Raw genomic sequence first — 1,153,433 nt, 5'->3', positions numbered from 1 at the left:
ATTATTTTATGTTGAACTTCTGGCTGTTGTCATGATTATAGGAAACTTTCTTATCAGGGCTCACAAACTTGCAAATATTGCAGTGACTGCACTTGTTGAAACCCTTCACCGCTAAAAATGTGTTGGAAGTGTTAGTATGAATGTCGGGTAGCATGCTAGGTGCCAGAGCATCTTTCAGGTTCCTATTTTTACGGAAGATAATATCAGGTCTTGTGGGAAGAATGGTGGCTAAAATGGGGTCCATGCGTAAAATCTCCCAATGTTTGGAGATGGTAGACCTTATTCTATTCTCACAGGAATTATAATTGGTGATAAAAGGGATGCGTTCCTTCTGATTATCTCTGATTTTATGTTGTAGAAGGTCAGTTCTGTTGACCCCTTCTATTTTTGTCAGTGCTTCTGAAATGAGTTTGTCTGGATACCCTCTTTCCTGAAATCGTTGTGCATACATATGTAGTTGCTCCCTACATTGGGAGTCATTACTGCAGTTTCTTTTAATCCTATAGAATTGAGAGTATGGGATGTTCGATTTCCATTTTCTTACATGACCGCTCTTATAGGGGAGATAGCTATTGGTGTCAACTGTTTTGACAAAATTCTTCATTTCAACCCTATCAATAGTACCTGTGAGTACTAGGTCTAAATATTCAATGTTAGTAGTACTCCGATTGGCTGTGAATTTAGGATTATAATTATTAGTACCAATGTATGCAAGGAATGAATTGATGGATTCCTTGTCACCTTCCCAAACCATAAGGATATCATCTATATATCTCTTGTAGACTTTAATGCAATGGGAAAAGGAATTAGGCTTATATATATAGTCACATTCCCAGCTTCCCATGAATAGATTGGCGAAGCTGGGCGCAAAAATCGTGCCCATAGCTGTGCCACAGATCTGGTTTCTGAGAATTTAAAATAATTGTGGGTAAGGATAAATTCCATCAATTCGCACAGAAAATCCTTATGTTCTAAAGAAAGGTTAGGGTCCGGATCTAAAAATTCTCTACAAGCTTTGATACCCTTATCGCTCTCAATTGCTGTGTATAGTGATTGGACGTCAATGGTGAGCCAAGTATAGTTTGGGTTCCAACAGAAATCCTCAAAGAGGCTCAAAACGGTACTCGTGTCCTTAAGATAGGATTCGAGCTTGACAACGTATTTATTAAGAACAATTTTAACATATTCAGAGATATGAGATGTAAGGGAATCTATACCGGCCACTATAGGTCTACCAGGAGGTTTAGTCAATGTCTTATGGATTTTTGGTAGAAAGTAGAAAACAGGGATGATGGGGTTCAAAACTAGTGAGTATTGATATTCATCTTTGGTTAATACGTTATTGCGTAAACCTTTTAGAAGAGTGTTTCTTAGTTGAGATATAAATTCTATGGTGGGGTCAGTTTGTAGTTTAGTGTAGGAGGCTGCATCGTTCAATAACCTCTCCGCTTCTTGTATGTATGCTGATCTATCTAGTAAAACTACTCCGGTAGAGTCCGCTCACTGCGCATGCGCAAAATGGCCACCGTACATAGTATTTAAACAAGCCCTGAATATGGGCACTCGTTTTTCCTCCTGAAAAAGTCTGTCAAGACGAAACGCGTTGAGGCCCCATTACCTAGCTATATGCTTGTGTAGGTCACACTACCATCCTGGACATCTGTTGTGTATACTCTGATACTTCTGTGTGGAGATCGTTGGTAATACCTGTAAGCTCTCCAGGGATCCATACTGGTACAGGCTGACCTACTGCCTAATTACAGATAAGCTTATTATTATTTTGCAAAATGTGAGAGTGCATTTATTTGATTTCTGAATAAAAAATTTTGTACATAAATTACTACACTATATGGCTCCTCTATCTCTACTATTTCGGTTGATTGGAGACTGTTAGCGGTGATTGTATGGGGACGGCTGCCCGAGGCTAAGAACTACTGTATACTGCATTTGCTGTCTTGCCTGTTCCTGACACACCAGACGGAGCCGAGATTTCCTTTCGGAGACCCTGATACAGATAAGCTGGTTTTATATTACTTTCTGCCACGCTCCCACCTATTTGATTTGTTATCTGGTGAACTGTACTACTACACACATTTTCCACTTATCCCTGTCCTTCTGTTGACATATGATTGGAGAATTATAAGCTGTGTTACTTCTGTCTAGTAAGCTCCATATGGGTAGCAATTACATCTCAGATTGCGGCATCAGAAACTGACTCTCTGTACATCAGTGGCTGTTACGTTTGAACACTCTGCCTAGCATTTGGATTTGTGAACTGGTTTAATTGCACTATTGTTGGATACCAACCCAGAGACTTATATCACATCCTTATGCCAATTTATCCTGCACCCACCTTGTTCAGTATAATCTGTTAACATCACCATTGCGCCCTCCTTCTGTTGTACATATTGTATATATATATAAATTTATATTTATATATATATATATATATATATATATATATATATATATATATATATGAGATAGATTTCCAGGATTAAAAGAAATCCTGACACATATAAAATACAGTGTGATTGCCCACAGTGAAAATGTCGATAGTCACTGTCGACATTAAGACAGACCTGTTGGCTGTTTACTGTTAAACATAGAGCAGTTTCAGAAAAAGCAGCAGCAACAAAAAATGTGTGGTCCCCTCCTATAAACACTATTAATCTTAGTGCTGCCAGCCTACTGCTGTTTTCCATGAAACCGTGGGAATAAAGCGTGGGGTCACCCCGATTTCATTAAAACCAGCACTGGGCAAACCAGACGGGGTGGATGACACTATACAGGGTGAACACGTGGCAGCGGTCCTCCTGCACATAATGACAAACCAACCTTGGGTTGTTCACCATGGGGCTGGATTCTCTAGGGAGTGGGTTCTGCAAAAAAATAATGGGGGGGGGCCTCCCTTTAAGAAGAACCAGCCCCGTGTTGAAAGCTCTAGGGATCTTACTACACCCTTGGAGCTGTGAGTGTAGGGTAATGAAGTGAATGTAGTATATGAAAATGTTAAAAACACTATTTTAATTTGTGGAACTACAAGTCCCAGCTAGCCCGGGCTGCCATTACCAATCTGAGCATGCTGGGGCTTGTAGAACTACAAGCACCAGCATACCCATGACAGCCCCATTCTCTAGGGGATCCAATCCCATGCTGAACAGTCTGGGGTTGGTTCACCATTATGGCAGACCCCAACATGTCCTCTTCTATAGTGCCACCCACTTTGGCTGGTTGCCTAGTGCCGATTTTCATGAAATCAGGTGACCCCACACTTTTTTCCCCCCAACCTCACGTAAACCAGCAGTAGACTGGTAGCACTAGGATTAATAGTGTTTATAGGTGGGACCACATGCTTTTTTTAAAAAAAAAAAGTTCTATAAATAGTATACAGCCAGTGGGACCAGCTCGAATTGCTGGCAGTGTGACTTCAGCCTTTTCACTGTTGGCAATCACACTGTCGACATTTTATATGTGTCAGGATTTATTTCATGTAGGTATTTTGGCTGTCTGCATTTCTTGCCTATGAGTGTTTACAACATTAGTTATTTTCTACTTGCCAGTATTTTCAGTGTCGGCATTTTAGTGTCAGTAATCTTTGTGCTTGTATTATGTGCATAGTAAATATGATTGCCACCCAATAAAAGAATAGTGGGGGCAAAAAAAAGACCTATGGGTAAAAAAAGACCACTGAGTAGAAAAAAGAAATAAGAAGATTAGAAATGAAAGAACTGATAAAGAGGAGAGCTCTGGTGAAAGAGGGTATATAATAAAGGGAGAAAAGAAAGACATGGGGGAGAAATATGAGCTAGGAGAAAAAAGAGAAAAGGATAATATTGACCGATTCATCTAGTTTGTCAATATTTGCATCAACAATGTAAGTAAAAAAAGAAATAGATACTGAATAAAACAGTAAATAATTTAAATCAATTTGTATAATGCATATATAATAAGTAATACAACACACTGAATAATTAATAAAAACCACACTTACTAAACTAACAAATACTGGAAAATAACATGGTTATTGCTAAATTTATGTCAACAGCTATTTTTATATGAAGTAGTCAATATTTATTGGTTATTATATACATTCTGGCAATATTTTTATCTGTTCATAGCAATTTGTTTCTCTGTGAATAATAACATATGTTCATATGTTTTACTGTACATTTACAGCAATATATAATGAAAATGAGTTTTCTTGTAAAAAGATAATATTTTGCTTTTCAAGTTGCCTGAAAACAACATTTTAAAAAGTGCTCAGTTACAGTAAAAGTTCTTTATTCATACATATAGTGGGTTCCTGAGACCAGAATACATTTGCAAAAACAAAATCAATGCTCAGATAAAGGTTCTGTTTCATCTTAAACCAAATGTTTCAGTACTTTATCCCAAACCCAAGCAGCAATGGGGATGCCATCAAGGTAGGAATTGTGACTATTTGGAGCCACTATTTGTTTTTGTATCCCTCTAAGCTTATCATTTTGATTCCTATATATCCTGTTTTGCTAATCAGGGGATTGATGAAACTCGTTATGCCTATTTGCCACAAATTGGAAAAATATTACTCCAAAATAGAGATGGGAGGGCTCGAATCCCCGAGAACCGAACCCGCCCAAACCTCACCTATCTGAGTACCGAACCTGCTCGGCTCGGTACTCTGGCGCCAATTCAGAATCGAAATTGAGGCAAAACATTATTGTGATGTCGTCGGATCTTGGAGCTCGCTTCTCGCCTCCACAGCAATCCATCGCCATTTGACAGAGGGAGAGAGAAGGGTTAGGTCACAGGCAGCATTAGAGCAGGGAGAGAGAAATTATTCTAGCAATTATTCTAGCAATTATTCTTGCAATTCTTCTTGCAATTCTTCTAGCAATTCTTCTAGCAATTCTTCTTGTAATTGTTATAGAAGGAAGAGAGGAGGATAGAGGAGACATTTTTGCAAACATTACCAAGTGTTTGGGGTGTCATATTCCCTTCTCCAGAAACTATTTTCTGCCTGCAGAAATAGAAATATACCAGCAATATAAAGTTTGTATTTTGCACTACAAGTGTTTTGGGGTGTCCTCAGTGTGAACAAACAATTTTTCTGGTGCTGAAAGTATTATCTAGCAGCACTATATATTTCATATTTTGCATTACAAGTGCTTTGGGGTGTCCCATATCCCCCAGTGTGAACAAACAATTTTTCTGGTGCTGAAAGTATTATCTAGCAGCACTATATATTTCATATTTTGCACTAAAAGTGCTTGGGGTGTCCCATATTCTCCAGTGTGAACAAACAATTTTTCTGGTGCTGAAAGTATTATCTAGCAGCACTATATATTTAATATTTAGCACTACAAGTGTTTTGGTCTCATTAAAATGGATTCAAAGCAGTCCACAGAGGAGCAGGATCACCAATTCTGTTGGTAGTCTTCCCTGTACTTCATCTGGTAAAGCCTATGTAAAAGTACATAGTCTTTTTAAATCAGATAAAAAAACACACCTAAAAATTTTTTGGACCGTGTTGAAGCGAATAAGAACTTTAACTGATGAAAAGTTAAGTGTCGAAAAAAAAAATTGCTAACATGCCATTCTACACACGCAGCGGCAAAATCCACTTCTTATGTGTGGAATAATTTTTACACAAATCCTGACAACAGTTGTCTAGCCATTTGTAGCCTTTTTAAAACCTCACTCAGTAGAGGTAGGGACCTTAACCATCTAGTATCCTCATCCATGTTACATAATTTGAAGCGAGTTCATGGAAAGCTGTTGGGAAAATCAGAAACTTATGTTAAAAAAATAACAACAAGCAGTCCAGCATCATCTACCTCCGTTCTCTCATCTAGATCCCAACACCTGCAATCTACACCCCCAACACCTTCATCATAAATATTCCCAGAAGCGATGGGAGTTAGTCCTGCATCCAAGTTCCAAATACTAGATGACTCCTCCACTAACCATGATTCCTCTGAAGAATTATTGAGTGTTAGTCCGCTGCTGCTGCTGGTGGTGGATCTTCAACCCAGAAGAAGACTACTAGTAGTAGTAGTTTACAACAATTGATTGTTAAACAATAATTTGCTAGAGGAAGAAAGTAAGAAAGCTATCACCCAGTTGCAAAGCAGATCACAGACGCTATGGGGACTATGCTAGTATTAGATCTGTGTCCAATGTCCACAATTAATGCAGCTGGTTTTAGACAGTTACTTGAGGTCTTCTGTCCCTATTACCAAATTCCATCACAATACCATTTTACTAAAAAAGCTATTCCTCACCAATACCAGAAAGTTCAAAAAAATTTATTTATTGGGCTACAAAATGTCATTCTACCCACTGTACACTTAACCACAGATATGGGGACAAGCAGAACTGGACAAACTAAAGATTATATGACTGTGACAGCCCACTGGGTTGGTGATTCACCTTCACCAGCAGGAACAGCAGCAGCATGTACCCAAGTACATCACATTTTTTAGAAGTAGGCTACTCTGTGTATCAGCGGCTTCACTAAGAGGCATACAGCTGACAATCTGTTACAAAAAGTAAGGGATGTCATTGTAACATGGCTAATCCTGCTCCTGAGGATATGTGATTTCTGATAACAACACTAATATTGTTAGAGCATTTTACAACAGGGGGAAATTCCATCACATTTCCTGATTTGCTCACACAATCAACTTGGTGTTACAGAACTTTTAAAAAATGACAATGAAATGCAGGATATGCTGTTTGTGTCCTGAAAACTTTAGGGTCATTATCGGGGATCTGCAACAACATGTAGGAGAATGCCACAGCTGTGAGAATACTAGAATTTGAGGCAAATGTACTTTAGTCCAGCGAAATAGTCACCTGTGAAGAGAGTGCAGACATGGTTAGCTTGAGTCAAATGATTGCATTAATTATACTTTTTGAGAAGCAGCTAGAGAAATTGAAGGATGAAATAAAACTAAGCAAATCCGCTAACTATATTGTAATTGTAAATCTAGGACTTAATTCACTTCGCCATATTCCAAGAGCTATCAACATCTTTTAATGACGTCTCCTTCTTTAGTTTCTCTGGCAACTGCTTCTCGGAAAAAAATTAGTCTTCCCAAGACACCCAGTGGAGATGCAGAAGAGTCAGCACAACATTTTGTCATTTGGGCTGGTGTAAAAGAATTGTCCAAAAATCGTGGCAGCTCTGCCATAAAATGAACTACAAATTCCATGTGGAAGGCCATTCTCGGCAATTACATCAAAGAACACAGACTCCTGTGATGGTGGATTCCAGTGGGGATGAATTAGTATTGTTTGAGGAAGATGTACACAATGATGAGGGTGAATATAATGACAGTGCAGATTGCAGGTGCTGAAATCTAGCTAAGATAAGGCGCTACCTGATGCTTGTATGCTCGGTAATATTTTGGGTAGAATGACATCTTGGCAATTTTATGTTTTTCTACAGTAAATTTCATCTTTACTAGAGAGTTTTTTTTCCCTTTAAATAGGTACAAGCTTCTTATTTACATTTCTGTTTTCCGGACTTAAAACCACTATGCACTTGAACATAGGCTTTAGCGCATGAGGTACAGGGATTAGTATCATCATGGCTGAGACTGGAGAGTGACAACAACAATGTCACCCCTCCTGTTTCTGTATGAGCTATGGCACAGTAGAATGTCACTGGAGACTTTTAAGAACACTGACAGCCCTATTATTAGAATTTCTATGGCACAGTAAAATGTAACTGCAGATTTAGACCAAGCCAGCAGCCCTATAATTTCTATTTCAGCAATGACAATTAGCAATTTTGCAATGGAGCTCTCCTATTTGTGTGTAACCTATATAACACCATACAATTTGACTGCAAATTCAGAAGAAAAGACTGCCAGCCCTAGTATTTGTATTTCAGCAATGACTTTTAGCAATGGAGCACTCCTCTTTGTGTGTAACCTATATAACACCTTACAATTTGACTGCAAATTCAGAAGACACGCCTGCTAGCGCTAGTATTTGTATTTCAGCACTGACTCTTTGCAATGGAGCACTCCTCTTTGTGTGTTACCTATAAAACACAGCAGAATGTGACTGCAGAAATACACCAAACCTGCCAGCACTAGATTTTACATTTTTCAGCAATGATAATTAGCAATTGAGCAATGGAGCTCTCCTGAATGTCACTGTAGACTCTGTTTATCACTGCTACCCCCTCCTCTTTCAATTCTATCTATGTTGCTGCCCAACTGCTCTACACACTGTGCTACCCCTTCTGTGTCCCTCTTTCAAATGGCTCTAGATCGCAGTGGAGGGTGGTATTTATTTCAAAGCTCCCGAGATTCGAGATCCGATGGCGTAGTGATGACGTTTTGCCTCGTTTTTGATTCCGAAAAAGTGCAAAAGTGCCGAGCCGGCTGGGCTCGGTACTCGGATATGCTAAGTTTGTGTGTGTTCGGTTCTCGAGGAAACGAGCCTGAGCTTCTCTAATTTTTTACGTTTTTTTTTTTTCATACTTTCCTGCTTGCGCATGCTTCTCTGCACTCAGCAATGCCATTTTCCACTATGTACGCTATCCTGCTACATGCTCCCTTTACCATTGCCACAGTTTTAAACAGTCAGTTTTCATAAATATTTTTTTTATCTAGCTTTTACTCAGTACCTCTTGATAAATTTTACCAACCATTTAGGGGAAAGGGTTTCACACATTCATCGGTCATCTTGACCCATTGATCACAGTATACCATTGTATACTTACCTTTACTGTATGCCAATACATACAAAACTTCACTGTATACTTTACTTTACTGTATACTTAACCTTACTGTATAGTTTTAACTTTACTGTATACTTACCTTACAATGTCTACTCATAAACACAGACCCTATCGGGCTTAGTTTGACCTGTACGTCGGCCATATCAGCCATCTCACACATTTGTTCAGCACCCATATGGAAACTGAATTTTCCAACGCTTCGCAGTGCAAAACTCCTGTGTGAGTTTTGTAGTGGCCATGGACAAATTACACAAGCTGCGTCCACTCACTTCTTCTCCACTGCGTACCAATAAGCAATACACGAGGTCCCTAACGCAGGCACTTTCTACTGGACTGACAGAAATATCAACACTTCATAGCATAAAACAATATCCCGCCTATCCAGAGAGGTCCCTGTTGAGTACTATACCACTGGTAGCACTAAGTATTTACTAATACTAGCCTTGCCAGCGTAAACTTTGCGACCACTATTGGGATTGTAACGAAAAACACTTGTTCTAGTTTCACCGGCATCTCTTTATATTCTGTTTTCTTTCAAACAGAACGCCACAAAGGTCTCTTAATACCCTGTTTCTTTAAACAGAACAATTGTCCCTCAGGTTATCTTTATACCCTGTTTTTTTCAACAGTAACCTGGGTCCTCAAATTTATCTTCACAATCACACAATTCACATACATATACACCTTTTTTTTCTGTGCAGAAAAATACTTTCCCAAATGGTTGTAATAACTTTTCAGAGGTTTTAACAATTCATTTCACTATAAAATACAACAAGACTATCCATTAACACAATTGCTTAAACATGTGGCAACACAGGAACACATATGCGTATGCTAAGCAAACAAACCACGTTTAAATTGCAAAAATGACACGAAAAGAACAAACAGTTTTTCTTTCTTGTCCCTTGTATTTATTATAATAATTAGTATTCTACAACAATGGTAATGGATAATTAAAATATATATGATTTGAACTATTTAATATGAAGAAATAAATCTCTCTTTCTATGTACAATAAATGCATATATTACAATTTTTCTTTTCATATTTAGACATATTTGGAACCTAAAAATGTGTTTCCAAATCCGATAATCAGATCTTACCAATTAAAAATTCAATTAATCTACACTTGTTTGAATTGACCTGTAGCTTTCAATGTTTGGGAAGAAAAAGTGATACACTAACCAAGATGTTTTGGGGAATTCAGCTGAATACACTTTTTTGTTGTTGTATCTAATTAGCACTAGGTTTTGGTTAAATATAAGGGGGAAATTCAATTGACCGCAAGATATTTTTTTCCTCGCAGTGTTAAAAAAAAAATCCCACGCGGGTTTTTAGCTGCTATAGCGACCGTTTTTAGTTAACGCAACTTTAAAACTCGTCCAATACCATTGAAAAAGGTAACTCTAACCCCACGTGTTAATCATTGGTATCTGCGAATTTTTAGGGGAGTGAAGGGGATTGTTTAACCTGGTCATGTATAACACAAAAAAAGGATTGACATACATTTTCATACATTAGATTGCATCACACAACCATTCTATTTTGACAATATCTACATTACAGTACTTTCTTTAGCATATTTTCCCCCCACTATTTTTTACTATGAAATCATCTATACCATGTCAAAACACACTAGTACATACATATTTTTACCAAAAAATAAAAAAATACATAAATATATTTAATTAGTTTTATTTTTATTTTATTTTATTTTTTATGTTTTTTTTTTATTATTTTTTACAGCCAAATTAACTTTTTACATGTATGCATTACTGATAAACATAGCTTATCTTTTTTTATATTATTATTTGATTTAAAGTAGTTTTCTTAGTTTTCTTTTTTTTTAGCACACCCCAAAGAGGTGCGAGATAAAACAGCATATTGGCTTGTTTAACGCGCCGCATTAAAAAACAATTGAATAGGTTTTAACGCGGCCCTATACTTTCAATAGACCTTCTTCTGGAGCGTGAGAGGACCATTTCATGAAAAAAAAAGGAGTGTTAAAAATGGAACTGAATCGCGGGTAAAGTTAACCCGCTTGAAAATAGTAAAAAACAGCATTAAAATGACTTAACTCGGTGTTAAAAAATATCTTGCAGTCAATTGAATTCCCCCCTAAATGCTGAATTCCTTGGAATTGTAATGCTGAAAACTAGGATTGTTTTAATAAAAGAGAAAAAAGGGAATATTCACTAGGCACACAAGGACAGGGAGTCAACAATTAGATCATGGCAATGGAGACTGTATAGTAAAGGCTAAAGAAATAAATAATTCTTAGATCTTTGAATACCTAGATAGACAAGAGAACATGGGGTTTACTTAGCAAGGATCGTTTTTTTAAATTGATGATTTGTAAAGATTTTTCCTACATGATTTAAAACAGCAAGTTTATTAAATGCAAAACTCAACCAAACACCTTGGGCTTTGCATTTAATTAGCTTGCTGGTTAAGATCATAGAGGAAACATCACCAAAATCATCGATTTTAAAAAAAACAATCCTTGATAAATTAACCCTCATGTGGGGATTTTTCTCTTTCAAGTGATTTTCCTAATCTAACCTTAATCTTAGCCTTTATTTAACCCCTAATTTAAATATGCCCAAGTCGTTTGATCCCATAGCAAACATTAGTTATGGACCTAATCTAAGACAACCTCAGAAGAAGCCGAGAAGGTAAGGATTAGGGGCTGGTGACAGAATTGCAGAAGTGACTGGCTTTTGTTTCAATATCTTACCACACCGTTTTGTTATATTATCCTGCCAGTCAAAGCAATGAGCATTGGTGGAATACATGTTTTATATGCATATTCAGTGTTGGATTCATGGACCTCTGTAGCGATGTAGTGGAAAGGGGGACACTAATTTAGACTAGGGGCAAAAATGCTAACTTCAAGCCAGATGTCTAAACAAACCAATTGAGACACAAAGTACATTTCTATAACCTGACTATATAGTACAAAGCATGGTATTTACCGGTCAGGTCAATAAAAACCAGGAGAGGTAAAAAGCATATAAAACAGTGACCCTTCCCCTTTACCCCTTCCCACATGTGTGAAAAGTACAGTAAAATATTCAACCAATTCTGGAGTTCACCCTAATTTGTACTGTAGTCCCAAAATTGGTTGAGATTTTATATATATATATATATATATATATATATATATATATATAATATACTCTATATTCTATAGAGATTGTAATGTGTTTAAATAAACAATAACAAAAATATAAATAATAGATAAATTTGGAGGCGTCACTTTCCCTCCTACCAGAATGGGAAGTGCTGGTGTCCTGCCTTACCCGCAGCACTAAAATTTCTAGTTACGCCTCTGACTACAAGCAACAATTTTCAGCTGTTACATCCATAATCTGTATTTATCATCGCTCTAATACGACATACATAGTAGCCTTTTAAGTATTTAGCTCTCTACTTACTTTGTTTATTTGCCTTTATTCATTGCTACATGTTCTCTAACTCTAACTAAGCTCACAATGCTTACATATACATTTTTTACTGTTATTCAATGACATTATCGCTCAAGTTAGAACATCCTTTACACCAACTGCTTCACATCCCTTAATCCATATTGCAACTTCATTACTCCACTCTCCTCTAATTAACACTGATTACCTTTTTCCTATCTTCATTCCTTAACTTAACATATCAAACTGTCACCAGAAAATACAGAATGTACATCTTACTATCATCCTTTTATCTCTCTTTCCTTCTGCTTTTATTAACTGGTGATATATCACAAAATGCAGGTGCCCCCCCTCCCCCTTAGTCCCACCACATCCAACATTTCCATACATACCATTCTGATTCTGAACACTATAGAAATCCAGCAAACACATACACTGTATTCCCTAAATAGCAGAAACATGACTCTCAAAATCAGACAATGTCTCAACTGCAGGCTTTCACATGGTGGTCTCCAACTCACCCACACATCCAGGCCTTGAAGCAAAAAAGGAGGTATGTTTTGACTACCCCCTTCCCCTTACTGCATATCTACAATACAACCAACTGTCCCATAACCCATATTCCCATTGTTTGAAGTATATACTATCAAGATTTTCATCCCGTTCTTTCTGCTTGTTTTTGTGATTTAATGTCCCCTTGGGCAACACGAACAATTCCTTGAACATTTCTCTGTTTGGTTCTATCATTTCTTCTTATAACATCTCAACCATCAACATCAGTGATTTCAAACATCTCTTTTGATGTTCCACATTCATGTTGTGCCTCCAAACTACTCTCTTAAAGCTAGTGAAGGCACTAATGTCCTAAAAAATTAAATAAAGTCCAAATATAAAGTCTTTTTTTTTTGCTATATATATTTTTTGTATTTAAATTTTGGAATATTATACATCTTATTGAAGCTTAACAATAATATACTAAAATTATACACACGCAGAAATAATAACAGTGTCATTAAATTTAACACATAATATTGAAGCACTATGTAAATTAGAAAACAATAGGAGTCAAAAACTGTATGCAGTATAAGAATGAGGAAATTGTCATAATATATTTCATGTGAGTTGTCCTTGGATATCAAGAGTAGTCTTCTTCATAACATATACTTCGTTCAACAAAATATATATTTTTATATGAAATATATATATATATATATATATATATAAAAAGCCCCATGGCCAAATTATTTCACAATAAGTATTAAGACCTGCAATATCTGAATATCAAAACAATAGTGGCTAGGTGTCTGTCCAGTGCTTAGTCTCTAAGAGAAATCCATCTCCCATAGCTCCCCCATAACTAAAGGAGAAATTATTTATAAAATTAAGTCTCTTAATGTGAACCTGTCATTGCAAATCGAAAAAAATCCTTTTTCTGATTTTCCTTTGAAGTTACCTAGTTACAGGTGATGAAATTCTCCAAAAAAAGTGAAAAAAAATTCAATAAATAGAATTAATACATAAATATACATAAAACAAATACCGATACAACTGTGTGAATACTGCTTATAGGCCTAGGACATGGGATAATGAATGATGGCATTGGGAGTACTAGGACATGGGATCACGAACGATGGCATTGGGAGTACTGGCACCAGCAAATATGATAAGAAGAACCCATAATAAGAAGAACCCATAAAAGTGACATGAAGAGAACTAACTAGCTTTGTCAGAAGATTTATATTTACTCAGGAAAATATCAATCATGTGTTTCTATCCTATAACCAGATCAAACGCTTTTTCATGTATAAATGTAACCCACTAATAAACGAGCACAGTTCAGTATACATCTTTACATTGGCATGTCTGTGTCTTGATTACTGATCTTCTCGTTAACCAGCATCTTATGTCACTGATATCTGAAGGGACTTGATAAAGGAGAGGTAAAATTACCCTTACAGCGTCACTTCAAAGGAAAATCAGAAAAAAGATTTTTAGATTTGCAACAACAGTTTCACATTAAGAAACTTTATATTTTGACTTAAATTTTTCAGGAAGGAAGTGTATGTACTCTCTTCTTCTTCTCCTACTTTACTACCTGTCCACTAAACCCTATCCCCTCACAAATCAATGAGTTGCTTCTCCCCTGTTTACCCCAGCTTTAACTAACATTTTTAACCATTCTCTCTCCACTGGTTCTTTTCCATAATTTTTCAAACATGTGTTTATTACTCCTATTCTGAAAAAAAACAAATTGTTACACAAACTCTCAGATTACTGTCCCATCTCTCAACTCCCATGCCCTTGCAAGCTTCGTGAGATTCTTGCCTACATTTGCCTTCCATGCTTCCTCACACAACTTACTGGACTTTCTTTCCCAACACTCCGCAGAGATGCACTGACAGTTATTTGATCAATGTGAAACCTAATGACATTAATTGTTTCTAATTCTCCTGGACCTTTCTGTTACATTTGATACTGTTGCAAAATGTCTGTAATACACAAAGTCGGCATTCAATTATATGGCTAGGTTAGGACTTCCAGTGGACTTAACAGCATTCATCTTATCTATATGTTTTATCAAAATGGCAAAACGCATAGGTTTAAAAATTTGTCAGGTGACACAAAGAGAGCATTTATTATATCTCCATTTGCTAACCAGAACAGTACCCATGGTCCTAATCTATCCATATAACTTGATGCCAGCTTTGTGTATTACAGACTTTTGCAAAACCCAAGATCTATGTATACCCATGATTTTATACGTATGTATTTTTTAATTATTATTTCCTTGTATATATATTTTCATATGCTCTGATATACATTAAAAGTTTTATGATTTTTCATATGGTGATCCGTGAAATACCTTATTATATTTTTTTATCTTAGGTTTTTAGCGTTGTCCGGCAGTAATGTCTGACGTCAGTGCGCCCTCAAAGCACTTTTATTTAAAGAGGCAATGTCTGGACCTCGCAGGTTAACTGTTAAGAGAGGGGTCCTGACATTGCCGCATTAAAGAAAAATTCATTGAGGGCGCACTGACGTCAGACACTACTGCCGGACACCTGTGCATTCGGAAAAAGCTCCTGTCAGTGTTTTGCTAGGATCGGATATGTGGACAGTTGCTGATCAGGTAAGTCTGTGTATATTCTTGTCGTTTTCTTCTCAAATAGGTTTTCTTTGTAGGTGTCCTCAGCGTCGTATTTATCAGCATCGGCAAATAGACTACCATCGCATCTTGGAGGAAATGATTTGATTAAATGCAGATTCATCTAGTTGCTGAATAAAATTAGCCTGCATTTTAGAGTGATCAAAATTAGATTGCCAGCAGTAAGTTGTGCTGGCTGGATATATCCCTAAGATCTGCTGATGGGTACAATTAGTGAAGCTAGTATGAGATGGATTCTGCAAAAATGGAACAGGTCCACTGGCATTTTAGTTAAGGAGCTCAGGGGGAGGGGTAATTAAACACTCCATCATTGCAGTGGACCAAGTCATTTAGGCATGATGAGGTTTCACCTTCCATTTAAGGGGGGGATATTCCTGTTACCATTATGAGTAGTTTGCGGGGAAAAAAAAGCTTAATAGGGCTACTGGCTATGTTTTTAGGAGCTCCTGGTTATGGTAGCTAAACACCCCTTGACTACAGTAGATTATATATATATATATATATATATATATATATATATATATACCTTATTTTCCTAATGTTTACCAGCGTCTGTGTCTGTATTTCATGAATACAGTGATCAGTTTCATAAGTTTAATGTGCTGTATAGTGGAAAGAAGCATCAACATTATGCAGTTTAATTTTACATTTTTAAAACATGCATGATATTTAAGAAGTAATTTCACTTTTACTGCAAAACTTTGACTATCAGTACAATAATTTTCTTTCATTCTGAATTGTTTCAGAAAGTCGTCCTGTAAAATTGTTTGGTTTTTTGTCATTGACCAGAAATCCACTTGACTAAGTGCAGTCTCTAAATAACCTTGTCCTTTCAGTATAAGTAGAGAAAAATGTTGAAAATAGCTTTTATTTATGCTATTGCCTTCCAGCTGAAATGCAGCAACAAACCCTTGATGAGAATTGAGACAGTATTTTAGTGACACAGAGACTAATGTAGTAATGGGAATATGATACACAGTGAACCATAACTGCCTACAGCAAGACACATGCTATTGTGATACGTATCCGTAAAACCTCCTATTTACCTATAGCAGTAAAATCTGTCTATTTGTAATCCTCTGATTTGTAATATTCCATAAAAGTGTATTTTGTTGCCTTTAGTCTGTTCATTTTTAAAGATTCAGTATTGACAGTAAAACAGTATATCCAGGTAGACACATACCTCAGGCTAGATTTAGAGTAGGACTGGGATATACTCTGAAGGTCAGAATTTCACTGAAAATATTATAAGACTCACAGGAGTCACAAGTGCATATAGCAGAGACCAGAAAGGGACCATTATCACTATTCTTAGTCTCCCTATGCATTGCTTCTCATCTGCTTTTGTCCACTTTTTCTGTACTGGTACCCCTTTTTGTAGCCTCGATAAACTTTCTCTCTGTTGCAACAGATATTTGTGGTGTTTTCAAAATAAATATAATTTTCATAAAATGGTGCAAAAAGTGATTTCTTATTTTTTAACTATAATTGTTCATTTCAGATCAAGATTCTTTGCAGTAGACCTAAGCCTCAAAATAGTATAGCTGTTTGATATAGCTATTACTACTAATTTATCATCCTCTGATAACTTCCAACTTCCAAATAATCAAGCAATGATGCAATTGTATGCATGTAATTGTACTATACAAATCCAATAAGAAAAGGAAATGTAGATGGTGGATTGGTGACAGGGATGTCTATGCCATCTGCCAGCATATGCATAGGTGGAAGAAAGGTAACAAGCAAACTACATAACATAAGTTAAAATGCTTACTGTTGATGCCTCTTTTTCATTGTACTAAAAACCTATCACATGCTAAAACTTATCACTGTGAGGAAATTAGAGATGAGCGCACTCGGATTTATGAAATCCGAGCCCACCCGAACGTTGCCGATCCGAGTCGGATCCGAGACAGATCCGAGTATTGGCGCCAAATTCAAATCTGAAACTGAGGCTCTGACTCATAATCCCGTTGTCAGATCTCGCGATACTCGGATCCTATAAATTCCCCGCTAGTCGCCGCCATCTTCACTCGGGCATTGATCAGGGTAGAGGAAGGGTGTGTTAGGTGGTCCTCTGTCCTGCTATATCTCGCGCTGTTCAGTTTAGTTCTGTGCTGTGCTGTGCTCAGTCCAGTGGTGCTGTGTCCTGTGCTCTGTCCTTCTGAGGTCAGTGGTGCTGCTGGGTCCTGTGCTGTGTCCTGTTCAGTCCAGTGGTGCTGTGTCCTGTGCTCTGTGCTTCTAAGGGCATAGTTATTTCCCCAATATTCCCTGTGTTTAAAAAAATAAAAAAAAGTTATTTAAAAAAATACCAAAAACTAATTTAATTTTTTTTTAATTACCACAAAATTTGCACAACCAATCCTGCAGTATAAGCCCATTGGTACTGCAATATTACCAAGTTCACACATTCAGCAGTAAAAGTCCAGTGGTACTGCAATATTACAAAGTTCACACATTCTGCAGTATCAGTCCAGTGGTGCTGTGTCCTCTGCTCTGTCCTGCTGAGTTCAGTAGTGCTGCTGGGTCCTGTGCTGTGTCCTGTTCAGTCCAGTGGTGCTGTGTCCTGTGCTCTGTGCTTCTAAGGGCATAGTTATTTCCCCATTATTCCCAAGTTTTTAAAAAATAAAAAAAAAGTTATAAAAAAAATAAAAATAAAAAATTAAAAAACAAAATATAATTATAACCAAATTTGCAAAACCAATCCAGCAGTATAAGCCCATTGGTACTGCAATATTATCAAGTTCACACATTCAGCAGTAAAAGTCCAGTGGTACTGCAATATTACAAAGTTCACACATTCTGCAGTATCAGTCCAGTGGTGCTGTGTCCTGTGCTCTGTCCTGCTGAGTTCAGTAGTGCTGCTGGGTCCTGTGCTGTGTCCTGTTCAGTCCAGTGGTGCTGTGTCCTGTGCTCTGTGCTTCTAAGGGCATAGTTATTTCCCTATTGTTCCCAAGTTTTTAAAAAATAAAAAAAAAGTTATAAAAAAAATTAAAATAAATAAATAAATAAATAAATAAATAATTATAACCAAATTTGCAAAACCAATCCAGCAGTATAAGTCCATTGGTACTACAATATTACCAAGTTCACACATTCTGCAGTATCTTGTACTACATATAATGGAGACCAAAAATTTGGAGGATAAAGTAGGGAAAGATCAAGACCCACTTCCTCCTAATGCTGAAGCTGCTGCCACTAGTCATGACATAGACGATGAAATGCCATCAACGTCGTCTTCCAAGCCCGATGCCCAATCTCGTAGTACCGGGCATGTAAAATCCAAAAAGCCCAAGTTAAGAAAAAGTAGCAAAAAGAGAAACTTAAAATCATCTGAGGAGAAATGTAAAGTTGCCAATATGCCATTTACGACACGGAGTGGCAAGGAACGGCTTAGGCCCTGGCCCGTGTTCATGACTAGGGGTTCAGCTTCACCCACGGATCTTAGCCCTCCTCCTCCTCCCCCCCATACAAAAAATTGAAGAGAGATTTGCTGTCAGCAACAAAACAGCAAACAACTCTGCCTTCTAAAGAGAAATTATCACAAATCCCCAAGGCGAGTCCAAGGGTATTGGTGGTTGTCAAGCCTGACCTTCCCATCACTGTACGGGAAGAGGTGGCTCGGGAGGAGCCTATTGATGATGTAGCTGGCACTGTGGAGGAACTTGATGATGAGGATGGTGATGTGGTTATTGTAAATGAGGCACCAGGGGGGGAAACAGCTGATGTCCATGGGATGAAAAAGCCCATCGTCATGCCTGGTCAGAAGACCAAAAAATGCACCTCTTCGGTCTGGAGTTATTTTTATCCAAATCCAGACAACCAATGTATGGCCATATGTAGCTTTTGTAAAGCTCAAATAAGCAGGGGTAAGGATCTTGCCCACCTAGGAACATCCTCCCTTATACGTCACCTGAATAACCTTCATAGTTCAGTGGTTAGTTCAGGAACTGGGGCTAGGACCCTCATCCGGACAGGGACACCTAAACCCCGTGGTCCAGTTGGATACACACCAGCAACACCCTCCTCGTCAACTTCCTCCACAATCTCCATCAGATTCAGTCCTGCAGCCCAAGTCAGCAGCCAGACTGAGTCCTCTTCAATACGGGATTCATTCGAGGAATCCTGCAGCGGTACGCCTACTACTGCCACTGCTGCTGTTGCTGCTGTTAGTCGGTCATCTTCCCAGAGGGGAAGTCGTAAGACCGCTAAGTATTTTACAAAACAATTGACCGTCCAACAGTCATTTGCCATGACCACAAAATACGATAGTAGTCACCCTATTGCAAAGCAAATAACTGCGGCTGTAACTGCAATGTTGGTGTTAGACGTGCGCCCGGTGTCCGCCATCAGTGGAGTGGGATTTAGAGGGTTGATGGAGGTATTGTGTCCCCGGTACCAAATCCCGTCGAGATTCCACTTCACTAGGCAGGCGATACCAAAAATGTACAGAGAAGTACGATCAAGTGTCCTCAGTGCTCTAAAAAATGCGGTTGTACCCACTGTCCACTTAACCACGGACATGTGGACAAGTGGATCTGGGAAACGAAGGACTATATGACTGTGACAGCCCACTGGGTAGATGCATCCCCTTCCGCAGCAACAGCAACAGCTGCATCAGTAGCAGCATCTACAAAATGGCTGCTCGTGCAAAGGCAGGCAACATTGTGTATTACAAGCTTTAATAAGAGGCACAACGCTGACAACATATTAGAGAAACTGAGGGAAATTATCTCCCAGTGGCTTACCCCACTTAGACTCTCATGGAGATTTGTGGTGTCAGACAATGCCAGTAACATTGTGCGGGCATTAAATATGGGCAATTTCCAGCACATCCCATGTTTTGCCCACACCATTAATTTGGTGGTGCAGCATTACCTCAAGAGTGACAGGGGTGTGCAGGAGATGCTTGCGGTGGCGCGCAAAATTGCTGGACACTTTTGGCATTCAGCCAGTGCCTACCGCAGACTAGAGGCACATCAAAAAAGCATGAACCTGCCCTGCCATCACCTCAAACAAGAGGTTGTGACGCGCTGGAACTCCACCCTCTATATGCTGCAGAGGATGGAGGAGCAGCAAAAGGCCATTCAGGCCTACACAGCCACCTACGACATAGGCAAAGGAGTGGGGATGCGCCTCAGTCAAGCGCAGTGGAGACTGATTTCCGTGTTGTGCAAGGTTCTGCAGCCATTTGAACTTGCCACACGAGAAGTCAGTTCCGACACTGCCAGCTTGAGTCAGGTCATTCCCCTGATCAGGCTGTTGCAGAAGCAGCTGGAGAAAGTGAGGGAGGAGCTGGTAAGCCATTGCGATTACACCAAGCAAGTAGCTCTTGTGGATGTAGCCCTTCGTACGCTTTGCCAGGATCCGAGGGTGGTCACTCTTTTAAAGTCAGAGGAATACATTCTGGCCACCGTGCTCGATCCTCGGTTTAAAGCATATGTTGTGTCTCTGTTTCCGGCGGACACAAGTCTACAGCGGTGCAAAGACCTGCTGGTCAGGAGATTGTCCTCTGAAGAGGACCGTGACATGCCAACAGCTCCACCCTCATTTTCTTCCACATCTATGGCTGCGAGGAAAAAGCTCAGTTTTCCTAAAAGAGCCGCTGGCGGGGATGCTGATAACATCTGGTCCGGGCTGAAGGACCTGCCAACCATTGCAGACATGTCTACTCTCGCTGCATTGGATGCTGTCACAATAGAAAAAATTGTGGATGATTACTTTGCTGACACCATCCAAGTAGACATGTCAGACAGTCCATATTGTTACTGGCAGGAAAAAAGGCAGTTTGGAAGCCCCTGTACAAACTGGCTCTATTTTACCTGAGTTGTCCCCCCCTCCAGTGTGTACTCGGAAAGAGTTTTTAGTGCAGCGGGGAACCTGGTCAGTGAGCGGTGAAGGAGGTTGCTTCCTCATAACATTGAAAAAATTATGTTTATAAAAATGAATAATCAATTCCTCAATGAAGTACAGCACTGCCCTCCAGATAGTACAGAGGGACCTGTGGTTGTGGAGTCCAGCGGGGACGAATTGATAATGTGTGATGAGGAGGAAGTACACACTGTAGGGGGAGAGGAATCAGAGGTTGAGGATGAGGACGACATCTTGCCTCAGTAGAGCCTGTTTAGTCTGTACAGGGAGAGATGAATAGCTTTTTTGGTGTGGGGGCCCAAACAAACCAATCATTTCAGCCAAAGTTGTTTGGTAGGCCCTGTCGCTGAAATGATTGGTTTGTTAAAGTGTGCATGTCCTATTTCAACAACATAAGGGTGGGTGTGAGGGCCCAAGGACAATTCCATCTTGGAACCTTTTTTTTTGCATTATATGACCAATCAACAGTCGTTTGCAATGTTCAAAAAGTAAAACCAAATTTAAACAATTTCAAGAAATTAAACCAAAAGTAAAATGCCCTGTCCTAATTTAAAACAAGAGGTATTGACGTGCTCTAAAACTACTGTATTGTTGTTTATATTTTATAAACACTACACTTGAAAGCTTGAGCCTTTCAATGAAAAAGTAACTCTCCATTGCACGAATATTTGCAACAGGGACAATTTTAGGGTTAAGAAAGTCAACTAATAACACTTAGACGCTGTCTGTCTTTAAAAACACTACACTTGGAAGTTGGAGGAGGTATTGTGGCCCCGGCACCAAATTTACTACCGGGGCCACTCCACCATGCAGTCCATATTTAGGTGTATCAGATATTAAACAACAGTGACAGTTGATGCCCAATTTTTTAATTATATTGTTGGCGCTGTAAAAAATTGTGTTCCAGGCACACCACACTACGCAGTCCATACCCTTTTTTGGTGGAATTCTGACCCGTGGAGGGTTTTTTAATTATATTGTGGCTTCGGTACCAAATTGTGTACCGGGGCCACCACACTACGCAGTCAAGAAAGATAGATGTGTATCATAGATAAAGTACATTCAGTGTTGTGGGGCAAATTGATAAATATTCAAAATGCACTGACATTATCAAAAACAAGAGGTTTTCACACGCTGAAACTCCAACATGTATATGATGGAGAGGATGGAGGAGCAGCCGCATGTGCAGTGTAATGCAGACCTGTTGAAGGTTTTTTATATATTTTATTGTGGTGCCCAATGCCCACTACTCTACGCAGTCCAGATACTACTTTTGGGTGTAATTCAGACCTGTTGAAGGTTTTCTATATATTTTTTATTGTGGTGCCCAGTGCCCACTACTCTATGCAGTCCAGATACTATTTTTGGGTGTAATTCAGACCTGTTGAAGGTTTTCTATATATTTTTTATTGTGGTGCCCAGTGCCCACTACTCTATGCAGTCCAGATACTATTTTTGGGTATAATTCAGACCTGTTGAAGGTTTTCTATATATTTTTTATTGTGGTGCCCAGTGCCCACTACTCTACGCAGTCCAGATACTATTTTTGGGTGTAATTCAGACCTGTTGAAGGTTTTCTATATATTTTTTATTGTGGTGCCCAGTGCCCACTACTCTACGCAGTCCAGATACTATTTTTGGGTGTAATTCAGACCTGTTGAAGGTTTTCTATATATTATATTGTGGTGGCCAGTGCCCACTACTCTACGCAGTCCAGATACTATTTTTGGGTGTAATGCAGACCTGTTGAAGGTTTTCTATATATTATATTGTGGTGGCCAGTGGCCAGTCCTCTACGCAGTCCAGATACTATTTTTGGGTGTAATTCAGACCAGTTGATGGGTTTTTAATTATATTGTGGGGAACACTCCTCTACGCAGTCCAGAAAGATACCTCGTTGCAACGTTTTGTACTAAAAAAAAAAAAATATTGTGAGGTGTTAGGTGTTCAGAATAGCCTTTAAATTAGTGGAAATTATTGTTATTGAATGTTATTGATGTTAATAATAGCGTAGGAGTGAAAATAAGCCCAAAAACTTGATTTTTACACTTTTTAGTTTTTTTTCAAAAAAAATCCGAATCCAAAACCTTAAATCCGAACCAAAACCTTTCGGCAGGTGTTTTGCGAAACAAATCCGAACCCAAAACATTGAGAAAATCCGGATCCAAAACACAAAACACGAGACCTCAAAAGTCGCCGGTGCACATCCCTGAAGTAAATAAATAAAAACATGGACGCCAGTAAATGTTTTAGCAATAAAGGTCACAGTTTATTAAAATAAGACATAGTGGAGAAGGCAAATTGCGAGTCAGCTTCAAATAATAGCAGTAACCAAACAATATATGGTCAACAGGCACTAACCACTGGTCCCAGGATATAATCCTTTATGATTGTCCAGTGATAAATCTGGCATCAGAGTGACTACACTCCTTCTGGACTCACAATGATGTGCCCACACAAAGCAGGCCAAGGGATCCCTGACACAAAAGTACCAATAGCCACATTACTTTGAAGAGGGCAGTTATACCACTAGGTGACCGATCTGCATCCCCAACCTCCAATATATCTGCTCTATAAAGATCCACAACCCTCTTCCATAAGATAGTACACTTCTGTCCTGTATAAGTGACTCAGAACAGCTGTAATCAAAGGGTGGTTAATAATCAACCCACCAAGTGACCTAACCACATGACTCATAGACCTATTAACCTTTCTAAGTAGACTTCTCATAATGAAAGCAGGAATTTTGACCCTCCAAGAAAGCCTGGGGATGATGTCTGACCAGTACAGAATTACAGCTGGCCAAGTTGCCTTGATGGTTCTCAAATCCTCCTGAATGGAGATTAACAAGTCCAAAGACTATGCCTTACTCAAATCATTACTCCCTACATAAGGGGGACCAACCTTGCCTATCTCGGAAGACAACAAAGGAATGAGGGCTGACCATTCCAAACCCTTCCTACAGAGCCATTACACTGCCATCTCACTGCCACAGGATATGAAAAGGTGGCCCAGTTGTGAACCAATTGGTGCCTGGGTGCCCAGCACACATATCAGTGACCGGCCAGGCACATCCTGATCTTCTCCTTGCACGTGACTAGAAACAAAACAAAGCAATTCCACATCAGAGCTCAGCCACCACTGCAAACTGGCTTGAAAAATAAACTAAATGGAGTGGGGGAAGAGGGTGTGTGTGTGGTAACCCATATGAAGGTAAAAATTCTAGTAGATAGATTATCAGGTCTTGATCCATGGAAATAGAAAGAAAAACCTTAAAAGCCACAAGCAGCAAATCCCTGGGTTACCAAAGGAGGGAAGGATAGCCTGGGCATGAACCCATTATTTCTGCAGCTGTAAGTAGGTTATGTAGGCATCAGACTTCCATCTACCCAGGGATTTAATAGCTGCAATGAAATACCCTGCCTGGTCTGCAGCATTACTTACCCGAATGGGTGCCATAAAGGGCCGGGTCTAGACCCACGAACTCCAAAGATCGTTTGGATAACATATTGCACTGAAATTTAGTGAGGGAGGATCAGCTGACATGAATCACCCCAAGCTTACCCCATAGGGTCTAACTCCAGCAAATTGGGTACACAATGGCATTAGGCCATATAGGTCTAGAAGTCATCAGACTTCCATCACCCTAAGTACTTTAATACTGCGATGGAATACCTAATCAAAAAAGTGCCAGAGTTCTAAGCCAATATACTCAATGGTCTGCTTAAAAAATTGCTTCAAAATGAATAAAAGTTATGGGAGAAAATTCCACGTGTAACAAAATATATGACATCTCCCTGTAGGCTAAAAGCTACACACTTCGTACCTAAGGCGCCCAGACATATGGTCAGGTCTGTATTAGAATTGATGGAAACCCAACCCTGTTACCTAAAAGGTTTGTCTGAGACCTCTGATCTGAATTCAGACAGCAATCATCGCCATACTAGATCTATCTATGAATCCATTAGTTGTAATCGACCCCCAGCTTTAACATTTTATAGAAGTAATAGTATCCTTTCATTTAATTGTAACTGTAGATATAGTCTTAGGGAGATGCCTTCCAATGAGAACAGAATAGATTCACAAAAATAGAAGAGCAGACAAGTGCTGCAATGTGGTGCACAAACGCTAAAGAGCATGAATACGGTCATGTAAATTTACAATGAGGTAAACCCTAGCCATTCATCTCCAGTAACGTGAACCTATAGTAACCTAATGATTATAGCATTCTAGCAAAGTTATTTAAATTTGTAAAGTGCAGAGAGTCAAAATTTAACCTTGTCCCACTGTTACAGTGTTTGTCTAGAATGTTATAATATATATTCAAATTGAGGGTAGAGTAAGCAAAACCGAGATAAGCATGTCCCCAAATTAGAAAGCAGTGTGAGTCAAATAATGGATATAAGTTGCTTTGTAATCACTGATTAAAGATGTATTTATGCTCTGCAATGACGTATTTGTTGAGTAGCCATGAGTTCCTATATTTTTTGACACAAGTTTAAATAATGGACAAATTTGCATCACCTCAGACTGAGCCAACTGGGTATCATGAATTGTATAGCACTAACAGGAGAGCTATAGATTATGTCTACTCGCTAATAGATTGATTGATATTTCAGTCTGCTAATAATAAGACACAGAATATTTTCAGAGACATAGATTAGTTATTTCCCTTATGCAAAAAGTCCTTGAGTGGTGAGTAGTCACAGAAAACTAGCTATCCTTTCCAGCTGTGCTGCACACCAATAGTGAATAAAAGCTGTGTAATTCCATGAAACTATCCACAGTTAATGATACACCAAAAAGTACCCTGAATCAGCCGTATGATATGGGTACGAGATCCCCCAGTGATGCTAGATTTAAACTAATATCAACCAGTCATCAAGAACTTGTTAATCACCAGCAGGTCATAGTGAATACCTGCCACTTGCATTAACCATTACCTATATCTTCCCTTCCTGTGATCAAATGATGGTAAATGCATCTACCACCTAGTCTGGATATAGCCATATAAGGTAGGTGTCATCAATGAAGTATGTATAAAGAAATTGCATATTAATCGGCCATAAAATAAATAATGAAAAACGCAAATACTTCCACACAAGATAATTACAAAAGCAACCCTGTTAGTGTTGATTACGTGGAGGTACAGAGTTAGTTAGCGGTATTGAATGCAAAACACATATTTAGAGTGGAGAAGCACACCAAGCCCCACTGCATGGTAAATGTTGCTCCAACGCTAATAAGCATGGTCACTCCGTCTGGTTACAGCAAGGCCCACCAGATTTTCACATCAAACTCAGTGCTCAGCTGGGTCAGCCACTGAGCTCACCTAGAAAATGGTTGTCATACTAATTCACCCTCATGGAAAAAAAACGTTGCTTCTCAGGTGAATATAGCAAAGCAAGTTCTAGCCTACCTCGGGGTCAGTTTCTATGGAAGCCGCTGCAAAATACAAAAGTCCTGCCAGCCAAGTGGGGCACAACTTATAAGCCTCTACCCTGAAGACCATTGTCAAGAATGTAATAGCCTACTGAACCCTGTCTCCACCCTGGGTCTCCAACCATGCGGCTGTGTGCTTATAGAGGTTAGCTGTTATCCATCCAACACTGTTGAGCAGGTATTAGCCTCATTTGATTATGCTGACCCTGTTCAGTGTTTGAAGAGCCGGAACTATACCATCACGCCTGTCGTATTGTGAAGAAAAAATGCAGTGTATGCATCAAACTCAAAGAAGGCGCGTCATCCACCCCGTGTCCTTAGGGTTATTTTGCTCCCATATGTCGTTCCTCAGCTACTGTTCCATGCAATCCACTGTGAATATGTGGAAAGATGCCTGAAGAATCTACTTTGTCTCGTATCATCTGCACTATTGAAACGGAAAGCATGTTAGAACCCGGAAAGTGGTGCTCCTGTAGTCTGTGGAAGCCCAATGAAAGAGGCTAGGTCAGTGTAGCGGGTGCCAAAAAACTGAAGAGCAGGGTCCAGAATCCCAAGAAATATAGATAAGGAGGCAGGGGAGGGCTGGGTAAATGGGCTACTGTTAATGGTGAGAGGGGGTGGGGACAAGGGGGAGCTGAAGGGGAAGGACTGGGTGGGCTGAGGGGGGGTTTATGATGAGTGGCTTGGGGGGCTGTGAAGTGGGGTGTGCGAGGGCATAAACATGCATTTGAGTGTCGGTGGGGACAACTCCCCCTGCCCGGGTGCTTGGAACAGCTGGCCATGGGCATGAAGAAAGGGAGTATGGCTGAAGGGGGGAAGGAAATTGGCTATCCCACTCCCCCCGCTTTCTCCTTGATATTGATAATCTCAATAAATCGATTTTCAAAAAAATAATATAAAAATAAATAATAAAAAATTATATAAACTAAACTCCTGAGGGGAGGGTGCGCGAGCCCAGGTAATGGAGGACCTGGCCCCTCTCTGCCCAATGGCATGAAAAAGGAGGTGGATAGGGGCCTGTGCCACTGACATGATGGGCTAGCGAGTGGGATGAGGAGATGGGGATCCCACCACCGCAGCTCGAAACAGCCTGCCCACAGCCCTGAGAGCTGAGTAACATGCTGCTCACTCTGGGGCTCCAGGCTGGTGCCACACGAGGTGGGTGGCTGCTCATACTGATGGAGCAGGGAACCCATCCACATGCCGAAACAATGGGAGTCATGGCTGAGTCCCGGGTCCAGGTGGAAAAGGAGTACGGGACCTAGGGGGGTGTACTAGATTTTTCCTGGCTGCAAGGATGGATGGAAGTGGGCAGGGGCCACTAAAGGGAGGGTGGTTGGCAGTGAAGGGGCACTACAGAGGGGCTCATTGAGGTGGAGGGATATGGAAGGAGAAAGGGGATTGTAGTAGAGGGATGATGAGATAGGAACGGTGCAGAGCAGGGAGAAATAGATTAGAAGGAAAGAAGGGGACAGGGGAGGGACAATGGATCAATGGAAAGTTGAATGAGAGAGAAGGCAAAAAATAACAGTAGAAAAAGACCGGATGAACAGAATAAGAAGGAGAAAGTGTTGATTGAAGACAAATTTAAACAGTTAGACTAATACTGAGCTTTCCCTCTAAAGCTTCCCGGAATTTCCTGCAGCAAAAAAGAGGCCCAGAATTTATAGAGGAGCCGAGCACCCTCCCAATGTATACTATGGGCTGAAAGCTGCAGTGGAACTTAACCCCAACTACGTTCATCTTATGGCCTCTCGTCAAAATAGTTATAGGTATGTTCTATTTCCACATCTTGCAAATACGCATTCATAGTGAAGCAAGTATCTATAATGGAATTAATTACCTCTTTGTCTTACTAGCCCAGTGATAGGCCATGTTTTGGACATTCCTGATAGTTGATGAATTCACATATAATTGAAATATGCTCGGTCTATTAGAGGCCTTTCTCAATTGGAAATGTACATTTATTAACTGTAAGATTCTTCAAGTTTGCAAACTAAGGAAAATACATTTCAATCTATGCATATTGCAATTTTAGCTCTTTCCCTTAGGGTTCCACAAGCCATATATTTCAGACCTTGTTAATTGGTAGAAATTGTGAATAAATAACTCACTGCAGTCTCATTTTAAAAGTCAAACAAACAGCTAGGTAATTACTTTAAGACAGGGAGAAGTTATATACATCCTCTGGGCACCATTATGCAGTAACAATGTCTCAACATGCTAAAATGTTTTCTTTTGGATTCTTTATTGGTAGATCTGAACAGCAAGGGATGAAGCAAAGAATGGGTAGGTTAGAACCATAATTATACTGAGAAGTGGATAAGGGGGACAAGGAGTTTTCATTAAAAGGTGATGGAGCAATGGGACACAAGTGAGGCAGTGTGTTTCTCTGGGTCTTAGGGTTGCCACGATTTGCAGTGGCAAATGAGTGCAAGAGTGCAGACATGAAAATGTAGCCCAGAAGTGAAAGTCTCTAGGAGACATGCTGCCAAGTAAGTGCAAGTTAGACACCTATGTGATCATGGGTGCTTGCTCAGGGATCCTAGAGGCCTGAGAGAGGTATTTGCTGTGAGCATGAAGACACAAGTGAGGTGTCTGCAGTGGGGAGTAAAAGAGATAAAACACTCCCTGAAAGAAAGTTAGCTCCTCATGCACAAGGTGTACCTCATGGTGTGAACAAACAGGTGATTGCTAATACTATTGTGAAATGCTATATATGGAACTGTACTAAAACCAATCTGATTTGACTAAGAGGTTATTAAGATAAGATCGGCCATAGAAATGAAGAAAACAGTAGTTTTATCTGTAAAATGGGCATTGCAATTCAAAGATTTCTCCTGCTTTAACCTATTTAATATTTCTTAACTCAGATCTTATATCATCATCATTTATTTATATAGCACCACTAATTCCACAGCACTAAACAGAGAATGCACCCACTTCAGTCCCTGCCCCATTGGAGCTTACAGTCTAGGGTCAATTTGATAGCAGCCAATTAACCAACCAGTATGTTTTTGGATTGTGGGAGGAAACTGGAGTGCCTGGAGAAAACCCACATAAACACAGGGAGAACATACAAACTCCACACAAATAATACCATGGTCGGGAATCAAACTCATGACCCCAGTGCTGATGTGTTAACCACTAAGTCACCAGGCTGCCTATGTCAATATGGGGTTTGCAATGTTTCCAATTTATTAAGCTTTGAAAAACTTTTCTTTGTGCAGAAAGTTAACTCCATCTCATGGTGGTGTTACCTGTCATTTTCAATGGGATCCACCTGAAGCCTTCTGCCTTTGCTAGATCCCTCACCTGGAAGTTATTTGCACATGTTTACAGTACTTTCTCCATTCACCAGCAGTGCTAGGCAACCAGTAAATAGTAAAAGCAGTTCATGGAGTAGAGGGAAATATACTGGGTCTCCTAGAGCAGTCCTGGCATGGTAAATTGCAGTAGTGTTTAAATATGCATTGCTGCGATTGCATCAATGCACAGTGTATGAAATTAGTAAATAGACCCCTAAGTATGTGATGGAGAGGAGAAAGTTGACAGACTTTGATTAAATAAAGTTATCCTCTGTGGTCCAAGTAAATATTTAGAAGTGATGGTAAATGGATGGAATTTGATAGTTTTACAATAAAAGCAGTATAAGAAGTGGCAATATGGTATAGCACTGGTTATTTCTTTATATGTGCATCAAGTGAGATAGTGTGGAGTCCATTCATTTCAACTGGTAATTGTACACTGCTGTCCTTGCTGTATTTGCTCTACATGAACTTTATTGTTATTACAAGTGCTCTCTGTATTATCAGGTATTATTTCGTAGTTAATTGCTCCAGAAAATGACGAATAGTAGCAGACAAGCTGCAAATGTGTATAACAGCCTACTCCACTGTTGAACAAATATCTGTGTCTGCCAATATATAAATGTTGTGATTCACTCAAAAGGAAAATGATCCCAAGGTGGATGTAAATATCAGCAAAGAAATAAAATCAGTATTAAGCATGCTAGCGTGTTTTGTTACATATAGTAACTTCATCAGAGGGATTTGTCAAAGCATGTAACATCTGGACAGGCTCCAGAGTGATGGCCAAAAATCTTGCAAACTCTTCAACGTCTCAAACTCAAACACTTCTTTGCAGAAATGGTTACAATTATTTTAATGATAATAGTGAAGTTAGCATGAGAGACTGTTCATTTGAATATTGGAAGGAACAGTAGACTCTTTAGCGCATTTTGTACAGACTTACTATGGAGTATATAACAAGTCCAATCTCCAGTGTGTACTCTGAAATAGATTTTAAAACAGCCAGTAAGTGATTGCTTCAGGAGGCTAATTCCCAAAATTATAGAAAACAAAATGTTATTCTTCAAATTAAACTCAACATGTTTGAAGGATACTATTGGCAAAAATTTGAAAAAGGATCTGGAATGTTTGATTCCAGTGGGAATCAAACATTACAGATAACAGGGTAATGGTCTTGAATCAGGGCTGACAAAGATGAGGATGATGATAACTATAAAGATGAGAGAATTGAGGAAGTTGCCCACTTTCAGTCTGAACCCTAATCATTAGTCCAAGATCCATAATCTTCTTTATTGCTGATTGAAGGGCCAGACACACAAACACACATTATGTGTATTCACCATGCTAAATGATTGACACAGTTGAAATTCCTGAAAGATATCTCCATTGCTCTTGATTTGACTTGAAGCAGGAAATTAGTTCAAATCTTTTTACAAAGGCCCAGAAAATACATCATAGTTTTCAGGAGATTCTAAATAAAGGATTCCAGCAAGAAATTTCCATGGAGTCATATGCATTAATCCAATTTTAAGTTCGATAGGTTAAAGCAGGGGCGCACGCAGGATTCACCCCCCCCCCCAAAAAAACAAACGAGTGAGAGCTGCTGCGCATGCACCCGCGCATGTGCAGCAGCTCCGTATCGGCAGCGCTGTCCTATACAGCAGCCACGGCGCTGTCAAAGAAGCGTCCGCGGCGGTGCTGTATACAATACAGCACTGCCACGGACGCTTCTTTGACAGCGCCGCGGCTGCTGTATAGGATAGTGCCGCTATGGCGGCCACTTAGTTACCTCAGGGAGGGGGGTTTCTGGAGACTCAGAAACCCCCCCTGCGTGCGCCACTGTAAAGGTACAGCATATTCATTTGCTTCTTAAAGACAATGCTTTGGCATAGGCCGCTTTCTATATTGAAAACACAATGTGATCTTTCTATATTAAAACTACTAGTCCAATATTAGAAAACATTGATAACTTCCTCAAAGCAATGAGAAAAATTCTTGTTGAGCCAAATAGGAAAGATACTGCTAAAACGGACTTACTGAGACTACATTATGGGAGATGCTCAGTAGCAGAATATACTACAGAAAATGTGATTTTGACACCACATAGAATCCCAAGGCACAACTATTAGTTTATCGAAATGGACTGTCTGACATAAGCAAAAATGAATTGACCCAAGCAAATGTGCTCACTGAAATTTAACCTTTTATTCATCATTTAATTATTATTAATCATCAATTAATATAAAGAAGACAAGAGAAGAGGGCTTAAACATGGACTTAGTGCAGTTATGAGGAACCTAGAATCATAAATTACTCAGGGAACTCTAAGGTTAAGCCCATTAAGGAGCTAGAGCGGCGGTTCCCAAACGGTGCGCCGCGGCTCCCAGGGGTGCCGCGGCACTGTCACTGAGGTGCTGCGGGCCAGCCATAAAAAAAAGAAAGAGCACATAAACTTACCAACCTGCCGGGCACCGGGACCCAGCAGCCTCCTCTCTCCCGCAGCTGTCACTGAATATCGACGTCAGTGACAGCTGCGGGAGAGAGGAGGCTGCTGGGTCCCGGCGCCCGGCGGATTGGTAAGTTTATGTGCTCTTTCTTTTTTTTTATGGCTGGGAGAAGCGGAGGAGGACAGCGGGAGGCGGAGGAGGACAGCGGGCAGCGGAGGACAGAGGGCAGCAGAGGAGGACAGCGGGAAGCAGAGGAGGACAGCGGGCAGCAGAGGAGGATAGCGGGCAGCAGAGGGGGACAGCGGGCAGCAGACGAGGACAGCAGGAAGAAGAGGAGGACAGCGGGAAGCAGAGGAGGACAGCGGGAAGCAGAGGAGGACAGAGGGCAGCAGAGGAGGACAGTGGGAAGCAGAGGAGGACAGAGGACAGAGGGAAGCAGAGGAGGACATAGGGCAGCAGATGAGGACAGAGGGCAGCAGAGGAGGACAGCGGGAAGCAGAGGAGTACAGAGGACAGCGGGAAGCAGAGGAGGACGGAGGGAAGCAGAGGAGGATGGAGGGAAGCAGAGGAGAACGGAGGGCAGCAGAGGAGGACAGAGGGCAGCAGAGGAGGACAGAGGGCAGCAGAGAAGGACAGCGGGGCAGCAGAGGAGGACAGCAGGGAAGCAGAGGGGGACAGAGGACAGCGGGAAGCAGAGGAGGACATAGGGCAGCAGAGGAGGACAGAGGGCAGCAGAGGAGGACAGCGGGGCAGCAGAGGAGGACAGCAGGGAAGCAGAGGGGGGCAGTTGGCAGCAGAGGGGTGCAGCGGGCAGCAGAGTGACAGAGGGCAGCAGAGTGACAGAGGGCTGCAGAGGGGGGCAGCGTGACAGAGGGCGGCAGAGTGCCTGGGGGCAGAGTACCTGGATGCAGAGGAGGCAGTGTGACAGAGGGCAGAGGAGGGGGACAGAGGGCAGAGGAGGGGTACAGCGTGACAGAGGGCAGAGGAGGGGGACAGCGTGACAGAGGAGGGGGACAGCGTGACAGAGGGCAGTGAGAGGTGACAGAGGGCAGAGGGGGCAGCGTAAGAGGGAGCAGAGTGACTGGATGCAGAGGGGGAAGTGTGACAGAGGGCAGAGGAGGGGGACAGTGTGACAGAGGAGGGGGACAGAGGGCAGATGAGAGGTACAGCGTGACAGAGGGCAGAGGAGGAGGACAGCGTGACAGAGGGCAGAGGAGGAGGACAGCGTGACAGAGGGCAGTGAGAGGGGGCAGCATCAGAGGGGGCAGCGTTAGAGGGGGCAGAGTGACTGGATGCAGAGAGGGCAGTGTGTCTGGATGTAGAGGGGGCATTTTTGCATACAACTAAATAAGTATTTGTGTCCTGACCTAAATACTTATTACATTTTTTTGACCCAACTACTTCTAAAACAGGACTGCTCAGTAATTATTTTGGAGGGGTGCCTTGAAAAAATTTGGAGACTCTAAGGGTGCCGTGAACTGCAAAAGTTTGGGAACCACTGAGCTAGAGACTATATTAATCTATGAAGCTAGAAATACTTCACAAACTGAGTTTTAATGAAAGGAAGGAACAATGATATAAGGAGAACCTATCTATATTGTGTGGAAAACCTGTTTATTTTGTATTGAATTCTCTCAAAGACCTCAGAAGTCAGTGGCCACTTTGACAGAGGCTGACTTTTTTGATTAGGAATCCATAATTTCTGTTACACCTGTTTAAATGGAATTATCTCTAGTTTTTCTTCCCTATCAGCAACTGAGAATTTGATTCCAAAACAGTTCTTCAGACATGGTGGATTCTGGGGAGAATGGCAATTTTATGGACCTTATGTTTGCTCAGAATAATCAAATTAATTCAGAGAAAAGCTACATCAGAATGAATGGAAACTGTTGATGATTTACCTTTGAGTTCAGGTCTGTTTTCTCATAGAACTGATCCTCTGAATAACTTAACTTTTTGATAACCTCTTCTCCTCAGTTTCCTTTTATTCTGGGGATTCCTTGGCTGACAGAACAAACACATTGTCAGAATTCCTAGCATTAATACCACGGAGAGAAATGAGAATGAAATTAAGTAGTTTATTATGATCACAGAACACAGAGGTAAAACTGAGATGTGAGAAATGATAAGGCATTTAACTCAAGTCTATAGAAACAGTAAAACTGATCCTAGGATACCCAGGTAGCTGAGAGACCGAAATACTGGATACCGGGCACAACTGATTGACTGCAGGTACAGGTTAGTCAGAGTAACCAGGTTAGCTGGGAAGCTGGAGATTCTGGTTTTCCAAGTTTGGCAGGTGACTGCAGGTATAGGATGTCTGGATTGCCAGATAAAGCTGAGAAGCTGGAGACTTTGGTTTTCCAAGTTAGACAGTGGACTGCAGATTTTGGATGTCTGGATTTCAGCTAAAGCTGATAAACTAGAGTCTCTGGATTTCCAAGTTAGACAGTGGACTGCAGATATTCGATGTCTGGATAGCCAGACAAAGTTGAGAACCTGGAGACTCTAGTTTACCAAGTTAGTCAGTGGACTGCAGATATTTGATGTCTGGATTCCAGCTAAAGCTGAGAAGCTAGAGTCTCTGGTTTCTAAGTTAGACAGTAGACTGCAGATTTTGGATTTCTGGATTGCCAGACAAAGCTGAGAAGCTGGAGACTCTGGTTTCCCAAGTTAGACAGTGACTGCAGATATTGGATGTCTCAATTCCACCTAAAGCTGAGAAGCTGGAAACTCTGGTTTTCCAACGTAGACAGTGGACTGCAGATATTGAATATAGGCACCGGATGATCCACGGGAGAATCAGGAAAAAGGAGAGCAAGGCATCCCAGTGTTCATAAGCCAAGAGATCCACAATAATACCAGAGAGTAAGCAGGTGCAAGGTTAAACGAAGTTGGGGTCTGGGTCACACAAGGAGGTACAGAATGTAGGAACAAGCTGGAGTCAAATACCAGGGAAGAAGCCAGGATCACATGAGTTTACACAAATAGACCATCAGCAGTGACAATTGATGAACTGGCCCAGGCTGTTGGGAGAGGCAGTCTCTTAAAGGACAGAGACAGGAGTAATGAATGAAGGCTTAATCCCTTGCAGGCAGGATCAGATGAAGGCAGTGCAGTATCTAGAGGGGAAATACTAAATTGCAGCCTGAGGCAAATCGTGACACCCATCTATTAACTGGGAATCTAAAACCATTTCTTTCTAACAAGAGATTTGTGCTTCCAAGATCATATCCTAATCCTTACTAATGGAAATTAATGAAACTCATAGTCCCTGTGATAAGAAAAATGCAGAGAAAATACCATGTCATCGCCAGTATGATTGCCCACTGGATTTTTACCGGAGACTGCCATGCACTTCAGACCTACCTACCCATTAGCTAAAGTCCAAATAAAGGTGCTTAAGGAAAATGTAACAAAAGTTTTATTTGAGCTTCTACATTGCCAGCAGGTGCAAACATCTTCTTTGCGAAGAAAAAGGACAGTTCTGTGATCACCAAGAAGCAAATACCATGGGTTCACATAATTTGAAAAAGGCAACTCCCCTCTTGTAGTGTAAGGATTATTGTCTGATGATCACACATGGTCATCAGAAATTAACTTCTCAGGGGTCAAATAATGTATTTATTTCTTATTACATCATTTGAAAGAAGGGTCCACTGAGTCTGTGTGTGCAAGAACTGGGGAGGTACTTTTATTTTTAGTGCCCTTCCATTTTCCCTGGTGCTTCAAAAATTTCTGGAGTGTAGTGGTGGAGAAGAGATAGAGCTTAATAACATCATTAAACGCAAGCACAATGACTTCATCAAGCTCCACTTCTACCCTTGGCCCCAACTGGCAATAAATGCCGATGGGAGACTTGTACGTTTGTGTTTTACCCATTTGAACATCTGCAGTGCTAAAGACGATTGTTGCTGTGACGAGTCCCTATTCCTCCTTAAAACTGAAAGGGATAAATACTTTTTTTTCCACCGACTGCTCATGACTCAAATGACATGGTTGGGATCACAATATATTTGGTCCTCAGAAGCTAAGAAAGCCTTTTGCTTCCACCTTTATATATTCCAACAAAGAATTCCCTTTCATCGTTGAAGCAGACACTTCAGATTCTACTGTCAGGGCAGCATTGTTGCAAAGCATGGGGAAAAAACTGTTCTTGTACCTATTTGTTTTTGTCTCTCCCAAAATTAATGTGGGAAATCAACAACCATTAGTCATGGCTGTTTTAATAAATGGAAACATCTCCTTGAGGATGCTGTACACTAGATTATCATGCTGACAGGCAAGCAAAGTTTTGAGCTTTTCAGATATGCAAAGAGACTCTCACATCAACAAGCCAGATGCAGTTTATTTGTAAAATTTTTTGACTTTCTCATTTTTTACAAATGAATAGGAAGACTGATGCTCTGTCTAGAGAACATATAAATTATTCACCCAAGCTTGAGAAGAAGAAACATTCCTCTCAAACTCAAGCTGTTATTTGAAGAAAGGTTACTGAATAGATCCTTACTTTACAATTCCCCCATTGAACATGCATTTAAACTAGAGATGAGCGCACTCGGATTTCCTGAATCCGAGCCCACCCGAACGTTGCCGATCCGAGTCGGATCCGAAACAGATCCGGGTATTGGCGCCAAATGAAAACTTGAAACCGAGGCTCGGAGTCATAATCCCACTGTCGGATCTCGCGATACTCGGAACCTATAAATTCCCCGCTAGTCGCCGCCATCTTCACTCGGGCATTGATCAGGGTAGAGGGAGGGTGTGTTAGGTGGTCCTCTGTCCTGGTAGATCTCGTGCTGTGCTGTTTAGTTCTGTGCTGTGCTGTTTAGTTCTGTGCTGTGCTGTGCTGTGCTATGCTGTGTTCTGCAGTATCAGTCCAGTGGTGCTGTGTGCTGTGCTCTGTCAATTTTTAGTTCAGTAGTGCAGCTGGTTCCTGTGCTGTGTCCTGTTCAGTCCAGTGGTCCTGTGTCCTGTGCTCTGTGCTTCTAATGGCATAGTTCTTATTTCCCCAATATTCCCAAGTGTTTAAAAATTTTTAAAAAGTTATAAAAAAAAAATACAAAAAACTAATTAAAAAAGTTTTTAAGTACAACAAAATTTGCAAAACCAATCCTGCAGTATAAGCCCATTGGTACTGCAATATTACCAAGTTCACACATTCAGCATTAAAAGTCGAGTGGTACTGCAATATTACAAAGTTCACACATTCAGCAGTATCAGTCCAGTGGTGTTGTGTGCTGTGCTCTGTCAATTTTGAGTTCAGTGGTGCTGCTGGGTCCTGTGCTGTGTCCTGTTCAGTCCAGTGGTGCTGTGTCCTGTGCTCTGTGCGTCTAAGGGCATAGTTATTTCCCCATTATTCCCAAGTGTTTAAAAAATTAAAAAAAAGTTATAAAAATTAAAAAAAAAAGACAAAAAAATAATTACAACAAAATTTGCAAAACCAATCCTGCAGTATAAGCCCATTGGTACTGCAATATCACCAAGTTCACTGATTCGGCAGTATAAGTCCAGTGGTACTGCTATTACAAAGTTCACTGATTCAACAGTATAAGTCCAGTGGTACTGATATATTACAAAGTTCACTGATTCAGCAGTATAAGTCCAGTGGTACTGATATATTACAAAGTTCACTGATTCAGCAGTATAAGTCCAGTGGTACTGCTATTACAAAGTTCACTGATTCAGCAGTATAAGTCCAGTGGTACTGCTATTACAAAGTTCATTGATTCAGCAGTATAATTCCAGTGGTACTGCTATTACAAAGTTCACTGATTCAGCAGTGTATAAGTCCAGTGGTACTGCTATTACAAAGTTCACTGATTCAGCAGTGTATAAGTCCAGTGGTACTGCTATTACAAAGTTCACTGATTCAGCAGTATAAGTCCAGTGGTACTGCTATTACAAAGTTCACTGATTCAGCAGTATAAGTCCAGTGGTACTGCTATTACAAAGTTCACTGATTCAGCAGCATAAGTCCAGTGGTACTGCTATTACAAAGTTCACTGATTCAGCAGTGTATAAGTCCAGTGGTACTGCTATTACAAAGTTCACTGATTCAGCAGTATAAGTCCAGTGGTACTGCTATTACAAAGTTCACTGATTCAGCAGTATAAGTCCAGTGGTACTGCTATTACAAAGTTCACTGATTCAGCAGTGTATAAGTCCAGTGGTACTGCTATTACAAAGTTCACTGATTCAGCAGTATAAGTCCAGTGGTACTGCTATTACAAAGTTCACTGATTCAGCAGTATAAGTCCAGTGGTACTCTCCTGTGCCGCATATAATTTTTAAAGGCTTTGCCGAGTGTGTGTGGCTTAGGGGTACGCTCTCTTGTGCTACATATAATGGAAAACCAAAATTTGGAGTATAAAGTAGGGAAAGATCAAGACCCACTTCCTCCTAATGCTGAAGCTGCTGCCACTAGTCATGACAAAGACGATGAAATGCAATCAACGTCATCTGGCAAGCCCGATGCCAAATCTCCTAGTACAGGGCATGTAAAATGCAAAAAGCCCAAGTTCTCAAAAAATAGCAAAAAGAGAAACTTAAAATCATCTGAGGCGAAACGTAAAGTTGGCAATATGCCATTTACGACACGTAGTGGCAAGGAACGGCTTAGGCCCTGGCCGTGTTCATGACTAGTGGTCCAGCTTCACCCAAGGATCTAAGCCCTCCTCCTCCCCCCCTACAAAACATTTAAGACAGTTATTATGTCAGCAACAACAACATAACAGCAAAGAACTCTGCCTTCTAAACAGATGACATCACAAATCCCCAAGGTGAGTCCAAGGGTGTTGTTGGTTGTGAACCCTGACCTTCCCATCACTGTACGGGAAGAGGTGACTCCATCCAGCATTTGCAGCACGCGCTCTGCATATGCTGGAAGGAACACCCACAGTCCAGTTACAGATTTGGCTAATGAAGGTGTGAATGTTGTACACCGGAAGGAGGATATTGATGTAGCTGGCGCTGAGGAGGATGTTGATGATTATGATGCAGACAGATACCAAATTGCCTTTCTCAATTTCTATTTATATTCTAGATTATATAACGGCTGAATAGTTTTCTATTTTACTCCTAGTGGAGAGGGGATCTGATGCAGACAGATACCAAACTGCCTTTGTCCATTTCTTAGTATATTTGAATTTCTAGTTCTACAGTCTATGCAGGCTGCTTTATTTATATTCAACTACAAGTGTAGGCGGGTGGGGGGGCATAGATAGCCACCAAAGTAACGTGGTCCATTTAATTTCACTTTCTAGCTCCACAGTCTGTGCAGCCTGCTTTTTTTTATCTTCAAAGTATTTACAAGCCTTGCAATCTAAATTAACTAGAGGTAGTGATGTGGTAGAACTCCAAAAGGCAGTTTGGAAGCCCCTGTACAAACTGGCTCTATTTTAACTGAGTTGTCCCCCCTCCAGTGTGTACTCGGAAAGAGTTTTTAGTGCAGCGGGGAACCTGGTCAGTGAGCGGCGAAGGAGGTTGCTTCCTCACAATGTTGAAAAAATGATGTTTATAAAAATGAATAATCAATTCCTCAATGAAGTACAGCACTGCCCTCCAGATAGTACAGAGGGACCTGTGGTTGTGGAGTCCACCTGTGGTTGTGGAGTCCAGCGGGGACGAATTGATAATGTGTGAGGAGGAGGAAGTACACACTGTAGGGGGAGAGGAATCAGAGATGAGGATGAGGACGACATCTTTCCTCAGTAGAGCCTGTTTAGTTTGTAGTTGTACAGGGAGAGATGAATTGTTTTTTTGGTGTGGGGGCCCAAACAAACCAATCATTTCAGCCACAGTTGTTTGGTAGGCCCTGTCGCTGAAATGATTGGTTTGTTAAAGTGTGCATGTCCTATTTCAACAACATAAGGGTGGGTGGGAGGGCCCAAGGACAATTCCATCTTGCAACTATTTATTTGGCATTATGTGACCATTCAACAGTCGTTTGCCATGTTCAAAAGGTAAAAGAAAATGTCAACAAATTCAAAAAATTTAATCAAAAGTTAAATGCCCTGTCATTAATTTAAACAAGAGGGTTTGACGTGCTAGAATTAGTGTAGTGTTAATATGTTATAAACACTACACTTGGAACTTGGAGGAGGTATTGTGGCCCCGGTATCCAATTTAGTACCGGGGCCACCCCACTATGCAGTCCAGATACTTGTTTGGTGGAATTCTGACCAGTTGAGGGTGTAACTATTTATTATATTGTGGCCCTGGTATCAAAGTTAGTACCGGGGCCACCCCACTACGCAGTCCAGATACTTGTTTGGTGGAATTCTGACCAGTTGAGGGTGTAACTATTTATTATATTGTGGCCCCGGTATCAAAGTTAGTACCGGGCCACCCCACTACGCAGTCCAGATACTTGTTTGGTGGAATTCTGACCAGTTGAGGGTGTAACTATTTATTATATTGTGGCCCCGGTATCAAAGTTAGTACCGGGGCCACCCCACTACACAGTACAGAATTTTTTTGGGGGAAATTCACTCAATTATATTGTGGTGACCACTCCTCTACGCAGTCCAGGTACATTATTCGGTGCGATTCAGATCAGTTGATGGTTTTCTTATTATATTGTGGTGACCACTCCTCTACGCAGTCCAGATACATTTATTGGTGCGATTCATACCAGTTGATGGTTTTCTTATTATATATATTGTGGTGACTACTCCTCTACGCAGTCCAGGTACATTATTCGGTGCGATTCAGACCAGTTGATGGTTTTCTTATTATATTGTGGTGACCCACTCCTCTACGCAGTCCAGATACATTTATTGGTGCGAATGATACAAGTTCAGGGTTTTTAAATTATATTGTGGTGACCCACTCCTCTACGCAGTCCAGGTACATTTTTTGGTGCGATTAAGACCAGTTGATGGTTTTCTTATTAAATTGCGGTGACCCACTCCTCTACCCAGTCCAGATACATTTATTGGTGCGATTCATACAAGTTCAGGGTTTTTAATTTATATTGTGGTGAGTGACCACTCCTCTACGCAGTCCAGGTACATTTTTTGGTGCGATTCATACCAGTTGATGGTTTTCTTATTATATATATTGTGGTGACCACTCCTCTACGCAGTCCAGATACATTTATTGGTGTGTGCGAATCATACAAGTTCAGGGTTTTTAATTTATATTGTGATGACCACTCCTCTACGCAGTCCAGGTACATTATTCGGTGCGATTCATACCAGTTGATGGTTTTCTTATTATATTGTGGTGACCCACTCCTCTACGCAGTCCAGATACATTTATTGGTGCGTGCGAATCATACAAGTTCAGGGTTTTTAATTTATATTGTGGTGACCAGTCCTCTACGCAGTCCAGATACATTATTCGGTGCGATTCATACCAGTTGATGGTTTTCTTATTATATTGTGGTGACCACTCCTCTACGCAGTCCCGATACATTTATTGGTGCGAATTATACAAGTTCAGGGTTTTTAAATTATATTGTGGTGACCCACTCCTCTACGCAGTCCAGGTACATTTTTTGTGGCGATTAAGACCAGTTGATGGTTTTCTTATTATATTGTGGGGACCACTCCACTACGCAGTCCAGAAAGATACCTCGTTGCAACGTTTTGGACTAAAAACTATATTGTGAGGTGTTCAGAATACACTGTAAATTAGTGGAAATGCTTGTTATTGAATGTTATTGAGGTTAATAATAGCCTAGGAGTGAAAATAAGCCCAAAAACTTGATTTTTTAACTTTTTATGCTTTTTTCAAAAAAAATCCGAATCCAAAGCCTTAAATCTGAACCAAAACCTTTCGGCAGGTGTTTTGCGAAACAAATCCGAACCCAAAACATCGCGAAAATCCGAATCCAAAACACAAAACACGAGACACCAAAAGTCGCCGGTGCACATCCCTAATTTAAACTATTGAAATACCACATAAAATTATGAAGATCGTTTGTATGTGCTGATAGAGGAATGATTAAAAGTATTGAAAAGTGTTCACAACTGTCTTCCTCTTCTGCTTTTACTGCTAGACTGGAATCACTGCAAAATATCCTGGGGTTATTAAAGGAAAGATTATGCAATGACTAGGACACCTATACAGAAAAACTTCTGACAAGCACCACAAAGCGACATCAGTTTTTAAGACTGGTGCTGAAGTATGGCTCTCATCTCAAAATATGAAAGTGAGTTTGCCTACCCCTAAGTACATTATATGCCCTTTTAAAATTTTGGCACCTGTTATTGATAATGTGTGAGGAGGAGGAAGTACACACTGTAGTGGGAGAGGAATCAGAGGTTGAGGATGAGGACGACATCTTTCCTCAGTAGAGCCTGTTTAGTTTGTAGTTGTACAGGGAGAGATGAATTGTTTTTTTGGTGTGGGGGCCCAAACAAACCAATCATTTCAGCCACAGTTGTTTGGTAGGCCCTGTCGCTGAAATGATTGGTTTGTTAAAGTGTGCATGTCCTATTTCAACAACATAAGGGTGGGTGGGAGGGCCCAAGGACAATTCCATCTTGCAACTATTTATTTGGCATTATGTGACCATTCAACAGTCGTTTGCCATGTTCAAAAGGTAAAAGAAAATGTCAACAAATTCAAAAAATTTAATCAAAAGTTAAATGCCCTGTCATTATTTTAAACAAGAGGGTTTGACGTGCTAGAATTAATGTGTTAATATGTTATGAACACTACACTTGGAACTTGGAGGAGGTATTGTGGCCCCGATATCCAATTTGGATTGCCTTTAACTACATCATCATCACCTTTTATTTATATAGTGCCACCAATCTGTAGCACTGCACAGAGAATATTTGTCATTCACCTCAATCCCTGCCCCATTAAAGCTCACACACACCTAACACACACACACACACACACACACACACACACACACACACACACATTCTTTTTGTTTGCAGCCAATTAACCTACCTGTATCTTTTTTGGGGGGGAGTGTGGGAGGAAACCAGAGCACCCAGAGGAAATCCACACAAACACAGTTGAAGAGGACTTCATTTTTCCACGACGACGTGTTGATTGGCCGCAATTGTTTCAAGGATGTATTAGAAGCAGTCAATGCCACAGCAATGTAGGAAACATGCCAATCGACATTATACTATCGGTTAAATTGGTGTCGGCATTTGGGTAGTCGCTGAATTGTACCCATCCCCCCTTCACCACCATCCCAATTTTACCCCATTTTGGCCAAAGTCTGCAGTGAATTGTTTTAATGAAGGATTTATTAATTTTTCCATTGTTGTATTTGCTTTCTCCAAATCAATTCTAAAAATAATTAATCAGTCTATGTTGTTCTCCACTCCATCACGTAGCATAAATCGTCATCAATCATATCTCCATATCTACATGTATTCCTTGTCCTCTGTCTTCTTAATTTCTCAGAATGTGGACTTTCAATTGCATTGTCACGACATATGTTTTGGGCAACCAAATCTGCATCGATGAGTATTATACCTACTTATATATATATATATAGGTGCATGTCACCTTCGTCTATCATCATCATTTATTTACACAGCGATAGAAAATTACATAGTGCTTTACAATTTGGTATCTACTTGTCTAAATATCTAAAATGGTGTGTGACAAAGTGAGGAAGGGCTATATTCATAGAAGATATAAAGTCTCATGAGTTTTGCATCAATATTTTTGGTGATGATGCTTTGCCTCATTTTGAGATCCAAATTTTGCACAAAAAAACTGTGTCATGATTCTATTTCACTTGGATCCACAAATCTCAGATCTGTTGAATTTCTCCAAATTCGAACTGCTCATCTTTACTTTGTAGTAATATTTTATTTAAATATTTTTTATTTGATTTTTTTTAATTCTCCACAAAGGAGGTAATGATGTAACGATTAGGAGATAATGTGAAACAGACAACAGGAAATAGTTTGTGTGGCATAATTTTAAAAATAAGATAAAAAGCTGAGACACCCATTGACATATTGTTTGCCCAGTTCCAGCCCAGGCTTGTTTTTCAGTGGAACGTAGAACAAATAAGTTATAGGATACTTTATAATTATTAATCATTATTAGTAATATTAAAGTCTGCCTCTTAGATTAAAGTTTTAATTAGCTTTCATAATATATATCCATCTTTCTAGTTTAAGAAAATAACTTAACCGAAAATGGAAATAATGAAATAAAAATATTGAAGAGATAAAGATAAGCAGATAATGAAAAACAAGCATACTGGCTATATGTTTATTAATTTAAGTATATTAGTGATTGATACTTAGATTTTACATAATTAAGTTAACTATTACATCTTATTAAGAACCACAATTTAGCATGTTTAAAATTAGGCATATAATCATATAGAAAATGGTAGCCCCCATTAGCCTTCCAAAAAATGGCTGAATGTTGTCACATGAGAGTGGGGAATAAACTATGTATGACCATTATTTGAAAAAAGGGTAACCCCATGTAGTAGTCACATGAGGGTGGGGAATAAACTCTGCAAAATTTCACTTGAAAAATGGCAGCATCTGTAAAGTTACTAAGAAATGGGCAATGGGAGTATGTTGCAGTTATCACATGAGATCACGTAGAAGATCGAGTGGGAACTCATGAAAATATTACAGGGCACTATGGGTATGAAGGGGAATGTGGGATCTTTGGTGGAGATTAGCTTTTTGCCCATGTCGGAGGGAATCACAGTTAAAATGGCAGACAGTTTTTAATGTGTGGTGTCTTAGGGGGTTTTGATAATTATCTTAATAAACAGTATTTTAATGTGTTGCTGCAATTGTTTTTCTTTTCATGTAAAATATAAATATAAAATATATAACAAAATGTTTAGTTATTGCAGAATCATAAGTTTATTATCCTTTAGAACAATTAGAAGTTTATGCAGAAAAATAACCATGTCAAAGTGTCTTTCATCTCAAAGGATAGCTATCCTTAAATATTTTAAAGCAGCTTCAAACACTATGCAGCCGGCAGCAGTGACGAATTCCATGCTGGCCCAATTGTTTGGGTGGGACGTTCTGTGGGTGAGGCTGTAATCTGTAGTACTAGCCTAAATAACAAACATAGAGACATGTCCAGGTGTTTCAGAAAAATGGTCTGAGGGTGAGGAAGGAACATTAATTGCAGTACTGCAATGTATTGCAAAATAAATAACAATAATAGATCCCCAAGTAGTAATACAATATACAGTGAAATGATCCATAGTTTAACCTCAAAACAGTGCAGTGGTGATATGGCACAGGTAAGCAATAAGAAGTTGCACCCTGTTAATTCAATTGTTGCAGTGAATGTATTGAAAAGAGTGACTGTGATGCACAGTTCCAGTGCATGAAATGTATCAGATTAAACAGAGCCGTGGAGGATCTGACTCGTAAAGCTGCCAAGAGGAAATTGGTATATATGATAACTGTATTAACTCCTTTTGAAGAGTGTAGCTGTGATGGCCAGTTACCTTAATCCTAGTTACTCACCACAATTTTACCTTACCCTCTTCCCAAAGAAAGGGGGGCATTTCAATCTTGGCAATATACTACAGATAATTATTTTGATTAATGTATCTTTGTTTGGATGCAAAAGGAAGAGTTGTGGAAATAAATATTCCCATTAGCAGCCAATTTGTCATTGTTTGAGAATATCACTGTTTTATTGAAATGCTAATAAGATATGCAAGAACATATACTGCTGCTTACTTGTAGATTTTTGGGAAAGAGCAAAAAATAAAGCTATACATTTTCAAGGATACCTAACTTCTGCTTACATGATTTCTAATAATAATGGCAAGTTTCAAAGTAAAAGGAGATGCCTGGCAAGCCTGTCAGGAAATGTTGGGAGCACAGTCACAGTCTACAGAAGTCTGAGTGCATGCAATTTGACTATATATTGTTACGGTTCTGATGCCTTAGTCAGTATTTGCACAGGCTTACCTAGGGCGCGGAGTCTAACGGCCTTCCGGTCTTCACCAAGAACCACCGCAAGGTAGGGCGGACTTTGCTGCCGAAGAACCGCAGGTCGCGGCCCCCAAGTTAGCCTACTGACGTAAGGGAGAAGGCTCTAAGTGATGGGTAGTCAAACAGGCAATATGACAAAGTGATGTAAATACAGGCACTAACCGTGAATTCCAGGGTTTGGAGGTCTGGAGCAGTAACCGGTTAGATGAACGGAGTCGGTTGAGTGCGTAGCAGGAGATGGGTCCAGAGGAGTAGAGACACAGCCGGGTCGGTACACAGGAGGTATCAGGTATACGGTGCCAGAGGGGAATCCAGAAAGTAGTCGATAACAAAGCCGGGTCGGTAAACGGGATGGTCAGTCCAATTCTCGGTGCCAGGGAATAAGCCAAAAAATAGTCAGGTCACAGCCAGGTTGGTACACAGGAGTAGAAGGAAAATGGGAGTACACAAGGAGCAGGATCACAGGAGTCAGGTACACAGGAACAGGTAGCCAGGAACAGGAAACACGTTGCTCTGACACAGGCAGCGTGTCAGAGCAGAGTAGATATAGAGATTTGAATTCCCAGCCCAGGAGTCACATGACTAGATGCAAGGAGAACCCGGAAGTGCGGGGGTGCCATCGGGAGAAGCGCTGAACAGCAGAGCGGATACAGCTGCCAGACAACGCTGACAGCGCAGCGGAGCGGGGACAAGGTAAGTTCATAACATATATATGCTTTCCAAACCATGAACGACAGTGGCATGAGCTCAAGGTAGATTTCTAAAGGCTCTCTGGAGTTTCAAATGCTCTGGAAGCTATAGATTATACTTCTATAGCGCTAACAAGTCCTGTACTGACGGGAGAGGTATTTATCAATTACCACTACTACCACTCCCTGAATGTGCAGGTAGTCTCAGATACAAACATGCATGTTATGAGTGTTGTGACCGGATACCCTAGGTCAGGTCATGAATCCTATATCCTGTGTTAGTCAGCCCTGTATGCCAGGTCTGAAGGTATTGAAATTCCAGAGGGATGGTTACTGGCTATGTACAACTATCATTGTGATATGAATGTAAATTTCTGTTTATGTATAGCATGTATAAATTTCATATTCAGAATAGGAAATAAAATCTGCCCTTTGGGCCATTGCAGGTGATTAAGGATATGGGTGTTGTTCATGATTAGTAATACCTCTATTGAATGTGCAGACTACTGTACAACATATATATAATGAGTGCCACATAGACATGAGAGGTGTGATAGAACTAGAGATGTTCAGGCTCGGTTCCCCGAGAACCGAACACACCAAACTTAGCAGATCCGAGTACCGAGCCAAGCCGACTCGGTACTTTCACACGCCCTCGGAATTGAAAATGAGGCAAAACGTCATTGTTACGTCATCGGATCTCCACGGCAATCCAGCGCCATTTCACAGAGGGACACAGAAGGGGTAGCACAGTTCTTGGCAGTCTCTAGTGCAGTTTGGCAGCATCATAGATAGAAAAGAAAGAGGAGGGGTAGCAGTGTTCTTCAAAGTCTCCAGTGACATTCAGGAGAGCTCTATTGCTCCATTGCTAATTGCCATTGCTGAAATAGAATAATAGGTAAGGCAGGCTTTGTCTTCTAAATCTGCAGTCACATTGTACTGTGTTATATAGGTAATATACAAAGAGGAAAGCTCCATTGATCCATTGCTAATTGTCATTGCTGAAATACAAATAATCGGTCTGGCAGGCTTGGTCTTCTAAATCTGCAGTCACATTGTGCTGTGTTATATATGTAAAATACAAAAAGGAGAGCTCCATTGCTCCATTGCTATTTGTCATTGCTGAAATAGAAATACTAGGGCTGGCAGTGTTATTCTTAAGCTGCAGTCACATTGTACTGTGTTTTCAAAATGGATTTACAGCAGTACACAGAAGACCAGGAGCACCAAGCAGCTGCTGGCACCAGTCATGATGATAGTAATCCCTGTACGTCATCTGCTAAAGCCTATGTTAAAGTGCATAGTGTTTTTAAGTCAGGGAAACTAAAATGTAAAAACACACCTTTTACCTTGGTCAAGAAAAAAAGACCTGTAATCCAGGCAAAGTTATCTGCAGAAAAAAATAAAATTGCCAACATGCCATTCTACACTCGCAGTGGCAAGGAAAAAGTGAGGAGAGTCTATCCACGAGTGCTATGTGTAATCCTGACTTGATAGTGTACCCATAAAGAAGGCCTCTTTCAGCATTTCTGCAGATGTGTGCATGAACAGCCCAAATGTAGCCGGTGATACAGATATTGAGGATGCCACTTTGGAATTGAAACAGGATTAGGGGGATATTTGTGTAGCTGACGAGGGCGCTAATGAGGATGTTGATGAGGAGGACGTTGTTTGTGTAAGTCCTGCCTCAGTGGAAGCAGTTCTTGCACGTGATAAGTAGAAGGCCATTGTCTTGCCTGGACATATAATCAAAAAACCCACCTCTTATGTGTGGAATTACTTTTACCCAAATCCTGACAACAGTTGTATAGCCATTTGTAGCATTTGTAAAGCCACAGTAATGTAAGCATGGATGTCTAAATAGACGTGTATATGTATTACCTTCCACTTTGCTGCTGTTTCATCAGTATTGCACAAAGTGTTTTGTAATCTGCACTTTACGTCCAAGGTTCCTAGCTATATTGTAATTTTTGGGGAATTGGGGCTGATTTGAAGCTCAGTGATGAACTTACTTTTTGCTGTGAAATACAATGGCTCTTTTTAGTGCATTGTCTTGCACCCTGGATTGGTGTGGGTCTGATAAAAGCACACATGCTGGGAGGGGTCAGTGCTCGTCGCCATGTATCAGCTGTAGAATTACCACAGTTATCCAAGGAATGGGTGGAGCGATCAAATGAACCATAACTGATTTCCTGATCCAAGAACAATTCCATCTTGCACCACTTTTCTTTTCTGCACTGCTGTGTAGAAATATTTCCTAGATGTGCTATGAACTGCCGTGTGTTTGTGTCATTGCTCTGTCGCTTAGCATCCAGTCAGGTCGCTGCAGTCTTTGATTGAAAGTGTATGAAAATAATATTGTGACCTGTGAGGTGGTCAAAATTGACTGCAAATGACTTAAAAATAGTGTTATTGAGGTTAATAATAATGTTGGGGGAGAAAAAGCAGAAATATGTGATTTTAGCAAAAAAAAAAAAGGGATTTTAGGAAACAATTGGGATGCAAAACCAAAACATGCACGGGTGGTTTTGCCAAAACCCAAACCAAAACACGAAGTTAATCCAGATCCAAAACCAAAAACAAAACCAGAACACGGGGGTCAGTGAACATCTCTAGATAGAACATACCTTTGGGCTTTTGAAAACCAGGCTCCAGTGCCTTGCCAAATATTTTGGTGTTCTTCTTTATTCTCCAGCCAAGGTCTCTGATATTGTGTTGGTTTGCATAATCTTCCTTTACACAAATTTAGCCCTATGTTTATTGCAACAAACAGTGAAGACGTAGGAGGTCAAATAACATCTGGCAACATGCAAGCAACAGAGTTGGGGAGGCATACTAGGCAGGCACTGAATGAAAAGTACTTCTCAGGTAAGTACACAAACTTACACAAATATTTGAGTGCCCAAATTTGTCTGAATGTTCAATTGTGGCAAACTTAAAAGTGTCAACTGTTTCAATCAAATGTCTTTGTATGCAAAAAGAATGTAATGTGCTGGAAATGGGTATATGTATGTCCGTATTCAACAAGGAGCGGATGTGAAGATAGGTGTGGTGACGAATATGGTTGCAGGTGTGCTCTGCTTTACTATAAGGACACTGCAGGATGCGTCCAATACATATGAGGAATATAAACTCACAAAAGAGCGAACAGAAAAAAATCCTGTTTAATTAACGTCACCTATTAATAATATAGTCATTATTGCAAAACATTAAAAAGGGGTTTTTTTTATGTATATTTTTCCCATGAAAAATAATTATTTTGATGTAATTATTGTCTACTGTACATTAAAAACATTTTTACAATTGCTCCTGATTGCAAACACATGTTCTAGCATAAATACTCAGCCGACTAGTAATTGACACTTAGACTAGACCTGTAGCTGAAGCAAGAGATACGGCTAAAAACAGGTACCTTACCAATGCCCAGAACATAACTTGGATACTGCTGCAGGCACTCGAGCTTGGCATGCCTTTACTGTATACTGACTACGGCATACCCCTATTCTCCACCGCTGTCCCACCCTGAAATCATAAGCTGTTGTAAGGATTGTTTGAAGATGGATTAGAAGTTGCTGCATTCTGTGGCGTACGGTCCAGTTCTGGGTATGTCCAGAGTATTTATGCACATTATATGCCAAAAAATCACTAGTTACACTCATTAATGAATCAGGCCCTGTAAATCCATAATAACCTTGAATAATCAATACAATAGATGCAAATTAAACACATATGGGCAGGATTCATTAAGGAAAGTAAAGCAAAAAAATTAGTAACTTTACACCTTGGCAACTTTACATCTTTGGCTGGATTTGGCTGGGACTGATGAACAATTAGCTGCTGTGGTGTGGCGCTTGTTCTTGCGCAGATAGTGAAGAGGTGTTCAAAGTTATTAAGGGCTCTTCCTCCCTTTCTTCAGGTTCCTCCACTTCAGAGGACAGCTTGCATTGAAGCTTCTATAGAACAAAGCAAGGGTTGTCATAGTATGATGTCATAGAAACACGAACATATGTTGGTAAAAAGGAAAAAAATAGAAAAAATTAATAAACATTTTTTTCTAGGTAAACTCACCAGCAATCTCAGGACACTGGTCTTGTGTGCATGTCTGGAGTGATTGTTTGACGGATCTGTACATTCAGAAATAAAACAAGAACATAGGGGTCTTAAAATGCCTGATGATACATTTTGCATTTTGAGTCACCAATCTGCCAACAATTAATAGCGATGTGCAGCAGTTATATTCCATTTACCCCTAATTGCCGGCCACTTTCCTTTTATTTTTATGGTGGTGGAGAAACTGTGTGTTCTACCCTCTGTAACTTCTGGAAAGATCGCAAGTACCACATACTGGCATCTCTAACAGGCCTTTTTAGGACTTTCTCAGCTAATAAACATCACTGCTAAAGAAACCTGCCTTGATGCTTACTTACCTGCTGTAATTCCTGTGATCACAGATTAGACCAATCTAATCCATTATCCGACTGTTCTGAGGTTGGGATCCTGCATCCAGTAATAATGCTCTGTCCACTACCCTGCAGCTCTGGCCAGTGTGATAGGCCAAGGGGAATCATCCACAACAGCCCTGATCTGAAGGCAAGAGGTCAAAGGTACCAGCCCAGGTGTACCAGCAAGAGTTAAGCAGAAGGACGTGGTTCTAGGTGCCACTAAGGAGCCTAGTGGTGTCAGCAGCAAAAACCCCTCCTACTGTGGTCAGAGGTCGCATTTGGGATAAATAAAAGGTCATGGTGGCAAGGTAAGCCCGGCCGGTCCCCAGCAACATGACAGATGGGGTGGCATAGGAAGTCCATACTGTCACAGATTTCTGAATACCGGCTGAATGTTTTCACTACAGATATTGTGAGGCACAAGGGTTTGGAGATAATGTTTGGGCTACTAGCCAGGGACAAATCAGTATGCTTCTTTACTGCCCTATTCTGACATAATATTGTGTGACTGTTCCTTCCTGCCTGCAATTTATTATCTTGGTATAATCCAGGAGGTACCAAGGGTGACTGTGATTCAACATATCTACTGAAACAAACTATTGACAGCAGCTAAGTATTTCTTATATGTATTCTTTGTATTTTATCTTCTCTTTGTATTAGACTAACTCTTGTATTATATTACTCCTTTATATTATACTCTTTACATCAAATGAAATAAACACTTGTTATACAGCCTGAGTGTCACGTGTTATTAATCCTCTGTAGCCCGAACCTGCTAATTCTCCACTGGGAACAAATACCAACTTCTTAATTAAGCTATTAAAAATATAGAGAACCCCCTCCACACTACAGTAACAAATGTATAAAAACAAATGCAAGTTCAGTTAGATGGAACTTCAGATTAGGAAGCATATTTTTTGTATAAAATGTTATATAGTGTCATTTGCAAATGAGAACAAACAGTGTACTAAAACACAACTTATTATAATGGATTCACTTATAATAAGTAAGTTACAGACATGTGAGGAAGAAGTAAAGGAAGAATTAATTGCAGTGGCCTCTACTGACTTTAGCTAATCAACTTCCTTAATAGGGGTTAAGCTTTAGTAAGAATAAAAGTATTAAAAAACATTCCACCTTTGGATTTAAAGAAAGTGTTTCAGAATGATTGCATATTTGACCAAGAAATCTTGAAGCTGCAGATAACTGACCCAGAAGAGATAACTCTGTATTTCTTTTAATTTTTGCCATAGCATTTAAGTGAATTTGCACAAAAAGAACACATAAAGGGCACAGTATTTACAACTTCTCAATTAAATAGATTGAAGAAGTTAAGGAAAGTGCAGGATTGGGACTTAAGTCTTATGTTGTTGAATACTTTTAAGATCCAAAGGCATGATGATTTATTGGCAGAAGCAAATAGGTGCCAGAGGGCATAGTGCTTGGTGTATGATAAAAAAAAATGAGCATTTGAGTCACGAGGATAAGAAAGCAATGATGGATCAGTTTTGTTGAACATTTGGGAGGTTTGGACGTTTAACAACTAGGATAACTTTGTACATTTTAATAGAAATACATTGAATCACAACTTTATTAAAATGTATCTATAGAATTCCTAATTCTATTTCTAATTTCAGAATCATTTTGATTTTACCCTGTGAAAAATCTGTCTATATATACTCTAGTGATGTCTTGGAAATAAAACTTCAAGAATGCCTAACTTTGGATTATGTTATTTTCTAGCACACCTGGGCACAAGTCTAGGTTGCGGAGGTATCTCCTGAGAGTTGAGGATAGGCATCACTTCCAGTGTCCTTAAAAGCTTGCCACTTTTTCTACTCATAAAATGAATGATTGAACAAGGCAGAAATTTCAACTAGCACATTTTCTTTGCTTTAATAAACGTCCAAACATAAGGAAAATAAATAATACTGCTTCCAACAACAGGTAACTTTATATTTTTTCTCAAGAGATAATGAAATAACAGGTAGATTTTTTTATTTATTAAATGAGTGTATGCATGTAACAAAATGCAAATTCTTGAAACAAAGAATGGGCTTTACATTGTGATTATACACAAGATGAGAATTTATTGCTTCCAGCTTCAACTAAAATGTCACCTGTTTGGCTAGAATTATCCATCATCTGCCACTTACCAGGGGCTAACAATGGAGCTGACAACACTTGTGAGTTTATGAGTATGCATTAAATAGAGCACACATCAATAAGAAATGTGAGAAATTGCCAGTAATTCTACGTTCATAAGTATATTTTGGTTTTATATTATGTTCTTCAAAACATTATTTTTGAAATAAAAAACTATAACATAGAGCAGCGTAACATATACAGTAGTTTGTGAAATGTCATTTTATTTTTTTGGTTTTCTTAAATAAACAACTTTTTGTTAGTTGGAAGAAATATGTCAAATAAGAACCGATTGCAAGTGGAAAGCAAGATTTTCACTTTGCCTTCACTAAACTTTTGATTTTCTGAATTTCATGTGACTCATGTCCTGTATAAGAAGTGCATGGGTGAGGGATAGAGAATTTTATTGCTGCACTATTCATCCTCTGACAGCTGGAAGTGAGTGATTATTGGGTCATTTACTGACCAATCACTATGAATTTGCTTCTGTCAGTGTCTGAATAGCTGCTGTCATTGTTGGGATTATTTATTAAAAAGTGGCAATACAGTTTGTTTTCTATAGGTATTTATCCAAGCAATTTAAAACCTCCTATAGCTATAATTCACTAATAAAATACTCCTGTGGCAGTTGTGAGATACTCAGCTGCCTGGTGATACTTTAGAAGTGGTAAGAGTAGGGTCAAGTGTCTACAGATAGCTAGCTGGATCACACATGCATAGTGGAACTGAATGGAACTTGGACTTTTAGGGGGGTATTCAATTGTTGCTCTGGCCGCCGGAAGAACGAGCGCGTTAAAACTATTACCGTTTATACGGTTATTACTTGCTGAATTTCATGCTGCGAGATGAAATTCAGTGAGTAAACTACCATATTAACGGTTTTTACGCGCAAGTTTACCGTATAAACGGTAATAGTTTTAACGCGCTCATTTTTTTGTGGTCCGGAGCAACAATTGAATACCTCCCTTAGGTTCACTTGTAAAAAGATAAATAAAACTATACAAGAAATATAGAAAATAATATTTTAATATTATTCCCAGTTGAAAAAATACAGTAGCGAGTCCTTGTATTAAGCGTTACCATGAATAAGGAAAAAAAACCTGAGTAAAGCTAGTGAAAAGTTGCACCTCAGGAGCTGCCAGAGCAGTCTGCATCACTCCTCAATGCTGCAAAAATAAAAGACACAGACTCGATCTCCACAAATACACAATGGAAATAATAAACCATTAAAATAAAAATGAGAATCTGTGAAACAAAACAAAATGTTCTGTGTCTTCAGTGGTACACCTATGGGTAAATACCACCCGGAGTGTCAAAAGAGGGAGAAGGTTACTAATGATTGTGTGCAGAAAGTCCTATAGCTCCAATGGCTGTCTTGCAACTTTAAGGATGAATAAAAAAACAACAGATATAGGATGCAGTTGTTCGCCTTTAATGGCATGTAATCTGGAATGCGATGACAGTAGATGATTAGTGTCAAGGTTTCCTCAATTTTACCTGTTTTCTAACCAAATTGTTGCCTGGATACACAGTCACAAATGCCCAGCCTGTCTCAGATACAGCAATCTGAGCAGCTGGCATTGATTGGAGTCACCTTAGTCACTTATCAATGAATACACCTTTTCTGCCACCACAAAGGATTTACTATGGCATCCTGGCATTCACCAAAAGCACTTATTAATGTTTCACACTTAAATCATATACACATGTATCATGAGCCTTACTTGGTTTTGTTCACAAAGAATCACAGAGAATATGCTAGATTAAATGTATTTTAATCTGAAAAATATTTCCAAGGTTTAGTTACAAAGCAGTTAATAACAATACATACAAAATAAGTTGCGCAAACAAGTTTCAGAAACCCTCTTCCTCCCACTTCCTACTAGTTCCTTTAGTTTTGACCTCTCCCTCTAAACTGTAAGCTTTTAAGTGCAGGCCCCTCTCCTTTATATATATATATATATATATTGTAACAAAGGGAGGCATTTATCTGACAAGATGCAGAGAAAGCATACAAGCAGAATAAAACATTGGCGCAGTTATGCACCTAGATTGAGGATAAACCAGGTAAAGACTTATGTGTAGTTTAAAGTTTGGTTAACTTACATGATTTGAAAGCTCCATCCTCTCAGCAAACAGACAGGGTGTGTCTGTTAGTGCAAACAGAGCCAGTGATGGGAGTTTCCTCTTAAAGAGAAAGTACGTGTGTCACCTGCCCATCAAGCTAAGGCTGGGGGAGGAGTATCATATGTAAAAGCTTGATTGTGTCATTTGTTCACTGAGACCAACGCTGGGGAAGCTAGCTGGTCTTGAGAGAGCTGGTCTATGTCTAGCTAGTGTTTAGGGTCTCCATAATTGTAGTGAAAGTCATACGGTGTCAAATACATTTAACCATCCTGACAATAAAGCTGCATAAAAAGAAGAAGTTGTTTGCATGTGCTTCAGCAGTAGCAGACTCTTGCCACAATATATATATATATATATATATATATATATATATATATATATATATATGGAATATTTGTGGTTGATATATGTGAGCTGCAGTACAGTGTTTTGATAATAGAGTTAATGATAGGATTAGTAGTATGATTATAGGAGTTGTATATTAACAGCAGTGGTGTTTGTATAGTAAAATTGCTGTTTGTGCTGAAAATAGTTGGGTTAGTGCTTTTTCCATTGATTGAGTTAACAGGAAATATAGTGCTTGGAGCAAGAACATGGTTTGATTTCACTAAATGATTACTGATTTATCCCTTAAGGTCATAACAAAGCCTGAGGTACATGCAAATGTTTAGCAAACTGTGCAATGTACAATTAACAAAACCACAGTTGGGGGGGAGCGCGGTTAAAGACCAGAGGTGACAGTTTAGGAAATATTTGGAAAATATTCCCTTCACTATGTAATGTGACATAGAATTTGATAAATAAATGACTTTAAAATGTATTTAAATTGTAAAATTAGAATTTTAAGACTCACCAAAGTACAGTAGTCGCACCGCTAAGTATTGAAAATCTTGTCTATAAAATTAACATTTTCTCCCCATTACTAAACAGTTTAAAAAGATTTAAAGGTAACCATGAGGGATGAAAATCTATTTTATTCACCAGTAACAGGGAAAGGTTCATGAGATTAAAAAATGTGGATCTGCGATATAGGTAGTTTATACACTGATCTACAACCCAGCGAAGGTGTTAATACATAAAATTTGTAACACAGTTATGTTTTACATCTATCCGTAGTTTTATGTGTAAAATTGGTCCAAAAGTGGACCTTGGCATCATCAGCAGAATAAATTGGCAAATCTTCAAGCAGTTTATGCCCTGGGAAAAAAGCGTTGAAGGATTAAAAGTCAGATAGCATGGTTTGACACAATTGCATTATGTATACTTCTATATCTTTCTTTCTCTCTCAACAGATTATTAAGATCAGTATTCCTAGATTTCTCGTCCCCAATTTAGTTTGCTTCCCTACCAGGTGCTGATATCAGTAGGGCTCCAAATCTAGCAGACGTTAAATGACAGAATGACCTGAACCAGATGCCTAAAAATGATTATTTCTCAAAAGACCCCCAGCTTACTTTGTGAAGAGGATGACATCATGAACCCACACCAAAGAAGATATCAAAATAAAGGGCTTATGTATTATACTGTGAGGAGGTGTAGGCTGCTTTATCGTATAGTTTTCCCAGTTGTCAGTCAAAAGGGAAAAAGTTTTTTCATCTCAACATAGCAACGCAACAAAATAACCTGTTTAGAAAAATAGATGTTGCTCTTTCTCGTTTCTCTGATTTGGACAACTTGGTAAATTTGTACTTAAAAAAATTGGATGCATTAATTTAAAACTTCTAAAATGTATGAATGTTTTACCCTATTGATCCCATGTCATAACACTCACATATCTTGTATAAGATACACTGGTATCACAGAGAAGTGGACAGATAGCACTAGATAGCATTCCAACATGTAGTGTCCAATTTCCGACAACAGGGGAATTGTAAAGGAATCCTCCATTTTCCCTGTTTCTAACCAGACTATGGTATGGATACACAGCTTCTATATCCTCACAATTTATATATCAATGAAGGCTTCTGTGCAGGGGTCCAGCCTGCACAGTCAACTCAACAAAAACAAGAGCTTTTTTTTTCTGTCAGATCAATTTTCATATGTACAGACATCATATTTGTCCCCCCCCTCCAATACATACCCCACACTCCACCACATGGATAAGAATAGAGGACACACACACACACACACACACACACACACACACACACACACACCTCTCTCTCTCTCCCTCTCTCTTTCTCTCCCTCTCTCTCCCTCTCTCTCTCACTCTCTCTCAGAGTGCTGTTTGCAATTAGATGAAGTTGAAATGTGTATACTTGGAGATTGTCATGAGTCGGGGTCTTATTCCTGTTCACACCACTAGGCGGTACCGTATCACCGTACATCTCCCTCCAGGTCGAATGCAGCATTCTATCCTGGGACAAGTGGGACTTTTGTCTGCATTACTGGAGGCTGCCATCTTGGGTGAGACATTTGCTTAACATTCTGCTGAGTGTGTACACCTGACCTCATCCACCAATTGGCTTTCACTGCAGACTATAAGAGTCTCTTCCTACACTCAGCAAATTGCCAGTGCAACACTTTCCTAGTTCCTGGTTCCAGACCACCACAGTTGCTGTTGTTTGCTGCTTCACTCCACCTGCTATATACAGATCTCAACCCTCGATCCTTCGTGTGAATTCAGCTTTGTCCTGGTTGCTGCTTCAATCCTCCTGCTGTGTACAGATCTCCAACCTTTACCCTCTGAGTGAATTCAGCCTCATACTGCTGCTGTTTTATGGACTTCAATCATTTACTCTCTGAGTGAATTCAGCTTTATCTTGCTGACTTTTATGTGAAATGCAAACCATTAACCCTATGTGTGAATTCAACTTAATTCTGCCTGCTGAAATAAATGCTTTGATTATTTATTCCTCGTGTGGATTTACCTTCATTCTATTTGCTTGTGTACAGACTCCAGCTGTTATCTTTTGTGTGGATCCTCCTCTCATCAATCTATTCCTGTCTCTCCTACAGGCTATCTGGGATAGAAGGTTGTTGTTCTGAGTCATCCACCTTCTGGAGCCATTTCTGTGTCACGGGGTATCGATTTCCAGTTCCAGGCCTAACCCAGCTTCTGAGTTCTGAGTTGTCCAGGGCCAGTTCCAGGCATAGTCTGTTCAGGAGGTTGCCCCTCCTGTATATGCTCTGCCTGAGTTCTGAGTCTTCCCAGTCACAGTTGTGGTACTAAATTTGCCTGAGTCTTTGAGCTATTGGAGGTACTGAGTCTATGGTCGTGGGTTCAGGTCCCCCCATGTTCCCTCGTCCAGGTTCCAGTCCATCAGGTCCAGATTCCAGGCATTTATTTCAGTATGGAGTCCAGTCCAGCATTCCTTCTCCTAACATTCAGTATACGTGATTAGAGCAAGCTCTATGAGCAAAGCATTCATCTGGCCTCCCAATTCCCACTACACTCCTGCTACAGCTAGTCCCAAGGGTCCCAAGACGGATCCCAGAAACCCTATTGCCGTAACAGAAATGTTATATATGGATAAGGAAATTGATTATTGGGAATCATTGTAAATGGAAGCAAGACAGAAGTGATTGTTATGTGAGTAATAAAGAAGTTGATAAATTGTAATGCTAGGATATGGGATACATGCTGTGAATGTATATGGAAGACAGTGTTTCAAGGTCAATGTGTACTGTATTATAATGGAGATTTGGGCTGTGTTTCAATGAAGCCTTGTGCTATATTTTAATGGAGAGCTGTGCTGGGATAAATGGAGAATGCTGTGATATATGAGGATATATGGGATATACTTATTTATAAAGAACTACTGCTATAATAAAATCAAAAGGTACTTAAGCAAAGTATGAGTTTTGGGATGTGCACACTTAAGTAACCAGGTAATTGTAGGTTTTTTATTTTCACTCATTGCTCTTAAAAATGTTCTATTTTTTTCAATTGCATTTTATTGGTATGAAGGTCACATTAAAAGTGGAAAACGGTCTGAGATGATTTATCTTGATATTAGGCTTTATGTCAGAAAAAAAAAATGTTGTGTAAACTTTTTATATCCATAATGTGATATATGCTGAACTGTTCTATGTTCGGTGTGTAACATTATGTTATTGAAGATATGTTGTTACATTATTATTGCATACAATATATGTCTGAATGCAGATTACACTTATGACTTGACTGGTGGAATGGGGGTGGGAAGAGGTGTGTCACATGTCGGGCCCGCAGTCGGGTCCCTATATAATTACCCGCTCCATGCAGGGCTACCCTCTGGCGCTGAGCACCGTGATCTCCCGCTAGTGGCCGCTATCTTGGAATAGTGTCTGCGCATGTGCAGACCCAATGTCTTTTATAATATTGCTTTTCTGCTGTAATTGGCTCCCTTTCCTCCACAGGATATTTAAGGCACCTATACTGCAGCCAGGTGCCTGTTTTTTGTGTCCATTTCCTTGGATGTTTAAGGCGTGGCTCCTGGCGCTCCTCAGCATTACTTGTACTATTACCTGGCGGCTGTGTACCATCTTCTCCATAGACCATCACCTTCTGTGTACAGCTCGCCGTTCGACTGACTCCAGCTTGCTGTTTAGTGGTACTCTTTAGTCACTTGCCATCTTACTCTTCATTCTCCTAATGGGTCTCATCTAGTACTCTCTCAGAGGGCTGCAACCTACGAAGGCAGAGTCTGCAAAGTCCATATCTCCATGCGGGGGTCCTTGGTGACGACAACCGCGCCTTTGGGCAGAGTAGTGCTAAACTAGACAGATCTTTGTGACAAGGTGGATGACCGTGGGCAATATACAGTAACTGCACACCGATTGATTCAATTCCTATGTTTCTATAAAGAACACTTTTTATCTATGTCATTTGCACCAGCTACAGGGCAGGTGTAAATGCAGGCTGATAATGCTGACAGTCACAGCATCATCTTTGCATTAAATATTACATGTATTCATGCCACTAGATAGCAAAGAACATTTGAAAGCAAATAAGAGAGAATATAAAAATGTATTGTATGTACTGTATGCATTAAGAACATCCTGATTTATTTAATGAAAAAAAAATATTCTTTTAAAACATTTTTTTTAATAATGATTATAGTTGTTACAGTTGTTATGAGTTGTTAATTTTTAGAATTATTTTTATTGCATGTGTTCTGATGGGACTTTATATTGCACATATGTTTAGGCATTTCCTGCACTGTTCTGTCAACATACGTCAAGTAACGTATTTAGGCAGAGAGTTCTTACACCCAGATTCAAATTGAAAAGTATCTTGAGATCAGCTTGGATTTGAAAATGTTCAAAAATCTGCTTAAGTTCCGCACACATTTTTTTAAACACTAAAGGCCTCATTCATCAAGAAACGCAAAGAGAGTGTAATGTGCATTGTTTTAAAAATGCACATGCATTGGGTATACAACTAGGAGTGGATCTGAAATTACTACTCTTAAATATGGGTTTAGATCCTCTCTGCTCTAACAGAGAAGACCCTGCAGGATACGTCCAATACATCTGGAATATAAAGTCACAAATGAACGCACAGAAAAAAATATATTAAAGGAATGTCACCTGTTAATAATATAGAGCCTGATTCATTAAGGATCTTAACTTAAGAAACTTCTTATTTAAGTCTCCTGGACAAAACCATGTTACAATGCAAGGGGTGCAAATTAGTATTCTGTTTTGCACATAAGTTAAATACTGACTGTTTTTTCATGTAACACACAAATACTTGATAGCTTATTTGTACACTAAAATTTAAAGTTGATTTTTGTGTGCTACATGAAAAAACAGTCAGTATTTAACTTATGTGCAAAACAGAATACTAATCTCCCGTCTTGACTGCTGCAACCTTTAGCTATCTGCCATTATCGACAGCCATATATGCACACTTCAATCCATCCTAAATACTGCTGCAAGACTGAACTTCCTCCCTCACAGCTCCACATCTGTGGCACCATTTTTGCTGATCCCTAAATTGGCTTCCTGTGTCCTTCAGAATACTATTCAAATTGTTTACCCTTACCTGAAATGTTCTCAGCACCACCAACCCTTCATGCATCTCAAATGTCATATTAAAATACTCTCCCTCCTGCTCTCTTAGATCTACATCTGACCTGCGCCTTGTCTGGTTTCTGGTAATCACCTCTCACTCGAACCTACAAGACTTCTCCTGTGCTGCTCCCCACTTATGGAATTCCCCACCACACCCAATCAGGCTTTCCCACAGCCTTCAAGGCTTTAGACATTCTCTAATAACCCATCTGTGGTTTAAGGTTTACCTTATCCTTGATGAAACTATTCACACTAAGAAACCCTCACAGCTGTCCAAATCTCCACTCTAAGCCACATTAATTCCTCTTTTTTCAGTTGTGCCCTCTTCCACTTAGAATGTATACTCTCTAATGATCAGGGTCCTCCATACCATTTGTTTTCATGTCTGCATTTATTTTCTCTGCCTTGAATGTCCTTGTTCTATGTATTTCCTGTTGTTCCTACTGTATGACGCTGCGGAGCACTGTGGCGCCTTACAAATCTACAATAATAATAATATATTACAATTATGTTTTTAATGATATGGTAATTGCTGCTGATCTTTGTGACAAATACAGAGTTGAAACCTTTTTGCTCTGGCTTCTTATATTTTAGGAGGTTCATTCTGTCCAACTTTTGGACATCCTCAAACGCTTTCTGTATCTTGGTTTTATCGTACTTTATCTCTATGAATTTTTCTATTTTTTTTTCCTTGATATGTATATTCTTATGGGTTTCAGCTATTTCTTCTGATCCTCCTAAATTGCCCCTTTGGTATGTTTTGAATCCACTGTGAGTAGCAATTACTGTTAGCTGGTAAATAATTGATGCAGTTTTTACAAATGTTCTTGCCATTATGTCTCCTTCTTCTATATGCCTATTTCTAAGTCCAAAAACTGAACTTGATTGTATTTCCTGTGAATTTGAAATTTATTTCATTTCTGTTTATCCAGTAGAGAAAATTACCTAGTGATTCTTGGTTTTCATCCCAAATTATAAAAATGTCATCTATTAATCTGTGCCAACATATTAGCTGTTTTTGATAGACTTCATTGGACCAAATAGTGCCCTTTTCCCACTGTGACATAAAGAAATTTGCGTATCTTGGTGAGAATTGTGTTCAAATCGCAATTCCGTGTTCCAGGCGAAAGAACATCCCTTCCTGCCAAAAATCACTATGTGTTGTTAAAGCAATTATAAGGTTGGAAGATACCGGATATCTGAAGCTAATAACTAACAATATAATAAGTGTGTTTTTGCATATCTATTGAATTAGATACAATATGTAATAAGGCATTTGTATTAGAAATCAATATAAATGTATATGTATGACAGTGTATTAGAATTAAGGATGACACTGCATATGCTAGACGCTGACATTCACAGCTTAACCAGCAACTTGTTATCAAGATTGTATGGTCTAACTATTGTGCTGAGTTGTAATCCTATAGCAACCAGAGGGACTGTTTAAGTATGTGATCTGTTTGGACATTTCGTTATGCTAATACTTAAATAAAGCAAGTTGAGTTATTCTTTGAATTTGAAATGGAATCAACCAATGAAGATCAAGCACCAGGGTGTAACTGATGCATCTGGACTATGAGAATAGAAGTATTCTCCTTTAAAAGATGATATCTTGTGTTTTCTTAGAAACTATAATGTCTGTGTTACAATATCATGAATATGTAATTAGTTGTGTAACGTGTAACCCTTAAATATCAAGTGTGAAGAATGGAGTGAAGAGCTTTTGGACTGAAGCCAAAAGAGATGTATACTCTCATTTTGTTAGATGGATGCTTTACTTTCTGTTATTGTTTATCTTTTATTTTGAAGTTAAAATTCATTACTGCAGACTTCTTTTCTGAACATTTAGTTATTTCAGCCTTATTAGCATCAATATAAACTCGATGTTATCCATAAATTAATTTGTTCATTCTTAAGATCTGAGTATTTGTACAGCATCTGATAAGTATGACTGCATCCATTAACATGGTTAATCCATGTATTCAGATATTTAACGTCACATGTACATAATTCTTTCCATACATCTTATGAACATAGAATTTGAAATATGGTCCTTTCTGTAATAACAAAAAAACATATGACCTGTAAAACAAATTGGCATATTTGTCTTACTGAGAAATTAAGCTTCAAAATCTGCATTATTTATGTTTAATATGTCCAATTAATTCATAATATAACATCAGTCTATAAACTTCACACCCTATATTATGTAGAGAAATAATTAAAATCCACATAGAACATACCTGTGCTAATAAAGTACACCATAATTGTTTTTTAATTTTTCATGTACATTCTGTACTATGGCTCTATGTATAATCCTTTTTTTTTTTTTTAAAAAATGCAATATATGTTTATAAAAAGAAATATTTATTTATATTTCTAATCATTTTGTAAAGTTTATTGAATCCTATCTGCCTAACATATCATCAGAGGAAGCTCATTCTTATCAATAACAACTTCTGACTGCTTCAGGCTTCCATCTATACAGGAACATGCTTGCATTCTACCTGCCTTACACCTGCACATCCGCCCAGCTGTGTGTGAACATCCTCTACAGTCTTCACTCAAGCAAAGATTCATTAGGAGAAGCCTCTGAGAGCACATGGAGGAACTTAACATGGAAAGATCAGGGTAAGCCACATCAGTAGCCTGAAATCGATAATCATCTAAAAACATCTAAAAGAGTTATAACACTTTTTAATTCATCATTGCATTTACAGTGGTAATCATTTCAACAATTACGATAACACAATTTAAAACAGTAATGACGGGACCCCCCAGGGACACTGTTTATAGGGGTCCTGACATTGACGCTTTAAATTGAAAGGCATGAAGGGCGCACTGACGTCACATAGTGGTGCCGGAGACCTGGACAGTCGGAAGGAGGTGCTGTCATCCTTCTGCTGCTATCGGAGATCTCCACAGACGTTTTCCAGGTAACTCTGTCATTCTAGCTGTTGTTTTTTCATTCAATCTTTTTTTATTGTAGGTGTCTTCTGTGTCGGTGTCATCAGCATCGGCAACCCGTACCCCACTCGTATAACATGGCTAACAAGTTCAGAAGCTAAATCTTCATGGTATTTAATACCAGTACCTGTGATGAAAGAACATTGCTCATGGGAAAAATTAGTTACCTTGGATGAATTGGTCACTTTGATCCTTAATCAATGGTGGTATGTGTAGAAGGAACAAATATAGGACATTTGGTGTTTTTACCTGATTCAATTTATGTAGTAGTGAAGACCAGTGAACATCAGACAGGATGCAAGATATGGGTGATGCCAGTAGGGACAGAAAAGAAAAAGAAGATAGGAGAAAATGTAGCTCCAGGTCTAGGTGATGTATATTTAGTGTCATTTAAAGAAACAAATAATTTTGTCTATATATTTTCTCACATGTTGATTCCTGTTGCTAAATAATGGCCTGGTAATGGATTGTGTCTCCTCTTCTGGTGATCCTGTGGTTTAGGTCTTCACAGGGAAATGAGTAAGCCACATAAACATTTAGGAGATGACTGGCATTGTGCTCTTATAGACATGCTTTATCGGTTTGCCAAGCTAGGGAACTATTCAAATTGCTGGATTTGTATGCATTTGTCACTTTCAGATGGAACACTTTCGCATGAACTTTTATTGCAAGACACTGAACAATGGATAGTTTCTGCTAGTTTAACTGAAAAAAATGTTTGTATAATATAAAAGTGTTAAATCAATATGCTTTGGTATTAAATTATTTAATTGCAGCACAAAGAGACATGTGTCAAATTGTAGGTCATGGTTGCTGCAGTTATGAAACAGATTAAATCTCAATGGCCTGATTGGCTAAGTTGGTTAATTGGTATCCTGCATGGGGAGGTTGGTTTAGGATATTATTCACAGTTATTATTACTCACTGTATTACTGTTATTATTCACTGTTATTTGCAATCATTTTATTAACTCTGATTTATGCAATCTTTAATACTGTAATCAGTTGTTTTATAAAATGTTGTGAAAAAACAGTTGAGACTTTCCCTTTATGGGTAAATTACCAATAGCTTGTGTAAGTCAGAGAGTGGAATGTGATAAAAAGGTTTAACAGAAATGACTCAAATGAAAATCCCCCTGTTTTGTAGATAGCACATACAATGATCACTTTTATGCAGTACAAATGGATGAGTATGTGGGTAGCAAAGAACTGATTTTAACTAGTCTCAGAGGAGAAGGGAGGTTGGATTCAGAAGCTTAACAGGCAGCTAATATCCAAATAGCGGCAGTTCAGTTGGCACATCAGAAGATTGTGTTCAGCAAATCATCTTGAATTTAGTGAGTGCTATCAAGCAACAGTTCTCCTCAGATCAAGACATTTTTCAGCAATCAAATTGTATTCTGCAGCTAAGTGCATATTAATTTTATATGTATCATTTATAAAAAACATTTGTATTATCCTATTGACAATTATTGTCTGTCAATCATTGTAATTTCACACCAGAACATAAGAGTGCATGTCCATCCTGTGACAGTGTGTCTAAAAGAGTTGGATTTATCCCAACATAACCACTAGTAGATCAATTTGTTGCCATCAAAATACTCATAGCTTATTCTGAACTGCAAAATCACCTAAATAGTAAACTACAAATAACAATTTGGTGAAACACATTATAAACAGTATGAACATAGTAAAAACAGTCAAGCATGTTAATAGATATAAATATCATCTATGCTGGAATGTCTGATCAACATTTTGTAAAAGACCATATAAGAACAGATCGGAAAAACAAAAACTATGGTAAATTCCAAATGAGTATATATAAAATGTATCACTTAATCATGTTAAGGTAAAGGAATACAGAGATATGTAAACCCTCTCAATGCTGACAGGTGCAATGCACTGATTGTCTAGAGCAAGCATTCAAGTAACAGATTTCACTGCACATAATTATGTGCTGGAACAGAAGAGCATAGGAAAAGAGCTATACCAGTAATATGCAGGTGTATAAATACACATGTAAGTATATATGGTCGTAACATTTCAGAATTATGCAAACAAATAATATTCTGAAATATCCAGGCAAAAATATACTCTATACATAATTATGTGCAGGAAGGAATAGGAAAAAAGGGAAAGTGGCGAAAATGGCTCTAGCAGTAAGAGTTAGAAACTATACTATAACCACTACTATAATAAACATTAAAACAACAGGATAAAAACAAAAATACAGCTGCAATTAACTCCATGTAGGATCAAGGGAGATGTCTAATGTCTAAATTAGCATTGGAAAAGAAACTAAACAGGAGAATACTGTAATTATATTTCAAATATGCTACACAACTGAAACATTTTACACTGCAAAAATTGCCTTAAGAGATATTGCCGTTTGAAAATTTCTCCTACAAAGTCGCCGAACACAGTGGTAGTCATTTTTCTGATGACTACCATTCTGACAGGAGCGAGGTAGACTGGAGAATTCCGATGCCTATGATAGCGACATGCAATAAATGTGGACTTACCCAAAAAGTGACAGGAAACATTTGCGAGACCACTGAATGCCGGCAGTGTCATTGTGCACACAGCTAAGTTCCTGACAGTCAGTTTGCTGCTCTTAAAGGGGTGATGCAAGGACCCAGCAGCAGGATAAAGTAGAACTGTTACTATTAAAGGTAGAATAAAAAGCTTAGGAGTCTTTTTTAAAAACACTATTAACTTTAGCGCTACTGAACTTAATAGTGTTCATATATAGATGCAAGCCCCTGTACCTGGGAGGTCTATATCTTATTAATCCATTGGATCTGGCTCTATTTGGAGATTTGCGTATGAGGATTACAGATAAGCCTTATTCCATTTATTATATTGGAAAATACTTAATTCATGGTGTTTAGTAATACTACACTATGAGCACTCTCTGGCTCTATTTCTATTTCTAGATTGCTCCCTAGTATACATAAGCATTGGTTGCCAAGCGACTTAGACCTTATCATCTATTTTGTTTCAGATTTACTATTTATATATAGATAGGCTGCTGAATACATCCTAGGGTTATCAGAATTTATTATATTGCTGTTTATTTTTTGGTGTTTTATAGGCTTTTAAGCTTCTGTATTATGGAATTACCAGCGCTCTCGGCTGGTTGTGATCAGACTTACAACCCATATATATGTGTGGTATTTTCTTTTTTAAAATGTTCTTCTTGCCGTGGAATAATATATATATATATATATATGTATAACATAAGATTGCATCTATGTTTATATATTAGTAATTGGGTATTATATGTTCGGTGGATTGATCATGTGATGAGATCTGTACAGGCTATGAAAATGCTAGCCAATTTTTTTTCCATTTTATATATCTTCTGTTGACGTTATGATCTTTCAAGCAGATACACATTTTAGTTCTTTTTTATGTTTTATATTACATGAATGACAGCATAACATGCCAAGTGAACCTTTACAGCTTACAACATTTGTAGCATAAATCCCATGAGTTCAGAACATTAGCACACTGTATTCTGCCTCTTCAAAGTGAATTTCTGTGAGTGTATTTATGGACATGACTTGTAGACTTTGGACACCTCTTATTTAATACAAATAATTAAATTATTAACAAATAAAATTATTTATGACAATGAAGAAACTGATAAGACTAGATACATTTAACTTGAAAAAAATCAGCTCTTAATTAAATCTTCCAATCCCATATATGATTGTTTTACTAAAAGTGTTAAAGAACCAAAGTTTACGTGATAATTGCGCACGCTATCTTCTTATTCTATTTCTGGATACACTCATTACATTACCAAATGCATTTACAATTTCACACTTATGACACGCCCACTTTAGTCTTTTAAACCTAACTTACTGTATCACACAGATTTATATATATATATATCTATCTCCTGTGTCAATACATTATAAATTCATAACCACAACGCAGATATATATGTGTGAAATAGAATCTTAACTTGTACAATAATGCAATAATATAATTTCAATAACATAATCTTAAACACAATACATAGAATGATGACAATCTGTGTGTAAGTACAATATCTTAATAATTTCTTGCTAATTATGTATACGTGCCTGTGTGTGTGAATGTATCTCAGATTCATTACTAGTCACATGTTGACTGCATTATCTCCATCTTAATCCTAATTGCACTAAAGATCTATTTATCACTATTCCAGTGCACATACTCATAATGAAACTTCTTCTTACGATGCAAAGCCACCACCCAAAATGGCTGACCACACATCAGTCGTTTTTTACGAACACATGCTAGCAGAATGTGGCTCAAAGGCCTAATTTACTAACAATGCAATCTTCATAGCCACAGTAACAGATTATAACTTATTAGACTACACAACTAGTATTGTATGTTTATCTAGCTTTGTCCACTAATTTCCTTTTGCTCTCACAGTGAGGGGATATCTACAAACTTCCCAGCAACATTCCTTAATTTCAATTCAAAATATGTGCAACCGAATAAGCCTTTATATCTTCTCACACATTTGTTTAACTAGTAGCCATTACACACGAAAGGGGGAGAAGATGAGACCCAGCTAGACAGACGACACAATTATAGGCACAGTCAAATACAATGTATTTCAATATACAGTCATGGTCAAAAGTTGAGAATGACACAAGTATTGGTTTTCACAAAGTTCGCTGCTTCAGTGTTTTTAGACCTTTTTAGAGTTTGTCAGAATTTGTGGGTTTTTGTTTGTCCACATGCCTCTTGAGGATTGACCTCAAGTTCTCAATGGGATTAAGTTATGGGGAGCTTAAAGGCTATTGACCCATTGGACTGATCACAGCGCTCACCTTTCCTTCTCCGGACAAGTGTTTTTTCAGATGCCCCAAACAATCTGAAAGGGGATTCATCAGAGAAAAATACTTTACCCCAGTCCTCAGCAGTCCAATCCCTGTACCTTTTGCAGAATATCAGTCTGCCCCTGATGTTTTTCCTGAAGAGAAGTGACTTCTTTGCTTAAAATAATAATTTGTAAAATAATATTTGTGTCAGTCTCAAAACTTTTGGCCAAGACTGTAAACACTTTAACTTATCCTTAAACTAACTTATCTTATTTAACTTATATCTACCTAAATCACAAACTTACAAATGAACACTTCTTAAAAGCTATACCATATGGCCTGTGGCTCTTTTAGCTATTTATAACAAAAAAACTTTTTGTATTCTAAATATCACCTTGCTACCATATCCAGCATGGACAAGACTGATTTCAAAATCTTAAATTACATTACTTTTTAAGCACACTAACATTTACTACAATAACAATATCAAGCTCTATGAAAATATTAACATTCTATATTACAATAAAACACATTAAACACTATGTAAATATATTTAACCATTATCTATTCCCTCATGTTCAAAATGTTACCAATGCCCGAAAACAGGCTCATGTAGCAAAACCCTTGAGTCTGTTCTGTTTCCAAAAATGGAGAAATCCTGTGTGTCTGTCTGTGCAAGCAGTCTGATCCAAAAGGCAACTTTTGTCTTCAGAAGTTAATTACAAAACTTCTATGGGATGGGCTGATGTACCTGCCTGGAGGCCAATTGTTTTGATATGTAAATGTATTAAGCTGACAGTTCTCCTTAGACAAAAGACAGAAAGATATATAGATATATAGATATATATAGTTGGTCATATATAATCAATATATAATTGATATATATAATCGTCCCGTTGTTTAGCAGTGTTTTCGGCCGTTTGCATGCTATGCTAGGCTGTCCCATTGCCTAGCGGCAGGGATTTTTCCTGTCTGAATCGGCAGGCTGTTCGGTTCTCATCTGCCTATCCAGAACAGGTTTTCTCACATTCTAATCAGGAGTGCCCTGCTTCTAATTAAACCTACCTCTGACACCACTAGGGTGCCAGAGTATTAGGCTGTATTTGGCACAGACTCTGTTCTCTTGGTACTACTCAGCTTCCCTGACTACTCTTTGGCTACTGACTTTTTACTGCATCATCCTCCTGGTTACAACCTCGACCTGTCTGACTATCCACTGTTCAGCTATCTTGCTGGTGACTGTTTTGGAGAATTGCGACTTGCGCACCCTCTGCAACCAAGTCCATACCTCCTTGCGGGGGTCCCTGGTGAATACCAAGGGTGCGTTATACTCTGCGCCTCCCTGCTCAGTCATGTAAACACCAGCAGATCCATCACTGGACCAGCATCCATCACATTCCTGCTGTGACACCATGTAGGGGGAAAATAGGAAGGTGCATCTGCCCTAGCCACCAACAAAGCGGAGGAGTAAAGAAAATTTGAAAAATTCTGTTTGTCATGAATGCATGCACTTATGGGTCAACATTTAAGTTAGTGTAATCATGAGAAGGGGAGAAAAGCTTATAGTTTTAACAATTATTACATTTTTACATGTTTGTTATAATTTTAATGATAGCCTTTATAAGTGTTGTGGTAATGAAATGATCTGGTTTTAAAATCTAAAAATGAATTCTGTGTAAATTAAGAGTTCCCTGTGTGCAAGCATAGTAGAGGTTAATTTAACTATGGTGACATATCCCCTGGCCACTTGCCATACCCTAGCACCCTGCTTGGGCCAGTGCCCTGTCACGAATGTTAGAAAATTGCCATTATTTTGTATCTGGCTTGCAGTACCTCTGTACCACCAGAGGTACATAGGCTTTTGACCTCTGCCTATGACCTGACCACCACTGTTTTCTGCCTGGATTGACCTGTCTGTGACCTAACCACCCCAATTGCTGCCTAGATTAATCTTATTGCTTGTGACCCATCTGTGTTAGCTGTGATTCACCATACGGGTTTACAGCTCAATTTTGCTTCTGCACCTTCCCTTGCACTGTGTTGCTCTCCATCTCAATCTCTACACAGGCCACAACTGGCATTACATCCATCCTCAACTCTACACTGCCAAGCTTAGAAACATAGAAACATAGAATTTGACGGCAGACAAGAACCGCTTGGCTCATCTAGTCTTTTAGTCTTTCCGGGTTTTATGCTGTAGCACATGCACCATTTTAGTTGCCCTTCTTTGAAAAGTCTATAATGTATTTACATCCTTGTGACAATATGGCCTCCAGAATTGAATACAGTATTCTAGACAAGGCCATATCAGTGACCTATACAGTGTAATTTTTACTTCTTTCTGCTACTGGTTCTACTTCCTATGCGACCAAGCATCTGATTTGTTTTTCTCATTGCTTTGTTACATTGCTTACCTGCCTTTAAATCATCTGAAATATTGACTACTAGATCCCTTTCCTCCTCAGTAGTTTCCATTATATGCAATTCATACTACATTTAAGCTTTGTGTTTTTGAGACCCAAGTGCATGATTTTGCATTTTTTTGCTTTAAACTGTAGTTGCCATGCACTTGACCATTCCTCTAGTCTACATAGATCATCTCTCATTTATACACCTCCTGGGAGTATATTTACTAAACTATGGGCTTGAAAAAGTGAAGATGTTGCCTATAGCAACCAATCAGATTCTAGCTATCATTTATTTAGTGCATTCTAGAAAATGATAGCTAGAATCTGATTGGTTGCTATAGGCAATATATCCAATTTTTCAAGCCTGCAGTTTAGTTAATATACCCTCTGGTGTGTCTACCCTGTTGCATAGCTTTGTATTGCCTTGAAAAATGCATAAATTCCCTTCAATACCACTTCAATGTCACCAATAAAGATATTAAAAAGCACTGGTGCAAATACAGATTTCTGAGGAGCTCCACTAGTAACCATTCCCTCCAGTCAATGCACTCCATTTACTATAACTCTCTATTTTCTATTCTGCAACCAAGAACTTATTCATTCAACCATCTTAGACTCCAGTCCCAAGCTTTCCAGTTTATTTAACAGTCTACGATGTGGGACAGTATCAAAGCCTTACTAAAATCTAGATAAGCTACATCTATGCCACCTCCTAGGTCTATTACTTTAATCACTGTCAAGTAATTAACGCTGAGTTGGACAAACAGTCTGGGTCAAAGGACAAACAATAGAGAAGTGCACAAGCATGATCCAAAAGGATGGTCAGAGGAAAGCCAAAGATCATAACCAGAACAAGCAATGCAGTACCAGCGATTAACAAGAGAGGGTAGTCCAAGAATCAAGCCAAAGATCAGGAGCCAAACACAGGTAACTGGTGACAGACAACTGGAAAGCTGGAGCTGGTGTGAACCAATACACTGGCACCAGAATACTGACTGGCGGTGCCTTAAATAAAGGAAGAGGCCCTTGAAAGGAGGGGGATAGATTTGGCAATCAGCTGAAGCTGACAGGTGCAATAGGAAGCATTCCATTGCTTAGCAACAGGATGTGAGCATCATGGTGCAAGCGCGAGCAGCGTGGCCATCGGAATCAGGAAGTGCATCCTGGTGCTAGGCAACAGAATGTGAGAGAAGGCAGGCTTCCATCCCCTTCACCTAAGGGAATTGTGGGGACGGTGCCTGACAGTTTTCATTGAAAACGGAAACATTTTGAAGCATTGGGTCGTCATATTCCCACAAAGACGATGCCCAGGTGAAAGCTTGACCCAAGAAGGGAAATGTATGACACCTTTTTTATCTCAGAAGCAAAATTCTCTGGTGCCAGTTCAAACTGTATGGCACATTGATTAAGGACATCATGGCACTTCTCTGGATCACCATCATACTTCTCCGGAGATGGGATGTGTAATCCCCTAGCATGATTGGTACTGATGGAGAAACCAGTAAAGCATTCTGAAGAGAATCTATGTGGGACACAACACTCTGGATGCATTGTAAGAGCTGAGTCTTGCAGGTCCACTCTTTTTGCCAGGTGTAACAAAAGTTTGCTGGCGGAAGGTTCGTCCTGTCCTCTCATGGCCAGAGTATTCTATCACGTTATTAATGCTGAATTCACCACTGACTGGTATTGGCACTACCAAACAGGGAGGTGCGGAGTCTAACACACCTCCTATGTTCCCAAAGGACCCCCGAAAGGAAGTATGGACTTGGCTGCGTGAGGAGCCCAGGTCACGGTTCTCTGAGTTAGTTATCAGTGCGGTAGCATGGTGAACAGGAATGGTCGAACAGTCTGGGTCAAAGGTCAAACAATAGCGAAGTAAACAAGGATGATCCAAAAGCATGGTCAGAGGGAAGCCAAAGGTCAGAACCAGAAACAGCAATGCAGTACCAGGGATTAACAAGCAAGGATAGTCCAAAGATCAAGCCAAAGGTCAAAAGTCAAATACAGGTAACCGGATACAGACAACTGGAATGCAGGAGCTGGTGTGAAGCAGTACTCTAGCATCAGAACACTGACAGGAGGTTTCTTAAATAATAGGGAAGTGGCCTCTGATTTGAGGGGGATAGATTTGGTGATCAGCTGCAGCTGAACGCCAACAGCAGTGTGGCCTTCCAGAACCAGGAAGAGCGTCCCAGTGCTAGGCAACAGAACCCGAGCTGTGAGAGAAGGCAGGCATCTGTCCCAAGCACCTAGGGAAGTGTAGGGACAGCACCTGAGAGTCACCCGGTCCAGAAAGTCAATAATATTTGTTTGACATGATCTTCCCCCAGTAAATCTATACTGCTTGGCATCCTGTAAATTATTGGATTTGAGATATTCTACAGTATATTAAAGAGTGTTTCCATCATTTTCCCTACTACTGATGCAAAGTTTGCTGGCCAGTAGTTGCTTGTCTCTTCCTTACTTCCACTTTTGTGCAGTGGGACTACATTTGCTCTTTTCCAACCCTCTGGAATTATTTTGGTGGCTAGTGACTGGTTGAATAATTCTATTAATGGTGTTACCAGTACCCCTTTAAGCTCTTTTAGTATCCTTGGATATATCCCAACTGGCCCCATTGATTTATCCACTTTCAGTTTTGAGAGTTCTGTTAGTTCCTTCTCCTCTGTAAATGTAATTTTATCTACCTAATTTGTATTAATATACTTGCATCTAACTCGCTCCCAACTGACAGCAGAACCTTTAACTTTTTATTTCTGGATCAGAGAGGTTAAGGTGAAAAAAGGGAACTTGGCAATAATACATATGTTGCACATTGGTTAGACAATAACATTAGCATAGACAATTGCCTCAGCAGTTTGCTGGGTAACTAAATAGACACTTGAAATAACAGGTAAACAATCACTTGAATAAATAGCCTAATGATCAAACTAGAAAAATTCCTGAGCATAAGAGCAACGTGTAAATCTTGTTGCTGGTGCGCTTAATAGTTCTGCATCAAAAGTGTACCATACTCTTCCACACAGTGGTGATAAGGTTCCCCACAATATCCCAGTCTTTTACTTGAAATTAAGATTAAGTAGAAATAGTTGTTAATTACTGTAATAAATGGATGAAATTAAACAGTTTCTGTAAATAACTGATTTTTCCTTTATCAGCACAATAGTTGCACAGATTAATACACTTTATCTGTCGGCAAAAGTGTTATAGCATACCAGTCTGGTTATAGGTCAAATACCATTCCTGGGCTGGCTGGGATCTGTGGTTTCACAGAACTGAACTGTATCCAATAGGCACAAGGGACCTGATTCATTAAAGAAAGTACTAATTCTTCTTTACTTAAGTTTTCTCCTGGACAAAAACATTTACAATGCCAGGGGTGCAAATCATTTTTTTTATTTTGCTCATAAGTTAAATCCTGTCTGTTTTTTCATGTAGCACACAAATATCAACTTTAAATTTCAGTGTAGAAATAAGCTATCAAGTATGTGTGCACTACATGAAAAAAACACATAGTATTTAACTTATGTGCAAAATAGAAATTTAATTTGCACCCCTTGCATTGTAGCATGGTTTTGTCCAGGAGACTACTTACTCAATTTTTTACTTAGCTTTACTTAATGAATCAGGCCCAAGGTTACTGTAACAAAGCTACTGCTGGGGTAGGAAGCATATTATAAATGCTGGACTCCGTTTTAGTTGTGGGGAACAAGACATATACCGTGCAGGAACATTACTACTGTTTTGTGTTTAAATGGCACTCCAATGCAGGCTGAGTCTCATAACCCTACAAATCCAAATAAAGTTCTGACAGATAATTCAGTCTCTGCACCAAACAAAATGGCTTATCCTGGATGCTTCATTCACTGTCTCAAAATGGTGGTGATTGACAAACACAATTCCTTTAACTGATTGGCAGTCTTAATTAGTGTTCTGGAGCAATAATATCGCCCTGCTAGTGGGGTTGTTTCCATTGTAATGTACAGCAAAACCTTTCATTACTAGGTGCTTTTCTAGCCTGGATATCTGGCTGTGACTTGTAGTGTCATGCTGTTGCACAGGCTCTATCATACTGTGGTGACTGACTCTCTCAGTTCCTCTGATTAATAATATAAGTGTTCTAATATAGTTTGAGGATTTTCACTTAAAGCTGTACTCCATACTTGCCAACTCTCCCGGAAAGTTCGGGAGACTCCCGAAATTCGGGTCAGTCTCCCGGAGAGCTGGCATTTCTCCCGCATCCCGTAATTAACTTGCTAAAATTACGCCATTCACTGGGAATCGCAGCAATTTGGTCCCGCCACTGCGAAAAATCTGCATTTTACCCTCCCGCCCTCTAGCCCCGCCCCTCTCCAGGACCTAGCCTACTGGAAGTAGGCAAGTATGATGTACTCTTGTTCTCACTACTGTTATGTCTTATAGGATATAGTTTATAGACTCATTTCACACTGGACTGCTGATGTCTCTGTTGCTGCCTTGTCTTTTCAGGAACACTTGTCAGTATAGTCCAAGTAAACTTTTGCTTGTCTGTTTTTTTGCTTCAATTTTTTTCCTCATTATCTCAGCTTTTTCCACATTATCTCACACCACACTTCTTCTCATTTCCTCTCAGCAAAAAGTTCCTTGCTCACACACATGCAAAATATTGAAGGATTTCAGCTGTGATCTCAATCTCAGTTTCTCCTTGACTGACAGCTGCATGAACCAATGAGCAGCAGGAGCAGGGAAACTCCTGGGTACTAGCTTCCTGAGCTTGCACAGACCTTTTTAAAGGGAGCATACAAATATATCAACTCCTAGAGCAGTACACTTATATTTTCGGGTATGGTATGAATTAATGGCACTGGCAATGCCGACAGTGCTGACACTGTCATTGCCGATGACGCCACTACCACCGATATTTTCTTATATTTGCTTTCGCAATACTTGCTGCTTCTTTAACCCACTGGCAACCTTTCCATTCTGCTTTTCCTGACCCGTTTAAAACAAAGGTCAGTTGCTTTTAGCACTGCACTTTTTAATTTAAACACTTTGTTTTCTAAAGCATCTTTGCCTCTCATTGGAGTTCATGCTAGGAATAATAACAACAAATGGATTGTTATACTTAGTGTTGTGAGCCGCATTGTGTAAAAAAGTTGATATTAACTCAATGCTTTGCAAAAGAGATGCAATGGCATTTTGTACAACATATAAATGTTAGAAAAATATACCATTCTAATATATTGTAACATCCAGACAATTAAACAGTGTATACTTTCACTTATTTTTGTCATGGGTGGGAATGAGTCATTGGTTAGAAACATAGAATACAAAAAGAAAAGCTGTGATAAATGCTTAAGGTCCTACTCTAAAATGTATTGACCAGGGGCAGAACTATGCAGTGCAGGGCCCAATACAAAATTTGGTGTGGGACTGGCGATGCAGTCTGTCCTCCTGCGGCCCGCCTCTTCTCTTGGGACCTGAAAATGCACCTTAAAACCCTGTTTTAGCTTCACTTCTTTGCTGTCAAATAATAGTGGATGTGAGCCAGTGGTGGGCCTACCTCCATTACAGGGAGTATAATGTTTATGGCTCCTCCTCGCCTTTGGACCACATTGCCACTGCACCCTTGCAACAGCGGTAGTTCCAACAATGGTGTTGTAAAAGGGGAGTGGGGCCATCAGCCTAAACATATTTAAAAATACGTGGGTGAGTGATTATGTGTTTAGCCTATGGGCTTCTTTTTTTGGTTTACCAATAGGGCAGAGGAGGGGGGTGGTCTGGTTTTATATAGGTGAAAGTTCTCCACCATTTCCCTCTCTCTGCTTCCGGATTCCTCCCGCCCACCCGGCAATTATTGGTTTGTGTTATTTGGTTCTTTTAGGTGGGAGAGCAGTGCAGTCGGTAAGTTTGCATATGGTGCTTGGGTTATCTTGTCATAGGTCACTACTCCCCCTTTGTATTGTGCTGTCATCACGTGTGTTGGGTCCAGTGAATGGGACTCTGGGCCAGTATGTTTAAGGTTTTACTGGCGGTTAAACGGGGGGTGTAGTCTTGCCGTTGGACAGATATTTCGCGCCGGCCAATAGATAAGGTATGATCCTGGGTTGGTAGTACTATGGTCTGACCTTTCCACCGTTATTGGTTTTGTGTTTGCTGACTGCCCTGCTCTCGTCCACCTTTCAGCCCCTTTAGTTTAAAAAATTAGTCATTTAATAAATATATTTTATTCCAACATTAATCTGGTGACCGTGTCTTTATTGGTTTTAGGTTGGGTATTATGGTAAACACTAAGAACTTCCACACTGTGCATTTTATGTGTTTTATTTTCTTCATCTCAAGCACAGTCATCCAGTTTCATAGATTCATAGAAAGGAAAATAATACATACTTTACCTATACACAAATATTAACACAAGCAAACACTGTGTAAACATACAAACATTAGAAATGTATGAAAATGTATTTGGATAGCAAAGTAAAAAATTACCTATTATAAAGGTCAAAAACTGTTTACTAGTGAACGTGAGGAAAGCTAAATGGCAGTGTAAATTATTTTGGATCTTGCAGGGTTTTCAAGAGAAGACAAGTAAATGTTGACTTTAAAATAGAAAAAATTGTTGCTCAAAGCAGTGTTCACAATAAAATGGGATATAAATCTGCAAAGGACAGAAGAGAGGGAGGAAGTGATTGCAGCGAATAAGATAAAGTATGGAAAGAAATATAGCAGCTAAACGGCTTATATTTTTTTTTATCACTTGCCATGTGGAAACATGATGCAATGCTTTACAGAGTAGTTTAGAAATGTCCCACTATTGTCATTGCTATTTTCTTTCAACACTAGTCAGTACTATAGATATCAGAATGCGGGTAAAACAAGGCTGTAGCTATAGGCCTATCTACCTGCTGGCACCAATAATTGTGCTGCCTATAACATTATTTTCAAAGCAGAATTGTTTTAATATTTTACAAGTGGACCTATCTTCAGTGCACAGCGCAGCACCATAATGTGGCATACTACCAGCATTATTTTCAATATTCATAATACATTAGTTGAGCCTTACAGAGGACCTTCACAAAAATAATTTATACTAAGGTGATTTGAAAATATTTGTTAACCTTTCTGGTAGATAAATAAGCATATCTTAAATATATTTCACATCTGTAATCACATAATAGTACAAGTGTACCTTACAAATAGCATGCATTTGACAGCAACAGCTTTTTAAAGATTTTTTCTATATACATAAAAAAGTTTTAAAGTTATCCCCCAATCACCCACCCATCAGTGTTGTGCCTATTACATACTTTTAAAGTTGATCTGTGGGAGATCCAGGTGGAAGGTGGGTGTGCGGGAGTGAGGCTAGTCACATCGCTCCATTTTGGCCCCACCCCTTGTGACGCAATGATGCAAAAACGTCATTTTACCATTGGGGTGGCCAAAATGATGCAATTTCATGGGAATCACATCAAGGAGGCTTCAACTTTACCCACTTCAAAACTTCCCACTTCACTAGCAAGTCAACAGATGCGGGAGAATGTTCTGCTCTCCTGGGAATCTGGGAGAAAATAAGCAAAAGGAAAAAAAACTGGATCTAAAAGGTGCACTGTGTAGTATTATGTCTCTTATTTAAAATATGCATGTACCAAATAATTAGAATAAAACGTATCTTTTATTGAACAAGAATTAAAAATTTATTTAAAAAAAGCAGCGAAATGTAAAAGTGTGAAAGTGAAAACAAAGTGTCTTAAAACTTGCCATGCATGACTCTTATTCCATACTAATATGTAATTAATAAAACATCTTGGGCCTGATTCATTAAGGATCTTAACTTAAGAAACTTCTTATTTCAGTCTCCTGGACAAAACCATGTTACAATGCAAGGGGTGCAAATTAGTTTTCTGTTTTGAACATAAGTTAAATACTGACTGTGTTTTCATGTAGCACACAAATATCAACTTTAAATTTCAGTCTATAAATAAGCTATCAAGTATTTGTGTGCTACATAAAAAAACAGTCAGTATTTAACTTATGTGCAAAACAGAAAACTAATTTGCACCCCTTGCATTGTAACATGGTTTTGTCCAGGAGACTGAAATAAGAAGTTTCTTAAGTTAAGATCCTTAATGAATCAGGCCCCTTATCTTTAATAATCAACTCAGGAGAAGTCAACCCCCTAATAAGCATTGGTTTACATCAATATGTTGATATTTCAGTAACACTGTCTAATATCAGAAATTACTAGAGAAAGATCTTGTCTATATCTTTTACAATCTGTTTCTGATACTGATTAAGCAACCAATATAATATTTAATTTAAAGCTGTAATGTTTGGTTAAGTGTTTCAACACTTAACCTCGGAGTTTGACATTGCTGCTTTAAATTAAAAGGAATAGAAGTCGCACTGACGTTAAAGGCTCCTGACGGACACCTCAGTAGTCGGACTCACTTGCGGTGAGCATCCTGCGGCAATCGGACAGCTGCAACTTCGGTATACAGGTAAGTCTGCTTTTCTTGAAATCGTTTTTTTTACAAATTCGTCTTTTAATAGGAGGACTTCTCTGTGTTGTTATTGTGGTAATCATAAAAATGATTACCAGCGACCCTACCTATAGCTGATTCAAGGTGCTAATTCAAACTAAGTTAATATCTGATAAAGGATTAGCAGGGCCTGATTAAGGGTTCTGGCCGCCCTAGGCTAATATGGCCGCAGCGCCCCCCCCCCCCCTCCTCCGAATATATAGGTGTATAGGAACACCCCTGAATATGAATGTTCAGGTGTATTCTCCAGCATTCAAATTTAGACAGATTGTGCCATTGTCTCTTACCTGTTCTTGCTCTTCTCTCTTGCAACTTTGTTATCCTCTCGCTGGCTTCTGGAAAGTTGGCGTCCTGTTTTGAAAATGCAAAAATGTATTATAATGCAAACCCTGAATGATTAGGCCCTTTAGTTAAAACAAAACACTCCATTATGGCCAGCTAAAAGTACCCCATTGGACAGGCATATATAAGCAATATCTGAATATTTGTTGTCAATCAAATATAAACCTCTACCAGCCCCATCTCACTAATATTTAGTATTCTAGTGATTGCTGAGACCACCACATAATTATGAGATTCTGCCCCCCAAAGCTGCTGTATTTTTTAAATACCCCCTGCAGCCATTTTCCTTAACCACAACCCCCCCACAGCCATTTTCCTTAACCCCTGCTGCAGCCATTTTCTTTACCTCCCACCCTGCATCCATCCCCCTTGCAGCTATTTTCCTTACCTCCACTCTGCTAGCTAGCTATCCCCCCCGTCACATCAAAACTCCCCCAGTCACATATATCAGCCCCCCTCCTCTGCCCTCCTTCACACATATCAACATCTCTCCCTCCCTATAGATTTTCATGGCAGCCCCCCCTCCCACCCTATAGATTTGTATGACAGTCCTCCTCTCCCTCCCTATACATATGCATGACAGTCCCCCCTCTCCCTCCCTATAGATATGCAGGGTAGTCCCCCCTCTCCCTATAGATATGCAGGGTAGTTCCCCCCCCCTCTCTATAGATATGCAGGGTAGTTCCCCCCCTCCCTATAGATATGCAGGGTAGTTCCCCCCTCCCTATAGATATGCAGGGTAGTTCCCCCCCGCTTCCTATAGATATGCAGGGCAGTTACCCCTCCCTATAGATATGCAGGGCAGTTCCCCCCTCCCTATAGATATGCAGGGCAGTTCCCCCCCTCCTTATAGATATGCAGGGCAGTTCCCCCCCTCCCTATAGATATGCAGGGCAGTTCCCCCCCTCCTTATAGATATGCAGGGCAGTTCCCCCCCCCTCCCTATAGATATGCAGGGCAGTTCCCCCCCCTCCCTATAGATATGCAGGGCAGTTCCCCCCCCCTCCCTATAGATATGCAGGGCAGTTCCCCCCCCTCCCTATAGATATGCAGGGCAGTTCCCCCCCCTCCCTATAGATATGCAGGGCAGTTCCCCCCCTATAGATATGCAGGGCAGTTCCCCCCTCCCTATAGATATGCAGGGTAGTTCCCCCCCTCTCTATAGATATGCAGTGTAGTTCCCCCCCTCCCTATAGATATGCAGGGTAGTTCCCCCCCTCCCTATAGATATGCAGGGTAGTTCCCCCCCTTCCTATAGATATGCAGGGCAGTTACCCCTCCCTATAGATATGCAGGGCAGTTCCCCCCCCTCCTTATAGATATGCAGGGCAGTTCCCCCCTCCCTATAGATATGCAGGGCAGTTCCCCCCCTCCCTATAGATATGCAGGGCAGTTCCCCCCCTCCCTATAGATATGCAGGGCAGTTCCCCCCCCCCCTCCCTATAGATATGCAGGGCAGTTCCCCCCCCTCCCTATAGATATGCAGGGCAGTTCCCCCCCTATAGATATGCAGGGCAGTTCCCCCCCTCCCTATAGATATGCAGGGTAGTTCCCCCCCTCTCTATAGATATGCAGTGTAGTTCCCCCCCTCCCTATAGATATGCAGGGTAGTTCCCCCCCTCCCTATAGATATGCAGGGTAGTTCCCCCCCTTCCTATAGATATGCAGGGCAGTTACCCCTCCCTATAGATATGCAGGGCAGTTCACCCCCCCTATAGATATGCAGGGCAGTTCCCCCCCCTCCCTATAGATATGCAGGGCAGTTCCCCCCCCCTCCCTATAGATATGCAGGGCAGTTCCCCCCTCATCCCTATAGATATGCAGGGCAGTTCCCCCCCTCCCTATAGATATGCAGGGAAGTTCCCCCCCTCCCTATAGATATGCAGGGCAGTTCCCCCCCCCTCCCTATAGATATGCAGGGCAGTTCCCCCCCCTCCCTATAGATATGCAGGGCAGTTCCCCCCCCTCCCTATAGATATGCAGGGCAGTTCCCCCCTTAAATTACCTGTAGTTGTGCCAGCGTCGCTCCTCTCCTCAGATCAGCAGATAGGAAGTGAAGACGTCCTGCTTCCTGTCTGCTGCACAGCAACAGGCAGCCTGGCGATTGGCTGTGTGTTGCTAACCACTGACCACCTTTGCTTTTGATTGTCGAGCCCTCCACCCCCCCGCTGCGACCCCCCCTCCCCCACCCCGAAAAAAAAAATGTAAACAAAAAAAAAATTTAATTTTTTTTTCTTTTTTTTTAAAAATACCCACAGGGCAGCGCCCCCCGGGACCCAGCGCCCCAGGCTGCAGCCTGGTCAGCCTAGTGGTTGATCAGGCCCTGAGGATTAGTCATGCATAGCAAGAAACACCAAAGTGCCTTTTGCTGTTGAGCTTTATTAAGGCAAACTAACTGACATAAAAACAAGGCTTATAAAGTTTAAGGAACCAATCAGATTTTCAGATATCCTAATGTTGGATTGGATAAGAAGATTTTAGTTATTAACCCATTGTTGTCAGCAAAAAAAGCCTATGAATCGTTTTATATTTAATGCAATATATTGTGGCATACCAGTTCAGTATAGTATAAATTGATTCAGAAATTTTCAAAGGTTCTTGGGGAAATATGAATAATAGATATTCCGTTTAGGAACGAGAAATACGACATCTTGCATTGAATTACGCTCTGTAAGTAATCCATAAAGGTGTTATATATCAGGCTACTGTGTCAAATTACTTACTCCATGTACTCACATGTACTCAGCTTACTCCAACAACTGAATACATGTGTTCTCTGAGGGAACTGACCTTATCCAGTTTAAAGCAACCTATAAACATGTGCTACCTACAGTATTATAGAGTATTAATCTTATTTTATTCATAAGTAATGATCTGTCACACATCACACCAGCTAACCTCTCATTCTGGCTGCTCTAAACTGAGCATGTACACACCTGGTCTGTTCTAAACTTCCTACATTCATCTGATTGGCTAAGTACCTGTCAGCCTGTCTACTTATCTGCCTCCTTATCATGGTTGCCAGATCTTCAGGTCTAGTTACCTGTTGGGACGTCTCCTCCTCTGGCTCCTGATTATTGCTTCTACTTCGTTGTACTCTGGATTCAGCAATTACACTGCGGACTATTGCTCTCCTGTGTATATCTGTATCACCTCCGCAGTCACGTTGCTGCCGCTACTCTGCAGATCATTGTGCATCTCCTTGGATCCTGCTCCAGGGCTTCCAGCTCATCAGGACCTCAGCGCTTCATTACTCTGCCATCTATTGCTCTTTTGTGTACACCTGTATCACATCCGCAGTCAAGACATTGCTGCTACGCTGCAGATCATTGTGCATCTTCTTGAATCCTGCTATAGGGCTCCTAGCTCATCAGGACCCTGATGCATCAGCATCCTGCAGACTATTGCTCTCTTGTGTATACCTGTATCACCTCCACAGTCAAGACGCTACACTATAGATCGATGTGCATCTTCTCTAATCCTGCTCCAGGGCTTCTAGCTCATCAGGACCCCAGTGCATCAGCATCCTGTAGACTATTGCTCTCTTCTTTAATCCTGAACTTCCACTTACCTTTGGAACCGCCTCCAGCAATCTAACATATCCTTATTTCAACCAATATCTCCTGATCCTCCATCTAGTCTTGCTCATCACCCCCTAGAGGACCGCGACCTGCAGTTAGAGAGCTGGTAAGCACATATTCCCTTGCGGGAATCTCTGACTCTGATTCGTGATACAATCTCTAAATGTGATCGCTACTCTGTTATCACCGTATTTCTACTGGTGAAATGAGGAATGATATAAGACCAAACACCATACATTTCTAAGGAACTGAACCATAAATACCTGCAATGTAATTGTATCTTTGCATGAATGAACTTTAAGTTTTACTAATTAACTAATGTGAGATGAAACTGTATTAGTAACATAGTAACACAGTTGAGGTTGAAAAAAGACACCGCTGCGGAATTAGTACCGCTATATAAATAAATGATGATGATGATGTTCAACCTATTTTGGATCTCCTGCGATCCCTCACTTATATTTGAAATTGATCCAGAGTAAGCAACCATCAATCTGTTTCAATTGTGAAAATCCCCCCAGACCCAATATTGCAGTCCTATTTTTACCATATATCCACTACTATCCTTCATTTTAATTAACGGTTGTATCCCTGGATACACTTTTCCACAATAAATTTGTATAACCCTTTCTTAAACATATCTATTGAATCTGCCATCACAACCTTCCCTGGCAGTGAATTCCATATCTTGACTGCACTTACCGTAAAGAACCCCTTCCTTTGCTGGTTGTGAAATTCCCTCTGCTCTAACCTTAGGGGGTGACCACATGTCCTGTGTATATTCCTTGGGGTAAATAGTTCCCATGAAAGTTCTCTGTATTGACCCTTAATGTATTTATACTGTTGTTTTCCGGTGCAATTGCATTATTATACCTGTTATGACGTAGCGTACTAATGGCAATCGTACGGAAAACTATTACAGTTTATATTTGTTAATTTAGAACAACTTCATCCAATTATTTGACTTACACAGGCCACCCTTTGAGAATATACCTAACACTCTCACCCTATGAAGATTTTTTTTTTATTTTGCTGGATCTCAGTACTACACTTCATTCTCTGTAATGTATTTCCCTCTTAGTACCTTCATACTTTCTGTGAATATCAGTCAGGTTACCATAAAAGAGAGTCACAATTCTAGAAACCATTTTTTTTTCTACGGAACATATACCTTTGGAGCTTGGAGTTAACCTTTTGTATGCCCCTCACACACATGTATAACACATTATCTGGAAGGATACAAGGTACAATAAAATATGTTACATCAATACATAATATTCTAGTAAAGCTCCTCATGCCTAGCATGTCCACCTGTCCAAGGCATGTCTTAGTTTGTATGACATTTACACAATAAATTTGCACAAATAACACCATCTTATGTATGTTAAAATAATATAATTTATGATTTCCTTCAGCCTTTTTAGTTAAATGCATTCTAATAATATTGATGGGTTTTTTATGAACACTTGTGGAGCAGGCCAACTGTCTGTTCATTCTGTTCAGCCTCCCAATATTTAAGATTCTTTGTATGTGAATCGGTCTACCGAGTATTGGGAAACTTCAAACTAAGGGACCTAGTTGTATTATACCTTCCCTCTATTGGCCTCCCACCCTGTAATTTGAGTACCTCAGAAATATTTTGTGGAATGAGAGATAGTCCTACATAACTTGGTCTCTGAGGCACGTGAGAGCACATCCAGCATTCAGTTTGGTCTTACACCTTACCCATCAAAGAATGATAATCATTCTCATGGATGCCCGACCAAGTCCAAATTATTGCTGAACTGGCATTGCTGGATGCACCTCTCTTCAACTATGGGGACACAATACTTACAGACACATATTATTCAGACAATATCCCATCACACTGTCTCTAATCTCCAAGGTTAGCAGACCTTTACTTTATCACTGAATTGAATAATGTAATTGGCTGGACCGATTGTGTTAACAGTTTCTCCTTCATCTCCACATCCTCAGTATTCACTACCTGAACCAGTCTCCATCACCTCATCACCATTGAAATAATTGAATGTCCTGGAAATAAAATAAGGATGAGAGAAACACTGGAAAGGGATAAACAGAAAAATCGGTGCTCCATGATGGGCTAACAGTCTTTGCAAAGTCCTTGGCTCCGGTGTTATTAACTTTGATTTTAGGTCTCCTGGAACAGATTCACGAGTGTCACCTTCTCCGGGTTGTTGACTCCTCTGCAGTGGATGGAATGGGTCCAAGTGTCTCTTTCTGCTACTTCCAGAGATGTGGTGCTGGTCGAGGACACTTGTTATGGGTCTTCTCACCTGTCTGTTAAATAACTTGAGCGTAGGAAATTATAGTCCATAACATACTCTCCCAGTCCAACATCATGACAATTAGTGTATATCACATCAGGAGGCAGTGTTTTGAACATCGTTTGTTGCTGTCTCACTATTTGCTTCTCTTTATAATATTTTTAACAGTCTCTTCATTGTGAACTCATTTCGGGAGTCTACCATCAAGTAAGGTTGCTTGCCAAAAGTATTTCAAAAGGTGACAGGTTAAGAGGCAGTTTAGGAGTGGTTCTGATAGTGGGGAGGACTAGTGGTAAAAGCTTCTGGCCACTCCAATCTAGTTTCAACTAGCACTCTATTCAATTCATACTTGATAGTACCATTTACTCTGACTCATTTCCCACTGACTTGTGTCCTATAGAGAGTATGTAAATTACTATCAAATGCCCATAGGTTTTACACATGATCTGAAAAGATATCACCAGTAAAATATGTACCCCTATCACTTTTTTAACTCTAGGGATACAATATGCATACATGTTCCTGGGTATGAAACAACAATAATAAAAACATTTGAATGAACCTTTACCGGATTAGAGATTAAATCAGTGCACAAGTATATACTTGAGAATCCTGCAAGGTAGCAACTGGATGAAGTTGATTTGTTTTACCTGGAAAAATTCCATCTGTACAAGGGGTAGGGGATGACTCTATTGGAATTGTCTTTCCAACATTTTCCTCAGTTAAGTAAGACAGAACATTACCTTCCTACTAGCTTGAGAAGAAAAGTCTGGTGCACACCATTATGCACTTACCAGCTTGCGCATACTTTCTTTACCCAGATGAGTCCAGAGGACTCCTGACCACATCACTTCACCTTCCAGACTGCTTTTTCCTGTAGGGAACACAAATATTGCATTTTAATTAATTCTTGTATGTTTATCTTTCAAAAGACCAATATTTTGTCAGTTGTTAGAGATCAACCTGCTGCCCATTTGGCAGCTCGGTCAGCCCTGTTATTACCCACTAATATCAAGTCTTTTTATCACTGTCAAAAGTCCTTTTGTGTGTTGCGACTGTGTTACTGATGTCTTGTTAGTGTCATAAAGGTTGCTTAGTAACCATAGAGCCCCAGAGTCACACATTACCTTAAAATGTACTTAAAGTAAGTGTAAATGTTAACTCTACCAACTCCCATGCCTTTCTTAATCTCATGAGTTTGGCGGGCCAAGTGAGGCGGGCCATGGTTAAGCTTCTATAGTGGTTTCGTCATTTATTTAACAGTATACCCAGTGCATGTCCATCTGTCTATGAGAAATATAGAACATAAAACATACAAAACAATTCACATTTTCTAAGGGGTGTCACTTATGTCAGTTCTTTTCAGTAAAGGTCTGATTCCATGCAATCATGCATATCTGTGTACCTGCCAAATTCACCCGTAGCCAGAGTAACCTTTCCTTCCACCCTTTGTGCATCTGAAGGCACACTTTGTATACCATGCTTGCAAAACATATGTAATTTAAGCAGGACTTAGGAGGGCAGATGCCGCATGCAAAGTATAAAAACTTGAATCATGTCCAAGTACTACATCGGAATTTGCTGGTGCTATATAAATAAATGTTGATGATGATGTTGATGATGACCCCAGCAGCTTCAGTAAGTATGGAAATACAAATCTGCAGCTGCCCTTGTGGCCATGTCAGTGTAGTGCATACCCTTAAATCTGTCCATTATCAAAATGTCTTAGCCCCTTGGATGAGACAATATCTCAAGTATTGGACCTTTGTCTGGCGTGCTGTAATCTATCCTTTTTCAACCTCATGTCCTGTTATTAAGAAATGAAGGAACAAGTATTTAGTTTAACAAATCAGAACATAGCGATACTATTTTTCATAGTGAACCCATTATTTAGTTGGAAAGATCGAGAACAGTCATGCTGTTGTCCAGATACTGAGGTTGCCTATAAACCATTGGGACCGTGTTTTCTTATTTTGTACCTCTTTTTAAGATAAGAATGACATACTGACAGTCAGAAGTATTAGAACAGAAAAGAAAATCAGCAAAGAATAATAATAATGAACAATAATAATAAAATGATCTGCAGAAAAGCAGCTAAATAATCACTTGTACAAAACAGTATGGCCTTGAGCAAAAGGGTACATTTCCATGGAGCACTAAAACCTAATTTCATTAAAGCTGTAGCAAATAAATACAATCATGGCTGCTAGACTCCATTTTGTAATCCAGACTCCATTTGGTAAGCCAAAATGAATATTCAAATAATTTTACATCAGTCCCATATGAACTGTTAACAAACAGGAAAAGAGTAAACTCATCCTGTCACAAAGTAGTTTGCAATTTTATAGATATGCACTGAGCCTTTTCCCCACTGCGAAAACTTAACTTCTCTGGCTGGTCAGGAGTACTGAACACACAATTATGTCCTTTCACTTATATTGGTATGCATAATGTACCTTCCAGTTGCACTTTTATAGGAAAGTGTTTTTCTAGGCACAATTTGAATAAAGTAATAAAAAACCCTTAACCCTGCAAAAGTGTCACATGTTGAAAGACCATGCAGATAGAGGAGCTGGTTTTAGTGGAGCGCTGAATGCACACTAGGCGAACTTGCTTTGATGTAGGAGATTTTAAAATCAAGAATGGAGAGAGAGCACATTTACACAACAGCTAACAAGGGCTTAGAGAGTTTTTTCTACATGCCAAAGTATTTTATTTTTATATGCCTTGGAGGTGACCCCTTAGCTATGGAATTGACAAAGTACAAAGAAAGGAAAGACTCACATTTATAGAATGATGCGGTGAGAGACAAAATGGATTTATAAAATAGATATGTTAGTAGAACACTGTACACTGCTAGCATTATGAGCTACAATTCTACCTTGACATCCCTCGATAGCCCTCTCCACAATAGTATAATATAGGAATTTTGCTTTATATTTTTATGTCTACAAAACATAATTGCACATTTATTGATTACCAGATTTTATAACTGCAGCAAGCATTTCATGATATGAAAGGTATTATGTTATAAGCAAAAAAGTTTAAATAAAAAAATAAATATATAGATATACATACATATGTATTTATGTGTGGTTATTTGTGTTGTCATACATTTATTTATTTGTTTATCCTTTAATAACACAATGAACATAATTAGTTACATTTCAATCAATCTGAAAATGACCATTGACTAAAGTCATGTGATTATCCCAGAACAAAGAGAAGCATCTCCAGAAACATATTCAGCAGCAACTTGTGTGAGACATATTCTTAAGATCTCCTCTTCCCAATACTGTTCCCCACATGAACAAAGAGATGGTGTATGACAGTGCCTTTACCTGGCCAACCACTAGTAATCCATCAGCTGCTGTGAGTTGAATTTACAGTTATTCTGTAAACACAGAGTGGGTAAGAAGATGCATTATTTTTGTATCATTTTACAGATCAATTCCCTTCTAGCTGAACATATTGTTTGGTAAAGGCCTTAAAACTGTCTTCTTTTCAAAACATAATTCCTGCTTAGACCATCTCTCACTTTATAGAAGATTAGAGGGGTTAATATGTACAGTAATAATGGATGCAAATGTGTTCAAGCTTTTCCAACATAGAGTAATTTATGCAGTTCTTTCTCTTTGGCTGTTAACACATTGATATTAGTATTACAGCAGAACAATACAATATTCACACCGACTCTTGCCTCAGGCACAACAATTATTGTTGTGCAGTATGAAACATATGTTACATGTATTGTACATGAACAATGCATTACTGAACATGAATAAAGTTATTGTTTATCCATAAGAAGGAAATATATATATATTTTGTTTTATTATAAAATCCTGGTCAATCCTTTTGTTTGGGCAAACCAGGGGCAAATTGGCCATAGGCCTTCTAGGCCAGCATCGACATATAGAGGGTTTTCCCAGCAGTGAAGCGGCCCCCTCAGTGAATAGCTATGGTCTCTGTAATTGAGTTTGTCCTCCAAAGCTCCATTTTTTGTGGGGCGATATAATTCTGACTGTGGGGGAAAGTTCCACCTAGACAGACTGTCATCTGCTTGTTTAGAGTGGATTAGGTATGAGTGCACTGAAATGTAGAATCAAAATTGTTGTTTGACTGAGTTATATAAATGTGTTCAAGGATAGAGAGAGAACATTTACTTGGGCATTCCCTGCTTTGTGCAAGAGCTTCCCAGCTTCCCAGCAGAGCCCTTAAATTATCCACTACCTCTGAGGTCCCGGCAAATTGTTCCATTCCAACACTTTTAATTGAACACATTTTGCACTTCTGAGTTGGCTTTCTGCAGTAATGGCTCTCACTTACCAGGCAAACCACTATAAAACTGTCTACATTCTTCTTTAATAGTATAACGGTCAAGGGCTGTTTTGTGATTGGTAGGTTAATTGGCTGCAATAAAAAATAAAAAAATTGACCCTAGTCTCTCCCTCTCTGTCTGTCTGTGTGTGTGAGTGTGTGTCTATAGTAGGGAATTTAGACTGTGAGCTCCAATGGGGCAGGGACTGATGTGAATGAGTTCTCTGTACAGCGCTGCGGAATTAGTGGCGCTATATAAATAAATGATGATGATGATGATGATGATGATTGGCTCCTTTATCCTTTAATTGATTGCTTGATTAGTATGATTTTATGATGGGCATATTTTATTCTCAACATTTTACAGTGAAATAAATGATGATGTAATGAAAGATTACAATGATATTACTACATGCCCCCAGCCCCCACTTTTTGGGCAATTTGGTGTATTTCTATTAATTGTTAGTGATAAAGGAAACACTCCATCCATGGTTACATTTTCAAAGTATTACATTCATTTCATTGTTTTCCAATAAGCATTGTCTATGTGATTTGTGTGGTTCCAAAGCACAAGCAATTTATTTAGCAAAATCAAAAGTTTAGCAGTTCAATAAACAAGTATAATACAGCCGATAACAAATACATACATACATACGCTGTGTTCAGCTGCGCTCTCTGCTGGATCCAGTGAGACAGTCCTTCAGTCCAGAAGACTGTGGTCAGAGTGACTGTATAACTGGTTTCAGGGAGCTGTATATAAACACTTAGTGATACAGTAAAAACAATACAGTTGAGTTGGCTTGCTTCCATAGGTTCAGGCTTCAGGAGGGTCCAGTGCAATGCAGGTCATTGGCCAGTTCAAGCAACCCCCTCCAAGGGTGGGGGTCAACATTCCAAGGGTGGGGGTCTGCTCTCCAGATGATGCATACTTAGTTTTCCTGCCAAGAACTGGTTCAGACTGGTCTATTAGCATTACACTGACAATATCATTCTAATCATTTATTCCCTATCATCGATAACTAGCGCACGCAATGTGCGATTCTTTCGACAAATGAACCAGACAACTGCGGATAAATAGTGGATTAGAATGATACCAAACATGACATGCTTCCTGTGACCTGAACTTAAAATATCACTAAAGTGTACATATAACCTTATAATATATAACTATAAACCAAATAACATCTGCTCATAAACGACTGTTGATTGGAACCATTATAAATATGAAATATATATATATATGAATGTGAAAGTGCGAGTGTATGCATGCGTGCTTTATCGTGTGATTGCGCCATGACACGTAACACGTGCCGTATTGATCGCAATCGCATGGTAAAACAATATTAATAAATATACTTTCTTTCATCCATTTATACGACTTTGACAGCTCCACCCTTTCTGCCTCACAGCACTGGGGTCATGAGTTCGATTCCCGGCCATGGCCTTATCTGTGTGGAGTTTATATGTTCTCCCTGTGTTTGCGTGGGTTTCCTCCGGGTTCTCCGGTTTCCTCCCACACTCAAAAAACATACTGGTAGGTTAATTGGCTGCAATCAAAATTGACCCTAGTCTTTGTCTCCCTGTCTGTCTGTTTGTGAGTGTGTGTCCCTGTGTCATAGACCAAATAACATCTGCTCATAAACGACTGTGGATTGTAACTATTATAAATATGAAATGCCAAAAGATGCCCAGGGGCACCTGCCCCCCAGGCCGGTGCCATAGTGGACTACCTTGGGCTGGGACAGTGAACCACTTGCATTTTTATCCCTTTAAAAGTTCCTAATAGGCTGCTGAGTCAAGTCTCGCCCCCCCAGGCTAAAGTTTGCCAGCACTCCCCTGAAAATGCCCCATATAATAACATGTTACTATTGGGTTTCATTGTATTTTTTTGTAATTCAATATAATGCTTGTGAATTTTGAGTTATCCTAATTAAATAATACTATATAAAATGTGGTTGGTTGATAAAGAGTGCATAAATAACCTATTATTGGGACTAAGGGTGGTAACTAAATACTTGATAATCTGGATTTCAGTAGTTGGCCAGTAATTAACATATGAAAGCCTATAGCAAGCTTCCAGACTCCGCCCACAAGAGGTGTTTAGTAGACAAAGAAATTAGCCTGGACATGCTTTTGCATGCTGGATTTCGGACTGATAGGTAATGTAGCTCCTAGGTGAACAGGCCTACTTAGGCCCTGACTAGTATGGAGTGTGCATGGCATGAAAGGTGAGTGTGAGCATGTTATAATGTGTTGTTGAATGGAGGACATAAGAATGAATGATTATTTGTTGTAAGTGATATGAAAGATTAAGTGAGAATGAAAGTTTGGATTGATATGGACAGAGTTACATAAATGCATGCCTGGTTGGGATAAATGAAAGCATTTGTGTTTATACATAGTTAATGCTGTGCTGTGACTTGTGGAGTGCTGTACTATACATAGTCTGGATCCTGGTTGGGATAAATGAAAGCATTTGTGTTTGAATTGGGATCGATTGGTTAGGCTTTGGTAATGGAGACGTTTGTGCTATGTGTGAAATATCAGGTGTTAAAATTGGCCAGTGGACATTGTGCGTTTACTGCTGAATATAGAGCTATTTGTGGTGGATTGGCTAAATACTGCTTGTAATGAGTAATGGGTCTGTACTGAGTTCACATTGTTTAGTAACTGTAATTGTTTAGTAGGCCTTGTGGGCCTACAATCATGGCAAGGCAGCCATTTTGGATGGTGACTACATTGCATAGAAAGTGATGGATTAGGAAGTGATCAGATTGTGGTTTTGTGTTGGTTTAAGGAAGTGATCAGATTGTTAGATATGCATAGAAAGTGCAGGTTATGTTGGTTTATGCATAGAAAGTGTAGTAGTTTGAACTGGTTGAAACCATGTGCTTAAAAATGGCCGCTAGACTTTAAGTGAGGTATGTTTGTGGTCTGTATGGATTCTTCCCCTCCCCCGTCACTACACAATACATACAGACACACACACACACACACACACACACACATTTAGACAATAGTTAGTCAAAATACACACAATAACATATATATCTATATTACAGGCAATAAGTATGATATATATTGCACTAAATCTATATTGTGTGTACAATATTGTTACGCTGTTTATTGTTCTATAATATAATACAACACACTTTAAACAAATCCTATATCTTGTCGTGATTATTCTTGAAACTTGTCGATATAAAGAAATATAAAAATGATATTTCATGTGTTAATTCAGAAATACCTTTTGCGAGGAGTTGTTAACGGTATTAAATGGTCATACATATATTTGCCAGTATATTAAGGAGATTGTAACCCAAAAAGGAGAAAAGGAAAATACTTTTACAGAGGTCTTTACATTTTTTTAACCAACTTTTAAAATGTTTTTCTTTTTTCCACATCCAAATCTGGGCTTTCATCTGCACTGTACATGCGCACATCTGTCCTGGCAAATTGTTAAGTTAACCCTTTTAGCCCTGTACCAGCATTTCCAAGAAATTTTGTACAGCTGCCCTGTCAATAATTTTTTTAAACTGTGCAGATAAGTGACTTTGTACCACAGTGATCAGCATCAATAAAAATCCTACTTATAACCTGAGTATGGGGCCTATTAATAAATAAGCGCCATGATCTTTAAAATAGTTTACAGCATTACTGATAGCCACTCACCTGTCCCCAGACATGAAATGGCTGTCTGGTCCTTGCCAACTGTGGTGTGTGGAATAAGGACAGTGGGCTCCGGTGTTGCCCCTACTCTGCTCTGTTACACTCAAGTTCCATCACATAATGGGTAAGAAATCTTTCATGTGCCCCTTCCTTCTCACTGAACACTGACTGGTGACTGCATTCAGCTTCAAATACTTTACCTGAACAGTTGTTGATATCAGGATGGGGTGATTTTAATGCAGGGGAGATTTTGGGAAACTTAAAGTCCCTCAACTGTGCAACTTCTCAGATATGGGAATGTGTCACGAAATCTGGAGAATTTAGTGAGTTCAGTATACCTGCAGATGATAGATGCTCGAACTGGGTCTAACGGTAGGTGCTTTCACCATAATCCTAGGAGAGGGCATGGACTTAGACACACCTATTACCGCAGGTCGCGATTCTCAGAATGAGTGATGTAGGAATATAGGTGGAGCCAGATATAAAAGAAAATATGACAATAACAGGTAAAGTTCACTGAGGACAATAACAATGAGGAAGTGATTGATTTGTTGAGAAGAGCAGTCCAATGGTAACAGCATTGATGAAGAACCAGTAGAACCGTTAAGGTGGAAACTCAGAGTAACAGCAGAACCATGCTATAGCAACAGTTCAATAGAAACAAATGTGATGAAGATCAAGCTGATCCGTTTAGATGGTAACTCAGAGCAACAGCAGGTGAATTACTGATACAGTGGCAGTTCAATAGGAACAAATGTAATGAAGAACAAGCTGATATGTTTAGACGGTAACCCAGAGCGACCGCAGATGAGTTACTGGTACAGCAGCAGTTCAATAGACACAAATATGTTGAGGACCTAGATGATCCCTTTAAATGGTAACTCAGAACTACGGTAATAGAATAGCTGTAATGGTAACAGTTCAGTAGAAACAGAAATAATAAATGAGTTAGCTAATCCGTTTAAATGATAACTCAAGCAACCACAGTTGAATTGCAGCAACAGTTCAGGAGTCACAGCAATAATGAAAAACTTGGTTGATCCATTTAAGTGGTAACACAGGTAACAGCAATTGAATACTGACACAGCCACAGTTCAGTGAGACCGCAATAATCAAGACTTTAACTAATCCATTAAAAGAGTAACTCAGGTAAGAGTAGTTGATTTACTGATACAACAGTTCAGTTGAAACAGCAATATTGAAGACTTAGCTCATCCGTTTGGCTGGTAGTTCAGCACAGCAGGTGTAGGAGGTTCCTACTGAAGTTGGAGTTACAATAATGAAACGGAGAAGTCCAGATAAATGAAGCTGTAGAAGAGACACTGAATGTAGCGGTGGAGGCTCGATGAAACGAGAGTTCCAACAAAGACGCCAGAGATTAAACACAGCAGATCCTGAAGCGATGATGCACAGCAACCATGAGTAAGTCACACAAGGAGAGCCCAATCCAGACAAGAGTAAGTAACTTGAAGAACAGGATCCAGAGAGCAGGAGCTGGGAGGTTTAAATAATGCTCCAAAAGCATCAAGACCAATAGGAGCGAGTGAGCGGTATTGAGAGAACAATGATTGACACCTGAGTAAAGTTGAACCAGACTAAAAGCAAGACACTGGATCCAATACACCGTGGTCACCGTTTGTGAGACAGAGGTAACAATGCTGGTACTCCTCCACGGGGGCGGTGTGTGACAGAATGGAAGACTAAAGAAAACTGATATACATACAAAGGGGAAACATAGACAGGGGGCATTGTACAGGGTAAAGTAACAGTTTAATTATATTTGCAGCTAACTGATAGCTATCTGTGTACCAAATATGAAACAGAATATGTGCTTAGATTGTGGTATTAAATTAACCAAAAAGATGGTGGTAAACGTGTTTGTTTCTTTTGAAAAATACATTTGTATGATAGCATGCATGCATGTTTTGAATGAGACATTACTCAGCAATTTGCTCATTACAGCTCCCTAAGAAGATAGTTATTCTCCAGGTTTTCTCTACATACCATATCAAATTGTACTTTGTTTGAGATTGATGTCGTGACTCAGATCATAGATTGTGGCATTAATTGGGGGGTGAGTAGAGACACAGAGAAGACACTCAAATGTGAGGTGCTGGGGAGAAAAAGCATCTAAGCTACACCTAGACCCTTTTGAAAGAGGGAAGGAGAAGAAGTGCTCAGCTGTTGTTCACCCTAGTAAAAGTGTGGATGAGGTCCTAGCTCTGAAAACTAAGTGGTCACTTGCTGCCTTCTCTATGGCAATAGGCATGTCAATAGGCAGAGAGTTGTCTATGATACGGTAGAAGGTGGGCAGCATGGTAGCTTAGTGGTTAGCACTTCTGCCTAACAGCACTGGGGTAATGAGTTCGATTCCCGACCATGGCCTTATCTGTGTGAAGTTTGTATGTTCTCCCCGTGTTTGCGTGGGTTTCCTCCCACACTCCAAAAACTTACTGGTAGGCCAATTGACTGCTATTAAATTGCCCTTAGTCTCTCTCTGTCTGTGTGCGTATGTTAGGGGATTTAGATTGTAAGCTCCAATGGGGCAGAGACTGATATGAATGAGTTCTCTGTACAGTGCTGCAAAACTAGTGGTGCTATAAAAATAAACAGATGATGATGATGATGACGCTGGATCCCAACTCTGTCTGTTAGTAGACAGGGTCATGCTCCTCCTTCTCCTGGCAAATGCATCAATATCCTTTTGTTAATAGAAGGTGGAGATTTGAGCTTAGGAATGGGGGGCAGGGTTAACTGGAATCCCTCCTAAGTTAGTTTGCACTATAAGGTTTCTTACAGTGAAATGCAGAAGTATAGTTGTTACTATGTAGATTCAGAAATAAAATTTGTATGACCATTCATTTAAATAAGGTGCCAAACTGCAAGATTTTAAGAGCCATAAAAGATCTTCTGTATGATTTTTTTAAAGAGTACAGACAAAAAAAGTAGAGAAATATTCTCTGTAGTAACATAATTATTGCAAACATTTTGTATTAGCTCATGGGAAATCTAAATAGTTTTCTAGAATTAAATAGTTATTTCCCAACACTACATTAATTGTGCACATCAAAACTAACATTACCCAATAATTTTACATGAATCTGTGTATTTCATTAATTAATGAAGCTAATTTTCAATTAACTGTGACACAAGAAAGTCACAATTCCCAAATTGCCATAGATATGCATTGCTTGGCACCATTTCAAAAACAAACATGGTTACAGAGAAAATATGTAATTCCAATCACACTAAAGTGTACATTTTACTAAAAGAATAGTGCAGATGTGTAAAGTGCAGTATATAGACTTTCCAAGCATTACCAAACTCATTGACTGATCAAACTAAATGATAACATATGTCTCAAAGACCTCACATGTGGCCATTAATACTTCATGGAACCGTAAATTATTTTAGCAGATATTTATACTATTTGTGACTAAATGTTCTTTCCCCTTCATTATGACATCCATACACCACTGAGAAATGTACACACAACCTAAAAAAAGCAGTACAATTGTTAATTTTTGGCCACTGTGATTAGTAGGTGGGACAATACACCATTCTAGCACTTTAATGTAAAGATCAATTGTAAGAAGACCAATGTGAGATTGCTTTAAATCAGGAGGTTGATCACAAAAGGGACACATGCTCACAGTTTTTTTAATTTTCACTAGCCAACAGTGAATGGGGACTGTATTGTATGATAGCCACTAGTAATTTATATGTTTCCCCTGTATTCAACAGTGATAAAAAAAATGCATTGTCTACTAGCCTCCAGTGAATGCAGTTTTATTGTCCACAAGACACTGTACAATAGGTAGTATAATGTTCACTAGCCACTAGCAAATGGCATATATTATGCCCATTAACCACAAGAGAGTGGGGTATCTAATGAACACAAGACACTAATGAATTGGTTCTGTTTTGTCTGCAAACCACAGAAATATGGGAAGTATAAGGTGCACTAGCCACCAGAAAGGGGGCTGTATTATTCATTATCCTCTAGAAAATGGATATACAATACCTACTGCAATAAAAAGGGTGTGTCTACCTGTCAGTAGAGAATTTAGTCTATATTGTCCTCTAGGCATATTGATATATGTATTATTTAATAACCACTAGATAATGGACTCATTAATATATGCTTAGGTATGCTCAGGATTACATCCCCCAGCATGTGTGGTGGCAGGCGGATGCAGCTGCGTATGTACATCTTGTGACTCTAATGGGTGAGCACAAAAAAGAAAGAAGTGCGAAGGGCAGTAATAGAAAGTGAAAGGAACTGTAATGACAGGGGGATGAATATATATAAAAAGAGATACAGCTTTGAGATGGGGAGGAGAGGCTGAAGCAGGGCTGCTGACAGGGAGCTTCAGTACACTGGATTGGTTATCTTAGAAGCTGACAGAGGGACTGAGATTGAGACTCTTTGTCAGTAACTGCATTCAGTCAGAGACTTTATATACATCATGGAATGTAGGGAGACAGTTTGATGTACCCGTAGCAGCGCAGCGTGTGGGGAACCTTTACCCCTAATAGACGTTTTCTAGAAATTGTAATCATTCTGAGAATGGCAAGAGGCTCCATGGAATGGACCTTCAAGTGTCAAGCTAGAACCTGGCTCATGCGGGGAGACTCCAGCCTGGGAGAATTGTGTGAGGCGGACTTTAATCAAGTTGAGCTCAATTCCATCTTTTGTCCTTATCCTGTGGCTTGCTATACTCCAGTACAGAGAAGTACTGCTACTGCTTGCTATTGAGTACACATACTGATCTATATAGATACAGAGACTGAGTAACATATTCTGCCTGATTCATCTTCGAATGCAATGAGAACGCAGCTTTCTTTATAAAAACACATGGATCTCAATATATGTTTTCATTTTAATCTGGGTATACAGTACACTCTGTCTATACGTTACTTGCTCTATGTAGATAGACAGAACACAGTGCACGCTATGCACATTCATAATGTGCAACAAAAAGTTCCATCAGAACGCATACAAAAAATATTGCCCAAAAATTTAGAGCTCTTAATACTGTATTTCTTTTAAATGAAATACATAAATCAGGATGTTCTTAATGTGTGCTGTACATAAAATGCATTTTTATAGTTTATTTTACTTGCAAACACCATGTTCTGACACGTATACATGTAGTCAGCACTATCAGTCAGCACTTACACCTACCATGTAGTGGTGCAAATGATATGGTTAAAAAACACCTACTTGAGGTGCCCTGAACTTGAATCGGCCACAACTGTGTAGTCATGTCCTCGGCACTTCGGAACACCTTTACTGTACATTGTCTATATCCATCAACCCTTTCGCACTCCTATTCCACACTTCAAGTAAGTGTCAGCCCTGTTCAAACATGAATTGCATGCAATTGCATTCATTGGTACAAGTCCCATTTTGGCAAATGCATAGAGCTTATTCACGCAAAATTCAGCATGCAAATGGACTTGCGTCCAAAGATGAATTGGTGCCATTGTGTCTTAAATGGAATCTACCTGTCATTATCTCTAATCTGCTCCCTACCTATCTTATTTCAATATTATCTCGAGGTGTTGCAATAGACTTTGACAATAGTACCATTAATTCCAACCTGTAACAGATTCTGGATTCTTCTACTACTAATCTTAATTAGCGCTGGCTTACCTGAGGTGCGGAGTCTAACGATCTCCCCGGTGTTCACCAAGAACCGCCGCAAGGCGGGGTGGGCTTTGCTGCCAGGAGTCGCAGGTCGCGGTCCTCAGGTTCGCCCCAAGATGTAGTACAGCGGAGAGGAGCGGAGGTAGCGGAGTCAGACAAGCCGGTTTGGTACACAGGAATGGAGTCAGGCAGAATCAGAAGGCAACTCGGAGTCAACAGGCCAGGTTCGGTACACGGGTCACAAGAACAGAAGAATGGTCAGCAAGCCGGGTCGGTACACAGGGATAGGAGAGCCAGGGTAGTCAAGCAGGCAGAGATCAGCACACAGGAAAACACTGGAGACTGGAAGACACAGCAATCAACGAAGAGCAGGAGCCAGGAACAGGTAAGTGTTGATCTGACACTTAGCGAGTGTCAGAGTGAGGTTTTTATCCTGACAGGGATTCAAAATCCCTGCCTCTAGGTTGAGGTCATGTGACCGCCTCCGGGTGCGGTTACGTGGTCCTGGATGCGGAAGTGCGGCTTCTGGATGGAGCGGCGGGCATCAGGTAAGTCCGTTACACAACCCTCATCTACTGGAAGAGCCGGTATCGAGGGGGACCGATACATCCAAGTACAGTAAGCCGGGTTACCACTGCAAAGTGTACCTACGTTTAGATACTTTATTTTTAAATTGCAGTACTGCCTATTGAAGCCTATATTTAATATTGAAGACTATAATATTTTCTTGTGTATATTGTTTGATACTCCACATTGGACATCCTCTGTATATTACATTGTGCAGATATTATTTTATTTTCACTACTGGTTAATTTATTAATCCCACTCCTATCCCCATTCCCATTCCCATTCCCTTTAATAAACGCACCAAGGTGGGTTTGTTTAACGAGTCTGTGTGGGTGTGTTTATAGTGTCCCTTGTGCATGATACAAGTGGCCTCCCATTTTGTCCCCTGGTCGAAGAAACCAGTAGAGATGAGCTGTTCGGATTTGGTGAAATCCAACAAGATCCAAAGTTGGGGACTCGAGTGAAAACGTGTAATGGTTTTGCACACAAATTACAGATCTCAAAAAAAGGCAAAGCATCAGTTTTAGCTTTCTTTTGCCAAAACTCTTGTGAGTTTTGGATCAATATCTTCTGATATCTTCTAACGCCCTCCCTGAGTTTCTAAAGTGCCATTTTAGAACAGACAGCGTGTAGGAAGGAGGTTAGCTGCAGTACACTACTCTGAAAATAGTGTTCAGGGTGAAAGAGGGACATAGAAAGAAATAAAATCATGTCACTAATGTAAAGCAATTATGTAGAGATTAGTCAGCTAGAATAGTTTGCTGATTAATTGCTTTTAATTTCAATCTTTCAGAGAGTTTAGACAGACTTGTGGCTACTGGTTGTTGTTAATGCATATATATTAGTACTAGTCTGTAGACTGAGTTAGATATCATTTTGAACTAAGTAGTGCATTTAGTGGATGAAAACAGTGTGCTTTTGCTGTATATCTATTAGCAGCAAAATCTAAACAACAAAATAGATTTAATTTTTTTAAAATTTAAAATTTTTCTAGTGAAAAAAATCATATGTGAGGCAGTGACATCTGAAATAATTTTGGAAAAAAGTGGAAATTTGCGTGTGAAGTTCAGCAGCAGCTGTACACCCCATAATATGCTATATATTATGATCTTTTCTATTTTCAATACTTGTCACTTTTGAAAGGGTCATTCAATGACATCCATATTTAAAAAGGGTATTTGTGTTTGAGGTTTAGCAGCAGCAGCTGACCCCCAAAAAAAGCTATATATTCTAATCTTTTCTATTTTTCACTACTTATCAATTTTGAAAGGGACATTCAGTGACTTCCATATTTACAAAAAAAAAAGAGTATTTGCGTGTGAGGGTTTTTTCAGGGCATATTCAAAATTCAATTAATGCATGTAGAACATTCAGAGGCTGCAAGAAAAATGTCATCTGTCATGCCACCAACTGAAACAAGCCCATTAGTTAAATTAAACTATCAAAAAAATGTATTATATGGTGCAATAGATAAAAATGTTGAAACGCTTCACACACACTAAATTTGCCTTTCTTAAACAGTGTGTATAGCTGACATTGATGCAGATTTTGTTGCCAAAAAAATCTGTATTGACAAGACAATGCAATTGAAAGTTCACATTCTGAGTAATTAAAAGGACAAAATTTAGCACTGGCAAAGAATACATGTATAGATGGAGATATAATGGCTGATGATTTACACTGTATGATGGAGTTAGAGATCCATATAGACTGGATAATTATTTTTTTAAATGAATCGAAGAAAGCAAATGAACTAATGGCAGATTTATTTCATGAAGACTATCGTGGATAACTATGGTCAGTGGCATTAGTAGACATTTAAAAGATGATGAGAGGACACAATTTTATATGGTGCAAGTCAAGATGGCATTGTCCTTGGAGTGAGGTAGATTTTTGTCGTAATGCTGCCCTTCTGAATCAAACCAGGGGACTCATAAATATTTTTGGGGAGGGCTGAAGAATCAGTCCCCCCAGGGGAAGCTTTGTCCAACCACCCTAGGGTAAAGGGAACTGTCCGAGACTTGCAGCAGAGTGGTCCTCAAGAAGGGGTGAAGTTACTCTGATGCCACATTTTGCACCAACCAATGGTATATCATGAGCTGTAACGCTAGACGTGATGGCTTGAGTGTATCCATATAGACTGATTATTTAGTTTTGGAATGAATGGAAGAAAGCAAATGCAATGATGGCAAAATTACAAAAGCCTTCATTAAGACAGCACGCTGCAGACTAGGATAGGGCTGGCAAATTTTAGCCTGGGGGACAAGACTTGGCTCGGCATCCTATTAGAAACACTTTAAAGTAAAAAATGCAGGTGGCCCAGTGACCCAGCTCAAGGAAGTTCAATATGGATCAGGCCCAAGGGCAGATGCATCGTGCCCCCCAGCCCAGCCTGTCCCTGCTGCAGACTTTGGCCAATATTGGTGACAATTGGGACAGTTATGAAGGGATTATTAGAAAGTAGACTGGAAATTAATGTAAAAGAATATTAATACTATAAATAGTGATATAGGAGCAAAAACAGCTCAAATTGACATTATGTTACCTATTTTTCACAATTTTTAATTAAATCAAAATCCAAAACAAAACCAAAACCTTTGACGATTTTTTGGCCATATCTGTCCCAAAACCAAAACACAAACACATTTTAGAACCAAAAGCCCATCCAAAACTATAACACAGGGGTTCAGCGTTCATCTTTAAAAATAACATCCTCACAAAATCGCAAAGACTAGGGTGGAGGCACTGCACCATGACAGGTGAGAGATACACTCACATGCATGTCAGATATCCCCAAAACTCCCCTCAGAGCCAGAGGCACTTGTGCTCAGTTTCCTTCTAAAATGATATTGAAATGGTCTTATGATATCTGTATTGTCTGTTAGACTTATAATTGGGACTGTCTTTGCAATATGTGTATGTTAAATTTTATTTTATTTCATGTTCTCTCATTACTTATTCTAGTAGGATTACTGAAATGTAAACTGTTTATGATGGACATGATTTAAAATTTTTATTATAACAGAAATACATTTTCATACATTTAAGATTGGTATCCTAAAAGATATCATTAGCTCACAGTTGATAGTATTTGCTAATTAATTATGGTAGTTTAAATACACTCTCAATGGGGAGGTCTTACTCATTGCTGATTTGAACTCGTAATTCCTTTCACTTTTCCTCTGATGAAATCACTGAACGGTGTAGAAACGAATAAGGCATTATTGTTTCAATATTTAACTTGTGCATGCAACCACCTCGGTTACAGGATTTTTTCTGGGTTGCACCCACTTTGTGGAATTCCCTCCCTCGCACAGTAAGACTTTCCTCTAGTCTTCAAACCTTCAAGCGTTCACTGAAAACCCTCCTCTTCCGGCAAGGTTATGATATTCCCCAACCATCATCTTAATTTCCCTAGAATACCCTATTACCATCCTCTACACTGCTAACGCAAGAAAACAACCCTCTGACCAACACTGCAACACACACAGCACACAATACTCTTACCTTTGCAGTCTAGCTGGTCCATTGTGCAATATGATGTAGCACATGCTCTTGTGTTTCTAACTCCTATTGTCCCATAGATTGTAAGTTTCGAGCAGGGTTCTCTTACCTCTCTGTCTGTATGTATTACCCAGTATTGTCTTATCAATGTTTGTTCCCAATTGTAAAGTGCTACGGAATTTGCTGGCGCTATATAAATAAATGTTGATAATGATGATGATGATGATTCAGACACTTACCCATCAACTTGGCTACTTGCAGCGGCCCCTATATCGGATGAGCCTCATTTGGTGGTGATTAACGTGCTGCCTGTCTTCTGTTGTAGCTAATGGAACGGCTCTCAGTCTCCACGCATTTGAATGGAAGTGCTTTGACTATATGGTGTGAGGTTGTGACAGAAGCACTGAGAAAGTGGAAAATGACAGGTATATATGTCCCAGGATGTCTGCCTTTTATGCATTTAGACCCCAGGGAGACTGGTACTGTTTAGGAAAAGCTTCTTAAAGTTTGTTTTCAGCATTAGGAAAAGCTGGTAAGGGTCCCTGGGGCATAAATGGAGAGAGAAGGGTGGACTCCATTTACAGGCCCATTTCAAGTTTTCTAACCAGCTAGCATGGTGCTGGTAATCAGGAGTTGCAGCTGCAAGGTGCTGATAAAAAGCTGCATGGCAGCTCAATCACTCTCTCATTACCTGGGGAGGGATACAGATGCTTCCTGAGAAACACTGCAATGTAAGACCAGTAAGTGCTGTTATTTTGTGTGTGTGTGTGTGTGTGTGTGTCCCTGTTATTTTGTGTGTGAAGGTCCTTCACACACATGAGAGATGGTGTTCCTGTGTACTAGATAGAAGCCGGACATGCTAGGATTTTATTTTATGTTATGTTTATTTTTATGTTTATGAATGGATCAGATATATACCTTTTAAGGTACCGTCTCCCGGGGTTAGACTGCTGCACTCCACACTCTACAGCCAGATAAATCACACCAGACCAATGTCTTTGTTTAACTAGCCTGAGCTAAGCAGATAATGCTGCTCGGCCTCGCTGATTGTGTTAAAACACAAGCAGAGCGGCCTGACAGGATTGTCTGCCTGCCTCAGCCGATGGGAACATGAGTTATAGTGAGCTGCCGCTGTAAGCCCACAGCCGCTAGAAGGGGCGATTGTCCCAATCACCCTCCCCCTTCCCCGGGTCCACCACTGTCACAGAGTAAAAAGTAAAAAAAAGTAATTTCAATTGCAATACATTTTTAAAAGGGGTTTGCAATAAATACTATGAAAGCAAGCATATAGCAGTTCCGACATGACTGTCTCAGGCTCAGAATAATTACTAAAATGCACACTAGCAACACTTTATCAAACAGACATGTAATTATTCAGAAAAAGAAGTTGCTCAATTAATTCACAGCAGATGAAGGAGTGGGGTTATCCAGAAAGAAATGATACACATAACAAAATTCCCCAGCACAATGCTGTGAACCAGTAAAACAGCTGATATTTTATTTGTACTTAAAAAAAAAAATACATGGCAGTGCCAATGTAAGGAGCAATTACGTCTCCAATGTGATAGATATAGACACAATTTCAGTCTTTGTGCGGATAGTCGCACACTCTTTAATGTCCATTTTACACTAATCCATATCTGTCTTTTGCCAAGATCGCTAGTTCAGCATGTAAAAACTTTTACTTCACCCATTTTCAGGCAAATGAATGAAAGATAAAGCACCAGAGCAATGAAAGCTATTTACCTACACATTTATTAGCTGTGTCTCATCTGATCAGGTGTAGGGTGATCCGGGCGGCAGCAGGCAGTGACAGAGAAGCTAATGTGAATCTTCCATTATTGACTGCAAGAGTGTTACAGGAGCAGAACTAGAATAAGATGAATTGGGCCCACCCTAATTTGATAAAAACAAAACTTAAAAATGAGTTAAGGTAATCCAGGCCCCTCAAAGCCACAGGGCCCTAAGAGCAGCCTACATTGTCTAATGGATGATCCAGAAGTGCACAAGGTCTGAAATCAAATCATTTTTTCAGTTTGAAAATTAATAAGAGTAATGTTATGGTCCAAAGCATTTTGGACAATAAATTCTGACCTAGGGGTTATTTGCACCCAATGTGACAATAATAAATAATAATCAGTGCTAGGTTAAACTCATGTCATCTCATTGTTACAATTAAAATAAAAAGTATTCATTGTAAATAAAGTATTCATGTAAACTCGGTGGCCGAAGTGGGAGGTTCACGATGGTATGCCATTCCGTCACTTCTCCTACTGACTTCATTATAAAACTGTTAAATTCCATTCACTTACATTTCCCAAATCACCACTTCCAAATTTCCATTTACACTACTGTATATACTTATATGTAGGTGTGATTACATATTTCCATAAAATGGATTAAAAACTGAATTTTAAAAAATCATTGTGCATAATAAATGTAAAATATAAAATAAGAAATATTTTTATTATACATGGTATAATTTTATGAACTAGCCTCTAATAATGTAAAATAGGCCCTATATCAAAATCTGTGTTTAAACCTCTTGGTGATAGGGTTTGCTTCTTAGAATTCTATTTTTTCCTCTTTGTAGATTTGAAAATTAATCCATACCCTCCAGAGTTTTTAGCTTGTTTAATCTCCTACACAGGATAGATCCTCATTATGCCTTAATTGCAAGTGGCTTGATACATTATGGGTAATAACCCCTTTCTTGTGTTCCTCATGTATTTGGATATTGTCACTTTTAATTTTCTTACTACAAGGTCAATATATTATAGAGCATGCGGGCATTGCAGTAGACAAAGAACATCTCCTGTATTGCAAGTTATTGTATCTATAATTTTACAGTTTCTTTATTTACATTAGAGATAATCTTTTGTGGCTTTGTTTACTTTATTTTACTTGTTTCGCAAACATTTTCCATAAAAGAAACATGTCTCCTTAGTTTTTGTTTGTGGGGCACTGTAGAGGAAAAAATGCAGTGTTGCCGATTGCAAAAAATAATTTTGATAATTTAACAATAAATTCCATAATCTCTAGATAAAAATTATCTGTTGCTGGCTTTGTGCATTCAGTGAATTGGGAAAAAAGCAAACCTATTGAGATTCTCATATACACAGTTTTAGAAATAAAGATAAAAAATATTTCCAGCAAACGAAGGCTAAAGGATCTTATAGTGTAATCCCAACTGATTTTTATTCTTTAAGCCTTCTACAAGAAAATGATGTGGTTTGATGCTAATTAAAGAATTGACTTGGTCTCCATATGTAGTGAACCATGACACAGATTGAATGAAAGAGGCAATTATGAATTTCATACTGCAGTAAGAAATGAGGGTGTTGTTGGAACTTTTAATTGAGGAATTAGTTGCAATAAAATGATTTGACATTGTGCTACTTCATTTATAATGCATGTAGGATTAATTTGCCACCCGGAACAAGATCAGGAGGCCAAATCCTTAATATGACTTTATGCCCTGTCATTATCAAACTCAATTAATTGAAAAATAAAATGGGACATTTTGCTATTTTTGACAATCTACAGAGTTTTACTTTTACTGTTTAGTAAAAGTTGTTGTTTAAGACATCACACACAGTTAATTACATATTTAGAACTAAATAAAAAAAAAACTGTATGCCATAGAACAGATTTACAAATCCTTGTTAGCCCTATTAGTTCTGTTTTGTCATAACCAATCAGATTTTAACTGTTATTGCTCACTAAAGCTACACGTTCAATTCCTTAAAAAGTCAGTCCTACATCCCAAGTATTGACTAAATTAGCTTTCTGTGCCTGTTTCCATAAAGCACTTTTAATGAATATATGTAATAGGTTTTAATGTTGAAGTTATGGTCCCTCTAAGAAAGAGACATTAAAGCAAATATTTATTAAAGCTTTCCTCCCATCAGAACAATAGCAGTTTACATTGGCTACAGGTACATGAAAAATCCATTCACAAAGCATATTATAACTGTACTGAATGAACATGTTACAATTTTTTAAAATTTTAGCTAACATAAAGCAGTTATTAACTCATCGTTCGATTAAAATCATAGTAAAAGTCATGACATTCTGCACTATTTTTGTACGTTTGAATTTTGCAGAATGTATAGAGCTATGATGATGCCCATCAATTAAGTCTATTGTGTTTTGTGATTGGGGCAGTGCTGGGAGCATTTAATTCCTTGTGGGAAAATGTGTGAAATTTTCCACCCATAAGTGGAGAAATGCAAATATTTTGCATACAGTTTGAATATTTAGCCTATATTTAACATATTTAAGCAAAGTAAATTCCTCAAACCTTTACAAACCAAATCATATCGGTAGCTTCTGAAAGCTCCCAAGGGCTTAAAAGGAAACTTATAAAGATGTTGCAAAATCAGTTATTTAAAGATGTCTCTTTCCCGCAAACACATATTTTTTTTACATATATATTTATTATACAAACATATTTCTAAACTTGCTTAAACAAGCAACTCTACAATGATCTTATCTGGAAGATCAGTCAGACATACCATGCCAACCAACTCCAATATTACATATACTGTATATATTGTGACAAATATTTGCATAACAGTGCACCCAGTTTAAAGATATTTAGGTGGAGGACATATCTGTGATTTAGACTTACATGTTTTGTAGTGGTTTAGAGGGATCTATTTCAACACCTAACAGAAAGCTGACAGGGTGGGTGAGAGCAATCAGAGTACCTGATGAGAACTCTTTTAAACCTGTCATTTTAATTGTCCATGTGTGAATGATGCCAGATAGTGGCTGGTGTCTAGGTTGCTGGTCTCTGTTAATGTAGGATCAGGATCACAAAAAAATGTGTGGAACTTTATGTTGTCAACTACTTTCTTACAATAAAACAAAGTATAAAGCAAGAAGTTGTTTGTGTATGCATCAACAAAAGGGTACCGGTGCCACTATATGTGTATATATATATATATATATATATATATATATATACACACACATATCTTATATTAGTCTGTTTGTTTGTTTGTCTGTCCGGTTATGCATTTGAACACCCCTGCACCAATTGGGATGAAACCAGGTTTGAGGGTCCCAGACAGACCTCCCATTGTTGTACGTTGGGCAGAACTTTGACCCAGGGAGCCTGTTCTGAGCCTAACACTGGATGGATTTGGATGAAAACTTCACATAGTGGTTGCAAGTGCTCTGGGATGCCTAATGGAGTGGTTTGGGTCCCGGTCTGACCTCCCGTTGGTGTTCCCTGGGCAGAACTTTAACCCGGGCACCCTGTCATGGGCTGTCCACTGAATGAATTTGGATGACATCTTAGCTGATAATCATTTTTAAAATGTTGACAGTTACGTCTAATTTATTGATAACTTAACGACTTGAAGATTTAAACCTGGGCAGCGCTGGGTACTTCAGCTAGTATATATATGTATATATATATATATATATATATATATATATATATGTATATGTATATATATATATAAAATTTAAAACTGTTTCACTATTAACCATATCATAGAGCAGTGTGACTAATAAATATGTTTTTCTTAGAGTATTCCCTTTTATAATGGCATGCTTGGGGCAGCACGGTGGCGAAGTTGCTAGCACTTCTGTCTAACAGCGCTGGGGTCATGAGTTCAAATCCCAACCATGGCCTTATCTGTGTGGAGTTTGTATGTTCTCCATGCGTTTGCGTGGGTTTCTTCCGGGTGCTCCGGTTTCCTCCCACACTCCAAAAACATGCTGGTAGTTTAATTGGCTGCTATCAAAAATTTACCCTAGTCTGTGTGCGTGTGTATGTTAGGGAATTTAGACTGTAATCTCCAATGGGGCAGGGACTGATGTGAATGAGTTCTCTGTACAGCGCTGTGGAATCAGTGGCGCTATATAAATGAATGATGATGATGTTCTAATATACAGTATATGTATTAATTTTCTACATATGAACTGTGCCTTTGCTTTTTGCTTTTTTCTCATTATCTTTATATAATGGGGAGTGGATATTTGATTACAACACACAGGACCATGTGATATTGACTATTCATAACTTCAGCCTCATCCCACTTGTAAACTGACTTGGTTACAAGGAACCATATGAACGATTAGCAATATTGGCTCTTTGATTGAATTTTCATTTACAAGGACCACTGTGTTTTTTTGGACTACTATTAGAGCTTATTCTAGCACATCACCACCTGTTTGGGTTAAAAATTGCAAGTTTCATAATTTGTTTTTGTTTTTGCTTAAGTTTTATCTGTGCACTGATATTATTGTCTTGTGCTTGTTTTGATTTTAATACAATGATTCTGATTATTTGTATGAGTTTAATGCATTTATTTAATTTGCATATACAACTGCAATATTGATATCTATACTGTCACGCGCCCAGTTTTGGGCTTCCATAACCCCGGCGCACTTACCTGCTCCCAGCTGACCGCCGTGCTCCATCCTAGCCGCTCGCCATCTCTTTTCGCGCAGACCCGATCTCCTTATTTCTTCTGCAGTTTTCTCATTGGCTGCCTATGTTGGTTCCAAACTTTAAAAGACACTTCCTCCAACTGCTCAGTGCCTGTTCTTTTAGTTACCTTACCTTACATCTCCAGTAAATGCTCCACCATTCCAGTGGTAACCTGCTGTTCGCAGACTATTGCATTACCTGTGAACGCTCCACCATTCCAGTGGTTACCTCCTCTCTGTAGACTATTATATATCCTGTGAATGCTCCACCTTTCCAGTGGTAACCTGCTGTCCGCAGACTATTACATTTCTTGTGAACACGCCACCATTCAAGTGGTTACGTGCTGACTGCAGACTATTACATCTCCTGTGTATTATCCACCATTCCAGTGTTGAACCTCCTGTTCTCAGTCAGTTTCTTCTCAGTGACTTCTCCTATAGGTCTCACCTGTTACTCCCAGTAAGGGCTGCAACCTGCGGTGCAGACGCAGCTAAGACCAAACCACCTTGCGGTGGTCCCTGGGAACACCATCTGCCCATTAGATTCTGCGCCTTGTTGAAGGTAGTGCTAAATTGGGCAGATCAAGGACCCAAGCCTACAGAACCGTGACAGTAAGAACAGGCCATATAGGATCCTGCCAGGGAACCGTCAGCTAAAAATATGTTCCAAAACCTGCTTAACAGAGTGGAGCAACAAGATAATGTTCAACGCCAACTGCTACAGTGTTTTCAAACGTTAGCTACCCGAATTAACTCGTTGCAGACTGCTGCTCCTGCAGCTCCTCCCTCTGCACCTGCAGATGATCCTCCCATACCCGAAGTGTCTGCCACCTCTTCCTCTACTCTACGAATTCCTCCTCATCTAAATTAGATGGGGATCCCAAGGCATGTCGGGACTTCCTCAATCAATACTTCAATACAATTTGTGTTACAGCCGCAAAACTTCCCTACCCAAAGGTCCAAGGAGGCATATTTAATTTCTTTGCTTTCTGGTCAGGCTTTAGCTTGGGATTTTCCCCTTGGGAGCGTGATGATCCACTTCTCTCAGACAGCACGGCATCCATCGCTACATTCTGCAAAATGTCCTAAGAGCCCGGCCAGGTTACGTCCACAGCATCCATTATCCTCAGACTTCACCAAGGTTCCCGCTCAGTAGCTCAGAATGTCATTCATTTTCTGTACTTTATCATCGGACTTTATTTGGAATACCAACGCTCTTGTGGCTGCATTGTTGCACGGTCTCTCAGACAAAATAAAAGACGCCTTGGCCTCTCAGGAACTGCCAACCGCCTTGGACACTCTGATATCCTTATTTAATCGAGTAGATCTGCATTTTCGTGAGAGGGTCTCTGAAAGAGACAACTCTCATCGCCCCATGGTTAAATTAGCTCCACGCTAGTATCTTCCCATTCCAGAGGACAGGCTGATGCAAATAGGGCGGTCTCGTCTGACTTTAGAAGAATGCGACCGGAGGCTCACAAACAAACTATGCATATACTGTGCAGACCCTGGTCATATGCTTAACACAACATCATCATCATCATTTATTTATATAGCGCCAGCAAATTCTGTAGCGCTTTACAATTGGGAACAAACATTAATAAAACAATACTGGGTAATACATATAGACAGAGAGGTAAGAGAACCCTGCTCGCAAGCTTACAATTTATGGGATGTACCAAGATATTGGGAAATGCCAGGCCCTAACCTGCTCCGAAGAGGTCAGACTGGGTATCTCTAAATCCTCTGCTTCTATAGGAATTCTTAAAGTTTGTTCTTTTCCTGTCAATTTGTATGGCCCTTCTGGGCCTATTCACACTTTTGCCTTATTAGACTCTGGGACAGCTGGGAATTTTATCTCTCTTTCTTTAATTTCACAAGGTTCCTTACCTGTTGTTCCTCTGGAATCCCTTGTTTCCATTACCGCTATTGACGGATCCCGCATTACTAACGGAACCATATAATTTTGCATTAAGCCCATTACCCTTCAGGTTCAGAGCCTTACATCAGGAACACATATTTCCTTCCACGTTCTACCCTCCTCCACCAGTACTGTTATCCTGGGCCTTCCATGGCTCCAACGGCATTCCCCTCAAATAGATTGAACTGCTTCCCAATTTATGTGTTGGAGTCCTACTTGCTTTCAGAAGTGTCTTACTCGTGTCCAGCCCCTCGGCACCACCTCTACATCTTCAGTTTATAAGTCCACTAGACTTTCCAATTTTCATTCATCTTTCCTGGATGTATTTGATAAAACTTGATCTGAACATCTTCCTCCTCATCGACCAAGGGACTGTGATATTGTCCTTCAGCCAGGCAAGACTCCCCCTCAAGGGCGTGTATGTGCGCTATCTCTTCCTGAGACACAGGCTGTGTATGAGTATGTAACAGAAAATCTCCAATGTGGTTTCATCAGACCCTCCTCCTCTCTGGCCTGAGCGGGCTTCTTCTTCATCAAAAAGAAAAGACGGGACATTATAACCATGTATAGATTACCTAGATAGAACGCAGGCTTAATTCTATAACAGTCAAGAACCGATATCCCTTTCCGCTCATCACTGAGCTCTTCAACCGTATTAAAGGAGCTAAAGTTTTCTCTAAACTGGACGTTCGAAGGGCCTACAATAAAAACACATATGTATGGCCCAAATATATGGGACTCTCATTGTTTAGAGTTAGGACCACCCTATTAGCAAAAGCGCCGCGGAGTGGCGGGTGGCTTTAACATACATTTGCAAATGTGTGCAATTAAGACTTTTGCATTTTTATCTACAGTAGAAATGGCAGATCTGTTGCTGGCTATAGCAGTGTGCTGGGGGATCTCTCTGTGTGTTTGTTCCTTTCAGGATGACCCCACCCTTTCAAGCACCTGCTATAGCCTATAAATTGATTGAGCAATTTCCACTTCTTCATTTGTCATAAGGATAAACTAGGATTCCATACATTGAGAAATGTTGGAGAAATTGGCCACTATGTAGTTAAATACATTCAGGGCAAAATTGTAGTCCAAAACATGAAACAAATAACATGGACTCTGTGAATGAGCACATTACACACTTACCTACTAGCCACGAGTCATCACCTTGCTTCTCAGATAATATTTACCATATTCCTGATTACCGAATGATATAGGAGTCATGGGAAAATCAGCAATCAGGATACAGATGAGGAGTGAATAATCACATATAATCTATACATTGATGGAATAATAGCATTACAGGTTATGAAACATGGTTTGTATCAGTGGTGCAATGACTAAATTTGTAGCATCCACTGCCCCTATAACATGCAGAAAATGAGCTATTTTATAAAATTGTTTTATCCACACAGATGATTCTGCATTCAATGGCAAGTGAATAAACTGGCTGATGTAGAAATTGCTGCAGTACCCACTTCAGTATCCAACTAAAAGCAGTATCCCAAAAAGCACCATTATGTTTCCTTTATTGCTATTTGGTGGATATAGTTTTTAGAAATTCTCTAAATCCTATAGTAAGTGCTTGCTTACCACATGTTCTGACAAAGCCATGATGCTTGAGAACAGACATACCTGATATAGCCTGAACAGAAATAAATTCGACACACTCAGCTGTAGAGGGCAAACCTAAGTCTGCCAATGAGAAGTGTCTAGCTAATGCTGCTGATCATCATCATCATCATCATCATCAGTGCATATTTTGCACCAGTCCACCAGCAGGAGCAAGTGACATACCTCCTGACAGATAAATATGTGTCTTTGTCCAGGTCAGACTTGCATTTATATGTACATGCCATTCTTGTACTTGGCCTACGCTTGCATGCCCCTTCTTTGCTTCTCCACGTCTTTTTTAAAGCTAAGGAGTTGGAAGTGTAGGTTGCGCCTGAGTTTACATAGGGATTTGTGCCTATGCATTTTTGGTGCACATGTGCTGTACCAAAATATGTATTTTACAAAAGAAAATGCTTATGGCAAATTTAACTTGTTGTGGGGAACAAAGTACAGTTCTGAGTCTAGGATGACTGGCAGAGAGCTTGAAGGGAATGGTTTATTTTTGTGTTGTTCACAGATATAGAAACATGAGGTGGGCAGCTTCTGTTGACTTGTGGGAATATCATTAGCTCTGTTTTTGAAAGATTTAGATGTAAGATAGGGAGAAGACAACCAAGATGAAATGTCAGAAAGGCATTCAGTAATGTTGGCCAGCACAGATGGCGAGAGATTCAGCGAGGATTGATACATATAGTTACCATCTGCCCATAGGTGATACTGATATCTAAAAGAGTCTATCCATTTTTCAAGAGAAATGGTATAGTAGAGGGTCTAGCACCAAGCATTGTGGCACTCCATTTGATAGTGGAAGTAGAGGTGGAGGTAAATAAACAAATACTGAAGTAGTGGTTTTATATGCAGGAGAGCTGGAATATATCATTTGTATGAAAAGAGATTACTCAACAGTGTCAAATGCAACAGAGAAAATTAGATGTAAGTGTCACAAACCATGGCGGTAGAATCTTCTGTGCATACACTACAGTAAAGGGATACTTATATTTTTTTAATTAATCTCTATAGCAAACTGTTCAGGGGGTATAAGTCATATTTTGCTACAGTTGCTTCCAGGTTTGGACAGGTTAATATAGAGTTTCCTATCAAAGAGTGATGTCATCATAGTTGCTGGACATTCACCTATGTCTACAAGTATCTGGCAACTGCAAGCACAAGTTGCCAGATTATTGAGACCCTTGGATCAATGTCTAGTGGTTCCAGTTACCCTGCATTTGTGTACCATATTGCATCAGTTAGGTAACAAGTATTGCTGCCCTACCTCTATGTGTAAGTTGAAATTCTCAAAATTGAACCATACCTTTGGCAAACCTCTGGGATTTTTTACTAGATAATTATTGGTTAAGAACACTTTCAGGGTTGGGTGCATTTTCTTGCTTAGCACTCACTACTTCTATTGTGTTTTATTGGATACAGAATCTATGACTTGGAATATGGATTCATGCTGGAAAATAAAATGGTTTTTTTTTATGAAGAAAGGTAAATCATTATCTGGGCATGCTAAGATGGGAGCATGTGCAAGTGACATCGTCAGCCAATCTCAAACTTTTTGGACCTGTGCTGTCTAAACTATGTCATCAGTGTTTTTCAAATGTCACGCACATGTTTAGTTTTTTTCTTAATAGCAAGGCCAAACTAAATTGTGTCTCAAGGGTAAGGGGTATGCTAAAAAATGCATTGAATATATTGCTACAGCTATACAATAGACTTTCTTTTAAGCTGTACTAAGACATCAAGTGTACATCGCCGATAGTTTAGTGCTCCAAACTGACACATATACTATAGGGTGGTTTGAAGCTTAAATCTCAAACTGCCAGCAAAACCTCTAAAGTGCTGGTAGTTTAAATAAAATAGCCAGAAAAACTGCAATAATTAGAATATATAATAGAAAGTACCTCGGCGCTAAAACATAAAATGTATAGTGTGTTTATTGGTACACAGAAAAACGTGGTCTAGCCAGACCCATAAAACAAATGACATCAGAGAAAGTACATATGATCACATAGTGAACGGAGTCACAATAGTCGCCAAAGCAATAAATTGCATAAGTGTCAGTAATGTCAATGACCAGTGTAAACAGCCGGATAGTGCTGTAGGATTTCCAGTTCTGGAAGGAAATCCTCCCTTAGGTGCAGATAAATCCTATAATAGATGCAGGTGTAGTAAGCAGTTTGTGTTCCCACAATCAGTAGATAATGTCCGTTTTGGCAACCAGCTCAAACGGCTGGATTCACGTGTGTAAGGCCACTTGGACTTACTTTTGCGATGAAGCGATCAGCTCCTGATGTTTCCTGTTGATGCAGAGGAGTCCTCTCTGGTATGTAGTTGAACAGTGAAGTGCTGGTAGGCTGGATTCCTTCAGTGCGTGCATACGCAGAGCAATGCTGGCGTCCCAGCTGTTTGTTGTGGATGTACACTCAGACAGTGTAATGCAGTGCTGCAAATCCACGAAAGTGCTCAGTGTGGTATTTAGCAGGCAGGGATCTCAGTTCTGGTGTGAGACCAATAATTGCCAAAAGTTCGGCTGGTCACAGTGGTAATATGTACAATAATCCAACGCGTTTCCCCCGTACTGGGCGGGCTTCATCAGGGAATGTAGTAGTGTTAAAGTGGTGTTCTTTAAATAGTTGTTTGGCGCCAAGCTGATCCAATCAAATAAAAGGCTGTTTTAATTGATAGTGTCCGTAGGTAATCAATTGGACTGTAAACACATACTTGTAGTTTGTATATCAGTGTGCGCTTCCGTTGATTTGTCTCCTAGACAAAGCTCACACAGAAGGAATTCTCATTAAACAGGAATTTGAATACCTCCAATGCCCCTATCCAAAAATTCCAGTGATCTATTGTCTGCCCAAAATCCACAAAGATCTACAGAATCCCCCTGGCCGTCCGTTCTAGTCTCAGGCATCGGTTCCCTGACCACCAGGCTATCAGAATATGTTGACTGTTTTCTCCAGCCCCTAGTCAGCCAACAAGCAAGCTATCTCAAAGATACATCAGATGTACTAAACATTTTGGAAGGTTCTCTGTGGGACGATACATATACTCTCCTCACGTGTGATGTATCGTCCCTCTATACAGTCATTGATCATGATGCGGGATGTCGACACATACAACACATCCTACAAAATCAGTCTACTATCCCCCCTCTCCAGATTTGCTTCATTATGGAAGCTATCCAATTCACGTTAAATCACAATTATTTTTGGTTTGACGGGGTTTATTACCAACAAATAAGAGGCACAGCTATGGGCTGTAAATTCGCACCGAGCTATGCGAATTTATTTCTTGCCCACTGGGAAGATTCCCGCATATGGCAGAATAACCCATACACTCAGGACATTTTTATATGGCGTCGATACATCGACGACATATTCTGTATCTGGAAGGGAAATGACCAAGATCTTTATTTCCTACCTCAATGATAACACTCTAAACTTAAAATTTTTGGCCACCAAAAGCAAACATAATATAGTATTTCTAGATCTAGAAATCTATATAGAAAATGGACATCTTAAGACCAAAACTTATGTGAAAAAAGTAGACAGAAATACCTTCATTCCAGCCTCAAGTGGACATTACCCACCGTGGCTGAAAAACATTCCTAAAGGCCAATTTATGCGCCTTAGGCGTAACTGCTCGGACCAACATGTATACAGAACACAAGCCCAGACTCTAAAGGACAGGTTTCTAGATAGAAACTACAATAAAATCTCTGTCAACAAAGCATTGGAAGAGTCCGAAAAATTCGACAGGAAAACATTGCTCTGTCCTAAAGAGAAACCACCCAAAACTAATCCTATCTCTATCATTACGCAATACAACAGTCAATCTAAGAATCTAGAAAAAATCATTCGGAAACACTGGCCGATCCTTATGAAAGATGAAAAATTGGCACCCTTTCTCCTAGACCACCGCACCTTTGTATATAGGAAAGCACCTAATCTCAAAGACCAATTAGTATCCAGTTGCATACCAAAGGTGGATCCTCCTGCCAAGATCACGTGGCTAAAGGAAGACACTAAGGGTTTCTTCCACTGCCAAAGGTGTATAGCCTGCAGAACCTCGAAAAGTGGATCTACTAAACCAATTAATGCATTCCGTTCATCCACCACCAACAAAGAATACCAAATTAAGGAGAAACTCACATGTGACACGATGGGAGTTATATACTTACTTGAGTGTCCATGTGGACTACAATATATAGGCCGAACCATCCGGAGCCTAAAAATAAGGATATCTGAACACATCAGGAATATTACCAAACAGTTAGAAACCCACAGTGTTTCAGCCCATTTCGCCACCCACCATAACCATGATCCTACACAGTTGCAATATACTGGTATAAAAAAAGTTAAAAAATACTGGAGGGGAAGAGACTTTCTCAAAACAATATCCAAAGAGGAAGCTAGATGGATCTATGATCTCCGCACCCTCCATCCTAAAGGGCTAAACTTGGATTTTGATTTGGGCACCTTTATCTCTGATAAGTAATCAAAACCAGCCTTTCACCAGTACACACTCTGTAATATGTTGCAGGGCTTCACAGATTGGTATATACCAGTATACCTGTCCTGCATACCAAGATTGCAGTTACCACCTTTGTTTATTTGTCTTTAGAATACGACACGATGAAGGCTTCACTACTCTATATACATAGAAGCCCCCTTTTTCTTCCACTAGCACAACCTCTGTCTGCAATATAATTTATGATTTTGTATTTTATCTCTATGAATGAGCGGTCAGCAAGCTCTATATTTATCATCTGTCTTAACAAACATACTGTATGCCAATCAAGGTTATACATTTCCACCTATATAATGGAATTAATTAATTGTCCAGTACCTTATTCCTGTTAAGATACCATCTACTTTTCTCGAATATCCGAGAATACTGATGAGAATACTATCAACTCTTTTATCTCTAAAAAAATCACACAGCGTTATATATAGTTTGTTCCTGAAGACTAGAATGTATGAACAACTTCAGCAAATCAACGGAAGCGCACACTGATATACAAACTACAAGTATGTGTTTACAGTCCAATTGATTACCTACGGACACTATCAATTAAAACAGCCTTTTATTTGATTGGATCAGCTTGGCGCCAAACAACTATTTAAAGAACACCACTTTAACACTACTACATTCCCTGATGAAGCCCGCCCAGTACGGGGGAAACGCGTTGGATTATTGCACATATTACCACTGTGACCAGCCGAACTTTCGGCAATTATTGGTCTCACACCAGAACTGAGATCCCTGCCCGCTAAATACCACACTGAGCACTTTCGTGGATTTGCAGCACTGCATTACACTGTCTGAGTGTACATCCACAACAAACAGCTGGGACGCCAGCGATGCTCTGCGTATGCACGCACTGAAGGGATCCAGCCTACCAGCACTTCACTGTTCAACTACATACCGGAGAGGACTCCTCTGCATCAACAGGAAACATCAGGAGCTGATCGCTTCATCGCAAAAGTAAGTCCAAGTGGCCTTACACACGTGAATCCAGCCGTTTGAGCTGGTTGCCAAAACGGACATTATCTACTGATTGTGGGAACACAAACTGCTTACTACACCTGCATCTATTATAGGATTTATCTGCACCTAAGGGAGGATTTCCTTCCAGAACTGGAAATCCTACAGCACTATCCGGCTGTTTACACTGGTCATTGACATTACTGACACTTATGCCATTTATTGCTATGGCGACTATTGTGACTCCGTTCACTATGTGATCATATGTACTTTCTCTGATGTCATTTGTTTTATGGGTCTGGCTAGACCACGTTTTTCTGTGCACCAATAAACACACTATACATTTTATGTTTTAGCGCCGAGGTACTTTCTATTATATCCTATTTTGTCTAGGGATAGGGGTTCCCTATTTCCCTCTGGCTGCTCACATTCCACATCTGTGTTGCTCTATACTTTCTATCAATAATTAGAATATAGAAGTCATTTAAAAATGTGTATTGTGCCTTTAAAATTGCTTCAAATATAATGTAGAAGTCTTAAGAAAAATAATTAGTACCTGGCAATGTTCCAGGAAATATATGTAAAAGAATTAAGTCTAAACCAACTTGGCTAAATAAAAAGGTAAGGGAAGAAATGCAAAGGAAGAATTGTGCATTTAAATTGTTTAAGTCTGAAGGGTCTGAGGAATCCTTCCATATGTACAAGGAATGTAATAAAACATGCAAAAATTAAATAGGATTGGCTAAATTAGAAAATGAAAAACAAGTTGCAAAAGAAAGTAAGACAAACCCAAAAAAGTATTTTAAGTATATAAATGACAAAAGGATTAAAAAAGATAATATAGGACCCCTAAGAAGTGAGATGGGTGAATCAATAAATAATACTAAGGAAAAAGCAGAGGTATTAAACACGTCTTTTCTTCAGTATTTAGTAGAGTGGAATAAATGGTAGGAATAATACATAGAAACGAAAATGAAACCGAACATTACTTAATACTTGGCTGACGAAGGAAGAAGTCCAAGGCGACTGTAGAATATTAAGATAAATAAATCTTCAGGTCCAGATGGCATACACCCAAGGGTTCTTAGGGAGCTAAACTCAGAATTAGCTAGACCGCTATTCTTAATTTTCATAAATTCAATCTCATCAGGAATTGGCAAATAGCAGATGTGATTAATTTAGGGGAATCTATAATGGAAAAAGATTTGGGAGTGCTCCTAGACAGAAGACTAAGCAATAGTGCTCAATGTCAAGCAGCAGCTGCAAGGGCAAATAAAGTATTGACATGCATAAAAAGGGGCATAGATGCAAGGGAAGACAGTGTAATTTTGCCACTGTATAAATCATTGGTAAGGCCTCATCTTGAATATGGAGTACATTTCTGGGCACTACTCTATAAAAAAAATATTTTGAACTTAGAAAGAGTTTAGAGAAGGGCAACAAAATTGATAAAGGATATGGAGTCATTAAGTTATGAGGAACTGTTAGCCAGTTTAGGCATGTTTACAGTAGAAAAGAGGTGTACAAATACATTGAGGGTCAATACAGAGAACTTTCATGGGAACTTATTACCCCAAGGACTATACACAGAACACGTGGTCACCCCCTAAGTTTAGAGGAGAAGAAGTTTTACAACTAGCAAAGGAAGGGGTTCTTTACAGTAAGAGCAGTCAAGATATGGAATTTACTGCCAGGGAAGGTTGTGATGGCAGATTCAATAGATATGTTTAAGAAAGGGTTAGACAAAATTTTAGTGGAAAAGTCTATCCAGGGATACAACTGTTAATTAAAATGAAGCATAGTAGTGGATATAGGGGAAAAAATAGGACTGTAATATAATGTCTGGAGAGATTTTTCTCGATCTAAACAGATTGGTGGTTGCTTATTCTGCATCAATTTCAAATATAAGTGAGGGATCGCAGGAGATCCAAAATAAGTTGAACTTGATGGACTGGTGTCTTTTTTCAACCTCATCAACTATGTTACTTTGTATATGAAACATATTAAATAGTAGATAAGAAATGCGTTGGTAAGAAATAATTTATTGTAGATAACATTTTAATTGGTGATGTTTTGAAATTCACTTTCCAAGGCTAAAATCATGACATATTTATTGCCCCAATTATTTTAGACACATGATGCCAGGTGTTATATCTTTTTGCTTGCTAGAAAATGTTTCTGAGTGCTATAAGAATGTGTAATATTGATTGTAATAAACATAACTGTTTCTATACACACAAGAGATGGTGTTGTGTTCTCTCTGTTCTCTTATTTATCAATCGATCGATCAATGTATGCATAAAATAAGAATTCCTTTGATTGTGGGTAGCTCGGCTTTAATCCATGGATAGCATACGTTGGAATTGACATAATGAAAAAATTGCCAACATAAGTTAATTATAAACTGATTTTGACTCATTTATCAATAAATAATAATTGTCCCCATAATTTAGAAGTCAATGGGGCCTCCTCTTATGTTCTGAATGGCAAGATATCTTAAACAGAATGTAGTGTGAGCAAACTTGCCAAACCACGTCTATTTTATGGTGCTTTTCCCGGTGGTTTGGGAAGCAACAGCTTAATAAATATGATGGTTTGCTTTCTTATGATGTTAAAAATTGTTAAGGTGACGTGTAATATGATGCTTTTCAAAATGGCAGATTTTAGGCCAAGTGGTTTTGCATTTAGTAAATTTTGCGGTTTTTAATTTGCCTAAAAATCTGCGGTTTTTAATTTGCCTAAAAATCAGCCTAAACAGGTGGTTTTAACTTTACCTCTAGGTGGGGTAGCCTACAGATGTTCAGCCTGATGGGTGCGCTGATTAATTGCCATTAGATTTGCAACCAGTCTCTAAGTTATTTGGCAGCAATATGGGGAGTGACTGGAGAGTTTCTTTCTTCTGCCATTCCCTTTTTGCTCCATTCTTTCATTTTTTTCCTTCCTAACTGGGTTCAGCTTCAGCTGGGTACTGGTATTATATTATTACTATCCGTATGGAAATGCTGTTTTATTTTACCACAGTCATGCAAAAAAATTCCCAATCTTCCCTGGGACTTCTGAAAGAAAGAGAGTGAACTGCTAATATTTGATCATTTCTTTTGATCACTTGTATGCTGATTTTGTCTGGTTCTGAAAATTAACATCAATTCTGTTTTTGCTCCAAGCTTATTACTTCATATGGTAGATTTGGATGCACCTTTTATTAGCCAAAATATAATTTGCAACTTGACTCCATTTACTGGACTTGCTAATCTGGCCAAATTGGTGTTTGTTAAATTCTACTGAAAAGTTAGTTATTTTGTCATCAGTCTGGGGTGACTAACTACCTGTGACAGAGATAAAAGGCACACTAACAATACGAAGTGTTTCTCAACCTCTTAATACTTCCATTATATTCCTGAAAAATGGTTTAACATCTGTACCCAGAGAAAAGAGAGTAAGAAAGATGAATTATATAGTCCTTCTGCTCCCTATTTTACTTGCTTTTTAAATCCAGGAGTGGTAGTACAAGCAGCTGGAGATTCATACTGATTGACTCTATTTCCAGGAGCAGATGGAAAGTAAGGTGTTAATATTCTAGAGTCAATTACATTGTAAATGTGAGGTGGTTCCACAGAGGTGTATTTTGTGAATATTATATTTTCAGTTGTTAGAGTCTTTTGTTCTTGCCATACTAGGGGGCACTGTTTCCTCTTGTTTGCTTTTGAGTGCAAAAATAGCATACAATAGGATCTGGAGCTGACTGAGATTTAGAGGTATAACCTCCTTTCCTTTCCCCTGCCCTTCAAAGTGTTATAATCTGTTGTTTTTCACAGTTACTATTTCTTCACTGAAAGTAGAAAACAGGTATTTTTAAGGTGCAGCGGGTGTTGCTTTACCTTAGTAACAATAGTTGTCTCCTTCTTAGCCATCCCTAACAGGAATTTTTCAAGCTTTGGTGTTTTCTGCACAAAGGTACATATTAAAGTCTCCATCAGTTCAGTCGATATCCTTTCCATAGTGATATTGTCTGCATAACACCAAGCTTTCTTAAATACCATTTCTTAAATTATTTCCTTCATGAATCTTATACTGATCAATTATTCTAGGTACTACCCTTTGTATTCCTGTAAAACATGTAAAAAGTGTTTCTGCTTTGAATATGGCTGGGCATTTAATTTATCTTTTACCCACTGAGGACAAGGAAGCCACAAGCAAAAGAAAAATTTAGCATTTGCTGGCAATACCCCAAGTATAGTATTCAACTACTAAAAAAACACCCATAATTTGAAAATCACCTACCTTATTATCACAGGGGGATGAGGGATATTTAAAAAAAACTGTAATATCTTCATGAAAATGGTTCCTCAAGGGAGATAAGAAGTATTACCTAATTAAAAGCAGTAAACGATCAAGTTCAAATGAAGTTTATGTTGAAACCTTCAGGGATGATATTTCAATTTCCTGCTGCTACTCCAAACTGGGATCCATTGTGATCAGAATCCACCATCACACTGTGTCAGAGTATTTAAGTAGTATGAAGAGCACTGGAAAGAGCAGAAACCTCCAATAGATCAAATGCAGATTCAAAATTAAGTTAATTAAGGTATAAATTACATTTCCCCCCTGAAGTGAATTAAGGCTTAGTTTAATCACTGTTATTCATATAGAAGAATGTTACTCCTCTCGATATTGGAGAGGTACCGTAAATAAGGAAGAAGATTCCAAGAAATCAAATGCAAGCTGAAATTTATTGGATATATTTTGCTCTTGTAAACAGCATCTAGACAGTTCTGGTGGTTGAAGCAATTGAGGAACCTACTAGGCTGCAGAGGAACACTGCAGATAAGGAACACTCATGTAGAATTGTATGCAATTGTAAAGTGCTATGGAATTCGCTGGCGCTATATAAAGAAATATTGATGATGATGATGAGGATGATTTGCCCTCAATACATACAATAAAAAATGTCAGCAGCGAAAAGGGCTCACTTATGTGATTATGTGGAGTTTCACATATCTTATTTCAGCATAGTGTGAGTGAGCGTTAAAGTGTATCTTAATGCAGCCATGTAACTTAAGGAAGATGAAAGTCATTTTAATGTGTATTTTCTTTTTAAAGTAAATAAATAAATACTTTTTAAAGAAAGCATACCCCTTCCCCAAAAGTGAACAAAGCACCAGCAAAAATGCACATAATACATTTGTTTCTAAGATTCCCATTTGTGGGTAGTCTTTTCATATGGAATTGCAGGGAGGAAGGAACATTGTGACTTTTGAGGTCCTATTCTATTGTAGGAATTAATCTGTGTTTGTCATGCATAAGATTCTTTAAAACTGGGTCTATACTGAGTATATTCCAGTGTCTTCTTTTCAATAAAATGTGCATATTTTGGGTTGTTTCTTCCTAATCTTTAGAAGCTTTCTCTAGTATTACTGAGATTACATTAGTATTTTTTTTAATTTATTTTTTAAATCACGTTTTCAGCTAATAATTTGGAAAAATTCCCCATAACTGTTGTTTTAGGAGAAACAGATACATAATATGCTTTAAACTGTTCAAAGGGTGCACTTAAGTGCATGTCTAATTCTGACTGCACTTCTTAAGTTTGCATTTTTGTGATTCTATTACAGAGTAATTTTCTATAGCATCTGTAATCAGTCCCACTGATAAAGTCATGGTTAAAGATGCTTAAACATTTGCTTAAACATTTCAAACCATTTTGTAATTTGATCGAATTTCACAGGTTCAAAGGTCCCAAAAAAGTTTGTGGTACAATCCTAAATAGATCACAATTCAAACTGTAGGTTCACAAATTGAAGCATGTTTGTCATTTGCAGTTCACAGTTTGCATTTCATGTTCGTGGTTTGCACTGAAGGTTCGCGTTTCAAGATAAAATTAATGAATTAAAACTAGTTTTAACGTTTTTTCTTAAAAACAATATTTATAATTAATAAAGCAGTTTAACATATTTTTAAATCAAACCATGAAAACTATTGTGTTTGAAGTTTACTGTTCATGTTAGAGGTTTGCTTTCCACAAAAAAAAAACCACGCTGAAATATTTAAGATTTAACAGTAACATTTTTGAGCTAATTGGCACACAGACATGTGTAAACTGGCTTGCATATGGGTAAACCAGCTTAATCACAATCGGCATAGTTGAAGTGGCTTGAACATCGTTGAATCTGTTTGCTTGATTTTTAAAAATGGTTCTAAAATTCAGGAAATTTCATGGACTTTTCAAATTATTTTTCAAACCATTTGAGAAATTATACTTAACCAGTTTGAGTATCTCTAATGGTGGATGATTTAAAGTCCATGGTAACTACATATCTTATTATCCCCTACAAGTTAATCAAAATTAGTTATAGTATACAATCCCTGCAGTTTTTTGTGTCCCTTTCCAATATTTTTTTGTTTGCTTAACTGTATTCCTGAAACCATAATACATAATCATACTACACATTAATGATAGACAGGTACAATTGAGGTGGTCAGTACATTTATCTGCATTTTATTTACACATCAATCCAATTTCTGTGTATGCTTATTTACTGAAAAGTAAATTTTCAACATTTTGTGAATGAAAAATGTTTTTGTTTTCTGTAAATCCCACCTGATGTAATTTACAATTTGCACCCAGGGCACACCATTGAAAAACTACAAAAAAGTAAATCTTGAGGATCTTCCCAGTGTACATTAAGGTACACACCATTGAGACACCAGCATTAGGTAATCAGGGGCTGTATTCACTATAGCATAGGGACCCCATGCTTGGTCACTTGCTTGTACACAAAAAATAAATTAAAAAAGGGCAACTCGCCTTCCTCTGAAAATCCTCAACCAACTCTATGCTGACCAGTCTGGGGCTCTATTTACAATAGCTGTGGGGTGCAATGCTCTTTGTATTATAGTGAAAATCAGTCCAGGCAGGTCAATACTGGTATCTCAGTAGGGAGGAGGACCGCAAAAATGAGCTACCATCCTGGCACTAAAAATAGCCCAGGGACTGTTCAAGGATTTTGTGGAGAGGGTATGCTGCATGTTTTTTTTAACAATACAGTACAGCAATTATATTCCGAATGGTGTAGCTGACTAACAGATGCTGCCAATAATATATAATTAAATTAATTTAATGTTACATTATTGCAATCAGTAGCATCTGTAGTCTGAGCAGAGGTAACTGTCAGTCACTTGTTGTCATTCGATGTAGACTACAGTTCCGATGTAGACTACAGTTCCAATAGCTAACCAAGTAAGCCATGGTATGCAAGTAAAACTAAACAATGTTGGTGTTTAATATTAACATTATGCATAAGAAATCGCATTTAATGGGCAATTCAATGGTATGAGAATCGTCCAGAAAATTAGAAGTTGAAATTGAAGCCCTAAAACAGCATCTATTATACATGATATAACTATTTTTTGCGCTTGAGAACACACAGGTCTGTTGAACTGAACCAAATTTCTGAAACAAATAATTATCTGTGCAATAAATGTTATGTTCGTGACATTTTGCAATTTTATTTTCAAGGCTTTCACCACAGAAATATTGATGCTAAGAAAAGAATCAATGATAGGAAAAATCAGGTGGAAGTGTTTAGTTAAAATTATTTTGTGACCAATAGGTACAGATGCATTCCCATCCAAGGTAGTTACAGACAATCTAAAGGAACGTCTGATTCCCAAAAATCTAACATTAGGGTTTATATAGTCTATTCAGGTTGTATTGGAGAAGCAATATTTATGTTTTCAAAAACTTTTGTATATAAAATGGAGTGTCAGCAATGGCTCAACAGATATTCCACATGGCCTATTTATCACACCACAATTTATAGAGTTATATTGAAAAATAATCTGGAGAAGGACATCAAAAGATATTGTAATACTCAATGCAGGCATATCTAAAATTGTATTGCTAAGCTGGAGATCATAATGGTTAGTAAAAGGAAAATTCCACTATTTTGGTGTAAAGCAACATGGAGATTCCATTGGCGGAAGCTGCAGACTGGGAGCTTGGCTTCCCGTATAACACTTAAAAGCTGTATTAGGAACTATCATGGAGAACTTTCCCATATACCACTTTAAAATGGCTGCAGAGTAAGTGTGTGAGTAGAACGATCAGACCGAACGATCAGACACTGATTCTTGCTTCTGATCAGTCCTCTCGCTCATCCTTCCCTCATTGCAGCATCGCTCAGCCTCTGTTTTTGGTTGGGATATGAGGCATACCACAGAGCTTTGGGGAAAAAGACTGCATGTAGCAACCACGGTGGTGTCAATGAGGGGGAAGATAAGGAGAAGATGATGCAGCTTTAAAACTGCACTACCACCAAGTAAGAACATTTTAATAACATGGTGATCTTTGTTTCAGAAGGCCCAGGGGCTTTTTTTTGCAGTAATTTTTCTTGAGGTTCCATTGTTCTTCACATATCCTTGGCTGAAAGCTGGGGCTGTGTGCAGAGTGTGGGTGTTAGACAGACCAAGAAAAACATTGCAGGTTCTGCCGCTCACATCTTCATTCATGGCCTTTTTTATATAGTGAATGAAAGACAGGACCGGCAGGAGTTCCTGCTAGGTGAATCAACAAGTTCGTAAAATATACATTCTAGGTGGTACTGCAGCATTAAATTAAAACAGAAAAGACAGTTTGTACAACACTTAGTTTAAACAAAGTACAAAATTTAAAACAATGTATAAGCCATATTAGATAGACAGCAAATAAAATACTTTATTATTAAATATAGGTCCTCACTTTAAGCAGTAAGAACAAAAGAAATCTGACAAACCTAAGGATGTGCCTGTTAATGACTTATGGTAGGTTCCAGTTATTTTTCCTCTCAAAAGAATATTTATTTGGCCCATTTTGCACACTACAAATGCTAAACTAGCTGTGTTTGTTTACTTCAACTGCCTACTGAAAAGAGGTAGGTGAAACCTTCACATGAGCGTCTCAGTAGCAACAAAACTATTTTTTTTCCAAAGCATATCATATGTTAGCATGTGAGAATGCTTTAAAGTGTCTAACTGACCTTTTTTTTAAAAAAAATTTCAATATAAGACTTATGAAATATACCAAATTCTCATGTTGCATTATTTCAAATGTGTAGACATAGTTGCATACATTGATGAGAAGGGGGGGGGGGGGGGGTTTCACCTTGCGCTCAAGTACATTAGTGAATAATCTCTAGTATGATTCAGAAATTGCGAGTATTGGGTGGGTGATGCTAAGTGACCGTGAGTGATGCAACTGGGTGAATAGTTGTGGTATGGGGAAATGTATAGTATAGTATAGAATATGCAATATGAGGCCCAGGTGAACAGTATACAGTATTAGACAGTGTTAAACAGTATAACAGTGGTAATAATAATAATAAACAGTAGAGATCAGTATTGCATAGTTGAAACCATTGGTGAGTATCTGTTCAGTAATATCAATAATAAACATTAAAGATCAGTGATGGTGAGAAATTAAACCGTGCAGCAGGTCAGCAAACTCTTGTTAGGCAATGGATTGATGTGATGATTGATACTGATAATGTTAATATCAATACTGAAATGAGTGGAATGGTGCATATGACACCGTATGAGATGGATAAAGGCAAAGCCTAAATCTAACAATGGTTCCAATGTGGTTGTTGTACTCAGGGAGGCAGTTGTGTCGATAAATGACTCTCTTCCAGGTGTGGCAATCGAATGTAATTACCTTAAGATGGTAGTACATTTGCCTCAGGTACTACCATCAAGATGAGCGTCCTGGATGCCGTGTGAGGTCCCGACTTTGGTTAGTGGACCCTGTATTGTGATGTGGCCGGTCCGCGTGAGCCGCTTGCGACTGTATGGTCAGGCGGATCGGGTGTTCAGGCGGGCTGTGGATATGTCGAGGTTGGGCGCTTGACACTTCCCCGCTGGTTGTTCTGATGCGTGCTGAGAGCCGCGCATGCGCGGACTGCGAGCTCAAGGGAATGAGATGCTTAGATAGTGAAGTGCTGTTAGCGAGTTTATTGCAAAGAAAGATAAACGCACTTACATCTAGGTAAAGGTCATGCAGCAAAAATCAATAATGTGCAGGAGATGTTGGGTCTCTCTGACGTGTTTCGTTCATATATGGACTTTTTCAAGGAAAATATATGGACTTTTTCCTTGAAAACATTGTTAGATTTAGGCTTTGCCTTTATCCATCTCATACGGTGTCATATGCACCATTCCACTCATTTCAGTATTGATATTAACATTATCAGTATCAATCATCACATCAATCCATTGCCTAACAAGAGATTATTCACTAATGTACTTGAGTGCAAGGTGAAAACCCCCCCTTCTCATCAATTTATCAGGAGTGTGGTTAACTCCTCTTCACCCAGCTGCCTGTACATTTCTGTTGCCATAGTGCATCCAACCCTTCTTTATCTTATAGTTGCATACATTATTGTTTACATTTTAAAATGTTAAACTGTTGCCTATGTAATGCAGTTTACACAAAGTTACATATATTTTTTTAACACAAAAAATGAAAATTTGGGATATTTTTATGGACAATGCCTTGTTAGTTGGAAGTATGTTTTGTTTATAATGTGTAGACCACAAAGGGGACCACAAAATTTGTAATGCATAAGGAACTTTATTCACAATATTGCCATCTGGACTGGGGTTCCATAAGTGGAAAAGGCAGAGATTTGAGGGCCACGAGGAGGATGACGTTGCTCCTAGTCCTTCAGATTCCCAAGATTATTCGGCCTTCAAGGCACAGGTGATTTCAACCTTTTTGGTTGGCTTAAAATATAATTCTTACTAGACATGGGCGGGCTCGGTTCCCCGAGATCCAAACCCACCCAAACTTTGCCTATCCGATAGAAGGCTCGGTACTCTCCCGCCTGTTCGGAATCGAAATCGAGGCAAAACGTTATCGTGACGTCGTCGGATCTCGGGGCTCGGTTCTCGCGATACTTGAAATGCATAAATACCCGTCTCCACAGCAATCCATCGCCATTTGACAGAGGGAGAGAGCAGGGTTAGGTCACAGGCTGTATTAGAGCAGGGACAGAGCAATAATTGTACACCTTATTCTTTCTATTATTATTTAAATTGTATTCTAGTCAATTCTATTATTATTACCAATTCTATTAGCAATTGTTAGAGCAGGAAGAGAGGAGGCCTTTTTTTTTATATTTTGCACTACAAGTGCTTTGGGGTGTCCCATATTCCCCAGTGTGAAACAATAGTTTTTCTGGCTGCCAAAAGTCATATTTAGCAGCAGTATCTTTCTATACAATATTTTGCACTACAAGTGCTTTGGGGTGTACCATATTCCCCAATGTGAAACAATAATATTTTTGGCTGTAAAAAGTCATATCTAGCAGCAGTATCTATTGAATATTTTGCACTATAAGTGCTTTGAGATCATTAAAATGGCTTCAAAGCAGTCCGCATATGAGCTGGATCAGCAAGCAGGAGCTGGCACCAGTCCTGATGGTAGTGTTCCCAGTACGTCATCTGGTAAAGCCTATGAAAAAGTACATAGTCTTTTTAAATCAGGGAAAAAACGCACATCAAATAAAATTTACTGTGTTGAAGCAAAAAAGAAGTGTAACTGAGGAAAAGTTAACTGCCGATAAAAAAAAAAATGCCAACATGCCATTCTACACACGCAGTGGCAAAGAAAGAATGAGGCCTTCTCTTTTCTCTATTAGTGGCAGATCAAAAAATGTTACTGAGCCTTCTTCTTGTACGGTCACTCGTAACCAAGCAAGACCAAGTAATTTGGAGTCTAAAAGTGGTGGACAACTACTGTTACGCGTGAAAGCCGAGCTGCAAGAAAACAGTAAGGCATTAGAGGATAATGTATGCTCTGAATCAGAAATTACACCAATCCCTGTGGAGAGTCCATCCACCAGTGGTATGTCTAATCGTGAGCATTCTGATAATGTACCCATAAAGAAGGGCCCTTTCAGCAGTTCTGCTGATGTGTGCCTAGACAGCCCGGGTGTAGCCTGAGATACACAAATTGAGCATGCCACTTTGGAATTAGAAGAGGATGAGGGGGAGATTTGTATAGGCGACGAGGGCGCTAATGATGATGTTGATGAGGATGATGCAGACAGATTCCAAATTACCTTTCTTAATTTCTATTTATATTCTACAGTCTATAACGGCTGAATAGTTTTCCATTTTACTCCTAGTGGAGAGGGGGTCTGATGCAGACAGATACCAAACTGCCTTTGTCCATTTATTTTTATATTGTTCAGTCCATGCAGGCTGCTTTTTTTCTATTTAACTACAAGTGGAGGGGGGGGCATAGACAGACACCAAATTGCCTTTGTCCATTTCTATTTTTATTGTACAGTTTATGCAGGCTGCTTTTTTGCTATTTAACTACAAGTGTAGGGTGTAATATATACCCAAAGACGATGGCTGCATTGCCAATAGGCTAAGATGGAGAGGAAGACAATCAGATTTGTGTGCAGAATTAAGGATGGCCTACCAGGGAATAAACTTTATTTTTCATAATTTATTAGCTTTAGAATTACCTTACATATCCAAGAAACAGGTGGAGCACTAAATTAGGTTAAGTTAGGCAAAATTGCAAAACAAAACCAAACAAAACCAAAAACAAAACCAAAGCACGCAAAGGCGGTTTTGCAAAAACCAAAGCCAAAACCAAAACCCAAAGGTAATTCAGATCCAAAACCAAAACCAAAACACGGGGGTCAGTGAGCATCTCTAATTCTTACAGTAAATTAACAAGTAACCAAGGACACCATTTTTTTTTTATAATCTTGTATTAAGTGGAACAAACAGGCAAAAATAGTGACACACAAAAATAAACAAGAAAAGAAACCAAATTATTTGGACTTGGGCCCTCATTTGCCCCCTGGACCAATATCGGCTGTGCTGTTGGATCTTAGCTGCCTCTGGGTCACCTGAGCAGCAGATTTCACTGTGGCAGGAGGAACATCAGATTCCACTGGGGCAGGATGAGCATCAGATTCCACTGGGGCAGGATGAGCATCAGATTCCACTGGGGCAGGAGGAACATCAGATTCCACTGGGGTAAGATGAGCATCAGATTCCACTGGGGCAGGATGAGCATCAGATTCCACTGGGGTAAGGTGAGCATCTGATTCCACTGGGGCAGGATGAGCATTAGATTCCACTGGAGTAAGATGAGCATCAGATTCCACTGGGGCAGGATGAGCATCAGATTACACTGGGGCAGGATGCACATCCAATTACACTGTGATAGGATGAGCATCAGATTCCACTGGAGCAAGAAAAGAAACAAATTCCACTGGGGCAGGAGGAGCAGCAGATGCTAGTGGGACAAGAGGGGCAGCAGATTACAGTAGGGCAGGAGGGGCAACAGATGACAGTGGAGCAGGAAGCGCAGCACATGTCACTGGAGTAGGAGGCTAAACCGGTTGCTAATGGTAAGGAGGGTAAACTTATGGCTAATGGTAAGGAGAGTAAACTGGTGGTATAAGCGCAGAAAGGGCAGCAGGTGGCATATGGAAAAAAGAGTAAAAATGTTGAAGATTGAAAGAAAGGGCAAAAGGTGTCAGAGGGGATGAAGGGGCAAAAGGTGGCACAGGGGCAGGAGGTGTATTCTGAACATAAGAAATGATGTACCGTCCCATCTCTCAGCTCCCTTGCCCCTCCAAGCTTCTAGAGAGACTTGCCTACACTCGCCTCACACGCTTTCTTTCCGCAAACAACCTGTTGGATCCTCTTCAGTCTGGCTTTCGTTCTCAACACTCCACAGAGACTGCGCTGACCAAGGTTGTTAATGATCTGATCACTGCTAAGACTGAACGCCATTACTCTCTCCTAATTCTCCTTGATCTCTCGGCTGCATTTGACACCGTTGACCACTCTCTTCTCATACAAATGCTGCAATCCCTAGGTCTTCAAGACACAGTTCTATCCTGGTTCTCATCTTACCTCTCTAATCGCTCTTTCACTGTTAATTTCTCTGGAGCCACCTCTGCTCCGCTTCCCCTATCAGTTGGAGTACCACAAGGCTCGGTGCTAGGTCCTCTGCTGTTCTCTATCTATACCGCTTCTCTTGGAAATCTAATAAGTTCCTTTGGCTTTAAGTATCATCTCTATGCGGATGATACCCAAATCTATCTATCCTCTCCTGATATCTCGACATCTGTGTTGTCCCGTGTAACTGACTGTCTTTCTGCCATTTCATCTTGGATGTCCTCTCGTCAACTCAAACTTAATCTTTCTAAAACAGAGTTAATAATATTCCCACCCGCCAACAAGAGCATACCTGACATTTCTATCTCTGTTGATAACATGACCATAAATCCCACCCCACAAGCTCGCTGCCTAGGTGTAATCCTTGATTCACGCCTATCCTTTGTTCCCCACATTGACTCTATATCTAAATCATGTTACATACATCTAAAGAACATTTCCAGAATCCGCACATATCTCACACAAGACACTGCTAAAACCTTAATTCATGCACTAATCATCTCCCGCATTGACTATTGCAATTCCCTCCTTACTGGTCTTCCCAAAAACAGACTCAAACATGCTTCGGCAAGACTGATTTTCCTTGCAAATAGCTATTCCTCTGTTGAATCACTCTGTATGTCTCTACACTGGCTGCCTGTCTTCTACCGAATCCAATATAAAATACTTTTACTAACCTACAAGGCCATCAACAAAGCTGCACCAACATACATCTCCTCTCTTGTCTCAAAATATCTCCCAACTCGGCAACTCCGTTCTGCAAAAGATCTGCGTCTCTCATCCACCCTCATTACATCCTCCCATTCCCGGTTACAGGACTTTTTTCGGGCTGCACCCTCTCTATGGAACTCTCTCCCTCGCACAATAAGACTCTCCTCTGTTCTACAAACTTTCAAGCGTTCTCTGAAAACCTACCTATTCAGACAAGCTTATAATATTTCTCAACCACCATCTTAACCTCACTACCTTTAGCCTGTTACACAATTTCACACAAGACAACTACCCCCGGACCAACATTGTTGTGTGACAGGATCATTTAGCTTATGAGTCACCTTACCTTTGCAGTCTGGCTGGGCCAAGATGCAAAATGTATACTTAACCTCATGTGTCAATCTCCCATTGTCCCATAGATTGTAAGCTTGCGAGCAGGGCCTTCTCACCTCTTTGTCTGTTTTACCCAGTTTGTTTATTAGTTTATTACGTTTGTCCCCAATTGTAAAGCGCTACGGAATATGTTGGCGCTATATAAATAAATGATGATGATGATGATGATGATGTATTGGTCAATTGCTCTCATATGAAATGACTCATGTTTAGGGTAGTGTTTATTTGATCCATTTATGTCTTAATTTATTATTGCTCTGATACATTTTATCAATGAATTCATCCAACATTGAGCCTTGTCCACTAACCCCAACATCTTCTGCCCTATCATGGGTGTTGTCCCCTGTGGCCTCCTCTCCCACATCACTCTGATCCTCTTTATCTCCAGATAACATAATGGAAGAAAAAATAACATTATAAACATGTATGTTTGTGTCCATAACATCCAACTTTCAAGTCATATCAGTAGATTTTATTACATGTCGTCCTCATCATCTATATAGCGCCACCAATTCTGCAGCACTGTACAGAGAATTCATTCACATTAGTCCCTGTCTGATTGGAGCTTACAATCTAAATCCCCTAATTGACACACACAGAACATAAATGAGAATGGTGAAGTAATTGCATGCCTGTGCATTCCTCTGTCACTCAGGAGTGATAAGGTAGTAACACTAAAATGCCTTTGCTCGTCAATCACATAGAAGAGCAATACGTTTTTTTTATTTTACATCACGAGTCACTACCATATTTATCAAGGATTGTCTTGCCTACATACATTCAACCTTGACTACGGATATGAGTATGAATGATAATTGTGCATTATGCTCATTTTGCATTCCCTAATGAAGCAGTTGCCTGCCCTGGACGTCCCTGCCCTCAAATCACCCCTTCTTTATATCAGCAACTGTTCATGTACAGATTACATTTATTAAAGAAAATATAAAAAAATCCTAATTCGTTCCAAAATGGCTTATTCAAAGAAGAAAGCACCATTTTAATTATAGTTATCTGTTACAATAAACATTTCCCAAGTGTATACTTTTCGAGGTGTACTTTTTTCAGATTTTATTTGAATCAATATGCATTAAAACTTTTTACTTCACCATAGCTAACTAAAACCTAAAGTGAAACAAAATAAGATTTTGTTTCACAGAAATTGTGTATTAAAAACATTTTGCGGAAAAATCTGCAATTGTCTTTGTATCTTTTGTATTGCTAATTTTGGAAATCCGCTTAAGAAATCCCAGTTATTCAAAATGGTTACAAACAATGTGCCCAATACCAAACAATAATGTAGAACCATTTGCAGAGAAGGTAGACGAAAACAATTGTTTGGCCATTAGCCATTTAAGTAAATAGTGAGTGCAGCGAAAAAACATGAAATATCTTTTTTACTTGAAATGCTACAGTATGAGCTATTAATTGAAAATTTCTGCCAGCTCCTTGTCTTGGAAAATAGTTCCTTTCCACTATTGTCCTCAGAAGCATGTGTCCTCTGATAACTTCTGCTACTTCATAGGAAAATGACAACCTTAAGACAAGATCTAAATTGAGTTGTAATGGTAATAGCAGCACATTACAAATAAAAAGCCATTTGGAAAATAATATAAATTAGAAAAACTACTGTGTAATAATGGAATATACATTTCTGGAATTCTAAAAACTGCTGAATATCTCAGCCAGCATTAGAACCATTCACCAACCTGTTTTGGTTTTGGTTTTGGATCCTGATTTTTTTTTTCTAAAATCCCTATTTTTTTCCTAAAATCACATAATTTGGCTCTTTTTTTTATCCCTACATGATTGTTAACCTCAATAACATTAATTTCCAATCATTTCCAGACAATTTTTTTCAAGTGACAAGAATACTGCTACCGCTCCTGTTTCTGTGTGAGCAATGTCGCTGGATCTCCTGGTGAGGTAGGTACTTATGGAATCCAAAACCTGTGAGATCCGACAATGCAATGATGACGTTTTGCCTCGATTCAGATCCGAGGATGCGCGAAAGTAGCAAGCTGGCTCGTGAGCCTACTCGGATCCCCTAAGTTCGGGTTACACAAAACCGAGCCTGATCATCTCTACTTACAATGCAATGAGAAAAATGCAATCAATTATTTTTCAACAAAACGCTCACAAACCATTTTCCAGTAATACTCAGAGTTCCATTTTTCATTCATCTCTATGAACGTGGATTTGAAAATCAATCTCTCTATGTATCCATTGCAATGTATGAATGCATCTTTTTCCCTCTTTCTGTGACATCAGACTTTAATTCTGCTTCTAATTTGGATTATTACACTGCATCTTGGAAAGTTGAGTTCTGTTAATTATTTTAACTAGAAAATGGGGTGGGGTAGGTGTTTCCGCCGACGAGAATCCCGACACCACTGACATCGGCATTAAAAATTCTGAAAGATTGCTGCAAAAATGACTGTCAACATGTCTGACATGAGAATATAGCGTCTTGAAAGCTCGACTGTTAGATTTATGCTATTAAGGGGGCAATGCGATTAGAACCAACCAGTGGTTCTTCTGTATTCTGGATTTCTGCTGTTTCAGCAATGCAGCAATTAATCAATTCTACAGCAATGCTTAGTATTTGAGAAACTCTAACTATTGCATGGTCTTTATAACTCTAGCTCTCCCTATAATCAGAGATCAGAGTGTTGAAGTCGTATAATTGGATGAACGAAAGTATATTGGTTTAATATTGGTTTGCCGTGCGTATTGCGAAGCGTACGCCACGTGTTACGTGACGTGGTGCGTTCGCACGGTAAAATACGCACGCACACACTCGCATTACAACAGTTAGTTATTTATATAATTTCATATTGGTTCTGTTACACTGTAATTCAGGAGCAGATAGTATTCGGTTAATTATTAGTCTATATATATATATATATATATATATATATATATATATATATATATATGTTGATTATATGTACATTGTAGTGTTATTAAAGGTTTAGGTAATAGGAAAGGTGTCATGCCTGATATCATATTGAAGCCCTAATCATCAGCAGCTGTCCGGTGCAGTCGGCGAAGAGATCGCACATTGCATACTTTAGTTATTGATATTAGAGAGTAAACCTTTGTATGATACTGGCTATGAAAAGGAGCAGACCCCCTGGAGAGAAGACCCCCACCTTTGGATTCCTTAGATTGAATCAACCTATTACCTGTCTGGCCTGGACCCACCCAACGTCTGGACCTATAGAAACAATCTACGTCATCTCTATTGTTCACAATGAAACACTGACTGTATATATATATTAGTTGCATCTCACTGGGGCCTCAGTCAACTCTGACACAATATTCTATACAGAATATGGTCCATCGGGTCCGGTGGTTGCGCAGCGTGCGCAAGCGATTGCATTTGGTATGTACTTATCTTTTGGTATTGGCTGTGCTGTACTGTACTTTATCATAATATAATAATGTATTGAATTGTTGATTATTTATATCTGCTAAAATAAATTACTTTGTGCTTTGGACACACATTCAATTGATTGGGCAATGATTATTTTAAAACGATAGAATTACTTTAATAATATGGGGGCTCGTGAGTTAGGAATTACTGTCACGGGCACTAGGAGTCTTTACCCAGGGATCACCAGATGGTAGGCTTACCAGAGCAATGTAGATGGTAATAGAGTACTCTGGTAGCTGGGTGATCACGGAACATGAAATGATGGCCGATGAGATGCTCAGGAAAGTCTATGACTAGCAACACTGGTAATAATGAGGTAATAATACACAAGGAACTGTATGGACAAGGACACGTGGAGGTAGTCAGTGGTCTGCGATAGCAAGTTGTACCACTGCTATAGTGAGGAGGAATGTCCAACAGAAACAAGGAGGTGATGAGAGTCAGCGGTCTGCGGGTAGCAAGTTGCACCGCTGTCTGAGTGAAGGAATGGAATCCAAGTGGAGGTATCCAGGTAGTCAGTGGTCTGCGGTAGCAAGTTGTACCACTGCTATGTGAGAGGATGATGGAACAGGTGATACCGGAAACAGGGATCAGTGGTCTGACATCAGCAAGTTGTACCACTGAATATATATGTGAGGAGGTGCACAGGGGAAGACTGCAACACAGGATATACACAGGCACCTTATACACGATCCACAGTAATATGCACAATATAGATATATATATGGATATAAATGACTGAGCAGGTCTGCAATCTAGAAAGTCTCTTGAAGTAGTCCAGCACAATGATAACACAGTCAATGATGGCAATAGACTCAGCGGATAGCAGACTCCAGAGAGAACCAAACACAGTCCAGCAAGATATGCAATACACAGCACAGTCAATGAGAAGTATGCATACCGTGGTTCAGCAGTAGCAGTCAGATGGGATTGCAGCGGTACCTGAGCGGCTGGAGATCGACTGGATAGGAAGTCCCTGGATAGGTGAGGCAGCGGTCTAGCAGGTGCAGCGCACAGGTGAGTAGACCGACAGGGACACGAATCCACAGGAGTCAGCAACACGTGGGACTGGACTCATAGGGGACCCAAGCGAATGGAGATGATCCAGCAGAGGGTAGTAGATGAGATACCAATCCAATGCTGACAGGAGGGTAGAGACCAGTGGAACACGTGAAGGCGTGGAGAGTGGATCAGCAGGAGATGGACGATAGCGCTGACCACAGCGGCAGGACTCAGCGGCACACGGAGGTAACCAGTAGCAACCACAGGAACCAACAGCGATGGGAAACAGGAGTGCAGCGCAGGGCAGGAGCTGTAGATCACGAAGTGTAGCAGATGGTAATGAAAGCGGCAGTCTCGAGGAAGTCACAGCAAAGATGAGATGAGACTGTAGTGCACGGAGGCAGCGGATAGTAATCAGCTGGCAGTCACGATGTTGAACACAGGCGAGTTGCAAGCAGGAGACTGTAGTGCACGGAGGCAGCGGATAGTAGTCAGCTGGCAGTCACGATGATGAACACAGGCGAGTTGCAAGCAGGAGACTGTAGTGCACGGAGGCAGCGGATAGAAATCAGCAAACAGACTTGATGAGAAGCAGGTGAGTGAAGTAAAAGCTGGAGTGCACGGAGGCAGCGGATAGCAATGAGCAAACAGTCACATTGATATAAAATAACGTTGAAGTGGTTTAGAAGACTGTAGTGCACGGAGGCAGCGGATAGGAATCAGCAACAGTCATGATGATACAGTTGATGGTAGAAGTGGTATGGGAACCACAGTAGTAGAAGTGGTATAGAAGACTGTAGTGCACGGAGGCAGCGGATAGGAATCAGCAAACAGTCCTGATGATACAGTTGATGGTAGAAGTGGTATAGAAGACTGTAGTGCACGGAGGCAGCGGATAGGAATCAGCAAACAGTCCTGATGATACAGTTGATGGTAGAAGTGGTATGGGAACCACAGGAATAGAAGTGGCTTGGAAACCACAGGAATCAGCAGCGCTGAATACACGAGGAATACAGGAACACCTTCAGAGACTCATGAGGAATGAGACTCCAAGATCAGGCAACGTGGTGTTGACCACAGGTGCTTAATATAGGGAGGTTGCCTGATCTGCCAATTGAGTTAAAGGGGTATACACTGAAGTATAGAAAAGGGCTGCGCATGCGCAGACCCTCAGGATGGTGGACGACCATGGTTCCTAAATGTCCGGGAAGAGGCACTCACGGTCCGGTGAGTGACAGTACCCCCCCTTTTAAAGGTGGGCACAGAACGCCTGGAACCGGGCTTGTCCGGATTTTTGGAGTAAAACTTCTTCAAAAGGGCAGGAGCATTAAGATCTTCAGCTTTGATCCAAGAGCGCTCCTCAGGACCAAAGCCCTTCCAATGAACGAGGAAGTGGAGGACTCCTCGCGAAATTTTTGCATCTAGTACCTCAGTAATCTCAAAATCCTCCTCCTGATGAACTTGAACTGGCTGCGGAGCTGAGGGAGGAGTTGAAAAACGGTTGATAATAAGAGGTTTGAGCAAAGATACATGGAAGGCATTAGAAATCCGAAGACTCTTAGGAAGAAGGAGTTTCAAACATACTGGATTGATAACTTGAATGATCCTATATGGACCAATAAAACGAGGGGCGAATTTCATGGATGGAACCTTCAAACGAATATTTTTTGTGGATAACCAGACACGATCTCCAATTTTTAGTGGTGGAATAGCCCGCCTCTTCTTATCAGCGAAAGATTTATATTTGACAGATGTCTTCTTTAAACAGGTTCTGACCTGAGACCAGATATTTTTAAAGGTCTGACAAACAGTTTCCACCGCAGGAACTTGGGTGGGCGGGAGGGCAGGAAATTCCGGAAAAGACGGATGGTGACCGTAGACCACAAGAAATGGAGTTTTGGATGATGACTCATGGTACATGTTGTTATGGGCGAACTCAGCCCAAGGGAGTAACTCTACCCAGTTGTCTTGATTGGCTGATGAAAATATCCTTATAAAAGTCTCAAGATCTTGATTGACACGTTCGGTTTGTCCATTGGATTGCGGATGGTAAGAAGATGAGAGTGCTAATCGTATGCCCAAGGTTTTACAAAGGGCTCGCCAGAATCTGGACACGAATTGTACTCCTCTATCAGACACAATCTCAGATGGACATCCATGGATACGGAAGATCTCTTTAATGAAATGTTCAGCCAGGATAGACGAGGAAGGCAAACCAGACAGAGGGATGAAATGAGCCATCTTCGAAAATCTGTCCACTACCACCCAAATAGTGTTATGGTTCTTACTAGGTGGTAAGTCAGTAACGAAATCCATACTAATATGGGTCCATGGTTTGGACGGAATGGGTAGTGGTCGCAGCAACCCTGCTGGGGTTCTGCGGGAGGATTTGAATTGCGAACATAATTCACAGGAAGCAATGAACTCTTTGACGTCTCTCCTCATTGAAGGCCACCAGTAACTTCGAGAGAGGATCTCAAAAGTCTTGTGTTCACCGGCGTGTCCAGAAAAACGAGAGGCATGGAACCACGAAAGGATTTTCCTCCTTAGAGTAGGAGGCACGAGGGTCTTCCCAAATGGTAGCGTTTTGGTGGATGAAGCAGCCAGTGAGATACATTTGGGGTCAAGAATGGTATGGTTGGAAACCTCTTCTATATCAGAGGACGTAACAAAGGCTCTAGATAAGGCATCAGCTTTTTTGTTCTTGGCAGCTGGTTTGAAGGTAATTATTAATTCAAAACGGGAAAAGAAAAGAGACCATCTTGCTTGACGAGGGTTCAAGCATTGGGCAGACTGGAGATATGACAAGTTCTTATGATCCGTGAAGATCGTCACCGGATGGCGAGCTCCCTCCAACAAGTATCTCCATTCCTCTAATGCGGCTTTGATAGCCAGTAATTCCTTGTCTCCGATGGTATAATTCTTCTCTGCGGGTAGGAGACCCCGAGAATAGAAGGCACAAGGGTGGAATTTTTGCTGTTCCGAGCGTTGGGAGAGAATAGCTCCTAAGCCCACATTAGAGGCATCTACTTCTAGGAAGAAGGGGAGTGTCACATCAGGCTGACGAAGGATTGGAGCCGAAGAGAAGGACTCTTTTAATGTTTGAAAGGCTTGAATAGCCTCAGTTGACCATTGCTTAGGATTAGCCCCTTTTCGAGTCAGGGCCACAATAGGAGATGCAATGGAAGAAAAGTCTTGAATGAAGCGTCTATAGTAATTGGCAAAACCTAAAAAACGCTGGATCGCACGAAGAGTAGTTGGCTGGGGCCAATGTAGTACAGCATTTACTTTGTCAGGATCCATCTTCAGACCAACTCCGGAAACAATATACCCCAAGAATGGAATCTGGGGTAATTCGAATGAACATTTTTCTAATTTACAGAACAATGAATTTTTCCGTAGCCTGGAGAGGACTTCTGCCACATGTTGGTGGTGAGAAGGCAGGTCCTGTGAAAAAATCAATATGTCGTCCAGGTAGACGACGACACATACATATAATAAGTCCCGAAAAATCTCATTGATGAAGCCCTGAAAAACAGCGGGGGCATTACATAGCCCGAAAGGCATTACCAGATATTCGTAATGCCCGTCTCTGGTGTTAAACGCTGTCTTCCATTCGTCACCGGAACGGATTCTGATTAAATTGTAGGCACCACGAAGATCCAACTTAGTAAAAATACGGGCTCCCTTGATGCGGTCAAATAGCTCAGTGATCAACGGAATGGGATACCGATTCTTGATAGTAATGGCATTGAGTCCACGAAAATCTATACAAGGGCGTAATGATCCATCCTTCTTTTTGACAAAGAAGAACCCAGCTCCAGCGGGCGAGGTGGAAGGTCGAATGAACCCACGCTGGAGGTTCTCCCGTATATATTCAGATGTAGCTTGAGTTTCAGGTAACGAGAGTGGATAGACCCGGCCCCTGGGAGGAGTCTTGCCAGGAAGAAGATCAATCGGACAATCCCAAGAACGATGAGGAGGAAGACGTTCAGACTGAGCTTTATCAAAAACATCGGTAAATGAAGCATATTGAGGAGGGAGTCCCGGTGAAATAGCTGAGATGGAAGCTTGCTGTACCTTGAGAGGAATGACTTGGGAAAGGCAATGATGGTGACATTCAGACCCCCAAGACGTGACTTGAGGGGTGCGCCAGTCAATCTGGGGAGAGTGACACTGAAGCCATGGAAGGCCTAGGACAATCGGACTTGTCGTCACAGGAAGAATTAAAAACGATATCTCTTCATGATGCAGAGCACCAATCTGAAGGGTTACTGGAGACGTACTCTGGGTGATGAGACCGTTGATGAGACGTGATCCATCGATAGCCGTCACAGTAATGGGAGTTTTTAAGGTAATCACTGGTAGAGACCATTGATTTACTAACGATTTGGAAATAAAATTTCCTGCTGCTCCGGAATCAATCAATGCCTGTGACTCAAAGGTTTTGGTAGCAAAGGAAATAGTCACATCAAAAGCGCAGACTTTAGATTTCATAGACGATGGAGAGGACTCCAGGGACCCTAACTTCACCTCTCCAGAACTAGTTAGGGCCTGGCATTTCCCGATCTCTTAGGGCAGGAGCTGAGGACATGAGTGGAATCAGCACAATAGATACAGAGTCTATTCTTGACTCTTCGTCTCCTCTCCTCAGAAGATAACTTGGAACGTCCTATCTCCATGGGAATCACAGCAGGTGACACTGGACGAAATTGAGGGTTAGAGCGAAGAGGTGCTTTAGCAGAAGTCGTTCTCTCAGCCTCTCTTTCACGAAATCTCATATCAACACGATGGCATAGAGAGATCAAATCTTCAAGTGACGAAGGAAGCTCTTGAGTAGTCAGTGCATCTTTAATTTTATCGGAAAGCCCCTGCCAGAAGGCGGCAACTAGGGCTTCAGTGTTCCACTGAAGTTCAGAGGCTAAGATCCTAAATTGAATGACGTACTGGCCTACAGTATGGGATCCTTGTCGCAGACGGAGGATGCTGGAAGCAGCGGAGGTCACACGACCTGGTTCATCGAACACACTTCGAAATGTAGAAATGAATTTGGCACTATCTTGTAATATTGGATCGTTCCTCTCCCACAGAGGGGAGGCCCAAGCCAGGGCTTGTCCTGAAAACAAAGAGATAAGATAGGCCACTCTGGAACGATGGGTAGAAAAATTTTGAGGTTGGAGCTCAAAATGGACTGAACATTGGTTAAGGAAACCCCTACAAGTTTTGGGGTCTCCATCGTACTTTGACGGAGTAGGCAGGTGAAGCGTGGAAGCTGTAGACACCTGGGATGGCAATGGGGAAACGGAGGAAAGCACAGGAGCTTCAGTAGTAGCTGTCACAGTCTGTCCAGATGTTCCTTGGGAGGTTAATGACTGATAACACTGAAGTAACAGCTGTTGGCGGGCATCCTGTTGTTCCACACGGCTAACCAGATGTTGCAGCATCTCTTTGGCGGTAGGTTCCGCATCTGGGTCTGTCATGGCCTGATCTTACTGTCACGGGCACTAGGAGTCTTTACCCAGGGATCACCAGATGGTAGGCTTACCAGAGCAATGTAGATGGTAATAGAGTACTCTGGTAGCTGGGTGATCACGGAACATGAAATGATGGCCGATGAGATGCTCAGGAAAGTCTATGACTAGCAACACTGGTAATAATGAGGTAATAATACACAAGGAACTGTATGGACAAGGACACGTGGAGGTAGTCAGTGGTCTGCGATAGCAAGTTGTACCACTGCTATAGTGAGGAGGAATGTCCAACAGAAACAAGGAGGTGATGAGAGTCAGCGGTCTGCGGGTAGCAAGTTGCACCGCTGTCTGAGTGAAGGAATGGAATCCAAGTGGAGGTATCCAGGTAGTCAGTGGTCTGCGGTAGCAAGTTGTACCACTGCTATGTGAGAGGATGATGGAACAGGTGATACCGGAAACAGGGATCAGTGGTCTGACATCAGCAAGTTGTACCACTGAATATATATGTGAGGAGGTGCACAGGGGAAGACTGCAACACAGGATATACACAGGCACCTTATACACGATCCACAGTAATATGCACAATATAGATATATATATGGATATAAATGACTGAGCAGGTCTGCAATCTAGAAAGTCTCTTGAAGTAGTCCAGCACAATGATAACACAGTCAATGATGGCAATAGACTCAGCGGATAGCAGACTCCAGAGAGAACCAAACACAGTCCAGCAAGATATGCAATACACAGCACAGTCAATGAGAAGTATGCATACCGTGGTTCAGCAGTAGCAGTCAGATGGGATTGCAGCGGTACCTGAGCGGCTGGAGACCGACTGGATAGGAAGTCCCTGGATAGGTGAGGCAGCGGTCTAGCAGGTGCAGCGCACAGGTGAGTAGACCGACAGGGACACGAATCCACAGGAGTCAGCAACACGTGGGACTGGACTCATAGGGGACCCAAGCGAATGGAGATGATCCAGCAGAGGGTAGTAGATGAGATACCAATCCAATGCTGACAGGAGGGTAGAGACCAGTGGAACACGTGAAGGCGTGGAGAGTGGATCAGCAGGAGATGGACGATAGCACTGACCACAGCGGCAGGACTCAGCGGCACACGGAGGTAACCAGTAGCAACCACAGGAACCAACAGCGATGGGAAACAGGAGTGCAGCGCAGGGCAGGAGCTGTAGATCACGAAGTGTAGCAGATGGTAATGAAAGCGGCAGTCTCGAGGAAGTCACAGCAAAGATGAGATGAGACTGTAGTGCACGGAGGCAGCGGATAGTAATCAGCTGGCAGTCACGATGTTGAACACAGGCGAGTTGCAAGCAGGAGACTGTAGTGCACGGAGGCAGCGGATAGTAGTCAGCTGGCAGTCACGATGATGAACACAGGCGAGTTGCAAGCAGGAGACTGTAGTGCACGGAGGCAGCGGATAGAAATCAGCAAACAGACTTGATGAGAAGCAGGTGAGTGAAGTAAAAGCTGGAGTGCACGGAGGCAGCGGATAGCAATGAGCAAACAGTCACATTGATATAAAATAACGTTGAAGTGGTTTAGAAGACTGTAGTGCACGGAGGCAGCGGATAGGAATCAGCAACAGTCATGATGATACAGTTGATGGTAGAAGTGGTATGGGAACCACAGTAGTAGAAGTGGTATAGAAGACTGTAGTGCACGGAGGCAGCGGATAGGAATCAGCAAACAGTCCTGATGATACAGTTGATGGTAGAAGTGGTATAGAAGACTGTAGGGCACGGAGGCAGCGGATAGGAATCAGCAAACAGTCCTGATGATACAGTTGATGGTAGAAGTGGTATGGGAACCACAGGAATAGAAGTGGCTTGGAAACCACAGGAATCAGCAGCGCTGAATACACGAGGAATACAGGAACACCTTCAGAGACTCATGAGGAATGAGACTCCAAGATCAGGCAACGTGGTGTTGACCACAGGTGCTTAATATAGGGAGGTTGCCTGATCTGCCAATTGAGTTAAAGGGGTATACACTGAAGTATAGAAAAGGGCTGCGCATGCGCAGACCCTCAGGATGGTGGACGACCATGGTTCCTAAATGTCCGGGAAGAGGCACTCACGGTCCGGTGAGTGACAATTACGTTACCGGCAGGTATGCAACGCTTACGATATTCGGTTCCTCAACAAAGGGTGGATGGACGGACGCGTCGTATAAAGCAGGAAAGAACGTAATACGTCTAATACCTGTGGTTCACTGTGTGTTGCGAAACCGAATGTCCGTTGTTGCATAGACTGAAGGAACGCTAATTAGAATCTAGGGACAAGAAAGAAAAATGTTTCTTTTTATTGTCGTTTTATGTTTTAAAAGTGTATTGCATTGCTGTGCGTATGTGTAGTTCCTGCTGTGCGTACGCGAACTTCCGGTAGATTTGCCACGTGGTTGAACAATAGTTTTGATAGTTGTTATATGCATACTGTAAGCACTTGGTAAAGTCTCTGAAAAGATCGTGCCATTGTTTGGGAAAGTTATTTTCTGTACAGAAAACAAAGGTTATGTGTGTGTATGTGAATGAATATATAAAGGCAAAAATATACTGGTAACTATAGGCAACTATAGGTTTTTACACGTGTGCCTAATACTAATCACGATGTTCACAGATAACTAGTATCTCTGAGCAGTGCGGTTGGACCGCATGGCAGGGCCTTGATTAAGTATTGGGAGGGCAGTGTGGAACTGTTGAAAATTGATAGCGCTTTAGTTCAGGTGTGTCTGACGGGGCATTTTAAAAAAAGGTGACCTGACAACAAAGGTTCTGTTCTAGGGCTGAGCAGGATATAAAGAAACCTTTGTGTGAGTGGTGTTCTGTTCTAACAAAGAGCAGGTGATAAAGAGACACCACAGAGTATACTTGGCAGGTATACTCAAAGCGAAAGTAACAGGTTTTCGCGGCATTCCCAAATATTAATCGCAAAGCTTACCGATAGTTAGTATCCGTAGGCGGTGCGATTGGACCGCATGGTTGATTTAGTGCAGCCGTGATTGCGACTTGGGAGATGTGGGAGGAAATACGCTGCAACCACTGATATTCTTGATTGATATCGGGTGCTGACAGTGGTAAAGTACTCAAACTGGGAAGGGCATTGATATCTTTAAGGGGACGTGCCTGTTGAAAACGTCCAGGAATAAAAAAAATCTCTAGTAAGTTCTGTTTCAAAAGAGAACAGGTAAAAGTCTTTTTGTGTAGCGTTAAGAAATAGGTTGTTTTCACAATGGATATGAAGCAAACGATAGAGATAGTTCATGTTGTGCTGCCTAATGAATGGCCGGTTGGTTCGGCAAAATATGTTATGTATAATAAATACGGTGCGTATGCTACGGCATATTGCGACAAATGGGTCAAGATGACCCGGGAGTGTGTGAAACCTTTCCCAAACATAGGTACTCTTGACTCAGAGGTGTTAAATAATGTTAGAGATAAAGTGCGGTTGATTAAATCAACAAAAACGAGAATTGAACATGATGACTGTTTAAAATTGTGGCAAATGGAAGGTAACACGTGGCAGAGCAGCGAACGCACAGCTGAAGTGAGTGTAAGGAAAAACACGTGTTCAGCGGAAGTAAGCGTACCGGAAACAAGCATTCCGGAAGTGTGCGTTGCAAAGCGTGGCGAACTGAGCGCAAACACGCCCCCGATAAATTCGGTTGGGGCGGGAAGTACAGCCAATACCAAAAATGTAAAAATGGTAACTAGTAACTTGTATGGTGTTTTAAGTAACGTTAAAAGTAATGTTTCAGGACAAAGAAGAGGAACGGTCCCACCAGCAGGGGCAGCTGCTGAAAGTGGTGAGAATAATGAAAAGGTTAACACAGGGGGAGACATTCATTGTACTGCAACAGCAATTCCAGCAACTAGGTCAGAACAGAGTGATTTAGTAGGCTTATATCCTATCCGCAGAACAGCAGTTCCCAATGGGAAAGCGGACAGAGATGGTGTAGTTCCCATGAAACAGGTAGCAGTGTATTCTCCATGGACTAAGACGGAACTATTTACAATTATGTCTGATTTCCCTGATCCTAGAAAAGATTTGGCCAAGTGTCAGAAATTTATTAGACATTTAGGTAATGCACATGAACCTACTAATAAAGATTGGCGAGTGCTGTTTAGAGCTTGTCTTCCTCTCGATACTGATATACAGAAGTTCATTGAGGGTTGTAGCTTGGAGAAGGATAAACCCTTAACTGAGGATAACAATCAGCATAATATTAGACGTATAATCAAAGAGTTGGCCGTATATTTTCCAGTGACTGTGGAATGGGGCAAAATATACAACATCAAACAAAAAGGTAATGAGAATACAACTGATTATTTTTCAAGGGCGCTAGCGGGCATTATTAAGTACACAGGAATATGGGATATAATGGTAAATCCACATTACAGGGAGGTAACTGTTGCAGTACTAATGGCCGGCCTCCGGGAGGATCTAAGGACTTGGATACAAACCTCTTTTCCTAATTGGAGAGGTCTCACGGTAACTGATATTAGAGAGCATGCTATAGAACATGATAAAAATATATGTAAAAAGGAAAAAGCACAGAGTGATAGGTTAATGATGTTGAGTATCCAGGCATTAGAAAAACTACATCCACAACCTCAGAATTATAAAAACCACTATAAGGGACGAAAGAGACAGAAATCTTTGAAGTGTTTTAACTGTCTTAAAAAGGGACATTTGAGGAAAGGTTGCAAAGAAAATATTAGAGCCAAGGCTAAGAAAATGGGACACGAAGCAAAGAGACTTGGCCCACCTAAGGGGGAATCACATAGACACCCACAGAGACGGCGCACACAAGTCTCGGAGACTTCTCAACAGTTTCCTGTGCACCTCATAGCAGCCAATGCCTTGGGGGAGAAACATAGTCAACCCTGGAGGTTAGGTCAGACCTGTAGTCCTACAAACAGGTGGGGTTTAAACTGTGGTAAGTAGTAGTGTACAAGAAACTGATTTCTAAAAGGTAACCTTTGTTGATTTTGTTTGTTCATTTATGTTGTGAAATGTTTGTTTTCCTAAATTGCTAACCGACGGCAAAGAATAGAAATGTTTGTTTTGTTTGCTGTTTTAAGATAACTATCTTGTTTTTCTTTTCACAGATAGAGGGGACACAAAAGAAGTATAGACAAGTGTTTAAAAGGGGTGAGATAGAGAAATAGAAGAATTACTCTTGAAAGACTAATTAACAATAGACAATTGGAACACTCTTTTGTTTTAGGCTGCAGTGACTCATGATAATTTGTTTGGCTGAGAATCATTATCCAACAATGAAGTATGTACATACTTTGCTCCAAAATATCGTTTTATGTATTTCAGAGAAAATATGAGTCACTAAGAGTACATTTTTACATTTCTCTATTATAAGTTAGAAAAGTCCGTTGAAAAGGTATGTAGTCAATGAGATACCGAGTTCTTAATGAACAAATGACGGACGACACTGGATTGCACTGTTAAGAACCCCTAGTCAAGTATGGGGAGGGGTCATAGTTAGCAAATAGCTAAGGGGAACAGTGGAATGAATACAGCCATTTCCCCATAGAGTCAGAGTCCAATCCAGCTGTCATTTTGTTGTAAAAATCTCCCTTTCTACATGTATGTTTCTATTCAAACCTTTGTATTCCCATCATTCATTGCTTTCCTATTTCTCATTCTTTACACAAACGCTACTCTCTCTCTCTCTCTCCCTACCTCTCTCTCTCTCTCTACTTCTCTCTCTCTCTCCCGCTCCCTCTCCCTCTCTCTCTACCTCTCTCTCTCTCTCTCTCTCTCTCTCTACTTCTCTCTCTCTCTCCCGCTCCCTCTCCCTCTCTCTCTACCTCTCTCTCTCCCTCTCTCTCTCTCTCTCTCTCTCTCTCTGCTCTGGTAGAGATAAAATCAGACAGTCTCAACAATGGGGCTAAAACATATTTTATGTTTTTACATAAGACAAATTCAGAGATACACACACTAGATTGACATGAGTTACAGAAACAGTCAGGGGTTTTGTTTTCATGTGTATAGAAACTGCTGATTTTAAGTAGAAAGGTCCTGTTGTGGAAATACGATTCATGTGTTATAGATTGCATATCTGTTTTGTTTTTTTTGTTTTGGCTCGTGCCTCCTGTACAAAAATGTGCCTTTATATGGATGCACAAAGGGTGGGCAGGACAGGAGGACAGAAGAATGCTAGAGGTGAGGCATACAGATATGCATCTCTGTATAGAACATTGGAGTAGGATTTTTACCACAAGATACGACATAATGTGAAACCCTAGAAAATGTAGAATTTTCATGTTTTATAATTTTCACTGTTAGACAGGCATGTACTGGATACTGTTATATTTGAAGAAAGTGTTATAGAAAGAGACCTCTTTGCCTTTCCCACTTAGTCAAGTAGCTGAATAGGAGGTACTGAGAATGACATGTGAGTTGGCAGAGGGAAAATCGATTGATATACATTGGTCTTTAGCATTTTTCTAGTCTAGAGGGCGATGTTGAGGTGACTGAGAAATCGTTTTATAGCAATACCAGCACATGATTAGGACACTACATAGAGGACTTTATACAGTGACACAGTTACCAACTGAAGTAGCTGCTAGTAAGGTCCACACTTACACGCACAACCATACATGGCTGTCACACCAGGGAGAACATAGCTGTCAAATAGACAGCAGGGTTTTATGTGACAGCTAACAAATCTATGTTTTGTTTTGTTTTTCGTTGTATTGTTTTAGTTTTAAAAAGGTGAACACACACACACACACATGCACGCATACACATATTGGTTAATATAGGAAGATTTGTGTTACCTGAGGGATAAACTGTCTGGAAGGTGAAGAGATGTGGTGAGGAGTCTGGTGGACTCTGGAGAGATGGACAAGGTACACCAATAGAGCCATCCAATATCCCTCCTGCTGATGGGTTTTCCTCCAGGTAAAACAAATACACGTCATCCAATTACCACCATGCAGGATCCTCAAGTATACACAGGTGTACCAATGAAATATGTCTAGGTAGAGGTGTATTGAAATGTGTCTAATGTATTACTGTATCATACTCAAAGCTTTTGTTATTTAATGTGATAGTCCTAGAGTTATAATAGATGATAGGGGTATTCATGTTATTGATAATAGATGTATAATGTATGAGTAGTGGTAACAAATCACATACTTTCAGTTAGCCATAAACCAGTGTGAACATAAAGTAGTGGTACTCGGTAGAATGAATTGAATAGAATAAGAGTTGGAACTTGATTGAAGTGCCACTAGTCCTTTCCCGCTACCAAAAGATCACTCCTGGGCAGACTCCTAACCTGTCGGTTTTTGAAATGTTCTTGACCCCTCGTGAGATGAGATTGTAACTGGGAGGCTAGGTTAGACCTTGAGAGAAGGTAAATAGTGAGACAGTAATCAAAAACGTCCGAAACACTGTTTCCTGAAAGGTCACACTAACTGTCAGGATGTTGGATCGGGAGAGTAAGTTGTGGAGCAGAAATTTCTTAAGCTTAGGTTATTTGCCAGACAGGTACCAGGTGTAGGCTACCAGCCTCACGGCTTTAAGGGTAGCAGAGACACACTGGTGCCCATACCACCCACTGCAGAGGGGCCAACACTCAGAGAAGGGTCCAAGGTCACTCATGAGTCTGTACTGGAAGGCCTCGAATGCAGTTAGTAGCACCTGAGCCAAAGGCTAAGACTGTTGTCCAGCATGAAGTTGCAGTTTTTCCTCTTTTGTGTTCTCTCATTTCACTCTCTTCTCAGGACGGTTAATTCTTTTGATTATTGGCAGGTGACAGAGACTGGTTCGGGTAGTGATAAGGAGGTATTGGGGAGGAAGAAGTTAGTAGCATAATCAGTCCGGCCAATTACTCTATTCAATTCAGGGGTAAAGGAAAATTTGGAAACCTTGGAGCTTGGAGAAAGTGCGAGGGGCTATTGTCTGAGTAGCATTACGTCCGTAAGTACGGCAACCCCATAGTTAAAAAAGAGACACACCCAGCGATGCCAGTCCAGTAATATTCGGACTTGAGCAGGCATCCTTGAGAATGATTATCATTCTTGGGAGGGTAAGGTTTTAGACCAAACAAAGTGCTGGGCGTGCTCACGCGTGCCTCAGTGATTATATCAAGTAGGATAATTGGATGAACGAAAGTATATTGGTTTAATATTGGTTTGCCGTGCGTATTGCGAAGCGTACGCCACGTGTTACGTGACGTGGTGCGTTCGCACGGTAAAATACGCACGCACACACTCGCATTACAACAGTTAGTTATTTATATAATTTCATATTGGTTCTGTTACACTGTAATTCAGGAGCAGATAGTATTCGGTTAATTATTAGTCTATATATATATATATATATATATATATATATATATATATATATATATATATATGTTGATTATATGTACATTGTAGTGTTATTAAAGGTTTAGGTAATAGGAAAGGTGTCATGCCTGATATCATATTGAAGCCCTAATCATCAGCAGCTGTCCGGTGCAGTCGGCGAAGAGATCGCACATTGCATACTTTAGTTATTGATATTAGAGAGTAAACCTTTGTATGATACTGGCTATGAAAAGGAGCAGACCCCCTGGAGAGAAGACCCCCACCTTTGGATTCCTTAGATTGAATCAACCTATTACCTGTCTGGCCTGGACCCACCCAACGTCTGGACCTATAGAAACAATCTACGTCATCTCTATTGTTCACAATGAAACACTGACTGTATATATATATTAGTTGCATCTCACTGGGGCCTCAGTCAACTCTGACACAATATTCTATACAGAATATTGTCCATCGGGTCCGGTGGTTGCGCAGCGTGCGCAAGCGATTGCATTTGGTATGTACTTATCTTTTGGCATTGGCTGTGCTGTACTGTACTTTATCATAATATAATAATGTATTGAATTGTTGATTATTTATATCTGCTAAAATAAATTACTTTGTGCTTTGGACACACATTCAATTGATTGGGCAATGATTATTTTAAAACGATAGAATTACTTTAATAAGAGGCAGATACATTTTGAACCTATAATGTCACACGGTTGCAGTTCCAGTGATTCAGTCGTGAACCTGTTCCTGATAACCTGATAAACAGCTCCAGCCAAAGGACTCCCAACCATTGTCAATATTTGCATGTTTTCATGTGCCATGCAACATATAAAACACAGAGACACATCATAGTAAGATATATAATGATGCAAAGATAAGAGAATATTTGATAAAAAATACATTGAAGTACTTAAATATTTAGATATTGACATCAACTAAAAATTTTCATGTGTGTCTGATACAATAAATTGAGGCTATAATAAACTTGTCCCTTTAATATGCGCACTTTCAAAATATTTAAATTGGTGTTAGTACCATATTATGTGCAATATTTTTTTATCCTTTTCCTTCTTAATTCTGTGGGTGATTAATACCTGGACGGAAGGTATAGAGAGACGGTGGTGGAAGTCATGAAATAAAGAGAAAGTAGGGGGATGGAATTAAAGGTTATGGTGTTGGCGCTGTGTGGGAAAGTGAGGTAATGATTGGGCTAGTTGGGCGGATGTAGGCCCATATATTACATGGTTATACTACTGATTTAATATCGGGGCTGGTTGCAGGGAAGAAGACATAGGGCAGGAGTCATTAAGGGACTAATCTCTGGTTTTTGTGCGTAACATACGCAAAACTCATATGTGCCATGCTCACACGTGGGACCCTCTTTCGACGGTGGTAGGGGTTTGAAAGAGTGAATGGGGAGGTGATGGGGCGTGGTGATGTAGTCAATTCAGAATGAAGTCATTCCCGTGCAGGGATGTCCAAGCCAGGGACAGGTGCTAAGCATCCTGAAGAGATGAACTAGCTCTGGCAGGTAGGAGAGATGTCCAAGTGCCACAGCGGTCATAATCCAGAATTGAGCATGTAGCAGAGAAATCTTCGTCAATGAACGGAGAAGGTATAGAAACCTTGCCCAAGGGGATGTAGAGACCTCAAAGCCGCATTCCTCTTCTTTTTTTACCTCTCTTTTTATGGCTTTTAGAGAGCTGCTGGGAGTGGACTAAAGATAAAGACAACTTAATGGTTGGGGTAACTGAGGGTAAAGATGGATATGGATAGCAAGAAGAGTTATATTGGTTGTTCAAAAGATTGGGTACAGAGGTAAAATAGGATAAGCAGAATTATACAAATGCAAATGCACTGAATTGTCCTATGTCCCCATCAAAGGTAGGTGGTGGGGATTCAAAAACAGAAGAAGAGTCAGCAGTGTTGCCAAATTTAGATGATGGGGTAACAGGGGGGATTTGGATCGAGAACCGGAGTACCTGACTGGGATGGCAGGAAAGGAGTCCCCAACTGGGACGGCAATAGGCTTCACTAAATTGTCCTTAGATAGAGTAAGAAAATACGGCTCGTGCTGTGCACATGTCTTTGGGGGTTCAAGTATCGCACCTTTGGCCGAAGACGGCCCGGACTGGGCACGTGACTTGAAAGGAGGCCTGGACTGGGCACACAACTTGGAAGGAGACCCGAACTGGGCACACGACTTGGAAGGGACAGCACTGTGAGAAGCCTCAGATCAGATAGCACTGTGAGAAGCCTCAGAGCAGACAGCACTGTGAGAACCCTCAGAGCAGACAGCACTGTGAGAAGCCTCAGAGCAAACAGCACTGTGAGAAGCCTCAGAGCAGACAGCACTAATGGGAACTCGGGCTGAACCACATGGAATGGCAACTCGGGCTGAACCGCATGGAATTGCAACTCGGGCTTAACCACCTGCAAAGTTTCAGGAGCAGACTGGAGGGACAGGGCCCTCTTTGGAGTGGACTAGAGGGACAGGACCCTCTCTGGAGTGGATTGAGGGGACAGGGCCCCCTCTGGAGCAACCTGTAAGAGCAGGTCCCTTCTGGAGCTGGCAATGTCCCTGGATTGGAGGCAGAGGCTGGCACCTTGGAGCTGGAGTCAGAGGCTGGTACCTAGGAGCTGGAGTCAGAGGCTGGCACCTAGTTTAGAAAAACTTCTATAATATACAGGCGCCACCTCCTTTAGTTTCACCCTTAAGATGAAGAATAATAGTGCAGGCGTTGAAAGTCATGTGATTGTGTACGCCCAGCTTCTTTAAGTCATTTTTTTAAAGAATCGATATTCACATTATGTTGGAGTCCCAAGATTCACAGTCAAGATGTCCGGGTACTTGTTGTCATAGTAGTCATGTTCGGGAACATGGCTACCACCTCCTAGGGCCATTTAACTTACCAAAAAATGGAGGTGAATCCTTTTAGTCAAGCAAAATGGGCCAGCAGCCAAATGAGCAGAAAGCAATGGATAACATAAGAAAGCTGAATTAGTCCTTCTCCTTAGAAAAAGGGTGCCACCTAGGGCCATATAACTTACCACAAAATCCAAAGCAAAAATCCTATCCCCAACACCAAAACCTTTCTGCCATGCATAAATTGTCAGGGCAGAGTAATTAATAGTGTGAGATTTTTATAGCAGGAAACGTAGCGTTCTCCTGCGTGTAGCTGTGCAGGATGTTGACATATTTGTTGATGGAAAAATGAGAGCAGCTACGTTCTTGCATACCGAGTTGCGGGTGCTAACAGTAACACTTGACCATTGTTTTCAACCTGCATTTTGATATAAAACAAATGAACGGAAAGCAAATATTTATCGGGCTGTCTGCTTGCGTCTGCGGTTGCAATTGGGTAGCCATCGGTCTGACATGCAATTGCAGCACTGCTGGAGCAAACTGAGGAGAAGGCAGCCCGACCTCCTATCAGAATTAAGGGAGATAGCAGTGCGTAAGTGCACCTGAAATTACAGTATTGTCGGCATTGTTATAAGTCTTATAAAACACACACAGAAAACACACAAACAAATTTGCACACAAATTTGAAAATGACTCATGTGTACTTGTCCATTCCTACTGGCTCAAGTTTCCTAATTTCTTGATCTTACTTTGCAAGCTTTATTTGCTTTTTTTTAGTTGACAGTTAACATTTCATTTGCATGTAGTTATACATTTATGGGAATATAGTAATTAATAGTATTTGAACAAAAATATATATATATAGCAAAGTGTAACTGTGAGCCCACCTAAAAGTCATGGCACATAACATTCTTATTGTCACTAGCTTTGATGAAACTATTATTAATGCTCATAACTATGCTCCCATGTACATTTCTCAATTTTGCTACATTAAGCATTTTCATTATCCTCATCATCATCATCTTGCAGTTGAGCAGCCATCTGACTAACTATTCAATAAATGCTAACACAATGCATATTTGATTTGTGACAAAACAATACATCCTAAAACATATAACGGGTCATATTTCTCAACAGGACACCAACGCATGCCCCGCCACTAAGACTGTCATGAGGAAATCCCACTGAAAGAGGAGCTAGTCCAAGAGGAGGTGGCGGAGGTGGTCCAGGAGGAGACGGTGGAGGTGGTCAAGGTGGAGTCGGCTTCAGAAAATGAGTAGAAGGATGTGGCTCAGGAGTAGAAGGCAGCAGTGGCCCAGGAGGAGATTTTTCAAAGCTCCTCCTCTTGTTCTGGAGCACACCTGAACCATGTCAGCAGTCACAGATGCTGATGGAAGAAAGTAAGTACATGGTTATTGTAATGTTTGTAAGAGTTTTGACAATTTATTTTTATAGCAGAAATATGTTGATATGACAAACAGTTTTCCCGTCCCATGATCACACCAGAGGGCATCCTAAGCACCCCTAAAGTGGAACCTGCTCCCCCCTTTTATAGTCGTGTGTGCAGCTCGCTGGTATAGAAGTGGATGTCATGAAAATTGCAGCCTGAGGAATGAGACTCTGCTTGGCAACATTTGGAATGAAGAGGAAAAAAATGAGGCAAAGACACACAATTGTACTTTATACTTCTTATATACTACTATATATACTACATTATGTGCTCAGTATAATACAAAACTTTTGACCGTTATTTTTGTAACATACCATTTCTGCACTCTACGAAGCTTGCAAAATGCATATAAATACACCCATACACCTAGCATTTTACCATATAGGGGTGCAGTTTCTAAATTTTGATATTTATTTATTTGCAGCTGACGAGGAGTTGATGGGTTAGACAAGACCGCCGAGTCAATGTCTAATAAATTAAACTAAAAGACAAGAAACAAAATACAAAAATGATTAAAAAAAAGCAAAAAATGCAAAAAGAATAATAAAATACCTAAATTACTAAACAAGTTGCATTAAGTATTTTTTATTTATTTTATTTATTTATTATTATTGGTTTCTAATTAAATTTGTTTATTTTGTTAGAAAAATTTGTGTGTGTGTTTTGATTCATTTTAAAAATGGGTGTTCAGATTATTTAAAGTAAACCAGTGGGGTTTAAAAGAGAGCGGGCACGTCTCTAATATCATATCATAGGGGCAAACCTCATATTAATGCCAGGCTTAGTGGAAAAGTTTGCCAATTTTACAAACAAAAAGCACCTGTTCATGGGTGCAAGGGTAACAGGCATGCTGACACTTTAGGATTCACAGAGACCAGTGGTGCTATAGGTGGACAAAGTAGCGTAAAAAACAAGGGACCACATATTTTAATGTCCACTACAACCTGAAGTACACAACCAACACGAAAGTGTTTGGTAAATAACAAACGGGTAGTCAGTCATACACAAATGAAGGTTAGAAAGTTACAACACATTGTAATGTTTAATTCTAATGCATAGCATTCGCTGATGCAAGCAGAGCCGAAAACTTCCGTGTGAACGAACATTGTAATCACACATGGATGTACAGTGCACAGGAGTGACCACATGGTAGTTGCACTTGAAATCATTAGGCTGCTTATGTCTTATTGACTTCAGACATTTTCAGCTGTCAGATACATGCAATAACAAACCTCATTACTCGACATTCCAGGAAGTGAACAGTAACTATACCTTTTCCAAACACTGTCCCAGGATTGCAGAATCTGGTGAAATGGCAATAGAGATTAAGATACCAGAAACCACAGCAAGTTATTAAAGCTGGAGGAACAGGTAGGACCATCATTCCATCCCTCCATTCCACCCCTGCCTGCAGCTCTTACCCAGTTGAAGTGTCTTCTGGAGGAGGCATCAGTTTGCTACTGCTCCATGATGTGGGCAATCTGTGCAGAGCACCAGTGTTATCATCAGTTGGAGTCATTGGTGTTTAGTACAAAGTTCCTTTCTACATGGAACAAGTATAGGTGGGAGCTAGACACTGAACCAGGTAGGATCTTGATTCCAGGAGGGCTTGTGGCCCACATGACAAAGGGAGAATGGTGGGGAGCATATGTGACAAGGAGAGAGTTGAGAGGGCTTATGCTAAACATACACTCCCCACTCTCCCCTTGTCACATATGTTTCTCCTTTTCAAATATGGGGGAGGGCAAGCACTACACTGGCCCACTAAATTCATAAAACACTACTGTGGCTGTCAGCAATGTTTCCCAATCCCCTCCCTGGTTTTAAATGGTCTAATTACAAATTTACCTTGTTTGTGGTGTGTTCCAGGTTGAATGAGGTTCTTTCGGTTTCAAAGAGCTAATAACTCATGAATGCAAGATTTATTGTGATGGTTACCTTTTTTTTTTACGATAAACATAACATAAAAGAAAAATCAAATACCTAGTTTCCAATATGTTCAAGTAATAGTCAATTACCAGGACCCCTCTTTCACACGAAAGCTGGAAAAAAAATAGGCACCTTTCTCCATCAAGGTCCAGTCATGAGGCTTGGGTCTCTCTGGCTGCATTCCAGTTTTATACTCAGAGAACAAAGGGTTTAGAGAATCAACTTACATATAAGGGTATGAATATATTTTCAGACTTCCTATTGGTACATTACTGATAAGAAACAATATATTCTCGCTCATGTGCAGCAGCATCTGAGACAATGCCCTGGCATTATATGTGGAAATGTCTCAACCCAGCCTTTGATCAGATAAGCATTTTACAATGCACACAGAAAAGTATTAGTACAACAAAATGGAGCTCAGTGGCCATTTTGATAGGCCTGTCACATGGTGTCAGTTGAAATCTAGTGAATGTAATACTTTGCTGAATCATTCAGATGATCCATGTATGTAGAATATAGGGTTTTAAAATTGGCTTCTGTGCAGCAAAATGAAATATACAAGACTGTCAGGTATACCCTTCTTTGCCGGGTACCTGATTTAATATCTTATCAAATATTCAAACAGTTAAACAATATATATAATATTTGTTTAGAGCAATAAGGACAGCACTTATTAAATGTTAGATTTAATATACAAAAAGAACAATGATTACAGGTAATAAAAACAATTAAAAAATGACAAAATATACGGCAAACAGGTAAAAAAAATAAAAATAATATATAGTTCAGAGTATAAACATATTTACAAGTTGTATAATTTGCACCAAGGGAAATTGGCCTGGAAGATGGACAACTTATCAATGTTGATTGATTTCCCAAAAGACTGACAGTTTCTTGTAACTAATCCCTTCTTGTAAAACACACTTTTTCCACCCTTACCCTTTTAATGGGATGTGGTTTCCATGGGAGGCCTATGACATATTTTACAACCACAATTTTCATCTTCCATGATTAATCCCCAATGTTAAAATGTAACATATCTTTCCTGGGGGGGATGTCACACAGATCCAGTTTTATTTTTAATAAGTCCAATACAAATTAATCAATCTGCCAATACAAACTATGCATAGATTCAGTGGATTAGTTGAGCTAATACTGATTTTCTCTTATTCCAGAAGTGACAGACAGCTTTACTTGATGTGTGGGTTCCTCTTCATCGTACTATTTATGAATATGTGGTTGATTAACAATTATATTGATTGTTAGAGATATTTTGGAAATGGAATTATATTTGCCTATATAAAATATAGCAATCCATCATGCGGTCTCCTTGTGTAAGAACACTCCAGGGGGTCTTTGAAGCTGCTCGGTTTTTCCGTATAGGTGATGATATTAACTGGTATCTCTGGGGTTTGCAGAGTCACATTGAGTCAGGTCATTAATCCTGTGAAAACAGAGCTTTTCATTTGCCACCCCACTAGCTTACACATTATAAATTAATTAATTTGATATACAGTATTTACAATGCAGCCATTTATGATTATGCTTGTTCACAAAAGTTATGTTAATTGTTACAACTGCAATTCCCCCCTGTTCACTAGAAATACTATTTAACATTTTTTTTTATAAATTGAGATATTTGAGTTTTTCCTTGTGGACACTAGACTAGAAATACAGTATAGGAGCCTCTCCAGGTTAAATGACAGATAATAGAGATAATATATGTAGATATATGTAGATTGCAGTCATCTACATAAACCCACCTGACAGCAACCAACATAAAACATTTGTACAATTTCCCAGCTGGTTGGATAAGCCACAAAATGAGCTTTAATTGACCAATGGAATTTAAATTGGTCTTCCTGTTGCAGTAGTAGAATGGGCCATTGTTGAGGCACCCATAAATCCAACTATTTAAAAAACATTAATGTTATTTTCACAGATTTTGAGCAAACTGTAGAGAATATTACCAATCATTTTATCATGTGCAAGAGAAATCAACTTTTCTAGAAATAGATGTATAATGCTAAATACTTTAAAGGAAGTTACCCCTATGAAAGAGGCGATCTTTGTTTTACTCAGCAAAAATATATAATTTTTAATAAAACATAATTACTATTTCATTTAAATTTCATGTGAATATTTTGCAGAAGCAGTAAACAGTATCTATATTTAATTTAGTAGAGGCACATTTTCAATAAGCTCAAACTGATCCCATTTACTTTTGAAGTGAATGTGTTTTGCCATTTTGCATAGCTGGCATTTTATAAATTTTTTATTCTTTGAAATCAAGGGCTCCGAGGACTGGAAACTCTTCAATTAATCATTTCAGTGATAGAATAAATGTGTGTATGTGGGAAGAGATTCAGAACTGTGCATGGTCATAGGTATGTTATTCTGGGAAGTGATAACAATTTGGCAGAAACATTCCTATTAACTTCAGTACTTAAACACATACATTAATGAGCTAGAGTACAGTATATCTGAAAGCGTATGAAGTCACATATCATGCATAACTATGAAGTGTCTACACAGTATTTGGCACACAAGGAATGCTTGGGTGTACTGTATCACATCCATTAATTGTTTAATGCAAATGCCCTTACGTAGGAAAAGATCCAGTTATAAAAGCATATTTACCTGCAAATATTAAGCTTGACCTTTCTGAATCTGCCTCTAGCTCAAAGACAGAAGCATATGCGCCAAGCACATGTAAGGCATAACGAATGTGTATACTTATGCCCCACCATGCTTAACAGAGTTAATAGTAAACAATTAAGTCAGATTATCCTATTTGTATACAATATAATTATTTCCTGAAGTATCATATATACAAGTGAGAATATTGTCTAGAAAATGTTATTAATAAATAAGAATGTCACAGTTTCAGCACACAAGTGCAAATCGAATTAGATTAAATTAAATACAAACATATGTCGTCTTAAAAATCAAATGGAAAACTTCTTTTCTGTAGTAGTCTAAATTAAAATGGCAATTAACTAATGTAAATTGACTTTAATATAATATAGACACAATGCTTATGATTTAATCATTATCGGCTGGAGAGGTCAATATGAAAATCAACCAATCAGATGTAGCCAGATAGAGCTACTGGTAGTGATCTTCATTAATGACAATTGTTGCACAATCCCTCAAGCATTCCCAAGATATACAACTCCTAAAAGGCATATCTGCTGAAGAATCCATGCGAACATACCCTTACTCTACTTAGTTTATGCTAGCCTGCCTTTGCTTTCCTACCTCTTCATAAGCAACTCAATGATGCACAGAAATTTTTTGATGTGAATCCACCTAATTGAAGCCCACAGTGCGCAACCAAAGTCAAAGTTGACTGTGAATAAGTCATTCTTCATTCCAGTACCACTGTACAGCTATTTCCAATGTGCCTTTGTTGCCTCATCTGCCAGTCGATAGTTTAGGCTAGGTCTCAATCTTACAATTCCAGATTAATAGAGTTTGATTTATTCCACAAATGAATTTTAACAAATGGTCCAAAAGTCTTTCTAGTCTAGCATAAGTAACAGTCTGGAGACTGAATAGGAGTCCAGTGTCCAAAAGAAGGGCAGGCCAAAAAAATATTATATAATGAAGAATGGTCAACAGGAGCCGGTTTTGGTATAAAAGAAAGGCAAAAAGGCAAAGTGATCAGGCGGAGGCATAGTTGAGGACAATCTGAGGTCAGTAATAGACAACTGGGGGCAGAATGCAGCAACAGGGACAGGAACAGGAACTAGATTACTAGCAGGAGCACAATAATATGGCAAGGAAAACAGGAACAAGCCAGGCTTTTATAGAAAGTGAATGTGAGGCGCTAGAACATCAGGAGATTAGTGAAACTGAGCTAGAACACAAAGGCAAAGAGCTGCCCAGCAGCTAGAATAGCTCAGTCAACAGAGCAGCAGTGCACATAAGCAGAAGCCCTTGGTTTGAATTAGAGATGGTCACTGACCCCCGTGTTTTGGTTTTGGATTCGGTTTTGGATCTGGATTACCGTCGTGTTTTGGTTTTGGTTTTGGTTTTGCAAAACCGCCATTGCGTGTTTTGGTTTTGGTTTTGTTTGGTTTTGTTTTGCAATTTGTTATAAAAATTACATTTATTGGTGCTAAAATAACATAATTTAGGTATTATTTTGTAGCTACATTATTATTAACCTCAGTAACACTAATTTCCAGTCATTTTTTATTCAATTTTGAACACCTCCTATGTCACAATATGATTTTCATACACTTGAAAAGAAAAATTGCTGCAGTTCTTGCCAGTGATAACAAAAAGGCCATTGTCATGCCTGGGCATAAGACCAAAAATCCACCTCTTAAGTGTGGAATTATTTTTACACGAATCCTGGCAAGAGTTGTCTATCCATTTGTAACATTTTGAAAGCCACACTCAGTAGAGGTAGGGACCTTAACCATCTGGGATCCTCATCCATGTTTCGTCATTTTTCAGCGAGTTATTGGCAAACTGTTGGGAAAATCAGAAACTTTGGTTAAAAAAAAATTAACAACAAGCATTCCAGCATAATCTACCTCCCTTCTCTCATCTACATCCCAGCACCTGCAATCTTCCCCCCCAACAATTGGCAAGTAAACAATCCTCTGCAAGAGGAAGCAAGAATGAAACCTGTCACCCAGTCGCAAAGCGGATCACAGACGCCCTGGGTACTATGCTAGCGTTAGATCTGTGTCCAATGTCCACTATTAATACAGTTGGTTTAAGACATTTAATTGAGGTGTTATGTCCCTGTTAGCAAATGTCATCACTATACCATTTTACTAGAAAAGCTTATTCTCTCCTGTACCGGAAAGTTCCTAAAAATGTCATTATTGGGTGACAAAATGGTATTCTACCCACTGTACACTTAACCACAGATATGTGTACAAGCGGAACTGGGCAAACAAAAGATTATATGACTGTGAAAGCCCACTGGGTTGGTCTTTCGCCTTCCCCAGCATGGACAGCAGCAGCATGTACCCAGGTGCATCACATTTTTGAGAAGTAGGCTACTCTGTGTATCAGCAGCTTCACTAAGAGGCATACAGCTGACAAACTGTTCCAAAAACTAAGGGATGTCATTGAAAGATGGCTAATCCTGCTTGGAGTCTCCTGAGGATATGTCATTTCTGATTACGACCCCAATATTGGTCCAGCATTACAGCGGGGCTGAATTCCATCACATTTCCTGTTTTGCACACACTATCAACTTGGTGTTACAGAACTTTTGAAAAATGACATGCAGGAGATGCTGTTTGTGTCCATAAACATTTAGGGTCAATTTGTGGTTTCTGCAACAGCATGTAGGAGAATACAGCAGCTGCAAGAAGACTAGCATTTGAGGGGAATATACTTTAGTCCAGCGAAGTAGTTACCTGTGAAGAAAGTGCAGACACAGTTAGCTTGAGTCAAGTGATTGCCTTAATAATAGATTTTGAAAAGGTGCTACATAAAATTATAGTGTGCAATAAAACAAAGTAAATGTGCTAACTATATTTTAATTGTAGATGAAATACTTCATTTTCTTTGCAAGGATCCCAGACTTATCAACATCTTGTTGGGACGTCTTCTCCTTCAGTTTCTCTGGCAACTGCTTGTAATAAAAGAAATTGCTTTCCCAAGACACCCAGTGGTGATGCAGATGAGTCCGCTAAACATTTTGATATTTGCTGTGCTGTAAAAGAATTGCCCAAAAACCGTGACAGCTCTGCCCTAAAATCAACTAGTCATTCCCTTTGGAAGGCCATTATCAGCAATTACATCATACTACACAGACTTCTATGATATTGGGATATTGGGATGAATTAGTATTGTTGGAGGAAGATTATCACTAAACCCTGCCACCTCTCCAGTTTCGCAATGAGCTATGGTACAATAAAATGTAACTGCAGATTTAGACCAAGACTGTCAGCCCTATTATTTCTATTTCAGCAATTACAATTAGCAATGGAGCAATGGAGCTCTTCTCTTTGGGTGTTACCTATATAACGCAGCACAATTTGCCTGCAAATTCTACAGACAAGCCTGCTTGTCTTCCTCTCCATCAATGACTCTTAGCAATTGAGCACTCGTCTTTGGGTGTATATTACACCCAAACATTATTAGTGAAAATTATGAAAAATACAGTTTAATCCCTGATAGGCCCTCCACCATCCTTTGCATGTTAATAGTAGGATTGGTTGGAATTATGGTCAAGGTCACACATTTTTTTGACAAATCCTTCAAACCAGCCCAGATGTCAAACTGTTGTGGTCTGCCCCCTGCGTCATCCCTGCTTGTGTTTGGAAAGTGCATATTGGTGCCAGAACCTCACATGCCAGAACTGCTCCCACTGGTGCCACACTGCTGCAGGACTTACACAATCAACCGCATCCTCATCGTCGGATACCCAAATCTCCCCCACATCCTCTTCTAAAGACAAAGTGTCATCCTCACTTGGTGTATCACCGGCTACACTCGGGCTGTTCAGGCACACATCAGCAGAACTGCTGAAAGGGCCCTTCTTTATGGGTAGACTAACAGAATGGTCACGATTAGACATCCCACTGTTGGATGGACTCTCCACAGGGATTGTTGTCATTTGTGAATCAGAGCAAATATTCTCCTGTAATGCCTCACTGTTATCTTGCAGCTCGGCTTTGACGCGTAACAGTAGTTGTGCACCAATTGTAGGCTGGGTAACTTTTTGGGATCTGCCACTAATAGCCAAAGGTGAAGGCCTCATTCTCTCTTTGCCACTGCGTGTGTAGAATGGCATGCTTGCAATTTTTTTTTTATCGTCACTTAACTTTTGCTCAGTTACACTTCTTTTTCGCTTCAATACAGTAAAATTTTTTTGGGTTTTTGTTTTTTGCACTAATTTGAAAACACTCTGTTGTTTGACATCGCCTTGGCCAGATGACGTACTGGGAACACTAACATCAGGACTGGTGACAGAACCTGGTTGCTCATTTAGATCATATGTGGACTGCTTTGAATCCATTCTGAGCGCAAACCACTGGGGAGTGCTAAAAATTATTTAGTAGATTCTGCTGACAGTTATGACTTTTGACAGCCAGAAATATTAATGCACAATTAGGGAGGACACCCTAAAAACACTGAGGTGTGCTACAAATTATTGAGTAGATACTGCTGACAGATATGACTTTTGACAGCCAGAAATATTAATGCACAATTAGGGAGGACACCCCAAAAACACTGAGGAGTGCTAAAAATTATTGAGTAGATACTGCTGACAGATATGACTTTTGACAGCCAGAAATATTAATGCACAATTAGGGAGGACACCCCAAAAACACTGAGGAGTGCTAAAAATTATTGAGTAGATACTGCTGACAGATATGACTTTTGACAGCCAGAAATATTAATGCACAATTAGGGAGGACACCCCAAAAACACTGAGGAGTGCTAAAAATTATTGAGTAGATACTGCTGACAGATATGACTTTTGACAGCCAGAAATATTAATGCACAATTAGGGAGGACACCCCAAAAACACTGAGGAGTGCTAAAAATTATTGAGTAGATACTGCTGACAGATATGACTTTTGACAGCCAGAAATATTAATGCACAATTAGGGAGGACACCCCAAAAACACTGAGGTGTGCTACAAATTATTTAGTAGATACTGCTGACAGATATGACTTTTGACAGCCAGAAATATTAATGCACAATTAGGGAGGACACCCCAAAAACACTGAGGAGTGCTAAAAATTATTGAGTAGATACTGCTGACAGATATGACTTTTGACAGCCAGAAATATTAATGCACAATTAGGGAGGACACCCCAAAAACACTGAGGTGTGCTACAAATTATTGAGTAGATACTGCTGACAGATATGACTTTTGACAGCCAGAAATATTAATGCACAATTAGGGAGGACACCCCAAAAACACTGAGGAGTGCTAAAAATTATTGAGTAGATACTGCTGACAGATATGACTTTTGACAGCCAGAAATATTAATGCACAATTAGGGAGGACACCCCAAAAACACTGAGGTGTGCTACAAATTATTTAGTAGATACTGCTGACAGATATGACTTTTGACAGCCAGAAATATTAATGCACAATTAGGGAGGACACCCCAAAAACACTGAGGTGTGCTACAAATTATTTAGTAGATACTGCTGACAGATATGACTTTTGACAGCCAGAAATATTAATGCACAATTATGGGGGACACCCCAAAAGCGCTGGGGAGTGCCAAATATGAAGAAAAAATAATAAACCTCTATCCTCCTCTCTGCACTAGCGATTTTGGTTAGAGCAATTGCAAGAACAATATGGTATTCTCTGTCCCTGCTCTAATTAGCCTATGACTACACCCTGCTCTCTCCCTCTGTCAAATGGCGATGGATTGCTGTGGAGGCGTGTATTTATAAAGTTGAAGTATCGCGAGAACCGAGTCCCGAGATCCGACGACGTCACAATGACGTTCGGCCTCGATTTGGATTCGGAATGGGCGGGAGAGTACCGAGCTGCTCAGCTCGGTACTCGGATACCCAAAGTTCGGGTGGGTTCGGTTCTCGGAGAACCGGACCCGCCCATCTCTAGTTTGAATCCATGTTTAATTATTTACATGATTTATTTTCACACTTTCACAGCCGTAATGGAAGCAGTGCAAATTCTACATGTTACTCATGTTAAGTAAAAATAATGGAGTGTTTTTTTTACCAGTGAGGCATAGTTCAGACTACCAGTAAGAGGCCTGCTGGAGGCCACTTCAAATCTCAACGTCAGCTCCTTCTGATCTTAGACAAGTCTCCTTGTGTTTCAGATGCAAAAAAACTAGATTGTAAGAGAAAAACTGGGTCTGAAAATCTGGGTATACAGTGCTGCATTGAGTTGTATGTGCTGTAAAAAAATCTATCACTAAAATTATTATTTTGGACAAACCTTCTGAGATTTCTTCTAAAATTAAAATTAAAAATCTAAAAAAGTTAGTCTAATTCTATAAAAATGCTTTTACTATAGATATCTTATTATTATGAATTTAAAAAGGTAATAATACTCCAGTTTTATACCAGAGAGTTATATTTAAAACAGATTCTGTATATCACTGTGATCTCCATCAGACTCTAAAGCACACATTTATATTACTGTTGAGCTATTATAGAGAAATAACTACATTTGACAGCCGATGGGAATCAAGTTGACTGATCTCCCACTTCAGTGTATACAGAAGTATCCAGTAATCAGTCATGTTACCATGTTAATCTCACTTTCAAGCTCAGTATCCACATAGCATATGGTAAAGCAGCTGTTCTTGCTATTAATTATAGCTTAGGTCCTATTTTGGTTTTTAGACATTAAAAAGTATTTTCTGGGGCAACTGCACAAGATATTTTTAGGATACTTTGAACAAGTAAATGGAAAGAGTACATAAATAAAATATAATACCATCATAGTACAGAGTGTTTTAGCTTCTTACTTTTAAATAAAATAAAATACCAAGAATATTACATTCTATATGTGGAAAGGACTAAAAAAAAGGTCTAGGAATTAAGCGCTCTAAGAAAAGTAAATAAGCAGAAATTGTATCTTAGTAGTAAATTGCTCTTCCAAAAATAAAATAATAATAACAACAACAACAACAACAACAAAAACAATATAATGCTAGGGACTTATTTTCTAAAAATAAAAATTTTGCATTTGTCAAACATGAAATCCTTCCTCCCATTGTATAAAAAATAATCATCATCATCACCATTTATTTATATAGCGCCACTAATTCCGCAGCGCTGTACAGAGAACTCATTCACATCAGTCCCTGCCCCATTGAAGCTTACAGTCTAAATTTCCTAACACACACACTCAGACAGAGAGAGAGACACTAGGGTCAATTTGATTAACCTACTAGTATGTTTTTGGAGTATTCCTAGTTTGCTACTTGTTTTTTATGGTAACTGCAACTTAAAAACCTGTACTTAATGCCATAATGAGAGTAATTGTGCTCCTAAATATCTGCTCAGTTAGACATCCATGTTTTTGTTTTTGTTTTTCTACTTCAAATTTTCTAGTAAACATTTTTCGTCCACATTATTTCTACAGTGCAAAGCCACTATCTTTTCACACCAAAGTTATTATGTGTCACTAGTTATATATTCTGCTACTGGGAAGTTTGACTTTCATCATCATCATCATCATCATCATCTATTTATAAAGCGCCACTAATTCTGCAGCACTGTACAGAGAACTCACTCACATCAGTCTCTGCCCCATTGGAGTCTAAATTCCCTAACATAAACACACACACACAGACTAAGAGAGACTAAGGCAATTTAATAGCAGCCAATTAACCTACTAGTATGTTTTTGAGCACCTGGAGGAAACCCACACACACACGATGAGAACATGACCCAGATAGTGCCATGGTTGGGAATTATACATATGACCTCAGTGCTGTGAGGCAGAAGTGCTAACCACTAAGCCACTGTGATGCCCACAGGCCCTTTCTCTGAAAAGAGTACACTAGCTATTGGTCAAAAATGCTTCTTACACCAAAGTAATCTTTGAGTGAGTGCACCCGATTCACAGTGCCATTGGAACACCTCAATTAAATAATTAGAGATGGGTGGGCTCGATTCCCCGAGATCCGAACCCGCCAAACTTCGCCTATCTGAGTACCGAGCCGAGCAGGCTCTGTACTCTCCCGCCCATTCGGATTTGAAATCGAGGCAAAATGTCATTGTGATGTAGTCAGATCTCGGAGCTCTGTTCTCGCGATATTTGAAATGCATAAATACCCGCCTCCACAGCAATCCATCGCCATTTGACAGAGGGAGAGAGCAGGGTTAGGTCACAGGCTGTATTAGAGCAGAAACAGAGCAATTATTGTATACCTTATTCTTTCAATTATTATTAAAATTCTGCTAGCAATTCTATTAGCAATTGTTAGAGCAGGAAGAGAGGAGGATAGAGGAGGCATTTTTTTTTGAATATTTTGCACTACAAGTGCTTTGGGGTGTCTCATATTCCCCAGTGTGAAACAATAATTTTTCTGGCTGAAAAAAAGTCATATCTAGCAGCACCATTTATTGAATATTTTGCACTACAAGTGCTTTGGGGTGTCCCATATTCCCAGTTTGAAACAAAAAAATTTCTGGCTGCAAAAAACGCATATCTAGCAGCACTATCTATTGAATATTTTGCACTACAAGTGCTTTGGCCTCATTAAAATGGATTCAAATCAGTCCACATATGAGCAGGATGAGCAAGCAGGTGCTGGCACCAGTCCTGATGGTGGTGTTCCCAGTACGTCATCTGGTAAAGACTATGTAAAAGTACATAGTCTTTTTAAATCAGGGAAAAAAACACGCAAAAAAAAAAATTACCATGTTGAAGCGAAAAAGAAGTGTAACTGAGGAAAAGTTAACTGCCGATAAAAAAAAAATTGCCAACATGCCATTCTACACACGCAGTGCCAAAGAAAGAATATGGCCTTCGCCTTTCTCTATTAGTGGCAGATCAAGAAATGTTACTGAGCCTTCTTCTTGTACGTTCACTCGTGACCAAGCAAGACCAAGTAATTTGGAGTCTAAAAGTGGTGCACAATTACTGTTACGCATGAAAGCCGAGCTGCAAGAAAACAGTAAGGCATTAGAGGATTATGTATGCTCAGAATCAGAAATTACACCAATCCCTGTGGAGAGTCCATCCACCAGTGGTATGTGTAATTGTGAGCATTCTGTTAGTATACCCATAAAGAAGGGCCCTTTCACCAGTTCTGCTGATGTCTGCCTGAACAGCTTGAGTGTAGCCGGTGATACACCAATTGAGGATGCCACTTTGGAATTAGAAGAGGATGAGGGGGAGACTTGTGTAGGCAACGAGGGCGCTAATGAGGATGTTGATGAGGATGATGCAGACAGACACCAAATTGCCTTTCTCAATTTCTATTTATATTCTACAGTCTATAACGGCCGAATAGTTTTCTATTTTACTCCAAGTGGAGAGGGGGTCTGATGCAGACAGATACCAAACTGCCTTTGTCCATTTATTTTTATATTCTACAGTCTATGCAGGCTGCTTTTTTTCTATTTAACTACAAGTGGAGGGGGGGTAGGATCATAGACAGTCACCAAACTACCTTTGCCCATTTTGTTTTATATTGTACAGTCTATGCAGGCCATCTTCTATTCTATTTAAGTACAAGTGGAGGGGGGGGGGCTGATGCAGACTGAGACCAACCTGCCTTTGTCCATTTCTATTTCTATTCTACAGTCTATAATGGCTGAATAGTTTTCTATTTTACTACTAGTGGATAGGGGATCTGATGCAGGCAGAAACCAAACTGCCTTTGGCCATTTCTATTTAACGTACAGTCAATGCAGGCTGATTTTCTTCTATTTAACTACAAGTGGAGGGTGTAATATACACCCAAAGACGATGGCTACATTGCCAATAGTCAAAGATGGAGGGGGAAGACAACCAGGTTTGTCTATATAATTTGCAGGCAAGTGTTAGAATTAAGGATGGCCTACCAGGGATTAAACTGTTTTTGCATAATTTATTAGTTTTAGAATTACCTCACTTATCCAAGAAACTGGTAGAGCACTAAATTAGGTTATTTTAGACCAAAAAGATGGTATTTTTTTCAAAAATAGCAAAACAAAACCAACCAAAACCAAAACCAAAACCAAAACACGCAAGGGCGGTTTTGCCAAAACCAAAACCAAAACACAAAGGTAATCCAGATCCAAAACCAAAACCAAAACCAAAACACGGGGTGTCATTGACCATCTCTATAAATAATTAACATATTATCAGTTGGTGCACAGAATCTGCACAGTACAGGCATAATTTATTGGTAAATCTTCTCTCTCTCTCTCCTCATTAGAGACATAAGATCCACCCAATTGTATGGGTTCCTCTGGGGGAGTAGCCAGGGTTTGAAATTGGGGAGCTAGCCAGAGACTCTGGTCCATGTTGATATGATAGCATCACGCAGTTGCTGCCGATTTGTCAGCTGCACAGTCATGTTGCGAATTTCCCATTCCACAACATCCAAAAGGTGCTCTACTGATATTTGATTGATATTTGATGACTGTATAGACCATTGTCATGTTTGTGAAACCAGCTTGAGATAATGATTGCTTTATGATATGGTGTGATATACTGTGGAAGTAACCATTTGAAGATGGGTTGATTACAGACACAAAGGGTTGCACATGTTTAGTACCAAAACTTAGGTAGACTGTGACATTTAAACAATGCTCAATTGGTATTAAGTGGCCTAATGTGTGGCAAGAAAACATTCTCCACACCATACAGCCTGCACCATTGACCCAAGGCAGGATGGATCAATGGATTCATGTTGTTTATGCAAAATTCCAGCACTTTCATCTGCATGTCACAACAGAAATCACGATTGCTCAGACCAGGCAATGTTTTTCCCAATGTCTAATGTAAAGTTTTGGTAAGACTGGCCACTGTAACCTCAGTGTCCTGTTTTTTGGTGCCAGTAATGGGACCCAGTGTGGTATTCTGTTGGTGTAGCCCATCTACTTCAAGGTTCAACATGCTGTACATTCAGGAATACTTTTCTGCATACAATTGTTGTAATACATGGTTATTTGAGTAACTTTTGCCTTCCTGTCAGTTTATACCAGTCTGGCAATTTGCCACTGACAGCTCTCATTACAAAGGCATTTTCACCCACAGAACTGCTTGTTTTGCACACCATTCTCTGTAAACTCTAGAGACTGTTGGGCATGAAAAACCCAGGAGATAAACAGATTCTGAAATACTCAAACAACCCCATTTGGCACCAACAATCATTCCATGGTCAAAGTCTCTTAGATCAGACTTCTATACAAAATTCTTCTTCACACAATTGAGTTGCTTCCACATAATTGGTTATTGGATATTTACATTAACGAGTAGGTATACAGATATACCGAATAAAATGGGCACTGAGTGTATATCAAGCAAGTACTGCTAAAAATTTTTTAAAACCTTCTGAAGTAATAGAGGACATATGGAAATTATGGCAAATGCATCAAGTTAGAGATTTCTCAGCATTAGATAAAAATGCAAGTACACCCATATCACTCATTTTAGAAACTATTGCAAAATGTCCTTTAAGCAAATGTACACTCTAACCAGTCTATAATAAGGCAATCAAAGGCAGCTGTTTCAAGCAGCACATTTTGGGAGGGAGCGAAATGAAGAATTTTTTTTTTTTAAATTACAATTGGTAGCCTGTGTATGGGATAAGAATGTTGTATCAGCTGTTATCTTTCATACATTTCACTTCAAATACAATAGAGTGATTCCTGTACTATAAGAAATCTAAGTATACTTCACATGTGATCAGTGATTGCTCAACATAATAAACAAATGCACTTCTGAGTATCTAGCGCTCCACTAGGGCTTGCAGCCTCTTGTATGTAATTGAAAAACTACCATATATTCCCACAAAATAGCAAACAAGATAAAATAACATACATAAAGCACTTCCTTTCCTTGCACCTGATGATATTTTCACCACAGTTGACATGTACTTCTATTGAGGTGCATATCTAAATGTAAAACATAATGCCACATAGCGTGATACAGTTTCAAAAATACATTAAGGGTTTTGTGTGGGAAAGTTTGTGACCGTTATCACCCCCCAAAAGGGTTTCCACTTACAAGATATACGTGGAATCACCGCCCAACAATGAATACCCAGATGTATCTCCTTATCATCGAATCACTTCAGCCTGTCATGTACAGCCCCAGTTCATCCAGATAGTCCAATGAACTATTTCCCATTTAGTACTCCCGGACCGTACATAGAATTTGCATGAAAGAAAAAGGAAAACAGTCTAGTGCTTTAACTTTTATTTAAAAACAGTTTGCCAAATATAGTTTAGGTAACTGTACCAGAACTGAGGTGTAATCAAGCAGTGGATCTATGGGTGGTTAAGTCGAAGTGATTAGATGATGAGGAGATACATCTGGGTATTCATTGTTGGGCGGTGATTCCACGTATATCTTGTAAGTGGAAACCCTTTGGGGGGTTGATAACGGCGTTGTCAACAAGGTGCTGGAAGGGTTCCTCTTACAAAAAAGTCACGAACTTTCCCATACAAAACCCTCAATGTATTTTTGAAACTGTATCACGCTATGTGGCATTATGTTTTACATTTAGATATGCACCTCAATAGAAGTACATGTCAACTGTGGAGAAAATATCATCAGGTGCAAGGAAAGGAAGCGCTTTATGTATGTTATTTTATCTTGTTTGATCAACATAATAAATCCACCATTGTAGACTGAAATTGGTTCTATAATAAAAAAAAAATATTGTTGTTAATTAATTAAACTTATAAAAAGTTTAGCTGTTTTGCAATTAACATTTGGCACAGATTATTAATAAACATCAGTCTCTATAACTACTGTTCCTAAGAAGATGGTCTTGCAGTAAATGGTCGAATTGAAAATTTAGAAGTGGGGGTATAGAATATGTAATTAAATGGAATTTGTGTATATTAAACTGAAGGCAGCAGGAAAAATCGTGGTAGGGAAAACCACCATATGCTGCTAAATACCATGAGATTAATCCCTTAAAACAATTGTGCAACTTTGACTGTGAATTAACTGACATAAGTCCTTACAAAATTTCCATTTATTCCATTATTAGTGTTTAGCATTTCCTGCCCTAAATCACCTATTAAAAAAAAGTCTGTGTGTGCCAAGCATGCATTTTAAGTGAAACCTGTTTACATTTTCAGGGGAGGGCATAGGTGTATGGGTGCAAAAGACAAGGGAGGGCACAGGTGTGTGGTGTACCAGTCATGGTAGGTGCCTTCAGAGAAGTTTCACTTCAAACATATTCCTGGACCTGTCCCTAGAAATTAGGTACAGCTGGCAACCATGATGCCAAGAAACAGTGGGTTTTCTCATTGACAGAGGTGAATGTTCAAATATAGCATAGCAAGTAAACATTGCAGAATCTCTTACTTTGGCACAAAGTAATGTATTGGCTGAACTTCTGAGAAGTTACCATAGAACAACACATTATCAATTGTCTCTTTTCCTATTCATTTCTGTATAAATAAAATACCTGGATATTTTCAACATTACGAGACCCTATTAAATAATTTATTTTCTAAGAGAGCTTTGTAGCTCAGGCAATGTGCTATCACAGAGGAGGAACTAGTGAGATATGGGCCCCAGTGTATGGAGGTGGGGAGAAGGGAACCAGGGTCCCGACCCGCCTGCATCTGCCATGCAGCAGGCCGCATTATCTCCATGGGCTCAGGTGCACGGCACCTGTCGCATTAGTGGTAGTCCTGTCACTGTACTATCATATACTTAAATGCAGTGTGATTATAAATTATAACATTACACCATTTAATACATTTTTACAATGCTACTTTTCACATCCACACTCTCTTTATACATTTAAGATAGATGATTAGAAATATAAGTTTGTAATGTACTGATTGCCATGTTTATGCACCATCTTTCCCCAGCTGTACCTCATAATCATCGTTGCCTGATTTAAGATGAATTCCAAAACTAATATACCTATCAGATTAGCCTCCTTCGATTGCTGTCTGGATCTAAATAATTTGCTATTTAAGTTGTGCCTGCTCTAAAATTCTAGATTTGCAGCCGCCTTTTTTGAGTGACAGTCCTGACACCCAATAGCAGTCCTTTATATGGAAACCCTTTGTATGATTGGCTTTGGAGCTGGTTGTAGTTGACACTGTCTTTTGAACTTGGACTCTGGGATCCAGCTGTGGATAACTGAGCTCTGGCTTCCAATTATCAGGAACCAGTTCACAAGGTACAGGATATAATCGAATCACATTGGACGATAAGCATAACATAATATGTAATGCAGATCAGAGCATGCCAAACATCTCCAGAGCATCAAAGGGAACATCAATTTCACAACCATCACTTGGGCTAACACTGAGCAACAAACTCCTCTCCACACACAAACACTGTTAAACTCATGAGCTTTCCTCTGCCCCTTCAGCGCACAATGGTGATCTATGTCTGCACACTCACCTGCCTCATCCTACCACCCGGTAACTGACTTGAGCCTTTAGCTGCTATTGAAGCAGCAGTGTTTGTAAATCCTACGCTCAAATGCTCTGAAAGGAAAGCACCTGTTTGCAGAACTAGTGTGCAGCATAAAAGGAGAAGAAATGCCAGTATCTCATACTGCACATGCCACCCCACTTCGAGCTCTGCTTGTAGCTCAATGCATGTTACATCTCTTACCTGCTATTAAAGGATAGCAGAACATCTGCAGCTTGTGTAGCTAGACCCATCGGAAACTAGTTGATTGTATAGGGAAGGCTTGTAGATGTAACAAAATTTCACTCATGGTACAGAGTTTTAGCATGAGTGTTTCTGGAGCTTTGTATCATGTATCTTAGAGGATTTGATTTTGGACGTAGAAGTTGGTGAACAATGTATTTAAGTTGAATATCATTTCTTACTTCACATTTTATTGCAGTGGCACAAACATAAGCATAAACGTATGGCCCACAATTACAGTTTAATATGAGTATTTTGAGCTGTACATTTGTTAAATGATATGCAACTGAAAATACACTCCAAATATGCAGCTGCATCAGGATAATTTAGAATTAGAGTAAATACAGCTAGAAGGTGCAATCTTAATCTTGCACCTTGCAAAACCATGTTGCACTACAGGAAGAGCGGGAAACTTGAAGGGCCTGATTCATTAAGGAAAGTAAGTAAAAAAAAAAGGAGTACGTTTCTGCTGGACAAACCATCTTACAGTGCAAGGTGTGCAAATTAGTTTACTATTTTCCACATACGTTAAATACTTTCATGTAGCACACAAATATTTGACAGCTTTATTTTTACACTGAAATTTAAAGTTGATCTAAGACATGCCTTACACCAACTATAAATCTGCCATGACATATTAAATTTACCTCACCCTCCAGTGCAACATGGTTTTGCCAAGGTGCAAAGTTACTCATTTTTATTGCTTTACTTTCCTTAATGAATTAGACCCGAAATGTGCAGGTAGATTAATAGTTGAGAGGCACATGTCCTAGTTCAACGCTACATTGCAGTGTTAAAATAAAGCTGCCCAGTATTTTATGTACAACATGAAAAGCAAGCAGTATTTTTCTAGCATGCCATGGCAGACAGCGACTGCTTGGGCAGTCGCTGTCTGTCATGGCATGCTAGACAGCGACTGTTTGGGCATTCTGGCACTTGTAGATCTAGAATATGTAGTTCCACAAATGTACCTAATATTAGGAACAGCAGGTAACTGCTGTTTTCTTTTTGGCTGCTGCAGTGGTGTTCTCAACCTTGGTGTGATCACATGAACTCCACTCACCTGCAGATCATGTGATAGAGGGTAGAAGGAGGTGTGGCAACGTCATTACGTCACTATAGCCCCGCCCCTACTACAAAATAGAAAAATGTACGGTATTGAATAGCGGAGGGAGGAGCTTAATGACATGATTAAGCCCGGCCCCAGATATTCAATGCCCTGAATATTGCCATTTTACAAGGTCCGGGAGGTTTGCCTACTCTTCCGGGAGTCCAGGAGGACTCCCCGAAATTCGGGAGCCTCCCGTAAATTAGGAGTAAACCTAAAAGGCGTATTTGTACCCTAGACTGCATCTCTAGGGAGAGGGGTGTTACTCTAAAATGCACAAGCCTCTTACTTTTGCTGGTATGTCCATGATCATTCTCTACAGGCTTACAGTTGCATTCCAGATCCACCTCTACAGGCTACAAATACATCTCTGTGCGCAAACACTAACACTGTGTGTGCGAGCATAATGTTACATGCCACTCTAAATCAAGACTAACATCAAATCCTGTTATTGTGCAATTATGACTAATTATATGCAACAGCATACATACATATGAAATAATTTTGAATTCCGTTTGAGGAACTGGGTGAAGTCCGGCTGAGTTATGCACCAGTTATGCACCCAGATACAATAAGGAAACTTGATTATGTTAAATGAAAACTGGTGAGGAAGGTGCATTTAAAGGACATTCCATATTTTACACAGAGCATTTTTCTGTTCACAAAAGGACTACATTTTAAATATCCTCAGCTATGGTAGAATAATCAAGGCATCTGGCTATACTTTCAAAGGGACAACATTTGCAAATTCCAGGGGCTCTTTATATGGAAAAGTGCATTCATGTTCTTTTACTTTAATGATTAAGACATATGTGTGTCGTAACAGAGTGGTATTTTAGGAGAGAAATGGAACCATTTAAATTAATAAAGTGTATAGTCCTAAAGTGGTAGTAGCCACAACTTTGAAATTCTGATATTTTTATAGTTTTCATAATGCATATTTCCAATTGGACCTGCATTTCTGCAAAGTAGGTACACTCTTGTCTTCAGGCTGTAGTTACAGAAATCAGAAAGTGAGCATAAATACTGGGTAAGACTCAGCAGTAATTAGCAAGAAGCAAACCACCACTTGCTTACAGTTCTCTCTGCTCATCCCGGCCAGTAGACTTTCTCTCTCACTAGGGACTAGCTTTGAATGCCCACAACAGTAAATCCTCATTGGACTCACCAGTAAGTTCACTGGCACAGATCTCTTTTAAAACATGTCCCTCACTCTGGACACTCTCAGTAACTCTCTGTATACTCTGTTTCTTTGTGTCTCTCCAGCCCCCATCTTTGGCTGAACTCAGAATGGCTCTGTATCTCCTCTAACTCTACAACATATTCTCTTTCTTGCACCATTCTCCTCTAATATGGCCTCCCCTCATGGGTTTCCTCCCTGCTTTTTAGGTCCTCCCTTTTCGGAATTGGTGCAGGCTGGCACCTCGGCTCCTCTCCACCCTCCTCTTCAGTTCACCACTATTTCGAGCAGCCTAGACTGCTGGGAGATGTAGGTAGTGATGCAACCCCAGCACAGGCATTTTGGAGTAGCCACTCAGCAGCAACATTTTGGGGAAGCCTGCAACACACAAACAGAAATGTTTTGCAGCCGGCATTATATGCATCTTTGTAAATTATCTCAATTGTGTATTTTGAGGAAGCTATACATAAAGGTAAAAGGAAAGCTAATTATTGAATTTAACATCAGATGTTTGAAACTGGTATGAATCCTTTCTTTTCATATTTAGCCTCCTCCATATTTATTACTCATAGGTTAAATTACAATATACATTGTACTGTCATTCCATTTTTATAAATAGAGTCAAATTATTAAACAACTCCTACTCATAGTCTAAATGAATCACTAATGTGTTAAATTGCAGAAGGCAACATTAAACAGCTTGTTTACAGGCAAATATATTTAATTTGCAGGCCTATTTTGATGATATTCTTAGTAAATCATATGAACATAAGTCATTTTGACATGAAAAGATTATTTAATCAAATATTGCCTTTAGTAATATGCTTTTAATAGCAATAGTAATTGCTATTAATATACAATGAAATATCATCCATAAGTTCCAAAGGAAGAGTGTCCCCTAGTGGCCACATTATCATGTAAAATGGCACTACCTAACAATCAATTTCCAACTATACATTGATTTACTTACTGAGGAGCCATAAAAATCAAGTATTACATTTCAAGCAATCTGTCAGTACAATGACCTTTTTGTAAATTGTATTTAATCAACTTGTGCTACAAAACAGCAACCAAAGCATTGCAAAAGAAATATGTATGTAAGGTTAGGGTGGTAACCCTTTACTTAATAAGACTACAAATGTGCCATTTAAATTCTGTATTTGATATTTACAATTAGCTATTTTACTGTCATCGGTCCATATAAAATTTACACCATTTTTACATTTTTGCTATGAGCCTTGGGAGCCTTAGCCTTACACCTATAAAAACACAATGTCATGCAGGGGGAAACCATCCAATCATAAACCACTTAACACAACTTTTTATTTTAACAGTTAGTATGTTTAAACTTTATTTTCTTTTGGTATAGCCTGTAGTAACATGGCTGTGAATTTCATATCCATCAATGCCAAGGTTAGAGCACATAAATGCATATTCACTAGGGATGACATTAGATGAGGATGACCTTGATCTTAGTATAAGTAAGCCTGCTCTATTATAGAGGAACCTCCAGTGAGTATGCAACCAACTTAAATTTCTGTCACTGAGGCTGTGAAACGTGAGGAAAGTGTTTTCTGTAATTTACAGCAAAAAAATGCTACATCAACCAATGCTAAATCAACCAGTGTCAACCAATGTAGAATCAATGTCAGGGTAATGGAGAACAAAAGGCATAATTTTTTTTGTAGCCTCCAACCTCCCTTCATACAAATAATCAGAGTCCACAATAGGTGCTTGTACCCACCAGGGATTACAACTTGAGAATTTCACATATAAACTGCAGAGGGAAGTTGATTGTACAGAGCCACAGCTTGCTCAGGGTTAAAAACAACAACAATTGTGTGGAAAATTGTATCCAAGGTATTCATTTACTTAAACATTAGTTATTGTATTAATAACTATTCAGACATTAAAAAAATCTTCCACTAAAAAATCATTGAACGCTTACAGCCGATTTGACATTTACCTGTATACAGTGTTGACCTCTTTTACTGCTTTTAGTCTTGACACAACATGGGGAAATTTAGCCACTTGTTAATGTATAATATAAGGCTAAGCTTCTGAGATTGCCAACGTTCTCTTCAAATGTTACAGGAAATTTCCAAAAGCAATTTCATTCTCTGGCTTCTACTGAGCCTACATCTTAAGTGCAAAACTAAGCTTCCTGAGTTCTGTAAGGTTTTTAATATTCCTAACAACTATCTAAAAATAACACAAGGAAATAGAAATGCAAAGTCTATAATTATTGTATTTTTTTGGCAGGGGGGATGCGTCTATAGAACATTGTGTCTAATTTTTATGCTCTATTCTTCTTCTTTGTTAATATATTTTAAAATATTATGTTGTAGTTGTAAGTAGTTTATGAAAACCACTGCATTAATATTCTGTAGTACTACACTCATTTAACTTGAATTAGTTCTAGTTACCTGAAGCTATTTCTAGTAGCTTTCATTTCAGATTAAAGATGAGCTTTACAATAGTGTTGTATGCATATGATATGTTATTGTTTCTATCTGACATGTAATGCTCTTTACCAGCTCTCTTGTTTGTAGTAACTATATTTTGGTCATTCTCAGGACTTAGGGTTAACTGGGACAAATCCACATTTCCACCTGCAGTGGACTGATAAGTTCAAGTACTTGGGTATCTGGATCTCAAATGATATGTCCCGATATTTTGACTATAATATTCAGCCTCAAATTGACTGTATGAAAGATAGGATGCAGGCTTGGAAGAAGTTGCCACTCACCGTCACAGGGCATATCAATCTCATTAAAATGATTCTACAAACAAAATGTTTATATGTCCTGCAGCAATCGCCTGTTTATGTCCCTAAAGCTGTTTTTTTTTAAAAGATAGAGCATTATATAGTGCCCTTAGCATGGGTGGAGAAGAGTACTTATGTTGAGCTCACCACTCTATGCAGATCTAGAAGAATGGGTGGACTTGTCCTCTCAAGTTTCCACTTATAATATAATACCTCACAGTTGGCACATATTCGACAATGGGTGACATCCAGTTCTTACACTGACCTACATGATTACTTAATTGTTGAAGAAGTCTCCCCTTATGTACGGATTTATTTTCTTATGACGAATAGACACCCTAGGCCAGTGGTTCCCAAACTTTTGCAGTTCGCGCCACCCTTAGAGTCTCCATAATTTTTTCAAGGCATTCCTCCAAAATAATTATCGAGCAGTCCCGTTTTATAAGCAGTCAAAAAAACTTAATAAGTATTTAGGTCAGGACAGCGATACTTATTTAGTTGTATGCAAAAATAATACACATAAATCCAAGGGAAAATAATATTTTTATATATATTTTTTTCAATTATATTTCTGTCAAATAATAATTTACTCACAATGTGTCCCCTCTGCATCTCCACACACTCTGTGCCCCCTCTGCATCTCCACACACTCTGTGCCCCCTCTACATCACCACACACTCTGTGCCCCCTCTTCATCACCACACACTCTGTGCCCCCTCGGCATCACCACACACTCTGTGCCCCCTCTGTATCACCACACACTCTGTGCCCCTCCGCATCCACACACTCTGTGCCCATCTGCATCTGCACTCTGCCCCCTCTGCATCTGCGCTCTGCATCCTTTCAGCCCCCTCTGCATCCGCGCTCTGCCCCCTCTGCATACTTTGTGCCCCCTCTGCATCCGTGCTGTGCCCCCTCGCTCTGCCCCCTCTGCATCCTTTCTGCCCCCTTTGCATCTGCGCTGTGCCCCCTCGCTCTGCCCCCTCTGCATCCTTTCTGCCCCCTCTGCATCCGCACTGTGCCTCCTCGCTCTGCCCCCTCTGTATCCCGCTGTGGACAGGAAGAAAAAGAAAAAGAAAAAAAAGAAAAACCGGGACCCAGCATCCTCTCTCCTGCCGCTTCTCACTGAATATGTTGGGCGTGATGATGTCATGCCTGGCATTCAGTGAGAAGCGAGGAGGGAGGAGGTTGCTGGGTCCCGGGCACCACCGGATTGGTAAGTTTTTAGGTTTTTTTTGTTTTTCTTCTTCTTCCTGGCCACGGCACCCCTGTGAAAGCGCCGCGGTACCCCTGGGAGCCGCAGCGCACAGTTTGGGAACCTAGGCCCCAGGCAATGTTCTCCTTTGCTATCTCAGGCAATAAAAATATGGCACTTTTCATGCAGGCTCATTGATGTTTCCGGATATTCCGGAAACCCCACTTTAGTTCAATTACAACCTTTGTGAACTTATACATATAGATTGTGCAGGTGCCTGGCACTAGTTTGGGATCTACTATCTAGAACAACTATATGAGGGAGGTCCTCTTCAATCCTTTGATCATCTCAAAATGGCATTCCTAGGACTTACTTTTACAGATATCTACAAATTCAACATGCCCTTACTTTTCAATTTAGAGATTCTGCCCCACAACTTTTGAGTGATCCCTTCCAGCTCCTATTAATGGGCCATAGACCTCATTATCATATTTTCTTAATTTATTTGTACTGTGAAAGTCAAATAATTGGATGAAATAAACCAAATTAGTTAATATTTTTTTACTGTGTGATTTCGATTAGTACGCCACGTGTTATGACGCAATTGCACATATGAATAATACACACATTTACATTCACACTTACACTTGAAATAATATACATTTATTAAGGTTCCAACACACTTTTATTTATTAGTAAAATGTGTTAGAGATTATTTATACATAAATGATAATATATTAAAGGTTTCTAAGGCTCAGGATATAGGAAATGTATTATGTTTAGTGTCATTCTGATCTACATATTACCATGATGAATCCGCTACTATCGGCGAAGCAATCGCTTCTTCCAATCACTAGTTATGGAAGATAAAGAATTAATGCACAAAATGATATTGTGTTTGGAATGCAAATAGCTTGATGAAAACTAGATCAGGTCAGTTCTCTTAGGCAGAACATGTGCTCAGCTGTTGGAGTAAGCCGGCCACACCTTATCAGAGGAATCCTTTGAACTGACCTATGATTTGTATTATACTGGACTGATCTGAACCCTAAGCCAATGAAGACCTCTCTACGTGTTGTCTGTGTACATAGTGACATCATCAGTGTTTTTTTTGTAAACTGAAACGGCATATAAGCAAGCTTCTCTGGGCCATTTTTTCTCTATCTTCCTGACAACAGACAACATGACTGTATCTTACCCTGGGCCCAGGCGAAGCGCTAGCGAAAATGTAATGTATTCTGTGTTTTTATACTTTCTTGCTTTATTGTAATATCTTTTATTCGCTATAATGGCTTGCTGTAAATCCTGTTATATTTTGCAATCAAATATCTTCATGCATTGGAACTAAAATAATTGCATTGGAAATTGTTTATTGGTAAGCGAAAAAAATTAATTTAATAGTACCTACTAGATGCGCTGAATATTGATAGCCTCTCTAAACTGCAAACTGACTGAGAGACATACCTGGGAATACTGGATGATAGAATCTCAGTCTCAAATGATTATATACACTTGTACACATTTCATTAATTTAAAGAAGCCTGCCTTTTTCTCTTTCACTATTTTCTAGTTTGTTTTTTGGGAGTTGACCACTCTCTACAGATGCTGCTGCTGGCTTTATAAGATGGAGGTTCAGGGGAAGGTTTTAAATGGACCACCCTAAATGTAAATTTGTATCACTAGCTTAGAGACTCACTTAGGAGATGCCTTGACGCTGGCAGGTGAGCTTAATCCCAATATAGCTATAGTGTGCACAAAATTCTCCTTTATGTATATGCTGACACAGTGATTTTTATATTTTGTTCGTTTCTGAGCGCCGGACAACAGTTTTCTTATAATTATTGATCTACATGACATATTTTATACATGACATGAATCACATCATTTTACCTATTTTCCAGATCCAAAACCAAAATCAAAAACTAAAATAGTTCATCATTTTGTGGCAAAACCTGAAACAAAACTAGAGATGCTCACTGACCCCCGAGTTTTGGTTTTGGTCTTGGTTTTGGATCTGGATTACCGTCGTGTTTTGGTTTTGGTTTAGGTTTTGCCAAACCGTCATTGCGTGTTTTGGTTTGGGTTTTGTTTGGTTTTGTTTTGCTATTTTGTTCAAAAATCAATGTTTTTGGTCATAAAAGAACCAAATTTAGTGCTGCACCTGTTTCTTGGATAAGTAATGTAGTTGTAAAGCTAATAAATTATCAAAAAAAACAGTTTAATTCCTGGTAGGCCTTCATTAATTCTACACACAAACCAGATTGTCTTCCTCTCCATCTATGCATATTGGCAATGCAGCCATCGTCTTTGGATGTATATTACACCCTACACTTATAGTTAAATATGTAAGAAATGGACAAAGGCAGTTTGGTTTCTGTCTCTATATGCCCCCCTCCACTTGTAGAGAATACCAAAAAATTCAGCCGTTATAGACTGTACAATATTAATAGAAATGGACAAAGCCATTTTGGGGTCACTGTGCGTATGACTCCCTACCCTTAAGGAGAAATTGCCCAAACAGCAGCCTTTCAAGACGGTACATGATATGGAAATGCCCCAAGTCCCTTTCCTCTTTGGGGGTAGATGGCACCCTACACTTAAATAGAAAGTTTTAAAAAAATGTTATCGTCATCATCTTCAGCTTCATCCTCACCCTCATCAGTGTGTACGTCATCATCACAGACTATCAATTCATCGCCGCTTGAATCCGCCATTAGAGAACAGTCAGTGCTTGCATGTCTTGGATGGTGAAGGCCTTCCTCGTGGAAGATGTAGTTAATTTTTATAAACATCATTTTCTCCACATTTTTGGGAAGTAACCTTCTACGGCGATCACTGACTAAGTTCCCTGCTGTGCTGAACACTCGTTCAAGGTACACACTGGAGGGTGGGCAGCTTAAGTATTGCAAAGCAAGTTTGTACATGGGTTTCCAAATTGCCTGCTTTTCTTCCCAGTTAAGGAAAGGGACTGTCTGACATTTCCATATCAATTACCTCTTGAAAATAATCCTCCACCATCCTTTGCATGCTAATACTCATATTGGATGGAGTTATGGGCAAGGTCACACATTTTTTAGAAAAATCCTTCAAACCAGCCCAGATCTTAAACTGTTCTGGTCTGCCTTCTGCATCTTCCCTGCTGCTTTTTGGATAATTCAATTTTTTACGAGCAGCTGCTGCTTGAGAAACTGAAGGAGGACACGTCGTCAAGCCAAGGCCCAGTTCAGCGGACAACTTGCTGAGCAATAGCTCCTTGAAAAAGTTCACATCTCGTTCATTTTGAAGCAAACACTCAATGTAGGTCTTAAACTTAGGATCAAGCACAATGGCCAAAACGTACTGATCCGAGTTCAAGATCTTAATAACTCGAGGATCATTGTGAAGCAAATTAAGTACTTGATCGACAAGGTCAACATACTTTGCGGAATTGCTTGCTTTCATCTCCTCCTTCAGTTTCTCAAGCTGCTTTTCCAATAGTCTAATTAAAGGAATGATTTGGCTCAAACTAGCAAAATCTGCACTCACTTCACACGTCACAACTTCAAATGGTTTCAGCACCTTGCACAGCACTGAAAGGATTCCCCACTGTGCAAGAGTGAAATACATGCCCCCTCCTTTCCCAATGTCATGGCTTGTGCAATACGCTTGGATGGCTTTGCGCTGTTCCTCCATCCTCTGAAGCATGTACAGGGTTGAATTCCACCTAGTTACCACCTCTTGCTTAAGTTGGTGGCAGGGCACGTTAAACTGCTCTTGGAGCTGCTGCAATCTCCTACATGCTGTGGCAGAATGCCTGAAATGGCCTGAAATCTTACGGGCCATCGAAAGCATCTCCTGCACCTCACGGTTATTTCGTAGGAAGCTCTGCACCACCAAGTTGATGGTGTGAGCAAAACAGGGAATGTGCTGGAAATCACCCAGCTGTAACGCTCACACTATATTGTTGGCTTTATCAGAAATGACACATCCTGGGGAGAGTCCAAGTGGTATAAGCCATGTATCAATCACATCTCTTAGTTTGCGTAAGAAATTGTCAGCTGTATGCCTGTTAGTGAAGCCGGTGATACAAAGAGTGGCCTGCCTGTGACAAATGTTATGTAGTGGTGTACATGCTGCTGCTGTTCCTGCTGGTGAAGGTGAATGACCAACCCAGTGGGCTGTCACAGTCATATAGTCTTTGGTTTGCCCACTTCCACTTGTCCACATATCTGTGGTTAAGTGGACAGTGGGCAGAATGGCATTTTTCAGCGCAATCTCTACATTTATACACACTTTTTGGTATAGTTATGGAATAGCTTTACGGGAAAAATGGTGTCGCGATGGGATTCTGTAACGCGGACACAAAACCTCAATTAACTGTGAAAAACCAGCTGCGTTTATTGTGGTTATTGGACGCAGATCTAACACTAACATGGCAGCCATGGCGTCTGTGATTCGCTTGGTGACTGGGTGACTCCTGTCATATTTGCTTCCCCTAGCAAATGATTGTTTCACAGTTAATTGTTGAAATGTAGGACTGCTCTTTTTCTTGGCCTTCCTCTGGGCTGACGATTCACCCCCAGCAGCAGCAACAGCAGCAGCAGTGGGACTAACGCTTTCTTCAGAGGAATCAATTATAGTGCAGGAGTCATCCAGCCTTAATAAGTGGGATTCCGGGCTAACTCTGAGCGCTACTGAGGATATTGATGAGGATGGTGTGGTGGGTGTATTTTGTAGCCGTCGGGATGTCGGTGACCGGAGGGTCCTAGCTGATGATGGAGTACTTGTAATTTTTTGGGAAGAACTTTCAGCTTTTCCAAACACTTTGCCATGAACTCTCGTCAAATGGCGTAACATAGATGAGGTTCCAAGATGGTTAAGGTCCCTCCCTCGACTGACTGTGGCTTGACATACACTACAAATGGCATTACAATTGTTGTCTGGATTGGGGTAGAAATAATTCCACACATAAGAGGTGGATTTTTTTGTTTTATGGCTAGGCATGACAATGGCCTTTTTCTTGTCACGTGCCACAACTGCTACCACTGGTGCAGGACTTACACAAACAACCTCATCCTCATCAACATCCTTATTAGCGCCCTCATTGCCTACACAAATCTCCCCCTCATCCTCTTCTATTTCCAAAGTAGCATCCTCAATTTGTGTATCACCGGCTACACTCGGGCTGTTCAGGCACACATCAGCAGAACTGCTGAAAGGGCCCCTATTTATCGGTACACTAACAGAATGCTCACAATTAGACATCCCACTGTTGGATGGACACTCCATAGGGATTGGTGTAATTTCTGATTCAGAGCAAACATTATCCTCTAATGCCTTACTGTTATATTGCAGCTCGGCTTTGACGCATAACAGTAGTTGTGCACCACTTTTAGGCTCGGTAACATTTTTGGATCTGCCACTAATAGAGAAAGGCGAAGGCCTCACTCTCTCTTTGCCACTGCGTGTGTAGAATGACATGTTGGCAATTTATTTCTTATTGGCAGTTAACTTTTCCTCAGTTACACTTCTTTATCGCTTCAACACAGTAATTTTTTTTTTGGTGTGTGTTTTTTTGCCTGATTTCAAAAGACTGTGTAATTTGACATCGCCTTTCCCAGATGACGTACTGGGAACACTACCATCAGGACTGGTGACAGAACCTGGTTGCTGATTCTGCTCATATGTGGACTGCTTTGAATCCATTATAATGAGGCCAAAGCACTTGTAGTGCTACAAATTGTTTTAGATACTGCTGACAAATATGACTTTTGACAGCCAGAAAAATTAATGCAAAAGAATGGGGAACACCCCAAAAGCACTTGGAGTGCTAAATATTATTTTTTTAGACTGCTGACAAATATGACTTTTGACAGCCAGAATAATTAATGCAAAAGAATGGGGAACACCCCAAAAGCACTTGGAGTGCCAGAAATTGAACAAAAACCCTCCTCTATCCCCCTCTTACTGCTGTAACAACTGGTAATAAGATTAGAATGGTATTGAATAGAAACAATAATGTGTCCAATTACTGCTCTGTCCCTGCGCTGATATAGCCTGTGTGACCTAACCCTGCTTCCTCCCTCTGTCAAATGGCGATGGATTGCTGTGGAGGCTGGTATTCATGCTTTTCAAATCTCGCGAGAACCGAGCTCAGAAATACGAATACGTCACGATGACGTTTTGCCTAGATTTCGATTACGAACAGGCGGGAGAGTACCAAGCCTGCTCGGCTCGGTACTCGGATAGGCTAAATTCGGTAGGATTCGGATCTTGGGGAACCGAGCCCGCCCATCTCTAAACAAAACCAAAATTCTAAAACATTTTGAACTAAAACCACATCCAAAACCAAAACATGGAATCAGTACACATCTCTAGAAAATATGTATTCCCACTATTTAACACAAGGGACTAGATTTACTATCAGGCGTGATGCATGGTGGCTTGAAGCCGCCATGCATCGCGACGGTTTTCCGGCGGGTTTGCATTGCAAACAGCCGGATTTACTAATGGGAGCATTTCATCTTCAATTTGAAGCCGCCGGCGATGTCACGGCGGGATGTAATGCTCAAAGCCGGCGGCGGCTTTGAATAGAACATGGCGCATTTGCTTTAAATTACGGCGCTTTCGTGTGAAGGCGGTTTTTTTGAAAAATACACCTGTCTCATGGCCTGTTACTATTGGCTATTTTCAAAGCCACTTTTTTTTTGATAGGGTTTTGAGGAGTTTTGCGAGAGGAGTTTGGAGGATTGTGCTTTCTGATAGTTGGTGAGAGTTGGAGTTTGGTGGAGCGATATCTGATTGAAGTGTGAGTAGTCCTGTGGTATTTTTCTGTTTTGTACATTTTTTTTCTCATTTATTTTCTGTCTTGTATTTTTTGCATTTGACTTGTCCTTTGTCTGTGTTACTTGTGTGTGACTGTGTTGAGAGTGTGTCTGTAGTTAGTGTAGTTTGTCCTTTGTGTTTGTAAGTCTTTCTGTGTTTTGTGTGGTTCACATTTATTTGTGAACATGTCCAGAGAGAGGAGGGGAGCAGAGGCTGAGGAGAGGGAGATGGAGGTTGAGGGGGCAGAGGAGGGAGAGGAAGAGTTTGAGGAGACAGGACAGGGCAGGAAGACAAAATCAGGGAGAAATGTCAGATTCTCCCATGATGAAAATTGTGTGCTGGTGCACAATATCATTCCCTGCTATGAGGTTATCTTGGGGAACCTTGCAGCCCGGACTCAGCTAAGGCGGCGACACCAATTGTGGGCTAGAGTGTGCGATGCTGTTAATGCAGTGGGCCCACTAAAGAGGAAAGTGGCGCGCTGCCGCAATCGGTTTTCTGATATTAAAAGGAGGCTGAAAGAGAAGATGGCCCAGGAAAAGAGGGCAACCAGGCGCACGGGTGGTGGCCCCCCTCTTCGTGTTGAGTACACAACGTACGAGGAGGAGCTGCGCCAGCTAATGCCGGCAGAGATTGTCGAGGGGATAAACGTCCAAGACACGGATTCGCCCTCTTTTGGCCAAGTAGTTGGTGAGTTATTTGTTTTTTTTACCCTAACAGTATTTAAAATGTTTTTTTCTTTGTAAAAATGCTTTTTTCTTATTTGAAATGCTTTTTGCTTTTTAAAAGTGACTTTTTTGTTTTTCAAGTGTATTTTTTACTCTGTTAGTTAGTAAAGGTTTTGTTTTTTTTCAAAACCTGTTTTTTTATTTGCAAACACATTTTTGAAGTAAATTGTATATTTTGAAATTGTTTTTTTGCTGCAAATACATTGTATGCTTTTTCAAATACATCCAGATTCGCCAGGACCGCAGTACAGTCCCAGTCCGATACCTACACCTCCACCTTCAGTGAGAGATTCGGGCACAGACGAGCAAGCAGGTGCGTGATTTCTGTTTAGGAGAGAAATAATGGAGTTAATTGATTTTCTGTGCAAATGTTGCTGTCAATTTTTTTTTTTTTTTTTTTATGGTTTGCAATGAGAACTTAGGGCTTCATTTACTAAACTGAGATGTTGCCTATAGCAACCAATCATAATATACCTTTAACTTATGTATTGCATTCAACAAAATGACAGATACAATCTGATTGGTTGCTATAGGCAACATCTCCACTTTTGCAACCACGCAGTTTACTCAAAATACCCCAGCATGTACTACACAAAATAGTATTAGTTTACCCCAAAGCACGGTCTAGCAGAATTTTGACTAAATCCTCATATTTGTAGGTTAAAAATACTTTGCTGTTTTACCCCCCTCAGCCATACATAGTACAAATGATAATGTGTATTCAAAGGATAAAAAGTGCATCCTGAAGCAGGTAGCATAGGACAAGAAATCAGGAATGCAAACATTGTGAAACAATCTGTAGTTGCTAAAGATTATTCTTTCCTAGCCAGTGTTCAGAATGCAATATACAAACATATTATATCCTATATACTTACCGTCATTTTTCATACACAGGGCCCTCTTCATACCAGGCACCTCAGACGGAGTCCCTGCAAATGTCCCCTGAGCCAGATGAGCAAACGACAATCACACTGGAAACAGTGGATGCCCCTGTGTCTGGTTTCCAGGATGTTGCACCTGGCCCTGCTGAAGCCCCAGCACACCGGCAACCTGCACCGCAAAGTATGGACCCAGCCAGAGAAATGGCGCTGTCTATTGGCCCATTCCAGCAGCAGCAAACAATGTTCATGGAGAACCAAACTCGCCACATGTCCCAAATTGCGGGCCGTTTGAGGCGGTTACACCGCACAAATAGCCAGATACCTGCTGCAATCAACCGTCTGGCTAATGCATGGGAACAAACCAATGTGCAAATGGCCCAAATGACTGGGGCTGTGGAGGCATTACATTCATCCGTTCGCGAGGGGAATGCGAACGTGACCCGGCTGGCAGGCCAACTACAGCAGGAACTCATTGCCCGCTTGCCGACACCTTTTTCATCCGCCACCACCAGTACAGCTAGTACGCCAAGCAGATCGGCACAGAGTACTCCTCCAAGTAGAGGTGCTCGCACCAGGGGTGGGCGAGGGAGAGGAGATAGTGGCTTCCGAGGTAGTGAGGTGCCTGCAAAAAGGAGGCGCTAGTGTCTAAAATATATTTTGTTTTATGTTTTGTTATGCATGTGTATGCATTGTACATTTATTTCTAATGTGTTCTAATGCAATAAATGTAGTTATATTTCAATGCATCTGTCTTTCATTTTTGCAAAGTAATCAAGAGTATACTGCTTGTAAAAAGCAATGCACTAATTTCACTTACACATTGACATTTGACTGTAACTTTTCAGGGAGGTTCACATGCACCACATGAGGAGTACACACTATCCTCTGTTTTAAGGTTCCAATCTACTTATAAATTTAAGGTAAAAAATAAAATGCAATGACATCAAACACATTTTATAGCAATAAAACTTTTTCAAAATATGACCTTACAGGTAAAGTAGTTTGTAATGAGACGGACTCTAATCTGCCTCCCCCCTCTGCGCACTGCACATCACCAGATGGGACACGGACCCCTACTTGTTCACTGTCTACTGCAATAATCGGTGGGGTAAGTTGTTGTAAAGCTATGTATCAAACAGCCAGCCAGGATAATATCAGACACCTTTTCAGGTGCATACATAGCCACCCCATGTCACGAGCCGCGGCGGTACTCACAGCCGCCGCGGCTCGCTTCTCATGCGCCCCAGCGTCCCGGCCGTCACCTTGACGACCGGGACGTCATTTCCTCTTCCTGTCCGGCCGTTACCAGGGCAACGGCCAGACGCTAGTACACTAGCGCTGCGTCCCGGCGGTGCTGGTAGCCGGGCGCTTGCGCATAGCAGGCAGTCTGTGGGCTGATTAGGCTCATTAACAGGCATTAGCCTGCAACTGTGTAGGTCAGGGGCAAGCCCTGATTGGCCCTGCTGGATACTAGTAAATTAGCCTGCAGGAGTGTGTTCAACTGCTGATTGGTCTGTGTCTGTATTTAAGGCAATGAGGTCTGCTGCCTCATTGCCGGTTATAGCTTCTGTGCTCCAGTCTGCTGACCTGCTTGTTCCAGTTCCTGTATCCTGTTACCTACGTTTTGACTACCCGTGTTTGACCCTTGGCTTGTATTGGACTTCGCTTGTGTTTCCTGTGACCCTGATCCTTGGCTCGTTTACCCGTTCCGCTTCTCTGCCTGTGACCTCTGACCTCAGCTTGTTCATCGATACTGATACCTGCTGCCGGCCTTTTGACCTCTGCGTGGACCTGACTCTTCTTGCCTGGGTTCTCCCCAGCCGGTACACACTCCACGACCCTCTGTCAGTCTGCAGCCCAGTCTGTCCCCACCATCAGGGGCTCCAGTGAACACCTGACTGACAGAGTAGACTCCGGGTTGTGTTGTGCCGGCTGGAAGAGTTCCTAACACCCCACCAGATTATTCTCGGAACCTGAACCCGGCTTACAAGAGTACAAAGGTAACACACCTCTGCTAGTGGCTATGTGTGCCTCATTGAATTTGTGCTGTGCAGATGTCTGAGGATGCAGCAGAGGAGTCATCAGCCAGAAACCCATTTTTTCATTGGTAAATTTTGGATTGCTTTTACACTCTAATAACGGTTACCTATGTAATTACATATTGTGCATCCTGATTTTGCCCAAACACCAGTATTCATGAGGATTTGTTGCAATTGAAAAAAATAAACAAAATGTTGAAATCAGTAAATAGATTACATGGTGGGGAAAAATAAAAAAAATAAAAACACCCGTTCACTTAAATTACAAGACACTGTGGCCATTTCACATATATAATTCCAAAGGAGCAAACTTTGTACATGAAAATGGCCTTTTCCCTTCTGTTCTGAATGTCAAAATACCTGAAACAGCACATTGTTTGAGCAATCTCGCTGCTCAGAAGCAGCGCTTTCATTTTGGTCTTTTGAATGGCGGTTTTCCGGCGGCTTTATAAACCCCCTAATAGTAAATCCGGCTGTTTGTATGTTGAACATTGTTGAAACCGTCATGGCGCTTTATACAGAGGCGGGTTTGACAACATCATTTCTGGCCGTTTGGATGGCGGGTTTAGCCTTAGTAAATCCGGCAATGGCTAAACCGCCGCCAAACCCGCCGAAAGTCGGCGGGTTTATAAACACGCCTGTTAGTAAATCTAGCCCAAGAACTCAATTGAATTTAGAGATGGGGTTTGACTAGGGCACATCAGGACATTAATCTTTTTGGTGGTTAGTTACTCCACTGTGGCTTTAGCTGTGTGCTTTGCATCATTATCGTATTGGAAGATAAGATAAATCCTCTTCAAAGTCCAAGCACTCTTGTGTAGACTGCAGCAGGTAATAATAATTATTTCACTATTACACATCAGTTTCATTTCTATATACATATACACATGCATATATGATTACTTTGTGTGTGTGGGAGTATGTACTGTCCCAAAAAAAAGCCATGTAAGTTGCACTAAATCAACTTGGATAATTATCCATATTATCTAAAGTATATACAATAACAATCCTAGGACTGTGTATGCTATGTATTTCTATTTTTCTGAATGGCTGTCATTATAATTGGATGTATTATCTTACCTTAAATACTTGTATATAATAAAATATAATAGTTAAAAAATGAATGTAAACAAAGCTAGATATCCAAAGGTATTATAGCTTATGGCCGCCCTACTTTTTTGCGTTTTTTGAGAGGTACAGAACCTATTAAGAAGAGGTAGAAATAGATTATTCTTAAAGCAGAGATAAGGTTTCAATACATGACTGTTGGTAAACAGTCGCTCGTGATTGATTTGCGCTGGTTTAGTGGAGGAGACAGCAAATCACACTGTAGCTTGTCTGCTAATCATTCCCCATATGGTGAGACTTACCAGCAGAGACCCATTCTAGCAGCAGACCAGTGGATCTGATCATTGAAGAGCTCTACAGAGATCCTCGCAAGTATTTAGGTATTCACAGTGAATGTTCACTACTTAACATACATTTATGTACTACTTCAGGTTGAATGACATACGCTGATGAATTGCCACATTGCAGTTAATAAGACTGTGTTCAGTTTATTGGGACAGTTGTTCTGGAGTTAGCACTAACAGTCTAACTTTGGATTTACAAGCACCTTAGTGTAGATTTCATTTCATATTAACTGTTTAGGAGGTGGCCTCTTATCTCCATTAGCAGAAAGTTTGTTTTTATATGCAAGTTTATTTGGCTATATGTAACATTACAGATAATGGGCTTGATTCATCTTGTAATCCCAAGAGAGCGCATTTTGCGATTTTTAAAATTGAGCAGAAATTGCACTTCCGTACGCCGGTATTCAAGTACAAGTGGTTCTCAAGAAAAGCTTCCATTTGAAAATGGGTGTAAGCATGCTCTGGCTCTATGGTACTTGCCAAATGCAAACAGACAGAACACACTGCAGGATATGCACAATGTAAATGTGCATAAATATAAAAAAAAATTAACTACATTAGCAACTCTTAACACTATTATCATTAAAAATCTATCAATACTATCATCAATACTATAATCATTAGAAACCATCATTAATTATCATAAAACATTTTTTTGATTATTTTTAACTTTTTTTTTATTAAATACATATATCAGGATGTTCTGGAATGCATACACGTCCATCATCACTATCAGTCAGCACTTACATCTGCCCTGTAGCTGGTGCAAGTGATACAGCTAAAAATCACATACCTCAGAGATGCCCAATGCTTTAATTGGATGAACGTGTGTGTTCTCAACCTCGGCATGTCCTTACTATACATTGCCTACTTGCATACACCCAATCCCTCCGCGTTCTGCCTTTCAAATCGTAGGCAGTCGGTAGTGTATATTGCGTTCACAGGTGAATTGTATGCAATTGCAGAGCAATTTCACACAAGACGCGGCATACAACTAAAGTCCGAAGATGAATCTGGCCCAGTATGTCTATTATATATACCTTTTATTCTCCCATGCATTATTAAATCAGCCAGGAAATAGTGATTTGTAAGAGACCTTAGTATTTTTGTTAACAGATTAGTGCAGTTAGCACTGCATTGTCTTATTACCTTTTGTTGTTTACCATTATGAGAGCCTTGAGAAGTCAGTAAATCAGCACAGCACTGGTGGTCATCCTCAGGGACAGGTGCACTTAAGGAGCCATTCATTTGGTTTATAGGGTTTTTTGCCCTTTTTAATTAGGTTTATTCATCTTCATTTACTTCATATCAGAAGGGACAAAGATTTTAATCAAAAATTAAGTATGGAGAAAACATTTATTAAAAAATAATAGGGGCCATAATATTGTAATAATTATGGGGCAAGGTGCACTAACATTTATTTTATTATTAAGGGTAGAAAGATTACTTTTATTATTAATGGGAGTATTATGAGTGCTTTTATTATTAATAGGGGCACAATAATTACGTATATTATTAATGTGTGCAGTAAGAGTACTTTTATTATTAATGTGGGCGCTAAGATTTATTTTATTATTAATGGGGCACTCAGTTATTTTCTTAAAAATGGGGGCAAGATTTGTTGTGTACGATCTTGCAAGTCTGGACTGATGGACATGTGCATGATAGCCTTTCTGGTTTCACAAGAGAGTGCACTAGAGTTTGAGAACATGACCCTGGGACCCACTGCACCAGATTAGATTAGGATTGTAGGTTTGTATAACTTCCATGTATAAGAATCAGGATTGCAGTTTTAAAACACACACTTTGATGTGCAATTTGGCCTTAGGTAAATTACCAAGTTTACAAACTACACATCATCATCAGCTATTTTGTATAGCGCCACTAATTCCGCAGCGCTGTACAGAGAACTCACATCAGTCCCTGACAGTTTAAATTCCCTAACATACACACAGACCAGGAGAGACTAAGGTCAATTTAATAGCAGACAATTAACCTACGAGTATGTTTTTGGAGTGTGGGAGGAAACCAGAGCACCCAGAGAAAACCCACAGAAACACAGGGATAACATAAAAACTTGACACAGATAAGACCATGGTCAGGAATCAAACTTATGACCCCAGTGCTATGAGGCAGAAGTGCTAACCACTAAGCCATCGATCTACAAATTAGTAATTCTCGCCTTAAATATAATCTAATAAAGCAATAACATTCAGGTCATGCGGTAAATGTTCAATTTACTGCTAATAAACTCCAGGCTTATACTTATATAAGCACTGTCATTTTAAGGCACACTCTGGCTCCAGAATGTGTGCAGGTCCACATAAAAGTCCAGTCCAAGGAATATGAGCACTCTTTAAGCCCAGTTCAATGTACACATTTACCCATCAAGTCCAATGCACAGACACCCACTAGACCCAGTCCTCTCCATCCTTTTAATTTGTCAAACATGACGCCCATTACATCCGTTGTTTGAATTATTCATACACATGAATCATCATGTAGCGTTATCTGAATATAATTGGTTACTGCTTACTGAGGTTTATGCCAAGGGTAATGCAACCTTTGCAAATATTTCTAAAATGGGAATGCACATGAATAGAATTGCACTCTGTGTGCCTTTTATTTTGCAATATTTTGCACTTCTTGTCATAAGGGCACTGTAGCTCACTGAGACCCTAAGTTAAAACATGTGGTACTGACAGAGTCAGGAAAAAAATCTGGCCTGACATTGCATGTTACAAGACAAACCACAACATGTAACCTAAACAATATTTTGCCAAATTGTAGTTATTTTATGTATGTAGTCATATTTATGTATGTAGTCATATTCTAATTTCACCTAACAATGCAGGCTGAAAAATAGATTCAGACTTGATTATATGGGCGTGTTGAGAATATCACTTTGGCTAAATATGGATATTAGAGGAATATTATTTAATGGAGGAGGAGATAAATTCTGGGTAGGGTGTCTATAGATTCTTCTCTGTGACAAGTCCAACAAGAATACAGAATTTTATGAAGAAGGTATGACTGTAGGCCATACTTGCCTACTTTTAGTAGGCGACGAACGGGAGATGGGCGTGACTAATGAGCGTGAGGAGACGGGTGCCTCGAATCGCGTCATTTTGGCCCCGCCCCCACAAGTAAAATGACATTTTGTTGCGGGGGCTTGGCCAAAATGACGCGATTCACAGAGAATCACGTCATTTTGACAAGGAAGATCCGGGATGCGGGAGAAATGCCAGCTCTCGTGGGAGCCCACAAGACTGACCCGGACTTTCCGGAGAGTTGGCAAGTATGCTGTAGGCTGTAATGACATACAATACTTCCGGCTCTCTAGGATATACAAACTTTGCTTACAAGTGCAGCATATTATTATTTTTGTAAAAAAAAGTCAAAAATAATTTAATACTTTCACAGCAAAGATTATATCAAAAAAACACAATTATTATGTTTACCTTCAAGAGGTATATAACTAGAGATGGTATTAGCTGAGTATAATAATGTTATTATTCTGTTTTGAAATACGTTTTACAAAATGAACATATTTTTTCAATTTGAAAACCATATGTAGTCACTGAAGTTTTATATAATTAATTGATAACACACTCAGACAACAAAGAAACAGCTGTTTGCACAAAAGGAGCCTAGATTTAACATGATGTTTTATTGTCATAATAACTGTTTTGTAGGCAAGTGGATCTGCTTCAATGATATTAGTCACAGATTAATAATAACCGTCAAATGTTATTGCAATTTCAAGGGGAAAACTAATACCTAGAATCAAACAATAGTTTTGCCTGTAGCAAGTCGAGAGTTAAAATAAATGGATTTCTACATGAGATTACGTTAAAAGTTATTAGCCATGATTTACCAAATGATGACATTTTATAACAGAAATTTGCATAAAAAGCAGCTTAAAGTATAAACACTCAAAATCAGTTAAATACAAATGAATCAAATTAATATAAAATAAAATATGTAATCTAGCACCTCCTGCAGTGATGAGGACACACTCGATCACAGCATACCACTCAAACTGTAACTATGGAAGTGGGGCATGATCAAAGGTGAGGCTGATCAGCACACTAAGAGATAGTGCTCAATAACTCTCTCGCATAGTTCTATATAAGTAGTTTCAAGTCCCTTCCCACACCAAATAAGGCACAATTTCATCTTACTAAAAATAGCTCTCTTTCATCCTATCTCTTTATATTTTCTAATAAAATATTGTCCCACTCTGTATGTAATCTTTTTACTACTGCTAAACTACATGCTAAACTGCTACAAATTGAAAATGTAAAAAATTCACAGAAATAGAAAAGAAAAAGAAAAGCCAGTTTGTTTTCTTTTTATTGAATAAAAATAAAATTGACACACAATGTACAGCAGTCTGCGGGGAACATATAGGTATAAGGGGGACACACCACAATGTACAGCAATCTGTGGGGTGGGATATATATATATATATATATATATATATATATATATATATATATAAACAGTCTAGGGGCTAGAACACATAGATATAAGGAGGAAGCACCACAATGTACAGTCTGTTGTGAGAACATATACATATAAGTGGGGAGCACACGCCATAATGCACAGCAGCTTGGGGGATGAATATATAGTATTAAAGTAATTTCATTGTTTTCCAATAAGCATTGTCTATGTGATTTTTGTGGTTACAAAGCACAAGCAATTTATTTAGCAAAAGTAAAAGTATAACAGTTCTAATAAATAAGTACAGTACAGCCAATACTTGATACATGCATACATACGCTGCGCTCTGCTGGATCCAGCTACAGTCCTTCAGTCCTGAAGACTGTGGTGAGAGTGACTGCCTAGCTGATTCCAGGGAACAGTATATATACATTTAGTGTTACAGTAAATACAGTAAAAATAGGTTCCGGCTTCAGGAAAGTCCAGTGTAATGCAGTCCATAGGTCAGTTTAAACAACTCCCTCCAAGGGTGGGGGTCAGCTCTCCAAGGGTGGGGGTCAGCTCTCCAGATGATGAATACTAATGTTTCCACCAATAACTAGTTTAAACTGGTCTATTAGAATTAGACTGCCAATATCATTCTAATCATTTATTCCCTATCATCCATAACATTTGCACGCAATGTGTGATCCTTTCGACGAATGAACTGGACAACTGCGGATAAATAGGGGATTAGAATGGTACCAAACATGCTTCCCGTGACCAGAACTTTAAATATCACTAAAGTGTACATATAACCATATATTATATAACTATAAATCAAATAACATCTGCTCATAAACGACTGTGGAATGGAACCATTATAAATATGAAATGTATATATAAGTGTATATATTTAAGTGCGAGTGTATGTGTATGTGACTTATCGTGCAATTGTGCCATGACACGTGGTGTGCTGATCGCAATCACATGATAAAACAATGTTAATCAATATACTTTATTTCATCCAATTATACGACTTCGACAGCTCCACCCTTTGATATTACACAAAACTATCACCTTAAAGATTTTATTGCAGGATCTCAGTAGTACATTTCATTGTTCTGTAATGTGCGTCCCCCTTTACGTATGACCACACTGTCTGTAGCTCTCAGACAGGTTACCATAAAAGAGAGTCATATTCATAGAAACAATTTTTCTTTTACTATGGAACATATACCTCTGTAGCTTGGAGATACCCTTTTGTATGCCCTTCAAGGGTGTGATAGAACATGTATCAGCAATATAGAATATCCTACAACAGTCCTATATGCCTAACATGTTCATCTGTCCAAAGCATGTCTTTTAGCTTAGACAATATTTAAATAATGCATGTTCACTAATAACATCATCCTATGTCTATCAACAATGTCATTTAAAATTTCCTTCAGTCTGAGTTAGTATATACACTCTAATAATTTCAACAGTTCTTGTCATCAACACTTGTGGGGCGGGCTATTACTCAATACTCAAGTTTCTTTGTACGTGAAACAGTGATCGGCTTGCCAAATATTGGGAGACTCCAGACCAAGGGACCTAGCTGTCATACCTTTCCTCAAGTGACCTCCCAATCCATAATTTGGGTACCTCAGGAATATTTAGTGGAAAGAGAACTAGTCCTACTCGATATAATCTCTGAGGCACGTGAGAGCACACCCAGCACTGTTTGGTCTACAACCTTACCCACCCAAGAATGATAATCATTCTCAAGCATGCCTGCTCACGTCCGAATATTACCGGACTGGCATCGCTTGATGTACCTCTCTACAACTATAGGGTCAATGTACGTACGGGCGTAATACTCCTCAGATAATAGCCCCTCGCACTTTCTCAAAGCTCCAGGGTTCGCAAATGTTCCTTCTACCCCTGAATTGAATAGAGTAATTGGTTGGACTGATTGTGCTAACACCTTCTCCTTCATCCCCAACTCCTCAATATCACTACCTGAACCAACTTCTGTCACTTGTTTACAATTGAAAGAATTGACTGTCCTGAAAAGAGAATGAGATGAGAAAAACACAGAACAGGAAAAACTACTACTTCATGCTGGACAACTGTCTAAAAAAAGTCCTTGGCTCAGGTATTGTTAACTGCAATTGGGGTTTCCCAGAACAGATTCATGAGTGTAATTGGAACCTTCTCCGGGTATTGACTCCTCTGCAGTGGATGGAATGGGCACCAGTGTCTCTCTGCTACCCTTAAGGACGTGATGCTGGTCGTCAATATTTGGTACCTGTCTGTCAAACAACCTGAGCATAGGAAAATACAGTTCCACAACTTACTCTCCCAGTTCAACATCCTGACAGTTAGTATAACACCTCAGGAGACAGTGTTTTGAATGTTCTCGGCTGCTGTCTCACTTTTTGCTTTTCCTCTCAAAGTCTAGAACAGTCTCTCCATTACAAACTCATCACAAGTAAAGTCAAAAACATTTCAAAAGATAACAGGTTAAGAGGCAGCTTAGGAGTGATTTTGATAGTGGGGAAGACTAGTGGCTGAAGCTACCAGCCACTCCAATCAAGTTTCAACCCTCATTCCATTCAATTCGTTCTAGTTAGTACCGTTACTTTAATTCCCCATGGTTTGTGGCTAATCAAAAGTATGTAACTCACTATCACTGCTCATACATTATACAGTTATTACCAATAACATGAATACCCCTATCACCTTTTATAACTCAAGGGATACCACATTGAATAAAAAAAGCCCTGAGTATGACACAGCAATACATTAGAAACATTTCAATACACCTTTACCCAGATATATTTCATCGGTACACCAGTATATATTTGAGGATCCTGCGAGGTGGTAATTGTATGAAGTGGATTTGTTTTACCTGGAGAAAGTCCATCTGTAGGACTGGTATGGTATGGCTCTATTGGTATTGTCTTCCTGACAGTCTCTCTCAATCAAGACAGGACATTACCTTCCTACTAACTTGAGAAGAAATGTCTGATGCACACCCATATACTCTTACCAGCTTGCACCTACCTTCTGTACCCAGCTGAGCCAGACCATGTGCTGTCTCCGCTAGGCCTGGAAGATACACTTTGGGAGCTACTGGTCTACCTTGTCAATCTCTCCAGGGTCCAGAAGACTCCTAACCACCTCCCTTCACCTTCCAGACTATTTATTCTTCAGGTAACACAAGTCTCATATATTAACTAATTTGCGTGTGTGTGTGTGTGTGTGTGTGTGTGTGTGAACACAATTTAAAACAACACAAATAAAAACAAAACAAAACATAGATTTGTCTGCTGTCACGTAAAACTCTGCAGTCTATTTGACAGCTATGTTCGCCCTGGTGTGACAGTCATGTGTGTAAGTGTGGACTTAACTAACAGCTACTTCAGTTAGTAACTGTGCCACTGTCACAAGTCCTCCATGCAGGGTTTCCCAAACCAAGTCCTCAGGGCTCCCCAACAGTGCAGGTTTTCCATATCTCCTTGCTGAAGCACAGGTGTATTCATTACTGACTGACACATTGTAACAGATCCACAGGTGGTCCTAATTATGTCACATGTGATCCGGAAAACCTGCACTGTTGGGGAGCCCTGAGGACTGGGTTTGGGAAACCCTGCCTCCATGTAATGTCCTACTTATGTATTGCCATTGCTATAAAAAGGTCTTCAGTCGCCTTAACGTCGCCCCCTATACTAGAGAAATACTGAAGAACAATGTATATATTGATTTTCTCTCTGCCAACTCACATGCCATTTTCAATCACACACGTTTAGCTACTTGGCTAAGTGAGGAGGGCAAAGGAGTCCATTTCTATAACACTCGTCAATTATAACAATATCCAGTACATGTCTGTCTAACAGTTAAACAATATAAAACATGAAAATTTTAAATTTTCTAGGGTTTCACATTATATCAGGTCTTGTGGCAAAAATCATACTCCAATGTTCTACACAGAGATGCATATCTTTATGTCTAACCTCCAGCAATCTCCTGTCTCTACCCTTTGTGCATATATAGAGGAACACTTAGCACAGGAGTCAAAAAGGCAGATATGCAATCTATAAAACATGAATCCTATTTCCACAACAAAAACCTCTCTGCTTAAAATCAGCAGTTTCTATAAACATAAAAGCAAACCCCTAGCTACTTCCATGACTAGGTCAATGTAGTGTGTGTACCCCTGACTGTCTGATGTCACATGTCTACGTGTTTTTTGTATCTCTTTACAAGAAAAGAGTGAGATACTGACAAGGGATGTAAAGACTGTGGAATAGGAAAGCAAAGCATTAATAAGAACACAAGGATTTGAAAATAACCAGAAAAGCAAAAAAGGAGATTTTACAGTAAACATGACAGCTGGATTGGACACTATGGGAAAATGGCTCTACTTATTCCACTAATCCCCGTAGTTATTCACTAAACTTTGACCCCTCCCCATTCTTCTCAAGTTTAATGGGAGTTACATCACCCGTCCAATCCAGTGTCTTCCATCGTTAGCTTGTATGTAACTCGGTATCTCATGATCACACTAGCTATATACCTTGTGATAGACTTCCTGACTATAATAGAAAAGTGCAAAATTAACTCTTTGTGACACATACTCTGTGATTCCCATGTGTGACTGGAATACACAAAACAACATTAGAGCAGGGTATGTACATATTTAACTTTGAATAATGAATTTCCGCCAAATAAATTATCATGAGCCACTGCAATCTGAAACAAAGAGTGTTACAATGTTCCATTGTTAATTTATCTTTCAAGAGAACTTTTTTGTACTCCTCTATTAATCCCCTTAATTACTAAAGCTGGGTACACATTGAAGAATTGTTCAGACCGACGTGCTACCTCAAACGATTATACCTACGACTGAAGGTCCGATCAGTCTGATGATACATGCATACACACTGACACGATTTACCTTCAGATCTGTGCTCTTCATCTGGTCCTTTGTCTGGTCCGGAGAATGACATCACAATATTCATTCATTCACTACTGTCACATTGTCGCACTGATTAAAACCGCCTTGTTATAGCTATCAACATGTCCTAACGAATTTCGTTAGCTTCTGTGACTCTGAAACAAAATATTCTGTCTCAGAACAAACCAATGAATTATTCCTTCTACAGCACTCTACATTTATTCACTCTGACATTCAGTGCTAACATTGGCTGAAAACAGCCCGACTCTGTAAACTCTATGGAGATCGTCAGCGTGAGTGCATACGCACTACATGATCGTTAGGTGATTGATCGGAAAAAATTGAACGGTACGACCAACCAAATGAGGCAATAATCATCCATTTGGGCAGACTTTCGACCATCGTGTCACTACACACACTGACCCGACTTTCGAACGAGCGGTCGTATGTCGGCTGGTTCAGCCGATTATTGGACAAAAACCCTGTAGTGTGTACCCAGCTTAAGCATATATTTCTTCGTTTGTCTTTATCTACAGAAAAGAGGAACAAAATGCAATCAGTTTCAAATAACAACAAAAAAAAATAATGAATTCCTTATCATTGACCAGCGATCAGGAAAGTAAACACAAGACGACATAAAACAAAAAAACAATAATCAGACAGTATACTTTTAAGTCAATTTCTTTTTAAACATACACAATAATACTTACCACATATTAACATTTAGCCTGCCTGGTTGTAGGATTACAGGAATGACCTGACCTCTAGAGTTGGCTATAGTTCTCCCGCAAAGCATTTGCTGCTATGAGGTGTGCAGGCAACTGTTGAGAAACCTCTTAGATTTGTGTGCGCCTTCTCTGTGGGTATCTATGTGATTCTCCCTTAGGTGGCCCAAGTCTCTTTGCATCCTCCCTTGTCATTTCTGTACAATCCTTTGCTTGGTGTCGTATTTTAGTGCATCGAAAACACTTCCTCAGCTCATGTTTCCTTTCCTTATACCAGGTGTTATTATACTGTGGCTGTGTGTGCAGTCCCTCTAGCGCTTGGATACTTACCATCATTAACCTATCACTTTCTGTTTATTTATATTTCTATTGTCTGACTCCCTGAGAGCATGAGGCTTATAGTCTAAATTCCCTAACACACACACACAGGCAGACCCACAGACTAGGGTCAATTTGTTAGCAGCCAATTAACCTACCAGTATGTTTTTGGAGTCTGGGAGGAAACCGGAGCACCCATAGGAAACCCACGCAAACATACAAACTCCTCACAGATAAGGCCATAGTTGGGAATTGAACTCATGATTGCTACTGTTTCTAAACATAGACAGCTATGGATTACAAATATATGAATGTTATATTAGCATATAACTGTGCTTAAAGCTGACATTTTTGTTTTGGGTAAATCTGATTAACTTAAACCATAATACTGACTATTACTTATCTGTGGTCCAGAGTTCCTTCAGATGCAGTGTGCATTTCTTGCTGCTTCATCCACTTGCTTGTTTCAGGCAACAGGGTTGTCAGTGCCCCCTCTCCTGTAAATTTAACATTCAAGGGCATAGACAAAATGCTGGTCATTTATAGAAGGTCCCACTAGGAATAATTAAGGAGAGAGTTACTAGATCCATACAATGATCGATTGATTCACCAGATTGGGAAGCACTTTGGATTTCAGGCTAGAAATATTAAATATTATTAAATATTATAAATTAATATTTCAAATTCCATCAAAAACTGAATTTTTATTTTAGTTTGGAGTTATGATTTCAAGTATAAACATGTAGTCATAACATGTTTATGTATTCATGCTAGAACTGGTTCACAGATGGACATTGAAGTGTCAAACAAAGATCAGAGAGTCAGGACAGGTCAGGTCAGCAACAATCAGAACTAGAAGAAATACCGAAACAAAAGGCCAGAGAGAGGTCTGGAACGATCCGTGCCAGACATATAGAAATCAATCATTAAATGAAGGAAAAAGCTGGAGTAAAAGAAAATAGGCTAATACTTTGGCCCAGAAATGTGAACAGAGCAAGTTAAAAAGACTGAGTATTTTGAATTGGATGGGCTTGGTGATACCAGTGGTGACATGACTGCAATTTTAAATTGCTGGCAGAGCAGTACCCGTTACTATACAGAGCGGGGCAACAGCGAAAAAGCAGACAGGCACAAATGCCAACACCAGGAGTGGGGTGAAATACACAGAGAATGTTCTGTATCACAGGTCCCTATATGACATGATTGTGGGTTAGGGGCTAGTCTGGTCAAGTAGGTTATGGAGTTTTTTTCTCAGTCTCCAGTCTCTCTTTTACGCAAAACGCTATCGATGAAAGAAATGTTTCATCAGATTTTGAATTTCTACAAATATTTTTTCTGACCTGCAAATTGATATTTTAGCACTCAGTACTGATAAGGAATTTCTGATAGGGTAGCAAACTGGCATTATACCATCAAAAATATTAACAGTTATTTGGAAAGTCAGGGTGAATGGGACAAGATTAGAGCTGAGGGAAAAAGGAATAACGACAAGTGTCAGGTCTTTGAAGGCCTTTTTTCTATGCCTACATGACCAGTGTAAGATCTGTTACAATAGAAATGCATTATATGCATAGACAATCAGGGTATATTTTTTTTTAAAGATTGTGTCGGTATGCTATGTGTATTTAGGTAGTAATCAGTATCCCGATGATTGGGATACCGACACAGTCTATACCTACAAAAAAAACACGAACAGTCAAACCAAGACATAATTAAGGTTTATACTTACCTTGACACCGATGGAGGACATTACTGAAAGAACTGCTATGCGACTGCTGGAAAATCTGAAGATGCTGGATGCCTGCGCTTCATTGTGATGTCACCAAAAACATTGACATGTACATTTAAAGAGGTATGTTAACGTTAGGGTTAGGGGTTAAGAGTTAGGGTTAGGGTGAGGCTGTATGAAACTTCGCTGTCGACAGTGACGTCAAAATAAAATCGGCATCCAGCATCTTCAGATTGTGCAGCAGTCGCTTAGCACTTCCTTCTGCAAGGTCCTCTATCGGTGTTAAGGTAAGTGTATATTATAAGTATGTTGTGATTTCACTGTTCATGTTATTTTATTAGGCATAGTCAGTGTCAGTATCTCAAGCATCGGAATACCGTACCCAACCGTATTTATGTGGACAGTAAGGATGTGCTTTGTTGGTTTTTGATTAGATAAAATGTGCTTTGTGTCTCTCGTGTGTCTATTTTGCAAATATTCTGAAAATATTTCTGCCTAGAGCATTTGGAAAGAGGTCAGGTGTGTGCTTATGGTGGCTGCTGAAACAATCCTATTCACTTTTTTCAGACTTCAGTGTATGAATACAAAGTCTGTGTGGCTAATTTCAGCAAGGGCTTATGGTGGCTGCTGATACAACCCTATTCACTTTTTTCAGACTTCAGTGTATGAATATAAAGTCTGTGTGGCTAATTTCAGCAAGGGCAAAAGCCCCCTTGGAGGTAATTACCAGTATTCTCAAGGGAAGTTTATTAAAACCCCCTTTCTATAAATATCTGGCCCAATTCTACCCACTTCACTCTGTCTGGCCACCCATGGGTGCCTTCCCAGGCCAGGGGAGCCTACCCAGTACCTTCAAAGCTTCTTATTAGTCACTCAGGCAAATGCAGTTAGGAAATGACAACAGTACATTTACAAAAGCAATCACTAGAATATTATGTACACACAGTAAATAAATGCCAGGCAGGTTCACCACATCATATGTCTCTTACCCCACTAGCTTAAGGAGTTACAGTCATCTCACTGTCCAGACTTGACGACCCATGTATCTGACAATGTATTTCACTGGTAGAGCCAGCAGCCACCCTTCAGCTTCCAGACATCAATTCCCACATCTAGGGTCAAATTTACACAGTCTTTTCCCCTCCCTGGGCAAACCCCTGGGTCTCTCCTTGTTAAACATTGGTGAGTACTGGACTGGGGGTTTGAGAGGGGAGTGGAGATGATCTGTAATTCCACAGAAACTCCCCTGCCAAATTGTAGACCAATCGTCTAGAGTAGTCTTGTGAGAACAATGGATACTATTTAGCCGTCCCCCTCACCAGTATCTTGCAACCTGTTCCCTACACATAACCAACCTGACTTCACTTTAAAGACAATGAATAACAACCTCACTGCCACAACAACAATATACAATAAAAAATATACATATTTACAATGAGCTACAATGTCCCCTTATCCACATGTAATTGGACACTGCAGTTGATCTCTGTTGAGATGGAGAACAAAAGCAAGGGCTATAAAAGTAATTGCTGTAATTCACATTATGTGAGGAACGAGGGACAGGCTGGTTAAAGTGTTATCAAACTCTTTCGTCACAATCAGTCATTTGATAACTACAAGGGAATTGCCAATACTCTTTTCACTGCATTTCCCAATTAGTCGCTGTTTACAAGTGACAAAACAGTAATGTTGCAAAATTGTTCTGGTATGACACTTGCAGGAAGATCTTGAATTTCTTGTTAAGATCTCTTTAAGAACTTGAAAATCTGTATTTCCCCATTATGTTCTTTTAGCTTTTAACATTTGCTATAGTGTCATACCCATGATTATATTTAACAGCCTTTTATGTTTTATTTAGGGAACATCTTAGCTCTACTGTATGCAAAAATAAATGATGAGGAAAGTAGTGTAATTATTCTGAGCTCATAAACAATTTAAATGGACCGTGACTATAACTGGACTGCTTCTATGATCATTATGCACATAAGTCTCCATAGGGTTGAATAATGGAGGAAGAAAAGTAAAGGTTTAACTTGTATGCAAATGTTGTAATAGTGCTTTAACTTTATACACTACACATCACCAACACTTCCCAGTAGTTTTGTATTAATGAACAGTTACAGAACAGTAAAATGAGCCCTTAAATGACAAACAATAATGAGTATATGTAAACCGTAAACTTTTTTCTGTCTTTCTAAATTTAAATGAAGGAGATTTCCTTATGGACCCCGGCATGCTTTTGCTTCTCAGTGAATTTTAATTGGAAGCTGTAAAGCTCAACCCAAAATTCATTATTCCTTGGGATGAACTGATTATATACTCTCTTTAGTGCCTATATGCATATGGCTGCAATTAGAGGAGCACGGGATTGATATGTACTGTACTGCAGAAAAGGTAGCGTTTATTTGAAATAGAATGATTATACTAATTACTTAATGTTTCCTAAATATAATGTTATATATTTCTCTTATGTTTGTTAATGCTGGCTATACTTTATTGTCATGCAGTAATCTAAACCTTTCATTATTACATCATTTGTTTTGATGGCTACAAAATCCTATATTTATAAAAATATTATTTTAGGAGAAATAACATCTGTTAAATTAATTTTCTTTTGTTATTAGACAGTTAGCTCAGAATTATAATGACAATCCAAATCTAGCTTAGTTAAAAACATAATCATATGTTCATGTTATGGATTTATGTTAGCATAAATTCACAAAATATTGACAGGAGTTCAAATAATATGAAAAAATGAAAAAAATATGAAAACAAATGACAAGTGATGCAAGAATGTGAACAATGTTAACAAATACTGAGATCTATAGCCTTTCTTTCACTTGCAACCTGGTTATATATTATACTAGTGCTAAAGGGCGTAAGGGGTTATTCCTTAAGGGGCTATTCCTCTTTTTGAGAATTAATCTACTTTTTGTTATGTTTTGCCATCTCCTGCTCTGGTTCTTCTTTTTCCAAAACGTGGACTTAATAGTGCACCTAAAAACACACTTTTCTGCAGAAGTACAACTGGTAGTATACCATTAAAACTATAGGATGAAACTGTTCCACAACTTCAGAGATATTAAAAAAAATCAAGTCGCTTTGTGAGGAAATAAGGCTATGATCACTTATTTAAATGATCTTGCCACACAATATAAGCTCTTGTTTGTTCATGTACCTAACTCATATTTAAAAGTCAATTCTCCCAATTCAACCAAGTCCTCTGATCAGACAGTCTAAACTTTTGCACCCATCAAAGTCTCTATAGTGCTTGCCAAATATTCTCCATAAACTAGCTGCATTTAAGCAAAAGTAGAAATGGGATGTCACAGAGATCATTCTTACTCCAGCTTGCACATATCTACTTTCATAAATGAGCCTTCATTTGTACCATCTTTTTTTAAATATGTTGTTATTGAAACATGCAAAATAAAACAAACAAAAAAACTAAAAAGAAAAGAAATATGACAGAAATGTTTATTTGACGAGTCAGAATATTTTAACAAGAAAAATAGAAACCAAAATAAACAGTCATATACATTCCAAATCATCTATACAACAATTTTCAAAAATGGGATGCACCTTAAAGCTGTTTTCTTGTTTTGCTTTATGGTTTTTGTTTCCATTCAGTGTGTTTTATGTTGTATTTGTTTTCTTTTGTCAGTTTTCTAATATTTATATTCTATCTATGGTATAATAGGTAGTGAATGGAAGGGAAGAAGGGAACATTTGTATTAGTGGCTTGTCCATCAATGTTCTCATTTCATACTAACTTGCCATGTGGAAGCAGCTTTTAATTTGTGATTTAACTGTGTCAGAAAGTGTTTCAATAAAGCTTCCCCAAATTGCGAAAAATGGTCCTATTTTTTGTTCCTTATGGAAAACTTTGTCAAGCCAATCCATTTTCATAAAGTAGTATAATTTTTCTTTAAACATTGGCAGAGTCAGTTGAGCAGTTTGTATTAATTTTTGAAAAATACACTTCTTGGCCACTGCAGATATGATATGAAGAAATTTCTTACTACATATGGTTAATCTAACAGAGGTTTTGATGATGCCCAAAGTAGCCCACTTTGGAGACAGAAGTAAAAAATATAGTGGTTATTAACTTGTAGTCAGAATAATTTAAACATAGGACAATCCCATAAACAATGGTATAATGAGGCAGGTACGTTGGCGCATTTTGTGCAATGGACATTATTTGACATACCAATAGACTGACATTCGTATGGGGAAAAGTATCCACTATAAAAACTCTATATACCATTCACTATCAGTATTGGGAGTTAATATTTGAATTGATTGTGACAGGGCCTTCACAAGTGTGCTATGTAGTAGATGGAGAAAGTTCACTTGTTATTGGGTTATTCTGGGTTATCCTGGTTCTATTTGTTCTTGAAAAGAGAGGAATTTTTAGAATTTCATATAAAAGAGATATGTCCTTTGTGAAGTTATTTTTAATTTGGAGTATCCAATTGGTTTCTCCAATCCTTTGATCTAAAAGGATAATGTCTTACTGGTGTAGTGCTGTGCCTTGAGAATAGAATAAATAAGCTACATCAATGGCAATCAATGGATTAACTTTATGCATCATCAATGACAACACATCAATAGCAGTCGGTTTGTTACTACTTAAACCTGTCTCATACGCTAAGTTGGCATTTGCCGTGCTAAATGCATTCTCCTAAACATATGCTTCCTAAAACTGTAATTGGGACAACGGGTTGGAAATACTATGCTTCTATTTAATTTCTATGCTTCAGAAATGAAAGTTGGACATAACCAATAGGACTGTATGAATGAGCAAACTGAGTATGAATGGGAAATTCAATTATCATATAAACTTATACAAAAGGGTTCACCATTGCAGCTCTGTCAAAATCAAATAATTGCATGAAGTCATGCTAAATGAATAAATATTGATTGCAATAGTTTTCCTGTACGATTGCGATTAGTACGCAACAACGTACAAGTGTTAACTACGCAATCTCATATGAAAACGCAGAAAATGCACTTACATTCAACCCCTATATTTGTAAATAGTTCAGTTTTAATAAAGTTTCTAACTCACATTATTTTATTATTTATATAAAAGAACTTGGATATTTATTATACAATGATAAACCTACATTAAACATATTTATAGTTCAGGTCATAAGAAATGTATTGTGCTTGGTCTTATATTAATCCACATTTCATCAGCTGGAAATCAGTATCATCGGATAAGCAATTGTACATTGTGATCGCTAGTTATAATTAGTATAAGATTAATATTTATAAAATACTCTATTAGTGTGTTAGTTTAAATAAGATTTTTGGCGGTTCCCTGAGGCAAGACATGTACATAGCTGTTGGAGTGAGCATCATTTGAACTGACTTATGACCTGCATTGTATTGAACTATATTAAACCCTGAACCAATAAGGAATGATGTTAGTTTTATCTTTGTGTACATTGTGACATCATCACTGTTTTCTTTCAACCCATACTGTATAAAACCAAGCCACTAGCACAATAACAGTCTCTCTGACTACACTTCAGGATTGATGAGCTGTTACTGGATCCAGTGCGCACACGTATATATCAGTTATACTTGTTATATTTTGCTAATAAATTCTCTTTGTGCATTGGAACCACATTGATCAATGCGGACAATCTTTATTGATGACGATAGTTACAGACATTACTGCTTAATGATGGGACCTAAATTACTGTGATAAAAATACAGCTAGCTGGCTGAGAACTAGAGGGTTTGGGTCATCATGGTGGCTTAGTGGTTAGCAATTCGGCCTCACAGCACTTGGGTCATGAGTTCCATTCCCAACCATGGACTTAGCTGTGTGGAATTTGTAAGTTCTTCCCGTGATTGTGTGGGTATCCTCCGGGTACTCTGGTTTCCTCCCACACTCCAAAAAAATCACATTAGTAGGTCAATTGGCTGCAACTAAATTGACCGTAGTCTCTCTTGGTCTGTGTGTATGTGTGTGTGTGTGTGTGTGTGTGTGTGTTAGGGAATTTAGACTGTAAGCTCCAATGGGGCAGGGACTGATGTGATTGAGTACAATGCTGCAGAATTAGTGGCGCTATATAAATAGCTGATAATGATGACTATGCACTAATGAATGACATATGTATGGCTCAATGAGATATCAACAATTCCTTCAAGTTAAATACACTGTCTTAATAAGTATAATGAACTGAATAAAAGCAATATATAAACTTATAAAAGTATGCTCATCATCATAATCATAAATTTATATTATAAAATATACAAATGGCAAATTATCAGAAGTTTTTATGTATAGGGATTGTCCAATGAGATATAAGTGATCCCTCTAAGTTATATGCAGTGTTAAGGCAAATACAACATTGTAAAAGCCCTAAATATGCATTGATAGTTACCAATTGAGGTCATGATGTATCTTTTAATCCCCCTATAAGGATATGTATTCCTGAATTATTTATTATGGCAGATACCTTATCATCTGAAGAAATATACAGTTAAGAAAGAGAGAATGTGTCAGGCATCGTCCCTCTATTACCCCTCCAGAATGGTCGCCTGCTGCCACCCCCACTGCATCTGGTTGCACAGCAACCAGAAGGCGAATCTCCGGCCACTGGGACGGCTCGTCGCGCATGTGCATCCGTGTCCCGGTGACGGGTGACGTCACATGCCGCCGATTAGTGAACTCAGTCCTTCTGCTATTTAAAGAGCCCTACAGAGAATCACTTTTTACCTCTGCTCCAGCGCTTCCAGTGTATTGCTTCTCCAGTTATTGACCTGTGGCTCGTTCCTGACTATTCCTTTTGATTTTTCTCTTCTGTTGTCTCCGTGGTTTCTGACCTTGGCTTGCTACTGACATCTCTTCTGGTTTTCGATTTGGTAATACGTAGTCCACTTGGTTTGACCCGGATCACCTGACCATCCTTATCTACTTCTCTGGTAACTGTACTGGAGAACCGCAACCTGCGCGTCCCTCACAGCCAAGTCCATACCTCCTTACAGGGGTCCCTACTGAAGACCAGGGGCGCGTTAGACTCCGTGCCTCCAGTTTCAGTTGCGCAAATATTAGCAGGCAGTAGCACCCCCGAGTGTGACAGAATGCTAGCATATTCACCCCTTTCTGTCTGACTCTGAGTTCTGCCAATAACTTCCTGATTGTTTACTACCTTTTAACGTGAACTGTCCACTCCACAGGGCAAGTGCTAGATCAACAACTGCTACTACCCGAGATTACGTTTTGGCAACAACCGAGTACTGTGGAACAAATCTAGTTCCTCTGAAAGGGGGCTACTAAAGATGAACATCTCGCGAAGTGGTTCTAGTAGCTGTGAATCTCACGCAACTCTGCCCTTAACAACATTGGCACATAACTAATGAATACAGTTTTCCCTTATATTGAGTAAAAAAGAAGAAAAAGTCTTTTTTTAAATTTCATAAATACTGAGATAGTTTATTGAAAACAAAATGGAAGCTGATTTCTAATTAAGAAAAAAAGAACATATCTTTACAAAGGAGGTGGGATGGTTTTCCCATGTGCAGTGGATTTGATAGTTCAACAGATTGCCAAGAATTTCCTACCATTAATCAAATCCTTAACCAATGACATTCCTACTTTTTATACTTTATATGTAAAATTATGTTTTATATACAACCAGGAATGAAGTTTGAATCTATCACTTGACACCATGCTAATATGTTTGCCTTGAGACCACAGAGTAACAAATTGCATTGTGCCTTGATATGACTATTTGTGTGTTAACTTATAAAAGCCTACGGAGAGTTAAAGCTAGCCAGCATGCTATCATATTGACTTGTGAGCTCTGTGCATGCACAATAAAGAATCTTATTGAGACTTAATCTTTGTTCCTAAATTATTCTATAAAAATATACACACACAAACACAGACACATTTATACATTTCCTTTATTATGAATCATACACATAGATCCATAATCAAATAAAGTATACATATTTGGTATCCCAATAATCAATGTCGCTGAATAACATTTGAGTTATATAGTGCCGAATTAATTTCTACGTGAAGAATTATGGAAGTGTTTATTCTATTTTTTTCATGCTTTTATTTCAGATAATGTTTATACATAGAAATAAAAAATAATAACAAAAGAAGGTCCCATTTGTTCCAAAAATATAAAAATAAGCTTCCCTTTGGTGGAGAAAAAAATAAACAAGTATTTCCTGACAAAACTAATGCATCTCTAAGTAGTTAAAAAATGACCTGGTCTTCTGAGTGAGCACATTAGCTCAAGTACTGAAACGGTTCAACAAATATTATATATTTCATGTTAACACTAGTGAAATGTGGATACAACAACAAAATAATTCTATAGTGTTCCTATTAAAAGAAATGTTTCTGCTTTTTATTATTTTAACTAAAATATTTTATCTCTGAAATTCTGTAGATTTATAATACACATGGAGAAATGCTTTTTCAACAAAATATCCCTAGTTAATAATAGATACACGAAACAGGTTTGTCGTATTTTCTTCCCATGCTATTTGTCAAAAAAATGAAAGACCATTTGCCAGGAATTGGTTTTGAAAAGTTGGACTCCAAATGCTGACATGTTTGCATTTTAAAATAATGTTTGTATTTTCCAACCAAAATAGAACGGAGGAGAGGTGAGCATTGTTCGCCTGTTTTACAATACTTCCCATGACAACTTAATTAACTGCTTCATCCATACAAATATTTATTCATGGAGAAATATCTGACTTAAAGGTTGAGTTTGCATGTGCAGCATACAGAATTGACTAAACCATTTAATATGCCAAAGCAAGCTGTAGTGTCACATGCAAAACTCCATATGAACAACAAGGATTTTCTAAAACCAATCATACTGAAATAATGGCTACCTCAATGGAAGGCAGTTTAAGTTCCAATAAATTATTTGTTTTTAAGGGATTATATATCAAATTTTGACCTCATATATAGCTGATCATAAAGAAGACTTGTAGTATGGTGACTACAGTTAGTTTGTAATTCACATACTCTATATACAAATATAGATGTGTTTGTCGCTCCACAGCACAAATAAGTCACTTTACGTAAAAAAAAAAAAAAGCCTAATATTAAAGGTTAAAAACAATAACATTCCATCCATTAGACCGGTCATAAACAAAGCTAGTAAATTATTGGCTTAATATAAAATATGAATATGAATATGAATCGTAAAGAATAAAGAAGAATTATTTTACTAATGTTGCTATTTTAAAAAATAATTTGATATTGACGTGAACAAAACATTTTTCAGTATTGATCATTCAAAGAACTGATTGCTGAAATAAGTTACTTTATTTAAAAAATGCAGCACAGACTGACTGATTAAAGAAGAAAAATGTAAAAAAAAAGTGATTATATATATAATCACGTTTTTTTTTACATACATATATATGTTCTTTACACACACACACACTATTTATATATATATATATATATATATATATATATATATATTTATCTATTTTTTAGGGGCCCGGTACACTGCATTGCCCGGGGGCCCATAAAGTAGTTAAGGTGGCCCTGCTCTATTCTGGTGTTTTGTCTGCAATTTATACAAATGTTAGCATTTTTTGACCTTGTCTGCTTGCTTTTATGCATTGAGTTTCTTCCACATGAATGACCAATTAGATATTTGCATCAACTTGCAGGTTTACAGGTAAACCTAAGTGGACAGTGAATGTGATTGCAGAGGTTAAAGTTATTTAGTGGGCTGTATGATCAGTCACACAGCAATGTTGGTCAGAGGTTTTTCATCTTGTGTTAGCTTTGTAGAGGGTGGTTATATGGTAATCTAGTGAGATTAAGAGGGTAATTGAGGAATATTATAATCTTGTCTGAGGAGGTGGATTTTCAGAAAACGCTTGAAGGTTTGAAGGCTAGAGGAAAGTCTTATTGTGCAAGGGAGGAAATTCCACAAAGTGGGTGCACCGCGAAAAAAGTCCTGTAACCGCAAATGGGAGGAAGTGATGAGAATGGAAGAGAGATGCAGATCTTTTGCAAAACGGAAGTGATGAGTTGGGAGATATTTTGAGACAAGTAAGTTGTTGGTGCAATTTTGTTTATGTCCTTGTATGTTAGTAGAAGAATTTTATTTTGGATTCGTTGAAATACAGGTAACCAATGTAGAGCCTGACAGAGTGGTTCAGCAAAGGAAGGACAATTTGCAAGGAAAAATTAATCTAGCCGCTGCATCCAAAGTAGATTGTAGGGGGTTGAGTCTGATTTTGGGAAGACCAGTAAGGAGGGAATTGCAATAATTGATGCGGGAGATAATGAGTGCATGAATTAAAGTTTTTGCAGTGTCCTGTGTGAGATATATACATTTTTAAAAAAAAAATTTAGGTTTATGCTGCATGATGTAAATATAGAGTTGATGTCGGGAAGAAAGGATAGTTACGAGTTAAGGATTGCACCTAGGCAGCAAGCTTGCGGGGTGGGGTTTATGGTTGTGTTATCAAAGGAAATAGAAATGTCAGGCAAGGCGCTTTTGTTAGTGGGTGGGAATATTATTATTAATTCTGTTTTTAAAAGATTGAGTTTGAGTTGGCAAGAGGACATCCAAGATGAAATGGCAGAAAGATAGTCAGTAATGTGAGACACAGATGGTGAGAGTTCAGGAGAGGATAGATAAATTTGTGTATCATCTGCATTTAGATGATACTGAAATCCAAAGGAGCTTATTAGTTTTCCAAGAGATGCAGTGTAGATAAAGAATAGCAGAGGACCTAGGACTGAGCCTTGCGGTAGTCTGACTGATAAAGCAAGCGAAGCGGTGGTGGATCCAGAGAATTTAACACTAAAAGAGCAATTAGCTAGGTAGGATGACAACCAGGATAAGACAGTGTCACGAAGGGACTGTACCATTTATATGAGGAGAGAATGGTCAACAGTGTCAAACGCAGCAGAGAGATGCAGGAGAATTAGAAGAGAGTATGACCTTTAGTTTTAGCTGTGATCAAATCATTGACAATCTTGATCAAAGCAGTCTTTGTGGAGTGTTGAGAGCGAAAGCCTGACTGAAGTGGATCTAATAGGTTGTTTGCAGAAAGAAAGTGTGTGATCAATATAGATACAAAAATATACAGTGTTTTTATTTATATTTATATCTAGAATCAAGTTTAATTTTTTTATTTATTTTCTTCAGTTTTCAACGCCCTGTACTTTGTTCAATGTTAAAAACCAGAAAATAAGTATATTTCATGTATGTTTCTGTATACATATTATTGCCATCATGCCCCCTCATATACTTAATATTGCCATTATGCCCCCTCATATATTTAATATTGCCATCATGCCCCCTCATATATTTAATATTGCCATCATGCCCCCTCATATACTTAATATTGCCATCATGCCCCCTCATATACTTAATATTGCCATCATGCCCCCTCATATATTTAATATTGCCATCATGCCCCCTCATATATTTAATATTGCCATCATGCCCCCTCATATATTTAATATTGCCATCATGCCCCCTCATATATTTAATATTGCCATCATGCCCCCTCCCTTAATACCTGTTTCAAACTTCTCTGACATGGCCCCTCCGTTAGTTAACTTACCTTCTATTGTCCGATGTCGCGCTGCTGCCGCTGCTCCTCCTCTCTGCTCAGCCAGTGCTCCTCGCCGACTTCTTGCTGAAAATCACGCCGGGAGTGACGTCATCACGCCCAACGTCATTTTCAGTAGGAGAGGAGACTTCCGGGTCCCACCGGTCAGCTGACTTCTTTTTTTTTTTTTTTTTACATCTTTATTTTCGCTGTTATGCCGGCGAACAGAGGGGAATGGCAGGCGGAGGGGAGCGCCCCTCTGCCTTGCCTATCCCGTTCACCGTCGGCTCTGACAGGGCCCTCTAGGTACCGCTGGGCCCTAGGCAGTTGCCTAGGGTGCCTAGCGGGAAATCCGGCCCTGCGGCTTCCATTCTGATATCGGATAAACATCTAATAAACAACTACAGGATACGTGAGTACTCACGCTGCGGAGTTTTTAATATTGAATGAAAACTTTTCATTCACAATGACATACCTATTATAAGTGTCGCAATTTGACAATTTGAAGGGACTGTCTCATGTTTGTCAAGACGCTGGGAGCTATGTCCCCGCAAGTGTCTCTGGTACACATGGAAATTGATGTATGGTTTTAGGGAAGCAGCCTAATGCTTCGGAAGTGCTGTGCAGACTCCAAGTGGGACCAAGTCCTTTTTGCATGCAAGCTGTTGATTACCTTGGGAAGATTGTTGGGAGGTTTGCAGTGTGAATGTGTGATTTGCCTATATTTGTATTGAAGATTAAATTGAATGTATAGATCTTTTGGGAAGACTGCATTATTGGCTTAAAAAAATGTGTCTGTCTATAAATATCATCTACCATGTATACGATTATATATTTTATAGTTTTGGTATGTTTTATCATTATGTCTGACAGTCTGCAAAGATGTTACATGTCTGTAAACTCCTAAAAATGTGAAGTACAGGATAACAGAGGGCAGGGATTTGCCCCGGGGCATATAAGCACCCAGGTTGTGTTGAAAAGGGTAAAATTGAGCCCTGTAAGTGTTAATTTTACTGGATTTGTTTGTTATAGATTACTACCATTGTTATTTAAAAAGTATTAAAAAGTTAAAAAAATAAAAAAAAATTATAAAAAAAGTCTATAAAAATTTCTACTGCAATATATGAATAGGTTCACTGTTCCTGCAGTCAAGAAATATTAGTACTGCAATATATAAAAATACGTTCATTGTTGCTGCTGTACCAAAAAATAGGTACTGCAATTTCAAACTACGTTCACTGTTGCTGCTGTACCTAAAAACAATATTGTGAGGTGTGAGGTGTTCAGAATAGACTGGAAATTAGTGGAAATGATTGTTATTGAATGTTATTGAGGTTAATAATAGCATAGGAGTGGAAAAAACCCCCAAAAAACTGGATTTTAGCACTTTTTATGCTTTTCTAAAAATAAATCAGAACCCAAAACCCTAAATCAGAACCAAAACCTTTTGTCAGGTGTTTTGGCAAAACAAATCAGAACCCAAAACCTCAAGCTAATCAGAACCCAAAACCCAAAACCCAAAACACTAAAAGTGGCCGGTGCACACCCTTAGTGTGAACCAGATAGTGTTGCACTCTTTATATAAGGGAGGATGGGAGGAAGATGTAGGTGGCTGGAGGGAAGTGCAAGCTATGCCCTCCATAGTGCTGGCCATGCCCACAGACATCTGGCAACACCCACACATCACTGGCTACACCTCAGTTGGGACAGCACTTCTCACAACAGGCACTTTATACTTTTCAGCGCCAGGCCCATGTGACCCTTAATCTGGTCCTGCATACTACTCGGAATTTAAGATAATTTCAATGTTAAATTTAAAACTTTTTTCCTTTGCATACCAATACATCACATTTCTGGAGAAGGCAAAGCTAATTACAGGCAATGTAGACTTTGACAGCTAGAAAACAGGAATAAGAAGTTAATATAAAATATTAAGTTGGATCCCAAACACTATGTTTGTTCAATGTTAAGAACATGTAGAACATCATTCTAGAAAAAAACATAGTTGTCCAGATTACATAAACAAGAAACATTGTGGCTTGCACAGTTAAATATAATTTAATTTTCTGATAATGCATGGTTTTAATGAAAAAAATAACCTTCGTGTTTTATAAAAAATAACTGTGCCCTTCTCACAGTAATCTATTTTGTAAATTCATTGAGTTAGAAATGCTTTTTTAAATTTTTCTTGTTAATTTTTTTACAATGTTGTTTTGGGGACATGTTTGAGAATTGATGAAGTTAGCCCATCTCTGCGTTAAATTATTCTCTTTTTCAGCTCACTAGATATTGCAAAAGCAGCAATTGCCACAGAGCATATTATTATCTTATAACTAGGTGAATATATATTAGAGATGAATGGTTCAGTCCCAGAGAAATCTGATAAATCCGAACTTTGGGTACTGAGTCGAATCGAGTCGGTTTCTTGCACCAAATTTAGATCTAAAAACAAAGCAAAATGTAATTTTTCAGTAAAATGTTGTTTCATTCAAGTTTTGGATTGATATCTTCTATATATAGCTGTCATTTTGGGAGTGATAGCATCTGGGAAGGACATTTGCTGCAATTCTGTGCTCATGAAGTCGCTTGTAGAGGGTTGGACAGGATGTAAGAGGCAGTTTATATTGAAATATATGTGCTTTTACTGCACAAATATTAACAGTTTATTTACAGATGAGTCTGTTGATAAATTGGGTGCGAGAGAGTGAAAAGTAAACAATCAGTGACTACTAGTAGTAATAGTATATTATAATAGTAATATAATAGTATATTAGCAAACTAAATTGAGGTGGTCAAAAAAAATTCTTTCTTGCTTTTAAAATGAAAGTGTTAAAATCTGAAGGCAGTTGTGCAAGGGTCAGTATACGCTCTGAGGAAAGTGGTAGGTGTGGAGTTTGACTAGGGCGGTACACCTGTCAAACCGTAACGCAGGTGTCGTAAGGCGAGTTCAGGTAGGACAGAAACGTAATAAGACTTAATAATTAATAAGCTATATGCACATCTGATCCAATCAATGTCGTGAGCAAATAGTTAAAATGTATTGTATAGCCTCCTTTACTAAATACTAACACTGCAAAGTATCGATATAAGTAAGACAGAGCTCCAAAAAGCTATAATGTAGCACAACAGTGATGATAAAGTACTTGTCAGCATTGTAGGTAATTACTGAATAAATGGCTTTAATTCTAAATCGCAATGATCTCACCGCATGAACTGTGCCGTGCTCAGTAGGGCATTCCAGCTCGAGGAGTCAATCTACTCAGCTAGTGTGGCAGGAGTAGAATATTGCTCTCCGACTAAGATTTCATAACGCAGTAAACAGATCCAAATAGCAGAAATTCAATATTGCAGAGAAGGAGTCCTTTAGCATATATTGTTTGCACAGCAGTGAGGATCTATGTATAATCAGCACTTCCTTCTATATGTTGTCGCAAGCAAAGAGGATGGTGACTAGTTAGAAGCTAAATCCACCTATGGTGTAGTGGGAGGCTATTAAACATTTGCCTGTAATTAAAACCAACTGTAACTGCTTTTGTCCTGATAATGGATATTAATGGGGTGTTTTATCAATTTGCTAAGGAACATCACAAGGCACAAGGGAGGCGTATGTGGACACACCACAACCAGAGGCACCACAAGTTGCAACTGAGGTATATACAATCTTAGAAATCGTGTTTACATTCCCTACATTTGAGGAGTCTATGCGGGCTGCACCAATAAGTCCACCAACTTTCACACCCAACAAACCTCAACCTGCAACAGTACCGAATTTGGCCCAAATCCGTTCATCAGTTTAGCAGGATACAAGAAAATTTGGTGGCATTCCACCAGGACTCCCTGAGAGGTATTCATTGCCAATTATACAAAGGCTTCAGGTGTTTGCGCAATATGCAAGCCATCTAACAAAGGATGTCTTCCACCCTGGAATGAATCGATTCCAGCCTTATCCAATTGAACATCGGACTAAATAATCTAACTGGCGCTGTTCGCAAACTTTCTGGTAATTTAGTGTCTGTGCGTGAGGCCAATTCGTGGCATGGCTACCCGTGCCCTCATAATCAGTTGCCACTACCCCAAGCCCGTTATTGCCCGCTACTCCAATGCATAGTAGTTTCATGGTGGAAAATAAGCATCCACAAGCCAGCCAATTTACCAGTGCCTGCAGCCAAAAAGTAAAAATAAAGACGTTGTTTTTTCTTATACATCTATGGTAAACTGCTTTTTTTTCTTTCTGCAAAAGAGACAAGTGACATTGGTCAGATTGTGTTGTTTATGCTATTTGAAATGTCGTTACAAAATAAATTTCATAACACCAGTGCAAATAGCTACCAGAAAATTTGATTATGAGAAAATTGTCTTTTATGGTTCAGTTTGGTGTGAGTCATCAATATATGTTGTGAATAGGGATTCAGCTTTCCCATTCCAGGGATCCAGGTCTGAAAGAGATAATAAAGTCAAAATAATTTAACAATAAACTTGATCTGGCCTGCCGAGGTGACAGTTTCTTTAAAGACCAAACACACTCTAAATTCTGATAGTTTGTGAGCACAGTTTTTTTATTTGCAGCACATTTTAGCAAATGTCTCTATTCATAAAATATAGCCACATTTTCTAAAAGGTTTTTTCTCCCCAACATCATAATTCCATTCTGAGGCAGTCACTTGACCGGAGACAAAAGCACATGGGTGCAACAATTTGTTCTCACCTATTATCTGCAACAATATTGGCCAACTGCAGAATCTGAGACATCTGTCTCAAGGATAAAAGTAAACTTTGGGCTGGGATATATTAATATGGAATCTGTAGTAAACTTTGTCTTAAGCAACAATTAAGCCTTTTGTTAATTAAATGAGTCACAATCTTGGAGAAACCTTAAATGAAATGTCTATAAAAGTTGGCAAATTCTGTGAACCTCTGCACCTCCTTAACATATCTTGGAGTTGGCTAATCCATAGCCTGAACTTTGATAGTGTTAATTCTCAAACCTTAAGGTAAGATGACATAGTCCAGGAACAAAACCTGTGTTTGATGGAACAATTTTACGACTTAATGTATGTATGATGTTTGCATAGACGTTTTAGCACAATTCAAACTTGTTGTCGATGCTTTTCTTCAGAATTCGAAAACATTAGTATGTCATCAAGCCAGATGACAACAAAATTGCCAATTAATTCATAAAACTGTCATTCACAAAATATTGAAAATTTGCCGAAGCACTGCGCAATCCAAACAGCATCACTAAATATTCATGATGTCCATTTTTTATTTGAAAAACTGTTAGTCATTAATTGCCAGATTGTTTGCAGATTGTAAGCACCTCGTAAATCTAATTTAGTGAGAATTTTAGCTGAGCAAAATCTCTACAGCATTTGTGAGATAAGTGGAATGAACAATCATTTTTACTTCTCAAAAACAAATCGGTGCACTTGCTGGAGATAGAGAGGCACAAATGTTAAATTTTCGTCCATATATTTCTTGATAACCTACCATTCAGGTTCAGATAGTGTATTAGTGTGTCCAAACGGCATGACAGCCTCAGGTAACAGATCTACTGGATCGGTCATTTTTCAGTATTTTTCTAGTCTCAGGCATCAGTAAATTCTGTATATTGTGGAGGTAACTGTTCTAATTCTCAGGGAAGGAAATTATTGAACTAATTCACCTGTACTCAAGAGAATTCTGATTCAGCCCTGGGAGCACAAGTTTCTTGTTAAAATGAAATAATCTTTGATTTCCAGTTAATGAATGGATAATTTGCAGCCAACCAAGGAATTCCCAAAATAATAGGAAACTGAAGGAAAGAGATAAGGAAGAGGGTAAGTGCCTCATGACGATTCAGTTTGATTAATTCGTTTCAGGGTGTCAGTTTCAAGTGTAACTAAACTGGAGTTCAAAAGTGAACCACCTACGTTTTCCATTGATATAGGTCTGTCTGTGCCTGGAGAGGTGGGACAGGTAATGGAGAGCCCTTTAAATGTTGACCGAGTACAGTAAAGGTGTGATGATAAATCCCCGCTTTAGATAGACTTACCTCCAAAGAGGTACGGAGTCTAACGGTAGAGAGGTATTCACCTGGGATCCCCACAAGGGAATACGGACTTAGTTGCTCTCTAGCCTCAGGTCGCGGTCCTCTAAGGGGAAATTAGAGCAGGGTGAAATGGAACCGTAGAGTGGAGCAGGACTGATGGACGATAAATGCAGAGGTTCAGGTGAATGGCAGTGAAACGTTGAAGGCTTTAGAAAACGAATAGCTGAGAATAGGACTGACTATGAGACATGAGTTTCCTGCAACAAAACCGCAGGTCTTGATTGTGGAAAAGGTAACACAGGATACCAACTGAGAGGTGGTGAACTGCAGAGAACTGATGCACTGAGATTCCTGGAAACCGAATAGCTTGAGGATGGGACCGATGATGAGCCATGAGGTTCTTGCAATAATACCACAGGTCTAGATCGTGAAACAGGTAACACAGATAACCAATGTGCAGACGGGAGTCAGAGAAAACAGAGCTCTAACAGGTAAGACGACCTGAAGATCTGGCAACTTAGTAGAAAAGCAGGTGCTTTAAATAGATAGAGCTGAAAGGCAGTTAGCCAATCAAGAGAATGCAGGAAGTTTTGAAAAAACTAGGTGTGCGCATGCTAAGTTTAAGCAAGTGAATGCAGGGAGTGAGAACCAAGGGAAACAGGTAAGAACAGTGACCAAAATGCAGGTTAGCTGGTGCAATGTGTGACAGTATCCCCACCAAACTAGCTAGTGAACAGGGAGAGTAGCAGAAGTTGGTGATAGCGCAAGCAATTGTAGTAGTCAATTCTCCAAATCTGAAATGCAGGTATTTTACTTTGTTCTTTGTATTTCGGGTATTTGTGGATATCTTGGGCAGCTTGGGGCTATACATTAGCGCTCATTTCCGGATTTACTACTCTCTCTGTTTATAATTTCAAGCTTATGTCTTTCATTGCTCAAAGCGTAGGAAGCACACAGTAGCAAATGCACAACGGTCAGGTTCACAACAAGAAGATAAAAATAAGCAAAGATTCATCAGCAAATACCTTAGGTGGAAAAAGAAGTCTGGATGTAGACAAATTCAGACTGGGCTATTATGTCTTATAAAGGACATTTACTTTCTTATTGCCTTCTAGATGTAATTCACTTATTACCAAACCTGTTAACTCTGACTTAATCCCAGGTAGACAAGAACAGGCAACACCAGAAGACAATTTGTCATTCTTTCAAATGTACATTAGTCCAAAACATCAGCTTTAATATTATCGCTTGACACTAAAAAGCATTCATTTGTATTAACTGGTTGTTTATGGAATTTTCCCTGCACAAATGTGTGTTCAATGGTTCTTAACTGAATCACATCATTATGTTTAGCTCCATGTGCTTCAGTGGCTAAGGCATACTCCATTACGAACCCCATTACTATTTTTAATGTATTGAGACAAGATTGCCTTCTCTCGCTTCTGATCTTCTCAGTAGCCATTGCGCAATTAGCACAGTGTGTTAGATAAACATAAAAAGCATAAAACTTGCTTATTTGCACCTAATGTTATACTTACACTTACTCAACCAATATCATTTGTTCTTAGTCTACATGAGCTCTAAAAATAAAATATATAAAAAAATGTTCACAGCTGCTCACCCTGTTTCTAAAAATATCAGGTAGTGAGATTAAATTTTATTCATACCAATTCACATCAAGAGCCTTTGTATGCAAAAGGGCTCATGTAGAATTGAGGGGTTTTTTGTTTTTTTCATTACTTAATTGCCATTTCCATTTGAATTACTGCAGGAAAGAAGATTCTCATTTAATTTTTAAAGAGGAAGAAAACAGGTGTGGATATGTGTGTATTTAATTACATGTATATTTGGAAAATGCATTTGTTGATAACTGGCAAAACACTATTTTATCTTGTGTATATGACACTCAATTATATTATTATATTGTGTACAAATAGGGTAATATAAATTTACTAACACTGTCAACACTCATCTCCATGCAATCATGATAGTGTATAAGTATACACAAATGTGTGCTTAAATTATGCCTGGCGCAAATATTACTGGTTTTAAGTTTGTCACTTCTTGAGATACGTTCAACTCAACATACATAAGTAAGCTTTTTTTTTCTTTTTTGGTGTATGTTCTGAGAGCAAATGCATTAAAATCTAAATGAAGCCCTGAGAGTTAGCAGTAAACAGTAGAGGGTAGGCATCTGCTGGGAGGGTAATAAAGCAGAAGTAATTGTTAACTGATATTGTAGCTCCGGCTACATATTTATAATGATAGCCGGTCATAAGAATCTATGCCTTTATATTTATGCCGTTTAATATAAGCTATGATAAATTATTGATTGTACAGGGCACAGTTAGTTATTTGCTGAAGGAGCTCCACACCCTCTTAGTATTAACCCACATCTGTAAAAACTAGAATGGTCTGGTGGAAAAATGTACCCTTTCATTGCCATCCCTTGCCTGACAATAAGTGAAGGGAGTGCTCAAAATACAACCACAAATGTGGTCTGGTTTGTAGACCAACGTTTAAATCCCAGTCCTGTGCAGGTGATTTCAATATGTGCATGTCACTCCCCAATAAAGCAGTTATAGGACAAATAAAAGACACATAAGAAAGGAACAAATACCATTAGCTGATCTGTCTGGACCACACAGTGAAGATAATCTCACCACAGCCATCAGGGGATGAACATAAAAATAATTCTGAGTATATTACACAAACCAGAAGTGGAGGAGCTTTTATCCACAGTCCAATATCTATCTAATGTCTATAACATTTCAGTCATAAGCTGTTATTTCATAATTAACTGTTGAGTTTTGAGGTGAGTTTCTTTATTTCTATACAGCAAAGCTCTTGAGTAATGTTATAACAAGAACTTGTGCCTGCTATGGCTGCTGTTTACTGAAAAAGAGTCTTAACCAAAATATATTGCAGCACACAAACACTTCAGCAAGAATTTATTACAGTTAGCAATGTCATTATTGTATTCCAAGTTATGGTCAGATCACACTACCTTCTGGGAGAAGCTATATGCTATATGGGTAGGCTATGTTAGTAAATTAAGGGAAAATGGCAATTCTGGTGAGAGTGCCACAAGCATGGAAATTACAGGCTTAACTTGTTGTTCATACTATGAGTAGTCAGGTTCCTAATACTTGGAAGCAGCATATGGTCGCCAGTATTATTAGGACCAAATGTAGACAGCATTATTAGATTGAAAATAATATCCCTATCCCTAATCCAAACCCTATCCCTAACACTTTCCCTAATCCTAACCATAACCCTAACATTATGTCTAATTTTATCCCTAACCCTAACCATTTAATACTGTCTACATTTGAATTGTTGACCTAATAATACTAGTGACCATGTGAATCATCAATCTAATAATATTGTCGACCTAATGTTGGCTGTATAATATTTTTTAGGTAGGGTTCTACATTATACACCTAGCGGGTCCTTGCATTGCCCCCTTAATAGCCTCAGCCCTTACAAGTGACGTCAATCTGACTGTGGGGATGTCTGTTTCTCGGAATTCTGGTAAGTCACTATTTAAAAACGTCTAATTTTCTCATGTCAGCAATTACATCTGTCGCTTTTAAAATATCGTTCAAACTATTGTCGGTGTAATGACTATCACAGGTGCTATACACCCCCTATGTTAATGTAATATAATTCTTTTATTATCTTGATAAGCTTATCTCCTGACTGTATCTCACATGATATATTTCAAGTATATTATTATAGATACCCTTATTCAGTTTACTATTAATACCATCAGTTTCTTTGAAGGTGGCTCTATTCACATAAAAAACAATTCATTTAATTTACAGTTTCCTCTTACTATTAAGCAGTAATAACTTCTATCACGATTAGCTGCTCTTCTCAGCTACGTCCCATTGGTGGTGACCTAAGAAGCACTGTAAACAAGCTAAGATCAGTGATTTTCAGTAATGAGCAGAGTTTGTTAAGAAAAGCAACACTGTGAATTCCTTCATATTGAACTGTGATATATTTTGTCCATTTGCTGAAATTGAGCAGGAAGGTAAAAAAAATAAAAGTTAAACCAATGCAAAAAAACTAAGAAAAACAATAATATTCTCTCCCCTCAGCAGTAAAAAAGAAGGACATTTTGCTGACTATTCTTACGGCAGGGAACAATGTAACACTCCCTGCTCCCATGCAGGTCAGCACAGTGCTGAATGCATTAACAGAAAGAGTGGACCAATAAAACTTCCTTATAACCCTTACCAGCCAAGCATTGAAAATTCTGCAGCTCTTTTAGATCTCCCTAGGAGTTGGGCGTCTGGGTAATGAGCTAATAGGACCCCACAAGCAAATAAATACAGTCATGGCCAAAAGTTTTGAGAAGGACACAAATATTGGTTTTCACAAAGTTTGCTGTTTCAGTGTTTTTAGACTTTTTTGCCAGATGTTGCTATGGTATATTGAAGTAAAATTGCAAGCATTTCAAAAGTGTCAAAGACTTTTTTTGACAATTACATTAAGTTTATGGAAAGAGTCAATATTTGCAGTGTTGACCCTTCTTTTTGAAGACCTCTGTAATTCACCCTGGCATGCTGTCAATCAACTTCTGGGCCACATACTGACTGATGGCCACCCATTCTTGCCTAATCAATGCTTGGAGTTTGTCAGAATTTGTGGGTTTTTGTTCGTCCACCTCTCAAGTTCTCAATGGAGTTAAGGTCTGGGGAGTTTCCTGGCCATCGACCAAAAATTTGGATGTCTGGATCCCCAAGCCACTTAGTTATCATTTTTCCTTATGGCAAGGTGCTCCATCATGCTGGAAAAGGCATTGTTCATTATCAAACTGTCCTTATATAGTTGGGAGAAGTTGCTCTTGGAGGATGTTTTGGTACCATTCTTTAGTCATGGCAGTGTTCTTAGGCAAAATTGTGAGTGAGCCCACTTTCTTGGCTGAGTAGCAAACCCACACATGAATGGTCTCAGGATGCTTTACTGTTGGCGTGACAGAGGACTGATGGTAGCGCTCATATTTCATTATCCGGTCAAGCGTTTATCCAGGTGCCCCAAACAATCTGAAAGGGGATTCATCAGAAAAAATGACTTTACCCCAGTCCTCAGCAGTCCAAGCCCTGTACCTTTTGCAGAATATCAGTCTGTCCCTGATGTCTTTCCTGAAGAGAAGAAGCTTTTTTGCTGGCCTTCTTGACACCAGGCCATCCTGCAAAAGTCTTTGCCTCACTGTGCGTTAAGATGCACTCACACCTGCCTGCTGCCATTCCTGAGCAAGCTCTGCACTGGTGTTGCCCATATCCCACAGCTGAATCAACTTTATGAGATGGCCCTGGCTCTTGCTGGACGTTCTTGGGCGACCTGAAGCCTTCTTCACAAATATTGAACCTCACTCCTTGAAGTTCTTCATGATCTAATAAATGGTTGCTTTAGGTGCAATCTTACTAGCAGCAATATCCTTGCCTGTGATGCCCTTTTTGTGCAAAGCAATAATGACTGCACGTGTTTTCTTGCAGGTAACCATGGTTAACAAAGGAAGAACAATGATTTCAAGCACCACCATCCTTTTAAAGCTTCCAGTCTGTTATTCTAACTCAATCAGCATGACAGAGTGATCTCCAGCTTTGTCCTCGTCAACACTCTCACCTGTGTTACTGAGTGAATCACTGACCTGATGTCAGCTGGTCCTTTTGTGGCAGGGCTGAAATGAAGTGAAAATGTTGCTTTTGGGATAAAGTTCATTGTCATGGCAAAGAGGGTCTTTGAAATTAATTGCAATTCATCTGAACACTCTTCATGACATTCTAGAGAATATGCAAATTGCCAGCATAAAAACTGATGTAGCAGACTTTGTGAAAAATAATATTTGTGTCATTTTCAAAACTTTTGTTCATTACTGTATATGAGCAAGCACACAGCTCTTGCAGAAATATTTTAATTGATCAAAATACAGAGTTCCATTATTTTTAAAAAACAAACAATCCTTTGTTAAATAAAAAAAAATCTACCACATAATCCAGCACCAATTGTGCTCTTTCCAGTAATTGGAACCCTCACACTGACTCTTCGTTTTTGATCCAATGTGGTCCAAGTAGAGATTTAAAATGAAAAATCCTGTGTCGAAACAACCCCACAATCAATAACATTAGCCAGCATTAAATGATTAAAACTTGGAAGCTCATAGTCTCTCCAACCCAGGGCCGCCGAGAGGGGGGGGGGGGGGGGAGCGGGTACATTTTACATTTTAAAATTTTTGGTTTTTTTTATTCCATCTTGCGTTTTTTATTTTTATTTTTTATTTTTTCCGTGGGGGGGGAGGGGGAGGGGCAGTCTGGCAAGATCGTTGGTGGGGGAAGCTGTAGCATAAAAAACAACAACAAAATAAAATTAATACTCACGTGGTCGCGGCGCCGCGTCTCTCCTCTCTTCTCTGCATCATTCACACTGACTGTTGGGCGTGTTGTCATCAAGTGGGTGAGGAGCGCCGGACAAGACCAAGGCAGATGACAGAAGAGAAGAAAAGAAGGAAGCTGACAAAAGGTAAGGAAAGAAACAGAGAGGCAAGGTGAGGAAAACAGAAGGGGACAGTACTATAAAGAAGAGGGAGTAAAAAAACATGTGGAGAGAGTCTGAGATTAAAAAAAAAAAGGGGGAGAGAGGCTGAGATTAAAAAAAAGGGGGAGAGAGGCTGAGATTAGAAAAAAAAAGGGGAAGAGAGTCTTAGATTAAAAAAAAAAAGGGGGAGAGAGGCTGAGATTAAATAAAAAAGGGGGAGAGAGGGTGAGATTAAAAAAAAAAAGGGGGAGAGAGGCTGAGATTAAAAAAAAAGGGGGAGAGAGGCTGAGATTAAAAACAAAAAGGGGGAGAGAGGCTGAGATTAAAAAAAAAAAGGGGGAGAGAGGCTGAGATTTTAAAAAAAAGGGGGAGAGAAGCACTGATTAAAAAAAAAGGGGGAGAGAAGCACTGATTAAAAAAAAAGGGGGGAAGGCACAGAGTAAAAAAGAAGGGGGGAAAGCAGCATGGAGGGCGCAGTGTGAGCATAAGGGGGCACAGTGTAGTGATGAAGGGGCACAGTATTGTGTGTGTGATGGCACAAGGGGCTTGTTGCAATGTAATGTGTGTGAGGTAGGTGGTGGCTAATTAATTGGTGCTATTTTGTTTGTAGGGTGATGGTGAGGCAATTTAATAGTGGGGACTATTAATTTAAGATGGGGTGGTTTGGGGGCTATTGAATATGGGGGTGAATTTAGGGAGAATGAGGTCTATTTATTAAATGTGACTATGAGTTATTTAATGACAGTGATGATTGTGGGAAATAGGTATTGCTGTTTGCAGGAAGGGAATAGGTTTATTTATTAAATGTGAATACTATTATTTTAATGTTGGGGCTGGAGGAAGGCCTAATTATTAATCGTGGGTGCTATTGATTTAACGCCGGGGCTGGCTGTAATTTTCTAAATGTAGCCATTTTTTTCCCAAATAGGCCCTTCAACATTGCAGGATCCGGACAAGCCGCAACAAAAGAAACCAGCAGCCACAGGTGGTGAAAGTGAGAAGATCAGGTAGGAGAGAGCAGCACAGTGTGTGAAATGTTGTGATTCTAGTAGGGACAATACCAATATTTGGTGAGTGTTGTACCCAATGTAAGGTGCAGGCCAAGACTGAACTCTTTGTGTACACACTGCATTCTTTCTATACTACACTGTGGTGCTAGATGTCCTGAAAGTCAGGAGTGCTTGAACATATGTCACGCTCCAGCGAATTGAGAGCATGGCGCATTTGTCATGCCCCCAAATGCATGACCACACCCCCGATTATTATTTTTTTGCATTCTCGACTATAAGGGGGGGCCCATGAATTTGTTGTACCTGGGCCCTGAATTCCTCTTGCCAGCCCTGCTCCAACCAATCAGAAGCTAGAGGAATGATTTGACATACATTTGTGATTGGTTGGCCTGTCCAAAATTTCTCCTGTAATTCTTATTATTCTTAGACTTCAGCCATTTTATACCACAACTACACCACATAGCAAGTTCTTCCCACTATTGATAGATATTCTGAGCAAATTCTGGGCTGCAGTTCTTCATGATTTGGTACCTATTTGGAAGAAATAAAACCCATCTTCTTTGTTTTGTATGTCTGACTGTTTTGGACTTCCAATTTGGTTTCCTAATCAGGTATCTCCAATTTGCAAACAAAAATCTAAGACATTTTCCTCACACAAACCATGTGACTATGCTATTTACTTTGTTCACTGCACTACTCCTCCTCATGAGCAAGTATATTCTCTTTCTGTAGGGTCATCTGAATTAACACCAAATTACCATTGAGATTGTATGTCCATGGGACTCTATTGCAAGACCGCTATGTTATATGCTACATAACAATTTGTTAGAAGAGCTTTGAAGTTTAGAATGGTGACCCAATATATAGGAAAACTAGGATATCCTGCATACATACTAATGTGTGCTAACACTGGGTGGGTTGAACATTTGTTCAGTGCCTAACTTGGAAGCTCATTCAAATTGCACTATACTGCCTGAGAACTCTGGACCTATATGGACCTAAATTACAGGCAGGGATAAATTACACTGCACCTGTCACAAAAAATCAGCATTCTCCAGAGCCTCCAAAAAAGTCTAACAGCGGATATATAATAAGGGGTCTTATGTTTAGTCCAACTAGAGCTTGTTCCAACTTCAACAGAGCCCCGGTAACTTCTTGGTTCATTTGTACTTTCATTGAGACCATATTTATTTTATTTACATAGAGAGATGTATATATATATTATATATTCTTCATGTGACTTCCAAAATAAATGGAATATTATATTCTTACAGCCACTGGATAGATAGGCACTGTATTCACATTTTTACTGTGACATCTATATGGATCATTTAATCAGGTAGGGGTAGATCATGTTTATTCCCTGACGACTTTTAGTAGTGTTTATTGATTTTATTATTTTTTAAAATTATTGTGATCAGTTTAAATTATGTATACCTTCTGTTGACTATATGTTCTAAGGAGATAATAGATCAAATAGGGTTGCTCCCATTTGCAGTGATTTGCTGCTTTTTATTATTATTATTATTCTTTTTTTTATCAATACAATGATGTATCAATTGCACTCTTTGGTGAATTCTAAATGATCTTTCTTTCTGTGTCTGGAGTATTTCTATACATTTGAGAGAAGCTTTGTCTCTCTTGTACCAGCTACTTGATTGTCACATATTTAGCTCTAGTATTTCATGTGTTTGTCTTGTCTTGATATTCTCTTTCTATGCCTAAAACAGGCCTGCCAAATGACACCAAAGAAAATATAGAAAGTGGGTTTATTTGGAAGTCAACATTTCTTTCAGCAGGTGGGGTTTATTTTGTATAGAATTTTTGTTTTTTAGATCATGTATTGGCTACCCTGGTCTAAATACTTTTACTAATAAAAAGGTACCCACTTACATTGACTTCCAAGTTTGCAACAGTTCCGGCACTAGACCTGAGTGGTATATATAACCTCATTGAAGTAAATTATAGAGTCAAGGAGAAAACTTCCTTTAACGCCTGGATTAATCATAATGAGAAAATGGTAATTCCCCTCTTCTGTTGCAATACTCCAGTGGTATTTCAAAATGGTATGGAGAGTTCAGTTTCTTTCCAAACTCTGGAAAGCTTTGTGTAAGAAAAAAGACATTAAATTGAACTTCTCTTCTGAATATGATCTGTAGTATAACAAATTGAGTAAAGCAAATCCTAGAACAATATTGTCACGCCTGAAGATATTTTTGTACCCAGACTGGGTTGTGTCTCTAGAGCTGGACTGGTGACTACATAGACAAAGCTGGGTGGCCTGATAATGTCCCTCTGAATGTAGTTAATAAACTGGTGCAGATGGTGGTTACACTAGCAAGGGGGAGCAAACAGGAACTAAATTGCTGGACCGAACTGGAACCGGAATGCTATACCGGACTGTAAATGGATTGCTGTAACCGGAATGCTGTAAGAGAATTGCTGTAACCGGAATGAAACCGGAATGCTGTGACCTCACAGCCTCACAGCACTGGGGTCATGAGTTCGATTCCCGACCATGGCCTTATCTGTGTGGAGTTTGTATGTTCTCCCTGTGTTTGCGTGGGTTTCCTCCGGGTGCTCCGGTTTCCTCCCACACTCCAAAAACATACTGGTAGGGTAATTGGCTGCAATCAAAAAAAAATTGACCCTAGTCTCTCCCTCTCTGTCTGTCTGTCTCTGTGTGTGAGTCTGTGTCTATAGTAGGGAATTTAGACTGTAAGCTCCAATGGGGCAGGGACTGATGTGAATGAGTTCTCTGTACAGCGCTGCGGAATTAGTGGCGCTATATAAATAAATGATGATGATGATGATGATGTAACCGGAATGCTGTAAGAGGATTGCTGTAACCGGAATGCTGTAAGAGGATTGCTGTAACCGGAATGGAACCGGAATGCTGTGACCAGAATGCTGTAACCGGTATGCTAGAAGAGGATTGCTGTAACCAGAATGGAACCGGAATGCTGTGACCAGAATGCTGGATGGAACCAGAGTGCTGGAATCGGACCGGAGCCAGAATGCAGACTGTACTGTCAGAGCTAGGATAGTAGCAAGACTGTAGCAAGACTGTTGCAAGATAGTGAGAGTGCAGACTGCTGTGAGCTAGCTTGGTATCTTGAATACATCGTTGCATTGGCAACAGGTAAAGGCTCCAGGAAGTCCTATTATAGTTGTTGTTGATTCCTGATTGGAGACTGCAGTCAGCTGGGCAGAAGCAGCACTCTGAGTTGCTGAGATGGATCAGGTGACTATATCTAAGATAGCAGCTCCCATGAACTGGTTTGTGAGGGAATCTGAAATGGAGATTATTATCACCTGATTGGCTGAGAGGAATCATGTGACTGAATCCAAAATGGCCATGCCCATACTCTGATTCTGGAGGAATCTCTGGAGTGGAGACAGACTGGACAGCATCTTACAGAGAGGTCTGAAACCACCAGAGCCTGAGAACCAAAAGGACAACTTGGAAAGGCAACAAAGAGGTAAGTGACAGAACCTGAGAGTCTGGTGTTTGACAAATATATCTGGACCTATGATTGTGCACCAACACGACAGGTTATGACTAATTCTGGCTACCTGCTTAGGCAGAATTTATTCAAAATTATCATGCCATAATGATTAAGTTCTATTTAACAGGATTTTACTGAGCTTGAGATTTAAATGTAAGCAATTGGTCTCTTTGGAAGCCCAGGTAACTGATCTAAGGCAGACCATTGCAACACTGAGGAAGATTGCTAATCTGGAGCAGAGTTTACAGCTCACCTACCGTTGAGGCGTTAGCTAAGTTGGGTGAAGCAGAGACAGAGAAGGATGCACAGGTAGTCAGCTGGGTAACAGTTACAACGGGTAGCAGAGGGAGGAAGAGGTAGACAGTTCTGAACTGAGCAATCCCAGCAGATTTGCCAGATGGGATGAACATACTTTGGAAGGCAGTTCAGAATTGGTAGGGTTGGGTGAGACCGCTTCCACTAGCACATGTGGGAACGGTCTCCCCAGCATAGAGGGAACCAAAGTTACGCAGATTGAGGTTATAAGAGATTACATTTTTAGGAAGGCAGATAGGGCAATCTGTTACTGGGACTGTGCATAATCGTCAACAGATTGTTGTGAGGGACTGGGAATGACCCAGCACTTTTGGTGTATGTTGGCCCCAATTTCCAGGTTAGAGGAAGATGAGGTGTCCTAAAGAATGATTTCAGGGACCTATGTCGCAAACTTAAGGCAAGGACATGCAACTTAGTATTTTTGGAAATGTTACCTGTGCCAAGGAGGCAATGGGAGATTAGGGAGGTTAATGCGTGTCTAAGAGATTGGTGTAGAAAGGAGGGTTTTGGATTCTTAGAGCACTGGGCTGATTTTGTGGGTCAAATGCCATCTTTATTGTCGAGAGAAATTGCACCTGAATGTGGAGGGGGCTGCTAGCTAGAAGAGAATATGATTAGAAGGTTAGAGGATATTTTAAATTAGGCTTTGGGAGGGAGTGGCAAGCAAGTATTGATGGAATAGACATTGAAAGTAGCAAGGGGAAATTTAACAAGAGTCAAGGGGGTGGAGAGGGGCAAAAAGGAAGAGTAGCCAATAAAGAGAGGCCCTTGTTAAAGCCAATAGGAAAAACAGTCTTATCAAAGCAAAAAAGATTACTGAAAGGGGGCAATAGACTTGTGTGTAGAAGTATATTCTTGCAAATGCCAGAAGCCTGACAGGTAAAATGGGGAAAGTTAGAACTAGTCGCAATGAACGAGTAATATGGTATTATAGGTATTACTGAGACATGGTGGGATGATACACATGACTGGGCAGTCGACTTGGAAGGATATACTCTCTTCAGTACGATAAGGTAAATAAGAGGGGAGGAGTAATATATATTTATATTAAGCCAGTGTTGAAACCAAATATACAGGAAATTATTTATGAGAGTATTGGTGATAATATAGAAACATTGTAGGTGCAAATATACAGCGGAGGAAAATGTTCAAAAATGTTGCTGATAGGGATATGTTATAAACCCCCAGATATTAGTATGATTGAGGAAGCTCAACTTCTACAGAAAAATGAAATGGATGCAAAACTAGGTCAAGTTTTAATTATGGGGGACTTTAATTATCCAGCCATTCATTGGAGTACTGAGACTTGTGGTACAGCTAGGGGCAACAGGTTTCTGAGCATGCTAAAACACCATTACATGTTTCAAATAATAGAGGAACCAACTAGAAACTGGACTATACTGGACCTAGCAATAACAAATAATGTGAACATAATATCAAATAAACAAGTAAGGGAGTACTTGGGAAACAGTAATCATAACATGGTCACATTTGAAATTAATTTCTAGAAGTAATAGTATAAGGGATAAACTAGGACTTTTATCTTTAGAAATTTTAGTAGGATAAAGGAGTTTATAAAGGGCATAGACTGGGACGCAGTTTTTTTATAAAAAAAAAATACGGAAGAAAAGTGGTCTGTCTTTAAAGTGTTGTTGGAAACAAACACATATAAGTTAATTCTTGTGGGACACAAAAGTAAAAGAATCAAGTCTAAACCAATGTAGCTAAATAAAAAGGTAAGGGAAGAAATGAAAAGGAAGAAGCATGCATTTAAATTGTTTAAGTGTGAAGGAACTGAGGAGTCCTTCAGTATCTACAAGGCATGTAATAAAACATGCAAAAAGGAAATTAGATTGGCCAAATTAGAAAATGAAAAACAAGTTGAAAAAGAAAGTAAGACAAACCCTAAAACATTTTTTAAGCATATAAATGGCAAAAGGATTAAAAAAGACAATGTAGGACCCTTAAGAAGTGAGATGGGTGGATTGATTGATGGTAATAAGCACAAAAGCAGAGGTGTTAAATACTTTTCTTGTCTTCAGTATTTACTAGAGAGGAGCAACTGGTAGGAATAACACATAAAAATAGAAATGCAACTTTACTATTAGTTTACTATTAGTTAATACCGGCTTTTCAGACTCCTCATCCTCACCTACAAGGCCCTCTCCCACTCCACCGCCCCTTACATCTCCAACCGCATCTCCATTCATACTCCTTCCCATTCCCTGCAATTGGCCAATGACCGCCACCTCTCCTCCACCCTTATCACCTCATCCCACTCCAAAATCCAAGATTTCTCCTGCGCTCCATCCGACTGTCCCCTAATTTGTGCACCTTCAGAGTGCACTCAAAACTCATCTATTCCTCAGAGCCTACCAGCTATCCACCTAACCTTCTCTATATGCTTCATCTCCACCTCTCCCTCTTCCCCTGTCCCGTTACTCTTGCACTTAATCCCCTCCTCTGACTCCCTTTGTGTCTCCTGTCTGTTTGCCCTCCCTATAGGATGTAAGCTTTTACAAACAGGGCCCTCTTATTTCTTGTCTCTTTACCTATTCTTCTGCTCCAACTTCACTTTACTAGCTTTGTTTAGAGTTTTGAAGTCCTGGTATTATCCGTCTTATAATCTGTACTTTATTTGTTTATTGCTCTGTACTGTTTTCCCTGTATGTCCACTGCCTGTATTCAGTACGGCGCTGCGGAAATCTTGTGGCGGCCTAAAATAATAATAATAATTAGCCAAAATGGGAATGTCAATTAAGTAATGCAAATGAATGTGTCAGGCGCCGCCTGTAGATCGGGACGGAGGTCCCGCTGTCCTGCTAAGCAACCAGACGTGTCAGTTCCGCCCTGCTCAGCCACCCAGCTACAGCTCTGTAAGCGTTCCCGTTGCTAGGCAACAGGACGCTGCTCTCAGGAAGCGCTACGGCGCTAATATGATGACAGCGCTGCAGCGCTGAAACTGATTGGGCATCAGAAGTATTTAAGGCTCCCATGGTCCCACTTCCAGTGACAGAGTTTCAGGTCCTCCTGTCCTCCAGCATTTCTAGTGTACTCTTGTGTTTCCTGACCGTTGCCTGTCTCCTGCTCATTTGCCGTTTGCCTGTGACCCTTGTGACCCGGATTGCCTTGACTACTCTTTGGATCTCCCTTTTGTACCTTGCTGTCAGAACGTTACCGACCCGGCTAGACGCATCACCCCTTCGGTTTCTCCTCGTGTACCTGCATTACCCGCACCATTACTGAACCGGCCTGGCTGACTTTCCTCTCGTTCCTCGCTATCTGACTCGTGGAACGACCGCGACCTGCGTGTTCCCTGCAGCTGAGTCCATACCTCCAAATGGGGGTCCCTGGTGAATACCAGGGGCACGTTAGACTCTGCACCTTCCTCCGAGTAGTGCCAACGATAGCAGGTACGCTATACTAGTTGTGACAGTAAACTCTGGCCATGTCTACCGAAGGAACTGGTAAACCCTCAGCCCGGGACCTTCTCATTCATTTGGCTCAGCGTGTAGAACAGCAAGAAGCAGCCCAAGCACATCTTCTACAATGTGTTCAAGGTTCACGTTTTGATGATTTACAGGGCTCTCTGCCTGCTACTCCAGCCATTACCTCCTCCTCAGTGGCATCCTCTAGTGTGGTTACCATATCTACAGCAACCTCAGGCATGCGTATCCCCGCGCCTGAAAAATACGACGGAGATCCCAAAAAATGCAGGGGTTTCTAGAACCAGTGCTCCATCCAGTTCGAGTGCAATGCAGGAGCATTTCCTTCAGAGCGTACGAAGGTGGCATTCATGATCTCCCTCCTAAGCGGTCAAGAACTAGCATGGGCTTCGTCTTTGTGGGAGAATGGAGACCCTCTTCTTAATAACACCGCCTCCTTTATTGAAGCTTTCAGGAGAGTCTTCGATGACCCTGGGAGAGTAGCCTCTGCTGCCACCAGCTTGCTGAACCTGCGTCAAGGCAACTTATCTGTCGGGCAATATGCCATTCAGTTCCGGACCTTAGCGTCAGAGCTGAAATGGAACAACTAGGCGCTGGTCGCAACTTTTTGGCAAGGTCTAATCGACCGTATTAAAGACAAACTTGTTTCTCGGGATCTTCCCTCTGACCTTGATACCCTAATTGCGCTATGTATCAAAGTAGACCTACGTTATCAAGAACGCACCCAAGAACGTCCTGTCTCTAAGCGGGTTGTTCCTCGTCTGGCTCCTTAATTTCAAAACCCGGTTTTGCCTATGGACGAACCCATGCAAGTAGGACGTTCTCGCCTATCCCCAGAAGAAAGAGAGAGGCATTTCAGGCAACGTCTCTGCCTTGTGAGGTGGGTGGTAGAGACCCTCTTGGGAGGGCTTACCTTGGACGTCTGCGCTTGGTTTTGGTGTTTTGAGGGTTGGTGCTGCCGTGACGGTTGTTCCGGGTGTTCCAGTTCCGGTTGTTGTTGGTTGTTCTCTTGTTTTTTCCGTGGCGCAACCTGTGATGGAAATAAGATGGGGGGTGGGGGGGGGAAAGAGAGAACAGACGAGACAGTATACACGATATCAGCCGGAGCGGTGGCTCTGCTGGAGTGGGAAATGTTTATAGCTTTTTTTGCAGTTTTTGTTTTTGTTTAGAGCTATAAACGGTAGCAGGGATGCCGGTTTAGGAGTATACACAGTTGCTCCCTACTCTAACCACACCCCTGAGCTTCTTATGGCAGTCACCCTGAGCACCCCTAGAGGTCCCTTCTCCACAACGGCCTTTGTGGATTCCGGCTCCTCCGGGAACTTCATTTCTGCTACTCTAATTGCTGGGCTTCAAATTCCAACCCTCACCTTGCCTCAATCATTATCGTTAACGGCAGTGGATGGGAACCGTGTCAGCAGTGGCTCCATCTCCTCCATCACCTCACCCATTCGGTTAATGGTAGGAGCCCTCCATAGCGAGATGATTCAGTTGTTGGTGTTGCCAAGATCCATTATTCCCCTTATCATGGGGCTTCCGTGGCTACGAAGACACTCTCCGCAGATGGATTGGGATCGGGCTCAGGTTACCCGTTGGGGTACAGGATGTCATCATAGATGTCTATCTAGTGTTCTGCCTCCCGGTTCCCAAGTTATTGCTCAGTCCACTGTTACGGAATCAGGCCTTCCAGCAGCATACGCCGAGTTTCAAGATGTATTCAGTAAGACCGAGGCCGAGTTGTTACCTCCCCATCGGCCCTGGGACTGCTCCATTACCTTGCTTCCCAATCAACTTATACCCAAGGGGCGAACTTATCCTCTTTCTCGCCCAGAGACCTTGGCAATGTCTCAATATATCAAGGAGAAGCTGAAACGTGGGTTTATTCGCAAGTCTACCTCTCCTGCTGGGGCTGGATTCTTCATGTCAAGAAAAAAGATGGGTCTCTGCGCCCGTGCATTGACTATAGACCCCTGAATTGTATTACCATCAAGAATCGGTACCCGTTACCTCTTATCTCCAATCTATTTGACAGGATCAGCGGGGCTCAAGTGTTTGCTAAATTAGACCTACGAGGGGCCTACAACCTCATTCGTATAAAGAAGGGTGACGAGTGGAAGACCGCCTTCAATACAAGGGATGGTCATTTCGAATACCTGGTAATGCCCTTCGGCCTTTGCAATGCCCCTGCCATCTTCCAGACTTTCGTTAATGACATCTTTCAAGATCTCTTGTACACCTCCGTAGTTGTCTATTTAGACGACATTCTAGTGTTTTCAAAAGACATGAGTTCTCATCAAGAACAAGTAAAGGAGGTCTTACGAAGACTGTGCAAATACCATCTCTATTACAAATTGGAAAAATGTGTCTTTGAAGCTCTCCAAGTGTCTTTCCTTGGGCTTATTGTGTCCGTTTCTGGGTTACAGATGGATCCCACCAAGGCGTCGTCCATCTTGAATTGGCCTCAACCACTGGGCCTTAAAGGTATCCAAAGATTCATCGGATTTGCCAATTATTATCGGCAGTTCATCCAAGATTTCTCTTCCATTATTGCTCCAATCACAGCATTAACTAGGAGATCTGTCAATCCAAAGATATGGTCTCCAGAGGCTGTTTCTGCCTTTACTACTCTGAAAAAAGCCTTTTCCTCGGCCTCTGTTCTCTCCCAGCTGGATCAACAGTGACCCTTCTTTGTGGAAGTTAACCGCCTCTTCAATAGGAATTGGAGCCGTGTTATTCCAAAAGACACCTTCAGGTACCCATTCTCCATGCGGGTTCTTCTCCAGACGATTTCTTCCTAACGAGATTAATTATGGAATCGGAGACAAAGAGCTTCTCGCTATCAAAGCAGCATTATCGACCCTTCTAACATCGTTGCGATTACCAATACTGTTAAGGATGCTCCTCCCACAGGACGATCATTTGTGGAACCACAATTACGACTCAAGGTATTGCGATAGGCCCATTCGTCCTGTATCGTGGGTCACGCTGGCATAAAGAAGACCACATTCCTTCTCTGTCGTCGTTTCTGGTGGCCTACTATACGTGCTGATGTACAGGACTTTATTGCAGCATGTACCATTTGTGCCCAGGACAAAACTTACAGGAAGGTCCCTGCTGGTTTGCTCCAACCCTTGCCTACGCCTGATGCTCCCTGGGAGAGTATAGCCATGGATTTTATTACTGACCTTCCCTGCAGTTCAGGATTCAATACCATCTGGGTCGTCATTGATCGATTCTCTAAAATGGTGCACTTCATTCCTCTTTCAGGTCTACCTTCGGCCAGTCACTTAGCCGACACATTTATCAAAGAGATCTTCAGACTTCATGGTTGCCCAAAAGAAATCATCTCTGACAGAGGAGTTCAATTCATCTCCCGGTTCTGGAGGGCCTTCTGTAAAAAACTTGGTACGGAGTTAAAATTCTCATCGGGGTATCACCCCCAGACCAATGGTAAGACCGAGTGGATCAACCAGGATTTAGAGACTTTTCTTCGTTGCTTTACCGCTGATAATCAAAGCAGATGGTCACAATTCCTTCCCTGGGCAGAGTTCTCACACAATCACCATGTCCATGAATCTACCGGGTTTTCTCCATTCTTTATTGTGACCGGGATGCATCCTATTATTCCAGACCCGTTTCCAAATTCTTCCTCCTCAGTTCCGGCTGTGGACTCACTCTATCGAGAATTCTCTCTCATTTGGGCCACAACCAAAGCAGCTCTGCAAAAAGCATCACAGTACCATAAGACCTTTGCAGATCGCCACCAAAGAGCTACTCCTTTATTGAAGATAGGGGATCAAGTATGGTTTTCCACTAAAGATTTAAAACTCAAAGTACCATCTATGAAAATGGCTCCACGTTTTATTGGTCCCTACACCATCTCAGAAGTTATTAATCCTGTGTGTGTCAAGCTAAAGCTACCTGCTGCCTTACGATGTCATAATACCTTTCATGTGTCCCTACTCCGGCCATTGGTGCTTAACAGGTTCTTTGTACCTCCATCTCGAGCTCCTCCAGTTCAAACCTCCTCTGGAACAGAATTTGAGATCAGCCGAATCCTGGATGTTCATATCCGCTATGGTCGTCAACAGTTCCTTGTTCACTGGAAGGGATTCGGTCCCGAAGAGAGATCTTGGGTGGACAAACCAAACCTTCATGCTCCTCTGCTACTCAAAGGATTTCTCCAATCAAGGGGAGGAGGAGGAAGAGGAGGGGATACTGTCAGGCGCCGCCTGTAGATCGGGACGGAGGTCCCGCTGTCCTGCTCGGCGCGTCTGGTTGCACTTCCGCCCTGCCCGTTGCCTGTCTCCTGCTCATTTGCCGTTTGCCTGTGACCCTTGTGACCCGGATTGCCTTGACTACTCTTTGGATCTCCCTTTTGTACCTCGCTGTCAGAACGTTACCGACCTGGCTAGACGCATCACCCCTTCAGTTTCTCCTCGTGTACCTGCATTACCCGCACCATTACTGAACCGGCCTGGCTGACTTTCCTCTCGTTCCTCGCTATCTGACTCGTGGAAGGACTGCGACCTGCGTGTTCCCTGCAGCTGAGTCCATACCTCCTTGCGGGGGTCCCTGATGAATAAAAGGGGCACGTTAAACTCCGCACCTTCCTCCGAGTAGTGCCAACGATAGCAGGTACGCTATACTAGTCGTGACAGAATGGCTACGACATAGTATTATATAGTGGAGTACTATCAACTGTAGGGGTCCACATCCAGTCAGCCTATTAGAAGCAGCTAGATAATACTGCTGATAGTCATTATCATCATTGTGTATTGTTGCACCAGCCCTCCAGCACTTGCAAGAGATACAACTCCTAAAAGACATATCTGCGGATGAGTCCAGGCCTATGTGTGTTACAATCATGTGAACATAATCTTATTGTATTCCTTTGCTTACACATGCTTGCCAGATCCTGTTCCGGCTCTCTAAGTGTAAGGAGACACAAGTTAACATCATGTAGAAACTATATATATGTATATATATATATATATATATATATATATATATATATATATATATATATATTCATTTTTGGTGTGCATGGGCAATGCAAAAATGTGGTATTTAGAAATGAAGAGTTAAATATTACCTATGAAAATTCTGTTTTCCTTTTTTAGAGTTTTCATTTAAAGTGCATATTCTAATATATATTTTATTATATAGAATCTTCCCTTCATAAATCTTATGCATGCCCATGCTCTTATTTTAATCTGCTAAAAACTAATTTGTCTTCACAACACAGCAAAACTGATTAAAGACAGTGCTGTTTAATTATGGTACAGTAGGACTATAAAAATATAATTTGCTACAAAGCTTAACACATTCAATTATAAATTCACACTTTCCTTTACTAATCTTGGATTTTCTTCACTGTAAAAGTATGGAATAACAACTCCACATGTTAAATATTATTTTAAAGGTTTTCAATATTTTAGGTTCAACATTCAGAGACAGAAACAAATATGCAATTTTACAGCTGGTTTATTAGAACAGTTCAAGAATGTAAGAAATAAATTAGACTGAGTCAGGAACAGATCAATTTTACTTAACGTATCAGTACCTTACAGTACACATCATTTCACTTCTATTGCAATGTGAGAAACCATTTACAGTGTACTGCTGAGACCTGATGACCCAGCTATAAAGGGATAGGACTGGTGCAGAAAACCCAGATTCTGAATAAGGGTTCCATCCGTCCAAGGCTATTACACCGGTGGCCGCCCCCAACCACTAATGTTAATAGTAGAAAGTTTTACGAGGAAGACAATAGAAGTGGCAGTATGGCATATCACCATATACCAGCCCACTTCAACCACTGCATATTGTGACACGGAAACCCTTCTGGTGATACACACAGCAGACATCAGTCACAGACAGCTTCTTGCTTAAAATAAATGGTGCTTTATTGTTCACATCACAATAGCACAGCAAACCTTTCTCAGGGTGACACCAGGCAACCTAACTCTGACTAGCCTCAGTTTCTCTTTCTGGTTACCAGCCACTAGCTGGCATCGGTTGCATTGCACAGTATCATAAAACAGTTTTTTTATACTTGAGACTTCTCCCACATCCTGAGCATGATGGACAGGTGACAAACCCATCTTGCCTTTAAAAAGGTGTTCCATACAGGTGTTCTGAAATTCCTCTTCACTTTAAAAACATGCTGTTAGCTGTTGAAAAAACTCTTTTAATCTAGGTGTACTGCTATAAGTTTGTGTAACTGGTCTGCTGCCTTTACCAGCTGAATAGCCACTACCTTCACAGTTTGGTCTTTATGACTAATTTCCAAAAGATTATTTTGCAAACTCTTGGTTTCCCCATGTGTGCAGCGCACCTTAACTCTGGGCAGCTGCAAGACCTTGGCTCCAGTCAGGACAGAGCTGGAGACCAGTGTAAGTTTACTCCCGATGGTATATTTACTAAACTGCGAGTTTGAAAAGTGAAGATGTTGCCTATAGCAACCAATCAGATTCTAGTAGTAATTTTGTGAATGTACTAAGCAAATGATAACTAGACTCTGGTTGCTGTAGGCAGCATCTCCACTTTTTCAAACCCGCAGTTTAGTAAATTTACCCCCGAGAGTTCACGCCTGCATGGACAACCTTGCAATTTACCAGCACAGTCACTTGATTCAAAGTGGGTCCATTGGTTGTGGAACTCCGGGAACAGCACCTTCCAAAGACAGGTCCAGCTTGGGCAGTGAACATCTTACAAAACCACACAATGTTTTTTGTGATTTTGAAAGATATTTAAGGATTGATACATAACAATCCTATAAAGAAGTAGCAATTAGTGCTACCGAGTTGATTGATTTGTGGTTATAGTATTAATATCATTAATATAGATTTTTATTATATTCGATATCTTTGAATTGATTTCCCTATTGGGATTTTTATAGTCGTGTCCAATATTATCCTTACTTTTTGTTGGTATATAAAAGTTTGGGCATTGAACAGTCCATGGGTTTTTGGGGAATAGTGTACTTGGCTTTAAAATGTTCATGCTCATTGTACTTGAAACACCTCCAGTCATATACCCGTACAGCTAGACCTAAACTAACAGCAGTATTCTCTTTCAGGAATTGGACTTTGGATTTGCACAATTGGATGCTTTTATCCTTGGTGTTTACTAAGTCCCTCAAAGAGGATGCCAAGTCCACTGCTTGGTTACGTTCCTCTGCATACTTATGAGAAAGTGTTTCTTTCCATAGAGCAATCGTTCAAGCTTTTCATGCTGTACAGCTTGATGAAGTCTCTCTAACTTGCTCTCCACAAGGTCCTTTACAGACTCTCTTGATGTGTGCATCTGTTGCTGAACCATGACAAGCTTTTGTTTTCAAATAGTAATTTCTTGGTCATTCTCTGCTGCTATCTCTTTAAGAAATAGCAGCTTTTCTCCGTTCTTCATACAATCCATGCAATGCATGCAACTCATCTTTCAAAGATTCAAAACCCCAATTTCCTGCTCTCTCTGCTGCAATCTCTCTTCAGTTTCTTTACAAGACAGCGTGCAATCTCTGTTCAGTTACTTTACAAGACAGCGTGTTTTTCTCTAAAGGTTTTTTTCCAAGCAATCATACTCTTCCCTGTCCAGTTAGCACCAGGTTTGTGCAGAGAGCATGAGATTTTCCAATTTTTCCTGCTGGGACTGAATTTTAGACACACCTGTTTGTAAGCTTTGTTTTGACGTATTTTATTCATTCTCTTGCCCATCTTGGCTGAAGTAAAGAAAAATACTACTGACAACAACTACTCTTTGTTCTATTGCAGCCTTTAAACATAAAACTTGATCTTTACATATAAACAGCACTTTCCACAGGCAATTAGCAAAACACACAGGTGCTTTAACATCCCACACAGGTAAACAGCAACTTCTGTGCACAGAAGTGGACCACACCCAACTCAGTGACTAACCAAGGTGTGGCACTACAATGACCAGCAATATTTAAATCTTTTGCTTTCTTTGTCACACATGTGTTATACCTGTACACCTAAACCTAGCTACACTGTTATACTTCTGTGTAGCCTGGTCTGCAGCCTTTTCCTGCAGACTGTCAGCTAAATAGCTAATTCCTCTCTTAGAGGCTTGTGGAAAACCATTCCATTTGTTGTATATATTACAATTACTTGAATAAACAAACCCCAATCCTTCACTGCTGTTTTTCAGAGAAGCCTTGCATACTGTTCACTAAGCTACACAAAATAAACCAACAGGAAGAACAGCGCTGTGGGAATACTGTAGATAATTCACTAAATAAAAAATAAAAATAAAATAAAATATATATATATATATAAATATATATAATGTGACAGAGTCACTGGAAGGAGGCTAAATGGGAGAGGTATGTGTCCCAGGCCTCCTGCATTGTGTACTTTAAAACACCAGGGAGAATGTAGATGTGTGAGAAAAGCTTTCCCCAGAGTATTTCCATTTGGCAACAAACCATTGTAAGGGTCCCTGGTGATATGTATGGAGAGAGAGAAGGGTTGGCTCCATACTAAAGGCCCAGTCCGGGTCTTATGGTCTGCCAGTCTCAAAAGAGACTGATCAAGAGATGCACCTGGGAGGTGCCTGTGAAAAAGTAGCTAGAATAGGCAATCAGTGTCTCAGAGCAGGGGAGGAGGTGAGTTGCCTCCTGAGACACTCTTATATGGTGAGCAACAATATATTGACTGTGTGCTTGGACACAAGGTCCAAACACCTGAGAGAGTGTCTTGCTAAATGTGCTAGCTAGTAGCCAGGCGGCTAGGATTTGGTTTGTATTTTGTTTTTTTTACAAGCTGGTGAATAAACTGGGCGTGGCTGTTATCCTGAAACCTCTGGACTTGTGTGGTTTACTGCTGCTGTTCAGCAAGGAGATAGTACCTATTCCCCTGATTTTACTACTAGATATATATATATATATATATATATATATATATAAACCAGAAGCGCAACACATAGTGTAGGTGAAACTTAAAATATTACAATATCGTAAGTGAGTAAAATCCGCATACAGGAAGAAAATAAATGTGTGGCTTAACTCATGTGGATACTACTGGAGGCAGAGATCTTCTTCAAAACATTTCACAGTGAACCAATTATTCCACAGGAAGGTTATAACTCAAAAGAGAAGTACCGTAGTGTAGTATGCCCTTTATAGAGTGACAAACATCTTAGGCTTTCAGTATGAGGAATTTAATACAAGTTGAAAACAAAAAACAATAACGAGGCATACAATTGCCCGTACATTAGAAAGAAAAGTAAAATCTTATTTGGAAACCACAATAGTGCATCAAGGATGACAACAGGAAGCAGCTTTCAGACTTCAAAGCAGTGCTAAAGGCAGGCTAATGTAGACAGAAGTTCCAGGTAAGAAGTGGGTTCTCACCTTGCACTCAAGTACAATAGTGGATGGTGTCTAGTGTCAATCAAAGATTATGAGTATTGGGTGGATAATAAGTAACCGTGAATGATGCAACTGGGTGAATAGTTGCCGTATGGGGAAGTGTGTCATTTATGCAATATATAGCCTAGGTGAACAATACTGTACAGTGTTGAACAGTGTTAAGCAATATTATACAGTATATCAGTATAACAGCAATAAACAGTAGATAATGGTAATGAACAGTGGAAACCAATGTGAGAAACTGAACCGTGCAGGAGGTTATCAGGCTCTTGATTCGGCAATTAAATGATCGATAGAGATAATGTTTATACCATTAATGATATGGTGCATGTGACACCGTAGGGGATGAATGCAAGCAGAGTCTAATTATAATGATCGTTATATTGTTGTTGTATGACTCGGTGAAGGAGGTGTTGTCGATAAGTAGCTCTCTTGCAAGTGTGACAGTCGTGTGCAATTACCTTCAGATGGTAGTGTATATGCCTTAGAACTACCATCGAGATGGGTGCTCTGGATGTCGTGCAAGGTCCCGACTGTGGCCAGTGGATGCTGTGTTCTGTTGTGGTTGGTCCGTGTTGGCGCTTGCGATTGTAGGGTCAGGCAGATGGGATCCTTAGATGGGCTGCAGCTACGCCGAGGCTGGGCGCTAGACGATTCCCCGCTGGTCGTTCTGATGTGTGCTGTTAACCGCGTCCTACCTTTCATTCAGAGTCGAAGTGGGAGCTAAATGCAAAGCTGGGGTGGTAAAAGGAAGATAGAAGCAAAACCAAAATCCAACCCATTGGCAGGCATGGGGAGAGTAGGGGTCTACACAGGAATAGCAGGATCAGCACAGGAGAGCTGCTCTGCAGCTGGCACTTGCTTATCTTCTTCCTAGAGTCCTTACTGGAACCCCCTTTTTATAATCTATAGACAGTGGCTCCCACGCAGCAATAAAGTTTGCATATATAAGAAAAAATAATAATAGTTGAAAGATTGCGCCAAAATGCGGGGTTTACAGGTAAGGGCTCCTTTGACCCATTTCGTTGTTATGACTTTATCAAAGTCATTATTCCGTGGTCTGTTGCTCTGCTGACTGAGCTATTCTGGCATTGCCTTTACTTTGTGTTCTAGCTCAGTTTCCCTGATCTCCTGATGTTCCAGCATGTTCTAGCTACTACCTTTGGCTTCCTATAAAACCCTAGCCTGTTCCTGTCTTCCTTGCCAGATTATTGTGCTCTTGCCAGTAATCTAGTTCCTGTTCTTGTAGCTACACTCTGCCTCCAGTTATCTACTTCTTGTGTTCCGACCTCGGATTGTCCTCAACTGCGCCTCTGTCTGAATCTTTTGCCTTAATGCCTTAATGTATACTGAACCTAGTTACTGTTGACCATTCTTTTTTATATAATCCTCTTGGGGCCTGCCTTCCTTCTTGCCGCTGGACTCCTATTCAGTCTCCGAACCATTACACAAGCATTGCTGATAATTTGCTTTAAACTGAGATTTAGTCAAAGAGGACCCATGCCTCAACCAATGACAGCCAGGTGCCAGTCCCCTCTCAAAATAACCATCAACCAAACCAACCAGGAAAATCAAAACATCATCCCTATACAGCTAATGCGATCCAAGCACCCTTTCCTTAGCTGACCAGTTTTAGTTCTGTGGATTTTACAAACTAAATATTACCGTGAGCAAAAACTGTACAATTAGAAAACCTGGGAAACCCTAGCTCACCAACCCAGGAAAAATTGAAAACAGGCCATAGGAAAGACAATCGAAACAAAAACGTCTTAAACACATCAACCACAATCTTGGGAACAACAATAGGCCGCCTCCTGTTCTCTACCACTGAGGTGAGCCTGGCCCAGACTTTTCATGCTTTGTGGGCCAATAATATCTTAGTGATATCCTGTGCAAACTGCAACTGTAAAAAGAAAGATACCAGCAAGAGCAGACACCATAGAGGACTTAGACTTACCAGAAGAAGAAACAATACCAAATAATAACCAACAAGCTCTGTTCTCCGATCTTACCTTTGTTACAGAAAACAACCCAATCCAACCATGACTCCCTGTACTTCTACTTAGTTGGTGGGGCCACCATATGCCAAACCAGATCTATTATATTGACTTGATAATCTGTCAAACATTAGCAGGGTATGATACAAACCTATCATTATTCGTCGGTGCAACAGCTTGGAATTTTAGCCCTATCTCAAAGCAACAATGCATCAGTATAGTGTTATCAGCCCCATGGAAATGTCTAGTTTGAAAAACAATTGTCGCAAATTCTGTGTCAGGTGAAACCTTGGGGTCTCCTTGGCTGGACACTACCCACAAAGAGGCATGGAGTCTAATGGAGAGGGAAGTTGTAGCCATGTATCTCTGCAAGGGAATATGGACTTCGCAGCTCCCTGATTGCACATCACCACCCTCTAGTGGGCGACAAGCTAAAGCGTGTGGAAAGCCACAAAGCTAACACCAGCGGCATAGGACTATTAGGCAACAGTGGTATACAGCAGGAGAGAGGAGCGAGGATAACCAAGTACATGGTTTTGGAGGCTTGGATGGCACCGAGGTGCGGTAGTCTGCAGAGAAAAGCACTGTGGTCCTGAAGAGCTGGGAAGCTCTGCAGCAGGATCTGCAAGAGGTGCAATGGTCTGCAGGTATATGCTGAGATCCAGGTATAAGGAGGGAATCTACATAGGAGTGCAGGGAGCTGCAAAGAGATGTGGCACTGAGGTCCTGATGAGATGAGAAGCCCTGGAGCAGGATCTTGCCGAAGGCGTGATGTTCTGCAGGAGTACACTGAAGTACTAGCATAAGATGGAATGAAACAGGAGTACAAAACAGTGTAAAGGTCTGCAGGGGAATTGTTTCGCTGAGGTCCTGAAGAGCTGAGAAGTCCAGGAGCAGGATCTTGTAAGAGGAACGACGATCTGCAAGAGTACACTGAAGTACTAGCATCAGATGGGATGAAACTGGAGTACACAGAGGTGTAATGGTCTGCAGGTGAGTTGTTGCACTGTGGTCCTGAAGAGGTGAGAAGCCCTGGAGCAGGATCTTGCAAGAGACACGATGATCTGCAGGAGTACAATGACTAAAGCAAGTAAGCAAGGCGAAGGAGCATCCTAACAGGTAAGGACACCTGAAGATCTGGCACTTAGGAGCTGTAGGAGAAGGTTTATAAAGAGGAAACCTAGCAATCAACCAATGGATAAAGAGGATAAAAGTTATAAATTCCAGCTTCGAGCATGCGCAGAACCGCAAGATGGCACTCGCCAACGGGAGTGCATTGCTGCCACAGAGAGGAGAATGGTTAAAGATGGGACAGGTAGGAGTGGCAGGCCCCAACTACAAGGCTAGCTGGTTCGGTGCGTGACAACGATATTGAGACATAAGCATTTGAGCACCAGGTGGAAAATGGATCAAGGCCTGATTTTTTTCAGCGTTTTAAAATCGCGTCAAACTGCAGGTAATAACCCGCAATTTTAGTCCTCAAATTGCCAGATGTATTAAACTGTGATTTTTTACTCTGATCTTAAATATCGCTGGTCATCTCTGGGGATTTGCTGCAATGTCAAACACTCCTGTGCTTAGCAAACTTTCCTCTGTTGTCCTCATCTAGCTGCGTATTTAGTAAACACATCACTGTTACACTACCCTTGCCTATACAGCCGGAGGTCAAAAGTTTAAAATTAGATAAAAGTTAAAAATACAAGAAAAGCGTGGGGTTCCCCCGTCTGAGCACTATTAACCCTAGTGCTGCCAGCCTACTGCTGGTTACGTGAAAATCAGGAAATAATTTGCATGTGGTCCCCCGATTTTCACATAAACAGCGCTAGGCAAACCAGCCCATGGTAGGTGGCACTATAGCAGAGGGACACGCGGCAGGGGTCCCCCTGTCATAATGACAAGCTGGATTCCCTGGGGAGTGGGGTCTGCAGAAAAAAACAAGTGCTGAAAGCACTAGGGCTCTTCCTACACCCCTGGGCGGTGGGTGTAGGGTAATAATGGCGATAGTAATGTAAAAAAACAAACAGACACCATTTTGTTTTGTGGAACTACAAGTCCAAGCCAGCCTTGGCTGCCATAAACAGTGTGGGCATGCTGGTGATTGTATAACTACAAGCACCAGCATACACATGGCAGCCAGATCATGTTGGCACTTTGAGAACCACAAGTGCCCTCATGACCTGACACCCAGGGCTGTCTGAGACCTGTAGTTCCACAAAACCAAATGTTAAATAACCCTGTTTACAACCACACTCTTTGCTAACCATAATAAAACCCCAATAAAAGCAATAGACACCCTCATTCATACAACAAATATTTATTAAAAAAAAGAAAACCCCAAAATACTCACCAATCTGAATTCTTCTTTCGTCATCAGCATTTAATAAAAAAATTATGTCCAAATAAATTTGTAAGTCCAAAGTCCAGGCTTGAACCTGTAACAGTAATGTAACGCGCAAGTAATATAATATGAAGTACTTGCCTTACTCTAGATCAGCGCTGGCTGGCCGGTGGTGCGGAGTCTAATGAACCCCCTGGTGTTCACCAAGAACCGCCGCAAGGTGGGATGGGCTTTGCTGCGGAGGATCGCATGTCTCGGTCCACTGGTCTGCCTCTAGAGCTAAGGATGCGAGAGGAGCCGAAGGCATGACTGGAGCCAGGAACTGGATATAGACAACACCGTGGTCAGGATAGCCAGGTCGGTACACAGGAATGCCAGAATATGCGTGGTCAGGATAGCTGGGTCGGTACAGGAGCAGTAGAAGAAACAAAGTCAGGAAGACTGGCTCTGGTACACTGGAAGGAGAACCGAAGAAATACAACAGGTATGGAACACAGGAGAGACTCACTGAGAACACCTAGTCAGGAACAGAGGAAGTTGCTCTGACGCTGCCCAGGCGTCAGAGCAGGGTTTACATAGCGGCCAGTTTGAATTCTCCGCCCGCCGCAATCATATTACCAGCCGACAGCCGTGACCCGGAAGAGATAGGTGATGCGAGAATGGGGAAAAGGTGAGTGTAACAGAACCATGTCCCAAATATTTTGTAATTCCAAAGTCCAGCTTTAAATGTCCAAAATAAATTGTATTCCCAAAAGTCCAGCATGAAATGTCCAACAAAATTGCAATTACAAATGTCCAGCTTGAAAAGTCCAAAATGATTTGTAATTCCAAAGTCCCTGCTTGTAAGTATCTTCTGTTCTTCTTGGCCTAACAAAATGCTGATTCTTAACCAAACCAGCAGAAGTCTAACATGCTTTCTCCAAAAAAATAACAAAGCAAAATTTAATAGCCCAAGTAGAGACTGAATCTGTTTCATAGTGACCTGGCTAACCTCAGCAAATAAATGCAGTATACCCCACAATTTGGAACTCACCCAATCACTTTTTGGGCACCACCCCCACTGTGGAGCAAATCAAATTAGGTATTGGATGGGATGGGAAAGGACCACACTTTCTCCCAAAACTTACTTCCCAGGTCACCTTTCTTGCACTATTTGGGGCATCTCCAGGGCCAACTTTGAAGTAATAAAAACTGAGCAGCCTGACTATGGTAGTACAGGCACAACCATTTAAACAAATCAACCAAAAACACTGGGGGAAAAGTCATAGCTAGGGCGGCCATCTTACCTGGAACATTCAGCATCTAGTACAATCCCTCCTGGTGTGCCCCCTCCACACATGGAACAAGCATGCTTGAATTGAGAGGAAGAGCCCAGGTTGCAATGCCCACTGTTAAAGGCAAAGCACCTCCTCCCGACTTAAACGATGAGCCAGGCCTCCTCGACTGATTTCTCAGCCATCACATTTAAGACATCCTGTTTCATAAGACAGGACTCACCATACTGCCTCCACATAACGCCTTCAGAGTGCATGGACATGCCCTTGACCAAATAAATGTATTTGAGAATAGTCATATGCTCCTCAGACCTGGTTTCCAAACAGCATGCAGTAAAATATAACATCCCCACCAACCAGTTCACATAACTTCTAAATGCTTCATCTCCAATGCCATTCCTTACCAGTGTAAGACAATCTGTTCACATAACGCCCAGTGCAGGTCAGGGATGGGCTGGGGTGGGGGGCAGATGCCCGGCGCTAGACCCAAAACACTATTTTGGACCGGCCCTAATTTCACTTACTCGGTGGCTGGCCCCTTCTCTGGGACCAGCCACCTTCTCGTTGGCCAGCTGCCAAAAGCCCATCCTCCCTCCCACTAAAAGTTTTGGCCAGCTTCTGTTGTGACATGGGAAGCGCACCACGTGATAGGTGCCGTCCCATGTCAAAAGACTGCAGAGCAGAGCATGCAGCATGGATAAAACAAGGTGTGTATATGTGTATGTGTGCGTGTGTGTGTGTGTGTGTCCGCAGCAGCATCTTGTATGTATGGGTGTGTGTCAGCAGCATCTTGTATGTATGTGTGTGTGGCAGCAGCATCTTGCATGTGTGTGTGTGGCAGCATATTGTGTGTATGTGTGTGTGGCAGCAACATCTTGTATGTGTGTGTGTGTGTGTCAGCATATTGTATGCGTGTGTGTGGCAGCATATTGTATATATATGAGTATGGGGCCAGTATATTATGTGTGAGTGAGGGGCCAGTATATTGTGTGTGTGTGTGTGAGGGGCCAGTATATTGTGTGTGTGTGTGTGTCTGTGAGTGAGGGACCAGTATAGTGTGTGTGTGTGTGTGTGTGTGTGTGTGTGTGTGTGTGTGTGTGTGTGTGTGTGTGAGTGAGGGGCCAGTAAATGAATGCAGAGTGTGGGGGGGGCAGTAAATGAATGCTGTGTGTGTGGGGGGGGACACCAGTAAATGAATGCTGTGTGTGTGTGGAGGGCAGTTAATGAATTCTGTGTATGTGTGTGTGTGTGGGGGGGGGGGGGCTGCAAATGAATGTAGTGTCTATTTATTAAGTTTGATTATGTATTTTTAATGCCTGTGATTGTTGTGGGAAATGTTAATATATCTGTTAAATGTCAATGCTATTTAAATTATTGTTGAGGCTGTTTGGAGGGAGGGAAATAGGTTTATATATTAAATGTGTCTATCTAATGTCAGGGTTGGATGGAGAGACTATTATTTTAATGTGACTGGAGAGAGGCCTAATTATAAAATGTGAGTGCTATTGATTTAACACTGGGACTGGTTGGAGTTTTCTATATTTCATGTACCCACTTTTTTTCCAAATAGGGTCTCCAACATTCCAGGATCCAGGCCACCAGCAAATGAGCTAAAGTAACCAGCAGCCACAAGTGGTGACAGTGACAATACAAGTAGGAGAGAGCAGGACAGTCTGCCAACTGTCCTGAATCTGGTGGGACAATCCCGAATTTGGGTGACTGTTTCGCTTAGGACAGTTGGGAGGTATGTCCCGCTTCACTGTGTACTGCTTGTGAAGGTAGAACTATGTGCACCTAACAGTAGTGCACACAGTATTGTCTGTGTATTTGTCTAAAATTATAACCATCTACATCACAGGGGGTTACCCTGTCTAAAGTGCCCAGGCCCGCAAGAGCCTTAATCCAGCTCTGGGCCTGGGCATAAAAATATATATATGGATTAAGCAACACTAAAATAGCCTCTTTTTATATAGATACATATATATTGTACCAAAAACCATCCTTTAAGGATGGGCTGCTTCTTATGGGCCAGTGCTCTGTGCTTGCCCCCGGGCTAAAGTCTGCCAGCCCTCCCCTGGTACAGGTCTTGTCCCTTACTTCTCTCCATATGTCCTGCAGGACCATTGTATTAGCACAGCGCACAACCACTTCACCCATAAACAAAATCCCTCAGGACTGCTGTATTATGACAGCGCACCACATCGTGACTCCGATTAAATTGAGGGCCCAAACATTCACTTTCCCAGGGATTCCCTTTGCATTGCTATATCTTTTTTTATTTATTGGAATGTCCCTCAGGACCGCTGTATTATCAAAATGCACAATTCCTCACCCATGCGCGGGCCCAACTCCATACTCCCGGCATCAGAGCAGGGATTTAATTCACCTTTGCTTGTTTGTTTTATTTTTATTTTTTAATTGGCCCTCAGGACTGCTGTATTAGAACAGCACACAACAGGCCTGATTCATTAGCGGACTTATACTGTGCACAACTTGCACAACGTATTGTATGCAAATAAATGCAAGAAAGCTACTCACCGATTCATCAAGCAATGGATCGTCAAATACGTACCAAGATGAATTGGGTCGCAAGTTGTTTACGCAATGTAAAAAGCTAAGTAATATAGAGATGTGTTGAACCATGGATATCAAGCAGTGCAGTCAACACAGTCTACAAACTTGAAAGTACTCAATTAAATGTACGTATTCAGATAGGTCAAATAAGTTGAGTAGCCTAGTGTTGAGATAGACGCAGAATGTTTTTTTTAAATTCATTTTAAAAGATATATATCCTCCAGTGTATAGTTTTTTTTATTATTATTATTATTATTATTATTATTTATATATTTGTTTGTTGTTGTTACATTATATAGATTATTATTATTATTATTATTATTATTATTATTATTAATAAATCTTCAGAACACAATAATGCAAATAAAATCTAGTGTACAAAACTTTTTTTTTCTATTTGATATGTTTAATAATATCCAGTTTAAGCATAATTTATAATGTATGTAAAAAGAGTTTAGGGCAAATGATTTTGCATAATCTATTTGGGTTTCGGTTTGGATCACAATATCATGTAAGTGACCAATAATGTGTCTGTAAATCTTTTTTTTTTTTAACCTTAAAATCTGAGGTTTCAACTAGTGCCGGTATTGTGTTGTATGTTTCTTTGGAGCACTATATGTCCCAGCATCAGCTTGCATCCATGGAGTATTCTTATGCTTATAGTACTAGTAACACTTAATGGCAACCTTCCCATCCTGGGACCTGTAGTGCATCATGGACAAATGACTTTCATGTATTTCATGTACTTTCATCCCACCTTAAAAATAGATATTATACCATAAATAAAACATAAAACATAATACCATAATACCAAACATACCTTGCAAAAAACAATGTTTAAAGGGGGGAATATCCTAAAATTCATAATTTGTGGGGAGTTACAACAGACACAACCTTCTTAGCAAAAAAGAAAAGGTCATCACAACAACTTGGAAATATAAACAGTTACACAGACAAGCCACCCAAAAAATTAAATGCAATCAAGCATGTGAAAAACTATTGAACAGGCACATAACAGCATTTTAAAATAGAGAAGCATTATTAATGTGGCTCAAAAAATATTCCATAACGTTTAGACATAAAAAAGACATAAGACAGAGAAAACCTCTCAAGACCAAAAAGCATGAAAATAAATTATTTTGCTAACTATTATATATAATTGTTTACAACAACCACTTTAAACTCCTAACAACTGAAAATTTACACCAACCATGGTCTAGTAATAACATAACAACATTTTTAAAATAATGGCTTGTTGTGAGAGAAGTGTATGCAGGTGTATGCTTAATTCGCACTGCCGCTATTAGCTTTTGGACTTAGACATGACCCCGAGCTGGGGCAAGTGTTTTGCATGGTTGTACTTAAATCGTTTTGTAAAACAGAGTATTTTTCGTACGTATCCTGAGGTAAACGCCTACTTTGAGTAGTTCACAGAGGACACCGCCCATCACACGCTCCTTTTTACTTCGAAGAATGTAGAGTTTCGAAAGTGGTTTGTGCACTCTGTTACTTTGAGTACTTGTTTATTCGTATCTCACTATTTTGCTTACTTAAGTCCTGTTTCTGGACATGTGCAGTGAGGTTTTGTGTACAATACGCACAAAATTGGCAGATACAGCCCTTGATGAATCAGGCCCAGCATCTTCACCCAGATTAAATTGCGAGCCCCAGCAATCACTCCCGGCACCACAACCATTTTTATATAATTTTATTGTTTATATACTTTATAAATTTATATGGCTCTCAGGACCGCTGTACCAGCACACAACTTCTTCACCAACATGCCCAACCACTTACTCATGATACCAAAGTGCGGACCACCGAACTTTCCCTCCAGGAGACATACCAGCCTTTCTGTTGTGCCCCTCCATCTGGCAGGATCCTCACTTCCTGAAAAAGTCTACCTCATGGCTATCCTTCTCAACCCTGGACTACAAGAAAGGCGCCAAGACACCAAGGGTTGTGGTAAAAGGGGAGCCAGCACATCAAGGGCACTGGGGCAACAGAGGTCAAAACTGGATGATTGAGTCAAGTGGGTCAGGCATACACACCAAGACAAACCAGAGACACCAGGGGACTAATCGGCAGCCAGCGACACTCCATAGCCAGAAGGCAAGCTGAGCCAGTAACTGTCGAGGCAGCAGAACCAAAAGGAACAGAGTGAGGCCAACTGAGTGGACGCAAAACCCTTCTCAACAATAATGCACTTTCACCCATGGAGCACAATAGCTTTATATGAATGTCGCAATCAAGTGCTAGTCTTAAGGGCTGCCGAATGTGTCATACACATTTAACCCCAGCCTGCTATCACTGAAAAATAATGGAGGGGGTGGGGTTACTGTGGCACAATCTGGCGAACACTTTGCTTTACAGGGATCTCTGGATTCTGCCTCAATGGAAAGCAGTTATTTTGTAAAAAAAACATGCACACGCACTATCATAAACAAACATGATTATATATAATATAATTATAGACATCCATTTCTTGGTTTGCTTTACTTGCCTAACTTAATTTGATATAATTTATTAAATCAAATGTTTTTTGCTTAAAAAAATATTCATACATTACATAAATGACTTTGAAGAAGGAAGGTCAAAAGACAGTAAGTAATAACTAATATTGGTTACCTGTAATGAATAAACATATTCTCTATTGGAAAGCAAATCAATCAAAATGAATACTTAATTAGTAAACACATCAGCCTCTGCAAATGTGTGTTTCATGTTATAAGTTTATTATTTATAGAAATCATTAGCACAGAACACTTGATTCTTATGAGCTTGGGGTTGCTGAGTTTGAGATGCATTTTCTAAACTTAGTCTCTTGCTCTGCTAGCATTCATTTGTTAAAAATAAGGTTTATTTATTTCAGTTTTGGAGAATTACTGCAGCCACTGTGCCTTATACTCCAGTCAATCATCTTAGTGTTTGTTTGAATAAGGTGTTAATTGATCCACACCTTGAAAACGTATAGTCTTGGGAAAATTCTCATTAGAACTGTATGTCATAAATAATCTAATTAATCACTATGCTATCCATCATTGCAATTAATGAATATATTGTGTAATTGCTTGGATAATTAAAGAAATGTGTTGTGTCAAAACCAAAGGGTGCATAAATGGGAAACTACAGTCTACCAAAAACTCAGATAACATGAATTATCGTTCCTAATGGTACAACTACATTTAATTTCTAATTTTAAATTGAATATTGTTTTTCATAAGATATGGGTCTAGCATCTTGGAGACTACTTGGGGGTTAGGTCTTGTTCACAATAATATGCTTTAAATGCGATTTATGCGAGTATGCAATTTTTATTTCTATGTAACCCTAGAAAAGTGTGTTTACAAAAAATACATTAAGCCCAATGATACTATTGACATTCATGTCAAGGTTAATCACTGGCACAATAAAAATATACTGAAAATTACAGTTAAAAATAAATGTGTGTTATGTCATGAACAGTCGTTTACGGATATATTAAGCAAATATGTTACTATCTACATATATTTATAGATACTGTATGTGTATGCAGTCAAATCCTTTATTTTTACTTTTTTAATTATCAAGATAAATTCTTGTAAAATGCATGTCAATTAAAATGGAGTAACTGCCTAAAAACAGTCTACAGCATCCTCACCTTAACATAATAATTAATTAACAAGAAAACTGCAGCTACATGTACACATGATTATTATAACATGCTTAGCAGTTGATGTCATAACTATTACCACCTTACTCGCATTCTTAACACTGTAATATAAATAAAGGCCGAAAGACGTAACTTGTGCTAAATAAAGAGGAGTTTATTTAACCTGATGCGCACACCATATGATGAGGGTAGAACAATGTAAACAGATTGTTAAAGGCCCAAAGCCAATCTGGATGTTCAATTGCGGGTCACTTATCCTCTGGACATCAATAACCTGTTCACCACTTTTACCTGAGTACACATTTATCATTTGTCTTTAAATAGAGACAATTTATCCCAGGCATTCCAAAACCCGAAAACCCTTCTATGCTAACATAATGAAAACCACAAGCCTGCCACAAAGGACAGTACTTGCATCTAAACCTAAGCTTAATCTTTGAAGGGAAATGGGTTACTAATGCCTAAATACAAGTATTGTGTACCTCGCCAACCTTGTCCACTGACTGCATGGTATTCTCTTGAAAGAGCAAAGGATGTACTAGCCATAGAGCCATGACCAAATCCAGAGAGCTCCATCACCAAACAGCTCAACACTCCACTGGGCCTGCACTTAAAAAAAGAAAGGGAGAGCACCTCCCCCATCACAGGCAGGACCTAACCAAATGCCAACACCGGAGCCAGCAAATAGGGATGGGATGGAGGGTAAACAGCCAATTAGCCCCACTTGTAGAGAAAATATTAGGTAAAATCCTTTCTCACCCCTTGCTTCCAAAAGCAACAAGTGACCAAAGTCCTGTGTCACCTGAAGGAGAAAGAGCAGAAAAGGAAGAACAGAAATGTAGAATAGTAGAGAAGCTGCACATACACAAAATATATTGTCTTCCATCTTCTGAACTGGTGAATGCATTGCATTGCCGCAGTATTTACACCAATCATAAAGATTGATTGCCCAACAGCACATCATTGTCACGCGCCGACCTGCTGCTTCCTCTGGATGATCGCCTGTCTCTGCTCTCGGCACGTCTGGTTGCCAGGCTACCAGAAGTAAGACTTCCGGCCAGACTGCCGGTGCTTCCACGCATGCGCATCCCGTTGCCTAGCAATTCCTCTACTATCTTTGCCTCAGCCGCTTTCGCTTACGGCAGTTGATGGTAATCGTGTCAGCAATGGTTCCATCACCTTCGTTACAGTTCGGCTGATGGTAGGAGCTTTACACAGTGAGACTATCCAGTTTCTGGTGCTGCCTAAATCCATTAATCCACTCATCTTGGGTTTGCCATGGCTGCGGATGTATTCGCCTCAATTGGACTGGGATCGTGCTCAGGTTACGGCATGGGGTTCGGAGTGTTGTCATAGATGTATGTCCTGGGTATCTTCCCCCATGGTTCGGGTGGTCTGTCATTCCACGTTGGCAGACTCTACTCTTCCTTCTGTGTATGCGGCTTTTCAAGATGTCTTTAGCAAAACTGAAGCCGAAAGTCTGCCTCCACATCGATCCTGGGATTGTTCGATTGAATTAACCAATTAACTTTAACCAATTCCTAAGGGTCGGATTGACCTGTTGTCTCGACCTGATACGCTAGCAATGTCTCAATACATTGCAGAAAATTTGAAACGTGGGTTCATTCGCAAGTCTTCTTCTTCAGCTGGGGCAGGGTTCTTCTTTGTTAAGAAGAAGGACAGTTCTCTATGTCCATGTATTGATTACCATCCCCTTAGCCACATCATCATTAAGAATCGTTACCAGCTACCCTGTCACGGGCACTAGGAGTTTTACCCAGAATTCACCAGGTGGAATTTCACTTTACCAGAGGCGCGGAGTCTAACACAGTGGCTGGTCTTCTCCAGGAACTCCCGCAAGGGAGTATGGTTTTAGCGGCTGCCACTGTGCAGGTCGCGGCCCTCTGGGAAGTGTGGTGAATTATCTCTTCTTGGATTCATTGTTTCCGGAAAGGGGTAACGGATGGATCCAACTAAAGTATCTGCTATTTTGGAATGGCCCCAACCCCAGGGTCTCAAAACTATTCAAAGATTCATTGGGTTTTCGAACTACTACCGACAATTTAACCAAGACTTTTCTACCATCATTGCATCCATCACAGCATTAATCAAAAAATCAGCTAACCCCAGAGTTTGGCCTCCGGAGGCCATTGCAGCCTTTGCCACCTTAATAAAGGCTTTTTTCTCAGCACCAGTTTTTGCTCAACTGGATCAAGAACAACCATTCTTCTTAGTAGTTGATGCATCATCTGTGGGTATCAAAGCAGTTCAAAAATCTTCTTCTGACACTTACACTCCTTGTGGGTTTTTTTTAAGATGGTTTATTCCCAGTGAAAGTAAATAAGGAATTGGTGATAAGGAGCTCCTAGCCATCAAGGCCGCACTCGAGGAATGGCGTCATTTAATGGAAGACGCTTTTCATCCATTCATTGTGTTTACAGATCATAGAAATCTTGTGTTCATCTGGGAGACCCGCTGTCTCAACCCTCGTCAAGCCTGCTGGGCATCCTTTTTTGCACGGTCCTTACGTTTTGTCCGTGTGACAAAAACGGGTGGACTGATGCGTTATCACGGTCCTTTGACGTTTCGGATTGCTTAACCCCATTGGAACCTCAATTCATCATTGATCCCTCTAGTATTGTAGCTCTCACCAGAACTGAGACCTGTACTCCCCCCCCCCCGGTCGATCCTTTGCCCCGTCTACGACTCAAAATCTTACATTGGACGCACTCCTCACGCATCGCAGGTCATGCCGGAATTAAGAAGATGACCGCATTGCTTTGTCGCTGATTCTGGTGGCCCACTGTCCATTCAGACATTTGTGAATTTATTGCAGCCTGTACTGTCTGTGCCCAACACAAGTCTTCCAGAACATCACCTGCTGGCTTGCTTCACCCGCTACCTATTCAAAATTTTCCCTGGGAGAGTATTGCCATGGACTTTATTACAGACCTTCCCTCCAGTGTCGCATATAACACCATCTGAGTCGTCATCGACAGGTTTTCTAAAATGGCTCACTTTGTCCCACTGTGTGGGCTGCCTTCTGCCAGTCATCTAGCTGACATTTTTATCAAAGAGATTTTCAAGATTCATGGCTGTCCCGACCGAGGGGTCCAATTTACTTCTCTCTTCAGGAGAGCCTTTTGCAAAAACCTTGGTACAGATCTAAAATTCTCTTCAGGGTACCACCTCCAAACCAATGGTCAGACTGAACAGACAAATCAAGACCTGGAGACCTTACTTCCATGTTTTACTTCTGATAACCAGAATAAATGATCTCAAGTCCTTCTTTGGGCCGAATTCTCCCACAACCAGCATGTTCATGAATCCACAGGATTCTCTCCATTCTTCAATGTGTTCGGAACTTATCCTACCTTTCCGGATCATTTTGTATCTTCAACCTCCACGGTTCCCGCTGCTGACTTTCTCCTCTGGGAAATCTCACTTATTTGGTCTAAGACTAAAGCAGCTTTATGCAAAGCCACCCAATATCACAAAACCTTTGCAGATCGTCGCCGGAGACCTATGCCACTCCTTGCTGTGAGAGACCAAGTCTGGCTATCCACTAGAGATTTAAAACCTAAAGATCCATTCATGAAGCTAGCTCCACGATTTATTGGTCCTTACACTATCCTACAGGTTATTAACCCTGTTTGCTACAAACTAAAGTTACCTCCTTCTCTCAAATGCCACAAAGCTTTCCATGTTTCCATACTACGACCCTTAGCGCTCAACGAGTTGTTTCGGCCAACTTCTCTACCTAGACCCATACAGTCATCATCTGGTATTGAATATGAGATTAGTTAGATTTTGGACTCTCGTATGTTGCATGGCTGGCAACAGTTCCTTGTTCATTGGAAAGGGTTTGGTCCTGAAGAGAGATCCTGGGTAGACAAACAGGACTTAAATGCCCCTCGATTATTTACTTTCATAAGCAACGGGATGAGAGAAGAGTATACTGTCAGACACTGTCCCGCTGTTTCCTCAGGATGGTAGCCTGTCTCTGCTCTCGGTGTGTCTGCTTGCCAGGCAACCAGACGTAAGACTTCTGGACGGACCGCCGGTGCTTCCATGCATGCGCGTCCTGTTGCCCAATGGAACTCTAGTCTAACCTCCGGCGGCGGCCAATGACAGCGCCACCGCCTCTCTCCTCTTCCTTGACTGCCTGCACTATATAAGGCAGTTCCTGTCCCCCCCACCTGTGCCAGAGTATTAGGTCTTTTCCCTGCTCCAGCGTTCCAATGTTATTTGGCTTGTCTGACTACCTCTGATTTCCAGTGCCCTTACTACCTGGATTCTTTGACTTCTCTTTTGGATTTCCCTTATGCATTGTTGCTCCTGACTCTTACCGACCCGACATTGTTTGACCACTCTCCTGGATTTACCCTTGTACCTCGTTGCCAGACCAGCTCACTTGACCACTCTCTTTCTGTGCCTCGCTATACGACTCAGTGAAGGACCGCGACCTGTGTATCTTCTGCAGCGGAGCCCTTACCTCCTTGTGGGGGTTCTTGGTGAAAACCAGGGGCACGTTAGATTCTGCACCTTCTACTCAAGTTGTGCCAATGTTAGCAGGTACTCTACGCCTAAGTTGTGACAGCCATTCACACCCCTTAATCCTAGCGTCTGCTTAAAAGCAACTGTAAACAGGAATGCCATCAGGGGTCCCATTGCAATATGCATCAATCATGCTTCCTCTGTATGGGGGCGCATGACGGCAAACTCAGAAACAACTTGAAACCGGCAAACTGAGCCATCCCTGCAAGGAAACAAAGTGACCCACTACCCTTGTTTAGCAGAGAAGCCGCACATACATAAAAGCAATTCTCCTCCTTCTGTCCAACTGTTGGACTCATGGAGTTGCTGAGCCATCTACTACTGTGGACTTGGCCACCAAACCAAAAGAAATACGTGCCAAACAGCACAGGAACAAATACCCCTTAAGCCGAGTAGATGCCTAAAAAGCAACCGTAAATGGGAATGCCGCTGTATTGGGAAGTGCATGAGCAAAATAAGGGACAGCTTTAAACCAGGCAAACCTGGCCATAATTCCCAGGTAACAAAGTCACCCATCGCCCCTGGTCCAACTGATCATGCATGAACATGCCTACTGCACAGACTATGGGGAAGACGGCAATCAACAAACTTATAACATATAACATAGCAGAATGGAGCCAACCTGTAAAAGGCCATAAAGTAGCTCGCTCAGAAGGCGCCAACATAATAGTAAAAAAAGCATATGCAAATGCATCATGCAACCCACCGGCAAGTGTCCCTAGCAGGTCCCTTAAAATGGTGGCCTAATTGTCCTGCATCAATTAGGGAGGAGCGGGCACACAGTTGCCCAGCAGCCAGGTTGTATCATGAGGAAAATTCTGATCCACATCCACCAGCCCGGGAAGTCTATCAAAGAGGCTTACTGACCCGCAAGCTAAAATCAAAGTACAGGAACCAAACCAACCCACGCTCTCTTAGGAGTATGTTATGACAAATAATATAGAAAGTATGTACTACTGTCAATAAGGCACTCCATGAATTAGAAGTGTAGTACCCTACAGGGTTCAGGCAATGAATTCACTGGGAACCCAAAACTAAACTGCTTTCAAAACTTTCTAAACACAGAGCCAATTCCTAGAGACCCAATTCTCAAATAAAGGATATGAAAAAGACATCATCAAACAGGCACTAGATAAAACTAGTAAAATGGAGAGAGGTTCACTTGTAAGCTACCAGAAAAACCCAAAAAGCCACAAGGAACAGAACGATACCCTTATCCCCTACACAATACACAATAACACAATACAATTCAGCCCGTCAAGTTAGTAACATCATTGAGAAACACTGGCATACACTACTAAAAGACAACTTGCTGACAGAACTTATCACTAGCAAACCCAAAGTCATATTCAGGTAAGCACCAAATCTGAAAAGTAAACTGGTCTCTAGCCATTTACCAAAAAAAAGACAAAATAAATATTGACTTTCTGCTAGCAACAACACCAAAGACTACTACCATTGCACAAAATTCAACGCATGCAAAATCACCAAAAAGAAAGACACTAAACCTCTGATGGAATTTATCTCTCATTCCACCAAACAGAAGTTTGAAATCCATCACATGCAACACTGAATGCATAATCTACATGATCAGTTGCTCATGTGGCCTACAATAAGTAGGCAGAACATTTATAAAGTTGAAAATCCGCATAACACAGCATATAAGGAACATCAGGCTAGGTGTAAAAAAGCACACAGCCTATCAAATCACTTTAAACTTAGACACAACAAAGACCCCTCAGTCCTTCAATTTACAAGTATCCAGAGGGTCAAAAAACACTGTAGAGGAGAGGAATACAATAGAACTTTCAATGAAAGTAAAGCACAGTGGATATTCAATTAAAAGAAACTGACACCCTTTGGATTGAATATTGGTTTTAGATTCAGCTTTTTCCTCTAAATTTATAACTTTCCATAATGATAAGGCAGTTTCGAATTTATCAAACACAAACTCATAATATTCCTATACCCAGTCATTTTATCTGGAGGAGGGATTAGAAATCATATGGCAAAATACTCCAAAAATACCACTCTAGCCTATAAATATCAGTTTGATTTACAGGACACAAAGCATTTTTACTCCACCCCCTGTTTGGTACATAGTTCTTCTGAAATATGAGGAAATCTAATTTCATACTTCGCCTCCCATACCCATGAATACTCCGTACCCCCCCCCCCCCCCCCCCCATTCTGAAACTCGCTACATATGATCCTATGATCACACGCATTCTCACCACTAGGGGCGTACAGTATCATATATGGCTACCAATACACTCAATACTACCTATGCTATAAACATAATGATAAGAGTTCTATACATATGGGACCCTGATCAATGTGACCATCAGATTTAAACAACGCCGACCATATCCACCACTCACATGCCAGATCAACATCTATGATAGCCGCATCTACGTTAACACATGCACAGATTATCAACATATGTGGAGATTCTATGTATATATCTCTGGCTATCATCACTGTAAGAAAGAAACACCAATGCATTATTGTAAATTGTGGGTCACACCTAACCTGCCTGCCACTCACTCTCCTGACAGGAGAGTATCTATTAAATTGAAGTAGTCAGAGGCTCTCTGATATTTTTAAATAGAGTCAAGCTTATTAATCTGCGTGAACACGGACCGTCTGACTAAGCAAATCAGAATGGAGACAATATTACATTTGTCCATATGTTTTAAGCACTAATCTTGGCACCCTTACGCAGACGGGCGTTTAGCTTGGCATTTACACTGATTGGATAACTATTATTTATGTGTACCTCTACTCAAAGAAAGTGCCTCCTTAACCACAATTTGTTAAAATATGAGGCCGTCTCTGAGGTTTGGAGACACTAATTATCTTATCACTATTTTTCTCAATAAGCACAAAGCACAAATGTTCATTCCATGAAGCTTGAAAGATATAAACATTCTAATTTTTTGCAAAACGTAATTTAATTCAAGTTATAGCATATAATTACAATCATGTCTGCTAGACTCCATTTTGGAATCCAAACTGAAACTTCAAACAATTCTACATCAGGTGGTTCCAGTCCCTGAACTCAGGCACGCCAGCGCCAGTCGAGGGGGACTGAAAGGGGGGCAAATTGGGAGGAGCTATAAGTGGCTTCTTATTGTGCTACGAATGTCTGAAGCTTGTTCTTCCTGGTCCTGGTTTATCATTTGGGAGATCAATGATCCTGGTTTCAGTTTCTGACCAAATGTGGAATGCAGAAATATACTGGAATCAGTGCTGAAAAAACATCAAAATAAACAAGAGTAGTTGGAAATCCACATAACATTAATAATACAAATGAAAAGTATTTTAGAATTCTAAAACAAACTTTCATATACTTTCACTTGTGCTTCTTTTTTTTTGGATATAATTCCTATGTGCTTTTCATTGATTGCACAGAAGCAATTGGGAAAGTTACAGCGCTTCCAGAAATATTTATTAAATTTTGTAATGTTAGGCATTGATCTTGCATGTTTGCTGAATGGAAGCGCTGATGATAGATTTCCCCATCATAAATTTAACATGCATAGCAGCATAGAAATGCCCAACAGTCAGGAACCCGTCGATTTATGATATTTGTATTGCAATTTACAGTTTTGTACATGAAAATAAGTCAGTGAACAATGAAAGTCAACTTCAGGGGTAAACTAAACATCCAAATTAACAAAAGAGTATATCTCCACCAAGCAAAAGACAGCAATCAACCACAAAGATTATTTTTATAAAAGTGTTTATTTTTCTGAACCATATCTTTAATGGGTAAAAAAAGTAAGTTAGTGTAGACTAAAATGATCCATTATAGTTGTGCAAAGCAACAGCTTTAATGCACATTTCTATACAATTGGATATTTTAAAAATCATGGTGAAGAAGGGGCATATTAATGTGTGTGTGATGGCAGAGCGGGTTTGTGGCAATGAAATGTGTGTGTGGTAGGTGGTGGCTAACTAATGGATGCTATGTTGTTTGTAGGGTGATGGTGGGGCAATTTAATTTTATAGTGGGGACTATTAATTTAAGATGGGGTAGTTTAGGAGCTATTAATTGAACATGTCTACTGTGTTATATAGGTAACACACAAGGAGGAGAGCTCCATTGCTCCATTGCTAATTCTCATTGCTGAAATAAAAATAGTAGGGCTAGCAGGCTTGGCTTCTGAATTTGCAGTCAAATTGTACAGTGTTATATAGGTTACACACAAAGAGGAGTGCTCCATTGCTGAGAGTCATTGCAGAATAATACAAATACTAATGCTGGCAGGCTTTGTGTAATTATTCTGCAGTCACATTCTACTGTGTTATTTAAGTAACACACAAAGAGGAGAGTTACATTGCTAAGAGTCATTGCTGAAATAAAAAATACTAGGGCTGGCAGTCTTTTCTTGTGAATTTGCAGTCAAATTGTATGGTGTTATATAGGTTACACACAAAGAGAAGTTCTCCATTGCTAAGAGTCATTGCTGAAATAGAAATTATACGGCTGACTGGCTTGGTCTAAATCTGCAGTTACATTTTACTGTGCCATAGCTTACTCAGAAACAGGAGAGGTGGCAGGGTTCAGTGCTGACACAGAAATTGTAATAATAGGGCTGTCAGTGTCCTTAAAAGTCTCCAGTGACATTCTACTGTGCCATAGCCCATACAGAAACAGGAGGGGCGACATTGTTGTTGTCACTCTCCAGTCTCAGTCCTTATGATACGAATCCCTCTACCTCATGTGTTAAAGCCTATGTTCAAGTGCATAGGGGTTTTAAGTCAGGGAAACAAAAATGTAAATAAAATCTTTGTACCTTTTTAAAGAATAAAAACGTCTCTAATAAAGGTGAAAGTTTATTTTCACCTTTATTAGACACATAAAATTGCCAAGATGCCATTCTACCCAAAATATTACCAAGCATACCAGCATCAGGTAGCTCCCTTATCTTAGCTAGATTTCAGCACCTGCAATCTACACTGTCATCATATTCACCCTCATAATTGTGTACATCTTCCTCAAACAATACTAATTCATCCCCACTGGAATCCACCATCACAGAAATTTGTGTACTTTGATGTAATTGCTGATAATGGACTTCCTCATGGAATTTGTAGTTAATTTCATGGCAAAACTGTCGCGATTTTTGGGTAATTCTTTTAGACCATCCCAAATGTCAAAATGTTGTGCTAACTCATCTGCATCACCACTGGTTGTCTTGGGAAAGCTTAGCTTTTTCCTAGAAGCAGTTGGCAGAGAAACCGAAGGTGATGACGTCGTTGTGTCATGTACTACTTGAGCTGTCAGCCTCATTGTATCTCTTGTGACCTGGGACAATGGGAAATAAAGACATAGCTCTTAATTCTAGGATCAAACACAGTTGACAAAATGTACTGATCCGATTTCAAGATGTTGATAAATTTTGGATCCTGGCGAAGCAAGTCAACAAGTCTACAAGTCAAATATAATTAGCAGAATTGCTTTGTTTCATTTCCTCCTTCAATTTCTCTAGCTGCTTCTCAAAAAGTCTAATTTCGGGAATCACTTGACTCAAGCTAACCATGTCTGCACTAACTTCACAGGTGACTATTTCGCTGGACTAAAGTACATACCCCCTGAAATTCATTCTTCTTGCAGCTGCTGCATTCTCCTACATGCTGTTGCACAATCCCTAAAAATGACCCTAAATATTTTGGGACACAGACAGCATCTCTTGCATGTCATTGTCATTTTTTAAAAGTTCTGTACCACCAAGTTGATTGTGTGAGCAAAACAGGAAATGTGATGGAATTTCCTCCGCTGTAATGCTCTAACAATATTGGTGGCATTATCAGAAATCACATATCCTCAGGAGAGTCCAAGCAGGATGAGCCATGTTGCAATGACATCCCTTAGATTTTCAAACAGGTTGTCAGCAGAATTACCTCTGACCTGCGCCTTGTCTCGTCTCTGATAACCACCTCTCACTCCCACCTTCAAGACTTCTCCCCTGCTGCTCCCCTCTTATGGAATTCCCTACCACACTCAGTCAGACTTTCCCACAGCCTTCAAATCTTTAGATGGTCTTTGAAAACCCATCTCTTTTTTAGAGGTAACCTTATCCTGGATAACACTAATGCACCCTCACAACAGTCCCAATCTGCCACTCTGAGCCACACTTGCTCCTCTTGTTTTAGCTGTGCCCTCTTCCCTTTAGAATATAAGCCCTCTTATGAGCAGGGTCCTCTATACCCTCTGTTTTCATGTCTCCATTAATTTTGTCTGCCTTGTATGTGCTTGTTTTACGTATGTCTTGTTTTATGTATGTCCTTGTCTTTCCTTCTGTACGGCGCTGTGGAACACTGTGCTGCCTTACAAATCTACGATAATAATAATAATAATAATAATAATACTATGCCTCTTAGTGAAGCAGATGATACACAGAATAGCCTGCCTCAGAAAAATGTGACGTACTTGGGTACATGCTGCTGCTGTTCCTGCTGGTAAAGGTAAATCACCAACACAGTGGGCTGTCACAGTCATATAATCTTTAGTTTGCCCAGTTCCTCTTGTCCACATATCTGTGGTTAAGTGTACAGTGGGTAGAATGGCATTTTGTAGCCCAATAATTACATTTTTATGAACCTTCTGGTAGAGGTGAGAAATAGCATTTAAAGTAAATGGTGTTGTGGTGGAAATTGGTAATGGGGACACTAGTCCTTAAGTAATTGTCTAACAGCAGCTGCATTAATAGTGGGTATTGGACATAGATCGAATACTAGCTTAGTCGCCATGGTGTCTGTGATCTACTTTGGGACTGGGTGACAGTCTTCAATCTTGCTAAGGATTATTTAACAGTCAATTGTTGTAAACTACTAGTAGTCTTCTTCTTGGTCTGCTTCTGGGTTGTGATCCACCAACAGCAGCAGGAGCAGCATTAGTGAGCCTAACGCACAAGGATTCTACTGAGGAGTCCTGGATAGGGGAGGAGTCATCTTGCATTAGCACCTTGGATGCAGGACTAACTCCGATCAATTGTGAGGATATTGATGATGAAGGTGTTGGTGGTGTAGATTGCAGGTGCTGGGATCTAGATGGTAGAACGGAGGTAGCTGATGCTGGACTACTTATTTTTTTCGCATAGGTTTCTGATTTTCCCAACAGCTTTCCATAAAATCGCTTCAAATGGTGTAACATGGATGAGGATCCTAGATGGTTATGAGAGTGTGCTTATATAGCTGAGGTCATTAAACAAGCTATATAAGCACACTCTAATAACCACGATCATTTTCCCCTGAGGAAATTTGCCGAGCTAATGAAACGCGTTGGAGCACACCCCCTCTCTCTGACGTCATTCCGGAAGTGACGTGCATTCCATTGTGGAACGCACGCGGTCTATCTCCCGCTGCCCTACACTGAACTGCATCTGACAATCATCGCTGCAAGCGCGATTAGCGCTATGAGGTCATACGGGGATCCCCTCTCTTCGGCACATAGAACATACCTTAGGACGAACCTCTGGACTTCTCTCTCCCCTGTGGGATATCGGATAAGGTTGGTCAAAGACTGAGTTTTCGTTGGACCAATACATTTAATTTCTGATACTATTACCTTCATTGGGCTCAATCACGAAAGCCCCCACTGGCCGCCTATGGACTTTTATTGAACATTCATAAGGTTTCTGGGCTCATGTTTACATGTGTTAGCAGCACTTTTTTTTAATATATTGATATGCATGTATTTTTATGTTTCATTTTATATATTGTAATTGACACATTAAATGTATGCAATCCTTTTCATTTATCTGCTTTCCACTCAGACTTATATATCTGTGTTAGCTTGTTTTTCACTGATTATTCATATTAGCCCCCCCATGCTCTTTTTCATTGTTTATTTACCTACAGAGGACAATTGAGCGCTATCACTATACTACTTAGTTTGTCTACTAGGGAAGGGATATTCCTTTTAGTGAAGCTGCTCTTGTCCCATTAGAGTAGAGCGCTACCTGTTCTCTTTCCAATTTATGTATTATTCCCAGACATTATCACTGGAAAGAAGTGCTGCAATTTTTGTTTGAAAGTGTATGAAAATAATATTGTGACCTGTGAGGTGGTCAAAATTTACTGAAAATGACTTGAAATTAGTGTTATTGAGGTTAATAATAATATAGGAACAAAAAAAGAGCAAAAGTATGTGATTTTGGCATATTTTAGCAATTTTTCTAAAAAATACAGATACAAAACCAAAACCAAAGCACATGAGGGCGGCTTTTCCAAAACCAAAACCAAAACACAAAGCTAATCCAGATCCAAAATTAAAACCAAAACCACTTCACAGGGGTCAGTGAGCTTCTCTATTTATTATACATAAATGCTATTAATTTATTGCTGGGGCTGTCTGGATGGAGAGAAAGGGGTTTATTTATTAAATGGGAATACTATTACTTTAATGATGGGGCTGGAGGAAGGCCTAAGTAAATATTGTGGGTCTTATTGATTTAACGCTGGTTGGAATTTTCTAAATGTACTTATTTTTTTCCAAATAGGGTCCCCAATATTCCAGGATCCAGACAAGCTGCAACTAAAGAAACCAGCAGCCACAGGTGGTGACAAAAACAGGTAGGACAGTCTGTCAAATGTTCTGAGTCTAGTGGGACAATCCCGATTTTTGGTGACTGTTCTGCCCAATCTATGGGGCAGGTCAAGACTGTGGACTTTTTATATACACATTGCATTCTTTATATACTACGCTGTGGTGCTAGCTGTCCTTCGTGGGTTTACCACTCCCCATCTAGGTGTAAATGTATCATACCCCGGTTTTTTCATCTCGTGGGAGATCGGCGTCTTCGCAGCTAAAATTTAAAGGGGAGATGGCTTGTAAAGGCAGGTTTGCCTTTTCAAGCCATCGCCCCTTTAAATTTTAGCTGCGAAGACGCCGATCTCCCGCGAGATGAAAAAACCGGGGTATGATACATTTACCCCCTAGTGTCTGGTCTCGCCTCTTTGATGGTTGGCCACACCCCCTCTGGTGGGCCCCTAGCTTTGCAGTCCCCAGGTGAGCAGAGTAGTGAATTGAAGGTGACAAAGAGCTGACATGGGTTAGATGACTGGGTGTACATTAGAGATTTGAATTATGTTTGTTTGTCAATTGAAAGAGCAGTTCTGTAAGATTAAAGTATGAATTTATAGTGGAGGAAATCTTTATAGGAATGAGATTTCCTCCAGTGGTGCTCGCAGTGCAGGAGCACTTTGCAGGTAGCGGGTTTGTTTGATGTGCCATATTTGTGGTTTGTAGACTTTATGTAATAGCTGGAGCTAGATTGTCAAGGGCTAAAGTGAGTGTTTTCTTATAGAAAGAGACAGTCTGTTTAGGACAGGACAATGTAGTCATTGGAGAAAATAGTTGTTTAATGAAACCGAGAAGTGGATTGAGTTACGAGTACTTAGGAATGTGTGGATATGGATGCATGGGGTGTGGCATGAGTTAAGGTGAGGCTGAAGGAAAGATGGTTGTGGTTGGAGAGTGGGAGGGCTAAATTGAAGAAACTATAGATGGAACAGTAGGGGGAGAAGAGAAGATCAAGGGAGGGCTCATCTCAGTGGGTGGGAGATGAGTTCCATTGGGAGAGACCAAAGGAGGAAATAATTGAAAACTGTTTAGTGGCAGAAGAGTCAGTGGTATTATCAATGGAAATGTTGAAGTCGCCTAATATGAGAGCAGGCAAGTCACAAGATAGCAAATAAGTGAGCCAGGCCTTAAAGATGTTAAGGAATTGGGAAAATTGAACCTGGAACGTGTATTCTGCTTTTGCGCAAACAGCTCTCTGTTTTCCTACATTTATATTGTGAGTGATTTAAATACATTTGGTGGAATCACTGCTATGCCACTTTTGTTATACATCTAAGAAATTTAGTGGTGAACAGCAGCAATTTGAGACATTGCTGCATCCTCCTTGAGAATGGCAGCATATATTTATGAACAGTTCTCAAATTTATAGCAACAACCATCTTTCCTTCAGCCTCACCTTAACTCATGCGACACCCCCTGCATCGATATCCACATGTACAAAACGTAATTTGTCACCAAGTGGCTGGTCCAGGCATGGCATTCTTTGATACTTTCTGGTAATAAATCTATCTCTTGAATTATAACTTCTCAATTGTGGTCTCTGACTAAGTAAGGGACTGAAGCTTCATGGTCCCTGATCCGCAACTACAAATTTATCCAGCAGTGTAGTTATCAATAATTTAAAGCTCTTAATAATGGACAAATTCGTAAATGTACCTCTTTCCACCAAGGCACAGCATTCTAAGCCAGAGAGGAAAAGAGGCGACTCCATATCTGCCTCTATCGGGAATGCAAAAAATACAGATGCTTTTGACTTTGCTTCTATCCCTGGTATATCAGCTACCAACTCATCGGACTCTGTCTCAATTATTGTAGACATTGGATTTCCCCTTTCTTACAGTACTGTAGTGAAAGCAATCCGAGAGACGATGGAACTTTCAATGCAAGCCCAGGTGGCGAAATTTACAGAAGCTATAAAAGAGTTCACAGAACAGATCTCGACAACCGGTGAACAGGTTAAGATCAATGAACAAAGATTGGGGAGCACATCTAAGACATCTCATCTATGACACATCAAATCACTGCAAAGCACAAGGTACTGAAACTAATGTTAAAAAAAAAATGACGATTTAGAAAACAGTTAAAGACACAATAATTTACATTTAGTTGGCCTTCCTGAAGATGTTAAAGGTCCAGACTTAATTCAATTTCTTACAGTTGACCTACCAGGTATTCTTAATATTCATGATATGTTGGAACAGGGACTTTTTTTGGCCCTGCTGGGTTGTACCACCTTAATTGATCATTATATTGATACTATTCCCGGGGTGAAAGTGAAAAAGAAGCCATATCGTATCCTGAAGCGAGATGGCTGGCAATAAAGTGTGAAGTGCAGAAATAGTCGAGTTGGATGTGGTTGAAGAATCCACAAGTGAGTGGAATAGTCGTACCAAAATCCAGTGGGACCATAAAATTCTACAATGGCCTCTGAAATTTAACAGAGTCTACCCAATGCCCTGGATAAATGAGCTGGTACACAACTTAGCGTGCCATACATATTTGACTACCCTTGACCTCACCAAAGGATGTTGGCAGATCACTTTAACCCTTTTAGCCAAGCAAAATACTGCATTTTCCACCCTTGATGGCCTTTCTCAGTATACGGTACTTTCGTTTGGCTTACATGGCTCTCCTGCGACCTTCCAACATACCATGGAAATCTCTTGTGGTCTCATGCCCCTTATGTTTCAGCACATCTAGATGATATTGACATTGGTTTCCAGGGAGTCCCATCTTTCGAAAGTAGAGGCCACACTGCCATCTTTAAGGACTGTCAGGTTAACCGCTAATCCAGAAAAACGTGCAGTGTCTATGAGAAAGTTTAAGTACTTCAACTAGATAGTGGGACGGGGGCAGATGATTCTCTGAAAGAGTGGCCTTGATAAACCAGATGCTACTTTAGCAGCCTTTTTTAGCAGCCTTGGGATCAGTACTTTGTTTTTCACCAGTGCTGCAAGCTCCAGACTTTACCAAAAGTTAATTCTGCCGACAGATGCATCTATTGTTGGCTTGTGGGTTCTCCTGTCCCAAGTCAAAAAGGGGGTCGAATATCCTATACTTTATTGGAGTTATCAGTTGCTACCATGTGAGAAAATATATGCAACAGTGAAAAAAGATCGTTTGGCCAAAAAATGGACTAAAACAGGGTCCTTTTGGACATTTATTTGTTTGTTAACACAAAGGGCTAGATTTACTAAGCTGCGGATTTGAAAAAGTGGGGATGTTGCCTATAGCAACCAATCAGATTCTAGCTTTCATTTACTTAGTACCTTCTACAAAATGACAGCTAGAAACTGATTGGTTGCTATAGGCAACATCCCCACTTTTTCAAACCCGCAGCTTAGTAAATCTAGCCCAAAGTCTTGTTTTAATAATGTGTTTCTTCCCAATTGTAAAATGCTGCAATGCATGCTGGCACTATATGAATAAATGTTGATAATAATAATTAGAAAACTTTTTTTCACCCATAGGATATTTGATTATTTACTTTGTAAAGTACAAAATCTAATTATTTAAAAAAAAAAAAAAAAATTGGATACGATTGTTTGAGGCTTTGAATGAAGAAACAGAGACTGACAACTATCCTCTGTCTACACTGAGCAGCCAAGGAATGGCAGGTAACCCTCCAGCGACCCCTAATTAGAAATTTTCTCTGCATACCCACATGACATGATCACCAATATTTCCTTCCTACAGCTGCAATGAGGAGCTCTGCTAAACAATGTCAGGGGCAAAGTGTGAAAAGAAAATAATCAATTAGATTTTAAGCACTATGCTTGAAATTGACATAATGCAACTTATTTGGAAAGCCCAAAGTCCCAAGCAATTTAAGTAATAGTTACCATACTTGTATCTGCCCCACTGACAATTACATTAACAAGTCCCAATTCAGATCTATATTTCTAGATGCATTGAATTTATCAAAACAGCTACACTAAGCATACATCTAGACTAACCCTGTACCTGGAGCAAAATATACAGCAAAAAATCAAGTAAGTTTGAGATGCCCAAACTTGAATCATAGGCTGTTGTAAGTGTCCTTTCCGTACAAAGATGATTTGAACATTGGTGCATTTAGTTGCTTATGGTCCGGTTCTGGGCATGCATAGATTAATTTTGCGTACGATGCACACCAAAATGGCAGCTATGTTCCTTGATGAATCAGTACCTCTGTCTCTATCTATCTATTTATCTATCTATCTGTCTATCATGTACCATTGTAAATATCCACCTTATGTGTCATTATCACCTTTCTATTATCTTCAGTGTATCTGTCTCTCTCTTAGGGTCTATTTATGAGCTAACATAAATTGCTTACAGTAATTTTCATTTATTATCACAATGATAAGACATGAAATAATATGCCAATTTATTAAAATTTTGATAGGAGACTGTTCCACCGGCAATCTATAATAAAGTGATCACAATTGCTAGGCAGAATTTGTCATGGGGAGATCATAAATTGATCATAAATTGGGCAGCACAGTGGCTCAGTCGTTAGCACTTCTGCCTCACAGCGCTGGGGTCATGAGTTCAATTCCCGACCATGGCCTTATCTGTGTGGAGTTTGTATGTCCTCCCTGTGTTTGCGTGGGTTTCCTCCGGGTGCTCCGGTTTCCTCCCACACTCCAAAAAAAACATACTGGTAGGTTAATTGGCTGCTATCAAAATTTACTCTAGTTTGTCTGTCTGTCTGTCTGTCTGTGTGTGTGTGTGTGTGTGTGTGTTAGGGAATTTAGACTGTAAGCTCCAATGGTGCAGGGACTGATGTGAGTGAGTTCTCTGTACAGCGCTGCGGAATTAGTGGCGCTATATAAATAAATGGTGATGATGATGATGATGATGATAAAGCCTAACAGGGAAGGATCCCAAGATTCCTCTCTTGCAATGCCCATAGGTTATAACGGCTAACATTATCTTCAGATTGCGTTAGCTACCAGGATCAAGCTCCGAATTTTGGAGCTTGATAATTTGGGCAAAATCTCAGACACCTATGGGGACTGAATTTGTGATTTAAGAGGTTAGGACTGCAGCAGATATCGGAGAATGTTTGCAAGAAAATCCAATCCCTTCCCACCCCAACTGGTCACATGACTTGGCTCATCTGTCACTCAAAATCTCTTTTTCATCGCCACTTCCTTAATCTCCATCGTCTTACTGTTCTAAAACCTCTCGAAACACAACGTTTCTGCTAAACACCTTATCGCTGTGCTCAATCAGTCTTCCTTGAAGGGCAGTATTCATAACCTGCACTTTCACATCACTGCTTCTCCGTACTCGTGAAAATACAACATACAATTGTCCATGACCAAACAAAGGCTCTGGTAAATAAATACCCACACGGTCAAGAGTTTGAGCCCTCAACTGGTAAATTTAGCCTTTACTACCACTCCCACTGGGGGAAGGGGGGATGATGGAAGTTAACTGACTTCACTATTATAATTTTTTTGTCAAATAATGTCAGTATACCAAATTTCAGGTCAATTGGATGAGCCCTTTCTGAGAAAATAGTTTTTTTCCACACACACACACACACACACTAACACACTAACACACGCCGCTAGGCTTATATATATTAGATATGAATGCATATGTTCAATGTCATCTATATAGTACAAAAATATAAAAATATTAAATAATATTGATAACATGTCCATTTATTTAAAAGAAAAAATAAATCAAAACATACATGCACATTAAAACTATATACATAATATGCTTAATAGATTGAATTAATATGATACATAGATTAGGTGCAATAAACATATTTTAATACGCATCTCTTATACTAAAAACAAATACATACAAAGTCTGCGTAAATATACAAAGAATGTCTCCATACACAAGCATGTATGCAAATAAACTAACTTGAATTAAAAAGTCAAAATACAAGTATAAAAATCTAAAAAATAAATATAGCATTCACTTCAGCAAAACATTTATAGAATTGTAGAACACGTCCAAATGTTGTCCCATCTGTAGATGAGCCTCCCATTAACCAATTACTATTGCCATGTCAGACAAGCTGACAAAGGGGAAGATAATCTTTTATTTGATTTATTAGTTAGTATGGTAACTGGTATAAAACCCACAAACCCCAGCCAGAAGCTGACAAATGTTATTGAATTGAACAGCAGTAGCTATTAAACTAAATTATATGTACAAATAAAACCTGCTTAGCCAAATTGATACCTAAGTATAGACTAATATAATAGTTTAGATAAAGATAAAGGAAGTTATTTTACCATGAGTAATCACCTTTTACATATTTTATTACTATTGTGATTTAGTGATATTTCAAACAGTGGGTAAAATAAAATAGTTTTTGGATAGTGTTCTGGTCTTCTACAAATTAAACTGAAAACAATTCAACACACTTTGCATACTGAAATAGAAGAGACTCATTTTAATGACATAAGTACAGTTCCAATATTTCACATTCAATAAATGTGCATACATAACAAGCTTAGGAGCTGATTAAGTAAATAAGTAAAAGCTACAGAAATGGACTGAAAAATCCACACAATTTATATAAGAAATTACTGTTAAGAAATGATAGGCATTGTAATCTTTTGCTATTGAAAAATGCTGTGTTGTTCTTTTTGATAATTGTAGATAGATTTAAATAAATATATCTTTCTTAGGTTGCATATATTTTGATTGGAACTATGTTAATGTTGACATTGTAATTTGTTACCATAGTGATGGCTGTAATATTATAAATTTAGATACTCAAAAAGTCATTGCATCTGTCACCAGATGGGAATGAGAATTTACTATATAATATGATAAAGGTGATAGGTAAGTTGGCTTATGTCTAGCATTTAATGTAGTTTGTCATGTAAACTGAATCCATGCTGTATGTATATGTTTTGCAAATCAGTAATCAACTCTAGAATTAAATTGAATACAACGGTTATTCTCAAATATAAGCTGTAAAAATGTCCTACTTTGGCTTCCATTAAATTTTGTAACTGTGTGGCATATATTTGAGACAAATATAGTGCATGGTTCTAATCTTATTTGCTTAAGAAAACTGAATCTATTTATAGATGATATTAAGTTTACATACAGACAGAATTCTCTGTGGGAGCCAGGGCCGGATTAACCCGAAGTCTAACTGGGCTATAGCCCAGGGGCCTCGGGCATCCAGGGGGCCCTTCAAAGTCCTCAGCAGCATTATTGATCAGTCGGGGGGCGGGGGCGCCCCCAGCCCGATCAATGCTGCTGAGCACTGTCAGTGCAGTCATCCGTCCCCGGCGCCGCTCTGTAATCTGCTTACTGAGGAGATCTTGCGAGAGTTAGTGAACTCTCGCGAGATCTCCTCAGTAAGGAGCTTACAGCACGCCGCGGAAGGAGGCCTGCACTGACAGGTAAGTGCTTGGGGGGGCCTCACGGGGGACGGGGGACTGGGGACAGGGGGGCGGTGGGCAGCTCACATTGGGGGCCTCACAGGGGAATGGAGGCCCCCTTAGCCCAGGGGCCTCCATTCCCTTAATCCGGCCCTGGTGGGAGCACATAAAAAAATAATATATATATAACCACCTTGGACTTGGGTGACACTAGCAATTATTTCTACCTGCCCCTGCTCCCTGGTGCAGCTGTGGAACAGGACAAAGTAATAGTCTAGTGCCATCAGAGCATGGGTATTGTCTGCTGCAGTGGGAATATGAGTGATTCCTACCTGTGGCAAAAAGGTCAGTGGACCAGATAATGAACCCAATCAATTTGATAGAGACCATGAAGCATTTAATGTACTTCCAGTGGCCTTCTCAAGACCCCCTCCCCCAAGCCATTAGGAAGGGAGTATTTGTATACTCATCTGTGCAATAAAGTTTAAACAAAAACATAGCCCTATTTTAAGTAAAATAAAAAAATTAACACCTTAGTTCTGATCTTCCTCTTTACCAAAAAATACTTTATTATTTTTATTTTTATTCAGTGGTCTATTATTAATGAAGATGAGGGCTGTTGGCATTAATCATATATACATAGAAAAAGGGTAGATATGTAGTAAGGAACATTTTAATAAAACATTAATAGTAAGGCTCATTGCACTGTCACAGCCTACAGCTCTTGAAGACTGAGTAGGTTTGTTATGCCCCACACCTACTACATTATTGGAGAAGAAGGTTGCAAACCTTGGTCACTAGCTGTAAATTATGTAATGACAGTGGTGGACCATAGAATATTTAAGTTTTGTAAACAGGGGGTTTGATTGACTGATTTTCTGTACAAGCTCTTTCTAAGAGAAAGGGCCAGCATAAATGTTAATCAAGAGTTACAGATTAATTTAATGTGAGTCAATAGTTATAAACTGTAAGTGCAGTGCAAATATAACAAATAGTTGTCACTTATCAATCCTGCAGACTCAACAGACTCAAAGTCAGTTTGTTACAAACATTGGTGCACCTGTATATTCCTTGTATTAATCTTCCCTGCTTTAATACCTATTATTTCTTTTGCAGCCTGTAAAATTTATACTACTGCTCTGCTAATACTATTAAATATATGGGGCCTAATTCATCAAAGCACGTTCCTGCGATTTTGAGCATATTGTCACTCTGCGCATATCCAGAACCAGGAGATACGTCTGTGAACTCAGCCCTGTTCACTGCGTCTTCGTACGCAAAGGATACGTACAACAGCCTACAATTTTGGGGAGTGAACTGGGCGGAGGAAGGGGCATTTTGTCATATTCAATGAACAGTAGGGTCGGGCCAAACTCAAGCGCAGCATTCTTGTAAATGTGTTTCATTAGGGGGAAAAAATAACTTTTTTTTCTATCATTAATGCCTTTATTACTAACAGGTGACATTAATTCAATATATTTTCCTGTGCATTCTTTTGCTAATTTATAATCCACATAGGTATTGGATGTATCCTGCAGCGTGTTGGATATTAGAGCACAGCAGACCTGCCCCCGATTTCAACAGCACACATATCTGAAGATCCGTGCCTTGATGAATTCGGGAGTACACAAAGCCTAAATACCTGTGTATAATACTAAATGCGAGTTGTGCTCAGAATACATGCCCTAATGAATCAGGACCATTGATAGTATCCAGAAAGAATATTTATTACTTACAATTGATATCCTCTCTCTGCATACTGAAATCCTCTATCATGAAGGAATAAGCAATGTACATATAGTGTTTCCCTCTTCGTCAACTTTAATTTTACATTTTGCACAAATCTCCTACTATGAATTAGTTTAATTTCAATCATGCTGCATATGAGTTCTGTTTACAATTGTAAGATACTAGAAGTATAGAGTCGACATTTGCAACCTATGTGAGAATATATTTATGGAGAATATAGATAATATATTTTTTCAGTCAACGGAAACATGGTAGTCATATTTGGTTTACATAAACTCAAAGTAATGTTTCAATTAATTCTTTTAGTGTAACAGTTTTAGACATTTTAGAAGTGAAGCATGATTTTAATTTATCCACAGATGTTTATTTGAAACCTATTGATTACAACTGCTTTATAAGAGCAGACAGTTTTCACCCCAGATCACTGATCCATAATTTGCTTAAATATGCACTTGTGTAGGATTTCTGACAGGGATGATAAATTTCAAGTGCAAGCTAGGGCGTTTATTAATAAATTAATGCATTGGGGTTACAAATGATCTAATTTACAAAAATCCTTGAAACAGTTAGACAAGTTAAGCATTCTGATTTATTAAGTGGTAGCATTTTCAAAATAGGAACGCATCCCTTGCATATTTATATAGAATATATATTGTTAAAAAAGGTCAGATGTGGTAGTCAGAAATGTGTCTATACTCAAGAAAATCATGGCAAACATTTCACCAGTAATACTCAAATTGCATTCCATAGAGCTAAAATAGTAAGGATTTTGTTGTTAATGTCAATATTAAAGAAATACAAAAAAATAAAACTTTTTTGGTATCTAGTAGAAAAGGCGTTGTGTTGTCATTGTTGCAATTTTATTATTAAAGATCAGTTTATTTGACACCCCAGTATGAATATATTATGCCCTTGTTTTGATTTCCACATGTGTGACATTATTAATGTTGTACATTTTCCTAAAAGTCCTTGCAGTTTAAGCTATGTTCAAAGTGGTCAAAAAAACACTAATCACTGAATATGAAAGTAGAATTAAAAACTGTAATCCTGATTTTATTGATACCAGTAATAAGGCAGAAAGTTTTTTAGCAAGGCATTTATTTGGAGTCACAACATAGCGTAGCTCAATTACAAAAGCAAATCTTACAATCAGTGTCCTTTACATCTCATGGGAGAAATTTAAACAATTTGCTTTTATAATGCAATGCCAAATGGACTAATAAATTACTTTGTTTCTTCTGGGCCTGAATAAAAATCTAGATAATTATATTAGTTTATTTATATTCAAAAATAAATGTCCATGGTAAAAATCAACATCAGTGAATTAGTTACTGGTGCTACTGACCCTTTTAAATTTTAAAAGTAAAATCCTTAAAAATCTAAAGGGGTCAGTAGCACCAGCAACTAATTCACTGATGTTGATTTTTACCATGGATAAAAAATAAGGTAATGTGAAATAATTTTTGTTTTAAAACTTGTATCAAAACAATTGATTTAATTTTACCATAATCATTAACACCTAGATGAATCACGGCAACATTAAGGTATTGAAAATAACCCTTACATGATCCCCCCCCATATTCATTATACTACTTCATACATCTTTGCATTTCTGTCTTCCTTTTCCCCCTCAACCTGTCACTTTGACACCATTCCCTCCCAAGTCCTCTGTTTCTTCCATTATAATGCCTGTTCAGAGCTAGTTTACCTTTTCAACCTGTCCCTCTCTAATGGCACTTTCCCTTCTGTCTTCAAACATGTGCTAATCTCTCATATACTCAAGAAGCTATCTTTCTCTCTCTTCAATTATAATCCAGTCTCTTCTTCCCTTGGTTTCCAAAACACTTGAGTGGCTTATGTACAAATGCCTAACTTACCATTGGTCATCTCACTCCCACCTTGACCCTCTACAAATGGGGACATTTCTTTTACACTCTACAGAGACTACCTCACTAAATTCACCAATGATCTGTATACAGCTGAGTCACATTTTCGCTACTCACCTTCCTTGATCTTTCAGCTTTTTTATGTGGTTCACCCCAATCTATTCTGCACAAGCTTTACTCCCTTCACTTTAGTAGCATTGTTACATCCTGGTTCACATCCTACCATCCTGAATACTTATTCAGTGTCTCTAATTTTTGAGGATAATATCACATCTCTGAGTTGACATAACTTAGAAATAAGATATACCTACTATTTTTGATGTCTGCGGCACTGGACAAACCATTACTTATTGCAAAAAAAAAGCAATAGCGTAAAATAATATCAATTGAAAGCTATTGAAACTATTACTACTACTTACCTAACAGATAAGGTGACTAACTAGCAATCGCCAGTGCATTGCATAAACAATCAAAACCAAAGAGCCAGAGATAACCAAAGATAAACCATTTAAACCAAAGATAAATGCCATCTAATGCTCCAGGTAAAGTGCATTCTGTTCACAAGAAGGTCATAGACTTCATAGTGCATCCGCATTAGAATTCAGCATTAGAGATTCTGTTTGCAGTTGGTGGCAACAATGTTATTCCTCATATAATTTGTAGTTGATTTTGATGAGCACCAGTTTTTCAAGATTTTTCAGATGTAGTCTCCCACAACGATCACTCACAATGTCCCTGGCTATATTAAACACTCTTTCAGAGTACACACTGGAGGGTGGGAAGCTTAAATACACCATAGCTACTTCATACAAGGGACTTCAAATTGCAAATTCCAAATTCAAAGGGACTGTTTGAGATGTTACTTAATGTACATTATCATGAAATGAATCCTCTATCATTCTTCTAATACCAAATGTATCAGATTGAGACATGGTAGAGGTTTCAAAAATATATTTGGGCATTTATTTAAAGCCTGAGCAGATGTCATCTTAATAATCTTTCACATTGGTGCGCTATATTGACTCATCATTAGTGTGACTCTTTGAAAAGGTAAGTTATTTTCTGGCAGTAGCATTTTTAAGTTGAAGCAGGGATATGTCATGTGCGTCTTGAGCAAACAGCTTGCTCTCGAAAAGCTGTTTGCATCTCTTATGATTTGTGTCAGGTGGAAAGAAAGACATTATATGTGGCTTAAAGCTAGGATCAACTATGGTTTCCAAAATGTAGTGATCCAATTTCAAGATGCTGTAAACCTTTGGATCCTTTTGATGCAAATATAAAACTTGAGCTACAAGCCCATCATACTTAGCAGAATAACTTACTTTCATATATTCCTTCTGCTTCTCTAGCTGCTCTTACAGTAGTTTGACGAGGGGTATGACTTGACTCAGGCTGACAGTGTCTGAACACATTTCATTTGTTACAGTTTCAAATGGTTTGAGTAGCTTGCATAAAACAAAAAGGATTCTCCAGAGTGCTGGAGTAAGGTAGCATGCCCCTTCTTTACCTTTCTCATGGCTTGAAGCTTGTTGTTCCTCCAGACATTGAAGAATATAAAGTGTGGAATTTCACCTTATTGCTACCTCTTGATTCAGTTGGCCACATGCCAGATCATAATTTGTTTGCAAATGCTGCAATATTCTGCATGCGGTAGTTGAATGCTGAAAGTGCCCAGAAATTTTACAGGCCACAGACAGCATCTCTTGCACTAAACTCTAAATATTTAAGGAATGCTGAACCACTAAGTTCATTGTGTGTGTGCAAAACATGGTGCATGTTGAAATTCACCCAGTCGTAATGCACACACAATGTTCCTTCCATTATCGCCGATGAGGAAACCTGAGGAGAGTCTTAGCAGGGTAAGCCATTTTGTTATGCAATTCCTGAGTTTTCCTGCAAATTGACACTGGTATGTGTCTTAGTGAAGCCAGGAATACAGAGAGTAGCTTGCCTGTGAATTTCCTGGCATTGTGTGCTAGCACTAATATGCTGAAAGAATGAGGGTCTGTCATGGTCATGAAGTCTTTTGTTTGACCAGGTATCAATTGTTTACATATCTGTAGTTAAGTGGATAGTTGGTACAATGGCATTTTATGGGGACTGAATTACTTTGTTTATAACTTACAAGTGGAGCTGAGGAATTGCTGTTTGGAAGAAATAAAATTGAGATGGAATTTGGTAGCAGTGACCTCAACTAATCTACTAAAAACCAATGCATTAATGGCTGAAATGGGATACACATTCAGTGTTAACATAGCTGTGATGGCTTCTGCATGCTAGCTGTCATACTTGGCTCCTTTTACAAACAATTGTTTCACACAAGAGGTTTTGACGGTGAAGATTGCATGAGGTATCTATCCATTCTGCCGGTAGTTGATGCTGGACTGCTTGTTACTCTTCATGATTTTCCTGCATTTAATAAAGTGCTTGAAGGAACTGGCTGCAAATGACATAAAAGGGAAGAGGTGCATTGGTGATAAATGTCCCTATCTCTACTTATTTTGGTGCCACAAAGGCTACAGATGCCTTGACAAATGTTTGCTGAATTGAGATAAATGTATTTCCCCACTTATCATGGTCATGAGGTGGTACCACTGGACAAAATCAACATCATCCTCATTATCTTGTTCAAATCCAACATATTCATCATTGTTAGATCTACAATTATCCCCTTCATCATGTTGCACATTAACAACATCCAAAGTGGCACCCTCAATTTCTATGTCTAAATCATCATCATCATTAGTACTCATCCTCAAATTTTCAAATCATTGAGATTTTTGGAAGGTGGCTGCTCTATAATTACAGTGTGAGCATCTGAAGTTTCAGATTCTCACACTGTCATGGATGCTCTTAGACTATCCTTATGCTTCTGTGAACACACAATTTGTTCTTCAGTGTCAGTAGAGGTTGAAAACGTACCACCACTGCCAGTACCAGTGGGATGCTCCTGATCTATAGACTGATCCATGATTGACAAGAATAAAGCTACTTGAAGTTTGAGCTACTTGTAGCTGCCACCACTCCAGGTGAACACCCAAGGAAATAGGGAAAAGAGGGACTGTTACCTTGCAATTCAGATGCTGCTACACAATATCATTTAAATTAATACAATTAGTTTGCTTAAAAAAAATATTTTTGGGGGTTGTGCTGTCAAACACAGCCCCCTGCTGTTTTGGCTACTTGCTAGTACAGATATGATATTGCTCCTCACACAATTGCCTTTACAGTCAAATATTTGTATTTTAAAATCAAGAAATATTTAGTTTTTTGTCCATTCCTAATTAGTTTAGTGATATAATAATATGCTAGTATTACTACAAGTAGACACTGACTACCATTCGCGCTCTCTCACAACCACTTGAACACACAATTCCAACAGACTGTGATCTGTAAGTAAACTGGAAATATGTCTGCAGTAAAATCGCAGCTAGTACACCACATATTGATTGCCTTTTTCACCTTCTCCAACTAACTTTATTAGCACACTATTCCAGCAATGAAACTCCCCACTCCTATCAATTTTAAAATGGTAGCTGAGAGCAGAAGGGAAGGCTATATATAGAAGATCTCAATCCAAACCTTGCACGATCCAACAGGTTCCTAGAAAATATATTTTCAAATCTGAATTTGGTGGGAGAAATTGAGTCATGGCTTGGTTCGTCTTGATACTTCAAAGTTCAGTTCTGTCAGATTTCTCTGGATCTGAACTGCACATCTCTAATTTTATTACAATTTTTTTACACAAAATCGCTAATGCTACAATTATTGGAAATAACTCTAGAGTTATTATATTAATTGCAACAACATTTGTAATCCAATTAGCTAGCCAATAACCATAAGATCAACTACCATGAAAAGGCAACTTGTAAACAATAGACACAGCTGCATCCATGAAAGAAACATATATCCTCATTAGACAAAGGCTCATTCTACCAGAACATTTAAGCTATATACTTAAATATACTTAAGTTACTTATGAAAACCACGGCAAATGGTAACCATGGTAAATTTTAAAAAACTATTTGTATTTTTACTCCTGATAATGGACCGACTAATCTCCTATAGAAAACACAGTAAACGTGTCTAAAATTGATTTTATTTCTTTCAATTTTAACCATTTAACTGCAAATTTTATATTCAATAAATTCTGTATTTTTACCTTTTTCAACAAGTAAGCCAAAGAAATATCAATTTTAAATGCAATATCGTGAAACAAAGTCACAAAAGTTAGAACCATTAGGACTTACGAGTAAAAAAAATAATTTGAACAAACCATAAGCAAGTAAAGGTCAAAATAAAAGTGACCCATAAACTAAAATCTAACATTTTTTTGAAATCAAGATGCCAAGTTGAAAGTAAATATGGTGATTGCTTTATACATTAATGTTCATGGATTACAAATTTTAACCAAAGCTAAAACACGTAACCTAAACTCAATTCAAAAAACAAATGGAAACCAATCCTTTTCAAACACTTCTGGTGAAGGTACCCAGTTCTATTTTACTACAATTGCATCAATGGTTTTCCCAATTTGAATGTCACCATAGGTAGAGGATTCCAAGATATTTACCTCTATTTTATTGCTACCTGTCTGGACCAGGTTATGGCATGGTTTAATAAAAGTCTTGGCCCAAGATGGATAGATTTGGAATCCTCATATTGTAGGGTGTCATTCTTGGGCTCAGCATTGGGAATGCCAGCGTGTGATCGACCCAGCGCATTGAGATCTCCCCCTGTCACTTTCTTCACCTGTTGGATCTGGGCCTACTGTAAATTACATTTTGAGACCACCACTCCCCCCTAATACCTCTCTAGGATAATCCCGCTTTTTTACCCAGGACAATGTCTCTCTCGTTTTCAATCTTGGCCCACTAGAGGTATTGGGATTATTAGAGATGTACTTGAATCTGGTCACTGCATTCCACTGATGTCCCTGCAAGAAAAGCTTGATTTCCCACATATTTGTTAGCTTTTTCACATACCTTCAGGTGAGACATTATGTCGAATCCCTTTCAAAACCTGCTGGTGCGAGGGATCTGACTCCACTAGAATCTCTTTGTGTTCGAGACCCCCTTTCAAGAGGTATTATTTCTAACTTATATAACCTTCTTGTCACTCCCAAACAGACCAACACCCCAGCCCATGAACTTACATGAACTTAAGTGGGAGGCTCACTTGGTCAGACCACCAGAGGAGGACACATGGTTAACAAATGAAGAATGGATCTCAAGGAGCTCTATCTCCTCCCTATCAAAAGAAAACACGTATAAAATTTATTTTCGGTGGTATTTGGTCCCGACTAGGCTGAATACTATGTATGGAACCACATCTGACCTTTGCTGGTAGGGCTGTGGTGAACTGTAGTCCTTCTGGTGTTCCTGTCTAAAAATTGCTTTGTTCTGGGATGACATGGCTTCGTTACTCAGTGCGGTTACTCAGGTTAAGATCTCTAAATGCCCCTGCTCCTTTCTTCTGGGATCTTCATTAGAGCCTCTAGATAAGCACATGGAGAAGTTACCCATGCAAATCCTTAATGCAGCCCGATGCCTGGTAGGCAAAAATTGAAAAAACCTAGACCCACCCTCTAGAAAACAACTCCTAAATAAAATTTGGTTTTTGGAACCAATGGAGAAAATTTCAGCATATTTGAACAATAAATCCCATAAATTCTCCCAAATCTGGTGCAATTGGTTCATATATAATAGTTCTTCAAGGTCACATGCTTCTAGCGCTCATTCCCAGGATATTTCAACCTTCTTCCTATGACTGTTAATCAATATTGATTTCGGTCCCCTCACCACTGGTTTGTTGGTTGCCAGGAGTCCCGTCTTAGGTTTCAGTACTTCTTTCTCCCCACCCCCGCTCCCATCTTACTCCCCCCCTCCTCCTTATATAATAGTTTAAAAAAAAGACCACACACTCCTATATACCTGCTAGAAGTTTTGTCTAATTTTTTTGCACATTATAGGCCAGCTAAATATACGTGTTTCCTTAATTATTTCTGTGTATTGGTTTGGACTGCTGCACAGACCCTGCCAGATTTGTACAATGTTATTTTCCATGGCCTTTTCCGATTCTCAATTTATTTGGGTAAAATGTGTGTTGGTATTTTCTAAATAAAGTTTTTTTAAAAAAACAATTGGAAATAAAAATGATGAATTAACCTAAAACATTGTCATTAGGAACTGTAACTAAAGATGATAAAAATTAAAAATGATCATTTGAAAAAGAACCAATAGCCCTATCTAACACAAATTCCTTATTAATTTTCTCTTTTTGCTACTAACTCATTTTCCCTAACCAACTTTAAATTTACCACCCATTTACTATACAGTGAACAAATATAGGTTATTATAAAACTAAAATCAAAATCTTATTCAATTAACACTGTATTCTGCTTGTCTGGATATATTCACAGCCATGGTTGATTGGCATCAACTTTTACCAGGGTCACTAAGTTTGTAAATTCTTTAACAGTTGTAGATTGAAAAGCATAGCTTTGGCAGCAAAACCAACCAACCAACCATTACAAGACTCCCTGTAAAATTCAAACAATCATGTTCAGATTTAAAATTATGTGAGAATTTGCAAAGGCCTTCATTAACTGCCAAACAAATACCTCTTTTCATAAAATCCGATCCAGCAATTTGTGTCATAATCTAGTACCAGCTGTTGCCAACCTAACCAGAACTAAATCTCGGCATTATCATTAAACTCATAAATTCAAGTATTGCATCCTTAATTTATTGTCCTATAACTAGGCAATTTCTGTCTAACCAATTCATTACACTAAAACCAAGCTAACAACATTGTCAGGCGCCGTCCCCGCTATTCTTCCGCTCGGCGGGGACTGACGTCTGTGAGAGCCGTTCGGGGCTCCCTGTTGCCTAGCAAAAGGGATGCCGCGCCCCCAGCTCTGTCGGGCGCATGCGCCCATCTCCGTCCCGTTGTCCAGCAACGGGACGCTATTATTGGCACTCTGCATGCCTGAATCAGCCCTCCAATCCCTGCTATCCCTGCTCCTATTTAAACCTGGCTCTGGCGCCATTAGGGTGCCAGAGTAACAGGTTTTCTGCCTCTAGCTATCCTGCGTGTGTTTCCCAGTTGTGACCCGGCTTCCTTGACTATCCTTCTGTGTATCTGCTCTCCTGTTGTGACCCAGCTTGTCGACCATCCTGCTATCTGCGTGCCCCACTTTGTTCCTGCGACCTTGACTTGTTTGACTACCCTCCTGGATTCTCCTTTTGTACCTTGCATCCTGATTGGCTTGACCCGGACCATCTGACCCTTCTTTCACTACACCGGCAACTGGCTAATAGGACTGCGACCTGCGTGCCCTGTGCAGCGAATTCCAAACCTCCTTGTGGGGGTCCCTGGCGAATACCAGGGGTATGTTAGACTTCGCACCTACTAGCTCAGTAGTGCTAATACCGGTTAGTATTCTCTTCTATTCGGGCCTGACACACATATTCCACATAAGCTTCTAAAACAATAGCAAGTTGAGCAATGTTGAGGGATCTTTTTCACAAAGCACATGGGGGACCATTGTGACCAGTTTATAAAAGTTCTAGGGACCAGTCCATGCCATCTAGTCTGAAATCATTTAACTACTTATAACAGTGATAAAATACCCACATGGTCAGCATTGCAATTTTTTCCCTGCTCTACTGAGACACCAAATCTACCTTCATTGACTGAAACAGAAGTGTTATTAGCCACATTTTGAGAAAAATAAATAATTTTGAAAAGCCATAAATCTCTCTAAACCAATAATCAAGGGAAGTGGTAGATACCCAACAATGACAAAAGTGTAATTGCTTCGCTCAGCACAAATCTGAAATTTGAAAAGAAAACTAAAACTATAGAGTTATCTTTTGAAATTGCCTTTTAATTTTCTCTTTTATTTTACTTGCTTTTAATATTTATTCCATTAATAATTCCCATTTTAATTTACATTTTCTACTCATTGTTTCAGGCAAAGATAGTCTCAATGAAAATGTATCAATAGCAAAGTCATTTTCTTCAACGGACAGATCTAATGTTTTAAAGTATAATAATGCTTTAAATTCTTATTTTTTGTGATGGTAAAAATTAAATTTTCTAAACTATTATCTGTCATTTTACTGCGGGTGTCTATCAGTAATGCATCAATTACAATGACAGTCATTCAAGAATTGAAAAGGAAACCTTAGCCTAGTACAGTGTTTAAAAAATATTTAACTTTGTTTTTAAACATGAATATAAAACTGCATACATAGTAAAACATTAGAAACACAAATATTATTTGCAAATGAATATTACAATTGTGTGCGTTAAAGATGGAATTCCTTTACTCTACATGATAAATTCTTGTTATAGGGGTTGCCCACATTTGGTATGATACAAAAATAGATTTACTAATGAGCTTAGCTATGTATGGGGTATTATGTGTCTGTGCTACAAAAGCACATTGTTTACCACCTGGTAATACTAGAAAAATGTATGTTTATTCATTTGTAGCAGTGGAGTGCTGTAGTAGATCCTTTTAGTTTTGTAAACCAGCAACTTGGGTGGTGATACATTGAAGATATGCCATGTTGTTGCTGATGGGGAGGTTTTGGCGGCACAGGAATATAAATGCTAGCAGCAAGAGGATTAATTGTGAGTAATGGAATTAAGTTGTTTATAGTGGTAAGAGCTGCAGTGTAAATGTGGCATAGGATGGGACGAGAGGGGAGGAAAGTAGTGAAAGTTAGTGGAAGTTGTGAATGAAAGTATCTAGAGAGGAAAGTAGATGGAATGTGTGTCATGGTAACATAGCGTTAGGGTTTGTGGAAGGATAGAAATGATGGAGACCAAGGCTAAGGAGTTGTATAGGAATAGGGATTGGAGAAACATAGGGAGGGGAGTGAAGAAGGTCAAATATGAAGTTTGGATATAAGTGTGGAAAAAGCACTTATAGTGAACAGGTGTAAACTAATAGATAACTGGATATAAAAAAGTGTATACGCAAGATGTGCGTTGTAGTAAGTGGTAATAAGTGTGTATCTATAATTTGTAGGATGTTGATGTAAAGACAAGTTAGTTGTGTACATATAAGAAGATGAAATATAAAAAGGAATTTGTGATTTGAATACTGGTAAATGGATACCTGTGAAAAAAGCAGGATTGTGAATAAAGGTGAGAAACCAATAAAGAAGTGAAAATAGAGATCAATATAAATAAAATATAAAAAAAGGTAAAAATGGTGTCCAAACTGTATGGTGCTTGCAATTCCATACTGTCACGATCTGCTTCTTGCTGCTCTGCAGCATCTTCCATGAGGATGCTGCTTGCCTCCTGCAGCTCCTGTCTGCCAAGAACTATGTGGACTTTCCCATTATATGTATCCAGCCTGCAGTACCACTGTTCCACCAAAGGGACCACAGTTTATCCTTAGCTTCTACTGGTTCTCCTGTGTGTTATCCCTGAATGATTTCCTGATATTGACCTCTGTTTGTCCCTCCGTTTTGGCATCTCTTTCTGTGATCCCTAACCTGGCATTGCTGTGACTTCCCAGCTTCTTTCTCCCTGGTATTGTGGTGGACCGTCTGGCTTTAATCCCTGGCTTGTTTGACTCTACTGTGTTACTGTGTCTGCAGTGTATTGCTCCCATAGCAATTCAGCATCTACAGTCGGTAGCAGCTATCCAGCTATCTAGCTCCTGTGTCTGCAGTTGTTACACCTCTGTATCTGATCCAGTCTCCTGGCTGTCTGAATACCTGGACTTCCGAGTGCTCCGTCCTGTAGACCACTAAACTTTCTCTGCCTGCTGATCATCCGGTGCTTACTGCCTTCTGGTTAACCTGCATTACTAACACCCGTGACTCATCAGGTGCCTCCTGCCTCTTGAGTAACCTGCAGTCCTGACACCTGTGACTACTCCGGTGCCTTGTGTCTTCCGAGTAACCTGCAGTCCAAACACCCGTGATTCATCCGGTGTCTCATGCCTCCTGTGTAAACCAGTTATCCTGACACCTGTGGTTTATCCTGCTTCTCCAGCCTCTGAACTAGATCTGGTTATCTGGCTTCTCAGCACTGACTCTTTGAACTGTTCTACTATTGATCATTCTCTGTATCTGTGGCTGCCTGAGATATCCATGCTATACTACCATATCCTGCTGACTTGTACTTGTTTATTGCATCCTGACCTGTGTAACCTGTGTTATAAATATACCACGTTGTTCCACTTAAGCTCCCATAGTCGCTATCGTATAGGGAATCCTAACAAACACAGTCATGACCAAACATTTTGAAAATTACACATGTATTGGTTTTCAGACAGTTTGCTTCTTCAGTTTTTTTAGACCTTTTTGTCAGATGTTGCTATGGTATACTGAAGAAAAATTACAAGCATTTCAAAAGTGTCAAAGGTTTTTATTGACAATTACATTAAGTTTATGCAAAGAGTCAATAATTGCAGTGTTGACCCTACTTTTTGAAGACCTCTGCAATTTGCCCTGGCTTGCTGTCAATCAACTTCTGGATCACATACTGACTGATGGCCGACAATTCTTGCCTTATCAATGCTTGGAGTTTGTCAGAATTTGTGGGCTTTTGGTTTGTTCACCTGCCTTTTGAGGATTGACCACAAGTTCTCAATGGGATTAAGGTCAGGGGAGTTTCCTGGCCATGGACCCAAAATTTCATAATTTTGATACACAAGCCACTTAGTTATCACATTTGCCTTATGCCAAGATGCTCCATCATGCTGGAAAAAGCATTGCTCATCAATAAACTATTCTTGGATAATTGGGAGAAGTTGCTCTTGGAGGATGTTTTGGTACCATTTTTTATTCATGGCTGTGCTCTTAGGCAAAATTGTGAGTGAGCCCACTCCCTTGGCTGAGAAGTAACCCCACACATTCTTGGTCACAGGATGCTTTTCTGTTGGCATGACACAGGACTGATGGTAGAGCTCACCTTTCCATCTTCAGACAAGCATTTTTCCAGATGCCCCAAACAATCTGAAAGGGAATTCATCAGAGAAAATGACTTTACTCCTGTCCTCAGCAGTCCAGTCCCTGTACCTTTTACAGAGTCTGTCCCTGATGGTTTTCCTGGAGAGAAGTGGCTTCTTTGCTGGCCTTCTTGACACCTAGCTATCCTCCAAAAGCCTTCGCCTCACTGTGCAGATGTGTGCAGATGCACTCACACCTGCTTGTTGCCATTCCTGAGAAAGCTCTGCATTGGTGGGTACCGATCCTGCAGCTGAATAAACTTTAGGAGATGGTCCTGGTGCTTGCTGGACAGTCTTGGGCGCCCTGAAGCCTTCTTTACAACAATTGTACCTCTCTCCATGAAATTCTTGACGAGCCGATAAATGGTTGATTTAGGTGCAATCTTACTAGCAGCAATATCCGTGCGTGTGAAGCCTTTTTTTTGGACAAAGCAATGATGACTGCACATGTTTCCTTGCAGGTAACCATGGTAAACAGAGAACGAACAATGATTTCAAGCACCACCCTGCTTTTAAAGCTTCCAGTCTGTTATTCTAGCTCGATCAGCGCAACAGAGAGATCTCTAGCCTTACCCTCGTCAACATTCTCAATTGTGTTAATGAGAGAATCACTGACCTGGTCCTTTTCTGGTAGGGCTGAAATTCAGTTGAAATGTTATTTTTGGGATAAAGTTCATTGTCATGGCAAAGAGGGACTTTGGAATTAAATGCAATTCATCTGATCACTCTTCATGACATTCTGGAATATATGCAAATTGCCATCATAAAAACTGAGGCAGCAGACTTTGTGAAAAATAATATTTGTGTCATTCTCAAAACTTTTGGCCATGACTGTACGTGTTTTATCACCCATGTGTGACTTCTACAATGGTGTGTACCCAATCTTCAATGGTCTCTAAATTATCTAAATGACTAAACGGACCACATACACTTATGATCTTTAATGAGTTGTGCACCTATATCACCTCATAGTTCAGTGTATTACACTCCTTCAGTTCTGCTCTCCACCTCTAGTAAGAACATGGTGGACTGGTTATATTAAGTAGGGAGCATGTAAGAAGTGGTGGTTGTCCAAAAGCATTCAACTCCTTTAAAATAGCTTAAAATAATGGATCACATTTAAGAAGAGCACTGGATGTGCAGCAGAAAACTCCAAGATATTACATAATCAGGTCCAATAGCATCCTATGAGAAGCCATAAGGAGCAGCTGTTACAGGGCCTGGGAATCCTCTTGGCAACCCTGGCAGCAGCTGTTTATAACACCAGCAGGGGTTTATAACACCTGCTGTCAGGGCTTCTGGAGGGAGACTGGGCTCAGAAACCTATTAGGAAAATTTTGAAGGAAAAAAATGCAAGTAGCCCAGTGAACCAACCATGGTAGCCCATTATTGGACTGACCTAATGGGCAGATGTTCCCCTACCCACCAGCCCAGTCAGCCCCTGGGAACAAGCATAAAATACAATCAATTCAAATTACGGGTGCAAGTTGTGTACATGCGCCATGCTCATAAACAAATTTGATATTCTTAAAACTTGAAATAAGGATTCATATATTGTACAAGTTAACCCGTGCATGATACTCATGCATTCTAGTCAAATCAAGCTACTTAAGGTGTTAAAAAGGTTCTTGTCATCTTCATTGCCACACACACACGCTGCTAGGATTTTATATATTAGATAATGCTAAGAATTTAGTAGGTCAGTGTAGTATATAACTCTGCCCAGCAGGTGGCGCTGCAGCTTGAGCACTCTGTCACCCGGTAGTTTTTTCCACACATACACACACACACTAACACAGCATATGTGTTCATGAGGTAAAATTTCGTGAGGTAAAATTACCTCACGAAAATGAGTTTGAGCCCTCAACTCGTAAATTTAGCCTTTACTACCCCTCCCACGGGGGGAAGGGGGGATGATGGAAGTTAACTGACCTCACTATTATAATTTTTTTGTCAAATAATGTCAGTATACCAAATTTCAGGTCAATTGTTCGAGCCCTTTCTGAGAAAATAGTTTTTTTCACACACACACACACTAACACACGCCGCTAGGCTTTTATATATTAGATAAGGCTAAGAATTTAGTAGGTCAGTGTAGTATATAACTCCGCCCAGCAGGTGGCGCTGCAGCTTGAGCACTCTGTCACCCGGTAGTTTTTTCCACACACACACACACACACACACACACACACACTAACACACGCCACTAGGCTTTTATATATTAGGTTTCACACCAACCCTTACAACATGCAAGTCAGCACTGTTTGTTAGGTTTTTTTTGCACAAGTGTGCTTAATTCTTTGCCTAGAAAATTTCAAGGTATACACCCCCTTGGTGGCTTGTAAAATTCTCTGCAAATTGCACAGGGTGGAAATAGTAAGAATGTCACTGCCTTAATTTATCTTTTCATGTTTTTGTCCTAAAATATTGCCTGTTTTATCCTCATTTCTAATTTAAATTAATCATGGCAGTAAGATGTTGGAGACTGTAGTTATTAAATGTGTCACTTTGTGTGTTTGAATGCTTTAATTAACTTAGTAATTTTGCAATAGTGCAACTGGAAAGTCAAAAATGTGTCTCATTAAAAGTAATTTCAATAGAAATGATTGTTAAGCTTGTGCAATGTTTTCTGGTTGTTGTCTGGAACCTTAAATGTATTGTACAGTAAGATTTTAAAGTTCATGGCATCCTGGTTACATTATAACTGTCTTTAAACAATAATTTTCTCAATCACAACTATGGATGCCAAATGGATCATTACACTTGTACCAGTTCTGTGAAATCGTTATTGACTATTGTTACAGCACATACTATTAGTACACAGAATATATGTATATATATATATATATATATATATATATAGATAGATAGATAGATAGATAGATATATATATATATATATATATAGAGAGAGAGAGAGAGAGAGAGAGAGAGAAGATCAATCAATAATGACATTGTTGATATTATCTTCCATAATAGAGGTCATTTAAACAGCTTATAGCTGGTGTAATTAGTTTTGAATATCAATTGCTGTATATTTTTCCCGAGCATCAAGGTTAGCAAATAATTGGTATAGATGCAAAATAAGGGTCATTAGTGACCACAAAGCAATTTTTCAGTCCCATTTACAAGTCAAGATGTGCTTTGTTCTTTAATTTACTGTGCAGATGCTAAATAATTCTTAAATAAATGTCTTGAGGCATGCAGTGCAATGTGCTATAGGCTGGTGGTTATAGCTTTCTCATCTAATCCAGCACTGTAAATGTTATGTCACAACTAACAAAGGTAATATGACAGCCTAGTATATCATAATTTTAAAAAGATAGCTATTATTGCTAAACATTCTGAAACCTCAAATACGGTGCTTAGTAGTTGATTTCAGGGTAAATATGGTGAAATTTAGACATAAATGTAGTGTGCCCCCTAAACTCAGATGCAGGCTGAGTTGGGGGGCAGGGGGGCATCTGCGCCCCTGGGCCGATCCCATAGTGGGCTACTTAGGGCTGTGTCATCTGCATATTTTTCCTTCAAAATGTCCCTAATAGGCTGCTAAGTCGAGTCTTGCCCCGGGGCTAAAATTTGCCTGCCCGCTCCTGCCTGTACTTTCTTCCCAGGAAGTAATAAATTACAGGCTTAGTTTTGCTACCCATCCCTCAGGTCTGGTTAAATCTTGGTAGCTGAAGTTTCTAAAAGCTTCATAAAATTCCTTTGACATGAGCCCTGTGTTTTACTTGAGGGACAAATATACTAATAAAAACTGTTCATAGAAAAACAAGTACTGATATCTAGCATTAAGCTAGAAAAAACAACAGCTTCCACTGCTCTATGAGAGTCATCATATCTAGGTCAACCTTTTGAAGGACTATATACTGGAAACAACTATACTAAACTATTCATGCTTTATAATGTAGTTAAATGTATCCCCATTTTATGCAATTAGTGATTAAAAGAGAAAAACTGAACCTGCAATTATTTAATGTATCTAAGTTTTTGTCATGTGTTCATATTTTGTATTTAGGCTTCAAATTAGCCGGCTGATTTTCTCTCCTGGCAGCATGAGGAATTACAGGGCAATATTAGAGAGATAAGCACCACGACTGCACTAACACCTTCCTTCAAGATATCCACCAAGGGACTAGAAGGAATACCATCTTTCAAGGCCCTGATCTCACTATGATCCAGTGTCTATGATGCACCTCACTAAATCTTATTCTAGAACAGGGCACCTAATACAATTTTATAACTGACTCATAACTAAATAGGAAAACCGATACAGAAGTATTTTGAATCGGTAAGTTCCCATAAACCAACTATTAAATTATGCCTTTTACAATAACTATACTGTAGATATAGATGTAATACCCATAATCTCACTCAATATCAAGACATACATAATAACATTTGCAGGATAACCCCACCCTTTCAAGCACCTGTTATGGCCTATAAATTGATTTGAGCAGCTTCCACTTCTGTATTTGTCTGAGAGGCATGTTGGTGTCAGTAGCTGAGAGGGGGTACTGGCACTGAATTGCTGTTTGGAGGCTTCTGGGGTACCTCTTTGGTAAGTTGGCTCTCAATTTAAAAACACATATGTATGGCCCAAATATATGGGACTCTCATTGTTTAGAGTAGGACCATCCTATTAGCAAAAGCGCCTTGGCATGGCGGATGGCTTAAACATACATTTGCAAATGTGTGCAACAAAGACTTTTGCATTTTTATCTACAGTAAAAATGGCAGATCTGTTGCTGGCTATAGCAGTGTGCTGGGGAAAAAATGTTGTGTGTATGTTCCTTGCAGGATAACCCCACCCTTTCAAGCACCTGTTATGGCCTATAAATTGATTTGAGCATCTTCCACTTCTGTATACATAATAACATGTAATGTATCTTAAAATATAATGGCACATAGATTACACTATGTGAAACACAGTCTAATCTAATTGGCATATAACTTTGTCTTTAAATCAGTCTAAGTGCTACTATTTATTAATTTCTATGACCTTAAACTTGATTGCTCCTGGACATCTACTCTTCATTAACTTTCTCCTCTGTTTAGTGTTTCAGATGAGAAAACAAAGAGCAAGGTAGAGCTACAGAAAATGGGAAAGTAAATGATGGTCAGCTGAGTCAGCACATAACCCAACATGCACCTAATCAATCAGACTTTCCCAAAGCCTTCAAATCTTTAGATGCTCTTTGAAAACCCATCTGTTTTTTAGACGTGACCTTATCCTCGATAACACTATTTACACTAATGCACCCTTGCAACTATCCCAATCTCCACTCTGAGCCACACTCACTCCTCTTATTTCAACTGTGCCCTCTTCCCTTTAGAATGTAAGCTCTCTAATGAGCAGGGTCCCCCATACCCTTTGTATTCATGTCTCAATTCATTTTGTCTGCCTTGTCTGTTCTTGTTTTACATATGTCCTGTTTTATGTATGTCCTTGCCTTTCCTACTGTACGGCGCTGTGGCGCTTTACAAATCGACGATAATAATAATAAGCATTTCTGGGTCACTAGCTGCAGCCATTTTCCGCAGGGTTTTATATTTCTCTCTGAAGACATCATCTCATTATCTTCTTATGTGCAGTCAGCAGAGATACCAACCAGAACACAGTGAATATAGGGCAGAGCAGGATGTGAGTGACAAATGTTTTCTGTAAAGCTCTGCGGAATTGGTGTCGCTATATAAATAAATGATGATGATGATAATGATGAACATAGGTCTGTGTATATATTTTCTTATCTTATAGACTTGGTAAATGGTGCTCAGAGAGTGGTGCTTGGGTTTCACTGAGGAGTACCTTCTTTGCATCACAACTATTTTCCGTGTTATTAGATCAATTACAGCAATAAGCAAGCATAGCAATACATTGCTGTCTTATTTATTCTGGAACAACTATCATGTACATGTTCAATACTGTATTTCCAAATGTCTAGCATTGTAGTGTATGTACACTTTGCCCTGTGATAATTTATATGTATGTATTACATTAAGGGGCATTACATTTTAAAGTTTCTTGCTGGTGCTATTAAACAGCGTTTGCAGGTGTACTGAAAATTTTATCAGTCACCTGTATAAAATAAGTGTTGCTGGGGCTATAAATCATAATCAGGCCTATTATTGTGTTTTTCTGTCACATACTATTGTATCGGGAGCACTTCAATAAGTATTCATGATTAGGTGTAATATTCCAGACACGGTCTGTTTTGTTGCTTTGAGTGTGGAACAATGTCAAATTTGTTTTCACAAGGTTTGCTGCTTCAGTGTTTTTAGACCTTTTGGTCAGATGTTGCTATTGTATACTGAAGTAAAATTACAAGCATTTCATAAGTGTCAAAGGCTTTTATTGACAATTATGTTAAATTTATGCAAAGAGTCAATATTTGCAGTGTTGAACCTTCTTTTTGAAGACCTGTGCAATTTGCCCTGGCATGCTGTCAATCAACTTCTGGGCCACATATTGACTGATGGCCACCCATTCTTGCCTAATCTATGCTTGGAGTTTGTCAGAATTTGTGGGTTTTGTTTGTCCACCCGCCTCTTGAGGAGTTTCCTGGCCATGGACCTAAAATCTCATTGTTTTAATGCCTGAGCCACTTAGTTATTCCTTTTGCCTTATGGCAAGGTGCTCCATCATGCTGAAGAAGGCATTGTTCGTCACCATACTGTTCTTGGATGGTTGGGAGAAGTTACTCTTGGAGGATGTTTTGGTACCATTCTGTATTCATGGCTGTGTTTGTGGCAAAATTGTGAGTAAGCCCAAACTGTATGCTGTTTGAGCTATTTTGCCATTCAGAACATTAGAGGAAGCATCAATCATATATCAATTATTGAGGCAATGATTATTTTTGCTGTCCCTGCTTTTTTATGAGCTCAAGTGTGTATACTTGTCTGCTTATCTTAGAGTGCACACCCACTTTCCAGGTATTAAATTAATCATGACAGTGATGGGAAATTGGGGGTGTCTGCATTACATGTGCCATTATTCTGTGTTTGAAGGTTTGTATTACAATGCTCAAAGTGCACCTAGAAATGTACTTTCCACAGAATTGTAACTTAAAGATGCAAAATGCATCCTATTAAAAATATCACATTAAAAGCATAGGAAGGTATCACATCTTCAGCACCTCTGTGGGAAAAAAGGAAAGTCCATTTAAATACACCCTCTCCAACACTTTATCTAATTTAAAAGATCTCATCCAGCAAAACAAAATCTTGTTTTGCGTGTTGGTGCAAAGATAGGTGTAGCCAAAGTCAAGGGATATGTGCAGTGTGAAAGGAGTCAACAAACTTAATGCAACTTGTACATATAGTAAATGTAGATAGTAGATATATAGTAAATGCTGAGATTTTTTGGGAGTTTTATGGGCATGGTTGAAATTGTGAAAAACTATTTGTGTTGTTGCCACTTAGTAAACTCATTATCACAAATCTGCTCAATCCACACATGAGATAGAATATTACATATTACCCACACAGTGTCACTATTTATGCTAACCAATAAAGTTCTGTTCATGCACTGTTGTCAATTGAAGATGCAAAGCTTTAAGTAAAGCTGTGTACACATTACAGAATATTAGTGCAGTTACAATTTCTGTAACAATTTTACTAACGACTGAAAGCCCTGATGAGCATGCAGATTTCTGTTGTACAGACATATACGATTTACCTTCAGATTCAACCATTTGCTGAAAAGCTTGTGACTCTGCACACTTTATAGAGATCAGCCTACACAGCTGTTTGTGAGTGCAAACACACTTCCACATTTGCCCAACATCGTTCCATCATTGATCGTGAGTTTTAGGGAGTTTATAAAACAAAATCAAATGATACGGTGTGCTTTGGTACCATAAAACACGATCATGGGAGTGTACACACTAATGCTATATCTTATGAAACAGTCATTTATTGAGTGATCAGCACAAAAAATTGGATGAAAAACCTGTGGTGTGTTCCAAGCTTAACACGTACCACTAACTGGCATTAACTGGGTATACTGTATGTAAATGATTGAATGTATGCCATGTAGGGAAAAGTGAATTTAAAAGGTATAATGGCTAATGCCCTTTAGACTTCACCTTAGGCAGGTAGGTTAGTGTGACAGAGCTATCTCTTAACAGCAGCTGCTTAGCCAGGTGTCAGCCATGCATACTAAATGGGGTCTCACCTGGGAACAGATGCTAAGGAATGTGGTCTGTACATTTTATTGACAAGGAGTACTTTTAATAAATCAATCTGATTTATTTCTTGAATTTTTTAATTTTTTCTAACAAACTCAACTGCAAAACTGCATATTTGTGCTTTTCTCTGATGGTTGAATCTGCAGTACTGAAAACCTTTTAAAAGAACCTTGAAAGTTTGGAATTATTATGCTATACTGAAGCTGATCTGAGCAGTGTTTAATGATTTAACAACTTGTGTTTTTGCAATACGGTGTAACTGGTAACTTCTGTTGCAGTTGAAATTTTGACGTAACACAAGACAGGGATATTAAATTGTGGGCTATAATGAAAATGAAAAAATGGCAACAATTGGATGTGGCTTTTAAGAAGACTATGATCAGTAGATGAAACGCGTTGCCTAAATTGTTGACCAAGACACTCTGGGAAGGAACAGAAAATTAAGCCTTCTCTCTGCAAAACTGCCAGAACAATCACTTTTACATATGAAACCTTTGTAACCATCCTGTTGGTTTCTATCTGGACAGCATTTCGGTGCACTTCGCCAACTTGAATATTTTCTGAGACTAGAGAGCCAACACAGACAAACATATCGTGGACACTGTGAGTGTAAACAATTTACTGACTCCTGATTAGCTTGTTACTGTTTTGGATGCACATCCTTAGCCTTTAACTAGATCTTATTATTCATCTACACATTTATTTATATGTTCATGAGGTGAAATTGCTATATGAGAGAGTGACTGTATTCTATAAACATCATTATCGTTGAGAGAAAAACAGTAATATATATTCATGTTTAAATTTTTATTTTAGTAATTTGTGGTTACATCCTGACCACCACAATAATAAACTAGCTGTAATACTGCATATTTGTGTCTGTCTTTAATTATTGAATCTAAAGTACTGGAAACCAGTTAAAAGATCCTTGAACATTTGAGGGTAAATGTATCAAGCTGTGAGTTATAGCAACCAATCAGAATTTAATTTTCATTTATTTAGTACAGTGTATAAAATGAAAGCTAGAATACGATCGGTTTCTATAGGCAACATCTCCACTTTTCAAACCCGCCGGAAACTTGAGTTTGATACATTTACCCCCTGGAGTTATTATGCAATACTCTGTCAGTAGAAAGAATGCCCTTGATCCAAGAAATTTCTCCAATTAACCAGTGAAAACTTTTATACCCTGTAGTCGCTGTGATATTTTTCCACAAATTCTTGATCTTCCCCAGCGTGGGAAAATCACATAATACAGTAGTTAGAGCTTGCGCAATGAACGTAAGTTTATTGTGTACCGGACCTCCTACTAGGTAGGAGGTGTTAGCGTCGGGTCCACAGTGTTTTTATTTTTCTACAATCAAGATTAAAGAGTCGTGGGAATTACAAATATGGGGCCCTCCTGGTCGAAGCAAAGAAGACTTCTGTCAACAAGGGGCCCCTTCTGGGTGAAGTACAGAAGAGATTGCCCAAGCATAAACGTTTGGAAGTATAAATATTCTGGGACTGGGGCAAGCACAAAGCTTTTGGAGAAGAAAGAAGACATCTTTGGTGAGTATTTGGGGTGTTTTTGTTTTTATTAAATAGATGTGGTGTAAATGAGGGTGGTTAGTGTGTTTATTGTGGGTTTTTTATTTTAAATAAATCTGTGGGGTGTTTACTAGGGTGTTGTTGTTTATTTAACATTTTTTTTTGTGAAACTACAGGTTCCAGCAAGATGTCATGGCATGTTGGCACTTGTGGTTCTCCAAGTGCCAACATGCCCTGGCTGCCATGGGTATGCTGGTGCTTGTAGTTATACAAGCAGCAGCATGGCCACACTGTTTTTGGCAAACTGGCTGGCTGGGACTTGTAGTTCCACAAAAGAAAATGGCGTCTGTTTATTATTTTAACACTTTTGCGCCGTTATTACCTTACTACCCACAGCCCAGGGGTAGTAGGAAGAGCCCTAGCACTGGGCTGGTTCTTTCTAGGGGGGGGGACCCGCTCGTTTTTTTCGGCGGACCCCACTCCCTAGGGAATCCAGCGCAGCGCTAAACAGTCTAGGGTTGGTTAGTCATTATGGCAGGGGGACCCCTGCCGTGTGTCCCACTGCTATAGTGCCGCCAACCCTGGCTGGTTTGCCTAGTGCTGGTAAAGTGAAAATTGGGGGGACCCCACGCAAAATTTTCCCCCAATTTTCACGGGACCAGCACTAGTCAGGCAGCACTAGGGTTAAGCATGAATAGCGGGGGGACCTCACTTTTTTTTTTTTCAACTTTTATCTATTCTTTAACATTTTAACACTGCCAGGACAGTGTAACAGTGATGTGTTTGTACAACACGCTGCTATAAAGCAGCGTGTTGTATCTGGCACGTTTTGAAGCAAACTCTCCTGAGTTTGCTTACTCGCAGCTTCATACATTGGAGACTTGTATAGCTGCAGTGGCAAACAGTCGGGAGTTTGATCTCTGGCGATTTTGCAAATAGCGATTTTGACAGAAGCAGAACTCTGGCGATTTTGCATGAAATCGCGGCTTCATACATCTGCGAGTTTCAACTCTCCCGAGAAAATCGCTGGATTTGCAAAATCGCACTTTGATACATTTACCCCCTGGAGGAGATCCGGAGACAGAGCATTCCGAAGAGGGGGGTAAGTATGATTTTTTTTTTATCACAGAAACAGCAGTTTATCGAAACTGCTGTTTCTGTGATCTGTTTTTCATAAATTTGAGAAATAGTTCAATCCTTATCCATGCGATAAGGATTGATAACTATTTTTCATTTTTGCAGAAGATTGATAAATGTGCCCCTTAATCAGTCAAGTTCAGGTAAGTTAAATATATAGTCCCTAATATATATATATATATATATATATATATATATATATATATATATATATATATAGAGCACAAATAGGATGCTTCTCCTGCGCTGCTTAAAGATTAGGGACAGGGTTTTGGTATGCAGCCTTCTTCCCTAGGGATTACCTATAATCTTCCCACAAATTAACATAAACAATTATCAGTATGGGAGTCAGGCGCAAAAAATGGGGGAGGGGATTGGAAGGGAGTAGGTAACAGGTGTCACAAACACAAATCTAGCGGATCAAATCAAACCAAAACAAAACAAAACAAAAAATGCACTTGAATGCTGACAATCAAATTAATAAAGTTCCAAAATATGTGAATAGTCAATTCCACAAGAACCTGTCCGTAATAATTTTCTCCACCAGCATGAGTTTCTTCTCATAAACTCCCAACTCTCTCCAAATTAACTCATACAGGAAGGGGGAGACAGGAACATATGTGGGTGTCCCGAGTGTGGTATTAGAACAGTCTTTGATAAAAACAGAATAAATTGGACTTACATTGAGTAAGCATTTAACATGCACATCAAGGTTTCTTTCTCCTAAACAGATAGATGCCCGCTGCTCATGGTAGGACTCGCGGATGAAGCACAAACTCCGCGTCTCACACTTACCGGTCTTGTTGTCATGTTGTCATGAACACCAGCACCCGGGGCCACCCACGGACCGCCGCCCCTCACCCCCCCCCCCCCCCCCCCCCGCGCGCAAAAAAAAGAAGAAAAGTTTAACAAATAAAAAAGAAATGTGGGCAGTGAGGGCCCGGGACCCCTGGCGAGCCTGGGCCCGGTACAAGAGTACCCCCTATACCCCCCTGATGGCGGCCCTGGCAGCAGGCAGCACAATTCAGTGAGTGAGAAATAGGGACGGTGCGAAAATGTTTCTTTTAGTTGCAATTAATTTCTTGTTTCTATTTAGAGAAGTGTGTTGATTTGTCTTTTGATTTTTTTTCTTGTCTTAGCAAATTTAAAAATAAATAATCAAGTTTCCTTTTGGTTAGTCTTTCTATAGGTATTAGTAAAAAGTTCATTAGATTTTTTATAAATGAGCGTAATTATTAATAAGAATGACAAGGAGACTGGATAGATACTGCCCCAGTACCTGTCTGTGGTCTGTGGTCACTGCAGAGAATCAGATCAGGGACCTAGAATACCAGCATCAAGTACTAATACCACCAGTAGCATTTCTCACACAGAATATGGTGTTAGGCAACCTTGGGCTGCTTGGAGCATTCTCACAACCATGAAGAGACTCAGGTTCTGGTGTCAATATTGACATTCTAGACTTGTCTAGTCCAAGTTTGGAGGATGACAGTTTCAGTAGAGAGTGTTGTCACCTCCATGTGAGTCTCAGACAAAGTGAACACTTCACTTCTTTTTCTACTGATGGGAACACATTTTATCTGATATTACAAGCATTGCTTGTGGGAGGCGTAAATGTGTCAGGAGTCGCAAATCTTGCTTTTGTCTTGTAACAGATTTGGCAGCACAAGCTTGATTGGGGGTGTTAGCAACTGACATATGCCCTCTGCAGCCTCTGGGACGGCTAATACTACATGTGATGATGGCATCACTTGCATTGTAGCACCTATCAGAAGGGACGAAGCTTCTGACAAGGTCATCAGAGCCAAAGCTAGCCCAGTGCAACTGCCTATCTGGGCCGGACTGACCATCTGGCACTTCTGGAAAATGCCAGAAGGGACGAACGGATGGGCCGGCCTGACTCCTCCTGTCTTTGTGGTGACTGGTTCCTCCCCAGGAACCAGCAACCTCTGTTGCGCGCTCCTCAGCTCCTTCCCCCGTTATGCTCTGCACTGTTACACTGGTGAGTTTCCTGGTTTTTTTTTTACTGAAGGGGGGGTCGCGGGGGGTACCGCGATTTTAGCAGGGGGGGTGTCACGGGGGTGCCGCGATATTCGCCTGAGGGGGGGCTGCGGAGGGTGCCGCAATTTTTGTTTGGGGGGGGATCAGAAGTGTGAAAAAGCCAGGGGGTAGGGGGTGCTGGGACAGGGGATGAGAGAGCCAAAGGGGAAAGGGTGCTGTGAGAGGGGTGAGAGAGCCAGGGGTTTGGGGGTGCTGGGAGAGGGGTGAGAGAGCCAGGGGAAGGGGGTGCTGGGAGAGGGGGTGAGAGAGCCAAAAGGGATGGGGGTGCTGGGAGAGGGGGTGAGAGAGCCAAATGGGAAGGGGGTGAGAGAGCCAAAGGGGAAGGGGGTGCTGGGAGAGGGGGTGAGAGAGCCAAGGGGTAGGCGGTGCTGGGAAAGGGGGTGAGAGAGCCAAAGGGGAAGGGGTGCTGTGAGAGGGGTGAGAGAGCCAGGGGTTAAGGGTGTTGTGAGAGGGGTGAGAGAGCCAGGGGAAGGGGGTGCTGGGAGAGGGGGTGAGAGAGCCAAAGGGGATGGGGGTGCTGGGAGAGGGGGTGAGAGAGCCAAATGGGAAGGGGGTGAGAGAGCCAAAGGGGAAGGGGGTGCTGGGAGAGGGGGTGAGAGAGCCAAGGGGTAGGCGGTGCTGGGAAAGGGGGTGAGAGAGCCAAAGGGGAAGGGGGTGCTGGTTGAGGGGGTGAGAGAGCCAGGGTGGTGGGGATGCAGGAAGAGGGATGAGAGAGCCGGGGGGTAGAGGGTGCAGGAAGACGTGTGAGTGCCAGGGGGGTAGACGGTGCAGGTAGACATGTGAGAGAGGCAGGGGAGTAGGTGGTGCAGGAAGATGTGCGAGAGTCAGCGGAGAAGGTGGTGCAGGGGGTTAAGTGAGAGGGACAAAGGAGAAGATGGGGCAGGAGTATAGGTAAAAGAGAGTGTAAAGGGAGAGACATCTTAAGAATGGGAATGTCAGGGATGCAGCCATCATAAAACACAAGTAGTAATGAAGAATGGAAATGCACAGAGGGGACAAGTGTTAAAAAAAATAAAAAAATCAAGCCTTCATACTCCATTCACTTAAATTTTCCATACCCCCACTTCTAAATTTCTGCTTCGACCTCTGCCCTCTGTTCCTGCTCCCGACTGCCTGTGTGGGCTGACAGCTGCTGATCCCTCCTTGCCCAGCGCCCAGTAGGAGAACAGAAAACAGGATGCCATAATCAGGTAAGTTCATATATTTTCTCGTGTGCAATGTGTTTTTAACCATCCTTTCTTGAACTGGGGACACTACAGCGTATCTAATAATGTTTTGCTCATTATTTCGCAGTAATGTTTGTTGCATATTTATCTGTACAGAGATTTTTAATTAAGAGGAAAAAACATTGCTTGCCATAAATTTTATCAGTGATTGTGTCAATATATCTATTTTTGTTTGCATTGTAAATGATGTATTAAGCTGCTCTTGAGACTCACACTCAGTATCTGATATGCTGTACCAATTTTTATTTGTGAATGAGTTTTTGTCTAGGCACTACTAATGATTTGGAGGCATAATGTTATTTGGGGTCCCTATTGTGGCATAATATGATTAGGAGGCACTGTTGTGACATAATATGATTTGTGGGCACTACTGTATGGTATATGTTTTGGGGGCACTACTATGCCATAATATGATTTGTGGGCACTTCTGCATGACCAAATATGAATAGAGGGTAATACTATGTGGCATAATATGACCATGGGGCACTACGATGTGGCATAATATGAACTGGGCACACTACGGTGTGGCATCATATGAACTTCTGTCAAAGGCAAGTTTTTCATTGTTGAATATGATGGAAGCCCAAAGAAGTTTCTGTATCGGGGCCCAAAATTCCTCTTGTCGGCTCTGTCTGTGAGTCAAGGGGGTAGACGTCTCCAGGTAAATTATCTAAATGTTTCCTATCTAATCAAACTGATGGATCACATCCAATTATCTCTCACCCACCTCCTCTATCCCCCTTAATTTATATACTGTGTTATTTAAAATGAATAGAAAAGACACATATCCAGTTACTGTAGTAAAAGCAAATATTTTTCTCTGACATTTTGCTGTAGATGGAAATACTTTTAATGCAGCCGTGTGGGTTCAAATGATCATTCAATAGTTATGTTTTTTTTAGATATATGTTAGAGTTTTATTTCATGTGGAGTGATTCATGAAAATTCTGCCGTTACTATTTAATTGAGGGAAAAGGGTACCTGTTACCTATATGTGTGTAAGTATTCTGTTCTTTGTTGCTATTTTGTGGGAGATTTGAAAAAAGCAAAACATTGGTTTCCTACAGTGGCGCCTGTATAATTGGTGGTATTGTTGTAGTATGGGGTGGCGTGCTGGTGGCAATGTTATAGTGTGTTTGGGGCTTAGTATTGCTAATAAGTAGGAGTGGGTATTGCTATAATGTGGGAGGTGATGCCGGATGCTGTAATGTGGGGGGTGATGCTAGATGCTGTAATGTGGGGGGTCATGCTGGATGCTGTAATGTGGGGGGTCATGTTGGACGCTGTAATGTGGGGGGTGATGCCGATTGCTGTAATGTGGGGGTGATGCTGGTTGCTGTAATGTGGGTGGATATCGATGTAGCATGAGTGTGTGTGGGGGGTTATTTATTGCTGTAATTTGGGTACTAATAATGTATTGTCATGGTATTTATTGAGCCTGGAGCCCACAACACGTGGACCTGTGTGCTTTAAATGCCAGGGCTGATTTTTAGTCCCAGTCCGGCCCTGCTGCCTACACACACCAGTGCTGTAGGATCTCTTCCCAACACAAGGCAGCAGCGTACAAGTTAGCAGTTAGAGTCAGTTCCTATTTTTTATAATGACATGGCAGTTACAGGTCTGTGTAAGGAACTTTGCTGTGTATGTTACAAAAGTGTGTTTCTTTTGGTTAACAGGATCTTAACACACTGCTGCATTTTCAGGCAGAAAACATGTACATCGCTCTCCTTGAATAATTTCAACCTATGAAGTGTGAGTTCAAGCAGCGATGTACTCTGAATGAATCCATTCAGCCACATGCATATTTGGGTTCTGATGCAGGTAATCTGCAATAGTTTTGAGCACAAATTAGTGTATTTACAGACACTGCTTTGGTTGCCTTCCTCCTTGTTTTAACACTGACTGTCACTGATAAACTGTCAGCTTGATTTCAACAGTGGTTTCATACTATCAATGTGCCTGTTTTTCGGCTACCTTCCTAAATGGACCAGTGTATTGTGTTGTAAATCTGTGAGAGATATTATGCTATCAGTAACTGTTTAGTAGCTGTACCATATATTTAAAGTTAACCAGTCCCTTAACAGAATTTTTCCTGCTATACTCCTGCTGAAAAATGCCGGTGTCTTTTTTTTTTACCACTACTTGAGTAATTACACTGTTGTTAGGCATGATGCAGTGTCATCTCTATTGCCTCTGTCAGTCCCCATTACAGGGTCTGATGTAGGAGTGGATGGACCGTTTACATCAACTTTACATTATTTTGGGAGGTTTGTGTATGTGTTTTATGTAGTTTATTGTTTACAGCTTGGTTTTAGAGGTTAATTGATTAATGATTAATGTTATAAAGTTGATGCATTTCTTTGTGAATTTAAAACAATAAGCTAAAATAAAATTAATGGGTAAATGTATCAAACCTTCTAAAAGTGGAGATGATGCCTATAGCAACCAAACAGATTCTGGCTATCATTTATCTGGTACATTCTAGAAAATGATAGCTAGAGTCTGTTTGGTTGCTATGGGCTATGGGATACTTTTCCCCAATGGGAATGTACTTACTAGATGCAAATATATTGTGCACCTTTAATAAATATTTGTATTATTTCTGTATCTTAAACCAATAATTTTCTTCCTCCACCGATCACCTTCTTGTGGTTATACTTACAAACTGCAGACATATATCAAATGTTGTATCACAGAATCTGCTCATTCTTTCTTTGCAGGAATTCCTTGATTTATTCTTCCCATGTATATCAATTAGGTATGTAAAAAAAGGGAAATATTTCTAGAGTGATAAATGTTTTAAAACCGTATTTTAATATTTATCATGTACAAAACATATGAAACTTAAAAAACATACAATTGGTAGATCTCTGAAGATACAATTAGAGTAAACAACTCTAGTGGGAGGCAATAGACTAAAGTGTATGCTTGCAAATGCAAGAAGCCTGACAGGTAAAATGGGGGAGTTAGAACTAGTAGCAATGAATGAGCAGTATGATATTATAGGTATTACGGAGACCTGGTGGGATGATACACATGACTGGGCAGTCAACTTAGAAGGCTATTCTCTCTTCAGGAGGGATAGGGTAAATAAAAGGGGAGGAGGAGTATGTCTTTATATTAAGCCAGAATTAAAACCAAGTATTCAGGAAGTTATATACGAGAATATTGGTGATAATATAGAGGCATTGTGGGTGGAAATATCCAGCGGAGGAAAAAGTTTAGAGAAGTTTCTGATAGGGATATGCTATAAACCGCCAGATATTAGTACGATTGAGGAAGCCCAACTTCTACAGTAAATTGAAAAGGCTACACAACTAGGTCAAATTTTAATTATAGGGGATTTTAATTATCCGGACATTGATTGGAGTACTGAGACCTGCGGTACAGCTAGGGGAAATAGGTTTCTGAGCACGCTAAAAGACCATTACATGTCCCAATTAGTTGAGGAACCAACTAGGAACCGGACTATACTGGACCTAGTAATAACAAACAATGTAGACGTAATATCAAATATTTAAGTAAAGGAGCACTTGGGAAACAGTGATCACAATATGGTCTCATTTGAAATTAGTTTCCAGAAACATTAGTATAAGGGATCAACTAGGACTTTAAACTTTAAAAAGGCAAATTTTAATATGCTAAAGGAGTCTATAAAGAGCATAGACTGGGACAAAGCCTTTGAAGGAAAAAATACGGAAGAAATGTGGGCTGTCTTTAAAATGTTGTTGGAAACATACACGTATAAGTTCATTCCTATGGGAAATAAATGTAAAAGAATTAAGTCTAAACCAATGTGGCTAAATAAAAAGGTAAGGGAAGAAATGCAAAGGAAGAAGCGTGCATTTAAATTGTTTAAGTCTGAAGGGTCAGAGGAGTCCTTCCATAGGTACAAGGAATGTAATAAAACATGCAAAAAGGAAATTAGATTGGCTAAATTAGAAAATGAAAGGCACGTTGCAAAAGAAAGTAAGACAAACCCCAAAAAGTTTTTTTAAGTATATAAATGGCAAAAGGATTAAAAAAAATAATATAATATAGGACCCCTAAGAAGTGAGATGGGTGAATTGATAAATGATACTAAGGAAAAAGCAGAGATATTAAACACGTTCTTTTCTTCAGTATTTACCAGAGAGGAACAAATGGCAGGAGTAATACATAAAAATGGAAATGAAACCATGCCATTAATTAATACTTGGTTGTCAGAGGAAGAAGTCAAAAGGCGACTGAAGAATATTAAGATAAATAAAGCTCCAGGTCCAGATGGCATACACCCAAGGGTCCTTATGGAGTTAAACTCGGAAATAGCTAGACCGCTATTCTTAATTTTCAGAGATTCAATCTCATCAGGCTCAGTACCAAGGGATTGGCGAATAACAGATGTGGTGCCGTTGTTTAAAAAGGGGACGAGATCACAACCAGAGAATTATAGACCTGTAAGCCTGACATCAATAGTGGGGAAACTACTGGAAGGTATTTTAAGGGACAGTATTCAGGATTACTTGGTACGCAATAAAATTATTAGTGGGAATCAACATGGATTTGTGAGGGATAGGTCATGTCAAACTAATCTAATTAGTTTCTACGAGGAAGTTAGTGGGAACTTAGACCAGGGCAGGACAGTAGATGTGGTCTACTTAGATTTTGCAAAGGCCTTTGATACAGTGCCACACAAGAGGTTGGTTTACAAAATAAGGGAACTGGGTCTAGAAATCAAAATTTGTACTTGGATCGAAAACTGGTTAGAGAATAGGGAACAGAGAGTTGTGATAAATGGAACATTTTCTAATTGGTCAAAAGTGGAGTACCTCAAGGTTCCGTGCTGGGACCACTCCTTTTTAATATATTTATTAATGACCTTGGTGATGGTTTAGAGAGTAAAGTTTCTATTTTTGCAGATGACACTAAACTATGTAAGGTAATAAAATCAGAGCAAGATGTAGCTTCTCTACAGAGGGACTTAAATAAACTGGAGGATTGGGCGGCTAAATGGAATATGAGGTTTAACACAGATAAATGTAAGGTTATGCATTCAGGGATCAAAAACAAGAACGCAATCTATAAATTAAATGGAATTAATTTGGGAGAATCTATAATGGAAAAGGATTTGGGAGTGCTCGTAGACAGTAGACTTAGCAATAGTGCTCAATGTCAAGCAGCAGCTGCAAGGGCAAACAAAGTATTGGCATGCATAAAAAGGGGCATAGATGCAAGGGATGACAGTGTAATTTTGCCACTGTATAAATCGTTGGTAAGACCTCATCTTGAATATGCAGTACAGTTCTGGGCACCACTCTATAAAAAAAGATAATTTGGAACTAGAAAGTGTTCAGAGAAGGGCGACAAAATTGATAAAGGGTATGGAGTCATTAAGTTATGAGGAAAGGTTAGCCAGTTTAGGCATGTTTACTTTAGAAAAGAGGCGTCTAAGGGGAGATATGATTACTATGTACAAATACATTAGGGGTCAATACGGAGAGCTTTCATGGGAACTTTTTACCCCAAGGACCATACACAGGACACGTGGTCATCCCCTAAGGTTAGAGAAGAGGAAATTTCACAACCAGCAAAGGAAGCGGTTCTTTACAGTAAGGGCAGTCAAGATATGGAATTCATTGCCAGGGAAGGTTGTGATGGCAGATTCAATAGATATGTTTAAGAAAGGGTTAGACAAATTTTTAGCGGAAAGGTGTATCCAAGGATACGACCGTTAATTTAAAATAAAGGATAGTAGTGGATATAGAGTAAAAATTGGATTGCAATATTGCGTCTGGGGGGATTTTCAAAATTGAAACAGATGGGCGGTTGCCTACTCTGGATTAATTTCAAATATAAGTGCAGGATCGCAGGAGATCCAAAATAGGTTGAACTTGATGGACTGGTGTCTTTTTTCAACCTCATCAACTATGTTACTATGTTACTATGTAACTTCCTACCAGACGGAGGTATATAACATAAAAGCTCCTGGGAATGCTACAATGTCTTTTTCCACCAGATGCTAGTAGTTCAGGTGGAAGTATTCATCTGTACCAAATCTGAGAAAGGGTTCTATCACCTGCTTCTCCTTGTTCACTGCTTGCCTCGAACATTGAATTCTCTCCAGTTACCACTTGTCTACCACTTGGTGTTCCATCTCAGTTCACGTGCTACAGCAAGTCTCCATATATCTTCCCTACCTGGAATCAGTAATACATTCATACTACAATGAGTTCAATTCCTTGGGAAATATAAGTACCTGTGAGAATATTGCTGTCTACAGGAACGGCGGCTTACTATAGGTGAATACCTCTCCAGTCTCTGTTACTAAGAATGTAGAAAGTGTCAATGGGAGACATTGTACAGTGGTGAATGAATCAAAGGAGTCCACAGGAACAAGATCATTAATGAAGTCCTTGAATTCTATTTTGAACAGTTCAAAATAATAGGATAAGAAGTCCTGGAATTCAACATATTCTTCGAAAAAGGAATGACTCTTGAGGCATCACTGTAAAGGAAAGTTATATGAAAGCTCATATTCATCTTTTTGATGAACCACAAAATGGGGTACACATTATCTGCTCTCCTTATTGATGGCTCTGTATGTTTTCTGTTCCATTTATGAACTTTCAATATTGGACTATTCTCATTTCTATGGAATCATATATATGAAATTGATCTTAAAATGGTATGCTTAAAGAAATTAATCTTTGCAATCTGTCAATATATATAATGTAATGTCATACAAAATATATAACACCATCCATTATACAAATAATTTTATTGTGGTGAATGTAGTTTGTTTTGAACAAACACGCTGACTACATGTCTAGGTTAGGAACAGCAGCCATTTGACATGCTTACCTTTGAGTTCAGGTGCATAGCACACAAAAAATTGACAGGTGAGCACATGATATAAATTAATTTCCTTTAATACATTCCTAAAATCTATCTCTGTGGAACTATAAAGTACAGTCATGTCCAAAAGTTTTGAGAATGACACAAAGAATGTCACAAAGTCTTCTGCCTCAGATTTTATTATGGCAATTTGTATATTCTCCAGAATGTCATGGAGAGTGATCAGATGAATTGCATTTAATTTCAAAGTCCCTCTTTGCCATGACAATGAACTTTATCCCAAAACAACATTTCCACTTTTTTTTTAGCCCTGCCACAAAAGGACCAGCTGACATCAGGTCAGTGATTCTCTCGTTAACACAGATGAGAATGTTGATGAGGACAAGGCTGGAGATTACTCTGTCATGCTGATTAAGTTAGAATAACAGACTGGAAGCTTTAAAAGGAGGGTGGTGCTTGGAAGCACTTTTCTTCCTCTGTATACCATGATTACCTGCAAGGAAACACATGCAGTCATCATTGCTTTGCACAAAAGGGGCTTCACAGGCAAGAATATTGCTGCTAGTAAGATTTCACCTAAGTAAACCATTTATCGGATCCACAAGAACTTCAAGGAGAGAGGTTCAATAGTTGTGAAGAAGGCTTCAGGGCTCCCATGAACGTCCAGCAAGCACCAGGACCGTCTCCTAAAGTTTATTCAGCTGCAAGATTGGGGCACCACCAGTGCAGAGCTTGCTCAGGAATAGCATCAGGCAGGTGTGAGTGCATTTGCACGCACAGTGAGGCGAAGACTTTTGGAGGAGGGCCTGGTGTCAAGAAGGCCAGCAAAGAAGTCACTTCTCTCCAGGAAAAACATCAGTAACAGTCTTATATTCTGCAAAAGGTACAGGGTTTGGACTGCTGAGGACTGGGGTAAGGTCATTTTCTCTGATGAATACCCTTTCAGATTGTTTGGGGTATCCGGAAAAACGCTTGTCCTGAGAAGGAAAGGTGAGCGCTACCATCAATCCTGTGTCATGCCAACAGTAAAAGCATCCTGAGACCATTCATGTGTGGGGCTGCTTCTCAGCCAAAGGAGTAGGCTCACTCACAATTTTACCTAAGAACCCAGCCATGAAAAAAGAATGGTACCAAAATATGCTCCAAGAGCAACTTCTCCCAACCATCCAAGAACAGTTTGGTGATGAACAATGCCTTTTCCAGCATTATGGAGCACCTTGCCATAAGGCAAAATTGATAACTAAGTGGCTCGTGGATCAAAACATCAAAATGTTGGATCCATGGCCAGGAAAATCCCCAGACCTTAATCCCATTGAGAACTTGTGGTCAATCCTCAAGAGGCGGGTGGACAAACAAAAACCCACAAATTCTGACAAACTTCAAGTATTAATTAGGCAAGAATGGGCGACCATCAGTCAGTATGTGGAAAATTGAAGAGGTCTTCAAAAAGAAGGGTCAACACTGTAAATATTGACTCTTTGCATAAACTTAATACATTTGTCAATACAAGCCTTTGACACTTATGAAAAGCTTGTAACTTTACTTCAGTATACCATAGCAACATCTGCCAAATAGGTCTAAAAAAACTGAAGCAGCAATCTTTGTGAAAACCAATACTTGTGTCATTCTCAAAACTTTTGGCCATGACTGTACACTTATTGTTGGAATATTGGACTCAATAGGGCATCCACTTTAAAAAGGATGCTACAATTTCTCCTCTATCCTTATATGAAAAGAATACTGGAACACCATTGCAAATCCTAATTCTTTAATTTTTTTAATTTTTTTATTTAAGGTGCTATTTTGAGTATGGTGGCTCGTTTTAGTATTAGCAGGTTAGCATCTTGGTTTTTGAATACTTATTTCTTGTTCATTTGAAAAACTTCTCAAGAGAGGTTTGCCACTTTATGTGGGGTACTTTTCTAAAATAAACTGGATATGTTGACTTTGTAAGGACGCTGTAGAGAATACACTAATTGAGATGCCAATGTATTACGTGAATATTTGTATGCTTAAATTGCAAACTACAACAATGACAACTGAAGAACAAAATAGGAGAACAGAAATGTTGATGAAGATTAGAATAGTCAGAGGCCAGGTCATTGATAAGTAACAGTTCATGTCTCAACCGTAATCAATAAAGTATCATTCACAATGCTCCTTTGTCTCATTCGTTTCTGTTCTTACCCCAAAGTACCTTAAGTGCCCCCAATTAACCCAAATTATAAACAACAATTTAATTACAGGCAATACGTGACTTTAATTAAATTGCCATTTTAAATCTGGCCAGTAATATTATCAAAGATTTGCCAGAATCGCACTTTGATACATTTACCCCCTAAAGTTAAATATAGAAACAAACAGGACTAATCATTCCCTCTATGATTTTCTAAACCTCCACATGGCATCTACTTAATAGTTAACTGAAACATCTTTTACATTGCTTTCATAGCTTTCACACCCTTTAAATTCCAGCCAATACTATACGTTGCATTCTTCTGTCTGACTTGTCAATACCATGACTTTGTCCCCTGCAATCAGTGATGAATACTGCAGTTTAACTGCAAGTTTTGTTTTCCCATATGCTGTTAATATTTATAGTGATGTCCCTTAATTTTCAGAATTACACTTCACCCATATATATACTCTTCTACGTACCCTCTGTATTCCTCATCTTCTGTCATAACCTCATCCCAGGAATGCCTGCAAGATTTCTCCCACACAGCCCTTACTCTACCCTTACTCTAAGAAATTATCTAAGCTGATTTATCAAACTTTATTCAATCTTTATACTCTTTAAAGTTATTGAAGGCCCACTTCCTGAAAGAAATCATTTGTCTCCATTATTTTTATGCAAATTTTCCTTAAGACTAAACAACCCTCCATTCCAAACCTACTAGCATTTCCTCTATATCTGTCAATAAGTAAATCTGACTCTTTGGGGGGTATTCAATTGTTCCAAAGTTCGAGCGCAGAAAAAATATTACCGTTAATACGGTAATCTCTCGCTGGATTTCATCTCGCAGCTCCCTGAGCTACGAGCTGAAATCCAGCGAGTAAATTACCGTATTAACGGTTTTTCCATGCAGGATTACCGTAATAACGGTAATCCTGCGCGGTCCGCGGGATTTTCGGCAATCCTGTGGACAATTGAATATGCCCCTATGTAATGTGTTTTTAACATTAATTTACAGGTCTCAATGAAGGACTGGCACTTTATAAATACTGTAGATGATAATATTAATAATGATAATAATTATTACAATGACTTGGTTATAGCTCTTTAGCGACTTTTTGGTCTCAAACTTCTCTCTAAATTAAATTTTTAAATGTTTGAAGTAAAATCTCTAACACCATCTTAGACACAATTGATAAACTTCTCAGTATTACTAGAGCTGTTCACTGACCCCCGTGTTTTGGTTTTGGATCTGGATTAAGTTGGTGTTTTGGTTTTGGTTTCGGCAAAACCGCCCTTGTGTGTTTTCATTTTAGTTTTGGTTTTGGAACTGTATTTTTTATTTAAAAAATATGCAAAATCACATAATTGTGTTCTTTTTTTTTGTTCCTACATAATTAGCACTAATTTCCAGTCATTTCCAGTCAATTTTGACCACCTCACAGGTTGGATGCTCAGCGACAGAGCAATGACACAAACACATGGCGGTTCATAGCACATCTAGGAAACATTGCCACACAGCAGATACAGAAAAGAAAAGTGTTGCAAGATGGAATTGTCCTTGGGCCCTCCCATCCACCCTTATGTAAGATATCCCTGAAGAACTGCCAAACTTATGTAGACATAGGAATTGATATTACAACTGGAGTGGCATTAGATCTGCTTCAGAAAGACTGTGACACAGAACATGTGGGCAGCATGGAATTTGTCATTTTGGAATATGCTGCATTGACAGAGATTTAAACTAACATATAAATGCAGTTGAGGAGAAAGTACTTAAGTTAAAACATGACCCACCGGATGAGACCTGGGACATAAGAGAGCTTGTACACGAGAGATACACTGTGCTTCCGAAGAATAATACAGAGGAGGATGCAGGACAATAAATATGTTCAGTTTAAAGAACAGCTAAGAGTCCTGAGAAAAAAAATGGGTGTGTCACTGGCCCCTGCAGATGAAGCTTTGGAAGATGGAGATGAGGAGATCGCCGTCACCCAGAGCACTGAGAATTTCACTTGTCCCATAAAACAGTTGGAGTTGGTGAACCCAGTGAAAAACAAAGTACAAGAGAGAAGCAATTGAAAAGGTGATTGAAAACAAACTTCAGAAAGGAAATCCACCAGGTGTCCAATTGTCTGTGATCACTCTGACATATATTAACAATATATTGGATCTTGTTCCAGACAATGCTCTAAAAAGAGCCATTGACATTCACAGCAAAAAGTAAGGTCATAACTGAGCTTTGAATCAGCCCCAACCCCCAAAAAATTTAAATATAGCTAGGTACCTTTGACATAAAGTGCAGATTACAAACTCTTTGTGCAATATTGATGAAACACAAGCAAAGTGGAAGGTTTTTAGTAATACATATACACGTCTATTTAGATATCCATGATTACATTACTTCTGCAAGCAATGCTGTTCCTTGTTAATATAACTGTTGTCTTTATACCATAAATTTTTTTTATAATCCTCCACCATTCTTTAGATGTTGATTGTGGGATCAGGTGGAGTTACAGCAGCCATGTCACAAATTTTGCTCAATTCTTTTAAAGTAGACCAAACCATATGTCAAAATGTTGTGCTGAGTCATCAATGTGTGGCTTAGGAAATCTAAGTTTTGCAAAGCACAAAAGAGTTTATAGCACATGTAGGTAACATTGGCACGCAGCGGTAGCTGAAAGTAAATGTGGTGCAAGATGGAATTGTTGCTGGGCCCTCCCACCCACCTTTATAATGGATTTTAAAAAAGATATGCACACTTTAACAAACCAAGCACTTCAGCAAAAGGACTGCCACATTTGTGGCTGAAGTGCTTGGTTTGTTTGGGCCCCCACAAAACAAGCTAACAATGGGCTTAAGGCACTTAAGCTAACAGTGCTGTTGTTACGATTTTGATGCCTTAGTCAGTATTAGCACAGGCTTACCTAGCGCGCGGAGTCTAACGGCCTTCCGGTCTTCACCAAGAACCACCGCAAGGTAGTGTGGGCTTAGCTGCCGAAGAACCGCAGGTCGCGGCCCCCAGATTAGCCTACTGACGTAAGGGAGAAAGTTCTAAGTGATGGCAGGCAGACAAGAAAATAGACAATGCGGTGCAAGTACAGGCACTAACCGTTAATTCCAGGCGTAGTAGGTCTGGAACAGTAGCCGGTAGATGCACGGAGGCAATGGGTGCGTGGCAGGATCCAGAGAATAGTTGGTAACACAGCCGGGTCGGTACACAGAAGGTATCAGGTATACGGTGCCAGAGGGAGATCCAGAGAATAGTTGGTAACACAGCCGGGTCGGTACACAGAAGGTATCAGGTATACGGTGCCAGAGGGAGATCCAGAGAATAGTTGGTAACACAGCCGAGTCGGTACACAGAAGATAGTCCAGTTGCGTAGTGCCAGGGATAAGCCAAAGAATAGTCAGGTCACAGCCAGGTAGGTACACAGGAGTAGGAGGAATAGAGGGGTTAACAGGGAGCAGGTTCACAGGAGTCAGGACACAGGAACTGTAGCCAGGAACAGGAAACACATTGCTCTGACACAGGCAGCGTGTCAGAGCAGGGGAGATATAGGAGTTTGAATTCCCCGCCCAGGAGTCACATGATCAGCAGCAGAGAGAACCCGGAAGTGCGGCAGCGCTAACAGAAGAAGCGCTGAAGAGATGGACACCGCTGTCAGCTCCCGCTGACAGAGCAGCGGAACGGGAACAAGGTAAGTTCCTAACAGTACCCCCCCCTTCAGGGGTGGCCTCCGGACAACCTATAAGGCTTTAGAGGGAACTTGGTATGGAATTTCTTCAACAAACTCGGAGCATGAAGGTCTCGTGCAGGAATCCAAGAACGCTCTTCAGGACCGTAACCTTTCCAGTCAACCAGGAACTGCAAGGAACCTCTGGAAATCCGAGAATCTAGAATCTCCTTCACCTCAAATTCCTGATCTGGTGCAGAAATAGCAGCAGGAGGTCTTCTTGAAGAGAAGAATTTGTTAACAACAAGTGGTTTGAGAAGGGAAATGTGGAAGACATTGGGAATCCTCAAGGTAGGGGGTAATTTTAATCTAAAGGCCACCGGATTAATGACCTCAATGATCTTGAAGGGACCGATAAATCGGGGAGCGAATTTCCTAGAAGGAACCAACAAGCGAAGATTCTTTGTAGACAACCACACTTTGTCACCAGGAGTAAGTAGTGGAGACGGTCTTCTTCTTTTGTCAAATGCTTTTTTACTGATGTCAGAGGTGTGAAGTAATTTGCGTTTGATAAGATCCCACCTAGACGAGAAGTCCGATAGAAGGGAATCCACTGCAGGAACCCCAGAAGCGGTTAACTCTTTGAAGGGTGGAACTTTAGGATGAAATCCCTGAAGAGCAAAAAAGGGAGAAATGGAGGTAGAGTTGTGTGAATTATTATTGTGGGCGAATTCTGCCCAAGGTAATAAATCAACCCAATCAACCCAATCAACCCAATCATCATGTTTAGCTGAAATGAAACATCTGAGGAATTTCTCCAATTCTTGATTCGTCCTTTCCGTGAGACCATTACTTTGCGGATGATATGCAGAAGAGAAATTTAACTTAATTCCACAAAGACGAGAAAAGGCCCTCCAAAATCTTGCCACGAACTTAGTTCCTCGATCAGAAACGATAATATCTGGACAGCCATGTAGGCGGAAAATTTCTTTAATGAAGAGTTGAGCCAGAATAGGAGCAGAAGGGAGACCTTTTAATGCCACAAAATGAGCGGCTCGGGAAAGGCGATCGGTGACCACCCACACTACTGAGAACCCTCTGGAGGAGGGTCAATCTGTGATAAAATGCATGGAGAGATGACTCCAAGGTCGATCCGGAATTGGCAGAGGCTGCAGCAGACCGTATGGAGCTTGACGAGGAACTTTATTCTGAGAGCAAGTGGAACACGCCGTCACAAACTGTCGAACGTCCGAACGGATAGCCGGCCACCAATAACTACGGGAGATAAATTCCAAGGTCTTCTTTATACCGGCATGACCAGAAAAACGGGAGGCATGAGCCCATTTAAGGAGTTTAGTTTGGAGATGTGGAGGAACCAAAGTCTTCCCGTGAGGAATGATCACCTGAGTAGGAGTAGTAGCCAAAATACATTCTGGATCTAGAATAGACCTAACACTCTCTTCTTCGGTATCCATAGAATCAAAGGAACGAGAGAGAGCATCAGCCTTCTTGTTCTTGGACCCTGGTCTGAAGGTAATGATCATATTAAATCGTGAAATAAAGACCATCTGGCCTGACGGGGATTGAGGCAGGATGCAGTTTGTAGATAAAGCAGGTTCTTGTGATCCGTAAAAATAGTAACAGGAAATCTGGCTCCCTCCAAATGATGTCTCCAGGCCTCCAAGGCCAATTTGATAGCAAGTAGTTCTCTGTCTCCAATGCCGTAGTTTTTTTCGGTGGATGATAATTTACGAGAAAAGAAGCCACAGGGAGAAAACTTTCCAGTAGAATTCTTCTGAGACAAAATAGCTCCTACTCCAGTGGAGGATGCGTCAACTTCGAGAAAAAAGGGGAAGGAAGAATCTGGCTGTTGAAGAATAGGTGCCGATATGAAGGCTTCTTTAAGATACTTGAAGGCCTCTACCGCCTCTGGTGGCCAGGTCTTAGCGTTGGCAGATTTCTTGGTCAGGGAAGTGATGGGTGCAATAACAGACGAAAACCCTTTGATAAAGTGGCGGTAATAATTAGAGAACCCAATAAAACGCTGGATGGCCTTAAGTCCAACCGGTTGGGGCCAATCAGAAATCGCTTTAATTTCTCAGGGTCCATACGTAATCCGGAGCCAGAAACCACGTGACCAAGAAAAGGAAGATGCGTTTTTTCAAAGACACACTTGTCCACATTACAGTACAGATGATGTGACCGAAGGCGATGAAGAATCAAGGAGACATGATGGCGATGAGTAATAATATCAGGTGAAAAAATAAGAATATCGTCTAGGTAGATGACAACAAATTGATACAGGAAATCCTGAAAAACTTCGTTAATGAAATTTTGAAAAACCGCAGGAGCGTTACAAAGTCCAAATGGCATGACAAGATACTCAAAATGCCCATCGTGCGTATTGAATGCCGTCTTCCATTCATCCCCTTGTTTAATACGGATAAGGTTGTAGGCCCCTTTCAAATCCAGTTTAGAAAAAATTGAAGCTCCCTTGATCCTATCAAAGATTTCAGAGATTAATGGTAAGGGGTACCTATTCTTTTTCGTTATGGCGTTGAGGCCACGGTAGTCTATGCAAGGACGCAATCCGCCGTCCTTCTTTTTTACGAAAAAGAAACCTGCTCCTGCTGGTGACGAGGATTTCCGGATAAAACCCCTGTTTAAATTCTCCTTAATATATAGGGACATGGCCTCTGATTCGGGTAGAGATAATGGAAATACCCGTCCTCTAGGTGGTATCTTATCCGGCAACAATTCAATGGAGCAATCCCAAGGTCTATGAGGGGGTAACTTGGAAGCCTCCTTTTCACAAAAGACATCAGAAAACGAATGATATTGAGGAGGAATACCGGAGGGTGTTGGAAGACAGCCCATAGCGGGTCTATGAATCCTGGGAAGACATCGGGAATGACACTCTGAACCCCATGCAAGAACTTCCGATTTCTGCCAATCTAAAGTGGGGGAGTGAAGTCTGAGCCAAGGTAGGCCTAAGATCAACGGGTTGATAGCCTTTGGAATGACTAAGAAGGAGATTTCCTCAGTGTGTAAGGCTCCAATGCGTAGAGACATGTTGACAGTTCTGTTCTTAATGGATCCTCCAATGATACGACTACCATCTATAGCTGTAATGGCAATAGGTGGATCTAAGGGTTGCCTAGGCAATGATAACCGCTCTACAATGTCAGCTCGTAAAAAGTTCCCCGCTGCACCGGAGTCAATAAGTGCTGGAAGAGACAATTGTTTATCAGTATATTGCAGAATAACTTGGATAGAAAAACTAGAATCCATAGGAGAGAGAATGTTCATACCTAACTTAGTCTCTCCGTCATCAGTTAGGTCCGATCGTTTCCCGGGCGCTTCCCACATTGACTCAGGACATGACCGGGTTCCCCGCAATAAAGGCATAAACGATTCTTGAACCGCCTCTCTCTTTCCTCCTGGGATAAACGTGCTCTTCCCAACTGCATAGGCTCTTCCTCCGGTGTAATAGGACTCTGGAAGCGAGGAGCCAAACGGAAAGTAGATCGACGGGAACTCTCTCTCTCCTGAGTGCGTTCACGGAAACGTATATCAATCTGGTTACAGAGAGAGATCAAAGCATCCAGGGTAGTGGGTAACTCTCGGGCTGCTAGCTCGTCCTTAATACGATCGGACAAGCCTTGCCAAAATGTGGCCACTAAAGCTTCATTGTTCCAACGAAGGTCGGCCGCCATAGTGCGAAATTGAAGGGCATACTGACCCAGAGTAAGGGTACCCTGACGCAGACGGAGGAGTCCAGAAGCTGCACTGGAGACTCGTCCGGGTTCATCAAAGATGCGTCTGAAGGTTTCCAAGAAAGTGGCACAATTATGGAGAATGGGGTCGTCATGTTCCCAGAGAGGAGAAGCCCAGGCAAGCGCTTGACCAGACAATAAGGAAATAATATAAGCGACTTTAGTTTTCTGTGTGGGAAAGTTTCGGGGCAAAAGTTCGAATTGAATAGCACACTGGTTCAAGAAGCCTCGGCATTCCTTAGGATCCCCATTGAACTTGGGTGGGTTAGGTATGCGGAGTTGAGAGGTGGTGGGAGCAGATACAGCTGAACCGCTTGGAGCGGGGGCAGGCTGTGGGCCGGAGCAGGTGGAGGATTAGGAGCTGCCACCTGAGCTGCTTAGAGCGTATCCAACCTGTTAGACAGAGTCTGCAGAATCTGTAATAACTGTTCTTGATTTTTCCCCTGTTCCTCAACCTGAGCCGCTAAGATATCCAGTAGTACTCTCGCAGTGGGATTCCCTGTCGCTTCCATCAGTTAGATAAGGGGTCAGAGCAAACTGTTACGATTTTGATGCCTTAGTCAGTATTAGCACAGGCTTACCTAGCGCGCGGAGTCTAACGGCCTTCCGGTCTTCACCAAGAACCACCGCAAGGTAGTGTGGGCTTAGCTGCCGAAGAACCGCAGGTCGCGGCCCCCAGATTAGCCTACTGATGTAAGGGAGAAAGTTCTAAGTGATGGCAGGCAGACAAGAAAATAGACAATGCGGTGTAAGTACAGGCACTAACCGTTAATTCCAGGCGTAGTAGGTCTGGAACAGTAGCCGGTAGATGCACGGAGGCAATGGGTGCGTGGCAGGATCCAGAGAATAGTTGGTAACACAGCCGGGTCGGTACACAGAAGGTATCAGGTATACGGTGCCAGAGGGAGATCCAGAGAATAGTTGGTAACACAGCCGGGTCGGTACACAGAAGGTATCAGGTATACGGTGCCAGAGGGAGATCCAGAGAATAGTTGGTAACACAGCCGAGTCGGTACACAGAAGATAGTCCAGTTGCGTAGTGCCAGGGATAAGCCAAAGAATAGTCAGGTCACAGCCAGGTAGGTACACAGGAGTAGGAGTAATAGAGGGGTTAACAGGGAGCAGGTTCACAGGAGTCAGGACACAGGAACTGTAGCCAGGAACAGGAAACACATTGCTCTGACACAGGCAGCGTGTCTGAGCAGGGGAGATATAGGAGTTTGAATTCCCCGCCCAGGAGTCACATGATCAGCAGCAAAGAAAACCCGGAAGTGCGGCAGCGCTAACAGAAGAAGCGCTGAAGAGATGGACACCGCTGTCAGCTCCCGCTGACAGCGCAGCAGAACAGGAACAAGGTAAGTTCCTAACAGCTGTTAATGAACTCTACGGTGGCAAGATGTTGTTGTCATCATCCTCAGCCTCATCGTCACCCTCATCAGTGTATACATCCTCCTCACACAATGTTAATTCATCCCCACTGGAATCCAACATTACAGAAGTCTCTGTACTTTGATGAAATTGCCAGGAAAGGCCTTCCTCATGGAAATTGAATTTCATTTTGATGAACATCATCTTTTCCACATTAGGAAGTAGCCTTCTACACCGATCACTGACAAGGTTACCTGCTATGCTGAAAACTCTTTCTGAGTACACACTGGAGGGTGGGCAGCTTAGGTATTGCAAAGCAACTTTGTACATGGGTTTCCAAATTGCATCTTCTTCCTCCCAGTATGTAAAGGGACATGACATGTCTATTTCTATATGTCGTTAAAAATAATCCTCCCCTATCCTTTGGATGTTAATAGTAGAATCAGGTGGAGTTACGGCAGAGGTGTCACGGTTTTTGGTCAATTCTTTTAGACCAGACCAGATGTCAAAATGTTGTGCTGAGTCATCTGCATCATCCCTGGGTTTCTTGGGAAAGTTAAGTTTTTTTTCCAGCAGCAGTTACATGAGAAACTGAAGGAGGAGACGCTGTCATGCCACGTACCACTTGAGCTGTCAAATTGCTCACCAGGAGCTCCATTCATTTCTTAATCAGTTGGAAGCAAAGAGAAGACATAGTTTTTAAACCTAGAATCAAACACAGTCGCCAAAATGTAGTGATCCGATTTCAAGATTTACTCTTGGATGCTGGCAAATATAATAAAGTACTTGATCTACAAGTCCGACATACTTAGCATAATTGCTTTATTCCATCTCCTCCTTCAGTTTCTCAAGCTGCTTTTCAAAAAGTCTAATTAAGGGAATCACTTGGCTCAAGCTAGTAGTGTTTGACCTCACTTCACAGGTGACTACTTTGAATAGTTTCAGCACCTTGCACAACATGGAAAGTATTCTCGACTGCGCTGGACTAAAATACATTCCCCCTCCTTTCCCAATGCCTTGGCTTGTGGAGTAAGCGTGGTTGGCTTTTTGCTGTTCCTCCATCCTCAGAAACATATAAAGGGTGGAATTCTGCCTTGTTACCCTTCAGTTGCAGCAGGGCAAATTAAATTGTTCTTATTGCAGCTGCAATATCCTACATACCGTTGCAGAATGCCGGAAATGTCCCAAAATTTTACGGGCCACAGACAACATCTGCTGCACGTCCCTGTAATTTTTAAAAAAGCTCTACACCACCAAGTTGATTGTGTGACCAAAACAGGGAATGTGTTGGAATTCACCCAGCTGTAATGCTTTCACAATATTGGTGGCGTTATCAGAAATGTCCTATCCTGAGGAGAGTCCACGTGGGATAAGCCATGTAGCAATGACATTCCTTAATTTTTGTAACAGATTGTCAGCTGTATGCCTCTTAGTGAAGCCGGTGATACACAGAGTAGCCTGTCTCAGAAAAATCTGACGTAGTTGAGTACATGCTGCTGCTGTTCCTGCTTGTGAAGGTGAATCACCAACCCAGTGGACTGTCACAGTCATACAATCTTTAGTTTGCCCACTTCCGCTTGTCCACATACCTGTGGTTAAGTGTCCCATGGGTAGAATTGCATTTTGTAGCCCAATATTTACATTTTTACGAACCTTGAAGTAGAGGTGAGGAATAGTTTTTCTAGTTAAATAGTGTCGTAATGAAATTTGGTAATGGGGACACAAGGCCTAAATTAAATATCTAAAATCAGCTGCGTTAATAGTGGATATTGAACGCAGATCTAATACTAGCATAGTCGACGTCTGTGATCCGCTTTGCGACTGGGTGACAGCTTTCATACATGCTTCCTCTTACAAAGGATTGTTTAAAAGTCAATTGTTAAAAATTATTAGTAGTCTTCTTCTTGGTCTGCTTCTGGGATTAAGATCCACCCCCAGCAGCAGCAGCAGCAGCAGCACGCTAAAGAATTATTCTGAGGAATCCTGGATAGTGGAGGAGTCATCTAGCCTTAGCAACTTGGATGCAGGACTAACTCTGATCGCTAGGATCTAGGTGAGAGATGGGAGCTAGTTGATGGTGGACTGCCTGTTGTTATTTATTTAGCATAAGTTTTAGATTTTCCCAAAAGCTTCCCATGAACTCTCTTCAAATGGCATAACATGGATGAGGTTCCTAGATGGTTAAGGTCCCTACCTCTACTGACTGTGGCTTAACAAACGTTACAAATGACTAGACAACTTTTGTCAGGATTTGGGTAAAAATAATTCCACACATAAGAAGTGGATTTTTTGATCTTATCCCCAGGCATGACAATGATCTTCTTATCACTGGCAAGAACTGCTTCACACAAACAAAATCATCGTCATCAACATCCTCATTAGCCCTGTGTTCAGCTAAACAAATATCCTCTTCATCTTGTTGCATATCAAAAGTGGCTTCCTCAATTTGTGCATCACCGGCTACACTTGGGCTGCTCATCCACACATCTGCAGAAATGTTGAAAGGAGGCTTCTTTATGAGTACAGTATCAAAAAGGTCAGGCTTACACATAGCCCTCGTAGATAGACTCTTCTCAGGGATTTGTGTCATTTCTGAATCTGAACATACAGTTTCTTCTGCATTACAGTTTTTTTCCAGCTCGGCTTTTACACTTAAAAGTATTTGGGAACCACTTTTTGAGTCAGCATGACAAGGTCTTGCATTGTCATGACTGACCTTACAAGAAGATACCTCACTGACAGTTGCAGAACAAGCACTCATATAGAAAGGCCTGTTTCTTTTCTTGCCACTGCGTGTGTGTATAATGGTATGTTGGCATGTTTATGTTTTTCTGCAGTTAAGTTTGCCTTGAATACAGGTATTATTGTCTTTACCAAGGTAAAAGGTGCTTTTTACATTTTTGTTTCCCTGACTTAAACACTATGCATTTTAACACAGGCTTTTGCAGTTGATGTAGAGGGATTACTATGATCATGACTGGTGCCAGCAGCTGCTTGGTGCTCCTGGTCTTCTGTGGACTGATGTGAATCCATATCGATGGCACACAGCAATGTGACTGTAGAATAGTGCCATCCCTATTATTTCTCTTTTAGCACTGAACACTGCCAACTCTCCTGTATGTGGGCGAGCTATGGCACAGTAGAATGTGACTGGAGACTTTTAAAAACACTGCCAGCCCTATTATTTCTCTTTCAGCACTGACAATGAGCAATGGCTCGTACACTGTAGACTGGCAAGAACACTGCCACCTCTCCATTTTCTGTGTGCCCTATGGCACAGTACAATGTCACTGGAGACTTTTAAGAGCACTGCGAGCCCTATTAATTCTCTTTCAGCACTGAACATTGCCACCTCTTCTGTTTCTAGGTGAGCTATGGCACAGTAGAATGTGTGACTGGAGACTTTTAGGAACACTGACAGCCCTTTATTTCTTTTTCAGCACTGACAATGAGCAATGGCACATACACAGTAGACTGGCAAAACACTGCCACCTCTCCTGTTTCTGTTTGACCTATGGCACAGTAGAATTTGACTGGAGATTTTTAATATCACTGCCAGCCCTATTATTTCTCTTTTAGCACTGACAATGAGCAATGGCACATACACTGTAGACTGGTTAGAACACTGCCACCTCTCCTGTTTCTCTTTTACCTATTGCACAGTAGAATTTGACTGGAGACTTTTAAGAACACTGCCAGCCCTATTATTTCTTTTTCAGCACTAAACACTGCCTCCTCTCCTGTTTCTGGGCGAGCTATGGCACAGTAGAATGTGACTGGAGACTTTTAAGAATACTGCCACCTCTCCTGTTTCTCTTTTACCTATGGCACAGTAGAATTTGACTGGAGACTTTTAAGAACACTGCCAGCCCTCCTCTTTCTCTTTCATTAATCAGGCTGCTCAACTGCACTGGAGACTGCCAAGAACCCAACTAGCCCTTCTGTGTCTCTCTGTGAATTGATGTCGGATCTCCGTGTAGGATGATACTTATAAATCCAAAGCGTGCGAGATCCGATGATGCAACAATGACGTTTTGCCTTGTTTTCAGTTCCGAGGGCACGCAAATATACAGAGCCTGCTCAGGTTGGTACTCGGTACGGTTTTCCGAAAAACGAGCCCAAGCATCTCTAGTTATTACATGCAGAGCAATGTAATTGACTAATATTATAGATATAAACAAACATGTAGTAACTGCCTGCATTCCACTGTAATGATTACTATAATATATCATTTGAAAACTATGCGCTTTTATTATACTTTATTGCTCTTTAATATTAACTGCAATAACAATGACTGCCTACTAAAATTGGTCAAAATAATTTAATTGCATTGTCCTGTTGCAGATTTCAAATTACTAGTAATTGCCTGTATAGGACACTCACAAACACGAGGGCACCTGATAGTGTAGTATTTTCTTTAATGTTATCACCACCATGCGCAACCTACCTTTAATGAAACCGCCCCAGATAGGTGTAGAAATGCGTCAATGACAATATATGTGCAAATTCAATCAATAATTTACAGCTCAGCACAAATTATATTGTAGTAACATCCATTGAGAAACAACATGTTCTCAGGAGGTCCAGTCGAAGTCTACTCAGGGAGATTTCTCCGCATGAATATAAGGTACAGCGAACTTATTAACATCAATACTAAAGAGCACCTACCTTCCAATTGTTTTCAATTGTTACCTAGAAAGTATTAAATTGACTGCTACTTTATTTGTTTGTGGAGTACCTCTTTCTATTATTATATTATTTTAAGGAGCCAATTAATAGGAACTTTACACTTGGAAAATTTGGAGGACCTAGCATTATATGATTTGCATATGACTGGTACACTTAAAAGTCTGAAGGTCTCTAATGACCCAATCACCAATTGGTGTTTATGAGATTATTGAGCTTGCTAAGCTTTTTGGAGTTTCATTGTTTTATCTGCCACTTAGAGCGATTATCAATTTTATGTGTGATAAATTTTAATGCAACAAACAAATAATATAAACATACACCAGCGCTCAATCAGTTAATATAAAATATATAGAGGTGCATATTAAAATGTGTATATAATTTGTGATTATCTCAAATTTATCTTAATTTCACAATCTATTTTCATAAGAAAAAATCACTCCAAACACATGAAAAAGAAAGCATAGGGGGGCGTGACTTGACAGCCATACTGGCCGGACAGAGTTGCTCATAGCTCCTCACCTTTGCCATTGATGCCTTATCGCCCTCTTCACAGGTCCCAATTACAGTTTTTATCTGGGCTCTTCCTCCCCTTGCCATTGCGTTTCACTCAACTAGGCTTTATCAAGGCCTAGTTGAGTGAAACGCGCGTCAGCGTTACACGCGCTGTTTCTCTTCTGCTCCTAAATATAATTATATAGTTAGGGTTGCTGTAGGGCTGAGTAAGAGTGTTACCTGGATTGTTCTGTAGATTAGCCGTTATCATAGGCTTCTATCTACAGACTCATCAGCTGCTGTGGTATAGCTGCAGTGACTGCTGCGATTCCCGGCATAATATGCATCTCCCCATTTGTACTAAATAGTTGAAATGAGACATTAGACCTTTATTTTATATTATACCCTATGCTAACTAGGGATTTATACTACTAACAGGAACTTACCATTATGACTATTTGCGAATAGGACTATCTCAATCTAATAGAGGATTTCCTCTTAACATGTAACACCTGACTTTTAAAGGGATACCTGTCTCACATATAATCTAAGGGGATGGGATCTGGGGAGTAACCCCATACGATCTATACTGAGGGGAAACATATTACCTAGCCACGCTAATTAGAACGCATTATTGCTCTTTATTTCTAGTGTAATTCACAATCCTATAGAGAGTCACTCTTGAATTTATTAAATCTTCAATTAAAGAGATACATGCTCATATATTATCCAGATTCAGTGGACATGCAATTTCAAGAAATATGAAATATAATTCAGTAGAGAATCTTTGATAATTCTATATCACGTTCAGCACCCAATTCAGAAAATTGAGATATATTATTGGAGAAACAGCGCACTTTCGATAGTTTACCTATCGATTTTAACAGAGTTTATTCTTGGTTCATAATGTCATTTGCTTGTTTTTAATATTTCACTACTTCTATCCATACTCAAGTAATATTAATATTATTTTAATTTATACTAATAAAATTTGATCTAGTGTTATAACCTTGTTATCCTTTGAGTGCCCCTAAGACACATAGGGTTCTCTCCATTTGTTCTTTCTAGTTATTGAATATGTGTGGGTGCACCTATCTCCAGATGTGGAGCTAATATACTTTATATTTGAGATTGAGAAATAAGTTTTATCTTTGTTTGGAGTATACAGGATTATCCTGGTGTGATAGGGTGGTTTGCATTATGTAAGTGTGTAATGTATTACAAGCACCACTAATAGGTGGTCACCTCCACACACTGTTCATTGGTTTGCTATTACCTTTTCTTCAAAGATTTTATCATGGGTCCCCCAGTCCTGTCTAATTTTCTCCTCAAGTTTAGGACCACTCTCCATGCACCCTTTGATATTGTATGCTGTTTTATGCATAGTTTTTTTGCTATGTCTTTGAACCCTCTTTGGGTTCCTTTCACTCAGAGTTCTTGCCCATTTGGGCTCTTCCTTTCTTTTGCTTTCCCTTCTCTTTCTTGTGGCGCTTTCCCTCATATTGTCTTGCATCTTTACTTTGTGTCTCAAGAATGGACTGTTTACACCTTCTTTCACAGCCTTTAGCTCTGCTTTCAGGAGTGCCTTGTCTTTGAAATTCTTCTCCGTTTATGTCAACAGTCTCAACATCCCAGGTAAGCGTGCCGTGGTATTGGGAGCCTGCAGGAGAGAAAGAGCTGACATTGTTTTTCTACAAGAAACCCCTTTCACCAAAGCTCACTCCCAACTTCAGGGTAAGCAGTTTTCGCAGGCCTTCTTTGCCTCTACGGACTTGCAAGAAACGGTGTAGCTATTCCGATTCATAGCAAAATCACATTTTTGCACTCCAACATATATGCAGATCCAGATAGTCGCTTCTTAATTGTAGAGGGCACCCTTCACTCTGCTCCTGTCACCCTGGTCTCAGTCTATGCCCCGAACCAGAAACAAAAACCCTTATTTACTAAACTCTTTAGACATATTGAGCTGGCAGCACAAGGTCATGTGATCATCGTGGGGAATTTAATGTTGTTCTTGACCCTGCCTTTTATAAGTCCCCCCCTCCTCCTGGCAGAGAGCCTCTCCCCTGCAGAATCTATCTCACTTGACACTTTACTCACCTACCACTGCCTATATGACTCCTGCCACCTCTGTATCTCTGATTCCAGGGATTATATCCACTTTCAGTCCCTCACCAAATGTACTCGTGTATAAATTTATTACATATTTCCTATTCACTGACTCCTCACGTGACCCAAGCTAGTATAAGTTCCCTCTCATGGACTAATCACTAAAGGTGTTTCTCCTTCTTGATCTTTTTAAACAGCCACAATACTGAGGAAGATGGTGCCTCGATGACTCCCTACTGTACAATCAATCCACCGTCTTAAATATCAAATTATCCATCTCCAACTATTTTCTGGAGAACTCTACCCCAGTTGTTCTCTGGGAAGCCCATATGGCTAACATCTGGGGTCAGCTGATCAATGTGGCTCCATCTTCCAAGAGAAAGGCTGCATTAGAGCTATCATCACTCGAGCACCAAATTATCTTGCTCCTTGTACTCTATCAATCCCATTAGGACCCAACTTTACTCCCACAGATCGACTGGTTGAAAGGCCAGCTCAACACCTTTCTTTCCCGCAGGGCAGCTACCACTATGCAGAAGCTCCAACAACATTATTATGACAAAGTCAATAAAGCCGATTAAGTACTTGCCAGAAAACTTTGCAAAAAATTGGCCCTTAACCACATTGACAAAATACGACAATCTCCCGCGGGTGCTGTCCTTTCGGCAATAGCCCTTGAGTTTCAGGAATTCTATTCCTCCCTGTATAACCTCCCCGCTCCCTCCCCTCGCAAAGATCTCCCAGTACCCACTTTAGAGGATTACCTTAGCTCCACCCCCTCCCTCAAATTTTCCCCACACAGTTGGCTGAACTGTATTCGGAAATCTGAAAGCTTTGAAGGTTTTTTCTGCTCCTGGCCCATATGGTTTCTCCCCCCAATATTACAAAAATTTAGCAGAGACCTTGGCCCGTATCTGATGGAATTTTTCAATGAAGTGTTGGAGGGGGCATTCTTCGACTTAGCAACTATTAGAGCTAATATTATTGTCATTCCAAATCCAGGGAAAGACTGTTCTCTTTGCACTAGCTATAGGCGTATATCGCTACTCAAAATATATTTAAAGTTGTACACTAAAATCCTGCCCTCCAGTTTGAATCTGTTCCTCCCTTCCCTCATCCTGATCAGGTGTACTTTATCCCACTGTCAGACACCTGATACACTAGGAGGATCATTGCTATTCATAGCAATAAACTACCTTCCTTGCTTATGGCGCTCAATGCTGAAAAGACGTTTGACCGCATTTCTTGGTCTTTTATGGATGGGGTGTTCGAGAGGATGGGATTCTCTGGCAAGTTTTTGAATGGCATCTCAGCCCTGTATATCTCCCCATTAGCCACAATTTCAGCGAATGATCTGACCTTGGCTCCATTTTTAATCTTGAATGGCACACATCAGGGTGGCCCCCTCTTCCCACTAATTTTTGCTATCGTGATTGAACCCTGGCTGCCAGGATCCACGTTAATCATAAGGTTGCTGGTATCCCTGTGGGCCTTTCAGCTAACAAAATTGTGCTATATGCCGATGATGTCCTGATGTCTATTGTTCACACAACTACCTCCTTGTCCCCCCTCCTAGCTGAGTTAGACCTCTAGGACTATTTTTCCAGTTACAAGGTCAACTCAGACAAGACTGCGGTACTAGATTTCTATGTTCCTGTGTCGGACAAGTCCTTACTTGAGTGCTCTTTTCCATTCATTGGTGCCTCCGAAAAACCAAATACCTTGGAGTTTTCATTACTAATCACTACCGCCACATTTTTCAGGCAAATTTCCCCCACTTTGTAGCTCAAATAAGACTAGATCTCGCCACTTGGTTATGTCTTTATATTTAATGTATCGGTCGTATTAACGCAGTTAAGATCAATATCCTCCCCAGACTTCATTATCTTTTCCGGACCCTAGCTATTCATATCCTCCTGTGTTTTTAAGTTTCTCCAATAGCACATTTCCAAATTCATCTGGTCTGGAAAACGCCCCAGAGCCTGCCTTAAGGTCCTTCAGAGGTCTAAGCAGAGAGGATGGCTGAGTATCCATGACTTCCGACGCTATTATCTTTCCGTCCAGGCGCTCAGTGTGTCTTATGGTGTAGTTCAGAAACCCCTAGAGTTTGGACCCGTATTGAGGCTGGGGTCTGGGAATGCTATCACAGTCTACTCTCCTCAGGCTCCCAAGGGCTCGGTGCCCAAAAGGCACCCTGCTTCACCCTGTCATCTTGCATTCTTTATCAATTTGTGACACTTCCTCTCAGAAATATTGTCTCCTCACCCTACCAAAATGCTACCATTATTCAACTCCCCTGACTTCCCTCCAGGATCCACTCCCAATGTGTTCCAAAAGTGGCTCTTGCGGGGCGTCAGGTATCTTGTTGTTTCTATGGACCAGGAGTTTAACTGGGAAACCCCTTCTATAGGGAATGTCATTGTCTCTCAGTATTTTAGTAACAGGCTGAAACGAGCGGCACTTGGTTATTGTAGCTTGTGAAAAGTCAGGAAACAGCTGTAAACCTTGCAGAATGTCTGAGTCCTCTGCTTCTCTCGCTGCTCCAAAATCTGCTCCTTTACATGGAAGAAGTGAATGCGCATAATGGTATCTCTAGGCAGAGTATCTGATACATTCCTGGAATTAGGTAATCTATGTATTCGATCAATAAGTAAATCCTGAGTGGAAGCTGTTGGCAGGAGCTTCCGAAACAGCTCTGTGGTGTAAGACAGGAGCACTGAATTGGAAACTTGCTCCGGAATGCCCCGTATTTTAACGTTGTTCCGACGGGATCTATCCTCCGAATCAGACAGTTTATCTCTCCAACTAGACACCTCAGCTTTGAGTTGTTCATGCAAAGTTATCAGATCATTATGAGAGGTCGCCATCCTGTCCATATTGGTCTCCAGATGGCCCGTCCTATACCCAATCTCTACTACTTCCTTCCAAAGTGCGTTGATAGAGGAATGCATTTCAGCAAGTATGTCTGTTTTAAAGGTAGAGAATAGGTGTTGCGTCATTTGGAAGGTGGTCGGAGCATCTGGGTCAATTGAAGCTGAGGCATCACCAGGTGGTTGTGATAGCGGTGACGCCGTTCTGACTGGGGGTAATAAATCGCCATGCCTGTCAGCTTCTTTAGGGGAAAGAAAGGAGGCAGTCGGCTTCTGAGGTTTAAAGAAAGGTAATGGTTTGGCTGCATTAGCTGGTTTGTTCTTTTTAGGAGGCATGTTTACGTCAAGATTCCAGCAAAATGATAACAGCTCTCAGACAGTTATGCTCGGATAGCCCACTCTAGGAGAAGACAATGAAATATAATCAACGTATTGGTAGCATGTAGCGTAGAGCGACTTCACCTAGCGGAGGGGAGAAAGATGCATGCGGGTGGCAGCTGTAGTTACATTTTAGGTCATATGCATTATTGCATAATGGATGAACTTCTAGGCCAAGTATATGCCTTGCCTTAAGTAGCCTCTTGGTGCAGCGCAGACCAGCTACAAGGTGTTAAAATAGATAATTCAGGCTACAATGGGTACAAAATTTCTTAAAATATCGGTGGCCAGCAGGTGGCAGTGCACGTCAGGCCAGTGTATAATATTGCAGAGTTAAACTCAAGATTAAAGACTGCAGTAGCAGCTCAAGACCACCAGATGGCAGCGTTCCGTAACTTGTGAAGGGACAAAGAGCTGATCTACACAATCAGATTGTCCCGACCCAACATGTATTCAGTTACTCACTGCTGTGAACCAGGCCACGCTGCAGGGAGACAGTCAGCAGGGTCAGCAGACAGGCTGGTACCAGGACTACTGCAGGACTCAGCAAGCCTCCCAGACTACAGTGCAGAGCAGCAGCTGCGGGGGCACAGATTTCCAGGCCGATTCTTCCAGCACCAGTCCCGTCTAGAAGGCACATCACAGATGGAAGGAGCCCCTCCCAGCACTCATGGAGACGTCTTCGGAGCGCAGGTAAGTGTATGGGGCGCTCGAGGGACCGCTGGGCTGTGCAGGAAATGCCACTGTGATGGAGGTCTAGGTGGCAAGATAGGCCACAAGCTGCAGCCCACAAAGCCGTGTCTCCGGACGAGCTGCGGATGTCACATTCGACCCCAGACAGTTGGGGGGCCACCAATCCATCACTCAGTGCTGTCTTGGGGAGGTAATGAGCCTCGAATTTGTTCAAATAGAAGGCACTCGCAGGAGCCTTAAAAAACTGCGTCCTCGCACTATGGCATCCAAGCCACGCCCCCTGGTGTCAGATATCTTAACGACTTTACCTCCAATAGGACATTCCCTCCATTCTCTCATATTCAAACTCACTTTTATATCCCCTCAAAATATTTCTACCAATATTTACAGATACGGCACTACCATAGCTCTGCCAAAACACGATTCTCCTCCAGTTCGCTTACCTTTCAAACTGTGCCTATGTTACATCTCTAAGAAAGGTCTCATCTACACTTTTCTATGAACTGGCCCCATCCACCACAGGCCTCAGGTATCCCCGTGACCTTGGGGATATTCTGCTTGACGAAGAATGGTCTGAGATTCATGAAAACGCTGCCTCCATCTCAATCTGCGTCAAAATAAAGGAGAATGTTTATAAAGTGATGTTCCAATGGTACTATGTGCCCTTGTATCTTCATAAGATTTTCCTCGACTCCTCTGATCGCTGTTGGCATGGATGCTCCCAGGAGGGTACTTTTCTCCACATTTGGTGGACACTTATTTGTATTTGATCCCTGCATTACTACGCTGTTTGTAGCTGCTGTTTAACCCATATGCATCTCCTTGTTGGTTTTATTTCTTTCTATGACGTTGAAAAATAAAAAAAAAGGAAAAAGAAAGCATAAAAAGCAAAATGGTGTAGTACCCTTTGTCCTGAGCCTCCACCATGCACAACTATGAATGGATCACTATGGAAGATCTGTTTTAGAAATTGTGAATGGTATTACTGTGTGGTATATAGCTGTTTCAAAATATATATGTCAGGAATATCAATCAATAGTGGATGTGCTTGCATGGCAGTGCTTAAGTGCATTCCAGTCCATAGCAACTAGAATATGACATATCTAATTTTACCTGTATTGGTATTAAGGAATGTACTGTAGATGTGGGGTGGCCTAAACCAGAAGTGGAAGCACTTATACCAGTGCTTACATTCCACTTCATATTCCGTTTATATTTTATATATTACAATTAGGGGTGAGCGGGTTCGGATTTTTGAAATCCGAACACCCCCGAACAGTGCCGATCCGAGCCCGGATTCGAGCACTGTTCGGGGATTCCCGCCCCACGCAAAACTCAGAACGAGGCAAAACGTCATCATCCCGCCGTCGGATCTCGCGAGATCCGGATTCATATTATTCCCCGCTTCCCGCCTCCATCTTCACTCGGGCATTGGAGAGGGAAGAGGGAGGCTGTGTGGTGGTGTCCTCTGTCCTGCTCAGTCCAGTGGTGCTGTCCGGTGCTCTGTTCTGTTTGTGCCGCCCACTTGTGTCGCTTAGCTTAGTCATCCAGCTACCTTGGTGCAACCTTTTGGCCTAAAAACAATATTGTGAGGTGTGAGGTGTTCAGAATAGACTGTAAATGAGTGGAAATGAATGTTATTGAGGTTAATAATAGCGTAGGAGTGAAAAAAAATCTGGATTTTAGCAGTTTTTATGCTTTTTTAAAAAAAAAATCATAACCCAAAACCTTGAGGGGGTGTTTTGGCAAAACTCATTAGAACCCAAAACCTGAAGGTAATCAGAACCCAGAACCCAAAACCCAAAACGCAAAAAGTGACCGGTGCACATCCCTAATTACAATGTGAACATTGAGTATATGACATTAAACTTGCATTTGCCTGCACTACACAAATCAGATTTAAGGTCTCATAGGAAGCTTAGTAATGGCAATGGCATTCTGTTTTAAAGCAAGTTAATACATTGATATGAATAAGTGAAATAAAGAGAATTTTATTAGTAATCAGCATCTATAGGAAATCGCTAAATGTTTCTTTGTATAGGTGTCAAATTCACAATGGACTTGATGGCAGCTGCTTACCTATAGTTGGCGCAACTGAGCAAAGAGTTATGGAGTTAAACACGCCCCTGGTGTTCACCAGCGATCCCCGCAAGTAGCTATGGGCTTAGCTGCATTGAAGATGTAGGTTGTGGCCCTTAATGTCAGTCACTGGTGAAGCAGCAAATGAACAGAATAGCCAAAGGTCAAGCTGTATGGTGATAGTAGAGTCGAATCAGAATCCAAGAGGGTAGTCAGGAACAGCAAAATGTTAGAGCCAGGAAATCAATGGAGCCAAATCAGATACAAGTAGGAATAGTCAGAAATAACAAAGGAACTAAGTAATGCAGGAAAAAACCCTGGAGCATGACTATAGAGGCCCAATGCTCTGGCACTCCATAGGTGTCAGAGACTGCCTTATATAGACAGCAGTAGATAGAAATCAGAAGTACGCAAGCATAGAATCATGTTCTGTTGCCTACTAATGAGATATATTGTATACTGGCAAAAGGAAACCGGGAGAATCGCGTCCCATTTCCAGGAAACAGGCGGGCACGCCCGGCAACAAGAAGGTAACTGTCCCTGCATCGGAGATGAGAAGCAGGGACAGTGCTTGATAATAGGTTTGCTTAGCAGTGAAATGTTTGTTTCATTTTGATGATGTAATGAACAATTTACATAATTAATAAAGTGGGTATATAAGCAATCCCAGGGAGCTATATTGCAAGATTGAAGTCCCTCTGACGAAGCCTACAAAAATGAAATGCATTGGCTCATTTTGAGAAGGATTCTTAGGGGTAAATGTATCAAAGTGCGAGTTTGCCAGCGTGTTTAAATCGCGAAAAATCGTGGGTGTTTACCCGCGTGTTTTGAAAAAAAAACCTTGAAATGTATCAAGCGGCGATTTTGACACTGATTTTCAAAATCGCTGGTCATCTCTGGCGATTTTGGGCGATTTAAACACTCCCGAGATTAGCTAACTCTCCTGTGTTTGGCAAACTCTCCTGTGTTGTAACAGTGAGTTGTAAACACATAACTGTTACACTGACCTGTCCTACAGCTGCCGGAGTCAAAATGTTAAAGAATAGATCAAAGTGAAAAAAAAAAAGTGTGGGGTCCCCCTGCTATTCATGCTTAACCCTAGTGCTACCTGACTAGTGCTGGTCCCGTGAAAATCGGGGAAAAATTGTGCGTCCCCCCAATTTTCACTTTACCAGCACTAGGAAAACCAGCCAGGGTTGGTGGCACTATAGCAGTGGGACACACAGCAGGGGTCCCCCTGCCATAATGACTAACCAACCCTAGACTGTTCAGCGCTGGGCTGGATTCCCTAGGGAGTGGGGTCCGCCAAAAAAAACGAGCGGGCCCCCCCCCCCTAGAAAGAACCAGCCCAGTGCTGATAGCACTAGGGCTTCCTACTACTTCTGGGCTGTGGGTAGTAAGGTAATAACGGTGCAAAAGAGTTAAAATAATAAACGGACGCCATTTTGTTTTGTGGAACTACAAGTCCCAGCCAGCCAGGTTGCCAAAAACAGTGTGGCCATGCTGCTGCTTGTATAACTACAAGCACCAGCATACCCACGGCAGCCAGGGCATGTTGGCACTTGGAGAACCAACATGCCCTGACATCCCTGGCTTGCTGGCACCTGTAGTTCCACAAAAAAAAAAGGTTAAATAAACCACCGCACCCTAGTAAACACCACACACATTTATTAAAAATAAAAAACCCACAATAAACACACTAACCACCCTCATTTATACCACATCTATTTAATAAAAATAAAAACACCCCAAATACTCACCAAAGATGTCTTCTTTCATGTCCAAAAGGTCCGTGCTTGCCCCAGTCCCATAGTAATTATACCTTCCAATAGTTCTGCTTGCCCCCAGTCCCAGAATAATTATACCTTCCAAAAGTTTTGGCTTGGGCAATCTCTTCTGTACTTCGCCCAGAAGGGGCCCCTTGTTGATAGAAGTCTTCTTTGCTTCGGCCAGGAGGGCCCCATATTTGTACATCCCACGACTCTTTAATGTTGATTGCAGAAAAATAAAAAAACTCTGGACCCGACGCTAACACCTCCTACCTAGTAGGAGGTCCGGTACGAAATGAACTTACGTTCATTGCGCTAGCTCTAACTACTGTATTATGTGATTTTCCCACGCTAGTAATGTAGCTCATTGCGTATGTGCTACGCTACTTGCGTAAGCTGTAATACTGTAAATACAGCTGGCTAGTTTGCCTAGTGCTGGTAAAGTGAAAATCGGGGGACCCCACGCAAAATTTTTCCCCGATTTTCACGGGACCAGCACTAGTCAGGCAGCACTAGGGTTAAGCATGAATAGCGGGGGGACCTCACGTTTTTTTTTTCAACTTTTATCTGTTCTTTACCATTTTAACACTGGGCAGTGTAACAGTGATGTGTTTGTACAACACGCTGCTATCAAGCAGCTTGTTGTATCTGGCGTGTTTTGAAGCAAACTCTCCTGAGTTTGCTTACTCGCAGCTACGTACATTGGAGACTCATATAGCTGCAGTGGAAAACAGGCGGGAGTTTGATCTCTGGCGATTTTGCAAATAGCGATTTTGACAGAAGCAGAACTCTGGCGATTTTGCATGAAATCTCAGCTTCATACATCTGCGAGTTTCAACTCTCCCGAGAAAATCGCAGGATTTGCAAAATCGCACTTTGATACATTTACCCCTTAGTCTCACATAAGCTTTTTTACTATTGCTGTATGTGAAATTTTCAAAGCAAAGTATTTAAATATTAAATTATTTTATACTACTGGTGAATTTTATTTGTTCCCTGAAGTGCCGCCTTTGCTGATCCCATGAAGTGGTTTACGATAAGCCAGATTTACATACTTATTTTGGCATGCACAGTTTGTGTTGTGCGTGTTGTTTGCTCAGGACAAATGGTAATACAACATTGACTTTTTATGCTTTCTTTTTCAAGTGTCAGGAGTAATTTTTCCTTATATAGAGTCCTTATATAGAGGATGGATTGTCATTCTAAGAATGATGTGAGATCATCACAAATTATATACACATTTTGTCACTTATTGGTGGACTTTTAAGGACATTATAATAGAACAAACAAATCACCATAATATATATTTTTCTGTGTGTATTGTAGTAATTACCTGTATAATTTTATTTGGTGTTATTGTCACTCACAGAATAATAAAAACAAACAGCATAGAAAACATCTATCATTTTCTAAAATTAAAAAAGTGCATGTTTTTTTACCTCTGTGAAGTCTCTTTTGATATCATTATCAAATACTGTGATGCGTTTATACTGCATGCAGATGATGAGAGCTTAGCTTGTTGTCTGGTGACTTTGATGATTTTGCTATTTGTGGCTTTGTGAACATCAAAGGCAAGACAAGAAGGGACAAGGCAAACCACAAACAGAAGATGGTGGGAAAGCTATTTATATTTTCCAAGTAAATAGGAAGTGATGAACTCCAGAGACATTCATAATGAGAAAGCCTGGAACATGGTTTAAAATACAAATTCAGTATTAATATTATAGCCAGAATAAATGGAACATGCGGCATTGCAGAAGAGAATAATTTGCATTAAACAATGATGGATAGTCTCCAGTCATCTATCATAGCAAAACCCAAACAATAAAACATAAGCAATGTAATAGTATACCTTTAAGGCAAGTAAAATAAGAGTGCCAAATGAATTGTTATTAGATAAGAAAATATTTATTTGGCCTGATAAAAGGGGAAATCATCTTAGCTTTAAACAGGAAAGACAACTTTAAATCCATTAGTAATGCTTCTCTTCCTGGCATCCAAAAAGACGTAAAATCTAAAGAACAAACAAAAATAATTGACTATGTTTTTATGTCTGGCAAGAGAAAAATAAATTAAGCCTTGAATGTGACTGTGAATCAAAGACCTATATTAAAATGAACCTGGTATGAAATAGGAAAAGACTTTAGAAAAGGAAAAAGTTTATCAACTAAAAGTTTTATGCCTGAAAATGCTTACAGTTTTCTTTTTCTATGTATTGTTATATGTTGTAAACATTTAGTTAGTTAATCTATTTTAAAAAAATATATTTTAAAATTCCCGATATTTTCTACCTTTTTTGTTGAGTATCCCAAAATGGTATTTTAGAAAATAGAGGGGATTTGAAAACATAATTTGTAAAGTTTAAAACCTAACTAGATTTTTAAAACATATAAAAATGCATATAATGCTTGGTAATCCTCAGGTCTCTCTGGAATAAAATACATGGGACACAGTGGCTGTAAATGAAACATGATTGCGGATTGGAGGTGCACCTAGGTGTGTTCCAGAATGCTTTTCTCCCTGCTAAAGCATTTTAATTTTATTTTCTCTCTCCAGGCAAAGTTTAAACAGGAGAACACCTTTTTAGATGCATATTTACCAATGTAAAAAAAAATATATGATAGTGACACATTAAATAAAGCCCCAATGTCTCATAACTCTCATGATTTTTTTTTTAAATCAAATGTTTTTATTATGGGTGAATAGGGTCACTTAGCGCTCAAGTGCATGTGTGGGATGGGAGGGTATATCTTGTATAGAAGATGCAGGTTGAGGCTTAGAGAAGCCTGTTGCAGGGATGTCAGAACGGATAAGTTCTGATAAGTTCTAAGTTAGTTAGTAAGTAATGTGTGCTGCACTTATGTGTAGAGACCATAAAGTGTTGGTCATGTGGTTAAATGACAAAATGAACACGAGCAATAGGACAAAAACAGTACATAGGAGGGTGGAGCAGTGTAGTGTCACTGCCAATGGGCGGATCATCAATAGTCTGTGTGTGGGCAGAATATTAGCTGTAGCGTCTTTATGCAAGAAGAAATCACTGATGGATGTCAGGAGAGACTGTGATTGTGGATGTTTCTCTTGTTGTCCTCTGTGTATGTACAGCGATAATCTGCAATTACCTTGGTATGGTAGTTAAAGCACTTTAACTGGCACTAGCGAGGATGCTGTTGCTCCTAGATCAGGTCTCCATGTCCTTATGCGCACCTCTGTCTGCTGTTGGCGGGGGTGTAGTGAGGTGTGTCATTGGTCAAGCGCGATGCCTGGAGCGGCTGTAGATGTGCTATGGACTACTGTGTGGCTATCGTGAATCCCGATGACGTGGTAGTATTCCCCTGTGCGAGCGCTGTGCACTCCGTGTCTGTCTCTGTTGCCGGATGTGATGGAGCTGTGCACTCCTTGAAAAAGTCCGTTCCTGGACGAAACGCGTCGGAGATAGACACACCTTCTTATTCTGCCTTTACCTGTTATCATCCACTTTGTATCCAGCAGATTGTTGTAAGTGCGTTTATGGTATCTCTAATAAACTGCATTGCAATACTTCAGCATGTAGATTTATTCCTTTCTCCGAGCATCGGCTACCATGCATGCAGATCATCTGGATCATCTGGGATACAACAACATCCAGAAATTCGCTGATGGGATGACTGTTAGCAGTTCTGAGAGACTGACATGTGAGAGCTGTATAAAGGGTAAGCAAACTCGTTGCCCCTTTCCCAAGTCAGCAACTAGAGCTGAGCACCACTAGCTCTAGTGCATACTGATGCATGTGGTCCAACGGAGGTGTAATTGGGGAGTGGCTACAGATTCTTTCGGACACTTATTGATGACGCCACTAGGATGACACATGTCTACTTCATAAGAGCTAAGAGTGAAGTCGTAGAGAAAATTGCTGAATACAAGAGCCTTGTAGAGACTCAAACAGGTCTTAAACTAAAAGCCTTGAGATAAAACAATGGTGGAGAATACGACAATAGGACTTTATCTGAGTTCGTAAGAAAATATGGCATACAGGACGAACTGACAATTGCTTACAAGAACAGAACAGTGTGAGTGAACTAGCTAACGGAACAATTGTTTAGCGAGCATGGATTATGTTGAATGACACAGGTCTGGAGAAAAGTTTTTGGGCAGAAACAGTGTCCACTGCAGTCTACCTTAAAAACCGAGCGTCCACAGTAGCTGTGTAAGGTAAAATGTCACTGGAGGCGTGGTTCAGGAAAAAGCCAAGTGTCAATCATCTCCATGTATTCGGCTGTAAGGCTTATGCACATATATCTAAAGAAAAGCGATGAAAGTTAGATTCCAAGTCAGTGGAGTGTATCATGCCAACAGAGTAAAGGATACAGACTTTGGGATATTAACAACAAACGTCTTATTAAATCCAATGATGTGGTGTTTCACGAAATCACGCCACCTAGTGCGTTAGTGGAACAGCAACCACAAGAAAAGTTTGTGACACTGGATGTTCAGGCAGCAGAAAACGTGTCTGAGTCAGAAAATGTCATTGCAGATACTCAAGATGTTCTACGAGGAGTAACAAAGGCATTCCCCCTAGGAGACATAGCGAGGAGTTCACTAATCTAGCCTTTTTAATGTCAGAAGGTATAACCAACACGTTTTGCCTCATTTTCAGATCCAATTTTGATGCAAAGAATCGAGTCCTATTTTGTATCTACTCGGAACCCCAAATCTTGGTTCTTTCAGAATTCTCTGAATCCAAATCATTCACCTCTAATATGTATGTGTGTGTGTTGCAATACATGGGCTGCAAATGTATTTTATTTGCAAGCTGCCCACAATTAGATTTATTTTTACATTGTAGTTTAGACATGCCCCCTCCCAACACTGGATGTGTCTGCACATTTTAAATTTGTCCCCTCCCCCTGTATTGCACTTTGCTCCTAAGTTCCTTGACGCTCAAGTTCTTTGCTAAGTGCTCTTAAACTTGAACACTCACTGTTTTTATAGAAAGTATTTATAGTCGTTTAAACATACATTAACATCACTTGTGTATTATAATTTATATTTTGTAACAAGCCAAATCATACTTGCCAATCTACTATTTAAAAATTGTGTACTGAGTAAAAATGTGATTTGTTTTAATGAACAGAAAATGTACTGCAACATCTACTTGCAACATTAAGCTTCATAAAGTAGAGAAAATCCTTATGGGCATCACTAAGTGCAGCATTAACAAGACAGTGACAATGTAATGTCATGTATTTATGAATAATGAAGGTTTTCAAGGACATTTCTTTTTTAGCACCATGTTCTTTTTGCCCTGGAAGCAGCTTCTATGTATGAATGTACAGCTAAGTGAATCATCTTTAAAAATGACTTATAAAAGTTAGCAGGATGTCTGGGACACTGCAGGCAAACTGCAAAATTCCCCCACAAAAGAAAACGGAATTGTATTTCTCTATCTAGTGCATTAGGAAAATATAATTTGCTTTATATTGCATTCTACCAGGAGACCATGACAGTTCCCAGTAAGATAAATGTGTTATCACAATGTGTGTTGGCATGCATTCTATTTAGCAAATTCTTCTTTTCTCCAGTTCAGCATTTTTCCCAAGAGATGTGCAGTATTATTTGACTTATGTGATATTTCATTAGTGTTATAAACAAGGGCATTGCCCTGTCGATTGAGACTCTTCTACTCTGTTCTTTAAAAGATGGTCCAGACTTAGAACATTCATTTTCATTTTGTTTACCTACATCTGCAGCTCCATTACACTGTTTATATTTATTAAGGAGTTTGAAAAGTAAGATTTATGAATTGAATCTCTAGGACACCCTATATAAAAATATTTGTCACTTACACTGATAGATTAAAGCATAAGACTAAATAAAAATTCAACTCTATAAAGGTGATCTAAATATGAGAAAGGAAGGCTAAAAACAAAAGATATTTTACAAAACTAAGTAATACAAGTTAATAAAATAACAGTTTATAAAAAAAAACATGGTTAATGTATTCTGGAAACGTTTTCCAGTAATATTAATTAAGTACTACTGCATGTTAATTAAAGTATTATTAGTTTATCTAGATGATGCCACCTAAGCCTTCATTGACAGAATATTTTCTACACAGATTATTTATCTTTATATCATCCTTTTTCTATTTCATATTCAAATTGACATTTTGAATGAGCCAAAATATCTTACATTAACAAAACCCCAGTGGTAAAATTATTATAATACTATGAAATGCTTGCATAGTATTTCCACCCAAATAACTTTTGAACAAAGCATAGTTCTCACTAACATAGTTATCACTCAGCATTAATACACAATATCTAAAAATATATATTAAAAATGTTACATTTAAAATATTGTTTAAATACTTATTAAACATTAAAAAAATGTAAAAGCAGATAGCCACTGGCGCTGAAAGAAATCAAATACCTGATATTTCAAGCTCTAAAATCTGAGAACATGCATCTTTATATAGACAGCAATAGCAACAGTGACCACCAGGATTACCAGTGTACACAAAAATTAAAACACTTCCATTGAAATTTAGTTTGATATGCATTGGTTTATGCATTTGAAAGGAATACATATGTATCGTATACTGAATTACATTAGTTTTCCAAGCTCAGTTTTGGCTGACATAGAGATGCCAAAATGAACTCTGTCAAATGGACAGTACTGTGCTGTAAATTCTAAGAGTAGAGATGAGTGAAATGTATTGGCAATTTTCAAGCTGGCAAATTGGTTCTTGAAGGTCACATTGAAAGAAGTTTTAGAATTCAAAATAAAAAATGGATTTTAAACTGACATTTTAAACATCTTCCTTGTCCTCTAAACTATTGTTTTTTTCGAATTAGACTGTACATCCAGGTGGTCATTTTGGAGAATATTCAAATCATTTAAACTCTTAAGATATGCTTTTAATACTCTCCTAAATCACTTCTCCATTGAGTAGGTTTCTAAAAAATGCTCATAAATCTCTCTATATAGTTTGCTTCTTATCTTTTGCCTGATGGACAACTGTATCATCTTAAGTGTAGATTGTAATTCTCAGAGTAAACCCAAAATTTAAAAAAGAATAAAAATTTGTGTGTAGTAAGTACATTTATTACTTCTTCTTTAATGTGAATTTCCACTCACCTACTGTAAAGTGTAATACAACTTTTCCTAGTATTTTCTTCCTGTGGTCAATCCCAAGGTACAGAGTTTATTCTCAAATAATAAAAAAAATTGTAGTGTTCTCTAATATTAATAAATGTATAATACACTGAAGGGATACACTCAACTTCACGATGAAGAGAACTTTTGACATCCAATGCATCCAATATATACAGTGCATCCGGAAAGTATTCACAGCGCTCCACTTTTTCCACATTTTGTTATGTTACAGCGTTATTCCAAAATGGAACAAATTCTTTTTTTTCCCTCAAAATTCTACACACAATACCCCATAATGACAACGTGAAAAAAAAAATTTGCGATTTTTGCAAATTTATTAAAAATAAAAAACTAAGAAATCACAGGTCCATAGGTACTCACAGCCTTTGCCATGAAGCTCAAAATTGAGCTCAAATGCATCCTGTTTCCACTGATCCTCCTTGAAATGTTCCTACAGCTTGATTGGAGTCCACCTGTGGTAAATTCAGTTGATTGGACATTAGTTGCAAAGGCACACACCTGTCTATATAAGGTCCCACACTTGACAGTGCATGTCAGAGCACAAACCAAGCATGAAGTCAAAGGAATTGTCTGTAGACCTCCGAGACAGGATTGTCTCGAGGCACATATGTGGGGAAGGGTACAGAAAAATATCTGCTTCTTTGAAGATCCCAATGAGCACAGTGGCCTCCATCATTCGTAAATGGAAGAAGTTTGGAACCACCAGGACTCTTCCTAGAGCTGGCTGGCCATCTAAACTGAGCAATTGGGGGAGAAGAGCCCTAGTCAGGGAGGTGGCCAAGAACTGGGAGACTACTCAGGATAGAGGGAAAGATGAATGCAGCAATGCAGCAGAGACATCCTGGATGAAAACCTGCTCCGAGCGTTCTTGACCTCAGACTGGGGCAACGGTACATCTTTTAGCAGGACAACAACCCTAAGCACACAGCCAAGATATCAAAGGAGTGGCTTCAGGACAACTCTGTGAATGTCCTTGAGTGGCCCAGCCAGAGCCCAGACTAGAATCAGATTGAACATCTCTGGAGAGATCTGAAAATGGCTGTGCACCGATGCTTCCCATCCAACCTGATGGAGCTTGAGAGGTGCTGCAAAGAGGAATGGGCGAAACTGCCCAAAGATAGGTGTGCCAAGCTTGTGGCATCATATTCAAAAAGACTTGATGGTGAAATTGCTGCCAAAGGTGCATCAACAAAGTATGGAGTAAAGGCTGTGAATACTTATTTTCAAAAAAAATTCAAAAATCTCCAAAAAAAAATTTTTTACTTTGGAATTATGGGGTATTGTGTGTAGAATTTTGAGGGAAAAAAAGAATTTATTCCATTTTGGAACACGGCTGTAACATAACAAAATGTGGAAAAAGTGAAGCGGTGGGAATACTTTCTGGATGCACTGTAGTATGTACAAATTTTCTTTATGTTTTTTTAAAAGCACATAAAAATCCATGATGCAGTACTCACAATTTGTAAAATGTTAAAAAGGCATTTCCAGTAGCAAAAACCTTTTTAATTAAAATAAAATTGATTTGTGATGTTCATATGGCCCTGTTAATATTTCTGTTTAGGAATCTTCTCCAGAAAATGTGCTTCATCAGGAAAGTCAGAAAACAGAACTGCTAGGTTGAGGTCCTCTTTAAAAGAGGATAGATAGTCTAAAATCAGGCCATCATTAGACTGAGGTTTTCCATCTGATATTCCAGGTTACTAAAGTCAGTTTCTTTCCTGGCACTGATGCATCATTATTACACATTTATCCACCTCCAACATCACAACCACTACTCTGCTGGGCATATACTCATTGCCACTAGGACAGCTATAGCCCAACATTGGAAGTCTCTTCCCAAAATTATTTCCAGAATACACCGTAGCTATGAGATGGAAACCATTGGTTTCAAATATTCCACTCCTGTATCCTCTCCACTGATGAAGTGGCTGCAGTGGTTTAAATATTACTCTGAACATCGCTCTTACAGGACCCTTAGCAATTAATTCAGCCTCCTGAAATCTTATTGTTTTGATGTCTCTAAATGTGTCATTCTGAATTTTTGGAATGTTGATTACCTCTAAATATGCCTCCTCCCCTCCCTCCCCCCTCCCTTTCCCTCCTCTCCCGATCTATTTCTGGATTATGTTTTTTTTTCTTCTGTAGGGTGTCTTTTTATACGTTAACAATGTAAACGTGCACATGTCTGATATAATTGACTGTAACCACAATACATTGTTATGTTTGTTTTGCTTAATTTTATAAATGAAATAAAAATCTTTATAAGTTAAAAAAAAAGGGATGGATAACCAATGCCAAATTGCATTATGAAGCCCAATTGTCCAACAAACTCTGTAGCAACGGGGCATAACTGCCAAAGGAGACATCACGGATGTAGTTGCTTTACATTCTCTCACGTGATGCCAGGCATGCCTGCTGTTTCTGTGCCTCCCTTACAATTATAATAAATTACCTGATTTGGCCAGGTGTATCAATCCCTTTAAGCGTGTTTTATGTTTCTCACTGAAGCGCTTGAAGCCTTTAAAATCCTCTGCTTAAATTACACAAGTGTTCTATAAGTAAGACACCATAATAGACAGAAGGCTCTCACGTGAATAGGCTTTAGTGTGTGCAAATTAAAATTGGGTCCATCTTAGTCTTGGATATATATTGCATATACACCTAACTCCTGTAGATGCATGAATTTTTGCCCATTTTCAATCTGTTTTAAATGTACTCCTTATATAACTGTTATGCTTAATATTTTTTTCTTGATGATATTTGCTTCAAAGAGAAATTAACCTTGATAATATTTTTCTTTAATGCTAATGCTTTTTGAGTTTGCAACTATGGTGCTTTGCTGAATCACATTTCATAATTCAATGCACATGTAGTCCTTAAAATTACATTATGTTACTGGTAAATGGTACTTTGGGGAATATTCAATTAAACTTTTTGAATCATAACAAAACAATTGAAATATACTGGTAGTTGTAAAAAGAGATAATGACAATATTTAATGCATTTTCCTATGTAGACTAATATCTGTGTGCAGATAAAGCCGAATTAAATTAGAGGCATTTAAATGGGTAGTAACTGGAAAAGAGCTTGCAATATCTGTAGATGTTACTGTGTCTCATTAACATAATTTCCAATGTACTCTACTTTGATCCTTTAGGAATTTCACAATAATTTTAAGTAATAAAAATGTGAGGTGCTTATATTTAGCATATCAGTCACTTTATCATTTAGAAAAGACAAAACAATAAAATATACGTTTTAATTATGAGAATTTGATGTAAACGTATCTACAGCTTAAGGAAACAATTCTTTGAGTACAAAAGATCATTTTCTATTTTGAAGAAATTAATTAACTTTAAAGACCCTCTATTTATCCTATAAGGAATGGACCACTAGCTAATTTAAGAATAGGGATCATTTATCACTAACTGCTATGCTAAATAAATATAGTACATGAGGAGAGGTGAAAAATAGCACACAGGTAAAACAAGTGCTGTTATGCACAGCAATCAATCACCTAGGAGCCTTATATCATTACTTTGTGCTGTTTGGGAACACTGTACCTTCCAATATTTAACTATCTAACTCTCAGTGTCTCATATAGAGTCGGACATAAGTTCAACTCATAAGTGCAAAAAAATATTTTTTTCAGTGCCAAGGATACGTCTCAGTTTGTTCTCAAATACGTTTCTCCCCCTTCCACCTCTCTATGATTAGAGAGGCAGAACAAGGGAGATAGTTGGCAAGCCTAGGTAAGTAAGAGCGTTTTAATGTTCTTACATGCTATGCTGATGGGAAGTATTCACAGATACACCTCTAGGAGATTTTTTTTGTTCTTTGCGGCCACTTTCCCCTGGTGCAAGGTCCATACTGATGTGTCACAATCCGCCTGGCAGCTCCTACCTTTTGGACTTTATTATTTGTATTTGTTCTTTTTATGTGTTTGCAGCAGTACCTCTGATGTCCAGAGGTGCTGCTATTGAGCATTTCTTGTGCTTTAGGAGTTAAACTTTCTGTTCACTAATTATCCCATGCACCTGGGTGTGGTTTCATTTTCCTTATTTATACCTGTCACTCCCAGCACACATTGCTGGTTATTGTTGTCATATCCTGATGTCATATCCTGCTGTTGCACCCTGTGGATTCTTCCTCCTGCCTTGCTCCTCTGGTTACATGCTGCTTGGAATCTGTTCATACCTCCTGCTTCCCTGCATTAGCTGTGTACCTGCTGGTTTCTGAACATTCATATTACTTCCTGCATCAGCCTGCACATGGTATTTACTACTACTCTTGATTACCTGTTATTTATACTTTTCTGCAAATAAACAGAGTGTTTTCACCATATTCATGGCTCCTAGCTGTACTCCTGTATGTAACCGTGACATGATGGTTGCTGTCAGTACAGACATTGCTGTATTAAAAAATAATGAAATACATAATTTATAATTAAAAACAGTGTGCAGTCCCTTTCTCCAAAATATATTAATCAGCCCTAGTGCTGCCATCCTAGGCAGGTACTAGCAAAATCGGTGGACCAAAAAGGGTGGATCCCCACAAATTTACTAGGACCAGCACTAGGCTTTGCCAGCCAGGACTAGTGACACTATGACAAGGACACCTGCAGCGTGGGTCAGCACAGGCCTCAATTCCCTAGGTAGATTGGGCCCAAAAACAAATAAATGCACCGCTCCCGGTATAACCTGCCCCAAGCTGAAAAGCACTAGGGCTCTTTCCAGTCACTGTGGAGTAATAGTATAAAATAGATGAAAAAAACATTTTGTTACTGGTGTTCTATAGGTCTCAGCATGCCCAGTCTGCCATTAAGTGTTTGGGCATCCTGGTGTTTGCTGTTTTACAAGCACCAGCATAACCATGACTGTCAGGGCATTCTGGCGGTTGGGTAAACACAAGTCTGAAAACATGTACTTCTGCAACAGTTCAAATGTCACTTGGAACTGCTAACTACAATCAAATTTTCCCCTTAATTAATTAGTTTTACTACTAGTTTTACTACTACTCAATTGACCATTTGTATATGCTGTGGAAAAAGGGGGTAAATTACCACGGTCTGATAACCAGAACAGGACCCATTCCATAGGGAAAGGTACAGACAGGGTTAAGGATCCTGCTGTTACCTCAAGGAAGGATTTCACTCATGGCTGCATGACATGTGTGTGATTGCTGAAGTTTGCTTGCTGAGAATGAAAGCATTGTGGGATCTGGTGGGCGGGGCTTCCGATGCTGAATAGCAGCCGGACAATAGTTAGGCCTGGTGGGTTAGTGTCAGGAAGCCGTGCAACATTTATTTAATTGTGTTACAGTGTTGTTGTAATAAAATAAAACAGCAACTGGTTATGAAGACTAGAGTAAAGAGTCAGTCATTTGGTAATTCTTACAGTATTATATAACTCATGATGACAAATGCACATCAAATGTACTAGTTCAAATGTTACAATTGCACATTTTTGCTTTTTAATAACATTGGATTTTGTGCGCCAATTTATGTTTTCAATTTTTGTCTGGACTGATCTATTTGGCTTTTACTTCCATTTCCAAATACCAAGCCCTTCTTTGCTGTATAATATCCTGTTATTAGAATATTCACCATACTCTTGTTTTGTTATGTACCTATAATTTCTTACCCCTCCCCCACCTCTCCTCCCCCACTTAGTTATATATTTAGAAAAAACTATGAGGAAACACTATTGCTTGTTGTAAAAAAATAATTTATTGTCATTTGATCTGCAAATGTTTCCTCAATAAACATAGAGCTAAAAAAAAGATTGAGCAAAAGTAATTGTATGGAAAGCAATGGATTAGTTCCATTCTGTATGTAATATTTCAATCCACCAAGCAAAAATGTGTAATTATGCAATGAATGCAATTGGCTACAGCTTTCTATACTAATATGTGCATAGGTTCCTATAAACAAGAACAACAATGCCAACAATGCCACATGATGTAACAGCAGGTTTTGAGGCCTTTATAATTAGGTTTTCAGTTTACAGCAACTGATATAGGATCCTACTGCAACACTAAAATTGTGTTATTAAACATCATTATAGTAGCCAATCATGACAATGACACATGCTAGTCTACATAACATATTTTAGTGTACAAGATATAGAAAAACACAGATATTTTAAAATATTTATGTTTACATAAATGTGTTTTGTTAGCATCTCATGTAAAGAGATGAACATTTAATGTAATATTCCACAGGTCTAAAACAGCTTTTTTAGTGCTCCTGAGACTGAAAACAAAAAAATTCAGGCACATGCACACATTTTATGGCTCTCTTTCCATTTATTTGTTGTCTGTCCAAAGCAAGTATGGCATTCATTGGACCAACACATTATGTCCTGATCATGCAAAATGATACTGAATAGGTAGTGTTTAGCAATTAAAAGCATTTAACGCTAATTTAAATACTATGAAGGGAAATTAATGCCTGAAATAAGCTACCCAGAAAATAAATTAAACAAAATATATTGTTTCAGTAAAATAAAGCCACTGTCTGTCACTATTGCAGATTAATGATAAGTACATTTTGTTTATCCTTAGCTGCCAAGATGATTACCAATCCAAAGTTTCACAGCCTTAACAGTGACCTAATTATTGCTCTGCTATCAGAAATTTCCTATCTCTTCTGCAATTGCTATTCCACTATCACAATTGTCAAAACTGACTAAAATAAAATCTGTTGTCTATGTTTACATGCTTTCTTTTAATTTTTATGTTGGAATGCCGTTTCTTTAAAATGAATTAGTATGTTGGCGAATGGAAGGTTTTATTTTAGATTAATGTGGTAATTATAAATAGACAAAACCAAGGTTGACCAAGAGGAAATGAACACAATTTGACAACATGCATTGTTGAAGCAAATTCATTTGTAAATAGAATTAATATGAGAACAAAACTCTGCTCAACAGAGATTACAACATGTATTTATATTATACACATATATATATATATATATATATATATATATATATATATATAAATATATAAAACAAAAAGTGGAAAGACAAGCGGCACTCAGTGTAAAACCAGAAAGTCACGTGAACAAACGTGCTTAAATATTTGTAAATCACATACAGTAGGCTGCTTCGCTTAAAACATCAAATTGCAGATGTTGAACCTATGTGGGCAAAAAAGCAAAAAAAAAAGAAAAGCGCCAAACATAGTGTGATATCATAGATTGAGAATAATAGCCAATAATTCAAATTGGCCTCGTACCAAAAAATATATAATATATTGGCTTATCTGAAAGATATCCCACTGGAATCCCGATCTCCTTCTTGTGTAAATTACACCTTCTATTCGATAGATTCCATACTAGGACTCAAGAGAAAATAGCAAAAAACAGTGTAGTGCGTTCATGACAGGTAGGTACTACTCATAGAATATAATCTGATTTTAATCATAGCTGTATTCATAAAAGACAATAAAATGCCCATACATTGGGTATAAATAAAGCAGACTTATCTGTTAAGTAGAGCTTTGAAATGCCCTTTTAGAAGCCTCTCTGGCCGCAGATAACAAAAGCCTCCTTTTCACCACCGATTAGCAATCACAGAAACCAATGCTCCCTTGACGCGTTTCGTCTGCAACAGACTTTATCAAAAGGGTATATGTCACCAAACACACGATCCTTTCTTTTATAGTTCCTGTCTTCAATCATTAAGGAGTATCAATACCAAACCGGAAGTTTCAATCAGAAGTGCGGGCTGATTTTCCTCTATTGTATTTCCGCTCTCAAATATCCACTTCACTTCCTCTCGATAGAACACATCACTTCCGGTATTTTCCAGAATCAAATATTGAAAATAGCTAATGTCAATCCATTTTGACATATGTACCAGGACCTCATAGAACATAACCGCACCACAGTCTCCTTGAATGAGATAAAATGAAAAGGAACAGATACATTGTATATTCACATATGGGCAGTGGGACATTTGCACACTTTCGCCCATACTAAAGCAATCAGTTAAAGTCTGAAAAATCAAACTTTAACATATATATACATTAATATATATATATATATATATATATATATATATATATATATATATATATATATATATATATATATATATATATATATATCCATGCACAATGGGAATACTGTAAACTTAACTGGAAAATATATAGTTATTTTAGGTCAAGGATGAATCTGTGACTATGGGCCTGATTCATTAAGGAAAGGAAAGCAAAAAAATGAGTAACATTGAACTTTGGTAAAAACCATGTTGCAATGCAAAGGGTGCAAATGAGTTTATTATTTTTCACAAAAAGAAAAATACTGGCTGTTTTTTCATGTAGGACACAAATATTTGATAGCTTTATTTTTACACTGACATTGAAATTTGATCTAGGACATGTCCTACCCCAATTATAAATTAGTCCTCACATTTTAAATTTACCTCCCCCTCCAATACAACATGGTTTTGCCAAGGATCAAGTTTCATTTTTTTTGCTTTACTTTCCTTAATTACCGGTAATAAGGCTCTATTAGTGCACCTAAGTATGCAGAGAGATGGAAAAATCTGGAGAAATGCACTAAGTGTTAATGACATTGGAGCAACCTATTACCGCTTTTTTACCACACCTAGATTCTAATTGAAATACATCTTGAGATCTGCTTCGATTTAAATATTGTCATAACTATGCATAAGTTCCGTGCTCTTTTTTAAAATGCAACTTGCATGCAAGTTGGGTCCAATTGTGAACCAGGCCCAAAGTTTTCAATTAAGAGTCTTGTCAAAGCTGACCCAAAGCATGGAACACCCCTAAAAATATGTTATCGCTATCCCTATATCTAATTTCAATAATCTCTCTCCACAAATTGAAAACTAATTTTTGCATTGCTCCTGCTTAATTCTTCTGGTTTGGTTAGAGTAGAACTACAACCAAATTCCACCTGCAAAATATGCAAAAATTGAAAGCCAAATGTGAAATTAAGCAACTATGTTGCTAAACAGTTTTGAAAATGTCCATAATCTTTCTCTCTGCCTCAAACATTTTACCCCAATGGAGTAGAGTGCAGGCAGAACTGGGTGTTACAGGCATGAATATAAGACACGTAAGTGGAAGTAGAGTCAGTTCTCACATCATACAGCTTATATGCAGCAATAAAACTTCTGTCAATCTGCCCCTGCGGAATATTTTCATTTGCGCTGGGTACTGATGTTATTATTTGTTGTGCCCCCACACACATTATACCTGCAGTCGGTGTCACCGCTTATATCTTGTGCCTGCCAACACTAGAAGAATTTAGGACAATGGCTGTCACTCACTCAGATGGACTATGGCACACCTTTATTGAAGTGGACATTTTTAAGTGGCGGTATAGAAATTTAGAAGTGGTGGTAATTTCAAGCAAATTGAGTTTCATAATGGAACAGGCCATTTCTCAGTGTTGTGAAGTTCTGATAATAAACGTGGCCACCTACTCAGAAAAAAAATCAACTGTCAGCCTAGTACTAACAGAAATCAGAGTGACAGAAAACTTGGGATCCCCCAAGATTGCAAGAACCTGCACTAGCCTTTGCCATAGTGTCAAATCAGTCCTAGACCGGTCAGCACAGACCTGGAATCCCTATGGGGATCAGGTCTGCAAAATAAATCCTGTCTTACCCCCTAAGGTACAACCAGCACTAAGGCTGTTCTGTAATACATCTATTTAACAAACCTTTATATTACAACTCCTGCCCGCCCACTATCTCCCCCATTCTGCCTCTCTAAGTTTAGAGAGGTGCAAGGAAGACATAATCTCATTGTAACTTTGACTACTGTATGTGCACAGTTTGGAAAGCGCTTTTTACGCTTACAGCTGACTCTACATAAGGCCCTTAATTCACATATTGTGGAATACCTCTGACTCTACATGAGGCCCTTAATTCACATATTGTGGAATTTATAGTCTATGAATAGATCTGAGAGGATAACAGTCAATTCATTCTGCTGTTGCTCATCTCTAATACCAAGGAAGGTTATAATCCTGGCTTTGACTGTATATCAAATAGACTGTCAAACTGAATACATACATGGCTATTTGGTTTGCTAAGTGGATAAGAGAACAAAAAAAAACCCAACAAAATTGCAGTCATATCACCACATGTTTGGCTCTCAGCACAAATATGTGCTCTCAACACAAATAAAAATCCTAAGCCATTAGAAAAAAATGATCACATAGGTCCACACATAAATGTAGTTATTTGACCAGATTGTCAAAATATTAGATCCAAAGTGACGATTCACCTAAGTGATCAAAGTGGCTACAGATACTGTACTTTTTAAAGTGGGTCAAATAACATGATCTACCTATTTATGGTCAGCCTTAGATATATTTTGCAGGATGAAACTGGGCCACGAGAAGAGAGAGTGAAGACCAGAAGACCTTTTTGTTGTTATCAGCATAGAACTAGCATGATACCAGCAAACATATAGGTGCTACCTGCCAACACTTGCATGTAATAAGCCCCTGAATTGCCACTCTTCAATTCTACAAAATAGGAAAGTATTTTTTAGGAGAGAGATTGTTTTTGTTTAGTGCAGAGTCTGTGTGTACTGTGTAATAAAATTCTTGCAATTGATAATTTCTTATTTAGAAAGCCTTGTACCTGGGGATTTTTATCTAACTAATGGATGTTGGCTTTTAGCTTTCCCTGTTAGTTTTGTTTCATCACAGGGTTTATTTTCTGGGGAAAAAAACATCTCGGAAAAGAAAGAATTAACTACCAGCAGTGACTTTGTACTAGAGGACTGTTTTAAGAAACATTATTTAATCTTGAAATCAAAGCACATCTACAAAGATAATATAAGTTCAGCAAATCCAAAGTAAACTTATTAAATATTTCAATATATTTAACTGTAAGGGAAAAAACTTGAAATGATTTTTGCTGAGACCTACTTCTTTTTATGGTATTGTTTAATTTCTGGTTAAATTAATTTTTGATTTTCTATAAAACATACTTTACTCTGCTCAATGTAACCAAGGTGATGCGTTTAACTGTCTTATGTAGTGTATAACATATTTTGCATCCATAATTTGTGCATCATTAAGAAAACTAGAAAAACTGTGCCAAATATCCTTTTATTTTACAATGAATATAACTCTTTTTCAAAGATCGACATAATAATGTTCTTACTTTTTTAAACTACACAGTTGTGTGTCTTGTATAGAGAAAACTTGAGTTAAAGTAACACCTCAATAATACCTCAAACTCAAAAGTAATATTTTTTTTTATTGCATCCCAACTACCATAAATTTCATACCCATATCTTTCTGTTGTGTAGGGCTTTAATGTGTAGCCCTGTGGAGGAAACACTGTTAAACTATATTAAGAGGGAACAAATAAACAGTCTACAATTTCAAAGTGTGTGGTTGTCATTATACCAGTGAAGTAATTCATCACACAAGTCCTGTTGAAGTCAGAGCACTTGACCAAGCAAAGAGGAGCTCTCTGTTGGTATGGGGTAACAGTGTTTTCCCAGTAGGGCTTCTTTAAAATGATACAGTGCCAGAGTAGGTCATTTACAATTGGATCCTAACCAAATATAAATAAGTTTAAGTTTTAGTGGTCCTTTAATAACTAAGTTTAAGTAGAACAACATATCTGATGAAGAGCAGCTGTAAAATATGTAAAAGTTAATTTAGTATAGATTAGCAAAATGCAGCCTTCAAAAACAAAATATAGTAGCCACAAACTTCTGAAAAAAACATTGTTGCTTGTGAATTTGCATTGTTATGTTAGTGTCAACTATTATCCTATTTAAGACCCATTTTAAACAAGAATGGTTCACTGCTGTTTCTTTCAGTACGTTCACAAGAAGAAAGAATATGTGAACAAAGGGCTTCTCCCTTTTAGCCACTTGTGACAAAATGTCCTTATTTGTGGAAAAAACCCTGAAACTGAATTTTTGTTCATATACACCAGCGGTTTTTGCTATGTGTCAGAATCAAAAACACAGGTCGCAATGTAATTTATGGTGGGTTACCAAATCTTTTGTGTAATAGCAATTAATCTAAAACTACTAAGCTAATTATTAGTAAGAATATTTTCATAAGAACTTAATTGCCTCAGTTACAGACTTGTAAAAATGTAACCCTAAGTGTCTTTCATTTTACCAACCTCAGATTATATATAGAAGATTGTACTTATTCTCTCTCTCATACATTTTGAATAAATTGGTCAAGAAGGTGCAAAAGATGTTGAAACAATGGATCAAGACCGTCTCTTACGATTTGGAAAGATCAAGTCATTTTACTATGAGATATTTAATGTGGGCCTGATGTCCCAGAGGAATACAATTCCGTGCTGACCAGGGTTCCCCTGCTATAGTGGTACCACTCCTGGCTGGCAAATCTTTGCGCTGGCACTGGTAAATTTTGAGGCGTTTTTTAGGGAAAAATACTTTTTTTATTATTATTATTATTATTATTATTATTATTATTTTATATAGACATATATATCTATATATATATATATATCTATATATATATATATATATATATATATATATATATATATATATATATATATATATATATATATATATACTGGAATAGTGTTTGCTGGCAGGTATATTAATACCAGGTCTCTAACCAACATGTTTTAAAACCCCAGGGAGGCTTTTCATATTTGAGAAATGCTTCCCAGAGAGATGTTCAGCTTTAGGGAAAAGCTGGTAAGGGTCCCTGGGGTGTAAATGGAGAGAGAAGGGTACTCTCCATTTACAAGACCCAGTCCGGGCCTTCTGTTCTGCTGTCAGATTTATTAATGCTGACACATGTGAGCTGTGTATAAAAGGCTGCTAGGCAGTAGGTTCAGGTACTTGAGTTTAGGGACTGTAGATTCTTTGTAAGAGGAAGCTTGATCTTTGCTGTGAGAAAACCATATTGTTACTTCTTATGCTTTGTTTTAGTTTGTTAGTCAGGAGTATTTAGTTAGTGCTGGACAGGCAAAGTGTTTATTTTGAAGATTATTTTATTTTCTTGCTTAGTAAAACTGACTGAGACCAGTTGTATCCAAAACCTTTAATTGCATGATCTCTCAGCTGCTGCAAACTACCATCTACTCCAGGAAATGACACCTGTTCCCCTACCTCGGTATTGTGATACACACACAAACAACTTCTTGCTTTTTACTTTGCTTTATTTGTCAGGATGGCAAAGTAGCTCATAACATAAAGTTCCACACACTTTCTTGTGACCCTAATACTTAATTATACAGAAACCAAGTCCCTAGACACCAGCCAACTTGTGCAGCATCAGTCACACTTACAAAACGAGCATCTTAGGCTCAAATACTTTACATTCCTTCCACAGCCCTAGCTTGATGAACAGGTGGCTCTTCCACCTTGTCTTTAAAGAGGAGTACTCATCAGGTACTCCTGTTTGTTTAGCCTCACATCAGACACACCATGTAAGCTGCTGTTAGCTATGTAAAAAGGTAATCCCACTACTTCCAAATATGTAAATTAAATCACCCTCTATAGTATTATTTTGCCACACTTATGTCCTCCACCTGTGTAAATTGTATCTGCCTTGTCCTGCAGAATTTCAGCCAAATACCTAACTTCTCTCTTAAAGTTCATTGTCACAATACATGTATATATATATATATATATATATATATATATATATATATATATATATATATATATATATTACCATATATGACAACATCATTTTCAGTGCCCATTTACTGACACAACATTTTGGGAGCAGCGGATAAACTGACAAGTGTATATTTGTACTCCTAGGCTGTGGTTCCATACTTTGGTACTTTTGTGCAGGAGTTTCAATAAAGTCTACAGTTTAGTGTATTATGAGGCAGAAAAAGTGGAGACCAATCAAGATGCCACTTAATCTAAAGGCTCATTTTAGAAAGAATGTTCTGGTTGTTCAGGTAACCAAGCGTCTATACTATATTTTTTTTAAAGATTTTTCTATTTTCTGTATTTCACAGTGTAGAATAAACATGATGCAAATCATAGCTTAGGGAAAGGTTGATGTTTTGTTCCAAGCATGATACCATTTGCTATAATGTTCCCATACTGCTTCTGGGCTTTCAAGAAAGACAATTTCATCTTCAATTGGGCACAGTTATTGGTAAATGTGCTATGTTATACAATCTAGATCAACCATTCAAATTTCTATTCCCCATGTTCAGATAATGTTGATTACATCCAATTTTACTGCATCTTTAAATTACAGTTGCTGTTTGGGACATCTTAAGGACAATACAGTACAGAAGTGGAAGTTGCTCAATCAATTTATAGGTTCATAGCAGGTGCTTGAAAGGGTGTGGGTTATGCTGAAAAGACCAAATACAGAGAAAATCCCCCAGCACACTGCTATAGCCTCTCAGAGAGAATATTTTAGTTGTGATAGTAAAATGCAACAGATGAATAAAACAATGTTGCCTTGCCTTGTTGCCTCATTCACATAAATAAAACTGGAGCACCCCAATGCCAATGGATATTTGGATAAATGTGTGTCTGGTTAGGAATATAAAAAAGAAAGTATTCTTAAGCAGTCCTGAATTTAGTCCTGTTTTCAATGTTACCCTGTTCCCTGTGACCCATATAAATAGAAAGCCACATATTAATACAGTTTGCCTTCATAACCTGCTGGCTGTTTATTCGCAAAATTGTGCTGAAATTATATTGTCCACATATTTATAGACTTTGTAAAGAAAGGATACTGGTAGTTTTCCAGATAAACCCTTTATCCCTAAGAACTACTAAGTGTCAGAATAAACATCTAGTTGGGTATGATGTTATACTGTATATGAAAATGTCAATTTTCAGAACACAACCTATGTAAATTTACAGTGTTGCTTTTCAATTTGCTAGTTATTTACAGTAGAAAAAAATACACTTTCTATACAGATCTGCTTTTATTTGTTTTTGGTTTAATAAAGAAACATTTTTCTAACAATATTTGTCTTTATAAAAGCTCCCATATGTAATATTACATTACAGTGTTTTCACTAATTTACCCAGGCAACAGAAGTAAGAAAACCAACAGGGAAAACAGAGTTCCATTTTTTTGTCTTAAAATTGCAAGCCATATATTTAGAAAGAACAATCATTGTAAATGCTTATATTATTAATCTGAGAATTGTGAAATAGGAAATTGGCATTTCAAGCTTGTAAAGGCCCTCTCTTTAGTTCTGCTTGATCCTTCTAATTTACACTGTCGGATTTATAATTCTCTATTATGTCATTTGAATAGGAACGATTGGTAAATACTGAGAGCCCCTTGTTCAGCTCCTTTGAATCCATAGCAATTTTCCTTTTATCCATATTGAAATAAAGCTACAGTTGTCCCTGTGATCAGTGCTATGACACCCACTCCAGATACTTGATAAGGGCTTAACCACCTAAAGAAAAACTCCTAATATACACTCAGGATTGTGTGTTTAAAGTTTCAATGGTACAAAAAGCAAGTGTATTAGCATACACAGCAAGCCTTTTGCTCCAAGTACTTGCAATATACACTCATTACCCCCCCCCCTTCCTTTTTTCATTTGAATTTACCAGAAGCCCTTACCTTTACGCTATCTTTATTAAGTTATACCATTAATACAGAGTTTGGACCCCATTATATCCCCACAGGCTAATATTCTAATTACTCTGTCGCAGATTTGATTTTATGATATTCTGTGCTATATTATATGTATTACCATCAACAAAAAGTTCAGAGTAGAAAATCACCTAGAAAGTCCTGGCCCAATGTTAGATATCACATGTTTAATAGTAGAGTGTCAACCTATTGTAGAACTACAAGCTTCATCATGTACATGGCCACAAGTGTATACTTGCACTTGTAGTGCCACAAAAGTGCCCATTGTATGTGGTCCAAATAAAATAAAATAAAATTACCCCCAATATTTACCTCACATTACCATCTCTCTTCCTCCACCATAGCTCCAATAGGAAACAAATGGACCTCAAATGCACCGCAAAATGAAGCTAGCTCTGGTGAGCATGGCTTGAAGAAGCTGGTCAGCTAATCAGTAGAGGTTTCTTACACCACTCCAATCAATAATTGTTGCTCTGTGATTAGCTGAGCTAAGCTGTTGTTTAGAGATGATAGGAAGAAATAGAGAGAAATATGGGGAGAGATTTGATTTAGACCACAACAATCTCCATGCTCTACACATAGTGTATATTAGAACAATATATTTGATTGTATATGTGAGTTTTTTAGGGTCAGTGTGTGGAATAGCTGTAAGGTTTATATCTGAACTAAAAGCTTTTAAAAAAATATATATGTATGTATGTATTATATTTTTAATCACATCCATGGTGTATCTGTGGTTTGCTGCCATGTAATATTCCATGATATTCGGAAGGTTAACTCCTCCCAGGGTTGGTGGTTTTTGTAAGGCAAATAATGGAACTTTTGGGTTGTTTGTTAAACAAAATAATTTTTGGAAAGAAGCCTGAGTGAGGATATAATTTATTATATTTTATTATTATAATTGCCAACATTTGCATGGGATAAAGATGGCATGAAAAGCTTATTATTGTAATTAAGCAACATTTGCCTGAAAAATAACATTTTTAAATTATGTAGGGACTTTTATGATTAGTTGAGGAACGATGTTAGTATATGATTGTGTGTGATGGCTGGAGACTTTAAAGACCAGGCACCTGATACTGAGTTGGCCAGAAAATGAATGTAATTTATAGTATTTTTATTGTATATATTTCTAAATTCCTGTATAAGCCTTCAAATGCTGCCGTTGGCTGCAAGGATGTCAAGTTGTGACCGGCCCCACAAAGTCTATTGAGGTGTCCAAAAACTAACTTGTGTCAGGATATAGCTCACAGCAGGGACCCTTTGAAGCCTCTATAGGTGACACTGCTATCTTCTCACACTGGGATGTGCAGAGCCACCAATTACACTCACAACAGACTTTCTGACTTCACATTTTACACTTTAGTAGCTCAACTTATCAATGGATTCATTTGATATACCATAATTACACTGCAATTATGATTTAGGCCTTATTCACCATAATTATGTGAGGGGTTACCCTTATAAATAACTGTAAGCTCACTATGTTTACGACAATCATCATCATCCGCTATTTATTCATGACCCTGACCACCTGTGAATATTAGGCATATATCCATCTTTTCACTGATCTGCATCCATTCACAATTCAATGTACACACCCTTACTGTACTCACCCTATGTTAAAATGCTCTGTCCTATCTCTCTAGGCACAGAATCATGCAGATCTGTATAGGAGCAAATGCCATTATCCACTTTCTGGGCATGTGCAGAGCGATTTCATGCAAGATATTCTACACTGGTGCGGTACTCCCTGTGCATCATCCCTTAGATATTTTATTGAATTGGCTGCCTATTAAAAGAAGAATGTGCCTTTCCAGCCTTTTTATCTATTGGGGTAAGTGCTAGTGCTTCCCTATTCCAATTTACTAGTATTAACTGAATATCTAGAAATATATTGTATTAATACATGTATAATCCTTTAATTTGTTATCAAAACATTCTCTTTGAGTTGTATATACACTCAGTGGCCACTTTTTGGGTATACCTTTCTAGTACTAGGTAGGGTCATCTTTGCCCTCAGAACCACTTGAATTCTTTGTTTCTTGGATTCAACAAGCCACTGGAAACATTATCATCATCATTTATTTAGCGCCACTAATTCCGCAGCGCTGTACAGAGAACTCACTCACATCAGTCCCTGCCCCATTGGGGCTTACAGTCTAAATTCCCTAACACACACACAGACAGACAAAGACCGACAAACAGAAACACACACAAACTAAGGTCAATTTATTAGCAGCCAATTAACCTACTAGTATGTTTTTGGATTGTGGAAGGAAACCGGAGCACCCGGAGGAAACCCATACCCAACCCCTTCACTGGTCATAGGACATAACAGCTCATTTACTAGTCCATGGATGTGTGCTGGAGGATCTTTCTCTATTTCTTTTTTACTGGATAACCCCACCCTTTCAAGCACATGCTGTGAACCTATATATTGATCGAGCAACTTTCATTTCTGTATTGATGTTTGAGAGACATGGTTTGATATCAGTAGCTGATTGGGAGTGCTAGTCCTCTACTGCCATTTGGAAGCTCATGTGGTACCTCTTGGTAAGTTAGCTCTGAATTTAAAAACACATATATGTATCATCCAATGCAGAAATGCTGTGAAGTGGCAGGAGGCTTATCATGCATTTGCAAATGTATGTAACTGAAAATTCTATGCTTTTATGTACAAGTAGTATAGCAAGACTTTTACTAGTCCATAGCAGTGTGCTGAGGGATTTTTCTCTATTTGTTTCTTCCTGGATAACCCCACTCTTTCAAGCACCTGCTGTGAACCTATAAATTGATTAAACAACTTCCATTTCTGTAATATAGGGCCTGATGCAGAGTTTGATGCATGTGAGTTTGCCTATCGTATCTTGATTGAAATCACTCTACACATACCCAGAGAGAGACCGCACACATGTGAGCATATGTAGACGGGGAAAGGATGTGTGTTCTAACATAGACCGAATACAGTAAAGGCAAGTACTGCTCATGCAGGTCTGCAGAAACACACATATACACTTGCTAGGAGGCGTGTCCTTTCTACCTGCTATAGGGGAGGAGCAAATACTGGCTGATGATGATGACTTGTTGTAAACCAAGTGCATATGCTACTGATGGGGAGGAAAATACATCTCAAGATATGTACGGTTATGCATATAAGTGGAAATTAGCTATTTGTCTATGTTTTTATTTCAGAGTAATCTACTCTCATTATTGTGGCCAACTCTGCATCTGCTCCATATAGTTTATGCTGCTGTCAGGGCTGGCGCTAACCCTGGGGATGCCTTAGGCAGAGCTCCCGTCTGTGTTTTGCCTCCTTAGCAGGCACGAGGTGGGAGCGGCATCCACACCTCCTGGAACTGGAAGTGTGGCATTTACCTGTGACATCATAGTCAAGCACCACATGCCCAATGTTTTAGATACCCCTTAAACAATGACTCGTTATGCAACCAACTAAGTTCACCTAATGGTAGTGCCTTCCCTGTAGTATATTTTTTCTCTTTACTGGAGTATAATAAATAGTGTATACTTAATGTATCTCCTGGGAAACACAGTGAGGGCTGTGTTTTTAAACTGGGTGTCCAAAAACCAAATGAAATTGTTCACAGATGCAGAGCTGGAACCAAAGTCTGATAAAACAAGGTGCATAACTGCCTCTTGGTCGCCTATCTATGGCCTGTTAGAATACAGTAGATTTTGACAGGACATAGATAGGCATCCAATAGTCATGGTTTAGCTAATGTGTAATATGTAGAGATGGGCGGGCTCGGTTCCCCGAGATCCGAATGCATCCGAATTTCGCCTATCCGAGTACCGAGCCAAGGTCATTCGGAATCGAAATCGGGGCAAAACGTCATCGTGACCTATTCGTATTTCTGAGCTCGGTTCTCGCAAGATTTGAAAAGCATAAATACCCGCCTCCACGGCAATCCATCGCCATTTGACAGAGGGAGAGAGCAGGGTTAGGTCAGAGGCTATATTAGCGCAGGGACAGAGCAAAAATTGTACACATTATTGTTTCAATTCTATTCTATACAATTCTATTATTATTACTACCAATTCTGTTAGCAATTGTTAGAGCAACAAGACAGGAGGATAGAGGAGGCTTATTTTTCAATTTTTTGCACTACAAGTGCTTTGGGGTCTCCCATATTCCCCAGTGTTTCAGACTAATTTTTCTGGCTGTCAAAAGTGATATTTGTCAGCAGTATTTCTAAAATTTGTTTGCACTACAAGTGCTTTGGGGTCTCCCATATTCCCCAGTGTTTTAGACTAATTTTTCTGGCTGTCAAAAGTGATATTTGTCAGCAGTATTTTGTCAAAAGTGATATTTGTCAGCAGGATTTCTAAAATTAGTTTGCACTACAAGTGCTTTGGGTTCTCCCATATTCCCCAGTGTTTTACACTAATTTTTCTGGCTGTCAAAAGTGATATTTGTCAGCAGTATTTCTAAAATTTGTTTGCACTACAAGTGCTTTGGGGTCTCCCATATTCCCCAGTGTGAAACAATATTTTTTCTGGCTGTCAAAAGTGATATTTGTCAGCAGTATTTCTAAAAAATGTTTGCACTACAAGTGCTTTGGGGTGTCCCATATTCCCAAGTGTGAAACAATCATTTTTCTGGCTGTCGCACAAAGTCATATTTGTCAGCAGTATCTATCTAATACAATATTTTGCCCTACAAGTGCTTTGGGGTGTCCAATATTCCCCAGTGTTCTACACTAATTTTTCTGGCTGTCAAAAAAGTCATATTTGTCAGCAGTATCTATCTAATACAATACTTTCCACAACAAGTGCTTTGGGTTCATTAAAATGGATTCAAAGCAGTCCACATATGAGCAGAATCAGCAAGCAGGTGCTGGCACCAGTCCTGATGGTAATGTTCCCAGTACGTCATCTGGTAAAGCCTATGTAAAAGTACATAGTCTTTTGAAATAAGGGAAAAAAACACACATCAAAAAAAAATTTGCAGTGTTGAAGCGACAAAGAAGCGTAACTGAGGAAAAATTAACTGCCGATAAAAAAAAATTGCCATCATGCCATTCTACACACACAGTGGCAAAGAAAGAATGAGGCCTTCGCCTTTCTCTATTAGTGGCAGATCAAAAAATGTTACTGAGCCTTCTTCTTGTACGGTCACTTGTGACCAAGAAAGACCAAGTAATTTGGAGTCTAAAAGTGGTGCACAACTACTGTTACGAGTGAAAGGCGAGCTGCAAGAAAACAGTAAGGCATTAGAGGATAATGTATGCTCAGAAACAGAAATGACACCAATCCCTGTGGAGAGTTCATCCACCAGTGGTATGTGTAATTGTGAGCATTCTGTTAGTGTACCCATAAAGAAGGGTCCTTTCAGCAATTCTGCTGATGTGTGTCTTAACAGCCCGAGTGTAGCCGGTGATACACCAATTGAGGATGCCACTTTGGAATTAGAAGAGGATGAGGGGGAGATTTGTGTAGGCGACGAGGGCGCTAATGATGATGTTGATGAAGATGATGCAGACAGATATCAAATTGCCATTCTAAATTTCTATTTATATTCTAGACACTATAACGGCTGAATAGTTTTCTATTTTACCCCTAGTGGAGAGGGGATCTAATGCAGACAGATACCAAACTGCCTTTGTCCATTTCTTTTTATATTCTAATTCTACAGTCTATGCAGGCTGCTTTTTTTTCTATTCAACTACAAGTGGAGGGCGGGGGCGGGGGTCATAGACAGCCACCAAACTACCTTGGTCCATTTATTTTTTATATTGTTCAGTCTATGCAGGCTGCTTTTCTTCTATTCAACTACAAGTGGAGGGCAGGGGGGGGGGCTATAGAGACTGAAACCAGACTGCCTTTGTCAATTTCAATTTATATTGTACAGTCTATAACGGCTGAATTTTTTAGTATTTTCTACACCCAAAGACGATGGCTGCATTGCCAGTAGGCTAAGATGAAGAGTAAGACAATCAGGTTTGTGTGCACAATTAAGGACGGCCTACCAGGGATTAAACTGTTTTCTTCCTAATTTATTAGCTTTAGAATTACCTTACTTATCCAAGAAACAGGTGGAGCACTAAATTAGGTTATTTTATGCCCAAAAACATTGATTTTTAAAGAAAATTGCAAAACAAAACCCACCAAAGCCAAAACCAAAACCAAAACACGCAAGGGCGGTTTGGCAAATCCAAAACCATAACCAAAACATGACGGTAATCTAGATCCAAAGCCAAAACCAAAACCAAAACATGGGGGTCAGTGAGCATCTCTAGTAATATGATTGGTGCTATATAAGTAAACTGCAATAATAATAATAATAAAAAAATAATTACAATAATAGTAATGAAACAATGTGAAAGCTTAGAAATTAAAAACGTTTTATGAATACGTGTTTAAGTAACACAGTACATACCCTACCAACTTAAATAAAGAAAACTTTATTAAAATCATACCCATAAAAAAGTGAAGAAGCAATGTCCTTGATTCATCATAGCACAAGCAGAAACTGCTGTTCAGTTGTCCCAGATAAAAATGTTATTCGACCATGGTGCATTAAAAATAACATTAAATTAGCCCACACTTCATTGATAACACTAAATTGTAGTAATTGGGAATAAACACATTCAGTTCCTTTACAATTATTTTGAAAATTAGTAAATTTAATACATGAGAACATGAGAAATGGTCCATATAAGTTCCCGCCATTTCCCATGTAACTTATTGGAGGGAGGGCAAACTAATCAGATGTCACATTTGATAATAAAGTATTCTAAATGAGTATTTAGCAACACCTAGGAAACCATCATATTGTTTATGATTTTAGAGCTGGGAACATTCTGCTCAAAAACGTTGTGAGTATAAAAAATGTTTTATTGTTGTGTTAGAGATATTAGAGATATTAATAAATAGTCATTGTGTATCTGCAGTATTAAGAAATTATGTTGTCACTGGTTCCAGTTTACTTTCTAATAGAAGTATTGTAATGCAAGTTCCATGTTAAAATGAATAACAAGGAAAAAAAACAGAAGATGATGAAACAACCTAGATAAACTGAAGTCCTTAGATATGAAGCAGAAAGGCATATTGTTAAAAGTATATTCCACAACTATCCTATTTCAGTCATAAGCCACCCTGTTGTTTTAAGAAATGAAAAATGTTTATTTGTCAGTGTACATTAACACGAGGGGATAGGCTTTTCCTATTAAGTACTTAAAGGCAAATAAAATCAGAAAACACATAAAAAAGGAAAGGCAAACATATCCAGCATTGTCACCCCATGTAGGGTACAAAATTAGGAAAATAATTAAACTGAAAAATACATTTACAAATACTAACACATCTAAATTAATGCAAAAGTTTTAAAACAAGTTGGGTATGAGCATTTGATCCTCTAAATGTCTGAGCTGGCAGCCATGTTAATAGGGGTATGGTACGTATTTCCGACATTGTAAATGTCAGCATTGTAAATGGCGTCACTTGCATTGTGTAACAAGTGGACAATGTTGTCAGTGTAGTTGGCAGCATTCACAATGGCATCAGGTCCTGCGGCATTGATCTTTTAATTTGGGCAATGTGATTGGTGACATTATAAATGTGTCAAGCGCCATCTCTGCACTGACACTTGGTGCAGGAGATGGACGCCTTCACCTTCTCGTCAGCCGCGTGTCATTGCCTAGCACTTTATGGTATATAGAGCACCCTCTGACACATGTTGGGTGCCAAAATATTGGTTCACTCCTGCTCCAGCGCTTCCTGAACTTCTGATCCAGTGTTCTTCGGTTCCTGTTACTATTCTCCTGTATGTTGCTATAGTACGTTGCTGCTCGGCCGGTTTAACTATTTGGCTTGACCTGAATTCTCTCTGGAACCTTCCTGTGTACCACACCGCTCGGTTGGCTTTGATCTGGATTGCCTGACTACGCCTGTCTACTACTATCGCTACACCGGTGACTGTCTTGGAGAACTGCGACCTGCGTACCCTCTACAGCTAAGCCCAAACTCCCTTGCGGGGGTCCCTTGTGAATATCGGGGGTACGTTAGTCTCCACTCCTCCCTGTTCAATTGCACTAATACCGGTTAGCGGCCATCTCTGAAATTTCATAACATTATGTCGCCAATCACACTGATGACATCGTCCACTTGTCACACAATGCAAGTGTCTGCATTTACCCTGCTGCCATTTTCATGTCAGCAGGTTAAGTGCCGACATTTACAGTGTCGGAAAAATGTATGCCAGCGGTTAAAAGTAAGATGTTTGTATTAGGATATTAATGCTGTTGGTGTTTGCTTAACCATTGCATAGAGGGACTTTGTCTCTTGTCACCATACCAAGGGGTAAATGTATCATACCCCGGTTTCTTCAACTCGCGGGTGTTCGGCGTCTTCACAGCTTAAATTTAAAGTGGCACTGCCTTGTAAAGGGAAGTTTCCCTTTACAAGGCAGCGCCAATTTAAATTTAAGCTGCGAAGACGCCGAACTCCCGCGAGTTGAAGAAACCGGGGTATGATACATTTACCCCCAAGTCTTGGTTTTTAAGATGTGTCAGTTTAGGAATTATAAAGAAGTTTCCTCTGATAACAAACTTGGACAAATATATTTTTTATTTTATATATTGGGAAAACCAATACAAAAATACTTATGTGACGTGTTTCTCTATATTAGTACAGTACAAAAACCATTTTTTTTATTTGAAAAAGTCACCTTTCAGTGATGAAATGCGTCAGTTCATATGAAAAAGGATACATGCTATTAAAGACCAGCTAAGCCTTTTAACCAGATCAGAATTTAAAGTCTATAGACTTTATTCTATTTACAGCCGTCCACTAGAACAGAACTTTTAAGACGCACTGTTAAAATTCTCCTACCTCCCCTTAAAAGAACATTTACTTTTGAAAAGCTTACATAAGGTGAACACAAGTTGCATTGGATTCATCAAAGGACAGCAGATGGAGAGGTTGTATCTTTACAGTTTGACAATTGTCTGCCATATTAACAATATAATTTTTGAATATACCCCTTTTTTCCTCTGTAAATACTAAAGAGAGGACTGTGTATCTTTCAAACACTTTTGGGGAGATAGATGAGCTGGCCACTCACTCTTAAACCCCAATAAGCTCTAGTTTTACATAACCATAATATGTCAATATTGACATATTGTCAGTTTTCAGAGTTTATGATAAATCCTGGGATCTTAAATTCCCTGATTCCTTGTTTTGTGAATATTTCTGTTTTATATATATCTAATATATAAATGCTTAGTGGCGTCTGTCTGTGTGTGTGTGTGGAAAAAAAAAACCAAGTTGCAGCGCCACCTGCTGGGCAGAGTTATACACTGACCTACTAAATTCTTAGTGTGTGTGAGAAAAAAAATTCAAAAAGGGCTGAAATTTGGTAGGGCTCAAACTCATTTTCGTGAGGTAATTTTACCTCATGAACACACATGTGTAGAGGCGTGCGTTAGTGTGTGTGTGTGTGGAAAAAACTATTTTCTCAGAAAGGGCTCATCCAATTGACCTGAAATTTTGTATACTGACATTATTTGACAAAAAAATTAGAATAGTCAAGTAAGTTAACTTCCATCATCCCCCCTTCCCCCCGTGGGAGGGGTAGTAAAGGCTAAATTTACGAGTTGAGGGGTCAAACTCATTTTCGTGAGGTAATTTTACCTCATGAACACACATTAAAAAGGGCGCTTGCGTCGGGAAGTAACAATCTTCCCCTGAGGAGGCCTGGGCTAGGCCCAAATGCATGACAAGAACCTTTTTAAGACCTTAAGTATCTTGATTTGACTAGAATGCATGAGTATCATGCACGGGTTAACTTGTGTATATATATATATATATATATATATAATATCTTAATATTACAATATATTATATAGGTATTTGCATTTATTATATGTTATACTACCACATTAATGTTTAATTTACATTCGCCTTAATTGTGAATATAGGTTTTGCACTGACACGAAGTCCTGTCAGGTGAACATGCACATCACTAAGTAGTTAATGGAGGTAATGCATTTGTTTTCAGAATCATCACTTCATTGATACAGGTGTTGTAGCTGATTATATTGTTATTGAATGAGTTCATTTTCTTGTCTTTATTACTTCTTGTTTAAGAAATGACTGTAGTCCATCATCTGTGACAGTGTGACTGTGCTCTGCAAAGGTCTTTGGAAATTGCATGGCTTTAACTATATAATGTAATATTTGCTAAGCTCTGCTGCTAATAATTGCTTACCAGGAAAAAGGAGTTGCAATTTCTATGTAATTTTTGTACCAAATAAACTTATTCTTGTACTTGTATATAGAAGCATAGGATAAACCAGTGGCAGATTAAATCTACTATGGGCACTTTATAATAATCATAACCCACCATTGGGGTAAGAAGTACATGTTCAGGCATGCAATGTACACTATTGTTAAACATAAATTCTGAGAAAACAAGGCATTTATTTTACAATTCGGTTTGCGGTTGACATTTTATCAACATTATTGGTGTCAGAGGCCATTAACTATTACAAAAAATGCACACAACACAGAAAGGGTTTAAAGAGGCCAGACCTTTATTTAGACATAATATACAGCTGTTATTAAACCTTCAACCCTCTTCTCAAATTAACTTATATATACATGTGTAAAATCCAAATCCATAAATCCAAATCTGATATAGATGAGAAGGTTATTATGGTCCATTTACACTCATGAAGCCTATGTTGCCCAATGGCTCAGGTGTTGTTTTTATTGAAGCAATATCCAGCTGGTGATAATTGGTTGACCCATGGACTTTGGTTCAGGTAGTAACAAATGTTGATTTAGCACCTAACCAGTGGAGAGGACTGAACACAGTAGGAAGTAGTGAGCAACCAGACTGTAAATAGTACAACTCTGAGCCAGACAGGCAAGAGTTAATATGGAGTAGTCTGGCACTTGCCTGATGAAGTGCACAGCACACGGCAGCAGTAGTGAGCAACCAGACTGTAAATAGCAGAACTCTGAGCCAGACAGGAAGGGATCAGGAGTAGAGAATACAGCAAAATCCTTTAAACAAGCCAGGGGTCAGGGCATGTAGAATTGAGAGCAAATGCATGTAACAATGCCAAGAGTCAGAAGTTTATTCCTATAAACAATCCAGGTTAAACACTGATAGCAAAACAGGTCAGGATACAAGTCACTCAAGGTCAAGCAGGACCTATCACCAGCATTGGTATGCTGCCGGGAACAGGTTTAGAAAGGCAGCCGCACCAATCAGAATTGCAGGATAATTAGCTGCACGAGTGTGGTAGGTGATTGCACACCCGAGGCTGCCAGACTGAGAGCTGAATGAAGCTTGTAACTATTTACCTATTTACCTAGCAACCAGCGGAATCAGTGAAGTGCAGGATTGATCTTACACATAGTAGTAGCAGTAATTCCACAGATGATAGATCAAAGAAACAGGAAAGCTTCTGTTTCTTAACAAAATGTTAGCCAGATTGCCATGATCTCCACTGGGTATTATTAATACAGGCGGAAAGCCATCACACTCCCTTGGGCAGCACAATGGCTCAGTGGTTATCACTTCTGCCTCCGAACACTGGGTTCATGTGCTTGAACTCCCTGTGTGGAGTTTGTATGTTCTTCCTGTGTTTCCATGGGTTTCTGCTTGGTGCTCCGGTTTGCTCCCAAACTCCAAAAACATACTAGTAGGTTAATTGGCTGCTGACAAAATGAACCCTAGTGTGTGTGTGTGTGTGTGTGTGTGTGTGTGTGTGTGTGTGTTAGGGAATTTAGACTGCAAGCTCCAATGGGGCAGAGGCTGAAGTGAATGACAAATATTCTCTGTACAGTGCTGCAAAATTGGTGGTGCTATATAAATAAATGATGATGATGAAATCTTATTATCCTGTATTTGTACTAGGAGCTTGGCACCTCTACTAGTACAGGCCATTAAGATTTGAAATGCTCCAAGGAGAAGGAGTAGACCCTGGTACTCCTATTTGGGGTTATACTAAATTTGTAGAACTACAATCTCTCCCTTTGGTTGAGACATGGCAACTTTGCTGTGTGGTTAAGGGGCATTTGAACAGCTTACGGAGGACTTTAAGATCCCCAGGAATATAGCTACCTTCTTCACCTGCATACATTAGCTGCCAAATTTGAGAAAAGTGTTCCCTCCTTTAAAGCAGCCCCTTTGAAAACCTTGCTTTAGCCACTAGGCTACTCGAAACTGACCTTCTTTACATACTTTTATCTACTAAGTGAATTCGCCACAAATGCTCTAGCACAGTTACGAGAGAAATGGGAAGTAGATCTCAGAGTTTATCAGGATGAGGACTTTGTAGTTCCCACAGCCTTCCTGAAGTTTCAAGAAATTCAGATCTATATACTACATAGAGTATATCCCATGTAGACTGGCTAAACTTAAACCAGATCAGAACACTCATTGTCCCAAATGTAGAGATCCCTGTGGCTAGTTCTTGCACCTTTTGTGGCGATGTCCTAAAATTAAGCTTATTTAGACCAAAGTCATTACATGTATTAATAAAACTGGGGTTACAGTTCCGCTGTACTGTACTCTCCAGTCACTTCTCTATGTGACTTGAATTTGGAAGGCTTGGTAAATAGTGTGATGAGACAATATATTGTCAATGTGTATATGCTGACAAAGGTCTATATAGCTAGATAATGGATGGCTAATGCTGGCCCCATATCCGTGAATGGATTAACCTGGTCAATACTACAGTAGGATATGAACACTTTGTTTATACCCCTTGTATGTATGAAGTATGAAAACATTTGGGGACACTGTTTGGACTCAACTTTTACACTATCCTGTATGGCAAGACTTTCTCTGATAAACTAGTCCCATGGTCACCCGATTTTTTTTTTTATTTTTGGTTCCTGTCAAGAATTTTGTAAAAACCCTTTTGTGGTTTTCTGCACTTTTTGGTAAGTTGTTTTCTACAAAACATTTTCTAATTTTTTATCTTAGAGCTTGATTCCAAAACTTGTGCTTCTACTTAGAGAGTAGTGATCTCATATTTTCCCAAGAAATAGCACCACAAATACTACCATTCTCTACTTTCAACTACATTTTGTATTGCTTCTTCAATACAAGGATCTATATGAGTGGTTGCTCCAAAAGTCACATAGAGAAAATTTCTTGACTTTAAATTTGCAAATGTTCACGTAGAATTTTATCGTGACAATCATGTAGGTCAGCTACAAACCTAATATCAGCATGCCATAGCCTAATATCTCATCTTATTTTTTCCTAATTATCAGAATGAGGACTGTGAATACTCTTTATCATCCTCAACCCATTAAAATAGTTTGAAAGATAGAGTTGGTACACAAAATAGCCCCCCTTCCCTGTAAAGTACCATTTATTTTTTAACTCAGGGTGGTTACACATATTAAATGATAGCTGCTGATTTTTACAGCAATCATCTAGGAGACTGAAGAGGAGGGAATGTTCAATTACAGTTTGATAGAGGGTGTATTATAATGGTAAGAAGTTGCCAGAGTGTACATGTCTCTTTCTTGTACATCAAGTGGGAATCCATCTCCCATGTGGTTCCCTCTGGTACTTATGGTTAAGGAGTTTCATGTTGACCCTCTTCTTCTTGTCTTGTACCTGAATACATTGTATCCATATTGTAGGGTGATCATACATTTACACATACCATAATCATCTTTTCAGCAAAATTAATTAGCTCCTTTTCAGTGTTCATTGCCAAAAACATGGACCATATATTAACCATATTTTCCATCTAATACATGCAGAAGGCAGCTGTATGTGGTCCTCAAAGGTTCCTTTTGCTTCCTAGTATCCTCTAACTCTTTAACCTATGTTTATTCACAAACTACTTTTACAAGTTTTATATATTTGTACTTTTATCTACAGAAACATCAGCCTAGCAGCCTAACATCAGGCTTGCATATTTTAACAATAATATAAATCACACCCTAAAATTAAACCATTAATATTTACTAATTTATCATACATGCAGAAATAATGGGACCCCACTGAAAAATGTCTAAATAACTTGTTCAATAAAAACTGAAAATACTAATAAAAAATGTTAATTATTTCCTCATAGCAAAAATAATTATTATTATTTTAGTTCACCTACAGGCAATAAGTGCAATGTATAGGTCGTAATATTACTTTCACTTCTTTTATTCATGATAATGGTCAAAAGCAAATTATAACAAAATATACATGAATTTTGATTAGGAATGTGCTCTCAAGGCAAGAATATAAAAATAGAATAGTCTCATTAAAATGTATACAGATAAAAAATTGTCTGGCTAATTTCGCTTCTTTGACTTTTTAATAGTCATTGCTTAACTTGTTAATCTTTCATCTTTTCAAATATTGGAAATTACTATAATGTAAATTTAAGTTCAGTTTTATTTTTAAAGTCATCACAGTATAGTTTTTCATTTGCTTCCTTTCCTATACCATTACCTATATATACCACAAAATGTATATGTATGTAGCAAATGTAATGTAGCCTATGATACTCTTAAACCGTTTCATATACTTTTAATATAGGATATACTTTAATTATATCTTGCTAAAATGTACACATTTTGCATATTATTCAGGTTTGAATGTATCTTAAAATATGTGCGGCTCTGAACAATGTATTTTAATACGACAACGTAAGGTCCTTAGTATCTTTTGGATTGTATTCCTAGTCTTGAGCAGAACTATTTACCCACCAATGTGCCACTAAATGCTATCCATTTATAACAATTCTGGTGGTATTATCTGAAGTCCAATAACCGAGTAGACATCCAGCGAGTAGTCAGACGTTTGCCAGGTCAGTACACAGACGGGTACTCAGACGTCTTGCCGGGTCGGTACACAAGTGGGTAGTCAGACGTTTCGTTTACCAGGTCGGTACACAAGTTGATAGTCAGAGAAGCAAGGAAGTGTAGAAAGTAGCAAGAGAAAAGCAGGCAGAATACTCAAGCACATATTTGATCCAGAAAGTGCCTATTATACGCACAAACAGGAAAAAGGATCCAATATGGTTCCTCCTTGATGCCATTCTGGCTATCTTGGATAAAGGCAAATCTAAGGGCAAGTTTATGAATACAGAGACCTCTAGTGGTTGGAGGTGCAAATACCAGCATAATTCCTTACAGTATTCCCCTCTTTCAATACCATCCTCTGGACAGTACTTTGCTGGGTTTCTCTAGGTAACTTTGATGAAATTTACGCAACAATTGAGGTGCATGGACATTCTCTTCTGGTTCCCATGAATTGTCTTCTGGACCATATCCCTGACATTGTATAAAATTTTGAAGTTTATTTCTAAATATTCATGAATCTAGAATTTTGTCTGCTAAAAATTCTTCATGTTCATCAATTTGAAAAGGATTCGGAGGAGGCGAGGTGCGACAATGAAAAGGATTTGAAATTACTGGCTTCAGTAAAGAAACATGAAAGAGAGGATAAATCTTCATTGATCCTGGTAGTTCACGAAAGGCAGATGAAGTGACTTGTGCCAAAATCTTAGAGGGACCTATATATTTTGGTCCTAGTTTAGAAGTAGGCATGCTTACTTTTAGATTTCGTGTGGAAAGTCAAACATTGTCTCCAATGTTTAAAACTGGTGCAGCTTTACGATGCCTGTCTGCAAATCTTTTATAACTGTCTTGAGCATTTTGCAATGTCTCTCTTAATATTTCAAGATGATTTTGTAGCGACTCTAATATGTATGTAACAGCAGGAATGGAAGAATTCTGTCAAAAATTAGGTGGTAGGTTTGGATGATACCCCAAATTGGCATAAAAAGGACTTTGTCTTGTGGATGAGTGTTGTGAGTTGTTGTATGAAAACTTTGCCATAGGCAGAATATTAATCCAGTCATCTTGCTAATGGCAATTGTAGCACCGTAGGTATTGTTCCAGTGCCTGGTGGGTGCGTTCTGTCTGTCCATTGGATTGGGGAAGAAGGCAGATGATAATTTAATATCAATATTAAGAGCAAAGAGTAAATTGCACTCCTCGGTCGGAAGCTACATCATCAGGAACTCCATGTAGACTAAAAACTTCCCTGATTAGTAATTCTGCTGTTTCCTTTTCAGAAAGAAGTCCACGACAGGGCACAAAGTGAGCTTTGTAGCTACAAGTTCTTGATTTGGAACCATATGTATTTTGCCACGATGTTCATACTATGTATGTATGTATGTATGGGGGTGATGTTGTTCTATGGATATCCGTCATTTCGTCATAACCTCAGGAACCAATCTAAGTAGGAACTATATAGTAACATAATAACATAGTAACATAGTTGATGAGGTTCAAAAAAGACACCAGTCAATCAAGTTCAACCTATTTTGGATCTCCTGCGATCCCTCACTTATATTTGAAATTGAACCAGATTAAGTAACCGCCAATTTGTTTCACTCTGGAAAAATCCCTCCAGACCCAATATTGCAGTCCTATTTTTTCCCTATATCCACCTTATTTTAATTAACAGTCATATCCCTGAATAGACTTTTTCCACTAAAAATGTGTCTAACCCTTTCTTAAACATATCTATTGAATCTGTCATCACAACCTTCCCTGGCAGTGAATTCCATATCTTGACTGCCCTTACTGTAAAGAACCCCTTCCTTTGCTGATTGTGAAACTTCCTCTCCTCTAACCTTAGGAGGTGACCGAGTGTCCTGTGTATAGTCCTTGGGATAAAAAGTTCCAATGAAAGTTCTCTGTATTCGCCCTGCATTTGTACATAGTAATCATAACTCCCCTTAGACACTTCTTCTTTAAAGTAAACATGACTAAACTGGCTAAGCTTTCCTCATAACTTAAAGACTCCATACACTTTATCAATTTTGTTTCTCTTCTCTGAACCCTTTCTAGTTCCAAAATATCTTTTTTATAGAGTGGTGCCCAGATCTGTACTCCATATTCAAGATGAGGTCTTACCAACGATTTAAACACTTGCAAAATTATACTGTCTTCCTTTGCATCTATGCCTCTTTTTATGCATGCCAATACTTTATTTGCCCTTGCAGCTGCTGCATGACAATGAGCACTATTGCTAAGTCTTCTGTCTACGAGCACACCCTAAATCCTTTTCCATTATAGATTCCCCCAAATCCTATTTAATTTAGTGTTTGCGTGCTTGTTTTTGATCCCAAAATGCATAACCTTACATTTATCAGTGTTAAACCTCATATTTCATTTGTCCACCCAATTCTCCAGTTTATTTAAGTCTCTCTGTAAAGAAGCTACATCTTGCTGTGATTTTATTACCTTACAGAGTTTAGTGTCATCTTCAAAAAATGGAAATTTTACTCTGTAAACCATCACCAAGGTTCAATTAGTAAATATAGTATAAAGAAGTGGCCCCAGCACTGAACCTCGAGGTATTCCACTTAAAACTTTTGACCAATTAGAAAATGTTCCATTTATCAGAACTCTCCAGTTTTCAATCCAAGTACAAATGATGTTTCCTAGACCCAGTTCCCATACTTTGTAAACCAACTTCTTGTGTGGCACTGTATCAAAGGCCTTTGCGAAATCTAAGTAGACCACATCTACTGTACTGCCCTGGTCTAAGTTTCCGCCAACTTCTTTGTAGAAACTAATTAGATTAGTTTGACATGACCTATCTCTCACAAATCAATGCTGATTCCCACTAATAATCTTATTGCGCACCAAGAAATCCTGAATACTATCCCTTAATATACCTTCCAGTAGTTTCCCCACTATTGATGTCAGGCTTACAGGTCTATAATTCCATGGTTGTGATCTTCTCCCCTTTTTAAACAATGGCACCACATATACTATTGGTCAATCACTTGGTAGTGAGTCTGATGAGATTAAATCTATGAAAATTAAGAATAGTGGTCTAGCTATTTCTGAGTTTAGCTTCATAAGAACCCTTTGGTGTATGCCATCAAGACCTGAGCTTTATTTATCTTAATATTCTTCAGTCGCCTTTGGACTTCTTCCTTTGTCAGCCAAGTATTAATTAATGGTACAGTTTAATTTCTGCAAATATACATTATTCCTACCATTTGTTCCTCTCTAGTAAATACTAAAGAAAAGAATGTGTTTAATACCTCTGCTTTTTCCTTAGTATCAATTCACCTATCTCACTTCTTAGGGGTCCTATATTATCTTTTTTAATCATTTTGCCATTTATATGCATAAAAAAACTTTCTGGGGTTTGTCTTTCTTTTGCAACTTGTTTTTCATTTTCTAATTTAGCCAATCTAATTTCCTTTTTGCATGCTTTATTACTTTACTAAGGACTCCTCAGACCCTTCAGACATAAACAATTTAAATGCATGCTTCTTCCTTTGCATTTCTTCCCTTCCCTTTTTATTTAGCCAAATTGGTTTAGACTTAATTCTTTTACATTTATTTCCCATACATGTGTATATTTCCCATAAATGTGTATGTTTCCAACATTTTAAAAACAGACCACTTTTCTTCCATATTTTTTCCTTCAAAAACTTTATCCCAGTCTATGCACTTTATAGACTCCTTTAGCATATTAAAATTTGCCTTTCTAAAGTTTAAAGTCCTGGTTGATCCCTTATACCGTTGCTTCTGTAAACTAATTTCAAATGAGACCATATTATGATCACTGTTTCCCAAGTGTTCCCTTACTTGAATATTTGATATTACGTCTACATTATTTGTTATTACTAGGTCCAGTATAGTCCGGTTCTTAATTGGTTCCTTTACTAATTGGGACATATAATGGTCTTTTAGCTTGTTTAGAAATCTTTTTCCCCTAGTTGTACCGCAGGTCTTAGTATTCCAATCAATGTCCGGATATTTAACATCCCCCATAATTAAAACTTGACCTAGTTGTGTAGCCTTTTCAATTTGCTGTAGAATTTGGGCTTCCTCAATCATGCTAATACCTGACGGTTTATGTCATATACCTTTGGAACTCTGAGCTAACCATGTGTAAGCCCTTCTCCCACAAACATAATAAGATCATCTCGGAGGATAATACATGCAGTGCGATTAGCAATAATATTGCTTAAAGTATTGTCAATATTACCCATTCCTTGTGTCTCCATTTGTTCAAGGCTAGTATGACATTCTGACAGTAATTCAAAGGAACATTCCCAATTAATACCGTCTTACATTTGTTGACATGTCCTCATCTATGATGTCCTTCAGGATTTCTGATTATTGGTATTCTAATGAGTCTCCTATCAATACTGGTGTGATGAGCTATTGTCTGATCAGGTAGTTCAGCTTTCCAATTCTCCAGTTTCTTTATATGTGAAAAATTCAAACATAACAATGACCATTCTATAGAGTATTGGCAAAGCTTCAGACAAGGGGACCTAGTAGTATTATATCTCTCTTCTAGGGGTCTACCTTGCCGTAATTCAAGGACCTCAGAAATGTTTAGTGGAAATGGTACTAATCTTATATTATTTTGTCCCTGAGACACGTGAGAGCATACCCAGCATTCGGTTTGGTTTAAGGCATTACCCTCTAAGGAATGCTAATCATCTAAGGGATGCCCACCCAAATCCAAGTCACTATTTGACTGGTACCACTGAATGCACCTCTCTTCAACTAGGGAGTCACAGTACTTACAGATACAATATTCTTCAGACAATAGCCCCTCACACTGTCTCCGAGCTCCAGAGTCAGCAGACCTTTTCATTACCCCTGAATTAAATTTGGCAACAGGATGTACTGATTGTTCTGACAAATTATCTTCCATTTACACCTCATCAGTATCACTACTGTACCCAGTCTCTATCATCTAACCACCATCGCAAGACCAGAATGTCCTGGAAAGAATAAAAATAAGAAAATTCCTGGAAAAAGTAGAACAGGAAAACTGCAACTCCCTGCTGGGATAATTGTCTTTGCAACGTCCTTGGCTCGGGTGCTAATAACTGCAGTCTTTAGGTCTCCCGGAACAGATCTGATGTGTCAGTCTCGACTTTGTCTTGTACCTTCCCCGGATTGATGACTTTTCTGCAGTGGGTGGAATGGATCCAAGAGTCTCTTTCTGCTACTTTCAAAGATGTGGTGCTGGTCATTAACACTTGGTACAGGCCTTCTCAGTGTTTAAACAACCTGAGCATAAGAAATTGCAGATCATGACATATTCCCCAGGTTCAACATTGTGACAGTTAGTGTCTGGCATACCAGCTGATAGTAGTTAGAGTTTCTGTTGCTGCTGTCTTAGCTGCTTGCTCATCTTTATGAGGTATTGAACAGTCACTTCATTGTTGCATTTTAAATCATCCTGTGGACCTATGATCAAATGAGGTTGTCTGCCAAACAGGATCTCAAAGGGGGACAAATTAAAAGAAGGTCTGGGAGTGGTTCTGATGCTATAGAGGTCTAGTGGCATAGCTTCTGGCCAAGTCAATCCATTTTAAGCCATTACCTTATTCAATTTGTTCTTAATAGTACCATTTACCCTTTCTACCTTACCACTGGTTTGTGGTATGTAAGGAGTTTGAAGTTTGCTATCAATTCCCATGAGTTTACACATGATCTGAAAGATATCACTAGTAAAATGAATACCCCTATTGCTTTCTATAATTCTAGGGATACCATATCTGCATACAAATTCCAGAACAATTTTGTGTAAAAACAGTAGTATAAGTGGCAGCTGGAAATGCCACTACCCAGTTAGAAAATACATTGGTACATGCTAACACATACTTGAGATTCCTTCAAGGGGGTAATTGGATGAAATCAATGTGTGTTACCTGGAAAGGCCCGTCTATAGGAGGAATATGGGATGGTTTTGTTGACATTGTCTTTCTGACATTTTTCCTCAAACTAGTAAGACAAGACATTGTCTTCTTATCAACTTGAGAAGAAAATCCTGGTGCACACCAGTATGCTCTAATCAGCTTACACATACCTTCTTTACCCAGATGAGTTAGGCCATGTACTGCCTCAACGAGGCCTGGGATATATGCTCTGGGATCCACGGGCCTACCTTGTCCATGTCTCCAGAGTCCAGAGGACTCTTGATCACATTATTTCGCCTTCCAGACCGCCTTTTCCTGTAGGGAACACAAATCTTGCATTTCAATACATTTTTGTGTGTTTGTCGATTGGAAAATCATCATCTTGCTACTTGACATGTTTATACATAAAGCTGCTGCCCACTTGACAGATTTGTCAGCCTGATACCGGGTCTTCTTCATGTCATAATCACTTGATGACGGCTACCTCCTTTGGTAATTGTATCACTGTCAAAAGTTATTTTCTGGTGTGCCTGCCACTGTCATAAAGTTTCTTAGATGCCAGAGGACCCCAAAGTCATGCACCACCCCAAAATGTATACCTAGAGTCATTGTATATATTAGTTGATTTAACTTCTGCCAACTCAGACGCTCATTTCAATGCCATGAGTTCAGCCACTTAGGCTGAATGAGGTGGACCAAGAGGTTCAGTTTCTATAGCATCCTTGTCATCTACAACAGCAAAATGGTACATAGTTCTCTTGCGTCCGTTTGTCTATGACAACTCCCATCCATGTAAAATCTAAAATCTACATTTTCTAAGGGGGTGTCACATATGACAGGTCTCGCAGTAAAAGTCTGGTTCAGATATTCCATACAACCATGCGTATCAGTATACCAGCCAAATTCACTCTCAGCTAGAGTCTCCTCTTCTTCCACCCTTTGTGCGTCCCTAGGCACATATGTAGGTATGTAGCTGGATTCAAATTATTGCACCATTTAATGGTGATATTTGCAGGTTACATCAGAGCTAATTCCCATTTCGTAAACCTTACTGAGGAGACATGACTAGTGTGGACAGAATTTAACAGAGCAGACACGTGTATAGACAGCTGAATAATGTCCTAATAATACTCCCTCACTCTTACTTACCAAAAGAGCAGTTGCTGCTACACTTAAACACATAGGTAGAGATCTTGCCACAGTGTCCAATTGTGTAGTGTAGTATGCTACTTGTCTGCTAGCGTCACAATGTTTCTGTGTCAAAACACCTGCTGCACCACCATCAGCTTCCATACAATATAACTCAATATAACTGTTTCATAATCAGGTATTTCCAAAGCAGATGCTTTAGTCAGACTCTCTATAAGGTTAAAGAATGCCTACTCTAACTCCTCTGTGTATGTAACATGCTTAGGCTTTGAGGATGAGACTAACTCTGGCAAAGCCAGAAGAGAAAAACCTGGAATCCATGATCTACAATACCCATACATTCCTAAGAAGGTACAGATCTGCTGTTGTTTTGCGGCAATGTCATGTTTTGTGTAGCCTGAATTCTGTCCATTGTCTTAGCCTCTGGGTGAGAAAGTGTCCCAAGTATTTAACCTTTGTCTGACATAGCTGTAATATACCCTTTGCAACCTTGTGTCCTGCCTGTGAGATATGAACAACAACAGTTTAGTATCAAACACAGATGACATAAACGAATCAGAGCACAACAACAAATTGTCAACATATTGAATTAGAAGAGACCCATTGCTTGGTTGGAAGGATTGTAAACCGTCATGTAAGGACTGGGAGAAAGTACTGGGACTGTTAATAACCCCCTGGAGTCAGCTTGTCTATGTGTCTTGTACCCCCTTATAGGAGAAGGCAAAGAGATACTGACAGTCAGGATGAAGAGGAATAAAGAAGAAGACAGAACAAAGATCAATTACAGTAAAATGACTGGCAGATGGTGGAATCTGCATAAGGATGACAGCTGGATTGGGCATTACGGGAAATTGGCTCTCAACTACTTTATTAATTCCCCTTAAGTCTTGGACTAATCTGTAGCCACTCCCCCATTCTACTTTACTGGGAAAATTTGACTGTTAGGTGTGCTGGATGTACAAATTAAAATTTCTTGTTTCAACAGCCTTTCAATTACAGGATACACCCGTAATTCCACCTCCGGTTTAAATGGGTACTGTGGGATTTTTGGAGCTTGCCTGAAAATGTTTAGATGAACCATTACAGCGGCTATATTTGCCATCCTGTCCATCTTTGGTCCATAGGGAACCCGTCATTTCCTGAGATGGACTTTGTTCTAGGACAGCAGAATGCAACATTCACCTTTGTGAAGTGTCTAGCACGTCCTGCACTTCATGTGCGAACTTCCTTGGAATATCCAGAAATACTTCATCAGGGGAACAGTAAATAACACATCCCATTTTGCAAAAAATCCCTGCCCAGTAGGTTAGTACGAGCCGATGTAGCTAATAGAAATGAATGCTTGGTGTTTGTGTTATTAATCCGTGCAATTGCATCATTACATGTGGCGTACTAATCGCAATCGCATGGTAAACTAATATTAATTCGTTTAGCCAACTTCATCCAATTATTTGACTCCGACAGATCTAATTTGGTAAAAATCTTGGCTGAGAGAAGCGTCTCCATTAATTGTGAAATAAGTGGGAGCGGGTAACGGCTCTTGATTGTAACTTTTTTCAACGCACTATAATCAATACTTGGTCGTAACGAACCATCCTTCTCATTTACAAAATTTATAGGTGCACCTGCTGGAGATGTAGAGGGATGAATAAAACCCTTTGCTAAACTTTCATCTATATAATCCTTAAGGACGCTTAACTCAGTTTGGGCTAATGGATAAATGCACCCAAAAGGTATAGCAGACCAAGATAACAAGTCATCCGGGCAATCATAGGGTCTGTGAGGTGGTCATTTGTCAGCATTTTTCTTATTATAGACATCAGAAAAGTCTTTATATTGTGGAAGTCAGTGGTCCAATACATGAGGAGGAAAATTATGTATCTCGCTCACCTCTTCAACAGAGGGTTCAGGCTTAGTCTTGGGAGCATGAGTTTCTTGTGAAAATGAAAGGGTCTTTGATTCCCAGTTAATGAATGGATTATTTGCATGGGTTCAGACTCACATTAATTAGTGAATTTGACCTCAGAATTCCCATAAGAGTTTGAGTTGTGGGTTCACGATAACTGGGGTACGTCTAGGCTAAGGCCCTCCTTTCTTGTCATCTCTCAATCAATCGTGCATCAATGTGAATGCAATATTAGATAAAAAGTTCAAGTTCAGTTGGTGCCTCTGCTCAGGCTAATTCATCTTAAATGGTCTCAGAAAGTCCTTTACGGTAGACAGACAACTGCGCCTCAGAATTCCAAGTAATGTCAAGGACCCATCTTCGAAAATCTGCAGTATATTCTACAACTGAGCATCTCCCCTGATGTAATTTCAATAATATTTTTTCAGCAGTTCTTTTTTCGGTTCAGATAATTGAAGGTTTATTTCAGTACTTTGAGGAAGTCATCAAATTTCTCTATTATTGGACTAGAAGTCTCGATATAGGGAGAAGCCCATGCAAGGGCGGTGTCCTTAATTAGCAAAAACATACATTGGATCTTTGACTTATCAGACTGAAAATGGGCCATACAGTTGGAAATGCAAGTTATTAATAAACCTGAAAAACTTTTGAGTGTCCCCTCCAAACTGAACTGATGGGAGAGGAAGAGGAGCAGGGGATGGCGATGTTACAGGCACTTGCGGTGATCTGTTCTCCATCTCTGCAATATGGTTCTCATGTTGAGACATCCTAATTAGAAATTACTGGAAACCACTATGTGCGTCACAAGCCTTTTGTGAGACAACTTGAATTTCTTGCTTAACCTGTCATTCGATAGCTTAAAAACTGTCCTTCAGGATTTTCAGCTCCGTCTGGCATTTAATTAACACCGTGGTTAAACTTGCCATGTGCTGCTTAACAGGTATATAGTCAGCGGGATCCATTTCAAGGCTTGAGTATCCTGTAATGATATTGGTGGTACTATCTGAAGCCCAATGGCCGAGTAGATATCCAGCGAATGGGTCAGACTTTTGATGGCTCGTTACACAAGCAGGTAGTTAGACATTTTGCCAGGTAAGTACACAAGCAGGTAGTCAGATGTTTGCCGGCTCGGTACACAAGCAGGTAGTCACAAATGTAAGGAAGTGTAGCAACTAGCAGGAGCTGGGCATGCAGAATACTCAAGCACATGTCTTATCCAAAAAGTGCCTATTTTAGGCTCAAACAGGAAACATGATCCAAAATGGTTTCTCCTTGATACCATTCTGGCCATCTTGGATAAGGGCAAATCTATCATGTATAGCTGGGTGTTTGAAGAAACATTAGGACCTGATCCTATCTTACTGGTGTAGCGATCTTGACTAATAAAATACTACTGTAAAAATAATTATAACAATAACAGTATTAATAATAATAATAATAATAATAATAATAATAATAATAATAAAAATAATCTTATTAATGATAATAATAATAATAATAATAATAATAACTCAATGCTAAATTTGTCACTTTTATAAATTACTCCATACCAATAGTCTTGTATAGCATCAATGATGCAGTTTACTTATTGTTGGATACTAATATTACTAAACCAAGTGTCCTAGGAATTGCTCAATACACAAAAAATATTAGTTGCATACATTCACAAAACACTCATTTAGAAACAATTGGGTATACAAATATGAATGATATTTATTTTCTATATCAATTGAGCTCCACAGTTGCTTGGCAACAATGTGTAGCAGGAACCAGGTGCAAAGTGTTGTGATGTTTTCTTGTTCCAAAACACTGCTCCATTCTGTCTTTGTTCTTTCTATTTCAGTATCTTGGGAAATAAATCGGAAACACATTATTTATTCTTACACAGGTTTTACATGAAAAAATGAATTTGAAAGATGTGTCCATATGGTCAACTGAGCTATTTAGCTGGCTATGACTGACCTGTTTCAATGTCAACAATTTGTTTCAGCATGGTAAAATTTCTGACCAGATGGTCAAGAGTTTGTAAGAAGGTTTGCAGAGATTTTGATGCATTCATCTAATAATGGAAATATATTTTTAAGCTATTGTGAAGTACACAGTAGGATGATGGAGATTTATTTAAGAGAAAAAAGAAAAACACATGTCAAATTTCATCTAGGTCAAGTGTGCTCCATTAGTGTTAAAAGCCAGAGACTCCATAGTCAAAATATATATTAAAAATATCTAAGTCACAGCATTATGATGTCTTCCAAAAGGAACAGTCTTATAAACAGACTTACAAAATGGACAAGGGCTATTTTAATTGTAAGGCATTGGAGATAACATACTTAAAAGTATTCATTGTTCCAGTTACATGGATTTATACAGATCATTTTCTTGATGATTACCAGAAGATGAAATGACCATTTTAAGAATAGGCAAGAAAGTCCCATTGCTAACATGATTTACCCACGGAGTCACATAGAAAGCTCACAGAATGGTAACAAAACAGACAGAGTAAGAATTTGCAATCCTGACTCACGGATGGAAATGCAATTCCTTAGTATGTTGGCTTTTTTTTTTACCAGAGACATCTTTAGTAGCAACATTGCAGTTCTTATCTATAGTGTTCCCAGGAAAAACAATAATCAAAGACAGTTCCTGATTCTTAACACTGGCTTAAAATTGTACTTACTAATTCTTAGGACCTATAGCTGCCACTAAGCCCCCACCACACGCACATACAAGAATATTTCACTCTCTCATTTTCTTTCTCTGTCTCTTGAACACTTTATAGACTCTTAATAAGTGCCTCACCCACTATAATTCCTAATCTACAATGTTCCAAGCACAAAAATGTAATATAAAATACTATACATTTACTTGCTCTTAACACTCTGGCTGTTTTTTGCATTTTGATAGTATTTGTTGAGTTCATACAAATATCTTTACATGTATTAAAATGAAATAATAAAAAAAATACACAATCTAATCCCAAAGATGTTTCAGAAATGTGACTAGCAAAGCTTCCTTGTCTCTATTGTCTATAACATCATAACCTTCTGCTGTACATACCAGGGTCCAGAGCACTCCTTTGCTTTTTCCAGGCCGTGCTGTGGATTCCTCCACACAGTGATGCTGTTCACCAGCTTTGATCCTCGGTCGTGAAATCTATCCTCTCATTGGCTCCAGCCTTCATGCCCCCTTTGTGAATCCCACTATATAAACTAAAGCTGCTCAGGCTGCAAGAAAGCAGCAGTTTATAAAGTCTCTTGTCCTCTAACCTCACCTTTAGTATCAGTTTCTGTGTGTTCTTGGTATATCTTCAGTTCCAGTGTGCTTTTGGTAATTCTGTCTGTTCCAGTGCATTCCTTGTAATACCATCTGTTCCAGTCAGGGGCAGATCTAGAATTGTATTGTACGGGGGGAGCGATTTAGGGGGAGGGGATTTAGTTCCCGCCCCCTTTATGAATGTTAAGGTTGCCTGCGGCTGCACAACATGTACAGGTCCGTTCGGCAGAGACAGGCATGGAGAGTGTGCTGGCCGGCCGCTCTGAATGTGTTTTAAACACAATCAGAGCAGCCCCCCATGGATCGGCCACTGGTTCGAGTGTATTCTTCGTATCTGCAGACATCCACTGTTTTCCTTGGTATTCACAGTGGTCCGCTGTACAACTGATTTTAAAGGTCATCTGCTGTATTTCTGGTATCTACAGTCATGGCCAAAAGTTTTGAGAATACCACAAGTATTGGTTTTCACAAAGTTTGCTGCTTCAGTATTTTTAGACTGTTTTGTCAGATGTTGCTATGGTATACTGAAATAAAATTACAAGCATTCAAATTCATAAGTGTCAAGGGCATTTATTGTCAACTACATTAAGCTTATGCAAAGTCCAAACATTGATTTGGCAAGAATGAGCGGCCATCGGTCAGTATGTGACCCAGACGTTGTTTGACAGCATGCCTGGGCGCATTGCAGAGGTATTCACAAAAAAAAGGGTCAACACTGCAAATATTGACTCTTTGTATAAACTTAATGTAATTGTCATTGGCTGTATGATGTAGCTTAAAGACAACTAACATCTACTATCACAGCACAAGATTGGATAACAAGGCAGTCAAACACATAACCAACTAATGTGCATTTAGCTCTTTCGATTGAATGTCTTAAGTGCCCAAACAAATACTAACATTTGCATGCCGGAAACAGATTTAATTTTATGTAATGGCCAAAAAACAACGGTATAGTATGGGCTACAGCTTATCCCCTTAAATTTTCATTAACACTAAACATTCTACAATGGTGAGTTCATTTATTTATTTGGATGCCTCATTCAAACTGAATCAAAGATTTTACAGCAGATCATTATTGTGTTTAATTTTAACTGTAGGATAAGGCTTACACTAGCCAGTAATAGACACAAGTGTACCCAAGAGTATGTTTGACAACTTGGATGTGGAAGGTGTGCCTCTGAAATATCAGAAACATTTTCCACCATTGTGCAGAAAAAATCAAAATCCTTAGGCTTCTATAAAGTGAGATTGGTCATAGTCACATTTATTTACAAATTAGCTACACAGCTGTAGAATTTGTAGAAAAATAGAGGCACCATTCAATTCACTGAGACCACTGCCCCTATTGGTGGGGTTCATTGGTGTTTATATGAAATTATATAATGAAATATATATGAAAAAAGAGAGAAAACAGTTACTCTTATTAGTACACAGATTTTTCTACCCAGTAATTACACACATCTCATATGTAAGGAATCAAACTCAGCTTTACCTTCTTAACCACTGAAGCCTTTTCTCTGTTTGCTACACATACAATTGGGTATCTAATTAAGCAGAATCCCTTAGACAACTGCAATTGCTTAGAGAAGCCAAATGTTACCAAATTCTTTTTCTTCTCCTTTTTGTCCTTCAAGGACATTTTGTAAGTCATGTATCGAAATCCCTTTAAGTCATAAAGGTTTGAATATTAAAGCATATTTCTACATTACCATCTTTTGAATCTTTATTGGCAGCGATAACTCATATGGTCATTATTTTCATTTTCTATAGTAAATCAAAGTACATAATTTAAATTTACTTTGTTTGCATTAGCAAAATATTCAGTCATTTTATTATGCATATAAATTAGACAGCATTTGATAAACAGGACAAGCAAATAAAGGAAATCACTAACTCAAAAAAACAAGATAATATTAAATCTTTGTGTCCCTAAAGCTCCTATCTGAAAGACAGATACAATATTCCTTTCCAATTATGGCACATACTTTACAGGTCAGCTTAGGTATAAAACATAAATTACATTATCATTCTTGCTATTCTAATACGATCTAATATTCTACTAATCAATATAGAATGTCAGTAACCTAAGAGTAGTGTTAGTTGTAACCCACTTTTGATTGTTTATGCCTTTAAAATGCATCTAATCTACACTTCTCTTGCCACCCCACCCCTCTTCCCAGACAAAGCCTTGGACCATTTTTTTAAAGCTCAGATAAGTATTTCAGAAATCAAGATTTAAAAAAAAATTAGGGTAATCATTGGCCAGCATAATACCCAGGTAGCGAATCCAAGATGGCTGCTAGAAACGTGAAAGGTCTTTTGGAGGCCAGAGGCTATCCTATATGGGATGTTTATAGAAGAAGCCACAAACCTAGAGTAGTTTATCTTGACATTGGAGAGTTGCCCATAATTTTAATTTTATTCCTTATAATCGGAAGCATTGTAACTGGGCTAGTTATGATAGTGAGAAGATTGTCAGCGAATAATGACCTTATTGAGGCAAATAGCCCTAGAGTGAAAGGGTCCTCATAGAGAGCAGGGGAGAAAACACTGTGATTAAAGTACATTTTCATTTGTAGAGGCAACGTTCCTTAATGTTATTGGAGCTGTCTAGCAGATGTGTCTGAGTGAGGCCCTGGATATTGAGATGCTGTACATGGTCTATGTGGAGAAAAACCTCTATAGAGGCACATCATTGGCAGCAGCAGTGGGACTGGGAATAGGAGTGTCCCTATATATTGAGATGGTGGGCACTGAGTTAAGGACAACCCCTGGCTATTGGGATGTTAGATAAGGAGGATAAGTGACTCTGACTGTGAGGTAGATGGAAGAACCCCTGAAACATTGCCCAATGTATACCTGCATATGAGAGCCAGAGAGTTTTTATATGTCTGTGTGGAAGCACTGCACCCAGCAACACCGGGTATGCAACTGTGACATTGCCTGCACTTATTGTAACTAGGGATGTGCTGGAGCATTTGGTATTGCTGATATATACATATTAATGCAACCGTTAAGGCATCTGCTGTATGAGTATGGTGTTGATGTATTTTGATCTATTGCAACCACTTATGCTTTAAATGCTGGAGCAAGTAAAGGAACATAAATAAAGTTCTCCATTTATTAGAACTGAGATGACTTATAGCCCAACATCTCTTTATGATTTTGCGGTGAACCACTTAGCAACATTTGAAAGAACTTGTGTTAAACACCCGAGTATTGGGGGTGACCCTCTGGCTTTTATTTGCCTATAAATACTAATGAGCCGGGACTAAGGACCACCCATAGTAACTAGATCAGGACACCAAAGGATTCTTTTCTCAAAAATGGACAAATGGGTGGTAAAGGACTACTGAAGTATTTTTTTGTTGTTAATGTATTGTTATACACAGTAGTTTATTGTGTTTTTATGCTTATTTCTTCACATTGCAGTAATTTGCACTTTAGTGTTAGCAGTGGTGCAGAAGGGTGGGAATGACAGCTGAACAATGTGAGAGAAGTTGCAAGCAATTGCAATAACAAAGAATGGATACTGATACAGTGACGGTACCATATAGCACACAAATACTGGGCATATTTATTTCACTGTTATATAACGGATTTATTTTTGCGGAACATATGAATTTCCATACTGCACATGCATAGTAGAAAAAGGTTTCTATTGGATTTTTAAGGAGTAAACAACAGATATGAAGGTGTTTATATTTATTTACATTTTATGTTGAAAATGTTACTTTTACATTTATTAATAACAGTCAAAACCCTATTCTTTCTTGTCTATATGACACTTCATTAGATTATTATATTGCCTACAAATAGGGTAACGTGACCTTAGCATTTAATATTAACACTGTTAAGCAGCATATATGCTACTTATGTTCAGACTATTGTAATCTATGTACAAAATGTCAGTGGTGCATTTGTTAATTAAAACAGTGACTTCTATACAATCAAGTAATGTGCAAAACTCTAGTTTATGTTTTTTCTAATTATTTTGTCATTCATATTAAAAGTGATTGTTAAACCATTGTTTCAAACGATGTATTGAATAACACAGGAGGCATGTTATCACTTTTGAAAATTTGTTTCCTTAAAATTGTATTTTCCAACATTACAAAAACTGTGAAACTATAACACTGTAATGATATAAATAGGAAATGCATCAACATTCCTGCCATAATCCTTTTCTCTGAAATACTGCTAAGAAATTAGTTGAATACTGTGGAAATTTAACATGATGAGAATGAAGAAAATGTTAACATTATACATTTAAATAAAGTTATATATAGTTTGAGAATTTGGGACTGGTCAGCTTTAAGTTTATTTTTGTTCAGAAATATGCTTATTATAAGATTTGTTTTCAATATGTCTTTAAAGCTTTTGATTTGCTTATCACAATGGTTCCCAATAATGTTTTTGATGTTTCACACATACAGACAGGCAGTTATGTCCTGTGATCATTATCTTGTTATTACACTAAGTTTGAACTTTTATTCTTAATAAAAATCTTGATAAGAGTCCAATTAATTCAACTGTAAATCTTAATAAGTTATTTATGTTTTAATACACCACACTTCACATATGCCTCAACTGTTTTAGGACATGTCCTATACCAGCTCTAAATTATTTTGACACATACATACAAATGTGTCATAACACACTGTTTGGGAATCACTGGCATTGATTTTAGAACACTACTCTAAACTATGTTTCCATTTTGTGCTATTTGTGCTATTTATATTGTTCTTTATTTCAGGATTTATTTTCTAAATATACTCTCTGTTAGGTCATCTCAGTTACTTACAGAATGACAAATGTGAAGTTTTAGTTGTGAAAAGTGTAGGGGGGAAATCATACAGTGGGGAAATGTATGAAACCTGTCATGTGCATGTGAAGGTCATTATACTAATACAAGCTATTATTACCATTATTCCAGCTATTTTACTCATCAGTTATACAACACAATTGGATTTACCAAGGTTATTTCTACTCAGGAAAATGAATGTTTGATTTCTTTCCTTACTCTCAGTGGATTCTAATTAGAGCATTTGGTTTCTGACTTTCTACCTAATGGATGATGTATACCTTTGAAAGGTTTTCAACTACGGTCTTCGTTCACATTTAAAAGAAACTTATCTGAAATGGACAGAATGCCATAGACTAACTAATCATTATGACCTTTACTGTTTGGGCCATAAGATTTGACAGACTGTGTTACAGTTAGGCAACCGAAGACAATGTGCTAATGAGGCATAGCACACACAACAAAAGATTCTTGCAATGTCTGACATTTAATCGTTGGTTTGCAATAGAGAATGTTTGTTTTAAGCTCCTCATATATTCTTCCTAAGATTGTACTTTACATCATAAAGTGATTTTCACTACTGAATGGTTTTAGTTTATATGATATACTAAGCTTTCCATCCAGGGCCAAGTTTATGGAAAGGCCAAAAAGGCTATGGGCCTATGGGCAGGGATGTATGAAAGGGTTTTTTTGATGACTTTGTGCTTCAATTTTGTTTTATTAGTTTGCATACCAATATTAATTATTTACATAAAATTAATTCTTAATGGGATTTTCATCATTGGACAATACCCTTTCATTTTTACCTTTTAGCTTTAAGTGTTGAATATATGCTCATTTATTCCTATGTATATCTTTTTGTTTTAATATTTTTCTAATATGGTGGAGATAGTACAAAAATGTGGCCTGGGCTGAAAAGATATTGAGGTTGGGCCTGTTCCTATCTTTTTCAAACTTTCCATTTTACATATCACATGTTTGTACATAGTAGCATTTCAAACAGAGTTTGGGGACTTGTGGCTATTATCAGTGGGGAGTTTTTTTAAAACAAGGAGGACATTTTCTTGCCACTCTCTTTCAGAAGTTCAGTAGATTTTAGAAAGCATTTTTCTAAGGTTCTAGCTCTCTTAGCACATTAAGGTGAAATCCATCAGCCTCTTTGAGAACAGAAAATGCTTTATTATTTTAATAAAGCATGATTTTTATTTTGCTATCATTTTTAAATAATTTTTTCTTATTTACATTTTTAATTCTATTTTTTACTTTTTACTTTTTAAAAAACAAAAAATTGAAAGTGAAACTGGAAGTCCAGGTTCCCTGTCCCAATGTGCAGGATAGACCTGGCAAAGCTAAGACCTACATGTGCAGAGGTTACCAGACTGGCTGGCAAATTGGTCCTTTTGCCTTTGCCAGCCAGATTCGCCAGGGAGCAGAGCATCGTTCAGCTGTTGTCAAGACAATGTCATGAAAAACTGAAGCGGTATTAAGTCCAACCATTGCTTAATAGAAGGCACCTAAGTCAGGCCTCATAAGCACAAAAGCTATGGTTATTTGAAATGAAAACTGATATAAATGACTTAGTGAAGGATGCAGATGAGGAAAACCATCAGAAATTACCAAATATTTGACATTTTTACATTCATAAGTCTACAAATTGAACAAAAGTGAGCATAATAACTCAATGAAACAATTTCAAACAAATGGCAGTAACATGTGGAAAGTCAATCAATGAAACTGAGATCTTTCTTTATCAGTACAAACAGTGAATAAACAGCAATGTTCTTTCCTAGTATGAAGCAGACAACAATTTATTACTTATAGGCTTCTTCAAGATACCAAGCTAAACAAAAATTTGACGCTAGAATTCTGTAAAAGTTGCATTTTATGAAGGAGCTGATGATGATAAATGTTATAACTTTACAAGGTACCTAACAGGTAAAGAAAATCTAAGGGGCTATTTTAGAGATGGACGCATTTGCACTGTGAATAAAAATAGGAAAAACCACACATAACAAAAGCAAAATTACTAGCATCTAAGATAGGATTTAGAGTCCTGATTCATTAAGGATCCTAACTTGAGAAACATCTTATTTCAGTCTCCTGGACAAAACCATGTTACAATGCGAGGGGTGCAAATTAGTATTCTGTTTTGCACATAAGTTAAATACTGCCTGTTTTTTCATGTAGCACACAAATATCAACTTTAAATTTCAGTGTACAAATAAGCTATCCAGTATTTGTGTGCTACACTAAAAAAGTATTTAACTTATGTGCAAAATAGAATACTAATTTGCACCCCTTGCATTGTAACATGGAGTTTGTAAATGACTCGTTTGGCCAATCCGTAAAGGTAGTGGCTGCTATAGCACATAAGCTGCCATATCCACTTATCTTGGGGCAAAACTTCCCACTGTTTAACGGGGTCCTCTGTGAGCAAGTGTGCTTGGGCATGTCGGCAACTGAAGGAACTGTCAGAAGCCCGGATTAAAGGAATTGCCCAATAAGTCACTGTGTCTGGACTTTGACCGTTGGGAACTGCCAACCTGGAATGCTATCCTGGGGTTCACGGTAGGACTGTCACAAAAGTATCAGTGTTCATAGAAGTCGGGACAATCATCATCATTCGTTGGTGACGTTGCCCTGTCCTTCTTGTTGGTGGGTCTGACTGTTGGTGGTCTGATTATCCCATTCTGTTGCGTGAGTCAAACTTTGCATGTGACCAGAGAAATTACATGACTTTAAAGCATGTCTTTAATTTTGATAATAATGTTGTGGATATTGTGAGACCTGTCAACTTGGCAGACTGTATGCCATCATATATTGTCAAAAGTAAAATATTATTTCAAATTTCTGCTGTAAAAGGGAGAAAGGTAGAACAATTGATAGTTTCCAGGTTCATGTACCTCTAGTGTTAGAAACTCCACACATCCAGGTGGGTGATAAAACAAGGGAACAAGTTCTACGCAGGTTTTACTGGCCCAGAGTCTTTTTCTAAATGCCAGAAAACCTATCCCATTATCGCAGTATAGCTACAGTTAGAAAGGGCTCATAAGCATCTTTTTTGCAAAAATAAGGGGCTGTGAGTGGAAACAGAGGGAAGACAGACTTTTCTAGAACAGTGCCCTCAAGTGGCAAGCAATCAAAATCCCTGTTCATACACTGGTAGGCGAGATTGAGAGGACACTGGTGGAAATGGAAGAGGCCAAACATTTGAGATATAACGTTTGACAAGGTTTGGTCAAACCTCAGTTGAATAAAATGGAACATAGGCTGGAGTTTTGCAAAACAACTCACGTGCATTGTCACGGAAATCTATGCTACTTGCAAAGTATTGGTGAAGTTAGTAGGGTGTCTTTGTGTCTTTGTTTTGTAGGGTGTCTTTGTGTCTTTTCCATAGCTAACAGCAAAGCTGACAGGGTTTGTCTACAAAGATGAGTAATTACAGAACACCTGTAGTGAACTCCCTTTTAAAGGCAAGGGGGTAGTGTAACCCGTCCATCAAGCTAGGACTGTTGGAGGAGTGTCAAGTATATAAACCTCAATTTTTCTAATGTGGAGTGCGACTGATGCCAGACAGTGGCCCTTGACCAGACAGGAAAAGTATGTCTAGTCAGTGGTAGTTGCCCTGATGTCATCCTTGCAGAAGTGTATGCTGTTTTATTGTGATGGAACAATAAAAGTACTGCTTATACCACTTTTGTGTCAAAATATATTTACACACATATATATATATATATATATATATATATATATAGGTATATATATATATATATATATATATATATATATATATAGCACTTCGCTGTAAGTTATACTCTAAATCTAATCCTTTTTTATTTTAAACTGTTTTGCTTGTGTATGTTATGTCAATTTATTACTTTTATTACTTGTTTTTTTTTATAACTGAATGCCCTGTACTTTTGTATATAAAATCTAGAATCTAATATGTGGCGTTCTTGATACACTAACGAATCCATTAGCCTGTTAAGACGAATATAGCTCGACCAAGTTAAACCTTTGAATGCCGGTGTTTGATTTGTTGATATATTTGATTAACAAGCTTAGTGTGTGCTTGAACACTTGTGTAACAGTCTAGAGGTGTGAAGAGTTAACATTTTGCTTGCTGGTGGGAGCCTTGTAAGCCTGTGGTAGCTAGAAGTCTTGTGTGCCAGTGTGGGACAGGATATTGGGGTAATACTGCCCATATTCAATAGGTGGTGGCAAACCTGAAGTCTATAGGGGTGTAAGAGAGCTGTGTGGGGGCGATTCAGTAGGTCTATAACCTGTGTGATATGCAGAAAGAATGCAGGCTGGACCTCATACAGCAAACATACAGCAAACAGCCCAAAGTCACGGTCAAAGTCAAGTGTTCGTGACAGTATACACATATATATATATATATATATATATATATATATATACACATAAATATATATATATATATATATACATATATATATATATATATATATATATATATATATATATATACACATATACACTGAGGGTTTGTCTATATATATATGTTTGTATATTTGTATTTTTGAGTTGTATTTTTATAAAGAACCTCAACTCTTGAAGTTATATTTTTGATCAGGTTGACTATCACTCTTTAAAAAAAATGTATGCATTAAAATGAGTTGTTTATAGATATGATTGTGAGTGCTGCAGATTAAAACAGGATTATAAACTCTTTCTGACTATGCAGCAAGAATTTGTCACCTATACTAGATTGATGAAAAATTCCAATCACCAACTGACTAATTAATCAACCAGATAGTATTTAAGAACAAACCACAGGAAACCACTCAGTACCTCTGATGAAATCACCAACTGGTGTTGAAACGCGTCAGGTCACGTGACCAGCTGAACTGACTCACTCGTGAAGCGGATATCGAGTGGTGTGCTGCTAGTTACGATAGATCGGGGCATCTCTAATCTGCTATTATCTTGGATGTGTTCTATAACAAGTATACACGGATCGGGACCACCATTCCTCTTATGAAGAGGTCTGCTATTGGGACATCTGAGCTTCAATTGTCCGGTGGTCAAGTAATTGCCAAATTGAATAGGACCGATCTCGTGGATTCATCTCAACACAGTATCGTACTGCATGTTTGCTAATTACTGGATCAAGTTGTTACACCATCTCCATACATAGAGATTGATCCGTTTATTTCTAGGAGATCTACCATTGGGTTTGATCGATTAGAGATTATATTGATTCTACGTGTCTACTTAACACCGGATGAATTGCAACATAATTTCTATATATTGAATATTAACAGTATCAATCTTAGTGATTAATCACAGCTTGTTTGACTGACTAATAACATCGGCACATATAGACATCCTGTTGAATCGTATATGAATGAGTACCTTTGATTTAGCAGACACACCTGCTTCATAGACCTCATGAGGTTTGCGTTCGATTCTTTTCAGTTATAGTTTGAGCGTCCGAGACATTTTCGATTTAGAGTCTCTTGAGGATTTGTATATTGGCCATATACCATTCTTCTACTTCGTGTTAGACTATCACTGAGCGCCGACTCATTAGAGTTATTTGTTTTATCTTCGATATTGTTACCAGCTGGTCATTTAAGGTAAGGGTTAATGTGCCATTTGTTTTGTGCACATGCTAAATAAAATGTTATTTTAATCACTTATCCATGCCTCATGATATTGGTGAGGGATTGCCAGATCACACTCAGCGCTGTTTCACTATATCCTTTTGCATATATACATACATATATATATATATATATATATATATATATATATATATATATACATACATACATACATATATATATATATATATATACACATATATATATACAATATATATATATAATATATATTTTATATATATATATATATATATATATATATATATATATATATATATAAATATTCAGTAGTAAATTTAATGCTGCTCTTTATAAACACTTTTATAGTCACAATTTAGATTCCACAGAGGAAATAGTGCAAGGGGGGGCTGCAATATTAGCCAGAGTTTGACACAAAATAGATATGCAACAGAATAAGTAAAAATTAATTGAAATACTAATAAAAGTGAAATGGTAAATGAAAATGGCTTGAGTGTATTAGATGGTGAATAGTATTTTCTAATCCTCTGAATTGGTAATTATTTTTCTTCTTAACTTTTCAGCATTAGTGGTAGCTATATTACTTATTTTATATAATATATATTATATAGTGCTAAATTTTATATACATAATTCTGATCCAGTATTTCTATTAGTGGAACATCATTCTGAAGTAGTTTTTCTTTATATTGTTTATATTTTTTGGGTGAAAAACAGGGTAATTTTGCTATATGATCAGTACACCCCAAAAAACAAATAGAAATATTTAATTTAAAATCCAAAGTTTTTCCAGAGGAGAAGCAATCTTGTGAGGGACAGTATTAGTGACATCTTTATGAACGGGGAAGGCTGGGCTGGGGGACAGGGAGGCATTTGCTCCACGGGCCGGTCCTTTAGTGAGCTATCTTGGTCTGGGTCACTGGGCCACCTGCATTTTTTTTCCTTAAAAATGTTCCTAATTGGCTGCTGAGTTGAATCTTGCTCCCCGGGCTAAAATTTGCCAGGCCCCCCCCCCCCCCCTTTATAAAGCAGGTGAAAAACAGAGTCTGACTGTGAGCAGCACCCACCAAAAAGCACTTATTTATTTTAAAAATTTTTCTCTGTTCTAGTCAAAGTAACATTAAATGTGGTGAGGGACAGTCTCAGTGACCTATTTATTAGGTGTGCAAAAAATGTGTGTTGTGTAGCAGGACCCCCCAAAAAACAATATAGTTCTTTCTTCTAAAATCTAAGGTTTTTCTGCTTTTGTAGTCAAAGCAATTATGTCAGGAGCAGGCAGAGACATCTTTATTAAGTGGGCACAAAACAGGGTGTTGTGCTTGAGTGGGAGCAGCAAAGTGTTCTTTTCTTTGACTCTGAGCAGCACAACCCCCTCCCAAAAATATAGAAATGTGTTTATTAAGGAATAAGAAATAATTATTAAACTGTCACTTATTTTAGCCAGCCAGCTTGCTGCTGACTTTGGCCAAAATTGGTATAAATTACGGTAAATTAATGTTTAATGTGATAAATAATAAAATAGGAGCAATAACAGCTCAAAACCACATAATTTAACCTATTTTTCACAATTTTTTATTAAATCCAGATCCAAAACCAAAATCTTTCAGGATTTTTGGACAAAACCAGATACAAAACCAAAACACGGAGCCATTTTAGAATTGAAACTACATCCAAAACCAAAGCATGGGAGTCAGCGCACATCTCTAATTAATAAATATCTGTCTTCTCACAGATCTGTTTCAATTATGTGGCTGATATCTCATGATCTTTAACTGTTTTGGTCCCATGTGTTTGTTCTCAGTTTGAAGCATGCTCTGCTGACCCTACACGTATAACCATTTGAAAAACTTGATGTTGGACTTCTTTGTCTTTTTAAGATGAAGATTTATATAGGGAAGCATTATACAATAATTAGCTGTGCACTGAAACTTTGTTTTTATTTCTAAAATAACACAGATTATTTTTCTAAATATCCAATTTTTATTTTATTTTGTTGTATATTGTATTACTTTCCAATTTTTACAGCAATATGACTGGGGTTGATCTGACAGAGAGAAAATCTAGATTGATTTTACTGATACACAATGGCTATGTTGCACCTCACTTAGACCCTAGGCTGTTCCTTCTGCCACATATTCCACCACTGATGATTAATAAAGCAGTTACATTTTACTCTGAGCCATGTTTGGTAAGCAACTGCTTGCTTCGTATTTGTTAGATGTTATTTTAAAGAAATTGCTATTTTCAAAGCCATAAGCAATAGTTTGAATGATGCTGCTACAATATTCCAATTGCAATCACAGTGTTTAATTAGAAAATGGAATCTGTGTGTGCTGTTGTTACAGAATAGTTTCTGAAATTAGTTTATGCAGCTTTATGTGAAAATAGGAGTATTAAAAAACTTATTTTGTAAGCATAATTAATTCTACGTAAACTCAATGCAAAATATTTTCAAAGAACTGCAGTCAATGTTCCATAATCCATAATATTAAGGTTAGTTCTACTTTCATTAAATCTGTATTAAGATGTACAAGTATCTAAAATGCTTATTGCTATGCTGAAATATAATTTAACCTTACACTCCTCATTGTTAATAGCCCAAAGCCAGCAACCAGACATACAATTTGAAAGTGTACTGTAGCTAGCCCACTTTTACCAATGATAACAGTTACTGTAAGACTGAACATTACTTTTTACTTAATTGTTTCTCATTCTTAAAGTCCTTTTTTAGGGGGGGGGCAATGCCCCTTCCACTATATAGCTCTCTGCATGTGTCTTCCCATTTGCCTCCTTTCCCTTTTCACATCATGACTCAGGCCTGTCTTTACTATACTTGAGTAGACACTGCCTCCAACAATATTAGCACACTGATCTCCTGGGATACTTTGTGATGTTGTCAACAGTCTGATGATCATATTGGCTACAGATTGTTCTATTGCCACTCTCTATAAATCGGAGGACATCCAAGACCTGTAGGAGATGAAATTGGATGCAAGAAGGTGTTCAACTTCTTGTTAAATACACTATAAAACATTATTAACACAGACAGTATTAACTTTGCGTTGAGCTATAGCATTTATTTTTTGCATACCAAAGAGGACTTGGGGCACTTTTCTTTCTGTAAACAGGTTGCAGGAAGCAACATAAGTCACCACATGTGTAAATATAAACTGCAGCGTCCTATATTAAAAAAATTGAAGAGATCCCTCCTTTTATAAAGTCATTCTCATCAAGATCTGCTGTATCCTAAAGTATTACCCATAACTATACAAATTATGTTTTACCAATATTTACTATTACATATATTCAATAAAAAATTGCAAATTTCCACCAGTTTAGTTTGCAGGACAATCTGCCATATTGGGTGACCATTTATGAACAAAAAAGAATATAGGTGCTAGACTAGATTCCACTTTTGGACCACCCCCTTCATTACTTTAACCTTTTTCATTTTTTACTAAAATACTGCTCAGTCGAGTTTCATTTATTGGCAACATTTTCTTTTTGGGTATTTGTAGCAAGGAGACTGCAATGAAGAATCGATTTAACAGTTTTGAGGAAGATTATACAGCATTTATTTACTACGCTGTCTTGAGATTTACATCTCGTAAGTTTAAACCCAAAAGAGGACTGAACCCCATCACATGGTGTTATTTTTTTAAAGCTATACACACACCGGAGTAATTGGGCTATTTGAGATTATAATAGTTGTTTTTATATGTTGCGCTGTGATATGATTTTTGTTTTATTTTCATGTAGATATATCTTTGGAGAAAAGTGTTGGAATTTTACATTACAACCTCAGTTGCATTCAAGTCCTGGACCCTCAGTGTTTAAACAAACCAAGTTTTTACTATTTGAAGTGTCACCTTACTGGGACTGATTTGGTTGTGAACATTTTTCCTTTTTATCTATCTAGACTTTACATTGGGAAGCGCCAACTCAATTTCCATATTAGCTTTAAAAGATTATCTGGAGCACATTGTTATAGATTGTGTGCTGGTTAATAGAGGGCTGCTCCTAATTTGTCAGGGCAGGCATATCAACTTATTTTTTCTTTGAAATTTTATTCTAACTTTTCTTACATGAAATTTTGCTATAAATTCTAATACTCTCTTCCCAACCTTCGCAAACTAATTTAATAGGTGCAAAATGCTGGTTATTGGGCATAAAATTTATTTGCCAAAATGTTTTGCTTATCTCTAGTAGTCTAAAGCTATCAAACTAGATTACTGCCTTATTAAAAGAATAAAATAAGAAAAAATCATGTGTTCAATAACATTTTACCTAACATTAGTCGAGATTCATTCCACCTGCACATCCAGTTTTTGTTGCATACACATCCATGGCAGCCCTCTGTTTGGTGAATACTCCAGGCCTCCATACATCAATCTACAAGAATGTTACTAGTTTGGTTTCTTGCTTTATACAGCTTGTTGATATATTGTTAATTGTGCTGTTTCGAACTGATGGAATATAGATTCTCTTTTACTTAATTAATATGCTTTGTGAGATTGGAAATTGTATACAGGTGGAAATCATAAATGAAAAGACTGATTTCTGATTTACAGTACTTTCAAAGACAGAGTGAGTGTGTTTTTCTTCTGCTCGTTACTAACCTGATTTGCACAAGCCTGTTTCTTGTTCATGTGTTTTCACATTTCACATTCCAGTGTAAACTATGAGATATGGGGGTAAATTTATCAAGCTGGGGGTTTGAAAAAGTGGAGATGTTGCTTATAGCAACCAATCAGATTCAAGCTGTCATTTTGAAGAATGTACTAAATAAAAGTTAACTAGAATCGGATTGGTTGCTGTAGGCAACATCTCCACTATTTCAAACCTGCAGCTTGATAAATTTACCCCCCAGTGTTTGTCATAGAAATATGAGAAGTAGAGAGCATCTTCCATTTAACTGTACAAACTAAGCTAACTTATTGTCCTAATAGATCTGTTTTTGAAAATGATTCACTTAAATTATTTTTTCCATTCAATATGATGAAATGCAATGTTGTGGCCAAAAAGTGAAATTGTTTATATTTCTTCCTTTTTCCTGCTTTAAAATTTGCTTGTGTGTAACACAGTGCAGAATCCGCTTTGGTCGCCACAATTTGTGCAAGTTTGTCTAAACTCATCCAAAAGCACATAGATTTCTAAAGCGAGATAGTGTATGTAGAGAAGCAGAAGTTTGCACAGGCCAAGGGAAACAGTTGGGAGGAGTGAAGGTATTTTTTAAAAGTTCAAAGTAGGTGCAATGTTAGGCCTAGTTTTACGGTGCAGTGCGAAGACTAGATATCATTTTTCATGGTGAGGTAATTAAAATGAGAGAAAGGGATGGATAGGTCACACTTTTAGGGGGGTTCCTTGCTGTGCAGAATTGCACATAGTCTTTTTCACTCAGAAAAGACTTGGGGGTAATATATACTATGCGGCGGCTAAATAGAACCGCCGATTACAGGCACTTTGAAGTAATTTTTTTAAAAAAGCACTTTTATTAAAGACCAAAGTCCATAGGGTTCTACGGAACCACTGCATAGTAAATATACCCCCTGGTTTTCTCACCGGACCAGAGCTTTCAGTCTTTGGGGTTCACCCTAAACTTTTATTCGGAACCATTTAGTGTCGTCTTGTTGAACTTCGACAGAGAAGCAAAATTGAAGGTGCACTCTACCACACACCAGTGCCTGTGCATTCCACTGCCAAGAGGAAGTTTGGAACGCATTTGAATATAGCTTTAAATGTTAAATTTGCATTCTAAGCACCAGAACCGGAAGACGGTCGGCCGCCGCTACATACAGTGCTGACCACCAATGAAACCTGAAGCTTTCCCACAAAAAGTAACAAACTGCTCTTCTAAGACTATTAAAGCTATTTACATTTTACACATATTTTGCATTAGTATTCCACATACCTCCCAGTCCCACCCAGCCACTACACCCATCCAACATCAGCCTCCCAATATCACCCACAATGTAGACACTTTACTCTATTACACTAATATTATCATCTGCAAATAACCATCACTTCTCCTTCTCCATTCTTACTAATTGCTTTCCCTTATTTCCTTTTTATCCTATTTTCTCTAGCCTAATTAATCACCATATTTAATCAACTTCTCTACCTATATAATTATTTTAATTCTCTTCATAATTGAAGCAAATTCTATATTTATCTTTATAGTTTATATTATTACACATATTTATTTTCTCTGTGCACATTTTATATTGATTTTCTTTTTTTTATATCCCGAATACATCCTATATTTAGTTGATTATTTTGAAATTAATATTGATTTTTATTCCTATTTTACTTTTATTTTCAATTTATTTTTATTTTTATTTTAAGGAAAAAATTATATAATTTTTATTTGTATTTGTAGATCTATTTTTAATTTTAATTTATATTTATTGTACATGAACTAGAAAAATGGAGGGGGGCTTGTACTCTGATAACGGAGGGAGTGGAGTCATGTACTGTGATAAGAGATGGGGAGGCATGTACTGTGATAATGAGGGGGGCATGTATGGCAAAGAGTGAGGTGGGGGGCTGCCAGATTAATTAGTACTGGGCCCGACAGTTTCTCATCGCTTCTAAGCAAGAAAGATAATTGAAAATTTCTAAGAACACGTTTCGTTCATTATATTTCATGATAATAGCTGTGACCCCCAAAGTGGCATAAGTCTGACCAATTATGAAACTCATTGAATGGTTTCACTTACCTCTAGTCAGGGCAGTTCAATTCAGTCAAATAGAAATAACAGGAAGCAAGATTCACATTTCTGAAAAACTAAGTTACTACTGAGAATGGACTACATATACTTGGCAGTATATGGTTGAAAATGATCTTTGACAGTTTCCAATTTCTTCTTGTAATTAAATGTATTGTTTAATAGGAAAGAAAGGGTGTTCATAGCATACACCTGCTGCCAATAATGTTGCCGCTGGTTGTACCATTTTTAGCTTAGACAAAAAATTGCTAGCTTGCTATTTTATACAGTAAGTAGAAAGACTGAAATCGTTTTCACATGTCAAGTGTACTTCATACTTTACAAATAGATGTCAGGTGCTATGTACATGTGGAAAATGAGAACACTGAGCCCTTGGATTAGTCCAAAAATACCTGTTTTAAAGATGAAAAATGAACAGTATTTTTGCTGTCAAGCTTATAGCGTAATAGAAAACTGTCTTTAAAATATATGACCTTAATTTCTAAATGCATTCTATTCAGTCTTGCAGTCTGATGTTAGCAGTTTATGTTTGTCTCCTAGTGTTTTTTGTGCCCAAAAATAAATGCATGTTTTTTTACAGTTCCACTTCATTGCAATCTCATGCGGTAGTACTGAATTCCGATGCTGTAACTCCCAAACAGAGTTACAGAAACATCTTTACTGCGATTGTTTATGTCCCCTACAGACTATTAATCCCAAATGTTTAAAAAACTTACTTGGCGTAAATGCGATTCATTACATAGGTCGGCAGCACATAATGACGTCGCTCTGTACACCAACAGTTACATTAGTACAGTTAAGGGGGCAGTTATGCAATTGCTTAAGGCTACATTATGTAAGCCTTACTAATATACATTGCACAGATGGCGCCTCTTTTAACTGCCTCTTTAGCACTTAGTGAATTCAGGATAATTTAGTGGGCACAACCTTCTTTGAAGTTCCAGCTGAAGCTGAGAGCTACTTGGGTGTTACCTGATAAACTACGAATACAACACCCACTTCCCCCTGAGACTAGTTAAAACCAGTTCTTTGCTGGACATATACACATATCTTTGAAAAGAACATGCAAATGGAAAGACACAAGGATGCACGGTTGAGAGTTGAGACTTAAAGAGTTAATTAGTTCACTAAGGTAGGAGGTGTACAGTGTGAAGAGCAGATGGTAGATAAAAGAGCCATGGGTAGAGGGAGAGAAGTGGAGGAGGTGCTGGAGATAAAAACGAAAAGGAGAGTGTTCAGGTGGGGAGGGTGCACTGTGGTGTCAAAAGGGGGAGAGAGGTCCAGGAGGATGAGCAAGAAGTAGTGACCCTTAGAGAGAATATCATTGATGAGTTTGGTGTTGGCAGTCTCTGGGGAGTTAAGAGGTTGGAAGCCAAATTGGATTCAGTTGGGGCAGCAGTAAGAGGAAAGGAAGCCTGTTATTCATTTCTAGACAATCCACTACAGTAATTTGATGACTTATGGGAGCAGAGATATTGGGCAGTAGTTAGACAAGTCAAGGTGAAGAGTTTTTTAGGGATGGGTGATTCAAGGGCATGTCTAGAGAATGAGAAGAAAATGGCAGTAGGGAGATACAAGTTGAAGAGGTATTGGAAGAGAGAAAGAAAAGAAGGTGAGAGGAGATAGGGTCAAGAGAGTGGGTAAAACGGTTGTCCTGATAGAGCGATGGATCCTCGGACTCTGTAGGATGACTGAGCTCTCTCACAGGCGTGGAGTCTAACGAGTAGGTGCTTTTCACCAGGGACCCCGCAAGGGAGTATGGGCTTAGCGGCACCTATCCCGCAGGTCGCGGTCCTAAGAAAGAGTGAATGAAGCAGAGAGTTGAGAAGGGACCAAATGGAGGCAGGAGGCTGAGGGTGGCACATTACAGAGGACTAGCATAGAGAGAGGACAGTCACTGGGTAGCGGGTTAAATGCTGGGAGAGAACCGACTGACACGATACAGGTAACTCAGGTGATGGTAGAGGAGTTACTGGAACAGCGGGTTCAATGCTGGAGTAGAGCAGGCCGATAACACAATGAAAACAGGAGCCAGATCCTAGAGCACAGGAAGTGAGCAGAAGAACAGGCAATAGGCAGGTGTACCTGGGAGGTTTAAATAGCGAGCCGTGATCCTACGGCCAATGAGGGAAGAGAGGAGTCTCTAATAGGTGAAGTGCGGTACTGCACATGTGCAGAGCAACTGTCCACGATACATGCGAGCAACTGATGCCGGCATTATTGTTTATGAGAAGAGAAAACCGTACAGATGCCCGCAAGCGGGACCGAGGCGTGACAGTGGGCTGTGTAGGGGGGAGGTGTTGGTATGGTGAATGGGGCCTGGTAGGAGGAGATTTATTGATGGATGTTAACAATTATGGAGGTGAAATGTGTGGCAATGTCTAGGGATGTGAGAGGAGGGGGAATGAGGAGGGATTGCTGGCAAAGGAGGGAGATCAAGGAGGCAAAGAAGTGACATAGTTGGAAAACTGTGAGTAAATTAGAGACGTCAAGTAGGTTTTGTTTAGAGTGAGAGAGAGGGCAGAGTGGGAATGGAAGAAGTCAGGGAGGGAGCGAAGTTAATTCCAGCAGTGCTCAGTTTTGTACAGCACTTTTGCATGATGGATTTATCTGCCAGCAAGACAGCAAAATAGAAGGTATTTTTAGATTCCACCAGGAAGACAGCAGATGACCGCAATGTGAACATGGATTGGATAGATGAGACAAAGTGGACTTCATTGGAAGAGAAGGAGAGAGAGATGGCTCAGGGGGAATGACCCGGAATTTACAGTGGGGAGAGAGTAGAATTCCCATGCCCCCACCTTGTTGGCCTCCAATAAGAGAGAGCTGCAAGAGAACTGATGGGGAGAGTCTGCTTCCAGTGATGGCAAGTGTGAGGTTTGTTTGCATTAACATAGGTCATTGAGTGAGCTAGAAGCAGGGAGCAGAAAGGACAGTTCAGAAGTCAGAAGTGCAGGAAGGGAGGGGTGGCAGTGAGCAGGAAATAATTCTAGCAGGAGAGAGAATTTAATACTGAAGAGAAATGTGTAGTGGGAGTGGTTAGGAGAAGTAGAGAAGATAACAGGTGCATGGTGGTGTGATATGGGAGATGCAGAAAAACAAGGATTAGATGGAGTGTATTTAGAAAAAGTGGGGAGTAGCAGGTTATTCTGATATGGCATAGCAGTGCTGGAGGTACATTTGCTTGAGACCTATTAGTAATCTTTGAAATTTCAGAGTGTGAGTTAATCCCAGTCCAAGTCCTGTTCAAAATTGCTAGTGCTGGTAATAGTAATGTTGATTGCACAATTTTTGTCCCCCGACCCGATTTTGCTAGTACCACTAGGGTTAGTTAAGTTGATTAGGGGAAACATTTTTGTTTACACTTAGCTCCATTTTTTCTTTTTCCTGTAGTGCCATTTTATACCTACAGCTTAATGCTGACATTTTGACTGTCGACTTTACAAAGTGTAGACATTCTGACTCTCTAGCTTTTAACTGTGTCGACATTATGACTGTTGACCTTATGGTGTAGACATTGTGAATGTCAACATGTTAACTATCAACATAACAACTACATCCCACTCTGATATCACACTATAGGAAGCTATAGCAGGAAGCAAATGCAAAGAAGCTGGAAGCAAAATATTCCATATCCACTTCTGTTCCATACACCACCTCTAACAGCTTAGGAAAACAGGAATAGCCCGAGCCATTTTCTTTGGTGTAATGGTACATTTATGCTCTTTTTTGCACCTTCTTTCCATAAAGGCACCAGTCCTGCACTGATCAGCCTGGGGCTAGTGTTCACAATAGCAGGGGCACCTCAAGCTAGTGATCTCTTTGTGTAGTGAAAACTATCATCTGCCACTGAGCAGATTGAGGTTATGGGAGGTAACAGTGCCAATTCTTTATTTACTTACTTATTTTGGGAACTGTTTTGTATCAATAAAAATATAGGACAATGACTGTTTTGCAATTCATGAATTACTCCCAATGAGTTCTTATGTAAATCACTTCGGTATTTATTAGGAAAATCATTGCACAGGGAGAGGAATCATTAGCAGAAAGAAAGAAGTAATAATGCCACTGTATATGTCATTGGTACGGCCTCATCCAGAGTACTGTGTTCAGGATATTATTATTATTATTATTATTAATTTTTATTTATAGGGTGCCACAAGGTGCCCGTAGCGCCGTACAGGGACAAAAACGAATTACAATACAAGGTGAGACAGCACAGTACAGTAAACATAGAGCTCAGTAACTCAGTAAGCCCAATGCACAGCTCGAGAGGGTGGGAGGGTATCCGCAAATGACAGGGCCCAAAAGGAGGGCACAGAGGACAGGGAGACCCCCAGAGGGGGGAGAAGGGCCCTCGAGGAGGAGGGCAAAGTAGCTGGAGAGCAGAGTTAGAAGTGGTGGAAACAGGAGGAGATATGACCCTGCTCACAGGAGCGTACAATCTAAGGGGAGCGGTGGACAGACAGAGAAATGCAGGGGAGAGAGGGAGAGTAGGGGGACGTAGGCAGGGAAGGGGAAAGAAGGAGGAGAGGCAGAGGATAAGGTAGGTAGTTTAGTGGGAGGCTGGGAGGCTTTAAGAAAAAGGTGGGTTTTTAAAGCCCGTTTGAAGCTGGACAGGTTAGGGGAAGTCCTGATGGAGGGAGGGAGCTTGTTCCAGTTGAGGGCGGCAGCGCGGGCGAAGTCTTGGATACGCGCGTGGGAGGAGGTGATCAGGGGGGAAGATAGGCGACGGTCATTGGCAGATCGGAGAGGGCGGGATGGAACATGAATAGATATAGTGTGGAGATGTAGGGTGCAGTGGCGTTGGCGAGGGCCTTGTATGTAAGAGTGAGAAGCTTGAACAGAATTCTGTATGGGAAGGGGAGCCAGTGGAGGGATTGGTAGAAGGGGGAGACAGAAGAGGAGCGGTGAGAAAGGAAGATAAGCCTAGTGGCTGCGTTAAGTACAGATCAAAGGGGAGCGAGATGAGAGAGGGGGAGGCCAGTAAGGAGGAGGTTGCAGTAGTCCAAGCGGGAGATGATCAGAGAGTGAATAAGACATTTGGTGGCATCTTGGGAGAGGAAGGGCTGCATGCGAGCGATGTTACGCAGCTGGAAGTGGCAGGATTTAGCAAGAGAGAGAGGATGTGAGGGCCAAAGGAGAGAGAGGAGTCGAGGATGACACCAAGGCAGCGAAGTTGGGGGACAGGGGAGATAGAGGAGTTGTTGACAGTGATGGAGAGGTCGACAGGGGATGAGGTATGAGGGGGATGAAAAACTATGAGCTCGGTTTTGGTGAGGTTGAGTTTGAGGAATTGAGAGGACATCCAGGAGGAGATGGCAGAGAGGCAGGCGGACACCCCAGAGAGGAGGGTGGGAGAGAGATCCGAGAGGAGAGGTATAGTTGAGTGTCGTCAGCGTAAAGGTGGTAGTTGAAGCCGAAGGAGCTGATGAGTTCACCCAGGGAGGAGGTGTATAGAGAGAAGAGTAAGGGTCCCAGAACAGAGCCCTGGGGGACCCCGACTGGAAGAGTGGACGGGGGGGAGAGAGACCCTGTGGTGGTGACAGAGAAGGATCGGTCAGCAAGGTAAGAGGTGAACCAGGACAGGACAGGGCCGGAGAGGCCAAAAGACTGGAGGGTGTGGAGGAGGAGGGGGTGGTCAACGGTGTCGAAGGCTGCAGAGAGGTCAAGGAGGATGAGAAGGGAGAAGTGGCCCCTGGCTTTAGCAGAGAGGAGGTCATTGGTGACTTTAGCCAGGGCAGTTTCTGTGGAGTGAAGGGGACGGAAACCAGACTGGAGAGGATCAAGGAGGGAGTGTTCAGAAAGGTAGGAGGTGAGACGGCTGCAGAATTTTGGAGGTGAAGGGGAGAAGAGAAATGGGGCGATAGTTAGAGAGAGAAGTGGGGTCGAGATTAGGCTTCTTAAGAATGGGGGATACGAGAGCATGTTTGAAGGAGGAGGGGAAGATGCCGGTGGAGAGGGAGGGATTAAAGAGGTGAGCGAGTTGGGAGCAGGTGGTGGAAAGGTTGTGAAGAAGGTGGGAGGGGATGGGATCCAGGGGACAGGTAGTGGGGGGGGATGAAATGAGAGAGTGGACTTCCTCGCCCGTGGTGGGGCGGAAGGAGTGGAAGGGAAGGTGGTTAAGGGGGGGACGGAAGAGTGGGAGGGGTAGAAGAGAGAGTGGAGGAGGAGATTTCAAGTCGGATGGCCTCGATTTTAGAGGAAAAGAACTCGGAGGCAGTCAGGGAGGAGGGGGGGAGGGGGCCAGGAGAGCGCTGAAAGTGGGGAAGAGGCGGCGGGGGTTAGAGGACTGGGAAGAGATGAGGGATTTAAAGAAAGATTGTTTGGCGAGAGAGAAGGCGGAGCTGTAGGATGAAGGGATGAATTTAAAGTGGAGGAAGTCGGCCAGTGACGTTCAGCGGTCCGGGAGCATTTTTGGAGGAAGCGGGAAAATTTGGAGTGCCAGGGTTGGGGTTTAGAGCAGCGGGGGCGGACGGAGTGGGCAGGGGCGACTGCATCCAGAGCGGAGGTAAGGGTTTGATTGTAGAGGGAGACCGCTTGGTTGGGGCAGGCCTGGGAGGAAAGGGGAGAAAGGAGGTTATCGAGAGAGGAGGACAGAGAGGCAGGGTCGAGAGCGCCGAGGTTGCGTATGGACAGAGCAGGTTTGGGCAGGGGGAGGGTAGCAGGAGAAGAGGAGAGAGAGAAGGAGAGGCGGTGGTGGTCGGATGGAGGAAAGGGAGAGATGGAGAAGTCAGAGAGATTACATAGGTAGGAGAAGACAAGATCAAGAGAGTGACCAAGGCAGTGGGTAGAGGAGGAGGAGGTCCATTGAGTGAGACCAAGGGAGGAAGAGAGGGTGAGCAGTTTGCTGGAAGCAGGGTCGGTGGGGTTGTCAATGGGGAAGTTAAAGTCACAGAGAATGATCGAGGGGAGGTCGGAGGAGAGGTGGTGAGGAAGCCAGGCAGCAAAGTGGTCAAGGAAGAGGGAGGTGGGGCCAGGGGGGCGGTAGATGACAGTGATGCGGAGGTGGATGGGGTAGAAGAGGCGGATGGAGTGGGCTTCAAAGGAGGAGAAGGAGAGGGAGGGTTCAGGGGGAATGACACGAAAAGTACAGGTGGAGGAAAGGAGGAGGCCCACTCCACCGCCTGGGCGGGCACCAGGCCTGGCGGAGTGGGTGAAGGAGAGGCCACCATAGGAGAGGGCAGCGGGGGAGCCAGTGTCAGAGTCGGAGAGCCAAGTTTCAGTAATGGCAAAAAGGTTAAGGGAGTTGGATAGGAAGAGGTCGTGGATAGCAGTCAGCTTGTTGCAGACGGATCTGGCATTCCAGGGGGCACAGGAGAAAGGGGGGGATGGGGATGAGGTTAGCAAGATGAGCAGCACGCGGGGGAGGGCGGGAAGGAACGGGAGAGGTAGGGCGGGTGGAGAGTATGGGTATGGAGTGAGAGCGGGGAGGCATAGTAGGGAGAGAGAGTAACAGATCGGTGAGATAATGGGGACAGTGAAAACAGGGAAGAACAATGGCAGGAAGACAATGACAGGGTGGAAAACAATAAGGAGTTAGGGCGTGGAAGGCATGGAGCAACAGTGCAATGAGATAATAGGGACAATGAAAACCGATAAGAAAAATAACAGGTAAATAGTAATTACTGGTAAATATAGAGTCAGGAAAAACAAAATAATGGCATATAAAATAATAGAATAGTAACAGGTAAAAAGTAGTTGCAGGTAAATATAAAATCAGGAAAAATAAAGTGATTGCAGATAAAATAATAGCAGGTAAATATAATCACAGATAAAGATAGTCTCAGGTAAAATAGTAACAGATACCAGCCGAATCTACGGTACAGGCAGAGGTGTTGATCCAAGGGGATGAAGCAGGGTCACGGTGAGAAAGACGGTTCAGTGGAGCAGGACGAAGACGAGATCCAAGCTGAGGGGGAGAGGCAGAGACACAGTTCAAGGGAGCTGGGGGGGTGAGGCAGAGTCGCAGTTCCAGGGAGCTGAGGGGGTGAGGCAGAGTCACAGTTCCAGGGAGCTGAGGGGGTGAGGCAAAGTCCGGGGAGTTTCAGATCCAGGGAGAAGGATGAGGAGAGTTAGGGGGCTTCAGGTGAGGAGTAGGGCATCAGATGAGATGAGGGGGAGCAGAATCATGGAGGAAGCATCAGTGGGAGATAAGAGAGGAGCCACGGCAGGAGATTGGTGGACGCCAGGAGAGGAGAGCAGGCAGGATCGACATAGGTCAGGAGCACTGCGGTGAGCCGGGCGTAGGTTATGGGGATGAACGGCACTCGAGACCGGGGATTCCAACCGGAAGTAGGCCTCGCGGACATGCAGACCAGGCAGCGGGCTGAGGCTAGAGCAAGAGGTAGTGCAGTGGAGGCAGCAGGGTCGAAAAACCGGTGGAGGCAGGAGAACCAGGTCGGTAGGAGCAGAGGAGGCCACTGGGCTGGAGCCGGGGACACAAAGCAGAAGACACCACCGAGGAGAAGATCCGCGATGAGGAGATCCAGGAGGGAGCAGTGAAAGCAGCTGGGCCAGGGCCAGAGCTGGACGGTAAGCCAGGTAGGAGCAGCAGGCCGGAGCCGGGGGCTCGATTTGGAGGTACCGCGGCAGGCAGCCGTTCGGAGGATCGCCGACGGGGCTGGAACCAGGAGTGAGTGGAGGTAAGTGAGGCGGGTGGAGGAGGGAAGGATAACGGAGAGGCGCCGGGCTGCTCACGAGAATAAGGAGCTCGGTTTTAGACCCAAGTGGAGTGCTAGCGTGGCACGTCCATCTTCCTCCACAGCCGGAAGTGAGATAAATACATTAGAGACTGTACAAAGAAGGGCAACTAAAATGGTGCATGGCCTACAGCACAAAACTAAGACTAAAATATATTAATATGGATAGTTTAGAGCAGAGAAGGGAAAGGGGGGACATGATAGAAACTTTCATATATATGAAGGGTTTTAACAAGGTACAGGAGGGAAACATTCCTCAAAAGAAGAAGCGTATTAGAACACGAGGACATGGACTGACACTGGAGGGAAGGAGGTTCAGAGGAAATTTAAGGAAAAACTGCTTCACAGCAAGAGTATTGGATACACAGAGGGAGGGGGGGTGAGGCTGACACACAAACACACACAGAGGGAGGGGGGCAGAGGATGACAAACAGAGGGAGGGGGCAGAGGCTAAAACACACATGCAGAGGGAAGGGGGCAGAGGCTGACACACACACAGAGGGAGGGGGCAGAGGCTAACACTCACACAGAGGGAGGGGAACAGAGGCTTACACACACACAGAGGGAGTGGGGCAGAGAAGGAAAGGAGAGGAGACAAAAGTTGTCATACTCATGGGAATTTGTTGGAGGGTGAAGCTCCACCCACTTTATGACAAGCTCCGCCCCTCTGAAGTAAGTGAAATGGGAGGTATGCCAAAACTGCCTGGCTGTCACACACAGAGATGGGGAAGTGATTGAGTGGAGAGTGACTGTCCCAGAGGAGGAGAGTGAGCCTTAATAGAGCTTGGGCTCGCCGGCATTCTGCAGCCTACTGTCACAGAGCATAGGCAGAGAGGCAAGTAGCCCTGAGCAATGGCACTGCCCGCACCTGGTAGTTACTGCTCTGGGAAAATGTGTATTATAAAGCATAATGTATCTCAAATGTATTTTATTATGGAATCTAAAGGTCACCTCCGATATCTGTGATCTGTTTAAAAGCACTCAGTCTACAGACTTGTGTTCTGTGCAAATCTCCTTGGTGACTTTTAATGGCCATATAATTTACAGTATGGAGAGAATTGTCCTATATATAGGTTTAAATGTAAACCTATGTCAGTTAGTGAATGAGAGGGAAAACACTACATTGAATGTATTCCGTGATTCTGTTTTCAAACACATTATTGTATAGCAACGTGCCACTTTTATAACATGTATCTTTTATTTTTGGTTCATTTTTTCAGTACTGTTTGTTATTTATTTAAAGGGTGAAAATAATCATTTCATGGTTTCAATAGCATTAAACTAGGTCAAAATTCTTCACTTGCCTCCAATGGAAGCCTTCTTTAACCTGATATAAGTACTGTATAACTTTCTATAATGATCATTATAAAAATCAGTCTTGACTTGACAGTGCTTCAGGGGATAACATAACAAAGATTTGAATTTTCAAACATCCAGATACTTCTAAAGTGTCAGTGGATGAGATCTGCTCTAGGCTACTAAATAAAACTGCTTCATTACTTTCCATAGCGCCTTACAGTATGCCAAAGTGGAAAAAAATAGCTAAATATGAAATAGACAGATGGACCTTTAGAGAGAGTAAGGGTCATTTAGGAAAAAACACAAATGTTGCCCAGCAATGTAAATATGATTTATGGAGATTATGCTACAATTTTTGGGCACATGTTACATAGATTAGTAAGGCAAAATTGTAGTGTCTCCAGGGATGCACAAAGTGCATTTATCTTGAGAGAATTAGAGAGTTTTAAATGCGATATAGGTGCACTCTTGAGCCTCATCAAAGTATTTAACATGTTTTGACAGAGTGGTAGACATTCTTTTATCTCACTAAAGCACTTTTGATGGGTTTCATCTAGAGCCGCAATAAAGCAAAAGGATGCAGATCACTTTTATGGTAGTAATTGCAAAATGTGTAATGTACAAGGCAGTCAAATAGAAAGATTTGGTTTTAATGGAAACTGCACTACATGTCAATATTTCGTAAATGACCTTTAGTATTTGTAAACACTTAGACACAGCAAGAAAGAAGATAATATACAAACCCAAGAAGCCCTAACTCCCACATAATCATGTTCTCATAAATGCAAAACAGTTAAAAATTTGTGAAAGTAGTGGGAAATTACAGTGTACCAAAGTGTGCCATCACACAGAGCATGGGGTTCTTTCAGACGTCTACTGAAATGCTATATTAGTTCAGCTACTGGACCCACTGAGTTCAACTGTCATTGGCGTTGTCATGTCTATTCTTTCTTGGATGATCTCTATGGAATACATGGGAAACAACAACAGCGAATATGATGCCTAAGAAAAATCCCAGACACACAGTTACTGTGAGCTGGCATAGGAGTGCTCATGCAGAACAAGTATCAACCAGAAACTAGAGAGACGGAGAGGAGTTCTACTTCCTTGCCCCTGATAAATCAGCAAATCAAGGATGAGAAGTGGTTGAGGTGATGCTGCCATGGTCTTTACCTATTTTGGCACGATTCCGGATATTTAAACCCCAGGGTTTGCAGCACTTTATTGTAATTCAGAATATATAGAATACTTTGGAAGGATTTTTGCTCCCTCTTAATATCCCTATTGATAAGAACAATGGACTATGTGGAATGATAAGTATTAAATCTATTATTGCCAGCTCAATATTTATGCTGTTTCCGTACTCTGGAGAGTTCTGCTGGACACAGCCAACCTCTATATCTAATGGATTCATTATTTTTTACTTTATCCACAGGAGTCCTTTCCATCTTCAATATTTATGTGGAGAATTAAAACTGAGGGACTCTAAATTCTATTTTCCTTCCTTAAAATTCCTCCAAGCAGTGCTGGAACTACCATTGGTGAAGCAGGTGTGGTGCCCAAGGGACCATGGAGATAATGGGACCCACTGCATGGGGAACTAGTAAGCTGTGAGCCTCGGATACCTCCTCCCCACTATCCTGCATTGGGACTCACAGCTTGCTAGTTCCTCTTCTGCCTCCAAGAGAAATGCTGTTCAATTGAATCTTACTTATTTTATGCTATTACAAGTTTTAGTATTTTTTTATAATTATTACTGTGAGTTTTAGCATGATTCTGTGTCTAGTGATTATTTAAGTCTTGTGACCTTTTTATTATTGTATGAGCCGATATAGCCAATACAGTTTATTAATTGATTAATTCTTATTATATATTTGTGTAATAGTATTGAAGCTTTTAGATTTTTAATCATATCTGATTCCAATGCTCTTCCTATCTTCTTCTGTTGTATATCTACTTGGGTACAGATCCCATTTCTGGTGAGCTGCGGTCCAGACCAGCACTGTTTATTATATTGGTCTCTTAGCGCCCACATTTATGTTTGTTTATAAACCAGAATCTGTATGTGTTCACATTCCTACAGTGACTGGTTCATCTCTCATGTCTCCATCCTACACTGTCTTTCCTCATTCCAACAATACAACAGTACTGGTAATTACACAGAAATCCCAGTTACGAAGGGTGGCTGTAGCCAAACAGTAACCCAACACATTTTCCGCACCTTTGGCTACAATTGTTAATCAGCAACTATGTGTATCAATTGCTCACCATACCTCTTAGCTCATTATTATGTATTTGTACATGATCCCCTCAATGTACAGTGGTACGAAATATGTTGTCACTTTATAGGTAAAGTATAATATAAAAATAATAATAATAATAATAATAATACAGATACATAGAGCATACTTTGGCGTTACTGAATCCAATGATGGTGGAAATACTCGTAGTGACTGCAACTGGGTTTTATAATTTTTTATTATTGCTCTATTCTATTACTGTTGATGTGGAGAACAGAGAAGAAGTCAAGATCACGCCATTGATAGGTGCCTGAATTCAATTTTAATCCGCACCAAGTTAATAAACCCCTTTTATATTGATTTATTTTTTATATATAGTTTGATCTCTAAGGGGAGGTGCTCCTGTACTCATGTGTCAATATTATAACTATCAAAGAAGAGAGAAAGAGAAAATGGTACTGACGGAGCACTCTTTTAATCAGATAATTGAATATTGGTATAAATCTGTGATATAAAATCAACAATTTTTATTGGTATATATTAAAATAGTCGAAGCAAAATATTAAAAAGTGATATAATTTATTGTAAACCAAGTATTTAACTGTTAAAAGGTAGATACACTACCACGCTGGCTTGCTGTTTTAAGGTAATTAATTAGAGCTGATAGAGAACATTGTTATAACCTAACTTCTTTCTAGATGGCTATGAGATGTTAGATAGGGACCTAATAATGTGTCCCATTTCCTAAGTAGGAATGGTCATACTTTATATATAGTAAACCATGAAATACTCCAATAGTCTATCCTCATATATCTGCTATATCCCTCAGTAAGTTATTGCTGTTGTGCAATCTATATAGTGATCATTACTGATTATTGATTTTATAGCATATAGCATATAGCCAATAATAGCCTTCGATAATATCAAGATCTCATATATGATATGTAAGGCTCCAACTTACTGGTAGACCCTATAGCCTTAATAATATGGGATTGGGCTTCATGATGTTCACCTGTAAAGCGTAACCATAGCCTCAAGTTAATGCTACATATGCAGATAGATCACTGCTAATGGGTCTAATGGACTCCTATAGTAATCCGTTAGTGCATTAGTAATGTTATATTAGATAACATTCCCCCTCTGTAGGTTAATGTTATCTTGTTTATATAGTTATTCTTCTTGGTTGATAGGTAACTTAATATCAGTTAGCAGTACAGTAACCCTCGATATTATCAGAGGATTGCTGATAGAAAACAAGATCTTGTAGAGTCTGGGCAACAGGTTAATTTTATAGTGTTAACCTGTGCAACCTTAATTATAATCTTGCTTGTTGCTAATGGATAAGTCCTAAAATAGATCCAGAATGAATAGCTGTTTGATCGCTATTAGGTGAATTTCTATAATGACAACCCTAGAGCTACTACTTTCAAGGATAGAACATGGAATAGCGCATCTTCTAACATGTTTTAGAAGTTTCTCATCAGCCTATTATTGCATATTGTAAACCCCTAACATGCAGCTCAGCGTTACGCCGACGCGCATTTCGCTTATGAGCTTTAAGCTTTAGAAATTCACCTAATAGCGATCAAACAGCTATTCATTCTGGATCTATTTTAGGACTTATCCATTAGCAACAAGCAAGGTTATAATTAAGGTTGCACAGGTTAACACTATAAAATTAAACCTGTTGCCCAGACGCTACAAGATCTTGTTTTCTATCAGCAATCCTCTGATAATATCGAGGGTTACTGTACTGCTAACTGATATTAAGTTACCTATCAACCAAGAAGAATAACTATATAAACAAGATAACATTAACCTACAGAGGGGGAATGTTATCTAATATAACATTACTAATGCACTAACGGATTACTATAGGAGTCCATTAGACCCATTAGCAGTGATCTATCTGCATATGTAGCATTAACTTGAGGCTATGGTTACGCTTTACAGGTGAACATCATGAAGCCCAATCCCATATTATTAAGGCTATAGGGTCTACCAGTAAGTTGGAGCCTTACATATCATATATGAGATCTTGATATTATCGAAGGCTATTATTGGCTATATGCTATATGCTATAAAATCAATAATCAGTAATGATCACTATATAGATTGCACAACAGCAATAACTTACTGAGGGATATATTCACCCGATCGATATAGCAGATATATGAGGATAGACTATTGGAGTATTTCATGGTTTACTATATATAAAGTATGACCATTCCTACTTAGGAAATGGGACACATTATTAGGTCCCTATCTAACATCTCATAGCCATCTAGAAAGAAGTTAGGTTATAACAATGTTCTCTATCAGCCCTAATTAATTACCTTAAAACAGCAAGCCAGCGTGGTAGTGTATCTACCTTTTAACAGTTAAATACTTGGTTTACAATAAATTATATCACTTTTTAATATTTCGCTTCGACTATTTCAATATATACCAATAAAAATTGTTGATTTTATATCACAGATTTATACCAATATTCAATTATCTGATTAAAAGAGTGCTCCGTCAGTACCATTGATAGGTGCCTGTCAGATATTTGCCATCTGGAGTTGTTCTGCACATCATGCTGAGAAACAACCTCTCTCTGCTTTATCATACTGGTAGGAGAAAAGGCCTCACATTTTGTATCAGGGCCCAGGAAACTTTAACTATAAGCACTAACATATAACATATGGTAACGCATGAGTTGAAGTATAGCTGGTCTCTTTGCATATTTCACATTCCATTGGAACATACATAAATGTTTCCAAAAAAATTGCTATGTTAATATTTTTATACTGAGCAGACCAGTAAGGCTTTATTTTTATACTGGTTTGTACTTTTATGAAAAAGGGAGAAGACACTGTTGCGATGACTCAGTCTCATAAACTGCTACATTTGAAATAATAGCAACAGGTATAAAACATGATATATAAAATTTGGAAATATTATGTTATAGCTACCAAACTTCTCTCAGCAGCTAGAACGTTTAAACAGTTAATATGCAAATGTGGCCTTCTTTAAATACTTCAAATTCAGCCAAGGAACGAAATTTAAATATTCCTCACACAATGCTTCCACTTGTCTGACAAACATCAATACAGAATCCAGGACCCTCCTCTATCTGCGACTGGAATACATCCTGTCCCCATGTCAGGCCGTGGCCTCTTGAGGAGAACGAGAGCAGGGCACTAACCGGTATTGACGCTACTGAACTAACAGGTGCGGAGTCTAACGTACCCCTGGTATTCGCCAGGGACCCCCGCAAGGAGGTTTGGACTTCACTGCACAGGGTACGCAGGTTGCGGTCCTGCTAGCCAGCTGCTAGTGTAGTGTAGCGGAGTCAGACGGTCCGGGTCAAACCAAATCGGGAATGCAAGGTACCAGGGAAAATCCAGAGAATGGTCAAGCAAACCGAGGTCGCGGAGCAGAATGGGTCACACAGAATGAAGAGTAGTCAAACGAGCTGGGTTACAACAAGGAGACAGGAATGCAAAGAACACTGCAGGAGTATGTAAACCAGGAACACCAGGAAAGGACCTGTTACTCTGGCACCCTAATGGTGCCAGAGTCAGGTTTAAATAGCCAGGGACAGTACCTGATTGGAGGGCTTCCGGGGAGCAGAGTCTGAGGAGTAGTAGCGTCCTGTTGCCTAGCAACGGGATGGAGGCAGGGCACATGCGCCCGACGGCCAAGCAGGAAGCCGCAGCGGGACTGTTGCTAAGCAACAGATCGCTCGGCGGAAGTCGGGCGTCCCCTCCCGGCTGTCAGCGATCAGCGGGGACAGCGCCTGACACCCCATCTCTGGAATTGCCAACTTGTGTACCAAGCTCTAAGCTACTAAGGAGTCCCTCCCAAGGCCACCCCTTGCTTTATCCTTATGAGTGCTGCTTGCTTCCAGTCACTGCCTGTGTCCTAATACAGTTTGCAGCCTGTTACTTGAACTGCTGCTTGCAACTACTCCATCCAATCTCTCCTCATGATGACCCTAGGGCCTTCTTCACTCTACTGGGTTACACTGAGCCTCCCTCCTCCCGATGACTCTGCAGCTACCTGTCCTACACTGGCCTCCATCATCTAGGCCCTAGAGTCTAACAATGCCAACCACTGGGTGCCAGATGTCTGCTTGCTGACCGTTGCTACAGACATGATCATTGAGGAAGCCAGGCAGTGATGTTATTGTGAGTAGCAGTGTGCTAAGAGTGGGAGGTCAAGCTATAAGACCTGTGGGATCATCTTTAACTCAGTGATGACACATGGGATCTCTTACCTATTGCAGATGACTGAACCCTCTGGTCCTCTGCTTCATCTAAGCCCCTGCTTGTTCTAGGTCTTGCCACCATCTAGCTTTCTGTACTGCATCAACCTGACACCATCTAGACATCTGCTACATCTCGCCCTCAGCACCATAGAAAGCTCACCACCATATAGGCCTTGCCACCATCTGGGCCTCGCCACCTTACAGTTTTCTGTACTATCTCAACCTGATACTATCTTGGCCTCTGCTACAACTAGGTTCCTACACTATCTGGACTTTCCAGGACACAATAGCAACTAGGACCCTGTATTATCCTGACTCCATCATTTTGCAGACCTCTGGTCCAATGTGGACCCAACTAATCCTATTGTCCCTTTTATTCCTATTTTGCTCATAACCCCTTCCCCTTTACAATGTAAGATCTCACAGAGAGGGTCCTCTTTTCTTTGTCTCATATCTGTTCATTGTCCATCTTTCTTGCCTGTCCCTGTCTTGTCTTATGCTGAATTGTTTCTGTATTTCATGCAGTTTATTCTGTTATTTTACTCATGCATTTACTATTCTGATTAACTGTTTATGTTGTTATCTTACTGTTCTTGTGTATGACTTATTTGTACTTTTTGTTTGTACGTAGTTGCTGATCTTTTGTGGCACTTGTAAATAAAAGGTAATAAAAACACATATTGAACTGTGTAATTAAATATACGCAAATAAATAAAATTTAAGCAGCATACCTGCTCATGAATCCTTAAATAACCCCAGTCCTATATAGCCTAGAATGGTTTCCACCATAAAAGGAACATCATTAGCATTGGGTCACGCTACTATAGTTAAAACCAGTCACAGGCTGCTCACTACAGGACTAGTGCCTCTATGGGAGGTAGGCCATAAAAACAGTGTTTTACCTGCCCCCTTCACCGAAATGTGGTGGGCTTGAGACCTCTGGGCTCTGGAGGCCAGTGTAGTTAACAATATTTTAACATCTGCAATACAGGGAGCAGCTGTGCTCAGCAGCTTAGTTGTATCACAGAAACTTAAAGCACTTCTTATAATATGAGGATATTTTACCTATAAAATAATAATAATAATAATAATAATAATAATAATAATAATAATAACAATAACAATATTTAATAATCATAATAACATTTATATAGTTCTTTACACTGCTGCTATATATCTGTATGGCATTAGTCAATCTGTAGCCACCATTTATGATATTTCCCCTTAACTTTTACACTCTCATTGGAAAGATACTGTTGCATCTGATTGCAATTTAACCATAGGCTCTACATATAGAAATTGGTGACTATTTGGAACCGACACAATGTAATAAACTAAGGCATTCTCTTGAGTTACAGCAGAAGTTAAACTCTGCTTTGTTAGCAATGTTCTTTCCAGTGCTCCATCACTAATTCCTTATGCAACTGTGTCTCACAGCAAGGAATTCAAACTGCTTACAAGAATGCAATTCCTAGTTATCCATGCAGTTTAACAGTGGAAACTGAAATAGTCTCATCTGGCAATTAGCTTCATCTGCTGACATTACAATTCTTTACAGTACAGTAACTTCCAAAAATAGCAGGCCACTACTTGGTTTATCAGGAGGTGGGTATGATCAACCATCATACATCTTATAGCGCTCAGATATATAATATTTTTTTTATCAGCAGCTTTAGTTACTTTCTTGTCTAGTGGAACCAAAATGAATCTTCCAGCACAGGAGTCCCATGATGGTGATTTGGCATTATCAACTTTTCCATGTGTAAATCTTCCACAATTTTTGAAAATGCGCAACTCAACAAATTTTCCTAGAAATTAAATTCCTTAAGCAGATAATATAGTCGTAATTCTTTGCAACATTTGGCTTATTGCAGTTGACACCCAAAAGAAAGAAAGGACTGAAAGTTAAAGTCTGTGAAAACATAATTTCATAAGAGTGCTCCTGTTTACTGTTTTAAAATCGTTAGTGCCTAATCCATCCATATGTCCAGGACCCTATCTTTAACAGCAATATTTATCTTCCCCTAATTTAAACTTGTGAGGAACATATATTTACAAGACAAGTGAAATTGGTTCTTATAAGTGTTTTACTTATATGCCTAAGTGAGAAGGTGTCCCCCCAGGGCTGGTGAAGAGGGCGAAGAAAAAAAGAGAGGAAGCAAGAGGAGAAAAAGTGGAAAAGAAGACTCACCTGTTCTGGGATCCAATGACGGTAGGTCTAGATTTCTTTTACCCACAGGATTCGACGTGGGCAACAGCTGTCAGGTGAGCAAATCAGGACTCTCATCTGGCCGTTTGAATTTTTGGCATTGTGATGAGCTAATTAGGGCTTATTGCATCACCAAGTCATGCCCACACAAGGGCTATTTATTACCTGTCCGTGTGGTGGTTAGTTCAGTTCATCGGCAGTGTGAGAGGATATTGTAGGACTTCCAGAGACAAGAGGTGCAGATGACAAGGGAACTTACTACCAGACAGCCTGTGTCACGGCTAAGAGTGACCCTGCCTTCAACAAAATAAGGTGGATGGCGCAGTCAAAAGTTGAAGCCAGGGGACGATGAGATCAATATGGATGGAGGAAGAGCGATCAGAGAATTGTCAATGGATCTCCCACAGATACGGCCGGAGCAAGGAAAGGTCCTTGTGGAATATCTATCCCAGACTTGTTATTACACTCTATTCCCATTCTCCTCCATTAGGCACAAGGCCCTGAGCAGTATCCGGGCATTAGGCCTGAGCTGCCATAGTGTGCATAAGGCCCTGGAGCATTTGGATTGCATAGGGAACAAATAGTAATTCAGGCTTAACCTGTGCAGCTATTAATTCAGGTATTAGGCCCTTGACAAGAGATAGAATCAGGCTGTAATCCTGTGGCACTATTTACATTCAGGCTCCAGGGCTATGAGACAAATAATTCAGGTTTTAGGCCTGTGGAAACAAGTAATTCAGACTTTAAGTCTGTGGTGGCAAGTAATACAGAGTTAGCCTGTGACAGCCGAGACATCCAGGATTAGACTGTAGCAGCAGTGACAGCCAGGATTATTCTGTGGACTCATCACTCTGTGTGGTGCTGTTTGGCTGGGTTGGCTATTGGCTCTGAGAAACGACTGAACACCTCATAGTCAGTGGAGTGTTAACTTTCACACTAAACCCCTGGGAGTAAGACACAGTCTCATCTGGGTATAAGTGGGTTTAGTACCGATTTAAGTATTTTCCCTTTCAAGATCCAGAAGTCAGGCCTCCATTAAAGGTAGGCTTTTGGTATCTGTTATTCCGTCTGCATATCGTGATTTGTGTCTTTGAACTGTGGGATGTGAGCAAGGGTAGTGCACCACACCTAGTGGTAGTAGCATTATAGTTGCGCATCATCTGGTTACATAGGTAGTTGTCAGGATCAGGGCGCTGGTTTGTTGTTACTGTAGATACACTTTTGTGGAAGGCACATCTGCTAGGATATAGGTCTGTGGGGTGGTTGTGTGTTATGTTGTCCCTGTTCCTAGGTGTCTAATTTGCAGAGTTGCAGATGGCTACCAAGAGGAGGCGACTATCCCTCGTATTTCAATGTCAGAATAGCTTCAAATATTAAGAATAAGCTTAACTAGGAGTCAGAGGGGTAATAGTGAACTGCCAATCTATAATATTGGATATTACAACTTAATACATTAAGACCAGTGGTATTATATGAGGGTTATAGACATAGCCTTTTATTACATTAATATAGTGGTGGAACTGGGTTTTAATTTTAACTAATTTTATCCATTAATAGCTAGTTGTATTAACTAATATGATAAGTTATATATTTATAGTTTTTCCATTATCTTTTCAGCAAATCTGTTGCGCGTTGTATGTTGTTTTAATGCTTTATGAATTGTATACCTTCTTGCTATGAAGAAAAAAAGGGAAACGAGAATGCAATTTGCACATGGGTTGCGGTTTAAAAAAATCAAGGAGATTAGTTCTGTCTGAATTCAAATCCAAACAGATCTCAAGATACGTTTCGATTTGAATCTCAGTGTAAGTATGCTCAGTCTAAATGTTACTAGCCGTATGTTTACAGACAGAACAATTGTAGTATACGCACAAGCATATGTGCAATATAAGGTCATATTAGAACGTATACAAAAATAAATTTTTTAGAAAATAAATGACCAACTCTAAAGAGTACAATCAGTAAAAACCTGCATACTGTTAATTCCTCTTTTCATTGCGCACAAAACCTTTTACACATGTTAAGACTTATTACTGTAAGTGATAAATTAAAATATGGACACCATTGTAAATTTGGCAAATAAGGTCAAAGTTTAAATAAAATAAGAATGGTGGCAGAGAAAGTAAATTGCGAGTCATCTACAACTTAATAAGGATGAAATAACTGAATGTCCAGAAATGAAGTCTGAAATAATAAGATTTTTACTCACCGTAAAATCCATTTCTCTGACTCCATTGGGGGACACTGCGAGACATTGGGGTATAGTAGTGGCTCAGGAGTTCTTGTCACTTTAACGGTTAAATCTTTGGACTCCTCCCCTGCTATGCCCCTCCTCTCCAGAGAGATCCTCAGTTTTGACTAACCAAGGGGTAAATGTATGAACCTCCGGATTCTTCAACTCCGGCGAGTTCAGCGTCTTCAGCGCTTAAATTTAAAGCGGCGCTGCCTTGTAAAGGGAAACTTCCCTTTACAAGGCAGCGCCGCTTTAAATTTAAGCGCTGAAGACGCTGAACTCGCCGGAGTTGAAGAATCCGGAGGTTCATACATTTACCCCCAAGAGTGAACTTAAGGAGGTAACATAACCTAGACAGGTGTTAAATTATAAAGAACCATATTCAAAATTTCCACACACAGAACTATATACAGAGCAAGGGAGGATGCGCAGTGTCCCTGAATGGAGTCAGAAAAATGGATTTTACGGTGAGTAAAAATCTTATTTTCTCTTTCCTGCCATTGGGGAACACTGTGAGACATTGAGGATATACCAAAGCTTCCTCAAGGGTGGGAATGCTCTGGACCAGCTGCACGCATAATCCTGCGACCAAAGCTTGCATCAGCCGATGCAAAGCCTTGAAGTCTATAGAATTTAGTGAATGTGTTGGACGGAAGACCAAGTCGCCGCTCTACACAACTGTTCTGCCGACGCGCCGTGCCTAGCCGCCCAGGAGGCACCTACTGCCCTCGTAGAATGTGCCCTTAAAGACTGCGCTACGGCTAGAAAAGCTGAAACGTAAGCCTCACGAATCATGGACGTAATCCACCAAGCAATTGACTGCTTTGAAGCAGGCCAGCCTCTTTTATTGGCGTCATATAAAACGAAAAGATCTCTGGTCTTTCTGACCTGCGCTGTATGATCTACATAACTCTGTAGAGCTCGCACCACATCCAAGTACTGCATAGACCCTTCTGAAGAGTCTTTCTTTGCCTTAAAAGCAGGGACAACAATTTCCTGATTTAGGTGGAATCTAGAAACCACTTTAGGAACAAAAGATGGCTTGGTACGAAGGACTTCCCTGTCTGCATGACAAATAAGAAAAGGAGGGTTACAGCGAAGTTCCCCAAGCTCAGACACTCTCCGTGCTGAAGCTATAGCCAACAAAAATACCATCTTCCACGTAAGATACCGCAAGTCAATAGACTGTAAAGGTTCAAACGGAGGTTTAGAAAGAGCACGAAGAACCAAATTGAGGTCCCAGGGCTCGACAGGATGACAAAAAGGAGGTTGTATACGCAAAACTCCCTGCAAAAATGTCTCGATATCTGAATATTCAGTAATCTTTTTCTGAAAATAGACAGAAAGGGCGGATATTTGACCCTTGAGGGAACTAAGCCGCAAACCCTTCTGAACACCTTCCTGAAGAAAATCCAGGACACAGGAAATCTTAAATCTTGAAGAATGAAATCCCTTAGACTCACGCCACACAATATGCGTCTTCCACACTCTATAATAAATGGAAGATGACGCAGGCTTTCTGGCCATAATCATGGTGTTTATAACCTCTTGAGAGAAACCCTTAGCTTTAAGTATTAGGGTTTCAATAGCCAGGCTGTCAAAGCCAGCTGACCTAAACCTTGGTAAAGGAATGGACCCTGAACCAGAAGATCTGCCTGCATGGGAAGCCGGAATGGAGGAGCCCCTGCTAATAACAGCAGATCTGAGAACCACGCTCTGCGTGGCCAAAATGGAGCTATTAGAATAGCGGGAACTCTCTCCCTCTTCACCTTCTTTAGCACCCGCGCAATCATTGGAATGGGCGGGAAAATGTACACCATCCGGTACTGCCTAGGGGCCGACATGGCATCTACTATTTCTGCCGCTGGGTCTCGAGCTCTTGCGCCGTAGCGCGGCACCTGATGGTTCAGACTGGACGCCATCAGGTCTATCTCCGGACGGCCCCAATGCTCCACCAGTAGGGAGAATACCTGACTGCTTAGAGCCCATTCCCCGGGATAAAGGGTATGTCTGCTGAGGAAGTCTGCTTCCCAATTCTTCACCCCCGGAATGTGAATGGCTGAAATCTTGGGGACCTGATGTTCTGCCCACGCTAGTATGCTTCTGGCCTCTCGCATGGCAGCCGCGCTGCAAGTGCCCCCCTGATGATTTATGTATGCTACCGTGGTGGCGTTGTCGGACTGAATCTGAAGAGGTTTTCCACTTAGACATTCCTGGGCTCCTATCAGAGTATTGTACACTGCTCTAAGCTCTAGGATGATTATTGGAAGAAGTGATTCCTAAGGGGACCAGAGACCCTGAAGCCTCAGGGTTCCTGTTACTCCCTCCCACCCCAACAGACTGGTGTCTGTTGTGACTAGAGTCCAAGACCATATTTGTAAGGATTGGCCTCTCTCCAAGTTGGATCGGGACGTCCACCAGAAAAGAGATAGACTTGTGGGCGTGGACAGACAAATAGTCTGTTTGTCTAAATTCTCCTGAGACCCTGACCACTTTCTCAAGATCTCTACCTGAAGTGGATGGGAGTGAAACTGAGCAAAAGGAACTGCCTCAAATATCGAGACCATCGTCCCCAGAAGTTTCATGCAACTGAGAACCGAGACTCTCTTTTTCATTAGCATGGCTCTGGTCCTTTTCCACAAAGCTAAGACTTTTTCTGCTGGAAGATAAACTCTCAGAGACTGAGTATCGAAAAGCAGACCCCCAAGAAGCGCCAGGGGCGGATCTAGATAATTGGTGTACCGGGGGCGATTTAGGCCCCGTCCCCTTTCTGCCTTCTGAGGAAGCCGGCGGCTGCACATTATGTGCAGGTCCGTTCTGCAGTGACAGTGTGCTGCCCGAATGCTCTGATTGTGTTTAAAACACAATCAGAACAGCCGGTTGCTATAGGATTAAAACTCAGCACAATAGTTAGAACATACAATCTTGATAACAAGTTGTTGGTTAAGCTGTGAATGTCAGTTTCTTGCATACGCACTGTCATTCTTAATTATAATACACTTTGATACATATACATTCATATTGATTTCTAATACAAATGCCTTATTATATATTGTATCTAGCTGAATAGCTTTGCAAAAACACACTTATTATATTGTTAATTATTAGCTTCAGATATCAAATATCTTTCAACCTTATAATTGCTTTAACAAACTAATATCAAAAACCAAAACGTACTGTACATACAGTACACTTTTATGGTCTATCATACTTGCATATACATGTTCTGTGCTAGCTAATGGCATACTTTTCCAAAAAAAGACTATGCCATGCCAGTCATCACTGTCACTTGACACTTACACATGCCATGTAGCTGGTGCAAAATGATACAGCTGAAAAAAGTGTATGTAAGAGAAACACAGGACAAAAATTGGCCTCATGTACAACGGCACATCCTCGGCTCCCCCTTACTGTACATTGCCTACTTCCACCCGCCTCTTCACATTCCTGCTTTGACCTTCAAGGTGTAGGCAGTCGTAAATGTGTCATTTATGTTCTGACATTGATTGCACGCAATTTCGTTCATTGGCGTTAGGACTATTTCTGAGTATGCACAGAACTATTTCACACAAGATCTGGCCTAGTGTATTAACAACCAATGCTAAGTCGGAGGCTTCTCAAGATATGTCCAGTTCTGCATCAGTAGCATATGTGCCAGGTTTATGTCATGTGCACATGAAATACACATTCTCCCACCCAGGTCATAAGCACAAGAAACTTTTTTAACATTTGTTTTTAGAGGGAAAAACACATTAGCTATTAGGTATGTTTTACATTAAAAAATGTGCTCTCATGTATGAATGAAAGTAACAAAAAATAAGTCCTAAATACGCCCATAAAATCATACACTATATATATCCAGAGTAAATGATGATAATAAACGGAGAAATCACAGTTTTCTACTGAAAACTCATCACAGAATAAGTATCTAGTAGTGGTAGTCTCTGATAGCTGCAATGAAATAATGATCTCCAGGCAGAGTGATATAGAAAGATATTCTTCCTAGCCAGCAAACAAGTGTTCTTTATTCAAGCTGTGGTACTCACAAAGAGAATTCAAAGTAAGCTAAATGCCAGACTGCTGAGCTGCTTTGCCAAGGTACAGAGTCTGACTTCTTTGCATGCTGTGTGTCAAGGTTATGGAGTCTGAAGCCTTTGAATGCTGTTTGCTAAGGCTGTGGAGGCTGAAATCTATGTATGCCATTTGCTATGGTAGTATAATCTAAAGATTTGTATGTTGCTTGCCAGTTGGTGAGCCAGAGTTAAAGCAGAAACCGATAAACTGAAGAATTTCAGAGAGCAGGCTGTGCAGGAGTCCATAATAAACTCTATCACTGATAAAGAAGCATATAAAAGCTGGGGGTTTTAAACTCCAAAGGTCCAAACAGGGAAGAAGTACACCTTAAATCAATGAGACAGGTGTGCAATGATCCCTGGAAACTTTTTGAGGAATTCACTCTTTAGCCTATCAGCATGAAGGTCTTGTGAATGAACCCATTATCTTTCTTAGGGTCTATATCTTTTACAGTGAACAAGGTACTGAGAAAATCTTTGAACCTTTCTGGAATCCAGAAATATATTGACAGTAAATTTAGGAGTACTATCCACTAAGACAGGAGGTGTTGAATGAAGGATTCCTTGTAAAGATCCTTGAGAGATATATACTAATTTCATTGATATATATATATATATATATATATATATATATATATATATATAAATATATATCTCAATGAAATTAGTTGGGAATTTTTAAGGCCCTAGGTAGAGCTAACTTGACTGTAATGGTATTAATCTTCCCAATTTTGCCTAAGAGCACAGCCATGAATGGTACCAAAACATCCTCCAAGAACAACTTCTCCCAACGATCCAAGAACTGGTTGGTGATGAACAATGCTTTTTCCAGCATGATAGAGCACCTTGCCATAAGACAAAAGTGATAACTAAGTGGCTCGGGGATCAAAACATCAAAATTTTGGGTCAATGGCCAGAAAACTCCCCAGACCTTAATCTCATTGAGAAAGTGTGGTCAATTCTCAAGAGACGGGTGGACAAATAAAAACCCACAAATTCTGACAAATTCCAAGCATTGATTAGGCAAGAATGGGTGACCATAGTCAGTGTGTGGCCCTGAAGTTGATTGACTGCATGTCAGGGTGAATTGCAGAAGTCTTCAAAAAGAAGGGTCAACACTGCAAATATTGACTCTTTGTATAAACTTAATGTAATTGTCAATAAAAGCCTTTAACACTTATGAAATGCTTGTAATTTTACTTCAGTATACCATAGCAACATCTGACAAAAAGGTCTAAAAACTTTGTGAAAACCAATATTTGTGTCGTTCTCAAAACTTTTGGCCATGACTGTAGAGTGGATCCTGGTTGAATTGTCTCTTATATACATCTTCTGGTGCATGGAAGGGGTCCATAATAGAAGGTGCAGGCGTCCCAGATGAGTAAAGTTTGTTCTACTATGTATGTCTCAAGGGTCCTATGCTTCCATAGAGTCTTAAGAGGGTAGTTTCTAAGGCAAATAGTTTAAATGACCAAGCTGAAAATAAGGATTGTCAGTGACCTTAATTCCACAGTACCTCAAAGTAAGCAGAGATATAAGGTTCAGCTATGTGAACAGTGATAATACCAATTATTGTAATATATCCTGTGACATCTTAGAAATCCACCTACTAAATGGGACCTGGCTATACTTATACTGATTGACAAGAGAACACCAGATGCCAAGGACTAAACTTTCAAATGTTTATTATAACACATAAAAAGATAAACACAAGTAAAAACATAAATAACCAAAAATAATCACATCATCATGTGTGAGAAAAGAATGCCAAAAAAACAGTGTATTTCTAAGAATAATAAATTGCAACAAACAATTAACAATATTAAAATACTTAAAATCGTCTAGTAATGTTCTTATAAAACCCAAACATAAGTGCACAGGTTGTCCTAATAAATTGTGCTTATAAAAGGACATGTATAATGCACCAAATTGGATGGCAAAGGCATAGCCAGTACAGCTCACCAAATAATTCACCTGAATTATGGCCGATCATTGTAATAGGATAGATGAATATAAAGATGCGGCTCTGTGGCTCAGTTATAATCGTGAAAGGCAGAAGTCTCTGGCATGTGTTCCAGCATAGCTATTGCACAACTTCCAGTGTCTGGTTGCCTGGAGGTGCAGAAAAAGTGGTGGACCCAACGCATTTCATCTCCAAAAAAAGACTTTCTCAAGGGTGAGTTAGTGTGCATGGTGACTCTTAGAGTATGTGTATGTACTGCTGATTTCTGATTGGCTCATAAAAGAGACCAGCCTATTTACCTATCACATCGAGCGGACCAGTCCTAATTAAATCAATCACAATCTTTTGCTGTTTTTAATACTGAAAGGCATCACACCTTAAATATGTAGTTGGTTCCTTATAAACATTATTTAAACAGACCTAATTGAAATGCAATCAATTAATAACCATATATGAACATGTATTTTAAAAAGGGAATGTCAACATATATCATATCATACAATCGGTAAAGTTAAACAGTAAAGGTACATTCAAATATCACATTACTAGGTCTTGGTGAATAATGACATACCTATTCTGATGTATTAATGATGTCTCTGTCTATATAGTAATGGTGAATTCTGCTTAAATCTTAAGTTTATAAGGCATGAGAGCAATCATATAGTAGGCTAGCGAGATATTATTTTTGTATTGAGTATTCATATAATCTAGGTTAAATCTACATACTGCATATTGGTCCAGCCAGAGTGCAAAGGATAAAAAGTGATTTGTATGCTTTGTGATCCAGTCACAAAACAATGTTGATCTGGGATCAGAGGGTTGTTATCTTCTGGGAATTGTATAAAGGGTGGTAATAGGGCAGCCTAGTGAGGTTAAGAGGGTGATTGAGGAATATCTTAAGCCTTACCTGAAGAAGGGGATTTTCAGAGAACACTTGAAAGTTTGTAGACCAGATGAAAGTCTAATCGTGTGAGAGAGGAAATTCCACAGAGTGGGAGTGGCAGAACAGAGTTGCCAAGTTGGGAGATATTTTGAGACAAGTGAGGAGATGTATGTTGGTGCAGCTTTATTGATGGCCTGAAAGAATTTTATATTGGCTTCAGTAAAAAACAGGCAACCAATGTAGAGACTAACAGAAGGCCAAGACCACCATTATTAGTGTCGGAATATAACTTTTTGACGGACTCTAGGATGTTTGCCCGACCAAATAAAGTGAGAGATACTAGACGGCATATCTCTGAGACAGAAGGAGAGAACAAGCACAGGGAGTGTTTGAAAAAGATAGAGTAGTGTGGGCACAAATTCATCTTCACTGCAGCAACTTTTTCCATTCAGGATATAAACAGGGAGTTCCAGGAAGTCAGGTCTCGCTTTAAGGATGCAAATAAAGTAGAAAAATTGGCTGTAAATCGGGTGCTATATTGTTTGGTCAAGTAGATCCCCAAGTATTTCATTTATTGAGGTTGCCACTTAAAGTTGAACACTTTTTGGAGGCTTTTCTGAAGAGCAGGTGGACAGTAAAAGATATAGACTTCAGTTTTATCGGAATTAATCTTAAAATTAGATAGAAGACCATATTCCCAGATTTCAGCCATGAGGATGAGGAGGGATATGTGAGGGTTCATCAAGGTGAGTAGAACTTCATCTGCTTAGAGTTCGAGTTTGGCTGTTAAGCAGCCAGTGGGAACACCTGTGATATTTGGGTTGATGCGAATCTTGGCTGCCAATGGCTCCATTATCAAGGCAAAGGGGATAAGGGGTAGCCATGATGTGTACCAATGCGAATCTGGCGTGAGGGAGAAACACATCCATTTGCAAGAACTGAGGCAGATGGATTAAGATGGATTAAAATAGAGAGAAGCGATACCTTTAACGAAAGGGCCATGTTTACCTGTGCAACGAAGTACCTGTTGCATTAAGGGCCACAAGACTTTGTCAAAAGCCTTGCCGTCATCTAGGGCAACCACCTGAGCAAGGATATTTCAATAGTTAGCCGAATGTATTAAGTCGATGGCCCTCCTTGTATTGTCAACCACTTGGTGGTTGGGTATAAAGCCAACTTGTTCTGGATGAACCAATGGGTGTATACAATGAGCAAGTCTGTTGGCCAAAATTTTGGCAAACAATTTGAGATCTATATTTAAGAGGGCAATGGACCTGTAGCTCGCACATAAGGTAGGATCTCTACCCTCTTTAGGAATCACCACTATATTTGCTCTGGTGGTAGTCCCGTCAAATATTTTGCCTTGAAGGATTGAGTTGAATAGATCAATAAGCATAGGGGAAAGGGCTGGCAGTAGTATCTTATACTAAAGAGTCGTAAAACCATCTGGGCCAGGAGCTGAAGCTTTTCTAAGGGTCTTCACCGTCTGTTTGAGTTCATCCGTGAAGATCTCTGTGTTAAAGAGGTCTAATTAAGATTCAGAGAGGGTCAGGAGATGGCATTGTGAAAGACAGCGTTGAATTCTGCTTTGGAGGTCAATTGGATTGTATGTTGCGGATCTGTTAGATAGATTCATGTCAATACGTTAGTGGGAATTATGTGGGGGAGAGATGAAGGTATAAGCTCGTGCATGTGAGTATAATACTCTCCAGGAATCATGTAAGTCAAATGACTTAAGGAGAGAGGCATGTCTGCGTGACTCTCTGGGAGGAGGAAGGATTTGGAGAGCGGTCTAACTTCTCATCCAAAGTGGTGTTAAAGTGGCCGCTGAGTATGATCTGACCTGCAGCTATCTGATCTAGTTTATAAAAAACCTTTTCAAAAAAGTCACCCTGACCCATGTTTGGTACATAAAATGTGGGAAATGTGACAGACGTTTGCGAGAGTGTACCTGTAATAATTATATATCCCCCCCTGTTCATCTAGGAGCATGGAATCCAGGGTAAAGGGGTTAGTGGTGAATCAAAATGGCAGTTCCATTGGTTTTTCGGTCTGAGGTGGCATAATAGGCTTGTGTGTAGGATCAGTTTGTGAGCCCAGAGTGTGAACGGGTGAAATGAGTTTCTTGCAGAAAACTTATTTGCGCTTTTAGTCTCTTAAAATATTGCAGAGCTAGTGTGTGATTCTGAGGGACATTTAGCCCGTTAACATTCATGGATAGGAGTTTAAGGGTCATTGTGGAAATAAAACACGCGTGCAATAGCTACGTAGGGAGAGAACTCATTTCCCAAATACAAAAGGGAGGAGGGAAGCCAAGGGGGATGTTAGTAAGGGAAAGGAGCAGTTGGAGGGAGGAAGACAGGAGATGGGTATGCTAATCTCGAGTCCTTTGGAAGTTAAGAGACACATCCTGTGTGTCAATGTGTATAGTGGGGGTAGCAGTTGGCAGCAAGCCGGGCCAGGGCTAATATAAAAGAGGGCTCAGAAGAGAGGGATAGAGTTCCTGGGGGTAAACAACGTGAATAAAAATATTGAAAAATATAGGAGCGTTGTGTCGGAATGAGCCATCCGCAGTCTAGGAAGGAGACCAGAAAGAGACCAGGCTCCTCATAGAAGTGGGAGTCCACAGAAGGGTTGACCCGGCACAAACACAAAAGTAATCTATCAGTAACAAAAGCAACATCTCTTTTTAACCTAAGTTATAAGTTAGACATTAACAATCTTAAACTAAACAATTGGCGATAAAGAAACTGGGAAACCGACATAAAACATTAAAAAAGTAGAGGAAGGCCCAAGTCAAGCAAATGGAGAGGTGAGGCCTTGAGTATAGATGAAAGATAAACTCAAAAACATATCAGGCAAACAATCTATCAAACAAAAACAATTACAGTTTCATGAGTTAACATTCACCGGAGGAAGGTCTCTGTAGGTGATGAACATAGGACTGCAGCATCTGTAAAAGAGGGATAAAAGATAGAAAACAGCCAAGATATAGCAAAACATATAAGGCAATAAATCCAAGAGAGCATGACTGGGGCTTTGAAGAAGGAGTTAGGCCGTGGACCAATCAGGAGCTGGCGCCTGCCGTGCATGGGCAGGAGACAACAAAGCAGATTAGGAGGGTACCAGGGGGATACACAGCTTTGTCAGCATGAGGAGGCCTTCTTTAGGAGTTTTAAGTCTGTGTGAGATTATGTCATGAGTCACCAGGAGGTGAAAGGGGAAACCCCAACGATATCAGAAACGATGATTCCTAAGCCCCTTGGTAATATTGATCAAGTTGCAACATTTGTTCAACACAGATGGAGCTAGATCATGGAAAATTTGAAGATTGTGACCAAAGTAAGGAATAACCGGAGTGTTCCGGGTGCAACCAATAAACAGCTCCTTGGCTTTGTAGTAATTAAATCGGACCACCATATTTCTGGGGGGCTGATCAGCTGATAGTTTAAAACATAGAGCACGGTGTGCCCGGCCGAGCTGAAAGTCAGCCACAGGAGAGTCAGGGAGGTATTGGCGAAAGAGACCTTCTAAATATGCAGGGAGAAAATCCGCTTCATCAGACACTAGGATGTTCTTGAATCGAACATTGTTGAGGCGTGAACGATTCTCAATATCTTCAATGTGATCTTGCATTTCAGACATGGATTAGCGGATCTTGGCCAGCTCAGTTTAAACAGTATTTTGATAGGAGCAGACCTCATCCAATTTACATTCCAAAGAATCAGTTTGTGAACCTATGGCTGTAATTTTAGCTTTGAGGTTGTCCATGACTGCTCTCATCTCAGTTTGAATTGTGGTTTGGATGATCTTCATTAACTCCAGCGTGGTGCAAATGACCCCTGATGATTGGGGGACCTCCAGGTCTGAGTCAGGAGATGGGGAGGAGTTCTAAGAGGCGACCTCTGTAGAAGGCTTCTCTTTTCTCAAAAACATAGCAGGCTGAACTAGTTTCTTCTGCCTATGAGGCCTTTTGAAGACTGAGATACAAGAAAAGTTATCTTTAGAACAGATAGATTTTGTAGGTCAAAGTGTCGGGCCCCGGACTCTATTGAGCTTTAGGGGGAGCAACCCAACAGGTATTTTGGCTCTATGTCACAGTAGAGGAGGTGAGCAACAGTGTGGTAAGCCTTCAAAAGTGCAATAGAAACTCTATCTCAGATGAAGAGGCGGTTGAAAAAAAAATGGATAGCAGTACAATGTATGATTAACTTGGGATGTTATGAATACAACAGTTATCTCCTGTGTAGGGAAGAGCTGGTGAAAAAGAGATCAACCTGCAATAATATGAACTGCCCCCAGATGGTATCAAGTATAGTTTTGCTGCGACTGGTATGTAGTAAGAACATTTGGCCACAAGATGTTGCTGAAGAGCAATTAAATCTCGGGAAACTATAAGAGAAGTACAACTCAGCCTTAGCCTGTTCAAGTGATGTGTCTGTGCAGCGTCCGGGGAAGAACCTATCTCAAGCGGGGGATAGACTGCAGCGCTTCACTCAGACACTATGGGCTAATCTGCTACTTCTCACTTTTTTGTTTTAGATTTTTTTTTATTATTATTTTTGCTATTTGTTTGTTTTATTATTTTATTTATTTATTTTTTACAAACTGATGAAGTGCTGGCTGGGCGTAGGTGACAGGGACCTGTCAATTCAGGCAGTAGCTGAAGTCAGGTGAGTCTCCTATGTATCTCAGGAAGACAGCAGAGGAGCAAACAGGCGGGGCACCACCTTCAGCAGGGATCGATCAGCCAGTACACAAGCGCTCCAGATCACAGAGTAGATGCAGCTGAGAAATGTGATTTTGCTAAGCTGACGCCATCTTGTTGCCTTATAGCCATTTTGTACTCTTATAAAGACAGCTTAGATACAGCTAATTTGTAGGAGTTATTCATTGTTTGCAGGATACTATGCCCATGACCTATAAACACCCGAAATAATTGGACGGCCTGGTGGATTGACCGGATTCTTGTGTAGTATTTTGGGGAGAATATATATATATGGTGTTGTGTGGGAGTGTCCCCTTAGAAATTCACTTTCTTCTTTGTTGATCACACCTATATTTTCATATTTGCTCATAAGACCTTCAAATTTCTTCTTAATCATATTAATGGGGTCACTTCTTAGTTTTAAATATGTGGTTTTATCAGCCAACTGCCTAGTGATTTCATTATGATAATCAATTTGATTCAAACCACGACTCCTCCCCCCTTGTCAGCGAGTTTAATGACAAGATTGTGATCATCCCGAAGTTTCTTTAATGCCTGTCTTTCTTTGTATGATAGATTCGAATTAATTTTCTTTGTTTTATTTTCATGCATCTTCCTCAAATCATCGGTCAATCCACCAGGCCGTCCAATCATTTTGGGTGTTAGCAGTATAACAGCGAATTTATCATCTTTCATTGATCATTTTTTACACTATTGAATATAAGTATTCATTTATCTTTAATTTTATTTTGTTTTTATTAGTTATTGTGGAACTAATCAATGTTTGTACATAAATGAAAAAGACGCAAGACTTTATGAGCTATTATCTGTGCTCCTGCATTAGCCCTTCTGGATAATAGCAAGTCATTTACACTCTCCTCTGAGCAGAACCAAATGTTTAACCAATTTTAAGCTGAAGTAACTTCAGCACCAGCACTGACTTTGCCAGATTACGACAAGCCTTTTACCTTGTTTTGTCATGAAGTCAGTACACACGCACAAGGAGTATTGACACAGATACCAGATCACAAGCTAAGGTCACTTGCATACTACTCTGCACAATTAGACCCAGTCATACGAGCAGCACCTACATGTATTAAAGCAGTGGCTGCAGCGGCCATAGTGCTTGGAAAAAGTACAGATATTGTGCTAGGGCACCCAGTAACCCTAATGGTGCCACATGCGGTAACAGAAATTTTAAATGAAGCGCAAACAAAACACCTCTCAGAAGCCAGACTTACCAAATATGAAGTAGCACTGCTAACTCCCTGTAACATTACACTTAAGCGGTGCACAATGTTGAATCCTGCTGCCTTATTGCAGCAAGATTCAAAAGATGGGAGTACCAGCATATATCGGGGTTCCCCTAGGAATTTGGGGGAATCCCAGCTTGAACAGGAAGAAAAAAATGCAAACACAAAATTTTTCTGAATATTATTATGTGGAATCTTTGGTTTTATCTGACATTAAAGATACATCACTACCAGATGCCGACATCACTCTTTTTGTAAATGATTCACACTACTACATAGATGGTGTCCCTCATATGGGTGTGCTGTAACAACACACACAGAAATAGTGATTCAACAGACTCTATCAAGTCAAAACATCACAAGAAGCTGAACTGAAGACCCTGACACTTGCATGCATATATGCAAGAGGACAAAGAGTAAACATTTACACTGATTCAAGTTATGTGTTTGTAAGTGTGCATGATTATGGCCCTACATAGAAAAGTTGGGACTTTATGGGTTCAGCATGCAAAACAGCTGCCTCCAAACTGTCAGTGATGAAGGTGAAGGAACACACAGAGACACTACCCCCGAAGCTAAGGGAAATAGACTGGTAGACCAGGCCCACGAGAAGCCACCATAGTACCCAAACGGGAGACTATTTGCATGGTGACCCCCTGACCCCAAGCTTGACCATACCACACTCCAACTTATGCAGAGACAAGCAACAGAGAATGAGAAAAAGACTTGGGCGAAAAATGGAGCACTATAAGTGCAAGCAGAGTGGTGTAAAGGTCAGCATTTGTGTCTGTCAAAAGCACTTTATCCCATTATGGCCAATATAGCACACAGGAAAGTGCATCTGGGGAAAGATGTTTGTACTCACTAACAGGTTATGGATAGCACCAGGGTTTGTCCATGCAGCACAGACGTTAGTGGCAGCCTAATCTGTGCATAGAATAACCCGGATAAGTCTGTCCCAACTCCACGGAAAAGCACATCCCAGACACAGTATCCCTATAAGAGGATACAGATAGACTTTATACAACTTCCCAAATGCTCGGACTTTGAGAATGTGCTAGTCTGTGTCGACTTCTTTAGCCACTGGCTGAAAGCATGGCTGTATAGGAAAGCAAATGCTAAAGCAGTAGCCAAGATAATTACAAGTGATATGGGGTACTAGAGGTCATTGAAAGTGACAGAGGGAACACTTTACGAGGCAAGGATTCCAGGAACTGTTAAAAAACATGGGAATCATATCTGCCCTTCACACCCCTTACAGACCCCAAAGTTTGGGATGTGTGGAGAGCAGAAAATAATGTGATACTTCCGGCTGTGGAGGAGGATGGACGTGCCGCGCGAGCTCTCCCTGGGGTCTTACACCTGGCTCCTTAATCCCGCGACCGCCCGGCGCCTCTCCGTTGTCATTCCCTCCTCCACCCGCCTCACTTACCTCCACTCACTCCTACCTCCAGCCTGCTCCAGCCCGGTTGGCGATCCTCAGAACGGCTGCCTCCCGCGGTGCCTCCAAATCGAGCCCCCAGCTCCGGCCCGCTGCTCCCTCCTGGCTCACTGTCCGGCTCCAGCCCAGCTGCTTCCACCACTCCTTCCTGGATCTTGGGTTTTGCTGCCTTGCCTCTCGTCCTGACTCCCGGCCGCCGCCACCACTTCCACCCACTCTAGGCCGCGTCTTGGGCCTACCTCTCAGCTGCTTCCTGTTTCCTGCTATCTACGACCAAGCTCCGATCAAGCTTCCTGCCGCCTGCCCCTGGCTCCTGATGCATCTCTGGTGCCCGCAATCTCCTGCTAGCTTCCCTGCTGCTACCACCTCAGCCTCCTGTTACCGCCTGGCCTGCTCTCCTTGTCCAGACCCCGTGTGGCCTGCCTGTCGCTGACCGTCTTACACGCGCTCCTCCCTGACTTGGATCTCTCCTTTCTGCTTGGTGCACCCCTGACCCGTCCATTCACCCACCGCTGCTCCTGTGGACTGATCTCCGAACCGTTTTGCCTGGATCCTCCTGCTCCTGAACGCTGGTCTTTCACGAACTACTCCTGGACCCTCCTGCTCCTGAACGCTGGTCCCCTTGAACTGCTCCTGTGAATACCTGGAACTCTCCTGAACTCTGCCGGTACCTGCAGCCCTCACTGCCTTTTCTTGTGTTCCATTCCACTATACCATCTATCCATATATTTAATTTATCTATTTATTTTATTTATTTATTTATTTTATTTATAATCTATTTATCTTATTTATTCCACCTCTTATTTTATTTTATTGTTCCCCACTGCACACGGTCTTCATTGATCGTGACTTCATTCATTTCACCATACCACCATACTGTTTAATTTAATCTATTTATTTTATTTACTCCACCTTTATTGTATTGTTCCCCACTGTACATTGTCTACATTGCTTAGATCGTGATTTCATTCTCCTCCACTTTACATTGTTTTATTGCTTTGCCACTGCTCTCCCTTTACATTGTCTACATTGGTCACACTGCTTTGTCCCTGCCTCTAATTTGCTCTGTTCCACCTCGGCTCCCTACCACCACCCTCCCGGCTGTGCTCCTCCCTCCCACCTCCCCGGCCGTTCTCTTACTCTCCTACCTTTCATCATGCCGCCTCGCTTCTTTCCTATACCCATCCTCTCCCCCTGCCCCCACCAAGGGCCCAAATCTCTCAGTACCATCTCTCACCCCCCCCTCGCTCCGCTAACCCTGACAATCTGATCCATATTTCCCCTTCTCCATTTCTCCCTTTTTCGTGTGCCCTCTGGAACTCCAGGTCTGTCCGTAACAAACTGTCCTCCATTCATGACCTCTTCATCTCTAACTCTCTTAATCTTCTTGCCTTAACCGAAACCTGGCTCACTTCTTCTGACACTGCCTCCCCTGCCGCTCTCTCCTATGGTCCTATGGCGGCCTCTCTTTCACCCACTCCACCAGGCCAGACGACGTCCTATCCCCTAACTGCACCTTACGGGTCATACCCACTTTAACTTCCCTCTCCTTCTCCTCCTTTGAAATCCACTCCATTCGGCTCTTCTCCCCCATCCACCTCCGCATCTCCGTCATCTACCATCCCCCTGGCCCTACCTCTCTTTTTCTTGACAACTTCGCCGCCTGGCTCCCCCACTATCTTTCCTCTGACCTGCCCTCCATCATACTGGGTGACTTTAACATCCCTATTGACAACCGTTCTGACCCCGCCACCATCAAACTTCTCACTCTTTCCTCCTCCCTTGGCCTCACTCAGTGGACCTCCTCCCCCACCCACTGTCTTGGTCACTCCCTTGACCTCGTCTTCTCTCACCTCTCTGACCACCATCTCCTCTCCTTCACTCTATCCTCCACCCCTGCTCCCACCCCGCCTATAGCCACCCCCACCAGGCGCAACCTTGACGCCATCGACCGCATCTCCTTCTCTTCCTCTCTGGATACTCTCCTATCACCCCTTCTCTCTCTGGCCTGCCCTGAACAGGAGTCCTCTCTCTACAACCTATCTCTCGCTACTGCCCTGGACACCGTTGCCCCGGCCTCTTCTATCCACCGTCGTCGCCTTATTCCCCAACCATGGCACTCCAAAATCACCCGCTCCCTCCAAAAGTGCTCTCGCACAGCTGAACGCCTCTGGAGGAAATCTCGCTCCCTGGCTGACTTCCTTCACTTCAAATTCATCCTCTCCTATTTCTGCTCTGCCCTGTCCCTCGCTAAACAATCCTTCTTTAAGTCCCTTATCTCTTCTCAGTCCTCTAATCCCCGCCGCCTCTTTGCCACATTCAACTCACTCCTCTCCCCCCCTCCCACTGTCCCACCCTCCCTCTCTGCCTCTGACTTTGCCTCCTTTTTCTCTACCAAAATTGAAGCCATCAGACGGAACATCTCCTCCTCCCACTGCCCTCCCGCCCCCCTCACCACGTCACCTCCCGCCATTAACCAGCTGTGGTTATCCTTCATCCCCACTTCAGGTGAAGAAGTTCGCTCCCTTATTCTTTCCTCTTCACCCTCTACCTGTCCTCTGGATCCCATCCCCTCCCACCTCCTTCGCTCTCTCTCTCCGACTGCCTGCTCTTACCTCGCTCACCTCTTCAACCTATCACTCTCCTCTGGCGTTGTCCCATCCTCATTCAAACACGCTCTTATCTCCCCTATCCTCAAGAAACCCAATCTTGACCTCACCTCTCTTCCTAACTACCGCCCTATCTCTCTTCTCCCTTATGCCTCCAAATTACTTGAGCGGATTGTCTGCAGCCGCCTCACCAGACACCTCTCTGACAACTCCCTCCTTGACCCTCTCCAATCCGGCTACCGCCCCCTCCAGTCCACCGAAACAGCCCTGGCTAAAGTTACTAATGATCTCCTATCAGCCAAATCCAAGGGTCACTACTCCATACTCATCCTCCTCGACCTTTCCGCGGCCTTCGACACCGTGGACCACCCCCTCCTGCTGCATACTCTTCTCTCTCTCTGCCTCTCTGGCTCTGTTCATGCCTGGTTCACCTCATACCTTGCTAACCGCTCCTTCTCTGTATCCACGTCTGGTTCTTCCTCCACCCCCTCCCCTCTCCCTGTTGGAGTCCCTCAGGGCTCTGTTCTTGGCCCTTTACTCTTTTCGCTCTATACTTCCTCCCTTGTAGCTCTCATCTCTTCGTTCGGTCTTCAGTATCACCTATATGCTGACGATATTCAACTCTACTTCTCTTCTCCTGATCTTTCCTCCTCCCTCCTCTCTCGTGTAACTGACTGCCTCTCAGCCATCTCCTCCTGGATGTCTTCACGCTTTCTTAAAATTAACATCTCCAAAACTGAACTCATTGTCTTTACCCCACCCAGACGCCCTTCCCACTATGACCTCTCTATAACTGTTAACAACTCCACTATCTCCTCTGTCACCCAACTCCGCTGCCTAGGAGTCACTCTTGACTCCTCTCTCTCTTTTGCCCCCCACATTCAATCCCTTGCCCAAGCCTGTCGCTTCCAACTCCGTAACATTGCCCGCATCCATCCTTTCCTCTCTCAAGATGCCACCAAAACTGTCATTCATGCTCTCATCATCTCCCGCCTCGACTACTGCAATCTCCTTCTTACTGGCCTCCCCTGCTCCCACCTCGCCCCCCTCCGCTCTATACTTAATGCGGCTGCGAGACTCATCTTCCTCACACGCCGCTCCTCCTCTGCCTCCCCTCTCTGTCTTGCCTTACACTGGCTCCCCTTCCCCTACAGAATCCTTTTCAAACTCCTCACCACCACCTACAAGGCTCTCTCCCAGTCTACTGCCCCTTATATCTCTAACCTCCTCTCCATCCACACTCCCGCCCACTCCCTGCGCTCAGCCAATGATCGCCGCCTCTCCTCCACTCTGATTACTTCTTCCCACTCTAGAATACAAGATGTCTCCCGAGCTGCCCCCCTTCGCTGGAACGACCTCCCTCGCTCCATCTGTCTCTCACCCAATCTGTGCTCCTTCAAGCGGGCACTTAAAACTCACCTGTTCCTTAAGGCCTACCAACCATCCACTTAACCTCTCACCTCTTCTGTTTCTCACTGGCTCCTTTTTCTCTCCCCTTTGCTTCACTGGCTCCCTCTTGTGCCTGATTTTGTCTACCCTCCCTTAGGATGTAAGCTCGTATGAGCAGGGCCCCTCTCCCCTCCTGTCTCCAGACCTGTTCTTCCACTTCGTCTTTACAGTATTTGCCTGCCTGGAGTTTCTGAAGTTCTGGTACTTTGTGTTTTTGTTCTGTATTGTTTTACCCTGTATAGTCTACTGTTTGTACCATGTATGGCGCTGTGGATACCTTGTGGCGCCTAACAAATAAACGATAATAATAATAATAATGTGCAGAAATTAATGGCTGAAAAAGGACTGCCATGGATCTCATGTTTACCTATGGCCCTGCACTGAGTAAGAAACACTCCTAGGAAAGACACAGGTTTACCACCAAATGAGATTCTCTTTGGCACAGTACACAGAACAAGCTCTTATTTTCCATAGCAACTACAGCATGTACATGGTGATTTGTTGAACTATGTAGCTTTATTATAGAAACAACTAACTAAAATACATGGTCAAGTGATCTCTTCCATTCCATTCCTTAATTTTGATGCAGGTACCCATAAACTGCAGCGGACAGGGTGATTGTGAAAAAGCACGTCAGGAAGAGTCTTGAATCCAGATACGAGAGCCCTTTCCAGGTATTATTGATAACTCCCATAGCAGTGGAAGTACAGGAAAATGACACCTGAATACACGCATCCCACTCCAAGAACTTCAGACAAGTGGAGTCTGAGTAAAATGTATTTTACAAGTTATTTAAAGGTCCAAGGGACACCAGAGAGTGGTGTACATTGAAATTAGCAGGAGGAATATTGATTACACGTTATTATCTTTTGCTGTAGATGTGTACTAGTCTAGAAAGGAAAGCTAGGTCTGGAAGAACAAGACTCAGGCCAATAGTATAGTAGAGATCATTATACATAATGAGAAAAATCCAAATAAAGAAAAGAGCAACCCATGAATGTAGGCGTTTACACCCAATACAGAAATGTATTTGTGAGTATTGTGGCCCAACACATTATTACATTTACACAAGACAGTAGGTTAATATTGGACAGCTTAATAGAGGTAGTAGGGACCCTTTTTGCTGGTTTTGTCTTGAACTTCCGATTTTCTGGGTGGAATGCACAGGCGCCTGTGCGTTTCACTTCTGTGTGTGTCTCCGTGTGCCCCTCTTTCGCTCTGTTGCTTTCTTCTCTTGGAGGGGTGGACTCGGGTTGTGATCTTGGCATGGAGGCTATGCAGGGCTCTGTGGGTAGGTGTGTGAGGTTTTCTCCAGTATATACCAACACGTTTCATCCTTGGACTTCGTCAGGGGTATGGCTGTGGTGCTAGTTTACTTGCTTTATGTATCCTGGATTTTACTGTGTTGTCCAATCACCTTGAGGTATGGGAGTGTTGTGGGAGTGGATTTTGGGATAGGGGCGGGAATTGTGAGATGAGGGTGGGAGATTTATCTGTGATACTGTTCATATGAGAGGTTTTGGTTTATAATAAAGGGGGTACTGTTTTCTTTGTTGGATGATTGTTAATAATTATTATTAATTTTAATATGCTTATTGGATTTATACAGGGCTGTTTTGTGTGCACGTTATCGGCTGGGGATAGTGTGATTGGGTTAAAAATGATTTATATATATATATATATATATATATATATATATATATATATATATATCATACTTACCTACTTTCTTCAGCTCTCTTCCGGGAGCCAGCCAGTGGAGGGGGGCGTGAGGGGGCGGGGCGGTCAAAATCGCGTCATTTCGGCCCCGCCCCCTGTGACGTCATGACGCAAATTGCGTCATTTGACAGCGGGGGGCGGGGCTAAACGCCGCGATTCATCGGGAATCGCGGCGTTTGGGATCTAATTCTGCCCACTTCACTAGGAAGTGGGCACTTCCTAGTGAAGTGGGCAGAATTCGGGAGATTGCCACACTCGCCCGGGAGTCCGGGAGACTCTCGCAAAATGCGGGAGTCTCCCGGACATTCCGGGAGAGTTGGCAAGTATGATATATATATGTAACTGACGAGGATAGGAATACTAGTCTGTGTAGTCAAATAATTTTGATTATTTGGTGATCAAAATTAAGATTGCACTTCCCCACACCAATGTTATAAATTTGTTGAGCCTTCTAACCAGAGCCCTGGCAGTTGCCACATGCAACTGTCTCTTCTGGTTCTAATATGGGATCGCACAGCTCCAATTTTTAGCCTAGGCTGTGAGAAGAAGCCCCATGAAAAAAGACTACATGTAGCAGCCCACGGAAATCAACCAGTTAGTAAAATTTAGGTGACAGGTGATAGTGTAGCTTTTAAATAGTAATTAAATAAACTATTGCAAAATATTGCATTTCAAACTAGAAAAAATATTATATTTCAAATTAGAGAATGATAGAAACACAAAAGGTAATTTGCTAAATGCAAAATATGCGGATGAACATCAGATTTAGTTCTACACAAATGAGCTTATTAGTCAGAGCACATAGGTTCACACCCACATTTCACTTTTGAAAGATTGCATATCCACATGAAAAGGCACATGGTAGAAAGTGCAGAAATCTTACTTCAAAGTTCAAAGTTCTACCTTCTTCCAATTAATATTCACTAATTGAAGCTCTTATATTTTATTTGACTACATGTAAGTACCTGTAAAAACTGCAGTACTTTGGAAGGAGAAAAACGCTATGTGGCCATCCGCTAATCACAATTTTCCCCCAAATCCTCGTTGATTTTACTTTTCGCAGCTTTACCTTTACAATGAAATCAAATGTATCAGTGCTGCTTTCAATTTTTTCACATACTGGTAAATCCATCTGTACTACTGATTTTTTTAGACATTTACATAATACACCAAAGGCTTCATATACCAAAAAAGCCTGAAGTATGTCAAATATCAGACATGATGAGCAGGCAAATGATAAAAAGAAAGTCACTCACAATAATAAGAGAGACTGTAAAAGAAAGAGAATAGAGAAAATGTCATGCCAAGACTACAAAGAGATTTATCAGGAAGAATATGCTCATTATTTCAGTTACATATCTTAATGTATCTTTTTACAGCATTCCATAGTTAAAATATATCCTTACAACATTTAAAGACCAAGGAAAACCCTGCTATTTGATATTAACATATGGTACTGTGTCTATTTTCAAAGAACAAACCCTGATATTCCTATTTATTTTGAAAGACAAGGAAAATATAAGAGTTAATATATATGCTGTATATTGTAATAAGATTGTACTATTATCGTAGATGTGAAAGGTGCTCCATTGCACCATACAGTGGGGAAAACAGTACATACATAAAACAAAGACATACACGGTAGACAAAATAAATGCAGACATGAAAACATTAGAGAGCTTACATTCTAAGAGGAAGTGGGCACAGCTGAAACAAAAGGAACAAATGTGGCTCATAGTGGAGATTGGGACAGTTGTAAGGGTGCATTAGTATGAATAGTGTTATCAGGGATAAGGTCACCTTTACAAAAGAGATTTTCAAAGAACGTCTAAAGATTTGAAGTCTGATTGAGCATGCAAGGGAATTCCATAAGTGGGGAGGAGCACGGGAGAAGTCTTGTAGGTGCGAATGAGAAGTGGTAAGGCGCAAGTCAGATGTAGTTTTAAGAGGGCAAGAAGAAGAGTATTTTGATATGAGATTTAAGATGTAAACACGGGTAGTGTTGTTGAGGGCTTTGTATGTAAGAATGAGTACTTTGAATTTGATTCTGGAGGACACAGGAAGCCAGTGTAGAGATTTGCAAAGTGCTGCAGTAGATGTGGAGCGGTGAGAGAGGAAGATCAGTCTTGCAGCAACATTTAGGATGGATTGAAGTGTGCGTATATGGGTGTTAGGAATGCCAGATAGCAGGAGGTTGCAATAGTCAAGACAGAAGATGATGAGTGAATGGATAAGAATTGAGTAAGAAAAGGAAGTATTCTGGCAATGTTTTTAAGGTGGAGTCGACAGAACTGGAAGAGAGTCTGGATGTGAGGAATAAAGCATAGGGAATAAGAGTCAAGTGTGACACCAAGGCAGGGCCAAACTGGTCATCTGGCAATTCTGGCTTTTGCCAGAAGGGCCGATAGCTAGATGGGCTGGTCCAGCCATCCGCATACTATCCTGTCACTCTGATTGGTGGGCGCTTTTTCGATTTCCGTGGCAAGGAGGAGCAGTTTTAGAAGCACAGTTTCTTTTCTGGGCAGTGATGCAGACTAAATATCAGCAGCCAGCAGGTAACTTATTTAATAGTACTCTACTAATATTGCTGTTATCGGAATGTATTCACAAAGGGGGTGTCTGTGTGTTGGTGAAACACAATCATTATGGTGCACCTGTTTTTTAGTAGAGGATGTGATAATTGATATTTTTCAAGCAAATTGCACTATATGTGTTTTTTCTTTTTCATACACTTTCAATAGGAGTGAAGGAGATTGAAGTCTGATATAGCACCAAAAGAAGACTGTATAGATTACACGCAGACTCTGAAAAATACTTTATTTGTATTAATCTTCGAGATTTGTCATATTTTTTCACATTTTTTATTTTATATCCTTTTATGTTTCAACTGGGAAATCAATATTTTATATCTTACATTTTTTAGCTACATTTGTTTTTCGAGAATGGTGGCACTCGTTTTGGATATTTGGGCAGTATTCTTTGCTGACCACTGGAAGAGGTATATTTTCCTATTATTTGCTACCCTGTTTGTCTGTCTGCTTTAGACAATCGCCTCAACCTATTTTTATATTCCCATTAGGTATAATGCAAGCAAGGTGGATGACGTGCATTTAAGTGCTGTGTGTGGAGCGAATATCGTTTGTAAATTATAAACGGTTATCAATGTTAATATTTACTTCATCCTGTATAGAGCTGGAGGAAAATGTAACTGATTTCAGAGCAGCAAATCATTTTGGCAAAATTCAAGAGTCTTATGGTTTGAAAAAAAAATCACTTTGCAAATGTTATGCTAAGAAAGGGATTGAAATTAGAACATTTTAATAAAGTCAAAATAAAAATAATTAAAAGAATTATGTATAGACAACTTTTTATTTTAGCAACTCTCCACTCTTGAACAAATAATATAAGAATCGTGAACCTGTTCACAAACCATAAATCAGCGCCCCCTCTGGAGCAGACTGTAAGGGCAGCGCCCCCTCTGGAGCAGACTGTAAGGGCAGCGCCCCCACTGGAGCTGAAGACTTGGGAGTTGAGGCAGCAGCTGAAGACTCGGCAGTAGAGGCAGCGGACTCAGGACCGGACACAGCGCACACAGGACTGGACGCAGCGGCAGGAGACTAAGGACCGGACACAGTGGCAGGAGACTAAGGACCGGACACAGCGGCAGGAGACTCAGGAGCGGACACAGCGGCAGGAGACTCAGTGCTGGTGGTAGCTGGAAATGGCACCACAGGACAGGCGGCAACTGGATCTGGCACGGCAAGAAAGGCGGCAACTGGAACTGGCACCGCAGGACAGGCGGCAACCGGAACTGGCACCGCAGGACAGGCGGCAACTGGCAGTTTTTGGCCCTATCACAGGGAACGGATTAGGTTGAAGTAAAGAAACAGAAGGTGATGTGCAGAACAATCCATGGTCTGGAGAGGAGCACACTGAAGGCTGTTCCATAGGATGCTGTGGTCTGCAGAGTGGACAGTCTTGTAAGAAATGTTCGCCACTGGCACAGTAGAGGCATAGTTTACCAATCCTTCTGCGCCATCATTCCTCCTGGGTGAGATGGGGATGCAGGTAGCTTGGACGTTCAGAATCCCTAATGGTAGGGACCGCTGACACTACCATAGATGCAGCACCAATGTTGGAAAAAGTTCTGGGAGGAATCTCTGCTTTCCACATGCTTTCATTAGAGGAGTTTGTTGCTTTAGAATCAGAATTAGTGTTGAAAAAACTTAACACAGAAGCAGGAAGGTTTTTAAGCAGTTCTTGGAGTAAAGAAGATACCCGTATGATTTGATAACGGAGCTGAATAATGTCCATCTGCAGTATTTGGTATTTGTAGTTGTGGATTAAGTGACATGGTTTCAATAGCCAAACACAGAGTACAATACAAAAATACTATGAATCCCGGGACTAAGCAGAGGGTGTGTAATCAGCAGGCCTAGATTATATGGCAGTTCATCATGTTATGATTCCTAGTAAACTCAGGAAGCGGCCACGGAAGTATAATACAAATGTCTTTATTCCCGCAAAATATATAAGCAAAGATTCAGTTCAAGGAACATGCAGGTTTTCATAAACAGGTATAACTCCCAACATAAATAGGAACAGGTATGGCAGGAAGTGCACAGAAATAACAGGTTCCACACAATGCAAATATAGTTTGAATGCAGGGATGAGAATGGAAAGTTACCCAATTCCAGGATGCAAAAGTCTGTCCAGGGAAGCAAACAGAGTCCAGGCAAAGTACAGGGTCACAAGCAAACTTGCATAGTCCGGTAATCAGGCCGAGGTCTAGGGCAACGAGAGGTCAAGCAGTATCCAGTATTCCAGCAAGGATCAGGGTCATGAGCAGACAAGCATAAACTGTAAACAGGCCAAGGTCACAACGGGAGATCAAGTATCAGCAGAACCAAACTGGAACAGGGGGGACACAAGCAGCAGTCAGGTATTTGAAGCAGTGAGACAGGTGCAGTTGTAATTAGGCATAATACAAGGAGGTTAACTCCTTCAGGCATGTAGAAGAGTTCAGGAACAGAACAGCAGCACCTTTGGTGGTATGAGGTACTGCTGCTAGATACAAAGAACAGGAAGAGTCATAACAGTAAGTAGATAATTGATCACTTTTGTGAGAGCAGTTTCAGTGAATTGTTGGGGGCAGAAGCCTGATTGCAGAGAGTCGAGAATCGAATGAGAGGAGAGAAAGTGAGACAGGTGTTTGTACACTAATCGCTCAAGTAGTTTGGAGGCAAAGGGGGGAGAGAAATAGGGTGGTATTTGGGGAGAGAGAGGCTGGATTGAGAGATAGTATCTTTAGAATTGGTGAATTGAGTGCATGTTTAAAGGAGGGTGGAAATGTGCCAGTAGAGAGAGACAGGTTGAAGAGGTGAGATAGAGGTGGGCATGCAGTAGAGGAGAGGGAGCGGAGAAGTTGGGAGGGAATAGGGTCGAGGGGACAGGTTGTAAAGTGAGAGGATGAGAGGAGAAAGGACTTCATCTTCAGTTACTGGAGAGAATGAATTCAGGGTGGATTTGGGAGTGTAGGTAAAGGAGGGTGGAGTGAGTGTAATTTGGCATGAGGAAATATTGTCGAATGGTGCCGATTTTGTCTTTGAAATAGGTAGCAAAATCAGGGGCTGTGAGGGAGGGGAGGAGGTGCAGGTGGGCAGAGAAATGAGTTGAAGGTGGCAATATGTGATGTGGGTTAGAAGACTGGGTGGATATTAGTGATTTGAAGAATGTTTGTTTGCCAATTGAAAGGGCAATGCTGTAAGCTGAAAATATGAATTTATAGTGGAGGAAATCAGGATAGGAACGAGATTTCCTCCAGTGGCGCTCTGCAGTGTGGGATCACTTTTGTAGGTAGCGGGCCTGTTTTGTGTGCCATGTTTGAGGTTTTGATCGTCAGAGACTATATGTAGTAGCTGGAGCTGCACTGTCTAGGACTGAAGTGAATGTTTTGTTATAGAAAGAAACAGCCTGATCAGGACAGGACAATGCAGTCAATGGAGAAAATATTTGTTTTAGTGAAAATAAGAAGTGGATTGGGTTAAGAGTACCTAGGTTCTGTTGTGTACCTGTGGATTTGGGTACTGGGGGGACATGAGGCAAGGTGAGGCTGAAGGAAAGGAGGTTGTGGTCGGAGAGTAGGAAGGCTAAATTGGAGATACTAGAGATGGAGCAGTAGCGGGAGAAGATAAGGTTAAGGGAGTATCCATCACAGTGCGTGGGAGATGAGGTCCATTGGGAGAGACTAAAGGAGGTAAGTGAAAGAAGTTTAGTGGCAGAAGGGACAGTGGGATTATCAATGAAAATGTTGAAATTGCCTAGTATGAGAGTAGGCAGGGCAAAGGATCGGAAAAAGTGTGCTAGGTTGCAAAGTTGTCAAGGAATTTGGAAACTGGACCGGGGGGGCTACAAATGACAGCAACAAGAAGGAGAATAAATTAGACAGATATAGTGGAAATCAAATGAAGAGAAAGGGACGGAGGGTTCAGAGGGTATGGCTTGGATGGTGCAGCTTGGAGAAAGTAGAATGCCTACTCCACCACCTTGTCTGTTTCAGGGTCTGGGAGTGTGGCTGAGGAAGAATCCCCCATAGGAGAGAGCTGCAGGGGATGTAGTGTCAGAGGAGGTCAGCCAAGTTTCTGTAATGGCAAAGAGATTGAGGGATTTAGAAATTAATAGATCATGTATGGATGTAAGTTACAAACAGATCTGGCATCACATAGTGCACATGAGAAGGGAAGAGATGGTAGTGGAGATATGTGGATAAGGTTTGCAGAATTAGAAGAACGGGATGGACGGGAAGGTTTGTGGTGGAGCGAGGAGTGTGAGCATATAATGGGGATTGTATGGGGAATAGGGTTAGGTGAAATGTCACCAGCAGCCATGAGAAAGAGCACGGTGAGAAAGAGGACATGCGAGGAGGATTTGTGGTTTATATCTGTTTATGTAGGTTGGTGAGTGTGGTAGGTACAGACAACAGCATCCTTGAGAAAGTCTCTTTGCAGATGTAACGCATTGAATCAATAGAAATCAACATTGAACACATCCCCCTTGCCGGCTACTGTTTACTTCTACATTTGCGTTCCAGGTGAGTTGCAACAGCACCTAAGAATGCTGACATCAGGGATCATCAGCTCCGGACAAGAAGAAACGACTCTGCTTCATCGGCAGCATTAGAGGAAGACACCACAGGGAAAGCGTTAAGGTAAGACTGAGGTTTATACATTTAATTGCTCCCACAATTACATGCCTGCCAGCGAGTTTTTTCATCCAATCCATTTTATCAGAAAAGAGCTATAACCCACTGAGCAATCTGTGTCATCATTCCATTGTTTGTGCTGTTTCTCTATTTCCAGTGTATGGTTTGTCAAGGTACCATTTTGATTTTGATTTTTTCTGGGATTTATTTTATTTTATTTAATTCATTTCATTTTATTTCTTTTTGTTCATATAATATTCACATTATTACATGGTCCAATCTGATATCTTCACCCTCTATTGCATCCAATGTAACTCAGTGAAGTTGCTAATATCTGTGCTTCTTATTTATATCTGTACCATGCATTTCCAAGCGAACATCTTTTTGCAAAACATCCTGCACTTCTCAATGTGCAAAACTTTATGCAAATACCTTGCATTTTCCAAACTGCTCATCTTTCTGCAAGAATTCTGCATTCCTCAAGAGTGCTCATACCTCAGAAAGAACTTTGCATCATCTAGGGCTAATTCTGCAGTGCTCTGGGCTTTTGATAGTATCATCAGTATCATCAGCATTGTACCGGTGGTACAATGTAGAATGGTTTGTAAAAAAAACATTGTACCGCTGGTACACCCGACGCGTCCTTAAATTACCACCTTAATACCAGGAAGGAGAGTGTCGCTCTCTATAGTGATGTCATTTTGGCCAGACGGCCTGTTCATGCGCCGCATTTCTGTCAAGTCTCTTTTACAAGCTGTCGGGGGAAAACACTATTGGTAAGCCCTCCATCGGCCATCTCATGTAGGGCAAATTGCAGTCGGGGTATATGTAGTCGGTGAAGACTACCCCCGCACAGATGTAAGGAAGTGTAGCAAGTAGCAGGAGCTGAGCAAGCAGAATACTTAAGCACATGTCTGATCCAGGAAGAGCCTAATATAGGCCTAAACAGGAAACAGGATCCAAGATGGTTTCTCCTTGATGCCATTCTGGCCATCTTGGATAAGGGCATCTCTAAAGTCAAGTTACAAAAACATTGAGATTTTTAGTGGTCAGAGGTGCAAATATCAGAGTAACTCCTTACAGTATTCACCCCTTTCAATAACGTCCTCTGGGCGGTGCTTTGCTGGGTTTCTTTGGGAATCTTTAATGTAATGCATGCGACAATTGAGGTGCATGAACATTCTCTTCTGGTTCCCATGAATTGTCTTATGGACCATATCCCTGACATTGTATCAAATATTGAAGTTTATTTCTAAATATTTGTGAATCTAATATCTTCTCTACTAGAAATTCTTCAGGTTCATCAATTTGAACAGGATTCGGAGGAGGCAAGGTGCAACCAGGAGAAGGACAGGATGAACCTTCATAGATCCTGGGAGTTCAAGTTGAAAGGCAGATAAACTGACTTGTGCCAAAATCTTAAACGGACCTATATATTATGGTCCTAGTTTAGAAGTAGGCACGCTTACTTTTAGATTTCGTGTGGAAAGCCAAACATCATCTCCAATGTTTAAAAATGGTGCAGCTTTACGATGCCTGTCTGCAGTTCTCTTAAAACTGTCTTCAGCATGTTCTAATGTCTCTCTTAATACTTCAAGATTATTTTGTAGTGACTCTAATCTGGATGCAACAGCAGGAATTGAAGAATCCTGTGGAAAATTGGGTAGTAGGTTTGAATGATACCCCAAATTGGCATAAAAAGGACTTTGTCTTGTGGATGAGTGTTGTGAGTTGTTGTATGAAATCTCTGCCATAGGCAGAAGATTAATCCAGTCATCTTGCAGATGGCAAATGTAGCACTGTACGTATTGTTCCAGTGTCTGCTTGGTGCCTTCTGTCTGTCCATTGGATTGGGGATGGAAGGCAGTTTATTTAATATTAATATTAAGAGCACTACAAAACTGCTTCCAAAAACGTGAAGTAAATTGCACTCCTCGGTCGGAAACTACATCATCAGGAACTCCATGTAGATGAAAAACTTGCCTGATTAGTAATTCTGCTTCTTTTGTAGAAGGAAGTCCACAACAGGGCACAAAGTGAGCCATCTTTGTGAGTCGATCTACAACCACCAGAATTGAAGTCATACCCTTGGACAAGGGTAAATCCACAGTAAAATTTATGGATATTGAACCTCATGGACGAGAAAGGTTATAAAAGTCCAAGTGGAGCAGTGCATGGAGTCTTAAATTGGGCACAAGTAGTGCAGGATCATATAAATTTGTTAACATCCTTCTTATAATTTGGCCACCAAAAGTAACAAGATAATAATTCCTCAGTCTTACAACCTTGTGGCTTGCTAGTCTAGAGTTATAAACAAATTTAAGTACTTTTAATTGTGCTGCTGCTGGTACATACAAGTGGTGTTCATGCTTTCATATGTTAAGTGCAAATCTAAAGGAGGATTAAAAAGGATTGGATCCGTACTGTAACCCTCCTTGATATCAGACCACAGCTCCCCAGTTACAATAGCACCCAGGAAATTTGACTTAGAGAGGATGGTCTCTTCTGGTTCCACCTGTTTTGAGTCTTCCATGTATGCTCTGGATAGAGTATTATCTTTCCCATTCTGGGATCCAGGTATATAAGTGATAATAAAGTCGAAATGATTAAGGTATAAACTCCATCTGGCTTGTTGAGGAGAAAATCTCTTTGCAGATCGAACAAACTCTAGATTCCAGTGGTCAGTAAGCACGGCAATTAGATGTGCAGCACCTTCAAACAAATGTCTACATTCGTTAAATGCAGCAACATTGGCTAATAGTTCTTTATTCCCTATGTCATAATTCTTTTTTGAAGCAGTCATTTGAAGAGAGTAAAAAGCACATGGATGTAGTAACATCTTCTCTCCTATTTTCTGTGACAAAATTGCCCCTACTGCTGAATCTGAAGCATCTGCCTCAATGATAAAAGGAAGTTCTGGGTTGGGATATATTAATATGGGATCTGTCGTAAACTTTGTTTTAAGCAAAGAGTAAGCTCTTTCAGCTTCTGGAAACCAAAGCTTTCTTAGTTAGTTGAGTGATTGGTGTCACGATCTTGGAGAAGTCTTTAATGAAATATCTATAGCAATTGGCGAATCCTATGAAACTTTGTACCTCTTTAACATTTCTTGGGGCTGGCCATCTACTATAGCCTTGACTTTGCTAGGGTCCATTTCCAAAGCTTGAGGTGAGATGGCATAGCCTAAGAAATGAATATGTGTTTGGTGGAATTCACATGTTTCCAACTTGATGTAAAAATGGTGTCTGCGAAGACATTCTAGTACAGTTCGAACCTGTATAAGAATGCTCCTCTTGGGAATTTGAGAAAATTAGTATGCCATCGAGATAGATAACAACAAATTGGTCAATTAAATTTTTTAAAAACGTCTTCATGAAATGTTAGAATGTAGCAGGGGCATTGCAAAGTCCAAAGGGCATAACCAAATGTTCAAAATGGCCATATTTACTTCGAAAAGCAGTCTTCCATTCATCACCAGATCGTATGTGAATTAAATTATATGCTCCTCGTAGATATAATTTGGTGAAAATGTTTTCTGAGCGAATCCTCTCCAGTAATTTTGAAATAAGTAGGAGCAGGTAACAGTTCTTGATTGTCACTTTATTCAATGCTTTATGCTCTATAATCGATACATACTCGTAATGAATCATCCTTATTTTTCACAAAAACTATAGGTCCACCTGCTGGAGACGTGGAAGGACGAATAAAACCCTTTCCTAAAATTTCATATATATAATCCTTAAGGACCTTTAACTTCGGTTCGGCTAATGGATAAATGCGTCCAAAGAGTATGGCAACCCCAGGTAGCAAGTCAACCGGGCAATCATACTGCCTGTGAGGTGGTAATTTATCAGCATTCTTTTTATTGCAGACATCAGACAAGTCTTTATATTGCGGAGATAGCTGGTCCAATACATGAGGAGGGGAATTATTTAACTCGCTCACCTCTTCAACAGAGGTTTAAGGCTTAGTCTCGGGAGCATGAATTTCTTGTGAATATGAAAGAATCTTTGATTCCCAATTAATGGATGAATTATTTTCAGTCAATCAAGGAATTCCCAAAATAATAGGGAACTGGGGAGAAAAAATCAATAAGAAAGTCAAAGTCTCATGGTGATTTGGCTCAATTACAAGGTCCAGTCTCATGAATAACTGGACGGGAGGTCAAGGGTGAGCCCCTCACGGTCTCCATTAACACAGGTATCTGTTTTTCTCTGAACTCAATCTTGTTTCTCTTAGCAAACATAATGTCCATAAAATTGCCATTCGCACCAGAGTCCACTATTGCTCTACTGGAAATCCAATGTGCACCGATCTAAAATTAAATAGGAATTGAGAAATGCGAGTTATTATTCCCCTTATTCTTCTCAGTTGATGCTTAGGAGGAGAGACAAGGAATGATTGCATTTAAATGCTGAAAAATATCGGAATTCACAGACTCCTGATCTGAAGAGTCTGCGTCTGCTATGGCCTCAGAATTCCAAGTAGTCCCAAGGACCCATCTTCGAAAATCTGCAGTATATTCCAGAACTGAGCGTTCCCCTAATGTAATTACAATAATGTTTTTTCAGCTGTATCTTTTCGGTTCGGATCATCAAAGGTTTGTTTCATTACTTTGAGGAAGTCATCAAATTTCTCTAATATTGGACTAGAAGTCTCAATATAGGGAGAAGCCCATGAAAGGTCAGTGTCCTTAAATAGCAAAATCATACACCAGACCTTTGATTTATCAGACTGGAAATGGGACTCATATAGTTGGAAATGCAACTGGCATTGAGTGATAAATCCGTAAAACTTTTGTGGGTCTCTTCCAAACCAAGCTGGTGGAAGGGGGGAGAGCAGCAGGTGATGGCGATGTTACAGGCACTTGTGGTGACCTGTTCTCCAACTCTGCGATATGTTCTTCATGTTGAGAGAGTCTAATTAGAAATTCCTCGAAACCACTACGCGCGTCACGAGTCTTTTGTGGGACAGCTTGAATTTCTTGCTTAACTTGTGATTCGAGAGCCAAAAAACTGTCCTTCAGGAATTTCAGCTCGGTCTGGTATTCAATTAGCATGGTGATTAAACTTTCTGCTCGTCGTGTAATAGGTATATCTTCGGCGGGATCAATTTTAAGACTTGAGTATCCTGTAACGATACTGGTACCAATAGCCGAGTAGATATCCAGCAAGTAGTCAGACGTTTGCCGGTTCGGTACACAAGAGGGTAGTCAGACTTTTGCCGGGTCAGTAAACAAGCGGGTAGTCAGACGTTTGCTGGGTCGGTACACAAGCAGCTAGTCAAAGATGCAAGGAAGTATAGCAAGTAGCCTTGTCCTCATCAACATTCTCACCTGTGTTAACAAGAGAATCATTGACCTGATGTCAGCTGGTCCATTTGAGGCAGGGCTGAAATGCAGTGGAAATGTTGTTTTGGGGATAAAGTTCATTGTCATGGCAAAGAGGGACTTTGAAATTAATTGCAATTCATCTGATGACTCTTCATGACATTCTGGAATACATGCAAATTGCCATCATAAAAAGTGAGGCAGCAGACTTTGTGATAAATAATATTTGTGTCATTCTCAAAACTTTTGGCCATGAATGTATGTTAAGCTGACCAACTAACCCGAATGTCTTCCCTTTCTGGACGGTCCTTCTCTATATATAAACATGATCATTGCTATGCTTTTTATTTGGGTTGAGGCTTATCTACACACAACTTGCTAGGGGACTTGTCTTTAAAAACTGTGTACATGAAACCATTGCCTACCTTTTTTTCCCCTGCCATGGCACTACTAGACACTGGTTAAGCTGTTTGCTTTTATAATTATTTTTAAGCTAGGGCACTGAGCAGACACAGAGAAAGTGAGTTAATTCTGTGCTGCAGAACAGGCAGACATTGCACAGGCAGCAGATTAATTCTAACATTTGATTGTTTCAATAGATCCTGCTCAGCACTGCTTATTATAAAATTGTTTGTCTGCCATAGACAGTATAATGGGCAAGTGGAAAGAACCAATCAGTAATACATGTGCAATCGAAGTGGAGACTGTATAGAAGGTCATTCATCTTAATTTTCCCAACCTTTGCGCTATTTTGTAATCTGAAAATGCATAAAGTAATCGAAGAACATTGGTTGATTTTTAATAATTTACAGCACAGGTTAATGAATTTGAATAATTTCTACATTGCCCTTTTTGTGTCAGCAAGCAGTCATTTTATTATAATTAGTATACACAAATAAGCTTGTTAATATGCATAAAAATGCCCAGTGGAGAAGAGATTGTTTTCAATTAGCCAAATGTAATAATTACATGTGGTACTTGATCTGTTAATATTTATGAAAAAAATGGTTTTATTAATTGTATCAGGGCAGCTGTGCAGTACTGATTTTATACAATTCCAGGTCCAGCAGCCTGTTTACATTAATAGAGGTGTAGACACAGAGAAAAATCCCCCAGCACACGGCTATAGCCAGCAAAGGAGTTGTCATTTCTACTTGTACATAAAAATGGAAAAGTCTCAGTTGCACACATTTGCAAATGAATCTTTAAGCCATCCGCCACTCCACAGCGCTTTTGCTAATAGGTGGTCCTAACTCTAAACAGTGAAATTCCAATATATTTGGGCCATACATATATGTGTTTTTAAAAAGTGCAGTTGACAAAGGTCCCACAAAGTTTAATATTTATATCCCCTAGACAGCCTAAACAACTGTGCAAAAGAATATTCCAAACAGTGTACCAAATTCGGAGCCTCCGAAAGCATAGTATCCCCCTGCCATAATGGCGAGGAAGCCCTGATTAGGCTGCACTGGCCTGCATTTCCTAGTGTGATGTGCCACTAGGCCCACCTTCCCCCCTCCTACATAGGAGGATCCACCCATTATATGAAACTAATATATCCTTTAACTAAACAGTGTGTGTGTGGGATAACAATATTCCATGTAAGTAAAAGTTCACTGGACCACTGTAGGTCCCAGGATCGGCAGGTTTATCCAAAGTAGCACTAATATTACAAGGCCAAGAATAGTCAATGTCTGCATAGCCATGCTGGGACCTAGAAGATCCCTGAAGCAAAGTAATGCACAATTAAATGTGTCATTTTGAACCTTAGCAAAATCATGTCACAAAGTAAGGGATGAATATATGTGTCTGAAATTGTAAACCTAAGTAAATTACTGCCTACTTTTTGTGGTTGTGGGTAGGCCCATTGTAGTCATCATAAAGCACTGTTTTCCCACCTGCCATTTGCCCGATAGCAAATGTGTGTATGTATATTAGAGATGGGCGGGCTCGGTTTCCTGAGAACCGAACCCAACCGAACTTTGGGTATCCGAGTACCGAATCGGAATCCATATCGAGGCCAAACTTCATCGTGACGTCGTCGGATCTCGGGGCTCGGTTCTCGCAATACTTGAAGATCATAAATACACGCCTCCACAGCAATCCATCGCCATTTGACAGAGGGAGTAGTCACAGGCTGATTAGAGCAGGGACAGAGAATACAATATTCTGATTCTAATTGTGCTAACAAAAATCGCTAGAGAAGAGAGGAGGATAGAGGGGGTTTTTTTTTTCAATATGTGGCACTCAAAGTGCTTTTTGGGTGTTCCCTATTATTTTTCCTAAATATTTCTGGCTGTCTAAATTACTATCTGTCAGCAGTATCTACCAAATAATTTTTAGCACTTCCCAGTGCCGGGACCCAGCATCCTCCTCTCTCACGCAGCTTGACTGCGTGAGAGAGGAGGATGCTGGGTCCCGGCACCGCGCGGATTGGTGACTTTATGTTTTGTTTTGTTTTTTTCTGGTTTTCTAGCGGCACCCCTGAGACAGCGCACGCGGCGCACACTTTGCTAGCTTAGACTTCTCTTACCTGCCTCGTTATTGCTGGAAGCTTTACACCTGCTTCTGGCCTATATAAGACTGCCTGTCCCAAGCAACCTTTGCCAGATCATCAGGTCACTCAATCTGATGGGAAGCAATCCTTTGACTTCTGGTTATTCATTGCTGTTGTGTGTTCCTTGCTGCTGTATATTGGATTTCCTTCATCTCTGCATTCCTGTTCCACTACTCGTGGTAAATTCTATGATCTACACCTGTCATCCAATCGGCCTGCATTACTGACTATTGTTACCTGTTCCACAATCCGTGGTAAGCTGCTATTCATCGCTGCTGTGTGTTCCTTGCTGCTGTATATTGGATTTCCTTCATCTCTGCATACCTGTTCCACAATCTGTGGTAAGCTGCTGTTCATTGTTGCTGTGTGTTAATCGATGCTATATATTTGATTTCCTTCATTTCTGTGCACCAGGTCCACTTACCTGTGGTAATTGCTATGAGCAATGCCCGCTATCTACTCTGCCTGCGTCGCTGACTACTGCTGTTCTGTTCCACATCTCTGTGGTAAGCTGTGGCTCATCGTTGCTGTATATATCTGGACTTTGCTGATCTCCACGCACCAGTTCCACTTACCTGTGCTAACCGCTATGAGCAACGCCCGCTATCTACTCTGCTGCACCGCTGACTATTGCTGTTCCGTTCCACATCCCTGTGATAAGCTGAGGATCATCGTTGCTGCATACCTGGATTTCTCTACCTGTTCATCTTCAGTATACTTCACTGAACTTGTTTTATGTTCCACTCCCTAGTTGTACTTGTTGTGACTTTGATCATTATGTACACGGTCTGTACTATTGAACATTGCTGACAGTGATTACTCTTTGCATATCTTCATGGCCATCATTTGTATCTTAAACCGGTATTATCTGTGTTGCTAATAAACCACTTCATTCACTTACCCTTTCTCAGTGGTCCTACCTTGGGAACCCTGACAGTATGATCTGGCCATAAAACCGAGCCTACTGCTGCACACTTTCTTCCCTTGTGTAGAGGATTCCCAGGGTATTGGCTTGCTCCATATCCAACATTCTAAGACCATGACTACTATTTCCTCAGAAAATCACCTGTTCCAGATGCTTCAAGAGGATATTCTCCAACTACGTACTCAAATCTCGCAAGTATTCTCTTTGCTGAACAAAGTGCTTAAGCAACTTCCAGATTCCATCCCTAATACATCCTGCTCGAGTACCTGCTTTTGTCTTGAAAAAATTTTTCCAAGGGAAAAACTAGCTACTACTGTACACCCTTCTGTGTCTACATCTGGCTAGAAGGAGTGTGATTGTGATGCTAACAATCCTACCATAGATTCGCAGTTAATCGAGAATCCTGCAGCAAATTCCAGGTTCTCAGGTGCTCCACGCACCCACCTGACTGAGGAGGAGCGATGGCACAGGAGGACCAACAAGCTAAGTCTTTACTGTGCCAGTGATGTACATTTTTTACAGGACTGTCCACTCCACAGACCTAAACCATTTACAGTACCATCTTCTGCTTACTGAACTCCTCCTTCTGAATTTGTTGGCGCTCCACTTTCCGCTTCTTCATTGCAACCAGTTCTGCTCCCTGGAATGAGGCCAAATTCACCAGTCCACTCCAAGGTGCCATCCTCAGTCTCCAGCACCCAGCTGCTAGCTTCTGTCTCCAGTGCAGAGTCTCCAGTCACGGCCTCCAGTGCTGAATCTCTAGCTACTGTCTCCATTCCTAAAGCATTGTCTGCTTTCGTGGGGGGCCTGTTCCCCCAGTCCGTTACAGAGGGGGTGCTGCCCTTGCAGTCCATTCCAGAGGGGGCGCTGCCCTTACAGTCAGCTCCAGAGGGGACGCTGCCCTTACAGCCAGTTTCAGAGAGGGCGCTGTCCCTCCAGTCCAATCCTGAGTTGCCTGCCCAAGCGGTTCAGTCCGAGTTGCCAGTCCATGCAGTTTGGTCAGAGTTGCCAGTCCATGCGGTTCAGCCCGAGTTGCCAGTCCATGCGGTTCAGCCCGAGTTGCCAGTCCATGTGGCTGAGCCCGAGTTGCCAGTCCATGTGGTTCAGCCGGAGTTGCTACTCCATATGGTTACCACTTGGCGCTGTCTGCTCTGGGGCATCTCACAGTGCTGTCTGCTCTGAGGCATCTCACAGTGCTGTCTGCTCTGAGGCATCTCACAGTGCTGTCTGCTCTGAGGCATCTCACAGTGCTGTCTGCTCTGAGGCATCTCACAGTGCTTTCTGCTCTGAGGCATCTCAGTGCTGTCTGCTCTGAGGCATCTCACAGTGCTGTCTGCTCTGAGGCATCTCACAGTGCTGTCTGCTCTGAGGCATCTCACAGTGCTGTCTGCTCTGAGGCATCTCACAGTGCTGTCTGCTCTGAGGCTTCTCACAGTGTTGCTTCTTCCATGCCTGGTGCCCAGTCCAGGCCTCCTTGCAAGCCTTGTGCCCAGTCCGGGCCTCCTTGCAAGTCTGGTGCTCAGACTGGGCCTCCTGCCAAGGCTAGTGCCCATCCCGAGCCTCCTGCCAAGTCTGGTGCCCATCCTGAGCCTCCTGCCAAGTCTGGTGCCCATCCCGAGCCTCCTGCCAAGTCTGGTGCCCACCCCAAACCTCCTGCCAAGTCTGGTGCCCATCCCAAGCCCCCTGTCAAATCTTCTAATCAGTCCGGGCCTCCCTCCAAGCCTGGTGCCCAGTCTGGACGTCCCTCCAAGCCTGGTGCCCAGTCCGGGCGTCCCTCCAAGCCTGGTGCCCAGTCTGGGCATCACTCCAAGCCTGGTGCCCAGTCCGGGCCTCCTGCCAAGTCTTCTGCCCAATCCGGGCCTCCTACCAAGTCTTCTGCCCAATCCGGGCCTGCTGCCAAGTTATCCACCCAGTCCCGGTCGGGGTCGTCTTTTGCCAAGGGTGTCCTACCCGAGTCCCCAGGGACATATATTCAACCTGAGATGACCAAGACTTCCAACCATGTACCTTCAATGGGGATATTCAGCAATTTCATGTCTTATTAAATTTTGTATATCCTATTTTCACTCTGTATCCGACCTCCTCGTTACCCAACAAAAGCAAGTGCTTTACATGTTAGCCAACTGTACAGGGGAAGTTCTGGAATTGAAACCCAAGATCCCATCCTGTCTGATTTGCAGCTTTTTACTCATGCAGTGATCGAAGAATTTGCACCAGCACTTGCCAATTTCACTCCCAGTGCTTCATCTATGCCACGTTTTTTATCTTCAGCTACTCCAACTTTGAGATTCTCTTTTTCTTCGCTCCATAAAAAGTAAGGTAAAAAGAAGAGACGGTGACTTTGGGATCCCTGCATTCCTTGGACATGGTTTCTGTACCATCTCTGCCCATGGATGAGGATTTTCTTACTACATGCCCAATTCTGGACTATGTGACTTTTGTGACCATTCCTGGTAAATTGGGTGTCTGGAATCTACCCTTTAAGGAGGGAGTACTGTCACGACTTGCATCCTGCAGCTCCTGTCTGCAGGTACTTTGTTGGACCTTTTGCATATATTATATTCAGACACAGACAATTGGTTTGTTAGATATTAATTTGAAATGACCATATCCAGTTATCTGACTTCGACAGCTCTATGGGCCCAATTCATTAAAGAGGGCAAAGCCAGAAAAGGAGTACATTTTCCCCATGTGCAAAACCATGTTACAATGCAAGGGGTGCAAATTAGTGTATTATTTTGTACATTAGGAAAATATTGGCTGCTTTTTCATATAGCACAAAATACTTGCTTTATTTATTTTTACACTGATATTTAAAGTTGATTTAGGGCATGCCTTACCCCAACTATAAATCTGTCCCCTCATTTTAAATTTACCTCCCCTTGCAAAATGGTTTTGCCAAGGTGCAAAGTTACTCCTTTTTTTGCTTTACTTTTCTTTTTGAATCAAGCCCTTTATGTTGGATCTAATTCTAAGGGGCAGATTCAGATTACAGTTACTATAGTGATAGATGCACATTATTACCGTTACTACTGTAATTTCAACACTGATTTTTGCTAGCAGCTCTGCGAAAAAAATTGCTTTCAAATTACTAATAGCAATTGTTATTATAAGAATAATTAAGAATGTGTGTCTGCAGAAGAAGATTTGTATTGTAGTCCCAAGATTAGTACTTATTGTTACTAAGCAGAAAAAAATCAAGTGGGTAGTAGTAGCAGAATCTATAATAATTAGTGAAAGGAAGAAGAGCGCAAACAACAAGAATAAACACATATGTGTGCAAAAGATGAGGGGAGGAGTAGTCCTGGAAGAGCTATGCAGTTCAAGGCCAGATCTGTAGTTCGGGCAGGGACACAGTACTGATGATTAGCCATGTGTATGTAGCAGGTTACTTACATTTGCAGACACTGACCAGTCCTGGAAACTTGGTGGACACTTAAAATACGGATCAGTGACCTGGATGGGTCCCTAGTGGTTCTTCTCAGTATGTTCTAAAGTAGAAGTATTCACAAATACAGTAGAAGTATTCACAAATACTGGCACCTGGAACAGCGGAAACAGATCAGGATACAATTGCTATGATTTCAGACTCCCTCTGGCATTCTAAACTAGTCCTAGACTCCCTCTAGATCACTGGTCTGGACCTAGACTTCTTCCGCACCTCTGAACTGGACCTGGACTGGATGTGGACTCCAACTCTGACACACTCCACACTCATACTTCATGGATTGTACTAGGGAGAAACATACTAGAGTAAATGTCTGGGAATGGCAGATCCCTCTGTGATTCTGGCAGCGCTCTCTAGTACCCTGACAACTCTCCCTGTTAGATTGGCAGCTCTTTTTTTGGCAAGACTGGTGTATTTCTCTACAGTGTCGGACTGGGGCATGAAGGGCCCACCGGGGGACTGCAACGCTAGGGGCCCACCAGAGGGGGTGTGGCCAGCCATCATAGAAGCGAGAGCAGACACTAGAGGGGGAGTGGTCAGCCCACAAAGGACAGCTAGCACCATAGTGTTGTATATAAAGAATGTAGTGTGTATATAAAAAATACACAGTCTTGACCTGCCCCTTAGATTGGGCAGAACAGTCACCAAAAATCGGGATTGTCCCACTAGACCAGGCTTGGCTAACCTGTGGCACTCCAGGTGTTGTGAAACTACAAGCCCCAGCATGCTATGCCAATATATAGCAGCCTATTGCTGGAAGAGTATGCTGGGACTTGTAGTTTCACAACACCTGGAGTGCCACAGGTTAGCCAAGACTGCACTAGACAGACTGTCCTACCTGTTCTTGTCACTTCTACCACCTGTGGCTGCTGGTTTCTTTATTTGCGGCTTGTCTGGATCCAGGAATGTTGGCGGCCCTATTTGGAAAAAATAATGGGTACATTTAGAAAATTTCAACCAGCCCTGGCGTTAAATCAATAGGACCCACAATTAATACTTTTCCACCACCTACCACACAAACATTACTTTGCCACAAGCCCGCTGTGCCATCAGACACACACTAGTTCCCCTTAATCACCATGCAGTGCCTCCTTATGATCACACTGTGCCCACCATGCTGCTTTTGCTCCCCCCCATCTCCTGGCCCCCTTTCATCACCCTGTGCCATGCTGACCTGGCCCCCCTTCACACTCTGCCATGTTGCTTTTGCCCCTCTTCACACTGTGCATGCTGCTTTGGCACTCTGCCATGGTAGTTCACATGCTCTTATGCCTCATCTCTCATGGCCTTATTGCACCTCTCTCTCATGCCCTTATTGACCCTCATCTTACATGCCCTTATTGCCCCTCATCTTACATGCCCTTATTGCACCTCTCTCTCATGCCCTTATTGACCCTCATCTTACATGCCCTTACTGCCCCTCATCTTACATGCCTTAATTGCCCCTCATCTTACATGCCCTTATTGCACCTCTCTCATGCCCTTATTGACCCTATTCTTACATGCCCTTATTGCCCCTCATCTTACATGCACTTATTGACCCTTATCTTACATGCCCTTATTGCCCCTCTCTCATGCCCTTACAGCCCCTCATCTCTCATGTCCCTCTCCCCCAAAATGACAGGCTGCTCGCTGCTGCAACGCTGCGCGCTTTACTAACCTTATCATCAATGGCTCCTGCATTCTTCGTGTAGTTCCTCTGGGCGGCAGGACGTCTCCAACATGGGCGGGTCTTCTTCCAAGATGAGTCATGTGACTCATCTACCAATGACTGTCTGCATGGCGCATGTGCAGAGAGCCACAGTCGCGTCTGTGCTCTATGCACTGCAAAGACAGTGCAGTGCTGTCAGTGTCACCTGACCTGCCTGTCAACCGAAGAACGGACCCGGGCGGGGGCGTGGCTAACCAGCGTCGGGGCCTACCGGAGGATCACCCGGTTTCCCGGCAGGCCAGTCCGACGCTGTTTCTCTATAAGGCTGGCAGCTATTTCTAAAGGATTTAAAGCCTGCGCACCACCTTCAGTCTTACTGTAACAGTGTTGCCATCTCCAACAATGATACTACAGTATCCTCCTCCACAGTACTCATTCTCCCAGAGCCAGTTGGCTTGGCTACAAAGATTCCCTCCTTTCATCAGCTCCACTTAGTAAGGCTACAGTCCTGGCAATACCATATCTCATTTCTCCAGCCACACTTCCACACTTCTTCTTCTCTAATGCTAATATCCCTAACTTTGAGGATATATTGTACCAGACTTGGATATCTGATAGCTGTGAGCGTATTGGAGAATAAGAGATTCAGAGTCCAATTTTCAAAAGGACAGTGTATCATGCAAAATGGTAGAGGGACTGTGGTCGCCTCGGTAACCTGTCTCTAGCAATTATATGTCCTGGACAGGGAAACGTGTTGTGCAATGGCTGCCTCTCATGAGGAATCTTCCACGGAGCTATGGCATACAAAAGTTACTGGATGGCATGGTGACGGGAATAACTGTGAGAAATAATGAAATGCCAATGTGTGAAAGTTCCATAATAGGGAAACAGACATGCTGGCTATTCCCGAAAACAGCGAGTAGAGCTGAGCAGCAGTTGGCATTACTGTAGTTCATACAGATGTGTGCAGGCCAATAGAGGTGGAGTCATTCAATGGCTTCACATATTTTGTCAAGTACAAAAATTTGGCAGAAACTAAAACAGGTTTCAAGATAAAAGTCCTCAGATAATGGAGGAGAGTATAGAAACAAGGATGTAACAGCATTTTTAAAGAAGCATGTCATCAAGCATCAATTGACCATTGTCTAAACTCCTTAGCAAAATGGCATCAGTGTGAGGGCCAACAGGACAAATGTTGAGAGAGCGCAAACAATGCTCCATGATGCAGCTTTAAATAAACAATAATGGGCGGAGGCAGTAAATATCGCTCTTCACCTAAAGCATCGGGCTCCAATTGTGGCGGTGGAATTGTGCGGGAAAACAGCAGAAGAGGCCTGGTTTAAGGTAAAGCCAAATGTCAAACTTAAAGGTTCTTCGGATGAAAAACATTTGTGCATGAAGAGAATACAAACTTGATTCAAAGTCTCTTTCATGTATCATATAGTATTGTAATAAGAGCAAGGGCTATTGACTATGTGACATCGAGGGTAGAAAACTTATCAAAGCCTGAGACATAGTTTTTCTTGAAACAGAGTCTAAAGTCCAAACAATAAAATTGCAGGAAGCAAAAGACAGTCATGATTGGAGTGAGTGGAGATCTGCGATTGATAAAGAGCTGATGGCTTTAAAGGACAATACCACAAGGATTATTGTAGATGAATCAGTCAGTACACCTGTAGACACGAGTACAAAAATCAGTAAAGTTATGTGTCCAACTACTAAAGCAGAGATATATGAAATTAAAAGAATTCATGATCAAAGTGCTGTTGCGACATTAATGTATGCAGTTATTGGCAGACGCCTGGATATTATGCATACTATAAGACGTGTCAGCCAGTTTACAAAAGTTCCAGGGAAGCTACATTGGATTACTGTTAAGCGCAGACTGAGACAACTGAAAGGGACTGAACCAGCAAAATTAAGTTTCTCAGGGAATGAAAACGCATACTTAAGGCAATCTGTGTTGCTTACTGGGGATCCGATGAGGATGACACTTGGTCCTATAAAGGGTATATGTTTATGATGGCAGACACAGCTATCAGCTGGCCAAGCAGGAAACAGCCCACTTTAGCCTTAACTACCACTGAGACGGAATATATGGCCCTAGCAAAAGAGAGCTTATTAATTCAAAAGATCTTGCATGAGTTAGGATGAGTAAACTATAATGATATGGTCAAGATTGCTTGTCACAACAAGGTTGCAATCAAATCATACCAAAGCAATAAGCACCCTGGACGATCCTAGCAAAGAGCAATCCAACCCCATTTCATTGCAAGTGGATAAACTCTTGCAGACATTCTGACTAAGGGACTTGCATCACCTAGTCTAAGGGTCATATTTACTAAACTGCGGGTTTGAAAAAGTGGAGATGTTGTCTATAGCAACCAATCAGATTCTAACTGTCATTTTGTAGAATGTACAAAACAAATGATAACTAGAATCTGATTGGTTGCTATAGGCAACATCACCAGTTTTTGAAACCCGCAGTTTAGCAAATATACTCCAAAATGGTTTTTTTGCATAAATGTGTTCAGAATATGTTTAAAATGTCATTGCATGTCACAATGTGTATTTTAGTGTCCCAGCCAAAAGTAGCCAACTATGGGAACGTCCCGGGAGCAGTTGCCCCCTGACCCCCAGCCAAACCTGCCCCTGCATGTGTGGGTACTTTAATTGTTGCATACATAGATATTCAAATGACAAATATGAACGACAAATATTCTCTTTCAGCACTGCGGTATTGGTGGCATAGAAATAAATGATGACGATGATAGTCTGAATGTACTCAGAACTGTATAAAACAACTTCTCTTTCACTATACCCATGTTCAGCCTTACCCTCAATTAAGTCACTCCCATTATTTAGTATAGCCATGATAACAGTCTAAAATTTTGCAATGAGGTGCTGAAAGTACCACACTATGCCTTCCGGTCTCATTGTTATAGCCCTGAGACTTTTTTTAGGATTACACCACTGGAGGTATTTATTAAAAGAGATAATACACACTAATGTAATGCACCCTTAGGTATGCCTAGTCTTACTCGGACTAAAGTCCCTCCAGTCTTAGGTGTCACTGTCTGCAGCAGCAGCCGAAGTACCCATTTATTGGTTTGTTTTGGATTACATTTATATTTTGTTATATGGGGGGAATTCAATTATGAATAATGCGGAGCTAATTGTATTAGTGGTAATATGGTAATTTTAACATGGATTTTTGCTCGCGGCCCCGATCACTGCGATCAAAAATCAGTGTTAAAATTACCATACTAACGATAATACTGTACACTTTATCGTGATAATGATAATAGTGCACAGGCTGTGTTATGCCTAGATTAACGCAGCCAAATTGAATTGGCCCCTATATGTGCTATTACATTTTGTTTAAGAAAAACAGAAATTTACTAACCTTTATTGATACCTTTTCATGAGAGGATATTGTGAAGTGCAACATAAGGATTATTGTGCAATATCACATATGACAGGTCTGTTAGCACTTTAACTTGTTCTCTCACAAGTAGCAATATGTTGCGTTCAAGAGATAAGAGGTGAAGATAAAAACATTGGCAGTCAGATTACTTGAAAAGACGTTGTTTCCAAAACATGAACTGTCAGGTGGGACTTTCATAACCTTGTCTAATGCCCCCAGAGTTTTAAGTCAGCTAGCCAAGCAAACAATCCTTTCATATTTATTTCATGAGGGACTGAGTGCTCCAGTCAGTTTACAGACTTAAATCGACATTTCAACATTTAAATGAGAAGAAGATGAACTTAAAAGGGCCATCTGGGAAATTAAAGATTCACAATTTGTCTTAAATATCGTTATGGATCACAGATTTTAAATTGTGTAAGAAGACAAAATTTATGTAATTCAGCGATGTCTCTGAATCCTATTAAAAGATGAGTTGTTCTATATTTTTAAAGGAGTAATGATTTTTTTTAAGATACAAAAGGTTTATAAAAAGAAGCCTTGCCTATTGTGTAGATAAGACCTTTTGTGTGATTTATGTGACTGAAAAAAGGAATTTATTTTGGCTGACTTTCATTCATTGTATTATAGTAAGTTAAATTATGATGGAAATGCAAGATGTATTGAGGAGTTGAGGGAATTAAAAGTGTCTTGTAAAAGGGAATATGATCATTTAGACTTGACCTTGACATCCTAAAATGTCCGGTGCAAAGGTTTATATAAGGAATTAAAATGTGTACATTTATATTTTTACTTATGAAAGAATAGACCAGAATTTTGGCATTATGCACAGACTGATTTAGACTTAATATAGCACATGACATTGTGGCATGAAAAACACATGGCAAACTCCTATCCATCCTCTCTGATAGTCTCTAGGCCTCTTCCAACTGTCATCCAAAAGGTATCATTTAAATCTGTCTAACTTTTTAGAAAACTCTTTGACAAGTAGGCATAAGTTTGCAGATTAAAACAATGTTACAAATAATGAAGCAGAGCATAGTTATTGTAGTTCCAATGTACCAAGCCAAGGTCACCTTTCAAGAAGTTATTGCATGGTTGACAATATGATACTAAGAAAATTCATAACATACTGGTTAAAATCTGATAGGTAATTAGTTGCTGAGAAACATCACCTTTCATATAAGAAATTCAGCCCTGTGTTATATGAGGTTATAGTGTTAACTAATGTACAAACCACTTCTTAAAGAAAAAGCAGTAGAAATTAAAGCAATCTAACATATGCATTAAAGCAAAAATATAAAAGAGCATTTTCATTATTTTAACAAATAGCTAATGACTGTACCAGTTTTCTTTTTTTGTGAGCACATTGGAATAAATATTTTTTTTATTTAAGTGTAATATACAGGGAAACATAAGCAGTAATAAAAAAAACACTTTTTGAGATTTTGCCAAAGGCTATGCGCATGAAACAGGTCAGCCCAATTAACTTATCATGAAATAGAATTAATTGGGTTTTCTGTGTAGATATATAACAAATGTGTCCTTTAATAAAATTATTAATATTGGAAAGAAACACGTTTCAATTTATTTAGTTAGTTTTATTTTTTTATTATTTTTTATTTATTACATTTATTTGTTTTTTAACCAGGGAAGAAGGATTTCACAAGAGACTCCTCTTGGTCTCCCACCCTGTCAATAATTATACATCCAATGGAAAACTGGATTTTTGTTGTCACTATGTTGTCCGGTTTTAATATACTTTTTCAATGTTTCAGTGTGCCTCATTGCCTTACATTTATGTGGTTAAGTGAAGCCCTCCAACCCACCTTCATGAGTTTTTGGGGCATTCAGTCACCCAAGCTGACAATGAGCAATGAGCACAATCTCTGGCAGGGGAAGCTAAGAACTAACCTACTATAGAATATATTCAGGCATGCAACTTAATTCTCTTCACTCTCTCAGGGGAAGTATTCTATTGACATGGAACTCTCTTCCTCTTAGCTTAATATTTACCTAATGCTAGTGGTTACTTTAGGGCCATCTTAACAACATTATGGGCCCTAGGGCAAAGCAGTGCACCGGGGCCCCTAGATATAGATATAGATATAGATATATAGATGTATACAGGTACAGATATAGATATATAGAGATAGAGATAGATAGATGTACTTGCTCAGTGACCCTTGAAGGGTTTTTTTGCAGGTTTTTTTCTTTTGCAGGATTATTTATTCTCATTAAGAGCCGTGCCTATGGGGCCCCCTTGCCTGTGGGGCCCCCGGGCAGCTGCCCATCGTGCCCAATGGAAAAGATGGCCCTGGGTTACTTCACACTCACCACCAAATTTTTCTTGCAGGCAATATATCCCAGAACCTATATCCTGATGGAACTATATGTGGTTTCAGTACATTTTTGCTATTTTATCGGAATTTACTTTTATGGCTTTTGAATAATCAATTATCTCACTGCAATCATATAGAAGCTCTTGTATTGTAGCAAATAAATTCCTATACCTTAAAAAAGACTGTGCTCTGCAGCAAAGAAGGAAACCATTTATGTGCTATTCAGCATGAGAGGAGCAGGCAAATGCGCATTCTGTATAACTAAGCATAACATTGTGCATTAGTGATTGGGCACTGCTTACATTTTTGACATGCTGCATATAGGTTATCTGTCTACCTGGATTTGAGACCGGCATTTGGGATTTATCCATTTGCCAATTTTTATTTTCTTCTACTGAGAATATAATATATAAGACTATACTATATACAGTATGATCTATAAATGCTGTATTGGAAGATATTAATTTGATGAACATTTAAGAGACACTAGCAACTCTGTAGAACCCTGTTAGCTGTGTTCAGCCATTTATTGAAGATGCTAATTGTCCTCTACATGAAAGTACATTTGGATACAAGAAACCTGTTCAAGTTTCTCCTTTGAGAATTTTCTTGTGGTCAACATCTGTTTCCATGTATGCCTAGACTGTGCATCAGGACTGAGATTAGCTCAGCAAGCAGTTAACGCAAAACAATCTTGCCATTCAGGCAAAAAAAAAAAGGAAATCACTGCACCAGATATAAATTATTACAATTATAAAGACCTGCCTCCTCATAAATATATCAAGGTATATATAGCCTAGGACACAAAAACGAGTCCTAGGGGGTGAACCCAGCACATGGTTAGATAATTAGAAAGAACAAGAGAGGAGAAAATGTGTAACAATAGGGGCACTTCTAGGCGGTCAAATTTGACCGCCTAGGAGTGCTCCTGTTGTTACACATTCTCCAATCTTGCCATTCAACAGACAAGGATCAGTGCTATATAAATTCTTCTTTGAGATAAATAAATTTAGTCTTTCTAAAATTGATGGTATTAGTTGTCCCCTTACCTGTATATTAGATGTAATATTGGTTATTTTAGATAAAATTAACTCCAATACTCTCAAGTGAGCTTCTTCAGTCATATTTGCATAGCTAAAATCAAACATAATTATGATTATGGGGCATCATGATGGTAGAGTGCTTAGCATTGCTGTCTCAAAGCGCTGGGAGCATGGGTTACACTCCGACTAGGGCCCTATCTGTGTGGAGTTTGTATGTTCTCCTGTGTTTGCCTATGCTTCAGATGCCCCGATTTCCTCCCACAGTCCAAAAACATACTGCTAGCTTAATAGGATTCTGATAAAATGGACCCTAGTTTGGAATGACAACAATATCAATTCATTATACTCTTTCATATGGTTGGGTTAGGAATAGGGAATATCTGTGCACTTAAAGCCAAATGCCACTTGAGAAATGTGTGAAATTCTGCGTTCAAATATATAACAAGGAGACTATTCCATAAAATTGTTTAGAAGTTTTGCTCATCTGTGGCTGTACTATTATAATTTTTCAACAACAAATTGTATTGCTCTATGTATAAACAGAGGACAAACTTACTACCTGCAGTAAAGCAATATTGAAACTAAAGGAAAAGAAAACAAGTAGGTAACATTTCACACAAGCTGAATAAACAAAACGCAAGCTAACTGCAAAGCCAATTAGCTTGAATTATTTTGTTTAGTTTACCTGTTCCTACAAAAGTTACTTGGATTTAGTTCTAAGCATTCATCTTGAGCTTCCTCAGCATATTCCGAAATGTAATTTGAGTTTTTAAACACATTTTCTTGGCCTGTACTCTCAAAAAACAACACTCCTTTGTAACCCGCAAGCTAATCTTTCTGTTGCAGGTGCATGGCAGGGACAGGTGTAATATACCACTTGTCTGTTCACACAGAGTAATTGGATGGAGAAACAAATGCTACTGCCAGAGTAACAATATGAATATTATTTTGCCAATAGAATTACATAAGAATGTATCAATTACAATTTCAAAAGTTGATAAATGTAGTTACTTTAATATTTGTACAATCCCTCATATATCAAGTTCCCCTCGACACTCTACAACAAAATGGGGTAGAGAGGACTGAAATCAGCTGTTTTATGATAGATTTATATATAGCATAGGCTTACTCCAGCACTGAGCACAGGACAATATCATCTAGGCTATGGTAACATTATAAGGACATTCCATTACTGGGCATATCCCGAAGTTAGTGAACTTCTGTAAATTTCCAGCGATCAAGAGGTAACTATACTGTAGAAACATCCTACTTGTCTGAGGAGAGAGCTCTTATTACTGTACGGATTGAAGACATTGGGACCATTCAGATTCCAGCTGTCTATCACGCTGTCAAGTGGAGTTAGTAACTGTGAGGTGAGTGAGACACCACATGATGAGCATACTTACAACATACTTGATGACTTTTTTGGCATCTCTTCCAGGAGATTCCAGAGAGGAGGTCCAAGTGGTAAGTGTGGGGAGGTGGCAATGTTATTTGCGCCATCATGAAGTGGGAAGCAGTGTCATGATGATGCCATTTGCATCCATCCCACACGCTTTACTAGGGAAAGATGCCGGAGGATGTCCTAGTTTTCCGGGAGTTCAGGAGGATTCCCAAACTTTCATGAATCTCTCAGACGTTCCAGGAAAATTCTGGATGTTCTGGGGGAGTAGGCCAAGATTGAGCCTATAGCAAAACGCGTGTTGGCATTTTGCCACGCACGCTGTTATCCTGCTCAATAAAATAATAAATATGTAGCTCACTTTTTACAATTTTGCTAGGATACCATCCTTATTTCAGCGATATAATTCATCACCCATTTGTATGCATGCTTAAGGGAGTGCATGCCTCAGAGGTGCATGTATGTGTGATGTTTATGTGTGATGTGTATGTGTGCTATAGGGACATTTCTAGATTTCAGGACTGATAGGAAGGGTTTACATATCTGACCTAAAATACAGTTGGAGTTTGGAATACGATTATTTTATATGTGTTGAGTGACCTTAGCTACAGACCTTAATCTTATCCTATCATAATTTGATAAGGGATTCATTTGTACACCATCCCCATAAATTTATAAATTTGATGTATATTAGGAAATATGTATTGAATCACATGATATAGTAATTGCAAATACATCTGTGTTAAGTCAGTTTATAAAGACTTCATTTTCCCTGCTAAGACTGGCAAGCCTTATCACTCACTACTATATTACCAACAATAATATTATTTAAAATAAAGATAAACATAATAAACGGAGACCTTTTTGGATTTCAAAATCCTTTATTGTTTGCTGCAAAGAAAGATTATTATCTAAATAAAAAAATATATTTTGAATATCCAATTCTTTTATTGCTTGGTATAAAGGAAGGTCAGCTATTTTTTCATATATAAAGAGCAAAGGCATTATTAAGACAATCATATGATATATAATAATTAGAGATGGGCTGGCTCGGTTCCTCGAGAACCGAACCCACCCGAACTTTGGGTATCCGAGTACCGAGCCGTCCCGCCTGCTCGGAATCCAAATCGAGGCCGAACGTCATTGTGACGTCGTCGGATCTCGGGGCTCGGTTCTCGCGATAATTGAAGACTATAAATACACGCCTCCACAGCAATGCATCGCCATTTGACAGAGGGAGAGAGCAGGGTATAGTCACAGGCTGATTAGAGCAGGGACAGAGAATACAATATTCTGATTCCAAGTGTGCTAACAAAAATCGCTAGAGAAGAGAGGAGGAAAGAGGAGGTTTTGGGTTTTTTTCAATATTTGGCACTCAAAGTGCTTTATGGGTGTCCCCCATTATTTTGCCTAAATATTTCTGTCTGTCAAAATTACTATCTGTCAGCAGTATCTACAAAATAATTTTTAGCACTCCCCAGTGCTTTTGGGGTGTCCCCCATAATTGTGCATAAATATTTCTGGCTGTCAAAATTACTATCTGTCAGCAGTATCTACCAAATAATTTTTAGCACTCCCCTGTGCTTTTGGGGTGTCCCCCATAATTCTGCATAAATATTTCTGGCTGTCAGCAGTATCTACCAAATAATTTTTAGCACTCCCCAGTGCTTTTGGGGTGTCCCCCATAATTGTGCATTAATATTTCTGGCTGTCAAAATTACTATCTGTCAGCAGTATCTACCAAATAATTTTTAGCACTCCCCAGTGCTTTTGGGGTGTCCCCCATTATTTTGCCTAAATATTTCTGGCTGTCAAAATTACTATCTGTCAGCAGTATCTACCAAATAATTTTTAGCATTCCCCAGTGCTTTTGTGGTGTCCCCCATAATTGTGCATAAATATTTCTGGCTGTCAAAAGTCATATTTGTCAGCAGTATCTACCAAATAATTTTTAGCACTACAAGTGCTTTGGGCTCAGAATGGATTCAAAGCAGTCCACATATGATCAGAATGAGCAACCAGGGTTGTCACCAATCCTGATGGTAGTGTTCCCAGTACGTCATCTGGGCAAGGCGATGTCAAACTACACAGTGTTTCTAAATCAGTCCAAAAAACACACACCAAAAAAAAATTTACCGTGTTGAAGCGAAAAAGAAGTGTAACTAATCAAAATTTAAGTGCCGATAAAAAAAAAATTGCCAACATGCCATTCTACACACGCAGTGGCAAAGAGAGAATGAGGCCTTCACCTTTGTCTATTAGTGGCAGATCCCAAAAAGTTACCGAGCCTACAAGTGGTGCACAACTACTGTTACGCGTCAAAGCCGAGCTGCAAGATAACAGTAAGGCATTAGAGGATAATGTTTGCTCTGATTCACAAATGACACCAATCTCTGTGGAGAGTCCATCCAACAGTGGGATGTCTAATCGTGAGCATTCTGCTGATGTGTGCCTTAATAGCCCGAGTGTAGCCGGTGATACCCAAATTGAGGATGCCACTTTGGAATTAGAAGAGGATGAGGGGGAGATTTGTGTAGGCGACAAGGGCGCTAATGAGGATGTTGATGAGGATGAGGTTGTTTGTGTAAGTCCAGCACCAGTGGCAACAGTTCTGGCACGTGACAAAAAAAAGGCCATTGTCATGCCTGGGCATAAAATAAAAAAATCCACTTCTTATGTGTGGAATTATTTCTACCCAAATCCAGACAACAATTGTATAGCCATTTGTAGTGTATGCCAAGCCACAGTCAGTCGAGAGAGGGACCTTAACCATCTTGGAACCTCGTCTATGTTACACCATTTAACGAGAGTTCATGGCAAAGTGTTGGGAAAAGCTGAAAGTTCTTCCCAAAAAATTACAAGCACTCCATCATCAGCTAAGACCCTCCGGTCACAGACATCCAGACGGCTACAAAATACACCCACCACACCATCCTCATCAATATCCTCAGTAGCGCTCGGAGTTAGCCCGGCATCCCACTTATTAAGGCTGGATGACTTCTGCACTATTATTGATTCCTCTGAAGAAAGCGTTAGTCCAACTGCTGCTGCTGTTGCTGCTGCTGGGGGTGAATCATCATCCCAGAGGCAGGTCAAGAAAATGAGCAGTCCTACATTTCAGCAATTAACTGTGAAACAATCATTTGCGAGGGGAAGCAAATATGACAGCAGTCACCCAGTCCCCAAGTGAATCACAGACGCCATGGCTGCAATGTTAGTGTTAGATCTGCGTCCAATCTCCACAATAAACGCAGCTGGTTTTTCACAGTTAATTGAGGTTTTGTGTCCGCGTTACAGAATTCCATCGCGACACCATTTCTCCCGTAAAGCAATTGCACAACTATACCAAAAAGTGTGTAAAAATGTAGAGATTGCGCTAAAAAATGCCATTCTGCCCACTGTCTACTTAACCACAGATATGTGGACAAGTGGAAGTGGCCAAACCAAAGACTATATGACTGTGACAGCCCACTGGGTTCCTCATTCAAGTTCACCAGCAGGAACAGCAGCAGCATATACACCACTACGTAACATTTGTCACAGGCAGGCTACTCTTTGTATCACCGGCTTCACTAACAGGCATACAGCTGACAATTTGTTACACAAACTAAGAGATGTGATTGATACATGGCTTATACCACTTGCACTCTCCCCAGGATATGTCATTTCTGATAACGCCAACAATATAGTGCGAGCATTACAGCTGGGTGATTTCCAACACATTCCCTGTTTTGCTCACACCATCAACTTGGTGGTGCAGAGCTTCCTACGAAATAACTGTGAGGTGCAGCAGATGCTTTCGGTGGCCCGTAAAATTTCAGGCCATTTCAGGCATTCAGCCACAGCATGTAGGAGATAACAGCAGCTCCAAGAGCAGTTTAACTTGCCCTGCCACCAACTTAAGCAAGAGGTGGTAACTAGGTGGAATTCCACCCTGTACATGCTGCAGAGGATGGAGGAACAGCGCAAAGCCATCCAAGCATATTGCACAAGCCATGACATTGGGAAAGGAGGGGGATGTATTTCACTCTTGCACAGTGGGGAATCCTTTCAGTGCTGTGCAAGGTGCTGAAACCATTTGAAGTTGTGACGTGTGAGGTCAGTGCAGACTCTGCTAGTTTGAGCCAAGTCATTCTTTTAATTAGACTATTGGAAAAGCAGCTTGAGAAACTGAAGGAGAAGCTGAAAGCAAGCAATTCAGCAAAGTATGTTGGCCTTGTCGATCAAGTACTTAATTCGCTTCACAATGATCCTGGAGTTATTAAGATCTTGAACTCGGATCAGTACGGTTTGGCCACTGTGCTTGATCCAAGGTTTAAGACCTACATTGAGTCTTTACTTGTAATTGAGCGAGATTTGAACTTTTGCAAGCAGCTATTGCTCAGCAAGTTGGCCACTGAACTGGGCCTCGGCATGACGACGTGTCCTCCTTCACTTTCTCAAGCTGTTGCTACTCGTAAAAAATTAAATTTCCTAAAAAGAAGCAGGGAAGACGCAGGGGGCAGACCAGAACAATTTAACATCTGGGCTGGTTTGAAGGATTTTTCTAAAAAATGTGTCACTTTGGCCATAACTCCATCCAATACGAGTATAAACATGCAAAGGATGGTGGAGGATTATTTTCAAGAGGTAATTGATATGGAAATGTCAGACAGTCCCTTTCCTTACTGGGAGGAAAAGCAGGTTATTTGGAAACCCATGTACACACTTGCGTTGCAATACCTAAGCTGCCCACCCTCCAGTGTGTACTCTGAACGAGTATTCAGTACAGCCGGGAACTTAGTCAGTGATCGCCGTCTAAGGTTACTTACAAAAAATGTTGAGAAAATGATGTTTATAAAAATGAGCTACATCTTCCACGAGGAAGGCCTTCACCATCAAAGACATTCAAGCACTGACTGTTCTCTAATGGCCGATTCAAGCGGCGATGAATTGATAGTCTGTGATGATGACGTACACACTGATGAGGGTGAGGATGAAGCTGAAGATGATGATGATAACATCTTTTTAAAACTTTCTATGTAAGTGTAGGGTGCAATCTACCCCCAAAGAGGAAAGGGACTTGTGGCATTTCCATATCACGTACCGTCTTGAAAGGCTGCTGTTTGGGCAATTTCTCCTTAAGGGTAGGGTGCCATAGACAGAGTGACCCCAAACTGGCTTTGTCCATTTCTTTTAATATTGTACAGTCTATAACGGCTGAATTTTTTAGTATTTTCAACAAGTGGAGTGGGGCCTATAGAGACAGAAACCAAACTGGCTTTCTCCATTTCAATTAATATTGTACAGTCTCTAACGGCTGAATTTTTTAGTATTTTCAACAAGTGGAGGGGGGCCTATAGAGACAGAAACCAAACTGGCTTTCTCCATTTCAATTAATATTGTACAGTCTATAAGGGCTGAATTTGTTTGTATTTTCGACAAGTGGAGGGGGGCCTATAGAGACAGAAACCAAACTGGCTTTGTCCATTTCAATTAATATTGTACAGTCTATAAGGGCTGAATTTTTTGTTTTTTTCAACAAGTGGAGGGGGCCTATAGAGACAGAAAGCAAACTGCCTTTTTCTATTTCTTTACATATTTAGCTATAAGTGTAGGGTGTAATATACATCCAAAGTCGATGGCTGCATATCCAATATGCATAGATGGAGAGGAAGACAATCTGTTTTGTGTGTAGAATTAATGAAGGCCTACCAGGAATTAAACTGTTTTTTTGATAATTTATTAGCTTTACAATTAGATTACTTATCCATGAAACAGGTGGAGCACTAAATTTGGTTATTTTAGGCCCAAAAACATTGATTTTCCGACAAAATAGCAAAACAAAACCAAACAAAACCAAAACCAAAACACGCAATGGCGGTTTTGCAAAACCAAAACACGACGGTAATCCAGATCCAAAACCGAATACAAAATCAAAACACGGGGGTCAGCGACCATCTCTAATAATAATACAATAATAACAGCGACGTGGCTATCGCTGCCATTTTAACTATACATATTATTGTTCTAGTTTACTTCCATTCACCAATTTTTTATATTTTGCTAAAAGTCTTTATGAGATTATATATCTATTAATAGGCCCAGTAATTTATGGGCATAGGTTTTTCAGTACTCATATGTATTATTTTTAATGTATATCAATAAAGAATGACATTTTAAATTCAGTTATGGAAATTAAAGAGTGCCTCAGTAATACACGTTTTCTTCTTCTTTTTGCTTGTTACTGATGAGTGAGTTTCCCAATTGTAAAGCGCTACAGAATTTGCTGGCATTATATAAATAAATGTTGATAATGATGATGATGATGAGTGAGTGCACCCCCCTTAATTAAGTTTTGTTGCTATTACCATAAATATATTACATTTATTAAGGGTATTTGATTCACTCAGTGCGGTGGAATTTGTTTTTGGAATAGGCTTGAATGACTTAACATCTTACTACATATAAACTGGGAAGGGGCTACCTTGGCTTCCTGTAGGAACTTCACACAAGTATACCTTATTGTTTGCACACAAGAATCACCAGCTGCATCGGGCCCAAAAGTGTGTATACTTGAGACCAATTGCATGGGGAGGTTTTGCTGGAGAGGAATTAGCCGAGAATGTGTGCACAAAGAGGCACAAGAATCAAATTACTGAGGGGAGAGGAATAGTGTGGGTCATTTTTTTGTTTGATGGAAATCAGGTTCCGTTAGAGAGTAAGAGAACAACAAAGCATGCCGGGTGAGCAAGACTAAGGTCCTGATCTCGTATTCCTTTTGTTGTTGATAACAATTACAAACCCTATTTGAATGGTGTAATTTTACTGTGTAAACTCAAAAGTGTTACTCTTTTTTCACGCTTTCCATATCCATGACTCCTGTTCATGCTAACTCCTTTCCCATCACACTTTATTGCCATATCATCATCATCATCAACATTTATTTATATAGCTCCAGCAAATTCCGTAACGCTTTACAATTAGGAACAAACATTGATAAAACAATACTGGGTTATACATACAGAGAGGTAAGAGAACCCTGCTCGCAAGCTTACAATCTAGAGAACAATGGGAGTAAGAAACACAAGGGCATGTGCTACATCATATTGCACAATGGACCAGCAAGAACGCAAAGGTAAAAGTATTGAGTGGGCTGTGTGTGTTGCAGTGTTGGTCAGAGGGTTGTTGTCTTGCGTTAGCTGTGTAGAGGATGGTAATAGGGTAATCTAGGGAAATTAAGATGGTGGTTGAGGAATATCATAACCTTGTCTGAAGAGGTGGGTTTTCAGTGAACGCTTGAAGGTTTGAAGACTAGAGGAAAGTCTTACTGTGCGAGGGAGGGAATTCCACAACGTGGGTGCAGCCCGGAAAAAATCCTGTAACTGAGAATGGGAGGATGTGATGAGAGTGGAGGAGATCTTGTGCAGAACGGAGGTGTCGAGTTTCGAAATATTTCGAGACCAGTGAGGAAATGTATGTCGGTGCAATTTTGTTGATGGCCTTGTATGTTAGTAGAACATTTTTATATTGGATTCATTGAAATACAGGCAGCCAATGTAGAGACTGACAGAGTGGCTCAGCAGAGGAAAAACGGTTAGTAAGGAAAATCAATCTAGGCGCTGCATGCAAAATAGATTGTAGGGGTTCAAGTCTGACTTTGGGAAGACCAGTAAGGAGGGAATTGCAATAGTCAATGCGGGAGATGATGAGTGCATGAATTAATGTTTTTGCGGTGTCTTGTGTCAGATATGTGCGTATTCTGGAAATGTTCTTTAGGTGTATGTAACATGATTTAGATATAGAGTTGATGTGGGGAATACATGACAGTTGTGAATCAAGGATTACACCTAGGCAACGAGCTTGCGGGGTGGGATTTATGGTCATGTTATCAACAGAAATAGAAATGTCAGGCAGGAAGCTTCTGTTTTTGGGTGGGAATATTATTAATTCAGTTTTTGAAAGATTGAGTTTGAGTTGGCGAGAAGACATCCAAGATGAAATGGCAGAAAGACAGTCAGTAACGCGAGACAACACAGATGGTGAAAGATCAGGAGAGGATAGATAAATTTGTGTATCATCCGCATAGAGATGATACTGAAATCCAAAGGAGCTTTTAGTTTTCCAAGAGAAGTGGTGTAGATAGAGAATAGCAGAGAACTTAGGACTGAGCCTTGTGGTACTCCAACTGATAAAGGAAGTGGAGCAGAGGTGGATCCAGAGAAATTAACACTGAAAGAGCGATTAGATAGGTAGGATGAGAACCAGGATAGGACAGTGCCTTCAAGACCTAGGGACTGTAGCGTTAGTATGAGGAGAGAGTGGTCAACAGTGTCAAATGCAGCTGAGAGATCCAGGAGAATTAGAAGAGAGTAATGGTTATTATTTGTGATCAAATCATTGACAACCTTGGTCAGTGCATTCTCCGTGATATGTGTTGAGAGCGAAAGCCTGACTGAAGAGGATCCAACAGGTTGTTTGCTGTAAGAAAGTGTGTGAGGCGAGTGTAGGCAATTCTCTCGAGACGCTTGGAGTGGCATGGGAGCTGGGAGATGGGGCGGTAATTTACGAGAGAGTTAGGGTCAGAATTTTATTATTTTTTAAAATGGGAGTAATCACTGCTTGCTTGAATAGTGATGGAAAAATACCAGTAGAAAGAGAGAGATTACAGATTTTAGTTAGAGGGGGAATAATCATTGGTGTTTGCGAGTTTTTAAGGGAGTATAGGGGAGTGTTTAACGCGGTCATAGGTAACACAAAAAAAGGATTGGTATACATTTTCATATTTTAGATTGTATTACACAACCATTCTAGTTGATAATATCCACACATTATAGTACTTTCTTTACCATATTTTTTTACTTCACTATTATTTACTAGAGAATCATCTATACCATGTCAAAATACATTAGTACATACATATTTGTACCAAAAACATACATAAATTTAATTAGTGATTTTTTTTTTCTTTATGGTTTTTTTTTCCATTATTTTTTCACAAGAAAATCAACTTTTTATTGTTATGCATTACTGATAAACATAGTTTATATATTTTTTTTCAATAATACATGATTTCAAATAGTTTTCTTAGTTTTTTTATTTTTAGCACACCCCAAAGAGGTGCGCGATAAAACAGCATATTGGCCTGTTTAACGCACCGCAATAAAAAGCAAATGAATAGCTTTTAACGCGGCTGCCTCTCGCACACCCTATACTTTCAAAATACCTACAATCTACTGGAGCGCGAGAGGACCGTTTCATGAAAAAAAAACTGAGCTTTAAAAATGGAATTGAATCTCAGTTAAATTTAACCCGCTCGAAAATGATTAAAAACGCGTGTTAAAAAATATCTTGCGGTCAATTCAATTCCCCCCTTATGTCCTACATTTAGCAAACAATCCTCCTGGAGAAATTACTCAAGACATTTTAAGTCTGCGTCATTTTGTAACTCCTGAACAGAAAAATGCAAAAAAAATGAAACAGCACAAACCAGCCTAGTGAATAAGGTTATAAATGCCCATAAATGCCTATTAAATAAAGAACTTGTTAAAGTTTCGTAAGTTGACGAAGGTGGTGATTGTTTATTTCTGTACACTACAATCAGTTGTGATGCTATTCATACGGAACGGAATTATTATCATAACATTTAAACATGTTTCACATATTACCTATTTTTTTATATAAAAATATAAAGGGATAAAAAGGCTTTCCAAAATCCAAATTACATCAAGTTTGGTATCATTTTGTTCGTAATTGCATGAGAACTTTTAAAGTGTTCTTTATGTAGCATTCATACCATGCGAACGCTAGTTATAAATAATATCACTTTCATACACCAAATAGCCAGTTCACAGGGATCATAAAGGAACCAGTTTGTACTGGTCTAAAGGCTGGAATTTGAAGAAGGACACCTGGCAATCTCAAGGAACAATGACCAGAGGAATCATTCAATGACACATGGCACATCACAAAGATACACAGTTACAATATTAAGGTCCACATTCATAGGTCGAAGGCTCTTGACCTTTCAAGAAATCCATGGGGCATATTCAAATAGGATTCGCGCCTGCGATCAAGCGTGGCTGCGCATATAAAGTGTCATTATACCGCAACATCGAGGTACCATAATGACATTTTATACGCACAGCCGCGATGTTGCGGTACCGGGACCCATGCAGTCGCGCGTAATCGAGGGAGCGAATCCTAATTGAATATACCCCATGGAGTTCTTGGAAGGTGTCACTCACCGGACTGTGAGTGCTTCTTCCCGGACATTTAGGAACCGTGGCCGTCCTCCATCCTGAGGGACTGCGCATGCGCAGCCCTTTCTAAACCTTCAGTGTATGTTCCTTTAACTTAATTGGCAGATCAGGCAACACTCCCTATATTAAGCACCTGTGGTCAACACCACGTTGCCTGATCTTGGAGTCTCATTCCCCATGAGTCTCTGAAGGTGTTCCTGTGTTTCCTCGTTTATTCAGCCCAGCTGATTCCTGTGGTTTCCAAACCACTTCTACCTCTGTGGTTTCCAAACCACTTCTACTACTGTGGTTCCCATACCACAGCTACCCCTCTGTGTTTCATCGTGACTGTTAGCTGATTCCTATCCGCTGCCTCCGTGCACTACAGTCTTCAACCTGCAACCCGTCTGTGCTTCATCGTGACTGTTTGGCTGATTCCTATCCGCTGCCTCTGTGCGCTTCAGTCTTCAGTTCCTGTCAACTCTCCCGTGTTTCCTTGAGACTGCTGCCACTATTGCTACCCGCTACTCTCCGTGATCAACAGTTCCAGTTCAACTCTGCTCTCCCGTGTCCCATCGTTACTGCACCTGCTGGTTGCTATTGGCTACCTCCGTGTTTCCGCAGAGACCCGCTGCTGCTACTCCTCAGCGCTACTCATCCATCTACTGCTGATCCGCTCTCCACGCTTTCCTGTGTTCCCTGCTGGTCTACCGACCTGTGCGCTGCACCTACTAGACCACCGCTTCACCCATCCAGGGACTTTGCATCCTGCCGTTCAGGTATCTCTGCACTCCTGTCTGACTGCCTGCTTCTGAACCACGGTATGCATACTTCTCATTGACTGTGCTGTGTATTGCATACCTTGCTGGACTGTGTTGGTTCTCCTCTGGAGTTTGCTATCCGCTGAGTCTATTGCCATCATTGACTGTGTTATCTCGTGCTGGATTACTTCAAGAGACTTTCTATATTGGCAGTGCTGTTCAGTCATATATACATATATATTGTGCATATTACTGTGGATCAAAGTTAAGGTGCCCGTGTATATCTTGTGTTGCAGTCTCTCCCCGTGCACCTCCTCACATATATATTCAGTGGTACAACTTGCTAATGGCAGACCACTGACCCCTGTTTCCAGTTTCACCTGTTCCAGTATCCTCTCACATAGCAGTGGTACAACTTGCTAACGCAGACCACTGACTCCCCGGATACCTCCACTTGGATTCCATTCCTTCACTCTGACAGCGGTACAACTTGCTATCCGCAGACCGCTGACTCTCATCACCTCCTCGTTTCTGTTGGACATTCCTCCTCACTATAGCAGTGGTACAACTTGCTACCGCAGACCACTGACTACCTTCACGTGTCCTTTGTCCATACAGTTCCTCGTGTATTATTACCATCATATTGCCAGTGCTGCTAGTCATAGACTTTCCTGAGCATCTCATCATCTGCTATTTCCTGTTCCGTGATCACCCTGCTACCAGAGTACCATATTACCACCTATACTGCTCTGGTAGGCCTATCACCTGGTGATCCCTGGGTAAAGACTCCTAGTGCCCGTGACAGAAGGTCAAGACACTTCCACCTATGAATGTGGACCTTAATATTGTAACTGTGTACCTTTGTGATGTCACTGCTTTTTACAACTGTACAGTCTGTTTGCCTTGGTGGATGATATAGTGTATTTTCCTTAACTATTAGCTTTTGCAGGTTTAGTAATCGTAGAATACATGTAATGCAGGTGCTGCAGGTGTAGTAGTGTACATTTGCCAGTGGTAAAAAGAACGAGCTTAATTGAAAAAAATAAATTAGGTTGATTTGTTTTGTTCACAATCACTTATTTACAGGTTCCAACTTTTTATTTTCCAGCACAGAACTCTCCACCAATCAGGGAGTCACTCAAGGGCATTACAAAAATAATAACTTGGGAGCAACAGACTGAAATAAGGGCATATGGACTTATTTTGATTAAATATGCAGACTAATTAAAGATTAGATCAATGGGTGCTAATTCTACTGCGCGCACCCTGAAAAACCAGGGAGAAGTAGATCCAGTCATCACTTTTCAGTGATAAGGTAACCAGATCAGATACTTCTATCCTTCCTGAAAACCAGACTTGCAACAGGAACAAGAATACAAGGCCTCTAGCTGGTAGATGACCCTTTGTGATACTGGGATAGCACAAGCAACCTGGATTAAAGTGAGTTTTTTATTCATACTAGTGATAAGAGAGTCTGATATGTTGTTGCCAAATCTATTTAGTGCTACCCTTCTCTTGCAAAGCAAAAACTTTGTTAACTGCTGCATTTTGAAGTGGTGTAGCTCTAAAATAAGTGGGAAATTCAATTTGGCGCGTTACTCGGAAGAGTAATGTGGCCTGTGCACTAATACCATTACTACAGTAATAGTGTGCATTATTACCATTACTACAGTAATAGTGTGCATTATTACCATTACTACAGTAATTTCAATGCTGCCTTTTGCTCGCAGCTCTGAGAGCCGCAAGCAGAAATTCATGTTCTCATGAGTAACACAGTCAATTGAATTCCCCCCTTAAGAGTCTGTAACACAGAGGGCTTGCACTGAAATTAAATGGTGTACACTCCAAGGCCCTCATGGATTGTATGTCGAGACGTTAACCCAGCCCATGAGCCATGACAGAGTCTACTCCTGGCCACACATGACTCAGAAGTCAATATGGAACACCTCATATTGAGTTAGTTGTAATATATACTGTGGCTTATTATAGATAAAGTGGGAGATAGATATGAGAGAGAGTGATATGAGAGGAAGCGATATGAGAGGAAGCGATATGAGAAAGAGAGCAATATGACAGAGAGAGTGATATTAGAAAAAATATAAGAGAGACAAAAATAGAGAATCATAGGGGCAGATTCACTTGTTCACGATGTTCCTAAGAACATCGTGGACGCACATTTTTATCGACATTAAGGTAAAAAGTAACCCAGATGTTTGCTCGCACCTCTATAGGATGCAAGCAGCAATCAGCGTTACTTCAGAAAAAAATATCTACGCAAGGTATCTCACGGCCGTTGCGGAGGCACTTAACATGGATATTTGGGGATTTAAATCTACCCCATGAAAATTCTTTAGGGATAATTCATCAAAGATCTTCAATGTAAAATGTAGTTCCTAAAAGTCACAGAGTTCTTCATATATGAGAGGGAGTAAACACAGCTCTGTTTTAATCAGAAATAATCAGTCTAGTAAAATGACAGGCATAACAACCCATTACAATTCAAAGGCTGCATCTCTAGAACTCAAATATCAGTTAGTGTGAAATTTCTGCTAAATGTGACTGGAATTAAATAGTCATTCTGATCTGTCTGAAAACAAAAAAACGATTTAGTAACATATCATTTTAATTAGCTCATTAATTAATACATTACTGGTTCTGCCTAATAAAACTGTTTATGCAGCATTTTTAGAAAGTGGTGGAATTTAACATCTTCAAAAAATGTGTTTGCTAATCAGAAAGTGTTTTCTCTTTTTTACAATAAAATTAATCTCTGAAACGGCTTAGTAGCTAGAATTCTGCATGGAATCCTACTGAACTTTATTTTAATAATGAAACAAGTTAACTTGTTTATATCTGCAATCCTTGTAAAGTTTATGGTGTATTTTAAACACTTTATAATTTGCTTATTCTATTTGACGGGTTCATAGCACTGTAGTCCATTTAGTTCTTTACAATATATATATACATGTCACTTTAAGACAACATTGGGCCCAGGGCAATTATCCAATTAGATGGCCCCTATATCCTTTGCAAAAAAAAAATTACAGCTGTATCTCAAAAGAAGTGTGCGTATCAAGACACAATTAATTTTTTTTATGTTTCCACTGTTATAAATGAATTATACCAGCTGAGTTTTAGAGCTTCTACTAGGTTTAGCATTAGGGCCTAGGTATGAATTTGGCTTAAAGCATTACAGTGAAATTTCTTTTTAACTGATCAATGATCTGACAACTTTGATCTAGAAAACTGCCTTCTGCAAAACAAGAGGATCACTTGTCTTTGCAAGAGGGCTAAGATATTAGATCTTTTAGACCGTCTAGAGTTCCACCTTTAAGCTCCATTATAATAAATCTGATAGTAGGCCCCCGTCAGATGCCCTTTTTGCCCCTTTAATAAAATGGCCCTGCATATATAAACTATTTATTTACAATTCACATAGATACTCTACTCACTTAGTGATCATCATCAGCAAATAGCGCGGTAAAAGTCTTCCTGTTTTATAAGGATCATGTACAAAGTCAAAAGCCATGCTGTGCATTTGCCATTTTGTGACACTAAGCACCTATTTTTGTGCTTTTATGCTGGTCTGCATGGATTCATGACAGTTACGACATCACAATGTCCCTTCCAATTTTGCCTCCCTCCTCTTGCTCCCCATGGCCACAGAGCTTAAGGGCCCCAATTTGAACAACATCTGATCTGTGTTTTTAACAATGTAATTTTTAACATGCATATATACAGGATAAAAGTGGTAACCTTCTAAAACATGGGGCAGTCTGTAACCCTTGCAGTTCTATATTCCTGTCTGCCAAATTACGAAAACAAGATCATAATATAAACTATATAATTTTTGTTTCTTAAATGTGCCACATGCAATAAATACAGTCCCAATGTCCTCCATCTGTCATGGTTTATTTATAACATAAAAAAGCTAAAAAAAAAATAAATACATTTTAGGAGTAATATTTTGAATAGATTAAGCAGATGGTAGGCCGGCATGCTCATTCTTATATTGACCTTTTTATTGTTGCATTGTTGTTTTACTGTATTGTTCCTTTGTAAATATCCCTTTATGAGTATATGTTATATGAGTGCACAGAAGGAGAACAGTTGCAAGGAATCCTTTGCAATGTCATGTTTGTTGAGGACCACAGTGTACTTTGCATTTAGGAACATGTTAAACTGATGAAGCAAGTTTTTTAGATGAGGGGCCTAACTATCTATAGCAAATAACAAATTTTCAGGGTGGTTAATGTCATGTTTCTATTCAGCGCTGCGGAGGGCTGCACCCTTCTGTTCTGAGCAAGCAAGGGTGCTGGCACATATACAGTGGAGCCCTATTTTCAGTGCCATCACAGTGACTCTCCCTACACACGACCACTGAGCCTCATAGTTGTCGCATGGGCTGCCACAACTATTGTTGCTGTAGAGAAATGGAACATTCTGTTCATACCACTTATGTAAGAGTTTTGCTCAAAGAATTTACAGTGTTAAGCATTAAAGAATTGTCATATGCCTTATTCTGACTCTGTTTATATTTGTTTTGCAATGGTATATAAATTCAAATTTAACTTACTTAAATTTGTAACATTTTTCCCAAATCCAAAGATAGCCTACACTCTCAGCTATGAGGCATAGAGTGGGCAGAGCAATCAGGGTGGATGCTCTGGGCCATTCTGTTCAGACAATACACAAGCCACTGAATCCCATCTATTTTAATTTTTTTATTTTTTTTAACTGTTTGGCAGTGCTGGTTTGTTTCATATATATATATATATATATATATATATATATATATATATATATATATATATATATATATATATCACTAACTAACTATATCAGTCACTAATTTCACAAATCTGTTTTATGCAATATCCAGGGAGTTTGGAGGGGGGGGGTGGCTGGAGGAAGGTCGAGTGCTTCTAAACTGCAAGACACACCCCTGCATGCTACCACACCCTCTCTATGCACTAGTTACACCCAATTGGTGGCGTGCCAAAACTCAGTGACAGCACATACTGTTTGGTACCAAGATTGATGGTGAGGCCATGGCACTTTACTACACCACTGCAGTAAATTACAATGTCCTGAAGAGATTACAGATTGTGAGTAACAGAAAACTTTGTAGGGCTGAGCCAATTATATAATTATTTTGTTTTTACCATTTAATCAAATTTATATAGAGATTTTAAATCCACTTATCAGATAGTATATCAGCTTAGAAAAAGGATACAATATGAATGTTCCTTGCCATTTTTCAATTCAAGTCAGCCAGGACCTTGGGGGCTCCTTGGGATCTATTTATAAACGACACCCTCCGGAAAAATAAATTGCTCTCTATTCATAGAATAACCCTCTCATTGGCACTTGTCACATTTCATCCATATGTTAGAATGACTCTGCTAACACTGCAATATTGAAACTCCAAACATACTGTATTAAACTTTCCAAGACAGATGGAATAGGCATCTGATTAATCTCTGAATTTGAGCTTATGCTATTTATGTACTTAGTTTCTTAAAACCATGAAATTAAATGTTGGAGTTAATGTTCATTTAAAATTTAATTTAAAATTAGCTACCTAAATGTAATTTATAGCCTATTGTGTGGTTATATCTTTCCAGCTTGTGTAATTGCAGTGTTCACCTGAGATCTTTAGCAATGTGACTGAAATGGTCAGCAGAAAATTTGTTATGCTTATGATATGACTTAACTGGACTTGCAGTGCGGTAAGTGCGCAAATGGCAGGTACCAGATGACCTTTTGGTTACAATAATTTTCAGTCACCGTCTGCTTTTGGATTCAGTCAACATGCATGTGTACTTAGGCTTCTTTATTCACCAGAGTCACGTGTACACACAATGGGGACATAATCTTGATTTGAGTTTAAATATTTTGTTTAACTGGCGGTTGCTATTCTGATATGTCCATGCTGTGTGCTGAAGCTTGTCATCTTACTATTGAATTCAGACTATACTTCAGATTCTGATTTTGTACCTATTTATTATGATTTCATTTTAATAGAAATTTGATAAGAATGCCTGACTTCTGGCTACCCTCCGTTTCCTTTTAGGTAACATATGGGACAATATGCTGAAGTCATGGGGGCATCTGGTGTCAAATTTTAATAATTGTTTGAAGTCGTTCTAAGTTATTAAATATTGATTGTAATAGTTTTCCATGCAATTCCGATTAGTATGCCACGTACAGCACAGTTAAACTGAGCAAATACACTTACATTCACACATACACTTGTAAATAGTTCACTTCTAATAAAGTTCCAACTCAAATAATTTTATAAGTAAGACTTAAAGCTTATTTATACAAAGATAAATTTACATTAAAGGTATTTATGGTTCAGGTTCTAAGAAATGTATAGTGTTTGGTCTTATATTAGTCACCCATGGATAATAATGTACTGAGAGAAGGGCAGCTATGTTATGTAAAAAAATATACCTCGCTAGCTTCCCATGTGGTCCAGAAGGGGAATTGAAGGGTCATTTGTGACTATCAAATGGCAACCATATGCTTCACCATATACTCCTAAGAATAAGATACGTATCTTTGCTACTAGCAAGCCATTGTTACATTGTAACATACCCTTACCCTAGACCAGCACATGGAAATCTAGACATTTTATCCTGTAGGCTCACATACTCTAGCGGGCAGCAGCATGATTCATATTTCCTATACAGAGATAGAGTTTGTGAAAGCACTCATATAAATAGTTATGAGTTGTGAGGTGTCTCCTGCGTATCTGGACATTTGTCACGATTCGGTGACAGTTGGGAAATGTGTCCCTCTAGGTGATGAAGGTGCACGTAACATTGAAAGGGTGTTTTTAGAGGAGGTAATGGTGGTCTGGCAGCTTTTCTGAAAAACTGGGCACACCACCAATGTGATGTGGCCACCCCAGTGTACAGTGGTCATGCTCTCTTCTGGTACGTGCATAGTCTATTTTCAATGTTCCGATTCTTAAATCATAAATGTTAGGATGTATGTTATAACACAGTCAGATATCAACATTTCATTGTCATACAGGATCTTTATGAGACCTGAGCTGTGAGGAAGCAGACTATCTTTAAATACCCTAAGAAGTGGATGAAAATGTTAGAGCTGATAGTCACCCCTGCAGACCTGCACACCTATAGGCTGAGATAATAATCAAAACTGCACAAGGCGTGGAGTCAGCTATCTAATAATGACACTGCTGTTCAACTTTTAAAGAAAAATTTTAACAGAATAAAATAATGGCGACTGAAAAGTTTCATAGCATAGTATTTCTAGAATTATTCATATATTAAATCAAATATAGATATTAAGAAGTAATGTCTTATTATTTTTAAAGCACAAAGCAATCATATCTGCAAAATGGCTGCCTGAGAAAAGGAAGGTCAATTTTAATGCAATGTTAACAGCGTACTATCTGGAAAAAAAAGTGAAAGATAAACAATCAATTATCTATAATAAATCTCCAAACTAATATTTATCATAAATTCTGACAGTGTGTGGAAGCAACAATTCATAAGTCACATAATGTAAACAGACTAGAAATAAAAGCACAATTATCATACACTAATGGTCTATTACTGATAATGGAGGTATTTTAATGTAACCTATGTTGCTGCTATACTGGTATAGATTTTTTTAAAGTGAGGGATGAACAAAATAGAACATTTAATGATAGAATAATGTTACCTCAACAACCGTCACTATAAAAACCATATTGATAGTAACACAAATTGAAAATGTGCAAAACGTGACCAATAACAGTGCTCTGTAAAGAAATTATTCAAATAGAGAAATTGAAATGATGGCCTTGGCATGTAAACATAACAACTGGCCTCAGTGTCCAAGACATACTGTTTATCAACTGTGACAGAATGTAGCCTCCATAATCATTGATCAATGTCCCGTATTAGGGTTCATAAGATTTTGCAATACACAGTCTTTTCCCAAAATTGGGTACCTCTCTACTTTAGATTTTCACACAATCTTTTTTTAGGCTGCAATTTAAGTGCAAGGATCCCATTCTTCACTTTATGTCATAAGATCGTATTGGGGTTATAGTCTTCTGGGGTAGACGGCTGCATTTCAGACAGATCAGCCAAGGATACCACACCAGTCAATTGTTTTGGTTTAACTAGCCGCAGCTAGCTTTATTCACCAGGCATAAAAATAAACAAACAGAAACAAAAGTCCTAGCCTGTTTGGCTACTAACTTAAACACAGGACCTCCCTCTCTAAAGTGAGGAACCTAGTGTCCCACACACATAAATAACCAAACTTATAGATCACAAAATGCAGTATCTCTCAGGAGCCATCTGACCTCCTCCCCAGGTATTGAGAGAGTTAATAAACTGCTAAGAAGCCTTTTTTCAGCACCTCATCAGGTGCAACTTCTGATTACTAGCAACTTGCTAGCTTGTTGGAAAACTCAAAATGGGCCTTCTCTCTCCATTCATACCCCGGGGACCCTTGTATCGGCTAGTCTTACATCAAAACACACTCTCCCTGGGGTTTTTAAAACACAAATGACAGAAATTCAGGACTTACATACCTGCCATTCACCACTTTTCCAGTGCTTCTATCACATAACCCACATGGATGTAACTCAAGGATATCTTTGCACATCACTAGTTGTCACAAATTCGGAGTCAGGTGGTACCTCAAGTTCTGCTTGGCTAGGCACTTCCCACAAAGAGGTGCAGAGTCTAACGGAGAGGGAGGTTTTCGCCAGGGATCCAAGCAAGGGAATACGGACTTCCCAGCTCCCAGATTGAAGATCGTGGTCCTCTAGTGGGTGTCAAGCGAGACCGGGTGAAGCCCTGGAGCTAAGGCCAGAGATAAGGTAGAGTCGGCAGCAGTGATTTGGAACAGGAGAAAGGAGTGTGGACAACCAGGTAAGTAGTACAGGAGATCTGGGATGTACAGAGGTGCGGTGATCTGCAGAGAGGCGTAGCACTGTGGTCCTAAAGAGCTGAGAAACTCGGGAGCAGGATCGGAGAGAGGTGCAACGGTCTGCAGACATATGCTGGGATCTAGATAAGTGGTTAAGGCAGTGGTTCCCAAACTTTTGCAGTATGCAGCACCCTTAGAGTCTCCATAATTTTTTCAAGGCACCCCTCCAAAATAATTACCAAGCAGTCCCGTTTTATGAGTAGTCAAAAAAATTTAATAAGTATTTAGGTCAGGACAGAAATACTTATTTAGTTGTATGCAAAAATAATACACATAAATCCAAGGGAAATTAATACTTTTATATATTTCTTTCAATTATATTTCTGTCAAAGAATAATTTACAGCTAACTCACACTGTGCCCTCCTTCACCTCCACACACTATGTGCCCCCTACATCCACACACTCTGTGCCCCCTGCTTCCACACACTCTGTGCCTGCAGCATCCACACACTCTGTGCCCTTTGCATCCACACACTCTGTGCCCTCTGCATCCACACACTCTGTGCCTCTGCATCCACTCACTCTGCCCCCTCTGCATTCACTCACTCGGCCCTCTCTGCATCCACTCACTCTGCCCCTCTGCATCCTCACTCTGTCCCCTCTGCATTCTCGCTCTGCCCCCTCTTCATCCTCCTTCATTCTTTTGGCCCTCCATTGCTGTTTCCTATCACCATTCCCCTTCGTTTCTTTACTTACAGTACTTGACCTTCTTTGTTCTATTTCTTCTGTCGTTTCTTCTGTTTTCTTTCCAATTCGGCGGTGCCCGGGACCCAGCATCCTCTCTCCTGCCACTTGTCACTGAATGTCGGGCGTGATGACATCACACCCGACATTCAGTGAAAAGTGAGGCGGGAGGAGGATGCTGGGTCCCAGGCGCCGCCGGATTGGTAAGTTTTTTTTCTCTTCCTGGCCGCGGCACCCTTGGGAGCCATGGGGTTAAGGTGTGCACAGCAGTGCTGGGTTCTGCAAAGTGATGTAGTGCTGAGGTCCTGATGATCTGGGAAGCCCTGAAATAGGATATAGGAGCAGGAGCATCAGTTTGCAGGACAATACAGGGGTCCAGGTAACAGGGGAGAGGATTCAGAGGTACAGTGGGAGTATCGAGATCTGAAGAGCGGACTAGCTCTTAGGTCCTGATGAACTGAAAGCCCTGAAGCAGGATCTTGAAGTAGGCGCAATAGTCTGCAGGGCGGTACTGGAAACAGGTGCGAGGAGTCAGGAGTACATGGGAATATTGTGGTCCTCAGAGATTTGTAGCACTGAGCAGGAAGGCCAGGAGCAGGATCTTTGTAGGAGATGCAATAGTCTGGAAAGAGACACCACAGTAACAAAGGAAAACAAACAAGAGCCAGTGATAGCAATGTCCTTACAAGTAGGGAGACCTGAAGATCTGGCTCTTAGAAAAGATAGGAGGTGCTTTTTATAGTGGAAGTTAGCCAGCAGACACTTCTTAGCAGCTGACAAACGTGTAAAACAGCGAAGGCAACTGGAGGCCCTCTGAGCTTTCACGTGAGGCCTCCAGCCCCTTTCTACGTTGTCAGATTTATTTGTTATCCCTTGTAACTAGAGATTCTCACTGACTCCCGTGAACTGGTTTTGGCTTTGATTTTGGATCTGGATTAGCTTCGTGTTTTGGTTTTGGTAAAAACCGCCCTTGTGTGTTTTGGTTTTAGTTTTGGATGTGTATTTTTTTACAAAAATTCCTAAAATCTGCTAAAATCGCATAATTTTGCTCTTTTTTTATTCCTACATTATTATTAACCTCAATAACACTAATTTCATGTCATTTGCAGTCAATTTTGACCACTTCACAGGTCACAATATTATTTTCCTACACTTTCGGGCAAATACTGCAGCGACCTGGATGAATGGTAAGCAACAGAGCAATGACTCAAACACAAGCCACTTCCTAGCAAATCTAGGACACACTGGCACACAGCAGTGGCAGAGAAGAAAAGTGGGCAAGATTGAATTGTCCTTAGATCATGAAACCAGTTATGGTTCATCTGATCGCTCCACCTGTTTCTTGGATAATTGAGGTAATTCTACAGCTAATACATGGCAACGAGCGCTGACCCCCCGGAATGGCTGCTTTTATCAAACCCACACCAATCCAGGGTGCCAGACAATGCACTAAAAAGAGCCATTGTAATTCCCAGCAAAAAGCAAATTCATCACTGAACTTCGAATCAGCCCTAATTCCCACAAAATTGTAATCTAGTTAAGTACCTTTGATGTAAAGTGCAGATTACAAACATTTGATGAAACAGCAGCAAAGTGGAAGGTAATACATATACACATCTATTTAGACATCCATGGTTACATTACTGTGGCTTTACAAACGCTACAAATGGCTAGACAACTGTTGTCAGAATTTGGGTAAAACTAATTCCACACATAAGAGGTGGATTTGTGGTCTTATGTCCTAGCATGACAATGGCCTTCTTCTTATCACGTGCCAGAACTGCTTCCACCTGTGCAGGACTTACACAAACAACATCATCCTCATCAACATCCTCATTAGCGATTACACATAGCACTTGTGGATAGACTCTCCTCAGGAATTTGTGTCATTTCTGAATCTGAACATACATTTTACTCTAATGCCTTACTGTTTTCTTCCAGCTCTGCTTCTACACGTAAAAGTATATGGACACCACTTTTGGAGTCGGAATGACAAGGTCTTGCTTGGTCACGACTGACCTTACAAGAAGATGCCTCAGTGACAGTTGCAGAACTCGCACTCATAGAGAAAGGCGAAGGCCTCATTCTTTCCTTGCCACTGCGTGTGTAGAATGGCATGTTGGCATTTTTTTTTTCTGCAGATAACTTTGCCTGGATTACAGGTCTTTTTTTCTTGACCAAGGTAAAAGGTGTTTTTTTACATTTTTGTTTCCCTGACTTAAAAACACTATGTACTTTTACATAGGCTTTACGAGATGATGTAGAGGGAAAAGCCTGCCAGCCCTAGTATTTGTATTTCAGTAATGACAATTAGCAATGGAGCACTGGAGCTCTCCTCTTTGTGTGTATCGTATATAACACCGTACAATTTAAATGCAGATTTACACCAAGCCTGCCAGCACTAGTATTTGTATTTCAGCAATGACAATTAGCAATGGAGCAATGGAGTTCTCCTCTTTGTGTGTAACCTATATAACACCATACAATTTGACTGCAAAGTCAGAAGAAAGCCTGCCAGCACTAGTATTTGTATTTCAGGAGTGACAATTAGCAATGGAGAAATGGAGTTCTCCTCTTTGTGTGTAACCTATATAACACCATACAATTTGACTGCAAATTCAGAAGAAAAGACTGCCAGCCCTAGTATTTGTGACCTATATAACACCGTACAATTTGAATGCAAAGTCAGAAGAAAAGCCTGCCAGCCCTAGTATTTGTATTTCAGCAATGACAATTAGCAATGGAGCAATGGAGTTCTCCTCTTTGTGTGTTACCTATATAACACTGTACATTATGGGACTGCATATTTAGAAGACCAAGCCTGCCCTATTAATTCTATTTCAGCAATGACAATTAGCAATGGAGCTCTCCTCTTTGTGTATTACCTGTACAACACTGTACATTATGGGTCTGCAGATTTAGAAGACCAAGCCTGCCCTATTAATTCTATATCAGCAATGACAATTAGCAATGGTGCAATGAAGATCTCCTGAATGTCACTGTAGAATTTGAAGAACACTGCTACCCCCTCCTCTTTCTATTCTACCTATGTTGCTGCCCAACTGCTCTACAGACTGTGCTACCCCTTCTGTGTCCCTCTGTGAAATGACGCTGAGGGCTATACTTATAGAATCCAAAACTCATGAGATCCAATGACGTAACAATGATGTTTTGCTTCGTTTTCAATTCCGAAAAAGCGCGAAAGTACCGAGCCGGCTCGGTTCTCGGATCTGCTAAGTTCGGGTATGTTCAGTTCTTGTGGAACCGATCCTGAGCATCTCTATTTGTAACACATGTTTAAAATACCTGCACAAGTGTTATTACAGAGAGTTGTCTCTTTCTTTGATTAAATTTATTTTTTGAACTTATAACTGAGATTCCTTAATTCCTTAATGTGTGGCCCCTTTTGAAGGTTAGAGGGCCATCTATGTGGTCCCTGAAGTGTATCTGGTTGCCTATCACTGGTTTAAAAGAACAAATTAGGTCTATGAAAGGGATATTAAGCATAAGAAACAGATGAGTCAGTTAAGAGACAAAATAGGCTACTACAGATGTGAGGTGTCGATATATAAAGTGGGCAGTAAATAACATAAACTCCCAAGATGTAGAGGTGGGTCAGAGACCCACAGAAAATAAGTACCCATCTGAAATATGGACAAAGAGGAGGAAGACTTAGTCAATACTAAAACTTTTAAAGTGATTTATTTATCTAGTACTACATAGTATTGGCCACAAATTTCAGTACTTAAAAAGGAATTATATTCGGTTACAGAAGTGTATAGCATTGAGAAGTGACACCCCAGGACCAGTTCTTAAATTCTGCAAGGTGGACAGGGGAAGATGTGGTTGCGGACACATGGGTGAGTAAGAAGGAATGGACAGTAAGCGAGAGACAGCTGGAAGCCATGCCATGTTATCCAAGATCTGTAGGTGGGGAAAGGTAACGATTATCCATTGTCTTCCAGGACTAGCCTAGACTTAGGGGCAGGGACACAACAGGGGAGCCACTGTGGGAGGCCAGCTAATCTCCACTCCCACTCCACCCCCCTGGACCAGCACCCACCAATGTTTAAGAAGGAGAGACCCAGGGGTTTGCCTGGGGAGGGGAAAACTCAGTGGGAATTTGACCATAGAAATAAGGATCCACTCCAAAGGAGGGGTTATTCATTCTGAGGATTGATTCCTGGAAGGTATTGGATTGACTGGTGTTGAGTTTCTGTTCTCTACCAGTGACCATCATTGTCAATCCTCAGCTGAATACAGCTGTCCTGTCCCTGGGGAAGCAGGCTGCTGCTCCATCTTTGGTCCTGTCATCACCTCACTCCATCTGGGTATATTTGAATGCCCACAGGAGTGGAAAGACTGACACTCAGAGCCCCCCACACTGGTAGAGAGTTGGTCAAGTGACTGGGAGCAGCAAGATACCAAGACTCCTTGGACCTTCTGTTGACAGACTTTTTTGCCTGTCAACTGTTGCATGGCTAAGGTGGGTGGGGAAGCTTACTGGGACTCCTATAGACACTGGTGATTCACTGACCTATTGTTCAAAGTATGCAGTTTTATGGTCTGTTGTTTTACTGTAAGAAAGATAGTGCTGTATCTTTCATTGTCCGGGAGTCAGGTAACCTAGTGAACTTTGGCTCTAAAAACCTGGTATCCTCACAGTGCCCAATACCAATTTATTGCATGGGTCGTAAAAGCTCTCTTTAAGATTACATTAATACCATCAGTGATATCCAACAAACAGACCCCTCACATTCTGATATATTGCAAGACATCTCAACTGGGTGACTGAGCAGCTGGGATAAGTTTGAAAGAAGGGGAATAAGGACACAGGAAAATGTCATACTTTCTAAAATATCATACTTATTTGTTTGGTATGCAAAGTGAAGGGAAACTTATGATCTGTTGTGTGGAGGTAAATCATCTTTATAGGACATTCTGGTAAGAAGTTAGGCCAGTGTAAATAAAATCTGATTGAACAGAGATCATAAACAACTAATTTTCATTTACACAGACTTTCTAGTTCTGACATCACAGTAGAAGGGGGACTGAGGATACCCCAATCAAGTTTAAAATGTCTAAATCTAACATATTTGTTCTCTGTTAAGAAGTGTCCCTTTCATTCATGTTATCCTGATCATTTGTATGTTTACCATTTCTATTGTTTATCCCTATTTATTTTACAATAAACTATTGTATTATATCTTTGTATGTCATTTTGTTAATTGTTTTCATCTTAAGCACTGTAGATTTATTTTCCATAATAAATTACACTTAATAAGTTCATATCTCTATGTTCATACAAATTCACACGTCAGACTTAGCTTACTTTTAGAATTCTACACAGTTGAAACAGAGGAGATCATTTGGTTTATGTTAACTCTGATTAAAGTAATTTGTGACAAATTAGCTTAAAGGAGAACCAAAATCTTTCTGAGTAAGATTGTCTTCACAAAAAACCTTTGTGGTGACATAATTGATAAGGCAACATTAGTGTAAGGGAGAGTTTTATTAATTTTTAAACAGGCCAGGTGGTTGTTTTTTATTAACTCTTTGTCCAACATACGTCATGCAGGCTCAGGTGAATGCTGGATCGTGACAATGGCTTTAAAAAATGCAAAAATACAGACTTCTTATATAGAACATTATTCCGTAATAAATGTAAATGCCAATATGTGCAATATTTTGCTAAAATCGATCTGAGTATGACCAGATCTAGATCATACGCCAGTGAACGCAGCAACGTCCAATTCATCTTTCAGCTCAAAGTGTGCACGCCAATCTCGAGTTTGAGGAACCAGACCCCCTTTAAATACCCTAAATGGATGAAAATATTAGGGCTGATAGCCACACCTATACAGAGATGGAGTCAGTTGTGTCCCTATTACACTGTAATGTACAATCTGAAATTAGACAATAGCACAATTCTAGTTTGCCATGGCATCTCCTGAAAAGCAAAAATATACTGGGACCCCTAGGGTGGCAGAGTTACTACTCCAGGGATTACAATTTTATTAATTACCTATAGCCTCGCAGTCTAGGGGGTCAGGAGACTCTACAGTGCTTTTAATGCATGGTTCAAACATTTAACATGACAGACAATTTCAAAACAATTAACATTTAGTCTGAGTTGAAAGTTTCCAAGCAAAGAACATGTGTATTCTTCTTTATAACAGAGTTGGTTTCTAAAAACATACTTATAGATTTCTTATTTATCATAGCTTCCTGTTCTAGGCTTATGGGAAAGTAAAGACATTAAACATTTTTGACAACCCAGCCTTTGCACTGATGCCTGAATGTACTACAAAATCAAAAAATGAAGCATTATGCATGAGACACTAAATAATTAGAAAGAGGTCATGTTGCCCTCCTGAAATAACATTAAAAAAGACATCTCTTCACATTGTCTGAGCATATTATCACAGGCAATGGGTCAAAAAGTCAAACTGTGCAAAGCTATCTACACAAACTAAAAACTTTCCTTTTCTACAAAATAAGCACTGAGTGGAAACTTTTAAGTCCCAAGAGAGTATTAAAATGTAATAGAAACTTGAAAAAAAGAAGTATTATGGTGGAATTTAAGCTTGGTTATGTTCAATATAGTGTTCATTGAGTTACTCAGACATGTGACAAAAGTAACAGCTTATTATTGCTGCATTTAAGTTATGGTAAGGTTTTTTATTTCAAACTTTTATATTCATCAAGATGATTTTTGGGGTCCCACAGATTTTTGTCTGTGCTCTGTAACCTGTTGTTTGACTAAATATGATGTGAAGACAAGTTTCTGAAAGAAATGAATGCTCACTTCTACATTCATAACTGTTTTAGCTATAGTTTTGAAACTTAGAAATTTACAAATAGGTTTTAGGTAATTTAGATATAATTTACCAATCAAAAATTAAACTAAAGACAAAACTATCAAATAAATAGAAGAACAAAAAAAGCTTAAATTGAATTTTGACATATGCGAAATGTTGTACTGCCGGAGAACATACAACTTATATTAGGTTTAGTGTCATCGATTGCTGAATGCAAAATTACATGATTTCTCTGGAAATGTTCAGGACAGTGTCTTATGCTCTAAGCAGGGACGGATCTAGACTTTAAGTTTAGGGGGGGCGATTTTGCATAATCACGCCCCTCCTTTGCTCTGATTGGCTGGCCTGCATTAACCCCGCCTTCCACCCGTGATTGGCCATGCCCCCTCCCATTGTGGTCGCCGGCTGGGACCACTCTGATTGGCTGGCCCACATTTAGCCCCACCCCCCACTCGCACTTAGCCCCGCCCCTCCCATTTTAATCGGCGGCTGGGACCTAGCTTTTTGCTGCTGGGGGGGGCGAATGCGATTAAGTGAGAAAAAAAAGAAATTATGAACGTTATCTAGTCTATAAAAAAAGGAAAGAATGCAGTTTGTTTTGTGGAATAACCACTATGTAAACAAAATTAAATATTATTTTAAGACAAGAGAGATGTTATGAAATGCATACCATCTTCTACCCAAGAAGCTACTAAACCCCCTTGCTGAAAACGGTTGGTGCTCTCCCCAAAAACTGTGGGTTTTGGGGGCCAGCATAATTAACATGATTGCCAACTTCACACACATACATGAATTTCAAATAACTTTAATTTAATAAATAACTCCCCAAAACTTTCCTTCGTTACAAAATTAAATAGAAAATTACATTTCCTTTACACATTTTAAGCCATTATAAACCAAATTGTAAATTATTGTTTTCTTTTTCTTTGTTCTAGCTTGATCCGTTGCAGCCCAAGGGGTAAATTTCTCAAACTGCGGGTTTGAAAAAGTGGAGATGTTGTCTATAGCAACCAATCAGATTCTAGCTGTCATTTTGTAGAATGTACTAAATAAATGATAGCTAGAATCTGATTGGTTGCTATAGCTAACATCTCCACTTTTTCAAACCCACACCTTGCTAAAGTTACCTCCGAATGGATAAAGAAAACAAAATCACTAAAACCCCATAAAAAAAGTGACCAATCGGCTCATTGCAAATGCCAAAAGTGAAATAATCAAGCTGGGAGTTAATAGGACTACGCCTTCAGCACCAGCCAAATACAAGCGGCCAGCGTAAGAAAACACTTCTTATTGGTTGGTGGTGAAGGGGGAACGTATGAACTCCCAGATTTGATAATATTTGTTCTATTTGAACTTAGATGCATAAGAAAATTAAAAGCAAGATGATGAAACAAAAATAAGAACTTCCCCACCTCCTGATCCCTTCTAACCTTGCATTCTCACCTCTCTCTCTTCCTTAAACATGTTTTTATTTGTATTCTTTTTATGATTGTTTGCAATGTTTTCAATGCTATAAAACCTAATTACAAATTATTTGCTCAAAATAATAATAATAATAATAATAATAAGTTATTTTATATTTAATAAAGTTGTGAACTAGATTTTGCTGAAATATTTTATTCAATTGAAGTTTTTGAAAATTGTGTATGTGTATTTATTTGTTTTTAGTATAAATGGCTGGGGTCTTATAAAACCTTGCCCATTATACCAGAACCACTGGGGTGGCAGAGTTCACAACAACAGGGACTGGTCTCCCTGTTGTAATTGAAACCAGCCCAGACTGTCTAGCACTCTGGGGTAGCACAGTGTTCAATTTTTAGTTACTTATTTAATTTTATTACTATGACAATTATGTTTTATGTCTAATTACTGATTGTTATTTTCCCTTGAATCTTCATGTATGACGGTGTGCATATTTTATGTAACCTTTCAAAGTGTGATTTGCTAGATGACATGAGTCTGACTTATGCAAGTGTCAAGATTCTTTTGAAAGTAGCCAGGCTAGATAGTTAACCTCTTTGAAGCTTTTCAGAGTTTGGGTCAACAATCTGAACATCCAGAGGTGAAAACTCAGGCCCTGCAAATATTCCAGATCTCAGGACATCCATAACTCCCTTCGAAAGCCCTGTGTCATCTTGGGAATCAATCTGACCTAATTGAAAATATAATTCCTCAGTTGGATCTGAGAGCCATGTGAGAAAGGGTTAAAATCCCCTTTGTTACACAGTAATATGTTCATTTTCTCTGGGGAGACCTGACAAAGGTGAAAGTGTGCCATCCTTCTCCTACTCCTCACACGCCATATCTTAACTAGTAATTTAGTGATTCTGGTTTTATTTTCTATTTTATTTCTGAAACTTATTTATGCAACTTATTCTGTATGTCTTGTTATTAACTGTTTTGTAACTAAGCCTTGGAAACATTTTTCAGATTAAATACATTTAATTTAGCATATTCTACGTGATTCTTTGTGAACTTATGAAGCCAAGTAAGGCTCATGCTACATGTGTATGTTATTTAAGTGTGAAACATTAATGAGTGGTTTTGGTGAACGCAAGGGCGCCATCGTAAATCCTTCATGGTAACAGAAAAAAGTGTATTCATTGATAAGTGACTAAGTTGACTCCAGTCATGACCAGCTGTCCAGACTGCTGAATCTGAGACAGCCTGGGCATTCGTGACAATTACTTAGTGCTCTGCCAACCTCGATTTTTGTATTGCAGGTGGTGATTGTGGCTGCAAATACACTCCTCCTAATGGTAGGTGTGTTTATAGGTGCTCTATAAGCAATATTATAAAATGTTTCAAATACAAAAGTAACATATGTTGTAAAGACAGTCCTGATGTTGACCCATTCTCATGATTCATTTAGATTTATTTAAATAAAAAAGAATACTAACCAAAGTAATATTTTTGACGAATAATTGAAAAGAGATGGTATAAAAGCAGTATTAAGTTGAACTTTGATGTGAGGTTTACAACGCAAAATGTAAAGATTTTTATGCCTCTTTGTACATTTAGGCAACTGTGATGTGTACTTGGCAGATCATTGAGATTCAATGATGCAAAACAGAGGAGGGCTGGCAAATTTTAGCCCAGGGGGCAAGACTAAGCAGCCTATTTGGAACATTTTTAATTAAAAAAATGCAGGTGGCCCAGTGACCCAGCCCAAGGTAGCCCACTATGGAACCAGCCTGGAGGGCAGATGCCCCACTGCTCCCAGCCTAGCCTGCCTCTGATGAAAAACCACTGTGTTTTCTTGTCTCAGAAAACATGCTTCATTATTGTGTGTTTCCTAGATCCCGCCTGCCCTGTACTTTAGGTCCTATTATGCTTACATATTTGAACTATGCTGTTTGCCTTGACAATCTGTTGTTTTTCCCATGCATTTCTTTGGTTATTATCTATTCTGTTTTTCCTCTTAAGACTCCTGTTTCTTTCTAAATTGGATTGCATTTAATTCCTCCACTGCAATATTTTAAAAATATTTCCAATGCAAGAGCCTTGACAAAAATACTGAGGGGTAAAAATGTATGAATTTTGGAGAGATAATGCCTACCAGTTATCAGATGAGATTTTGACTCTCATAGGCTTTATTATTCTGGGACATCTACCATCTTAATCTTTCATGAGAAACTTTAAAAGATCTCTGGTAGACCTAATTGCTATATTGTTTATGTGATTAAGATTATCTTTCTTTACTGCTTTTTTTTTATAAACTCTTTATTTTGAAAAAAATATAAAAAGTATTAAACAATAGATTAGTCACAGAGCTACACCAAACATATGAAGGGTATTTAACAACAAAAAAAAAGATATCACATTAGGCAGGAAACCTTTGAGTGGGTAACTAAACAATAGTTATGACAAAACATTCATATTTTAGAAATTCTGTGACATAAAGACAAAAAGGGTGGGACAAAAAGAGGAAGGAAAACACAGAAGAGAGAAGGAGGACGACTGGGTGGTAGGTGCTCATATAGTCGTTGAATGAAACAAGAAGAATAATAATGATACTAATAATAATAATAATAATAATAAAAAAAGAATTCAAGGGGCGTGCAGGATACTACATGTGATTGGAATTGCCAGGCGTACCCAGTTCTGGGATGGGCATCAGACTAAAGTGAAGATTTACATGTCTTCTCCAGCAACTGGAGTAGGTGAAAAGGATGAAATCAGCTGATTCCTCCAACTCCAACCAGCTGAACCAAGTGGCCATAAAGACCATGTACGCAATAGCAATGTCAATAGCAGAGAATATAATATCGTCAATGCACATATAAAAGTCCACGTGGTTATGCCACTTCCTAATTGAAGGGGAGACCTGGACCTCCAATGTACTGGGACAACAGCTCTGGTTGTGTTATTCAAGTGATTTAAGAGTGACTTTATACAGAGAGAGTGGAATAGTGGTAAGGGAGAGCAACCATAAGCTCGGGTCCTTGGGAATCTCATGCACAACTATTATCTCTGAGAGCATAAACGCTTCATTCCAGATATTTGAAATATGGGTACACTCCTACCATATATGGAAGAGTGTTCCAAGAGCATTATTACATCTCCAACAGGTAGAGAGCAATTGTGGGTGGAATTTATGAAGAGAGGAAGGGCACAAATACCAACTAGTCAACAACATGTATTGCGTTTCGACCACTGAGACTTAATGAGCAGCAATGAGTAGCTTGATATATGTTGGTCCAGGAAAGTTGGGTTACATGCGCTGCTAAGTCCCTCTCTCAAGGACTTGCGAAGGAAGGTTCAGATCAAGATTACTCTTCCATCAGGATCTTGTAAATTTCAAAGAGTGCAAGGGAGGGATGGCTTTGGACAAACACATAACCTCAAAAAGAGATGAGTCTTTACCCAATGATCTAGTGGGAATGCGTAGATTGGAGGTTTTGCCTGAGTCTACTCCTCTAAACAAAGTATTGTAAAGGCCAGGAGGGAGACAGAGGAGATAGATAAGCTGAGATGTTCTCCTAAAAGCGAAGACATGTTCACACCACTAGAGTTGGACCAATGGTGGGGTGAGCTACTCTATTGATTTTGGAAAGCCAAGGAAGAGCGTTCAGTGGTGTTTGAACAGAATTATTCGCTATGTCTACCCACTGTTTGACACCGTACTGATTGGTTCACTCCAATGTTTTACTCAAGGATAGTGCCTGGTGGTAGCTCATAAACATTGGTAGTTGCACCCCCCTCCCCCAAAGTTGTGGACTAATTTATGGAGTTTGTCTAGAATTTGCTTGTGGATCATCAAGAATTGCAGAATATTTATACTTTAGGTAGTGTATTAATTTTTATAGTATTGATTCTGCCAAATCAGGATAATTTAGAAAGAGACCAGGACCCCAGTTCCTTCCTAATTTTAGATAACAGTGGTGAGTAATTTAGACGTAATATCTTGTTGTTATTTCTAGCAATGGAGACCACAAGATAGTGGATGAGGGAGGAATGCCATTTAAATGGAAAGGCGGTCTCAAGGCCAGCTATCGTTTGCTCCAAAAATTAGGAACATCAAATTAGGAAGAGTTGTGACCAGTTTGGTGACAATGGCTAGCAAGTGTAATGGATTACTGGATATACTACTAACCTTGATTAGCACTGGCTTACCTGAGGTGCGGAGTCTAACGATCTTCCCGGTATTCACCAAGAACCGCCGCAAGGCGGGATGGGCTTTGCTGCCAAGAGTCGCAGGTCACGGTCCTCAGGTTTGCCTCAAGATGTAGTACAGCGGAATAGGAGCAGGATGAGAATAGTCGGACAGGCCGGGTTGGTACACAGGTAGGCAATGCAGACAGATTTGGGAGACAATCTCGGAGTCAATCAAACCGGGTCGGTACATGGGTCACCAGAACAGATGCGAAGTCAGCTAGCCGGGTCGGTACACAGAGATGCCAGATAAACGTATAGAGGAAGGAGCGTCAGAGAATCCGGGTCAGGAGCACAGGCAATCAGGGAGGTCAGCAAGCCGGGTCAGTACACAGGGGCAACAGAATCCAGAAGGGTCAGAAAGCCGGGTCGGTACACAGGAGATCAATACACACAAGGAGCTGAAACCAGGAGGACACAGGAATCAGGAGCCAGGAACAGGTAAGTTGCCCTGACACTTCTAGAGTGTCAGAGTGCTGTTTAAATAGGAAGTCCAGATTTGAATTCCCCGCCCAGGTCTGGCGGTCATGTGACCGAAAAACCCGGAAGTGCGGCTTCCGGTTCCGACGGAGCGGCAGGGGAGCGAGGAAAGGTAAGTATCATTACAGTACCCCCTACCTTAAAGGTGGACTCCGGACACCTACACAGGTTTACCGGGAAATTTCTTATGAAAAGGTCTGAGTAGACGGGGGCATGAAGGTCAGCCGCTCTTACCCAGGAGCGTTCCTCAGGGCCATATCCTTTCCAGTCTACCAAGAACTGTACGGAACCTCTGAATTTACGAGAGTCTAGGATTTGTTTCACCTCATATTCACCCTGATTTTGAATAATAACAGGAGGAGGAACTCTGGAAGGAGTGGAAAATTTGTTATTAACCACTGGTTTCAGCAAGGAAACATGAAAAACATCTGGAATACGAAGAGAACGTGGTAATTTTAGTCTGAAGGCTACTGGATTGATGATCTCGGAAATGGAAAAAGGACCAATGAACCTGGGAGCAAACTTTTGCTGGGAACCTTTAAATGAATGTTCTGTGTAGACAGCCATACTTTGTCCCCGATGAAGAAATTAGGACCAACTCTTCTCCTTTTATCATAGGCCTGTTTAGAGCGAGTGATGGCCTTTCTAAGGCTTAATTTGGTTTGTTCCCAGATGTGGGAAAACTTGTGAAATAATATGTCCACTGCTGGAACCTCGGTAGAAGAAATCTGGGAAAAGGTGGGTAATCTGGGATGACAGCCATAGAGAACAAAAAAAGGAGAGTTGGAGATAGCCTCGTGGAAATGGTTATTATGGGCAAACTCAGCCCATGGAAGGAGATCCACCCAGTTGTATTGATTGGCAGAGATGAATATTCTCAAGAATTTCTCCAGCTCCTGGTTAGTTCTCTCTGTGAGGCCGTTAGACTGGGGATGATATGCAGAGGAAAAATCGAGTTTGATTCCAGACTTGTGACAAAAGGATCTCTAAAACTTGGATATAAACTGAGAACCACGGTGAGAGACAATGTGATGAGGACAACCGTGAAGACGGAATATCTCCTTAATAAAAATATCGGCCAAAGAGGAGGAAGAAGGAAGACCTTTCAGTGGAATGAAATGAGCGGTTTTGGAAAAACGGTCTGTGACCACTAGGATTACTGTACAAGACTTGGAGGAAGGTAGGTCCGTAATGAAATCCATGGAGATTTGTGACCACGGGTATTCAGGAACTGGCAGTGGAAGCAAATGACCATAAGGTCTCCTCCTAGGAGTTTTGTGTTGGGCACATAAGGAACAAGAAGACACAAACCTCCTTACATCCTCTTGTAAGGAAGGCCACCAGTAGTTACGAGATAGCAACGCCAAAGTCTTGCGAATGCCAGCATGACCCGAGAAGAGGGAATGATGAGCCCATCGTAACAGTTTGATGCGGAGAGGAGAAGAAATGAAGGTCTTGTCTGGGGGACAGCTTCTCTTGAGATGTGTTGCTGCCAAAATTCGGCTAGGGTCCAGAATAAATTTATTTTCTTCCAATGGTTCCGAGACAGCAGGATCAAATGAGCGGGAAAGAGCATCCGCCTTAATATTCTTAGATCCAGAACGGAAAGAGATGTTGAAATTGAATCGGGAGAAGAATAAGGACCATCTTTCCTGCCGAGGATTTAGACAGTGAGCAGTACGCAAATATAGCAAGTTCTTGTGATCGGTGTATATAGTAATGGGAAACTGAGCACCTTCTAGGAGATGTCTCCATTCAAAAAGAGCCAATTTAATGGCCAGGAGCTCCTTGTCCCCAATGCAGTAGTTCCTCTCAGCAGGTAGGAGGCGACGGGAAAAGAAACCACATGGACGTAGTTTACCCATAGAATCTCGTTGAGAGAGAACTGCTCCTGTACCTACGGAGGATGCGTCCACCTCCAGAATGAAAGGACGGGAACAGTCAGGTTGTTGGAGGATGGGAGCCGAGGAAAAGAAAGATTTTAAGGTAGCAAAGGCCTGAGTAGCTTCCACAGACCATACTTTGGCATTCGCAGACTTCCGGGTCAGGGCGGTGATAGGAGCCACAAGAGTAGAGTATCCTTTAATAAACTGGCGGTAATAATTGGAAAAGCCTAGGAACCGTTGTGTAGCCTTCAGACCAGAGGGTTGAGGCCAATCTAGAATGGCCTTTAACTTGGTGGGATCCATTTGCAATCCTGTGCCAGAAATGATGTAACCTAAGAAAGGAACCTGTCTTTGTTCAAAGGTACATTTTTCTAGTTTGCAGTATAAATGGTTTTCCCTGATCCGAGACAGGACCTCCAGGACATGTTTGCGATGCGATACCAAATCTTGGGAGAAGATGAGGATATCATCTAGGTAGATGACCACAAACTGATACAACAGGTCTTGAAAGAGTTCATTCATAAAACCTTGAAACACAGCAGGAGCATTGCACAACCCAAAGGGCATGACTAAATATTCAAAGTGACCGTCCCGGGTGTTGAAGGCAGTCTTCCACTCATCTCCCTCCTTAATACGCACCAGGTTATAGGCTCCTCTGAGGTCCAATTTCGAGAAGATGGTAGCCCCCTTAATCAGATCAAACAATTCAGAGATTAATGGTAAGGGGTACCGATTCTTTACGGTGATGGCATTTAGACCTCGGTAGTCGATACAGGGGCGGAGGCCCCCGTCTTTCTTTTTCCCCAAAAAGAATCCTGCCCCAGCAGGGGAAGGAGATTTTAGGATGAAGCCCTTTCTCAGAGTACCGTGGACTTAGTCCTCAATAGCCTTGGACTCAGGTACGGAGAGAGGGTACACTCGGCCTCGAGGTACTGGTTTACCAGGAATCAAGTTGATGCTATAATCCCAAATTCTATGTGGAGGGAGTTTCATAGCTTCTTGTTCACAAAAGACATCGGCAAAGATTTGATAGGGCTCAGGAAGAAGGGCCAAGGTTAATCTCTTGTGGCATTTGGAATCTCCTTGAGGAACCACCTTAGAAAGGCAATGAGAAAAACAATGTTGTCCCCAAGATAAGATATGACCAGATTGCCAGTCAATATTCAGGGAATGGAGACGAAGCCACGGTAGTCCAAGGATGACTGGATTGGTAGATTTGTGAATCACAAAGAAGGAGATACTCTCCTGGTGGAGTGCTCCAATATTAAGAAGAAGAGGAGTGGTGCGTACAAGGATGGATCCTTCAGGAATTCTTCCCCCATAGATGGCTAAAAGGGAGATAGGTTGCTCCAATGCTTGCGTGGGAATGGAGAATTGCCTTACCAAGGCGGCAGAAATGAAGTTCCCTGCAGCCCCGGAGTCTAGGAGGGCTGACCGAGAAAAGGTATGATGTCCTGACTGTAAGGATATAGGGATGGTGAGACAATCATTATTAAAATGGATTGAGGGAGACTGAGAAAGGAGGCCCAATGATACTGTTCCCGAACACGTCAGGCCTTGTCGTTTCCCGGACGTTTGGAACAAGAGTTCAGAAGGTGACCGCTCTCTCCACAATATAAACATAACTTATTACCTAATCTCCTCTCTCTCTCTTCGGCCGATAGGCGGGTCCTTCCCAATTGCATCGGTTCCTAAGGCAGAAGAACAGGTGTTTGGAAGTTAGGAGCTAAACGGATCATACTGCGTCGAGACTGTTCCTTCTCAGAATTACGCTCCTTGAAACGTAGGTCAATCTTAACGCAGAGGGAGATGAGATCATCCAAAGATGCAGGGAGTTCTTGAGACAACAGCCTGTCTTTGATCCGATCCGAAAGACCCTGTCAGAATGTAGCCACAAGAGCCTCATCGTTCCAACGGAGTTCTGAGGCCATGGTTCTGAAATGTACAGCATACTGACCCATGGACTGGTTCCCTTGGCGGAGACGCAACAACCCAGCAGCGGCATTGAAGACCCTTCCTGGCTCGTCAAAAACCTTTCTAAAAGTGGACAAGAAGGTGGAGAAATTATGCAGGATAGGATCATCCCGCTCCCATAACGGGGATGCCCACACCAAAGCTTGACCAGAGAGCAGCGATATCACATAGGCCGCTTTAGCCTTCTCAGAAGGGAAATTCCCTGGCAACAGTTCAAATTGAATGGAGCATTGGTTCAGGAATCCTCTGCAAAGTTTAGGGTCTCCATCAAATTTAGGCGGATTAGGTATCCGCAACTGGGAGGAAGAAGCTGCTGCCGCAAAAGGGGGGTCCAGAGCCGCAATCACTGGTGCAGGAGGTCCGGTGGCCACTAAGGTGTTCTGAACAACGTCCAGCCGAGTGGATAAACTCTGAAGGAATTTTAAAAGTTGCTCTTGGTTCGCCTCCTGTTTGTCCAATCTTCCCACTAAATGCTCCAGTAGATCTTTAGCCGCTGGATCCATGGTCAGAGCAAACTGTAACGGATTACTGGATACACTACTAACCTTGATTAGCGCTGGCTTACCTGAGGTGCGGAGTCTAACGATCTTCCCGGTATTCACCAAGAACCGCCACAAGGCGGGATGGGCTTTGCTGCCAGGAGTCGCAGGTCGCGGTCCTCAGGTTTGCCTCAAGATGTATTACAGCGGAATAGGAGCAGGATGAGAATAGTTGGACAGGCCGGGTTGGTACACAGGTAGGCAATGCAGATAGATTCGGGAGACAATCTCGGAGTCAATCAACCCGGGTCGGTACACGGGTCACCAGAACAGATGCGAAGTCAGCTAGCCGGGTCGGTAGACAGAGATGGCAGATAAACGTAAAGAGGAAGGAGCGTTAGACAATCCGGGTCAGGAGCACAGGCAATCAGGGAGGTCAGCAAGCCGGGTCGGTACACAGGGGCAACAGAATCCAGAAGGGTCAGAAAGCCGGGTCGGTACACAGGAGATCAATACACACAAGGAGCTGAAACCAGGAGGACACAGGAATCAGTAGCCAGGAACAGGTAAGTTGTTCTGACACTTCTAGAGTGTCAGATCGCTGTTTAAATAGGAAGTCCAGATTTGAATTCCCCGCCCAGGTCTGGCGGTCATGTGACCGCCGAACCCGGAAGTGCGGCGGAGCGGCGGGGGAGCGAAGAAAGGTAAGTATCATTACAGCAAGTCATCTGCAAACAGACCTAGATGATATTCCCCTGTTCCTACCTGGAGATGTTGGGATTACAGAGATTAGCCTTCGACAGGACCTCCACACAAATGACAAAAATTAACGTGTGATCCAGGTTCATGGAACCGAAGAGTGCTTGTAGCGTCAAGCTTTGGTGGTTGTCCCAGATGGATGTTTGGTGCAGGATAAAGGAGATAATGTAGCGGGTTAGAGGGTCATAAAGGGTTGTGCATATGTTTTAAAGTAATATTAAGGTTAAATAAAAAAATAACACACTAGAAGAACAGTTTTGTCTGTCTCCTTAATTCAGAGCTTTATGAAGGTGCACAGCTTTCCAAGGTTCTTCTGGAAATCAGTGCTGTTCAGACACAGGGGGACCCGCTACTGCATGTAGGCACCCAGTTGCCATGGGTTTGTGAAAGTGCTCAGCTGCCAGAGAGCCTGACATTAATCTATGCTGGCAAGCTACAGTAGTGCTCACTAGTTCATTTTGCCACCTAACTTTCAGTGATACACCTTTCAGGAGTCCATGGATTGCACAGCTTCTAAAGGTCCATAGTGGGACGCAAATGTCAGGGGTTATACAAGAAATCAACTATAGAGGACTAATTTGTGCATTTAATTGCACAAATGCCAGAGGTAAATGTGGACTCCCTGCTGCCAAAGAATCATGTAAGGTGCCCTTCTGCCATATGGCCATGTAAGTGTTCATGCAAGTACCCAACTGACAGAGGTCATGGTACAAATAAATGCTGATCAGTCCCATGAGGTCTCACTATTCCATGTTGTCACCCAGATTCAATAGGTCGGTGGTAGTACAGTCTTACAATTTTGTAGTTACTATATAAAACAGACCTCCAAGCTCTACTATATAATTCAGAATATATAAAGCAGATACCCAATATGGTGGATAGTACACAGCAGACCCCTAATCTGGTAGTCAGTCAGCTTATAAAGCAGATCTCATATCTAGTGGTGTTTGTATACATTCCTCTAATCTGGTGGCTAGTATATAGCAGACCTCCAAACTAGTGGGTAGCATATAGCAGACCTCTAACCTAGTGGTTAGTGTATAGCAGACATCTAATCTAGTGGCTTTGGCCCCTACTCAATGATGTACTTACCAGTCATCACTAACCCAAAGCACTGCTCTAACTGTCACTTATAGTGAGGGGAAAGAGCCAGAAGTATTATTTGCTAATATTAGGATGGGGAAGTAATTTGTACAATGGACTCCTGAAGCCAATAGTCATCCATTGCACAAAGGAGAGAGTAGACTGTCGCTCTCACTGTCTAATTGACATAGACATAGAACATATGCTGTTTCTAAATATACATATATATTCATATAGCACTGGAAAAGCACTAGGTAATACAAAGTCACTTACCTGTCCATCAACTAAAAACCATTGTAAGATCTGTGTGTAGAATATATATATATATATATATATGGTTGTCTCCAAATCTTCACCCTTTCTACATGTACTCACAAGATCTAGGAAGGTACTGCGCTCTATGAATGAAAATCCTTAATTTTCACGCTGGCTCCGGAATATAAGACACACTTCAAGTTGCAAGAAGATCAGCTCCCAGATTTATGTGCTCTTCATTCAAAATGATGGAGTTTTAGAATGCCAGACTATTCTTCCATTTTTCCCAACATTGATGTAAATAAAAATTAGGGAAAAGTAGACACAATATAGTATAACAAAAAAGCACAGTTGCAAAAAATGAAGGAAATGCGCTCACAAATTAGTACCAGTATTTCAAAGTGTAAACCTACAGACATAGAGCAGCTCTATGTATATACTCACAAGAAGTAATGAGCATGACACATGAAATTCATCAATGGACTCTTCAATAAGGTGTAAAAAATACTGTTCTTCCACAGACAACACAAATTGATCTCAAGTAAACTTCTACAAAGAGATTGCACTAAGTCTGGAATGGCAATCACTCTCTTCTCTCACAATGTATATTTACATGGAGAGTGAAGGAATAAAAAAACACATATGGCATACATGTATAAATAGTTGTCTAACAAGCTGGCCAGTACCCAGTCGGAACAATAGATATGCTCATATAGTTGTACACTGTCGGGGTACCAAGGCTTGGTGCCCTCATTATCGATCTCTGATAACCTGATTTCCTATGTGGTATTTTGCTGTTAACAGTAGAGTGAAGAATAAAACACAAACGAGGTGTTGCAGTTTCAAAATCAGCTCTGAGGGTCCATGCAAACTGATCCTTTATTTATACATAGTGACCAGCATTAACTGGTTAACAACAAGGACATATAAGGAAATCTCTTTAGCTCAGCAAATATACATATAAGCCCACATCCTCTGTTCAGCATTACATGCTTTTCCTGCCAGTTGCTTGCTTCAGTCTGGCATCTTGCTGCTGTCTTGTTCCATAGGAAGAATCTGTTTTTTTCCTTCAAAGCGTAGTCCTATATAGTTCTTTTTTTTTTAAGGCATTTACCATATATTTGTACATCTTAATAACTATCAATTATTTTATACTCTCACAACACTTAGTTGTAATCACCTACGACATAGCAATGAACAACAATATGCAAAGTAACCGAGTCGTTAAAAAAATTAAGGTTTGGCATTCAGAGTGCACAGTACCATCCTAGTGTCTGATATCCAGTGTCTCTTGCTTCCTCAGCTAAACCTGGAAATTCTGGTATCCTGTTCATGCAGTTCTCCAATTATGCCTGATAACCAATGTCTCCTGCTTCTTCAGCTAAACCTGGTAATCCTGGTACCCTGTTCCTGTTGTTTCTATGGACTTGTGCTAGCTGCTTTGCCATTGACTGCATCTAGTTTATACCTGTGTGACCTATGTTCAAAATAAAGACACTATTTCATTTACCCTACTCTCTGTGCTCTTCATACTAGGAACTCTAGTGAGTACATGCACAAAGGTTGAGTATTTGGAGACCTGCAAACTGATGTCAAAGTATGGCCGTTATCAGAAAATCAATAGTACCATCATTTGAGCTGTTCAAAAGATTCTACTTCTTGGTTTCTTTAAACTCTCTAATTTCTGTTAGACTTCTGGATTTACTTACATGTGATATCCACATTTTTACATTCTAGCAGTGACATGTCTGCTTTCCATATGATTTCTATCATTAAAATTTATGTGTCCAGAATTCTGCATTTAGATGCAGGACTCTGTATCTATATTTCACTTCACAGTGTGGCAAGCATAGCTGATGAAAGTTCACTGAGAGGCAATCAGGTGATTGCTGCCATCACAGAGGCAGGGTGTTGAATTCCTAAACAGTATTCAAACCTGCTCTGCCTGTCATTCACTGTCAGAGTATCAGCTTTACTGTTCTGAGCGAATGAGTGCGTGATCACAATGACTATTTGACTCCTGATTATTGACACTTGTTCCTGTTTTCGAGAGGCATATAACCTGGCTTTGTACTGCAGTGACAGACCTTTGGCCATCCCTGACTATTCCCCTGCCTACTGATTCTATTTTGTGTTACCTGCATCCAGCTGACCTTGGCCAGTCTGGCCATTATGCCTTCAGAGCTACTACCGGTAGTGCTCCACTCATCACGTTATTGGCCAGTTTGGTTACTACACAAAGTCAAGTGCATCCCTCAGGCTCTGGTGAATACCAGTAGTAATTTTAACTTTGCACTATCACACTCTGACTGTGTTATACCTAGTTGGTGTTGTCATGGCCATAACTAGGGCTCTCCGATAGGGGCGACCGCCCAGGGCGCAATGCTGAAAGGAGATGTAGTTTATAAATATTTAAGGCTCACTGGTTAAAATTGAGGGCTGGGGAGGTTGAATTTTTGCTTATCACCCCATGCGCTAAAACGTTAACTTACTGCTCTATTGTACTCACAGCCCATGTCCTGATGCTCTACTGAAAATACATGACAGAACAATTATCATCAAAGTCCTTAATTTCTTCTTTCTTAAATCAGTAGAAGACACAATGTATCAATTTCATTAAACTTGTTTGTCACCTCTTTTCCCCTTTCATTCATATTTTTGGTGCTTGAAACAATGGCAGCACAGTGGCTAAGTGGTTAGCAGTGGACCATGGCCTTTTCTGTGTGGAGTTTGCGTGGGTTTCCTCCTACACTCCAAAAACATACTAGCAGGTTCATTGGCTGCTATCAAAATTGACTCTAGTCTGTCTCTCTGTCTGTCTGTGTGTGTATGTTAGGGAATTTAGACTGCATGCTCCAATGGGGCAGGGACTGATGTGAGTGACTTCTCTGTACGGCACTGCAGAATCAGTGGCGCTATATGGTGATGATGATATAATGCATATACCAGTAATGTTCTGCATCTCTTCTATCAATCACTGGTGATTTTTTTTTTCAGTGTGCTGTCACTTTAGCAAGTGATTGACCATTACCCAGGCTTGTATTCTTTAGTAGGTATGTTATCTCTGTCTGTATTGAGGTGCTGTTTTATCAATGGATTTTTATCTAGTTAACATATGTTTAATTATTGATATTAGAACTAGAACATAGTGTTTTCACATTAGTTTTACACTACAATTTTATACTTAGGGGCATGATATATAGCACTTCCAACACAGAGTACTCTGAAAAAAAAATAAAAAAATTATAAATAATTAAAGACGTGCAGCATGCCCCATTCCCATTTCCTCAACCAGCCCCCTAGCTAGACGTCCAGGGCTTGTTTCCACTATAACTATTGTGAAAACCATCCAAAATTTGGTTAGAGCAGAGTAGGTGGCTTAATGGGGAGTGGGTCTCCAAAAAACAATGTGGGTCTGATTCATTAAGGAATGCAAATGATGATATGTGCTTTATTTTGCATTAAATTGCACTGTGCATGCCCAGATGCTAGAGAGTGCAAGAACATCCAATTAATCTTTGAATGCAAAAAACATTTCTGACAGAATAAGATTTCATGGGCGGAACAGGATGAGGAAGGCGTGTCTGCAAGTAGTCAATCTATTGTAAGGGCAGTCGGATCACTTACACCCGGTACAGTTCAAGTGTAAATGCCGAATTACAGTGATAATGGTCATGTATGCATGTTACAGCATGTGTTTGCAATAAAGAGCAACTGGAAATGCATTTTATGTATAGTAGACATTAACAACATCCTGATAAATGTATTTCATTGAAAAAAGAAAAACTTTTCTTTTTTTATGTTTTTTCATTAATGACTATGGGCTTGATTCATTAAGGAGAGTAAAGCAAAACAATTGAGTAACTTTGAACCTTGGTAAAACCATGGTGTTTTGGAGGGGGAGGTAAATTTAAGAGGACAGATTTATAATTGGGGTAGAGCATGTCCTAGATCAACTTGTAATGTCAGTGTAAAAATAAAGCTATCAAGTATTTGCATCCTACATGAAAACACAGACAGTATTTTCCTTATGTGCAAAATAATAAACTAATGTGCACCCCTTGCATTGTAGCATGGTTTTGTCCAGGAGAAAACTTACTCAATTTTTTACTTACTTTCTTTAATGAATCAGGCCCTATATTAGTAACAGGTGACAATGATTTAATACTTTTTTGTTTTTTATGTGCGTTCTGCTGGGACTTTACAATCCACATATTTATTGTACGTAACCTGCAGTGTATTGTGGCTGTCTACATATGGCAAGTGCCGTATGTGCAAAGCATACATAGACCCGTATTCCAAGAGAGACGTTTCTTCAGATCTCCTTCTAGTTTAAAAAAATGCACAATATAGTAATTTTGCGTGCCTTAATGAATCAGGTCCTGTGTGTCCCCCCTGAAAGGTGGGGCTAATAATCTCAGGCTGAAAAGCCCCGGGGCTCTTCCTGACACTCTTGGGATGTGAGAATTGGGGTGATTAACAATATTGAGAACCCTGAAGTAAACTACTTCCCAAAAGATTATTCACAAGTTTAAATATACAATAAAGTGTTTTCTTCTTCCTGGATTCAATGTAGTTCACATCCAGTACATTAAAAAAAAAAAAAAAGCATGCCACTCCCTGCAAAAGCAGTAACCAGCTATGTCAGACTAGGCCAGTCACATTATATATTGGAATAGCCACAAAAAAGCACACATGTAATTAAAAAAGTATTTAATTTATATAAAAATTCTACCTAAAGCCCTCATTTACTTTTATTGTACGCTCAAATCTTCTTTCTTCTTTTTGAAATATTCCATAGGAATGTGAAATAACCATAATTCTGTTTCTAGTCAAGAAGTGACAAAAATGAATTCAAGGGTCAATATGTCCTGAGCCAATCAACATAGCAATGGAGTGTGGGAAAACTGCTCTGATTGGCTGATTGCTTATTAATCCCTAGATGTCATTGAAGTTAATTAATTTAATTGTGCAAGCCCCACGATCTGCAAGTGCAAGTCACTTGAAGCTCTAATTATGGATGCATTTTTCTCATACTTGCCAACTCTTCCTTGTTGGCTTCAGGGAGATCCCAGGGAAGGTGGGTGTGTGGGGGGCGGGGCTTGATGAATCACTTCATTTTGGCACCGCCCCCTAAACGATTGTCACAATTTTGGCCAATTACAAGATGACGCAATATTTGCGCCATTAAGCCCAGGCACTTATCTATTGCGGGCGTTGAGAACCGTGAGGTTGCCCTGCTCTCCCGGGAGCCCAGGAGGTCTCTCAGAAATGCGGGAGTCTCCCAGACATTTCGGAGAGTAGGCAACTATGCGTTAAAGAAAAGCAGCTAATGAATCTCTAGAGACTGAAGTGTCTTTTTCATTTCTGTCTCCATTACTGAAGTCATGTTGTCTTACCTGTCAGTGTTTGATTAAATCTTGGTCTCCATGAAAATGGCCACCTCCATAGGCATCAATACATGGACATAGGACACAATTTCTGAACTGTGTTATCATGTCACAGATGGCGAAGCCAACTACGTCTAGTACTGGCTAAGCATCAGGGAGAATGCCAGACTCTTCAGGGAGTGAGGGAGATCACCCCTATTTCAGGGAGTCTCCCTGAATGTCAGTATGATTTTTCTGCACATGCACAGTATGACAAAGCACATTTTTATGAACAACTAAAAATCAGGCCCTTAGTGTACTGTTTATTGCTTTGCAGAACTAGCAATAGCTATGCTAATTTTAGTCTGTACATCATAAAGTATCATGTATGTTTATGCAGCTAAAACCAAAGCAAAGCTGTATTTGTTTACAGCAATTTTTAGAGTCTTTCTATATCTTAGGCTATGTTTTGGAAAGTAAACCTAATACATTCCAGCTCTTGCATGATTTCTGTGGGAAAGGATTGTCAGTTATAAATATATTATATCAAATAACTACCTAATGTACAGTATGTGCTGTATCATCCTGAACTGCTGCTGTATTTTGCTATATAAACCTGGATATACAGTATTAATTTTGTTGCCAAAAATACATATAGCGGTATTCATTGCTCTTTTGGACAACTCTTAACTAAATCGATCCCTGTCTCCTGTGCTCATCCCTTAACTAAAATCTGTAATATTTCTCTCTCTTTCTACTGGTATCTGTCCATCACTAAACCCAAAATATCTCTAAAATTACCATCCCATTTCTCAGCTACCATGCCGCTTCAAACTTCTTGAGAAATTGCCTACAATCGCCTCAGATGCTTTCTTTCCTCACACAACCTATTGGAGCCTCTTCAGTCAGACTTTCATTTCCAACACTCCACTGAGTCTGCTCTGAATAAGTATGTCAATTATTTGATTACTGCTATATTAAAGGCCATTACTCACTTCTAATTCTCCTAGATCTCTCTGCAGCAGTTGACACTGTTGACCACTCTCTTCTTAAAAAAACGCTACAATCACTAGGTCTTCAGGACACTGTCCTATCCTGTCTCATCTTACCTAATTAATCACTCTTTCAGTGTACATTTCTCTGGATCCACCACATCTCCTCTTCCTTTATCAGGTGGAGTACCACAGGGCTCAGTCCTAGGCGCTCTGCTCTTCTCTATATATACCAATTCTCTTGGCAAAACTAATAAGATCCTTTGGATTTCAGTATCATCTCTGTGTGGGTGATACCCAAATTTATCTATCCTCTCCGGCATCTGTGCTGTCCCATGTTTCTGACAGTCTTTTTGAAATTTCATCTTGGTTGTCCTTTTTCCAACTTAAACTCAATCTTTTACAATTAGAGCTAATAATATTCCTAAAAGCCAATAGAAATTACATTCCTTACATTTCTATTTCTATTGACAAGATGGCAATAAATCCTGCCACTCAAGCTCACTGCCTAGGTATGATCCTTCACTCAGAACTATCCTTTGACTCACATATCCAATCTAGGACAAAATTCTGTTAAATACATCTAAAAATATTTCTAGAATATGCACATGTCATTTAAAACACTGCTAAAACTTTAAATCAGGTGTGTCCAACCTTTTAGCTTCCCTGGGCCACATTGGAAGACGACGAGTTGGTTTGGGCCGCACATAAGATACACTAACAATAACGATAGCTGATCATCTAAAAAACCATAGAAAACATAGTTAACATATATATATGAGAAAAAAAGTGATATATATATATATATATATATATCACTTTTTTTTCAAATCCCCCTATACTTACCTTTCAATCGCCCTGTTCAAAAATCCTCTCTAGTTATTATACTATAATCACTTTTTGTATTGTTTCGATGCAATATCAATAAAGTGCATTTAAGCCAGGCATTGTATATCAGGGTGTCCTGACCAGGCCTGCGGTACCTGACATATACACCACTGTGACCCCAAATTGTGACCTGTTTTGATAATTACACCACTATGTTAGTTAAGGGATAACAACTTATAATGGGCCAAAGAGAATAATATATAATGCCCCATTAGTACTACAAGTAGAAGTATGTAGCAATTAGATAAGGTCCCTGATGCTCCAGGACCAGGTGACTTTTATTCACTGGTCAGCGTCAATTGAAATAATAAAAAAAATCCCCCTTAACTTACCTTTTAATCAGCTTATTCTCCTGTCCTCTTCTCTTCTTTTCTCCAATTCTGTACTGCTGATTGTTCTTCTCGCGTGGGTGACTCCTCTGTGCTGCGCTCCGCAATGGATATTGGGTGTGATGACATCACGCCCGGCATTCACTGCGAGCACTGCACAGAGGAGGAGACAAGGGAGGGAGCCGGAGTACCAGCTGACGTGACTGCAAGGTAAATATTTTCTTTTCTTTTCTTTGCAGGATTTTTTTTTTCCATTAACAGCGCTGCCCCCTTGCCACAACCAAAACTCCTTCTGGGCCACATTTACAGGCGTGCTGAAGTAAAATTACAAGCATTTCATAAGTGTCAAAGGTTTTTATTGACAATTACATTTAGTTTATGCAAAGAGTCAATATTTGCAGTGTTGACCCTTCTTTTTGAAGACCTCTGCAATTTGCCCTGGCATGCTGTCAATCAACTTCTGGGCCACATACTGACTGATGGCCACCCATTCTTGCCTAAGCAATGATTGAAGTTTGTCAGAAATTGTGGGTTTTTGATGGTCCACCCGCCTCTTGAGAATTGACCACAAGTTCGCAATGGGGTTAAGGTCTGGGGAGTTTCCTGGCCATGGACCCAAAATTTCGATGTTTTGATCTCCTAGCCACTTAGTTATTAATTTTGCCTTATGACAAAGTGCTCCATCATGTTGGAAAAGGAATTGCTCGTCATCAAACTGTTCTTGGATGGTTGGGAGGATGTTTTGGTACCATTCTTTATTCATGGCTATGTGTGTTCGCCTCACTGTGCGTGCAAATGCACTCACACCTACCTGCTGCCATTCCTGAGCAAGCTCTGCACTGGTGGTGCCCTGATCATGCAGCTGAATCAACTTTAGGAGACATTCCTGGCGCTTGCTGGACATTCTTGGGTGCCACAAAGCCTTCTCCACAACTATTGAACCTCTCTTCTTGAAGTTCTTGATGATCCAATAAATGGCTGATTTAGGTGCAATCTTACTAGCAGCAATATTCTTGCCTGTGAATTCTTTTTTGTGCAAAGCAATGATGATTGCACATGTTTCCTTCCAGGTAACCATGGTTAACAGAGGTAGAACAATGATTTCAAGCACCACCCTTCTTTTAAAGCTTCCAGTCTGTTATTCTAACTCAATCAGTATGACAGAGTGATCTCCAGACTTGTCCTCCTCAACACTATCACCTGTGTTAACAAGAGAATCACTGACCTGGTGTCAGCTGGTCCTTTTGTGGCAGGGCTGAAATGCAGTGGAAATGTTGTTATTGGGATAAAGTTCATTGTCATGGCAAAGAGGGATTTTGAAATTAATTGTAATTCATCTGATCACTCTTCATGACATTCTGGAGTATATGCAAATTGCCAGCATAAAAACTGAAGCACCAGAACTTGTGAAAATAATGTTTGTGTCATTCTCAAAACTTTTGGCCATGACTCTACATAAAATGCATATTTATAGTTTCTCTTGCTTTTTTAGGCATGCATATGTCAGTCATCACTATCATTCGGAACTTACACCTCCCCTGTAACTCTTACCTATTTGTCTGTTAATAGCCAGTCTTGTTTTATGATTGTGTTTATTTTAAATTGTAAAGCACTGTAAGGTATACTGGCACTATATAAATAAATGATGTTAATAATTATGTATATATTACTATAATGTGTGACGGAAGGAGGGTGTATGCTACTATAATGTGTGGGGGAGGGTGGGGTGTATGTTAATAAAATGTGTGAGCGAAGGAAGGGGGAGGCCTGTTAAAATAATGTGTGAGGGAGTGTGTGAGGGAATGTGGGAAGAAGGTAGGCGATTAATTTAATAGCAGACTGTAGTGGGAGGCTAATTATTTAATAGGTCCTATTTTATATATGGGTCGATGGTGCAGCTATTTAATTCATATTAATTGTAGGTGAGGTGACAGGACCTTTAATTTAATGCTTGGGGATATAAATTGAATGTGCTGGTGAGTTTGGGAAGGGGGGCTACGTATTAAATGTGAATATGGATTATTTAACACCGGTGGTTGTGGGAAATGACTATATATATTAAATGTAAATGCTATTAATTTTGTTGAAGTTTAATCATTGGATAAAGGTGGTAATCAATCATTTCTGTACACTGCAATCAGTTGCCATGCGATTAATCCACAACGTAATTAATATCGTAGCAACATTTAAATATGTTTAACTTATTTTCTATCTTTTAATATAAACTAAAAAGTGGTGAAAAGGCTAATTAATGTTTCCAATGTTTAAATTACATAGAGTTTGGTATCATTCTGCTCGTTTCCAGTATTATTTATGTAGCGTTCACACATTGCGAATGTTAGTTATAAAATAATATCACTTTTCATACACCAAATAGCAAGTCCAGAGATGCAATAAAAGAACCAGTTTATAGGGGTCAAAAAGTGAGAGCCTGAGAAAGGACATCTGGGGGTAAATACACTGGTATCTACCACTCCTATAGAAATGCCCTAGACACTGCAAAACAAACATACTTCCAATCTCTCATCTATGCTCAGGCTTCTAACCCCAAATGCCTTTTTAACACATTTACATCTTTTCTTAATCCTCCCGCCCCAAATCCTCCAACTACCATCCGTGCCCAGGATCTTGCTTCCTATTTCAAGGACAAAATAGATAAGATCAGACTTGACATTGTATCATCTCCCCCGACAAGCAATCAGCTCAATTCCTTTGTAGCACCCTCTCTCTTCATTTGATCCCACAAATGAAGAGGAACTTTCTACTCTCTTCTCATCTTCCTACTCTACCCCCTGTCCTCTTAATCCTATTCCCTCACAAATTAGTAGATCGCTGTCTCTTGTGCTCATTCCCCCTCTAACTAAACTCTGTAATCTATCTTTTTCTACTGGTATTTTTCCAACACTATTCAAGCATGCAGTGATTACTCCCATTTTAAAAAAACAAATTCTGACCCTAACTCTCTCGCAAATTACCGCCCCATCTCTCAGCTTCCATGCCCCTTCAAGCTTCTCGAGAGAATTGCCTACACTCACCTCACACACTTTCTTACAGCAAACAACCTATTGGATCCTCTTCAGTCAGGCTTTCGCTCTTAACACTCCACAGAGGCTGCGCTGACCAAGGTTGTCAATGATTTGATCACAGCAAAAAGTAAAAATCATTACTCTCTTCTAATTCTCCTGGATCTCTCTGCTGCATTTGACACTGTTGACCACACTCTCCTCATACAAATGCTACAATCCCTAGGTCTTGAAGGCACTTTCCTATCCTGGTTCTCATCCTACCTATCTAATCGCTCTTTCAGTTTTAATTTCTCTGGACCCACCTCTGCTCCGCTTCTTTTATCATTTGGAGTACCACAAAGCTCAGTTCTATGTCCTTTTCTATTCTATATCTATACCACTTCTCTTAGAAAACTAATAAGCTCCTTTGGATTTCAGTATTATCTCTATGCGGATGAAACACAAATCTATCTATCCTCTCCTGATCTTTCACCATCTGTGTTGTCTCGTGTTATTGACTGTCTTTCTGCCATTTCATCTTGGATATCTTCTCGCCAACTCAAACTCAATATTTCAAAAACTGAATTAATAATATTCCCACCCAAAAACAGAAGCTTCCTGCCTGACATTTCTATTTCTGTTGATAACATAACCATGAATCCCACCCCACAAGCTTGCTGCCTAGGTGTAATCCTTGACTTACAACTATCATTTATTCCCCACATCAACTTCATATCTAAATCATGTTACATACATCTAAAGGACATTTCCAGAATACGCACATATCTCACACAAGACACTGCAAAAACCTTAATTCATGCACTCATCATCTCCCACATCGACTATTGCAATTCCCTCCTTACTGGTCTTCCCAAAGTCAGACTTGAACCCCTACAATCTATTTTCTATGCAGCGGCTAGATTGATTTTCCTTGCTAACCGTTCTTCCTCTGCTGAGCCACTCTGTCACTTTCTACCTTGGTTCATGTATTTCAACAAATCCAATATAAAATTCTTCTACTAACATACAAGGCCGTCAACAAAATTGCACCGACATACATTTCCTCACTTGCCTCAAAATATTTCCCAACTCAACACCTCCATTCTGCACAACATCTGTGTCTCTCTTCCGCTCTCATCACATACTCCCATTGTCGGTTACAGGACTTTTTTCGGGCTGCACCCACTTTGTGGAATTCCCTCCCTCGCACAGTAAGACTTTCCTCTAGTCTCCAAACCATAAAGGGTTCTCTGAAAACCCACCTCTTCAGACAAGCTTATGATATTCCTCAACCACCATCTTAATCTCCCTAGGTTGCCCTATTATCACGCTCTACACAGCTAACACAAGACAACAACCCTCTGACCAATATTGGTACACACACAGCCCACTCATTACTTTTACCTTTGCATTCTAGCTGGTCCAGTGTGCAATATGATGTAGCACGTGCCCTTGTGTTTCAAACTCCCATTGCCCCATAGATTGTAAGCTTGCGAGCAGGGTTTTCTTACCTCTCTGTCTGTATGTATTACCCAGTACTGTTTTATCAATGTTTGTTCCCATTTGTAAAGCGCTATGGAATTTTCTGGCGCTATATAAATAAATGTTGATGATGATGATTATGATAAATGTATCAAGGTCCGATTTTGCTAATCCAGCGATTTTCTCAGGAGAGTTGAAACTCGCAGATGTATGAAACTGAGACTTCATGTAAAATCGCCAGAGTTATGCTTCTGTCAAAGTTTAAACTCCCGACTGTTTGCCACTCTGGCTATACAAGTCTCAAATGTATAAAGCTGCAATTAAGCAAACTCTTCTTGCTTAAAAACACTCCAGATACAACATGCTGCTTGCTAAAATTTGCATGGGGTCCACCCGATTTTTACGGAACCAGCACTAGGCAAACCTGCCGGGGTTGGTGGCACTATAGCAGGGGGACACGCGGCAGGGGTCCCCCTGCAATAATAACAAACCAACCCCAGGCTGTTCAGCGCTGGGCTGGATTCCCTAGGGAGTGGGGTCCGCCGGAAAAAATGAGCGGGCCCCCCTCTAGGGACACCCAGCCCAGTGCTGAAAGCACTAGGGCTCTTCCTACACCCCTGAGCGGTGGGTGTAGGGTAATAACCGACGATAAAAGTAGAAAACAATAAACGGCCGCAATTTTGATTTGTGGAACTACAGGGTAATTTTTATGGGTTTAGGGATCCAATTGTACACTATGTGTTATTGTTTTGCTGGGTATGCAGGCTGGGCTGAGCGGTTTTGATGTTTTCCATATGTGTACTTTCTTTTTCTTTGTTTATTAGCCGTACAACCTTTTGGTATGTTTCCGTATATACTCTCTATGGGGCTTCAGTGGTGCAGGTCGAATTTGCTAATATTCAGAGATTTTTCAAAATGTACCTTTATGCAAAACGTAATGTGTGTTCGCTATGTAGAAGATATGTTTCACTTTGATACTTACTATGCCATTATTGTCATTTTTCCCTCAGTTCTGAGTAAAGTGGGTCCTGGAAGTCCTTTTCTAGACTGGGTGACCTTTGCATTTCATCTCCTTCTCTGGTCCCCACTTTCCCCCCAAAGTCATTATGGCAGTAAATAATCCTGTGATGGGGGGATTCCTGCTCACCTGGAATGTTTCCTGCTCACCTGGGGCTTGAATGACAGGGTTAAGCGTAATCTGGTATTCTCCCAACTTAAAAAATAGGCACCAGATATTATCTGTTTGGTAGAAACACACTTGCATGGTGGCAAGGTATTGGCACTCAAAAGACCCTGGTTGGGATGGGACTGCCACTTGGTACATTCTCCAAACTCTAGGGGAGGCTCTCTCCTCATAAGAAATAACCTTCTCTTCACTTTAGAACAACTACAACTAGACCCTTATGGTAGATATGTCTTTATACAGGCAATAATTGAATCCTCTCCAATAATAATCCTTAATATATATATATATATATATACATTTACTATGACTTCCCTGTCCTTATCGTTTATAATATATATATTTTTTATATTCTTTGTTGCAATGGATGGGATGCGCACGGTTCACTTCCTACAATACACCACTTGATTGCCAAGTCATTCACTAGTTAATTTTATTATATATACAATTTCTATACAAATTGTTCTAAATATTCACAAGTGACAAAATTAAGCTTATGCCCAATGATTCAAGGGCATGCATATATTATTATCCTTCTTGCTCGTTCTCCCTGTCTACTCATTTTTAGATAGTAGCGATCTTGCACATAGCATGTTTTTATTTAGTAGTTGTCAGGATGTGTGTTCATCCTACGACATATAATATTCACTGCTCACTAGATGACATTCACTGTTTTAATTGTTCACAAGCAATAAAGTTGCGTTTACTCCTCGCGCATGCGCGTGGAGTGGCGGTCTCCGCGCATGTGCCAATATGGCGCGGCTCTCCTATAAGTAGCCATGATTTATGTAATGCATGTATCTTTGCTCCTGATGAAGTCTTGACATGTAACAATGGAAGCATACAAGCCAGAATTTGCACTCTCCCAGTTTGCATCATCTATCTGCATGCTATAACAATCTGGGAATTGCAGTTAACAACTGCTAGACAATAAAGTGTGTCCAAGACTGTAAAGTTTAAATATAATTTTACATGTGTATTATTTGGTTCATAAAATTTTCTTTATCCTCTTCCCCCCGTTTTCTGTGGATTCATCACCTCCCCCCTTTGTTTTCTGTAGCTCCCCTCCCATTCTTTTCTGTGGCTTCCCCCCCTTTGTTTCCTGTGGCTTCCCCCCCCCCTTTGTTTTCTGTAGCTTCTTCACTCCCCACCCCCCTCCGAGTTCTGTAGACTATTAGGAGATACAATACTCAGCCTTTAAAAATACTCCTTGCAACACTATAATCATCTATTAGGTATTCTAGCATGGAAGAGGGAATTATCAATTTCCCTAGCCCAAAATTATATATATAGAGTCATACACAGCAATTTTATATAATTCCTTTATTTCACATAATTCACATTATATTTCACTGTAATTTTAGACTGTTTTATTTGAACTAATAAAAGTTATGTTTTATTTCACCAGTAAATTGGTTTAAGGAATATGAATATATTTATGGACTACTTAGTGCACCCCAAATCAACTCAGCTCTTTCTCAGTTTTTTTTCCCCTCTCAGAAGAAAACCCAGATTTATATAAATGGAGAGCACTGGTAAATGATACTATGAATCATGAGAGGTATATGTATACTGAGAGGTGGACGAAGCACAAATATCACAAAATATGGTCTTCATGGTATGACTCAAGACAGGGGCTAAATATATCAGGGAATGACCGCAGTCATACTCCTTCATCCTAAATTTTTCCTTTGTTTCTCTCTCCCTTCCATGGCACCATCCAGCCTCAGAACCAAGACTCCTTGCTCTTGTTCAAACTCTGTTTCCACCTGTGTAGTGAGGACTATTGTAATATCCAATGTCTGCTTACCACGTGTAGCCATAGCCAGTGTCGGACTGGGGCATGTAGGGCCCACCAGGGGACTGCAAAGATAGGGGCCCTCCAGAGTGGTGTCACTTGCTGTCTGGACCCTGGAATGTTGGGGTCCTGTTTGGAAAAAGGGATAGGTACATTAAATATGGAAAGCCTAGCAACGATAGCACTCTAGCCCCCTTCCCCAACCAGTCTCAATATTAAATCAAAAGCTCCCATGTTTAATAATTAGGCAAACAGCCCTGACATTAAATTAATAGTATTCACATTTACTAAATAAACATATGCCTTCCCCAAGACATTAATAGTATTTACATTTAAGAAATACACATACTCCCTCAAAGCAGCCCAGATATTAAATAATTGGCATTTGCATGTAATAAATAAACCTATTACCCTCCTTAAAAAGCCTAAACACTAAATATTAAGTATGCTCACTGAACAAACAGACTCAGCTGCAAATTATCCCATAGCACCACCATCAACCCACCAATAACTTAATAAATCCTGCACACTATTTATTTAACAGCCCATGCCCCCACCTAAACTACATTGAAATCCACCCCCCTGCTCTCTCCACACTTACCTTCTTTCATTCCAGAGTTGCAGTGTCTTCGGTCTTCTTCTCATGCTGCTTGCACACGTGGGGCAAATCACATGTCCTGTGGTACTGGTCATCTTTTCTCCATTCTTTGTTCTCTCCAAAACAACCTCCCTCGCCTTTTCATAATTCCATCCCTGGTTCTCTAATTCAAGCCCATTCCCCTGTCCGCTTGATCTATTTATAGAACATACAAAATCTAAAGAAAAATAGAAAAATGGCACTTCTATTTCTCAATGCGTTACCTCCTGTTCATGACACACAGTAATGGTCTCAAATCGTATTATGCCACACAGTAGTGTCCCCCAATTCGTATTATGCCACACAGTAGTGTCTCCCAAATCGTATTATTCCACACAGTAGTGTCCCCCAATTCGTATTATGCCACACAGTAGTGTCCCCCAATTCGTATTATGCCACACAGTAGTGTCTCCCAAATCGTATTATGCCACACAGTAGTGTCTCCCAAATCGTATTATTCCACACAGTAGTACTCCTAAATCGTATTGTGCCACAGAGTAGTGCCCCCAAATCGTATTATGCCACACAGTACAGCCCCCAAATCGTATTATCATCATCATTTATTTATATAGTGCCAACATATTCCGTACCGCTTTACAATTGGGGACAAACATAGTAAACTAATAAACAAACTGGGTAAAACAGACAAAGAGGTGAGATGCCACATAAGTGCCCCCAAATTGTATTATGCTACACAGTAGTGACCACAAATCATATTATACAACACAATAGTGCCCCCAGCCTGTGACAATGAAAATCATGGGCCTCGTTTGTAAGGAAGAGGATATATAACAGTCAGTAACGGTTCTAAAAATTGTCTGAAAGTCAAAACTTGCAAGAAAAAGCCAAAACAATGCGGTAAACATTTTAAATGAACTTCCGAGTATTTTCACATTCTCAACATAACACTGGGTCTTACTAGCTAATGCTCATCCTCTACTAGAAAATATACAGAACAAAAAGGTAATAGTAATGCAACTGTTGCAAGGTCTCACCAGTAAAGTGTCCCTGCAAAAGCTTTTAAAATGTCACATGTTTTTTCACATATAAATATTTATTTCTGTTTGTAAAATGACAAGTTAGCGTTCTTTATTTCTGTACCCTTATTAAGGGTTATTTTTTAATAGTAATGACCATTTTTACACGGCAAAGGAAAAATGGTGAATGGAAATACCTATTAGGTGCATACATATTAGGTTCATATTTCAAGTGCAGAAAAACCACACTAAAAGATTGTAACCTCATGTTAGTAACCTGACAAGACAAGCATTAGGCTCTGTACTAAGCTGTAAAATGTATATAAGACTTTGTCACTGGGCAGACCGTCCAGTGGACTCTCTGTGGTAGCCTCAGGTGGGAGTCCTCAGGCAATCCCACTTAGTGCACACCGCCAGCAGTGAGGGAGAGAGGAGGAGGTGGGCAGGGCCAATGCAAGGTTGCTTGGCGCCAAAGGCAAAGTTTCATCCTACCGCCCCTCCTCCCCCCATACTCACTTCCCAGCCCCTAACACACTTGACATTTGTAAAATAATCATAACTCAACTCCTCCTGACTGGCTGGTAAGGCTGCAGTCCAGATGCTCTTATATCCAGATGTACTGATGTCTGATGCAGAATGCTGTCCAGACTTCACTGCTGCCCAGGAGCAAACGCAGGAGATCTAGAGGGGAGGCTCCAAAAATTAGATTTCAGAATAAAACAAAACAAAAGCTTGACATCACACACCTGTTACATACTGACATGCCCCACAGCCACCACTTTTCTCACACGTCTATCTGCCCACTAGCCATTCTCACATATGCCACCCCTTGCCCATCAGCTTTTGATGCACATGCTACCCGCATAACACCAGCTCTACTTACATACACCCCTGTCCACCAGCTTATCTCTCACATGCACCCCTGTCCTATGCACCCTAGCCAGCTTTGTTCATACAGGCCCTCTGCCCACCAGTTTTTCTTTAAAATTACCCCTGCCTACCTGGTTTCCAAACTGCTTTCCTCCATCATGCCCCCTTGCCAACCAGCTTTTTTCTCACATACCCTTTTGCCCACAAGCTTTTAATAAATACACAGCTTAATGATTGAGCCAACAATTTTTTTTTTTTTAGTATTTGCCCACTAGTTGGCTCTACTCTGTTGCTGTCTATTAGTATAATTAATTAATTTTACATCTACAGAATACAGTAACACATGAGAATAAATAAAGGTAATCTGAATAACATAGATAATCTAGATCTTTCTATATTTATTTGCATGTGTTAATGTATTCTGCAGATGTAAAATTAATTATACCAATAGACAGCAACAGACGAAAGCCAAACAACATAAATGGTTGCTTAATTTTGTAGTTCCTATAAATTAACAGGGGTCTGATTGTTAAAGTGTGAGCAGCCATTAAAATGGAGATAACAGCAGTCTTCTCAGTAAAATAGGCATCGCACAATTTATGAGGGGGTTTATGCCGGGAGAAATTAAAGATTTTCTCCATTTCTCCAGCCATATCAGTCCCCATTTTCTGTAGCCTCCTTTCTCACCCATCTCTCTTTTCTGTAGCCTCCTCATATGGCCCGTAATCTGGCCCTGCCTGGGGCCGGGCTAGATGCCAGGGCTCCCAACATTAGGCTTGGAGCCAATTATTGAACACTGCAGGGTTAAAATTATCACTGATCACTTCTAATCAGCAATTTTCAAAGCCACAAGTTGTATTGTAAACTACCCTTCTGGCAATCAGCAATGAGTGCAATAACAAGTCTAACCTGTTACATAAACAATGACACCTTAATTTTTTACCACTAACCCTCATAAATGTTACTATTCCATCTAGTAGCAGAGGCATATTTAAGGATTGAGACCCTCCCCTTCCAGTAAACTTATCAGAAATCATGCAGCCCCAAAGCAGTACAAGTCACATTAGCTGCTACTAGACTAGTACCCACAACTGAAGCACTTATTACATGTCCTTTATTTAAAATGTATTCAAATATCATTATGCTCTCAACTTTTAACAAGTTAAATGAAAATTAACTTCTACAGGAGAATGCTTGTTGTGTGCATTATCATACTTGACATGTAACAATGGAAGCATACAAGCCAGAATTTGCACTCTCCCAGTTTGCATCATCTATCTGCAAGATATAACAATCTGGGAATTGCAGTTAACAACTGCTAGACAATAAAGTGTGTCCAAGACTGTAAAGTTTAAATATAATTTTACATGTGTATTATTTGGTTCATAAAATTTTCTGTATCCTCTTCCCCCCGTTTTCTGTGGATTCTTCACCTCCCCCCTTTGTTTTCTGTAGCTCCCCTCCCATTCTTTTCTGTGGCTCCCCCCCCCTTTGTTTTCTGTGGCTTCTTCACTCCCCCCCTGACTTCTTAGCTTCTTAAAGCCCCCAGAGTTCTGTAGCTTCTTTACCCCCCCACAGTTTTCTGTAGCTTCTTCACCCTCCCCCCTGAGTTTACTTTAGCTTCTTTACCCCCCTTTGTTTTCTGTAGCCTCTTTACACCCCCTTTGTTTTCTGTAGCCTCTTTACACCCCCTTTGTTTTCTGTAGCTGCCCAACCCCCCCCCCCCCCCCCCCGAGTATTGTAGCTTCTTCACCCTCCTTTGTTTTGTGTAGCTGCATCTTCACACCCATTGTTTTCTTTAACTTCCTCACCCCCCCCTTTGTTTTCTGTAGCCGCTTCAACCCCCCCCCCTCCCGAGTTCCTTGAGCCCCATTTTCTATGTATTAATGTACTTACCTTTTTTTCTTTTTCTCTTCTTGTCCACTTCTCTGCTTCTTTCTTCTAACTTCTTTGGCTTCTTTGCCTGGCTACTCTCATTGACTTCATCGTGAGAGCACTGCCAGGAGCCATGAGCCGATCACATGACACATGTTAAAATGTGGTTCTGCCCAGTAGCAGCACCGCAATGCAAACCAGTGGGTCTGCAGGATAGCCAACTAGGTAGCGGGCGGACGCTGCACCCTGCGCGATTGCTCCGCCCACATTGAGTTTTCTGAGAAATTATTCATTTTTACTCTGCCTAAGGTGGGGATTAAAAAGGGGAGGGATGGGGCTGTTCCACTCCGCCGCACATGTACAAGGGTGGCTGGTTCCTGGGAAGGATACAGTCACCAGGTAGTGTCCATTCCGCACGCGGCCCCCATTTTCTTCATGCACCCCAGTAGTTCCTGAGTCGGGCGAGTCCTCTCGATTAGTATTCTGCTTTACCTGCAAAATAAACCCTATAGTTTGCTACATTTAGAGATCTTGTCCACAAAGGGTAGACAATACTTTAAGAGTTAAAAGTTCAGTCCCCTATAAAATTGAGATGCAGTTAACAAAAATCATTCTGATTACCTTTTAGGAGACACATCATTTTGTTAATTTTTCAAGCTGCTATTAATAGTTTACAGTTTTCTGTCAGGTGATTAACATAGAAACCAACATCACACAACATTTTCTTCATGCACCCCGGTAGTTCCTGAGTCGGGTGAGTCCTGTGGATAAAACTCTCTGGGCCAGCAGGGCTCCGCCTACAAATAAAAGGGGGTGAGGTCCTAAGGCACCGGGGCCCACCGGAGATTCTCCCGGTATCCCGGTGGCCCAGTCCGACGCTGGCCATAGCCGTGTAGGTTCTTATAGTGTCTGACTCTGCACTTTGTATTTCAGTAACTATCCACATATTCACCTAACTCACCTGATACGATAATGATTGCTTTGTATTAACCCCACTGTAACTACGGCTAATTTCTGCTTGTATTTTTCTTTTTTTTTGTTTATTCAGTCTTCTGTATCAATGTCAGTCTTGTATGTTTTTTAAAAAAGTCAATAACATTTTACTTGATTTAAAAAAAAAGCACGGGTGATATTGATTTAATGCTGCGGGTGGTTGAAGTTTTCTAAATTACGTGTATTCATTTTTTTCCAAATAGGGCCCCAACATTCCAGGCTTCGTACTGTACTGCTCGTGAAGGCAGAGCTGCATGCACCTAAGAGTAGTGCACATAGAATTGCCTGTGTATTTGTCTAAACTTTGTCAAAAATGATGAGCCTTAATCCAGCTCTGTCCTCACCAATCCTGGTTTAATAAGCAAAATGAAGCACACTTTGGTACACTTTTACAATATTTTGCTAGAAACACCTTCGCTCTGCCCAACTCCTCCTCATTTTGGTTGGGTGAGCAGGTAGCCTATAAATTTACAAGGTACTAGTGTTTCCTAGCAAAGTGATAGGTTGCATACTGGTTCAGCTCACATAATGGAAGCCTCCACTGTGTGTAGATTAAAGGTCCACTTTAAATATATTATTTTTGTCTTTCATTTTTGAGTCATAATAATCCATTGTCTATTATATTCTTTAATTGGGTTATTTTTTTATTATGTTTTTTTAATTAACAGTTCCTTTAATCTTCATCTTTTTCCATTACATACGTTTCGTATTTCATCATTTTTCTTTTAAAAATTGTTTCATTGTTTTTTTGTTTTTTTTTTTACCAAAGAGCACGTTAGAAATATCAATGCACCTCTGGGCCAGTGTATGCCATGAAACACTTATGAAACGGCTGTCATAAAAAGTAAGCCTTACTGTGTTCAACTCTCTGTTCATACGTATGGTCTCATAATAGTTTTATAGTTGTGCAGAAATAATTACTTTATTAAAATGTAATTTAATTTGCCCTCAAATCCCTAATCTCATTTGTTTGATGTCCTTTCCACGTTAGAAATTCATTAAGGGACAACACAGTTCGGTTCCTTAATCCAGTCATGTTAATATATGTATATTTTATGTGCCGCGTTGTGCTGAAAGATGGATCACAGTAATTAATAATGAATAAAATTGACATGAATGTCAACAAAAATATTAAAATATGTTAAAGACAAGAATGTTTTATGTTAGTTGTATTGTTCATGCATTTAGCAACCTTTTACAGTAACTAAGTGATATGAATCATTATGGTGTATTGGCGCTAGATGCTGTTCAGATTTTTCTGCTTTGTTTTGGCCTCCAGGTATAGAACTAAATCATAAAAATACACACAAAATGAACTGTCACTTGGCAACTCCTTTTCATGTTTACCATTCTTATTAGCCTGATGGATTACATGGAAGGCAGTAGCAACATTGTGGAGGAAAAGAAATGATAGCACTGTCTAATTTTTGTCTGTGGCTGTCACGCATTCATTTGTTCTACATTGTCTTCTATGAGAAAACTGATGGCGGCTATAATAATAGGCAGCTGTAATGGAAAAACTGCAGACACTTTAGTTTTTCTGTTGTGTGAAATGTAGTTGGAATGATATTGAACACATAGTTTTGGGAATATGATCCTATCTGCCTGCTTTGCTGTCAACATGTTCGGAAAAAAAAAAAAAATTGTAAAAAAAAAAAAGAAAAAGGTTTCTATAGAACACCAGGTGTTGTGACAATCAGTGTCTGTGCATACTAGATAAAGGGAAAGTAATCCCATAGTACACAAAGCTTGACATGCAAAATTTGTGTATGCCTGAGGTAAAGCTGAATGAAAAACTATTTATACATTTTTCAGTTTCATGCAAATTTTGCAGTTGTGTTCAGTAAGTAAAAGCAAAAACAAAGAAAAGGGTAGACTGCACAAATTATTTAGTCTGGCCTTCCTAATTACATTTTGCCTTATTATAGCTCGACACCTTTGACAATGGTACAGGATGCACTGGCCTAATTATGGCTCTTATTTGTATATTGAACAATAGGTTCTGTGAGAAAACGGGGGCCCACTGGACTGAGGAATATTTATTGATCACCCGTTTCTCACAGTTTATTGTACTTTTTAATCCTTGGCCCAGTATATACACCAGAGCATCAGGGTATTATTTGTAATGTTATTTCATGTTATCATGTACATTTTGCCCTTGCAATATTGTATGTTTTAGAAATATAAGGACTGTTGCCATATGTTGTTAAAATAGCAGGACAGCAGAAACCATTTTGCTTGTGTTAGCTAAGATAGTTGAGCTAGCTAAGGTAATTACCATTTGTCTCAAAAGTCCATTGTTATGAGGTATGACATAGATCTGGGGGTAAATATATCAAGCTACGATTTTGAAAGTCCAACGATTTTCTCGGGCGAGTTTATACTCGCTGATGTACTAAACTGTGATTTGATGTAAAATCACCAGAGATGAGTTTTTTAAAAAAAATCGGTGGTTTAAAAAAACTCAGCAAATCGCAGTCGCGATTTTTCCCCACTGTGACAGAATGGACCACCCTGTCTGCTGTTGCTGGAAACCGGCTGGGCCTACTTTGCCACCATTCCCTTTTGTCATCCCAAATGCACCCTCTTGCCGCAGTAGGAGGGGCTTACAAATGCTGCCACCACTGGAATCCTTATCGGCATCCAGGACCGGGTTTCTCCTGGGTAACTGATGCTGCTAAAGTACCCCTTGCTGGTGTACCTGGGCTGGTACTCCTAACCTCTTCTGATTGATCAGGGTTGCTGTGTATGGATCCCCCCTGGCCTATCACACTGGCCAGAGCTGCTGGGTAGCAGGCAGAGCGGTGTGTTATGCACGTTTTGTCGCTATCCAATAACGATTGTCGAATCTCGATTTGTGTTTCCAACGCACAAATATTTATTCTCAAAAAGTAGTTAATTCAAGTGAAATAATAATAAGTACAACCATTACTTATCGCAGGCGCTCTGGATCCAGTGAACAGTCATTCAGGTCTGAAGTCTGTGGTCAAGATGACTGAACACTAGTTGTAAAGCTTCTGCTTATATGCAAACAGAAATACAGTAAAACAATGCAGATGGTGTGACTTGCTTCTATTGGTCCAGGCTTCAGGAGGGTCCAGGGGGTTGCAGATCATAGGCTAGTTCAAACTAAAGAATCCAAAAGGTGGGGGTCATCTCTCCAGGGGATGTGCTCCTTTCTTCCCGCCACGACTCCAGTTTCAACTAGTCCATTAGCATTTTATAATCAGCATCATATGCAATGTGCGATCTCTTCGCCGAATGAACCGGACAGCTGCTGATGTAAAGAGGATCAATATGATACCAGACATGACACATTTCCTTTCACCTGTACCATATGTATTACTAATGTGCATATACCTTATAATATTACACATAAACACTACTATATTTCGACATAAATAACTATGTGTTGCGACTATAATTAATGTGTACTATTTACAAAGATGCGTATTGGTGCAAATGTGTGTAAATGTGTAAAAACCGCTATTGCCACGTGTTGTGGCTGCGTATGCCCTTCCACGCTGTAGCGTGCAATACGCATCTTTTCAGACAAAGACAACCAAATCTGCTCGTAATTAATTGAAATTACTTTATCCAATTTGCTGACTTCGACAGGTGGTATCAGATAAGCTGTGTCCAAACCTCAGCAACAGCCTGGAACAGATTAGATTGTGGGTCTAATCTGTAGGTCATAGGAATAGACAAGTTTCCAAGCACGTCTTAGAAGCAAGTGTTATTTGCTCACACTGGTTGAAGGTACCAGAAGCAGGTCAGATGAAGCAATAAAGAACAATTTTCAATATGAGACAGTGCTTTTTACACAGATTTGAACACAGCCTCACAGGCTGTATTTAGAATCAGGATGCAATTTGTTATGCAATGCAAAGCTAACAATATTTACACTTCTCTGTTATGTGCTAAAACTTGACGCTTGCATTATCTGAGATACAGTCACGCCAGACAGCCAGGTAGTGGCCCCTTGCTGGGTATACAGGCTAAACAGGTTTTTGTCACTTTACATAAAGACTTACTTAACATTTCCTGCTATCAGCAAACAGACTTCCTCTAGCAAAGATACAAACTCAAACAATGACACTTGCATACAAAATATATCCCAATATAACACAATAAGTGCATTTCAAATTATACATTGGTGCCTGCACCTCTGATTGAAATAAATTTCTACAATAAATTATTTCTACATGATAAAGCCATAAATAAGTTATTTATCAGTGATCCAGTCACACCCTGTCTATTGTGCGTGGCCCCACCAATTTTCATGCAACCAGCAAACTAGCCGGGGTTGGTGGCACTTTAGCAGGGGGACACGGGCAGGGGTCCCCCTGCCATAATGACAAACCAACCCCAGGCTATTCATTACTGGGCTGGATTTCCTAGGGAGTGGGGCATAGAGAAGAAACTTATTAACTTATAAATGTAAAGAAAAAAAAAACATAGTCTGTATAGTTCAAACTAAATAAGGCAATTTGCTATAAATGCAAATTTGTTTTTCATTTTTTTTCTTTGCTGGGGCCTCTAGAGACTTTGCCCGGCTTGTGGCTGCCTGCCTGCCAACCCTGATCCTACCACTGCTTCGCACAGGAGTATCAGCCAATGATGGGCTTTGGGTAGTGGTTTCAGTGTTGGCTATGGAATTTAATGGCAGTGGTAGCTGAGCCAATAATTGGCCACACATTGTGACAAAATGCCCGGACATCTCCCGCACATCCCATGTAAAATTATTTGTGTTCATCTGGATCAGGGTATTGTCAATTCTTACTAAGGATGTTGACATGCTTTGCTGTCGCTGAATCCCTCAAAGTGTTCTCGGTGGAAGGCCACCAAATTCTCTTGTACCCTGGTAAAGTTTTAAATTCAAGCTGCCAAATTTGGTGCAGCTGCAAGTTGATGTTGGTTAGGTGCTAAAGTTGGAGGATTTGGAGGCCTTGGTGCAGCATGCACAGATTCCACAACTTCTGGTACTGAACCAACTGGTTGTAAAAAGATGAATCCTTCACATTCCACGTCTGCTATGTGTAGGTCTTCTGCGGCCACATTGCCCTTCATGTCGCCTTATGATGTTCCTTTGAAAATAACATAAAAAACATTAATATCCATTATCTGGACAAAGGCAGTTACAGGTGCATTTCATTTCAGCAAAACTATTCATAGCATCCCCCCCCCCCCCCAAACACAACATGGGTGGATTTACCTACTAAGGAGTCATCATCCCCCTGGCTTGCTGCAACTGGTGCTGCTGCTGTTGGTGCAGTTGCTGTCTGCTGTTCGGTGGAGGCTGTGTATAGCAAATTGAGAATCCATTGATATTAATGCTTTTTTCTTGTGTAAAAACCATTACAAAAAACAAATAACATTTTAATATGACCAGACTTCTGTTTGTGAGCAGAAAACAAAGACATTTACATGCTGCTGAATTACTGTTTGAACATAAAGGAAAAACATTTGCACCATTATGTAGTGCTCACTAGCCATTGTTTGAGACATAGGTCTGTCAGTGTCCCACACATTAATGCCCATGAGGAGCTCTATTGGTATCAGCTGCTTAAACTCCTCCTCATAAGATAAGTAGTTCATCACCAGAGCAGGCCCACCTCCAGTCCCTGCTCTTCTCTCCTCTGCCATCTTTTCCTTGATTTGCCATTTAATGTCACTGATGCGTTTGCAGCAGTTTTCAATTGAACGCTAAATGGGGCCCACTGCATTCACCACATCAGAGAATTGGGACCAGAGCTGTTTTTTGGGGGCAAAAGTCGTCTTGGCAGCTAGACTGCCCAAACTTCTTTCATAAATGGGCAATATATTGTGCACTAGTTGTTATGGGCACCAGTGCGTCATAAACTTGTAGAACTAGCAGAAGAGGTCTTCACCTATAACAGCCACCTTTCCCATAGGTCATGCTCACAGGTACTCGGATACCCCCAGGTCTTATACTTGTGTAGTACAAGTTTATGGTTAGCAGCACGCAGGAGTGGGAGATAATACGCGGACTAGGGACAGGTCAGAGGTCTGCGGTCTGGAGCAGAGATGGTCATGTCTGACTGGCCTAACCGAACACAGGCGGATACAAACATCAGATACAAGCAGGGTCAGGGCCACAGGCAACGATGAAAATCCGGGTAACAGGCAGAAGGTCAGGGCAACAAGCGGTGGTTCAAAGTCCAGGTAAAAGGCAGAAGGTCAGGGCAACAAGTGATAATTCAAAGTCCAGGTAACAGGCAGAAGATCAGGGCAACTAGCGGGTATCAGGATCAAGGAAACAGGCAGAGGTCATACACAGAAGTCAATCCAAAGGTTTTTAACAAACACAGCACAGGAGCAGGTCAGCAAACTGGTAACAGAACACTATAACCGGCAGGGAGGCTAAGCCCTCTCTGCCATAAATACTGAAGGGAGCCAATCAGGGCTTAACCCTGAAACTATCCCCAGGACCTGCCAATTTAATTCTAGAGTAATTAATTAGCCCGCAGGCTGTTTCTTTTACTCAGCGCGCGCGTCCGTCTATCCGCGTTGCCGGGAAGCGGCACTGATTCAGAAAGCATCACGACCATCTCCTTGGCAACGGTCGGGATGAGGGGAACCAGAAATGACGTCCCGGCTGTTGCCGTAGCAGCCGGGACGCTGGAGGAGAAAGCGAGCCGCGGATCGTGACACTAGTGCACAATTCCCCTCAAAGCCAAAACGGGTATTACGGCGAGACTTGGCTTTGCCTGCAAAAAGGCCTGGTTCTTCTTCCTGCCCCTCCTGACCTCCTAGCTCCTCTCTCTCCTCCTCCCTAACCCCCTCACCTCTCCTTTCTCTTACCATTTGCTAAACACGTGCATGTTTCAATTCGCAGCAAATCGCGAGATTTGGGAAATCAGACAAAAAGTGCTACTTAATACATATAGCGACTTGGAGACTCAAATCGCTGGTTATCTCCTGATTTGCGGCGATTTTAAATCGCTGAAAAAAATCGGACCTTGATACATTTACCCCCTGGGCTTTTAGTAATTAAAACAATGTATGAGTGACTGTTAAAATAGCTAGCTTGCAGCCCAAGTTAGCTATAGAGGTCAACGTGTAATCTAGGAGGTAATTAGGTTAGTACTATCAGATTATGTGCAATGTGTCTCCATGGTACTATACTGGCTGACATAGCATTGGAAAATGTATTAATATGTATCAATATAAATGTTATTGTATCAAAATGTATCACAGGCTCAGTTGGTGTAACACTGCAGATACAATGTGTGAAATATCTTAATGTATTGTAACATTTTTTAAGTGCATCAAGCCAAATAGCTAATTCAGTCAAGTAATTTCATTGTATAAGCAAGGCAACAGAGTCAGTTTGTCTAACAGTTAAATAATTTAAGTGTTCACTGATAGACCCCTGCTGAAAGGGGTAGGATAGATTCATTCTATCTTGGAGGATCCTGGTGTATGTAACACATGCATAAAGCACTCTGGGCCAGGCATACTGGCTCACAGAGACCCTACTAAGGCAGGGTCTGTGTGAGCCAGTATCCCAAGGGGGTGATATAGAAACTGTCTAGCAAAATGGTAGCGGTAACACTGTGGGAGGATACTGAGATTGTTACTTTGGAGTGCTGACTGCAGGAGGCTACACACTACCATTTATCCTTCTACTTGTAAATGTTGTGCTGCCATAATAAAGCCTTATTTTGGATATATTCTCGAGTGTGTTGAATCCCAAGGAAGGTAACCACCACCCCAGCTAACGGTGGTTTCCTCACAGGTTATATTTTACTTCGACTTAAAATGCCACATAATCTTCCACCTTCAACTTCTGAATTGACAAATATTACAAAATGTAAAGCTGACGTTCCCTGCTCACAAACAGATATCAACATTGTAAAGACTTGTAAAGACATTTTTTAGGGTGAGGACACAACCAATTTGTAGCCACACTACATTTAGGTGACAGCGCCTGCTGCATTTATTCTGTACTTCTGGGATATCCAAAATGACTTCATTTTTAAGTGTAGCATGCATTGTAGAATGAAGAGTAGAGAACACAGACAAACTGCCTCAGTACTCAGAGGTAAGTATTGCACCCACTACAATTACCTCTCACAATATACAGCAACCAAATAAAGCAACCACCCCCTGAACTACATCTCACCCATCCAACAATGCAGTGTACAGTATTTTTGCCCACTATTACTCACAGACACTTTTCCTCACGCGGAGATAAAGCCCACACTTTCCACCATCAAATGTCACCAACTGTAATTCCCCTCACTCACCACCACTCACTGGCATCATACCTCACCTACTAAAATATCCCACACTCAACACCAATTCCTGGCACAATGAATCATTTACTGAATATTACCTTGATCCGAATGTAATCAGCATGTGTTGCTAGGGCCGATGTGACTCGAGTACAGGTGTGAGTGAGCAGATGGGATGCTGTCCAAGTGGAAGTGGAGAGCAGACTGCAGACCATCCCCCAGGACTGAGTTTGACTGCTCTGCTCCATGTGATAGGTTGCTTAGCCAGTCATTGAGCTGGGGGCGGGTCTGTATCGGACAGTACAATATAAAGTACAATATGGCTAATCCGGACTTGATCAGCCACTAGTAACTCTTAATAGCAAGTTATGGCCCTCATTAACTAGGATCAACACTCTAAGGGGGAAATTTTCCATGAAAAACATATCACCGTTAATACGATATTTTAACCCTTCCTATTTTCAAAAAGCCGACATTTAAATTATCGTATTAACGGTAACTATGCTCACTATTACTATCGGTATATAGTGCGCAGACCACGTTACTTTTTATAGTAACACGGTCAGTTGAATTCCACTGTATGAAGGAGCCAGTGCCCCACCATATCTAGTGCCCTGGGCATAATCAGATACTGTATAGCCCTAGTTACACCCCAGATGTCAGGTTTATTTACTGCAGGGCACCCCTTTTTAACTCAACCTCTAATGTTTTAACTCTTGTTAACATGACATAATTGAATGCATATGTCTCTTCCAACTTATTTTCCTAACTGTGAAAATCCGTGTTGAATTAATTAACGGGGGCTAATGACATATTTTAACATCCATTAACCAATTCAGTCCAGCTTATTGCAGTGTGACAGGTATGCCAACCAATGAAAATACCACACACAAACACATGAAAGATACCTATAACAGCTGCTTTGCCGGGGCCATTCCTCCTACAATAGCTCCCCTCTCTTCTAGTGAGATGTTGTGTGAAAGAGTTTTTTTAACTGACAATATTAAGAATAACTTGTAAGGTACTTGCAAACAAGTGATTAAAATGCCATACAAATGCATTGTATTCTCACAATACAAATTAAGGTTCTTTATTTTGTTATGCGCAGTAATTTAATTTGAAAAGTTTTCTGCAAGTTTATCTTGTGAAACAACACCAGTACAGGCTCACATAAGCAGCTTAAAGCTTTAGCTGACAATGACACATTACGTTCTTAAAATGATTGCAGTAAGAATAAAGGCAGGCATTCCAATATTGAAGATAAGGCTTTTTTCTCTAAACAAACCATCACAATTGACAAATTGAACCTTGTTAGCTTACTCAATTGAGAAACATTTAATATCTTCTGATAAGTTGCTCACATGGAAGTTAAATTTCAATGTGTTTCTGTTCGACACTATACATATTGGATAGTGTGCCTTTTTATTTGCAAATTTTCATACAGAAATCGCTAATGGTAAATTAATAAAGGAGAAGATTTGTAGGTTATGTTATGTACACATGTAAGATCAAATGACAATCTATTAAGATCTGCAATCATCACTACTTCCAGTATATAGTTTACAGCATATACTAACAATACTGTGTAGCTCATGGTATTTTATCTAAACCTCTGATCTAATGTATACTGATATCTGAATTTTATATTACATCATGTCTAATAAAATAAACAGAAATATTTTAATTTTGAATGCATCATTTTTAAATTCTGTTTTTTATATGACACACAAGCAAACTGAACATTGATATTAAAAAAAAGCTTTGTGCTAGTTGAAAAATCATTTTTGTCCAATCAAGCATCTTGACTGCATAGGTGATTCAGCTATAAACAGGAGAGCAAATGCTGAATCCAGAGTACAATGAGGTGGATGCAATAAACAGGAGCCAGAGAAGGAGACGTTCTAGCAGGTAAGGAGACCTGAAGTAACTTTAGTAAAGAAGCAGTTGCTTTAAATAAACAGGCTGACAGGTACTTAACCAATGAATGAAGGGAGTTTTGAAAAAGTCAGGTGTGCGCATTCTCAGTTCAGAGCTTTTCTCGGCAGTTAACTTGTCATCAGTTACACCTCTTTTTCTCTTCAACACAGTAAAAGGTTTTTTGGGGTGTGTTTTTTTCCCTGACTTAAAAAGACTATTTACTTTTACATAGGCTTAACCAGGTGACGTACAGGGAAGATTACCATCAGGACTGGTGCCAGCAGCTGCTTGCTGATCCTGCTCATATGTGGACTGCTGTGAATCCATTTTAATGAGACCCAAAGCACTTGCAGTGTAAATTCAGAAAGATATAGTGCTGGTATATAATAACTTCAACACCAGAAAATAGATTTTTTAGAACAGGGGAATATCTGACACCCCAAACAGTTTGTAATGTTTGCAAAAATGCCTCCTCTATACTCCTCTCTTCCTGCTCTAATAACTGCTCTCTTTCTGCTGTAATAAGTGCTGTAATAAGTGCTGCAATAACTGTTCTCTCCCTGCTCTAATCCTGCGACCTAACCCTTCTCTCTCCCTCTATCAAATGGCAATGGATTGCTGTGGAGGCAGATATTTATGCATATGAAACATCGCGAGAACCGAACTCCAAGATCCGACGACGTCACAATGACGTTTTGCCTCATTTTCAATTCCGGCTCGGTACTCGGATACCTGCAGTTCGGGCCCGCCCATCTCTACTAATTATGTCCTTCAATGAGACTTACTGCAGAACCGAGCCCGCCCATCTCTACTAATTATGTCCTTCAATGAGACTTACTTTGAATGCTAATACATATGGTGGCAATGTTGCCCACATATATACTTCAGTCACTCTGTGCCTTTCCCCCCCTTTCTTTATCACTCTGTGCCTTTCTCTCACCCCTTATCACTCTGTGCCTCTCTCCAACCCCTTCTTTATCACTCTGTATCTCACTACCACCCCTTCTTTATCACTCTGTGCCTCTCTCCCACCCTTTCTTTATCACGCTGTCCCTTTCTGCTTTCCTTCCCTTGCCTCTCTGCTCTTTTACTTACCTTCTATTAGCTTCTTTCATCTCTTCTGTACTTCTCTACTGTCTTCTCTCTTCTGTCTTCTTTCTTCTTGCTTGGTATGCGCTGCTCCTCACTTGGTACTCAGGCGTGACGTCATCAAGTCTGACTTGATGACGTCACTCCCGACATTCAGTGTCAACGGAGGAGAGAGGAAGGACTTCGGCGGCGCGATCACGTGAGTATGATTTATTTTTTTTCACACTATCCAGCTCCCCCCACCAACAAACGAGTAGGAGCTACACCCAGCATCCCGTAGCATGTCTGGGCCCGGGTAAATAGTACCCACCCCCCTCTCGGTGGCCCTGCTGGTGCTGGTGGTGTATGCTTCTGATATTAATATATTTGTCATGTGCAAAAACCCACAATAACAACATTTAAAAAAAAAAAAAACTCAGACTTCTGTTTGCAACGTGCAGAAAAATAAAACATTTACATGCTACAGGATTACTGTTTGAACATAAAGGATAAACCTTTGCACCATTATACAGTATTCACCAGCCTTATGCTGGGACATGTCGGTGTCCCGCACATTAATTTCCTCGAGGAGCTCAATTGGGATGAGCTACCTTAACTCCTTCTCATAATATGTGTAGCTCATCACCAGAGCAGGCCCACCACCAGTCCCTGCAGCTGATCTTCTCTCCTCTGCCATCTTCTCACTTTCCTTTTGATGTCACTTATTCTTTTGCTGCATTTTTCTATAAAACGCTTAATGGGGCCCACTGCATTCACCATGTCACATAATTGTGGCCACAGCTGCTTTTTTCTGGTCTTGACAGCTAGACTACCAAAAATGCACTAATACTAAATTGTGTATGAGGGCATCATTCTCAGCAAAACTAAATCACATATTGCTCCCAGACTTTTTTCAACAGAATGGCCTGCCTCTTCCATCTGCCCCTCCTCACCTCCTAGCTGCTCCTCCTAGCTCTTCTCTCTCCTCCCCACTGTCCATAGCCTCCTCACCACTCTTTCCACTCACCATTCTGACAGATAAACACACAGGGGAAAGACAAACCAAAAAACAAATAGACTGACAATGAAAACAACAAATATACCAAAACACCAAAACACACTCACCCCAAAAAAATATTAATAAACACACAAAAAATAAGACAAACAAGGGCAGCTAAACAAAATAAGACTGAATTCCCCAACCCAATTGGTACACACTACAGGGTTTTTGTCCAATAATCGGCTCAACCAGCCGACATATGACCGCTCGTTCGAAAGTCGGGCCAGTGTGTGTAGTGTCACGATGGTCGAAAGTCTGCCCACATGATTGTCTCCTCATTTGGTTGGTCGTACCGTTCAATATTTTCCTTCCAATCTCCTTTCCGTTGTGTAGTGTATATAGATTTCTGACAGATCCACGACAATCCCCCGATACTTCCTCGACCTTGGGGCATGTGTATGTAAATTTGTGATGCCTGTACCAGTCCCACACATCACAGACTTGTGTTTTGTATAGAAGTGTATTGCACCTGTTGCAGACCGTTACATTTGTGTAAAGCATGTGTGTTATTACCCTTTGCATCTATGTTGGGAACCTATTCATATTTACCCTTTATAAACTTATATCTTTATAAACTATTCAACTTATAAAGTCATATTAACCTTTTAGTTTTATTGCAGAATATGACAAGTGAAAAAAATAATATTACACTTTCAAGGTGGTTTGTGGCAGAACAGTTCCAAACAGCATACGAATTTCAACAAAATTTTTCTCAAGTTTTTTAATTTTCTTGATGTGGCTTGGGTTTCTATTGCCTTTGATTTCTTTACCTACGAAACAAGTAAATTAAAATGTTTACCATTCTTCTATATCTGTAATTCATATCAAACACCAGAAATACTCTCATTTGCTCACCTTGCACACTGCTCGAGATCAGTTTATGCAGTGGTCCCTGTGGTGCAATCGCAATAATAGCGGGCTTAACCTCCATATATTCTGGAAAACAGGTACCATTTTGGTTCATTATAATGGTACAGGTATGTGCCCAAAGCATTTAGTTGTCTATACATGTTCACTGAAATACCTTTGTGTATAACTTCTTTAATATCTTTATATTCAACATCAATTTTTTCTTGTTTGATAACAGGTGTTACATTAGTGGTATCAGTGGTATCTAAAATGGCCTTCTCACGGTTAATTCTTCGTTCTGACAAAACAAAAATCTATGTTACAAATTAGGCGTTTACATTGCTTCATGTACAATGAAATAAAGTCCTTCAAACTGGTATACTACACGTGGTACTCACCTTTTTTAATGTCGTAGTTGTACTGGTCCAGTACTTTTACCATCATTTCCACCTCTCTTGGGCTCATTGGCTTTGCTCTTTGCTCTTCTTGAGCATCTCCATCCCCCACCTTAACTTTTTCAACGTTTTCTGGCCCTTCCAGCAACGTCTCCGTCTCCATAGTTTCAACCCACACTGACACCTTCTCCTCACCCGCAACCGCCACTGACACCTTTTCCTCACTCACAACTGCCACTGACATTTTCTCCTCACTCGCCATCTTCTCACGCTCCTCGGCGCCAGACAGGCTCCTGTCATTTTATACACTCAGACATGGGCATTTGTTTCTGCTGTGGACCAATCAGCGATGATGCCCGCAGAGAATGGAACATTCCATTACATATGAAGGGATTTTATTATTAGGGAATAATTATTGCATTGTACTTTACAAGTTAAATGTTTTTTCTAAATTTTATGTATGGTAATAAACTTCTATTGTATAGGAATAAATAAAGAGACAGTGTTGCCTTCTCTTTTTATGCGGCTTTGGGTGTTAACTATAGTGAAAGCTCTGCCCATTTATGCTAATGTCTTTGGTATATCGTTACATGCCATGCAAATGTTGCTTCAGTCAGTGTATACGAAATTAAAATCATTGCTCTTGACAACATGGCTGTAAAAAGTCACTAACGGGTCGGTCGCTCTTCCCTTTATCAACTAAAACAAGACTAGTGTGTATGCAGTCCATGGACCGAGCGATCGGACCATCAATCGGATGTAAAATCGATCAGCATAAAATGTTGGTGGAAAATTCTGTAGTGTGTACCCAGCTTAACACAAACTAAACTCTATTTGTCACCTGCTCTCTCTAAGCTCTTGCAACCCCTATCAAATCAAAAAAGGATGTATCCTGCTTTTTATAATGTTAGTGAGGTCAAAATTGCGCTAGTTTTGCATGTAAAATTTGCAACCAATCAGAAAGGAGTATTGGTTTGAAAATGGTGATTTTCAGCTAAACACGGGTGAGTTTAAATCGTCGCAAATCGCAAAAGATTAACAGCGATTAGGCAGCTTGATTCATTAACCCCCCTGGTCTTTCACTTTCTTCTATCAAGCAGTATCTATATTCCAAACCTCCATTTAAGAGTGTTGTCAAGATCCTGTGTGAGATAAAGCGTTTTGATTACAGCTACAGTATCATGTCTATGGACTGTCAGTAATCTTTGATTCAAGTGGCATTATTGACTCTAACATCTCCCCTATATGTGCACTATAGGAGAACTGCTTCTCTGGAAGATCGAATTGGGTTGCATTATTTTACGAATTAGTGAGCCTACATTTCTAAATTCATAACTAATGCAAAGTAATGCGTTTTATTTAATATTATATTTATTGTTCTTTGTTTTTGTAATAAATTATGTTTTAATAAATTTGTTTATGGTGGTATCTATGTTAGAGAAAGGGTTCTTGCGCTTCTTTTGCTTTCCTCCCCTTTTAAACTTGATAATAGGTTTAATCTATTTATTTTAGTTAATATAAAATATAATGTTGTGAAGAAGGTAATCAATGTTTCCAACATTTTAATTACATCGAGTTTGGTTTCATTCTGTTCGCAATCGAGAATTTTTCCGGTAGCATTTATGAAGCGTTCGCACATTGCGAACTAGTTATAACTAATATTACTTTTCATACAACTAGCAACTCCAGAGATGTCATAAAAGAAGCAGTTTATACAGGTCCAAGGGTGAGTGCCTGAGGAAGGACAGCTGGCCACACATGGAAAGATGACCCCCACCCTAAGGAACAATGACCAGAAGAATCCACCAATGGGGCGTCAAGGTCTTTGGGGGGGGGCATAACCCACCCACCTATGAACGTGGGCCTTAATATTGTAACTGTGTATTGTTGTGATGTCACTTCTGTTTATAACTGTAAAGTATATAAATTGTTCTGGCTTTGGAAACCAGAGCGTTCTGATAGAAGCTTGTTGTTGGTGCCAACCGATCAGGCGTATGCTTGCGATACTTTGCCCTGCAATCTATTTTGCTCATAAAACTCTTGTGCTTTGTAACCACAGCGATCGCAGCGGAAAATATTTCATATGATACATATAGACATATCAGGAAGAACAAATAAGATGCACACTCCAGGCAGACAAAATTAAATAGTATTGCAGGGAATGTCAGACTCAGCCAGGTTAAATAGTGTCCTTGACCAGCATGTAGGATGACCAGCTATAGAGTTACTGAAAAATGACATGCTGGAAGTGGTCTCAAAATGAACAACATAGCAATTAGTTTGGTAAAAGGGAAAGAAAAGATAGAATCATTACAGCTTGACATTCTGCAGTCCTGATCAAAAGTAATCAGTCAGGTGCAACAGCAGCAACACCCACCACCCCGAAGCAAGTAGCTCCAAGTTCCACTGAGGGAGACTTGTTGTGGCAATGAATATTCTCCTACAGCTGGGTGCCTCACTGTGGTGTGTGTATATGACACTTACAGTTGGTCAGTGTCTGGTGGACATGTAGAATCACTAGGAGGGGTCAGTAATGATGGGTTATTGACAGTAAGAGGAACACAAAGCACAAATCTATAAACTCTCCAACAGGGGTCACAGTAATATAACCCAATCCTGTCACAGTTGTGATTTGTTAAAATTCCCTGTGTCTCAGCATGGTAGCTTGTGACAAGTCTTAGAATATCTGATTTGTAAGGTTCAGGATATTGTTTTATGGTTCCGGCTTTGACAATTTACACTTTGACATGAAAGAAATTTATGAGAGCAATGACATATCACGAATAGATAGAGCAATAAACTTAGTTTTAGGAAGTCTGTGTGCACTGTTTATTGTCAGGTCAGGGGTCTTCAGATCAGGGTTCAAAGCTTTGAAAGAATCTTGCAAGTTTCTAGTAGGCTGCTTTGTATTAATCTGTTCTGCGAATCCACAAATTATTGCTTTGTGAACCATCCTGTATGTCAGTTTTATTGTGAAGATGTTGTATTTCATCTTCCATGTTATTGCTTATATCCACTAAGATAAGGTATTGCTGATACTAATTTCTACTTTTTTGTTATGTATATGAGATGTTCTGTTTTAGTAAGAATATTTATAAATTATATCTGTAAAATGCCCCATAGCAAAAGAAAAGAATTAAGCATAGTTAGAAGATTGTTATCTGAGCTGTGTGGAGGCATGGGGTTCTACAAACTATAAAATGCCACTACTAGGTTTATTTTTGCTCATCTCCAGTCATTCCTATATTTGTCTTTGTCTGCTTTGACTGGCTTATGCTATAGTAGCATATGTACTTTTTAAGTTTGTTGGGGGCATTTACTCATACTTGCCTACTCTCCCAGAATTTCCAGGAGGCTCCTGAATATTGGGGAGTACTCTCGGACTCCCGGAAGAGTAGGCAAACATCCCGGATCCTGAAAAATTCCCCTGATATTCACGGCATTGAATATCAGGGGATGGGTTTAATCGCGTCATTAAACTCAGCCCCCCGCGATTCAATGCTGTGAATGTTGGCATTCTGTAGTGGGGGCAGAGCCCCCTCCTACCCCTGTCACATGACCTGTCCTCCCAAGACAGAGTCAGAAAGTCGGCATATATGCGTTTACTACACTTGCCGGTACCACCAACCAATTTTTAATGTAATCTCAAGAGCCATTAAAGAAATCAAACTCTTAGATAACGAATATCCATTAACAGCCATAATTTTGAAATGACACGATAGTTAAAAGGTAATGTCTAATCTTTTAGCAAGATTTAAATCTTAAAAGATAGAAGAAAAAAACAGACAAAACATAAACAAATAATTACATTTCCAATTAACAGATAAAGGTTTTTGCTTTATTTTATAAACAAGATGAACAAGTACTTGGTCCCCATCTCCTCAAAAACCCATCCAGGTGCTAAAGTTTACCTGTTCCTTGTGCCTTGTCCTGTCAGAGTGACATTTTTCTTCATTCTGCAAGCCAGTGATCATTGATGATCTCAGGTGGAATCTTGAAGATCTAAATTGTACTTTCTCAGTCCATGAAGTAATAGATTGTTTAGAAACAGTTGTTGGAGAAGCTGTGGGCTAAAGATAATCATTCCTGGCATTTTTACAAAGTCGCTGCTCAATTTTACTGGCCAAGTGTATACACAAAGACATGCATAGTGTTCTATAGCACCCAAATATCTTCTAATAACTGAAAAACATTAATGAAAAGTACAGCTGGAATTTAAGGGTTTACTCTAAATAACCAGGTCTGAGTATAAGCACGAAGCTGTATATTATACTCCCTGTCCGTTGGAATTTGTCAAAGTATAATTCTTATGGATCTTCTGTGTCCAAACACAGAAGAGCCACAAGAATCTAGACTCAAGTATTCACTAGAGAAAAGCAATTACAGGCAGTGTATGGAAGCTAAGTCTAGTCTTACTAAGTCTAGTCTTATGCAGGTGCACCAAGTCAGCATATTCAATGTGTTGCATGTTCATCTACGCATACTGTTATGTCTGGATGTGCAAACATATTGACATATGACATATTTTTTCACCAACAATTAAAGAGCTGTGTGCCATACAACCCTCTCACACTCAAACTTTACTGTAACTTAATGAAATTGTGGTGCAGTTAGACTCAAGTAGTGTGACTGACGTGTATATGGCATGTAACAGATGCTTAAATGTGCTCTGTGTTTAAGAATAACATGAATCATCTATGCATGCCATCATGACTTTTTATTATCAAAGTGTGTTACCGGATTAACAATGGGCCTGATGGAGCTGCAGCTCCAGGCCTCCCCACAGAAATAGGCCCAGACCAGCCAGCAGGAAAAGAAAATATTGTTTTTTTTGTGAGGGCACCTGGCGCAGGGAGGGGGTTCAGGGTGATGTGCGGGGTGGTGATATGGACTGCTGGTGGCTTCCCTGGTTGCCAGTGGGCGGTCCCGTCATTGGAGAGCAACAGACAGTCATTCGCGAGGCTGCCTGTTGCTGAGTGGGGTGGGGGCTGTGTCTACAGAGGCTGTGTGTGACTTATGCTCTATGACTAGTGCTGTACCAATTTTCACTCAGTCCCAGAGGTCAGCGCCGCTCAAAACAACAGGTAGGAACAATTTATTTTTATGAGATATATTACAACAGGGGAAATGTGACAACAGGGGATATGTGACAACAGGGGATATATGAAAACAGTCCCAACAAGGGATCTGTAAAAATATAATATGCATGTGTGAATGGCTCATAAGGATTCATTCCTTTTCTTGCAACAAAATTACCAACTTTTCAATGGAGATTATACCCTGTTGCCACGGACAGGTAACTGTTTGACTATTTGTATTTTGAAGTCTTAGGTGTATGAACACTTGAAGAAAGAATAGTTATATATAACAAGTTTTATACATTCCCATTTGGCCATTTGAGGTGTTAGAAGGTAGGAAAATGACCAACAGCTGATAATCACGTGTGTGGCAATCACAAGGGTTCTGTGTTGTCTTCTGTTGCTGTAGCACATCCACTTCAAGGTTGGATGTGCTGTGCATTCAGAGATGCTCTTCTGCATACCACCCATGGTAAATTGAGTTACTGTCGCATTTCTGTCAGATTGAACCAGGCTGGTCATTCTCTTCTGATGTCTCTCATTAACAAGGAGTTTCCACCCACAGAACTGACGCTCTGGTTTTGGGCATTGTTCTCTGTAAACTCTAGAGACTACTTTATGTAAAATCCCAAGAGTTTCTGAGGTACTGAAAAAACCCGTATGACACCAACATTCTACAGTAAAAGTCACTTAGATCACACTCAATTCTTTTCCATTCTGGTGCTTGCTCTGAACTACAATTGCAATTTTTGACCATGTCTGCTAGGGGAGGGCTGACAAATTTAGCTAGGGGGGAGAGGGGGTGGGGGGCAAGACTTGACTCAGCAGCCTATTAGGAACATTTTAAAGGAAAAATAATGCAGGTAGCCCAGTGACCCAGTCCAAGGTAGCCTACTATGGAACCAGCCCAAGGAGCAGATGCCCTCCTGCCCCCCAGCCCCTGATGTCTGCATGTTTTAATGCATTGAGTTTCTGCCGCATGATTGGCTGATTCGATATTTTCATTAACCAACAGGTGTTCAAGTATACCTAACAAAGTGGACAGTGAAAGTTTATATATCAGAATCAATATAGATACACACAATATACAGTGTATTTGTATATATTTATAGATTCAATTTTTAATATTTTTATTTTCTTCAGTTTTCAGCACCCTATACTTTGTTAAAAACCTGAAAATTAGCATTTTTATTGTGTTTCTGTTAAAGCACTTTATAAATAAAAATAATCAACCAATGTTTGTATTTTTGTCTTCAATGGTCAATAAAATAATATACCTTTACCTCTCAACTGTCCCGATTCCATCAGGATACTCTTGATTTTAGGGGACTATCCTGATCAGCCAGGAGCTTGTCCCGGCTTGAGGGACTACTGGGACATATTTCCATTCTACACTTTACATAGACGCTGGGTGAACCAGTTAGTGGTACACGCTTTGTATAAGGCCACGCCCACACATCACTGGCCACACCTCCAGCGGGATGGCACTTCAAACAATAGGCCCTTTATTATTTCCAGCCCCAGTCCAATGTGGCCCTTAATTTGGCCCTGTGTGTGAGATTAGTCCCACCAAGTTTTCTAATGACTATGCTACTTGAACAACTCAAGTGATGCTACAGAAAACACAGTCACAAAATCTGCAAAAGTTGCTCATATTGAGGAATAGGTGGCTGGGTATTCTCTAAAAGTAGAGTAACCAGACAGAGGAAACAAATTAGGGTTTAACTGGTGGCAAATGCACTACATATCACATACTATATATGATATACAAATACACAAAATAGTTATGCTGCAGATATCACAACTCTATGGCCAGCTTTAAATACATAAACACCAAAGACCATTCCATGGTAATAAGCCTTACATCACAGATCACTGAATATATAGGTTCATGGAAAGTAAAGGAAAAAGGAATACAAAGGCCAGAGTTTAGAATTTGGCACAGTAGACCTGTATTTAGGTAAGGTAGCACTTGGGAGGCATCCAGACGTCTCTTTTTTTATTATTAAAAAAAAGAAAATAACCAAAGGAAAGAGGAAATTCAATTGATATAAGTTTAACTTAGTTGGGGATTCATAGAGCTGTGTAGTAACAAAACTACACAATGTTCTATGTAATGGGCGGCGGTGCTAGTGTATTGGGGATTTAGGGGGTTAAAGGTATTTTGACCATTAGCTTTAATGATGTAAATCTAGCCCTAGGATAGAAAATGAAAAAATATCCACATACCCTATCTTTGTCTGCTGTCAAATCCAGTTCTTACTCTTCAGGGGCTGCTATGACAGATTTTAAAAAGTGTTTACTAAAATCTTAAAATATTATATTTGCAATGTAAATATAGGTTATGGGAGTGGTCAAACTGGGAATGGATATGGTAGTTCAGCTATGAGGGGAATTAAAGTAAACTTATTAGAGTATTAACAAATGGTCTTGATATTTCAAAACAAAAAAATATTGCATATAGACATTGGCAACTGAGGTCATCACATGAGACTTTGACATTCTTACTTAGGAAATATATTTTTCCTGGTTAGAAAGTATAGATATTTAGGCTAAGTTCATCTCTGACAAATAAAGAACTGGTAGTTGCTCAAATCAATTTATAGGCTATAACAGGTGCATGAAAGGGTGGGGTTATCCTAAAAGGAAAAAACACAGAGACTTTTGCATTTTTATCTACAGTAGAAATAGCAGATCTGTTGCTGGCTATAGCAGTGTGCTGGGGGAATTTGTCTAAGTTCATCTCTGGTAGAAAAGCCTGCCCAGCCATTATGTGCCAAAAGAAGCAAGAAATATTTTGGGTTAATGGATCCCAAATTTTTTAATAATAAATTGCCAATGGTACATGGAACTTGTACTGCTCCCTCAGCTGGGAGGCACAGGGATGTTTTCTTTACTAGTTTTTAGAAACACTGTTTAGTCCGCAGTTCCTTATCTATGAGCAATTTTTATTTCAGACAATATGGCTAGACCTGCCAGTAGATGTTTATTGAGACACCAGGAGGTGTTCCTTGAAGGGGAGATAATAGTTTAAAAATCAAAAATTTTAAAAATCAAAGATTGTATATCATAGTTTGACCACTCCTTAGTACCCGTCACTTCCTTGGCCTTCAGAGCACTGATCTCTCCATGTTCACCTGCTACCTTTCTGAACACTTCTTCAGTGTTTCTGCTACTAACAGATACTCCCCTCCACTCCTTCTATCCGATAGAGTCTCCCATTGCTCTGTTCTTGACTCTGTTTTCTTTCATTATGCCACTTCTCTCTGTGAACTGATATGCACTTTTGGCCTCCACTACCACCTCTATTTTGATGACACACATCTACTTCTCATCCCCTTTCTTAGCTTATGTGTCTAACTCACACTTTGCCCTCTCCACCTGGATGTCGCAAAGCTATCTTATATTCAATGTGTCTAGAACAGAGCTCATCATCTTTCTCCCTCCTAGTGCTACAGCCCTTCTTCCAGTCTCCTTCATGCTTGACAACATCACTAACTCTCCTGTTCCAAAGCTTGCTGCCTTAGCATCATCCTTGAATCTACCCTCAGCTTCACTCCACACATCCAGTTCCTTGTGCTGTCTTGTCACCTACCTCTTTTTAACATTGTCAGAATATGCCACTTTCTCGCTCAGGATGTTATGAAAACCTTTATCCATTCTTCATCTCTGTTAGGTTTACATCTGCTTTGCATTCTGCTTGTTACTCAGACCTGCTATCCAGTTCAGGTGTTTCTCCCTTTGAGTGCTGATTTGAAGGCTGCACTTTATAAGCTCTAACCTGTCCAGCACTCATTGCCAGTGATAGCATTACACACTAGCTTTCTGGTACCTGTATTTGTGCCCTGTATTATTCTGACCTTGCAACAAGCTCTGTATACAGCAGTCTCCTAGTTCCTAATACCTGGCTTTGCAATGTAATATCTCCTGTTTCCTGATAACTGGCTTTGCAATTTCTAATCTGCTGGTTACCGATATCTAGCTTTTCATCTGCACACTATTGATATAGCTCTACATTGTATTACTATGCACGGACTGTGGTAATTATGATTGCTCACTCTGCAGGGCATTCACAGTAAAGACTGTTATATACATGCATTGTCACAGATACAGCATTATATTTCTGCATTGACACAAAAATTGTTATATTCCTGCATTGCCATAAAGATTGTTGCATTCCTGCGTTGTGTCAGAGCCTGTTTGCACCTGTCTTCTTTTGATGGCCGCAATTGCCAATGTGCTTTGCTCAGTCTATCAGTGTATGCAGTAAATTGCCAGAAACTCCATATTGTTTTTACTACATCACCTCATACTGTGAATTCCTAACAATCTCCTGCCATGACTAATGCAATCTACTAATATGTGGCCTTTTCCTCATCCATTTTCCCCTCTACAATGGCAAAACTGATCTTCCTCTCTCACCACTCCACATCCACTGTGCAATTCTGCACTAACTCTCCATTTCTTCCAGAATTCAAACTTTTCATCCTCAAGTCCTCCCATTCATACATTTCTGAACTCATCATAAGATACACTACCGCTCGCTCTCTTAGATCTGCCTCTGACCTACGTCTCTCCTCCTCTCTTGTAACACCTTTCACTCCTGCCACCAAGACTTCTGCCATATTGCTCGCTCCACTTATGGAACTCCCTAACCCACCTGACAAGACACTCCACCAACCTTCAATCTTTGAAGCGCTCTCAAAAAAAACCCCACCTCTTCACTATTGCCTATCCAACTCTCACCTGTTACTAATTCCTCTGCATGTTCTAACAGCTCCTGTCCCATGACCACTCTGTGTTTCACTAGCTCCTCTTATCACAGCATTGCACTCTCACTCTAGATCATAAGCCTTCACTAGCAGGACCCTCTCTAACCTTTGACTCACATCTGTACCTGCTCCTTCAACCTTGTATATGTTCTTTTTTTAATTATATCTCTATTTTTTGATGATATTAGTATGTAACTCTGACTGTCCAGTGCTGCAGAGCTTTGTGGGGCCTTACAAATGAAGGAAGATGATGATGAACAAGGTCATGTATAAGAGAATAATAAAACTGGAATCAGATTAATGGAGGATAATATGTTGTCTATTCTAGAATGGTTGTAGGGAGATGAATAGAATGTATAGCCTCTGGCATGCACCTTTCACCAATCTTTCTGATTTTATGGTGGACATTATTTTGAAAGCTTGTTTCTTAGATTTAAGATGTATAGTCTGCTTGGTTAAATACCAAAGTATGAAGAGAAAACACATTCTGAGTCCAAGTCAAATATCACACTGCACAGTTTAATAATAAAATTATACTAAAATCTATAGGTGCATAAGAACAGGCATCATTGAATGTATAATACAATTAGACTTACTATGTAATAATACAAAAGCTGCAATAGTGAGAATACCCTCCAGTATGCAATACAGGTAACATTTGTACTATTATAATCTTATAAAACCTTTATTTGTTGAGTAATGTTGTGATTTGGTAGAATCTGGCACTTAAGCTATCATCTCTTCAACATACAATATGATTATTGGTACAAGTAATGCATAAGGTGTCGTGTTACTCATACTGAGTGATGATAATAAGAACACTGAATTGGTGTCCACTGTAAAATGACTTCACTTGAGGACTAGTTCTTTTATATGGCCACATAATGATTTCATGTGCACACAGAGTATTTTAATAATGTTAATATTAAAAATGGGATAAAGCACCCCCTAAAGAGAAATACAAGGATATTTGAAGCGGCGGAGTCACTACATGAGCATATAAAAGCACATGGACACAGAACATGGAACAACAAGTCTACTTCTAATATCCTTGTATCTTACTTTAATGGGTGCATATTATTCTTTGTATAAAATGATCATATACATGTTTTGTTATTTACCTCTGGATTTTGTATAGCATTAAAAGGATTTCAAAATAGAGGGCAGTAGTGGCAAGTTTGTTTTATGTTTACCGAACGTGCTTTTCCCATAGTGAGCAGTGTTTGTTGGGTAGAAGTGCACGAGAATGTTATCAGTTATTAATTTTGGCCATGATCACATACAATACATAGAAAATATTTTATTATGATGGATACAATGTATGCATGTGTCCTGTTTTATGTATTTGAGACATTTGTGCTGCAGTTTGTACTCCAACCTGAAGGATTGCTGCAGCTGACCTTCCTGCTATCCAGCAATGCAGCTGTTAATGCACACTGCTGCAAACACAGGGAAAACATACAAACTGCATACAGATAGGGGCCTAAATGCCATTAATGATTGTGCCAACGTGCTGCCCAGTACTATTCTCTACTTTGGGTATTCTCTCGCAGTCTGTGACTTTCCACTTTTCCACATTCCCCTCCTCAAATCACTATGCTGCCCCTGTAACATGCAGCCCTAACCTCAATAAAATAATGATATCAGTGGAAAAGCTGCTGTCTCTCACAAGATCAGCACGTCTCCTGAAATAATCTGTGCTACTCTGAACAGTCGTATGATTGGTTAAAGGATGTTTGATGCCCAACTGGTTGCACACAGAAGAAGTCAAAATCATTTTAAAATGTAATTTTTGCTATACATTATATTTATTCAAAAAAGTAAAATGAATTTCAATAATGATAAGACTTTCAGTTTTCAAAATGGGAAAAAGTCAAATAAACCTCCAGATTATGCACAGAAATATACATGGTGAGTGAAGAAGACAATTTCATGATAATGACTTCTGAGTTTACTTTGAGGATATAAGTCATTGTTTGCTACCAAGTCACCTTAGGTTTTAAAAGAATGCACTTGGAAAATGATTTTACGAAAGGCTCACTCCGGGTTATTTACATTCACAATCTCCTTTGAAGGTGAAGGAGGATTGTAGCTCGCTCTGACATTGAACAAGGGGAATTGTAGAAATGAAAAAAAACATGTTCAAATTTAATAGAAACATTTCTTTAATATATTTTCACTCCATTTCCATGTAACCAGAGACCAAAACTCAATGGAGAAACCATTCTTGAAAATGACTTTTTTCCCTCCAGGTTCTTACACAGCCAGATCACAATTGAGATTGATGTATCATGAATAAAATAATACCACCTTACTCTTTGCTCAGGGATTTAAGATATATTGAGGTAGGATACATTACCTTATTTGGAACATTTGACCGTCTTACAAAAGCAAGTGCCCTTCTTTTTTACCAAGCACACTTTGTGCTTTTCCCCTTCAAATGACTGAATCAGTCTTGTGTTAAAAAGGCAGTTTATTGGGTATACAACAGACTGGGTTTCAGCATGTTGCCACAGCAGGTGCTTTAGTGAATATCAGCACATATTATCACAAAGTGTTAAATAACAAACCAAACAACCATATATATATATATATATATATATATATATATATATATAAACACATATATATCTGGAGAAATGTTATATTTATTTGCAGTAACACAAAAAGTATGTGTACAATGTAATATTGAAAATGTTTATAAGGGACCAAATAAAAGAAAGAAAATACAGCCAAATGTTTAGCTCTGCAATTGAGAGATCTAAAAGTCCACTCCCTTCATATACCCGGATGACTGCTGCAGCGATCATGAAGTTATCTCTAGAGCTAGTGCTAATGGCAGATGGGACTGAGGTAGAAAGGTGAACATGGCTGCCACTTCTGGTAACTGTATATTTTTATTCTTTTTTTTTAGCTTCTATCCTATAAAATGTATTTGAACCATCTTATTGGCCAAGAAAAATACAGTTCACCACATCCGTCTTATAACAAACTAAAGCTTACACCCTCTCCCATCCCAACCTTTTTTTCTCAAAAATATAAACCTTTCTTTTGCACGGAATTAAAAAAATATTCTGATCTTATGATTGATTGTGCTAGAGGGAAAGCAGTTCTTCATATTTACTATGAGACCCACCAATAGTAAATTTACTGGTAGGCATATGGACTCAAGACCTTATTTATTTATAAGTGGGGCCTTTATCATATAAGCAAAATATGCTGCTGTCAACAATTTAAGATTGCGAACTATAGTATAAATATAAGTGAATTTCCTTCATGAAACTACTTTTTTTTTATTTTAACTCTGCAAGAAAACCCAACCTCCAAATAAAAAAAGAAGAATCCATTTTCTTCTAGAATAAAACTGTATTTACATAAAATGAAGGTGATTATTAACCCCAAAGTCATAGAGATTTGGCATAGTGCATTACCAGCTATTTTTATTTTTCAAAATGCAAAACCTTCCTTTTGTGGAGTGGAAATATAACTACTGTTCTTCCTTTATAGCTTATTGAATAGGAAAAATATTATTAGGGCAAATATGTTAAATAACATGTCCATCAATTAAAAGCATGAGCTCACGACGACATATTCTGTATGTGTAGAACTGACATCCTGGGTCATAATGGCACCTCTGTGGTCAAAATGGAGGGATGTTGGCAAAAATAGGCACTGGTTATAATAAGTCAACATATTAAAGTGTACTTTCACCACTTAAACATACTAATTTCTATTACATTACATCCCTGTCTTATACTGGAATTTTAAGAATAAACAAACTTCTTATTGGGAAACAGAACAGAGACCAATACAAGTGAAAGTAAAAGCGGTACTCTCCATTGATATCACAATGTTCTCCTTTTGACTCTGAGAATTACTATGCTGATACCTATATGCCTTAGTCATAAGGTGAGAGTGCAAAATTGGAGGATTCATCTATCAGGGTATAATGTGTGTTACCTAAATGGTGAATAATTAAAATATGTCAACAGTGTTCAAGCAAGGATATGCAGGAAAGCTGCCTAGTCACATGTCCACTATACTTAGGAATGTGAAAGAATTCAGTTGTAAAGTAATCTACTGTAACTGTAATGGAAAAGCCAAATGGACCCCAGCTATTACACTAGACTCACTACCTGCTAACAAAGTGGTTAAAACCTGGCCAGATGCAATTGCCCCTGTGTACATTAAACCCTGCTATCCTTTGAAAATCTAATATAGAGTTATTCCAGAGACCTATTGTAAATGTTACAATCAGGGGCGATGGGGGTACTCAGTGATACACTTATATACATCCACTCTGCTCTTCGGCACATGTGCCAGGTATATCACATGTGCATTGGAGACCCTACAGTCAAACTGAAATCCTGAACAGGCTTCCACTGCACATGCAGAAAGTAGATATATATTTTCCCCTTAAAATTGGTTATGGGACCCTGTAATTGATAGTTGTGTCCCTGGTTACAATAACATTTGTATTAAATCTATGAATTCCAATTAAATGATCAATTAAAAAGAAAATAGAGAATGACACTTTAATTGGAAGTCATCTTTTGGGGCAGACCACGATCAAGAAATAGTTCTACTATATTACAATCTACTTTACAAAAGGTTCCGAGTACTCATTTTCCACAGTTAAAAAAAACACTTTGAAAGACCTTAATAATAGACTTTGTTTAATGTTATATGTATTTACTGTATCCAACTATATGGATAAGTATAAGGTACAAGCAAAGATATTCCTTCTTGTTGTAGAATAAACTACTTTGTATATTATAACTCTGGTTACTGCTTTTCAGAATTTTTAGTGTATTTAATTGCAGCTGAACATAGATAATTGTCATGTAATAGTTCAATAGGTGATTATGGGCACAGGCATTTGTATGTAAGAACATACGACATACAAACAGACAGTTTTCTTGTACCCATGCGCACACGTTGGCTGTTATGTTTCACATTCCTAAAGGTGACCTGATGCAACTGAAGGTTGCAAGTTGAATAATGATCAGCCATGCTGCACATATCAAGTATGTGAGGCTTTCAGATGATTGTTTTAAGTACTGAGGTGAAGTGATCCCAAAACGGTGTTTTTGAAGTATTGTAAATCAAGTTAATTAAATTCGGAGATGACGCTTATCCCATTAGATGCTTAGAGAGCCTTTATGTTATTTAAAATGTAATCCTTTGCCGGCTCTTTTAACGCTAAACGGTTTAAAAGGTCTCGCATCACATACAGAGAGAAAACAATTTGCATACGATTACTGTCAGGGATGTCTCAACATGGCCTCCAAATGAATGTTGTAATGGCGATCCTAAGACTACTAGGAAAGTAGGAAGCAATTGTTGGCAATCAGTATAGTGTTGATTTATACGCCGAGCAATGGACATAACCATTCAGTAGTGTATGTGTTCAAGAAATATGCAGTGTAACAATTACACTCCAAAACATGGGAATGTTTACACTCTTATAAAAAAAAAGCATAGAAACACATCCCTTTGTCTTGTCCTAATAATGTTTATACTTATTTATACAAATGACACATGTATACCTAAATACCAAATACTCCACAGATCATTAATTTACAGTTGCATAGAAAGAGAAGAAAATAGAGAAGAGACAGTATGTAAAAACACATCTTCATCTTTGGGTATTCAGTGTCATATGCCTTCAGTACAACACGCAGAAAGCTTTCAACAATAGAATCTTTGATTGGCTGTGTTATGAAGGGACTTTGTGCCAAGGGCAGATGTTGTCACGGATGGTTCTTTCACATTGCCTGCGTAGATGAGAATGATAATAATCAATGATTATGATATAAACAGGCCAGACGGTATGCAATGAGTGCTGCCGAAAGCATTTTTTTGTCTTCCTCATCTGCTTTAATGAACACCGGAATTTATATAAATAACCCACACTGGCAAGCATTCATCTAGTTTTGTGAAAAGTTGGTGGCTTTTACACCATGCCAGCTGAAAGTTAGAAGGATAACCAGAGCCTGAAATTCCCAAGAAAATAACTGGAAAGTAATTACAATTAAAATATAAATAAATACAATTATTATATGCAGCAGGCAAGTCACGATTATCATGGTTCCCTTAAAACAACCCAAACCAATATATACACCTATTTGAAAGGCACTAGAGAAACAAAACAACCTACTAGTTGTGATGTAGCGACACATCACTCATACCTCTTAATCATGTAACAGATTAGTAGCCTCAGTACTAATTGACAATGAAGACTTAAACAATAAGAATACATGCTGAAATATTAATTTTCCAAGTTCCATAATGTCTATATTTGTACACATGGAGCATTCTTATTGTTTCAGTCTTAATTTAGCATTAGTGTATGGTAGTAAGGCTGTTATTCACTTACAGTATTTTTACCAGTGATTAAATCATATGGTATACCACCAGGAACTCTTCACGTAAGAGTATACTATAGGAAAATGTGAGGTCACCTATCTGCCAACTGAAGCCTGGTCAAAATTGGATTTTGCAACAGAAAATGATCTTATGTACACCAACAAATCTACAACTTGGAAGAAAAGAATCAAGGAATGGCCAAGGCAGAGTCCACACCTCAACCTCTTTGAAATACTATGGCAGGACCTTAGAATAACTGTGCATAAATGAATGCCCTCAAACATCAATGAACTGAAGCAGTGTTTTAGTGCCAACTTCTACAAGTTGGCTTACGTTGTGATGAATAAATGGTAACATATAAATAAGGAGATTGTAAAGTCTTGGATTGCTAATTATGGCAGGGGCGCACGCAGGGGGGTTTCTGGGTCTCCAGATGTATGATTTTTATTGATATAACTCTGGGTCTCCAGAAACCCCTCCCCTCCGCTAACGAACTGCCCCACATAGCGGAACTGTACTATACAGCAGCCATGGCGCTGTCAAAGAAGCGTCCGCTTTGGTGCTGTATTGTACAGTGCTGCCGAAACGGAACCCCCCTTAAAAATCCTGCGTGTGCCCCTGTATGGGACTGTTTATTTAATGACTATATGATTGTTAATTATGTCCTGATATGTACACAATTTTAAGTTACAGCTCTAAGCAGGAACAATTATTTTCAGTTGCCCCAGACAATATCCATTATGTAACCATGACACCACCTCCCCATCCTCAACCCTCTCATAATCTTTGCTATTTTTCAATTTCTATACTTTTTGTTAAAATGCTGTTATTCTTTACCAAAATGTGTACCGTGTGTACCTACTTTACTTTGTCTTTACCCCGATTGTATTTATCATTTTTGTACAATAAAATAAAAAGTAAAAAAAGAAGACTGTAATACTTCAGTATTATAAAACTCTGCTGACTCAATACCTGTTTAACATACAGAGTAAAATACTTTTTGTTTTACATAAGCTTTTTATTGTATAGTTGGTAAATTGGAAATTAATCTTACCTGCTGTCTTCCAGAAACGCTTGCTGTAAATATTAAAAGAAAAATCCATTAATGCTCGCAGATAAAATAAAACATTAAAGATCAAGCATGTTCTAAACAACCGGTTTTGTGGCTTTGAAAACGACAACAGAACAAAGGAAAGTCTGCAGTTTATTTCTTTGTGTGCAGATAAAACTAGTAGCATATAATTAATCAATTATAGACTTATTTCCTATACATGGGAGTCTTATAATGCTGCCTTTTTATTAATGCAAGTTAATTCAGATATCGAAAAATACCCTGTATATTATGTGTGATGGGGGTAAACTTGACATTTGCTCAGGACCAATCCCTAGTCTGAGCTTGAATTGAAAATCCTCTTAAGCCCATGTAGCTCTCTACAATGGAGCATAACCTTTCAGATGATTAAATGTGCATGGTGTGCAAGCAGGTCTTAGCACAGCATATAGGAGATAGGGAGTGGGATTTCAAATGAATAACAAAAAAAAGACCCATATATAAATACATCTAAGGGCCATTGCAAACAGCTAATTAATTGAAGATGCTCTAACCTTTATTTTAAATGACATAAAATATGTAAATACTAACATTAACATTATAAACAGACAGTAAAACTGACCATATCTATACAAGTCAATAAATTACATAAAGAAATGTAGCAAAATTCATATAAATATAATTAATGTACACACTTCTATTAGCATCTCTGTAACTGTTGTATGCCAAACCCTTTATAATCCATGAGTTCAAGACACACACAAAAGTCAAAGAATATATTTAGCTATGAACATGAAACTGTACCATTCGCTGCTTCATGGTGAAAAAAAACACCCATAACTTATATTATATTCTACTGACAAAGCATTCAGTTTGTGCGTGAGAGTGTGTCTAGGGAGTAAATTTATCAAACCTTCTAAAAAGGAAACTTGGTGCTCCCCATAGCAACCAATCAGATTCTAGCTATTATTTTCTAGAATATGCATATAAATGATAGCTAGAATCTGTTGGGTTGCTATGGGGAACACCTCCACTTTTCCTGTTTAGACGTTTTGATAAATCTATCCCTAGGACTTCAAAATGTTTACAACAGACTACACAACTTAAAGTACTTTTCCTTTCATAAAAGTACTTAACATTTAAATGTATCTATTTTAAATAAAATAAGCTGATTTATATTCAATGAAACAAATAAGTACATGGCTACTATCTAAAGTCTTTTAAGAGGGAGTCTGTTAGCCTGCACAACAATGAAAATCGGATACGAAAATATATTTTTTGGGCAATATATGTATTTAAAAGTAAAGACGCTTATTGGATAAACAATAGCCAATGTGCAAAGTGTCTCCATCTTATTCTCTTTATCCCAGTGACCCGTGTGGAATTCTGATAGGAGAATCCAATGAAAAAAGCTATATGTTCTATCAGAAAAGACAAAAAAAATAAGGACATTTCTTAAAAAAAAAAAAAAAAAAAAATGTTTATTTTTTATTTTTATTATTATTAAATATACACTCATTGGCTATACTTTGTCAGCTCAAAAGTTAGTACTTATTTTTTCTGTAAAGCAACATCTCATGAAATATATTATCTCATATAATTCAAGTATTTTATATGATTTTTTTAATAAAAGTAAAAATATACTGTATATTATTAATTCATCTGGTATTAGTCTTTTAAAATGTCATTGCATAAACTTGCCTTGTCATCTTAACTCTAGAGATATGATATTATCAAGCTTAATGTTTCATTGTCATGGCTGTCAGTTGTATATGGCTTCTTAAATTGAAGCTTAGGACTCTGTTTTTGTTCTTTATGGTTTGTTATCTTGTCAGAAAAATTGGGAAGGTGAAAAGATGGACATTATTTGCTGGAAATAATTCTGCATTGGTTAATTAACTCAATGAAAAATAAAAAAGGGAAGGTGATGACTGGAAAATATACAGTGCACAGGAGACCAAGAGGCAGATATTTTAAGAACATTCAAAGATATGAATAATTGGATCAGTGGGCAATTTGACCACACAAGTACAGTATATGCTTTGCTCAGACGCCGTTCTAAACTACCAGAATCATGGGCATAATACTTAATTGCTGGGGGAGTCCCAAACGGGGCTTCACAGAGCATGTGCCTGTGGGGGCCCCCAGTCACTGTCGGGCTCCACAGCAGCCACATGGACTGTTCCAGAGGTACCGGAGCAATACCAAAATGTAATGAAGATGTAAACTGTGATTGGGTATAAAGTGGCCACAGTAAATTGGCTAATTAATTTGAATGACTTTACAAAACTGACCAACTAAGACTGCACCCTGCGCAGCCAGAAATAGTCCACTTTCCTGCCCTTGTATAACATTTCTTTTAAACATATAATTTATTTTCAAAACTTGCAATTTAAGAAAACGAAGAACAATATAAAATAAAAGTAGTATATAGGAGTATACAAGAGCCACATGACTATTCTGTAAGATGAACTGTGTGGAGGTCATTTACAAAGAGTAAAAAACAGCAATTTGCACATGTATATCTCGATTTTTGCCAAGGCACATGGTTTTACAGAGCAAGATGATGCCATTTGCAGAGATGCAGAAGTTTGCATAGGCAGAGTGGTGACATTCCTTGTAAAGCATAGAATAGGCAAACCCGTGTGGTCGTTTTGCACAGCAGTGCCGAAATTACATTTCCTTTTACGGAGCAAGATTATTACACTGAGATAAAGGGGTTTCCACCTTTCTGCACACTTAAACGTACTTATAGTTTGCAGAGGCATCTCCTTAGAATAAGCGTGCACCCTGAACTGCGTCAGGGTGACAATTCAGAAGCACTGCTGCAGAACTAAGGCATTTTGCAAAGCGCATGAAATTTGTGGCATAAATGAACTCTTGGATGTGTAGGCATGACAAAAGAGTAAGACTAATGTAAGAAGGGTATAAGAAAAGAAGGGTTGGGGGATTCTAATTAGTGATTTTAGGTTGTTTCTATTATTGTGATACAGCATGTTCACATACATTATTCATTAATCTTTGTTAGTTAGCTATACATGATTGACAATCAGTCCAGATTGTAAATAATTTCTCAAAACACCATTATATTGTTAACTACAAATTTTGGAGCATGCAAGACAGCATTTTTGAAATCCTCCAAACAGAACACTGGGTTTACCTTTGAACAGGTTGAAGCCAAATAAGGAAACCAGTCCAGATTTTTTTGGCCAATCGACATAAAAGCCTCAAATGTCACTCCTCTGAATGTAAAATATCTTTCCACATAAGTAAAGTAATGTGATATAAGTGCAATATCTGTAACACTTACAGCTGCTGAGTGGAAATGTGCTGTTTATTTGTTCCATCACATCTGTCAGGTCTGTGCTGGTGTTATGAGGTGGGGACAACGCATCATCTGTGGATATAAAATTCAAAAAGCAACATATTAAAAATGAAATGTAAAAATTCTTTAAAATAGAAGCATATTAGAGTTGAAACAGTCTCCCACGTTAATACTGTGATATATGTTATGCATGAGTAACAAACAAGATTAGATTATCTCTAGCAGAGGCTTTATAATTGCTGCTTGGAGGAGAATTAAAATTATTCTTTCAGGCTCAGAAACAATATTTGGGTCTCAAGAGTGGTGGGCAAGAAGTGCCTGTGTAATCCACTGCATTACTCTATTTCATAGCTGAATAATCAGGTACATCTTTTTCAGATACTTTAAAACAGTGTTTGAAGTCAAATGGCAAATTATTGTTTACATCTATGCTATGGATGCTAAAAATATCGATTTTATGATGCAATATTTGAAATGTGTCACTTATCGCATTTACCATAATATACAAATCTTAAAACTTTTATTTTTTTATATATCTATAAAAATTAAAATGTTTATTCTATTAAACTGTGTTTGATGTGTAGTGTTTGGATTTGACTTACCTCGGAACCTCAATTTGCAGCAACTATGCCACTGTATACTTTAAAGTAACTTTACTCCCATGGCAGAATTACCAGAACCCAATAAGCAAAGCTGTTATCCATGAATAAACGAAATACTAAAACTGCTATGGATAGGACACTGGCAGCCTCCAGGAAACAATAAGAAAAAATATACTTAGGAAAACAAAAAAGCCAAAAACAATATATAAATATATAATAAACCCAAACATAATAGCCACTAGAAGACTTGAGTATACCATAAAACAAACCCATAGGGAAAATAAAATGGACATGGGCACTGTCAAAGGTATATAATGACACCAATACAGAGTTCAGGAACCTACTAAACAAATGACCCTTATGAGAGAGATAAATGTGCCCCTTTCCACTCACCATGCCTGAATACATTAGCAGTGTGAGGTGGTGTTATGCAGCATCTGTCTTAATATGTAAGCTCTATATAGAGAAACCATGGACCCCCTCATTTCTCTGGGTGTAAATAATACTATGTGACAAACACATTTATTTAGGAGATTTTAAGTGACAAAATAAGGTCCTTTACTGCAGTCATACATGGTATCCTGATTAGGGCAATTCCTTATAGTCTGAATAAGTTGCTCAAACTTGTGTTTAAAAGTGAAGTAAAACCCGTGAAGTAATAGGTATTTATTGCGGAGGATTTGCATGCAATTTTCACCAGGACTACCTACAGTTAGTAAGCTTGAAAAACACATGGGGCCATTAATTTCAACCTGTCATAAATTCTAATTATGTTGATCCAGTGGAGGGGGGGGGGTGGATAAACTGCCTGGATCATTCATCCCCATAATGTCCTTTACACCTGTATAGCTAATGGATACGTGACCAAGCTTTTAAAGGCGTATCTACACAATTCCAGCTAGAGAGAAGCAGTGTTCATAAGCACTTAGTATCGTCTGTGGTGACACAAAGAAATTAAGTGGGAATGAGAGCGATTAAGCTCAGAAAGCATTGCAAGCAGTGTCCTCAGAGCTTAATCACAACTTTGTCATAGTGTAAGAGCATTCCACCTTCAGGTCCCTTCAACCTGTCACCGCAGAAGAGATGGAGAGTGAGTTGTTAAAGCATTAGCGCTCCAAGATCCAGTGTACCACTGAAGGTTTTTATAAAAAACAATAAAATCAGCATGTAATACAATCTGCAGAAGTGATGACCTATTCTTTTTAGGGAAACTTTTCTCAGCTTTCAGTTGGGTGTGTGAAGTGTGGAGTGCTTGCATCATCTGACAAGGCCATAATAAGGATACTTGACACAGTATACTGTACATAACAGTGATAGGCAACCTGATACAGGGGCCGCATTGGTGGTCCTCTGACCTTCAATCTCAGTAATGCTTTAAAAAATACATTTTATCATAGAAAGAGATACCTATTTGTAATAACACACATATGAGCAGGCTCAGAGTCGTCTTAAAAGCATTATATGCCCCTGGGGAAAGCAGTGCACTGAGGCCTTACCTACACAACCACTCACCCACTTATGTACAATTAGTATGTGCACATTGTTTTTGTCAAGGTCGAGATATGTATTTGCAAGATTGCATGTACAAATAACAGCTAAATGTTTTAATAAAGAGGGTTTGAATGTTCTGAATAAATTTCCTGGCATAATATACTGAAGAGTTGTCAAGTCTATGGGGACCCTATGCTTGTGGGTCTCCCAGACAACTGCCCAGCGTGCCCATGCACTAAGATGCCTATGAGCAGGCTTTTTCAACAAGTGATAACAAAGAAATCTGACAATAAAGTAGGATGGATGAAGGAGGCTGCAGGTGAAGGTTCAGAGGGCTGTTGCCCATCACTGGTATATAAAGTTACATCTTCACTTACCTTTTTAAGAATGGGTGTTTCATGAAAAGACTTAAAAAAAAAGCTTGGCTGCAATTTTTAGACAGTCTATGTAAATTAGCAAATCTGTAAACGTTTTAGTTCCTCTGGCAACAGCTGCTGTTTATATGTGGAAATAAATTACTCCTGTAAACTTGCTTCTCACCTGTCTGCTGAAACTGTGAGCTGTAATAATGGTCAGCTGAATATCTGGGAGCTGGCGGCTGCGGCGAGACAGACACAGAAACTCCATTAACCCTGGATTCTGACTCAGGCTGAAAGGCAAATAAAACAAAACAGCGATAATGAACCAATCATCTTGGAATGTATACTAAAGACGACAATTAAATCATACAGACATGCCCTAGGCCCCTACAAACAGTCACATTAAAAACACCTAACAATGATGTCTGTTTACTTTTCTAAAATTCTTACAGCAGTTTGTAAATAGCAAAGTTTGACAATAAATATAATGGGTCACCATGACATCAATTAATCGTTTAGTATGCATTGTATATAGCTGCTTATTATAATACGATAAATGGCAGTATTTCAAAGTTACCAACATAATACAAAAACATGTAGGTGATAAAGATCATGTTCATGTTAAATAAAACCAGGGAGAAGTCAAACAGATGCCAAATATACCGTTGATGTCAAACATACCGCTTAAGAAACATAATATTTTAATAATAATTTGTTTAAAAAAAATGTTTTCTTTTGCTGTAAAGAATGTGCCACAATCAAAGTCTCATCCCTCCTAGAGTGAAAACCATGGAGAAGGGCATGATGTGCTGTATACTATGTCAAAGGTGTGTAATTGATAATTTATGCTTTCAATCCCAATGGTCTAGGGCAGCAGAAACACTACATACAACCCAGAGGCTGTACTGTATAATATGTCTGATTTGATAAGGATTTATTGTGTACCAAAAACAGAAATTATATACAAATGACATTAAAGTAGAAAAAGACATTTGTAACAAGGACCTTGAGACTTGATAAGGAAATAAGGGATCGTTAACTACTGAGCATCAACAGAAAAACATCATCATCATCTATTTATATAGCGCCACTAATTCCTCAGCGCTGTACAGAGAACTCACTCACATCAGTCCCTGCCCCATTGGGGCTTACAGTCTAAATTCCCTAACATACACACACAGACAGACTAGGGTCAATTTGTTAGCAGCCAATTAATCTACCAGTATGTTTTTGGAGTGTGGGAGGAAACCGGAGCACCCAGAGGAAACCCACGCAAACACAGGGAGAACATACAAACTCCTCACAGATAAGGCCATGGTCGGGAGTTGATCTCATGACCCCAATAAGTGGTCCATGTAAAGTAGCAAGTAGTGGAAAAATTAGACGACGCACACGAGAAAATTTATGAAAGCCTGTGAGATGGAAAAAAGGTGGTGATGCTGATAACAATCAATCAAATGTTTGCTTTCATTGGCTTAACTCAACTAGAAAAATCTGATTGATTGTTATAGGCAACACTGACCCTTTCTTCTGCACACGTTTTCATACATGTCACCAATTCACAGGAATCACTGAATGACAAGTCAGAAATAAAAATATATATTCTATACTACACCAGATATGAGCCCCATATGAATATACAGTTTCTGTACTGATGACTGATTGCAAATTCAACTGTTATATAGAAAAAAAAACCGCTCATACTTGTGAGGTGCTTTCTGTATATAAAAAATAAATCTAAAAGTGAACTACTGAACAAAATAACCTAAAAATCATAGTTATGTCGATAGATTTTTATAGGAAAGAGAATACCAAAAGGATGCAGATATTCTCTAGCTTGGTAAAGGAATTTGATTACACTAGAAAAAAAATTAACCAAGCAGAATACATTATTTGTGAGTCACTTATATGGAACAGTTTCTGATTTATTAATTCGGCAGTACTCTATTCAATTCTATAGGGTCAGAATACAATAGTAAGCGTGGTACCTGCTCCAGCAATTGGCGCAGACGCTGAAGTTGGGACTCCAGCTGCTTGTTATGATCCTCTAAAATCTGCATTCTGGCCTCCAGGCGCCCTTTGTGCTGTCTTAGCAGTTTTGCCTCGGCAATGAGTTCTGCATCCTCGGGTGTGTGCTGCAGGGATGCTAAAGAGTCAGGGGGAGAGGACGGAGGGCTCAGTCCTCTTCTCAAATGCTGTGCTTTCAGTTGTTCATATTCAATCTTTAAGTTCCTGATAAAAGTATACACACAATATAGTTTACAATAATTTATCTTTACTCATGGCTGTCTGGATTAAGGATTTCATGTATGACATGTATGACATATATATATATATATATATATATATATATATATATATATATATATATATATATATATTTTGTACTTTAACTCCTATTATTGTAGCATGAAAGTATGGTAAAATATAGGTGATTAATTTGACCGCCTCTAAAAATATAGTTATCCTTTCACATTGATTTACACCAAATATATTTTAAAAACACTAACCAATGCTATGAAAGTCACACTGACTCAAGACAGAAACATTGTCCTACAAAAGCACATGTTGCCCACCGCCTTACGTACACAATCCACCTCTCACAAACTTACTATGTAGAAAACCAAAATTAATGTATTAATATTGTTTCATTTAGTGGTACATTTCAGCCATCAGTTTTTCATTAGTTTGACAAGAGCCTTATGCCCCTACCCTGTGCTGTTGAGTACCACGTTCCTTTGTCCGAGTCGGTGGTTTCCCATTTGCCTCCATTCCCATGTCACAGGCAGCCATTCCCGCACTAATAATTACTGGACAATCACTGCCCCAACAAGATCAACACATTGATTTACTGAAATAATGTGAGCTGATGTTGTCATTCTGATGATTTGTTCACTCCCCACCCAATTCTAAACTGGGGTGCAAAAAGGATCAATAACCCTAAACATGTGCAACTAGATCATTGTTTTGTAGACTTAGATACAGAAATCTACACCCTAACACACACATTCTGTATTGTGCCTCAAGACATGCAAAATGTGCCTAATGCTAACAGTTTCCAACACAAATTCAATATTCTCACTAAACCACAATCCATTAGTACAATGTGATACTACTCACATTTCATTGGCATAGTTTATATGCACTAACACACATATATTAAAGTAAAACGGCTAGTGCATAAATCTTTTCTATGTATAGTGAGGTTGTGATACACACACTGGCTCATAAATGTCACATATAAACTCAAAGTCATCAATTATGAAAATAGTGTAATAAATTAGAATACTATTGCACCCTATGGATGAAAGCAATAATGACAACTGCATGCATGTTTGAAACAAATAATTCCTAAAGATAAAAATATGTTAATATATTAATTAGCTTACTTGCTCTTCAACTATAATTGATCCATAATGATCTATAGTTTAATGTACAAAGAAGTCTTCAATGGGTAAGCTTCACTACAGACAATAAGTGATGGAATCATTCTTTCTAAATTATTATTCCATTTCCCTATTTAGTTTATTTTTCCTGTGTATTTGTCTAATAAAAATATCCAGAAATGATTGTATACTAAAGTGCTTATTATAGGAGTGTATCTATATTTTTTAAGTTGTTACTAAGTCTGCTTGCAGAGTTCACCTTTCAGTAGACTCTTATTCTTATTGTCGCTCTCTCTTACATTTCTTTTATTGCATTCAAATTAGAGATGAGCGGGCTAGGATATCAGAAATCCAAGCCCACCCGAACGTTGCCGATCCGAGCCGGATCCGAGACAGATCAGGGTATTCCCGCCAATTGCAAAACTGAAACCGAGGCTCTGAGTCACAATCCCGCTGTCGGATCTCGCGATACTCGGATCCTATAAATTCCCCGCTAGCCGCCGCCATCTTCACTCGGGCATTGATCAGGGTAGAGGGAGGTTGTGTTAGGTGGTCCTCTGTCCTGCTATATCTCGTGCTGTGCTGTGCTGTGCTGTGCTGTGCTGGGGAAATAACAATGCCCTTAGAAGGACACAGCACAGCACGAAAATTTTTAAAAAAAGTTATAAAAAAAAAAAAAAAAAATAATTATAAAAAAAAGAAATGAAAAAAAAATATCCAAGAACAATCCTGCAGTATAAGTCCATTGGTACTGCAATATTACAAAGTTCACTGATTCTGCAGAATAGACTGGGAATTAGTGGAAATGATTGTTATTGAATGTTATTGAGGTTAATAATAGCGTAGGAGTGAAAATAAACCAAAAAACTTGATTTTAACACTTTTTATGTTTTTTTCAAAATAAATCCGAATCCAAAACCTTAAATCCGAACCAAAACCTTTCGTCAGGTGTTTTGCGAAACAAATCCGAACCCAAAACCTCAAGCAAATCCGAATCCAAAACACAAAACACGAGACACCAAAAGTGGCCGGTGCACATCCCTAATTCAAATGTCCTACCATCATTCTTATTCTTGTGTGATTATGTCACCAAAGTACAATATCATAGTGGGTAGGACCCAAAGGTAACACTGGGGATAGTTATGATGTTATTAGGCATAGCCAGGTTCCCAAGTACCGAACACATTAGAGAAAACAGGCATCTTCTATCACTGCCTGCTCAGAGAGAAAGCATAAAACTATGTCTGTCATATGCTGTACTAAGCTAAGCATAAGGAAGCACATATCTGAGGTTTGACTGTCTTTAAGGATGTACACCACTTTCTCCAAGCTTCACATTAGATTAATAAAATAAAGATCCAATTAAACCTTATGGATTGTCTTTATTTTCATAAATATGGATTTGTGTGCCCTGATTTTACATTAATTATTGATTACTGTAAGCTGTTTTCGGGTTTGTAAAATGATGTAATACTTATAAATTATAATTACAATATTGTGTGGAAGACTGTAGAAGCGTTACTAAACGGTCTATAATGCCTAGAAATTGCCCCATACCTTTGTTCTTCCTCTAGATCGGCAATAATCCGCTCCAGCTCTCCTCTTTCTTCTTTTTCCACTGATTTTAGGATTTGTGCTGGACTTTGTGGCTGACCCAAGGGTGATTCTCCTCCCAATGTGTGACAGTATTGCTGAATAAGGGCATGCTCGTCATCTCTGAAAGTTTAATACAACAAGTTACTAAAATGTCTACATACGTTGTAGATCATACAAATGAATGTTACTTTAAAGTACAAGGGGTCTATTTATCAAGACTCCTCCAATATGTACCCTCTCTATCGCTGCTTATCGCAGCTAATAACTTTATTTATTTTAGAAACAAACTTATTAGTTGCACATAAATAAAGTTACAGCTTAAAATTATTTTATTAAATTACTGTTAATAAATCATGGAATACTTTTACTGTAATACAGTTGCCTTCATTATATAATCCATATATTAATTTATTCTACTATGAGATCCTTTTGAATAATAGGCTTTCACATACTGTATATAACAATGATTACATTTTTAGCTGACTAGGGATCTAAACCAAAAAGTCTTGAGCTTGCACTGTGATCACGGTTTCATAGATAATAGGCATTCACTTCCTTAGTTTCATGTGCTCTGCTAATTGAATTAGTGTCTGAAGATGTGCTTTAATTGCACAATCAGACAAACAAGGCAAAGAGATAGTAGAGTTATTAGTAGCTGAAAATTCAATAAACAGCTACAGCAGCAACAAGAGATAGATTCAGACACAGAGATAGTGAGATCATTTCTCATGCCAGACTCTAGGTGCTATTTGTTGGGAGGATTGTGTAGCAGAGCTATTGAATCTAGGGAGATAGGATATAAATAGCAGCTATTAAACGAAAAGTGTTTCTGGCGAAGAATACAAAGCAATGGTTTCTTCATCTAAAAGCAAAACTCAAAGCATGCCTTCAGAAAATCAGGATCTTCTTCAACCATTAATTATACATGTCAAGGGTCTGTGCCACCAAAATGCCATTCAGTTGACTCGGACAGCCACCGCAAAATCCTGGGTCTATAATGCAGTGCAATGACTATAATTCAGCTGATTATGCAGAACCTTAAGATATTCATTCTATAAGTGCATTAAAATAATGGAAAAATGAAGGACAACTGACAACAGGAAATCCTAATATAAAACCTTTTCCTGGTTACAGTTGAATCACATGAAGCCTCTGACTTGTTGCCTTATAATTCATCGCACATGTACTAATATAAATAATATAGATATTATAACAACGTGTGCTGTGATGTCAGAACAATTATCCAATGTAAGGTCCTTCACAGTTGGATAATAGGGTACTTGTTGATACCAACCATATAATCGCCCTCTCAAAGGAGATGCACCACAGAAACGCTATTTTTATATCCCTTTTACTAGTTGGACAGCCGGTGAGCATCTCTCCTATCCTCCGAACTGTCACAGTATTACTGGCAATGGGATGGGATAGGCGATCACGCAATGTTTCACCCACTGAGGAGGTCACACAGAATGTTGGAACTCCAGCACATATCCTTACAGAAATGGTGACCGTTTTAGTGACGAAGGATGATGGTGATGGGTGAATATTATTAATGTTAATATTAAAAAAGTTAATGTTAAATAAAAATGAATATGGATGTGTTTCCCTGAGGTGATATTGTGTGTGTGTGGGTTTCAGTGAGTAACTTTGTACAAGTTTATATGTCAGTATGCTACTTTGCCACTTCTGAGGTTTTTTTGGATTTTTTTTCTTTAATAAATGTGTTTTTATAAGGAATAGAAATAACCGAAATCCCAGACATTTCTCGCGAATGTCTATTATACAGAGGTGCGAAGTTCCAGCCATACAATCTTTGTGTTGAACTTTTGCTTTAACATTCCACACTGTATTTATAAATTCGCATTTCAAGGAATTAACAGAGCTGAGACATCGACTCTTAATTCATTTTGCTGTGTGATATGGTTAGATGTGAAACCTTGAGATCAAATTCCGCATGGTGAGACATGCTGCATTTCACGACAAAATGAGGCAAGTATTTTGGAGACCAGTTTTGAAAATGATGCTTATATCTATTGAGGGATAATGAATCCCCTTCAGTAAATTATTACAAATATTAGAAGTCACCTGAGATTTCAGCACTCAGGTTATGATCATTGAAAGCCTCAGTAACTTCTAATATCCTTGTAACTTATAGTAAACATAAACACTGAGCTTGACAAGAAGCAGAAGTATAGTGCTTACTTGTGACGCTGTCACCTAACGTTATGCTAAAGATTCTGATGAATAGAGATTAAATTACAACAAAAAAACACACTGATTATTAACCTTCATTAGTTTGAAGAGCTACATTCAATTTCCAACATCAATTGGCCACTTATTAGCAAAAAAAAGATAAAAGAGGTTTATAATATACCCAGATGATTAATTTATAATTCATGAATATGTATGGAAAACAAAGATGAAGAGGGAAAAATACAGGCAATAGAAAATCCTAATGAGACACTCTCTGATACAAGACACTGCTAAAACGGGTAAACCACTTTTTATGTAGATACAATCAATACACAAAAACACAGCCTGTTTACGCGCTTATTATAATTGTTTTAGTGAACACAAATTGTGCCACATTACAAAGATTGTAAGCTATTCAGTGAGAGCACATTTATCGTGATATTTGTGTTTAATTCATTTACTGATACAATAAATGTCAGTAAACCATTGACACTACAGTTAAATTATCAACCCAATAATTCTGTCAACATTCGAATTGTCAACCTAATAATACTGTCGACATTTGATAATACTGTTGATATTTGAGCTGTCAACCTTATGTTGTCGACTTTCTGAATGTCGACCAAATGAATGTCTAACCTTCGATTGCATACCGTCACAACATAGTCTTAAGTATCTTCAGTGTAGATAAGTTTAACATATACTGTATATGTGCAAATTAAGTGATATAAACATATATATATATATATATATATATATATATATATATATATATTTATTATAAAAGGTAATTTGTACTGTAGTTTTAGTATTTTTAAAAGTACACTTTTGGTATTGTCTAAAGATGTTGTCCATTCGAGCTACAATACGATGGAAACTACTGTACAGATTGTTGGAATGATGAACTACTCACATGCTTCCAGTTGCAGAGCTGCTGTCGGTGAATAGAGAACCATTAGTTCTTTCCATTTGTGCCAGCCTAGAAAGAGAACAGAGACACTCATTAGCGATGTCATGTTAGATGACAAGAGAATTGTACACAGGTAATTTCTTTTTCAGGAGATCTTCTTTATTATTATTATGTTATTTTGTATTGAACGTACCATGAGCAGAAAAATGTAGATACACAATTTTCAAAGACAAAGCACTTAACAAGTGAGCTTATGGCTACTACAAAAATACTGTATCGCTGAAAGGACAAAAGAAATGAAGAAGAATAAAAACATCTACATTATAAATCAATAGGTTACCTGCTCCTAATCCTCCACTGGGCAGTTAGAGGGCCGCAAATGTGGCCCTTGAAATGTTGCTTATAATTGGCCTGTATCCTATGTTACTTTTGTCTTACATGATAATCAACCATAATCAATCATAAATTTATGAAAGGGATTGGTTATTTGATAACAAGAAAAAGAACATAAGGAGTATAAAATAGTATTAATTTCACCCAGAATTTAACCATTTGGGTGGAGTTATGTCATATAAATAAAAAAAAACTTCATTGTGGTTCCCACGATCCTGAGCATGAGAGCTCGTCTCCTCCTCCGGGTAATTATTTTAAATTTCTAGCAGCACTTTTTTAAACCTCTTGACAAAACTGGCAGGGGTTTAAAGCAAGAGGTGTTTGAATAGAAGATTTCCTGCTTGTGATTGTTACTTTCGTCACATTTGGGTAGCAGAAAATTAAACATAATTTTGTTCCTTTATTTACCACACTTATCTATACCTAAAACTACAATTTTAGATTTGGGCAAAGTTATTTTTCAATGCCTTTTTAAGCTCAGCCTTTAAGATCACTAACTACGAGTGTAATATACAGCACGCCTGGCCAACCTGTGGCTCTCCAGGTGTTGTAAAACTACAAGCCCAAGCATGCTTTGCCAGTAGATAACCAATATGATGTAGAGGCTTTCTGCTCTCACCCCTGTTCTGTGCAGACAAATTGATGTAAAAATGTTCCTGAGAAAAAAAGTTGCAATGTGGTGCTAGACGCATCGTGCTGGTCAATTCCACTTAGGTGCGTCACACATACGAACAGTATGTGAATTAGTGGGGCTAATACTTTGCAATGGGATAGATTTTCTCCACCATTATATGTTGCATTACTTCAGTTATGTCAGTTCAACAATTCTTTTGTACTATTTTATTATACATTTTTATTTTTGACATATATTTTGTAACTATTTTAACTATTTAACTATCTAACGAACATCCTCCTCCAACTAGCAAAACTACCGGAGACTCTGGAACTGGTCCCAAATTTATGTGAGCTGGGTGGTCTAAGCCTTAATTATTTTTGCATTCAGCCTAGGGATTTGTTCTTATGAACAGAAGCATGCAATAATTATCACATTTACTGAACGTAAATCATATCATTTTCACTTACACGAAAATATTAAAAAAAAACTTAAAGAAATCCAGAGCTGTTTACTTATAGGCAATAAAAGCAGATCTACACCTTTAATTTTATTTTTGCAGACTGAAAATTTCTGAGGTGCATCCAATTATGATTCAAGTGTTTCTGCTTTGAAGTAAACGTCTTCAAAACTTGTGCAGTGATAAAAGACAAACAAACTTTTTAATAAATATGTAAATAAGTGCTGGGTTGCAGCTTTGTGAAACACAGCAGGATTATTTGCTTCTGCACCCTTTTCGATTCACTTTTGCTCAAACTGAATAGGAGATGACAATGTTGTCAGAGAGACACAGATCATAAATGTGCAATCACGTTAAGATCAAAGCCTTGTTTCCTAACCAGTGAGCTATAAACCGGTAACTTGTACATTATCCACAATTTAAACCCTTAGCGACAAAGTTATGTGGGAGATGAATGCATTTCTTACTGTTAGGAGATACAGCGTCTTAGGATGGCTGGCAATGAGCCAGTAATAAAAGCAGCAGTGTTGACATTAACCTGCGGCAATGTGATAAACAAGCCAACAATCATATAAAAATAAAGTAATACATTTATGGGCATGCTCACCGAAGGTTGACAACTTTATTAAGATTCTGCATATTTACAATAGACATATTTGGGTTATATTTCATATGTAGTGTAGATTATAAGGAGATCAGTAGTTATCACAGATTTCTGTGACCAGATAAATGCACAATGCCACAGGCCTACAGGTCACAGACTTTGAGACAGGCGCAGAACACTACAGCTCCTGGCCCCATAAGAAAACTGGGGGGGGGAGCAGGGGCAACAGTACAGTCAGTTCTCCTGTAGTCATTCTGAGCATGGGCAGTGAAGCCCTGTCTTGTCTTCCCTGCATTTGTTCTCAGATGATAGTGGAGGGAGGCAGCGGCAGAACGAGCACTGCTGCGGCAAGTGCGGCTGGAACGGCCTCCCTCACCTTTGGGGCCCAGAGCTGCTGCATGCCATCTGAAAGAGGTAGTTCTGCCAATGCTTTGCAGAGAAGTTTGATATCCTTCAAATGTAAATAGCATAGTACATGATATTCCTTATCCAGGGTTTCTTAAACTTCTTTTATTAACATGTACCTTCACGTGATGGTACTGCCTAAACTGTGGTCAGTTTACCCCGTTATGTTATTCAAAGTACCCCCTAATCTAAGTAAATTTATACAAAGATCCCTCATTTAAATGAAAAAATCCCTTTTAATTAGTTTTCAAAATGTTTTATTATTTACGGTATCATTTGTGCGTCACAAACACGTCTGTATAATATGACTTGCGCACAGTTACTCACCTGCTGGCATACTGCTCTATCCTGGAATGTGTGTCATCATCAAATAGTTCCGGGGACTGCAAAGGACTAAAATGAATAAAAATAAAAGCTATGAAAAAAAAATCTGATTTTAAAGAAAGTTAAAACAGACTGCAGACAGTGACACATACAACTAAGTAAAAGAACTTGCAAGAGTGGGGGAGCTTGACACGGACATTATACTCACTCAAATTGGTCAGGCCACATGCTGATGAGTGTTATAGGGCTGTAAAAGAAGAACAAGGAGGAAACCAAGAGAGAAAAAAACTTTAATGCCATGTAAGCGACAGCAGAAAATCCAAAAAGCCCAAATGTTCTCTGCCCCAAGAGGTTTATAAAGATACTGAAAATGGAAGCTCCAGTGCAAGTTCCTGGCTGACTGCTAGTGCACGTAGAAGATTTTGCAACAGTAATGCAGTACATTTGTTAATTTCCTTGCAGTCTGAGGAAGTTCCACGTAGAATTACTGCTATAATAAATCTTTTTTTGTTAATAAATGTGCCAGGAATTGCAATGAGGTTCAATGGAGCTTGAAGCTAGGTCAGAAGAATCTTACTGTGCCAGGAGATAATTGCAGCATAGAACAATATAGAGAAAACCAGACTCCCAACCAAGGAATATGACCATAATTAAATATAGGTAAATAAAAACTGGTGAAGTAAGTTGGTGGCAATCACACAAAGGAACTTATTAAACCATTATTTTTTCTACTGTAAAATAAAAATTCTTAAAAACAGCTCTTACAATATAAAGATTATTTTATCTGATGGTAAATTCAGAAAAAATGTTCAAAGCAGAAATCATTAAACATAACAATGATTTTAAATGACTGCAGTTCTCTATACTTAGTAAGGATGAACAAAAATTATTCACAAGAAAGTAGGCATTATAATCTATAGCACTTTAAACTATAGCAAGCCTATTTTAAAAATGCTGTATAGTTTTACCATTATATTCTTGCCCCACACTTTATTATAGGTTTAACATTTTCTATCAATATGATCTAAATGAAGACACATTTGCTGTTCTTCAGGATAGTGTTTCCTAAATACTACCCAAGAGGCTAACACCATAGCAAGATGTCATCATATCCTTGTTTGAATGCATCTATACATTTCTACTAGACATATAAAGGCTGATTTCTGATTGGTTGTTGTGGATCAGTGCAATTTTGCAATCTTAAAAAATACAATTTTCGCAAAATAGCCCAAGTGACTAAACAACTAACTAAAATGGCTGAATTCTCTATTACCCAAAAGACAATAAGTAATTTAGGCCACAATGTTGAGACAAAATCATATGAATTTAGATTACAATTAGGTAAATTCTGGATAATAAATACTAGCACATTACATTGTATTATACTGCTACAGCTATTTAACTTAAAATGCTTAACTTATAAATGGGGCATAGAAATGTAGTGAAATTTATGTAGATGTTGGTTTTATGGAATTAATTGGATATTAGAGGTCCCTGTTTATCACAAGCAGTAAAGCTACTTAAAAAATATAAGCCTGAACATAGTGCTGTTAGCAGCCAACTTACGTTTCCATGTTATCTCCTTCAAGCACAGTTTGCACGGGTAGGTAGCCTAATCTGGGATGCTTGTCAAAATACTTCTTGGAACGGAATTTGTTTTTCAACACCTTGGTGAAATCTCGAACATCTTCGCCTGATGTTGTCTGAGAAAAAAAAATGGAATAAATACATTTAGATGAAACCGATTTAACATTTCGGTTTATTTGGCTTTATGCCATTTTCCATTGGGTCATGAGGGACCTTTTGGACTAGATAGCTCATAGAAACAGAGTAATTTAAATATTAAATGTTTGGCAGGAGTTGTCATCAAGTCTACCAGATTGACAGGGTTCTGCTAAATCTGCAAAATAATTAACACATAAGTTTGACTTCTGTACAACAAATTGAAAGGATAAAAGAGACAAGTTCTGGCACCAGCCTTATCCCATAAGGCATAAATAGAAACAGAAAATATATTAAGAGATTGCAAGAACAACACAAAGTAAAGTAACATATTTAGTACAAATAGATCACTTAAATATAACATTATTGCGCAAATACTAAAAATAATACTTCTTGAAACTGCAAGAAAATATATGTTTTATATGTGGTCCTGTGGAAAAAAAGGATTTTTATTTTTTATTTTTAAATCTAAAGTGTACTAAAAAGTTTTGGAAATGTGTGAATTGTTTTTAAGATATTGAGCTATTCGAAATCTGAGAAATCCCTACTGTACTAAATCTGTATTATCACTAGTTATAAATCCACTGTGAAACACAATTCATTAAAAGTAGAGATGTTCACTGACTCCCGTAGTTTGGTTTGGTTTTAATTTTGGATGTGCATTAACTTTGTGATTTGATTTTGTTTTTGGCAAAACTGCCCTTGCATGTTTTGGTTTTGGTCCTGCATTTTTTAGAAAAATTGCTAAAATATGCTAAAATCACATTTATTTATTTTTTAATTCCTACATTATTATTAACCTCAATAACACTAATTTCCAGTCATTTCCAGTCAATGTTGACCACCTCACAGGTCACAATTTTATTCTCATACACTTTCGGACAAAAGACTGCAGCGAACTGGTTGGATGCTAAGCGACAGAGCAATGACACAAACACACGGCAGTTCATAGCACATCTAGGAAACATTGTCATACAGCAGAGGCAGAAAAGTGATGCAAGATTGAATTGTCCTTGGGCCCTCCCCCCCCACTCTTAGGTAAGATATTGAAAAGGACATGTACGGTTTAACAAACCAAGCACTTCAGCGACAAGGAGTGCCACTTTTGTGGCTGAAGTACTTCGTTTGTTTCGGCCCCCACAAAACAAGCTAACAATGGGATTAAGGCAGCTAAGAAAACAGTGCTGTGAATGAACTCTACAGTGGCAAGATGTTGTTGTCATCATCCTCAACCTCATCAGTGTGCACATCATCCTCACACATTATTATTTTATCCCCGCTGGAATCCACCATTACAAAAGTGCCTGTAGTTTGATGTAATTGACGGTAAAGGTCTTCCTCGTGGAATGTTTAGTTTATTTTGATGAACATCATTTTTTCCACAAATAAACGCTCTAAGGCTGACCAGCAAGATGAGGAAAGCTCAATAAACCTCAAAGCCCTATTTTTTAGGACGTAGCCTCCTACGCCAATCACTGAGGTTTCCGGCTGTGCTGAAAACTCACTGGAGGGTGGGCAGGTTAGGTATTGCAAAGTAAGTTTGTACATGGGTCTCAAAATTGCATTTTTTTCCTCCAAGTATGTAAAGGGACTGTCTGGTGTATCTATTTCAATACTGTCGTTAAAAAAATCCTCCACCATCCTTTGAATTTTAATACTAGGATCAGGTGGAGTTACGGCAGAGGGGTCACGGTTTTTGGTCAATTCTTTTAGGCCAGACCAGATGTCAAAATGTTGTACTGAGTCATCTGCATCATCCCTGGGTCTCTTGGGAAAGCTAAGTTTTTTCTAAGTAGCATTTGCCTGAAAAACTGGAGGAGACATACCACTTGAGCTGTCATCTTGCTCACCAGGAGCTCATTGCATCTCTTGAGATCTAGGTCAGTTGAAAGCAAAGAGAAGACATAGCTCTTGAAGCTAGGATCAAGCACAGTCTCTAAAATGTAGTGATCCGATTTCAAGATTTTGATAACTCTTCGATCCTGGTGAAGCGAATAAAGTACTTGATCTACAAATCCAAAATACTTAGCGTAATTGCTTTGTTTCCTCTCCTCCTTCAATTTCTCAAGCTGCTTTTCCAAAAGTCTAATTAAGGGAATCACTTTGCTCAAGCTAGCAGTGTCTGAACTCGCTTCACAGATGACTACATTGAATCGTTTCAGCACCTTCCACAACATGGAAAGTATTCTACACTGCATTGGACTAAAATACATTTCCCCTCCTTTCCCAATGTCATGGCTTGTTGAGTAAGTGTGGATGGCTTTTCGCTGCTCCTCCATCCTCAGAAGCAAAAATTGGGTGGAATTCCACCTTGTTACCACCTCTTGCTTCAGTTGGTGGCAGGGCAAATTAAATTGTAGCTGCTGCAATCTCCTACATGCTGTTGCAGAATACCAGAAATGTCCCAAAATTTTAAAGGCCAGAGACAGCATCTCCTGCACGTCCCTGTCATTTTTCACAAAGCTCTGTACCACTAAGTTGATTGTGTGAGCAAAACAGTGAATGTGATGGAAATCACACAGCTGTAATGCTCTCACAATATTGGTGGCATTATCAGAAATGACATAGCCTTAGTTTTTGTAACAGATTGTCAGCTGTATGCCTCTTAGTGAAACCTGTGATACAAAGAGTAGCCTGCTTCAGAAAAATCTGACATAGTTGGGTACATTCTGCTGCTGTTCCTTGTGGTAAAGGCGAATCACCAACCCAGTGGGCTGTCACAGTCATATAATCTTTAGTTTGCCCAGTACTGCTTGTCCATATCTGTGGTTAAGTGTACAGTAGGTAGCTGTAGCCCAATAATTACATTTTTACAAAGATTCTGGTAGAGGTGAGGAATAGCTTTTCTAGTAAAATGGTGTCATGATGGAATTTGGTAACGGGGACATAAGAGCTCAATTAACTGTCTAAAACCAGCTGCATTAATAGGGGATATTGGACGCAGATCTAATACTAGCATAGTTGCCATGGCGTCTGTGATCCGCTTTGCGACTGGGTGACAGCTTTCATACTTGCTTCCTCTTGCAAAGGATTGTTTAACAGTCAATTGTTTTAAACTACTAGTAGTCTTCTTCTTGGTCTGCTTCTGGGATGAAGATCCACCCCAGCAGTAGCAGCAGCAGCATGGGCACTAACGCTAAAGAATTCTACTGAGGAATTCTGGATTGTGGAGGAGTCATCTAGCCCTAGCAACTTGGATGTAGGACTAACTCTGATCGTTAGTGAGGATATTGATGAGGATGTTGTTGCGGGTGTAGATTGCAGGTGCCGGGATCTAGGTGTGCGAAGGGAGCTTTGCTAATGGTGGACTGCTTGTTGTCATATTTTGAGAATAAGTTTCAGATTTTCCCAATTGCTTCCCATGAACTCTCTTCAAATGGCGTAACATGGATGAGGTTCCTAGATGGTTAAGGTCCCTACCTCTACTGACTGTGGCTTTACAAACGCTAAAAAAGGCTAGACAACTGTTGTCAGGATTTGGGTAAAAATAATTCCACACATAAGAGGTGGATTTTATGGTTTTATGCCCAGGAATGACAATGGCTTTCTTCTTATCACTGGCAAGAAATGTTTCCACTGGTGCAAGACTTACACAAACAACATCATCGTTATCAACACCCTCATTAAAGCAACAGAAATATCCTCTCTCATCCTGTTGCAATTCAAAAGTGGCATCCTCAGTCATGATAGTAATCCCTCTACGTCATCTGCTAAAGCCTATGTTAAAGTGCATAGTGGTTTTAAGTCAGGGAATTTTTTTTTAAAAAACAGGTTTTACCTTGGTAAAGAAAAAAAAACACCTGTAATCAAGGCAAAGTTAACTGCAGAAAAAAAAAAATTGCCAACATGCCATTCTACACACGCAGTGGCAAGAAAAGAATCATGCTTCCCCTTTCTGTATGAGTGCTAGTTCTGCAACTGTCGTTGAGGCATCTTCTTGTAAGGTCAGTTATGATGATTAAAGACTTTGTCATTCTGACTCAAAAAGTGGTGCCAAAATACTTTTAATTATAAAAGTCGAGCTGGAAGAAAACAGTAAGGCATTAGAAGAAACTGTATGTTCAGATTCAGAAATGACACAAATCCCTGAGGCGAGTCTATCCACGAGTGCTATGTGTAAGCCTGACCTTTCTGACACTGTACTCATATAGAAGACTCCTTTCAGCATTTCTGCTGATGTGTGGATGAGCAGCCGAAGTGCAACTGGTGATACACAAATTGAGGAACATACATCCTGTGTTATATATCATATGAATGCCCAATATGTAAAATAAATCTAAAAAATTTCAATTTCTCACAATGCCATATTTTTCATTTTTTTTAAATAAATCTCAAAAATTGTTTTTACTGTTGTTAATAAATCCCCAAAGTTTTATTTTGGGATCATGATGGGATCGTCTGCTACAAGAACTTTCAATTTGAGTGATTCGTGAAAATTGTATTAATTGAGACACTACACGTCTTAGGAAGTCAACAAAACAAGATTTTTTTTCTAGTTCACTTCATTAGAGGAATGCACAGTCCTCTGCAAGTGTGTGTGGGGACGAGATTCTACAGACAGCGCCTGCTCCCACTTCTGCGCAGGTGTGCAAACTTAAGTGGAAAGTAAAAATAAACCTATTTATTAGGATAGACTAATGGCATAATTTAAAGCGGCTTGCTTGAATGTTCATATGTTATTTTTTTCTTTACTGCATAATAGTGTCTTAAGCTCTCTCTTGCTTGCCTGGGAGAGATGACTGTATACAGAGCGCAATGCTGTCTCCCAGGTTTCCTTCAGTTCCCCCAGCATGAACTGTGACATACACTGGAAACTGAACTGGAAGCAAGCCAAGGACAGTCTGAAATGTCCACATAGAAAGTGAGTTTGATTGCCACTCCTGAACCGGATTCCTCTACTGTATGCAATCACAGTTACAATGCTGAGCAGTTGAAAACCTGCCCTGAATAGAGCAAAGTACATAAAGAGCGCATTCAATACAATTATTTTTTACAAACCCTATTTTTTTTGCTGACTAGATCAGCCGCAAAGCAATATGTAGTAACACCAAAAAAGTAACATCATAAAAAAAAGTAACAAAATAAGCATAAAAATACTAACATGCTAATGTTACACTGCAAACATATGTAACAGAAAATATAGCTAAATTGTGGAAAAAATACTTTTACTAGTTTTGAGATATGTGATTACAGTGTTGTGCAAACACTTTAATACTTAATAAGTTTGGTTAGTCCACATGAGGGCAACAATTACATTTTCTTAACCATTAGTAGTCTCTATATTTTACTATGCATATTCCCACTCAATAAATTGGTGTTTAATAATTCCTGACATACTGCTTCTCATGGTTATATGCACCTTCAGCGTGAATACAATATTAGTCAGCTAAATTGTACAGGTAACACATCAACTGTAATTAAAGCTACAGTAGATGATCCTCAGGGAAACAAGTTTAAAGCTTGGAAACAAGATGACAAAATGTGTGAATTTTAGAAAGGTTGAAAAGCTCCCTCTTGGCCCTAAGAACCCCTTATTAACGTTAGACAGGGGGAAAAAATCTGATTTTTTTTTTTAACTTAAAAATGTTTCCGCTTTAAAGTGCTAAATGAGTTTTACAAGCTGCTAAATGATTAAATATGTCATTTCCAGCCTCCTTTGCCTTAGAGCAATAATTATGCAAGTATATATTTCCAGCATCTTTCTGAGCAAAAATACAGTGCTGTGTGCTTCTGGGGCTGTTGGTAACTACACTGGTTCAAGGATTCGATTTCATACAATTAGAAAGACTTTGCAACTCTCAATACTACGACATCCAAGGAACACAGATCTGACTATGTCCATCATGTGCTACTTTAAGACGTGTAATTGTTTCAGTCATTGCTATTTTTGAGCCATCAAATGATTTGTATCTTGGGTATCAGAAGTGACCTAAACATGCATGACATACTGCTTACATTATGGTCAGTCTTTGCCATACTTGCCAACTCTCCCGGAATGTCCGGGAGACTCCCGCATTTTGCGAGAGTCTCACGGACTCACGGGAGAGTGTGGCAATCTCCCGCATCTGGAGAATTCTGTCCACTTCCTAGTGAAGTGGGTAGAATTAGGTCCTAAACGCCGCGATTCATTTGGCCCCGCCCCCCGCTGTCAAATGACGTGTTTGTGTCATTACATCATGGGGTTGGGTCCAAAATTAAGCACATTTTGGAGCCCCTCCCCCGTCACGCCCACCTCCTCTGCAGGCTCCCAGAATTGAAGATCATAAAGTTGGTAAGTATGGTCTTTGCAGATATGCTCTGTAAAGGAGAATCCAAGCATAAGAATGAGCGGGAAACACATTAAAGACAGAGTGATGATGCGTGTATAGCTCTATGGTACAGCAGGCAGGGGCAATCTACAACCAGGGACAGATAGTGGCCACCAAGATGTGCCCCTAGGCGAACAAACACAAAACACTGCCTCCCATATGAAACCAGTGTTCTACACGAGCAGACACATGTAATGAAAGTATGTGCTCAAGAAGAAAGAACAACGCCCTTTAAGGTATTGTTTATTTCTGAAAGTATCAATTGCATTAAGTAAAACTATTTCACAGCCTTAGAAAAGTGAAACCCTACCTACCTAATAAATCTTGTAGCATAATTAAAATGGATTGCTTAAACACATTTCCCGAGAGATATCAGCAATCGATGGTTGTGAGTGTATGGGTTATTATTTACATGAAACAACATTAACTAAAAGGTCTCACATGGTTTGCAGTGTAGCATAGTAAGTGGACATAAATTGGAAATACCTGGAAGAATGAAGGATGCCAAGCTTAATGAAAGCAAAACATACACATAGGTGCTAATCACACAAATAACGTTCCAACATGGTTAAGGGGCATTTATAAAAATGCTGGACAGGGTCAGTTGCTTATAATTAGGTCTACTCGTGCAGCCACGCTAGCCATAAGTGACTTTAAAAGAGGGGTGACTGTTGGGGTGAGTTTGGCAGGAGCATCAGTGACCAAGTAAGCTCAAGTTGCTCCTATTTTACAAACAACAGTGTCTAAGGTGATGTCAGTATGGAATTCCAAGGGAAAAACTTCATTATTATTATTATTGTAGATCTGTAAGGTGCCACAGTGCCCCACAGCACCGAACAGTAGGGAAAATAGTACATACATACAACAGAAACATACAAGGTAGACAAAATAATGGTCAGTCATGCAGACATGAAAACAAAGGGTATGAGCAGCAGTTGACTGATTTTCTTGTGGAACAATGGTGCTGAATCCCACAATTTCAGACATTGGTAGACTCAATGCCATGGCGGATGCAGGCCTGTCCTGGAGGCAACACCCTATGAAGTAACTTTATATTGGTGCTTCCATTTTTCTTGCCCCTACCTGACACAGCAAGACACTACAGGAAAGGAATTTGAGATAGTGGCATAGTTTTCACACTGTCAGCTTGTTCAAGTATGATACACACATATGCGACATGCAAATCAATTCCAAATCACTGCAGGGAATGAAAAGTTCTGATTTAAGTGCATAGAAGAAATAAGTAGTGTGATAACAAGACAAGTCAAGAAACACAAAAGACTCTGACTGATTATAGGCTGATGCATGCCATATGTAATCATTTATGAATCTACATGTACATTTTTTCCATTTACAAATTCAATAGACAAGCCATAATTCACCTACATAGAAGCATCATAGTAACAGTACTTACAGGTATGCAATACTCCACCATCGGGTGATGCAACTTATGACCTTTTGCAGTCCTTCCAGAGAAGAAACAGCTTTGACAAACATCATAGTTGAAATGTTTCAAACTCCGATACCTAAAATAATTAAAAAATATACATATAGAAATGTTGCTTAATAATACTGTACATTATTTTTATAAATTTTTCCACATGACCTCTGCAAATCAATATTGTAGCAAACAATACTTTCCTAATATAAGCTGTAGTTTCTACATATTTGCTTACTAAGGTCCCAATTCAACAAACAATAAATCAAGTGGCATCACATTAATATCCAAACCTCTCATAACTGCCATCATGTATTGGCTTAAAATTGTAAAGAAAGCACAAGTATAACAAAATAATACTAAGTTAATTGATATAGTACATGGAATGGGAAAACATTTTAAAGATAGGATAATGCACAATGTTCTGTAAATTCTAATGATATTAGAAGTCAAGATGGTAATTCGTGACCTGATAATGGCTCAGACTGAGCACTTTTATAAAGTTCATGGAAATCCAAGATTTACTTCAGTAATCCCTAATAATTTACAGTATGTGGCGCACTATTTTTTATTATGAACTCACCCATTATGAGCAATAACATCCAAACGTACCGTTTATACAGATATTATTTACAGGAGTTTATGCATATGATAGCATCAATTATGTATTATATCATTATAGTCATCAAGTTATACCTGTATTGGTGTTAACATAAATACTTAAGTGATAGCATCACTAAGCACTTTTTATAATACATATACAGTTTTAATGTATTTTTTTTTATTTATTTATTTTAAACACCAGTGGGTAACCAGCCTTAGACACTTTATCCTTTAATTTGGCATGTAAATTTAGTGTCAAATGTTGAGAGCAATGTTATTAACTTCGTCACATGAGCAGCAAGAGCTTGAGGAATGAGTGCCTAAAAGTTTAAGACGAAGGATGCAGTAGATTGTTAACACATATAAAATATCACATAATGTGCAGTAGATTTAATAAATATAGCTTGCTAAGTAACATTTTAGTACTTTTCCTTTTACACGGAAAACACATCTTCAATGTAATTTGATCAACCATCTTTATTGGCTTGCTGCTGAAAGGTCTAATTTTTAATACTGCAATCTATGGCCCAGGAGAATGCACAGAAATAAAATAATACGCATTTTCTATGTAACTCACTAAAAATCCAATTTGCAGCTTGTGTTTGTCTATGCATAGGATACTATTTTATGGAACGTACTAGAACTAGCTGTAATAAGCTTCTCTCTAAAGTATTTACTGTGAAAGAACAGAACGGGCATCTGCAAACAGTGAAGATCATCCTAGATGCAAACATTAGTTCCGATATTCAGCTGTAATAAGTTATAATAAGATAGGGTAGATTTACTAAACCTTCTAAAAAGGAAAAGTGGAAGTGTTGCCCATAGCAACCAATCAGATTATATCTATTATACCGTGTGGTGGCAAACAGCAGGGAACAGTACGTAGGGGACAGTCTGGTGCAATGTTTGGGGGCACCAGTAAGTACCATTTATGGAGGAATAGGGTAGTTCACTATTTGAGGGTTGGTGCCAAGTGTGGTATAATGTGTTGATTATAAACTGGTATAATGTGTTGCATATAATTTACTGGTATTTGAATTGTATTTTGACAGCTGCTGTGTATTATGCTGCTCAATATTAGGTATGCTATGTCACCTATCAGTCTGCACAGACACAGACATTTTGTTTTTGAATTGCTCACAGTTTTTTAATTAAAAATGTGCCCTGGTTCCTAACGTATGAAGTTATTTGTCTTACTGGACAGTCACAAAGGAACAGGCAGAACGCAGGGATTAATAAAGCCTAAATTACCATATGTAAATTTGCCATTTTGATTTTAGAACTATGCAAGCTTTCATGTGGGCCGTTTATAATTGTTAGCTCTAAAGTTGTTATATATCCAAATGGCTGATTATACTTGTCCATTTTAGATAGGGGCAGGCAGCATGTTTCAGGATGTCACCATGACTTGACTTCTGCTATCTGTCACAAGCTTGGTTAGACTGATAGCTACTTGCTAGTATTGACACAGCTAAACTTGGAGGCGTGGCGTCTAACACACCTCTGCTGTTAGCGAGGGACCCACGCAAGGCAGTATGGGTTTTGCTGCAAGAGACGTGCAAGTTGCAGTTCTCCAAGCCAGACATCAACGAGGTAACGGGTGAATAGGCGTAGTCGTACTGTCCAAGGGCAAGCCGTGCGGGATGCAACGTACAAGGGGTTAAACCAACAGGGCAGTCAGGAAGACAGGAGTAAGATACCAAGAGACAGATGCAGCACAAGGGAGAATCCAAGATCAGGGTCAAGAGTAGCCGGGTCAGAAGCCGGAAAGTCAGTCAGTAAGCAGGAATAGAACCTGGAGCGCTGGAGCATGAGGGGACCTGATAACTCTAGCACCCTATTGGTGTCAGAGCCTCCTATTAATAGAGGGAGCAGGAGGCTGATTAGCCAATTGATAATTAGGTGGTAAGAGGGTAGCTGACCGCCGATAATGAAGGTCAATAGCGTCCCATTGCCTAGCAATGAGATGCGGAAGTAACTGGGCATGCACCCGCTGGACGCCGGCCCGGACAGAGAGGAAGCGTCCCGTTGCTAGCCAAGAGTAGGGAAAGGAGAGGGAGAATACCTTTCTGTCGATTCCACTCACACTGTCAGCAGGGAGGAGCCACTTGGTAGCTAGGAGGTGAAGTGAGATCCTTATCACTGCTGCCCTTAGAAATATTCTAGTCTAGGTACTAATGTATCAATATTTAGTTAAAACTATATTGGTTTTGCAGAGGTCTTGTTGAATAAAAAGAAGGGTAGTCAAAAGTTACTGTTTAGTAAACTCAAGTATATTACCATTTGTAAAGATGATCTGGCAACTAGAGACACATTTAACTTTGTTAAACAAGCGGTTTCCAGTTATTGTTAGCAATATATATATATTCAGAGAACGAATGTTTATCATGTACGAAAATGAATGCCAATATATTCTTAAGATTATTTGTATGAAGTAAAACTGAAATCTTTTTCTTCCCTGTAATATGATCACCTTTGGAGATATGTAACTATTTCTACATAATAATTTGGATTAATTTGATTTGCCATCATGACTGTTTGAAGATGCCTGTAATCTTACAAAAATACCTTAACATAGCAGATTTAGTTTCACCTACCTGAACCCTACAATAGGACATTCTTTGCAGATATTACACTTGGCTTGATGCTTAGCGGTTTCAGCGGCTGCCACTCTGTGTAACACAGGCATCCACACCATGGACTGAGGCTCCAAACGCATCCATTCAATGAATTGTTTCACATTGATCTCTGGCTTATTTTGAGCCTATAGAGATAAAATTACATCACACTAAGTTACAGCATTCCAGATCTTAGGTAAAGTTCTACTCATCATCATCATCATCATCATCTATTTCTATAGCGCCATTAATTCGGCAGCGCTGTACAGAGAACGCATTCGCATTGTTCCCTGCCCCATTGAAGCTTACAATCTAAATTCCCTTATATACATGCACACACAGACAGACAGAGACAGAGAATAGGGTCAATTTTGATAGCAGCCAATTAAACTACTAATATGTTTTTGGATTGTGGGAGGAATCCGGAGCACCCGGAGGAAACCCACGCAAACACAGGGAGAACATACAAACTCCACACAGATAAGGCCATGCTCTCAAATTTATAGGCCTCGGTAAAACTGTCCTCTCCTGGTTTTCCTCTTACTTCACCAACTGCTCCTTTTCTGTCTCTACACATGACTCCCAAGTCCTCCCTTCTTCCCTCACCTGTCGAAGTTCACAAAGGTTCTGTTCTTGGCACCCTGGTCTTCTCTCTCTACACCTCCTCCTTTGGTGACCTCTTTCACTCCTTTGGCCCCCAGTACTATCTCTATAGATGATACCCAAATCTATCTTTCATCCCCTGACCTCTCCCCTTCCAGTACAACTCGTGTCTCCAGCTGTCTCTCTCCAATTTCATCTTGGATGTTCCAATGCTTTTTTAAACCCTCGCTTTCCAAGATCTCAATCAATCCCCCCTCCTACATCTTCAAGATCATTTCTACCTACACTCCATGCCATCCCCTCCATTCTGCCAATGACCGCCACCTCACTAATTCATTGATATGCCGAGCTGCTCTCCAGCTGTGGAACAATCTCCTATGCCGTATCAGGTTAGCCTCTAGTCTCAAAGGCTTCAAGCGTGACTTAAGACGCATTTCTTTATTGAGGCCTATCCTCCTTTGTCTTGGTTTTCACCCCCACTGCCCTAATCAATACCACGCTAGTTGTGTCTCCCCCTTTCCTTTAGAATGTAAGCTCTGAAGAGCATGGCCCTCATTTTGTTCTCATTCTAATACTCCATCACCCTCTATACCTCTTGGCCTGCTTCCCTAGCCCTGTTTTCTTAAGCTCAGAACTACTTCACACTGGACACTACCATCAATCTCACTCACTGCCATTTAAAATAATTTGATCTGCATTAATGGCTGTATATTTGTTTATTCATAATGTCTAGTCTTTGTATTTTGCTCTTCATGTAATGTGTTATGGATCACTGCTTTCTGTATGTCATGTACTGTGCTGCAGACCTTTTGTGGTACCTTAGAAATAAAAGATAATAATAATGATAATAATAAAAATAATAATAACAATAATAATAATTGTGAGGACATGGGGTGCTACTGGACTGAAGACTTTTTATTCATTACCCATTTCACACAGTTTAATGTACTTTTTAATCCTTGTCTAATCCAGTCTACGTATATACACCAGATCATTGGTGTATTATGTGTATTATTATTTCATGTAATTAGATACATTTTGTCCTTGCTATTACCTGCAATATTGAATGTATTATAAATAGAAAGAATATTGCCATATTGTCTGAAAATAACAGGACAGCAGAAGTTATTTTGCTTGTGTTAGTTAAGGTAATTACCATTTGTCTCAAATGTCCATTGTTGTGAGGTGTGGCTTAGATCTGAGGCAAACAACAGGAGGACACCTTTACAGGCACTTGCAACATGTAAGGGTGGATGGCAGAAAAGCCCAAGGACTTAGGGACTCTGGGGCAGCCATTACCCTGGTACGGCCCGAGTTGGTGGATTCCAGAAGAATTATCCTCAACAAGAACTTTAATGTTAGGATGGTGGATGGGCAGAGATTCCAACAGCCCAAGTCCAGTTGCATTTGGGCCATTGTAACAACTTGGTGGAAATTGGAGTTATGGCAGGAATGTCCAATGAGGTGATTTTGGGCAATAATTTAGGGCAAGACATTGCAAATTATTTTGTTGGAAAAGATGCCCATAGAAAGACGAGCCCCAGGCAGAGGAAGAACATCCACCTCTACAAGCCAGTGACAACCGGGTGTCAGCAAACTCTTTTCCAGTGGGAACATCTGGGGTATGTTAGACTTCTCACCTCCTAGTTCAGCAGCACTAATATCAGTTAGTGGTTTCTGAGCATCTTGAATCCTCTGCGCTCTCCAAAGCCTGACATTTACCAGGGGAACAGATGGCACCAGAATGCACTATGGGAAGAAGACAAGCTGGCGGAGGCATTGTGATTCTCTGGGCAATCTTCTGCTGGGAAACCATGGATCCTGGCATTCATGTGGATGTTACGTTGACACGTACCACCTACCTAAACATTGCTGCAGATCAAGCACACCCCTTCATGGCAATGGTATTCCCTTTCAGCAGGATAATGCGTCCTGCTACACTGCAGAAATTGTTCAGGAATGGTTTGATGAACATGACAAAGAGTTGAAGGTGTTGACTTTTTGGCCTCCAAATTTCGCAGATTTCAATCCGATCAAGCATCTGTGGGATATGCTGGAAAAACAAGTCCAATCCATGGAGGCCCCACCTCGCAATTTACAGGACTTAAAGGATCTGCTGCTAACGACTTGGTGTCAGATACCACAGGACGCCTTCAGAGGTCTTGTGTAGTCCATGTCTGTACGGGTCAGAGATATTTTGGCGGCATAAGGCAGGTAGTTTTAATGTTGTGTGGTATATGCATCTGGAGCAAGGATACAGCAGTTATTATTATCAACGTGTATCTGATCAATAATTGCATCCAGTGATGATCATTATCTTCAAATATTGAGAATGATGGGTTCCGTGTCTTTCACATCTTTAAAAACACATGCACCCCTATCCCCCCTAAATCAATACACAGCACCAGCATAAGACAACCTGGGCTTGTTCCCCCTAAAGTAGGACTATGACAGTTGGGTATATATTTTGTAAGCAGGTCAGACCCAAGGACCCTTGGAACCCATGATTAGTGGACAGTGAGACGCCAGCTACTTTACATCCAGTTTTGCTATCAGACATAACATGATTCTCTACAGCAGACCTGATTTTTGCTAGGCATTTACTCTCTATGGGGGTTATTTTGGCAGCATATTGTATGATTTGATGGTTCATTAACTGTTTTAATAAAAAAAAAGTTCTGTTCCTCAAAGTGAACAATTATTTCTGTGTTTAAATTAGCCCAAGTGAGACTCACTTTTTAGTGGAACCACCAATTTAATAATTTGGGGCACAGGAACAGGAAACACACCCATTTTTATTAGTGCTTAAAGCATAATGTAATGACCACAAATGTACTGGGACCTGCAGCCACCAATCAAACATTTAATTCCACTCGTCAAATTATCACTAACTGACCAAGCTTCATATATAGTGGTTATGTGTTAAACCACATGTGTGATAATTGTTATAACATCAGCCTCTCAATCTCCTGAGTTGATGACATCACAATATGCTAAGACATCACAGAGGCATCACATGCTCATCACTGGCTAATCTTTGTCAGATTGAGTTGTATCTGGTGTTGAGAGGAAGCAGTTTATAGTTATCAGAGATATTTTTACCGAAAGGTGAGAGATAGTAGTCGAATTTAACACCCTGAAGTACTTTTATCCAGCGGTGAAAAGTAGCAGATCATTGTTACACACCTGAGGTCAACATGTCACAAGTAGTGGTAAGTGATGTTATTTCTCTACTTAATATGTTCTACATAACGTTACCTCTGCTTTACAGGTTACGTATCTTGCTCCTTTCAATAACCTATTTATTCTATGCTCTGAGCAGTAGGTAATTTAAAAATGGGGTAGGTAAGGCAGGGAAGACACATTTTGTAGGTATTTGGGGTGACCATCATTTACACATTCTTGCACTGGTGTACACAGAGAGGTTTATGTTACGCTGATTACATATTGCGTTGCTGGCATATAATACGCATTTTTACTTACGCGCAAGAGCAAAAAGTATTAGTTGAGAAACGTGTGGTTTATGCGCATGCTCAGATGTAAGAAAGTGTATTGCACGCCAACAACGCGGTTTGTGTTAAACTCAACGTGAGCCCCATAAAGCATAAGAGCCATATATAATGCATGACCTGGTAAACTAAAGAAGGAATGTTGTGGATTTTATATGTTTTGGGTGGATTTTATAAATTTATTTTCAACTCTTTTATTTATTTATAAATAAAAGAGTTAAAAATACTGTCGGACAACTACCCTCACCTAATACTGGTTACTATGTGTCTATGTGTTAACCACATGTGTGATAACTGCACCATGTTATAACATCAGCCTCTCACTCTCCTGGGTTGATGACATCACAATATGCTAAGACATCACAGAGTCACCACATGCTCATCACTGGCTAATCTTTGTTAGATTGAGTTGTATCTGGTGTTGAGAGGAAGCAGTTTATAGTTGTCAGAGATATTTTTACCGAGAGGTGAGAGATAGTAGTCGAATTTAACACCCTGAAGTTGACATGTCACAAGTAGTGGTAAGTGATGTTATCTCTCCACTTAAGATGTTCTACATAACGCTACCTCCGCCTTACAGGTTACACATCTTGCTGCTCTAACCTATTTATTCTATGCTTTGATCAGTAGATAATTTACTCTTAGTACTTCTACCTTCTTATCCCGAGTGTTGACCCATTCATGACCAATTCTTACATTTTACTGATCTGCCAGTTTTATACATGTTTTATTCCTTAGTCTACACTAGTAACAGTTCTATCGGTTCAAAACAGATAGGGCTTTCTTTAGGTGGTATGAGAATACATTAGATTTGAAATATACACTGTTTTATTTCATGGGCCTTATATGGACAAATAATAAGAACAGTAAACTTTTTCCATGATTCTTCCCAAATTAACTTTCACCCAATTATTCACACTAAAATGTAGCTATCTAATTCTGCCAAGCATAGCAATACCAGTTAATAGCAATTTATACACAGGTCTGACATTGTGATAGGAACATGATACACTCACTGTTCTGCCAGGTGGGAGGAGTAGCATTAGTGTCTACATATAATAGTCTCCCTTAATATATATATATATATATATATATATAATACTTTCCCTAAATGAATAAGTATAAGGAATAAGTAATTGATTTGCTAAATTCCAGATGAATGTATTAAAGTGCAGCTTATCTCCTTTCCCATCAGAAACTCCCAAAAATCAGGCTACCGGAGGACTTGGTTGAGGAGGGGCAGCGCATCATGAAGCTTGCCCCACTGCACCACTACAAGCCTGGCCCTATTACACAGGACATGATTCCGGAACTCACGTAAGTGCCGTATGATAGTGGATATATAAAAAGTGCACATTTGTAAATAATTGGGGGTAGGGCCAGGACAGTGAAGTCAAATGATGGGGGCTGGGGTCAATGTAGGCATTTTTTGGGTGGAACCATTGTGTGTAACACTTATGCATTCTTGCTCTGGTTTATTACAATCATACAGAATGCAAAAGTGTCACAAAAAATGTATAACATGATCTCATCACTCTTGGAGAAGGGTTACAAAAGGAATTAGAAGCTTTTATATCTGTCTTCTGTTCACAATTATTTGTTTATTCTAAAGATGTATGTTTTTATGCTGGCTACGCTGCACACAGTGAGGGAAGAGTCTGATTATTATCTGTGTCTAATAGCAGCTTGCGTGCGCAGCGCTTTTACACTTTCATAAATGATCTCTTACTGTTTAAAGACCAGACCACAACCCACAAATAACACTTTTCGTGGGAGAGTAGGGATCCCTGGCATGCAGAAAGGGTGTGGCCTTGAAGAGTAGGGGTGTGGCCACAACCACATTAAAGTGGCATGGGCCCGAGACAGTTTTTATATTATGCAATTTTGGAAGGTATGGCTTTAGCATGAAGGGGAAAAATCACTGCTGAGCCTGTAACATTACACGTCCTGTGCTTGTTATTGCTGTACTCACTGCCTGTATAGCCATTTAAATTCTATGTATGACTGTGTATAACATAAAACCTATTTACCCCATATGCAGCTTGCCCCGGGAGAGAGAGATCGCCAAACTACTCCCATTTACAAATGAGGAAAAGTGGTTGGATTATATGAAAAGGTCAAAAAAGGCCATCGTGGTAAGAATCTATTCTCAAATGCTTGCAGAGAGACTTGTCACAGAGTCACCGTCATAATGAGGCAAAGAGAGATTATACTGTAACATTATATTGTACATTAAGGAACAAGTGGTCATTACACATTTCTCATAGATGTTTTAGTAAAGCAATAAGAGGAGTTAGGAAGGTCTTTAAGTTACTCCCAAAAGACAACATACAAATTAGCTACTCCTATTCAGGAAAACAGACTTCTGCACATGTAATTTACATAGACCCCTTTGAGTCATGCTTTACCCACTAGGTCTTAGAATGTGACACAGGCTTGTGCTGAGACAGAATTTCCACGTATAAGATATCGCTGTAGATTCATATGCTGAGCAGACAATCGTGTCCTGCACTGATGAGCTCTAACAATGGTGACATTCTTTTTATTTGATCTGAAAGATGCATCCCAGAAGTTTGTTCTCCTGCACAGGAGTCACTTGGTTATTACTTCACAGATTTCCCCTGTGTTTAAGTAACAGCTGCTACTTCTCTGCTTCACTAATCTATTCAGCCATCAAATATGCCCAAGCTGTACATTGCACTGCCCACAATACATGCAGCGACCTGACACACAGCTCTGCTGAACTGTCTGACAGTTTTCTTTTCTCTCATTAAAGACAAAAACACCCCTAACCCTCAACCCAGCCCCACAACTCATACAATCAAACTAAAAAGTTCTTTACACCACAGTAGAATTGGTAATAAAAATACTAACATTGGTATTTTCATTGTGAAGAACTACTACCCATGTACTAATAGGAATAATGCACCCACTACTGTAACATATACTTCTTCTCAGCGGAACCCTTCTGTGACTTCTTATTCCTTATATTTCACAGTAGGGGTGCAGAACCCCATATATTTATTATTATTTTATTTATAAAGTGTCAGCATGTACCACAGTGCAGAATAGTAGAGAGATGGAACATGCATTCATCACTAAACAGGGTAACATAAGCTGAGAGATAGAATGTAAGGGCTCTTCTCACAAGAGCTTACAGTATAAGAGAAAACAAGGAATTAATACAGAAGGTACAAGTGTTGAGTGTGTGTGTCCTGTGTGTGTGCTAAAAAGCACTACAGAATTTGCTGGCACTATATAAATAAATGTTGATGATGATGATGATGATGATGGATAGAGCCAGGATGTAATACTGGGAGTGCTCATGACTATTTAGTGAACTGGCTGTCCTATAAATATGTATTTTGGGGATGGCAGCAGAGAATATTCTAGATTAAGGGATATAGTACACATAATATGAATGGGACATTATGTGGCGCATGGTAGGGATGGGCAGAGAACGGTTTAGCTATGCGATATGGGAGTTCACCAAAGGGAAGTGTAAAGATTGTGAAGCTTGTGAAAAAAAAAGGGAGAGAATTCCAGAGGACAGGAGCAGCATCAGAGAAGTCTTGTAAGAGGGAATGGCCTGTGGTTACATGATATATTTCTCATATAAAGGTCTATTCTGCCATCCAGTAATTATCTTGAAGAGTAACCAAACATGCTTCAAAAGGACAGATGTATCTGGTAGTCCCAGTTGAGGGTTCTTTTCTCCAGCATGATGCATTTAGTAGTTGTGAGTTTAGAATACTATCATGTGTTTGTCTAAAGAACTGACACTACCTGTTGGTTGATGCCTCTTATATTCCAGGATGCTCTCCAAATAAAAAAAGACTATGAACAACTGGACAGAGCGTACATAATGAGGGAAAGAGACACAATGAAAATAGAAGTCAAACTTCAGGATATCAAAATGAAACAAAAACGTGAACAATTTGCCCAAGAGTATAAAAATTTCCAGGCAGATATTGGAAGGATTTTAAGGTATGGACAATAGGATCTTTTCTAAACCAGATGACAGCAGGTGTGACAGAGTATTGATGTTTGGGTGCAGGTCATCTAATTGTCCTGTCTTATTTTTCCATGCCAGGATCCAGCGAGAAAAAGGGGTAAAAGAACAAGCAGCTAAAATCCAGGCGGTAAAGAGAGAGAGTTACGCAAAACGCCAAGTGTTTCAACCGAAGTGGGATGAGCTACGGTGAGAGTAATGGAAAGAATAGGGCACAATTGAAGAATTATTTTTTAAATATTTAATATTATTATATTTATTTATATGGCGCAGTCTAAAATGATTACTCATTAATATGAGACAGATGTGACACAGCTTATTATTACCAGTGAAACATGGAAACTTTTCCATAAACTACAGAACAACATTGCCCCAGTGGTCAGATAGCCCAGAGAACAAGTCAGAAGTCTTGTTTAGCTCAAAGTTCCCTCAGTACATAAAACACTGTGATATATAACCAATCTTCCATCTTGTTCGGCCATGTCTAAGTCTATGTATTTGTTCTCTTGCAGGGTAACTGGACTTCCGGTCCAAATATGTCCCAAAATTAAATGAAAACCCAAGACGACCAAAAGACCCCAGTTCTGTATTAATAAATAACCTGTTCTAACTGTCATGTGTTTCTTTTCCTTTTACATCACCCATCTATTAGGTTATTGTTATTATCATTATGAATGTTTAGTTTTTATTAGGTAAACCATTTATTTAGGTAGAAAGCAGACAGGAGTCTCACATCTGGTTACCCTACATTATCCACACGGAGGTGATCAGACCTTTAAATCAGTTTAATGGATGAGTACATTATAGGAAATTGGCACTGACGGGAAGGAATCAGACAGGCAGGTATAAACATGAACCCTAAGTGGAGTCTAATAGTTACATGGAGAAATGCCTCTCTTATGAATATGTAACCTTATTTGGCACACGGTACACTGATATAAATGTACCAACTTCCCAAAGGGGAAGATACAAGAACACTAATGTTTAAAAATGGTTCTCGGGCAATCCGCAATATGTGAAAAGTGGAAGAAAAACAAGAATTTTGAAATAAATCCCTGTTTAAACAGGAAATCAATTTCAGAGAGTAATCAAAGCGCTGAGGGAGGGGTTACTGGAAGAAGAGAACAATGTTCTCTCTTGAAAAATATGTTTACACAATGTAGAAATGCATGAACCTAATTACATAAAGCAGTATTAGGAACTCAGGATGCAACTTTACCAACAAATAATCATTACACAAGAGATTCTTACCCTGTTTCTGATAGGACACAAATTAAACATGATCTCACATTAAATTTGTGTCTGCTATAATTTTTGGCCCCTTAATTACAACTATTCTCCTAAAATTAACCAATTATTATGTTTGTGGTTGGCCACAGAAACAGGTACGTGGCTGATGCCCATTCAGAGTAGAATGCCAGCCAACTATTCCCATTAGTTCTGCCACAATCACCACAACTTGACGCAGCAAGCCCTGTACATACCTATATAAATGGATGTCAATGCACAGAAATAGATGTATGATGTCCGTAAACACAGAGCTGTTCCCTACCGCATGTCGGAGAAGGAAATGGCCATCATATCACTACAGTTGTGTTTGGTAGTTGCAGCCATAAAACTGGCATTATGCACAGCAACAGTGAGCGGGTGACTGGACAGGTAAATCCCAATTTGTGCTCCTGATGAAAACATTTACGTCTCTATGAAGGCAAATACAAAACACCACTAATTATATTATTAAATGTATGAGTTGTGTTGTCTACTTGCCAGTACAATAGCTCACCAAAAAAGAAGGTATAACTAGTGCCAATATACAATATATCCCAGGTAGAGTTAGGATGTATTCATCATCATCATCAGTTATTTATATAGCGCCACTAATTCTGCAGCGCTGTACAGAGAACTCATTCACATCAGTCCCTGCCCCATTGGAGTTTACAGTCTAACATCCCTAACATAGACACACACACACAGAGAAAGACTATGGTCAATTTGATAGCAGCCAATTAACCTACTAGTATGTTTTTAGAGTGTGGGAGGAAACCGGAGGAAACCCACGCAAACACGGGGAGAACATACAAACTCCACACAGATAAGGCCATGGTCGGGAATCAAACTCATGACCCCAGTGCTGTGAGACAGAAGTGCTAACCACTAGGCCACCGTGCTACTATGTTATGACAGACTTGAAGCAACACAGCTACAAGTTTATTACGGTACAACGGCTTAAAAATTAAAGACATTTTGTCTATGTACTGTTATACTTAATTCCGTTCATCCAAAAAGGGGTGCGTTGTTTTTTTAAATTTTTCTGACATTCATGCAAAAAAAAATCTACTTATACCCTGGATCCTAATTGCACTGCAAAAGTTGCAGTAACTGTATAACATGATAAACACTATACATACATTGCAATACATAAAATATTAAAGACCAACGATGACGATGAGGTGAGTTTTCAGCCTTGTAGAGAAATGTCCATTTATTAGAAATAGTTTATATTATAGAACAAAAATGAATAGGTTTATAATACGGTAATCAAAGTTTAATACAAATCAGTTAAATAGTCATTTCCTGAGCTATTAATTACTATGCTGACATGGGTAGACAATATGAAATGTCCCCAACCACTAAAAATCACAGATTTAAAAGGTTTTAAATGTACTAATAGCATAATGTGATATATGTGTCTTGACTGACAAACACACTTTCTAAGCATCGAACAGAATTACAAGTTAAGTGATGTAGATTAAAAATGAAATAAAACCCTGAATCATGCTATGTATTTCATTAACAAAAATAACAGCGTCTCATTATATTGTTTTGACAGGTTGGCTCTTTTCTTTAGTGTATTGACTAATCCTGTCTAGGGAAATATTTAGTCACTGGCTAAAAACATATGAAACTGTCTATTGAGCAGACCATAACAAAACAATAAATATAATCAAAGCATGAAATACATTTTCATATAATAAATTGCAAATATGTGTTCAATTTAGTTGTTTACAAAACATCTTCTAAAGAATCTTGTAATGATAATGAATCAGCTATAACAATCAAAACAATATTGTGTGAGTTTAAAATCTTTGAAGAATATGGCCTTCAATTTAATGGACTCTATATCTTTATTCTAAATTTCATGTTATTCATCATTGAAGGTTTGAGTAAATATAGGATGGTGAATTCTATGTTAGTAACATTCAAAATAAGCATAAACAGTTATCTACATCCCTTGATTGAGCTAATTTACAGCAATATATATTACAAGTTAACCCGTGCATGATACTCATGCATTCTAGTCAAATCAAGCTACTTAAGGTGTTAAAAAGGTTCTTGTCATGCATTTGGGGCTAGGCCAGGCCTCCTCAGGGGAAGAGCGTTGCTTCCCGATGCAAGCGCCCTTTTTTAACGTGGTTTTGTCCACATGTCACCACCTCATCATTCTTCTCCATCACCTCATCCTTCATTTTCATCGCCACATCTATCCAGATGTCTATCCAGACACAGGGATCTCTCTCAGCGGTCCTGAGTATCACACTCCTCTCGCTCTGTCACCCCCGGCAACCACCAACCACTCCCCACTGTCACCCCCGGCAACCACCAACCACTCCCAACTGTCACTTCTCCTTCAAGAAATATATATATATATATATATATATATATATATATATATTTTAAATCTTTATAAACACTTTTAACAATTAACAAATTAAATTAACAAATTAAAAACATCTTAGTATACCAAACTTCAGCCCTTTCTGAGGTTTTTTTTCCACACACACTAAGAATTTAGTAGGTCAGTGTATAACTCCGCCCAGCAGGTGGCGCTGCAGCTTGGTTTTATTTTTTCCGCACACACACACACAGACAGACTAACACACGCCACTAGGCATTTATATTATAGATAAACTGTAGCTGCTAGTTGAGTGAAGGATCTCTTGCTGTCAATCAGATTTGTCAATAATGTCACATCACATGCACTTTTATGTATTCAGTTTGTTACTACCAGAGCAGAATGTGTTATGTGTATACAAAAAGAAACCTTGTAAGTGGGCAGAATGCTGTGAAATGTTAATTCACAATCTAAAGAGCTGCAGCTATAAAACAAACCAATTACAAACTAATGTACCAAAATTAAACGCGAGTGCATGAATTAAACATCAACTACACTTGATATTCTGCCAAAAGTGATGAAAGTGCAGGATGTTTGCGCATTTCTTCTGAAAACTAAATAGCCTAGGAGTTTTAATCTGGCATCTCAGGTAATAGCTATGATTGGCGTACACATTTACATTCTACCTTATTTTACCTTAACTAAGCTTGCAGTGTTGACACAGCATTAATATGGAGTGCAAGCTCTTATGAATCAAAATGAAAGGAGAGTTACACAGGTAAGAAGAAGGTGACCGCTGCCCCTCCTGTCAGCGGCCGTCCCTCAGTGTGTGGGCAACATGGGTAATATAGAAACGCTGAATAAGTGACATTAGAATAGGTTCACCTAGTGGAAATATTTTATATTGTGTTATAGGTATAGCTCCTATTTCTCTACATTAACTTCCTATAAACACATTTGAGATTAAACATTTTATTCCATGCACATCAAGTGACATTTTTACTTTAGAGTGATATAAAACACAAAGAGAAGCAACACAGTGGAAACTGAGAGCATGCATATTTTATAGTGAATACAGAGGAAAACTCCACAATACAGCACATTAGACCACAATGTGCTCTCAGACTGTTTTACATTTCTCCATTTGCAGATAAATTGTCTTTGCTGATAGTCGTCTGTCATAACATTGATATTCAATGCTTATATGTATGTGCAGCTGTGCACAAAGTGTGCAAAACAAATAGTTCTATCATGGCTCCTATAACAGCATTTCTGACTTGCATGCAAAATTTTCTCTCCTGCCAAAACAATTTACTGCTGCATATAGAGCTAGAAGCAAAGTGCATGGAAGGGAGCATGCTTTTATATAACTATATAACAAAAACAAGACTGCAAATGTATATAGTGTTTAAACAGTTTTCCACCCTCGGGTATCCTTAACTTGCTGTCTTTTATATGACCCCTGCAACTTTTACTAAATATATTGTACACTATGGGCTTCATTTAGAGTCGGACGCAATGTGCGTCTTAGACTTACATGAAAGAGTAGGAGTGGGAGTGTGCCGCAGCTTGGTAGGGTATTTCTAGTGGCATGCAACCCCAGTTGCATCCCACTTGTTATACTCTACCAAGCTGCAACCAGTTCCTGCAGCTAGCTAACAACTTGCGCCACCTGATCCTGTCGCACTTTTTCAGTTTTGTTTACCGTGTGTTCTGCCTGCGCCTTGGGTAGTTTTTGCAGCTGGATGCCCATAGTAGCTGAATTATTCACAGTCACACCTACATAACTCCGTGTTCCACTCTTTCCCTCGTACCGAGATGAAAGCTGTCGCAGTGTCCACTTGTGTCTGAAAAGCAGGCGGACTGCAAGGAGCTGTTGCTTACTGCGCATGCCCCATAAGTGGAAATGTGCAGGATGCGCCTGAAATGGACTTTGCGTCCGACTCTAAATGAGGACCTATGAGTATAATTAGTTGGGGACATTATAGATTTATGAAGCTAATATACCTTATTGCTATTTTTGGGTCATGAAGAACCCCCCCTCTTTGAGGCTACATTGGCATCTGTCACACTGGGTGCAGGTCATTTTGCCTTCCTTTGGATCAACATAAGGAGAGCTTACAAAAGGTTGTACTTGATGGACCTCTGCCTTTTTTCAACCTTATTATGTAACTATGCAATATTGCTTTGCACTCCTAGATTTCCTCCTCTGTGCTTTTCAGATATGTCCATTTATAATGAGACAGAATTATTTATTTTCACGATCCTGGGATACCACAGAAAGTTTCTCTATGAATTCAATTGTGTCCAATGTAAAGCACAGAAGAGTTGTATCATGTCACAGGGAAACGAAAACAAACAACTGCATTTGATAATATATATGTATGGCTGAAAAACACAGACTAAAGCTAGTTAGATAAATCAATTTACTTAGTAAAAGTGTCAGGAGGGTATGACGGCCACTAAACTAAAGATGCCGGAAGGTTAAAACAGTTGTTATTCAACAGCTGAATACAGAGCCATATATTAGGTTTTTTAAAGCTAGCAGTTTAGCATCTCTGAACATGAGAAAAATAACTCTAGTTGGTCATATAAGTCGCTCTTCATATCCAGGTGTATTACATCTTAACGGGACTCAGGATATAGTTTGCCTAGAAGCATTGATTATAAATCTAACTAATAAACTGGTGACTAATGCCCTTAGCAGGGTATTTCATATAAATTACACTGTCGCAACTCATTGTAAGGAACTATGTACCTGTAAATGTAGATCAAGGAATATTCTGAGTCATATCAACTGTGATCACTACAAAAGCAAATGACCTCTGGCATTATGCCTGGACAGTGTCACAAATAAACTGTTGTCTTTTATTACCATTACATGCTATATTAAGAGATATATTAATTCCTATATTATGCAAATATACATTGTCTGTCTATGGAGTACAAAAGGAAATATCAGAGATTCACAACTGTTTTTTGTTGTTATTTAGCTTAAAAAAAAATAATAATAAATACAAACACGATTCAAACTTTAACTCCTCCAAATAATTATCAACATGTTTAACCCGACTATTAAAAATTAAATCAAATAACAATTTGTATTTACAATTTGCATAGCCGAATACTATTATATTTATTTATTTTATATGTAATATACTCATTGATACTTTGAGATCAAATACAGAGAAATAACAAAATGTATCTGATGTAATTCTGATTACTAGATCATAAGTGTAAGTCTAGAGACATATGAAATACATATGCTGCATGGCTGCAGTGCATATACTTGCCATGTAATGAAATGGTAAGACAACTAATAGAATAAACAGGGTGAGCCTCAAAGATCACAACAGTTTTGATCATTTACAAATCAGCCAAAGACTTTATGCTAAGGTGCTTCCTTTCTATGAGAAGTAAGACATATTGTAATATAAATATTGTATGTAGTCTAGAGCCCTAAAGCCATACTAGCTGTAAATCAAAAATTCACCGTCTTCATAACTTATATCTAATTTCACTGATCTTGTTTCTGCACTGCTCTGCAAAACCAGACGCACCAATGCATCTACTCTGTACTTTGCAAGAAATGCCCCCACTCTGCCTATACATCCAATCAGTTTCTTCACAAATGTCATCATACTGGTCTGCAAATCCATGAGCTTTGGCATAAATTTAAGCCCACTAGCGGTGAGGAGCGGTGTAGGACAAAAGTTGATTTTGCACAGGGGATATTTTGTGCTTTGTATAAGGACAAAGACTACAATAATTTATAAGCCCTCATGGAACAAGGAGTTTCTGCAGAAAGTCCATTCACAGTTTGATAGAGAGATGACAGCTAAGTTTATAAGTTAACCTAACCAATAGGTTTTCTACGAAAGGAGATAAGAATCTCAGTGCAGTGTGCAAAGGACAAGCTGGAGCCTGGTAGGGTAGTATCCCAACATGTGAGTCAACATATTTAGCACACATGAGCTCTGAGAGCATATCAAGGGATGGCGTGAATTAAGCTTTTACGCTGCTAAATACATGTTACACACTATTGTGCACAGAGAAATATAATTAATTATGAAGTACATACACTTTATTTACTTACTTCCACGAGTAGTTTAATATTAAGCGCAGAGCAAAACTAGAGCTGTAATTTTAATACTAATGTAAAGTTAATTTAGTGAGCACATAAGTATACAGTAGTTAGAAAAGACCCCAAATATAAGCAAACAGTAAGAATTACTAGGATTACATGAGTAAGAGACATGAAATAGCTGGTTGCTAGCTAGTGCTACAAAATATCTAGCAAAATAATTTCACGACAAGGAAAAGTTCAATACCAACTGACTTAGACATTGGTAAACTACTAATTTTTAGCTGTCATCATACTCGTTATGAACAAAAGATGACAGATCTGATGAACAGAAACTTTACTTAGTTTCCTAAGAGATGATACCTTATAAAATAACCGCCATACATCTGTTTAAACAAGGACAGACCTAATTGTATTATTATGTGAAGACCTTCAAATGTGGGAGCCATGAGCAATGCAATTAGAAACTGATCCTGAAGATAAGTGGCACTTACTATACATGGGGGAAAAAATCCCAGGAAACCTGTCACATGTTATTTCCTACAGCAGACTAATGACTTCTACACAGTTACTGTTCCAGCTGTCCAAGATGAAACCTTAAAGGCAGGAATCTTACATGAGAATTTCCATACTTTAAAATAAGTAAAGCAACGGTACCTACCGGTTGTCTTAAAAAAGTGATAATTATTTAGGTATTATTCATCTTTAGGGAAGAAAATGAATTTTATCCATATAAACATACTGGATTCCTAATGAAGTGATTGTGAAATAGTTTCAGGGTAACATTGCTGGGTTTGCTACACTAAAATGTAAAAAGACTGAGCATTTTTTATGAGAGAGAGGAGGGAGAGAGAGAGAAGAGAGAGAGACAGAGAGAGATAGAGAGCGCTATCTATCTGTCATAGTTCATGCGAGGGTGTTAATTGGCTGGGGGACTTGGCAACAGTCAAGTGTATCCAACTGAAGAGGGCATCCCCAGTATAAGATTTGAGTCGATCATGTGACACTCACATCCAATCCTAGTATGCCCTCTCCAATCAGGTACTAAATGTTGGTAAACCATATGTTTTACATTTTAACCAGACTTGTTTCCCAGTTGTCACATGTTAAATATTGTCTATAGTATTTGTAATTAAACATAATTTCAAACAGCACCCAAGTTTTCACTCACGTTTAATAAAACATTACTTACATGCTGAAAGCAGCTGCGGACGCTTGGCTCAATGTTACTCCCACCAAAAGCTGCCACCTCCCCGAGCTGCCGTGGGATTTGGATAGCATCGTGTAATAGTAATCCTAGTTGTTTCTGGTCACATGTATCTGCTGCTCCAGAAACTTCCTTGAAAAGATCTGTGAACAAGTTGTTGGTACAGTTAGCTCAGAATATTTGACGCTGTTTGTAAAGACAATCAATCAAGAACATTTCTAAAGGCACTAAACAGACAACAAAATACTACAGAGGAGCAATGGTACAATACTAAAACTATGCAGGCTCTCTCTCAAATAAATGAATCACAAAGTACATTTGTTTCAGATCTTATTTTGATGATCATGTAACGCACGTTACATGAATATATGTACAATATCCTGCAAAATATATCCTTTTATCTGGTAACTAGTAATGTCATCACTTATATTTGGAGAGTGGTGAAACAGAATTAACTTTAATTGATATCCCGTGTGGGGTCTATACTTAAGAAACCAATAGCCAATCCGAGCAAAACCACTTTGGATACTTGTGGACAGGGCCCTGGACTGTTTTCTGCACTGCGAATCAAAGGGGCATGCCAAAATTATGTGTGCACACCTTTACTATACTTTTCATGCCCCCAATCCTCCTCTACAGGCATAGTAACTTATGAATGAACGTTACATGGAAAAAAAAAAAAATTCTGTGTATGTGCAGTAAAACAATGCAGAATTGTACGCCTCTAAATGAGGTTGTATGTGCTTTTCTTTGATAAATGCCTTTTTTTTAAATAAATTGACATTGTAGGTTTCTATCCTTTCCAAGGCCTGGGGAAATTGATTAACTTGTAATTTCAAGTAGGGCGAAAGGTACGTAGTTAAAGCAGAAAGCTTGGAGATGTAGCTTTAGCACTTTAAAGCTGACGATACATATTTCACCAGCTAATTTGATTATTTCAGACCTAACTGACCCAAACATTGTGAAATTTGTATGCCTAAAACATCTGGGTCTGCATCACAGAATAATAATCTGATTTGATTGGACGGATCTGAGAATCTAGTCAGCATCATCTTTTGGGTCTGTTGCAAAATGTTCATTCGGCCTGAACATCAGAAATGACCTTGCCTGTGCTATTTGGTCTGTCCGAACAGACCACAGATACATTTTAAGGAAGATTATGCCTAACGACTTGGATGGTATGGAAATATATAACACCTTCGATCAGAAAACGTGTACTGCTACTTGCCAGAAATCAGAGTTTTAGTAAATCTTTAGTCTACAATAGAGGTCTGCAATCTTGTCCTAATACTGTAGTATATATAACTCACAAGCACATATCACAAGCTTCCAATACCAAGTAATACAAAGGCTACTGAGCTTGTCTGGAGAGAGACTGTACATACAAATAGTTTGCATTTCACGGTTGTAGTTACAAGCCAAAAGTTGGATATTTTACACACGCCTCTCCGACTACTTTCTGTAGTCTGACAATGCCAGCTCTTTATTTGTCTGGGAAATGGTTGCCTGTACAGAAGATAGCATATATGTCCTTATATTTTCATGTATAGAGCAGAGGGGGCGCATAATAAACCTGCACGTGGAGATCAAGCTTGTGGTGCAGCTGCAGCTTTTCATTATTGACCTCTCAAAAGAACCTACAGAACCGCAGGTGCTAATGGACAAAAACACATTTCCCATAGGAAGTAACCTTTTCAGTAAACATACTTCTTGAATTTGGCAGTTGATGCAATTAAAAGTGCTTAAAAAAAACCTCATTGGACACACGGTAAAATAAAGAAGCATATGGTAAGAATTAACTGAAACAACATAAAGTGTAAGAAGACACATTAGCTGAACACAATACTGTCAGACATGGATCTATGAACAACATTTACCATTAACCCCTCCATTATTATACACTGAATATTGTAAATTGTCCACTTTAAATAGTGGGTGTATATACAAAATGTATATGTGCGTAATAGGTATATAACTACAGTGCTCCCTCTTTATACCGCTAGTTTAAGACACAGGCCTGAATTGGCATTACAGTAAGGATGGCATTATACATTATTAATATCCTTTATTTATATATAGCATCAACATATTAAGCAGTGTTCTTTAGAGTTTGTTTAATCATTCACACCAGTGGAGCTTACAGTCTCCAACACACAAATCAACGCCTGGGTCAATTATGTCCAAAGCTAATTAATCTATCCGTGAATTTTTGGAGTGTGGGAGGAAACTGGATCACCTGGAGGAAACCCTCGCAAACACCACACAGATGGTACCCTGGTTGGAACTGAGCCCATGGCCCCAGTGCCGTGAGAAGACAATGTCGTAAATAATTATATAAAAAGGCATTGATACATTGTAATTTACCTTTGTGTTAAGAATATAGCTGGTAGGAAGTTAGGGTGTAGTTATAAAGGCGCATTATAAAGAGGGAACACTGCAATTGATTTGTAAACCTATAATAATATGTACAGACATGTAGAATTCTTGAAGCCACAACTGATATGGTATCTTTTCTGTACTTATTTCAATAGCTGGCAATATGTGCATCTGAACATTGAGACACCGAGACTATTGAATCTGTCTTATACAGTCAATTCAGTCAACGATAGAATAATCATTAAAAGAGACATCACACATTTTAACACTTTAGGCTAGTTCCACACTAGTATTATTTATTGGGTGTGCAGGGACCATCGGAGCACGTAGCAACACAATCTCCTACCTGGTTCAGGTCACTCATGCACACCAGGAATAAGAAGACAGTGTGGACCTAGCTTTCAAAACCTGAATATCAATATTGTTTTCAATTAAATTCCTACTGTGCAGCTATCCTAAACATGTGCCAGGCAATGCCATTACAATTGCCATTAATTCTGCAAAACAATCCGAATCAACATGGCTGTGGCGGAGATTAAACTGGAACATAATTATTATAAACTTTTCAATAGCAAGTGATGGGGTGGAAAAAAAAAATAAAGTAAAGAGATTAATGTGTTTACTAGACTTCACTGTAATACAATATAATAGAGAATAAGGAAAGCCATAAACTGCAAAGGTAATGACAGCACAGATTTATCCCCTAGTTATTATCATGTCTGTGAGCTTTGAATTGCATGTGATTATATTGTGACAGACCAAAAAGCGGTTTTCCAAATCTCATTCATTTTAAATAGTTGGAACTGTGAAGGAGAGGACAAATCTATGTATAGAAAGTGTTACAAATCTGTCTGACTCAATGTAACTAAACCGTGTAACATAGCTTGCTGCTCTCCTGGCAGCACCTGAGTAACAACAGAGAAAAACTTTTAAATTAAATATTTATAAGTGCAACTAGATAAAAAGTTACACAAAAATATTTTAAAGTTTTATAAAAAGTAATCTAATAGAACATGGAAATAACGATCAGTGCTGCCAGGTAAATCATATTTAGGGGCTGATTTCATTCGGCCACATTATTCTAGGAATAATGCAGCGCTAATAGTATAACCGTTAATACATTCATTTTAACCTGGATTTTTGCTCTCGGCCCAAGGGCTGCAGGCAAAAATCAGCGTTAAAATGACCGTATTAATGGTAATACAGCGCACTATTTCCGTAGCAACGGTAATAGTGCGTAGACCACGTTATTCCTAGAATAACGCAATGGAATTGAATTGGCCCCTTAGAATCCAACAATTTTATGTTAGTGAATAAATACATAAAACATGTAAATGTAAATAGGAATATGTTTATTTTATGAAATTCAATGAAATTATTTGCAGGGGCCCCTTTATACCTGAACAAACATACATTGTGTTTAGGGGGGGTTCCTGTCTAAAGGAATAGTCATCTTGGATATTAGCTTCTTAAAATGTAATGCTGTTTTATGCTCTAACCAGTCTCCTCTTTCAAACATTTCTCAGACCCCAGATTTTGTCATCTTATCCCATTGGAGGACCAGAGAATGGCCTGGTTCCAGCTGTCCTATAGGGTTTAAGCACCCACCATCACCCTCCCCCTCAACTTCATTACAAGTTTAAAAGTCCAATCACAAACAGCTTTCCACTTTCTGTGCTGGGAATTTCTAGCATGTCAGTAGATTGCAGTACCAGCATGTAGGGTAGTAATTATTGTTGTAAGGTGCCACAGTGCTCTGGAGTTCCAGTCAATGGGGAAAACAGAGCATACATGAAACAGGGATATATAACGTAGACTAAATAAGATTAGATGTGAAAACATGGTAGTAAGGTCCCTGCTCATGACAGATTACAATCTAGTGGGAAGAGGTTAGAGCTAAGACAAGAGGAGCGAAGGTGGTAATTGGGACAGTAGCCAGAGTTCTCTAGTGTGAGTAGTAAAGATGGAAGTAGGGAAGGCTCTAGTTGGGATCAGGTCATTCTTGGGTAATGTAGCTTGACAAGAACCCAAGTATCTGCTTTATGTGGCATTGTAAACACAGTAACTTATTTTCTGTGTGTTGTCTCCATGAATCTACATCTTCTAATAATGCTCAATGTGTGCTCTGATTGCAAAATAAGGAACATAACTCAGATCACTCTGTATCATACTTAAGCCATGTAACTAAGTCCCTCAGAAATATTCCTGTACGCACTATGCTTGTATGTAGTATACTTTGTTAAAATATGTAAGTGGATATGTGTATTTTTCCAGTCTATCATTGACTACCTATAACTAACTCTGATTCATTGCCTTTAAAGAATTGCATTTAAATGATAAAGATTCATTCACACATTTTTGAGCTTTGTAAACTCAATTCCTAAAAGTCTAAACGCCTACAAACTAAACATCAAAATTGCGTTGTCCTTGGCATTACACTGTGGCACTCACAGTTTCCCTTGAAATACGATTTGGCTTGTGTGCAGCTATATATGGAAACACAATTATGTATAATGTTCAGAACACATACTATTGTTCATATGTCAATATATAAAGACTTATCTACAAAACCTGAAATCCATGATTGTTAAAATATATAAAATGAATCTATTATACTTACATCTGTATTTTTCTTCCAGCAGTCCCTTAGACAGTGAGATAAGACCAATCTTCAGAGACTGTACTCGGATCTTCCCTGTTCGACCCCTGCAAATCAACACAAGTTCAGTCAGCCTCCTCCGCCCGTCCATAAAACAATTCAATCTATTCCCATAAACAAGGAGAACATGTTTCTTGCTCATTGAGTGGTTATAAAGTACTGTTGAACAAGACAATAACAGTGGTGTATGAACGGCAAAATATCAATGTATGCAGTGCTTTTTAATATACACACATAAGTCTAATTGTACATCGACATAACATCCAAATACTGTTTTTGCTTTTTGAAAAAACCGCCACAAAAATTAACTGAACATTTTTGGGTTTGCAGGTCTGGGTAATCACACACATAGTAAAAATATTAGAGATGTCACTACAAAAAGTCCACCCCACACCAACCCCTTTTTTATTTATTTATTTTTTCTCCTAAACACTGCTTGGTTTAACATTATTTGTGTCTTAATTGACTCATGAGAGTGAGGGGAGAATGGCTCTGCCCTAAAAACATGTAGCACTTTTGTATGGTTGAATGTTTTATTAAATTGGTCAAAATGTGCTTACCAGGGGCGTTGCTAAATTTTTAAAAGCCAAGAGGCCTAGGCCCACAGCCATCTTTAATTAATACTGTTGAAAGATTTATGTGTGTAGGAGACAATTAGGATCTTGTTTACATGCTAGAATGGAGGGATTTTGAGGGAATTGTGTGTTTATGTGGATAAAGTAAATAATGTGCATATACATCCTGGGGTACTGAAAATTAGGAATTACACATAGGAAATCTTTCAGCCATTTTCAATAACACTTCCCATTTCTCAGCAAATTATCACTTCCCATTTCTCAGCAAATTATTCTCTCACATTGTGCCCTACATTATATTATACCTATGACCCCATATAATGTCCTCAACATCACTCCCACATTATACCACCACTGTGTCCTTCCTACTGTACCTCATATTATGTTACCACTGTACCTCATATATCCTAATTATGTCATTTGTGCTACCTCATTGTGCTCAACAATGAAGGTATAATGCCATTATTATGACATCAACATTATGCAATAACATTATACTTTTGAACTGTTAAATTATTCCATTGTTGTTTCCCCAGATTGTCTTCATTGTACCGCCAACATTATGCAATTGCTATGCACCCTCATTTTCCTCACTGTGCTCGCCACATTATGCTTACTCATTGTGTCTCCTCATTTCTACTCTTAATGTATCTAAAATTATATCCTCAGTATGCCATTACTTTGCACCTCAATATACTCTATACTTGTGCCTCAATATTAAGCCCTTTCTCCGTGACCACTGTAGTATAGCTATTTGGTGCCTTCAGAGTATGAAAATATCATGTTTTGAGCCACCAATATACCAGTGTCATTGCTGATCTGCCATTGCCCGATTTTAAAATAGCATCGACAGTTACCTGATAGTGGCAGCAGTTTACTGATTGGCCTCTGGGTAGAAATGAAGAGTGGTGCACCAGATAGTATTGCACAATCTAAGGGCACAATCACAACCAGGAGAATGCAGGCCAGCATAAGTCAACAGTCACACTGGAGCTTACAATCTAGACACACACACACAGACTATCGTCAGTTTAGTCAGAGGTAAATTAACCTGCCAGTATGTTTTTGGACTGTGGGAGGAAACCCAGAACATCCAGAGGAAACCCACGCAAGCATGGGGAAGATTGTACAAACCACAAACAGATAAGGCCCTTCTTGTAATCGAACTCAGGCCCTCAGCACAGTAAGGCTGCAATGCTAACCACTCTACCATTATTCTGCCCAGAAGCCTTTTTTTTCCTTCCTTAAACAGAAAGTTAAGTATACTTTAAGCAAGCAACTAATTTTTCTTAGCTTTCAAATCCTCATCTCCTTTTCAAAAGCTCTCTTTTTGCCAAACAAAAATGGTTGCCAGACAAAGATATAGTCAGCTTGATATACAGACACAGACTGACAGATCTCAACATATCATCTGATGACAGGAAAGGGGTGTCACAATGCAGACAGAGCTCAGCGAAGCATTTCAAGGCCTCTCTACTACAACATGTAGCCATGATACTTTAGAATAATAAATCATTAATACCAGCCTAAAGAAAAAAAACAAGGGAAAAAGATGAATTCTTCTTATAGTCTGCCAGAGTGATTTATATATAAAAAAAAAACACACTTCTGGTTTTCATGGGATTGGTGCTTTAAACTACTGCCTTTGTCTTTTCCATATTTTTTTATTAAATAAATAAGGCATATTCCTATTCACTATTCACTAAACAGCTTGGAATTTTGTAAAGAGCAAAGAACACTGAACGGTTACTTTTTTAAAAGTACTATACAAGTTTCCTGAAATGTGCTTATTAATGTAAAGTATGTTCATTTCAATCAGTTCTGATAAGAAAGCAAAGAAACTGGATATCAGAAGTGTGTTATCCCAGCATCTCTTTAATCAGTTGACATTTCAGGGCTGAATTATCCCCAGTGTATCTTTAAAACAGTGATTTATGCAACATAAAAAACACTATCACACACAGCATGCCAGCATACCACACAGTGAAAGGCAAGAGTGGGTAACATGGTATATCTTTTTGGATAATACAATTCATTAATTCTGCTGCTCTAAGGCTTTGCCTTGTTGCGATCATGCTGTTTTCAAGATTCTTTGAATTCATACAAGCAGAAAGATTTGACAATCAGCAACTGGCACTTAGACAAGGTACGTTTGGGTCCTCGGTGACGACAGCATCATGCTGACAAGACTGTGCTTGATACGTGCAAAGTAAGGTAATGGACTATGATTTTATCAATATGCAATCTTGATATCTCAAATTAAAACACTTGCTGAATATTAAGTAGTGCAAGCTTTATGAATTTCAGGAAATTAAATAACAAGTGGAAAATATGAGCAGGACTGATTTTAAATGCTCAATATAACCAAAGGGGAGAGGAAAAAGCGGACTGCATGTTGGATGCCAAAGACAGGTAATGCTCTAAAGGAAACTATAGAAACAAACAACCCTGGTTGCTCTATTAATACACAAAGGCAAAATGTGCTCGCATCAAGCTTAAAGTGATAATATCTTGTCTCTTTAACTTTTAATAAAATATATGAAATTCGGTCATTCTGTACAGAAATCTGCATATGTGCAATTATTAACAGCTTGACTGAGGTTAAATTACATAATATTCATTAGTTTCAACTAAGCAGTGTCCCTTATTGCTACAATAGTGGATTGTATTGCTGCTATGCAGCGCTAGAATTCAAAGGTCCAAATCTGATCTTGAGCACTACCTGCAGGAGAAATCAGAATGTTCTCCACCCAGTGCTCAGATATTTCTCCCAGGGTCCAAAGACAAACTGCTAGCTTACTCATACTTACCAACTCTCCCGAAATGTCCGGGAGACTGTTGAAATTCAGGTCGGTCTCCTGGAGCCTGTGTATTCTATCTATGATTAGGTCATCATCTGATGTTTGAGGCAGCATGACATTGTAAAGGCCTGTGGTGTGTGATTCCAAAGCTGAGATATCAGGGCCCTCCAAGTAGACTGAGATTGTTGTGGCGTGACCTGTGTTTAAGGTCTGTCAATTTCTCAGAGAGGTCACCTCTGCTTCTAACACATCATAAGTACTTATAAAATTCTTATATAAAGAGATTTATTCCACAATCACCCTACTCAATTATGTGCATATTAGTTAATTTATCACATTTTATGGCTGTTAACATGGTTTGCTTAGTATCGTGAGCAGACCGCTGGGGTCAGGAGGTTATTGCTGGGGTGATCCGGGATTTTATTCTGCCATATTGAAAGGTCCTGGTTCTTGTCAAGCGTATTCTGAAAAAGTGCACTGGCAGAACTGATTTGTCAGCTTTCTGCTTCTATGGACATGGTATATTGTGGTTTTAAGTCTGGAACTCTGAGTTTTTGCAGGGTTTTGGGGTTCTTTGTACTGTTTTAAGGATATCACAGAGCTCCAGGCTGTCAGCACTCAGAAAAGAAGTGCTGGTGACAAATCCTGGCATGCAACCCCGTGCAGTTTTTCTATGATTTACATATTGTTGTAAAAAAGTGAAGTTTTAGTTTAATGAGGAAAAATGACAGGTGTTAGTGACCCCGAAATGGTGCCTTAATGGTAGACTGTTCTCAGCAAAGTCTGTCCTATCCCTTTATCTCCAATGTTTTCGATAATAAAAGAGTACAAGGAAAAAAGTTTTCAGTAAACTGATCCTACGCATCGGGTATCCACTTCATCTCACACCATGCCTGAGATACATGGACCAGTGTTTTAAACAAAGGTTTATTTTCTCACTTAAGAAATATATGTGACCTTAGCTTCTGATTTAACCAGGCTCTTGCTGTGAACACAGCACAGGGCAACCATTAAAGAGAGGATTATGCTAGAGCCGCTGTATTCACAGCACCAGCCACTTCTTTGACAATCAGCAGGGGATACATTTGCTGGAGAAACATCTGGTTCACTTTTATAAGATTAAATTACAGAACCCTAGTTTTAGTTTTTCTTGTTTCCACCGTGTCTAACTTTTATAGGCAGACAAGCTTAAAAGAAAATTATAGCCAAGTTAAAAAATAGATTCCTGATATATTAAAGATTATTTTGCTTCCTTTTGCATTTCTTGGGCTTGAAAATGGTAGTGTTATTAACTGAATTTATAGACATTTTCATACTTGGCCATTAAAGCAGCACAAAGGTGCCATTCACCAGAACCACGGGGGCTGCTACGGCTGCCATTGTTCTCTGAGCTTCGTTATTTCTCTTACAGCCCTGGCCACAAACTGAGTCTGTATGACACAGAAGAGTGTGTGTGAGTGGGAGCACCAATCTGAGGCGGCAATCTTGGTGTAATCCAATTGGTCTTCCCACCTGCAGCCCACCCCTTGTCTGGTGACCAGAAATAACTCCAACGACTATCTGGAAATCCAAATAAATGAGACCTCAGAATATTTTCATAATAAAATAATTTTTGAGATAGGGGATAATTTATTTCTTACTGTAAATAAAGGTATTAGAAGTCCCTTAGGAATTTCCTACTCCCAGTTGATTACTGCCACAGGAACACAGTGTTTATCTTCCCCTTATGTCTGCATGTTGCAGGCAGTGTAAAAGCCAGGTCCTGTCACACTACCACAGATAGGCTCTATGAATGCTTATAGACAGTGTTCATAGAGACTATCCATGATCGTGTGACAGGATCGCAATGTTTATATAGTCTGCGACAAGCGGATGAACACTGGGTTCCAGTAGCAATTATATATTAATATAATAGTTCAGCAGCCATGTTTAAAAAGTTCTTAGATAGACATTGGCACATCCTTGTAAAATGTGAAGGCCTGCAAGACATCTTACCGAATAACCTGAAAATTATATACAGACAAACACTCAACCTCAAGCAAAAACTAGTGAATAACTATGTTGAAGACACAAAAATAACCAAAAGTACTTGGCTAGATGAACACAATGGGGGAAGGGGGGGTTAATTGTCATAGCTGATATGGATCTAAGGCTGCCTAGAGAAAATAACCAAAGGGTCAGAATGAAGTGGTCTCAAATGTAAATAAAAACAAATTTGAGATTAAAGAAAAAAACAGCTGTGAGACTTGGAATTGTGTATCTGTTAGAATGTCCTTGTGGCTTACATTATGTGGGCAGACCATGGAAATAATGAAAATTAGGCAAAATTGACATATGCTAAATATAGCTTAAGTATAGAAACACACTGGGCCTGGTTTATATTCAGACATACATACATTTGTGTGAAATAGCTCTGTGCCTGCTTAGAAACAGACTTACTCCAATGAACGCAATTGCAAGCAATTCGTGTCCGCACATAAATGACACTTACGACTTGAGGGGCAGAACGGGGGATGGAAGGGGCAGGCTAATGTAGGCAGTGTACAGTAAGGGCGCATTCGAGGGCGTTCCAACACAGATGCAGCTGATTTAAGTCCTAGGTTTCTCTAAGCATGCTTGGCTTCAGCCGTATCATTTGCAACAGCTACAGGGCAGGTATAAGTGCTGACTGATAGTGATGACTGACATGGCATAGTCTGTTTTAAAAACTACACGCATGCGTGTCACTAGCTAGTACAGAACATGTGTATGCAACGAAGACAGACAATAAAAATGCATTTTATGTACAATATGCAATGAAAGTATCTTGATTTGTTTTTAATGTAAAAAAAAACTATTTTAAAATCCATATTTATATGAATGTTATACTGTAACAAATAACAGAATATTTTTTTATGTATTCTCATGTGACCTTATATTACACATATGCTTGTGTGTATACTGCACTCTGCTCTGTTTCTTTATATAAGGCAAGTACCTTTTTGGCAGAGTGTACTTATATCCAGATTAAAATCAAAACGCATCTTGATATTCGCTTCAAATTAAATACAGTCAGAACTATGCTCAAGTTCCATGCTCTTTTTAAAACGTAATGTCCGAACTTGAATCAGGCCCATTGTGTGCTGGCACATTTTGATCAAGCTCACAATAGGGATGTCAAATGCCTCAGGTTTACAGGAATATATAACATAATAAAACATGGAGAGGAGGGGATTATGCCAAGAGAATTACACGAAAAGCATTTTTAATATGCAGACTCTCCATACATGCCATCAGATCTCCCCATTTACTCCATACAAGTCAATCAAACCTCCCCACATTCCACTACACTCTCTCTTCCTCCTTCCCTGATTGGATTGTCTGTGACACTGTGACCTCCCTGAATTGGTCAGACGAGGTCACAAGATGCGGCTGCTCTCAGTCAGTCGAGCAGCAGAATGTTTTCTAATCTGCCCCTGCTGGCAATTGGACAACTATACTTTGTTGATGCTCCCTGCCAGGAGCCACATTTCAAAGCTCAAAGAGCCACATATGGCTCTAGAGCCACAGGTTGGCCACCGCTGATCTATTGGGTATGATTTTATCTTTATGCTTTTGTATTTATAAAACTCTCTATTTTTAGACTTTCATTTAAGGCTTAAACAGTTCAGCTAAGGTGTTGATTTAAATTCTACATATTAACAGGGAACACTGAAGACTAAATTCCATCGTCGGAATATGCCCATCTCTACTTTAATATTAATATTAAGCGCAATGCAAAGCCTCTTTATTATGATGTGGGTGGTGGATTCTTCAGCAGAAGGAGAACCTGTGGAACAGTTCTAATGCTGTGCCAATGTACAAACTATGGTGGTGGCAGTAAGAAGGTAGAGGTCTCCCCATAGATTCTGGAAGGAGTTTGGTGGATGTCAGTTAAAGATTTAGAATCTATCATTCTTTCTGTAACTATCCATTTAAAACATTAAGGGGTATATTGACTAAACTGCGGGTTTGAAAAAGTGGGGATATTGCCTATAGCAACCAATCAGATTCTAGCTTTCATTTGTTTAGTACTTTCTACAAAATGACAGCTAGAATATGATTGGTTGCTATAGGCAACATCCCCACTTTTTCAAACCCGCAGCTTAGTAAATCTAGCCCTAAGTCTCTTAGCTGTAATAGTATTTGTACTGTCCCACATTATAACTTTGCACCAAATTTTGGAGTGTTTGTAACACCTTGTGTTACCATTCAAATCTATGGGTAATGCCACCAAGGCCGTAGTGAAAAGAGAAAAACAATTAAGACCAGACCATTCTATATCATTATTATACTAGTATGCTGGTAAATTATACTATAAATGTACATGAGAAGATTATTGGTCTATCGGATGTTTATTCAGCTGCATTTATCAATTATGATGAAATTGATAGCTCTTATTGCCTTTCAGGACTGTTAATGACAATTTTAAAGAAACTTTTTAGATTATGAACACTTAGTTGCCAAGCAATAACTCATGGCATTTCATAATTCTGTATAGTCAATGACCAGAGAGCACTGTACACTCTTTACCTTTCCAAAGCAATGAGTTGCTATTTTAACCGATTGTCAACTATTGCAGTGTTACAAAATCCACAATGTGACTGCTATCTTGACAGCACATCTGCTGTCATCTTGACTGCTATCTTGGACTATACTGCAGCCTGTCAACATGTTCACTTGGAGAAGGGGCTAATTAAATTGCGGGCTAACAGAATGAAATGAGCAGATGCTTTTCAAAGGCTGTTTCATTATTTGAAGTTGTCTACATAGTCAATAAGAAAGCTATAAACAAAGTTAATGTCAAATTGTAAGTATTCTTCACTATACAACGATGATGTAAACTAAGGACAAACAAAATTTGATAGCACAAGTTATAAGCTTTACAAAAAAAATTGGCAGGCACATAAAGATCAATCTCTATTCTGTCATTTTAGGTGCATTTGATTAGAGTCAGACCGCCATTCATTCTTCAAAACAGTTGAACAGAGATAAATAGGGTGGGGCTAGAATGACTTGTAGCATTCTGGGTTCAGAAGTGTATAAATAAATACTGCATAAATGTCACCCTTCTTCCTCTGTCCTCCTTACTATCCCATCCCTACTGAAACGGAGGGGTAAATTTATCAAGCTGAGAATTTCCAGCAGGTTTGAAAAGTAGAGATGTTGCCTATGGTAACCAGATTCTAGTTATCATTTATTTAGTACATTCTACAAAATGAAAGCTAGAATCTGACTGGTTGCTATGGGCAACATCTCCACTTTTCAAACCCACCAGAAACTCGCAGTTTGATAAATTTAGCCCTGGGGCGCCAATCGGCAGTGCTCAGTTTTCACCCTGCCTCACTGCACCTCAGACTTAATGAAGCTCTGTGAGGTGGACTATTAAACAAAAGGCCAGTCTGTCACTGTCCCAATCTCCAAGAGGAAGGCTTCTACAGTAACTACAGAGAGGTGGGTTGCCTGCATGATACCATATCTCCCAACTGTTCCTATTTTGGTGGGATGTCTCGATTTGCGTGTTGCAAAAGGGGTGGGGCTTAATTGGAAAGCGGGTGGGGTTTTGATCAAATGTGGCCATTTGGCGCAATGGACAGAGTTTGTGCGGACAGGGCTTATTTTGTCCAGCTATCGGGATTCTGAATGTTAGGAGCTATGTGATACAGACTGTTATCTGCCTGGCTGCCAGCACTGAAGAACAGCATTTGTGGTGACACCCAGCAATGCTCTTTAAGATGAGCGTTAATTTACCAGTTTTGCAAGAATGTCAGAAAGTGGCACCTGAGACAAGAGGGACACCTCATCCTATGCCTGATATAGCCCTGGGTGACCTGAAACCAAATCAGATGGCTCCTATAGCTAGAAACATAAACTGCGGCAGCGTACCACAACCATTCTAATTACATCCTGCTAGGTTTCAGTGGACTAAAACAATGCTGATAGCAATGCCGAAGGGGTAAAAAAATTAAACTGTAGCACACAAGTTACATACACAGACATTTCCAAGATGTATGTAAACATGGCATTTTATCTTTCAAAAGTGTTGTAATGTGGAAAGTGATTCCTGCATAATTACACACACTCCTACATGCATTTATAGTAATACAAAGGGCTTTTGAAAAATGAATGTATTCAGTCAGGGTAACAAAATGGGGCAACCCTACAGATAGGAAGCCCAGTCTCACAAGGAAAAATACTTTGAATTAGTCAATCAATCTGGGAAATTGATACTTTTGACATTTTGCTGGAATACATGTTTGAAGGGGACTACTTGCTTTTCCATATGAAGCCACTTATATTCTTAGGGTCCTCTTTGGAATTTATCACAGGTGTACACTCTAGGCTAACTTTGTTAACATGTAAACCATAGTAACCAACTTTTTACTCTTTCCCTTCTCCCTTCGAGAGACTCAGGAGGGGAGGTGATGAATGAGGAATGAGGGGGTGGGGCGTGGTGAATTATGATATTTTGGCCCAGTCCTCACAATGCAATGGCAGAGAAGCATAGGGCCTAAGTGATGCAATTTACCACTAATCGCATCATGGAGGCTCACATCCTACCCACTTCACTAGCAAGTGGGCAGGGTGAAGGAGAATGGCTTGCGCTTATGAGAGTCCAGGAGACCTACCCAGAAATCGGGAGTCTCCTAGACATTCCGGGAGAGTGGGCAAGTATGGTGTAAACACACCCTGCATAGCATAGATCAGCGTTTCCCAAACTCAGTCCTCAGGTACCCCTAGCAGTGCATGTTTTTCATGTATCTCCTTGCTGGAGCACAGTTGTATTTATTACTGACTGACACATAATTATACCACCTGTGGATTTGTTACAATGTGTCAGTCAGCAATGAATGCACCTGTGCTCCAGCGAGGAGATTTGGAAAACATGCACTGTTAGGGATACCTGAGGACTGAGTTTGGGAAACACTGGTATAGATGGTAATATGGTAATATACCAGTAACATTCTCTGTTCTATATGTACATTGTTGTCGTCATTTTAAGGTGATTTACAAGGATACTCTGCAGCTGGGTAGGCAATTTTTTGGTTTGATACAGTGGAGGACAATGCTTGATAACAGGCGTTAGAGCCAAATGCCCTGTGGCCTTAGGGTCACATACGGCACTCTGAACCTTCACCTATGGTCCACAGCTACTTCCTGCTTTATAGTCAGATTTGTTTGGTATAGCTTGTAACACTTGTTTAAAATGCTTGTAGATATGTTAGTATAGCCGGTGTCTCTTTCTGTTAATAAATATATTGTTTTAGCTTATTACTGAGATTAAGGGAAATGTGAACTCCTTTTGCAGCCTCCAAAGTGTTTCAGGTTGCCCATCACTGGTCTAGGAGAACATTGAAGCAGTACAATCACCATCAGGATACATTTACTGTAGTTCATGTTTTTGCAATATTATTGCTCTTTAAATATTATATTTCAATAAATGTCAAAGAAGATAAAAAAGTAAAAAATGCATCCAAAATGCATAATAAAATGAAAAATGTACTACACATTTGGTCCGTTTTGAAAAACAGGGACATTTTCAGGGACAAATTTTGAAAACCTGGGAAAGTTGGCAACTACGAATGTAACCACAATTACATTTTTACACAGACATCACCCTATGCTATAGCACTCTATTAAGCACATAATAATTGTCATCATGATTGCATAGAGAAGTCTGTCATGATTTTATACCAAGCAGCAGATATTGTAGTGATTGCTATCATTTATGACAATCAGACAGTGTAACTGTAAGAAAATCAATGAAGAAGTAACTTACGTGTCATATACATTAAGCAGCCAGTTCAGACACATGTCTGTGCAGAGGGGCACATTAACCAGTTCCTTGTTCTTTTCTTCAAGGACATTGTAAATGGTGGTGAGGACGGTAATGATTTCAGGGACAGATAGTAGTTGTTGGTTCTGACTGAGTTCATGTTCTTGGAAAATGTTGTGTGTGGTGCTCAGTTCCAGAAGGTCCACTAGAAAAAAAAACAGATCAGTTCAGCTTTCAGCTCTGATCTCCCCCGGTGTCATGCTCCTGCTTTCCTATGTTTTTATATTACGAGAAAAATAACAAGTTAAGAATATAAGTTACACTTAGGATGGCGATGATAAATACAGAGTTGGTGGACTAACTTTGAAAATTGTCATCAAATTGGCCAACCACCACGTAGCATGATAGCCTCATTCTGAAAGAACAATATATAAAGTAGTTGGAATGGAATTCATCAAAAATGCACATTGGGCTGGTCGATAATCTTCACTGGTGTATGAAGTGGTCCATTTGCTCACTTAAGGTGCCTGAACAGCCATATATGTTCAATTAGGCCACCTAACTGTGTGGCCAAATTATTGGTAAGTCTGAAAATTTGTTGCATGGCCAAGTAACCGGATCGCAACATGTGTGCATACAGGAATGTACCAGGCATGTTTTCTCAATATCTGCATGCTCTTGGTAAATAAATATAACATGTGTATATATATATATAGATAGATATATATATATAAAAATTTGGATGTCCGTGTTGGTCAATCACTGGGTGCATGGTGTAAAGTCCTTTATATATAAAAATGTAATACACTATTGCTGTTTTTCTATATCTTTCTTTGATATATGATTTTGGAACCCTGGATGACCTCCAGAGTGAAGGTGTGAGAACCAAAAATTGTCTGATATGCCTGATAACAAGAAACTATTTGGTATGCATACTTATTATTATTCTAACTCTTTCTAACTATAGGTTTTCTGCCAACACTACTACACTTTATATATATATATATATATATATATATATATATATACACACATATTTATACACATACATATATATATATATATATATATATATATATATATATACACACATACATATATACACACACATACTGTTCTCCCACAATATTAAAACCACCCACCTGAAAGTTTCCCTCATAGCTCTGACCCATTGAGGCATGGACTCCACAAAACCTCTGAAGGTGTCCTGTGGTATCTGGCACCAAGACGTTAGCAGCAGATCCTTTATGTCCTGTAAGTTGTGAGGTGAGGCTTCCATGGCTCTGCCTTATTTTTCCAGCACATCCTACTGATGCTCGATTAGATTGAGATCTGGGGAATTTGGAGGCCGAGTCAACCTTGAACTCTTTGGCATGTTCCTAAAACCATTCCTGAACAATTTTTGCAGTGTGGCAGGAAACATTATCCTGCTGAAAGAGACCATTGCCATCAGGGAATACCGTTACCATGAATGGGTGTAATTGGCCTGCAGCAATGCTTAGGTGGTATGTTTCAAAGTAACATCCTCATGAATGCCGAAACACAAGATTTCCCAGCAGAACATTGCCCAGAGCATCACACTGCTTCCGCTGGCTTGCATTCTTCCCATAGTGCATTCTGGTGCCATCTCTTCTCCGGGTTAAGGACACACGCACCCAGACATTCCCAAGATATAAAAGAAAACGTGATTCATCAGACCAGTCCACCTTCCACCTTCTTCCATTGCTCCATAGTCCAGTTCTGGCATTCACATGCCCATTGTAGGCACTTTTAGTGGTAGACAGGGGTCAAGCTGTGATGCACTGTGTGTTCTGACACCTATAATAGCCAGCATTAACTTTTTCAGCAATTTGTGCTACATTAGCTCTTTTGTGGGATTGGACCAGAAAGGCTATCCTTCGTTTCTCACTCAATGAGCCTTGATGCTGTCACCATTTCACCGGTTCTCATTCCTTGGACCACCTTTGATACGTACGAACCACTGCATACTGGGAACACCCTACAAGACCTGTCGTCTTGGAGATGCACTCACCCAGTTTTCTAGCCATCACAATTTGCTCGCATCCTTACACTTGTCCATTTGTCCTGATCCCAACACATCAACTTCAAGAACTGACTGTTCAAATGCTGCCTATTATATCCCACCCCCTTGACAAATACAATTGTAATGAGATAATTAAAATTATTCACTTCACATGTGAGTGGTTTTAATGTTGTGGCTGATCTATATATATATATATATATATATATATATATATATATATATATATATATATATATATATATGTATTTATTTTGCCTGAGATGTTCAAGCACAGACTTAACACATTTCCTTACTAAAAATGGATGGACAGGTTATTTTACTGATGTCAGGGGAAAAAAAAAATACATTTTAAGTTAACGTCATTCATAATGACAAGTTTCTTTAGGAATATTGAGATTTCTACTGGAAGAAGAAGCACTATTCTGGCACGCTGTCTCAGCAGTAGCGTGAATGTCTGGAACACGTTGTGTCTGTTCATCAACTAGGCGGTCTGACTTGGCTTGGTGTCAGCATTAAATTAAAATTACAAATGTCACTCTATTATGGTAATGGCATTTGACAGGTCTAGGAAAAGTCATAAATCACTATACTTCTACAATGAGAAGCCAGTGGTTGAGGAGAGCAAGAGCCTTGAGAAAGGTTTTAGCAGCAGTTGACACCAGGTCATTACTTTGAACACAGAAAAACACTTTCATAGCTAAAACTTAAGAAAGGTTACTGTCATCTGTGTCACAAATGCAGTATTTAAAATGAGATTGTTTAAAACAGCTATGACAAAAAATAAGTGACAACAGCTGCAGAGATTTTGAGGCACACAAACTTAAAATGAAACTAAAGTTGATGCTTTGATATCTTTGTAAAAGGATGGAGAGTTATACAGTCTTGCTGTACCTCGAATGTTGTACTCAGACAACCCCATAGCTATCACCTTCAATAATACGCTGCCATATTTCTAGTTTATTTAAAATGTGTCCACACTCCAGTCGCTGAAGCTCATTTACAAAGCACAAAACTACTGAGGCGCAGCGCAAAATACTCTTTTGTGTCGCCAGGTGTCCCAACTATAAGGCACCTTCATTTCCGCCATAGCGTGTGGCATTTGTAGAAGAGCACAAGTTTGCACCAGCTGATGCGAGGAGCTCACCGAGCTGAGGGCATCCTTTGCTATGAAGATATACACTTAAAAAATAGACAACCATCGCAAAGCTTTTCCCCTAATATATACATTTTTTCCTTACCATTACAGAACAGTACCAGCTACTTTTAAACATATCATAATGGCACCAAGGATTATAAAACTAATGTACTTAGTGTATGTATAGAATGCAGATTTACCACTTATAGAATACTACTTGTCATTTTCAGATATATGAAAAGGTAGCTCTTACATGACATGTCATGATTGTGGTGCTCTACATCCATAGAAAAGTGTTCTTAGGTACAGAGGCGGAACTAGCGCTCTGTGGACCCCGGGCAGGGAAGTGGGGAGGGGAAAACCAGGACCCACAGCTTGCCAGTTCCCTGTGCAGTGGCCCCCATTATCCCAATGGGCCTTGGTGCACAGCACCTGCTGCACCAATGGTAGTTCTGCACCTGCTTAGATACATTGAGCTTTACATATTCTATTCTCATTTACAGACTATAACCAGACTGCTTTCCTGCCCTGATTTAATAACAGTCAAATATATGTAATTTTAGTGATGTCAGACTTTAAAGGATTGGAAAACAGATTTGAAAAATAACAAAACAACAAAAGTGATTTAGCCTGTCTGTGTATTGAGAATTTCAGATATGTATACAGCAACATTCTCATTGATCTACCCCTGGTAATTCACTTTTTACCCAAATTCTTGGTCTCCACAATGAAGATTTTTTTCATTGCTACGGGAGGTAGAGTTATCTGCATGTGGATGAAATTAAATGCAATATAGAAGATCAAGGCATAACCGAATTAGATCTTGCTCAGACTTAATCTTACCATCACTGAGGTTAAAGCAGCAGCCCATGACATGAAGAGCTAATCAAAAACTGAATATAAGACAGGGTTTGAGAGCAGACTGTGCAAATCATTTGTGACCAGACTGAAAAAATAGATGAGATGAAACAGTAAAACATTAAATTTTGAAAAATAAGTGCTGTAAGATGTATGCCTTGGATCAGAAAGACACACATGAATGGTACAATTCATAGTAAATATTGTTACACTGTTTGTAAACAAGTGCTTATTATTAGACATTACAACTTGAAATGTTTTCAGTGTGGTTAATGTAAAATGCTTAGTTTGGTAAGACAAAAATATATACTGAGTGAATGTCAAAGCAGAAAAAGTAAATATGTGATATTTAATATGGTATGGTACAATCCTGGAATGTCTGGGAGAGTCCAGAATTTCAGGGAGTGCTCCCAGAATAGTAGGTCACCCTTAAGGATCCCGCTTCAATTTCTTCTGAAATAGGAGGGCCTTCATGATTCTATTTGATGCAAATTGCATCATCATGGTGTTTCTAACCTCTGTATGATGACGTGTCATCACTCCATCACACTTGTTCTTTGGAGATCCCAGAGGGAAGGTCAAAAAAGTAGGTAGTTAAGGGTACAGTAAATACTGTCCAGCATACATAATCCAGAATGTCTGAGATACTCAGCCATGAAAAAAACCCACTATCAGCTTCAGAGTTCAAACCACAATGAGCCAGACAGAAGTAGCTAGTGCTGGCAACCATCATCATCAGTGTGTACTTGCACCAGGCCTCAGGTACCTAAGTAAGTAAGGGTGTATCTGTGTCTCTGTGTGAGTCTGCCACAGTCATAATTCCACAAAAAATCACCATTACTTTATTAGGACTGCATTTGTTCGCCCATTTCATCCCTTATTCCACCTCTCCAATCGTACAGAGTCAAATGCATCCAAACCTGCATACGGACCTAAGGGTGCGCTTATTGGCCATGCGCAGTGAAAATTTACATATTTTATAGTATACAAACGATCATGTGCCCAACTCAGGGTGAGCTCCTTTAGAGATCAGGTTTATCGTTACTATTTAATACAGATATTTACTGCAAGTCCTGGCAGATTTAGGAAGTCACAGTTGAGGTAAAAACCACGTATGCATTACTTACTGCCTGTATTAATTTTGAAAGCAGTAACATCCGTTCACCTTCAATTAATTATAAGGAGTAACAATCAACTCCATGTCAACCAAACTATTTCTACAAAGCCTTGTGTAATATAATTTCCTAAAGGAAATAATAATTACTGATTGTGTAAACAACGTTCTAAAGTAGACCAACTCAAAATTAATATAATATTTATTTTTAGCACATCTGCTAACATTCATGTATACTGTTAACAGCTTGATTGGTTATTAAATGGACACAGTCGTCACAACTGTGTTACTGACTGTAAATGACAGCCTGTCACTATAACATTATTTCTTACATGAGCTCCTACAGAAAGGAAAAACCGTAATTCAGTGCCAGGACATGGTACTTTGACAACCAAGGGAAAAATTGTAAAAATGCATCCAGACTTTTTGACTCCATAGAATACTTTCTCACTACCTCTCTCCCTGTCTCTCCATCCTGATTTGTCTCCTTTCCCGTGAAACCTTTGTTGTAGTTTTGACTTAATTTTTAGCAAATTCAGAACCAGACTGAATCTCACAATCTCACTTTGATGCACACAAAATAATATAAAGTTTCTTCACCCATGGAGTCTGCAATGTATTGTATGGTTCATGATAAGCATGCACTTGAACCCAAACTGAGACAGGCTAGTAATTTGGAGGTTGCATCAAGTCTTGTTATGGCCATATTCCCTTAATTCCTGTCAGGTTCTGATTGGATGAGTATAGACTGCAATTCATCAGAACACGCAGTTAGCAACTATAGTGCTTTACCTAATGCAGCCCCATTAAGGATAGTACAGGAGCGACCTGTGTCCCAACGCGTTACTGTAACTTGCATCTTCCAGTATGTTGTGACATTTTGTGAGACACTATAACCCTGTTTTTTCTAGAGATGTTCACTGACCCCTGTGTTTTGTTTTTTTGGTTTTGGATCTGGATAATCTTCATGTTTTGGTTTTTGGAAAACTGCCCTCGTGTGTTTTGGTTTTGGATCCCTGTTTTTTTTCCTAAAATCCCTTTTTTTTTCTAAAATCACATAATTTGGCTCTTTTTTTGTTCCTATATTATTATTAACCTCATTAACATTAATTTCCAGTCATTTTCAGTAAATTTTTGTCAAGTGACAAGAACACTGCCATCCCTCCTGTTTCTGTATGAACAATGGCACTGGAGACTGGAGTGTGACAAGAACACTGCTACCCCTGTTTCTGTATGAGCAATGGCACTGGAGACTGGAGTGTGACAAGAACACTGCCACCCCTCCTGTTTCTATATGAGCAATGGCACTGGAGACTGGAGTGTGACAAGAACACTGCTACCCCTGTTTCTGTGTGAGTAATGGTGCTGATCTCCTGCGGAGAGAGGTACTTATGGAATGAAAAACCAGTGAGATCTGAAGACGCAACAATGACATTTTGCCGTGATTCAGATCCGAGGACGCACAAAAGTACCGAGCCGGCTCGCATCCCCTAAGTCCGGGTGGGTTTGGGTTTCAGAAAACCGAGCCCGAGCATCTCTAGTTTTTTCAAGTACATTGTGTTCATATTCGAATGCAAATGGTATCATCAATACCCATTGTGTGGTTCTCTTGGTAACACTGGGTTGGCTTTGTGTTTACCATTCATTAGCTCATTTTAACTGGATTGGATATAGGTAAGTAATTCTCTCTTGAGTTCCCTTAATGCTGGACTCGACGTTTTCAGTAGGAAGTCTTGTGTGCAACTGAGAAGTGATGGCTCCAAAGTTTATTTGTTTTGAGTTGAAATAACAGATGTGCAAACAGATGTTTAATAATAAAATTTGTATAATTTGTATATTTGTTCATATTTGTGCATGCAAGAATCACATGAATTCTGTTCTTTAATCATGTAGATCAATACATGAAATACCTATTTTGTAGACAAGCAGTTATGTATTGGTGTTTTAATCATCTGTTAGTAAGAATATATGTAAGCCCATGAGGTTTTCTTATGCCCTTGAGTATGTTTCCATCAAATCATTTTTTAAGTTCATGCTGTGATTTCCTATGCTTAAAATATCATTTTCAAATAGCTGTTGATTCTTTTCTAAAATGATTGCTTTCTATAAAATAAAATGAAACTGATCCTTTTGTAAATATCAGCAGACATCTCTGACAGATTAAGCTGAACTGCTAAGACGTGCCACAATAATTATGAAGTGCCAAACCGTTTAAATGAGAAATGAGTGCCTGTAGTGTAATTAGCTGCCAATTATAGTATTACTCGAGAAATCGGGATATATTTCTAAGCTTTCACATCATCCACTGACTACAGACTGCATCTAAAATGATTGTGAAATAGGAAGATCGCAAACAGCTTTGAGCAATCAACACAGGTCTCTCTATTTGCCCAGAAATAAAAACTTGACACTTGCTAAAGTTATTTACCTTTTGCCAAATGTTAATGCTGCTGAGAATTTTTCAGGTTCAACTTTGTTTACTCTATAATGATTTCAGTTTTAGATCCATCCTACTGTCACTATCCAGACTGTATATTCAGAGGATCATATTATTATTTTAGGCATGCTGAGGGAACACACATCTGTTTCCCTGCTACAATCTATGCCGTCTAAATACTTATATAACTCTAGAGATTGCACCAGAATGATGAAAGCTCGTTTAAGGTGTATATAACTACGGTGAGAGAATCTTTATGTTTTTTTCTTCATCTCCGATAAGTCTGTGTATTCAGTTTTGAAGTGTTCAAAATTAGAACATCATGTTCAGATTATCAGACTATTCATATGTGTATTGATTAATATTGGAGATGACGAGACAGTGATCTATTCACAAGAAGTACGTCAAAGACTGATTGTCAGGTAGTGGAAGGAGAACGGTCCATCGATGACAGGGAGCGGTGTTGCAACTGGTGCATAACTCACAACATTCCTGATTTAAAAATTGGGAAAAAATAAGCCCAACCCATACCATAACCCATCCACCCATGTCACACCAATTTTCCGTGCTTTTCTTGAAGCGACCAAATCATTTGAGCTCCAAAACTTGGGAAAGTCCAATTACTGTTGGGGAGGTCTAAGGTGCAAGAAGACTGTGATGTCACACAGCCCTTTGTAATAAAAAAAAAATGTATGCCACCAACTTGTTTTAGTAATAAATATGTTTATAATATGAGTTAAACATGTGTTTGTATTTACTGAAATTGCAATGAATGAAAAAAATGTTCCTGGACACTTTTCTATAATGTCTTTATTATTTTATTGCCAGACTGATTTTGTATAGCTTGGATTAATTAATAATACACTAGAAAGGATGGATTAAAATACCTCCCCCTGCTCTATATATAAAGGAAAGTAATTCCACTTTTTACAGTTTTTGTTGGCCAAGAGAAACAAATATTTTTTGGGGGGCAGTAGTCCATTTTTCATTTATTTCTCAGAACGGATACTAAAATTCAATTCATTGTTATTAACTTTGTTTGCTGCTGTTGGAAAAAAAATGTGTTTTCTTTTTCCTAAAATGGTAGATGTAATGCTTTCCACATCTGTTATCATTAATTAGAGTCTATCTAAATGGTACCTGGAATGGAAGTCTCTGCTCTTCAAAAGCCAGGACATACACTATGTGGACAAAAGTATTCGGATGCTTGACCATTACACCAACAGGGACTGTAATGACATTGTATTCAAATACATATACTTTAATATGGAGCTGGTCCCCCTTTTGCAGCGATAACAGCTTCCACTCTTCTTGGAAGGCTTTCCACAAAATGTTGTAGTGTTTCTGTGGGAATTTGGGCCCATTCATTCTGTAGAGCATTTATGAGGTTCGGCACTGATGTTGGATGAGAAGGCCTGGCTCACAATCTCCATTCCAGTTCATCCCATAGGTGTTCAATGGGGTTAAGGTCAGTGCTCTGTGCGGGTCAGTCAAGTTCTTCCACACCGAACTCATCAATCCATGTCTTTGTAGTCCTTGCTTTGTGTACTGGGGCACAGTCATGTTGGAAAAGAAAAGAGCCTTCCCCAAACTGTTGCCACAAAGTCCAAAATGACTTGTCATGCTGAAGCATTAAGAGTACCTTTCACTGGAGATAAGGGGCCTAGCCCAAACCCTGATAAACAGCCCCAAACCATTATCCCTCCTCCACCAAACTTCACAGTTGGCATAATGCAGTCAGGCAGGTAATGTTTTCCTGGAATTCGCCAAACCCACAATCGTCCATCTGACTGCTAAATAGAGAAGCGTGATTCATCACTCCACAGAACATGTTTCCACTGTTCCACAGTTCAGTGTCGGTGTGCTTTACACCACTCCACCTGACGCTTGGCATTGGTCTTAGTGATGTGAGGCCATGGAAACCCATTTCATTAAACTACAGCCGCATAGTTTTTGTGCTTACATTAATGCCAGAGGAAGTTCGGAACTCTTCAGCTATGGAATCAACAGAGCGTTGGCGACTTTCACACACCATGCACCTTAGCACTCCTTGAACCCGCTCTGTTATTTTACGTGGTTTTCCACTTCGTGGTTGACTTGCTGTTGTTCCTAAACGCTTCCACTTTCTAATAATATCACTTACAGTTGACCGTGGAATATCCAGCAGGGATGAAATTAACTAACAGTCTTATTGCAAAGGTGGCATCCTATCACAGTACCACGCTTGAAGTCACTGAGCTCTTCAGAGCAACCCATTTTGTATCACAAATGTTTGCAAATGGAGACTGCATGGCCAAGTGCTTGATTTTATACACCTCTGGCAACGGGTCTGATTGAAACACCTCAATTCAATAATTGACAGGTCTTCCCAAATACTTTTGTCCATTTAGTGTAAGTAGTCCTCTATACATGCCTGAAGTCGGCGGGTTAAAAATCACTAGCCCGAACAGCTATCTTTTTGTTTTCTCTTAATTTACAACTGTACTGGGCTATGCAGTCTGCTAGCTTACCTTGTGGTAAGTTTCCTGATATTTATTTCTTGGATAATCAACAGTACTGCAATGTCATCTAACTATAGGGTGAACAAGTTCACAGTAAAAAAAGAAGCAAAAGCTATATAAGCTAATGTATACATAGAACACAGTATGACCATACCAACATAAATCTACATAAAGATACAGTACAGGTAATAAAATGTACAGTTCATCAGATATATATTGGCAATACTTACAGCACAACGCTTTCTGAAGTCTCCTTATTTTCATAGCAGTGCGGTAAGCTGAAAACCTCACATTGTTCAAGTCACCTAGCGAAAAAGCAAAAGATAAGAAAAGAAAAATTCAGTGTAGCTCACTAATTTCACAATTTACATTATTTTATAGGATCTGTTATAGCATGCAAAATGTAACCCTCTAGTCTATCTTATCAAGGTCTGCTGTAACAACTGTTGTAATATGATCAAACACAGGAAGACAAAAGACCCTTTATTTAAAGTAGTGTTTCTAAACTATAGTCCTCATATACTCCCAACAGCTCCAGTTTTCAGGATTGCCGTAATTATGCACAGGTGACTTAGGGTTCTGTTTATCAAGACTCTGCTCAATTGATGATATTTTATCACTGCCCATCTCAGCCATAGAAAATCATTGCCTGCACAGTTTATCATTAAATTGTCGACAGGGCAGCTGCTCAATGTCTACAAATATGTCTGGGACATTGTAAATGTGTTAGTATAAATTGTGTAAATAAATATATAATATATATATACACATATATACATACACACACACATATCTATATATATATCTATATCTATATATATATATATATATATATATATATATATATATATATACATACACATATCTATATATCTATCTATCTATCTATATATATATATATATATATATATCTCCATACCAGCTTACATCTACATACAGAAACAGTACAGTTAATAGAATATATGGATATGATTAGAGTTCTAGTATAATCCAAGCTGCTTAGACCCTAGCCATACCCAATTCATAACGGTTACCCAACTGACCTTTGCTCTACTTATAGTCCAAAAAGAGGTTCTGCTTTCTCACCAGAATTATAATAATTCAGAGATACTTCTAACAAGCATAGTAGTATGTAAATGTAATGAAATGAATATAGGAAATGTAAAGAATGCATTTATATTGTGGTACAGTGGTTTTGTGAAGATGTAACATCATGGTATTGGCATATGGTTGTAAGTTGCTGCTTGTATAATGCTGGTCACTAATGATAATGACAAGTTACTAAGAATAGATTATGCAAATGTAAAAATCAACTTACCAAGTGAATTAAAGAGTTCAGTCATTTTTGGGTGGTCCCAGCAAGTAGTCTGTGTTTGATGGCTAAAATGAAAAAGTAATACAAAAACAAAAATAGTTAGTCAATTGTATAAATGATTGAATGTATATAATTCTTTACATATATGTGGACAAGATATTCTTGTATGTTAATCTTTTCTATATTTATTTATCATATTGTATATCACTGTATGGTATATTTGTAACCATAATGAAATTTACCACACTGAAGTTTAAAAAAAGGATTCATACAATGATTATTTTATGTGTATATTATTTTAAAAGAAAGTACATTTGACATATTACTAGCTTTCAGCAAACTGGCAGTGGGTTATTTTTTAAGTTCTGTGACTTTTAAGAGACTGATGCAAATTAAAGGGCCATTAAAGCTAATCTTAAGCTATTTTATATAAGCGAGCAACTAATAATATACACATACATATTAGTAAAACCCCAATAATACTGTATTTACAGTTGCTATGCAGCTAGAGGCAAAAGTTATTGTTTTGTGTTATCAGCCATTTTAGGCTAAGGGTAACTAAAAGAAGTTGACTGCAGGTTCTTCAATGGCATTGATGACAATCAAAGGTGGAGGTCATTTACAAAGTGCAAAATGTCTGATGCACTATGCAAAACTACCTTTCTTCCCGCCATGTATCTTGATTTGGACAAATGTGCCTAGAATTATACTACAATGCATAGGTGAACAGTGATGGCAGATTTGTGAAGAATTCCACACTGGCTCAGGGCAGGAGTAGAGTAGAATGAGGACAATTCAGAGTAGGCGCACTGGTACCCCCAGTGTTGCGGAGCAGTGTAAAGAAAAAAAATCCTTTTACTAGCAACACTGTTAAAATGAGATAAAGAGATGGCCCACAGATGTTACAGGTGGACTTTAAGTATTACTGAAAAAAATACTACTTTTATTTGTACATTTATATAAACAATATTTTTATAGACACATTTCACCAAGCTCTCCCGTCATGAAGCAAGGAATGTTTTAAACACTTCAATAATTTGGGCTGCGGACAAAAAAACAGTTACTAGACTCTAAGGACATAGATGGTTAAAATAAAATTAGGTTTTGAAAGAAATGGATTCTAAAATTAAAGACCAAGTTTGCAATGGGTAATGAAAGAAAATGATGTTGACATTAATTACTTTGTCTGATCTAGTGCAAGTAAATTATTAAACCTGTATCTATGTGAAGACACATTCGTTGTCTCTTTTAATCTAAATTACATGAATCCACCACATTACTGTCATTTTGACAAAAATCACAGTTACAGTATTGCCCATATATTATGTAAAACTCTCAATGTTTCTATCAATGCTTAGCTGGTATGGCTAAGCCATTTGCAGACCTACAGATAAAAACACTGAATACAGTGTTGGGTGGAATGAAATCAAATTTCCTCCTGGCCATGATTTTAATTCTCTCTTTAGCTGGGTACACACTATAGGTTTTTCACCCAAGTATTGTGCCACGATAAATGACCGCTAGGTCCATTATTGCATTAGTGTGTACGCTCCCACAATCATGTTTTATCGTACTAAAGTACATTGTATTGTTTGATTAGGTTTTATAAGGCTGGGTACACACTACAGAACATTTTTCCTGATGCAAAATTGTTAATGATTTTAACACAGATTGAAAGTCCCAATCAGCATGCAGATTCAAGTGTATACACTATACATGTTTTACAAGATTTAAATTCAGATGTGTTCCCTTCATCTTTTATAACCAACAGCTGAAAAGATTGTGACAATGTAAATTCTATAGAGATCTGCCTACACTGCTGGTTGTGAGTGCACACACTCTGCAGAATTTGCCCAACATCGTTCCATTGTTTATGGAGATTTTTAGTCTGTTTATAAATTCAAATCAAACAATACGATGTGCTTTGGTATGATAAAACATGATCATGGGAGTGTATTGTGTCGTTTATTGTGTGATTGGCACGATAATCGGGTGAGAAACCTGTAGTGTGTGCCCAGCTTAACCTCTGAAAATCTCTATAAATGTTGCAACAATGATGGGGCAAATTCTGAAGTGTGCATGTAGTCATGACCAGTAGTGAAGGCAGATCTCCATAGAGTTTACAGAGTCACGATCTTTTCAGCAGATGGTTATGACAGATGAAGAGCACAGATCTTGTAAAACGTGTATAGTGTGTACACATCATTTAGCATGCTGATCGGGACTTTCAGTCGTTGGTAAAATCGTTAATGATATTGCATCGGGAGAAATTTTCTATAGTGTGTACCCAGCCTTATTCTTTCACTATTCCAACACACTCATTTCTGCTTCCTCACCTCCAATGTAATCTCTTCCATATTCTCATTATCATTCTCAGTCTCCCTTTTGTCACCCTATTCTCTCTGCCCAAGGAGCCTTTATAATGGACAGCCACATGCTCTCAGTCTGCTTCATATAATGCAAACCTTAAACTTCCCAACTTTTACATAAGGTTCAAAACACAGCATTCAAATACAGAGATCTACTATAAATGTTAGAGAAAACTAAACTCTATACAATTTTAAATAGATTATTTATTTTAGCATTTTTATGTCTGAAAACTGCTCTGTGTGACAAGGATTGAGAGCAGCAGGACCAATCACAAGCCACAATCAAGAGATTGGGCTTGTGATTGGACCTCCTACTCAGGCCTCTAGACCTCCACTGCCACTGAAAAACAGAACCAATATGCTGGTTCTGTGCTGGTACTGGTGGGGGCACATCTCCCTTTTAAAGTTCCATGTGTATATGTGTTTTTTTACCCTTAGGTGGTACACAGCGGCATTTACCAATTTTGCTAAAGTATAATAAATGTCTACAGCCCCGATTGCAGATAATATATAATATGGAATATATTCCAATTGATAAATCTTTTTTTATATAATATGAATATAAGAAATATTTTATGTTTTATGCATGAAAAAGTAGATAGCTATTTCCAAGCAAAATACTGGGGCAAATAAACCAGGCAAAGCAAAAATCTATGGCTCTTTTGATGTACTGAAACTACTTAGAAATTCTATATATACTTCATTTTGCTGATACATACTGGTTTCTCTTTGATGTTTGTGAATGAATTCGTCTCCTAATGTTACTAAAGTATAAATCTCCTCTAACACTTTAAATTACTCTAAAAGGCACAGTCATTTTGGGAAAATGTTGCCCTGTTAATGCTATGAGAAATTCCATTCATGATTTTCACTTCCAACTTCAAACTTAAAATCCCCTTGAGGTATTACTGCAAAATGTCCATTAATAACTTGAAATGGTTTAATTCTAAAGTCTAGTCACTGAAACGACTCTTATGATATGTTCTGTGCATAGTTATTCAGATTCATGTAAAGTAGAAAAAAAAGACAAGTTACTCTTTTGACTAAAACAGGTATAAATGTTTGATGCATACCTTAATTAGGCACAAAGGGTCTTATTTACAATTTTGCTGCCTATACATACATGTAAAATGTGGGCCGCAAGCCACATCCTTACCTGGTTATTGAGTTGCATGTATCTTAAGATACGTATAAGGGAAAATTGTGTGTAAGAATGCAGCCTGGGACAATACCAGCCTGACAGAGCCTGGTGCTCTGCAGCTTTTGTGAAAAACAAAAAGCTTTCCTCCTCCCACATTAGTTGCAATCAAGCTGAACCAAACTATGAGCGCTGGTACTTGATTTTATTTGATTTAATTTGTTGTTTTGGGGGGGGGGGGGGGGGTGGCTGCACATTTGACACCCCCATATATAGATATATATATATTTTTTATTTTATCTATTTTTTAACTAGTAAAGACATGCTGGTGCTCATCATCAGTAGCACCTATCTTTACGCCAAGGGTCGAGTACCCACAACATATATGACTGTTACCAGATGTATCTGGAGGTTCAGACTACTCTAACTGGGGCAGATCTCCCCATGTGTACACGCTCTTAATGAGTTGCTCTTACTGTACGTGAGTTGCTCTCGTACATTCCTGATACACCTCAAAGAACTCTAAATTTCAAGTTGTTTTACTTAAGCCCAACTCTAAATACAGCTCAAAGGGAACAATCTGTAACATAACTGAAAACAAAAACAATTTTATAAACTAAGTAAATGTAAAATGGTTTCAGGGAATAATAAAGGCAGCATTGGATGTATTGTGGAGTCATTGGCATGTTATCTTCGCAGTCAATTAAGTGTGAAGAGATGGTACTTGTAGACACTAAGAAGTCGGCTGTGCGCTGAATTCAGCAAGCCAATGTGACGATTGGTGAGACTATTTTATGCGCATATAACTGCGAAAAGGAAGAGAAAATGGAGCTTTGCAAGCATGACATCTAAATGAATGATACACAGCCCTATTGTGCTCTCACACTACATAACTGCTTAATCACAATGAGGGTAAAAAGTGATTCACTGGGCAGCACAGTGGCCTAGTGACTAGCACTTCTGCCTCACAGCACTGGGGTCATGAGTTAAATTCCCGACCATGGCCTTATCTGTGTGGAGTTTGTATGTTCTCCCTGTGTTTGCGTGTGTTTCCTCTGGGTGCTCTGGTTTCCTCCCACACTCCAAAAACATACAGGTAGGTTAATTGGCTATCAAAATTGTCCCTAGTCTCTGTCTGTGTATGTTAGAGAATTTAGACTGTATTCTCCAATGGGGCAGGGACTGATGTTATTGAGTTCTCTGTACAGCGCTGTGGAATTAGTGGCGCTATATAAATAACTAATGATTCAACAACAGTAGTTGGTAATAAGTGACTGGTGCCATAAACAGGTAGGTTGAGCACACTGTAGCATGTTTTTAAGTATTAGCACTGTAAATCTTTGTTGTAATCATTTATGCTTGAGAACACAGTTATAGTAAAATGTATTCTGTATCTTTATGTATTTATATTATAATTTATTTTACTGCTAAATGTTAAAATCATGTCTTTCCTGGTTTGGTGTCTGTACAGAGGAAGTGCTGTTCTTGTACAAGCTCAGAGATTTGTGAACACATTAGTTATTTAAGAAAGTTCTTACTGTATTATGTGCAGTGGAGAACTTTCAGTTCCATTGTCTTTCACCATGCTCTAAATAAAAGCTTTGCTCGGAATGTCTGCATATATTAATACAAGAAGTATATCCATAGCGGACAAATGAGCGCGATAACAGCAGAATACTTCCTTGGTTATATTAAAGTGTAATTTATGAACATGACACGCATGAGAACCCCCTTGTAAATTTATTTTCTCTTGTGTGCACATGCTGAGCACATCATCCTTTATTGATGCGTTCAAGGCAGAAAAAAATATTTTCAATTATTAAATAATTTAAGTAAATATATTGTCTCTTAATATATATTCCAAAGGGGAAGTGTGTATAAATATATTAAATAAATTTACTAGTAGCAAGGTGCTCAGAAGAGATAGGGTTGAAATCTATAGAATAAAACGCAGAAAAAATTCAAAGGTCCAGATTTATTCTTGTGAAGATGCATTTTTAAAAAGACCAGCACTTATTGCCAGCAATATCTCTGTTATGCGACTGATATTGATGGAGACGGATGAGTAGAACATATTCACTCATCTATAAAGAAACTGTTTTCATTGCATTATCATTCTGGCAGGCTTTCAAACATGTTGCACTATAGCACAAGTTATCCTCTGTCAAACCCTTAACTGAAATCAATATGATCCTTTATTAAAGTTGCCAATTAACATAATTTATGGTAGGTTACAAAAGGGAGAGATTACATAACGGCTAGCCATTGCTGGGCAGCAGGTTGGATTTTCTAAATTCAATGAGAGAGCATCTTTTCACATAGCTCTGGAGTGACAGAGACAGATTCAGGAGAAAATGATCTGACTACTTAAAGTTCAAATATTAAGTTAAGACAATCATTGATGACTGTGATTGAGAACGTTGTAGCATATAAATGAGCAAATTTAAGACTAACGCACATAGCCTGAAGCCTGTTTCAGAGAAAAAAATCAATAGATGAAAGCAATAAGCCACGTTCTTATGAGGTCAGAGGAAAAATAATATAACAAACTAGAGTTATTTTAATATCTTTGTCATATTTCACTTCTTAAATTACATTTAAGGAGGATTACTAAAAAATAATTTAAAGGTTTAATTGGCATGGCACTGTGGGCAAAAGAATCGGTATTCCCAGAAAATTATTTCGTTTCAGATGTTGATAAATCTAAATGGGCAATGATCACATTGGCATTTGTGTGTGGTCATGTAACACTATAACATTCTGTATGTACTTTATATTGTGCTGTATGCAGCCAACACATTTTGGTAGTGTATTAGACTATCATACTGTCAGTCTTGTTCATGTACAAAATGTATTAAAAGTGCAGTTATGTTGCAATAAAAGAGCAATATGGTACTACAAAGTAATTAAAACGATTTCTATCTTTTCATCTATGATGTAACTGGACGGGAACATGTTTAATGTTTTCTAAAACTATAAGTAACATTTTACATAAAACAATAAAATGAAGTTTTTATTACTGATTGTTATAGGGGTCATATACAGTAAAACATGCATATTATGAATGTATCAACAACAGCACAAATATACTTTAGAAATGTGAATATATAGCCAGAAAAATATATATTTATATACAAAAATAATCATTGTCTCAGTTACTTAACAGAAAGAAAAAAGGCATTATCTCATTTGTGCTGCATTCGTAATCTAATCAGAAACAAAGATGCTGCATAAATGATGCAAGTTCTAATGAATTAAAAGTTGTTAGCAAAATTATTCAGTTCTCTCATTTCGCTATAAGAGTTAAGTTTGATTATTTGTTTGTTATTTTCATCAACTCGTCAAGATAAGCCATTAAGCAATATTCCATCTACAGCACAAATCAACATGCAATCTGTTAATTAGGTAATACATATTTATTAGTTTTGTTAGCTTGCAAATTGCAATCTTCACCAAGTTAAATACATTTGTGAGAGCTTATTAAGTCTTCATGTTAAGCAGCTCACACATGGTATATTTCAATGAGTGATTCAAAGATTTTTTTTTTACCCCCCCCACAAAAAACAATACACTTATGTGAGAATATACCAAAATTAATTTTCCACCATACAAATCTGCAATTCAGGTTTGTGGAGTTATTTTAGAATCAGGTTTTTACTCCTTTATGACATCAGGAAGCTCAGCAATACATTTGGCTTTTGAAGCTTCAAAATGTAAAGGTCAATTTTGATGTATTGACGAGTAAGATCAATGTTTTTTAACCATCATCATTTTTAATGTAATGTCAAAATTTCACCAAACATGTCAAAAGAAGTTCTAGCAGTAAATTATATTATATTTACTTTTAGTGTTGCCTAAATCAGTAGGGCAAAACAAAACTAAATTCTCAATAAAAATTTGGATTTCCCATTTAATCATAAGTCTTCTCACACTATAACACTCGTTGCAGGTATGTATCCAAATCAATTTACCACCAGCCTGGCTACAACTACATACCCTTTTCCAAAGTACCATAGATGCCAACTGACCCTAATTTCTAGTTTTTGTGTCCTTGGAACTGACCCTATTTTTCAATATACTACACAGTGTCTGCAGTGTTTACCATATATTTATATATTCTGAGCTTCCCAAGTAAATATTCAAGTAATTGAATATTTAAAATGCACAATATGCTCTGATCAAATTCAGTAAATTTAATGGGGATTGTAGTTATTCAAGCTCTATCGAGAATGCTGGCCACTACACGGTAATAACTACTGTGTTTTCTGAAGTCTGGGTTTATCTGAGTGTCATGCTTTCTGGCCATTCACAATAACAGAACAGACGGATAAACTACAGAAGGTCAAAAAGAGAGTCAGTGATAACGGACTTGAGTAAAAAAAAAACTTTAAGTCCAAATTGAAAATTATATAATAGACATGGGATTGTAGGCACCAACAATACATATTTAAAATGCACACTTAAGTAGACTAAAAGAAAAATAGATTGACAGCTAGTAATAAAAAATAAATTTAGAACATAATAATAGTAATCACCATCAATGTATACCTATCCCTATGTCAGTTAGTAGGATGCTTCCCAACTGTCCTGACTTAGGTAAGAAATTCCCGATTTAAAGGCTCTTTTCTGTCTTCCCCTCCACAGGCATCATTGTCCTGCTGGTCGAAAAAAATTGGGAGGTATGCTACTAACCAGCAGTGATTGGGTGCTGCGGGCACCTGTCACTGGTACATGCGGCAATGAATGGGTGTTTGTAAGGGACAGCTTAGTGCTTCGGAAGCGGTTTTCATGCCTGCATCACAACATGGCCACACCCCATTTCACAGTCTGTCCTAATTCTATATAGTAGGATATAAATACAGTATATATTGCAGGCATGATCCTCTAACACGTTGTTTAGGTCTGTATTTGAATGAAACATGTTGTCGACCAACAATGTGGAACGTAAATACACAACAATAATAAAAAAGAAAAGCTAGGTGTAAAGTGGAATTTACGAAAGCAAAAGGTGTATTAGAAGGACTTTTAAAAAAAACATATTGCTACACTGTTAAATATTTGTAAATTAACAGTATTTTTACTGACCCACAAACACTAACCCTAAAGGAGAAGCATTTCTAAAATTTAGACATAGCTGAATTCCTCAAAAATAATCTATTCTACTATTATATAATGTAACCCAACTAAAAAACTGAATAAAAGTTTGTTTATATACAGTATTCAGGATTTGAAAACTTAAGTAATTTATTGGGTATAAGAGCACCTCAACGCAAAGATAAGTTTTGTTACTCTTTCACGGGACTAGAACAAGGTATAAGAGGGGAGGCAGCTGTCTCCACTATTAATGTGGGTGTTCCACGCTGCTCCCCAACATCCACCGTCTGTTGAGAGTGCTGACTTTAGGAGAAATCTCCCAGTACTACCCACAACTACTTTATTTCAGTGTTGATAGCAGGGAGCAGGTTACAAATACAGTAGACCCCTCCACAAGGTAATAGTTTCAGCGGACGTGAGATGCAGTGCAGTCACTGGGACAGCACCAAATCATGACGTTACCTCATCTGTAAATGTGGCACCCTAGGAATTATCCTCTGCAATATCCAGGTGGGTAAGTTTGTGTGTTTGTTTGTTTTTTTCATTTGTTTTCCGCTTTGGTTTTTCTTTCTTGCTTTTTAATTTTGGGAAAATAGGCAAGTAATCTAATTATAGGCTGATACAACTAAAGTAATGAGGGCATAAGGTTACTACAGATAATGGCCTTTACAAGTAATGATGGTACAGGGCTAGTAAAGGTAATGGGGAGAGATGGCTATAAGTATGGGAACAAAGGGCTGGCACAGTCAAGGGGAGCATATGACTGGTACATTTAACATGCAGGGACACTGGGGTTACTGTGGTATGAGTGCATGGTGATGGTGGGAACTACAAGTAAGATGGTGGATGCATTTTGCCAACCTGGATATCAAGACACCTTGTCCAGCTCTTTTTTATGGCAATAATATATATTGCATTTCCACAGCGGCTTTCTACCTATCCATGTGCAGAGCTGCCAACATAAAAGGTCTCGACATAAAATACACAATCTTTTTATGAGGGAGCTCAACACATGTCGATTGGAAATAAAAAATGCAGGTCACAATATAGAAAACAATAGGACACAACCTGCGCTGCTATCAGTTATAGCACTATCCTTCATATACGGTTTTCTCATTTCCTTTTCCTATAGCCTGATTATAAATACAGTGAATACTGGTCAATGGGTGCAGGAAATTAGACTCTGTAATATGTTAGATGTGGGGAAAAAAAAATGCTGTACAAGGGCCTATACGATTTGCTTAACATGGGCTATATAAATACGCTGCAAAAAGAATTTTGGATACACATTATCAAATAAATATTTTGATAACCCAGGAATTCCCATGGAACTGAGGGAGTATCAGTTTGTTTATCCTGTTGGCATGTATTATCGGAATCTGGCATGGATTGATTGGAAACTATCATAGTTGGTAATTGTAATTTCAATCATAGTGTTTGAATTAAACGTACCACAATTTAAATGGCGTATTACTTCCACCTATTATATATTTAAAGCCTTAATGATTTTTAAAAAAGATGCTGTCAAAATGTATAAAATAATATTCTTGTGAATCCAAGAACACTAGAAAGTAGTTTTCTGATTAATAATTCAAAAGCAATGTATTCATGTATTTTATGAGTGGGATTCCTGGCTTCTTTACACAGGTTGTGCCGCACAGGCTAAACCAGTGATGGGCAAACTTTTTCAGGAGCGGGCCAAATAAAAAAGAAAAACTTTAGGCGGGCCAATATAATTTATGAAAAAACTCAAATATCGAAATATATAATACAAATTTTTATAAAACTAATGTGATGAATGAAGCTGTGACTGCATTTCTATAAGTTCCTCGTATCTATTTTTTTTATTTAAATATAAAACCAAATAATTATATTTTAATAATTTTATGCATATTTGAATGAAATTTTGTAAAATATTGGCGGGCCGGATAGAACCTCTAAGTGGGCCGGATCCGGCCCGCGGGCCGTAGTTTGCCCATCACTGGACTAAACTATACATTAAAAAGATGCTACTTTAAGTGTTGGTTCTTAGTTGGCAATAATTGGCAGTGTATCCAGCCTCACTTTTTACACTTATTGGACCTGATTCATTAAGGAAAGTAAAGCAAAAAAAAGAGTAACTTTTCACCTGGGCAAAACCATGTTGTATTGGAGGGGGTGGTAAATTTAAAATGTAAGGACAGATTTATAATTGGGGTAGAACAGTCTAGTCTAGTCCTAGATCAACTTTTAATTATCTGTGTACAAATAAAGCTATCAAGTATTTGCATCCTACATGTAAAAACAGCCACTATTTTCCTTATGTGCAAAATAATTCATTTGCACCCCATGCATTGCAGCTTGGTTTTGCAAAGGTTCAAAGTTACTCATTTTCTTGCTTTACTTTCCTTTAATAAATCAGGCCAAATAAGTGTAAAAAGGCAGTGAGGCTATATACAGTGCCAATTAATGTCAACTTAGAACCAACCCTTATAGTAGAGACACAATAGACTGTGTGTCTGGATACATGGCATCTTTTCAATGGATGCTGCTATCCATTCTTTTTCCAAAACACAAATGTTATTACATACAGTAAGTGAAGTAAACAGTGAGATGTAAGAAAAAAGAGCCACACGGAGCCACTGGATATGTTTTAGAGTGTGCGCATTGGAGGTGAAAGGGTTTAGGAAAGACAGAAACAATGGCAAGTTAACTGGAGTGTTATGAAAGAGAAAGGTTTATCTTGGTAGTAGATGAGAGCCCATTGTCAGGTTAATCTCTTCCCTCCCTCCCTCCCTAATTTATGCTTCTTTTTATTTGACATGAGTGGTCCTTACATAGCTTAATATGGAAATTCCACTGAACTAAACCAGAGAAGTAAAATAGAAAGATTGAGTGGGATATATCTACTGAGTCAAGCAGGGATTACTGATGGCAGTAACAAGGTTGAGTACCTGGTTTAGTGCTTGAGAAATGCAGCAAGTTGGAATTCCTCAATGTTATCTGGCAATTCTGCATACTACAGCATCACACCTCCCAGCTTTCAGTCTTCATGAATAGTGACAATATGCGAGAAGGAGGTGTGGTCACACTACGCAAGGTTTAAGCACATCATTTGGGGCATGCCACTCTATGAGGAAGCCCAGACCCATTTCTTTCTCCTAAAAACACCCCTTCAATACCGTGCCACTGATACACTTGGTATTGAAGGGGCATCTGGGGCATCTGCTAGCAGGGCATATCTCTCCCCTGTCCTGGATCGAGGACTTAAGTTCTGATCCACGGGATGCAAATAGGAACTGCACTACCTAAGTCGGGACAGTTGGAAGTTATGGGTCCTGGAGATTTCAAATGTCTATTTTAAATGGCTGTACATGTCACACTTGAAGAGAAGACAATTACATGAATTATGCATGGAGTTCACATCATATAGGCAAGTACAATAAGCAAAAAAAAATGTCCCTCATTTGACCTGTACCGCTCGGGATAGGTGAAACATTGCAGCCATGGATCTTTCTCTGAAGATGATTCTCATTCATCAATTATTTTAAGGCTAATTCCACCCAATGGTGAAAAAATAATAGTAGTATTAATTATGTTAAAAATAATATTTGACAATTGTAAGATACTTGCTGCAAAATACATTGGGAGAAATTCAGTACTAAACAACATGTTTCATCTCTTATTTCTATAATATTGTTCTCAGACAAACTAAAGTATGTTTTCAAAGAAAATGTTTAAGTATTGTAACAAGAATGTCCAGAGTCCTTTCCACAATACAAACATATTCATGTTTGTACAGAGTCCTCTGTACAAGCCATAGGTCTGTTGAAAAAAAAACAATGAAGACTTTGGAATTCTGAAATAAAATGTATTTTTTCCCTCTAAAGACGCAAGCTTCATCCAGTTAAATCAAAAGAACCTTCATAAATAACAAGTCTCTGTGCAATTCCTTTCAAGTGCTAGTTCAAAGTGTCATCTTGCTCTTTAATCAAGAACAAAAAATGTTTTCCCATTTGATAGTTGAAAAGTTGATTTGCTAAGAATATGTAAAATTCTGTAGCACCAAATAACATATGCTTTTATCCAATCCAATGCTTTCTCTCCTGCATTTTTTCAATTTTGGACTTTTATTACTTTGGACTTTTATTACTTTGTGTGTATGTATTTTATTGACCCCAAATGGCAGAAACTAAATCTCAAAAACAGATGATCAAATATTTAAGCAAACAAGACCTTAAGGTGTCTTTTTGAAAATCCCTGCATGCTTTGAACAAAAATCTTAGAAATGATTTAATATGCCAGGGGGAGATGATAACATTCAAAGCAGTGAGAGTATGACAAAAACTGGGATACATTTTTAGGGCTGAATAAGCACTTGTGAGAACTGCAAGCTTCAAACTGCATACCTAACACAAAGTACAAATATGAATGATTTTTACTGCAAAATACAGTATAATGTGTAAAGCAAACACTAGGGAGTAGATTTATCAAAACCTTGTAAAAAGGAAATGTGGAGGTGTTTCCCATAGCAACCAGATTCTAGTTATCATTGTCTAGAATGTGCTAGATGATTGATAGCTAGAATCTGATTGGTTACTATGGGAAACACTTCCACTTTTCCTTTTTAGAAAGTTTGATAAATCTACCCCTAGGTATTCATGTTCATCCTATGCAGCATTATGATGGCCCAGCATCCAGTACCAATAAAGGACAAACAAAAAAACGGCTATGTAAAAGCCAAAGAATGGTGGGACTATCATTACCTTCTGCATTACCAATACCTATAAAATATAGGTTAAGACTAGAGATCAGCGAAGTAGTGGAAACATTTCAAGTAAATTGAATTTCACCAGCACAGGCTATTTTATAAAGGTGCAACGATCTGATGATACAACTTATAGTTCCTCTTTTGCTTCACCAATCTGTGTACTGGGACTGTGTTTGTAAATTCCCATTTTGAGACATTTATAATTTGGAAAAGTGAATAACCCTCTCAGCATATTTATTCACGTGTCAGCCTTAAAAAAAAGGACTGCTTAGGGCATCGGCAGTGTTGAGTTTTTCAGGAATTGTGGGGGTCCCTTCGTGGGACCTCACAGTTCTGCTAGTTGGGGAAAAGTGGGCTCATCTGTAAACTATTTTAGATGGACATGTTTAGCTGTATGGAGGACATGGAGCATAACAAACTACACACAGAAGACTGAAGGAATAAGTGAACTACATACACTAACATAACATAATGCAGACTGACTCTTTGTTATGGGGTGCTTCTGCCAACATTAAACTTTCAGTGTTACTTAAAATGCTCAACGGCTGATATCTTTACTTCATTTAACCTATTTAACACTTATTTAACTATATTTGAATTATTGACACAACACCTTAGTGTGGCAAAATTAAAGGAGTTTATTGTGAAGAAACGGTGGTGGAGAACAGAGCAGTCAGTTCGACATCCGCCAGACCACCGGGATACCCCAGCATTAACTTTGAGAACTCTGCAGACGGAGGGACAACCAAAACACAACCCGGTCGCACATATCTACCTTAAATCGGACATTTGTCCCGGGCACTGCAGAACCCGCAACACTTCTGGGCTAACGGAACGCAACCACAAGCAGACCCACCTGGGCGGTACTTGGACAGAGACTATAGTCGACTCCATCGAAGAGAGTCATGTTAAGGGTGCTCACTACCATAATGTGCGCTCTAACCACAGGACGTCGACGGCACTGCGTTTTCCGGCAACTTCGTCATCCTTGATTTCCACCAGCAAAGCCAGACATACCAAGACTGGATTCATTACTATAGAACAGCTTACATCCCACGCAGGCACTAAGGTCATCCAACCAGGGAGGGTGGGTGGGCAACGTCGAGAACTCAAGAGGCAGCTTAACTCTCTGCCCATCTAATTTATGAACCATGTCTGGCCCTCCCCTGTGACATCAGATCGGCGTAATTCTTTTAGCTAAACTATTGACCCCAGAGTACTAACTACATTTAATGATCCATCCTTAGATTTTAATACCCTTCAAGCTTAATTCAGCCCTCAGTTCTTATTCTACTTGCAGTGAAGAACCAACTTGCACTACCAAGAGTACTTGGAATGCCAGTAATCTAATCATGTTGGAGAGCGTGTACAGATACTGTTTTCTGAAAAACGCTAATAGTCCAAAACATATACAGATAAAAGAACCAGAGTGTTTATATTTAAATAAATAATTCAGCTTAGTGATAGACAACCTTTGAAATATATTAGTAAATATATAACATATATGAAATATATTAGTGACAAATAATGGCTTTACTTGCTCTTAAAAATCTGTGTACGCTGAGTATCTTTTTTTTTAAATTATAAAATATGCACAGCACACATACATGTGGTCCACTTTAATTATTTCAAGATTATTAATCCTAAAAATACTAACAGCCCACTACTTTCCTGAATGCCTCCAGCTCATAATTAAAAGGCTTTCAATACTTTCTTCCACCACATAAAACAGCCCAATTTGAATGGAATGCATGGCTGCAATGCATGGTTAATATTGTACCTTTACTGAGTTTCCGGTAATGTAAATGCTGCATGGTAGCCTCAGCTTTTTATATTAGCTCATATTTTATATTTATGCCTAGTGCTGAGCTTCTGTTGTAGCTACCGGAACTGCCATTTCTCAGAGCCAAGCTGCCTGATTACCTTATCTACATCCGTATTCATTTTTCTTGCTATAGATCTCCAGGTTACAAAAGAACACTTATATTTAAAACATAAAATGTAGCCATAAAGGGGATGTTCACTTACAAATGTTATTTTGGGCTTTACATTGTCAAAATAAACAAAATAAACAATAAACTGAATACTGTAAAATAACTTCTGTATTTTTGGAATATCAGCCAGTTTTGCCCGTGTCTATTGTAGCCTCGTCTGAATGCATCTCTGTTGTTATGCTCTCGTAATCCAGTCAAAGGCTAATATTATGAGGATATTATGAGGACAGTGACAACATGACCTCTGCCTGACTTCATCAGTATTGGCAATCCCAGGAGAATGCTAGAACTCTCCCTCTCTATGATGCTAGCAGTAGCCAGAACTGGAGAAACGTGTAATTGAAGATTCCTGCGTAGTAAAAGTAGAACATGTAGCAGCAGAAATTCCCGCTGTATCTACAAAACAGTATGTATTGGACTGCAGCACCCACTTTGAAACAACAATATTTTATATAGCTAAAGTGCCAATTGTAAGATAACCTTTGGACAACACCTTCAACAAAAGAGAAGTCTGGATGTTTCCAATGAAAGTGAAGAATTTGCTTTGCTTTTTAAGCTCCACAATGCTTAGAAAATTATGGTGTGATCCTGTTTAATTCTATGCTTGTAATGTCATTCTATACACCTGCATGCTTGAATGATGGACAGATGAGCCCCCAAAACACTTTAGGATAGTACCGAGAAAGGTCTTACCTGCAACCCTTTATAGTTGGTATTATGTAAGTATGCACATACGTACTGGAACTGGAAGCCTGAACTTGGGCTTCCAGTTCCAGATTCACACAAAAAAAAAACCTTCAAAAAAAAGGAAAGAATGCTTTATTTTAACAATTTATTATTATTATTATTATTATTATTATTATTATTATTATCATCATAGTTTTGTAAGGCGCCACAGTGCTCTGCAGCACCGTACAGTAGGGAAAACAGGATATACATAAAACAAGGATATACATAAAACAAGGACATATAAGGCAGACAAAATAAATGCAGACATGAAAACAAAGGATAGAGGACTCTGCTCATTAGAGAGCATACATCCTAAATGGAAGAGGAGACAGCTAAAACAAAAGGAGTGTGTGTGGCTTAAAGGGGAGATTGGGACAACTGTGAAGGTGTATTAGTGTGAATAATATCATTAGGGATAAGGTAAGCTTTAAAAAAGAGATGCGTTTTTAGAGAATGTCTAAAGATTTGAAGGCTGTGGGAAAGTCTGATTGGGCATGGTAAGAAATTCCATAAATGGGGAGCAGCACAGGAGAAGTCTTGTAGACGCGAGTGAGAAGGGGTTACCAGAGAAGAGATAAGGCGCAGGTCAGAGGTAAATCTAAGTGGGTGAGTATTTTGATATGAGATTTGAGATGTATGAAGGGGTGGTGTTGTTGAGGGCTTTATAGGTAAGGGTGAGTAATTTGAATTAGATTCTGGAGGATACAAGCAGCCAGTGTAGGGATTTGGAAAGTGCTGCAGCAGATGTGAAGTGGTGAGAGAAGAAGATCAATCTTGCAGAAGCAAGATGAATTGAAGTGTGGATATATGGGTGTTGAGAATGCCAGATAGCAGAAAGTTGCAGTAGTCAAGACGGGGGATGATGAGAGAATTGATAAGAGTTTTGGTAGCATTTTGAGTAAGAAAAGGGTGTATTCTGGCAATGTTTTTAAGGTGGACTCGAAAGGACTGGGATAGAGTCTGGATGTGTAGAATTAAGCAGAGGGCAGAGTCAAGTGCGACACCAAGGCAGTGGTCTTGGGAGACTGAGGAAATTGTGGTGTCATTAAAAGTGAAGGAGATTTGAGGGGAGGTGGCAATTCTGTCAGGAGGGAAGATAATAAGCTCTGTTTTGGATATGTTGAGTTTTAGGTAGCATTGGGACATCCATGTGGAGATAGCTGAAAGACAGTTGGTTACACGAGAGAATCGAGAAGGGGAGAGGTCTGGGGAAGAGAAATAGATTTGGGTGTCATCAGTGTAGAGGTGGTACTGGAGGCCAAATGAGCAAATTAGTGTCCCAAGAGAAGAGGTGTACAATGAACAAAATAAAGGTCCAATAACAGAGACCTCAACAGATAGTGGGAGTGGAAAGGATGATATGGCAGAGGTAGAAACACTACAATAGGTAGGAAGTGAACCAGGAAAGAACTGTATCAAGAAGGCCAATGGAGTGAAGGGTGTGCAAGAGAAGAGGGTGATAAACAGTGTCAAAAGCAGCAGAGGGGTCCAGGAGAATGAGTAAGGAGAAATGACCCTTAGATCTCATGGTAAGTAGATCATCAATCACTTTTGTGTAATCAGTTTATGTGGATGGAAGTCTGATTGCAGAGGGTCAAGAATAGAGTGAGAGGAGAGAAAGTGAGACAGGCGTTTGTACACTAATCGTTTACGTAGTTTGGAGGTAAAGGGGAGGAGAGAAATAGGGTGGTAGTTGGAGAGAGAGGCTGGATCAAGTGATGGTCTCTTTAGAATTGCTGAGATGAGCGCATGTTTAAATGAGGATAGAAATGTGCCAGTGAAGAGAGACAGGTTGAAGAGGTGGGGTAAAGGGGGCATGCAGTGGAGAAGAGGGAGTGGAGAAGTTGGAAGGGAATAGGGTTAAGGGGACAGGTTGAAGGGTGAGATGATGAGATGAGTGTAGAGACTTTGTCTTCAGTTCCTGAAGAGAATGAATTCAGAGTGGATTGGGAAGTGTAGGTGCAGTTGGACAGAGTGGGTGGAGAGTGTGGAATTTGGCATGAGGAAATATTTTGTCGAATGGTGTCAATTTTTTTCTTTGAAGTAGGTGGCAAAATCATGGGCTGTGAGGGAGGAATGGGGAGGAGGTGCAAGTGGGCAGATAAATGAGTTAGAGGTGGCAAACAGGCGACGTGGGTTAGAAGACTAGGTAGATATTAGAGATTTGAAGAATGTTTGTTTGGCAATTGAAAGGACAGTGCTGTAAGATGAAAGGATGAATTTATAGTAGAGGAAATCAGAATAAAAACAATACATGGGGATAGTGATTGGAGGAATTGTATCACCGCTGTCTACGCTAAATAGGCTTTCTCAACGGGAAGCTTTATCGGACAGAACCGGCGATAACCGGTAAAAGCTATCATCCACATGGAGGGCTTCTTAAGTAGGGAGTTGCCGTAAATCGGGCAAAACTTAAGGCTTTTCCCTATCTGATAAATAGACTCCTTATTGTAGTTTATAGCAGGTTTCAACACACATGATAAGGCAAGTCACTACGTTTTCTTAAACTCTATGCTTTTTATGGTTCAGGAGAGTAGTTGGTTGACTTTAGGATTCACACCACGTATAAGATGCCAGCAAACAAATATGATTTTTCATCTACTATTACTATGACAGAAGATAGTGTCACTTCAGCAGCGAACCAGTTGTCATATATTGCCTTATCCAGTCTGACAGTTCCCTTCTGACAAAAAGTGGCTCACTTTATTAAATTAGCCCCTTGGTGACTTTGAATGTCGTAATAACTTCTGACGGTCAAAGTTAGTTTGAAACGTCTTTACAATCTTTATTAATTTTACCATTTTACCCATTCATTTGGGAACTGCTTTAATAACATTGAGTACATAACGGAATATTATATCCCGGGCAATATATCAGATTTGATTTGACTAATGAGATGAAAGCTTTAATTAATTGGTACTGTTTTTACCATGCTACAATAATATCTTTAACATTTTCTCAGTGTATATGTCACCCTACTGTGTACTTAATTTTCATACCACATTGAGTAAAATATTGACATCTATTTCAACATGTAAATATTTTCAGTGATTAAAGGGATTGGGCAGTGGAAAAAAATGTAATAAATGGCATTACTAACAACAGTACAAGGGTAAGGCCTTGTTTAATTTACTAGAGAAAACATGTTCCACATCCACACAATGATTAATTTAGAGTAGCTATTTATGGAGAAACGCTACTGCTTGTTAAACTCCAAAATTTATAGATGTCCACCCAAAGACACTTTTTACTATAAACCCCTTCCCAAGAGACAGAACCATGTTTTTTATAAGATAATCATCACACCAAACACCCCCACATTTCTCCAATGGCTACATTGCGGATCATACATGAAACACAATGGTATGAGTTTTAGTTAAAAAAAAGTATTATTTTGATTAAAAACCAAACTAGTAAATACAATGGGCCTGATTCATTCAGGAAAGTAAAACAAGAAAAATTAGTAACTTTGAAACTTGGCAAAACCATGTTGCATTGGAGGGGAAGGAAAATTAAAAATGTGATGGCAGATTTACAGTTGGGATAAGGTATGTCCGAGATCTACTTTAAATTTCAGTGTACAAATAAAGCTATCAAGTATTGCTACATAAAAAACAGACAGTATTTATCTTATGTGCAAAATAATAAACTAATTTGCACCCCTTGCACTGTAACATGGTTTTGTCCAGGAGAACATTTTATTTCCATACTTTCCTTAATGAATCAGGCCGCATATATGCAAACTCTCAGTCAATGTGTTTCTACATTGCTATTTCTTGTTATCAGCAATTTCAGGCTCTGAAAAGCTCTCTGAATTGTCTTTCTTTAGGCTGAAAAAAGTATTTCTTTAAGACTCATAGTATTACATGATATATTATATATTAATATATTATATTATGTATCTACTAGTACACTACAGGAAATTGGAAAATGTTGCTCAAATGATAAAAATGTCAGTAGAGTTGTCTTCCATAAAAGTTTATTGGAAAGAAATTATTATTACTGAGCACTAGAAAAGCTTATGCACCTCCCCTCTAACAATCTGTACGGGTCATTTCTATAATACATATCTTAGCTGAGATTCATATCAAATAATAACATTGCCTTTAACAAGGTCGCATGAAATTAATTGAGCAGTTTTCAGAAAGATAAAATATAGAAGATAACATTTATAGCAATAAAACAACTCTGCTGCGCTCTACTGTAATATTCTCATCTGTTCAGGTCAATTTATAGTGGATTGCATGGCATACCTATACAATAATTATAAGCATGACCTATGAGAGCTTTTATTCTGTTAACCCAGAGTTTATAAAGAGACCACCATATATGTTGGTCTTATTTTCTTTCTCAGTTCTGATTCAACTGGAGGTTTAAGATGCTTTCTGGCCAATTTATAAATTCCGCCCAGTGCTATATAATATTTACATTTATGTGCTGCATCGGACTAGACATTAGCTAAAAATCAACTGATGACCACCAAGCATGCTTCCTTTAGAAGCTTTTTTTAAGGGTCCTGTTTTTAATAATTTGCTATATACTTTTAGTCACTACTCTATTACAACTTGCCTATCTTTAGCCAGCCACCAAAGATTGAAAATGCTGTAGGAAGTAAATGCTAGCTACATTCTTATATAGAGTGTATCTAGCAAATTATTCAATATACAAAAAGGATGGGGGTTGCAAGTCAGCACCCTCGTCTACACACGAAATAAATTCTGGACTTGTTCCACACACCTCAGCAAAAAGTGAATCATTGTTACGCTCTATCTCTTCCTCTTCTGGATCCGAATGCTCTTTTGGAGTACTTGGGTGAGAGCAAAAAACACAGAAGTGAGAGAACAAAAAAAAGGCATGTTTTTTCCATGAAATGTTAAAAAGTGTGATTTCGAGATGCAACAACAAATGTATATTGCAGCAATTTTTGCATTTGTGTCAGTGCAGCAGTATAGATTTCACATCTATGCCAATAAAATAAATATACCTCTGTAAAAAAAAGGATGGGGGTATGGCTATGGACTAAGAGGCACACTGGAGTGACTCACCGCATCCCAGGCTAAACAAGTACTAATTGCAGCATTTCCATAGCTATAGCACATTACCTGCCTCCCAAATATCTGGGGACCCCCGGAGTGATGTATCCTTAATTTAAAACACCTTTACCAAGTCCAGGCAGGCATAATTTCTTTAAACGTTCGCCCTCCATACAACAAGCACAAGATAGTAGCGGTCCCCATAATTTAGATCAGGGGAATTCCACAAAGAATAAAAGTAATGGATCTCCAAACAAGTTTGTACTGATGTCCATAACAATACTGATACTACCCATTCAGACTGAACTGGGTAAAGCCACCAAGGAACTCAGACATTAAACAATTGCCCTGTGCATCAGAGTGTCTGTGCCTGAAACAGAAAGGCAAAGTAAAAGTGTAAAGTACATGTGGTCTCTGATATTAATGATGTATACTACTAGATGGATACCTTGCCTAGATGACAAGAATATGCCAATGAGTGTGTTCCATGACAGAGCTTCAGCTGCTGATGCAAAATGTATGGACTTTGGATGCATTATGACAGACTCTGATATTCAACCTTCAGATTTCTTCTATTCTGTCTTCAAATCACTCTTCTATCTCCAAAATCATACTCTCTCGTCACCATCTACCTTTCCTACATGATTTTAATGAGTTTAATTGATTTACATTTCTAAGATGTTTCAGGTTAAGTGTTCTACTCAATCTATATAAAATTGAGGAATCTGTATCTGTATTTCTATCTTTTTGCTCTTCTCCTATGAAATAAAAATATAAATTACCTGCAAATTTATACCCTATCAAAGTGAAAGTTTCCTTTAAATAAATGATTAGGAATGGAAATATATGTTCAATAAATGGCCAGCAACAATCCGCAATCATCTTTATTTTAAATGTTATTTAGTATTTATAGAAATAGATCTTTGTGCTACATAGATAATTTTTAAATCTGCAGTTCTTGTAGCTTGATTTCCTAGTTCCATATTCCAATATGGAATAAAATCTACCTACATAGACTTTCTCTCACAATCAGTTGCACGTCTACGTTAGAAAGATGTTAGATATATTACTTTTGTTTGCTTCCTATAAGCACCATTTAAGTCATTGTTGAATGTTGAAGAGCCTTGAAATATACCATAGACAAGACACATGCTTCTAGGTTACATGCACACACACTTTACTCTTACCTGTTCCCAGGATACAAGTTTGGACTCAAAGGCTTACTGCAATCTTCGCTGTAACATCTTATAGATTCAAAGAAACCACTTACTTTTCTACACAATATAAGGTGTAAACAACTAATCTACCTTCTTGTTATATTGAGTTCTAGACCACTGTGTTGTTACAGATATTCTACAATGCACATCATGGAAGAATTGCAATATTGCAGCCTAGCAACAATATTTATTTCCAATATGAGAACTAATCCTAGAAATAAAACAATTATTTAGCAACAATTACACTTTATCTAAACAATTTAAGCAATCTATATATATCTATACACATAAGATTAAAATTGAGGGACTTTTAAACATTGTTAAGCATAATGTTTACCTCAAGTCACATTTGGGTGCCAAATATTGCATATTTTACCAGCAGAATTTGGCTTTTCTTGTTCTGTGGGAAATTTTCTGAATTTCCTCTTTCATATTTGTTCTACTTGTTATGCCCCTTTGATTTTGTGTGCACAGGGCACTGTATAATAAAAAAAATACTGTGCGCAGAAACATGAGTTGTTCTTATAATTTAATTTTGAAAACACTAGGTAAACAGAAATATGTCAGCATCTAGGAACACCTTCTGATGATGGTGTTCATAATGTACATCTCTCTTCTCTATTAAAATAAACTAAAATAACCTCCTGGATAAGGTTTTAATATCTTGCTTTAGGATAAAAAAAGGAATTAGCCCAAATGTTCAGTCTGCCAGGTCTGGTCACCTGTATTACAGTTTGCTGTATCTTGCTTGTCAAGATAAATCCCTAAATATGCATTTTTTTTTCCATAAATGTAATGACGTTTAAAACAAAATGATATGGTACTTGTTTGTTTAATCAAACACAATAAAAACAGTAAAATATAATAAAGAATAAAACTTACTTTATATAGTAGGGCACTTTGTTCAGTGAAACAGATCGTTGCCATGGAAGCTGTACAGAAGCTGAGAGTGGGAAGGAAAAAAAACAAGGTGTACTAAATGTTAGTTGCAAAAAGAGGGCTATGGAGAACACACACAACAAAAAGTTAACTTGCTTTTCAGGGTTTTTTGTTTTTTTAATTATTCATAACAAGGCTTAGGGAATTGAGTAACATATGGCAAATTAGATACCTTACCCAACAAGTATTTCTTAGTAAAACTGAAATATTTATACCTGAGTATGTATTTTAAAACACAGAAGGCTTGGCTATATTCTTAGAGCAATGCTAACTTATTAATGTACAAGAATGATAGATATATTGTAAAAATAAGCTTGTAGAGGAAACTGTAATAAAATACTTCAATATTGTAATCATCATCATCAACATTTACTTACACAGCGCCAACACATTCCATAGTGCTCTACAATTGGGAACTTTTTTCAAGCTGCACCCACTCTGTGGAATTCCTTTCCTCGCACAATAAGACTTTCTTCTGGTCTACACACTTTCTAGCGTTCTCTGAAAACCCACCTCTTCAGGCAAGCTTATAGTATTTCTTAACCACCATCTTAACCTCACTGGGTTACCCTATTACTGCCCTTTACTCAATTCACACAAGACAACAACCCTCTGACCCCCTGATCAACATTGCTGTGTGACTGGATCATATAGCATACTAATTACTTTTTACCTTTGCAATCTGGCTTGACTGAAATGCAATATGTAGATTTAACCTCATATATCAACCACCGATTGTCCCTTAGATTGTAAGCTTGTGAGCAGGGCCTTTCACCTCTCTGTCTGTTTTACCCAGTATTGTTTATTACTGTGTTAATATGGGACCTATCAGGTCAGATGTGATCTGATTTGCCCTGTTCTTGAAGAACCAGACAGATGCAGAACCCTTCTTTTGGACAAACACTGCAATCAAGCTCCAGTTTCATGACTAAACACCTGTAACACTGCTCTACTACCTTATAAATAGTAAGGAAATGGCAGTATTGTGGTATCACAGAAAGAATAGTCAAGGATTACATGAAAATTGCACCCAAAACTGATGAAATATGCTGAGGAAAACCCAGTTCCAAATTATTACATACCAGTGGCAGAGTTGTGAGGCTAAATGGCAGTTCCTCCACGCCCTAAGGTCATTCACTGCTTTTCAGCTTTCCACAATTTATGATCAATCTGGCAACATGTTTATGGAGGATAACACACTGCCTGTCTGAAAAAACCTGCAGCAAACATAACAGGACTCCTCTAGCTCCTATAATATTTTTCAAACAGGCAGTTTGTTGTCCATCTACATCAATCATTCCCAAATCCAGTCCTCATGGACCCCTAACAGTACATGTTTTCCATATCTCTTTGCTGGAGCACAGATGTATTCATTAGTAACTGACACATTTTGAACGATCCACAGGTGGTACCTGGAAAACCTGCACTGTTAAGGTTCCCTGAGGACTGGAGTTGGGAAACAGTGACCAACATCAAACTGCCAGTGTGAGTGTGTGGAAGCAAGCTGGGCAAAGGTGTCTGCACATATGAGGTTGGGGAACCTGCCTGATGGCATTAAGTATTTTTTTGGAACAGGGTTGGTAATTTAGTACATTTGATCTTAGCTTCTCGTTATCGACTTTACATTTTAAACTTACTAGACAGAAAGTGTTGGGAGACAGGACCAAAATCCTGATGTGCTTCTTGAAGCTGTTTGAGACGTTCTTCAACTGCAGCCTACAAAACAGACAAATTAATTGAAGAGAGTGCAAGATATATGTTCTGTAAAATCACAAACTGTATTTAAATAGCATAGGCATTATTGCATGCAAACTGTTATACCCTGGCCAAGTAAATGAAAATAGTTACACAGCGATAGAAAAGATAATACCAGCCTGAAAAAGAATTCTGAGACATCAGAATAGTCACTGTAATGGCTATTTATTTGTAAACCAAAAACAATAAAGGCTTTTTAATGTATCTCTAGTGCCAATATTAACTCCTATTGTACAGTAGCTGTACTAGCAGTAGTGTGCCCATTCTGCTGCCTGGTCTGACAAGTGTAAAGGCTCCTTCTTATACTTTACACAAACAAACAAACAGTTGCATATGACTAATATACACTACATAAGACAAACATATTGCTAATTTAAATCATTATTATATAAAACCGTAAGATAGATTATCATCATCATAATCATTTATTTATATAGCACCACTAATTCTGCAGCACAGAACAGAAAAGTAGCGCTGTATAGACTTTGTAATCTAGGGCCTGATTCATTAAGGATCTTAACTTGAGAAACTTCTTATTTCAGTCTCCTGGACAAAACCATGTTACAAAGCAAGGGGTGCAAATAAGTATTCTGTTTTGCACATAAGTTAAATACTGACTGTTTTTTCATGTAGCACACAAATATCAACTTTAAATTTCAGTGTACAAATAAGCTATCAAGTATTTGTGTGCTACATGAAAAAACAGTCAGTATTTAATTTATGTGCAAAACAGAATACTTATTTGCACCCCTTGCATTGTAACATGGTTTTGTCCAGGAGACTGAAATAAGAAGTTGATCAAGTTAATATCCTTAATGAATCAGGCCCCTAGACTTTTGCTATATTTTCTGCCAGTTTTTGAATATTATGTTGTCTGCCTATCCAGTTGTTGCGAAAACAAGTTCCAGCAAAAACTGCCAAATGCTGACAGGGCATACTGGGTTTTGTAGTTCTAGAAAGACACAACTTTGCCTACCTCTCGTTTAAAGTACTGTTGTACCGTATATAAGCAATGTAAATTGTAATAGATAAATGATTATACTTATTATACAATTGCTAACAATGTAGAAATTACTTATTTAGACATCTGAAGCAAAAGAGAAAATGTATTATCTTTTGGTAAATGAATGACCTAGATTGTTCTGGGCCGAGGTAAAAAGCTGTCCTATTGTGTCTCATTATAAGATTATAGGTACATTGGGGTTTTATAGTACATTCTCTAAGTGTCCCGTCATCTGCAATACTTCATTAATTGCATTTGATTGCAATAAACTAGACATGCAATGTACCGCATCTGTATATAAGTTATTAAAATGTATCACTTGTGTTGGATTTTTATACAGCTATTTTTTGTGAAAGAGTTCTGATTTGACTTAATTGCCCCCCCCCCCCCCCCACAAACCCCTCCTTCATTTTGCAATGCCTCTGCTATTAAAACTAAAATCCTTGTCCAGTGCAGGGTCAGCATGTCTTTGGGGACACACCGTCCATCCTGTGAAAACTAGATTTGTTTTAATCAACATTTTGCATGGGTGGCAATAAAGCAGATTTCTCTTCTGCCAACTTTTGCAGCTCTCAATAACAGCAACATGATTTATGGCGTTACAACACTGCTTACAAATTGCATCCAATATATGTATCACAGAGGTGCCAGGGAGCACCAGATAAATACATAAAAATTACAAATGGAGGGTATCAAAGTAAAATAAAACCATGCCCAGTAGAATAATTTGCTTCTCGCTAGACTGACAGAAACAAATTAGCACACACAAGATCTGGATCTGCATTTCTGGATTTGCACAGCAAAATCGTAAAAAGACAATATAATGCAAACCTAATCAGTGAAGGGGCTTTTAGACATTTTAATACATGTCCCTAGTATTATTTTAATATACCAAGTTTACTAATAGAACCCACCTTAGATCATGTCTATCAGTTACAGGTCCAAATAAAATTAAAATGTATAACTTAAAATGTATAGCTGGTTATGGCACACAACCATCATCGCCCACATTGTATAGTTGTATGTAATTTCCTCCCCCTGCCGAAGCGTCATTCCTGCGCCATTACATCTACATAGTGATTTCTCGGACATCAGGATATTAATAATATTTCCTGACATCAGAGATCATGCTGTGATTGGGGGAAGCTCTTAGAAATGTAAAAAAAAATGTTTAGGCTCTTGAAGATATTTAACGGTACTGTAACCTGAAAAGAATACAGAATAGTAGGTATATTCTATTAGGGGCATGTTATATTAACATTGCTAAAAAGTTGCAGTTAACCCTTAGCTATGCACTTATTGCCTGTTGGAAGTGAGGGTTAGTAGAGGCAGCACATAGTTAATTTTTAGTTTTACGTGAATAACCCTTTAAATCTATTTTTGCACCATCAAGCTTTCAAGTGGCCACTGGGAAATTGCAAATAAGTGGTTCCGGGTATAGAAGATGTTTTTTCAAAATATTAACTAATTTTTAGCATTGACAGAAGAATATGATGGGTCCACCAGAGCCACAGACCAGCCAATGTTTGTTTTCTATTCGCTACTTGAATAAAAAAATCATTTTATATGTTACAGTAATAAAATACATGTATACTGAAGAAAAATCTTATTTAAAATAAATTGTTTGTGGTGAAATATCATGTGTTTATTCAGACGAAGTGTATCTTGGCCAATTGTATTTAGTGTTCACAGCTACTTAATAATCAGAATTAACTTCACACTTTGTTGTGAACAATTTTGAAGGACTCTGCTGATTAACAGGTCACTTATAGTTGGTTACAAAGCAGAAAACCTTCCATTCCTTAGACCTATTTCTAATACCATTTTGTTGTGTGCAATAATCTTAATTTAGATGGATAAAGAGACATCTATAATACACACAACATAGTAAGTGGGGTAAGGGTCTCCCACTGTAAAGTATATAGATATTAGAAATCACCAAGGAACTGTGTTACCATATAAAAGCACAAGGCCAAATGCTATTATACAGGTTGCAGAAATCAGAGATGACTTCTAATATTCATAACAATTTACATTTCAGGGCGCATGTTCACTTATAACACAAATTTTTTCATAAGAACCCACTGTTAATTGGCTGCTCTTAAATTGACCTTAGTCTCTCTCAGTCTGTGTGTGTATGTTAGGGAATTTATACTTAAGCTCCAATGGGGCAGGGACTGATGTGAATGAGTTCTCTGCACAGCGCTGCAGAATTAGTTGCGCTATATAAATAGCTGATGATGATGTTTATGCAGATATTATTTACAGGGGTTTATACATATGAAACACTGTAGGGGTGGAAGAATGGCTGATCACAGAACAAGTTGGATTTATAAACTTTGTTTAAACCAGAAGTGAATTTTAATATGTCATCTTCCTGCACCAGTTTAACAAGAGCCTCATATTACAACTACATTATCTAATTCTCGGTCTGTAACTTCCTGCTTGCCTCCATTCCCCTCCCCATATTATGATACAGGCTCTCACTTACAGCTCCCTTCCTTACTTACATAATAATATGTCCAATTATACTTACACTGTGTCAAAATACTCATCTCCTGAAATATTCTGTTCTGCTGTGCAAATTCAGGTGAACGGATTGCCCAGGGCCTGATCAACCACTAGGCTGACCAGGCTGCAGCCTGGGGCGCTGGGTCCCGGGGGGCGCGGCACTGTGGGTATTTTTTTTTTAAAAAAAAAAAAAATTTTTTTTTCTTCATTCATTTTTTTTCTATAGGGAGGGGGGGGGAACTGCCCTGCATATCTATAGGGAGGGGGGAGAACTGCCCTGCATATCTATAGGGAGGGGGGGGAACTGACCTGCATATCTATAGGGAGGGGGGGGGAACTGCCCTGCATATCTATAGGGAGGGGGGGAACTGCCCTGCATATCTATAGGGAGGGGGGGGAACTGCCCTTCATATCTATAGGGAGGGGGGGGAACTGCCCTGCATATCTATAGGGAGGGGGGAACTGCCCTGCATATCTATAGGGAGGGGGGGGACTGCCCTGCATATCTATAGGGAGGGGGGAACTGCCCTGCATATCTATAGGGAGGGGGGGAACTGCCCTGCACATCTATAGGGAGGGGGGGGGGGAACTGCCCTGCACATCTATAGGGAGGGGGGGGGGAACTGCCCTGCATATCTATAGGGAGGGGGGGGGGGAACTGCCCTGCATATCTATAGGGAGGGGGGGAGAACTGCCCTGCATATCTATAGGGAGGGGGGGAACTGCCCTGCATATCTATAGGGAGGGGGGAACTGCCCTGCATATCTATAGGGAGGGGGGGGAACTGCCCTGCATATCTATAGGGAGGGGGGGGGGGGGAACTGCCCTGCATATCTATAGGGAGGGGGGGGAACTGCCCTGCATATCTATAGGGAGGGGGGGAACTGCCCTGCATATCTATAGGGAGGGGGGGAACTGCCCTGCATATCTATAGGGAGGGGGGGGGACTGCCCTGCATATCTATAGGGAGGGGGGGAACTGCCCTGCATATCTATAAGGAGGGGGGGAACTGCCCTGCATATCTATAGGGAGGGGGGGGAACTGCCCTGCATATCTATAGGGAGGGGGGGAACTGCCCTGCATATCTATAAGGAGGGGGGGAACTGCCCTGCATATCTATAGGGATGGGGAGAACTGCCCTGCATATCTATAGGGAGGGGGAACTGCCCTGCATATCTATAGGAAGGGGGGGGAAACTACCCTGCATATCTATAGGGAGGGGGGGAACTACCCTGCATATCTATAGGAAGGGGGGGGAAACTACCCTGCATATCTATAGGGAGGGGGGGAACTACCCTGCATATCTATAGGGAGGAGGGGAACTACACTGCATATCTATAGAGAGGGGGGGGGGGGTAACTACCCTGCATATCTATAGGGAGGGGGGGGACTACCCTGCATATCTATAGGGAGGGAGAGGGGGACTGTCATACAAATCTATAGGGTGGGAGGGGGGGGCTGCCATGAAAATCTATAGGGAGGTAGAGAGGTTGATATGTATGAAGGAGGGCAGAGGAGGAGGGCTGATATATGTGACTGGGGGAGTTTTGATGTGACGGGGGGGGATAGCTAGCTAGCAGAGTGGAGGTAAGGAAAATAGCTGCAAGGGGGATGGATGCAGGGTGGGAGGTAAAGAAAATGGCTGCAGCAGAGGTTAAGGAAAATGGCTGTGGGGGGGGGGGGTTGTGGTTAAGGAAAATGGCTGCAGGGGGTATTTAAAAAATAGAGCAGCTTTGGGGGGCAGAATCTCATGATTGTGTGGTGGTCACATGGGTGGTCTCAGCAATCAATAGAATACTAAATATTAGTGAGATGGGGCTGGTAGAGGTTTGTATTTGATTGACAACAAATATTCAGATATTGCTTATATAGGCCTGTCCAATGGGATACTTTTAGCTGGCCATAATGGAGTGTTTTGTTTTAACTAAAGGGCCTAATCATTCAGGGTTTGCATTATAATACATTTTTGCATTTTCAAAAAAGGACGCCAACTTTCCAGAAGCCAGCGAGAGGATAACAAAGTTGCAAGAGAGAAGAGCAAGGACAGGTAAGAGACAATGGCACAATCTGTCTAAATTTGAATGCTGGAGAATACACCTGAACATTCATATTCAGGAGTGTTCCTATACACCTATATATTCGGAGGAGGGAGGGGAGGGGGGGGGGGGGGGGGGCGCTGCGGCCGTATTAGCCTAGGGCGGCCAGAACCCTTAATCAGGCCCTGGGATTGCCTATAGGTTGTCTAGCCTCACTCACTCCTAATCCGATCACACACAGACATGAATGAGAATGAATGCAATATGTGCTCTGACCCTAGTCAAACACATGTAAAATGTCATTGGGATGAGGCAAATATTGTAAATGTGGGCTTACTTATGTGTTTTAGTTTGTTTGAGCAGAAACAATGGTGCAGCTTTTTCCCTGACCTAATAATACACCTGTGGATATGTATGATCCTCATCAAATCATTCACAGTGATTCAGTGGTGAAAAGTGCATAATGTTACAACAGCAGCCACTTTACATCACATAATAAATGTATTATAAACATCCTAGCAGGATTACATAAAATTCCGAGCCCTGATTGAAGCGATATTTGTAAGCGTGATGATGTGCTGCTGTATTTCAAAGCACATTTATCATACACTTTTGGAATATTAAATGTGAAAATCTTTGGGCAGGCCTTATTCAAATCAGATGCAAATTATAATAAAAAAAATCAGGGCGGTATTAAAAATGATTTCAGTAGCTTAGCTGAAGAGGAACTACAAAGCATGTCGGATTCTACAAGATAAGACAGTTATACCTGTAGGAGCTTCCACCTGACGTTCAGGTCATCCAATTGGCGAGTCATTTTAGCAGATGGCTGAATATCTAAAGCCGAAAGCTGACTAGCCACATCATTCACTGTCTTCACTTTCAAGCTAATGGGCGCCATTTCCTCTCCCAACGCCTGTCACAAAACACAGCACAAAAAGAAGAGAAGAATATTTAAAACCACAGCATTGTAAAACTTTGACAGGGAATGTTGAGAGGTGATTGTAAATTGTACTGGGGTGTTTTTATTTGGAGAGGTGTGCAAGTATTTGCAAGAATTGTGGAATGCATAGTTCATATTCATCAAATTGTATTTAACTAGGTTATATAATGTAAAAGGTACATTTCATAACGAAATTCTAAGTGGATCTGTATTTTGGGATACGGGGATGAATGTATGATTGACATTTATTTTTTAAAATATTGTATATCCAGGGCTGGTAAGCTGTGATTAATGATGGAAAGTGGCATGGATAGTACATAGCACAGTTTGAAGTTCGGATTGGAAGCCGAATCAACTATTGGCATGCTGGGTGCCCTATATTGTAGGTGTTCTATTCCTTCTGCATGGGGAGATTTCAAAAGGGAAATATGAGATGATAACAGCTCATAAAATCACAACTGCAGATTAAAATAAGATGCTTATAACCATCATATTATGTTGATCTATAAGCAGCAAGCACAACCTAATTGAGGAAGTTTACATTTTTGCCTCTAGTGAGAACATTTCTCTTTCTTCCAAAATTAATTTCAGAATCCGCTTTAAAAAAACAAACAAAAACAGGCTTTAGAAACTTGATGTCTGATAGCTATGATGTTCATCTTTTAGATGTGAGCTAAGCCCCATACTTAACACAAGTCATAATCGTGGAGCAGCTCAGTGGGCAGCACTAGATAAAGAAGATGGCATTCTGGTAAAGAAAGAGCTAGCAAGACTATGTAGGAGATTTTACTAAATTTTGATTTTCCAACCTTTTTTAAAGTGACCAAAATCACTATACAATGTCCTAAAAAGAACGAAGCAGTAATTTTTAGTTATTTCATCATTTTTAAAAAGATTACTTTGCCAGCTAGTAAAACTCAATATGCAAGAGCTTTTCACATTTAATTCAATGGGCACATTCATTTCAATGGTATTTCCAGCTTGTGTAGAAATTTCACTTAAATTAAATATCGAATTGAAACAAATGGGAAGAGCTCTTGCATTTTGAGTTAAATTACTAGCCAAATGAGTTATTAAATACAAGTCTGACATTTGGACACCAAGCTGGAGATGTCAAATGTGTTTTTAAATTATCCTGCTTTTTTGTGCTTCCATGAACCTGTTATTCCACAACAGCATTATCTGGCTTTTTATAAAATTAATAGAGACTCAAAAGCGGTTACTTTATTTGCCAATACTGTGTGATTATGCTGAATATTGAAAACCCCCACTGCAATTTCATTAACAAAATAGTAGCAAACTTTCAATGTTGTGCAAAATCAAGGTGACAACAAGTGAATTAATCATTTAATTATTGACTTCCAAATATCTATTGGATGTGGGGTAAAAACAATTACAGCTGCTGGGGCTTTAAAATCAAAGGAACATGGTGTTTTAATGTAAGGGTTTTCCTTAACTAACCCATTTGGCTAGCAATGAAAAAAACTTCATTTACTTTCACATTCACTTCAATGAGTCCATTCATTTAATTGGGGATAGTAGAGCACCAATGGAAACACCACTGAAAAATAGGCATGTTCATTTCAATGCTGCTACTTGCATAAAAATTAATTTCATTGATTTAGCGGTTTATGATGATTTTGGTTTTTTAGAGAGTTTGAAAACTAAGTTTTCTAGTTAGATTTACCTTTTAATAGATCTGGTGATTAGAAAATTGACCTAATTACTATAAAAAATGTTGTTGACAAAGCTCTAACTGTAGACATACATCATGAACTAAAAACTACTCCTGTACCCTACTACCTGTTGTACATACTTTTAAAGCTCTAAATCGAAATACTTGCATAACAATCATAATATTAATAATAATGGGTTTTCTTTCAATTATAGGTTTATATATTTATAGTATTGAATAAAAAGCATCACTCATCATTTATTCTTTTTGTGTTTTTGTGTTTATGAAACCACTATTTATATATGTTATATTGCAGAATTTTTTTGACAACAACAATGTATCTTCATCTAGTACACTTTTTAAATTGTTCTATGACACATGCACAAACTGAAACACAATCATGACAGTTGTATTCTGTAAGACAAGTTTGTTTCGAACAAGAAATACATATGCCACATATATCATATTAAATTGATAAATATATTCAGATTTGAAACATTGTCTTAGGTCAGTTTATAGTATATGATCGATTCCCCACTACCTGTATAATATTCTCTCTCTTATAACATCAAAGCTACAATTTGACCCTTGCAGAAAACTCATTTCTCTGGATGGATAAGACAGCATCGTTGAGCTTGTCATAAGTCTATAAAATGCATTCGCTTTATACTGGTCCTTGGTGTAGCCTCATTCAAGTACAATAAATGCTATTTCAAGTTTTTTATTTTAAGTGATATTATGTGCCCTGGTTTTCTTAGGACAGGCCACATTTTTAAACTGCAGGTCATATGGATAGCCCGATATTTCATGACAAAATTATGGGCACCCTACCTTATGTAGTGTTACATGGCCCCGTTACATTCTAATTTCTGAGATGATTATTTGGCAATGAGAAGTATACTTCTCACAACATTTTATTACTTATAGCCACTAGATGGCCCCGTTGCATTTATGTCAATGGGTGTCATTTCATTTGACCTCTTCATAGCAGCCCCTCATGTATAACTACAAACACACAAAACAGTAACACTAAACACAATAAAGATAAAACAAAAATAAGAACTACCGTATATACTCGTGTATAAGCCGACTTTTTCAGCACATTTTTATGCTGAAAATGTTCCCCTCGGCTTACCTGTTCTCCGGTCCCTCAGCTCTTAACTTCCGCAGTGGAAGGCATGTGCGTTTCAGTGACAGGAAGTTTGGCATTTGGAACACAAACTTACGTTCCAAATGCCGAACTTCCTGTCAGTGGAACGCACATGCCTTCCACTGCGGAGGTAAGTAAAAGGCTCAAATCTCTCTCTCTCACTTAATAATGGGAAGCATTCTGGTTTAATAACCCCCTTAATTAGTTGCGGGGAAAAAAATGCATATGTTTCTATTGTAATCTTCTAGGGAAGCTATATATTTTCACTTCTTTTTCAGAAACACTCCTATAATTATGAATGTAGGTACATTGGTATCCTGTGGATATGTTCCTCATTAGACACAGGTAATAGCGTGCAAAGTGCATTTAACAGGAACAGGAATTATATGAACATTTATTTATTTATATAGCTGCAGCATATTCTGTAGCACAGATATTGCCGCATTGACACACAAACTCATGTGCATCCTATAAATATGGACGCATTTACACCAGTGGGCTGATGCGAGTATTTAATGATTTTTGGTACATTTGGTCCTGAGTTGGACTGTACTTTCAGGGAATATGTGCTTATCAATATGCACAGTTATGGTACCAGCTGTATATGTATTTATCTAATGCATAGAAGCCTCCCCCCAATATTTTTATTTTTGAAATTTACCAGTAGCTGCTGCATTTTTCACCCTGGGCTTATACTCGAGTCAATAAGTTTTTCCAGTTTTTTGTGGTAAAATTAGGTGCCTCGGCTTATACTCGAATATATACGGTAATCAAAAAGTACATTTTCCTGCAAGAACTGTAGATGTTCAGCCAAATCTAGTTTGTTGACTACTTCTGAGAATGAGAAGTGATTTCCTAACATTGCCTGGTTATTTCACACAATACTTTATAAAAGTGGTGTTACTCGTTCCTTTGCAAAAGGAGCCAAACTGCCAGCATGACCGCTGTTAACACTGTGCAATTCAAAGCATATATTCATGAAAATTCAAACTAACAGATACAGATAATTAATCCTCTTTAGTCTCAAAGCAATAAACAAAACATAACTAAAAAAATAATAGAATATACTGCTCATTATTTTGAGCACATTGTCTCGCATGGTAAACAGAATGCCGTACAGATGAAGTAATCTTCATTTAAGCGTGCATCTAACCTGGGTAATGAATTAGCACCAGTATAGTGATTATCACACCTTTCACATTGAAAAGAATGTTCTGTAACTTTGACTGCAGAGCACAAACTAATATCTACTGTACCTGTAGAATTACAGTATATTCCCTTTATAGATATCCCCCTAGCCAATGCAAATCAAATATGTGCCTATTACTTCAAGATGCTAATATATCACCTAATTTTAGAACCTATAAAACTGTGAGTCATTCAAACACCACGTAGGACTCTGCATAAAACATCTAAAACAAGACATGAAGTGAAATTATTATGATCGTTTGTGACTTTATTATATTGCAGCAGCTGGTTGGTGATTCATGTTTATAGATCGTTTTCTAGCAAAGCCTCAACTTAATTGAACATATAATTTTTGTTGAAATGTATAAAAGGTGATAAAAGTACAGCGTTATTTCACTCTAATTAATTGTTCATTCAAATTGTAATTGAATCCAATAATTGCTCAAGACACCGTCTGTTCTCATATCATGACAGCATGCACAGCTGACATCACTGGCCATCCAGTTTGGAGGTTATATGTCATGTCTTATACATAATGGGTCTGATTCATTAAGGAAAGGAAAGCAAAACAAATGTGTAACTTTGAACCATGGCAAAACCATGTTCTATTGGAGGGGGAGGTAATTTTAAAATGTGCGGACAGATTTATAGTTGGGGTAGGGCATGTCCTAGATCAACTTTAAATTTCAGTGTAAAAAAAAACCAATCGAGTATTTGTGCGCAACATGAAAACACAGCCAGCATTTAACTTATGTGCAAAATAATAAACTAATATGCACCCCTTGCATTGTAACATGGTTTTGTCCAGGAAAAAACTCACTCGCTCTTTGGCCAAATTTCCTTGGCCCAGGCCCAGCAGTGGCAAATTCTAATGGGGGCAGATGGGTCAACTGTCTGGGGCCAATGGCTTCAGCTCTTCTGCAAATAGGATGTGTACAGGACTGGCTTTTAGCAACACTGCATTTTAAGCCAAGGGAAGTGGGGGGGGGGGGGGGGGGGGGGGGCCTGAATTGCCTCTCAGCGAAATCCAGAGTAATGAAAAAAGAATAAAAGAATAATAATAGATTACACAGCTATGTTTGTGATGCGAGATTCTGTAATATAATATACTATATAGGTACTATTAAAATGTAAACATTGAGGCATCATTAAGGCAGTGTTCGCAGAAGAGAATGTCACACTGGCCCATGGGAGTAGTAAATATAGAGTATGCAACTAATGTGACTGGTTTTACATAGTGCATCCAGCTCAAAAGGAGACATTTTTGCACCAGATATAAACCAAGCGAACAAGTGTATATACTTACATCTAATGGTAACGTGGCTTGATAGTGTTAATGCTAAATTACCATTACTCTATTTGTACACAATATAGTAAAGTAATTAAGAGTCAATGGATTCATTGATCATTTTAGTTTTAATGTTCTCCTGGAGGATTGACCAATGTGGGCAGCAGAGTGGCTTAATGGTTAGCACTTCCAGCTCACAACAATGGGATCATGAGTTCAATTCCCGACCATGGCCTTATCTGTGTATTAAATTGACCCTAGTCTGTGTGTGTTTTAGGGTATTTAGACTGTAAGCGCTATTGGGGCAGGGACTGATGTGAGTGCATTCTCTGTACAGCACTGCGGAATTAGTGGTGCTATATAAGTAAATGATGATGAATGTGTGTTGTGTTAGGAATAGTTTTTGTATTCATGCCACTTTAGTGTGTCTAAGATATCAGTAATCCTTCTGTAATAGCAGTAGATTCCTTTAATTACCATCAGATGTGGTTTGAAATGACACCACTAAGATAATTACAACAAATCTGTGTCCGTAACATTGGGCCATTATGCAGTGTTTTTGCATTACCTGTTAAACGGGACATCTACACAAAATGTGACGCTGGAAGACATGGATAGGGTTAACTTATGCTCATATTGTTTATGGCTCTGTAAGTGTAATCTTTTATTTTTATTATTTTAAATAGATTTGACACACTTTATCTATTGGAACTTTTTTCGTTTTTTATTTCAGTGCTTTGCCTGCTCCATATTATGTTGTACACAAGAGAGATTATGGTTTTGACAGTTATTAACAAATATGAAAGTCACCTTTTTCATATAAAATCAAAATCAAATCAAATACAAACACCTCCACATCAGTAGTTTACCCCCTTTAAAAAATCAATTAGCAAATATCTTTTATGCAGCAGTTGCGATGGAAATGTCAATTATGTAATGTAAAAAACAGCCACAATTCGTTATAAAAAAATATAGTACTAGCGATTTAAGCTGGAGGGTTCAAAACCTGATCTGTTAACCAGAAGTGGCTATATAGTGCTGCTGATAGTCATCATCACTGTGTATAGTTGCACCAGCCCTCAAGATACGCCTTCTACAAGATGTATCCTGGAATGCATCCATGTTTAATTATGTCTCAATTAAGTCAAAATGTCCTTAATGTACTCAGTCTACACTTGCTTGCCCCCGTTCCGCCTCTCCAGGAATAACTGGACACAACCAAATGATCCGCAAATCTCTAAATATGGACATATACATAAGTATTTTTGTGCGCATGCATATATTAAAAATGACTATCTAAAGCCAAGATAGTGGCCGTTCAACTCTAAATGAACCCCTATATGTATATTATGAGTGTAGAAAATAGAAAAGGGCTTTGAGCAGAGTACTGTTATACAGATCACAAATCTTCAAGGTGACTTGACTTGATCATTTATAGACGGGTTATATTTTTCTTAATAAAGCAATAATTGTAACAGTGTTCCAACTGGCTACTAACCTGACAATGAATAAACTTACATATGTCTAGTAAATAGAAAGAGGATTATTTAATGGAAAATAACAAATATTAATCAGGGATTAGGAAAAGATATAATAGAGCATATTTGCCAAACTTTAAAAATAAAAACGGTGACAAATTTGACTTTCAAACACGCTACCAAACCCATGACTCTGATTCAGTCATACCCATAGTTTGGCATGGTCATGTCCCATTCCAATTTGCCAGACCCCTGTAAAAATCTGAAGCAAGGCGTTTCAGGGGGTTTGTGGCAGTTCTGTAGCAAGACACTAAAGAGAGAGACGTGTACATGTGTGACTGGTATGGCTGGAAGGCAGAATAGGCGGCAGCCTTGGACAGGACTCAGCTAGGGTTCTGCTGCTTTGAACACAAGAAAGCCTCAATGTATCAGCAGAACAACTGTGTCTTTAATGTGAAATCTATATCTGACCATCAGGAAAGAGGACCATGCTTGCTAAACTCTTTTATTGCCATTAGAAATCACAGGATAAAATGAACCATCAATGTAATTCCTTCAGTATTACTATACAGCAGACATGTGCACAGTTTTTAAAATTGCATTGCCAGACAAAACACCTTCTTCCACCAATATGTACATAAATGACTAATGTAACATGTAAATCCCCAAAAAAATTGAGTCCCAATGTTTGAAAGAGGAAAGTCCTCTTGTTTGTTTATTACCTGATTATTGTTTTTGATCAGTAGGTATAAAGTAAATCTATTATGAGCTCAAAAGTGCTCAGCACGGGGGTGAGAAATCCTCAGCGGATTTAAATAAACATTTTGGGCTGCCTCAGCCATGAAATGTTACAATTACGACACGGGCCAAAATGACGTTACTCACGCCGAACTGAGGTTCCTGTCCCGCCCCCTTTACTAGGAAGTCTGGGATAACTATCAGAAATTCGTAAAACTCTGAGACTTTCCAGTAGAGTAGGAAAGCATGGTCTACACACTCCAAAATTAGCGAGGAATGTTTTCACTCCACCCAACTCACCTTATTGGTTAGTGCCATCTTGGTCTGCAAACCAATATACTTAGGTGAAATCTAGGTGCACCAACAACAATCATTTTGTGCTTCATAGATGAGGACCAATGAGGAGAAATACATCATGAATTTGAGTCATTAAGGAGAGCAAGGCAAAAAAAGGAGTAAATTTGATCTTGGACAAAACCATGTAAGGTGTGAAAATTTGTTTATTATTTTGCATATAAAGAAAATATTGACTTTTTTGTCATGTAGCACACAAATACTCAATTTATTTTTACACTGGGAAGTTGATCTAGGACATGCTCTACCACAAATATAAAACTGACCCCACCTTTTAAATTTACCATCCCCTTCAATGCAACATGGTTTTGCCAAGGTGATTTTTTTGCTTTGCTCTCCTTAATGATTCAGACCCCATATAAACATCTCTACAGGTTATTCTTGTGTAATGGCAAAATGGCATAAATGCGTTAATGGCAAAAAGTGATGATATTATTCCCTAATATTGTAATCAATATAATAATGCTACAGTATTAATATGGGTAGGATTCAACAAAGGGTTAAAATATTGCCATTGAAAACACTTTACAAACACTCATTATCTATAATATAAATGCTTAGTGGCGTGTGTTAGTCTGTCTGTGTGTGGCAAAAATAAAAACAAGCTGCAGCGCCACCGGCTGGGCGGAGTTATACACTGACCTACTAAATTCTTAGTGTGTGTGGAAAAAAAAAATCAGAAAGGGCTGAAATTTGGTATACTAAGATGTTTTTAATTTGTTAATTTAATTTGTTAATTGTTAAAAGTGTTTATAAAGATTTTAAAAAAATATATATATTTCTTGAAGGAAAAGTGACAGTTGGGAGTGTTGCCGGGGGTGACAGTGGGGAGTGGTTGGTGGTTGCCGGGGGTTGGTGGTTGCCAGGGGTTGCCGGGGGTGACAGGACCGCTGAGAGAGATCCCCGTGTCTGGATAGACACCTGGATAGATGTGGCGATGAAAATAAAGGATGAGGTGATGGAGAAGAATGATGAGGTGGTGACATGTGGACAAAACCACGTTAAAAAACGGCGCTTACGTCGGGAAGTAACGCTCTTCCCCTGAGGAGGCCTGGGCTATGGCCCAAATGCATGACAAGAACCTTTTTAACACCTTAAGTAGCTTGATTTGACTAGAATGCATGAGTATCATGCACGGGTTAACTTGTACATAAATATGACCGTTTAGTAAATTTAGCTGAACAGGAGTCATGATAAAAGGATATATGAAGTAATATAATGTGGTAACTATTTAAATGGAAATTGCAATGCTTACATGTGTCTTCTCAATGTGTTCCTTCAGAGAATCGATTACTAAGTCTCCCACTGGCTTCCAGCCACTGCGCACTTTCTCTGCTGCCACCAATTCTACATCCACATCATCCATTGCACTTTTCAGGACCTTCAGTTTCTCCAAAGCCTTGTCCACCTGCTTCTGCCACCTACCAGCCTGAGAGTTCAGGCTTTCCCACTTCTCCTTTACTTCCACAGACTGCTTGCGCATGGTTCTTGCAATTTTCTGGGCTTTCTCTTCAGGAGTTAATTCTAACAAAAAAAAAAAAAATGTTATATTTTGTAAGATTATGTTTTCAAATCTTATCATCTCACAGTCCTGCGGAAGTATATTGTATCATTGGTACATGTCTGTACAGTATATGGACTAGTGGTACGAGAGTACAGCAAATTTTTGATCACGATAACACTGGAAACTAGGGACCACATTCGCGTGGAGTTTTGTCACTCTGCAGCCTGGAACTAAAAGTCCATACGGAGTTTCACTGCACAGGTACCTGCTCATGCTGAAAAGAACAAAGAGGGGACTTCTGGAGGATGGACTAGCATTGTCGTGCCTCCACAGATTTTGCTATATGCCCTTGCATTAGAGCCCTATGCCCTTGCTAGGGGTGACAAATTTTATTTAGTGTAGGATTCTAAAAAACAATTTAATGGACACCCAAACAAAAAAAGTATAAATATTTTGTTTACTAAACACATAGTAAATACTTTTTTTGCTGAATAGAACATTGGGAGACATGTAAGAGGTCAAACACCTTGTTAAAACACTGGAAGAAAGAACTGAAGAATTTAGATGCAAAAGCCATGACCCAAGCGTTTTCCTCACAAGAAATATAGTCTCGCTAACAGCTTCTCTATGTGACTGCAGAGTAAGCTAATGGATTATTTCAGATTCCTTACAGAGACAATTACAAGAAGTTGTGCTATACTCCATGCCAACCTTCATCAGAAAACTTTGTAGAAGACAACATCTGATCAAAAAAAAAAAAAAAGGAACAAAAAAAATACTCATCATTAAGTTAGCATTGTCAAGGCAACCTGTTATATCCTGGATGGGAGAGAAACGTTTAAATGCTCTTTCAAATTCTGTGACCCAGATGGTGACATATATTAATGGTGGAGTCCTGTTAGGACACAGTCAGAAATCCTTAAATTAATCTCCCTCTCTCTCCGACGCTGATTGTATTGCAGACTCTTCAACAGTTGCCGACAAGAATAGTGACAGCCTAGCTTGAAACAGCCATCTGCCTTGCCAATGAATAATATGTGCCATCTTTTATCTAGAAAGTGTGATGGGTAGGAAGAGCTAAACAGCAACTGTTTCATCTTAAAGCAGACGTGTAGGATATTTTAATCAAACAATAGCAGATGACAAAGTCCAATCAAAAGAGCATTTGCCCTGTTGGAAATTAAATGGCAAAAGAAGAAAATTAATTATATTTAAAAGACAAAAAGTTCCCTGGTGACCATTCGACCAGCGTAACTTTCACAAACTGGAAGGGAACCTATTGGGTTCCCTACCTCATGTGTTCAATATGGTTTAACAGCAGAATTGTTTAATGTGTTCCCCCCCACTATGTACCCCTTCAACCCTTCCCCCTTTTATTTTTATGTCCTTTCCCTAACCCCCATTCCTTTCTACTTTCTGTACCCCGTAATTTTTGAAAAATTAATAATAAAAATACTATTGAAGTTAAAAGACAAAAAGTTGCATGTTTAAGGCTGTGTGCACACAGCGCTTCAGAAAGATAGAGAATTAAATCTTAAAACTTAGAGACAAGGAGCAATTTTCAGGACATTCCTAAAACTTGCAACAGAGTTAACAGATTTGCTAGACAAAGTCAATAACTTAAGATAATTGAATAAACTGACCTGTTATCAAAATATGCTAAAGTAGACATCCACCTTTTACCTGTTAACATTCCACACTTAAAACAGCTATACATTGTATTGATTTGTGCTATCAGAATATACACCACCGGACACAGATAGCTGCAGCAGTTTGTACCATCTTCAACAGCCTGAACACTCAAAAGTTGACTTTAACACAACAGAAGACTATTGTGAGTGTGAAAGGTAAGGAAAATAGTTCCCATGTGGTGGTGGCTGTGATATATATGGATGATTAGAGAAGTAAGTGAAGTATTATCTGAACATTGCTCCTGCTAAATTACTGGTAATCAAATACAGGATAATACATTTCATTTTCCATTATTTTAAACAGAAAAATTTGGAGCTAGACAGACTATTTTAGACGACAAAAAAGCAAACACTACATGACAACTCACCTTAGCAATTATATATAGCACACAATACAGACAAGGCTTTATAATAAGGTAACATCATTTAGCTTATAATATTAATAGTAGCTGCATAATGTATAGAATATCTTTCTTTACACACATATGTACTAAAACACATAGAAATTTAAACAAATCAATTTAATTTATTGTCTTAAGTGTTGTTTACAATACTATGACACGTCAGTGTGGTTTTACGTTACAGCTTTAAGGAAATGTTAACTGTGGGTCATATAATGTACTATAGATAACAGTCCCTTGTGTCTGATTTATGAAAGGAGATTTGCAGCCTAGAGGGGATACAGATAGGTAATTTGAGAAAAAGAGAAGGTAGCTTAAAGTCTAAAATAAGGAATTACTTGAGTTGTAGAACATAAAGCACAGGCTGGATACCATTAAATATAGCTTAATTTCCTTATCACTGCTTCCCCATTTGATTTTACAAGCATTTTTAAAGCACATTATATAGTTATTCCTGCAAGAAATATCAGCCAATGAGTAGCCATTGCCCTTTATTTTATGACCTGCTGCTTTAATGAAGGAAATCTCAGCAGTTATTTTCTTGTCCTGTTCATGGAGAATACATCCTGTGATTTCCTTATAATTGGTTTGTTAGTAATCTACTTGTATGCTTTTTTGAACAAGGATTTAACATGCATTCATCTTTTATTTAGTGTAATCACTGCTAATCACATCACCTGCCTAGTACCGTGAATAAAATTCCTTAACATTCAGAAGGGAGGTTTTTTTTTGTCCCTCTTGAGTTCATTCATTTAAATGTTCAGTATTTATCCATCCTCCTTGCCCACTCTAGTTCATATTCTATAATTGGCTCATTTTTCATACGCCATCAATACGATTTGCGTATAGAATGTTCTTACCAACTCCTATTTCTTCTATGTCTACTTCTAAATTAATTATTTAGCTGCATGCCTTTGTAAAATAGAGGGAGTGAACACTGTTAAATTGGACCTGTCATATTAATACTGTAGAGGTAGATATTTTGAAGGGTGAACTTAATGAAAATGATCTAGCCCATTAATTTACTAGTATCTCATTACTAGTTTAACAGTATCTCATGAACAAAAGTAGGACCTTCATGCTGAGGTGTGTCTAGCTACTCTACACCTTCAGGCAGCAACTGAAAAGGTGGCAGGGCCAGATTAAGAGCCACATGGGCCTGGGGCTGAAAATCATAAAGGGTCTATTGTGAGACGCGTCCCATTGGTGTTTTGGCAAGCGATGTGTGAGTGTGGTCAGCTGTGTATAGGCGCAGCCAGCACCATGAAGGGCATAGCCTGCACTTCCCTCCAAATACCTACATCTCCCTTCCATCTTCCCTTATATAAAGAGTGCACCACTAACTGGTTCACACAGCATGTGTGAAGAGATGAAATACGTTCCCAGCTCTCGCATATCTTGGGACAAGCTCCTGGCTGATCAGGATAGTTCCCTAACATTAGGACTATCCTGATGGATTTGGGACAGTTAAGAGGTAAAAGGTATGTCATGGTATTGACCACTTAAGACACAATTACAAACAATTGTAACGCCCCCCTAGTGGCGTTTTAGTAAAACCGGCACCTCAGTGAATACAGGAGAGGTCATCTAGAGGGCAAGCTAGATGTTTATGAAAAGTTAAATAAACTGGTTACCATGGTGATAACCCAGCCCAGCCTGTGAGACTAAGGGAGAAGTAGGAGGGGCTGTGAGAAGGGGGGGGAGTGAGAGAGGAGACACAGGAGAGGAGAGATGTAGCTGGGGACCTGGGAGAGTGGGGTGGAAGCTCCAGAATCCCCCAGCATTGCCTGGAAGTCTGAGCGCGGTGACTGCACCAGGGCAAGGAATGTGTGCCCTGGATAAGGGGGAGAACTCCTTGTCACTATAGAGAACCCAAGAGAGAGGGGGACACTTCGCATGGAAGAGACCCTGGAGTAAGGGTTGCTACAAGAGTCATAGTAGCTGTATTGTCAGAGCCTGAGGCTGGGAGTACACAGAGTGAAGTGTCAGAGCCCACAGGAGACATCATCCCCGCAGAGGAGGGGTGAGCTGCAGTTGAGAGTTACACAGAGTGTCAGGACTGCATTGAGAAGAAGCTGCCTGTCTGTTAGCATCTATGTGAGTGCCCCTGCAGAGGAGGGTGATCTGCAAGACATGTGATGTATGTTATATAACATTAAGAACTGTGCAGGAGGAGTAATGAGATATAATTGCAACCATATTTGTGTTGCTCATTAAGAACTGTGCTGAAGAGAGTGAGGAGCTGTATATATATTTTTCTTTATTGCTGCCACCATTATGATTATCGTGCTGGAGGAAGAGGAGTGTAAATAAAGAGTTCAGTTTGTCATAGAGATGGTCTGGCGCCCAAACTTTTATTACACTTGTGTCACCACAAAGGGACATCACCTGTGTCCCACTAACGACAAAGAAACACCTGCATGTGCAGGGACCTCCTGGCCATTTACACCCATGCCCATCAGCTAGCCAGGGCTTGAGAAGGAGGTGCACTGTGTACCCTTTGCACCCCACAATACACACAGTGACAGGGGGTTGCATAATGAATGATTATTTTTATATAGAAAGTGCTTGAAACAGACATTATATATTTATGTATAATATATATATATATATATATATATATATATATATACACACATAGATATACATACATATATATATATATATATATATATATATATATACACACATATATATATACACATATACACACACCTACATATATATATATATATATATATATATATATATATAAATTACAAATGCACTGTCCACTTTATTAGGTATTACGGAACACCCGCTAGTTACTGCAAATATCAAATCAGCAAGTCATGTGGCAGAAACTCAATGCATAAAAGCATGCAGACATAGTCAAACATTGCAATTGTTGTTCAGACCAAACACCAGACTAGAGAGGAAATGTGATCTCATTTACTTTTACTGTGGAATTATTGTTGGTGCCAGACGGGTTGTTTCAGCACCTCAAAAACTGCTGATCTCTTGGGATTTTTACACACAACAGTCTCTAGAGTTTACTAATTCAGACCATACAAGTGGATGCCTCCACGGTGTGCAAGTTACAGGACCATTGTAAAAAGATTTCTATCACTAATTTATTGACCACATACTTCCCAACAATTATGATTTTGGATTCGGGACACAGTGTGCACCACCTCACTCAGGAGAAGGGAGGCCATGTCCTCGCCGCCTCCTAAAAACAGCCCTTCAGTGCCATGCGTATCTGCAGCTGGTTTGTTTGGCTTAGAAAGGACATTGTGTCTAATGGGACACAAGTCCTCATATGAGTGATGCAGACAGTGCCCTCAAATCAGGACTGCCCCATCTAAATATGTACTTTTGGGAGATATGGCACAATGTAAAAGACCTTTTACATTGACACAAGACCTTTTAATCAGCCAGCTATCTATAACTGTTAGTGTATGTATTTCAGTGAAACAATGGTCAAGCTCCCTTCTTTATGTAGGAGTCTGTGATCCCACACAATCCACAAAGTAGAGAGACAAATATTCTAGCATTCTGAGGTCTTCTAAATTCTGTGCGCTCTGCCATAATTTTCCTCATTCTAGAGCCACTTCTAGTGTATTAGGCACTCTAGATGAAGCATTCAGCCCACGGCCAATCACACCACGTCCGGAGCAATGGAGATATGCCACACATCCCCAGAGAGGAGAAAATAGTACAAACAATCTTTTACAGTGACAAGATCTATTATGTATAATCAAGATGGTAAGTCTGTACAAGTTAAAGCTGCTCCTGTATTAAATGCATTTGAATGCTACTACAAAAGTACATACTAAACAGAGCCATCAACAACCTATGACCTATATTAACATTAACTACAATAACCTGTTATGTGGCGATCTATTTACTATGACCCTTGGGAAATCAAAGAACAACAATACTGATAAACTGGTATTAAAATGCACAGACTGCTACTTTCACTTGTAGGTTTAAAAATCTCACAATAATATTACATCTGTTTTTCTTGTTGAGAAAGCAGAACAAAAGGGTATTCAGAAAGGGATAAAAAATAATTTTAAATTGCACATTTGGGAAAATTAGATGAGGTACTTCAACTGTATTATTTAATCCAGAACTATACTGCCTTATGCCAAGCAAAATCAATGACAAGCAACCATAAAAACAAGTACTGCAATCAAATAGCACTGTTTGAGTTGACATTCAAGTCCCTGTATTTAATCTCACATCAATACAATGAACAGAGCATTGTTTACCATTGTTTCCAGTCTGATGCCGGTTTCTCCATCAGCAGCAAGTCTGATAAACGTTGATCACATTTTGTTTATATTTAGTTAAATGTCCATGTTTGAATAATTGAACCAGTCAGCAGAGACAAACACATGAACTACAATGATCACATTGGTTTGCCAATAAAAATAAAGTTTCTAAACGTTTCACATTATGAACGGAAAACTAAACTCCCACAATTACATTTTCATATACTAAACATGATGGTAAAATACATGATCAGTTTTAGCCCCACTGTCCACTATGGCTTTGTAAAAATAATCTGATTAAGCATTAGGCTTTATTTTGGCATGGAGAAATCAGTAATAGATATGTGCACATTAGCTCAGCTTCATGCTCTATCTCCCACTATTTTTATTCTCAAAATACAAAGCATTGAATCTGTGTAAATTACACATCAAACACAAGTCTCTTCCAAGGATCTACTGAACTACAATCTTTATTCACCTGCTAAACCCACTGAGCTCAACTCTCACTTCATACTCACCTCTTACAGTTCTGCCCTATCACTTGCAAAACAATTCTTCTTTAAGGCTCTCATTTCCTCCCAATCCTCCAACCCCTGTTGCCTTTTTGACACGCTCAACTCCCTCCTCACTCCTCCCCCCACTTCAATCATTGCTCTCTGCTATCAACTTTGCCGCCCACTTCGCCTCCAAAATTGAGTCAATATGTCATGATTTCTCCTCCCATCAGTCCCTTCTTACCCCTTCCTGTCCCCCCTCCCTACCTACTTTGTCCTCCCTCCCACCCTCCTCTGTGGACGCTATCTCCATCTCCTCCTCCCCGCTTCCAAACCCATCCTCCTTCTCCCATCTCCACATGCACACATCCCCTCCCACCACCTCCACTCCCTCTCTCTTGAGGCCTAGTCCCACCTTGCCCACCTCCTCAACCTCTCTCTCTCTCTCTCCTCTGGAACCTTCCCCTCCTCCTTTAAACATGCTCTCACCTCCCTTATACTCAAAAAAAAAAAATCACTTGACCATACCTCTCTCTCTAATTATCGCTCTCCTTCCGTTTGCCTCCAAACTTTTCTACATCTGTCTCAACTCCTATCTATCTCCACACTCACTTCTTGACCCACTCTAATCCATTTATCGCTCCTTCCACTCCACCAAAACTCCCCTCACTAAGATCACAAATCACCTTCTTTCCACTAAACCTAAAAGGACACTACTCCCTTCTTATCTTTTTCGACCCCCTCTGCTGCCTTCCATATCGTTGACCACGACCTCCTTTTGTAAACTCTCAAATGTATAGGCCTCTGTAAAACTGACCTCTCCTGGTTTTCCTCTTACTTCACCAACTGCTCCTTTTCAATCTCTACACATGACTCCCAAGTCCTCCCTTCTTCCCTTACCTGTCGGAGTTCACAAAGATTCTGTTCTTGGCACCCTGGTCTTCTCTCTCTACACCTCCTTCTTTGGTGACCTCTTCCACTCCTTTCGCCTTCAGTACTATCTCTATGGATGACACCCAAATCTATCTTTCATCCCCTGATCTCTCCCCTTCCAGTACATCTCGTGTCTCCAGCTGTCTCTCTGCAATTCCATCTTGGATATTCCAATGCTTTCTTAAACTCAATATTTCCAAGACTGAACAAATAGTCTTCCTCACTGCCAGGGCTCCTTCCCCTCTCCCCTATCTCTTTCTGTTAATAATACTACCCTCCTTTCTGTACCTCAAGTCCGATGTCTTGAAATCAGCCACCAAAACTCTTTTTAACTCACTTATCTCTCAACTTCATTACTGCAAACTCCTTCTCTCTGGCCTACCTGACTCACACCTTATATGTCATATCATCAATGCTGCTGGCCACCTTATTTATCTCCCCCGCCACTCTATCTCTGCTGTCTGTCTCTGCCAGTCGCTATGCTGGCTTCCCTGTGGCTTACAAAATTCAATTTAAACTCCCCACCCTCGCTTTCAAAGCTCTCAATGAATCCCCCCCTAAATCTTCAAGATCATTTCTACCTACACTCCTTGCCATCACCTCCATTCTGCCAATGACCGCCACCTCACTAATTCATTGATATGCCTGAGCTGCTCTCCAGCTGTGGAACAATCTCATATGCCTTATCAGGTTAGCCTCTAGTCTTAAAGGCTTCAAGCATGCCCTTAAGACTCATTTCTTCATTCAAGCCTATCCTCCTTTGTCTTGGTTTTCACCCCCACTGCCCCAATCAATACCACGCTAGTTGTGTTTCCCCCTTTCCTTTAGAATGTAAGCTTTGAAGAGCATGGCCCTCCTTTTGTTCTCATTCTACTATTCCATCACCCTCTGTACCTCTTGGCCTGCTTCCCTAGCCCTGTTTTCCTAAACTCAGGACTACTTCACACTGGACACTACCATCACTCTAACTCACTGCCCCTTAAAATAATTTGATCTGCATTAATGGCTGTATATTTGTTTATTCATAATGTCTAGTCTTTGTATTTTGCTCTTCATGTAATGTGTTATGGATCACTGCTTTCTGTATGTCATGTACTGTGCTGCAGACCTTTTGTGGTGCCTTATAAATAAAATAATGATAATAATAATGATAATAATAACAATAATAATTGTGAGGACATGGGGTGCTACTGGACTGAGGACTTTTATTCATCACCCATTTCACACAGTTTAATGTGCTTTTAATCCTTGTCTAATCCAAGCATATACACCAGATCATTGGTGAATTATGTGTATTATTATTTCATGTTATTAGATACATTTTGCCCTTGCAATTACCTGCAATATTGCATGTATTAGAAATAGAAAGAATATTGCCATATTGTGTGAAAATAACTGGACAGGAGAAGTCATTTTGCTTGTGTTAGTTAAGGTAATTACCATTTGTCTCAAATGTCCATTGTTATGAGGTGTGGCTTAGATCTGAGGCAAACAACAGGAGGACATCTTTACAGGCACTTGCAACCTGTAAGGGTGGATGGCAGAAAAGCCCAAGGACTTAGGGACTCTGGGGCAGCCATCACTCTGGTACGGCCCGAGTTGGTGGATTCCAGAAGAATTATCCTCAACAAGAACTTTAAAGTTAGGATGGTGGATGGGCGATGGGCAGAGATGCCAACAGCCCAAGTCCAGTTGCATTTGGGCCAGATAGTTTTGCTATCAGATATAACATGATTCTCTACAGCAGACCTGATTTTTGCTAGGCATTTACCCTCTATGGGGGTTATTTTGGCAGCATATTATATGTTTTGATGGTTCATTAACTGTTTTAATATAAGAAAGTTCTGTTACTCAAAGTGAACAATTATTTCTGTGTTTAAATTAGCCCAAGTGAGACTCACTTTTAGTGGAACCACCAATTTAGTAATTTGGGGCACAGGAACAGGAAACACACCCATTTTTATTAGTGCTTAAAGCATAATGTAATAACCACAAATGTACTGGGCCCTGCAGCCACCAATCAAACATTTAATTCCACTCGTCAAATTATCACTAACTGACCAAGCTTCATATATTAGTGGTTGTTATGTGTTAAACCACATGTGTGATAATTGCCCATGTTATAACATCAGCCTCTCAATCTCCTGAGTTGATGACATCACAATATACTAAGACATCACAGAGTCACCACATGCTCATCACTGGCTAATCTTTATCAGATTAAGTTGTATCTGGTGTTGAGAGGAAGCAGTTTATAGTTGTCAGAGATATTTTTACCGAGAGGTGAGAGATAGTAGTCGAATTTAACACCCTAAAGTACTTTTATCCAGCGGAGAAAAGTAGCAGATCATTGTTACACACCTGAGGTCAACATGTCACAAGTAGTGGTAAGTGATATTATTTCTCTACTTTATATGTTCTACATAACGTTACCTCTGCCTTACAGGTTACGTATCTTGCTCCTTTCATTAACCTATTTATTCTATGCTCTGAGCAGTAGGTAAGTTAAAAATGGGGTAGGTAAGGCAGGGAAGACACATTTTGTAGGTATTTGGGGCGACCACCATTTACACATTCTTGCACTGGTGTACACAAAGAGGTTTAGGTTACGCTGATCACATATTGCGTTGTTGGCATATAATACGCATTTTTACTTCTGCGCAAGAGCACAAAGTATTAGTTGAGAAACGCGTGGTTTGTGCGCATGCTCAGATGTAAGAAAGTGTATTACACGCCAACAATGCGGTTTGTGTTAAACTCAACGTGAGCCCCATAAAGCATAAGAGCCATATATAATGCATGACCTGGTAAAGTTAAGAAGGGAATGTTGTGCGTTTTATATGTTTTGGGTGGTTTTTTTAAAATTATTTTTAACTGGTATTTATTTATAAATAAAAGAGTTAAAAATACTGTCGGACAACTACCCTCATCTAATACTGGTAATAACTGCTCCATGTTATAACATCAGCCTCTCAAACTCCTGGGTTGATGACATCACAATATGCTAAGACATCACAGAGTCATCACATGCTCATCACTGGCTAATCTTTATCAGATTAAGTTGTATCTGGTGTTGAGAGGAAGCAGTTTATAGTTGTCAGAGATATTTTTACCGAGAGGTGAGAGATAGTAGTCGAATTTAACAACCTGAAGTTGACATGTCACAAGTAGTGGTAAGTGATGTTATTTCTCCACTTAAGATGTTCTTCTACATAACGCTACCTCCGCCTTATAGGTTACGCATCTTGCTGCTTTATCCTATTTATTCTATGCTTTGATCAGTAGGTAATAAACTCTTAGTACTTCTACCTTCTTATCCCGAGTGTTGACCCATTCATGACCAATTCTTACATTTTACTGATCTGACAGTTTTATACATGTTTTATTCCTTAGTCTACACAAGTAACAGTTCTATCGGTTCAAAACAGATAGGGCTTTCTTTAGGTGGTATGAGAATACATTAAATTTGGAATATACACTGTTTTATTTCATGGGCCTTATATGGACAAATAATAAGAACAGTAAACTTTTTCCATGATTCCTCCCAAATTAACTTTCACCCAATTATTCACACTAAAATGTAGCTATCTAATTCTGCCAAGCATAGCAATACCAGTTAATAGTAATTTATACACAGGTCTGACATTGTGATAGGACCATGATACACTCACTGTTCTGCCAGGTGGGAGGAGTAGAATTAGTCTCTACATATAACAGTCTCCCTTAATATATATATCTATAATACTTTCCCTAAATGAATAAGTACAAGGAATAAGTAATTGATTTGCTAAATTCCAGATGAATGTATTAAAGTGCCGCTTATCTCCTTTCCCATCAGAAACTCCCAAAAATCGGGCTACCGATCTTGGTTGAGGAGGGGCAGCGCCTCATGAAGCTTGCCCCACTGCGCCACTACAAGCCTGGCCCTATTACACAGGACATGATTCCGGAACTCATGTAAGTGCCGTATGATAGTGGATACATAAAAAGTGCACATTTGTAAATAATTGGGGGTAGGGCCAGGACAGTGAAGTCAAATGATGGGGGCTGGGGTCAATGTAGGCATTTTTTGGGTGGAACCATTGTGTGTAACACTTATGCATTCTTGCTCTGGTTTATTACAATCATACAGAATGTTAAAGTGTCACAAAAAATGTATAACATGATCTCATCACTCTTGGAGACGGGTTACAAAAGGAATTAGAATCTTTTATATTTATATCTGTCTTCTGTTCACAATTATTTGTTTATTCTAAAGATGTATGTTTTTATGCTGGCTACGCTGCACACAGTGAGGGAGGAGTCTGATTAATATCTGTGTCTAATAGCAGCTTCCGTGCGCAGCGCTTTTACACTTTCATAAATGATCTCTTACTGTTTACTGACCAGACCACAACCCACAAATAACACTTCATGGGAGAGTAAGGATCCCTGGCATGCAGAAAGGGTGTGGCCTTGAAGAGTAGGGGTGTGGCCACAACCACATTAAAATGGCATGGGCCCGAGATAGTTTTTATATTATGCAATTTTGAAAGGTATGGCTTTAGCATGAAGGGGGAAAATCACTGCTGACCCTGTAACATTACACATCCTGTGCTTGTTATTGCTGTACTCACTGCCTGTATAGTCATTTAAATTATATGTATGACTGTGTATAACATAAAACCTATTTACCCCATATGCAGGGAGACAGAGATCGCCAAAATACCACCTTTCATAAATGAGGAAAAGTGGTTAGACTATATGAAAAGGGAAAAAAAGGCCATCATGGTAAGAATCTATTCTCAAATGTTTGCAGAGAGACTTGTCACAGAGTCACTGTCATAATAAGGCAAAGAGAGATTATACTGTAACATTATATTATACATTAAGGGACAAGTGGTCATTACACATTTCTAATAGATGTTTTAGTAAAGCAATAAGAAGAGTTAGGAAGGTCTTTAAGTTACTCCCAAAAGACAACATACAAATTAGCTACTCCTATTCAGGAAAACAGACTTCTGCACATGTAATTTACATGGACCCCTTTGAGTCATGCTTTACCCACTAGGTCTTAGAATGTGACACAGGCTTGTGCTGAGACAGAATTTCCACATATATAAGATATCGCTGTAGATTCATATGCTGAGCAGACAATCTTGTCCTGCACTGATGAGCTCTAACAATGGTGACATCTTTTTATTTGATCTGAAAGATGCATCCCAGAAGTTTGTTCTCCTGCACAGGAGTCACTTGGTTATTACTTCACAGATGTCCCCTGTGTTTAAGTAACAGCTGCTACTTCTCTGCTTCACTAATCTATTCAGCCATCAAATCTGCCCAAGCCGTACTTTGCACTGCCCACAATTCATGCAGCAACCTGACACACAGCTCTGCTGAACTGTCTGACAGTTTTCTTTTCTCTCCTTGAAGACAAAAACACCCCTAACCCTCAACCCAGCCCCACAACTCATACAATCAAACTAAAAAGTTATTTACACCAAAGTAGAAATAGTAATAAAAATACTAACATTGGTATTTTCATTGTGAAGAACTACTACCCATGTACTAATAGGAATAATGCACCCACTACTGTAACATATACTTCTCAGAGGAACCCCTCTGTGACTTCTTATTCCTTATATTTCACAGTAGGGGTGCAGAACCCCATATATTTATTATTATTTTATTTATAAAGTGTCAGCATGTTCCACAGCGCATAATAGTTGAGAGATGGAACATGCATTCATCACTAAACAGGGTAACAGAAGCTGAGAGATAGAATGTAAGGGCTCTTCTCACAAGAGCTTACAGTATAAGAGAAAACAAGGAATACAGAAGGTACACATGTGTGTGTTATGTGTGTGTGTATTGTGTGTGTGTATTGTGTGTTGTGTGTGAGTGTGTTGAAAAGCACTACAGAATTTGCTGGCACTATATAAATAAATGTTGATGATGATGATGAGGGATAGAGCCAGGATGTAATACTGGGAGTGCTCATGACTATTTAGTGAACTGACTGTCCTAGAAAAATGTATTTTGGGGGTGGCTGCAGAGAATATTCTAGATTAAGGGATATAGTACACATAAAATGAATGGGACATTATGTGGCGCATGGTAGGGATGGGCAGAGAACGGATCAGCTAGGCGATATGGGAGTTCCCCAAAGGGAAGTGTAAACATTTTGAAACTTGTGAAAAAAAGGGAGAGAATTCCAGAGGACAGGTGCAGCATCAGAGAAGTCTTGTAAGAGGGAATGGTCTGTGGTTACATTATATATTTCTCATATAAAGGTCTATTCTGCCATCCACTACATATCTTGAAGAGAAACCAAACATGCTTTAAAATGACAGATGTATCTGGTAGTCCCAGTAGAGGGTTCTTTTCTCCAGCATGATGCATTTAGTAGTTGTGAGTTTAGAAAACTATTATGTGTTTGTCTAAAGAACTGACACTACCTGTTGGTTGATGCCTCTTATATTCCAGGATGCTCTCCAAATAAAAAAAGACTATGAAAAAATGGAAATACTGTACATAATGAGGGAGAGAGATACGAAGAAAAAAGAAGCCAAACTTCAGGATATCAAAATGAAACAAAAACATGAACAATTTGCCCAAGAGTATAAAAATATCCGGGCAGATATTGGAAGGATTTTAAGGTAAGGACAATAGGATCTTTTCTAAACCAGATAACAGCAGGTGTGACAGAGTATTGATGTTTGGGTGCAGGTCATCTAATTGTTCTGTCTTATTTTTCCATGCCAGGGTCCAGCGAGAAAAAGGGGTAAAAGAACAAGCAGCTAAAATCCAGGCGGTAAAGACAGAGAGTTACGCGAAACGCCAAGTGTGGCAACCGAAGTGTGATGAGCTACGGTGAGAGTAATGGAAAGAATAGGGCACAATTGAAGAATTATTTTTTAAATGTTTAATATTATTATATTTATTTATATGGCGCAGTCTTAAATGATTACTCATTAATATAAGAGATAGACGTGACACAGCTTATTATTACCAGTGAAACATGGAAACTTTTCCATAAACTACAGAACAACATTGCCCCAGTGGTCAGATAGCCCAGAGAAAAAGTCAGAAGTCTTGTTTACCTTTACTAAGTATATACAATGAGCAAAGTTCCCTCAGTACATAAAACACTGTGATATATAACCAATCTTTCATCTTGTTCTGCCATGTCTAAGTCAAAGTATTTGTTCTCTTGCAGGGTGACTGGACTTCCGGTCCAAATATGTCCCAAAATTAAATGAAAACCCAAGACGACCAAAAGACCCCGGTTCTGTATTAATAAATAACCTGTTCTAACTGTCATGTGTTTCTTTTCCTTTTACATCACCCATCTATGAGGTTATTGTTATTATCATTATGAATGTTTAGTTTTTATTAGGTAATCCATTTATTTAGGTAGAAAGCAGACAAGAGTCTCACATCTGGTTACCCTACATTATCCACACAGAGGTGATCAGACCTTTAAATCAGTTTAGTGGATGAGTACATTATAGGAAATTGGTGCTGACGGGAAGGAATCAGACAGGCAGGGATAAACATGAACCCTAAGTGGAGTCTAATAGTTACATGGAGAAATGCCTCTCTTATGAATATGTAACCTTATTTGGCACACGGTACACTGATATAAATGTACCAAATTCCCAAAGGGGAAGATACAAGAACACTAATGTTTAAAAATGGTTCTCGGGCAATCCGCAATATGTGAAAAGTGGAAGAAAAACAAGAATTTTGAAATAAATCCCTGTTTAAACAGGAAATCAATTTCAGAGAGTAATCAAACCCTAAGTGGAGTCTAATAGTTACATGGAGAAATTAATTATTATTATTATTAATATTTATTTATAAGGCGCTACAAGGCATCCGCAGCGCCGTACAGAGACAAACAAAATCACAATACAATGGGAGACAGCACAGTACAGTAAACACAGCTACTCAGTACGCTCAATGCACAGCTAGAGAGGGCGGGGAAGGGGGAGGGAGGATCCGAAAATGACGGGGCCCAAGAAGGGGGGCGTGGAAGACAGGGAGACCCCCAGGGGGGAGGAGGGAGCGAAAGTGGATGTGGGGTGGAGGACCTTTGAGGAGGAGGGCTAAGTAGCTGGAGAGCAGAGTTAGAAGTGGTGGAAACAGGAGGAGAGATGGCCCTGCTCAGAGGAGCGTACAATCTAAGGGGAGGGGTGGACAGACAGAGAGACGCAGGGGAGAGAGGGAGAGTAGGGGGACAGAGGCAGAAGATAAGGTAGGAAGTTAAGTGGGAGACAGAAAGGCTTTAAGAAAAAGGTGGGTTTTTAGGGCCCGTTTGAAGCTGGATAGATTAGGGGAAGTTCTGATGGAGGGAGGGAGCTTGTTCCAGTGGAGGGGGGCAGCGCGGGCGAAGTCTTGGATACGCGCGTGGGAGGAGGTTATAAGGGGGGAAGAGAGGCGACGGTCAGAGGCAGAACGGAGAGGGCGGGATGGAGCATGAATAGAGAGGAGGGTGGAGATGTAGGGCGCAGTGGAGTTGGCGAGGGCCTTGTAGGTGAGTGTGAGGAGCTTAAAGAGGATTCTGAAGGGGAATGGGAGCCAGTGAAGGGCTAGGTAGAGGGGGGAGACAAAAGAGGAGCGGCGAGAGAGGAAAATAAGCCTAGCTGCAGCGTTAAGGACGGATCGAAGGGGATCGAGATGAGAGTGGGGGAGGCCAGTGAGGAGGAGGTTGCAGTAGTCCAGGCGGGAGATGATCAGAGAGTGGATAAGGCATTTGGTGGCATCTTGGGAGAGGAAGGGCCGGATGCGAGCGATGTTGCGCAGCTGGAAGCGGCAGGATTTAGCAAGAGAGAGGATGTGGGGGCCAAAGGAGAGAGAGGAGTCGAGGATGACACCAAGGCAGCGAAGTTGGGGGACAGGGGAGATAGAGGTGTTGTCGACAGTGATGGAGAGGTCAGAAGGGGATGGGGTATGAGAGGGAGGAAAAACTATGAGCTCAGTTTTGGCAAGGTTAAGTTTGAGGAATCGAGAGGACATCCAGGAGGAGATGGCAGAGAGGCAGGCGGACACCCTAGAGAGGAGGGAGGGAGAGAGATCAGGAGAGGAGAGGTATAGTTGAGTGTCGTCAGCGTAAAGGTAGTAGCTGAAGCCGAAGGAGCTGATGAGTTCACCCAGGGAGGAGGTGTATAGAGAGAAGAGTAAGGGTCCCAGAACAGAGCCCTGAGGGACCCCGACTGGAAGGGTGGATGGGGGGGAGAGAGACCCAGAGGTGGTGACAGAGAAGGAACGGTGAGTAAGGTAAGAGGTGAACCAGGACAGGACTGGGCCGGAGAGGCCGAAAGACTGGAGGGTGTGAAGGAGGAGGGGGTGGTCAACGGTGTCAAAGGCTGCAGAGAGGTCAAGGAGGATGAGAAGGGAGAAGTGGCCCCTGGCTTTTGCAGAGAGGACGTCATTGGTGACTTTAGCCAGGGCAGTTTCAGTGGAGTGGAGGGGGCGGAAACCAGACTGGAGAGGATCAAGGAGGGAGTATTCAGAAAGGTAGGAGGTGAGACGGCTGCAGACGAGCCTCTCAAGAATTTTGGAGGCAAATGGAAAAAGAGATATGGGGCGATAGTTCGAGAGAGAAGTGGAGTCGAGATTAGGTTTCTTAAGAATGGGGGATACGAGAGCATGTTTGAAGGAGGAGGGGAAGATGCCAGTGGAGAGGGAAAGATTAAAGAGGTGAGCGAGGTGGGAGCAGGTGGTGGGGGAAAGGGAGCGAAGAAGGTGGGAGGGGATGGGATCCAGGGGGCAGGTAGTGGGGGGGGATGATAAAATGAGAGAGTGGACTTCCTCGCCGGTGGTGGGACGGAAGGAGTGGAGGGGAAGGTGGTTGGGGGGGGAGGACAGAAGAGTGGGAGGGGTGGAAGAGAGAGTGGAGGAGGAGATTTCAAGTCGGATGGCCTCGATTTTAGAGGAGAAGAAGGAGGCGAAATCAGAGGCAGTCAGGGAGGAGGGGGTGGGGGGGAGGGGAGGGGGCCAGGAGAGTGCTAAAGGTGGCAAAGAGGCGGCGGGGGTTAGAGGACTGGGAAGAGATGAGGGATTTAAAGAAAGATTGTTTAGCGAGTGAGAGGGCAGAGCTGTAGGATGAAAGGATGAATTTAAAGTGGAGGAAGTCAGCCAGGGAGCGGGATTTTCTCCAGTGACGTTCGGCAGAACGGGAGCATTTTTGGAGGAAGCGGGTAAATTTGGAGTGCCAGGGTTGGGGTTTGGAGCAGCGGGGGTGGACGGAGTGGGCAGGGGCAACCGCGGCCAGAGCGGAGGTGAGGGTGTGATTGTAGAGGGAGACCGCCTGGTTGGGGCAGGCCTGGGAGGAAAGGGGAGAAAGGAGGGTATCGAGAGAGGAGGACAGAGAGGCAGGGTCAAGAGCATCGAGGTTGCGTATGGACAGAGTAGGTTTGGGCAGGGGGAGGGGAGCAGGAGAAGAGGAGAGAGAGAAGGAGAGGAGATGGTGGTCGGATAGAGGAAAGGGAGAGATGGAGAAGTCGGAGAGATTACATAGGTAGGAGAAGACAAGAAATGCCTCTCTTATGAATATGTAACCTTATTTGGCACACGGTACACTGATATAAATGTACCAACTTCCCAAAGGGGAACTATCACAAAAAGATACAAGAACACGAATGTTTAAAAATGGTTCTCGGGCAATCCGCAATATGTGAAAAGTGGAAGAAAAACAAGAATTTTGAAATAAATCCCTGTTCAAACAGGAAATCAATTTCAGAGAGTAATCAAAGCGCTGTGGGAGGGGTTACTGGAAGAAGAGAACAATGTTCTCTCTTGGAAAATATATTTACACAATGTAGCAATGCATGAACCTAATTACATAAAGCAATAATAGGAACTCAGGATGCAACTTTACCAACAAATAATCATTACACAAGAGATTCTTACCCTGTTTCTGATAGGACATAAATTAAACATGATCTCACATTAACGTTGTGTCTGCTATAATTTTTGGCCCCTTAATTACAACTATTCTCCTAAAATTTACCAATTATTATGTTTGTGGTTGGCCACAGAATCAGGTGCGTGGCGGATGCCCATTCAGAGTAGAATGCCAGCCAGCTATTTTCATTAGTTCTGCCACAATCACCACAACTTAGCACAGCAAGCCCTGTACATACCTATATAAATGGATGTCAACGCACAGAAATAGATGTATGCTGTCCGTAAACACAGAGCTGTTCCCTACCGCATGTCGGAGAAGGAAGTGGCCATTATATCACTACAGTTGTGTTTGGTAGTTGCAGCCATAAAACTGGCATTATGTACAACAACAGTGAGCGGGTGACTGGACAGGTAAATCCCAATTTGTGCCCCTGATGAAAACATTTACGTCTCTATGAAGGCAAATACAAAACATCACTAATTATATTATTAAATGTATGAGTTGTGTTGTCTACTTGCCAGTACAACAGCTCACCAAAAAAGAAGGTAAAACTAATGTCAATATACCCCAGGTAGAGTTAGAATGTATTCATCATCATCATCATCAGTTATTTATATAGTGCCACTAATTCCGTACAGAGAACTCATTCACATCAGTCCCTGCCCCATTGGAGCTTACAGTCTAACATCCCTAACATAGACACAGAGAGAGAGAGAGAAAGACTAGGGTCAATTTGATAGCAGCCAAGTAACCTACCAGTATGTTTTTGGAGTGTGGGAGGAAACCAGAGCACACAGAGTAAACCCACTCAAACACAGGGAGAACATACAAACTCCACACAGATAAGTCCATGATCGGGAATCAAACTCATGACCCCAGTGCTGTGAGGCAGAAGTGCTAACCACTAGGCCACTGTGCTGCATTGGTAATATTGAGATGTATTAATAATAATGGGATATATTGGTACTATTGGGATGTTTTAGTAACATTGGGATGTATTGGTAATATTAGGGTGTACTGGTACTATTGGAGTGTATTGGTAATTTTGGATGTTTTAGTAACATTGGGATGTATTGGTAATATTGGGGTTTACTGGTACTATTGGGTGTACTGGTACTATTGGGATGTTTTGGTAATATTAGAATGTATTGGTAATATTGGGGTGTACTGGTACAATCGGGATGTTTTGGTAATATTGAGGCGTATTGGTACTATTGGAGTTTATTGGTAATATTGGGATGTATTGGTGCTATTGGGATGTACTGGTAATATTGAGGTGTATTGGTACTATTGGGGTTTATTGGTAATATTGGGGTGTATTGGTACTATTGGTAATATTGAGGTGTATTAGTAATATTGAGGTGTATTAATGACACTGGATTTTCTCTAGAAGTAGAATGGAGAAGGAAGGTCCAATGGTATTGTACACAGACAACTGGACAATGTGTTATCTACTTCTAAAACATTTAACCACTAGTCAGCCCTGTGCTGCCCATGTAGTCCCGGGATGAATAACACAACGAGGTTACTTGGCCAAAGGTCTATAACTAACGGTCAGATCAACCTTTCTCTTGTTATGGCTGCACTTTAGCCAGCTGGTAAGTAGAAGTGGGATGTCTGCCAATCAGGACACTTATTGATTATATCTCATCCATCCCATCTGCAGATAATGACAATATACAAATGAGTGGTATTCTGGGCTATCCCCCAAACACCAAGTTACAGGATGAAAGTCCTATAGTACTCATTATATACTCTTCACTCTCCCTTATGCTGCTTGGCATCAAGAGATGTACGAGTCCATTTATTTAAAATTTTAAAACTCATTTCCTTCAAAACTTTATTACTTAAAAGAAATGTTATAGTCATTCACTATTCCCCTCATACAATATAATTTCCTACTTTTTGGTTAAATCTTTTTATAATGCACAACAAATGTAAACAATTTACAATAAAAGTATCATTACAACAATAGGAGTACAGTGTTTTCTTCTTTTTTTAACTTATTCTCCATATTACAAAAAAAATTGTGTAACACCAAAACACAGATAATAATAATCTGCAATGCAGGAGAAGGAATATTAAACATATCCACCAAATATAGAAGGCAAAAAACTCAAAACATCATGTTTAACTTTTGGAACCATTTAGATGCAAGCAGAATATAATAGAGTTAATGTTAATGTGAAGCCTGGACAGAGAAAGCACAGAGGGAGGAGGAGGTGGGTGCAAGGCAAACAGATAAATAGTATGAAGAAAAAAATGAGTTTAAGCTAGGATTAGGTCTATAATTTCCTAATTAGATACCAAGTGGTCGATTCAAATATTTTCAATGGTCGTTTATGTACGTTCTTGTAAGAATTCTCCATATAGCTCCAATTTGACATAGAAACATAGAATTTGATGGCAGATAAGAACCACTCTGTCTATTTTTAACATTTGGTAACCTCAAACCCTATTTGATCCCTAGTTCTTTGTAAGGATATCCTTATATCTATCTCAGGCATGTTTAAATTGATCTACTGTATTAGCCTCTACCACATCTGATGGGAGGCTATTCCACTTATCCACTACCCTTTTTGTTAAGACCTTTTTACTCAAATTTCCTCTGAACCTACTTCCCCCCAGTGTCTGTGCATGTCCTCGTGTTCTAATACTTTTCTTCCTTTGAAGAATGTTTCCTCCTGGACCTTGTTAAAACCCTTCATATATTTGAAAGTTTCTATCATGTCCCCACTTTCCCTTCTCTGCTCCAAACTATACATATTAAGATCTTTTAGTCTTTCTGGGTAAGTTTTGGGCTGTAGACCATGCACCACCTTAGTTGTCCTTCTTTGTACAGTCTCTAATGCAGTGGTTCCCAATTTTTTTCAGTTGGGGCACCCTTAGAGTCTCCATAATTTTTTTAAGGCACCCCTTCAAAATAATTACTGAGCAGTCCCATTTTATAAGTAGTTGAGTCAAAATAACGTATTAAGTACTTAGGTCAGGACAGAAATACTTAGTAAGTTGTTTGCAAAAATAATACACATAAATCCAAGGGAAAAGAATATTGTTAGATATTTTTTTCAATTATATTTCTGTCAAAGAAACTTTACAACTAATATTAAAAGAAATAATATCAAACAAAATAAAACAACATGTACAAATATCATCACTGTGTGCCCCGCCCTTCATCCACGCACTCTGACCGTCTTCACCCTCAATCTGCCCCCTCCTTCATTCTTTTGCCTCTCCGTTGCCATTTCCTATAACCATTTCCCCTCCCCTTTCTTTACTTACCATACTTGGCCTTCTTTCTTCTATTTCTTCTGTCTTCTTACCATCATCATCATCATCATCATCATTTATTTATATAGCGCCACTAATTCCGCAGCGCTGTACAGAGAACTCATTCACATCAGTCCCTGCCCCATTGGAGCTTACAGTCTAAATTCCCTAATATATACACACACTCACACAAAGACAGACAGAGAGGGAGACAGACAGAGACTAGGGTCAATTTTTGATTGCAGCCAATTAACCTACCAGTATGTTTTTGGAGTGTGGGAGGAAACCGGAGCACCCGGAGGAAACCCACGCAAACACAGGGAGAACATACAAACTCCACACAGATAAGGCCATGGTTGGGAATCGAACTCATGACCCCAGTGCTGTGAGGCAGATGTGCTAACCACTAGGCCACTGTGCTGCCCTATACCAATCCAGCGACGCCAGGGACCCATCATCCTCCTCTCTCCGGACGCTTCTCACTGAATATGTCAGACGTGATAATGCCACACCAGACATTCAGTGAGAAGCGAGGAGGGATAAGGATGCCGGGTCCCTGGTGCCTTCGGATTGCTAAATTTTGTTTTTTTCTTGCTTGCCGCGGCACCCTTGTGACAGTGCCGCTGCACCCCTGGGAGCCGCGGCGCACACTTTGGGAACCACTGAGCTAAGATAATTATCATTTGTCTCAAATGTCCATTGTAATGAGGTGTGGCTTAGATCTGGTTTGTAATCTGAACATTGTCTGAGTGACTCAACATAGCTTGCTGCCAGCCCACGTTAATTAGCTAGGTCAACAGGTAATCTGAGAGCTAATTCGGTTAGAACTTCTAGATGATATGCAATGTGCCTCCACAGTAATGTACAGGCTGAAATAGCATTGGGAAATTTATTAACATGTATCAATATAAATGTTATTGTATCAAAATGTTTCACAGACTCAGATTGTGTTATGCTGTAGATAAAACGTGTCAAATGTCTTATTGTTTCAAGCAAGCGTGAAGTGTCATTCTGAGATGTCGTATTGTAACCCTTTATTTAGTGTATCCAACCAAATAGCTAATTCAGTCAAGCCATTCCATTGTATAATCAAGGTAACAGAGACAATATATCAAACAGTTAAAGTGTCCACTGATACACTCCTGCTGCAAGGGGGAGCATTGAGACATTTGACACTACTTCCTATGCATACAGCCAAGAATATAAGAAGAGCAGAATGCCAAGAGAGCTATTTTAGCTTGGAGGATCGTGGTGTATACGACATCAGCAAAAAGGACTCTGGGCACGCATTGTAGTGCCGCTGGAGGAAACCCTACTAGGACAGGGTCTGTGTAAACCAGTATCCCAAGCTGGGCGATATGGTAACTGTCTAGCTAAACGGTAGTGGTAATATTGTGGAAGTATAAGACTCTTAAAGAGATTGAGATTATTACTTTGGAGTGCTGACTGCAAGAGGCTGCTGGAGGATACACGCTACCATTTACCCTGTATCTTGTGAACGTCTGGTGGTGTTGTGCTGCCGTAATAAAGCCTTATTTTGGATATACTCTGTTCTACCCGAATGAGTTGAATCCCACAGAGGATAACTGTCATCCCAGCTAAGGGTGGTGTCCTCATAATAATAATAAAAATAATATTAATAATTTCTGTTTCCATATCTGTTAACCTGCCCACGGAGCTCAACTGAGAGCAGCTGCACCTCACCTAATGTCCATACATTGCTGCTCATGATGCTATGTGACTCTGATGCAGCTTTCTTTCTTCCTTATTACAATTTGGACAGGTCCGACCTATACCATTCACTAATTCTACATTTACTTAATATCCCTGATACAATCTTATTGGAAACCGACTCAGGCTCCTACTGAGGGAGAGGAGTGAACAAAGAAAAAAAATTGGAGATGGAGGAGACAGGTTTTTTTATTAGATAGGAACTGCTTTTCAGCTTTATTAACATAGTTTCTTTTGGCTGAAGTTTAAAGAGACTAAAACATACAACGCTTTGACTACCAAATAATTGGACCTTTCTTTTGGGCTATACCAGTGGTTCCCAAACTTTCTCAGTTCGAGGCACCCTTAGGGTCCCCATAATTTTTTCAAGGCACCCCTAAGCAAAAATAATTACTGGGTAGTCCCTTTTTTTAAGTAGTTGGTTCAAAATGACGCAAGATGTATTTAGACCCCTTCACCATCACATTGTGCCCCTTCATCATATCACTGCACCCCTTCACCATATCACTCTGTATCTCTTCACCATCTCACACTCTGTGTCCTCCTCTTCGCCATCTCACACTCGATCCCCCTCTTCGCCATCTCACACTCTGTCCCCCTCTTCATCAGCTCTCGCTCTGTCCCCCCTTCAGCATCTCACTCTGTCCCCCCCTTCAGCATCTCTCTTTGCCCCCCTCTCCCCCTTCAGCATCTCTCTCTGTCCACCTCCTTCAGCGTCTCTCTGTCCCCCTCCTTCAGCGTCTCTCTGTCCACCTCTTTCAGCATCTCTCTGTCCCCCTCTTTCAGCATCTCTCTTTGCCCCCCTCCCCCCTTCATCATCTCTCTGTCCCCCTTCACTCTCTGTTCCTTTACTTACCTTCTTTCTTCATGTTCCGTTGTCTTCTGTCCTCTCTGCTGCTGCTCCTCACTGACACTGTCGGACGTGATGACGTCACGCCCGGCAGTCAGTGAGGATGAGGATCCGGCGCTGGATGGGTACGTTTTTGGTTTTTTTTTTTTCCTTTTATTTTTTGGAGGGCGATCGCGCCACCCCTGTGACAGTGCCGCGGCACCACAGGGAGCCACTGGGCTATACCACTATGGTCGGTTTGGTAGGCCCCCCAAATAAAAGCACAGGTAAATTCCCCCATCTGCCAGTGTGGGTCACGACTGGGTTAGCTGCTTATCCTTTCTCCTTGTACTACTAACTTCCAAACTCTCATTCCCTACACTTGTGACCTCAGTCTTTCTTTTTCTCTCCACCTTTTGTACCCCATCTTTAATTTTGTGTGGTGAGCATCTTACTCTCATAAACCTTGGCTACATATTACAACTGTGATTTAAATTAAAACATTTGTTAAAACCCAATGTTATTTGATCTACTTACTTATGTGTTTTGGCTATTGCTGTTTTACTGTGCTTAAGAAACAAATAAATTGAGTTTCTTAGTAAAAATCCATTGTACAGTGTGACTTTGCAGAGCAGATACTCAATGCAGGCTGTTTATCTATTTAATAGTCAAAAGGGGCAAGTCAATGCAACATTTGTTTTGTTTCTCTTTGCTTACCTAAACGTAAAGCTTAATCGAAGACTTAATTCATGCAGGCATTTTATGCCAGATGAATATTTGATGCATTCCATTGCGCCTCCTAGAACACAAAGCTGCTTTTTCTTAGTGCAAGAATGGCTTTTTATACAAATAATACACAACAACACACAATGGCTTAGAATAGTACAGGTGTGCATTTTGTACAGCCCTTTAAATGTCACTTCAATTAATCATGTACCTCACAACAACAAGAAAAATTGTGCCAAATTGGTACCTCACCCCTATCTGCTCAGGCCATACTCAGAATCCACCAACCAGTGCTGATTGTAGGCAAACTTGGCACCCACCTTGCGCCATGTGGTCACTCAGGGACTTAGATTATCCTGACTTTTTTCTATGTGTTTTAATGGGGGGGCAAATCCAGTATCCACTCCAGCATGCATCTTGCCTAAGGCCCCATGAGGTCTTAGTTCGGCTCTGATCCACTGAGCCCAACTGTCAGCAACCTGGACCATGTGTCTAAGCTACAGAGGATGCATACTCATTACCACAGCCAGAGGTTTGCAAAGGATCCTCTACCTCCTCCAATGTGTTGCACAACTTGAATATATTGTTCATCCCCACTCTCGGAATACCTATCGCAGCTAATCCACATCTCTCACATCACTCCACCAGGCATCTACGCAATTTACCTTCTTTCCTTTTCCTACTTTCTCCACAATTCTTAAATGCATAAGACTAATCTTCCTCTTGTGTCACTCCACATCTGCCACACCACTCTGCAAGTACCTATACTGGATTCCTCATGGCTCCAAAATTCAAATTACAGCTTCAGACATCTCAAATCTTATCTTAAAATTCTCCCTTTCATCCTATTAGATCAAACTGTGCCTTGTGTCTGCTAAACACCTCTCACTCACACCGACAAGCTACAAGGCATTTTATGGAATTCCCTACCACACCCGATCAGACTCTACCACAGCCTTTAAAACTTTAAACACTCTCTGCAAACCCAACTCTTTATTACAACTTACCTACTCACGCCTATACCACCCTCAAAACTGACCCAAACTCCACTCTCAGTCACATTTGCTCCTTGTTTCAACTGTTGACTTTACCCTCAACCAATTAGAAATGATTGAAACCTTGTGCCAAATTTCTGTAATTTTCATACACATCATGTCAATGCAATGAGGAGAGTGGAATATTTTCTTCTACTAAAAAAAAAAAAGAAAAAAGAAAAAGTACTTCTTAACCAGTCACATAGAACACTTTGATTATTTTACTCTGGTACTCTCTCTCCTTCAAAGCAAAAGCATATGAATAGTTTACTGTGCGCTTTCTCTTGTATTGAGGAGTGTGCAATGACAGCAGGAAGTACAGAAAAGAGTTAATATAACAAGACCCTGCAGTTGCTATAGATGTATCTCTTCTCTATATACTGGTACCTCGCGCTGTCACCGCACACTTCTCAGATTTCATTATGTGTAGCAGTGGCAGTAGTGACCGGACAAAAAAAAAGGAAGTGCTGGCAATGCACAATTATTAGCCAGGTCACAATAAAGTGAACCAGTTGAGACGTTATAAATAAAGTTGTGATAATTCCTCCAGCTTCCAGCTGCTTGTGGCAAGGTGCATGGTGGTGGAGCATTTAGCATGTTTGCACTGTGACTCTACTGGCTAAGCATACCCCTTTGACCTAGACACTGATGAATCTAAAATCCAGCATGGATATAAAAAAAATTACTTTCAAGGTAATGTCAGGTTATTGGAGCTAACTGCACAGTCCGATCTGGAGGCGCGCAGTCTAATGTGCCTCTGGTTTTCACCAGGGACCCTGCAAGGGAGTTTGGGATCAGCTGCAAGAGACATGCAGGATGTGGTTTTCCAGGAGAGAGATAGATGAAGGTAAATGGATAGTCAGGGAAGCCGTGGTCAAGCCGTGCGGACTGCGCAATACACAAGGAGCGCAAGACCATAAATGCCTGGAGACAGGTTAAACCTAATACTTTGGCACCCTAATATCTTCCTTAAATAGTGCTGAGGAGAGGGGAGTTTACAGGCGGCGGTGACGTCAGGGACTCAGTATAGTGTCCTGTTGCCTAGCAACGCACATGTGCAGAAGGACCTGCCAGCCGGGCTTTGTGTATCTGGTTGCCTAGAAACCAGACACGGCTTCCGGGAGCAGAGAAGGCGTCCGTCCCTGAGTAGATGGAAGGGCACAGGGATGGCACCTGACAAGTAAAAGGACCTATTAAATACTTTTGTGGGTTGGAGCCTTTCAGTGATTCTTAAAATCTTTTATGTGGTATTTATAGATTCCATGCACACATATATGTTCCTCTTTCCACATGTTACAAGATGTTCATGATTGGGGGTCTAAAGAACAGTCTTAAAGCCCCTTATGGAAATCATCACATGCTGCATTCCATCACACTTAAGCTCTATAAATGGTACACAAACTGCTTGGTTGACAATGGCTTACATGTTAGCATCTCTCCTGATCTGAATGACCTACCCAGAGAACCTGTACAAATTCTAAATGTTTATTAAAGGGATGTGTTTGCAAACATCAATTAAACGTGTTTTTTGTTTATAGTAAAGTGCACTCAAAACTTTATCAACTGAAATAAAATGTAAAAAAGGTGAGAGTAAAAATGGACAAATGTTCAAAAGCCAGACTGTATTCAGGTTTTGTTGGATTAAACAATCAATTAGTATACAATTGGTGAACAAGTTTAGGAAAGAAAAAACTATACCCATGTGAGGAGGTAAATGGTACCAGAAGCTAATGAACATATGGTTCATTACTTATTCATTATAAACAAAAGGTAATTGTACTTTAAAGCTCTAAATCACCACTGTTTTTCTGCATCTTAGGCTCTGTAAAGTAATTATCATTCACAACCGATAACAGATTGTGGTAGTAAAGGCAACATTATCCACTAAGCAATAATACATTACAGTAATAATAGGTCTTTTTTGAGCAGAATGCAGCCAGGTACAAATTTAAATAATGGAAGAATGTGTCATTTCCTGTGTAATTTTTTTTTTCATCTTAAATAAATGACTTGCTCACCTACTCCTTTGTGGTTTACCACACCTCAGGCTATGAGCTAAACATCTCATTTCCAATGTATTTTTCCCTGTAAGATACAGCCTAGACTTAGCTTCTAACAGAGCCCAGATACAGATCCTGCTGCGTAACTAAAAGATATTCCTGCCGGTAGCTACAGTAGTTGTCAGGTGAGGACTAAAAAGCCATGGATCATGAAGATAAAACAGGTAACTTAGTCCTGTCATTGTGTGAAATCAACAAAGTAAAAAATGTGGACAATTAATTTGAAATGCAATAGTCAAAAAAAAAAAAAATGTAACTGTTTCAACGGGACACATTTGAACTGATAGGACTGTTATAATGAAGCAGGTTTACTAACAACCTGCATGTTATTCAAAAATCATCTGACATTAAACATCTGAAATGGTAGTGACACAGCTAATCGATAAACATTCATTGTGCATAAGTTTGACAAAATAATTACTATATATGCAGATATAGGCCATGTAATAGAAATTATATATTCAATCAACTAAAAAAATAAGAAACATACACCACCCCAGATAGATACTTACTATTTCAGTTTTCTGCAAAATGTTATATTTTATCAGAGACACAAAACTGACATAAGAACAACGTTTCTGCAAAAAGTTATATAGAAATACAAGAAAAAGTGCCTAAACTCACAGAAGACTGAGATTCTTAGGGCTAGATTTACTAAGCTGCGGGTTTGAAAAAGTGGGGATGTTGCCTATAGCAACCAATCATATTCTAGCTTTCATTTATTTAGTACTTTCTACAAAATGACAGTTAGAATCTGATTGGTTGCTATAGGCAACATCCCCACTTTTTCAAACCCGCAGCTTTGTAAATCTAGCCCTTAGTTTGTTTGCACAGCAGTTTAAATTGGAAAATGTGTTATTACTAGCTATTAATACAAAACATATTAAAGAGTAACTAACACTAATATACCCAATGTTATAATTGAAAAGGCATTATGTGGCACTCAAACCTCTATACGTAAAAGTTCCAGTAAGGTACAGACTTTAAGCTTAGGTTTATGTCCCTATTAGGGGACTGTGTAAGCAACTGTGCAATACCATAACATGCTATAGACTATTTAGATAAATAAAGGCTTAAAGTTAATTTAATTTATGTATTCACTAAGGCTTGTATTTTAGGATGAGAAGCAGAATAAAGAATTGAAGCCATTTCTGATCTGGCCATTTACCCTACGTAAGAATTAGCAATTTTTTAAAATCACTTTTAGATGACCAGAATAGAATTTTTCTGTGAGTGAGCAGAGTTAGGCATCACACACACCATCAACGTGACCCAATTAAAAGTACTCAAATGTTGGGAGGTATGCCAATGTAGTGTTTAAAAAAAATGTGCCATTAATGGCATAAGTCCCATTCATGTCCTTATTGGTTTTGGTACTTGTCCCTTGGGACTTTAAGAATATATAATATTAGCCTTAAGGGTCAAACTTGGAAACTGGCAAACGATGAAGCATTGCAACTGTGATCTGATTCTGTGCCTGGGGCTTAGACATCTGGATACGCTCTCTGAAGACAAAAGCCCAGCTTCTATGTCATTTGCCACCTGCAAAATGTCACTAGATTAACAGTATGCACATCTGCTAATAGTGCCAGGATAATAGGATAACTGTTTTCATTGTAATAGCTAGGCTATACATCTGTAGAAGTCATTTCTATACCAATTCCATCAAAATGTGATATTCATGTGTTTTTTTTAAAAGATTACTGGAATCAATTGCACCATTGTGAGCAATGTTTCCAGCTCACTAGCACTTGGTTTCGACTTGAAATGCTGCTTAAGAAAAAGCAATCTTCCTTCCACTATACGGTTTCCCTGCACACTGCAAGTAAATTAGTTATGAATTGCTGTCCATAACCTGGCAGCGCTTAGCCATTTGTTTTCCTGGGCTTTAGGTTATTGAAGCTTATTTATACTACAATATTGATTATCTGTGAGAGTCATTCTTCACTGTCTTAAACTACTCATGGAACAATCTACATCCAGCAGGCTGAAGCAGCAGGGGGAATGTATTGTATGAAAACCGCTGAAAACTGAATTGAAATCAAATTGTTTTAGACATTTAAATACTAATTTAATTCAGTAGCACCAAGCATATAAATATTTCAATTCTACAAGAAAGTTATTTTACACAAATACATTTGTATGCATTTGTTGCATGCTACAATATAGTTTTTCTTTCAGAACAAAGATCTACTATAGATCATTGTATATATGATATGTTTCTGAATAATTTTATGTGAACTATTATAAATGGTCACATAAGAGTCATGATAATTTCAAGACACTGTATAATATTAGGTATACAAAACATTTATAATCTATTTTATAGGACAAACCTACATAGTTTTGCTGGTATTCTGCTGTCACAGCATGTCACTCCAGATGTCTGTACTATACTTAACCCTTTGCAAACTAGCTCCCCTGTCTACAGATTGTTGTACCCTGATGCCTACATCTGCTACACTGGACCCACTCCCATTTTCCATGGAAACTCCAACCTGAACTAGGATTATTCATTACCCACTAGTGTCACTGTGCTGCAACTACTAAATGTACCACAGATTGATACACTGCAACCCAGCTTTTGCAATGGGTACTTTTATCACTACATACCTCCCAACATACCTCCAATGGGGGTGTAGCCATGGCATGATGGGGGCCACACTCCACTGATGCACGCAGCGAACAGAACACCTCCCAACTTTCCCACTAACTGCGACAAATTTGCCCTGATTGGGATGGTGGGACAGAGTCCTTAAATCGGGATGGTTGGGTGGTCTGTTACTATAAGCTGCTATAAACACTTTACATGGCAACATAAAAACATTCATGGTTGTATTCTTATCAAAAAACACATTCACAGCTATTTAACTGACTAATTTAACATGACAAAGTAAAAGTGTATGCAAATTATATCCACAAAGAGAACAAAGTATAGTCATAAAATAAAGAGGTATTTGATATAAAATTATTAATTACTACTACTCTGGCGACGGCCTTCCCCATGCAAAGCAGTACTGCAGCATTCCCCCTAATCTACTATCGCCATTTTAGAATGGAGATATTCAATGCAAGAAAAATGCTTTATAATTCTAAGCAATCAATTTTATCAACTGTGAATAATAGTAAAATAACTTTTAAAAAAGAAAAACAAACTAATTTTTTTATATATATTGATTAGCATTTTATTTTAACAAGTGGAAGCCAGGACTTTCAGTTCCACTGCACATGCAAGATATTCACTTTTTAAACAGGCCCGTAAGTAACGTACCCGAGATATGTTTTAAACAATACTTGCCAATTCTCCCGGAATGTCCGGGAGACTCCCGAAATCCGGGTCGGTCTCCCGGACTCCTGGGAGAGCAGGCAAGTCTCCCACATCCCGCAATTTCCTGGCCAAAATAACGCATTTGCAGTGAAGCGCATAATTTTGGCCCCACCCCCGTTACAAATTGTAATTTCCGTTGCGGGGGCTGGGCCAAAATGACGCGATTGACCATGCCCCTCCCACCCTCTGGTCTAGCTCCTTTCCCTGGCTGCACTGCCTGAAAGTAGACAAGTATGTTTTAAACTAGTCTGTTTGCTATTAGTGCAGTTTAACGTTTGGAAACTCTTGGTTTAAGACCAGTCTTTAAGCAACTGTCATCACCAAGCAGCCTATGGTCTGATATGAAAAATCAGGCTTCAGAGTGGCACGTGGTTAGTTTGTGATTTTTAAAACATTTACTTTCCAGGCACACCATGTAGGCCCTGTAACCAGGGCCTTGATCTCTAAACCTTCTGCCCTCCAGTCAATCCACACAGTGGCTGGAGCAAAGCAAGCAAATGGTCACCAGAGAAAAAATGAAACATGGAAGTTCTTGATCCCATATTCTTCTACTCATGCCTCACAAAAAGTAAGAGAGAAAGCAAGGGTCATACATTCAGCAGGGGTTAGGGGACTTGCACATACAGCTCTGTCACAGGCAACATCATCTCAACATTCTATTCAGGCAGAAATGGAGTATACACACAGTAAGTGACATAATATATCCAGGGGGTAAACATGCATATGCATGATACAAACAAAAACAAAAATACACATACAAATTAAAACATTTAGGCCTAACTGTATCAATAACACATTTGCAAAATAAATGATGCTCTATCTCATTTTGATGTTGTCTATGGGAAGCTTTTAGCCAATGAGTTTACATCTTGAAGAACAGAGATAGTAATCATTTTACCTGAAAACTACAAAGTATTAATAAAAACCAGAGGGATGTATCAGAATGAAAACTAAACATGCATATAATATAAGCAGTGTGTTTACAATTAAATAAAGTTTAATTCTGTGCGATATTTTTATATGTAAACACACTATCATACTTTAATGCTGCTCTCTAATGCATGTTGGAAGTGGAAGTTCAAAAGTAACAAAATACCCACAAGTAAGCACTGGTATCCTAATGTTATGTGCAATTCTGAATGACATATTGCCTGAAAAAAATGTTAAACTAACTAATCCTAATGTCGTATTATCAAGATTTACAGGGTTGGGAAAGTCACAAGCATTTCCAATTGTAAATCCAAGAAAGTCACATTGCATTACCTTAGTACTCACTTCAAGCATTGATGGGTTTTAAAGTCTAAACGCAACCACTACACCATGGACTTGATTTGATATCCAATCTCAAGCAACTATTCTCCGAAAAGCAATATTGGCTCCAGAAGTCTGATATAGAGGTCACAATCTACGACCTTTCTAACTGGCACCTTGTTATAGAGGCTTTTTTCTTGTAAGACTACAGATAAAGCTGTGGTATATGGCATCAGCAGGCAGACTGAATTAAAATAGTACTCAGTATAGATCAGCACACACAATGTAAGATTTCCCTGGTGATTTTTATCCAGGGAAGCAGAATTCAAGCCAAGAAAAAAAATGTCTCTTTCTCCTTGAACTAAAAATAAATGATTCCCAATGAACAACGAAATCACTACGGTATAAGGAAAAAAACGCGTTAAAAGTAGTTTACAAGAATTCCTTTTTCCCCTATCAGTGCACCAGATCACCTGGTGAGGACTTTAAGATGATATGACCCATATTTTATGATTATTTTGGAATGCCAAATAAAGTGTGTATAACACAATTTAGAAACAAAACAAAACCTTTCCATTAATTGAAAAGAAGGCTGATTTATTTGCAATTTTATCAGAAAACATTTGCACAACTTAAATATACCTACAATAGAGGAACCACATGTTTTATGTTAATTTTCTAGTTAGTCTGTTCCAGCCACCACAAGAGAGACATTGAAATGTAAAGCATTGATACGCAGGATTTAATATTACTAATTTATAGAATATTTTATGAATGGTGTCTGAAAACCCTAGATGAGGAACTGGTAATTCTTTACAGATATCATATGGATAGTCATCCTGAAATATTCACCAAAGTATGATATATAGATATATATGTATTTATTAACATTTATTTATGCAGCGCCACTAATTCTGCAGAGCTGTACAGAGAACTCAATCACATCAGTCCCTGCCCCATTGGGGCTTACAGTCTAAATTCCCTAACACACTCACACACACAGACTAGGGTCACTTTGTTAGCAGCCAATTAACCTACCAGTATGTTTTTGGAGTGTGGGAGGAGACCGTAGCACCCAGAGGAAACCCACGCAAACACAGGGAGAACATACAAACTCCTCACAGATAAGGCCATGGTTGGAAATAGAACTCATAACCCCAGTGCTGTAAGGCAGAAGTGCCAACCACTTAGCCCCTGTTATGCCCCAAGTCCTGCCCCATACATATATATATATATATATATATATATATATATATATATCTATATATATCATTGTACTGTAGTAAGTACTTGTCAGGCAGTCAGTATTTCCAGGAATATATGCGATATGGATATATTTAAATATAGGTGTATATAAAAGGAAACAATTCTTAATTTCAGAATTGTATCCTGCATGTCATGTGACTATTCTGTTTTTTGCAGAACCATTGATTTAAAGAACAGATATTGATATTAATGCTGCACGGCAAAGAAGGGATCAATGTGCCGGTGATCTTTCAGAGAACGGCTGAGCATTACAGCATGCGAGAACCAGTACCTTACGTCAGTAAGCTTTAAGTACTTTGAGTTCTGAGAGATCAAATCAGATAATGTGTCTACAAGCTGTAAATCACAGTAAAGTGAAAGTATAATATTACAAAGGGTTCAGTACATCTGGCAATTGTCTACATTGACACTATATCATCAGGCTACTCACTTCACTCATAAACAAGCAACATTAACTATTTGTTGTCTAACCTGTCTTAGGAAGCAAATTCCGTCTTGGTTCTTCAGGGCCCTCAATAGGTTGCTCAGATATGAAAACTCTTGCTTGCTCTACGGTGTTCTGTATAGTCTGTTCTTTATCCTTCAATTCCCGTTTTAGGACCTAGAGTACAAAACAGAACATCATATTGGTAAATTAAATGCTAAATAGTATGTATTAAAATGTGTTACATTAGCAGCAATTGAAGGGCTTGTGCACCTTTGGTCCATCCACTATATATAGAAACCCGCAGATATTAATAAATAAATAAAGTACCACCCCAAAAAATGGGTACATGAATGAGGATACCCTAAATAGCATGGGTCCAAAGGTGGACACCCGCATTAAGATATTTATAATTTAATGTGAATCATGCATAAATACATTTTCCTCCTTAACTCACTTCATCAGAAGAGTTGTTGCATTATAACTGTGTTGCTATTAATGGTCATGAGTTCCTTAGGGGGTAATAAGATCATAAACTAAGCCATACCTGGGTCAATCGCATGCAGATGATGTATATTACCTGCGTGAAACACGCCAGAATTTATAACTGTACACATGTGCTAAACTCTCTGACTGACACACAGGATCATTAACCTCTACACCATCAAAAATAGTCACAAGAATTCCTTATTGATCTGTATGTCAAGCTGAATCTGCTGGTCATATGGTCAACAATGATACCCACAGCACAGAGCTGTTCATAAGAAAATGATGCAGACACTGTTTTCTTGTGCTAACCTCTGGGACGTGTACTTTAACTCTTGTCTGTCCCACACCACCACGTTTACAGCACTTCCCCACAGACTTAATGAAAATTAAAAGAAAAACAATTCTTAAAAACATGCAATCGGTTTTATTTTAAAATGTATGCATGAAGTAACTTGACATGAAAAACCGTGTTTGTATCATTTTTCATGTTACTGGGAGTTGTAAAAATAAACTGTACTTAAAAGCTTTTAAATGAAAATATAAATCACTTTTTGAATTTAGAAATTAAACATTTACCTAAAACATCGATATCTCTTTTTCCCTATGCTCACTAATATGCAGTAAGATAGTAATATAATTTACACTTATATCCAATCACATGCCAAATATTAAAAGTTCACCCTAAACTATCTAATTTATAACATTTTACTCTTTCAATTATAAATTCACACAAGGCAGTAATCAGGTCACTTTTACTTGTTAAAACCTTCAAACATTCACAAATGTATGTGAAAAAGGAACAGTAATCTCAAAGGTGTTAAGATGTTTGACAATAATTGTAACCTTCTTAATTTCTGCACTGCAAAACTATTGTGATTAATAGTGTCCTTCAGCAGCCATCACTAACAGACAGTCTTCTGTGCACTGTAAACAATGTTTTCCCACTACCAACAGTGAAGAGAATAGTATGGAGTCTGAGAGCTTAAATTCATCAAACATACAATTACAAAAAATATTCTGCATGTACAAACACACAAAGCACAAAGGTTGACAAGTGACGGTTAACCAGTTCAAGCATTTGCAGTTGGGGAGGTTCAACCAAAGTGCATCATGGAGGTGCAAATTAATCTCATTACAAGTATAGGATGAGGCCCGAAGAACGCCAGATCTAAACCTAAATCTAAAGTTCTTTTGCAGTGTGGATAAAGGTCATGTGACCCTTTGCACAGCAAGGAACATCTCTAAAAAATGCACCCTCTCAACCTCTTGTGCAAACTTCTACTCCTCCACAAACATCACTATCTTTCTCTGTAACACCATATACCACCCTGACATTTAAAGTGATTGGGACCAACTGGAATGCTCTATTGGAAGCAGACTCCCTCACAGTGATAGGTGATTGCAGTCATGTGAACGAAGCGGCCTGGCTGTCTGACAGCCAGCTAGAATGGAAGGAAGTTTAAAAGACAGCACAGCGTTCCGGCTGCTAGACCGGGACCAGGACAGTGTGACCTGTCCTGGCAACACAGCGGCTCACCAACAAATCGGCAGGGAAGGAAGCGTCCTGATGGTTGCTAAAGCTTCACACTCACAAACTAATCCTTCCTGCCCCTCCACTCTGCTGATCACCACCTCACAACCACAGTGACTATCTCTTCGCACTCCGATCTCCAGGACATTGCTCAGGTGGCTCTCCATCTGTGGAACAATCTCCTACTTCCTACCAGATTAGCCTCTACTCTCCAAGACTTCAAGGGTGCCACTAAAACACCATTTCTTTTCCAAAAAATTAGCACCCTGTAAATTCCCAATAACCAAAGACAACTAGGGACTCCCTGGTGGTGTGGGACAAAGTGTTAAATGCCAATTCTATGACTCTGGTCCCGACCAAAAATATCTCCTTAGCTGCAGTGGCTAAATTAATTCCCAATTTAAATCTCAACCTATGGGTATCAACCGGAATAACCTCATTCTCTGAATTACTAGACAATCAGAGTTTACGATCTTTTACACAAATAAAGGAAATATTTCACCTCCCTTCCCAGGAATTTTAAAATACCTGCAGCTCAGACACTGGTTTAATTCCCTTCCCAGACTAGGTCTACCTATTACAACACCACCGCCCTTGCTGTTCACTAAATTAACAAAAGGATATAATAGAGCCAGCATTACCTTCTGGTACCGCTATACCCTATACTCTACATCAGAAAATAAAACTAAAATACAATTGCAGTGGGAATCTGACCTTCAACTAGAGTTGGAAAGGGAAGATTGGGAAGCCATTTTCACAAACTCGTTCCGAATGTCCAAATGTATAAATCACACAGAAATGATAAAATTAATTAATAGATTGTATCTTACCCCAACTAGACTTCATAAAATGTGGCCTTCCCAGTCGAGACTTTGCTGGTGGCAATGTAATAAACCGGGGGATTTGATGCATGTATTCTGGAACTGTCCCCATATACAGTCGTTCTGGGTACAAATCTTGCAGTTAGCCAATAAGGTTACTAGACAAAATCTCTCTCCTACCCCGGAGGTCGCGTTACTGCAGCATTACCCCCCAGTTTCCATCACATGCTAAATATGTCTTTAGTCATATTCTGATTGCCGCAAGAGCCTCCTTAGCTCAAGGTTGGAAGTCACCACAGATACCCTTGATATCGAAAGTAGTGGCCAAGGTGCAATTCAGCTTTGAAATGGAGACAGTGGGGATGCCCTACTCCACTGCCCCCTCATCCCCGATAATGAAATGGTTCAGCTGGCATGTATATGTTATGGAAGGAGAAGGAGCGCGTCCAGATCAAATAGACTCTGATTTACTACCTGCATCTCCTACTCAGCGAAGTTCCCCAATGTTCCTATTAGTAGTTCCCTGGTGACCATTCAACCAGCGTAACTTTCACGAATTGACAGGGGACCTACTGGGTTCCCTCCCTCATGTGTTCAATATGGTTTAACAGCAGAATTGTTAAATGTGTCCCCCCCCCACTATGTACCCCTACAACTCTTCCCCTTTTTATTTTTGTGTCCTTTCCTTACCCCCCATCCCTTTCTACTTTCTGTACCCCATAATTTTTGAAAAATTAATAATAAAAATACTATTGAAGTTAAAACACCATTTCTTTATCCTCATCCTAACTCCTTTGCCACTCCTCCACTCTGTGCCACCCTTTTTGTGTCTTTCCCTTCCCTTTAAGATGGAAGATCTCTCGAGCAGGACCTTCTTTCCTTGCATGGCCCTCTTTACATCTCAGAATGCATCCCTAGCCCTTTTTCTTTTTCTTTCTGGAGTGCAAACCTAGTTCACGTTGGACATTACCATCACTCTCACTCACTGTCCCATAAATAACTTGATCTACATTACCAAGTTATCTATATATAACGTGTAGATGTCTACGTTTTGCATTCTTTTTATGTAATGTGTTATGGATTGGTGTTGTCTGTGTATTGTATACTGCTGTAAATTTCATGTATGGCACCGCAGACCTTTTGTGGTGCCTTATAAATAAATTATACTACTACTAATAATAATAAATAAAAAAGCTAAAATTTTGGAAGGGCTCAGTATCTTTTAAGGAAGTTTTTTGTGTGGATTTTAGAAACAGTAGGGCAGGATGAAATATCTTTAATTGTCACGGTAATTAGCATGTAAAAAATAAACACTAATAACCAGCATAGGCAAATCCCAGGAGCCAGGTGGCCAGAGTGCTTAAAAAACTACAGCTGGCACCCGAATTTTGGCAGTCATCTCTATTTATGTCAATGGAAGCACATCTTCTGCGACTTCTTAAATGATTCCGCTGGCTTCTAGATGTATGTACTTGGCCCGTGAAACTACATTATTTTGTCCACCCCTGCTAACATTGTTGTGTCAATTAAATATTAACTCAGAAATAAATATGTTATATACAAAGTATAGTGTTATATGTTCAAACCTGTGTAAATAATGGCTATATAAATTGTAATTGGAATGCCCACAGTATGAGAATAAATGAAGTGTCAAAAGGAGAAATTTATCATAATTAGCAAACAATATTTTAAAGAGCTACAGTAGAAAATACCAACGGTAGTAATAACTACATAATTAATATTGATTATAGCACTGTGCCATAATCAATTGAAATATATCCTAAGCAGTCTATAATAACAATGGGATTCTGCCATTGTATATACAAGTTCGGTACAATAAAAACTGACTTATAGTTGTGTATTGATTTTGATAATAGCTCTCTTATTCAGGTAGCATGTGTACCATTTGTTTTGTTTCATAGTTTTAGGACAATTAGCTAAACATAATACAACTTAAAGGGGCATATTCAATTCTTGGCGTTATAGCCAAAAATCTTGCGGCGTGCGCACTATTACCGTTATTACGGTAATAGTGCACGTAAATACCGTTATTACGGTAGTTTTCTCGCATCTCCCTGAGCTGAAATCCAGCTTACTATTACCATAATAACGAAAACGGCAAGAATTGAATATGCCCCTAAGACTCACAAATTTCAAAAGTGATTGGTTATTCCTAAAATGTGATATACTGAGCTTCAATGAGATCAAGTCTGAGAAATGAGGTGCAGAAGCCTTAAACCGATAAAGTTTAATGACGTACTTATGCAGAGATGGATGCAAGCGAATATTCCAAGCTGCTTCATGGGTCAACATACATATTTATCTGTATGTTGCTAAGTTTTTGGGATGTGGGTGAATGTAAGTGTAAAACTTAAAGGGGATGGATATCCCTGGACCATTTGCATTGGAAGGCTCAGCAGCAGTGGAGTAAACCTGTTTGAAGTGTAAACCCATCATGTAATGCTCATACCCTCTTATGGGATGCCTTTTCCATGCACCTTGTACTGCAGAGCCTTCAAGACGATATTGTTAAATAATGTGATTCAGCAATGGTATCTCTCACCTTTTAGAGAGTGCTACATTGTGTGTTTGTGTCTGGTCCACGTCTCACTTGTGCTCAGTGTAAGTAGTTAACCAGCTCTCAAATCTGACTCAGCCTGCTGTATGTCATGATATAAAACTGGTCTCTGCAAAGTGCAATGACTTGCTATTACCCACAACAGCCAAGCACATATTAGAATTAACTTGCAGTTTATGTAGCCAATTTAAAAAAAAATATATAACATCTGATTGGTTGCATGCATTCTATTCACTCTTTCATTAAAGAAGGTCAATTGTTTCTTTGCCTCTAGTGAGCAGCTCCCTAATCAGCTGTCATTTGTTTGCAGTTCATGATAGGAGAAAAAAGCAATCATTGATACATTTGTTTTTTATATATAACTGGATTAAAATTAAAGTTACACTCACTTAGCAATGTGGTACAGAACCATTAACATTTCAACGTTTATATACCTATAATTTTATTCTATTCAGCAGTCAACTGCAATAATATTGTTATATAGAAAAGCAAGCAAATTGCTGGTGTCTAAAAAACATTTAAATTATTTAAAAAGGACCACTTAGTAAATTTATTTAATTTAGATTTTTGCTTAAACATGCTCATTGGAAGTGTCCCACACATTGCTGTACAGGGCAATGTGTACTTAATTTTATCACTAATTTGCTGGTAGTTTGGTCTAAAGCCTAGGTAAACTGATCCTAGCTGTATAAGAGAATGGGAAAAAGATAGCATAAAGCTACTGCTCTTATATGCAATATCCACATGGACTTTTCTTAGGTGTTTCAGCTTTGTGTAGAAACCTACAGGAATGTGTAGGAACGATCATAAAATTGATGCAGTGAGCACAGTCAAAACATCCATATGGAGGCAGCCTCATAGTACATACTGCTGGGCGGTTCCTTACTTTAATAATTGTGTACTCAAATTCCACACACTAGCTGAAACCTATACGTCATAAACATTTATTATGAAATGGAACAAAGGCTATAAAAAAGCAAGCAACACAAAAGGCATAAACATAGTTTGCTGGTTTAAACTGTGGTTTGATACACTACATAGATTCTAGGTCAGTGATGAGAAATAGGTGGTCCTAGATCTGCATGTGAATCTCTGAACCTTCACCTGCTCCCCCCATCCCCCAAGGTACTTCCTACTTTGTTTGGTGTAGCTTGTAACACTTGTTTATATTACATTAAATCAGCAACCACACTCAGAATGTTTATGTTTCACATTAGTAAATGTATTCATTTATTTAAAATGAGATCTGATAAAGAGCAATATTGTACAAGGCTTCTCAGCCTGTCTGAAAGCAACATAGGATTGACTGTATTAATATTTATAATTCTACTAAAAATTATCTCTGCCAACTGCTATACAACACCAAAAGAAGATACAACACATTCTGAACTGCAGAGAGAAGATCCAAGTTCCCGCAAGAGAAAAAAAAAAATCATCCTATACAAGTAACTATGAATTGTATGTTACAGAGACAGGTCTCACTGCCAACTGCTTTGTATGATATATGTTAAAATCCTAGGCAGTAGTGGAAAAAGACTGAGGACAGTGCAAGATTAAAGTTTAAGATAAAGGGTTGGACTGTTTGTGACACTGAAGATCGGTGCAAATTCCTCACCGGCCCAACTACAAAAGTATATTAATACACATATATGAAAAAATAGTGCTGATGTCGTCCTTTCTGGGCCGATTGGTGTTGCCCCAGCTACACTGTAAAGCTGAAGATGGTTTAATTCTAATCAGTAAAAAAGGACTTTGTGAATTTCAAAAAAAACCAAAACAAAACGGTTCTAATGTTGTTTATAGTTTAATTATGTACTTTAGCTGGTTAAAGCCGGTCATTTTGGAAAAAGACATCACATAACTAAAAATCCGGAAAAGTTACCTTTATTTTCTGACAGTGGTAAGTAAACAAAAAAAATTTAGTAACTTTGGACCTTGGCAAAACCATGTTGTATTGGAGGGGGAGGTAAATGTAAATTGTGAGGACAGATTTATAATTGGGGCAGAGCATGTCCTAGATCAACTTTTAATGTCAGTGTAAAAATAAAGCTATCAAGTATTTGTGTCCTACATGAAAAACAGCCAGTATTTTCCTTATGTGAAAAACAATAAATTAATTTGCACCCTTCACAGTGCAACATAGTTTTGCCAAGGTTCTAATTTACTCATTTTCTTGCTCTTGCTTTAATTTCTTTAATGAATCAGGTCCAATATGTGGCCATTTTAAATAATGGCTGGACTTTACTGATAATGGTTGAAGTATGGGCTTTGGAAAAAAATATTGACATTGGAACACATAAATGATTGCTACATGTTTCCTAATGTCAATTGAGTAATTAAAATGAAAGCTCTGATGGTTACATTTGTATGTGTGGTGTTTTCTTTCAGTTTCTATTTTGCATTATTTACATTGCTGGCTATGGAATTCTGCTAACCATTTCATAATCGTCTGCCGGTCCTAAAGGATACCCATCCTTCTAAACAGAAAGGTTAATACATAGCACTAAGATATTTTATAAAGCTCTACTGATATCTAAACAAACTATTCTCTACAGCAGGGGTCGGCAACCCCGGGCACGTGTGCCGGGGGTGGCACGCAGCCCCCTGCATACTAAGCATGCCGTCCGTCCGGCTGTCATTTATTCCTCTCCTGACATTGAACTGCTGTGCAGTTCAGCTCTCTTCTCCGACAGTGAACTGCTGCGCATGCGCAGCAGTTCAGCTCATCTTGCAGACAATGAACTGCGCAGTTCCTTCCAAGCACCATTGCGGAACGGATTACACCTGGATGAGGTAAGTACACAATTATCTAATTTTTTTATTAATTTATTAGTGGCTTAAAATTATTTTTGAGGCACTTGTGAGGCATAACAGTCATTGGGGCATTTTTGTGTGGATGAATATTCATTGGAGGCATTTAATGTGTGGTTTAAAATTATTTGGAGACACTTTGTGACGCATAATATTCAATGGTGGCATTTTTGTGTGGCTTAATATTCATTGGGGGCATTTATGTGAGGCATAAAGTGTATTGGTGGAATTACTGTCTCATAAAATGAATTGGGGGCATTATTGTGGAATAAAATGAATTGGGGGCATTACTGTGGCATAAAATTAATTTTAAAAAAATTAAAATCAAGCCACATAAGCTTCTTTATTAGCACATTATTGTATAGTGTTTTGTTGCAAAACTTGTCAACTAAATGGCTGCAATATTCCAGTCATGATACTCATTTAGATTATGAAACCAGCAGTGAGCTGTCTTGTTAATGTTTCTGAATTGTATATTTGTCATGTTATCAGGAGACCAGTATATAACCTTCATATCAGTGCACTGTGTAATTTGGCTAATTATGGGAAACAAAACTATGGAATCTCGTTAAACGCTTTTTCTGTAATAAGTCTCAAACTATGTTGCAGAATACACAATAGGATCTTTGTTTTATTATTTGTGTAGAGTTCCTGTCATTTCCACTGAAGTGTATGGATTCCCGGGAACATATGTCACCCGCCCAACAGAGACCACAATTGACAGCTTTAACAGCTCGGCATCAGATAACTCTCATCTGCCTATGTGGAGGGTGCAGTGTTGATGTGACACAAGTAGTGCAAGCCACTTTTCAGCCTGTCGACTCCCCAACCTCCATAGGTACACTGCGGCTTCTGTCTATATTTGCCAACTGTTAGGAACAGCAGGTAACTGCTGTTTTCTTTTTGGCTACTGCAGTGTTGTTCTCAGCTTGGGTGTGATCACCTGAACTCCTCTCACCTGCAGCTCTATCTGACACATGCCCTGATTGGCTACTACTGGTTTAAATACCTGTCAGCTTCACTCTGCCTTTGCCTGTTACAGCGTTTACATGCTTGCTTCTCTGTGCATCTGTGTCTATAAATAGTCTGCCAGTTTTCCTGATTGATACCGTTGTGACCTCTGCCTGGATACTGACCTTGCTTGTTTGCTCATGACCCTAACCTCTGACTGGATTCTGAACTTGCTTGTTTGCTTGTGGCCCTGACCGCTGCCTGGATTGCCTTTTTGTCTGAGAGATCACCTCCCAGCTGCAGGATCGTGGTGCCAGCTATCCGCTCCATCAGACCCACTTGTGTCAGCAGTGTTTCACAGTTCAGTTTTACTGCTCTATCTTGCTCCAACATTTTTCCTCACACTATTCTGATCTCTAGCTCCATCTCTCACAGGCCACAGCAGGTACTACACCATCCTCTACTCCACACTGCCAATCTGTTATACTGGTGGAGGCTGGTACTGCATTCTGTTGCTACTCGTGTTCCTGCTTAATCTGGTCCAGGAATACCTCTGCTCAGCATCCCACTGTCAAGTCCTCTGTGATGTCTAGTAGAGGCGCCCGCAGGGGGGGTTTCTGGAGACCCATAAACCCCTCCCCTCCGCTAAAGAAGTGCCCCAACATAGCGGCACTGTACTATATAGCAGCCGCGGCGCTGTCAAAGAAGCGTTCGCGGCGGTGCTGTATTGTATACAGCAACGCCGTAGCAGCTCTCTCGCTTTGTTTTTTTTGGGTGGGGGGAAATCCCCCTTAAAAATCCTGCGTGCGTCCCTGCCTACCTACCGGAGTTGAGTTATCACTACTTGAGAATAAGTCCTGTGGACAACCGAGTACCGGCCAATTTATCTGGTTCTATGGGAAAGGGGGATGCTATAGGTGAAGCTCTCGTCAACAACATGATCTGATAAATCAACTCGTAGGCTGATTCGTGACATCAACCAATGCACTGAGGAAGAGCCCAGCTCAGATTCCCACTGCCCTGCGTCCTGTATTTGCCTTGTCAGGATCCCAAGCAAGTTGCAACCTCAAGGGGCATATAGCCACATCCAATTGCAAGCTACACTCACTCCACTCTGCCTGCATAAGTACCCAGGAGTGCTCCTGTTCTAAAACTTGAAATAAGTTCTGCTTTCCAAAGCTCTTGGACTGATGACTATGGATTCATTCAACAAATAGATCAAGCAGTTTGTGCGTTCTGTTGTGAAAGCATTGTGTGTCGCACATCAAGTGTCCAGAGACATTTCCAAACAAAACACAAGGTTAGGTATCCTAACCATGATGACCAAATGGAAGCCATCAGAAAAGCTGTTTCAGAATATAGAAAGCAAAGTAATGCTTTCAATCGATTGACTGTTACAAAAAAAACAAGCAACTGAAAGCAGTTACAAAACTGTACAGTGTATTGCAAAAAAGGGGAAGCTGTTTACTGATGGAGAGTATATTAAAGACGCATTTATCAAGGTCTCAGAAATATTATTCAGTGATTTGTCAAACAAAGGCACAATATTATCAAGAATAAAAAATATCCCTTCATCTGGAAGGACAAATGAAAGACGTATCACCGAAATGGCAGAAAACATTAAAATCAAACAAGAAACTGCACTTAATGTAACATCGGTGTTCAGTGTTGCTCTTGATGAGTGTGGATGTTAATGACATAGCTCGTTTAGCTATTGTTGCTCGGTACTGTGACAATGAAAATATCTATGAAGAACTGTGTAAACTGAAGCCACTTCAAGGCACTACTAAAGGTGAAGATATTGCATCTGCCTTTATAAACTTTTTTGAAGAAAAAGGAATCGACCTAAACTAAATATTCTGTGTTACAACTGATGGTGCTCCGGCTATGGTTGGAAAAGGATTTGTTAAGCTCCTTGAAGATCATATTGGACGATCAACAGTAAAATTTTACTGCATGATTCATCAAGAGAGTCTTTGTGCCAAAATGTCAAATTCTGAACTTAACAGTGTAATGGACACAGTTGTCAAAATTGTCAATTTCATCATTGCTCAATCTTCAATAACACATAGGTAATTTAAATTGCTGTTGGAAGAATTAGATAATGCTTACAAAGATATACCGCTTCACAGCAATGTTAGGAGGTTGAGTCGAGGAAAAGTCTTAAATAGATTTGTGAGCTGCTTTGAAGAGATTAAAACTTTTCTGATTGAGAAAGATCAGAATTTCCCTGAGCTGATGGACAGTGAATGGTTATGGAAGCTCATGTTTCTAACTGACATCACTTCTCAACTAAATATTCTGAATCTTCGTCTTCAAGGTGCAGGACAAACAGTTCCCAGTCTGTATGAGTGTTGGAAGACATTTACTGAAAAACTGAAGGTATTTTTACGTGACATTTATTCAGAGACCTATCGTTACTTCCCCAACGTCAAACAATTATCAACCCCTTTCTAATATGATGGTTAGTAAAATGCGGAACTATGTGGATGGTTTGATAAAGGAGTTTTTCTAAAGATGTGAAGATTTCCAAAAGTATGGACCTATGTTTTCATTTTTGGTAAAACCTGACGGATTTGAACATTTTTGACTGGATGGGTGTTGACGATTTCCAGATGCAGTTGACTAAATTCAAAAGTTCAGATTTATGGATGATTAAATTTAAAGATTTAAGAAAAAACCTTGAAGGGAACTGTGAAAATCGAGGTGCTGTTAACCTAAAATGCTGGGCTTCTCTCCCAGAACAATTTAGTTGCCCCAAGGAAATAGCTCTAGCAATCTTTTCTCACATGAAAAGTGTGTTGAATCCATACCGAATCTGATTGAAAATAGATCACTCGAAAGCCTGTGTACAACTAAAAGTAACAAATTATAATCCGGATATTGATAAACTTAGCAAGGAGCAGCAGGGTCAAGGATCCCATTAGAAGTGCTACCTTCAATATTCGTGATGATCATTATGTGAACTGGAAAGTGTTTGGTTTATTTGGTATTTAAAGTTATTTATGTAAGTGTGCATTGTTTACCAAATGTATAGTTGTATGTAATAACTACATAAGTTAATGTAGAGCTGGTGGACATGATGGCCCCGCACATGTGCACTAATGTCAGGGATTGATAAAACTTTGGCTAATGAAATTTACACCAAATGTCAACAACAAAACTTGCAATCCACACATGCAAAGAAATCAAACCATAGATGTCCATAAATTAAGTTGTGTGTAATAATGTGAAATGACACAGGGAAAAAGTATTGAACACGCTTCCTGAAATTTATTTAATACTTTGTACAAAAGCCTTTGTTGGTAATGAAAGCTTCAAGATGCCTCCTGTATGGAGAAACTAGTCGCATACATTGCTCAGGTGTGATCTTCAAATATTGAAGGTTTCGTGGGCTTCTCGGTACATGTTCCATCCATCCTTCCCTTCAATTATATGCAGTATGCCAGTACCCTGTGCAGAAAAACAGCCCCACACCATGATGTTCCCACCTCAAAACTTCCCTGTTGGTATGGTGTTTTTGGGGTGATGTGCAGTGCCATTTCTCCTCCAAACATGCTGTGCATTATAGCATCGAAAGAGTTCAATTTTGCTCTCATCTGACCACATTATATTCTCCCAGTATTTCACATTCTAGTCCAAATGTTGTGTAGCAAACTATAAACGAGCTTCAACATATTTTTTCTTCAGCAAAGTAGTCTTGCGTGGTGAGCGTGCATACAGGCCATGGCGGTTGAGTGCATTACTTATTGTTTTCTTTGAAACAATTGTAACTGCTAATTCCAGGTCTTTCTGACGCTCTCCACAAGTGGTCCTTGGTTCTTGGACAACTCTTCTGATAATTTTTTTCACTCTGTCAGAAATCTTGCGAGGTGCACCTGGTCGTGGCCAGTTTATAGTGAAATTATGTTATTTCCACTTCCGGATTATGGCCCCAACAGTGTTCACTGGAACATTCATCAGTTTAGAGATCCTTCTGTAACCAATTCCATCAGTATGTTTTGCAACAATAAGGTAGCGAAGGTCTTGAGAGAGCTCTTTGCTTTTACCCATCATGAGATGTTTCTTGTGTGACACCTTCATAATGAGACACCTTTTAATTGTCACGAACTCAGAGTATTTGCTTACTGGTTTTGGCACTACTCACCAAAGAGGCGCAGAGTCTAACGCGTCCCAGGTCTTCGCCAGGAACCCCCGCAAGGAAGTATGGTCTTAGCTGCGGGAGACACGCAGGTCGCGGTCCTCAGAGGGAGCAACCAGTGAAGCGATAGATGGAAGCGGTTAAGACCATACTTCCTTGCGGGGGTTCCTGGCGAAGACCTGGGACGCGTTAGACTCTGCGCCTCTTTGGTGAGTAGTGCCAAAACCAGGCAGGCCGGGTCAGAACCGAGAAATTAGGAGATTCCACAGGGAGAATCCAAATCCGTAGTCAGGGGCTAGCCGGGTCAGGTATCAGGAGAGCAGGAGAGAATGGTCAATCAAAGCCGAGGTCAATTCACAGGGAGCACAGAATAGGGGTAGGAACAAGCTGGGTAATACACAGGAGTCAAAGGAGGGAATACACAGGGATGCTGGAGCTAGGGTAAGACCTAATACTCTGGTACTCATTAGGTGCCAGAGTCTGAGCTTTATAGGAGGGAAAGGGGGCAGTACTACCTACGGCGGTGGTGACGCTGAACACCATCGCCGGATACTGTGGATCGCGTCCCATTGCTAAGCAACGGGACGCGCGGCTGCCGGGATCCGGAAGTGACGAGCGGTTGCCTAGCAACTGGCCATCTATGGGCAAAGACAAGCGTCCGTCGCTGTGCGGAGGACGCGACACAGGGACGGCGCGTGACATTAATAGGACATTAGTTGTAGCAGAACCAGCTGGCAGGTTTGCTTTCTAATTACTGATAGATTTCAGCTGGTGTCTTGTCTTTCCATGCCTTTTTGCACCTTACTGTCTTCAAGTATTCAATACTTTTTCCCTGTGTCATTTCACATTACACAAAACTTAATTTATGGATATCTATGGTTTGATTTCTTTGCATGTGTGTATTGCAAGGGTTGTTGTTGGAATTTGGTGTAAATTTCATTACAACTGCCCCATTAAATATATATTTACTGAGAAAATTGTTGATGTGTTCAATACTTATTTCACTCGCTGTATATTGTGAATATCTGCACTAAACAACAGAATTTTTCTGAGACAAGTGACATTTGTTACAGTGAAGTAAAGAGGAGAGTTGACTCACTGCAGGCCTGTGTAATAGGACGAGACAAGGAGGAAAGTGGGTACACGCCTAATTTCTTCAAATGATATTCCGCCGCGATAAAGACAGACTGCGTTTTATTGATAAATATGTATATATTGATGAATACTGTTAAATTAGTGTATATGTGTTGAGTTTAGAATGTACTATTGCTAGAGATCATTACAGTTACAGAATAATTGTAAGTAAGCATTTAAGGTAGAGTACCTCTTGGCTAGGATAAAAAAAGGTTAAGTTGTTGCACTGTATTTTTGTACATTCACTATAGTTCATCTGTTTTAAGAGATATTCTATTTATAAAGTCTAATTAGACATGAAAATCCTTTGAGAGCACGTGCCTAATCAATAAAAGTACCGGCGTGGCTTTCAAAGACCAAATTGCTGTCTCTTTCTGTGTGTGCCTGTGTTTTTGCTAGTAGGGGGCGGAGGGTTCCTTGGTCTCCCTCTGATTTTGCTTGTCAAGAAAACTACCTAACGAAGAGACTACTGTACTGAGACTAAGGTGGATGCACTGCCTTAACTGAGAAAAGAAGTAAAGGAAACACCACAGGTCACAATACACTTTACATAGACACCCAGCTGATCTACCAGGAAATCGAATATGTGTTATGTTTATTTGTTAGTATTAATATTATCATGCTATTAACATGAGCAAATAAGAAAAGTCAGTATATCTGACTGAAACGGTCATTGGTTTTCTGTCTCTGTAATCCTCTGTATGTATGGTTATATTTTTAAATAAACCTTTATATTTTTCAGCTTTCTTCAATATTTGTAAAGGTATTAGTCCCTGCTGGCACATCTGGGCTTGATTAGATTTTATCCAGCACACTGATAGAGAAAGGTTGCCAACCACTGCACTACAGAATGGCATTATATTTTAAGGAAAATTACTGGTCTATATCAAGTCATGACATGGCAATTAAACATCTATAATTCACATACCAGCCTGCAAAGTGGGTGGATGTGTGTCATAATGTCTGTTGCAAAGAGACCACAGACATTATTTAACTATTTTATTTTGTGTCATAATGACGCACATTGCCCACTCTCCACCCCTTACCTTGACCCACTACTATTAGAGATGCTCGGTTCTCGGGGAACCGAGCCCACCGGACCTTCGCGGATCTGAGTACCGAGCCGGCTCGGTACTTTTGCACGCCCTATGAAGGTAAAAGGAGACAAAACTTCATTGTTGCTTCGTCGGATCTCGCAAGTTTTGGATTCTATAAGTACCGCCCTCCATGGAGATCCAGCGTTATTTCACAGAGACACACAGAAGGGGTAGCAGGGTTGTTGGCAGTCTCCTGTGCAGTTGGGCAGTGTCATTAATGAAAGAGAAAGAGGAGGGGTGGAAGTGCTCTTGGCAGTCTCCAGTGACATTATACTGTGACATAGCTCACACAGAAACAGAAGAGGTGGCAGTTTTCAGTGCTGAAAGACAAATTATAGGGCTGACAGTGTTCTTCAAAGGCTCCAGTGACATTGTACTGTGCGATAGCTCACCCAGAAACAGGAGAGGTGGCAATGTTCAGTGCTGAAAGCAAAATTATAATAATATGGCTGGCAACATTTTTAAAAGTCTCCAGTGACATTCTACTGTGCCATAGCTCATACAGAAACAGGATGGGTGGAATTTTTCAGTACTGAAACCAAAATTGTAATAATAGGGCTGGCAGTGTTTTAAAAGTCTCCAGAGACATTCTACTGTGCCATAGCTCATACAGAAACAGGATGGGTGGCAGTGTCCTTGTCACTCTCCAGTCACATTGCTCTGTGCCATTGCTCATACAGAAACAGGAGGGGTGGCAGTATTCGTGTCACTCTCCACTCTTCAGTCACATTGTTCTTGTTACTCTTCAGTCTCAGTGCCCTTGGTCACACAGAAACAGGGGTAGCATAGTTCTTGTCACTCTCCAGTCTACAGTCATGATGATACTAATCCCTCTGCATCATGTGCTAAATCCTATGTTCAAGTGCATAGTGGTTTGAAGTCAGGGAAACAATAATGTAAAAAAAGCTTGTACCTTTTAAAGAAAAAAACACTTCTCTAATGAAGGTGAAAGTTTACTGTTGAAAAACATAAAATTTCCAACATGCCATTCTACCCAAAATATTAACAAGCATACCATCACTGACTGTTTTTTTCATGTATCACACAAATATCAACTTTAAATTTCAGTGTACAAATTGCCTAAGTTCCTTAATGAATCAGGCCCATAGCTCTTAACCTAGGATCATACACAGTTCCCAAAATGTAGTGATCTGATTTAAAGATGTTGATAACTCTCGGATCCTGGCGAAGCAGATAAAGTACTTGATCTACAAGTCCTACATAGTTATCGGAATTGCTTAGTTTCATCTCTTCCTTCAATTGCTCTAGCTGCTTTTCCAAAAGTTTAATTTAGGGGAATCACTTGCCTCAAGCTAACAGTGGGCCTGATTCATTAAGGATCTTAACTTGAGAAACTTTTTATTTCAGTCTCCTGGACAAAACCATGTTACAATGCAAGGGGTGCAAATTAGTTTTCTGTTTTGAACTTAAGTTAAATACTGACTGCTTTATCATGTAGCACACAATTACTTGATAGCTAATTTGTACACTGAAATTTAAAGTTGATATTTGTGTGCTACATGTAAAAACTTTAACTTATGTGCAAAACTGAATTCTAATTTGCACCCCTTGCATTGTGACATGGCTTTGTCTAGGAGACTTAAATAAGAAGTTTCTAAAGTTAAGATCCTTAATGAATCAGGCCCAGTGTCTGAACTCACTTCACAGATGACTACTTAGAGTAGTTTCAGCACTTTGCACAACACGGAAAGTATTTTCCACTGAGCTGGACTAAAGTACATTCCCCCTCAAATTCGATTCTTCATACAGCAGCTGCAATCTCTTATATGCTGTTGCAGAATACCAAAAATGACCTAACAGCATCTCCTGCATGTCACTGTTATTTTTGAAAAAGCTTGGTACTACCAAGTTGATTGTGTTAGCAAAACAAGGAATGTGATGGAATTCTCCCCGCTGTAATGCGGTCACATATTGTTGGCGTTATCACAAATGACATATCCTCAGGAGAGTCCAAGTGGGATAAGCCATATTGCAATGACATCCCTTAGTTTTTTAAACAGGCTGTCATCGATATGCCTCTTAGTGTAGTCGGTGATACACAAATGTAGGATATCACTTTGTATATGCAACAGGATGAGTGGGATATTTGTGTTGCTGACAACGGCGCTAATGAGGATGTTGATGAGGATGATGTTGTTTGTGAAAGTCCTGTACAAGTGGAAGCAGTTCTTGCCAGTGATAAGAAGAAGGCCATTGTCATGCCTGGGCATAAGACCAAAAAATCCACTTCTTATGTGTGCAATTATTTTTACCCAATCCTGACAACAGTTGTCAAGTCATTTGTAGTGTGTGTAAAGCCACACCGACAACACCTTCCTCATCAATATCCTCACTAGTGATCAGAGTTATTCCTGTAACCAAGTTGCTAAGGCTAGATGACTTCTGCCCTATCCAGGATTCCTCTGAAGAATTCTTGAGTGTTAGTCCCGTTACTGCTGCTGGTGGATCTTCATCCAGAAGTAGACCAAGGAGAAGACTACTAGTAGTTTACAATAATTGACTGTTAAACAATCCTTTGCAAGATGAAGCAAGTATGAAAGCTGTCACCCAGTTGCAAAGTGGATCACAGACGCCATGGCAACTATGCTAGTATTAGATCTGCATACAATATCCACAATTAATGCAGCTGGTTTTAGACAGCTAATTTAGGTCCTTTGTCCCCATTACCAAATTCCATCACACCACCATTTGACTAGAAAAACAATGCCTCACTTCTATCAGAAGGTTCCATAAAATTTAATTATTTGACTACAAAATGCCATTCTACCCACTGTACACTTAACCACAGATATGTGGACAAGAGGAACTGGGCAAACTAAAGATTATATGACTGACAGCATACTGGGTTGGTGATTTGCCTTCACAAGGAGGAACAGCCCCAGCATGTACCCAACTACGTCAGATTTTTTTGAGGCAGGCTACTCTGTGTATCACTGGCTTCACTAAGAGGCATACAGATGATAATCTGTTACAGAAACTAAGGGATGTCATTGATATATGGCTTATCCCACTTGGACTCTCCTCAGGATATGTAATTTCTGATAACGCCACCAATATTGTGACAGCTGGGTAAGTTCCATCACATTCCCTGTTTTGGTCACGCAATCAACTTGTTGATGGTACAGAGCTTTTTGAAAATGACAGGGACGTGCAGAAGTTGCTGTCTGTGGCCCGTAAAATTTTGGGACATTTCTGTCATTCTGAAACAGCATGTAGGAGATTGAAGCAGCTACAAGAACAATTTAATTTGCCCTGCCACCAACTGTAGCAAGATGTGGTAACAAGGTGGAATTCTACTCTTTATATACTTGTGAAGATGGAGGAACAGCGAAAAGCCATCCACGCTTACTCCACAAGCCATGACTTTGGAAAGGAGGCGGAATGTAGTTTAGTCCAGTGCAGTGGAGAATACTTTCTGTGTTGTGCAAGGTGCTGAAAAGATTCGAAGTAATCACCTGTTGAGCAAAGTGATTCCCTTAATTAGACTTTTGGAAAAGCACCTTAAAAAATTGAAGGAGGAGATGAAACAAAGAAATTACACTATGTCGCACTTGTAAATGAAGTACTTTAATCGCTTATCCAGGATCGAAGAGTTATCAAGTTCTGGAAATCGTATCACTACATTTTGGTGACTATGCTTGATCCTAGGTTTAAGAGCTATGTCTTCTCTTTATTTCCCACTGTCCGAGATCTCAAGAGATGCAATGAGCTCCTGGTGAGCAAGTTGACAGCTGAAGTGATACCTGACATGACGGCGTCCCCTACTTCAGTTTCTCAAGCTACTGCTGCTAGGAAAAAACTAAGCTTTTCTAAGAGACTCAAGGATTATGCAGATGATTCAGCAGAACATTTTGACATTTGGTCTGGTCTAAAAGAATTGCCCAGCTCTGTCATAAAATTAACTACAAAATCCATGAGGAAGGTCTTTACTGGCATTTAAATCAAAACACAGAGACTTCTGTAATGGTGGATTCCAGCCGTGATTAATTAGTATTGAGTGATGATGATGTACACACTGATGAGGGTGAGGATGATAACAATGTAGATTGCAGGTGCTGGGATCTAGCTGAGAGAAGGAAGATAGCTGATGCTGGAATGCTTATTAATATTTGGGTAAAGTGACATGTTGGTAGTTTTATGTTTTTCTACAGCAAAATTTCACTTTTATTAAAGATGTGTTTTTTTCATTAAAGAGGTAAAAGCTTTTTTTTACATTTTTGTTTTTGACATTTATGTTACAGAGACTTCTGTAATGGTGGTTTCCTGCTGGGTTGAATTAATATTGTGTTAGAATGAAGTTTGTTTTCCATCATCCCTCAATTGCTTCTCTCTCGTACGTGTGACCACATACTTTCTTTTTCACTGGGTTCACCATCTCCAACCCGCCGAGGCACCACGGATTGGTCTTCGTCTGATAAATACACGCATCCCGGGAGGTCAGCACTCGTCACCATGTATTAGCTGTAGAATTACTACAGTTATCCAAGTAACGGGTGAAGCGATCAAAGGAAACATAACTGATTTAATGAGCCATTCTCAGTTTCACTGTACCGGCCGTGTGCTCTGGGTGACGGCGATTTCCTCCTCTTCATCTTCCAAATCTTCGTCTGCAGGGGCCGGTGACACACCCATTTGTTTTCTCAGGTGTCTTAGTTGTTCTTTAAACTGGACATATTCATCATCCTGCTTCTGTTGGGCTTAAGGCAGCTAAACTATTGGTAGCTTATTTTGAGGGGGCCTGAACAAACCAAGCACTTCACCCACAAAAGTGGCACTCCTTGTCACTGGAGTGTTTGGTTTGTTAAACCGTACATGTCCTTTTCAATATCTTACATAAGGAAAATTCCATCTTGCACCACTTTTCTTTTCTTTGTGCCACTGCTGTGTGGCAATGTTTCCTAGATGTCCTGTGAGCTGCCATGTGTTTGTCTGAACGTGTATGAAAATAATATTGTGATCTGTGAGGTGGTCAAAATTGACTGGAAATTAGTGTTATTGAGGTTAATAATTACATAGCATATTTTAGCAATTTTCTTTCTTTTTTTTTTAAATACAGATCCAAACCCAAAACTAAAACCAAAACACGTGCGGATGCGGTTTTGCCAAAACCAAAACACAAAGTTAATCCAGATCCAAAACCAAAACACGGGGGTCATTAGGCATCTCTAACTACTATGGATCCTTTAAGTATTCTTAATTTGATTAAACCATAATTTGCCATTTTAAATACTCCTTCTCAATAAAAATTAATTTACAAAATCCAGGAGAAAAAAGAGGGATTTTGTTGTTGTGACTCAATATTGAAAAATAGGGACATTGCCAGGTACAAACATGTCCAGGGGCAAATCTGTAATACATGGAACAGCCTCTGGAATTTAGGGACAGCTGGCAACTTAGTGAACTGTTTCTGATCAGTGGAATAAAGCTGCATTATCCTAAATATTAGATCACCGCACAGTATCTCTGCAATGTAAACAACAGGTGCTAATTAATAAGTGCCACTATGCAGAAACCAAGTAAACATACCTGCATGTATGCAGAGAACAAAACTGTACCCAAGTAACATTTGTGAAAAAGGGACAATAAAATATAATCATGAAAATAGTAGTTTCAGGCTTTTTTGTAACCTTTCTAGACCACGTGAAAAACAGGGCAGAATTCCACTGAAACACTGTTTGAGTAGTTTAGAATCATTACTAGAGCAAAGAATAGCTGTTGTAAATTATATGCTGAAACATCCAGGTTACAAATTACAGAAGGGGAAACGTTGACTTGCCTCTCCCCACCTCCCATATTTTATTACCGTAGAGAAAACTGTGAGAAAAGCATACAGAACGGACAGGTGCAGAGAGAGACAGTGACACAGAGTATGATATAGTGCCTAATAGTCACATTATGTAAATTCCCTCTTGGCACACCTTATAATAATGTGTCAGTATGTAATTTGTTCTTCCAAGATGCCTAAGAGTAAATGACAAGCTGGGAATATAAGGAAGCAACAGTTCTGGAGCCACAACAACAACATTTTTACTGTAACATAGACCTAGCTGTCGCACAACGCAAATACTAAGTTTTGAAGCCAAGACTTAATGGCAATTATAGTTAGATCATTAATTATCAGAATGCCACACATACTGTTATATCATAGGAAATATAGATAGTCAAACATGCACATTGCCATTGCTTTTATTTATTTTTTTAAACATATTTTATTAGGGAATTTTTCAACATTACAACAGTATACAGATTAAGTTGCAATGATCAAACAGCAAATATAAAAAGATTAAGAAAATTGATGAGAAAAAGAACAATGAGAATAGAGACAAAGAAAAGGGGACAAATAGGGAAGAAAAGGGGGTATTAGCAAGAGGAGAGAGGAAGGGAAAGGATGGAAGTGGGAAGGTGAGGAAATGAGCGAGCTAGCATGGAAAAAAGGTGAGGCGGGAAGGAGTCTGGCCAGGCAACTTGGTGAACAGTAAGTACTCAGTATGTGGTATGTAACTGATATTAGGAGCGTCAGTCTCAGCACTAAGAGGGTCTTGGTTGGTCTATTCCATAAGAGGTAAGCCAAGGGTTCCAGATGCTACAAAATTTGTTGGCCTGGTCATTAATGACGCTTGTAATATGTTCACAGCGGTAAGTCTGCCATATTATATTAATCACACCAGGCAGCGTAGGGGGTTCAGGTTGATTCCAGCTCGCTGCTATTGTACATTTGGCAGCATTGAGAATATGGCACACAAGCACCATTGTATACTTGTCAGTATCAGGTACGGGTCTGTGTAGGAGAGAATAGGAAGAACAGGGGGGAAGTTGTAGTGAGGTGTCTCTATATATTAACCTGTGAACTCTCTGCCAGAAACTCATGACCTTGGGGCAGGACCACCAAATATGATAAAATGAGCCCTCATGCCCACAGGATCTCCAGCATAGACTAAAGGAAGCACATTGCCATTTACTATTACACTGGATAATGCTGGATAATGTAAGGAAAATGTCAACATTAGACAGGTACCCTCGGATAATTGGCATTGTATTCTGATGAACATTTTTACTTTGATAGCTACCTAAAATGTATCAAGTGTCATGGTTGGGTGGTGCTGTAAGTAGCTTTGTTAGACTAATGATGGTAACAATATGGGGATGCAAGCTAGTGTGTTTGATTTGAACTAATTAGAACGCATAAACAGGTGAGGACATTGGCTAGTCCTATAGGGTACAGCAAGTAGAGTCAGATGAGGACTGAAGACAACACGCTCATCGTCCAAATGCATTTTACTCAGTCCCGATCCTCATCTGAACTTTTTCGGATCAGTTGCTGATCTGGATCTACGGTGATTTTGTGCCCACGGATGCTGAGATTTGCAGCTGATTCGGTCCAAAATGTCCCGACTGTCAAGGACAAATTCAGAATGTATGGGCAGCTTAAAGATTAATGCTGGTAACACACTTACTGCAATATCACTGCCAACATTAGGCCTATGGTCTGAGTTTGCAGCATGTGTGGCACACAAACAAACATAATGCTTGCTAATAATCTGATTGAAATCGATTAGACTGCTATTGTGTACGTTGGTAAATGAGGTCTGAAGATGACCAATATGTGTGTGGTTGTCGCCGACCACATTAACAGGCTCCATCCATTCTGGATCTCATCCAATTTAACCAGCGCATTTGTCCAAACTATACAGTAGTTTTATCTCTCGATAGAAGTGCAGCCAGCTGAAGTGCAATATCTGTGCTGCCTTGCAACAGATCTTTGACTGTCCGAGGTGTGAATTACTTTGGATAATCAACTTAACTGCAGAAACAAATGGAAACCCCCACACACATTCTATGTCATTGGGTGTCGTTCACTAAACTCTGCCATTACAGTATTTCATATGACAATAGCACACTTACAGCATTGTAACTTTTGCATCTCAGTCTTCAAGATTAATTTTTAATGTTGCAGAATATAAAGGTTCTGCATCTGTTAACACATTGCACAGTGTCTTATCATATTTGTTATGATAAGAACCATCTCCCCTGCTGCAGCAGTTTATTCCTGATAACAGAAACAGATAAGATTTTCACTATTCGCCATGGCAACATTTCAAAAGCTGCAACAGCCTCAGTGCCAATCTAGTGTCAATGTGTATATGACTCATTTACACTCAATGCAGCAGTCTCAGTAGTGAGGGACAGAAAAAAAAAGTGCTTGAAGAGATTGAATAATTTTGAATAAATATCACAGACAATACCTTTCTAAACAGATAATTTCCTGCTGGTGTTTTATTTAGGAAGTGATTTAAAGTCAGCAAGCTCTGTGCATTTACATTAAACACACCACATTAACACCATATTTCTTTAGAATACATTTATTGTTCAATATTTTTTGTTCATATGCAGACAGAGGAGAAAGAAATGAAAATAATGTATTTAATTTCAAAGAATGGTGCCTAATATTATATGGGTAAAAATCTGAAAACTAATTTAAAAAATATCTCTATCCAAAAATACATTACACTTTATTAAACGTGTACATATTTTACACTGTTCAGATGTGTTTGCTATTTAGATATACAAAAGCTATGAACAGATAAGGAGAAGTTAGCTATATGGCTGTCTTTCTACAACAAGTTTATTAGATGCCACACAAAGAAGCCAATGAGGTACCGGCAAATCAAAAATGAGAATGAATGTCACCATTATGACAAGGACTTTTTTTTATTTAAAAGAGAGAAGATATTTCAGATTTCAATGAATCCTCTCATTAATTAAAAAAAGGCCCTGTCAGACTGGTGACATTTTTCATTCTTGAATTGACCAACTTTCCAAAAGAAAATTCCCTATTCTCCCAGAATTAGTGTGTCCAGTATGATGGGATACACAGAGAGACTATTCTGTCTCCTCCCGTACTGTACAGTACTGTTGCTAGTGCTTTGGACAAATAGAGACTACAGCACTAAGGGACCGCGCACTATTACCGTTATTACAGTAATAGCTGCACATTATTACAGTTACTAAGGTACTGTCAACGCTGATTTTTGTAGCTCTGTGAGCCGCGAGCAAAAAACTGCCCCTAAGACACATAGTTCTGTCCTGCAGTCTTTTTAATTACTTACATAGTTGTAAAAATATAATGCAGAACCCACCACAATCTTTGCTTCACCCAGGAAAAGGTCCTGAAAATAGCAAACCCAGTATGCTAATAGCTCACTAATCAAGACTCTGTCTATCAATTGCTCCCCCTCGCTCCCCAGTTCCCCCAGACTTTACTATTACTCTAGTGCACTGACAAAGGGACCGATTTAGAGTAAGGAGAAAATCCAGCTAAACGGTGCAGATTTGCATCTGGATAACCGGTGATACGATGCATGGGTGCAAATGCAATTTTTTCTATCATGCAGGGAAAATTCTGTCGGCGTTTGCATAAACATTGACCAGCTTAATTTAACATTGAAATTTAGAGTTGAACTACGATGTGGCCCCTTCCAACACGTCTCCACAGATCTTACATTTGCCGCCCTACAGTACAACATGGTTTTAACAACATACAGAATTGCACCCTGCAAATGGAATTACACCTAACTCTAAATGAAGCTGCTGCCTCTAGCAGGCGACTGGAGGGGCAACTTTATTTTATTCTGGAACAAACACGCTTTGGAAACATTTCTTCTACAGTGGGACAAAGAATTACATTCACAATGTGTTCCTCAATCAGCACACTTGTGATGTAGGTATAGGATGAGTGTACAATCTACTATCACATACTGAATATTACACAATTTTCTACATATGCTCCTTATAAATAATATAGACGTTGAGGAAAAACTGCTGGTTTTATAATAAAAATTGAGCTAAAAGAAGTTTGATTTCTAACATTCTCCCATTGGCCAAACATCTGTCTTATTTTGGGAAGTAATAGAGTATTTAAGTGCTATAATTTATAGCAAAGCGTGGCAGTAGATAAAGCGATCTTCTATTATCAGTAGTAGACTCATAACTCTGAATATGGAAAGAATTTGATATTAGATAATTAAAAAAAAGCTGTCACAGGCCAGAAAGTAAGCGAACATGTACATAATTAGTGAAAATGGAGCAAATCTGGAAAGCAAACTATGTTTGTAACCTAGAGAAAGTTCCTTTTGCTATTTTTTTTTCTAACTTCTAAAACCACACAAATAATTGGACAACAATAATGACCTTGTTTAATGCAGGTCTCAACTTTTCAAAAGTCTGCATGGTGTTATTACATTGCATCTTATATTCAGATTTCCTTGTTATATTGTCTTTTTCCCTTTACTGTACGCTCCCCTAATACTCTCAGTTTGTACAACATTTAAAGTCTGTGCTAGCATACTGCTATATAAATGATAAATGCAGCTGTCGGGAGCTCAGGAAACAGAAAAGCAAACTGCTTTGTATGATCTACATGAAAGCTCAAACTTACTTTATGGGACACACTCCCTATAAAATGATTTTTAAAAGACCAAACTGTCATCTATGAGGTAGTAATTATGTAAATGAAATAAGTCATTGTCATTTTTTGTATACAGCATTATAAATGGAGTTAAAATATTAAATATAGAACAGGAAGCATGGGGGTGGCGGAGAGTGCCCAAGACAAATGGAATTATCATATATTATATATACTGCTTTCATACACTGTGAATGGTTATCCAACAGTGTTATAAAATAAGATCCCAAGATGCTGCACTTTCTGAATTATCTACCAAGTCTAGCACCGCAGCTCACACTCGTTCATCATGCTATATGGTATACAACATTTTTCCTTTCTCCATGTTGTATGATACACTCTCTACTTTCTTCCACATTATGGAATAAGCAACCATGCTGCCATACCCATAGGCATGTCTAATTGATGCATAACATTTCTAAAAACAGGGTATTAGAGTTCCAACAGCATAGTGGGAACTATCTTTGTCCTGGTGATACCACTGACAGTCAAGATCAAACATGACAGTTGAGTGGGTCCGTGACTTTGCAACCACATGGCAAATCAACCTTATATGCCAACAGGGGTGCTGAGGGGGGGCAGGTACAAAGTACCAGGCCCCAGGCCTGTCTGATTGCCCTGGCCTGTCTGTGTAGTGAGTGGAGCCACCAACCTTGTGTGGAAATAGAAAATCTCAGAGTTTAGTGGGCAAAAACAAACAACTTAGTTAGGCCTTGGACTACCCGCCAAGTATCCGCAATGTCTAATAAAGTCTGGGTTACCTATAAATAACAGAAAAAAAGAAGGCTGAGACATGAGCTGCCTTTTGAATCTGGTGGCAGAACACTCTATCAATGAAAAGTGCAAAACTGGAATAATCAATTTATCAGTCAGGGCAATGGAGCAGTTGCAGCACTGTGCTACAGTGGTAAGCATTGCTACCTCACAGTGCTAAGTTGAGCTTGTAAGTTCTCCCTGTGTTTGCATTGGTTTCCTCCTAAAATCGGAAAATATAATGGTAGGCTAATTGGCTTTTGAAATAATGGACCCTAGTCTGTCTGCATGTGTGATAGGGAATTTAGATTTTAAGCTCCAATGTGGCAGGGAATGATGTAAATGACTACACATTCTCTGTAAAGCGCTGTGTCATATGTAACAATAATACATAATAAAACTCCACATGAGAGAGCTCATATACCATAGTTTAACAATAATAATCACAAAATCGGGACAAAAAAAATACACCTCTATGCTTACCAAACTCCTCTCACAAATGGGCAGATTTGGGTAAAACCTCACTCACTTTTATGTTCAGCTCTGTCCCTTTTGAAGGCCACAAAATCGGGACGGCCCTGCCAAATCAGGACAGTTGGGATGTATGTTTTGTTATTGTACCCAAAATGTAGGCCAATATTGGACATTCACAAGAGCCATTTATATTATCCTAGCACAATGGTAATAATGGAACTGGTTAGAGCCAGAGAGTCCCTCTAACCTTTTGTGGTAATACATAACTTTACATGGCATTCTAGGAAACCTGTCCTTTTCCTTCCAGGAAAAGCAACATACTTTTGATTCAAGTTGTTGCAGATCACCCCTATGAACTGTAAATCCTAAAATAATACACCAGTACTGCATACTTGCCAACTCTCCCTGAATGTCAGGGAGACTCCCTGAAATAGGGGTGATCTCCCTCACTCCCTGAAGAGTCTGGCATTCTCCCTGATGCTGAGCCAGTACAAGATGTGGTTGGCTTCGCCATCTGTGGCATGATGACACAGTTCAGAAATTGTGTCCTATGTCCATGTATTGATGCTTATGAAGGTGGCCATTTTCATGGAGACCAAGATTTAATCAAAGACTGACAGGTAAGACAACATGACTTCAGTAATGGAGACAGAAATGTAAAAGACACATCAATCTCTAGAGATTCATTAGCTGCTTTTCTTTAACGCATAGTTGCCTACTCTCCTGGAATGTCCGAGAGACTCCCGCATTACCCGGGAGACTCCCGCATTTCTGGGAGACCTCCCGGGTTACGAGAGCAGGGCAACCTCCGGGTTCCCGCCCCCACAATAGATAAGTTGGGGCAGGGCTTAATTATACAAATATCGTGTCATTTTAGCCCTGTCCCTTGCTGTAATTGATCCGAAATAATGCGCCTTGTCAAGCCGCGCCCCCACACACCCACTTTTCCCGGGATCTCACTAAAGCCAACGAGGAAAAGTTGGCAAGTATGCAGTACTGGCAGAAGGACCATTTTAACAAAGAATATCCTCCCTAAACAGAACACCAAACGCCACCCCGATTGCTCCATGTCAGACCATAGATAGTTAAAGAAGGAGAAGTATTGTATTATTATTGCAAGACACTTGCATTTCAATGTCTGTATTTTGAGTTGCACACATCTTAAAATGTACAATTTAAAATCCTGAATATAGATGCATATTTAGCACAAAGATGCTCCCATCTATTCAGAGTGTTTAATAAAAAGGAATTAAATCATTAAAGAAAAAACATGTGCCCTCACCTAGATAATCAGTGTGGCATCCCCCCTTTAAAGATGGTAATTAACTACAGGCTCAGACAGACTAGACCAGTCCCACTAAAACAGGTAAACCATCAGCATGGGGTCCCAATCTCATAGTAGAAACTAGTACTGAGGCTTTAGGTACACAGGTTGCTTTACTAGAATACAATCTGGACCACTACAGTGGCACCAATGCCACCTCATTGGTCACAGCTATTGTGGCATTACATGTCCCAGCCAGCACTGGTAGCCACTTACTCTGAATGCCATCTTTTATCACTTTTTAAAAATAAAAATCTACTTGCAAGACATAATACAGAAGGAATAAAAAATATTATACCCCGCAATTACTGTTCCTTTGGAGAACCACCATAAAATTACATTGTCCTCAATTGACTGGGCAGGTTAATAGCCACTCAGCTAATCACAAGCATTTTGCCATTGTCATGTCCTCTCGCCAGCTTGCTAAGCCAGCTATAGGTGAAACAAATGTCTGGCTTGTGTAAATACTACATGTCGGACTGGGCCACCGGGATACCGGGAGAATCTCCGGTGGGCCCCGGTGCCTTAGGACCTCACCACCTATTATTTGTAGGCGGAGCCCTGCTGGCCCAAAGAGTTTTATCCACAGGACTCACCCGACTCAGGAACTACCGGGGTGCATGAAGAAAATGTTGTGTGATGTTGTTTTCCATGTTAATCACCTGACAGAAAACTGTAAACTATTAATAGCAGCTTGAAAAATTGACAAAATGATGTGTCTCCTTAAAGGTAATCAAAATGATTTTTGTTAAATGCATCTCAATTTTATAGGGGACTGAACTTTTAACTCTTAAAGTATTGTCTACTCTTTGTGGACAAGATTTCTAAATGGAGCAAACTAGAGGGGAGCAATCGCGCAGGGTGCAGCGTCCGCCCACTACCTAGTTAGCTATCCTGCAGACCCGCTGGTTTGCATTGCGGTGCTGCCACTGGGCAGAACCGCATTTTAACATGTGTCATGTGATCAGCTCATAGCTCCTGGCAGTGCTCTCACGATGAAGTCAATGAGAGGAGCCAGCAAAGAAGCCAAAGAAGTTAGAAGAAAGAAGCAGAGAAGTGGACAAGAAGAGAAAAAGAAGAAAAGGTAAGTACATTAATACATTACATTAAATCCTATAATGGAAAAGGATTTGGGAGTGCTCGTAGACAGTAGACTTAGCAATAGTGCTCAATGTCAAGCAGCAGCTGCAAGGGCAAACAAAGTATTGGCATGCATAAAAAGGGGCATAGATGCAAGGGAAGACAGTGTAATTTTGCCACTGTATAAATCGTTGGTAAGACCTCATCTTGAATATGCAGTACAGTTCTGGGCACCACTCTATAAAAAAGATAATTTGGAACTAGAAAGGGTTCAGAGAAGGGCGACAAAATTGATAAAGGGTATGGAGTCATTAAGTTATGAGGAAAGGTTAGCCAGTTTAGGCATGTTTACTTTAGAAAAGAGGCGTCTAAGGGGAGATATGATTACTATGTACAAATACATTAGGGGTCAATACAGAGAGCTTTCATGGGAACTTTTTACCCCAAGGACCATACACAGGACACGTGGTCATCCCCTAAGGTTAGAGGAGAGGAAATTTCACAACCAGCAAAGGAAGGGGTTCTTTACAGTAAGGGCAGTCAAGATATGGAATTCATTGCCAGGGAAGGTTGTGATGGCAGATTCAATAGATATGTTTAAGAAGGGGTTAGACAAATTTTTAGCGGAAAGGTGTATCCAGGGATACGACCGTTAATTTAAAATAAAGGATAGTAGTGGATATAGGGTAAAAATTGGATTGCAATATTGAGTCTGGGGGGATTTTCAAAATTGAAACAGATTGGCGGCTGCTTACTCTGGATTAATTTCAAATATAAGTGCAGGATCGCAGGAGATCCAAAATAGGTTGAACTTGATGGACTGGTGTCTTTTTTCAACCTCATCAACTATGTTACTATGTTACATAGAAAATGGGGCTAAAGGAACTCGGGAGGGGGGCGGGGGTTGAAGTGGCTACAGAAAACAAAGGGGGGTGAGGAAGCTACAGTACTCAGTGGGAGGGGGGGGTTGAGCAGCTACAGAAAACAAAGGGGGTGTAAAGAGGCTAAAGTAAACTGAGGGGGGAGGGTGAAGAAGCTACAGAAAACTGTGGGGGGGGGGTGAAGAAGCTACAGAACTCTGGGGGCTTTATGAAGCTAAGAAGTCAGGGAGAGGGCTGAAGAAGCTACAGTACTCGGAGTGGGGGGGGAGTGAAGAAGCTACAGAAAACAAAGGAGGGGAAGCCACAGAAAATAATGGGAGGGGAGCTACAGAAAACAAAGGGGGGGGTGAAGAATCCACAGAAAACGGGGGGAAGAGGATACAGAAAATTTTATGAACCAAATAATACACATGTAAAATTATATTTAAACTTTACAGTCTTGGACACACTTTATTGTCTAGCAGTTGTTGAACTGCAATTCCCAGCTTGTTATAGCATGCAGATAGATGATGCAAACTGGGAGAGTGCAAATTCTGGCTTGTATGCTTCCATTGTTACATGTCAAGTATGATAATGCACACAACAAGCATTCTCCTGTAGAAGTTAATTTTCATTTAACTTGTTAAAAGTTGAGAGCATAATGATATTTGAATACATTTTAAATAAAGGACATGAAATAAGTGCTTCAGTTGTGGGTACTAGTCTAGTAGCAGCTAATGTGACATGTACTGATTTGGGGCTGCATGATTTCTGATAAGTTTACTGGAAGGGGAGGGTCTCAATCCTTAAATATGCCTCTGCTACTAGATGGAATAGTAACATTTATGAGGGTTAGTGGTAAAAAATTAAAGTGTCATTGTTTATGCAACAGATTAGACTTGTTATTGCACTCATTGCTGATTGCCAGAAAGGTAGTTTACAATACAACTTGGCTTTGAAAATTGCTGATTAGAAGTGATCAGTGATAATTTTAACCTCGCGGTGTTCAATAATTGGCTCCAAGCCTAATGTTGGGAGCCCTGGCATCTAGCCCGGCCCCAGGCAGGGCCAGATTACGGGCCATATGAGGAGGCTACAGAAAAGAGAGATGGGTGAGAAAGGAGGCTACAGAAAATGGGGACTGATATGGCTGGAGAAATGGAGAAAATCTTTAATTTCTCCCGGCATAAACCCCCTCATAAATTGTGCGATGGCTATTTTACTAAGAAGACTGCTGTTTTCTCCATTTTAATGGCTGCTCCCACTTTAACAAACAGACCCCTGTTTACTTATAGGAACTACAGAATTAAGCAACCATTTATGTTGTTTGGCTTTCGTCTGTTGCTGTCTTTTGGTATAATTAATTTTACATCTGCAGAATACATTAACACATGCAAATAAATATAGAAAGACCTAGATTATATATGTCTTTCAGATTACCTTTATTTATTCTCAAGTGTTACTGTATTCTGTAGATGTAAAATTAATTAATGATACTAATAGACAGCAACAGAGTAGAGCCAACTAGTGGGCAAATACTAAAAAAAAAATTGGTTGCTCAATCATTAAGCTGTGTATTTATTAAAAGCTTGTGGGCAAAAGGTTATGTGAGAAAAAAGCTGGTTGGCAAGGGGGCATGATGGAGGAAAGCAGTTTGGAAACCAGGTAGGCGGGGGTCATTTTAAAGAAAAACTGGTGGGCAGAGGGCCTGTATGAACAAAGCTGGCTAGGGTGCCTAGGACAGGGGTGCATGTGAGAGATAAGCTGGTGGACAGGGGTGTATGTAAGTAGAGCTGGTGTTATACGGGTAGCATGTGCAACAAAAGCAGATGGGCAAGGGGTGGTATATGTGAGAATGGCTAGTGGGCAGATAGACGTGTGAGAAAAGTGGTGGCTGTGGGGCATGTCAGTATGTAACAGGTGTGTGATGTCAAGCTTTTGTTTTGTTTTATTCTGAAATCTAATTTTTGGAGCCTCCCCTCTAGATCTCCTGCGTTTTCTCCTGGGCAGCAGTGAAGTCTGGACGGCATTCTACATCAGACATCAGTACATCTGGATATCAGAGCATCTGGACTGCAGCCTTACCAGCCAGTCAGGAGGAGCTGAGTTATGATTATTTTACAAATGTCAAGTGTGTTAGGGGCTGGGAAGTGAGTATTGGGGGGAGGAGGGGCGGTAGGATGAAACTTTGCCTTTGGCGCCAAGCAACCTTGCATTGGCCCTGCCCACCTCCTCCTCTCTCCCTCACTGCTGGCGGTGTGCACTAAGTGGGATTGCCTGAGGACTCCCACCTGAGGCTACCACAGAGAGTCCACTGGACGGTCTGCCCAGTGACAAAGTCTTATATACATTTTACAGCTTAGTACAGAGCCTAATGCTTGTCTTGTCAGTTTACTAACATGAGGTTACAATCTTTTAGTGTGGTTTTTCTGCACTTGAAATATGAACCTAATATGTATGCACCTAATAGGTATTTCCATTCACCATTTTTCCTTAGCAGTGTAAAAATGGTTATTACTATTAAAAAATAACCCTTAATAAGGGTACAGAAATAAAGAACGCTAACTTGCCATTTTACAAACAGAAATAAATATTTATATGTAAAAAAACATGTGACATTTTAAAACCTTTTGCAGGGACACTTTACTGGTGAGACCTTGCAACAGTTGCATTACTATTACCTTTTTGTTCTGTATATTTTCTAGTAGAGGATGAGCATTAGCTAGTAAGACCCAGTGTTATGTTGAGAATGTGAAAATACCCGGAAGTACATTTAAAATGTTTACTGCATTGTTTTGGGTTTTTCTTGCAAGTTTTGGCTTTCAGACAATTTTTAGAACCTTTACTGACTGTTATATATCCTCTTTTCTTACAAACGAGGCCCATGATTTTCATTGTCACAGGCTGGGGGCACTATTGTGTTGTATAATATGATTTGGGGGCATTACTGTGTGGCATAATAGGAACTGAGGCCATTACTGTGTGGTATAATACAATTTGAGAGCACTACTGTGTGGCATAATATGATTTGTGGGCACTACTGTGTGGCATAATACAATTTGGGGGCACTTATGTGGCATCTCACCTCTTTGTCTGTTTTACCCAGTTTGTTTATTAGTTTACTATGTTTGTCCCCAATTGTAAAGCGGTACGGAATATGTTGGCGCTATATAAATAAATGATGATGATAATACGATTTGGGTGCTGTACTGTGTGGCATAATACGATTTGGGGGCACTATTCTGTGGCACAATACGATTTAGGAGTACTACTGTGTGGAATAATATGATTTGGGAGACACTACTGTGTGGCATAATACGATTTGGGGGACACTACTGTGTGGCATAATACTATTTGAGACCATTACTGTGCGTCATGAACAGGAGGTAACGCATTGAGAAGTAGAAGTGCCATTTTTTTATTTTTATTTAGATTTTGTATGTTCTATAAATAGATCAAGAGGACAGGGGAATAGGCTTGAATTAGAGAACCAGGGATGGAATTATGAAAAGGCGAGGGAGGTTGTTTTGGAGAGAACAAATAATGGAGAAAAGATGACCAGTAAAGAGCTACAAAGCAGTTATAAAGCCCATCATCGTGCAAGTTAAAACTGAAGTCATCTATTGTTCACACCATAAAAATTAGGAAATGTATCATGATATATTCAGCCATCCTATTGCTTGTGGCCACAGATCATAATGATCTGTTCCTCCCCTGCTGACCTCATCACACATGAGGCATGTACCACAGGACATGTGATTTGCCCCACGTGTGCAAGCAGCATGAGAAGAAGACCGAAGACACTGCAACTCCGAAATGAAAGAAGGTAAGTGTGGAGAGAGCAGGGGGGTGGATTTCAATGTAGTTTAGGTGGGGGCATGGGCTGTTAAATAAATAGTGTGCAGGATATATTAAGTTATTGGTGGGTTGATGGTGGTGCTATGGGATAATTTGCAGCGGAGTCTGTTTGTTCAGTGAGCATACTTAATATTTAGTGTTTGGGCTTTTTAAGGAGGATAATAGGTTTATTTATTACATGCAAATGCCAATTATTTAATATCTGGGCTGCTTTGGGGAGTATGTGTATTTCTTAAATGTAAATACTATTAATGTTTTGGGGAAGGGATATGTTTATTTAGTAAATGTGAATACTATTAATTTAATGTCAGGGCTGTTTGCCTAATTATTAAACATGGGAGCTTTTGATTTAATATTGAGACTGGTTGGGGAAGGGGGCTAGAGTGCCATCGTTGCTAGGCTTTCCATATTTAATGTACCTATCCCTTTTTCCGAAACAGGACCTCAACATTCCAGGGTCCAGACAGCAAGTGACACCACTCTGGTGGGCCCCTATCTTTGCAGTCCCCTGGTGGGCCCTACATGCCCCAGTCCGACACTGGGTACTCATATTGTGATTCATGGTGCGTCCCTTTTTGGGAACAAGGTCCTCTTGTCAGGCTAATTTTTCAAGCCACTCGGCCACACCTCACTATTTACCTCTTAATTATGTTCTGTAGATGATCAGTACTAAACAATGGAGTCCTCTCTAATTATGCACAATGTTTGCAATTACATAGGTATGGTTTTCTAGATAAGGTTTTATTCCCCCATAATTTGTAGCCACATGTCTAATAGATGTTAAAACACCTCTCAAATGTATCCTTAACTTACTCCACATGAATCCTGCCACTTCCCTCCTCATAACCTTGTTTAGCAGAGTTCCTCACGGTGACTACAGGTGGAAGTCTAATCATGGAGGTTTATATGACATTATAAATGAGCAGCAGAAATAATTGACTTTTTTCCAGCCATATATCCCTTTGAAACTAACTATGTCTATGTACTATACCTATTTTGAGAATTGCAATAAATGTATACTGACACACTACATACATAAGCCTTATAGAGTAAACAAAAGTACATTTATATACACATAAATTGGTATTTATTCTGAGCTGGAAAAAAAAAATAGTTGCAGAAACAAACAAGATTTAAGATTTAAATACTTTGTTTACATTGTCCCAGAATGCTTGTCTTTCTCCGGACATGGTCTATTTTAGCTACTTTGTCACTTTGAATCAGAGTAATATAAAATGTGTCTCTTCATACATCGTACTGCCTATAAATACGTGACTGCTACCCTATAAAGCATTTATGGCCAGTGTGTATATTCACTACAGAGTTGACATTCTGCTTTATATATCCCCAAACAGCAGTTAATATCTAAAACAACACATATAGTTGTTGGATAATGGCAAAAGAACTCGGGGGGAAGAATTTTAAGACTAAAAATGAATGTGTTTAATACTACCAAGACCAGAAAAAGAAATCAGCGATCTAAAGGAAGATAAAACATTCAAATTAATTAGATTTTTTTTTACAATGATACATGAGAAACAAAACATAAGCTAATAATAAGTAGATTGCTTATTATAGTACACCGAGTACAGTGCTTCAACTGAGAAATGAACAAACTCTCTCCGCTAGGAGATAATCTAGGCAGGTTTCTAATTGGACAGTAGATCAAATCTAGTACAAAGTACGATTTAAACACTGCTGTTTGATTAGCTGGACATTATCCAGAATTTGTGGTCCAAGAAATGCTTAGTTTGAACATTATTGGTTTGTAATGCCATAGAAACATCCTAAAATATTGTGCACTAATAGCACTGCTAGGGATGATATTTTATATTATGGATGCCTCCAAGGATTCTGTATTAATGTGTATTAAGGAATGGAAACATGCAGGGAATAATTGTGTCTAGAATAGGTCATGCTGACATGATTTATTGTATGTTCATAGAAGAAGATAGTAAGCTAGAACAAACCAATTGGATTTTCAGGAGGGTCATGTAGGTTTGTAAACCCAGCAACAGGTTACAAAGACAACATAACTGTGTTTTCACCCCCCCATCAAAGTTTCTGTTCCTGTGTTTTTGAAACTCTGCATCACTTTGCTTTTTAAAAGAGCTAAGGCAATCTTCGTCACTCATTTCACTTTCATTAAAATTAAAAGTGTATAGCAGAACGGAGGCATGAACAAGGGCTAATGAGAGTGAAGATGTGAAGGTGGAGAGGGCTGTCATGCCTGTGCCTGTGGTCATCCTTGTCTCTTCTACTCGATTATCCTTAAGCGCCCATCCAAGGATGACTCATTTTCTTCAGCCTTTACCACGGGAATACGTCAAGATTAAAACCATACTACATTTTTCTTCCATGTTTTCTTTTTCAGTTTTTCTGCGCCCCTTCCCCTCTCCCCAAAAAAGGCTTACTCTCTAGGCTGCAGCCTATCACATAATCAAGCCCTGGTAGTGGTCATAAGAGAAAAAGGAAGAGTGGGAGGCATAAGTGACAAAGAGGTGGAGAATGGTATATGTGACATCGGGAGGATTAGTGGGGCCATATGTCACAAAAAGTGGTTTGGTTGGGGGAGATGTGACAGGAGGTGTGTAAGAGAAAGGTGCGTGAGTAGGTGTGTGATATGTACTTGAGACTTGTTTGTAGAGTAGGGGCCCATGAAGTATGCACAGTGCAGGGCCCTAAATTGTCTTGATCCATCACTGAACAAATACAAGAAGTTCAACCCTAACAAACAAAAGTTGCGTATATCAGTTTACCTATAAAACATTTGTGTTCTTTATGGGTTTTGTTGGATCTTCATTTAATGATCAGTTAAGAAAAAAACAACATAAATATGGTTTCTATGTAATAAAATATACACTTGAACTATGTATATTTTTCCCTTATTTTTTCCAAAATGACCCCCTTTCTGGTCCTCATATAAGCTCTGCAGAATATGTTGTGACAATGTTAGGACACATAGCTAAACCGCATAATACTACATGTCTGCAGAGAACTACAGTTCCGTAGTCTATTTGTCTTTACAAAATAAAAACTAAACTTCGGCTTTTTCTATTATGTTCTTTTTCCCTAAGTTTTAATTCATATTAAATGATATAATATAATTATTGATGCTTGCACACAGCAAATTTAAGTACATTAATGTATACAAAGTAACAAGGACCAGACACTCTGACTTAAAGCAGGATCTCTAGCAAGTCTCTTGGCATCATTATTTTACACCTAGCCAATCAAAAAATCCTACAGCAATGAGGCGTAATGTTTTACTAAATAACAGATGACTATAGCTCTAAAAATGGAAAGCATGTTTTTTCCTCCCAAAATATTTTATATACAGGGCATGGAACTTGGAAATCAAGCGAGTTACTAGAAGCTCAAAGATGATGTGGTTCTCTTGACAACTACCTCAATCTCTACGCGTAGTCAATTAAATGAAAGAAAGTCACTTGACAAAGACAATATCTACTATATCGATTCCAACATGCTGCATTTTCTCCATGTGAACTACACAGTGACATGTATTGTTCTGTGTGTGCCTGGGAAGTCTATTACATTCAGTTTTCATATCTGAAATGCATTCTTCAATTTCCTACACTCTGAAAATCAGACATATTCAACTACTTTAGAGAACTGTATGCAGTGATGACAGCTTTCTAAATAGAAACCTCTCTTTTTCCATAAAGAACTGCTGCTTGGCGTACGAGACTATCGATTAAACCAGGCCTGTCCAACCTGCGGCCCTCCAGATGTTGTGAAACTACAAGCCCCAGCATGCTTTGCCAGTAGACAACCTGTTGATAGCTGGAAGGGCATGCTGGGACTTGTAGTTTCACAACATCTGGAGGGCCGCAGGTTGGACAGGCCTGGATTAAACAGTCCATGCCATGACGGGTCCGAGCTGTTTTGGCGGCTTGAGGGGACCTACGTAATATTAGGCAGGTGGTTTTAATGTTGTGGCAATTTGTGCTACAGTATTTCTTCTATGCGATTGGACCAGATGATCAAGTCTTGGCTCCTCACACGTATCAATGAGATTTGGGCACACATGACCACTTTTGGTAGGTACTAACCAATGCATACAGGGAACACACCACAAGACCTGCTGTTTTGGAGATGCTCTGACCCAGTCGTCTAGTCATCAGTATTTGACCATTCTCAAAGTCGCTCAGATCCTTACACTTGCCCATTTTTCTTGCTTCCAACACATCAACTTCAAGAACTGGGTGGTCATTTGCTGTCTAACACATCCCACCCCTTTTACAGGTGCCACTGTACAAGACAATCAATGTTATTCACTAGACTTGTGTGTGGTTTTAATGTTGTGGCTGATTGGTGTATTTGTAACTAAAATAATTTTAAAAGAAATCAAAAACTTTATTCCTGCATAATCTAACACAGATTGGTAACTCATTTGCTAATGTAATAATAATAATAATAATAATAATAATAATTATGCAAAAGTCCTAGGCTGCTGTTATCACTTATGAAAGACAATTTGCCTTTATGATTTTGTGTAGGAGAACAACTGCAATAACTGATTGTTTCAATTACTAAAGCACTGAAGAGTATTTTATTTAAAACTGCTGTACACTTTACACATTCCACGTATATGACTTGATTAAGGCTATTTCAATAATAAATAAAAACAAGATGGGCTATGATAATATACAATACAGACAAACAGGTAGAGCCTCATTTTTAGTTAGAGCCCATTCAGCGAAAATCATCAAATCTGCATTTGGACAAACCCTGTTGTGATGCAAGTGGTATAAAAATAATTTTTTTGTAAGCAGGAGAAAATACTGACTGCTTTTGAAAAGTAGGCCACAGATACAGGCCAGCTTTATTTTTACACTGTGATTTAGAGTTGAGCTAAGATACGCCCCACACTGACTCAACTCTAAATCTGGCAGCTCATTTTATAAAAGTCTCCTTGCTTTGCAATATGGTATTCCTAATTCGAAAATAATTTATCACTTTCTCAGCATATTATATACAGCTAGCTAATAAATACATGATATATGTATATAATATATATACACACACTATATATATATATGTATATATCTACTATATAAATGCCTAGTGGCGTGTGTGTAAAAAAAAAAAAAAACAAGCTGCAGCGCCACCTGCTGGGCAGAGTTATACACTGACCTATATATTTCTTGAAGGAGAAGTGACAGTTGGGAGTAGTTGGTGGTTGCCGGGGGTGACAGTGGGGAGTTTTTAACACCTTAAGTAGCTTGATGAAGGATGTGGCGATGAAGATGAAGGATGAGGTGATGGAGAAAAATGATGAGGTTGTGACATGTGGACAAAACCACGTTAAAAAAGGGTGCTTGCGTCAGGGAAGCAACGCTCTCCCCTGAGGAGGCCTGGGCTAGGCCCAAATGCATGACAAGAACCTTTTTAACACCTTAAGTAGCTTGATTTGATTAGAATGCATGAGTATCATGCATGGGTTAACTTGTATATATATATATATACCGTATTTCCCCATGTATAAGACGCACCTTTTCCCCCCAAATTTTGGGTCTAAAAAAAGAGTGCGTCTTATACACTGCCAGCGCTACTTACCTGAATGAAGAAGATGATCCCTGGTGTGAGGGGATGAGAGAGGAGTCCCCGCTGAACAGATCTGCGCTTGCAGGAACTTCAGGCGCCTCCCACAGTCTCTGATGTCTCTGAGCTGTCAGTCACGTGACCGGCAGCTCCGCTGACCACCGATAATTGAGCCCAGATGACCCCTGTTGTGAGGGTATGAGAGAGGAGTCCCCGCTGAACAGATCTGCCAGTTTCAGGTAAAAAGACCATCAGGTCATTCAGGCGCCTCCCAGTCTCCGCTGACTGTCGATAATTTAGCCCAGCATGTAGTATGGTATGTACAGCGCTGTGCATCAGCACTGCCTTCCTGTAACTGAATGTGGGACTTTATTGTAAATTCTGCTCCTCTAGACCTGATGTGAGATCTCTCACTAAAATCACAACCAGACAAGCCTTCTGCTTCAGTAACTTATTACAATACATCTTTATTTAAATTTTGGGCCCCAAAATTGAGGTGCGTCTTATACATGGGTGCGTCCTATAAATGGGGAAATACGGTATATATATATATATTTATTCACGACAAGTCTTCCGGACATTGGAAATTGAGGATAGTTTTACCCACAGCTGAAACTGACTTACTGGGGTCTGGCGTCCAGGCAATAAAATGGGTTCCCTGAAAAACAAGCACTTACTGCTGTCCCTTTGACTTCTGCGTGCTGCCGCAGGCAACGTGTTGTCGAAAGAAAATATGCTATCTGTTGACAGGAGAGATTACAGTCCAGCAATGTCTGCCGCAATATCCTCGCCACTGCCATCCTAGTCTGAGCTCGTAGCACTTGTTTCACTTAAGATTTTGCACCGGAAACTGAACTATCAATTTTAGCAATTTTCTGTGGAATGGTCTTTTGATTGTAGCCTATTGAATAATAGGTTTTTGAACAGTAGAACTTAAACCCACTGATGTCAACCAATGACAAAACACTCTGGGCAAAAATCGAAATCCAAAGATTACTCCAAATAAAGCATTTATGTGTTCCAATTATGGTTGGGGGCCTTTTCTTAACTGTCCTTTTGCCCACATAGAAAAAAAAAAAAGGGATACAATCTTAAAGTAGTGATTTAAAGGCATAATATTCTAGTATAACACAGGGAACAATTTATCAAAGGGCGAGAAGACCTATTGACATCAAAAGTTGGTGTTTTCCTGGCAGTAGGTCTTTTTATGCTTTGCCTTATATACAAAGGGTTACCACCAGCAATAACCCCTCTGACTCCCCCGTGCAGAATATATTCATCAAGTACTAGTACTGCTATGATGCCTGTTCTGTTATTCCATCTCCGGAGAGACCACTGAAAAAAATTCTTATAATTTTTTTTCCATAGATCTATTTGAAATTAATTCAACCAATATCATTTTCTGGGAGAGATGGGCAGTAGATATAACCGATATAATATGTCTACCACTATATCTTTATAGAAATAAGCTTTATTTTCCGTTTCTTTTTAATATAAGCTTTTATTTATTGTAATGGCCATCAAACTAGAAGCCCAAATTGCCAGGCCCCTGCATTCTCATAGCAGATTGGGGATCTCCAGAATGATAAGTAATGCTTATCACTGTGGATAGCTTTCCCTGTGACATTATAATAATAATAATAAATTGTAATATAAAAGTGTAATAAAAAAAAAGCTTTAGAAATAGGTCCATTATAATGTACTATTTCTGTCAACCAAATACATATAGTACCTTGCAAAATTTATAAATAAGGCTCCAGTAACGACAGGGTACAAATATAGGCAAAACACACCATACTTTAAAGCGGGTGACGCAGAGTTGCCCAATCATGCACGCACAAATATGTATCAGCACACTTACATTTCCACGTCTACATTTTAAGTTACAAGCATCTTAAGAGATGTGCAACCTTAAATCAAGTGTATAGGTGCGCCCAGAGCATATAGTCAAAACCATCACCATCAACTCAAAAAACTGTACAAGTCTTGTGTAGGTGCTTAAAGTACTGACACAAGCACCTTTGCTGTTCTATGGGAGCCACATATTTACAAAGTACAAATGCCCTTGCGACTGGAAGTCCAATGTCAGCTTGAACCTATTTCTGTCAAGTAGTTGCTAAATATACCTGTGGATGTATATATTTGATGAATATAAACTATATAAATATACAGAAATCATTACCTAGCAGTAATACACAATGACCTTATGTCAAATACACAATGACCTTATGTCAAATATTCCATGGCCTGAAATACGCAAAACAAAATAAAAAAATAAATTAGGTTTAACAAACAAAGCTGCAGACAAAAGCTGTTGGAAAATATTTTGATTGAAATAAAAAATGTCTGTACCGAGCGCTATCTTATGAGCGGACTAATAATAATGCTCATGACGCATTTTTGTCAGCACAGATAACGCGCTGTTAATTAAAAATGTTTGACTAAAGCTCATTGAGGAGGACTATATGCTTACACAAAATTAATTTTCAACAACATGTCTAATAATAAAATATCCCTCCATCTTCCCACATAAAACAAGATGCATAGACCTCAGGCATTGGTGTTTAAGTTATGTACCATCAGGGAATTCACTCTAAAGACATAAAACAGCTTTATTGGAGAAGCGACATATAAAAACGTGGAACTGGTGTTTCAAGTTGTGTCTGGAAATGTTAAACACAAAGTATGAAAAGGAAAATCACTAAAACAATATATAAGAAAGCTACAGGGTGCCCACACAGCCACCACATTCCGATAAGAATTGAATTTGTAACTAGAGGTGCAGGGAATATTTTATTTTAATATATGCTATCATTGTAGTATAAATGTGTATACATATACACACACATTTTATTTATATATATATATATACACATACACACTGTGGTCATTTTACTGAAATACTGAGTAGGACCCACACCCCCCAATTTGCCACCAGAACAGCCTAAATTCTTTGTGGTATGGATCCAACAAGGTGCTGGAAACATTTGTTAGATATTATGTTCCATATTAACATGATAGCATTACGCAGTTGCTTAAAATTTGCCAGCTTCACGTTCATACTTCGACTTTCCCATTTCACTACATACCACAGGTGCTCTATTGGTTTAAGGTTAGTAATTGTGGAGGCCATTAGAGCACACGGAAATCATTGTCATGTTCTTGGCACTAGCTTGAGATGACATGTGCTTTGTGACATGGTGCTTTAACTTTCTTGAAGTAGTCATTAGAAGATGGGTAGACTGTGAACATAGACTGATGCACACGGTCAGCAACAATACTCAGGTAGGCTGTGGCATTTAAATAATTCTTAATTGGTATTTAGAGGCCTAATGTGTGCCAAGAAATCATTCTCCACACCTTTACACCACCACCACCACCACCATTGACACAAGGCAGGCTAGATCCATGGATTCATGTTCTTAACACCAAATTTCGATTCTACCATCTACATATCCCAGCAGAAATCAAGATTCAATAAAGAAGACAACATTTTTTAATTCTTCAACTAACCAGTTTTGGAGAGCCTATGCCCACTGTAGCCTCAGTTTCTTGTTCTTAGCTGACTGGAGTAGAACCCTGTGTGTTCTTCTGCTTCTGTAGCCCATTGACTTCAAGATTCAATGTGCTGTGCCTTCTAAGATGCTCTCCTACATACCACTGTTGTAACTTATGCTTATTTGATTTACTGTTTACTTCCTATCATTGTGAACCAGTCTGGCCTCTCTCATTAACAAGGCAATTTCACCCATAGAACTGATGATCACCCGGTTGTTTTTTGTTTTGCGCACAAGTCTCTGTAAACTCTAGAGATTGTGGTGAATGAAAATCCAATGAGATCAGCATTTTCTCAGACACTCAAACCACTGTCTGGCATGAACAATCATTGCATGGTGAAAGTCACTTAGATCCCATTTCAGTGTCTGAGCAACAACTAAATCTCATGACCATGTATGCATGCTTTAATGCATTGAATCGCTGCCACATGATTGGCTGCTTACTTTCATTAGCCAGCAGGTGTACAGGTGTAACTAAGAAGGTGGACAGTGAGTGCATACTAAAGGTAAACCACAATATTGCAGAGGGGGGGGGGGTGGGGCTCAGTGTCTCAAGAGGTTCACTGTAAGTCACATCAAATTTCAAACACCTACCTCTTTAGAACCACCCTTTTATTTAATAAAATATTTATTTCTCCTGAAATTCTGCTGTGTTTATACTTATTTATGTCTTATATGAATCATAAGAGTGTCGCAACGTTGGGATTGTTTTCATCACATGTAACACTTTTGTGTATTTGAATCTTTTCTTATGCTAGGCACAGTTCTACTTCGGCTTCTTGGCCGTAGAAGAACTGGTAGGTGCAAAACAAACCCATTAAAAGTATAGGGTGAAATCCTAAATCTACCTGTCCTGAGCTCAAACTGTAGTGTTTTTCTTGTGTGGAAATGGCTGGGCGCCCTTCTGAAAAACAATTAATGCCCCTAAATATGTGGGCACTCAATCCTTTTTCTAATCTTAATAATCTTGCTCTGTAAAATTAAATCTTGTTTCGCAAATTTCAGCGCATATCCTAACTCAGCAAAGTTTACCTTTCGATTCACTTAACAACTCCATTCAGATTATATAAAATTTTATCCCTCCTCAAATGTCACTATTTTGTCATTCTTTTTTGTCCTGGATAACCCATGCACTTCTATGCAATTCAAGGTGAACTTGTGCAAAGATGTGATGTTGCCATATAAGGTTTTGCACTACACCATGGTAGTTTTGCCTACCCCAAATGACCTCTTGCATATATGCAATATGCAAAATATAAAATAAAAACCCAACAGAGTTTACACCGGGTGCTTTATTACAGATTAGAGTTATTCCCCACTCATGTCTCTTTCATTCAATTTGATGATTTATAAACCGATGAACTTAGAAAGAACAAATAATCAGATATTAATAAAAGTAATAACTTGACTGTTCTGTACTTTTGCTTGGCGTTTGCATTTATTGTTTGCAGAATAGTGTACCACATAATGAGATTTGTAATGCCCATGACAAAAAGAGCAGAGCAGGTTTAATCAAACTTTAGTTCGTTCTCGGAATGAAACTTCACTAGCCTTCTTTAAATTGATGTTGTTTTCTCTTGCAGATCCTATAATTCTGCAAAAGTAAGACCTATAATTTGAATCCCAACAAACACTTTGTTAGAAAATCGATGTTAGCAGTACTTTACTAGATGCTGGGAGATTGCTCCAAATTAAAATAGCTGCGACCTTCACTAAGGGTAACAATGAAAATAACTAACAGACATTAAGGAAATTTGTACGATACTGTTGCATGTCAGTGCCTATTTAAAAACAAATTTGAGGAATATATAAATCTGAATATATGAAATGTTTTCCATATAGAGGTTAAACGCATCATGTATCATCACCAGAAGCACAAAAGGTTACTTAAAGCTGCACTACCACCTACTACAGTTTACTAACATTCTCCTTACCCTCGTAGGAGAGCCCTGGGGGCTGATCCATTCAGCTGTTTTTCCCAGGAAAAAAAAATCAACTTTTACTGCAGTCAATAAATCAATACTGTTGCTGACATATCACTTACAATGTTGCCACCAAGTGCTTCTTCTAGCAGAGTTGATCTTTAGCTAAGAATATTGACAACACATAAATATAGCTCAGCTAAAGACATTTCGTTTGTGAATTCACTTACTGTATGACAGCACAGTACTATTCTTTCTTGTACCTGTCTTTTTTTGAGCGTCTCACACTTGAACTGTTCACTGCGGGCCTCACTGTACTCCTATACAGTCACACAATACAGTTGATCAGCAATAAGAATTTTGGAAAGGAGGGTACTAATTACATTAACCATTTTACATTTCCTGATGGATGGGAAGGACTAATTCTAACATCACATTCAGGAACATGGAACGGTTGAGGACCAGTAAGTCAAAGTCAATAAACATCAAGGGGGGGTATTTATGTCTAAGTGGCACAGTTCCATGGAGAACTATTTTTTTTTTTTTTTTGTGATGTCACGTAACAGCTATTATGTAAAACCAGCAGCATCTATGCTACAACATCAGTTTTTGTTGGGGTATTAATGTTAGCTAGTGGCTTTTTATTAATTGTTGAAGCTGGTGGGGTCTATTAATGTAATGTGGAAACAGTTGGGTTATTGTTCTATTGTAGGGCCTGTTAATGCAATATGGGATCTCTATTAAATGTGGGGGCTATTAATGTTAAGTTTTATCGAGAAAGAGGGACCATTTATTAAATGTGGGCATTATAAATATTATAAATATAATCAGGGTTGGTTAGAGGGGAATAGGTCTATTTATTAATTTTGGTTACATGTACATGCCATTAAATGAATGTCAGGGCTATTTGGGAGGAATCAGGCCTATTTAATAAACACAAATGTTATTAACTTAATGTAAGGGATCTTTGTTGGGGGGGTATAATTATTAAATGTGGTTGCTATTGTTGTAGTGATGTCATTTGTTGTGGAGAAAAAGGCCTAGAGTGTTCACTTGCTGCTTGGATTTTTAGGAGGTAAATAGTCCCTATCCCTTTTCCAAACAGGGCCCCAACATTCCAAGATCTGGCCAAGCAACAACTGAGCTTAAGACACCAGCAGTAGCAAAAAGTCTAAAATAGAAGAACAAGTAGGCGACAGCAGTACAGTTTTCCAACTGTTCGATATTGATGGCTCAGTCCCAATTCTGGTATAGCACAATTCACAATGCTTTGCTCCTGAAGGGGGAGCCATATATACCTAAACAAACTACGCTACATCATGGGGGAGGAACTTGTAGTCAGATTAAGCAGACCAGAATTATACAAACAATTACCTTCCTGATGTTGTGCAACTACAAGCCTCAGCATGCCTGGGTGGAGGCAAGTCATGGGTGTTATGAATTTTTTGTGCTGTGAGTGACATTGGGTCTATGGATTTGATGAGGGTGGTGAGGGACTGAGTTCTACGAGTTCAATCCCATAGATTGTAAGATAGCGAGCAGGGTCCTCTTACCTCTCTGTCTGTATGTATTACCCAGTGTTGTTTTATTAATGTTTATTCCCAATTGTAAAGTGCTATGGAATTTGCTGGCGCTATATAAATAAATGTTGATGATGACAATAATGGACCATAAATGTGCTTACTGCTAGTTTTATATATATATATATATATATATATATATATATATATATATATATATATATATATATATATATATGTAAATGTGTCATAATTTTGAACATGAGGTGGAGACAAGAAATAATGTTGTGGGCAAGTATAAGGTAAGGACTATAAAAACAGAGGTCTTGTGGAAAGGTGCCTAGAAATGAAAGGGAAAGGCATTTTGGTATGGATGGATTGGGGGGTATACCACAAATACGTATCTTGCCTACAGCACCTTGGGTGTTAATCTGGCGCATTACATTAAATCCATATGTGGTGTGCTTATACTGTCCTGAAGCAACATGTAATCCTTTTGTTTGCATACTATCATTACTCTATTACTTGGGAAACAGGGTTGTACATTAATTACACAAACTGTCTATACCATTGATTAGGCCCCTTAAGCAAGTTCAAGAATATCCATCTTTCTGATGCTTGATGGAGTGAATGGATTCTTTGTATTAGCAAGAGGATACTGGAGGTTTGAAAATGGTTGAATACTGTGGTGTAACACTTGACTTTTGCTGCCAGGCTTCTACAAATCACAGAGAAAGTTTATATTGACAATCTGTAATCACTTGTCTGTTCTTGTCTAGCTCATTTTGTTTTATCTATCTATCATTGATTTTTAATTTGTGCCAATATGTACTATGTGACTGTAGAAATTCAACATTCTGCTGTCATAAGTATCCTTAAACAGACAGGCAGCACACAATGTGTAATTCTAAATTTACTATGTTATAATTATTCAATTGGGGGAATATTTAAATGAGACAATGGGTTGGATAAGGCAACATTCTGGGGACGTTTCCTATTTTACAGAGGGAAGTATTTTTCACTCAACAAAAAGACCTTGATTTTATGGGTACTCAGTAGGTCACGATAGTCAGGAGTCATCCTATACTTTCCATAGGACGCTCTCTCCACCTTCCAGCTCATTTCCAGGTGGGTTTTAAAAGTGGAGATGTTGTCTATAGCAACCAATCAGATTCTAGCTATCATTTTGTAGAATGTACTAACTAAAGGATAGCTAGAATCGGATTGGTTTTTCAAACCCGCCGGGAAACTCTCAGGTTGATACATTTACCCCCATGTCTTATTCACATACATATAATCTGACACATTTTGTATCTTTCAGTGATTATAAAGTGGTGGTACGTTGGACTTTGATGTCACGTTACTGCTGTTTAAACTCAGCACATTTTACACAATATCACCAAAAGTTGCAGATTGCTTTTACAGGGGTGCACCCAAGACCTTGACACGACCGTGCACCTCAGAATGTGCTAGCAGGACATAAAGAAGCATTGCAGTACCATAGATTTTATGGTTTGTAATTAATCCTTAATGCACTAAAAGAGGCACCAAAATATAGTACTCGCTAACATATTATATTGACGAGGGCTATACACTATTGAATACTACTGAGCTAAACTATACTCATGTAATAACAGGAGTGTTCATACTTGACAAATTATATCCTCTCTTTTCCATTCCTCTGCAGCAGACTGTCATTTTAAGGGGATAGTACTTCTCTAACTAAACAAGCTGTGAGTCACTCACACCTTGGCAGACTTGCTTTGCAGAAATATTGATTAATTCAAACACAGGGACAGGGACAATGATGTATCAGCTTTTTGACCTGTATCAGATGCCATCAAAAGATATGGGAGCAACTTCAGCTGTCTGTAATGGATATAATCTGCCGACCGGTCATAGGGGGCATGGGGCAAACGCAGGATTTATAGAGGGGGGTTTCCACACCACGCCGCCAGTAGGCATGATCAGCATGCATGGGAACGTGGCTATAATTTTAGACAGTGCTTGACTGCTCTCCAACTCTTTCTATCCCCATAATATACATGGGCAATGCTGTGTACACTACTGTTAGGTGCACACAGCTCTCCCTTTTCAAGCAGAGCCGTGTGAAGCGGGAGCAGGGTCCAGCCACCTCAATTATACAGTGCCCCAGGCTTGGAGGGGGGTTTCCAGGCACTAGAACCCCCCCCCCCCCTCGGTTTGCCTATGGGGGGGTGGCTGGAGGAGGAGTCGCGGTGGAGCAAAGGCAAACACATGGTAAGGATATTACTCATTACCATGTGGCCTGTTAAGTCGCTCCCTTTATGTGCCAAAATCCTCTATCACTTCTGGGTTGGCAGAGGTCAGCTTTGCTCCATTTTAACAGATCTGCATTTTATGCAGTACATGACCTATATAAATATAACATATGGCTCTGCTCCATAAAATGAGCACTATGGCTCTATGTATCTTAGTACAAAGAACCAATGTATTTTACCTCTATAGTTCATAAATTAACATTTTAATTTTGGGGTTTATTGGTCCTTTACACTAGCTATCTATATTTTTCTCTGTGGCTGTTCTCTGCATCATAGCTATCACAATAGCAGACTAAACATCAAACAATACTTTCAGGTCTACACACTGTACTAATGAAAACAGACAGAGCTTTCAAAATACAACTACAAACCATGTCCATAATGATGGTGTGTGGCGCAGGTTTTCATTCGTTTATAATGATAACCGCTTGACCCTGTTTATTTGTTGGAATACATATATTGGCATGTAATGAGAGTAATAGGAAAAACATAATATAATACAAAAAGATACACAAAACTTTGTTTCCCTTACCTTGCAGAAGTCGTATTGCTGTTGTACTGTGGGAACATCTCCTCCCACAGGCATCTGTTTCTTCAACTCCTCATCTCTAACATCTAACCAACAGATGAGCTCTTCCAGAGATTTTAGCAAGTGATTCCATTTATCGGCACTCACCTCCAAGTGCGTCCTACAGTGAAGCAAATTAAAAAGGTCAAGAGGTGTATAATTTCTTGCAGTGCGATTGATTATAACTTCCAACCTATGTTATGTGTCTAAAAAGAAAACTCACTTGAAAATGTCAAAATCATTACTGCAATCTGTTCAAGGACAACGGCCTTAAAAATGTTTCTTCAAAGAATTCTGAGTGTTGCCATTTTTGAGCAGCAATGGCAATTTATACAACACCCACACATTTATGATCATCCTGTAAACGACTAAAACTTAAGTGGGAGATCAAATCACCTTACTAGCATATGTAGATTACATAGTACATTTACCACATTCCTCCAAACTTGGGAGCAGTGACATTGAGTAGATTAGCACTGTTCTGTTTCCAAAGTGCAGTTTTACTGATTGACTGTATCCTTGTCAACTAAATGAAAGCCCACCACCTGCAGTTGGCTTTGTTTGTTTGCTCAATAAGACCAGCTACTGCCACTGTCTCTACATAACATGTCATATCTGTCACTGTTTTCATTGCCATTGCCTAATGTCCTCAGATACTGCTGGATCAATGATGCAAATGTTAAAGAAAATACACAACTTTCATACTGAAGACATTTTAATTAACATTTTAAACATAAGACATACTTTGAAGACATTTCATCTTTGTCATTCTACACCAAAACCAGGGCCACATGTATTGAATGAACACAGTGCATGTTTCTTGGCCAAATGCCATTAAAATCGAGGACATTCAGGAGAGTCTACATCGGATTTCTGAATGGGTTCAATGCAGTCAAGAAAGAGCATGGAAGGTCTGCCAGAGGACATTTGAATTGAGACCCCTGATTTATACAATATGTGTGTCTATTACTGTAAATTAAATGGGAACGGTGATTAAGTGTTAGTTGAATCCTTTTTTACCACTTTTTTATGTATTCCTGCATGAACAAAGAAATAAAGACGAATAAAGGAATAAAAATGAATAAAGGACACATAATACTGCAAAGATCCAGGTCAACTTTACTAAGCTCAGCTTTTTCACACATTTAAAACTGTTCTCAGCATTTTTCCTTTGAGATTGAAGGGTGCCAAAACATGAGGACTGTGAGGTTTTAAAAGCTTTGCACTTAATGTATAAAATAAATATACATTGATCTATTAAAATGTGCATAAGCTACTTGAAAAAAACATTTTCAATGCTTTTCAGTCTAGAAACACGCGTTTCAATTTTTATTGTGCAGCCTATTGAACCATTCCAATAATGAGACCTGTTAAAACACTGCCTTTCAAATCCACTGAGGCTAAAGAGTGGAGTATATGTCAAGTATATATTTATCAGTATTTAATTTGAATCGGGCAAGCAGTATAAGGACACATGACTTCCTATCCTGGACCATTACAGGCATCAGGGGACCGACTGAGAGAGCAATCACGCATTTGCATTTTAACTTATCTTACTTAACTTCAATCAAAACTAATACCAGAAACACAAATTTCAATATCAGCAGTAATATTAGGTCTCTAGCCCGATATCACAGCTTGTGTGGCCCCAAAACGACCACCATGCCTGATTATAAACCTATTGGTCTATTGGATCATTATAATGCACATTGGTAACTCCAGTCTGAAGTTAGCAGTTACTACGTGTGTGTGTGGTCATACCCCTATCCCACCAATTGGCCCCAATTTTGTCTGAAGTGATCCAGTCAATCAGCCCAAACACCAAACTGGACATTGGTCTGGTAGGTAGTCCAGAGGCAGGATCAGCCTGTGTGTCGATGCCTTACATTTTTTAACTGGCCACAACTTTTGGTAAAATTGGCTGACCATTTCAATGTGTATGTGGCCCCATGATAAAAATGTCAAACCAGTTGTATCAGACAGGATGGCCTGATTATCTGTATCAGACAGCATGGCCTGATTATCTGTATCAGACAGCATGTATATAACATCACTGGCTGACACAAATATAAAGGATGCAAATAGTGAGTCAGTTATACAACTAGTTTTCCATATGTCCAACCTCCTCTGTATCTCATTTATACAAAATAAATATATTTATCACATTAGTATGAAATAAGTACATGGAAATAAATCAGCATGTTTGGGATTATTTCTTTTTAATGCTGAAATCAATGATGTGCACAAGGAATGGAATGACTGAAGTTCTAGGCTAGGATCTCAGTGGATTTTGCACAAATCCGTGTCTGTGTATAGTTTGGCTAGTGTTATATTTTTGAGAAAATTGAACGTTTTATGCTTTTCAGTACAATGTTTACCAGTACCGTGCGAGGTTGTAACAGACCTGTATAGAAGTTATAAATATCAGGTTAAGATTAGGTCATAAGAACTGTGAAATCTGATTCAGATTAACTGTGTAAAAAAAAAAACCTAGTGAACATTATAGGACTAATCAAAGACTTAAGATTATTTACACAATAAGAGAACTTCTTACCTGATATTTGCTGACTTGGACTTTAAATCATTCCAGCGGTGATTCATATCATCAAGTCTATGCTGAAGTAATGCTGCTTCCTCTGAGGTCCCCAAAGCCTTTACCATCTTTTGCCTGTTCCCATCAATGCTCTTGAAGATGTCATTATGGGCATCTATCTCTGCTTGAATATCCTAAAACACAACCAATAGAGAATGAGGTTAATACTCCTACAATATAAACCAAATGGAAAATTATCACAGCCTTGAAGCACCACCTTATTTGTAACAGATAATTACCTATATAACAAATGGACTGGTGAAAAGATGTTCAATACTCTAATAGAATAAGAAGAATTAAATTTCAAACTAAAATAACCCCTAGATCTATGCATTGCCTTTCCTTTGTAATTGTTTGCAAAATGTAATATCCAAAAATAATATCTGAACATTTTTAGGAGCAGTACATTAGGGTTTACGTGCATGTTCTAATGTTTGTCAAGCAAAAACAGAAATGTGCTTTGGTCAGGGCTTCATTCAACTCAACAGAGTCCACCTCAATGCCCATGCTCTCTTGCATATAGAGGTGCATAACACATATCTGCACAGCACTTCTGGGGTTAAGTATATATATATATATATATATATATATATATATATATATATATATATATATATATATATATATATTACTTGTTTGAATTGAGATGTTGCTAGATTTGCTACATAGACATATTAAACAGCCAATAATCAGGTGTGTCCTTGGTAATTTGTTTCAACTTAATTACAAATAACCATCAGTTTAAAAATGTTTACTAATGTTTTTAAAAAAAATAACTCCCTAGGAGTTCAATAAAAACCTCTTTGTTCAGAGTCTACAGCGCCCCTTACAATACTCTACTGTATATAGTGCTCTGGTGCAATACACATCACACAACAAAACAGCAAACTGGGCAGACTTCTGCATGCAGATTCGTCCCAGTACAAGAGATTATATACACTATGTTCACTTTTCAAAAAGTATATAATGCAACCTAAAATAAAATAGCTTTACAAATCTCATTAAATGAGTAGACTCCAGAATAGTTATCTTTATCTTGAAAATGTGAATAAGAAAAACTAACATTGAACATTTGACTGAGTAAGGATGCTGATATGATATATTTTCAGTAGATATATAGTTGCAATTTCAATGTTCTGGGCATAAAAAAAGAGGTAATCTTATCTCCTCTTGTATTTCTTTCTTTTTTGTGTCAGCTGAAAAAACAGTACAGGCTTGGAAATATTCCCAACATTTTTAAATGCACAAAGTAACACCAGATATCTATATAAAAGAAACTAATCGTTAATTTCTAAGAAATCTACATGTTGTCACTGTGTGTTCTCAAATGATTTCTGTTGTTTAATATCAAATGTATTTATTGTGCAATTAAAGCTTAACTTAGAAACCCATTTTGAAAGCAACAAGTGACGCATGCTATTAAGTCAAACCTGGAAAATACATATGCTATTGTGACTGACTCTTACAAAGGATGTGTGTTGTTTTAAATGTATTATATTTGTCCCCCACAGTCAGAATGCTCTGCAGTAACTGCTCACTGACAGAGCCCTGTTTGATGAACCTTCAGTTGGGAACCAGGATGGTGGAACACACCACAACATCACTCTTCCTCAGATCTCCGTGGTAAAGTCCTTCTGGTGGAAAGCTCCGTGAAGGAACCTTTCTATTGAAACCTAAATGACATAGTCCTGTTAGTGAAAACCTGTGTGATGGAGCCCTGCTGGTGGAAAGCTCCATGATGTTCCTCCGAACATCGCAGCTGCGCATTTTATCTGGTACCTCAACATCGCAGATTTATCTTCGCACCCCTATGGGGGGATCCCCCTGCCCATTAGTGGTTCTGACTGACAAGTGAATAAAGCTATTTGCATCAATCAGTTTAAACCACATGATGGTGGGCATATGTCGCATCAACAGGTAGGGTGTATGCAGAAGACTATATACAATTGACTCACTTGAATATCAAAACTCTTCACAAAAAAAGTTCTAGTTAGGTAAACTCTGCTAGTGGTTTCCATCCAGAACAGACAAAGAAAAGTAGTTGGTCAATATTAGTAAGCAGGTACATTGATAATAATATATGTTCGAGGAACAAATGTTCCAAAACACATTAGAATATCTGCGAGAACCCTAAAAAACCACAACTGTTTACTAACAATATACTGTATGTCAGCATATAGTCACACAGTGCTGTGAGTCTACTATTTATCATAAACATTATACCAGTACATGATGTAACTGTGCACAATCTTATCAGGACTGACAGAACAGTGCACAGGGCTGCAAAGCTGAACAATGCTTTAGTCCTTAAAAATATAACATATATAAATCAGTGTTCATTTCCCAAGGGTTTTACAATGAAGGAATTAAACTTGGCAGTGCTGTTTAAAGGGAGGCTAGGACACCAAGAATCACAATAGCTAAAACTGAAAGGAAATTGGAATATATATATCCTCCTGAGGAAGTCTGTTATAGATGAAACACGTTGAGGTGTTGTGGTGAGCTGATATCCAGGTTACACAGGCTGTGTATATTATTGAGTGACTGTGCCTTGTACCATGCTTGGGATCAGCTGATATTCTGCTTGCTGTTTTGCTGACACTATTTCTGGATTTACTGATCTGCTGCTTTTATTTCAACCAAATGTGACTGCAATATCTGCATCTTTTTATGATAATAAATTATTGCTGGTTCATACTTCACTATATGGATTATTATTTCTCTATGCATATCGCCTGTGAAATCTATGAGGGGATTTGTGCTGGAGCCTGCTGCTGATATTCAGTTACCCATTTGTTCTTTTCTCTGGTACGTGTAATACCAATTAGTGTGTCACAAACACGGATTTTGTGTGCTTTAGCCACTGGTGTTTTTATTATGGTGATCAGTGAATTGCGACACTGGGTGCATAAGTAGTCTTTTTTGGCATACTACACTATTATCGATTTCCATATTTTGTATTTTTCTACATGCTGAGAGATCCAGACAGAAGATCCTGTGTACCTATCTGATAACTGTATGTTATGAGCTTTGATCAAGCCTTCATCTGGTACGCATAATATTCTATCAAATTGGCTACGTTATCTTATCTTACTACACTATGAGGTGCCCTACTCTTCTTTTGTTATATATATATCTATAATATAAATGTCTAGTGGCGCGTGTTAGTCTGTCTGTGTGTGTGTAAAATATAAAACCAAGCTGCAGCGCCACCTGCTGGGCGGAGTTATACACTGACCTACTAAATTCTTAGTGTGTGTGGAAAAAAAAATTCAGAAAGGGCTGAAATTTGGTATACTAAGATGTTTCTAATTTGTTAATTTCATTTAATTGTTAAAAGTGTTTATAAAGATTTTAAATATATATATATATATATATATATATATATATATATATATATATATTTCTTGAAGGAGAAGTGACAGTTGGGAGTGGTTGGTGGTTGCCGGGGGTGACAGTGGGGAGTGGTTGGTGGTTGCCGGGGGTGACAGTGGGGAGTGGTTGGTGGTTGAGGCCTGGGCTATGGCCCAAATGCATGACAAGAACCTTTTTAACACCTTAAGTAGCTTGATTTGACTAGAATGCATGAGTATCATGCACGGGTTAACTTGTGTGTATATATATATATATATATATATATATATATATATATATATAGCATAGTGTATTCATTAGCTGTATTGCAGATACTGCAATTCACAAAAAAGTGAAGGACATGTCTTCTTTTAGGAAGTAGGTTTGCACACATTTAGGTATTACTATGTTCTCCTGACATAGAAGAGGAGCAGGGTCCCTGCACTGTAAATAAAAAGTTGAAGGCCCAGTGTAAGAAACCGGAGGTAGATCTACAGCAGAAATGTCAGGGGTATCTGGGTAAGGTACTAGTACTAGTATTCAGCACCCCTACCTCCCAAAAAAAAAGTTGGTTTATTTTAAAACATTGAGCATACAACATCTTAAATAAGAAGGGTAATATTTGAATATATTGAATAAGTGCATTATTCAGTTTGCAGATTTGTTCTTTTAGCCACAAATCAATATTTATTCTGCAACTTATTTTACAGTCTGCAACACTTGACTTAAAATATCTCTACTCATACTGTTTTATAAATGTTGCCAATTGCACATGAGCAGCACGTTGAGGCACTCACGGTAAAGGTGGTGTCAGACTAGCACTCAGTAAGCTAGCGATTTTCCAGCTAGAAAAGTGCTATTGTTCATAGTACTTGAGTTTCTCTGTGCTGGCACACTGAAGAGAATAGGTAATGATCCTCTCGTCACACAGGAGCGATTAAACAGTTTAGACTCTGCAGACAACATAAGCTGAAGCACAGTGTTGTTTTATATATAAAAAGTCTAAATGTCCATGACATAAAACCGAAAGTTAAAAAGAGTTAAGAGTCAACTAAGAAGCATATTTTTAAAAATGTCATTAGACGTGAATAACTTATCTGTAATATTGATGTAGTAAAATCAGATCATTTGAAAAACAAAATGTAACTTTTCTGTCTCTTATGACAAGGCTGTGTACATATCTGTGCAGTATGACAGTTGACTTGCCAAAACTCCCACTTCTACCTTCCTATTGGTTGCTAGCTGTCTCTCATTCCAGGTACATATCCGGTGTGTTACTGCTTCCCTATGTGACTGTACATTGACTCTATCACTCACTCATAATTGCCCCCTCCCACCTCGTTATGCACCCTCTTACTATAAGGACCCTATCAGCCCCTGCAGCCAGCAGGTGAAATCAATCCTTGAACTTTTGTAAAAGGGATAAATCCAATGTAATGCTTTATGCTACAATAAATGTAAGAAACTTCAATGAAAGCCCTCACCACTTAACCCAAGAGAAGAATTCTTACATATTGTAGATAAACATCAAGAGAAGTGTGTGATAAGTGCACATAGCTAACTGATGAGAAAACTGAGCACATGTCAGAATTGTATGTTCGCATGAGTTACAAAACCAGAACTCCAGAAAGTATTCCTTAGTTGTGCTTACAGTAATCCACACATTCCAACATCAAAGCTCTTGCTGTTATTTTCACGCCGGGCATCACTTACAGAGGGAAGAATTGGAAGTTGTGCAGGTGTGCCTAGATTTCCACCAAAGTGCATAGATTTGCAGAGCAAGAGGCAACATTCAAGGAAAAGAAGAAGAATGTATCAGCTGGTGGGAGGGGTTAGGCAGAGTTAGGGCTTACCGTGATACCTTGATAAACATGCAATAGGTGGATCACTGTCACTAGATTTAAGCCACAATACAAAAATGAGATTTAATTTTTGTGGAAATAGGATATCAAATTATATTATCGAAAACAAATAAAGGGTTGAAAAGGAAGCATTTTTAGAGGTGCTCCTTGCTGTTCTTAAAAGGACCAATTTTTCCACAATATCTGAGCTGACAGAGACTGGGTCTCAGCTATAAATGTAAAGGTCTATTTATCAAAGTTGTGAAGATTTCTATCGATGCTCAGCTCTGGGGTTAGATTGGCTGCCTTTGACTTCCACTTCCAGATTCAATAAAAAAAAATGAAAAAAACAAAAAAACAAACAAACAAGAAACTTGTACATCCAATGTACATGATAAAGAGTCATCCCCATACTTTGCATAGGGAAGTGTCACCAGAGGCCCCCGAAGGATGCTATCGCCAGTGATCATCTTCACTGGCCAGGGGGCTTTAATAAATAGGGCTTTTCTCCCTTTAATAAATGGGATCATAGTGTTATAAACAGAAAAATATTGAAATGCTTTATATTTTCACAGCATGACTCTTATTAAGTTTGCACACCAGAGGGAACCTGCCAGTCTTAATCCTAGGAGTACTGTGTTTCAGAGATACAACTTCCAGAAAATAATTTCATTGTGTAGTAAAGAGAGTCATCCATAGAATAATCTCATTTCTCAGGCAGACAGCCCTGAGCCATTCATATGCCCCAGCCATGCGTGCAGACTTTGTGTGCAATGAATAATTTCTGGAAGTAAATAAACCCAAGAGAATAATTGCAAAATCCAGACATTCTATTATTAGTGTTATATAAAAAAATGGATAGTGAACAACATATCAAATATACAAAACATGTATGTAATTTATCAGGAGTGCCTGCTCCTAATTTTATAACCTCTAGATTATATTATGACACTCAAGATCAGTTTTAATGAGAGAGAGAGACAGAGAATTGTGAAATTCTTAATAATAACCTCAAAAGTAAACACCACAAAGTACTTTTGCATTTTATCATTGATCCAGTATTCCTATTGATCCTTTTGATCCAGAGCACTCTATACTCCACTCGATCCATGAGAGCACAGGGTCTCACAGTTCCACATTGGACTCCATTCTCCTTTTCCAGCTGAGCCTATTTGAAACTACAGTGTAATGTGGAACCTTTAGACATCAGAGACCCATGTGGATCTATAGCAGTGATGGGCAATCTTTTTCAGGAGCGGGCCAAATAAAAAAGAAAATCTTTAGGCGGGCCAATATAATTTATTAAAAAACTCAAATATCGAAATCTATAAATACAAATTTTTTGAATGGGACGGGAGGGTGTTATATAGCAGTGTTACCTCTATAAGTGCAGCGATCATACAGACACAGCACTTATTTCAGCAGGTTGTTGCAGATCCGTCTTTCTGGTGAGCCACTAACTGACAACACAGCAGTCAATCGAAATCCGCCTTAGTATATGGCCCAGCCCATCTCTTCTCACGTGACTTTCAGCCATTAGGGGGCGGGCAGGTGTTTGAGTGATTGACATACGAAGTGTCCTTTTAGGAAGGAGAATAAAGTGTAATGGAGGAAATAGCTGGGAAGGCATAAAAATGAAGGTTCTGACACACAGGGTCGGCCTTAATAATTTTATGCATATTTTGATGATTTTTTTTTAAATATTGGCGGGCCGGATAGAACCTCTAAGTGGGCCAGATCTGGCCCGCGGCCCGTAGTTTGCCCATCACTGGACGACTATAGCATGTAAAAAGGCACTTTTTGGGAAAAAAACACTTGACTACCTTTATACTGTACCTCAGTGTTGGCTACCCTGTGACACTCCAGGTGTTGTGAAACTACAAGTCCCAGCATACCCTTCCAACAATAAGCTGCTATATATTGACAAATCATGCTGGGACTTGTAGTTTCACAACTGGAGTGTCACAGGTTAGCCAACACTACTCTACCCAAAAATAAATTCTTAGATTTGGGTGGAGTTATCCTTCAAGGCATCCCTTGTGTTGTTTAGTTTTGGTGTTCAGGAGTCCATGATAAGAACAACATACTTGCATGGTTTCTGGCTCTGTCCTCCGGGAGGACAGCTCATGTGACATGAGTAGGAGGGGGAGTGGTGACGTCTTCGCGTTACCATAGCCCCACCCCCACTATAGAATGCCAAAATTCATGGCATTGAATAGCGGGGGTGGGGCTTAATTACGCGATTAAGCCCCGCACCATATATTCAATGCCATGAATATCTGCATTTTTTAGGATCTGGGAGGTTTGCCTACTCTTCCGGGAGTCCGGGAGGACTTCCCAAAATTAGTGAGCCTCCTGGAAATTCTGAGAGAGAAGGCAAGTATGCACTACACATGATCGTATACTAAAGGAAACCAAGCAGGAAACCACTGCTCTACAAAAAGAAAATGTTAGCTAATCTCTAATTCACCTGATTCTCCAGAGAATGTTCTGTAAGAAGATTACAGTAAATTGAAACTCATTTTTCAAGCAACCTTCAGTTGTGAGAACATAAAATTTGATAGCCGAAGTAGGATCCTTTCCATCTTTTATGTATCCTGCTCTGCTCTCCACAGATCGAGGACAGCGGAGCCAGTTCGGTGGTAGGAGTAAGTGGTACATGTGCAGTGCAGGGCTGGAGGGGCTTTGCGACAACTGTTCCGGCCTAAGCAGGGTGGCGCCACTTAACCCAGTGCCAGCCCTGCATAGACAGATCACAAGCTATGAAAGAAAATATCATTCTGGATTGTTTCAACAACTTCTAATTTCAGAATGTCCATCTATGAACTGACACAAAACATTACAGTTGACAATAGAGTACTCACACATAGACTGATCTAATTGTTCGGTCTGATGACTAAATATGTTTATAAATTTGGCCACACACATAATCATTGTACTTGGTATGCAAAATTAATTAAATGTTTTACACACACACGCGCACACACACACGCACACACACACACACACACAAACACACACACCAGAAAGACAAACTGTATAGGGCAGATTCATATGTGACCAGGCCAAAACCCAGTCTTGCTATTAGATGATGACTGTCATTAGCCGAGGAAACATTCAGCCTGATTGATATCTGATTTAATTGGTTGACCAGTGTGCCAACAGCTTCACTTTATTTTCAAAATAGGCTTAAACCAAATCTTCATTTAGTTTGGTTTATCTGAAATAACTTATACCAAAGAAGACAAACTGACACGCTAGATATACACAAGACATCCCATGTAAATGTCACAGATGTCGATAAAGAAAACATCCATCAGACCTCCCTTGTTTAATCACTTGAATTCAGAGATCTGAACTACTATACAAGAAATAACATCTTCCAAATCTAAAAATGTAGGCTTTGTCCACATAATTACCTTACACATAAACATCACTGTCATTCTAACAAAACAGATTTTTATTATACAATTTATGCAAATAGGCATGGGATATCCAAACGAGATTTTAATCGACCTTTATTGCAGTATAATGTTATTGGCTGTGGAATTTCTATTTTATAGGGAGATGAACACAACACTCATTTTATAGCATTCTGCCAGCACTATGGGGGTCAGCTAGCAATGACACTGATGGATTGTCAGTTTGTATGGCTAGCAGGATCCATCTACAATAAGACACAAGGATTTTGAGCTGATGATGCATCAACTGAGATGACATTTATAAGCTATCTATTCACTGCTGTGCCTCCTTTTTTAACATAACAAAATACACAATTCTACTAAGGGATAATAATTCCACACATTTGGCATATATGGGTAAAAGTTAAATAAAAGTGTCTGATTCTATATTGTGTATTTGTAAAGAACATCTTTGTCGCCCAATATATCAGAACCATACCCAGCACCGTACTTGTAATGTTAGCACCTGGGGCAAGAAAAAACTTGATGCCCCAAACCCTGGATTGTAACCAAAGTAATGTCAAATATTAATTCCCTGCCCCCCCTACCCCTTCATATTTGCGTCTTGAGTGGCTGCCCCTCTCCCACACCCCCTGTTATGGCCCTGCATTTACGTTGCGGAGTACAGAAAAGGATGCAGCACCTTATAGTGTACACAGTGACATTCAGGATTTGTGAAATCCGGATTTCTGTTATTTCAGTTTCTATGAACTTACAAACTGGATACAGGAGAATAATGTGATGCCAAAAAAGTGATATTTTCCCCTAAATTAAGCACAAATAATTATGTATGCTCTTATTTGCTATGGGGGCACAAATAGATCAGTAAGTTAATGGTCGCATATACTGTCAGTTTGTAGTCATTTTCAGATGCTGATCAAGGTCATCATCATTTTTGGCCTTAAGAACGAATCTACTGTTGGAATTGTAGTGTGATTTTAGACTCGCACAAGCTACCACAGATATCACTAACATAGAGTTGTTGACAATGCAGTTACCTATTTCTTGCAATACTGTGAAAACCGACAACTTATTGAATTTGAGGGAAAAAGAGAAAAGGTAGTATCACACATACAAACAAGCATAATAACACAAATTATAATTGCACCATTGCACAGATCAAAGCTGAGAACCTTCTATGAACATCTAGAAATGTTGCTGACCTTCGCAGAAAATAATATACTGTGACAATTATATTTTCTGATAACCAGCATATTACTTTAATTGAATTGATGCATTGCGTTTTTAATCATTTGCAACAGACTGAAATAAAACATTATCATCCAATAAAGTCACAATTCCATGTTTCACCAGAAACAACCACACACATAAAACTCATTGACACTACTCACTTTCAACCATCATTAAATTTTAAATTGTTATGTTTTATCTCCATCCGATTACTTGATTATATAATTACTACACTGCTCTGCTAATTATATACTTGTAATTGCTTCACACCAAAAATTATACAGTGGTATGCATACCGAATGTTTCTCAACGCAGAATACAATTTGCCAAAAACACATCCTGAGACAGTCACAGTCTGTAAAAATATGCATTAAACCAGAAAAAAAAACATGTTGGGCCTGAGTCATTAAGGAGAGTAAAGCATAAAAAAAGGAGTAACTTTGCCTACAATGCAACATGGTTTTGCCCAGATGCAGAGGTAAATTTAAAATATGGGGTCAGATTTATAGTTGGGATAGTGCATGTCCTAGATCAACTTTAAATTTCTGTGTAAAAATAAAGCTATCAGGTATTCGTGTGCTAGATGGAAAAACAGACAGTATTTAACTTATGTGCAAAATAATTAACTAATTTGCAACCTTTGCATCGTAACATGATTTTTTTCGGAGAACATTTACTCCTTTTTTTGCCTTACTTTCCTTAATGACTCAGGCCCATAGTATTTGAAGAGACTTGTTAACTGAAACAAATTAAGTAATAATGAAACATTTAAGATTAGGTTTTTGATTGAAAAGGAAGCCTATTTTCTATGACATCATATTTCCTCTGTACAAGTTTACTGAAGAACAGGGTAGGGAGTCACATGGAGCAAAGGTGTAATAATAGAATGGTGTGGTGGCTACAGGGGGACCGGAGTTAAGAGGAGTCTGGCAATGCTGTGGTACCCATGCCTTCGAGGCGGCGGCTCCCACAGAGTCTACTTCTCTGCTCTCAATGAGCCACCCACGCATCCTCAGAAGAGGCCATCGGGGGGGCGGCTCGGGATGTGGAACTTGGCCCCTAATCATATTTTGTTATGGGGCAGAGCGATGCACTGTTCCACCCCTGTATTGAGCCTAAACTGGCTAAATAAAGGGTACAATAACCTACAAAGCAAAGATTCATACAATTTCAAATCAAGTTTTGTCAGGGTATGAGCACTTCTACGCGCATATTTTAATTGTTGCAAATTTTAGTACTGGCTAACCATGCCATCTACATGCATTAACCCTTTAAGAGCAGTTTCTATTGAACTTACTATATTTGCACAAGTAATATTTATTTATTTATTTGTGACTGAGTAACTGAAAGCAGCGTATTCAATAAAGACTAATACAGAATTAACTTCAGCCTAGCAGGTTTCCAGAACAGTTTCTTGCTTGACTTTCTGGCTGATTCCATTTTTTTTAAAAAACAAAAACAAAAAACTTTAGGTTTATTAATATTACATTCAAATCAAGATTGATCCTCAGAAAAGGGACAGCTCAGGGCATTCAAAACCATAGCAGTAACCTTCTGCTAGTATGTCAATTACAAGGAGGTCTCTAATGTCCTGCCCATTAGTCCATCACATGCGGCAATAATGTTGGATTCTTCAAGTGAATTATCTCCAAAGAGACTTTCATTTTCAAGGGTGAGCATCTGGGTTCTTCATTACAGTCACAGTAAGAACACTTGAGATGCTCCTTGCAGAGTGCATAAGCGTGTCCAAAAACAAAAGGGAACGAGCAGATGTTTTGTAGGACATAAAAGAGAACTGGGCCAATTGTGCCTGAAGCAACCTATACTGGCAATATTGTACTAAGTGTGTTCAGAGACAAGAAGCTACAGTGAGAATCAAAGGAAAAAACTTCCATTCATCATGCTATGGCTGGCAGAACATCTAGCCTACCATTGTGTTAAACTTATTTATTGAAGCAGTTCTGATCTTTTCTCTATGCGGGTGGCAAGACTAATTCATTTCCCATCCACTGAGGTCCTCAAGGGACCACCATGTGCAATACTGCAACTTAATTCTGAAGTTTTGTTGTTGCAGTACATGCAATAGTATGAACCAAATGTGTCCTGCACTGCTACTTTATTTTGAGGGATTTACTCATTTTTTTGAGATTCGCAATACTTATATGTTTGGTGAATATGGAGGTAGACTACAACCCATAATATTGCTAATTTATAATTCTGTCACTTGTGTGCTTAGCGTTACAAGAACATCTAATACCCAAACTTCATTCCCTGCATCATCTGTGCCCCACAGCAAAAAATAGCATGGGCTGTACAATCCCTAGTAGTGGGGCTTTGTGGCAAACTTTTATTTTTTGTTTTTTACACTTTTCATATGGCAGGTCTGCTCTGGTGTTGAAAAGGTGCAGGGTGGATTCAAGCATGGATTGAAAAGTTTGCTAATAAATATGGCATCTTCTTTGCACTGCTGTGTCCCAGTTTTCATAAATATCCCCAATGTGGTTATAGAAGAATTCCACCAAAAACTAAAAAAAAATTGTGAGTTCACTAAGATAAAATAAAATACTAAGTTCAACTTTAGTGCAACGCTCACTCTGATAAAGCCAATTCCACAAAGGTTACAAAAAGACAGAGCTGAGCTCTTCTCAACTATTACTTATTGGTTGATTTAAACAGGTTGTCGATGACCTTCCTCTATGAACATCCCATTCATGTGAAAGAGAATCTCACAGAGGAGTGGCATCAACAACGCTGTATTATAAAGGCCCATATTATCGTGCAGAAGAGATGAGTACAATGCTAGATCACTGAAGTCTTTTGGAAACCTAAGAATAAGGCTAACACCACATATAAGTTGATCTTGGTATTCTGTCTTAAATTAGTTTATGGGTATGTTTGTATTATGAACAAAGTACTAAAATTCTTTACTCATCATGAAATGTTTACAGAATCATGTCTGATTCTATCATACAAGATAGAGCAAATCACTACAACCAAGAAATCTGTTGTACAAAAAAAAAAATCAAAAGTAAGCAATACATTCATACAAATATATTGCAACACTATTCAGAAAAATAAAATAAATCAGTCAAATGGAAGCCATCCATAAAACCTTAAAGCACCTTGCTAGTCCTAAAACTGGTTAGTCCTATAGACAGAGACAAGGGGCTCACCAGACTGACATGGCCACATCTTGTGTACAGCAAAACAAGTCACAAAACATTTCGTTAAATGTTAGTTCTGAGAATTTGCTAATTGTTCTGTTTTCAAATGGGAATAAAACCTTTTGGTCTTACTAATCACACATACAAATTTTGCACATTATTTAGCAATTGCCATTTCTTCATACATAATTCTCCCAATGTTACACTTTAGGAAATATCTATTTTCGGTATGGACCTCTACACATTAACGTTGCATAAACCTGTAATGCTATATACCATAAACATATAAGAACTGTTTTATAATGCTTTTACTGTATACATAATAAAGCCAAAAGGCGTGTTATACAGAGTCTTAAATTACGTTAGTCTCCTGTCAACATACAGACAAAAGGCTGAGGCACCTAACAGGGGAACATTTCAGAAACATGAACTAGCCTATAAGGCTAAAAGTAGCAATTAATGTGTGCAAGTCTGAATGTGCAAATCTACATATTTCATGGGAGCCAGTTAATGAATCGGCACCCTTAGAAACATTTTATATAGCACCTAAATATATTCAAGTATTTAATTTAGAATATTCATAAAACGGTCAGGCCACTCCAAAACATTTACAAATGATGCCGTCTGATAATAAAGAAAAATTACTAAATAATATAGAACATAAATCAAAAGTTTAGAAATAAAAGCATAAAAGCGGAAAACTGTATACTACTCTGCAGGCTTTCTGTGACAAGTGCCAAATTCACAAAGGATCAGACATGTTCTTGTAGCTACTACAGGAAAATATTGGATGAAAGTGATTTAGAATTAGAGAATTAGCCTTTGTCAATATGGTTTTAGTTCTGTCATAGAATTTTAAGTGCAACAATCTTAAAAAATTAGATTATAGCTAAACAACGTCTATATCAATTTTATATGGATAAGCAGTATCCTGTCCTGCATATGAATTTTCAGTGTTTTAACACTAGATGTTCTACAGACACATGAAATGCACAAAAGTTACAATAAACTGTAAGCTCTCCTGAATAGGGTTCTCCTCAGTAGTGTTTCATCTTCTACACTTAACGTAATTTAGTATTTTATTTATATTCCTTTTCCTACTGTAAAGCCCTATGCACCTTTGTGGTGGCCAATGAAATACAAATATAAACACATACACAGGCACATTATATATATTTGTATATAAATAGCAAGTCTTTATGTAGCATTTAAATCTACATACAGAAGCTAATATTGGAATGGCATTCACCAACAACCAATTAGAATAAATCTGCACTGCACAACTGATATGCAGATGTAATGAACCATTTGGGATTTTTGGCAATATTATGAAGCAAGATGATACCTGCTCAAATTTCATTAGCAACTCCTGTAAGCTGAAGTTCATGCCAATCATTGTCAGATACATCCCTCGTGGACTACATCTTCCTGGTAATGTTCCTTCAGCCAGTCTCCAAAGTCTTCAGTACAAAGCCTTTTTTTTGCAATCAAAACGTCAGATCCATGGACATGGTGGCTTTGTACTGTACTCCAGTCTTCATGTCATAACATAAGCCTTCTCCATTCCACCAAGCACATCCTTGGATTGAACGGCTCTGCGTATGTAAGCCAGGCCATGACGGCTTTCTTAGCCAGTCTCCATTATGTTGCTCTTATCCACTTTCTAAGACTTTCTCCTTTATTGCTCACCTCGATAATGACCTGCAGGCCTCCCGACTTTTGTCTCCACGGCCCCAAGCTCAAGGATTGGTCTCAATTACACAAATGCAAAAAAACAAATCTAAGTCCTGGATAAGGGCTTTGGGACTTTCGTAAGTACAAAAAATTGCATTAAGAACAAAACAAAGCATTCCACAAGTCCAGTTAAAAAGTGGTAACAAAAATATGCACATAGAGTGCATCAGTTAACTACATACAAATATTGTATTTGACCTATGTTGCCATAGTAATGACAATGCCAATTGCAGCCTCTCATCTTGTCTGCAAGGATGCTGAACTCCAAGTGGATTACAGCTCGCTATGAAGTGCTCAGGACTCCTTTTTCCAAATGTTACAACTTCATCTGTGAAGCTGTTCCAGATTACGTTAACATTCCCAGTCCTGACTGTATGAAAAGTAACCTTACTATTGCCAGCAGTTGTTTATTTTCTTTTTTTCTTTTCATTCAACATTCTCCCATTTCAACAACCCCCTTTAGCTAGTCCACAATTTAAAAACACTCCCACTTCCTGAGGCCTCAGTCTCTGCTTAACTTCTGTGCCTCAGGAGAAAAACGTAGTAGAAAGCTAAAATTGCATGCCCATACTCCCCTCCCTCCTGTCTCCCCTTAAAATGAAAACAGCACAGGGCATGGAGGAGAAAGGCTCCACTTTCAGGCTGCGTTTAACCCCTGTGCAGTCACAGATGTCAGTTATACTCTAGTCTTCCCTGGGAAACAAAGTACCAAGTGGACAGATTAATTCTCTAATTGGCAGGTGGGTCAGCAATGCAGAAGAATGTGAAATAGTTCAGTAAGGTTTAAAAAGTGCTAAATATAAAATCATTATATACAATGTACCTTCAGAATCACATCCATTTGATTTCTAAGTATAACACAACATTTGGTTAATTGTCATTATGTAAGCAACACCCAGTCCTTAATTTCAATGCAAACATGTTGATCTAGTTGTCTATATCATTATCATCATCATTTATTTATATAGTGCCAGCAAATTCCATATCGCTTTACAATTGGGAACAAACATTAATAAAACAATACTGGGTAATACATACAGACAGAGGTAAGAGAACCCTGCTCGCAAGCTTACAATCTATGGTTATCATGTCAGTAATTGCATGATATGGCACTATTCGTTATAGAATACATAAGCAGGACAAGACTTTGTACTAATGTTTCACTGGCAACATAAGTAGGTAGTTACATCACCTCCGCTAACTGTGGGTGGTCAGGTAAAGTAACGTGATGAACCTCACACCAACTGACTTCAAATGTAACTGCACTGACATCTATGGCAAGCAACATATAGCAGATGAGCTGCTGTGCACAAACAACTCACTTGTAACATCTTCTTCTCCTTCACTAAATCTTATTGTGAAGGTAATCTCCTTCACCCCCACTAAGGATCTGTAGTGCACAATGCGTATTTTCCCAGAGTTTATTATTCCAATACACACAAATTAACATATGAGTGCACATAATACTATAACTGTTTTACTTCATCTGGCACCCAAAAACAAACATATAGGTCACATGGACGTCCCAGCTTTTTATTTCACAATCAGAACACATTATAACAATATAAATGTCATACTACAGACCATTTAGTCATGTTGGTAGTACTAATCAAGCATTGCTACAGTCCTTATAAAGCAGTTGCATCTGTTTGCAGATAAAGCAGAAACCAATTTATATATGAAATAATATAATAGATACTGATATTTGAAGTCACTGAGAAGTTATATTAACAGATGAAAAGGATGACGCTGTAGTCCGGATGCTTTTATACCATTTACAGAAATCTGAGGTGACTTCTAATATCCGTAATAAGTTATTGCATTGGGATGCATTATTCCTAATAATATTAAAGTTTTCCAAATGAACACAGAAATGATGACATCGGAACTCACCAATTATAAATAATGGCAATAAAACACACATATTATTTGCACATTATACATATATTAGCACTAGTCTATTTACTATTGTGCCGCGGTGTCACTCATTATGCATTGGTGCAACTGCAGCGATACATAGAGTAGTAAAGCTGCTATTCACTATGCTGAGGGTTCTCAGCGAGCCCCGGTGTAGAGTTTCTCCTACACATAGGGGGGAATTTGGCCGCACAGTATTACCGTTACTAATGTAATAGTGTTCATTATTACCGTTACTACGGTAATCTCAATGCTGATTTTCCTCACAGCTCTGTGATCCGAGAGCAAAAATTTGCGTTAAAATTACCATAGTAACAAACTGAATTCCCCCATAATGTTTTAGATTTTTACTGACCGCCTAACTCTGCTGATGAATCTAATCTAAATTTGACCCGGCGGGGGATCATACGAACTTAATAAATTACTAACATTGCAATCCCCATAAGGTTCTATGGGGACTGCAACAACCCACGGGAAGTAGGTTACTGCAAAATAAATCTCTGCGTTAACACCTCGTGAATTGTGCAATGCCCATTCTCCAGGCTGATCGCAGTTTTGTAAATAGACCCCTAGTTGTGTATTATAATAATAATTTATACCTATCACACAAACTGTACATGAGGAGGATGGTGCATTTTCTCTGGCAATGTTCAATCCTATACTTCAGCTAAACATCTGTGCATCCAAACTGGCATCTAGCACATGAATCAGTCATTAAGATTTCCATATTTTTTTTTATTAAGTTTACAATTGTACAAAGAAATACAGTTTTTAATCAAGCTGATATCTGGTCATTACTTGGCTGGAATAAAAAAAGTGATCTATTCCTGCATATGGAGCTTTTCTATTTCACATTCATCTTACTCTCTCAGTGCACAAAGCATTCTGATCTCACACACAACATAAGCATTTCCTTATTGACAAAGACAACAGCAACCCACTCCAGCACTCCACATATGATGTATTGATATAACCATTATGTCTCTGCATAAATAAGAGGTAGCTACAGAAAAAATTGAAGCAAAAAGAAAAAAATCACAATAGTGCAACAGCCCAGTGCTGCAGAGGAGGCCTTACTGTAATACATTTTACTTTCACTAAATGTAGAGAATAAGCAGCCATAAAAATCACATTTCTTCCTGCCTCCACATACAGCAACCTGAACTCTCATTACATAACAAAGCCCTTCTGGCAATGACACAATTTGTTCCTCATGGAGAATAATTGCGATGTCTGAATATATCCGTTGAGGTAAATCTTTTAACAAGAAACAGGCTGTGCTATGTACACTGACCATTAATTTATATAGTTCACAGAGGGAAGTGTCAAAAAGAAATATTCTGAATTCCACAACTGCTGTGTATATTTTTAGTTCCTCCTTTCTGCACTTGAGATGGAGAAAAATACTTGATGCTGAGTTGTATGTACGCAGTTTCTGTAGTGTAAAATCCGCAAATTCGTACTGCACATGCCCACAAAACAAGCAGCACACAAAGGTGCAGAATTGCTTGTATCTAACATTTGTGCCTGTTTTCATCTGGAGAGTCAGGACTGGGGAGGGAAGGGACAGTCTCTTGTATGCCAAGTACAGTAAGGACGTTTTGTGTAATTGCAAACAAATGCAGACCTGCACAGAGACGCATATATGTCTGTCCGTAGCTGTACCAATTGCGGGTGTCCGAGGGCAGGAGCATAAACACGCTGATGATGATGATGCCAGTATCCTGCACTAGCTAGCCTGACTGGCATATTGCAAATTCACCTCTAAAGCTGATAGAAGCGGAGTGAGCCAAAGATTCCAGCCATAACCTTTTGAAGAGGGTGTATCCTAGTTTAACAATCACATTGTCACAATAGAACCATACAGTATTTGTTTGCTACATGCAAAAATTAGACAGTATTTTGCCTCTATGCAAAAAACTTGCACTTGCATAAGCACATGGTTCTCTTGGTACAAAATTGCACCTACTTGCTGGAACTTCTCCTAACTCAAACCAGACCCATTATAATTAGACTATATAGTAAAAAAAATGGGTCCATGAAACATTAAGATTTTAGTGCAGAATGCTATTGTTTTTTCCCTATTAAGGTTATTTGATTATTCATAACTTTTGAGAAATAAACTTTCCTTATTACCCCTAAATACCACTTATATAATATTAATAACCCTAAAAGTTTCACAACATCCCCATAGACAGATACTGTAAAATCCACATCCTTTTGTGGGAAGGAAAATGCTATATATCCCAATTACTTGTAAAAGAGGAAATGGTCCCTAAATGTGCCTTCTCTGCCCCTGGATCTCATTTAAATAATCACATGTGAATAGCTATGACATACTATAGTACATTTAGAATTACACATCATGTGCTGCCCATCTGTTTTAGGATATTCATGACAGCAGCATGATGAAATACCACAGTCACAAAGTACATATTGGCACAAATTAAAAATCAATGCAATAGATAAAGGGAAATGAGCTAGACCAGTACAGACAAGTGATTACAGATTGTCAATAGAAGCTTTCTCTGTGATTTGTAGGAGCCTGGAAGCTAAAGGTAAGTGTTACACCACAGTATTCAGCCATGTCTAAATCTCCAGTATCCTCTTGTTAATACAAAGAATCCCTTCACTCCTTGAACCATCAGAAAGATGGATATTCTTGAACTTGCTTAAGGGGCCTAATCAATGGTATAGACAGTTTGTGCAATTAATGCACGACTGACTGTTTCCCAAGTAATAGCTTGATGATGGTATGCAAACAAAAGGATTGCATCTTGCTTCAGGGCAGTATAAACACACTTCATATGAGATTTGGGTGGTTTCTCCTTTCTCTATGTGTCTCTCATGGTGCTCTATGTTATACAACTCTCACCATTTGCTAACATGGGACGAGGCTTCTAATATGTGTGGCCTACGAGCAAATATACCAAGAAAGGAACCTCTCTAATTGAATATAAACAATTTTCTGATACTTAAAATTTATCATGATACAGAGAAATTCTTAAGCTGGGCAGTATTGTAATAACCCATACCTGCATTGATTTGTAATGCTGAAAAATATTTATTCATAAAATCAAATATGTTTAGCTGTCAAAGATATGTATGAGATCCCATCAGTCCGGAATGAGATCCCATCGGTCCGGATAATACCATGAACCAAAAAACACACAAGTACTTTTGAATTTCCTTGTCTACAAGAAGCAATTCCACTGCTTATGTCAGCATGTTTTGTAGAAGTACAAAGTACCCAAAGCACTTGATCTGATTGTGCTTCAATTTAAAATTTAACCCAATTTATCTGGAGTTGCTTCTCTGTCCTGGCACATACTTCACATTACTTTATACTGTTGTCTTTAATTAGCAATGATGTATTTTCTCATACAACTCCCGAGATCCATCTAATCTCTACTGTTTTACTCTGCATACATGGCCGGTGCTGGGTTGTTTCGTGCACCGCCTGCCTGGCGAGCAGCTATGTGCCATCCACCGTGCATGCTCAGAAAGCAGAGCAGAAGAGTGAACCGCTGATGCCACAAAAAAACATTTCCGGCACATGTCAGTTGCCCATGCCCGCCTAATGGGCCAAAAATAGAACAATCTAATCCCTATTTTTACAGCTATCAACGATGCTTTCACCATACCATTGAACATAGTGCAAAAAACCCAATAACAAATGCATGGCTAAACACCAGGGTGTACAGATGCAGAACTAGCGAGTTGTAGGCCCAGGTGCAAAAATTTAGTTTGGTCCTTTTTGTAAATGGATGCCAGCGGCAGCAGCGGGTGCCATTATCAGCATGGGCACCAGTGGCATGCACTGGTAGTTTCACCTCAGAGTGTGTATGTTACCCTTATATCTGTAAAATGACAAACATAGATGAAAAGAAAGAGATACACTATATGGACCAAAGTATTTAGCCACACCTGTTAATTATTGAATTGAGGTGTTTCAATCAGACCCTTTGCAGGAGGTGTATAAAATCAAGCACCTAGCCATGCAGTCTACATTTTCAAACATTTATGATACAAAATGGGTCACTCAAAAGAGCTCAGTGACTTCAAGCGTGGTACTGTAATATGATGCCACCTTTCCAATAAGACGGTTTGTGAAATTTCATCCCTGCTTGATATTCCATGGTCAACTGCAAGTGACATTATTCAAAAGTGAAAGCGTTTAGGAACAACAGCAACTCAGCCATGAATCGATTGGCCACAGAGTGGGGTCAACGACTGCTAAGGCGATTGTTGCGTAAAAGTCGCCAATACTCTGCTGATTCCAAAGCTGAAGAGTTCCGAACTGTCACTGGCATTAATGTAAGCACAAAAACTGAGCAGTAGGAGCTTAATGGAATGGGTTTCCATTGCCGAGCAGCTGCATGCAAGCATCACATCACCAAGACCAATGCCAAGCGTTGGATGGAGTGGTATAAAGCACACAGACACTGGACTGTGGTGCACTAGAAACGTGTTCTATGGAGTAATGAATCACGCTTCTCTATTTGGCAGTCAGATGGGCAAGTCTGGGTTTGGCGGATGCTGGGAGAAAGCTACCTGTCTGACTGCATTATGCCAACTATAAAGTTTGGTGGAGGAAGAATAATGGTATGTGGCTGTTTTTTAGGGTTTGGGCTAGGCTCCTTATCTCCAGTGAAGGGCAATCTTAATGCTTTAGCATACCAAGTAGTTTTGGACAATGCTATGCTCCCAACTTTGTGGCAACAGTTTTGGGAAGGCCTTTTCTATTACACCATGACTGTGCTCGAGTACACAAAGCAAGGACTACAAAGACATGGTATGAGGAGTTCGGTGTGGAAGAATTTGACTGGCCCGCACAGAGCCCTGATTTCCACCCCATCATACACCTTTGGGATGAACTGGAACGGAGGTTGCAAGTCAGACCTTCTTGTAGAAAGCCTTAGAAGAATAGTGGAAGCTGTTAACGCTGCAACAGGGGGACCAACTTCATATTAAAGTATATGTATTTGAATACAATGTCATTACGGTCACTGTTGGTGTAATGGTCAAGTGTCTAAATACTTTTATCCATATAGTGTATGACTGTGGAGAGAAATCACAAAATGTGTATATGGTATGGTACATGTATCAAGCACACTTGGAGGAGAAAATTAATGGTTTCTCATTTCAGGAAAGATTGAAGGGATTATAGTGTTAGCTCTGTTCTCTTGTGAGAACAGGCATAAACTAACCAGATAGATTATAAAGGAGGTAAATGAAACACTGTATAAAGAGAAAATCAATATACAGTATAAAAGTGGTTTATGAACATGCTGAAACTGCAGTGCATTATTGTACAATGTCTCTTTATATTTTCTATTCCAGCCAAGAATATTTCTCATGTCTGTTTCTTGCTTTGAAAATATTTTTTTTTATAAATGACTGGAAGCAGCAATATATTTGTATTTATTAGACAGCAACATTAGCCACTTAGTGGTATATTTCTAAACAACTATGTATGCTGTGACAGACATCTAAATTCAGCGCAGAATTATAGCATGGCCATAAATCAATGGCAAGGAGGAAATATATTAATGATATTTTACTTGCTTTCTCTGTGTAAGAGTCATCTTGAAATCATCTTGAGCTGATCTAAGTTTAGGTATATTGGGCTGGTTCGCACTACAGTAGGGGGAAAACTAAGAGTATGGGATCACCCTGCTCTAGTGAAAATTAGCCCCAGGGTGGTCAGCGCAGGGTTGGTGTCTATGGACAGGACCTGATTAAGGGTTCAGGGCTCCCTAAGATAATACTCTTGTAGCACTTCCTCGCCTTCCACACCAGGCTATACGTGGTGGTTAAAAACAAACTAGTGATTAATTTAAAACGTGGCTTCCTTCACCTCCCCCCACCCCACCAATGAATATTTTTCAAAACTTATCTCCACTTGGCTTTTTAAAAGGGTCACTGCAATCTTTGTAATTTATTTTAATTTCATTAATAATAACAGCTGTGTAGCAGAATGGAGGCATGAACGAGCGCTACTGGGAGTGAAAATATGAAGGTGGCGGGGCCTGTCCCCATTCTTGTCTCTTCTACTCATTTACCCTCAAGAGCGCCTGCCCAAAGATGACATTGTCTTTAGTTTTTACCGTGGGAATACGTGAAGATTAAAATCTTACTACATCTTTCTTTCACGTTTTTTTTTTTTTTTTTACTTTGGATAACTATTCTGTTATATTTTCTCTTTAAAAGTTTTTATAAAATTTTGCAAAAGTTTTTAAGGGGTACAGAAATAAAAAAGGAGGGGGGAATGGGGAGGAGGGAAGGACAATAAACAAATGGGTAAAAGGGGAGGGGGGGGGTACATAGTGGGTAAGGAACACAACAATATATCGGCACCTTTTAACCAAAGAAGATACATCGAAAACCCTTTCAATGCGTTATATTGGGCACATGAATGTACTGGGTGGCCCAACCTAATGTCATCCAAGTAACCAAAGGCATATACTATACACAGCTTTAATTCCTGAGCTCTCCAGATCCGTCATACTCTATATATTTAAGGCCTTAGCTCTTGTACCTTGCTGTGGATCCCGTTTCGGTGCCCCCTCACCACCTGTCATATATACATGCCACGCTCGCCATTTAACCAAAGGGGAAGCAGTCGCTGTGGAATAAGGCACTCCAAGTGTTTCCATTTCAAAACTGAAATTGGTTTTAGAAATAACTTTTGCCATTGGAGGAGGAAGGGGCTGTTTCCACGCCTGGGCTATCGCCGCTCTAGCGGCTATGAAGATCTGACCCATCACATATCTATCCCACTTCGGGATTGAAGCTGGATAATGGTGTAATAGAACCAATTCAGGGGTCAAATGAACCGGGCAAGACCAGAACACATGGAGTATGTCTCCCTTCTCCGAGCAGTTACGCCAGCAAGATGGAGGGGTGGATGGCCATATTTTGTGTAGTTTTTCTGGGGTGGCATATAATCTGTTTACAAGTTTTACTAACATTTCTGTGTGGTTAAGGCATTTGGTCATTTTGAATGAGTTCAGAAAAATACGCTCCCAGTCTTTCTCCGAGAGATCCAATCTGAGATCTGCCTCCCACTGAAGCTGAACTTTGGACTTGGGAGGATCCGCCTGCGCCTGCAAAATATTATACCAACTCGTTATGCCTGCTTTGTTATTCCCCTTAGTCAATTTAGAGTAGTATAGTACTATGGGCGGGCCGATTAGTCTGTTCTTAAGTGGCTGGGTTGCAAGCCAGTGCCTGATCTGCAAGAACTTGTAGAAGTCCCCACTAGGCAAGTGGTAAAGATCACATAGGTGAGTAAATGATGAGAGTCTACCTTCTTCAAATAAGTGGCCCAGTGTCTTAATACCTCTAGCTGTCCACCCTGTCAGATTTAAGTCAGGGATCTGTTTAGCCACCGCTTGAATCTACACGATAGCTGTTGGGCGTACCACCCCCTCCGTATCTCTGCATAGTCGGTCCCATGTTACTAAAGCATCTCTAGTAGTGGCAGGCAAATTATTAGCCGGGGGCCTCCATTCTTTGGGCACCCATAGGAGATCTACTAGTGGAAAGTCAGGGTTGCGGGCGCGCTCCAGGTCCACCCAAGGTTTCTCGTCCTGTGGCAGGTACCAGTCTTTCACCTGGGACAACAGACAAGCTTCTTGGTAATTTCTCAAGTTTTAAAGGGCTAGACCCCCCTGGGGTTTCCACCGAGTCATGCGTTGCATTGCCATATTTCTGTTATATTTTAAAATAAATTTCAGTTTATACCTCAAAAATTCTGCTCCTGCCCCCCACCCCCCAAAAAATAGCCTCACCTGAGGACATGTCTATGTGGTTTGTGGGGGCACACATTCTGGCACTGCAGTCACCTAGCCTGGGCACCATGGCCTGTGGGTTCCCATAAGATTCTGCGCACTGAGTTAGCCAGAGCCAGTCACTAGTGGCATATGGGACATTCTGTAACACATTATACCTTATTCCTAAGAATTTTCAAAGCAGGTATAAAAACAGCCATCCAGAGCCTAGCATCATAGTAATCCATTATTGCTTTGTGATAGCTATTGATTCAGTAGCCAGCCAAAAGCACTGAAACTTGCTGTTTGTACTGTCTAAAGGCATGCACACATGTAGATGACATAATGTGGTGCACAGTTCCACATGTAGTTTCAATTTTTACTTTCTACTGTTTGACAAATGTACTGTTTATCCCCCATAAAGAACCAAAGCCCATATATAATGCCCCAGATATATGTCATGTCTCCTATATGTGTATACGTGTGACACAGCAAATCAGATCCCCCAGACATCGACACAGGACGCACACCAGGTGTGCCCCGTAACAGTGTCAGTTCCAGAGAGCAGTGGTGGAAGACCAAGGCATCTTAACAGCCTCCTACACACTGTCGGCCAAAGAATGGAGGATTAAAATGATGGTGTTTAGTTGAAGAGAATAAATCCTTTAGCCAGGGCACCGGGGACACTTTCATTGCTGTAGAAACATACTGTATACTTTTTGAAACACACTAGATTTGCTATGAATCTCTTACTATTATAGCTCTTTATTGGATGTTTTCTGTTTATCTTTGTAAGTTACTTCTAATTATCATTTTACATGATTTTGTTGCCTCCAACCCCTACTGGACGGTTCTGGCAGAATCACTGACGTTATGGCATGATTGTAGTTCCGTTTGTCTTTTTGTTGTTTACATATTCTGCCTTTATCAGATTTTATACCCCCCTCGATTTCACGATAAGTTCCCAGGACTATGTTTAACTTCAATCCAACTGAGCAGAATGCATCTTTCCTCAGTGGATGCATCTCTTTAGAAGAAACAATGTCAGTTAATCGGAGTTAGCCCCTCTTCTTCCACATGATGACGCCTTTAACTGGTTGCTCATAATCTTAAGGGGCTGAATCCACACAAAAAAGAAGAGTGGCCTTTCAGCACTAAATCAGACATAGGGTCCAGGTTATCCTATAAAAGGAGACTAATTTTTAGTTCGGGAATGCTCCTAGATTAGATGCTTAGATGCATGCTCCCAGATTAGATGATTTCCTTCATGTTTATTTTGCCATATATCATGTTTATATGTCCATACACGTTAGGAGGCTATGATTTGTTTCCATTGGGGTGTTGCCGTCCGGTTTAGTGGTGAATATGTGATCTCACAATGTGGTCGGAGTCAATAGCACTAGTCATCATCACCATTTATTTATATAGCGCCACTAATTCCGCAGCGCTGTACAGAGAACTCATTCACATCAGTCCCTGCCCCATTGGAGCTTACAGTCTAATTTCCCTAACACACACACTGAGAGAGACAGACAGACTATGGTCAATTTGATAGCAGCAAATTAACCTACCAGTATGTTTTTGGAATGTGGGAGGAAACCAGAGCACCCGGAGGAAACCCACAAAAACACTTGGACAACATACAAACTTCACACAGATAAAGCCATGGTCGGGAATTGAGCTCATGACCCCAGCGCTGTGAGGCAGAAGTGCTAGCCACTACGCCACTGTGCTGATGGTGTTTCTTTTTTTAGTAAGTCTTTGCTAAGATTTACGTAATGTCATTTTACCCTGTCACTGTACCTTGCCATTTTGCTAAATACAATATTGTGTAAAAGCAAAAAAGATCGCTTTCACCTTAAGAGTAGTCAATAATCATTATTCTACTAGAAAGTAAAAGTAGAATGAATTAACAAGTGTACATGTTTAAAATTGCTACTGCATAGAGCACTCTAAGGTTAACAGTTATATCTTTAGTTGTATCTTTAAGCAAATTTGAATGACACTAAAGAGTAGACTATAAAGGACAAACAAACTATAATCTTCATCACCTATTAATTACCCCAAATGTCATTTAAAAGAAAAAAATACAGAAATTGAAGTCTAAAGAGATAAATTCAACTTTAGCATACATTTTTGCCTCAATGTAAAGAGACCAGAAAGAGAACATTAATATTCATTAGCTGGAAGTAGTATTTGGCTCAAAGTGAAGTGCTTAGTGGTGACAGCTGACTGTGGATTATATTAACTCAATGAGTTGGAATATCTTCATTAAGATGTTAAACTATGTGAAACACTGTCTTCTACACCAATTAACTGACGTACATAAAATGGGAGGGGTCAATGAAACATGTCTTCTGCTTTACAGCCAATCTGCATCTGACCTCAAATTTTGAGTTTAATGATCTTTGATACTCCTGTTGTACTGTGGTCAAGTTTTCTGCTAACAAAGAGGCATTTACTGAATTGGAATACAATGGAATATAGAAAGAGAAAGTTCAATAGACGGAGATTTCTGGCTAAAACCAATCCTGCATTCATTCATGTCACGAGTATGAGCCTCAGCAAGATATTCTCAATCACGAATGAGACTCTGACTCTGACTCCTGGGTAATGAGTTACATAACGTTTCATTACAAGCATCAAATAAGGGTATGATAAATGCAGGACACTACGATTGATTTTCTCGTGCCATACCTTGGTAGAAGCAGCAACAGCAGTCATTTTATGAACAAAAACAAAAGATTATTTTATTTTACCAAACAAACAAATGACATAGCCTATGAATTAGGAGAGAAAGAGAGTTTTGACCTAAGAAGCACTCCAGGTGTGAAGTAAATAAACATTTAATACTAATATTTTAATGGTATGCGTTAAAAAGGTGTATGTCAGTATACAACTGATTAAAAAAGCGAAGTATTTAAAAGTAATAGTGTTGAAAAAAATAGAATTAAAAATAATGTAACCCTGTGGTGGAGCCAATCTTAAAAGTACTGATAATGGGGGAAGATCTGCCAAATAGAAATTCCTTCCACATGTATATACACAATAGATAAGGTGAGAAATAGCCAAGGAGAATGATTATAAGATCCTATAGTATGGTAACTATGTTGCATTCACCAAAACCCTATTCCTGTTGTGTTCATGTAGACTCTAGATGGCAGTAGAACGTGAACTTCCTCCCTATGATCTTGACTCACTGGAGAATGTCCCTCTGTTATTAATAAATCAGAATCCTAACCATAGTCAGAAGCTGAATCGCTGGATATTCCCAGATAGACAAAACATATATAACGTGGCTTTACTAATTCCCTAATGGCATAACTTCAGGGAGACCACTCTTATGTGCGGTTTATATTGTTACCTTACCAATAAACTGTACAGTGTAGTAACAAAGCGCCTTATTTTATGTTATAATAGTGCGCTTATAACCAAAAGAATTTATAACCAAAGGGATTCACCCTAATAGGAGACAGTGTAATACAGTGAAACCACTCATTCATACATCCTATATTACTGCCATGCCACAAGGCTGCACAGTGCAGCGACAAGGTACATTATTCAGTGTTGTTAATGTGGGTTTATAGGCAAAGGGATTCCCCTGGTAATAGGTTATAAAGTATAGTAATAGGTCGTTGTACTTAAATTTGGTATACACTTGTAGAGAGAAAGATATCTACTCTAAAGGTCAGTTATTCCTTACAACGATGAAGCGCCGTAATTGTGGTTACTATGCGCCTGTGAGCAAAAGGATTTACTTTAAAGGTAAGTATTACGGCTCAGCGGCGAGACACCGCACTGAGAATTATGTTATTTATTTTATTTCATAGACAGAGAGATTCCCCCTAGTAGTGAGTAGTTAGATAGAGAGGCACAGCGCCGCGATTGGCTCCGCCCACTTCCGGGTTTGACGTCACCTATTGTGGCCCGGCGTCACAATAGGTGACGTCAAACCCGGAAGTGGGCGGAGCCAATCGCGGCGCTGTGCCTCTCTATCTAACTACTCACTACTAGGGGGAATCTCTCTGTCTATGAAATAAAATAAATAACATAATTCTCAGTGCGGTGTCTCGCCGCTGAGCCGTAATACTTACCTTTAAAGTAAATCCTTTTGCTCACAGGCGCATAGTAACTACAATTACGGCGCTTCATCGTTGTAAGGAATAACTGACCTTTAGAGTAGATATCTTTCTCTCTACAAGTGTATACCAAATTTAAGTACAACGACCTATTACTATACTTTATAACCTATTACCAGGGGAATCCCTTTGCCTATAAACCCACATTAACAACACTGAATAATGTACCTTGTCGCTGCACTGTGCAGCCTTGTGGCATGGCAGTAATATAGGATGTATGAATGAGTGGTTTCACTGTATTACACTGTCTCCTATTAGGGTGAATCCCTTTGGTTATAAATTCTTTTGGTTATAAGCGCACTATTATAACATAAAATAAGGCGCTTTGTTACTACACTGTACAGTTTATTGGTAAGGTAACAATATAAACCGCACATAAGAGTGGTCTCCCTGAAGTTATGCCATTAGGGAATTAGTAAAGCCACGTTATATATGTTTTGTCTATCTGGGAATATCCAGCGATTCAGCTTCTGACTATGGTTAGGATTCTGATTTATTAATAACAGAGGGACATTCTCCAGTGAGTCAAGATCATAGGGAGGAAGTTCACGTTCTACTGCCATCTAGAGTCTACATGAACACAACAGGAATAGGGTTTTGGTGAATGCAACATAGTTACCATACTATAGGATCTTATAATCATTCTCCTTGGCTATTTCTCACCTTATCTATTGTGTATATACATGTGGAAGGAATTTCTATTTGGCAGATCTTCCCCCATTATCAGTACTTTTAAGATTGGCTCCACCACAGGGTTACATTATTTTTAATTCTATTTTTTTCAACACTATTACTTTTAAATACTTCGCTTTTTTAATCAGTTGTATACTGACATACACCTTTTTAACGCATACCATTAAAATATTAGTATTAAATGTTTATTTACTTCACACCTGGAGTGCTTCTTAGGTCAAAACTCTCTTTCTCTCCTAATTCATATGCTATATATATGACCTTAGCACCCCCTCACTAAGTTGAGTTATCCAAGCAGTGAGGTTGGTTGTTGTCTAGTGCGGAGCGGTTTTTCCCTTTCCCCACTTTCCCAGCTTTTCCCTTCGGGAATAAATGACATAGCCTACAAGGCAACATTTTGATCCTTAAATGGATAGTTGTCACTCACCGGACCGTGAGTGCCTCTTCCCGGACATTTAGGAACCGTGGCCGTCCACCATCCTGAGGGTCTGCGCATGCGCAGCCCTTTTCTATACTTCAGTGTATACCCCTTTAACTTAATTGGCAGATCAGGCAACCTCCCTATATTAAGCACCTGTGGTCACTACCACGTTGCCTGATCTTGGAGTCTCATTCCTCATGAGTCTCTGAAGGTGTTCCTGTATTACTTGTGTATTCAGTGCTGCTGATTCCTGTGGTTTCCAAACCACTTCTACTACTGTGGTTCCATACCACTTCTACCATCAACTTTATCATCATGACTGTTTGCTGATTCCTATCCGCTGCCTCCGTGCACTACAGTCTTCTACACCACTTCAACGTTATTTTATATCAATGTGACTGTTTGCTCATTGCTATCCGTTGCCTCCGTGCACTCCAGCTTTTACCTCACTCACCTGCTTCTCATCAAGTCTGTTTGCTGATTTCTATCCGCTGCCTCTGTGCACTACAGTCTCCTGCTTGCAACTCGCCTGTGTTCAACATCGTGACTGCCAGCTGACTACTATCCGCTGCCTCTGTGCACTACAGTCTCCTGCTTGCAACTCGCCTGTGTTTAACATCGTGACTGCCAGCTGACTACTATCCGCTGCCTCTGTGCACTACAGTCTCCTGCTTGCAACTCGCCTGTGTTCAACATCGTGACTGCCAGCTGATTACTATCCGCTGCCTCCGTGCACTACACTCTCATCTCATCTTTGCTGTGACTTCCTCGAGACTGCCGCTTTTCATTACCATCTGCTACACTTCGTGATCTACAGCTCCGGCCCTGCGCTGCACTCCTGTTTCCCATCGCTGTTGGTTCCTGTGGTTGCTACTGGTTACCTCCGTGTGCCGCTGAGTCCTGCCGCTGTGGTCAGCGCTATCGTCCATCTCCTGCTGATCCACTCTCCACGCCTTCACGTGTTCCACTGGCCTCTACCCTCTTGTCAGCATTGGATTTGTATCTCTTCTACTACCCTCTGCTGGATCATCTCCATTCTCCTGGGTTTCCTATGAGTCCAGTTCCACGTGTTGCTGACTCCTGTGGATTCGTGTCCCTGTCGGTCTACTCACCTGTGCGCTGCACCTGCTAGACCGCTGCTTCTCCTATCCAGGGACTTCCTATCCAGTCGGCCTCCAGCCGCTCAGGTACCGCTGCAATCCCATCTGACTGCTACTGCTGAACCACGGTATGCATACTTCTCATTGACTGTGCTGTGTATTGCATATCTTGCTGGACTGTGTTTGGTTCTCTCTGGAGTCTGCTATCCGCTGAGTCTATTGCCATCATTGACTGTGTTATCATTGTGCTGGACTACTTCAAGAGACTTTCTAGATTGCAGACCTGATCAGTCATTTACATATATATATACCTATATTGTGCATATTACTGTGGATCGTGTATAAGGTGCCTGTGTATATCCTGTGTTGCAGTCTTCCCCCGTGCACCTCCTCACATATATATGCAGTGGTACAACTTGCTGATGTCAGACCACTGATCCCTGTTTCCGGTATCACCTGTTCCATTATCCTCTCACAGAGCAGTGGTACAACTTGCTACCGCAGACCACTGACTACCTGGATACCTCCACTTGGATTCCATTCCTTCACTCAGACAGCGGTACAACTTGCTACCCGCAGACCGCTGACTCTCATCACCTCCTTGTTTCTGTTGGACATTCCACCTCACTATAGCAGTGGTACAACTTGCTATCGCAGACCACTGACTACCTTCACGTGTCCTTGTCCATACAGTTCCTTGTGTATCATTACCTCATTATTACCAGTGTTGCTAGTCATAGACTTTCCTGAGCATCTCATCGGCCATCATTTCATGTTCCGTGATCACCCAGCTACCAGAGTACCCTATTACCATCTACATTGCTCTGGTAAGCCTACCATCTGGTGATCCCTGGGTAAAGACTCCTAGTGCCCGTGACAGTAAGATCAGGCCATGACAGACCCAGATGTGGAACCTACCGCCAAAGAGATGCTGCAACATCTGGTTAGCCGTGTGGAGCAACAGGATGCCCGCCAACAGCTGTTACTTCAGTGTTATCAGTCATTAACCTCCCAAGGTACATCTGGACAGACTGTGACAGCTACTACTGAAGCTCCTGTGCTTTCCTCCGTTTCCCCATTGCCATCCCAGGTGTCTATAGCTTCCACGCTTCACCTGCCTACTCCGTCAAAGTACGATGGAGACCCCAAAACTTGTAGGGGTTTCCTTAACCAATGTTCAGTCCATTTTGAGCTCCAACCTCAAAATTTTTCTACCCATCGTTCCAGAGTGGCCTATCTTATCTCTTTGTTTTCAGGACAAGCCCTGGCTTGGGCCTCCCCTCTGTGGGAGAGGAACGATCCAATATTACAAGATAGTGCCAAATTCATTTCTACATTCCGAAGTGTGTTCGATGAACCAGGTCGTGTGACCTCCGCTGCTTCCAGCATCCTCCGTCTGCGACAAGGATCTCATACTGTAGGCCAGTACGTCATTCAATTTAGGATCTTAGCCTCTGAACTTCAGTGGAACACTGAAGCCCTAGTTGCCGCCTTCTGGCAGGGGCTTTCCGATAAAATTAAAGATGCACTGACTACCCAAGAGCTTCCTTCGTCACTTGAAGATTTGATCTCTCTATGCCATCGTGTTGATATGAGATTTCGTGAAAGAGAGGCTGAGAAAACGACTTCTGCTAAAGCACCTTTTCGCTCTAACCCTCAATTTCGTCCAGTGTCACCCGCTGTGATTCCCATGGAGATTGGACGTTCCAAGTTATCTTCTGAGGAGAGGAAACGAAGAGTCAAGAATAGACTCTGTATCTATTGTGCTGATTCCACTCATGTCCTCAGCTCCTGCCCTAAGAGATCGGGAAATGCCAGGCCCTAACTAGTTCTGGAGAGGTGAAGTTAGGGTCCCTGGAGTCCTCTCCATCGTCTATGAAATCTAAAGTCTGCGCTTTTGATGTGACTATTTCCTTTGCTACCAAGACCTTTGAGTCACAGGCATTGATTGATTCCGGAGCAGCAGGAAATTTTATTTCCAAATCGTTAGTTAATCAATGGTCTCTACCAATGATTACCTTAAAAACTCCCATTACTGTGACGGCTATCGATGGATCACGTCTCATCAACGGTCTCATCACCCAGAGTACGTCTCCAGTAACCCTTCAGATTGGTGCTCTGCATCATGAAGAGATATTGTTTTTAATTCTTCCTGTTACGACAAGTCCGATTGTCCTAGGCCTTCCATGGCTTCAGTGTCATTCTCCCCAGATTGACTGGCGCACCCCTCAAGTCACGTCTTGGGGGCCTGAATGTCACCATCATTGCCTTTCCCAAGTCATTCCTCTCAAGGTACAGCAAGCTTCCATTTCAGCTATTTCACCGGGACTCCCTCCTCAATATGCTTCATTTACCGATGTTTTTGATAAAGCTCAGTCTGAACGTCTTCCTCCTCATCGTTCTTGGGATTGTCCGATTGATCTTCTTCCTGGCAAGACTCCTCCCAGAGGCCGGGTCTATCCACTCTCGTTACCTGAAACTCAAGCTACATCTGAATATATACGGGAGAACCTCCAGCGTGGGTTCATTCGACCTTCCACCTCGCCCGCTGGAGCTGGGTTCTTCTTTGTCAAAAAGAAGGATGGATCATTACGCCCTTGTATAGATTTTCGTGGACTCAATGCCATTACTATCAAGAACCGGTATCCCATTCCGTTGATCACTGAGCTATTTGACCGCATTAAGGGAGCCCGTATTTTTACTAAGTTGGATCTTCGTGGTGCTTACAATTTAATCAGAATCCGTTCCGGTGACGAATGGAAGACGGCGTTTAACACCAGAGACGGGCATTACGAATATCTGGTAATGCCTTTCGGGCTATGTAATGCCCCCGCTGTTTTTCAGGGCTTCATCAATGAGATTTTTCGGGACTTATTATATGTATGTGTCGTCGTCTACCTGGACGACATATTGATTTTTTCACAGGACCTGCCTTCTCACCACCAACATGTGGCAGAAGTCCTCTCCAGGCTACGGAAAAATTCATTGTTCTGTAAATTAGAAAAATGTTCATTCGAATTACCCCAGATTCCATTCTTGGGGTATATTGTTTCCGGAGTTGGTCTGAAGATGGATCCTGACAAAGTAAATGCTGTACTACATTGGCCCCAGCCAACTACTCTTCGTGCCATCCAGCGTTTTTTAGGTTTTGCCAATTACTATAGACGCTTCATTCAAGACTTTTCTTCCATTGCATCTCCTATTGTGGCCCTGACTCGTAAAGGGGCTAATCCTAAGCAATGGTCTACTGAGGCTATTCAAGCCTTTCAAACATTAAAAGAGTCCTTCTCTTCGGCTCCAATCCTTCGTCAGCCTGATGTGACACTCCCTTTTTTCCTAGAAGTAGATGCCTCTAATGTGGGCTTAGGAGCTATTCTCTCCCAACGCTCGGAACAGCAAAAATTCCACCCTTGTGCCTTCTATTCTCGGGGTCTCCTACCCGCAGAGAAGAATTATACCATCGGAGACAAGGAATTACTGGCTATCAAAGCCGCATTAGAGGAATGGAGATACTTGTTGGAGGGAGCTCGCCATCCGGTGACGATCTTCACGGATCATAAGAACTTGTCATATCTCCAGTCTGCCCAATGCTTGAACCCTCGTCAAGCAAGATGGTCTCTTTTCTTTTCCCGTTTTGAATTAATAATTACCTTCAAACCAGCTGCCAAGAACAAAAAAGCTGATGCCTTATCTAGAGCCTTTGCTACGTCCTCTGATATAGAAGAGGTTTCCAACCATACCATTCTAGACCCCAAATGTATCTCACTGGCTGCTTCATCCACCAAAACGCTACCATTTGGGAAGACCCTCGTGCCTCCTACTCTAAGGAGGAAAATCCTTTCGTGGTTCCATGCCTCTCGTTTTTCTGGACACGCCGGTGAACACAAGACTTTTGAGATCCTCTCTCGAAGTTACTGGTGGCCTTCAATGAGGAGAGACGTCAAAGAGTTCATTGCTTCCTGTGAATTATGTTCGCAATTCAAATCCTCCCGCAGAACCCCAGCAGGGTTGCTGCGACCACTACCCATTCCGTCCAAACCATGGACCCATATTAGTATGGATTTCGTTACTGACTTACCACCTAGTAAGAACCATAACACTATTTGGGTCGTAGTGGACAGATTTTCGAAGATGGCTCATTTCATCCCTCTGTCTGGTTTGCCTTCCTCGTCTATCCTGGCTGAACATTTCATTAAAGAGATCTTCCGTATCCATGGATGTCCATCTGAGATTGTGTCTGATAGAGGAGTACAATTCGTGTCCAGATTCTGGCGAGCCCTTTGTAAAACCTTGGGCATACGATTAGCACTCTCATCTTCTTACCATCCACAATCCAATGGCCAAACCGAACGTGTCAATCAAGATCTTGAGACTTTTATAAGGATATTTTCATCAGCCAATCAAGACAACTGGGTAGAGTTACTCCCTTGGGCTGAGTTCGCCCATAACAACATGTACCATGAGTCATCATCCAAAACTCCATTCTTTGTGGTCTACGGTCACCATCCGTCTTTTCCGGAATTTCCTGCCCTCCCGCCCACCCAAGTTCCTGCGGTGGAGACTGTTTGTCAGACCTTTAAAAATATCTGGTCTCAGGTTAGAACCTGTTTGAAGAAGACATCTGTCAAATATAAATCTTTCGCTGATAAGAAGAGGCGGGCTATTCCACCACTAAAAATTGGAGATCGTGTCTGGTTATCCACAAAAAATATTCGTTTGAAGGTTCCATCCATGAAATTCGCCCCTCGTTTTATTGGTCCATATAGGATCATTCAAGTTATCAATCCAGTATGTGTTAAACTTCTTCTTCCTAAGAATCTTCGGATTTCCAATGCCTTCCATGTGTCCTTACTCAAACCTCTTATTATCAATCGTTTCTCGACTCCTCCCTCAGCACCGCAGCCAGTTCAAGTTCATCAGGAGGAGGATTTCGAGATTACTGAGGTATTGGATGCAAAAATTTCGCGAGGAGTCCTCCGTTTCCTCGTTCATTGGAAGGGCTTTGGTCCTGAGGAGCGCTCTTGGATCAAAGCTGAAGATCTTAATGCTCCTGCCCTTTTGAAGAGGTTTTACTCCAAAAATCCGGACAAGCCCGGTTCCAGGCGTTCTGTGCCCACCTTTAAAAGGGGGGGTACTGTCACTCACCGGACCGTGAGTGCCTCTTCCCGGACATTTAGGAACCGTGGCCGTCCACCATCCTGAGGGTCTGCGCATGCGCAGCCCTTTTCTATACTTCAGTGTATACCCCTTTAACTTAATTGGCAGATCAGGCAACCTCCCTATATTAAGCACCTGTGGTCACTACCACGTTGCCTGATCTTGGAGTCTCATTCCTCATGAGTCTCTGAAGGTGTTCCTGTATTACTTGTGTATTCAGTGCTGCTGATTCCTGTGGTTTCCAAACCACTTCTACTACTGTGGTTCCATACCACTTCTACCATCAACTTTATCATCATGACTGTTTGCTGATTCCTATCCGCTGCCTCCGTGCACTACAGTCTTCTACACCACTTCAACGTTATTTTATATCAATGTGACTGTTTGCTCATTGCTATCCGTTGCCTCCGTGCACTCCAGCTTTTACCTCACTCACCTGCTTCTCATCAAGTCTGTTTGCTGATTTCTATCCGCTGCCTCTGTGCACTACAGTCTCCTGCTTGCAACTCGCCTGTGTTCAACATCGTGACTGCCAGCTGACTACTATCCGCTGCCTCTGTGCACTACAGTCTCCTGCTTGCAACTCGCCTGTGTTTAACATCGTGACTGCCAGCTGACTACTATCCGCTGCCTCTGTGCACTACAGTCTCCTGCTTGCAACTCGCCTGTGTTCAACATCGTGACTGCCAGCTGATTACTATCCGCTGCCTCCGTGCACTACACTCTCATCTCATCTTTGCTGTGACTTCCTCGAGACTGCCGCTTTTCATTACCATCTGCTACACTTCGTGATCTACAGCTCCGGCCCTGCGCTGCACTCCTGTTTCCCATCGCTGTTGGTTCCTGTGGTTGCTACTGGTTACCTCCGTGTGCCGCTGAGTCCTGCCGCTGTGGTCAGCGCTATCGTCCATCTCCTGCTGATCCACTCTCCACGCCTTCACGTGTTCCACTGGCCTCTACCCTCTTGTCAGCATTGGATTTGTATCTCTTCTACTACCCTCTGCTGGATCATCTCCATTCTCCTGGGTTTCCTATGAGTCCAGTTCCACGTGTTGCTGACTCCTGTGGATTCGTGTCCCTGTCGGTCTACTCACCTGTGCGCTGCACCTGCTAGACCGCTGCTTCTCCTATCCAGGGACTTCCTATCCAGTCGGCCTCCAGCCGCTCAGGTACCGCTGCAATCCCATCTGACTGCTACTGCTGAACCACGGTATGCATACTTCTCATTGACTGTGCTGTGTATTGCATATCTTGCTGGACTGTGTTTGGTTCTCTCTGGAGTCTGCTATCCGCTGAGTCTATTGCCATCATTGACTGTGTTATCATTGTGCTGGACTACTTCAAGAGACTTTCTAGATTGCAGACCTGATCAGTCATTTACATATATATATACCTATATTGTGCATATTACTGTGGATCGTGTATAAGGTGCCTGTGTATATCCTGTGTTGCAGTCTTCCCCCGTGCACCTCCTCACATATATATGCAGTGGTACAACTTGCTGATGTCAGACCACTGATCCCTGTTTCCGGTATCACCTGTTCCATTATCCTCTCACAGAGCAGTGGTACAACTTGCTACCGCAGACCACTGACTACCTGGATACCTCCACTTGGATTCCATTCCTTCACTCAGACAGCGGTACAACTTGCTACCCGCAGACCGCTGACTCTCATCACCTCCTTGTTTCTGTTGGACATTCCACCTCACTATAGCAGTGGTACAACTTGCTATCGCAGACCACTGACTACCTTCACGTGTCCTTGTCCATACAGTTCCTTGTGTATCATTACCTCATTATTACCAGTGTTGCTAGTCATAGACTTTCCTGAGCATCTCATCGGCCATCATTTCATGTTCCGTGATCACCCAGCTACCAGAGTACCCTATTACCATCTACATTGCTCTGGTAAGCCTACCATCTGGTGATCCCTGGGTAAAGACTCCTAGTGCCCGTGACAATAGTGTCAAAAAGTGAATCGGACTGTTCTCCTGCTCTGTTTTAGGAGGATTTCAAGCCAGTGCTGTTTGGCTTTTTTGACAAATAGCATAAAACTACCAACAGTTGACTAATAAAAGCATTACTATGGGAACTTCCAGACAGAAAAGAGGAGCTTTCTGATGTTCTTACACCAGCCTTATCCTTCACAGCATAGTTTATATGTTTATTCTCAAGTATGAGGGTCATGATGCTTTTATATTACTTCTGCCCTTTTAACCACTTCCAAACACAAAAATCATTTTTAGCAAGTAATATAATCAGAGGCATAACTAAACAAATAGTGGTGAGTATTCTGGTAAGTCTAGATACATGTCATAATAAGTTGTGTAACTCAATATCGGCACAGTGTTCTCCCATGCAGTACTTTTATTTAAAAGAAGTACCACTACTACCCCAACTGCTGAAGAGTGATGTTGTTCAATAAAGCAAAATGGGATATGCCATTAGTACAAAGAGCTCACAATTGCAAAGGAGCAATTCATGTTATTGTTAAGGTTGAATCAAGTACTTTAATATTATTTTGATAAAACAATTCATTACATACATGGCACTGCAGAACTATGTAATACTAGTATTACTACTACTACTACTACTACTACTACTACTACTACTACTAATCTTACTTTAAATATAATAAAAACACAAAAAAAGACCAGGTTGCCAGTGAGGAGTGTTGTGTGAGATTTTCCGCAACTTCCTTGATCCTGCCAACCCGGTCTTTTGTCAGACAGGCAACATGTTGTACACTGCCACATGGAGCCAACGAGAACCAGCAAAGAGGGAGTGCATAACATGTTATTGGACCCGCTTAACCTCGTCAATGCCGGGTCTTAGGTAAGTAAGCTTTTGGGATGGAGTTTAACCTCCGATATTCCACCCAAACTGACTTTTCTGTTTTGGGCGGAATTATCCTTCAAGACAATTGGTACTTTAAAGCAAATTCATGGATTTTCCATAAAGGCGCACATTTCTGCCACACTTGTATCACCATTTTTCATATTTCATGGCAATATAAAATAATGTTTTCATAATAAGCTGTCTTTTATGTTCAACACACCAGTAAAATATAAAAGGCCTAATTTAATTGATACATTTGTTAATGTATGCAATATGAAGCAGTAAAACAGTACTTGTCAGTAAGTATCAGAGCTAATCTTTCCATTTGCATATTCGGAATCGTTACTCAACATTAAATATAGAATTAAACATCTGTGAAAATAATGAAGTTGTCCAAATACTCTATGAACTCACTACATATGATAATGTTCATTTACAGTGAGGAATTAGAAGTGGAAAAAAAACAATCATCACTAAGGCAGCAAAAATCTTAAGAAATTACTGTAGTCATTTTGCAATATCCGATTATAATATTTTAAATGTAATTGTGGTTTTTAATATAATTTTATATCACAGATGAATTCAAGACTAACTTTTATTAAAACAGTAGCACAATACGGAGACTTTTTAATCAAGTAAAGAGGACTTTTTTCCCCAAAGATTAGACTTTTCAGTAACTCAATATGTTACACAGTACTGCACGAGCATAATTGTATAACACGGCCCAATATGAATTTCCCATAGCATTTATAAGCTAGACCTATTGTGCATGAGACATGCATTACTGGACAAAGGACTATATAACACCTATAATAATGTCACAGTAATACCGCTTTCATACTGCCGCCCCGGCAATATCCCGGGTTTTTCAAGCCGGGTTTTTGTCGGGGCTCGGAGCGTCCCAGCTCAGAAACACCATTCATACTGCACCTCGGACCCGGGAATTTCCCGGTTTGACCCCATTTATACTGCACAAGTCTGTGCCCTGGTAATTTGTGGGAGTCATCACCAGAGCAGTTTTCATTGACTGAAAACATTTTTTTTTTGTAATAGTCTGCTCTTCTGCTGTTTTGTCCATAAAGATGTGTGAGTGTATCTTATAAGATATTTTAATTTTTATTGTTCCATTGTATCACTTGTAAACAATCAGACATTTCTTCAGTGTTTCCACCAATTCCGTTCTGTACTGCTCACCGCTCCGTACTTTACTTTAGTCACCTATGTAAAGTATGTGCGACCTTTCACTTTCGTTTGTTTCTTATAGTGTGGATGATAGAAGTAGTTGTTTCAGTCCATACTGTTGTTTTCCTCTCGAGTTTTTTTTTCCTGGTTTTATGTATGCAGTTAATGTAAATATTGTGAGCATTACAGGTCAGACAGCCAATTAGCTTGTTTTCTGTGCAACTCGGGTTGAAAAACCCGGGTTGCACCATTCATAGTGCAGGCAACCCGGGTCCGACCCGGAAATTACCCCTTGATAAATCCCGGGTTGAAGACCCGGGTTTTTAGACCCGGGATTTTTGACTTGTACCATTCATACTGCACCAAGACCCGGGTTGTTTGAGCTCGCCCCGGCAAAAACCCGGGATTTTGGTGCAGTATGAATGGGGTTTAAGAGACTTATTCCAACAGGGCACCGAATTAAAGTAGTAACCAAGCTGATACAATTATTAGTTATACTTTTCTTTTAAACACATGCATTGACTACATGATTTATAAGATATTAGCTGGGTATTTTGTGCACCCCCTTAAAAATAAATAAATAAATATCATTTTGGTTAAGATCTCTGGTGAGGAGGCACAATTTACAAGAATCTGTACTACCTATGTTAGTAGCTCCTGTTCTCATTAGCAATCCACAATTAGTGTGAATATCTGTCTTTTTAACTTGTTTTATAACGGTAATGATGTCTAAACAGTAGGATAGTAATTGAACATGGAGCCTAATGCTACAAGTCTAGGAAACTGGTTTCCTGCTGTTTGGTAATGGTCTTGCAGTCAATGCTTATTATTAAATTCACCTCTTCTATCCTGGATAAAATGCCATTCAATAAGCTGCAAAAGGTATTTCTGTGAATAAAGATTTACAAGAAGAAAGCTAAAATAATTATGTTTTTTGTTTTGTTATAGTTGTAGAACGCCACCTATCTTTAAGAAGAAAGTATCAATATTTATATCAATAATTTTTTAAGAAAGTATCAATATTTTAGTGAGCTGATTTTCCCAGGAATAAACATATAGAAAACCATATTAACAGGCATAACATTAGTTAATATGCTGAAATACAGCAATAACAGTCTCAAACATAATTATCATAGCTATAAAATATTTAAATAATAAATATAAAAGACTATTAGTGAATGATAATCTTAAATATTTAATTATGATATTAAGGAAGCAATAAAAGAATAAACAATAATGCTTAATAATGCTTAATTTGCTTTACATATTATTACTTTAAGTATATAAGATGTCGGCAGACATTGAAATATACATTTCTATTGGGCAGTTTTTTAATATGCTACATAAACTTCCACATTTGAAAAGGGAATCTCGTTTGAGAAGTTCATATTTATAAATACAGCATTTCACAATTCAGCATCCTTAAAGAAATACTTTGAAATAGTAAACTTCAAAAGCTATTTCAAATTAAAGGTCAGGCTGTAAAGGTCTAGAGGGTAATGCAGTAATATCAAAACAGTTGCGGCAATGCTTTCAAAATATTCAAAGAAACACTGATAAAGGCTTTAGCAGTTTGGGTATTTTAAATACTTTAAATGAAATCACAGCTCTGAATTACTCACTTTAATCTGTACACTGATGGTAAAAAAAAAATACATTCACAAGATCATATGGTACAAGGGCCTATTTTAGGATAATGTGGCCCAAAGCAGAGCTTAAGGTCGGGCCCCCATGTTCAGTCTTGCCAAATCAGTGTCACACAATGATCAGTGGCCATCACAAAGCAATTGTAAAAGATAAAAACAGTGACATGGGAAATTAACATTTGCTGAGGCTTTGCTTGGGAAATTTACATTTGCTGAGAACTCCAGCCAATCAGAGATCAGCAGGGAGGACAAACATTAGCATTCTGAAACCAATCACAGTGATATAAGTACTCCTAAGTATGGCTCCTTTGTGGACAGCTGAAGTGGTAGTGTGCATCACGGGTACATGCGGTGAGTACCATATGTGGTGGCATATTTGGCCACATGGAGGGCATATGAAGCATTACAGTAAAATATGGGGTTACGCATGAGCATGCATCATTACCATTTATTTATATAGCGCCACTAATTCCGCAGCGCTGTACAGAGAACTCATTCACAACAGTCTCTGCCCCATTGGGGCTTACAGTCTAAATTCCCTAACATACACACACACTAGGGTCAATTTGTTAGCAGCCAATTAACCTACCAGTATGTTTTCTTTTGGCGTGTGGGGGGAAACCGGAGCACCCGGAGGAAACCCACGCAAACACCACACAGATAAGGCCATGGTCGGGAATTGAACTCATGAACCCAGTGCTGTGAGGCCGAAGTGCTAACCACTTAGCCACCGTGCTGCCCATGCAGTGCTATATGTGTTTTTATATAATGTATAATATATATGTAACGCGTCAACTATTAGACATGTCCTGCTGGAACTGCTGTTTATTATTATCTTATATCTACAATTGGAGTCTTATACTTTTTTAACCGGTACTAGTACTGCCTCCATATGTGCGGATCTATTGTATTCTGCTAATACTGTTGGAGTCAGCTTTTATTAGCGCATGTGTTGATTTACTGAACTTTTCCCTACATTGTGGCAAGTGAAGGCAAGGAGACGTGCTGCTGTGCTTTTGGGTAGGGTTCTCGGACGGCTGTGTTCAAAGCACCCGGACATAGATACATACAGGGAGCTATAGTTACGATACTGCTGAGTACATCTGAGTGAGTGAAACAATTCACTTCCTTTTCAAGTCCTTTAACTGCTGCAGTTAGAGAATGTTGATTCCACATACAAATGTATGGAGAATCAAATCAATAGCAGTATTCCTCTTATTTCAAATGATTCAACCTATTGCCTCTTCTCAGGGATTATTTTGCAAGGATCATATTGTAAATACTATTATATGGACTGCTGTGTGACTATCAAGTTTATGTGGACAGATACATGATTTTGTCCGTTAGTTATCTCTTGTGACATTTAGTTACTCAGCTTAGGTCCCATCATCACCATTTATTTATATAGCGCCACTGATTCCGCAGCGCTTTACAGAGAACTCGCTCACATCCACCCCTGCCCCATTGGGGCTTACAGTCTAAATTCCCTAACACACACAAACACACAGACTACGGTCAATTTAATATCAGCCAATTAACCTACTAGTATGTTTTTGGCTCAGCATTTTATATTTCATATCGATTGGTTGTTATATTTGGTGTTTTGATTTATTTAACGATTTACATAGTATCATCTTTGTTTTGACTGATTTATATGTACACTGTCATGGTTTCTACTGATTTTTTACATTTAACACCAACATTTATATCATACTCCAGCGCTGCTTCTTGTTTGTTTTTAGGTGTATGAGCAGGGATTAGCAATTAACCCTAATTCTGCAGCTGCGTTGTATGTACTGAGTGTGCTACAGTCCAGCATGGGATTTTTCCCTCTTGATTATCTCAGCTGATGCCAGAAAGTGTGTCTTAGAGATGTGAATTCAGGATTACCCACCAACCTTATCCATTTTCAAAACCAAACTATTGTTTCTCTTCAGGACGGATTCGATTGAATCCTCCTTGCTCAAAGAAAAAAAAATTAAAAGCTTTTGTTCTGTTCCAGGAAAGTTTCATTGATTCAGTGCCTTGCTTAATTAAATCCCAAATATTACATGCTATGAAACAAGACTTTTGGTAGATGACCCACTGACTACTTTTACTGGAGACTCTTCATTATAGAAATAATATGTCTAGGCTGTACAGATTATTGGGTTAGTGGATTTGGAGTATTCCCTAGAGACTGCATCTGGGACATAACTACAAGTACCTCTTAAAAAATATTGTAGACAATTTTTTGTTTATGTGATTATATACTGACTTTTATTTACGCTTTTTTTATATTTTAAAATGTATGCTGATTGCCTATATTTATGCAATGTTGGTTGTAAACCCTCTCGATTTTGTACTATTGAATCGTATGTATTGTTTAATTCCTTTTTTCTTGGTTTGCTTCGATTAAAAAAATAAAAAAGAAGAAAATCCTACCTGTAATTTTTCTAGTACATTTTAGAAATATAAAACAATTGTTTGATTGGTTACTATGGGCTGCAGCACACTTTCTGCACATTGACCTGTGCACCAACTTCCTACAATGGTCTCCAACCATTCTGACATATTTGCTTGTCTCTTAATAGATTGTCATCCTCACAACAACAACGAGTGTCATCATTCATTAATCCCCCTGCAAATTATCAAAACAATTTCTGCAAAGCGTGGAGTATATAAGATTTGTGTGTACATATAGTCTATCAGCATATGTCTGGACATATAGGGCCTGATTCATTAAGGAATTAGGCAAGAAATTGAGTAAGTTTTCTGGACAAAACCATGTTGCAATACAATGGTGCAAATTAATTTATTATTTTGCACATAAGGAAAATACTGTCTGTTTTTTCATGTAGCACACAAATACTTGAAACTTATTTGTACACTGAAATTTAAAGTTGATATTTGTGTGCCACACGAAGAACCAAACACTATTTAACTTATGTGCAAAATGGAAAAACTAATTTGTACCCTTGCATTGTAATAATGTTTTTTTCAGAAAACTTAAGTAAGAAAACGTACTCAATTTCTTAGTTCCTTAATGAATCAGGCCCAGAGAGGACGGGTCTACAGTTGTCACTTTTCCAACCCACTTTCTGTCTGCTAAGCATTGTAATTGTGTCCTATCAAGTTCTTCCATAGGCCTGCTTTCAAATACAATCCTGGTCACTTCTGGTCTAACAAGAAGAGGCAACCATATGAAGCAAACAGATGTCCAAATTATCGTATTAAGTGTGGGGAAATTAAGACTGTAAGAAACCACAGCTATTAATTATGGGCCTTTTGAGAAACCACAAATAGTCTGCATTTTCGAGGCAGACAGTGTCTGTAATAAGACTTACAAGTAACAGTCACAAAGGAAACCTATTAATCTGTGCGTCTTTCAGCCGACACATCAGATGAGTTGTAATCTGAGAAAAAACAGCCTTATGTTAGGAAGTGACATGAAACCCTGGAATTGCTTTAAGTAAAAAGGAAATGAAACAATAGTGATCTGAAAGCAAGCTAAACAAATAGAGAGTACATTTTAAACATAGCAGATCATATAACGTAAGATACAGATACTACAGGCAGGCAGCCAGGATTTGAGTCAGCAGTGCTTATCTCAATTAAGCAAATAAATTGTAAAAATGGCACATTTCTCTTGTTTTCCTATGGTTTTTACTATTCCGGAGAATGATTTGAAAATATTTTACTCAGTGATGTTGGAGTGGGAATAACTCTAATTCCCCGTAAAAAGATAAAGATTGAGAATTGCATACTTTAATTTAATAACTAAATATGCTTCCAAAAATCCAACATTTTTATTCTGTTCTTGGAGGAAAAGGTGCATAATATAGTGATAGTCTCACAAACGCACTGGCTGTGATATTCTGGATCCTCACCTGATAGGACAGCTGTGCCCACTTACGTACATGAGCTAGTCTTGCTAAAGAGCTCAGGCTTAGGTGTTACATCTATGGGATACATTAATGGACAGTTAGGTCAGGCGTTATGAATTCATTTTCTGGACTACATCTAGACCAAGTGCACAATACATGAAATAATTTTATATTTGTACTGTAATAAATCAGGTTTTAACATTCTAATACTATTCTTTTGTGTAAGATAAATAGAAGAAAATTGAATTGAACTAAATTGATCCTCTCACAATTTAAGTATCACCTAAAAATCTAATTTCTTAAAAAAAAGCTACTTGTAATATTTTCAAGCATATTTGGAGACGATTTGGAAGTGTATGTGATTGTGTCTGCTTGCATGCATTTTAATACTGAGCCAGCTTGTATTTTAAACGTATTGGCAACACTGGACAATGGGAATAAAGCAAATTTCGTAAGATATTTTAATTCACAGCGCGTTACTGCAGTCAAATATTTTTCAATACGTAGAACCAGTAAATCAGCAGCCCCTTAGTTTGAATGTGCCAAGGTAAATTGAGGTTTATAGGCTAGGTCAGTGGTTCCCAAACTTTTTTCAAGGCACCTCTCCAAAATAATTACTGAGCAGTCCCGTTTTATAAGCAGTTGGGTCAAAAAAACGTAATAAGTATTTAGGTCAGGACAGAAATACTTATTTAGTTGTATGCAAAAATAATATACATAAATCCAAGGGAAAATAATATTTTTATATATTTTTTTTCAATTATATTTCTGTCAAAGAATAATTTACAGCTAACTCACACTGTGCCCCCTCTGCATCTCCACACACTCTGTGCCCCCTCTGCATCTCCACACTCTGTGCCCCCTTCTGCATCTCCCCTCACTCTGTGCCCCTTCTGCATCTCCCCTCACTCTGTGCCCCCTCTGCATCTCCACACACTCTGTGCCCCCTTCTGCATCTCCCCTCACTCTGTGCCCCCTTCTGCATCTCCCCTCACTCTGTGCCCCCTTCTGCATCTCCCCTCACTCTGTGCCCCCTCTGCATCTCCCCTCACTCTGTGCCCCCTCTGCAGGGGCCAGGAAATGAAAAATGCCTGACATTCAGTGAGAAGCGAGGAGGGAGGATTCTTCTCTTCCCGGCCGTGGCCCCCCTGTGACAGCGCTGCAGCTCCTTTTTGGGAACCGCCGAGCTAGGTTAAAAAAGCCATGTTGATAGTGCCATTAGAAAAGCAGAAGAACCACAAAAATTCATAAAGAACAAGTAAAGCTAATTTTTTTTTTATTTATATAAAAACCTACGTATTAGTGAGATCAATACTATACTTTAAATAACAGATTTGGTTATTCTCACTTCATTCTGTATGCAGCGTGGTGATGATTCTCTTTCTTGTAGCAACCCAGAGTTTGTGACTTTGGCTAGCAAGTCTCCAAAGTAAAAGAATTGCCCTGTACAGGTTACAGATTGGTGGATTTATAAAGAGAATTATATCCATATGTTGTGGCAAGCTAACAGACATGTTCTGCTCAGCAATGTTAGGCTTTTGTCCTGCATTCAATTTCCATAGCATAGTGTCCTATAAAATTATACCTTTATTTGTAATAGAGGGGGAGGATTTGATCAATAATACTATTCAACAGCCGCAGTACACATCAGTGTAAAACTTAACATTAATTTTATTCTATCTTGCTCCACGTGTCACAAATTCAGTATAATGGGTCAATATGTAGAAAGTTAGCAGCAAAAAAATATATGGATAGTCACCATATGGTTCTGGAAATGTAGAAAAGCTTCATGTATACTGACTAACACTGTAACCATCACCAAGACCTGTGCTTGAGCTTCAACAAAATGGCAGAAACGATCATACTTATATAGATTTCACAATGCGTCAGTGAAATAAACTCCACATAATATTTTCTATGACTGACCTTTGCTAGCCAGACAGGGTCAAACACATAAAAATACTCTGTCCTTTTACTTAATAGCTCTCAGTTCTGCTTAGATGACTTGGATGAAAAGTTCAGGGAAATGAAGCCAAGTGATAAAATGTGTGGTTTTTTTACCATTAACATTTGTTGCAATCAAAAAACTCCATTCTGCTGTATATTATTAGATTTAAACCTTCAGACATTTCTCCTATTAAGGATACAACCTAAAACTCTTTAAAATAGCTAATCAGTAAAGTGTCTATGCAACATTCAAATTGTTGCCTTACAACTCCAAGCATTCTATGTCACAGACATTGTTATTTTTTGTTCAAACTTACTGGTGGCTAGTGTTAAGGTAAAGTCAAAACTATGAGCTCTTACAGAAGGCCATACCCTTTTTATTAAGCCAGAAATGCGTTACAGCATATCATACTAAAATACTACATTTGTCCTTTAAACATGATTTTGCCCTGGGCACACTCAAATCCAATAAGGACCACATTTTGGAACAGCTGTTTAAGATCATTTGACTATATTTAATGTTAACTAGACATATGAAAACTATTCTCAACAAGAGTGATCTGGGTGAGCCAGGTGTTTGTAGAAGCCCTATCCTTCAGCTTTTCTTGGAGGAGCACCAAATATAAATAAATAGCAAAGAATCGTTTGGTTCCTCATGATCTACAGAACTCGTCAATAATTTGGGTTACAATCAGAGGCAGCCAGTGTGCTTGCACATTGACTATTCTGTGATATGCCATCTTTGACATAGATTTATATCCACTTGACAAGGGCTGTATTAGTATAACCAGTGGTCGAAGTGGAAATTTAGAAGTGGGAGTATGAACAATATAATAGGAATGTACAGGGGCTCACGCAGGGGGGGTTTCTGGTTCTCCAGAAACCCCTCCGCAAACGAACGGGCACTAAACATTGTCCTGTACTATACAGCAGCCGCGGCGCTGTCACAGAAGCGTCCGCGGCAGTGCTGTATTGTACTACAATACAGCAGTGCTGCGGACGCTTCTTTAACAGCGCCGCGGCTGCTGTACAGTACAGCATCGCCAAAATGGAGCTGTTGCGCATGCGCGGCCGCATGCGCAGCAGCTCGCTCTCTCTCTCACCATTTTTTTTTTTTGGGGGGGGGGGAAACCCCCCCTTAAAAATCCTGCATTTGCCCCTGATTTAAGTGAATGGAATTTGATAGTTTTACAATGAAGTGGCGGTATGGCATACCACCGTATATCAGCCAACGTCGATCACTTAGTATAACAGTTCTGAAGCTGTATAACGAGTTGGTCGTGTGGATGGGGCAGAGTGAATATCTGCACTGAGACCCACTACTGACTTGTTGCTCTAGTGGTCATGTCATAACAATCATGCTTTAGTCATTTAAGGACTCAAGTGGAATTAGACACAATTTCTGTCTAAAACACAGACGTAAATTGCACTGTGAAAAAAGGACACATTTTACACAGGTATGTTGAGCCGGATGCATTTAAACTGATCGTCATCACTATCAGTTTGTAGCTTACACCAGAGGTAGTGCACCCGCAAGTTTCCTGTCTCCTGATAGGAACAAAACAAATATGTATATTACACATTGGGCGATAATCTTTACAATGGTGGAAGAAACTATATAAATGGATAAATAACAGCATATTTGCGCACTAATACCTAGGTAAAACAAAACAAAACAGTGATATGGAACACAATACGTTTTACTGTCACTAATGTTTTGATATATTTAATTAGTTCCTTCTTCAATACATAGCTTTAGAGAAAATCTCATTTTAGTATCTAAACAAAAAGAAAAATAGACAATATGCCTTCAGGACTTTACGTACAATTTGATTATTTTTTTTTCTGTGTATGCATAAACCCTTCTTTAACATGCAGTCCCCTACCTGCTTGTTATACACAGTACTTTAATTTGACTTCTTATTAAATACATTTAATATACAGTTTATGTTGATAGCTAGAAGAAAAAAACCTAAAACTAATCTTATTCATGCTTTCCACTTAAAGTATCCCTCTGGGTTAATTTAGAAGTTTTGCCCTCACACTCAAGTGGTTATCAACAATGGTTATTGTGGGCATAATTACAATACTCCAGTGCATTGGGAATGAGTTTTCTAGTGAGCAATAACCCTGAAGGTGTCTGATATGCAGACATTTTAAATCAAGCTATCTTCATATGGCAATATAATTTACACTTGTGGCTTCGTTCTTCGAGTAATATAGTTGAAGTGTGAAAGGCATAATGAAAATTACTTTTTGCTCTTAATAGTCACAATGTAAAGAATGAGATGGTAAGGGTAGGAAAAATGTGGGCTGCTGAAATCTCAATGTGAGAATTAATGCAACGAAGCGAATAATTGAAAAAAAAAAAGAAGGATTCTCTAGGCTACTGTACATCCATTGCAATATTAATAAATACATAGAACCGAGGTGAAACATCTAAACAACGCATTGCTGGCAATCTAGGAAAGAGCAGCAACATGCCAGTAAAGACAAATAGCCACATAAATCACAATATGTACTGATGTATATTGCTATGGATGTATGTGAGAATAGTGACATTAAACTGAAATAAGACGACTTGTTAATCCTGTATAGCGGCTAGAGAGTATAAAATACTTCACATAAATTCTTATTCACTGTGGTCATGCTATAGAGTGCTAGTCTCCTAGCGACTTGTTTCCAAAATAATTCACACTCCCCCAAATAGTAAAGTCTACCCTGCCCATCAAAGCAGTAGTTCAACGACCTAAACAAGTAACGCTGTTTTGCAATACTTTCCAAGCGCAGCAATCTTGAGTAAAGAATAATCAGGGCTGTGTTGTGGGTATGTACTGCTAGAGCAAGGAGATACCCACCCATCGAAGTACTTTATTAATAAATCCCTAACTCAGCAGATGGCAATATGACACGGGTCCAAAACCTGGGACCCCTGCCATATGGAAAATACTTAAACTCACATTAGCTATCTACTGGCTGATTCTCCTGGCACAATAATTTGTAATTCCATTCTTTCAAGACATTTTCATGATGCTTTCAAGACATTGTGGCTTTTAAGGTGTCAAGAACATTGACTGTTAAAACACCACTCTACTGCCACAAGCTATAGACTAAATTATTATATTATTTAATGGACCCTGTTAACTTAAACCCAGCCTTTGATATGTAAGTTGGAGACCACTAATACAAATTATTAGATAATTGATTTTTGTTTTTGGGGAGATTTTACTCTCTTTGGTTGCAGCAAATGTTTTATACAGTAGGCATTCTGATTAACTTTATTATTTTGTAAGCAAAGAAACAAAACCACCCAACTGCCAAATTATCATGGCATCAAGCACATATGGCAATTACCAAGCAATAAAATTAACATTTTTTAAAAACTTACACAAAAAGAATAAGCCTACAAAAGAAGTATGGTTTTCAAAATGTGCTTGTCATTGTATGCACTCAATAAAAAGTCCCAGACCATTTGTTTAAGATCATTACACGGGGGTCAGTGAAGACAACAATATTCCGCTCAGTAGTCCTGTTTTGACAGAAAAGTCCCGGATGTCTGAAAAAAGGTCTGGCTTTGCCAAAAAGAAGGTGCGGCAGATTTGGTTTGTGGTTGGCAGATGACTGTTGCTTGGATCAGCGGCAGGACTTACTTTGCATGCAACAAGGAACAATTCATGCAAGCAACGTGCTGGGAGTCAATCCAACCATTGACAGAAATGAGCCATAATCATGTACAGGTTATATATATGAAGCAAAGTTTAAAACACTCTCTTTTCCATCATTTGGAATTTGCCTATCCTCACATGACTAGCGTAATCAATATGTGAAAAGCCTACAGCCAAATATAAGATCTAACTTACTACAATAAATTTTATTTTTAATGCTGGCAAGAACCCCAGACCTCAACAGTTTAGCTTAGATTCTGTGGTGTCATAAAAGAATTTGTGTAACTGCTTGTGTGATTATTAATTATATCCATATCTGCGGGATCTGTTCTCTGTAAAGAAACAGATGCTCTTAGAGGAAGATTATTTATCATGTTTCCCGCAGGATCAGTCATATTGATATATTTTTCCCCCATGCTAGTAACAAGAGACAGCCCTAAGCTAATATTCCTCAAAACAAATCTGTTTCATTTAAGGTTTTAACCAGTTCAATGCTAAGTAATATGAAATACTGCAGTCAGCAAGCCAGGTCAGCCCACTTACACACAACTTACTTCACTTTGGGGACTGATAATAAAAGTGTTGTTGGAGTAAGTCCAGCAAATGTTTAGTACTTAGGCGCAAGTGGACACATTACAGTCCCTTTCACTGTGGGGGAGGGAGAAAGTAATTCAAGTTATGGAAGATGTTAAAAACAGAAGAAATGATCATCACAAATACATGAATTATAAAGTATTGTATATGTTTAGAAGAGTAATTATTTACAAAATTACTTACTAAATTATTTACTAATTTACATGCAATACACTTTAAGCTTAGTGTTGTTAATTGTCTAGTGTCCAGAGTGGCGGAACAGTAGGAGGTAGCAACCACTAAAGGGCCAAGCTTCGACCCCTATACATTACATTGGCTCAGGGCAGACATGAACGGGACAGACAAAATACAAGGAACAGATGTCTAACAAAGACAGGCAGCACATGTGATATAGGGGATATGTGTGTGTTAAGAGTTATTGGTCATGGGAAAATGTGAGGAGGTCCTGGCTATGGGGACCAGAGATCTTTAGCTGTGCCTTGTCTTTGTAAGGAACATGTCTAGCTCCCGACCATTAGCTGCTAGTATATGTGCACATTTTTTATATGAAACGTCTCTTCAATAAGCGGAAATGTCACTAATCTAGGCAAGTGAAGGATTGGGAAGAGAGCATCAGCAGATATGAGCATACCTTTTTTGAATCAAGACATTGAGGTCTGGGGGTGCCCAGTGGTTCCAAAGCAGAGCTGCCTAAAATGATCCCTTGTAGAATGAGGTATTTAAACTAGTCTCTAAATCCTGTCAAAAAGCAATCCATCCAGAACCAGATATTACTGATGCCACATTCATAGTGGTATTACATATCAAGATTGCCATTAGAAATTTCATCGCTAAACATTGCAAGTTCAGAGAAATACCAGCCAGCCATTAAATCTATATGCAACATTATTTATGAGAATGCAAAATATGAAAGGCTGACAGTGGTCCATAATGTATCTTGAATCTTTTGGGTGTTTCTTGTAGGACATATAGTATAATTATGTTTTGTTGTCGTTTTACATGTTGTAAACATACATATTACATAAAATAGATGTTCCTGGAGTGATTTATTTGCAGTTCCTTCAGTGTGTGGCATGGTGTAGGTGCTTGTCACTTATGCACCTTACCTGTTGCACCGGTCGCTCTCAGGCTAGATAAGTCCTGTTCTGCCTTTATCAGGCTCTGAGGAGTATTAGGTGTAAAAACACATATGCAAGTATTGTAACCAGTTCAGTAGCTGAGATGAGACAAATACAGTGGTGCAGTAAAAATATAGATCTTAGAAGAATGGGAACCAGACCACATCTTGATGAATTCACACTTCTTAAATTAACCCTCCAGCATTTCATTTAGCTGCAGCCAGTAAATGCTGGTTCACAAGTTTACAATCAGAGCCTTGGTAGTTGTCTGCCTCTTGACCTTTGCCTCTCTTTGTTTAGGTGCATATTCATTGTATTCAGTTAACCTCTCTCATTACTTTTTTGGAAAGTCAAATCGGCAGTGATGGTCTTGGTGCACTATTAGGCTAGGTACACACTGAAGAATTTTTCGACCGATCTGTTATCTTAAACGATTGTACCTATGGCTGAAAAATGATTTCAGGGAGATTATGCAAAGGACACTCTTGAGCCGTAGAAAGTGTTGCCAGAGAGGGAGTGTCCTGCCCTGGACAAAGGGTGTGTTCTATTCCACCGAAGGGCGTGTATATTATTATTTATATAATTAATAATCATTCCAACAACCTCTGCCATCTAAGTACCTGCACATTGTCATTTTAATTCCCACATATTTATTTCCCCCTCTTCTCTTGCCAACTTTTGCACATAGATCCTCTACTTTTCTGCAATATTTTCCTTTTATCTCAGAGATGCACTGCATTCACATATTCCTCCTGAACACCCCACTGCAGAGACACCCCCCCTCTTGCACCCAGCACCCCCTCCTTTTGTAAAGACCACCATCTCTTTTACATATATCCCTGCCTCATATTGCACAGAGATCTCCCATTACTTAGCGTGTCATGCCTTGCTTGTCATCATGCATATGGGCATCCAGAGAACTTTCTCAATATATAACTCCAAATGTCCGGTTCCGTGATGGGCACTGGACTCTTCTGACATTTTACCATTGTGCAGTCAGCAATGATGGACATGCATAGACAGAACTCAAGGTCATCTGCACAAGTCAGGGAGCTTTGTCTACTCAGGGGGGGTCTCCCAAAATTCCGGAAGTGGGCAGAGGGTTAAGCAGCCTCTTGAGTTCTCGACGTTGCCCACCCACTTCTGGACATTCCGGAAAAGTAGCAAATATGAGTTAAACCCTTGATGCTCCCCAATAAGTCGTCTGACATGTCAGGAGGGTGGCATTATCAATTAAGCCAACCTCAGGGCCCTTGTATAATAGACAGTGGTCCAAAACAAGAAGGGGACATGCTCATGTTACACAGGAGTGTGGTCACATTGCATTGGGGGGATGCCATATGCCTTGGGGGGAGAGTCCATTGATTCAGAAGTGCTGACGCCCCAGGCACCATTCTCCTCCCCTAAAAACACCCTTTCAATACCTTGCCATCACTTTTCTATCAATTGAACTCAAATTGGAAGAAAAGTCTGCTTAAGCGAGGCAATCTTCAAATTGGGACTATCCCGCCTAAATTGGGAGAGATAGGAGGTATGTATATGTGACATGGGGTGGAATGGTGGGGAAACATATGTTACATGGGAGATTGGGCAGCCATAGGTGATGTACATCGTTATTGCTGAGACTGCTGGAGTGGACACTCCTAAGATTAAGTCCAGCCCATACAATCTAAAACAGCAATATTTTCAACTGTTTTCACTACTACATTGTTTACATAACATTTGTTTCATCATTTACACATCTATTACTGTTTATAAAATAATAGTAGCAATTATAAAATAATAGGTATTCGGTGCATAGTACTTATCCGTTAAATTTTTGGCACTCTACTTAGAACATGCCTAGTGTTGGTGTAGCTCCTCCTCTCCTGGCTACCTGCATGTTCAGTGACAGTGGTGTAGAATTCCACTGATTCTTTATATAGTAACATTTTTATGTGCACATGCAACATTTATTTCAAGGCCAATTGCTTTTTATGCTAAGCATAGTGTATTATATTCAGTAAACAAAAAATCTTGTTCTGCTTGCTATTCAATAAAAATAGTTGTTTTTTTTAATAAAACTGCAATGAATATAGAAATAAAAGGATATGCACAACATATTTTTCTTTCAGTGGACAAAGACTAGAAAATCAAATAAGCAACACCCTTAGACTTCTGATAGCGGTTCTGTAACAAAGCACCATTTATTATGACAATAAATGGTGATTTATCTGTAAAGGAACATAATGTGGCTTTAGGTTAATTTAGTTATGACTAAGAAGGCAGCTATTAAATCAACAATTGATGAAATTGTCGTTCTTATTCACACAACTAGATTTTGATTATTCTATTCTTGAAAACTAAATAATATTATTTAGCAATTATAGCAGAGTCAAAATGCCACACTATACAAATAGTAAAGAATAAAAATGTAGATAATACAACATGTTTTTGTGCAAGTCTGTTTAATTTATATGCCACAATTCATAGCAAACATATTTTCAATTCATTGTTACAGTTTTACATTATTGAAGGAACTCCTTTTACCTAAATCACCTTTATCAAGCAAGTTTCATAAGGCACTTGACTGGACTTTCATATTCCTCTGCCTTCTCTATTCAATACAAAAGTCCTTGGCAGATAGTCAACAGAACTCACAGACTACTCTTACATTCTCAAACACAGTTAAGCTGGCTAGACATTTAGGGCATGATTTATAGTTAAAGGTAAAATGTGTCTAAAACACATCTGCAAAAATGTGTCTGTACATTTATGTTTCAACTCAAATTGAACTGGGCCTATGGGCCGTGTAACGGTACTCCCTCCTAAAGGTGTATCTTAAAGATACCGTATATGTAAGCAAAGTGTGACGTATATATATCTAAGGAGAGTGGTTGATTTTTCATCTCCGCACTCTTACTGTTCTGAAGCTACACATGAACACTGCCGATATGACTCTAAGTGCAAGGGGCTGCAAGTATAATATATGCCCGACTCAAAATTTAGATGCAAGTTGTGCGCATGGGCAGGGTGACACATGTATATGTTCTCTGAAAACCTATATCTTTATTGGAGCTTACCATACTGCCACTTATACTACCCACACTAAGGCAACCTCATAAGTGTCCAAAACTCCACTCCGAGCCACACTTGTTCCTCTTGTTTCATCTGTGTTCTCTTACACTTAGAATGTAAGCTCTCCCTACCCTTTGTTTTTATGCCTGCATTTATTTTGTCTACCTTGTTTGTCCCGATTTATGCATGCCCAGTCCACTGCTCAACCGTCAGAACACTGTGATCACTTACAAGATAATAATAATAATAATAATAATAATTATAATAATAATAATGATAATAAATTACAATCTGGGTGACTAATCTTGTTTTTTTACCAACATATTTATCGTACACATCCATTGCATACAATTATCATATTAAACTAACATGAATAAAAATCTTATTTCCCTAAAATATGGAATGTAAGTAATAAAATGGACACTGCCCACAGTAAATTCTATATTATGTAGGCCTAATTACTCAGGGAACCTGCAATATTGTCTGAGATGCTGCAACATTTTTGCAAATATCCTAGCTGGACTATTTTGGTGTGTTACCACAGCTTTATGAACTACTGCATTATTTTATACAAGGCTGCCAAACTAGACTACCCACTAAAAAGTATTGAACAGACATAACTCTGAAGCCTCAAGGTAGCAGAGATTGACAGAGACTTTGACTAGGTCTGTCAGCCTGCCATCATTCCAATTAGATTATAAACTCCTTGCAGCAAAGTTTTTTTTTAATTTACTGTATTTCTTTTTTAGTTTATTTTTTTTGCTATCGTAGTTGTGCTTACATTGTCTACATTATTTTTAATAGAGCAAAAGGGTATTTTTTAAGTACAATGAAAAGTCCACAAATGTAGATATTTATTTTAATTGTTTATAAATAAAGATATAGATTACCTTAGAGTAAACCACAAAGTGCTGGCAAGCCAAAAATAAAAAATAGCTAAAAACTTGCATACAAGTTTCACAGTTGTGACCACTATATGTGAATGCAAGAATCATGCTGAATACCGTCCAGGAACCCCCAAGGTAATGTTATTGGTAAATGAGGGGAGACTAGTGATTTCATTAGTGAAGGTGGAAAACCTATTTAATTGTTAGTGTAATAAAATTCAAGTTGATTCAACATGAAGTGGAATACTCATTCACAAATATATATGTACAAGTTTGCAATCTATGAGAAAAATATGTTTTAAACTGAATGTAACATTACAATCTCTAAGTGACTGTTTCTTAATATGTTTACAGACATAAAGTCTGGCACAAATAGAAAGTAATGTTTTCTGTACAAGTCATACTCTTATATTTAATCATCATCATTTATTTATATAGCGCCACTAATTCTGCAGCACTTTACAGAGAACGCATTCACATCAGTCCCTGCCCCATTGGAGCTTACAGTCTAAATTTCCTAACATAGACACACAGACACACATACTAGGGTCAATTTTAATAGCAGCCAATTAACCTACCAGTAAGTTTTTGGAGGAAACCGGAGCACCCAGAGGAAACCCACACAAACACAGGGAGAACATACAAACTCCACACAAATAAGGTCATGGTCGGGAATCAAACTCATTACCCCAGTGCTGTGAGGCAGAAGTGTTAACCACTAGGCCACTGTGCAGCCCAATCATCAATTAGATTTATAGAGTACTTGTCATGCAGGGCTTAGATTTCACACATTATTGTCCAAATTAGGCTAAATACAATTGTGTTTAGTGGCATAGACGGCATATGGAATGCTCAGTGTGCCAATATGGGGAGCATAGTGTGGTTTAGAGACCACTACACATTGTGTAGTGGTTACTGCACTTTTGTACCTTGTTAATAAATTCATCCTTATCCTGTAAAAAGGTTCATTTAAAAGAATATTAAAAAAAACATACAGGTTTGTGATAAACGGTAAAGAGAACAATGTTTATTTACACATTATCTTTTTATATATATTTTAATTATCTATTTAGTGTGAAGACAACTTTAATTCTGACAAGACAAGCTCAACAATAGTGCACATTAGTTGCTATGGTACATTGGCACAAGCCCAGACATTTCAAAACTACAGAAAAGCAGGTTAATTTGTCCTTTGACATAGGCGAAATCAAGACTGTCACATAAGAAGATTGACAGGACAACAAACACTTTCAATCCCCCAAACATACTAAGATGGGATGCAAATAGAATTGTTTGCACCTTGACTTAATGCCAAGTGTATGATCTGCCAAAATATATTTTATAACAGAAAGTAAAACTGTGGATTTCATTAGACTAGTGCACATTGTAGAACTAAAACGTGAATGAATTAATGTGCCAAAATATTTATAACGTCTAGGTGTGCTTGACTTTTCATTGTTGAAACTCAGGTTACAAGAGGGCAGAGTTAATACAATCGTGAATAAAACAAGTCACATTCAGGTGGGAAGTCCTTTGTGAAGTCAGTAAAAGTTTATTACGATCAGATTTTCTCTGCCAAAGAGCGCTAAAAATCTATTCGTAATTGCTCCCTAAATTACAAATAGATCCATGGACTTGTATTACACTAGGGGGTATATTTACTAAACTGCGGGTTTGAAAAAGTGGGGATGTTGCCTAGAGCAACCATTCAGATTCTAGCTTTCATTTATTTAGTACTTTCTACAAAATGACAGCTAGAATCTGATTGGTTGCTATAGGCAACATCCCCACTTTTTCAAACCCGCCGTTTAGTAAATCTAGCCCCAGACCTCTTAGCTTTGGCAATAGAGGAAACCAATGTGTGACCCTTTAGAGTTTCTCTTACTTAAAAAATATCAACACTAAGGGGCAAGTTTTAAAAAAATGTTTAATTGTAGCTGTAGATAAAAATGTGTTTAAAACATACATTTTGTATTCCTAAACAATTTAAAATTGGGACAATTAACTGGACTGTGCTAATCATGTGAAAGTAAATGTTGAAAAAGCCTGTAAAGTGACCTGCATGTATGCTAGTAAAAGAAAACCTTATCTATGAATAAATCTATATTAGTCATTATATAGTAAAACATCTTAAAGTAAATGGATTTAGAAAGTTCCAAGTTATGTATGTAGGCCTTTGTATTAAGTGTGTATACCAAAGGAAGTAAGAAATCTGATGCTACCTATGTTCCCTTATGCATCTACTGCAAAGTTGGTCCCTGATAATAGGATATTTGAAAAGGGGAGTAAAGTAATAATTCATTAGCAAATACATTTTAGAGAAAGCAATTGTTTCCAATACCACAAAGTATATTTGATTATTTACTAGAAGCCAGAACAAATATATGTATTTGAGGTGATCAAACTATGAAACCCCAATCCATGTGATCTGATGCCATCACCACGTTCCTCTGTGACCCAAACCATGCCCCATTGTCCTCTATCTGAATTTATTGATTTAGTGGTCACAAATTACAGTATAAGTCCACTTTGCTTCTCATTTCTTTACAAGAAATTGTCGCTCTACCAGTTTATGTTGGCAATAAATTATAGACTAGAAAATAAGCAATATCAGTTCATGCATGCTTTGGCATTGAAATGCCTCTATAAAAATGCTCCATTAGGGGAAGTGTTAGGTAATATGCATCAGTATTAAGTAAATTCATTTCAGTTGTATAAATGAAACATGAAAGGGAATGAGTATGATCATTAATGAAACAAAACAATATAGAAACAATGTGGATACTGGCTGAAATAAGGATAAACGACAAAACAAAAAATTAATACAAAGGAAGTGGAAACGGATGATTAACTCCTTAGTATCTGCAAGTTTGACACTTAAATAACCAGTTTGAGGAAGAATATTGTTCTAATGGTCTTTCAGCTGAGATACTTAACTTGTCTATATGTACTGCCAATTATATATACCCATAAAATACAAAATGCCCAATTAGGTATACTTAACCCAAGTGCAAAATGACATATTACTGCAATCCATATCCAAATGCGTAAGACATTTTATTAATGACATTTCTACTTTTTTATGCAATACATAAAATTAAGAAATAGTGAGACTAACAAATAACATAGACACAGACAAAAACATCAAGAAATCCCACCCCCCCAACAATACTTTAGGTCAGTAAGGGAGGATAAAATGGTCGTGGCTCAGAAAGGAAGTATGAATATTGTGACACTACTAATCTCAATACTGCAACGTCATTGTACAACAGTGAAACATCTAAAACTGTTGACGTATCATATGTGTTTTCAGCTAAACTTCATATTAAATTAAGTTTACCATGAAAAGTGGCATCCACTGTTTGTTAAAAGCACATTACTGTACACAGTAGTTAAGTAGTAGTTAAATGTCCCTTTAAAACGGATTCATTCAATGATATTATATGTCAGGGAAATATATCAACTGGACTGATCTACTGGGACGTACAATAAATATTCGGTCCATTAAAGCAACTGTGCCATTACATGATACAGAATGTATTAATACAAGGGCCATTAATAATAATCAGCAATCACACAGGCAACTACAAGGGTTCTCTAATGAAGTCACATAGCTTATTAAGGCTCGCATGACCTCTTCACCTTTTCCAACTTCCAAACAGCAATGAAAAATGTTTTACCATTTCAGGCTATTGCTCCCTGTGCCTTAACTGGCTTCACAAATAAAATCCACTCCTAGTGCTAGCAAATCATCTTTCATTTCATATTTGTCAACAAATACTTCTTTATCTGGACAGGGAAAAGAGGTATGAAAGCCATATTTTATCAAAATTTTCACCGTAAGTAGAAATTAAGAAAACAGGTTTCCTTTCTGTTGGAAATCATTTCTACGTGGCTGTTTGGTAGCAATGCCTACTGTTGAAAAAGCAAAAAAAAAAAATATAATATTATATATATATATATATATATATATATATATATATATATATATATATATATACATACAAGTTAACCCGTGCATGATACTCATGCATTCTAGTCAAATCAAGCTACTTAAGGTGTTAAAAAGGTTCTTGTCATGCATTTGGGGCTAGCCCAGGCCTCCTCAGGAGAAGAGCGTTACTTCCCGACGTAAGCGCCCTTTTTTAACGTGGTTTTGTCCACATGTCACCACCTCATCATTTTTCTCCATCACCTCATCCTTCATCTTCATCGTCACATCCTTCATCAAGCTACTTAAGGTGTTAAAAACTCCCCACTGTCACCCCCGGCAACCACCAACAACTCCCAACTGTCACTTCTCCTTCAAGAAATATATAGGTCAGTGTATAACTCTGCCCAGCAGGTGGCGCTGCAGCTTTTTTTTTTTTTCACACACGCCACTAGGCATTTATATATATACAAGTTAACCCGTGCATGATACTCATGCATTCTAGTCAAATCAAGCTACTTAAGGTGTTAAAAAGGTTCTTGTCATGCATTTGGGCCTAGCCCAGGCCTCCTATGGGGAAGAGCTTTACTTCCCGACGCAAACGCCCTTTTTTAACGTGGTTTTGTCCACATGTCACCACCTCATCATTTTTCTCCATCACCTCATCCTTCATCTTCATCGCCACATCTATTCCAGATGTCTATCCAGACACAGGGATCTCTCTCAGCGGTCCTGAGTATCACACTCCTCTCGCTCTGTCACCCCCGGCAACCACTCCCAACTGTCACCCCCGGCAACCACCAACCACTCCCAACTGTCACTTCTCCTTCAAGAAATATATAGGTCAGTGTATAACTCTGCCCAGCAGGTGGCGCTGCAGCTTGTTTTTTTTTTTTTCACACACGCCACTAGGCATTTATATAGTAGAATATATATATATATATATATATATATATATATATATATATATATATACTACCTGTCAAGACACCATGATGACCCCAATGTGAGGTCAATGAAGCATTTGTGAAGGTAACAGATGTTTAACAGGTAATAAAGCAGAGTTTGTTTGCATTGTATTATGTGGTTGGCTGGTCATAACACTTCTGGTTCATCATACCACTAGATATATGAACATTGGCGGATCAAAAGGGGGGGGAAGGATCAAACACCTTCCCTAGCAGGTGCGGGTTGCCTGCAACAACACAATATATTGTTGTCCCTGTTGACTGAGAGGCCGACAGAGCTCCTACCCGGCCGCTCTGGTTGTGTTTTAAACATAATCAGAGCGTCTGGGTAGCATTCTCTGCCAATAGGGACAAGAATATATTGTGCAACTGATAGAGAAAAGGGGGTGTGGCGTAACATAAAAAGCTAGGTCGGCCCCTGCATAAGAATTCACAGCAAGATTGACCAAAAATATCTACATTCCGAGTGATTGTTCTAAAATGTTTTTCGGCGGAAAAAATATGAAACAATTTACTTACATAGAAAAATATTAAGATATCAGAGCAATGTTTCATATATCTATCATGTTAATACTAGGAGGCCTTTTACAGTGGTTTCTGATGGTCGTCATTCCCTTCCCCTTCCACTGTGTCACAGCCAGGGATGAACAAACGGAGCTCAGAGGAAACGGCTGCACAGAGCAGCCACCGGGCTCTGGGGAGGGGTTAATGATCTTCAGGTGGTAATGGAGCTTTAGGAGCAGACAATGTGGCAGCAGAGACATAAAGACAAATACACAGAGACATATTGTACTGCTCTTTTGGCAGAATGGAAGAATGAAATGAAGAATAGAGGGAAAACACTTACATAGCATATATTTTATATTAAATAATACTCTGGTTATTATTAGTAGATTGAGTGAAGAAACATGACATGAAAACATATCCACTTAATATGGACATTTTACTGCGCCTACAACACCTCTATACATTAAAAGTGCTTACAATGTACACTAAGGGGCGTATTCAATTGTTGCTCAGGCCATCGGGAAAACGAGCGCTCTAAAACTATTACCGTTAATACGGTAATTACTCGCTGAATTTCATCTCGCATGAAATTCAGCTAGTAAACTACCGTATTAACGGTTTTTACGCGCAATATTTCCGTATAAACGGTAATAGTTTTAACGCACTCGTTTTACCGGCGGCCGGAGGAACAATTGAATAAGCCCATAAGTATACATATAGTGAAGTATACATAAAGGGGCAGATTCGATTACAAGCGATTTCCCATCAGAACTTCGTGCAAGGGATTAATGTGAGTCATACTAGCAATTACGATACTGAAATCTTTGCTCGCTCATTTTTTTTTAACCCTGGACATCAGCGGGACAACGCTTGTAACTGAATCTGCCTTGTAGAGGTATGACATTTTTTGCCCTGATGTTATATACTATTTGTAGCAATAAATAAAGCAACTTGCATAAAACAGTTTATAAAGTCACACACCGGGCCCGATTCATTAAGGAAAGTAAAGCCAAAAAATGAGCAACTTTGCACCTTGGCAAAACCATGTTGCATTGGAGGGGCAGGCAAATTTAAAATGTGGGGACAAATTAATAGTTGGGGTAGGGCATGTCCTAGATCAACTTTAAATTTCAGTGTACAAATAAGGCTACCACATATTTTTGTGCTACATGAAAAAAACAGTATTTATCTTATGTGCAAAATAATAAACTAATTTGTACCCCTTGCATTGTAACATGGTTTTTCCAGGAGAAAACCTACTCATTTTTTTGCCTTACTTTCCTTAATGAATCAGGCCCATCATGTTTTAAAATGTGAGTAACACAGATGGTATAAATCAGTGTTTTTCCAGCATGTTATCAGATAAACATATTTGGAAGGAAACTAGCATTGTCATACAATGTGATAACAGCTAAAGGAAAGGAATGTTTCTGAATTGTGTTTTCACGTCATTTGTTGGTATAGGGTGTAGCATACAGTCAAGGGAAACTACAATTCCCAACAGGAAATGGGGAGTGAATTACATGTCACAGCGGGAGTGTGCAGAGCAAATGTTCCTGTGGATGGTGGTATTGGGACATTCCAGAATTATGAGATATAGCAAAGAAATTGGTTCTAATTTAATTTCTCTGGCTATAAAAATAATGAATAATAATAAACCAATGTCAAACTGGGTTGTAAAGGGCTCACTAATCATTTACCATGACCTCATCTGTGAGGAGTTTGTATGTTCTCCCCGTGTTTGCGTGGGTTTCCTCCGGGTGCTCCGGTTTCCTCCCACACTCCAAAAAACATACTGGTAGGTTAATTGGCTGCTAACTCGTTTTGACTAATTGACACTAGTCTGTCTGTCTGTCTTTGTGTGTGTGTGTTAGGGAATTTAGACTGTAAGCCCCAATGGGGCAGGGACTGATGTGAATGAGTTCTCTGTACAGCGCTGCGGAATTAGTGGCGCTATATAAAATAAATGGTGATGAAATGGTGATGATTTATTTTACATAGCCACTAGCATGAAACATGTTTCCTTTTCAAAGTACACAAAACCATACAGTATAATAATGACATGTCTGGGATGTCATAAATCTTTGTGTTAACTGACACACACTTACTGTTTGCTAATAAGCATTTTTCATGGGATTGCTGATTCAACATTCAAGTAACAAGGTTCACCTACTGAGAGCTGGGCAGGCTGTATAGAGTAGGCATGGAGAAAGCATACTAGCCATGCTCTCCATAAGCACGCATTTTGACATTTTAGGAACATAGTCCCAAATGCAGAAAACCTGTTTATTACTCGTTGCCCATCTTCCCATAAAAGGATGGAGCTCAGGAACCAGGTTCATCTACACTTCCTGTATTGTGCATATTTTCTCCCATGTACTGGTGGCTTTAACATAAAAAGTACAAAAGCATATGTATACATATATTTCTTTTTTCCACATTATTTAGTTAAGTAGTCCATGAAAAATGGACACATTGTTTCATACCGTCAAGTTTGCATTTCTATGTATGGCAGGAGCTATGGAAACAATTATCAGTAATACCTAAATGTTCCAATTATGTTAACTACACTAGAAAAAAACTGTGCCATATGTATGAGTAAGTAAAATAAGAATTCCTAAAAGAAGAGTTTGTCTTCTGAACAGATGTGAAGTCTTCTGTCACATACCATGGTCTGACTAGATTGCATTGTGATAGTTCTCAACTTACACTATTGGTCCTCATCGAGTACAGCGTAATGTCATTGATGAGATCTGACATTTTAATGGGCTAAAAGTATCTATGTCACATGCATAATTGATGTGAAACACTGCCACTTTAAATTAGATATATTTTTGGCTTTCCCAAACTATGCTGAACAATTTAAACTATTGTTCCATTTTTATTGCCTGTCTAAATGTGGCGTGCATGTATAAGGGCTCTTTATACAGTGGGATTAGCAGTTTATATCTGCATTGCAATATTAAACAAGCTATAGGTTAAACAGTTATTTAACATGTTTAATGCAGCCATATATTGTACATAACAGTTATGACAATGAGATCATTAAAAGACACTTACTGTAAGTCAATGTCATGCACATATTCTTGCACAGAACAGACTTGGGAATGGCTTAGTGACTAGATCACACTGACTGTGGGACTAGAAACTATTTATCAGCGATGATGGGCAGACCTGTACGCCTGACTTATGTTAAAAAAAAAGAGATTTTAGGTTTTGAGATGTTATAATGAGCTGCAAGGGGTTAAGCAGTAATTCAAGTAAGAAAAGTTAAATGAATTCAGGGAGTGGTCCAAAGTTTTAACTTTTGCAGACATGACCTTTTCAATCTCAGAACACACATACCCAAATATGTAGAAAAATATGCTGAGTCAACAGTTTTCTCTGTAATAAACCCCCAATGATTCAATCTGATGATTAATTATGAATAAAGCTTAACTGTATTAATGTTTTAAAAAATGCCAATATTTCTATTTTTACTCACATACATAGGCAGATGTGCATCATTTCTTTATATTTCTTTGCGGTGTATACATACATCATAGTACATAAAAACACATACACTGGAGTACACATGCTCTGTTTATTAATGACATTTGTTCTCAGCTTAATTAATTTGTTGCCTATTTTGAAGAAATTAGATAAAAATAAGAAGGAAACCTAAAGAAACCCCAAATAAAAATATATTTTATTTTATGCTGAAACAAGGTGCGACATATCAATGTGTGTTTTGTCTTAGCCGATAGTGTTATTAGTATTATTTTGAAATAAATTCAAATGAAGGGGTGTAACAGTACAGTAATAAGAGGGCTGCTTAAAAAGTTCATAATGACAGACAGATTAATCAGACTAGTGACAAATGTACTTGGTCTTTGACAAAATCCAAACAAATAACAAAATCAAACCACATATTTAATGGACCTATATGAATATAATAAATATAATGCTTTCCTCTTTTTTTGTAAGAAAAAAAACCTCAAAAACATCAGGTCCATTTTTCCAAGGCACATTATTAATGTCAGTTGTTTAGCTCCCACTGCATTCTTCTCAGTCAATAAGCTATTTTGTGCAAACCATGTTTCAACTACCACTTAACAAAATATGAATTGTGTCAGCTTTCCAGAAATAGTTCAGATGGATAATTGATTTCCTGCTTGCTGCTGATTGTCCTTCGGAGGCTTCCTAAGGTAATGCAGCAATAACCTTGCAAGCTGCCTTTAATAATCTCAAAGAATATTTTTCTTATATTTCTGCAATAGTATAAGTCTTCAGGATTTACGTGCAAACCCCTAAAAGGCATGGACTTCAAACCCATTGTATTGTTAACCTAATCCATTTTCTGTTTATTCCATATTAAAGGGTAATCCCACTTTCTCAAAAGCAATTTATAAATGACCCTCTGTTATCTGAAGAGTGTGGGGCCTTCCCTTGGAAACCTCTGGTGTGGATCCCTCAAGGCAACTAGCTTCCCGAATGGAGGACCTCATTTTGTAGAGCAGACTGCAGTGGTGCCTCCAGCAGTCTCTATACCACTCAGGGCACCAGTGTAATCACATTTCAAAGACCCATTATGGTCACTAATGGCACTGGGACAATATTGACAGCAATGAAGCAACAAAGAGGGATGAAATTATATTAGATGATTACATAAAATAAAGATTGTGTGTAGCGTCACAACGCTGTCGAGATCCAGGGAGATCTGGTGACTATATTATATGCCATTTTTCATTACAGAAGCACTTCACACCTGTAAGATTTCACCGTCCCAGGAGTTACTCTTTGTTATAAATTAGTACAGGGTGTTATTTACACAAAGTGTTTCTGTGCATTGCATGAAAAATGAAGAGACATACAAAGTTGGAAGCTCCTGATGGTTTATCCATCACAGGTTTAGAACTTATAAAATCTACAGTCCGGGGTGGTGATCGCTATAAGAAACTTTGCAAACAAGAGGTCTTTTGGATATATCTGCTTGATACACTATCTCCTGTGGGTCTAAATGAATCGTTAGAACTCAATGATATAGTTTAAATGGATTGATTATATCCATTCCTGTTATTTTATCATCTGGTTGCTGTTTATTGCCAACGGTTGTTTCTGGCTATGTATTACAGGTCTAGATTTTATTTAGAGTGTTATACACACTTGTTGTGTACGCACCAATATATCTAATTTGGGAGGCCGTTTGTGTACATCTGTGTGTGCATTCATATGCACACTTTTGTCCTCTCTTTCTCTTATTTTTCTCTGATAAATTTGATTCTGGATTCCTCTTCATTTTTTGATATATCAATGGTTAATATTAGAAGATATCAATGACTGTCAAAATATTGGAGTCCATATTATTTAATACATGCATATGTTTATTCTCTTTTTCAACAAGTATCTGTGTTATAATGATTACTGTTTGAGACCTATGCACTGCAGTTATAGGGTTAATTTAACAACATGTGATAATGATTTTTTAATTAAGTTGAACCACATATAAGATCGCTAAGATCTATGCTCATTAGATCTCTGATGAAGTTGCCTGGAGGCGATGAAACGCGTTACATGGATCATTTACCACTACATTGATTACCATACTGTCCAATATTTTATGCTGGTTATTATTCTTTGAATCATTGGACATTTTTGATTCACCGCTGCACACCTGCACATATTTGGCAAGATCATTGTATATGTGTTGCGCACCAGCAGTGCGCTAGGAAGACTTCCATCTGCTGTGTGTGTCCAGCCAGCTATTTCCTAAGAAACTAGTTCACTGGCACTTGTTTCCGGAGATTGCTAATCCATTGCACCAGGGACGTGAGCGCTTAAGTTTCTCCGTGGAGATATCCTTCTATGTTTTGATGTTTTTCCAGTATTCTGGTAAGGAATTGATACCATACTTCAGCACACCGATGGGCTCTCTCTCTGACTCTTATCCACCATTATCCCTGGCTTTATCAAGTTGTCATTTCAATATCACCGTTATTCTGGAATATTGTACTACACAAGCAGATCAGACTACCGTCATGATACATCTATACCGATATATATTTTTCATATATTTTTATACTCATACATTTGTTCCAGCTGTTGATTTCTATGCGCATTGTTAGGTTACATGTAGGTGCACCTACTATACCAATCATTGAGGTATCCAATATAGTGGTTTTATACTATTTGGAGCACATTATATGTGTGTATGTGATTACTGTGTTGATTACATTTAATAAATTCATTCTTTTTAAACCCTCTGCAGTGCATTACCTTTTTGAGTGAGTGTGGTGACCATTGCTACTTTTGATTTTATTAAAGTTGGAAGCTCTGGCTAAAATAGCATCAAATCAATGGTTCATGTTTAGATGAAAATGGACCAATTATACCCATGTCTCAAATTAATTTATACCACCCAATGCTCCAAAAGGAATAATCAGGACACTTAAAACGATGCCCTGATCCACCCAAGACACAATTTGATCCACTACAACCATTTCCTGGCCACACACTAGATTGGGTATAGCTCCACCCACAAATGTATACTTGTCGTGAACATAGAGAACTTACAGTTATAAGTGTTAACCCATTACATAATTGTGGGGAATAAGGCCTAAATCAAAACTGCAGTGTAATTATGGAATATCAAATTATTCCATTGATAAATTCAGCTACTAAAGTGTAAAATGTGAAGTCAGGTTGTCTGCTGTGTGTGTATTCAGTGGCTCTGCACATCCCAGTGTTAAAAGATAGCAGTGTCACCTGTGGCAGCATCAAAGGACCCTGTGGTGAGCTAGTAATTGGCCTAGAATGGAGTTTTGAAACCTAAATAGACTTTTAGGAACCACTCAGCATGGTGTCTGGCTCAAGGAGACCATGTGTTGACTTGGCTATATTTTATATAGACAAAAATAATTCAGTTTAAAATATGTCACTTAAAATCAATAGAAGTAGTGATCAACCACATATTCCTCAATAGCATGATGAAGGGCAGCTCATATGTCAAATTAAGAATTCTGCCACACTGAGAAGTTGAGGAAATGAGTGTAAGCACAACCGATAGCCAGTACCTAGGCCTGTTTGGTATCAATAGATGGGTAAATTCATAGGGTATCTATTAATAAAATTCAGTCTGTGTGACACTCCACAGAAAAGTTAGGTCACATAGTAGAATTGGGTAGTAAATCAGGCAACATGGAAATGGTGATTGTAAAAAAAGTGTCACAGACCACAACCCCGCAGGAGGTGGGGAAAAGGTAAAAGTGTCTTTAAAAAGTTGAGACCAGTTGCAACAAATTGTCAGTTTCTTGGGGATCAATCTAATTGAAGGACTATCCATCATTTCTGCCTACCCCCAGGCATACAGATTATTATACGCAAGTTATGATCTGTACTTTCAACCCATTTTTTTTATAACTGTTTGCAATTTTTTATTTTTATGCCAAATCTTTATCTAATTTTTTTATTATCTGTAAGCATTGAACCTTTTGTATATTAAATCTAACAATTTAATAGTTCTGTTCTTATTGCTCTAAACAAATCCATTGCCTGTTTAGGAGAGAGAGATTGCTTGATTGGGGTTAACTCTTTAGAAACCAGAGTGTGAAGGGTTAACTGTTTAGCTACCAGAGCACCGAGTGTGCGCAAATGGATAATTAAGTCATAGGTTTGCTACGGTCCTTTTACATAGCTGATGGCAGTTGGCGGAGAGGTGTGGAAGCGGGTGTCTGTGTTGGAAAAGGGACCAGCGAAATCTGTAGCCTTAGAGGAAAAGTCATGAGTGTGCAGAGGGCAGTTTGTGACAGAAAAAGTGGTTTAGGAGCAGTTTCCTGATAAAATAGAGATGATATATTGTATGACTGTTGGAATAGATGATAAGTTATTAAATCAGGGAGTAGCCAGAGGGGCTTATCCCTGACAATGCTCTAAAACTTTTTTGCAACAGAAAGCGAGCCTGTCTTGTAAAGAACAGAGCAGCTGGTGGATAAATGGATATGATGATCTATTGTCAGGACGTCCTCTAATCACTGGAGCAGGTTACAAGCATATTAATACCTTCAATGCACATCCTAAAACTATAAGCTCTATTTAAAAACATTAAATAAATTAAAGCACTATTGCAAGATTTGATACTAAAAATATAAAATATAAATAGTACAATGATTTTGCATAGCACAAGAAGATTGATTTCTTGTCTACTCTGACATATTTCAGCATTCAAATTCCTAAATCAGATTGGCTTTTCAGAAATCAATTTTTAGTGTTTAATAGCCAATAACTACACGTGTAACTTTTGTCTGAAAAATGGTACAGAACATAGTACTGGATTGGAATGAAAAATAAACTTGGTTAGTCTGGGCTTTCTCTGATATTTTATGGACTTAAGTAAGTGGTTTTCAAAGGAACAGCAGAAGGCCAATCTGAATTTTCTGCTCTTGTTACTGTTAGGTTACATACAGTGACATTCAAATTCTGTATTTAAGATTTGTTTCTAATGTAAGTTAAGTGTTTGGTAAATTGATTTTTATCTTCACATCTTTTTACAAACGAGACTGTGCATATGTGTTTTAATGTGTGTTTATTTGTTATGTGGGCTTGCTTTTTTTTTTTTTACTTTTTCTTGCTCCTTTTTAGTGTGTGGGACAGGAATCAACAATTTAAAAACTTACATTTATCTCAATGGGAATGCATTGTAAATGCAATGAAATGCAGTTAAGAAGTGTTTGCATATGTGGCTTCAACATAATGTCTTTTTTTGTCAATGATGCATGATTAGAACTCATAGATTGAACGCATTAATGCATCTAAAAGCATATAAAATGCATATAAGTGTTTTAACATGCAATAAAAAGCACATTGCAGATGCCAGTGCATGCAGCATAAGGGCAGGCCCGGCGCTCCCATTAGGCAACCTTAGGCAGTTGCGCCGGGACCTGCAGGGCGCCGCTGCCGCTGACTAGATTTGAAAATCTAGTCAGCGGAGGGAAGTGGGAGAGAGGTGCAGCGGCGGCGGGGACTAGGATGCAATTTGTGTGTCATCATGGCCCGCCCCCTGCTATAATAGGCTTACAAATGTGATGGCAATCTAGGGGACAAAGCCACAGTGATGCAAATCGCCGAGCCCCACCCCCACCTCCCCCAGATCTCCCTCATCACAACTTGCCGAAGATGGCAAGTATGCTATTATTACTGCAGCATTTAATAAACTTCCTAGCTTCTGGCTGTCCTGAAATTTGCGGATCACAATAAGGAAATATACTGTGGTAGGTATACACCAGCAAAGCTTTGGTAGGGGCCAGGATATGCCACTGTAGCCTGCTGGGCCCACCGCTTTGCCCTGAAAAGAGAAAGCATGCTATACCTATTATAATGTAGCATATCTCTCAGAGTGCATGGAGAGTATTAGTTAGCTCAGTTTGGATCCTAACCATAATTTATGTTTGAATAATAAAATATCTTAATTTATTTAAAACTGAGTGTAACAGAGACACAAAGTGCTCTAACAAAGGAGCAGTATCTCATTTTTTAATGATTGCCACATTCTGGTTGTGATGATTTATTCTTGCAAAAAGGCAGTTTGTTAATATGACACTCAGCAGAGCACAACGGAAAGTAATTGCATATCCATAGGTCTGCAGGAGAAGCTGTGAAACTCAGGGACATTTCTGAAACACCAGGCTCAGTCTCCATCAGTTTATACGCAGAAATGACCTTAACAGAACTTGAAGCAATATAAGTAGGTACAAGTGCCTGATCTATACATTTATACAGAACTTTAAGGAAACTGTAATATTACTACTGTGTGCTCTAGCCTAATAATACCTAATAATTATCTTATGGAAATTATTATTGGAGCTGCCACTCATGCACACAAGTAAGGGCCCTTTGCAGAATAAGTTATATTTAGATGTTTTACTAGATAATTATAGATACATAAAATAACCCGCTGGTTACAATACATCAGCCGGGCCCTCATATCTAGGTGAGATACATTGCACTATAGAACACTGTGCTATACCATATAAACATTAATAAAGGCATATCCAATAAAATCCCATACATTAATAAAACTTGATTATAAATAGATTGTATTTATAGTTTGATACAGCTAAGAGAACGCTATTCTTTATAAAACCAAAGAATAGGCAAGCATCGTTACTTGACGTTTTCACTGGGGTGTAAGCACCTATTTTATTATTTTTTAAATCTTTAAAGTGATAGATGTTGGAGTCTGTGGCAGGACATAAAATGGTCACAATGTGAAAAGAACTGAATGTTTGCTACCAGGAGTTGTACTACATTTTTTGTGGATTAAAATGACTCCTCTACATTTTAAGGTGTATATCTATATATCATTGAGTATGGTATTGTATGGGTAATTCAGTATAATGGTAAATTACAAGCTAATAAAAAATTGTTGCATTAAGGTTTAAAACCCATTTAGATGATTGGGTTAATTAATTCAAGGACTTAGATAGTGTTCATCCTTACTTCTTTATATTGCAGTATATATTTGCAGGCATGTTTGCTTCCTAAATAATGTAGCACGGCACACTCAAAACATGCCTTTATAGCAGAGTCATAGTTTTGTCAAATTTACTTTTTCAGGTTAAAATCAGGTTGCACACTATGGGCGTAATTAGGAGCTGGACGCATGGGGTCCAAAAAATATGCTCTAAAAAGTCGCACATAAAAATATAGTACTTATATATGCTGAGTTTGAGGCACTGCAACATGTGTACAGCTCTGCACCTGTAGCATAAGTGCCAGGTTTACGTAAGGCCTACTTACACCCTGATACACTCACCTCCAACCTGACCATAAGCAGAAGAAAGGTTTTTTAACATTTGTTTTGTTGACTAAAAATGCATACGCTATTAGGCTTCATTTGATTAACAAAGCATGTCTATAATAAATCAGGTACAATCTTCCTTCTGGTGTGTGAATGAAAATAGCAAAAATGTTTAAATATGCTTTCAAAATCATATAATATATGCATAACCAGTCAGGAAAACACTGATAAGCTTCAGAGGTGAAACTACAATCAGCCAATCATACGTGGCTATCCAGGGGCGGATCTAGATAAGTGCTCTACCCGGGGCGATTTTTTTGGGGGGGGATTTACGCCCCTCCCCCTTTCTGATTTCTAAGGCTGCCGGACAGTATGTGCAGGTCCGCTTGGCAGTGGCAGTGTGCTGCCCCGCTGCTCTGATTGTGTTTAAAACACAATCAGAGCAGCCGGGCAGCATACTGTCACTGCCGAACGGACCTGCACAGTGTGCAGCTGTCGGCAGCAAGCCCCTGCTAGGGGTGGCGATTGCACCGATCGCCCCCCCCCCCCCCCCCCCCCCGGATCCGCCACTGTGGCTATCTAGTACTGGCGAACATCACCATCAACAAGGTGCATTTGCACCAGCCTTCAGGCACTCACAAGTGGTACGCCTACTACAGATGTATCTGTCTCCGGAGCTGGTCAACCTCAGCTTGCAAATACGACTACCACACCCTTATTGTTCTCAGTCTGAGTTTGCACACCCCTTCCTTCTCCCGTTCCACCTCTCCAAGTGTATGAAAAGCAAGTACCAAATCCGCATACAGACGTAAGCGTACACTTTTTATTTAGTGAGCACACACAGTATGCATTTCTGTAATTTATGTACACAAACAGGCTAATATTAAAAATATATGGAAAAAAAACTGTGGCTACCCTAGCCAAGCAAATGAGCACAATAAACTGTGAAGCAGAAGACTAAAATTATATAAAAAGGATGTGCATAGAATTACAATAACAAACATTTCTCTGACTGTAATATGGAAGCCATAAAAAGGCAATTCAGCAGAGTATAAAGCTATTTCCCTAAATGCACAGTGATTAGCGATTTTTCATTTAGTCTTTACATGATAAAGAAGAATGATAAGGGAAAGTGAAAAACAGTCATGTAGCAGAAACAAGAAAATAGATGTTAGAGTAGGGATTAGAGAATATCTCACCACATGTCTCAGTGATACTTGCCAAGCAAACATCTGTTCCAACAGATTACAAGCAAATTTGAACCAAAATAAACTCTGTTACAATTTGCAGCTAATAATATAACATATTTACAGCTGAGATATCATACGCGTTTTACTCAGCTGTCTACAAGAAAACAAATTGCAGCTCACTTCCCCTACATACTATAGCTAGCTGGCTGTAAAGTAACAATTTCTAAATGAAATCCAAAAAAAGGGATCATGGTAAAAAATACTGGTAACTTTTCTATTTCTGGACATGACCCATTGTTTCTCTATCACAAAACATAGGGAAAAAACAGAAAAAAAAAAGAATGGAGCTCCATTGCGAATTGTCATTGCTTAAATACAAATAATGGGTCTGGTAGGCTTGGTGTTCTAAAACTGCAGTCACATTGTACTGTGTTATATAGGTAACATACAAAGAGGAGAGCTCCATTGCCAATTGACATTGCTGAAATACAAATAATAGGACTGGCAGTCTTGGTCTAAATATGCAGTTACTGTACTATAGCTCACTCAGAAACAAGAAAGGTGGCAGGGTCCCGTGCTGAAACAGAAACTGTAATAAAAGGGCTGTCAGTGTTCTTAAAAGTCTCCAGTTACATTCTACTGTGCCATAGCCCATACAGAAAGAGGAGGAGTGGCATTTTTCTTGTCACTCTCCAGTCTCAGTCATGATGATATTAATCCCTCTACCTCATGTGCCTATGTTCAAGTGCATAGTGGTTTTAAGTCAGGGAAACAAAATAGTAAATAAAAAGCTTGTACCTTTTTAAAGAAAAAAACACCATTCTAATAAAGGTGAAAGTTTACTGTAGAAAAACATAAAATTGCCAACATGCCATTCTACCCAAAATATTACCAAACATACCAGCATCATCTAGCTTCCTTCTCTCAGCTAGATCTCAGCATCTGCAATCTACACTGTCATCATATTCACCCTCATCAGTGTGTAAATCATCCTCAAACAATACTAATTCATCCCCGCTGGAATCCACCATCACAGAAGTATGTGTACTTTGATGTAATTGCCAGTAATGGACTTCCTCATGGAATTTGTAGTTCATTTTATGGAAGAGCTGTCACGATTTTTGGGCAATTCTTTTAGACCAGACCAAATGTCAAAATGTTGTGCAGACTCATCTGCATCACCACTGGGTGTCTTGGGAAAGCTTAGTTTTTTCCTAGCAGCAACTTCCAGAGAAACTAAAGGAGACGTCATTGTGTCATGTACCACTTGAGCTGTCAGCTTGCTCATTGCATCTCTTCAGATCTGGGTCAGTTGGAAAGAAAGAGAAGACATAGCTCTTAAACCTAGGATCAAGCACAGTTGTCAAAATGTAATGATCCGATTTCAAGATGTTGATAACTCTTGGATCCTGGAGAATTGAACAAAGTACTTCATCTACAAGTCCAACATAATTAGTGTAATTGCTTTGTTTCATTTCCTCCTTCAATTGCTCTTGCTGCTTTTCAAAAAGTATAATTAGGGGGATCACTTGCCTCAAGCTAACACTCTCTTCACATGTGACTACTTTGAGTGGTTTCAGCACCTCGCACAACACGGAAAATATTCTCCACTGCGCTGGACTAAAGTACATTCCCCCTAAATTATATTCTTCTTGCAGCTGCTGCATTCTCCTTTAGAAAAAAAATTGGAATACAAAACCAAAACACGCAAGGGCGGTTTTGCCAAAACCAAAGCCAAAACACGAAGTTAATCCAGATCCAAAACCAAAACCAGAACACGGGGGTTAGTGAACATCTCTAATATAAATTAGGTGACAGAGTGAGTCTTCTTTGAAAAAAAACAAAATATTTGTCATAGAAAAGAGAGATAGCTGTTATTATCTTTTATTTATATAGCAGTGACATTGAGGGGATCATGACATAAACAAATAATATACAATGACATGAATCCTTCCCTCCTGGCACATCCTGGAGGAGAGGTACAAGTGGCAGGTGTGGGAGGTCGTGGTGGCACAACTGTCATAATCGAGTAGCAGTGGCATGGCCATGATGACGTGATGTGCAACAAATTGTGTCATCAAGGCTCCTGCCCATTTGTTTAGGGAAGTGAGGGGGATGAGGGAAGGTGGCTTTGACCAGATGGGCTTACTTTGCCACCCAGTGTGATGGTTTGTTGTTCCTAAAGGGTCCTTATAAGGACATTACACACCAGTTAGATGTACTGGTGATAAATACAGGATGAAAAACAAGTTGAGATACACAATATAGCTATTTTTATACAGTTTCTGGGGGTAAACCAGCCCCCTGCCCATACCTGGCATCACCAGCGGTTTACAATAGGCTCAAATGTCAAACCGCTGGAAATGTGAGGAGTGTCAAACACCTAAACCATCAGCAGTCCAGTTAAAACCATAAGTGATTTAGTCATAAAAAAAAAAAGGCAGTGTTTTTTTAGACCTGTTTCTGATGCTGCTTGAGCTATCTTGCCACTGCCTTATGAATTTATGGGAGCAATCATTATTTATTGATTAAGGGGACATAATTAAATTATAATTAACTTATGGGACAAATGAAAAAATCTAATGACAAATTTAATTTGCCACATTAGTTAATTGTAAATTAATTCTGACCCCATTAATCAATAAACAATGATTATCCCCATAAGTCAGTGGTGCTCCTCTTGTGTTCTGCATGGATAGGTCATACAGCATGCAGTTTAAATAATCTCACCTATCACAACCACCTCTCTTTCCGGCTGTTTTTCTGGTGGTTTTCCCAGCTGTTTGTCAAACTGCTGCTTAATAAATCTGACTGTTTACATTCTTCAAGTTAAAACTTGTGAGGTGTTGTATAATGTAGTGCTATATTAAACTGTAATTTTCTGAAGGTTTTCTAGTGGTTTGGCCTTTAGTAAATCCAATAGAATATCTGGCTAAAGCAAACATTTTTAACAAATAGCACTTTAGCAAAATTAGCCATGAGGCTTCTAATACTGGAGTCTTACAAAAGTTATTTTCTGTGTGTTTTTGAAACATTTTATCCTATATTACTATAGCGTAAGATATGTGAAAGTCATGATCCATTCTCAATTGTTACAGCATAACCTTACAAAATGACACGTGAAGATATAGGATATCATCCACCTTCTATGCAGCTGCTCACTATAATTAAACACAGTCATTATCATATGATGAAACCTATAAACACAAAATACATACTTAGGTTCTCAGCGCACCAGTAAAATATGCATTTACAATACATTCAAAACATGGCAATATGCTCACTGTTCCAATATAACAATTTGAACATTTTCCTGACCGCCTGGTACCCCACAGTGTCTTAGTGGACTGGTCTGGGAGCCAAAATGTTTAAACTTCTGTACCTCAGTCAGCCTCCCAGCTTTGCTTTTTCATTAAATATTGTGTCTTCTGTTGTAGCAGCTGCACTTGTTCCCCAATACTGGACTAGGTTCGTTATTGTGCAGAAATGTGAACTATCCTATAAATAATGAGCCTCTGTGTTATCATTAGTCTGAGCATACTATTTTTGGCTTGGGGTGTACACGTCAATGTGGGTTGGTGTCCTTTGCAAGCCAGGGTTGTTCTTCAGTCCCAGTCCACCCCGTATGCTCTCCAAAGATATTTCATTCTTTCACCAAGAGATAAGCTTAATTTTCAAAACTATTCTGCAAAATATTCCCCTCATTCTGGGTGCAGCATTATATAGCTTTCTCCAGCGGAATTTAGCCGTACGTATTCTATGCAGAAGTTGTCTATCAGTTTTGTTCATCCCAGAATTTCCCCTATCATGTATGCTCAACCTGGAACTTCTCCATTAATTTTATTTTCCCTTATTATACTTCAACCACAACACAAAACAGAATGAGTTGACATGGGTCTCCAAGATTGTATCATCGTAACTTTGCAGCTCCGTGAAACGGACTGTTGTGCCACAAAACTTCACATATCTCCACTTTTATCTTTCATTTCAACTTGGATCATGGAATTAATTTTGCAAGCACAATATTCATTTTTAACATCAATGTCAGTTTTAGATTCCCAATGCTAATGCTTCCACATATCTGGCATTAAATAACTTATTAAAATACTCCCTGACTTATAAGAAACAGATAACGTATAATGTATGTGTGTGCAGTGTACAAGGAAATGTGTCTGAAGCTTTCCCAACGGGCATACACATAAGAGCATTGGCAGGACATTTGAAGGCTTTCCATAGGCCACCAAACCTATTTCTCATTAACTGGAACCTCACAACAGTGCTGGGATCACTTAGAAATGCTTACTCCTATCTTGTGCATAGATTTTTACAACATGCCTGGTCTAACCACATTTTATTACAAACATCTGATTAATCAGGGTCTGTTCTGATGTGAATAGATGCAGTACCAACCTTCAGTGGTTTTACTATTAGTAATGTATATTTCAGGCATTTCTAATGCAGTAAGTAATTGTACTTCCACATGCATATATACCATACTTGCCAACTCTCCCTGAATGTCAGGGAGACTCCCTGAAATAGGGGTGATCTCCCTCACTCCCTGAAGAGTCTGGCATTCTCCCTGATGCTGAGCCAGTACAAGACATGGTTGGCTTCACCATCTGTGGCATGATGACGCAGTTCAGAAATTGTGTCCTATGTCCATGTATTGATGCCTATGGAGGTGGCCATTTCCATGGAGACCAAGATTTAATCAAAGACTGACAGGTAAGACAATATGACTTCAGTAATGGAGACAGAAATGTAAAAGACACTTCAGTCTCTAGAGATTCATTAGCTGTTTTTCTTTAACGCATAGTTGCCCTGCTCTCCTGGAATGCTGGGAGACTCCCGCATTTCTGGGAGACCTCCCAAGCTCCCGGGAGAGCAGGGCAACCTCCTGGTTCTCGTCCCTGCAATAGATAAGTTGGGGGCTTAATAATGCAAATATTGTGTCATTAATGATGCAATTCGTCAAGCCCCACCCCCGCACGCCCACCTCCCCTGGGATCTCCCTGAAGCCAACGAGGAAAAGTTGGCAAGTATGATATATACAAAAAAGGGGCAAATATTCATACAAAATGCGATAAAGTTACAACAGTGTTCTTCAAATCAATAAAGATGCTTTTAGAAGTGTATTTATGCAAATGACTATCATTAACAACCACATTTTTCACTATACACCAGTATAGATAGGTGAAACTAGCAATCACAACATTGTGAAGGGGCCAACTCACACCACTGTGTCAGGAACAACTGCACTCCTCAGAGGTCCCCACTCAGCTGTTCTGAGCATGTACAGTGGAGCCCTGTGTGGTTTCCATATTTCATGCAGACCCCCTGGTGTATATTGTAAAGCACACCCCAAATAGCTATATTGCAAACAAGTATCCCCCACTCTCTCATATTATATATATATATATATGTATATATTTGGCTGTTTTACCTTTCCTGTTTACAAAACATTTATTCTACAATATCTCAACCTTTGCTTTGTGATGCATAAAATGTCACATTTAGCATCTTTATACTTTGCTGTTACAGTGTCAAAAATAAGCAGGTACCATACAGATAAACAGTAATATATGCATGCTGGAGACCTGCACATCTTTTATCGCAGCAGAGATTTCCTACGTCTGCCTGTTTTATTGCTCCCATAAACGCTGTACACTACAGGCATCAGGATTTGCCAAAGGCCTCTTTAAAACGCAACAGCACGCGGCATGGTAAACAAATTTGTCAGTGTCACCATCTCGTATGGATCTAGCACACTACTAATATATATTCTGCTACACTTTAAACAGGCTTTAATTCATTGTGTTGCCTATTGCATCTCGGAGTGACAACCGCAGGATTCATCAGAGGGAATAACCCAATAACAGGTACATAACATGATTTAGTCCCCACTTAATTCTGAAAATTGCTGGAGCCGTACTGATGTGATTCAGTGTTGTAGTGGCCTAATCGTAGGCTTAACAGATGACCTCAGCCGTAAGACAAATTAAAATAAATCCTGTCTCAAAAAGATGCCCTTGATAGGACTTAATGGTCAGAAAGACTTCTGAATGAGGTCTTAGATGTAAACAGCATTATTCAGTAATCGAGTCAGCTCCACTTCATTTTACATTGCATTAGGATTTTCCCTGACAACAAACTTGCTTTAAACTGCAAAATATTTGATCATTTAACAACTGGTGAATGTGAGGCGAGAAACATTAGTAAGCTTATTGGCTTAGGCACAATTGATTTTATTTCTCTTTGAATCCATCGAGACGTGGCAGAGGGTCCTCTCTACAATTCATTTAACTCCCTTCTACTGACTGGTTTGCTGCTAAAAAACTGTTTAAAATGTGTGAATAACACTCAGAAGAATTTTAAAGGGAAACAAAAACTGTATTCCTCAGGCTACCAATAAAACTTTAAGGGCTATATCTATGACTTCCCTCCCGCAAAAGATTCACGGGAAATTATCATCCATTATCGCTGCTTTTTTACAACAGCTTATTTATTAAACAGTCATGACCGGGCAGCGTATTCGATAAGAGACAGTGCTGGCAATGACTGTCTGGTAATGTAAACTCTGCTTAGTTAGAGTAGGGAGGGGAGGGGTGACCAGGCTGCCACAAAGGGATCAGAAGATCCATCTCCTACAATGTTCTCCTCATAGAATAGATTGGCTAATTAGCAATTGGGTACAAGTTCCGAAAAGTGAAGCTTTTTAGAGCTTGGTAAACAGGACCACACTGCAGTCCCCATTGAGGCTAATGGGGACTGTGTTATTCTGCAGCAGTAGGAGGGCCATGATGACGAGAAAGGTGCATCACTGACCCACCCACCCTACCTTTGTATTGCTTGTAGGGCAGGTCTGATAAAGGGGTTTAGGTTGACTACACACATGCAGATGCTGAGCCTGATTAAGGAAAGTACTCTTTTTTTACTTAAGTTTTCTCCTGGACAAAACCATATTACAATGCAATTGGTGCAAATTAGTTTATCATTTTGCACATAGGTTAAATACTGGCTGTTTTTTCATGTAGCACACAAATATAAACTTTGAATTTCACTGTACAAATAAGCTATCGAGTATTTGTGTGCTGCATGAAAAGACAGCCCATATTTTCCTTATGTGCAAAATAATAAGTTGCTCCCCGTGCATTGCAACATGGGTTTTTCCCAGAAAATTTAAGTAAGTAAACTTACTCAATTTCTTGCTTAACCGTCCTTAATGAATCAGGCTTGCTGTCATTAGGCCTGAATACAGAAAAATAGGAGCCATGTCCAATTACACATGATGGACTATGGCACAGTTGAAAGCCTGTTACTAGGCAGCTTGATCATGCCACTTACATCTAACCATGTCACATTCTATAGTAAAACTAATTTGTGGGCAGTGTGTGAATTAGTTTGGCATGATCCAGCTCCTTATGTTACCAAGTACCAGGCTGTGCCTTTAACCTAAGCTATGATACATCTGTAGCTGGCAAATTAATATTGACTGTGGCATAACAATCAGGGTAGCAGCTACCAGGGGTGTATTGCCCTAGAAACGATGGGGGGGGGGGGGGGAGGGGGCATCAAAATTTTGCTATGTGGCACTCAACTTTTAGTTACGCCGTAGAGTGGTGCCAAATCAAAATCTGAAAAGGCTTAACATTTCTGCTTAATGTGACCTGGTTTAAGAACAATATATGATTTGCGCAGGTTTACGTGTTAGATAAAACAATTATAGAATAATTTGCTAAAAACCACATTGTTCCATTGGAATCTCTGGGCAATGCTTCATTTTACCAAAGAGAAAATTAACAATTGGCATCCATGTTAATATATGCAAAATAAAAAATGTTTATTTATGCTCAATAACGAACACTGTATGTTGTACTCATCAAATCTATAAAATAAGATAGGAAAAGCATATACTTTCCTTTTAACTGTACCCGTCATCCACACAAAGTGGAGACAGTCATTTTGTAGGTGGATCCAACGTACAGCCAATCAATTAATTATGAAAAAGTGACATCAGTGAGGCATAAGGAAAGAGAGCTACATTCTCATGAACATTCGTCCACACAATGTCTGCCTCCTCTGTTTACAGTCAACAGGTACACTTTGGTAGCCATATCTGCATGCCTCCTAATTTAATATATTCGCTCAGTCACTATGGATAATATTTTGGGATAATAACAAAAATGCCAACAGTACTGCCATTACATTCAAATACATGTAGAACACATGTATAGAGACACCTCTGGAAGCATTCCGCAATGGTAACACATCTATTAAAATCCATTTATCTTGAGTCATTTGCAGACAACTAATTGTGTTGATTATCCTTCCGAATGTTGAAAGTTAAATACACTAGTTAATACATTCTTGGTTTAGAGAGATGAAAAAACACCTCTATAACCTTCACAAACCCTTGAAATATATTAGATTTCTCCTGCACCTCTGCGCGGTTTGTGATGCCTTCTCTCGCAACACATTTCTCAGACAGCATGAGTGCCCGACCAGCAACATGACTTCAAGGGAACAGCTGAACACTTAATTAAATCTATCAGGATTAGTTGCTGAAAGAAAACAAAAGTGGAGAGGAGTTGGAAAAGTAATTTAACTTAATATTTTCAATTCTGCATCTTTCACTCATGCAATCAGAGAGACTGGCATGTGGGCTCCCTGCTGGCTGGGCTCTGTTCAATTGCTGTCAAGGTCAGCTACCTTTTCTAATGCACCTTGATATTTTGCTTTACTCTTGACTCAAGTACAGATGGCTGGTACCTGACAGGTGCAGAATAAATTCCCATGTGCTCCCTTTCACTGATCCAATTCTAATCAAAGTCCTATTCAGCAATTGGGGAAATGATTTGTTTCCAAGTCAGATCTAAAGGCAATGTATCAATTTCTTTGCACATAACACCAGTCTCCGGTTAGGTCTACTATTGAGCCAACAACATTATTTAGCCTTTATTGTGCCATGATTTGGAGTAAGTGAGCTACCACTTCTTGTGAGTGTAGCGGGGTAACAACAGAGTCATTTTCTCCAACTCCTGAGATACTTGGAGAATGCGTACATGCAACTGTTAAAGAACGTGTAGTGTTGCTACACAGCTTTGGACACATCTAGATGAATTATACTTACAATTTAGTTGATGGTGAATATGTCATGAACGGTACAGTATAATCTCTATACATTTCATATTACCCCGCTAGCCTCAGGTGCTAATACTCTAAGGCTGGAGAGCGGAGACTGCGAAAACCACATCTATGAACAGATATCTCTATATTCCTATTGTCCAATTACAATGGTGCTCATATCTACAATGGTGCATCTTCCTCCAAAGCACCTAACCCGTTCAATGCAGCACAGCCAAGCTGCCCTGATCAGGCACCATCCTTGTATAACTCATAACACATCAAGGGGTAAATATATCAAGCAAGAGTTTTCTGGGGGTTTGAAAAGCCAATCAGATTCTAGCTATCATTTATTTAGTACACTCTACAAAATGATAGCTAGAATCTGATTGGTTGCTATAGGAAACATAACTGTGGCCTATAGCAACCAATTACTGTAAATACATACCAGCATTACTCTATGGACTGGAGCAAGTTCCTTATATTCCTTTCCCTCACTAGCCCTATGAATCCCAATGATGCAGAATTCAAGTAATAGGCAATTTTAATATATAAGCATTAATAAATATAGCTGGGCACAATGGCAGAGTACAATGATGATTCATGAAGCTACTGTCTGGGTTCAATGCACTTGCGGATTATCAGAAGTAACAACTCCCATGGGGCCAGAGGAATGGCAGCCATTTTGCCGACTGATTTTTCCTCATCCTCTGCTGTTAAAAATCATGCTTTTACTGGCGCTTTTTTTTTTTATGCTAATAAAAAGCATGTAAACGGGTATCGGTATGAAACTTATTGGTTTCAACGGCTTGTGATGAGAAACAGTAGAGCAGCAGCATCTATTGGACACTGTCTGCTCTATTTACTCACTTTTAATGCACGTGAAAGCAATGGGATGAAGGGGTCAATGGTGTGTTCTGGTACGGTTTCAAGGGGTTTTGCAATGCCATTGAGATCTGCAGATTCTATATGACAACCCACTGCCAAGGACCTTCCACTGCAGCTGTGGCAGTCCTTGGCAGTGGGTAGCTATACAGAAAACGGAAGCACAGGAGCAAGAGTGAGGGGTCTATGTTGTTGATAATGGTCAGGGCCGATGTTAGACTTAATCCACCAATGCTTTATCTATGCAGGTGACAATAGCAGTTGGCTAGTGATTGGGCAACCACTATAACAATTTTATTTCATCTTTGTTATCAAAATTGCTAAATCATGAACACTTAACTTGTAAAATTTGCAGTGTGTTTCTTGTCTCAGAGGAATTACAAAAATGTATCTGCACTTAGCGGTTTCATGTAATAATACTGCTTCTGTACTGCAGGATGTCACACACTGATTATTACAAGTAACCAGTTAAGAGAAATTTACATGCTCTGAATGGTTTTCTGCAATAAGAACTCCCAAAATGTGCTTGAAAGATTATTAAAGACCTGCAATTATTAAAATATTATAAATAACTGCATTAGTTACATTTATAACGAGTTGACAGTATCCGGTATTCCGATTTGGCATCTAGAAGCATAGGTAAACCGCACTATGTGAATTGGCAGAATGTGCAGTTGTGTACAGTAGATTTATATTCAAACACAATTTTGGACTAAGAGAATCATTAAAAATTCATCAGTTCAATAAAATGAGGGAGGTCGTTCTAGATTCCTAACACTGAACAAGGACATCCTATATCTGAGTGAATAGATTTCAGAATCAAAAGATGAAATGTAATGATGTGCCAGCAGAATAACAGTTATTGTGTATTTCAATAGAAGAATGAAACAGTGAGCAGCTGAAAGTAAGCATTCGATTAACTGACTGCTTGATCAGACGGAATGGAAAACTTTACTGATGGCATTGCAGTGTAACTGCAATTAATTCCCTGTTAATAAAGACTGCAGCCTCATTAACTAACCAAGACCTTGCATGCACTGCAAGATGGCAAGTCATCACGCTAATTACATGGTCCCTGGAACAGTCCGTACGGCATGTTGTCAACACCACCAGCAATTACAAATGCCAGTGTTTGAAAAATAATTAATATATATGCTGGACTGAAATGTTTTTGAACAGTAGTAAACAATTGTAACTATATATATATATATATATATATATATATATATATATATATATATATGTGTGTGTGTGTATGTGTGTTTTGTTTGTGCACTAGACTTAGTCCAGTGCAATAACACTTGGTGACAGATGGACCTAGAAGTAACCTGGGGTACATTCTTGAATATTGATTTATTTTTAATACAAAAGCTTTATTTAGGACTCGTTTATCAAAACAGTCATCTGTGATTATCCAGTGTGCCATATCTCACTGTGTTTACCAGATTATTATGTGTTATGCACTAGAAGCTGTCCTGAGATTGAAGACATCTAAGTGAAGTCACATGAGCAAGGTTATCTCAGATCAATAATGGTCATGATTTATCATCATCTGGAACCCCATGAAATCATTGCTGTTATAGCTTAAAAAAAAGAGTAATGTACCTGTGCATTGTCACTTGTGTGTCACATTACAATTTCACATGTAGCACTGAATTTATGTTATAGATTTAATATTGAGTGGGTCCTACAAATTAACTCGAATCACTTACCCCACAATTAGCTGTGGTACATAGAAATAATAATGTTATACAAATGGAAAGATATAGATAGGATAGGATAGGATAGATAAGATAGATAGTTACAAAATGTCCTGTAGGTTTCCATTTGACAAGTTACACACAGGGCTGCCAAGAAGAATTCAGGGCCCGGGTACAACAAATTCATGGGGCCCCCCTCATAGTGAAGTAAGCCCCAAAAAATTTTTGCGCCGCCATTAGGTGTATGGTCATATATTAAGGGGCGTGGCTAGCCAAACGGCGGTGCAAAAATTTTGGGAGGTGTGGTCATGCATTTGGGGGCGTGGCAAACGTGCCATTGGGGCGTGGCTAACATAAAAACCACTAGGCTCTCAATTCGCCGGAGCGTCACATATGTTCAAGCACTCCTGACTTTCAGGACATCTACCACCACAGGGTAGTATACAAACAATGCAGTGTGTACACAAACAGTTCAGTCTTAGCCTACACCTTACATTGGACACAACATTCACCAAAAATTGGTATTGTCCCTACTAGAATCACAACATTTCACACACTGTGCTGCTCTCTCCTACCTGTTCTTCTCACTTTCTCCACCTGTGGCTGCTGCTTTCTTTAGTTGTGGCTTGTCCGGATCCAGAAATGTTGTAGGACCTATTTTGAAAAAAAAATGGCTACATTTAGAAAATTACAGCCAGCCCCAGCGTTAAATCAATAGCACCCACGATTAATAATTAGGCCTTCCTCCAGCCCCAACATTAAAATAATACTATTCACATTTAATAAATAAACCTATTTCCCTTCCTGCAAACAGCCCCAGCAATACCTATTTCCCGCAACCATCACTGCCATTAAATAATTCAGAGTCACATTTAATAAATAGACCTCATTCTCCCTAAACTCACCCCAAGATTCAATAGCCCCCAAACCACCCCATCTTAAATTAATAGTCCCTACTATTAAATTGCCTCACCATCACCCTACAAACAAAATAGCGCCCATTAATTAGCTGCCACCTACCTCACACACACTACATTGCAACAAGCCCCCTGTGCCATTACACACACAATACTGTGCCCCTTCATCACAACTACACTGTACCCCCTTATGCTCACACTGCGACCTCCATGCTGCTTTTCCCTTCTTTTTTACTTTGTGCCTCTCTCCCACTTTTTTTCCTCCTCTGTTCCTCTCTCCCACTTTTTTTTATTCCTCTGTGGCTCTCTTCTTTTTTTCCTCCTCTGTTCCTCTCTCCCACTTTTTTTTTTATTCCCCTGTGGCTCTCTCCTTTTTTTCCTCCTCTGTTCCTCTCTCCCACTTTTTTTTTTATTCCCCTGTGGCTCTCTCCTTTTTTTCCTCCTCTGTTTCTCTCTCCCCAATTTTTTTTTATTCCTCTGTGGCTCTCTCCTTTTTTTCCTCCTCTGTTCCTCTCTCCCACTTTTTTTTTTATTCCCCTGTGGCTCTCTCCTTTTTTTCCTCCTCTGTTCCTCTCTCCCACTTTTTTTTTATTCCCCTGTGGCTCTCTCCTTTTTTTCCTCCTCTGTTCCTCTCTCCCACTTTTTTTTTTATTCCCCTGTGGCTCTCTCTTTTTTTTCCTCCTCTGTTCCTCTCTCCCACTTTTTTTTTTATTCCCCTGTGGCTCTCTCCTTTTTTTCCTCCTCTGTTCCTCTCTCCCACTTTTTTTTTTATTCCCCTGTGGCTCTCTCCTTTTTTTCCCTCCTCTGTTCCTCTCTCCCACTTTTTTTCCCCTCCTCTGTTCCTCTCTCCCCAATTTTTTTTTATTCCTCTGTGGCTCTCTCCTTTTTTTCCTCCTCTGTTTCTCTGTCCCCTTTCTGTATAGTACTGTACCTCTCTGTTTTCCTCCCCTTGCCTCTCCGTTTCTTTACTTACCTTTTGTCAACTTCTTTCTTTTCTTTTCTGCTCTTCTGTCTCCTCTTCTGTCTTCTTTCTTCCTGCTGGCTGCGGCGCTCCTCACTGACTGACAGGCGTGACTTGATGATGTCACGCCCGGCAGTCAGTGTGAATGGAGGAGAGGAGGGACACGGCGCCGCGCGATCACGTGAGTATTTTTTTTTTTTTTTTACATTTATTCTTCCTCCCAGCTCCCAAGAAACCCAAGACCCCCCCCCCCCCCCCCGCGGGAAAAAAAATTATTAAAAGTTAAAAAAAAAAGCGCAAGACAGGAAAAAAAAAAAAAAAAAATTAATTAGCAGCGAGGGCCCGGCCCGGGCCCCCTGGCATGGCCGGGCCCGGGTAAACTGTACCCGCTCCCCCCCCCTCTCGGCGGCCCTGGTTACACAACCCTAGTAATTATCACCAATAATTGTAGACACTGATTATACTGTCTCATTGTTTTTAAAGCATCAGGGAGCTACATTCAAAAAAGTACAGTGTTGCTGGAAACTGGCAGCAAGAAAGGAAGTAAATGCTAATTGAGGATGAATACTTTTATTCTGACGGCAAGTCATTTGAAGACAAAACTGACTTAATTACTTAAAATGAGTTATTAACTAACAGTGCAAAAGGTGTCTATATTCTTTGCAAATGTGCAGTGATCCCCATTTAAAAAAAGAGACATTAGCACTAGAAAACTCGATACTGTTCAGGGGATCAGGGGACACAGATATCTATGGATGGAAATACAGGAGAGAAAGCAGGGTCTAATTGGTTAGAAGATGCAACAATCCAATCAAACTCTGCTTTTAGCAACACACTTCCTGTCCTAGTAGTGAAGCCTCACTCCTGTTCTGCCTTTTATTTGGCTATGGAGGATTTTTCTTTCTGCATAAATCCACCCTTTCAAGTACCTGCTGTGAACCTACAAATTGATTGAGCAACTTCCATTTCTGTATTGTTGTATGAGAGGCAGGTCTGGTAACAGTACCTGGTGGGGAGTGCTGGTCCTCTATTGTTATTTGGACACTCGTGGGGTACCACTTGGTAAGTTAGCTCTCTAGGGATTGGCGAATTGGAGATGTGGTGCTGTTTAAAAAAATTTATGAGATCACAACCAGGGAATTATAGATCTGTAAGCCTGACATCAATAGTGGGGAATTTCTGGAAGGTAATTAAGGGTAGGTACTCAGGATTATGTGGTGGGCAATAAGATTATTAGTTGGAATCAGCATGGATTTGTAAGGGATAGGTCATGTCAAACTAATCTAATTAGTTTATACGGGGAAGTAAGTGGGAACTTAGACCAAGGTAGTACAGTAGATGTGGTCTACTTAGATTTTGCAAAGGCCTTTGATACAGTGCCACACAAGAGGTTGGTTTACAAAATAAGGGAACTGAGTCTAGGAAACAACATATATATTTGGGTCAAAAACTGGTTGGAGACTAGGGAACAGACGGTTGTGATAAATGGAACATTGTCTAATTGGACAAAAGTTTTTTAAGTGGAGTACCTGAAGATGCCGTGCTGGGGCCACTCCTTTTTAATTTATTTATTAATGACCTTAATGATGGTTTAGAGAAAAAAAGTTTCCATTTTTGCAGATGACAACAAACTCTGTAAGATAATAAAACTAGAGCAATACATAGTTTCTATGCAGAGGAACTTAAACAGGGGGACTGGGAGGCCAAATGGAAGATGACGTTTAACACAGATAAATGTAAGGTTATGCACTTAGCGATCAAAAACAAACATGTAATATATAAATTAAATGGGATACATTTAGGGGAATCTAAAATGGAAAAGGATTTGGGAGTGCTCGTAGACAGTAGACTTAGCAATAGTGCTCAATGTCAAGCAGCAGCTGCAAGAGCCAATAATGTATTGACATGCAAAGAAAGGGGCATAGATGCAAGGGCAGACAGTGTAATTTTGCCACTTTATAAATCATTGGTAAGATTCTTGAATACGGAGTACAGTTCTGGGCACCACTACATAAAAAATACATTTTGGAACTAGAAAGGGTTCAGAGAACGATGACAAAATTGATAAAGGATATGAAGTCACTAAGTTATGAGAAAATGTTAGCCAGTTTAGGCATGTTTACTTTAGAAAAAAGTCATCTAAGAGGGGACATGATTACTATGTACAAATACATTAAAAGTTAATAAAGATAATATTCATGTAAACTTTTTATGCCAAGGACAGTACATAGGACTCGTGGTCACCCCCTAAGATTAGACGAGAGAAAGTTTCACAACCAACAAAGGAAGGGTTTCTTTACAGTAAGGGCAGTCAAGATATGGAATTCACTGCCAAGCAAGGTCGTGAAGGCAGATTCAATTGATATGTCTAAGAAAGGGTTAGACAATTTTTTAGTTGAAAGGGGTATCCAGGGTTACGACCGTCAATTAAAATGAAGGACAGTAGTGGATCCAGGGAGAAACAGGACTGCAATATTGGGTCAGGAGGGATTTTTCCAGATTGAAATAAATTGAAGGTTGCTTTATCTGGATCAATTTCAAATATAAGAGAGGGATTGCAGTAGATCCAAAAAAGTTGAACTTCCATTTTTGTTTAAGTTTGCGCTGCCAGGCACCAATTCTCAGCTAACAGTGGAGGTCTATAGGAGGAAACACCACCCGACACTACGCTGTTGTAGAGGTTTTAATTTAATTGAATAATTTAGTGTGCATTATGAACAAAGCCCATTTGAAATATCATTGGAAAACCCTATATTCACATAACATCTGATAGCAGACAGAGATTTCACACCAGCAAAACTTTAAATACAGTTCCTGCATGAGATGATAATTATATATTCTACCTTGTTTTAAAATACTGAAGATTTTATCCACAGGGTCCATCCATGTTTACCAGTTGGCACAAATGACTGACTGCAGATAATTCTCACTTAAAAAGTCTATATGCATCAACCAACTGTTTCTCACTCAATTATTTCTAAATTGTCCTACCTAATGAAGTATTGATTTGTAAATGTCTGACACTTCACAAATGATTTTTTTCCACGTCACCAGGCCCTGGCACCCCCATCAAACTCACTCTTCTGGCTCCCCCTGTTGCAGGGAATCTCTGAGAAGCAGGAGTTAATCGGTGATCGTAGTCTTAGAATAGAAGTCTTATAGTCTAGGGAGAATAGTTTGCTTTCCCCCTAAAGGCAAATTACAAATGCAGATGCTGGATATGCAAATGATGACAAACCAGGTTACTCGGCGTGTATAAGTGGCTACATGGAAGCTCTTAGAAAGCTATATAGCACATTTTTAGCATTGAACATTATAACTGTGCTTTTGCCTGGCTCACATAATAAGCAATTTTATTGCAAACTGCAAAACTCAAATTTTAGTATGGCCTGTCTCTTCTTTTTCAGTGATTGTATAAACTATGGGAATACTGTTGTGTTAAACAATTCCAAAAAAATAATTTATGTAAAATAATTAGTAACCTAAAGCAGAATTGTGATAAGTACACAAAACACAGAGATGTTTTCCAGCTTCGGAAACCTCCCTTTAGAAAGACTGTTTGCCCCAGCAAAATGGCCTTGTAGATTTCATTGTTCTAATTTGTTTGTCACCAACACAATTAACATTTTTTTCTTATAGTTTCATTTTTTTTTTTTTTTTACAAACAAACGGATACATGTGGACAATATACTATTGATAGGGATTTGATTCTAATCTCAGGTCTAGGAATGGCGCAAATAAAGTCCCCCCTACCAAGACTAGAGTATTTTATTGTTTCCAAGACTGTTATGCAACATTATTCTAATCGAAACCCTACTGCTCTGCAAAATATTGCAGTGCTATATACCAGAGAAAACAACTATGCCGAATCACTTTACAGTCAATTTCTCTCAGAAATAAGACACAAACATTTCAATTTGTTTGTATTCATTGTTATTGTTATTTTGTTTCTTGTCTCCATGAGAGTCACGCTGTGAAATGATGCTGCATCTAACGAGATGAATCAATAGTGTGACAAAACTTCTCTGTATATGGCACTCACTGGGAAGAGCAGTATTTTGAAATAAAAATGTCTTACCGCCATTAACGCAAGGTATTCCACCACTCTGTTACTGTAATTGATATTCTAGATGGCATGTTTTTATATTTTAAGAAAACAAAATATACATAGTGGTGATAGTTATGATAGCTATGAATTAAATATTTTTGTCTCAAATATTGGCACATTTTCAAGGAATCCTTATCAGGGACATGCATTACACATCCTTTGTATTCTCGTTGTTGTAGAGAAACTAAAGTATTGTATATATTTTACTGTCTTATCACACTATATTCTGTTATTTATGGGTACAAAAACATTCCTGATATACATCTGATGGCTCTCCATTATATCTCAACCACTCAGATGGGAGCTGTGGTAGTCATTTTCACGATGTTCAGACATTGCCGCTTTTAAGGCAGCAACGGCTGGACCCCACACTTCTATAATGTTTTGTGGCGCCGGGTCCAGCCAATGCCGCCTTAAAAGCAGCAATCGCCCTTTCAGCAGTGGGAATGACGTGCTTACCAGTCGCCAACTTGTCTTCATTCGCAATTGGCACGTGACCTGTCACAAATGCTGCACGTCTATATTAAGGTATTTCGATGTATACTGATCATCGCAATCCTCGTTATTTTGATGTTGCTCACATTCTTGTCGGTCTGGTAGTCATCAGGTATGCGTACCCCATCCGATGGGAGATGTGTTTGGATGATGTGACTGTATATGCATGTGACTATGTATACTACCATCGTCTGACTGCAATAATGGAGTTCCAGCTGCATGTGCATATAGATTTGGCCATATATGTGTGTTAAATGTACAGCTGGATAAGGCAGCAGTGACAGCTTTCAATGAACTAGTGATTTTCAGTCATGTTTAACTATAACTGGACAACGGAAGTAGTGGTTCAATATAGAGAAGCATCTCAGTTTGCTATCCCCTAAACTTACATATAATGCATAATTATACTCTACAGCAGGGGTGTCCAACCTCTTAGCTTCCCTGGGCCACATTGGAAGACGACGAGTTGGTTTGGGCCGCACATAAGATACACTAACAAAAACGATAGCTGATCATCCAAAAAACCATAGAAAACATAGTTAACACATATATATATATATATATATATATATATATATATATATATATATATATGAGAAAAAAACTGATTTTATATATATATATATATATATATATATATATATATATATATATATATATATATATATATATATATATATATATATACACATATATATATATATATATCACTTTTTTTTCAAATCCCCTTATACTTACCTTTCAATCGCCCTTTTCAAAAAATCCTCTCTAGTTATTATACTATAATCACTTTTTGTATTGTTTCGATGCAATATCAATAAAGTTCATTTAAGCCAGGCATTGTATATCAGGGTGCCCTGACCAGGCCTGCGGTACCTGACATATACATCACTGTGACCCCAAATTGTCACCTATTTTGCTAATTACACCACTATGTTAGTTAAGGAATAACAACTTATAATGGGCCAAAGAGAATAATATATAATGCCCCTTTAGTAATACAAGTAGAAGTATTTAGCAGGGAGATAAGGTCCATGATGCTCCAGGACCAGGTGACTTTTAGTCACTGGTCAGCGTCCCCTGAAGTAATAAAAAAAATCCCCCTTAACTTACCTTTTAATCGGCTTGTTCTCCTGTCCTCTTCTCTTCTTTTCTCCATTTCTGTGCTGCTGATTGTTCTTCTCACGCGGGTGTCTCCTCTGTGCTGCGCTCCGCAATGGATGTTGGGCGTGATGACATCACGCCCGACATTCACTGCGAGCACCGCACGGAGGAGACAAGGGAGGGAGCCGGAGTACCTGCTGACGTGACCGCAAGGTAAGTATTTTCTTTTCTTTTTTTTTGCAGGATTTATTTTTCCATTAATAGTGCTGCCCCCTTGCCACAAGCAAAACGCCTTCTGGGCCACATTTACAGGCGTGCTGGGCTGCATGCGGCCCACGGGCCATGGGTTAGACAACCCTGCTCTACAGCAATGAACTCTTCATCAGACAGATAGGAGAAGAGAAACAATATGCATGCTGATGTATTTCTAAGTGCTAGCATGTAAGAACAGTCATGGCCTCTCAGTGCATGTTGGCATTTGTAGAGCCACAAGAGTTTCCACAATATTTTGACAGCATTATCCTGGTACCCAACAGCCATGGGTACCATTGATAATAACCCGCTGTGTATGGTTGGCTTTTAGAAAATGGGAGACGGGGGACATTTTATATTTTTACTTTATTTCAAGTGAATCCGGTGGGTACATTACACTTCACCAGGCACTCCTCATAGCACCGGATGTTGCATCTCCAGTTTTTCCATCAATTTGGGTTTAGAGGTTTGAAACCCAAAACAGATCGGATGTTGTTTCAGTTTTCAGCCTCCAAACCGCAGAATAGTAATTCTTACATATATTATCTGCTATAGCCGACAATACAAAATGCACCTAAAAATGTGAATAACTGTAACACGCAACAGCTTGTGTAGTTTTGTATGGTAAACCTAGGACCATTTAAAGGTTTTGTAATGTTGTGTTTCTGTCTTAACATAATACACGTAATTTCCCAAACTAGTTCACATTTCATATCCTAATCACAAAAGTATTCAAAATTCTGAGAGCTTGTCACACAGCTGAATGAGTATATTATTTTAAGCTTGATTATCACCATCTGGTGACCCTATGATGTGAACATTTGAAATGATCTTAAATTCACACTAGTGACATCTTTCTAGAGACAAGTGATGTAAATGCTTGAGTATAATCCCCTCTCAGTACCAGACACAGCTGCTATTTTTTTTTATTTATAAGTTTCATGAATTAGTAAGAATAGAAAATGGTCTTCTTTCAAGTGGTGAATGGCAGATTATAGTGATTTACTGCAAAAAAGCCACTGCTCTTGTATATATACATCAATATCAAAACGATGAAAGGCTGAGATGATCTGACAACTCATTTTAAAGACAATGGCCTGTTGATTATGCATTCAACAAAGAGGGTTTCAATACACTCAATTTGTTAGATCCCTATTAAAATTAAACAAAAAAAAAAAACCCTGAAAAATACTTTATTTCACAACAAACAACATCAAAAACAGCTATAAATAGCAGCAGCTGGAATAATGTGAGGTCTAGAGTGTCAGCAAAATAAAACACTTGAAATTATTCTCAGCTTAGTTATATAAAAATTATATAAGAAGCAGAGTTACATGGGCAATATGAAATAATAGGAGAATTATATACAGAACATCAGTGCTCATAAAATCAGGCCCAGGTTGTTTATATGAGGTAATCCTAAAATGTCATGTGCACAGCGGACGTTCCATTGTGCTGCATTAACTGTATGGTAAACACAGTATAACCAGCACTATGAATAGGTTGCTGTAAGGGGTGATTGATGCCCACAGCTTCCATGAGAAATTGTGTGGCCCAGTACAAATTAAACTGGCAGGGCCCCGCTTGTCTTTGACCAGCTCTATCCACCCTGGTTCCAACGGAGGCAGAGGTGTATGTCTGGGTATAGCAGTGCCACCTGTGGTAGTTTAGTGGTACTGGCTCGTGAGTATTACATGAGAGAGCTGAATAGCAGTGCAGCTGTAGAAGCACCTACACACACAGTAACATATTAAGCACAGGTGGGGAATGTAGGGAGGGGAGGGTTTGGGTTGAGTTTGGGACCAAGTACCAAAAACAACATCAACAGTTTGGACCTCAGGACTACTAGGACATTGATTTTATCACAAAAATGTGGGTAGCGTGAACATACACCGACACTCTCACTCACACACAGTGCAATTTTGGCTCGTCAGTGCAATTTCAGATGTTATTTTTTTTTCCTTTTAAAATTACATTTGTATTTCATGGACTGTGTTTTAATTTCCACTTTCCTTTTACAGCATTAGGACTTAAAGACCCAGTCTGAGTGAAACAGTGAGTGAGCCTGCTGGAGCTGCTGTACTTTATCTATGTTTCACTCCTCCCACTTGTTTTAGTTGCTGATGAACTAATCTTTGCCAGAGCTGTGATCTAAATGAGTTTGCTCACTTTGAAGATTAGTTCATTTTGAACTGATCATTCATGAACTACCCATCACTAGAGCCAATACATTACTGTTTATGACAGGGCTGGTACTGATAATTCCAGACCAGCAAGATAAGGGCACTCAGGTCTCACACCGCCCTGCTCAGAACAAGTGAGTAATTCAAAATTAAAAGAAAATGCTGGTCAGGTGGCAGGTCCTCTGGTCAGTCCAGGCATCGTACACTGGTACCTCCTGTTAACCCCGTCATGGCGGCTCTATTGATCCCTAGGATAAATTCACCCTCAGCATAGTTTAGTGAATGCCAGGCATAGCATTGATGCAGCATGTTCATGAAAGTTGATTGCAGGTCAGGTGGAGGGTAGCAATGGTACATGAAAAGTGCCCACTTTAAAAGCCCTATATAAGGTGTTATTTACATACAATAAATATAACAATGTTTAAATGGTTAATCAAATGTGAAAATCTGCACACTTTCAAATAAGCACAGATGATGAATTTATGATTACTGATCACCATGGCAGTAAAGGTCTATACATACAGGGTAAAACAGGGTGAAACAGGGTAACAAGACCAAAATGCAGTCTACCCTTGTCAATAAAACAATTATAATACAATTAAGTATTTTGGCAAAATGGGCTCAATTGTGAGAAAGACTGAAACTTAAGATATCCCCCTCCCTCTCACCCTTTCTAGCCCTATCCAGCTCTGTCCCCAACCTCCATCATGTTCCACTATTCTGATCACATGGATTTCTTAGCAGTTATTTGATCTGACACTATCTTTATTCAGTAGCACTGGTAATGTCTTATTGTGTAATTGCTTCTTCCATTAAGATAACTCATGGATGAGTGAGCATATGGAAAACTATAGTGATGTTTGAGTCACTGCAGCTATGGGCCTACCTGCACCACTGATCTCTATGACTTGTACCACTGAATGAGTAAAGCAGTGCTATACTTCAGAACATACCAACAATAGGTATGATGGATGACATCCTGGAAGCTTCTGTTGAGACTTAGGGCTAGGTTTACTAAGCTGCGGGTTTGAAAAAGTGGGGATGTTGCCTATAGCAACCAATCATATTCTAGCTTTCATTTATTTAGTACCTTCTACAAAATGACAGCTAGAATCTGATTGGTTGCTATAGGCAACATCCTCACTTTTTCAAACCCGCAGCTTAGTAAATCTAGCCCTTAGGGATGAAACATGTCATATAGGTGGTGGAAAAGAAGGATTAATTACATTCTACAAGTCTCCTGATTTTATTTTCTGCTAGTACCATTATGCCAGGAAACACTTTATTTCCAGAGAAGAGGTTAAATGTTACCTGTTGAGTTGACCAAAAAAATTTGTCTCACGTGACCTACACGAACATGGAAATCAGTAGGGGGCAAGACGGAATATGTTTGTTTTTTTTATTAACGTGCCATGTCAGCCCGCAAGTAGAAATAATGAGGCAATCAATTTTCAAGCAAAACTGTATAAAAGGCAGACAATTATTTGATAGATCAGCACAAATCCTTCTTCTCATCTACCTGTACATGACCTAGTGGAGATGTAGTGCTGGTAAGCACACTATACTTTAAGTACAGATGTATGTATGTTATCAAGCATCTAGGGTCTAATATCCACTTATTATAAATTATTCCGAAACAAATCTGTTGGTGACTCCACAAACTTACTTTCTCGTTGCATACCTAGGGGAGCACAGGTTTCTGTCAGACCTCCAAGAAAATTAGCAAAACATGTCCCATATCAGTGGCAGCTGTTAAGATCTTCAAGGAATGAACTGTCTTTATACTCTGAGCTACGAACCAGCTCTTAATGGCAGTGTTCAGAAAGTCTCATCTCATCTGGCTTCAGGTTAATAAAACCGTAACATTTAATTAATCGTTGCAGTCTTTTCTCTCTCCTACCCGGTATTAGGTACTAACTTGTTACAGTACACAGGAGGACCGCTCAGACTCAATGGCTACCAATTTTTTACTCTATTTACTTGACTGACTACATTAGCCTTTGTGCAGATATGCAGATATAGGTTATAAATAGTTCTAGTACATTATATTTGCATTCCAGGAAAAAAAAAATGCTTCCTGCCTTATTGGAAACGCTCTGATGAATCTGCACCTCATTTATTTAAAAATGATTTCGATTATCTGATTCTGAAAAATGAAGTCTAGTTATTAAAAATGTACCTTCATGTGTCAGCTCTTCATATCAGAAAATGCTTAGTTCAAGCAGTAGAATATATGGAATCACACTTACCTCTGCTATGGTATACACTTTAAAACTCTTATTTTATCACTTTAATTATATTCAGGTCAAACAACAAGAGAAAAAAATATCAGGCAATGAGCATGAATGAGCCATCAGCCATGATTACAAAAGTCATCAGCCAAAATTAATGGGAAAAGGAACAGTCTACACAACATACGGCTCAGTACTGGTTCAAACCCCAATAGTGGTTCTTTGAATCCTTCGACATGTCACTTTCCCGGACACCGAGCTCACACTTACAGCTTTTCAGATGAGACAGTGACTGAATAATTCTGTATAGAGAGCTGCAACATTATATGCACTTTATATGCAATTCTAAACATGGTTGACAACAGACATTTCGGCAAAGAAAGGTCACCCAGTCCTCTGGATTGGTACATGTCCTCTCTGTGACTTTAGTCATTGATGCTCTAGTCTAGTACATTATGATTCACAACTAATCTCACCAGCCCTTACTTTACTTCTGCACTACAAAGCAATACATGAGTTATGTACAGGACAGCCCAGGCTGTAAGTAATGACAGAGGGTGACTGACTAGATCATATGATGAACTGAATATAGATAGCTTCATATATATAAAATTTATTGTCTTCTAACCAAAACAGAGGATGTTTAAAAACCAGGTGCTGCTGTAAAAACAGAACACATGGATCTTCACTCTCACTTTTGAAAGGTTCATTTTTTAAGATGTTTACGAGCCATGAAATAAACATTTCCAACATGTACTACAACCAGGGCCGTGAAGAGAGATCATGGACCCCGGTCTATATTTCTGTCCCCTCATCCAACACTTTTTAGTGTATAAAAGTAGTGGGGACAAAGTGAAACTCGGGAGACCCCTCACTGGTGGGTGACACAGTTTATGCTGTCCAGCACTGCTTTTCCTTTTCCTGGACGCTCTGTAATGAGCCTAGCGACGGACAGACGCAAGGACCCACCACATGCGCCTGCAGGTCACATGTCACCTGTAATGGGAGGTGATGTCAGAATTCCCGGGCCCGCTGGGCTACCTCACCCCTCTTTACTACTACAGCCAAAATGCTAAACTTTAGGATCTGCAGGTTGAAAATTTCTGTATACACACCATTAGTTTTTTACGTATTGATTTTTTTTTAGTTAAGATTGGAAGAAAGTTCACACGTTTGTTAACAAAATGTATCCTAGTTTTCGATTTTTTTTTACAGTTAATAGAGTTTGCCCTTGAAAAATTAACACATCTCTGCACTTCAAAAGAAAAACAAAGAAACAGCAGCACTGACTAAAGTATTTACACTTTTAAATGTTAATGTCAACATTGATTTTTTTGTTGCTTGCTTACACTCTGCTTCTTAACTAGGCCATTACAAATTACTGCAGGGCTACAGTGAGATGGGGAAAGAGGTTATGAACCATCTTGCCCACTCAAAATGCTGAAAATAAAGGGACAAGTTGCCTTAAGAGTTTTGCACTCATTTGCATTCACCTGTACAAAATCTGAGCAATGAAGCAGGAGAATCAAGAGTCATGATAGACGGTGAGTGATATTTGTTATATTATCGTATAAAACGTGGAACGTTTCATTATATAAACTCTGTCTCTGCCTAATGGCGACATCTACTGGTGACATCTGCTACATTACAATGAACATTATACTCAGCTATGGTTTATCTACATTTAAAAACAAAAGCAAATGTGGCTTGCATAAAGTGCACCTGTTGTGTATACGCAGTGAAGGCCGTTTTGTGGGATCAAACAACTGTATTTATCAGAAAGTAGGCAATCAATTCAATAGGAACCAGTTTTGCCTCCCAACTCACTACACAGGTCTGTGATCCCGAAATAATGCACAACCCATTTGTATAAAATAAATGAAAATATTTTCTACCAGTAATTTCAAATAATCATTTATTTTTATTAAATTATTTTAAGCATTTATAAGAAATAAGATGTAAACTGATGAGACAGTCTTATGCTCCGATTCTGCCATATAAACCAGAAGCTATGTATAGTGCCCCCTTCGCCCACGTGATAAAAGGCAACCACCTTACATTATTTTACAGAGTTATTAGAACTAAGGTTGGGACACAGGAACAATCTCTATGGAATATCTGCAAAAAGCAAGAGTGAGTGGTTGAAATCCAGTTCAGTAACCATTGTAATAGTATAAATACAAGCAATAAGTAGCAGCTATATTTAAATTGGTTACAGGTAAAGTCAGTTGCATGCTTTTTGGACTGAACATATGTAGAGTCCTTAAACAGGAACATGTGTTTTGAGATTTACACCCTTAGTCAAGCAGAGACATGAGAAATACGAATCTGCAATGGTGAATACAGAGTGCATGTCATTTCATAATTGTTAATCGTATAATGGGTCCATTATATGGCTTTTCAGAAATGCCTTCAAATACAGCTAATAATCGGCCAAGGAAAGTTTATCATGGCAATAGAAAGTGTACATCAATTATTAAATCAAAATACAGGAATGTGAAGAACTCTACTAAATAATGTACACTTGGTCCCAGTCCAGAAGAATGTCACAATACGGCAGAGATTATGTATTAGACATGTGATAGTCATTAGGCAAGATCATTAGCAGCCTCTCTTCAGCCATCTCTAGATTTTACCAAGGGGCTGATTAAGGGGATTTAGTCAGCAGTAAACGTCTGTTTGTATCTCTACCATACAAAACATAGATTACTCAGGGCCCTTATAAGAGAACATGAGCCAATCTACTTTTCATTTAAAACTATAATAAAAAACCTGCATCAGACAATTGTGTAAAGGATCTTTGAAGACAGTGATGTTTTGTACAGTCACCACCTTGCATAGGGTTGTTGTGCAATTAAAATAATGTGACTACTGAGACTGTCTTTTTTTAGTACAATTTTTAGATAAGGTTTAACTACAAACTTGTATTTTATTAATCAGATTATTTTCAACAAGCACTCTTACCAACCTGCCGTTTGTGGCAATATAACTCCCCCTTCTCTTAATACATCATAGCTTGGCAGGCTGCTCTAAAGTGCTATTATTAAACAATGACATAACTTATACATTAAAAAAATGTTTTGTGAAAGAAGACTGTGTACAAATGTCTCTTACAGTACAACAATTCATTTATGACCATCTTCAACCAAACAATAAGCAGAAAAGACAAGGAATGATTTTATATACTAACGTAAGTTATGAAGCTATCAGTTCCAACATTCCTGAAGCCTGTGGTACCCAAATACAGTATTTATAAATGTTACAGTAAAAACATAGTACAAATGTAGTCATATTGTGTTACATGAAAACAGGACAGTGCCGCTATAGTTGCCAAACTAGTACTTGTAGTTCAACAACAAGTCACTAACTGTGATGGCAGCAGGCAGCACCTTTTACAGTGTATAGTGTTTTTCTTTTACAATTGCAAAGGGAGCAATGAGAAGTCACTCCTGACTGCAAATGTCAACTTCACAAACTAACCAGTTTGCAGCCCGAGGTGGCAATTAAAAAGGCACTGTTCCTCATACGAACCAACATAATCATTTTATTTCATTACATTATTTGTTCAAAGACATAAATAGAAAACGTATTCAGTGGAATTTAGACTGTAAGCTCCAATGGGGGCAGGGACTGATGTGAGTCAGGTCTCTGCACAGCGCTGCAGAATTAGTGGCGCTATATAAATAGTTGATGACGATGATGGGTTCTGCATTGTCCAAATGAGAGGTCTTTTCACATTTGGGAAAATTAGTTATTTACATAATGCCTAATGCACTATGAATGTTTACAAACAATCTGTGTCTATGCTTTCTCCGCATGGAAATCCAGAGGGCTCTGTATGCAAATGAGGGCATCCAAGACTCATCCAGTATTCCACTCTCCTCACTCCCAGACACTGGTTTCCTTCAGCTTCCCTGTCTCAGTAGCACTCACAAGGCAGGAGAACTGTGACGTATGGAGGAAGGTCCCAGGAGTTTAGAGGGGACTGCTCAAGATCCGTCCCATATTCCGCACTATACTAACTCCTGGGTGGTGCTCCCCTGTCTTGTGAGCACTCCTGAGGCAGAGAAGCTGAAGGAAGGCAGTGGCCGGGAGTAAGTGTAGTGCAGAATGCTGTCAGGTCTAAGGCATAGTCCCCACATTGTCATTTAGCGTAAGCCGTGTTATATGCTCTCTCCCAAACAAATGTGACAGGTCCTCTTTAAACAGCAAGAGCATTTACAGTGCAAAGACACATTTATAAAATGACATGGCACACAGAATAACCTGAATACATCATCTTGTTTATCTAAGCGATGTGCATAATGCTTGATGAAGTACTAATTTATTTTGAGTGACAACTTATATAAGAGGGTAATTTGTGCAAATAAACAAATGCAATCAAGAATCATAAGATTATAGTAGAAGGAATACCTCTAATTTCACGTTAAACACAATATATACCACATTATTTATAAACACAGATTTTGTAGAGCTCTACTAATGGAGCATTTACAGATAGTGGGTGGCACATAAAAACCAGCATTTATAATCTGAAATAAATGTCACAGAGGCTTTTATGAGAGCTTACAATCTAAAAATGAACTGTAAATCCTCTAGTAAGAAGATCATTGATATAGCATAGACTAGTGCTGCTGATGATATACGTTGAGAGCTAAAGATGTCCCAGTTCATTATGAGAGGGCTGGAATAAAGCAGCAGATGTGTAACTGTAAATGGTGCTATGGAGGGACTGAACAGTTCTAGTACATAGGAGATGTTGTTTATTTTGTATCAGAGGCAGGCTCTGGAGTACCCTCCATGCACTAAGCGAGGCAGCACAGTATACTGTAAGGACACACTGCTGACTGATACCCATCACCTTTCTGACATGTGTAAGGAAAAGTTTTATGTTCGAATAAAGAGTGATCCCTGCAGGATTTGAGAGGGATGATAATCAACAACCAAACACATCAGTATCTGACAGCACTGAGGAAAAACGCTCACACGTGAAACATTGACACGTAAAATACATCAATAATTCCATGTGCATCTTATCCTGGACCTACTAACTCACCACTCCTATCATTACCTCCTCCCACATCTCCTCCTGGAATTCATGACTACATCTCCCTTCCCCAATCCATTACCCTCACATCCTCCTCCTCCTCCTAACCATTCCAAGACTCTCCTCTGTACACAAGCAGATTTACTACAATCGGCAGTCTCAGCTATGGGCTCATAGTTGTCTCTTTAAAATACAATGTAAATTATAAAGGGCAAGGATCAAAAACCCCTTGTGGAGTGGTCATCTACCCTGTTTTATTTCTACTTGTACTCATGAAGTTGCAGAGATAATCCTTTATTACTGGAAAGTAATATTTTCTCATTACCACTACTACTAATAAATAATAATAATAATAACAACAATAATCAGAAGATGTAGAAAAAGAAAAAACAAAAATAGTACTATAGGGATTTAACCACCAAAAAGAAATATTACCCAAAAATACAACAGTGCCCCACAGAAACTATAATACAACAAATAAGGTCTACTCATGTAACTTGAGGTGATTTTATATATATATATATATATATATATATATATATATTATATATATATATATATTTAGTTCACATGCATCATATGCACTTGTATGAGTCTATGGTTCTATAGGAACGCAACTCTTCAATACAGCATTAATAATAACAAAGCCTATTCAGAATGATTGCAGTGTATATATAAACAGTGGTCGAGAATACCTTTCTCACACATTATTCACATATGTACGACAAGAGTTACAAGACTGCAGACATCCCAATAATAACTTAAAATAAGCAATATAAGAAACATGTATAACCTCAGTTCCCAAGTTGCTAAAATGCCTAAGATGATTGAGCACCAGTCAGTGAACAAATTTAAACTATTCATCAGAGCAGGACAGACATTGCCTGCCAGTAATGATAAGTACATGGGCAAGGAGAACCCCAAATGATACATTGCTGACAGCTCCTTCTTTTTCAATATACTAGTCATTATTTTGGATAGGATGAAATGTGTCTAGGTATGTTGAAATGTAATGTCATTATGCATACATGTAATTATGTTTACAGTGGCATTAATAGGGTTAACACATTTCATATAAGCACAGTGACAAAAATTACTTGTACTGTGTAAGTTTAGGTGACTTTTGGTGTCATTAAAAGCTGTTATCCCACCAGGCAGGGGTGTTCTTATGTCGCCCACCAACTTACCTTACACAGTTTCTGATACCGTGGAGAAGAGACTGCCATCCTTTGCAAGTGATGCAACAAAACAACAACTTTCTGCAGAGATGTTCTCACCACAGCCATCATTTTAAGTTTGCCACACTTCTGGAGGAACCTCAGAATTTGCATTATAAATGAAAAGCGGCAATCATTCCCTCATGGTCACTGGACAACCATTTGCCAGCTGTCTGAGCATGCTCGCTTCCAAATATATCTAAAAAAAAAATTGCTTTAAGGAGACCAAAGCCCACACTGCTTGGAAAGAGAGATGCGGATTGCATCTCCTAAGTTTGATTTCCTGAAATCAAATCCTTAAAACCCAGCTCCAGAAAGGCAGCAACAGCAAGCAGCTGAGGCAGGCTGCCTCATCGTACGCTTGCTTATCCTTGTGAAACCCATTCAAAAGGATGTGCCTTTAAGAACAGAAACATTAAGACTGCAATACGTTACGGAGTCCCCGTGTATAGATGATGGATATACAAGTGTAGTTAATTCCAAGCAGAAGCTTTGTACTGAAGGGCAGAGAGAATAAGAGAGGTGTGCACCCTTCTATTGAAAGATGTGCTTTCTCCCTCAGCTAGTCTCTGACTGAATGCAGCTCCACATGAGTGAATAGCAGGCTGGTATAAATCTTCAGAGGAGACCTGAGAGATAACTGCCCTAATTCCATCAGCCATACATTAAATGCTAATTAATTACACATAACCACAATACAGGATACATACAATGCAAAGCAGAGAGGGAGATGACAAAAAATATTAATTCAATGTATATATTCTAGCAAATAATATTTTCAATTAGTTTTTTTTCCAAGCACTGCTTTTAAATCGTTTACCCCCCCCCCCCCAAACCACTTTACTTGACTGATGTCTAGAAATGGGCTAAAGCGCATTTCATAAAGCAAATAAAGGTGTTTAAGATCATACTCATTGTAAGGTTGCACATAAAAAATCTGATGAACAGCGAACACTGTACTGGGGTAGGTGAGTTTAGGTAAATAGGGCAAGTGCTCTTTCTATGCAAAAAATGGTTGTGTATATGTTTCTCTCCATTAATCAGTGGGTCTGGTCTAGAGGAGCATTCTGATTATATGTAACCCACTCCTGCACTTGGCTATGAGAGATCTTTATTTTCTGCCAACTAATGCAAAAATCAGAAAATAACTGCCTTAGTCAAGAACACTACAAGAATGTAATTTTTGCATTTTGCTGCCATTGCAGCCACTCTCACAAATGTATGAAATAATACACATTGCAGTGAGAGTTAAAACATGATTTTACACAGTTTTGTTCAGAGAATCACCAGTTGCCCAGAGTCAACAGATGCATAGACACACTGACATTTTGACAGCCAGTGATGATTCTTCTAGGAGTGTATTGGGACTGGTAGAAAATGTGGTCAAATCCACTGTAGTAACTATACCATATAGGATCTGGCTGTCCAAAGCGAGCATTGAACGAATGGATCTGTCTGATATTGTCTCGCACATCTGTGGCCACAGAGAAGATAGAAACATCAGCTAGGGTCAATTTACTAAATGACACCTGTGTTTGGGCCCTTTTGGAAAGAGCAAACTGAAATTAACTTACAGCTCCCCAGAGCTGCGGATAGATAACAATGAGCCCAAAAAAAGGGCAGGGTCTTATTATCTATTGTACTTTCTTTTTTTCTCCTACTTGTTGAAACATAAAACTTGAATGTTAACAGTTGTGCATCTTAAATGAGAGATGTAATAGGTTTTTAAAGCAAATGAGATGGTAGAATGGTTAAAGTTCATGTGACTGCATCTAAAAACCATACGCAATAGGTACTTTCTTATACTTGCGGGAAAGTGTTTTTAAATTTGACAAGGGACACATCTGTGCTCAGAAATCTGAGCAGGTACACATTCCAACTTGGTGCAGTTCCTTAAGTATGCAAAGAAATAGTAAAACAGTATCTGTCGCAACAGATTTTTTTATACCAACCCAATACAGCGTTCTAAAATAATATATCGGCACCCCTGAATGACCTCGTCATTTCTGCATCCGGAATTTAGACAATCCAACACTTGCGCTCTCAGAGCAGGAGAGGCGGCTGAGCTGGTCTATTTCTCCCACATTGCTTTTTGACATCCCCCTGTCCCAAAAGAGAATGGCACACTCACCTGCCTCTGCATATTGACACCACCGTCTCCCGTAAAATAAATATAGGTGCATTTCAAAAACAAAAAAAAGAATTAATTAATTTAATTTATTAATCTATCTAGTGTGTCAATATTATAATCTGAGACCTGATGAGCTCCTTTAACCTGATCAATCGGTTCATCAAATGGCGAAAAGCCGCATTGAATGAGAAAGTTGGTGTTTTTGTCTGTGATGAGGCTTTATTTCCTCTCAGCTGCCCCAGCAATATTTTTTTTCTTACAAATTGCGGGTATAAGGGATGTTTTTATCACCATGACAAGCAGCAATAAACAATCGTCTTTAACGCAGCAGATTGACAAATGGGCCCCTTAGGGTGCAGAATACATTCTACTTTATAATTTGAATATATCTCAGTCTATTTTTGTTTTATGTTTGAATTCATTAATATGGTAAATGGTATCTGCCATACTGCTTGTGTTATTAAAAGGTGCCCCTACCACCTAAAGTGGTGGACATTTTTGTTGACTCTTAAAATGAATGGAGACCAATGAGAAGCAGCTATGTCTGCACATAGCTTTGGTTTTCAGACGAACCTCAGAATATGGGGAAAATTAATGTATGGAGCAGCAACAGGGGGCGGGGAAGGAATGGAGTTATAGTCCTCCACTCCATCCATAGGTGATAGTGCAGTGTGCAAAGTATAGGGATGAGACCCAATCTCCAAGACCTTTGATATGGCAGAGAATGCAAGGCTTTTGGTGAGGAGAATACATGGCCTCCCATGAGGAGAGAAGGGCCGTGCACTCTTCTGCAATGCAGGAAACACTCTTATAAACCCACCACACTATATTACAATAAACAATCCAGTCCTGCAAAATGAAATACCTTTTTTGGACTTCACACAAAAAGGAGCTGCCTAATCTCCTTGTAGCAAGGAAAGCTCAGCCCAACCACTCCCTTCTTTTGCACTCCCGCAAACACTACAAACTGGACCCACAATTCATTGGCCCCCTTGAAACTAAACACACAAAAGAGTGCAGAAAAAATGAATATGCACAGTGGATTTATATTTTGTGGTTTGTAAATAACCCTTAACATCCTTCCAAATTCAGATCATAGTGGGATAGTACACAATGCCCAGTAAAATGAGCCAATGAGATAAAGGATATATATATATATATATATATATATATATATATATATATATATATATATATATATATATATATATATATATATATATATATATATATTCCAGGGAGTAAGATTTACCCACACATCAGATTTGTTTTGAAATTTGGCCAGCTGTGGTCTGTGTTTTTTTTTAAGGATTGGTATAAAAGCTGGCATTCACTGTAGATTTTATGTGCTTTGGAAATCCGCACAGCCTTGGCAAATGAAATTACACGTCGGATAACATCTAAGGTGAACATTTTCATTTGATATATATTTAGAAATTGAAAAGAGCTTTTAGTCTTCTTCATAATGGAAAACATCAGTTTCTGAGAGCAATGTGTTAATCAAGAATTACTCAGAAAACAGCCACATAACGAAGCACTGCCAGGGAAAAGAAAATGGCAAATGCTCTCAAGTTAATAAGATTGGACAAGGCACAGCTAAGCCATCAGTACATTCAAAATTCGGCAATAGCGGTTCTGTGTAACTAAACATGACATTTGGAGCCAAAAGCCAGAGAACATCCGGGAATTACATAAATGTCTATGACAGCTTATGGTCAGAGTACAGAGGCTTGTATGTAAATCATAACACACCCAGTAAATTAATTTAGCTGCTGGTGCTATATTATGCCACTGTAGCTGACATAGGAGATTGAATGGAAAGGTTTGTGTTTAGATTTAGAATGGTAAACATACAAGTACTGGACAAAAAAATGGAAAATGTGTAAATGAGGGACACCAAGCATATTGAAAGCAAAGGTGTGGCTCCTGTGATAATTAAGCAAATAACATCCCTACATGGTCAGGGTCAAATATCAAAATGCTGGACTATGCTGGTAACCTATAATTATGGTTAGCATGACTGCAAGAGGAGACATCAGTGACTTACAAAAGTATTGTTGGGACATGTTTTATAGAGTGTTAGGTCAACTTCTTTAAGTTCTACAGGCAATCACGCTGAAGGTGATGCAAAACAAGAAGCAACTGTCCATTAACTGATGGCATATTCCAATCTGTAATGTGAGCATCCAGTGGTTTGACGAGCATAGCACTGATGTTATTCATATGCCATGGAATGCACCAGTCATCAGATCTGAACCCATTCGAGCGTACGGATATTATGCAACCATGCCTGAGACAGCACTTTCCACCATTATAAGATAGGAATCCATCAAGTGACTTTCTTGTGGAAAAATGTCATTCCTTCTACACAATTCCAGACCCTGGAAGACTCAATACCATGGAGCATACAGACCTCACTGGCTGCATGTGTTGGCCGAACTCTATACTAAGTGACTTTATTTTGGTGTTCCCAGTTAGTTGCCCACTACATGTAGCTCATGTAAAGTGCAAAGTAACATTTTGCATATCCTTTGAAATGTCTGAGATTTGACAAAATAATAGCCTTATAATCTCTATTTGTTAAGATCTATCAATGCAATTAGATGCAATTAGATAACTAACCTAGCTCATACAATAAAATAACTTGCCTCCTTACTAATTTAAATAAATTACAAATATTTTCTATTTATATAAACTTAATACAGAGGAAGTGTGCTGAATATGCATTTTAGCCACTCCGCACTGTCACCAAGGGTACATAGACCACGTCACTTGACCATGAGGCATTAGTTAATTAATGTCTATTTAATGTCAAGATTCATTAGCAAAGACCCAGTTTACTGTGCAGGTTTCAATCATTAGCTGTCACAGTGTGAACAGGTTTAGACAGATTCTATATACTAATCAACTGTGAAAAATGGACACTAGTTAACTTTAAAAAACTAATTTTTATAAAACTGCATACCATAAAATTATTACATTCCACTAATGAAAGAGAAACCATCAAGGATGAATGACATTCAATGGCTCTGACAAATTTATATTGTCTATTATAATGCTTATTTTCAGTTTTGCAAAATGCCAAGTGTTTCAGCTTACTAAAGTGAGTTAGTTATTAACCTTACATTTTCTACCTAGATATTTGCATCGTCATTTTCCAGGTGACTTTCAAAATCAAAGCAAATTTATTTTAATTTCTTATCATCAATCTGCATTAGTTTAATGGCTATAAGATACAGCCAAAATATATTGCAATAATAGCTTTACGTCTTATAGGATAAGCATGTGTCAGTGATACACATTGCTCCGGAGTGATTTTAGCCTATTCTTGCAAATAGATTTTACTCCAGGTTAGCCAGATGGCGCTCGCTCACCTCAGTATTTATATACTGATGCATATTCTCAATTGGATTGAGATTAGGGCTCTGACTGGACTACACATTTTTGTTCTTGAGTCACTCTGGTGTGAGTTTGGCCTTGTGTTTAGGATCATTCTCCTGCTTAAAGATGAACTTTCATCAAAGCGTCACCTGCAGCCCTTTCACATGGTGGTCTAAATTTCACCCACACCCCCAGACCTGGAGGCAGACAAGGAGGTGGGGTTGGACTACTTCTCTCCCCACAGTGCACGTTCACAGTTCTACCAAATGTCCCATTACTCACGTTCACATCTTTTGAAGTTCATACTGTTAGGATTTTTAACCCATTTTCTTTGCATGTTGCTGTCATCTATCACCCCCTGGACCACACCAACAATTTATTGAACACTTCTCTGCATGGTTCCCTCACTTCTTATCCTTTGACATCCCCACCATCTTTATGGGTGATTTCAACATCCCTATTGCTAATCCACGTTCCAATGCCGCTTACAAACTACTCTCTCTAACATCCTCACTTGACCTCTCCTACTCATTGGGATGGCCACTGTATTGATCTTGTTTTCTCTAGACTATGCTCAGTTTCTGATTTCCTTAACACTCTTTTGCCCCTCTCGGATCATCACCTTATTAGCTAATTGCTCACCCCCAGTTCTTTACCCTCCCCAGTGTCAAACCTCCTCACACCCGCAGGAATATTATTGATTTTCAACAGTTTCCCACCTCTATTAAACACTTTCTCTCCCCAATTTCTACATTCTCCACACCTGATAAGGCAGTACCTCATTTTCACCAAACCCTAGCAACTGCCCTTGATCAAGTTTCTCCAGCGACTCTGCATACACTGCGTAGACTTTGATGCCAACCGTGGCACACTAAAGTAACATGAACTCTACAAAAATGTTCTCGTAAAGCAGAACATCACTGGCGTAAATCTTGTACCGCTAATGATTTCATCACCTATACTGCTATCTACCACTCTTATCGAAATGCTCTGGACACTGCAAAACAAACTTACTTCCAATCTACAATCTATGCTAAGGCTTCTAACCTCAAAAGCCTTTTTAACACATTTAAATCTCTTCTAAGCCATCCCAAACCCATCAGTGTCCAAGATCTTGCTTCTTATTTCAAGGACAAAATAGATAAGCTCAGACTTTAAATGGCCTCATCTCACTCAACAAGCAGTCGGCTCAATTCTTTAGTAGCACCCTCTGACACTCTTCAATGATACCACAAATGAAGAGGAAGTTTTCACTCTCTTCTCATCTTCCTACTCTACCTCCTGCCCTCCTGATCCCATACCCTTACAAATTGGTAGGTCCTTGTCTCCTGTACTCATTCTACCTCTAGCTAAAATCTGTAATCTCTCTCTCTCTCTACTGGTATTTTTCCATCACTATTCAAGCATGCAGTGATTACCCCTATTTTGAAAAAACTAAATTCTGACCCAAACTCTCTCTCAAATTACCGCCCCATCTCTCAGCTCCCATGCCCCTCCAAGCTTCTCGAAAGAATAGTCTACACTCGCTTCACATACATTCATACAGCAAACAACCTACTGGATTCCCTTCAGTCAGGCTTTCACTCTCAACACTCCACAGAGACTGCGCTGACCAAGGTTGTCAATGATTTGATTACAGCAAAAACTGAACGCCACTACTCTCTTCTAATTCTCCTGGATCTCTCTGCTGCATTTGACACAGTTGATCACTCTCTCCTCATACAAATGCTAGAATCCATAGGTCTTGAAGGCACTGTCCTATCCTGGTTCTCATCCTACCTATCTAATCGTTCTAGCAGTGTTAATTTCTCTGGATCCACCTCTGCTCCACTTCTTTTAACAGTTGGAGTACCACAAGGCTCAGTCCTAGGTCCTCTGCTATTCTCTATCTACATCACTTCTCTTGGAAAACTAATAAGCTCCTTTGGATTTCAATATCATCTCTATGCGGATGATACACAAATCTATCTATCCTCTCTCCTGATCTCTCACCATCTGTGTTGTCTCGTGTTACTGACTGTCTTTCTGCCATTTCATCTTGGATGTCTTCCCGCCAACTCAAACTCAATCTTTCAAAAACTGAATTAAACATATTCCCACTAAAAAACAGAAGCTTCCTGCCTGACATTTCTATTAACAACATGACCATAAATCCCACCCGCAAGCTCGCTGCCTAGGTGTAATCCTTGACTCGCAACTATCCTTTGTCACTTCAACGACTCTATATCTAAATCATGTTACATACATCTAAAGAACATTTCCAGAATACGCACATATCTCACACAAGACACTGCAAAAACCTTAATTCATGCACTCATCTCCCACATCGACTATTGCAATTCCCTCTGGTCTTCCCAAAATCAGACTTGAACCCCTATAATCTAATTTGCACACAGCAGCTAGATTGATTTTCCTTGCAAACTGTTCTTCCATTGCTGAGCCACTCTGTCAGACTCTACATTGGTTGCCTGTTTTTCAATGAAGCCAATATAAAATTCTTCTTCTAACATACAAGACCGTCAACACCGACATTGCACCAACATACTTCTCCTCACTTGTCTCAAAATATTTTCCAACTCGACACTTCCGTTCTGCACAAGATCTACGTCTCTCTTCCACTCTCATCACATCCTCCCATTCCCGGTTACAGGACTTTTTTCAGGCTGCACCAACTTTGTGGAATTCCCTCCCTCGCACAATTAGACTGTCCTCTAGTCTTCAAACCTTCAAGTATTCTCTGAAAACCCACCTCTTCAGACAAGCTTATGATATTCCTCAACCAGCATCTTAATCTCCCTAGGTTACCCTATTATCACCCTCTACACAGCCAACACAGTGGGTGGCTGGCCCCTCCTCCCAGACCACCCACCTTCCTTACTGTGACTGGCTGTTGATATGAGGGAAGGGAGGGAGGTTATCTTAATAGTACATGGGTTAGAGGTAGGCTATTAATTTAATGGTGGAATTTAAAATTTAATGGGACCTTTTAATTCAATGCTGGGGTTGTTTGGGGCTATTAATTGAATGTGGGGCTGAGTTTGGGGAGGAGGACTATTAATTAAATGTGAATATTAATTATTTAATACCAGGGATGGTTGTGGGAAATGGTTATATTAAACGTAAAAGCTATTAAGTTATTGTTTGGAGGGAGGGAAATACGTTTCTTTTTTTAATGGGAATACTATTACTTTAATGTATGGTATTGGTAATAATGGTTGGAGCGATATAGGTCTATTATTAAATGTGGGTGCTATTTTGATTTAATGCCTGGGATGGTTGGAGTTTTCTACATTTCATGTACTCAGTTTCTTTTCCAAATAGGGCCCCCAACATTCCAGGATCCAGACAAGCAGCAGCCACAGGTAGTGAAAGTGACAAGAACAGGTAGGAGAAAGCAGGACAGTCTGCCAACTGTCCGGAACCTTGTAGAGCAGCCCTGAATTTGGGCGTCTGTCTCGCTTAGTCAGGATTTTATCCGACAACAAGGACAGTTGAGAGGTTTGTCCCGCTTCACACTGTTCTGCTCGTGATGGCAGAGCTGCGTGTACCTAACAGTAGTGCACACAGTTTTGCCTGTGTATTTGTCTAAAATGTATCTAAAATAACCCCCTGTCTTAAGTGCCCCAAGCCCCCCAGAGCCTTATTCCAGCTCTGGTGATTCCATTACATTACCTGCATTCTGCCATTGCACTGACAATGTCATTAACCGGAAGGTCCTTTGCACTTACTATATCACCAGAAAGGCCTTGGAATAGCTCTCCATTTCACTTATGTCACTGTCTGCCATCCCTTCCAGCACTATTATCAATTCAAACCACCACCAATCACTGACAAGGGCGCACGCAGGGGGGGTTTCTGAGTCTCCAGAAACCCCTCCCCTCCGCTATTGAAGTGCTCCACATATTGGCACTGTGCTATACAGCAGCCATGGTGCTGTCAAAGAAGCGTCCGGGGCGGTGCTGTATTGTATACAGCACCGCCGCGGACGCTTCTTTGACAGCGCCGCGGCTGCTGTATAGTACAGCGCTACCAAAACAGAGCTGCTGCGCATGCGTGTTTTTTTGGTTTATTTTTAATGCAATTTTTCAAACACACAGTACACATTATTATATATTAAACTGAGAAGTTTGGCTGGTAGTTTGAATCTCATGACATCAGGGGACGATGCAACAGTTCAGTGAGGTGCTCATATGCTGCTCTAATGTAAGGATGTGTTAGTAGGCAACTAAACAAGTTTGAGCACAGAGGCATAAACCTGTCGCAGATAATGCAAAAGGATTCATGTCTTTTTATAACACAGTACTAGCAGCTTTTCCCCCTGCATTGCTTTAGAAATGAGCCACTGTGTCTTAAGTCATCACATCTAGGTTTTCCTGAATGTTACTACAACCAAATTGTAGTAGTTCTAAACCCCGCCTACTTTTGTGTTGGCCCTACCTACCGTTGATTTGGTCCCGCCCACGAGGCCACTTCAATAATTTTTTCCAGGGCCATTTTAAGTTCCCAATCCGCCCCTTATGATGATGATGATGATGATAATGATGATGATGATGATGATGATGCATCAGTATTTTTACCAGACTGAAACAGTATTTTCATGTATTTTGCACCATCAATTCTTCCTTCTATTTTATCAATGCCTGCTGATGAAAAGCAGCCCATCTAGTTCTCATCTGACCACAAAATCATATCCCACACTGCAACTGGATGTTTTTCTGCAAACGCCAGACACAGTTCATTTTATTAATGCTTATTTTATGGAACCCTCCTATAGAGGCCAGAGTTATCCAGAGCTCTTGATATGGTTGAGTGGTGCACCTTTCCTCCAGCCTCAACCCCTGAACTCTGATGCTCCTTCAAAGTGATCGATGGCCTCTATGGCTTTTCTCACTAGTCTTCTTAGCACAGAGAGACTGATGGACTGCAATTCTAGTGGTCTCCCCCTCCTGATAACTGAACCAACATTGTCCACATGGACATCCAAACATTTGGATATTGTGTTGTGCCCTCTTCCTAATTTGTGCACGTGTATTACTTTAACTTCTTTGGGACGTTGTTTAGTCTTAATTTTCACAACTGTACTTCAGATTTAAAACCTCAATAATGATCTCTTAACCCTGGTGTTTTTATCTAGAAAAATGTGGTAGTTATTTTAATTATTTCCCTTGTGAAGGCCAATTATAAGGGGGTTGTGTCCTATTGTGGCAATTGTTCTTCACAACACAAGGATTAAATACTTAAATTAAACATATTTCATTTTTAAGTTTCTTAAAATGCTTTTTGTAAAACAAAAACAATGTTGCATTAAAAAAAAAATAATTTGGGGGCTTAAAATCTGTCCCGCCTGTAAATTACTAATACAACAACTGAAAAATTACTTGGAGCCGTGGCGGAACTACCATTGATGTGGCAGGAGCGGTGCACTGGGGCCCCTGGAGATAATGGGGCCCGCTGAATGGCAGATGCACATGATTGGGGATATGGGTTTGTACTCCCCATCTCCCTGCAACGAGGCCCACAGCTCACTAGTTCCGCCTCTGCTTGGAGCCACTTGTGGGACATTACAAAAGTTAATGGCTGTAATTCCAAATATCAATTAGTATGTATATATTGTTGACAGTGTTATAATATATAGTGAATAAACTTGTATTTTAAATTTTATGGTGCTGTAAACAGAATCTGTCATCTGAAAACATGATATGCTAATATGCATTTTAATATTCAACCAGTATAAAAAAAAAGTTTGGCTTTGTAGCTAAATTAATGTATTTTCATGTCATTCGCTGATTTATTTTGGGTCCCCTCCAAATTCCCCATGAGCAGTGTCATATAGATGATGCCATTGAAAATTGATTTAATTCTTGCACAACATTGAAAATACAGCTGTAATAGCTTAAATTGCGCACTGATATTGCATACTATGAACTGAGCAAGCTAGAGAACCTGATGGCTGCTGTGACCGTTAGGGACTTAAATATGCAATGCACCCATGTGTGCTGTGCTGCTCCAAGACATCATTTTCACAAGGTGAAAGAACCACATTTTTTCTATTATTATTATTATTGATAGCCATTGATCAATATTTTGGTCTGCCAGGTTTCTTCAGCACAACACAAATGTAATATTTTCTGACATATATTGATTCCTCTCCCTGAGGAAATCCACAGGAGAAATAATGAAAGAAAGACCTATTTTACAGAGCTGAACCTTGATCATGTATTTTGCAACTTTATAACCGGACTGTCAGGTTTTTTAAATTACATGATGGAGGGCTTGAATAATACCAATGGCACAAGAAGCATGTTACGGTTTCTGCAATCCCTGTGAGTGTACAGTATGTAGGTATGGTAATTTATACGACAGCGTTTGGAGACCTCATTCACAATTTCTTCATAACAACACCTGGCGGGGAGCAGTTTAGCTGGTCCCAGAAATGGAACCCTATTCCATGAATAAAATCTGACATCTATACACTGACAGTGGTATCTTCCAAGCTGTGCAATTTATTTGTAGAACACATAGATCCACAACCAGTGTCGGACTGGCCTGCCGGGGAGCCGGGGTATCCCCCGGGAGGCCCTGTTGCCTGATAACCCCGCCCTCTTTGTTGGTGAGGCAGAGCAGAGAATTACCGAGTTGCGGTCAGTCTACATATGAAACGGAGACTGTCAAACTAATCCCTGCCTACAGCCAGCACGTGAGAACACTTCCTGCTCCTGAGACAGAGAGAGGCAGAAATGCTTCACAGTGACACAGATCTCAGATTACTCCTTCTGCTGTAGTTGCAGGCGTCCTGTAGTCATAAAGTTGCCATCCTAACTGCAGTGTGAGTCCGTGTAATCAGTAAGTAATAAATCGTGCAAACTTCTCTAGAGCTCTCCACTGTGTGACCTCGGAGGGAGGGAGATAAATTAGAATGGCTTCATTGCAATATACGTCTTCAGTGCCTCTATAAAAGGATCCTATTGCAGCTGACCAATGAATGGATTCCTAATAAACTAGTAACCAAATTCACTGTTTATATCATGTTCCATGTTTATTTGTTTTCAATCAATTGTGGGACTCTATTCCCTATAGAAGCATATCTTAATCAGAATAAAACACATTCAGACAGTTAGGTCCTTATAGGATTGCATCTGCTATATGCTTTAATATTAATGTTTTGCTTTTGTCCTTTGTAGTGGCATTGGATTATTATTGAGTGTACATTTTGTGGGTAGATCATTTTTTAGAGTCCTGTTTTTATTTGCCAGTGTCTAGAGTGTAATTAGATTTATGTAATATTTTAAATGTGCATATATTTTTATGCTAATAATTTTGTGGTCTCCATAGTGCTTCATGGATATATTAATTTTTAGTCTATACCCTTATATTGTGGTTTTCATATGATGAATGGTTGATCTCTAGTACTGTAGTATAGCATTTGTTTTCTGTGTACACTATGAGGGGAGAGAACACTAACCACAAAGAATGGACAGCACACAAATAGCTGATGATGATTGATTGTATTCAATTCATCCCTCCCCTTTCCCTGTCTCCCCTGTTTCACACAGTGCCCTCCATGCTGCATTTGCTCCCCTTCACTTACTTTCCTATTGACTTCTTTCTTCTCTTCTGTCTTTTCCTTCGCGGCTCCTCACTGCAAATGTCCTCTTTTTCTTTATGGACCATACTAAGGTGCTATACGTTGTCCTCCATGGCCTGACCCCATCCCCTTTAATGACTGACCACAACCCCTCTTACAGTTGGCCACACCCCATTGTAGTGGGCCCCTACCGCTGCATTTCCCCCGGTGGGCCCTTCATGTCCCAGTCCGACACTGTCCACAACAGAAATATGATTGCAGCTTAGACTGTATGTGTATTAGAAAAACAGAAGAGCAAGAGTTGTTGGAAGTGTAGAAGAGAATAACATATCTAAAAACCTAAACTATTTCCTGCTCTGCCAAACCATAACACTAGCCTCCAGTAATTGGTATGAAAATAGACTGTTTCACAAACATTTAAGTGACAAAGACATAAGAAGATGACATGATACACACAGTGCCATGTAAATGGGCTGAACCTCACCCATATTCTTCTTTAAAAGGTTGAATAAACTCTTAAAGCATTAACAGCACTGTCTGACAGCCACTGAAGGGTTAACTGAAGAAAAGGTGGATGGGAATGTCAACGAAAAGCAACACTACCTCTAGCATAAAAAAAAAACATCACAGGGGTTTCAGTTCATACCCTTCAAGCATTTATATTATGTTCTGCTGCAGCAGTGAAGTAGACAACACACAAATATATACAACACTAAAGCACCCACTAACAGTGTTCCGAGTTTGGGGCTCAAAAGAAAAAAAAACGATCTTCCAAGGAAAAGTTCTGAGAGTAGGATTTTCCTTTGCTTTTAAACAAACAAACATGCTATATGCTATATATGACGGACAACATCACACAGTTTCCACAGCAACGGATGCTATTTATCATAATCGGTCTTACCTGTAGCTGCATTTTTAGCTGCCGCAATCGGCTGACATCCTGCTGAATATCCTCACGCTGAGATGCATCCATGAGAACATTCACAGTCGTCTCGGCTTCTTGTATCCACTTCATGAAGTTCTCATGATCTTTGACCAAGGTCTGGAAATTTTTTAGCTCCTTCTCCAATGTGCTCTGTCGGTCACCAACCCTAAAAGTGCAGAAACAAAAAGATGGGCTTTGATTTCTACATTAGACATAAAAATAATTAACTGGTATTTGTCATAATGACCAGAAAAGAGTTTCCACGGGTAAAAATAAAAGAGACTGATATATAACATTTTAATGAGTAGACAAGGAAGAGACAGATATGAATCTGTTTGCTTTGCATTACATCCAGTTCAATCACATACACAGCAGCTAAAATCAGTGCTACCAATATTAACACTTGTCTATGATTAATGTAGTTTGTGTCTTTTTATACAATGTGGATGATAAATCAGGTATATTTAGGAGAAATAAGTAATATAGCAATGCAAATGCAAAAAAAAAGCAGCCCACACTAAAACATTTACTATATAAAGGAGAGCATTTATCAAAGGCCTATTAACAATAATGAGGGTACTTCCTTTTTGTAAAGCTTACCATTATCGTGTACTGTTTGCACCCATTTGTTACTGTCCACAGTTTGATGGTGATCCTAGCAACCAATCAGACACTTGTATTTAATATCTAACTTTCATTAGGCAGATAAATGCTCATTGCTGATTGGTTGCGGTGGTTCAGTGCAAAATTTGCAATGAAATGTACTTTAATAAATTAACCCTTTTCATCATCATCAATACCATTTATTTATATAGCGCCACTAATTATGCAGCGCTGTACAGAGAACTCACTCACATCAGTCCCTGCCCCATTGGAGCTTACAGTCTAAATTCCTAACACACACACAGACAGACTAGGGTCAATTTAATAGCAGCCAATTAACTTACTAGTATGTTTTTGGAATGTGGGAGGAAAAGGGAGCACCTGGAGGAAACCCACGCAAACATGGGGAAAACATACAAACTCTACACAGATAAGGCCATGGTTGGGAATTGAACTCATTACCCCAGTGCTGTGAGGCAGAAGTGCTAACCACTTAGCCACCGTGCTTCCATTTTGTGTCTATAACATGGTAGAGCAAAAGCGCAACTGATAGGGAAAAACACCTCCCATCCCCTATTATTAGCCTTTATCTATGAAGTGCTGACATATTATGCAGTGGTGTACATTGAGGGGACCATGATACAAGCAAATTACACACACTGGCATGGAACAGAAAATAAAGAAGGACTGTAACCATGTTTTAAAATTAAATCAGTATATCTATTTTATTATGTGAAATGCCTTATTATAACTAAACAATAAGAATTGCTGCAAGGATATGTGTTTACTTCTACTATTAAATAATAAATAAGTTTATAAATAGAAAAAACTTGTTCATTAATAATATAGAAGAAGCAATTGATATTGGTTATACAAATAAGCATGACACATTTATTTCTATATAATGCAAGATTTATATTTTCCTTTATGTTAAGGTTTATGTTCCACTGAACTAATGAATGGCCTTTTCCCATTTTGAATACTTTAGCCTTTCAACAAAATTGATTCATAAAATAGAATTGTAGATTTGTCATCATTATTGAATCAAATCTCAAAGCCCACACACATAAACAGGCCATGTATTCCACCCCCAAAGTCCTTCACTTAACCTCTACCATTTCCACTACTTATCTGATGTCCTTTAATATACAGTATTGTAAAGGTTTTCAGTCTTGCAGGAGCCTACTGAGACAATACATTTCCAATGACAGATTCCATTAACTTGAAAACATGCCCCCTTCCATTTTAGACTATTGCCATCAAAACATTTCTATCACAAAACAAAGTTCAGTGGCATAAGGTTAGCAGCTGTATACGCAACAAATATTAGAAAAAAAATCTGAAAAGAGAACTAAAAGCTATGGAAAGAACACACATAAAAGAATGGAAAAAACATATTGTAGCGAGTCAAAAATGTCCATGAATATCATGCTGTATGATATGGCATCAGGGCGATTTCATTAAAAGGGAAAAAATAAGGTCCACAATTGTATGTACTAGTAATGGAACCTGGATAAACAGGACCTTAAATTCTTCTATCCTAGGAAGATAAGAGGCAGCACAATAATGAGGCTGTTTATTTTACTCTAAGGCACACTTGTATGAATTACACAATATGCACACGATAAAAGGGAAATAAAAATTGGAGGACTGAAATATCTAAATGGAAACAAGTAAAAGAGATCTTAATGAAATGGTAGTGATACAACACACTCAGACAGTCAAATATAGGATCCATGTGAACTGTCATGGTGGATGGATCACACTGTTTTGTCGTAGTATATAAAAATAAACAGAAAAGGCATAAACACTTCTGGATATGCAGTTAAGGGTGTTAATATTGAGTGAGGATAATTACAGTGAAAATGAATATTACCCTTGTCAGTCGTAACAAACTGTGTACATAACACTGCTTTATAATTAAGTCATATATAGTCACATATATATGAGTATGATAATACTAAACACTCAACGGTAGCACCGAATGACCAGATTGTAGGGTATTGCTTTAGATTCACAGTAATCTGGATTTAAGGGCAGCTATAAACCATGTGTTGCGCCCTATGTAACGAGTCATCATTTAGAACAGTGTTGGCAAACCCGTGAGACTCCAGGTGTTGTGAAACTACAAGTCCTAGCAAACCTTTCCAGCAATAAGCTGCTATATATATTAGCAAAGCATGCTGGGACTTGTAGTTTCACAACACCTGGAGTGTCACAGGTTAGCCAAAACTGATTTAGAAGGTTTTATGAGGTATGTTCATATTTAAACTGTTACAATTCAGCTCTTGCAGTAATGACTTACAGTAGTTCCAATAGACCGACCAAGTAATACCTGACCAGTTACATTTACCAGCTGTTAATAAGGAAGGCATGGAGGTTGTGACATCATGTGAGGTAATGCACATGCTACGTGACAGACCTAATAGCTTATTACATTATTTCTGACCTCCATGTGTTTTGCAGGGGGTATGAGCCAACTGAAGAGATATTTGCCCTGACCACACTAAAGTCTTAAAGCAGCTGTTTGGGGCGGTATGGTGTTTATGTGCTATAAGGGCTCTAATGACTAAGGATGGTTTTGCACAGTAGCACTTCAACACTGTTTTTCCTGGTAGAAAACTGCAGCTTTCATAAGAGCTCAACCGCTACTGTGGTGACAGGTTGAAGTAAAGGGGGACCTTTCATCTCTTGACGCACAAGAGTAATTCAGCAGCTCAAAAAAAATGTAAACCTTAATTGCTCTCATGTGAGGGGTGGAGCAATCCCCCTCCACTATAAGCGCAAAAGCGCAGCATTCACGCAATTCCTTTTGATACCACCATATTTTTGATTGAGAGTGCCCTTAATTCTAATAAGTCATCAGTATTAATTTGAAGAAGCACTTTCTTTCCTTAAATTTATGCTAAGTACATTATTTATGGCATCCATGAAATTATTTATTTTGTCTATACTACACAAAGGGATAATAAAAAATGTCATTAAAAGTAAATAATTTGCCACGGGCATGCTATTAATGAAACCCTGTTCAGGAAACCCACCCCTTTGTGCTGCCAATGCTTATAATCACCCCTTTTAATAACATTTCACGCTTTTGATCAGAGCTGCTGGTTCAATGGGAATTGACTTACATTGGCCCAAATGGAACTATTGAATCTCATTATCTGACGGATTTGAAGGATATTCATAGCTTTGACGAAAAGGCGAAGAAATTTTAAGTGTATATAAGATTTGTATGCAACTAAATTAGATGTACAATATAAGAGTTCACAAATATTGTCTATTACTGGCATTTGAGGACTGAGGGGCAGATTCAATTGTCCGCAATATCGCGGCCTTGTATTTTTATCGTTATTATGGTAAAAAATAATGCTCAATTGTGCTTGCACCTCTATGAGGCGCAAACAAAAATAAGTGTTACTTCTGTAAAAGAAAAAAGTCTGAGCTAGGTGTCTCGCGCCCATTCCGAAGGCAGCTCGCGAGAATTTTTTTTTACAGTTGAAATCCCACCCTGAGTGGCTCATTTAGAGGTGGAAGTTTTTTTGTGTGTGTGCATCAAATATGAGAAATTATCCTCCGTGACAATATGCATAATTTATATGCAATATAACCTCCATTATAATATCATTGGAAAAAGTGACAGAAACACATCACAGCTTCAAAATGTGTTCTTTATGTATATCAGAGGAATCAGGAACCGGGTGGTAAGCAAAGCAAATGTTAATCTTGTCATTTCCATGACAATGAAAACTGCCATATGGAAATCACCTTTTCTGTTTTCTCATGTCCGCTAGACAAGAATCTCCTTTGTTGACTGAAAGAGATCCCAGAGAAGTGGATACATATCATGAAAGGCGTGTGGGAAAAGTGTTGCTAGGAAACAGGTGAAGATAAAAAGGCCCACTATCTTCTTGGTAACCTGCAGCAAATCTGTGTTCCTTACAGGTACATGCTGATAACGACCAGTGCCTCTTTCTGAGTTTAGTGCTGTAATACTGTGCATTCATGACTTAAAAAGAATTCAGTGGGAATGTTAAAAAGTGACCTATGGAACATTTGGGGGTACAGTGTAACTATTCAGAGGTGGAACTAGCGAACTGTGGACCCCAGTGCTGGGAGGCGGAAATCAGTACATGGCACCAGCTGCACAATGGTAGTTCTGCCACTGTAACTATTCATCTGCAAATAAAAGTTTATTTAATTTGGATTTTTATATAAATTAGTAGTACTATAGAAACACAATTCCAAGGCAAATACAGGTACTGCAACAGGTGACAAACTTGCATGCCAAAACTAAATTCCATTATGTCATGTGTTTGGTGCCTATGTAATTCAGTGGTAATAGCTACAGCTCAATTAAGCTTGGTTTATTGGTTAACTTATGGTCAAGCATAGAAACTGGGTTAATCGTAGCTTTGTTAAGGAATAATAATAATAATAATAATAATAATAATAATAATACACAATTGATAATTGATTGACAACAATATTTATAAATGAGCAGCATTTTACTTAATTTTGTACAATTACAGTGTACAGTGGTTTTCTTCTCTGTGTATTCCAATATACAATCTGAGATAGCTGTATATCAACATTACATATATTTCTAGGGATGAGGATTCCTATAAAACGGAGGAATAGTATACAGTAAAATTTAATATGTGCCTGTAAATGTTACACAGAGCGCTTGAGAAATCAAAAGAAGACACAATCGAGTGTGTTTTGCAATATAAGATTACTTATGTTCTATAATCTGCTCTATATCGATGTAATATTAATATGTCAGTCAAATAACCAGAGAAACACTAAGTGATTGTATTACTCTCCAGCTATCTGAAAAGACATACAATATAATACATGTAATAGCGCAACAGAAACTCTTAACTGGATTTTGGCCTCTAAAGAATGATATTTATAGATATTTTCTATTAAGATTGGGGTTTTGCAGTTAGCTGAGAGAAAAAAACATTTGATCGATTAAAAAGAAAATGTAAAGATGCCAACTCACATTCAAGAATGGAAGAAATGCTTTTTATCTTAATGTATGAACACTTGTCATCTTATTAATCCTAATTAATTTGATTTACACTTGCAATTTTGGCTCAGTAAAAATATATTTTACTTTTCCTGATAATTGTACGAAAACTAAATGCATTTATGAGATACAGACATCTAGCTTCCTTTTACTTGCACTGAACATAATTTTTGTGCATTTAAGAAATACACGTCAGTGCATATCAGGGATTTTGTAAAAGTGATTAAATGCTGGATAAAAGGGACAAATATTTTTTCATATATATATATATATGCATATATATATATATATATATATTTATATATATGCATATATATATATATATATATATATATATATATATATTTATATATATGCATATATATATATATTTATATATATGCATATATATATATATATATATATATATATATATATATATATATATATATATATATATATATATATATATATATATACACACACACACATAGTGCAATGGAATAGGTTTTACACATTGATTACTGAATATCTTAGTACTTGTATGTTAATTTTAATTGAATTTATTAAATATATATCTACTATACCAGTGCTTCCATCTATATATATTTCTTTTGACGATTTAATTGGAAGCAGCAGTTATAGTTAGGTACACTATAATTTATGACAATGTTTTGAACTGCTTGATATCATATAGCGCCTTATTTAGTTTTTTTTATATTGAGTTAAGAAGTAATACATAAGACAATGGCTTCAATTAGTAGCTAACCAAGATATATACAAAAAACAGATATCAAATGATTTCATGTTATGGGAACTTAAAATGTGTTATTTGTGCTTATTAGCCCGTCGTTTGCGGATCCTCCCTCCCCCTTCCCCGCCCTCTCTAGCTGTGCATTGAGCTTACCGAGTTGCTGTGTTTACTGTACTGTGCTGTCTCCCATTGTATTGTAATTTTGTTTGTCTCTGTACGGCGCTGCGGATGCCTTGTGGCGCCTTATAAATAAATATTAATAATAATAATAATAATTACCAAAAACCTTTCAATACTCAATAAACATGTATTTTCAGTTTAGTGGTTCTTTAACCAAGTGAAATACTGTTTGAGAGATTGCTTTCCAGTCAAATGGAGTTTGAAGTTTGAACGTGTTCAGTAAAATAATAAGATTGATTATATACATCCATACATTAAAATAAGCAAATTATTCTAGCATGTTAAACGAAATTTTGAGTATAGAACTTAGAATCCCAGAAGAATTTCAAACATGTAAAAAGATTTGATTTCTCTTGAATGTACGACATTGTGTCAACCTAATTAGTCACAACAGTATTAAACAAATATTAGCTGTAATTTCAATTTACTTGGCTTAGCCAGAGTAGATTGCTTAACCTATGTGAATTTTTTCCATTGAAATGTATTCAGAGGAGCATCGCTGGGCTTTAACTAACCAAGATGCCCAACCCTGCAAGACAAATTGTAAAAGATTAGGAAAAATCTATCTTAAGAGTTGGCTCTATGATTGCTAAAGAACTAGAAAAGATCTTCAAATATCTTGGAGAGTTCTAAGTAAACACAAATTCTGAGCTAAACAAGTAGCTTTTATCCTCTTATCTAACGAAGATCCTATCTGCATGTAGTTTGTATGTTCTTCCTGTGTTTGCGTGGGTTTCCTCTGAGTGCCCCTGTTTCCTCCTACAGTCCAAAAACATACTGCTAAGTTGATTGGCTGTTGACTAAAAAAGGACCCTACTGTGCACGTGTATGTGTGTCTGTGTAGGTATTTAGACTGTAAACTCTAGGGTAGTGGCAGGGACTAATTCGAATTATATATATTTTCTGCCTAATATAGCGATGTCAAATAAATTATTAAGGAATACTAATTCATTCATCTTCCCACGCATTCACACATACATTATAGTTGAAAAATGAACATAGATAAAGAATGACAAACCTCTAGCACCCAAACCTTTCCCATAACAAATTAACGTTCAATGATACAGGGGTGACTGAAACCACGCCATTAAAGGATACTAGCAGCTCTTGTATATTTTCCCATTTAATATGAAAATGCCAGAATGGTTCATGCATCTAGTCAGTTCTGAAAGATGATGGAGTTGTCTTCTCACTTATTGACCTGTATTACCAGTTAGTCATCCATTATCCAACTGCTTAGAGAGTTAAGACATGTAGCTCTAACACTGTAATGTCATACCAGGTTACTAATGTAGCTCAAGTAGGTGAGGTGTTACTCCCAATGCAGCTCTAGAAACGTCATGTCGAGATCCCTTAAATGATAGAGGTTCACATTGGGTCTCTTATAAACCATCATGTTGCCCATCGCTGGCCCACTAAATACCGTTACACTGCAAAATATGTTTGCGTTCTCACCTCTTGTTCATGTTAACCCAATTCATGTATAAGTGATCGCTGGCCTCCTTCACTTTCCTGGTGTCATCAGAGCTGTAGTCACGAAGCAGTTTGTTTGAGAGGTCATTGAATGTGTCCATGACAATCTCACCCCTGTGTAGCTCTTGCACTATTGCCTGCGGAGAATAAACAGTACTGAAATAGGCGATACAGCTGTAAAATAAAATGCTCATAGTATAAGCCTGTAAATACGGACAATTCTTTACTACTATGAAAGAGAAAACTATTACAGTATAATATGTATTCGCTACTACCACTATACTGTCACATAATTCAATAGAACTGGTGTTCTACTTCTCAGTAAATAACGTGTTTTATTTTTGTTTGCAAAAAAACAAAAAAACAAACAAGTCTGCCAACTGTACCAAAATAAATAAGAAAGACACTATACAAATTTTGAAACGTTTTTCTCTGTTCGTCGGCTCGATTCTCAAAAACGGTTTCCCTGGCACAAACAATAACTCTGAGCTTCTCACCCTGTAAAAAAAATGCATAGCTTTCCACAAGGTGGAAGTGACTTGCATTCTAAAGTGGCCACTGGCGCCAAGGTCTATACTGCTTACATCAAATTCAAATTAATTCAAATGGAAATTGCACACTGACACTTTGTCTTGATTAATACATGCATTAGGAACACATATTTATTATTATCATTAATATTAGTTTGATTTTGGCAAGTGATTTACTCCAAACTTATTAATAGATTTTTCTCATGGTGGTAAATAACACTAATTCATAATTTAAAAGTTAAGAGCAGTCTGTAATAAAAATATTAAGAGTTTTATCTGTTAACCTTTTGAGATATGAAGTCATCATGTCTAGTCTAACTAAAAGAATAACATTGTAAATTTAGTTGTAAAAATACAGGGGATGGAAGACTTAATACCACAATATAAAATACTGTTTTACGTAAATCTCATATATGATGTGCTAACATCTGGACAGTAAGACCATACCTTTTCATGAATCTAAATATCTTGGTCAGTGCTAGATAAATGTTAATTCAATATAATGTTGTGAGGACTCCCTCTACAGTCCAAAGGCAACAACTGCATGTCCTTGTTTATCAAAGTTTATGCAATAAATGTTTTCACAGCAAAATAAATCATTGTTCTGCAAAACTGAAAATATTAAGGGGGGTATTAACTTAAGACGGCAGATCTTGGTTACGCGCGGCTGTGCACATAAAGTGCCAATATGGTACCGCAAGATCGCGGATTTCGCTTCGCAACTCTATGGGGTGTGAAGGGAAATCCCCAATGTTGCGGTAACGGGGAGTGTGCAGCCGCACATAACTGCGATCTGCCACCTTAATTTAATAACCCCCTAAGGATCTTAAATCAAAAAATTAGTTTACAAGTAACCACATGACCTGTGACAGTCCAGTGTACTGGAAACATAAAATAATGCATGCCACTACATGATTTGCTGAAATTTCCCAATGCTCTCTTTGGGAGGGAAGGCTCTCTTGGAACCTGTCTGTCCTTCCTTTGTGTCCCTCTATTATGTCTGATGCATAGACGGGTATGTAAGGCAAATGTGTCTTTGTAGATCTTAACTTCATAAAAACATTCAACTATAAGAAGGAGCATATACAGCAAGTATTTAACATTAATAAATAACAGAGGCTATGTATTGCTGAGATGAATATTAAACCTGAAATAACTGAAGCATTTCTACATTTTGCTCTCTTTATCCCCTGCAGCAGATTGCCATATTATGAAGGTGGCGCTTCTCTACCTAACCAGGCAGACAGTGACTGTCAGCCTTGGACACTTGTAGACTCATTTAGAGTTGGACGTATGTCAATTTTTGTGGCGTAAATATACGGCTTTCCGTACTGCGCATGCACTCCAAAGGGCAACAGTATCATGATTTGTGCGTATCTTAGACTTGTAGCAGCCTTCGCCTCGAGAGGGAAAATGGGGATGGGCAAACATAGATTGTGTACTGTAAGAGTGTGTAAGTGTACAGCTGATATACACCGGTCACAAAATACTGCTGTTTTTGGAATTGGACGTATCTTAAGATTGACTCAGCATACACAGATAAGTATGCGCTTTTTGAAAAGGAATTTTTACACTTTTAAATGCATCTATGTTATCCACAATTTGGGAATGTGTGAAATGCATGTAATGTTTACATAGTTAAAAAAAAAAGCAGAAACCAAAGCAGCATATTCCAAGGCAGGACTTGACAACACTTGTTATACAAAACAAGGACAGTTCCTGGCCAGCAATCCATATAAAAGTGTCCCAGGGGAAAGACCCTCTCTTCCAACCTACAAAAACATTGTAATTTTTACAATAATGTATAAGGTGATTTTCTTCGCAATTTGCATTAACATCAATAAGTGCTGTTTAATTGTTGGATTTTTGACATTGCTCCATAAAAGCCATCTAAGAGAAAGAAACATAGAGTGAAACACAGAATGCAGATCAAGATGGAGAAGGCAGTGTAGAGAGAAGACAACAAGAGACAAAGATGAAAACACAAATAGAAAAAGAAGAATTGTTGTAAACAGGAAAACAGTGGAACAGAAAAAAAAAGTGGGAGAAAAAAGTGGATGGGAAAATGAATGAAAAAACCCCAAAAGTATCTAGTTAGATTTTTCAAGTAGTCTTTAAATCTACATAGACCAATCCAATATCTTTTTTTATATTTTACCACTATAAGCCATCAGAGCAATGAGTATTCACCTTGTTCTCTGCCAGCTGTTTGACCAATGTGTCCTTGGATGTCTGAGTGAGCGTGTACAGGCGGAAGTCAGTCTGGTCCAGGACAGTCTGTATCTCCTTCCTTAATTCATCCCACTTCATGCTGTCCGACAGCATATCTTGTAGCTGCTTCTGGCGCAACTCAACGCCATGTAGTGTGCCGTCCCACTGATTCTTCAGCTTCTCCGCTGCGTCATAAAGAAAAATACACAATGATTGTAAGAATAGTTACATATACAGAAGGTTCAACAGCAATCTAAAATGAACAGCTCAGGGCACCCCAGGTAGTTATCACTGCAATTATACAGGTATAAATTACATGAGTATGACGATGGCTAAATTCGTTTGTGATGACTTGAGCAATATCTATATATATCTATATCTATATCTATATCTATATCTATATATAGGCCAGCACACAAAGAACCATTGTGCAAATAAGAAACCATTTTGCAAAACGGAAAGGGACATAATCTGAGTAACAATATCACTCTCACTATGTAGTAGCACAGCTTTTTACTGCTTGTGTCCTCAAAGAATGACTGATGCGCTTTTGGTCACAATATTTAGTATGACTGCAAAGTCCCATTCAGTGTTCTCGTTACACTGTAAGCATTGAGTGATTATAATTAAAATGTATTATTGCCAATTCCCACTGCCTTTGAAGTCTCAAATAGGGAAACTGCGAGAAAATTGAATTCTAATTTTGGATTTCCTGTAAGACGCTTACTATACACTGGTGCATGACAATAATTCATCATATACACTGCATGGAAAAAAGTGGTTTCTGTATCAAGAATGCATAGAAAGTTTAGATTGCTTTAGCTGTTATAAATATAATTAAATTCTGCAAAAGCCAGCGTGTAATAGTAATGCATTGAAACAGCATTTTTAATACTTTGAGGCAAATCATTTCAGCTCTTACAGAAAGCAAGCAATTGTTAATTATAACCTGCCCGTCAAGTTTGAAAACAAGCCAAATAAGTACAAATAATATCTTGTTAAAACTTGACCTCTCACAAAAATAAAGTCCATCTCAGGACTCTCTCTATAATCTGTCAAACCTAGATGACAGGATAAAGGAATGGAAAAAGAGACATTGAATTTGGTGCTCATAGGTCAGGAAAAAGAATTGTTCTCATCTTATAACAGAGCTAAGAGAATAATGAACTTCATTTTGTAGTTTTACAGCTAACAAGCTACCAAGATACATGCAATGCACAATACATAATTCCATTCTATTCAAACAATATATTACGATCACATGTCAGAAAGCTGCTTCATAAAATCAACCATGGGTAATGCATATCTGAGTCAGAATACAAGCCAACTAGTTACAGCACTCAGGACAGTAAGGAGGAAATAGAATTCTGTGCCATGTGCTGCTGATCATCCCCGGCTGCATGCATTTATGGGTACTACGGTACCCCAACATTGCAGATTTTCCTACACAACTTTCCAGGGGCCCCTCGGCACACTGCGCAATAATGAATTTCCCCTAGTGCTTACAAATCACTGTGTCGTTTCAAGATGTAATAGCAAAGCGATGTTCAGTCAGCAGGTTATCAAGTCAGATGCTGCTCTCCAAGGATAGTTCTGTAAACACCAATAATGTGTTCTGGGTGCTCTTAATGATAAAGGGTTTGCATAGCTACCCAGCCATATTACTAAAGTCAATTAATCAGCTACCCAACCCCTAGTTATCCAGTACCATGGCTTGTTTTAATAAGCACCACCTACACAGAATATCTGCGTAGTAATATGGAGATTTTATTGTAACACTCACACTGCCATCGTTATTAGTACACTAATAACCATGTGAGGATTATATGATGTTCAGCTGTAAAACAAGTGATTCACAAACAGGTAAGTACAGAGTGGCTATCATGGCTACCTTGGAGCTGATGCTGGGAGTGAAATAGCACAATTAGAAAGTCTGAACAATGAGGCAGAGGCAGTTATGCTAAGTTGTCACCCAGCTTTCGACGGACACAAACCAAGGGAAGCTAATCATTGGCAGAAATTTACAAAATTCAATATTCCTAGTCAGGACTGGCTTCTCTCTTGTCCGCTGCCCATTTTCTCCCCGTTTTAAGCTTGCTTTAGTTATCACCCTCTAGATCAGGGGTAGGCAACCAGACGTGGCACTTCGATCACTTCTTTCTGGCACTCCGGAGCTCTGCAGCTGTCTTACTAAAGCAGCCAAAGATAGCCGAAACACAACAGTTCCATTTTGATAATCTTCGGCTGTTTTAATGAAGCAGCTCCATGTTCCCTTGTGGAACGAATGGTGTGTGGATGTGCGTGCTGAGTCTCCAGAGAGTATGAGGCATAATATCACACACACACATATATACAACTGGCACTCCTGGGCTTGAAAATATTTTTTCTGGCACACTGATAGAAAACGGTTGCCAAGCCCTGCTCTAGGTCCTGGTCAGTGTAATACAGGAAAACATTGCACAAATACATCGTAATACACGTGGCATTAAAAATACATTGTACACATGGTACTTTGCCATTTGTCGATACAGTGCTCTGACCATACATTGGTCGGTCCTGCCTATTTTCCTGGATGGCAAGAGTCAAGACCACTGTCCAATCTGGGCACATAACTAGGTGGTCACACAGAATAAGATCCAGTCGTTCAGCACTCAGGCTCAAACTTGAGGACTTCATTGAGGTTTGCTAGTGTAGTCAGAAGATGATCAAACACAGGCTGACAATTTAGGTCATGTGAGAGACGGTAGTAATCATACAATCGGCTTTTGCCTTTGTCTTGCCTTGATTGTGCTCATGAACATCTGCAACTAAGAGATCTCACTAATAGGTGGTCACTATTGTTGCTGTGCTGATAATAAGTTTGTTATAGAAGTCAAAAATGCATTTGACCCTCTGGAACAAACATGTTTTAAACATCTCAAGATCTCCTAGGTGTGGCTTGTGAGCGTCCATTTGTGTTTAGCTCCTGTAGAGGTTAACTAACTTGCAACTGTGTATTCCCTGTTTGATTTATATTTTTGTTTTTCTTTTGTCTTTTTTTCACCTTTTGTGGTTACATGTTCCCTGCACAATGTTTATATTTTACTGAGGGAATCTGTGCAGACTGACATTTTCATGAAATATTAACATGTATACTGCTGCATCTACTTTAGGTTGTCAGGCTTATTTATACTAAAGTTAAACATTTAGATTTAGTGGAATGGGAAATCCATGACCTAATTTTTAGTTAGAGGTGCATTATTCTGTGCGCCTTACACTTTCTCACTCTCAGTCTGTGGCTTTCTACTTGCTTGAGTTCGCCTCTACACATCATGACACTGCCCCTGTCATTAGCAGCCCTGTCCTCATTATTATAATCACACTAGTGGACAAGTCTCTGCCTCCAGCATGTAAGCAAACATATTCCCTGACATACTATGTGCTGCTGTGGTCATTCAAATTAAATGCTTGGTGACACGTTGTGCCCAACTTAAAATGAAATCCAGAAGAGTTGGAGATGAAGATCTATTACTAAATGTTGCACCAACCTTTGTCAAACGCACCTTAAAATATAAAATAAAAGTGTTTTTGCCCCTGCATCATACTTTGCCAACTCTGAACACCTTCCTTAACCCCCCTATTAATGGCTTATTAAAAATGGTTTTTTTGTCCTCCACCAACATTATAACACAAATATGTTCATGAAGGGCACATTACCCCTTGAAAAACATATACACATAAGAAATGGTTACAGAAATCAGCCCTGGTAAGATGAGACTGGATGTTAATGTATGAGGGGTACTTCCTTTATGTCCATGTAAATCGGAAGCTTCTCCTAACTTATAGAATTAGATGACTATTGAATGTGTATAACTAGATTATTTTTGTATTGTGAACAAACTACAATGATTCTGTAACTGTCACACATTCCAATTTTTTCTACACTTTCTTATCGTGCAACAAAACAGTATAAAGTACACAAAACAATACAAATAAAACTGACTTCATTATAAGAGGAACTTAGCCCTTATAAAATGTCAGTAAACATGTTAGCATAATTTATAGTGTGCAAACAACAAGCCTATGCATGTACTCTCTCTAATTAAAATATATTTGGTTCAGAAACGGCAACAGAATGGAATATATGTTTTGTGAATGTTAGTATAGGAGATCATTGTTCCACATATAAATGTGATACGACCAACATAACAGCAGCTGTTAACATTTTCCAACTGAGTTCTAAATGTAAAGCTGCCCATAGATGTTGGCAATTGACACAGAGCTGGCACCGGTTCAAGCTCTGTACTCCACTTTAGGGCATGGGTTCACACAGTGCAAAGGTTGTCCAAAGAATGTGGTTAAGAAACATTGTGTATATTTATTGTTAACATTTATTTATATAGTGCCAGCATACTCCATAGTGTTATACAGTTGTGGACAAACAAGGCAATAAAAAAATAATAATACTGGGTTATTAACAGACAAACAATGGCCCTGGGAGGAACTAACCAGTACATTATTTACCACAATGACATCTGTCAAAACACATTTGCAAACTTTTCTCAAGTTAAACTTTATATAGGAACCCCATATAGGATACAAACACCAATTCACTTTGTGTCAAAGAATCACTGAGGTTTAGTGAAGGCTGGGATTATGACATTTGTAAAATAATACTATCCATTCTGTCACTATCCTACGATTCTTGAACGCTGTGTTTGTTTTTGCCAATTGGCAGTCTGATATGTCTGTGAATAAAGCTACTGCTCAGCAGTTGAAAGTATATATAAATGAAAGTGTATACAGGTAATTGTATAATGTACAGTTTACTCTATACTGCGGTAGAATACTTGTAGCTGTATTAAAAAAAAATGTCTTACAGAGAGCGCAATGTTATGTTATAGTAAATCATATCAACAGTATGAAAAATAATACAATGCATAAAAAAATAAATAAATCATTTTAGGAGTATAAAAACGGCTGCAAATATCCTATGTAAATAAATAACTAGGACTTGGCTCAATGGTAGCAGGCAATACTGTAGTAGGAAGTTTTATATGAACATATACACTGAGCTCCACATTGTTATGGATGTATACAAATATTACAGTAAAAATATGGAGACACATTCAAATATAATATAAAGCACACAAAATAAAAAACGTTTTTTTAGATATCAGATCAAGCCATCACTGATAACCATCATCCCACTACTACAGTCTCACACATTCAAGATGCAAACCTTTCCAATGCAAGGAAGGTAGTATGATTGGATCGCCAGGCCATTCTCTCTGACATACAATCTAATCTGCATGCTACAGTTTAAGGCATTGGGCCAGAAAGGGAGCCTCCAGAGATGGACAAATAAAGTTGGAGGAAAAAGCTGGAGCTGAGAGTGCCTCCTGCTTCAATTTGTTGGAATACTTGGAATAAGAAAGTATTACAACTTACATTTCTCTGTGATAACTGTTCTGACATCCAGGCTGGAAGTTTTGTTCTTAACATTCTGAGCCAATGTAAAGACAGATTCAAGCTGTGGATGCCGCTGCTCCATATCTTCTTTTGTTATCTGAAAAGAAACATAATCAATATCATAATTATAGCTGTAACATACTCTTGTGAGACCTGCATGTCAAGAGCACAGTGGATACTTTGGCTAGTGTAAGTCAGATGCATTGAACAGAGCCACTTGCAGGATGTCACCACAAGGTGGTGGGCGCTCATATATTTACACAGAATATAAAACTTGCTTTGGGATTTTGTCCCTATGTGTTTCTTGCAAGAATCTGAATGCAGTTTTCCCTGTCTAAGATTATCAGATAACGATAACACAGAAAGAGGAAGTTCACCTTCAGAAAAGTCTTATTGTACAAGTAAATTTGCTTATTTTATGACCCGAGTTACAACAAAATTGCTGTTATGCTACAATTGCATTCAATGCACAAACCTCATCTTATCGGTTGTTATATCTAAGGACCAGTTTGTCTGGGCAATAGGATTCTCTGATGGTGGAGCTCCCATTTAAGAGTTTAAAGCACCTTGGCACCAATGTTGAACCTTAGCAAACCCCTTTTGTGCTGCAGGGGATTAAATTTAAAATGTGATATGATGTATGTAAAATTGAGCAGTATTTTCCCTGCGTGCAAAAATAATTGCATTTTCTCCTTTTGCATTACAACATGGTTTAGTACAAATTTGCACCATTTGGTCTGGATTTGCTTCTAATAAATGGAGCCTCATATTTATCATCTGAAACTGAAGCACATATTTAAATATTGGTAGTAGCCTTCTCTTTGAGAAACCCAGACTTCACATCTCTGCAGTATAAATACCCATAAAATAAAGTTCCACACATTCAGCAACTGACTGCAGTTAGAGAAAGGACATCACCTCACGCCGAATTTACAATATAGATGCAAGTAAATGAAAGGGACAGATTTATATTGTTACTCTGCTTCTATCACTGAAAATGCAATTGCACATTCTCTGGCTTACACTGCTTTTTTAATAAGCTTAATGATGAGAATGAAGTGTTTATCAGAGATGTATAAAACAATTACATGCACACCGCACAGTTATATGAAGAGCAATCCATGATAATTATTATAATAATTGCTATCTGTGACTCCTTAGCTGCACACGCTGGGAAACAAATACTAGAATGTAACTTTAATCTCTCTGAAGCGGAGGGGATTAATAGTGTTCTAACAGTATATTATACAGAGAGAAAAGGCTGCTTGATTTCCAAAAACCCTCCAGTGTCTCCTTTATAGTACATGGCTCACATCATTACATAAAAAAACAACATGATGAATGATGACTATAAGATTACATTACATTTGGCTTATTATTTTGAAAGCGTGTAGACCAAGTAAGGGTCATTTTTGAAAGCATATTTACATCACTCACATTGACCAGCCAGTAAATGTGTAACATAGGAATTGTAAAGCTGGCCACACATCCTGTCATTTAGGTAGCCACACTGGATGAGAACAGGTCAATTAGCACATTGAGCCAAGTAGTTCAATCACTTCTTGACATATTGGATCCTGTGCACTTTGAAGATGACCACAGAGAGGCTAACAGTGGTCATCTTTTGCCCGCACTTAAAGGATGATCCCAACAATTTTGATTAGATTTATTCTGGGCAATGAGCTTATTTTGGGGCCAGATATGTGCAATATTGGAACATGCCTAATATTTACATTTGTTTGGCTAAAATAAGGAGTTGGGTTGAAAATTATAACCTTAATACCTCTAGTATTTTATGGAAAGATATTACAATTAAAGATGAGCAAATCTCTCAGAGCTCAGTTGTGCGGCTATTTGCAATACTGGGCAAGTAGTTCAAGTTTTAGAGAATCAATTCATGGATCTTTTAATACTGATTCAAAACAATTTTGTAAGTTTCTTTTTTAAGATTTTGTTTATGAAAAAAGGCAATTTTGTTTCAAAGCAACATTTTCTTTTTGAATTGTAACCAAGATGTTTTGTGAATGTTCCGGTAGTTTTAATTTGAAAGCCTACAATCTAGGGCAGTGATGGCTAACCTGTGACACTCCAGGTGTTTGTGAAACTACAAGTCCCAGCATGCTTTGCCAGCTACCAGCTAGTTATCTACTGGCAAAGCATGCTGGGGTTTGTAGTTTCACAACACCTGGAGTGTCACAGGTTAGCCATCACTGATCTAGGGTAAGACATTGATTCTACAGAACTACCATCTCTGTTCAGCTACTGTAGCCACTGAGCTCAACTGTCATTGTTGTTTCAATATACGCTCAGTTTCTCACTGAGCTCAGCTGTGATTGTTGTTGCCATCCCTGATTGGCTGCTGAACCCTCTAACCCCAACTGTTAGTATGTTGGACCTCGTTGTGTCAAAGCTATAAAAGCTGCCTACTCCAGTGGTTCCCAACTTTTTTCAGTTTGTGACAGCCTTAGACTCTCCATAATTTTTTCAAGGCACCCCTCGAATATAATTAACGAGCAGTCCCGTTTTATCAGTTGGGTCAAAATAACGTAATAAGTATTTAGGTCAGGACAGAAATACTTGGTAAGTTGTTCGCAAAAATAATACACATAAATGCAAGGGAAAAGAATATTTTTATATATTTTTTTCAATTATATTTCTATCAAAGAATAATTTACAGCTACTATTCAGAGGAATAAAATCAAACAAAATAAAACAACAAAATAAAACAACAGCATGTACAAACATCATCACACTGTGTCCCTTCATTCTCACTCTGCCCCACCTTCATTCTTTTGCCCCTCCATTGCTGTTTCCTATCACTATTTCCCCACTGTTTCTTTACTTACCATACTTGCCTTCTTTCTTCCATTTCTTCTGTCTTTTCATCTGTCTTCTTACCAATCCAGCGGTGCCCGGGACCCAGCATCCTCCTCTCTCCTACCGCTTCTCACTGAATATATCGGACGTGATGAAATTCACGGCCGACATTCAGTGAGAAGCGATGAAGGAGAAGGATGCTGGGTCCCGGGCGCCGGTAGATTGGTAAGGTTTTTGTCTTTATCCCGGCCACAGCACTCCTGTGACAGCGCCGTGGCACCACTGGGAGCCGCGTCGCACACTTTGGGAACTGCTGGCCTACTTTATTAAACCCAGCCAAGGAGGGGTAAAGTACTCTTCACCTCCTCCATTGACCTGCACAATTTGGACCAATGGTTCCTTCCCAGTTTCTCATTACGTACCCTAGCTAATCCACATCACACACCTATGCAATTTACACTATCTTCCCTATTCACATTAACTACACTTCTCTTCAAATTCCTCTTTTCTCTCCAGCATTATATTTGCCTCTCACATATTATTTCCCTTTCACTACTTCCCTCCTTACTAGTCTGCACCCAGGAACTGTTTTATTTGCTGCACCCACTGCTCTCACTGGCCTATATAAACAGAAACATACCTCACACCCACAGATCATCCTCACATGTTCTCTTCCTCACCGTGCTCCTTCTCATGGCTGCTAATGACATCTCACCTAACCCTGGGCCCCATGCAATCCCCTATGTCTAGTTTGTGCTCCTTATACTTCAATTCCTGACAACCATATCCACATATCTCTATTGCCTTCTCTTCCATTCACCTATGCACTCTGTTCAGATCTGTTTGCAACAAACTTTCATCTATCCAGGATCTATTAATTTCTAAATCCCTCAAACTGCTTAACATTATGGAAACCTGGCTCACTCCCACTGACACTACAACCCCTGTAGCTCTCTCCAATGGGGGACAGCAACAGCCGTAACAAACAAGGTGGTGAAGTAGGCATTCTACTTCCTCCAAGCTGCACCTTCGATTCATACCCTCTGAACATTCCATCTCTTTCTCTTTCTTTAAATTCCACACTATTCATTTATTATCTCCCCCCACCTTCATGATGCTGTATTTTATCACTCCCTGGGCCCACTATCCCAACTCTGACAACTCTGCTGCCTGGTTCACTTATTTCAAACCATTTGACCTGATTACTCTCATACTAGTTGAATTTCAACATTGCCATTGATAACCCCACTGTCTCAGCTGTTACTATCTTTGCTGCCTCTCTGTTGACATTGTCTTCTCCCACTGTTGCTCCATCTCTAGTTTCTCCAAATTAGCCTTCCCACTCTCCGACCACAACCACCTTTCCTTCACCCTCAGCTTACCTCATGCCCTCCCCCCAGCAGCCAAATCCACACAGATAAAGCGACACCTAAATACTCTCGACCCAATCCACTTCTCATTTTTACTAAAACAACTTCTTCCTGCTATGACTACACTGTCCTGCCCTGATCAACCTGACTCTTTCTACAACAGAACACTCACTGCAGCCCTAGACAATGCAGCTCCAACCACCACTTGTAGCCTAGGCGACTTTTGTACAACCGCCTATCTCATTTTCTCGCCTCTCACTATATTCTCAACTCTGCAATCAGACTTTCGCCCCCAACATTTCAGTGAAACTGCTCTCATGAAAGTGATCAAAGATCTACTCAAGCAAAGTCTGAGGGCCATTCCTCCTTACGAATCCTCCTGGATCTCTGCAGATTTTGACACTGTTAACCACCTTCTTTTCCTACAAACCCTTCACTCCATTGGCCTACAAATTATTTCTGGGTTCACTTCCTAACTATCAAACAATGTCTTTACCTTTGGAACTCCCTCACCTACACTATCACTAATTTTTGGGGTTTCAAAAAGCTCTAATTTTGGCCCTTTACTTTTGTCACTGTAGACCTCTTCTGTTTTGAAACTAACTTGCTCATTCTGCCACCATGACCACCAATTTTCTGACGACACCCAAATCTTTCACTCCTCCCTGGACCTGCTGACCTCATGTAAGCAACTGTCTCTCTGCTATCTCCACATGGATATCCTAACGCTAACTGAGGCTCATCAGGCCTGAGTCATTAAGGGGAGCAAGGCAAAAAAAAAACAGTAAATCTGATCCTGGACAAACCATGTTACAATGCAAGGGGAGCAAATTAGTTTATTGTTTTGCACATGAGGAAAATACTGGGGTCTTTTTGATGTACTTGATAGCTCTATTTTTACACTGAAATTTAAAGTTAATCTAGGACATGTCCTCACATTTTAAATTCACCTCCCCCTCGAATTGAACATGGTTTTGCCAAAGTGCAAAGTTTCTCCTTTTTTTGCTTTGCTCTCCTTAATGACTCAGGCCCATCATGTCCAAAGCAGAACTTATCTTCCCTCCTACCGCCCTTCAAATCTCCCTCACGCTCAGTCTTCCAAGTTCGCTACCGCGGTGTCACACTTGACTCTGCCCCTGCTTTATTACGCACATCCAGACTCTCACCCTGTCCTGTCGCCTTAATCTTAGAAATGGTGCCAGAATACGTTATTTTCTTACCCAAGATGCTCCAAAACTCTTATCCATTGTCTCACCAGCTCCCGCCTTGACTACTGCAACCCCCTGCAATCTGGCATTCCCCTCTCCCATCTATCCCCACTTCCATGCATGTTAGATGCCGCAGCAAGACTGGTTTTCCTTCCTCACTGCTCCACATCTGCCACACCCCTCTCATATCTCCCTGTGTCCTCCAGTATCCAATAAATGACTAACCCTTACCTACAAAGCCCTCAACAACACCACTACTTTATATATCTCAAATCTCATTTCAAAATACTCTCCCTTAGATCTACCTCTTCCCGCACCTTGCCTTGTCTCTGACTAACTCCTGCCTTCAAGACTTCTCCTGTGCTGATACTCACTTCAGGAATTTCCAACCTCGCACAACTAGGCTTTCCCACAGCCTTCAAATCTTTAGAGGTTCTCTAAAAACCCATCTTTTTCTTGCAGCCCACCCTACTCCTACTGTTACTTCTCACACGAATGCACCCTCACAACTGTCCCAATCTCTACTCTAAGCCACACTTGCACTTCGTTCAGCAGTGCCCTCTTTCAATTAGAATTTGAGCTCTCTCATGAGCAGTATTCTACCTACCCTTTGTTTTAATGTCTGTATTTATTTTGTCTAAATTATGTGTCCCTGTTTTGTGTATGTCCAGTTCTCCCTACTGTGCAACGCTGTGGAGTTCTGTGGCACCATAAAAATATATTTTTTTATATAGAAATACTGACACCAATCTTCAAATTCTTTAAGAGAGCTCATCACAATCTTTAAGAAAAATGTTTGCTTTAAAATTTGGTCTCACAGGATCAGGTGGCATGGACTTACCTTCATACGTGCAATAGTTGGGTTAATCTCTTCAGGGTCGCCAACAGTGACAATGTTGGACTTAAGCATCTGGTCAATAAGCAGCAGCCAGTGTGAGAGTTCAGTGACAGTCTTATCAAGATCGCTGGCAGGTGGCAAATCCTTAACAAGTTTGGCTCCTCCTGGGAACTCAGAAGACGACGACACCAGCACCATTTTTTGGACTGCAGGGTAAGCTGTGACAATAGACTCATTATTAGAAAAAAGAGGATTTATATACTCACATTAAATCCGTTTCTCTGATTCCGTCTGGGGGACACTGCTTACCATGGGTTGTGGAGGGGAGCACGGGGAGTTGGCACCTAGCTAGTTAAACTTTAGCACTGCTGACAGACCCCTCCCCTCTACAATCCCCCCGCCTCTTCCTCCTCAGTTAATTTAAAAAGCCCCAAGGAGATAGGTCAATCAAACAAGAGGATACAGAGGAAAGGCAGAAGGGAGGGATCGCAGTGTCCCCCAGACGGAATCAGAGAAACGGATTTAACGTGAGTATATTAATCCTCTTTTCTCTTTCATCCAGTCTGGGGGACACTGCTTACCATGGGGACGTTCTAAAGCAGCCCCCTAAGGATGGGACCGCTCTGAAATGTATCCGCGGAAGCGAATACATTAAACTGATAGAATTTGGTAAGTGTGTGGAGTGTGAAGACCAGGTGGCGGCTCTGCACAGCTGGTCAGCAGAAGCCCCATTTCTTGCTGCCCATGACGGCCCTACCGATCTGGTGGAATGGGCCGTAAGTCTCTCTGGCACAGGACGGTTAGCCCTTATGTAAGCCTGCTTAATGGTTGCCGTAATCCATCTTGCAATGGACTGTTTTGAGGCCAGCCCCTTTTGTTAGAATCATATAGGACAAATAGGGAATCGGTTCGTCTAATTTGAGATGTTCTTTTGACGTAAATCCGGAGAGCCCTAACCACATCTAACTTTTCCATAGACTGCAGATCAGACTGAGAAGTAGATGAGAAAAATGGAACTACAATTTCCTGGTTTAAATGGAAGGATGACACCACCTTTGGAATAAAGGAGGGAATCGTTCTCAAAACCGCTCTGTCTTCATAAAAAAACAGATATGGTTCCCGGCAAGACAGAGCTCCCAATTCCAACACCCTGCGTGCCAATGCAATTGCCAAAAGAAAAACAACCTTCCAGGTCAAACACCTAAAATCTGCCTCAAGTAAAGGCTCAAAGGGAGGCCTTTTAAGCATATCCAGTACCAGGTTAAGATCCCATGGTGCTGTAGGCGGAACATAGGGAGGCTGAATATGTAAGACCCCTTGAAGAAAAGTCCTGATGTCCGGCAAATTGGCTAATTTCATTTGAAAAAAGACTGAAAGTGCTGATACCTGAACTTTTAGGGAACCTAAACGAAGCCCTGCTTCTAGCCCATCCTGAAGAAAAGCCAATAAGCAAGGGAGACGAAAGGAGGATGTGTGACATGTTCTATTTTCACACCATCTGATATAAGCCTTCCAGATTCGATGATAGATACGAGCCGAAACTGGCTTTCGAGCCCGCATCATAGTGTTTACCACATTGGGGGAAAAACCTCTAGCCCTCCAGAGGCTGGCTTCAACAGCCATGCCGTTAAACTGAGCGGAGGTAAATTCTGGTGACAAAAAGGACCTTGTAGAAGAAGATCGTCTCGTGCCGGAAGACGATATCCTTGGCCCACCGCCATGGATATAATGTCTGCGTACCACACTCGACGTGGCCATGAGGGAGCTATTAGAATCACCGGCCGGCCACCTTGCCTCACTCGTCTGAGTACACTGAGAAGAATGGGAATTGGGGGAAATAGATAACCCAGCCTGAATTCCCATGACATGGACATCACGTCCACCGCTATTGCTAGGGGATCTCTTGCCCTTGCGCAAAACCTGTGAACCTTCCTGTTGTGTCTGGAGGCCATAAGATCTACATCCGGAAGACCCCACCTCTGAACTAGAGACTGGAATACTTCCGGGTGGAGGGACCACTCCCCTGGCATCATCGCATTGCGACTGAGGTAATCTGCCTCCCAATTTTTTATTCCTGGAATGAACACCGCCGATATAGCTGGAATGTACTGTTCTGCCCAAAGGAATATCTGAGCTGCAACGCGCATTGCAGCTGCACTCCTGGTTCCTCCTTGTCTGTTGACATATGCCACAGCTGTGGCAATGTCGGACTGAACTCTGACTGGGTGGCCCTGAAGGAGAGTCTGGGCCCCCCAAAGAGCTAAAAGAATTGCCTTCAACTCCAACGTGTTGATTGATAGGGCTAATTCCTGTACTGACCAGAGCCCCTGGAGCCTGAGGTGCAGGACTACCGCTCCCCAACCTCTCAGGCTGGCGCCTGTTGTGGCTATGATCCATGATCATGGAGCAAAGGACCTGCCCACCGCCATGTGATCCTGAATTAGCCACCACTGGAGCGATTCTTTCGCCCTTGGAGACAGTGAGATCCTCTGGAGATCCAAGCGTAGGTGGGATCCTGACCATTTCGTCAACAGATCCCACTGAAAACATTGAGAATGAGGTCGACCAAAGGGAATGGTCTCGAAGGAGGCCACCATCTTTCCCAGCAGCCGCATGCACAAGTGTATTGAGGGGCTGGGAGAGGACAAGACCTGAGTTGTTATACTCCGAATAAAACCGATCTTCTCGGCAGGCAGGAACACCTTTTGCTGGCTGGTGTCCATGATGAGCACTAGGAAAATAATGTGTTGACACGGAACCATCTGTGATTTCTTTAGATTTATCAGCCATCCATGGCCCTCGAGAGCCACCAGGGTGAGGGATAAGTGATGACGTAAGCAATCCTCTGAGGAGGATTTGATGAGCAGATCGTCCAAATAAGGCACGACCTGAACTCCTTATAAGTGAAGACACGCTGCCATCACTTACATGATCTTCGTGAAAACCCTCGGCGCTGTGGAGAGGCCAAAGAGGATGGCCCGAAACTGATAGTGGGAGGACCCCACTGTGAATCTTAGGAGAGACTGATGGTCGCTCCAAATGGGAATGTGGAGCTATGCGTCTTTTATGTCTATGGACGCCATAAACTGATCCTTCTCCAAGCCGTTTATCACCGACCTCAGGGATTCCATCCGAAATCTGTCTACCCGTAAGTGCACATTGAGGCTTTTTAGGTTTAAGATGGGTCGAAAAGAGCCGTCCGGCTTTTTGACCAGAAACAGATCTGAATAAAACCCTTGTCCCTTCTGGTAGTCTGGAACCCTGCAGATGGCTCTTTGCGAAAGAAGAGAGGCGACACAATCCTGTATTGCCTGTCTTCTTGTTGGATCTCGGGGTAGCGAGGTTATGAAGAAACTATGTGGTACCGGGCCAGCAGGTCTATCATGTACCCCCTTGATATAATGCCCCGAATCCAGGGATCTTGGGAGGACGCTGCCCACCGTTCCAGAAACAAAGACAGACGTCCCCCCACTGGCGCCCCCTCCTGCAGAATAGAGTGGTCGTCAGGACGCAGGCTTCTCCTGGGTCTTGGAGGCCTGGCGCCTAGCTGCAAACGAGGATCTTCCCCTGACAGAGGAGCCTCGGGCATTTGGATGTCTACCTCTAAAGGACTGTCCTCTAGGCAAGGAGGTCCCTCGAAAGGGCTGACGAAAGGAGCTGACTCGAGGATTCCGGCTCCTGTTAGAGAATATCGGCAAGGAAGTGCTTTTGCCCCCTGTTGCTTGTGAGATCACAGTATCCAATTCCGGGCCGAACAAACCTGCTGCTGAAAAGGGAATGGTTTCAACGGACCTTTTTGATTCCGCATCTCCTTCCCAGGATTTCAGCCATAACGTCCTTCTTGCTGAAATAGATGCAGCCTGAATAGAGGAGGACACAGACGCTGTGTTCTGGGCCGCCTCATAAAGGTACCCTGATGCCTCTTTCAAATACAAAACCAGGGGAAGTAAATCAGAGTCCTGTAAGGCCTCTGCCAGTTGGTCTGCCCATGCTTTCATAGCTCTAGCAACCCATTTGCTTCAGCAATCTGCTGAAGCAAATGTGGGTCTAAAGGAAGAACCCGCAGCCACAAATATAGATTCCAGCTGGGATTCCACTCTGCGATCATTGGCATACTGCAGAGTTGCCGAACCTGGGGCTGGTAGTAAAGTGTGTTTGGCCAAACGGGCTACTGGAATATCCACCTTGGGAATACTCTCCCAGCGAGCCACATCTTCCTCCTGCAACGGATATAGGGAAGAGAACCTTCTGGGAACAGAGAATATTTTCTCAGGCTGTTTCCAGGCTCCCTCTGCAATATCTCTGAGTTCTACAGAAGGGGGAAAACGGATAGCCTTCCTTTTGGCCTTCTTAAAGAGACTTCTGTCTCTAGGAGTGGGAGGTCCAACGCTTGTCTTACCGCTAAAACCAAATCATCAATAAATTGGCTTTTAGAGTTTTCTTCCTGCTCCAAAGGTTAAACCTGGTCAGGATCAGAATTAATTTCCCCCTCCTCTTCTGAAAACCCCTCAGAGTCTGAAAGGACCATAAGGGTATTAGCGGATCTAGTCCGCTTCCTTTTAGCAGGCGGGATGTTTGGGGATTCAAGTAACTGGTTTAGTTTATCTAAACCCTTTATAAATGCTGCGGACCATGCCGGTTCTGTGGGAACAGGGGCCTGGTCCGTAAGTAATGAGGAAGGTCCTGGTATAGACGTTCCAATAGAATCTGAGGTAGCGGGGAGGGCCACATTAGATAGTAATTGATTGGATTGTAAAACCATCTGTGCTAAAGAGGAAACCGACTGTGTCAGGGAGGCCACCCAGGCCGGTTCCTCCGTCAGTGGAGCTGAAATAAGCTGTGTTTGTACAGTGGGGATCCCTGCTTCGCAGACAGAGCAGAGCGCCAACGGGTCCTTCTGCCCACATGGTAATTTTACCTTACATTTTGAACATGTGAAATATTTTGCCATAGGCCCCTTTCCTTTATCTGACATTTTTATAAAGGAAGGCACACCAAATACACAGGCTTAAATTGTAAAATTTAGCTGAGTAATGAGAGAGAGAGAGAGTGAGAAAGTGTACAGAGAATAGTGGAAAACAAACAAGTAACCAACTAATCTGATATAAAAGTTGTACTTGCAATTTTAAAACACAATATACTATTTCTGGCAAGTAGGAGATCTACAATAATACCCCTACTAGCCCCTCTGTACACAGCAAATACAGTAAAAGTGTGTTTAAATAAGATCAGATACTTAGCCCATAGGCCAAACAGGGAAGAAGTCCAACATCAGTGTCCTGGTGCCTGCTCCCTCTGATCTGTGTCTTTTTTCCCGGGCTTCTCCTTGGCGCCAGAAGTCTGGGCAAGTCCACTTCTCTCTGGAGGGCAGGGGATCTCTATGTCTTAGCTCTGTTAATGCTGTTTTTTTACAGCTTTCTTGCCGGCTGCTGTTCCGTTTTTTCTATTAAAAGGAAAAACTATATGTGGCAGAGTTGTGGAGACCTCTTTCAAAATTGAGGTCTCCGCAGCGGTTACCCCGATGCCCCCTCCTATGTATGAGGGGCGGATCTTGGTATGGCCCCCTTCCTCGCTCCTCCGCGGATCCAAAATGGCCACCGGCATGTATATTCTCTGATAACCGGCGCTCTATGCCTGCAGTGGCAGCGCCGGTTATCGGGGAGGCTCCAGGAGTGACAGCGGTCCGGTGAGACCGCTTGTCACTCGCTATTCAGGCACTCATTCTTTCTCCCTGTCAGTGAGATCCTCAGGCTCTCATCTGACAAGGTAGTGCCTGCGCTGCTGTACTGGGGGTGTGTTCTCTATAATAGAACACACACCCATGTCTGCCACCTGTAAAAAAAAAAATGAAAAAAAGGAATAAATAAAATAAAATAAAATAAAAGCAGAAGCTAAAACACTGCCCAACTCCATGGGCACCTAAAAAAAACTGGGGAGGAAGAGGCGGGGGGATTGTAGAGGGGAGGGGTCTGTCAGCAGTGCTAAAGTTTAACTAGCTAGGTGCCAACTCCCCGTGCTCCCCTCCACAACCCATGGTAAGCAGTGTCCCCCATGGTAAGCAGTGTCCCCCAGACTGGATGAAAGAGAAATAACTTTAACACTTTGAAAATACAGTAAACTAATGGGGAACTAATAGTTTGTTATAAATTTTATACAAGAAAAATATACATCCTTCTGTAGACTATCAGAATAGGAAACTATAGAAGCACGTTACAATTAGACACTTTAGCCAATGAATTAATTGGAGACATGTAAATGTTATGTAACACTGGGACATCCATGTGACAGTTGGTCACACAAAATTGTACAGAAAGGCACAGATCAGATGAAGGAAGGATATATTTGGGTGTCATCGTTGCAGAGCTGGTACCAGAGACCAAATGAGCGAATTAGTTTATGAAGTGTACAGTGAGAAAAACATCAACAAATAGTGAGAGTGGAGGGAAGGATGTGCCAGAAGACACTCAAAGACAGATTGGACAGGTAGGAAGAGAACCAGGAAAAATTGTGTCACAAAGGACAATGAGGTGAAGAGTGTGCCAGACAAGAGGGTGATCAGTTTGTTCAAAGTGACAGAGAGGATCAATAAAGGAGTATGGAAAAGTTATCCTTAGCCTGATCTGTAAATAGATAGTTGGTCACTTTTGCGAGGGCAGGTTCAGTAGAATGTTAGGGGTGGAAGCCCAATTGAATGACAATGGTGGTAAAAGAAGACAAAATGAGATATCTGGTTATACACAAGACACACCAATAGTTTTCCGGGAAAGATTAGGAAAAAAATAGGGTTTAAGATGAGAAAGAGAAGGAGAGAATGTGAAACATGGTTTCTTTATGATTGGTGAAATGAGCGTCTGTTTAAAGGACAATGAGAATGATTAAGTGAAGAGAGACAGGTTGAAGATGTGAGCCAGAAGCGGGCAAGCACTGGGAAAATGGGGTGAAGAAGATGAAAGGGAATAGGTTTTAGCTGGCGGGTTGTGGGGTGCGGCAATGAGGTGAGTGCAGATACTATGTCTTTAGTTTCGGGAGGGGGGGGGGGGGAGATAGTGAACGCCCAAGAATTTACAAGCCGACCAATCTAATTTCCACTACTTTTTTTACATTACAATGGTATAAATTCCAATTATCTATTGCACACAAAAAGTGATTATTACTTGAACCTACTGAAAGAGATTAGATTGAAAAAATAAATAAAAATGTAAGTGTGTGGTCAACTTTGGTTGGTGGTCAACAATTTAAAGCACTGAGTGTCATCTACAAACAAAGATTATGGGGTCTATGAACTATATACACAAAAGGATATGAATTCCAATCACAAGTCACACTACTTACTCTCACTCTAATTACACAATCTTACAGGATGCAGAAGAGATAAGTAAGTCCCTTATATAAGTTACCTGGCATTTGATGCAGAAATAAAAAATTGTGTGTTTCATTTACAGTGGGGCAGTATGAAAACAAAAGCAATGCTTACTGGGTAATACGGTCTGGGCTGCAAAGGTGGGATAATATAAATCCTGTTCCAAGTCTTTCACTCTCTCCGGCACTTCTCTGGACACCTGGACCAGAAAAGAGAAACACAGTTAAATGAATATCTCACTGACGTGTCACAAGGCAGCTGTATGCGTATCTGTTTTCATTATGTACTTCATGAACACACTAATATGTACTTCACTATCAAAGACATTTAATCATCCAAACAGTCTGGAAATAGCTTCTGAGAATTACTATGAACCAATAAGAGAAGACATAATCATTTTGCTCTAATCACCTGTTCTTTTCAAAATAGGAAAATTATTATTTCACTTCAGTATAGTAAAATTATTTTTTAAATGATTATGTATTGAAGTGTATTTAGAGTTAGAAAGATAAATATATCTCCAGTTCAGTAAAATAATTTTACTGAGCAAAGGTATTAAAGTATGTAACATTTTCCTCAGCATTTAAACAATTTAAGACCAGATGAATAGATTCCATAAAGAGCTTTACGGTCACTGGCTAACACATACTGGGATAAATAATGAAAGGCTTTTATTTTACAACTAAAACACTAAGTGAAATGGGTGGCACTATGGACAAGGGAAATTTAGTTATTGTTATGTATTGGCCAAGCTACTATATTTCAATATTAGTGTTCTCATCACTGTGGAACCTTGTGTGTATGTGATGTGTATGAGCCACTGTGGTTCTCCTCCCCTGCTCATTTGTTCTGTAAGACTTCATGTTGACAATCCAACTGCCTATTGAGGTGGGTGTATATCAGAGCTGTCACTCATGTTCTCATTCACAGAGCAGGCGGCATGAAATAAATACTCACACAGTACCTTCCCCATCCCTTCATCAAAGGAAATTCCTCCATCAATAAACAGCAAGCTGTCTAGTGTTAACTACATGAGTTTTAGCAGCAATTTTAAAGCTAGTAAAAAACATGTAAACAAGTAAGTGTATAAACACTTGAGAAATGCTAGTAACAAGCACATGTCAAATGCATTTTCATTAGTGTTAAAAAACACACAACAACAATGGGTACTTGGCCTAAGCTTCCTTCAGGCTAAGGAAGGAGAGAGCATGCTTGTGACTGGTAGAGTGATTGCCCTTAATGTAAAGAAGAGGATGTTATGGTAAAACCAGACCATGATGATCCTGACTTTGTTAACAGTCAGAACATGAAAGAGGAAGTAAGCACATATTCTACATAGTTAGTGACATGCACTATACACACGGTGTATGAAAGGCACATTAAAAAACAACCATAATATATTTTATATATTATATTATGTTATATATTTTAATTTTATATGACTCAATCCCTATAAATAAATGTGCAATTTGGCTGCTTATCTACCTAGTGATAGCCAGACCCAGATCTTTCCAGAGCCTACCATTAGCTCTGATAAGCAGCAGGGAAAATTAGAAGTGACAGTTCCCCTTTTAACAGAAATACTTTTCTAATGTTGACATTAGTCAAGAAAAGTTGATTTATATCAATAGTAGCCTGCGAAAACGTAGATAAATAGATATATTAAGATTTGTATAGCAATGGCTCTAGAAAGACATGAACCTATGTCACACGTTTCTGATGAAACATAAACAATAATCCTGTGTGGTAGACAAGCAGACACAGCAGAATGTCTCAGCCAGCCATTGCAATGTTTGTATAGTTTGAATATCAAGTAAATAAAGATCTGTGGGGCCTCCTTGACTGCTGAAAAACTACATTTGTTGTACTACCCATTCCCATGAAAATGATTGTATAACATTATGCATATTGTTGATGATAAGTACATAAAACATATGCAGAGGCACAGAAGCCTGCTGATGTTATTTAAGAAGGAAAAAAATACTTTAAATGTCACTGTCAATGTGTGCAGTTATTACACCGGGTGGCACTGCAAACAGTGTTCCCGCTGTTCGCTTGTAGATCATTTTGAAATGATCATAAAGGGGTGGGGGTTTGACACTTACTCAGCGCCTACATGTACAAACACGCTGGTGAAATTATCTTAACAAATAGACTAAGAGCACAAATGATACAGCCCCCTGTTCTCATACCTGAGTCCAGTTCATATTTATGTTTTGCAGTCTGGCAGAAAGTTTGTCCCTGTCCTGTGTACCGAGGCTCTTCTGAGCCAGCATATCTGGTGCTTCACGGTTCAGCCACTCCACTCTCTCGCTTTGGATTTCCAGATCTTTAGATAAAGCCTGAAAGGGGCACGAGAGAACTTTAGTTTTACAGATTCAAATATACTTACAAGAGTGCAAAGCCAAAGACATTTATATGGATTATTCAAAAAAGATTCCATTACACATTTTCCTTCATTAAATCCGTTAAAAAAACTTACCTTTTCTGTCAATGTTTGCAATAATCGTATAAGGATGCACTACAAGTATTCTAGAGCAATAACAACTGCTGGCAGCAAAGGAATAGGCTTTAGCCAGTGCATCTGCCAACCTGCTCCTTAATTAACATTTAAAAAAACAAAACAACATTGCAAAGATTTCTGCCAAAGTACATGGACTTGTCGGGCAGGAGGATGGTGTTTGTATAGAGGCAAATAAATGTGCCGGACAATGGGAACTGGAAAAAGAAAATACTTTTACAGAGCAATATTATTGAAATGAGATAGAGGTGAAGAGAGTAGATTTTAGGGGGTATATTTACTAAACTGTGGGCTTCAAAAGGTGGAGATGTTACCTACAGCAACCAATCAGATTCTAGTTATAATTTATTAAGTACATTCTACAAAATGACAACTAGCATCTGATTGGTTGCTATAGGTAACATCTCCACTTTTTCAAACCCGCAGTTTAGTCAATATAACCCTAGACCAGTGTTGGCTAACCTGTGACACTCCAGGTGTGGTGAAACTACAAGTCCCAGCATGCATTGCCAATATATAGCCGCTTATTCCTGGAAGGGTATGTTGGGTCTTGTAGTTTCACAACACCTGGGGGTAAATGTATCAATATGCGGGTTCTTCAACACCCGCGTGTTCAGCCTCTTCCGCGATTAAATTTCAAGCGGCGCTGCATTGTAAAGGGTTAACTTCCCTTTACAATGCAGCGCCGCTTGAAATTTAATCGCAGAAGAGGCTGAACACGCGGGTGTTAAAGAACCCGCAGATTGATACATTTACCCCCTGGAGTGTCACAGGTTAACCAAAACTGCCCTAGGTGTCTATCTGGCTATCTGTGTGCTTACATGGAACACCACATATATACATTTACCCCCTGGAGTGTCACAGGTTAACCAAAACTGCCCTAGGTGTCTATCTGGCTATCTGTGTGCTTACATGGAACACCATATATATATATATATATATATATATATATATATATAGCTTTAAAGTACACCCAGGGCCGTCTTAACAGCATTATAGGCCCCCAGGCAAAGCAGTGCACTGAGGCCCTACCTACACAACCACTCACCCACTTATGTACCATTAGTACATGTACGTTGTTTTACCCAAGGTCAGGAAATATATTCGCAAGATCGCATGTACAGATAACAGCCGATACTGAGGTCATTAGTCCACCTAAACGTTTTAATAAAGAGGGTTTAAAGGTTCTGAATAACTCTCCCAGAATAATATACTGAAAAGGTGGCAAGCCTATGGGGCCCCTATGCTTGTGGGGCCCCCGGGGCTACTACCCAGCGTGCCCATGTGTTAAGAAGACTCTGAGTACATCTGTAAACTACACACAGTGGAGGCAGCCATTTTGTGGTCTGTATAAATATTCTTTTATGAGGTCCTAAGGATATCATTTTTATGAATATTGGCTTAGCTCACAAAATGGCTGCAGGAAAAAGGTGCACTTTGAAGTAAGTATATCTTTTTCCTAGCTATATTTAGTTGAACAATTCTGAAATATACAGCCTACTTAGCTCTGATATTAACTAGAGATAACAATATAAATTCTGAGCTATTCCATTTCCTACATATAATTATTCCAAAATTTTCCTTAATCCCTTATATTTCTGACATTTCATGGTTTTTCACCTTTTCTGTTTCTCTGCAAGCTGACCTCCATATCTATATATTTTTTGTCTTGCTATGTATTAAGCATGATAACAACTATGCAGCTCCCCGTAGCTCTGTAAAATGTATGTTTCATTATATTGACAAAGTTTGCTCCATGATCTGCCTCAAATATTTGATATATCCAAGTTATACTGAATGTAACAATACACAAACTGATACATCTTAGAGTACTTCCAGAGATTACCACATGTTGTTGTCTGCTCTTGTGCTCTGTGTCTGCTAATATAATATTGAATCTACATACAGCATAACCAACATTCTTATTTTGCTAGGTTACTGACTGTACCAGGTTCAGTTTATGTTGTCACTGTATTGGAATGTATTAAAAACCAGGACATGAGGGAATAATTAATACAGGAATATTGATTCTGAATTTGTTCCCAAACTCAAGAGAGGATTATCAGCACATGTTGATTCATTAAAAATCAACTTTTCATGTGAAAAAGAGACCATAAAAAAAGCTTCATTAATAGTAGCAGAATTGTGTAATGTGTTAATAAAAGTTTGTACATTATTGTAAATAAGGCAAATCTGTGCATTTAATATGGTACAAACACCACAAAGCGAGGAAACCTCTAGCAGCCAATCAGATATTAGCTTTGATCATCCTAGTTCAAGTTAGACTAAATAAGTAAATGTATAATTGACCCTTTGGAATAATGTACATTTGTGCTATGTAGCTAAACATGCCCTATGACCTTCAGTTGTAGCTTTGTACCAGATTTGTACTAAAGATATCATTATATAAGTTTTATAGTCTTCGTGGGCCTAATATACACAAGCAGGTTTTGCCTGACAATTTGACATATTTAACTATGTCGAATGACAATTGGAATGTGTGAGGGCCCCAAAATGATCAATCAAAATCAGACTGCAATTGACAAAGACATATCAGTCCTATTTTCTTTCTAACATGTAAGAAATAAATGGACATACTACCTTTAGTTCCTGCAGCTTCTCCTCATTATCCAGTGCATGATTCCCTCTCATCACATTTGTGGACTGCTCTAGCCAAATGACAAACTCGTCCATTTGTCTCTTGTAGTCACTTAACGCTGGGCTTTCTTCTTTTAACCTTTTAAAAGAAACCAAATAGTAAAACATTGCAACGAGAGGAAATACCAAACACCCACTGAACACTGGTTGATATTAGTTTGGATAAAGCATAAATGTTCTAACATAAATCAGCAAACTATACTATTCTTATTAGCAAAAGTAGGCCACAAACTTAATATTCTATGCTTTAGGTAAACACTTTACTATTATGTGCAGTAATAGGGCTGCCTATATGAGTTATAACTATGCTCATGCAGCCCAATATAATACAAAATTAGGTTAAATGTTAGAAGATCAGAGGTGGAATAGACCCCAAAAGCCTTGGAGGATACTTCCAGCCTGCGGGCCAACAATTGGACAAAACTCCTTTAAGTGATAAAGACATATTAGAGCAGTGAACTGTCATCTCCAACATGAAATACCTTTGCTGTCGCTCCATGATCTCTGATTTAACTGCACTCCAGTGATTGTTCAAACGTGCGAGTTTCTCCTGCAAGAACTCTCCCTCAGTGAAGGAGAGATGTTGTATGATGCCTTCCCCGCTCTGGTTGAGAATAGTAAAGTTGAGCTGGTGGCTGCCGATTCCTTCCTCAAGCTCCTGACAAAATGAAGCAGGAGAAGAATCAGAGAATGCTACCTGCCGAGGCCTATAGCTCTATGATCCATATGCTTTTTTCAACACAATGGCCAATAAATGCACAAGCGTAAAATAATCTTCTTTAGTGAAGCTCTGTTTGCATTGCTGTGCTCAGAAGTTTTTTGATCTACTTAAACTGTTAAAGAAAAATGACACCCATGAAATTAGGTTTTAAGTTGGTTTCATTTAAAATGTATAGCAGAATAAAAATGTCTAACAATAGTAGTATCACTAAAATAAGGTAACAGGGATGTTTTATTGTACTTATACAATTTATAAGTAATATCTTCATTTCTATATTACTCTGCATAGAGAATTGTATTTCTTTGCATATTTAGATTTATTTACATTTACTATATTTGTTGCTATGTTAAGGGGCAAGGGCACACAAAAATAATTGCCTAGTTAAAATCCTAATGTTAGTTACTATATTTTACTATAAAGACTGCTGATGCTTGGAAAAGGAAATCTGTATGAAATTGTCAGTTTAAAATTCAGAAACAAACTGTTGCTGTTATTAAAGATTGACACTTCCTAACAACATCTGCAAACATGGAAAACACCAGTATAGCCCACAGTTTATTTCCATGGTTACACATGTTGCTATGAATTGTCAATCCTTGAGCATTTATCTGTTAAACTGCATTGCATTAATAGGTAGTTTTAGGAGAAGCTATGTCATGCATTAGGATTTATTCTAGTTGCAGTATCCAGCATAATTATGTTTATAATCAGACAACATCGTTTTAAATGGAATGATCTTTTTAGCTAAAATTAACTATCCCCCATAGATATTACTTAAAATAGTGCTGTCATGCAGCCAAGTAGCCACTTAAGTAATTTCTAGGGATACAGAATTGGCTAATGAAGATAACTAGACACAATCGACCCATTTATTGTAAGAGCCATAAACCATATACAGATAAGGAAATTTTCATTATATTATTCACTTTAGGACATCTCCCCTCAACTCCTTGTATGGTATAAAGCCAATGACATTGCATCAACAGTTAATCCATGTGGCACATTTACAGGATGTCTTATACTTGCAGATACCTTCATTTTTCATCCGTTTTGTAAGCTGTATTTATCAAATATTGTGTTTTTAATGTCATTTTTGTTAAGTGATTTTTTCTATATTTTCTGAGCTGTGTTTTAGAGCCATTTTTACAACCAATAAACTGTAGTGTTATCCAGTGAGGTAAAACATGTATAAGATAATGACATTTTATATGAACTCAGATATAGTTTGCTACATTCTTGTTGTAACCATCTGCTTAAAAGCAAATGGAGTATGTTATAATAGTCATAACAACAGTTACGAAAGAGTAACCTGCTTAACCTGCTATACAAAACACAATGGAGGTCATTTAGGAACAGACTTTCCAGTGTTAACTTATTTTTGAAAAATGTATATGTTTTTCCTTAAATGAGTTTACACATCCTTTGTGCCTTTTATGCAATTGTTACCAAAAATATATTTTTCCGTAACTTGGGATTAGTAAAAAAAAAATAAAAAAAAATTAATGTCCAAATATGTAGGTATTTATATACTTCTGTACACAGACACACATTGCTCCGTTTTTGCCAAAAAATGAAAAAGGCGATTTTTTTTCCCCTGTATTTGGCACAATACATAGACCTCTTAGTTCTTATAATGTTACATTGTTATAACACCTCAAAACAAAGCTGCAAACTTCTCAACACAAATTAGAGATCAATTTACCCGCTGATGAGCTTGTGCTTTCTCCAAATCCAAACTGCCTCCTGGAATACGGGCCTGGGCCAACAAACCCTCAGCTTCAGTTATCCACTGCGTGAGGTTATTGAGGTCACAATGGAACTCCCGCCACTCTTCCAGTGCTCTGTCAAAACGGCTGAAACAAAATACAGTAGAATGTAGTAATCAACTCCAAGGGGACTATTCAGTACTGAGTGATGTGCCCCGGACTGCCTCTGAAATGGTCGTGAAGGCACTCCATAGTGATGTAACATCGCAGACTTTTCTTTGCACCTCATAGAGGTGCGTTGGAAAATCAGAGAAGTTAGGGTACTGCAGTACGTGGAGTCTGGGAGTAGCAGGGAAAACTATTACATAGTTGCACATTGTACAAATAGGGTAACTCACCAGGCAGAAGGTGTCAGTATGTCACATGGGAGCTTTGTGTACCTAGGTCTGTCAGCCTCAGGAACTCAGCAGTTATACTCTCCATTTGCCAACACATAATTGGCTGGGCAAACACACACACTAGACAGACAGTATTTGTAGAGAGCTTAGGTACTGTTGTGGCAACTCAGTGTTTACGCTGCCTATTATTAACAGGCAAAAAATGTGTGCAAACCTAAATCTAACATACATGGGCACACAAAGCTGTGTGACAGAAGTTTAAGGCCGATATGCACAATGGACTGTTTTTATTCCTATCTCCCTTCAGTTTATTAATCTCTATTCAGTAATGGATCGACCAGGCACTAGAGAGGTGGATGACAGAGCAGGGATGGATGAGAGTAGAACATATTTTACCCTGCACTGTCACCTGTCCTTCTAAGGGCTCATGGTCAGTGTGTTTCTCCATAAATTACCTAAAAGCAAGTGTCTGCCTCTGTTTCGTTCCCCTATATTTAAGTATTTAAGTAATAGTTTGATATACAGCAGTGCACTTGTTTAAAGCACAGGGGACAGATTATATTCTGACAAACACGATGAACATATTTATACAAACACTGCCCAAGAAAAGACATATATTGTGACCAATGTAGTGAAGATATCTCATCGACAGACACAAGTAACACTACCAGAGTGTGGTCAAATAATAACAATAAAAATGCTTTCCATTACAATAACTCATGACTGAAGAAATTCACATGTAGGACCCTTGTGGTAACTGTTATTTTATAAAATATGTACAAAACATGAATGCTGTACTTAAAATAAGTATTTTGTTTATCTAAATGCCAGATATTTGGAATGTATGGATACATATGACAAAAAATTCTTATGCTGGACATAAACTGCTATCAGCAATATTTATCTGTCATCATTTTTAATATACAAAATTAGAACATTTCCAGTATCAGCGGCGTGGCTGCAAGGTGGACGCCATTTTTGCTCTCAATCAATGGAACTTTTTAACAGACAACATATTTATTTTGTGAAAGCGATAACAACATGATGTCAATACATAAACAAACTTTGAATACAACTATAAATGTGCACCCCTGACTTTGCAGTCTTAACATCAACAGTTCAAGCAACGTTGTAAAAAAAAAAAATCACTATTTATTATTAAAAATGTAATTAAGTCAGTATTGAATTGGGGTATACCAACACATCCCCACATGATAAGGTTGAAAGCAATATATTTTATGTAGCACCTACATTGGAGTATAATAAATAACTTCCTATCCCATTCTTCTTGTATTAAATATGCCAAAGAGGCTTACTCATACTTGGGGCCCTCCGGAAAATCCTCTGGGAAATTTAACCACCAGTCCAACCCTTATTAAACTAAAATAAACAGTTCTGGATGGAGTTCACTAAGATAAAACACCAATTTTATTTACCTTTAGTGGTGATAAATGGGGCCTCCTGAAAGCTCTAAACTCTTTGACCCCTTGTCCTAAGGTAGATCTTTTTAACCTATTATCTCTGTTTGTGAAAGTCCTATTTGCATAATTAAGATGTTTTTGTTATAACAGGAAAGACGACTGAAGGGCAGTGCAGGACCACTCGAGCTATTGGCGGAGTAGTGTAACAATAGAGATAGCTGTGTTAGCAATCACTTTGAAGCCAAGCTGCTTGATTCTTTCATTTTGTTTGTGACCGGGTTAAGCACCAGAATGTCATATTTAGCAGTTATTATGGGTCTTGAATCCCAAACACTGTGTAGGATATCAATGCATAGCTTTTACTTATGGAGCCAGAACTATAAAGTCTACAATATCTACTTAATAGCACCACATTCAGATTCTGCATCAGGACAGGTGCTTAATGCTGGAATACTTTTGTCATAGTGAACACCACCCATGTTTATGGAGAACCATCAAAGACTAGTCTTACCTCTTACGATCGTCGTACAATCTGTTGATCCGATCCCATTCTGCATTCACCTGGGTGAGTGAGTCTCCTATTTGTATGGTCTCTGGTCCTGATGCTTCCAGGATCACATCCGGTTGTTTCTCATGAATAGCTGCAATTTGTTCCCCAAGTGTGTCCAATGCATCTTTTACCTTCTGGAAGAAAGAAGCCTGTATATCAGATTGACATACAAGTAGAATCACAAGAACACCAACAAGTAGAATACCAGTAAGAAAGATGCCTAGTGACATTGTTGAAAAAAAAAATGGACAAACCAAAAAGAAGATTTATGTACTTACGTTAAATCCGTTTCTCTGATTCCGTCTGGGGGACACTGCTTACCATGGGTTGTGGAGGGAGCTTGGGGAGTTGGCACCTAACTAGTTAACTTTAGTACTGCCGACAGACCCCTCCCCTCTACAATCCCCCTGCCCCCTCTTGTTCAGTTAATTAAAAAACCCAAGGAGGAAAAGGCCAATCAAACAAGAGCACACAGAAGAAAAGCAGGAGGGAGGGATCGCAGTGTCCCCCAGACGGAATCAGAGAAACGGATTTAACGTAAGTACATAAATCCTCTTTTCTCTTTCATCCAGTCTGGGGGACACTGCTTACCATGGGGACGTTCTAAAGCAGCCCCCTAAGGGTGGGACTACTCTGAAAATCCCGCTCGTAAAGCACTACGAGCGAAATTTGCATCTGCTGATGCAAATACATTAAACTGATAAAAAAAAATTAAAGGTGTGGACAGAGGACCAGGTGGCTGCCCTGCAAAGCTGGTCCGCAGAAACTCCATTTCACCACTCCCCCGGCATCATCTGGTTTCGACTTAGGTAGTCGGCCTCCAGATTTCTTATTCCTGGAATGTATACTGCAGATATTGCTGGAACGTGTTGTTCTGCCCAAACCAAAATTTGAGCTGCAATATTCATTGCAGCTGCACTCCTGGATCCTCCCTGCCTGTTGACATATGCCACGGCCGTGGCATTGTCTGACTAAACTCTGACAGGGTGGCCCTGGAGGAGGGACTGGGCCCCCCGAAGGGCCAGTAGAACAGTAGAATTGCCTTCAACTCCAGCACGTTTATGGATAGGGCCGAATCCTGAACCGACCAAAGTTCCTGGAGCCTGAGGTGCAGGATTACCACCCCCCAACCTTTTAGGCTGGCGTCCGTCGTGGCTATGATCCAAGACCATGGAGCGAAGGACCTGCCCACTGTCATGTGATCCTGAATCAGCCACCACTGAAGTGATTCTCTCCCCCCTGGAGATAGAGAGATCCTCTGGAGATCCAAACGTAGGTGGGATCCTGACCATTTCATCAACAGATCCCACTGAAAACATTGAGAATGGGCTCGACTAAAGGGGATGGTCTCGAAGGAGGCCACCATCTTTCCAGCAGCCGCATGCACAAGTGCATTGAGGGGCTGGGAGAAGACAAGACTTGAGTTGTTATACTCTGAATTCAACTGATCTTCTCGAAAGGCATGAACGCCTTTTGCTGGCTGGTGTCCATAATGAGCCCTAGGAAAACCATGCGTTGACACGGAACCATCTGGGATTTCCTTAAATTTATTAGCCATCCATGGCCCTCGAGAACCGCCAAGGTGAGGGATAAGTGATGACGTAAGCAATTCTCCGTGGAGGATTTGGTGAGCAGGTCGTCCAAATAGGGCACGACCTGAACTCCTTGAAGGTGAAGACATGCTGCCATAACTGACATGATCTTCGTGAAAACCCTCGGTGCTCTTGAGAGGCCGAAGGGGAGGGCCTGAAACTGATAGTGGAAGGATCCCACCTAGAATCTTAGGAGAGACTGATGGTGGATCCTAATGGGAATGTGGAGGTATGCATCTTTTATGTCTATGGACGCCATAAACTGATTCTTCTCTAAGCCGTTTATCACTGACCTTAGGGATTCCATCCGAAATTTGTCCACCGGTAAGTGCACATTGAGGCCCTTTAAGTTTAGGATGGGACGAAAGGAGCCGTCCGGCTTCTTGACTAGAAACAGGTTTGAATAAAACCCCTTTCCCTTCTGGTAATCTGGGACCCTGCAGATAACTCTTTGAGAAAGAAGAGAGGCGACACAATCCTGTATTGCCTGCCTTCTTGATGGATCTCGAGGGAGCGGGGTCATGAAGAAGCGATGTGGAACCGGGCCCAGCAGGTCTATCCTGTACCCCTCTGACATAATGCCCCGAATCCAAGGATCTTGGGAGGACGCTGCCCACTGTTCCTGAAACAAAGACAGACATTCCCCCACTGGCGCCCCCTCCAGGAGAACAGAGTGGTCGTCAGGACGCAGGCTTTTCCTGGGTCTTGGAGGCCTGGTGTCTAGCTGCAAACGAGGATCTCCCCCTGGCAGAGGAGCCTCGAGAATTGGGCTGTCTGCCTCTAAAGGACTGTCCTCTAGGCAAGGAGGACCCCTGAAAGGACTGACAAAAGGAGCTGACCCGAGGGTTTCGGCTCCTGCTAGGGAATACCGGCAAGGAAGTGCTTTTGCCCCCCGTTGCCTGGGAGATCAGGGTATCCAATTCCGGGCCGAACAAACCTGCTGCAGAAAAAGGAATGGTTTCCACTGACTTTTTTGATTCCGCATCTCCTTCCCAGTATTTCAGCCATAACGTTCTTCTTGCTGAAATAGATGCAGCCTGAATAGAAGAGGATACAGCCGCTGTGTTCTGGGCCGCCTCATAAAGGTACCCCGATGCCTCCTTCAAATGCAAAGCCAGGGGAAGTAAATCAGAGTCCAGCAAGGCCTCTGCCAGCTGGTCTGCCCATGCTTCCATGGCTCTAGCCTAAAGGAAGAACCCGCAGCCACAAATATAGATTTCAGCTGAGATTCCACACTGCGGTCATTGACATCCTGCAGAGATGCAGAACCTGGAGCTGGGAGTAAAGTGTGCTTGGCCAATCGGGCTATTGGAATATCCACTTTTGGAATACTCTCCCAGCGAACCACATCTTCCTCCTGCAATGGGTACAGGGAAGAGAACCTTTTGGGAACAGAGAACCTCTTATCAGGCTGTTTCCAGGCTCCTTCTGCAATATCCTTAAGTTCTACGGAAGGGGGAAAACGGATAGCCTTTCTTTTGGCCTTCTTAAAGAGACTTCTGTCTCTAGGAGTAGTATCCTCCGGTTCTGGGTGGTCCAACGCTTGTCTCACTGCTAAAACCAAATCATTAATAAATTGGCTTTTAGAGCTTTCTTCCTGTCCCAAAGGTTGAACCTGGTCAGGATCAGAATTATTTTCCCCCTCTTCCTCTGAAAACTCCTCAGAGTCTGAAAGGACCTTAAGGGTATTATCAGATCTAGGCCACTTTCTTTTAGCAGGCGGAATGTTTGGGGATTCAAGTAACTGGTTTAGTTTATCCAAACCCTTTATAAATGCTGCAGACCATGCTGGTTCTGTGGGAACAGGGGCTAGGTCTGTATGAGAAGAGGAAGGTCCTGGTATAGACGTTCCAATAGAACCTGTGGTAACAGAGATGCACAACTGAGTACTAGTATTATTAGCCACAGTAGATAGCAATTGATTTGATTAAAAAACCATTTGTGCTAAAGAGGAAACCGACTGTGTCAGGGAGGTCACCCAGGCCGGTTCCTCCGTCAGTGGGGCTGAAATATGCTGGGTTTGCGCAGGGGGGATCCCTGCCTCGCAGACAGAGCAGAGCGCCAATGGTCTTTCTGCCCACAAGGTAATTTTACATTACATTTAGAACATGTAAAATATTTTGCAATAGGGCCCTTTCCCTTATCTGACATTTCTTAATAAAGGAAGGCACACCAAACACACAGACTTAAATTGTTAAATTTAGCTGAGTAGAGAGAGAGATATAAATGTGTGGAGAGAAAAGTGTAAAACTACAAGTAATCAACTAATCTAGATATAAAAGTTGTACTTGTAATATTTTAAACACCAAATAATACTTAAGCAAGTAGGAGAACTATAAAATAACCCCTACTAGCCCACTAGTCCACAGCAATACAGAATATGTGTTTAAATAAGTAAAAAACTTAGCCTATAGGCCAAACAGGGGAGAAGTCCAACAGCAGTATCCTGGTGCCTGCTCCCTCAGATCTGTTCTCTCTTCCCGGGCTTCTCCTTGGCGCCAGAAGACTGGGATAAACCATCTCTCTCTCTCTGAAAGGAGGGGGAACTCTATTTCTTAGCTCCCCCCCCCCTTCAGTAGTGCTGCCTCTGCAGCGATTCTGTGGTCCATATAAAAAATAAAAAGGGTTAAGTGGCAGAGTAGTGGAGACCTCCAGGGGAGGTCTCCACAGTGTATAATACCTGATGCCCCCTCCTATGTATGAGGGGGGATCCAGGTATAGCCCCCTTCTCCTCTCCTCCATTTTCCAAGATGGCCACCGCCAATGCAATATCCGATAACCGGCGCTCTATGCCTGCAGTGGCAGCGCCGGTTATCGGGGAGGCTCCAGGAGTGACAGCGGTCCGTGAGACCGCTTGTCACTCCCAATTCAGGCACCTATTCTTCTTATCTTCCTGTCCCTGTCAGTGAGAGCCGCTGGCTCTCATCTGACAGGGTAGTGCCTGCGCTGTCCTGCTGTGAGTGTGTTCTCTATATTAGAACACACTCCAGCTCTGCCACCTATAAAAAAGAATAAATAAAAGAAATAAAAGTAATAAAATAACCTACAGTACTAAAACACTGCCCAACTCCATGGGCACCTAAAAAAACTGAACAAGAGGGGGCAGGGGGATTGTAGAGGGGAGGGGTCTGTTGGCAGTACTAAAGTTAACTAGTTAGGTGCCAACTCCCCAAGCTCCTTCCACAACCCATGGTAAGCAGTGTCCCCCAGACTGGATGAAAGAGAAAATACATTTACTAATGTACCTAGATTTAGATACGAGATATTGGTATAATTAAATCTTCCAATATCACAGTGGTAATTTTATGACAAAATGCAAATGTTCGATATTTTCCTTGTGAAGAAAATGTTGGGTTTTTTTTTAAAGAAAACTGACTTTTATAATGTGATTATTGCATGTTACTTATTCAGTTAACTAAGAATTTTATTTTCTTACAAACACAACATTAAAAACAAGCTCTATCAAAATGTAAAATCTTGTACTGGGTGGAGTTTGCTAAGTTATCATGAAATTGTGAACCTGTTCTGCCATAGCCACCGATGGTTCCCCTTTTCTGTATTCTGGTCCTTATGGCCTGATTCAAACACACAGCTTTGTTATCGTTGACCCTTCCCTGTATATTTCTCATCATGTTCAATTATTAATACACAGAAAAGGTCAACACTGCTGCCTGTTTAAATAAGGCAAGCAGTAGTAATATACAGATCCAGTCCCACCAGTCGGATCATTTCTGGCTCCACTGCAGCCTGTTAGTGTGATCAGAAGATGACCTTACACATGTGCCGCTAGGAGCTAGTGGCAGACATCTTCCAAACAAAACAAACATGCTGTGGATTTTCGTAGGTTTGAGGAGCAAGGGAGCTACATTAGAAGAGGAGTAGCAATTTGCAGATGCAGAAGGGAGGAGCTGGGAAGAGTGAAGGCATTCCTAGAGAAAAACAAGATTTCCATAATCATATAAGGAGGAGAGAGAGGGCTCATTATCAGGAGTGTTCCTTGCCATGCACGACCATTCACCTTCTGCAAAAGGATGAAATCTGCACCAGCTCAAAGCCTGTGGAAATGAGGTCTTGCCATACTGAATTAGACAAAATAGTTTGCATGCACAGTGCACTGTGCAAAATAAATAAATATATTTGATTAAAGACAAGAATGTTATTTTTTTAAATCCTCATACATTCCCAGTGCTATACAGCATGGGCTGATTTTCACTATAGCAGAGAGACCACGAGCATGGGGCCACTGTGCCATACTGTACCCACAGGGCTGGTGTCTCTATGAGGAGGTTGGGCAGGGGGGGGGGGGGGGGTCAGAAGCTAACAACCTCGCACTGAAAATCTCTGTGGCTCTTTCTCATACAAAATTAACAAACTTGGAATTCCCTGGGACTCCCCTTCATCTGCACCTAAGCACAAGAGGTTGGAATGGGAAAACAATTATGATTGGCTGGCTGGTGAAGGCGAGTCCCAGGGACATTCAGCTGTAGCCGTTTCGGTTCTATACAGTTTGTGAGTGAATCAATTTTTAAATGGAATTTTTCATGAGGGGGTTATTTCCCATTTGGGCTATAATGGATCAAGAAAGGAGAAAAGAAAAGTCCCCAGAACTGTGAGGTAACAATGCTAACCACCGTGTCACCGTGCTCTACAGTGGAGATTTTGGAAACTGTATAGAGAAAACTAAATAGAGCTAAAGGTTCCTTAAAAGCACACTACAAATTACAAAAACATTTAAATTTATTCTACCAGACCACATTTTTAAAAACTCTATGCCGAAGAAACTCCAACATTTTGTCATAAAAATAAACTATAAAATCAAAATTGACCCAATTAGGAATACAATGACACAAATTTACAAACATTTTTCTGTTGGTGTTAGAATTTTCTAAACACAGACCAAGGTCAAAATGTTTTTATTATAACTGCATTTAAAAACATAATGATTAAAATACAGAATTCACATGGTTGACAGGTAATTGAACCGTATTTTTCTAGTCAATTCTTGGCTGTTTCATTAGTACAGTGATGAATTCTCAATATGTGAGTGTGCTACGTATTTGCACACAAATGTGCATGAAATTGGTGGCTCTTTGTGGGTAAATTAGATACCAATAGGACTAGAAAGAAACAATTAGAGACAATTAGAGACGAGAAAGCAATTACTCAGTCAACTTAAGCACTTGCAGAAGTACTTTATCGGGACAAAACTAATTCTATGGAGCTGAAGGCACTCACAGTTCATATACTATGAACATTATTTTTACAGCAGGTAACATCATTTCCTCACAGATATTTGGTTCATTTTAATACATGACATGCAAGCAACGCTGTAACTAAGATACTGCCTCACATAAACATTACAGGCACCGTGAGTTATTGCAATATGCCTAATAGCATTATTAAATTTCCTTTATATGCAATAAGTAAAACATGCATAAATAATAATAGCGCCCTTAATATATTAGAATGCAGTGTTACCTTTAGCAAATCTTCCTGCTCAGAGAAATTCTCATACTCTCCTCCACTCAGCTCTGGTGCATTGATCAGGAGCTCAGTGTCGGCTATGGAAAGCAGCACTTTATTTATTTCCACTAAGTAATCTGAGGGAAGAAATGAAGGAGTGAATCCCGTTGAGGTGACACTCACATCCAGGTGAGGGTCTGTGTCATCCTAAAAAGAGATATAAGTTTCCATTTTAGTTGTACTTCTGAACAACGAGACAATACCTGAAAGAGTTATAAAATACAAATGGAGTTTGATGGATTTTTGTTCCTCTAATAAGCAGCGAGGACTTGCCTTAAGGCAAATATGGTTTGTAAGAAAGACATCAACACTGATTTAAGTTACCTTAAGCCAAAGTCTTTTGAGGATCTTCATTAAACTAAGATGTTAAATCTCTTGGTCACTTTAGTCTATATAACTCATAATATGGATCACATTAACCTTTGTAGATCTTGGTATATAAATTAGGTCCTCTAGTCAGTCTTCAATCTTTTGGGGAAACTGAATTCACATTTAATAATTTTCAAAAGATACACATGAAAATATAAACACATATCTCAGCTACTGCAAACGGTACATAAAAAAAAAAAAATCATTCTATTTGTGTCTTTTACGTGGATGCATTTGAGTTTCTGAGATCACATTAAATACATGCATTAAAAATAATTATGTATAGACAATGTAGTGATGTCATGTGGCATAGTGAAATTGTTACACTCCTTTTTTCATTAATTAGTAACATTGTTACATTTGTATTTTAACAAGTAACTTTAGCCTAATAATGTATATGGTAAGAAAATTATAAATCACCTGGATTGTACATCTATGTGACCATAGCACCCTGAGTGGCTTCTCTTATACTTATAATGAGTGTTACTTACAAAAACGTAATCATTCAATCAGGGTCGAATTAAGGTGTGTGGATCCCCAATACAACTAACTTGTGGGTGCCCCTGTGAATAAAATTGCCTGCAGCTAGATCAAGACATGTCAGAGACACCTAAGTAGGTCACAGTGGATGTCAGACAGAGGGTGGCTGATGATCTGACTGAAGCAGCTCTGAATCGTTCACTCAGCCATCTGCTCTGCCCTCAATACTTAAACAGTATAAATTTACATTCCTTAGAAAAGCTGCATATACAGTAGAAGGGTTCCATATTCTTTTATCCTTTAACAGGGTATTGTGGGTAGCAGAACCCGAGTGAGAGCAGCATTGGCATGGCTCTCCTAATACATTGGATGCCTAGCTGCAGCACCAGGTAGGGGAACTGGGTGTCAGTGGGAACAATTAGTAGGGCCCCTGGGCGACCACGCGATTGCCGCACCCATGATCCGGCCGTACATTCAATTCTCTACTGTCTAAAATATCAGTAATTGCAATCTATGTTAGTTGGCAAGATGGAGAAAATGAAACTGGACTTTAATATACAGAAGGGTTATCGGCAAAAATAAGGGAAAGGACGGGGAGGACTAGAGACATAGGGGTAAATGTATCAAGCTGAGAGTTTTCCGGCGGGTTTGAAAAGTGGAGATGTTGCCTATAGCAACCAATCAGATTCTAGCTCTCATTTTGTATAATGGGAGTATTTTTGGTAAGTTCTTACGTGGGTTTTCCTTAAGAGATACTCATTTTTTATATACTAAACCTCTAGCTAAAGTAAGGTGCAATTTAGATATCTCTGCCCCATTTGTTCTTCTAGTAAAGACGTCTCACTTTATCTCTTTGAACTGAACCCCTTTACTTGAAAATGCTGAAACTAAACTTGTGCCTTGGTTCTCAATATCCACGAATCTCGTTGCTAAAATAAAGATGCTTTAAGAGATTTACCTCCTAAAATGTGTGTATATTTTTCATGCTTGTATAATAATTAGGGATGAGCGCGCTCGGATTTCTGAAATCCGAGCCCACCCGAACGTTGCGGATCCGAGTCGGATCCGAGACAGATCCGGGTATTGGCGCCAAATTCAAAAGTGAAACTGAGGCTCTGACTCATAATCCCGTTGTCGGATCTCGCGATACTCGGATCCTATAAATTCCCCGCTAGTCGCCGCCATCTTCACTCGGGCATTGATCAGGGTAGAGGGAGGGTGTGTTAGGTGGTCCTCTGTGCTGTTTAGTTCTGTGCTGTTTAGTTCTGTGCTGTTTAGTGCTGTGCTGTGCTGTTTAGTGCTGTGCTGTGCTGTGCTGTGCTGTGTTCTGCAGTATCAGTCCAGTGGTGCTGTGTGCTGTGCTCTGTCCTTCTGAGGTCAGTGGTGCTGCTGGGTCCTGTGCTGTGTCCTGTTCAGTCCAGTGGTGCTGTGTCCTGTGCTCTGTGCTTCTAAGGGCATAGTTATTTCCCCAATATTCCCCTGTGTTTAAAAAAATAAAAAAAAGTTTTTTTTATAAAATACCAAAAACTACTTTAATATTTTTTAATTACCACAAAATTTTCACAACCAATCCTGCAGTATAAGCCCATTGGTACTGCAATATTACCAAGTTCACACATTCAGCAGTAAAAGTCCAGTGGTACTGCAATATTACAAAGTTTACACATTCTGCAGTATCAGTCCAGTGGTGCTGTGTCCTGTGCTCTGTCCTGCTGAGTTCCGTAGTGCTGCTGGGTCCTGTGCCGTGTCCTGTTCAGTCCAGTGGTGCTGTGTCCTGTGCTCTGTGCTTCTAAGGGCATAGTTATTTCCCCATTATTCCCAAGTTTGTAAAAAATAAAAAAAAAGTAAAAAAAAATAAAAAATTAAAAAAAAAAAAAAATATATAATAATTATAACCAAATTTGCAAAACCAATCCAGCATTATAAGTCCATTGGTACTGCAATATTACCAAGTTCACACATTCAGCAGTAAAAGTCCAGTGGTACTGCAATATTACAAAGTTTACACATTCTGCAGTATCAGTCCAGTGGTGCTGTGTCCTGTGCTCTGTCCTGCTGAGTTCCGTAGTGCTGCTGGGTCCTGTGCCGTGTCCTGTTCAGTCCAGTGGTGCTGTGTCCTGTGCTCTGTGCTTCTAAGGGCATAGTTATTTCCCCATTATTCCCAAGTTTGTAAAAAATAAAAAAAAAGTAAAAAAAAATAAAAAATTAAAAAAAAAAAAAAATATATAATAATTATAACCAAATTTGCAAAACCAATCCAGCATTATAAGTCTATTGGTACTGCAATATTACCAAGTTCACACATTCTGCAGTATCTTGTGCTACATATAATGGAGACCAAAAATTTGGAGGATAAAGTAGGGAAAGATCAAGACCCACTTCCTCCTAATGCTGAAGCTGCTGCCACTAGTCATGACATAGACGATGAAATGCCATCAACGTCGTCTTCCAAGCCCGATGCCCAATCTCGTAGTACCGGGCATGTAAAATCCAAAAAGCCCAAGTTAAGAAAAAGTAGCAAAAAGAGAAACTTAAAATCATCTGAGGAGAAACGTAAAGTTGCCAATATGCCATTTACGACACGGAGTGGCAAGGAACAGCTTAGGCCCTGGCCCGTGTTCATGACTAGTGGTTCAGCTTCACCCACGGATCTTAGCCCTCCTCCTCCTCCCCCCCCCTACAAAAAATTGAAGAGAGTTATGCTGTCAGCAACAAAACAGCAAACAACTCTGCCTTCTAAAGAGAAATTATCACAAATCCCCAAGGCGAGTCCAAGGGTGTTGGTGGTTGTCAAGCCTGACCTTCCCATCACTGTACGGGAAGAGGTGGCTCGGGAGGAGGTTATTGATGATGTAGCTGGCGCTGTGGAGGAACTTGATGATGAGGATGGTGATGTGGTTATTGTAAATGAGGCACCAGGGGGGGAAACAGCTGATGTCCATGGGATGAAAAAGCCCATCGTCATGCCTGGTCAGAAGACCAAAAAATGCACCTCTTCGGTCTGGAGTTATTTTTATCCAAATCCAGACAACCAATGTATGGCAATATGTAGCTTATGTAAAGCTCAAATAAGCAGGGGTAAGGATCTTGCCCACCTAGGAACATCCTCCCTTATACGTCACCTGAATAACCTTCATAGTTCAGTGGTTAGTTCAGGAACTGGGGCTAGGACCCTCATCGGTACAGGGACACCTAAATCCCGTGGTCCAGTTGGATACACACCAGCAACACCCTCCTCGTCAACTTCCTCCACAATCTCCATCAGATTCAGTCCTGCAGCCCAAGTCACCAGCCAGACTGAGTCCTCCTCAATACGGGATTCATCCGAGGAATCCTGCAGCGGTACGCCTACTACTGCCACTGCTGCTGTTGCTGCTGTTAGTCGGTCATCTTCCCAGAGGGGAAGTCGTAAGACCGCTAAGTCTTTCACCAAACAATTGACCGTCCAACAGTCGTTTGCCATGACCACCAAATACGATAGTAGTCACCCTATTGCAAAGCGTATAACTGCGGCTGTAACTGCAATGTTGGTGTTAGACGTGCGCCCGGTGTCCGCCATCAGTGGAGTGGGATTTAGAGGGTTGATGGAGGTATTGTGTCCCCGGTACCAAATCCCCTCGAGATTCCACTTCACTAGGCAGGCGATACCAAAAATGTACAGAGAAGTACGATCAAGTGTCCTCAGTGCTCTTAAAAATGCGGTTGTACCCACTGTCCACTTAACCACGGACATGTGGACAAGTGGTTCTGGGCAAACGAAGGACTATATGACTGTGACAGCCCACTGGGTAGATGCATCCCCTTCCGCAGCAACAGCAACAGCTGCATCAGTAGCAGCATCTACAAAATGGCTGCTCATGCAAAGGCAGGCAACATTGTGCATTACAGGCTTTAATAAGAGGCACAACGCTGCCAACATATTAGAGAAAATGAGGGAAATTATCTCCCAGTGGCTTACCCCACTTAGACTCTCATGGGGATTTGTGGTGTCAGACAATGCCAGTAACATTGTGCGGGCATTAAATATGGGCAATTTCCAGCACGTCCCATGTTTTGCCCACACCATTAATTTGGTGGTGCAGCATTACCTGAAGAGTGACAGGGGTGTGCAGGAGATGCTTGCGGTGGCGCGCAAAATTGCTGGACACTTTCGGCATTCAGCCAGTGCCTACCGAAGACTAGAGGCACATCAAAAAAGCTTGAACCTGCCCTGCCATCACCTCAAACAAGAGGTTGTGACGCGCTGGAACTCCACCCTCTATATGCTGCAGAGGATGGAGGAGCAGCAAAAGGCCATTCAGGCCTACACAGCCACCTACGACATAGGCAAAGGAGTGGGGATGCGCCTGAGTCAAGCGCAGTGGAGACTGATTTCCGTGTTGTGCAAGGTTCTGCAGCCATTTGAACTTGCCACACGAGAAGTCAGTTCCGACACTGCCAGCTTGAGTCAGGTCATTCCCCTGATCAGGCTGTTGCAGAAGCAGCTGGAGAAAGTGAGGGAGGAGCTGGTAAGCCATTGCGATTACAGCAAGCATGTAGCTCTTGTGGATGTAGCCGTTCGTACGCTTTGCCAGGATCCGAGGGTGGTCACTCTTTTAAAGTCAGAGGAATACATTCTGGCCACCGTGCTCGATCCTCGGTTTAAAGCGTATGTTGTGTCTCTGTTTCCGGCGGACACAAATCTACAGCGGTGCAAAGACCTGCTGGTCAGGAGATTGTCCTCTGAAGAGGACCGTGACATGCCAACAGCTCCACCCTCATTTTCTTCCACATCTATGGCTGCGAGGAAAAAGCTCAGTTTTCCCAAAAGAGGCACTGGCGGGGATGCTGATAACATCTGGTCCGGACTGAAGGACCTGCCAACCATTGCAGACATGTCTACTCTCGCTGCATTGGATGCTGTCACAATAGAAAAAATTGTGGATGATTACTTTGCTGACACCATCCAAGTAGACATGTCAGACAGTCCATATTGTTACTGGCAGGAAAAAAAGGCAGTTTGGAAGCCCCTGTACAAACTGGCTCTATTTTACCTGAGTTGTCCCCCCTCCAGTGTGTACTCGGAAAGAGTTTTTAGTGCAGCGGGGAACCTGGTCAGTGAGCGGCGAAGGAGGTTGCTTCCTCACAACGTTGAAAAAATGATGTTTATAAAAATGAATAATCAATTCCTCAATGAAGTACAGCACTGCCCTCCAGATACTACAGAGGGACCTGTGGTTGTGGAGTCCAGCGGGGACGAATTGATAATGTGTGATGAGGAGGAAGTACACACTGTAGGGGGAGAGGAATCAGAGGTTGAGGATGAGGACGACATCTTGCCTCAGTAGAGCCTGTTTAGTCTGTACAGGGAGAGATGAATAGCTTTTTTGGTGTGGGGGCCCAAACAAACCAATCATTTCAGTCAAAGTTGTTTGGTAGGCCCTGTCGCTGAAATGATTGGTTTGTTAAAGTGTGCATGTCCTATTTCAACAACAGACCTCTCAACTGCAGCTCATCCCTCCTCTGCGGGGATAATGTCTCCTGTGCTCTGACACGTCACTCTGTGTACTCTCAGCCTCAGGATCTGACACTACAGCTACCATGCCTCTTGTAGCAGCCCTCACTCCAGGGCCTCTTCCATGTGCAGTGTCCCCCTCTCTCTTGGGTTCACTATAGTGGCATGGAGTTCTCCCCTTCATCCAGGGCACACATTCCTTGCCCTGGCTCAGTCACCACGCTCAGACTTCCAGGCAATGCTGGGGGAGCCTGGGAGCTTCCACCCCAGGTCCCCAGCTACAACTCTCCTCTCCTGTGTCTTCTCTCTCTTTCTGACACTTTAAAGATCGTGCCTTTAAATGAAAAAGTCAGTCTTCATTGCACGACTATGTGCAAGTGCAACAGGGACATTTTTTTGGGTTTACAAAGTCAAACAATAACACTACGACCCTGTCTGTCTGGGGTCTGTCAATGACGAATTGTCTGGAGCATGTTTTGAGGAGGTATTGTGGCCCCGGTATCAAATTGGGTACCGGGGCCACCCCACTATGCAGTCCAGATACTTGTTTGGTGGAATTCCGACACGTGGAGGGTTTTTTAATTATATTGTGGCCTCGGTACCAAATTGTGTACCGGGGCCACCACACTACGCAGTCAAGATACTTGTTTGGTGGAATTCAGACCAGTTGAGGGTTTTATTATTATATTGTGTGGACCACTCTATCTATACCACACTACAACTCTATACCACTCTATTTCCTACTTTAATTCTATTTAATTCTATTTCCTACTTTAATTCTATTACTAATTAATTAACATAAAGAGGAACAAAAAAAACCAATTTTACCAAAAGTATAATATGACTTAGACTTACAAACACTACACTTGAAAGATCGTGCCTTTAAATGAAAAAGTAAGTCTTCATTGCACGACTATGTGCAACAGGGACAGTTTTTTTCTTTACAAAGTCAACTAATAACACTTGGACCCTGTCTGTCTTTAACATACTTAATGGGATCTCAATGACGAATTGTCTGTAGCATGTTTGGAGGAGGTATTGTGGCCCCGGTATCAAGTTGGGTACCGGGGCCACCCCACTACGCAGTCCAGATACTTGTTTGGTGGAATTCTGACACGTGGAGGGTGTATTTATTTTATTGTGGCCCCGGTATCAAGTTGGGTACCGGGGCCACCCCACTACGCAGTCCAGATACTTGTTTGGTGGAATTCTGACACGTGGAGGGTTTTTTAATTATATTGTGGCCTCGGTACCAAATTGTGTACCGGGGCCACCACACTACGCAGTCAAGATAGATAGATGCGTATCATAGATAAAGTACATTCAGTGGTGTGGGGCAAATTGAAAAATATTCAAAATGCACTGACATTATCAAAAACAAGAGGTTGTCACACGCTAAAACTCCAACATGTATATGATGGAGAGGATGGAGGAGCAGCCGTATGTGTAGTGTAATGCAGACCTGTTGAAGGTTTTTTATATATTTTATTGTGGTGCCCAGTGCCCACTCCTCTACGCAGTCCAGGTACATTTATTGGTGCGATTCATAAAAGTTCAGGGTTTTTAATATATTGTGGTGACCCACTCCTCTACGCAGTCCAGGTACATTTATTGGTGCGATTCATAAAAGTTCAGGGTTTTTAATATATTGTGGTGACCCACTCCTCTACGCAGTCCAGGTACATTTATTGGTGCGATTCATAAAAGTTCAGGGTTTTTAATATATTGTGGTGACCCACTCCTCTACGCAGTCCAGGTACATTTATTGGTGCGATTCATAAAAGTTCAGGGTTTTTAAGATATTGTGGTGACCCACTCCTCTACGCAGTCCAGGTACATTTATTGGTGCGATTCATAAAAGTTCAGGGTTTTTAATATATTGTGGTGACCCACTCCTCTACGCAGTCCAGGTACATTTATTGGTGCGATTCATAAAAGTTCAGGGTTTTTAATATATTGTGGTGACCCACTCCTCTACGCAGTCCAGGTACATTTATTGGTGCGATTCATAAAAGTTCAGGGTTTTTAAGATATTGTGGTGACCCACTCCTCTACGCAGTCCAGGTACATTTATTGGTGCGATTCATAAAAGTTCAGGGTTTTTAATATATTGTGGTGACCCACTCCTCTACGCAGTCCAGGTACATTTATTGGTGCGAATCAAACAAGTTGATGGTTTTCTTATTATATATATTGTGGTGACCCACTCCTCTACGCAGTCCAGGTACATTTATTGGTGCGATTCATAAAAGTTCAGGGTTTTTAATATATTGTGGTGACCCACTCCTCTACGCAGTCCAGGTACATTTATTGGTGCAATTCATAAAAGTTCAGGGTTTTTAATATATTGTGGTGACCCACTCCTCTACGCAGTCCAGGTACAATTATTGGTGCGAATCATAAAAGTTCAGGGTTTTTAAGATATTGTGGTGACCCACTCCTCTACGCAGTCCAGAAAGATACCTTTTTGCAACGTTTTGGACTAATAACTATATTGTGAGGTGTTCAGAATACACTGTAAATTAGTGGAAATGCTTGTTATTGAATGTTATTGAGGTTAATAATAGCCTAGGAGTGAAAATAAGCCCAAAAACTTGATTTTTAAACTTTTTATGTTTTTTTCAAAAAAAATCCGAATCCAATACCTTAAATCCGAACCGAGACCTTTCGTCAAGTGTTTTGCGAGACAAATCCGAACCTCAAAAATAACGAAAATCCGGATCCAAAACACAAAACACGAGACCTCAAAAGTCGCCGGTGCACATCCCTAATAATAATGTGCACGACTCATACTTTAAAACCCTGGAAAAACAAATTCTAACATTTCGTGTTCCTGGGTTTAACCTCAACTCTTTACATATATTAATTGATGGTACTAACCTTTTTACTTATAATGCTAAAAAAAAAAAAAATAATGTTTAGGATTTTACAATAAAGTCATGGCATTAAGGGCACACTTTACTTCTCTACATCTCTCAGCTAGAACAATAACATTTGGAGAACTTAATGTACATACCCAATCTGTCAAAGGTTCTCACAAATTCATATGCTCTCTCTACTTATCTAGCCTGTTTAAAAGCCATGTCAGGAAGTGGCAGATGACTGTGGGAGTTGACAAACCCCTTACTCTTGTGTGTCTTCAGCTTCAAATATGCATTTAAACAGTACAAGTTTATAAAATATGTTACACCATCACATCTCCATAAATGGGATTTCTGCGCAACAGCCTATATTTGTAGAATATGATCATGTGTACACATGTTCTGGACCTGCCTGAAAACTGTTTTCTTTTGCTAGGAATAATAGTTTTATGAGCTACTATCAGTATGGGGATTATCGATTCCTTCAAAATAACAAAATTATTCTCTTACCTTAATTTTATTTTATGCAAGTGCTCACCATCAGCATCTTTTTGGAAGGAATGCATCAATAATGGCCTCCCAAGTTATATATTATCATACTTTAGAGGTTGTCTGGACAGATTTAAGCCAGAGTGCAGACTCTATGGGGTATATTTCCTAAACAGCGGGTTTGAGAAAGTGGAGATGTAGCCTATAACAACCAATCAGATTCTAGCTGACATTTTTTAGAATGTACTAAATAAATGATAACTAGAATCTTATTGGTTGCTATAGGCAACATCTCCACTTTTTAAAACCCCGAGTTTAGTAAATATACCCCTATGGCTAAATTCTAAGCAAGGTTTTCTGGTCTGGTAACATTTGATAGCCCCGAGGTTTGATGTTTGTTGTATTTGGCTTTATGCTATTGACAGTTTTCACTGTTCACTTATATTTAACTAGTTGCTCCAGTATCTGAGGGGGAAGGGCAAATTAATGATAATGTAAGGGTTACATTATAATATTTGTTTGCTTTTATTGGTACAACAATGCAAATACAAACCCTTTAAAAAAAAACAAAGAAACAAACAGGTGTGTTGCCTATTTTTGAGTTTAGTACATAGTGATCTCCGCTTGAAAAACCTGTATTAATGCTTTAATGATAGAGACTGCAGTTTTAGCAACCCAGATATATACAGCAAGCATCATTCATGGTCCATCTTGTGATTAGACTACATTAATATATTGTTGATTAGATTTTGTATCAGATTAGGCTGGGAAACACACCACACAAATATGTAAAAGTGCCAAGAACACACGTCCTAAAGTGAGCATTCCTTTTTAACTTCTTTTAAATTACCTTTTTTACCTAGGTTCTAAAAGTAGAGACAATTTTACAGCAAAGATATAATATCAAGGGAAGGTGACCCACATTATACGTACCAGACTGTGATGTTGAGATCCAAGGTACATGGCGAATTGCTTCTCAATCTCCTCCCAGCGTTGGTTCAACTTGCCACTATCAACCTCTACTGGTGAACCCTGCTGGAAAACATTGGTCTTTTTCTGCAGAGCGATGAATTCCTCTTTATGTTCCTCCACTTCGTTAAGTAGCTCCTGAGAAGAGACATAAACAGTCTAATTAATATCCTAGGTTCTCAAGTAAAAAACAGACAAGCTTAGTTACCAAAGAGATAATAAATAGAGAGTCTGCAGTACTTTCATTGGAAAAACTGGAGATCAAGCAACAATAAGAAGACACTATGTCTTAAAATGACATAAAAAGTCCATATGGATTGGGGGTATGGTATGTCTCACATAATTATGAGGTAGAAAAATGCATGTGCCATGAGACTTGCCAAATCCAACGACATTATAATAGAAGCATTTCTTTGTATTAATTATGATAATCCAGTGTCATCAGTAAACTGAATTTTATGACAAAAATCCTGACTGTTCTGGGAAAAATCGGGACACACAGAAGCCATACGTAATTAGCCCATGTGTCTCTATGACAGCACAGCAAAAGAAATTCATCTACCAGTCATTACAGTCCAACCAACCTGAAGTTTCTTGTCATCCTCTGCCTCCTGGAAACCAGATAGAGGATGTTCTGTCTCATTCATCCAACTAAAGATACATTCTTCCTGCTGCTCATTCTGTGTACACACTGTAGAAAGTTTCAGCTCTTGATTTCTCCTTACAGATCGCAGTTCCTAAATAACACACACATATTGGTACAGGCAGTGAAATACACTTATAAAAATACATTTGATGTAAAACATTAAAATCATGGCAACAAAATAAGACATGCAGAGAACCGAAGGTAAGACAATTAATCTGAAGTAAGATAATGAAGAGACAATGCAGCCAAATTATAAACACCACTAAGAAGCAACAATGTTTAAGACAGCAACAGATTTTTAAAAAAAACATTGAAATGCGTATGATATGAAAGAGGGGTCTGCATTCATCTTCTGTAAAACGCCAACTACCATGATTGACCGACAGCTACTGCTCAGTTTGACATCATGGAAGTTGCAGTTCAACAAAAATAGTGAAGACACAAGGCCTAGAACCCCACTAACTAACTGTTTTCATAAGCTTAAAGTGAAAACATTTCCCTGTGGCATATGTGGGGACTATTGTTGTGGAAACGGCAGGTTATGACTTAGGACATTGGTTCCCAACCAATGTCCCTGGATACATTTATGTGCCATATACCATGATAGAGACAGCGTAATGTGTGTAAAGGGTTTATCCCAACCTTGACACTGTTGTATCTGGTCTGTAACAGCAGCAGTTCCAGGCGTAGTTTCTCTCTCTGGATATTGTCCATTGGCTGCTGCAGGAGCTGCTCTCCTCTCTGCAGAACGTCTTCAATATGAGCCTCATCAATCTTATTAAGGTAAATGAAAGTCATATGAATGATCTGAATGTTGTTTCTCATGTTACTTATTACTGGGAATATAAACTTGCAGAAGATGTGGTACAGCTGAGAGACAATTGTCCAGTATACACAAATCTTAACTAGATATCAGCAGTAACATGATACAATGAAGCTTTTGCCAACACTCAAATTCCCAGCTGCTAGCTAGAGAGGCGATGTGTCCATCTATTCATTACAGCACCACAAATTTTGTCCAATCGAAATAATGTATCTGTTTATAGACCAATATCATACAGCTCCCCAGGAGTTTAACTCAATTTAGTTTAGTCTTTTGGGACATTACAAGCATTAACAAAGAGATCCCTCAATCAAATATTTCAAAATGTTTTGCTTAGCATAATAATAGATGGCATTACTATATAAATAGACGTGTGAATTGTATGCTGGTTATTGGTCAAGTCATTGAATTCAGTATTCAGTGTATGCAATGAATAAGTATTAGAAGCCCAATCTGAACACTTCAGCAATTGTATTGCAAAGTGAGGCAAGAATCTAAAAGTTTGAAAAGACAACAAAAATAGCTGCAACTACTCTAAATAAATAAGGTCTAAACAAGGAACACAACTTTGATGTACCATCAGTGACTTCTAATATATTTCTTATTAATAACAAGACATAAACAGTTAACTCATACTAATATAAATAATTTATATAAGCTGTTGATCAGACCTTCAGTTGGTAACTTTGTATTATGTACAAAAAAAAATAGTGATTTCAAAGAACAGATATTTGCTCTATACATGTGTTATTACTTTGCTGTCATACATTGACCTGTCCCTGTCCTCTTACCCACCTTTTCTCCTTCTGCAGGAAACTGTAAATGCTTCTCCAGGACCTTCTGGATAATAAACAGTTCCGACTCAAAGCCTTCCACCTCTGCAGCACTGGGCTCAGTCTTAACAGGCTCTTCCGCTGAACTCTGTGCCAGAGGATCCTGACTAACATGCATCTGAACAGGACACACATTTAGACACAAGACCAGTATAAAGCAACTGCTCATTCATCTTAGCATACAGAACATTCCACGAGGGCACCGCCTAAGGCTGCCAATAAAATACATTTAATTTACTAGCCCTGATCAACCCTGCATGTTCTAAATCTAACACAAAGCCAGTAGCAAATTAGTATGTCACTTGTTTCACATTAGACAGCTACAGAAGACTGTACACAAGTAAGCTGAATTAAAGGTGTTAAAGTAAAAAAATAACTTTTTTACTGAAAACATATGTTGATACATTTCTGATTGTTGGTTAAAACGGGTACTTTTCACAGGCAGGAACATCAGTTTAAAGAAAAACTGGGACCTTCTGATGAATTAGGACAATGTTGCATCTTTCTATCTTAGTGTAAATAAGTGCTTGGGTCATGCACAGCAGCTAAACATCTAGGGCCTCATATAGAGAAGGACGTGTCTGTATTATTAGCATGACATTCACATTTCCATCGCATGGCAACCAAAATAAAATGTCCGTATGCAGATTTGGTTGTATTTTACACCTGCGACTCCTTATGACTTGAGAGGTGGAATAGGCGAGGCAAAGGGTGGGAGAGTGTAGACTGAGTACAGTAATAGTGTGTTCACATAACTGCAACTGAGGTAGATTTGTTTGCAGACACAGATACACCTGCCACAATGTGTATCTGTTTCAGGTGCTAGAGGGCTGGTGCAACAAAACACAACGATGACGATCAGTAGCACCAGCTAGCCGCTTCTGTTCAGATGCTCTCAGGAAAAGATGACAACTATAGGCTACTGACAACTTTACAACACACAAAGCGGTATATTTACTAAACTGCGGGTTTGAAAAAGGGGAGATGTTGCCTATAGTAACCAAACAGATTCTAGCTGTCATTTTGAAAAATGTACTAAATAAATGATAGCTAAAATCTGATTGGTTGCTATAGGCAACATCTCCATTTTTTCAAACCCGCAGGTTAGTAAATCTTGCCCAAAAGGTGATTAATAGCACTATATTAACAAATCATAACAGGGGCGCACGCAGGATTGTCAGGGGGGGGGGTTTCCCCCCCTGACCCAAAACACCCCCAAAAAACCCCAAAACACGCAAGAGAGCTGCTGCTGCATGCGCCCGCGCAGCAGCTTAGTTTCGGTAGCGAGCACTGTACTATACAGCAGCCGCGACACTGTCAAAGAAGCGTCCGCGGCGGTGCGGTATACAATACAGCAACGCCACGGACGCTTCTTTGACAGCGCCGCGGCTGCTGTATAGTACAGTGCCGCTATGGCTGGCACTTAGTTAGCGGAGGGGGGGGGGTTTCTGGAGACCCAGAAACCTCCCCTGTGTGCACCACTGCATAAGGTTAGCAAAATGTAAAAGATTTTTTTCCCTTTCTCCACCAGTACAAAATGCCCAATCGAAGAGGTTGGTTAAGAGGTGCAAGGTTAAACAAATAAGTGAAATCAATCACAGGTGATCCTTCCACCTGCAGATTTATATTCTCCAACCAGTTAAAAAAACTGAAGCTACTGCATTGTACACTAATATTACCTTTCTCAAACCTAAAGAAAATGCTGATTTTTTTTTCCTAACAAGTGTAAAGTTTCTGCACTTAGGACTGGGTCCAAGGTTAGTATCTCATTGTCCTGGAAATGTATAAGGTGGGTAGTACTATAAGAGACCGCATTAGAGTGGAGACTTGGGTAATATGATGAACATTGGCTTGTCCTTCGGTTTGAGCTACCTGGCCTAAAGCTCAATGTAAAATTAAACAAGAATCTTTGCACCAACCTAGTTTTTGAGATGCTGAAAGCAGCTGATTGGACACCTTGAGTCAGTCCTGCTCACTTTAAAAATACCCAGGCTCCGTTGCCTGGAGAATACTGCAAGAAGTTAGACTGAGTGTTGAGGACTGAGTATATTGGTACGACTTTATTTGTACTAGTTTAAAGTAGATAAATTAAAGTTGTAGATTATAGTTCTCCTTTCATAGATTTAGGTTTTCAGACACAGCTTCAAGTTATAATTAAATATTAGAAATATCTTTAGAATAGAGTTTCTTCAATGGCAAACAGCATTCAATAAGCATCCCCTTTGCCTGATACACTACCTCCTTTAAATATTTAGAGGTGGTGCTAACAAAAGAAATTTCTCTAGTTACTATCTCCAAGCTCTTTGCTGAGCCAGCGTTCTCGCAACTCCTCATGTCTAGGGTGGATAAACATTATCAAAATGAACACTATCCCAAAAGTTGTATATCTCTTACATTGATATCTGCCCAAAATCCCTTGTAGATTTACAGATTTTGTTAGGTTAGCAATAGGGAACAACTGAGGAACAGGCCTGGAGGACTCTGACAAATATTGTGCCATGGCTCTCTAAGATTTGTTGGTCATCTCACCCTATGATCGGCCCCATCATCCACTGCTAGGCTAAGGTAAAAAAAAAAAAATGCATTTCTTTGCAGCTGTTTCTCCTAACTTGCTTAATTCTGACATGTGCAAAATTGTGGCAAAGGGATCTGAAGGGATTAGTGGAGGAAAACTCAAATGGGCCAAAATCTTTCAGTGCATGTTAGCCAACTTTACTAGCCTCTTAGATCTGGAGGCGCAGTTCAAGGTATTCTCCAGGTGGTACAGATGTCCCAGACGGTTGTGCAAAATATATCTGAGTGTTTCTGGATCCTGTTGGAGGTGTGGTTCCACTTCAAATATAGTGCCCCAAGATCCCTCCAGTCAGGTGGAAACTCTGGTAGTTTGCAGCCAAGACCTTTGTGTCACACATACCATGTCCGCCACTGTCATATCACAGCTATCCGTGTCTCTCCTGGTCTCCTGTGGCAGTCTTGAGCACCATTTCATTTGTAAACAAAAACTCACTGTTTGTTCTGCTGCATGGGATCGACCATCTTGGTTCAGCCAGCCCAACCAGAGTTCAGCAGTTGTGATCACATGATCTGTGCAACCAATAGGTATTAGGAACACCCTATTTAAACCTGCTACGGATATCTGCTCATTGCAGAACAACACACTTTCTCTCCTGAGGATAGTTCTTGGCTCCAGTCTCCATCCAGATCTTTCCAGTACTGTACCTCAATACCCTTTATTACCAAGTGATCATCTTTCTACAAGTATCCTGCATTTTAAAAGTGCAAATCTTTCTGCAAATATTCTGCATTACCAAGTGATCATCTCTCTACAAATACCCTGCATTGTTAATTGATCATCTCTCTGCAAGTACCCTGCAATTCCAAACTGCTCATTTTCCTGCAAAAATTCTGCATTTATCAAGAGTGTTTACCCCAGCAAGAAATTTACATTATCTAGTGCGTATATTGCAGTGCTTGGGCATTTGCTGCTACCACCAGTTCTGTAGCTGCTGCTGGTTGAGTCTCTAGGGCTCATTTCCAACTCTGTGTATCTCTACAAGTGTTCCAGGCCCGTGACTGTCTCCCAGCTGTGAGCTCTCCATACCACAGTTCTGAGTTCCTGTCTCCATTTCCACCTCATTCCTTTTCCGTGTGTTACACATTATGAATTCCTAATAGTGGGTTCCAGGTTCATGTGCGTGGTTACAGGTGCCAGGGTTGAGTTATCATGAACAGTTCTAGAATGCTGCTTTGGCATATTCTAGTTCTGTACTCTGGCGCAGACTGCGGTTCTAGACTCCTATCCTGTTAGTGCTACTCAGTGCACTTCAGATGAGCAGAGGGTTTATCAAGGCCTCCAGTTTCTGCTACACTCCTGCTTCAGCAACACCCAAGAGCCCCAAATTGGATCAAGAAAGATAGACAACTGTGACACTTTGGAGGGGATATCCCAGGTGGTCTGGAATTCTGGCTTCTCAACCTGCCAAGTACTTTTATATCTAGATTCAAAAAATGTCACGATCTGCCTCTGGCTGCAGTTCAGTATCTCCTTTCTAGAGGCTGCAATGCCTTTGTCTGATCCAGCTAGCAAGGGGTTAAGCTTTCATCATTACTCCTGGATCCCAATCACCTGTGTCTTGCCTTTAGGAGACTGCCTTTCCAGCAATCTGAGCCAGTTCATCAAGTGTCTTTGCTATTGCTGCTCTTTTTGAGAAACTCCTGTGTTCTAATCCTGACTGACTCCCTGATCATCTCACCTGCCTGTTCTCCAGCTCACAAGCTTCTCAGCTCTGTCTGGCAATCGAGTAGTGGTGTTATCTGCCAATTCATATGCTACATTTCAGATTAACTGTATGTTCCTTGTTTAAATAAACCACTTCATTTTATTTACATTACTCTCAGTGGTGTTCATTCTAGGAATCCTGACAAAAAAATATTTGCTCAAACATCTAAACAACGATGTGACAGTGGTAATCCACTGAAAGTTCCCCTCTCTCCCAAGCATAAAAGAGTGGTTGACAAGGCTAGACTTTTGCATGCATATTAATGATATTTCACTGACAAGGGCAGATCGCCACACTGAGTACATTGTGACTTGGCTGCGGTGTCTTCAATTTAAGGAATTACATACATGTAAATCCCTGTTTGATGCAAACATCATACTATCCCTGTCTAGGGGACAAGCAGAATGCAACAAAGCTGGCAGGAGTTAGCATCTCCCTACTAGGGTGCATTATACCTTTTGGATTATGTAGTTGATGAATATTGTTATTATAGCAACGTTTTGTATATTTTGTTACTACTTGATTTTATTCCTCATTAAAGAAAAATTAAACGAAAAGAATCTCTACTTCTTGTATATATACAGCAGAGGTGGGTACCATAACAGAGAAGAGGAAGAGGCGAAGCGTCAGCCTGTCAAAATTAACTGAAAGAAATTGCAGACGTGTCGTGAAACTGGATTACCAGAAAGATAGTTCCGTGTTGACTTGCAACACAGCAAACAAAAGAAACAATTCCACAAAAAATCATTAAATGTCCCTGTATAATCTCATGCTACGGTAATGCCAACAAATCAAGCCTTTAATTGGGACTAAAACTGAAATATGTTTGAAATTACATTAAGCAGTTGCATCTTGAACATAAATATTATAAATACAAAGATAGGTATATATTGTCCCAATTAGCCATTAACAGTGACTAGAAATCTTACCTTAGCAGCTTTTATGTGCTGAGAGACCTTCTCAAAGTTGCGTGTAAGTTCAGCCAGCTTTGGTTCTACCAGTTCACGACAAGAGTTACCGCGGCTGCTCATGAGAATTAAGGCCTGGTCACGAACATTATCTACTCTGAGACTAACATCATCCAGCTCTGACATCAGGCGCTAGAATCAAATAACCATAAATCTCATATCAGAAAGTTTTTTAAATTGCATACAAGTCAGTTATCATCACCAGCTGTGAATGTTTAAGGTGAGAAATTAGTTCATGGGTCACAAGGTTTTTAAAGCAGTGTGTCAGTGTGTAGTGAAACATTACCTTCACAGTTTCATCTTTCTTGCTAGCAGGCTTTTTCTCAATCTCATCTAGAAGGGCTTCCGCTTGGTAGAGCCAAGTGCTTATGTGAGCCACATTCTCATCGAAAATCTCCATCTGACTCTGGTGATTCTAACAAAACAGAGACGGGTCATTGGCTGAAAACATTCAAGTGAATGGCTGCTAATGAGCATCAATTTAGAGAGCTGGCACCAAGCACTGACACAAGAGAACTGTGTTGCGTTGCAGATACAAATAACAGGAAAGACCGTTTGTATGTTCTAACAACAAGTCTGCAATTCATTATATGCCAAGGGCCAACATAGACAAACTGTTTTCCATCATTTAATTGCTTTGATCCTCTGAACTTAGGTTTTTCGTTATTACATTCAAAGGTTCATTTAACATGAAGGAGAGTGAGTGCTTAGACTCATAAATGTAACAACATAATTTGCTTCTATTTGAGTGATAAACAGCTTATAATACAACCTCTCATAAAACCGATTACAGTTGAGTCAAAAAGAAGAGCGACATTATCCTATTGTTACTGAGTTTATTGTTATTGTCATGAAAAAAAATTCTGAGTGTAAGCCTGGATATAAAAAGCATGATTTAATTGTGCTATTTCACCTCTCCTCATATGTGATCAAACCTGAAAAACCAAACATAACACTAACACATTAGAATAATTTATGCTGCTTGTGGTAAAAAAAGAGAAATGTTGCTTTTTTTAAAAATTATTTATGCACGGTGGCTTAGTGGTTAGCACTTCTGCCTCACAGCACTGGGGTCATGAGTTTGATTCCCGGCCATGGCCTTATCTGTGTGGAGTTTGTATGTTCTCCAAGTGTTTGCGTTGGTTTCCTCCGGGTGCTCTGGTTTCCTCCCATAATCCAAAAAACATACCAGTAGGTTAATTGGCTATGAAATTGACCCTAGTCTGTGTGTGTGTGTGTGTGTGTGTGTGTGTGTATATGTTAGGGAATTTAGACTGTAAGCTTTATTGGGACAGGGACTGAGGTAAGTGAGTGCTCTGTACAGCGCTGCGGAATTAGTGACGCTAAATAAATAAATTATGATGATGATTAATAGCCACACATGAACATGAGTGTTTCCGCTATAAGACCTACAGGACATGTAGAAATAAGTCTTGCAGTTACTAATAGACTTGCATTATACTATTCTGAAAGCAAATTATAGAGAAACCATACCGGCTTTCATACAGCTTCCGTCTTTACCTTTCATCAAAATATCCACATTGTGTATATATGCATTCTATACAAGCTTGTCTCACACAACACAGAAACATTAAAATGGACATTTAGTAGCACCTACAGAAATATATAAGGATATTAAACGCTATCTTGGAAGTCTATGATCATAGAAAAACACAAGGCCACAGGTTGAGTGCTTTTATACATGCCACAAAACTCCTACATTACTTCTACTATCCTTTTCATTCAGGAAAGTGTATGAGCATTTCTTATAATACATAAATTTAAGTTTAAAACAAAGCAAGTTGCTTGTATGAGTTGACTCTCCTATCTTCTCATCGTTTTTATTTAAAATAAATTTATATGTCACTTGTGTATTATAAATATATCCTGTCCTAGAAAGGTCGACAAATAACACTAGCTCTCTGCATAGCACATTCGTCAATATTGGTTGAAATGATGGTACAGACATCAGAAATCCCTCTGAGCTAGCCTATGTAAGGGGCCTATAATAATCCTGTTTCTGCTATATGCTTAGACTAAATTGCTGTTACTTTATGCAAATTTCTTATTTAAGGATGTTTTGTGACTGTAAAATGTTATTACCTTTCTGTGTAATGTTGTATCTGTTTATTTGTTAAGTTGTGATTAAGGCAGCTGTTGTGGCCCTTTAACTGTTGGCGGACAGGTCATGTGCTTCACTTATTGTGAGAGTTAGAGGACTGAAGATCCAGAGCTTGCCAATGCCTTGGCCATAGCAATAGTTGAATCAATGTGAAATAATGATACAATATGCCTTATATGTTGAGAAATAAGATTTTGCAATAATAGCAAAAACATATAGTGAAACTGATTACATATCATTATGCATTATATAATTGGACTACATCTATCATGTTGCAATGTTGGTGTGCACTTACCAAAAGGGTATTGCACCAATCTTCTGTCCAAGTGCGGACTCTGCTCCAGCCGGCATTGAGGACACAGAGCTTCTCTTCCAGGATGTTCTCGCTTCCCTCCACCAAGCACTGTAAAGCTGCGCTGCTCTCCGTCACGCTGTTCAAATCAGCTTTTCTCCTCTCCAGCTCTTTCAGTACATTCTACAAAAGGAGAGGCCAGATTATTCAGAGCAGCTGACAAGCCCTTGAAACTCCCTCTCTTTTTTTTATTTAATACATTGCGTATTACTACAGGACATTCTACAAATCTATTGTTTAGTGTACATTTTTATTTTTCAGTTTCTAAGTTAATAAATGAGGGCAATTGAGCAGTACACTAACTTTGCACACCAGTCTTTGCAAAATTGTACTACCATAACATTTAGAACTTTTAAGACCCTGAAACACAAAAGACTACTAGTGATGCTGTATAAAGTCATGTGAAATCTCCATTAACGTGGCTCAGTCATTATCATTCAAAGTGATCTCTACTGAAAACAAATTCTTCAAAATATAATGGGGTAGATTTATCAAACCTTCTAAAAGGGAAAAGCGGAGGTTTTGTCCATAGCAACCAATCAAATTCTAGCTATCATGTATCTAGTAATTTCTAGCACCCATGTCTTCTTGGAGGGCTGCATTTGCGTCCCTCCAACCTTCCAAAAAGCCACACTGAGGAAGGAGGGAGTGCGCACTGCACTGTTGTGCGGCATGACCTCCCTGAGTCGAGTGAGCATATTAAAAACAAGGGCTTCTACACAGGTGCGGCTCATGTGTAGATTAAGCCAATAACATTCCAACATGGTCGCGGTTATACAGTATATAAAAATAGTGACTTTGAATTAGAGATGATTGTTGGGGAACATTTGGCAGATGCTTCAGGGATTAGACAGCTCAACTTGTAGGGAAACATCATCAGCAAAAGGGAACAAATGTCAGAACTACTGCAGGACCTTGATGTCTGTGCATCAAATCGAAGTACCAGTCAAAACATGTGAGCAACTGCAGATCAATTGACTGCAAATTTCAACGTGTGGCATGGGGAGAAGGTTTAATATATAATGCTATCCGTCAGGAGCTCCACATAGCAGGATACCATAGTCAGTTTGCAGTGCTTAAAACACTCCTGGCGATGCACATTGCAGGTTCAGTGGTGCAAAAAGCACAGGCAACTGACTGCTGAGCAGCGGAGGAAAGTGAAGATCAACTGAATGATGTTCTCGACAAATTGATGACAGCACGTGCGGCGTCAAACCAATGTACTCTACAACCCTGAATGTTTGTTTCCAAGAGTGAAGGGAACCTGCAAGTTTTTTAATGTTGTGCAGTGAATTTTCCTAGCATGATTTGGGTGCAGTCTTCCCATTAGAAAGGTCAATGCTAAACGCAACTTAATGGTACTCAGTAATCATCTTCATTCCCTGTTGCAGCCTTCCTTTCCAAGATAACAAAGCCCCAATCATGTGTGGTCGCCCAATGGTTTGATGGGCATGACACTGATGACACATATATAATGTTTTTTTCAGTCGCAGGATATGAACCCAATGGAGATATTGTTGAAAGACACCTGTGTTTCCATCATCATCAACCAGACACCAGTGCAGGGACTTTCTTGTGTAATGATACTGCTGCATCCCTTCTGCACAATTGCAGATGTTACTAAATACCATACCGCATACATCCAGGTGTTCAGTGCCCTATAAGTAACTTTATACTGGGTGCTTTTGTCCACTATTTGTAGTTGAAAAATATCAGAATATCCAATAAACAACTTCATTTGTAAAGTAAATAAAAACATTAATATAAACTACTTCAGTAAATATCCATCACTGGAATTTATGCAGCATGCAATTTGCAATTTGAAGCGATTAAAGATTCATTATCCAAGAGTCATTTGCATCCTGGTGCAGCTAAGCCACAAGTGATTTATAATTAAGTCATTTAATAAGTCAGGCACAATTTGTTTTTGCTGTGTACTCATAACTTAGAAAGAAATCTCAACCCAATTAATGCTGATGCAGTGGCAAGCTGTGTACACTTTCTTTGAGGATAGAATAGGCATATTAACGGAGTTTGTAGAATAAAGCAAAACGTAGATGTTTAAGACAGCAACAGCGAGACTTATTTATTAACTCAGTGGACTGCGAACAAACCGACAAATGTTAGCTTTCATTTTTAAACTGTATGCTCAGTATATAAAATAGTCAGCATTCACTCATATGAATGTTTCTGTAGTCGAGGTAAATGTTATAGGCTTTTCAAAATTGTCTCCAGAGAGCTTAATTAGGTCATCAATACATGAGGATAGCTGTATGTGATTCTAACCAGGGCACTAACTGTGTGGAGTTTGCATGTTCTTACAGTGCTCACATGGGTTCCTTCCTGGTGCTTTGGTTTCCTCCCACTGTCCACTTTGTTTTTTTATTATTTGATAGGATGAGACTGACCCTTGTGTGTGTGTTTGTGTGGTAGAGAATTTAGACTCTAAGGGGGGTATTCAATTGTTCCTTCGGGCGCCGCCGGAACGAGCGCGTTAAAACTATTACCGTTTATACGGTAAACTTGCGCGTAAAAACCGTTAATACGGTAGTTTACTTGCTGAATTTCACTGAGCTGCGAGATGAAATTCAGCGAGTAATTACCGTATAAACGGTAATAGTTTTAACGCGCTTGTTCCGGCGGCGCCCGGAGGAACAATTGAATACCCCCCTAAGTGCCACTGGGCCAGGGACTGATGTGAATGATTAAGCATCCACTGTAAAGTGCTAGGCAATATGTTTGAGCTACAGTAATAATAAAATGTAATAATAATAACAATAACAACAATAATAATAATATTTATGAATTGGATACTTGCTGGTACAAGGCCATACATACTGTTCATAAAATATCCATAACAGAACACGGTAAGACAAGTGCAATACTAACTATTTTCCTTCTATACCCGCAGATTGTGACTATTTTCCTCTTCTGTGCACTGAGATTAAAGCTATTGTACACACATACGAAGTATATTTCACCCCCTGTAAAGTTAGTACCCTAGCGTTTTACATATCTCACTAAGTCACACAACCCAGTACAGACTCCTGTTTGACAGAGGAAATAAAATAAATGATAACTAATTCTTTCCAGAATCAGTCAGTGATATGTTGCTGGCAGGAGATCTCCCCCATAGTGTGCAACACAATTTATCACGTCCCTGCCAGAGCATCAAGGTACACAATATAACTGATCATAGTAAAACTTGTCACAAAAAGTATGAACTAAAAATTATTTATGTTTAATGTCTTGTAAACAAAAATAATCAGTATAAAACACTTAAGAGAAAAAACAAATAGGACTTCCAAATGCTCACTTTCAAAACATTCTGCCATTACTTCAAAACTCAGAAGAATAATGTTTTATCAACATGTTCTCTAATTCTACCTACATTGTAGCTACCAAGAAGGACAAAAACAGTTGTGTGAGCATGTGCTTATATCAACTAACATATGCTCAGGCTACCTGCTTATTTCACTTTCAATTTGTAAATACAAGTTCTTCTTTAAATCTGTTTACTGTGTATGACATTTTCACTGTTACAGAGAAAAAGTCATACACACAGACATGATCATCAATTGCCTACTCCTGTGGACACTGTGAGGAGCACCACAAAACAGTTTAATATGGAGGGTAAAAGAATGCCCATAAAGAGAAACATTGGTGTAATTTTTAAATGTCATTTTAAAATATTTTCAGCATTGTTCTCCAAATAATAACCTTATCTGGAATGCCCGAACCATGCCAAATAATAGATACCTTTGTGGCATTATTATTTTACATTTTATGTTATTAAAAATTGATATTATTCAGGAGCTGCAAGCCATATATCTTTGTTCCCATGATTGCAATGGTATTTCAGCAAACTTGTAGCATGGCTGACACCTATGACATAAGCGATATTGCTAAACACAACTAAAAATGTGGAATATAAAGAGTTAAAATAAAAAGTGTTAACCTGCAACTCTCTGTTCACTGGATCTACAATGCTTCCGAATGGGTCTAATGCCCACAATGCACTTCCATCTCCTCTGTCTTGCTGCCCATTTAAAACAAAGCTCACTATCGGGACTTACGTATCAAACTAACTAACCAAAGTAGATAAGTGCTTGGTATATTTTTTTTACTTTTTAAACTCGAGGTTAAACTTCTTTAAAGGAGTGAAAATGAACTCTTGCTTTCAAGATACAGTTAACATTTCTGTTGAACATACACTATTTTTATTAATTTATTGCAGAATGAATCTATGGCTCTATCCCACCAACAGTTTGGCCATCAAAATGTTACAAAAGACAAAATAAATTATAAAGCTTTGCAATATATATTTCTGCTAGTAGCACTTTAGAGATTTAGTGGACACTAATAAATGTTGGCAATTTGAGGATATCATAATGTTTTATTAGCAAGCAGTCAATTTACTATTCTAAGCTGCTCAATAAAATTTTAAGTTATGTAGCACAACTGAATGGAAAATAAAATTAATGATATTTAAGTACAAATTGTGAACACTTGTAAACACTTCCCCCTACAATTTAATTTTTAAATGAGGAGAAATTTTGCTTTTCCTTTTCTCCAATTTCAGCACTAATGTGGATTTGCTTAAATTCAGCATCAACATTTTTTAATTGTGTCGAAATTAGAATTTTTCTATTTCTACACCTATACCAATGCTGGGCCAGACATCTATGGCAGAAGCAGGTAACATAAAACAGAGTTACAGTTTGGGAGACTGTTTCAAAGTTAAAATTTAGGGATTTTCATGTTTCTTGTAGTTAAGTGGTGTTTGCATTTTAAGTCTATTTAGCTGTCTTAGCTGAAAAATAGTCCAGGTAGCTGAAGCACCAACACCCTTTGCTGCTACCCATAGCCCCAGATTGGAGAACAACAGTTTCAGCAGGGAGTGGCGAAACCTCCTCGAGACTCTGAAACAATGCCGAGACTTCCTCATAGTTCTTGCTAGTGATAACAAATCAATTTACATAGTATTTCAAGCATTATCTATTATATAACTTGATGCATTGATGGGCATAGATCCTGCCCTATCTTTGCAACATATACAGCTTTGGCAGTGCTAGCCTGATTGAGAGTGTTCCTGTAGTTGTGGCTGCTTAAATGTAGGATCTCCTCTCTTCTGCTGTTTCCACAGCTTCATCGTCACTAAATGTGAGTGGTAACCCCTAGGAAAAGTCAGATGCCTGTTAAACAATCAATATACACCCTTTGCCTTCTGAAACAGTTCATTTGGCACTTCCTCTGTCCCAGGTTAACAGGGATGCTCCTGCCAACGGTTGTAGCTAGTTTTGTTGTATTACACTACCAAGGCGAGGTGTCGCAAATGACTCAAACTAGGAAGTTGCACTAACAATGGGGTGTGCGGGCACTTCCACCAACACTTATGGAGTGGTCACATGCTAGACCTGTGCAAGATTGGCAGGCGTCCGGTGACACTTATCTGCACTGGGACCATTACCACTCCACTAGACTGCATCACCATAATTGTTTACTGATAGCACCATTAGATTCCCTAGCAGAAGGGAGGGAGCCTCTGATGAGGTTGTCAGTGTGAAATGTAGGTGCACACAGCCTGCTGACACTGTCCTCACCAGCGCTGCAAGATCCATGGACTCTGATCCGTATGAAGGGCCCCAACCAACTCACAATTTTTTCACAATGAATTACCTGGGTATGTGTACACCTATATAGCTGTGTGTTGTGTGATTTTGCAAATCACAACAAAAATTTCATTAACCCAAAACATGTCCTTACAAGCCCACATATCACATGATCTCCTCCCTACAATCCTTTTAGCCTTCCCAATCAGTTCTCTTACCCACACTATTCTCAGACACAAACCATCCCTGTGATTTCAAAAACATTGAACAAAGAGGTCCATGCTGGCCAGACACTATGAGATAAAGCAGGAGATATTGCCAATTAGTCACTCATTGCCCAAAACAACCATAAAACCAGTTATTTATTCTAGGATCAATATGGCATGTGTCAGACATGTTAAATGCAGTTGGAAGCGCATGATAGAATGGCATTTAACTCTCAGTCCAAGCAGGAGGACTGCAGTGTGTGCGGCCAGCTTCATTCAGATTATCAGATAAACAAACACATAGTACTTACTTTAGCCCAGGCAACTTCAGCATCCAGATCTGTGTGCAGACTGTCAGCTGTGGATTTCAGAATGAGCTCAGACTCGGTAGCACTAAGCCATTCAGACAGAGAGGCTGATTCTTTCTTCAGCTTCACAGCTAAAATAGTAGCACGTTCCAGGTCTTGCTTCCCCTCTGTTACCTACAGAAGTAATTTAGAGAACATTAAAATAGCAGCATACCACATGCTAAATTCCTACTTTATACAAATGGCAATGCAGGGACTAATCACTACAAGTCACTTATTCATATGCTACTTATTTTTACCCTTATACAATTTTTCTGCATAATCAGACAAAATCCATTTACCCCACAACAGCTGCAAAAGAACCTATAGAAAGTCAGTCTCCTGGTTTTTAAAACAAAACTTCCACAGGTGTTCTGACTGTGTGTATGTCAGCCAGTCACTTAGTTTAAACTCAAACTGTCTGCAATTGTCATTAGCAGATCTGATCATGTGGAGAATCCACAGGTAATATAGACACTTCATTGTATCTGAAATGTAGCCTCAATGCTTCAATACCCAGGGTGAAACTGCACTACATGGTCATTCAGAGATTGGTCATTGATTCAGAAATGTTACTGACATGTTTCGATGTTTCAAGGATACTAGCCTGAAAAATAGTACAGCATTTAGTCTGTGAGGGGAATGACAGAAAACACAAACAGATCGATGGGCAAAGATTTAAAGGGCTGTATATTGTTTGATGGATAGTGAAAGAGGCAAATTGTCAGCTTGTTGAATGGAGAAATCAAGAGCGTCGACGAATATTGTTTGATTATTACATCATTCAGATATATCAATCCATACCCAATTCATTCATTTAGAGGCTTAATGGACCAATAAAGACAAAAAAAAATGAAAACACAAAAATAATACTTGTAATTGTCAGTCTGACCTGTGAATTTCAATCTTTTCCATTGGAGGGTAAATTGCTTAAGGCTAGGTACACACTACACAGTGTTTTCAGCCAACTATCGATCAGTCAGACGAGAAACGACTGATTGACCTGATATCACAGTAGTGTGTACCCAGGAACGATGAACGATTATCATTCCAAAGCACATGAAATTGTTGTTCAAACTGATTAAGAATTTCGTTCAGCAAAGGAACAATGTTGTTCCAATCCGGCAGTGTGTATGCACTCACGGTCACGATCTCTACAGAGTTTACAGAGTCATGATTCAGCCTATGGTTATGACAGATGAAGAGCACAGATCTGAAGGTAAATCTTGTAAAACGTGTATAGTGTGTACACATGAATCGGCACGCTGATCGGGACTTTTTTTTTTCCTAATCAGTTGCTGGTAAAATTGTTACAGATAAACCATCGGGAGAAAATTTCTGTAGTGTGTACCTAGCCTAAGACTGTTCTCTATTTAGTTCTGGCTTTGAGGCCATGATCCTGGACTGCTCTGTCTACTTGACTAAACTGCTAACTCTTACACTGAAAGAATTAAGCAAAGGGATCAGAAATGCTTATCTGAATTAAATAGAAAACTTAATTTAACTCAAATTTTCCAAAATTTTAGTTTGCAGTAAGATGAAATAGCAAGAGTATCTAATCTAGTATGAATTCAGAACATAGCCTGAGTATATTTTGTAAGAGCTCAAATATTATAAAGCATAAAGGTCATTACATGTTCTTGAATTGGGTCAAAGATGGTAGCACACATACAGGATAAAGGGGAGTTCATTAGACACTTGAAGAAAGGTGTATAGTTGTCATTATACAGTTTTAAAAATGTACAAATGAAAGTTAACATACCTGTAAGAATCACATGCATTAAAAGATGGATAAAACAAGCACATGAGCATGGACACTCCCAACACTAGGATGAAGACAAACATTTTCCTTTGTTGCTCCTTACCTCCGAACTATCACCCCTTTATCCTACAACTATCCTCCCTCTATAACTCCAGCCCTGCTTGCACATACTAAGAACAATAGTGAAAACACTGATTACCCTCACAATACAGTGTCCACTTTGGTGTCTACTAACAAACATATTAATTTTCTTTGTCCTTTCTGTTTTCTTTACTAACTCATTACAGTCTAATTCCCTTTCTTTTTATTATCTGCACACCGACCTTTTAAAAGAGAAAATTACATAGGAACATGGACTTACCTGGGCACCGAGATCATTGTACAGAAGTTTTAAGGCTGTTAGTTGCTCGTCCATATGCTTTGGATGATCAGTCTGTTGTTTCTGAACAATTTGCCTTCCTGTCTTAATAACAGTCTCAACCTCCAACTTCACTTCACTCAGGGTCTTGTACAGTTTCTGAAAGAGAAGTACGTTACGTAATCTTAAGCAACATAAAACACGTTGACAACTGGTTAGTTCAGAGAGATTACACTGGAGCAACCTTTTAAAAACCCAGCACAAAAATAAGTTTTGCTTGTGGGTGTATCAGAACAGACTTTACATTATGTTCTGTTTCTGACACATTTAAGACTTGATGTGTCGTGAATGGTCTTTCTCAGTGTGTCTGATTTAATTACATGGAAAATAACCCTTTTAAAAACAAGTGTAGTGGCATTGCTATTACATAGTACATACTGGTGGGTCAGGCAGGCACAATGGGTGAATCACTCTTTTGGTTAATAATACTTTACAAAGTAATATTATGAAAAAATTAAGATACCGCTTAACCGCAGAATTTAAGAAAAAATTATAGGAGTATCCTGGATGTGGCCTGCAATTTGGGAAAAATTCCTATTGCTCTTGCTGTAGTGACAGCATATGTGTTTGGTGGAGGACAACTTGTTCTTGTATTCAGTGCCCTGTGCCACTTTAGCTCAAACCTAAATTTCAAGGACCTCAAGCTTGTATGTCGGTAAGTTTAAGGTCATTGACTGTGGATAATGTATTTAATGCTACCATCAAGTGTAAGAAACACTGTATGACCTGTAACCCATTAGTGCAGCCATCACTATTGATATTGGTACTTGACCTATTAGATCCACTGAGTGCCCTAGGAAAAGAGCTTACCATGCATCCATCCATGTGTTTCTGTATGACATCCGGATCAATATCCTTAACATCAAGAACACCAAGCTCACTTGACACCCCATCTAAGACACGTTTGCAGTCCAGCATCCTTTGTTCAAAATTAGCAGGCTTTTGGAAAAGCTGGAACTTTGTAGACACCTCTCGCAGCTTCCTCTGTATAAATAAAATATTTGCATATATCTCTCCTTATTCTCTTAAGCTCATCATCATTTTGCAACCCAGTTAAGGTGATAAAGTGGAACACACTAGTAAAACACATATAGTAAGGCAACCTGAGACACACACACATGTAGATAGATATACATATATATATATATATATATATATACAAACACAAACTGTGATTTTAAAACAATAGATTAAATACATATACATTTTGCAAGATTGGGATGCAGTTGTATCTTCAATGAACTTGCTGACATTTAAAACAACAGCCATTAAAGATAAGATTACAAAGACTATGACCTCGAGGTTAACGCTACTCTACCTTGAACTGTTATATGTCTATATCATACATGGTTATAGTCAGTAGTTGACAAAGATGAGTGGCATGAATACTTGTATAGACAGCTGTTATCTTTATCACCCTCTGACATAACTCTGACATTACTACTGGTCAAGAACATATGGGATAATACACACTTGACTGTGAAATAACAGGCTGTAACAAGTGATAAAGTGGTTCCATGACCACATAAAGCACTGGGTCGCTCACCGGTCATGGAACTCTGAATGACTTCTCATATTATTACTGTTTATTTTATATGGCAGAAATCATATTATGCAGTACTGTACAGGAAATATGGAACCATTTACATCAGTCCCTGCTCCATTGGAGCTTACAATCTAAATTCCCTACCACACACAGACTAAGGACAATTTGGTAAGAAGACAATTAACCTATTGGTATCTTATTGGGCCATGGGAGAAGATCAGAGCACCCGGGTGAAACACAGATAGGGCTCAGGTCAGAATTGAATTCTTGACCCCAGTGCTGAGTGAGAGTGATGCTAACCACTATGCTACATTGTTCATATCCTTATATTTTACAGTATTATTGCTTATAATACATGAGATTGATATATTAAAACAATCTTTGAGTTCTGCTTTTACTTTGTCAGTGTGCTGAATGCCAATTCCACACTGTGTTTGCGAATTTACACTTATGGCCAATGAATAGAGACTGGGAACATGTAACGCAAATATCTGCATGCAGAAAGAGCAAAATAATGCCGCTAAAAGAGGAATGAGGTGAAAATTTCCCAGAACAGTTTTGGAAATTAACTCATCATTAGTCATAGCAGCATCACACCTGCACAGCCACATCCCCATCTAACATGCCAGAATCTTGAAAGGGTGACAGATTTTCATCCTCTTAGAAAAAAGAAGAGAAAGAAACCGCAAAATAAAAAAAACTATATAAATGCTGCATCTGATATATATAAATAAATATCTATCTATATCTATATATCTATCTATCTATCTATCTATCTATCTATCTATCTATCTATCTATATATATATATATATATATATATATATATATATATATATATATATATATATATATATGATTACCTGAAGTAAATCCAGTTGGGATCCTCCACGTGGGAATTTGACCTCTGGAGTCGATCCTATCACAGGTCGCAGGTTTCTCTTCAGTTCCTCCAATGTTGTTTCATGGCTACTTATATCAGCTTGAATTTTCTACAACAGAATAGATTCAGACCTTCATTTACAATTTGCAGCAAAACAGAACAGATAGCTAGGGGCATGGGTACTGAGCGTGGCTTGGTCACATGGGTGGCAGGGCATATGTAGCGCCACATTTTATTACCAGCACTGTTTGCATGATTCCTGCTACTGAGAGAGCAGAGCAGCAACAAAGGTGATTGTCAGCGGTGTCAAGACTGGTAAATACAGTGAATAGTGGATGGACCTTCACCAAAGCAATAGTATACAGAAGGGAGAGAATTCACTAGAAATGTATTGCTTTTCTTTCTTAAAAAAAGAGCAAAACAAAACTATACATAGGAAAGAGTTGTCTCAAAACACTATGTATAGGAACTTGGGATCTACATCTAATCTGTGTGTCATACAAATTTGATTTAGTTAATTACTAAAATGTAAATGAAGTGCTCACAATTATTGGTATATTGCAGAAATGCCATCTCTGCCTTACCCTTAAAACAGACAATGTAATAAAGTTTTCTTTTTTTTATCATGTGTTTTTTATAGCTAATTTTTAATCAGGAACACAAGCAGGCTGAGACTTGTGACTTGTGAGTGTACTTTACTACAGTTGATTTCTCGCATAGTTTTGTACCTGGTAATAAATACACTGGATAATTGGTAATCAATAGCCCGTTAAGGCTTTTCTGTGGAGTGTTGCTCTTGTATGGACTGCATTGGCCTTTACAGTTTTTAGGACAGGATGCTGTAGGCTACATTTGTAGACTGTAAGAATAATTCTGGACAGCTCTGATCATACACACTGGCTGTAGCTTACTGCCACAGATGGCTTGTACAGTATTTACCACGGAACACCAATGTGTATACCAGTTACAATTTAAGGATACAAAGAATGTATTAAATAAACAGCTCACTATACCTCTGACTTCAATAGAGCATTGTAGAATTGTTTATCCCTTTTAACTCTGCCTTATTTTAGCAGGACCTTTCAGTTTAAAGTCATTTGAAGTAGCAAGCCATGACTAAACACTTGCAATCCAGTAGAGGGCAGCAGAGTGTTTTGGGTTGGGCAAAAGAAGCTGATCTCCAAACTTTTTTCAATCATGCAAATGTACTGATGTTAAATCTCTGTGGCTGACATCTAACTGTTTCTAGAACAGAAATATTTTGTTAAAGTAAATAAGATCTGACTGATGGGTGCAAAATCTGAATGATGACATACCAGCAGGACACGCAGCATAATATGAAGGCAGAACACTGACTAGAGTGAATACAAAAATGTGTTGTTTCAACTCCAGTATCAATACAACTGAAGTAAGCCATTAAGAGTGACCCATCCCTTTACAGTTACTACAATACTGACATGTGGAGAAGTGATTAAGTTGCAGATGAATATAACAATGAGGTAGCTCCCACACACATGAAAGGCATTGCTGAGATACCTGAGCCTCCTGGGGCAATCGCAGGGCATCCACTCTGTCGGTCAGGTATGTGGTCAGTTGTTTATCCAACTCTTCCAGAGACTCCTGCAGTGCTTGCAACATGTGATCACTCTCACGCAAGGTCTGCAGGTGCTGCTCCAAAGAGATCTGACGCTGCACAGCCTGAGAAGAAACAATATCCTTGGAACAACGGTTCAGCTTCATAGTTCTAGCACAACTTTCAAAGTCACCTTCCCTCTACCAGGACTCCACCTCACTGCCGGAGTGTGCTGCATTCCAACATGTTCAAAGGACTACAGAGGTTTCAAGGTCCTTACTAGTAAAAGTTTATTTTAATGCTATGAAATAAGTTAAGATATGGGATAATGCATCCCTTAAAAGATTAGAGGCCTGATTCATTAAGGAAGGTAAAGCAAAAAAAGGAGTAAGTTTTCTCCAGGACAAACCATGTTACAATGCAAGGGGTGCAAATGAGTATATTATTTTGCACATAAGGAAAATACTGGCTGTTTTTTCATGTTGCACAAAAATACTTGATAGCTTTATTTGTACATACAAATTTAAAGTTGATCTAGGACAGTGATGGCTAACCTGTGACACTCCAGGTGTTGTAAAACTACAAGTCCCAGCATGCTTTGCCAGTAGATAACTAGCTGATAGCTGGCAAAGCATGCTGGGGCTTGTAGTTTCACAACATCTGGAGTGTCACAGGTTAGCCATCACTGATCTAGGACATGCCCTACCCGAACTATAAATCTGCCATTACATTTTTAATTTACCTCCCCCTTCAATGCAACATGGTTTTGTCAAGCTACAAAGTTACTTCTTTTTTTTCCTTTACTTTCCTTAATGAATCAGGCCCTAGATGTCAACAACAATTTTGAGGATTATATAAAGGTACAATGTAAAAAGCTGAGACCTTTGCCACTGAAAACAGACCTCTGGAGTGACAGGTCAAGTATTCTATTTTTCATAATGTATAAGTTATAGTAATAAGCAGTACCAAACACAGTGCTCGGTTCATTAACGATCAGAAGAAATAATGCTTTTTTTGTCCACAAACCACAAAACTGAAAATAGAATTATAACACTTCTCCTACTTCCTGCTACCAAAGACTCCAAATGAACACAATTATGAAATTGATATTCAATACGAATATTAATTAAATGTAAACAAAGTGACATTTCACCATTTTTTCCAACGCACTGTTTAATATTGAACATGATGATGATCGTTACTAATAGAATCATTACAAACTAAGCGTTTTAACATTGCATTATACAGCTATAACGGTCAGACAAATTTTGAATATCCACACTGCTGACACTCGGTTGGTGATACCAGCTGACTGGGGGTCATGGACACGGGAGACATCGGATCTGTTAGCTGGGAAGATGGGTGAGGGGGAAATTAAGGGCTTGGCTTTGTGTAGTGTCAATCAAGTAACAATCACTCACCTCACTCCCAGTATAGGTAGGCTACGTAAAAGATAACTTATATTAAAGTCATATTCATTGTGGCGTTCCCTCATGACCATACTCCCTGTTTGTCTGGCAGGTTACATCACGACTGCAGTACAACTGGGAGGGCTGTGCGAGAGGGGCAACCACCAAGGGCGCAAAAATGAAGGGAGGCGTAGGGAATGAAGAACATATTATGTTAATTTGGTTACAATTAAGTGTTTGGGGGGGGGGGCATCATATTTCCTTCTTGTCCCAGGCGCTAATATTTTTAGCTACGGCTCAGCAGAACACCCTGCATACTATTTCATCATCATCATTTATTTATATAGTGCCACCAATTCCGCAGCGCTGTGCAGAGAATATTGCTCATTCACAGCCAATTAATCTACCAGTATGTTTTTGGAGTCTGGGAGCAAACTGAAGCACCTGGAGGAAACCCACGCAAACACGGGGAGAACATACACACTGCACACAGATAAGGGAATCGAACTCATGACCCCAGTGTTGTGAGGCAGAAGTGCTAACCACTCTCCATTATTTTGTGATATAGGTGTGTGCATCAATGTACAAAAGTAATGTTCAGGACTGTTTATAAGCTGATCGCATGACTAAATATGGAAATGAAGGGTGGGGAATTTAAATGTGGTAAAATGATTTTAGGAGTGTTTGTATTGTATTTGCTGCAAAACCATCTGATGGAGTGACAGAAAAACCACAAACCTTCTAAAGATAGACTTGGTAATAATAAGAGTATATATTATTATATATACTTTATTAACCACAGTGTTTTGACTTATTATTTCAGCGTAAACACATCACTATACCAGTTGTTCCAGTATGGGTGAATTATAGATGACATGGCCTGGCAGGCAATCAGGAGGATGGATGTGAGGAAGCACCACAGTGATTGGTCTATATAATACATTTACTAGGGTTGGTGTGAGTGATTGTTAATTGACAATACGCATAATGGAGCAGCTGATCTGAAGTTCTGTTTTTTGGATTATGCCAGGGTTTCCCAAACCCAGTCCCCAGGGCTCCCCAACAGTGCAGGTTTTCCGGATCACATGTGACATAATTAGGACCACCTGTGGATCTGTTACATTGTGTCAGTCAGTAATGAATACACCTGTGCTCCAGCAAGGAGATATCGAAAACCTGCACTGTTGGGGAGCCCTGAGGACTGGGTTTGGGAAACCCTGGATTATGCCGATTCCGCATTCAATATCAGTGCTTAAATTAAAACCTCCTCTTTAAATTTTATTAGGAATTTTTGCATTTAGTAATTTAAAAGTAGTTGTCGGCATTTGGACAGCCTTTCTGTTTAGGAAATTTCCACCCATGTTGATAGCGGGGACTCTGCTGAACGCCCTTGACTGCAGACAAGAACTGCTGCATACTCTTTATATGCTTCTAGCCTGATTCCTCCTGCACAGTGATCTGTAAGGCTTCCAGGTCATAAACAGTGCAGTGTGGCTCTTGGCTGCAGTTAATAGCAATATTCTCAGGGAAGAAAGTAAATAAGGAGGAGGTTGTCCAAAACATGTGCAATATTACTGAAAGGAGTTAGTTACTTCTGGCAGTATTGCATTATTTAATGCAACTGGCATATAGCAGGGAATAATGAACCAAAGACTGCATCTCAAGAGTGGATGTAAGACCATCATGTGATACTTAAATGCAGACCCGTTTCAGCCACATACTACCCACTACTGCCGAGTCTCCCAGTCAATCATGTAAAATAATACTATTGAGCCAGGGACACCAGTATAAATCCTCCATTTTTTTTTTTACTTTAAGTATGTCAGTATAGAGTACATTAATCTGCACGAATGGACTTTATTTTAACATTAAAGCTCAGGAAAAGCAAGACAACAGCATAGAATGTTCAAGTCACTGGCACACAATAGGAAATTTAACAACTTACTAAATGACTCAGTTCCTCATAACGGGCATTAAAGACCTCCAGCTTCTCACTGATGATGTCATCGAGGATTCCGCCATCAATCAAGGTTTGACCAAGCTCACGGATCTGTGTTCTGTTGTCTGCTGGGTGCCGCAGGACTGACTCTAAAGCCTGGTAAATTAGACAGAAACTGCATGCCTTAACAAAAAACATATTTCACCTTAACAATATAGCAATTATGTGTCTGATATTCAGAAATCTCCTGCTCAAATGGCATGAAAATAACTATTACTATTTCAGGACCAGGGAAAAAAAATCTGTAATGATGCTTCTTTTGGCATTGTTCAGATTTATACTAGCCGAAAAAAAAAAAAATACATTAATAGAATTCACATTCTGCAAACCTTTATAACAAAATGGTAAATTCACACTCCAGTGATATATACATTTTATGAAGATGGTGTTAAAATATATTTGCAAGGCAATTTCTATTTAAATTATTAGATAACCCAGCACAGAATACACATATTCTCAAAGAAATTATAAACCACATATGTGGCTTACAGGTCCATATCAAGAAAATTACCAATAACTGACAGTATAAAACAAAACATAAAAACATAAAACATAAAAACAATTGCTCCTCCACATTAGAGACAAAACTGTGTACCCAAAAAATATTTATATCAAGCTTTATTAGATACCTCCAATGCTTCATTTTCAGGGAGATTTGCAGAGTTCTGTATTCGTTCATCCAATGTAGTTAGCCAAGCTGTCTCCAGGTTCAGATAATGGAGAAGTTCTATCCAGCAAGACCACACTTCCTACAGGATGGTGAGACAAAAGTATTAGTAACAAAGCCTCAGACATTACTGTTTACAATGCTAATCCATGATAACTATTCCCTTAATGAATTATAATTCTTGCTGTTCAAATAAGTAGATTGCATAATTTTGAAGCATCTCCTATTTCTCTTTCACATGAAAGTCCCATGAAGGTGTCTTCAACACTTCTAAACAGGATTTAAAATTCAATTGACTTGAATGGTAGTGAATCTCATTAATATATGACAAAGGATTTCAGAGAATGCAGAAAATCTGTTGACCTAAATCAATAGAATGTGGCCAATTGATGTTTTACCTAGAAACATTAAATGCCTAAATGTAATTTAAAGGTTATTTGTAAAAGTTGAACAAAAAAAAAAATAGTAGCACTAAGCACTCTAATACAAAAATATTTAACTGTCAAAAAAAAACAAAGTCTATGGACATATTAAAGATATACTAAAAATATTTTTTAAAAAATGTTATTATTTTTTCAAGGATAAAGAAATTGCATAAATACACGTAGGTACTTGTCACCAACTGAATAATAATTTGTAACTATTTTCTTTGATATGGATGCTGATGGAGTTCTGCACCCTGTACAATTCCAAGCCCGTTCATCAGGATCCAAGATATCCCCTATGCCTGGGGATTGTGGGATAATAACAGACTGTAGAAGGTGGAGATAAGCCCCCTCAAGTTCGATCTGTTAAGGCAGAAGGAATACGGAGGGGAGAAATGGATCGGGTTGCGAGAAGGGATCAGTATAGTGAATAAATATGGTATGTATGAGGAATTGAAAGAACCTACTGGCAGGTATGCGGAGGCATTCCTGGAGCTCATGAAACTCCAGGAAAATGTGAAGGCAGGCAAGACCGTAAAGGAATTCAATTCTGTCCAGCCTTGAACACCTGGGGGAGTTCCAGGGGGGTTGTTACGTTGCTCCGCAAAGAAACCGTAAAGGAACAAGGACTGAAAGAAGGAGATAAACAGTACATCCCCATTCCAGTCCTCAAAGTATATCTTGATAGTCTCAATTTGCAGCATAAAGCTGTTCACATGTTTTGCTCAGGTTGACACCTAGGTATTAAATATTGTGCAGCTCCCAATGGAAATTGTAGTTATGTTGAAGAAGGCTAATAGTTTCCATAGGTATATTCAGAGGTAAAATCTCTAATTTATCAGAATTAATAGTGAACATAGAAACTCTGTAATGCTGAAGCTCTTTACAAATTGAGTGAAGGGAAAGTGGAGGTTAGTAATAGTAATCAGCAAGTGATGAGTGTATAAAGTGAGCTTGTGCTTCCGGTGCCCTAACTCTTGATATGTACCCACAACACACCAGCTTGCAAATAAATTTGTATTGTCTAACAAATTAAACCATCTTGTATATCGTTGTCCACAGGAATCCGAAAAAGTTCAGGGCTCCTTACAGGATCATGTCAAGGCAAAGCTTTTCATTACTAAACAATGTAATAGTTCTAGATTAAAAGACAGCAGTATTGTTGGACTCAGCAATACCTCCAAAGTGTGGCATTTTCCCCGGATCCTGTTACACAGAAGCTGATAGTTGTCCAGAACTTCCTTTAGTTCAGATGTCAGGTCTTGGCCACCGGCTGGTCCTTTGGCAGCCATTGTCATGATGTTGTCCTTCAAGATCTTCACTCGCACCTCTTTCTGCAACACATCCTCTTTCGCTCTCTGCACACAAAAGTAAAAATATGCTTACATCATTGAAAAAAAAAAAAAGTTCTTTATTTAAATAGATAAAAAGAACATGAACCCCATGACTACTAACCACAATCCTCCTGTCTTGTCTTCCCAACTCCCACCTTGTCCCTCTCAAGTCAGCCTCCTTATTTTCTCTCTAGTGACTCTTATATCTGCTGTCCCTCTCTGTCAGTCACTACATTGTCTTCACATGACCTACAGAATGAAATTTAAACTCCTTACCTACAAAGCACTCAACCAATCCCTCCTCCTACATCTCCAACCTTATCTCTACCACACTTTTGCTGCCCCATCTGCTCTGCCGACAGCCGCTTCACTGCCACACTGATTACCTCCTACTCACGAACCTCCACGACTTCATCTGGGCTGCTCCCCAGCTGTGGAAAGATCTTCCACCCACTCTCCAAGGCTTCAAGCGCACCCTTAAAACTAGCTGCTTTATTCAAACCTATCAGCTCTCCTCCTAGCTCCTTAGTTTCAGTCATCACCCTGACTCACCCACTCGGTATCACCCTATTTCCCTTTCCTTTAGGATGTAAGCTGTCACGAGCAGGCTCCTATTTCCTTATATTCTCTTTATACTATTCCTTCCCCCTCTGTACCTCTAGACCTGCTTCACTAGCCCTTTCGTCAGGTGCCCAGTCCTACTTTACATTAGACACTTTACTCCACTCACTATTCTGTAAATAACTTGATCAATGTTGTCTGTGTGTAATTTATTTAATCAGAATGTCTGGCCTTTTGTTTTTCATTCATTATGTAAAGTCAAGGCCGGATTAAGGAAATGGAGGCCCCTGGGCTAAGAGGGCCTCCATTCCCCCGTGAGCCGCTCGCCCCCCCCCCCCCCCCCCCAAAGAACTTACCTCCTTCTCCTGGCAGTGTAGTCCTTCCGCAGCACAACCAAAGCTCCTTACTGAGGAGATCTCGTGAGAGTGAGACTATGAGTCTCACTCTCACGAGATCTCCTCAGTAAGAAGATTACTGAGCGCCAGGGAAGGACTACAGTGACAGACTCAGCAGCATTGATCAGGCCGGGGGCCCCCGCGCACTGATCAATAATGCTGCTAAGCACTTTCAAGGGTCCCCTGGATGCCCGAGGCCCCTGGGTTGTAGCCCAGTTAAAACCTCGGATTAATACGGCCCTGTGTAAAGTGTTATGGATCGTTGCTGTATACTACTGTAAATGTCATAAAAGGCACTGCAGACCTTTTGTTGTGCCCTATAAATAATAAATAATAAATGATAATAATAATAATTACACCTTTTTAATATAGTCTGCCCACTCTAATTTAAAACATGTACATGTCCCTGGAAAACATGTACATGGCCCTGTGAACATTCTGGACATAACAAATTAAACTCTCCAGTTCATAGATAAATTGCTTACTTTCATTTCTTCTACTGCACTCTCAAGCTCTTCTGGAGACTTGTACTCGAAATCCTTCTCCAAATATTCCTCTTCAGCTTGCGTCATCCATTCTTGCATCTCTGCCAAATCCTTCTTCAAATTTACAGCCTTCTCCTGACTCTCGGACAACCTGTTCATCTGATGAATTACCTGAAAAGCAAACATTTACACAGCGTTGGATCCTTTTGCATGTGTAAGGTGATCACTGGCACATAGCTAAACTATAAACATATAAGGACTATGCGTGCAGTTATTTGCACAGCATACAACAAAACTGATCTAAAATTAAATACTGTGATTTTCAACCAACACTGGAATCCTGTCAACTACACTCACTGCCTGTTATGTCTACATAAAAGTGGTTCTCAGTGGCAGCTGCACACAGGACAGAAATCACATTTCTCTCTATTTCAACATTACTGTCTTAGACAAGATAACGGATTAATGTAACTTACGCAAACTGCCCAAAATGTTGGCTTTGTTTGAAAACTAGTTTTGAGAATCTTCAGACTAGACTGTCAATAATACTCACAGTAGTTACTTCTGTTTTTATTGATGTTCAGTGATATTATTATCTTAACAAAATGCTTGAAAATGTATAAATCACACTAGCAGTATAAAGACTGTAGTTGGAACGTGACATCTTGTAATGTGTCATTTCCCACGGGGAGATTAGAAACTTTTCTTATCTTTACTGTAAAGTTAAACCAAGGAATTGAATATTTCAAATATTTGGCAAATCTTCAGTTTACCTGTTTGCTTAGTCTCTCCCATTGTGCCTGCTGGTCAGCGAGTCGAGGCAGTAGCCAGGTGTGGATCATAGTATCAGAGTGGCTTCTTAGCCCTGAATCGACATCGGTTAACTTGTTTAGACATCCTTCCACGGCTTCCATCTCATTCACAAGAGCCTAGAAGGATTGTACAGAAATGAACGTGAGCTATCTGTAGAACACAAAAATAGTCCCATGTCTCAAGCTACAGAAACAGGCTATTTTTGGAATTTCACGCTCTGTAATTCATGCTATTTTTACACTTTGTGTTGTCAACAAAGGTTTCCATTCCCATTACATTTAAGAATACAAACCAATGGAAGAGGTTTGACCGGATTGAAATTAATATCCAACACAACTGGAAAATTAAGTTAATTTCAAATATGTTAAATGTAAGATCAAATCATATTTGACTTGTTAGTGCTTAAATATAAGGGGTTTCCCAACTCCGGATGACTTCAGGCAGGGGCTACCCTCTGTTTTACTGTTGCTCCCCCCTACTGCATGTACTATTTGGGGACCCTAAAAAGGGTTTTTATGATTTTCATGTCCTCTTTATTTGTGAGTCTTTAACAGTAACATCCTATTTGTTAACCTCATTTTTTTTTTTCAAAATGTCATTCACCTTCAGATGATTTTAATTTATTGCCTTGTACAAGTGCTGCTGTAACTTTTACTAAATATTGGTTTATCTTTCAGGCCTCTTTCTATTCCTTTATAAGATTAGTCTCAGATATGGCACAAAGTTAGACTCTTGATACAATTGTATCCAATACTGAGAGAAAAGCAACACTGCATTATATCCAATGACATTGAAAAAACACAACACACAAAAATAAAGAGGACACAAGACATATAAAGCAATTTAGTCAAATGAAGGTGGACAACCCCTGTACTCATTAAACAGACAACACATAATTGGGGATGAACCATCCAAGGTAAGAGGACAACATCAAAACTATAACACTCTAATCCATAAATAGATTTGGTTTCATTCTACTACTATTTACACCTCACCATTAATTATCAGAGATAACGATCAGCATTAGTAAAACTTTCTTTAAAGATACATGTAATCTTATACTGCTCAGAACAACAAGCACTTATTATTGCACTGGTAGGTGGGTGCTTCCTCATTCTTTTAGATCATCTATGAATCTTACCATGCACTGGTCCAGCTGTCTCTGTAGTCCTTCAGGATCTTCTAAGGATGTGTGCTGGTTTAGAACAAAATCCTTTGCCTCACTGATCCATTTCTGTACAGATTTGGATTCAGCCTAATCAAGTAAGAGAACACAAAATACACATAACACATTTAGGGCATAAATTGCTGACAAATGAAGTGTTCATAAAACAAACCTACTTTAGTACCTCGAAAAGAAAGAAAAAAAAACATCAAAGCACATACATAGACATGATCTGAGGCCTTTACACGTAAAATAAAATCATGATATCTAGATTACATACCAACTCACTGTTTCAATATATTTGCATTTATTCAAATAATTAAGGACTGCAGAGCTGTTTACTTTACACAGAAACAGTGCAGTGAGCCCTCCTTATATCACCCGCTTAAAACACAGGCTGTAGCCTGGGGAGTGTTAGAAAGAGGGTGACATATAATTAATAGTACTAATAATTTACTTTTGCGTAAACAAACACAATATATATATATATATATATATATATATAGAGATATATATATATATATATATATAGAGATATATATATATATATATATATATATATATATATATATATATATATATATATATTAGAGATATATATATATATATATATATATATATATATATATATTAGAGATATATATATATATATATATATTATATACACACACACACACACACACACACACACACACACACTCACACACAATGTTGCGAAGAGGCCTGCTTGCTACACCTCACTCATGCATAGGGACAGATAAGGTCCCGGGAAGTCTGCAGGGGATGGCTACATATGCGCGGCTATGCGTGTAAAGTGTCATTACGGTACAGCAACAGCACAGATTTCTGTACAGAGGTGCGCACGGAAATTCACGATGTTGCGGTACTGGGACCAGTGCAGACGCGCAGAATTGCGGGGGACGAATCCTAATTGAATATGCCCCATAGAGTTAATTCTGTACACAGACAAACTCGTAGTCTACACACACACACAGGTGGTCTAATGAGGTAATTATATCAAGGGGAGGAGACTTGTGCCTGAAAAACTTGAGTTTGACAATTGTGTTTGTGACTGATGCTGGAAGAGCTGGCCAGTCAGTAACGAGCCAGACTGTGTTTAGCTTAGCATTAGGGTCACCAGGAGGTGTAAACAACGTGACTGTTTACTGGTGTCACACTGACGAAGTATTGCTCTTTATTGTGACGCAAACAATAAAGCACTGCTTAATTTGAAGCAGTCTGTGTCCGAGTGATGTTTTCAGAAGGTGTCAGAAGTGCTACAACATTTACATATATATATATATATATAAACAGGGAGTTCCTGGACTACTTCTGGGACATTGCGAAGCCCGACTAGGATGTTAGACTGGCAGCTACAGAAAATCTTATTCAGTACCTGAAATCTAGTGATAAGGCAGATGACCTGAAATACACCTTTAAGAGGCTAGTGGAAGGTTTGGCAGCCACTCGGGAAGCAGCTCGGCCAGGATTCAGCTTGGCCTTAGCTCAGGTTCTGCAGTGTTTTGAAGAGATCCCATTGTCCACAGTGTTGGAACATCTTAGTGACAAATATAACCTTCAGAAGGTGAATAAGAAATCGGTGCCGAATGCTGCCTTTGGTAATTTTTTTGGTGTTCTCACCCTGTCCCAGTCTGGTCGTCTTGCCAAGTGGAAGAAAGATATGGTGTTTGCAGTATGCTGATGTTATATGACTGGAGTACAGACTTGCAGTTGCTGAGAATGCTGACCACATATTATTGAAAGAGAAGTGGTGATTAAGCTGTGTTCCAGTCTCTGGATTAATTATACAGATAAGCGATATAATTCCTTGGGTGTGTGTAACACTATGGTGATGGGCTATCACTAACACACTGCTCCTACTAATCCTATGTTTTTAATATTCTGTCATTTTATATATGCAACACTGGACTTATACCCGTGGTCCTAGAGGACCGTCCAGCAAGCGTGGAACCTTGAACTGTTGTTTTATTATTACTTCCCCACTGAACCTGGGTTAAATTCCCTAGTAACACACCATTGTGCGCCGTATCCTTATTTGACTTTATACAATTCTGGACTTACCTACCAATTACAAGGAAGGCTGCCTCCATATGTGGAAGAGGTGTTTTTGTGGACTATCTATTTATTTACTTGATACATTACTGTTGTGAGCGCCAGTGTTTATTACGTATTTTGTTAGTTATATATATATATATATATATATATATATATATATATATATATATTTTAACACATCTCTTTGAACAGAGAAAAATCAACAGAATTGCCACCTTTCCTTTCATAGGGACACTTTTCTATATAATGATAGATTCAAGATGTCTTATGCAAGTTTTCATGTTTTAATAGACAAGGGCCGACACAGGACTTTAAATTAAAATAGATATTTTTTAAACGGTAAATGGTGGCATAATACTGGATTCTCATTGAAGAGATCATGAAAGAACAGTATTATTTCTTGCAATTAAAGTAAAAAAGGATTTTACATATAGCAAAACAAATGTAAGACAAATATGACAGTAATACCTGCATAGTAAAACAGATGAGAAAAAGTAGACATAAAAGGCCACACAATGTACTAGTAGTACTCTAAAGAATAAACCCACATTATTCAGTATGGCCAAGGCTGCCGATTTCCCTGAATTATGAACTGAGTAAAGTGACTTTGTTTGTTTAACCTTGTTTTACCATTTTATTATATGTATGTTCTTTTTTATGTAACAAGACATATATAACTGTGCTGTACTTACAATGGTTTCATGTATTGATCACTGAGCAACATACCAGTGTAATTTGCAGCCCTATCCTCATTAACATAAGCCTACAAATGAACAAGTCACTGGCTCCAACAATATCAGCACACTCATTTCCTGGAATAACCAGCACTGTCTATGCATGTATTATATATTGTGTTCATATAAGGGGAGAACTGGGAACTGAGGTCTGAGAACTTGAGAGATGCTGCTAATAATTTTAAATATAAACCAACATTTTTCATTGGTAACTGAACAACATAAATGAAGCATAATATATTGATGCTGGCTTCCCCATAAACCTAGACAGCACTGGTCTGTACATTCTGGAACAACCTTATATCATTGTGTGAATGTATTTTAAATGGGTTATTCAGTGATAAATCACACATCTCCATTGATGCCACCAATTTATAGGAGTTACTTAGAGCCATACTGTAGGTAAATAAATTGTATGGACATGACAGATTTTGACAGAAAAATAATATGTTGCTTTTGAAAGAGGAAGGGATGTATTACAATGCAACCTGTCATCCCTACATATATTGGGGCCTATTTATAAAACGGTTACCTCAGAAACACAGTGCAAACACAGATTAGTTGAAAATTACTGGGCAAAAATGCCATATATTTAAAAAAAAGTTACTATGAGGTTTTATAACCTAATTGGTGCCTTACACTTGTACGCTAAGACAGGTCTGACTTAGTTTAGGTTGAGGGCCAGTAGTTTTGTTGCAATTGTTACTTAACTATTTATAAGTATATCTCTGCAGTCCTGTCAAATACTTCTGCCCACTTTTCAGGAAAGACCCTGCCCCACTTCTGCCTCACAGTGCTGGGGTGCAGTAAATGGATATTTCCTTCACACTTGGCTTTGTAACTATATATACAGGTAAGAGATCTCCAATTTTATCCAGAAGGTACCAAAAAAAACAAAAAAAGGAAATAGCTTCTGAATCTCTGTGATCAAGTCATATACAGAGACATGGTCACTAAGGAGCTGATGCGTAAAATGCAATAAAAAAAAAGACGCAATTATGTGTATCTTCCTTTTTAGGATATCTACGACTCAACAAAGTACGCTGAATGCGACTGGATTACTAAAGTGTTTGATTTGTTTTAACCATTGTTGACATGCCTTTTAATCTAGATTTAAAAATAAATAAATATTTTTTTAAAAATGGTACCCCCCCTCTACCAAAATCAATCTAAGCATCAATTTATAAACATTAATAAAGTATCAATGAACTACATTCTATCAATGTATTGCATAGCAGCTAAATTCCACGTGGTGTTTAGTCGCTACTAAAAAAATCAGATTGAAGCCACTCTGTATTAGTTAGTTCCTCACAACCTTCCTGGCATCTATATGTTTTTTTTTTCCTTTTTTCCTCCAGTGGCTTAAAAGATGGAAGACATAAGATGACTCCTCGATGGCATTAGGTCTGTAATAAACTGGTAATAGAGGGTGTCAGGGAATGTTTATTTTGTTATAATATTTTTTCATGGTGTCAGTGTTTCTATCTAACAGTATTTTTTCCTATGGCACTACAGTATATGAACCATCTAAGGGGAATGGGATTTAAGGATTATGGGACTAACTAAAGCCTTGGTTATGGGGAAATTTTTTTGGGATCCCCATCATTGTGCCTCTGAAACTCCCAGCACCTAACTAACTCTAGGAGGTGTAAAACATTCTTTAACAGTAACTCTTTTCAAAATATTATATATATATATATATATATATATATATATATATATATATATATATATATATATATATATATATATATATATATATATATATATAAAATATCAAATAGACAGTGTGATACCTCCTGACGAAGTCCTTAGAGATGAAACGCGTAGAGGTGTTTGTGGATTCTCTTTGACTTAGAAACTGCTTCAGATTGAGCTGTCCGTGTCTGGAGATCAGAACTGAGCTGTTGTGTTATCTATGCCTGAAAATATTTATCATCTGGTGCGTGCAATTTTATTGTTTGAAATAAACATTTTACTTGGTTAATGCACCATGGAAGCGCCCCTGTCTATTTGATATTATAGGAGTTGGCTGTTCCCCCGTGGAGATCGGGTGATAGAAGGGAAGGACGCGCAGACTATATCCTGCTGGTGTTGTGAACTTTCGTGGAAAAGAGATTGGTCACGAACGAGCACGTTTAAGACTGAACTGTCTATTATATATGAACTGTGCGCACCGTTTTTTGCATTGTGTATATATATATATATATATATATATATATATATATATATATATATATATATATATATATATATATATATATATATACATACACACACATATAAATACATATACATACACATACATCTCTGCAACTGAAAAATAGGTTTGTTGGTTACAATTTCTAATAATTCTCCCAAAAACTAATTAATAATAATAGTAGTAAAATACCACAAAAAGCACCATATTTCTCAAAACAGGTTTCCGACATGATCCTATATTAGTAAGCGAACCATCATTATTCTGTTTGCTTTACCTCAAATGCTCGCAGCTTGGAAGAAATGTCATCTAGACTATAGAGCTGCTCAGCACAGATACTCCTCAGCTTGCTCCACTGCTCCTCTATGTCCCTACATTCATTCATGTACACTGCTGTCTTATCTTCTGGAGCTCGCTTCTCAAGTAGTCTGGTTTCAGAGTACAACGTGTCGATGTTTAACTTCTGGTCTTCTAAGGTCTGTGTAAGAATCTGAAAACCATAAAAAGAACAGTGTCAAGTTCTGCCTGAAATCTAATATATGCCGGAAGAATTTCTAGATCGTTTTTTTTAAAATATTTAGATTGATAAATAAAAAGGTGTTTATAATTTTGATTCTCTTTATTGTACAATCTGTAATTGTTCTAAATCCAATTCTGTATCATTTCAACATAAATAAAGAGGTTACAAATAAAGAAAAATAAATATAACCCACATGCAACCTTTCTTCCTCATTTACAAGATAGATAGATAGATAGATAGATGTATAGATAGATATTTCATGTATATTGGGCATCTCAGTAATACACATAAATATGAGTAAGGTGAAATAGTGGCTTTAATAAAAAACACATAAAGGCATATAGTGCCATAAGACAATAAAATGCATATGCAAGAAAAGCAAATGAGCTTGGATAACACATAGCACATGGCAGAAAATCCCCTGCTGGCAATAAGTGAAATAGAGCAGAGATATATTGTGTTTATATTGCATGATTGCTATGGAAACACAATTTCTGCAGTAAGGCCTGTCAGAAGTTCATATTACCTATGGTGACACTCCAGCTATGAACAAATAAATGCTTTATTGTAATAATGAGCCTGTTCTTACCATAGATAGCAGCTGAGGAATTCTTATGAATATATCTATCGATTAAATGCACACTTTGCAAACATAAATTATGTAACATTATATTATACACTAGCTATCTGTTCATCGCACACATCTCTCTTTTATACTGCTTTCTTTTTTTTCCAAACAGACTTCTTGTCTATGTTTTAAAGGACATGAACAACCTTAAGACTCAAACATATATATTCTTCAATAAAACATGAGATTTAGTTTCGAGGATACAGAATTGCCCAACATCATTTGGATCAATCCTATCTAGTTTGGGTGCTTTGGGTGCATAGGATTTTCTCGCCAATCCCTCTAACATTAAACTTAATTTTTTATCAACTTATCTGCAACTATTAGCTGTGTAAAGTGGTACTTCAATACTAGCCTGTCCTACAAGACCAAGGTTTGGTGGTATCATAGGGATCGATAAATACTGCTTAAGCATATAATGGATGTTATACTGTTATACTGTGTACAAATGTATCTCTACACTATCATTAGGCATATATATATATATATATATATATATATATATATATATATATATATATATATATATATATATATATATGTGTGTGTGTACCTTGTATGGCCCGACGCTAATAATAATAATAATATCAATACTGTTTATCAGTTGGATGCATCTTGACATACATCCAACTCAACATAAACACTCAAAAACGTGTTTTTTTGCATATATCTTTTTCTATGTACATTCAGTGCACAAATGCGTCCAACCCTAAATGAGTCCCTATGCGTGTATACTGATTACATTCTGAATTCTCCAAACTTTAGTTTACTTTTTTTTATTAAAAAAACATGTCCCACAAAAGACTAAACATAAAAATGTGAACCTAACAAACATTCTGCAACAATAATATTAAATGGTAAATAAATTTTTCAAAACTCACCTTTGCCTGTTGTAGAGCCAGCTCCACTGCTGCTGGATCACAGAGACCTGTCAACTGTGACTGTAATTTGTGTTGACAATCCACTAATGTTTCTTTTAACACTTTCCGGGTATCTAGGTACTGTTGGCTGGGCTGGCATTCCATGGCTGCAAATATTACAACAAGTAGTATTGTATCAATACTTTTGGAATTCAAGCAATACCTTTCCAATCAAGCTGTCAGTTAAAACCTACACTGCCAAAATTTACCCCAGTCGTTGCTCTTCTGGGAGTGCAAAACGACTCCTCAAAATTCAGAAGACTCCCAGACATTCCTATTATTATTAACATTTATATTTATATTTCATCAGCATACTCCATAGCGCTTTACAATCAGGAACAAACATAGTAATGAATCAAAACTGAATATTAACACATAGCTTAGAGGGGTCCGGCTCACTAACAATATAAGCCAAAAAAGACTGAAACATGCTGGCTATAGATGTCATGCTCTAAACAACCCACCAGATGGGGCACTGACTGAAAGAGCTGCTATGTAAATGGTATTACTCAGTTTTCTCCTTTTGAAGTGGCTTATTTTCACATTGTCCCCAAGCAGAGTAGCTTTCAAGTGCCCCCCAGCTTTTTGCATTTTTTTAATGAGACTCCATCAATTGGAAACCCACAAAGTGTAATGGCCATGTCACTTATGTTTCGATTTCATTATATATTTTAAGTATTTAGCAGATTCTCTACAATGCTAAAAGAAAACATTAGTTTGAGAAGGTATTCTATCTTTACATTATGCATCAATCTATTACTACTTGTGCTGGAAATGGCAAGCAAAGATCCCAGCTATAATGTTTTTTATATATTATTACTTTTTATAATAAAAATGTGGTGTGATGTCAGAAAACATCAGCTTATTTTTTCTTTAGGAAAGTTTACATATAACACTAAAATGTTATGCACTGTTGTATATATTTAGCAGGTAAACAAGATAGAATGGTCTGGCTTGTAACTGCATTTTAAATCCAGTTTCTAAAGCACAACATGGGTCAGCACGTTCTACATTTGCAATTGTTATCTGGGAATGCAGAGTAACAAATGTTTAGAAAAGACAGCCAGAGTGGTATGTGTGTGAGACGTAACATATACACATAGAAGAAGGAGAATCTCCCATTTCTTTCCATTTCTATATATTTATTTTTGTATGACTGTCCATCGCTGCAGAGTTTTGTGGCGCCTTCATTAATAAACAATGATTATGTTGAGAACTAGCAAGTAGGTGGCCCAGATGACACAAATATCTAAAACGTAAAATGTATTTGGTATACATTGAAAAGTATAAGATGCATACCCAAAACATTAGGGAAAGCAGGTTAGTTTATAATGTTTGTGGAATAAATGTGAAAGTTTATCTACATATCTGTTTAGTGTTATGCAAGTTGTGGGGAGTCTGCGATTCCTTAATGGTAAGAAAGGGGCTGCCGTGGAGAAGAAAAAGGGGAGGGTCCCACACCCCTAGTTTAGTTATGGACAAAGTAGAGAGATCTCCCAGCGCAAAGAGAGAAAAAAAAAGAAGGGGGGGGATTGACAATTGGCTTCATTACACTGCACTATGTGGATTTGGTGTTTATACATCATTCAAATCTGTTTATCCATTTATCCATTGTATCCTGGATCATTTAATCACATTGACCCAGGAAGAGACTATTGGAGGGATCAGCTGCCTGCCCGTCAGAACAGCTGACCTATTAGGAATGTCTTCCTGTCTGAAGACCAGTACATAAGAGCTGTCTTTACCCCCATACAATTATTGCTAAACATTATCTGAGGAAGCCCCTATCGGGGTGAAACTCGTAGGTTTGTTACTTTTTATCACACTTTTTCTGTGGACAATATCTGCACTCACACATTTATCAGAGACTGAAGCGCTGACTCGCTTACATGCGCATGCGCGCACCGACGATACCTTCCAGCGGGTCTTCGTCTACCCCCTCCGGCTGTGAGTGCCTTTACACAGACCTTTTGCTTACAGGACTCTCTATACCCCAGGACACTTCTCCGGTACCAGCCTTATCTTGGAGACAGAACTTCCAGCGCTACCCAAGGCGGAAGTGCGGACTTACCATACCGATAATATTAGGTCCAGAGGGACAGTGCCTGCGGGTTTGAAAACTAAGACTGAGGCATCCACACAAGTCAACCTGGGGAGGAAGGTAAGTGCACTACCTACCCTTCCCAGATATGTGAGCGGACTCCGTCTTCTCAGTTTGTTGTTTAGGAATTTCCATTTCCAGCTTATCCGGAGTGGATGCATATTGTGTGACAGACCACCTTACATTCTGTATCCCATACAGCCTAGTACTATCTAGGACGGACTCTCCGGAGTTGGGAACTTTATTTTACTTAGGTTTATTGCTGTTGGAATCTCTCTATGTACTTGACACTTATGCAAAGGTCAGTACTAGAGACCTTGTCATAGACAGTATTTCTGTTGACATCTGCATGTTATTTATTACTGTTATACATATCCATATATGCCACTTCAGCATTAACACTTTGCATTATATCTCTGATGTGTATTTCTTCTACCTTTTATATCCCCCCTTTCTTTTTTTTCTCTCTGTGCGCTGGGAGATCTCTCTACTTTGTCCATATCTGCTTAGTGGCCTAGTGGTTAGCACTACTGTCTCTCAGCACTGGGGTCATGAGTTTGATTCCTGACCATGGCCTTATCTGTGTGGCGTTTGTATGTTCTCCCTGTGTTTGCGTGGGTGCGCTCCGGGTGCTCCGGTTTCCTCCGATACTCCAAAAACATACTGGTAGGTTAATTGGCTGCTATCAAAATTGACCCTAGTCTGTCTGTCTGTGTGTGTGTGTATGTATATTAGGGAATTTAGACTGTAAGCTCCAATGGGGCAGGGACTGATGTGAATGAGTTCTCTGTACAGCGCTGCGGAATTAGTGGCGCTATATAAATAACTGATGATGATGATGTACTATCTTCTATTGAGCTTACTCAGCATTTCTTTACTTTCGTGAAATTTTACTAGTGTATCAGATTCAGAGCGGAAAGCATAGACTGACAGGACTTTTATAAAGACTGAGCTGCCTAACACTTTTCGGTTCTAGAAAAAAAACTTGTACTACCCATTAAAAAATGTAAAGAGACCGTTTTCATATTTAATTTGCAATACAGTAAGTCAATTGGTTGTTTTGGGTTACTGAAAATGTGTGATTTTATAGTAAGTAATGCCCTATGTGTAACTGAAAAGTGTGACCAATAACCAACCTTTCTGAAATTGTTGGACTTCTCTTTCCATTTGAGTTTTCACTCTTTCGTAGCGGTCAGTGAAGTTACTCTCACTGGCTTCAATGAAAGCTGGAGCTCCAGGCTGTGAGCCTAGTGACAAGGCTTTTGCTTTTAAATGTTCAACTTGTGCGTGCAAGTCACCGAATTTGTCCAACCGAAGCTGTAAATGAGAATATCACATAAACATAATTTAATCCTGAACAGAACTATGTAAGACTGCGTCAACTTCTTAAAAGTAGGGGGCCAAATAATTTTTGATCCTCGACAAGGGAAAAAATAAAGTAAATGCTGTAACTGCAATGATGGGAATGGTGGACTCAAATATCCCCCATGCCCATCATATACAGTCTCAATGGCCACCGAATACAGCAACATATCCAGCATAATGTCCTTATGTCTATGATATACAGCCAACTAGTTCTTAAAAATAGCATCCTTATGCCATAGTCTCTGTATGCCCCAACATAACCTTCTTATGCCCAATACAAATCCTATAAACCCCACATAAAGTCTCCTTATACCTCACACAAAGTCTCCTTATACCTCACACAAATGCTCCCTTATACCTCCACAACCCTGGAACCCAGCATGGCTCTGCCTTGCGAGCAGAGGAAGAACATAGGAGCTCCACCAGTTGAGAGCCCTGATGTAAAACATAATCTACTGTAATATTAATCAAAACAACACAATACCAAGCTCTCTGTCATTGAGAAATGAAGACTGTTATCATGGATAGTAGTACACTAAACACTAGGTAGGCATATACAGTTTTGGTTCACTGCCTGGAAATTGCATCTGCCACCTATGTTACTAGTGCTCACATTTGTTTCTTTTTAAAGAGAAAATTAAGATACCCCAGTAATCTGTAGTTTGTTCCATCCATAACAATAATACCTTCATTTAATTTGGCTTTCATAAGCAGTGAACAAAATGTAAGAATATATTCCCATAATTTTGAGTCTGGGAATTAGAACTGAGACGATGGAACCACAAGAGGCTGTTTTAGGCCTAGGCGCAAATTCTATCCAGACGCAGAATATGCAGCTGAGCAAACCATGCTCACAGCAATGGGTGCAAATGCAAACACTATTTTTGTATGACTAGCAAATACTGCAAACTACGATTACTTGTATACTGCTACGCTACACTTACTGGTTAGCTCTATTTTTACAAAGCATTCAGCTAGGCCGCATCTGCCTCATAACTCTAAATCAGGCTGTGCATTTTACATTTTTCCTTCTGCCGCACAAAATGGTTTTTCCACATGCAAATGTTGCACCCAGTCGTTGACTTTGCCCCTAACACTAAATTAGCTCATATACATAACCTACAGATACAATCAGACAAGGCAATAGTTTAATCCAGTTAAACAGACAACATATATGTAGCAGAGGTAGCTCTCTAGATAATCTGGGTAATCAAGGTCGACTGTTGATGTTCTAATGCCATGATCTGCCTCTGGCTACAGTTCAGTGTCTCCTCTCTAGAGGCTACACTGCCTTCATCTGATTCTGCCTACAAGGGGTTAAGCTTTCATCATTACTCCTAGATCCCATTCACCTGTGTCTGTTCTTTAAGACACTGTCTTTCCCAGCTCTCTGAGCCAGTTCATAATGTGTATTTGCTGGTCTCTTTGAGAAACACATGTTTTCTGATCCTGACTGACTCCCTGATCACCTCACGTGTCTGGCACTCAGCTTCAAGCTTTCCAGCTTACCTGGCAAGCTACAGGCACAGGTAGTAAAGTATTACTTATATATCATAACTCCACTCCACTACAGACAGCTGAAGCCCCTCCCAAAACTTTAGGTAAGTATCCTAATAGGATCTGATACAGGTTAAAAAAGAAGCTCAGTTGCTGTGACATCACCGCCTCTATGTAAAAATCAACAAATCCACACTCTGCATTTTTGCAAAGCAAATCTGCCTAGTGACAGTCATTGTCTGATTGGTCAGTTATGGAAGCAGGAAGCATGGATACCCGCTGCATAGGGGTGAAAGAGGACATGGTGGACAGATTTAGTAAGTTACTTTATGTAAATTATTCAGCTAAGTAATACATAGCTTTGATAAATGGTAATATCAAATAGTGGCTTTATTTGATCTTTATATTTATATTTATAGCATATGCTTACCTGTCTAACGTCCTTCATTGATTGCAGTGGAAGCTCCTGAGATGGCAAAGGCTGGGCATTCAGCCATTCCTCCTCTTGTCTTATCTTTTCTTCCAAGCTCTCCAACTCTTTGAAGTAAGCAGTGATGGCATCTTGATATAAAATGCCCTTACTAAGGTCTTCAATTTGTATATTTATGTCCTTCCAATCAGCCTGTAATCTGCCCAGCGACCCTTTTATCTCCTCTTCTGGGAAATCTTCTGTAACAATACATGTAAACCTCAAATTAAGTACAGTAGTCTATACCAACATAAACTGGGGAGGGAGCGAAAACCAAATCAGAACTGATGACCCCAGACAATATTACTTGCTGACAAGTTTACAAATATTGACTAACAACAAGTATTTTAACAACACATTAATTCTAAAACGCAAAAATATATGAAAACATTACAGGATCTAAAGGACAGGTATTTCCCACTAATGTAAAATAAGGAGCTTGGTTAATAAAATGGTGCAAAAGGGAGCTGTAATCCATCGTATTTAATCTCATTTACTGACAGCTGGCAATCATGATCTGAATGTAGAAATAAATACTCCTCTAGTATTATCATCCATATTGCAGTAGTGTTTTTTTTTTTGCATTGAACACTTATAAGCTTCAAATACAGTACTGTTAAATACCAGCCAAATGTGCAAATTTTCAAATCATATATCATTAAATATTTAACTTTAGCATAGTCTCCAATCTCTAATGCACACTGCTTGGCACAAGGGCCAATCTATATGTACACAGTAATGTAACAAAAACATACAAATTCTACCATGCACAAAGATATAATACAGCAGAGGGAGCCATGCAATATAAAAAGAGAAACCACACTGTCACCCACATTACCAGCAAGAAGATAAATTATATCTAAGTTAGGAAATGGAATTTTGGAAGACAAGAAGCACATCAGGATTTATTAGCATGATACCATGAAAGGATTGGAATGCACTTTCTAGCATGAATTAGAGGATGCAAATCCAAGTTGAAATGTATATGCTACACATTATTCTTTCAGCAATGCTCAACTTTAATAATAATACCAAATGTATATCTCAGGGATGGACTCCCTTTGTCACGCTGAACTACATTTTCTATGAGCATATAGAGTTAGGTCATAGTCTGAAAGCCTAAAGTTTGTTCATCCCTCACATTCAATATATAGTTTAATGATTTAAGCAAACTTTATACTACAATTGTATATATGATTTTATTTACATTTTTGTTTTTTCACTTTTGATTTAATGACCAGTGTCTTAGGGATCTCTGTACATTATACTGAGACCACTGAGATGGCATAGATCGCTATCTTGTTAACTGCTCCGGCCTCCATAGCCCATGGGAGTTGGCTTTTTGGCATAAGGCTGGTGCATGCTCTTTTCTTGCAGCATCCCCATCCTATACAACATTAGCCCTGTGCTAACCAGCATGGTGTGAATTTCCACTATGACCATGGCAACCACAAGTTCTGCCCAGCCTGATTTTCACTATAGCAAGAAGACCCCCATGTGTTCTCCCTATTTTAGTGGAAATCAGCCCAGACTGTCTAGTGCTGGGGCTGGTTGAGGATTGGAGCAGTTTAATTATCTTTGTCCTGCATTGCATTTGCTCCCCATAAGTGACCCCTTTCTCTCACATCTCATCACACGTTATGGGCTAATTTCACCTTCCACTTGCTGGTTGTCAGCTGCCTTATAGTGACAATTAAGAGCTTACCTTCTTCTTGTAAGTCCATGGGCAAACCATGAGGTTGCTATAAATGAGAATCTCATAAATAACAACTTAGCTACCACTCTGTCCCACTACAGATATGCTCCAAGCTATACTGTTCTCCAAAGTAAAGCCTTCGTTAATGTAAAAACTAAAATGCTTACAAGTGGACTGTGGTTGGTCCTGTGTACAGCAAAAGATACATGAAAGGTCAGGTATAGAGCAGTAGGCCTCCTACAAGCGGCCTTTAATTTTAGGTATCTAAAGTGGGTTCAAGTCTTTTAAATGTGCTGTGATGCTTATGTCAAAAAAATAACATAAGCCCTAGTCTGTGTGTCTGGTAGGAAATTTAAATTGTAAGCTCAAGGGGAGCAATGTGAATTCTAACACATGCACTAAGTAATATGATTGGTGCTATATAAATAAAAAAACAATTGGGCCTGAACACATACACTTTCTGACAAGCATTGTCCTTCCTTTATGTCAATTCCAATGTTGCCTCCAGCATTTAGACACAATAATGGTAGAATATAATGGAGTACTATGTGACTGCTTACTATGTCCATAGTACGGTATGCATTGGTGAAGCTTTAGGACTCTTTAAGGAACGTGTCTCTAACAATCTGTTAACAGTGAGGATACATTACAAGACCATGCTTTAACGAACATAGTTTTCCAACATGCATGTGTATGTGTATGCCATTAGAGAACATGTAATAACTGTAGCTTAAATACACTATGCTCACATTTTTGTGTTGTTTTAAATGTACTCAAACCTCAGAATTTCCTTTTTTATTTGTGTTGTGTGCAGGAAAATACTACATGGTTTATCTTCTTATCTTTGGATAGATATTTCTGTGGGATACAGCTCATTTACCAAAATTGCATTTAGTTACAAAATGTGCACTGCGCTATAGCAAGCAATCAGACACTTGCCTTCATTGCATAATACTGAGATTGTAAGATTGCACTAGACAGATGCAAGCTGATTGGTTGCTGTGCAGGTTTTCTCATTGGCTTCCTCTCCCTCCTCAACTCTGTCTGATAAGAAAGACAGACATATATAGGAGATGGAGGTCTTAATATAGAAGACAACAAGAGCGATTGTGATACTCCAAATGTGTTATATGTAATTTTTCCCATAAAGGCTACATACCAGACAAGAGCTGACACTAAGGGACTGGCTGAGCGTTTTTCCAGTTTTTAGCTATAAGGCTTTTGGCAGCTGATAGAATATGGGACACTATTTCAACTTTCAAACCCCCTTGACCAATTTACAATACACCCTCAAATGTAGGTATCTAATTTTTGCACAATCCCTCCATTCCAAGCTAATGCTCCTTTCACAGTCTCAGATAATTTTATGCTTCACCCTTCTCTGATGTTTCTCAATCTCCTCAATATGCACTCACTTTACTGAAATAAAAAATCTGTCTTAAGGATATAGAAGTAATAATCTGGGTGAACAAAGGCCTACTCCAAATTTCAAAATGTAAAAGAGTAATGTGTGTTTATAAAGGTAACTCAGTGTTTAAATGCATTTACTGTGAAACAATAACGCTGACAAGTGCAATGTGAGACTTGCTAGAGATGCTGAACTACCAGGACACGTAACTTTACAGACCTTTATCCAAAGCACTAACAAGGCACTGTAATGTCAACTGGGCAAGAAAAATACGTATAGCAATAAAGTTGTTAGTTCAGTAAGGTCTAAGTTGACAGATTCAATATGTCAGGAAATGAAATGTACAAGGTTAGCAGTCATTCAGAAACCACACAACAATATTTGAACAGCTGTAGATACTAAACGTTAGCCAGCAGGTTGCTGGAACAATTGTCTCCCCATTCCATTTGCTAGCGGCAGCCAAGTAGTCCCAGTACCTGTTATGCATATTACTCATGTAAACATAAGAACATTACATAGACATTCTGCGTTTCTACAAAGAATTAGACTACAATTTCCAGATCCTATGTGGGTAAAGTTAAATGGGCATTACTAAATGTGAAAGAATCAATTTGATTCAACTGGTGGAAGATATCTAACAAAGTAATGTTGCCTACTAGTCCTGTTCATTCCAAATGTGATCTATATAGAACTATACAATATAATAGATATGTAAGTGATGCTAATACATGTATATATGCCATTTCAATACCTTGCTTACACAGCTCCATTAGATACTGGCCAGTTGAAGCAAGCTCTTTCAATTTGGGGATTCTATCTGTCTTTTCTTTCTCTAGAATCTAGGAAAAAACAGTAGGGATAACAAGTGTGTAAAATAATACATTTATCTACAGATACACGACACATAATGCAACCACTACTTATTAATAAAGATGATTTAAAATACTTTATTTTCAAAAGGTTTAACTAATTCGACAAGAAACGAATACAGATAAAAATTGCTATAAATTGCAGCTTAAATGCCAAACTTCAAATTAGAGATGAGTCAAATTGCGGTGAAATTTCCCCCCAAAAAAAGCTTTGTGGCAGAACAGGCCGTTCCGCAACTGTGCAACATTTCTGCAATACAGTCTTTGAGTTCTGCTTCTGCTTTGCACTTCTGTGCTCACATGCAGAATGAGTCGAATTTCACTAAACAGTTGTGAATTTAATTTTTGGCTTCTTAGTAAATGTAAGGTTGTTGCAATTACTGTGAAGGAGAGTGTTTGTGAAATGATGGTATATTTAGACATGACAGGTCAACAGCCTGGCTTATGGACAGTCCAATCAGTTTGCTTGAATGTTCTTGAATGTACATTGCACCATTTACTCTAGTATAGCAATATGCACCTCAAGCAGTGCTTATGTAGTTTGCATCTATGCTTGCATAAATGCACCATTTTTTTCAGAGACGTGCATGGATTTGTAGCTACGATAGTGGTGTCCATGAGGTTGCACAATGCTTCATCCTCAGTCAGGCGGAGTTGCGCAGCATCCCTTGCTGGGTGTTGAGCTAGGCTCATGAACACAACGAGCTATGCATCCAAATGAAAAAAAGAGATTTTATTTTGGAAGACTTATTTTGGATCACTTAAATGTGAGAGGTGCATAATCCTGTACAGCATGTTTCTCCCCAAAAAAAGATATTCATTTTCAGGTACTCAAGAGACGCCGGTAATATCATCATCATCATCATCTATTTATATAGCGCCACTGATTCCGCAGCGCTGTACAGAGAACTCATTCACATCAGTCCCTGCCCCATTGGAGATTAGTCTACATTCCACAACTACTTTCAATGAGAAGACTTCTTGATGTACTTAATATAGGAAGCAGCATTTCTACTCACATTTTGCCCAATGTAATAATATTTTTCAAACACACAGATATAATAAAAACAGCTGCAATCTCCCATCATGATTACTTTAAGGCATAAATGAGAATGAACTAAGCGGCATTTTAAGATTCAAACTAAAAAGAGTTAATGAATGACAGGGGTGGTCCTAAGACCCAGGAAATATGGTGCTTTCATTCTTTTACGCATTTAAAGTCAGACCTAGAATCCCAAATAAGTGGGTGAAAATTGATATTCTGGGGGAAATTCCCCAAACTAGGCAAGTGGGCGTGCAGTTATAAATGTGCTAGACAGACAAATAGGCACCTTGACATATATAGTAATGCTCTACATGCCTGCATGTTTTGCCGTTTTGTAAATGACCTTTACTGACATGCAGACCCAGCGCTACGGGACTAAAACTAAATTAAAAGCACCTTTTATATAGCTATCTAACTTTTCCCAAAGTTAGATTAATATTTATACTGACATACAGTGGATGTTTTCATTGCTGTCTCTTTGATAAAATGGGCAGACAAAAACCACTGAGATCTAAGGGAAGGTGGTTATTAATGTGCTGGACGGCCAGATTACAGATCATACCTCCAGCTGCTACAGAGTATATCACAAACAAAACTCTCATTCATGGCCACTTCCTTCCCGCTTCTCCTTTTACCTTTAGCATGTCTTTTATGTCTGAGGTCTCTCTAATCTTTCTATAGTTACTGATCTCTGCTGCCAGAATCACAGCCCTGGATTTAATCATCCAATTCAACAGCTCAGCAGAATCTCCATCAAACCTAAGAACAAAAAGAAGGAATGGAGGTCACTTAAAAGCACCAATGTTTGGAAATGAGTAAGGTATAATTTTTTATAGGTCTTGGTTAAAACTTTGCTCAGAAACTTCCAATGAGAAGCATTTACTTTCACATTGACTCTTAACTTTCCTGTCCTTTCAGGTTCGCTAATTGCAAAAAAAAACCAGGATAAGAAACTACTGTCTCTTGTGTTTAATATGATTTCCAGCATCCTTAAGGGACCTGAATATGATGCTGGGAACTGCTTTAATAAAATATCTCAAGTTGTACAACAAACTAACATATCTAAAGTAGGACACAAACTAAAAAGATACTCATAACTCAAGACTACCATCAGCTATATCAACCTGTGGTGACTGGGAGTTGCCATATGATAAATAGGTCTACCAACAAATATTTGATCCTCTGTGCCAGCCTCCAGTTCTGCTTACTACTCTGGATTGCAGAGATAGAGGAGCTGTAGACAGAGTAGAAATATAGTGTAATAGTGTTGTAGAGACACTATATAATGTGGGTGCTACATTGTGAGATCTTTCTGGCCAAAATGAGGACTCTGTTTTATAGGACTTTAATAGATAGCATTAATGTCACTCTCTAGAGTGCAATGGGTAAATGTGTGATTAAACCTCCAATGGCCACTACTTTAACAAAAAAATAATAAAACCAATACCTTAATCCAGTGGTTCCCAAACTGTGCGCCTAGGCTCCCTGGGGTGCCTCGGCGATCTCACAGGGGTTCCTCAGCCAGGGCCAGTGGTAAGCAAGGCGGGGAACTACTTGGTAATTATTTTGGCTTAGGGGTGCCTTCAAAAAATTATGGAGACCCTAAGGGTGCCTTCAACTGAAAAAGTTTGGGATCCACTGCCTTAATCATTAAGCAGTGCATGTAACGTTGTGAGACCATGCTCATGAAACAATTGTAAATAAGTATAGTGCAGACTCACTTCATCTTCTCTTCAGCTTCCAGGTACATCTGGCGTTTCTTTGGTGGTGGTGGAGGGGGGAGTTCTTCTGTGATAGAACGAACAGTCCTTTGCTCTTTCACGGTAACAGTCTCCGTAACAACCGTCCTGGTGATTTGTGTCATGCCAAAAGTGCTTACTGATTCAGTGACCTACCAAAAAGACAAATTAAAACAATATTGGTATTTTAGGGATTCTGGTTTTGTTACAAAAGTGTACCTACAAATGTCCTGTAGCACTACAATGTCACAATTTCCAGCTTGCTCATTCAGGCAAAGCTTTAGTATCTGGCTGAAAACTGTAGTTTGCAGTTCAACCACAGTTGGAGAGTTGACGTCATTACTATGACTATGGAGAGATGAATCCAGGTTTTGAACCTATTTTGCTTATACTTCAAATCTTCCAACAATTTATTTCCTGAATGTTTAATATTTTTGGGAGTAAAAGAGTGCAAAATACAAACAAAAGAAACATTTTAAGGATAACAAATGAATACAACTCTACATTTTTTTTATTTTAAAAATATTTTGCCAGTTCAAGACTTAACATAAGAGGCCTTAGTCTTTATCACTGTTAAGTGTGTTGCACCAAAGTTAAGAACCACTCATTTTATTATGAACATATGATTATTAGTAACATTCATTTATATAGTGCCAACATACCACATAAACCAGGACTAGGTATTAGCAGACAGACAAAGCGATAAGAGGGCCCTGCTCAAAAGTTTACAATTTATAGGGATTTTATTTTCGATCCTGTCCCCAAACTAACAAAACAATACATGGTTTGAGCATACAACTTGTGTATCTTATTGAGCCAAAGTGTTTCTCATTTGTGATTATACAAATGAATACATGAGGCAGGCCTTTAATAATCTATATAAATATATTGTTTAAGCTCAAATGTGTAAACCTTAATCCTGTGTTAGCTATCTTTGTAATTCATTAGTCATTATAATGTATCTATTTTTGGTCCTGCATGTGATGAACCTTTTACAGCCATACAGTGAATTAATATTTAATGGTCCAATAATCCAAAACAACTAAATCCGACCTAATAACAAAAAATAAAGAAGCTTATAAAGCCTGGAGTATCAATCATTGGCTTAGTGTCCATGGGCTTCTGTGTCTTAACTATAATAGATCAACAAACAATCAAGCATGAAAGAATATGCAACCACTTTACTCACCGGACTGTGAGTGCCTCTTAACTGGTGCGTGGTACTCCAGTATTCCTGCCAGCACCTATCCTGAACCGTGGCCGCCCGCCATCCTGATGGTCTGCGCATGCGCAGTTCCTAAGAACTCTTCTGACCTTTGCTTTTAGTTAATTGGTTGATCAGGCAACGCTCCCTATTTAAAGCACCTGTGTTCATTACCTCGTTGCCTGATCTTGGAGTTTCATTCCCTGTGAGACTCTGAAGGTGTTCCTGTGTACTTCTCTGTGTCTTCAGCTTCCTGCTGATTCCTGCTCAACTCATTGCCGGTTTCCAGACTGCTTCAAGTCTCCTGTGTTCTACTTTGTCTTCAGTTCCCTGCTGATTCCTGCCGGTTTCCAGACCGCTACAAGTCTTCCGTGTTCTACTATGTCTTCAGTTCCCTGCTGATTCCTGCTCTAATCATCTGCGGCTTCCAGTCCGCTATTACCTCCAGTGTTCTACTCGTGTTCACCATCTCCAGTGATTCCTGCATTGCTCATCGTTGTTCTACCCGTGTCAAGTTCTCTGCCTGTGTGCTGACCCGGACCCTGATTACCGCTACCACTCACCTGTGGTTTCTTTACTCGTGCTGGCGTGCAGCCGCTCAGCTGTTCCTGTATCCTCTCGTGGACAGCCTGCTCAACTGAACCGCAGTATGCTTACTTTCTATTGACTGTATTCGATTACTGCATAGCCGCTTGGACTGTTCTCCACTTACCCACGGAATCCTCTATCTCCCTGAGACTGTGTTATTACTTTGGTGGTGGTGGAGGGGGGAGTTCTTCTGTGATAGATAGATTACCTCATCTCACGCACGTATCCAAGACTTCTCCCGCGCCGCTCCCCTCCATTGGAACAAGCTCCCCCGCTCCATCAGAACTTCCCCATATCTGTCCTCTTTCAAACGAACATTAAAAACCCACCTTTTCCTTAAAGCCTTCCAGTCTCATGCCTAAACTCCCACCGGTCGGCTACCTCTCTTTCTCATCCCTTCTTCCCTTCTCCCCCTTCCTCCCGTCTCTCCGTCTCATCCATGTGTCTGTCTGTCTTCCCCTCCCTTTAGATTGTTCGCTCCTTTGAGCAGGGCTCTCCTCCCTTCTGTTTCCATCACTTTTAACTGCGCTCTCCAGCTACTCAGCTCACCTCCTCTCAGTCCCTCTGCCCTCTGTCTCCTCTCGCTTCTCTCCACTCCCCTTAGTGACTCTCAACCTGTCATCCGTGCCCACCCTCTTGGGCCATAGTTACCTGCCTATACTCACTTTTCCCGTCTCTCCCTCTCTTTCATGCTGTGCCTGAGCCCCCAGAGTTATAGTGCTTACTGTTACTTGTACTATGCTGTTTCACCTTGTACTGTGCCATTGTTTGTCCTTGTACGGCGCTACGGATACTTTGTGGCACCCTATAAATAAAAATTAATAATAATAATAATAATAATACTCCGCATATCTGCTGGGAAGTTTACCTCTTTGTTCAGTTGTGAGATACATATGCTAATTGACCTTCTGCTATTAGCCTGGATTCCAGTAGTGAATTTGTCTCTGTCAAGCAGCGCCTGCCACACCAACATAGACTTGTGCATATTGTTTGGGATCAAGTTCCTTGTGCTCTCAGTGTCTACATTCTATGTTTCCTCTCATCAACACTTGTACACCTCCTCACCTATTAAGCAGTGGTACAACTTGCTATACGCAGACCACTGACTTCCCCGTTACCTACCTGCACCTGGACAAGTCTTCTCACCATAAGCAGTGGTACAACTTGCTATACGCAGACCACTGACTTCCCCGCTACCTACCTGCACCTGGACAAATCTCTTCACCATAAGCAGTGGTACAACTTGCTATACGCAGACCACTGACTTCCCCGCTACCTACCTGTACCTGGACAAGTCTCTTCACCATAAGCAGTGGTACAACTTGCTGTACGCAGTCCACTGACTTCCCTGTACCTTCCTGCACTTCTTCACGTCCATCAAGATCCTCGTGTTCATATCTACCTAATCATTAACCAGATTGCTGCTAGTCATTGACTTTTCTATTTGCATCCTCTCACCATCTGCTGAGTCATATGTTCCGCTAGTCACCCTGCTACCAGAAGACCACTGTGTAACCCACACTACTCTGGTAAGATCATCATCTGGTGATATCCTGGGCAAAGACTCCTAGTGCCCGTGACAACAATATTCTTTATATTTTTCTAGATGTTAGAGATCATGTGAAATTTTATTGTTTCATTTCTGCTGATTGTGCAGTGCTGCGGATTCGGTGACACCATATAAATAAAACAATATAATTTTGAAATCCTGGTTCCATTTTTCTTGTTTGTTGATCAATACCAGAGGCTTAATGTGATTTTTGTGCAGGTTCATAACGACCAGGGTCGGACTGGCCCCGCCGGGGGACCGGGCTATCCCCCGGTAGGCGCCGACCCTGATCGCTTCCCTCTTCCTTGGTGGGGGGAGCGGGAAACTTAAAAAAAACAAAAAACTCATGTGACCATGGCACCGGCGCCCCTCCTCTCTACTCCATTCGCACTGAATGTCGGGCGTGACGTCATCACGCCCGATGTTCAGTGAGGTGCACCGCAGAGAGGAGTCGTCAAGAAGAGATAAGACAGAAGACAGAAGAAGAGAAGAAAGAAGCCGATAGAAAAGGTAAGTGAAGGAACGGAAGGGGGAGAGCATGGCAGAGTGAAGGGGGAGTTAAGGCAGCATGGCAGAAAGTGAAGGGGGAGCACAGACAGCATGGCAGAGAGTGAAAAAGGGCAAAGACAGCATGGCAAAGACAGCATGGCAGAGTGTGAAGGGGGAGCACAGACAGCATGGCAGAGTGTGAAGGGAGACCAAAGCAGCATGGCAGAGTGTGAAGGGGAGCCAAAAGCAGCATGGCAGAGTGTGAAGGGGGTCAAAGCAGCATGGCACAGGATGATGAAGGGGGGCCAGGAGAAGAGGGGGACAAAAGCAGAATGGAGGGCGCAGTGTGATCATAAGGAGGCACAGCATGGTGATGAAGGGGCATAGTAATGTGTGTGTGATGGCACAGTGGGCTTGTGTTTGGTAGGTAGTGGATAAATGGGTGCTATTTTGATTGTAGGGTGAAGGTGGGGCAATTTAATTTTATAGTGGGGACTATTAATTTAAGATGGGGTGGTTTGGGGGTTATTAATTGAATGTGGGGCTGAGATTGCGGAGCATGACGTCTATTTATTAAATGTGAATATGAATTATTTAATGGCAGGGACGTATGCGGGAAATTTATACGTATATTATACGTAAATGCGATTAATTTATTGCAGGGGCTGTTTGGAGGGAGGGAAATAGGTCTATTAAATGGGAATACTATTACATTAATGTTGGGGCTGGAGGAAGGCCTAAGTATTAATTGTGGGTCCTATTGATTTAACACAGGGGCTGGTTGAAGTGTTCTAAATGTACCCATTATTTTTTCCAAATAGGGCCCTCAACATTCCAGGTTTCAGATAAGCTGCAACTAAAGAAACCAGCAGCCACAGGTGGTAAAAGTGACGAAAACAGGTAGGACAGTCTGTCAAATGCTCTAAATCTAGTGCAGGCTTAGCTAACCTGTAGCACTCCAGGTGTTGTGAAACTACAAGTCCCAGCATACCTTTTCAGCAACAAGCTGCTATATATTGGCAAAGCATGCTGGGACTTGTAGTTTCACAACACCTGGAGTGTCAGAAGTTAGCACACACTGTACTACACTATGGTGCTAGCTGTCCTTCGTAGGCTGACCACCGCCCTCTAGTGTCTGGTCTCGCCTCTATGATGGGTAGCCACACCCACTCTGGTGGGTCCCTAGCTTTGCAGTCCCCCGGTGGGTCCTGCATGCCCCAGTCCGACACTGATAACAACTATACCAGAGTGCTAATGCTGTCAGGTACAAGTCTCGCTAAACAGTAATTTTAAATATATTGCATTAAAATGAACATTTGTACATGATGAAAAACACAAGTAACTGGCTTTAGGCTACAATACCTGATTAGTATAGTCCTCCAACAGATGCACCAGTCCATCCCATCTCTGGGCAAGATCTTCCATATCACTTTTCAGTTTCTGAGAAGCCTTCCCATTTCCTACCAGCAGAACAACATCCTGGGCCAAGTCGTGCAAATGGTCAAATGTCAGCCGTTTCGTTCCCAATTCCTCTTTCAAACTCTAAAACAAAAATCCGTCGAATTTAAACTACACAGTTATTTACCTGCTGGTTTTAGAAAATGTTCTACACAATTTTGAAACACAGCCACACAACTGTCAATTGTACACTTCATATTACAGCTGGATACAAAGAAACCCTCTGGATCTATTTGTATTACAGGCATCAAATCCTGTAAAGCTCTTCAGATTTCTAGGAGAAAAGTGCTAAGGGGTTTTTATTTTATTTATCTTAAACTAAAGATGAATAAAATGCTGGTTTGTCCCAGCTCCGCCTGCATGTTTATGTATATTTATATCTATTTATATTTGCTAATTTGTAATGCCTCACCCAGTTGTTCAAATTCTTATGCAACTTACATATTATATATTATGTAACACTTGCTGCTCACTCATCCATTCATATCTCGATTTGACTAATAACCTTTGTATTGTTTGCTAGTTGAATTTTTTTCTACTTATCTGTTATCAACCAATTATAGCATCATATACAATGGATCAATCTTTCTTAGTACCTGCTTTATTGCGGTAGTATTTGGGGTTAAGTACTACACTGTAAGTTGTTGTTTTTTTTTGTAACGTAAAATGTTCATAAAAAGAATTGATTTTAAAAAAATTAAATTCTTGTTTGTAAATTTCAACTTACAGTAACAAGCTTCCTTTCCTTCCTGTCCCTTTGTGAACAGCAGCGAGACCCAGCAAGTCAGAATATCTCTACAGGTGACCTGTGTTTGGGAGGGGGATCTCAGGGACTGATTTGCATACATGCAATAAAAAATTATGACTAAGCGTGTATATAAAATAAACAATGGTATAATATTTCCTATAGGCTTTTTTCTGTATGCAATGAGGAGTATCAGCTACACAAAATAGTAATTAAGCGGGATGGAGAGCACAATATTATTTGTTTACTTTTAATCTTTGCAGAGCCAAAAGGAAATGAATGGTAATGAATGACAGGAAAGGATGTATAACATTGACAATAATCTCCTTGTTACTTGATGAAGCCTCGCTTCCCTCAAGCATGTTTCTTCCCTTGTCTGCTCTATGAAGCAAGCAAATTCCTCACATAACACAAATACTGTACTTACCGCCAACCTCCGCACATTCACACTCAGCTCAGCCTGGTCTTTGAAGTTGCTCCGCTGGACTTTACTTAAAGACTCTTCTTTCTCACTTAGCCATATCTTGAACAAGCACTGGAGAGAGATAGCGGCATATTAAATAATAAATACATGGCATTCTAGGACAACAAGCAAATTTTTTCTAATCAGGAGTCACAAGGTCAAATCACAACTAAATTATGGTTTTTGGGCCAGAATGTTCAACAACTGGGGTTAATTCCACTATATTTCAGTTCCTGCTCACTTTGGTCTAACATGCATCAAACGTTATTGTTCTTTTGGTCTTGTAGAAATGTTACTGAATTTGTTGCTTAAACTATGATATGTGTTTTCATTTTGTAGATTATAATACTACAGTAAATTATATTGATGTAGACAGAGCTTACTGACACAGAATTTATGCTGGATACACACATTCAGATCTTGTCACATTCAGATCATCTCAGCCAACTGGGTAGTTCTACATAAAAATTGCCCATCTACTGCCCGTTTGAAGTGCAGATGCTCCAATCAGATTTAACTGGGTAAAACAGCATGTGTGATATCAGGAGCTCACAAAGGAAGAAACAAACTTCTGACAACAGAGAACAATTGCCATTTTGAATAGACTATCAAACATATTACAATCTGTAATACTAATATGCAATTTAAGATCTGAAATAAACAAGAGGGACCTGTTTAATGTTCGGACTACGTCCATTTGTGAAGCATATCTTGTGTGACATAGCAATGCGAATACTCAAAAATGGAAAGGAGACTTACGTCAGACTGCAACTTGAGGGGTTAAATGGAGGAGGGAAGGGGCAGACTAACATAGGTCATGCATAGAAAGGACGTGCCCAGGTCGTTCCATTACAGGGCAGGTGTAAGTGCGGACTGCTAGTGATGACTGACACGTCATAGTCTTTGTTTAAAATCCATATTTTTAATAATGATTATACTGGTAAGAATTGTTCATAATATATTTTTTTTTTCATGCTTTCTGATGTGACCTTATATTGCACATACGTTAGTGCATATACTGCAGTACGTTCTGTCTGTCTACGTCTGACAAGCAACGTTTAGACACAGCATGCTTACACCTAAATTCAAAACTAAATGCATTTGTAATCCGCTCTGATTTGAATAAGGTTGGAACTACCCTCAAGTTCCGTGCTCTTTTATACACACACACACACACACTATATGGACCAAAGTATTTGGCCACACCTGTAAATTTTTGAATAGAGTTGTTTCAATCAGACCCATTGCCAGAGATGTATAAAATCAAGCACCTAGCCATGCAATCCTTATTTGCAAACATTTGTGCTACAAAATGGGTCGTTCTGAAGAGCTTGGTGATTTCAAGCGTGGTACTGTGATAGGATGCCACCTTTGCAATAAGACAGTTTGTGAAATTTCATCCATGCTGGATATTCCATGGTCAACTGTAAGTGATATTATTTGAAAGCGTTTAGGAACAACAGCAACTCAGCCACGAAGCGGAAGACCATGTAAAATCACAGAGCGGGGTCAACAACTGCAAAGTCGCCAACGTTCTGCTTATTCCATAGCCGAAGAGTTCCGAACTTTCACTGGCATTAATGTAAACACAAAAACTGTGCGATGAGAGCTTAATGGAATGGGTTTCCATGGTCGGGAAGCAGCATGCAAGCCTCACATCATCAAGACCAATGCCAAACGCCGGATGGAGTGGTATAAAGCACACCGACACTGGACTGTGGAGCAGTGAAAACGTGTTCCCTCCTCCATTTATCCCCTCAAGTTGCAGTCTGACGTAAGTGTCATTTCCATTTCTGGAGTGATGAATCACGCTTCTCTGTTTGGCAGCAAGATGGGTTTGGCAGATGCTGGGAGAACGTTACAAAGCAAGGACTACAAAGACATACTTTGATGAGTTATGTGTGGTAGAACTTGACTGGCCCACACAGAACCCTGATCTCAACCCCACTGAACACCTTTGGGATGAACTGGAGCAGAGATTGTGAGCCAGGCCTTCTCGTAAAACATCAGTGCCTGACCTGTAAAATGCTCTACAGAATGAATGGACACAAATTTAACAAAAACACTCCAACATCTTGTGGAAATCCTTCCAAGAAGAGTGGAAGCTGTTATCGCTGCAAAAGGGGGACCAACTCCATATTAAAGTACATTTATTTGAATACAATGTCATTATAGTCCCTGTGGGTGTAATGGTCAAGAGTCCAAACACTTTTCTCCACATAGTGTGTGTGTATGTGTGTGTGTGTGTGTGTGTAAGTATAATAGATAGATAGATGTCTATATCTACTTGATTATCCATACAAAGATCTGGATGAAGAAGGCATGTATCAATCATGAAAGTTTGCAATGTATTCATGCACATTTAGCTATTAGGTAATTTGCTATTAGGTAATTTACGCTATTTTATAGTACGTTACTTTTTAGCTTTTAACAATGATGACATTTGCAGCTTAGCTGAAGAAAGCAAGTCGATGTTTGATATCGCAACACTTATCCATTTGGTGCAAATAGTAAGTGTTGTAGTCCACTATGGCCATTCAGATATTGCTTGATTGTTAGATGCACTACACTGACCAGAACAAGTGGCTGATTGGCAGCTAAGGTGTACAGCATGAAAAATGCATGAAAAACTCAATAATTCTATTATGATTTATTTAAAGGGGCTGTAGCCAATCAATAATGGTTAATAAAGCTATTTCTAATAGTGACTCAGATTTAGCGTCAGGGGTTCTGCTACTGTTGATTCAAAGGAACAATGGTAATAATTTTGAGTCTCACGATACACATTCAAACAAAAACAAAGATTTCAGACAAATCATGAAGAGTAACTGGTTAGTGTTTTTTAACTCTGAAATAAGCAATCACAGAGAGGAAATCCTCCATACTGGATATACCGCTCATTACATATCTGCACATCTTTTTTTGACATTTTCATCTAGTAGGTGAGCAGAGAGAAAAATGTATACTAGCCAGCAATGTTCTCCTTCCAGTTTAACAAATTGGAGATATTGACGCAAGTGGCAATGTCCATTAAGTATATTACAAAGCTATCTAGGTCACACAGCTAACAATCAGAGCCAAGTAGACCATAAAATCAAATTATGCTACATTAGTCATTGTTATATCTACGATATGACAGCATGAAAATTTGTATTTTTTTTTTATTTTCTTTTATCTTTATCTTTATTTACTAATATTGCAAAATTTGCACTAGTAAGACAGTGAAAACAAGTATCTGATGGATTGTTGTAGTTTTTTGTTCATTTTGCACCTTAAAGGCAATATTATTACAATAAGTACTTAATTACTCAAAACAGATAAACCCTGGCTCACCTGGAGTAACCCCAAACACCATGTCCATTTTTACCCCTCCATTCACACTCAAAGCAACACCAAACCAAACTGAATAGAATATATGATGACTCTGAACTCATTAGATACATTTTCTGTATTGTTTGTTATGTTTTGCATACTACTACATACTAGAGGATGTTAATGGATTGCTTTAAATGTAATTATATTTGTATCTTTTCTCATACCTGTTCTTCTAATAGTTTCTGCCAGGGAATGATAATTTCCTGCAGTTTACTCCAATGGTCCTCAGTCCAGCGGCAAACAGCTGCCCATCTTTCTCCAAGTCTCTGCAGTAAAGAAAGAATATTTAGAGGAAAGATTAGATGAGTACAATGTTATTGTATATAGAAAGTAAGTTGTGACATTCTTGAAATGTGTAAGTGGCAAGATTACTAGAAATAAATGTACTGCATGCTGAAGGCACGCGTTCTCATTATATAGCTAAATGGTGGAGTTGTTACAAAAGGGGATGGAGTTCCTAGCATTGTCCCGTCAGAGCCTTGCGGGATGTTAGGGCAGTAAAACATCACTAGTTTTTTTCTTACACTTCTACGAGGTGAAAGCAAAAATCAACAATGTTTTACTTGCTATAAAACCATACTTGCTTACTTCCAGTAGGTGACGTCCAGGAGAGGGGCGTGGCTAGAGAGTGGGAGGGGCGCTTTGAATTGCATCATTTTGGCTCCACCCCCTCGCGTGAAATGCCGATTTTCTGTGGGGGGCGGGGCCAAAATGACGCGATTCTTGGTAAATCGCGTCATTTTAGCATGTTAATTTTGGGATGCGGGAGAAATGCCAGCTCTTCCGGGAGACTGACCCAAATTTCGGGAGTCTCCCGGACTTTCTGGGAGAGTTGGCAAGTATGTATAAAACCCAGATGGTCGCGCAGGCGCACATCAACTGAATTCCCCCTAAAAGTGGTCTTTAGTAATGCTTGTATGGTCGCCGCCTCCTGGCATTACACCTTTAACACCAGAAATACTACTGTAGGCCTTGAAAGTGACGTCATTTAGGTGTCCCGGTACCTTCATTTGTCGTACTGGAGAAAGTTCAGCTTTTTCAACAGTCGAATTTAGCGCTCTGTCGTGGTGGAGAAGTTCTGGTAAACCATGTCGGATTTGTGGTAGTCGCTGCAATGACTACCACCGCTATTCTAGTCAGAGTTTTATAAACACTGGGGGCCTGATTCATTAAGGATCTTAACTGAAGAAACTTCTTATTTCAGTCTCCTGGACAAAACCATGTTACAATGCAAGGGGTGCAAATTAGTATTCTGTTTTGCACATAAGTTAAATACTGACTGTTTTTTCATGTAGCACACAAATACTTGATAGCTTATTTGTACACTGAAATTTAAAGTTGATATTTGTGTGCTAAGTTAAGATCAGGCCCTGGGAATTTCAATTACATTTAACACAACATTAGTACATTCTGCAACTGCACAGGTGAACACAAAACAACAGCATTGTCACAGACCTTTCACAATATTTTTTCAATGGGGTATTTCAACAACACAACACTATAACAAAAAAATAATCATATATCATGACTGAACACAAAGTCAAAATTCTAGTTGCACTCACGACTTCACCTAGGCTTTTTAGTTAATATACAGCTTGGATGTAGTCTCAGAGACAAGTCTCAATTATATTTTAAGGTCACAGGGAGTTATTTACATGTATATTTAGCAAAGCTGTGACAAGCTCACGTTTGCATTGCAACAATCCAGCCTCCAGAAAATGTAGAGAATAGCATAGCAGACATCTGTTAGATACACTACACTAGAGAGTGTATCAGACAAACAATATGGTACAGGTAAAAAGTGCTTATATACGTGACTTTGCACTTTTTTGCTGAGAGTACATTGGATGTGCGCAGGAAGGGTTCACAAATGGGTGGTAATGATCAGTGTTCCCTCTAAGATGAGCAATCTGGAAATGATAGTTAAACTTGTATCTTACTAGGAAACATCCTGCAGATTATGAATGCAAACCTTTCGGGTGGAGCCCTCCCTAGAGTGACCTTTTAACTCTTTCCTTTCCAGATTGCTCAGCTTAGAGGGAACACTGGTAATGATATCTCACTCGGCAAACAATCCAGGGCAAATGTATAACTTTATCGGATGAGATCTTAACAAGGCACATCTCCACAAGGAGTTAGAGCATCATGATCAAAATGACTTACCTGCAGCTGAGTTTCTAGTGCAACTGTGGCTCCCTCACCACTGTTCTCATCTACAATAACCACCATGTGAGTTAAAGAGTTAACCTTCACTTGCTCTGTCTCGAGGTCATTCTGCAATTTCTATCAAAAGAATCAGCAACATATCAAAAGTTTGTCATCACACAGTTAAATAATGACATATTTCTGCTTTTATTTAAATTAATATATATATTTTTATATAAAATTACTAAGAAAATGCCCACAAAATCATATGATTTCTTTTTCACTGATAAAATATTCACTTTTTTCCTTCCCTCCCAGCTCATTAATATGCAAATAAACTTACTTTGCCAGAGACTTGCACTGTCTGATCTCTAGCACAGGCATAAATGTGCCCATACTAACATCAATCCCACGATCGGCCTGAACATCCTGCAACCTGATGTCTGCCTTGGACTTAACCAAACATGAACTGTACATACAAGTGTGTGGTCAAACCCCAAAAATCTATTATTCAGGACACAGCTTTGCACGTAGATAGCCAGCTAATAGCTGACAGAGCATGCTGGTACTTCATCATCATCATCATCATCATTTATTTATATAGCGCCAACATATTCCGTAGCGCTTTACAATTGGGGACAAACATAATAAACTAATAAACAAACTGGGCAAAACAGACAAAGAGGTGAGAAGGTCCTGCTCGCAATACAATCTATGGGACAATGGGAGATTGACACATGAGGTTAAGTATACATTTTGCATCTTGGCCCAGCCTGACTGGAAAGGTAAAAGTGACTCATAAGCTAAATGATCCTGTCACACAACAATGTTGGTCAGGGGGTAGTTGTCTTGTGTGAAATTGTGTAACAGGCGGTAACAGGCAAAAGGTAGTGAGGTTAAGAGGGTGGTTGAGGAATATTATAAGCTTGTCTGAATAGGTAGGTTTTCAGAGAACGCTTGAAAGTTTGTAGACCAGAGGAGAGTCTTATTGTGCGAGGGAGAGAGTTCCATAGAGTGGGTGCAGCCCGAAAAAGTCCTGTAATCGGTAATGGGAGGATGTAATGAGGGTGGATAAGAGACGCAGATCTTTTGCAGAATGGAGTTGCCGAGTTGGGAGATATTAGGAGATGTATGTTGGTGCAGCTTTGTTGATGGCCTTGTACTTGTAGTTTCACAACACCACAGATGGCCAGGACTGATCTACACAGTCAGGCAGAGTAGCACTGTGTTGGTAAACCCAGATTATTATGGATAGTACATTTTTCTCACCTTGTGTTCTTCAACCTGTTTCCTAAAGGCCTCAAAATCGTCACCATAAGACTTCAAATCCATCTTGTGAATCCGCTCTTCCGTGACAGTCAGCCAGTCAGACAATTGGTCCAGTTGTTTTCTTTGCAAATCCATCAACACTTCATGCAGCCTTCCAAGGAAGAAAATAACATGAAAACAGGTTAGACCAGGTAAAAACAAGAATTTTTGTTAGATAAGATCTCTCAACCTAATTGCTTGCAAGCAGGATTTTCACCTTGTACCAGGCATGTCTATACAGTATGATTTAGTAGTAAAAGTGTAATGTGCAAGTGTACAACTACTACAAAAATAATGAAAGTAAATGTATGGGGTTATACATGTTTAAACACAGCCTATTCATGCAAATTACCATACTTAGTAATTTCCTTAAACTCTGAAAAAAACGAAGCACAAAAAAAAAATGTCAATGGTCTCTACTGAAGACAACAGACAGACTTTTAACAGTTTCACTTTTGAATTAAATTCCTCTTAAAGTTGTTTTACAGTTGTAACAATTATGTTGTACTTTAATGGAGTTCCATGGGATGACCAAGATATATATCATTATACTGCACATCAACACCTCTTCTTGCCAAACGTCAGTGTCTTTATTTATCTGCCAAGAACAAAATCCAGGTAGCCAGTTCTGCTTACTACTTCTTATTTTAAGCATGTGACAGTGTTCTTAAAGCCAATTAAAAGCACTTTGCCATTAATAACCCACACAAATTAAGCCACCTTCTTGTCAATTTTGCAATTAAATGGGAGAACATGTTTCTAATACTCTGTTAAAGTAAGAACGCAGTACAAGATGTTGTCTATACTTGCAACAACCATGGGCTAGATTTACTAAGCTGCGGGTTTGAAAAAGTGGGGATGTTGCCTATAGCAACCAATCAGATTCTAGCTGTCATTTTGTAGAAGGTACTAAATAAATGAAAGCTAGAATCTGATTGGTTGCTATAGGCAACATCCCCACTTTTTCAAACCCGCAGCTTAGTAAATCTAGCCCCATGTGTATGAGCGCTTAGAGCTGTCAATCTTCACCCTGCCACTAAGGTCCCTACTGTTGTGTCTGACTGCACTGATTCACTAGGTCACGTAGCATGCACCTACAAGAGTTAAGTAAGTCTGTTTAGGGAAACCACTGAACTAAATTGACTAAATGCTAATTTGGTCTTGTACCTTAATCTAAAACTTAATTTTTCAGCTGCAGAACCACTTTAAGAAGAGAACGGAGTTGTGAAACCTTTCTCCTATTATATGTAAAAAAAATGTACATTAAATGCCTCTGGAATAAGTGCTGGATGATAAAATAAATCAGCACACCATTTGTTCAATATCTAAATGTATGTCATTTCGTCATTACAATTCATATATCTACCAAACTATATGGAACGCACTGGGACTGTCTGTTCATGCTCTCTATACGTAGTTCTTCCCAGCGTGAGTTCAGCAAGGTCATCTGTTCTTGTATCTCATTCTCTTCTTCCACTGAGAGGTCACCCTGTGCAATCAACTGGTTTCCTGCCTGCAGAACATTGCCCACACTGCTCTGATGTGCTGTGAGCTCCATCATAAAGTCCTGTATAAGTGAGAGGTCACAGAAAACATTATACATTCTATGAAGAAAGTGATGTAGAATACACAAGTATGAAACCACTCAAAAAGTCACATTTACCAAGTATCATTCCACTTAAAATATTCAAGAATATCCTTGACAGAATGGGAAAATTGCAGATAAGTACTTTGATGACAAGTTTGGCTTTAAACTTAGATAAGATTGTCCAAATATTTTACTCAATCTCTTAGTGCTTGCATCTGATAACAAATGCTTTGTAAGCAACACTGTGCCAAATAGAAATATATTTGTTCTAGAATATTTACAGTTAAAATAAACCTCATCTCAGATAATAAGATAATAAGGAATGTTGTTCTACCTGATTAATATGCATGTCCCAATTTCATTCTGTCTATTTCTTATGCTAGTGAAAAAGTACCATTGTAATAAAACAACAACACATGATTGAAAGTATAATCAGGTATTTTACAGTTTAAATGGGATTTCCATTGCCAGATAAGTTTAAGTGTTTGGCTTGTACATGATCTCCTGCAACTTGTACTTTTTATAGTGTTTACATTTTATTACTTCTTGCTGTTATTTTTAGCTATGTCTGTACACCATCAACTCTTTATTTTTTTACCCTTGGATACAACACAAAGCTATGGATACATATACCTCCAATGCAGAGCACAGAAGTGCTGTGACGCATCCAAGGGTTACAATTATAAACAGTTATATAAATACATGTATAAAAAAAAAAGGCTGAAACCAGAAAGATAAAGCAGTGCATTTAGTAAAAAATAATTATGTACAAGTTCAATATATTAGTCATCTAGAGGTGGAAATTATGCCTGGGGGGCCCTGGTTAATAAGGCTGTGGGGCATGAATGTTTCACCTATTAGTCACATAATACTATTCCGAAATATTTTTAAGTGTGGTTGCGATGGGAAAAGTCACGATATACGGTGCTGACCTTGGCTGACGATTTTGACCCTGTGTGATTGTTCCCGCCCCCTCACCTCACCACTTACCTAAGCATATTCCTGGCACCACTAGCTGAATGTGACACTAACTTATCCCGCTAGTTTTCATTTTTCCTTTGGGACTACTGTTGCACTTATACCAATGTGGGAGACATATTATGCAATACTGTTTTACTGTAAAAGAATTGTGTTTCAGGACGACGTTTATGTTGTATTATAATGTCTATTTGTAATATCGAAAACGACATATTTCTCAGAACTGTAGCTAATTTTTCTTTTCTGTATTATTTTAAAAAATGTAAGAAAAGTATTTGATTTAAGAAAAAAAAAAGTGGAGATTATTATTTAGATGGTTCGTTTTGATGCCAAATTCTCTGATAATTCCTTATTAACTGGACTACACAGGAATCTAACTTTACAGAGCAGCATGTAATAGTAGAGAATTATTCATGTGTTTTCTATAAATCATTTATATTAGTATGAACAAAGGATTCCTTCTAGTATAACGTGAAAATAATGAAAAAGGACATATCATGTGCATCATTAACTCACGTGAAACATGGCTTTGTCTCTACTCTACCTATTAACTACAGCTCTTAAATATATTCCTGGGCCATTTGGGCGGCACTCCCCAAGTGTCGGCACTGTATTTCTTATGAGAGTCAGCATTTCCCAGTAACATTGCTCTCTCGATCCTGAATCTGCTAGTGAACATCTGTCGCATATTATACGTTTAAAACCATTTTTCTACTTTATCGATTTTATTATTCATCAAGCTCACCTCATGAGTAGCAAATTGTTTTTTGACATCTTCTACATCCTCAGATATATAATCTTGCTTCTCAAATATGTCTTCTGCAAAAAGAAGCCAAGTGAGGACATCCTCTAGGGCTACCTGGTAGCTGTCAAGGTCCATCTGTACCTCAGTTACTGTGCTGGGTGTCTCTGGACCAGAGTCTGAATATGGTTCATCCGCAACCTAATGGAAATAAAATAAAATGTAAGTATAGGCCTCACATTAATTGTCTAAGCAAATTAACTTTAATACACCCAAGATGGTTGATGCAATGTTTTCAGCTCCTTCTTTGCTATTTAACCCCTGTCTCTCAGACTTATGGCTAGATTTACTAAGCTGTGGGTTTGAAAAAGTGGGGATGTTGCCTATAGCAACCAATCAGATTCTAGCTGTCATTTTGTAGAAGGTACTAAATAAATGAAAGCTAGAATCTGATTGGTTGCTATAGGCAACATCCCCACTATTTCAAACCCGCAGCTTAATAAATCTAGCCCTTAGTCTGTTCTACATCTCCATGGTAATCATATCCCTCCCATTTCCTGACCTTTATTTCTGCACCTTGTTTATTTAAAGAATATAGATTTTTGTTTGCATAATAAAAAGATGCCAATAACAAAAAGCATCTTGCAATATCCATAACAGTTACACCGGATCCTGGTAATGCAGTTAAATGATGGCCACACACACGGATAACAAGGATAAGATTCCAACCCCATTTACCACCATACCCAATGATTCAATCAATTTTAAATCAGATTAATTTTAGGCATCAGGGTCAGTTTCAGATTGTACAATATCAGCTGTGGTATTGTGCAGTGTGTGTAACCAGCATTAAAAGTTACAGTCTACTTGAATATAGGTAACCAAGGGTTAAATACTATAGGTTTTATCCCATTTAAGGTTCCTTTATTCTGCATAAAGGATACATATCAGTCAGTATGTCTCACTACCTCAGATCTGTGTTTCCTGGGAACTAGCCCTTCACACATAGAACAAGCTGAAACAGGGAACACACGCCCAGTTGGTTGTATCGCCGGTGTCTAACATTTCAATGAATTAATATTTTATAAGCTCTTTATAGGCTTGTAAACAAGGGTGGGGGAGCAGATGAGAGTACACTTTAAAGAGATGTTTCCATTAGACATGAACTCACTGCAGATGTAATGTGCATTTTTAGCAATTATATAAAATAGCTGGTCTTTAACAGACTGCAAGGAACACAATACTTAAGGAACCAATTCCTAGAAAAGAGATGAGTTTATTGGGATGTTAGGGTGACAGTGGCAAATACTGTTTAATCTTTTAATAATTCTAAACAGATGCCTTGGGGTCTGTAATATTTTAGTGGTTAAGGAAAATTAAAGCTTAAGTTTATTCTTAATTAATGTATTTCCTGAAATTTTAAAAAAGTTTTTGGCAAGCCCTAACACAACAAAACAGTTGCTGTGTTTGGCCGCAATTACTAAACTGATAAAACTCAAATCGCACCACGAAGGCCAACCATAGTCTGGGCCATTAAATACCGTATGACGCCCTATAATCTCTGGTGACAGTGTAGTATTGGTTAGTATTTGCAAGAGATATTCTCATACACATTTTAATAGAACAATGGCAATAGTGATACCAAGTTTAAACAGAATCAATTCAATAGTCAACTCACGTATATGTTTGCAGCATTTTCTTGTGCACGCTAAGAAAAACACATTATCATATACCATTCCGCATAGTGTGTTTTAGTTCTCTTCACATATGTATTTAATGACATGCGTGAAATCTAACATCAATATCAATAGAAAAGCGCTTACTTTGAACAGTGCAATCACTATGTTCTATTTAAGAAATAGAGTTCAAAATAACACATTGCTTTTTTTTTATACATAATATGTGTTATGCTTCGTAAATTCTAAAAATAAAAATTAGGACAAAACAGGCCACTCCCACTAATCCACCAGGACACACCCCCAGTTACCCCTGGCAACACCCAATCTCTAAGGGCACACCTCTCCTATCATTGGAAACTAGGATTTGGAGTGAGGGGAAGTATAACTTTAAAAAAATCTAATAAAAAAGTTTAGAGGGGGCATCATAATGAATTAATATAGTCAAAGTTAATTAAAAAATTTGCATTGCCCAAGTATCCATATACAAATTATGATGATAAGATATGCTAATACTAATTCACATTTAAGTACAAAACTTGTACAGAAAATGATAAAGTTGAATTTACAAGCTAAGAACAATGATAATGTGTAATTGAGGGTGCTCTTCATGCTTAACTCACATGAGTATAGTATAACTCACGAAGCAGGACAGAGCTGGCCAAGTATAATGGCAAGCTTCCCGCTCTGGTCAGCATTGCCAGTTGTCATCACACTGCAGTTTCTGATGATCCTCCACAAAGCAATCTGGTCATAGAGCCAGCAGCACATAAACCTGCCCATTCTTTATTACAATGTGGTATGGCAGAGAAATGAAAGACTCATTTCTAAGAAACATTAGTATTCTGTATTTATAAGGACAGCGGGGGATCAGTCTACAGAGGTTTAACAGAACACGAGGAGTAGAATAAGCTGAAAATGAGGATTAAGGGAGAAGAGGTTGTGTGAAGTTTAGGAACAAAATGCAAATCCAGAGACTTTGAATACTAGAAAAAAAAAAGAGATCTTCTACCTAGGAATTAAGAATATGACAATAGTCAGGAAGCAATGCGACTATTACTGTCTAACTGTTCTATAGTTTCCTACTGAAGGCGGCCATTTTCTGGGCTGTAGCAATATTCATAAAAATGTGGCCTATGCTTTCACTTGGAACTGGTAACAGCACTATGGTATTTTGTGTCTCATACCAGGGGCAAACGCAGGATTTGTAGAGGGGAATTTCCACAACTCGCCGCCAGTGGGCGTGACCAGCATGAACGGGGGCGTAGCTATAATTTTAGACACTGCTTGGCTGCTCTCCAACTCTATCTCTCCCCATAATATACATGGGCAATGCTGCGTGCACTACTGTTAGGGGCAAGCAGCTCTCTCTTTTCAAGCAGAGCTGTGTGAAGCGGGAGCAGGGTCCAGCCACCTCAATTATACAGTGCCCCAGCCTTGGAGGGGGGTTTCCAGGCACTAGGAACCCCCCCCCCTCCTCGGTTTGCCTATGCATACTTGCTGTGAATTGACAGGGTGAATATTGGTTCAGCCCACAAAATACTATCACAAATGCTATAACTATACTGTCTAGTACAATTAGATTATTTTCATATCATGTAATAGTAACATATGACCATTCCTTACCCCCTTCCCTTGGATTACTATTAATGAAGTGTTTTATATCTTTTGTTTATTGTTGTATACCTGTTGCTTTGTGAAAGACATATCTTCACACACTCCCTTGTATCTTCTAGGAAGAGTCTCCACTTCATGGATGTCATCTAACGTGACTTCATGAGGAAGTACTTCAAAAAGGGATGTTAAGTACATAACTATGGATTTCTTGTCCGGCAATGGAACAGCCACATCTGTATTGGAAACATAAGCAGGAAAATATTTTTAAAAGTCATCTTAACTGTTTATTCATAAAGAATTAAATTGTTCTGCTCAAACTCATCACGCAGGTGGCAAATAATAACTTGTAGTGACCTCTTATTATGTCCACACTGACAGATATATCAACCTGTATAAAACACTTACGTTACCTAGAACACTGCAAGTCAAACAGCCAGTGCTATGATGTGCTAAGCTTCTTATTACTATTATCCTTCACATTCTACTGTGATGCAACATGCACTGCTTACCTGCAGAGCTCTAAATCTAAATGTACTAATCAAAATAACTCTGCCCCCCTGCCTCCCATCCAGAGGTGAAGATAAAGTGGGGATCCTGTATCTGGGAACCATTACTTTGTGTGCTGGAAAGACTTAAATGTCTTCCAGAAGTTGAAACAGGACCCAAGACAGCAGAGACTCCACTTTGGCACAAACAGGCGGTTCCACCCTGCCACATCATTTTGAAGAAATTACCACACTTGGAAACAACACGATAAACAACTGTAAGGGGAATCCAAAGTTGGACATCCAGCTTCACATATGGTCACTTTAAGCCAAGAAATAGCATGCTGAATAAATGTAGAACATGACAGCAAATACATACAATTCAGTTATATTTTAAGTATAACTTAGCTCAGTTACACACACATTTTGATAAATATGAATGCTCAGAGAACTTAACATCCTGAAAGACTTTATGGTTAAAGTTTAATTTCACCTTCCTTTTACCCTCATGCCTCTTATCACTAAAGAGCTGCAAAATAAAATGAATTAAGAAACTGACAGGTTTGACAGGAGGCAAAAAAAATGCATTTTGAAAACTTAGATGCCATTACTTTTTCTAAGAGAAAAATAAATCATAATGACATTCCTTGTGAGATATGCATGATTACAATAAGAATAAACATACACATACCTGATCTGAAATCACAGGTTACAAAACTATATACAAAAAAAATCAGCCAGTCAGCACATGAAAGATACACTAATTGAAAAAAAGCATGTTTTTCTGAATTAGTGTATCTTCGAACACCTTCATATAATAGATGACATTAAAAGCACTCTGCCCTCGAAAGTTCTCTTTAAGTGAATGTCCAAATATTATTGTTTTTTGTGTTCTACGAAAAAAATACTTTTTTTGGTGGGAGACAGTGTATTGTTTAACATATGTCTACTAAGGAAGTAAAGTAGTTGTATATGTACGAGAGAAGGCTAGTAGTGCAGATAGAGGTGATGGCAGGTTGTTTTAGCATATACAATGAAGAGGTGTTATCTAAAAAGACAACAAGAAAAAAGGTGTCACAACAAATACACTATTTAACTACTGTTTGAAACAGGCTCTGCCACAGACTGTACAAAAAGCATGTCTGTCCATTTTTATATAAATATTGTAATTTATAGGACCACTATATAAATTGTATGGGAAAGCTTTTAAAATAGGGTGCCATCACACACTTATTTTATTTAGTGGCAAGCACTTACATGTGTCAGATAATTAAGTAACTTTTAAGACTAAACAGATTTATAAGTTAAGGCAATGTTTTTGCTTGTTATTTTATTACACTTTTCAATAGAATCTGACTTTACAGCATACTTGCCTAGTCACCCAGAATATCTGGCATACTCCCGGACTCTAGGAAGAGTAGGCCACACTCACTGATCCCACTCACTTTGTCCTCAAGTGGAAGAGGTGTTGGTGACACAATTCAATGTAAATCGAGTCTTAAGAGCCTCAATGTGGGATGACAGCGATTGCATCATTGAGCAGCGCGGGGGGGGAGGGGGGGGTGTTTTTTCGGATAACGCAAGCTGTGTTTATCACACACCCCAGAATCCACAGATAATGGGCATCACCACATTGGGTCCAGCCCATCTAGAGGACAAGTGCTCGCTCTACATAAATGACGTCTTCTACACTGACCAGTGATGGATGACAGCACTCGTCCAGATCTGCGTGAACTTCGGCTGAGATTCAGAGGCAAAGATCAACTGCGGGAAGTCAGAGGCAATGCTCTTCAGGCAGTGGCATCTGTCATCCCCCGCTGCATTCCCCTTCAAAATCAAGTCAAACTTCATCACGATTCTTGGAGTTAGGTTTGGTGGAGGGGAGGTGGCCCTCAAGTGTTGGGAAGAAAGACTGGCGACAGTAAGACAGAAAGTCGGCTTGTGGAGGCTCAGAGACCTCACCATCTAAGGGAAAGCACTGGTGCTGCGCAACGAGATCCTTCCCATTCTGCAGTTCACAGCCCAAGCTTGGCCACCTGTTGCTGCTGTCTGCAAGACCATCACGAGGACAGTCTTCCAATTCATCTGGGCTAAAAAATGGAAAGAGTGAAGTGATCGGTTATGTACGGGGAGCCCTTCAAAGGTGGGAAAGGGATAGCCGATATCCCCACCATGCTGCAAGCCTTCTTTGTTTGTGACTGTATTTGCAGGACTTTGATTGAAAAGAGCACTTGCTCTGCTGGAAAGTTCATGTCTCACTTTTTCCCCGTGCCACTTGGAGGTCTTTTGGTTGGGACAAATGGGACAACTCCTTTCCTTACAACTGGACTACACCTTGCTTTTACATGGATGTTGGACAATTTGTAAGGGAATACTATCTGGAGGGACTTAAACCAGACTTGTGGAAGCCAAAAACTGTCCATAAGCTCATCATAGCTAAAGACATTATGAAGTATGTTCCAGGGCTCCCTGCTGCTACAGCAAAATATGTGTGGGAGAATGCGGCTAGGATAGCTATCCAGGGGGGTTTGCCTCTCAGGACATTTATGCACTCACAGAACCTGTGCAAATATGTCCACTACCCCTTGTGTATCGCCAGAAGAAAACAGGTCAGCATATTTTTTGGGACTGTCCCACTGCACATGCACTGTTGGATGCCTTGGAAAATGAACTAAAGGACTGTGTGCCCAGGACTTACCATTCAGTATTTTATGGAATATTTCCTTGGACCCACGCTATTGGGGCAATCCAGGAGGCCTGGCGCCTTATGAACTGCTTTAAGGAAGCTATATGACTTGGCAGGAATCACATCATTTTGAAAAGGGAGAAGATGACAATTCAGGACTGCAGCAGGCTGATCCACAGCCTGCTAAGAGACTATAACACCATTGACAATCCTGAGGAAAAGGAAAATGAATGATTGTTGTCTCCCTCTTCTCCTTCTCCCCCTATAAAGCTTTGGGCTTGTGTTTTCCCCTCCCTTCCCCCTCCAACCCATTCCCCCATCACTGTTTCAAGTTTTGAAGAAATGTCTTGCCTTAATTTATGCACCCTCCCCTATATTTGTGTCTGTCCTCCATAAAGCTTCGGGCTTGTGATCTCCCCACTCTATCCCTCTCACCTACAATCCCTTCACAACCACTGCTTATTTGAATCTGTTACAGCGTTTAGGTTTTACATGGTTATTGCAGTACTTGATGTATAATGTAGGATGTCATATCTTATACCTTATGTCGTGTTGTTGTACTAAAATGTATGAATGATTATGTTTCACAGGCTATTGTGCTTACAGATGCACTGCGACGCAGTACACTTAAATGTAATGTATCGTATTTTTTTTGTACCTTTATACAAAACAAAGATACGTTTTCAATTAAAAAAAATCACACACCCCCCACACTTGTCCCTTTGACCTCCACTCCAGGATCTTATCTAGGGAAAATCCAAAAAGTAGGTATCTTATACAGTCTACACTTTGCAATATAATACAAGTCTATTTTAGTCCCCTTCAACTTCTTAGAGGGTGCATGAATAATCATGTAAATGAAATATAAACAAAAGAATACTAAATAGAGTTGAGTGGTTCCAAAGGGAACTCACAAAAACATAAAAACTCAATTGCTTTGAAGCCTACTTTCTTTGGTTCACAAAATGTGAAGCAAAATCAAAATAATCTTAAATGGGTTGGCCCACCACCAGCACAAAAAAGTATATCACTGATAAGGCCAAGAGACAATTTACGGACTTTAAAAAAAAAAAACATTTTGGCAAGAAGAGGGAGGCAAGTGACTGAATGTGAGTCAGAGAATCTGTTGCTGCCCCCTCTCCCTTCCTCCACATAAGATCTTTACTGTTTGACTCCTATGCTAAGTGCTTCAGATAAATCTACATTTAACTTTAATAAGGAGGCAACTCAGCTCAGTATCCTGCTCTTTATATTTTTCCATTTGATTACATTTAATTAATATTGAATACATGGACCTTCCAACAGAGGGCGATGTGAGTGAACTGAAGAAGACTGTAAAGTAAGACTGATCTGCTGGAAACTAATTTCCAAAATAGAAAACAGAGCCATGCTTCAGCTAATTAAAAACTTACTTTTATTATCTAAACCACAGAATCATACAAGTATTTTTTGTAAGTTTCCTGATCATACAAATTATATTAAATAATATTGAAGCCCTGCGAATGGCCTGGTGGTGTCATATCTAAAGTGAAGTTTAACCTCCTCAATGCCTAATTTGTCTTTCGGTTTTATTTCGGTAAGATGTTGAAAGAGGACATAAGCTCAACTAATGCACAGACAATGTATCAGTTGCCCATACAGAGTGGCTGCGGCCATCATGCTGGCTGAACCAATATACATAAGAATGCTGTTATATAACAATATCTTAGCTTTTGTTATTTGTCTTTCCCTGGGGATGACCTATGGTCAGAGTCAACAAGAGGTGGTTTTTCAGGTCAGCCTCTTGCTCTTCATTTCTTTGCTGTGTAGTTGCTCTAAGTCATTTATGGATTCTATTGTTTCATTGTTTGCAACTGTGTTTTCCCTGTGGCCAGTAATGGGAGTTCCATGTCTATTCTATCCCCTCAACCTCATACAATCCTAGTCTGTGCAATAGATTATGCAAAGCAAAAGAGACTGACAAACACTGACCTGTTTGCTTCAGGGATTTTGAACTCTGCTTCCTCACGTGACTTTGCCTCTTACCTGCCCAACCTGACTTAGGCCTGTATATCAACTCTACCTACTGCCTGCCTCTGACCTTTAGGCATTTCAGCTTGTGTGCCTAGTACCTTGTTAATCTGTTTGTCAGCAGCCTACTGTTAGAACTCTCCTGGGGTCTGTGACCTGTAATTCTTCTGCAGAGCAGCCCAATTGGGGGTATATTTACTAAAGTGCGGGTTTGTAAAAGTGGAGATGTTGCCTATAGCAACCAATCAGAATCTATCTGTCATTTTGTAGAATGTACTAAATAAATGATAACTAGAATCTGGTTGGTTGCTATAGGCAACATCTCCACTTTTTCAAACACACACTTTAGTAAATATACCCCCAAGTCTCCTTGCTGGGTTCTCTGGTGAAAATCAGAAGGGTCAGCAGACACTGCGCAACAAAGGAGCTAGAGTCAATTGTATGAGGCACTCCTAAATATGAATAGTTTTTTGTGGCTTGACTATATGGTGGCATCCTACAGAAAAGGTATATTTGCCTCTTATCTGCCATTTTTGGGGTTAATGAAACACAGAATGTAGTAATCACAAACTTAATGTCTGCAAGTTCTACTCTGACATTCTTTTCTATCACTGTCATACTACTGATAAAGCCAATGAGCTACATTCCACAACATTACCGCCACACGACAGAGATTTCCCAAAGGTCCTTTACTACAGTATATTTCTATAACACACTCCTTAAGAAACAGTGTGGAGAACAGACTAATGCAGTATAACAGCTGTACTGAACAACACTGCTTAGTTATCAGGAACAATAGGAAAACATTGCTGGGGCATACAGCTGGAATGTAAAAAATGGTGACATTACCTTCTGGGTCAAGCAGTTTTTCAATTCCCAAGTGTTTTTTTGCAAAGATGAAAGCATGATCAAGTCTTTCAAGTGGAGATAGCTTGGTAACTTCTTCCCAGCTAAACAGATCTGGTCTGAAATGTAATATATCCAGAATATATTTCATAAACCATAGACAGGAAAACAGATTGCTTGATAAAATAATAGCTACTTAACTCATGACACTCAAGACAGGCTATCTACACCAAATGCAGGAAACCTATTGTAAATATTTTTCATTAAGCTATTTAATATAAATGACAGTTGTTATTTTCATGACGGTGAGTTTTACACGTAATTCTAATTTTGGAATGGATGAATTACTATAGTAAAACTTACTATATAACATAAGCTGTCAGACCATTATGACTACATGTAAGCTAATCCACGTTTCTTCCTTCTATAAATTACAATTTCTTTCTTAACATTAAGGTGCACATTTTTAGTCACATCTAAACTAAGGTAAAATAAATATTATTTCATATTATTATAACAATATTGAACATATTATTTGCAGAGGTACTGTGGAATACGGGACCTTAGTATAGCAAATGTAATTATTTTTGCTTAAATTTACAAATAAATACTGAAGAAAATATGTAAGACAGCAGCGTTTTAAGAAAACAAAGTTGGACTGTTCATTAATCAGTCAGTATCATAGGATATCCAGTAGCCTTAAGGGACAAAATAAGTTATAAGAAGCTATATGGGTTCTCACATCTTAAATTCAATCCAAAAGTGCACACAGCACTTACTGTGCCAGCTTTTCTAGCCAACTTAAAAAAGGGATAGACATTGACATTCATTTTGCACCATTTCAATATTCTTAGCTGTAAATAATAGATATGTGTAAATCTACTAGATAATTTAATAATCAATTTTCAGTTTAGCCTTTTTCATTCATTCAAATCACCAAATTGAACATCGAAATCATCAAAATGAAACACTTAACCAAATGTTAAAACTCTATGAGGTATATTTACTAAAATGCAGGTTTGAAAAAGTGGAGATGTTGCCTATAGAAACCAATCAGATTCTAGCTGTTATTTTGTAGAACTAAATAAATGCTATCTGGAATCTGATTGGTTGCTATGGGCAACATCTCCACTTTTTCAAACCTGCAGTTTAAAAAATATACCCCTATGTGTGATTTATTATTCTTATTATTATTTATTGGATTACAGTTCAATTCCATTATAGTTTTACAAAGCTTATATATCAACATATATTAATATAGAAACAGCATTTGAGGAAGCAATGCATGAGAATGCAACAAAGCTTTAATTATGACTGTACATGAAGCATACCAATAACATCACCTATACATATAAAGCTGTGATGGTCACACTACCTTAAACAAGTGCTAGCTAAACTCTCGGAAAGGTGATATACGGTAAAGGGAGAGGGACAATAATTTACCATGATTTGCAGAATGAATGACAAGGGAAAAAGGTAAAAATATAACATGTAAACAAGTGTCACCTACTTGTGTCTGTGCAGAAGAGCATTGAGTGCAAGGCCATCTGTCCAACTGGTAGTGAAATTTAGCACATTGACTTGATTATATGGCCTTGTTGACTGCCTGACCCAGCTCAAGAGGATCTTGTCACTGTTCGTCTGGTGTAATTCTGACATAATTGCCTTCATGACATCTTTCACCTTGAAAATGAACAGAAAATGTAGTTAGAAAAGAACTATATTGTAATGACTACCTGCAGTGTATTGTACTCCACTGTGTGGACTTAACCTGGGTCAATAAAATAAATTAATTGCCATAAAAATAATAGATTTTAAAAACTAGATTCAATTTGTTTTACAATTTGAAATATTATAAGGACACTTTGATTTTCCTTAGTGTCAGACCTTTGTTGATATGATGGCTGGAGTATATATATATATCTCTGATGATTCCATCATTTATTTTTTACGATTCTGTTCTCATGCACAACCTCTTACTGTAACAAGCTTTGAGACGTAGGGTGACTTCTATACTTCATAGAATGGAGATATAATGAGATACTTCAATGTTTTCCCACTGCTTCCTTTATAGTATAAAGGCTTGGTTGTTGCAGTTTATACAATAAAAGGTTGTACCTTTGTTCTGATATTTTAGAAACCATTTAGAAAAGTTATTTCTCGATTGTCCTTCTTATAGGAACTAGCGTGACTTTTTTTCATGTGGTACATGAAAAAAAGTAACAGATGGATGCAAGATAACTAACTGGTGAGAAAAGTAAAATCTGTACGGTGAAGAAACAAGTAAATTTAAAATGATGACCGAGTATAAACCAGAGGCTCAAATTAATTAATACTTAAGCTATTTTAATTCAAATATACATGAAAAAAATATGCTTAAAAGTGCTTAAACTCTTCAAACATTTCACTAAACATAAAAAGCAGACTTTGTGGTAGTCCTATGTTTAGGCAGACAATTCTAATAAGTGTTAATCGATATTGCTCATCAGATACACAGGAGCAGTAGATAAAATATTTTGCAAGCTCATACGGAACTCCAAGTAGAGTAGCAACTGTAAAATTAAGAATCATGAATCCCAAAAGCAGTATCATATAAAGAGTCCCACTGTTTACATATTCATATATATGTAAATTGCTGATGGGCTGCCATTGGTTATTAAAAATGTGCAGCTTTATGCAATATAAATAAAGAACTCTAGCTGTATAGTTCAGGAGCTTCATTTCATGCTGTATTCCTGGGTTATATTAGCTGACATTTAATTTTCAATCTTTCCAGAAATTAAGAAACACATTTGGAAAATTGAGTCCTCCCTGTTTAACTCTGGATGTGTTGTATAATGCAGAAGTCTCTTCCTTTGTTGTTGTGTGACTAAATTTCATCATTTTTAATAACACCGTATTCAGACCACGCAGATTATAAAACAATTACAATATTTCAATAAAAGATGTGGTGTTTGCACCTGCCAATGGAGGATGATGCTCCATATTAAACCAAGGGTAAGCTTGTGGTTTCCATCAACAATATCTGTTCCTCCTATGTTCACCAACTCCACCTGCAAAATGTATACATGTATGTTAATGTAAGTATATTACATAGTCCAATATAAGAATACAAAATAATTTATAAAGTAGTGAAGTTTTAGTAATAAAAACATGGCATAATAGTCATTTTTCCTAGCTATCCTCCTACAAACCATTATCATTTCAAAACCTCTCTGGAGGGATAATAAGTATGGCTACCAGACACAGTCACAGACTCTCAACATGTCATGTGACAGCAGAGGAGGGAGAGGGGGCATGGGGGAGGTCATCACAGTAAAAGCAGAGCTCAGAGAGGATTTCCAAAGCTTCTCTGCCCACTACATCGTATTGTCATGTGATTGTGTTTCCCATGTAGTAACATTACAGTGTGGAATGTCTGCAGAATTATCAGTCATTAATAGCAATCTGAAGAAATAAACCAAGGAAAACAGGGTCAATACCAAGCTGTTTCTCAAAGCCTGCCACAATATTTTATGCTAAAAGCATACCTTATTATGTCATGGGATGGCCGGTTTAAACATAATTTAAAAATAAAATGGCACTTTAATTAATGTAACAAATGTATTCCTATTAATCCCTGAAAGAAGAAAAAAAACTGTAAAAACTTACATTATTTTGATGCAAAATTTGGAGTACTCTGTTGACATTATTTAAAGCATGAACTCTTGTAGATCCACGTTCCTTAGGCTGCAGAAAAAAAGAAAAATAAGCTTTGTAGAACTCTTTCAAATACAGCGATGCCACTAGACACAACCTCTTTCTTTATTACTTATAGAATACAGTATGGATGGCTTAAGAGAGGACAAAAGGTTTTTCGTGTCCTTGGAAAAATACGCCTAAAATAATCTATGCTAATGTGACTCTAAAAGAACAAGATTATGCCAGGTTTAAGCAGCAATGTTTTGATTAAGAGAAAGATTAGGTCATTTACGAAACGTACCTGAAGAGAATTGAATAATATAACGGTAACACATGCAGTGCACATTGCGCTCTTCTCCGCACTCACGACCAGCCTCCGCTAACTAAAGTGCACCTCAATGTGCGCATGAAACATTATCAGAAGTATAAATGTCACATCAGTCCAACCTTCTACCTCTGTAGTACCTCCCTTTTCATTAAATAAACTTTGAATCTTTTCTCCCAAAACACTGCTCGATCTAGCCTTCTTTGTGGGTTAAATTAAACATGAGAGTAATGAGAGAATATCTGATTGTGTTTTCTTAGTTTCTTGAAGAGTCTCTGAACATGTACTTCTCCACTGATGGCTGGCAGAGATCGAGTCTTAGTCTATACGTTTAATGACACCCATTAGCTAGAGAAGCGGATTTGCAGGCTCACTCCAAGTAATTTATTAACCTTCACACACACAATTAACACCAGTAACAAAACAGTTCACGTGCACATTACACGGCTTACAATAGAAAATGGAAAAACTATTTTGAAAATGGGTAATCCCCCTCCACTCCAAAAACCTCAGACCCCTGTCCATCACCACTTCATTAAAAAAAAATATCAAATTTTTTTCTTGATCCATCATAGCACACGAAGAAAGTAAATAAAAAACACCCACACCCTACAACCGGGTGACACAAAATGAGTATAGCTGAGATTACTACTTCCACAGCCAGAAAACAACAAGTTTTTTAACATGCTTGTGATTGGTTGGCAGTTGAAGGAAAAGTTCTGGGCAACGAATCAAGTAGTGAACATGGGAAAATGCTTCTTTTAGGCTGGCTGGTGAAAGGGAGTCTCAGTTACTCCCGGCTACAATCATTATGGGGCTCATGTAGAGTTGGACGCAAATAGCTTTTTAAGCCTTTAAAATGATTTTTTTACTTCTACACATGCCCACAAAGCCATAGTTATGGTTGCAGCCATATGTAGACTAGGTCACAATTTGAGATTATAACTGCTTGTGGTCCCTTACGATTGAAAAGGCAGAACGGGGAAGGAGGGGTTATGTAAGGGCGTGTTGGTGCAAATGAAACTTATGTAGACTGAGACTCACACGCGCCTGTCAGAAGACTGGAAACTTGCAGGTGCTCGATTACTAGTGTAAATTCCGAACTAGCAGTGATGACAATCAACTTAGATGCGTCCGGCTCAACATACCCCTGCAAAAAGTGTGGGGTTTTTTCAATGCAATTTCCATCTGTGTTTTAGACGGAAATTGCGTCCAACTCTACATGAGGCTCCATGTGTTAGTTAGTTGTTATGTATGGATGGGTTGTTTTGTTTATAGCTATTTTTTAGTTCCTTTGGACTATTAGGGGGGAACTCAATAGACCGCGTTCCAGTTACTACGGTAATAGTGCGCATTATTTCAACATTGAAATTTGCTCACAGCTCTGAGAGACGCGATAAAATTAACGTACTAGTGGTAATGGTGCACGGGCACCGTTACTCTCACAAGTCAATTGCATTCCCCCCTTACAGTTGAAGAAATAGCAATAACAGATTTTGTTTTCTGTTTAATAAAGTGGTGAATTAGGGTGTTGAAGCATTTATAGTTTAGTTGAAAATCGTATGTTTATTTTTTGTTTATTTTTATGCTTTTGGTATAATGGGCAAGAGACTTTGGGACCCTTGTCCATTATAATGGGAACACAGCAGTGGTAAGCTGAAAATCTAGGGGTCCCTACCTTATTAATTATCCTAGTAAACAAGGATCAGAAGGGTCAAAAGGAGACCCAGCATTGTTCAGTACGAGGCTTGTAGCCTCTGTATGGGGGTTGCATGCTGATCTTTGAACTCTCCAACCCCACCTTAAAGGCACCAGCACTGTGCTGACCAGCCTGTGGCTTGGGGACCCCATACTTGTGGTCTCCTTATTGTAATGGAAACAAGCCCAGAGTGTTTAGCATAGGGGCTGCTGGAGTATAAGAGAGAAGAAGAGATGGAGAGAAGAAGCAAATTTTTCTTTCTTATTTTTGCTTTTACAGAGTGCACTGCACATGGGAACTATTTTCTCTCAATAAAAGTGACAGCACCCGACCTCCGCCAAATACGAACTGGTGCATCACTCTTCTACGGAGTGGGAACATCCCTGCAAAACGAGAAGTATTGCTGGGACTTCTCCATACTTCACTAGGAACATCCTTACTCTGTTCAATTCCTCCCCTTTGCTTCTGCAGACTTCTTGTCTTCCGAAAATGCTGCTATTGTGCTTCACAAATCTATGTACCCTGGTGGAAATCCCGGCGCATTTGCACAAATTGAGCTGCACAGTGGGCGCAGAACTGCTTAAATGCCCTACAGAGTCTTCCTGAGTTCTTTTAAAATTTTAAGCAGCAAATTATTTTTTGGACACACAAATAAGAAGGGTGGTACCAAACTGCTTTTTTGCAGCTACAGAAATGGCCTACCTCCTGTACACATTCTGATAAAAACATACATCCTCAAGTATTTCCAATTTTTGGAATGCAAAACGTTTAGAGACATTTTTAACGACATCTAAAGCACTTTCATATGCTCAGAATACAATGCCAGATGCTGGGCCAAATATTTTGATGCAATGAGCCAAGATCCTCATACTGCAGAAAGCTTTATAGTGGAAAAAAAAAATACTTAGAGGAAGGACAGGAAATGTGTTTTAAGTAATTTGGTGTGCATAGGTATGATAAGGAAAGTGTGAGATTAATGCCAATTAACTATTATTCATTAATACAAAGACACAAAATACACTTCTAATATCAAACAGAACTATTGGGTTACACTCAGGATATTAACTTTTTAACCTTCTGTGTAGAAGAAGTTACCCCAATATACTGACTGGTCCAGGGTATATGGGATGTGAAATTTATTCGGGGTTTGTTATACAACTAAAAAAACGCAATGGCAGATCTTTTCAGAGAACTTACAAAAAAAAGCAAACCAAATAACCAAATTGTGGCACTTGAGAATCTTTTACTTATGTGAAACCCAAAAGAGAATGCAGTGGAAGTTTTTTATTTGGGACAAGTTATAGGCAATCTGGTAAGTTACAAATCAAAACTAATTTATAACAATAATATTATTATTATTGAACTGAAACACTCTTGGCCTTACACATAGGGACTGAGTTCAATTTAACCCAGTTATACCATACTTACACAATTTCCGGCACTTACACCTCTGTACAACTGCGGGGCAAGGAGGGGGCATTAAAATGTAGGCCAAGTGCTTTGTTTAAGAGTAAGGCTGGGTACGTGCTAGAGAATTTTCCAAAAAATGTGTTCTCTATAACGATTTTACCAGCGACTGGAAAAAAAAGTCCCAATCAGCATGCCGATTCATGTGTACACACTATACATGTTTTAAAAGATTTACCCTCAGATCTGTGCTCTTCAACTGTCAAAACCATTGGCTGAAAAGATCATGGACCTCATTTTGAGTCGGACGCAAAGTCCGTTTAAGAAGTGCAGGAGTGGGAGTGTGCCGCAGCTTGGTAGGGTATTATGAGTGGCAAGCAACCCCAGTCGCGTCCCACTCGTAATACCCTACCGAGCTGTGAGCAGTTCCTGCAGCTAGCTAACCGATTGCGCCACTTAATTCCTGCCGCACAGTTTTAGCCCTTTTTTGACGTGTGTTGCGCCTGCGCCTCACTGCGACTAGGATTTATTTACATGGTCACGCCTTCACAATTCCGTGTTCCGCCCATTCTCTCTGAGTGAGCCGCAAGCTGTCGCAAATGTTAATTGCGTCCAAGATGCAGGCGGATATGGTGCTTGCTGCATATGCGTGAGTGTTTTTTTTGTTGGATGCGCCTAAAACGGACTTTGCGTCCACCGCTAAATCATGTACTATGTCTCTGTAAACTCTATGGCGATCCTGATCGTGAGTGCATATATACTGCAGAATTGGAAGGATGTTGTTCCATAGCTGAACGAGATTTATAGTTTTGCTGAACAATCAAATGAAATGACGTTTGGTGCTTAGGAACGAATATCGTTCATCGTCTAAGTGTACACCCTAATGCCATATCTGGCCAAACGGTCGTTTATTGGGTGATTGGCCCGATAATTGGCTGAAAACACTGTAGTGAGTACCCTCCTTATTTATGTCCCTTTTGGCACCAACTCTGCATCAGCCCCATAAAGACAGTATTGCTTCATAAACGTGCAACAGTTTCTGTCAATAAAACTTTATTATCATTGCACATTACAATGCAATAAATAATAGTCTGTTCATATTCCATAGAAATTATTATTTATAATAAATTAAAAATCAAGGACAGGGTATAATGAAAACATGGTGTTAAAATAATGTCGTTACTTACTAATGAAAATGGGTAACCATCTATTTCAGCATACCTTCCAACATAACATAATATATAAATAATAACATAAATAAATTCCCCCCAAAACAACTACATTCCAATCTGCCCAGGCAATTCCTATATTTAACAGTCATGCTCTCAAATTGGCAAACCTGTTCCTTTCAGACCACAAAAATCAGGACTGTACTGAGAAAGTTGGGAATGTTTAGTGCAATTCCCAGAGCATTAGAAAGCTTCCTCTGCTGGCTATTGTAATTTAAGAAATCCTGGAAATATATATATTTTTGACGGATTTAGCAGTTAAATGTTCAGATGTGGTTTTGATTTGTCCAGTATCATGAGAGTATTGTTATAATAAGCTGTGCATAGCATTCTTGCTCACTTTCCTGCACGAATATAATATACATAACAGAATTAGGCATGCTTACATTGAAAAGGAATTTAATACAATGAACCTTTATAAACATAACAGGCTGGAGACTTTATCTGTAAATGTAAATTGTGTCTCACTAGGGTTGAAAATTTCCACATTATTTAACAGGAAAGGGAATTAAACATAACCATTTTTCTGAGTATCAGCCTCCATGTACAGGGGCCCTCAGTTTCTTAATAAAGAGAAATATTCCTTGAAGCCACAAGCTGTACTTCAATTGGTTGTTTTACCTAGATTTGTGCAACAGAGCAACAACATTTAACGGAAAATGGAAAACAAAAATGAAATGACATGGATGAATGCTATGTAAGAGACATTTATTGACTTGATGTCAAAGAGATGAATAGGTAATATATACTAATCTACATCACCTATATATTCTCAGCCTTTGCTGACTGGAAGCTGCCATGTCAATTTTCCAAGTGGTTAGTACTATATGTGAGAGAGCAAAGTAAAAGGGAATGTTCTGCTCCCACTATCGAAGAAGTTTGGACCCCTATTTGTCAATATGCGGTTATAAGAATACTTGGCGAAGCACCAAAAAAAATCATTGAAATTTACCAGCAATTGCCAGTGCAGTTGAGGTATGCTCAGCTGTCCTGGTGATATTGACCCAGAGTGATAAGGTTTAACTGACCGATTTGCTAGTCCAGTTCTAGGGGATAAGCTAGCTAGTTGCCGTAATTCCACGGCGCCAGCTAGTGAGCTTGTGCCTTGATTTGAACTTTCATTGAAAAAATGCTTTATTCAGACAAAGCATTGTTTCCATTTCTTCCTTCTGTTATTGCCATGGCGATAGCACAACAAATATTGTCACTGAACATGCAGAGCCAACATTCTTGTTCAGAAGGCTTCCTCCAACAGTAACCCCTTGATGTATACAGTGAAGCAATAAACAGCTCTTTGCCCTTTGATTAATATGCCCCTTAGTCTATAAGTGACATTGATGAACTGCAAAAAAGAAGACCCCGTGTCTATTCATTATGTGTGAAATTGAGCCTTCTTGTTTTGCTAGTGCATTTCAAGGGACATGCTCACTTCCCAGTCCTTGGATCTGCCCTTGGATAATCAATCTGCCCCTAACTTTTGCAGACAAACCTGAATATGCGCCTGGTGGAGAGAGTAAAGACAGCACATCAAAATTTAGCTTCTATTCCCTCCTTTAAAAACCTCTGTGTGAAGGTAGGAAGAAAAAACCTAAACTATGATTTTCTCACATATTCCAGGCTTTAAAAAGAGAACCGGAAGATCAGAGGGCTGCAAGCAGTCACACAAATGTAACTTATGGGAACTACTTACATGAAGCTTTACTTGACTCAGTATACTGTAAACATTGTTTCATTTTGATGACTGTCACTATATCAGTCTGTCATGTGAATTACCTAGCCAGAATGCAACGTTCTGCAAAATGTGTTGCTGCAACTGAATAGCTATAACAATGAGTGGTCATGTTCCTACAAGAATTTACTGTGTAAGCAATACTGCACTTTGTATTTAATCTAACATTCATTATGCCCTCCTTGTTGATGGAATATAAGATTTCCCTCTAGACATAATAAGTGCTTTACTGTCATGTGGAAAATGGTAGGGAATTACATCATGCTGATTAGAAAGCATCTTACCACTTTATCTTTTATAATTTGCATATGAAATGTAGAATTACAGAATACATTATACTGTAGTAATGTATGCCATATAAGAAAATGGAAATTGTGCAATACTTCATTAATAGAAGCACACAAAGAGGAGTCCACCTTCACATCTCCCGTCCTGCAGAGTATCCCCTATCTCCATGCTGCATTCAGATCGCAATATCAAGAGCAGTGATGAAAGTATTGCTGATGTGGTGTAATGTGTTGTGTATTGCAGGTGGTATCTGAATGGTCAGCCAAATTGATGCAAATGAATCAATTAGCTCAAATGGAATGAAAAGAAAAATGAACATTTATGGGCTCAACCAATTTAGTTTCGTACTGACCAGAGAAGTTCCTGTGAGACCCTCTAGCAAATCCAGCAGTTTTCTTCCATCTTTGAGATCTATGAACAGGTCCTTCACTGGTGCTTTTTCACTCTACGGAACAGAAAGAAGAAATTGTTCACAGCACAGTTTTAGGGTATTTCCTTCATATAAAAACAAGCTACATAATTCTAATATATAATCTGATTCAGTCTACAACTCCCATTATCCTTGGATGGTCAGTCTGCAGCTAGGCACATTGCCAGACTGTTTTTCTCTCTCTAAATTTGGTATTTTGAGGCTATAGGGCAGTATAGCTTCCTGCTAACTGTTTTAAAACACACTTTAAAGACCGTAATGGCAGACGTTCATGAAAGTCTAAAACAGCAGGAGTTGTTACAGGTTGAAGTCTGCCATTACGGTCTTTAAAGTGTGTTTTAAAACAGTTAGCAGGAAGCTATACTGCCCTATAGCCTCAAAATACCAAATTTAGAGAGAGAGAAAACAGTCTGGCAATGTAGCACATTCCTTTCCAGGATTAAATATGAAATATGTTCCCTACTTCCCACCAGTTATTTTTTGTTAACATGGAAAGCCTATCAAAATGATCCACGGTTTCCATGCTTACAGATAACTATTTAAAGACTATGAAACAGAAAATAATCCCAGTACTGTACTGTCCCAGGAACTAGGAACAAAATCAAGTACTTTTAGTTACACTGTATATTGTATTAAGCATATATTTAGCTACATCCCCAGGGATAATTTGATACAGCTTAGAGCAATGAAGACAAATGACATCTATTTACTTTCCCTTAGCTCTGTAGGAGTGTTTTGATGCAGGTAACGTATAATGATTACAATAAATTCCTTTCAGTCATCATGTTATGACTTAGACAACATGCCTGAAAAATCTGCACTGTTATGATTTACTGTAATGTATTCATCATGCCTTATTATTTGTACAGAGCTACATGTCTATATCTACATGATTATATCCAGATCTTTCTCTTGCATAATTATTAGGCACCTATGTTTCCTGGTTTTCTCAGGCAGGGAGAGCTGGCAACTTTTGGGGAGGACCAATGCCAGTCAAAAACAGTGTTACAGACCTGTCAGAGCCCAGTAAAAAACTGCTGCATGAAGCCACTCCCAGGGCTTTGGCTATGTGAAAGGGCACATTAATGATATCGGACGTTTCCATAGGTGATCGTGCAAATTTAATGACCAATATACAATAGAGAGAGCATCTTAATAAACAATATATATGTAGAGAACATTAATTGATTTCTATACAATATACTTGTCTATCCTCTCGGAATGTCTGGAAGACTCCGGAGTTTCGGGGACGAGCAGGACTTCCTCCCAGATCCCACCATCTTTTGAAAGCCTTAATATACAGGCCCCAGAACCTACAGTGGTTTATCTATACAGACCTGAGTTCTCCAGCAGTTTATAAGGCAGTCTCCAACTCCACCCCCAAATATTTGCTGGTGACAAAATCAGTTTATAATGAAACACAATTGGAACAACTGGGGAGTATTCTCTGCTTGTATTTTGACAAACATTGCAGTACTATTTACTTTAGTTTTTATACTACAGTACTTTGTTAATTATAATCATTGTTAACATAGTAGAGATAAACTAACATTACACATGTATAAAGCTTGGGGCAAATATACTAAAAAAAGATATAAAAATACTCTGACATTTACTACACTGTCTCTGGTATCCCCTCTTTGTTATATGGGTTTTCAGAGCTCCTCATAGTGACTCTAAGAGGAGATATTTGATAACTGTGTCTATCTTTATTGAACGGCAGCAACTTGTTACTTTTTTCCCTGCTGGCTTCCAGAACTCCATGGATAACAGGTTTCTGGATAAGAGATCTCATATCTGTATAAAAACTATATATGTATGCTCTTTCTATGCTTAAACATTTCATTACAGCCAAAAAAAAATGAAATCTACAGTAAGTTTTACTTTGAAATAACTGTATCACCCACCTTAACTTACACATTATTCAGCCAAAACTAAGAGAATATTGTGCATTTGTGGCAATATAGCCTTTGATAACATCTGCTTTTATTTGTCTTTTACTGCAGAGTAAAATATTCACTGATGAAGCAGCTACACATGAGTATTCCTTAGATGTATAAACAATATACTTGGTATTAATAATATATTGCATTAAAGTAGCTGTATGCCCTTCCCCTGGTGTTTATTTCTACTTTAAGTGTTCCTATAATAAAACATACAATAGCCAGGGTTTGTGAGAAAGTCTTGAAACTGCTGTCAGTGCTGTATTATTATCATAGAACTTAGAAGTGCTATTTACTAAAGAAAGCAGGAGGCATCCAACTTTAGCCTAAGGCCTTGTTTGCTCATTGTTAATGAGCTTTTCACCCACTAATTATCACCTGAAAAGTGCATGAAAACTAGGAGAATAGATTGTTATAGGCACTTTCCCACCACGGCATTTAAAACTTGAGAATGCAGCATGGTCTATTTCTCGTGATAATGTGCGAACTGCAGTAAAATCGCATCCCGTTAAGAGCACATGAAAAATATGTTAAAAGCGTATTACTAAAATCAGAGGCAGAACTAGCGATCTGTGAGCCCAAGTGCGGGGAGGAGGGGACCGGCGTCCCTGACCCTCTACATCTGCCATGCAGTGGGCCCCATTCTCTCCATGGCCCCCGGTGGAGGGCACCTACCGCACCAATGATAGTTCTGCCACTGACTAAAATGTGTCTAAAGCTTTAGTTTTCATGTGTTTTCATGCATGTGTGTGAATAAGCTGTGATACTGCTTCTGTATACTTACCTACTCTCCCGGAATGTCAGGGAGACTCCTGAAATTTGGAACTCCCAGGAAAGCAGGCCATTCTGCCAGATCCCACCCACTTTCTAATGAAGTGGGCAGGACAAGGGCCCCAATTAAGCCAAAATTTGGGTCCCGTCTCCTGTGGGGCCAAAGTGATGTGTTTTGCAGCGCCTTACACCCCCACCTCCTGCACTTGCCACTTGGCCTCCCATCCAGAGTTAAAAAGTTGGCAAGTATGGTGCTTCTGTCGTCTACACTAACAGTTATCAGAACAAGCACATAAATCACATGTTCATGTCTGCATGAAGCGAGCAGAGCCATCTTTTGGGCAGGTGTGAAATATTCATGTGTATTAGTGAGGGGGGTAATGCTTCATGTTTCAAAGTGTTAGAGTATAAACTCCCACCTTACAACATAGGTCTTCATTTCCTCTGAATAAGATCACACAAAATGCCACTTATGCAGACCTTTAGTATTAGTAATTATTTTATTATTTTCTTAGGTCTGATACAGGATTATGACTCCTTTGTGTATTCCATGTGTAATTCATGTCTCGGCACTAACTAACTATGCTGCATTCGCTTTTTCCCCCTCATTAAATCAACTTGCCATAATAATGGCATTCAACCACTTGTCTCACGCACATTTTGCTATAAAAAGACACAGGGGAGTAAGGGGACATGTGACATTTATCTCTCATAACTACCCCTACCTCTGCTAATAAATCCGCTATGATGCCATACCGATTCCAGAAGCTTACTTATCTGGTGTTCCACGCTACCTATTTGCCATTTCTATAGGGACTACATCAAGAAAGAAGATTCTTGATGTAGTCCCTAGATTAATTTTTAAAGGGGTAAACAGTGGAAGAGAAGATTTTTTTTAATTCAATTAAATTTAATATGATAAATGCGACTTGCATGTGTAGTAATAATGATTAAGATATCAGTCACCCTCTGCAGTTGTAGAGGGGGCAAAAAAATGTTGGCATGTATAATCACTGAGCAACACACTTACTTCTACTTAAGTAAAGATTACGTCTGTACTCGATGATACACATGATTTACCAGTAAGCATATGTATCATTTCATAGGAGCCTGAGATCCTGTGTCTTAATATGCACAGTATTTTTAATACTCTCTATACTGTGTTCCCAAAGTACAGTGCATGTGTTGCTGCTCTATAAAGCTTAAATGAATAGCTTTGCACGGCTTGCAATCCATCCCTGCACTGTTTGTGTGTATGACAGCGTGTTAAGAAAAGTCAGACGCAGACACAGAACCACTTACAAACTGTCTCTGATCCAGCTGGCTATTGCACTACAGTAAATACAGGATGTTTTGCAACATCTATTTGGCTCTGGTCATTCGACAAAAATGTCTCTGTGTTGGTGGAGCTGTTGTACTTCAGAAAAGGAGAAAAATTATGGGAACTCTCAAGGCGTTCCCTCCACTCGATGATTGGTAACTGTGGGTTTTATCTTTCTGTGTAGCAGAGCTTGAGTCTATAATTAATAAGCATACTTTAACAATATCAGTACAAAGATTGGATACTAGTTACTTCTTCAAACAGGTTTGAATGCTGAAATCAATACTGGTCTTTGATCAAAAGAAGTCAGTTTAAATGTCACAAAAGTTCAACAGCAGCCAGAGAACCACACTTTACCTTAAAAGATTTAAACATATATGCAGCTCTGCTGTATAGCCATCTTGTTGTTTACAAATAATAAATAGATTAATTACTTTCTTATGATCAATGCTAAATGCAAAAGTGTGGACTGAACAGAGGGGAAATGTATTTTGCATTAACATAGAAAATATTAAAGACTGCAGAACTGGGTGTGGGAGCATTACACATCATGCCAATAGTATTTTCAGGAAATTCCTGCAACTGCACAATGATTTGCTATGTTCCACACTTCTTGTGTTATTTTAAGATGTTTTTGGTCCCTAAAATTGCAAATACAGACACAGCTGCAGTTGTCAAAGCACAGCGTAATGCAAAAACCAATGTTGGAAGTTTGTGATTATGCTTTTATATGTTTAAAAGGTGTCTATTTGCACAAAGACTGTATGCAATAGTTATGGGTGGTCAGCAAGAGTATCTGGGCAGTTATTAGGTGTAAACGAAAAATGAGCAAATGTGCAGTGAATTTTACACACACGTTTTACGGTACACATTTGGAAGGAGTTGCACATTAGTCAAGAGTGCGCACAAGCTGTATGTTTAGGCTTGTCTAGAGGGGAGAAGCAGCAGTCCATGAGCCTGGGTGCATATATATATATATATATATATAGAGGAGTGATAGGAAAACAGGTATACTTGGACATGGCTTTGTACCTTTCTACAGAAAACACATGGGTTCCCAACATTTAAGTCTTGCATAGGGGTTGAAATCCCTTCTGAAATTGACCTCAGTCACCACATTGTTGCTCATACATTCTCCAATTCTAATTGTTTAGTATTATATATCTAACCAGCTCAGTGGATAACAATGAGTTAAATAAAGTTGTACTAAAACAACATTTAAACAAAAAATAAAGAAAAAGCAGCCCACAGACAATTTATACATTACATAGTCTAAAATAAATGTGTGTGCCATAAAAATCACTTTTCACCTATTACGGTGGCTATAAAATTAATCACCCACTTTGACATTTTATTTTCTTACATAATGGGTACAAAATGAATTTACTGTTAGTCTTACCACTGATTAACACAAAATTCTCTACTCTAAAAATAACCGTGTTTGCGTGGGTTTCCTCCGGGTGCTCCGGTTTCCTCCCACACCCCAAAAACATACTGGTAGGTTAATTGGTTGCTAACAAATTGACCCTAGTGTGTGTGTGTGTTAGGGAATTTAGACTGTAAGCCCTAATGGGGCAGGGACTGATGTGAGTGTGTTCTCTGTACAGCGCTGTGGAATTAGTGGCGCTATATAAATAAATGATGATGATAAGTATTCACCCCTTTTTCCTAAAAAAAATCCTGTGAGACGCCACATAATTAATTGGTTGGAATAGGCATGGGTATAATTAAAGTTTTCCACTTGATTTAAAAATAAATACGCCTGTCTACAAGAGGTACCACAGTTGGTCAGTGCATTTTAAAACAAGAGCGTCATCATGAAAATTAAAGGACATTCCAAACAAGGAGAAAAAGTGAATGGAAAAGCACCAATCAGGGTGGGGATGCAAGAAACATTTTTTATATCCACCCAGTGCATAAAAAAGAAATGGAAAATATGGCACAACTGTGAATTGTTTAGAAAAGGTCATATTCCAAAACTGAGCATTCATGCAAGAAGGGCACTTTTTATGGAGGTCACCAAGAGGCCTTTGGGGCAACAATTGCCTGGGCACCGGCGCAATTTGGTGCAAACGGAATATTGCAAACCATCCCAAGAGCACTATTCCTACCGTGAAGCAATGTGGTGGGAGCATAATGATATAGGTATGCATCCCTGCTCCAGGTACTAGAAAATTGGTCAAAATGGACTTGGCAGAAGATATGCTAAACAAATCAGTGTCTTGGTAGTGACCCACTAGTACAGAGGTAATTGCAGACAAAGGAGCTCCTACCAAGTAATAAGACAAAGGGATGAATAATTATGTAAACAATCATTGTCTGAAATATATATATATATATATATATATATATATATATATATATATATATAGCTTTATTGTTTGTTTTTTAATAGAGAATTTTACGTTGATCAGATTCATTGGTAAAAATAACTACCAGAATCTATATATTTTGATTCCATTATATAAAGGAAGAAAGGTGAAAACTTTTTACAGTCATTGTATCTCAGGAAACTTGGTTGGAGACAAATCTACAGCCTAGGTATAGTTACTCAAACTTCACAGCTTAAGCTATCATACAGGCATAAATTAAACATAACGCAGTACTTAGCCTACCTCAACATCTGATGATATCATAGATCTACATTGTCGTGAACAAAAATTATGCCTTTTTTGACACACAATTTAAGAAAGAATTTACCTGCTTGGTCCATTCAAATAATAGAACAACCATTCTCCTGTCTTTAGCTAAATTGTGAAGGGTTTGTATGGTAAACTGTCTTACCTTTGAGAAGCGAGCATTTATCCATTTGGTAAAAGTTTTCTTCTGTACATCATTATGTTCATCTGACAAAAAAAGAAGGAAGAATTAGCATGGTTTGCACAGCTGGATTTTATGACTTGCAATTCAAAGGAATCCTGATATAAAGGAAGCTATAACTGAAGCACACATTGCTGTCAGCAAATACTGCTAAATTAATAAAGGTTTGGAAACTTTGAATATGTTTTAGCTGATGGCAAAGAGGCGCCCGAAGTTAGAAAACTGGATGGATATTAGAGAATTAAAATATGTTTGCTTGGCAAGGGAAAGGGCAGTGTTGCAAGATCAAAGGATGAATTTATAGTGGATTAAGTCGGTAACGAGTGAGACTTTCTACAGAGGTGCTCAGCAGTGTGGTTGGACTTTTGCAGGTAGAAGAGTGGTAGCATTAGGGAAGGATAGTGTAGTCGTAGGAGATAGTAAATATCTGCTAGGGGTTAAGAAGATCATTTACACCAGTGCTCCTATAGTTTTTCATTAATATCAATGGCCCGTTACTTTCAATGATCCGCTCATTTCAATGAAATGAATGGGTCAATCACATGAAAGTCAATGTGAATGCTCCACAGCATTTTCCATTGCATTTCCCCACACCAATAGAGATTCAAGTAATATTTATTGATTTATCATCAAAGCAGTGAGTACCCAGGGCTCCCTTCAATGCTAGCTGATCACACTGCAGCTAGGATGAAATACCATTTGCAATTGCTGTGGGGCTAAGCCCCAATCAATTCAGTTCACAGTAATTCTGCAGCGGGACTTCTAGAGAGGCAGTTTTCGGCATGTTTTTTTTTTTATTTCCCGTAAATTACAGGACGATTGTGCTTTGATTACAATTGCCCTTGAATGAAAAGAAGAAAAATGACCTTGACTTTAAATTTAAGATCTCACTTGGACTGCAAACTAAGAATAATTCCTGTGCATTACAAGAACAATATTTTTTGTATTACACATAAAGAACATTTTCCATTGAATTTCAAGGAGAAGATGACCCCACACTGGATCACCTGTCCCTTCTTATGTATTTATGTATGGAGCTTCTCCCAATCATTTCAATGACCAATTAATTTAAAAGGAGCTGTACATACAACACATGCTTAAAGCCCTTCTGAAATAAATGGGCTATTGAATTGCCATCTGAAAGGAAAGGTAGAAGCTTGCCTTATGGACACACTTGCAAACACATGTAGATGTATCTAATGCATATAAACCGCATATAAACCACATGAGAACAAGATATCAAACACATAGCGTTTTTTGGGTTTTAACATAACGTTTGCACTTGGTATTTTTATGTAACTATAATGCCAGTGGGTAACTGGCCTAAGGGTAATTTAACCATGAAAAATGCAGGTCTCCACTGCTACTTACTACTTCAGAAATGCACATAGTGGAAATAGTAAAACATTACAGCAAAATCCAACTTCCACTTCCTTCATTAATTTCAACTTTTCTGTTTTTCTCCTTAAATATTGCTTGGTTTACCTTCATTATTGTCGTAAATTAATAATGACAGGACACATTATTTCATGTGTCACTTTTGGACGTGCAAATGTTTTTGTTACAAGGGTCAACTGTGTAGCTAGAAATGTGCTTTCCTGCAAAAGCACGGCTGAAAGGTGTAAAGTGTGTACCATTAAATGTACAGGGATGAGGATGAGTTAAGGTATCTCAGATCAGGCATAGAATCCAGGAGCTAGATTTACTAAACTGCGGGTTTAAAAAAGTGGGGATGTTGCCTATAGCAACCAATCAGATTCTAGCTTTCATTTATTTAGTACCTTCTACAAAATGACAGCTAGAATCTGATTGGTTGCTATAGGCAACATCCCCACTTTTTCAAACCCGCAGCTTAGTAAATCTAGCCCCAGGTCTTTTGTGGGGAGTAAAAGGGTGTGTGCCTACCAGTAAAACAGAGAGCACATCTCAAAGTTCACCTTCTCTATCCACACGGGTTGGTACAATATGCCAACAAATATTTATAACCTGGGACTTATATTTATAACCTGGAACTTTCCCACAACCCAGCACTGACAGCGTGGGAAAATCCCAAGTTATAAATAGACCTAGCAGCTGTCATTTTTTCATTATGCGACAGAAGCTCCTGCAGTCAGGAGTTAGTGTTAGTCGTATGTAATGTATCATTAAGAGTTAGGAGTAAATCCAGCTAGTAGGTGCAATGTTGCACCATTCTGAACCAGGGCAAAGCCATGTTGCATTGCAGGGGGAATATTTAAAATGTGTGGACAGAATTAGAGTTGGGGGGGGGGGGGGAGCTCAACTCTTAATTACAGTGTAAAAATAAAACTGACTAATATTTGTTTTCCACCAGGCCATAATTTCCCTGCATGCTAAAATAACGGCATTTATCCCACCCCCTCTGCAACGCAACATGGTTTATCCAGGTGCAAATTTGCAAACTTTAGCTGGATATGCTCCTAAATCTAAACAATATTCAGTATGAATACTTATATATATGTATTTCTTAACAAGTCTATTAGATAAAACTGGAGTTAGTTTGTTAGTATCCGCAGCGGATTAAGATTATGTGAAAAAAAAATATTGGATCGAGCGTCACTAATACATATAACCACCACAAATAAGTCATTAAGTGTCCAATAAAAGTCTCTTGATCCTCTGTGAAATATAAACCAGCAGGACATCACAAATGAATTCGCTCACAGGGCGACTGGCACTTACTGGTGTCAGGTGCTGTGTAGAAGGTGTCCAAATAGGTGAATATTATATTAACTTAGTACTCAACACCTTAATAAATGTATAGCCACGTACCAATATATTATATACAAATATTATTGTACTTGGTTTGTCTTTTTTAGTAATTTTTCATATCATAGTCCAGTGTGTTTTAGAAACTTCTTTACATTTACAATACAGTTTGCTTTGCTAAACTAGTAAATAGCAACACTATTTACTCAGCTCTCACAGCTGCATTTCATCCCTGCATCCTACATGCTGTAGCACAGTATTGTAACATCAGTGGTTATCTTCCTCATTCTTGCTTGCACTGCCTATCATCCTTTTCACTCTGCAGCTATTAATCTATCTTCCCTTGTATTCCTTTCTTCTCTCATTCCATCCTATGCTATCTCTATATTCCGTTGACAGTCATGGCTCTCTGAGCGCCTCACTTTCTCACCTCCTGCTCAGCACCCAATCCCTGCACTCCCTCTCTGACCCTCTTCTACGCTCCCTAGCATCCAGCTTCATATCTGCAGCAAACTCACACTAGTCAAGAGTCACTACCTAATAGTAGCTGCAGGGCTGATCTCCATTGGTGAAGGGGATGAACACTTTTCGGTTCTAGTAACCGCCACAGGGCACCACAATGCCCAGCAAGGCTGGGCAGCAAAACAGGAATAGAAAAGTGTAAGAAATGAACACACAAACACTGTGCATCTCACAGGCATATATACGTAAACAAAAATAACACTGCACTCTCAAATACATTATAATTAAACGGTGACTTTAAATTTGCCCCTATTATACTCCGCCACTGCTTAGTATGCCTCTAAAATCACCCATGGCTGCATAATTAGTAACATTCAATAACTCTTGGATGCAAACTGACCCAGTTCAAAAGGCAACCACATGACTTAAAGCTTAAATACTAAGGATTATCTTTTATATATCATGCTAACTCTCTATGCGCCAATGGATTATGTAGAATTCATTTTGATTTCATAATATCACAAGCAAGCAAATAAATACTTTCCTATCTAGAAGACAAGGCAAGTATACAATAGGTGTGTGAAGAATACAAAATAATACATGTATCTAAAAAATTAAAAAGATGAGGCTCTTCCATAGTGTATTATCTTTTATCAAATTTATTCGTTTAAAAGCACAAATATACACATACCAGAAGTTTAAAGAAGGAAGGCATATAACAAACATTATTCCTTTAGCTCCTATGATGTCTGTGAACAGAGTAGACCACAAACACAACGAACCTCTTCCAATCCCTCTATGTGTTTCATCTGTGTCGACTTCGTCAGGAGGGGTTTAAAGGACTAATGTTTGTTATATGCCTTCTTTCTTTGATCTGCTGGTACGGGTATATTTGTGTTTTTTAATTATTAAATTTGATAAAAGATAATACACCATGAAAGTGCCCCAATCTCTTTACTTTATAGAAACTTGTTAACATCCATGGAGATTGGGAACATGAAGGGGATGACGAGCGTACTATAGTCTGCTGGATTTAGAGGCACCATTAGAAGTATCAGGTGACTACGGACATTACTAAGTACTTTTATTTTGCACATTACTTGTATCTGTTATTAGGTGCTATATCTAACTATAATACTGTACGCACTGTGAATCCTTTTCTTGAATTTTCTAAATAATACATATATGTACGTTTGAAACAAGCCTTATAAACCGGCGTTTTAGAACTTGGACGTGCAACCTATGTGTTTGGGTTTCACAAACTGGTACCATTTTAGTAGCATACTACTTATCTCTCAAGGTCACATTAAGACCTTTGTTGTACCAACATGACAGTAAAGGGAGTGCCAGGCTGATTTTGTGCATTGTCAAAACCAATCTGACACTGAAGACGTATAAACAATATCAACATGTTCCCAAGTAAGGAGTGAGGAACATCAGTATGTCAGTAAGGATGGAAAGCAGAAGCTACAGTTAATTTCAATTACTTTGTTCAAAATATCTGAAAAATGAACTAATGAAAAAGGCAGAAATAGATTACAATAACAAAATGTAATCTTTATCTCTAAACAACCTGGCTGGTCTAGGAACCCCAGCAAAGAAAAATGTTCTATTGACCGGCAGCCTAACATTGCCTGTGAGTGGAGCACATACACGGGTGAGGGATTTAGCGACACCAAAGAGACTACAGCTAGATCCCATTATAAAAGACAGATAACGTCATCTCATCTTAATGAATTGAATACTGGTGCTGTCCCCATAGAAGTCTATGGGGACAGTGGTAAGCTCCATTAATGGGGTTAAGTCACCATTTCTTAAATAGCAAAAGGTGGTGAAAGAGACTTTTGCCAGCATTTATGCCAATATTTTGTCTCTTCACCGCTTAACAAATAGACCCCTATGTGTAACACTCCAGTGACGTCTTAAAAGTTTTAAGACAGTTTAAAAGTGTCAATGTCGGCAACTACTAACATTTGGATAATATGTAAGTGAATGGTAGCTCTGTTTTGCAGCATAGCATTTGAACACATATCACTAGTTGTCATTACAGGTATTCCTCACTTAACGACCGAGTTCCGTTCCTACGACTAGGTCGTTAAGCGAATTGGTCGCTAAGTGAGTACAGTACTGTTATATGCACCTACATGTATTGTAATCATTTTTATTGATTCTGAATGAAGAAATAGACTAAAGAAAACTGTATTTTGTTAGTTTGCTTTACATTACATAACACTGCATAACAGAAAATAAACATGTGTACAGTAAAGCTCTACAAACAGCAGCAATTATAACAATGAGGACCCAGGGAGAACCTGGTTGTAACTCCGAGCGGTCATTAAATGGGTAGGTTGTTAAGTGAGGAATACCTGTATATTACTAGTGACAACTATTTAGCAAAATCTGTAAGGAGAATTATGCATAAGTGCCTTTTGGGTTAAAAATGCAGATATTCACACCAACACATGGCACCACATATGGAATAGGAATTTCTGCTCAGAACAAACAACTATTTGTGCTAATTAGGCATTTGTAATCCAGAGGGCAAAATTCTCTGAATTCCTTATCGGCAGATCTCCCTACAAGAACAAGAGTAAAGGCTATGCAACATATTTTGAACAATACTGAACTTGACATAAGCGGGAAACAAATGAATATCAACTGGACAGTGTTCTTATGATTTACAAAATCAATACATATTACACTGAAACACGCAAACATGTACACACACTTTAGCGTCTTTAAATTCTATATTATATTATAATATTATAATGCATTCCATTATAGTGTTCCTTCGTTTATTACATGTGGTTTATATTGAGATTACTTTCTACAATGCCTAGTGTGTATAATATCAATAGGCACAGAGTAAGGAATTTAACTGACAATCAAATGAAATGCCAACGACACAACATGCTCCACCATACAGCGACTGTATTTGAAGCATATAAAGCATGGAGACACACACTTCATGTGTCGGACAGATTTGCATCACCCACCCAGCTCTTTTCTTCAATGTTGATAATTCTCTTTTCCCCCTGCTCTGTAACAGTGTTATCCAGGGGCTCTCTAATGTTGGAGGTGGAGGAACACCCAAAAGATGTACATGTGTGAAGTGGGGGGTTTGCATTGTCATCATGTCCCAAGTTTTTCTTTTTCTTTTTGTTGCTTTGTTTTTTCTTGCTTTTTTTCTTGGAATTTGTTTTTATTGGAACTTGTCATGTTATGCTTACAGTGAATTACAGTCTAAAGAGGTTGAAAAGAAAATATAACCTACTTATATGTTTCTAGAAATGTTCAGTAAAAGATATGGTCAGGGCCGTGACTAGGGCTGTGGAATAGGGGTGACTACCCAGGGTGCAACGCTGAAAAGGGCCACAGTTTATGAATATTTTAGGTAAATATATGCAAAATAAACTATATTGAACGCTATCAACCAAACATTTCTCAGTCGTAAAAGTGCAGTTGTTTTACTTAAGTTTATATATAACATGCACAGTATATTGTTTTTAAAATGAGTCTGACACCTAAACATGGAAATCGCGTAAACAAATAAAGGCCATCTAAGCATACAGACAACCTTGTGATAGAATTGATGCGGGATTTCAATGCCCACTGAATGCTAAATTACAGAAACACTTAAAAGTACTAGAATGTCCAACCACACATTATCTCTGTCTACCCTCTTTTTTCTGCTATATTATTTATACTAGCACTATATTTTTATGTCTAACACTTCACTTCAACTACGTAAATAAGTTGTAAGCAGGTGAAAAGATCTTAAACAGACCAAAGGGGCCTTAACAGTTCGGCGACTCTGGCGTTTGTCAGGCAGTGGCGTACCTTAAGGCCTCAAGGACCAGATGCCAAATCTAAGAAAGGGGCTCCCTTACCCTTTGCCTCTTCTTCCTTCACAAATTACAGCCCCATGACTGATCTGAATAAACTGGTAAAGCACACACATATTTCAAATACAGCAGAGCAGAAGACAACATCTGTAATATTTTATACAGACACCAAGCAAAGAACTTCTTCTATATTGCAGAATACTATAATGGAGCAGAGTTCTATGCATTCCTCACAAAAAAACATTTATTTATTCAACAATACACTCAATGACTTCATTAATTTCTTCAATGGATGTTACTTTCTTACAAAGGGGAACTATGGAATGTGAACATTCTTATTCATCAGGCAGGTCTGAACCGCCATTGACAGTTGTACCATAGCAGTGAAACTACTTCCTGCAAAGGATGGCTAGTGGCAGATCCATCATACCGTACAATGGAAGCGGTTTATCAATCTCGGACATTACCACCACATGAGGTAAATATTACACAAATTACAAAATTAGAGGAGTACCAGTATTGTGCTCTTGTTATACATGTTATCAATCACCCTTTTAGACTTATACATATGTTTCCTTTAGCTTTCTTGGTAATGATATTACATGCAATGCAAATCCTACTGTAAATTATAAGGATAGTATAAATCACCAAGCAGTTTCGTGACCATATAAAGGCAAAAGGCTGTAGGCCACATTCGTTTATATAGATTGCGGATCTGCAAGGTGACTTCTAATACCCATAATCATTTACAGTAGAGGTTATAGCATTCCTTATAATACACACGTTTTCCTTAACAGCACTAAAATTATGACTCACTCAATTAGAGCGCCCCAATAATAAGTGATGAAATCAGAACTTGGTTTATACAGATACTATTTACAGGGGTTTAGAAATATATAAGCATCACTTGTGTATTCTAAAAACATAAAATATCTATTATACCAGATATATATCATTCATGTTTAAATTACCAAACTTCCACTGATTAATTGTAAATAGAATTAATGGCATACTTTTAAATAAAAGCATATTTATTTTTTATACGCCACTATTCTAGAACAATAGTTGTTAACAATTGACAGGGACTGGCTGGCTCTGCTTCCCGGCAGCTGTAGGACTTCAGTTTAGAGCAGGGGTGAGGGAACTTTTTTACCTTTTACCCCAAAATATATATACTCCCTTGATTTGAAGGAAATCATATATTATTATTGAATGTCAGAGGTTGGGAATTATCTGCAATATATTGTAACTGAATGTAAGTTACTTCACTGAGTTGCAACTCTTTGTACCTTTATGTACTTCAATAAATGTTTATTTTTTTATGCTGTCCTACATGCGCCCAGGGATTTACTATAAAGGTTGTGGCAAAAGGCAGCAACTTTTTGACTGCCTCATGTGCAATTTTGAATGCCTTTGCAGCTGTTGACATCCAAAAATATGACAGATCTGCTTTGTTTTCAAATGCAATACGTGCTTTATTATTGCATCGAAGCTCAAGAACTGCCTCTGCCAACCCTTAAGGCTCTTCTGGTACAACAGCAATTTCACATTTAAAGGGGTCTACAATCCAACTGACAGCATGTGAATCGACAGCATTACCCCCAGGGATTTCATTTTTACCCCATTTGTGGTAATTTACCCCTGGTCCCTGACCACTGGTTTAGAGGGATCACAAGCACCAAAAACCCTGAATATCCTCTCAGAAAAATTCTTGCATATACTACTACACAAATTATATTGCTCATACAAGAAAAATAATACTGGCTTCTAGATAAATTGTTATGAATAGAAGGATAGTCTGACCTCTAAAATGACTCCACATGATTTTTGGTTTGTTTTTGATTACAGTTGTTTCATTACTCCCATCATGAAAATCTGTTTCGTCTGCTATTTTCTCAACTACAGTATAAATAGAACATTAAAAACAAACACGGAGCAACTTATAAATACAGCTGTGTAATGAGGGAGTGGTTGATGATAATTGTTTCACAGACATATTGAAAACAGTTGACTTCTCTGTTGTGGAAATGTGAAGAATGTGAACACATTAGATAATTAGATCTGTTAGGCTATTCTAAAGCTGGGTACACACTACACAGTTTTCATCCAATAATCGGCTAAAACAGCCGACATACGACCACTCGTTCAAAAGTCGGGTCAGTGTGTGCAGTGACACGATGGTCGAAAGTCTGCCCAAACGGACGATTGTCGCCTCATTTGGTTGGTCGTATTGTTTTATATTTTTGCTCCAATGTCGTTTCCGCTGTGTAGTGTGTATAAGTTTACGACCGATCCACAACAGTGAGTACGAAATTACATCGCTCACGACAACATGGCTGTAAAAAGTCGCTAAAGGGACGTCCGCTCTTCCCTTTATCGTCCTAAACAAGGCTAGTGTGTATGCAGTCCATGGACCGAGCGATCGGACCATCGATCGCATGTAAAATCGCTCGGCATAAAAAGTTGGTTGAAATTTCTTTAGTGTGTACCCAGCTTTATACAGATTCATGTTGCTAGTGTTTAGCTTTTCAGCAAAGGCACTAGAGTGGGACCAGTTATCATACAGGACATTCTGAATTGCATTGTCATTCCTGGCCAAGCAGATGCAGTGTAGGCAATGGGGATGCCATCTCAAAGGAGGACATCATTTAGTCTGGATGTTAACAAGATTGGTCAATATGGATTGTACTTTGTAATTTTTTCATTTTCCACAGCAAAGACACTTTGTGAGGTCGTCCTCTTTATTGTAGGTTTTTATATGTTGTTTTTAGATATCTATGCTACAAAACACTAGGAGAGCAGATGCAGGAATGAGTAAGACTACACTGAAAATATCAAAGACTACAATGAAAAATATTACATATTTTGCAAACATAATACAAAAATAGAAGGTCTGTCCAATCAACATCTTTTTAAAATGTGTTGAGACTGAGCTGAACATAATCACTTTATTGCATTGTACCCACATAATCTACTTGGCTCTTGAATGCCAAAGTTTAATAAGCAGTTGTTTTACAATGCAAAGCTCAGGCAGCACCTGTGCAATTTAAATCACATTTGATGGAACACACCCTCTGTTGTCCAACTATGTCACAACACACAGTGCCACCCATCAAATACAATACAAACCGGTGTGCATGGCTTATGTTTTACAACTCAACTTCCTATTAAGCTCTGGAAGTTGGGAGTGGGGGAGATATTGATACACTGCATGATAAATCTGTGGCAACAGCACAGAATGTTGATAAATTCTGCACAAATTGTCCACATATATTAAGAGAGAAAACAAAACAGTTTTGATAACGACCATCCCGACAACCCAAGCATAGCACTCAATAATAGAGAGCGAGAGATTGCAAGTAAGGAGTTTACAATCATTGCTCTAACAGTCTATGGGGCACATTCAATTGTCGGCGGAAACGCCAAAAATCTCGTGCTAGTTGCACTATTACCGTTATTACGGTAATAGTGCGCGTAAAAACAGTTAATGCGGTAATTTACTCGCTGGATTTCAGCTCGCAGCTCCCTGAGCTGAAATCCAGGTAGATTTTACCGTATTAACTGTACAAGTTTTAACGCCGTAGAACTTTGGAACAATTGAATATGCCCCTATGTGTATTATTGCAGTATCAGAAAGGGGTCACATTTTTACTAACTTCTAGCTTATCTCTGACAGAGGGTTAAAAAATTGACTTATTTTCACTGAGTGGTAAATATATTACATAGTAACATAGTTGATGAGGTTGAAAAAAGACACCAGTCCATCAAGTTCAACCGATTTTGGATCTCCTGCGATCCTGCACTTATATTTTAAATGAATCCAGAGTAGGCAACCGCCCATCTGTTTCAATTTTGAAAATCCCCCCAGACTCAATATTGCAATCCAATTTTTACCCTATATCCACTACTATCCTTTATTTTAAATTAACGGTCATATCCCTGGATACACCTTTCCGCTAAAAATTTCTCTAACCCTTTCTTAAACATATCTATTGAATCTGCCATCACAACCTTCCCTGGCAATGAATTCCATATCTTGACTGCCCTTACTGTAAAGAACCCCTTCCTTTGCTGGTTGTGAAATTTCCTCTCCTCTAACCTTAGGGGATGACCACGTGTCCTGTGTATGGTCCTTGGGGTAAAAAGTTCCCATGAAAGCTCTCTGTATTGACCCCTAATGTATTTGTACATAGTAATCATATCTCCCCTTAGACGCCTCTTTTCTAAAGTAAACATGCCTAAACTGGCTAACCTTTCCTCATAACTTAATGACTCCATACCCTTTATCAATTTTGTCGCCCTTCTCTGAACCCTTTCTAGTTCCAAATTATCTTTTTTATAGAGTGGTGCCCAGAACTGTACTGCATATTCAAGATGAGATCTTACCAACGATTTATACAGTGGCAAAATTACACTGTCTTCCCTTGCATCTATGCCCCTTTTTATGCATGCCAATACTTTGTTTGCCCTTGCAGCTGCTGCTTGACATTGAGCACTATTGCTAAGTCTACTGTCTACGAGCACTCCCAAATCCTTTTCCATTATAGATTCTCCCAAATTAATTCCATTTAATTTATAGATTGTGTTCTTGTTTTTGATCCCTGAATGCATAACCTTACATTTATCTGTGTTAAACCTCATATTCCATTTAGCCGCCCAATCCTCCAGTTTATTTAAGTCCCTCTGTAGAGAAGCTACATCTTGCTCTGATTTTATTACCTTACAGAGTTTAGTGTCATCTGCAAAAATAGAAACTTTACTCTCTAAACCATCACCAAGGTCATTAATAAATATATTAAAAAGGAGTGGTCCCAGCACGGAACCTTGAGGTACTCCACTTAAGACCTTTGACCAATTAGAAAATGTTCCATTTATCACAACTCTCTGTTCCCTATTCTCTAACCAGTTTTCGATCCAAGTACAAATTTTGATTTCTAGACCCAGTTCCCTTATTTTGTAAACCAACCTCTTGTGTGGCCCTGTATCAAAGGCCTTTGCAAAATTTAAGTAGACCACATCTACTGTCCTGCCCTGGTCTAAGTTCCCACTAACTTCCTCGTAGAAACTAATTAGATTAGTTTGACATGACCTATCCCTCACAAATCCATGTTGATTCCCACTAATAATTTTATTGCGTACCAAGTAATCCTGAATACTGTCCCTTAAAATACCTTCCAGTAGTTTCCCCACTATTGATGTCAGGCTTACAGGTCTATAATTCTCTGGTTGTGATCTCGTCCCCTTTTTAAACAACGGCACCACATCTGCTATTCGCCAATCCCTTGGTACTGAGCCTGATGAGATTGAGTCTCTGAAAATTAAGAATAGCGGTCTAGCTATTTCCGAGTTTAACTCCATAAGGACCCTTGGGTGTATGCCATCTGGACCTGGAGCTTTATTTATCTTAATATTCTTCAGTCGCCTTTGGACTTCTTCCTCTGACAACCAAGTAATAATTAATGGCATGGTTTCATTTCCATTTTTATGTATTACTCCTGCCATTTGTTCCTCTCTGGTAAATACTGAAGAAAAGAACGTGTTTAATATCTCTGCTTTTTCCTTAGTATCATTTATCAATTCACCCATCTCACTTCTTAGGTGTCCTATATTATCTTTTTTAATCCTTTTGCCATTTATATACTTAAAAAACTTTTTGGGGTTTGTCTTACTTTCTTTTGCAACGTGCCTTTCATTTTCTAATTTAGCCAATCTAATTTCCTTTTTGCATGTTTTATTACATTCCTTGTACCTATGGAAGGACTCCTCTGACCCTTCAGACTTAAACAATTTAAATGCACGCTTCTTCCTTTGCATTTCTTCCCTTACCTTTTTATTTAGCCACATTGGTTTAGACTTAATTCTTTTACATTTATTTCCCATAGGAATGAACTTATACGTGTATGTTTCCAACAACATTTTAAAGACAGCCCACATTTCTTCCGTATTTTTTCCTTCAAAGGCTTTGTCCCAGTCTATGCTCTTTATAGACTCCTTTAGCATATTAAAATTTGCCTTTTTAAAGTTTAAAGTCCTAGTTGATCCCTTATACTGTTGTTTCTGAAAACTAATTTCAAATAAGACCATATTATGATCACTGTTTCCCAAGTGCTCCTTTACTTGAATATTTGATATTACGTCAATATTGTTTGTTATTACTAGGTCCAGTATAGTCCGGTTCCTAGTTGGTTCCTCAACTAATTGGGACATGTAATGGTCTTTTAGCGTGCTCAGAAACCTATTTCCCCTAGCTGTACCGCAGGTCTCAGTACTCCAATCAATGTCCGGATAATTAAAATCCCCCATAATTAAAATTTGACCTAGTTGTGTAGCCTTTTCAATTTGCTGTAGAAGTTGGGCTTCCTCAATCGTACGAATATCTGGCGGTTTATAGCATATCACTATCAGAAACTTCTCTGAACTTTTTCCTCCGCTGGATATTTCCACCCACAATGCCTCTATATTATCACCAATATTCTCGTATATAACTTCCTGAATACTTGGTTTTAATTCTGGCTTAATATAAAGACATACTCCTCCTCCCCTTTTATTTACCCTATCCCTCCTGAAGAGAAAATAGCCTTCCAAGTTGACTGCCCAGTCATGTGTATCATCCCACCAGGTCTCAGTAATACCTATAATATCATACTGCTCATTCATTGCTACTAGTTCTAACTCCCCCATTTTACCTGTCAGGCTTCTTGCATTTGCAAGCATACACTTAAGTCTATTGCCTCCCTTTGGTATTTCTTTTTGCTTTAAAAAGGGCCGCTCCTTATCGGCTATGCCACGCATTAACCTCCCTAATCTCCCGCTGCCTCCCTGGACTAGCGCGTGGCACAGGTAGTATTTCCGAAAATACTACCTTGGATGTCCTTGCCTTAAGTTTGCGACCTATGTCCCTGAAATCATTCTTTAGGACACCCCTTCTTCCTCTAACTCGGTCATTGGTGCCAACATGCACCAAAACCGCTGGGTCATTCCCAGCCCCTCCCAACAATCTGTCCACCCGATCCGCAATATGCCGAGCCCGAGCACCCGGGAGACAACACACTGTTCGGCATGCAAGGTCCCGGTAACAGATTGCCCTATCTACCTTCCTAATAATTGAATCCCCTACCACCACAATCTGCCTGGGTCCCTGAGTAACTTTGGTCCCCTCTGTGCTGGAGAGACCATTCCCCTGATTGGTAACCCTGATAGGGCGTATTTTGCAAATACAATTATATACACCTAGCTGTAATATTTGCCAGCAGTGTTTTCCTAGATATTGTGAGTTTGTCTTTGCTCATTTGAAGCTGTTGGTGACAATTTATAGCACTGCTGCAATTAAGTTTATTGCAATGTGATGTAGGCAGCCGTCTTATGATAGAACCATGCACAGCAGATATAACATATTTGTTGTATTAATTAAGCCCTACAATAAATGTTCTCTGTTGTCTTGGAGTTACAACATTACATAAGCTTAAAGAGTTGACTAAATACACACTTTAGTAAAGTATATCCAGGGCCGTAACTAGGGCTGTGCGATAGGGGCGAGTGCCCATGGCGCAACGCTGTAGAGGGGCTCAGTTTATGAATATTTTAGCTTCATTGGGTGAAAATTGAGGGCCAGGATGGCGGCAGTTTTGTTCCTCGCCGCAGGCGCAAAAATTTGAAGCTACGGCGCCGAGTATATCTAACTCTCTAGTAGAGTATAGAGAACAGGTCTCTGATTCTGATAGGAGAGGTCTGTGCATACTATGCACACCACTGCCATGTCATAGGCCAACCAGCAGCAGGTTTGAAATATACAGCATTCAAAACATATTAACTAAAACCTGCTAATATTGGGTAGATGATACACTGGTAGACTAACTGTAAGCAAAACTATAATTATAAATATGTTATAAATGACCAGGATACATAATCCTGGAGGATTGGCCCAGAGACAGGGCAGGTATGACATCATTTGTGTGACATACCTGTAGTAACTGATAATATTTTATTTTACTTTAAAAACTTAACTAGAAAAATTACAGCATACGATTTGTTACAACATCTTTTTCATGTGTACCAGTTGTCATATGTATCTTACAATAACCAAATGCATGGATGAGGTTGATCACATTTTGCCATTTTTATGCAAGACACATATATGTAGCTCAGAAATATTTTATGTGAAAGAAACAAATCCACTGACATGTTAAAGTAAAATGGTTATTTCCTCAGGTAAGTGTGGTCTAAGACTCTTAAAGTGTGGTGGAATGTCAATGTTAAAAAAAACAAACACTTGCATTAAAAATAAACAGCTAAGAAATGTGTGCAATGGTCTTTCAAATATTTACATCAACAGGCAAAGAATTTCAGGCAACTGATTTCAGAGAACACCAATACAAACATTCTGAGACATTGATATGAAACAGCAAAAATACAATTAGAAAGATTATATGTTAAAAGTATTTTAGTAAAATATATAATAAACCTTGTGATATCAATGTTATATAACTACAGACTTTCAGCTCTATCTCACTACGTTACTAAACCAACAGCCTGTTTGCACATCATTACCTCTGTTTCATTACCCTGCTAGAGTAGACTACTGGCACAAAGTTACCTATTCTACAAATAGAGCATGACCTAGAAAGTTTGTATTATTTGTACTCAGTCTAACAGTGTAAAACAAATGTTTGGCTAATATCACTGTTGCTTGTAACATTATAATAACATTTTTATCCATCGAAAAGGTGTAGTACTGTCTGTAATCAATATAGGTTAGGGTTGTGTCTCACTGGTGGTTTGAAAATTTGCACTTATCCATCCACAAAAGTACTAGCGTCCAAAACTGTTACTCTCCTGTCACAAGGTGAGAGATTACGCTCAGAAATGTGCATGGATCAACTTCAGAGCTTGATTGCTCCCATGTGACAGGAAATGAGCAATTCCCATACATTGCAAAGTGTCAGATCAAACTGTACACAGCTTTGGTCATTCGGTAGCTGTGATAAACTACCAGATCTGCACATATGTCGGCGGCCATGAGACTGTTGGTAGAGCTTTTCCTTCCTTAGCAATTCTGTTGATTGTCTTTATAACACACAGTTTCTATATTTTAATAAAACAGGAACTCTGCTAAATTACACTGTCGTCAATTAATCAGGAAGGTCAATACCCACTCAGCCAATCAAAATTGGCTAGAGTGTAAAACCGGTTGTGATTGGCTGAATGGGTATTGACCCTACTGGTCAACTGAGAACAGTGGGGCTCCATAAGGAGTACTTGTATTTGTGTCATGTTTTTTTTTCCATTTCCAGATTGGCTACATTGTGGATGAAGACTCCGATTGGACTATTTCGGGAAAGAAGATTTTGGTGGTGAAAAAGGGTTTACGGGTGTATTTAAATAAATGATTTGTGAGCCCTTTGAGTGCCTCTTTATATTTTCTTCTATTACAGGTATTTTGGAACTATATGTTCTACAGCGCCACTGCTAGCCACTGGCATGCTATGCTTCTAGTTTCACAAGTTCTAGTATGCACAAGTGGCCAATGGCTTCCAGATTTTGCTGGGACATGTAGTCCTTAGTTTTTACAATCACTATTACCTCGGCACCCAGCGCCCTAGGAGCACTGGGAAGACCCCAGTTTTATTCAGCACTCGGCAAGGGGGAGTTGCCTGCTCGTTTGTGTTCCGCCCACCCTTTCCCTAGAGCTGACCTGGCTGGGACTGGTCACCACTATGACAGAGGGACCACACACACTGCAGGTTTCCTTCTTTCAGTGGGATTGGTACAGCCTGGTGTTGGTCACCATTTAGGCAAAGGGACTCCATGCTGATTTTACCCCTTGTTTTGGCGATAATCTGTGGTAGGTTTAGTTGTTAGACAAAATTGAACAAAAGTGACCAAATTGGCCAACAAAATCTCAATCAATGTGTGTGGCTAATATAAAACAATAATTTTATGTGTTCTCTTAGCTGCTTGGCCAGAACTAAGGGGGACTTGTACCTAGAATACATTTCTGTTGCCCGGGTGGAGATTTTGCAACATTTCCACAGCCAATAAGAAGCCTAAGACGTATGCATGTTTTTAACTAAATTCCCTTTAGGAAAGCAACTAAAACTTTGCTAAGCAAGGCTTGCAATTTTAAACAGCATCGTTAATAGACTTAAAATCAGCCATTTAATAAACATTTCCCTTGCAGAGGTTTATTTATATACCTTGTTACATTTTACAACAAATCCAGATGTCCAAATTGAGCGATATTTATTGATATAATTAAAAAGTTACAGTGGTACAGCTGGTTGGTGTGTTAGGACAGCTTGTCTCATCTATCACATACACTAAAAACAAATGAATGCTCTTTCCATTAAATATTTTCTGGAAACTAATTATAAAAGTAAATAATTCATCCACAACAGTTTTGGATGCATGAGGGACTAAACTATTTCTCTACATAGAAAAGGGGAAATCACTTGCAGTCCAGCTTCCTTCAGTGATATCATGGCCAGAATATCAAATGATTCCCATTTATGACCCACCAAAGAGGTTTCAATTGCATTATCAAGTAAGGATGCTATTTATTATTAGAGAATCTCCAATATCTGCTGGTTCCAGCCTCATCGATCACAAATCCAGTCCCTGTAGGTGTCTTTGGGGACTGCATTTATGCCCTATTTATCAAGCTTCGAAATTTGGAGCTTGGCCCCGACAACTAACGCCATCTGAAGATGGTGTTAGCCATTATAACCTATGGGGAGAACATCGCAAGAGTGGGATCTTCAGATCCCTTGCCATCTTTCTCATGCTCCTCCCCATCCCAAATTGTCCTGGGCCAAAGAATCTGTAACTAAAGTGATTGCGATTGCAATTACTTTACTATAGATTATTCGCTAGGACAGGCTCCCATTCGAGCCGTTGTCCAGGCTAATCAGTTTTAATAAGTTGACATGTTAACTCCTTTCGTAACACTGCATTAAGAAATGATAATGAATTAGAGCAATATGCAATGGATCATAAATAGACCCCATATACTACAAGCAATTATCAAGTGTTTGCTGTTTATTTTCCTTAGTAACACTGTATATTCACAGTAACACTGTGCATGGATAATGCTCGGCTATGAAAGGCTAATGTGCTCTCTATGCTCATATGCAAGCATGGAACTAACCAATCTGAGTGATGTTATACAATGGTTTGAAATAACATCACAAAAACCATGATGCTGGTAAAAGTACAGCTATTAGTTATGAAATATGTGAAAACTGGCACACACCGCCACAGTAAAGTATAGTAAACATAGTGTTTATAGAGGTGTTTTTGTAGTACAACAAACCATTATCCCCATATTCATATTTTGTATCCCTGAGCATGAAGTGTAGACCAGCAGATGACAAAAATAGAAGGTGGCCGGCGCAGTAAGGTAAGCTGATAACATATTTAAATGAGATTCAAGGGGTAGAGAGGGCACATTATGGTTTGCGGGGAGCCATACTGTTGCCTGTACCCTATAAAGGTGGTGGAAAACTGATCCTCAGCCCACACTTTCAGTGGGACACATTTTGAAAGTTTCAAGTGATCTTTACATGGGAAAGTGCATTTCTATGCACATTTCAAAAAAATGTAATAAAAATATGAATGTACAATAGTGACAAATGTAATAAATACACTCCCAATGTCTCCTTATTCTCATGATTCAGTTAAGACTTAGGGCTAGATATACTAAACTGCAGGATTGAAAAAGTGGAGATGTTGCCTATAGCAACCAATCAGATTCTAGTTTTCATTTATTTAGTACAGTCTACAAAATGAGAGCTAGAATCTGATTGGTTGCTATAGGCAACATCTCCACTTTTTGAAACCAGCAGTTTCGTAAATATACCCCTTAGGCTTGACTGAGTGGTATTTAGGAGAATAAAAGGAGACATATAAATAAATGAAGGACTGTAAAGTGACTCTCTCCAACACGTGACTTTCCAGATGGACTCACAAAGGGTAGTGCAAAGCATTTTTGGGGTGGTTCCAAAGTCCAGAATTAAGGTGTGCGATGACATGCTCAATATAATACAAAATTTGATGGATTTGCAAATTAAAAATGTATTGCACGCCCACATATCTTGCTGTTGATCACTGAGCAGCAGCAAATATGAATATTGGAACTCTAAAAGTGGTGTTATTGTTACAGAGTAAGGAGTAAATATACCTCCATTTTAGGGACTATTTAACTCCACTTTCTGCTTCCTTCAGTTTTACATTATAGCAAGTTGAAGAGAAACTTGAAGTCTGTGTGTACTTACATCGTTATCTTTTATATCAGAAGTTATTAACCATTTTCTTCCTTCAAGATGGACATGATTTTAATACAGGCATGGTAGTTGAGTCATTCATTAGGATGGAGAGCATGGGCCCTGGAGCATGAGTAGAAGGGGATGTTTATTTTCCACAAGTACATTTAATCCTTTGGCTCTCATACAGAGATTTCCCATTAGGGAAGCCGAGGCTGGTCATCTATGCTTTGAAAACAAGGCTTGTCCAATCAGATTAGACTCTCACATATTTATGTCTATTTTTTTCCAAGTGAGTCAGTGTATCTAAGTGCTAACAGCTAATGAAACGGGAAAATACAGTACATGTTGCAGTGGAAAAAGGGAATAACCACTGCGGTCTGATTTTTGTAAGGAAGAAAGTACAGTACTAGGTTTCAAAAGTACATGAGAAGAAGGGGGCTCACTCACAGGAAGAAAACTAAAAACTGCATATACCTTGTTGATACATTTCCACTTTCAAAAGTTACTACAAAAAATAAAGTTTTTATTCTTGCAAATACAGCTACTGACTACTGGCTTTTCAAGTTACAGTTCCCTTTTGTGGCAATAGCTCTATGGCTGGAAATTACATCCCTTGGTCACGAATAGAAATCCCTCTACTAACTACTTACCAATCCCATTATGCCAATCAACAACTGTTGAAAAATGCGAAGCTTAAAGCAACACACGCAGCTAGGGCAAAAAATTCAACCTACCCAGCACGTCATTCATAGGAGCCCCAGGGACTGCTCCATGCGGCAGTTTTTCTCGGGGCTCAGTGGTTCTTTGCTTAGTCCCGGCCAAAAACCCTCAGCAAGATATAAGACCAGTTGTGTGCCACTGTGGAATCAAATAGCCCCAGGGGTAATAGCCATCAAAATTTGGCCCATGTCAAAGTCTCTTAGAACCTTACGCTTGCCCATTTTTCCTGCTTCCAACACATCAATATCAAGAACTGACTGTTCACTGGCTGCCTAATGTATCCCACCCCTTGACAGGTGCCACTGTAACGAGATAATCAATGTTATTCACTTCACTTGTCAGTGATTTTAATGTTGTGGCTGATATATTTATAGTTAAAAGGATGATTCTGTGCACCTGTTTAATATTTACATAAGCACTTAGGCTAGAAGACTGGGTCAGAGCATCTCATATGCAGTGGTTAGTGCCTACCAAAAGTGGTCCAAGGAAGGGTAACCAGTTAACTGGTGACAGGGCTAAGGGTACCCAAGGCTCACTGATGTGCATGGGGAGCGAAGGCTAGCCCGTCCGGTCCAATCCCACGGAAGAGCTACTGTAGCACAAATTGCTGAATAGCTTAAAGCTGGCTATGATAGAAAGGTGTTAGAACACACAGTGCATCACAGCTTGCTGCATTTGGGGCTGCATACCCGTAGGCTGGTCAAAGTGCCCATGCTGACCCCTGTCCACGACTGAAAGCGCCTACAATGGACATGTGAGCGCTAGAACTGGACCATGGAGCAATGGAAGAAGATGGCCTAGTCTGATGAATCATGTTTTCATTACATTGTGTGGATGGCTGGGTGGGTGTACCTTGCTTACCTGGGGAAAAGATGGCACCAGGATGCACTATGGGAAGAAGGCATGCGGGTGGAGGCAGTGTGATGCTCTGGGCAATGTTCTACTAGAAAACCTGGCATTTAAGTGAATGTTAATTTGACACTTACCACATACCCAAACATTGTTGCAGACCAAGTACACCCCTTCATGGCAACGGTATTTCCTGATGGCAGTGACCTCTTTCAGTAAAACGCCCTGCCAGACTGCAAAAAATGTTCAGGAATGGTTTGCGGACACGACAATGTGTTTGAGGTTTAGACTTGGCTGCCAAATTTCCCAGAGCTTAATCTGATCAAGCACCTGTGGGATGTGCTGGAAAAACAAGTCCGGGCCATGGAGGTCCCACTTTGCAACTTATAGGACTAAAAGGATCTACTGCCAACGTCTTGATGCCAGATACCACAGGACACTTTCAAATGAATTGTTAAGTCCACGCCTCAACGGGTCAGAGTTGGTTTGGCAGCACAGCGTGAACCTACACAATATTGGCAGGTGGTTTTAATGTTGCTGTTGATCGGCATGTATAATATATATAATATATATATATATATATATATATATATATATATATATATATATAGATAGATAGATAGATTTTGGCATATTAGATGTAAGCTCTCTCCTCAAGATGCAAGATATGACACAATCTTTCAGACATTCACTTGGTCATCACACCTCTACCACAGAAAAGTAATGATAAATAATGTATTAATCCTCTCCCAAAAAACAACAACACCACATTTACCATTTAATGACTATTGAATGAGGTTGAAGTCAGAAACAAGACTACTTTGAAGTATTTACAAAAATGCTATACCTTTGCAAAATAAGTAATACTTCCCATTTACACTTTTTCACACTCCAATTTTACATCTCATATTTTATCCAAAAGGTATTTGAAACATTTTTGCAAATAAATCGAGTCATGTCGAGGTACTTTGCTCTTTCAAGCTCAATCTAATGTGCATTAAGCAAAGAATGTGTTAAACACTTTTTTAGAACACTCACAAATTGCAATAATTCCACCAAGCAAGGTTGTGGAATAGTCAAGTAATTATATTTCGCCCTAAGTAAAGACAAAGCTATTTTAATTTTATTTAAGATTTAGTATAAAGTTTACCTTTCTATTCTGTATCACCTACAGCACACCTTTCCTATAGCAATGTTATTTCATTTTGTGGGATTTTGAAACATTATCTAGATTTGGCAGGACACAGAGAATAAAGGTAAAAGGAATTAATCTGTGGGATGGATGCGAGCCAGAAAAGTATTTGTCTTATTTCATTATTCCTTACCTTACATAAAGTAGGAGGCTATCAGGAGATTTGATTACATTTAATCTAAAGACGAAAGAAATGGTAAATGAGAAAATGAGTGGGCTGAAGAGAGGCAGTAGTTGTAGAAGACTGTTACAATAACCAGGAGACATGGCTGCCTAGTGGTGGCTCCTCTCATTGTTAACTGAATGTTATCCTTGCTGAGAAGGACCCGTATGAGGAAATAAGGGCTGAGAATTGGCACAGTTTAGAAGTAATAGCTCATGCTGAGATTGTTTAAAAATCCTGAATTGAATAGCAGCTGGAAGAGATGCCAAGCTTGAGAAATATTTAACATGCTAAATAACAGGAACTCATACTAAAATTGGGAATAACCCACACAGCATAACCAAGTAGTATTACTGAATGTTCTCATTGCTGCTGGGTGGGTCTTGGAACCGAGAGATGACTGGGAGCTTGGGTAATCTGACAAAACCCATTTGATATTGACTCCTTCCAAATCTGGCAGAAAACCTTCCTACTTTTGGTAGGCACGTCCCGGATGCCTTAATGTATTGCTGTGGCATAACAACCACTCAACGATACTGATACTGGAAGAATGATCACGTTCTTAGTCTTGAGTAGTCCTGCTGGAAAAGAATAGCAATTGCCAGTTTCAGCTTCTCTTTTGATCCCAACCATGACTCCCCCTTGCCTTCATCTCCAAGCTTTTAAACCCCAAAGGATTCTAATCCCTTTCACGTAAATGTATTGTTATTGGATAGTGCAGGGTCTCCCAAACCCAGTCCTCAGGGCTCCCTAACAGTGCAGGTTTTCCATATCTCCTTGCTGGAGCACAGGTGTATTCATTACTGACTGACACATTGTAACAGATCCACAGGTGGTACTAATTATGTCATATGTGATCCTGAAAACCTGCACTGTTAGGGAGCCCTGAGGACTGGGTTTGGGAAACCCTGGGATAGTGTATAAGGGGCCGAGTGAGTTTGCAGAATAGAATTACTCAATACCCTTATCAGTGCTGGAATGCGGTAGGATAACATATTAACCCTTCATTATGATGTACATCTAGATGTGGTGGGCACAGGTACTTGTTTTGTCTGCCAGAAGTACCTACTGAGAATGAGGGATACCAGGTGGACTTGACCATTCTTATGTGCCTTGGTACCTTATGTTGCCACAGAGACTATTCTCATTATATTATATTTCAAAATGAATAGGCAGAATACTTGCAATATACATTTTATACTGAGTCTATACTGCACATGAATGCATAGAAATACACTACAATATAATGTTTACTATTAAGTAGTGTATCATTTGGTTTTTGTTCATATTACAAAAGTTAGTACACAAGTTTGTTAGTTAATATGGATTGCTATACTGCTTGTTTCAATCACAGACTTCAATGGAATAGTGCCTCCATAACCTAAGTCAGTATATGGCAAAAATATAGTACTTTAATGTTGTCACTAATCTATATCCCAACAAAAATGGCAACTCTACATTTCCTTTTATTATATTATCAGTTTGTTATATAGCACCTGAATATTATGCAGCCCTTTACACAGAATATTTAATCATTCACATCAGTCTCTGCCCCAGTAGAGCTTACAGTCTATATTCTCTACTACATGGAGACACAGACACATACACACACACACACACACTAATTTTGTCAGAAGTCAATTATCCTACCATGTATGTCCTTAGAGTGTGGGAGGAGACTGGAGCTACCTGGAGCAAACTCATGCAAACATGGTGAGAACATACAAACTCATTTCAAATTACTTTTACACAATATCAAAATAAAGTAACCATGGTGCCAAATTGCACACATATCCAGTCATTCCATATTAGTAGAGCTAAGTAACAATATTGTGTTGTGGATGGTTGCATGTGCAAATGAATTCCAGTCATTAATCCATCACTTTGCATGGCCTTTAAAAAATACAACTGGGTTCGTATCATTCTGGAAATGTATTGGTGGTTGATGGAAGCCTGTACAGTCAATGATCTTAGGCCAATTTGTTCTAAGACAAAATTAGCGCATGTGTGGACTGCTTACAGGTCACCACCCTGTCCAAAGATCTCTCCACAGTGACTTGAGAGATATAGATTTGTAAAAGCCACTAAACCTATAGTGCAAATTATTGTTTATAAAAATATTTCCTATGTACCTCTCACTTCCTGTCAGTAAGCCCATTGAAAGACACATAGGGAATGTTTAGGTGCATAAAGTATCTAATAACAGAGGACTAGCTGAAAGTGAGGTAGCTAGCAAGCCTGAATACCATTAGTACGCTGCGTTGGGCCTACACCTGCTTGCTTAGTGTAAAATACTCAAACTTGTATTTTGCATGCCCACCAAACAAAGGCATACACCCACGACAGTATACAGATTTGGTGGCGATTTCCCTTTAATTTAGTGTTACAGACTACTGTCTATTGTATAACTTTTCACCTATCACCAAACTATTCATATTGCATATTATACCACAGGAGATTATAATTATATATATATATATATATATATATATATATATATATATATATATATATATATATATATATATATATTACACTAGAAACTCCTATAAGTCACACTGCCCTGCATAAAGGACACACCTCCATTCTCTGCTGGAACCCCTGTGTCTTTGAGTTGTTCTGTTTCTCGAGGTCTCTGGTCACTGCATAATATTGCTGAATACTTACAATTTGCCAACTGGATGGATTTTGCCATACTAACCGATATTTGCATGCAAACTAGAGCTGTTGGGACCAGTTGTGCTATCCAGTAATCCCAACTGACAAAGATTTGATGCAGGAACTTTACATTGAATCTCCTACTGGCTGCATACCTAGGAAAAGTAAATGGTGCAAAGTCAGCCAGGAATGGGTAAGCTTCAAACCGTGTTCACCCTGGCCAGGGTACTCCTGTGATTATACTAGTTGGGGAGAATGATTTACTAGCATGCCCAAACATGAGCAACTACTTGGTTGCCTGCCAAACAGACTCTGTTGACAATTTCCCACATTTGTGCAGGCCAAATTCCACAGATCTGATTGGCTGAAAAGGCTGTATGAGTGGATCTGTAAGTTAAAACATCATCTATTTTGCATTTAGTGGTTGTTGACTGCCACTTAAACACAAGCAGATACTCTCTAATTTTTCATTCTGAGCAATCACATCCAATTGGATCAAATTTAGACCGCTCACACTGTTTAGTTGGCCACCAATGCCGCAATGTCATTCCAATTTGGTCAGCTTAAATCTCAGTGGCATTGTATAAAAATGTGAGGGTTAAGGGGTATAGGTTCAGCAGCCATTATAAAACCAAGACAATCTTTTCCATTGCCGAAAAGTATGACAATATATAGTTTCTTACTGACTTTAATCACATAAGTTTAAAAACAGAAAGTCTTATCAGATTTTAAAACTGGTGAAGCTTATGTGGGGGTAACAGATCAGGTACCGCGTACAAAATATAGCATTTCATGTGATTGTATTAACGTTTCCATCATTTATTATGTCATATTATCCGTTTGTTATTTTATTTTGATTGCTTATGGAAATCATTTGTTTTAGTAATTAATTGGCTAAGAGTGAATACCCATAATGCCGTCACAAAGGTAAAGAAATGATCATGCAATATCCACACAACAAAAAAACACAATGTATTTGGGAGCTACAATTCTATATTACAATATCCTCTAGCGCAACACAAAATATAAAAGTTAATTCTGTTAAGCTAACAAAGGACTTCTGTATTCCATTTGCTACACCTACAAGCATAAAGTATGTCAATTGCCTTACTGTTATAAGACAATTGTAAATGCCAAAATTGCATAATCTGCATTCAAATCTTGGTATGTTAAAATGAACAATGAAGAAACTAAAAGAGCAATGTGTAAATAGGCTTAATACTCCAAGACTGAAAAAGCCTGAATCCATAAACAAAAGGCAGTTGCTTAAGCTCTGATGAACGGATTTTTTGCCAACCCAACATGACATATTACATAGTCTGCAGTGTTCCACAATGATGCTTAATGTCCAATTCATGGTAAACAAAACAGATTTTAAAAGTGGAACAAATCAAAACTATCTTATGTAGTAGATTCTTTAAAGTAGCCACGCTTTGCCTTGATAACAGTTTTGAACATTCTTGGCGTTCTCTCAACCATCTTCATGAGGTAGCCTCCTTGGATACTTTTGCAACAGTTTTGAAGGAGTTCCCATAAATGGTGAGCACTTGTTAGATACTTTTCCTTCACTCTACAGTCCAATTCATCTCATACCATCGCTATTGGGTTTAGGTCAGGTGACTGTGGAGGCCAAGTCATCTGATGCAGCACTCCATCACTCTCCTTCTTTGTCAAATAGTTGTTACACAGCCTGGAGGTGTGGTTTGGGTCATTGACTTGTTGAAAATAAAAAATGATGGCCTGACTAAGCGCAAACCAGATAGGATGGCGTGTCGCTGCAGAATGCTGCAGTAGCCTTACTGGTTAAATGTGCCTTCAATTCTAATTAAATTGCCAACAGTGTCACCAGTAATGAACCCCTACCCAATCACATCGCCACCACAATGCCACATGGTGGGAATCACACATTCAGACATCATTCATTCACCTTCTATGTGTCTCACAAAGATACAGCGGTTGTAACCAAAAATCAAAAATTTTGACTCATTAGTCTAAAGGACAGATTTACACTGGTCTGACGTACACTGACGTGTTCCTTGTCCCAAGCAAGTCTCTTATTATTTCTCTCCTTCAGTAGTGGCTTCTTTGCAGCAATTGTTCCATGAAGGCCTGATTCACGCAGTCTCCTCTGAACACTTGGGGTATATTTACTAAACTGCAGGTTTGAAAAAGTGGAGATGTTTGCCTATAGGAACCAATCAGATTCTAGTTATCATTTATTTACTGCATTCTACATAATGACAGCTAGAATCTGATTGGTGGCTATAGGCAACATCTACACTTTTTCAAACCCACAGTTTAATAAATATACCCCTTGAAGTTAAGATGTATCTGCTACTTGTACTCAGTGAAGCATTTAGTTGGCCTCTAACCTGAGGTGCTGTCAATAGGAGATTTGTGAGGCTGGTGACTAATAAAGGTATGCTCTGCAGCACAGGTAACTCTTAGGGCTAGATTTACTAAGCTGCGGGTTTGAAAAAGTGGGGATGTTGCCTATAGCAACCAATCAGATTCTAGCTTTCATTTATTTAGCACTTTCTACAAAATAACAGCTAGAATCTGATTGGTTGCTATAGGCAACATCCCCACTTTTTCAAACCCGCAGCTTAGTAAATCTAGCCCTTAGTCTGTCTTTCCTGCAGCAATTCTCATGAAAGCCTGTTTTCTTATAGCCCTTTGTTTTTTTGTCACTGCACTTAAAGAATCTTTCAAAGTTGTTGCAATTCTCCGGACTGACTGACTGACATTTCTTAAAGTAATGTTGGACTGTTGTTTATCTTGGCCAAGTTGAGCTGTACGTGTCATATTGTAGACTACAAACCAGAAAAGATGGCCATCTACCAAATAGGGCTATTTTCAGACTCACCCATAACTTGTCATAATACAACAGATTGCTATTAGGCATTAAAGAGCAAAACAATTCCAGAAATTAACTTTCAAAGGCACACATTTACTATGTGTGCCTCTAAAATAATAATTTAATCATAGTAGTTCAATATACTCCACCTCTAAATTTTACTGAAATTCAAAAATCAAACTATTTGTTTGGATGCATTTTTTTGTTTGTTTATTCATAATAATTTTCGCTTTGAAAAGAAATTCATACATAAGCATCAACATCACTATTTATATTTGTCTGTGAAACTAATTTCAAGCATTTAAGCATAAGCTTTTAGATCAACATGTTTTTAAGATCTTGAAAAACATATTTTCAATCAGGTTTGCCCAAACTTTTGACTGGTACTGTATATAACATCTGATTGGACAGGAGGCTCAACCAACCAATAAAACTCTACATCCATACAGACCAACCAGGCCTTAGTATGATTTTATCTGCAGTGCATGCAGTCACACACAGAGTTCTGTGGCTCAGTTCAAGAAACGTTTTTGGTGGGCCAAACAAAAGAGTGGATAACCCATGTATACTGGAAATACGCATAATGATGTGGTTGCTTCTTGTCAGTCAATTCCATCTTTGAACAATCAAACAGGCTTTAAATTTAATTACCCGCAAGGTAATACAATGTTGTATATGAGGTACAGTTTTGGGCATCTCACCACATCACTGTAAGATGCACTTAAGAGAGCTCAGAGGTGAGAGGGCTTATACCAAGAACCAAACAGAAGACAAGGGATGACGAATTGTGAATGGAAGAAAGATGGTTTCATAAGCAGCACAGGAAGGGTTCTCTATTGCAAGGGTGGTTAATATGTGGAATGTCATAATGCATAAAGTGTTGATCGGAAATTCACTAATAGAATTTTAAAAAATGGATTGGATGCCTATGTTACCAAAAAATGTATCCATAATTAATACAGGGAAACTGTGGGGTGAGCAATCCAGATAATTAATCCTGTTTATGAGGTCAGTAAGATTTTTTTTCCCACTGTTGGGGCAACTGTCAGACTTGGGTGGTTTGTTTAGCATTCCTCTGGATCAACACAATTAGAGATTATGATAGGTAGGAACTAGATGGACCTGCATCATTTTTAACCTTACTATGTAATTAATAATCTCCCTTATCCTTTTGTTAATCCATCAAATGTCCAAAAATAAAGTGACCCAACACCCCATGCATGCTACAAATGAGACTTGGGAGACTACATTTCAAATACAAACAGTGATTATTATTACAATAGACAAAGTATTTGCAGTACAACATGAACTTTGGGAAGAACTGCCATACCGCCCAGTGTGTTTCCTAAGTTAAGCATTAACAGAGACTTAAACACAGCAGTAAGTATGCAGCATTTGTTATACAGCCTGTCATTATCAGGCTTTATGGCCAACATTTGCAGAACTTTCACGCCAAGCTATGAAACAACTAAATAAAAACTGCAGATCAGGTGTAACATAAATGTCTGTTGTATTGTATTTCATTAAAGAGCAAGTTACACTCGCAAATGCTGGCATTTAGATGAGGAATCACTTAAACAGAGAACACCAGTTCCCAGATCTATTGCTGTAGAATACTTGCTGGTGATAGGGCTTTACCTTTTGCTTTGCCCTACAGATCAAAGGGTTATCTCCAGATATAACACGGCTATCACTGACAATAACCCACACTGACAGTAAGTCAAATACTACAGCGCCACAATGCCTGTTTTGTTACTGTCACCTTGAGATCAACCGGCTCATGTATGTGCACATCTGCAAAGACTGGCCCGGCAAAGTGGTCAGTTAACCCTTACTGCTCCCATATCACCGATGCAGCCGAGTATTACTCAGCTGCTACAGCAAGATTTTCTAAAATAGAAAGGTCTGATTGTAACATGTCTACTAAACCATAGTAACCAAAACACTTTTGAGCAAACTCTCAGTAGAAAGCCTACACTGTGTGTGGAGAACAGTGAGCAGCAGAGTATCATGTGTATCATTTTATATTCCAATACCTTACTTTCTGCAAGAAAAGTACAGCTGTAATTCTGAGTTCCCACAGAAAAGCAGCTATTTTATCACTTTACAAGTGAAGAAACTGAGACAAATAAGAAAGAATATTACCTGGCTTCATAGAGCACGCTCTGAATTTAGGCTTTTTCTGGAAAGAAAATGAGGGATTCTTCCATCTAGTTTGCTTGCAGTGTCCCTCCACACTCATGTTTTACCCTCATCTGTGTTTTCAGCATTAGAGGAAACGGATACATACTCAGAGCTGCAAGCAATGTATTGTGGGTGGGTTCTGTCCTCCCTGCATTTCCTATATTACTAAATTGCTAAAACTCTGAGAAACAAAACATTTCCCTCGAGAGTCAAAAAAACCAAACACAAATCAGGCATTCTCTTGTGTGGGAACCGAGTCAGCCCCCCTGCCTTTTTTTTGTTTTTTTTTATCTAGGGACACGAATTTAAACAAGAAAACAAGCGTCACAAAAAAAAGTTGCTTTGCCAATGAAAAGTAAAGCAGTTTGTTAGCATCTCCAAACTGTTATTTATTTTGATTCTGAAAACACTTTAGGAAACAGCAGCTGTTAAAGCTGCTAATTTTAAAGAGAGACTAAGTACCATATTTTACATGTTGTGTAATATTAATAAACAAGTTCAATTAGAAACAGCATTTTTAGAGAAAACATTTATTGTTATATATTATGTTTTGTTGCTCCTTTTATTACCTGCAGACATGAATAACTAGAAGACTAAAAACATAGTAAAGCTAAAGCAAAATAAATGTACAATACAAGCACTTTAAGCTTCCTTAACTAAAGAGATTGCAAAATGTAATTATATTCAATTGTACAAAACATTTTCCAATATTGCCTACTTTAAGGGAATAGCCAAGAGACAAGCTTGTGTACACATCTTTGCAAGTGTACTTATCACAGTACCAAACTTGAAGTCACTGAGCTCTTCAGAATGACCCATTTTGTATCACAAATATTTGCAAATGGAGACTGCATGGCCAGGTGCTTGCTTTTATACACCTCTGACAACGGGTCTGATTGAAACACCTCAGTTCAATAATTAACAGGTGTGGCCAAATACTTTTGTCCATATAGTGTATATGTAGCTGTCATGATCGCCTTACCCAATGAGTGGCCGGCCTATGAATATATATTAAGAACAGGTGGCTATATGCATTCCATAAATATCTTAGTAGCTTCTTAAATATGTCTCCTTCTCATTATAAAACTTTCAGACAGACAGGAAGATCAGTACACGAAATGCAAGCAACAAGCACTTTGCTTATGGCCAAATATGGATTAACACTAACTCTATACATTGTGAGATACTGTCACTTGGGTGAATTGGTTTACATTACAACTACTAAATCTGTCTTTCAGCTCTTTGTATGTAAAACCAGCCATACATACTGTAATCTCATTCACTGTCCCAAGTGCCCAATAAACAGGCCTGTGAGCCATTTGGCCACACCTGAGTAGATATACACCAATCAGTCACAACACTAAAACCACTGACAAGTGAAGTGAATAACATTGATTATCTTGTTACAATGGCAAATATCAAGGGGTAGTATACATTATGCAGCAAGTGAACAGTCTGTTTTTGAAGTTGCTGTTTTAAAAGCCAGAAAAATGGCCAAGCGTAAGGATATGAGCAACTTTGATACAAGCCAAATTGTGATGGTTAGACAACTTGGTCAGACCACCTGCAAAATGGAAGGTCTTGTGGGTTGTTTTCGGTATGCAATGGTTAGTACCTACCAAAAGCATTCCTAGGAAAGACAACCAGTGAACCAGTGACAGGGACATAGGCAAACAAGGCTCACTGATGTGCATGGGGAGCAAATCCCACAGAAGAGCTATTATAGCACATATTGCTGAGAACGTTAATGCTGGCTATAATAGAAAGGTGGGAGAACATACAGTGCATCGCCGTTTGCTGCATATGGGGCTGCGCAGCCGCAGTCCGGTCAGAGTACCCATGCTTATCCCTATCCACTGCTGAAGGTGCCTAAAACAGACACGTGAGCGCCAGACCCAGAACATGGAGCAATGGAAGAAGGTGGCCTGGTGGTGGTCTGATGAATCATGTTGTCTTTTGCATCGTGTGGGCGGCCGGGTGCGTTTGCCTCATTTACCTGGGGAAGAGATGGCACCAGGATGCACTATGAAAAAAAGGCAAGCAGAGGGAGCAGAGTGATGCTCTAGGTAATGTTCTGCTGGAAAACCATTCATGTGGATGTTAATTTGACACTTACCACCTACCCAAACATTGCTGCAGACCAAGAACACCAATCATGGCAATGATATTCCCTGATGGCAGTGGCCTCTTTCAGCAGGATAATGCGCCCTGCCACATTGCAAAAATTGTTCAAGAAAGGTTTGAGGAACATGACAAAGAGTTCAAGGTGTTGTGTTGGCCTCCAAATTCCCCAGATATCAATTTGGCCAAGACTCTGTGGGATGGGATGTGCTAGAAAAACAAGTCTGAGCCATGGAGGCCCCACTTAGCAACTTATAGGATTAAAAGGATCTGCTGTTAACGTCTTGGTGCCAGATACCACAAGACACCTTCAAAGGAATTGTGTAGTCCATGCCTCGACGGGTCAGAGTTGTTTTGGCAGCTCCGCGTGAAACTACACAATATTAGGAAGGTGGTTTTAATGTTGCGGTTGATCAACGTATGTATACACATTTTATATATATATATATATATATATATATATATTATACATATATTGCTTTTGGCATATTAGATGTAAGCCCTCTCCTCAGGATACATGATGGAGGCCCCACAACTTACGGAACTCAAAGTATCTGCTGCTAACATCTTGATGCCAGATACCACAGGACACCTTCTGAGGTCTTGTAGAGTCCATGCCTCGTCGGGTCAGAGCTATTTTGGCAGCACAATATTAGGCAGGTGGTCTTAATGCTGTGGCTAATCGTTGTAGTTGTTAAGTGCTAGAGTGAGTGACTGGATCACAATGGAGGTCACAAACTTCTCATGCAAGTTACATCACGTTATACATACATATTTGCCCCCTAAATCCCTTTTAATGTTAAATTTATATATCAATCTGTATAGTGGGTCAAAGTACCACTGCAGCTATGGAAACCCTAGAGGGCAACAACTGATCCTGAGCCCTCAGGTGACAGCAATGTTGTATTTCTGGTTATAGCTATTTTTGTTTTAATATGAAGAAAGGATAGAAAACCCTTAATCACGATCAAAGCCTTATTTTAAATTTGTTAAGTTCTAATAAACTCCTACAATTGTTACATAACTGGCAATTTAAATTTATCAACAGAGTTTTCCCTCTACTCTAACATTTGATTTGTGGTGCCTTGTCCTGTCATTACTGAATACTCTTAAAATGGGAGCTGGTTTATAAACCACAGTGCATCAAATGATCCATAATCTTTGTTCCAAACAAGAATATTTTTATAAGTCTATAATTAGAAGTTGGCAGTTTCAGTCTAACTATATGGGAAAACAAACGGGTGAATGTATTTCAGTCCTAAAATAGTATGTAGTTTACAAATATCAAGACCTAGGAATTGAGCACTGAACTCATTACTGGCAAAAAGATATTTCTTGGATCCTTTGATTCTTTTTACAGCGTCTCCCCACCCTCTGTCTTCATCCTATGGTTTATAAACCACAACTGTAAGCTCAATTTGTCTCAGGGAGGTGCAGCTTCATTCCTATCGCTGAGTCTGATAATGATTTTCTTTGGTCACTATTTGTCTGCTGCGTTCACCCTCCATTTGGTTCACTGTGGTGTTGACAGTAGTAATCACATTTTGTACATACCACTGGCTCTTTTATTGCCCAACAGCCTCTGGCTGACTGCCTAGGCCCCTTATTATTCCACGTGTAGCCAAAAGAGAAATGTGGATCAACAGAGCAGTTAAAGCTGCAACTGAGGGCAAAAGGGAAATACAATCCTTTCTTGCTTAGAAGGGCAGGACGAGCGATTTAAAGAGGCAGTAATATGGGAATATATTTATTATGAAAATAAAGACAAAACATCAGCTTCGGTCTAAACAAACAATAAAGTACCTTTAACACATGTTCAAGAGCTGAGAGAGTGAAAGTTATTTTTTAACCCTTGGTAGTATATCAATTTGAGTTTGTTACAGCGCCACACATGTTATCCTGTAGGATTATTATTAAAAGACTCAGCAGGTCATCACATAATCAGAGATGCGCACTGTCATCAGGCTGATAAAAGACAGGTGTGTTTGCTTTCAATCGCTCAGTCATTGCCTGCTCATGTGTCTCATGTACAGTAGATGGACCCGTGATCTGCTGTCAGCATTACACTACTAGCCTTGCCCTTGTTCGCTCCCTGCAGCCACAAAAATAACTGTTTCCTGTTAGATTGGCTTGTGACCACCAACATTGTGATGTTATATGGCATTCTATAAAATCATAAAGTCAGTAAATAACAGTCATAAAGACTGGTGTGTGGTACATTAAATTATATAATTAGTTTAGTAGTAAATATAAAATCATCATCATCACCATTTATTTAAATAGCGCCACTGATTCCGCAGCGCTGTACAGAGAACTCACTCATACCAGTCCTTGCCCCATTGGAGCTTACAGTCTAAATTCCCTATCATACACACACACACACACACACACAGACAGCCTAGGGTCAATTTTGATAGTAGCCAATTAAGCTACTAGTATGTTTTTGGAGTGTCGGAGGAAACCGGAGCACCAGGAGGAAACCCACGCAGAGCACATACAAACTCAACACAGATAAGGCCATGGTTGGGAATTGAACTCATGACCCCAGCGCTGTAAGGCAGAAGTGCTAACCAGCTAGAACCTCTAACTGCTATTACAGATTATACATCCATAAGCAGTACGACATTCTCAAATAAAAGCTTGGTCAATATTTTCAAGTTTTTAATATTTTTCATTCAATTTCAGCAAAATATTAGGCACCCATATTTATAAAGCCCAAACTTGCAACCAAATAACCAGTCATATTAATTGGCTGATTATCTGCTAATTGTATTAAAATAACTGTGCTTCACTGGATAGCATAGGCCCTGGCTCCCAATAGATCTATTACAATTTAGTGATAAAACATGCACTGGAGTTAGTGTCATGATCATACTCTGCACATCCCCTCACCACAAAATGCCACCCCTTCATTCATTACTTTTATTCCCACTTATCTATTTTATTACCACCTAGTATTTTAGTTTGATCTTCTCTCATTGTCCCAACTTTGGGAGCTGGTCACCTTCAATTAGATAGTCATGTTGTATAGGAACTGTGCCTATGGTATGGGCTGGTAATTTGCAGTAACCATGATAAGCTATAACTCTAAGCTATGTGGTACTTGGAAGAGCAAATAAAAACCAATAAAGCATAAAATGACTGTGCATTTTTTTTTCCGCTAAAGTATTTGTATTGATTTTAGAAACACACAACACATACATTTTCAATTTAACTAACTAAACATAGGTCATCTGACTAAGACATAATCAGGCCGTGAGAACTTCCTTATGCAACGGGACATTAAAGCATTAAAGCTATTAACAGGCTTGGAAGCACCTGCTTTGAAAAGGTAAAATTCCATATATATATATATTTTTTATATATACGGTATATATATATATAGTCAACAGATTGTAGTTTAATAGTAATCAGCACAGTAACATCACAGAAAGGCTAGTGCCGCACAGGGCTGGCATACCCAACAAGAATAGTGTGAGGAATCATTGAAGGGGTCATCATAACTGGCTCCCATCTCACCCTCCCCACCTCCTAATCGTCTTCATGGTTAACAATTTGTGATTTATACCAGGGATGCCAAATCTTATATTTGCAGAGAGCCTCTCTACTCTAGCACATGAATCTTCCGTGTTTCCAAACGTCATTCACCCAAGGAATCCAGTTTGGAACACCAAAAGGCTCAGGTGCCATCCATCCCCGTGCTATGATCACCTTAGCAAGTGAGGTTAAATTGACTATATATTAAACAGTATCTGATTAAAGTATTTCTCTAATGTGAGACCAAAGAGACAAACTCGTGGACACAAAGCAGGGGTAACTTCTAGTGTTGATGAAATACATCGCCACATCGCTCTCCAGATGGTTTGCACCCAGGCCCGGCGCTCCCATTAGGCAAGGTTAGGCACTTGCCTAGGGCGCCGGGCTCTGGAGGGCGCCACAAGAATGTAAATTACTTTAAAACTGTGCGGCGACCGCTGACCATACCTGTCACGGCCGCCGCACAGCATTCAGATGCACGGTGGAGGGGGGAGAGGCTATTGCTCACCACCGCCGCCTCTCTGCTCCGGAGCAGAGAGGCAGCGGTGGTGTGACAAGTTAAGGAAAGACGGGGTGAGGGTGGAGGAGGGCGCCGATTTTTTCAAAATGTCTAGGGCGCCATGGACCCTGGCACCAGCCCTGTTTGCACCACAGGATACACCCAAATCATATGCCTAAAGGTACCTGAAGGAGCACTGCACTTGGGACAATGGGAATTTTTACGACATTCCAATTTATGTAATCTAGTGGGAGTAAAATATACTCTATGGAAAATATAAAAATGCACCTGTTGGAATCTTAAGCAGGAGGTGGCTTCTCTACTGCTACTAGTCATGATACGCCAATCCTCATCAGAAATAGCTCGCAGGTCAATCTTCCAATTGGCTCTAAGAGGAGTTAGACCCTCCCGTGACAACTGTGGTAAGAGCTTACCATAAAACACAGATATTGTCTTGCATGAGTCCGCAATGCGAATCAGGTTTTTTAAGGGGGAGTCCGCTATCTGAAGCATGTTCCCACAAAACTGAGATGTTAGGGCATACCTAAGTTGCAAATACAGAAAAAATGGGATGGTGGGAGTGCACACTCAATTCTCAATTGCTCAAAGGATTTTAAATGGCTATTCACATAAAGTTGACCAAGTGTATAAACCTCTGCCTCCACCATAACACAGCTTCTTCTTAATACAAACTAAAATAAAAGCTTTGTCATTTCAATAAAATCCGTGTGAAAAATGTGCATGATTGGCAGCAAATGTGAATGGTTCCTCGCCAACACCCACAAATATATAATACTGAAATCAGTTCAAATAATTGATATACAATCAAAGGTCACTTGTTCAGAATAACTCACATTCTGTATGATGAATGACATTCTTTGGCACGTTTTCATGTAGCACTTATCAATAACTGAATGGCACACAGCATATTTGTAGAGATTAGCACCGTTTATTACTTTCACCGGCAGATTATTTTATTCCTACTGACCTTGCGATAGTTTAATAGAAATGTTCAATAAATGAAATTAATTACAATACAAAGTAATCTTAATAATGTTAAATGCTCTTAAACTCCACTAATATATGAATTTGTACAAAAGACCTGTGCTGAGCTGCAGCTACCTCCATTTTTTAGCATAAAATACCCTTTTCTATATTGTACATGCACACAGAAAATACATACACATAAGTCCATATGCAGACTCTGCTGCATGTTACACTTGCAACTTCTTCTGCTAAGAGAGAGGTGAGATGAGGAGGGAAGGGCAAGGCAAGCATTGGCCAAGCACATTAAAGATGTGTACATGGAATATAATCAGAGGTGCACGGAGAAGCATGCCTGTTAGTGTATCTGTTTCAGGTGTTCGAACCCTGATGCAATGAACCGTGCGTATGATCATCAAAAAAATAAAAATACATCAAATTAAATGTATTAATGAATCTCATTGTATCAGTGGAATTCTTTGTGGCTAGACCCACATGTGACCTAGCCACTACTAATCAATTAAAGTAGTTTTGCCATGCTCTGACCAATCAGAGATAAGATGCTCTGTATTGGTTAGTTAATGACAGGTCCAGTGTTCCCTCTAAGCTGAGCAATCTGGAAAGGAAAGAGTTAAAAGGTCACTCTAATGAGGGCTCCACCAAAGGTTTGCATTCACAATCTGCAGGATGTTTCCCAGTAAGATACAGGTTTAACTCTATCATTTCCAGATTACTCAGCTTAGAGGGAACACTGGACAGGTCTCCTGGCCTGTCATTCACAATGGGGCTGTACAGCTAGCAGGCATGCTGTGTCAATGTTTTATATTTATTCCATTAGCATTAAAAGCTGATAGAGATAAGAGGATGCCCTTGGATTTATCTGATTAATAAATTGGTAAATGAGGGATTGGAGAGTCTTTATTTAAATAAAGGATTTTAGCTTGGTGTGTGTGTTTTTAAGAGCATTTTTTTTATATGTAATGTGTTATATGAAAATATAATAAACAATATAAATTTAGTCTCTATTAGTTGAATCAAATAAAGATAATATTATAGCTTAGTAAAGCCTAACAAATATCATGCAATTTTTCATGGCAAATTAGCCACTGGATTGCACTTATACATTAACTTCTTTACTGAAGCAGATACATATAACAGCCTCCCACCCATATTAATTACTACAAATATACAGAGAAACAAATACTTGTGTAAAATAACATCCATATGTCTTACTAAGAATTTACAGAAAAATAATGTAAAGATAAAATCTGTCTCTAATTTAAATGTACTTCCACTTTAACTTGATTCAAATTAAACGAGACATAAGTGGAAAATTACATAACTCTAATGTAGGAAAAGATAGGTGGACTTATACAAAATACTAGTTTTTCTCACAAATAAAATATTCTTTTTAGGCAATGCCTTACATGTAAGCCCTACACAAAATAACCCTAATAACCCACCATGATTATATACTATTTCTCAAGCATCGCTACTGTGATGAATTTTACAAGGGGCGTAAATTTCACCGTGTTAAATAGGTTATAATTAACAATTAACAATGGGTGAAATATAATAGAATAAATACACTCTCTTGCTCCTTTTTGCAGAGAATATAACCGGTCATAAGCGGCATCGTTAAGGGGATGGCATAAAGAGGGTATATCAATGTGTGGAAAACACAAACAACTGTGTTAACATTGCATTTTACTAAAAAATCTTTATTTTTATTATACAAATGGTGGCAAAATCAACCAAACATTTTTAAGCTTGCCCAAATAAACCTGACATGGCAATTCCAGTGTGTGGTTACAGTATGGCATCCTGCACCCCGGGATGCCAGCCCAAATAAACAATAAAATTCAGGCTCCGAATTAAAATAAACGCTGGCCTTATTTACATTATTGCTAACCCAGGTGGTCCTTAACTGCAAGATAAAGAGAAGCCCAGGGAAGGACTGAATGTTTTTCTGTCTTGTCCTGTGTAATATTCATCAAAGAATCAGACTTCCATACAAGCTGTGAAAAGCCCTGAATATAAGCCCCTATGGTTCATCTGTTATTCAGGTGAACTGAACTATATATGCACATTGTGTGGACAGATAATTTAAACATTTCTCAGTGCATCACATTACTCTGTAATATTAATGTTACAATGTGTTGAATAAATGTCCTTCTGAGACGGACACCCCTGGAGGGGCTAGTGTTTCTCAAGCCTGGGTGGGGAAAATAATTCAATTCACTTCTCTTTTAAGTAACAAAAGGAATCAACCAGACAATAGAACAGCAGGTTTGAGAGTGAAGAGAAATCCTAGTAATGAGATGCAGGACAAAAATGGGTTAGTTTCCTGCCGAAAGAGGGAATAGTCCTTTAATTTTACTTCCAGGCTTTAATCAGCACCAAATGTCTTGTGATAAGAAGTGACAGGTTAACATGAACAATTTAAAGAAACAAACATCTACATTTACATGTGAATGTATGAGTTGAAGAAACTATAGTGTCACACGCTGGCCCTGCGAGCAGGTACCGGCGATCGTACCTCCCTCTGGCAGGCAGAAGTCCCGGCAATCGCGGCCGCATCCTCCTGATGGCAGACGCCATCTTGCTGTCGGGTCTGTGCATACGCAGACTCGTTCTTCCTTTTAAGACCTCCCACTCGTCCCTTATTGGCCCAAATCTATTGGAGGGATATTTAAAGCACCTGAACTAGCTGTCAGGTGCCTGTTCTTTGTGCTCACTTCTTGCAAGTGCTAAGACCTGGCTCTTTCTCTCCCTGCTCCTGGAATCCTGTCCGCAGACCGCATTGAACTTCTACGCTGTTCCAGTGACTCCATTGCTACCTATCCTGAGTTACCTCTCGAGTATTCAGCTACAGTTGAGCATCTCCTGTCCGCAGACAGCATAGAACTTCCACGCTGTTCCAGTGACTCCATTGCTACCTATCCTGAGTTACCTCTTGAGTGTTCAGCTACAGTTCAGCATTTCCTGTCCGCAGACCGCATAGAACTTCCACGCTGTTCCAGTGACTCCATTGCTACCTATTCTGTGTACAGCTTCCTTCTATTCTCTCTGTTCTCTGCTCTCCCGAACTTATCTGCCTGTTACTTTCTCAAGGGGGGTTCCTGGTGAAGACCACTTGTTCTGTTAGACTCTGCGCCCTTGGGTTGAGTTGTGCCAAATCAGGCAGATTCAGGGGATCCTAAGATTACCCGTGAACTCTGTGACATACAGGTTTGTGTCAGCAAAAATGTTTCATGGAGTTCTGCATTAAAAACAACAATTAAGCAATATTGGAATTATAAGCCCAAAAGGAGATTATATATTAATGTATTCTGTATCTCTCCTAAAGGGCAAAAATGGGCCCTATGACAAGCTGGTGCTACGCACAACTGCAAGGGTGTAACAGCGCAGACCTATAAAAATCTATTGGTTAGTGCAGTCGGTTTCCCTTGATCATAATTCAGCTGCAGGGGCCATGGATGGGCAGATGGGGCTGGAGTCCCATCTGCCTCCACCATAATCACTAGTGCTGGGCCCACAGGTAAGACCTGGGTACTTTGTACCCTCTCCTGCCCCTCCTTTCGGTGCCCCTTTTGAGGACCATGCCCGTCAACTTCAGATCTGCTCCTAAAATACAGCTTAATTTAGCATGATTTTTTACAAAAACTAATCATGGTAGTGAAGGAAATTCAGGACCGTATTTATTACCGTACATTTGAATGTTTGAATTAAAAACGTGTCTAGAAATTCAACTTCCCAGATAAGTTGTGCCTGCAATGTGCAAAAGACATCCCACTGAAAGTATAGAACTGGTTTCCGCCACCTCTGAGACTGTGGAAAAAACAAGTCCTTGAACTTCATTTGAATCTTATCAACATGTACGATACACCCAACACTTTTACACCACCTTTTGCAGGGAGTAAGGTGCAAACAAGGGAACATTCCCGAAACTCCCCCTCTGAACCCCTTGAGCCTCATTTAAATATATCATCCCACATAATGAAATTAAATTTTTGCCATGGGAAAAAAAAAACCGACACGCACGTATCCCTTCAGAATATGTACAATTTACACCTTCACCGATGCCGTTATTATAACAGACAAGCTCCATACGTTACATGTAAATAGGCGTTGATGTCACAAAATGTAATATGCATTGCAGGCCTCCATTTTTCCACTTCCGTAATGGGGATTATTTACTAACAAAAAATAAGTGTGCAGAAACCCATAGCAAACCGATGTCTTTACTTGTCTAATTCTCACTAGATCGATTAAATGGGGGCAGGCTGGTTACCCACTTGCGTTAGGAAAATTACAGTGGCACCGATTCTCAAATGCAATCAAGGTTGACATGTGGTGGGAACCAGCACTTGTACTAGTAGTTACAAAACGTTAGTAAAGCATCATTAATGCCGCCAGTGGGTAAGGGGCCTTTGTTATGCAGCACTTTGCAATTTAGCAACTCATTTTTTCAGGTGTTATATCTACTAGTTTAATGTATAAAAATAAATGCCAGTGTCCTTTAAATGTTTACTCTAAGTAGCAACTTTTTGTACCAATAACATTGCTGTTTTTGTGTTGTTAAACACTGCCATTTAGTGATTATGTGCAAGTTTAAATTTAGTGTATAAACACTTTCTTTTCTTCATGACCCAATGCACACAAACACTTTTTCTTGTACCAAGTCAAATCTTAAAAGCTCTTAGGATTATGGACCATAATATTCTGTTTGGTGCTAATAGAGTGTGATAAATAGACACTTCATGCGTTATGAGAAGAACAAAGTAATAAACAGCAGACCAGATCCTGAGCACAGTGTTCTCTTTCATTAGAAGAAGATCCACAAGACGTTCCTGAAAGCATTTTTTTTATGTTGTCCTTTACAAGTTTACGTATCTTCTCCTCCCCCATACAACAGCTGGGTGTTTCCACTGCTCACTGTACAATGGTTAGATGAATTGGAATCTTCACTGACCTGAATTACAACATTCAATTGTTTTCACATTGGCAGAACACACCAGGAAATCCACCAGTACAATGTGCTGTTCTGCTCTGTAAACAGTATACCAGATTTTAATAAAACCACCAATTATGTTATTTTGATAACTTTAAATGATGATAAAATAAAATAGAACAAAAACATAACAAAATATAGAAATCAGGGGACATGCATGGAATTTCATGGACAGGTAATCGCAAAAAAAGGTTCTATGACCCAAGTCGAGCAATCATGTTTGCTGGATACATCACAATGGGTGTGTTTAGCGCCTCTAAATCGCTATGGCTAACCCCAATCCCAAAAACATGCTTCAAAGCTTGTGCACATAGCAGGCACCTTACTGAACTCACTCATCATGTTGTTGTTATCACTCACCATAGGAAGCAAGGACATAACTTCAACCTCAAATTGGTATTGTCACACCTAAATCAGGACAGTTGGGAGGTATGGCTTATGCAATGTTATAAAGAACAATACATGATATTTTAATCAGTATATCTGGTCTAGACGGGGGATTCCTGCAAATACCCACTACACTTGCCAATATAGAGAGTAGCATACCTGTAAACATCCTCAATTGGAAGATCAGGACAAAACAAGCCACACCCCACATACTGAAGTGCTCTGTCCAATTCAAGCTAAGGGCATTCCCCTTACTGGTATACCATGCTTCATTTACTAAAAATCAGGACTGTTGACAAGTATGAATGAGGCATACAATATGAAATCAGCTATGAGTCAGCGATAAAACAAACAATTTGTCAATGCACCTTTATTTGTAATAAAAACTAGTTTCCCCCTTGATTCATTAGGCCTCTGTCTAATTCAAGCATATATTTAAGTTGGGTACACACCTATGCAATTATTGTGCAGATCACATGATAAACGACCGTTTGGTTAGATATTGCATTAGTGTGTACCCTGCCACAATCACGGTTTATCATACCAATACACATCACATCGTTTGATATGATTTTAGAAATCACAATCAACGATGGAACGATGTCGGGCATATATGGAAGAGTGTATGCACTCACGACCGGCTGTCCAACACTTCTACCGATAGTTCCTCTGTATATCTGTAGAGTGTGTACAGAGTCACAATCTTTGCAGCATGCTGCAGATGATTATGAGAGATGCAGATCTCAGATCTGACGGTAAATCGAATACGTGTGTACACATGAATCGGCATGCTCATCGGGACTTTCAGTCTTTGGTAAAATCGTTACAGAAATCGCATCTGATGTACGATTGCGTATGTGTGTACCCAGCTTTACTGAAAGTCACAGCTCACACCCACTGTATGTATTAAAATTCACAAAGTGGTAATAGTTATGTAACAGTGTAACCATATCCTCAAATTGGAATAAAACATAGTTACATACACAGTGGAGCTTGACAACGAAGAGCAAAGCATTAAGCAAGTGGTTATCCACAACGGTGGAGGTTAATTCCACTTCACATGTGCTTAGCAAGTATTTCCACTATTTTATCATATCTCTCCTTCTTACACATTTTAATAGTAGGTTTAAAATCATCTGTAAAATTCCTCTTAACTATTTACAGGCACATGCGTAATTGTCAGGTCAGCATTATCTATTTTACCCAGGACGCAGTGCTATGCACTTATTTTGAAAACTATATTTATATAACTCTTTGGGGGGAAATTCAATTCCCCCTGAAGAATCGCTGTGCTAAAACTATTACCATTATTACGGTAATAGTGCTCATAATTACCGTTATTACAGTAGTTCTAACGCTGGCTTTTGACTTTGGGTACTTCCCCCCGAAGTACCGCGTTATGGATATTACAGTTATTAGGGTAATATTAACCCGGCTTTCAACTGGCAGCTCGGGGAGCTGTGAGCAAAAAGCTAGCGTTAGAACTACCGTAATTACGGTAATTACACGCACTATTACCGTAATAACAGTAATAGTTTTAGCGCAGCGGTACTTTGGGGGGAATCGAATTTCCTCCTTTATGCTGAGTAAAGTATGTTTTATTCCACACATAACAGATGTTTTGTTATGTAAATATTATTAAAACCAAATACCATGCTAATATTGCCCATTTACATGATAAAATGCCCTTTGGCGGCACTGTTTCACGGGAGATAATAATGTGGATAATATTTCCAATTTCCTTATAAGTATGTCCAACTAACACACACTATAGGCATTTAATAGAATTGCTCTTGGAAGAAAGAGTTTACAAATTATCTCATCTATCATATAACTGTAAATCTTCCTGGCACTGCTTATCATTGCGATGAATGTGTAGAACATGACATTATTTTATTTCTGCATTGTAGTTTGCATTGCCAGCACCGACAGGCAGGTTGTGATGGCTGACATATTCATTGTAATAAAGGCAAATCTATAACAAATAAGGCTCTTCTTAGACCCGTACGTTTTTTTCTGAACGCCTAAAGAAAAATAAAATAATTTAAACTTCCAGAACGTGTGTATATCCCTTTAAGTTCAGCCATCGCCAACTGAAAAACAAGCATGGCTTGCAACATGCCACTCTCTACTAAGTGTTGTCCTTTTCCTACACAGTCAGACTATGGCAATGTTAATGTTCTACAGATTGTTATTCATTTTCAATCATATTGTCACCAACGGTAAACTGAAGCACTCAGCAATGAATTTCTAAATGTAATATGAGCACCATGTGCTTACCAAGCCTCTTTATTCAATCTAACTGCATTGTAGAAACAAATTCAGAGGTGAATTAGTGATGGTTGCTAGGCATCCTGCTGCAAACAGTAAATCATTGGACACTGATCAATGTTCATCATCAATCCTATGTTATATCACTCAAAGGGGGAGATTCAATTTGGCACAAGATGTCTCCGGGAAGACGACAGAGACACATCATGCCGATGTTGTGGCAGAAATCTCCGCTCACTTTCTGTAGCACCCCATAGAGGTGCGTAGAAAGATGGAGCAGAGATTCCTACCAGAATGGCTGGCAATAGGCTTATCTGAACATCGAGCTGACATTCAGTGGCACCTCGCGCTGAATTGGTTCCCTCCCAACATCTGTAGTTTCTCAATATGGTAAAGCATAAATGTGTATATGTATATATCAGAATATCAGAATCGTTCCATTGTAACACCCACAGCACCAAGTCAAATAAAACAGATTAGCAGCATATCAATAGTATACTCATGTTGAGATGGAAAAGATGGAACATAGCTCATGATAGTGTATGTCAAATAAGAACGCAACGACCATTTCGGTGCCTCTGTAGCACCTTTCTCAAAGTGTATGTACTAAATTATTTATATATATATATATATATATATATATATATATATATATATATATACACACACACACACCAAAAAAGACAGTTGTCAGCGCTTATCTTTAACACTGCATTACTGTGTGTGTGTGTGTGTGTATATATATATATATATATATATATATATATATATATATATATATATATATATAATTTTCAGGGTTTGCTTGAAATGTTGATTACATTTTTCACTTTTGTTTACATACTTAAGTCCTGTGAGTGCCTCTTTTATGTCATTTGTGTATTCATTGTACAATCACACTGTCAAACTCCATTGTTTTCTACAATCCCTATAGTGACTTTTTAATTATATTTCTATTTGTTTAATTCTACTTTTTCCTCTGACTGATCTTTTTTTGAATGTGATATTGCACTCCCTCTCTAGTCTGTGCCCAGGGCTCCTGCACCTGCTTCCCTCACCTGCACAAAACTGACGGTATCCTTCTCTTAAACACTTCCATTGTATATTTATATGCCATTTACCATCACATCTTGACAAATAGGCCTTAGACCCAGCGTGAAATGTACTATTGTTTTGTGAATAAATTCACTACTGCTCACAAGTTCTGTGAGTGCTGTCTATCTATTTAGATTCTGCTCCCAGGCACAAGTTAGATGAATGTGGCATTTAATTTATTAATAGGTGTGTGTGTGTAGATATATATGCACATGCTCACTTACATACAGATGGATCACATTTATTGTAGAAAAATGGCAGAACTCCTGAACTGTGGGAGACGAGCTCGATCACTGGAATTAATGGAAATGTGTCACGGTTAGGCTTGAGCGGTGCAGTTGACACACCATGTGATAGGTGCTTAATCGTGCTGTTTGACTGAATAATAATGTGCTCCTTCTCCATTTCGGTGTACAGTGATTGTTTCACTAGTGGAGAGCGCTAGACAAAGTTTAATAGATGAAGTGTTTATTTTGATAGATTGAAACAAAAAGTTACAATTGCACTTACAATAGTAGCAATGACTGTATGGCTGTACAGGCTGTGGACATTTAATGGCTGCCCCACCAACAGCTCAGGTTAACCACATCCAAGGAAAGTGCTTCTGTGCTAGGCTTTGATATAAGTCCCCTTCAACTAGCACTTGTGGGAAACTAAATCATAACAAGGAAACACTACCTGTATTTAGTCCTATGGTTGACAATAATAACTAACTAAAAGTAATCTAATGGCATCTATAATACTTACAGTATAAATAAATGACAAAATAAACTAATAAACTAACAACATTAACTTTTTGCTATCAATATGTTTATTTGAGGTGGATTGTTTACCCCTATGCACCATCTTTTTTTTATCTAAAATAAGTTTTCTGGAGAAATGCTGGTCTAAAAATGATTGTGGTGAAACAAAGTATTAATATCACCCTAACCAACCTCTCCCTCGTTTCTCACATAATGTGGATTATAGCAAGTACTTTTTATAGCCCTTGTTTTTGTTCCCTGGTTTAACAGAGTACAACTGCAGTGTCTAATTACATGTGGATAAGGGGACATTGTAGCTCACTGTAAATACATATGTATATTGGTTATTGTATATTATTTATGTGGCAGTGAGGTTGTTATCCATTGTCCTTAAAGTGAAGCCAGGGGGGTTATGGGTATGGATCAGGTTGCAAGATACTGGTGAGGGGGAAGGCTAATTAGTATCCATTGATCTCACAAGACTACACCAGATGTTTGGTCTACAATCTTGAGAGGGATGTTCTGTGGAAGTACATCTCATCTCCACTCCCCTCTCCAACCCCTCTAGTCCATGACTCACCAATGTTTATCAAGGAGAGGCCCAGGAGTTTGCCCAGGGATGGAAAAGCACTATGGAAAGTTGACCCTAGATATAAAGAGAAACTCCAGGATGGGGGATATTCATTCTGCAATTTGATTCATGGGTGCAGATTCGCAAGATTCGATTCAAGGTGCAGTGTAGCTGGTTTTGAGTTCTCTACCAATGGACTACAGCTGCAACTAAGAGAAGTACTCCATGGGTCTTTAAGTCAGGACATCCAGGTGACTAGCTCCTTAAGCTAAGCATTTATTTAATGTGTGTACATAATAATCTAGTGATTGTTTTTATTACAATAAATGTATTGCTTTACTTTCTAACAGAATTTGCATGAGTGACTAATAAGAACCTTAGAAGGTACTGGGTAGGCTTCCCTGGCCTAGGAAGGCACCCGTGGGTGGCCAGCCAGAATGAAGTGGGTATAATTGGGCCAGAAAACCCAGTATCTTCACAATGATTATTTACTGCAAACTAATGAATTATTATACAAAGGTGATGAGGTTTTGGGAGAATGTGTTCTCTTAGAATGTCATTAATATTAGTGGGTGGATAAGAAAACACAGTAAGTGTTATATTCAGTGAATGAGTACATTGGTCAATATTAGAAGTGAGCTTATTAAATTGGTTTCTTGACTGTGACTGAATAGGATGATTAAAAGGTACATTCATAGTTCCTATTTTTTCTTTAATATCTTCTTAGTTATCCTTGGTGTGCGTTGTATTAAATTCTAAGGGTATTAAACCTTTCTGCAATTTATCATTTTTTGCCTATACTGTCAATATTTGATCCTTGTTGGTGATTAAAAGGAGTCCCATTCACAATTTATTATCACCTGGCCTGGCAACATTACTGTAACTATTTGATCTTTATAAGTGGTTCCATTCATAGAATCAGTAGAGGGGGGGGGGAGACGTAACGTTAAACCCACAGTTATTGGTTATGATACTGGTGGTGCTTAGACTGATGGAATTTATTTGTCTGAATGTTGGACTAATAGATTAACCTGCTCAATAGAATTATGTTTATGGAGGTATTAATTCAATTCATTTGGAGCACGATCTCTACTAAATTGGCTGTGGTCAGCTAAACTGATTTGTAGTCACCGATACCTCTATTAAATTTGTCTGGGTTTACTTTCTATTAGTTATGTACAATTCAACCGCTGTTTAAATTTTGAAACTGCTGAGAATTAACAACAGCTTAGGTTGCCCAGTTCTATTTCTAACAGTTTTAAAACATTTATTAGTTGATGTTTCACATTTGAATTTGCAAGTAGCTTAACTTCTTCAACATAGTGGAAATGTTTACATTTATATTTCTGAATGCTACAAGCTTGTATTTAAGCCTAACTTAGCTGTCATCAATACATTTGAGGCTGCATGGAAACCTGCTGACTGGGGAAGGGTGGTTTGGATACCAAGCAAGGGTTATAGAAACAAAGGGTGATCGGCCACACTCTCAAGGACAGTTATGTTGTTCTCTAAGCTTTGTAAGCCTGATCTGGTTGAACTGCCTCTGCACTCTGAGGGCCTCATGCAAAGACATTCTGGCTCAGAAAACATCCATTCAGAGAGAGCCTACTGTACTCATTGTTTTGAGATCTGGGTAACTGCCAGTGCCACGTGTTAGCAGACGCTACACACTCAGCTAACTCTGAGTATCCTAATCAAGGATGCCATGCCAACAGGTTATATATCATCATCATCAACAGGTTATATATTTATATATGTGCAAATGGATTAATTACAAGAGTGAAGGCAGTGACAGCAAGGAAATCGAATTTAAGAACAAAAACAACCAGGTAAAAACAGAAATGTTAAAACTGTAAGATGCAAAATTACAAGTTAGAAGAAAATCAAATGAAAGTGCCCACGTTTTCACCTACATATAATGTAAATTTCAAAATATTGGCAGCTCGTTCAATCATCAGGGGACTAATTAATATTCTATAAAGCATCCATAAGCTTCTAACCAACTTCTGCTCCTAAAACGGTTCCCGTAATTTATTACATATCTTCCAAAAAACTGTCCATTAGGATCGTTGGTTTAAAATTCCAATGGGGGACTTTTTTTTTAACAGTTACATTTAGTGACAGTTAAATATGAAGTAGACAAGATGAGTAAAGAGAAAATATAATGAGAGTTTAACATTACATTTACAAACGGAACAAGCCTGCTAGTAATTTACATAGACATATCTGAAGGAACACAACATAGAAAGACAGAACAGTGCTGCATTAACAAGAAGAGAATTGGGAGAGTCCTGGAGATCTAAATGGGATTATTTAGTGAGACAATTATCCTTTAATATCCTATGGGCTTGACACAACTTTTAACTTTGTTGAAATTTCAATATTACTTTTGCAATGTTTGGTAACTTCACAATATAACCTTAGTTTCAAATACTATTAATAAATGAGAAAATATATGTTTTAAAATTAAATTAAAGTGCACTAATTGTCATGCTAGGTGCCCGTGTGCCAGAATAGTGCAGTTTTCCCAATGCTGCATTTGCCTACAGTCAAAAATAACAAATTCTAGGCAAATTTTTATGCAAAATATATGAGGTGTTTAAATGAAATATAGGAGTTGGCCTAATGCCATATGATAGGGCTCTGGAACAGAGTAGAAATGTAAGCATAAAGGTTTACTTTATTGAAAAAGACCACATATTCATAATCAGAATTTTATTTTGACAAACATTTAATCGTAGACCTATTTAGGTTTTTATTTCCTCTTAAGTCCTAAAACAACCCTCTGTAATAACTTTATTCTTTTATAAACTAAGGCACCAAACCAGACTGTACATTGCATCATAATAGGCAACCTAAAGCTATAATCAGACCCAACTGACATCACTAAGTTACTTTTAGGTCATTTGGGTGTGTTTGCCTTTACTGACAGCTGTTCACAGCATCATGTAATACTTTCAGGAAGAGTCATGTGACAGAAGTGAGCAGGGCCTGTTTATTGCATATGTGTGAAATACAGACAGACTAAGAGAGCTCAAACAATATTTCCGCCTTTGGTAAAGCCCATTTGAAAACAAACAAAACTATTTTAAAAAATAAATAAATAAAAACAGATTGTACACATGGATTAGAAATATGTTTTCTAACATCGATGTGTAATCCATGTTTACTCAAACACAAACTCATATTCTTTTATACTGAAACCTTTTCTGGCTTTCAGGCCATCTCTAATATCTTGCGGAGCTCAAACATAATATGAGGTTATTCCATACATGCCCACTTTCAAGATTTCTCCCCGGGGGAGATCCGGAGGAGAAGTCATGTGACATGGGGTAGGAGGAGGGCGCGGGGACATTTCGCGTCGCCATAGCCCCGCCTCCACTATAAAAAAGCCGAAATTCACAGCATTGAATTGACAGGGTGGAACGTAATGTCACAATTAAGCCCCGCCCCCTCCATTCACTGCCGTGAATTTCGCCAAATTTCGGGAAGTTTTGCCTACTCTTCCAGGAGTCTGTGAGGACTCCTCGAAATTCGGGAGCCTCCCGGGAATTCCGGGACAGTAGGCAGGTATGGGTTATTCATGTCTTCTCTGAAAATGATTAAATAGGTATCAGAGAAATTTGTGAAATACTTTAATAGTAGATAGAACGTGTGACAGATTCACAGCCACAGAGCTGGACATCACTTTGGTTATTCATATACTCAGAATAAATAAAGGAAGACCAAAAAACAAGTAACCCCTCGTTAGGATACCAATATTCTTATAAGATTAACCTAACTCTTAAAACAAACTGTAATACAACATCACATCCTTAAGTATAGTTTTATTTGAAAACTGCCTCATAAAAAATAGTAAGAAAACAGTAAGGATCATCAACCAGGACACTTTTAAAAAAGCTGTTGTTTAGGAGAAAATAGCTTTATATTTTTTTTTGAAATGGTAAAATGCTTGCAGACTGCTGAAGCAGCTATTAGAGTGATCTTTATTCTGTTTACCAATAATGAAAAAGTAACAATTTATAAGCACTAAGGCTTGTTTGTATGTTGATGTTCACCAGGTTCATGCGGTTAACCACGTGAAATCTGCATTGAAACTACAGGTCGCTATAAAACTTATGGATCCCCATGATCACTGTATGAAAACAGGACGGCCTAATTCTACTAGGACCCAGGACAAACAGAAATACACTGCATGAAAGAGCCATGAAAATTCAGAAATAAAACAGTCAACTTCCCACGTGCTTATGGTTTAACAATTGCGGAATTGTTTCAAGAAATACTTTAGAACATATATTGGTTTAAAATGACCATATTATCAGGAAAATCTTTACTTGACTTTCCTGCCTGTTGTAACACAGATAACTAGAAGGATATTAGATTTATCTCTCTGCCAAGCTGATGTACACATGACAAGAAAACATGAGACAATTGGACAATGCGATATCTAGAATAATGTCACTGACATTGTAAAAATAGTTTTGAGATTTAGCAATAGATAAGTATGAACAAACAGTCAGTAACACTTCTATCTCTCAATCTAGTTATCAGAACATTATGTTTGGTAATCAGACATGATAGGTTCAACAACCTACTGGTGACATGAAGGAACAATAAAGTTAGTGAAATTGGAGATCAGTATAATTAGACCTCACAGTCCTCTAACCCTTGGCCGTTGTCCGCAACAGAGGGCTAGTGCTTCTGGCACAGGATTAGAAAGTAAGTTATTCAAGCAAAGCCATTCTGACTTTGTCTGATACATGTGAGTGTTTCTAATACATGCTCACCTCCCTTCCGATATACTGTATAATGGAGAATAGATACTTGCATGTAAACTTGAACATTGGGAAGGTTTATACCAACTAAACGTTTTAAATGTTGCAATGGAATTTTTGATCTCCACAATAACAAAAAATATAGTATGTGTGAGATATACAGAACAGATCCAGACCTGTATAAGGATCGTAAAGTATAACAGCCATCCTTTTATGCCTAAGGCTGAATACACACCAGGGGCGGGCTGGGCCGGAAGGCAGGGGGGCATCGGTCCCCCGGGCCGCTCAGTCTGACAGATGTTCGGGCCGGCCGCCCCCCCTTGAATACAATATTTCATGAATATCACAAGACATGCGATATGGCCGCGTCACATGACACGAGATGCGGCCGCGTCACATGACACGCGATGTGGCTGCGTCACATGACACGCGAAGCGGCCGCGTCATCAATGACGCGGCCGCATCGCCTGTCATGTGATGACGCGGCCGTCTGTGCGCCCCCCAGGCTGAACTTTGCCAGCCCGTGCCTGATACACACTACAGAAAATTTCTCCCGATGCAACATTTCAACGATTTGTCGATTCGCTTGTACACACTTTTACACAATTTACTTTCAGATCTGGCTTTATTTCTATATGTAGGTTGCCCAGAGGAGCCTATACCACTACCAGGAGCTCCACATTTGTGAATACAGAACGTAGTCTTTACAGATAAGCCTGCACAATTATTTCTAATGGCACAGGCTACTTAAAATTCTATTAACCTTTATCTATTCACTAAATATACTACACTACTAGGGCACCCTCTAGCTTATTGTTTTTTTATAGATCTAATACTAACAAACAACATGTATATTTAAGAGTCTAGTGCCACCTAATATATGGAAAAGAGTGTATGTTATTTATGTAAGACTTTCTCAGTGGTTTGGTTGGTTTCCCTCACAATGTCACAGTGTTTAAACCTTTATTACACTTTTGCTAAGGTTATTTTATTATCTAGCACCTAAATAACTCATTCTTTTTTATGCTCTTAATAGGTGTTTCTTTTTAAGCTTTACTATACTTGTGTTGCAAATTTGGCCACACAACAGCAAGTTGATCCCCTAAACCTGATTTGAAAACCAAACTGTTTTCCTTCAAATTTAAAACAGATCTGAATATAAACACATTCAACGTTTGGGTATCCATTCCGGTATCATACATAAATGCAGAGAAGTGAACAGCTTTCCTTGAAGCATATCCTCAATGACAAGTAAGAGAATGCATGGCATAGGGCCAGCATTGTAGAGAAAAGTCTCTGTAATAGAGTTACTCTCACACTGGATTCTATCAAGATAATGAGACAAGTGGGAGGAATAGAAATCACAGGTGGCCAATCTTGGCTACAATTCTCAGAAGTAAAAGGATTTGCAACAGAGAAAACAGCCAAAAATATAAGAGAGAGGGAGGGTTTAATTAGAAAATGTTATTACACAGCAAAAATGAACCATGGCTTATAAAGCAATTTACGGAGTCAAGTCACTGTAAATAAATGTTTGCTGCTTCAACAGTGCCTCAAAAACCGTCCAGTATATCACGCTCTTTATTCAAGAGAAACTTACTTTTTTACTTATTATTATTTCTGTCTCTTTTTTCTCTCCCCTTTGCCGTCAACCCCCTTCCCAAATACAGAGACATTTTATGCAAAAATGGAAGAGACAGATTCAGCTGGATTTATTGTTGTCTAAAAATAAGTGGAGCGCACTGTCTGGTGGGTAATGCACCTTCTTGCTTGCACTTTTCTCTACCCTGGCTAGCTCTTAGGTGTGGGCATAAGTGACCACAGGATCCCAGCACATGCAAATTTTACAGCATTGTCTGTTAAGTGTGGACACACTTTCTCCTCCTGCATAGATATTAATGGCTAGATGGATATGTTTATAGGGTAGTCACAATTAAAGAGGTGCCTCAGTGCACATCCGTTCTCTCTCAGCAGTGTTTCATTCATTGCTCCTCTGCGGGTGTGACATCACTCAATCAGCTCTTGTATTATTCTTGCTGGTGTTTCCTTAGCCCTGCTCACCCCTCCTCTCCGGGGGTAACATCACTCACTTTCTGTGTCTCTCAATCATCATTCGCTATATTCCCCCTGACTTAGTTCTCCTCTCTAGCATATGGCCACATTCTGAGGTAATTTCTTCCTCAAACCTATCCCATTTCCATGATGTACTTTATACCTTGTTACAGTAGGCCACTGACCTACACCCAGATTGCAAGAGGAGATCCCGGGACCTCCTCCCCTCAGTCCCTGGTTCCTGGCTGTCACTCTCTCATCACACACCTGTATTCAGCTACCAGCCTTATGTTGCTAAGCAACTGTTCCTGGCATGTCTTCTCTGGGTCCAAGTAGAGGGGCCACACATTTAGTTGCTGGGAGGTGTGAATAACAAATGTCATAGGGGGAGCTAGATAAGAATGGATGACAATATATACGTGGAATGCCCTTTTTGTTGTCAAATGTACAAACTATTGTTTAATGTTTTAAATACACAAAGTTTAACTATATGTGAAGACAAATACTATGGGCCTGATGCTAAGTTAGGTGCAGAAAATCTTCTTCTAATAATAAAATAGTTATGTCCATATGCTGAGTTGTAGGCATCTGCACCTAGGGCATATACGCCAGGTTTAGGCAGCTTATTTTAGAACGCCACTTCACCGTCCAGAATCTCCAGTCGTAAGGAGGTGCAAGTGTAAATATGCGTAACTATGCATGTACACATTTCTGGGCTTGTGCTGTACAATTTGTAGGTTGTGTGCCACACAAACAGGCGTATGTCCTACTCAGCATCATGCCTATGTCTTTGAAATTGTACACAACTGTTATAAAAATTAAAACTAGCCTACAATGCAAATATTTATTATTATCGTTATTTAATAGGCACACATTTACTGCACTTGAAGAGCTGGTTTCAATACTGATTATTAAAGGGGCAGTCATGAATTATTTTTTTTTACATTTTGGTATATATATGGTATAAATATATGGTAGTGTCATAAAAACCATGTTACAAAAGTAAAACGTCTAGGGAACTTTTTTCTTTCAGTGGTATTGATTTGGAATTGATATGTGCAGATCCACTGTATCTTTATGAGAGCTTTGCACAGCAGTTACATGTCACTTGGTTATAATGGGATAATGACATATAAATGACTGTTTACAGCATAGTAAAAAGTGAGAAGTCATTGAAACCAAGAGAGAAAATGTACGTGGACAACAGCTGAACTATTAGTATATAGTAAGATTTAGTCGAACACTAAAACAGCACATTACAACAGCACAAAAATAGTGTTGTAAAGATTAGCACATCCATAAAAGCAATGCCACATATCGATACACTTCTGTAAGTGAAAGTGCCTTGTTTCAATGGTCAATAAACTGTTTCCTATAAACTGTCATACTGTGCTTTTGGAATAAGAGTGAATTACAAACTTGGTATCATTTAATTTCTGTTAGGGCTAACAAGCCATAGATACAGTATATCTTAGGAATTTACCACTCTGAATTCCTCTAATCCAGCAGGTTTCCTAATATATCACAAAGACCATTCTGTCTCAGCCATGGCGACAGTGTCTAGTCTAATGCCTTCTACAGCTATCCTCCCTTATCTCAAATTAACTTCAGGAAATAAAGGTTCAAAATGAACCAAATTACCTCTTATTTCAGTCCTCTACTGTAAGTGAGTGGCAGAAAATAGGAAAATGTCACCATGTAATCCCTTTTCTATTACCATAAAAGAAAAGTGGTTGAAACTTTAGCTATAAGATGATAACAGTGCTGTGTAAGAGGGGACAAAACAAGAGATTGTATTTAATATATATATTAATATAATTTACACATGGAAACAAATGTCTCTGACAGACGTCTCTTTGGAGACCAGACATGCTACAAATAGTCCGTGCCTTTATAGTGGTTTCAATATCACTACTCACGTCTTTAAAATTACAGGTTTCTTAGTTTAGGCAACTGAGTAAGTACAAGTTACAAGCAGCTGTCCAGTAAAAACAACTAATCTATTTATACTGTGTTTCTAAAGGGTTCCCAAGAGTTATTATATATGTGACTGTCACAAGCTATTAAGGGTGAATTCAATGGAAAAAAAAATCATCCTACTCTCTGGTGCACCTTTGAAGCTAAATATTTGGTTAAATGAAGGTAGTACCTATACATAATATTACAGTGTTATAGGTGTGTATGGACCAAAGCAAAAATGGAACAAAAGAGTGATGCACTTCCAGCCCATCCCATTATTGCCTCCTTTCTGGTGCTTTGCGTGTCCATCTGCCGGGGGAGTGCCAGAAGGAGGTATCAGGGCTGAGCTACATTTCCCATGGTAATGAGATATATTATCATCATGTGGTGTGTGTGTTGCTCTCTCCCCTGCTCTGCATGGTAACATCACATAGATCAGCTCTGCTCTGTTTTTTTTTAGGGCAGAGCTGTGTTGTATGTATTAAACAATTCTTATATATGGTTTATCTCTGCTCCAAAAAAACGGCTCAGGGGCTATTTGTACATTAGTATATATAGTATATATTTTCTACATTCTGTATTGTCAGGGATTAAGTAGAATTGACAGTATTCAATTTAATAGGAACATTGCAATGTTAGATGCTGTACAGAGAACTCATTCACATCAGTCCCTGCCTCATTGAAGCTTACAGTCTAAATTACCTAACATACAATCACTATACTTGTAATCATATTCCCAATGCAGGCTATGAGATTGTTAACAATAATAATTATAGTGACAACTTCTTTAAGCAATTGCACACAAGGGGTGGGAACCAAATGGCTGGATCATATGAGCCCCATGTATTTTGGTCAGTCATTGACCGCATACACATGCAGTTGCTCATTGGCCTATTGGTAGTCATTAACTTGTCCAAAAATTGCACATCAGACACTGTGCAATTTGGTCAGAATCAATCAAATTGTCATACCAAATCTGCAAATGTGGAAAGCATGTTGAATAAAATGCCCAACAATTGTATAATGTATACCCCCTCTGCTAATTTATAATTTGATTTGACTGGATCAGATTTGATCCGCAAAAGATTAAATATTGAGTTGGCTGATGACCTCACACAGAATGTGAGAGAAACATTTAAGGTCAAATTTCCACTGCATGACCACAATCAGATCTGAGTGCCAACCATGTGTGTGGTAGTATTGCCACCATGCAAGTATTGTGCCAACATGGCTGGTAAATATGAGAACATGAGGCAAAGCTATTAATAGGGCAGCAACAGTTCATTATTTTTTTAACAAAAGTCAACAACATTAGTATGTGGCCACATGGCTCATAGCCAAACTATCAGATTGCAACTTGAGTGGCAACTACAATGCGTTCTATCTATTTGCAGTTCATTTCCTTGTATTATTTAAAAAATTACATAATTCTGTAAAAGTTTCTATGTGCTTAAATTCTAAGTGGAATATAGAATATAAGCGCATAGCACTTGTATTTTAAATATTTCCCAAAAAATCAGCAGCTCATCAATAGGTTCTATAAACATTCAAGAACTGAAAGCCATGCAACTATTTCACGCCAGCAAATTGCATTCATATAAATGTTCTATTCTATAACAACATAACTTTATAATTAGTGCTATAAAAGAAAAATTAAATCTCCACATTATATTTAAGTGTATAATTAAAGGCCACCTCTCTTAATTTAACAATTATTTTTTTTATAGTGCATAAGTTTTAATAGCTGAAAAGAGAGATTGGGTCTAGTAGGACTGGCCTGACAAGCAATGGAGATAATTCCCACAGGTAACTGACAAGGGATATATTTTCATCCATAGCTGAAAAAACTGGACATCAAGGCTGATGAAGGCCATTGTGGAAGGGCCAGCAAACATCAATGTTTATAAACTTCAGTGCAATAACCAAAATGAAAAATAAACAGATCCTTCATGCTGTTTTAAAGGACAATCTATATCAATCAATCGGATTCTATCACTTCATAGTACAAGTTATAAAATGAAACAAGTGTTAGCGCCATCATATCAAATAAGTAGAATTATGTTTTAATCTACACATACTATGTTCCATCGACAAACAGAGGGAGATGCAGAGGGTGAGGGGCAGGTGAACTAGGGATCATTTCTCATTGATCAAGAGAAACAGCGCCGCCCATACATACAGGCATTTTTTATAGCCGAAACTGACAAGGATGTGAAAAAAAAAGGAATTTATTTTCTTTCACTAACAAGTTCATCCACAGTTATAGGAAGGTGCCTGTGAGTGTGGGCAACATGGTTTCTTACAGGGATTAATGAGCTCAAGTTCATCAATGTACTAAAAAAACGTGACTAGTAGCACAGGTAAATTTAAAACACCTATGTGCACTTAGCCTATAAATAATAGATAAAAATATTGCTGCTGTCAGTCCACTTTACTCCATCCCTCTCTGAACAGAAAACAGACAAATTCAGAAACAAGTACCTTTAATTGTAGCAGTAGTTTAACCGGATTACTAATGTTGGTTGGAAAAGAAAATGAGACTTCAGTGTTTGCTGCAAAGTAACTCTGTAGCCCTTTGTTCCTGCTTGTTGGTGTGTAAAACAAATTTTCATACATGTATTAATCCAAGGCTAAATATATTTGTTAAACAGAAATATATGTTGTATTTGTGAGCACATGATCTTTCATTTGAAAACAAGTTTTTTTTTTATGAATGGATGCCTTAAAAGTTGATTTTTCATGGTGTTAAGAGATTGTGTTCATGAATATTCTTTTTATGCTCCCATGCTGTGGAACGATATTCCACCTTCCATCAAGTTAGCATCTACTCTCAAAGGCTTCAAGCGTGCCCTTTTCTCATTTCTTTATTCAAGTCTATCAGTCCTCCTCCTAACTTCCTTGTCCTGGCTCTCTCCCCCAGTTAGTACCACCCTATTTGTGTCTCCCCCTTCCCTTTAGGTTGTTAGCTCCCATGAGCAGGGCCCTCTTTCCTTGTGTGCTCCTTCTACTGTTCCTTCACCCTCTGTACCTCTTGGCCTGCTTTGCTAGCCCTGTTTTCTTAAGCTTTGGCCTTCTTCTTACTGATTTCTAACATCCCTTTCACTATCTGTCCCAGATATAATCTGAATTGCTTTACCCTGTCACCTGTGTTTGTATATATTTTTGTATCATGTTGTGTCTTGGTTCTGTTTTCTGTATATGTAATGTACGGCGCTACGGACCCTTTGTGGTGCCTTATAAGTCAAATATAATAATAATAATAAAATAATATCTACACCACAAAAGCTCGGACCAGCATGGACACCATCAGGTGGCTAGTATGAGGCACGAGAAGACCAGGTGCCGAGCCCAAATAGACCTACTTGGGGTACCTTGATGGTTAGTGCAACTCCCTGCTGATGCCTGCTTTACCCACCCCGGCCCTTTTGTTTTCTTGTACAATGATGCAAGCCCCTGAGTCTCCGTGGGGCCCTCACAGGGTTCCCGGGACCTTTATATCGTACTGGGCAGGCTTGGTGGCGCGTTGGATTTCCACACTAATTTGACACATTGAGCATTCATATTCAGGAAGCACCTGTGCATCCATGCAGTAGATGGTGGGGATGACCGTGTCCTTTTTCATATGAGTCTGCTTCCTACAACATGGTGTCTGGATATAAGAAGTTAAGTCTGTATTGTTCTTAATGTAATGTGGGTGGGTCGGCAGGTGGGGGGCATGGGTTAATAATTTAATGGTGGATTGAGCGTAGTGGGTAATCATTTAAAGTAAGTAACAGAATGTGGGGATGTTGAGGGACGAGGGCTATTTATTAAACGTGAATGTTATTGATTTAATGTTGGGGCTGTTTTAGGGTGGGTAGGCCTATTTAATAAATGTGAACACTATTAAGCTGATGAAGGGGCTGGTTGCAGGGAGGGTGGCGTGGGTGCTGTTGATTTAATTTTAGCATTGGTGTGGGAAGGGGGTACTAGAGTGTTTACTCATTTCTCACTTTTCAGATTTCATGTACCTAACCTTCATTTTAAGCTTAGTAGCCTATAAAAGTCCAATTCTGCCAGATATACAAGGAACAAATTAAACATAAAAGCACTGTACAAATTCATTTGCAGAGGCAAACCCAGACGACCGGGGTCGAGGCTCAGTGTGAACGGGTCCAGGTCTAATTCCCTGGTCGCGTGACCCGGGAATTAGACCTGTGTCTTTTGGAGGGTTATTCCTGGGTCCGACCTGGGTAGTCTCCAGTGTTAACGGTTAGACCCAGGTTTTTCAAACTTGGGTCTCACCGAAAGGTATTGTAAAGTTAAAAGAAATCAAAGCTCTCTTGTACCAGGGAGACACGAGCAGACCTGTGTTCAGTGTGGACACGGTCTACCCGGGTATTTGCCTGGGTGTCCTGCACTGTCACCCGGCAATATCCCGATTCATAAAACTGGGATATTGCCTGGACGGCAGTGTGAAAGTGGTATTACATAAAATATACAGCGGCAATAATACAACTCTTTAATGAAAACACCTTCATAAACATATAAATCACTTTAACACCACAACGGTTAGTAAAGCATTTTCCACGCGCTCTTGACGCATTACTTTTTTACCAATATAATCTATTGAACCAGTAGCATTCTTTAAGGCATGAGAAATAGGATGTACTGCATTATAAGCTTTTACGTTTTAACAGTGTTCAAATTTTAGAAACCAACAGTGGAACAATCCCATTATAAGCCAACCTATCAAAGCTAACCAGCCCAGGATAAATCATCCTATTTTTTATGCAGTCTTCAGGCACTTTAAGAGCAGATATGTGGAAGCAAGCTCTAAAACTAACTCTAACTGTGCTTTTTGTGAATTTGTACATGTACTTCTTAAGATTTCAGGTATAAAAAGACTAGTGACTTTCAAGACTCCAACTGTGATTATAATACATGTCCTAAGAAGCAGCCAATAGAGGAAGCAGCTCTGCAACAGCTGGAATGCTTACATTTCATCTCATTAATCAATAAAAAGTTCAAAGCAGATATAATAACAGGATTGCATTTACAACTTACCAGATCGGGATTTGATAATATCACTAAACTCATTGTTTTGTTCGCCATCAGATCTGTCGAGCTGAGCCCCAACATTGGCCATTTTTCAGATTATCCTCAAAGACCGATTAAAGATAATTCCTTCAAGACTAAACTTTAGCACACTTTACAAAAAAAATAAAAAATCCGTGGCCATTTAACTCTGAGCTGAATGGTGAGTTGCTTGTAAAAACCTGAAAAAAAAGTTAAGGTACATACTTAATATTCAGCCATATTCTCGCAATAACAATAACTAAAATATGCTGAAAAACCGTATTAAAACAATGGTACCTATATTGCTGAAATAAGTGTTCAACTGACTACACATACTAAGGGACTAAGGAACCTGCCCCTCACTTATAGATGGTACAGTTGATTTATTCAGCTACTAAATCTTATTATAAACCACATTAGCAAAAAAACATAGTCTACATGGAAGTATATAAAATATAGTGTACAGCACAACGTAAAATTTGTCTTATCGTAATAATCTCATTTAGGGGTCTATATATGACTCATTACATATTGCTCACGTTAATTATCCTTTCTTATCGCAATGATAAGAAATGAATTAACATGGCGCTTTATTAAACCTGAATAATCTATAGTAAAGTGATCAAGATCACTTTACTTACAGGTTCTTATAGCCTTAGACAATTTGTGATGGGGAGGAGCATGAAGCCTGTCGGGCAGGTAGGGGGCGGGGGGTTGAATCCAAAGATCCCTCTTCTACCATGCTGTCACCATAGGCAAAGTCATAAAATGACCTAAGGAAAACAATTAAATGCTTGTCACTTGTGGGTGTGTATAGGTCTTTTACTTAGATAATTTTAGAACTATCAGCTTCTAAGTGTATTTAACTAGCTTTAGGAACATGTGTTAAATGCTTAAAAAGTAACATCTGTGTGTATGAGGCCTTATACTTAAAATTTAATATCCACTCCAAAATGAAGTTAGCTAAATTTAGACATTCCTGCAGATTGTCTTTGAGGAATACATTGCTATTCACTCCTAGCTTTATTTTGGGAGTTGAAGCTAAGAACGTTTCAGATTACATGGCCTGGAAGTGCTCGGAGAAAGGGAGAGGTTCATTCTGTACACACATCCCATCCTATGAAGGGATTTCATTGTAACACACCTGTAAAACAAATTTGCTGACAGCTGGGACCCTTTGACAGAGCCATACAAGCTTAAAGTAATTGAGTTTATAGAAAGCAATAAATTTACTGTATAATTACCACTTGTCAACAGGGAATGAGCTATGGAAAAAATGTAATGCAAAGGACCACATTTTTTCTTTTTACAACAAATACTGCATAGCTACACAGTGAGGAGACTCCATAAGGGTTTTAGATATTATGTTGTCTCTCTGCACTATATTCTTAAATATTCAGAAAATATCACCAATAGACAATGATCAACAAACTTATATTGGCCTTGCAAATAGTTTATTTACAGCGTTAACAATGACTTTAAATATCACCTCCACAAAAAATTATTTCCTATTGCGACTGACACCAACCACGTCCATCACTTGGGGGTATATTTATTAACCTGCGGGTTTGAAAAAGTGGAGATGTTGCCTAGATTCTATTTATCATTTATGTAGTACATTCTACAAAATGACAGCAAGGAACATATTCAATTGTCTGCGGAAACGCCGAAAATCTAGTGGTGCGCACTATTACCGTTATTACGGTAATAGTACGCGTAAATACCGTTATTAAGGTAGTTTTCTCGCTGGATTTCAGTAATAACGGTAATGGTTTTAACGCCGCGGAAAACAGCGACAATTGAATATGCCCCCTAGAATCTGATTGGTTGCTATAGGCAACATCTAAACTTTTTCAAACCTGCAGTTTAGTAAATATACCCCTAGGAATAATGCCATTTAAATTTTTCTTTTTCTACTCTACTTTCTACACTTCAGTTAGGACTGTGTGCCTAGTAATTGATGGTTGCATGGATGACTCCATTAATACTGTGGCATTACATTGTGACATTTGGCAACTCACCATGCATGTTACAGAAAGCCTAATTTATAACTTCTTAATAAATGTATCTCTTTTACATTGATACAACAACTAAATATTTTCTGTTTGTTGCCATATATGAAATGATGTCACACAGTGCAAAACCTGTTGTAAAAGACAACATAAATTGCAAACAGAGCACTTTACTATTCTTTATAAATTGAGCAATGTTGGACGGTACCTTCTGTTAATTATAAAAACATCATTCCTACTATCAATTATTTATAATGTGTCAACATATTAATTCACTGCACAATATTCAATATAAAAATACACAATTATGACAACCTATAATCTGTTTATACGCTTGGGGAACGAAATAGACTATTAGATACAAGCCCTATAATACATATAATCATAAAATGTGCAATGATACCCAGAAGACATTGTTTATGCAAATAGCTATAATAACATGCATTAAAAGTATTATAATATGGGATGGAGAAGGCTGATCTTTGGGGCAAAATAAATGAATAAAATAATAACCTCTCATATTATGTCATAAACGTTGCACGAACAGGGAGAGTACTACATGATCCGTCAGTTTCTCCAGTTTCGTGAAAACATGAATGATTCAGGATTGTAATCTTACCTGGGAAGCGTTTTCCTACAGCCCTTTATATTTCTGCTGCCACAACGTGCAGGACACAATCTCTTTATGGTCACCATAAAAAGTCACCAACTTCCTGGGCTCGCTTAAAACTCCCAAAAGACACTTTGAAAGGTATTTAAATCCCACCACCCAAAAGATCTGGAGGGCGGGATACGCTCACAACATCCTGGATCCCGTCAAACAGCTTGCAACAGTAATTCCTGTAAAATTTCTACACTTTACAGCTACTCCTCCCTTACTTGGCTAATGGGGAAAACTTGCAGCTGTCCAGCTATTGCAAAGAGTTAACTTTTACTTCGCGTTGTTCACTATATCTAACTTGGCCAATGATCCACACGATCCGGTACCTTCTAGGACCCCCTGGTCACCGCTTTTGCTTGATCTGTTCTTCCGACACAAGTTGCATAGGTTTGCAATCCCGTGGTAGTGGCCCTGGGCTCTCCCTGGTAACTTTGTACCCAAGGTACACTCCTCTTTTACTCTCCTTTTTCTGTGCGGTCGGCTGTGGTGAAGCTGAGAGAACGTGGCATAACATTATCACGTCCCCGCCCACTCTGAATACAGAAGTCCTTTTCTCAGTTTACAAGTGGAGTTACAGTATAATTTACAGCTGACATGCGCCATCTATTGGATCATTTTATGCATGTTTCAGATTTAACATTTATGGAAGAAAAAAAAAAAAGAAAAGCAACATATTTATTTGTATGTGCTGGTAACTGCTTTTGTTGTGTGCTCCATAGCAGAAAGTTACAAAATACAATAACAATCAATAAATAATAAAAATAATAGTGTTTAATAGTAGCTTATACATGATAATGGATTATTGTGTGATTTAATTACCATATGATAAACATATAACCTAGAAATAGGTATGCATCTTAAGCTTGTGAAAACATAATTTCTATATAACACACAAATAACATAACTAATATAATTTCTGATAATATTTGTATTATAATTGTTAATCATGTCACCATTGGGAACAGGAGAATAAAGAAAAGAAACAAAAGAGGCACTCCAGTCCCTTAAAGATAGATATTGGATCTAAAACTTCACTTTTATTTAATCATAATTAAAAGAAAAAACAGCAAAATAATCCATTAATAATGTAGAGACTGTGTATGTTGTGTATTAAAATCCAGAAAACATCCGACAGCGGTGTGAAAAATATATCTCCAATATAATATTGTATTATTGGAGAGTGATCCTTAATAATTGCCAAATCCTCTATTAAATCTTAAGATCTACTCTCATAATATGTGGACATAACCTGACTCCAATTATCTCTGAATGGGGGATATTAAAGTGCGTTTTATTCGGTAAACGTCACTCAATTTGAGACACAATTTTGGTGATTCTTTGCGCATGTGTCAAAGATATTACTACTAGTATTTTGACCCAATATGGCCTCTCGAATACAAATTGGGGTTGGTAGAAATGCACTATCATATAAGATTCAAATTTACTATTTGCAGAAAGTCATATACTCTATATCATCAATATTAGTAAATAGATTACTGTGTTTCAAATAGTATTGATGGCTTCTATTAAAGCGATTGTGCTACATTATCACACTGCATAAAAGAGCCAGAGAACATGCACTCTGCACTCTTATTATTTCATTGATCACAAAGATCTTAGCCTTATATTCTCTTAATATGCATAGTTGCCATTCCTCAGATAATCACTAGTGCTAATGCTATTACAGAAAGTATCATCCTGTGTTATTGTAGTAGTAGTATATGATACTTTGTATCTCTCTTTTGTCAATTATATATAGAGACACAGCGCACATTGAATAATCCCTTTCTTGCATTACTCATGAATCTGAGATCATATCGTTTCTCCTGAACCACTCATACTCTTTTAACATCCCCCTAAGACAAACTGCATTCACATATACAGTTATAACTCATGTGCGCATTGTATCAGCGCCATGCGAGCATTATATCAGCGCTTGTATATTATTAATCATATATTTGCAAACTTTCTCTGGTAAAAGATACCAGAGTCAGTCGCCACTGTCGGGTGTCTGTGACCTTACTAATGATGTCACATTCCCCCGACGTACGTTTCGCTCGTAGCTTTTTCAAGGTGGTAACCCGAGAGACCTTCCTGGGAGGTTAATAAACATAAATCGTCCAATCGCCTTGCAGGAAATTGATTGACAGATATACCAACAAATCAGAGGTCAAGCATACTGAAATTTAATAATAAAGAGCAAAATATGTAGTTTTCGTCCATGCTTGGCCTAATATTGTATCTTATGATTACTACTTTATTCATTTCAAATATATATTTGATCAGGTAAGTAAACAAAACAGAAATACTGAGTACAATCACTTTTCATTTCTATCCATGTTGGAGACCTTAATATACAATAAAGGAACCATATCATCAGAGGAAATTATTTTCCTGAGACTACTGGGGAGAGCAAGTGGGAACAAGACACTGTTTTTAATGAAGACCTATGTATGTATACTGACCAAGTTCTGATATGGGTCAGATATATAGATGATATTTTAATATTTTGGAAAGGTAATAAGGATCTATTTCACGAATGTATTTCTGCTCTAAATGATAATTCCAATAACCTTAAACTTACATTCAATATGAGCCAAAAAGAAATAGATTTCCTTGATATTACTATTCGCAAAATATCTGATGGCTATCTAGAGACGGATCTTTTCAGGAAAAATACAGCAACTAACAGTGTCCTTCATCATAGCAGCTTCCACTACCCCCCGGTCGTTAGTAACATCCCTAAAGGAGAGTTCCTTAGGATAAAGCGAAATTGTTCTAATCCTATAGATTATGAAATTCGGGCCAAATAATTAGCCTGTAGACTGAGAGATAGGGGATACAGTAAAAGAATTATAAAGAAAGCTGCGAATGATGTGAGAAGAAAGCATAGAGAGGAGAGAGAGGCCCTTATCCATACTTCAAAATTATCAACGAATCATAACCCTATTAGATTCATAGGGGATTTTTGTGATGAATGGAAAGAGATCCAGACTATCTTTCAGAAAAATTGGTCCATTTTATTATCCGATGAGGAACTTAAAACTATTCTAGGGGAAAGAGTGCTCTTTAGTTGGAGACGTGCAGCGAATCTTAAGGACAAAATTGTTCCAAAGTCATTTTAGAGAAAGGAGGTCTCAAGACATTATTAAAGGATCTTACTGTTAAGAATTTTAGAACACATTGGATCTATCAGAAACGCTTGACGAGATAAAGAGCGTATGAAACAGCTAACCCCACTGGGTAAGCACTACCTCCTCAGATACAATTGTAATACGGAGGGGTTAAAGAGCTATGGTATAGAAAAAAATCGATCTGAGAATCAGAGGGGGGACGGGACATTGATAAGTGCTTATAAAAACGTGAAAGTAGGTGGATCTTTTTACTTGGTTCATTTCCCCATGTTAGCAGTCGCGGCGGCCGCGGGCACTGCCGCGACTCTCACCTGGTGCCTGTAGGCGTCCCGGTCGTCGCTATGGCGACCGGGACGTCACTTCCAGTGTTCACCTGACCGTTGCCAGGGCAACGGTCGGTCACTAACTACAGTGGCGCTGCGTTCCGGCAGCCGGGGACAGCTGGGCGCATGCGCAGAAGCGCCCACAAGCCTGTGGGCTGATTAATGTTGTAGGTTTGAGCCTGCCCATGTGATATCAGAGCTAAGCTCTGATTGGCTGGTACTAGTATTTAAGGCAGTGAGGTCTGCAGCCTCACTGCCGGTTATAGCGTTCTGTCCTCAGTTCTGCTGCCTGCTTGTTCTCTCTGTAGGTTATTATTACCTTGGATTGACTATCCGTGTTTTGACCTTTGCTTGTTCCTGGACCATTGAACCTTCGCTTCTGACCCTGACCTTTTTGCCTGGATTCCGGATTTTGCTTCTTTTGCCTGTGTGTCTGACCTTTCGCTTGTACCCGGATTTTGTACCTGTGCTAGTGACCTTTGACCTTGGATCCCCTCTTCACTACAGCCCGCCAATCACTCCACTCTTGGGTGCTCCTTTAAGTCAGTATACGTTACTCGACCCTCAGTCAGCCCGCAGCCAAGTCTGTCCCCACCACTAGGGGCTCCAGCGAACACCGGGCCTTCAGAGTAGTCCCCGAGTCTCACTGTACTGGCTTGAGAGTTCCTAACACCCCACAAGGACTTAATTAATACAATAGCTATGCAAGCTTTTTATAAAAATACAATACTCATATAACCAAGTTAATATTATATATGGGCATTGTCTGTGCTTGGAAATCCCAATAACATTGTTCTATGGATATATGATAAATAGATATTTGTAATATAAGGAATTTATCTAATTAAATGCTTACTGATATATATTGTTTCCATAATATGGATCTAACAAAAATAATTAAGAATGATTTGGAACCCTCTTAAAATATTAGAGATATGGTACTTAGGAATTGATATGTGGAGGGATGAGACTTTAAGATAATGGTGTGACTTAAATCTAGGCACCCATTACCATCTGCGAAATGTGTTGTCATCAATATGTATCCAAAAATGGATGCTCTCCCCAGTAGTCTCAGAAAAATAATTTCCTCTGATGATATGGTTCCTTTATTGAAGGTCTGTCAGGTTACCACCTTGAAAAAGCTACGAGCGAAACGTACGTCAGAGGAATGTGACGTCATTGGTGACGTCACAGACACCCGACAGCGGCGACTGACTCTGGTATCTCTCGCCGGAGAAAGTTTACAAATATATGATTAATAATATACAAGCGCTGATATAATGCACGCATGGCGCTGATACAATGCGCACATAAGTTATAACTGTATATGTGAATGCAGTTTCTCTAAGGGGGATGTTAAGAGAGTATGAGTGGTTCAGGAAAAACGATATGATCTCAGATTCATGAGTAATGCAAGAAAGGGATTATTCAATGAGCGCTGTGTCTCTATATATAACACAGGTCTGCAACCAAAAAAATGTTTTCATAATTTTATCTGATTCTTATGTTTTTTGGTGCGCTGAATTCGAAAATGACCACCGTTTTTTCCTGGGACGTCAGGTTTTTTCACAATCGAAATGTGCCTTGGTCACACAGGTAGCTGGAAATCGCAAAATTTCAAATTCATCATACTTGGGGGAAAAAAACTGAACATGGAAAAACAAATTTATTTTCACTGCCAGTGCTCCCAAAACCATGAAAATACATGTTTATTGGTCCTGATGGTGATCACTGCATTGTTGAGTGTGCTTGCTAGAGGGGTTGATGGCTCACTTCCACATTCAGTATGATTCTTCTGAATGGAGGCTTTTAATTGACTCTTCCAAAAGAAGCTTAAAAGCAGTTTTACTTCACAATGGTGGCCATTATGCGTCCATTCCTGTTGCTCATTCGGTGTACTTGAAGGAGACTTATGAGAACTTGGAGTTGGTACTCAAGAAAGTGGGTTATCAAAACCAAAACTGGTTGGTATGTGGGGATTTAAAAGTATTGTGTATGCTGTTTGGACAACAGGCTGGGTACACCAAATACCCTTGTTTTCTATGTTTATCGGACAGTAGAGACCGACAAAATTACTGGAAGCAAAAAATTGGCCATCAAGAAGTCTAGTTGTTGGCGAAAAGAATGTTCTCAGAGATACAATGGTACCCCCTGAGAAGGTTTTATTACCACAACTCCATATAAAATTAGGATTAATGAAGCAATTTCTTAAGGCACTTCCCAAAGATAGCGAATGCTTCAAGTACTTGGGATCCAAGTTTCCAGGTTTAACGGAGGCAAAACTGAAAGAGGGGGTTTTTGTTGGCCCGGATATTAGAAAACTCATATCCGACAAAGACTTCATCAGTTCAATGACTCCAACTTAAAAAGAAGCGTGGGTTGCCTTTACTGTGGTCATAAAAAACTTTTTGGGAAACCAAAAGGACCCAAATTACAAGGATATGGTGGAAACAATGTTGAAAGCGTTCTACAAGCTTGGTTGCTCCATGAGCTTAAAAGTCCATTTTCTCAACTCACACCTTGACTATTTTCCTGAAAATTTGGGAGCAGTGAGTGAAGAGCAGGGAGAACGTTTCCATCAAGATATAAAAGAAATGGAAAGAAGGTATCAAGGGAAATGGAGCGTTACGATGATGGCTGACTACTGCTGGATGTTGTACAGGGATCTTCTGGAAGCCACCTACAAGAGGAAAAGCTCAAAAAGAAGTTTAGAGTTTAAAAAAAGACGATTTCACAAGCAATCTACTTGAGTGTGGTGTTAATTTTGTCATCACCTGTGCAAATGAGTTAATATTTTTCATGTAAATAAAATATTTGCGTTAAGAGATTTTTTTAAATGACGACCACCCGTTTATTCGAAAACCTGACGTCCCAGGACAAAACGGCTGTGATTTTTTGATTCAGCCCACCAAAAAATGTAAGTATCAGTCAACTAAACCAAAACAGCTGTCCAAAATTTTTTTTTTGCAGACCTGTGTAATTGACAAAAGAGAGATACATAGTATCGTATACTACTACTACATTAACACAGGATGATACTTTCTCTAATAGCATTAGCACTAGGGATTATCTGATGCATATTGTGATCAATGAAATAATAAGAGTGCAGAGTGCATGTTCTCTGGCTCTTTTATGCAGTGTGATAATGTAGCACAATCGCTTTAATAGGAGCCATCAATACTATTTGAAACACAGTAATCTATTTACTAATATTGATGATATAGAGTGTATGACTTTCTGCAAATAGTAAATTTGAATCTTATATGATAGTGCATTTCTACCAACCCCAATTTGTATTCAAGAGGCCATATTGGGTCAAAATACTAGTAGTAATATCTTTGACACATGCGCAAAGAATCACCAAAATTGTGTCTCAAAGTGAGTGACGTATACCGACTAAAACACACTTTAATATCCCCCATTCAGAGATAATTGGAGTCAGGTTATGTCCACATGTTATGAGAGTAGATCTTAAGATTTAATAGAGGATTTGGCCATTATTAAGGATCACTCTCCAATAATACAATATTATATTTGGGGTATATTTTCACACTGCTGTCTGATGTTTTCTGGATTTTAATACACAACATACGCATCATCTACATTTTTATTGGATTATTTCGCTGTTTTTTCTTTTAATTATGATTAAATAAAAGTGAAGTTTTAGATCCGATATCTATCTTTAAGGGACTGGAGTGCCTCTTTTGTTTCTTTTCTTTATTCTTCTATTTACAGTTTACAACATATAGGAGTGCACCCTATCTTGTTTGGGCAATGATATTTTGTCATTAACAACAGATAATGAGTCCCGTCTGTGTGTGGCCACATTCTTTTGTTTATTTGTGATATCACCATTGGGAACACCCTCATCTGGAGCGATAATGCTAAGAGTAAAGGCTTATTCACATGCATGTATTTGTTCTGTGTGTGATTCGTTGCATTCTGTATGGAGAGCTTGAGGATGAAACATTTAAGACTATTCAGTACACATATTCCTATGTAAAACACTTCGCCTGTACCGACGAGCATATGAGGAAATGGGCGATGGAACTTACACAGAGAAAAATGGAATATGCTCTATTTTACACTATGTCATGTTTCCTAAATTTATCATATAGGAAACAATGATTTTTAGGCGTACTAAAGATTCTGTGTCTGATCCATATGTGCTAAGTGCAGAATGCTATGGATCAAATAAAGGAGAAATATACATGTGTAAATTTTCCCTTACTGATATATATATATCTCATGAGCACTTAAACAGCCATTGGGAAATGGAGCTGTTTTGCTGTGGATTTTAAATGCTATAAAACAAGCCCTTTTTCTATATGGAGTGCTGGTTTCAACCTTCAGTCCTTGAAACGCTCACTTAAAACTCACCTTTTCAAGCTCGCCTATCCTACCACCTCTTATCCATTCTATCCATCACCTTCCCTTTCTCGCCTGCAATCTCCATTTTCTTCCAGTTGATACTACTGTATCTCACCACCTCCTCCCTCTAGAATGTAAGATCTCATGGGCAGGGTCCTCTTTACCTATTGTCCCACATCTGTCTACTTTCCCTCGTACATCCCGTCACGTCTTTTGCTGCATTCTGAGTGAGTCCCCATAGCATTACTCACACTCAACTGTGCTACTTATACGTATTACCTCATCTTTTGTTACTTGTTTCTGTATCCGGCACTACAGAATCTGTGGCACCTTATAAAAAAATAAATAAAAAAAAATAATAATAATAATATTAATAATAATAAAGCATGAAGTCACAGGTAATTGTGTCATTTCAGATTATAGCTGTGGAACTGAGGTATTAGTTCTGTTGCACACACAAAACAGGGGCCCCTGCACCGTGGCAGCCCTCCTCATAGTGTGACTGTGTGACATGTGCTGTTCATTGAGAGCTATGCACTGGGGAGTAAGTAGACATTTATGGGCTACACAGCAACATTTTGTAAGGGCCCCCATCTATTGCCCAATGGTGAAAAACTAACATATACACATGGAGCTTTGTCAGCAAAGGAGGGCCCCCTCAGCTGTGGATCCCAAAGGAGCTATGCACCTATGGTAGTTAAGTCCTTGGCTATGCCTGACCGATGCCCCGTGCTTTGACAAAAGCAGACAGAATTAACTTCAGTCAGTTGTTTGCCTGACCTGTCCATGCACGGGCTGGGTGGAGGTATGCGCAGGGCCGTAACGAGGGCGCAATTGCTGTCTGCTATTTGCCCAAACACCTCCAGCTCCCCAAGCAACTTATAGAAGCGCTGCATGCCACAGGGCAGGACCGTTCCGCAGGAGAAATAGAAATGGCGTCTGGCCGCTGGCTCTCTGCCATTTGCTCTCTGCTCCCTGCAGCGTCGCTTACGTCACGACGCTGTCAATGGACCGAGAGGAACAGAAAGGAGCCACAAAGAAGACAAAGGCAAGCGAAAGCAGAAAGGAATAAAGAATAAACAGAGAAGCAGACAAGAAGAAGCATACAGAAGAATAGAAGCTAAGAAGGTAAATTACTCCGGAACGGAAGGGGAGAGTTGTTGGTGGTTGGAGGGGGGAGTGAGAGAGAGGTGCTGGGGGAAAGGGCAGAGATACATGGGGTGGGTGGCAGAATTGAGGAACAAAAGGCCAATTACCACTCCCCTTTACACCTGGGGGAGAGAGGAGACTTGGGGGGGGACAACTGAGGAGGGCTGTGGGTTGCAGACTTTAAGAAACAAAAGACCAGTGACCCTTCCCCTTTTGTATACAATATAAAAAGACGCCGGCTATATCCAAAAAAACAAAAAACAAGCAACACATTTTTATGAGAGAAAATAGTTTAAATAACAAAATCCAATAATAGCCTAATTTATTAAAAGTCATATAAAATGAAATGGTAACAACATGTGTGCACACACATTCATACAATTGACTTGTACAGTATGCATCTGCAGTTTTATATTAGACAAAATAGAGACACATTTTCCTATTTGGTGTCCATAAGGAGCTGATATAATATGCATAAGGAATATAAAATAGAGAAAATTAGAATGGTATTTACACGGAATCTTCAATAGTGTATAAAGTTCTAATCTAGCAGAGCAAAGCACTGCACATGGGACAACAAGGCAGGGTTAAGATTCTTACCACCAAACAGCAACACACTCCAAGGGACAGTGGCTAGCACTTCTGCCTCTTAGCACTGGGGTTATGAGTTTATTTCCCGACTATGGCCTTATCTGTGTGGAGTATGTATGTTCTCCCCATGTTTGCGTGGGTTTCCTCTGGGTGCTCTGGTTTCCTCTGACACTCCAAAAACATACTGGTAGAATAATTGGCTGCTATCAAAATTGACCCTAGTCTGTGTGTGTATGTTAGGGAATTTAGGCTGTAAGCTCCAATGGGGCAGGGACTGATATGAATGAGTTCTCTGTACAGTGATGTGGAATTAGTGGTGCTATATAAATAAATGGTGATGATGATGATGAAGGGACATTCACATAGTGTATAGGAGCAGTCTCCATGCTGCCCACGTCTGAGCCAGGAAACAAGTGGGTCTACAGAAATGTTCCCATGTGATGATCACAATCCATGCTGTTATGGATAGCTTCTAGACATTGTGCAGGCTTCCTCCCCTTTACCCCTTCCCAACTTGTACCTAAAGACCAGTAAACTATTCTAACCATTCTAGGGTTAACATTTATCTGTAATGTAGTCCCAACTCCGTTAACCTGAGATCTGAAAAAAAATCTGTGGTAATTATGTACAGACCAGATAGATAGTAATGTAAAATGGGGTAATCCAAATATCACAACAACACCTATGGGGGCGCCAGCATCCTATCTAGCCCAGGGCACTAAAATGTCTAGTTACGGCTCTGGGTATGTGCATGTGCAGATTAGGCAAAGATTGTGGACAATGTAGAAGACACGTTTAGTAGAAAACCCCTCCCTCATAACTTACTTGCACTTGCCCTGTGGCCCCCACATTTCTTAATCCAGCATGGAACCATATATTTTTGTAATAAGTGGTAATACAGTGGATAATTGTAATACCACCCCTCCTTTCATCTAAAGTTGCCCTGGTCGCCTACACATTATAGACAGTATGCAGGAATTGTTTTCAGATGATCCATTGTTCATAAGATTAAAGAGTGTACTTAAAATACTATGAGTACAAATATTGAGAGATGTAAATGTGTTTCTTCCTTACTGTATTGCCCCGAAGTATCTGTTATTCACCAACTCTATTCTAGCCATGCATACCTGTCAGTAATATTCATATTGTGCTCCGGCAACACATTGGGATCAATGAAAAGGTGAGCTTTTATTTTTTGTATAAATAGACATTGGCAAGAGACTAGATTTCTAGTAGTTAAAGAGGACCTGTCAGATTTGATTAATAATGCACTTCTGTGGGTAAATGTATCAAGCTGCGATTTTGCACTTTCAACGATTTTCTCTGGCAAGTTTAAACGCGCAGAAGTATTGAATGGCGATCTGATGTAAAATCGCCAGAAAAGTGTTTCTTTCAAAATCGCCATTCTCAAAATCACTACAAATCGCAGTCCCAACTTTTTGCCCTTCTATACAAATCGCCGAATGTATGAATCTGCGAATCTGCAAACTTGCCCGAGTTTGAATTGAAAATCGGCAGAATCAAAACGCTGCATTCTCAAGGCGGGACTAGCAAACACATCACTGTTAGACTGCTGGTCAATGTTAATATAACAGGAGGCACAATGCAAGTTTAAGTAAAGCATGATTTATGTTTTAGAGAGAAAAATGTCTATAAATGAGCTTACAAGGTGCAAATTATTTTACAAATAAATTAGTTGTGCAAATTTCTGTAATGTTTTTTAATCAGTCTACAGTATGTGCTGTGTTATTATTATTATTATTAGTATTATTATTGTTATTATTATTATTATTATCTTTTAGTTACAAAGCACCAACATATTACATGTTAATGTACATTGAGGGGATCATGACACCAAAAATTTATTGCAAGGAATAATTGCAATGAAATAGAACAGAAGCTAAAGATGGGCCTGGGCAAATTTTTACAATAAAAAAAAGGTCTGTGGAGCAGCTAATACTTAAGGTAGCAGAATAACTATTAACACTCATTGGTGGTTGACATTTCTGTGCAACGTCTGTATGATTTTACTTATTTGCATTTGTTTAATGTAGAGGTGGATATAAATGCTTTAGACTGCTGTAATTGTGTACATTTTGTAAAATATGTCGCACTGCCCATATGTCCAAATAGCATCATTATTAAAGATGCGTGTATATAGCACCTGCAGCCTCTTGCACTTCAAGAGGCAGATAAGGGGCATTCAGGTGCAAATACATAATAGTATAGTAAGGGGCATTAGATGCACATTAAGCAGCCCTTCCCCTTGACATGCATCTTATTTTGACATACACTTATGTTTAAAATATGTCCCTTACCAAGAGCAAATTCAATGCCTACACATGATCAGTGCAAATTCCTGTGATGAATATATCTATTGTTTTTCTGTTTTTTTTATTTTATTATATTGGCTTACTATCTAATTACCAGTGGGGCAATCATTTTTTCTCATGATGTTAATATTTCCTGATGGGGACACCAATTTAACTAAATATTTGTGACACTGGGGGTAAATGTATCATGGTCAGATTTTTTCAGCGTTTTAAAATCGAAGCAAATCACAGGGGGTAAAACTCACGATTTTAGTCCCAAAGTTGCCAGATGTATTAAACTGCGATTTTTACTCTGATCTTAAAAATCGCTGGTCATCTCTGGCAATTTGCTGCGATGTGAAACACTCCCGTCTTTAGCTAACTCTCCTGTGTTTCCTGCGTGATTAGTAAACACAACACTGTTACACCGTGTATGGAGCTCACCTGATTGGCGATTCCTCAGGGAGGCGGCGGTCGTCTCCATTCGGCCGGGGTGGTGAGCCAATCGGGGCTCACCTCCCGGCCGTTTGAATCTGTTGCTTGGCTATTTAAGGCGGCGGCGCGCCGCCATCTTTAGTTCGTCGGCGGAGCCTGAAAGAAGAAGATGTGCACCGGAGATCGTCGCGATCAAGCAAAGAAGATAAGAAGGCAACGGAGAACAGCAGTGGCAGCAGAGAGCTCTTGTCAGGGCTAAGAGCACCTCTGCTGCCTGAACATTGCCGAGATCAAGCCAAGAAGACTGCGGCTGAGCCTGGAAGCGGCGGCAGTGGGGCAGAGGTCTGGAGAAGATCCCCGAAGACCAGGGAAGCAGGTAAGGCCCTATTGAGAACCTCCTCTACCGGGCCAATGCCTGCACAACACCCTCTTACAGCAAGGGCTTAAAGCCACAGCGCATAAAGGGCACAAGGCCCTAGCTAGCGGCTAGAGCCTATAGGTAGGCCGCCATAACTGTGAACGGCCCAGAGCCCATAACGGAGATGGCATAAGGCCCAATTAGTGGGCTTAGAGCCCAAGGCAGAGGGCCTATAGCCAGGACACCAGGTCTTGTAGGTAACGGGCATGAGAGCCCTGTGTTTATAAAGGGTGCAGTCCCAGTGTGTTGTAAGCAAAGTTAGGTGGTAGTCCTAGGTAACAGTGGAGCAGCAGGATCCTGCCAGTGCTGGTTAAATAACAGAATTGTATATCATAGCAGCGTATTAGTCCGTCTGTGCGGCGAATATTGCATTGTGTATTGTATTTGGGCTGTGCTGTGTGTAGTTCTTTAACAAGTGCAATACGTCAGGCGCCCATTAAAGGTAGGCTCTTGTTACTTGCTGTTTTCCTGCAATAACCTGTACTGTGGGGAAAAGGTGTAGTCAAGAGCATACACATAGCCAGGGAAGAACACATAGTAGTTTTCCCGTCCTGTAGGTACCTGGGGTTATGCTGGTTTCCAGAGGTGGTGACTGAGTATCTCACTGGCAGTGCAGCACAGCTCGTTTGAGTTCCAAGGTCGGCCCGTGGTTCTATTTGAGTGTTCCAGTCCTCAGTTCCGGCAGATACTCTGGCGGTTCCGGACTGGGATAGGTGTTCCGCTTGAGTGGAGGCAGTCGTTTCGAGTTCCGTCATGTGATGACTGGCGGTTCCGTGTGGCAGTTGACACTCCGGTGGTGCGCTGCTCCAGTGAGCCTCTTTCGGGCCCCGTGCGACCGGTCCTTAGGATTCCTTGAGTGACCCCATAGCGAGAAGACAGTCTTCTCGGTATGACCTGGGTGGGTGAGGGTGTTAGGAACAGCCCTCCGGAATAGACCGGCTGGTGTTCCCCGTAAATTAGAGGGAGGAGGTTGTGGCAGTACACTACACCCAGTTATATAGTCAAGTTGCGTCCCCGGCCATTAGTCAGTTGTTAGGGTCGGATCGCCTGTTGTTAGATAATGCAGTTCTGTGGGTGTACATACTAGCCTCACTGGTAGAATAGCGTGAGGCTGTGTGTTGTCTGTCGTCCACAGGTTTTGGGAAGGAGCAGGAGAGCAGGGACGGAAGTTGGAGTGAGTAAACGCCCTATTCTCTCTTTCGGTTTGGCCCTCACCGAGAGGTGAGTGCGGTACTTGAGGTGAGATGGTTCCTAGTCTCAAGTGCCCGTAGTCCCGCGCCCTTGGCAGGAGTAAAACGAGGTAGCGGCAAGCAAGATTGACTAGAGTGTCTCTGCTTATTGCCGCGGTCTTGGCCCGGGTTTAATTCTCCGTTTTCTTCCCTAGGGCAATACTAGAGAGTAGACAGAGATTTTTCTCTTTGGGACAGAGGCGGAGGCAGTGCCCGTTCATCCACGCAAATTGTTGTAAGTTCCTAAGTACTAGGAGTTTGTCGCCTGTGAGGCACTACTTTTTGCGGGTTCCTTACACACCGTTCTGTCTATAGAGCCGTAGGTCCTGGCAGCTGTCAAATGTTTAAAAATAGACAAACAATATTTAAAAAAAAGCGTGGGGTCCCCCCGCCCGGCCACTATTAACTTTAGTGCTGCCAGCCTAATGCTGGTTACGTGAAAATCGAGGAAAAAATTTGCATGGGGCCCCCCCGATTTTGGACATGGTTCAACCCTGGACTTTGGAATTACAAATTTATTTGGGACATGGAAGAAGAATTCTGATTGATATTTAGGGGTTTTATTATTTTTAATAATTTTATGTGGTATGAATGGTGGTGTGTATTGTTTTTATTGGGGTTTTATTATTTTTATTAAAAGGTCTCAGCCAGCCATGGGTGTCAGGGCATGTTGGTACTTGTGGTTCTCTAAGTGCTAGCATGCCCTAGCTGTCATGGATATGCTGGTGCTTGTAGTTATACAAGTATCAGCATGCTCACACTGTTTATGGCAGCCCGGGTTGGCTGGGACTTGTAGTTCCACAAAACAAAATGGTGTCAGTTTATTTTTTTACATTAACTTTCGCCTTTATTACCCTACACCCACCGCCCAGGGGTGTAGGAAGAGCCCTAGTGATTTCAGCTAGAGCGGGGGGCCTGCTCGTTTTTTTTGGAGGACCCCACTCCCTAGGGAATCCAGCCCAGCACTGAACAGCCTGGGGTTGGTTTGTCATTATGGCAGGGAGACCCCTGCCATGTGTCCCCCTGCTATAGTGCCACCTACGCCGACTGGTTTGCCTAGTGCTGGTTATGTGAAAATCGGGGGAAGCCACGCAATTTTTTTCCCTGATTTTCACGTAACCAGCAGTAGGCTGGCAGCACTAGGGTTAATAGCGGCCGGTCAGGGGGACCCCACGTTTTTTTTAAAAACTTTTATCTATTTTTACACATTTGACAGCTGCCGGACTTCCAGCTCTATAGACAGGCAGTGTAACAGTGATGTGTTTAGTAATCACGCTGCTAGGAAGCAGCATGTTGTATCTAGTGATTTTAAAGAAAACTCAGGAGAGTTTGCTTAATTTCAGCTTCATACATTTGAGACTTGTATAGCCATATAGCCAGAGTGGCAAACAGTCGGGACTTTGATCTCTACATGAAGAAAAAGAAAGAGAAAGAAAAGTACTACATATATGGAAGGCACACCTAAGGATAAACTGAATGTAAAGGAAGGACCTTTCAAAATATGTGAATCTCTAGGTGGACAAAAATAATAAATTGACACCACACATCAAAGTTTATTGATATATACTAAAAAATAGTTAACAAGCGAAAAATTAAAAATTCTGAAGTCTGAGGTAAGTGCAGGTAAGTATATATATGGAATGATTATTAAATCATGTACTATATAGGTAGATCGGTCATAATTTTAAGTAACGCTTCATGGATTCCTAACCGTATCTAATCTAGTTCATAATGTCGAAGTTAATAAGTTGGATTCCCATATATAGTATTGAAACTATGTCACAAATATCAGCATCGCTGAAATATGATGATGGATATTAAATCTCTTGGTTTATTAAATAGTAAACGATTGCTATCTAATCAGTACATTTGCCCAGCCATAAATGGAGAAGATACCATGATGTGCATCGGGATCTAAAAGTATAACTATTGATGTTAAAAGGCCAGCCTTATTTGACCTTAATAATAGATATTAAATATCAGCGCTTCATAGTAAGTATTTAGACACTATCTAAGGGGCATATAATGCTTAGCCCAAAAGAAGTGTAAATTCACTAAGTGATAATATAATGTATAATATGGATGAAAATAACCCAAAGTGCAACTGCCGTTGAGGTGTATAAAGATTACGTTATTAGTGTCAGACCGTTATAGTGTCGAAGTCAGCAAATTGGATAAAGTCATTTAAATTAATATCGAGCAAACTTGATTGTCTTTGTCTGAAATTATGCGTAGAGCACGCTACGGCGTGGAAGGGCGTATCCATCCGCAACATGTGGCAATAACAGTTTTTACACTTTTGTATACATTCGCACAAACACACAACATTTGTAAATAGTACACATTAATCGTAGTTGCAACACATGGTTATTTATGTCGAAATATAGTAGTGTTTATGTGTAATATTATAAGTTATATGCATATTAGTGATACATATGGTTCAGGTTAAAGGAAATGTGTCATGTCTGATATCATATTAATCCCCTTTCAATCAGCAGCTGTCCGGTGCATTCGGCGAAGAGATCGCACATTGCATACTCTAGTTATTGATGTTAGGGAATAAACCTTTAATATGATGCTGACTATAAAATGCTAATAGACTAGTTGTAATTGGAGTCTGGGCGGGAAGAAAGGAGCACATCCCCTGGAGAGATGACCCCCCCCCCCCTTTGGATTCTTTAGTTTGAACTAGCCTATGATCTGCAACCCCCTGGACCTTCCTGAAGCCTGGACCAATAGAAGCAAGCCCTACCATCTGCATTGTTTCACTGTATTTCTCTTTGCATATAAGCAGTAGCTCTCATCTAGAGTTCAGTCACATTGACCACAGACTTCAGACCTGAATGACTGTTCACTGGATCCAGCGCGCCTGCGATAAGTAACAGCTGTACTTATTATTATTTTGCTTGAATTATTCTGCTACTTTTTGAGAATAAATATTTGTGTGTTGGAAACACAAACCGAGAATCGACAATCGTTATTGGATAGCGACAAAACGTGCATAACAATAGTAAGACTAAAGTATATAAGAAAACAGCCCCTTAATTTTCCCTATCTTTAGAATATATCCAGCCGTAATAGATTGATAGAATTCAGAATCCCTAAGTAATTATTATTATTATCGTTTATTTGTAAGGCGCCGTACATGGTACAAACAGTAGACTATACAGGGTAAGACAGTACAGAACAATAAACACAAAGTACCAGTACTTCAGAAACTCCAGGCAGGCAGATACAGTAGAGACGGAGCGGAAGAACAGGTATGGAGACAGGAGGGACGATGGGCCCTGCTCATACATCCTAAGAGATGATCAAGTAATGATCAAGTATATGATGCATATAAAGAAAAAGAAAGAAAAAGGGGGCATAACTTACCCAGCAGCGAATCCACCGCATTATATATAGGAGAAAAATACTCCAATAAGCCAGCGACTTTGGATTCCTTATTATATACCCAACCAACGAGGTTCATTTACCAACTACAAAAGACAACTGTAGCACCACCATATTTGGGCAGAAGGCTCGGGCTTTGTAAAGTAGAATCTTACTATAAAACTCAATCGGTTCATTTGACGTTGCCTATCACTGATATTGGAACTAACAAAAACTCCAACTGTGGACTTGATTAGCCAGAAAGGAGTGATATATTGGTAAAACTATACCAATACCAGCAACACTGTTATTCTTTGAATGTTTGTCTAAGGTTAAAAGGGGATCCTTTAATCATATCTAATCATCTTTGATTTTAATTTTTGTGCTGTCTCTCTGTTTATACCCAATACTTTGGAGGTATTCTGTTTAATAAATGTTTGATTCACACAAATTATACTCATACATCCAGATTCATCTTATGTCCAAAACACTGCGTCTGGGAGTACCTTTGGTTTATATTCATAAAATCTCCAGTTATCTCTCACGATTCGCGGTGAGTTTAAATCACTGAAAAAAAATCACAGCTTGATACATTTACACCTTGGACTAAAAATTGTCCTCAATGCTCTCCTGTTCGAAACAAAATGCTCACCTCACTACAGGGCAGAAAATACACTGCTTTCCCAATCTGATCATCCACCTAGTCATGCCAGGTTGCGTGAAGGTTAACACTGACAGAGGTTTTGAGGAGCAATAAGGGGATTATGGGACAAATACTAAAAAACTGCATGATAGTACAAGGTAAGCTTTGTTAGTGAAACTAATAAAAAAGCCAGGGAATGTCCTGCCACAGAAATTATATAATGGAATAATCTCTTAATGTTTGCATAAAAGTAATATTCAACTAAACATTTGAAACTGTATGTGATTTCTAAAGGATCCTTCTATTCCTTAAAATGTACTTAGTGAATTGTACAGAATACACACTAAACACAATAGTGTGCTATGCTTGAAATTAATGTCACGCTTCTTATGATACCATTTTTGCCCAGTGTCTAGTAACACATTGCTACATACAGGCCTGATTGTATAAAGTATACATGATCTATACATGTGCAGATAAATATGCATTGTTATGTTAAGATGCGTGTCCAAGAATGTATCCAGGAGGTTGTGCAGTACAAAAACACATGAGCTAGTGACACTGCATTCCTTCTTACATGACCCAAAGAGACAAAATAACACAGGAAATGAATGATCTTAGGTCTTATTGATAATCAGGGAATATACATAACATGGACTTCAGGAATGTAAAGCTACTCTGGATATCATTTCCATTTGAACCATCTACTATAGGTTTGATAAGAGAGAAGTGAAAATCATTTGGAACCTTTGTATTTAAATATTTCTGAAAAATATTGGAGAATATAATAATCTTAAAGCTAATATGTAGACCGGCAAACAGAAATATCAGGTATTTCCAAACAAGAGTCAGTGCTGTTTGAAGCTGTAGAACATCCTTATTCTATTAAACACGATGATCAGCCTGAGATTGCTGTTTATAATGTGATCTAGTCTTTGACTGAAGGACTATCATAAAAAGCAAGAGCACCCTTGATAACTGTGCACTCTCAAAAAATAGTGCACACCAATTAATGAAAGAAATAAAAATGAGTGTATTAAAGTATTTTCATCATTTTTCAGTAAGCATTGTCTAAGCGATTTGTGTGGTTCCACAGCACAAGCAATTTATTTAGCAAAAGCAAAAGTTTAGCAGTTCAATAAATAAGTAAAGTACAGTACAGCAGATATATTATACATACATTCATACGCAGCACCCGCTGTGCTTCGCTGGTACCAGCTACAGTTCTTCAGTCCAGAAGACTGTGGTCAGAGATGACTGTTTTAGCTGGTCAACATTCCAAGGGTGGGGGGTCTGCTCTCCAGATGATGACTCCGATTTTCCCGCCCAGAATCCAGTTTAAACTAGTCTATTTACACTACAGAGACAATATCATTCTAATCATTTATTCCCTACAATCTATAACTACCATACGCAATGTGCATTCTGTTTGGCGATTGCACCGGATGTCTGCAAATAAATTGGGGATTAGAATGATACTAAACATGACATACTTCCCATGACCTGAACTTAAAATATCACTATAGTGTACATATAACCTTATAATATATAATTATAAACCAAATAAAATCTGCTCATAAACGACTGTGGAATGGAACCATTATAAATATGAAATAGATAAATAAATGAATGTGAAAGTGCGTGTGTATGCGTACATGTTTTATCGATGACACGTAACACGTGGCGTACTGATCGCAATTGCACGGTAAAACAATATTAATCAATATACTTTCTTTCATCCAATTATATGACTTCGACAGCTCCACTTTTTGACAATAAACTATCACCTTAAAGATTTTATATGCAGGATCTCAGTACCACATTTCATTACTCTATAATGTAAGTCCCCCTTGGTGTATGACCATGCTGTCTGCAGATCTCAGACAGGTTATGTCAGGAACCCCTCCAGCCAGTACAATAAAACCCGGAATCTGCTCCGAAAGTCTGGTGTTCACTGGAGCCCCTAGTGGTTGGGACAGACTTGGCTGCAGACAGACAGAGAGTCGTGAGATGTGTACTGACTGGAGAGAACCCAGGGATATTGTGAAATAGCATACAGCGGTGGTGAAGTCCAGGCAAAAAGGTCAGGGCTGGCTGCAAACAATAAATCCAGGAAACAGGCAGAGATCGAGGTCACAGGCAATACAGCAGAGTCCAGTACACGGTCCAAGGTCATACACAGCAAGATCAATCCAAAGGCAGAGAAGGGGAACTGAGCAGGGAGCAGGTAAGTATGCACAGAGCAGGAACTATAACCAGCAGTGAGGCCCAGTCCTCACTGCCTTAAATACTATGATGGACAAATCAGAAAGGAGGAGGACAGGGCTGACAATGAGCCTCAGGAGGCTGCTTATTAATTACTAGCTGGGAACTAGCATAGGTAATAAGATAACCAGGAAGCATGTATAAAAATATAAATGAACCAGTTTAAATAATATGAGATCTCCCCCTGGAGTTGGAGGATGTCACTACACCCTCCTGCATCTATGCAACAAGGGTAATCCCAAAGAATAAAACCAGAGCATAGAAATAGAGCACACGCCCGGCTGCTAGATCACGCCAGGATGTGGCGTACAACCACGGCTCGTGACAGGTTACCATAAAAGAGAGTCATAATCCTAGAAACAATTTTACTTTTACTATAGAACATATACCTCTGGAGCTTGTAGATAACCTTTTGTATGCCCTTCAAGGGTGCAATAGAACAAATATCAACAATATAGAATATCCTACAACCGTTCTTCATGCCTAACATGTTCATCTGTCCAAAGCCTGTTTTTTTTTAACTCAGACAACATTTAAATAATGGATGTTCACCAATAACATCATCCTATCTCTATCAACAATGTCGTATACGATCTCCTTCAGATTAAGTTAGTATATACACTCTAATAATATCAACAGTTCTTTTCATCAACCCTTGTGGGGTGGGCTATTGTCTGTTCGTTCTTCCCAGTCTCTCAATACTCAAGTTTCTTTGTACATGAAACAGAGAACGGCCTGCAAAATATTGGAGACTTCAAACTAAGGGACCTAGCTATTTTACCTTCCTCTAGTGACCTTCCACCCCATAATTCGGGTACCTCAGGAATATTTAGTGGAAAGAGAACTAGTCCTACTTGATATAATCTCTGAGGCACTTGAGAACACACCCAGCACTGTTTGGTCTGCAACCGTACCCACCCAAGAACGATAATCATTCTCAAGGATGCCTGCTCAAGTCCGAATATTACTGGACTGGCATCGCTGGATGTACCTCTCTTCAACTATGGGGTCAATGTACTTATGGACGTAATACTCCTCCGACACACTTTCTCCAAGCTCCAAGGTTTCCAAATATTCCTTTACCCCTGAATTGAATAGAATAATTGGCTGGACCGATTGTACTAACACCTTCTCTTTCATCCCCAACTCCTCAATATTACTACCTGAACCAGCCTCGGTCCCCTGTTCACAATTGAAAGAATTGACTGTCCTGTAAAGAGAATGAGATGAGAGAAACACAGAACAGGAAAAACTACCACTTCATGCTGGATAACTGTCTTTGTAAAGTTCTTGGCTCAGGTGTTGTTAACTGCAATTGGGGTCTCCCAAAACAGATTCACGAGTATAATTGGAACCTTCTCTGAGTCTTGACTCCTCTGCAGTGGATGGAATGGGTACCGGTGTCTCTCTGCTACCCCCAAGGACGTGATGCTGGTCGTCAACACTTGGTACCTGTCTGTCAAACAACCTGAACATAGGAAATTACAGTTCCACAACTTACTCTCCCAGTCCAATGTCATAACAGTTAGTGTAACACCTCAGGAGAGTGTTTTGAACGTTCTCTGTTGCTGTCCCATGCTTTACTTTTCCTTTCAAAGTCTAGAACAGCCTCTCCGTTACAAACTCATCACAAAAAAAAGTCAAACACATTTCAAAAGACAACAGGTTAAGAGGCAGTTTAGGAGTGATTTTGATAGTGGGGAGGACTAGTGGCTAAAGCTACCAGCCACGCCAATCAAGTTTCAACCCTCGTTCTATTCATTTCATTCTAGCTAGTACCATTACTTTATTTACCCACTGGTTTGTGGCTAATCAAAAGTATGTAACTCACTATCACTGCTCATACATTATACAGTTATTACCAATAACATGAATACCCCTATCACCTTTCATAAGTCTAGGGACACCACATTTACTAACAAAAACTCTGAGTATGATACAGCAATGTATTAGAAACATTTCAATACACCTTTACCCAGATATATTTCATTGGTACACTAATACATATTTGAGGATCCTGCAAGGTGGTAATTGGATGACGTGGATTTGTTTTACCTGTAGAAAGTCCATCTGTAGGAAGGGTATGTGATGGCTCTATTGGTATCATCTTCCTGACACTCTCTCAATCAAGACAGGACATTGCCTTCCTACTAGCTTGAGAAGAAACGTCTGGTGCACGGCCATATACTGTTACCAGCTAGCACGTACCTTCTGTACCTAGCTGAGCCAGACCATGTGCTGCCTCCACTAGGTCTGGAAGATACACTCTGGGAGCTACTGGTCTACCTTGTCCATCTCTCCAGGGTCCAAAAGACTCCTGACCACCTCCCTTCACCTTCCAGACTGTTTATTCTTCAGGTAACACAAATCTCATATATTAACTCATTTGTGTGTGCATGTGTGTGTAAACAAGTTTAACACAATACAACGAAAAACAAAACAAAACATAGATTTGTCAGCTGTCACATAAAACCCTGGTGTCTATTTGACAGCCATGTCCGCCCTGGTGTGACAGTCATGTACAGTCATGTGTAATTGTGCACTTTTCTAACAGCTACTTCAGTTAGTAACTGTGTCACTGTCACAAGTCCTCCATGTAATGTCCTACTCATGTACTGCCATTGCTATAAAAAGTTCTTCAGTCGCCTCAACATCGCCCCCTAGACTAGAAAAATTCTGAAGACCAATGTATATCAATTGATGTTTCCTCTGACAACTCACATGCCATTTTCATTCGCACACGTTCAACTACTTGGCTAAGTGAGAAGGGCAAAGGGGTCTATCTCTATAACACTTTCTTCAAATATAACAGTATCCAGTACATGCCTGTCTAACAGTGAAAAAATATAAAACATTATGTCAGGTCTTGTGGCACAAATCCTACTCCAGTGTTCTACACAGAGATGCATATCTGTATGTCTACTTAATTTACCTTCAACTAGTCTCCTGTCCCCACTCTTTGTGCATATATATATATATATATATATATATATATATATATATATATATATATATATATATATATATATATATATATATGGGCACACTTTGCACAGGAGACAAAAAAGGCATATATGTAATCTATAAAACATGAATCATATTTCCACAACAAAAACCTCTGCTTAAAATCAGCAGCTTCTGTACACATAAAAAACAAACCCATAACTGCTTCCGTGACTTATGTCGTTCTAGTTTGTGTATGTCTGACTGTCTGATGTCACAGATGTCTTAGCTCCATAAATGAGATCATGTGTATGTGTTTTCGTATCTTGTTTACAAGAAAAGAGTGAGATACTGACAAGGGATGTAAATACTGTGAAATAGGAAAGCAAAGAAATACTAAGAACAAAAGGATTTGAAAACAAACAGAAAAGCAGAAAAGAAGATTTTACAGCAAATATGACAGCTGGATTGGACATTATGGGAAAATGGCTTCTACTTATTCCACTAATCCCCTTAGCTATTCACTAAACTATGACCCCTTCCCATTCTTCTCAAGTTTAACTGGGGGTTACGTGTCACCCATCCAATCCATTGTTGTCCATCGTTAGCTCTTATGGAACTCGGTATCACCATAACTATATACCTTTGCGACAGACTTCCTGACTTATAATAGGGAGTGCAAAATTTACTCTTAGTCACTCATACTTTGTATCTCACATGTGTTTCTACCTGAAATATGTAAAAGCAACACTTAGAGCAAAGTATGTACATACTTCATATTGAATAATGACTCTTAGCCAAATAAATTATCATGAGCCACTGCAACCTAAAACAATGAGTGTTGCAATGACCCATTGTTAATTTGTCTTTCAAGAGAGATTTTTGTACTTCTCTATCCAACCCCTTAATCACTAAGCATATATTTCTTTTGTTGGTCCTTATCTATGAAAAGAGAAGAACAAGATCGTTATTTTCAAACATCAAAGAAAACAAAAATTTTCACTCCTTACCATCAGCCAGCGATCAGGAAAGTAAATGCAAGACAACATAAAACAACAAGCAATAACACGAAAATATACCTCTAAGTCAATTTCTTTCTAAACCTGCACACTGATACTTACCGCTGATTAGCATTTGCATTACCTGGTCCTAATCTCACAGCTTTCGCTCTAATATTTTCTTTACAATCTTTCCTCAAGTATCTCTTCTTAAGGCAGTTAATACACTTCAAAGATTTCTGTTTCTTTTATCCCTTATAGTGGGATTTATAAATCAACATCATCATTTATTTATATAGCACCACTAATTCTGCAGCACTGTGCAGAGAACTCACTCACATCAGTCCCTGCCCCATTGGGTCTTACAGTCTAAATTCCCTAACACACACACACGCGCACGCAGACAGACTAGGGTCAATTTTTTAGCAGCCAATTAACCTACCAGTATGTTTTTGGAGTGTGGGAGGAAACCCATGCAAACACACAAACTCTTCACAGATAAAGCCATGGCATGGTCAGGAATTGAACTCATGACCCCAGTGCTGTTAAGCAGAAGTGCCAACAACTACGCCACTGTGCTGCCCATATAAATCTGAGGTTGAATGTAATCTTTTTTAAAACCTGGATACTCACCATCATTAGCCTATCACTCTGCGCCTTTTCTCTTTTACATATGTTTTTATCATGTTCCACAGCAGACTCTCTAATTTCATTTACTGTGAGACCTCTCCAATAAGGCAACGAGGTTTGTATCTTGGTCTATAGATCCTTCCTGAGACCATCCATTAGTACTGCTACAGCTACTTCCCTGTGTTCCACATTTTCCTTTATATCTGGTATCCCTGTGTACTTAGTCATAGTTGCCAGAGCCCTAGCAAAATAGTCAGCTGCAATCTCACTACCTTTTTGTTTGATAGTGAAAATTTTTCTCCAGTCCACTATCACTGGAAAATATATGTCCAACTGTGAAATTATACGTCTAATATTTTCCTGATTATCATCCTCGGTTAAGGATTTATCCTCCTCCGACATACAATCCTTAATGAACTTTTGTATATCAGTATCGAGAGGAAGACAGGCCCTAAACACCACTCGCCAATCTTTATTAGTAGGCTCATGTGCTTTACCTAAATGTCTAATAAATTTATGACACTTGGCCAAATCTTTTCTAGGTTCAGGGAAATCAGACATAATTGAAAACAGTTCCGTCCTAGTCTATGGAAAAAGCATTGCTACATGTTTTATTGGAACTACACCATCTTTGTCCGCCCTCCCATTGGGAACTGCTGTTGTGCGGACAGGATGTAAACCTACCAAATCACTACATTCTGGACTACATGCTGGAATTACTGTTGCATTAAAATGAATGTCCCCTTTCTATTAATTTCTATATTATTCTCACCAATTTCAGCTGCTGCCTCTGCTGGTGGAACCGTTCCGTTTCCTTGTTCGTGTGATGCTTCTTGCATGTTACTGGCATGGACAATGGCTGAAATGATAGTGGGTACATTTTCTTCTTTCTAAACATTACTCTTATCATAACTAAATACATCATATAAATTACTCATTACATATTTAACATTTTTGGTATCGGCTGCACTTACCAAGCCAACCGCATTTTGCAGCGGGGGCAGTTCTCCACGCTTTGCAATGCTCACTTTCATTGTGTGCACGGTTTGCGCCACGCCTACTTCCGCTGAGCACGCGCTCCCTTCCCCTTGCCACAATTTTAGACAGTCATCATGTTCAATTCTCATTTTTATTTGATTTAATCAACCGCACTTTATCTCTAACATTATTTAACACCTCTGACTGAAAACTACCGATGTTTGGGAAAGGTCTCACACACTCCCGGGTCATCTTGACCCATTTGTCACAGTACGCCATTGCGTATGCACCATATTTATTATGCATAATATACCTTTCCGCAACAACCGGCCATTGCTTAGGCAGCACACAATTGGCCATCTCTTATTGGCCGTGGACGATTTCAACAGGTACGATCCCTCAACTCCACGTCACTGAGTACCACTGAACAATAACACGCGTTTGTCAACGTACTCAAATGGAGAAACAACCTAACACAACTGGGATCAGACAAGTACCAACTTCGCAATACCCTGCCTTTCCTAGTTTGAGCACTTTATAACTGTTAGCACCCAATATTTATTATGAATATCAGTGGTTGCAGCTTATTTCCTCCCACATCTCCCAAGTCACAATCACAGCTGCACAATCAACCATGCGGTCCGATCGCACCGCTTACAGATACTAACCATCAGTAAGCTTTGTGATTACTATTGGGAATGCTGCGAAAACCTGTTATTTTTGCTTTGAGTATACCTGCCATGTATACTCTGACTCACGCAAAGGTTTCTTTATATCCTGTTCTCCTTTCAAACAGAACCTTTGTTTTCAGGTCATCTTTTTACTGTGTTTTGTCACACACCTGAACAACACCCCTGTATCATTTCAACAGTAAATCCACTCTTGTCTGACTCTTTTCAACAGTACATACATTCTTCTCTTATCTGTATCTGTTCAACAGTAAATAAACTCTTGTCTTTATGCATATCATTCACATACACCTTTTGTTTTCTGCGCAGAAAATCAATTTCCCAAACAATAGTAATATCTTTTCAGAGGCTTTAGCAAGTCATTATACTATACATATAACAAACTATCAAAACGACTGTTTAAACACGTGGCAACAACACCGGAAGTGCACATACACAATGCAGGAGTACATATACGCTATGCAATGCAATACATTTAAAACGCAAAGCGACAATACAAAGAAACAGTTTTCTTTCTTGTCCCTAGATTCAAGTTAGCGCTGCTTAGACTATGCAAAAACGGAAATTCGGTTTCACAATGCAGAATGATGAACAGGTTTTAAACACATTGCGTTCTCACCCGTATATGACGCGTCAATCCACCCTTTGTTGAGAATCCAAAATCCGTAGGCCTTGCATATCGTCCGGTAGCGTCACCTCCACCAAGAGCCCCCAAAATATTAAAGTATTTTCATTGTTTTTCAAGAAGCATTGTCTAAGCGATTTGTGGGGTTCTGAATACAAGCAATTTATTTAGCAAAAGCAAAAGTTTAGCAGTTCAATAAATATGTAAAGTACAGTACAGCCGATATATTATACAGACATTCATACGCCATGCCCGCTGCGCTCCGCTGGCACCAGCTACAGTACTTCAGTCCAATAAAGAAATAGAAGTTGCTCAAATCAATTTATAGGCTATAGCAGGTGCGTGAAAGGGTGGGATTATCCTAAAAGGAACAAACACACAGAGATCTCCCAGCACACTGCTATAGCCAGCAACAGATCTGCTATTTCTACTGTAGATAACAATGCAAAAGTCTCAGTTGCACACATTTGCAAATGTATGTTAAAGCCACCCGCCTCTCCATGGCGCTTTTGCTAATAGGGTGGTCCTAACTTTAAACAATGAGAGTCCCATTGTCAGGATTTTCCAGGTATGACCATGGAGAGAGCGTAAGTGGTTAAAGTGGCTTTATTAAGAACACAAATAACAATCCACCACGGATTGTGGCACAGATATACCGAAATGGAAAGACAGAACTTGGTAATGCAGACTGGAGATGACAACTTGGTAATGCAGACTGGAGATGACAACTTGGTAATGCAGACTGGAAATGACAACTTGGTAATGCAGACTGGAAATGACAACTTGGTAATGCAGACTGGAAATGACAACTTGGTAATGCAGACTGGAAATGACAACTTGGTAATGCAGACTGGAAATGACAACTTGGTAATGCAGACTGGAACAAAGCACATGGAAATGCTCACAGGAGTGACCTGATGATCTGGCCCAGACTGTTTGAAGCAGGCAGGTTTAAATAGGCCTCATGCAGCTGAAACCACTCCCAGTGATCAAGGAGAATAATCAAAGTAGCACAGTGGCCCCTTTGGTGGGCAGTGGTACTACAAGTAGAAAGCATAACAAATCCAATAGAGTCACTGCAGACAGCAGCTGCAGAGTGCAAGTCGTGACACCCATATATTTGGGCCATACATATGTGTTTTTAAATTGAGAGCCAACTTACCAAAGAGGTACCCCAGAAGCTTCCAAATAGCAATCCAATGTCAGCGCTCCCCCTCAGCTACTGACACCAACATGCCGCTACAGTACTTCAGTCCAGAAGACTGTGGTCAGAGATGACTGTTTAAGCTGGTCCCAGGGAGCTGTATATATATACACTCAGTGATACAGAAAAAACAATACAGATGATGTGGCTTGCTTCTATAGGTCCAGGCTTCAGGAGGGTCAAGTGTAATGCAGGTCATAGGCCAGTTCAAACAACCCCCTCCAAGGGTGGGGGTCAACAGTCCAAGGGTGGGGGGTCTGCTCTCCAGATGATGACTCTGATTTTCCCGCCCAGAATCCAGTTTAAACTAGTCTATTAACACTACAGAGACAATATCATTCTAATCATTTATTCCCTACAATCTATAACTACCATACGCAATGTGCGTTCTGTTTAGCGATTGCACCGGATGTCTGCGAATAAATTGGGGATTAATCAACAGAGTTCCATTTATATATTACTCTTGTCTTCAAAGTGAAGATCTTGTATACAGCATACAATATGAAAGAGACAGGTAAAGACGAGTAATAAGGTAGTGGAGAAATTGAAGAAAAAATGATCATACACACCAAATTACATATGAACATTGCAACTATGAAAGATAGAAAAAAACCTGTGAAAATCTCACCAGGATGGCCGAGTGGTTAAGGTGTTGGACTTAAGATCCAATGGATTTATATCCGTGTGGGTTCAAACCTCACTTCTGGTATGAATTTTAATTTCATCTTCCTAAAAAATTCAAGGAAAAATTTGGACATTAAAAGAATATGAAATATTCTTTGTTGAGTAGGTATGTTATTGAGCTTTATAAACTCTAATTTCAATGACAATATTGCTTTCTGATAAAAAATATGATGAATATTAGCAACTATTTTCAAATGAGAGTGATTACTTTTTTGAAGTTGCTGAAGATCACTATTGTATTAAACATGATACTTTATGCTGTCCAGGCAGATATTTTATAATATGATCTAATCCTTGAATGAAGGATTAAGATAAAAAGCAAGAGCAACCTTGATACCTGTGCACTCTCAAAAAATGGTGCATACCAAATAATAAATAAATGTAAAAAATGAGTGCATAGTTTTCTATGCTGTCCATCCCTTTAAAAGAATCAACAGAGTTCCATTTATATATTACTCTTGTCTTCAAAGTGAAGATCTTGTATACAGCATACAATATGAAAGAGACAGGTAAAGACGAGTAATAAGGTAGTGGAGAAATTCAAGAAAAAACGATTATACACACCAAATTACATATGAACATTGCAACTATGATAGATAGAAAAAAACCTGTGAAAATATCACCAGGATGGCTGAGTGGTTAAGGCGTTGGACTTAAGATCCAATGGATTTATATGCGCGTGGGTTTGAACCCCACTTCTGGTATGAATTTTAATTTCATCTTCCTAAAAGATTCAAGGAAAAACATGACAATTAAAAGAATTTTAAAGATTCTTTGTTGAGTAGGTATGTTATTGAACTTTATAAACTCTAATTTCAATGACAATATTGCTTTCTGATAAGAAATATGATGAATATTAGCAACTATTTCCAAATGAGAGTGATTATTTTTTTGAAGTTGCTGAAGATCCCTATTGTATTAAACGTGATACTTTATGCTGTCCAGGCAGATATTTTATAATATGATCTCATCCTTGAATGAAGGATTATGATAAAAAGCAAGAGCAACCTTGATACCTGTGCACTCTCAAAAAATGGTGCATACCAAATAATAAATAAATGTAAAAAATGAGTGCATAGTTTTCTATGCTGTCCATCCCTTTAAAAGAATCAACAGAGTTCCATTTATATATTACTCTTGTCTTGAAAGTGAAGATCTTGTATACAGCATACAATATGAAAGAGACAGGTAAAGACGAGTAATAAGGTAGTGGAGAAATTCAAGAAAAAACGATTATACACACCAAATTACATATGAACATTGCAACTATGATAGATAGAAAAAAACCTGTGAAAATCTCACCAGGATGGCTGAGTGGTTAAGGCGTTGGACTTAAGATCCAATGGATTTATATGCGCGTGGATTTGAACCCCACTTCTGGTATGAATTTTAATTTCATCTTCCTAAAAGATTCAAGGAAAAATATGACAATTAAAAGAATTTTAAAGATTCTTTGTTGAGTAGGTATGTTATTGAACTTTATAAACTCTAATTTCAATGACAATATTGCTTTCTGATAAGAAATATGATGAATATTAGCAACTATTTCCAAATGAGAGTGATTATTTTTTTGAAGTTGCTGAAGATCACTATTGTATTAAACGTGATACTTTATGCTGTCCAGGCAGATATTTTATAATATGATCTAATCCTTGAATGAAGGATTATGATAAAAAGCAAGAGCAACCTTGATACCTGTGCACTCACAAAAAATGGTGCATACCAAATAATAAATAAATGTAAAAAATGAGTGCATAGTTTTCTATGCTGTCCATCCCTTTAAAAGAATCAACAGAGTTCCATTTATATATTACTCTTGTCTTCAAAGTGAAGATCTTGTATACAGCATACAATATGAAAGAGACAGGTAAAGACGAGCAATAAGGTAGTGGAGAAATTGAAGAAAAAACGATCATACACACCAAATTACATATGAACATTGCAACTATGATAGATAGAAAAAAGCCTGTGAAAATCATACCAGGATGGCCGAGTGGTTAAGGCGTTGGACTTAAGATCCAATGGATTTAAATCCGCGTGGGTTCAAACCCCACTTCTGGTATGAATTTTAAATTCATCTTCCTAAAAGATAAAAGAAAAAATTTGGACATTAAAAGAATTTTAAAAATTTTTTGTTGAGTAGGTATGTTATTGAGATTTATAAACTCTAATTTCAACGACAATATTGCTTTCTGATAAGAAATATGATGAATTATAGCAACTATTTCCAAATGAGAGTGATTATTTTTTTTGAAGTACTGAAGATCACTATTGTATTAAGCGTGATACTTTATGCTGTCCAGGCAGATATTTTTTAATATGATCTAATCCTTGAATGAAGGATTATGATAAAAAGCAAGAGCAACCTTGATACCTGTGCACTCTCAAAAAATGGTGCATACCAAATAATAAATACATGTAAAAAATGAGTGCATAGTTTTCTATGCTGTCCATCCCTTTAAAAGAATCAACAGAGTTCCATTTATATATTACTCTTGTCTTCAAAGTGAAGATCTTGTATACAGCATACAATATGAAAGAGACAGGTAAAGACGAGTAATAAGGTAGTGGAGAAATTGAAGAAAAAACGATCATACAAACCTAATTACATATGAACATTGCAACTATGATAGATAGAAAAAAAAAAGTGAAAAGCTCACCAGGATGGTCGAGTGGTTAAGGCGTTGGACTTAAGATCCAATGGATTTATATCCGCGTGGGTTCGAACCCCACTTGTGGTATGAATTTTAATTTCATCTTCCTAAAAGATTCAAGGAAAAATTTGGACATTAAAAGAATTTTAAAGATTCTTTGTTGAGTAGGTATGTTATTGAGCAATATAAACTCTAATTTCAACGACAATATTGCTTTCTGATAAGAAATATGATGAATATTAGCAACTATTTCCAAATGAGAGTGATTATTTTTTTTTGAAGTTGCTAAAGATCCCTATTGTATTAAACGTGATACTTTATGCTGTCCAGGCAGATATTTTATAATATGATCTAATCCTTGAATGAAGGATTATGATAAAAAGCAAGAGCAACCTTGATACCTGTGCACTCTCAAAAAATGGTGCATACCAAATAATAAATAAATGTAAAAAATGAGTGCATAGTTTTCTATGCTGTCCATCCCTTTAAAAGAATCAACAGAGTTCCATTTATATATTACTCTTGTCTTCAAAGTGAAGATCTTGTATACAGCATACAATATGAAAGAGACAGGTAAAGACGAGTAATAAGGTAGTGGAGAAATTCAAGAAAAAACGATTATACACACCAAATTACATATGAACATTGCAACTATGATAGATAGAAAAAAACCTGTGAAAATCTCACCAGGATGGCCGAGTGGTTAAGGCGTTGGACTTAAGATCCAATGGATTTATATGCGCGTGGATTTGAACCCCACTTCTGGTATGAATTTTAATTTCATCTTCCTAAAAGATTCAAGGAAAAATATGACAATTAAAAGAATTTTAAAGATTCTTTGTTGAGTAGGTATGTTATTGAACTTTATAAACTCTAATTTCAATGACAATATTGCTTTCTGATAAGAAATATGATGAATATTAGCAACTATTTCCAAATGAGAGTGATTATTTTTTTGAAGTTGCTGAAGATCACTATTGTATTAAACGTGATACTTTATGCTGTCCAGGCAGATATTTTATAATATGATCTAATCCTTGAATGAAGGATTATGATAAAAAGCAAGAGCAACCTTGATACCTGTGCACTCACAAAAAATGGTGCATACCAAATAATAAATAAATGTAAAAAATGAGTGCATAGTTTTCTATGCTGTCCATCCCTTTAAAAGAATCAACAGAGTTCCATTTATATATTACTCTTGTCTTCAAAGTGAAGATCTTGTATACAGCATACAATATGAAAGAGACAGGTAAAGACGAGCAATAAGGTAGTGGAGAAATTGAAGAAAAAACGATCATACACACCAAATTACATATGAACATTGCAACTATGATAGATAGAAAAAAGCCTGTGAAAATCATACCAGGATGGCCGAGTGGTTAAGGCGTTGGACTTAAGATCCAATGGATTTAAATCCGCGTGGGTTCAAACCCCACTTCTGGTATGAATTTTAAATTCATCTTCCTAAAAGATAAAAGAAAAAATTTGGACATTAAAAGAATTTTAAAGATTTTTTGTTGAGTAGGTATGTTATTGAGATTTATAAACTCTAATTTCAACGACAATATTGCTTTCTGATAAGAAATATGATGAATTATAGCAACTATTTCCAAATGAGAGTGATTATTTTTTTTGAAGTACTGAAGATCACTATTGTATTAAGCGTGATACTTTATGCTGTCCAGGCAGATATTTTTTAATATGATCTAATCCTTGAATGAAGGATTATGATAAAAAGCAAGAGCAACCTTGATACCTGTGCACTCTCAAAAAATGGTGCATACCAAATAATAAATACATGTAAAAAATGAGTGCATAGTTTTCTATGCTGTCCATCCCTTTAAAAGAATCAACAGAGTTCCATTTATATATTACTCTTGTCTTCAAAGTGAAGATCTTGTATACAGCATACAATATGAAAGAGACAGGTAAAGACGAGAAAAAAGGTAGTGGAGAAATTGAAGAAAAAACGATCATACACGCCAAATTACATATGAACATTGCAACTATGATAGATAGAAAAAAATCTGTGAAAATCTCACCAGGATGGCCGAGTGGTTAAGGCGTTGGACTTAAAATCCAATGGATTTATATCCGCGTGGGTTCGAACTCCACTTCTGTTATGAATTTTAATTTCATCTTCCTAAAAGATTCAAGGAAAAATTTGGACATTAAAAGAATTTTAAAGATTCTTTGTTGAGTATGTATGTTATTGAGCTTTAGAAACTCTAATTTCAACGACAATATTGCTTTCTGATAAGAAATATGATGAATATTAGCAACTATTTCCAAATGAGAGTGATTATTTTTTTTGAAGTTGCTAAAGATCCCTATTGTATTAAACGTGATACTTTATGCTGTCCAGGCAGATATTTTATAATATGATCTAATCCTTGAATGAAGGATTATGATAAAAAGCAAGAGCAACCTTGATACCTGTGCACTCACAAAAAATGGTGCATACCAAATAATAAATAAATGTAAAAAATGAGTGCATAGTTTTCTATGCTGTCCATCCCTTTAAAAGAATCAACAGAGTTCCATTTATATATTACTCTTGTCTTTAAAGTGAAGATCTTGTATACAGCATACAATATGAAAGAGACAGGTAAAGACGAGTAATAAGGTAGTGGAGAAATTGAAGAAAAAACGATCATACAAACCTAATTACATATGAACATTGCAACTATGATAGATAGAAAAAAACCTGTGAAAATCTCACCAGGATGGCCGAGTGGTTAAGGCGTTGGACTTAAGATCCAATGGATTTATATCCGCGTGGGTTCGAACCCCACTTCTGGTATGAATTTTAATTTCATCTTCCTAAAAGATTCAAGGAAAAATTTGGACATTAAAAGAATTTTAAAGATTCTTTGTTGAGTAGGTATGTTATTGAGCAATATAAACTCTAATTTCAACGACAATATTGCTTTCTGATAAGAAATATGATGAATATTAGCAACTTTTTCCAAAGGAGAGTGATTATTTTTTTGAAGTTGCTGAAGATCACTATTGTATTAAACGTGATACTTTATGCTGTCCAGGCAGATATTTTATAATATGATCTAATCCTTGAATGAAGGATTATGATAAAAAGCAAGAGTAACCTTGATACCTGTGCACTCTCAAAAAATGGTGCATACCAAATAATAAATAAATGTAAAAAATGAGTGCATAGTTTTCTATGCTGTCCATCCCTTTAAAAGAATCAACAGAGTTCCATTTATATATTACTCTTGTCTTCAAAGTGAAGATCTTGTATACAGCATACAATATGAAAGAGACAGGTAAAGACGAGTAATAAGGTAGTGGAGAAATTGAAGAAAAAACGATCATACAAACCTAATTACATATGAACATTGCAACTATGATAGATAGAAAAAAAAATGTGAAAATCTCACCAGGATGGCCGAGTGGTTAAGGCGTTGGACTTAAGATCCAATGGATTTATATCCGCGTGGGTTCGAACCCCACTTCTGGTATGAATTTTAATTTCATCTTCCTAAATGATTCAAGGAAAAATTTGGACATTAAAAGAATTTTAAAGATTCTTTGTTGAGTAGGTATGTTATTGAGCAATATAAACTCTAATTTCAACGACAATATTGCTTTCTGATAAGAAATATGATGAATATTAGCAACTTTTTCCAAAGGAGAGTTATTATTTTTTTGAAGTTGCTGAAGATCACTATTGTATTAAACATACTTTATGCTGTCCAGGCAGATATTTTATACTATGATCTAATCCTTGAATGAAGGATTATGATAAAAAGCAAGAGCAACCTTGATACCTGTGCACTCTCAAAAAATGGTGCATACCAAATAATAAATAAATGTAAAAAATGAGTGCATAGTTTTCTATGCTGTCCATCCCTTTAAAAGAATCAACAGAGTTCCATTTATATATTACTCTTGTCTTCAAAGTGAAGATCTTGTATACAGCATACAATATGAAAGAGACAGGTAAAGACGAGTAATAAGGTAGTGGAGAAATTGAAGAAAAAACGATCATACACACCAAATTACATATGAACATTGCAACTATGATAGATAGAAAAAAACCTGTGAAAATCTTACCAGGATGGCCGAGTGGTTAAGGCGTTGGACTTAAGATCCAATGGATTTATATCCGTGTGAGTTTAAACCCCACTTCTGGTATGAATTTTAATTTCATCTTCCTAAAAGATTCAAGGAAAAATTTGGACATTAAAAGAATTTTAAAGATTCTTTGTTGAGTAGGTATGTTATTGAGCAATATAAACTCTAATTTCAACGACAATATTGCTTTCTGATAAGAAATATGATGAATATTAGCAACTTTTTCCAAAGGAGAGTGATTATTTTTTTGAAGTTGCTGAAGATCACTATTGTATTAAACGTGATACTTTATGCTGTCCAAGCAGATATTTTATAATATGATCTAATCCTTGAATGAAGGATTATGATAAAAAGCAAGAGTAACCTTGATACCTGTGCACTCTCAAAAAATGGTGCATACCAAATAATAAATAAATGTAAAAAATGAGTGCATAGTTTTCTATGCTGTCCATCCCTTTAAAAGAATCAACAGAGTTCCATTTATATATTACTCTTGTCTTCAAAGTGAAGATCTTGTATACAGCATACAATATGAAAGAGACAGGTAAAGACGAGTAATAAGGTAGTGGAGAAATTGAAGAAAAAACGATCATACAAACCTAATTACATATGAACATTGCAACTATGATAGATAGAAAAAAAAATGTGAAAATCTCACCAGGATGGCCGAGTGGTTAAGGCGTTGGACTTAAGATCCAATGGATTTATATCCGCGTGGGTTCGAACCCCACTTCTGGTATGAATTTTAATTTCATCTTCCTAAATGATTCAAGGAAAAATTTGGACATTAAAAGAATTTTAAAGATTCTTTGTTGAGTAGGTATGTTATTGAGCAATATAAACTCTAATTTCAACGACAATATTGCTTTCTGATAAGAAATATGATGAATATTAGCAACTTTTTCCAAAGGAGAGTTATTATTTTTTTGAAGTTGCTGAAGATCACTATTGTATTAAACATACTTTATGCTGTCCAGGCAGATATTTTATACTATGATCTAATCCTTGAATGAAGGATTATTATAAAAAGCAAGAGCAACCTTGATACCTGTGCACTCTCAAAAAATGGTGCATACCAAATAATAAATAAATGTAAAAAATGAGTGCATAGTTTTCTATGCTGTCCATCCCTTTAAAAGAATCAACAGAGTTCCATTTATATATTACTCTTGTCTTCAAAGTGAAGATCGTGTATACAGCATACAATATGAAAGAGACAGGTAAAGACGAGTAATAAGGTAGTGGAGAAATTGAAGAAAAAACGATCATACACACCAAATTACATATGAACATTGCAACTATGATAGATAGAAAAAAACCTGTGAAAATCTTACCAGGATGGCCGAGTGGTTAAGGCGTTGGACTTAAGATCCAATGGATTTATATCCGTGTGAGTTCAAACCCCACTTCTGGTATGAATTTTAATTTCATCTTCCTAAAAGATTCAAGGAAAAATTTGGACATTAAAAGAATTTTAAAGATTCTTTGTTGAGTAGGTATGTTATTGAGCAATATAAACTCTAATTTCAACGACAATATTGCTTTCTGATAAGAAATATGATGAATATTAGCAACTTTTTCCAAAGGAGAGTGATTATTTTTTTGAAGTTGCTGAAGATCACTATTGTATTAAAAGTGATACTTTATGCTGTCCAAGCAGATATTTTATAATATGATCTAATCCTTGAATGAAGGATTATGATAAAAAGCAAGAGCAACCTTGATACCTGTGCACTCTCAAAAAATGGTGCATACCAAATAATAAATAAATGTAAAAAATGAGTGCATAGTTTTCTATGCTGTCCATCCCTTTAAAAGAATCAACAGAGTTCCATTTATATATTACTCTTGTCTTCAAAGTGAAGATCTTGTATACAGCATACAATATGAAAGAGACAGGAAAAGACGAGTAATAAGGTAGTGGAGAAATTGAAGAAAAAACGATCATACACACCTAATTACATATGAACATTGCAACTATGATAGATAGAAAAAAAAATGTGAAAATTTCACCAGGATGGCCGAGTGGTTAAGACGTTGGACTTAAGATCCAATGGATTTATATCCGCGTGGGTTTGAACCCCACTTCTGGTATGAATTTTAATTTCATCTTCCTAAAAGATTCAAGGAAAAATTTGGACATTAAAAGAATTTTAAAGATTCTTTGTTGAGTAGGTATGTTATTGAGCCATATAAACTCTAATTTCAACGACAATATTGCTTTCTGATAAGAAATATGATGAATATTAGCGACTTTTTCCAAAGGAGAGTGATTATTTTTTTGAAGTTGCTGAAGATCCCTATTGTATTAAACGTGATACTTTATGCTGTCCAGGCAGATATTTTATAATATGATCTAATCCTTGAATGAAGGATTATGATAAAAAGCAAGAGCAACCTTGATACCTGTGTACTCTCAAAAAATGGTGCATACCAAATAATAAATAAATGTAAAAAATGAGTGCATAGTTTTCTATGCTGTCCATCCCTTTAAAAGAATCAACAGAGTTCCATTTATATATTACTCTTGTCTTCAAAGTGAAGATCTTGTATACAGCATATAATATGAAAGAGACAGGTAAAGACGAGTAATAAGGTAGTGGAGAAATTGAAGAAAAAACGATCATATACACCAAATTACATATGAACATTGCAACTATGATAGATAGAAAAAAATCTGTGAAAATCTCACCAGGATGGCCGAGTGCTTAAGGTGTTGGACTTAAGATCCAATGGATTTATATCCGCGTGGGTTCGAACCCCACTTCTGGTATGAATTTTAATTTCATCTTCCTAAAAGATTCAAGGAAAAATTTGGACATTAAAAGAATTTTAAAGATTCTTTGTTGAGTAGGTATGTTATTGAGCTTTATAAACTCTAATTTCAATGACAATATTGCTTTCTGATAAAAAATATGATGAATATTAGCAACTATTTTCAAATGAGAGTGATTATTTTTTTGAAGTTGCTGAAGATCACTATTGTATTAAACGTGATACTTTATGCTGTCCAGGCAGATATTTTATAATATGATCTAATCCTTGAATGAAGGATTATGATAAAAAGCAAGAGCAACCTTGATACCTGTGCACTCTCAAAAAATGGTGCATACCAAATAATAAATAAATGTAAAAAATGAGTGCATAGTTTTCTATGCTGTCCATCCATTTTAAAAGAATAAACAGAGTTCCATTTATATATTACTCTTGTCTTCAAAGTGAAGATCTTGTATACAGCATATAATATGAAAGAGACAGGTAAAGACGAGTAATAAGGTAGTGGAGAAATTAAAGAAAAAACGATTATACACGCCAAATTACATATGAACATTGCAACTATGATAGATAGAAAAAAATCTGTGAAAATCTCACCAGGATGGCCGAGTGGTTAAGGCGTTGGACTTAAAATCCAATGGATTTATATCCGCGTGGGTTCGAACTCCACTTCTGTTATGAATTTTAATTTCATCTTCCTAAAAGATTCAAGGAAAAATTTGGACATTAAAAGAATTTTAAAGATTCTTTGTTGAGTAGGTATGTTATTGAGCTTTAGAAACTCTAATTTCAAAGACAATATTGCTTTCTGATAAGAAATATGATGAATATTAGCAACTATTTCCAAATGAGAGTGATTATTTTTTTTGAAGTTGCTAAAGATCCCTATTGTATTAAACGTGATACTTTATGCTGTCCAGGCAGATATTTTATAATATGATCTAATCCTTGAATGAAGGATTATGATAAAAAGCAAGAGCAACCTTGATACCTGTGCACTCACAAAAAATGGTGCATACCAAATAATAAATAAATGTAAAAAATGAGTGCATAGTTTTCTATGCTGTCCATCCCTTTAAAAGAATCAACAGAGTTCCATTTATATATTACTCTTGTCTTTAAAGTGAAGATCTTATATACAGCATACAATATGAAAGAGACAGGTAAAGACGAGTAATAAGGTAGTGGAGAAATTGAAGAAAAAACGATCATAGAAACCTAATTACATATGAACATTGCAACTATGATAGATAGAAAAAAACCTGTGAAAATCTCACCAGGATGGCCGAGTGGTTAAGGCGTTGGACTTAAGATCCAATGGATTTATATCCACGTGGGTTTGAACCCCACTTCTGGTATGAATTTTAATTTCATCTTCCTAAAAGATTCAAGGAAAAATTTGGACATTAAAAGAATTTTAAAGATTCTTTGTTGAGTAGGTATGTTATTGAGCAATATAAACTCTAATTTCAACGACAATATTGCTTTCTGATAAGAAATATGATGAATATTAGCAACTTTTTCCAAAGGAGAGTGATTATTTTTTTGAAGTTGCTGAAGATCACTATTGTATTAAACGTGATACTTTATGCTGTCCAGGCAGATATTTTATAATATGATCTAATCCTTGAATGAAGGATTATGATAAAAAGCAAGAGCAACCTTGATACCTGTGCACTCTCAAAAAATGGTGCATACCAAATAATAAATAAATGTAAAAAATGAGTGCATAGTTTTCTATGCTGTCCATCCCTTTAAAAGAATCAACAGAGTTCCATTTATATATTACTCTTGTCTTCAAAGTGAAGATCTTGTATACAGCATACAATATGAAAGAGACAGGTAAAGACGAGTAATAAGGTAGTGGAGAAATTGAAGAAAAAACGATCATACACACCAAATTACATATGAACATTGCAACTATGATAGATAGAAAAAAACCTGTGAAAATCTTACCAGGATGGCCGAGTGGTTAAGGCGTTCGACTTAAGATCCAATGGATTTATATCCGTGTGAGTTCAAACCCCACTTCTGGTATGAATTTTAATTTCATCTTCCTAAAAGATTCAAGGAAAAATTTGGACATTAAAAGAATTTTAAAGATTCTTTGTTGAGTAGGTATGTTATTGAGCAATATAAACTCTAATTTCAACGACAATATTGCTTTCTGATAAGAAATATGATGAATATTAGCAACTTTTTCCAAAGGAGAGTGATTATTTTTTTGAAGTTGCTGAAGATCACTATTGTATTAAACGTGATACTTTATGCTGTCCAAGCAGATATTTTATAATATGATCTAATCCTTGAATGAAGGATTATGATAAAAAGCAAGAGCAACCTTGATACCTGTGCACTCTCAAAAAATGGTGCATACCAAATAATAAATAAATGTAAAAAATGAGTGCATAGTTTTCTATGCTGTCCATCCCTTTAAAAGAATCAACAGAGTTCCATTTATATATTACTCTTGTCTTCAAAGTGAAGATCTTGTATACAGCATACAATATGAAAGAGACAGGAAAAGACGAGTAATAAGGTAGTGGAGAAATTGAAGAAAAAACGATCATACACACCTAATTACATATGAACATTGCAACTATGATAGATAGAAAAAAAAATGTGAAAATCTCACCAGGATGGCCGAGTGGTTAAGACGTTGGACTTAAGATCCAATGGATTTATATCCGCGTGGGTTCGAACCCCACTTCTGGTATGAATTTTAATTCCATCTTCCTAAAAGATTCAAGGAAAAATTTGGACATTAAAAGAATTTTAAAGATTCTTTGTTGAGTAGGTATGTTATTGAGCAATATAAACTCTAATTTCAACGACAATATTGCTTTCTGATAAGAAATATGATGAATATTAGCAACTTTTTCCAAATGAGAGTGATTATTTTTTTTGAAGTTGCTAAAGATCCCTATTGTATTAAACGTGATACTTTATGCTGTCCAGGCAGATATTTTATAATATGATCTAATCCTTGAATGAAGGATTATGATAAAAAGCAAGAGCAACCTTGATACCTGTGCACTCTCAAAAAATGGTGCATACCAAATAATAAATAAATGTAAAAAATGAGTGCATAGTTTTCTATGCTGTCCATCCCTTTAAAAGAATCAACAGAGTTCCATTTATATATTACTCTTGTCTTCAAAGTGAAGATCTTGTATACAGCATACAATATGAAAGAGACAGGTAAAGACGAGTAATAAGATAGTGGAGAAATTGAAGAAAAAACGATCATACAAACCTAATTACATATGAACATTGCAAATATGATAGATAGAAAAAAATCTGTGAAAATCTCACCAGGATGGCCGAGTGGTTAAGGCGTTGGACTTAAGATCCAATGGATTTATATCCGCGTGGTTTCGAACCCCACTTCTGGTATGAATTTTAATTTCATCTTCCTAAAAGATTCAAGGAAAAATTTGGACATTAAAAGAATTTTAAAGATTCTTTGTTGAGTATGTATGTTATTGAGCTTTAGAAACTCTAATTTCAACGACAATATTGCTTTCTGATAAGAAATATGATGAATATTAGCAACTATTTCCAAATGAGAGTGATTATTTTTTTTGAAGTTGCTAAAGATCCCTATTGTATTAAACGTGATACTTTATGCTGTCCAGGCAGATATTTTATAATATGATCTAATCCTTGAATGAAGGATTATGATAAAAAGCAAGAGCAACCTTGATACCTGTGCACTCACAAAAAATGGTGCATACCAAATAATAAATAAATGTAAAAAATGAGTGCATAGTTTTCTATGCTGTCCATCCCTTTAAAAGAATCAACAGAGTTCCATTTATATATTACTCTTGTCTTTAAAGTGAAGATCTTATATACAGCATACAATATGAAAGAGACAGGTAAAGACGAGTAATAAGGTAGCTGAGAAATTGAAGAAAAAACGATCATAGAAACCTAATTACATATGAACATTGCAACTCTGATAGATAGAAAAAAACCTGTGAAAATCTCACCAGGATGGCCGAGTGGTTAAGGCGTTGGACTTAAGATCCAATGGATTTATATCTGCGTGGGTTCGAACCCCACTTCTGGTATGAATTTTAATTTCATCTTCCTAAAAGATTCAAGGAAAAATTTGGACATTAAAAGAATTTTAAAGATTCTTTGTTGAGTAGGTATGTTATTGAGCAATATAAACTCTAATTTCAACGACAATATTGCTTTCTGATAAGAAATATGATGAATATTAGCAACTTTTTCCAAAGGAGAGTGATTATTTTTTTGAAGTTGCTGAAGATCACTATTGTATTAAACGTGATACTTTATGCTGTCCAGGCAGATATTTTATAATATGATCTAATCCTTGAATGAAGGATTATGATAAAAAGCAAGAGTAACCTTGATACCTGTGCACTCTCAAAAAATGGTGCATACCAAATAATAAATAAATGTAAAAAATGAGTGCATAGTTTTCTATGCTGTCCATCCCTTTAAAAGAATCAACAGAGTTCCATTTATATATTACTCTTGTCTTCAAAGTGAAGATCTTGTATACAGCATACAATATGAAAGAGACAGGTAAAGACGAGTAATAAGGTAGTGGAGAAATTGAAGAAAAAACGATCATACACACCTAATTACATATGAACATTGCAACTATGATAGATAGAAAAAAAAATGTGAAAATCTCACCAGGATGGCCGAGTGGTTAAGACGTTGGACTTAAGATCCAATGGATTTATATCCGCGTGGGTTTGAACCCCACTTCTGGTATGAATTTTAATTTCATCTTCCTAAAAGATTCAAGGAAAAATTTGGACATTAAAAGAATTTTAAAGATTCTTTGTTGAGTAGGTATGTTATTGAGCCATATAAACTCTAATTTCAACGACAATATTGCTTTCTGATAAGAAATATGATGAATATTAGCAACTTTTTCCAAAGGAGAGTGATTATTTTTTTGAAGTTGCTGAAGATCACTATTGTATTAAATGTGATACTTTATGCTGTCCAGGCAGATATTTTATAATATGATCTAATCCTTGAATGAAGGATTATGATAAAAAGCAAGAGCAACCTTGATACCTGTGCACTCTCAAAAAATGGTGCATACCAAATAATAAATAAATGTAAAAAATGAGTGCATAGTTTTCTATGCTGTCCATCCCTTTAAAAGAATCAACAGAGTTCCATTTATATATTACTCTTGTCTTCAAAGTGAAGATCTTGTATACAGCATACAATATGAAAGAGACAGGAAAAGACGAGTAATAAGGTAGTGGAGAAATTGAAGAAAAAACGATCATACACACCTAATTACATATGAACATTGCAACTATGATAGATAGAAAAAAATTTGTGAAAATCTCACCAGGATGGCCGAGTGGTTAAGGTGTTGGACTTAAGATCCAATGGATTTATATCCGCGTGGGTTTGAACCCCACTTCTGGTATGAATTTTAATTTCATCTTCCTAAAAGATTCAAGGAAAAATTTGGACATTAAAAGAATTTTAAAGATTCTTTGTTGAGTAGGTATGTTATTGAGCTTTAGAAACTCTAATTTCAACGACAATATTGCTTTCTGATAAGAAATATGATGAATATTAGCAACTATTTCCAAATGAGAGTGATTATTTTTTTTGAAGTTGCTAAAGATCCCTATTGTATTAAACGTGATACTTTATGCTGTCCAGGCAGATATTTTATAATATGATCTAATCCTTGAATGAAGGATTATGATAAAAAGCAAGAGCAACCTTGATACCTGTGCACTCTCAAAAAATGGTGCATACCAAATAATAAATAAATGTAAAAAATGAGTGCATAGTTTTCTATGCTGTCCATCCCTTTAAAAGAATCAACAGAGTTCCATTTATATATTACTCTTGTCTTCAAAGTGAAGATCTTGTATACAGCATACAATATGAAAGAGACAGGTAAAGACGAGTAATAAGGTAGTGGAGAAATTGAAGAAAAAACGATCATACAAACCTAATTACATATGAACATTGCAACTATGATAGATAGAAAAAAATCTGTGAAAATCTCACCAGGATGGCCGAGTGGTTAAGGCATTGGACTTAAGATCCAATGGATTTATATCCGCGTGGTTTCGAACCCCACTTCTGGTATGAATTTTAATTTCATCTTCCTAAAAGATTCAAGGAAAAATTTGGACATTAAAAGAATTTTAAAGATTCTTTGTTGAGTAGGTATGTTATTGAGCTTTATAAACTCTAATTTCAATGACAATATTGCTTTCTGATAAAAAATATGATGAATATTAGCAACTATTTTCAAATGAGAGTGATTATTTTTTTGAAGTTGCTGAAGATCACTACTGTATTAAACGTGATACTTTATGCTGTCCAAGCAGATATTTTATAATATGATCTAATCCTTGAATGAAGGATTATGATAAAAAGCAAGAGCAACCTTGATACCTGTGCACTCTCAAAAAATGGTGCATACCAAATAATAAATAAATGTAAAAAATGAGTGCATAGTTTTCTATGCTGTCCATCCATTTTAAAAGAATCAACAGAGTTCCATTTATATATTACTCTTGTCTTCAAAGTGAAGATCTTGTATACAGCATATAATATGAAAGAGACAGGAAAAGACGAGTAATAAGGTAGTGGAGAAATTGAAGAAAAAACGATCATACACACCTAATTACATATGAACATTGCAACTATGATAGATAGAAAAAAAAATGTGAAAATCTCACCAGGATGGCCGAGTGGTTAAGACATTGGACTTAAGATCCAATGGATTTATATCCGCGTGGGTTTGAACCCCACTTCTGGTATGAATTTTAATTTCATCTTCCTAAAAGATTCAAGGAAAAATTTGGACATTAAAAGAATTTTAAAGATTCTTTGTTGAGTAGGTATGTTATTGAGCCATATAAACTCTAATTTCAACGACAATATTGCTTTCTGATAAGAAATATGATGAATATTAGCGACTTTTTCCAAAGGAGAGTGATTATTTTTTTGAAGTTGCTGAAGATCCCTATTGTATTAAACGTGATACTTTATGCTGTCCAGGCAGATATTTTATAATATGATCTAATCCTTGAATGAAGGATTATGATAAAAAGCAAGAGCAACCTTGATACCTGTGCACTCTCAAAAAATGGTGCATACCAAATAATAAATAAATGTAAAAAATGAGTGCATAGTTTTCTATGCTGTCCATCCCTTTAAAAGAATCAACAGAGTTCCATTTATATATTACTCTTGTCTTCAAAGTGAAGATCTTGTATACAGCATATAATATGAAAGAGACAGGTAAAGACGAGTAATAAGGTAGTGGAGAAATTGAAGAAAAAACGATCATATACACCAAATTACATATGAACATTGCAACTATGATAGATAGAAAAAAATCTGTGAAAATCTCACCAGGATGGCCGAGTGGTTAAGGTGTTGGACTTAAGATCCAATGGATTTATATCCGCGTGGGTTCGAACCCCACTTCTGGTATGAATTTTAATTTCATCTTCCTAAAAGATTCAAGGAAAAATTTGGACATTAAAAGAATTTTAAAGATTCTTTGTTGAGTAGGTATGTTATTGAGCCATATAAACTCTAATTTCAACGACAATATTGCTTTCTGATAAGAAATATGATGAATATTAGCAACTTTTTCCAAAGGAGAGTGATTATTTTTTTGA

At 39.2% G+C, this 1,153,433-nt stretch overlaps 1 protein-coding gene and 26 non-coding genes across 33 annotated transcripts; 26 read left to right on the top strand and 1 right to left on the bottom strand.

Annotated features, from left to right (window-relative positions):
- Positions 1-566,341: 566,341 nt before the first annotated feature.
- On the bottom strand, positions 566,342-1,107,683 carry UTRN (utrophin). Of its 7 annotated transcripts, XM_075203650.1 has the most exons (78): positions 1,107,205-1,107,683; positions 1,104,562-1,104,773; positions 1,043,555-1,043,616; positions 1,036,658-1,036,750; positions 1,029,599-1,029,676; positions 1,028,908-1,029,000; positions 1,027,458-1,027,630; positions 1,025,951-1,026,066; positions 1,019,990-1,020,153; positions 1,016,631-1,016,828; positions 1,014,705-1,014,886; positions 1,013,281-1,013,431; positions 1,012,030-1,012,149; positions 1,010,031-1,010,132; positions 1,006,456-1,006,563; positions 1,005,188-1,005,367; positions 999,978-1,000,147; positions 998,892-999,015; positions 997,094-997,181; positions 993,200-993,438; positions 991,044-991,224; positions 987,768-987,913; positions 986,016-986,228; positions 980,705-980,818; positions 979,524-979,679; positions 978,751-978,921; positions 977,154-977,333; positions 975,513-975,632; positions 974,830-974,979; positions 971,439-971,600; positions 969,883-970,011; positions 968,285-968,458; positions 967,418-967,573; positions 965,259-965,429; positions 959,073-959,252; positions 956,942-957,070; positions 956,617-956,787; positions 951,370-951,525; positions 950,394-950,525; positions 949,690-949,842; positions 949,070-949,243; positions 938,399-938,590; positions 931,290-931,462; positions 928,956-929,106; positions 927,015-927,190; positions 926,476-926,611; positions 923,546-923,695; positions 921,468-921,552; positions 913,997-914,211; positions 907,740-907,857; positions 902,289-902,494; positions 899,551-899,705; positions 891,521-891,710; positions 773,143-773,315; positions 770,553-770,709; positions 720,819-720,948; positions 685,932-686,200; positions 676,632-676,778; positions 670,195-670,273; positions 668,501-668,561; positions 667,589-667,645; positions 645,298-645,359; positions 644,210-644,284; positions 633,894-634,095; positions 622,681-622,766; positions 617,670-617,827; positions 600,636-600,802; positions 597,412-597,523; positions 589,534-589,670; positions 588,176-588,214; positions 587,971-588,036; positions 585,172-585,237; positions 582,027-582,185; positions 579,072-579,315; positions 577,265-577,373; positions 574,617-574,703; positions 571,310-571,332; positions 566,342-569,663 (listed from the first exon to the last, which is right to left on the bottom strand). In XM_075203650.1, the coding sequence occupies exons 2-78, from the start codon at positions 1,104,641-1,104,643 to the stop codon at positions 569,655-569,657; spliced, it is 10,662 nt and encodes a 3,553-aa protein (XP_075059751.1). In that variant the 5' UTR covers positions 1,104,644-1,104,773; positions 1,107,205-1,107,683; the 3' UTR covers positions 566,342-569,654. The 7 variants fall into 7 exon arrangements, with proteins under 7 accessions (XP_075059751.1, XP_075059750.1, XP_075059752.1 ...); XM_075203649.1 differs by lacking the exons at positions 1,104,562-1,104,773; positions 1,107,205-1,107,683 and adding an exon at positions 1,073,469-1,073,591; XM_075203651.1 differs by lacking the exons at positions 588,176-588,214; positions 1,104,562-1,104,773; positions 1,107,205-1,107,683 and adding an exon at positions 1,073,469-1,073,591.
- Positions 1,107,684-1,136,181: 28,498 nt separating this feature from the next.
- On the top strand, positions 1,136,182-1,136,264 carry TRNAL-UAA (transfer RNA leucine (anticodon UAA)). Its single transcript has one exon. It is a non-coding gene; the product is annotated as a tRNA-Leu (tRNA).
- Positions 1,136,265-1,136,860: 596 nt separating this feature from the next.
- On the top strand, positions 1,136,861-1,136,943 carry TRNAL-UAA (transfer RNA leucine (anticodon UAA)). Its single transcript has one exon. It is a non-coding gene; the product is annotated as a tRNA-Leu (tRNA).
- Positions 1,136,944-1,137,539: 596 nt separating this feature from the next.
- Positions 1,137,540-1,137,622, top strand: TRNAL-UAA (transfer RNA leucine (anticodon UAA)). The gene has a single exon. It is a non-coding gene; the product is annotated as a tRNA-Leu (tRNA).
- Positions 1,137,623-1,138,218: 596 nt separating this feature from the next.
- On the top strand, positions 1,138,219-1,138,301 carry TRNAL-UAA (transfer RNA leucine (anticodon UAA)). Its single transcript has one exon. It is a non-coding gene; the product is annotated as a tRNA-Leu (tRNA).
- Positions 1,138,302-1,138,897: 596 nt separating this feature from the next.
- Positions 1,138,898-1,138,980, top strand: TRNAL-UAA (transfer RNA leucine (anticodon UAA)). Its single transcript has one exon. It is a non-coding gene; the product is annotated as a tRNA-Leu (tRNA).
- Positions 1,138,981-1,139,578: 598 nt separating this feature from the next.
- On the top strand, positions 1,139,579-1,139,661 carry TRNAL-UAA (transfer RNA leucine (anticodon UAA)). Its single transcript has one exon. It is a non-coding gene; the product is annotated as a tRNA-Leu (tRNA).
- Positions 1,139,662-1,140,257: 596 nt separating this feature from the next.
- Positions 1,140,258-1,140,340, top strand: TRNAL-UAA (transfer RNA leucine (anticodon UAA)). The gene has a single exon. It is a non-coding gene; the product is annotated as a tRNA-Leu (tRNA).
- Positions 1,140,341-1,140,936: 596 nt separating this feature from the next.
- On the top strand, positions 1,140,937-1,141,019 carry TRNAL-UAA (transfer RNA leucine (anticodon UAA)). The gene has a single exon. It is a non-coding gene; the product is annotated as a tRNA-Leu (tRNA).
- A 597-nt stretch (positions 1,141,020-1,141,616) lies between these two features.
- TRNAL-UAA (transfer RNA leucine (anticodon UAA)) lies at positions 1,141,617-1,141,699 on the top strand. Its single transcript has one exon. It is a non-coding gene; the product is annotated as a tRNA-Leu (tRNA).
- A 596-nt stretch (positions 1,141,700-1,142,295) lies between these two features.
- Positions 1,142,296-1,142,378, top strand: TRNAL-UAA (transfer RNA leucine (anticodon UAA)). The gene has a single exon. It is a non-coding gene; the product is annotated as a tRNA-Leu (tRNA).
- Positions 1,142,379-1,142,971: 593 nt separating this feature from the next.
- TRNAL-UAA (transfer RNA leucine (anticodon UAA)) lies at positions 1,142,972-1,143,054 on the top strand. Its single transcript has one exon. It is a non-coding gene; the product is annotated as a tRNA-Leu (tRNA).
- A 596-nt stretch (positions 1,143,055-1,143,650) lies between these two features.
- Positions 1,143,651-1,143,733, top strand: TRNAL-UAA (transfer RNA leucine (anticodon UAA)). The gene has a single exon. It is a non-coding gene; the product is annotated as a tRNA-Leu (tRNA).
- Positions 1,143,734-1,144,326: 593 nt separating this feature from the next.
- Positions 1,144,327-1,144,409, top strand: TRNAL-UAA (transfer RNA leucine (anticodon UAA)). The gene has a single exon. It is a non-coding gene; the product is annotated as a tRNA-Leu (tRNA).
- Positions 1,144,410-1,145,005: 596 nt separating this feature from the next.
- Positions 1,145,006-1,145,088, top strand: TRNAL-UAA (transfer RNA leucine (anticodon UAA)). Its single transcript has one exon. It is a non-coding gene; the product is annotated as a tRNA-Leu (tRNA).
- A 596-nt stretch (positions 1,145,089-1,145,684) lies between these two features.
- Positions 1,145,685-1,145,767, top strand: TRNAL-UAA (transfer RNA leucine (anticodon UAA)). Its single transcript has one exon. It is a non-coding gene; the product is annotated as a tRNA-Leu (tRNA).
- A 597-nt stretch (positions 1,145,768-1,146,364) lies between these two features.
- Positions 1,146,365-1,146,447, top strand: TRNAL-UAA (transfer RNA leucine (anticodon UAA)). Its single transcript has one exon. It is a non-coding gene; the product is annotated as a tRNA-Leu (tRNA).
- A 597-nt stretch (positions 1,146,448-1,147,044) lies between these two features.
- On the top strand, positions 1,147,045-1,147,127 carry TRNAL-UAA (transfer RNA leucine (anticodon UAA)). Its single transcript has one exon. It is a non-coding gene; the product is annotated as a tRNA-Leu (tRNA).
- A 596-nt stretch (positions 1,147,128-1,147,723) lies between these two features.
- Positions 1,147,724-1,147,806, top strand: TRNAL-UAA (transfer RNA leucine (anticodon UAA)). Its single transcript has one exon. It is a non-coding gene; the product is annotated as a tRNA-Leu (tRNA).
- A 596-nt stretch (positions 1,147,807-1,148,402) lies between these two features.
- On the top strand, positions 1,148,403-1,148,485 carry TRNAL-UAA (transfer RNA leucine (anticodon UAA)). Its single transcript has one exon. It is a non-coding gene; the product is annotated as a tRNA-Leu (tRNA).
- Positions 1,148,486-1,149,082: 597 nt separating this feature from the next.
- On the top strand, positions 1,149,083-1,149,165 carry TRNAL-UAA (transfer RNA leucine (anticodon UAA)). Its single transcript has one exon. It is a non-coding gene; the product is annotated as a tRNA-Leu (tRNA).
- Positions 1,149,166-1,149,762: 597 nt separating this feature from the next.
- TRNAL-UAA (transfer RNA leucine (anticodon UAA)) lies at positions 1,149,763-1,149,845 on the top strand. The gene has a single exon. It is a non-coding gene; the product is annotated as a tRNA-Leu (tRNA).
- Positions 1,149,846-1,150,441: 596 nt separating this feature from the next.
- TRNAL-UAA (transfer RNA leucine (anticodon UAA)) lies at positions 1,150,442-1,150,524 on the top strand. The gene has a single exon. It is a non-coding gene; the product is annotated as a tRNA-Leu (tRNA).
- A 596-nt stretch (positions 1,150,525-1,151,120) lies between these two features.
- Positions 1,151,121-1,151,203, top strand: TRNAL-UAA (transfer RNA leucine (anticodon UAA)). Its single transcript has one exon. It is a non-coding gene; the product is annotated as a tRNA-Leu (tRNA).
- Positions 1,151,204-1,151,800: 597 nt separating this feature from the next.
- TRNAL-UAA (transfer RNA leucine (anticodon UAA)) lies at positions 1,151,801-1,151,883 on the top strand. Its single transcript has one exon. It is a non-coding gene; the product is annotated as a tRNA-Leu (tRNA).
- A 597-nt stretch (positions 1,151,884-1,152,480) lies between these two features.
- On the top strand, positions 1,152,481-1,152,563 carry TRNAL-UAA (transfer RNA leucine (anticodon UAA)). The gene has a single exon. It is a non-coding gene; the product is annotated as a tRNA-Leu (tRNA).
- A 596-nt stretch (positions 1,152,564-1,153,159) lies between these two features.
- Positions 1,153,160-1,153,242, top strand: TRNAL-UAA (transfer RNA leucine (anticodon UAA)). Its single transcript has one exon. It is a non-coding gene; the product is annotated as a tRNA-Leu (tRNA).
- The last annotated feature ends 191 nt before the right edge of the window (positions 1,153,243-1,153,433 follow it).

Source organism: Mixophyes fleayi, chromosome 3 (genome assembly GCF_038048845.1).
Source record: "Mixophyes fleayi isolate aMixFle1 chromosome 3, aMixFle1.hap1, whole genome shotgun sequence".
NCBI classification, from domain to species: Eukaryota; Metazoa; Chordata; class Amphibia; order Anura; family Limnodynastidae; genus Mixophyes; species Mixophyes fleayi.
This window is presented reverse-complemented; position numbering and strand designations above follow the sequence as displayed.

What these genes read in the sequence shown, in the direction of transcription:
- UTRN (XM_075203649.1), bottom strand. Translation starts at nt 1,073,565, where the DNA reads ATGAGTGTGGAGGGACACTGCAAGCAAACTAGATGGAAGAATCCCTCA. An exon ending in TTGTACGACGATCGTAAGAG is followed by an intron (nt 929,107 to 931,289) that starts GTAAGACTAGTC and finishes ATTTTGTTTCAG; the next exon opens with CCGTTTTGACAGAGCACTGG. An exon ending in GAATTTGCTTCCTAAGACAG is followed by an intron (nt 686,201 to 720,818) that starts GTTAGACAACAA and finishes TTTTTTTGTTAG; the next exon opens with AATTAACTCCTGAAGAGAAA.